At 40.0% G+C, this 1,153,433-nt stretch overlaps 2 protein-coding genes across 2 annotated transcripts; one reads left to right on the top strand and one right to left on the bottom strand.

Moving 5' to 3' along the window:
- The first annotated feature begins 59,592 nt into the window (after positions 1 to 59,592).
- On the top strand, positions 59,593 to 637,695 carry LOC136863204 (ras-related protein Rap-1b). The gene is made up of 6 exons (XM_067139568.2): positions 59,593 to 59,621; positions 373,285 to 373,345; positions 590,216 to 590,376; positions 597,083 to 597,512; positions 614,281 to 614,584; positions 637,637 to 637,695. Exons 3-5 carry the CDS (start codon positions 590,240 to 590,242, stop codon positions 614,575 to 614,577), a joined length of 864 nt encoding a protein of 287 aa, XP_066995669.1. The 5' UTR covers positions 59,593 to 59,621; positions 373,285 to 373,345; positions 590,216 to 590,239; the 3' UTR covers positions 614,578 to 614,584; positions 637,637 to 637,695.
- Positions 637,696 to 915,826: 278,131 nt separating this feature from the next.
- LOC136863747 (MAM domain-containing glycosylphosphatidylinositol anchor protein 1) lies at positions 915,827 to 1,057,507 on the bottom strand. Its single transcript, XM_068226064.1, has 8 exons — positions 1,057,315 to 1,057,507; positions 1,052,628 to 1,053,059; positions 1,027,505 to 1,027,840; positions 990,254 to 990,376; positions 976,708 to 976,842; positions 958,258 to 958,551; positions 932,610 to 932,785; positions 915,827 to 916,233 (listed from the first exon to the last, which is right to left on the bottom strand). The coding sequence occupies exons 1-8, from the start codon at positions 1,057,505 to 1,057,507 to the stop codon at positions 915,985 to 915,987; spliced, it is 1,938 nt and encodes a 645-aa protein (XP_068082165.1). The 3' UTR covers positions 915,827 to 915,984.
- Positions 1,057,508 to 1,153,433: the final 95,926 nt, after the last annotated feature.

Raw genomic sequence — 1,153,433 nt, forward strand, 5'->3', positions numbered from 1 at the left:
GATGGCGGACAAGTCTTTTCCCTGCCTTCACGAACGTATACACTCTAGACTGGAGCGAAGAAGAAAACAAAATGGCCCAAAAGAGCCAGCTTATGTAGCAGAGGGGATAGTTCCAGAACTCTCTAAGCCGATGGCCTGTTCACACCCCGCTATATTGATTGGCTACAAAATACACATGTACCAACATTTCTGATTGGCTAAAAATTTCAGGAAGAAGGAAATAATAGAAGTGCTAGTAACATTAGCACACAATAAAACAATCTACAAACACGTCAGTTTTACAAACATAGGAAATACAAAATCCTATTAACATTTATTGTCCGTCATCCCAACAGATGTGGCATATAAGTCGACAGTAGAGACATCTGAAGATTAAAGTTTCGAATTTCTTTGAATACACAGTCAGGTTTACATCACAGATGGCCATCTAAAAGGCGCTCAGTTCAAATGCACGGAGAAGGTGTACCTCCGGTACTATTATTATTATTATTATTATTATTATTATTATTATTATTATTATTATTATTATTATTATTATTACCGTGTTTTTTCGGAACAGAGAGGTGAAAGAAGGTGCGGGCATGAATGATTGGATAGAAAGAAAGATTAAATAACAATTTAAAACTTTATAATTCTGAATACATTTCCTTCCTAGGTTTCTTCTTTTCAGTTTTTAAACTTTGCTAAGCAATAACAATAATTCAAGTACAGAGGTTTAGCTCGTGAGCTCGAAAAACAATGTCAGAAACTCCTAGAGCAATTAAACATCATGATTTAACAACATGAGCTTGATGCTCCCCAGTTACAAATTTAACAAGAGCACCACTGCTCCCTTCAATACATACAAAAGAAAACTGAGCTCCAAAATTACTACATTTATAAGGAGCGTCTATGCTCTACCCAGCTACCTCTTTAGGAGACTACTCTCTAAATTTTACAAGTTCAGGCCTCTTAAAGGCACAATCTACATTTTTCAAAAACCAAACAATATTCACGGTCTTATCTGCTCAACAGTTACATTTAAAAGGAAATGAATAATGGAAGTAAACTTTAACAGGGGTAACAAATACCCATTATACGTGACCTTAAATAAAAAGGAAAAGGTTAAAGTTACTGGCCGAAAACCAAAATGTTAGGAGGCGAACACTTACACTCCTCTGAAATACACTTGATGAATACCTAAAACCCTATTTGGTCTGATGGCCCTAAGTAACAGAGGCTAAGCCTATACTGCGGGGGTGACTAGATGGAGAGAAAGTTTAAATTACAGGGAAAAGATACATTTAGAATTTACGGAAACATAGTTATCTCAAGACCAAGTTGAAGGGGAATATAAGAGGGTGCCCACTCTTTATTCCCTAAATTAAGATCTTAAACTAGATGTAGAATTTATATGGACGAAATACATTTTTAAAAAATGAAACTTTCCCCTCAAGTTAACCTTCTGAGACTATGACATGCTTTAAGTAACGTCTGCCATTATCTTGAGCTGGTGGACCTTCCGGAGTTGGACGAAGCAAGCCCTCCCCTGCCTCCTCTACTAACACACTCTACTGCTGGACTGGAGCGATCGAAAGACAATATGGCCCGTAAGGTCCCAGCTTTTAAAGCGGAGAGGATGGTTCCAGATATTACTTTTCCTTTTGCAAGTTGCTTTACGTCGCACCGACACAGATAGGGCTTATGGAGACGATGGGCCAGGAAAGGGCTAGGAGTGGGAAGGAAGCGGCCGTGGCCTTAAAGGTAGAGCCCCAGCATTTGCCTGCTGTGAGAATGAGAAACCACGAAAAACCATCTTCAGGGCTGCCGACAGTGGTGATTCTGGATACTGGACGCACTTAAGCGACTAAAGCTATCGAGCTCGGTCCAGATATCTCTGGGCCGAAGCCCTGACACACCCTGAATTTCCATTGGACAATAAATATCAAAATCCCTGATTGGTTACTTAAATATAAGTTACATACTAAATTTCCTAATGGCTACAATTTTATTCTGGCGGGAGGAGATAGAAGCGCTGTTAACCTTAGAACACCAAAAACAATCTACAAACAACACAGTTTAGGAAACCACTTTTTACAAAATTTCTCTTGAAAATGAATGGTCCATCCTCTCTCCAGAGAGAGCACCTAAGTTGATAGTAGAGACATCTATCGATGAATGTTCAAACTTCTTCAGAAATGAGTATAATGATGAGTGTTATAGATGGCCTTCTAAAGGGCTCTTGATTTAAATGCACGTAGCGGGTGTATATCCGGTAAATCGTTGTAATCATTATTATTATTATTATTATTATTATTATTATTATTATTATTATTATTATTATTATTATTATTATTATTATTTAACAGAGTCACCGACGAGGAGCATGTAGCGAATACTAGATTCCATAATTGCCATCAACGGTTAGCTTTATGTTCTCACCATGTTCTCCACCCACACCTGTCGGTGAGATTCTCTTCAATACAACAACAACAGCAACAACAATAATAATACCGACCGAGTTGGCCATGCGGTTAGGGGTGCGCAGGTGTGAGCTTGCATTCGGGAGGTTAATGGGTTCGAACCCTGCTGCCAGCAGCCCTGAAGATATTTTTCCGTGATTGCCCATTTTCACAGCAGGCAAATCTTGGGCTTGTACGTTGATTAAATCGGCCACGATCGTTTCCTTCCAACTCCTAGCTCTTTCCTATCCCATCATTGCCATAAGACCTATCTGTGTCGGTGGTACTTAAAGTCAGTTGCAATAATAATAATAATAATAATAATAATAATAATAATAATAATAATAATAATAATAATGGCATATAGCCTTTTTTCTATAGGCTTTACGTCGCACCGACACAGATAGGTCTTATGGCGACGATGGAACAGAAAAGGGCTAAGAACGGAAAGGAAGCGGCCGTGGCCTTAATTAAGGTACAGCCCCAGCATTTGCCTGGTGTGAAAATGGAAAACCACGGAAAACCATCTTCAGGGCTGCCGATAGTGGGGTTCGAACCCACTGTCTCCCGAATACTGGATACTGGCCGCACTTAAGCGACTGCAGCTATCGAGCTCGGTGCGTATAGCCTTCAGAGAGGCCTCATGCAAATGTTTCGAACTGACGCTCATAGGTGACCTGCGTTTCCCTAAGGGGTGGACCCTACCTATGATAAATTCTAACGACCAGGACGGCACACACATCCAGTCCGCGAGTCAGAGGAATTAATCAACAAAGGTCAAAATCTCTGAACCGGCTTGGAATCGAATCCGAGACCCCTTGGACCAAAGGCCAGGACGCCAACGTTTTAACCACGGAGCCGGACTCCACATCAGTGAAAGTTCACTTCTCGTTTGTAGCATAATTTCCCCCCACGATGTATTCGTCCCCTGGGCGCTTACATGCAGTAGGAGAAAGTGGATGAGAAAATTCGAGGAAAGACCCTCTTTTTTTGAACAAGAGTAAGGATCAGGGTGAAATGATGACGGTGTGGTGTGCCAGACCATTCAAAAAACCAGTCTAACAGGTTGTCGTACAGTTCCGAGTAAATTAATAATTTCCTTAACAGCTGCATTGTTAGGAACTGTCACTTCGAGTAGAGCATGTAGAAAGAGAGCTGATTTTATTTTGCCCTATAATGTTGGAATGTTTTAAACTTAGAACCCACGTCCGTACGTAGGCGTTATTCGATCCATATTTGATCGAATCCTGGCAGCTTTGGTTGTGTTTTACATTAGAACTTGCTTGTGTCGGTGCTAAAAATCCCAGCCAAGACCCATATTGAACCTTAGTGTGCCGTATTTTAGGAACGTACTGTATTTTTACATGACATACTTAATCCGTTCCTAGAGTATGATGTATTTAAAGTTCAGTTTCATTTACACACACTCATAGGAAAATGAACTCAACGAAAATTGTTCTGATGGACTGTATATCAAAATGTGACTGGAGGCGTGACCAGTCTTAAGGGAAATAAGGGATAGGAAGAGCATTGTCACATTCGCGGTTTTGGCAAAGGAGCAACGATATACCTTTATTAGTGTGCTCAGAGAGAGCCTCCGTGGCTCGGGCGCGCCGGTCACTCCATGTGAGATTTGTGCTGGACAAAGCGGAGGCGGGATAGGTTTTTCTCCGGGTACTCCGGTTTTCCTTGTCGTCTTTCATTCCAGCAACACTATCCACTATCATTTCATTCCATCAGTCACTCATTAATCATTGCCCCAGAGGAGTGCGACAGGCTTCGGCAGCCGACACAATTCCTATCCTCGCCGCTAGATGGGGCTTCATTCTTTCCTTCCATCCCTGACCTGGTCACTGACTGGAAAACAGGTTGTAGGTTTTCATTTTTCAGTGTGCTCAGACTGCCTTTCAACCCGTATCTATTCTGGGCAGTTGAAAAAGCAAGGTGCATTTAGTAGTGAACTGGAAGGAATGTGTACTCAAGAACGTCATAGGCCCTAACTCCGAATTCACCTGAAATTCAAATGAGGAAACTGCATGAATAGAAGTGAATATGTTAATTCGGAGTTATTGGCACTCTGAATTACTTAACATTACATAGATTAATAGATGTATTATGAACATATGAGACACTTCTGGCTTCAAAATATTCACAAATCAATGACGAAAACCACCGATGTGAAGTATGTTTAGACCGTACTTTCAATAATATCCAAGGCCTGGTATGGCCTTCAGTTTCAATTTCCAACTGCTACGGTTCGTGATTGAAGCATCCACCTGCCACTCGTAAGACCTGATTTAAGGAGAGGGATTTCGTGGCTCTCCAACAGACTTTGATCGCTTTGCCCCTAGGCATGTACTGTACAACTCTTTAGATGAGATGTTGAGAGAGCAGTCTGCGTGGTACGGTCTACATACCTGCAGGCTTGCATTGAATCTCGCTATACGCTATAAGCAGCACTGAAGATTGCTTTCCATAACTTCCAATTTTTAAACCAGGCAAATTTTGGGTCAGTGCCTCATTGAAGAATATGGTCACTTCCCTCTAAGTCAAAGTCCTTTATATAAAAGTTGAACCAGTAGCAATCAAAAAGGATGTGGTGTTGGCGATCACAAGACCCCCGCAGAGTCTGGTACAGCGTTCACATATTCTTGTTGGACTCTTCACTTCCATGTCCCCTATCCAGTCTTCCGTAATGAACACCGAAACCCCTAAATGAGGATCTTCCATATTCACGCCTTCCATGTCTTACTTGTTTAAGTAGTTAAAATTTGTTCTTATGGCAATGTAGAATATCTAGAAAGTAGTTCAGTTTTCAGTGAAAAGGATTAGATTAAGTTTAGAATTGATTTAAGTTAGGCTAGGTAATATAATGTAATAATTATTTGTAAGTTCTCTGTGTACTACAAAGAATGCTGCTGTAATTGGGATGAAAATCCTGTAGCAAACAATAAATTAAATTAAATTAAATTAAATTAAATTAAATTAAATTAATTAAATTAATTTAAATTACATTAAATTAATTTAAACCTCATGTCGAACTCAGTAACACCAATGACGTAAGAATTTAATTTAAGTCTCTCTCTGGGCTACCCTAGGAGTGGTTTACTTACACCGGAGTTTCCCACTTCAGCGTGGATGTAGGTTATGGGCTCTTCCTTTCCAGTTCCACTCCAGTTAACCACAAGTACACGTGTCATAATAGACCCAGCTTATCCGACATACCTCACTCGAAGTACACGAGTATCCTTACATGAACGTATCAGCTGGCATGGGCTGGTATTACTGTAAGTGTGTTTAAAGGTTTACGGGCACTTCAAAGACCCTCTTCCTAGGTGAAGAACGGAATTCTGTCGTCTCTTAAGAACACTCTTAAATGCCACTAACCTCACCCGGAGTAGAACCTGGTAAATTGGAAACGGAAGACCAATAAGTAATCGGCTGCACCAAAGAAGCTGGTATTTATTATTATTATTATTATTATTATTATTATTATTATTATTATTATTATTATTATTATTATTATTATTGATGATGATGATGTTATTTGTTTTACGTCCCACTAACTACTTTTTAAGGTCTTCGGAGACTATTATTATTATTATTATTATTATGATTATTATTATTATTATTATTATTATTATTATTATTGTTACGGGTTTTCCGTGGCTCACAGAGGATTAGAAAGCGCCTGGGTTGTACGGCTGGAGAGGGAATTACATAGAGCAACTTTTAATACAACAAATTTGGAATTTTTTTCTTTTTTTTCTTTGATGGATAGAAAATCTGAATGAATAACAAACAATATTAATGAGCTCGTCAGCTCTAACAATATAGGTGATTTAGAAGTCCGAACATCAGGTACAAAAACTTGAGAGGAATATAAATTTTGTAATTTACATAGGAAAGAGCATTATTGCTCTTGACAGGTACAATATTTTACAAGAGCAAGATTTGCTTCTAGAAGGTACACTACTCAGAAGTCGGAGCTCCAAAAATGCGATAATCTAGGCGCGCAGAGGCAATCAGTTTCTTTTGACGCAATAAAATTTCCACCTCACATTAAAGTGTTCATGCACAGTAGCTCGATAGGGGCTTATCTATTGCTCAACCGTATATTATTCACTGTACCAAAAGGGGACAGACACAAATAAATATTTACACTCTGAAATAAATAAACAGGGGCATAATTGCCCATACTACGTGGCCTTAGAGATAAAAACAAATGACAAGGACGCGAAACACTAGCACTCCTTATAACAATCCTTAAAACCTTAATTGGGCTTACGACCCGAAGATACAGAGGCTAATCCTATACTACACGGGGGTGACTAAAGGAGAAACATTAATACCAAGACAAGATTTACAAGGTTTCAAGGCTGAAAGCTTTAGTCACCCATTGTAAGTTTGAATGTGAAACGACAGACGGTCAGCACTCTTTGTTCCCTTTCATTACTTATTTCCCATTATGGAGTAGAAAAGAAGTCCACAGATTTTGCCGAAATACCTACATTTCAACCACAAGTATACAAAGTTACATTAAAAGAAAAATGGCTGAAACCTTCCCTTCAAACTACCCACAGGTGCAATGACATGTCTAGGTAAATTCTGCCATTACCTTGTGTCGCTGGATCTTCCTCAGGCAGGCCTCGCCCCTGCCTCCTGGGCTCCCGTCAAGTCGCACTCCCAACCACTGGAGCAATTCAGACAAGACGGCCCACAAATGCCTTGCTTTTATAGTTTCATAAGGGAAAGCTTCTAGAACACTTTGCTGATTGACTGGATTCTTGTACACGCCACCCGCGTTTAATTCGATAGAAAACATATTTACAAGCCTCTGATAGAAAGATTACAATAGAGGAGGAACCAGCAAAAGTGTTAACAACTTCTGTAAATTAAAAAAAACAGTCCTTAAAAAAAGGTATACCAATAACAAAAATGAAATTTCCTAATCTCTAAGTTGGTTTTGAGTCCGAGAGAGTGCATTAATAAATCGATGGTAGAGTCATCTAACAGATGACGATGAAATTCCTTGGGAGTATGCAAGTTCAAGTCAATTGGCATAGATGGCCGTAGAATAGCCGGGAAGGAGTACCCCTGGTACAATTATTATTATTATTATTAAGTTCCTTATGTTCCTTCGTACAATATTCGACTCGGTAGAAAGTGTCCTCTGTCTTAATACTAGGGCCCGGATCCTTATGTAATTACATATTCTATTCATTTACTTGTAGGCTCCTGAATATAAAAAAAAAGAACATTTCAGCGAATTGTGGATCTGGATGTGATTATATCTGTATCATTTTCTTACATATCGAGGTAATTATAAAAAACAATTAAAAATTGTGTTGGCTTCTTTAATTTTCAGACTCTATTTCAGCTAGTTGGCTTTAATATTCCTTTAAAATATTTCTATCCCCTTGTCATGACCAGAAATCATAATAAAAATAATATACGAACATTTTTTGTGAATTCCGTGCATTAATACTGTTACATATTTCACTGATACACATTCATGTACATTTTTCGCAAGTTGACATTACTTAAATATTGTGGCCTTACTGATTACATATCAGAAACCCTACGTGCTGTATTTAGTGGAAAGCTAACGGAAATTATTGGAAATGTTATTCCCCTGAATATTGAAAACCAAAAGCCAAGTAGCGTATACTTTACAAGGCCACTGCAACTGCGAAATTAGTTAAAAAATACGGGAGAGAGCATTAGAGTAGCCTTTGATTTGATAATGTGGAAGCAGAATTTTAGTCTTCAATAAAGTGTACAACAGAGAACACTGCTAATCACACTCTAGAAAAGTGAGGGTTACAACGTTTTTGTCGGCCAAGATTCTTATCGAGACAACCCTTGCAAGACGCTCAAGATGACGCGGTCTTTGCAGTATCATCATCGTAGGTGATATATTCACACATTCTGCTGGAGTGGTGGTAATATAATCCAACGTTTAGCCACCTTTGCAGTTCAACGCGTCTACTAATCTCCATGATACGCCTGGGAATCTTCGCCGTTCAAAGATACAAGTTTTGTATCCCTGCGTACATAAGGTTTGTGTAGAGTAGGTTCCTCAGTTTCTTTTACTCTTGTCTATACTATTCAATTGGCTGTAATAAATGCGGGGTAATGGCGGTATTTCAAAAAATGTATATCTCTAGGCGGCTATTCTGATTCTGTCTGTCTGTCTGTCTGTCTGTCTGTCTGTCTGTCTGTCTGTCTGTCTGTCTGTCTGTCTGTCTGTCTGTCTGTCTGTCTGTCTGTCTGTCTGTCTGTCTGTCTGTCTGCTAAGTTACCAAACTAGAGACTGATTGTATGCTTAAATGGTGCCACTGAAGCTTCTACGTTGTACGAAAACCGCAAAAACCCGGTGGTGGCACTATAATGAGGATGAGGAGTGAGATACTTTGAACTGATCTCCACACTGAACTAGCAAAATCTATTGCACCACGAACTACGAGTAACAAATTTCACAGCATTCAGACGCACCAGTCATTCTCCGATTGTGATTACTCAGCACCACTCAATCCTCAGCAGCCTTCATATTCCCACTGTCATAAATGAGATAAAATCTTCAACTGAGCAACATTTGAGGAACATAAAAATGCAGTTGAAAAAACGAAATAGAAAGGAAAGGAAAACACACAAATGCTGCGTTCTCGCTTCAGATTTTACAATATTACGTTCTTCAGACCGTTACTGCACATGTAAATTTGGAACAGTTAACCAATAATGTTCCCGGCTGTAAAACTAAAAACAACAACATAGACCTATGCTTAGGAAAATATTGAAAAATCGAGGCTACATCTTTATAGTGCATTATGAATGATCAGGCAAATAAAAACATAATGTTATTGGTTCTACGTCCCTCTAACTAATTTTTGCGGTTTTCGGAGACGCCGATGTGCCAGAATTTAGTTCCGCAGGAGTTCTATTACGTGCCAGTAAATGTACCGACACGACGCTGACGTATTTGAGCACCTTCAAGTACCAACGGTCGTAGCCGTGTTGAAACACCAAATGAGATCTCCGAAGTTAAGCAACATTGGGCGTGGTCAAGATTCGGATGGGTTGCCACGCGCTGTTTGTGGTGGGTAAGGGAATGGAGGAGCGGAAAGGAACTGGCCACCTTACCGCACGTAAACTCCGGCTCAGGCACACCTCTGCGGAGGTTCGGACCTGCCCTCGGGCAGAATACACCCTTACCTTACCTTAAATACCAATGGACTGAGCCAGAATCGAACTTGTCAAGTTGGGGTCACTGCCTCAAAACATCTGAGCCACTCAGCCTGGCTTAAGAAAATATTTCTTGTTGCTTAATAAAGACTGGTTAGGAACCGGGAATGCTCGATCCTGAAGAATTTCACTTCCTTCTCTGCATTATTTTGTTGTTTCCCTGTGGCTTTAGAACAGGCTTGTGTGTACTATATACTATCAATCAATCAATACTGATTTGCATTTAGGGCAGTCGCCCAGGTGGCAGATTCCCTAACTGTTGCTTTCCTAGCCTTTTCCGAAATGATTTCAAAGAAATTGGAAATTTATTGAACATCTCCCTTGGTAAGTTATTCCAATCCCTAACTCCCCTTCCTATAAATGAATATTTGCCCCAGTTTGTCCTCTTGAATTACAACTTTATCTTCATATTGTGATCTTTCCTACTTTTATAGACGCCATTCAAACCTATTCGTCTACTAATGTCATTCCACGCCATCTCTCCGCTGACAGCTCGGAACATACCACTTAGTCGAGCAGCTCTTCTTCTTTCTCTCAATTCTTCCCAACCCAAACATTGCAACATTTTTGTAACGCTACTCTTTTGTCGGAAATCACCCAGAACAAATCGAGCTGCTTTTCTTTGGATTTTTTCCAGTTCTTGAATCAGATAATCCTGGTGAGGGTCCCATACACTGGAACCATACTCTAGTTGGGGTCTTACCAGAGACTTATATGCACTCTCCTTTACATCCTTACTACAACCCCTAAACACCCTCATAACCATGTGCAGAGATCGGTACCCTTTATTTACAATCCCATTTATGTGATTACCCCAATGAAGATCTTTCCTTATATTAACACCTAGATACTTACAATGATCCCCAAAAGGAACTTTCACCCCATCAACGCAGTAATTAAAACTGAGAGGACTTTTCCTATTTGTAAAACTCACAACCTGACTTTTAGCCCCGTTTATCAACATACCATTGCCTGCTGCCCATCTCACAATATTTTCGAGGTCACGTTGCAGTTGCTCACAATCTTGTAACTCATTTATCACTCTATAGAGAATAACATCATCCGCAAAAAGCCTTACCTCCGATTCCACTCCTTTACTCATATCATTTATATATATAAGAAAACATAAAGGTCCGATAACACTGCCCTGAGGAACTCCCCTCTCAACTATTACAGGGTCAGACAAAGCTTCACCTACTCTAACTCTCTGAGATCTATTTTCTAGATATATAGCAACCCATTCAGTCACTCTTTTGTCTAGTCCAAATGCACTCATTTTTGCCAGTAGTCTCCCATGATCCACCTATCAAATGCTTTAGACATGTCAATCGCGATACAGTCCATTTGACCTCCAGAATCCAAGATATCTGCTATATCTTACTGGAATCCTACAAGTTGAGCTTCAGTGGAATAACCTTTCCTAAAACCGAATTGCCTTCTATCGAACCAGTTATTAATTTCACAAACATGTCTAATATAATCAGAAAGAATGCCTTCCCAAAGCTTACATACAATGCACGTCAAACTTACTGGCCTGTAATTTTCAGCTTTATGTCTATCACCCTTTCCTTTATACACAGGGGCTACTATAGCAACTCTCCATTCATCTGGTATAGCTCCTTCGGCCAAACAATAATCAAATAAGTACTTCAGGTATGGTACTATATCCCAATCCATTGTCTTTAGTATATCCCCAGAAATCTGATCAATTCCAGCCGCTTTTCTAGTTTTCAACTTTTGTATCTTATTGTAAATGTCATTGTTATCATACGTAAATTTTATTACTTCTTTGGCCTTAGTCTCTTCCTCTATCTCGACATTCTCCTTGTAACCAACAATCTTTACATACTGCTGACTGAATACTTCTGCCTTTTGAAGATCCTCACATACACACTCCCCTTGTTCATTAATTATTCCTGGAATGTCCTTCTTGGATCCTGTTTCTGCCTTAAAATACCTATACATACCCTTCCATTTTTCACTAAAATTTGTATGACTGCCAATTATGCTTGCCATCATGTTATCCTTCGCTGCCTTCTTTGCTAGATTCAATTTTCTAGTAAGTTCCTTCAATTTCTCCTAACTTCCACAGCCATTTCTAACTCTATTTCTTTCCAGTCTGCACCTCCTTCTTAGTCTCTTTATTTCTCTGTTATAATAAGGTGGGTCTTTACCATTCCTTACCACCCTTAAAGGCACAAACCTGTTTTCGCATTCCTCAACAATTTCTTTAAACCCATCCCAGAGTCTGTTTACATTTTGATTTACCGTTTTCCACCGATCATAGTTACTTTTTAGAAACTGCCTCATACCTGCTTTATCAGCCATATGGCACTGCCTAACAGTCCTACTTTTAAGACCTTCCTTTCTATCACATTTATTTTTAACTACCACAAAAACAGCTTCATGATCACTAATACCATCTATTACTTCAGTTTCCCTATAGAGCTCATCTGGTTTTATCAGCACCACATCCAGGATATTTTTCCCTCTGGTTGGTTCCATCACTTTCTGAATCAGCTGTCCTTCCCATATTAACTTATTTGCCATTTGTTGGTCATGCTTCCTGTCGTTCGCATTTCCTTCCCAATTGACATCTGGCAAATTCAGATCTCCCGCTACAATCACATTTCTTTCCATGTCGTTTCCCACATAGCTGACTATCCTATCAAATAATTCCGAATCCGCATCAGTGCTACCCTTTTCCGATCTGTACATTCCAAATATATCAAGTTGCCTATTCTCTTTAGAAATGAGCCTTACACCTAGAATTTCATGTGTCTCATCTTTAACTTTTTCGTAGCTTACAAATTCTTCTTTCACCAGAATGAAAACTCCCCCCTCCCACCTTTCCTATCCTATCTGTACGATACACACTCCAGTGCCGTGAGAAAATTTCTGCATCCATTATATCATTTCTCAGCCATGATTCAACTCCTATTACAATATCTGGTGAATATATATCTATTAAATTACTTAATTCTATTCCTTTCTTTACAATACTTCTACAGTTCAACACTAACAATTTTATGTCATCCCTACTTGATTTCCAGTTCCCTGTTCCCTTATCACCGCTCCCTAGGCCATCCCGTTTCCCTGAATGTACCTCCCTATTACCCTTCCAAACAAATTTCCTAACTTATACGTACCACTGCGGTTTAAATGAAGGCCATCTGAGCCTTGAGTTGAAAACATGAATGTTTTCCTATTAAATCCACCTACGTTTCGACAATCTCTCCGGGCAAACATATATACACTGATTAATAATGGGGAGACTTCTGGCTCTATTATCGTTTCTGCAAAAATTTAGAATATCGTAATGTAAATTGTATAGTATAGATTTACCCGACCTCACAAGGTCAATCATTGCGTGCCTTATGTCGTCCTATACAAACTATGCCCGAGTTGGATGGAAAGAAAATCTAACCTGAAATTTGAACGGAAGTCCATGACGTTTTTAAGGGAAATGGAAAAGAGAAGAAGGAAATTTATCAGACGGAACATATTCGTAAATGACGTTCTTGAAGGGAAAGTTTTGGGGAAGAAATGTCTTGATAGATTGTGTCAATTATGTGAAACTGAGAAGGACCAAAAATGACTGAGGAGAGTAGTTGTATTGACATGGAGTTGTAGGATATGAATGAACGAAGTTCAGTTTCTTACATTTAAGTGTAAGCTATTAGAATAATGCTTAGAGATTTGGAGATAGGCGTGTTCTGCTGGCAGACATTTACATTAAACATTATCTGATCATCTGCTTACTTGTTTTGTGAGAAAAAAACATCTCAGTATGTGTATTCAGTTCTCATTAAAGTATGAAAATAATCTACATGAAAATCATTGTGGGGAAAGAAATAATATGGCTAGAGTTGAAAATGTTGCTTTGCGAAATGTGATGATTATAATGGTGTGCTTTGTATTCTCTTACATCCGAATAGGTGCTGTGTAAGGTTTTCGTAGACGCCAAGGACCTGCAAATAGTACCAAACTGAGTCAGGATCGATTGCAGTAACTTGAGCTCAGAAGGCAAGCACAAGATACACTATCACTATTTTCGTTCTCTTACTTAAATTTATGCACTATTTTACCACTCAAAATTTAGTTAGTTTTCCACGCATGTTTGCTTTAGAATCTATTGTCAGTTAAAATTTTACATTTTATATTCGAACGGAGTATCTCTGATGAAAACTGACCTTTGGTTGGAGGACATTTTTGAAACAATTAAAATTCTTCGAAATTTTAGCAGAACGTATACTTACCCCTAAATGTATCGTAATAACTACATGAATGAGTTTGTGCTAATTAACTCGCTTGTAAGGAGCGCCTATAATCTCGCGGTTACTCAAAGTTTGCCACTCCTTACCGTCTGATTTCTATCCCAACTCTTTGTACGGATTTTGTTCTTCTCCCTGAAACTATTCCCATTTGGAAGTAAATTCTTGAACAATCTGACAATAGGGTGGGACACTATAAATTCTAGCAAATCTAAACGGATGATTCAATGATTGTACACTCAGAAAGGGAACTGATTATTCTACTGTATATAAAGCGGTATCAGAATTACGTGACAGCTTTCGACTGACATTGAGAATAATGAGCACCGAGAAGGCTGTAGAGAGACCTATTATACGATAGTGAAAGTACTAAAGGGACAAGACAGGTAATAGATATAAATCACTTAATATTATCAGGGGAATACAGCTAGGATATTAAAAGAGGACTAACAAGAAGACCGTGACTTCACATTAAATTAAATAAAATAAGAAGTAAAACGGGTCGAATTTTAACTTCGTTAATTTTGGAGTAGATCATTTTACGCATGCACCGGGAAATTACTAGCTAATTGACAACCTGTAATATTTCATAAATAACTCCTTAGTTATACACTTTCTGTTTAAAACCTCTTAGCTTCTCGTATTCTCAGCTAGCATTTTCTCCAGTTATTCTGGGATGGTAAGTTGATCCATCTCCTTGGCGGCATACTACCCTTCGGTTCCCATCCCATCCGGACCAATGACTTTAACTGCGAATGATTTATTTCTTTGCCTTGGAGCCTGGGTTTTTATGTTCGTCTTAATACACTTCTCTTCTTCTACAAGCAAAACAACACACTGCCAACCACTATGGAGCCATGCAGTCGTAAATACAACTCTTCACATAGAGATGGCGTCAGAAAGACCTTCCGGTCTTAAGTTCTATTAACCCATTGCCTTACGAGTAAAACATCAGAAATTGTCTGGTATGAGAGGACACAAAACCTGATATGTATGTCAGGTAATACAGCTGAGAGAATTGTTACGCTGACCATGTAATATTCTCATTTTCGCAAGCTATTTGGCCGCCGGGTTCATTAAGGGCTGTGTGAGCCACAGGTTAAACACAGCTTTTGTTGCTGAATTCATGAGAGAAAGGTCGTGAATCGTCTGCAGGAGCAGCATAAAAGTTATGTATAGATTACGCTGCTCCTTTTATGCAATTTTGATTAATATTCCACTCAATTCCCATTCACCAGTTTTTACACTACTCCTTTTGAAGCCCCGGTTCTCTTATCTCTTCATGCACAAAGCACATTCCAGAATATCACAAGCTTTCATGTTTCCTAGTGATCTAATTTTAACATTCAATTTATCACGTCAATTTATGTTCCCTTCCACACTCAATTACGGCACATTAATTGTTGTAATCAGACAAGATGCGAAGAACAAAGCAAGTTGCTTCCTCCACACTTCAATAAGGTGTTAATATCGCACGCCACCTGTTGCAGGGCCGGAAGCAGTTACAGTGATTCTAACTGCAGTAGTACATACGGTACATGCTATAAATGTGTCGAGTAGGCCCTACTGTTTCTTAATTTTTATTCGTACAATTAATATGTTACTGGAACTGTCTAGCTGAGATGTTAGAGACGTCTCAGTTCACCTTGAAGGGAGAGGGCTCAATTCCCCGCCAGGAAGTCGAAATTATTTTGTTTACTTCTCACTAACTAAATTGTTATGGTTTTCGAGGACGCCTAGGTGCCGGAATTTTGTCTCGTGGTAGTAATGTTACGTGCCAGTAAATCTACCTGCACGAGGCTGAGATATTTCCTCTCTCTCACTATGTTGAAACGAAATGCGTTTTGGGCCTTAATTTATCCCTGCTACATCATCAAACGAGGAAAACAAAAAAGGCAAAACATCTCCGCACAGACCTTGGAGGTCCTTGGAAAAAAAGAAGGGTGAAGGCTTCCACTATACGTAACTTCAGGATTAACAAAGAATCCTTACCAATATGCACATCAGACATCGAGATGAACCATGGTGGACGAGAAGTACAATTCACTCACACGTTCCTGCAAAATTTTAACTGCATATGACGAATGGTTTCACAGCATCAAGGGGAAGAACAACTTAACCAGACCTAAGAGTATAACACAACTATTTTTGAAAACTTTTCTTGCGTATTGAATGCGCTTATTCTCTCTCTCCAGTTGTTCCACTCATGACTGAGTATCGTGACCCAAGGACTTTGCTGTTTCATTATTAAGCTGATACCATTCTGTACGTACTTGCGTTTTCCGAATAGTAATTCTCCATGGTAAATTCATGATCTCCCTTACTTGATCAACCCACCTTTTTGCGACCCATCCTCGTGTCCTTGTGCCAGAAACTTTTCCTTGGACAATTAATTTTTCCAGGTTGTCGTCCTCTCTCCTCATAATCTGACCAAGGAATTGCAGGATTCTCTGGTACACAACTTGACATAAACTTTCTTGTATTCCACTTTCCCGGATGACAGAATCATATGTTCGCCTGGCTGTCCACGGTATTCACAACATCCTTCTCCAAAACCACATTTCAAAGGCGTTGATTCGGTTCTTGTCTTTAGCTTTTGTGGTCCAAGTTTCGCATCCATACAGGAAGATCGAGAACACAAGCGAATGGACTAATCTTTTTTCGTATTCATATATATTGCTCTATCTTGCCAGATCTTCTTTAATTTTGCCATAGCTGTACGTCCTAGAATGATGCGACGTTTGATTTCTTTCTCGTAGCTACTTTTATCCTCGATTATTGAACCAAGATAAGGAAACTGACAGACTCTTTGGAGATTGTTAAAGTGGTGTGGCAGCTGAATTTCTGCACCTTTGTTGACAATCATTAGTTTTGTCTTGTTCCAATTAATTTCCATGCCAAGTTTGTGACTTTCCTGTTGTAGAATAGCAAAACTTAATATTTTTTAGAATAACAACACACAATATATTATAATATAACGCTGTAATTATTGTGCCGCTTTCACAAAAGAACAATTTTTCAACAAGAAAAATCCTAATTGAATTATTAGGTATGAAGAGACAAGTCAACAAGGTACTCTCTCAAGTAATATTACTAATTAATAATTAATATTTTTTGCTTTACGTCCCACTAAATTGTGATAATACATTTATCTTACCCTCGCACCGTATTCAGAAGTGAGATATATTATTATTATTATTATTACTATTATTATTATTATTATTATTATTATTATTATTATTATTATTATCAGTATTTCAGTTGTAATTTTTGTTATTAATACTTTATTGTTTAATTATTAATTTGTTTTGTACAAACGATGTGGAAACAGTGTTACTTTCAACTTGGAAAGTTCGTACGAGTCATGTGGAAAACCCCAGAGTCCGATGAGGTGGCCTTGTTATTGTCTTGTGACACGGATGAGGTTCACGGCGTGGCCTTGAGAAGATCTTCTACTCGTGATTGGATGGCCAGGATCAATCTCGACGGTATCATGTGAGAGAAAGGGGAAGCTGAGGTCTATATAGGCATGTAATCAAACGGCGAGGAGTATACTATACTGATACTGGACTTGACTTCAAAGAGCATAGGAGAGGAGATGTAAATTTTGTGGAACATGGTCTTATAATGTTTGTGAAGTGTGATAATAACCTACAACTGTGGAGTGCTTAGGCACTTGGTATTTTATCGCTTGTGGCAGCTTGGTATTATATGTAAGTGAGAGCAATGGTGTGCTGTATTTCAGACTCTCCTTAATTTATGTTCTCGAACAGCAAACGTGTGTTGCTCAACTGAATGTATCTTTAAACCAAGTGTTAGAGTCAGTGAACACAGTATTATAAAGGCCAATTATGAGAGCATGAAAGTTGGGTTGAAGCAGAGACAGTAAAGGGTATTCATCCACATAGTAGATATATGCTTTGTAATGAACTTTCAACGGAAGAATTACAAATGGTAGCTTGGTCTTCGCTTTTGGTACCCCACTATTTTTGTTGTTGTTGTTGTTGTTGTTGTTGTTGGTGTTGTAAATATGGAGTCTTCCAGCGGTAGTTTATGAGTGTATTTATGTACACGTTTGTGTTTTGAAGTGCTAATGCACGGATGTTATTTAGAATGTAGTTAGTTATTTTTTCGAATCAGTGGAGTTATTGATGAACCTAGGTGCAGTTTCTACCTCTTTAGTTGTTTTCAGGAGGTTAGGTAAGGCCCGATGCAGATGTACCAGGACGCAGCATTATGTACACGCCCTGGGAAGGAAAGGATTATCATGCTCTATCAACATTCGAGCGACCCATTCTGGTGAACTCTGACGCCCATGCTACGGACATTTCGATTAATTATTTTTATTATTATTTTATTTTATTGATGTAAGTAATGTCTTCAGTTCTTTATTCATATATTTTGAATTAGATTGCAATTTACGCCCAAGCGTGAGGCGATTAAGTACTATATTTTATTCATATTTGATTATTTTTATTATATTGCAATGGAATGCATTTATGATTATTAACATAAGATTACAAATGGAGCCCAACGTAGGGCAATGATTATGGTGAATTATTATTATTATTATTATTATTATTATTATTATTATTATTATTATTATTTACGTGTATTACAAACTAATTTTACGTTTTTCAGAGACGTTGAGATGTCGGAATTTAGTCCCGTAGGAGTTCTTTTACGTGCTAATAAATCTACCTACACAAGGCTGACATATTTGAGTACCCTCAAATACCACCGCACTGAGCCAGGTTCGAACCTGCCAAGTAGGGGTCAGAAGGGCAGCGCCTCAGTCGTCTGCGCCACTCAGCCCGGTAGTAATACTACTTTCAAGAAGTGTAGACACTGCATTTAGCAAAATGATTGTTCGTTGAATATAGGAAATTATCAAAATAAGACTTTTGTTCACACCATGAACAGCGAATGGAAGAAGTACTCGTGCAGTAAAAGCAAATTGACAGGACGTAGATTTTAACTGCGTGTGGTTAATTCCTGTACGGAAAATTCATATCGATCGATCATACTATCGATTCAATTCAGATTTCATTTCCACTCGGTTGACAGTATTACCGGAACCGTTGTAGCTCCCTCCTTACTAAAAGTTTCGCGGATAGTACCATCTTGTGTAGTCCCAACGGTGAAGTTTGGAGGAGGTTATGTTAAGGGGTTAGATTGCTTTATATAAAATTGAGCTCGGATGACATCACAAATAATACAGCCCAGTTTACATTAGGAGGCGTTCTGACACAGTCGTTTAGCTCCTCGTGTCCAAACTATGAATACGGTGAATTACTATCCTCTCATAATTGTACACACAAATCTGAGCGTGGAAGGATATAAAGACTCTGCGTGCCGTATACGGCTGAACACGAGTTCAGTGATGGATATTGTTTGAATCAATGTGATATTACTCCCTGCTACAAAGTAAAATATGTGCGGTGATGATTTGGGGAATATAACATTTCATAAATGAACAGCCCATACCTGAATTGAGTCTTATGGAACGCCTTCAGGATGAATTGAAACTCCAACATCGATCCAGGCCCAATGATCTTCGTCGCAAGTTACTTCGTTTGAAGTTCCTCAGTTAATTTTCTGCAGAGACGTTCTACACCTTCTACATGGTGTTCTTCGTAGCGTTAGATGTGTAGTAAAACAAAAGAGGAGGAAATTGGTGCCAACGCCTATTAACCAATTGACGTACTATTATTTCGCTTGAAGAAACACCTATGAATGTAATTATTTATTTACAGCTTGGGTTATGTATCTTGAAATGTTTAAATGTTTTTAAGCCAACAATATTTCAGTTACATCTTACATTCGTGCCATTAACTGAATAGGTTTCCAGGTAGATAGAAGGTGTGTTAGAATTAGTAAAGTTGTTTCACTTTCAAACTTTTATCTAAAACAGAACTGTAATCGCTAGAGACGAGAATTATAGGCGCTAAAAACAGTTAAAATAAGAAGGCATATAGCAGGGATGGCGAACCTATGACACGCGTGCCACTAGGTGACACACGAACACTACTTCAGTGGCACGCCAGACAACATACGAACATGTTTTAATGTTTTACCATGTAATAAATCGGCCGAAAATCTAGCAAAGTAGCATATTTTAACATTACACTTTAATAGAGAAGTATGTCCTAAACATGAGTTTCAAAGGCCAGATGGAGAAACTCAAGCTAAAAGAAAGAAACATTTTAATAAAGATCATCAGACCGAAATTTCAATTTAATAAGATAACATACATCAAGAATGAAACACTCTACAAGAAAATTGAAAAACCTTTCAGATAGTATGCGAACAAGAAAGATAGATTTTTACGGTCATCTTCTCAGAATAAACTCTAATAGATTAACCAAACAAATTTTTGAATTCTTCCGTAGGCCTACCGCAAAATAAAATCCAACTGGTTTAAAGAAGCTGAAAAAGGTGTAGTAGAATTAAACATTACAGAAAATGCATTATTGGATCGAACAGCTAAAGTAAAACTGAAGACGAAAATACAAGGTTCCAAGATAAATCTACATTAAAAGCCAAACCTATTATCTCGGAAGACAAGAAAAATCGAAGAGCAAACGGAATAAAGAAATACTGGGCACTAAGAAAAAAACCGTGTCGTCTCAAAACTCACGAGTCTCAAAACTCACGAGTCCCAAAACTCACGAATTCCAGGAAGAGGATTAGTAAGAACAGGTTTCTCTACCCGGGCCAGTCTCAAAACTCACGAGCAGGGCCAGTTCTTCTTTGAATGGATAAATGTCCACCCTATTACTGATGGGATAATGGAATACTTTTAATAATCGAATAAATTCCATCCGATTATTTAAATAATCGAATCAATTTCAAATATCATTCAGTTATATCGCACAGAATAATTGGATGCGTCATGAGTATCTCTTTTCGGTTTAAGTATGTCAGATAGACAATCTATTGAAATAAGCGAATAGATGAACTCTTACGAAAAATAGAAATACGCTTTTTTTTTTAAATTAATCTCGAAGTGTTGAAACTGAATGAATGAATTAACTTTCTTGATCTTTAATATCTCTAAATAAAATTCCTTATTCAAGTAAATGCTGCCTTCTGGCTGTATAATAGAACTAAGCCCCAGTACTAGCAACTGACAGTTTCTTTTAACTACTTTAATTTTATGTCGTCCGGCTGCATGCATAAATTGTTAGCATGCTGGCATTTGGTTCAAGGGGTCCAGGGGTCCCGGGTTCGATTTACGGTCGGATCGGATATTTTAACTTTCATTAGTTAATTCCTTTGGCTCGTGGACTGGGTGTTCGTGCCGTCTTCAGCATTAGACTTCATCTTAAGTACGGCCTCATCCTTACACACGTGCAGGTCACCTATACGGTGTCAACTCTAAACACCTGCACCAGACCTCCTCGGAGGCCAGACGTCATTATTATAAATGTATGTGAAAGGTAAAAAAAATGCATTCCATTAGCTTTAAGACAACAGTAAAATATAATAATAATAATAATAATAATAATAATAATAATAATAATAATAATAATAATAATAATAATACACCCCGGTCTCTTTAATTCACCTGTGGGTTGGGGTGGCAGAATAACATCCACAGTATCTCCTGCCTATCGTAAGGGAAGAGCACTGATCTCTATATAGAGATCAGTGGGGAAGAGTGAGTCACCGCGCACCTCATCCCTCCTGCGGTCATCGCAAGCACCTGCTGTCCAGAGTCGTGAATTTTGAGACTCATTAGAATGTTTACTTTAAGCTACCAGTTTGCAGTCGTGAGTTTTGATACTATTTGTAACTAATTTTAGCCCGTGAGTTTTGAGACGTAACCGAAAAAAACAACACACAAGGAAATGATTGTTTCAACGTCAACGTACCCCAAAGAGGGTGAAACGAAAGAAAAAGAAACAAGAATGTCAAATTAATTATATGGCCATATATAGAAACATATTAGGTTAAAGTAAATATATACCTTATTCTTACCAGTTTTTAAAATGTAATTTTCAGTGATGTTTAGAGAAGAAATCATGAATCATTCATTCTAATAGACTTATGTTATGCAATCTAATACACAATTGAAGTCAAATGAGTGGTTTCATGATGATTTTAAAGGAAAATAACCGATGGCACACTAGACAGTAATAGGGAATAAACCAGACCTTAACTGACACGCTAGTCGTTAAAGGTTTGCCATCCCTGGCATATAGGCTCTTCAATTAGCCAAAATAGTCATTTAAATAGGCACTAACGTGTAAAATAGGCAACAAAATAGGCATGAAAAATTACTTAAAATTTAATAATGCACTCAGTTACTATAAAAGGAATTTACAAACAATGTTTCAATGTTTTCCGGTAACAATCCTGTTCTCGTCTCATGCATAATGTTTTTGTACTGAGAGAAAGATCTCTCAACATCACATGAAGTGATTGGACAAAACTTCAGTGAAGTCACTTCATCTGGCTTTATGTCCGACTCGTTGGCTGACTGGTCAGCGTACTGGCCTTCGGTTAAGAGGGTCCCGGGTTCGATTCTCGGCCGGCTCGGGGATTTTAACCTTCATTGGTTAATTCCAATGGCTCGGGGGCTGGGTATCTGTGCTGTCCCCAACATCCCTGCAACTCACACACCACACATAACACTATCCTCCACCACAATAACACGCAGTTACCTACACATGGCAGATGCCTCCCACCCTCATCGGAGGGTCTGCCTTACAAGGGCTGTACCCGGCTAGAAATAGTCACACGAAATTATATCTGATTTTATTTCGCTGACAGCGGCTGCCTTCCCAGAGGTTCGGTCAAAACTTTCCCTTACTTCTTCCACAATCCTAAATGACTCCACCAGGGGCATGCCACTCTTCTCCAACTCGGTGATTGCTCCCGGCAGCTTGTTGAAATTTGAAGATGCTCCTGTTTATACTGGGTCACATTAGCTCCCAACATTGCAGTGCATAGGTCTGAAGAAATGGTTATTGGTCGCTGCCTATTGTGGACTGGTAGAAAGGCTGCGTTGATACAGATTTCTGTTCTCGTATTAGACATATCGCAGTATTTCTAAGTTGATCTATGTGGTATTTTTCTCACATTTGATCTGAAAAATAATAAAATTGACATAAATCACAATGTTCCTATATCTTAAATATCTACAGTTCGGCTGATTGGAAATAATGCTTAGTATATATCATGGATTTGTTTCATAAAAAAAAGTCTATTAGAGATGATGTTTCTAGAAGTACAAAATTTTAAAGTAGTAACAAGGGAATTAGTAATTTACATGGAAACATGTCCTCAAGGATTTTCGGTTATAATTTGGCAGTATCGTGTCAAGTTCACCGGGTGAAGAATATAATAAAAAAGACGTGAAACGATACCGGAGTAGCGTAGAGGAGAGATCCGGCCTTAATGCTTGCCAAGGACCCACCAATCTGGGCCTAGCAGTACTTACTGTATATGTACCGGGCGGTACACCTCCACGCCGCGAATTCAAATATTGCGCCAGTTGAAACCTCTCTACAGGAGAAACTCTGAACTTTAAAATCTGTATTAAATCAAAAGTTTCTCGGAAGATGTCTCTACTGTAAATTTTGAAGTGTTCTGAACTATGTCTATTTCGGTTTGTATTTGTTTGCTCTGTAGCAAGAAGTGTGGACATTCTCTTCTAGATGGCACTACTTAAGAACTATAATTATGCACCCTAGTGCGAAGTGAAGGAACTGTTTTTTGAAGAAATTTGGTATTCATAAGTTTGTTCTTTGTTAAATTTCTTTCATTCATTTTTTGGGTTGGCAGTATAACCCTTCTCTTTCCGCCAGTTTTGAATTTAACCAATCAGTAATTTCTGTAATTAATTTTCCTCCAATCATAGCTTTCTTCCTCAGGTTTCCATGTGTAATTCCTAGTCTACCAATAAAGTTGAAGGAGTGTGCCTATTCATTCTTGAAAGGTCTCGAATTTTCCACGAGGGTATAAAAACTGCTGATTTTCTTGTCTCTGGGCCACTTCAGTAACATCTTTCGCAGTGTGTGAATATATATAGCAGGGGGCGGGAAGCGCCTCTTTCTCCAAGCAGCAGTTCATCTACAAGGTAATGGCCTGTCAACATCTTCATTTCTTGCTAGCTCAGCAGTTTAACTCTCGGGGAGGGTTCGAAACCTTTAGTATGTAAACTACCCTTTTAAAATGTAAATTCTTTTCTGTCTATCTATAAATTACAAATCTGTAAAGCGGGGTTAGAGAGTGCTTCACCCTCTCGAACTCCCCTTCATTTTGAATTTGAGGTGACTATGTTTTCGTAACCGTTTTTCTCTTCCTTCTTAAAGTCTTAAACCTTTTTGCCAACTAGTCACCTCCCTAGTATGGGATTAGCCCCTGTATAACTAACCGAGTGCCACCTAGGTTTTAAGAAGTTTCATGTAGGAGTGCAAGCTACGCCTCCAGTCAATTTGGTTTTTTGGGCCATTTAATTAACCCAGAGTTGGTTTTCTTCATGTGAAGGCCCTGTAGGTTGGGTACAAGATACCCCTGTTTCACTGTATGTGTGCCTTAAGGGCAGTTAGGAATAAAGTTTGTTGTAGCCTTTGATGGGCTTGTAAAATTGAGAGCGAGTCTGCTCTTTTCCTCTTCACATTGTAATTAGGAGCAAGTGCTCCTCGTACTTAGGGGTTTTCTGCCCTTTAGCTATTGTGCTGGTGAGCTGAGAGCTCAGAAATTAATCTTGGGGCTCGAAGCCCAAAATCTTGTAACTATTGTAATTTCTTAACTTGTTTTCCTGCTACTTGGTACCTGTTACTCTGTTGTTGTTATTTGTTGATTTTGGAAAAGAAAATATAACCTTTGTTAAAGTTTTAAATTAACTTTAATTCCGTAGTTGAGACCTATTCCAGCCCGCACCTTCTTTCACCTCTAACTACCACGGATAACTCCGTAACAGTATATATAGAAGAAAGAAAGCGAAACTTAGACACTATAGCACAGTGGTAAATCCAATGGGTCTCTACGCTTCAGAGTGCCGGACAATGAATAAAAAGTGTGAGCTTCAAGATCTCGAAAAACAAGGAGAGGAGAATGTTAAGGAAAATATGAGGACCACAGAAAAATGCTGATGGAGAGTTGAGGAATAGAAAGAATGATAATCTCTACAAATACACCGAAAAAATCACCATGCGAAAGCGAAGGCTAAATTTCTATGGACATCGAAAGAATAGATGAGAAACGGCTAACTAAGAAAATATTCAAGTACATCACTGGACTGAAAGCTTCGACGAAGTGGGTAGAAGAGGTAAAAAGAGATGCAGTGGAAAGTGGACTTCTAATGGATATGATTCACAACAGAAAAGAATATAGAAGCCGAGTGTACAATATTAAAACATTCCAGGAGAAACCACCAAAATGTAGACCCAAATTGTTCATATCTGAGAAAGAAAGGAAAATTAGAAGTGAAAGGATGAAGAGGTTCTGGGAGAAGAACAAGAAGAAGCATAAGAAGAAGAGAAAGCCTTAGGTTCAATGCGGTCCATAGGTGGCCAAATTCGGAAACAAGAAGAAGAAGAAGAAGAAGAAGAAGAAGAATGAAAACGGAGGCACAGTAAATCTCAGAATTGTGAACATTTTATTTGTTTCTATTCGCCAGCTTTGGTCAGCCATGTCAGCTGTCATGAAGATTATTTTATGTTGCCTGCAATAGATCCTGCATCATGTGTGCCCACAAGGCCGCCAACCTCGTTGAAAATTAAAAACCACGTAATTTGAAACTGTCGTGACATGCGCCCATAACCTTATTTTTGTCACAATTTAGCAAGACTAGAGGCTTGTTAACCTGGGCGTTTACGCCCCTCAGACTCCCTTTGCTTCTCCCTCCCCCACCCCCAAGCACAACGGTTACTAAACGGACCTCACCAATTCAGACCAACGGTCTTTTCGCTGGCCTGGTCTTGTAAATATAGTATTGGCAACCTTGTAAAACACGCTGTGGCATCGTCTTAGCCGGGCTACATTGGATCTGCAACCTGTGTTTCGCGGAGGCTTAGCGGAAGTGTATTAGAATTCACGATTTTTTTTGCAAGTTGCTTTACGTCGCATCGACACAGATAGGTCTTATGGCGACGATGGGACAGGAAAGGGCTAAGAGTGGTTAGGAAGCGGCCGTGCCCTTAATTGAGGTACAGCCGCAGCATTTGTCTGGTGTGAAATTGGGAAACCACGGAAAACCATCTTCAGGGCTGCCGACAGTGGGGTTCGAACAGACTATCTCCCGAATATGGATACGGACGGCACTTAAGGGACTGCAGCTATCGAGCTCGGTTCACGATTTTTTTAAAGCAGTTTTAAAAATTGCATATCAGTTGTAAATCTCTATTTTCACAGGAAATGAATCACAGTTCAAAGTACCGATTTAATTTTCATCCATTCTGTGACAAGAGACCACCGGCGTTCTAACTCCTCGTTCCGTAATTTAATGATTATTTACATTTTAGCAATATAAAAGAATAATTGGAAGTTCACGACTAATACAGCATTCCAACAAAACAACTTGCCACAATACATAAAGTAATAGGCCTATATATGCTACAATGAAATGCGATCATAGTTCTCAATCACAAAAAATGATAAAAGGAACAAACGAACTAACCTTACTGCAAGATTGACAGTCTACCTTTCCATCTGTAGTGAAATTGGGATCCCCTGTGATCCACTGCTTCAGCCAGTAGGACTTCGACGATTTTTGTTTGAGCATTGCAGCAAACACACTTCTCTTCCTTCTTCCAATTCACAATAAATCACAACACGTTCTGAACATAAGGCGTACCGTACAACAGTTCGCAACGAAAGGGGGGTACAGGGCATATGGGTTGTGCAACATAGTACGAGGTGAGTGGTTGGAGGGGTTGAAGGCTCCGAGGTCAAATTGTTCCTTGTTTCTCCTGGTGGAAATTTCCCTAGAACTATTCCTGGTGACTTCTGAGAATTCCCATTTTTGTTCGTGGGCTAAGCAGATATTGAAAAAAGAGAATATAATTCTGTCGAGCACACTAGCTACAATATAATGCACTGGTGAAAAATCGGCTTTTTTAAATACAGTCAAAATGCATCAAATAGGCAATGATACTCCAAATAGGCACAAACCCCTGAAATAGGCATTTATAAGCACAATAAAACCAACGAAATATAGCTAAAAAGACCCTAAAAAGAATTTATATCTCAAAAGCCTACGTTTCTGAACACAGGAATAAAATTGGCAACTTGGCAAATTCCCGTCTCTAGTAATCACCACGGTTTCTCAGCGTATTACCACATCCGTTTGAGCCCTCGCCCGTTTGAACCTGTCACTACATGGAAATGAACGAGCTAATAATAGCAGTTTTGCCCGTCTTTGTAGAGTAAATGGTTAATTTTCACTATAGGGGAGTGTATCACAAGGACAGTATTATTACAACTTCGAGGATACTTTCTGACATTATGTTGTACATTACTTTGTGTCATTTGGGAGTTAGGGTCCCAAATGCTATGTTTACGCCTTGATTACTGAGGTTCGAATCTCAGTGAAATTAAAAGCGTAGTTTTGTTTAAATCTTGAAATGTACTGAAATTCTCTACAGGTGAATTGTGCATGCAGGGAATACTGCTGGCATTCGTATCTGGACTTTCACGTCGGGCAACCTTCATGTGGAAATGCTGGGCAGGTCTGAAGTGCAATACGTGATAAATAAGAAATATTAAATAAATATTTCTCGAAAAGTAATGATGACTTTTGCGGTAAAGCCCCTTTAGGCAGAATCATCAGTTATCACATCTTTATTGAAACCAGTGTGCCAAAGCTTCGTTCTGACTTGCACATAACTAAATTGATATATCTCTAAATGTTATTCAATAACTATGATATTTTAAGAATAAGTGGCTTTCGGAACGAAGGATTAATTAGGTACTAATATCAGTTGTTCTTTGCGAGGAAGGATCAGAGTTTAAAGGCACCAAATGAGTTGGACACGCGGTACATGTCGAGTAGCTGTGAGTTCAGCTGTGGGTTCAGAAAACTTCGTCAGCAGTCCTGAAGATGGTTTATCGCGGTTTCCCACTTTCATACCAGGCAAATACCTAGGCTGTATTTTAACAAAGACCCCGGTCAGTACCTTCCCAGTCCTAGCACTTCCGCATTCTTGCGTCACGAAAAACGTTCAATGTGTTCGTACGACATTACACCATCGGCAAATATGTTCAATAACGAAAATATTGCCTACTGAGAACAAAACCTGTTTGTTTATAGAAACAATGCAATGCACTAAAATACTAAATCTTATATGTGAGGACAAGCTCAAGGCACAATCAATCAATCAATCAATCAATCAATCAATCAATCAATCAATACGGATCTGTTTTTAGGGCAGTCGCCCAGGTGGCAGATTCCCTATCTGTAATTTCCTAGCCTTTTCTTCAATTATTTCAAAGAAATTTCATTTTCATTGAACATCTTCCTTCCTATAAAAGAATATTTGCCCAATTCGTCCTCTAGAATTCCAACTTTATCTTCATATTGTGATCTTTCCTACTTTGTAAAGACACGACTCAAATTTATTCGTCTAAAAATTTCATTCCGCGCCATCTCTCCGCTGACAGCTTGGAACATACCACTTAGTCGAGCAGCTCGTCTTCTTTCTTCAAAGTCTTCCCAGTCCAAACTTTGCAGCATTATTGTAACGCTACTCCTTTGTCGGAAATCTCACAGAACAAACCGAGCTGCTTTTATTTGGATTTTTTCCAGTTCATGAATCAAGTAATCCTGGTGAGGGTCCCATACACAGGAACCATACTGTAGTTGGGGTCCTACTACAATCCCTAGACAACCTCAGAATCATGCGCAGAGATCTGTACACTTTATTTACAATCCCATTTATTAGATTATCCCAATGATGATCTTTCCATATATCAACACGTAGATACTGACAATGATCCCAAAAGGAACTTTCATCACATCAACGCAGTAATTAAAACAGAGAGGATTTTTCCTACATATGAAACTCACAACCTGACTTTTAACCCCGTTTATCATCATACCATTACCTAGTGTCCATCTCACTACATTATCGAGGTCATTTTGCAGTCGCTCACAATCTTGTAACTTATTCATTACTCTCTACAGAATAACATCATCCGCAAAAAGCCTTATCTCTGATTTCACTTTCTTACACATATCATTTATATATAGGCCTGTAAGAAAACATTAAGGTCCAATAATAATTCCTTGAGGAATTCCTCACCGAGCTCGATAGCTGCAGTCGCTTAAGTGCGGCCGGTGTCCAGTATTCGGGAGATAGTAAGTTCGAACCCCACAGTCGGCAGCTCTGAAAATGGTTTTCCGTGGTTTCCCATTTTCACACCAGGTAAATGCTGGGGCTGTACCTTAATTAAGGCCACGGCCGCTTCCTTCCCACTCCTAGGCCTTTCCTGTCCCATCGTCACCATAAGACCTATTCGTGTCGGTGCGGCGTAAAGCAACTAGCAAAAAAGATAGACAGATAGATAGAGGAATTCCTCTCTTAATTATTAAAGGGTAAGATAAAGCCTCGCCTACACTAATTCTCTGAGATCTATTTTCTACAAATATAGCAACCCATTCGATCACTCTTTTGTCTAGTCCAAATACACTCATTTTTGCCAGTAGTGTCTCATGATCCACCCTATCAAATGCTTTAGACAGGTCAATCGCGATACAGTCCATTTGACCTCCTGAATCCAATATATCAGCTATATCTTGCTGGAAACCTACAAGTTGAGTTTCAGTGGAATGACCTTTCCTAAACACGAACTGCGTTCTATCGAACCAGTTATTAATTTCGCTAACATGTCTAATATAATCAGAAAGAATGCCTTCCCAAAGCTTACATGCAACGCAATTTAAACTTACTGGCCTGTAATTTTCAGCTTTTTGTTCATCCCCCTTTCCTTTTTATACGGAGGCTACTATAGCAACTCTCCATTCATTTGGTATAGCTCCTTCATATAAACAATAATCAGATAAGTACGTCAGATATAGTACTATATCCCAACCCACTGTCTTTAGTATATCCCCAGAAATATTATCAATTCCAGCCGATTTTCTAGTTTTCACATTTGTAGCTTATTGTAAATGCCATTGTTATCATATGTAAATTGTAATACTTCTTCAGCATTAGTCACCTCCTCTATCTGGACATTATCATTGTAACCAACAATCTTTACATACTGCTGACTGAGTACTTCTGCCTTTTGGAGATCCTCACATACATACTACCCTTGTTCATTAATGATTCCAAGAATGTTCTTCTTGGAACCCGTACCTATACATACCCTTCGTTTTTCACTAAAATTTGTATGACTGCCAATTATTCTTGCCATCATGTTATCCTTTTCTTGGTAGTGGCTTTACGTCGTACCGACAGAGATAGGTCTTATGGCGACGATAGGATAGGAAAGGCTCGGGAGTTGGAAGGAAGCGGCCGTGACCTTAATTAAGGTACAGCCCCAACATTTGTCTGGTGAGAAAATGGAAAACCACGGAAAACCATTTTAGGGCCGCCGACAGTGGGATTCGAACCCACTATGTTCCGGATGCAAGCTCACAGCTGCGCACCCCTAAACGCACGGCCAACTCGCCCGGTCATGTTATCCATTTTTTTTTGCTATTTGCGTTACGTCGCACTGACATAGATAGGTCTTTTAGCGACGATGGGATGGGAAAGGCCTAGGAAGTGGAAGGAAGCGGCGTGGCCTTAATTAAGGTTCAGCCCCGGCATTTACCTGGTGTGAAAATGGGAAACCACGGAAAACCATCTTCAGGGCTGCCGACAGTGGGGCTCGAACCCACTATCTCCCGATTACTGGATACTGGTCGCACTTAAGCGACTGCAGCTATCGAGCTCGGTCGTGTTATCTTTAGCTGACTTCTTAGCTATATTAAATTTCCTTACTTGTCCTTACTTCCACAGACATTTCTTTCCAATCTGCACCATCCTCAACCACATTCCTCAACAATTGCATTAAACCCATCCCAGAGTCTGTTTACATATTTATTTACCGTTTTCTACCGATCATACTTACTTTTCTAAAACTCTCTCATGCCTGCTTTATCAGCCATATGGTACTGCCCAATAGTCCTACTTTTGCGACATTCCATTCTGTCACGTTTATTTTTAACTACGACAGAAGCAGCTTGATGATCACTAATACCATCTATTACTTCGGATTCTCTATAGAGATCATCTGGTTTTAGCAGCACCATGTCCAGAATATTTTCCCCTCTAGTTGGTTCCATCACTTTCAGAATCAGCTGTCCTTCCCATATTAGCTAATTTGCCGTTTGTTGGCCATAGCTTACAAAGTTCTTCTTTCTCCAGAAGGAATACTCTCCCTCCCACCATTCCTATCCTATCTCTACGATAAATACTCTAGTTCCATGAGAAAATTTCTGCATCTATTATATCATTTCTCAGCCATGATTCAACTCCTATTACAATATCTGGTAAGCATATATTTACTAAAAAGCTTAACTCTATTCCTTTATTTACAATACTTCCACAGTTCAACCCTAACATTTTATGTCATCTCTACTTGACTTCCAGATCCCTGTAATCTTATCGCCGCTCACTAGACCACCCTGTTTCCCTGAATGTACCTCCCTATTACCCTTTCAAACAATTTTCCTAACTTACGCGTAATACTGCGATTTAAGTGAAGGCCACCCGAGCGCAGATCCCCACCTCCTACCCACCCATTAGCATCTAGAAATCTCACTCCCAGTTTCCCACATACCCACTCCATAGTCTCATTTATATCCCCAATCACTCTCCAGTCAGTATCCCTCCTATACAGCATTCCACTGATAACAATCTCCGCTTCTTTAATCTTCACCCGTGCTGCATTTACCAGATCCCATATATCCCCAAATATTTTGTAACTTAAACCAGCTTGTCTTACGTTGTTTGTACAATTGTGAAACACTGCCATCTTTTCCTTCCCCCACATGTCTAACAATGGAATCCCCGATGAGCAGATCCTCAGCCCTACCCAACACATTTGATCCCCTCCCGTCCTGGCCGTCAGCCCTATCTTTCCTGACAGCTGCAGAAGCCAACTTCCTCCTCCCTTGTCTCTCTCCCATGACCCTGTTCCACCTGTCTTTTCCTATCCTCTACTCTACATTCCCATTTCCTACCTTTTCCCTTCCTCCTATTTCTACACATCTCAGCAATAGTCCCCTGTTCCTCGGCCTCTCTCCGTTGTTCTACCTGCAGTGACTCGTACCGAATTATCACAGACACCTGTGCTGAAATCTGATCCTGAGTAATGCCCTTAGCGTGCAATCTCCTTCCCCTTAGAACATTTGACCACCTGTCTTCTACAAATCCCCCTTTCCTCGCCATCCCTCTTTTAAATCTACTTTATCCTGTACATTGTTTCAGGGAGGCCTACCTTCTTTCCTGCCTTCGGAGAGAATCATAATTATCTCCCTCAAACTCTCCAACTCCACCCCCATTCTCCTCAATGCCTCACCACGCCCACTGTTCCTACACTTGCACTCCTTAGACATTTTTTACGGAAAAATTAAAAGAAAAGTTACGAGTAAAAGTTAATAATCAAATTGCTATATCCCAATAATATTGCAGTATTATTGGGATATAGCAATTTGTTTATTAACTCGATGAATAAACGAAGGTAAAAAGTACAAAGTATGCCGGGAACTGAGATTACAAATTATCGGAATAAAGTAATTGTCTATACAACTACCATGTACATGTACTCTTTGATATTGTTGGAATGCAGCAACAAACGTCAACAATCCAAAGACTGTTGAGTACCGTAATTATCCAGTGAAACACCGTGTATTCTCTTTGTGATAGTACATATATCACACCCCAGAATTATATGTAGAAGTTAGAGATATTATTGTCAGTATTCGATTTATTATTATTATTATTATTATTATTATTATTATTATTATTATTATTATTATTATTATTATTATTATTATTATCAGTATTTCATTTGTATGTTTTGTCATTTATATTGGTAAGCTGGAAGATATCCACATATGTAGGTATGAGTAATTTGTTTTGCACGAGTGGGAAAACATTGCTTTAATAACTCTGGTAATTTGAATGAGTCATATGGCTACCCCAGTGTCTGTTGTGATGTACTTGTGTCGGGTAATTCCATGCGTCATATATATATCCCAGCCTGATGAGATGAGCTTGTTGTACCAGGGAAATTCGATTATTCATGTAAAACTCCAGAGTTTGTTATTGTCTTGGGAGGAAGAAGTAGTTCAGGGCTTGGTCTTGATTTGAGATCACTCATGATTGGCTGGCAAGCACCAATCCAGACGTATCATCTGAGAGGAGGGGGATGTTGATGTCTATAAAGGTTGATGATACGGCGGCAACCAGGGACATTGCAACAGGAGATTGTAAGGGTGATTGTAAAGGTGAAGGTAAAGGAACGAGAAGGAAGATAACTACAACTACAACTACAACTACAACTGAGGCACTGTACGGGAACGAAGTGGTGCTGATACACGGTACTGGAGTGACACGGCTGCAATGGACTGGACTTCAAACGTTCGTGGAGCGTAGTCTTATTATGTTTGTGGAAAGTGACTGATTGTGGAGAGTGCTTGCGCATTAAGTAGTGTAGCACTTGTGGCGGCCTAGCATTATATGTTGGTGAAAGCTATCTCAGACTTTCCATAAATTTATGTTGAGGATCGACAGACGTGTGTAAATATCTTTACAAGTGTTAAAATATGTGAACACAGTAGTACAAGGTACAGTATCTGTGTGATGTGATAACTGCCGATTACGAGAATCGGTAAGTCGAATTGATAAAGAGACAGTGAAGGGTATTTATCTTCATACATGTACATTGTTCATCGGACCATCTACAAATGGTAGCTTAGTTCTCGCTTTCGTTTTCCCACTGTTTTCATTATTGTTGTTGTTGTAAATATGGAGTCTTCCAGCAATATTTTATGTGTGTATTATATGTATAATGTTGTATGTTGATGAGGTGCTCATGCACGGAATTTGTTCAGAATATAGTTAGCTATTTTAGAATCAGTGTTATTGATAAACCTAGGTGCAGTTCCTACCTAATTAGTCGTTTTCAGGAGGTTAGGTAAGGCCTGCAGCAGATGTACCAGTACGCAGCATTATGTACACGCCCTGGGATATAAAGTTTATCATGCTCTTATCTAAATTCGAGGGATCCATTCTGGTGAACTCTGGCGCCCATACTACGGACATTTCGGTTAATTATGCTTATTAATTTCATTAAGTTTTTGAGTAATTTTATTCATATATTTTTATTCATGATTTTATTTATTATTATCATCAAAAAAGTTACAATTGGCGCCCAACGTGGGGCTGAATGATTGGTACATCTGTTAGGCTTATAAGCGTAGGTGCACTTGTCAGGTGTGGATGGAATTCTGAAAACTATGTCAGTGAAGTGTTTTATATGTTTCATGTGTATTTTGGAGTATGAAGAAGAAATGTTGTAGCGAGTCGAGTATTATAAAATTGAGAAGTAGAGAGGTTGTTAAAGTTGCTGGTACTAAGAATCAGGATAAGAGAATTCAAAAGAATTCCACCACATTGAGTTTATCTAATTTAAGTGAGAGTAGCGAAATGGCTGATAGTAGGAAGGATCTATTGGCAACGATAGGTGAGGAACAGAGTAACCCGTCTCAAACTCAGAATGTAGGGGATCAAGGGGCGACTTTAACTTTTAGTATGATTAAATCGCTATTTAATGAACTGTCCAGTAAAATCGATAATAATAATGTTGAACTGTCTAGTAAAATCGATAATCAGAGTGTTAAATTAAATTTAGTGAGTGTTGAGCTGTCCAGTAAAATCGATAATAATAATGTTGAACTGTCCAGTAAAATCGACAATAATAATGTTGAATTGTCCAATAAGATTGATAGTCAGAGTAAAGAGTTGAAGAGTGAATTGAGTTTTTTAAGCAATGAAATATACAGTATTAATAGTGAATTAAATTCAGTTAGTACGGAACTGTCTAGTAAGATTGAGAATCAGAGTAAGGAATTAAATTCAGTGAGTGTTGATTTGTCTAGTAAAATTGATAGTTTAAGCAGTGCTGTGAATGGTAGAATAGATGAATTGAACCAGAAGTTTGACCATCAAAGCAGAGAAATTCAGGAAGTCAATAATAAGGTTGAATCTCAACGCTTCGAATTGACTGAGAAAATCGAATGCCGATTTAATGTTGTTAGGAAGGAATTTGTTGAAAACAGCAAGGAATGTGATAAGAGAATAAAAATAGTGGAAGATAAAGTCGAAGAAATAGATAAAATTAAAACCAGCCAGAATGTTTTAGCGAAGCGAATAGATGAAAAGACTGAAAAATTGGAGAAAGACCTCAAGTCAGTAGAAGGAAATGCCAGAACGGTAGTTGAAGAAGGAATTAAAGCATGTCATGTAAAGTTAAGGCAGGAGATCAGTCAAATCCAAGTAGGTAGCAGCATATGTAATAGGTACGTATCTTGTACGAAGGACTCTGAATTACCCAAGTTTAATGGTCGGCAGTTTAATCCGATGGAATTCTTGAAAACGGTGGAGAAACGGTTTTCCAAGAATCTTGACGATGGTTTGATCGAATGGAGTATGGTTGATGAGATGTTGGATATTGCATTTGTTGGAGAAGCGAGATCCTGGTTTCAAGTTTATAGACAGGGTATTTCGAGTTTGGAGGAATTTAGGGAGAAATTTAGTTATAAATTTTGGAGTGAAGCTATTCAGGGAAGGGAAAGAGATCGCGTGCTATTTGGCAAATATAGACCTCAGGAAGGTGTGTCTATGACGGAATATTTCTTGGCGCATGTTCTGATCAGCCAGAATATTGAAGGTCTAGCATCGGAGAGAGATACAGTCCGCCAGATGTTGAGGCATTTTTCTGAGAAGGTCGGATTAGCTGCATGTATGCAGAATATTGTTACGATTAAGGAATTAGAGCAGCTGTTAGAGAGGTTTGATGCTTTGGAAGGGCAGGGGTGGACTAGGCAAAGTGAAGGTAGAAATTACGGGGATAATGGGAGACAAGGTAATCAGGTAGCGGGAGATAGGAATAATCAGAATTTCAGTCATTCTAGGCAAGGGAATCAGGGTGGTAATTCCGGAAGGGGAAACAGACAGTCTAATCAGGGAGTTAATCACCAGGAATATTATGGCAGAGGACCTAATCAAGGGGAATCAGAAAGTGGGGGGCGTACGGATCAAAGACCTCCAGATCAAGTGCCGAGACATGACAATAGTGAACAGGTCATGTCAAGTGATTTAAACCGGAATCGGACTTCTTAGTTGGGTCAGATAGGCAGTCCGATACCGAAATTCCTATTCACGCGATGAAACAGGTAAGTTACGAGGTAGACGTGAAAGAGGAATTATTGTATGACCATGTGTTTTGTGTTCAGGGAGATTTTGAGAATAGGGGGCGTGATGAAAGTAAGAAGGATGTGTCGGATGTCTTACTTTATGCTAGTGGTGATGGTAATAGCGGTGTTGCGATCGATAATCTTGTGGAAGTTTCGGAAATTGAAAGTGAGGTTTTTTGTGAAGTTGATGAAGGTTGTTTTGTTAGTGAAGAGTGTTCACGGAGTATACATCATGAGGATGTTTTTGTTGATTTAAGTGTACGTGAGGAGAGTAAAGTTAGGTACATTATGTGTGAAAATGGTGACTTTGAGATTAATGAAACTTCTGGTAAGAGAGTCGAAAGTAACAGTGTTGTTGGCATGAAAGTGGTGCAAGTAGTAGCTGATATGGAAGGTGGTGAAGATGACTTGATTGTTAGGTCATTAAGTAGTAATGACAGCAATTTCAAAGTATATTATGGTAATAATTTTAGTAATAGAGTGAGCGTAAGTGAGAATGGAAGTGTGCGTGAGATGAAAGAAAGTCTATCCAAGCGAGTGTGTAATGTTTTATTTAAGTCTGAGAGTTGTGTGAACGATTTGAATGACGTGCTGTATGATATCGATGTGGAATGTGTGAAAAAGTATGTGATCTGTTTACTTGCATTAATTATGAGTTTGTGGAAGAGTAAATATTGTGAGATTCCCGCGCATTTCAGAAATAGGGATTTCTTTGTTATGAATGTTCTGAATGAAAGTTTGTATAATTCTTGTGTGACTGGATGGTACGAATCTTTGTGTGTGAGATAGAGTGTATTCTAGAAGTAGTTAGTTTTATTACGGTACGCATTCCTCGCTTATCGATGCCAATGTTAAGTTTATGTATAGTTTTTTTTCATTTATATCAGGGTCCGTATACTGTGGACAGTAGAATAGGCAAGTGTGCTTATAGACTCCTAACCGCTGAAAATAAGGTTCTTGGGACATTTAATATCTATAGCCTTCGCAGATATAAGAGATAGGATCTGCACCTTGGATGAATATATTATCAATTTTAATGTATGTGTACAGTAGCAAGAAGGGATTGTGTTCAATGCTATATGAAACAATCAGAGTTGTGTGTATATAGCCATATTATTATTATTATTATTATTATTATTATTATTATTATTATTATTATTATTATTATTGTTTGGACAAATTGTATTTCGTGTGTGCGAATACAATGCAGTAGACGCAATGTATATATCATTATTACAGTAAATTATGTGTACAGTTATGCCATTATAAGGTTATGTATGAAGTTCTCTTTTATGGTGAATCATAATATATGATATCATCGATTCACCAAGGGGGCGTTATGTCATAGTACATATATCACACCCCAGAATTATATGTAGAAGTTAGAGATATTATTGTCAGTATTCGATTTATTATTATTATTATTATTATTATTATTATTATTATTATTATTATTATTATTATTATTATTATTATTATTATCAGTATTTCATTTGTATGTTTTGTCATTTATATTGGTAAGCTGGAAGATATCCACATATGTAGGTATGAGTAATTTGTTTTGCACGAGTGGGAAAACATTGCTTTAATAACTCTGGTAATTTGAATGAGTCATATGGCTACCCCAGTGTCTGTTGTGATGTACTTGTGTCGGGTAATTCCATGCGTCATATATATATCCCAGCCTGATGAGATGAGCTTGTTGTACCAGGGAAATTCGATTATTCATGTAAAACTCCAGAGTTTGTTATTGTCTTGGGAGGAAGAAGTAGTTCAGGGCTTGGTCTTGATTTGAGATCACTCATGATTGGCTGGCAAGCACCAATCCAGACGTATCATCTGAGAGGAGGGGGATGTTGATGTCTATAAAGGTTGATGATACGGCGGCAACCAGGGACATTGCAACAGGAGATTGTAAGGGTGATTGTAAAGGTGAAGGTAAAGGAACGAGAAGGAAGATAACTACAACTACAACTACAACTACAACTGAGGCACTGTACGGGAACGAAGTGGTGCTGATACACGGTACTGGAGTGACACGGCTGCAATGGACTGGACTTCAAACGTTCGTGGAGCGTAGTCTTATTATGTTTGTGGAAAGTGACTGATTGTGGAGAGTGCTTGCGCATTAAGTAGTGTAGCACTTGTGGCGGCCTAGCATTATATGTTGGTGAAAGCTATCTCAGACTTTCCATAAATTTATGTTGAGGATCGACAGACGTGTGTAAATATCTTTACAAGTGTTAAAATATGTGAACACAGTAGTACAAGGTACAGTATCTGTGTGATGTGATAACTGCCGATTACGAGAATCGGTAAGTCGAATTGATAAAGAGACAGTGAAGGGTATTTATCTTCATACATGTACATTGTTCATCGGACCATCTACAAATGGTAGCTTAGTTCTCGCTTTCGTTTTCCCACTGTTTTCATTATTGTTGTTGTTGTAAATATGGAGTCTTCCAGCAATATTTTATGTGTGTATTATATGTATAATGTTGTATGTTGATGAGGTGCTCATGCACGGAATTTGTTCAGAATATAGTTAGCTATTTTAGAATCAGTGTTATTGATAAACCTAGGTGCAGTTCCTACCTAATTAGTCGTTTTCAGGAGGTTAGGTAAGGCCTGCAGCAGATGTACCAGTACGCAGCATTATGTACACGCCCTGGGATATAAAGTTTATCATGCTCTTATCTAAATTCGAGGGATCCATTCTGGTGAACTCTGGCGCCCATACTACGGACATTTCGGTTAATTATGCTTATTAATTTTATTAAGTTTTTGAGTAATTTTATTCATATATTTTTATTCATGATTTTATTTATTATTATCATCAAAAAAGTTACATCTTTAACTTCTTTTTAAATAGAAGTTTACAGGCGTATCGTGTTATTTAATTTAATAAAGTATTACCTTCGTGATAGTTTGAACGGATATCTATACGGAATACCGGTACGGGAAAAGTTATGGAAGTTACATCTCCTTATGATAAACTGCCTTTGTAAGTATTATACCGAGGAACCTACAGATATTTAAAAGATATTTATTTTTAAAATTAATTTAAACTTAATATTATTACCTAAAGTATTTCGTAAACCTAAATTCGAAGCAAGGTACACCTACCTAGCCTGCTTAACCTAGAAACTGTAATCTACTGAACACCAACTGAACTGCTTGTTATTAATTTCAAATAAATATCACTACTCCCAATTTCTACCAAAAAGCACTAAATGCCAATGTATAAATTGCACTAAATGGATCACACACGCAAAAAGTCAAGCAATTTAAATAGGTTTTAACTAATTTATCACTACAGCAATGTAAGAGCACTCTCAACAGCCGACCAGTCACAAGCGCATCCAACAATGGAATTTTCGATCGACTGCCAACGTCATCGGTTGGAATTTAACAGTTTATGTGTGAAAGATACGCTACAAATTTACTCCGATGATAAAGAAGCGCTCGATAGAGAACATTGCGGCACTACAGAGCTCCGTACATGGCTACAGTTGTGTTCACATTCTTCCGTTATCATCTTAGAAATTGTTGGAATTTTCCTGTGATTCACAACATCAACACATAGAAAGTGATGGGATGGTATCATTCTCAAGATTGCAGACATTTATCATCCTCCACCAATTCCTGTTCTAGTTTTCACAGAACACAACCAGGATTAAGGAAAGATATGCATGCGCGTGATAAGCATAAATGTCTATGGGAAAGAATGTCCTAACTTGTTAAATCGAAACAACAGAAACACAAGAATATATGCTTGTCTTGTAGCGAATTTCAAGATTTCATAATAAATTTTCTGCTAGTAGAAACGGGGGCAAAATGTCGTATCATGGAAATATTTAGGGAAATGAAGTGAAACACGTCCTCAGTTTGACATGGTGTCCACTGCAAAATGGATTATCCATTTTTATTTATAGGTTGAAATATTCGAAATTAAAGCGAGCGATTTGGCTACGCTGCAACTATTAGATTACACCCAGGAGTTCGTGAGGTTAAATCTCTACCGGAGGTGTCGACAACGCTGATGGTAGCTTTCGATGGTTTACCAATTTCACACCAGGCAAATATCCATACTTTCTCTTTCCATGTGTCATGGCGCAACTGACCTTACCAGCCTTGCTGTACCAAGAGACCGCTGTTTATTCATTAGAGCACGACGGTAAAGAGGGGCTTCCCAAAGGGAGGAGCCTTCTAAGCTCTTACGATCGCAACTACACGAGTTCTTCTCCATAACCTATGGATCTTCAGCCAGGATGTTTTTGTTTATCAATGAAAGTAACCATTTGAATATAGTTGGTACAAATATGTTCCATTCTGAGATCATCCAAGACAGTTGCCTTGTTTGATTTCACACGGTCGATTTCTTTCAGAAGTTCTTCCATTTTAAAAAGGCCCTTAATGAAACCAGGCTTCTTCTATGCTTGTCTAGCTTTCACTGTATCTTTGGAGGAGGGTACGTCTCGTACAAGTTATATTAATTATCCAACAGAAATTTAAGCCGATCAGAAAAACCTGGAATACATTCTGTTCTGCAACCCCTTGGTATGGTGGTTTTTTCTTCACTATAGAAATAAAGGTGTCATAATAATCTGGTTTTTGTTCTACATTATCCATGATTGCATCGAGTTCAGAGCTGAACTTAGGCCAGTTTGCTATCTTGAAGTTGAAGCTGCTTGGGAAGGTACGCATGTGATTTAACAATATTTTTTTTACTAGTTGGTTTACATCGCACCGATAAAGATAGGTCTTATGGCGACGATGAGATGGGAAAGGCCTAGGAGTTGGAAGGAAGCGGCTGTGGCCTTAATTAAGGTATAGTTCCAGCATTTGCCTGGTGTGAAAAAGGGAAACCACGGAAAAACTTATCCAGAGCTGCCGACAGTGAGATTCGAACCCACTATCTCACGGATGCGAGCTCACAGGCGAGCGCTCCTGACCGCGCGGCCAACTCGCCCGGTGATTTAACAATTGGCTCAATTCTGCACGTTAAGGGTAGATGATGTGAACGGAGAATAGCCTTGCCAAGGGTTTTGGTATATTTCTTGGCTAGTTTGTTATTAAAAATACCAAGGTCAGGGTTGTATCCTCTTCTCCGTAGGACTCTGTTAAATGATGGTTGTAGTTTCGTGTCATGAACTAAACTGAGTCCGCTTTCGTCTGCACACCCCATGCCATTCCATGACAGTCGAACTTGATGTCATGGCACTTGAAACTCGAAGGCTCCTTAAACACTGAATTCTCTTCGGGTTTTCACAAACAGAGAAACAGTACTGTGTGGCTTCGACGGTAAGAATTTCGATGTTGTGTCTCTCCGACAAAGCAGCAGATGTAATGTATAATGTACTCTTAAAGAATATGGCACCACCATATTTATCATTTGGCCGTTCTCGAATAATTGTTATGCCTTTGATTCTAGGTTTTTATTCCCGGTGGCTCTTTATGGGTTTCCTGTGCAGCAACGTTATCACAGTTATATTGACTACTGATGTGCTAGTAGATCTTCTTTCAGGACGGATAGTCCCGCGATGTATGTGGACGTAACTACAAGTACTAGCCCTGGTGAATGCCCACTGGTTTTAGTTGATCAAGCGGTGAAAGGATCAAGCGTCAGATAATTTTGAGTCATTTTCTGACGTTGCCTTGGGTGCACCTGATTGCTCTTCTTATCTTGATTGTTTAGCACCGCTATCATCGGCGAGGCTCCTTTCGTATAGGCTACTCTTAAATATAATAATAATAATAATAATAATAATAATAATAATAATAATAATAATAATAATAATAATTGCATAGACTCAGCTGGTGTGTGCAGGCATTTTGATCTGACACTATTCAGGCTGCCTGCGTGTCACTTAAGATGTTGTTACCGAGAGAGTTGGCTACGCGATTCGCTTCGTGTAGCTGTTTGCTTGCGTTCGGTGGATAGTAGGTTCGTACCCCACTGTCAGCAGCGCTGAAAGTGATTTTCTATAATTTTTCCATTTCCACACAAATCAAATGCTGTACGAATAGAATGCTCTTCTCTCCCGGCTACAGACGACCACTAACCGGGGGAGAGAATGTTAAATGCATGGATGTTCCTCATTTCTTGTCTTAGAGCGTCATTCTTATATACTCCCATCAGCCACACAATTAACCCTCTTATTTCCCTTTTTGCTAACATTTCAGTCCTTACTGTCATATTTACACTTATTTTTACAAAATTCAGCCTGTGTTCTCTTGCTATTATATTATGACCTTATTTTTCTTCTTTCAATGTCATTCACTCTTTGAGTCACCCTTTTACACGATCCAGTATCATTCCTTGATAAATTTCATTCCCAATAGCATCCTATTCCTGTGTCATCTAGTAGTTTCTTCCCTCCATCCACCAAGTAACCCCCATTTTGATGTTTCATTTGGTGCTGGTATGCTATCCCCAGAATTTTACCCCCTGTCCCCGTCTTTAGCCTCAACCAATACTTAATTATTCGTTTAACAATATCCGTCCGTATACTCATCCCTTCACATATCTTTCTTACTCCACTATTTGCAGTACAGCTTGACAGCCCCCTTATTATGTTGGCAAATTTACTTATAACTCTATCTAATGTTACAATTCCATCATCTACTAACCATATTTCTGCTCCATACAATAACTTCGTATTAACTACTGAAATAATGCGTTTTTTTGGACTTCATATATCAATGTTTGGTCTCTCTGCCCAATTCATTAGTCTCTTTGCCAATATCCCTGTATAAATCTTACTTATGGAATCTAGTAACGTTATCCCTCTATAGTTACTGTACTTGGATTTGATTTCTCACCCCGTTTCTTATATATGCTGCAGCTGTACCATGATTAAGGTAAGGGTCACTTCCTTCCAAGTCTTATCCGATCGTCGCCATAAGGCCTGCCTGAGTCGGTGCACGTAAAGCAAATAGCAAAGAAAATATCGAAGATCGTATTTCTGTTATACTCCACCAGGTGGTAATGAAATGGATCTTGATTGATTTTATTGAACAAATGCCATATGTGTTACCAGAGTTTTATTTTCCTTTTATTTTAACCAAACTTCATGGTGCAACATTCCCGAAGGGCCATGGCTTACCACGCGTCCACTGATCGTCCCGAAGACCTGAAGATTTACGAGGTGTCGTATGGTCGATATAAGAAACCTCTCGGCCGTTATTGAATTTCTACACCGGAGTAGCTGTCTTACTGTCAAATAGCTCCTTAACTGTAATCACGTACGCTGAGTTGACCTCGAACCAGCCCCCATATACAGGTAAATATACATGACGTGGCGGGTATCGAACCTGGACCCTGCGGGTAAGAAGAAGGCACACTACCCCAATACGGCGGGGCCAGTCGTTCATCAGTCTCTTGATGTAGCGAAGCCAACTCCGTACAGGCAATGAAGACACTTGGAGTATTGAAAGGTAAAGGATTTCACTTTTCTTAACCTCGGTACTATGTGGGATAGACAGGTAAGCACTAAACCCGGAAATTAACGGGGCACTCATTTTTTATGTCTTCTAATTGAAACACAGGGCCATGTGCCGCTCCAGAAGTGGAAATCTCGTTTCTTATTTTTTTTGACTTGAACTCACGTCCTTCCGGTTGAGCCGAACACGCCTCAGCTAAGCATATCTTCTCTTGCCTGAGGCTTGGAATTAATATATTTTGTAACAAAAAATAAGTTATTGTACTCTTAATTATTCATAAAAGCTAAACCTCTGGGCTAGACAACTCGGACGTCAATTAATTCTGGATTTCTTGCTTGTCTCGTCGAAGAGTATCTTCGGTCTTTCTTTTCAATAGAATACAGTAAAAACTCTGATTTTTAATCCAGCCGGAATTTCAGTCTCCATCCGTATGTTATTCTGGTGCACTTGCTACTACCATCACAATAGCACATTTCTAAGAAGTATTTTTCGTACGAGTTCACGGCATTATGCAAAGCCGCGGCTAAACCTCAGTACACAAAAGTGGCTCCATTGAAAGGAACATCTCCGTAACGCCATCAGCGGATAGAGAGACAATCGTTACAAAGGGATAAGGAAAATTCCAAGAAGTCATAAAGGAATAAGGTGCACAGTAAAGGCTAGGTCACTTAACAGTCCGCACACGACACCTGGCCCGTGAACTAATACAACGCAGCCCCTGTCTCAATGTGATTCTTATTGAAACAACATAGCCTTTCGTTTTATTTCTGGCATGTTATCATGTGTACAATAAGTAGTAGACAGCTTCATTAGTGTTCTTCTCGTTACACTGTTTCATTTAAACCACACATTTGGCAACCCAGTACTTCCATTTGAGAGGAAGAGGTTAACGTGGGCAGCACTGCAGATGATTTTTCGTGGTTTTCCATTTTAACACCAGATAAATACTGGGGCTGTTCCTTAATTAATTCCACGACCACTCCGATAATATCGAAGATTAGATTTCACTGTTTGATAGAGGGCCGAGTGGCTCAGACAGTTAGAGCGCTGGTTTTCTGAGCCCAAGTTGACAGGTTCGATCCTCGCTGAGTCCAATGATATATGAGGGGGCTCAAATATGTCAACCTCATGTAGCCAGATATACTGGCACTTAAATAATTTCTGCGGGACAAATTTCTGGAAACTCGCCGCCCTAGAAAATCATACAAATATACTATATGGGACATAAAACCAATTACTTTACGTTAATAATTTATTAGACCCCACCCCCTGTTTCTCTCGCCCTGAGCAGTGTCTCCAGGATCAACTGAGAAGAAAATTATGTTCAAATCCTGTAGTAGCCTAAGTCATTCTAGAAATGATTTGTAATTCTCACATTAAATTCAATTTTAAGGCTGGCAAGTTCTTAACATACCCAAAGTTAGCTCTATTTCCCAATCATCGTGTAATTTTCGAATATTTGCCCCACTGCTGACACTACAGACACTCAGGTTATCAGATAGACTTGATTACATCTCCAGCTCTAAAATGCCAAACACACGAGTGGTCATGCTCAGGGCTGGTTTTCTGAGCAGGAATCCACTGAACTGCTCAATTGCGTCCCTCAAGCTCCAGACTGAACCCCATCGAACATCTGCGTACAAGGTCGAAACGCAAGACTCATCTTCCCCCGCGTTTGCGTGATGATTTGTGGGGCGTTATGTTGGATGCATGGGAGGAGATCGCCCTCGACAACGAATATTTGATGAAGCTCCTTGAGACAATGCCAAGTCGGCAACGACAAGTTTTTCCAATTTATGGATATTGAACCAGGTATTAAATCATGTCTAAAACAGTCCTTTCCAGGACTTAAATTATTTTAAAAAATTCCAGATTTCGCAATGAATAGAACTAACACGTATTTAGTTAACGCAACACTCGAAGAGTTTATAAGGAAAGTAATGCTTCTTCATAGCTAACTGGCACTCCCATGAGTACGCTCAAGATTGTAAGGCTGTTCCCCGCCGTGCATGGCACGTTGCATTTTTGCACCTATATAACAGTCCTTCGAGGTGTTAGTGATGCATGCTACGTATTCATTGTAAGCATTCGGAGTGGAAATCCAAATACTGTATGGCGCAGTTACATAATACAGTACCGGAGTCCCATGAAAGAAAAATGCGTCGAACCCCAAATCTCCTGGTTGACTACGAAGGACCTTTCTCTTACACTAACACTGAGACGGCGTGAGGTATTACACATCGAGCATCGCTTGCCATGCGTGTCTCTCACTTCACGTATTTATTTAACTACTATGGCACGTTCTCGTCCATTTCATCGTATTCTTTTATGATATTCTCATACGCGGACAGTTGCCTTGTGTACTGAGAGCAGTGTTTCATCAGGAACGTATCTTTAACAAATAACTATTTGCGTCACTTTTTGTTGTAAATGTACCACCTCATCCGAGAGCGGCGATGCCCGATACAGAACTTGGAAATATTCCATGCGCCATATTTCTTTTAACTAAACGCCTGGATACAATTTGTTTCGATTTGCTTTACGTCACACCAACACACACAGGTCTTATGGCGACGATAGGAGTAGGAAGGAAAAGGCCATTGCCTTACTGAAGGTATAACCCCAGCATTTGCCTGGTGTGAAAATGTAAAACCACGGAAAGCCATCTTCAAGGCTGCCGAGAGTGGGGTTCGAACCCACTATCTCCCGAATGCAAGCTCACAATTGCGGCACCCGAACCACACAGCCAACTCGCTCGGTGATACAAATTTATATCAAGTATCTAACTGTATGACACGGATGTTGTAATTTCTCCTCTGAACTACTGGAATGCAAATGCTATCAATTGTTTTTAGAATGTAGGTAGATTTACTGGCACGGAAAAGAATTCCTGCGGGACCAAATTCCGACACCTTGGCGTCTCCAAAAATCTGTAAAACTAGGTAGTGGAACGAACATTATTTATTATTTGATTTCGAAATGTGTAATAATCGTACGCCTGGATTTTATTTGTAATTATATGGAACGGGGCTTCAACATTCTCTCCCGAGACTTATATATGGGATTAAATTTGGTTGTTTTCCAAGAATTAGGAGAGTTTTGAAGAAAATACAGTAATCATGATTGTTATCGAAAGTTGCTCTGGATAAAAATCGATCTAAACTACCGTTTGATCTCCTGCATTTCTTATGATGTGTGACTTTACAAGGGCATCAATGAAAGCAGGTGATTATCACTCATCCCAGCGAATAACATGGTCAGTAGAAAAAGTTCTCAGGAGAAACATTTCTATGTGTTTGTTTCTAAACAATACGAAATCACCGATTCACCAAATGTTGTCAAACAATTCTGTGTTATATGAGACAGCTTCTTAAATAATGATTTGGTTGGATTTTGTTGAAAAAATGGAAGTAACTGCTTTGGAACATGAATGAAAGTGACTTATTTTATAGTGACCAGGTATCATTTTTTTTTATGTGGACAAGTAACAACCAAAGCGTGTAAGTTATATTTGTGAATTGTTAGCCACTCACATTTAATGATTCTCTTTATCAGAAACAGCTGTGTAAATTCACTGCAAATAATTCATTTACAAGATAATAATGTCCACGTCCACAATAACCACAGAAAATGCATTACACTAACGCAAACCGACTTACCTGGTTGAAGCCACTTTTATTAACAATATTCAGAATATTACCAAGATAACTCATTTTATCTGGGTCTTACCGGGAACTGTGTTGTGTATTTGAATAATCTGGAAGTAACATTTGGCTATTTATTCAATATTATGACGAAATTAATTCTTGTTAGTGTCAAAGGATAGAAAGCATTGGCCTTAGTAGGTTACTGCAAAACAAATTAAAGGCGAAAAACTGACTTATCAGTTTTTTCCACAGGATTAGTGACATATCGTTACTACATAAAATATGATCACAACAGGAAGGAAAGTGGTTCCTATACAGATTCATAGAATCTTTAGGTGGTTGTCGATGGTGTTAACATTAACAACTCAAATCTGGAAGTATACCTTTCCTCTGATGATCTTTACAAGTATGATGTCACGTCAGCTTGAGTTGTCTGTCACACAAACAATTTTCAACCAACACGTTATTTAGTTGCGAAGGTATTTTTACAATTTGCTTTACGCCGCACCGACACAGATAGGTTTTATGGCGACGATGGGATAGACAAGGGATAGGAGTGGGAAGGAAGTGGCCATGGCCTTAGTATATAAATATTCCCAGCATTTGACTGGTGTACGAGTGTAAATGATAAACAACGGTAAACCACCTTCATGGTTGCCTAGATTGTGGTTCGAATCCACTACCCCTCGAATGCAAGGTAACAGCTAGGTGAACCACACCGCACATCCACTTGCTCGGTACGAAGGTTGGTACAACGTTCTTTAAGTTAGTATTAACTTCCATTCATCTTTTACACATTTCTTTGTAAGGGATTTTCTAGCTAGGGTGGTAACGGTGTAGTTTCTATGCCCCGTCAAGAAGCTGAACTGAGAAACAAGACTTTTACTTCAAGGGAAGCACATGCACTGAGGTACAACCAGCCTACATCAGAAATTAGGACTTGGTTAATTATTTTAGGCAAGCGACCATTTACAAGGAACACTCGTGAAGTGCTTAGCGGATATTTATCTCATCTTTGTAAATAGGCATAAATGATCCACTTCATGGCAGTAACGCAAGTTTTAGCTGTCCATTCTGACTCGTTCATTTTCACTTGATCCACAAGATCTGTTCGAAATTTAACATAAACACATACCGTTAACAAACAATCCACCTGGTGAAACTTCCCTTGTTCAATATTCGGACATACGTCTTATACGTCAATGGAAGAAGTTCGCCAAACATTTGTGTGAACGAGTTTTACTCGACAATATTGATATTGACTTCCAATGCTGTGCAGCTGCCATTAACCTCCATGCGCTTATCCATCATCGGTTCAGTGTCCCCATATTCAGTAACACTATTAAGCATTCCTGCAAGAAATATATATTTCCAGTTGACTGTGATGTCTTCAATGCGCCTGACAATATTATCTGGGACACTGAAGATTCAAGTTATTCAACCACCAACCGCACACATCCATCATTCATCTAAGGTGCTTATTGACGGTTTTATTTGTGCTAAACAGATTTTCAAATCAAGGCCCATAAGCATGTTTAAGTGGGTACAGTATATGTAGAGACAGCTAAAATTCCTAAAATAATCATTATGTACAGCTGGGTTTCCTGTCTTATTCGTTATTACACAAACTCTATCTAGGCTCATAAACATGTATGATTACCACCATGGTCAGTTAAAATTGGTACAGTAAGTAATGGTACCAGCTAAAATTTACACCATATTTGATTTTGAACCATTATCACTCGGGCACTTTGCCAATGTGTTCCTTTTTAGCGCCGAGGTTACAAACAGTGGAAGATTTTTTGTTTTCTTACGTCTCACCGACACAGATATGCCTTATAGCGAAGATGGGATAGGAGTGGGAGAGAAGCAGCCGTGGTCTTAATTAAGGTACAGCCCCAGCAGTTGCCTGGTGTGAAAGTGGGAAACCACAGAAAATCATCTTCAGGGCTGCCGGTTCGAACCCACTATCCCCCGAAATGCAAGCTCACAGCTGTTCGATTGGGAACAGTGATAGACATTAACTCCATAGCCTGTATAGATTTGAATTTTCATTTCCTAAAAAGTGATTAATTTAAAAGTGAATGCCCTAAGTGATTTTCATGAATAACGGCATGTTTCTTCTTATGGATGTTATTCCAGTTTCACCCAATTTGGGTTGATGGTTCTGGAATAGATGCCTCCTCTCTTCTTTCGAACTGCGCCAATTAAAACTATCTTCGAAATTGATGAGGAATAAAACTGAATATCCTATTCTGAAGTAAAGTAGGAAAGCATGTAGAATCCTACCGATATCAATTTACGACGAACGGCATAGGGCAGTTCAAGTTATCTTGGAATATGTTATAACTGTAGGTTCAAAATTAATTAGCCTTTTGATATTTGTTGTTCATTATGAGATAAGAATGCCTTTGTTGGCAGGTCGTAGTGTTTACAGTGCACTACGTCTTCTCGTATGGGCTAGAGCAATATTGTTACTTTCATTGATCTGTCTCAGCTTTATCCTTGGCTTTGACAAGATGAAAGTGACTGAGGTATGAGTGATGCTAGTAATACCATTCCTTATGCAGCCAGTCCCTGCTATGAATGGTGTGAACATGTTGCTCATAGGGTCAGTTGGTGCATGCATTTCAGTGGGCTTGGCAGACTGATATGTAATAGTAACTTGTGGCTCGGTGAGGAAAGCAACGGGAAACTACCTCACTCCTCATTTCCCTAGTACGCCTCTTCAGTGATGCCTAGGCCATTTATGACAGCTGATGGCAGAGCTGTTGCGGATCCAACCAGCCTTCGGGCTGAGGTTTAAACATACATACATACATGAGATAAGATATATTTTAGGACATTTAGTTTAGAATTAATCATCTCCTTCCTTTGTTGAAATATAGATAACAACCGTAAGTTATTTGTAGCCTGGAATATAGCGAAATGTATTCGTCAAGAGATAGGACATCCTGACTGATAACATACCTAAAAACTGATTAATTATTACTGAAGAAGTATGATATAAATTTCATGTTTGCTCGTAAGTATGCGGGACTTGACAACATGTTTCTGGTTTACAGATCTCATTAGGCAACCAAGGGCTTTAACATCACAGGTAGAATAAGACTCAGTTGCTTCTAATTATTGCTTTTTATACACTGGGAATATGCCTTTGCTGGCGGGACCTAGTGTTTACAGTGCACTATGTCTTCTGGTATGGGCTAGAGCAATCTTGTTACTTTCATTGCTCTGTCTCAGGTTTATTCTTGGCTTTGACAAAATGAAAGTGACTGAGGTATGAGCGATGCTAGTAATGCCATTCCTTCTGCAGCCAGTCCCTGCTATGAATGGTGTGAAAATATTGCTCATAGGGTCGGTTGGTGCTTGCATTTCAGTGGGCTTGGCAGACTGATATGTAATAGCAACTTCTGGCTCGGTGAGGAAAGCAACGGGAAACTACCTCACTCCTCATTTCCCTAGTACGCCTCTTCAGTGATGCCTAGGCCATCTATGACAGCTGATGGCGGAACTGTTGAGGATCCAACCAGCCTTCGGGATGAGGACTAAACAACAACAACAACAACACTGGGAATAACATGCAGAGCAAGTGTATCTTTGCTCCCTTAACGGCAGGCGATCTTCCAGAACGTAACTATTTACAAACTCTAGATTTATCTGCATTTATTTTCTGCTCTGGTGTAAAGTTATGCTCTTCAGTGAAACGCCTTATTTCCGTAACAACTTCATCAGCTTTCTCTTTTATATCAGTGGCATCACCAACAAATCTGCTGCCAACTGTATGCGTAATCTTGCGAGAAACAATCTCGTATTCCTTCTTGAACCGCTTCAGCCATAACTTGGAAGCATTAAAAATTAAGGTGCTTTTTTGGATTAACTTTTGCTTTAAGAAACATCGCCCAAATTCGTAGCATTCGGTCGTGTATAATTCCTTGTTGTTTTCGCATTCTGATCACGTACCTCGTTATTTATTATTTATTTTAGCACATTCTTGTTTCTGCCATGTCGTTTCAGTGCCTCTTCGAAATTTTGCATAACTGTCTTGTCTTTTCTTTGTCCTTTTTGTGCCATTACGGTAGTAAATTTGAGTCTAGGGAACATGTCTAGGGCTACTCCAGGAGTGCACCAGTGTGGGGGATCATTTCCTCTTGGCTGCTTTGTCCAGATTTTGTAAGCATCAGCCAAGGAACTTCAGGAAATTGTATTCTATTGTTCTTTGATGATGATAGAGAATACGAGGAACCACTGCTCTCGTCACTGCCCCCATAACGCTGGACCACTTTCTGAAGTCGTCCCATTTTCTAGCTGTAACGTTTTATCATTCCCAAAATCACTTTCAGTATAATCTTCAATGATGAATTCTTCATCTACCATAAGAGTTCGATATTCTTGAACAAGGACGTCTTCATTAAGTATCTTTTTTCTAATCTGTTCAAAAACTATGCGATCTACCCTAATTGGCTTTTCCTCCAAAATACTGAAGAAATCCACTAACAGCTTAAAGACAACAGCTGGTTTCATTTTGTAACAGCCTATGAATACAACAGGTCACATTCGCCTCCAATACGTATTTAGCTAACCAGTCCCGCGACTACTTCTACCTTTACGCTCCATACTCCCCTCCCCCTCCTTCCACTTCGAGTAGTCCATAGCACGTCAGATAGTACCAAATGTCGTTTCTAATAGTCTGAAACATAAACAAACTGGTCTCGTTCAAAAGTCAGCGACAACAGCTGGGGAACCCTTCCTTAGTCTTCCTGATGATTTGGTATTCTCCAGGTAATTTCCTGCAATTTCGAAAGTAAATTGTAAAGAGGGAGTCTGTAGATTGAGGAAAACTTCTTCCAGCATTTTACAGGCCCGAATTGAAGCTCTACATAAATTAATCTCAACAGCTGCCACAGAGAGAATCAGATATACTGATACTCTTACCGAAGTTTCAAAGTACAATCTGTCTTATATCTATCCATCTATCTAACTAAGCTATCATTCCACCCCTGAAGGGGAAGGCGGGCCACCTAGTAGGGAACACCTACTCTCTGGCCATGATCTGTCTTACAAATGAAAATCACAATAATTGAGAGGCGTCGTGTATTCAGTGGATGTGAATGACATTGTAATTTTTCTACTAGCGGTTATTTCTATTGTATTATTTTTTTCTCCGCGTAATTGAGCGCGTTAATTCACACTCGACGATTAGGTTCGGTAGGTAAACAGTTCTGAGTTTCAAATATTTGTACTTGCAGCCCCTACATTGATTCGTAGTACCTTCAATAGAGAACATTGCTTGGCCAGTACCTTAGTAAATGTATGTATTATCTAAAGAATATCCGAGCAAGTGGCTGCGCGGTTCAGGTCACATAGCTATCAGCTTGTATTCAGGAAACGGTGGGTTCGAATCCCACAGTTGTCAGCCCTGAAGGTGGTTTTACGTGCTTTCTCATTTTCACGCCAGAGAAATGAAGGGGGATGTACCTTACTTAAGCCCACCGTTCACTTCCTTCCCACTCCTAAACTTTTCCTGTCCCATCGGCGCCATCTGTGTCGATGCGACGTAAAGTAAATTGCAAAATATGATAAGGAATACTGATCTTTTTTTTTGCCATTTGCTTTACGTCGCACCGACACAGACATGTCTTATGGTGACGATGGGATGGGAATGGCCTAGGAATGGGAAGGAAGCGGCCGTGGCCTTAATTAAGGTACAGCCCCAGCATTTGCCTGGTGTGAAAATGGGAAACCACGGAAAACCATCTTCAGGGCTGCCGATAGTGGGGTTCAAACCCACTATCTCCCGATTACTGGATACCGGCCGCACTTAAATACTGATCTAAAGGCAAATAGTTATTCAAACTACTTTAGTACCACGCAAGGAGACCTTTCACCGATCAAACATACAGACTATTTTCAAGGCGGAGGGCAACAGCTTCATTCACCAGGGCATTTATGACACTATTTTGCTTCCCTGAATAAGTAAACGTTGCAAGGGAACTGGAATTTGTTTTCATTTTTTTCCACAACCGCAAAGTCTTTTCTGGTTTCCGGTAATATTAGCCTATCAGCCCTTTATTTGGGATTTAATTTTAACACATTTTCTGTTTCACTGTTTTCTGCAAGAAAGTTTCGGCTTGATAATTTAACTCCGTAATACAGAGCATACATTTCACCGATGTGACAGTTATCAAGAGTTACGAAGTCTCCGTACTATAGTGGCGACCACGTTACTACCATGGAATGGATATGATAATATATTCAACTTGTAAATGCGCCCAGTAGTAAGGTCTCACTTAACAAGTGTTATTATGTCGACGTATTTTTACAATTCAATATTTTAGATGGTGTTTTGATCTTAAATAATTCTTAGGATACATAACGAAATCGTTACGTGGAAAGGAACACGGCAAACGCAGCTATCTATGAAATATTCGATCGTAAGAGTCTTAATTATGCTGCAGTATAGGAATGCTTATTACAGCATTTCATTTCAACATCTGTGGTGTTAGCTCAATAGCTTGCTTCGGAATCAATACCTCAATTTTAAGGCTTGCTTGAGGGGTCTGGAACAAGTTGCGCACAGTCAAAGGAACACCACTGAAAAGAGGAGTGGGTATGAAATCTACTCTCAGCCATCCTATGATGTACAATCCGTGACTTTTTACGTAAATCGTAGAAGAACCTTGGAGTTGTATCTGACATATAGACCTTGAGCGCCTCCTCCTCAGTCCTGGCCCCAATTATATACACACCCGAATATCCATTAGTGTCACGAACATCCTGCCGTCGCCGGAAACCTTCGATATCTTAGTGCGACGTTAAACAAGTAGCAAAATAAATAAATAAATAAATAAATAAATAAATAAATAAATAAACATTTTTTTGTTTTCTTTGTATGCTTGAAAGAAGGTATTATTAAAAATTATTATTGCCTGATCTCATTTTCCTATACCTTTCATGCAATGTCCTATATACAGGGTTATTCACCTAACATGTTACACGGAAATAACTTCTAAACCGTTAAAGATATCGGCATTCTGTTTTCATATTCGTAAATAGTACCAAGGGTCTTGTAAAATAACGTGCTACTTAGTCTCATATCGGGCGAGTTGGCCGTGCGCGTAGAGGCGCGTGGCTGTGAGCTTGCATCCGGGAGATAGTAGGTTCGAATCCCACTATCGGCAGCCCTGAAGATGGTTTTCCGTGGTTTCCCATTTTCACACCAGGCAAATGCTGGGGCTGTACCTTAATTAAGGCCACGGCCGCTTCCTTCCAACTCCTAGGTCTTTCCTATCCCATCGTCGCCATAAGACCTATCTGTGTCGGTGCGACGTAAAGCCGCTAGCAAAAACAAAAAACAAACTTAGTCTCATGAGGTGTTTAATAACCAAGATACTCGATATTTTTAAATGGAACGGCACAAATTCATGCAGCTGGTATTGAAAGTCAACTGCGTGCAAGTTCAAATATGTAATTATTTTCAAAATCGGACAATTACTTTTTGAGATATAAATAAGAACAGTATGCCCGGTTTTGCATGCCGCATCAGACGCCGTGAAGTCGGGCAAGGACATATTGACCCTCAAGCAGGTTCCTGGCAGTGAGTTCAGCCACAGAACGGATACCAGGCATGTAATCACCTCGTACACATGTGATGAGTTTGCAAAGTGTGTATGACAGGCGATCTCATGACAGGACAGGGAGGGTTTAAAAGGAATATTTGTTTGCTAATGGCTTTACTTCGCACCGACACAGATAGGTCTTATGGCGACGATGGGAGAGGAAAGGCCCAGGAGTTGGAATGAAGCGGCCGTGGCCTTAATTAAGGTACAGCCCCAGCATTTGCTTGGTGTGAAAGTGGGAAACCACGGAAAACCATCTTCAGGGCTGCCGACAGTGGGGTTCAAACCCACTATCTCCCGGATGCAAGCTCAGAGATGCGCGCTCCTAACAAAACGGCTTAAAAGGAATAAAATAAGTACTTTGGCTTGAAAGGAATATGAACGAAAGCTATAATAGTCACTGGTTTTAGTGTACAGTACATACTACTGTATGCGTTGAAAAATAAACATAACACAAAACACCGGAAGAGCTCCTTCTAGAAAAGCAAATTAATAATGTCGGAGGTACGTGATTAAGACACCCGAAGGGGTACAGAGAATAGTGGTTATTACATTTCATTTCCGGGGCTTGGACATCGTGGTCGTGTAGCCCCATGTGATTGGGTGTGTATGTGTGTGTGTGTGTGTCCTGTATGTATGTATGTCTGTTAGAATGTGCCCGATAACCTGTGTCATTGTGGTGTCTGTAGTAGTGTACTGTATTTGTAATTCAGGTGGGGAATTGGGACGGAGGCGGCCGTTGTCGTAGGTAAGGAACCATCCTGACATTTGCCTGGAGTAGCGGTGGGAAATCACGGAAACACTTCCAGGATAGCTGAGATGGGTGCCGAACCCATCTCTTCTCCGTTTTGCCTCACGAGGCTCAGTGTACCCCGTTCCAGCCCTCCAACCAGAATTAAATTGCTTATCAGAGCCGGGAATTGAACCCGGACCGCCGTGGCGACAGCTACGAATGCTAGCCGCTACACGTGATTAAGAAACTCGACAAGCTGCGGAGAAGAGTGGCTGTTTGGTGTTATTTCATTTCCGGGGCTTTGACAGCGTGATCATGTAGCTCCGTTTGCTTGGGTGTGTGTGTAGTACAAAGCGCACCTCGTTTTGTGCTGGGTTATTTCAGGCGAAGGAGCAGTGTTACCAGTGCTGGATTATTTGGGTTGGGATAGGTTAGATATTAGGAGACAAACAGCTCTACTTATCATGTGGGATGTTCAGAGCTAATCATCGTGGTGTGATGGCAGCAACACTATCATTCATTTATTTTACACGCATTAATCTCCGCGGAGCTCAAGCACGACTGTAGTAGCGTGCATTCTGGAGAGTACAGGTTCGAGTTCTGCCGCGCCCAACCTAAAATTGATTTTCATAGTGCCTCATGTTCAACACCAGGCAAATGCCGGATAGGTACCATTGGGATAGGCCACGGCCGACGTCCTTTCCAAATCCTTCCCATTCTCATCCGTGGGAAACGACTCTAAACTGAGCACAACCTATTACACATGGATGTCAAAACAACACAAAACAACTTATCTCCCTTCCCCGTTGTGTGTTTGCCAGTCATGCAATAACGTTGCACAGCCAGGGTATGTTACGGTACATCACAATGTGTTTACAGTACGCTACATGCCCGGTATCCGTTCTGTGGCTGGAATCAATGCCAGGAAGCAGCTTGCGTGCCAATACGTCCTTGGCCGCCTGCACGCCGTCTAATGCTGCACGCAAAAGCCCAAATGCGGTTTTTATTGATATCTCAAAAGCTAACTGTCAGATTTTGAAAATACTTTCATATTTGAACTTGTACGCAGTTGGACTTTTAGGACAGCTGTATGAATTTGTGCCATTCCGTTTAAAAATATGGAGTTAGTATCAACATCTCTGTTATTAATCACCCCATGAGACTAAGTAGCACGTTATTTTACATGACCCTGAGTACCATTTACAAATATGAAAACAGAATGCCGATATCTTCAATGGTTTCGAAGTTATTTCCGTGTAACATGTTAGGTGAATAACCCTGTATATATTATTACTAGGGGTCGGAATTTGAAGAAAAATCTTTTTTCCTCGATTGTCCGAAGACGAGGCCCAACATAGTATATGTTCATTCTAGGTCACTGTAGGCGAGAAAGTTGTGGGTTTTCTTTGTCCTTATTTGCCTTTTTTAAGGTCTTAACAGGTTTTTTTGCAACTTCAACTTCTTTCGACTGCATTTTTACTGCCCATTATAAGTTAGAATCATCATTATTTCAGCTATCACCTCTTAAACATCTTAGACCATATCTCCAAAGAGGGAAAATAAAATGAAATTAGAAAATTAAACTAGTGCTTGAAAAAACCAGAGGTATAATTTATATGCAAGAAAAGTGAAATATTGAAAGGAGACAATTTTGATGTGAATATTTTTGAGGAAGAAGATCTCTTTGCTTCAAGTATGAACTAGTGGTGGGGACGGAGCGGTGCGGAGCGGAGCAGTTGTTGTGACGTCATCACCCGGTAGTACCGAGTGAACTACCGAGTGAACGGAATGTGGCGGCACGTTTAAATACGTTATTGGTATGGCAACGTAAATTCAATGCCCTTTTCTCACAACATAACTGTTGTGCTGAATACAGCAATGTTGTTTTCTGCTGGAGAAGGCAACATGCTCATTTCATCATTGTGATGCCTCTTAATATAATCCTACAAATTTGATACGCGTGGGGATACAATTGGGAAGGGTGGCTAGTGCCACGCCCAGGCGCCCTCAGCAGCTATGCTGAACAGGGGCCTTGTGGAGGGATGGTAAGATTGGAAGGGATAGGCAAGGAAGAGGGAAGGAAACGGCCGTACCATCCCAGCATTTGGTTGGAGGAGAAGTGGGAAACCACGGAAAAACACGTCCAGGATGGCTGAGGTGGGAATTGAACTCACCTCTTCTCAGTTGACCTCCCGAGGCGGAGGGGACCCGGTTCCAGCCCTCGTACCACTTTTCAAATTTCGTGGCAGATCCAGGAATCGAATCCGGGCCTCTGGGGTGTGGCAGCTAATCACATTAACCACTGCACCCCAGAGGCGCTAGTAATCCAGCGGTTACGGAGCTTGAACGGTAATCACTCGATCGTCGCCATCTGGTGCTCACGACCGCAACGCACCGGCACACATTCGACGCGAAAATTCTCCGGCGATTTTCTCGAAAACGCCTAAGTAGTACGCCTTACTATTTGAACATTATGCTGACCTAATGGACTACTAAAAGTGCGCAAAGTTTGAAGATAATCCCGGATCCAAACGTCGTGCGCTCCGCTTGTTAAACATGTGTCGTGCGCTGCACTGTGCTCTGGTCCTCCGCGAGTACTTGAAGTTGTAAGCGGAGGGGATCGGTGGTGCGCTCTACCGCTACAACCGGATTACTCATAGGTACTACTCGCTCCGCTCCCAGCTATAGTATGAACCTAAACATTTGTTTATGTGGAGAGAAGTTTCGCAACATTCTGTTAGAAAGCCGATGGTCCTTTACATCTATGAACCTGGAGATGACTATTGTGATATACTACAAAGACACTGAAGTAAGGTTTCCGAATTACAATTTCCGTGGCCCTAGTGCGGTTATCCAAATATGATTCCTGTTACACTAATTTCAATTTCTTTCTCCAGGAAGTTCATTGCAAGTTCACTGAATTCATTCTAGGTGAAAAAAAAATCATTTTAATTCTGCAGGTACTTTTTAACAAACATGGAAATACTTTTTTAAATTACGTTAATCTAAAAATAAAGAAGTACTTCACTCATATACTTTAGGACTGAATCTTGTATATCACCAAAATTTGACATTTTTAAACATATATTCCTTCATGTCCACCTCTGTGGTGTAGTGGTTAGTGTGATTAGCTGCCACCCCCAGAGGCCCGGGTTCGATTCCCGGCTCTGCCACGAAATTTGAAAAGTGGAAAGAGGGCTGGAATGCGGTCCACTCAGCCTCGGGAGGTCAACTGAGTAGAGGGGGGTTCGATTCCCTCTTCAGCCATCCTGGAAGTGGTTTTCCGTGGTTTCCTACTTCTCCTTCAGGTAAATCCCGGGATGGTACCTAACTTACGGCCACGGCCGCTTCCTTCTCTCTTCCTTGTCTATCCCTCCCAAACTTCCTATCCCCCACAAGGCCCCTGTTCAGCATAGCAGGTGCTGCCGCCTGGGCGAGGTAATGGTCATCCTCCCAGTTGTATCCCCCGACCCAGAGTCTGAAGCTCCAGGACACTGCCCTTGAGGCGGTAGAGGTGGGATCCCTCGCTGAGTCCGAGGGGAAAACCGACCCTGGAGGGTAAACAGATTAGGAACGAACGAATATTCCTTCATTAAATACTTAATTAAAACTATGAATTAATTTGGATCGCATTTTCATGTTCTTTTGCCAGTTTTAGGTATTTTTTGGATATGTTTAGGTCTTCTTATAGGTCTTTTTAGGGAGTTCATAGGTCTTCAATTTCCGAATTCTAATTATAACTTATTTTCTTCTGTTAACAGATCTCACGAGCTGCTGCAGAGATTCATTGGTAAGTAAGAAAGTTAAATATCTTTAGTATTGTAATTTAATGCGTTTTACCGTCCAGGGTTGATTTTCCGTCTGACTCAGCGAGGGATCCCACCTCTACCGCCTCAAGGGCAGTGTACTGGAGCGTGAGACATTCAGTCGGGGAACATCTACAGTCTAGGTCCCCATCAATTCAAACGATAAACAATTTCAGTGCTGCAAATGAATGGCGCGGCGATTGGCGTAGCAAAGTACTGTATGTGTGGAAGACTTTATTTAATGCACACCATCCCCCTCCTGGTTCTGATCTTCTACGGAAAACTTGGATTGATACCAAAAGTGCTCGAACCGACCGATGGGCTTTCGAGCTTCTCTTAGTTGCGTATGTAGTGGGGTGGAGCAGACAACCCATCACATTGTCACTGAGTGTGAACGAAGGGCATATGCGCGGCTTCCCTCGCGTGGATTTCGTAATTTATTAAAAGTAATCATTCCTCGGTACTGTACCAGGACATTGTCTGAAAATCCCTAAAGTATAAAACTCAAAAATTGATTCACATTTACCTCAGAAACTCTTTGTAAACCACGTTTGTGGTATTGCCTTTGGGGCTAAGATGACCATGTGACATAAAACTGTACATGTGATAAATCATCTTCTATCAAGTCAGAAAACAAAACAACAAACGTGTCTTTATTTTTAAAGGAAATCCCAAATATATATTTCCACATCTGTACCATGTTCAGATGTTGAGATGTAAGTATCCCCATAAATATAATTCAACCCCTTTATCATTCCTTTTCCCCACCGCCACCTTCCACCCCAACCAAAGTGGGTTTTCAAAAAAAAACATGTTTTTATTTTTAAAAGGGACTCCAAATATCAATTTCCATGTCTGTAACATCTTCAGTTTTTTGAGATATAAATGACCTTATGAAAAACAATTCAGGTCTCTTTTCACTTCTTTTTACCCCAGTTAAGTGCCTTTTCCGAAAACAAAAAAATACCACATGTGCCTGTACTTTTAAAACACTTTCCAAATACCAAGTATCACGTCCCTAACATGTTAAGTTTTTGATATAAACTGTAGATATAATCATTTTAAAATTTCAGATCCTTTTTCAATTCTGTTCACCCCCTTAAGTGGATTTTCTGAAAAAACACGTGTTGCATTTTTAAAAAGAAGAATCTAATTGCAAATTTTTTGTCTGTAACATCTTCAGTTTTTGAGATATAAGTATCCTAATAAAACGTTCAACACCATTTTTCAGCCCCCACCCACGTTAAGTTGATTCCATCCCCACCCCCCAAATGTGTGTTTATTTATTTTTACAGTAGATTCCAATACCAATGTTTACGTCTTCAACATCTTAATTTTTTAGATATAAGTATCCTTATACACATAATTATAAAAAAACAATTCTCTTACATATATGTATCCTCATAAAAGTAATTCAACTCCTTTTTCACCTCCTCACCCTCACTTTGATTTTCCCCGACAAATGCGTGTTCCTTTATTTTAAAAGGAGATTCCAAATACCAATTTTCATGTCTGTAACATATTTATTTTTAAGATATAAGTATCCTCATACAAATAATTCAACACATTTTTCAATTCCTTCACCCGCCTTAAGCGGATTTTAAAAAACAAAGGAATGACTATTTCTTAACTTTTAAAGGAGGTTCCAAATACCAATTTTCACGTCTGAGATATCCTTAGTTTTTGAGATATAAGTATCCTCATACAAAGAATTCAAGTAAGTTTTCGATTCTTACAACCTCACCTTAAGTGGATTTTCCGAAATTAAAGAATACGTTTTTCATTTTTTTAAAAGGAGGTCCCAAATACCAGCTTTTACGTCTGTAACATCTTCAGTTTATGAGATATCACTATCCTAATAAGAAGAATTCCACAGCTTTTCACTTTTTTTACCCCCTACCCTTAAGTGTTTTATCCGATAACAAAAAATACATGTTTCTTTATTTTCAAAACAGATTAAAGATACCAATTTTCACATCTGTAACATGTTGAGTTTTTGAGATGTTCTGTAGATATGCTCATTTTAAAATTCACCCCCTTTTTGAGTTCACTTGAGTGGATTTTCCGAAAACAAATGATCTGTATTCCTTTACTTTTACATGAGATATCAAATACCAATTTTTCACGTCTCTAACACGTTATGTTTCTGAGATATACTGTGGGTATAGTATTTTTAAAATTTCACTCCGTTTGTCACTCCTGTTTATCCCCCATTAATTGGATTTTCCGAAAACCAAAAATATGCGTATCTTTATTTTTAAAGGAGATTCCAAATACCAATGTTCATGTCTGAAACATGTTCAGTTTTTGAGATATAAGTGTCTTCATAAAAGGTATTCAACCCCTTTTTCACCCCCATCCCCCCCTAATAGGATTTCTCGTTAACAAAATTTCGTGTTTTCCTACTTTTAAAGGAGTTTCCAAATACCAATTTTTATGTAAGTAAACTTTCAAGTATTGAGATATAGATATTATCATTTAAGCAATTCATCCCTCTTATGTAAATATGTCATACTTCATAATATTATGATTATATTTAATGTACTTATGTAAAGTGAGTGTAATACCATAAGCTAATAATAATAACAATGATAATAACTATGAGTATTAAAGAGAAAATTCACAAATACCTTACGGGATATGCAAGCCCCTGGAGGAATGGAAGGTAAAGGTTTCCTTTATTCATAACCTTGGCACCCAGAAGGGAATTGTTAAGAATGGACCAGATCGATTGCAATTTTATGTTGACTTCGTAATTTTTTTACTTTCCTCAGCAAATTAAATGAAATACTGACACACACATTTGTTTACAAACTCTGCGAAGTAAATTAATTACAGATAAACGCATTTATTTACAAGCTGAGCAATTTTTTACAAAATATAATTCAGTTCACTAAGTCAACAAATATTGTAAGTGTATAGAACCAAAGTTGAGGTAACTCCCTTGTGTTGTAAGTTGATTAGTATAGTTTCATGTTCCCAACAACCTTCAGTGTCACTCGGACACACTCACTGTATGGGATATCATTAGTAACACTAATGCACTTTCACTGAAAACCTGGTGCTTATTTTCAGAACTTATTTAGACGCCTATCGAAAGCCAGGATTAAACGTTTACTCTGTATCAAGGACCAGCGTTCCCACCTGATGTAAGAGAGAAATCCATTGACTGTTGTCTGTTTGGGCTGGTTCCTCTGATGAGAGATATGATGAGAGATATAGTACACACTCGCTGTTGTCATCCCACTATGGTGTTGTTTATGGTGCTGGGGGTAAAGGAAAATTCCAACGTCAGGAACCGTTCTTGTAATTTTGGTTGCGGTGAGAATTGTAACAGACGACATATCCTTGAAAAAGTCCATCTCCCATACAACTGCGGCACTTGTGCAGGATGTGATGCGGTGATAGAGGGCATCCGTTTGTGGACAGTATTCGCAGATGTTGGTGTCGGCTCGCCCGTGTCGAGATAGTTTGTCCCGAGTAGGTTACATTTCATTAACTAAGGAATATATTGTCTCCTTCCACTGCAAGGGTAGCCACCCTTCACGTTACGCCAAACCATATCCATTGCCGTAAAGCGTACTTAACCTGTATAGCAGGTGACCTTGTGTGTCGGGTCATTATGTATGCGAATAATTCTTTCGTTGTTGTTTCTTTCTTGCGAGCCTGGTGAATGTATTGTGAAAGTCCTTCTATGAAGACGATAATTCGTCTGAAAGGTGCCGTTGTTTGACCGGCATGTGGGAAACTGTCATTATCACTCAGCATCAAATTCTAGACTGATTTTGCACAGTTATTGTTGGGTGATGTCTTGCATAGAATTAAGTTGCGTGCTAATAAGGCAGTGCATTTGGATTCGATGCAGACAAGACCTAGTCCACCTTGCCAGATTTCTGGGTATTGTTGCGTTCTTGCTATTCTGAAAGGTTGTCTTTTTCACAAATAGTACCCCATCCTCAACGTTATTTTCTTCAAAATAATTGTGGGTGCTGGAAGAATTTGAACGAGGTACCACAATTCACTGAGTATGAAAGTGTTAAAAAGCCATACCTTTAGTATTACATTCAGGTTTCGAAGATGGTATGCACTGATTGCTGTCCGCACTGTGTGTAGCTGACTGCTCCAATTCTCCGTGATCATGGCTTGGAAGTTGTTGCCAAATGTACTGCGTAGTATTTTGATCCTATCGACAGTGGCTGTCCATGTTATTACTCGAGGCCAGGCCACAAGTGGCAGCAGTGCCGATTTTCTTATATTTAATTGGGCACTAGCGTGTAGTTCATAAGTACGGATGATGTTCTAGTGTGCCGATCTGGGAAGCGTTACTTAGTATAGCAGAGAATTCATCTGTGTACACTTGTGCACTTATCTTTGACTACTCTAGCTGTATTCCAAGAAATTGATCCACTAGCTGTTTTATAAAGGGTTCGATGCTTAGTGCAAATACAGTGGTTGACAGCGGGCACCCTTGTTAATTTGTATCGGTTTGGTTAGGTAACCATTTACTTGTGTTCTAAAAGTAGCACCTTGATACAGACTTTGCAGTGTTGCTGTTAGTCTGGGGGAAAAGGCGAATTTATGGAGTACTGACCACAAGTATTCATGTGAAACTGTATGAGACGCCTCGGTGAAGTCTAAGTTGAGAAGCACGGCTTGTGTTGTAGGTTCTATACTCATGTGTAAGATGGCATTCCGTAGATTGTTAAGCCCAGCGTCAATGTTAGATTTCTCCATGACGCTATGTTGCTCAGGACCCAAAATGTTTTGCAGTACTGCTTTGATGCGCTTGGCTAGTACTTTTATAAGAAGCTTATACTCTGTACTAATCAAGGTGAGTGGTCTGTAGTCGGATAGGGATTTAGGGAATTCAATTTTTCGTACCATGACGACAATTCCCTGTGCTTCTTCTTCTTCTTCTTCTTAATCTGTTTACCCCCCAGGGTCGGTTTTTCCCTCCGACTCAGTGAAGGATTCCACCTCTACCGCCTCAAGGGCAGTGTCCTGGAGCTTCAGACTCTTGGTCAGGGGTTCCAACTGGGAAGGATGACCAGTACCTCTCCCAGGCGGCCTCACCTGCTATGCTGAACAGGCGCCTTGTCGGGGGATGGTAAGATTGGAAGGGATAAACAAGGAAGAGGGAAGGAAGCGCCCGTGGCATTAAGTTAGGTACCATCCCGGCATTTGCCTGGAGGAGAAGTGGTAAACCACGGAAAACCACTTCCAGGATGGCTGAGATGGGAATCGAACCCACCTCTACTCAGTTGACCTCCCGAAGCTGAGTGTACACCGTTCCAGCCATCGTACCACGTTTCAAATTTCGTGGCAGAGCCGGGAATCGAAACCAGGCCTCTGGGGCTGGCAGCTAATCACACTAACCACTACACCACGGAGGCGGACAGATCACAATACGGTTGATAAAATTCAAATTATACCCCATATGCACCAGGGGATTTATTTCTACTGGCAGCGAATACTTTCTTCAATTCTTCGTCTGCGATATCAACTTCTAAACGCTCGGCGTATTGGAGACTGAAATGTAGCTGGGTAGCGTTGAGAAGATGTGAACGATTGTCTGTTGGCTACTCGTTGTTCTTGACAAAGGCAGTTGTATGGTGGGTAGTGACTTCTCGAAAGATTTGTGTTGCTCCACTGATAATCCCACTTCCTGTTTGTAACTGAACAATGAATCTAATTTTATGGCGGTTTTCGTCTTTGGCAATATGGTAGAGAGATGTGCATTCCCTCGGTGATCGAAGGGTGATGTGTTCGTATTTTAATGTCTTCTAGTGTCTGTTGATGTTTTCAGCAAATGATATGTTTGATTTCTGTCAGTCGCTGATGGACAACTTGGCCTTGTTGTTGTAGGCGACTGTAATTCTTGGTAGAAATGCGCTGTGTATCGTTTTACTTCTAACTTGGTGTATGATCAGTTGCGGAAAAACTGACGTATACAGTGTTTTGTTGCTTGGATTCACCACTGCAGGAGTGTTGGATAGTAGGTTTTCCGCCTAGTTATTTGGGCCCATTTTTAGGGAAATTCTTTCATTTCTTCCGGCGAAAGAAGTCTGTTGTTCAGTTTCTAGTAACCTCCTCCCGTTAATGGGACAGACGCGCTAGGTGTGAGGTGTGAGGAGGACGGTGTGATGGTCAATAAAAGGAACAGAAAGAGCACTGATGGTCCGCCTCTGTGGTGTAGTGGTTAGTGTGATTAGCTGCCACCCCCGGAGGCCCGGGTTCGATTCCCGGCTCTGCCACGTAATTTGAAAAGTGGTACGAAGGCTGGAACGGAGTTCACTCAGCCTCGGGAGGTCAACTGAGTAGAGGTGGGTTCGATTCCCACCTCAGCCCTCCTCGAAGTGGTTTTCCATGGTTTCCCACTTCTCCTACAGGCAAATGCCGGGATGGTACCTAACGTAAGGCCACGGCCGTTTCCTTCCCTCTTCCTTGTCTACCCCTTCCAATCTTCGCATCCCCCGCCAAGGCCCCTGTTCAGCATAGCAGGTGAGGCCGCCTGGGTGAGGTACTGGTCATCCTCCCCAGTTATATCCCCCGACCCAGAGTCTGAGGCTCCAGGACACTGCCGTTGAGGCGGTAGAGGTGGGATCCCTCGCTGAGTTTGAGGGAAAAACCAACCCTGGAGTGTAAGCAGATTAAGAAAGAAAGAAAGAAAGAACACTGATATTATGAGTACTTGAGTATACTCGTACATTTTTGGAAAGGTATACGCTATCCATTCTGGACGCAGATATGGATCTATGGAATGTAATTTCAGCGTAGTTTTTGTGTTTGTATTCCCATGCATCTACTATATACAACCGTTTGAATATTTCGGACAGTGCTGGAGACAAATTGGATGTACAGTGGCTCAAAAAAGTATTGGTCTGTAGAGATATGCTACATGTGAGGACGGGGAATCGAAGGGAATGATGACCAAAATTGGCATATACTAGAATCCTTTAGTACTTATCATCTTGTGTAACATGTACATTGTAAGAAGAACATAATTCTTCCATATCCATATAACTAAAACACCATAACTTAAACAACCACTCTCACTTTGCCACCAAAAAAGTATTGGTCTGAATTAACATAACTCAGTTTCTTGATCCTTCGTGAACGTTTCAGTATTTTATAGGCCCTCCTTTCCTCTTTATAATCTCAGCTAACCTATTTGGCATCGATCGTACCAAGGTTTCCGTAGTTTCCTTTGGTATGTTATTCCATTCGGTGAGTAAGGCTTATTTCAGGTCAGTTTTGTTTGATATTGCATGTTTTCTGGGGTTTTGCTGCAAAGAGTGCCACAAATTCTAGACGGGGTTGATGTCGGGAGATTGTGGTGGAGTTTCCATCCAACGCGGTGTATTATGTAACAGCCATAGCTTCGTGTTCAGGGCTGTGTGTTTGGGGTGGTTATCTTGCTTAAACGTACACTTTGCTAAGAGTCCCAATTTTTGTTCACTTGATGGAAGATGTGTCTTCAGAATGTTAGTGGATGTTTTGTGATCCATAGTCCCTTCAATAAAGGTTAATACACCTGCACCATTCGCACTCATTCAACCCCACGCCATCAGGGAACCCCCTCCATGTCTCACAGTGGGTGTCAGGTTCTTCTCTTCAAGTTTAGAATGCGACTTCCTCTACACAGTCACCCGTCTGTCTGATCTGAAGAGGGTAAATTTACTCTCATCGGTGAAAACGACTGTTTTCCACTCCTCATAGCTGTCATTTCTGTGCTCTTTAGCGTACGTAAGTCGCTTCTTCCTGTTAGCCGTACTGATGTACGGCTTTCTTTGGGCTGTTCTGTCCTCATATCCTCTTTTGCGTAGCACATTTCGGATGGTTTCAGATGACACTTGCACTCCTACATCCTGTTGTAACGCAGGTGCTATCTTCGGCGCTCTTAGCTAAGGATTTTGGGCCACTGTACACACAATTTGCCGTTTTGTCTTGTACCGATAACTTTGAGAGGCGGCCACTTCTTGGTCTATTTTCTATTGTCTTTGTTCTTTTGTACTTGTACAAAATATTTCTAACAGTTGTAACAGCTCTTCCAATAATTTCACTTATGACTTTGACAATTTTACTTTTTGGAACAGTCACACTACAATCCTCCTTTCTTCCAAGGTTGTTTCTTTCATTTTCCTTCCCATTGCTAGCTGAACACAGAAACAGGGCTGAATATTACCTTCCAACGTGTTAGCACAGACACAATGAGCCCGAGTTGCGGCAGATAGCACTGTCACGATGATATTGTTTATTAGACCAATACTTTTTTGGCATGTAATGACGCACGCCGGTGTATTACTGGTCCGTTTGCAAACAGCGTGAATCTCCTTGGCTCCATATTCAACCTACTGATGCACTTGACTGTCCTACATATACACATACGTGTAATTCCATTATATGGACCATTATTTGTCCTATACTGTTCCGTTCGTACCACGGCTATGGGCAGACCAATACTTTCTTGAGCCACTGTATGTCCTCGTTTATCTTTCAGTTGTAGCGCACAATTGAAATCACCACCTTATACTACATCGGCTACACGAGTAAAATGGATAGTTAGTTCCTCATAAAAAAATTTGTTCTCTCCGTTCGATTTTGTGAACTTGAAGGACTGTAGCTATTGATGATGATGATGATGATGATGATGATTGTTGTTTAAAGGGGCCTAACGTCTAGGTCATCGGTCCCACTGTAGACATTGATGTATACTGTATTATCGCATAAGGCTGAAATAACTCGATCACTGGGGTTCGCTATGAACTCAGCCATTGTTAAACCTGGTCGGTAAACGATTGCCGTTCCCCTTGGGACATGCTCTATATTGACAAAATACTCACATGGATGGAGGATATCGAAATTCGTTAAACAAGCCTTTTGTAAGAAAAGTATGTCTATGTCATTCCCGGTTAGGGAGGGCAAGTAGTAAGGTGTACTACTAGGGCGTTCTCGAGAAAATCGCAGAGAAGTTTTCGCGTCGAATAAGTACTGGTGCGTTGCGAGCCCGAACGCGAAACAGCGGTGGTCGAGTGGTTAGGGTTCAAGCTCTGTAATCGCTGGGTCGCTGGGTCGAGCCCCGTTTGTCGTTTTGTTTTCAACACTGGTTATATTCTTTCATATATGTTACAATTCAACGGTCATATAATGAAAAAAGGTACATTTGCATGAACTGTTATTGGATTTCCAGTGTTATTTGGCTCTTTACTAATGTTTATCATTGCAAAAAATATATTGCTTTAATATTTCTTAATCTGTTTACCCTCCAGGGTCAGATCAGTTTTACCCTCGGACTCAGCGAGGGATCTCACCTCTACCGCCTCAAGGGCAGTATCCTGGAGCACGGAACTTTGGGTTGGGGATACAATTGGGAATGATGACTAGTACCTCGCCCACGCGGCCCCACCAGCTATGCTGAACGTGGGCCTTGTGGAGGGATGGTAAGATTGGAAGGGATGGGCAAGGAAGAGGGAAGGAAGCGGCCGTCCATCACGGCATTTGGCTGGAGAAAAAGCGGGAAACCACGGAAAACCACTTCCAGGATGGCTGAGGTGGGAATTGAACTCACCTCTTCTCAGTTGACCTTCCGAGACGAGTGGACCCCGTTTTAGCCCTCGTACCTCTTTTCAAATTTCGTGGCAGAGCCGGGAATTGAATTCGGGCCTCCGGGGGTTGCAGCTAATCAGACTAACCAGTACACCACAGAGGCGCTAATGATCAGTGTCGAAAGAGAAAAAAGCGATGAGCGGGACTCGATCCACTAATCCAGCGATTACGGAGCTTGAACGGTAATCACTCGACCGTCGCCATCTCGTGTTCACAAACGCAACGCACCGGTACACATTCGACGCGAAAATTCTCTCGCGATTTTCTAGAAACCGCCTAAGTTGTACGCCATACTATTTGAATATTATCCTGTCCTATTGGACTACTAAAAGTGCACAGAGTTTGAAGATAATCCGTGATCCAAACGTCGTGGTCTCCGCTTGTTAAAAATGTGTCGTGCGCTACAGTGTGCTCTGGTCCTCGGCGAGTACTTGCAGTTGTAAGTGGAGGGGATCGGTGGTGCGCTCTACCGCTACAACCGGATTACTCATCGGTATTGTAGTACACTCGAGTGGCCTTGGCCTTCGTCGCTACTAGGGGACTGTTGTTGCTGAACACTGGCGTGCTTGTGGCTGGCTGTTCGCCTGTCCCTGTGCAAATATTTTCTAAACGTGCCATTGGCCTGTAGCGACGCGGAGATGGTCACCAGAATTACAAACAGCACAGGTTTTTTCTAGACCGTCATATACAACTTGGCCCTTAAACCCTTCTATGACTATAAAGGATGGAATTTGATTTTGAAGGTCTATTTGTGTTTGCCTAATCCCGTTTGCAACTGATAAATTATAATAATGTTGTCCGCCTCTATGGTGTAGTGGTTAGTGTGATTAGCTGCCACCCCCGGAGGTCCGGGTTCGATTCCCGGCTCTGCCACAAAATTTGAAAAGTGGTACGCGGGCTGGAACGGGGTCCACTCAGCCTCAGGAGGTCAACTGAGAAGAGGTGAGTTCAATTACCACCTCAGCCATCCTGGAAGTGGTTTTCCGTGGTTTTCCGCTTCTCCTCCAGCCAAATGCCGTGATAGAAATGCCGTGATGGACGGCCGCTTCTTTCCCTCTTCCTTGCCTACCCTTTTCAATCTTCCCATCCACCACCAAGGCCCCTGTCCAGCATAGCCGGCGAGGTACTGGACATTCTCCCCAGTTGTATCCCCCGGCCCAATGTCTCACGCTCCAGGACACTGCCCTTGAGGTGGTAGAGGTGGAATCCCTCGCTGAGTCCGAGGGAAATACCAACCCTGGAGGGTAAGCAGATTAATAAAGAAAGAAAGAAAGAAAGAAAGGAATTATAATAATATTACCAGTATTCATTTGTAACCGATTTAACGGTACCATATTTTGCGAAGTATGCCCGAACTCTTTCATTTGGTACTTTCAGGGGAACGTTGATTAGCCTTACTCTTGTTGCTTCAATGCCAGCAGCGGTAATTTCGACTGGGACGCGTTCGCCAATAAAGAGTGTGACACTGCTTTGTCCAGAAAAGTTAGTCAATAGCCTATCTAAAATATTGCGTGAAATTACCTTTATTTAGAAAGAAATCGTTGAGACGTCTAGCTGCAGGGCTTCTAATTGATCCACGGTTATCTTCAATATGTCTGCTACCCATGTGTGTATTTCAGCGGTTGAAGGTCGTGTTGTATTTCGTTGGAAGGAGCACTTCAAGGTGTTTTCCCTGGTATGTTGCATGTCTCTTGTGTGTAGATTATTACTTAAACATAAACACAACACCTTAAAAGCGAACGACACACTTAACTGGCTTTACCGTTAGTTAATTACACTAAACACGTTCTGTAGAGAGGTGAGCTGTGCTGGACAACCTTCTCCGGCCAGTGCTTGGACGGAACTGATTAAAAATGGCAAGGTGGTCAGTTAGACATAAGAAAAATGCTGTATGCCTGCCGTTGTCACATATACTGTAGTGATGGGACATTCGATTCATTTTACTGAATCGATTCATTTGATTCCGTTCACGTTACTGAATCGATACAGTGATCCGATTCACATTCACATTAGTCACCGCTCCTACTGCATCTGTGTAGTACGTGCTGGTAAGACAGCAGCAAAAGCATTCAGTGCTCGCTGCTGCCATCTGGTCTTCATACTATGAACTCCTTTCTTAGAAAAAAAATGGTAGTCACTCTAATACATCGAAGGTTTCCGGCGACGCAGGGTGGGAAAGGTTAGGATTAGGAAGGTAGCAGCCATGGCCTGGGACTGAGTTTTAGGCATATATTATCAAATATTTCGATTTTTCGATTTTCACGTAATGCTCTACCCCTGACCATTGCGGATAAATTAGCGATATAATTTTCCACGTTCCGCTATTTTTAAAGACACAGCGGGACATTTAAATGCCTGCTGCACAGCCATTTAAACGCTCCTTCCTCTTCGATTCTCACCGAACATTATCCTGCACACGCATTTATGCGTTTTTCATCGCATAATTTTGAAGGGTGGTGTATGGCACCAACACAGTACTGAAGGAGGTGTGTGTAAACCACATTGCTAAGAGAATGGGAAAAGGTTTGAGACAGATGCTACAAACTTGGAAAGTGAAGAGTGTGCAGTTAGGTGGCCGGTCATGTGGTCTTACTAATGCTACAATTACCAAGCTTGCCAGCTATTATAGGAATTATATTGTTCAAATCACACTTAATGTTGCAAACATGAAAAATGCTATCTCTGCCACACTCTACTATTACATATCCACCAACAGTAAGCCACAACATAAGAAATTCCCCCAAGGCTTAGATGATTGGTGCTTCTATAACAAAAGCATAGAAGAAGGTATGGTACCTCAGAGTCATGATAAAATGTCGGTCGAACTTTCTGAGCCATTAGTGTGTAAGATTATGCCTGTATATCAGAGGCTGTTCTCTGATAAAGAACTATTCCGATGTGTCCGTGGTGCAACGCAGAATCAGAACGAAAGTGTACATTCTAGCATCTGGAGAAAGTGTCCAAAGGAAATTTTGTATCAAGAAAGAGACTTGAAATTGGTGTAAGTTATGCAGTGCTGTGGCAGAGTTCAATAAGGGGTGCAGTGCAACAATAGACTTGAAGTCGGATATCAAAAGAACTTCAGTCTCTCATGTGACAGAAAAATCAGTCCTTAGGCTGATGCTCGCAGAAAGTATGAAATACAGCGATCGTCCTCTGAGAAGAAAAAATCAACTCGACGGAAGGCGAAGGTCACAAAAATTAAGAAAGAGGCTGAAAAACGGAAGACGGAGAGTGTGACTTATGCTGCAGGACAGTTCTAATGAGTAAGTCAACTGACAATATTAAAAAATATGCATGACTTTAGAAAAATGCTATTTTCTCAGTTTCACTTTCTCATATGTATAATATGTCATACGGATTATTAAATTCACATGAATGTTCCTTAGTACATTATACATAAATGTGTGCATTACTTTTATGATTGATATCCTGGTTTGCCTGTAAAAAATTTCAAAACTTAAAATTTCAACCATTTTACAAAAAATAAACTTCAACAGGCGAAAAAGTCCTATCTCCATAGTAAATAATAGTGTCTCAAAAATGATGCACAGTTTCATTTATATAAGAACTAGCAAGATACCCGTGCTTCGCTACGGTATTATACTGAAATTTATAATTGAATGCTTATTGTTTTAGATATATAATCCGCCGAAATTCGCGGTCTGACTCGTTTTCTGCGAGAACCCACCAAAATTCCCGATCTGACTCGTTTTCTATTAGATTACGGCATGTTTCCTCCCATTTTTCAATCTTCTTTTCCAGCAATCGATTTCGTACTTCCCGGGCTAGGCTCAGATATTCCTCCCGGTCAGTTGGGTCCGTAAATCTTTGGCATATTTTCCTATAATCATTTTTAATGTGGATAAAATCCTTCAGGAGATCCGGCGTGGTGTCATATTGGGTGCCTAGAAGGCACTGAACCCGCGGCCGGACTGCATTCTTAGTCATTACCCGCCCAGGAGCCGTTTCCAGCGCGGTCCGCACATTTGACGACGGTCCGGAACATTATTATTATTATTATTATTATTATTATGTGTTGCTGGAATGGATGATGACAGGAAAACCGGAGTATCCGGAGAAAAACCAGCCCCGCCTCCGTTTTGTCCAGCACGAATGTCACATGGAGTGAACGGGATTTGAACCACGGAACCCAGCTGTGAGAGGCCGGCGCGCTGCCGAGGATCCTTATAAGTACATTAACAACAGTAAAATCAATTGGTCTCACCTCCTTCTACACCCCACCGCCGTTAAGTTTATTTACCGGCACCCCCCCCCCAAAAAAAAAATAATTAAAAGAAGGCTTGTTTCTTATGTTTAAAGAAGATTTCAAACACCAATGTTCACGTCTATTACCTTCAGTTTTGAGATATAAGTATCCCCATAAAAATAATTTACTTTTTTCACTTCATTTCACATTACTCCCCCCCCCCACCCTAAGTGAATTTTCCCGCAAAAAATTCTTGTTTCTTTAATAGTAAAGGATCTTCTAAATACCAATTATCACGACTCTAACTTCTTCAGTTTTTGATTTTTGTGTCCTCATGAAAGGAATTCAACTCCTTTACACTCCCGCCCTCCAAGATGGTTTCCCCCCAAAACGCGTTTTTCTTTGTTTTTAAAGGAGATCCAAATACGAATTTTCACGTCTGTAACAACTTTAGTTTTTATTAGATGTATGTATTCTCATTCAATTAATTCAATTAATTTATCAATAATCTTTCACCCCCCCCCCCCTTCATTGGATTTTCCGAGAATACGTGTTTCTTTATTTTTAAAGCAGAATGCAAATATCAAATTTCACGTCTGTAACATCTTCATTTTTGAGATATCAGTAGCCTAATTAAAAGAATTCAACACCATTTTCAGTCACTTTTACCCCCCCCCCTCCACCCAAGTGGTATTTCCGAAAGCTAAAAATACACGTTTCTTTGTGTTTAATAGAGATAAAAAACCATTGTTCACTTCTGTAACATGTTAAATTTTTTCAGATAAACTGTAAAAATTCTCATTTTAAAATTTCACCCCTTTTGAGTTCCCCTTAAGTGGAGTTTCCAAACACAAATCACCTATGTTTCTTTAGATTTACAGGAGATTACAAACACCCACTTTTTACGTCTGTAACATTTTACGTTTCCAAGATATTCTGTAGATATAGTCTTTCAAAAATTCACCAAATTTGTCACTCCTGTTTAACCGCCATTAATTTGATTTTCCAAAACTAAAAAATACGTGTTTCTTTATTTTTAAAGGAGATCCCATATACAAATTTTCAGTTCTGTAATATCTTTCGTTTCTGAGATATATGTATCCTCATTAAAGGCATTCAACCCATTTTTCACCCTTTTACACCCCTCCTATTGGGATTTACAGGAAACAAAAAATACGTTTTCCTTTATTTTTAGAGGGCATTCTAACTACCAATTTTTACATCTGTAAATTTTAAAGTTTTAAGATGTATACACACTCATTTTAAAAAATTTAACCTCCCCCCTTTTTACCCCCCCTCCAATATTTGGATTTTCCAAAAACGAAAAAATACGTGTGTTTATTTATTTTTAAAGGAGATTCTAAATACCAATTTTCACATATATAACCTTTAAACATTTTGAGATAGATACACTCATTTTAAAATATTACTCCCTTTTCACCCCCCCTAAATTGGATTTTCCAGAAACAAAAAAAAACGTGTTTCTTTATTTTTAACGGAGATCCCAAACACCAATTTTCAGGTCTGTAATATCTTCAGTTTCTGATATATAAGTAGCATCATTAAAGGCATTCAACCACTTTTTAGCCCCTTTTCACTCCTCCTATTGCGATTTTCTGAAAACAAAAATATACGTGTTCCTTTATTTTTAATGAAGGTTCTAAATACCAATTTTTACATCTGTAAACTTTAAAGGTTTGGAGATATAGATTCACTCATTTAAAAAATTCACCCCCTTTTCACCCTCCCCTTAATTGGATTTTCCAAAAACAAAAAAATACGTGTTTCTTTATTTTTAAAAGAGGTCAAAAGTACCAATTTTCAGGTCTGTAATATCTTCAGTTTCTGAGATATAGGTACCGGTATCCTGATTAAAGGCATTCAACCCATTTTTCCCAATTTTCACCCTTTTTCACCCCTCCTATTGGGATTTTCTGAAAACAAAAAAATACGTGTTTTCTTATTTTTAAAGAAGTTTCTAAATACCAATTTTTACATCTGTAAACTTTTAAAGTTTTGAGTTATAGAGCAACTCATTTTAAAATTTCACCCCCGTTTTCACCCCCTTAGCGAAGGAATATCCAAAAATCCTCTCTTAGCGAGCACCTACGTGTTAATATGAATATATCCCCAAAATTTCATCTCTTTATGTCCAGTAGTTTTAGCTCGGCGATGATGAATCAGTCAGTCAGTCAGGACAAGCTACTTTATATATATACTAGCAAGATACCCGTGCTTCGCTACGGTATTATACTGAAATTTATAATTGAATGCTTATTGTTTTAGATATATAATCTGCCGAAATTCGCGATCTGACTCGTTTTTTGCGAGAATCCACCAAAATTCCCGATCTGACTCGTATTCTATTAGATTACGGCACGTTTCCTCCCATTTTTCAATCTTCCTTTCCAGCAATCGATTCCGTACGTCCCGGTCTGTAAATCTTTGCCATCTCTTCCTATAATCATTTTTAATATGGATAAAATCCTTCAGAAGATACGGCGTGGTGTCATACTGGGTGCCTTGGCGGCACTGAACCCGCGGCTGGATTGCATTCTTAGTCATTGCCCAACCAGGAGCCGTTTCTAGCGCGGATCGCACATTTGACGACGGTCCGGACCATTATTATTATTATTATTATTATTATTATTATTATGTGTTGCTGGAATGAATGACGACAGGGTAAACCGGAGTATCCGGAGAAAAACCTGTCCCGCCTCCGTTTTGTCCAGCACGAATGTCACATGGAGTGACCGGGGTTTGAACCACGGAACCCAGCTGTGAGAGGCCGGCACGCTGCCGCCTGAGCAACGGAGAATCCTTCATTAAGGACAGTAAAATCAATTGGTCTCACCTCCTTTTACACCCCACTGCCGATAAATTTATTTACCCCCCCCCCCCCCGAAAATATTTAAAAGAAGGCGTATTTCTTTAAGTTTAAAGGAGATTCCAAACACCAATGTTCACGTCTATTACCTCCAGTTTTGAGATATATGTATCCCCATAAAAATAATTCACTTTTTTCACTTCATTTCACACTGCTCCCTAAGTGAACTTTCCCGCAAAAAATACTTGTTTGTTTAATAGTAAAGGATCTTCTGACTACCAATTATCGCGACTCTAACGTCTTCAGTTTTTGATTTTTGTGTCCACATGAAAGGAATTCAACTCCCTTGCACTCCCGCCCCCAAAAATGGTTTCTCCTACAAAACGCGTTTTTCTTTGTTTTTAAAGGAGATCCAAATACGAATTTTCACGTCTGTAACAACTTTAGTTTTTATTAGATGTATGTATTCTCATACAATTAATTTTTCAATTCTTTCACCCCACCCACTTCATTGGATTTTCCGAGAGTACGTGTTTCTTTACTTTTAAAGCAGATTGCAAATATCAAATTTCACGTCTATAACATCTTCATTTTTGAGATATCAGTAGCCTAATTAAAAGAATTCAACACCATTTTCAGTCACTTTTACCCCCCCCCTCCACCCAAGTGGTATTTCCGAAAACTAAAAATACACGTTTCTTTATGTTTAATAGAGATAAAAAACCATTTTTCACTTCTGTAACATGTTAAGTTTTTTTAGATTTACCATAAAAGTTCTCATTTAAAAATTTCACCCCTTTTGAGTTCCCCTTAAGTTGAGTTTCCAAAAACAAAACACCTATGTTTCTTTACATTTACAGGAGATTCCAAACACCCACTTTTTACGTCTGTAACATTTTACGTTTCCAAGATATTCTGTAGATATAGTCTTTCAAAAAATTCACCCCAATTTGTCACTCCTATTTAACCGCCATTAATTGGATTTTCCAAAAACTAAAAAATACGTGTTTCTTTATTTTTAAAGGAGATCCCTTATACAAATTTTCAGTTCTGTAATATCTTCCGTTTCTGAGATATATGTATCCTCATTATAGGCATTCAACCCATTTTTCACCCTTTTACACCCCTCCTATTGGGATTTACAGGAAACAAAAAATACGCGTTTCTTTATTTTTAGAGGAGATTCTAACTACCAATTGTTACATCTGTAAATTTTAACGTTTTAAGATGTAGACACACTCATTTCATAAAATTCACCCCCCTTTTCACCCCACAATATTTGGATTTTCCAAAAACGAAAAAATACGTGTTGCTTTACTTTTAAAGTAGATCCCAAATACCAATTTTCAGGTCTGTAATATCTCCAGGTTCTGAAATATAAGTAGCCTCATTAAAGGCATTCAACCCATTATTCACCCTTTTACAGCCTTCCTATTGGGATTTTCCGAAAACAAAAAAATACGTGTTTCTTTATTTTTAAAGGAGATTCTAAATACCAATTTTCACATCTGTAAACTTTTAAAATTTTCATATGTAGATACACTCATTTTAAAAATTCACACCCCTTTTCACCCCCGCCCCCATTATTTGGATTTTCCAAAAACGAAAAATACCTGTTTCTTTATTATTTTAAGTAGATCCCAAATACCAATTTTCAGGTCTGTAATATCTTCAGGTTCTGAAATATAATTATCCTCATTAAAGGCATTTAATATATTTTCACCCTTTTCCACCCTTCCTATTGGGATTTTCCGAAAACAAAAATATACGTGTTTCTTTATTTTAATGGAGATTCTAAATACTAATTTTTACATCTATAAACTTTAAAAGTTTTGTGATATATATAGATACACTCATTTTAGAAATTCACCCCCTTCTCACCCCCCATTAATTGGATTTTCCAAAAACAAAAAATACGTGGTTCTTTAGTTTTAAAGGAGATACAAAACACCAATTTTCAGGTCTGTAATATCTTCAGTTTCTGAGATATAAGCATCCTCATTAAATGCATTCAACCCCCTTTTCACCCCTTTCCTCCTTTCCTATTAGGATTTTCCGAAAACAAAAAATAGGTGTTTCTTTATTTTTAATGAAGATTCTAAATACCAATTTTTACATCTGTAAACTTTCAACATTTTGAGATATAGATACACTGATTTTAAAAATTCACCCCCTTTTCACCCTCTCATTAACTGGATTTACCAAAAACAAAAAAATACGTGTTTCTTTATTTTTAAAAGAGATCAAAAGTACCAATTTTCAGGTCTGTAAAACCTTTAGTTTCGGAGATATAAGTACCGGTATCCTGATTAAAGGCATTCAACCCCTTTTTCACCCTTTTTCGCCCCTCCTATTGGGATTTTCTGAAAACAAAAAAATATGTGTTTCCTTATTTTTAATGAAGAGTCTAAATACCAATTTTTACATTTGTAAACTTTAAAAGTTTTGAGATATAGATACACTATTTTTAAAATTTCACCCCCCTTTTCACCCCCTTAGCGACGGAATATCCAAAAATCCTCTCTTAGCGAGCACCTACATCTTAATATGAATGTATCTCCAAAATTTCATTTCATTATGTCCAGTAGTTTTGGCTCGGCGATGATGAATCAGTCAGTCAGTCAGTCAGTCAGTCAGGACAAGCTATCTATATATATAAAATAACTTGTCCTGACTGACTGACTGACTGACTGACTGATTCATCATCGCAGAGCCAAAACTACTGGACGTAAAGAAATGAAATTTTGGGGATATATTCATATTAAGATGAAGGTGCTCGCTAAGAGAGGATTTTTGGATATTCCTTCGCTAAGGGGGTGAAAAGAGGGGTGAAATTTTAAAATGAGTGTGTCTATATCTCGAACGTTTAAAAGATTACAGATGTAAAAATTGGTATTTAGAATCTTTTTTAAAAATAAGGAAACACGTATTTTTTGTTTTCAGAAAATCCCAATAGGAGGGGTGAAAAGGGGTGAAAATTGGGAAAATGGGTTGAATGCACTTAATCAGGATACCAGTACTTATATCTCAGAAACTGAAGATGTTACAGACCTGAAAATTGGAACTTTTGATCTCTTTTAAAAATAAAGAAACACGTATTTTTTTGTTTTTGGAAAATCCAATTAATGGGAGGGTGAAAAGGGGGTGAATTTTTAAAATGAGTGAGTCTATATCTCCAAACTTTTAAAGTTTGCAGATGTAAATTTGGTATTTAGAATCTTCATTAAACATAAAGAAACACGTATTTTTTTGTTTTCGGAAAATCGCAATGGGAGGGGTGAAAAGGGGTGAAAAAGGGGTTGAATGCCACTGATGAGGCTACTTATATTTCAGAAACTGAAGATATTACAGACCTGAAAATTGGTATTTGGGATCTCCTTTAAAAATAAAGAAACACGTATTTTTTTGTTTTTGGAAAATCCAATTAATGGGGGGGGGGTGTGTGAAAAGGGGGTGATTTTTTAAAACGAGTGAGTCTATATCTCCAAACTTTTAAAGTTTGCAGATGTAAAAATTGGTATTTAGAATCTTCATTAAACATAAAGAAACACGTATTTTTTTGTTTTCGGAAAATCGCAATAGGAGGGGTGAAAAGGGGTGAAAAAGGGGTTGAATGCCTCTGATGAGGCTACTTATATTTCAGAAACTGAAGATATTACAGACCTGAAAATTGGTATTTGGGATCTACTTTAAATGTAAAGAAACACGTATTTTTTCGTTTTTGGAAAATCCAAATATTGAGGGGTGAAAAGGGGGTGAATTTTTTTAAAATGAATGTGTCTACATCTTAAAACTTTAAAATTTACAGATGTAAAAATTGGTAGTTAGAATCTCCTCTAAAAATAAAGGAACACGTATTTTTTGTTTCCTGTAAATCCCAATAGGAGGGGGTGTAAAAGGGTGAAAAATGGGTTGAATGCCTTTAAGGAGGACACACATATCTCAGAAACGGAAGATATTACAGAACTGAAAGTGTGTATATGGGATCTCCTTTAAAAATAAAGAAACACGTATTTTTTCAGTTTTTGGAAAATCCTATTAATGGCGGTTAAACAGAAGTGACAAATTGGGGTGAATTTTTTGAAAGATTATCTTGGAAACATAAAATGTTACAGACGTAAAAAGTGGGTGTTTGGAATCTCCTGTAAATGTAAAGAAACATAGGTGATTTGTTTTTGGAAACTCCACTTAAGGGGAACCCAAAAGGTGTGAAATTTTAAAATGAGAATTTTTACAGTATATCTAAAAATACTTAATATGTTACAGAAGTGAAAAATGGTATTTTTATCTCTATTAAAAATAAAGAAACGTGTACTTTTAACTTTCGGAAATACCACTTGGGTGGAGGGGGGTGAAAGTGACTGAAAATGGTGTTGAATTCTTTTAATTAGGCTACTGATATCTTAAAAATGAAGATGTTACAGACGTGAAATTTGATATTTGCAATCTGCTTTAAAAGTAAAGGAACACGTATTCTCGGAAAATCCAATGAAGCGGGGGGGGAGGGGGTGAAAGAATTGAAAAATTAATTGACTTGAAATGTATGAGAATATATACAACTAATAAAAACTAAAGTTGTTACAGACGTGATCGTATTTGGATCTCCTTTAAAAACAAAGAAAAACGCGTTTTGGGGGGAAACCATCTTGGGGGGCGGGAGTGTAAAGGAGTTGAATTCCTTTCATGAGGACACATAAATCAAAAAGTGAAGAAGCTAGAGTCGCGATAATTGGTATTTAGAAGATCCTTCACTATTAAAGAAACAAGTATTTTTTGCGGGAAAATTCACTTAGGGGGGGGGGAGTAGTTTGAAATGAAGTGACAAAAGTAAATTATATTTATGGGGATACTTATATCTCAAAACTGAAGGTAATAGACGTGAACATTGGTGTTTAGAATCTCCCTTAAACATAAAAAACACGCCTTCTTTTAAATTTTTTTTTGGGGGGGGGCTGTAAAAACTAACCACGGTGGGTTGTAAAAGGAGGTGAGACCAATTGATTTTACTGTTCTTAATGTACTTATAAGGATCCTCCGTTGCTCAGGCGGCAGCGCGCCGGCCTCTCACAGCTGGGTTCCGTGGTTCAAATCCCGGTCACTCCATGTGACATTCGTGCTGGACAGAACGGATGCGGGACAGGTTTTTCTCCGGATACTCCGGTTTTCCCTGTCATCATTCATCCCAGCAACACATAATAGTAATAATAATAATAATAATAAGAAGAAGAATAACATTAATAATAATAATAATAATAATAATAGTAATAATAATAATAATGTTCCGGACCGTCGTCAAATGTGCGGACCGCGCTGGAAACGCCTCCTGGACGGGTAATGACTAAGAATGCAGTCCGGCCGCGGGTTCAGTGCCGCCAAGGCACCCAATATGACACCACGCCGGATCTCCTGAAGGATTTTATCCATATTAAAAATGATTAAAGGAAAAGATGGCAAAGATTTACGGTCCCAACTGACCAGGAGGAATACCTGAGCCTAGCCCGGGAAGTACGAAATCGATTGCTGGAAAGGAAGATTGAAAATGGAAGGAAACGTGCGGTAAAATAATTGAAAACGAGTCAGATCGGGAATTTTGGTGGATTCTCGCTGAAAACGTGTCAGATCGCGAATTTCGGAGGATTATATATCTAAAACAATAAGCATTCAATTATAAATTTCAGTATAATACCGTAGCGAAGCACGGGTACCTTGCTAGTTTTATATATATAGATAAGGTACTAGATCATTACTTAAAAAATGTGCTATTGGACGGCTTTGATACGCTTAACATTTAGAATATTTGAATAATTTGCATATAAATATTGGAAAATAATTAATATCTATGAAACTAGTAAAGCTGCTGCACTGATCAAATTTAGTACAGATATTCATAATAGTTCATACGTTGAGCCAACCAAATATTAGGGTGATATCATAATTTTTACAGGAATTAGAAATTTCAGTCCCAGTGTCCTTAAGGTACAGTCCCAGCATTTCCTGGTGTGAAAATTGGAAACTACGGAAAACCATCTTTACGGCTGCCGACGGTGGGATTCGAACCCACCATCCCCCGAATGCAAGTGCATAGCTACGCGATACTAACCGCACGACAACTCGCTCAGTCATTTTTGAAAATATGTATTTTTCTGTCAGCTGAGGATTTTTTTAAATCGTCATATTTAGTACAGGCTACCCGAGATGTACAGTAGCCTGCTGGTTTTCTGATTCAACATACTGTTGCTTAAGTTATTGCGTCTGTCCACATATGATTGAAGTCTTGTGAAACGATGTGACATGAACTGAGATAATACTGAGCCGTTCTTCCCAATATAAAACAGGTACTTCTGAGTGGTCATGAGCATGACCCATAGTCATAGGGCAGGCTAGAGTCGAGTTTAATTGTCAAATGTTAACTAAGTTATAATACTAAGATTCATTAAACTAATTAGTATAACCTAATAGCCTACCTACTTACTAGCTACTTCAGAATTATGTTTTGACTACCTTTTTAACACTGCAAATAAATCCATCTATTATTTAAACCTCCCTGTAAGAAGAGGACAGTGAATGCAAATGGATATTATTTTCAAACGAGCTGAGCTTGAGAGTCCATTGTAGCGTACGGTTCTTACAGTGTACCTTGGCTCACTGTATGTCTCGCTGCAGCGGAAGCTCGGCTCTCCGCCAGTGTCCAGTGAGCCGATAAGGAGCCGTGTGTATCTTGTGCCTCACTGAGCCGTGCTCATTCACGATTCTTTCGGTGTGCCATGGCTCACTGTATGTCTCGCTGCAGCGGAAGCTCGGCTCTCAGCCAGTGCCCAGTGAGCGGATAAGGAGCAGTGTGTATCTTGTGTCTCACTGAGCCGCGCTCGTTCACGATTCTTTCGATGTGCCATGATTCACTGCCTCGCTGCAGTGTAAGCTCGGCTCTCCGTCAACGTCCAGTAAGTGCGCCACTCAGCACTGTCCGCTAAGAGTAAGCTGAATCGTGTGCCGTGAGCTCGCCGTTCCTGTGAATCGATTCACTCGGACACTTGAATGAATCGATACACTGCTTGGAATCATGCATTCAGTAGCCAACACTAGTTACACAGGCTGTCAACAGCATGACATAATGAGGGATTCTGGACAGGAATCCGGTAGTGTCCTTGTTTGTGCCAGTAGTTTTTTTTTTGTTGCTTTGCGTCTCACCGACACAGATATGTCCTATGGCAGCTATGGAATAGAAAAGGGCTACAGTTGGAAGGAATCGGCCGTGGCATTAATTAAGGTACAGCCCCAGAATTTGTCTTTTGTGAGAATGGGAAACCACGGAAAGCCATCTTCAGGGTTGCTGACATTGAGGTTAGAACCCACTATCTCTCTAATCCAAGCTCACGCTGAGCGTTCCTAACCACACGATTAAAAAGGTTATATTAATAGCTTGCACGTGTATATATAAATTAAAATATTGCATACTACATAATATTTTATCTATATATATAAAGTAGCTTGTCCTGACTGACTGACTGACTGACTGACTGATTCATCATCGCCGAGCCAAAACTACTGGACATAAAGAAATGAAATTTTGGGGATATATTTATATTAAGATGTAGGTGCTCGTTAAGAGAGGATTTTTGGATATTCCGTCGCTAAGGGGGTGAAAAGGGGGGTGAAATTTTAAAATGAGTGTGTTTATATCTCAAAACTTTAAAAGTTTACAGATGTGAAAATTGGTATTTAGAATCTGCTTTAAAAATAAGGAAACTCGTATTTTTTTGTTTTCAGACAATCCCAATAGGAGGGGTGAAAAAGGGTGAAAAAGGGGTTGAATGCCTAATCCGGATACCGGAGCTTATCTCAGAAACTGAAGATATTACAGACCTGAAAATTGGTACTTTTGATCTCTTTTAAAAATAAAGCAATACAAATTTTTTTTGATTTTGGAAAATCCAATTAATGGGAGGGTGAAAAGGGGGTGAATTTTAAAATTGAGTGAATCTATATCTCCAAACTTTTAAAGTTTGCAGATGTAAAAGCTGGTATTTAGAATCTTCATTAAAAATAAAGAAACATGTATTTTTTTGTTTTCGGAAAATCGCAATAGGAGGAGTGAAAAGGGGTGAAAAAGGGGTTGAATGCCTTTAATGAGGCTACTTATATCTCAGAACCTGAAGATATTACAGACCAGAAAATTGGTGTTTGGGATCTCTTTTAAAAATAAAGAAACACGTATTTTTTTGTTTTTGGAAAATCCAATTACTGGGGGGGGGGGGTTAAGAGTGGGTGACTTTTTAAAATGAGTGTATCTATATCTCAAAACTTTTAAAGTGTATGGATATAAACATTGGTATTTAGAATCTCCTTTAAAAATAAAGAAACACGTATTCTTTTGTTTTCGGAAAATCCCAATAGGAAGGGTGGAAAAGGGTGAATAATGGGTTGAATGCCTTTAATGAGGCTACTTATATTTCAGAACCTGAAGATATTACAGACCTGAAAATTGGTATTTGGGATCTACTTTAAAAGTAAAGAAACACACGTATTTTTTCGTTTTTGAAAAATTCAAATATTGGGGGGTGAAAAGGGGGGTGTGAATTTTTTAAAATGAGTGTGTCTACATCTTAAAACTTTAAAATTTACAGATGTAAAAATTGGTGCCGCCTCTGTGGTGTAGTGGTTAGCGTGATTAGGTGCCACCCCCGGAGGTCCGGGTTCGATTCCCGGCTCTGCCACGAAATTTGAAAAGTGGTACGAGGGCTGGAACGGGGTCCACTCAGCCTCGGGAGGTCAACTGAGTAGAGGTGGGTTCGATTCCCACCTCAGCCATCCTCGAAGTGGTTTTCCGTGGTTTCCCACTTCACCTCCAGGCGAATGCCGGGATGGTACCTAACTTAAGGCCACGGCCGCTTCCTTCCCTCATCCTTGTCCATCCCTTCCAATCTTCCCATCCCCCTACAAGGCCCCTGTTCACCATAGCAGGTGAGGCCGCCTGGGCGAGGTACTGGTCATACTCCCCAGTTGTATCCCCCGACCAAGAGTCTGAAGCTCCAGGACACTGCCCTTGAGGCGGTAGAGGTAGGATCCCTCGCTGAGTCCGAGGGAAAAGCCGAACCTGGAGGGTAAACAGATGATGATGATGATGATGAAAAATTGGTAGTTAGAATCTCCTCTATAAATGAAGGAACACGTATTTTTTGTTTCCTGTAAATTCCAATAGGAGGGGTGTAAAAGGGTGAAAAATGGGTTGAATGCCTTTAATGAGGATACTTATATTTCAGAACCTGAAGATATTACAGAACTGAAAATTTGTATATGGGACCTCCTTTAAAAATAAAGAAACACGTATTTTTTAGTTTTTGGAAAATCCAATTAATGGCGGTTAAACAGGAGTGACAAATTGGGGTGAATTTTTTGAAAGGCTATATCTACAGAATATCTTGGAAATGTAAAATGTTACAGATGTAAAAAGTGGGTGTTTGGAATCTCCTGTAAATGTAAAGAAACATAGGTGATTTGTTTTTTGAAACTCCACTTAAGGGGAACTCAAAAAGGGGTGAAATTTTAAAATGAGAATTTTTACAGTATATCTAAAAAAACTTAACATATTACAGAAGTGAAAAATGGTACTTTTTATCTCTATTAAACATAACGAATCGTGTATTTTTAGTTTTCGGAAATGCCTTTTGGGTGGTAGGGGGTGGGTAAAAGTGACTGACCGGGCGTGTTGGCCGTGCGTGTAGAGGCGCGCGGCTGTGAGCTTGCATCCGGGAGATAGTAGGTTCGAATCCCACTGTCGGCAGCCCTGAAAATGGTTTTCCGTGGTTTCCCATTTTCACACCAGGCAAATGCTGGGGCTGTACCTTAATTCAGGCCACGGCCGCTTCCTTCCAACTCCTAGGCCTTTCCTATCCCATCGTCGCCATAAGACCTATCTGTGTCGGTGCGACGTAAAGCCCCTAGCAAAAAAAAAGTGACTGAAAATGGTGATGAATTCTTTTAATTAAGCTACTGATATCTCAAAAATGAAGATGTTACAGACGTGAAATTTGATATTTGCAATCTGCTTTAAAAGTAAAGAAAGACCTATTCTCGGAAAATCCAATGAAGGAGGGGGGGGTGAAAGAATTAAAAATTTAATTGACTTAATTGTATGAGAATGCATACATCTAATAAAAACTAAAGTTGTTACAGACGTGAAAATTCGTATTTAGATCTCCTTTAAAAACGAAGAAAAACGCGTTTTGGTGGGGAAACCATCTTGGAGTGTGGGAGTGTAAAGGAGTTGAATTCCTTTCATGGGGACACATAAAGCAAAAACTGAAGGTTAGAGTCGTGATAATTGGTATTTAGAAGATCTATTACTATTAAAGAAACAAGTATTTTTTGCGGGAAATTTCGCTTGGTGGGGGGGGGGGGGGGAGAGTAGTGTGAAATGAAGTGAAAAAAGTAAATTATTTTTATGGGGATACTTATATCTCAAAACTGAAGACAATAGACGTGAACATTGGTGTTTGGAATCTCCTTTAAACATAAAGAAACAAGCCTTCTTTTAATTTTTTTGGGGGGGAGGCAGGGGTAGCGGTAAATAAACTTAACGGCGGTGGGGTGTAGAAGGAGGTGAGACCAATTGATTTTACTGTTCTTAATGTACTTATAAGTATCCTCCGTTGCTCAGGCGGCAGCGCGCCGGCCTCTCACAGCTGGGTTCCGTGGTTCAAATCCCGGTCACTCCATGTGATATTCGTGCTGGGAAAAACGGAGGCGGGACAGGTTTTTCTCCGGATACTCCGGTTTTCGCTGTCATCAGCCATTCCAAAACACATAATAATAGTAATAATAATAATAATAATAATAATAATAATAATGTTCCGGACCGTCGTCAAATGTGCGGACCGCGCTGGAAACGGCTCCTGGATGGGTAATGACTAAGAATGCAGTCCGGCCGCGGGTTCAGTGCCGCCAAAGCACCCAATATGACACCACGCCGGATCTCCTGAAGGATTTTATACATATTAAAATGATTATAGGAAAAGATGGCAAAGATTTACGGACCCAACTGACCGGGAGGAATAGCCCGGGAAGTACGAAATCGATTGCTGGAAAGGAAGATTAAAAAATGGGAGGAAACGTGCCGGAATCTAATAGAAAACGAGTCAGATCGGGAATTTTGGTGGATTCTCGCAGAAAACGAGTCAGATCGCGAATTTCGGCGGATTATATATCTAAAACAATAAGCATTCAATTATAAATTTCAGTATAATACCGTAGCGAAGCACGGGTATCTTGCTAGTCTTCCATATAAACGATACAGAAGTATTAACACGCTAATATTTTCATATATACATATACTGCACGCGTTCATAAAAAAGGTTTTTAGAGCGTGAAATTCTTCTGGTGATGCCAAAATCTCGTTTTAGGTATAAGGAATTTTATGCAAATTTAAAATAAAACTAACGATATATTTCTACAGTGCATAAGCACACACATAAGCTAAATGTTCCAGGCCACCCAGCAATTTTCCAGCAATTAAATGTAACATTCCCGTTGATTTTGCAGCAAAAAGGTTATACCCATTAGATTTAGGATCTGTTTATTGTTCATTTGTCCAACCAAGGAAGCCTGTCCCATCCAAGCCGAAGAGATCCCTTATGGTGCAGAAGAGTAATAAATAAGCTCACCTTCGTTCCTATCAATTAGCCTGGTACTCAGTTTTTCGTGCTGGTTGAGTGAACCCAGGAGAGGAAAGAGAAAATTCAAAGTCAAGTTCCTTACTGGCTATACAGCCCTGGAAGAGAGAAAGGTAAAAGTCTATTTTATTCATAACTTTATTGATAGCCTCTCCAGAGGTACAAGTCTTGTTTATATATTTTTCGACATTCTGACAGGGAAATCTTCGCATTTCCTTCCAGGCGATCCAAATGCACTTTTACTGTCGTTTGTATGCCCCGCTGCATGTAGTAACTTTATATGAAAATCCTCGGGCCAATTACATAGATGTTAGGTTCATTTGAATAACAAGCAAGCATCAAAATATTTATTTTTTCATTGTTTTCCGTTAGACGTTGTACTGTGGAACGTCTCCGTAACATTGCCGTAAGTGTTGTTGAAGAAATTCTTGGTCCGTTTACGCCGGTACAATAGGCTACGTAACATGACATCTCATGAAATCTGTTGAAATTAGAACTCTACCCAATTTTGTCGGGTTGAGTAGCTCAGATGGTAAAGTGATCACCTTCTGAACCCAAGCTAGCGGGTTCAGTTCTTGTGCAGTCCGGTGGTGATTAAAAATGCCAACCACGAGTTAGTAGATTTACCGGCATGTTAATGAACTCATGGGGGACAAAATTCTAGTACTTAGGCATCTCTGTGAATCGCGCATATAATTAGTGGGACGTAAAACCAAGAACATATTATTATTATTATTATTATTATTATTATTATTATTATTATTATTATTATTATTATTATTATTATTATTATTATTATTATTATTATTATTATTATACCCAATTTATACAGTATTCAGTGCTTCTCTCCTGGTATTGAGGTGACGTTCAGCGTTCGTTCACATACTGGTGAATTTCGGTGCTCTGTTAGCTTAGTATAACGTATGCACTCACTGAGATGGTTCTCTAAATAGCAGGAATAAAAGTGCTTTGACCGGGAGAGTTGGCCGCACGGTTAGGGGCGCGCAGCTGTCCGAACCCCACTGTCGGCAGCCCTGAAGATGGTTTTCCGTGGTTTCCATTTTTCACACCAAGCAAATGCTGGGCTGCTCCTTAATTAAGGCCACGGCCGCTTCCTTCCCACTCCTAAGCCTTTCCTATCCCATCGTCGCACAGTGGGTAATTTCTAGCATCCAGCCGGCCAAAAACGATATTTTCAACCCTTGTCTTTGGTGCGCATTTTCTGTGAGTCGTGTTTATAAGACTCTTGGGTGCAGTAATTAAGTATTGAAAAGTCGCGCTGTCTGATTATCTAATCTCACCGAAGGCCTAAATTGGCCCTCCTCCGTTAGGGCATCATATTCTGGCGAGGCGAGCGCGCAGTTATTATTATGTGAGGGCTCAGTAAAGACGTCAGAACTAAATATTTCTTTAACTTGCCATGTGATTATACTAGATAAAGGTATGTATTTTATATAGCATGTAGCATTTTCTGAAAACTGCTATATTGTTGTCTGGAATATGCACTTAAAATTCAGGTACACGGTGTCCAAGCGCTATCTAATTATACAAATTTGAGATGACTTTCAAAATGGATTGCCTTTGATTTCCGCAATGAAAGTCTTTTGGATGAGTTATCTATACTTTAATGAATAGAAAACTGTGACTTTCTGCTGCGACCAGGCGCGACCATGAGAGTAATTAATTTTTTCAGAAACCATGTACTCTGTAACCCGAAGGTCGTTTTTCGAGCTGTTGACGAACAGCAGGGAATATAAGTGAAACGATGATATTGCGAATGTTGTAATTGAACATTTAGGCTTTGAGGATTGTCCCAAGGATATAGTGAAGTCAATAAGGAAATCTGTCGGTACTTTGTGTGCTGAAATTCGATCACGCTGGACAAAATATAGTAGGAAAAGGGGCAAATTGCTGAAGTACAATAAAAGATGGTTCGAGCAGAGAATGAGCCTTGCAGAAGGACGTGCATCACAACAATGTCAGGATGACCCTGCCAGTACTATAGCTCATTCCATGTTAAGAAAACAGTATTGCTCTTATGACAACAGGGTTGCCATATCGAACGGCTCGGCTCAACGCCATCACGGGAAAACGGCGGCACATAAATTTGTGAAATTCAGTATGTGAGTTCAAGACAAAAGGCAGAAGAAACTAAGCTACAAATTACTTTTATGAACTAAAGGGGACGTGGGATTTACGGGGGCCACTTTTGGTTTGTACAGAATCAGAGGTAAACTACGGCACATAAGAAACCTCAGAACTGAAATATAAGACAAATTGCGAGAGAAAATAGACAAATAACTTATGGGCTCAAGGGACGGGGGATGTATATAATTGCATTTAATACATTTGTCCAGAAAATAAAAGCTAGAAAACAGACGCAATAAATAAATACTGCAGATGACTACAAAAGACCACAGTATTAATGTTAAAGAAAAAATCACACACCTAGGCTTATCGCATAGCTCTCGTTAAACACAATACATTTAAGCACTAATTTGAAGCCTAAAATACACACGCAATAAATAAATACTGTAGATGACTTCACTACAGAAGTTCAGGGAGGAAACGCTTCTTTTGGTTGACATCCGAAGCAAAGGCTGGCAATACCAAAGATGGAAACCGCTAGAAGATTCTTCAGAGAGGCTTCCACTTCTACAGATATTACTGGAGTAGACATAAATTTAATAAACCATATACATTCCATCGTAGAAACTCTTTTGTGTGGGTATGCCATTGATAAAGTGACATTTGGCATGTACGCAAAGGAAACTATACAATTGTACTTACAAAAATACAAATCGTACTACATGCCTGTAACTTTGCACAAACTCTTGGGTCATGGAGAGGAGGTCATTAGGTACTGTATTATACCTATTGGACAACTCTCCGAGGAAAGTCCATGAGACCAGGAATAAAGATAATAGAAAACCTTCCTGAAAGACACAAATACTGACCTTTTCCACAGGTTGCAGTGACGATAGCGATTCTGATGTAACTGCATCTAATGAATAAATTGTTTGGCAAGTACATGTATTCCTGTATCTGTTTTTAAACATACTAAACAGCATGTCCCACTATTAACATCTATTTAACTTCTTAAAGCTATAACGTAAAATGATTAAAATTACAAATATTACTCATTCTATTCCTGGCGTAGTAATTTGTTCTTGGTACTTGATTGACCACACACTTAATTACCTCCAATAATAGCAGTTAAATACTAAGTTTTATGTAAATCGGTCCATTAGTTTCCGAGATACGATTTTTGGCCGGCTAGATTCCTGAAATTACGCACTGTGCGTCGCCATAAGACCTATCTGTGTCGGTGCGACGTAAAGCAAACTGTAAAAATAAAGTGCTTTGTAGTTATGATGTACATTAAGCTCCTTTCCTTGTTGGCATAAATGCATAGAATATTAACAGTTTTCTTGATGAATAACGTGTGACTTGGTATAATAAAATAGTAAGTTTATCATTCTCATGGATATCATTTATGTAGCGCATTCTCCACATAATTTATTTGAGGTATGCTGATAACTTGTGGTCAGTCCATCGCAAACTATATTTACTAGCATAGTTTTCATTCCTGTTTGTTTCTGTTTTGAGTACAACAGAATGCAATTATCTCTCCCATATTAGCATATTTCAATTTCAAATCAGAACTATAGACACTTTGGTGCGAATTACAGTACTCCCTGCTGTGCCTCCATGTAACATGCAACCCGTGTTATACGTTCCACTGATAAGATGCTTGGGAATTCTATTTTGGTAGTGTCAGCACGGAGGAGGACATTTACAATGCACAAATCGAGATAAATTTTGAAGTCCGGTTGATTAAGTGGGGTAGGAGTTGATCTAAGTGAGTTTTTTGTGTCATATACAGCACGAAATTTAAAACTGGCGTATCCTATCCTCAATATATAAATCAATAGCTGCAGCTCATTTTTAATTTCCTACTTCATGGTAACGAAGCTGTCATAACTTTACTCGTTGATTTCGTTCATTAGGGTAAAAAGCCTGAAGATTTATTATCTGTAACTCCTTTGATTGGTATTCGTGGACCGTAACTTACGTATTTGCATTTCAAAAGACAATGATGCATTACACTTTTGTTATTCACCTCCGATTAAATTACCTGCGATTTCTCCTCCAGAACTCATATGGGAATGACAAACATTCACATCATGGTGAGTGATCGGGATTCGCTCTAATTCTGTTTTTCGACGAATAATGCCGTTTTCTCAAGTTTTCACTTGACAATAAGCTTGAATTGATACAGTAGCAATGGGAATAAAAATTGACTAATAATTATAAAATCCAATACATCTAATCATTGTAGGTACCGGTAATCAAAATGTATAATGAATGGCGATGATGTTAAATTGTACAGAACTGTCACCACTCATGAGGATGTTTTTAAAATTACAGACTGATATCAATAATATGTATACGTAGAGTAGGAACAACAAAATGCATTTCAATCAGTGTCTCACAGTAACCTTCTCGAGGAATAAATCGGCAGTATTATTTGAATATAAAATGGATAACACTCTTGTAGGAAGGTCTAATTTAGTAAAAGAATTGGGAATTTTAGTGGACACTACACTGTCCTTCAAACGGCACTTTGCCAGTATTCGGGAGATAGTGGGTTCGACCCCCACTGTCGGCAGCCCTGAAGATGGTTTTCCGTGGTTTCCCATTTTCACACCAAGCAAATGCTGGGGCTGTACCTTAATTAAGGCCACGGCCGCTTCCTTCCTATTCCTAGGCCTTTCCTATCCCATCGCCGCCATAAGACTTATCTGTGTCGATGCGACGTAAAGCACAAAAAAAAGGCACTTTGAAGAAATTACAAATGAAGCCTACAGAACCTCATGTTTTGTGGTTCGGAATTCGAGGGAACTAAAAAATATTGGTACATTAATAACTCTCTATAATACATTTGAACATGGTGTTGTTTTAACACCTCATTATCAGTCCCATATAAATAATATCGAAAAAGCTCAGAAAAATTTCTTCGCATTCTGTATTACAAAACGCGTCATACTTCAGCACTGAAAGAAAACGTTTCATACAATAACTTGCTAAATAAGTTTAAACTTTCATCATGATGTAATAGAAGGGATGTTCTGCAACAAATATTTTTCTACAAGCTCAGAAATAATGTGAGTGATGGCAGTTAGCTACTTACTAGAGTGAACTTTAATGTGAAAAGTCCGAATTTACGGACAAGACAGACGTTTTATTGTGAACACTCTAAAACAGTGAGCCACAAAATTTCGTCAGTAGTTAGAATGTGTAATCTTTTTAACAATATTGCTGTATGTAATCAGAGAATTTAAAATGACTCTTCGAGACTTCATGCATCATGTGGAAACTGTAGTTTCACATAGGTAACATCTTCTGATAAAAGATCAAAGATTGTATCACTTAGTAATAAGTGTGAATATAAAACGGGTATGAGAGGCTTTTATTGAAACATTATGTTAGAAAAGTTGTATTCCTGTATAGTACCATTAATAATTTTACTAAGTATGACGGTGCAAACAACAAACGTACCGCGTACTGAATGTATTGTATTGTCATGTATTTTTCCCTTTCTCTTATTTTTTCACATTTTGAATATTATTTTCTTGTTATTTCTTCACAAATCCTGTTATTTATAATGTGCATCACATTTTAATAAAATCCACCTGCAATGGAGAATTTATCTGTTAGTGGGATATGTTTAAATAAATAAATAAATAAATAAATATTTTCTAATTTTAAAGAACACTTAGAAATCACTTGAATAAACCATTTCTTTGCGTACGTTACGTGAATGTATAATTTCATATACAGTTTTCCTTAAGTCCTTGGATATCTAGATCGTTTACATGAGCAGGTGTAATAAAATATTTTACGTTTATGCTTTGACATTAAATGATATCTCCAAGGACGAACATCTGTGAAATAAGTATACATTTCCTTTCAGTATTAAAGCAATAATTAATCAGAGGTCGTACAACGCACTTACTTTATTCGTTTCGTCTCCTGCAGTTTTTTTTAGCTACGTATGAAGGAGAAGAGCAGACAGACTTGTGTTCCTATCATCTCTAGCTCCAGAGCTTGAACTCAACAAAGACCGATATTCTGGCTTCCTTTCACACAAAGCTACTCGATTATGTCCATATACCAGAAGCTCGCAGCAGACAATTAGCTTGTAATTGTAGGAACTTCGACCAAAGTTGCTGCTGACTCCAAGGGAGAGGACTAGATGGAGCCACAATCTGAAGGCAGTTCGTTCTAAAGCTCATCCTTGTTCTTGTACGATTACATGTGACAATATTCCTCATGTCACAGAATAATTTAAATAATGTGTCTGTTAGTTGTATAAGAGAGAGATTACGTTTGGTAGACAGTACATCGAAATGTATAGAAAATACAATTGCTTTCAAATTGTTTCTAATAATAGATCTTTTAAGAAAAATAGTGTGGAGAAATATTCAGTCGAATGGTCGAAAGCAACATAAACCGGGTATATGATCCCTATAGAGTAGGTTATTCTGATAAATAATTTGGAAACAAAATTCGACATCTCGCCAACCAGATCGCTTCGCGGACGAATTCAAGTAGTGAGGTGGTGTTGCTAAATCTACACGTGGATTAAGGCAGGCTTCACGCCGACTGGACACTGAGGACCCGCACCCACACATATTTACCGCTCTGTAACTCATAGATATATATACGATATGATGTAATATTGGAGGGTTTTACATATTTCACTATTCTCCTTCGGATAGTGTATAAATCGTTTTCAAGTTTTCTTGACATTGATTGATGGTCCTTTATAAGCAGGATAGAGAGGTTATTTCTAATATTTCAGCTCTAAGGTTTCCCTTTCACAAATGAACTAAGTACTCATTTTCTTGTAGACTGAATGAAGCCCGGATCCATGCACTACCCCAGAAATGGAAGCTGTTTTGTAGATTTCGCGAACAGCGGCAGGTGAATCGAACCACTAGCCTTTCGGGTAAACCTAGCTCATATTTATTACTCCCATGGCTAAGAAACATGTATAAAAGTTTATGAACAGAAATCCTAAACATGGTATGTATATTTGATGGTAAGATATAATTTAATTGCTGTTAAAAGTAGTATTTTCCTTTCTGAACCGAGATTCATACATTCTCGTTTCCTACATCGCCTCATTTATATGTTGCAAGTTATTGGTATATTTCTGCAAAACTGTACATTATTGGCCGTTGTTGGGTCTGTCGGCTTTACTTGTATAGAAATGACCGCCTACCGGAACACGCAAGGTAACTAAGTAGGGCACAAAGAGTTTAAAGCCGACCACATTCTCCGAATAATTTAGTACGTGAATTCACCATGCTCAGAATTGACGCCGACACTTCAGAACCACCTTCAACAAAATTACAAGTAGCTGTTACTCTTCCGCGGGCAATGACTTCCTTTGAGGACGTAACCACTGGAAATTGAAATCTGAAATAATGCCATTTGCTTAATATCTCTCCAACTGCTGTAGGCTTTAGGAGATTCTGGAATATCGGAATGTTTTCTCTGAGAAGGAGTTCTTTAACGCATCAGTGAGTTTGTCGCATTCACGTACTCTTGAATAACAACTACTGTAGCTACGCCGTGATTTGATTCCGTATGTCTGAGGACCTCACATGCTACAGAATCAGTCGGACTGAAAACAGATATCAGTGGTATGTAGAGTGGCCACCAGTGCCTTTCAATTTATTTTTATTCAACCAATTGTTTATAGACAACGATTCCGTCTATATTCTCAAACGCAAATCTTAAAATATATCGTTGTACGAAACCTTAATAGAAATTGGGACCGATATTTTACAGTTGTCCGTCAACTAAGTCAAAATAAATATTAACCGTCTACTGCATGGATTATTTGTCGTTTGAGTTTGGTGACAGAAAATTTTAAGCTTTAAAGTTCAAGTAGAGTTTAGTGTCTTAGATTTACCAACAATTCTTAACTGGGCCTAATCACTCGTACGTGATGTATTTTGCCATAATGGAATTATATACGATTTTTCGCGATTTTACGTTAAGCTTGCAATATTCAAAGACCGATTATTACTGGCATACGTGTAGGGATGCCTTATCACAAACGTAAGAAAAGAGGACCACCAACCTGGAAAAAATAGGACACAGTCTACTGATTTAAACACTGCACCTTAATCTCTTCACTTCCATCGCTTCACTTCCATCACAGACCTCTGGCCTATCGCCTTTGTCATTAATGTTTTTTCCTTTTCTGTCCCATTCGTACTTTTCTGAAGATGAAATTTTCTGTAAATGTATTTTTGTCTCTTACAAATAGTGGTGGAGCTGGATGCAACTGAAATGTTTGAATTTATACTGCAAACACACTACACCTTTCACAGTTTCAATTGTGAACCTGTTCCTGTCCATGGTCCACTGTGAATTAAGCAATGAAAATATTCGATCTGTGTTTGCATTATAACTTGTAATACAAAAGAATAATTCGTATTTACTGCAAAATAATAGTTAGTAAAACTTACAGAACTCAATTTATGCACAGAAAACCTCCAAACAACGGGAGCAAACAATTGTTGTAAACAAAAATTCTGTCTGTTTAAATGTGGCGATGCAGTTGATAACTAAACACAACGTGTAGTAGAAATCACTTTTAAAACACCCCATAAAGAGGACATTTTTCAAGTTTTTCGAAAATCTGGCCAGACGCTTTTCGTGCTGTTAAAAAGAGGACATGTCCGGGAAAAAGAGGACACATGGCATCCCTACATATGTGTGACTGTACGGTTGAAGGTGTGCCGTAAAACTACCTCTGTCCACAATCTGTATGCGCTTACATACGTGAAAAGTGATGTGTTGGATCATGGCAACACTATGAAGTAACGGGTTAAGAGGCTGGTGGACCACTGTGTATAAAATTGAAAGTTTGCCTTTTATTTATGAATTCACTCAATGTTTGGTGTTTTTTGTACGTCTCAGACTACTTGAAGTGCAATGCGCGAAACATTAGTTTTATCTGTCTGTCATTCTGTTTGTCAGTATGTACACATATAACGATGAAACTACTGGAGCTATTTCAACCAATTGTTTTATGTAGAATATGCCAACTCAAGGATATTTTATAAGGCTCGTTTCATTTTAAAATCCCTGAATGTATTGAGGTTTTTCAGGAAAAATTACGAATATCTACGTTTATATTGGGTTTAGGAACAAATGATTTAAGTAGAATTCTAATCAACTTTTATCCAGTGCGAGATTTTGAAAGGAAGAATTTCTTGGAATATTGGAATTATTCTAGTACCCACAAGACATGTACGTTAACTTCCAAGGCGTATAAGTACCATGTCCATTACAGTGACTTAGATGGTCTTAAGGTAAACAATGCTAAAACTTAAACTTTCAAACATTGGTCGATTTTTAATTATTGGCCTTCGGATCCTGCGAGAAATTTCCCTCCTCTCCCCTCCCTGCCAGTATACAAATACACATTACAACAGAATCAAAAGAGCAAGAAGCAATATTGAGGAAAAAAATCTGCTATATTCTACACGTGGTTACTAGTGAATGCTATTGCTATAACATATTTATTTTATAGTATTGATCACATGGAGTGACAATATTTATGATTTCGTGTTGTAAAGTAAACTCGTGTCCTCATCCCGAGGTGGTGCAGCTCTTTTCAGGCATACCCTCATTGGAGGTGAGCTGCGTGTACCATTTGAACCACATACCAGCCCTCCTGCCATTCTTAAATTTCTGGCAGTACCGGGAATCGAACCCGGGCCCCCGAGGACGGCAGCTAATAACACTAAGCGTTACGCTACCGAGGCGGACATTTGGTGTTGTGATTCCATTATAATGTAGTTAAAATTTGCACATCTACACGCTTTTAAGAAATTAGAAGTGCTAGGTGAACTCAAACATCTCAAAGTACAATTTCATGACAAAAGTACAAGACAGAACCACTGGTTTATTTTATTGCACTATACGTTTGCAATTACATGAACTAAAATAACGTGTAACAATATTCGTTACAATCCTAGAATTAGCAGAAAATATAGTATTGATTTTTCTTCATATGTCCACATAGACCTCAGTTTGATTATCGGGCACGTATCTGCTTAATTTCTGAAAATCTCTCAATTTTACTGCTTTTACGGGAACTTTAACAATTGGGTGTGCAGTGAACATTATGCAATCCTGTCTGATAGAAGAGTAGGTCCTTTCTGGAGGCCTAGGAAAAATCGGTGTAATACAAGGGCGTTAATATGAGACATGGCTTTTACCGAGCAAGTTGGCCGTGCGAGCTTGCATTCGGGAGAGAGTGGGTTAGAACCCCACTGTCGGCAGCCCTGAATATGGTTTTCCATGGTTTCCCATTTTCACACCAGGCAAATGCTAGGGCTGAACCTTAATTAAGGTCACTGCCACTTCCTTCCTACTCCAAAACCCTTTCCTGTCCCGTCGTCGCCATGAGATCTATATGTGTCGGTGCGACGTAAAGCCACTTTTAAGGAGAAGAAAAGACATGACCTTGTCTTATCCGTATCTCGGTCAAAACTAAGTGCTAGGGGCTTTACGTCGCACCGACACAGATAGGTCTTATGGCGACGATGGGATAGGAAAGGCCTAGGAGTTGGAAGGAAGCGGCCGTGGCCTTAATTAAGGTACAGCCCCAGCATTTGCCTGGTGTGAAAATGGGAAACGACGGAAAACCATCTTCAGGGCTGCCGATAGTGGGATTCGAACCTACTATCTCCCGGATGCAAGCTCACAGCCGCGCGCCTCTACGCGCACGGCCAACTCGCCCCGTCGGTCAACACTAAAATGATCTTTCAGCATAGCTCTCTCCCACCATCCTTAGTTCGGCACAAGCTGATTTTTGTAGTACATTTTCCATTAAGCATTGAAGTACAAGTCTCAGAAATCTTTCCTTTCTTAATCAGACGTTTTCATGGCTTGCTACTTTTCATAGCACCAAACAAGTTGGCTACGCGGTTTGATCACGTAGCTGCGAGCTTGCCTTCTGGAGTTCGTTGGATTGAAACCCATTCTCAAAAGCCCTGAAGATGGATTTCCCGCTGCTTCCTCTTTTCAGACCAGGTAAATGCTAGAGATGTACGTTTATTATGGCTACGACCGTTTCTTTCCCAGTCCTAGACCTTCCCTATTCCATGGCGCCAAAAGACCTCACAGAGTTGATGCTATGTTAAAATACTGCACTTGTTATAACATGTTCAATTACTTCTTCAGTAGGGCTACTGAATATTCTGTCATGTTTTCCCAATTTTCTCCGAATAACGCCCAAATCCCTGTCACACGATGGAAAGCTGTGTTCTTTGAGGTGGCAAAAATTCTGAGAAACTGTTTTCCCTTTGTGATTTATGTGTTCTAACCTTCCTTTTTGTACTTAATCTTGCTTATAACGTATTTACTATGATTGAATGTTTATTATTATTCCACCTTATCGATAAAATATGTATATATATTACTGGTATTTTCTTAAAACGGCACCAGTCAGTTACAGTTTTAGCGTTCTCTCCCCTTTCACGGCCTGTTCAGTGGATGGAATGATACCCTGAAAATACAAAAAGAGAGTTCTACTAACACAGTTTCACTCTATGGGGCCCTTACTAGGATTACTTGGTTCGACAACTGGAAAAGATCCAACAGAGAGCAGCACGGTGTGTTCTGGATTGTTTCCGACAAAAGAGTAGAGTTGCAAAAATTTGCCTACAATGGACTAGGAGGACTTGGGAGTAGGAGACGAGCTTCTCGAGTAAGCGGTATGTTTGGATCTGTCAGTGGATAGTTCGCTGAATGACAGTAGACCAATATATTTGAATTGAGTTTTTGAAAATAGGAGACATAAAATGAAGATAGAGTTGCAATTCAAGAGGACATATTGGTGCAAATTCTCTTTTATAGAAAGGGAGATATTACAATAATTTACCAAGGGAGTTGTTCAAAACATTTCCAATTTATTTAAGCAATGTATAGGAAATTTGCCACCTGGACGACAGCCCTAAATGCAGATCTGTGTTGGTTGGTTGGTTGGTTGGTTGGTTGGTTGGTTGGTTGGTTGGTTGGTTGGTTGGTTGGTTGGTTGGTTGGTTGGTTGGTCGGTCGGTCGGTCGGTCGGTCGGTCGGTCGGTCGGTTTCCTAAATACTCATAACATAAAAATGCATGATCCCAAACAATTAGTAATTCAGTTAAGAATGTGTATGTTGCATCCATCGAATTGACCGGTAAAGGCTGCAATATCAAGAGGCACTGGAATATTTTCTAATACTAAAATGACACTGTGGATTGTTATCTCAAGACCAAATTCGGGTACTACTGAAACGTACTGTATATCAGTGACTACGTAAACGACCGGCCCATCAACGAAGGGTACGTTCTGTTAATCGCGTGATACATATTAATCTTTCACTATATTCATTTCAGTGAGCGTTTATCATCACAGCCACTAAACTTCTATATTTACTGTGACATACATGCAACCCATATGACTGCCGTCCTATCATACAGAAGTGTAAAATCGTGTGTTCACTTTTATTGGCGAACAATTTAAAGTGGATAATTTGTCCGATTTGTTTATATTGCTATTTAAATTAAATTACTTTTATTAAAAGTAACTAAAAATTAATTAAACACCGTTCACCCAATTGTAGTCCCTTATTTTTCGAGGGAGGTGTCGCACCTAATGCACTCGCCCATTGCAATATGCATTCTTTTCTTTTTAAGTTGTTTACCTCAAAATAAGTAAGTGTAAAATGTCAGTTTAGGTAGGCGTGCTTCGGATGTTCTATACAGAAGCAGTGACGGGTCGAAGTAGAAAGAAACAATATAAACAAGAGCGACCTCCTTGACGAGGAATAAAGGTCACCTTGTCTGTGGTCTGTCATGGAATATGATAGGAGTGACGTCTTTGTAGAACTTGATACACAAGGCACGTGATGGATGTCCGTTCCAAGAAACCAGTGATTGGATCGGTCAGTTTGATAAGCGAATAAAATTAAGGGCCTGCCTCTTTTCTTGGAATGTGTACACCAGTGACACACTAACATTTTCGTGAGTTAGAATAACATACAGGCGAAAGTTTTGCAGGGATACTCTTGAATAATAATAATAATAATAATAATAATAATAATAATAATAATAATAATAATAATAATAATAATAATAATAATAATAATAATAATAATAGCCGCCTCTGTGGTGTAGTGGTTAGCGTGATTAGCTGCCACCCCCGGAGGTCCGGGTTCGATTCCCGGCTCTGCCACGAAATTTGAAAAGTGGTACGAGGGCTGGAACGGGATCCACTCAGCCTCGGGAGGTCAACTGAGTAGAGGTGGGTTCGATTCCCACCTCAGCCATCCTCGAAGTGGTTTTCCGTGGTTTCCCACTTCACCTCCAGGTGAATGCCGGGATGGTCCCCAACTTAAGGCCACGGCCGCTTCCTTCCCTCATCCTTGCCTATCCCTTCCAATCTTCCCATCCCCCTACAAGGCCCCTGTTCACCATAGCAGGTGAGGCCGCCTGGGCGAGGTACTGGTCATACTCCCCAGTTGTATCCCACGACCAAGAGTCTGAAGCTCCAGGACACTGCCCTTGAGTCGGTAGAGGTGGGATCCCTCGCTGAGTCCGAGGGAAAAACCGAACCTGGAGGGTAAACAGATGATGATGATGATGATGATGATGATAATAATAATAATAATAATAATAATAATAATAATAATTAATAATGACCTCATTTCTACAAGTTGTTTTTACGTCGTACCGCCACAGATAGGTCTTATGGCGACGATGGTTTACGAAAGGCCTAGGAGTTGGAAGGAAGCAGCCGTGGCCTTAATTAAGGTACAGACCCAGCAATTTTCTGGTGTGAAAATGGGAAACCATGGAAAACCATCTTCAGGTCTACCGACAGCGGGGTTCGAACCAACTACTTTTCGAATAATATATACTGGCCGCACATAAGCGACTTCAGATATCGAGCTCGATAATAATAATAATAATAATGACAACAAGAAGAGGAATGTGGCCCTAGCTGCCAGCTTGCTGAACTTCTGAAGTAGTACCATTCAGGACGATTTGATGATGATTAGGATGATGAAGACGAGGAGGAGGTAGAGGAGGAGAAGGAGGAGAAGGATCATTAATTATTACGAATAATTTGAGTACGGGAATGTTGATCACCGAACATTTTGGACCATTGAATACACGCTGGTCTACTGGATTGGTCTATGTTCCGTTCTATACATTGTCGAATATTATTTTTAGAATGGGACAATTCTGTACAAACTTCCTATTTTGGGATACGTTGACCATGCTAGTCCTGAAGGTTATGACTATTTGACAAGTAGATATACGTTGACTAATTATAATTTGGTAAGCCGGGCTGAGTGGCTCAGACGGTTGAGGGGCTGGTCTTCTGATACCAACTCAAATACGTCAACCTCGTGTCGGTAGATTTACTGATAAATAAAAAAACTCCGGCGGGACAAAATTCCGGCACCTAGGAGTCTCCGAAAACCGTCAAAAGTAGTTGTTGGGACTTAAAAGTAATAACGATATTAATTTTGGTAAACGTCGTATACAACTTCGGCCATTCTTGGGCAAATACTTCTGGCGTACAGTCGCTCAAAAACAGTAATCCAGCACAATCAGAAACGCACTGAGAATGCACTAAGCAGAATTTTTAGTAGGTATATTTACAGATAATTCCAATCTTATTATGAATTTCTGGACTTTTGTTTTTATGTTTATGGTGTCATTCGTGTAGATCTGAAGAGTAAATTGACAATGAGTCTCATGAATAATTCATTACATCGTCGCTGCCGGGACAAAAACCCCTATGTGAAATATTTTAGCTTAGAACTTTGGCCGGTAAGGTTCTGCAATCTAAGGTGCAATATTGTGTGAATATGGTCAATATATTCTCGCTCTTCATAATGTATGTGCTGCGGGTCAGTATATCTCAAAAATGTTATAATAATAATAATAATAATAATAATAATAATAATAATAATAATAATAATAATAATAATTGCATTACGTCCCACTAACTACTTTTACGGTTTTAGGAGACGCCGAGGTGCCGGAATTTAGTCCCGCAGGAGTTCTTTTACGTGCCAGTAAATCTACCGACACGAGGCTGACGTATTTGAGCACCTTCAAATACCACCGGACTGAGCCAGGATCGAACCTGCCAAGTTGGGCTCAGAAGCCCAACACCTCAACCGTCTGAACTACTCAGCCCGGTAAAAAATATTATCACATAGGAGGTTTTGTCCCGGCAACGACGACATACTCATTGTAATACTGCACTGGCTTCATAAAATTTGCATATCGTACTGTAAATTCTTTGATTATATTCCATTGTAACACATGATTGAAATTACATCGATCCAAGTACGATGAGATAACGTCATAGTATAGCTTACATCAATCAACAGTGAAGGACGTATTTTGAATTATCGTGAAAAATTACCGTCTATAGTACTGTTTCAAGAACAACAATTCACGTCAGGTCGTTTGTGTACCTTGCAGATTTTACTTACGATTGTGTAAAATATGGCAAAATTCAATTGTAGTTGCCTGCATTTTTGGCTATTTACCCACAATAGGCTATATACTGAACGGCAGATTTAATTTAGTCCTAAACTGGAAGAAAGGGAGAACATCTCGCTAACGCTGAAAAATTTTAGAATTTAATCTTTTGTTTTATTATTAAAGGCTGAACGTTTCAACAGTTTTATTTTAAACGGTTCCCTTCCAAAATATTTTAAATTTTTAAAATTGTTAAAGGCTGAACCTTTCAACAATTTTGTTTGAATGGTTTCGTCCCAAAATCATTTCAAATGCAAAGTGATTTTAACAAATCTTTTCAGTCAAGCAGAGTATTTTGTGGATATGTCATTGCGAATAATTTTTACTTGTAGATGGATTCATAAACACATGATATTGATTCTATCTGTCAGTACAAATTTGAAGATAAGCCTATACAATGCTTCCGATGTTTTATCTTTTACATTATGTAATTCCTAGCCTGATTGTAATTACTGCTAGGACGTGTGAGCATAAATACGGAAGCGTTCTTAATTGTGTATACTGTATTTGAATTTGGTATATTTAAGAGAATATAATATTGAATAGAATTATCAATTTTCACAACATAGTTCCTTATAGCACTCGGTTAGAATGTGGTTTTAGAGCTGGAATCATTCTAATGTGAAGCAATATGCGTTTGCCCGACCTTTCATCAGCTTGACGGCTCTGAACGATTGAGATCAGCAGACTCTGCGTAGGTTTTGGGTATAGTATATGTCAAAGTTGTACGTTCAGTTTCACATTCTTAATTATCATGCAACCACAGTATGTAGATAGATCTCTTCATCTACAGTATTTAGGGGGTAAATAATTCAATTACGATGCAGAAGTTATGTGCAAAATTGATCTCTGTGCTTCTCAGTACTGTAGTTTCAAATGCATTTCGTGTTTAAAGTACCAGAATCAGTAGGGCCGGGCTTTTTATGGGATATCAAAATGAAAAATATGTAGTAAATATCAGTGAAATATGTAATTAAAATGCAATTATTATAAATTAACTCATTCAGGACAAATATTTTATGTTCCCTATGGGAATCAACATCTATATCATCATGGAGCACCCTAAAGTTTTGTTCACTCTTGGCACATTACCATTTCCCCGTCCGTTGTAAAACATACCTCAGTACTCGACAACGATATTAGTTTTGACGCATGCCTAGATATAAATGGAGCCATTTTTAACCCGAGAAGTGCCAAGGATCTCTAAAAATAGCTCACTGCGCCTTCCGGTTGTGTCAGAATCGCCTTTTTAGATCCTCAGTAAATCTGTGTTTTCTCGACTGTTATGTCATCTTTTGGTGAAACATTTGTACTACATCAACTTGAATGTGTTTAGTTAACACTTATCACCACTATTGTCACTTTTGGTAGTATTTGTTAGAGTTTCATGTCTCTACAAATTTCGCATATAGTAGTTGCCATGTGACTGTAGTAAACAAACATGGCAGCGTTGAAATAAAAAATCATTGCTGACTGAATCGGATATTTTAGAAGCTTTTGATGTTGGTAGTGACTTTAGTGAAAGTGATAGTGAAGATGATTCTGAGGACATTGAAAATCTAAGTGAGGTTGTAGGAAGTTTAGATAATTTGTCAGATGACGATACACCGTTGCAGACAACCGAGGTAGTGCGCTGTATGTGCGACAACAGGAAAGCGAGGGCGATCCAGACATTGGTATCTAAATGTAATGTGCGAGTCCATGAAGCATGCTGGGATCAATTGGAGCAATTATTCGGAACTAGGAGACACAAAAGGCGGAATGCCCAGGAAGTGGAAGCGGGATCAGAATAAGCTGCAAGGAAAAAGAGAATATTTTATTTTCCCCCTATTGTGATAAAAAGCTCTAATTACAAACTTTGAGGATTATTTCAGCATTGTATGGGGAAAAGTTTGTATATTTCTGTTTTTCTGTTATGATGAAATTTTTTGTGCAATTTCACTTTGTGTTTCAGAGATAACAAAAATTGAAACCAACAAGAAGTTTGCTTTTTATAAAAGAACTTTAATTCCAATATTTTCAGTTTTTATATGACTTATTATCGTGTAACAATTCTTTTTGAACAATATGGTGCATATATTGATGGTTTTTGATAAAATTTACAAATTTTATAAAATATTTTCTAAACTACTACAGTATTAGCCATAACGCATGGCACTACAGAATATAGCGTTGGCGCTTATAAGGTTAAGAAGTCCACTTCCTATAAGTACAGACTAAACAGAACACCACTCGTCAGCAGTCGCAACTTAAAACCATTTGCTCCAGAGCGCTAGAGTTTTGTGAATGATTCGCCTGCCGTGCGCTCGTCACACACGCGGTCACTGGAAGTGTACTGACAGAAATATTGTAGGATCTTGTGAAACCACGCTGCATTTCCATAACTCAGAAAGCTCTCAGTACCTTGTTGACACTCTTTTCTGTGTGCATTTCACAAACAGGCCTAGTTTTTGCACATCATCTTCCTGTTACAGATTATTCGTGTTCCCACCATGTCGTCTGCTTACCGCGGAGTACGTTAGAAACCCAAAGTTCGAGAAGTTCCTCTTAAGCCAACTTTAGCAAATGAAATATTTTCCATATGAAACAAAAATCGCCAATAATTTTATTAGAGTCTGAAAAATAAAACGAACTGCAACTTCTTTTTATTACATTTTGAGTAATTACCTACATACTGTATATACAAAAATGTTACATTCTTCATATAATATGTAATGTTACTAAGAATGCGGAAACATATGTAAAATAAAACCCAAGTAGAATCATAGCAGAACCACAATTCGCCGACATTTTTGATTTTCAGTTGTCTACAAGCAAATGAGTGGAATATGCAGTTACATAAGAATCCGATCGTAGTAAACAGTATGCATCTTTCGCAATGTAGACCTCTGAGTATGTCTGAATATTTGTTTGTTAATTACTTACCTCCTTTTGGCGGTGTTGCTATTTCACGCTGTGAAGCCACAGTGGACTCCTTCCATCTCGATCTGTTATGACTATCGGTGTCGTTCATAAATAAGGTCTCCTTCACACTGAAATAATCTTTACCACAGTATAGGCCTAAAGAGTCACTCTTAAAACCAGTACCACCGACATCAGGACAATATAACTTTTCAGTGCAGGTCCATGGATCTGATATCCACCCATGTCTTTAGACCATAAAATGAATCGGCAGCAGTAAGAGTGCACGCCAGTTAAATTTTGAGACATTTCTGGAGTGTGAATCACACGTTCATTAAATACTATGTTAATTAAGAGTACTGATGTTGTAGCTCAATTCAAAGATATTTTAAGCGTGATTATTATCTTTCATAATGCTCATACTGAAGTTCTAGTTAGATTCCATTCTACTTGTAATGCATCCAATGCCTCGAAAGTCCGTTTCTGGAACTTTTCTTCTATCCGTTTCAAACTTGTGTGCTCTTCTTTCATTTGATTTTTATCGGCAACAAATGGAATCTTTTTACTTCCCTCATTGTTCCTTCCGCAATAAATCTCCGAAGCTGAGTGCACAGCTTGGGAATGTCTCTCTTTAAGTAGTTGAAGAAAATTGTATTTCTGATTCGCCAGTCCTGACGGAAACGAATATCAATACCAAAGAAGTTTCCAGACATTTAATAATATTGTGCACGTACATTTAGAGAAGCTACTATACGTAGCATTGGAATATCGCCACAAAAAGTATTTGTAGAGTTAAGCATTGGAATATCGCCACGAAAAGATTTGTAGAGGTAAGCTTGGTATTGAATACAGATAGTTCGAATATTATGAGCTATATATTTAGTAGATTTGTGCCCGTCGTCCAGAACTGGATTTTAGCGTATATGTGAGGGAGCCAATCGTTCATGAACGAGTATATCAAATTGAATAATGGAAGTAATTAGAACCGGATACCAAGACTATCTATCGATATTGTTTCAGAATAGCTGAAGTCAATGAACTTTGACGATAAATTCTTAGAATATACTTAGAAGATAAATTCAGAATACTTTCTTTCATGTCTATGAAATCCTAGAAGGACCAAAGATGTTATTGCTTAATCCAAACCATACTGTACCCTTTTGATGGCATGTGTGGCGGTGATCGTACAGTAGATTTGCCTCGGCTGCGGAATAGAAATAATACTCACCGCGCGCGTAGGAACTTACCTCAGGGCTGGTACGTCCATATTTTAGGAGCGATGGGGGATCCAAACAACTACAATGGATGAAGATAATCTGCAATAACGTAACCCAGACTGATGTAAAACCAATGATAACATTTATTGACAACAAGAAGTGAAATCGAACAAAATTAAATTTAACTGTGATTGGAAAAATTTAAATGAATTTACTCCCGCTCAAAGGAGCGCAAACACTACAGAATAATAACGATTCTGAAATAAAAAGGAACTTGAAATCTAAGCCCAAAATCAAAAGAAAACCATCACCTAACTGTACTTAAGACTGACTCTAAATCAACATAAATTGAATAATTAATTATACTCAAAGAAATGATAATAAGATTAAATCAAACTGTTACAAGAGTCCTAGTATTACTAATTCTTAAGACCAAACATCATCAATGAAATTAGATCAATATATTGATAAAACAATGTATTCGAAGTAGTTAGGTAATCTACCATTGCAGATTGTTACCCGCGCACATGAGCACACACTCTTACCTCTAAACATAATTTCTTTTATTGTTATTTTACACCCACATTGTTATCATCTGGCTTGTTGTTGCCTTTCATGGCGGTCTTTAAATTTATTACAAGTGACATATCAAAACAATTTATCAGCCATGAAAATAAAGAGTTACTCATTGTGACAGCCATTGGACACTTTAAGATTTACAAGTGCATTTTGTTCTGCTATTGATCAATTGACTCGCCTTTCTAAATTACACCGCTGATTATTCTTAGCAATCCTTCTAATATACAACCTATTACGTTATGTACTGTTGCGGAAGGTTTCCGCAATCTTAATCAACAACTTTGCGGCATTCATTTTGGCATTAATTTAATTTATCAAGGTCGGTTCAATGACATGACATAATTTCCCAGTTACATTTATTTTTGTGATATATTTCACTAGGATAAAGAGAAATGCTGCAATGTAATACCGAAGACCACCGGGTGGTTCTTCCTTACTATAGCTAAATTAAAAGATAAAACCACCCTTGATATTGTATACAAATACACAACATTGTCAAATATAGTGTTCATAAAAATAGAATAATAAAAGCACACAATCCTGAAATAAAATATCTACACTGAATTTACAACATAATTTGACATTCACGCACCTTCCTACATTGATCCGAACAAAAAATTCAGCACCATAACTTTATTATCACTGTGTGAGATACAACAACGTCGGTTGTTGACTGGTCCCTTTAGTGACTGTCTTCTTTATCTCACTAAATACATCAGTGACTCATGTCTTCATCATATTTTCGTGAGTGTATTAATCTCGGTGGCGTAATTAAATATTTGCTTTTATGGTCAATGTTAAATAGCACAAGTTACCACGTCAAATACAACACAAATTAAATCAAAGTTTATAATATTGTCACTCGCCTGGTTACAATTTACTTTTACATAACTTATTTATACACACTGAGCTACTGCTGTCGGCAATTAATCCATAAATTATTATCCTCCTATAATTTTACTAAATTCGTCTTAGAATTTAATCATTTAATCAACATCATAGTATTCCTATCTCATTGCCATCTTGCTTATTCATCTTATATCTTCATTGGTCCGTTTGTTTCCACGATAATGTCTACGAGCTCCTTCGTCTCTGAAATAATGACTTCATTTGTCATTCCTTATTATTTTCGTGATCCCTGTTAATTACTGGCGCATTCAACACCTCTTATTATTTTCATTATATATATCCACGTTGATTTGTGCTCCGATTCATCAAGCTAATTATTTTAAATATAGACAGGTCGTCTTCTATTACCTTAAAAGCGATTATCGCTTATTTTCTTCACGACACGGCCCTTCCGTCTCCTATTCTCTTATTTCCCCTATAAATTACTGTAGGGAAATAGTTTTATAATCGTGATTGCATTTCCCACCTCTCACTTGGATCTCCTTATCGTATACATCTCATTTATTTCCTCTCCTGCAAGTTAGCAATGGAGTCCATATTTACTAACACGGCATTAGTATTTCTATAACCACACTATGATTGCATACACAGTAGGTTTTTGCTTCTACATCTCACCCTCGCGGATAATTACAAATCTTTCCCTGTAAATTCTGACATAGGATTATTCTTCTCACTTCATTGTATTCAAATACACTGTTTAATACTTTTACTACTCGACAATAACACGCCACCTCAACTAAATTTATTATACGTTCAAGATAAATTTATTATTATTATTATTATAGCAACTCTCCTTCAAACGAAATGACTGTTATATTTACTCCGATAGACGTCAGATATCTCAGGTTGTTAGAACAAATATCTGATATGACACTGATACACTCAAACTTATTTCATCCATCATGCTACATTCAAACATTCAAATACCGTTCGATAAAACCTGACTGCTCCAATCTCCCATTTGTACTATAATCACTATTATTATTATTATTAGGTACGCGAATTAAATTACAACTTCTCATAACTAATCACATAATCCTCCTCTTGGGGATTTTATATTATTCTAACCTACATGGAAAACGCTTTGCTCACCGTGACATTAATTACAAAAAATTAGCAAGGGGTATAGGGTGTCTCTCTGTACTTGTTTCCCATCTTCTGTCCTCGTCTTTCTTCTGGCCCTTTTATTCCGATTTCCGCTCTTCCGTTGTAAGCTTTCAGTTGAAGTTGTCACCAGTCGGCTCATTAATTTATGTTAGAGGCATTTATGGGTTAAGCGCTTAACCGAATCGTGAATATAAGCAAGTACGGGGTATATACTTGAGCAATGGGAGGTCTCTTTGTTGCCGTCCATTGAAATGCCTGTACTGAATTCACTATATATAGTATTCGCATATCCAAATCTATTAAATTGATTAATTTTTCCATGAGCCTATTCGCCTTATGGGTGCAATATGGCCTAAACTACTAATATTATAAAGGCAGAAAGTTGGTGAGCTTGTTTGCATGTCAAGGCTAATTTTGGGAACCACAACATCGAAAAGCTCATTTCTTCCAGATTATTATAGGCAAACTCAGAAATACGGAGAAGAGAACCTTATGAAATGTGGTGTTGCAGGAGAATGCCGAAGGTGAGATGGGCAGATCGGTTCTGTAATGAACAGATAATCGAATTGGTGGAAGGAGAACGATCTGATGAAATTTGACTAGAAAATTAGATAGAATGATAGGACACATCTTAAGACACCCAGAACTTGTTCAGTTGGTTTGTGAGGGACATGGAGGCGAGAAGAACGGTAAGAGTAGACCCAGGCTTGAATATGACAAACAGAAAAGTGTAGATGTATGATGTGGTAGTTACGAAGGATAGGTTAGCACAGGATAGTTTGGCATGGAGAGGTGCATCAAACCAGTCTATGGATTGATGACCGAAACAACAATATCAGGGAGCAGGTAATTTCAATCGAAGTACAGCAAATACGAGTAAATATACTGCCTGAAAATACGTAGACATCAATTTTCCACAAACGAGTTTGTATCGTCAAAACCATGTTAAACTAATGAATGTGCAAAAATGCATGTTTAATTTTCGACATTTTCCAGTTCTATTGTGGGGTATGCATCTCGTGGCAAATTGTCTAATCTGCAACTGTTCGTGAAGGGTTAGCATGAACCCTTGCACACTGAAGAATATGAGTTTTCTCTTAAAGTGGACATGGTCTATAAGGGTAGCTCCTCGGGCATGATGCTGTATTTATTCCATTCTCCATGACTCTGACCAAATTGAAAACATACTAATTGTATAAGGTGAAGGGGGGAAATGGGCCGGTATCGTACAGGCATATTGGAAAGTGTAATTAATTTCTTGAAGTGTTTCATATTTTTGCTACTAATGATTCAGAAGGTGAAAAAGAGCCTACCGTAAACTTCTAGACCCCTGAGTACTCTATTTATTAGCTTCATGACAAACTCTAGGGGTTATGCAACAATGGACAGATAATTTACTGGATATGAAGTTATAAAAGAACTACAGGATAATTTAAGGACCGGACAGGCATTTCTTTAAGAGATAATGTTTCATGAGAATTACAGGATACTCATTATGTGGCCACTTGCCTTCATCCTTGCTTTAGGGAACTTTCAATTCTGAGTGAGGAGGGGAGAATTCATTAAACTGTTCAGAATATGATAAAAACAGCATTCCAGTGACCCAAGAAAGAAAAAAAAAGACTGGTTTCCTTCTCCTTCACCCAAAGTGGGAAATCCAGATGGCCAAGCGTATAGAAAAGAAAAAAGAAAATAAGAATGTTGACGCTGCTCTCGCACCGTATAAGCCACTTATGTTAGTGCGCACGCCGAGCAGTAGTTGGCGTAGCGGTAAGAGCTTGGACTAGTAATGCGGTAGCGGTGGGTTCCCACTTCGGGTACTTTCATTTCTAGCCAAGCCCTGCATGTTCTATAAATTTGAGCGAAATCGGTGGTGATGAGTAGAGAATGCCCCCTTGTTAGTGTTAGGACGTAATATACGTTGGCAGTAGTTTGATGTGGTGTGATTGCATGTTTCATCATCATCATCATCTGTTTACCCTCCAGGTTCGGCTTTTCCCTCGGACTCAGCGAGGGATCCCACCTCTACCGCCTCAAGGGCAGTGTCCTGGAATTTCAGACTCTTGGTTGGGGGATACAACTGGCGGAATGACCAGTACCTCGCCCAGGCGGCCTCACCTGCTATGCTGAACAGGGGCCTTGTGGAGGGATGGGAAGATTGGAAGGGATAGACAAGGAAGAGGGAAGGAAGCGGCCGTGGCCTTATGTTAGGTACCATCCCGGCATTCACCTGGAGGAGAAGTGGGAAACCACGGAAAACCACTTCGAGGATGGCTGAGGTGGGAATCGAACCCACCTCTACTCAGTTGACCTCCCGAGGCTGAGTGGACCCCGTTCCAGCCCTCGTACCACTTTTCAAATTTTCGTGGCAGAGCCAGGAATCGAACCCGGACCTCCGGGGGTGGCAGCTAATCACGCTAACCACTACACCACAGAGGCGGACTGCATGTTTCTTACATAGTAAAATAACAAACACACCTTCAAATCTGGCTGAATTATACCATTCTATCTTGTGGGTATCATCTCGCAAATCTGAATTATATTGCAGTACGTCATATAGCTATTGATGCCCCTGTGATTGTTTGACTTAAAATATCAGCAGATTTCTTCCGAGAAGGGAGTAAAGGTAGAAGAGTAACATCGCCACTGGTTCCTCTCCAAGGTGGCTGTTGTCCGTATCGCGACAAATTCTTGTGTCATTTTCGAAATGAAATATGACCTCGCTGTATTTCAAATTCCACGAAGAACTGTGTGTCTCATGGCTCTAACTTATCAAGAGTACGGTATCAGAAATCGCAAAGTTGCATTGCTTTGTTGTTGTTACTTTGTTATAGCGTAAAGTAAAGTGATCACCCTCACAGTGTTAAGTGAAGGTTCTGTTCTTCCTACTGAATTAACGTCACACTAACAGATACAGGGTTTCGTGTATGCTGTCATAGGAAAGCGCTAAAATTTTGCTAGTTGCTTTACGTCGCACCGACACAGATAGGTCTTATGGCGACGATGGGATAGGAATGGGCTAGGAGTGGGAAACCACGGAAAACCAAGGCTACCGACAGTGGGGTTCGAACCCACTATCTCCCGAATAGTGGATACTGGCAGCACTTAATCGACTGCAGCTATCGAGCTCAGTAGGGCTAGAAGTAGGAGGGAAGCCACTGGCCTGATGTGAAATTGAGAATTAATGGAAAACCACTTTCAGAGAGTGGAGTTCGTACTCACTGTCTCCCGAATTCATGGTCACCGTACCGTGCAGCCAGTCTGAAAATTTATGCTTGTAAGCTAACCGTATCAGTAAGTTTGTAAAGTAGTCCTTTGGACCAGCAATGCAAACACATTTCGGCACTAAACATAATTCACATGACCGCACCAACTCGAAATTGATATCGGATGGAAACACCACATACAGGATGGTCACTCAAAGGGGTGATCTTACACGTTAGACTTTTGTTGTTGATGATGATGATGATGATGATAATGATGTTGATGATGATTGTTGTTTTAAGTAGCCAAAAATGGAGGTCATCGGCCCAATACTAGGTACGCCCTGGCGTTATAGATTCCCACTCTTGCAATATATAACCCTTTAATCTTCATTATTGTTCCTTTGGTGTGACAATTTTAAACTCATTTCTTCCATAGTAAGTTCATTTCTCCAAAACCTCACACATGATCATTCACTAAAAAATTACTAAATTTTAAGGGCCTCACTTCGGAGTGAATAACGGGGTAATTTTGAAAGCAGGTCATCTATGTTTTAAATTTCCTCTGGCAATTCAGAAATATTTTTCATTTCGTCCACCAGTCGTCCAGGTCATGAACGCTTCGCGTGACAATACAATGCCAGTGAAGCAATAAATGAAACCCTTTAGCGTGTGTGTCCATAGTGCAGGCCATTGCTTCATGAACGTTCCACAATACGAAGTTCCCATCGCAGTTTAAACGATGATTCTCCAATTACTTTTATGAATTTATCGATTTGAAGCCTACGAAGTTCAGTGTGTTTTCCCATGTTACACTATAGTCCTGTGAGGCTACGCCTTTCACAGATCCATCCCGGATATTAATTATTCTGACTTGTGAAATTGATTTTATGCTGGGACTTCCAAAGGTCTCTTAAGGAGGCAAATAGCTTAACACCTTCAATAAGTCATATTTCGGAATGTTTATTTTTGTTGCAGCAGCTATATAAGTTCATTTTTCTGAAAGAATCGTTCAAAAATCTGCACTAGTTTTACACACATAGACTGTTATGCCTCTGAGCATTTAGTCTGCACACCTCTGTGAATTTGCTAAATATCGCCACTATTCTCTATTTGCAATTAGCTATGTCTCCTCGTTTAGTTCTATACCTCTTATATTTAAATCATTAGTAACCGAGGCTAATCATCGTCATCATGGTCTCCCTCTACCTCTCTTACCCTCCATGGCCGAGTCCGTTATTGCCCTACGTAAAGGTTCCCCATTGGCCTCGCATGACCCAACCACCAAGCCGGTTAATGCACACAGACTCATCAGTCGAGTTCATTACTAAATTAAGTCTTTATCTCCTCAATCCGACTATCCTCCTGCGATTGTTTACCAGCGATCATTCTCGCTACTTTCATGTCTGTTTCTTTTAAGCTATGAATAATGTATCGTGAGTCCACCCAACTTGCACTCACGCAAATCAAATTTGGTCTGAAAACAGAGCGGTGTAAGAATAGTTTCGTCTGGGAGCTGACATATTTCTTACAGAATACTATTGATCGCAACTCCGAGCTCACTGAATTAGCTTTCTTGCACCTTAATTCGAACTTACTTACTGTACTACTATCCTGGGAGACTAGACATCCTAAATACTTGAAACGAACTGCCTGTTCCAGGTTTTCAACCCAACATTCTCTTAGGTTTCCTACCTACCGATATCACTATAGTTTTGGAAAGGCTAATTTTCATATCATACTAATTCCAACTATTTTCAAGTTCCAAGGTATTAGACGGCAGGCGTTCAGCACAATATGATTATTGAGATCAGGTCGTCGGCATAGTCAATACTGCTTGTACCGGCTGGTACACCTTTACGCCGCACATTTGAATTTCCGCCTTGAAGTACTCCCCTACAGGAAAAACTCTGAACTTTAACAACTGCATCAACTCATAAGTTTTCTCAGAAGATGTCACTACCGTAAATTTTGTGATTACGAAGTTGTCAGTACTGTGTGGAGTTCAACTTGTTTTGTTTTCTATTGATCAAGAAGTGTGGACATTCTCTGATAGATGTCTACAAAAAACTATGGCCATGCACCCTGGTGCGAAGTGGAAGAACTTTATTTGAAGAAATTTTGTATTCATAAGTTTGTTCTTTACTAAATTTCGTTCTTTCATTTGTGAGTTGGCAATATAAATCTTTTCTTTCCGCCAGTTTTGAAGTTAGCCAATCAATTATTTTTGTAATTAATTTTTGACCAATCGTGTCTTTCTTCTTCAATTTTGATGTGTAACTTTTAGCCAGCCAATAAACGACTGTGGGTGTGTCTTAATTATTCATAAAAGGTCTCGAATCTTCCCCGAGACTATAAAAACTGCTGATTTTCCTGTCTCTCGGCCACTCGAACTACATCTAGCATTGTGTATGGAAGTGTAGCAGGAGGCGGGAAGCGCCTCTTGCATCCGGCAGCAGCTCTTCAACAAGGTAATGGCCACTTAACCATCTTTATTTCTTGCTAGCTCAGCAGTTTAACCCGCGAGGAAGGTCCGAAACCTTTCTTATGTAACCTATCTTCAAACATGTATATTGCCGTCACTTTTGTAAAACTTCATATATCTTTAACTGTAAATCGGGGATAGAGAGTGCTTTACCCTCTCGAGCTCCCCTTCATTTTGCCTTGAGGTGACTACGATTTGGTAACCTTTTCTTCCTTAATGTATTAAATTTTCTTATTCGAGTCACCTCCATAGTTTGGGAATAGCCCTTGGTTCATCGGCCTAGTGCCTCTTAGGTTTTAAAAGATTTCATGTAGGAGTGCAAGTACTCGCCTCCATTCTACTTGGTGTTGCGGGCCATTAACTTAACCTATTATTTATCTACTAAGGCCCATTACGTTGGGTACAAGGTACCCCTGTTTCTTTGTAAGTGTGCCTTGAGGGCAGTTAATAGTAAAGTCCATTGTGGCCTTTGATAGGCTTGAAATATTGAGAGCGGGTCAGCTCTTTCTTGTATTTGGATATGTGCCTCTAGGAGGCCTGACACTGTTAGGTGGGAGCAAGTGCTCCACGTAATGAGGGGATTTCTGCCCTTTGGTAATATGTGGTTGTAAGCTGAGTGCTCAGAAATTGTAAGAATTAGGGCTTGTGGCCCAGATTGTTAAAATATCTCTAAATCTAGGCTTTCCTGGTATTGTACCTGATTTGACTTGTTACTTGTTAAAATCTGAACTTTTATGTGAAAATTGTTTTGCTATTTTTGAAAATATAACCTTTAATGCAATTTTAATCAATATCTCAGCCTTGTAGTTAGACCCATTCCAGCCCGCACCTTCTTTCACCTTTGCTTTTCACGGGTAACACCGTAACACTACTTACTACATTTCCACATACCTGAATCACTCCCTGACACTTTATACCTTTCAGTAGATGATCCGTGTAGACTATGAACAAAAGAGGTGAAAGATTACAGCGCTTTATTGCCCCTGTAAATAACTTGACCAAGAACTCATTCTACCATAAATGCTCACTGCAGCCCAATGGTCAACATATCGTCGGTCCGCCTAGGAAAGCCGCAATGTGATAATTTAATATTTCAGTTTAGAACTCTGACTAGAAACGTTTTGTCACCTAAGGTTAAGTATTCCATGAAATATACATACATACATACATACACGCATACATACATACATACATACATACATACATACATACATACATACATACATACATACGTACATACATTATCATTATAGACTGTTATGCCTTTCAGCGTTCAGTCTGCAAGCCTCTGGGAATTTATTAAACGTCGCCAAAATCCTCGATTTGCAACTAGTGTTGTGGCCTCACTTAGTTCTATACCTCTTATCTTTAAATCGTTAGAAACCGAGTCTAACCATCGTCGTCTTGGTCTCCCTCTACTTCTCTTACCCTCCCTATCAGACTCCATTATTCTCCTAAGTAACCTATCCTCCTCCATTCGCCTCACATGACCCACCACCGAAGCCGGTTTATGCGTACAGTTTCATCCATCGAGTTCATTTCTAAATTAGCCTTTATCTCCTCATTCCAAGTACCCTCCTGCCATTGTTCCCACCTGTTTGTACCAGCAATCATTCTTGCTACTTTCATGTCTGTTACTTCTAACTTATGAATAAGATATCCTGAGTCCACCCAGCTTTCGCTCCCGTAAAGCAAAGTTGGTCTGAAAACAGACCGACGTAAATATAGTTTCGTCGGGGAGCTGACTTCCTTCTTACAGAATACTGCTGATCGCAACTGCGAGCTCACTGCATTAGCTTTACTACACCCTGATTCCATCTCACTTACTATATTACCATCCTGGGAGTACATACAGCCTAAATACTTGAAATTATCAACCTGTTCTAGCTTTGTATCACCAATCTAACATTCAATTCTGTTGAATTTCTTACCTGCTGACATCAATTTAATGTTCGAGAGGCTAATTTTCGTACCTTACTCATTGCACCTATTTTCAAGTTCCAAGATATTAGACTGCAGGCTTTCGGCACAGTCTGCCATTAAGACCAAGTCGTCAGCATAGTCAAAATTGCTTACTCCATTTCCACCTAAGTGAATTCCTCCCTGCCATTTTATACCTTTCAGCAGATGATCCATGTAAACTACGAACAGCAAAGGTGAAAGATTACAGCCTTGTCTAACCCCTGTAAGTACCCTGAACCACGAACTCATTCTACCATCAATTCTCACTGAAGCCCAATTGTCAACATAAATGCCTTTGATTGATTTTTCACTTACCTGGCGCATACTGTAAATCTGATCCTGACAGCCTCTCTGTGGCCTGAAACCACACTGGTTTTCATCCAACTTCCTCTCAACGACTGATCGCACCCTCCCTTCCAAGTTGCCAGTGAATACTTTGCCTGGTATACTAATCAATGAGATACCTCGATAGTTGTTGCCATCCTTCCTGTTCCCTTGCTTGTAGATAGGTGCAATTACTGCTTTTGTCCAATCTGAAGTTACCTTACAAACACTCCACGCTAATTTTACTACTCTACGAAGCCATTTCATCCCTGCCTTCCCACTAAACTTCACCATTTCAGGTCTAATTTCATCTATTCCTGCTACCTTATGACAATGGAGTTTTTTTTATCATCCTTTCCACTTCCTCAAGCATAATTTCACCAACATCATTTTCCTCCTCCCCATGAGCTTAGCTGTTTGCAATACCACCAGGATGATTTCCTTTTACATTGAGAAGATGTTCAAAATATTCCCTCCTCCTCTCCAGTTTCTCCCTGGGATCTATTATGAGTTCACCTGAATTACTCAAAACACTGTTCATTTCATTTTCCCTCCCTTCCTAAGATTCTTTATTACTGTCCAGAAAGGTTTCCCTGCTGCTTGACCTAGCCTTTCCAGGTTATTACCCAAATCTTCCCATGACTTCTTTTTGGATTCAACAACTATTTGTTTCGCTCTGTTTCTTTCATCTACGTACAAATCCCTGTCTGCCTCGGCCCTTGTTTGGAGCCATTTCTGATAAGCCTTTTTTTTACGTTTACAGGCTGCTCTCACTTCATCATTCCACCAAGAAGTTCGCCTTTTCCCATCTTTACACACAGTTGTTCCTAGGCATTCCCTTGCTGTTTCTACTACAGCATCCCTGTATGCCATGCACTTTCTATACCCTGAACCTGCTTACTGTCTACTGTTTGAAACCTCTCACTAATCATATCCATGTAATTCGTCTTTATTTGTGGCGAAGTTAGGGCTCAAGGCCCTCTCTTACACTTAACCACAATATTTAAAATAATTAGCATACATATAATATTTAAACACAACAAATCTTTTTAAAATAATATAGTACTAATAGAAAATTTGGAGATTGTAATAAAAAAATATTATAGGATGTACAACACGACAATCTACGTGTACATGATAATAAATATAAAACTAACACTAGTGATAATAAGAGATGGAAATACAGTTTAAAAAACCTATAACTAGCAAATATATTTCTAATTTTGATGAAAATATGCTCAATCACGCACTCATTCACACTACACACATCGAAAAATCAGCTAGAAGTATTCAGAAAGTGATTTCGGCAATCCATCTTAAATCTCCTACGAGAACGCAATTCCCTAATGGTAGCAGGTAGGGTATTCCACAGCCTCACGGCAGTGACTACAAAGGAGCGGTTGTAGGTCCTGGAGTGACTGAGAGATATTGTTGAACAGGAGCCAGATCGTGTATCGTGGTTATGATAGGAGGAGAGGTAAATACATTTTGAAGAGAGATGATTCGGTACACCTGTGTTTAGAACTCCATGCAGAAGGGACAGCATATGGAGATTGCGACGCCCATGAACACGAAGCAATGACAACTCCCTGTAATAAGGTGAAATGTGAGAACCATATCGCAGCTTAAATATGAAGCGAATACAGGTGTTTAAACTCCGTTCAAGCATCTTGTTACTGTCTTGAGATATATCCGTAAGTACAGTGTCGCGGTAGTCTAGAATTGATAAGATTAGGGATTTTACCAGTTATATTTTAAGATTTTTTGGAAATATAGTAGAGTAGCGTTTGAGAGGAAAAAGGGATTTATGCACTTTACGGCATGTATTTGTCACTTGTTCAGTCCAATTTTGTGTCTCAGTCATTATAACGCCTAAGTTTCTTACTGACGTACAATAGGGCACGACAATATTATTTAAAATAATTGGGGGTACATGTCTACTTTTTAACAAGTTGAGGTTTATTTTCGTATAGTCATTCAGTCGTCGTAAGTCAAAATTTATTTTGTCAATGGCTACATCTATGTCTTGTGGATATGAGTGATAATAAATCTGAAGATCATCTGCATAGATATGGTACTTGCTATATTTCAATGCGTCCCCTATGTCGTTCACACTGACAACAAATAGAAGTGGGCCCAAAACCGACCCCTGCGGGACAGCCTATTGACTTCTTGTGCCATCCTGAGTAAATTGTTCCCACTGATACTCGTTGCCGACTGTCAGTAAGGTAGGAGCTAAAAAATTTAAGAGATGTCATATTAAAGTTGAGACTACGGAGTTTCAGCAGTAGTAACCCAGGGCTAACTGTGTCAAAGGCGCTGCTTAGGACTAGTAGTGTTGCTACAGTCACGTATCGTTGGTCTATCGCTTGTCTCATGTCGTCCGTAACTCGCAGTAATGCTGTCGCGGTACTATGTCCTTTTTTAAAGCCGGATTGAAAAGGGTCAAGGTGGGAATTTTGGATCAGGTATACAGTGATTTGTGCATGAATCAGACGTTCGAGTGCTTTTGGAGGGGTGGCAGGATGGACAAAGGGCGGTAATCTGATGGAGAATCCAATTTATTGTTTTTCGGGATAGGCCTTATTAGTGCGTCTTTCCAAACGTTAGGGAATACTCCATTGGTCAGGCAGTAGTTGAATATGTGAGTCAGTATTGGTAGTACAGCCCCGATTATGTTTTTAATTAATTTTATCGAGATACCGTCATTACCTGTCGTATCAGAAGTGATAGAGTACAGCACACGTTTAACTTCATTTGCGCAAACGGTATGGAAAGAGAACTGGTCGCGCTCGGAACGGCATGCTAAGTTTGTGGGATTAGCCGGTAATGGAACTGGTCCGACTTTAGGCTGAGAAAAGTAATAATTTAAGGTATCTAGAGATATGGTGGGAATGTGCTCTTCTACGGCTTTGCCTATGCCCAAAGATCGTAACTTCTTCCAGGTTTGGTTTAAATTATTATTTCCCGCTAACTGTTGAAAGTAGTGGCATTTACTGTTTCTAATAGGGATGTATCACGCAAAACTTGTCCGCTAGGCAGCGTAATGGTAATACCCGGTATGCGCTTTCCGCTGCTCGATTGTTTTACATGAGACTTTATGGAGTATTCCTACATTTGTGATCATCGGAACGAAACTTTAGCTTTAAATGCATGAAAATGGAGTTACCATATTCTTCTAATGTTCTTAACAAGACGGGAAATGGTATAGGTGCAATGGCGATTGCGGATTTGGAAGCAGAATTGAAGAAAAGGGGCGGAAAAATATCCGAAAAAAGCAAGAGTTGTTTGAAAGATAAGGACTAAATGCAGTAACTCCTTCTTTTAGCGTTTTTGTTAAAATTTCATTCTTTAAGTACAAATAGCATTTTGAAAAAAAATCCTAATACGGTATTTTTCTTTGCGGGTTAGAGGTGTCCATAAGGCTAAAATTATTGAAATAGGTCATATTAACTCCTCAAAATGTCACTGCCTTATTATAAAATTATTTCTTAATTAGTACTAATTAGCTTACGTACCAGTTTCAGTAATGACAATCTTCAACTGTAAAATGTTTCGAGCAGACCTTGATATTAGGAGTCACATTGTTATTTCGTAGGTCCTGCCTACGAATCGCATGCAACCACTATTTACGGAAAGGGTCCTGCTTAGGGAATTGATGGTATGAATACGGTCGACCTTGATTTTGAGACATTGGGACACAGCAACAATCAGGCATCACCATTTTCTTGTTGTCTTTGTTGTCGTAACGATATATTAAATCTTCAACTTCATCATTTAACTAGGCAACTTCCATTAAAAACACATACAAACAAATGACGAACGATAAGCGCATACCGGGTACTACTCGTGAGACACTATCGGTAGTGTTTCAGCACATCCCTATTAGCTGTTTAACTTTGTTTCTAAGTATCCTGTATTGCTCAAAGTCATCTTTGTCACGTGTTCGTCTGAATTGCCTGTACCAACGGTCACGACTGGCCATAACAGATCTTATCTCGGTCGTCAGCCAGGGAGAAGGGGGGCGGGTAAATCTTACCTGCCTCTCCGGAGCATGTTTGTCATACAAGTTCAGCACTAATGAGTTGAATCTGTTGACCTTTGAGTCATTGTCATGAAAATTACGTATGTCATCCCACGGTAAGTTATATGCGTCGTTACGAAGGTCATCTAATTCAATATGGTTTATGTCTCTTAAAATAACGTCGCGTGCTTTATACTTCGGTCCTCGGATAGAGTAACATAAGTACAATAAGTCGTGAGTTGAAATCCCAGGAGCTGGGATCTGTCCGTGCTTAATGATTTTCTGGGGTTGATTTGAAATTATTAGGTCAATTAAAGTATGAGTCGAGTGGTCAGGGTAGTAGGCGTGGTTCGTAGCGTTAAGTGGTAGGATTTCCATGTTCAGGGCATGGAATATGTGACACAACTTATCCGATTCACTGGTTTGTTTTAACAAGTCAGTATTAAAATCCCCCATGACTACGACATCTTCGTAGACCGAGATAAGATCAGTTAAAGCTGCTTCGAATTCCTCCATTTGTGTAATATTAGGTGGCTTATATACAATTCCTATTAATATTTTCTTATTACAGTCGAGTTCAACAAACATATACTCAGGTCGCAGGGGAAGGCTAGGGTCTGAGGTGCAGATAATCTTGCATTTTAAATCGTTCCTGTAGTAAAAAAACTACTCCACCACCTCGTCTGTCAGTACGGTCATGTCGTAAGAGCGAGTATCCGTCAAGATTTACAGCACATGACGGCAAATCTCCACGTAACCAGTTTTCTGATATGCCAATACAATGCACCTTATTATTTTCGAAATTTGCCTGTAGTTCTTCTAGGTGAGCTGCAATGGAAAGTGAATTTAGGTGACAACACGAGAGAGGTCTCGGGTGATTCATCAGCTGTCGCCTCAGAATGGATCCCGTTGCTTCAGGGTAGGGGAGGGGTGAGGGTTGAGTTAAGAGGGGAGGCGAGGAATGCGGGTCGTTGACACAAGGGATAGATTCGTCTACCAACATAACAGGAAAACTAATAGTAGGTACATGAAATAAGATGAGCTTACCTGAGAACAGCACTGAATACATCCACTGACTATTACATACACACACTCACTCACACACAAACGTTAACTACTGAAAACACACATAATAAAATTGAACAGTCCACTCGTTCATCCTACACAGCTAAGGCATTTAGTTGCGCAATCGTGCATATTTGAAACTTTGTATTATCTTTCAAAACACATATTCTCCCGTCCTGAGTCCAACAGTTTCTTGGTCCCCAAAGGTCCCTGGCACGATTTAATGTACTTTTCCTCACACTTGTGAGGGACTCTGTGAGAAGAAGTCCACTCCCTTTCAGTGCACGCTTGGCTCGCCACACACGATCTCGATCGTGATAGCGCAGGAATTTAATTATAATCGGGCGATTTCCTTGCGCAACCACTTGTGCAGATGTCCGGCTTCGGCGCCCCAGCTGGTGACATCTGTTTAATTTTCTCGTCCTGCAGGTTTTCTACCCTTATTCGTTTGCAGACAGATTTCACTTTCTCCACCCTAGGCCTAGAGATACTTAGTTCACTACAGATCAGATAGTGGTCTGTATTATCGAAAAATCCGCGAAAAACTCGTACATTCCTAGCAGATTTCCTGAATTCGAAGTCGATTAAGATATAGTCTATTATGGATATGGTACCCATAGCCTCCCATGTGTAGCGGTTATCCTTGAAGAATGTATTCGTAACTGCTAAACCCATACTAGCACACAAGTCCAGCAAACGCTTCCCATTCCCATTAGCTTCCATATCTTTCCCACATTTACCAATCACCCTTTCGTATCCTTCAGTTCTGTTCCCAACTCTCGCATTGAAATCACCCATTAACTCTGTTCTATCCTTGCTGTTAACCCTGACCACAATGTCACTTAATGCTTCACAAAATATGTCAACTTCATCCTCATCTGCACCCTTACATGGTGAATACACGGACACAATTCTTGCCCTAATTCCTCCAACTGACAAAGCTACCACATCATTCGCTCATTTACGTGCCTAACCGAAACCATGTTGCGTGCAATGGTATTCCTGATAAAGAGCCCTATCCCAGACTCTGCCCTTCCCTTTTTAACACCCGTCAAGTACACTTTATAATCTCCTATCTCTTCCTCATTATCTCCCCTTACCCCAATATCACTTACTCCTAGCACATCCAGATGCATCCTCTTTGCTGACTCAGCCAGTTCTACCTCCTTTCTTCCATAAGCCCCATTAATGTAGATAGCTCCCCATCGAATTCTTTTTTGTTCGCCAAGTTGTTTCCAAGGAGTCCCTCGCCTGTCAAATGGGAGTGGGACTCCATTGCTCCCATAGGTCCGAGGCTTGCTTAAAATGTTCTGAGCTCGGTAAATTCATGAAACAGGATGCTACCCTACTTGCACATAGTCCAAGTGAGGATCTCTTCTCTAACGGGTTATGGACCACCGGTGAATTGTATAGTCCTAGCCGCCTGAGCACAAGGAGGGCCACGACTCAGAATATGTCCGAGATGCCCACTCCCATTCCATAGCAACTGGTATCCCGACTCTCAGGACCACTTACTAGGCCACTCAGCCGTTGCCCATGGTTCACGAACTAGGATGTGACTACAGTAACCCACAAACATGAACCATTGCATGAAATATATCAACTATATTTCTATGATAAATGTGCTTTAGGTCAGTATTTCTCCCATCAACATTGTCACATACGGTGTTTCGAGACGCAACGACAATATATGCTTTTGATTGCTTATAATAATCTACCCTTAATCTCATAGGCTCTCAGTACGGCTAACATCTCTTCCCTCAGTATTCGGTCATACGCCTCTCTAGATCTACCGGTACTAAGCATAAACATAACTCTCGCTTTCTCTCGTAGTATTTTTCAGTTAGTTGGCGCTTACTGAAAATCTGATCCTGACAGCCCCTCTATGGTCTGAAATCATACTTGTTTTCATACAACTTGCTCTTAACCACTGATCGCACTCTCCCTTCCAAAATTCTAGTAAACACCTTGCCTTGTGCACTTGCCAATCAATAGCTGTTGCAATCTTTGCTGTTCCCTTACTTATGGACAGGTGCAATTACTGCTTTCATCCAATCAGAAGGTACCCTACTATCGACCCATGTTAATCTTACTACTCTTTGAAGCCATTTCATCCCTACTTTCCCATTATATTTCATCATTGCAGGTCTAATTTCATCTATTCTTGCTGATTTATGACAATGAGGTTTATTTACCATCCTTTCCACTTCCTCGAGCGTAATTTCAGCAACAGTATCTCCTCCTCCCCATGAGTTCGGTTGTTTGCGACATCACCGGAAAGGATTTCTTTTACGTTCATAAAGTTTTTAGAATATTCCTTCCACCTATACTTTGATTCCATGGGATCTATTATGGGTTCATCTGCTTTACTCAAAACACTATTCATTCCTTTTTACCTCCCTTTCTAATATTCTTTATAACTGTCCAGAAATGTTTCCCTGCGGCTGGACCTAGCCTTTCTAGGTTATTACAGAAATATTCCCAAAACTTCTTCTTGGATTCAACAGTTCTTAGTTCGCTCTGTTTCTTTCATCTACGTACAATTCTCTGTTTGCGTTAGTCCTTTTTTGAGCATTCCTTTTACATTTACAAGCTGCCTTCATCATTCCACCAAAATGTCAGCGTTTTCCCCATTTTTACAGACAGTTATTCCTAGGCATCCCCTTGCCGTTTCTAATGCAGCTTACTACAGGTATGCCACTAATTCTCTTTCTATATCCTATGCCTGCTTGCTGTTATTGTTTGGAACTTTTCACTGATCATATCCACGTACTTTTCGTTCTAATTTCCTCATCCTGGAGATTTTCTAGCCTTTTCGTCTGCAGAAAGATTTCACTTTCTCTACTCTAGGCCTAGAGGCAATTAGATCACTACAGATCATATAGTAGTTTGTGTCATCATACATCCCCGGTATATCCGCATATTCCTACCAGATTTCCGGTATTCAAAATCAAGTTATGCTATAGTCTGTTATGGATGTGGTGCCTCTACCTGCACATGTGTAGTGGTGAGTAGTCTTACGCTTAAAGAACGTTTCCGTAACTACTAATCTCATACTAGCACAGAAGTCCAGTAAACGCTTCCGATTCCTATTAGACTCCATGCCTTCCCCACATTTACCCATCACATTTTCGTATCTTTCAGTTCTAGCACTGAAATTCTTTTTGTTGACGCTGATTACGATGTCACTTAATGCTTCATCAAATTTGTCAACTTCATCGTCATCTGAACCAGAACATGGTAAATACGCGGAGACAATTCTCGTCCTTATTCCTCCAACAGCTAAATATACCCACATCATTCGCACATGTACGTGCCTGAAAGTAACTATGATGCGTAAATTAGTATTCCCGATGAACAATTCTAACCCACACTCTGTCCTTCCCTTTTAACACTTATTAAGAATACCTTACATTCTCCTATCTCTTCCTCGGTATCTTCCCTTTTCCGAATATCATTAACTCCTAAGGTATCCCAACGCATTCTCTTTGCTGACTCAGAAAGAAAGAAAGTAGATCTGGCTTTCTTTCTTTCTTTCTTTCTTTCTTGCATAAGCCCCATTAATATTGATAGTTCCCCATGGAATTCCATTTCGTTCACAAAATTTTTGCCAAGGAGTCCCTCTCCTGTCAAATGAAAATGGGGCTCCGTTACCCCCACAGGTCCGAGGCTAGCTTAACATGTTAGTGAGTTCGGTACTTTCAGTGAAGCAGGATGTTACCGTACTTACACATAGCCTAACTGATAATCGATCCTCCAACGGGTTAGGGACCATCTGTAGATTATATAGTCCTAGCAACTTGAGCACAAGGAGGGCCACGACTTTCAATATGTCCGAGATGCCCAGTTTAATTCGATAGCAACTGATATCCCGACACTTAGGACCACTTACTTGGCCACTCAGACCTTGCCCATGGTTCAAGAACTAGGACGTGACTACAGTAACTTACACCAGGATTTTAAAGTTATGGTTTAAATTCCAACATATTACACATTGCTACGGAACCCGTCAGTGGAAGATGGCGACCTCGTTTCTCGGAAACTGAATTTCGTAAACCTTTCTCCTTATTAATGCATAACTACTTAAAATATGTTCGTGGATCTTGTGCATATAAATAAACCTATGATCAAGGGAAATAACCAGAATTACAGTATATCTCCTTCATACTTCGTTCCTTTTAATATTACATTTAAATTATCCTGAAAAATCATTCAAAAATAAAACTCTGTTGATCAGGTAATTTTATTCTTCCAGATAACTACTTGCATTGATTGCCCCGTATTTAACTCTAATATCCAAAGCGGAGCAAGCAGAATTTTATTATGCCGAAATATAGTCCAGTTACTACGGAAAAATCCCAATTTGGACATTGGATCATACGCCATTTTGAATATTTAAATTGTACATTTAAGTAAGGCGTGTTAGAGGAATAAAAAAGGCTTTCTATTTATCAGAAAATATTGTTTAAGTGAATTTAATAATACGATTTCTTTATGGGCGAGGAAGTAATATTGAAATTTGCTAGATTTCAGTGTTCAGATCTGTACTTAAGTAAACTATTAGGAAAGTAGTTTAGCTACTAAATTCCACTGCACCTATTGCAATCGTAGACAAATATAATCACAGTTTCATAAACTATATCAGACCCCACAATAGTACAAGTTATCAAACGGTTAATAATCTAATGAATACATGAGGGTGATTGGTAACGATCAAAGGTATTATATGTAAATACAATTCACCAGCATCAACTAAACACCCAGTTCAGTAGGTTTCCGTGTGAATAAAATGCTTCCTAGCAAAGTTGAGGAAATATTGAACGAGAATAATTTCATAGTTGGCTGTTTGCTAATGCCACTCACTAAAACATAGGAAATACATTGACATTTTCTACTCTAATTGAACACGCACAGCTGGAATTAATAATTTTACAGCCAAACAACGATCGTTTGACTCCGACCAGGCTACTTTGGTTAGCATTAGAAATTATGCCAATATTATGGCACTTGACATATCTTCAGTTGAAATTAATTTGTGCATGTGACTTTATTAATCACATATTTCATCACGTCCTTCAACATGTTGATCAAAATAGCAACAGGCTGGAGGTATGCTACTGCATATTAGATGCCTGTCTTTTATGACTTACGTTTCATATCAAACCCTTACTCTCCCTTTCGGTACTAGTAATGAATTAAAGGGGACGTACTAGATACTTTAATTTAACCAAAACATTGTAGAAACTTCTCAAAGTGAGATTTTGGTCCTACAGCGGTTCTTCAACAGATAACGGATATGAAATAGAGAGCAATATGTCTTTTATCCTACATTAACACCCACACTTTATTTGTTACTCTCACCATGCGGTACCCGCAATAATTCTCGTCGGCTTCAAATATGTTACCTCCAAGGCATGTCGAAGATAACCTGAATCAGCCCTGGTGCGTTCTATATGTTCAATGATTCAGTGAACACCCTAGAAATAGATCTCTTAGTAAAATGATTCATCAAAGGCTGGTTCCTTTAATTAGCGCTGTATATTTGCGCTCGTAACGATAATTTTGACATCAATTCTTGCTTACTCTAGGGAATCAGTGAAGAGGTTCAGTTTCTGGGCTGAGAGGGCGGAGCTATGGGATGTAGGGAGGATGCTCAAGGTACGGAGCTATCAGAAGCAAGGAGAACACAGCCCAGGTATCACTGGCGAGTGAACCAGTGATAGACACGAGTCCAATGTGGTAGGTTTCGATGGGATTTTAATTTCACGGTTTATTGGTTTTGATGTAATTGACCACAATGAACCAGAATATTTTGGTAACTACGATTTGCATAGCATCAATACTTGTAAGTAGCATAAGTTTATTTAATTAATGCAAACTTTTAATTAGAAAAATGTTTTTTATGAAAAGTAAACAGCAAAATACGTCAAGACAAAAAAAGAAAAGAAAAAACACTAGTCTGCCTAACACGTTCTTCAATCTTTTATTGCTATGCCAGCAATATCTTGAACATCAGACAAGAGTGGATCGTCTTAAGGTAATTGTTTTGGTAAATTCTTCGAGTTGCAATCGAGTGACTTAAAACGAAAAACTTGTTCCTAATAAGCAGTGCCACTATTTTTCATCTATGCAAACAGCAAGTAACAGTATATTTGAACACGTTATTTTTCAAAGCAGTGAATCCCCAGATGTCTTATCCATGTCCCGTTACTGTTTTGAATCCAGTGTGTTACAATTCCCACTTCCATTTGACAGGAGATAGACTCCTTGAAAACAATTTGGTAAACTAAATGGAATTCGATGGTGAGCTATCAATATTAATGGGGCTTATGCAAGAAAGAAAGAAAGAAAGAAGGAAAGGAAGGAAGGAAGGAAGGAAGGAAGGAAGGAAGGAAGGAAGGAAGGAAGGACGGACGTAGAACTGGCTGAGGCGGCAGTGAGGATGCGTTTGGATGTATTAGGAGTTAATGATATTCGGGTAAGAGGCGATAACGAGGAAGAGATAGGAGATTATAATGTATTCTTAACAAGTGTAGATAAAACCTCGCTGTACCAAATAACCAAGGAATCTCCGAAATTATATGCTCCTTCCTGTCGGACATGCTTGTACGCGGGGACTTGAGAATTATCAGTCGATCACGTCTTTTGCTAAGAAGTTCTTCCAGAAATCAGTATAATATCTTCTAATATCTACATCCGTAGTCAGTGCTCACGAGAATCAGCGGACGCCTAAACGCATGTCCTTGTCCCAAACCCTAGTAGATGTAGCCAATGAATGGGTTTCATAAATTGAAATTCGTTACCTTGATCTCTAGGACTAAGTACTTCTTCAATGTTCTTCCAGATATGTCGCTAAATGTGATTGAGTTCAGGCCCATATCGCGCCGGCGTACTGTGACTTGAGAGGCATTCTCAGCAGCAGTGTAGTAATGAGAAATGAAGGCTTTTATATTATGGAATGGTTCTATTGTACGCGTCCTGCTGCGGTGACAGTCTATTCATTGACATGAATACATCTCTAAACTCATGTAGGGGGTAGGTTTAGAACAGGAACAGACAGAATATAAGGAACGAAAGAGCAGCGCCTCCTGCTAATAATGTGAATTGCTTCAGCTCTTCATATATTGACATATTGTACCGGTGACGGCGGTACCAAACTAAGTCCCCGTCATAGAAATTTTTAAAACTTACGTGTTACGCTCCGGGCCGCCTGCGAAAGACTGACTGGACGGCGAGCAACAGCTGTGTGCGTGTGACGTAGAGAGTGGGTGACGTCACAGCATGCCTCGCCGAGATACAGGGCCTAGACTGATATGGAATGTTCTTCGAGTTTCTATGAGTAATAACTTTCCCCACAATAATAATTAAACAAATTTAACAACATCACCATGTAACTCGATCCCTTATCTATGTCTCTGCCGAGTTTCGCGTAAATCTGACATGAGGCGATAAAGTTATGGAACGAGAGGAGAAGGCCCGGATCAGATATAAATACGTACTGCTTCGCTCAGCAGACCAGTGTGTTGCCAGAGTGTGTTGCCAGTGTGTGGCCTGAGTGTGTATGTGCACGCTAGGCAGTGGAGTTCACACAGTCGGTTCGCGAGCACCGTGATCGAGCGTGAAGCAGCTATTAATCTTCGAGTCCGTGGACTTTAACCTAATCGCGTCGAATATGGACTTGTACGGATTTCTTTATACTGTGAGTGACAACTTTTTACTCCGACGGGACGTGATATGAATTGTGCTTCGTCTGAACATTATCAAGTGACTGTTATTCTACACGAGTGTAGACTTGCGAATGTTTTCGAGTGCTCGTAATTTGAAGTTTCATGTTATGGACAGGACTTAGAACAGTTTGCTCCTTACAGAGTACTAAATACTTCGAGTTTATGAGACTGTGTTTGAATCCAAATTTACTTTACAATTTCATGAACTGTGTAAATATTTTAGGTCATGAATTGTGAACTGTGCATGTGTGAACTGTGCATTTCAATTCTACTAAACAGCACGTTTCAATTCTACGAACATTCAGTTTACGAACAGTCGAACCGAGGACTGTCAATACTCGATTTATTTCGTCTTTTGATTTCATGTTGTTATCAATACGTGAATGAGTTCTAATTCACGAGTGGAACATCTTTATTTTCGAATCCGATTAAATTATGTTGAACAGTGCTTCAAAGAACTAAGTTGTGCGGCATTACTTTACATTGTACCAAGTGCCACAAACTTTAAGTGACTCTGTTAAAATTCGACGATAAGTTTCGAGTGGACTTTTATTTTTATGAGTATTAAACTTACATGCTCATTCGAGTCTAGTGGCCTTCTTTCATTTAACACGGGACAAAATTTAGTGACATTTCACCGTGTGATAAACTTTCAAGGATACATTTTGTGTTTGAACCTTGTTAAAACATTAATAAACTTTCCTCTCATCTGTGCAGAAGCAGTCTTTGCATTAACTCGCCCCAAGGCTTAACGATGTTCATTCACGTTCATCATTCACGAGGACTACCTCAACGCCCTTCATCAGCATCGTATGGATCTTCAAGACGTCGAATGGATTTTCTAGAACTTCCATCGGGGGATGAATGGTGGTTCACTGGTATGGGAAAAGGAGCTGCCGGAATCCAAGGACATCGCCAGCCCTAGGACGAGGAACGTTTTCTACTGTATCTGCTGTACAGAGGAGACATGACTTTGAATTTATTAATAAACTCAGAGGAAAAAATTTTAAGATTTATTTCTAAACAAACCCTCTCCCTCTGTATGCACTTCAACGAATGGTACACGCCCTGCGTCTCATGTCTACCGAAGTACCACATTTACTGTTACAGAGGAGAGGGGGAGAAATTGGCGCCCCAGTCGTGTCGGGGCCGATTTGGAGTGCAGTAGAATTAGAAATTAGCGCTTCAGCAATATCAGAACTTAATTATGAGTGCAGTAGAAATTAAATTGACACTTAACCATTCTAGGCTCAATTTTGAAGTACTAGTAATAAATTAAGAAGTGCGGTGATAGACAAAATCGCACTAAAATCGTGTGGCTTAGCAATTCAATTCTGATACATTTCCAGTGCTTTGTGTGGAATAGCTATTAACATTCCAGTGAACTTTCTAACAAGATTTAACTTCTCTAATATAAGAAGTGTTATCAATGGTATGGGATAATTTTTGTGTGTTAAATGTCTTGGAGATTTTCTTTTTGAGAATGTTTGAATGACTTTGAACATGAACTTTTAACCATTGGACAATAATGGTGATACCTGAATTCTTTTCAAGTGATTTATGATTTTCTTGTTACTTGGTTTAAATACATTACCGTCAAAATGGAAAATATTTTAGCTGCTATTGAAGCTCTTAAGATTAGCTTAAATGAACGGATCGCCGAATCGCAGGCTCAATTAGGTACTGTGTTATTGAGATTAACACTCGTATTGATGAGGCCAATGCTGCAACTGCAGCCAACTTAGAAAGTCGTATCACACAAGTAACTAAAATAATTAATACCAAGTTTACCGAAGTTAATGCTAATTTGGAACATAAGCTTACTAAAGCTGGTTCGGAGATTGAAAAACGATTCTCAGAAACTAATGCGAAGATTAATTCTAAGTTTACGGAAATAAACGAACGCCTCACCCGTGACTTAGAAACAGTAAAACAGGACCTTAAACTACAAATAGTTGAAGACTTAAAAGCTTCTTTTCCCACCTCACATCAATTGATTAAGGAAGTTGAAAGCTTAAAGGCAGAATTTAAAGAATCTCATGGTCAGTTATCACAGGCACAAGCAAAAATAGCCTCTATTCAGGATAACTTCCATGAATCTTTTAAGACTAACTTTCAGAAAATAAGTAATGAGGTTAATTTACTTAAAACAAAGCAGGAGGAAACAGATTAGCATGTAAAAACCCAATTAGATAGCGCACATACTCAAATCATTCGCATAGGCCGCGACGTAAATGAAGTGAAGCAGGACCTCGAAAAGGAAGCCCAGAGCGTGGAAAACTCCATCCGTGGACAAGTTAAGACTATCAAGGTCGAATTGCAAGGAAAAATAGAGACGATTGATAATAGAATCTCTCAGGTGGAGAAGGAGGTGTCTACACACCAGTGTCAAGGGTCTAGCGGAGATACTTCTAGCATTTCCACAGTTTTAAAATTATCAGACGATAAACCTGCAAACTTTTCCGGAAAGGAAGAGTACACAGCGAAAGAATTCCTTCTCAACATTGAAGAGTACTTTCAAGAGAATAAAGTACGATCCGATCATCAATTGAGGATATCTTCTAGATTATTGGAAGGGAAAGCACTAAATTGGTACACAGCATTTAAATTTAACATTAAAACCTATGATGAGTTCAAGGAAGCCTTGTTGAAGAGGTTTTGGAATTCAGAAATACAACATTTGATTAAGCTACAATTGTACTTCAGTAGATACAACACAGCTATTAATTCTTCACGATATTCTGATTTTCTCATTTCTCAATTAAAGAAGATGCAATTCTTTGATCCTCCTTTGCCAGAACAGGAGTTAATACAGGTAGTAACTTTACAATTTCCGGCGCATGTACAAGAAATTCTTGTGGCAGCCAATGTTCAAGACCTAGAACAACTTGATGATTTATTAAGGAAACTTGACACTGCCCATACACAAAATCCACCCAGGGTTACTAAGACGAAAGAGGTTGCAACCAACCATGTCGAAGTTAACAACCCGCCGAGATCGAATCCCGAACCCCGTGAGGAAGTAGAACCACGGAGAGATTCATTATCTTATTTCCGGCGATTTAGGAGACGTCCATACGGGCAAAGTACACCTTACAGACGTAATCAAACATGGAAGAAACCTATCGAGTCGCTTACTCGAGATGGAGATTCGCCGAGATCGAAAGAAGATGGAGAGAAACTCGCGAATATATCCAGAATCGAAACCGGGATGAAGGATTACCTGGCGCTACCTCTTTAGAATACCAAGAGCATGCCAGAAGACAGAACACAACGCCTGCGACAAACCCCGAATCGACAGGCGCAATTAAAAAAAACTTCGACAACACAACAATAAGATTGCCTGAAAACCGGAGTAGAGGGGTAATAATTTGTGTCACTAATATTAATTACTGGTACTTGGATGACTCAGATCTCTTGTATGAAGATCCCACTCCTACAACACCGAGGGTCCAACGAAGTCTTCCAGTTATTAATATTACTTTGGATACCCTTTACGTAACTCCCTTAATCGATTCTGGAGCTCAGGCTTCATTAATTTCTGAGAGGTTAATTGAAATGTTGAAGGGGGGAGAAGACATGTTATTGATACCAGTCGCACAGATCAAAATTAAAGGGATAGTACCGGACAGGCATATCAAATGTAAATTTCAAGCTTTTGTTACATTTGACATTGAAGGTGTCCAGTTCAAGCATATATTCCTAGTCATTTCGCCGATGAAATTCAACGTCATCCTAGGGTCAGATTTCCTAGCCAAGTATGGGGGAATCATTGATTATCCTCCAACGTCATACGATTTTTAACATCGACTCTGTAGAGTTGCAGCTGGTAGACTGTAATAATTTGAAGTGCCAAGGTCTGGGTACCCCATTCATAGAAACCGGAGTTAAGATGAGCGATGCTCTGCCTGCCGATGAAATAGACTGCGAAGAGGGTGAACCCGGTCAAGAGGGACCCGTCGAGGGCCAGGAAGTGCCCATTATTGAGGATGTGTGCGACGAAGGTCGTGATCACTTCATATTTCTCACCAGTGTGGCTGAAAGCCCAGAGTTCGATTCCCGCGTGGCAGAAGCAACTCGACAAATATTTGAGAAATTCCCTGAGGTTTTTGATGACAAACCCGGTGTTATTAGAGATTTTGAATACCAATTGAATGTTAAGGACACCTCTCCTTATAAAAAACGGCCCTATCCAGTTCCTGAGAAGTACCGAGAGGAAGCCAGGACTGTGATAAAGGAGATGGAAAATAATGGTATCATTTCTAAATGTGTCACTCCGTATCTAAACCCCCTGGCCATTGTTAAAAAACCGAACAGCAGTCTGCGTTTGTGTCTAGACGCGCGCATGCTCAATGACAGACTTGTATTGGAACATGATCACCCACCTTCACTCAGGGATGTCATCCGGAAATTTAGAGGCATGAAGCTCTTCTCTACTATGGACATGACGTCATCTTATTTTCACATCTTATTGGCAGAGGATAGCAGGAAATTTACAGGCTTCATTTTCGAAAACATTACATATGCATTCAACCGGCTCCCTTTCGGGATCAAGAATTCGGGGGCAGTTCTCATCAGGGCTCTTGAGAATCAATTATCCGATGAGATTAAAAAAATCGCAACGATTTATGTTGATGATATCCTGATAGCTTCGGAGTCCTTAGAGCAACACATTGAAGACGTCAATAAGGTACTCGATGAACTCAAAACCAAAAATTTTAAGATAAATGCCTGTAAAGGCCAGTTTTTTAAGACAGAGGTACTGTTTTGGGTCACCTCATTAGTGGAGACGGGATCAGGCCTAATCCGGCCAAGATTCAGAGCATTTTGGATTTCCCGAAACCCACAAAAATTAAACATGTGAGACAATTCCTGGGACTGTGTCAGTTCTTTGCACAGCATTGCCCAGATTACACCAAGACAGTGGCACCCTTGCAGCTGCTGCTCAAAAAAATAACAGGTGGAAATGGTCAAAGGAATGCGAGGAGGCTTTTTCCGAAACAAAGAAGATGCTTCAGGGAAGCGTACAGTTAGCATATCCTAACTTTGAATGGCCCTTTTGCCTTGAGTGCGACGCCAGCTCCGTAGGCATCGGCGCAGCGCTGTACCAAATCGATCCTGAGAAGCCCGATGTCCGCATCTTCATTTCATTCATGAGCAGGAAGTTGAGACCACATGAGAGATCCTATACTATCACGGAACTTGAGGCTCTTGCTATTGTGTATTCCTTGTTGTACTGGAGGAAGATTATATATGGGTATCCCGTGACCATCTACACGGATCACAAAGCCCTCACATTTATCATGTCTTCTGATCTAACTAGCGAGAGAGTAATCCGGTGGGCACTCTTTATTCAGCAGTTCAACATAACTGTTATCCACAGACCAGGAAGGAAGAACGTCCTAGCTGACGCTTTAAGCCGCAATCCGGTCGATGTCGTCACTAGTCATCACATAGAAGTCATGAGCAACGAAGATGAGGAATTTCTTAGGAAATTACAGTACTTACCTCAAGCACAGGGAAGAGATAGGAAGTCCCGAGAATTGATTAGATTTTTTAAGGGTTTGATTCCTGCAAATGACGATGACTATTTTCGCATCTCACAGTTGGCTCAATCTTTTTGCTTTCATGATGGATTGCTGTATAAGTATCTTGATCATGCCAAAACCAAACGCCGAATTTATGCTCCTCCGCGCTTAAGGTCCAACATTATCTGGCACTGTCATTCAATATCCGGACATGTCGGCACGGATAAAGTAATGATGATCATAAAGGAAAAGTTCACTTGGGAGTACATGAGACGTGATATTAGAAACATTCTCCGAACTTGTGATGTCTGCCAACGGACTAAGCCTAATAATAGATTATTGAAAGAGTTTCCAAAGCCACTTCTTCCCGAAAAACATGGTGAAATATTGGCTTTAGACCTATATGGGCCACTCCCCAAGACGAACCGCGGCAACAGGCACATTGTGGTGGCAGTAGATGTCTTCTCTAAGTATACGATGCTACTGCCCATACAGAAGGCTAATACCGGAAAGATCCTCCGAAGGATCAAGAAAAGCATTATTCCAGAAATGGGAAAACCGGAGTTCCTACTCACCGATCATGGACCCCAATTTACACCTATGGAGTTCCAAACAGTACTTGAAGAACTCGGTATAAGACACATTATGAATTCTATTCGACACCCAGAGGCTAATCCCGCTGAGAGAATCATGCGCGAGATTGCAAGGTTTTGCCGTTTGTATTGCAGAACTCAACACTGGAAATGGATCGAAGTCTTACCCGTGATGCAGCAATGTGTTAATTCAACCATTCATGAGTCTACGCAGGACATCCCCATGACTGTACATAGAGATGTCATGCCTGACAGGCCATGGGACCAAGTAATACCATCACCTCAAGATCCAGCAATCACTCATCAGACTCGCGTGGACGCAACAAGGGAGAAACTCAGACACGCTGCCAGGATTAGGGAGAACCGATACCGAAACCGCACGTTTCGACAACCACTTAGGGTCAATGATTATGTTTTGATAAGAAAACCAGCTGTTTCGCACCCTGAACTCCTCATTTATGCAAAGTTTTGCCCACTTTATGTAGGACCATATAGAATTGCAGAGGTTCTCGAAAACGGGGCATATAAAATTAATAAGCTGGATGGAAGCATCGAGGGCATTTACAATGCAGCCAACCTAAAGAAATATTTCAGAAGAGAACATCATTAAAAGAAAATCCTATCGAATTTTCTTTTCCCCAGGAGGAGGGGGAGATGTACCGGTAACGGCGGTACCAAACTAAGTCCCCGTCATAGAAATTTTAAAAACTTGCGTGTTACGCTCCGGGCCGCCTACGAAAGACTGACTGGACGGCGAGCAACAGCTGTGTGCGTGTGACGTAGAGAGTGGGTGACGTCACAGCATGCCTCGCCGAGATACAGAGCCTAGACTGATGTGGAATGTTCTTCGAGTTTCTATGAGTAATAACTTTCCCCACAATAATAATTAAACAAATTTAACAACATCACCATGTAACTCGATCCCTTATCTATGTCTCTGCCGAGTTTCGCGTAAATCTGACATGAGGCGATAAAGTTATGGAACGAGAGGAGAAGGCCCGGATCAGATATAAATACGTACTGCTTCGCTCAGCAGACCAGTGTGTTGCCAGAGTGTGTTGCCAGTGTGTGGCCTGAGTGTGTATGTGCACGCTAGGCAGTGGAGTTCACACAGTCGGTTCGCGAGCACCGTGATCGAGCGTGAAGCAGCTATTAATCTTCGAGTCCGTGGACTTTAACCTAATCGCGTCGAATATGGACTTGTACGGATTTCTTTATACTGTGAGTGACAACGTTTTACTCCGATGGGACGTGATATGAATTGTGCTTCGTCTGAACATTATCAAGTGACTGTTATTCTACACGAGTGTCTAAGACTTGCGAATGTTTTCGAGTGCTCGTAATTTGAAGTTTCATGTTATGGACAGTACTTAGAACAGTTTGCTCCTTACAGAGTACTAAATACTTCGAGTTTATGAGACTGTGTTTGAATCCAAATTTACTTTACCATTTCATGAACTGTGTAAATATTTTATGTCATGAACTGTGAACTGTGCATGTGTGAACTGTGCATTTCAATTCTACTAAACAGCACGTTTCAATTCTACGAACATTCAGTTTACGAACAGTCGAACCGAGGACTGTCAATACTCGATTTATTTCGTCTTTTGATTTCATGTTGTTATCAATACGTGAATGAGTTCTAATTCACGAGTGGAACATCTTTATTTTCGAATCCGATTAAATTATGTTGAACAGTGCTTCAAAGGACTAAGTTGTGCGGCATTACTTTACATTGTACCAAGTGCCAAAAACTTTAAGTGACTCCGTTCAAATTCGACGATAAGTTTCGAGTGGACTTTTATTTTTATGAGTATTAAACTTGCATGCTCATTCGAGTCTAGTGGCCTTCTTTCATTTAACACGGGACAAAATTTAGTGACATTTCACCGTGTGATAAACTCTCAAGGATACATTTTGTGTTTGAACCTTGTTAAAACATTAATAAACTTTCCTCTCATCTGTGCAGAAGCAGTCTTTGCATTAACTCGCCCCAAGGCTTAACGATGTTCATTCACGTTCATCATTCACGAGGACTACCTCAACGCCCTTCATCAGCATCGTATGGATCTTCAAGACGTCGAATGGATTTTCTAGAACTTCCATCGGGGGATGAATGGTGGTTCACTGGTATGGGAAAAGGAGCTGCCGGAATCCAAGGACATCGCCAGCCCTAGGACGAGGAACGTTTTCTACTGTATCTGCTGTACAGAGGTGACATGACTTTGAATTTATTAATAAACTCAGAGGAAAAAATTTTAAGATTTATTTCTAAACAAACCCTCTCCTTCTGTATGCACTTCAACGAATGGTACACGCCCTGCGTCTCATGTCTACCGAAGTACCACATTTACTGTTACAATGTATATATAGCTACATGCACGAAGGTACACTATTTTACCCTCATTCGCTTTAAGTCAAACTATAGGCCTATTTCTTGCACGTTAGATTAACTGTACTTTAGACAGTTGCAACTCTCTTTGTTAATTCTCAGAATGCCCGAAATATCGTTACTGAGTTTCTAAATTCAAACACACAAACTATATACTGTAAATCCTAAGAAATGGCTTATATTCCGTACATACCATGATCTTATGATAGAGTGAAAGGTAAACAATTCGACTCGGATTATCCCTAACATTGGCATTAAATTTGGTGGAGTGGTCAGCCCTGTACTCGATGAACTTTATTCCAAAAGAATATTTACCTGGTACTCACTTCTGTTGTAAGCTGAATGAAACCCTGCGTCAAGTGCCCTACCAGAAGTATATTATTAGGTAAGTTACCAAATTTTAATATTAATGTAAAGTAAACTAAACGAAATTTGTAGCCCATGAAGTGCATGATAACTATCAATATCACTACCACCCAGCTGGATGGCCTGTGTTATTAGGTCTGCGTGGATGCTTTTTCGACGGTATACTTTGATGTGTTTGCCCGTATATGTTCATCCTCACATCAGGTAGCTCCTCAGCTGAACGTACGCAACATCGTTCGAACTCTTAGATAAGATTAGACCTTTTAGACCAGCTAGGAATGGAACCTTTATTCTTCGGATACGTTGGCAGAGACGCTATCTGAACGTCACATTCCTAAGTATATTACAATTTCCATCACTTCTACAAATGCAAGTCTAACTCATTTTACTATAAATGTGCATACAAAGCAGATTTCGGGAGATAGTGTGAGTTTTACGGTAATAGTTCGTACTAATCGGTGAGGTTCCCATAGTCATTACAGTTTGAACATGAAGAGGGCCAAAAGCTTTACTTTGCCTGAGTTGACCACTCCTATATCCTTGTAACTTATACATAACCAGCGCAATTTCTCAAAGCCAAGCCTCAGACCACATAAATCACTTGAATTACATAAGGCATTTTTAAATAATTTCAGTTAACATGTATGATTATTGCAGTCCATAACGAGGAAATTTCTTCCAAGTTTCCTAATGATTAAGGGCACCGTTATTGCAAATATACTGCCGGAAAAACTAGTACACCTGGAAAGACGACATCGGTTTTGATCCGATGACGGTAGATGCCACCTGGGGGATAGTAGTTGTACGATAATGTTTTCAACGTCGTCCTCCCCCAGATAGTGTAGTGACATAGCTGCCAGAGCGCCATCTGCGTGTACCCTTTAACTCAGTGTGATGTAAACGGGTGAAGCAAACAGACGCCATGCCACGGAGACGCACTCGTGCTTCCTACAGCCAACTGAGCAAATTGTGGCCTTCCGAGTGGCGGGATGGTCCTTTCGGGGAATTGTCACACAAGTTGGACGTGCTGCGTCAGTTGTGCAACGATGCTGGTTGTAATGATCACGTGACCATTCTCACACCGGTAGACGTCCGCCAAGATCGTCGTATTGTAAGGGCAGCAGTGGCAGGTCGTGCAGATACCACAGCACAGATAAGAGAGTTTGTGAGCCCAGACGTGTCAACACCAACTGTTGCCGACCGGTCACTAGCAGTGAGACTACGGGCACGCGCACCTCTAGCCCGTCTTCCAGTTACGTCACAGCATCGGCGTGCACGGCTCTACTGGTGCCGTCAGAGGATCACTTGGAAGATGGAATGGCTTGGCCGTGGTCTTCAGCGATGAAGGCAGATTCTGCCTGCACGCAAGTGATGGTCGTTTGCGCATACGACGTAGACCTGGCGAGCGCTGTCTCGTAGAGTGCATTCTTTGCAAGACGCACGCGCCTCACCCCAGGCCTGACGGTCTGGGGTGCGATAAGCTACAACCCTCGTTCACCTTGAGTGTTTGTGGAGGGAACGCTGACCAGCACTTGGTACGTGCAGAATGATGTAAAAAGGTGATGTGTTGTTCCAACTGGATAATGCTCGCCCAAGCACTGTGCGTGAAACTCGACATGCTCTGCAAGACGTGCAGCAACAGCCCTGGCCAGCACGACCTCCGGACTTGTCTCTCATCGAGCACGTGTGGGATATGATGGGACGACAACTGACGCGTCCGACTTGATAACCCACAACTCTTGCAGAACTACATGAATAGGTCGAACAGGCGTGGAGTAATGTATCCCAAGACAGTACTCGCCATCTGTATGATCGAATGGATGCCAGAATCAGCGCCTGCAATGCCGCCCCTCGAGGATACAGCACGTACTAAAATGGGTGTTTCAGCATGGATAGACACCTCGTACCTCAGTACTTTTTGAGCTGTTGATCTGTAAATGTAATAATTTAATGTACTCCATATGCACTGTTTCTTGAGTGAATTGGAAAATTCTAAGACGGTGTACTATTTTTTCCGGCGGTGTATATGTACTTGCATATTACCATGTCAAAAGTACGACTAGCAACGACACACACACACTGGTATCGTGTAGGCCCTGCTGTACCTTCGCTAAGTGCAGCAACTCATCGTGGCATCGGATTATACACGAGGAGAAATTCCGACCCATGCCGCTCGCATAGCTACATATGGCTTCCTGCTACTTGTAGGTTCAGGGTCTTGGGTGTGAATTGACCTCATTACCACGTCCCATAAATACTTGATAGGGTTAATATCAGGTGAACGAGGTGCCTACAGCAGTCGTTGAAACTCTCCAGAATGTTCCTCGAACCAATTCTAGACAACGTGGGCCCGATGGCACGGTGTATTATCCTACTGGAATATATAATTTTGTTGGGGTACTTGAAGTCTATGAAGGCCTGCAAATGGTCACCGAACAGATCAGCGTTGCAGTCATTGGTAAACGACCTATTCATACGGGTCAGCGGTTCCAGCCCATGCTACATGGACACACCCAACACCATTATGGAGCTACCATCAGCCTGTATCGTGCCATGTTGACAACTGGGGTTCATGCCTTCATGGGGCCTGTGCCACATCCGAACCCTAATGCAAGCTCGAAACAACTGGAATCGGACCATGGTATCTGTCACTAGTCCTCCAGGGTCCAATTAGCAACTTTACGATCCCAGGTGCGACGCTGTGCCCGGTGTCGTGGTGTTAACAATGGCACTCTGGTAGTTCTTTTGTTCCCACATCCCACTAGCGTTAAAATACACTGCACTGACCTGTTGCATACGCATCAGGCACCTCCTGCACTGGCTGTGATTTGAGCCAATGTGGCTTGTCTGTTACTGTGGAGAATTCTAGCCAGACACCGCTAAATGCAATCATTAAGCATCTGTGGTCGGCCACCGGGCTGCTCACAGTGGATAGTAATGCTTTTCATGAGATATTCCTGATACTCACGACATACCGTCGATCGAGAAATTTTAAATCTTCGCACAACTTTGCAAATGGAATATTCCAACTATCTGCCCCCCCCCCCCCGCCCAATATCACGGCCCGTTCAGTAGACTATAACCCACGTCACCTTCCCACGACCAGCACAGACGGTCTTTACACTTTCTCTCGAGTTGTCAGATCACACCTGATGCAAGTCTGGGTACTTCCAAGACGTCACGGTGCGGTAGCGTCACCGACTATTGCCTTTCACTACTACTATCTCATGACTTTTGACATGTCAATATATATCGCACATAAGGCTTCCACGGATAACTTGTCTGTCATGTTATAAATTCGTAGGTTTTGGTTGTGAATGGCCCTCACCACCACGTTCCATAAATGCTCGACAGGATTAATATAATGCGAACGAAATGGTTACAGTAGTCGTATTACTATGTACTGTATGTAAGATAATTGGTGGAGGTAGGCTATCTGGAAGGATAATCGATTCGGCCGTAGAACATAAGAGGAGCTATAGAAACACAAGACACGCATTTATTTTCATCACAGGCTGTTGCAAACTGAACACTGAAAAGAACAGAAGTCGGTAAGGAAAAGAAAGGAAATGTAATGAAAATTTATTTCGTGTGCTTGGTTCCTGGAGGTGATGTAGCCCTTATCGGTCCTTTTTATCTTCGTTTGTTGAATGCTAAATCTTCTGTAAGTATTGGAATCATTTTCAAGGACACTCTTGTACTATATTATTATCATCATTATTATTATGTCCGGCATAAGATTCCTCATCAGGGTCACTCTGTATTTAAGATACAGAGAGGGACTTTTTAATCACAAAAGAGTCTAGTTGGATCCATAAATATCACCATCGTGGTTATAGAGAAACTACAACAAATAGCGGCGCTAAATCGAGGCGTACTAGGCAAGATGTAGAGTGAGGATTTTTAGTCAGAAAGAAAATAGGAGAAAAATATAAAATTTATTCAATTAAAGTTATCAATATCCATAACCTTAGATGGTGATAATGGGAATGATTATTATACTTTGTATCTTAATTTGAACATCATAAACAATAAAAACACCATAATATGGTGGAGTTTCTCTCACAACAGGGGAGAAAATAAACAGAAGCTGACAAAAAATAAATGAAAGTCGACTGAGTTGGTTGGCTCTTTTGAATATTCACAGAGACATAACTGTAAAACCAATATATTCCTTCAGTTAATAACTAATAAGTTAGGAAAGTTGGACTGAGCATACCATTCGCTGTTCTGTTCTTGTTCTGTATTTTAACGCACGATTTTTGTAGTGTATCGGTACTGCAATCTGAATATAAAATAATTCAACTGTATAGGTGTCCTCATTATAACACTTATGTAAGCGCGCACCACACACGCACAAGCACGTTCATTATGCTCTATCATTGTATATAACTATACTCCCCCCACCTGTCCCCGCATCAGTCGATCCTTGCTACGCTACTGTCTCACAAGCAGCATTTTCCTGACTCGGATTACAACTCAGTTATACAATTATGATCTTGGCCTTGGGTGCAGTACATACTGTCATTCCTTGATGGATGCAGTAGTTTTTCGTCTTTCTCTTGGTATAAGCCAGAGACAAATGAAGCTTCCATCGAAGACTCAGTCTCATTCTGGCTGTAACGGTATGGAAGCTGCTGAGGTATGGGCTGGAGCACGGCTTGTGCGTCTGCATGTTACGAACCAAGTCATAGGGCCGGTCATGCTGCAATAGCACTTTCTGGCCCTAAGAAAATCAATAGCAACTACCTCACTCCTCATCTTGGCCAGTACGCCTTAATTTAGCGCCGCCATTTTTGGTGTGGTTTCTCTATAACTGCGATGGTGCTTTTTTGGGATTCAATTAGCACTCGGACTGGAGATCTAACAGACAGACAGATCTTGACTCCATTTAAACTGTTCAAGTTCTAAGTAAATAAGACTACTAAATTGTTGTCTGAATAAAGTTAAATGAAGATAATTGAACATAAAATTGATATAAATTAATATATCTTGAACATGTGTTTTATTTGAAATGATATTGAATGTTACTTTTATAAGGACTCTCTTGAAAATAAAACATTTCTGTAGAAGAAAACCTTACTTTCTTCGACGGCAACCGAATCCATGTTCAAACTTCTATCTGTCTATAGTACTGCTGACTGAATCCTAACCGTGAAACACCAGTACTATGTGCAGATTAAATTATAATCAATTACGTACTCCATCAATGAAAAATAATTTCGCCTCCGTAAATGTATAAACACAGTGGACGATAGTAACACACCAAAAATCCAACACGCTGAGTAAAGCCTACTAATTTAACTGAAATACACCAGTAATCCAACGTAGTTCCTGAAATTACCCTCACAAATAATCATATTTACAAGCCAATGTGGATGATGCTGAAGTTAAATAAACTTGACCTAATTCACAAATACTACTTGGATTTATTATCAACAGGATTACTCTGACCTCACATCATTTTTTTGGAAATGGCGGGATGGGGGGGGGGGTGATATTTGAAGCTATTTCTTTTCAGTTTCGACTCCATTTATTTATAACTTTTAGATCCTTCAGTCTGTCGAAACTAATTTATGAATAAGTTTGGAAACTACTTCAAAAGAAAATAAATGATAGCACAGCTACACCTGAATAATAATAAAATAATTGAGGCCGGATCATGACATACAGAAAATTAAATGACAAATTAGCCAGCTGGACTCACGCCAACTACAGAGTATTACACCATCTTGCATTCTATTCTGGGCTAGAAAGGAGTGAGGAAACACTTTTGGAGGATTATATTAAGATAAGTATCAAATTACAAGTATTTAAGGACTTCAGCACAATTTTTACCATAAATGTTTATATATCATCATCATCATCATCATCTGTTTACCCTCCAGGTTCGGCTTTTCCCTCGGACTCAGCGAGGGATCCCACCTCTACCGCCTCAAGGGCAGTGTCCTGGAGCTTCAGACTCTTGGTCGGGGATACAACTGGGGAGAATGACCAGTACCTCGCCCAGGCGGCCTCAACTGCTATGCTGAACAGGGGCCTTGTGGAGGGATGGGAAGATTGGAAGGGATAGGCAAGGAAGAGGGAAGGAAGCGGCCGTGGCCTTAAGTTAGGTACCATCCCGACATTCGCCTGGAGGAGAAGTGGGAAACCACGGAAAACCACTTCCAGGATGGCTGAGGTGGGAATCGAACCCACCTCTACTCAGTTGACCTCCCGAGGCTGAGTGGACCCCTTTCCAGCCCTCGTACCACTTTTCAAATTTTGTGGCAGAGCCGGGAATCGAACCCGGACCTCCGGGGGTGGCAGCTAATCACGCTAACCACTACACCACAGAGGCGGACAATGTTTATATATTCTAAATATTTTCGAACGTGATTTGATTGACTCCGAGGATGTTCTCTGAAGAACGAAACAAGCCGTCCTATCTTAAATTTTTTCCTTACGTCAGGTACAATTCACTTCTATGTTTTCAATTTCAGAGTCTTTAAATTTATTTATTAATAAGTTAGTTTTAACAGACTGAAGAACCTAACAGTTAAAAAACAATCGCAGGGTCTCTTGCAGTAGGCGTTAAATCAAGGACGCAAAATAACCACCAAATAAACTTTTTCACAAATGGAATAAAAATGATTACCTCAATTCAACTCACATTTCTCCAATACAACTCATATACCCAATGTAAGGCTTATAAATCCATCAATAAATTCAATTTGCGAACGAAAGCTTAGTTGTACCGTATTCATAACTAACCACAAAAAATGCACATCTGGGGATGAAGCATTGTGAGATTTATTTAATACTAACAGGGTGTGGGATAATAAGCTTACTTTTGACAACATGCCATATAAGTTCTGGGAAAAGGAGATTGGCATTCGGTTTCCCCATTAATTTTGAGGTTAAGGTATTTTACTGTAGAAATGAAACGCTAAATTAATTTGATAGAACAAAATATATTCTTGGAACAATATATATTGTAGTGAGAACTGCTGCGATTAAAACAGATGAGAATATGAACTAATGACATTGCAACTGAAAGAAACTAGGCATGAATTTGAATTCTTCTTGACCGGACATATAACAATTTATACGGAATATATCCCTCACTGTTTCACTTGACTGTACCTTCAACACTTTGAGTGTAATTACGACGTATTCCTTAGATCTGGTGTTTACTGTAGATGTGTCACGCCTAACTTGGTGATGCATCCTTGTGACTGCTTCTTCTCCATATTATATGACTTATTGGTAAGTCTGCACTGTATGACCTCATTGCAGGTCTATCCTTCTGTGACTTCGTTGTAAGCCTTCCCGTCTGTATCTTCAACTAAGTAACCGACCAACTTTGGCCTCACTCTCTCAATGACCAAAGACTAATGGTTCACTGAGCCTTCTCCATCTCGTTCACACTCGTTGACTGTCGTTGACTGACCGACTTAGGCCTCTGCTTCCAATTGAATAATGACTGACTGACCGACTGCGGTCTCCATCTCATTCACACTCCGACCAACTGTCGCCTCTCCTTCCAATTGAATAATGACTGACTGTACAATATGCAGCCACCTTGTATAGGCACAGCGTGGCACACCTACGTAATCTCCAGAAATAACTATGATCTAATCCCACCCGCCCCAAACTGTTGCATGTAATGGTGAAATCCCCTGGGGCTCCCTGAGTATCTGAGCTCAGTGCTAATTACGCAGGATGACGTAGCCATGACGTGGCGATGACTTGACAGAAATCCCAGCAGTATTGCACAATGTAACGATGTCACATCCAACATCTGATATATAACTATTCTCACTGTACATGTCTTTAATGTTCATCTACACGCACATATATATGCATACAGTTAACTACAATCATGCAAGCGACAAGCATTGCAGAATCGAATTGAATAAGAATGATAATATAATAATAGTAATCTCACAGATAAAATAATAATAATACGGACATAATAATAATAATAATAATAATAATAATAATAATAATAATAATAATAATAATAATAATAATAATAATAATAATAATAATAATAATAATAATAATAATAATAATAATACAGATATCACTTTGTAACGGAATTTGAACCGTTACAGCATGTCACACACGGAAAAATTCACGAGTTGCAAGCAGGATACCATATAATATTCACTGAGAAGCCGACTGGAAGACTCAAACAATGCCGAATGAAATGGCGTATGGCATTTTAGTGCCAGGAGTGTCCAAGGACAAGTTCGGCTTGACGCCCGTTGGTGACCTGCGCGTCGTGGTGGTGGTGATGATGATGATGATGATGATGATGAAATGATGATGAAGACAACGCATACACCCACCCGCCGTGGCAGTGGCTTTTATCAATTATGGTTATAACCCCCGACCCCCCTGGGAATCGAAAACGGCACCACTGTGACCAAACCAAAGGCCAGCATACCAGCCATGGAGCTGGACATTGCCAAACAACCATAGGAAAATTAAATTACAATGAATCAACACAGGTGTAATCGCAAGAGTGAATTTTCTTTGAATGAACACTACAATCTCGGTGCTAACTTCACATTACACAATTATACACTCCGACTCCAAGTACAATATACCTTAACGTTGTTCTGTTCCATACAACAAGGATGCTTACGGGCAATAACATGCTAATTTTTTTTTTTGCTAGGGGCTTTACGTCGCACCGACACAGATAGGTCTTATGACGACGATGGGATAGGAAAGGCCTAGGAGTTTGAAGGAAGCGGCCGTGGCCTTAAATAAGGTACAGCCCCAGCATTTGCCTGGTGTGAAAATGGGAAACCACGGAAAACCATTTTCAGGGCTGCCGATAGTGGGATTCGAACCTACTATCTCCCGGATGCAAGCTCACAGCCGCGCGCCTCTACGCGCACGGCCAACTCGCCCGGTCATGCTCATTTAGAGGACCTTGTGATATTCCCCACAGCTCCTATTCTCTCATCAGTACTCGCTGCCAGTAAAGCAATATTAACTACGAAGTACTATATAAATAAATTTGTCATCTTTTTCATACACTCGGTATTACTAACATGCCATCATCAGCTCTATGTCTATCATTCCACACTAAACATCCATAATACGTTATGCTATTCGATTGGCCTATTCTGTAAATTAAATAAATTGGTTGTCGAATTCTTCCGCCTCTGTGGTGTAGTGGTTAGTGTGATTAGCTGCCACCCCCAGAGGCTCGGGTTCGATTCCCGGCTCTTCGACGAAATTTGAAAAGTGGTACGAGGGCTGGAACTGGGTCCACTCAGCCTCTGGAGGTCAAATGAGTACAGGTGGGTTCGATTCCCACATCAGGCATCCTGGAAGTGGTTTCCCGTGGTTTTCCACTTCTCCTCCTGACAAATGCCGGGATGGTATCTAACTTAAGGCCACGGCCTCCTCCTTCCCTCTTCCTTGGCTATCCCGTCCAATCTTACCATCCCCCACAAGGCCCCTGTTCAGCATTGCACGTGAGGCCGCCCGGGCGAGGTACTGGTCATTCTCCCCAGTTGTATCCCCGACCCAATGTCTCACGCTCCAGGACACTGCCCTTGAGGCGGTAGAGGTGAGATCCCCGCTGAGTCCGAGGGGAAAACCAACCTTGGAGGGTAAACAGATTAAGAAGGAGAAGAAGCTGTGGAATTCACTGATGAATGTGTTTTCTAACACTTGATTTTCTCGAACATTAATCAAACATTGTCCGCCTCTGTGGTGTAGTGGTTAGCGTGATTAGCTGCCACCCCCGGAGGCCCGGGTTCGATTCCCGGCTCTGCCACGAAATTTGAAAAGTGGTACGAGGGCTGGAACGGGGTCCACTCAGCCTCGGGAGGTCAACTGAGTAGAGGTGGGTTCGATTCCCACCTCAGCCATCCTGGAAGTGGTTTTCCGTGGTTTCCCACTTCTCCTCCAGGCGAATGCCGGGATGGTACCTAACTTAAGGCCACGGCCGCTTCCTTCCCTCTTCCTTGCCTATCCCTTCCAATCTTCCCATCCCTCCACAAGGCCCCTGTTCAGCATAGCAGGTGAGGCCGCCTGGGCGAGGTACTGGTCATACTCCCCAGTTGTATCCCCCGACCAAGAGTCTGAAGCTCCGGGACACTGCCCTTGAGGCGGTAGAGGTGGGATCCCTCGCTGTGTCCGAGGGAAAAGCCGAACCTGGAGGGTAAACAGATGATGATGATGATGATTAATCAAACATTAACACGTTAACAGTAGTAATTATGTACCATCCACTTTGAAACCTCCAACACTCGGTTGACCTTGTTGACTACAATTCTGAAGACTACTTGTTGATTATCACGTCACATAGAATCACTTCACAGCCTTAGTTGAATAAACGCTACAAATAAAGATAGTTTACGATCAGCTGTGTGAATACACAAGTCAAGTTCAACATCATACGTGAGAAATAAACTTATGGCCAAAATTCACCTCGAACTTCGGAGCAATAAATTAAATGAAACATGTCCTCAGATGGCCATGTAACTGAAAATAGAACAGTGACTTGACACAGTTAACCTTCACACTACAGAGGCAAGTGGCCGCGTGGTTTGAGTCACGTAGCTGTTAGCTTGCATTCGGCAGCTAGTGGGTTCGAGTCCCACTGACGGCAGACCTGGGGATGGTTTTCCGTTATTTTCCATTTTCCCACCATTCGAATGCTGGGGCTGCACCTTAATTAAGGCTACGGTTGCTTCCATAACATTCCTAGCCCTTTCCCATCTATCGTCGATACTTATCTGTGTCGGTGCGACGTAATGTAAACTGTAAAATAATAAGCTTCACACTAACCTGAACACAAGAACAAAATATGCATTGCTAAATCTCTGCACTGCGGTACATTTAAAAAACTCGCGCGCAATTCGTGACGTTACATTTACATTAAAGGACTGTGAAGAACTGCTCATTTTGACCATCAAGAAGTCGGACCAGACTGCTTCTCTATTTAACGTTCGAAGTTGCAGAGTATAATAGCACAGCAACACACACTGCAAAACTGATGAGCTCCATATGGGTTTCCAATACCATTTTCCAAAGTAGAACCGCGTTCCCTGGTCCTCTTCTATCTCCAGCAGAAGATTTCTAACTACTGTCATAAAGCAAAGTCATCTCTGTACAGGCCATGAAGGCCTTTGGAGGGGTGGAAGGTAAAGGCTTGCACCATTCGTAACCTCAGCACGTGATGGGGCAGAGTGGTTAGCACTACGCCCGGCCGCCTTTGCGCCCCAGGAATTAACCTGGTACTCATTTCGGTGTAGGCTGAGTGAACCTCAGGGCCATATGCACCTCTGGAAGTGGAAATCTCGTTTCTTAATTTTTACGTCTTCCTGACGGGGATTCGAACCGAGCACGCCTTTACCGCCTCGGCCAGGCAACCCTTTCTAACTACTGTAGCAAATTAATTTCTCGGTGGCCACATGAAAATATATTTCATTGAGCTGAGAAACTTTAATGCAAAAATAAAGGATAAATGCACTTAGGAGATTGATGATGATGATGATGCTTGTTGTTTAAAGGGGCCTAACATCGAGGTCATCGGCCCCTAATGCTACGAAATGAAACGACAAAGTAAAAGTTCAAAATCATCCACTGACCAAAATAAAAAATGTCATGAAGACTGAATGAATGCATGCATGAATGAATGAACATGAATTTAAAACAATCAGTGGATCCGTCTCAAAAAACTATCATAGTTAATAGTAGTACAGACCAAGGGACCACTTCCAAAGCACAATCCTGAATCGAGGATGCTTGGTGTCTAAATGGGTCCAAAATACAGATCAAAGGCCCCTCAGAATGATACTCATCGCTTGTAATTTAGAACCATGGTATCCGTCCTGTTGCGGTACTAATCAAAAGTAGCAAAGACTTGCGGTACTCCACACATTATTGTACTACTCAGAGGTTATGAAATTCGACATATAATACAGACCTATGTTTTTCTCACTTTGCGGCGCCATTTACAGGCAACGCAAACCTATGGTGTTCATCACATAAGAGTACTAACCACAGGGACCTCTCCCTATCCCGTGGTGTTCCTCATATAGTGGGTACTAATCACAGGCAAGGCAGAACCATGGTAGCTATCATCCCATGGTCCTGCTCATATGGTGGTACTAATCACAGGTACTGCAAAAGCCGACCGCGCGGTGCTCCTGTGTGCTACTAATCATAAACCTATTTCGGACCTAATATAGTGGTACTACGCACAAGTAAAAGCGACCCTTGGTGTTCTCCGCGTGGTGGTACTAATCACATGTAGTTTCATGGTTCGAATGCAATCATCCCTTGGTCGCCCCTTTTAGTCGCCTCTCACGACAGGCAGGGGATACCGTGGGTGTATTATTCATCTGCCTCCCCCACCCACAGGGGGTGTGTGTTTGGTCCGCGAGAGGTATTTTATTTCCCTCAAGTCCGCCGGCAAGCCGGTTAGGACCCCCCTATCCGCCACCTGGGACGCGCCACGTGGGAGTATCACCTCTCCCCCTGCTACGCATGCGTAGCAGGTTCGTGTACTTAGGAGATTAATTACACGATATCAGAAAAATGTCACTTGTGTATACTCCCATTAAATACTGGCGACGTTCACTAAGAATCACAACACTCGGATAACTGTGAATTTCATTAATCACTGGCGGATGTTTTGAAGCACAGTTTCCTAAATATCTCACTGAACATTCTTAAACCACTTGTGTCCCCTAGAGTTTGGTTATTGGAGTGACTTGAAATAATACAAAGTTAAGATGGATTCTGATAAAATGTGGATGTTTTAAATACTGGCATGCCGTGAGAATTCTCAGTAGAATCTTTTCAGCTTTATTACTAACTCCTATAATGTCGACGAACACATGACAGTATATTGCGTCTACCAAACCGAAGACAGACTCGTAAACTATTCCAGACGACATGTCGTAGAATAACCACAAGTCTGACAATAACCGACCGCAACAAACTAACGAGAACAATTGACTAACAGTTGGCTTTGTAACGGTTCAAATCCCGTTACAAGATGATATCTGTATTTTTATTATTGTATGATTTTATCTGTATTTTATTATTATTATTATTATTATTATTATTATTATTATGTCAGTATTATTATTATTATTATTATGTTATCTGTGATATTGTTACTATTATTGTAATTATCAGTCTTATTTAATTCGATTTTGCAATGCCTGTTGCTTGCAAGATTGTACTTAAGTGTATGCATATATAAGTATATGTGGATTAACATTAAATACCTGTACAGTGAGAGTTTCGATGTATCAGATGTGGAAGTGACGTTGTTATATTGCTATACCACTGGCGATTCTGCCAAGTCATCGGCACGTTATGGCTACGTCATTGTATTTATTTAGCAATGCGCTCAGAGAGCCGGCGGCGGTTTCACAACTGTATGTAATATTTGCCGCGTTGTGGGAGTATGTCATTGTTATTTCTGGAGATTGCGTAGGTGTGTCAACCAATGGTTATAAATACGAGGACCAGCGCCTTATAGCATCAGTCTACTGGAAGGAGAGGCCTCAGTCGGTCATAAGTCATTACTTAAACGGAAGCAGTACAGTGAACAAGTCTACTAGATGAAGAGGCCTCAGTCGGTCAGTCAACGAGTGTGAACGAGAGATGGAGAAGACTCAGTGAGCCATTAATTATTGGTCATTGAGAGAGTGAGGCCAAAGTTGGTCCGTCACTTAGTGGAAGACACGGACGCAAGGGCTTACCATGGAGTCAGAGAGGGCAACCCTGGACCTGCCAAGAGGTAATACCATATTGACTTACAAAGAAGTCAGATGATATGGAGAAGAAGCAGTCACAAGGATGTATCACCAAGTTAGGCGTGACACATCTACAGTAAACACCAGATCAAAGGAATACGTCGTAATTACACTAAAAGTGTTGAAGGTACAGTCAAGTGAATCAGTGAGGGAAATATTTCGTATAAATTGTTAAATGTCCGGTCAAGAAGAATTCAAATTCATGCCTAGTTTCTGTCAGTTGCAATGTCATAATTTCATATTCTCATCTGAGTTTTCTCAGAACTTCAAAGGAACTTAGAACCACTACTGAAAAAGCCAGGTTGCAATTATGGAGGGCTACATCCTACCTTCCTCCTGGCTGGATAAGATTTTCTGAAACTCTACCTCCTGGCTACAATGAAGAATGGATGACCTGGAAGTCCCTGAATAGACTGAGATCTGGAGTTGGCAGATCCAAAGTTAATTTGGCAAGATGGGGCTATATAGATCAAGAAAAAATCCAATGTGACTGCGGAGAAGACCAGACAGTCCAACATATGCTCCAGTGTCGTCTATGTCCAGCCTCCTGCACAGAAGATGAACTATATCAAGCATCAAAAAATGCTTTGGAAGTGGCCAAGTTTTGGGCAAATGTAATATAGTAATTATAACTGTGTACAACATGTATGTTTCTGATACGAGAATAATAATAATAATAATATTCTCATCTGTTTTATCGCAACAAGACTCACTATTTTTTTGATATATTATTTAAAGAATATATATTGTTCTAACAAACGAATTCATAGTTTCATTTCATTGACAGTAAAATATCTTAACCTCAAAATTAATGGGGAAACCGAACGACAATCTCCTTTTCCCAGAACTTATATGGTATGTTGTCAAAAGTAAGCTTATTACCCCACACCCTAGAGATAGTCGAGAGTCTCATTCTATTATTGCTGCACTGAGTGGCAGCTGGCGCCCTTCAAATAACGTATGTGTAAGTAAGTAGGTAACAAGTAAGTGTGAGTACAAGGTCCGACGAGTGTGTATTTTATTTAATGAATATTAATTTTCATAATTTCCATTTTAAATGCAGATATTCCGATTTTTCAATATAAATTCAGATTAATATGTTTGTAAAATTAGTCAGCAATTTAGGAAAGTAACAATGACATACTCCCACAACGCGGCAAATATTACATACAGTTGTGAAACCGCCGCCGGCTCTCTGAGCGCATTGCTAAATAAATACAATGACGTAGCCATAACGTGGCGATGACTTGGCAGAATCGCCAGTGGTATAGCAATATAACAACGTCACTTCCACATCTGATACATCGAAACTTTCACTGTACAGGTATTTAATGTTAATCTACATATACTTATATATGCATACACTTCAGTACAATCTTGCAAGCAACAGGCATTGCAAAATCGAATTAAATAAGACTGATAATTACAATAATAGTAACAATATCACAGATAACATAATAATAATAATACTGACATAATAATAATAATAATAATCATAATAATAATAATAATAATAATAATAATAATAATAAAATACAGATAAAATCATACAATAATAAAAATACAGATATCATCTTGTAACGGGATTTGAACCGTTACAATTCGCCTCCCTCATAAATAAATCGAAGAACAAAGAATCGATTGATTTATGAACAAAATTATATATATAACACTGACACAGATAAACACTTTAAACGAGTATACAACAATAATTTTCTTTTTCAACATCCATACATTTTATAAAATATCAAAGGTATGAGAATTTTTCTGGCACATTGTCATCGCAGATAACTGTCCAGTGTCCCATTCTCATACAATACACAAGAGCATAGCCCTTAATTTAACACACACAGATAATTTTCAATCAATATACAACATTCTTCTCCTTTTTTAACATATCAAAATATTTTGTGAAAATTCACTTATATGAGAACTTTTCTCGCATATTGTTATCGCAGATAACTGTCCAATGTCCTGTTCTCCGCTTTTGCCACACAGAACATGACAATGTAGCACTTATTCTTCCAATGCACCAATACGACACTTCGTTCACACGCAAATCGCAGTTGTTAGTTTTATTTTGCCAGTTTCTCACAAAATTAATCATTTTCATTTTTTTATCTCAACAAATCTCACGTGAAGTACTTCCTTACATAAATAATACTATAAATAGCGACAATATCCCCTTCCTGAATTTATAAGAATATGCACACTCCCCGATACGGTTCACAATAGTGAAATACCCCTGATACAAAAATTAACTTCGACATATTTCCCGCCTCTGCAGATGATGAAAATGGAATTCTGAGTAGCACTCTGTCACTCAAACGAATCAATTTTGCCCTTATTAACTTACATATCTCAATAACTCACATCCTCCTTGGCAGCAATAATTAAAGAATCAATACTATGGCTACAAGATGGTTCAATTATTCCGTAATCCAGCATAATGTTTATTTGTTCCTAGACTTCACTAGCATTTTTAAGTTGAATGGGGTACTTACCTCCCACAAATGATGAATGGTCATGTACTACAAATTTATGTTCATTTACGTGTTCTTCCTCACTTACCACTAAATACATCTCGATGCTTACCTAACATCGAACACAATTACTCCTGTAATTCACTCAAATTACCTCCCGTCACTGCCTCATACCGATGATCCCTCCGATCCTGGTCGTTATAGACACCTGACACACTTCAACACATTTCCTCTCACTAGGAACACCTTCACTTACCTCTCATATATCTTTAAAGAACACACGTCACCAACACACTTACCTCAGACCATCATAATTAACACGTACTTCTTTGCTAGTTTTTCTCATAGAACAAACACACACTACCTAAATTAAAGTCTACTCTACTTCCATGATTTGCAACCAAGTCAGCTCCTAAAATCACTGAATACACAATCTTTGGTGCAACAAGGCATGCTGAAACGTATCTACAATTATGATTGGTACCGCTATCATTTTATTTACTCACTGTGATTTACCCAACGGCTGTTGTAATATCTAATAGTACCTTCACTTACCTTCTTCATATCACATTTTCCATCATCGGAGTTATCACCTCACTACATACATCATATTCTCAGTATTATAAGTACTTACATCACTTACCAGAACACTTCTTACGTCTAACTTACTGCTACCATTAATTACTGCATGATCTACGACTACGGCACTACTTAAATATCTCACTTAACATTACTTAGGTCACAATCACACTATACTTCAATCTACTTTCACTACATAACTACTTATACTAAATACCAGTCCATCTTCTACCTTTGGACAGTTCACTTAATTTACCGGATTCCCTGTGAATCTGAAATACTCTGACTCGATAACGACACCTGGATAACATTCATATTAAGACTATCATATTTTCTCTGATAACTCAAATCCATACGCCTCCCATCTTCCGATTCTCTCTGATTACTCTTCTGACCTTCTCTCTCATAACTCAAATCCATACGCCTCCCATCTCCCGATTCTCTCTGATTACTCTTCCGACCACTATCACCATCAACACAACTATTAATCCTCTGCGGATCTTGATTACTACCTCTTCTCTGAGACACGGCTAACATTTCCCCCCCTCTCACTACTATACTACTTTCCCCAGACATCATGCGCTCTCTCTCTCTCGCGCGCCCTTGCACACATTCCTTCCAAAGCCTATCAATGAACTCTTTAATCTCTCCTAAATTAGACATATTATCCCAGTACACTCGAAACCATATTCTACTTTCACCGATAAAAACATTCGACAAGATTTCCAGTACGTATTCCCATTCAGTATTATTATTCCTCAACTTACTTGCAAATCGTTTCTCAACTACTTTTACAAATTCTATCGGATTAAACTGTTTTCCAGAAAACTTGGTTAAATCACAATCCCTACTGAACAAACCACTCGCTATTACCACTTCTCTCGCCGTCTCACCTGTACCTTTCTGCCGTATCACTCCCTGGCAGTTCACAACTTCTTCTTCTTCTTCCGCTGCTCTCTCAGCATTCTCTTCCACTATTCTCACTTCTTCCTTCAATTCTTCCTCTCTTTCTCTTACCTGCTGTGATAAAGTTTCTTGTTTATTCTTTAGTTCTCTGACCTGCCCAAGCTCTTTTTCAAACGTTTCTACCTTACTGACACATTCCTTCATATCTTGCCCCACTGCATTATGGATCTTTTCTAGTCTTTTGTCTATGATTTCGTGAATTTCTTCCTGATTACTAGAAATCTTATTACTTAACTCTTTGATATTCTCTGTACAAGTTCCTTTGACATGCTCAATTTGAGTATGAAGATCGCTCCGACTCGACTCCATTTCTTCTCTAAGGTCAACACACTCTTTATTTACCTTATCTTCTAACTTAGATATTTGACTAGTTACCTCTACTATCTTAGTATCTATTTTAGAATTAAGTGATTCACTTAGCCCTTCTATTTTCTCATTGATCACATTAAAATTTTCTTTATTACTGCCAATTAATTCTTCCATCTGTTTCTTATTATTTACATTACTAATACCAATCATTTCTTCCATTTTATTACTTATCTCTTTCTTACTATTTTCGTTACTACTAATTATTTGTTCCATTTACTACTCTCTGAGCGCATTGCTAAATAAATACAATGACGTAGCAATAACGTGGCGATGACTTGGCAGAATCGCCAGTGGTATAGCAATATAACAACGTCACTTCCACATCTGATACATCGAAACTCTCACTGTACAGGTATTTAATGTTAATCTACATATACTTATATATGCATACACTTAAGTACAATCTTGCAAGCAACAGGCATTGCAAAATCGAATTAAATAAGACTGATAATTACAATAATAGTAACAATATCACAGATAACATAATAATAATAATACTGACATAATAATAATAATAATAATAATAATAATAATAATAATAATAATAATAATAATAAAATACAGATAAAATCATACAATAATAAAAATACAGATATCATCTTGTAACGGGATTTGAACCGTTACAGCTTAGGGACCTCGCTTTAGTCCGTTCGTCGTAAGTTAATCGTTGGCTAATGCCCTTGCACTACTTTGCCTGCCGTGTTAACACAATTTGTTTTCCATCACCCAATTCTGACATAACCAGTCAACATAAGCCACGTGCCGGGCCGAGTGGCTCAGATGGTTGAGGCGCTGGCGTTCTCACCCCAACTTCGCAGGTTTGATCCTGGCTCAGTGTGGTGGTATTTGAAAGTGCTCAATTACGTCAGCCTTGCATCTGTATATTTATTGGCACGTAAAAGAACTACTGCGGAATTAAATTCCTGCACCTCGGCATCTCCGAAAACCATAAAAGTAGTTAGTGAGGTGTAAATCCAAAAACATAATTTATTATTATTATTACTATTATTATTATTATTATTATTATTAGCAATGCATTTTAGGACGTAATTCCTCTAATTTATTCCATAAAAATGTTAATTAGTTAATGGAACATAAAGGTGAATCTTTTCATACGAGATTTGCTAATCTAAGTTTTCGTCTACATACAAGGTAGATCAAAACCTACCTAAACATCGTAATTGTTCGGTACACATCGGTAGTTAATTTTGTTTGGAGCTCCAGTGAGCGAAAGGAGCAAGGTAGGTCTCGCGCTGGGTAATATGTCTGTAGTTAGGCAGAGATAACCCACATGTCCGGGCTCTTTAAACATCAAACAAAACACACTCAGGGCTGGTTTACACGGGTAGAGTAGCGAGGCGAGTAGAGTAGATAGTAGAGTAGCCACGTTACTCCACTCTACCACAGACTGGTAGAGTTGACACTTGTATCGTTCATACGGGAGTAGAGTCATACAGTAGAGTAGAGTAGTAGCACCATGTCAAGACGCAAGCACATCGTAACGAAGAGTTTAAAGACATTTGCAAACATATTAATGCAAGAGGTTAGTGAAGCATTAGAAGAAGCAAATGAGGGAAGAAGGGAATGGGTAAGAGGCTGGCTTAGGAGAGATACACTCGGGGCATCAACATTAATTCCGAGAGAACTTGCGACAGAGTATAAAGAAGAATACAGAAAGTGTATGAGATCGAAGCCTGATAACTTTCAGACACTGTTAGATGCTATAACACCGCAAATTCAAAGACACAACACAGTGATGAGAAATGAAATAACACCGAGATTTAAGCTTGAGGTGACTCTGAAGTTCTTGGCCAATGATAATAGCCATCAGTACACTGTAAATCACGCTGGCGTAGGCCTAATTTGTAGTAGCTCCTTTGCCATAAATACCCCAATTACTGATCTATTTATATAATTCGTTTGTTCGTTGCTTGTACGGCCCAGGTGTAGAGATTAAGTTTCAAGACCTGGCATTGTACTGTAAACAATAAATATGAAAATTATTCTATTTGTTGTGGACATTACTGTTATTGCTTAAAATTAACGGCATTGTCAAGTGATATGAGGTAGAAGATCCCTATGTATGTTATTAATATGATTAAAGTACACAGTCCTGCATCATTGTCTAACTTAAACACGTCTAGACACATGATGAACACGCTGTGTAACACTGAAACTTGAGAAACCTTCATCTAAAGGGACAATCCACCTGACACTTGTTTATATTTGTTGTTGCATCTTCGAAACTATTATAGGTTTAGGTATTTTTAAAATCCTTCTTTCATCGAAATGAGGGAGGTCTGTTCTCCATTATAGGACAATACACCTGCATTTGTCTGACCTCCAAAGGTGCACCTCCCCTTAATATCACTGAGCTATAATGTTACGTTGTGGCTTTTAATATTCTTCTTTCTTTATTAATCTGCTCACCCTCCAGGGTTGATTTTTCCCTCGGACTCAGTGAGGGACCCACCTCTACCGCCTCAAGGGCAGTGTCCTGGAGCATGAGACATTGGATCGGGGGATACAACTGGTGAGGATGACCAGTACCTCGCCCAGGCGGTGTCACATGCTATGCTGAACAGGGACCCTGGTGGGGGATGTGAAGATTGGAAGGGATAGACAAGGAAGAAGGAAGGAAGAGGCCGTGGCCTTAAGTTAGTTACCATCTCGGCATTTGCCTGGAGGAAAAGCGGGAAACAACGGAAAACCACTTCCAGGATGGCTGAGGTGGGAATCGAACCCACCTCTACTGAGTTGACCTCCCGAGGCTGAGTGGACCCCGTTCCAGCCCTCGTACTACTTTTCAAATTTCGTGGCGGAGTCGGGAATCGAACCCGGGCCTCCGGGGGTGGCAGCTAATCACACTAACCACACCACAGAGGCGGACGGCTTTCAGTATTACGTTGCAAATTATACCTTACTATATCACTTACAGTCCAGCCGCTGGCTGTCCGGCCCTGACAGATTGTGATGAAAAGAAAAAATAAGAGTAGAGAATAGTATTGCCAACCTGCGGCGATTTAAAACTATACATATAACCTTGAAAATACTATTAAAATTTACAATGTGCCGTATGATTTTAATATTAAATCATTGAAACCTACACCCCTCGTCGATTTGATATTATTGTTTTAATTAAAGTTATGTTACCACAAAGAATACTAAGAGTTCTTCTAGTGGTAGAATAATCGTCACGGTTTGCAATGCCTGACGTCACTGGCGCGCCAGATTTAAGATTTAACAGCAAGCACCAATCACCGTTCATGTCGCCATGACTCTCTTGTACTGCTAGTGCGGTGATGCAACTTCTTTAAAGAGAAACACGTGGCCTCAGTTGCCTGCATGAAGTGCATGCGTTCACTGTGTGTGTAAACTGTTTGTTTTTGTTATTGTGACATGGCCAGTGGATCATCGGAAACGACTAAGAAAAAAATCAGTTGTTATAAAAGCCAAAGCCGTGAATTTATATACCGGCTTCGTGAATATTTTGAGAAAGAGCGTGATAACGGTTGGCCTCTTCTTCCTGTTACAAAAGTGGTGGATCGAGTTTGTGACGCTTTAAAAGTAGGTAGGACAACCGTGAAAAGTGTTACGAAAGAAAAGTGTCCAGTGGATCTTAACCCTAGAATGGTAGACATAATCACCCACCTATTATTAGTAGACATTACGTAAAAATGACGTGTCAAAGGAATTTTTGGTAAATGAGCAAGTAAATCCACGTGCAAGTTATCTATATTTACAAAAACAAATAATTTCACTTTGTTGTCCACTGAAATTCATTTCGTCCAGTCATTATGAGTTTATCACTCTGAACTAGAGGATTAGAAACACTTCCACTGGGAGCTCCACGCTGAGTAGATGTTCTGGAGGTCTCCTTTTGCCGTTTCTTGCTGCTATTTCCAATATTCTGTAATATTTTCTTCCTTTTACCTCCACTTGAGACGGGATCCTTCTTTCCGGAGTTGCTATGTTCTTCCACCTCTACGTCACGTATTACTTCACTCAGTTCTTCATATATGATATCATCTTCAATTGGCACATAGTCTTCATCAATGTCAGAATTATATTCCTCAGAATCAGAGCACACTTCCACATTGTCTTCTTCACCTTCCGACTCATCTGACAGCTCTCCTAAAACGCTGCTATCGCCTCGTCATTATCCAGATACTTCGCCATTCTGCAATTAGAAATAATTATTATTAATTAAACACTTATTGTACATAAATGTGTGTGTGTACTTTTATATTATATGTGTTTATTATATATATCATATACGTTGTGTAGGTGAAGAGAAGATCCATTATTGGTAGACATACGTCAAACAGACGTGCAAAAAATTTACGTGCATTGGTAGAGTACGTCATACTTACGTGTAGAGTTTCAATGGACGAGAGCTATAGACAAACTGGGGGGGAGCACGGGTGCCATTCGTAGCCACTTCTGTTTCACAACTGATTAGCGGATGCACTTCCGGCCGGACAAGCGATAACGTTGAGTGGGGGAAAGGAGCGATGCGCCTGTTCATAATAGACACGTCATTTTTACGTAGTCTACCATTCTAGGGTTAATACACCTTCTGAAGTGCTGCGTACTCCTGAAAAACGAAGACCAAGACATTGTCCCAAGACATCACTAGATGCATTTCAAAAGTATGCGATAAGGCAACATATTTATAGTTATTACAAGAGGAGGGAATATCCCACGCGTGATAAATTACTTGACTCTTTGAAAGAATCTCGCTTATTCAGTGGAGGAAAGACCAGTTTATGTAAAATACTGAGAAAACTTGGCTTTCGTTGGAAGAAATTTTCAGGGAGAAAAGCTGCGATGGAGAGAAGTGAAGTTGTAGCATGGCGAGGCAGATTTTTGAGGGAAATTCTGAAGATTAGTCCTGATAGAGTGGTGTGGTTAGATGAAACGTGGGTAAATGCCGGACATTCTAAAACGGTGGCCTGGACAGATGAAACTGTAGCAGGGACTTTCAAAGCACCTATTGGGAAGGGAAGTAGGCTTATTTTGCTTCATGCAGGTGGCATTAATGGATTTGTTCCGGGAGCTATGCTTCTTTTCAGATCAAAGAGCACTCTTGATTATCACGAAGAAATGAATGGGATAACTTTCACAACGTGGTTTAAAAATTCTTTGCTACCAAACATAAGTCCCAATTCCGTAATTGTTATGGACAATGCCCCCTATCACTCTGTGCAACTAAACAAAGCACCGACAATGAAAGACAGAAAAGATATCATTCTTCAGTGGTTGGTGGGAAATAATGTACCGGGGATATCTGCAGAAATGACAAAGGCGGAGCTGCTACAAAGTGTAAAACTCCATAAGCCTAGATTTTGCACCTACGAAGTGGACTCCATCGCTACGGCTCAGGGTCATAGGGTAATTAGGCTTCCTCCTTACCACTGCCACTTTAATCCAATCGAGTTAATTTGGGCACAAGTTAAAGGATATGTTGCCGAAAATAACAAATCTTTCCGTCTGACTGATGTTGAACGCTTAGTGCACGAGGCAGTCAAACTTGTTACAGCGGATAAGTGGAAAAGTGTTGTGAGTCACACCTGGGAAGATTTACACAAGGCAAAAGAAGCTGATGGAATTGTTGAATGTCGAGTGGAAGAACTTATTATTTCCCTGGATGAGGATGATAGCAGTGACTCCAGTAATATTAGTGACAAGGAAGAAGACACCGATATTTTCGGAGAGTGTGGCGTATTCCCTTTGGATTAGTCCCTGTGAGTACCTAATTTGTTTCATTTCATTACAATATTTTATTACATCGACACTACTATTCTATGAGCACGTTGAAGTTTTATTGTAACAGTGACGTTTTTATTGCCACGTTGATACTATTTTCAGGTTTTTAAATTCTGACTTATTAAAATTACGGTGATACTATTCACACAGTTCGGTTTTCATGTTGTTATTTTATATTACGTCTATAGCCTACTGTTTTTGAGTTACAGTTATTATATTCTCTGAGTGTGCTTAATTTTGACTGCAGTGTTTTGTTATTATCTTTACGCTGTTCTTGGAATGTGCATAACTTCGACTGGAATGTTTTGTTATATTTACGCTGTTTTGGAGTGCAGTTAATTTTAATTGGAACGTTTTATTATTATGATTACACTAGTGTTGGTTTTCAATATATTAGAGGTAATTTTCGCACATTTCCGTACGCATTTCCGTCGCATTAACACAGAATCTGATCTACGTATACGTGAAATATTTTAGGTGTGTGTGTTTGTTTATATCGTATGGTTCAAAATCGGCAACACTGTCTGAGAAACGTCAGGGCCGGACAGCCAGCGGCTCGACTGTAAGAGAGGGAGTTTAGATGTCGGCGGCACCACCTCCAGACTTCTTGGATTTACGAATTTTCGTCAGTTCTTGGTTGTAGGTACATCGTATTTAAAAAAATTCTGTTTAAGTTCCATAAAACCAAAACCCTCTTTACCCATTTTCGTAATCAAGTCTTCTTCCGCCGCCCGTCTCATATTTTAGTTTCTGTAAATAATGCTGTTTATGTTCCATAAACATTCTTTTTTCACTGTCAGTTCTACAAATTTGCATGTTTCTTCTTCCGTACACTTCATTTTGCCACCAAATAAACGCACAAAAATGCTCAGTTTACTCAGCGGAATACCGTCAGTACACACATGGAAGTAGGTGAATGACGCGCCAACTGAAAAATCGAGCGTCCTCGGCCTTCTCCGCCAGCTCTCGGAGCTCGGTTCCGGTGGAGGGGGAAGGATAGTGGTAGAGTTACATTACCACAGCGGAAACCCACTCTACTCTACTGCGTACTAGCTACTCTACTCTACTTGCTGCTATCCCAGTCGTTTACACGGTGCTAGTAGCTCTACTATCCACTCTACTCGCCTCGCTACTCTACCCGTGTAAACCAGCCCTCACTGTCGCTCGTTCATTCATGGATACGGGCGCTGTATGTATGTGTGTATGTATGTATGTATGTATGTATGCAATTATCACTTTGTCTAGAGAATTTTAGGATGGTACATGCTATAATGATGTCAGTTTCTAAGATAGATTGCAGCTGATCCAGTACGGTTATCCTTTCTTTTACCTTGATACATCGACAGACGATTCGAAGTAATGAGTATGGAGTTTATCTACACAGTGATACATAATATATAATCGTATACTAGTCGGATGTTCAGTTCCTAAGAGAGAAATCCGAGGATCTTCTGGAAAAGCCAAATTTGGATAAGAGTTATAAAAAATTTCAAAGTTCAGTGACGTGTGGCGTTACGAGGTAATGCTCGATAATTATAACATTTCGCTCCGCGTTGTTCCAAGCAATTTCTGTAAATATATACTGAATATTGTTCAAATTATACACAGTCGAATTACATTATTATGACCTCCTATACTATCCAGATAAGCCGCCGTTAACGGCACGGATACCACCTAGGCGTACTTGCAGCGAATCGGTCAGGTGCTGGTAGATCTCTACTGGTATCTTTAGCCATGGTGTTCGCAGTGCATCACACAGCCGTTAAAGGATGCGTGACGGAGGAGACATACAGTGAACACGTCCATCGAGGTGGTCCCACAGATGTGGAATTGGATTAAAATCGAGGCATTTTGGGGACCAGGGAATAATTTTAAAATATTGATCGTTCTCTTCAAGCCACGTCTCGCCGTGTGGCGAAACGCATCACCGTGCTGGAAGACCCCATCCTCCCGAGGAATGACAATCATCATGTACGGGTGGACGTGATCGTCGTGGATAGATTCATAGCCATATCGATCAAAAGTACATTCGACCCGGCTGATGGGACCTAGAGACTGACACAAGAACATTCTCCAGACCATAACACTGACACCATCGCCTTGTGTTCGTCCAGCAATGGTTGCAGAGTGTTGGTTCTCCGACGTTTTTAGCCAAAGGCATTGATGCCGGCCGTTCTATGCAACTGCAAACGTCGGAGAAGGCTACCCATCGCCAGTCAGCAGTGGTCAAGTCGCCATGCCCTCGAGCAAATATCAGTCGTTTTCGTCGATGCACCAGTGTTAGCATGGGTGCAGTCACCTTCCACCTACTCCTAAGCCCCATTCGCAGAAGGTTTCGCTGAACTGTTGAACTAGAAACGTGTCCGGATATACCTGGTTCATTGGGACGGTGAGCTGTTCCACTGCAGCCTGTCGATTGGATTTGACGCACTGCCGTATTTGATATTCACCTCGGTCATCAATGAAACGTTCAGCCCGTTCGTCCACTCACGATACACATTTACCACAGACGCATGTGAACAGTGCATAAACGTCGTTGTTTCCGAAATGATGCCCCTGTGGCCGGGTAGCTGATAATCATCCCTTTTGCAACTCTGTTAGATCACTTTCCTTTGCCGGGCTGAGAGACTTAGATGGTTGAGGCGTTAGCCTTCTGACTGGAACTTGATAGGTTAAATCCTGGCTCAGTCCGGTGGTATTTGAAGGTGCTCAAATACGTCATCCTCGTGTCAGTAGATTTACTGGCACGCAAAAGAACTCCTGCGGGACGAAGTTCTGGCACCTCGGCTTTTGCGAAAACCGTCAAAGTAGTTAGCGTGACGTAAAACCAATAACATTAAATCACTTCCCTTACTTTTACAACAGGAAGTGCAATGTGTACAGCCAGCCTGTCGGTTGCATTGTACTGTATATCCTCTTCACCAGCCCACGACATGGGGCATACGTCATTGGGTACGCGCTGCAGATGGCTCTTCTAGCAGGCGATTATAATAATGTGATTCATCTGTGTATATATTCTAAGTGATTTCGTTGATTTTTTATTCTTGTGTATTACCGTCTAGCATTTCGAGAAATGAGATTGTATGGTGGTAAACTACTTCTAATTTGCATTCCTTTGTAGTTCTAACAAAGTATAAGATATTCCATGAAGTTTGCGTGATTTTATCAAGCAAACATAATCCTAACAAGATCTTGACCTCGTTAAATAAAATGCGGATTACCTACTCGCAAATTAATGCATTTCCAAAGAAATGAAGTGCAACAAAAAAAATCAGTTTTGTTTAGCGGCACATCTGAAGAAATACATTACAAAGTTGTTTTCTCAAACTGGCCAGCGGTGATAATTTATGATTTCTTCTTCCTCTTCTGACGCTTTTCCTGCACTGAGTTCGGGTCGCAACAGAGATCTGTGTCTCACATGTGTACTCGACCCTTTTTATGGCCGAATGTCCTTCCTGACCCCATCCTTATGTCGAAGTTTGTATTTAGTATTGCGTGTGCCTGTGGTATTTGATAGTTTGGAGTGTTGTGCGTATATGAAGACAAGTGTATTGGGACACACGCAAACACCCAGTCCCCGAGCCAGAGAAATTAAACGTACCCTGGTCCCGCTGTACTTAAGGCCCCGACGCCGACTGGTCAGACAAGGAGCTGGGCAGTGGTAACAAATCACATACAGCAATAATATATCAGCAAAATCACTTGGAATATGTACACAGTCGAATCACATTATTATAACCACCTGCCGGAAGACCACCTGCTGCACGTACCCCATAGCGTATGGCTCGTGCCGTGGGCTAGTGAACACCAGACTCGACTAATATCGTATCTCCGAGGTGGTATCATGCAGTAATAAGTCGCTACAAAGTTTGCTCTCAGCAATCAGCGATACATGATGTACGATGAACTACAAGCAAGCAACCAAGCAAGCGAGCTTGCAGTTTAACAAGATAGTTGACTTCGCGACGACAGCTATGCGACTTATTCGTGGAATACGAAAAACAGGGAAGTGATTATTTTAAAAAATCCCATATGCATTAGTCAGGGTGAGAACTTCGACCGGTTTGATGAGAAGCCATTGACAATGTCACGAGGCTATCACTCCCTGCCCATGAACAATACTAATTGGCTGTAATTGCTCCACCCAGTCGCACTCTTTCACCAAAGCTCCACAAATCTTGGAGGTACTTGTCGTTGCGAAATAATAAGCTTCAGTGCCGTCGGGGCAAGATCGATAGGGATGAAGTCTGGAAATCAGGAAATCAGGATGGCCAGTTGAAAAAGAGGTATCCTTAGTTTTCAGGTATCCAACCATCGGTAGAACTTTTCTATGGAGGGGTGCTGACATCAGTACATATGAACTGTGTACCGAGCACAGACTCTTATATATTGTGGCATTGGAGGATGACATTTCAGCACGCATGGCCCGTTACAGGCCAAGATTAGCCATACCGGGAAGTGTATTTTAGTCTGTTCCAAACAAAGGCAACTCTTCTCCCCTAGTCTTTCTTTTCCTTGGCTGAAGCTCGATACTAATGTGCGTGAATCATGCTAATGGGATAGTTTTACGGATAAAAGTTAATAGAATCTCGCTGGCCACGGGGGTCAAAGTTTCACGTGAGGCAAGCGTCAGTACACAGTAACATGGAAGTACTCATCCCTGTGGCTATTTTCGGATCACTAGCAAGGACGTCTATACTGCGGTGGTTATATCGTCTGACTTACATTAAGCTAGGTTTTCGCTAGCAAGTAACTTGAGCAACTTATTGCTGCAAATTTTTGCAAGGCACTTGCTGCTGGGTTTACACTTCATGCAAAAAAACAAAGCACTTTATTGCACAAGGTTTTTACAAGTAACTTGCAGCAATAACTTGCAGAAACTACATATGCTTCCAGTGCCAGTCAACCAAAAACGCGACATACAGGCAGATCGGATGTGCTGCAACACTCTTAATTCTTATGAATAAGGGGAAAAGAGGAGAGTTAGGAAGGTTTGTGTTAGGAACTGGATACTCAGAAAACCACGGTATGGAGCTTACAATAATATGCAGCAAGAAATGAGATTAAAGAATGTGGATAGCTTTCAAAATTTTTATTTAATGACTACAAAGGATCTCGACTGTTTATTGAAATTAATTAGAACGAAGTGGACCTGACAAAGTTTCTGCATCATTTTCTCCAGGATATCAAACTCACAACAAACAGTCCCGCACACTTCATACCCGCGGCAAACGACGAAAAGATAAAACCTGGTCCGAAAAAAACTGCTGGAGAATATTATTTTGCTTTATAATTCAACTATTTAAACTTTCTACTCTTCGGCAACTTTACATTAGTAGCATGTGGGCACATTTTGTCATACTTTATTACTACCTCTGGCCTAAAATATTCCAACACCCGGTACCCGGAATTTTCCTCGAACGAAAGTGCAGCTGTTGCTTCGGTCAAGCGACGTATGAGAAAACCCGTCGAAATGCCGCTACGTTATGCGATAGTTTAAATATTGGCGTAGCTGAGGACCTGTCTTCACAAAACGCACATAATCTCCTAAATAAGCCAGGTGTAAAATTTCATAAAATTACAAAACAAAATCCAATGCAGGGTACACGGAAATCTCAACAAACAGCTACGGTAATACATATTCTGTAATGGAAACAAAGAATCCACAACAACAGGGAAGTGATTATTTTAAAAATACCTATGCATTAGTCAGGGTGAGAACCTCGAGCGATTTGATGAGAAACCATTGACAGTGTCACAAGACTATCACTCTCTGCTCATGATATGAACAGTACTAATTGACTGTAATTGCCCTATCCAGTCGCACTCTTTCTCCAAAGCTCCACAAATCTTCTACTGTAGTTTCTATGTGGAGGTACTTGACGTTTCGGAATAATAAGCTTCAGTGCCTTCGGGGCAAGATCGATAGGGATGAAGTCTGGAAATCAGGAAATCAGGGCGAACCGCTCAAATAGGAGATATCCTTAGTTTCCTGGTACCCAACCAGCAGTGGAACCTTTCTATGGAGGGTTGCTGGCATCAGTACATATGAACTGTGTACCCATCACAAATTCTTATATATTGTGCCATTGGAGGATGACATTTCAGTACGCTTGGCCCGTTACAGGCCAAGATTAACCATACCGGGAAGTGTACGCTAGCCTTTTCCAAACAAAGGCAGCTCTTCTCAATGATGTCAAGTAGAGTTTATATGTAGTCCGTCACCATATGTAAACGTGCTGGGAATCGCTGAGATGACTGAACATGGACACGTCCCTAGTCTCTCTTTTCCTTGGCTGAAGCTGAATACTACGTGAACCATGATAATGGGACAGTTTTACGGATAGAAGTTAATAGAATCTCGCTGGCCACGGGGGTCAAAGTTCCACGTGAGGCAAGCGTCAGTACACAGTAACATGGAAGTACTTATCCCTGTGGCTATTTTAGATCGCTAGAAAGGGCGTCTATATTGCGGTGGTTATATCGCCTGACTGACGTTAAGCTAGGTTTTCGCTAGCAAGTAACTTGAGCAACTTATTGCTGCAAATTGTTGCAGGACACTTGCTGCTGGGTTTACACTTCATGCAAGAAAACTAAGCACGTTACTTGCACAAGGTTTTTACAAGTAACCTGCAGCGATAAGTTGCAGAAACTACATATGCTTCCTGTGCCAGTCAGCCAAAAACGCGACATACAGGCAGATCGGATGTGCTGCAACACTCTTAATTCTTATGAATAAGGGGAAAAGGGGAGAGTTAGGAAGGTTTGTGTTAGGAACTGGATACTCAGAAAACCACGGTATGGAGCCTACAATAATCTGCTGCAAGAACTGAGATTAAAGAATGTGGATAGCTTTCAAAACTTTTTTTAATGATTACAAAGGATCTCGATTGTGTATTGAAATTAATTAGAACGAAGTGGAAATGTACTACCTGACAATATTTCTGCTTCATTTTCTCCAAGATATCAAACTCACAACAAACATTCCCGCACACTTCATACCTGCGACAAACGACGAATAGATACAATCTGTTCCGAAAAACAATGCTGAGAATATTAATTTACTTTATAATTCAACTATTTAAACTTTCTACTATTCGGCAGCTTTACATTCGTAGCATGTGGGCACATTTTGCCTAAAATATCCCAACTCCCGGTACTCGGAATTTTCCTCGTACGAAAGTGCATCTGTTGCTTCGGTCAAGCGACTTATGAGAAGACCCGTCAAAATGCCGCTACGTTACGCGATAGTTTGCTTGTTGTTTTAAGGGGCCTAACATCGAAGGTCATCGGCCACGCGATATTTTAAACATTAGCGTAGTTGAGGACCTGCGCTCACAAAACTCACTTAATCTCCTAAATAAGTCAGGTGTAAAATTTCATAAAATCACAACACAAAACCCAATGCAGAGTACACGGAAATCTCAACAAGCAGCTACGGCAATATATATTCTGTAATGTAAACAAAGAATCCGCAACCTCCGCTCTCAGATGCAAATAATAATAATAATAATAATAATAATAATAATAATAATAATAATAATAATAATCAACGCCGCGCATTCAAAACTAGTGCCTAAATGAACTCCTCTCTTGGTAAAACAGTGAAACTGAAACTACACCAACTTGGAACTTTAATCAGAAGATGTCACCACTAAAATTTTTGTTATTGTGAAGTTTTCTAAACTGATTGAATTTCTCCTAGTTTTGTTTGCTCTACATCAAGAAGTTTGTACATTCTTCCATAGATGACACTGCCAAAAAACTACTATCTTGCAGCCTGGTGCGAAGTGAAAGAACTTTTAATTAAAGAAGTTTTGTATTTCTAGGTTTTTGTAACATTGATGTTCATTTATTTTTGGGTTGGCAATATTTACCTTTTCTTTCCGCCAGTTTTGATCTAGCCAATCCCAAATTTCTGTAATTAATTTTCAAACTATCACAGGCTTCTTGTTCGATTCTGAGTGTAACTTCGAATTTAACCAATTAAAATGAGAGGGTGTGGTCGGTTTAGTGTTGAATGATCTCGAATCTTCCCTGAGGGTTTATAAACTGCGGATTTTCACGTTTCTTGGCCAATTGATCGACGTTTAACAGAGTGTGTGTGTTAAGCAGGAGGCGGGCGGCACCTTTCATCGGCAGCTAGAAAATCTTCAAGGTAATGGCCACATAACTTTATTCTTTCTTGCTACCTGCGCAGTTTAATCCGAGAGAAAGTTTCGAATCTTTAACTATGCAACCTACTTTTCGAAAATATAAATCATCTTCGGGCTAATGTAAAAATTTCATAAAATCTTTAACTGTAAATCGGGGATAGAGAAGGATGTACCCTCTCGAGCTCCCCTTCATCTTGTTTTGAGGTGACTTCGTTTTGTACCGGTTTTCTGCCTGTAATGTGTTAAAGTAATTTCTATACGAGTCACCTCAGTAGTTTGGGATTAGCCCCTGTTTCATCAGCCTAGAGCCCCTTAGGATTTTTTGTGTTCATATCTAGGAGTGCAAGTATACTCCTCCATTCATTTTGTGTTCGGACCATTAATTTAACCTGTTATCCTTATTCCACGAAGGCCAAGTAGGTTGGGTATTTAATACCCCTGTAAAAATAAGTTCCATTTGTAAATGGTGGTTTGAGAGACCGTATATTGATGTAATGTTGCCTTGAGTAGGCAGTACGGAACTGAGAGCCTGTTAGCTCTTTTTCAAATTTTGTGATTGTAAAGAGTGCCTCTAGAAGGCTAGAAATTATATTTCGGGAGCAAGTGCTCCATGAATTAGGCGATTTCTGCCCTTGAATAAATTTGTGCTCTTTGTAAATTTTAGCTGGGAGCTCAGAAATTGTGAAGCGAGGGGCTTGAAGCCCAAGAATTGTAAATATCAGTAACATTTGGATCTTTCTCGCCTTGTTTCTAGTTTGTCATTGTACCTGATGTATTATTGTATTCACTAAGTGAAAGATTGTTAAGTTTGAAGTTCTAAAAGAAAAATATAACCTTTTACAATTTTAATTCAGTTCTTGATACTGCTCCTTCTTTAACCTCTTTCTGCTCCACGGGTAACCCCGTAACAATAATAATAATAATTTAATGAATAAATGAATACCTGCCAACTCCCCCGATTTGAACAGGATACTCCCTATTTTTGTCCTTACTCCCTGTGTCCTGATCGCAGAGACTTATTTCCCTATTTTGAGAACAGATTTAATATTCCTGTATTTTTTTGAAAATCACAGGTTTTTCCTCGTTCATTAAGTAGCAGGAGAGAATAGATGTTCATTGGGTACTGGCATCACAGATGCTATCAGCTGGTGGTGTTCTTAAATATGACAGAACATTTAACGTAATGCTTTTTATTTTATCATTTCCACATAGCAATGCCGACTATAGGAGTGTATTTTTAGCATATTTACGAGGACGAAACTCAATTCAGATCCAAGATTCTCGAAAGAGAATTCTGAAAAACATTAAACCTTAAAACCCGTTCAACAAGGGCAGTGCTTTGAGCATAAATCTAGTTCAGATATTTATGAAGAGCTCCAAGTCAGTTACAATGAAAAGTCATGTTTTCTGAAGATCGGATAATTGCAGTATTTCGGTATTTATTCATAAATAAATAAATAAATAAATAAACTAATTCATTAATTTAATAAGGTAAATTACATAATTGAGTACCATAATGTGTTAAATATACTTCAAATTTAGGTCATCAATTATGTGTCGTAACATGTCGGGATATGCCGCAAAAGAAACCTGATGTTTCGACTTTTGAAAGTTGGCACGTCTGTAAATGGCTTCGGATGGGGATTTTTCAGCTATTGAAAAGAGGAAAAGGAAGATTCAGTGTGTATAATAGCCCGACCAATGGCTTGATGCCAATGAAACAATAAAAGTAAAATACACGTTTACTGTTAATGAAATGAGCAGGGAAGAGTTTGTTGATATTCAAACTGATATTAGTTCAAACATTGTAAACAAGAAAAAATATGTTGATGGTGCTCCTCTTCCTTTGCGCAAGGTTACATCCGTTACTGTGAAACATGATAATCCTGGTATTGTAAAGTTCAGTTTAGGTTATTCTGACATTAAAGCGCATCAAAGAGTGAACAGAGAAAAATAAATAAAATAATAATAATAATAATAATAATAATAATAATAATAATAATAATAATAATAATAATAGTAATTTTTTTGCTAGTTGCTTTACGTCGCGCCGACACAGATAGGTCTTATAATAGTAATTTATTGGGCATGTCGCTTGCAGCCAGTCACAAGCTAACAATGTGAAGGATACGTCGTGAGCTTCCGCAAGTTACTTGCACGGATAGAATCCGATTTTATTTTGTGCAAGTGGAAGGCGAAGTTTGATAAGTAGGTGATCACATTCCACACATTTATTTCTCTGTATATTGTAATTTAGTTTAGAAAACGTAATTAAATGCTTGCAAGCACCACACCTATAATGAATGCTCCAGGAAGGATACTGGTGAATTAATACCAAAAATTGAGAACTTCCCAGAAATTTGGAACGTTCACAGCAATGAATTTACAGAAAAAATTAAGACGCTCCATGCTTTCAGTACCATTGTGGAGATTTAAAAATTCCACCGAAGGAAATACTGAGAAAACACCATAAACGTGAAAACAACTTTTTCCTAGGAAGTAAAGAAACTTGCAAAAATAAAAAAAGTGTCTCCTCACGGATGCCAGCCGAGTCTCGGTGGCCGTATTTTTCTCCTACGCAATTCGTAGAGAGTAGCATAGCAACGATTCTGGACTAGGTATGTACCTTTTGAAAAGGTAAGCCTATTTGTTTGTATTTTATTTTTTCGCACCTGAGAGTGAGGTTGTGGATTCTTTGTTTCCATTACAGAATATATCGTCGCTGTATGGGCAAAAGGTCATGTCTCACAGTGCTTTTCCTATCCGTCATTTCCCTTAAGACTGATCACGCCTCCCAGCCACATATGGATATGCAGTCCATCAGAACAATTTTCGTTCTGTTCATTTTCGTATGTTAGCGTGTAAAGGAAAATGGACGTTAAGTACACTATTGTGTATGTACGTATACTGTAGGAGTGCGTAAATAAGTCATGCAAACATACATTCCTAGAGTTCCGTATGGTAAGGTGCTTTTTACTTTACACGCAAGCATAGGAAAATGAAGACAACGAATATTGTTCTGATGAAGTGAATATCTATATGTGGCTGGGAGGCGTGACAAGTCTTAAGAAAATGGATAGGAAGAACATTGGTAGATATGACCTTTTGCCCGAAGAGCGACGATATATTATCGTAGCTGCTTGCGAAAAGTAAGTGTACTGTGCATCGTATTTTTGATTGTGATTTTATGAAATTTTACGCCTGTCTTATTTAGGAGATGAGGTGAGTTTTGTGAGGGCAGGTCCCCAACTACGCTAATGTTTAAACTATCACGTAACGTAGTGGCAAATCGACGGGACTTCTCATAGTCTGTTTGACCAATGCAACAGCTGCATTTTCGGACGAGAAAAATTCCGGGTACCGTGCGTTGGAACATTTTAGGCCAGAGTATAGTTATACCATACGACATAAAAAGTGCCCACATGCACCAAATGCAAAGCTACCGAAATGTAAAAAGTTTAAATAGTTGAATTAGGAAGTGAAATAATATTTTCTAGCCTATTTTCTTGCAGATTCTTTAACCTAACAGACTTGTATCTTTGTCGTTTACCGCGAGTTTGAAGTGAGCGGGCCCGTTTATTGCGACTTTGATCTCTACGAAATAATCATGCAGAAACATTGTCAGGTATCATATTTCCGCTTCGTTCTAATTAACGTCAATAAACACTTCAGAACGTTCGTAAACATTCTACAAAAATTTGGAAAATATTCGCATTCTCTACTCTCAATTCTTTCAGCAGATTATTGTAGGCTCCATGCTGTGGTCTTCTAACTACCCAGTCCCTAACCCGAACCTTCTTCCCACTCCTCCTTTTCCTTTATTCATAAGAATTAAGAGAGCTGCAGCTCATGATCTGCCTGTATGGCGCCATTTTGGTTGACTGGTACTACAAGCACATGTAAACGGTATCTGCAAGTTATTGCCGCAAGTTACTGGTGAGAAACTTGTGCAAGTAACTTGTTTAGTATTCTTGCATGAAGTGTAAACACAGCAGCAAGTGACTTGCAACAACTTGCGCAAGTTACTTGCTAGTGTAAACTTAGCCCAGACATGACGTTCTGTAGGATGTGAAGGTCATGGCTGAGTGTCGTAATGAGTTCGGCTAGCCTCGAGTTGCTCTCTACAAATATTTTAAAAGTACGTAATTACTCTCTGTCTCTGACTGTGCTCACGACTAAACTGTGCGAAGTAGGACGGCGAATTTCGACTTGATTTGTACATATTCGTGAAGGTGTTCTTAAACTGAAACAGGTAGTGGAGGTCTAATTTTTCGCTGATCCTTTTTAAGGGGGCAAATGGGAGCTCCAAGTTGGTAGTGCGCACCCTGAAATGTACCGTACATGCCGGCACACAACAGCGCTCACAACCAGCGGCTGTCTTGCCTCGCCTTCCGTCTTCACTCGGTAGGTTCTCCACTATCCCCCACCACATACGGTGGCCGACAGTTATGTATATGGGACTACGAGTCCTATTCTATACGGTCAAGTTCTCCACGAAGGATGGCTATTCCAATACAGGCGATCGCATTAAATTCCATGGCTTGTTATGGCCGCGTGGAACATTATTGCAGCTCTTATTAATGCCTACGGAGTTAATATTCAGGAAGCTACAAATATTTATAATAAATAGCAAATCATGTATATACAAATAAAAACAACGTTTGATGCATTTTCGGATGGAAAATGCGAACTTATTCAGGAGGAAGAAGCCATGTTCTTTAATTCGGAAGACGAAGATGGTGTTGAGTAGGAGACAACATCACCGTAAAAAACGCAAAAAAACGGAGATGAGTTTAACGGAGATAGCATGTCCTGTGATGGCCGAGCAGAACCCTGTAAGTCAGTGGAAGATTATGATTCCGAATCATTGTTGGACATGTATCTAAAAAAAAGGAACGAGGACCTATGTACGCTGCACGGATGTATAACAAGACTCGGAGACAAATTGATAGAATCGTCAATCACATTGAACACAACGGAGAAATTAGGAAATATGCAATCCTTTGAGCTTATGTGAAAGAATAGTTCACCAAGGCAAGGATGCGTTATTTATATGTCACAGAATAGGACATTCAGCGTTGGATTTGTTGCATTGCCCCAAATACTCTCTACAGAACGACTCCTACTTGACAAACCGTAAAAGGCGTTTGAAAAATCGGTTCCGAAAATAACAATACTAAAGAGTAAAACGTTTTAAACAGACAAGGAAGTTCGGCATGATATGGCTAGAAAGTTTGTAACATTCATTAATGAATTGCAAGAAGAGAAAGAGACTCCGGATGCCAATATCTGGAATTCGGACCAGTCCTGATTCGAATACAAAATGTCAACACAGATAAGTTATGATTTTCGTGGTGTGAAAGAAGTTCTTGCTACGCTTGTTTGCCGAAATAGTTTTAAGCACTCCCACACAGTGTAATATCACATTTCCAACGCCAGAGAAATGGGACATTTTTCTTGATCCTTTTCCAAGAAATTAATGGAATGTTTTGACCTAGGGTACAAGAAAGTATCAAAGCCTATATGGATGCCTTTAAATATGTCGTCATTCATTGTGAACCTTCCGGGAACATGGCGAGAGGGCATGTACGTCTCTGGTTCCGAAACGTTTTCCATCCGGAATTACAGGAAGACGGAAGAAGTCTTCTTCTCGTAGATTCATTCAGTCGCCAGGGCAAAAATGCACAACTTGAATCTCTGACGAACAAACATGTACAAATTGAATACATGCTGAAAGAAACTACGTATCTTTGCCATCCGTGTGATCTTGGACTCTTCCGATAACTAAAATGTTTAGTCCATCGAATGGAAAACATTTTCCGAGTAAGGAATTTACACGGCCAGTCAAAATTAAAACCAAAAAATATTATAATTAGTCAAATTAGTCTTAACCAATTACAAGCTGATTGTTTTGTACCGATGCTGAAATATGCTTGGAAAATAGGCGGTTATTCCCTTACTGACATACCACAATTTCATACTGCTCGCAAACTAATTCTCAGGATTTGACTGATAAAATGTGAGCTGGAAATGGTTGTACCACTTTTTCGTTTATAAGGTGCGCACATTGTTTTCTTGTGTTTTGTTATTCACATTTTGTGTTGGATTTTCACTATCATGCTATGAACAATGAATCAATGCCAGACTGTGTTAGAATAAAGTCATTTTTGAACACTTGGAATTTCATGATGATGCAGTTGATATTTGAGTATATATTATCTATATGGTAAGTAGTGATTTCTAAGCCATATTTATTGTTTATTTATTTCATAATTAATTCATCTTTGTAAATAAAATATCCCAACTAAGATCAGCCTTACCCGCCATCCCGTGTACAGGATTGTAGGCAGCCGTATGTGGTGGGTGATAGTGGAAACCTACCGAGTGGAGAGGGAAGGCGAGGCACGACAGCCGCTGGCTGTGAGCTCTGACGTGTGTCGGCATGTATTGCAGAATTCAGGGCGCGCACCGCCAAATTGTAGCTCCCAAATGCACCCTTAAAAAGGGACAGCGAAAAATTAGACCTCAACTACCAGTTTCAGTTTAAAATGACCTTCACGAATATGTAAATATCAAGTCGAAATTCGCCATCCGACTTCGTACCATTCCCTCGTTAGTATAACTTTGCCCATACGGTAGCTAGTTTGTGTATTGATTTAGGGGAAAGGTTTCAACCTGAAACTTTTCTCGTTTGCTCTAGTTGGGGTCCGTTAACCTGCATTTAGATCGCATACCCCTACTACGCTCATACCTCTGGTGAGACAGTTACCTTGCTACCACTACGTATAATACTGCTATCTGTTAATTATTTTTTCCCTTCCATAAGGGATTCGGTTAACGTGTGGTACGGGTTGGCTCGCCACGGAAAGCCATATATATGAATGCCGATGGTGGGATTCGAACAAACCATCTCCAGAATGTAAGCTGACAGCTACGTGACCGAAGCACATAGTCAACTCAATCGATCACTGATAGTTGGCGGTATCCTGTGCTCTCTTGGTTATTTTTGTATGGCCTGCACTCCAGCTTGAGTTTGATACCTCTGGGATAGAATACAAGCTATTCAGGTGAATTAGTCATCTAGCCCGTAGTTACAGTTATGTATGGAGACTTGCATGAGTGGGAAGGGATATTGATTGGACACACTCCTAATGCTTATGTAAATCTCACAGCAGAACCACAGAGCAGGCTAGATAACGATTCTCCTTCTTCTCCTGACACTCTTCTCATTCCCTGGTCGAATCGAGAGTGCGATCGCAGTTGCACATGCAGACTTTTACTGTCAGATGTCCTTCCTGATGCCAAACCATGAGGAAGAATACATTCACTATTAAGTGCCTGTGTGGTGGTTTATAGTGAGATGTGTTGTGTTTAAGAGAAACGGTGAATATTCAAGTAAACACAATTCCCCAGTCCGTGATATACAGGAGTTACGTAGATTCGGCTAAAATTCCCAGCGTGGCTGGGAATAGAAGTGACTGCCCTCTTAACTAAAGGCCACTACGTTGATCTTTCAGCAAAGCAGCCAGGCTAGTAGAGGACAAATTGTAACCTATTAATATATATAAGTGCAGGCTCTACTTGAACGAAGTAAGACTTAGGGTAGCAGTGGGTATCGATGGTGATGTGATGGCCATCATCGTTTTAAGTGACAAAACAACATGGATAACGGTGGAAAAACGTATTTGAGTGGTGGGATAGGAGATAAATTTCCAGTATTGCTACTTTAATTTCAGCTTACTTTCCTAGTACTCCGTTCTATTCAAAAAAATAGATGTCTTCCCGATTTCTGTGGTGCTCTCTAAAACAACACAATGATTTCCTGCTTGCAACGCTCACGCCCATCGGACATAAAAACAAATTTATTTTCTACATTGAATATTAACAAATAAGGCTGAGTTGCAGAGATTTGTGTTCGAGTACTCATCGTTTCCAAATAATTGTCATCTTCAACAAGAGCATACTTACTGCTTTTGGGATGGACTTTATCTGTGTCACTTTGCTACTGTATGTGGAACTAAATGGTGATTATGGGAGCAAATGTGGCGTGGAACAAGGAATACAATACCAAAACAATACGTACCTAAGAATTCAGTGAGATGCTCAGGAATTCCTTTGAACAGCGTTATAGACTAAAATGTGAGGTTTGCATTTATGGACTGTTTTACAATATGTGGACGCAAGAATTAAAACCTCAGTGTCCCACAGAATATATAGACACTATTATAAGCAGATGCTTTTGCTGGCGGGATGTAGTGTTTACAGTGCACTATGTCTTCTGATATGGGCTGGAATAAATTTGTTACTTTCATTGACCTGTCTCAGTCTCATCCGTGGCGTTGACAATATGAAAGTGACTGAGGTGTGAGTGATGCTAGTAATACCATTCCTTATGCAGCCAGTCCCTGTTATGAATGGTGTGAAAATATCGCTTATAGGGTTGGTTGGTACATGCATTTTAGTGGGCTTGGCAGACTGATATGCAATAGCAACTTCTGGGTCAGTGAAGAAAGCAACGGGGAACTACCTCACTCCTCAATACCCTAGTATGCCTCTTCAGTGACACCTAGGATATCTATGACAGCTGTTGGTGGAGCTGTAGAGGATCAAACCAGCCTTCGGGCTGAATACCCAACATACACATTATAAGCAGGTGTTCTGATAACTTCCAATGGAAATTAAATAATATTAATGTAGTTTTAAATAAATGCAACCATTCAAAATTTAGAATAAAAGCACTCGCCGGCAGACAGAGAGACAGTGTGCCATAGACAGTGACAACCAGTAAATTCGTAAAACTGTTATTCTCAATTCATATTTACCAAAACATTTTAGAAAACCTCCTTGAAGTTTTAGGAGAAACCCCCAGATAAGTCAAGTTTTTGTCGTAATCGAGGTAGCGGTGTCAAAGAATTCAGGATGAAGAGAGGCTTCTTGCAGACGTGTTGAAATGGGACCAAAATCAGTTCCGTCGAGAGTCACTGGCGGTTAATGTTTTGGCGTACTGGGATAAAAACCTGGAGAGTCAATGCTAAAGGGGAAATAACCAGTTCAGTCACCTGGTTAACGCAAGATGGCAGTTCTATCGCTGTAACAAAATAACTGTATTATCGTAGCTGTTATCGTTCTTCACGTCGTTGATAGTGTGTTATTGTTGGGTGGTCATAAGAATTAGCCTTGTCTTAGTGTTTACAACAGTAATTTTGTCACGTCTCGTGTGTAGCATTGCAAGTGTTGTGCGAGGACAGCGAATTCAAAAGAAGATTTACGAAAAACGAAGAGCCGAAGACAAGGAAAAGACATGGTCAGATATCTGGTGTGGGTAAGAAAATGAAGTTATTTAGTTATGAAATGGGGACTCCTTGCAACTACACGCGATTCGAATGCTTTGACGTGACAACTGAAATACAAATATGTGAGATGCTACGCAGTTTCAATTACCATAGATGGCATAATGAACAGAACCTATACCTGGCAGGTTTGATTACGGTACTGATTGTTAAACAAAGAAGACCTCTACAGGACGAACAGAGTACGCGTAGGAGATGGGGCTAAAATAAAAGAGGCATACCGTTTCACCGAATTATTTTGTGCTGTTCATGGCTTTACAAAAACCAAACTTGAAACATTTCAGAAGAAATTGGCGCAAGCCGGCAGTGCACCAGTTGATAAAAGGGGTAAACATAGTTTGTTACATAGGAAGCTTCGCGTCTCAACAAAACCATTGTTATGCAATCACATAAAAGGTTTTCAGAGGTCGTCAAAGCCCTTATAGCGTTTAAGACTCGAAGAAAACGTATTACCACGAGAACTTAATGTGAAAGAAATGTTCCAGCTTTTTAAAGAAACGCATCCCACCATGACTGTACCTTGTGACAAATATAGGAACATTTTCAACATTAAGTTCAATGTTTCATTCAGTTGTCCGCCTACTGATACAGGTGCTACGTGTGATGAATTTGTGGCCAAATTGAAACCCTTGTCGCAAGAGAAAGAGAATAAATTAAAAACCTCTCAATTACGAATGTCTTGCATAAAAAGGAGACCGACACTTTCTATCATCGCAAGGATGTAGATAGAAAACGAGCAATGAATGATAAAAGGGAAGAAGATACAGATGCGTGGATTTAGCAAAAATGTTCCAATTCCCAAGATTGCCACCAGCGACTTATATTATAATCGTCAACCTTCCATGTTCTCAGTCAACGTTCATGTTCTATCCACTGGCCAGTCAGTGTTCTATGCCAAGGAAAGGCACAAACAAGTGGAATCATTGCTTTTTCACTTCATCATGAATTATCTCGACGAAGTTGAAGAACGGGAATTTTTTGTGACTCAGTAGGAGGACATAAAATGTATTACATTAATTTCTCCTTCGTCCATTCAGTCCATAACAACATTCATGGTTTAAAGGAAAACAAAATCGTATTTTCAGTACGCGGCCACCTGGAATGTGATAAAAATGCAGGCTTGTGGAATTTGAAAAGTACCACTGAAATACCAGAAGGTTTTTGCGAAGTAATTGGAACTTCCAGAATCAACTTGTCTCGAAGTGTCCATTCAAAACGCAGCGCTTGACACAAATAATGGCTTCATCCACCCACAGCCGTATGATAAACCATAGTGCGACGTACCATGTACCCATGCTGAGCAGCATAATATGGAAACAAAGAGGTACCGTACTACGACAGTAATTTTCTTGCATGTTGCTTTACATCTCACCGACACATATGTCATATGGCGATAATAATGAAGTACTACAACAACGAGGATAAGAGAATTTGAACTTTCTACACTTGCCTACACTCGGAATTGTTTCCTGTTATCTTACACATTTGATTGTTATAAATCCAATTAATCTCATTACTTCATTCTTTATTTTTTCGCAGGTAATTTACAAATTGCGAAGGACATTATGAGTCTGATGAAATTCTGCAGCGAGAAAGCAGGACAATTATTTTTAAGACCGCACAATGAATAGAATAGCGTAAGTTTCTAAGGAAATAGTAACTTAAGAATCTACTTGTTAAGAAACCAAAAGCACACCTTAATGATGTTTATAATGATAATAATAATTATAATAATAATAATAAGAATTATAGTTGTTATTAATAATAAATATTTATGATCAATATTATGATTATTATTATTATTATTATTATTATTATTATTATTATTATTATTATTATTATTATTATTATTATTATTATTATTATTATAACTGTAACCTTTCTATGTGGATGTGTGATGGACAACTACGGAGTATTATTGCATGGACGCAGTATGGTAGGTTTCGAATGAAAATGGCAGATCACAATGTTTTTTTGTTTTTTTTTTGTTTTTTTTTTACCCCGGAGCGCACCTGAGTAGAATGAGAGGAACATGGAATAATATAATTTCGCTAGAGCTGACGTGTATATCATGGTGAAATAAATTGACAATCTTATTTTCGGACCCATCTGGGGCAGATTTCGGAAAGGACGCTGTTGAAGTACGGACATTGAGGCATCATCTTTAAACATTAAATTCGAGTCATGATCAGTTCTAATATTGGCTTTAGGTCGCACCGACACATATAGGTCTTATGGCGATGATGGGAGAGTAAAGGGCTAGGACTGGGAAGGAAGCGGCCGTGGCCTTAATTAAAGTACAGCCCCAGAATTTGCCTGGTGCGAAAATGGGAAACCACGGAAAACCATCTACAGGGCTGCCGACAGTGGGATTCGATCCCACTATCTCCCGAATACTGGATACTGGCCGCACTTAAGCGACTGCAGCTATCAAGCTTGGTCATGATTAGTTAACAAGTAGTATTTTGGACTATAAATTTCATAAAAATGAACTGATATTCGATCCGGCAGTTCCAACTTCCATAACTTTTATTCAACTAGTTCATTAGCAAAGTTGAAATAAAATTGTAGTAATAACTTATTGGAGACACTATAAAGCAAATCAATATTAGGAAGAAAATTATAAAATGATACAAGTACGGTACGAATTGTTTGGCTGTAATAATTATCACCTAAGAATGTACATAGCTTCGAACCCAGGTCATTGTATTGTTGCGTGGGCGGCAACATAAAAAATAGAAGCACAGCGCTGCGTCTACACAGACAAGGAAGAGTCTTGCAACACAAAGGTTATTGGGAATAATATAGTGTATTCTGAAGATTCTCCGAAACATACTGCTGTTTAGTGACACGTAAAGAGACAGAAATCGTTAAAAGTTTTGGAGTGATAAATTTATTACAAAAATGTGCAGAAACATTATTTGGGGAATGTAAGTGTGTTTAGCTCAAGTTGTGAATTCGCGTTGTGATACTATCTTGTATGCACACACACAGAGAATAATTGACGAAATTTTGCTTAATCTGTGTGAATACTGTGCAATCCCCATCTATTTAAATTTTCAGGTACCCCGCAACTGCAAGATGTGTACATGTAAAATGATGAAGGGAAAAGTGGTCATGATGTTGTGCTAGTTAAGTAATCTGAGGCGAGCGCTAATGGATCAAAGTCCGCTGGAGTAAGTAATCTAATTATGATCGACAAATAGTGATGCAGGTCCCAGCGGGGCGGAACTACAGAAGGGAAGAGGCAGATCTGATTAACTCTTTCATTAAATATGTCATGGTTATTTCTCCGTTCATTTAATATTTCCTTATCGTGACTTGGTTTTCAAGCAGTTTTTAATTTCTTTTATATTTTGTCATGCATTTTAGGTAATTAATACTAATTACAGAATACGTCTTTTATTGAAGATAACATAGTAGCTTGAATGGGTTAATATGATCTCGCAACATTTAACTATGGTCCTCATATCAAGACTATTGAAAATAAAAACCCACATCCTGTTTTCAATCATTCGATCGGGTCAGGGATGGAATGAATGAGTGAAGGCCCCATCTAGCGGCAAGGATAGGAATTGTGCCGGCTGCCGTAGCCTGTCGCAATTCTCTGGGGCAACGATTAACGACTGATAGGTGAAATGGAAAAATATTGAGGAGTGTTGATGGAAAGAATGATGAAAACCGGAAAGAAAACCGGAATACCCGTTAAAAGCCTGTTCTATCTCCGCTTTGGCCAGCACGAATCTCACGTGTAGTGACCGGAATTTTAACCACGGAAGCCAGCGGTGAGAGGCCGGCGCAGCTGCCGCCTGAGCCAAGGAGGCCCTTCTGTAAAAGCTGTTATTAGGCTATATTCTTTCTAGAGTTCATTTCATAAATCAAGGGCATTTCATTAATCGAAATATAAACGTTCATTTATGTGGAATTATGAAATAAGTTGGAAGATTGTGAAAAATTTGTAATAGATTAATTGAGAGAGGGTCAAGCATATGATTAATAAATATTTGCATGTGTCTACTATAATTAGTGTAAATCTGAATAGCTAGATAGTGATGAAGCCGGCCCCGCGGTGTAGGGGTAGCGTGTCTGCCTCTCGCCTGGAGGCCCCGGGTTCGACCTAAGGACTGGTTCGAGGTCCACTCAGCCTACGTGATTAGAATTGAGGAGCTATCTGACGGTGAGATGGTGGCCCCGGTCTTGAAGGACCAGATTAACGGTCGAGAGGATGCGTTGTGCTGACCACACGGCCCCTCGTAATCTGCAGCAGCGGTCGCTGGGCAGGCCAAAGCCCTTTCAAAGGCGTCAAGTGCCGTGGGGTTTGTTTGGTTAGATAGAGATCATCATAATAAGCATGAGACCATATTCAATTTAGAGTCCTCATAATGAAATAGTGATCCAGGACGTAGGAATTTTACTAAACAAGATATGATGGATTATGAGAGTAATGCCAGGCACAAACTTCGAACCAACTAATCAAGTGTGGTAACGCTAGGCTGAGCTATGATCATGGTGCAGAGTGGGTACATAATTATGAGAATTAAGGACATTTTTTTGCTACCGGTAGTGGTTTTACGTCGCACCGGCACAGATAGGTCTTATGGCGACGATGGGATAGGAAAGGTCTAGGAGATGGAAGGAAGCGGCCGCGGCCTTAATTAAGGTACAGCCCCAGCATTTACCTGGTGTGAAAATGGGAAAACTTGGAAAACCGTCCTCAGGGCTGCCGACACTGGGATTCGAATCCACTATCTCCCGGATGCAAGTCACAGCCGCGCGCCTCTAACAGCACGGCCAACTCGCCCGGTTAACGATATTCGAAATGTACAGGGAGTGATAGAAGTTTGTAATAGAGTCTTTGTAAAGGATGTAGTATTAGACGAGAATAGGTTTCTAGTGTATGCAATGCTACGATAGAAAAGAATGCCTATGTTTTTGGTGCCTACTTATGTCTTCGAGAGATTATCACAAGTGGGTGTAATGGTACTTAATAAGTACTACTTATGGAGGAGCTATTGATAGGTGAAGTGTCTTAATGCTGTCATAAATGTAGAATCTCCTGAGAGTACATTTTGTTTTAATAACGGATCACGATTATCTAGGAAAAACATCATCGGCAAGCTTGTGCCTTCACGAATAACGTGCATGTATGTATTCTTGCAGGCAAACGAAGGTTAAGGTCGTCTACAGGCAATAATTTAACTTAATTTAACACGCCGACATGATAATACTCGGGTCATCTAACTCGCAGTAAAATAATGGATACCATTATTATTAGTTGAGCTAGTGACTCTCTTCAAAAAAACCATCATGATGAATGGCAGTACCCTGTGTATTGATAGTAAGACTTGTAGAGGAAGAACGTGTTGCACATTTCAAATCGTGAACATGGATTATTTACTTACTGACATACTAAACCCATAATTCTACGATGAGAAAATTATTTTTTATTTTTCTCAATATTTATTTCAAATAACAAGCTACTTTTATTTTTGAGAGCAGCCATGTAGCGTTTCAAGAGCCTCTCTGTCGCGTGGGAACGAACTCACCCGTGGCGAGCTCGTGAAATACCGTGACACCTCGGTGGACTTCGAGTACTCAACAATTTTTCAAATTTACGGAATTCTTCGTAACGAGAGATTTTGGCAGCACAGTAAATACAGAAATAAATCACTTAATTATTCTTAAACCCTACGTGAAGACAGAACCCCCAGGGTAAATATAAATGCAGTTAAGCCTAGAGACAAATCCGCGTCAGATCCGAGGACTAGTTACACGTGCCAAGGTCAATGGATGAAGAAAACCCGCGAAACTCTCGGGCAGAAATAATTTATTTCGTCTGTTACGACTGTGGGAAAATTATGAAAATAACGCCCAAATAAATTGCAAACATGTCCGAAGTCATGGAACGAGTTTCAGAAAAATCGGTCTATTGGACGCGAAATTAGTAGATTGCATAATCAAGCTTCATGGTGTTAGTGGCGTCACCCCATAAGAGTATAAAAGAAACCCCCCGCTGTATATTTCTTAGTGTCCGTCTGGGTACTGGAGCAGCGAAGCTCTCGATGTTCGTCAGAAGAAAGTGCGAAAAGTTGGTCTCCAATATAACTCAGTACATGTTCGTGGCTATGGTTAAAATATATTATTTAATGATAGAAACGTTTTTGAGCTGCCGCTAATGAAACTTTGAAGGTCTAGAAGTAATTGAATTTCTCTCGGTGTTCAGCGTGTGTTTGTTGTAGAAGAGCCTGAAGTTAGCCACTGGGCCTGGTGTCTTATCTGTTTGTAACACCTGTCCTAATCAGAGTAGGCTCCTGGGAAAATTGTGTCAATCGCCATTTGAAGGGCGAGCTCATCACAAGGTGACCGTGTCGAAAGTGTGTTATACAATACTGTGTAATCTAAGCTGTATATATTTATAAGAAGATGATGATAAATTATGCCATGGAGGGCTAAATAAACGAGGTGGCTGGTTAGATGCAGCCAGAATCCAGAACGATGTCTACGATCGCAGGTCTGTGAATATTTTATATCTATGTTGTAGTTAGAATGTTGTTTGTCCCAACCAAATTTATCATTGCGTGTGTCGGGTTGATATTTTGTAATGATCAGGAAAAATATATTATATTTTTGGTCAGCGTGTGAAAATTTTTAGTTTTGTTAAAAATTCACGTCAAGAAACTGTAAAATGCGACGTTGGAATCTTGTGTTATTGTTCTTCGAGATATTGTCCGAAGTGAGTAAAATTAGGAAGGTGATCATGATAAAGTAGTCGTGGCAAATGTCTTAATTTCAAATATCGTTTGAATTCAGAATTTTTTGTCGAAATTAATAATAATAGTAATAATAATATTATTAATAATAATAATAATAATAATAATTATGTCTACCGCGGGATAAAATTCTCTTATGTTAAAAGTGCATTTAACAAGTATGTTTTACCAGGAATGCAGGCATTTAGAAAATTTCCAGTGAAATCCGATAAAGTTATGTTTTATTCATGTGAAGTACAATTTTGTGACATCGTGTATGTCGATGGTATGGAAAATCACGGAGTGTTCTTGTGTTCTCGAGGTCCGAAAGTTGTAGTAACGGTAAAATAAAGAGGTGTATTTTATAATGGCTATTGTTTTTCACAAGAGGATTGAAATTTGAAAAGGGTCTTGAAATATAAGAAAAATGGATTGAGAGCGAAGAACTTATATACGTGGAGATGAGAGTGGTAGAAATATTGAAATTGAAAGGGAGCCTGGATTTTAAGTAATACCGCCGGGATAAGGCGAGGAGAATTGAGTTTTGAGACAAGCTATGTTTGCCGAGGAAGGATTTGTGAGACAGGCTGTATAATAAATATGAGATTTTATGCGGCAGGCTGTAGTATATTCCGCTAACAATCCGAAAGCTGGGATCTGGAGAAGTTCGGTCCGAGATCATTATTGTGCGAAGCGCAGTGAATGTTAATTAAGATCCCAAGTGAAAAACGATTCTGGTGGGTAAATCTTGGTAGAAAACATTTCAAGTGACTAGTTACGTAAAGTCAGTAATGGATATTAGAATAATATTACCTCAAGGATAAAAGAGCATTTTGTGTACACGGTTGGTGTTGTTTGGTTGTAAGGATGAGTTTCCATTCAGTAGAGTTCATGAATTACAGGGTGGTAATTTATCAGTAAATAGGAGCATTTATGGAATGAGATATTCAACGTTTTAAAGCGATATGTTTGACTGTGTAAATTTATTGAATTTCGTTTCACTGGATAGTCATGGATATGTATATTTGGGAAATGACGTTAGGCAATCTGAAGGCTTTACCCTAAAATTTTAGTATGGATTTCTGCACTGGTGATGATTATTATTTTTGACGACATCCACTAAATGTAGACGTGTGCTGGAAGATATTATTCTTTCCAAAACTTCATTGCGCAGGCTGAGATCGTGTTTGAGTTGGGGGATTGTTCGTCACGTGATACTTATTTTCAAGTTCACGTTGTTTTTGTAACAAGATAGAAACTTATGACATTTTCGAATTGCATTCGTTTTGTGGCAAAAGTTTTTTCGTTGTGTGTTATTCGTTTCGACCATACTTGCAGTTAAAATATCAGAGTTTGTTTTGAAAATTGCGGGTTCGCCTGATATGCTAGGGGAAGCATATACGACCTAGTTTCCGCCCGACAATAAATTTAGGACGTCACAGGTTATCCTAGGAGTATACTGATGATGAGACGTCCTAGTTCACGCTCGACGATAGAATTAGGAAGGTATTCTGTACATAGAGATTAGTGTTAGGGTGTACAGACTTTAAGTAAGCCCGACGATAGGTCTGGGATGTCAGTTGCACATACTCAAGTCTCAGATTAGATGTTTTTGCGAAGTGACCTGGGTGATGGTAGCATCTACAGTAAAATACGAAATATGAAGAGGGTTAGATCGGTAATAATGAGGCCAATCTTGCGCGCAGCTCCCAACAGCTGGAAGGTGCTCCCTAAGATATGGGACCATTATCGGCAAATGAGGGTTGCCCAACATTGGGTACTGACCTAACGGTGATTGAATATTTTACTGTAATTCTCCATGCGTGTTGAGTTCAAATAACTTCGATATTTTATTTTATTTTACGGACTTAATTGTTTTGTCGTTCTGACGTCCGTTTCGCTTTGATAGTGTGCATATTGACACTCAATGTATTAGTGTGAGACTTGTGTTACGAATACGGATTCGATTCGTCAGGCAGTAATATATTTTATTTTCAATCTTTGTCGTTCTTTCATTTTTATACGTAGTTGAGTTCGATTAATTGATAGCTTTGTAGGTAGTGTGTTTGGGACAAACAATAAGTAGATGGATCTGTGATGGTAGTCATTGTTGAGTAGGAAAGAATTCTTTTCTTCTGTAATTTGTGTATATTTTTCTCTGTGGACTTGTAAGTTTATTAAGCTTAACGTAACCATCCATAACCTGAAAGTCGGTTTCATAATAATTTTCAAGTGATTTGCCACTTTTTAATTAACTTCAGTGTTTGGCATTTCTTCCAAATGCGTGATGAATAAGTGTTTCCTGCATTTCGCAGTTTTGTTCCTTCAGAACGACGTAACGTAAGATCCTCGCGGATCATGTTGTTGTTGGTTTCTTCTGAACAGCTGTTTGGGTGATGCACATTTAGCATCGGGATTATTTTATCACTTAAGGGTGTCATGAATTGACAAGTACATGGTGGAATTTTGTTTCAATTGCGAATGCTGCTGTTAACTCGTAGTGAACACCATGCTTTCCTATAATATTTCGCAACCTACCCTAGCAACTGATAGTCAATTTGGTTCGATTAAGGGTCCATTCAGCGGGTGTTCCGTATCCGAAAGGGTATTCGACTGGTGGATAACCTTAATTCAGAGGAAATCTGGCGTTCTACTTGTTGAAAGTCAGATTTTCCACGGATCGTGTGGATTAATTCTCAGTTATTGTTTGGAGTAATAGGTGCCCGATTTTTCAGGTTCTTCTTCTTTCAGTTTTTCGGTTTCGCTGTCCAGTAATTTGTTACTTTCCCCGAAGCAACTCTTCGGTACTGTAAGAAAACAAATCAACGCTATGCAATGTGACTGCGTTTGAAACATTCAATAATAAATAACTTATAATTTTTTTTTCTCCAAGTATTTATATAAAATCATTATTTTTTTTTGTGCCAGTTTCGAATTTAATAAAAGTTAGTAAGCACATATTTGCTCCTCATTTCAAGTAGTTAGGCTCTCTTCTGAACCCCATCGTTTGGTTAAGATCGTGACCGAATTTCTTCCCGCAACGACCCAAGATTTTAAGAGTTCAATATTGCTCTACTGTAGCAGCTGTGGCTGACCAACGATGGAATGGTAAGTCCAAGGGTTCAATACTGTCATTTTATTTCAGGTGGATAAACCCGGCATTTTATTCATGATTCCGTGATTTTTACGCTCAGATGTTGTAGTTATTTTTCAGCTTCAACCACGGAACTAGAGTCGACTGGTAATGAGCCTTTCGATATTGTTGTTGTATGTTATTATTGTTTCAGGTGGTCATACTTATCGATATTGATTTTATTAAGTGTTTTATCCACTTAGCTACTTACTTTGCATTTTAATATAGTTTGTAAATCTCGTTTTCCTTTAAACGGAGGGATAATTGAAATGCGAAGGGATATAATTGCGACCACTTACAGCAAATTTCGTGCAATCAAGTCAATATAATAATAAGACCAAAAATGGACGATACAAGGCAAAACAAATCAGATTTCAATCGAACACCATAGTCATTTTCATGTGTATTCAAATAAATTTTAACTTCATTTGGACTTCTTCTTCAATATTCATGTATTGTGACATCATAGGGAATATTTCATCTGTAATTGAGAACCCTGTGTATTAATTTATGCGTCCTAAACGACGTAATGTGGTGTCAATTGTCTACTTTATCAATGCTAGATGCCATTGTTAACGTGGTATGCGAAGCGTGATTGTCGATTGCTGAAAATCAATCGTTAACAATATCCTATCGCTAACGGATTCCTTTGGATTCAAAATACGATTTAATTTATATTATCCATCCATGCTGTAATACTGGTAATTACATTGCATCACAGTCAGCAAATGTGAAAACATTTCCAAGCATTTCGTACATCCGTTTTACTCGTTTAGTTAGAGTGTCATTACTCATCCTTATGTACGTTTTATTCAATCGACGATGGTATACACGCATTCTACCCGGTATCCCTGCGCTGCGATCACTCCACGACGTGACTAGTGAGCATCTCGACCCTACGACTTGAGCAACCGGCGGAGCAAAAGAAACTCGAATGGGCAGACTAATAACAATACTTATACTGTCATAAAAATTACGGTAACATAGTTGACATTGCTCTATGCAGTTCTGAGTTTACTTGACGGAACTTTGTCTTGTCTGTTTCAGATGACTTAGGTCCTACCTGATTTTTTCCAAATAATTGATTCTCTCAACAGTTTTCGGCTTTCTCCCATGTTATTGATATACTGGGCATCAGATCAAGCTTAATTCAGTTCACTAAATTTCGAACTTCAGTTACTGAAAGCATATGAGTCTGTAACTTTTGATTTGTTTACCTAGTAACGTTTTGATATTTACATTTCCTTTTTTTTTTTTTTTTTTTTTTTTGAGTTTTTAAGGAAGGTGACTTCCCTGACATTTCCTCTGACCCCTACATGCGATCTCATCTCAAATTCAGAAGAATTGTATATAGGTGAGGCTTGTGATTCACGCTTTCTAGCCTAGTATTTATTTATTTATTTATTTATTTATTTATTTATTTATTTATTTATTTATTTATTTATTTATTTATTTATTTATTTATTTCCTGGTTGTAAAAAATACTGACGAATGGCATTAGATGCCTATTAAGCTCAGTTTTACAGCCGGATACCCTTTCTTACGCCAACACCTTGTGGAGGTACGTTACGTGAAGTTTGCGTATTTCTGTGATTGTTATTAGTGTGGAATGTGCCAGACGGGGCTCAAATTTTTGTATCTCGCTCCTGTGGACAAGTGTTGTAATGTCGGCCACTGGATCCCAAATTCACAAGTTCAAACCAAGCTGAGGTAATCGTATTTTGGAGGAAAGGGAAAGGTCCGTTCGGCAGCCCATGTCGTACGATGTCGACATGTAAAGGGTCTCTGGTGACACGTCTGGTGTTTACCTGACAAAATTGATTGAAACTAAGTAATACATGGATTCCCTGTAATCGGGTACAATTAATGGAATGTCGAAATTTACACGTAGACAGCCTAAGTGATATCATAAAATTGCCTAAATATGGTAGCCACGACCATACGATTATTATTATTATTATTATTATTATTATTATTATTATTATTATTATTATTATTATTATTATTATTATTATTATTATATTTCGTATATATAATTTAACAAATGCAAGTTACTTTTTGAAACAGTTAGTAACAGCTGGAGTGTGTGATAGTAAAAAGAAAATAAATTACATTTAATGTGAAAGAAGAAGAAATTAGTACCAGGAAAAAAAATTCCATTGACGCATAAATTTCGCTTCCAATTAAACCTGTAGAGGGTAGAAAATGTAGGCTACCGTATAAGGAAAAGAATGAATGAATCGAGGATTGGACTAGAGGCAGTATGTTATTAATGATGAGGAGTAGTAAGAGGAGTAAGTTCAGAGGCTTGGGGAATATTGGTTGAAATCCGTGGTGATATGTGCATGTGAAGTCTGATAACCTGTATGCCTGTGGTTTCTGCACAGGAGTGTGCATTTTTAATCATTTGAGGCTAATAATTTTAATAATAATGTTATTTGCTTTACGTCCCTCTAACTACTCTTTTACGGTTTTCGGAGACGCCGAGGTGCCGGAAGTTAGTCCGTCAGGAGTACTTTTACGTGCCAGTAAATCTACCGACACGAGGCTGACGTATTTGAGCACCTTCAAATACCACCAGACTGAGCCAGGATCGAACTGCCAAGTTGGCGTCAGAAGGCCAACGCCTCAACCGTCTGAGCCACTCAGCCTGGCTCTAATAGTTTTAGTGAAGTGACTAAGTCTTGCAGTATATGTTACATGCGATCTTGGTATTAAAGTGGATATGAAGTGGTTAGCCAAAGAAAACTATTTATAGGGTGGTTGATGGTAGGATTCTGGTCCCCTCATCTTCTGGATTGTGTTCCCGATAATTTACCCCATTACAAATGTCTATATTTATCTTAATTTCGTGACAGATTTGGGATTTGAAATCTGATTGACTGGTAAATTGGAAAAATTAGCAAAACTTTCATTATGGAGTATGTTCGAAGAATGAAGAAAGTATTTTATTGAGGATGTCTTCAAATATAAAATAATACCACGACTAGGTGAAAAGTTGTTTGATCTTCTCTATTATACACAGTTGATTTTTTATCTTTTTAACGACACCCTAACATTTTGAAGTTCATGAAAAGAAAGAAGACAACCAGGAAAGGGAATGTAATGGTCAATGCCTCATTTAAGGTACAGAATTCACCTAATGTGAACACACGAAACCATGGTAAAATCTTCCGGTTGCAGATGGCTTGACACTAATTAAACAGTACCCAGCATGATTTTTGCGGCAGAGCGTTTGATACGTGATTTTAACTAAATAAGGTCTCCTGATTTCAGAAATGTCATTGGTTCTATTGTATCACATCTAGTCTTCGTGTTATTTGCCATTTACTGTCTGAAAATGTGTCATTGCGGCACAGTTCTGCTTTGTGATAACAGCGAATCGGTTGTTTGTGGATTCCTACAAGATGAGCTTAAAGGCTGTACTACTTCATAACGGAAACATTCTAGCTTCGAGTCCTCTGGCACATTCAGTTTCACTAAAAGAAAATTACAATATATCACAATGCAAACTGTTTTAGATTAAATGAAGTTTCATGAGCACCGGTGGGATGTGTGTAGTGACTTGAAGGTGTGTGATATTTTATTAGGATAACAAGCAGGCTACACTAAATTCCCTTGTTATTTATGTATATGAATGGGACAGCATAGCTAGGAACAAACACTGGTTTACACCTTCCTGGCCCAAGAGACAAGTTTTGACACCTGGTGTGAAAAATGTTACAAATGCTTCATTAGTTAACCCACAAAAACTTTTTTGCCACTGTTGTAACCAAGGTTGAGATTTACAAAACACAACTTTATTATTCGCTTCAAATGCAAAATACACTATTTACACAAATAAAACTGAAATTTAACTTGAAGCAAAATGAATTAGGAATCTTGAGAAAGAGTCTATCTTTTGTACACTATATACAAGTTTGCGGTATTCACATCCACTACTATCTCGAAAAGATAGTCCTTTTGATATGAAAAGTCGATAGTCGAAAACTATCAGAAGTACTGACATAAATGTTTTGGAAAGTCCTTCCTTGCTGAGTTCATAAAAGCAAGTTTAATGTTGGAAGAATTCTTACTTGGCGAAACCAAGGGAGCTTGCATTAATTAGGGAAATATAACGGTATGTAATAATATGACTGGATATGGGCAGCGGAATAAGAGGAGCGGTGACCAGAGGTGAGACCTCGTACTGCCAGAAATTCAGTCCACCTGGTCGAAGCACATTTTCAAGAGGAGTAGCCTCCGTGCTCGACGTAGGGTGTATTCTGGAGCTGGACACCGGGGCAAGTGGGCATCAGGACAGGCTGGGAGTTCCTCTTTATAGTACACACACGATGGTTCAGGCACGCGCACTGAGGGCTGCGCGTCGAGGCTAGAAGAATGACACTTGGCGCGCGTGTAGCTGGCTGGCGGAGCGAGAAGGGAGCGCCGGACATACAACACCCTCCCCTCCTAAATACGCCGGTACGGCGTGAAACGGCGGCGGCGCTGGCGGCGGCTGCGATGCTGGGCCGGAGCTGCTGATGTCTCTGTTGGATTGTCCGGAGCTGGGACCGGGCGGAGTGGCGCTGTCTCGTCCTGAAAGGAACCCATTGTTATTAAATGGTCTAAAGCTCGTTCAGCAATAGATTTATCTGGCTGAGCAATAGAATCAATAGCTGGACATGGGCGGTAGCGCAGACGTATCTGGTCTTGATGGCGGCAGATACGTTTCTCCGTAGTCTGTATTTCGTAGAGACGATGACCCAAAGATCTGCAGATGACTCCAGGTATCCAGAGTGGGTTTGACCTGAATGTCCGGGTGTAGACCTTGTCGTTGACTGAGAACTTCGTTGGTGAGGTCTGAGACTGGGCCGGAAGAGGCTGCAACAGAGAAAGTAAAGTTCTATGAGGTCGTCCATGGAGCTTCTGTGCAGGAGTGATATTATCAGCGCCGGGCAGAGTTCTGTAGTTGCTTAAGAGTTGGAGCAATGCTTGGTCTTTAGTTAAGCCTGAAGAGATAGCTTTTTTCATACTTCTCTTAAATGTTTGTACAAAGCGTTCAGCTTCACCATTAGATTGAGGGTGAAAAGGCGGTGCTAGGATATGACGAATGCCATTATATGTACAAAATTTCTTAAAAGCAGTAGTTGTAAATTGAGGTCCGTTGTCCGAAATGAGTACTTGAGGTAAGCCTTCTGTAGTAAATATTTTCTGTAGAGCACGAATGGTAGCTTCGGTCGTAGTAGTCGAATGCATATCCACTACATATGGAAAGTGCGATAGTGAATCGATGACTATTAACCACATGGAATTGAGGAAAGGACCTGCGAAATCGATGTGAACTCGTTCCCATGGAGTAGTAGCAGGAGGCCATGAAGCTAGATCAGAAGACGGGGCGTTCTGATTCAGTTGACATTGTTCACAATGACGGATGAGCTTTTCGATGGCGGCATCAATACCGGGCCAGTAGCAGTGTTGACGTGCTAGTTGCTTCGTTCGGGATATACCCCAATGGCTTTGGTGTAATAATTCTAGAACTTGTTTCTGTAGGCTAAGTGGGATAACCACTCGGAAGATGGTGCCTGCTTCTAGGAGTACTACTCCAGCACGAGTCGTGAGACGATGCTGTATACGATGATAAGGTGCAAGGTGGGCGGGAAGATTGCTCTGAAGAGGCCAACCGTTGCGGATGTAAGTACGCACAGTAGCAAGTGTACTGTCCTTATCCGTAGCTTTAGCTATGCAGGTAGCATCAATAGGAAAACTGGAGACAGTATCTTCAAGTTCTATGTCCAACTGAAGACATTCAGATTCTTGAGAATCGAAGGCAGTATCAGGGCCAACTGGTAAGCGTGAGAGGGCATCAGCATTACAATGCTGGGATGTGGCTCGATAGACAATCTGATAGGAATAATCAGAAAGGAACATGGACCATCTTTGAAGCTTTCTGAGGGAATTCTCAGGGATCTTATTACCAGGATGGAATAAGTGTACGAGAGGCTTATGATCAGTAATGATTAGGAAATGGTTGCCATAGAGATATTCATTGAAACGGCGAATACCAAAGATGATGGCTAAAGCTTCTTTCTCTATCTGGGAGTATCGACGTTGATGGTCATTAAGTGTTTTCGAAGCGAAAGCGATGGGGCGTTCCCGTCCATGACGATCCTTCTGGGAGAGAACGGCACCGACACCGTAGTCTGAAGCGTCAGTAGCTAGCGTGATGAGCTTGTCGGGCTGAAAATGAGTGAGTTGTATAGCTTGAATTAAGGCGTTGTTGATGGTTTTCCATGCCTGTTGGCAGTGCGGAGTCCATTGAAATTTAACACCTTTTTTACGTAGAGCGCTTAATGGAGCTGCCACTGTAGCGAAGCGGGGAATGAACTTATTATAGTAGTTCGCTTTGCCTATGAAGGACTGGAGCTGCTTGAGGTTCTGAGGTGCTGGCATGTTGACGATAGCTGAGACATTCTGTGCACTAGGGCGAATTCCAGTCTTATCAAGTATATGTCCTAGGTAGTGAACTTGAGGCTGAAAGAATGTACATTTAGCGAGATTCGCTCGTAGGCCATTGTCTTTCAATTTCTGGAGAAGGAGGCGTAGATTGTTTAGATGTTCCTGATGATCTTTTCCAGTAACAATAATATCATCCAGGTAGTTAGCACAACCGGGAATGGAGGCAGTGAGTTGAGCTAAATAGCGCTGAAAAATAGCCGCTGAGGATGAAACGCCGAATGGGAGCCGCTGGAGCTGGAGCAGTCCGAGAGGAGTGTTGAGTGTTAGAAATTTCTTAGAGTCTTCGTCTAAAAGTAGCTGGAGATATGCTTCTTTAAGATCAACTCGAGAGAAGAATTGTCCACCAGCGAGACGACGGAATAAGTCTTCTGGACGTGGAATAGGAAAGATATCTGTGTCGAGTTGTGCGTTGACTGTAGATCGAAAATCGCCACAAAGTCGAACATTACCATCCGGTTTCTTGATTACCACTAGTGGAGTAGCCCATTGACTAGAAGTAACTGGTACCACAATTCCAGTTTGTATCCATCTTTCTAATTCTTTCGTGACCGGGTCTTGAAGTGCTAGGGGTACTGGACGTGCTTTGAGGAAGCGAGGCTTAGCTCCGGATTTCAGCTGTATGTGAGCTGTATAGTCTTTTGCTGTTCCGAGCTGAGAGTCGAAGACTTCAGGAAACTGCTTTAGGAGATCGGTAACGTCAGAAGTAGGATGCAATGTAGATACAACGTTAATGTTGTCATGTATCTGGAAACCAAATAAGTTAAATAGATCCATGCCCATAATGTTGGATGCAGTGTAGTTGTTAACTACGAGAAGAGGAATGGCCTTCTGAATTCCTTTATAACTAGCCTGAAGCTGGATTTGACCTTTAATGTCAATTTTCTTTCTGTTAAACGTCACAAGCTGGATGTCAGCTGGAGAGCATGAAGGGGAACCTAAGTCATGGTAGGTAGCTAGATTAATAATAGAGAGAGGTGAGCCAGTGTCTAATTGAAAATCGACAGATCGAGTAGAGAATGAGAGAGGAACGATGATCTTGTGAGAATTCCTTGTGGGAAGAATAAGATTGATCTGGTCAACTTCCATGTCTTGGCGGGGCTGTATATGCTTCGGGCGTGCTGCAGGAGTCTTAGCAGGGCGGAGCGAACTCCGACCTACAGTCTTAATGTGTCCAAGTTTATTACATCGTTCACAAGTGGCTTTGAAAAAACGACAGTCACGACGTTCATGATGCTTGAAACAGCCTCGGCAGGAAGGCAGGAGTTTCGAGGTGCTTTTAGAATTGGGCTTCCTTGTAGCATTACGAGAGGGAACCTGGCGAGAATGCTTGGTAGAGAGCGCCTTATCTGGACGGTTCACTGTAGCAGAGGACTTGCGGGCCTGAGTCGAGACTTGAGCAACTTCGTGTGGAGAAGCTATGGTTGCGGCAGTCTTGGTAGTAAGCTCATAAACCGTAGCAATACGCTGGACGTCTTCTAAAGAAGGGTTACTCTGCTTGACAGCGTCAAAACGTATCTTGTCCTCAGGAGTATGTAAAATTACCATGTCCCGAATGAGAGAATCAGTGTAGGGTGAACCACAACCGTCCTTGGAGCATATGAACTGGCAGGGTTTAGCTAGACCACGCAATTCAGTTATCCATTCAGTATGTGTCTGATGGGGTTGCTTTCTGCTCTGAAAAAATTTATAGCGAGCAGCCACTATGTGAGGAGCTTTGGCATAATGTTCAGTGAGACGGGCCAGGAGCTGTGCGAATGGTACCTCAGAAAGGTTTTCTTCTGGACCTAATTTACGTAGTAATTCACACGTAGCATTGCCAACTGAACTAAGAAATAGTGCTCGGCGGCGTTGATCATCTGTGACAGAATGGCAGATGAAATGCTGTTGTAAGCGTGCTAAATAAACGGACCATTCTTCCTTAGCCGGATCAAAAGCAGAGAACGGAGGAATAGCTGATGGCTGTGTAGAGACAGAAATAGCTTGAATAGCCTGAATTAATGCTGCCTGTTGTTGTTGCATAAACTGTTGTTGTTGCTGCTGTAAGGCTTGGAATACCGTAGCGAGTTGCTCAGCTGTAGCCATTGCGAGATGCGTGCAATAAAGAGCTAGGAGAGCTGTGTGTCAGAACTGGTTGTAGGCGCGACCTTGACCGATATGTGCTGGGAGTGAGAGAGAGAGCAAGCAAACACGCTGGAGCGTGCCACACAGGTGGAGCGCACGACAGAGAGCTGTGGAATGTCTGTTGAGTGGGCGACACACTGAGCACTGATTGACTTCGTCGCCAATGTCTAAGTGTATGAGGGCACTGAGTTTGCTGTACCTCGTTGTGAAGGAGTGGATGAGTAGCAAGTTATTATCCTGTCGCCACAGAGTTGGTTGACTGGGGCCGATGAAGTGGAGTGTTTGTTGCGTACTTCTTTTTTTTACCTCGTCGCCATAGAGTTGTGTTGTAACCAAGGTTGAGATTTACAAAACACAACTTTATTATTCGCTTCAAATGCAAAATACACTATTTACACAAATAAAACTGAATTTTTTTTTGTTAGGGGCTTTACGTCGCACCGACACAGATAGGTCTTATGGCGACGATGGGTTAGGAAAGGCCTAGGAGTTGGAAGGAAGCGGCCGTGGCCTTAATTAAGGTACAGCCCCAGCATTTGCCTGGTGTGAAAATGGGAAACCACGGAAAACCATCTTCAGGGCTGCCGATAGTGGGATTCGAACCTACTATCTCCCGGATGCAAGCTCACAGCCGCGCGCCTCTACGCGCACGGCCAACTCGCCCGGTAAACTGAAATTTAACTTGAAGCAAAATGAATTAGGGATCTTGAGAGTTGTGTTGTAACCAAGGTTGAGATTTACAAAACACAACTTTATTATTCGCTTCAAATGCAAAATACACTATTTACACAAATAAAACTGAATTTTTTTTTGTTAGGGGCTTTACGTCGCACCGACACAGATAGGTCTTATGGCGACGATGGGTTAGGAAAGGCCTAGGAGTTGGAAGGAAGCGGCCGTGGCCTTAATTAAGGTACAGCCCCAGCATTTGCCTGGTGTGAAAATGGGAAACCACGGAAAACCATCTTCAGGGCTGCCGATAGTGGGATTCGAACCTACTATCTCCCGGATGCAAGCTCACAGCCGCGCGCCTCTACGCGCACGGCCAACTCGCCCGGTAAACTGAAATTTAACTTGAAGCAAAATGAATTAGGGATCTTGAGAAAGAGTCTATCTTTTGTACACTATATACAAGTTTGCGGTATTTACATCCACTACTATCTCGAAAAGATAGTCCTTTTGATATGAAAAGTCGATAGTCGAAAACTATCAGAAGTACTGACATAAATGTTTTGGAAAGTCCTTCCTTGCTGAGTTCATAAAAGCAAGTTTAATGTTGGAAGAATTCTTACTTGGCGAAACCAAGGGAGCTTGCATTAATTAGGGAAATATAACGGTATGTAATAATATGACTGGATATGGGCAGCGGAATAAGAGGAGCGGTGACCAGAGGTGAGACCTCGTACTGCCAGAAATTCAGTCCACCTGGTCGAAGCACATTTTCAAGAGGAGTAGCCTCCGTGCTCGACGTAGGGTGTATTCTGGAGCTGGACACCGGGGCAAGTGGGCATCAGGACAGGCTGGGAGTTCCTCTTTATAGTACACACACGATGGTTCAGGCACGCGCACTGAGGGCTGCGCGTCGAGGCTAGAAGAATGACACTTGGCGCGCGTGTAGCTGGCTGGCGGAGCGAGAAGGGAGCGCCGGACATACAACAGCCACTGCTTCACATCAAACTGTGAATCATGAAGCAGTTCGTTAAGGCCTTTGAAAAAAGTAGCCCCTGTTTCAAGACATTGCAAGCAAATTTCCACATTTATCTAATGCAAAAGGCAAGGAAGGCAGTTTTAATGGACCACAAATTAGAAAGCTTCTGAAAGACAGAAACTTTGAACCGACGATGAATGTCGTGGAATTTGATGCATGGAATTCAATAAGGGACGTCATAATGAAGTTCCTAGGAAATGTAAAGGATGAACAATACGAAACAGTAGTGAAAACGATGTTGGGTGATATATGAAAGAGTTGCGTAGAATGAGTCTGAAACTGCACTTCCTTCATTCTCATCTCGATCACTTTCCGGAAAATCTTGGGGCTGTTAATGAAGAGATGGGAGAGAGGTTCCATCAGGACATCAAGGAGGCAGAAGGAAGATACCAGGGGAGATGGGATGAACCAATGATGGCCGACTACTGTTGGTGTCTGAAAAGAGAAGACAAACTTGATGCAGTCAGACGCTGGGGAGCCAAGCGTTCATTCCAAGCGGACATCTAGGACTGTTAAGGTTTACTTTGTTCACGTTTATGAACTCATAAAGATACTGAATAAAAGTTACATTGTTTGCTTGTAAATCACGTTTAATTGTCAAAATAAAATGCTTTCATTGCCTCAGACTTGTTTGTTTATGTGTTTTTGTGTAAATCAGTATTATATTACAATAAATGCTAAATATTTGATTGTAATTTTATACTCAATAATATATTATTCATTGTATATAATAATTCAAGACAGCATTCAACTATTTCAAAATATATATAATAATACAAGGAAATATAAATATTTCCAAAATTATCAACATTTGTCAGTACTTCTTAAATGCAATATTCAGGTCTACCTCTTATTTTGATTGCGAGAGAAGGTGACGTGATACGTAAGAACGGACAACGGATTCGTGTTCAGCGACCGAAAATTAGTTAAGATCACCTATCACACCTCTTGCCGCAAGAAGAAAGTTTGAAAATGCTGGGTTGTGTTATCACATCCCAAACGCAAACTTACAACGAAATAGTCCTTGCTGTACGCATATCAGAAAGAAATTCTACCTGCTAAATATCTATACATTATGAATTGCAGATGGTATGGGGAATTTAACTTACAAAGACTGAAGAGCACTATGAAAGGAAGTCTTGATGATAACGAGGGAAATTACATATCTCCAGGAGGTTTTCCCGGAGCACCGTTAATAAGCTCATTGAGAGTGAATTCATCTTCACAGCAGTAGTCTCTCCAAGAAGGGTAAACATAAATAATGTCAATTAGAGTGGAAGGAGGGAGCGTCGTATAAATATTGCGTCATAAGAGCTACCAGTGTGTCCTTGTAACCTTCAGATATCCAATAACAGGGTAGGTTGTTTAGAACGAGATAGTCGTAGACTAGAGTAGAAACGTCATAGGAATAAAGGTGTATAAAAATATGTTATCTCCATTCAGGCAATTAAGGCCCTTGGCGGGGTGAAGGTAAAGGCTTCCACTATCCGTAACCTCGGCACTTCATGGGGTAGTGGTCAGCTCTACGCCAGGCCGCCTTTCCCTCAGGAATTAACCTGGTATTCATTTTTGGTGTAGGCTCGTTTCTGAAATTTTTCAACTTCCTGACAGGGAATTGAACCCACACATAATCAACTCGTATACAGCATGTGCGATCACCTCAAAAATTCTATACAACTGCTGTAAGATTTAAATTTATATTGCCTTTTTAAATCATTTCGGTACCTAACCAGCATACCTCAATCTTGCACCAAAGTATTTAAAATGTTTTACCGAGCTCGATAGCTGCAGTCGCTTAAGTGCGGCCAGTATCCAGTATTCGAGAGATAGTGGGTTCGAGCCCCACTCTCGGCAGCCCAGAAAATGGTTTTCCATTTTCTCACCAGGCACATGCTGGGGCTGTACCTTAACTAAGGCCACGGCCGCTTCCTTCCCATTCCTAGGCCTTTCCTGTCCCATCATCGCCATAGGACATATCTGTGTCGGTGCGACGTAAAACAAATAGCAAAAAAAAAAAAATGTTGAAATATTTGAGAATTTCTCATTATATAAAACATTAACGCGGAAGATGATCAAGTGAGTGTATAATAAAGACTAGTGCTCTTCGAATACAAATATACAAGTAATCACCATAGTAAGTGGAATGTTAAATATTTAAGCGGTGTCTTCGTCTTCTGTAATGGAGTCAGTACAGTCTCCTCTTCTCACTTGAGGTATACTTCAGTGCTCCACAGAACCACGCTTCGACACAAGACGCCGGTCGATCTGGGAAGCCAGCCTCATCCATTACGGACAACAACAAGCGGGAGGTCCTGATCTCTCCCCCCTTCGGTCCCCTCAAACCGGCCTTGAAACGTTGACGCTTCTTGTCGGACGAGGAAGTGAAGCAGGCGGTTATGGACTTCTCACGCAGCAGGACCCGGTGTTTTACCACATGGGGATCTCTAACCTGGTGCGTCGGTGGAATGAGTACTTCAATGCTCACGGAGAATTTGCCCGATTGCCATCTTGATTCAGCACTGTACGGCCGTCGAACGGAAACTTTTTATCACCCCTTATATTAGTGAGATGAGTATAAATGTTTCAGTTTTCTACAAGTTTTATCACTCCCTATATTTTGATATTTTATAATCCTCGTCAACTGATGCTCTTGCACCTATTTATTGCCGCAGGTTGCTATAACATGTAGCTTTCAAACTGATTTGAAAGTATGGAAGGCGTGATCATGTGGAACTTGTTACGTAATGGCAACCGTAGCCTGACCACTGCCAGTGAATGTGAAAGTCGTTACTTACAGGTCTGGTAGAGCTGCAGTAGGATGTTTAGTCTACAGTTTTTGAGTAAGTAATGGTGAACTACGACACTGTAATGCCTAGTAGGCCTATAACTTATTATAAAGATGAAGAGGCGATACTGAAGTTTCTCTTTAACCATAAATACAGTGGTGGTGTTATTTGAGTATCCAGCCAATTTCCAAATTGATAGGACCACTCTTGCTACCTGGCAGTAGAGCAATGCGAAGTAAGCAAAGCAAAGCAAAGTCATCTCCGTACAGGCCATGAAGGCCCTTAGAGGGGTGGAAGGCAAACGCTTCCACTATCCGTAACCTCGTCACTTGACGGAGTAGAGTGGTTAGCTCTGCGCCCGGCCGCCTTTGCTCCCAGGAATTAACCTGCTACTCATTTTTAGTGTAGGCTGAGTTAACCTCAGGACCATATGCACCTACGGAAGTGGAAATCTCGTTTCATTAATTTTTCGACTTCCTGACGGGGAATCGAACCCATGTCAGCGCGAAGTAAGACATTAGGGCCCGGTTTCTTCAACGAATGTTAAGTGATAACTCAGCTGTTAAGGAGACTTATCACATAATTTAACAAAATGGTCGTCTCATCAAGAATTGTTAACTCTAACAAATGTTAATAGTCGTGTTAAATTAACCTGACAGCATCCCTGTGTTAAACCTCTTAACAATTGCTAAAATTTCAAAATGGAGGCATATATAAGACGTATGTTTGAAGCTTTACTGCTGTATGAAGACTATTTATAAGCTGAAGAAGGCAAAGGACGACCCATACTAAAAAATAACTACTTTCTACAGTTGTCAGAAGATATATTTCTAATTACCAAAGCCATTATGAACAAGATCATCATCATCATCATCATCTGTTTACCCTCCAGGGTCGGCTTTTCCCTCGGACACAGCGAGGGTTCCACCTCTACCGCCTCAAGGGCAGTGTCCTAGAGCTTCAGACTCTTGGTCGGGGATACAACTGGGGAGGATGACCAGTACCTCGCCCAGTAATGAACAAGATACTAGACGATATTGAAAATACGTTATAGTTTCCAACAGTGAGGACAGATATCATGAGGCAGGATCCGCTTCGGACCACATGGAGGTGATAGAACAATAAAATGCGAACATATTTTACTCAAACTTGTCAGGTCTGCAACCTAATAATTTCCGAAAAATGTATGAATCCCCCGATTCTAATACAATGTCTCTGACAAGTGGAGCAGTGGACGAGTGGTCATCGCACTTGTCTCCTAAACGCGACGACGCGAGTTCGAGTCCAGCCATAGACATACATTTTTATTACAAATGAAATCATAGTTTCAGGGAATGTGAAGGTAAAATGTGAATAAAATGAATAATCAAATTGCAGTGGAACTTTATTTTCTACCAAAATTTAATAGAAAGAGATCCATATATATATATATATATATATATATAGAAAGAGATCCAGCAGTAACTGTGAGAACATTTAGGCCTATATTAATTTCATCATCATCATCATCATCATCTGTTTACCCTCCAGGTTCGGTTTTTCCCTCGGACTTAGCGAGGGATCCCACCTCTACCGCCTCAAGGGCAGTGTCCTGGAGCTTCAGACTCTTGGTCGGGGGATACAACTGGTGAGTATGACCAGTACCTCGCCCAGGTGGCCTCACCTGCTATGCTGAACAGGGGCCTTGCTGGGGGATAGGAAGATTGGAAGGGAGAGGGAAGGAAGCGGCCGTGGCCTTAAGTTAGGAGGAGAAGTGGGAAACCACGGAAAACCACTTCCGGGATGGCTGAGGTGGGAATCGAACCCACCTCTAATCAGTTGACCTCCGGGGGCTAAGTGGACCCCATTCCAGCCCCCGTACCTCCCTTCAAATTTCGTGGCAGAGCCGGGAATCCATTCCGGGCCTCCAGGGGTGGCAGCTAATCACACTAACCACTACACCACAGAGGCGGACATATTAATTTATTTTGTGCAAAAATCGTAGCTGCGACGAGACTCGAATTCACGTCTACGAGGTTCGCAGATAAATACGGTGACCACGTGGCCACCACTCCGCTCCGCTGTGATGTAACTCCCAAGTATATATGCCTTGCATTGGAATCGGGGATTCATCAATTTTTCAGAAGTTATTAGGTTGCGGACCTGACATGTTTAAGTAAAATTTGTTCTACCACCTCCTCTTTGTCCGAAGCGGATTCTGTATAATGACATCTGACCTCATTTTTTTCGAAAACGGAAGCGTTTCGACTTAAAGCCTTATACACGAGTTACAATTGAATGTCTCTCCACAGGTACATTGAAGCTCGGTGAAATCGGTTGACCGCAGGGTCTGGGCTATACTTGCTTGAGACACTTTTCACGTAATTGTAGGCGACTATGTTCACGAGTGCAAGAAAAAGTGTGTAGAATCCTGCAAAGGATTCCTGCTGCCACTGCAGCATTAACAAGGCTTTACATTATTTTCCCCGCAATAAAATAATGCTTGAAAACCATTCAAAACACATAAATTATCACATTTTCCCGGTGTTAAGAATATAAGAATAGGCTATATCGAATGTTGTGATGTAACAGTCCGTACTTTCATTTTTTAAGCACAGTCGCATAATTTTAAATTAAAAGTAAATGAAATACAATGAAATAAATACTCGCATTCATCATAACGCTTTTGTTGCCTCTTACTTGACATGTTTACGTCTTACCGGTCTCCGCTAACCATAACCTACAATAATGTCAACCATGTGTCTGTGTGACAAAATACCTCTTCAACACACCACTAGGAGCGCTTTATGTAAAAAAAACAAAAGTCGCTCACTGCCAAACGCGTTCAGAAATCTCACTGAAATGTGTTAATTAGTCTTTAACAATTGTTTCGTAACAAATGTCGGAAATGTGTTCGTGAAACAGGGCACTTTTAAAGAAAGTGCTAAATTAATAACAATTGTTAGTTAACATTTGTTAAGTGAACTATAACATACATTTGGAGAGACCGGGCCTAGAATTATTTTTAGTTTTTATTGCTATTGGTTTAATGTCACACTGATGTAGTGAAATTTTTCGGCAACGCAAGGATAGGAAAGAACTAGGATTGGGAAGGAAGTGGCCGTAGCCTTAATAACCGTACAGAATGGTGTGAAAATGGGAAATAACGGAAAACTGTCTTCAGGGCTGCCGACAGTGGGATTCGAACCTACCGTCTCCCGAATGCAAACTCAAAGCTATGCCAACTTAAACGCATGCGCAACTCGCTCGGTGCTAGAATAATTATAAAGACTTGTGAGTCAACAGCGTGAATATCGACTGTTAACCTCGCAGTGATATTGGGTTATGCTGCGTGTTAGAAATTTTCAATTATGCTCCCATACTCATTCCTAGATTATGTCTATAGAGGACACTGTTTTAAATGAAACGCCAGAGGGAACATATATTAATTGTTTGCCGATTTTTGTTTGTTAACAGTTTTGACTCACTAAGGCCTTCATGAACACACCTGCCAATACAGTGCTTAGAGGTTCCATTTGCGTATTCAGGAACCATGCTTATGGGCCTTAACACATTTCATATATATCATTCAGATTTTCTTTAAAAATATGACTTCCAAACACCAATATGTCATTTTACTCATTTGGCTCCTTGCCTGAATGGTCAACGTGGCGGCTATCGATTCAGCGAGTCCCGGGTTCAATTCCTAGATGGCTCTCTCGCTCGGAGAATGTGTGTTTGTGTTCGACTAAATACACACATCTTCATATGGTAGTGTATACACAAACCACCACACTTCGAGCCCCTATAGAAACACTCAATAGTGAATGTATCTCTCTTCACAGGGAATGGTACCCGACCGCAAAACAGGGTTATGTCTATACGTGCTACACTGTTTGCACTAACGATCCCACTAAGTTATCGGAAAAGTGGTGGTGGAAGGAGACTATGAAATTGTACTTAGTAACTGGCTAACTGCATGCCTGTACGTACACTTTGTAAGCACAGCAATCTGCTAAGGCTGCAGGACAATCTTCAAACACATGCATCTATGAATTATATATAGAGCGTCCCCAAACATGTAGAAAGTTATTCGGTATGTGGATAGTACACCCCATGACAACACAAAAACTCCCCTAAAGTATGTCCTACGATCGGTCGTTTAAGAGTTACAATCTTCCCAGCTTTGCACGGGAGGTATTGGTAATAGCGTTACCCGGCACATACCATGTAGAGTAGCTGTCACCATGTTGGTGTACCAGCAGGGATACTGCATGCTGATACAAGAAGTCCTCAAAATGTCCTGAAATAACGCCTGAACACACCACTTCATTGATGATCTAAACATGTTCCAACACTCCAGGCATAGCATGCATTTGATGGCAACATTACTCCACATGCTGGTGATGTACCGCAATGTCCGTAACGGCATACCTTACTCCAAACTAAATCCTAAATACGAACTGTCCTCCCCATTCCAGCTAATGACTGAAAGAGACGTAGCTGGTGAGCGATCGACCTTACGGCATATGTTCACGGGAACTTCGTGAGTTGTTTTTTTGGTGAACTATCCATCTCCAATTACTTCCCACATGTTTTAGTACGCACTGTATGTACAAAGAACTAATTAATGTGTGATGAATGATTAATGATAATTAAAAAACAACATGTTTAGAGATTTAAATTGGTGATGTATCTCAGAAGCTATGGTGAAGCATTAGTAATTATAACGATAAATTACAAAGGAAATATCCCTAGGAATATTCCTAATTCTTAACATTTCAGGATACAATCCTCCATTATTTACTAAGACATAACCGGTAGCCTAAAATGGTCAGCAATGTGTGGGTGTACTACGTCTTAGGGAAACGCAGTGTATGTTACGTGAGTCTTTAGAAGGGGTATTAGTGTTAGAACGGTGCATTCAACACGCTGTATTTTCGTATAAGCCCCGGTGTTTGTTCTATTTTTGTATAAATGTCAGGCTCTTTTATTGGATACTTCGCCCCATATCCAAAACGGGAGACGCTAAGCAACCTGTAGAATAAACATTTTCATGCTCTAAATGAGCAAAGAGCACATTTTTGTTAAAGCCTTATATTTTCATGCTTGCATATAATGGAAGAGGAAGTACACACGCCTCAATTTCAGGGGTGCTGATCCACAAGGGTTCAATATGTCCACATTAATGTGGACTCAATGAGTCCTGGCTGTTAGGAAAAGAAAAAATGGAGCATGAATCAAAATCAGTGGCGGCTGTTTTCCCGGATACAGTAGTCCAAATAATAATAATAATAATCATAATAATAATAATAATAATAATAATAATAATAATAATAATAATAATAATAATAATAATAATAATAATAATAATGCCGGGCTGAGTGGCTCAGACGGTTAAGGCGCTGGCCTTCTAACCCCAACTTGGCAGGTTCGATCCTGGCTCAGTCCGGTGGTATTTGAAGGTGCTCAAATACGACAGCCCCGTGTCGATAGATTTACTGGTACGTAAAAGAACTCCTGCGGGACAAAATTCCGGCACCTCGGCGTCTCCGAAGACCTTGAAAAGTAGTTAGTGGGACGAAAAACAAATAACATTAAAACAAATAATTATTAATAATAATAATAATAATAATAATAATAATAATAATAATGTACTTAAGGCGTCTGGTCAGGTGATCAAGCACTACCTAGTGGTGAGGTTCAGGGTCAACTTGACTGACAGGGCCTGTCACACAGCTCCGGGGCGATGACAAATGAATGATGGGGAGGAATTTTTAATAATAACATTGCTTCAAGTTGCACCGATACAGATTGGTCTTACGGCGACTATGGGATGGGAGTGGGAAGGAAGCGACTGCGGCCTTAATTGAGGTACAGCTCCAGCATTTGTCTGGTGTGAAATTGGGGAACTACGGTAAATGTTGAACAACTATTGGATTGAAATTGGTAGGGGTAACAGGAGGTCCTGGAGAAAATCTGTCCCGTCTCCACTTTCTTCAGCATAAACTGAACATGGAGTCATCTACAGTATATTTGAACCAGAGGTACGTAGTTGGAGGCAGACGGCTGCCCATCTTAACTACTACAGAACCGATGAATAATCAAACTTTAAAAGTTTCATTTGTACTTTCATGTTGTTATTGATGTGTTTGTTCCTTTACTTCTGATACTTACACACATTGTGACTGTCAACCTCGAGCTTTCATATGAGAAAGGTATTCGACGATACGTGTTATTGCGTTACCTATAGTTCTATCTGGAAATATTCACTCGGAGTTAGGCATCGAATGAAGTACTCTGGAATTGGAATACATCACTACTCCATCAGTTACACAAAATTACAGTAGTGTTGCAGCACCAGGATTAAACGACATTTGAATCATCGAAAGCGTTCATGGCCTGAGATCGAATTACTTGACTTTGTTTCCTCGATCTTTATTAATTATAAGATACTCGGTTATAAGATTCATATTTATGATTGTATTTTGAGCTAGACATGTGTACGACAAAGGGATAACAGCGAGTTACAGTGGCGACATCTCTAAGTACCGTACTTCCCGAGATACTTTGGGGGGATTAATTCGACTGGATGATCTATCACCACGCAGGAATATCGCTCGCTGATAACCTTTATTTTACAAGGCTGCAGCACAAATAGTACTTTTTAAATACTCTTAATAGCGGTAGGCAAAGTAGTTCCCAATTTGTCACCCAAGGTCGAGGGTACAATGGGAGACGTAGAGGAAGCAATACAGAAACTGTTGTCCAAGCCATAGAAATATGACCTCTATCTAAAGTAGTTTGGTAGCGCAGAAAAATATGGAAATGGACATGGCGTATAGCTTTTAGTGCCGGAAGTGTCCGAGGACATGTTCGGCTCGCCAGGTGCAGGTCTTTTGATTTGACTCCCGTAGGCGACCTGCGCGCCGTGATGAGGATGAAATGATGATGAAGACGACACACATATCCAGCCCCCGTGCCAGCGAAATTAACCAATATTGGTTAAAATTCCCAACCCTGCCGGGAAATGAACCCGGAACCCTGTGAACAAAGGCCAGCACGCTAACCATTTGGCCATGGATCCGGACGCAGAAAAATATTAAATATGAGAACAGGCTTCCGATGACAAAAGACCTGCAAATGTGTAAATTTAGTTAATATTTAGGAAAAAACAGATTGGTTAAAACAGAGACCAGTAGTAGTGTATATGGGATGAAGGAATTGAAATTATTACGATCCTCAGAACTTTCGTATGAAATGATGATGATGATGATGATGATTATTATTATTATTATTATTATTATTATTATTATTATTATTATTATTATTATTATTATTATTATTATTATTATTATTTACATATCCAAGTCCTTTCTATCCCCTACGTCTAGTATGGAATAGAACAAGTTTTTTACATTCATTGATCTATCCCATCCTCATTCTCGATATTGATAATTTGATAGTGGCTTTGGTGCGTTCCTTGTAGCTCCATTCTGTACAGCCAGTTCTCAGTGTAATTAGGTGAAATCATGGCTCGTAGAGACAACTGGTGTGTACATTTCATAGAGATTGGCAGACTTATGTGGAACAGGACTTTCTGGCTTGGTGAAGAAAGCAGTGGAAATCTACCACACTCCCCATATCCATATCCCTTCAGTAGTACTCTACGTAGGCTATTTACAACTGATGGTGGATTTGTTGGGGGATTCAAGAAGCCTTCGCGTTGAGGTCTCAACATACACATTATTATTATTATTATTATTATTATTATTATTATTATTATTATTATTATTATTATTATTATTATTATACGTACGGTATACTAATTCTTCAATATCTTACTCAACACTTGTCCTGATTTGATTCTACTATGAGATTCTTTCTTTCTTTCTTTCTTTCTTTCTTTCTTAATCCGTTTACTCTCCCGGATTGGTTTTTTCCTCGGACTCAGTGAGGGATCTCACCTCTACCACCTCAAGGGCAGAGTCCTGGAGTGTGAGAATTTGGGTCGGGGGATACAAATGAAGAGGAGTACCAGTACCTCACCCAGATGGCTTCTCCTGCTATGCTGAACAGGGGCGTTGTAGGAGGATGGGATAATTGCAAGGGACAGACAGGGAAGAGGGAAGGAAGCGTCCGTGGCCTTAAGTTAGGTACCGTCTCGGCATTTGCCTGGAGGAAAAGTGGAAAACCACGTTAAACCACTTTGAGAATGGCTGAGATATATATTGAACACCCTCCCGAGGCTGAGCAGAACCCTTTTCAGCCTTCGTACTACTTTTCAAATTTCGTGGCAGAGCCGGGAATCGAAGTTGGGCCTCCGGGGGGTGGAAGCTTATCACACTAACCACTACACCATAGAGGCGGACATACTATGAGGTTATAGGCCTATTTAGTGTAATACTTATCAGTCGTTCTCATCTTTTTCTTTTGTTATTTGCTTTACGTCGTACCGACACAGATAGGTCTTAGGGCGACGATGAGGCAGGAAGGGGCTAGGAGTGGGAAGGAAGCGGCCGTGGCCTTAATTAAGGTACATCCCCAGCATTTGCCTAGTGTGCAAATAGGAAACCACGGAAAACCATCTTCAGGGCTGCCGAGAGTGGGGTTCGAACCCACGATCTCCCGAATACTGGAGACTGGCCGCACTTAAGCGACTGCAGCTATCGAGCTCATCTTTTATGTCCTCGGAATCCTTATACTGTTTTCTATGATACACAACAGATAACTGTGCTGCTTCGTGAGATCTCTTTTAGGTTCATCATGTACAAAATAATAAATATAGAAAGTGGATAGAGAAAGGGTTTGAGCATTATCCACATTTTTACATAATTTGACTAATCGTAAGTAGAACTCCACTGGAAGGAAACTGGTAAGTGTGGTGGAATTAAGTTAAGAACACACACACACACACACACACACACACACACACACACAGAGAGAGAGAGAGAGAGAGAGAGAGAGAGAGAGAGAGAGAGAGAGAGAGAACGAGTTGAGGTATTTCAATAGTAAAATATTTCATTTATCCACAACATTGGCATCCCAGTTTGAGCATACGCGCTGACTGGTAACTCATAGCATGTCACGACGTGTGAATTGTGGGTGATTCGCTCCCTGCACATCAGACTTTCTTTATGAGGTGTATAAATTATCTAAAAGTGCTTTTCGACAATGGCACGAGGAATTAGTTTGCGGAGGAACTGTTATAAAATGAGGATTGCTGTGAACAGATTTCCGTCCTAGATAACAACACTCTGATTGACTCTGAATAAATGAATGAATGAATTAATTAATTAGCCTTTTCACTCCCAAGTTTCTTCCAGCCTTATGCATGACCCATACCCGATTTTTCTGGACGTTTCGACAGTGGTTGTAATAGGCCAAAATACTTTGTATTTACACAGCTACTGAAAAGTCATGGAACGATAATATTAGCAATAGTTTTCTCCTAACACTTTTCCCAAAACTTGAAAGAACTTAGCATGGTAAATGTCGACAGCTTGTTTCACTGAAACTTATCTCCACCATATTCATAAAAAATCAGACTCATCATCATTGCCTAAAATTTCTAAAATATGATATTTCGTTATGTTTTCTTTACACTCCCGTGCACCCATCTCTGAAGACAGCTGTGAAAGAAAAACACAAGGCACATAATTATTGAAAGAAAAAGACGGTAAGGCGGTTTATGAATCGTCCGTCGTCTGAACAAAGCATGTCAACAGCGTAGGACTGAACTCGGAAGTGAACAAGAGCGCATTGCTTTAAATCCGAATTAACTGGTGTTTGGGACAGCGCGAGAAATGTTAACATCCGAGTTAACTCGGGCATGGGATGGAAAAGGTTAATGAAAGAGTGAATGAATGAATCAATGAATGAATATTGTGTCCGGTAGAGAACTCACCAAACCGAGCTCGATAGCTGCAGTCGGCCAGTATCCAGTATTCGAGAGATAGTAGGTTCGAGCCCCACTGTCGGCAGCCCTGAAGATGGTTTTCCGTAGTTTCCCATTTTTACACCAGGCAAATGCTGGGGCTGTACCTTAATTAAGGACACGGACGCTTCCTTCCCACTCCTAGTCCTTTCCTGGCCATCGTCGCCGTAAGACCTATCTGTGTCGGTGCGACGTAAAGCAACTTGCAAAAAAAATACTCACCAAAGAGCATGGTGTACCAAAATCAACAGTTTCCGTGTATTAGTTCAGTGAAAATGCCAGAACAAATTATTTCATATGAATCAACAAAGCTGGAGAAATAATACTGGTTTATGCCTTTTCAGAAACCTTCACTTTCCGTACAGGAAAATGACCCTAGGTAAGTGTCCTAGGAGAACAATAAGCGATGTATATTGTGGCAGGATTACTATGAACTCACGAGAGTTTATGCTAAACCAACGTTGAGACCACAAAATGATTTCTTTTTTAACCTGTGTGAAGTCCCATACACACAGGATGTTTTATATCCGCTGACAAAATGTCCACTTTTTCTGATTCTCCAGTACTTATATCCTCTTTTTCAGAGACCACAGTACTTATTTCCACCTTCTTTTGTCTACTGGTATAATGTCTACAAGCATTTGGGTCCTTATTAATGTATGGGTCCAGTTGATCAATGTCTATCTTCGCCGTAAAACCTATCTGTATCGGCGCGACGTAAAGAAAATTGTAATAATAAGAAGTAGATAAAAATATCAATATCCAGTTATATAATGCCTATATATTCATGGACTTAATTCCTAACAGACTTTGTTATAATTGGACATTTTATACGCGGACCTCTCACCCTGGGATCTACGTACCACGTTCCTGAACTGTCGTTGAATTAATGCCTCGTGCAAGTACTGATGAGGAAATGCCGATTATATTATTGTAAAGTAAATTTTATTAATGTTATAGATTATTTATAACTTTCAGAATTGAATAAATTATCGCAATGTTCGGTTTAATTGGCATCTTCTTTAGGATGAAGCATCAGCCAGTAACAAAAACCCCTCAGACGTCTCCCAATTTCACCTGTTTCCCTACAGGCAACATAATTTCGAATGTCTCAAGTTTAAAATAGGATGTCAAAAAAAGAAATTGGTACTTACAGCATAAAATGAACAGATTCAATCAAAATTATGTTACATATAATAGATATAGAAAACGCACGAACATCGTATAGAAATGGACATTTTGGAAGTGGGCATAATTACAGTGGTCATATGTGTACTATGGGCTGTATTTTCATGAAAATATCAATGAAATGACGTATGGCTTTTAGTACCGGGGGTGTCCGAGGACAAGTTAGGCTCACCAGATGCAGGTCTTTTGATTTGACACCCGTAGGCGACCCGCACGTCTGATGAGGATGAAAAGATGATGTAGATAACACATACACCCAGCCACCGAGTCAATGGAATTAATATCGTTAAACTCCCGACCCTGCTGGGAATTGAAACAGGAAGCCGTGTGACCAAAGGACAGAACGCTAACAATTTAGGTCATGGATCGGGACTAGTTTCATGGACATAATCCCAAACGGACTTTGTGAAAATTGGACCTTTTATCGTCGGATCTATCACCCTGGAATCTACACACCACGTTCCTGAACGCTCATGAACGCCTCTGAAAATAATGCCTCCTGCAAATATTGATGAGGAAAGCTTTAGCCCAGACCAGACATTCAAGAGGAAAATGAGATTCGTCAAGGTTCCCTCACACTCAGAGCCCGCAAACGAGCATTCTATTCATTTGAAAATTCGTGCCGAAACGGGCCAACGATTATAATAAAGATTTTACTGCAGCCAATGGCCATTAAAATATGTTTACATGACTAATTACATCAAACAGAATTTGGTTAGTCCCATCTGTCTTTTAGTACACGTCAGAACATGATATAAGTCGCAAGTCTTCTCGCACAGAACACATATACATTCCTTTCTCGGGGTGTGAGAAGTTTTGTTAGCACACACACCATGATGAAAACCGTGTGTTGCTAATCTAGTCACTATGTGCCTGAGTTCATAGTTAGCCTTCATCCAATCCGTACTGGTCATAGCCTCTGTGGTGTAAAATGTTTGCCATATATCTCCCTTCTTGGTTTGCAGCTCTGTTTGTAAGTGGTTGAATGCATCTGTAGACGGTAATATTCGTTTGTGGCGTAGTTTTTCTGTATAGAAGGGTTCTCTTGTCAGCTCGTAACATAGTCTTGAAGGAGTGAATTTGGACAAACATAATACCTTTTTCATGTAGATTGCTTTTGCACTTTCAATGTCTCGATTATTTCCTTTAGTGAGATGTTCTCATATCAATTCTAGTCCATACGTCATTATCGGAGATATTTTTGCATGGAACAATTTCATAGCGACTTCAAGCGAAAGTTTGCGTAAGATCAAGATGTCATTCATTGCTATTGCGGCCGCAGCCACTCTATCTTTAATGTGTCTGGTATAAGTAGTTCCTGACATCTGTAATGTAATGCCCAAATATTTAAAGTTGTTTACTATTGGCATAGTTTCTCCTCCATTTTCATACTGAATTTTCTCTTTTAATGCTGTTCTGCCTCCCTTGCGGAAGATCATCTGTACCGTCCTTTGTCGATTAATTCTGAATTTATTGTCCTCTGCCCAAATGTTCAGCTTGTTGAAAGCAGCCTGTAGTTTTTCGTGTTTTCTTGATACGAGTACCATGTCATCTACATACATGTATATATGTACCTCGTCGCCTTCGACCTTTATAGTGGGTATTAGGTCTGAGACCGCTATATTGAAGAGTATGGGGCTCATTGGATCACCCTGTAGTACTCCGTTCAACTGCGTTATAGGATTCCAGATAGATACGTTATCGTTTACAGAGATGTAATTATAAGCAAGAATGGTCATAATGATGTTCGTTAAAGGATTCATATATCCTATTATGTTTCCCAGTTTCTTCAGTAGCTTTTCCCTGTCCTCTAGGTCGAACGCTTTAATGTAGTCTACGAAGATCGCGTAAAGTTTCCCTTTTGGATGTCTGAGGGTATCCGTTATGTCGTCAATCAGTTTCTTTATCGCATTCATTGTAGATCTCCCTCGTCGAAAGCCGCATTGTTCCTCCGGTAAGGCGTGGTCTACCTATTCTAACAGTCTCGTTGTTAGTAATCTTATAAAGAGTTTAAAGATATTGCTTTCTAAGGCAATTCAACGGTACGAATCTAGACAACTCGTGTTTCCCTTTCCTTTATATCAGATCTTCATCATTGAGTGTCACCAGGTGTCGGGGATTTCGTTCATTTCCACACACTTATTGAAGAGCGATGTCCACGTTGTTAGAAATATATTTTGTGTAGTTTGTATATGTTCGTTGAAAATGCCATCACTTCCTGCAGCTTTCTTAGCCTTCAAGTCCCTTACGGAATTTTTTACTTCCTCTTCGGTGAAGTCCTGAAAGAGTTCATGTTCTCCATGTGCGATATTATCTACTGTAGTTACAGGTAAGTTGTCCGTGTTCAGCACTTTCCTAAAATGTTCTTCCCAGTCTTCTATGGCAATATCATGAGGGAAGTGCGGCTTTCTTGGTTTTAGAGCTATACACGGATTTACTTTTGCCTCTTCGACGAGTTTCTCTCCTTCTTCATCTATATGTTTTTCTTTCTTTTTTCTTTTAATAAAGCCTTATGTATACTTCTCTTCATCGCGTAGATATGTAATTCGCTTTCTTTGTGTGAGCGCCTTGCTTTGTGGAGAGCTATAAGAGTATCTTTCCGAAGATTATAAGAATATGGTAATTTCTACAACGGTGCAGAAATTGAAAATATGTCCAGCAGTATATTTTAAAGCATTGCCCGACTCCTTGGATGAATGTTCAGCGTCAAGGCCTTCAGTTCTGAGGGACATGGGTTCGATTCCCGGCCGGGTCAGCGATTTTAATAGCGTGTAGTTAATTCTTCAGGCTTGGGGACTGGATGTTTGTGTTTGGCATAATACTCTCCTATTTCCCACTTTATCACCAGACAAACGCTGGATCTGAACCTAAATTAAGGCCACGGTCGCTACCTTCCCAGTCCTAGCCCTTTCCGATCGCTCTGTCGCTGAAAACCTTCGATGTGTTAGTGCGACATTACTCAAATAAAAACCGAATAAACACTGCATACACCACACAGCATTGCATACGACCACAGAAACATGTAATAATAAATACATGCCGCCAACGAGATTTGGCGTCTGGAGCATCCGGCCGTAGAACATAGCCAAATCCATACTGCAACACAGATGGCACCCACGATCACTCCAGTGTGTGGGAAAAGCGGTAAAAGAAAAAGAACAAGGAGCCTTATGCACTACAGGGAAAATTGGGAGACAAGAAGTTGAATTAGAAGCCTCAAGGAGGCTAAAAATTAGACCGTACCTCTATCTGTATACTTTACGTCTATTGCGGGAACCCACCTGTCCTAAACGGTCTAATACATGCGATTTGGACAATGGTACCTTCTGCATAAAACTGGATCTTCATATCGGCCCTGCCGGTCTCAATGTTTATTACTAATCATAAAACTTATGTGCTTCAACCTGCCGTCAGTTGACCTGCTTTGTCCCCTGCCACTTTTATCTCTCCACAAGGATGAAAAGTACATTTGACTGAGCATCATTTTGCATCAGCAGTTAAGGCAAAAGCAACATCGTAGGAGACATAACTCTCTACTCTAACTGTGATTATTGCAGAGGAATTTTATTTATTAACTCACAGACGGCAACAAAACTCAGAAATGGAAATATGCTGCATGTTTACAAGTTATCCGATTGTTCGGATGTGCTGTTGAAGAGAATTGGTGGTGCATTTTAGGAAAATAATTTCTGATCACATTATGTTTTATACAGACTAGTACGCTTCCTAGTGATCATGTTTCGTCTAAATGAAGGTTTCAACAAAATCTGGAGAAAAGAGAATATTTTAAATTTGGTACTGCAGAGGCACACTACCAGCACATGATGAATGTCTGCGTCTTGATACTTCGTGAACACGTAGATGGCCATCACTACAGGGACGTGGTTTGTTTCCGTTTTTCATAGTTTGCCAATAGCGTGTGAAAAAGCGTATGCATAACAGTTGTCAAATCTATCCATTATTACTACACGCCGATGGATTCTTATATAACAGAAAATGCAATACGCGTATCCCTCACGTTCTCAAGAAATTCTAGATTGCATAGTGGAAGGAAACTTTAATTCCGCTTAATAATGTGTGTTTTGAAGTGATTGTTAGTTTGGGATTATTTGACGGACCATGACCACCTGGAATTTCTTGAAAATTCAACACCAAAACAATTAGAGAACATGACAGCATAATAGAAGGTGAGGCCTGTATCTTGTGCGTCATCCATTTCCCTCATGGGTGGAGGCCAATCGTTGCGATGCAGAAAGAAAGGAGATGTTGCTAAACAACCGAACGTTGCAACAGAAATTCCTTGCTTAGCATTACTCTACGTAAGTGCAAGGCATTTCTCACACATCTACGAAGAGCTCATCTGTTGATGTGGATCGCATGGCAAGCAAACAGGTGCAGATTTCCCGAAATTGTATAATGTCAAGATTCTTCATGACTAATGCCGGAGCATTCCCATACTATAAACTCCCATAGTCGATGATGGTGCGTATTATGGAACGATACAGAATCAAAGTAGAACAGTACCACACCAGATACGGATAAAAAAACGGAGAATATCAATCACTCGTCTAATTTTTGGACGAATGTATTCAATATGACAACTAAAAGTTAGCTGATTATCAGTGTACAGACCCAAAAGGAGTAATGATGATTTCACTGGTAATGTGAATGGCCCTAAATGGTTATTAGCTAGCTGGGGCAGAGTCCACTTCCAAGTAAATATCAACGTTGTTGATTTCGATGGAGACAATACAAGTCAGTTACTATGCAACCAACCATTTTGCCAGATCACGAGCCGCATGATATAAGCGAAGCGATGTTACATCGAAGTTGGCGGACATAGATACACATGTCCTCTGCGAACTGTAAAACGTGAATAAAGGGGCTAAACCGATGCTCAAAATCAGCAATATAGTATGCAGAATAGCACCCTATGGAAGATCTTTACTCACAAGGCGAGGACCATGTAAACGACTACGTCCATGTCGTTCATGTAACAATGTGTCCGACTCGTTGGCTGAACGGTCAGCGTACTGGCGTTCTGTTCAGGGGGTCCCGGGTTCGATTCCCGGCCGGGTCGGGGATTTTAATCTTAATGGTTAATTCCAATGGCACGGGGGCTGGGTGTATGTGCTGTCTTCATCATCATTTCATCCTCATCACGACGCGCAGGTCACCTACGGGTGTCAAATAGAAAGACCTGCACCTGGCGAGCCGAACCCGTTCTGGGATATCCCGGCACAAAAAGCCATACGACATTTCATGTAACAATGTCTGAAGACCATATATGAAATATGAAGCTATATGTAATGCTTTGAGCTTACAGAATAGAATGGGCATATTGACGTCTTCATAAGAGATGATGTCCAGTGAGGGAGCCGTAATGTGTCCATTGATCGCCAAAGCATGTTTTATTGCAGAAGTGAATACTCTGAGGAAGCCCAACGTTCCTCTTGCATCGCGGAATGCATACTGTGATTGAGGAAGCAATGGATGGTGTTTCAACCACAATTCGAACCATCTTTTCACCATCCTGACAAAACTTTTCAATGCAAATGAGGAAAGAGTAATCGCTCTGTAAGAAAGGTCACTAGGATCCCTTCCAGGTTTCAGAATGAGGATGAAAATTTCAGTGATCCAGTTCAAATCTAGATCATCTCGGGTCCATATATTGTTAAAAATGTCCAACAAAAGTGCATACGCTAATCAAAGGATATCGGATAACAAATTACCTAGATGTAATCCTTGCCAGGGGCTGTGTTGGTATTATGTTTTAACGTCATTTGAATTCCCGGGTTTGTAAATGGCCGAAGCAGGAAATGATTGCGATTGCAGCTGGAGAAAAAGTCACAGAAAGAACACTTGGCAGCAATATAAGTATGAAAAGCTTCCGCACAACAGGATGGAAGTAGAGAACGTGGATATCTACCCCCCTACCCACTTTCAAGGGCGGTACATTAGTCCAGACTGCAGTAGGCGGAGTTTTTCTGTGAATTTCTTCGCAGTATCTTCAGCAACGGGATCGCTTCAAAGTTTTAAAGAACGACTTACTTGTGCGTTGATATGTTAAAAAATAGAATAATTTTCCCAGGAAAGGAAACGTGGATATTGCATAAAAGCAAGTTTTCTGATTGAAACCATTCAAGAACATTCTGTGTGACACCACGGCGTAGTATTACGTTTTGAAAATCCGAAGGACTGTTACATGGTAATACTAAGCTACGTTGCAGCATTAGTAGTGCGTCTTATGCATTCGCATTTGTTAGTGGGGAGAGTTGCTTTACAGAGATCATAGTCTATTTTCGTGTTGAAGGCTATTCAATTTGCATCTTTGATAGGAAGATGATCCGATCCCAGGAAGTATCATCGCGCCTCCCAAGAGAGGTTCACAGCAGTTGCAGGAAAACAGATAGTTACGTACACTGTCCAGGAGGATATATAATGATAGGACTACCGTCGTTGTGCATCATATCCTGGAGGTCTGTGAAAGCATGCCCCAAGCTACGTTATGAACAGTTGTAATCGAGCTAGCGAAGCGAGAGGTTGTATTGTGCAGTGAGTGCTGAGTGAGAAGTATGAATATTGCTTTAGAGCAATATCGCGCGGCCATAGGTCGATGGCACGGGCGAGTGAAGTGTGTGTGTACGCCAAGTGATAAGGTGCATTTACGAAAATCTGGGCTTGAGGGAACTATGATGGTAGCAGCAGTGGTGGCAATTCTTCTGATAATAGGAGGCATAGAAATGAACCCTGGACCAACGGGTTCATTGAGCTGGGAGGACATAGATAAGATTAGAGAAATAGTCAGAGAGGCTTGCCAGTTTGAGCAAACAAGGGAGTTAATTCGCGAGCTGAGAAATGACATGACAGAAATGAAAGACTGTATAAAAGAAGAGAGAAGAATTATGACAGAAAAGGTGGTGGAAAACTCTAGGGAAATAGAATTATTGAAGTCGAATATGAAGGAGATTGAAGGAGAAAATGATAAATTAAAGTGGCAACTGAAAATGACTATCCAGGACGCAAAGAGGAAAAATATTTTCATATACGGCATTCCAGAGAAGGAAAAGGAGGATTCGAATGATCTAACGAATAAAGTGTTGGATATTATAAATAACCATATCAAGATAAATTGTAAAGAAGAAGATATTGATGAAATATATAGGCTGGGGAGAGTCAAAGGGAAAAGACCTATTAAGGTTAAGTTGATTTCTGCTTTGAAGGCGAACAAAATTATCCTCAATGGGAAGAACTTGAAAGGAGAAAGGATTTGGGTAAGAAGAGATATGGATAAAGAGACAATCATAGAACAGAGAGTCTTGCGATTTCACCTAGTAAAATCTAGGAACTATGGACTAAAAGCATACATAAGAGGCAAACGTCTTATAGTAGGTGACAGTAACTGGTCGCGGATCTGGTCAATTGCACAGCTACGAGAAATGGATAGACAGTTGAGTTCATCACACCAGGAAGTGCAACGGCCTGTAGAGGAAGGAATGTGTCAGTCAGCTGCCTGCACAGTGGCTGATAACGTACAATCTGATGACAACAGCGATCTGCATACTCTACAGAGGAACAGAAGACGGCAGAGGGACGAACACCTAGTGGAGGAGGATGGACAAACAGCTGACTGTCGAGTCGACACGAATCCAGGAAGTAGCGGCACACCTGATGACAGAACCAAGACTCTGGCTGGGAAAGATCTTCCAGCGGAGTTAAATAACAGTGGGAGGAACGACGAGGTGAGCCGGATGTCAACAGCGGCGCCGCGTGGAGGAGCTGAGGATACTTCCAGGCGTAGGTCAGTGAGTCTAAAAGACTTTTTTCAGAAGAAGGGGATGGGTTCAGGTAGTAGATTAAAACTCACAGAAGAACTATCTGAGAAGGACGTTATTTGCTCTCCGGAAGGAAGTATAATGGAAGTGGAAAGATCTAGAATAACTAGAAGTAAGTCAGGGAGTTTAGAACATAGAAGTAAAAAATAACTAGAGTTAAAGGTATCATGTGTTAACATTGAAGGAGTATGGAGCAAAATAGGTAACGAAGACTTTAAAGAGCTACTGGAAGAAATGGACATCCTTGGGCTTGTAGAAACTTGGGATGATTACAAGAAAGACTTAAAGATAGAAGGGTGTATCGTATGGAGTCAATATGGATCAAGGAGGTCCAATAGAGGAAGGATATCGGGCGGAATTTCAGTGGTTATCAAAAACAACTTAAAAGATAGAATACAGCGGTTAGAATCTGAGTTTAAGGAATTAATCTGGATAAGAATATTAGATAGGGTTAATTGGAGGAATGAAATATGTATAGCTTTTATATATAATCCACCTTTGAGCTCTCCATTTGCGCAGAATGATTTTTTTGAGAATTTAGCGACAGAAATTAGACGAATGAGAAGTACGTATGATCAGGCAAGCATTATTATTATGGGCGATCTTAACGCGAGGATAGGGGACAAGAAACCAGTTTATAGTCAACTTGAGGACGGGGTATTACTAGTTAATAGAAATAGTCAGGATAAAGAATGTAACAGAAATGGAGAAAAACTACTAGAGTTATGCGCGGTAGAGGAGCTTTATATATTGAATGGGTGGTGGTTTGGAGATGAGAGTGGAAAACTAACCTATATAGTAGAAAATGGGGGTAGTACAATTGACCTAGTTGTATGCTGTAGGGATAGTTTGCAAACTATCAAAGAGATAAGCATTAAGGATTGGGCAGAGGCAAATCATATGCCAGTAACTATAAAATTAATTATTCAAGAGATAGGAGCGCAAGAGATCGTTTACGATAGCGTACAGGAGAGGAAAATAGCTAGGTATCGTTGGAGAGAAGAATTAGGAAATGAATTCAGAGAGTACTTCAATGGAGAAAATTTTGAGATTTGGAAAATAGGTATTGTAAAATTGATAGAAGAGAATAGAGTGGAGGAAGCCCTAACCAGGATAGAAAATTTAATAGGAATGGCAGGAAAAGGTATGAGGCAAAATCCAAGTAAAACGCAGATAAGAGGTGGATGGTATAATACAGAATGTGTAAAGAAAAAGTCACAAGTTATGAAGGCACTTAGGATATACAGGGTGGATGGTGGTCAAGTAGCTAGAAACGAATTTTGTAAAAAAAGGAAAGAATACAGAGAATTGTTAAGAAAGACGAAGTTGGAATGGCAACAAAAGTTGGCTGCAGATATAAATAAAAAGTGCAAGGACAATGACAGTAGGAAAGTATGGGATAAAATAAATCAAATAACCAAACAGAAGTCGGGCTCTGGGGGGACCAATATAAGTTATAGTACATGGGTCCAGTATTTCGAGAAATTATTGAATAAAGAAGACACATGGAGAGCTAGCATGAGGGGATTACTGTTTCGAGGGGTTTGCGTGTCACTCTGCCTGAATTAGATGAGGCTATTTCGACTCATGAAATAAGGAATCTGTTACAACGAGCCAAAAAAGGAAAATCAGGAGCAATTTCAGGTATCACATATGAATTTTGGAAAGAGGTGGGAGAACGAAGCGGCATGTTGGAAATTTTGACAAAGATATTCAATAAAATATTCGAGAAAGGGATATTTCCAAAAGCTTGGAAAGAGGGGATTATATGCCCTATATACAAAAATAAAGGGGATAGATTAAATCCAGGGAACTATAGGGGAATTACCTTATTAGATACATTGGGGAAAGTATATACGGGTATACTAGCAAATAGACTAAGGAACTGGGCAGAGAGACATTCAATCCTCTCGAAATTTCAAAGTGGCTTCAGAAGAGGGAGAACAACACCAGATAATGTTTTTATTGTGAGAACTCTTATTGACAAATATGTAAAGAAAAAACGTGGAAAGCTCTATATTACATCAATAGATTTAGAAAAAGCATTCGATACTGTGAACAGGGGGGCAGTCGTTACTAGATTGAGACAAGTAGGAGTGTCATGTAAAATGATAAGGGCTATAGAAAAGATATATGCTGAAGTAAAGTGTACTGTGAGAGTCAAAGAAGGAGTAGTAGTAGGAGATATTATTTCTAAAATGGGTTTGAAACAGGGATGTAAATTGTCACCGATTTTATTTTTATTGTTCATTAACGATATACTAGAATTTGAAGTTGAGGAAAGATTAGCACTGCCGTGTTTAGAAAATCAGGATATTCCTGGTCTTGTCTTTGCTGACGACATACTCCTGTTCACACTAACGCCAGTTGCAATGCAAAAAAGTATTGATGGTATCGAGAAGTACTGTAAAGAGTGGAATATGAAAATTAACGCACAGAAAACTAGAGTAATGGTGTGCAAAAAAGGGAACAAATTAGCAAAAAAGGAAAAATGGTATCTTGAAGGAGTAAATCTGGAAGTAGTTAATAAGTTAGAATATTTAGGAATTATCATATCAGGAAATGGAAATTGGTCTGAACACGTCAAGAGAGCAAAACTGATTGGTACAGCAGCCCTAGCTAGTATAAGAATATTAGATAACAGGATGCCTAATATTGATTTTAGGGTACAAAGAAATGTATACAACGCTGTGATTAAATCTAAAATGATATACGGTTCAGAAGTATGGGGCACAGAAAAGGAAATAGTAATGCTCGATTCAGTCACTAGTAGATTTATTAAAATAATTACAGGCTTACCAATAAGTACAGCGAATAGTGGAGCAAGATTAATGTGTACTGACATTAATATAAAAGTGGATATAATTAAGAGATTAATAAAATATTGGTTTAGGTTAAAAAGGGGAGGAGGGGGAGAAATTCTAGATATAGCTTACCGACACCAAATGAGGTATCAGGATGGGTACTGGGCGGGCAACTTAAAGAAAATACTAGAAGGAATTGGGATGGGGAACTATTGGGACAACGGTTTAGAAGAAAGAAAAGTCTGTGGGAGAGTGGCACAGAGGGTAGCAGATATAGAAATACAAAGGCTAAGAGCTGAGGGTAATAATAGGAGAACTCTGGAGGAATTCATGAATATATACCCAGGTATGAAAATAATACATGATAAATTAACCAAAAGAGAATACAGGGGAATGATATGGTGGTTGATGGGAGTTTATAAAAATAAGGCATTTACAGAAGTCGCAAATACATGTTTATTGTGTGAAAAGGAGTTAGGAAATGCACATTTCTTGAGACAGTGTGAAAGTACAAGAGCATTACGGGTTAAATACTTGGAAGCGGAAGAGATAAATAAAATGGAAAGAGAATCTGAGTACTATACTCTTGTCAAATTAATAAACAGGGAATGGAGAAGGCCAGGGAAACTATCAAAATTATTCACAATTATAAAAAGCTTGTGGGAGAAAAAAATGAAATTAGTGCATGAGGGAAGGGGCACATGCTGCTGAAAAAAAAAATGATGAAACAGCGTAATCAGCACGAGTACACATGGTTAAAAGGATATTATGGGACACTTAAGCTACACATACAGGAATGCATGCTAGTATTTCAGGATGAACCAAGTCTCGGCTCTCCTACTTCGGACGACCGAAGTTGGAAGAGGGAGACTCCAAATCGACCAGTTACCCGTACAATGAATAAGAAGTTTAAAATTGATTATAGTCAGTAGAAGAAAACATACGGAGAGTAGTTATCTCTGAAGTATCATCTCTGTATGGGTTAATAATAACGAAGTTTTGTAATCATGTATGTACATAAAACAACTTTGATTCACAGATATGGAACATTATAGAGTTTAACTCACTAATAACTAAGGGCGACAATAATTATAAGTTTAGTATTATTTTCGTTTTTCATATCTGTTCAGTTTTGTTCCCTTGTTCCTTAGGTATTGTTGTTTGTCTGCCTGTTTTATTTTCTTTGGTTTTGTTAGTTAGTTTGTTTTGGCTACCTTCTAATGAGATTGTTGGTTGTTTGTCTGCCCGTTTTATTTTATTTTGGTTTTATTTTAGTTTGGTTTTGTTAGTTTATTTGTTTTTGGCTGATGACGTACAGTGGAGTTGGAAGAGGCGGGGATAGGCCTGACCTATCTCAAGCTAAAGTGTTGATTCGGTACGTCTGCACATGTAAAGTAGAGTAAAGTAGTGAATAGTGTTAGGTTAGAGGAAGTAAGTTGTCAATGAGACAGTGAAAGATGAGCCGAGTTATGGTATCCGTCTCGGCAGTGAAATATAGGTGTGATAGCCTACATGTAGAGCTAGGCAATCCGCTCACATGTGGGTTCTTACAGGAAGGAGTGGTGAGGAAATAACATTGGCAGCTTAAAGGGTCTATGAGGTATCGGTTTCCGAGCCTCATGAGACATGTCTGGTCGTGACATCCCAGGGAAGGGTGGTAGCAGTTCCTCACCAGGGGTGATGTCACGGCCAGACAGATTTAGGATAGATTTAGTATATATTCATGTAGTAAAGTAGTTAGTTTAGTTAGGTGGTGTGTTGCATGTGGAGCTGGCGATCCGCCCATGTGCAAGATGCTACAAAATAGATTTAGAAGTAGTTAAGTAGTATATTCATGTAGTAAAGTAGTTAGTTTAGTTAGGTGGTGTGCTGCATGTGGAGCTGGCGATCCGCCCATGTGCAGGATGCTACAAGGTAGATTTAGAAGTAGTTAAGTAGTAAGTAGTTAGTGTCTAGCTATAAATAGTCTGTGAGTGTTTATTTTATTGGAACATTGTAACTGGGCGAAAGCCTGTTATGTTCAGTTCAATAAATTCATTCATTCATTCATACGTTATGAAAGTATTATTGAAATAAACTTCCCCATACTGCTGGCTGAATCATAATACGTGCTGGACAAGAGATATGTGTGTTTGAGTCATCAGTCAATCGACTGGTTTGATGCAGCTCTCCATGCCACCTTATCCTGTGCTAACCTTTTCATTTCTACGTAACTATTGCATCCTACATCTGCTCTAATCTGCTTGTCATATTCATACCTTGGTCTACCCCTACCGTTCTTACCACCTACACTTCCTTCAAAAACCAACTGAACAAATCCTGGGTGTCTTAAGATGTGTCATATCATTCTATCTCTTCTTCTCGTCAAATTTAGCCAAATCGATCTCCTCTCACCAATTCGATTCAGTATCTCTTCATTCGTGATTCGATCTATCCATCTCACCTTCAACATTCTTCTGTAACACCACATTTCAAAAACTTCTATTCTCTTTCTTTCTGAGCTAGTTATCGTCCATGTTTCACTTCCATACAATGCCACGCTCCACACGAAAGTCTTCAAAAACATCTTTCTGATTCCGATATCAATGGTTGAAGTGAGCAAATTTATTTTCTTAAGAAAGCTCTTCCTTGCGTGTGCTAGTCTGCATTTTATGTCCTCCTTACTTCTGGCATCGTTAGTTATTTTACTACCCAAGTAACAGTATTCATCTACTTCCTTTAAGACATCGTTTCCTAATCTAATGTTTCCTACATTACCTGCCTTCGTTCGGCTGCACTCCATTACTTTGTTTTGGACTTATTTATTTTCATCTGGTACTCCTTACCCAAGACTTCATCCATACCATTCAGCAACTTCTAGAGATCTTCTGCAGTCTCAGATAAAATAACAATATCATCGGCAAATCTCAATGTTTTGATTTCCTCTCCTCGGACTGTGATTCCCTTTCCAAATTTCTCTTTGATTTCCTTAACTTCCTGTTCTATGTAAACATTGAAAAATACAGGGGGCAAACTGCAGCCTTGCCTCACTCCTTTCTGGATTGCTGCTTCTTTTTCAAAGCCTTCGATTCTTATCACTGCAGACTGACTTTTATACAGATTGTAGATAATTCTTCGTTCTCGGTATCTGATCCCTATCATCTTCAGAATCATAAATCGCTTGGTCCAATCAACATTATCGAATACCTTTTCTAAATCTACGAATGCCATATACGTGGGCTTGTCCTTCTTGATTCGATCCTCTAAGATCAGACGTAAAGTCAGGATTGCTTCACATGTTCCGACATTTCTTCTGAAGCCAAATTGATCTTCTCCCAACTCAGCTTCAACTTGTTTTTACATTCTTCTGTAAATAATACGTGTTAAAATTTTGCAGGCATGAGATACTAAACTAAACACCTGTCAGCACCCGCTTTCTTGGGAATAGGTATAACAATATTCTGCCATGCTGGTTTCTCCTAAGGCAGTCAGTAATTCAGAGGGAATCAATTACAGGTGCCTTGTTCCTATTTAGGTCAATCACAGCTCTGTCAAATTCTGACCTCAAAATTGGGTCTCCCATTTCATCAGCATCAACAGCCTCTTCATGTTCCAGAACAAAATTATCTACATCTTTACCTTGATACAACTGTTGGATATGCTCCTGCCATCTTTCTGCTTTGTCTTCTTTCCCTAGAAGTGGCTTTCCATCTGAGCTCTTAATATTCATACACCTAGATTTCCTTTCTCCGAGGGCCGATGACCTTCGATGTTAGGCCCCTTTAAACAACAAGCATCATTATCAACCTTTCTACAAAGGTTTCCTTGATTTTCCTGTTTGCAGAATCTACCTTTCCCAGGACCATACAGCCTTCCACATCCTTGCACTTCTCCTTCAGCCATTCTTCCTTAGGTACCTTGCACTTTCTATCCACTTGATTCTTTAATCGCCTGTATTCTTTTCTGCCCTCTTCATTTCTAGCAAGAAAGAAAGAAGGAAAGAAAGAAAAACACGAACAACAACAAGACCAAAACACCAGTACTATCACAGGAGCCAGGCACGCTCAATGGAATCATTTCTACAAAAAAGACGCGAGGATCAACACTAGAAACTGAACCTTTCTTAATGAGAGCGGTTGCTTTACTCATTAAGTTCGTACACAGGGAAGGTGTTTTGTGAATGGGGATACTCGAGCGACTAAATTCACCACAATTCGTAGTTGGGGTGCTATTATACATTACAAGAAACTGCACAGTGATGCTCATATATTATGCTTCGTTTGATAAAAGTCCTCGACGTAGCTTCCATGCCCGATACAAATAATTGTGTATTTAGTAATACGGAGCACTTGATAATTTTGCCATGTTAGAGAAGTATTTTGAATGCTGGGGCTCTACCTTAATTAAGGCCACAGCCGATTCCTTCCCACTCCTAGGCCTTAACTATCCCATCGTCGCCATAAGATTTATCTGTGTCGGTGCGACGTACAGCATATTATAAGTAAGAACTATTTTGAGTGCAATATTCTGGCAATCTAATGCCTTTCAGAATCATTAGCTGTGTAAAGAACGTAAATCACATATTATTATAAACATTATTATGATGTGCGTTTGATTTCCTAGTAAGTAGATTCGTAATTTACTATGTCCTTAGAAATTTACGCTTTTCTATTCATTGTGCGGTCTTGAAAAGAATTGTTCTGCTTTCTCGCTGCAGAGTTTCATTAGGCTCATAATGTCTTTTGAAATTTGTAAATGACCTCGAAAAAATAAAGAACGAATTAATAAGATTAATTGGATTGATAAAAGTCAACTGTGTAAAATAATAGGAAACAATTCCCACTGTAGGCAAGTGTAGAAAGTTCAGATTCTCTTACCCTCGTTGCTGTAGTGCCTCAGTATCATCGCCATGTGACGTATGTGTCGGTGCGATGAACATAATCATGCAAGAGAACAATTGTAGTGCCTCCTTGTTTCCATATTATGCTGCTCAGCATGGGTATATGGTACGTCGCACTATGGTTTATCATACGGCTGTGGGTGGATGAAGCCATTATTTCTTTCAAGCGCTGTGTTTTGAATGGACACTTCGAGACAAGTTGATTCTGGAAGTTCCAATTACTTCACTAAAGTCTTCTGGCATTTCAGTGGTAGTTTTCAAATTTTACAAGCCTACATTTTTATCACATTCCAAGTGGCCGCGTACTGAAAATACAATTTTGTTTTCCTTTAAACCATGAATGTTGTTATGGACTGAATGGACGAAGGAGAAATTAATGTAATACATTTTATGTCCTCCTACTGAGTCACAAAAAATTCCCGTTCTTCAACTTCGTCGAGATAATTCATGACGAAGTGAAAAAGCAATGATTCCACTTGTTTGTGCCTTTCCTTGGCATAGAACACTGACTGGCCAGTGGATAGAACATGAATGTTGACTGAGAACATGGAAGGTTGACGATTATAATATACGTCGCTGGTGGCAATCTTGGGAATTGGAATATTTTTGCTAAATCCACGCATCTGTTTCTTCCCTTTTATCATTCATTGCTCGTTTTCTATCCACATCCTTGCGATGATAGAAAGTGTCGGTCTCCTTTTTATGCAAGACATTCGTAATTGAGAGGTTTTTAATTTATTCTCTTTCTCTTGCGACAAGGGTTTAAATTTGGCCACAAATTCTTCACAGGTAGCACCTGTATCAGTAGGCGGACAACCGAATGAAACATTGAACTTAATGTTGAAAATGTTCCTATATTTGTCACAAGATACAGTCATGGTGGGATGCGTTTCTTTAAAAAGCTGGAACATTTCCTTCACATTAAGTTCTCGTGGTAATACGTTTCCTTCGAGTCTTAAACGCTATAAGGGCTTTGACGACCTATGAAAGCCTTTTATATGATTGCATAATAATGGTTTTGTTGAGACGCCAAGCTTCCTATGTTACAAACTATGTTTACCCTTTTTATCAACTGGTGCACTTCCTGTTTGCTTTAAATACTTCTGAAACTATTCAAGTTTGTTTGTGGTAATGCCATGAACAGCACAAAATAATTTGGTTAAAACCGTATGTCCCTTTTACTTTCAGCCCCATCATCTATGCGAACCGTGTATGTAAATGTTGTATCACGGAATTTAGCTACTTCTTCGTCCTGTAGAGGTCTTCTTTGTTTAATAGGCCAAGTATAGGTTTTGATCATTATGCCGTCTATGGTCATCGAAAATGCGCAGTATCTCACATCTTTGTATTTCAGTTGTCACGTCAAAGCATTCGAATCGCGTGCAGTTGCAAAGAGTCCCCATTTCATGACTAAATAACTTCATTTTCTTACTCACACCAGATATCTGGCCATATCTTCTCCTTTTCTTCGGCTCTTCTTTTTACGTAAATCTTCTTTTGAATTTGCTGTCCTCGCACAACACTTCCAATGCTACACACGAGACGTGACAAAATTACTGTTGTAAATATTAAGACAAGGCTAATTCTTATGACCACCCAACAATAACACACTATCAACGACGTGAAGAACGATAACAGCTACGGAAATACAGCGATTTTGTTACAGCGATAGAACTGCCATCTTTTGTTAACCAGGTGACTGAACTGGTTATTTCCCCTTTAGCATTGACTCTCCAGGCTTTTATCCTTGTACGACCGAGCTCGATAGCTGCAGTCGCTTAAGCGCGGCCATTATCCAGTATTCGGTCGATAGTGGGTTCGAACCCCACTGTCGGCAGCCCTGAAGATGGTTTTCCGTGGTTTCCCATTTTCACACCAGGCAAATGCTGGAGCTGTACATTAATTAAGGCCACGGCCGCTTTCTTCCCATTCCTAGCCCTTTCCTGTCCCATCGTCGCCATAAGACCTACCTGTGTCGGTGCGACATAAAGCACATAGCAAAAAAAATATCCCAGTACGCCAAAACATTAACCGCCAGTGACTCTTGACGAAACTGATTTTTCTCCCATTTCAACACGTCTGCGAGAAGCCTCTCTTCATCCTGAATTCCTCGACAAAACTATATCAATTACGACAAAAATTTGACTTATCTGGGAGTTTCTTCTAAAACTTCAAGGAGGTTTTCAAAAATGTTTTGGTAAATATGAATTGAAAAGAATAGTTTTACGAAATTACTGCTTGTTACTGATTTGAGTCTGTCTGTCTACCGGCGAGTGCTTTTATTCTAAATTTTGAATGGTTGCATTTATTTAAAACAACATTAATATTATTGAATTTCCATTGTAAGTTATCAGAACACCTGTTTATAATAGTGTCTATATATTCTATGGGACTTCGAAGTCTTAAGTCTTGCGTCCATATATTGTAAAAGAGTCAACCAATACAAACCTCACATATTAGTATAAAACGCTGATCAAAATAATTCCTGAGAATTTCATTGAATTCAGAGGTACGTATTGTATTGGTAAGCTTAGAAACTTTCCTTGTTCCACGCCACATTTGCTCCAATAATCACCATTTAGTTCCATATAGCAAAGTGACAAAGATGATGTGCATCCCAAAAGCAGTAAGTTTGCGCTTGTTGAAGATGACTGTTATTTGTAAACGACGAGTTCTCGAAGACAAATCTCTGTAACTCCGCCTTATGTGTTAATATTCATTGTAGGAGATACATTTGTTTTGATGTCCGATGGGCGTGAGCGTTGCAAGCAGGAAACCGTTTTGTTGTTTTAGGGAGTACCGCGGAAATCAGGAGGACATCTATTTTTAAAATGAATAGAACGATGCACTAGGAACATAAGCTGAAATAAAAGTAGCAATACTGGTAATTTATCTCCTATCCCACCACTCATATACGTTTTTCCATCGTTATCCATGTTGTTTTGTCACTTAAAATGATGATGGCCATCACATCACCATCGATACCCACTGCTACCCTAAGTCTTATTTCGTTCATGTGGAATCAGCACTTATATATTATAATAGGTTACAATTGGTCCGCTACTAGCCTGGCTGCTTTCCTGAAAGGTCAAAGTAGTGGCCTTTAGTTTAGGGGGCATTCACTTCCATTCTCAGCCACGCTGGAGTTTTTAGCCTCATTACTTGAATATTACTTGAATATTCACCTTTTCTCTTAAACACAACACATCTCACTATAAACCACCACACAAGCACTTAATAGCGAATGTATTCTTCCTCATGGTTTGGCATCAGGAAGGACATATGACAGTAAAAGTCTACATGTGCTACTTCGATCGCACTCACGATCCCACCACGGAATGAGAAGAGTGTCAGGAGAAGAATAAGAATCGTTATCTAGCCTGCTCTGTGGCTCTGCTGTGAGTTTTGCATAAGCATTAGGAGTGTGTCCAATCAGAATCCCTTCGCACTCCCTACATAACCGTAACTATGGGCTAGATGACTATTCACCTGAATAGCTTGTATTCTATCCCAGAGGTATCAAACTCAAGCTAGAGTGCAGGCCATACAAAAATAATCAAGAGAGCACAGGATACCACCAAATATCAGTGATCGATTGAGTTTGCTATGCGGTTCGGTCACGTAGCTGTCAGCTTTCATTCTGGAGATGGTTTGTTCGAGTCCCATAATCGGCAGCCAAAAAATGGTTTTTCCGTGATGAACCAACCCGTAGCACACGTTAACCGAATCCCTTATGGATAGGAAAAGATAGTTAACAGGTAGTAGTATTATACGTAGTGGTAGCAAGGTAACTGTCTCGCCAGAGGTATGCGCGAAGTAGGGGTATGCGATCAAAACGTAGGTTAATCGACCCCAACCAGAGCAAACGGGAAAAGTTTGAGGTTGAACCCTTTCCCCCAAATCAAGACGCAAACTAGTTACCGGCAACAATTTCTCGACTACCCAAAAGAAAGGGAAAGAATAAAGAAAGAAAAGAAGATTTACTGAAGTAAAATTCGAAGGAAAATATAAATGAGTTAAGAGTAGGAATTTCAAAAAGGAACCAAGGTAAATGTAATATACTCACAATCATACATTCATTTCCTTCGTAGAAAAGCATCAAAATGTCGTACAATAATTTACTGTCGTGCAATATTATACACCTGCAGGCACCACGCATTAATTCAGTATTTCACCTCGTATGCAACGACAAATATTTCAGAGGTTAAATAATTTAGTTCTATTGAAATTTTGATTCGTACCCAAGAATTTAAAGTTAATAAACTTAGTAAGGGCCTGGCCAGAAAAAAACATAGACACAACCCTCATATCTTATACTAGCAAGATACACGTGCTTCGCTACGGTATTATACTGAAATTTATAATTGAATGCTTAACGTTTTATATGTAATCCGCCGAAATTCGCGATCTGACTCGTTTTCTGAGAGATTACGGCAAAATTCCACCCATCTTTCAGTCTTTCTTTCCAGCAATCGATTTCTCACTTCCCGGGCTAGGTCCAGGTATTCCACCCGGTCACTTGGGTCCCTAAATTTTCGCCATCTTTTCCTTTAAGCATTTTTAATATGGATCACATCCTTGAGGAGATCCGGCGTGGTGTCTTCTTGGGTGCCTTGGCGGTACTGAACCCGCGGCCGGACTGCATTCGTAGTCATTACCCGGCCAGGACCCGTTTCCAGCGCGGTTCGCACATTTTGACGACGGTTCAGAACATTATTATTATTATTATTATTATTATTATTATTATTATTATTATTATTATTATTATTATTATTATTATTATTATAGTCCGACTCGTTGGCTGAACGATCAGCGTACTGGCCCTCGGTTCAGGGGATCCCGGGTTCGATTCCCGGTAGCGTCGGGGATTTTAACCTTAATTGGTTAGTGCCAATGGCACGGGGCTGGGTGTATGTATTGTCTTCATCATCATTTCATCCTCATCACGACGCGCAGGTCGCCTACGAGCGTCACATAGAAAGACGTGCACCTGGCGAGCCGAACCTGTCCTGGGATATCCCGGCACTAAAAGCCACACGACATTTCATTTTATTATTATTATTATTATTATTATTATTATTATTATTATTATTATTATTATTATTATTATTATTATTATTATTATTATTATTATTATTATTATTATTATTCTGGACCTCACCGCAAGATGCAAGACCGCTACTTGGCGGTAAATTAGATCTGCTGCCATTGTCATTGCTTACAATGCGACCAGCACCACTGTCGCTTATAGGCAAGTGCGCGGGATTTCTGGCGATACGAATGATATAATTCCGTGCATTATTGACTTTAATACAGAGGTGAACAATTGCACGGTCAATTTCTTTCCTATCGTTTATTTTAAATGTGTTAAAATTTTTATTTATTTTTTGCCAGAAGAATCTACTGTAATCAAACTTTAAGTTCTCCAAAGGAAAAATGGATCTTGAAAACGAACCCACGAAAGATTAAAAATGATCGGTTTATCATCAGAATAATTACATTATGACAGAAAATTATTGGCCTCAACTCCTTTTTCACCCCACCGCCGTTGAGTTACCTCCCCCTCCCCCAAAAAAGAAGCCGTGTTTCTTTCTGTTTAAAGGAGATACCAAATACCAATGTTCACGCCTGTTACCTTCAGTTTTGGAATATAAGTATCCCCTTAAACAGAATTCACCTTTCTTCACTTCCTTTCAAACTCTCCCCCCTTAAGTGAAATTTCCGGCAAAAAATACTTGTTTCTTTAATAGTAAAGGATCCTCTAATCAGCAATTATCACGACTCTAACATCTTCAGTTTTTGAGATATGTGTCCTCATAAAAGGAATTCAAGTCTTTCTCACCCCCGCCACCCAAGTTGATTTCCCCCCAAAACCCCGTTTTTCTTTGTCTTTAAGGAGGTCCAAATACCAATTTCCAGGTTGTAACAACTTTAGTTCTTATTAGATGCAAGTATCCTCATACACTTAATTCAATGCCAGGTAGGAACCGGCCGGGACACCCGGGTGTGTGTACAGAAGAGGGATTTGTAATTAGACTGTTAATTAGTGTGTGGCCATTCATAACTGGTTAGAATTGCTTGTGTTTAATTATGTGTGTGTGCATTTATTAGGCCATCCTGAAATAAATTAGAGTAATCACACAGATGGAGTTTTTTTATTCGTAACAATGTATTCGTAGGTCCTCGTTCCTTTATTTTTTAATATTATATGTCCAACAAAGGTTCGGAATCATAATCTTCCACTGACTAACAGGGTCTTCCTCGGCCATCACAAGACATGTTATCTTCGCTAAACTCATCTCCGTGTTTACGTTTTTTTTTTTCTGTGATATTGTCCCCTACTCAACGGTCTGACTCATTGGCTGAATGGTCAGCGTTCAGGCCTTCAGAAGGTCCCGCGTTTGATTCCCAGCCAGGTCGAGGATTTTAATCGCGTCCGATGAATTCTTCTGGCTCGGGGACTGGGTGTTTGTGAATGTCCCAAGACTTCCCTCTTCATATTCAGACAACACACTACACTACCAACCACCACAGAAACACGCAATAATGATTACATCCCTCCATATATAGGGTTGGCGTAAGGAAGGGTATCCGGCCGTAAAACCGGGCCAACTCCTTATATGCGACACAGTTCGCACCTGCGACCCCACAGGTGTGGAAAAACCGGTAGAAAAAGAAGAAAGAAGAAGAAGAAGGAGGAATTGTCTCGTACTCAACGCCGCCTTCGTCTTCTGAATCAACGGGAACGGCTTCCTCCTCCTAAATAAGTTCGCATTTTTTCTCCAGAACTGCATCAAACGTTGTCTTCATTTGTATGTACCTGATTTCCTCTTTATAACAAAGCTCCGTAGCTTGCTGAATATTATCTTTTTTTTTTTTTGCTAGGGGCTTTACGTCGCACCGACACAGATAGGTCTTATGGCGACGATGGGATGGGAAAGGGCTAGGAGTTGGAAGGAAGCGGCCGTGGCCTTAATTAAGGTACAGCCCCAGCATTTGCCTGGTGTGAAAATGGGAAACCACGGAAAACCATCTTCAGGGCTGCCGATAGTGGGATTCGAACCTACTATCTCCCGGATGCAAGCTCACAGCCGCGCGCCTCTACGCGCACGGCCAACTCGCCCGGTCTGAATATTATCACCGTAGGCATTATTAATAGCTGCAATATTGTTGCAAGCGGTCATAACAAACCAAAGAATTCAGTGCGATCGCCTGTGTTGGAATAGCATCAGTCATGAAGAACTTGACCGTATAGAATAGGACTCGTAGTCCCATATACACAACTGTTGGCAGCCGTATGTGTTGGGGGATAGTGGAGAACCTACCGAGTGAAGACGGAAGGCGAGGCAAGACAGCCGCTGGTTGTGAGCGCTGACGTGTGCCGGCATGTACTGTACAATTCAGGGCGCGCACCGCCCACTTGAAGCTCCGAAATCCCCCCTTAAGAAGGACCAGTGAAAAATTAGACCTCCACTACGTGTTTCAGTTCAAAAATACCTTCACGAATATGTAAAAATCAAGTCAAAATTCGCCGTCCGACTTCGTACCGTTCCCTCGTATTATTTTCACCGACTTTCTTAACATCATAAGGGTCTCCTTAATGATAACCATGAAATAAAAAAGACCAATGTTGTACACTCACACAGAGAGTAAAGCAAAATGCACAAAGTGACTTTCAGAAGCGCATAAAGAGAAAAACGTTTCAGACCTTAAGTCATTAGAGCGATCCACCAATTCAAAGCATATTTAAATAGGTTGAGAAACCTATTATGACAGAGGAATGCATTTAGGTAAATTGTTGCCTCCATTTTCTTGTGGGTGGGGGAATTGGGGCAAAAATTAAAACAAGGAATAAGTATGTTTAAAAAAGGAAAAGAAAAGTGTCTCCGCCACGAGATGGGACACTGATGCCATCTACAGACACAAAGAAGGGGTATAATATAAAATAGATATAAGCGAAGACTTATGGAAAAGAATTCAAACCAAACTGAGAGTAATTATGAATCAAGGGATGGATAATCATACATAAAGACACAGGTGTGTTTCAGTGATTTCCCATTTTCACACGCGCAAATACTGGGGCTGTTCCTTCCCAATCCTAATACATCGTCTTCAAAAGACTTACTAAGTCGGTGCGACGTAAAAACCTTTGCAAAACAAATTCATTGTTGGATTACGGGCCTATTTCTTTTATAGAAATTGATACTATACAAATGCAGCTAATGCATTAAAGGAAAAATTGCAAAAACATATACGGCACTTGAGAATGCAGTTTGAAAAGTCGTAGGTTAAAAGCATTAACTTTTGTTATTTGCTTTACGTCACACCGACACAGATAGGTCTTATGGCGACGATGGGATTGGAAAGGGCTACGTGTTGATAGGAAGTTGCTGTGGCCTTAATTAAGGTTTAGCCCCAGCATTTGCCTTCTTTGAAAATGGGAAACCACGGAAAATCTTTTAGGGCTGCTGTCAGTAGGGTTCGAACCCACTATCTCCCAAATGCAAGCTCACACCGCGCGTCCCTAACCACACGGCCTACTTGCTGGATGAAGGATGTTCAAAATTTGGTTAAAACAACTCCCATGTTAATTTTTAAAAGTTCATTTCGAAACTGACTTCTTATTTTGGCTTTGTTCAGCTTTAACAGGCAGGAAAAAACCAGTGCCACCTCCGTACAGGCCATGGAGGCCCTTGGAGGAGTGGCAGGTAAAGGCTTCCCATATTGTTAACCTCGGCACGTGATGGGGTAGAGTGGTTAGCTCTATATCCGGCCGCCTTTGCCCCCCGGAATTAACCCGGTACTCATTTTCGGTGTAGGCTAAGTGAACCTCAGAGCCATATGCACCTCCGGAAGTGGAAATCTCGTTTCTTAAATTTTACGACTTCCTGTCGGGGATTCAAACCCACGTCTTTCCGGGCGAACCGAGCACGACTACTATCGCCTCGGCCAGACAGCGCCTAACCAGGAGGAAAAATGGTTCCCAAATACCTACGATATAATTACGTGCTACCAAACATCGAACTTATCGTTGAGTGCTAGCTTCGTCTTCGTAGGAGCGACCATACTACCTCCGACTGTAGAATGGATTCCGTTATTTGATCAGAGTAATCGTTCTTCGGCATTGTACTAAAAGACTATCTGAAAATACCTAAAGTATAACATCATCATCATCATCATCATCTGTTTACCCTCCAGGTTCGGTTTTTCCCTCGGACTTAGCGAGGGATCCCACCTCTACCGCCTCAAGGGCAGTGTCCTGGAGCTTCAGACTCTTGGTCGGGGGATACAACTGGGGAGTATGACCAGTACTTCGCCCAGGCGGCCTCACCTGCTATGCGGAACAGGGGCCTGGTGGAGGGATGGGAAGATTGGAAGGGATAGGCAAGGAAGAGGGAAGGAAGCGGCCGTGGCCTTAAGTTAGGTACCATCCCGGCATTCGCCTGGAGGAGAAGTGGGAAACCACGGAAAACCACTTCCAGGATGGCTGAGGTGGGAATCGAACCCACCTCTACTCAGTTGACCTCCCGAGGCTGAGTGGACCCCGTTCCAGCCCTCGTACCACTTTTCAAATTTCGTGGCAGAGCCGGGAATCGAACCCGGGCCTCCGGGGGTGGCAGCTAATCACGCTAACCACTACACCACAGAGGCGGACTAAAGTATAACAACTCACACAAAAATTGAGTTTCATTTACCTCAGAAATTCTTTGTAAACCATGTTTCTGGTATTACCTTTTCGGGCTAAGACGACCATGCGACATAGAACTGTACATGCGAGAAATAGTCTCCTCTCAAGTCAAAAAATAAATACATGTTTCCATATTTTTAAAGGAGATTCCAAATACCTATTCCCTCATCTGTAACATATTCAGTTTTTGAGATATAGGCCTACATAAGTATTTCCATAAAAAGAATTCATCCCCTTGATCAGTCCTTCCACTACCCCCATTCTAAGTGTATTTTCCGAAAAGAAAAATATATGTTTCTTTATTTTTAGAGGAGATTCTAAATATCAATTTTCCAGTCTGTAAGATTTTCAGTCTTTAAGATATGAGTATCCTCATAAAAATAATTCAACTATTTTTCACTACTTCTCACCCCCCTGTTAACTGCCCTCTCCGAAAACAAAAAGGACTTTCCAAATACCAAGTTTCTTGTCCCTAGCATGTTAAGTTTTTGACATATATTGTAAAATGAAATGGCGTATCGGTTTTAGTGCCGGGAGATCCCAGGACGGGTTCGGCTCGCTAGGTGCAGGTCTTTTGATTTGGTGCCCGTAGGCGACCTGCGCGTCGTGATGAGGCTGAAATGATGATGAAGACAACACATACACCCAGCCCCCGTGCCATGGAATTTAACCAATAATGGATAAAATTCCCGACCCTGTCGGGAATCGAACCCGGGTCCCCTGTGACCTAAGGCCAGCACGCTAAACATTTATCCATGGAGTCGGACTACATATAATGTAGATATACCGGTACTCATTTTAAAAATTCACCCGCTTTTCCAATTCTTTTCAGCCTCTGAATTGGTGTTTGATTATTTTTAAAGGATATTCAAATACCAGTTTTCATGCCTGTACGTCTGTAACACCGTCAGTTTTTGAGATAAATGTATACTCAAAAGAACTATTCAGGTTCTTCTTCCTCAATTCATTCCACCCGTCTCCCGCCTTAACTGGACTTTCCGAAAACAAAAAATACGTCTTTCTGTAATTTGAAAGGAAATTCAAAATACCAACTTTCACGTCTGTAACAGCTTCAGTTTTTAAGATAAAGTATCCTCATAAACGTATTTCAACTCTTTATTTACTTATTTTCAACCCCACTCCCCTTACGTAGATTTTCCGATTTAAAAAATATGCTTGTTTCTTTATTTTTAAAGGAGATTCCAAATACCAATTTTCACGTCTGTAACATCTTCAGTTTTTTATATATAATTATACTCATGAAAGTATATCAACTTTTTCACCCCCCCTTCCTACCCGTTAAGTTGATTCCCCTCCCCAGACTGCCTGTATCTTTATTTTAAAATGAGATTCCAAATACCAATGTTCACGTCTTTAACATTTTTAGTTGAAATGAAATGGCGTATGGCTTTTAGTGCCGCGAGATCCTAGAACGGATTCGGCTCACCAGGTGCAGGTCTTTTGATTTGACTCCCGTAGGCGATCTGCGCGCCCTGATGAGGATGAAATGATGATGAAGACAACACATTCACAAAGCCCCCGTACCAGGGAAATTAACCAAGATGGTTAAAATTCCCGACCCTGCCTGGAATCGAACCCGGGGCCCCTGTGACCAAAGGCCAGCACGCTAACCATTTAGCCATGGAGCCGGACAACATTTTAAATTTTTTGAGATATAAGTATCCTCACACAAAAATGTCAACTAATTTTTCAATTCATTCACCCCTGAAGTAGATTTTTCATAGGCAAAAGAGCACGCGTTTCTTTACTTTGAAAGAATATACCAAATATAAATGTTCATGCCTCTAACATCTTCAGGTTTCGAGATATGAGTATCCTCATAAAAAGAATTCAACTCCTTTTTTACCCCAGCCCGTTAAGTTGATTCATCCCCCACCCCCCTTCCCCTCCAAAATGCGTGTTACTTCATATTTAAAGTGATTCCAAGTAAAAATTTGAACGTGTTCAACCTTAAGTTTTTGAGACGTAAGTTTCCCTATAAAAAGAATTAAATTTTTCACTTCCTTTCACCCCCCCCCTTAAGTGCATTTACCGAGAACCAAAAAAATGGTTTCTTTGTTTATAAAGGAGCTTCCAAATGCCAATTATCACGACTGTAACATCTTCAGTTTTGAGATATATGTATCTTCATAAAAAAGAATTAAACTCCTTTTTCACCGCCCCCACCCCAAGTTGATTTCACCCCCTCCCCCCGGCGCAAAATGCGTGTTTCTTTCTTTTTAAAGGAGATTCCAAATACTAATTTTCACGTGTGTAACATCTTTCGTTTTTGAGATATAAGTATCCTCATACAAAGTATTCAAATAATTTTTCAATTAATTCATCCCCCCCTTAAGTAGATTTTCCAAAGACAAAAGATTACGTGTTCCTTTAATTCGAAAAAATTCCAAATGCAAATTTTCATGTCTGTAACATCTTCAGCTTTTGAGATATAAGTATCCTCATGAAAAGTATTCAACTCCTTTATCACTCCACCCCCCGCCCGTTAAGTTAGTTTCCCCCACCCAAAAAATGCGTGTTTCTTTAGTTAAGAAGATTCCAAATACCTATTTCTAGGTCTTTAACCTTCAGTTTTGAGATATAAGATTCTCCAGAAAAAATATTCTACCTTTTACTTCCTTTCACACTCCCCACTCTAGTGAATTTTCCAAAAACAAACAGTACCTTACTCGTTTCCTTAAAAGAGCTTCCAAATGCCAATTATCACTTCTGTAACATCTTCAGTTTTTGAGATATATGTATCCTCGTAAAAGGAATTCATCTCCGTTTTCATCCCCCTCTACCAAGTTTATCCAACCCCCCCCCCAATGCGTGTTTGCGCATTTCCTTATCTTTAAAGCAGATTCCAAAGACCGGTTTCCACATTTTTAACATTTTTAATGTTTTTGGTATGTATACCTTCTCATACACATAAATCAACTAATTATTCAATCCTTTCACCCCCCCCACCTTCCTTTGTTAAAAGTCTTTACCGAAAACCAAAGAATACGTGTTTCCTTATTTTTAAAGGAGATTCCAAATACCAATTTTCACGTCTGCAACATGTTAAGTTTGTGAGATATACTGTAGATACGCTAATTTTAAAAATTAACCCCCTTTTTCAGTTCCCCTTAAGTGGATTTTCCGAAAAAAAATATTTACGTTTCTTTACTTTTACAGGAAATTCCAAATAACAGTTTTCAAATCTGTAATATGTTACCTGTCTTAGATAATTTGTAGATATTGTATTTTGAAAAATTCACCCCCCTTGTCACTCCTGATCACCCCCTATTCATCGGATTATCCCAAAACACAAAAATATGTGTTGCTTTATTTTCAAAGGAGATTACAAATTTCAATTTTTACGTCTGTAACATCTTCAGTTTTTGAGATATGTCTCCTCGTAAAAGGTGTTCAACCAATTTTCCCTCATTGTTCACCCCTCTTAATGGGATTTTCCGCAAACAAAAAATACGTGTGTCTTTATTTTCAAAGAAGATTCCAAATACGAATTTTTACATCTGTAAACCTTTCAGTTTTTGAGATATAGATATCCACATTTTAAAAATTCACCCCCTTTTCACCCCCTTAGCGACGTAATATCCAAAAATCCTCCCACAGCGAGCACCTACATATTAATATGAATGTATCCCCAAAATTTCATTTCTTTTTGTCCATTAGATTAGGCTCGGCGAGGATGAATCCGTCAGTCAGTCAGTCAGTTAGTCAGTCAGTCAGGACAAGTTCTTTTATATATATATAGACTAGCAAGATACCCGTGCTTCAGTACGGTATTACAATGAAATTTATAACTGAATGTTTAACGTTTTATATCTCGTAATCCGCCTAAATTCGCGATCTGACTCGTTTTCTGTGAGAAACCGCCAAAATTCGTGATCTGACTCGTTTTCTGAGAGATTACGGCAAAGTTCCCCCATTTTCAATCTTTTTTCCAGCAATCGATTTCGCACGTCCCGGGATAGGTCCAGGTATTGTGCCATATCATATATGCCCTAAATAGTAATTATGTAATATGGTATAATATTGTGCATTTAATACAAGAAGGAGTCATGGTGCAATATAGAAGTTGCGTAATGCAGTATCCCGGCAGCGCGTGGCTTTAGAAATAACTTCTTATCTTTCATAGCAACAGCGAGCATCTTGGGGATGCCGTATGATTTAATCGGGGAATTTACGAGAGTGTTTGAGAGCGGCCGATTCAAAATGGACCAATCATAGCCCTGGAAGCGATATTGCGCAATGAAGGGATCTACAGAACAAATGATGCCAATCCTATCAACTTTGAGATTTACAGTGCTGCACTACTCTTGATTTTACTAGGCAATATGTTATAAAGCCATACTTCCACGTTTTTTGATATGAAATAGAAGCAAGTTAGACGTTAAAGACTACCAGTAGACAGTTACAGTTCTTAATTCTGGATTAATGATGTTATAAATATATTTCTATTGAATCAGCGCTTTTTTTGAGCCATGGCGTCATCGCATCAGTGGAATCCCCGACGATATGACTAATACCGAAAGTTTGGTGAACGTAGCAGCTACTGGAGATGGGAGGCTCACTCTATCTTGAAGTTGATAACCGTGCGGGTCGGTGTTCCTAATATTCAGCCAGCGTTGTATGAAAGTAACTTTTACAGTGACGATATTTAATCAAACAAGTATACATAATTTGTGAAAATGAAGCGTTATTTCATGAGAATACATTACCTAAATGCTAGTGATTATAATGTAATTACGAAAGTGTATTGTACAGTAACAAAGCAATTACCTTTGCTATTTACATATAAGATCACGTATCATGATGCAATATGCCATAGTGCGGATGTGGCACGGGATTGAATATAACTAAGACGATAGTTACTGTCGATATTTCCGAACCCGCATATGTAATTTGCATTTGGATTGGGCAAATACCGTGATCGGTACGCGTCCGGTAACGCGAAGAACGTGTGCGAATCGTCGTTATCGTTTCGTTTCAATTTAATGGTGTGTGCGAAGCACCACATTTCAAAGATGATGGAAGAAGAAAGGACCTGCAGTGTATTTGATAACGCCACGCAGTTTGTTGCAAATATGGCGTAATTTTCCAGACACGGCGGCCTGGAACCACGAGGAAGCTGAGACAAACAGATAAGTTCATTTTAAAAACCTTCTGGGCGTGTTTAGATAGAAGAAATTAGGCTAATTCGATCCTAGAGTAATTTAGCTATAAATGCCAGTCCTTTTGTGGCTGAGCTATGTATTCTTTTTATAGTTTAATGTCATGTTTCAGGGAAGATGCATGTTTGAACCCTGATTTTTATATATTATTTTATTTCCTTTTTATTAGGTGGGAAAGAGGGAAATGTTAGGTGTAGATGAGGATATGTTTGTCAAGAGGTAACTGTGTATTCCATTTTTTTAACAAGATCTAGACTCTTTTATTAAGAAGGCTGCACAGCCTAAAGCGTGTTTTGGGATAAATTTCAGTAGGGCACATTTTATTTAAAGGCATGTAGCATGTTTACAGGAGTGGATGGCAGCTGTAACCAGCGTGTACGTGCATAGTTGAACTAGTCTCTTTTAGATCGGCAAAGAAGACTAGCTAATTGGTATTGTGTTATAAATTTACGAGAAAAAGGCAAGATTAGCCGGATACTGAGATTACAATGTGTGTTTATACAGGACGCGGGTGCCTGGTATATAAAAGAGGGGAAATATATTGGTGTTAGCTGCATGATAAGCGAAAGAGGCTTGATTTGCCTTGAATGTTCAGTGTTAATATAAGAGTCGAACTCATGGACTCCGAAGTGTTACGCCAGATGTGCCGTATGTCGTATCATAGCCGTGCTAAATTGGAATATGTATTTAAGGCCATATGAATGTGTATTGAAGCCTTAAGTTGAGTTCGAGGCCTTGTGTTAGTTTAATAAACAGAGAAGTGAGTGGCAGCGTTAATTTATATTCCCAGATATATTAAAATCTCTCAGGCAGGAATTACCAATCCAATTAGATAGTTTCTTTTTCTTGCGAGGCAAGATGCTTCATAGCTGGCTCATTAGAAATGTTACTTGAGTTATAATTTGGCGTGTCAAGTGAAGACCAACATATGGACAGCTGAGCCAGGAGTTCCGTGTTCTTTTTATATGAAGAGTTTAGCATCTTATTGCTTGTATTTCAGATAACGGATACACAGATTTTTTTGTTTATTTTATTTGCATGAATTTTACAGGTTTCTTTGAAGTGTTTTGTTTATATTGAATTGTGATATATGTTTATTGCTGATCGTGTCATTGTCATCGTTGATAGAGACTTGTTCTTAAATAGGAGTTCGAAGCACATTTTATTGGGAAGTCGGCTTTCATGTCATCCAATTTGTAACAGAGTGGTCTGTTAGTAAATTCAGTGTAGCTATAAGTTAGGACCCTGAAACATTGATTTGTTGATAAGTGCTGTATATATAATTTTAATTATGGATCGGATTTAGCATACTTTTATTCTGTCGAGGCATGTCCTAAATCCGTAAATGGAACGATATCCGTCAGGATTCGATAAGATGAACTTAACTGCGTTGAATCGAGGCGAAGTGTGTATTCCTTCCCCAGGTCGTTGTTTTTATTTTGTAAATATTTTTATTTTAAAAACGGGACATTGCCCGTCTTTTTGTAATAATCTTTACGTTAATTATGTGCACGGCACATATTGATTATCTGGCATTTATTTGAGCCATATTATTTTTGTTTTTATATTAATTTGTTTATTTTCGATTTTTAATAATGTTTTTCTTTGATATTAAACCCATCTTACCCCATATTTTGATTTTCATTTCGGAATTATGTTATTGTTTCCCGTTCACATACCCATGCTATAATTTTTATCCTGAGACTTTTAATTTATTTTTGCCCGGATCATATTTTTACGAACCGAACACGCAGCTCTCCGATTGGCGCCGGTAAACTGTATTTTAGACGGGAACGGTACAGTATTCCAACCGATCAGTTGCCATCTCTTCCTACAAGCATTTTTAATATGGATCAAATCCTTGAGATCTTGCGTGGTGTCGTCTTTGGTGCCTTGGCGGTACTGAACCCGCAACCGGACTGCAATCATAGACAGGACCCGTTTCCAGCGCGGTCCGACATTTTGACGACGGTCCAGAACATTATTATTATTATTATTATTATTATTATTATTATTATTATTATTATTATTATTATTGATGTTCTGGACCCCACAGCAAGATGCAAGACTGCTACTTGTCAGTAAATTACATCAGCTCCTATTGTAATTGCTGATAATGTGACCAGCACCATTGTCGTGCCTAGGCAAGTGCACGGGATTTCTGACGACACAATTGACATACTTCAGTGCATTATTGAACTTATTATAGAGCTGATCAATAGCACGGTCAATATCATTCCTATCGTTTATTTCAAATGTGCTTAAATTTTCATTTATATGCCAGGAGAATCTGCTGTAATCTAACTTTATATTCTCGAAATGAAAAGATGGCTCTTGAAAACGAACCCAGGAAAGATTAAAAATGATCAGTTTATGATCGAAATAAGTACATTATGAACAGTAAAATCAATTGGTCTCAACTCCTTTTTCCCCTCACCGCCGTTAAGTTGATTTATCCCCCTCCCAAAAAAAAGGCAGGTTTCTTTACGTTCAAAGGAGATTCCAATTACCAATATTCACGTCTGTTACCTTGAGTTTTGGGATATAAGTATCACCATAAAAAGAATTGACCTTTTCACTTCCTTTCACACTCCCTCACCCCTTAAGTGAATTTCCGGCCAAAAAATTTGTTTCTTTAATGGTAAAGGATCTTCTGAAAACCAATTAACACGACTCTAACATCGTCCGTTTGTGAAATATATCTCCTCATTAAAGGAATTCAACTCCTTTCACCCCCCGCCCCCCCCCCCCACCAAGATGATTTCCCCGCAGAACGCGTTTTTCTTTCTTTTTAAAGGAGATCCAAATTCTAATTTTCACTTCTGTAACAACTTCAGTTTTATTAGATGTGAGTATCCTCACACAATTAATTCAATACATTTTTCAATTCTTTCACCTCAACCCCCCCCCCCCCTTCATTGGATTTTCCGATAATACGCGTTTCTTTACTTTAAAATTAGATTCCAAGTACCAATTTTCACGTCTGAAAAATCTTTCGTTTTTTGAGATAATAGTACCTTCATAATAATAATTCACTAATTATTCAATTTCCCCCTCCCCACCCTTTAGGTGCATTTCCGAAAACTAAAAAATACATATTTATTTATATTTAAAGGAGGTTCCAAATACTAAATTTCACGTCTGTAACATCTTCAGTTTTTGCGATATCTGTATCCTAATTAAAAGAATTCAACCCTATTTTCAGCCACTTTTAACCCTCCACCCAAGTGGTTTTTAAGAAAACAAAAAATACATGTTGATTTATTTTAATAGTGATAAAAAATATCATTTTTTACTTCGGTGACATGTTAAGTTTTTGGAATATACTGTAGAAATGCGTATTTTAAAATATCACCACCTTTTCAGTTCTCCTTAAATGGAGTTTCCAAAAAGCAAGTCACCTATGTTTCTTTACTTTTATAGGAGATTACAAATACCATTTTACGTCTTTAACATTCTACGTTTCTCAGATATTCTGTTAAAGATATTTTACGTTTCTGGAATATACTGTAGGTATAGTATTTCTAAAAAATCACCCCAATTTTTCACTCCTGTTTATCCCCACTAAATGGATTTTCTAAAAGCAAAAAATATGTGCATCTTTATTTTTAAAGGAGATCCTAAATACGAATTTTCTGGTCTGTAATATCTTCAGTTTCTGATTTATAAGTATTCTCATTACAGGCATTGAATCACTTTTTCGCCCTTTTCCACCCTTCCTCTTGGGATTTACCGAAAACAAAATATACGTGTTTATTTACTTTTAAAGGAGATTCTATATACCAATTTTACGTCTGTAAACATTAAAAGATTTGAGATATAGATACACTCATTTAAAAATTCATCCCCCTTTACCCCCTTCCATTAATTGAATTTTTTTTAAAATGACGTGTTTCTTCGTTTTTAAAGGAGATCCCAAATACCAACTTTCAGGTCTGTAGTATCTTGAGTTTCTGAGATATACGTATCCTTGTTAAAAGCATTCAACCCCTGTTTCACCCCTTGTCAAGCCTCTTATTGGGATTCTCCGAAAAGAAAAAATACGTGTTTCTTTGTTTTAGAAGGAGATTCTAGATACCGACTTTTACGTCTATAAACTTTTGTAGTTTTGAGATATAAATGCACTCGTTTCAAAAATTCACCCCCCTTTTCACCCTCCCATTAATTGGAATTTCCAAAAAAAAAAAATACGTGTTTCTTTATTTTTAAGGAGATCCCAAGTACCAATTTTCAGGATTGTAATATCTTCAGTTTGTGAAATATAAGTATCGTCATTTAAGACATTCAACCTCGTTTTCACCCTTTTACACCCCTGCTATTGGAATTTTTGAAAACAAAAAATGCATGTTTCTTTATTTCTAAGGGAGATTCTAAATACCAATTTTTACATCTGTAAACTTTTAAAGTTTTGAGGTATAGATACACACATTTCAAAATTCACCCCGCTTTCCACCCCCCTTAGGGACGGAATATCCAAAAATCCTCTCTTAGTGAGCACCTACATTGTACTATAAAAGTATCCTCAAATGTTCATTCCTTTATGTCCAGTAGTTTTGGCTCGGCGATGATGAATCAGTCAGTCAGTCAGGACATGTTCTTTTATATATATAGCTATGAACGTAGTGTTGTTTTGTATCATTCTAATTCATTACTAATACCTGCCTAAGATGAGGTATTCTAATGTGTGATTTATTTTTATTTATTAATTGATTTTTATGTTTGGATTCTACAACCCTTTAGGGATAAATATAGTAAACTAGCAAGATACCCGTGCTTCGCTACGGTATTATACTGAAATTTATATTTGAATGCTTATTGTTTAATATATAATCCGCCGAAATTCGCGATCTGCCTCCTTTTCTGAGGGAATACGCCAAAATTCGTGATCTGACTCGTTTTCTAATAGATTACGGCAAGTTTCCTCCCATTTTTCAATCTTTCTTTCTAGCAATCAATTTCGCACTTCCCGGGCTAGGTCCAGGTATTCCACCCGGTCGGTTGGGCCCCTAAATTTTTGTCATCTTTTCCTATACGCATTTTTAATATGGATCGAATCCTTCAGGAGATACAGCGTGGTGTCGTCTGGGGTGCCTTGGCGATACTGAACCAGCGGCAGGACTGCATTCATAGTCATTACCCGTCCAGGACCAGTTTCCAAGCGCGGTGCGCACATTTGACGACAGTCAAGAACATTATTATTATTATTATTATTATTATTATTATTATTATTATTATTATTATTATTATTATAGATGTTCTGGACCCCACAGCAAGATGCAAGACCGCTACTTGGCGGTGAATTACATCTGCTGCCATTGTCATTGTAGAGAATGTGACCAGCACCATTGCCGAGCATAGGCAAGTGTGCGGGATTTCTGGCGATATGAATGACACACTTCCGTGCATTATTGAACTTATTATGGAGGTGAAAAATTGGACGGTCAATCTCATAAGTATAGTTTATTTCAAATGTGTTTAAATTTTTATATATATGCCAGGAGAATCTACTGCAATCTAAGAACGTTCTCCGAAGGAAAAGATGGCTCTTGAATACGAACCCAGGAAAGATTAAAAATGATCGTTTTATGATCAGAATAAGTACATCGAAGATCTACAGCCTGTTTCCATTCATTCGACAGGGTCAGGAATGGAATGAAAAAAGCCCCATCTAGCGGCGACAGTAGGAATTGTGCCGGCTGCCGAAGCACTCCTCTGGGGCAATGATTAATGAATGACAAATGAAATGAAATTACATTGGACAGTGTCGCTGGAATGAATGATGACACGGAAAACCGGAGTATCCGCAGAAATACCTGTCCCGCCTCCGTTTTGTCCAGCACAAATATCACATGGAGAGACCGGGATTTGAACCACGGAACCCAGCTGTGAGACGCCGGCGCGCTGTCGCCTGAGCAACTGAGACTCCTTATAAATACATTACGAACAGTAAAATCAATTGGTCTCACCTCCTTTTACACCCCACCGCCGTTAATTTTAATTACCCCCTTCCCCAAAAAGAAATAAAAGATGGCGTGTTTCTTTATTTTTAAAGGAGATTCCAAATACCAATGTTCACGTCTATTACCTTCAGTTTTGAGATTAAAATAATTCACTTTTCTTCTTTTTCACACTCCTCCCCCCCACCAAGTGAATTTTCCGGCAAAAAGTACTTGTTTCTTTAATAGTAAAGGATCTTCTAAATACCAATTATCACGACTGTAACTTCTTCATTTTTGATTTATGTGCCCTCATGAAAGGAATCCAACTCCTTTTCACTCCCGCCTCCCCCCCAGATGATTGCCCCCAAAACGGGGTTTTCTTTGTTTTTAAAGGAGATCAAAATACCAATTTTCACGTCTGTAGGCCCTAACAACTCTAGTTTTTATTGGATGTAAATATTCTCATTCAATTAAGTCAATTAATTATTCAAGTCTTTCACCTCCCCTCCCCCCTCTTATTCATTAGATTTTCCGAGAATACGTGTTTCTTTGCTTTTAAAGCAGATTCCAAATATCAGATTTCACGTCTGTAACATCTTCATTTTTTAGATAATCGTAGCCTAATTAAAAGAATTCAAAACCATTTTCGGTAACATGGTAAGATTTTGAGATATACTGTAGAAATTCTCTTTTAAAATTTCACCCCTTTTTAGTTCCCTTCAAGTGGAGTTTCCAAAAACAAATCACCTGTGTTTCTTTACATTTGCAGGAGATTCCAAATACCACTTTTTACGTCTTTAACATTCTACGTTTCTCAGATATTCTGTTAAAGACAATGGGGTGGTATAGAGTGCCTTATTTAAAATTTATCTTTGACTATGTCATAAATAGTAGTTTAATACCTAAGGAATGGAAGGAATCTATAATAATACCAATTTATAAAGGAGAGGGTGATAAAAGGAAACCAGAGAACTACAGACCAATCAGCCTGACCAGTATAGTTTCTAAAATACTGGAGAGTTTAATATCAAAGTACATCAGCGGGATATGTTATGATAAAAATTGGTTCACGAGGAGCCAGTATGGATTTAGAAAGAAATTTTCTTGTGAGGCACAACTGGTGGGATTTCAGCAGGACATATCAGATCAATTGGATTCAGGAGGACAGTTAGATTGCATAGCCATAGATCTTTCCAAAGCCTTTGATAGAGTGGAACATGGAATATTACTAAAGAAATTGGAGGGAATAGGATTGGACGTAAGGGTTACACGTTGGATAAAACCATTTCTAAATTCAAGGGTTCAGAAAGTCAAAGTAGGAAATAATGTATCACAGGAAGAGAAAGTTTGGAAGGGAATTGCACAGGGTAGTATAATCGGTCCGTTATTTTCTTAATATACGTAAATGATTTAGGGAACAATATAACATCAAGAATAAGATTGTATGCAGATGACATAATTGTTTATAGCTAAATAAATAATATTGTGAATTGTTCAGAATTACAAAGGGACCTTGAGAGTATCCAGCAACGGGTTGAAGAGAATAATATGAAGATTAATGGAGGCAAATCAACTGTTACAACATTTACAAACCGGAGTTTTAAAACTGAATTTGAGTATATTTTGGATGTGGTAGTTATCCCGAAAGATGGCAAGTGCAAATACCTAGGTGTGAGATTTGAAAGTAATTTGCACTGGAAGGGTCATGTGGATGACATTGTTAAGAAAACATACAGATCGTTGCATGTCATAATGAGGCTACTTAAAGGATGCAACAAAGAATTAAAAGAGAAAAGTTACTTAAGTATGGTTCGTCCATTATTGGAATATGCAAACAGTGTTTGGGATCCTCACCAAGAATACCTAATAAAAGAAATAGATAGTGTGCAGAGGAATGCAGAAAGGTTTGTAACATTGGATTTCAGGAGAAGGAGTAGTGTATCAGAAATGTTAAAGGAACTTGGGTGGGAAACTTTAAGTAAGAGAAGGGAGAAAACTAGACTTATAGGATTATATAGAGCCTATACAGGAGAAGAAGCATGGGGAGATATCCGTGAAAGGCTTCAGTTGGAAAATAATTATATCGGCAGGACTGACCACAAATATAAAATTAGGAGGAATTTTAGCAGAAGCGATTGGGTCAAATATTAATTTATTGGGAAGGGTGTGAAGGAGTGGAACAGTTTACCAGGGGTAGTGTTTGATCCTTTTCCAAAATTTGTACAGATATTCAAGAAGAGAATAAACAGCAGCAGAGAAAATAAATGAAATGTTAGAGGGCATTCGACCAGTACAGGTTAATGTAAATAAAATGTGTGTGAATAAATTAATTCCATCCCCTGGTCTAAGGAGTTTGGACAGCCAAAGTAGGGGACTGCCTGCAGGTTTGAAGTACAATGGGGAATTCGAGGGCCCTGGGACCGCTACGGTAGCTGTGAAGGCCCTTCAGGAACTCTGAAAAGTGGTGGTAAAAGGGTCTCTGGTTAAGACGCAGCAGGTCGTTATGCTACTTAGGTTACAGAATGGGTAAATAAATAAATAAATAAATAAATAAATAAATAAATAAATAAATAAATAAATAAATGCAATGAACATTTTAATCTTATACCAGTTGTATATTGACTATATTTGTAAGTAGTACAGGGAGATATTATAAGTAGAATTTTGTAAACAATATAAATTTATTAAGGATGAGCTGTGTGTTTAATAGAAAAAATTGTTAGCATAAATTGTATAATATTGTATTTTGGGAAACATTTTCTTCTCTTGTTAATTTAATATCTAGTATTTTAGTGTACCATTTGCCACCAAGGTAGACACCTCATTTGCAAATAAAGACATTTCGATTTTGATTTGATATAGTCTTTCAAAATATTCACCCCAAGTTGTCACTCTTGTTTAACCGCCATTAATTGGATTTTCCAAAAACAAAAAAACACGTATTTCTTTATTTTCAAGGGAGATCCCATATACAAATTTTCAGTTATGTAATGTCTTCACTTTCAGAGATATATGTATCCTCATTAAAGACATTCAATCCATTATTCACGCTTTTACACCCCTCCTATTGGGATGTACAGAAAAAATACGTGTTTCTTTATTTTTAAAGTAGATCCCAAATACCAGTTTTCAGGTCTGTAATATCTTTAGGTTTTGAAATATAAGTAGCCTCATTAAAGTCATTCCACACATTTTCACCCTTTTCCACCCTTCCTAATGGGATTTTCCGAAAACAATAATATACGTGTTTCTTTATTCTTAAACAAGATTTTAATACCAATGTTTACATCTTTAAAATTTTAACAGTCTTGAGATATAGATACACTCATTTTAAAAATTCACCCCTTTTCACTCCCCATTAATTGGATTTTCCAAAAACAAAAAAAAATTATGTTTCTTTATTTTTAAAGGAGGTCCCAAACACCAATTTTCAGGTCTGTAATATCTTCAGTTTCTGAGATATAAGTATCCTCATTAAATTCATTCAGCCCTTTTTCACCCATTTTCACCCCTCCTATTGGGATTTTCCGAAAACAAAAAATACGTGTTCCTTTATTTTTAATGAAGATTCTAAATACGAATTTTTATATCTGTAAACTTTCAAAGTTTTGAGATATAGATACACTCATTTTAAAATTTCACCCCTTTTTCACCCCCTTACCGATCGAATATCCAAAAATTTTCTCTTAGCGAGCACCTACATCTTAATATGAATGTATCCCCAAAATTTCATTTCTTTATGTCCAGTAGTTTTGGCTCGGCGATGATGAATCAGTCAGTCAGTCAGTCAGTCAGTCAGTCAGTCAGTCAGTCAGTCAGTCAGTCAGTCAGTCAGTCAGTCAGTCAGTCAGTCAGTCAGTCAGTCAGTCAGTCAGTCAGTCAGTCAGTCAGGACAAGTTATTTTATATAAATAGATTATTGCCAAACTTAATGGGAACTTCATATTTCTGCTTGGGACGTTTGGAATAATACCGCGGGCCTTACGTTTGACACCCCTGTTCTACTCATAGGTAATAAATTTCATATTCATCCGTGTTGAAGAGCAATATAATGTAAAACAAAGTCTAAAGGTTTCCACCTATTCAATACTATGTGTTGTTACCTTAAGAAACGTAACATTTAAAGGTAACAACTTATAGAATTGCATACGTCCGCCTCTATGGTGTAGTGGTTAGTGTGATTAGCTGCCTCCCCCGGAGGTCCGGGTTCGATTCCAGGCTCTGCCACGAATTATGAAAAGTGGTACGAGGGCTGGAAGGGGGCCACTCAGCCTCGGGAGGTTAACTGAGTAGAGCTGGGTTCGATTCCCACCTCAGCCATACTGGAAGTGGTTTTCCGTGGTTTTCCACTTCTCCTCCAGGCAAATGTCGGGATGGTACCTAACTTAAGGCCACGGCCGCTTCCTTCCCTCTTCTTTGCCTGTCCCATTCAATCTTCCCATCCCTCCACAAGGCTCCTGTTCAGCATAGCAGGTGCGGCCGCCTGGGCGAGGTATTGGTCAACCTCCCCAGTTGTATCCCCCGACCCAAAGTCTGAAGCTCCAGGACACTGCCCTTGAGGCGGTAGAGGCGGGATCCCTCGCTGAGTCCGAGGGGAAAACCGACCCTGGAGGGTAAACAGATTACGAACGAACTTTTTAAGGTTACAACAAATAGAACTGAAAAGGTGGAAATCTTTAGCTTATGTTTTACATTATACCCCTGTTCTAACCTATTACAGCATAAAAATTCCGACACTGTCGTTACTTTATTACCTGAAGGAAAACGATTTAGCACATATATTGTCACCCTCTACCTCTTGTTGAATAATTTGTACTCAGTTCAGTCATCTCGTAAAAGACTGTATTGATAAATGGAGAACATCACTTACTTAATATATCAAGAGACCTGGTAATGTTCCTTGTCCCTCTGGAATATTAAGAGCATCACGTTCCATGATTACGGCCCTTTCGCTTCACTGTTCTATGTTTAACTACAAATTACCCTCTGATTACACAACGGTGCAATTAAAATCCATAACACCTACATGAAACAGTAATGAGCGGCATTATTCATGAAAGGGGCTACAGGTACAGTAAGTTTCCAGAATCTGATGAAGCGAGTTCTAAACATTCAATACAGAAATGTCTTTAAAATATGTTTAAAACCAAAACCACATAGTGGACAATATGATAGAGTAAATGGAGAACATGTAATTATAAACTGTATTTGCTGCATTTGGGGCTGCCTGGTCGAGGCGGTAAAGGCGTGCTCGCTTCGCCCGGAAGGACGTGGGTTCGAATCCCCGTCAGGAAGTCGTAACATTTAAGAAACGAGATTTCCACTTCTGGAGGTGCATATGGCCCTGAGGTTCGCTCAGCCTACACCAATAATGAGTACCAGGTTAATTCCTTGGGGGCAAAGGCGGTCGGGCGTAGAGCAAACCACTCTACCCCATCACGTGCCGAGGATATCAATGGTGGAAGTCTTTGCATTCCACTCCTCCAAGGGGCCTCATGGCCTGTACGGAGGTGACTTTGCTTATACTTTTTTTTCACGCATTTATGTCAGTAGACTTACCTGTAATAGTTCAAAGCTTCCGTCATATAGTTACCTAACAACTTTATCAGTCGGCTAGTAATTAATGGGAGATATGAATAATATGAAAATGATTAACAGAAGTGGAATAAGAGATAAGGCATTTTGCAGATGATGTTATTCTGTACAGAGTAATAAATAAGTTACAACATTGTGATCAACTGCAAAATGACCTCGATAATGTTGTGAGATGGACAGTATGATGATAAACGGTGTTAAAAGTCAGGTTGTGAGTTTCACAAATAGAAAAAAGTCCTCTCAGTTCTAATTACTGCTTTGATGGGGTGAACGGTCCGTTTGGGGATCATTGTAAGCACCTAGGTCTTAATATAAGGAAAGATCTTCATTGAGGTAATCACATAAATGTGATTGTAAATAAAGGGTACAGATCTCTGCACATAGTAATGAGGGTATTTAGGGGTTGTAGTGAGGATGTAAAGAATAGGGCATGTAAGTCTCTGGTAAAACCCCAACTAGAGTATGGTTCCAGTGTATAGGACCCTCACCAGGAATTCTTGATTAAAAAACTTGAAAAAATCCAAAGAAAAGCAGCTCGATTTGTTCTGGGTGTTTTCCGACAAAAGAGTAGCGTTGCGAAAATGTTGCAAAGTTTGGGCTGGGAAGACTTGGGAGAAAGGAGACGAGCTGCTCGACTAAGTGGTACGTTCCGAGCTGTCAGTTGACAGATGGGGTGGAATGACATCAGCAGACGAATAAGTTTTAGTTGTGTCTTTAAAAGTAGGAAAAATGACAATATGATGGTAAAGTTGGAACTCAAGAGGACAAATTGGGGCAAATATTCGTTTATAGGAAGGGGAGTTAGGGATTGGAATAACTTACCAAGTGAGATGTTCAATAAATTTCCAATTACTTTGGAATCATTTAAGAAAAGGCTAGGAAAACAACAGATAGGGAATCAGGCACCTGGGAAACTGCCCTAAATGCATATCAGTAGTGACTGAGTGATTATATGATAAATATGAAAAGCTTAATGAGTCCCCATCCATCGAGTTATCGGTAGACAACATTGCAACACATTTGAGCCTAATTATCTATTCTATTAATGAATAGTATTGTCATCACTTACGAGCAATTAAATTTTATTTCCTGTATTGTGGTAACTCGTACATTAAAACTGCTCCGTTTTTAAATGTTCATAAATTAAATAATTACGGTTTGAAATCTTTCTTAAATTTAATTATGATGGCATTAATTGTTGTTTTGAGAAGCCTAACTTAGATGTCATCCGAACCATTCTTAAAATAAAGGAACGTTTGTAGTCTTAGGTGGAGTACGAACCTCTACTACGTGACATAGCAATTCACTTGCCGGAATTCGTACCTTGGACATCTGTCTCGGGCCATATCGCTCAGTTAGGAGTATTAAGACAAAAAGGTGATCGTCAGGGTAATTCTACTGCTTTGTTGTTCCATAAGTTTGTTTCAAGACATTATGGTGAACGTATTCGGTACCGACGACAACTACCTGCAGCATGGTTTCTCTAGAATTTCTCCACTCTTACGGAGAGAAAATATTATACTCTGGTAGCACATTACTTAGGTCTTCAGGTAACTAATGTAATCCTTAACGGAGCTTCAGTCGTGAATCATTCTGCTTTTACGACCCTCGGGCCTGTAAAGACGAATGTTAAGCAACTCAGTGACATGCTGATACAGTACTGGGACGAAACGTTTTTAGCATGACGTCTTTTGCAACCACATTCCGTGGTACTCACAGCCGAGTTCTTTCATCCTCCTATACCAGACAATTCCTTAAATTTAATTGTGATAAAACATTGTCTTCCAACCATGAGACAAGGATTTAAGTTTTGGAGCCTCCGGATTATAGGCAAGGATGATAACCCTACACGATGTGGCCGGCATCTCAACATTTAACAAATATTGAGGCCTATGACTTAGATATTAGGCCCCTTTAAACGATAATCATTATCGACACCATCTACAAATCGTTGCGCCTATGCCAAAACCACGAATGTGGCAATGCGTGTGTAAAGGAAAATGAGCCTTACTGTACCGTACTGTAGGAAGGTATGTTTGCGTGACATATTTACCTATTCCTAGAGTGTAATATACCTCTTTTTATACGTTGCTTTACGTCGCACCGACATAGATACGTCTTGTGGCGACGATGGGGTAGGAAAGGGCGGGGAGTGGGAAGGAAGTGGTCGTGGCCTTAACTAAGGTACATTTGTCTGGTGTGAAAAGGGAAACCACAGAATACCATTTTCAGGGCTGCCGACAGTGGGGCTCGAACCCACTATCTCCCGAAGACTGGATACTGGCCGCACTTAAGCGACTGCAGCTGTCGAGCTCTGTATAATGCACTTAAGGTTCATTTTCCTTTACTCATGTGCATAGGAAAATAAACTCAATGAAAATTGTTCTCATGGACTGCATATCAATATGTGGCTGGGAGGCGTGACCAATCGTAAGAGAAATAACGGATTGGAAGAGCAATGTCACATTCGTGGTTTTGGCGTAAGAGAGACGAAATCTATTTGCTCTCTTTCTCACTTTATCTTTCTTACGCCCCCTGTGCTTAAGGTTAGGGGACCCTGGCATAGTCGATTACTCTCTTATAATCCTTGTGATATCTGAAGCCATCTCTTTTCAGTTTCGACTCGGTTATCTTCTAACTGTTACGTTCTTCAGTATTTTTCAGACTGAAGAACGTAACCGTTATAAATTATAATCTTTGACCACGAAAAATCCGTATTGCAGATTGCATGGTACCGGTACTTAAAAAAACCGCTTTTCTTCCATAGTCCAATTTTGTCACTCTGATTCTTAAAACCAACAGAAGCGAAGGGGCGTTACATACGAAGGATTGCACCCACACACACGCATTAGATGTAGGCTAATTGATGACAATGTTTCAAACCACTAAAATAAATTAACAAGAACGAGAGAAAGAACAGCATGATGAATGCTGGTTCTCATAAATCACAGCCTACCTCGTAGCTCGCTAGCGGCAATTACATTTCTGTGTGACTGTTTATTTGTTAATAGCAAACTACTAAAAAAAGCGACCTAGTCGTTACCACTGACGAAGTTCTAGGGGACCCAGGTTCGACTTTGGCTGGGTTACGGAATGTTAACATCGGATGGTTAATTCCAATGATTAGGGGGCTGGGAGTTTGTGCTGTTTGTAGACTTCTCTACAACTTCCACACAATACAAAATTTCTGCTTTTAGACATTCATGCAGAACCTTAAACAGCAGACGCCACTCACCCTTCTGCATTAGATAGGACACACCAAGCTATGAGATCCTCATAATTATTAATTAATTAATTAATTAATTAATTGCCAGTGGAGCATAGATGAGGCAAGTGTAATTCAGAATTGACGTTCTATGAAGTCCCATTTCCCTCTAAACTTACAACGCAATAAAATAAAATTAGCAACACAGACAATCTTAAATCAGGTTAATTGGATGAGAGAATTCATAGCAACTCTCCATGAGCAGTGTAAGTTGAAGCTTACCGGTACCCTTCTTTGCTATTGCAGATGCCTCAATGCGGTTCGTTAGTCTGAGAGGCGCTCATTAACCTATGTACTGGAGAGATGCTAAGGGAGCCTCATCCCTCGCCTTCTTCACCTCGTACATCAACTGCACGTCATATATTATTAAGTTCTAGAGCTGGGACATTTCCTCTTCGAGGTGTTGCGTTAATTTTGGAGAAATATTGCTAATGTGTTTTTATTCCCATCAGTTTTCTTTCGAATCCTATAGTAAATGCTTTTCTCTATTTGATGGTTGAAATTATCTCCTTCAAGGACAGTTCAGATACGCTCCGCCCACATTCTTATGACATAGAATTAGCGACCATTCGTACTTCACTCCATGTTTTCCACTGTATGTTAATTTTCAACTACGATAGATCATACCAGCGGTGTTCTCAGCACAAAACAGGTCTCAACATTTGCGATGTTCTTCCGTTTGCAAAGAATGTAAGGATTTACAAAATGGATATGATAAGCTTCTGCGATTACTTATGAATTCAAGGGTATAAATAATTTTAGCTTTTACACTTACGTAGAGCATGTATAAATAGTTAGAGTTGTCCTCTTTGTAGTTGGTGCTTCACTTCAGGAGTTCGTGTTGTCGTATTCAGCAGCCCAATGTATCTTCCATGTAATGGATTCCAATAAAATACGACGGTTGGGCACGTGTCATGGCAGCTATTGTCTTCGCATGAATGTGGGATCTACCAGACAAATGGAAAATATATATATGGGAGTGGACCGAGCTTGATAGCTCCAGGTTCTTCAGTGCGGTCAGTATCCAGTATTCGGGAGGTAGTGGGTCGGACCCCATTGTCAGCAGCCCCGAAGATGGTTTTCCATGGTTTCCATTTTCGCACCAGGCAATTAATTAAGGCCATGGCTGATTCCCTCCCACTCTTAGCCCATTACTATCCCATTGTCACCATAAGACCTATCTGCGTCAGTGCGACGTAAAGAAACTGGTAAAAAAAGGACGGAATTGGGGAGCGTAAGGTGCTAATATATCGTCGCTGCCGGGACAAAACCTCCTATGCGAAAAAATTTAGCTTAGAACTTTGGCCGATAATGATCTGTCATATAAGGTGCAATATTGTTTGAATAAGGTCAAGGCATTCTCGCTCTTCATAATGTATGTGCGGCGGGTCAGTATATCTTCAGAAATATTATCACAAAGGAGGTTTTGTCCCGGCAACGACGATATGAATAATGCCGAGTAGGTTTACCAGGTGTAGGATATAAAGCGAGGAAACTGTCAGCCAGGAAATACTTGTGTTGTATCACGTTTATTCTAAGATATTACAGTAACCTTTACGGTAACCCTCAGATGGGTGGTGGTGGTGATGATTATTGTTTTAAGAGGAAGTACAACTAGGCAAACATCCTCTATATAACACTAATCAGAGAGAAAAAAAGGGAAGGGATCCGACACTTCCAAAAATGAAGGTATCGGCTAAAGAAAGACAAGGGCCACGAAGGACGTGAAATTGAAATACTCCCTAGGGTTGGGGTCATAAAAAGCAAGGGTTGACCAAGTGAGGTCGGATAGGATGGATGAAACTGAGGAGACTGGCACAAGCAAGTGGAAGCAATGCCAGGACTCAGCTAAGTGCGTCGTGGTCGCCAAACCACGCTCCAAAGTTCAGAGCCCCTGGTGCAGGGGATACCGTGGGTGTTATTCTACCGCCCGCACCGGCAGAGTAGTCCCCTGTAATGTTGCCCACGATGCAGAAGACATCACCATGTGTGAATTTTACTATCGCATTTTTGACGGTGTTGGCAATGTCCCATACCATCTCCCACGCAATAGATTTTTCAATTTGGGGTTGAGGTCAACATCGCATGGAAAAAATGAAATGGCTTTTCGTGCCGGGAGTGTCCGAGGACATGTTCAGCTCTCCAGATACAGGTCTTTTGATTTGACTCCCATAGGCGACCTGCGCGTCGTGATGAGGATGAAATGGTGATGAAGACGACACATACACCCAGCCCCCGTGTCAGCGAAATTAACCAATCATGGTTAAAATTCCCGAGCCCGCCGGGAATCGAACCCGCGTCTCCTGTGACCAAAGGTCAGCACGCTAACCATTTAGCCATGGAGCCGGATATCGGATGGAGACAAATCGAGTGAGTATTGCGTGTGTTACAGTACCCCTCCCTGCCAGCCTCTGCTGCATGCGTTCTGGCGTTGTCATGAAGAATGCCTTTTTCGGCTTGTAACTCAAGTAGTGTTCATCTTCTGTCCACGCCTCTGCACTGGGAAACATCACAAACATGCACGTGACTTATCAGTCCGAAATTTAACAGGACTTTAGACCGATCATTGCACGTCATTTCTTGTTTCACGTCCGTGCTGAACTGCTACTGCCCATCTCTCAACGGTTTGGTACAGCTTACACAAGCTCTCTATGCCATATTTGGCATTGCGACCCCGGCGAATGATCAGTTTGATGTCATCATCATCATCATCATCATCATCATCATCATCTGTTTACCCTCCAGGTTCGGTTTTTCCCTCGGACATAGCGAGGGATCCCACCTCTACCGCCTCAAGGGCAGTGTCCTGGAGCTTCAGACTCTTGGTCGGTCGATACAACTGGGGAGTATGACCAGTACCTCGCCCAGGCGGCCTCACCTGCTATGCTGAACAGGGGCCTTGTGGAGGGATGGGAAAATTGGAAGGGATAGGCAAGGAAGAGGGAAGGAAGCGGCCGTGGCTTTAAGGTAGGTACCATCCTGGCATTCGCCTGGAGGAGAAGTGGGAAACCACGGAAAACCACTTCCAGGATGGCTGAGGTGGGAATAGAACCCACCTCTACTCAGTTGACCTCCCGAGGCTGAGTGGACCAGCCCTCGTACCACTTTTCAAATTTCGTGGCAGAGCCGAGATTCGAACCCGGGCCTCCGGGGGTGGCAGCTAATCACGCTAACCACTACACCACAGAGGCGGACTCAGTTTGATGTACGCACGCTGTTCTTGCCTCGTTACGCCAATTCTGCACGGACTCACTACTTCAGTCCCATCGCCCTGTGTGTAGTACCTTTCCAGCGCATCGCCACGTCATGCTGTGTCCATGTACTATGCATGTTATACTTTCTAGGACATTGTACGGTAGCACCGTGCAAATCTGGGGGAAAGAATATTTGCCACGACTTAAACCCCATCCCTCGTATATGTTTATTGCGTTTAATGTGGTGTATGTGTATTTATTTGTATTACTTGCAGCTAGGTCGTACATAACTATTTTGAATAGTGAGTTGATTTTAATGTGTCTAAAACTAAAGTGAGAAAGATCACTAATGCAAGAGGATAAATGTGATGTACCGAGAAATAGGGATAGGTGTGTTTCCAGAACCAAGTTCCGGAAGTAATGTTGCAACAGGTGTATCAGTTACCAAAAGTCTTGTGCTTGTACATTTACTCTCCTGTTGTTGCGGAGTGTAAGTAATATGAGAATGAATCAATTACCGCAGAATAAGTTGACCTTTTAACATTCATCGTTTACGCTGCGAAAATGCCAATTCTATCTCAAACTCAAAAAAAAAAAAAAAGTTTAAATATGGAAGGATTGATGGAATTATATTTATTTAAAGTAGCGTCAATGATGTTTTTCACCGTATGTTTCGGTGATAACAACGGCAAGTAATAGGGATAGAACATTCCGCTTATCTTCCTAACCAACGGCGATGTGAAAGAATCTGCCGTCCATCGATCCTTTAGACTGTTTCCATGGATTGCCAATACAACTCAATGCAAAGGTTTCATGGAGCCTTTCTTACTAAGAATGTTTCATGTCCCAGTGTCACCATTAGCAATCACTAATATCCAGTTAAGAAAACTACCACAAAATACTTTCATTTACATACATACGTAACGAGAGTGACAGTAAGTACACAAACCAAACGACAACGATGTTTTGAGCTGGTAAAATGGAAAAGAATCTCATGATATTCACCATTTGAATTTAGAGTCACCCTACACTCATTGCCATGTTTTACCTGTGATAAAGGATGACAAGATAATTGCATCATAGCACAGAATGAAAGTAATTCACACTGCTGACGCCTAAATGTAAGGTGACTTCAGTGTTGTTCCCCAAAATTCGTTTTACCACTACAGTATAATATTTCCCTTTGTATATAAGTACCGATTAGTGTTTATACATACATTGAGATCCTTGTCTGAATGGCCGGCGCAGTGGTTTTCGGTTTAGTGTGTCGCGGATTGGATTCGTGTTTGTTTAATTCAAAGAGCTCAAGGATTGATTGTTTGCGTTAATATCCACCGCTTAATTTACACACAGCACACCACATTGTTAACCAGCATGGAAACACATAATAGTAGGATACATGTCTCGTATAGGGTTGGCATAAGAAGGGCATGCGGCAGTAAATTTCGGCCAAGTCCACATGTGTGACATTGCACACGCGATCCACAGGTGTGTGTAAATGGCAACAGGGGAAGGAGAAGAAGAAGAAGAAGAAGAAGAAGAAGAAGAAGAAGAAGAAGAAGAAGAAGAAATAATTTACATGCAGTAAATGTGCCGATTCATTGATCAAGGTTGCAAGTGACAATTTATAATCAATGTAATAAAAATAAATCCTTTCAAACTTTCAAGTTTTACACGACGTTTAAACAAATTCTTGGTGGAGGTCACAAGACACATTTCTCAGTCACATCCTTTTAAGTACGTTTATATACAGAAAGTAGCACAGACACTATAACAACAAAGGTCTTTCAGACTGCATCCTGTTATGTGGTTTAAACTTCAGCAGAGAAAGTGATGAGAGTTATTAGTGGACTAACACCGCGCGTAATTTTAAAAAGCACATTTTATGCATAGGATGAATTACGTAATGCAGTCACTTACCTTGTTCTCTGTAGATTTACGCATGGTATTTGGTACATTGAATGTTGCTTCTGCTAATATTACCCCAGTAATGAATTCGTGATAAATTATTATCGGGTTTTCTATGGCAACGTCTGGCATTCTACTGTTGAATTTTCTGATATTATTTCATTTCCGGTAATACCTATCGAACTATATTCGACATCAATCCATCACACTATCCTAAAGATGATTTAGAAACCGTAGTTAAAATTAATTGTGGGTAAATGGAACATGAAAAGTAAATGGAAGGACATGACTTTCAAGGTGAGGTAAAAAAGTATAAGGTTTGGAAATAATCAATAATTTTAATTACCACAATGTCTGCTACGGCACTGACGGATCTACAGTACTAATTTCTCTCTGAGGTACAACTATTGCAACCAGTCAAGTACGATAGGTTATAAGGTAGGGCTCCTGAGTTGGAAGCTTATTGAGTATTTCTGAAATAAATAGTATTCCTATATTTACAAAATAATTCACGTTTTTATATAATTATTCCAAATGCAATAATATAGGTATCAGTTTCTAAATTCAGTCAATAATTGCATTACCCTGGTAAATACAGAATACTCATAGTGAAGCTTCTCACGATATTTTGTAAAATATGAGTGAATTATTTAATCTAGATAATTATTCATGAAATTTACGTACAAATCATATCACAGTAAATACCAATAACCTACTGTCATTTCAGTACCATTTATTCTTCATCATTAGATCTAATTATTATTACCTTAATATGATCCGCAGAGAACGGACACCTGGTTCACGGCGTGGTGGTTTTTCAGAACATTTTTAACCGTTGTGTAAATGGAGAGTGTTACACCATGAAGCACTTGTCGTACATATGCCAAATTTTGTACAGATCATCATGAAATAATTCGTATTAAATGAAAGTCCATCTCTTTCGGAAATGATAAATTGAAGATAACGACCAGTGGTTTTAAGAGGTATCAGCATCTCGGGAATGGTTACACTCTCATATCCATGACGGCACTGAATATTTTTTTTTCTATTTGCTTTACGTCGCACCGACACAGATAGGTCTTATGGCGACGATGGGATAGGAAAGGCCTAGGAATGGGAAGGGAGCGGCCGTGGCCTTAATTAAGGTACATCCCCAGCATTTGCCTGGTGTGAAAATTGGAAACCACGTAAAATCATCTTCAGGGCGGCATTGAATCAAAAGTCTTCACGTGTTATCTTGAGGAAATTATCTCCATGCCTCAAGCACATGCTATGTCAGTTATCGAATATTTGTGGCTGGAGGCTGCTATGACAAGAAACGCCTTCCGATGACATCCAAGACATAGGCCTATCATGTAAACAGGTAAGATAGTCTAGGATGCGTGTATCTCTTAAGGCTTCTCTGGACTTTTATTATTGCATATGGCCTCCGGAGAGGCCTAGTGCAGGTCTGTCAGGATGGGAGCCTACCCAAGATGAATTGTAAAGATGAAGATGGCACAAACACCCAGCTCCCGATAGATATGAATTACCTAACGAAAACTAAAATCCTCGATCCAGCTGGGAATTGAATCCGGGACCCCTTTGACCAAAGGTCAGCATGCTAACAATTTAGCCATGGCGCCGGATATCCGGATAAGAAAAAAATCATTAATCAAACTTTGATCATTAACTTCAAATTTACTTTGCCGTAATTAGCTTTCACCGAAACCTTTGCCATCGCCAAGCTGTTCTGTTGATTGCTATTCCGAAGATTTTACTTCATCTAGTAATTACTATAATGATACGGAATTAAAATCTTACACAGTATGTCTGAAAACATAGGAAATAAGAATATTCCAAGAGTTTTTCAGAAAGAATGTATTCAGTTTCCTCAAATGGAAATTAATACGAAATGACTGACAATCAGGATTAAATCTCACCTAGTCCTAAGTGGTCAAGTTTTAGTCCGAGTCTGAAGAATGCAACATATTTTTAAATTTCGATTTACTTCTTCTTACCCTTCTTAATCTGTTTACCCAACAGGGTTGGTTTTCCCCTCGGACTCAGCGAGGGATCCCACCTCCACCGCCTCAAGGGCAGTGTCCTGGTGCGTGAGAGATTGAGTCAGGGATACATTTGGGAGAATGACGAGTACCTCGCCCAGGCGGCCTCACATGTTATGCTGAACAGGGGTCTTGTGGAGGAATGGGAAGGTTGGAAGGGATAGGCAAGGAAGAGGGAAGGAAGCGGCCGCGGTTTTAAGTTAGGTACCATCCCGGCATTTGCCTGGAAGAGAAGTGGGAAACCACGGAAAACCACTTCCAGGATGGCTGAGCTGGGAATCGAACCCACCTCTACTCAGTTGACCTCCCGAGGCTGAGTGGACCCCGTTCCAGCCCTAGTACCACTTTTCAAAATTCGTGGCAGAGCCGGGAATCGAACTCGGGCCTCCGGGGGTGGCAGCTAATCACACAAACCACTACACCACAGAGACGGACATAGAATAATACAATTATCCAAATTAAGTTCGCTTCTAACCTGTGCAGTTTCATTATCGTTATTTATTATTTCTGCATATTTTACCCTATTCACTGTGGCCGAATGTAGCATATGTGAACTGGGAAGTGCAGATCATCTTCAATTCCTTCTTGACTTGAAATACACCGAAACTACATTTTTTACTATTAGCTTTACGTCACACCGCCACAAATAGGTCTTATGGCGACGATGGGGTAGGAAAGGGCTTTGAGTGGGAAGTGACCGTGGCGTTAATTAAGGTACAGTACTAGCATTTGCCTGGTGTGAAAATTGAAAAAAAAACGGAAAACGGTCATCAGGGCTGCCGATAGTGGGGTTCGAACCCACTATCTCCCGAATGCAAGTTGACAGCTGCGCGCCCCTACCCGCACGGCGGGCTTCTCAAATAAAAATTTCACTCCTACGGAACTGAACAATCGAGGAGTGTTGTAAGATATCGTCCAGTGGTACAATGTCCCAGGTGATATTCATTTTGTTCAGATGCATCTCAGTTTATGAAATGACTTGCGTCTTCCACGGCTTCATTGTTGAGAAAGCATGGTTTTGAAATTAATTGCAGGTATTTGGTTTCGAATACCACAACTTCGTCTCTGTCAATCCATCCTCACATGGAGTTAACCTCCCCTCTGTCGATACTGAGAGTTGGGTAATCAATTTAAAGAGGATCGCGACAAACCACAAACTCGATGCAGAGTCTCGGGGTTAATCAAAGATGTAGCTTTTCTCTCCACCTCGTCGATTGCTTCCCGCCAGGCTCATTCTAATTAGTTCCCTTATCTCACCCCCGCAGGATTAGTGGAATCCTTAAATCCTCTGCTTATCTCCCTTTTATCTTGTATAACTAGCAATAGTAAATGTACGGAGTGAGATAATGAATTTATAGCTCAGCATTGGATGGGTTTCGTAATGAAGTTAGCACTAGCGATGTCAGATCAAGCCTGATATCAGGGATTGAAGTCCCGTTAAGTTTTGATGTAAATAACACGTAGGTGGAACATGTTCACCATTCTCGTACCATATACCTCGATAATGTTGCGAGATGTACAGCAGGCAATGGTAAGTAATAAACGAGGCTAAATATGAGGTTGTGAGTTTCACAAATAGGAAAAAGTCCTCTAAATTTGAATTACTGCCCTGATGAGGTGAAAGTTCCTTTTGGTGATCGTGTAAGTACCTAGGTGTTAATATAAGGAAAGATCTTCATTGGGGTAATCACATACATGGGATTGTAAATAAAGAGTACAGAACTCTGCACATGGATATGGGTGTGCTCAGGGGTTTTAGTAAGGATGTAAAGGAGAGGGCATATAAGCCTCTCGTAAGTCCCCAACTAGAGTATGGCACCAGTGTATGGGACCCTCAACCTCACCAGGATTACTTGATTCAAGAACTGGAAAAAATCCAGAGAAAAGCAGCTCTATTTGTTCTATGTGATTTCCGACAAAGGAGTGGCGTTAGATAAATGTTGCAAAGTTTGGGCTGGGAGGACTTAGGAGAAAGAAGGTGAGCTGCTCGACTAAGTGGTTTGTTCCGAGCTGTCAGCGGAGAGATGTTGTGGAATGACATTAGTAGACGAATAAGTCTGAGTGGTGTCCTTACAAGTAGGAAAGATCACAATATGGAGATAAAGTTGGAATTTAAGGGGACAAACTGGGGCAAATATTATTTTATATGAAGGGGAGTTAGGGATTGGAATAACTTCGCAAGGGAGATGTCCAATGAAATTCCAATTTCTTTGAAATCATTTGAGAAAAGGCTCTGCCACCTGGGCAACTGCCCTAAATGCAGATCAGTAGTGACCGATTGACTATTCAGCACAACATTGTACAACATTGACTACAATATAGGATTATTATCATTATCGCTGCACGCAATCGCACGCATATACATAATAGTACGGCAAAATCATCGATACCTTTTAACTGATAGAATAAATTAATTAGTATTAAAAATTCGTATAGGCCCTGAAACAAATCCGAAATCCAACTGAAATGAAATGATGTATGGCTTTTAGTGCCGGGATTGTCCGAGGACAAGTTCGGCTCGCCAGATGCAGGCGCTTGTAGGCGACCTGCGCTCGTGATGAAGATGAAATGGCGATAAATACGACACATACACCCAGCCCCCGTGCAAACGGAATTAACCAATTATGGTTAAAATTCCCGACCCTGCCGGCGATCGAACCCAGGACCAAAGACCAGCACGCTAACCATTTAGCCAAGGAGCCTGACGACAATCCAACTAATCTAATGCAACGACCAAACAATGAAACACAGAAGAACGAAGATTTGTAATGTACCTACAGTGGTACATTTACTCTTACAAAATTACAGCCATCCTTGAAGAATTGGTGCTAAATTTACAAAAAGTTACAAATTTGTCATTTCTATATTTCTTTATCCTGAGATTGGCCGTACTTACGCCTGTCTGGGCTGACATCACTGCATTGAGGACCACACGAAACAAATGCTTTGATGGCGAAGTGTTGCCAAGCGCCAAAATATACTTATCCTCGCTGTTGTGTATCTTCGTGCAGATGTTCTTCACTCGAGCTAATTATGAGATGTCTTGATGAGTCGAGATCACTTTGCACATCAGATGACATTCAAACTTTCTTTTTAAGTTCCGAAGGTAGCAGATAACATTAAAGATAGCCGGATGACATGTAGAAGCACAGAGTAATTGTCTACCCACGCGTGTGCTTTTTAAAAGAATAAGGCTGCGAGAGAAGGCGCACTGATCTTCAGTTTCGTAAACACAACGTGATATATCCCTCTGGTTTGCAACGTTCTTATGAACGGTGAATTAAAGACGCGGAAGGGAGGCTTATAAAAGAAATGAAATAACAGTATTGGTTACAAAGGACGCAACTAAAATTTAATAGTCTTGAGAACACAGTACAATTTAATTGAGAAATGAAAATAACACAGCAAATAATGTTTAATGTTTAATGTTTAATTGTTATTATACTAGCAGGAGTTTTGCATTTAGAGAAGTTCATTTCATTATTAGCTCAACGTCACACCGATACAGAGAGGTCTTATTTTTTTGCTAGTGGCTTTACGTCGCACCGACACCGACAGGTCTTATGGTGACGATGGGATAGGAAAGTGCTGGGAATGGGAAGGAAGCAGCCATGGCCTTAATTAAAGTACAGCCCCAGCATTTGCCTGGTATGAAAATGGCAAACCATGTTCAGGGATGCCGACAGTGGGATTTGAACCCACTATCTCCCGGATGCAAGCTCACAGCTGTGCGCCCCTAACCGCACGGCCAACTCGCCCTGTACAGTTAGGTCTTACGGCGAGGGTGGGAAAGGGAAGGGCTATGATTGGGAAGAAAGAGGTCGTGGCCTTAATTAAATTACCTCCCTAGTATTTGTCTTGTGTGAAAATGGAAAACAACAGAAAACCATGTTCGGGGCTGGCACCAGTGGGATTTGAACCCACTATCTCCCGGATGCAAACTCACACAGCTGCGCGCCCCTAACCGCACGGTCAACTCGCCCTGTACAGATAGGTCTTACGGCGAGGGTGGGATAGAGAAGGGCTAGGATTTGGAAGGAAGGGTTCGTGGCCTTAATTAAATTACCTACCTAGTATTTGTCTTGTGTAAAAATGAAAAACAACGGAAAGCTATCTTCAAGGCTGTCAACAGTGGGGTTCGAACCCACTATCTACCGGATGCAAGCCGACACCTAGAGGTAATGATAAATTTATTCGGACACTTAAATTTTATGAATTTTAGTCAATATTATGAAATACGTTTTTGTAGGAATAAGAAATTAAACCTTAGAGCACATTATTGAAATGAAAATTCGCAGCCTGTTTCCACTCATTCGACCGGGTCAGGTATGGAATGAATGAAGTTCCCATCTAGCGGCGAGGATAGGAATTGTGCCACTCCTCTGGGGCAATGATTAATAACTCACAGATGAAATGATATTGGAGAGTGTTTAGGGAACGAATAATGAAAACCGGAGGGAAAACCGGAGTATCCGGAGAAAAACCTGTCTCACCTACACTTTGTCCAGCGCAAATATCCCATGGAGTGACTGGGATTTGAACCACGGAAGCCAGCGGTGAGAGGTCGGCGGGCCCTGAACCACTGAGGCTCGAGTAGAACACATTACTATTGAAGGGATACATCTATATTACACACAAAACTCGTTGAAAATGAAAACCTGCAACCTGTTTTCCAGTCATTGACCGGGTCAGGGATGGAATGAATGAAGCCCCCATCTTGCGTCGAGGATAGGATTTGTGCCGGCTGCCGAGGCCTGTCGCACTCCTCTGGGGCAATGAGTAATGACTGACAGATGAAATGCAATGAAATGATAATGGAGAGTGTTGCTGGAATGAAAGATGACAGGGAGAACCGGAGTACCCGGAGAAAAACCTGTCCCGCCTCCGCTTTGTCTAGCACAAATCTCACAAGGAGTGACCGGGATTTGAACCATGGAACTCAGCGGTGAGATGCCGACGCGCTGCCGCCTGAGCCACGGAGGCTTTACAAAACCCCTTGTTATTTTAATTATAGATGAAATTATGAGAAATGACAGTATCTTAACCCAAACACAATTATTCGGATACAGTTTCACATCCCGCTTTGTTGATCCCTGGAAGGTGCAGAGTTCCAGCAACATGTCAGTGAGCCTTCTATTGAATGTACTCTTATTGAAACAGCAGTATGCGGCCGAAGGGAAAGGAGACGAGATTTAATAAAAGACAGTTAGTATTATGGCATCACGGGAAAGGTAAAATCATTGAAAAATATTTCCGAAATGCCGCAAATGAAGAGAAATACAGTGGCCGATATTACCCATAGATATAAGAATGAAGACAGGTTAGAGATGAACAACACACTGGCCGTCCCAAAGTCCCCACATACAGAGAAGAATGAATGATTGTACGACAAATGAAAAGGAATCCTTGGATAAGTTGGCTATAGAAGTTGTCAGCCATCACTAAGAGAATCTGTGCCCGAACAATTAGGACGAAACTGAAAAAAAAAAAAAAAGTGCAAAAACGGCTACAGCGGTAGGGTCGCACGAAAGAGAGAAACAGGCGTAACCGTTTGGCTTTCACAAAGAAGTATGATAATAATCAAGAATTTTGTTTGGGTAATTCTGTTTGCAGGTGAGAACAAATTCAGCGTGCATCGTCATGTGGTAGTCAGTCAATCTGGAGAAACCCTAAACAAGAGCTTGCAACCAAGAATTTGATCGGGAAGATGGTGGGGCTGTATGTCATCTTCGGGTGTGGGTGAGCTGGTGTTTATTGGTAAGGTAAGGGTTATACTGCCCGAAGGCAGGTCCGAACCTCTGCAGAGGTGTTCCTGAGCCGGAGTTTACGTGCGGTAGGGTGGCCAGTTCCTTTCCGCTCCTCCATTCCCTTACCCGCCACCAACAGCGCGTGGCAACCCATCCAACTCCTGACCACGCCCAATGTTGCTTAACTTCGGAGATCTCACGGGATCCGGTGTTTCAACACGGCTACGGCCGTTGGCGGTGTTCATTGAAGGCACCTTTAAAAAGGAATGTTACCTTAACATTTTCCATGGCATTTACAAAAAAGTACCGAATGACTTGGAATTGATGAGAAGTTCATATTCCATCAAGACAACGACTCCAAGCATAACTCCCATGTTGTTCAGATGTATCTGCCGTTTAATTCTCCTAAAATGCTCCATACTCCCCAACAAAGTCCACATACGGGCCCTATTGAACACCTGTGGGCTGAACTTCAAGACAAGGTTCAATCTGAACCTCCAAAATCAAAAGAAGAACTGAGAATGGGGAAAACTTCCTGAGAAAAACAAAACATACAGTGCACGACATGTCACGACGCTCCAAGGAGCTTAAAAAGCGGGAAGGTGGTCCAATCAGTTATTAATTTGGAAGCATTAAAGTGAAATTTATTTTCATTGATACTTGTGTCAGAATTATTTTGTTGTCAGGAAATTATTGACATTTATTTTCAGATTTCGATTCTTACAGAAAATGTTAAGTGATTTCTTTTTATCATGACTGTTAGCCCAATACAAACACAATGTATTCATGAAATATATTAAAAGCTTATTTTTTCGTACAGAATTTATGGCAAAGATAGTATTAAATAGCAAGTGTCCGAATCATTTTCTTATTACCTGTAAGTGACTCAGAGCGCGCAGGCACTCGCTCAGTGTACAGAAGTTGGAAACAACGAGTTCTTTTCTTTCAAGACCATACTCTACTACATAATGTCAATCCCTGTAAGTTGCAAGAAATGGAAGGAAGAAGAAGACCATACTTCACTACCTAACAGCATTCGTCCAACGTATTAACATTTTATATTTATGGACTTTCTTATCACAATAGAAAGCTTTGGTTGAATTTTACTGTTTCTTCATATCTCGGTTCACATGTATTGCATTCTTAAAGCGGAGATATCAAAGCTTTAGTCACATTCCTTTGTAACAAACACCAATATTTTATTTCATTTACAAACACAAAGCTCTCTCTCCCCCGTCCTTATTTCACCTGCCATAGAAGCGTTACAGAACAAAGGGATATGTCACATTGTGTTTACGAGACATGATTGTAGTCTACACTACCAGTTGTTTGACTGGGATCACAGCTTGCGTGTTAACTCGTCCTTTTCTGATACGGCAAGACAGCGCCCGCTCTGAAGCTCTACAATCGAAAGTTGAAGTATTATTGATATTTTAAAAGTAATTGTTCAAAATATGAATATGTTTGAATATGCAGGTATATGGATATATGTAATATATTGAACTTTTATTCTAAAGATAGTAATTTAAAATAGCAAAATTGGTTCCAATATGCTGCATTATTTATAATCACACGGGAGAAAGCAATACAATAATCTACGAATTCCTTAATATCATTTAAGAATGGGAAAACAGAAGATCGATGCCTTTAATAGATTAGAAGTTATTTCGGTGTAACATCTTAGGTGAATAAAAATGTATGTATATTTATATATACAGTATACTGTAAACTCATCATGATTGTTTGTTAAAACTCAAGCTGTCTGATAGTTTAAAAATTCACCCACTGCCAACAATGCCCCCTTAATAAACAAAAATGCTAACTATATATACCGTACTTTTAAAATTGCTTTACGTCACACCGATACAGATAGGATTTATAGCGATGAAGGATAGGATAGGGCAAGGTGTGGAAAGGAAGTGGCCATGGCCTTAATTAAGTTATAGTCCCAGCACTTCCTCGGTGTGAAAGTGCGAAACCACAGAAAACCAGCTTCAAGGCTGCTGACAGTGGCGGTCAAACCCACTGTTTCCCGAATGCATCTCACAGCTGCGCGCCCATAACCGCACGGCGAACTCATTCTGTGGTAATTACACTAGTGTCCAAAAGTTGAGCATTACATTTTTGTTCGATAGCCTTTATTAGTGTGTTATTTTACTGGTATGTTTACGTTTAATTATCCGCACTATATGGTCTGTAAATATGTCACTATCCCTTCATTTTTAATATGTGTACGCGAGGATAGGTTAAGAGAGAATATCTCAACCTTCTCGGCATAACCACCGGAGTCACTACAGATACTCTATCTCCTTTCTGTGGTACGTTTCTAAATGTACTTGGTCACGCACAGTACGCAAGTCAACATTAAGAAATACATATTTTGGCAAAGAAACAATGGTATACAGAAGTTGTGCAGGAATTAGTAAAGTAAGATAGTGGCGTTACGTATTCCATATGTTTGTAAATTATTTAAGAAGCAAAACATTCGAAACGAAGCCTTCATTATGAAGTTTGCAGAAACCAGCTGGCAATGCTTCAACAGGAGCTTCAATGAGACTACCTCAAAACCTATCTTTTAACTTCAGGCTCAGTGCTGCATAAAGTAAAGAAGAAACAGTGAGAAGCAGATTCGAACTGAAAGGCCTCATGTCTAGATGAAGAGGCTAATGTTCTGTGTAAAACTGTATTGTATCGCATTCTGACCTACCTATTATCCTGTTCCAATCCCCCTGACATTCTGAGCTGCGTTCATGTCTTCTGAACTGCCATTCTCCCACCTTTTATCGTCCGACTCCATGGCTTGTGTTCACGTTATGTGTATGACTCTAGATTTTTCTATCATTACTCTGAACAACTGCTCCATGATTTTAGCGAAATGAATCTTTCAATTTTTTTCATGGATCGATGCCCCGTTACTATGTTGGAAGAGAGGTTTTACAAAGTATTTTATTTTCAAAACTATAAAATCTTACATTTTCTATCAGTTGAAACAATTTTAAAAAAGGGGCATTTCAACCATTCCCCTTGGAGATCTTCTCAGTCGCATAATTCATGTCTGAGTATCGTGATCTCATGCTTATTTTTACTATTTGACGAGGAAGGACACGTGAACCCACATCGTTATTTTCCCAAGAGAATATCATGGTTTTAATTTGGAGATAAATATGTTTAATATTTGCAATTTAAAGGTGCTCCATATTGGAATTAATGTTATGTTTATAATAAATAAACATAATAAGTATTTGTTTAGTGTCACTTCAATTCTTCGATTTTGAAAAGGCATCGAAGTGCTGGAAATTTTTCCCGTAGGAGATGTTTAACATTCCGAAAATGAACATGGTTCTGCCACATTTGAAAACCTTCAACTGACACCGAACTCAGCCTGCTGTGAACCTTTTGTCTTAGGAAGAGACGAATAACGACTAACCAACAGTGCCTATATAGTCGGCAGTACATACTTTCGTTCATATTTATGTAGTATAGAGCGTCCTCACAAAGGGGACCACTGTTTGGATCCTGGTCAAAGCATTTGGAATTTTTTAAATTAAAATGGTTTCCACGCAATGCTGGAGGTCCTCTCGCTGTGGTTACGATATCAACAGTCTCGTAAAACTACAATCTTGCTAGTTATATAACATCCAAGTCCATCATTTTAAATTTCCGCACACAGTGTGTTACTCTTGTTTCCAACGCCTGCTCAACACTGAATGATTCCTTTGTTGTTATGTTAATATTACGTCGTGCAGGTCGGGTCACTTTCCACATTACTGCTCAGCTCTCTAATTTCTTCATGGAACAGATAGAAGAACTATACCTTGTGTGCCTCCACCATACGGTGATACAGAGAAGAACTAATCATTTTTAATATCAGAACGTTAAATTGAAGACATTATGAGCAACATCTGGGTTTTTCTTCCGTGATTGATTCGGTTTCTTAATAATTATCTGCAAAAATAATGAAATTTACCTACTTCTTTTCTTCATTATAAGACTACATTGCAATACGCGGTTTAAATTATATTTTCACGGAAATATCTTAAGGCTTTGGCCTAAATAACTCACTCACTATCGTTCTAGCTGCACGGGATTCTCCAATCTTTTGTAGTTAGGCGCCTTGATGGGCAGTGTCCTGAAGTGTGAGACATTTGGTCTGGATACAACTAGTGAGGATGACCAGTATCTCTCCCAGGTGGCCTGACCTGCTATGCTGATCAGGGGCTTTGTGTAGGATGGGAACATTGGAAGAGATAGACAAGGAAGAGGGAAGGAAGTGGCCGTGGCTTTAAGTTAGGTACCATCCCGTCATTTGCCTGGAGAAATGGGAAACCACGGAATACCACTTCGAGAATGGATGAGGTGGGAATCGAACCCGGCTCTACTCAGTTTACCTACCTGAGACTGAGTGGATCCCGTTCCAGTCCCATACCATTTTTCTAATTTCGTTACTCACATCATGGTACCACATAAATTAACATTTAATTTTCGAGGACTAAACTCTTCTTGACCTGTGAAATGAACTCCAGAAAGAATATAGCCCACTAATAGTTTTCACATGAAGAGTCAAATTAAATGTTACAAGCATTATATATCTTTGAAAATCCTATGAATAATTACTCAAAATTCTTGGCAAAATATAAATTAAAAGTAACTTGAAGATATGCCACGGCAAGAAAATATTAAATAAACGGAGAGATAATCATAACGTATTAACGAAAGAATTAATCAGGTCTACCAATTCTCTTCTGTAAAACCGCCCCGCTGCAAGCTGGATCAAAATTTCTCGATCATAATTAGATGATTTAGTCCGCCGGGCTTTGATCCCTTTGCCCTCGCCACAGATTGCGTAACTAGCAAAACATCATGATCACTTTTCCCTTCCTCATTTTTCATGTACACATCTTGCAGTTGCGGGGTACATGAAAGCTTTAATAGATGGAGTTAGCACCGTATTCACACAGCTTAAACAATATTTGGTCAATTATTCGGTATGTGCACATATCTGACTGTAACATAACGTGAATTCATAACATGAGACAAAAACACTTAATTTCCCAATAACGTTTTTACAATTTTTCATAATAAATCAATCACTTCGAATCTTTTAAAGATTTCTCTCGCTTTACAAGTCATAAAACTGCAGTACATTTAAATCAATTTTCAGAATACAGTGTATTATTTCCAGTAACTCTTGTGGTGCAAAACTCTTGCCTGCCTGCAGGTAATGGAGTGTGTTTAGACGCTACGCTATGCTCCTAATTTGTAATTTCTAATCTTGCAACTCACGCGACCTTGGTTCGGGGCTATGTCCACTCTTTGCTGATAGTTATTACAATCAAACATTTCATAGCGTGATTATCGAATTTTCTGTTTCTTCTTCTTAATGGTGACTTGCTTCTTAGTGTCTCAAAAAGGTTATAATTTAATTTCGACTTCACTAATGAACTATTTGAATGTACGTCATTTAAGTCCGAATACCGGATCAAATTATCAGTTTTTAAAGAAATTCATACGTCCAAAATACTGTATGTGAACTGAATATGACTTGAATTTAACGAATAAATAATATACTTCAATTTACGCACTTCATCTGCATCCTTTTCGAAATATGCCCCAAATCGGCCAGAATATAATATTGCCAATTAATCGCACCATGACATAGAGGTCAGCTGTAGCAAACTGTGATTATTCCATGTTCCTCTCATTCTACTGAGGTGTGCTCCGGTGTAAAAAAATCTGTGGTATGTATTTCTGACACATTTGAAAATAACGACACTGTGACATCGCACTGAATCTATAGCAGTTGATGGAATTTGAAACAAATCATTACTCAGAGTGCAATGTTACAGGGAGTCACCCTGTTCATGGCTAGATTTCTCACGAGATTGTCCATCTTTGTATGTTCGACTTGAGCCAACTTTCATTAACCGCTATGGAAACAAGCGCTACAGGCTTTCCCAGAAACAATGACACAAAAGATGCCTTTGAGTTCGAGACAATGGCCAGTCATTATCTATGGAAGTAGGCAAAGCGTTGGAAACTCTTTGTACAGCAGAGCAGAAACGTTCCAAAACAGCGAGAGTAATAGGGACCTGTGGGAATTGTAAATCAATGTTCATGCAAAATAGAACGTCCTTAATCTTACTTTCGCAGCATAAAATTTCGAGGTAAGAAGGCACACTCGGTCCTGCACATGATAATTCCTGAATCTCAGGTAAACTTGTTTTGCTAATTGTTTTACGACACACTGACAAGGACCGGTCGCAGCTGACAATGGAATAGGAAAGAGCGGACAGGGAAGAAAGCGTGCGTGGTCTTGGTTAAAGTACAGCCCCACCATTTGCCTGGTGTGCAAATGGTAAACCACGCATACTAATATTCAGGACTGCTGACAGTGCGGTTTGAACCCACCATCTCACGAATGCAAGCTCACAGCTACGTGACCCAAAACCACGTAACCAACTCGCTCCATAAAAACAATTCTTTAAGTCAAACAGCTGCAATTCTCTTCATAAATTTCACCTACATATACATCGATATTATGTCGCAAGTAAACAAGGAATAGTTTCATATACTTGGCCTGTCTAGCGGAGGCTGTAAAGTCGTGGTCGGATCAGCCAGGGGAACGTCGATTTGATCCCGCTAACAGGTAGCAAAAAACCTTAGAATACGTAATTTCCTCTTCTGGTGAGGCACATTGCCCTAGAATTCACTCTGTCTAAAGTAGAAATGAGTACCAGTTAACAACTTTGCAGGACCTGAAGTCCGAATTAAATTATTTCGTTTAAAGACTCCAGTTAACAATTCCCCCCCTCCCCCGGGTAGCATTTTATTCCATCTATGTAGGTACTGTAATTACCCACTGATTGTTGGGTGAATTCAGGAAATGATCAAAATAAAACCTTTGTTTACACCATACAGTCTCAACAGGAGTGAAAACGGACAGACGCAGACGGCGAGGTCAGCATATTCTGTGGGAATCGAGACACAGTTGATTATTAGAGAGCGGCAGCAGCGGCCACCTGTAAGTAGAGTGCGGTGTCGGAATGCGATGAAATTCTAAAATATAATACACAGTGCAATTAAATTAGGGGAACATGTTTTGAAACCTCTGGTATGTGAACGTTAATTTGGTAAATAGGGTTCCAATGAGACGTTAGTACTTAGGCGCTGACAAATCGAAGTTATACTCCATCTGTAGGCGTAGCCATGCATTAAACTGTCAGGTGACCCATCAAAACAAAGTGAAAGGCGGTGCGTCCGTGTGCCGTCAGGTACACAGACTACTGCGGTCATGTGAGCACGTTGTACGTAAACCAGCACGTCCCACGAGACAACTTAACGAGGTTCAAGTCGCAAGGGCCGTCACTTTGATCCAGTTAGGATGGACTTTTCGTCGTGTTGCTGTGGATCTCAATGTATCTCCGTTGGTTATTCACCGCTTCTGGAATTGCTACAATGAGACAGGCCAGTTTACAAGGAGGGTTGGACAAGGTTGTCGACGCATGTCATCCCCAGAGAACGACCGATATCTGACCATCTGTGCGTTGCGGCGTCGTTCAGCAACTGTCAGAGAACTGCAACGATACCTAAGGGTGGAGTCACGGTGTCTGACCAGACAGTAAGAAAGAGGTTATGAGAAGTGTCTTTACGACCCAGATGTCCTGTTTGAGCGCCCCGTTTAACGCAGCAACATCGCGCAGCTCGCCTTCTGTTTGCCCGTACCCACGTCAACTGGCATCTTCGCCAATGGAGATCTGTGTTGTTCACAGATGAGTCCAGATTTCCACTGACACAGCACGATGGACGTCAACATGTATGGAGACGCCGTGGTGAGCGGCACATGCCAGATGTTGTCCAGGAAAGCGACCGATTCGGAGAAGATTCTGTGATGCTGTGGGGTGGCATCAGTATTGATAGCCGTGCGGATCTTGTCGTCATCCGTGGTAATCTTACCGCTGCGGGGTACGTCGAACAGATACTGCTACAGCATGTGTTGGTTGCTGCATACGGTGTTGGCCCTGAATTCGTACTCATGCATGACAATGTCAGGGCTCATGTAGCGCACATCACCAAAACTGTCTTGCAAGAACTGGACATTCAAGAGCTGGAACGGCCAGCAGTGAGTCCCGACCTTAATCCCTTCGAGCATGTGTGGGATTGGCTTAACAGAAGTGTACCTGTTCCACCACAGACTCTCCAAGATCTCGAACAGGCTCTCATTGAAGAATGCGACCTGATACCGCAACGTGACCTCCGTCGACTTACACGGAGCATACCACGTAGGTGCTAAGTTGTGATAAATGCTCGTGGAGGAGATACAGCATACTGAAGCACTCCAACCGTGATAAAAATCCACCCTGGAGGACTGTTGTCACTTTGTTTTCGCCCCTATTTGGACAGTTCCGTTTGTGTTCTGAAAATGAACGCGAATCCATCGATGTTCTTTTGTATACTTCAATGGTAAAGAATAAAGGTTCAGTTGGTGATATACCTGGGTGTGAGGTATTGATTTATGGAACATGGCATACGTTCAAAAACATGTTCCCCTAACTTTTTGAACTGTGTACTTCACTGTATTGATTTTCTCCCGTAAATGTTAACAAAATATAGGTAGCTATAGTAACTGTAAGAACCGAGCTCGATAGCTGCAGTCGCTTAAGTGCGGCCAGTATCCAGTATTCGGGAGACAGTAGGTTCGAACCCCACTGTCGGCAGCCCTGAAAATGGTTTTCAGTGGTTTCCCATTTTCACACCAGGCAAATGCTGGAGCTGTACCTTAATTAAGGCCACGGCCGCTTCCTTCCCACTCCTAGCCCGTCCCTGTTCCATCGTCGTCATAAGACCTATCTGTGACGGTGCGACGTAAAGCAACTAGCAAAAAAGTAGCTGTAAGAATAAGAGTTAGATAATTCTAAAGCTTAATAAGAGGTAAGGATGTTGAATTGTTAATAATATCAACCTACATTAATTTATTTATTAAAACCGGAATATGTTTTAAATATAACCGGTATAATATCAGTTATGAAATTAAATAATTTGGTTGATATTGAGAATTGAGAATCAATCAATTGTTTGCGTATGCCTCTAACATACCATACGTTTAATTCAAATCTGTCCGGCTCCATAGCTAAATTGTTAGCGTGCTGGCCTTTTGTCACAGGGGTCCCGGGTTCGATTCCCTGCAGGGTCGGGAATTTTAAACATTTCATCCTCATCACGACGCCCAGGTCACCTAAGGGTGCGCCAGGCCTATCCGGAGGACATACGCCATTATTATTGTTATAATTCAAATGTTCCCACATTGCTTCTTATTTTGTTTTTATTGATTCTTTTTGAGAAAAAAGAGTCAATTCAGTTTTCGAGGGGGAAGTTCAAAACCACTACCACTACCGATGTTCCACTCCTAAATTGACTTCTTCTTCCTCTTTAAGAACCAAGGGACAAATGTATGGAGCATTAAGTTTATTCAAGGTGGTAAGTTTTGTAGTGAATGCACTGTAGGCCTATATTAAATGTTAACATTGGTGTAAGTTTAATTTGCTCAAGTATGAACTACAGTTGTCAGCACAGCGCCCGCTCCAGAATGTCAAGCTGCAGAATAGTCTGCTATGACATCATTGGACACTGAGTTGAGGCTGCCTGATTTACACCAGGAACAACGAATGAAAGATGTAGGTACGGATACAGTCATCCTGCTCACAGAAATGTATTCCGTCCACAGTAAACATAAAATACACAGGATCATCAAACCAGTCAGGTTTCATTATGAGACCTAAACTGATGTTAAAAAGAGCCGGGCAATTTCGTTATTCGAAGTTTGATACGTAAAGTGTATTTAAAGTTTTAGCCATACAAAGCAAAATCTTACACAATAGTGAAATTATTTGCATATGGACGGAAAAAAGCACTTCCAGAGTTTTAAAATGTTTCCATCGACGCATCACGAGATCACAACACCGTAACTAGCCAAGCACCTATTGGCAAATATTTGTACAACAAATATATCAGAGCAGTTGCCGATGAATCGCTGTGTTGTAAAGGGATAGATGGGAAAAGGTTCTTCGTTAGCTTCATATTTCCAAAGGCCTTTCGAGACCTTTTACGGAAATGACTCTGAATTTCAGGTAAACATACAGATAATATCCCACAATAATAGAGGAATCACAAATTAATAAATTTTACTGATGACCAAGGTTTTCATTGTTTTCATTAAAACATCAGATTTCACTGTCCGTGCCGAAATAATACTACTATTTTCTTTTGGTGTCACATAATTCAACTAATTATTTACCTATTACTTTCTTGTGCCGGCCCCGCGGTGTAGGGGTAGCGTGCCTGCCTCTTACCCGGAGGCCCCGGGTTCGATTCCCGGCCAGGTCAGGGATTTTTACCTGGACCTGAGGGCTGGTTCGAGGTCCACTCAGCCTACGTGATTAGAATTGAGGAGCTATCTGACGGTGAGATAGCGGCCCCGGTCTGGAAAGCCAAGAATAACGGCCGAGAGGATTCGTCGTGCTGACCACACGACACCTCGTAATCTGCAGGCCTTCGGGCTGAGCAGCGGTCGCTTGGTAGGCCAAGGCCCTTCAAGGGCTGTAGTGCTATGGGGTTTGGTTTGGTTTGGTTTTTACTTTCTTGTGAATTCATGTTTCCCAATATTTCGAGTTGCCCAATTGTTGTAAAGCAAAACACGTTAACAGAAATAATAGGCTATTGATCATGTGAGAATAATTAAATTTTTTATTCCTGGCAGTTTTCCCAATTTTTTGAAGTCGACACCTCATTTGGATTTGGCTCAGCTTTAAGGCCGGATATCCTTCCTGAAGCCAACATTATGCGGAGGGATATGGGCTAATGGTTATTTCGTGTTTCTGTGGTGATGCGTTTGTGTTGATGAATAGAAATGTATTAAAGCGATCACGAACCACAGTCCACGAAAAAGAGGAATTATCCTGACTCGGTTAAAATTCTCATCCTGGCCGGAAATGAAACACGAGGTATCTGAGCCGAAGGCTACTGCGCTGACCATTCCGACAAGGAGAGACAATAATTCAACTACTTAAGGGAAAATCTAACGTGTCCACTTTCTGATTCACTGGTACATGTGGTACACATGATCTTATCAATTTTAATAGTTTGCTTTACGTCGTACCGACACAGATAGGTCTTATGGCGACGATGGGATAGGATAGGAAGGACCTAGGAATGGCAAAGAGGGGGCCGTGGCCTTAATTAAAGCACAGCCCCAGCATTTGTTTGGTGCGAAAATGGGAAACAAGCCATATTTAGGGCTGCCGACATGGGGCTTGAACCCACTATCCCACGGATGCAAACTCACAGCTGTGTGTCAATAACCGCACGGCCAACTCTCCCGGTAAAGTGCAAATCAAGAAGAGCATTGACAGATCACGACTTAAATATGTAGTTTTAGTTTGAATATTTACCAGTCATTACAAACCAATATTGTTAAACTTGTTAGAGAAAAGAGAAAGATACAATTAAGAAAAGTGTGGTTGTAATCATGTTGGTCGGCCCCGCGGTGTAGGGATAGCGTGATTGCCTCTTACCCGTAGGCTCCGGGTTCGTTTCCCGGCCAGGTCAGGAAATTTTACCTGCATCTGAGGGCTGGTTTGAGGTCCACTCAGGCTACGTGATTACAATTGAGGAGCTAACTGACGGTGAGATGCCGGTCCTGGTCTAGAAAGCCAAGAATAACGGCTGAGAGGATCCGTAGTGCTGACCACACGACACCTCGTAATCTGCAGGCCTTCGGGCTGAGCAGCGGTCGCTAGGTAGACCATGGTCCTTCGGGGCTGTTGCGCCATGGGATTTGATTTTTTCTTTGGTAATCATGTTGTTTCATCCAAGCTATCGATGAATTGGCATAACAATTATTTACACTTATTTTACTTTATTTATATGTTGTCAATTGAAATTAAATTGAATAATTACATGAAATAAATCAGTTCAATGTTCTGTCGAAGGGTTTTGTTTCAAGTCAATATTCTCATAAAACTGTACATAGAAAAACCGAAAATATTTATAATTTTGTGAACACATTTTTAAAAATTAATTTAGGATATCAATAGAATATCCAGAAAAAGGACTGTATCATTAACTTCAAGGCATCGTGTTAGTTCATTCCTTAAATAACCATTTCCCGCACGCCTAATACCTTCTTTACCGCACTTTCACCTGCTGTCTAAATTTCGCTAACTCCCGGAACCAGTCTACTGTGAGGGTGTCAAACAGGGTGACGTCACAGCAATGCTTCCTGTTCTCCTCAGCTCAAGAATTTAGCGTCCTGCTTGGTACTGAACTGTTCCAATTAGGTTCTTTACAAGTTTTCATGGAACTGAATTTATTCTCGTTAAGAAAGTTCTCTAGGAACAGGGATATGTGGTAATTTGAAGTGTGAAGTTCGGTGAATGCGATAGGAAATTTTGGGCATACCAGACAAGCTAGCACCAATATCTGTAGGGTCTGCAACGAGACGTGTGGTCCTGCGAAATACACTCATTCAATTGACTTTGCATAGATTACTGCTTTCATTTGGTCGTTTTGGGATTTGTAAATGCCGTAATTCAATGTCTGGTTATAACTCGTAATATACAACGCCTTTCCATATCCACTCGACCTACATCATCTTCCTCGAATGCCGACCGAATTTTTGAAGTGAGTGACGGAGTACTGTTGTTAAAGCGTGCATGTCCCAAGCATTGTAGCGATTTTCAAATATTAGTATATCTCCAAATTCCGTCCAACATTCATGTGAAAAATATTGAATACGGTATCGCTCCACTGTCTCGTGCCGTATTATTTTCACCCTTTGGTCATCACTGGCTCTAGGTCTGCCAGAACGTTCCGTTTATTCCACCTCTGCTCCGATCAATCACTTACAAACAGTTCTCGCTTCTAAGGAAACATCTCCTTAAATAGTTCTTATCTACTTGTTGTTCATTCAAAATGTTTTCCTTCCCGAAGAAAAGAGAATCAATTGACAAAAATACAATGTATTTATTCTGTTTCCATTTTTATTTTAACCCGCTTGAACTATGTAATTCCACACAGAATACGTTGTAAATAATGAGTTGCACCTTGGTATCCCAGAATCTGTTATCTATGTATTATACTTCGGATGCGTCTGGCTCCATGGCTAAATGGTTAGCGTGCTGGCCTTTGGTCACAGGAATCCCGGGTTCGATTCCCGGCAGAGTCGGGAATTTTAACCATCATTGGTTCATTTCCCTGGCACGGGCGCTGGGTGTATGTGTCGTATTTATCATCATATCATCCTCATCACGACGCGCAGGTCACCTATGGGATTCAAATCAAAAGATCTGAACCTGGCGAGCCGAACCCGTCCTGGGATCTCCCGGCACCAAAAGCCATACGCCATTTCATTTCACTTCAGATGCGCGTTCAACTCGTTCATATGAAGGCTACACATGCAGGGTGGTCAGAAATAACGTGGACCGAATATATGTTGTTCATACTGATAACTAATTTGGAAGCAAATAATTCGATATCTCGCGTCGTTGTCATGTTATCAGCTGCTCAAGTTAGCAAATCAGATCGCTTCGCGGCCGAATTTAAATGGGCCTTGCGATGCGGTGTTGTACCTGGTTTAAGACCAATCGAAGGCAAAAATATTCGCCAGGTGAGCGATTTGAACACGGACATCCCAGGTGAAAGGATCGCGCCACTGCGAGCACGCTACGATGCCACCGGCTGAAATTCACCATCTGTTTGTATTTGCTCTCTGTCGGCGTTGCCACAGAGAGTTCGAAACTCTTTCACATGTCCTGGTAGCCTGTCCACATGGTGATTTACTACGCACTTCACGCCATAATATAGCCATATTAATGATAACTAACGCTTTCAGAGGACAAGGTTATAATGTCTATGAAGAAGTACACGGTCTCTCCGACAGAGGAAGCGACCGACGCATTGACATTATTGGTTTTAAGCCATCGTGTTCGGAAGGCTTCATCATTGTTCCAACAATTAGATTTGAGACCAACGAAAACCAGCCAGATGAAGTCGACGCGGAGAAAAGAAGAATTTATGAAGGAACGGCGGACTTCTATGAACAAAAGTATAAGCTCCCATCCATCTTTGTAAACGGCTTGATGTTAGGGCTCGAGGAACCATACGTAAGTTTTTTGTCAACTTCTGCAATACCTTTGGGTTGAATAGGGATTTCATTTATAACATCCCCATTACTGCTCTGAAGAAGTCCACCATGCTCTTCAAGAACCACACTTGCGGATCTTAAATGTTAGACGTGCGTCACTCATTTGCCTACACGTAACCTCATACTATCTCATGTATCTACCTTATCTGTATCCATTATTGTTGTTCAGGTACTCCTTGTCCTTGGACAACCTGCAGCTGTTGCAGGAAGATTGTATAATAATAATAATAATAATAATAATAATAATAATAATAATAATAATAATAATAATAATAATAATAATAATAATAATAACCGCCTGCATTTCAAAATTCCTGATCACTCAGGGTCATGTAGGTATACTTTTTACGTCATTTTCCCCTACTTCGTCATTGCAAACATTTTACTTTTAAAATCAAATGTAATATTCTTTTCAGCAAGAAATTTCCTGTAATTTGATATCATATAAGTTATAACATTTTTATGAGTTTTTCTTAATTTTTGATGTTTTACAAGATGGCAGCCATAAACGCATTTTGCGCGACAGTACGGATGTGTATTTTTAGTATGTTGATTAGGAACGTGTTACTTACCATTTACAAGAAGTATCATTTTTTGTTGCATTTAGTTCCGCCTCTAACACTATATTTACTGCACTGTTTTTTGTCGGCGTAAGTGGATAAAGAATTTTAGGAACACCGTTACAAACGTGAGCTGTGTCGAACTAATTCTATAAGTCATCAAAATGGCACTTGAATACAAGGAAATAGCGAAAAATGTATAAAACTAAATGAAAATATTTATATTTTACGTACAAGTCCGTAGTTTATGTTCAATGTCTGCAATATTTGTCGTATTAACATACAAAAATAGTTCCAGTTTGTGTCTCAGAATCTAGATAACGAAATTCAACGTGATAGGTGCGCTATATTGAGCAAAATGTAAGTTTCTCAAAATGCATACAAGTTAAATGGATTTCCAGTATTATGCAAAAATGTACAGTGCTAAAATAGGTTTTCTTTGGTTCACACATTCGCAATTCCGTAGTACATGTTTTTGCATATAGTTCCTAAGAATAATAAGCAACATATTGTTTATGATCTTCTATGTTATTCGTTGAAGAAGAGGGAGGTAGTTTATAAGAATGTCATCCATAAAACCAGATTATCTATAATACGCGTGTTCCAATTTTCGCAGCTTGAAGCGAGCTCTGCTCTAACATGCCCCCTTTACATTGACCATCGGGCGGGTGGCTCAGTTACGACCAACTTTCATGAGTGCGAATCCCGCCCGCTGCTGTCTCACCGGGTACTGGCAAGCGTGATTATCAGCTGCTTTTGACAGTCTCTGGTATATTGCTCTATCATTTACTCGACGTTTTGTCGATATGAAAGTAGAGATAATGGATCCCGGAAACTGTGCCAACCCACGGCCAGCGAGTTGATATTTCTTGTGTGTTCGGACTCCAATTCATAGAAGTAGTCTAATGTTTATTTTGCCCTCTGTATTCTATGTTTGTTTTTAAATCTACTATATTATATACATTTCGCCAGGGGTTAGCAGTGTCCAGTATGGCGATTTATTTCATTCTTTTTTGTCTCGATGTTTTTGTCTTCTCCTTGCTAGGTTGGCTGGGAGTTCGGTCGTTACCAAGTTGGAGGTTTTAATCTGCCTTGTTGTCTTCGCGGGATATTACAGTTTATTTAATAGATGTTAACTGTGAAGTATAGGACAACTCATATTGGACGCCGGGATAATTTTGTTTACTTCGTGATTTTAAGGTTATGTCATATTTTATCTCATATTCTGCCTCCCATCCATCAATATTTCGATGGAGTCCATTTTATGTTTTGTTTAAATTTTCATTCTATGTCTTGTCGTGGGCCCATGTGTTATGAGCTTGCTATTTTGATGTTAGCCTGTTTAATTTCTTAATGTTGTGTTAAGCATGGTTTCAAATACCTTCCCAGTCGTGTGGGTACAGACGGGCTATTTTTGTATGTGAGAACTTGTGAGTGTTTTGTGGTTATGAGTCGTTGTTTTGGTGCGTTTTACACTATACCCTCTAAGTCGGAGATGATTGTGCTATATTGGTGTTTGCGGCCCGTTATTGTGATTATATCTGTTGCCTGCCTCGAGTGAGAACTTGCTCCACATTTTTCGTGGTAGACTTGATCGAAGTAATGTTTATGAATTTAAGGGTCAAACGGCATCTTTCTCCGATGTTGAGTGTTGATTGCGCTCATGTCCTTGTTGGAAGGGCACATAGTATCTACGTGATGTGTTTTTGGGCTGCTGTAATCTCAAATCCCTGAAATGAATGAGAGTTTCGTTCTGTACCTTCCTTTTATTTGATTGCCGACTCATTTTGTGAATGGGATTGTGTAACTGGTATGCCGTATGAATGTCCGCACTCCCAAGGAGGTTTTGTTTACGGTTAATTCATTTGCTTTGAGATTCTTATTACCATCATATTTAATCTGCGTGTGAGTTTGCCCTCCGGTTCCATATTTTTGATTCATTTCATATTTATTTCGCGAGACCACATTGGAAATTTCGCGTGTATTTTGTATTGGTGCGACCCTCATCACGTTGGTCCAGCTGCTGCGTCACTTTAACCTTTATCTCGTAAAGCAGACGCTATCTCCAATAATGTGGCGGTGGGAGTTGTTAAGCTTGGGATGATGTGTTACTTTTTCCCTGGGGAGAAAATTCGCCTAGTTTGTGGAGTTAGTCAAATGTATCACTCCCCGTTATGTTTTGCAATGTGGAATCGCTCTGAATACTGCTGTTGTCTGGTTTGTTTTGAGTGGGCGTATTGTGCGGAGACGCAATTGTAAATGATGTGTCGTGTCGGCGGTCTGTGACCTGCTCTTGTAATTAACGATGAAGGTTATATTACGCCTTTTGTTTGTATTTTTCCATGGCTATTACCTTTTTTTAAATTTTGATGTGTTTAATGGCACGATTATAATTCTTGTTTGTATTTTTAAATAATTCCTCAATGTTTTAATGATCCCTTTGTCATTGAGTAGTTTGGTCTTACCCTAGGTAGACTCTACCTTCTTTTAAGAAATAGCGGGTTCAGTTCCGGCTGGTACTCAGGCTGACCTTGGTCGAAATCTCTGGCCCAAAATTTACCACCCCGGTTACTTTCTGTATGCACTCATGTCTCTGCTGTTATCTATTTTCCTGATTGCTTCTTTGGGGAGGATTGGGAGTGGGGTCGTTAACCGCTGGTACCTGTGGTTTCCACTGGCTGTTCCTTGTTGTTATTAGTTAAAGGGGTCAGGGATTCAGTGCACAACAAATGTCATTTATTTCACCAAATTTTTATATATTTATCCGTCTTAAGTGAACTCAAGACCGTATTAATGGTTTTTAGCTTTCGTGTCTGTATATCTGCTTGTTTGTTCCTCCATCACTGAATAGACTGGAGTTTATAGGAAGACCAGAATAGATTTTTTCAATTTTCTCTTACACTATTGATTATATCTCACCCAAACTTCATAATTAGAGTCTACTCATCCAAGCGCAAGTTTCAATATGCATATCATTTAAAAATAACTGAATAGACTGGGGGTTTATACGAAGACACACATGTTCTTTTTTTTCAATTTTCTCCTACACTGTTGATTATATCTCGACCAAACTTCACATTTAGAATCTACTAATCCTGGAAGAGGTTTCGATACATATCACTTAAAAATCACTGAATAGACTGGGGGTTTACAGGAATACCAGAAGATTTTCTTTCAATTTTCTCTTACCCTATTGATTGTATTTAAATCTGAAGAATATATGTGAAACGCCCCTTCATGTTAAATATTTTTTCTTATGTACATAATTTCGCATACTCTCCAAATAATGGAGAAAATACACTTTTCTACGGGTTTCATGGTCTGCAGATAGTGACGGACACCCTCAGAGACCTACAGTTATTTGAGTGATCCATAACAGGAGAAAATCAGAGGATACATAATATTTCTCTTGGCTTGAAAATTAACCCCCACATAATGTAACAGAACACCAATGAAGCATGAGGTAGAACTTTTCCTTTTGGTGGGTGTTGTCTGTCTGTCTGTCTGTCTCTCTGTCTGTCTGTCTGTCTGTCTGTCTGTCTGTCTGTCTGTCTGTCTGTCTGTCTGGTTATTATTAATTAAGGTAGAGCCCCAGCATTTACATGGTGTGAAAATGTGAAGTCACGGAAAGCATCTTCAGAGCTGCCGACAGTGGGGTTCGAACCCATATCTCCTGAAATCTTATTGTCTAAGAACTACCATTCTAATGAAAGCAAAGCTATACACACGAGTAGGCTATAATATTATTAGTCACATGTACCATGTGTACGTGCTTTGCGGGCCATGCAAAGGGATATGCAGAGAAACCGCAACAAAGCAGAGCCTCAGCAACATACATACATCGCAGAGAAACTTCTTAGCTCTGCGGAGCCTAAGGGATTGTCCAGGAACATTCAGTATGTTCTCTGGTGCGCATGAAAGGCGTCCTTTCAGAATGGTGGCGATGCTAGCGGCAGTTTTTAGAATGTTGTTAATGCCAGCAAACGAACGGACATTCTCTTTGTCTGCTCTACAATGCGAGCGCCAGCGGGAGAAATCGTAAAAAATCACTGTGTATGGTTCTTAAAACTGTCGCTTTTGTCCAATACTATTTTCTTCTCTGTTCCATTACGACCCTCTTCTCCTGTTTACTTGCCCTTCTCATTTTAATGGATTAAGCACGGATGACCTCAACTTCTTCAGTACTTGAAGTTTCCTGTTCTCCAGAGAGTCTCAATTAAGATATAAAATTGCACCGAATGACTAAAGAGTTTGGTTAGTCATTTAATAATACCAATTTCCATTCATAAAAATAGACTTCTTATTAAATTAACACTTGTTCTGGTTTATTTTCACTAATTATTCGAGAATATTAATTTTTAATAATTTGAAATTTTACTTTCGCAGTCGGTAACAAGACCCAAGATCAAAATTACTGTGTGCGACTTTATGCTCATTAGGAAATCTCACTGAGCCACAAAATCAATAAGATATCTTTTGGTAGTGGTTTCACGACGCACCGACACAGATAGGTCTTATGGTGACGATGGGATAGGAAAGGCCTAGGAATTGGAAAGAAGCGGCCGTGACCTTAATAAACGTACAGCCCCAGCATTGGCCTGGTGTGAAAATGGGAAACCACGGAAAACCATCATCAGAGCTGCCGACAATAGGATTCGAACCCACTACCTCTCGGATGCAAGCTCACAGCCGCTTGCCCGTAACCGCACGGCCTACTCGCCCGGTAATAAGAATTTTGTAGCCGTTATCTTCATCTCTTATACTAATGGTTTGAACATTTACTTATTTATTTACTACCGGGCGAGTTGGCCGTGCGGTTAGGGGCGCGCAGCTTTCAGCGTGCATCCGGGAGGTAGTGGGTTCGAACCCAACTGTCGGCAGCCCTGAAGATGGTTTTCCGTGGTTTCCGGTTTTCACACCTGGCAAATTCTGGGGCTGTACCTTTATTAAGGCCACAGCTGCTTACATCCCACTCCTAGCCCTTTCCACCCATCGTCCCCATAAGAACTATCTATGTCGGTGCGATGTAAAGCCAATTTAAAAAATATTTAGCCAATTTTTAATTAATTAATTAATTAAATTAATTAATTAATTTATTTATTTATTTATTTATTTATTTATTTATTTATTTATTTATTTATTTATTTATTTATTTATTTATTTATTTATTTATTTATTTTGGGCCTCCTTGGCAGCGCGCCGGCCTCTCACCGCTGGGTTCCGTGGTTCAAATCCTGGTCACTCCATGTGAGATTTGTGCTGGACAAAGCGGAGACGGGAGAGGATTTCCTTCGGGTACTCCGATTTTCCCTGTCATACTTCATTCCAGCAACACTCTCCATCAATATTTCATTTCATCTATCAGTCATTAATCATTGCCCCAGAGAAGTGCGACAGGCTACGGCAGCGGGCACAATTCCTATTCTCGCCGCTAGATGGTGGCTTCATTCATTCCATTCCTGACCCGGTCGAATGGTTGTAAACAGGCTCTGGATTTTCATTTATTTATTTATTTATTTATTTATTTATTTATTTATTTATTTATTTATTTATTTATTTATTTATTTATTTATTTATTTATTTATTTATTTATTTATTTATTTATTTATTTATTTATTACATCCATAACAGAAATATCATTATCCTCGTATACTAAAAAACTGTTTTTGTGATGAAAATCAATAGGATTTTGTTTCCTACCATTACTCTTTGCTCCACGTTACTGGCTCGGGAACAGGACGAAGTCACAAGTGGCTAAATCGGGTGAATAAGGCGGGTGGTCTGTCACGGTGATTGAGCTTTGGGCCAAAAACTCACGCACAACGAGCGACGTGTGAGCGGGCGCATTGTCGTGATGAAGGATCCACCTGCCCCTTGTGCCAAATCCGGTCGAACTCGGGCCACACGAGCTCTGAGACTTAATGTTGATGCGCTGTTCCTCAATCAGATAGAGCTCCATACCGACGGCAGGTGAAAACGGGTAACTTTCAACAAGCAGCCGCACACTGCTACTGACACGCAGAGCTCTCCGACTCGAACTGAGCGTTGAGAAGATTGGCGACAACAGCAGTGCCACCTGGCGGCACCTCCACGATACGTCATACGTCACCCCGACGGATTTATACGTATTTTACGGAAAAACCTCGTATATTGGAACATATTTTGAACGGGAGTGAAGTTCAACTTTGACAAACATGCGTTGTACGAAGCTTTAATTGAACGAGCAGAATAACGGAATTGTTTGCATTCAAGTTTATTAATGAGAATGAAGAATCTTTGCCATATAAAAAATATAGCGGAAAACTAGTGAGAACGTTATTATTTTTTCGGAGCGGTTTAACATCTGACTAACACATCGAAGGTGTTCTGCGACGACAAAATGGGAAAGGACCAGAGTTGGCATGGCAGTGGCAGTGGCTTTAATTAAGGTACAGATGTGAAAATAGGAAACCATAAAATGTATTTCAGGACTGCAGGTGGTGTGACTCCAACCGACCTTCTCCTAAATTCAAGCTCCCAGCTACGCAACCCGATCCACGTAGCCAACTGTCTTGGTGGCGAGTACTTAAGAGAGACGTCATCTCTCGACTTTTGCAGATGGTCGCTGAGGAAGAACATCGTCTGAACCGTGATCAGAAAAAATAATCATAACAAACAAGATAAGTTCCCTTGAAGGCAAATATTCGTGATTAATTAGTTGAGTAAAGTAATGTAGGTTGGTATTTCTTTCTTGCCATATCATTACCATAGATTGCTGTTACTCTTTTGGAGGGGGGGGGGGGGGAGAATGGCATATTATGCAGTACATGAACTTTCTCTGAAAGTTTGTACTGAGAGTACGGTCCGGCTCCATGGGTAAATGGTTAGCGCGCTGGCCTTTGTTTAACGGGGCCCCGGGTTGGATTTCCGGCCGGGTCGGAGATTTTAACCTTAATTGGTTATTTCTACTGACTCGGGGACTGTGTGTGTGTGTGTGTGTGTGTGTGTCGTCCTTAAATAGAAAATAAAAGGAAAGAAAGAGAAAAATAATAAACACTTCAGTAATTAAAAGAAGAAAGTAGAAAATTATTTTTAAAAAGTACGCCAGTATACCAGCTGAATCAGCCACCCCTATTTTTTCGGATTTATGTAACCCGCAATTCATAGCCTAAAAGTGAAAACGTCTCCCCTTATCTTACGACAATAAGTTATTTTGCAATACATCTCTTGAAATACATAATTCGTTGCTGACGACCCAGCAGTTGGGAAATATGAATGAATAAACGCATAAAATTATGCTACACGTATAAAGGGAACGCTCCGTATTGACCAGAAACTGGACTGAAACTGAAATATTATGGTCTAAGGACAACTGCAAAAGACTTATTCCGTGGTGACTGAAAGCCTAACGGTGTGCTGGTGTTCGGAGGTTCAGTCCCGGTGCTTGCAGAATATGTATACCCTTTTTAGTTCCCAGTGTGCCACAGTAACGAATACCAATCAGTATTATTATAACATTTGACATTTGCTGGCCTTCTCCACATTGTTTGCTTCTGGGTAGCCATAAAAGGTCTGCTAATAGTGGAGCCAGCTGTTACACCCGGAAGTACGACTGGATTCTAGATGAACATCCGATTCCTTGACTCACAGAAAGCTGATTAATGAATTATGATTAATGACCTAAGTGGCCTGAATGGCCTCTTCCTTAGTTAATGTAAATTTCAACCCTTTGCAGGCTGTACTCAATTGCATTATGAACAGATTCTTTGTTATCAACAGACTTCATTAGAGCATCCCGGGAATGTTCCCTTCCAACGGACATCATTTCACGCAGGCGTCTTTCGACCCTTCGCAACACATTCATAATTGGTTGTCTTCGACCAGGAGATCGCTCTTTGAATAAGGGTCGTGCATCCCCTGCATAACCTCTTGCTTCTCCGCGGAGTAATATCATGTCCACGTGCTTACAACCTTAATACGTTGTTGTTATCTGTTCAGGAACTATGACTCGAATGTTCAGACAGTTTTTTTTTTCTTGCAGCAAAGACGCAGTAGATTCAATCAAGACCCACTTAAACTCGGTTATTGTAACCATTCCCAAATGAGTTGAGTAGGTATCCATTACATAGTTGGATGGGTCCAACATAATGCTGACAATGTTGTACTCAATGCCTCTGCCCGTAGTCGGTATTTACGTGGTGGTATTTATTATGGCTACATTTTATTATTACTTCGTTATAAAGATATCTGCGACTTCAGAAATGTTACATTATCATAAAGGATACAAATCCAAGTACAAAATGAAAATAAAGGACGTAATAAACACGTATTACAACTCGCACTTCCCTGAGAGAGCAGGTACTTACTCGTACATTTCATAATTCCACACATCTACTTGAACTGTGCAGCTTTGCGCATTATAATTGTGTATTCATTAGGAGACAGAAGTTCTCGCTTCGAATAGTTGCTTACGTCTTAAAGATGTACAGACCTGCTTTAAACCTTCATTGACCGGTGTAACAGTAGTAGCCTACTTACATGGCAAAATCTACCACGTCGACTACATACCATTAACGTACCAGAGTCTATACCATAATTTGAAAAAACACTTTTCTGTCCTGTTTGATGTTGGGAGACTGTGTGATATGGTTTTGATTAGGCATGTCCGTGATTGGTCGTAACCAATAACGTCGTCTGTGATAAGACACAACCATTCTGTGTCAAACAAAAATAGCCACTTTGTACGCAGTTTTCCAGCTATGGCTGTTGAGGCGGACATAGTTTGTACAGTAGAGTAGTATTTTGTAAAAACGATGTTAGATATGTGGAATCCACTCTACGGAAAATTGTACGGTGTTTTTAAGATGGACCTTACTCACTAAACCTTTTGTGATTCTTCATTGAACTGAGAATCAGACTATATGTACATAAACTGCAGCAAAATGTCGAATACGCTAACAACTAAGAGACAGTCAATTCTTAGCAGGTTGCAAATGTTCAAGAAAAATTACTTGATGTGAATCACCCGATATAATGTTTTCAAACAAAATAAGAACGATAAATAAATCCAAAATTATTCATTTTTATTTGGCTACTGTGTCACACAGAATTTCATCTAAAGCTCTAGGAATATAAACACGCATATGGGAGACTATTTCCACTTCCGGAGGTGCATATGGCCCTGAGGTTCGCTCAGCCTCCACCAAAAATGAGTACCTGGTTAATTCCTGGGGGCAAAGGCGGCCGGGCGTAGAGCTAACCACTCTACCCCATCACGTGCCGAGGTTAACAATGGTGGAAGCCTTTACCTTCCACTCCTCCAAGGGCCTTCATGGCCTGTACGGAGGTGACTTTGCTTTGCCTATGGGAGGCTGCATCATTCTTTTCTACGGAGATTTTGCTGAAATATAATCATTGTGGCGAGAGAAACTGGATATGACGAGGTGAATACTTATTTAAAAACTATCGTACATTATTGGATGGAAGAAATGAAATTCATATTTCAAATTCCGTACTGACTGTAGTATCTAAATTAAAGTATCAGGTTTACACCTATGCAAAGCTACACATTATAATCTTATAGATTATTTAATATTTAAAAGTGTATATGTTTCGGCTCAATTTAGCCATCATCATCTCTGGAAAGATCTTTATGTAATAGGCCATAAACATTTCGAGGGTCCTGTCCCGAGCTTCTACTACTATGAAGAATATGTTTATACATCATTTCAATCCCGTATTAACTACTATACATACAAGACAACGCCCACACCAAGATCCTATTTTTAAAACAAATGATTTCGGTAGATTTAAAAAAGATTTTAATGTAATTTCATCATATTTCATCTATACTGTCCAGAACGCATGTTTTACGTTAGTTTATCCCTCTAGAGACCTACCAGATATATGTTTTTAAATATATCAATTCATATTGTTATAAGATACTTTATTCAATATTAATACGCATTTTATGCGTTTTCAGTGCTGCTCAGTTGAGCTGAAACATGTACACTTTTAAATATAATGTTGATTAAATAGTCTATAGGATTCCAGTGTGTAGTAGTGAATGGATGGTAATCTTATATTTCAGTTTAGTTATTGGATAGAGATAAATTTGACGCATAAATCAGTGGAAATGGAACTTTTGCACCGTGAAGTACTCCTCGTACCTATGAAATTTTTTTGTAGAGATGATCACCAAATAACATTGAGAGTGCATCCCTTTCGGAAATGATCTATCCAAAATAATGCCCAATTTTGTTAAGAGATGTGACCACATCGAGCAGGGATGCACTATCTTATTCGTAATTACAATGAATCAAAAGGCTTTCGAACGTCAACTTGAGAAACTTCTATTCATGCCTGAAGCAAATGCTGCATCAGTTATCGAAGATTTATGGATTGAAATTGGTATGACAACGAACACCTTCCCGTGGCATACAAATTGTGCTGTATGGAAAAAAATCAGGGTAAGAGACGGAACTGTTTAGGATCCGAATTCTTGTGCTGTAGCGTGCCATTTGGTACGGTGGCCATAAAGAAGCTAACAATCTTCCGAAAAACTGGCGTGCAATCGATATTCCCTGAACGGCAACCGAATCGGTCCTGGTGTCATGTGCAAACCATAATCTCAGGGGTTGGAGGAGTATGTCTGTAAAAAATCAGAGATGTATTTTCCTATCACCTTTTCTTGTACGGACATGCTGTCGTCGATTTTATGATAGCCCTAGACGGAAACGAGACTCGTCACTAAATAGCACTCGATGCCACTCATCAGCCCAGTTTTCTCTGGCTCTACACCATGCAAGTCCCTTTTGTTTATGATGTGGCATCGAAGGTGCGCACCATATGGGAAGTCGTGATCTCGGGCGAGTTTCAAGCAACTTGTTTTCTCCTGCTGTGGACATGCCAATTAAGCGACACTTCTCAAAATCGAAGAGGGGACACTAATTTGGTTGTGTACTGAAACCGTTCAATACCACGTTATTAGACATGTTGGGAAGCACAGTAAGATATATGTGTCGTTTTCCGCATTGATTAATGAAATAGTAGTTTGCAAATAATACTTTATTCCCTGTCCGGGACACGAACGACGCTGCGCGAGTTCGGTGGGTGGAGCCCTATTTACGCGTAAGGAGAGAGAGAAGCACTGAATACAGTGAAATCTTGGTATTACCCTCTCTATCGTGCAAAAGAGCTGATGATATGACGCTAGGTTTAAGACGCTGTCTGTGTCAGAAGGCGTGGCTAATTTACAGGGTTTCAACCTAAGAACTGTACATTACCATCACTTCCCTACCTATTTTCTGGATACCAACACACAGATTTTGCGAGCTCACCAATAATAATAATAATAATAATAATAATAATAATAATAATAATAATAATAATAATAATAATAGCGGGCGAGTTGGCCGTGCGCGTAGAGGCGCGCGGCTGTGAGCTTGCATCCGGGAGATAGTAGGTTCGAATCCCACTATAGGCAGCCCTGAAAATGGTTTTCCGTGGTTTCCCATTTTCACACCAGGCAAATGCTGGGGCTGTACCTTAATTAAGGCCACGGCCGTCTCCTTCCAACTCCTAGGCCTTTCCTATCCCATCGTCGCCGTAAGACCTATCTGTGTCGGTGCGACGTAAAGCCCCTAGCAAAAAAAAATAATAATAATAATAATAATAATAATAATAATAATAATAATAATAATAATAATAATAATAATAATAATAATAATAATAATAATTCGTTACAAGCCCCGGAAAAATAGATATGAAGGATAAAAAATCAGCATAATTTCCAGTATTTAATTATTTAAAAATATGATTTACTTCTCGACGCATTATTAATGGCTGCACTTAAGACAGCATCGAAGTGATAAATGCCAGATGGCCCTTGGGGGTATTCATAACTCAGAGCTGGGAGGCCCCATCATCCCCACCAAGCGCGCTTAAAATCCAAAGGATGCTTTCGTAATTAATATGAAGCACACGATCCGATTTGAATGAAAATATTTGTAGATACAGTGTGTAAAGAGCTACAAATTGAACATCCATTTGACACTGGAAGATGACTACTAACGGAGTGAATATGTAAAAGTGGGAAGGACGTTCACTTTCCATAGAGAACTCCACTAGTTGACTACAAAGGCGTTCCACCTTGCACATTTCAGCTTATTCTATGTTATGGTTTGGATGGTTCATGTTACAGTGCAGATTAAGTGTTTCTTTAATCCCAAAATATATACAGTCATTGTGTAATAGGGTGTGTGTGATATCGACATCAATTACGTGTGATCAGTACTCCTCTTGTCATGAAGTGAATGCAAGATAGTATTGTGATATTCTATACAGGCTAAATAAATGAGTTTCATTTAGAGACCGGGTCATGCTATATGTAATCGTCAGTGTGTAGTGAGAAAGTGATTACGGAAAGCTAAATATAATTTGCTATAGTTAGCTCGTGTGCATATACCAGAGGCTGTAAACGCTATCAAATAAATGTTGTCACATTAGCCAAGGATGAGTAAGCTGAATAGTGACACTTAGTTTGGGGATAGACAAAATATAATTTATCGCTATCTGTAATCAACGGGGCGCAAGTGGCGATCTTGAGGGACGTTATTCGCTACTTGTTGCAGTCCATTTCGAGCGTCTGAGTGGTCATTGCCATTATCGCATTTATCTTGAATTCAGATAAACATTACTTCCAATAACTCGATTTACATTTGTGTTCACATGTATGTGAGTGCCCCTTGAACCCAGTACCTACAACTACCAGATCGCGCCTACGTGACAGCGGTATTCCTTAGTGGAAGGACAGCGTGGGATTTTCAACGGCTTGGAGGTAGCAGTTTCACGTACATCATGGAGCCAGCACGGAGCCAGATGAACCCATGATCTTCTACTAGCGAGATGGCGGTCATGGATAACTAAATCGATATGGGTATCGCCAGATGACAGCAGGTTACACACCGAAACAATAAGTACATTTCAATCAAATCTTAGCATGAACATCCGTCAAAGGTCACATTAATATGATAATATAACTTTCTAGATAAAATCAAGATCATGCATTTTGATTTCATGTCTAGTGTGTAAATAGCGAGATATGCGTGTCTCAACGGGTTATAGACTCTTTATTAACCTTAGTTTTCTTATCTTCTGGGTGATTATTGGTTAATTTCAAAAGTTATCTCCGGGAATGTGCATGAATTAGTGTTTAATGCCCTATACTGTATATTGTTATGTGCGTTTAGCGAAGCACTCGTAGATGGGGTGGATTTAAGTCATTCGGCTGTCTTCAATAATATTTCCATTTAAATCAGCTGGTAGGATCTTCCTAAGTTCCGAATATTAATTTTTCAGGTGCTTACAAATTAAATTCTGCATGGTTATAGACATCCTCCTTTATTATAAGGATGCCGTTAAGTGAAGAAAGACAATGGTGATTCGAGGTGCGAAGAAATGACCTACAAGATAAGCGAGTGTGTAAAGTATTATACTTTAATTCCCTGTCGGTAAGGGTCATCTTAATATATTTTAGGAGGTATTTGAATAGTGTGGATATTAAGCACATGTGTTTGAAATTGAAGGAGATAGAGAGAATATGTGAAGATATGCAAGACATGAGAAATAATAATATAAGCCAGAAGTGTAATTTGCACAGGCATTGGAAGAAAGTGAATGATATGTGAATAATGTCCTTGAAGGATAACATGCCCGGAAAACATGCGATAGATGAATTAGTAATTAATCGTTTATTCCGTATGGAAATGTGTTCATCCGCACAACTGTTTGGCCAGAGCGTGCTCCCTTGGCGAGTGAAACATGGCCTCAAAGTGGAAGGATGAAAAGCATGCGGGACTCCAGACCCTTCAGTGATTTTTGTTTCTTTAAGGGACACTGGGACTGAGTTTTAGGCATATTTTATCAAATATTTAGATTTTTTGATTTTCACTTAATGCTCTACCCCTGGCCATTGCGGATAAATTAGCGGTATAATTTTCCACGTTCCGCCATTTTAAAAGGCACAGCGAGACATTTAAATACCTGCTGCGCAGCCATTTACACGCCCCTTCCTCTTCGATTCTCACAGAACATTATCCTGCACAAGCATTTATGCGTTTTTTATCACATAATTTTGAAATATGGTGTAATGCACCAACACAGTACTGAAGGAGGATTGTGTAAACCAAATTTCTAAGAGAATGGGAACAGGATTGAGACAGATGCTACAAACATGGAAAGTGAAGGGTGTTCAGTTAGGTGGCCGTTCAGGTGGTCTTACTAATGCTACAATTACCACGCTTACCAGCTATTATAGGAAAGATATTGTAAGAAACACACTTATTGTTGCAAACATGAAAAATGCTATCTCTGCCACACTCTACTATTACATATCCACTGACAGTAAGCCCCAACATAAGAAATTCCCCCAAGGCTAAGATGATTGGTGCTTCCATACCAAAAGCATAGCAGAAGGTAAGGTACCTCAGAGTCATGATAAAATGTCGGTCAAGCTTTCTGAGCCATTAGTGTGTAAGATTATGCCTGTGTATCAGAGGCTGGCATCTGATGAAGTACCCTACTATCCCGATGTGTCCGTGGTGTAACACAGAATCAGAACGAAAGTCTACATTCTAGCATCTGGAGAAAGTGTCCAAAGGAAACTTTTCTATCAAGAAAGAGACTTGAAATTGTTGTATGCATTGCTGTGACAGAGGTCAATATGGGGTGCAGTGCAACATTAGACTTGAAGTCGATATCAAAAGAACTTCAGTCCCTCATGTGACAGAAAAATCAGTCCTTAGGCTGATGCTCGCAGAAAGTATGAAATACAGCGCTCGTCCTCTCAGAAGAAGAAAGCAACTCGACGGAAGGCGAAGGTCACGAACATGAAGAAAGAGGCTGAAAAACTGAATACGGAGGGTGTGACTTATGCTGCAGGACAGTTCTAATGAGTAAGTCAAGTGACAACATTAAAAAATATGCATGGTTTTAGAAAAAGGCTATTTTCACATTTTCCGATGTAGAAAATGTTATACGAATTACAGATATGATGATATTACCTTGAAATTTCACATGAATGTTTCTTAGTTCATTATCCATAAACGTGTTCATTACTTTTATAACTGAAATTCTGGTTTGCCTGTAAATAAATTTCAAGCCTTAAAATTTCAAAAATTTTACAAAAAATAAACTTCAACAGGGAAAAAGTCCTATCTCCATAGTAAATAATACAATCTCAAAAATGATGCACAGTTTCGTTTATATAAGAATAAGGTACTAGATCATTATTTAAAAATGTGCTATCTAGCTTTGATGTGCTTAACATTTAGAATATTTGAAAAATGTGCATATAAATATTGGAAAATAATTAATATCTATGAAACTAGTAAAGCTACACTGTTCAAATTTAGTACATATATTCATACTAGTACGTAACTTGAGCCAACCTAATATTAAGGTGATATCTTAATTTTTACAGGAATTAGAAATTTCAGTCCCAGTGTCCCTTTGGCTCTGTTCCAAGCTTGTGGTCCTCTTGACTTAAGGAGATATTTTTTTTTCGTCCTTTCAAAAACGCAGTACTTAACATATTCGCTTGCGTAGTATATTGTCATTACCATCGGAAGGCTCTGTGTTTAGCCGGTAGTTGATAGACTAGTGTCCAAAAGTTAAGCATAAATTACGAGTAAGCAGGGAAACAGGAAATAGACCGCAAATCGCACGACATATGCACCTACCAACCTTACGTGTACGCTCTGTATAGAAAAGGAGTGATCCCTGCTTTGACTAGCGGCGTAACCGCAAGGTAAACACAGCCAGTGCCTGCGCCCCATATTCCCTCAGTCGTGTTGTTAGCCCTGTTATAGTGTGCGGAGTGTAGTCTCTTGCTGAACGTGACAACATAATGGCACAACGAGGCCATTTGGACCCCGTTTTGCAGGGTAGAATACTCGGCCCCCCGGGAGCAGGCCAGACACACTCACCGAAGTCCTTGAATGTGCCACAAAGTGTCATTTCCATGATTTAGAGACGATTTCGCGACACAGGAGATGTTAGTCGTAGGACAGTACCAGGTCGACCAAGGGTAACCACCCCACAGCAGGACCGGTAGCTGGCCTTAACCGCCCGACCAAATCGGAGTGCACCTGCAAGACAAATGTCGGCGGAGTTTGCATCCGTCTCAGGGGTTGCCGTTTCCCGGCAAACTTGTACTGGAGGCTCAGAACAGCAGGGCTCTTTCCCCCACGTCCAGCGGTGTGCCTCCCGCTCACTCCAGCACAGAGATGGGCCCGTTTACTCTGGAGCCGTCAACATCGAAACTGCACCATGAATGAATGGAAGAATGTGCTCTTCACAGATGAATCCCGTTCCAGTTTGCAGAACGATTTCCGTTGCACATTAATCTGGAGAGAACCGGCTAGCCGGTACAACCACGGGAACATCGTGGAACGGGACCCGTACAATGGTGGTGGTGTCATTGTTTGAGGCGGCATCATGTTGAATGGCTGTACCGAACTATACATCTTCATGTGTGGTCCGAGGAACACTGTTAACCCTCGGAATACAGGGATGAGGTATTGTGACCCCATGTTCAACTCTTCAGAGGGGCAGTTGGTGCAGACTTCCTCTTAATGGACGAAAATGGCCTACCACATCGCGCTGCTCTGGTGGGTGAATTTCTTGCTGGGGAAGACATTCATCGGAGGAACTGGTCAGCGAGGTCTGCGGATCTCAATCCTATAGAACATGCCTGGAATGCATTGGGGAGGCGAATTGCATCCCGTAAGCCTCCACCAAGGACCTTCCAAAACCTTCGCATTGCTCTTTCGGAAGAACGGGATCGACTGCCACAAGAGCTCTTGGACCATCAGATAGAGACCATGCCGCGTCGCTGCGAAGCATATGTGGCCGTTAGGGGTAACCATACACCCTATTAACAGCATATTTTGTTGTGGAAGACATTTTCAAGTTATGTTAGTAGTTGTCAAAGGTGAACCCTAGCTATCAGAACCTTTCTGACACTGTTTTCTTGGACAAGTTGTGCGACATATGGTGTGTGAGTCAGCTTCCGTTTGTTCAGCAATCCGTCTGGCATTCCTGTCAGGCATTATGGCTACGTTTAATGATTATGCTTTACTTTTGGACACTGGTGTATATTCCCCTCAATTAGGGTATTACAATAAGGTTGTACTTAGGGAATTTCAGGTACCACCTCGAGTCAGGAAGGAGTGGTTCGATACCCGACTGGTATCGAAGTCCTTGGATCAATGCCAGAATACCTTTGTGGGGTCACAGATTCTGGAGAGCATTGGAGTGAATTTTATAGTCTTGTTTACAGGGATAATTCTCCATCGTATTATTTATTTTATTTTCTGTGTCTTATGTAATTGTGTGGTGATTCATTTTGAGGTTACAGGCTCACCAGCGTTGTAATGTCCACATTGTAAATATTAGTAATAAGTTTGTCACCCCGTAGAGACACGTGTATTCGGTAGTGTGGTAATGTTTAATGTGATACTATAAGAACCATTAGTAATAGGCGACGGCGGGATTTTCATGACTAGGTAATTTGTTGAGTTATGTGGAACGTACCTATTAAATACTCTAAAAATCGCGAACATAAGAACCACAAGAGATGCCTATGTCTTTGTGTAATTTATGTTGTTCTTTCACAATGATAATTGGATGGTATATCTGCCATAGAGCAAACACGGTCATTGACCCGTGTAATAAAGTAGATATACAAATGATAACATGATCAATGCGAAAGAGAAAAGTCCGTAATATTTGGCAGTGAATTTGTAATATATGCAGTGTTGAGTGGTTTCGGCTTGGGAATGTCAGAATGCAATTCAAGAGTGAATAACGAACTCACAAAAACATTAGATGGCATTACCCATGCAGCAAGTTATGTGCAGCATATCTTAAAAATTGATGTGGGCAATTATATGGCATCTCATGTGTGCATACATTTTTCACCAATGGTCTCTCAGTGAATAAAATTGTGTTTTGAATTAGGTAAAAATCAATTCTTATTATTTCTTAGATTAATGTATTCCTCTCGCTGTAGTGTCCTGTTTTCAAGGTATTTATGTTAAATACCCACTTTTGTTTTCACCTAACAGTACTATGACCCATTGCTCTCGGGCGTAGCCGTTGCTCTGAATTAAAGTAGGGAGGATTGAACTTCGATGCCGGGTCTGATTCTCCGAAGTTCCTCATCCATATGATTTCCTCTGCCGATGCCCGGGACAGGTACAGTACGTTGTTAGGCATTCTGCAACCTACAGCCTACCCTAAACACCAGAGTTATTACAATCACCATCATAAGCGGCGGAAGCACCAGTTATTCATTTCATATTTAGCTTGCGTGCACGTCTGTAGTGTTACTGTAAATATGATTACGGCACAGTAAAATGATCACCAGATCACATACTTAGTGTAGGTATCAAACAAAGGAAATTTCGTTACATTACGATAAGATCTTCATGCTGCAACACTTTCCATTTCCGATAATGTATAATACTACTTTACAGTCAGTTCACATTAGTCTTTTTCTGTATGTCAGAAATTAGTAACGAACAATTAAGGATGAATGAAAGAATAACTAATCTCAATAATGATTTTTGTATATTAATGAGAAACCTTATGGAAATGATCAGAAATTGCTTATCCTGAAATACGTGACCCTTCAAATATGCCTTCATTTTTACAAGAATGTATAATTTTACTGTCGATAGATGTACAAGTTCAAAACGTTAACAACTTCGTGCTCTCCAAGCTATTACTCAAAATGCAAAGCACTGGGTAGGTGAAGCTATCATAATGTCTAAATATTGATCCATCTGGCATATTCCTATATATATATATATATATATATGATACACACCCTTACTGTATTATAAGAAATCTAATTCCACCTCCAAAATACGCTTAGCGTTATCAGCTGCCGTTCTCGGAGGCCCGAGCTTGATTTCCAGTACTGACAGAAACTTAAGATTTGAGGGTGTCTGAATGGAGCTGTACCACATCGAGGAATATGAGGACAGGAGTTTACTGTACATTATGAAATTGTACCGAACTTATGCAGTGTAACACAAATGCAAACATACAATATATTTTAGAAACGCATCTGTGAGATTGCATCCGGGAGATAGTGGGTTCGAATCCCACTGTCGGCAGCACTGAAGATGGTTTTCCGTGGTTTCCCATTTTCACACCAGGCAAATGCTGGGGCTGCACCTTAATTAAAGCCACGGCCGTTCCCTTCCAACTCCTAGACCTTTCGTATCCTATCGTCGCCATAAGACCTATCTGTGACGGTGCGAACTAAAGAAAATTTAAAAAAGGAACGTTTCCATCACTGTAGAAACATATTTAATACCGAAAATCTCAATGATCCCATCATATTTCTCATTTAATTTCAAAGGGGTCCGATTTCGGAATACAGTCTTCTCTGACATGATAATATATAAAATATACGAGCGTATACATACGCACTAAGTAGATAATGTTCTCATGGGCAAGTATACGTGGCCTTTTCACGTATCATGCCAAAACGAAATCATTTTCACATTAGGCTAAATTGTTGATGAAAGACAGCTAATATCAACTACAAGGAAATTTTCTTGTACCTGGGTTTAAAATACTTATCATTATCACTGTTAATTCAAAATAGTTCACGTACAAGATTTGGACAGACCATTATAATCTATATATTGTACCAGTAAAATATAACCCGAACTAGCTTTTTATTTGAAAAGAGCATGGGTTAAATTTCTCAAGGCGTTTCCTAGGCAAAATATCTAGGGCTTGGTTCAGGAGGATAGGTTCTAACTACAATAAGTGAAGATATACTTTGAATATTGGCTTTATTCAAAATACTGACAAGTTGAAATTTATATCACCTTGGTGCTGTGAACCGCCATCTCCCGAATCGTCTTCCTGAATTGCTCTCCACAAAACTCGTACTCCAGGGTCCTCTCGTCACTATGGAACTGGACTCGTACTCCCAAGTCCGCTCAGCAGCATGGAATCGAACCCGTACCTCGTACCTGAAGGTCTCCAGTTTCTCGGAGGCCTACGACAACCTTGATGCGGGGTAATCACCCGTGGTTTAATTTTATACGAGTGTCCACAGTCGTACAGTCCCCCGACACGTTCACAGTAACTTGTCACAACATTTGAAAAACACTGCCTTTTATTGGTGTAGGCGGACAACACGTAGTGTAAAATAAAACAAAAAAATTCACTTGATACTTGCAGGTAAAAATTAATGAATGTCACTTCAAAAGTTGAATATGCGGCTAGCATTAATTTAAGAAACGAAATGATGGAACACATTCCATGGTTCTTTACCACGGAAAATAATGAAACTAAACACCATTCACTTAAAGTCTGTGGTTACTTGCCACAACGTAAAATAAGATGTCGCATTTGTTACAAAAATAGCTCTTTAATTGTTTATCCGTATGACACTGCTAATAGCGATGAAATAAATAATAACTTGTCAGTCACTCTTAGCACAGTTAGTCTCGTTAAATAATAAAGTCACCGAGGAATATTTAGAACTAATTATGTACAAGTATTTACAGAAATCTGTTCGAATCCAGTTAAGACTAACGCTATAATGTATTATCATTTTACGTCACTCACTTTAAACAGTGCGGATGGCACAGTTTATCATTATTTAAGGAACACTTAAGTCTTGAATAGCAAGAAATAGGTAAACACTTGTGTTATCACGATGAAATATTTCAAACCATTTTAAATATCACAGTTACTGAAATAATGTTCTAATACTTGCATGGCAATAGAATAAGTTAAACACTTCACTTGATTTTTGACCGAAGAAATATCAAGTTCCGCAGTTCGATAATTATACTGAGTTCGGTTCTCGCCGTGAGAACTTACACATCGCGATTGATAATCACCACATCGTCGCTCGACTCTACTTTTTTTTTGCTACTTGCTTTACGTCGCACCGACACAGATAGGTCTTATGGCGACGATGACTCTACTTTTGACGTACAGAATAGCATAGGGTCTGACCATGCAAAGCCGTTGCTGAAGAGTGCCTATCTATTGCTGTCTAGCTCAGCCTTTTATAAGGTCAAGGCCTACACGTCATTATGATAACGTGATTATTTCAAAGTGGATTTACTCGAAAATCTCTCGATGGATTTTCTTGAGATTTGATAATGGAGACGTTCTTGTAATTGGCTACAGAATGGCTTATCTCCTAAGACGACACGGCCGTTATTAAAGAAAGTTTTATAAATCTCTGAATCGAAAGTTCTCTACTGCCTGACTCATTGTTCCAGGTGTATCCAGTCCTTGCCACGAGGAATGTTCACGAGTTGGGCGGGTTAGTCTACCTCACTCCTGCATACACGTTACTCAAAGCTGTTCACTCTTAAAGCTATCGCGTCCTGGTAGATATAAGCACATCGAGCTTGGAGTTCTCGGATCGCGTGATAATGATACGATATTGCTCTTGATAAATGCGGCATGTACCGTGCGTTCCTGGTACAATATATAAAATAACATGTCCTGACTGACTGACTGACTGACTGAGAGACTCATCATCGCCGAGCAAAATCTAATGAACATAAAGAAATGAAATTTTAGGGATACATTTATATTACAGTGTACTGTATATGCTCACTAAGAAAGTGTTCTTGGGGGTGAAAAAGGGGATGAATATTTTAAAATGAGTATATATCTATTTCAAAAAGGTTAAGAGTTTAAAGACATGAAAATTTGTATTTGGAATCTTTTTTAAAAATAAAAAACACAGACTTTTTTCGGAAAATCCACCTGACAGGAGAAAAAATAAGTTAAAAAACGGCTGATACCTTTTTGTGAGGATACTAATATCTCTGAAACGTAACATGATACGGACGTAATATTTGGAATCCCATTTAAAATACAGAAACACGTATATTTTGTTTTCGGAGGGGAGTATGGGGGCGGTGAGAAAGATTGAAAAAGGGTTGAATCCTTTAATGGGGATGCTTATATATTAAAAAAACTGGATATGTTACAGACGTGAAAATTCGTATTCGGAATTTCCTTTAAATATGAAGACACATGTATTTTTGTTTTCGAAAAATCCACGTAATGGGAGAAGGGGTGAAGTGAAGAGAAGTGAAAAAGGAGTTGAAATTTTTTATAAGGATACTTATATCTCAAAAACTGAAGATGCTACAAACATGGAAATTGGTATCTGGAATATCCTTTAAATATAAAGAAACACGTAGCATTTATTGGGAAGATCTAATTAAGGTAGGGGGTTAAAAGGAGTGAAAGTTTAAAATGAGTATATCTCAAAAACTTAACATGTTACGGACGTAAGAATTTATATTTGGAATCCCATTTAACATAAAGAAACACGTATTTTTTGTTTTCGGAAAATCACTCACGGAGGGGAAGGGTGGCGAAGGGAAAGACTGAAAAAAGGGTTGAATCCTTTAGTGAGGATGCTTATATATAAAAAACTGGATATGTTACAGACGTGAAAATTGGTATTTGGAAACTGCTTCAAAAATAAATAAGCATGTATATTTATTAGTTTTCGACACGAGAGAGGGCTGTATCTGACACGGGGTAAATTAATTTTTCGGCGAGTTTTTATACTTTACGGATTTTAAGATGGTGTCTTACTTGGGAACGATTGCTTTCATCAAATTACGACATCCACAGGAGTGAAGCCGCGGATAAAAGTCAGTGCACTATAAAATAACTCCGATTACAGGAAATGTAATCACCTTCTAACTGCACAAGTTTCTTCCTTAGGAATTACAATAAGGAAATGTACGAAATTTCACCCTTTACTAATAAGTGATTGTAAAACAAATTCTGCAAGATGAGAAGAGAAACAAATGCATCACAGGTCATAAGAGATTAAATACACGGGGTTATGGGTCATCACAGATGAAATGTTGCAGTAAAAAGATAATTGAACCAGTTTATGCATCAGCATCACATCACAGAACAGTTTTAGTAACGATAAGCTTCCACTTCACATGAATAATGACGATAGTTGTCTCCTGCAGATTACAGTAGTAAAAGTGATCTAATGAAGGCATAACTGAACTAGACATCAGGCTAATGGTTACGACTCAATATAGCAATATAATGAACACGTATAAAGCTCACAATAACTGAGACAGCTTTGGGAGGGAATGCGTAATTTGATCAAGGATAATTCATTATTACAATCATTGCCATACTCGTTCCAGGACCGATTCTGTCAGAAATAGAATATCCAAAGTGTTCTCCAGTTACGCTGTCCTTTTTTCGACCGCTTTCTCTTCCAAGGATACCGGACTGAGGCTGTTTAAATAAGACAATCAATGTGATAGGCTTCCAATGCGTTTATCAATCAATCAATGAATACTGATCTGCATTTACGGCAGTCGCCCAGGTGACAGATTCCCTATCTGTTGCTTTCCTAGCCTTTTCCTAAATGATTTCAAAGAAAATGGAAATTTATTGAACGTCTCCCTTGGTAAGTTATTCCCATCCCTAATTCCCCTTCCTATAAATTAATATTTGCCCCAGTTTCTCCTCTTGAATACCAACTTTATCTTCATATTGTGATCTTTCCTACTTCTATAAACACCACTCAAACTTATTCGTCTACTAATGTCTTTCCACGCCATCTCTCCGCTGACAGCTCGGAACATTCCACTTAGTCGAGCAGCTCTCCTTCTTTCTCTCAATTCTTCCCAACCCAAACTTTGCAACATTTTTGTAACGCTACTCTTTTCTCGAAAATCACCCAGAACAAATCGAGCTGCTTTTCTTTGGATTTTTTCCAGTTCTTGAATCAGCTAATCCTGGTGAGGGTCCCATACACTGGAACCATACTCTAGTTGGGGTCTTACCAGAGACTTATATGCCCTCTCCTTTACATCCTTACTACAACCCCTAAACACCCTCATAACCATGTGCAGAGATCTGTACCCTTTATTTACAATCCCATTTATGTGATTACCCCAATGAAGATCTTTCCGTATATTAACACCAAGATACCTACAATGATCCCCAAAAGGAACATTCACCCCATCAACGCAGTAATTAAAACTGAGAGGACTTTTCCTATTTGTGAAACTCACAACCTGACTTTTAACCCCGTTTATCAACATACCATTGCCACCAGTCCATCTCACAACATTTTCGAGGTCACTTTGCAGTTGCTCACAATATTGTAACTTATTTATCACTCTATAGAGAATAACATCATCCGCAAAAAGCCATACCTCCGATTCCACTCCTTTACATATATCATTTATATATATAAGGAAATATAAAGGCCCGATAATACTGCCTTGAGGAATTCCCCTCTTAATTTTTACAGGGTCAGATAAAGCTTCACCTACTCTAATTCTCTGAGATCTATTTTCTAGGCATATAGCAACCCATTCAGTCACTCTTTTGTCTAGTCCAATTGTACTAATTTTTGCCAGTAGTCTCCCATGTTCCACCATATCAAATGCTTTAGACAGGTCAATCGCGATACAGTCCATTTGACCTCCAGAATCCAAGATATCTGCTATATCTTGCTGGAATCCTACAAGTTGAGCTTCAGTGGAATAACCATTCCTAAAACCGAACTGCCTTCTATCGAACCAGTTATTCATTTCACAAACATGTCTAAATATAATCAGATAGAATGCTTTCCCAAAGCTTACATACAATGCATGTCAAACTTACTGGCCTGTAATTTTCACCTTTATGTCTAGCACCCTTTCCTTTATACACATGGGCTACAATAGCAACTCTCCATTCATCTGGTATAGCTCCTCCGACCAAACAATAATCAAATAAGTACTTCAGATATGGTACTATATCCCAACCCATTGTCTTTAGTATATCCCCAGAAATCTGATCAATTCCAGCCGCTTTTCTAGTTTTCAACTTTTGTATCTTATTGTAAATGTCATTGTTATCATATGTATATTTTATTACTTCTTTGGCCTTAGTCTCCTCCTCTATCTCGACATTATCCTTGTCACCAACAATCTTTACATACTGCTGACTGAATACTTCTGCCTTTTGAAGATCCTCACATACACACTCCCCCTGTTCATTAATTATTCCAGGAATGTCCTCCTTGGAACCTGTTTCTGCCTTAAAATACCTATACATACCCTTCCATTTTTCACTAAAATTTGTATGACTGCCAATTATGCTTGCCATCATGTTATCTTTACCTGTCTTCTTTGCTAGATTCAATTTTCTAGTAAGATCCTTCAATTTCTCCTTACTTCCACAGCCATTTCTAACTCTATTCCTTTCCAGTCTGCACCTCCTTCTTAGTCTCTTTATTTCTCTATGATAATAAGGTGGGTCTTTACGATTCCTTACCACCCTTAAAGGTACAAACCTGCTTTCGCATTCCTCAACAATTTCTTTAAACCCATCCCAGAGTCTGTTTACATTTTTACTTACCGTTTTCCACCGATCATAGTTACTTTTTAGAAACAGCCTCATGCCTGCTTTATCAGCCATATGGTACTGCCTAATAGTCCTACTTTTAAGACCTTCCTTTCTATCGCAATTATTTTTAACTACGACAAAAACAGCTTCATGATCACTAATACCATCTATTACTTCAGTTTCCCTATGGAGCTCATCTGGTTTTATCAGCACCACATCCAGGATATGTTTCCCTCTGATTGGTTCCATCACTTTCTGAATCAGCTGTCCTTCCCATATTAACTTATTTGCCATTTGTTGGTCATGCTTCCTGTCATTCGCATTTCCTTCCCAATTGACATCTGGCAAATTCAAATCTCCCGCTACAATCACATTTCTTTCCATGTCGTTTCCCTCATAGCTGACTATCCTACCAAATAATTCCGAATCCGCGTCAGTGCTACATTTTCCCGATCTGTACACTCCAAATATATCAAGTTGCCTATTGTCTTCAGAAATGAGCCTTACATGAGAATTTCATGTGTCTCATCTTTAATTTTTTCGTAGCTTCCAAATTCTTCTTTCACCAGAATGAACACTCCCCCTCCCACCATTCCTATCCTATCTCTACGATACACACTCCAGTGCGGTGAGAAAATTTCTGCATCCATTATATCATTTCTCAGCCATGATTCAACTCCTATTACAATATCTGGTAAATATTATATCTATTAAATTACTTAAATCTATTCCTTTTTTATAATACTTCTACAGTTCAACACTAAAATTTTTATGTCATCCCTATTTGATTTCTTGTTCCCTCTTCCCTTATCACCCCTCCCTAGGCCACCCCGTTTCCCTGAATGTACCTTCCTATCATCCATCCAAACAAATTTCCTAACTTATACGTACCACTGCGGTTTAAGTGAAGGCCATCTGAGCGCAGATCCCTATCTACTACCCACCCATTAGGATCTAGAAATTTCACTCCCAGTTTCCTACATACCCACTCCATAGTCTCATTTAAATCCCAAATCAGCCACCAGTCAGTATCCCTCCTATACTGTATTCCAATGATAACAATCTCCGCTTCCTTAAATTACACCCGTGCTGCATTTAGCAGATCACACACATCCCCAACTATGTTGGTACTTACACCAGCTTGCCTTACGTTGTTGGTACCCACGTGAAACACTACCACCTTCTCCTTCCCCTCCTCCCTCTCTTCTACTTTCCTCAACATCTGCCTCAACCTAATTCCTGGATAACATTCTACCCTGGTTCCCTTTCCTCCACACACTTTCCCCACGTGTCTAAGGATGGAATCCCCCATGACCAGAGCCTCAACCCTACCCACCTCATTTGATCCCCTCCCGTCCTGGTCAGCCCTATCTTTCCTGATAGCTGCAGAAGCTACTTCCTCCTCCCTTTTCTCCTTCCCATGATCCTGTTCCACCTGTCTTTTCCTATCCTCTACTCTACATTTCCCGTTCCTACCTTTTCCCTTCCTCCTACTTCCACACATCTCACCAACAGTTCCCTGTCCCTCATCTTCCCTCTGTTGTTCTACCTGGAGTGACTCGTACCGATTTCGCACAGACACCTGTCCTGAATTCTGATTCTGCGTAGAGCCCTTAGCCTGCAATCTCCTTCCCCTTAGAACATTAGACCACCTGTCTTCTACAACTGCCCCCTTTCCTTCCCCTCCTTCTTGTACACCTACTGTAACCTGTACATTGTTTGAGGGAGTCCTATCTTCCTTCCTCTCTTCTGTGAGAATCCTAATTATCTCCCTCAAACTTTCCAACTCCTCCCTCATACCCCTCAATGCCTCGCCCCACCCACAGTTCGTACACTCGCGCTCCTTAGCCATTCTTTACGGAAAAAATGAAATTAAAAATAAAATAACTTATTTGCAAATGAACGAAGGGATATATTGTCTTGGAGAGTATTCAAAGATCACACAATAAGGTAATTAATATACGACTACACTACAATACTACTTAGTCGTGCTCTATTTTTATCCTACAACCCCTAACAGGATAAAAACTGCTGTTAATTACTGAATATCGAAAGTAATACACAAGAACTACACAATTCCAAACTGCAATTAAGACTATCCTAATTACAACAACAATATTTTAGTACTCCGAAGGGACACACTTCTGACAGGCTGCTGACTATTAAGACTGTCAGCTGCTAGAAGAGAGTTAGTTTTCTCCCAGTCCACGGGAAGTTCTACAGGTCGCCCGCTTGTATCAGTTAGAAAGACCTGCACCAGGCGTCTGTGAATGGCACACGCATCGCATCGCATCGCATCGCATCGCATCGCATCGCATCGGTCCATGAGAAACTCATGAGGTACCCATATATTCGTTTTATAGATATAGTTAGGTTATGTTTAAACGTTAATTTATAAATTGGCACATCTCATTGAAATCTAGAATTTTAGTTTACGAAAGACTAATTTTGAAGAAAGACGAAGATATACATCTTTCCAGATTTTAAAATATTGCTACATTTACAGGTTCAGTTAATGTACTGAAGTATTATTAAACTTCTGTAAAAAATCACTAGCTTGGGTCTTATGGTTCCTGAGGTAAAGTGTGATATGTTTTTAAAAGTACTAGTTTTCAGAAAAGCAAATTGAATTTGGATATGACTATAATTGACAATGAAGCCAACTAGATACTGTAGAATGATTTTGCTACTTCCGAAATCCATAGCTTTCTAAATGCAATCATTCCAAAAATATTATTTGTTTTGAAACACAGCGTACCTAAATTTAAAAACTTAACACGAATCTAGATACATCTTTAAAAATTGAAATGGACATTTTCAAATGTGGTAGCAACATTATGAACATTGATGAAAAGGTAAGGGCGATACGTCAAAAACAGAATGTTTACTCTCCCCGTGGACATTTACATGAGATGTGAGTTATAAGTAGTAGCCCTTGTGTTTTTCACTTTCGGGCTACTAACTCCTGGTGGCACCACATTTAGTTGTATGCATGATTCAATATTCCTTTTCTCCAGTGCTTCATGTCTGACTACCGGGCGAGTTGGCCGTGTGGTTAGAGTCGCGCAGCTGTGACCTTACGTCCGGGAGATAGTGGGTTCGAACCCCACTGTCGGCAGCCCTGAAAATGGTTTTCCAAGGTTTTCGTTTTTCCTGGGGCTGTACCTTAATTAAGGCCATGGCCGTTTCCTTGCCACTCTTAGCCCTTAGGAAAATCCCATCGTCGTAAAACGACCTACCTGTGTCGGTGCGACGTAAAGCCAGTGGTTAAGAAAACATGTCTGGCTGTGGAAATAATAACATCGCTTAATGTCGCTGCCTACGACCAACACTTTGAGCAACAAGCAATTTTTGTATCTGTTCCTCAGCCTTCCTCAACCTGAACTCTCACCGGGCGAGTTGGCCGTGCGCGTAGAGGCGCGCGGCTGTGAGCTTGCATCCGGGAGATAGTGGGTTCGAATCCCACTATCGGCAGCCCTGAAAATGGTTTTCCGTGGTTTCCCATTTTCACACCAGGCAAATGCTGGGGCTGTACCTTAATTAAGGCCACGGCCGCTTCCTTCCAACTCCTAGGCCTTTCCTATCCCATCGTCGCCATAAGACCTATCTGTGTCGGCGCGACGTAAAGCCCCTAGCAAAAAAAAAAAAAAAAAAAAAAAGCTGAACTCTCCGTCCCACAAGCACACAGCTTATAAGTGGGCGGGTGGGCGCTCAGTATGTATGATTCAACACCAGTGACGTTGTGGTTACGTCAGAGTCCGTGAAAGTCAGTGCCAGGAAAATGTCTGCCAGACAGTCTCGTTCACTGCAGTAATAACCGATTTCGATAAGGATGTAGAAACTAATGAAACAAAGAGGCCATCGCCAAATCTGACTTGCAGAGAGAACAATATTCTTTGTGCAAGTAGAAGACCGTGGAAAATTGCATACATGTGAGCAGTCTGTTATATCGAAAAGGTATAATGTAAAACGCCACGAAAAAATGAATCATGCGTATTTCCTCAGACTGCTGCAGGAGATGATCGCATTAAAATTGTTGAAGGTAAGTTTAAATACTTCTTTCAGAAACACAGTGAACAAGAAAAGTTACATAACATTACTACACAATGCAAAATCAAGCTGCTGAATTAAGTTATTGCGTTTTACTGAATGAATAAAATAATTTAAATTTTTATTGGAAATTCCATCATTCCCATCCAAGAAATTTTAAATAGTAGCTTACACACTTGAACTCCGTATCTTTGTACATTGAAACACAAAACTTGCAACGTGTCACTTTCCTTTGAATGTGTAGCTAATGTATAATAAAATCATGTATGTTAATAACGAGGACAGAAAAATCAAACAGAGTATTTAAAAACATTTCTTGCGATTATAATGTATTTTTATACTGTACTCCAAACAACATTTCGTTGAAAATAGTACGAGGAAAGCTTCTTAGTCAGAATCAAACGTCACTGCACCTCTTCCTGGCCTAATGTGTTAAATTTCGCTTGACTGTGACGTACTGTAACCGTTCATTACCATGCTAATAGTCATGTGATGAGGTCCAACATGTAATATATGCCGTTCTCAGCGTCAATCTAAGACATATTTGGTCGTAATGAGCATTTTTTGCCCAGTCCGGTATACGAGCGGCGTTGCGCTAGCTCGGAGTGTTGCCAAGAGGGAAGGAAGTAGCCAGTCAAGTGCAGAGAACAATTAGGTCAGAAGGCGGAGTCTGTTTTTACAGTGTTGTAACCCAAGAACTGGAGATTCTCAGCGATTTCCCTGTATATTCGTGAGTACCAACTAACTCACGCGCGTAAATAATAGTAATAACATTTTTGATACAAGCTTGTGAAATTTACGAGTAATGACTCATTGGAATCGGCGTAATTTATACTATTTAATGATGTCAGAAGATGTACTACTTAAGGAACGTATCGGTAATGACGCACCTTAGACAGATATGCCAAATGGAAACCAAATGTTGAACGCCCGTAGCCTGACAGAAGTGAGGGAGTCCCCCTCAGATAATGGCTGGCGCACAAAATTGTAAGAGAAAGCTTGTAAGATTACTAGAGATTCAGCGATGCGATCTACAAGAAATCAGACCGGTAAAAAGTAGAATTCAAAACTACAAAATGACTTTTCACATTACTATGAAAGGTCATTGCAAACGGAGCCATGTTCACTTTTGGGCGGGGTCTTCCCTCTCTCCAGCCGGCAAGCCGTATTCGCTATAAAAGAAACACCAAACTATCAGCGTACAACTAAGTAGTATTGTAGTGTAGTAGGATATTAATTACCTTATTGTCGTGTGATCTTTGAGTACTATCCTAGACAACATTTCCTTCCGTTCATTTTTTCACATAAAAAGTTATTTTATTTTTCTTTAATCTTCATTTTTTCCGTAAAGAATGGCTAAGGAGTGTAAGTGTAGGAACTCTGGGTGTGGCGAGGCACTGATTGGTATTTATTTATTTATTTATTTATTTATTTATTTATTTATTTATTTATTTATTTATTTATTTATTTATTTATTTATTTATTTATTTATTTATTTATTTATTTATTTATTTATTTATTTATTTATTTATGTCTTTCTGTACATGGCGGGGCTCAGGCTATGAAGCCTGCTATTATGCCAAACCATATAATTGTACACCTGTGTAAACAGAACATTATAACTACTTAAAATTAAAAATAAGTTTAATATAATTTAAAATTAACATGAAATGTAATTTAACTGAAAATGTAAAGTATCATAATTTGTTTTTAACATTTTAAAATGAATTTATAGTATTTACTATTATTAAAACTATACCTCGAAAATTGTCAATGTTACTAATCTTACATTTACATTTTATTCATTTGACTTAATCTAACATTTGAGGGTACTTCTTGGAGTAAATTATTCAGATTGTAGATAAAAGTTCCAGCACATTCTTTTGAATACCTTTAAGTTGCTTATGCCTCTAATTTCAGTCGGGAGGGAATTCCAGGAACGTATGGTCCTCGGTACAAATGAGTTGTTATACATCCTACTGTGGTGAATGGGGATGGACAACAGGGATCGTGTTGATTACCTTGCGGGTGTTCTGCCTGAGGGAGAGAGGTAGCTGAAATCTATTCTCAGGTAGTCTGGTTTACCTGTTCGCAGTATTTTGTGCAGAAGAGAAACAGCATGGTGCTTGCGTCTATCGCATAATATTAACCAGGACAGCTGATGGAGGAATGGGCTGATGTGGGGATGGAGCGGAACATTTAGAATGAATCGAATGCAGGCATTATGCTCCCGTTGACGTTTGGAACCAAGTGAATAACTTATGTTATTATAGACTACGTCACCATAATCAAATATTGGTAGAATTAGTCCTTGAACGAGCAGTTTCCTGGTTTTGACAGGAAGAAAGTCCCTCAGTTTGTGCAGTGAGTGTAATGAGCCGAATACACGTTGACAAATGAGGGAGGAGTTTGAAAGTTTGAGGGAGATAATTAGGATCCTCACAGAAGACAGGAAGGATGTATAATAGGGATGGGAAGGAAAGGGGGGAATTGTAGAAGACAGGTGGTTTAATGTTCTAAGGGGAAGGAGATTGCAGGCAAAGGGCTCAGAATCGGAATTCAGGACGGGTGTCTGTGAGAAATCGGTACGAGTCCCTCCAGGTGGAACAACAGAGGGAAGATGAGGGACAGGGAACTGTTGCTGAGATGTGTGGAAGTAGGAGGAAGGGAAAAAGTGGGAAAGGGAAATGCAGAGTAGAGGATAGGAAGGCAGGTAGAACAGGGTCATGGGAGGGAGGAAAGGGAGGAGGAGGTAGCTTCGTCAGCTGTCAGGAAAGATAGGGCTGACCAGGAAGGGAGGGGATCAAATGAGGTTGGTAGTGTTGAGGCTCTGATCATGGGGGATTCCATCGTTTATACATATGGTGAAAGTGTGTGGAGGAAAGGGAACCGGTGTAGAGTGTTATCCAGGAATTAGTTGAGGCATATGCTGACGAAAGTGGAAGAGAAGTAGGCGGGGAAGGAGAAGGTAGCAGTGTTTCACGTTGGTACCAACAACGTAAGGCAAGCTGGTATAAGTACCAACATAGTTGGGGGTGTGTGGTATCTGGTAAATTCAGTACGGGTGAAGTTTAATGAGCGGAGATTGTTATCAGTCAAATAATGTGTAGGAGGGATACTGACTTGTGGGTGATTGGTGATTTAAATGAAACTATGGAGTGGGTATGCGGGAAACTGGGAGTGAAATTTCTAGATCTTCATAGATGGGTAGGAGATAGGGATCTGCGCTCAGATGGCCTTCACTTAAACCGCAGTAGTACGTATAAGTTAGGAAATTTGTTTGAAAGGTTAATGGGAAGGTATATTCAGGGGAACGGGGTGGTCTAGGGAGCGGTGGTAAGGGTACAGAGATCTGAAAGTCAAGTAACGATGACATCAAAATGTTAGTGTTGAACTGTAGAAGTATTGTAAAGAAAGGAGTAGAATTAAGCTAATAGATATATACTTACCAGGTATTGAAATAGGAGTTGAATCATGGCTGAGAAATGATATAATGGATGCAGAAATTTTCTCACGGAAGTGGAGTGTGTATCGTAGAGATACGATATGAATGGTGGGCGGGGGGTATTCATTCTGGTGAAAGAAGAATTTGTAAGATACGAAAAAGTTAAAGATGACAAACAAGAAATTCTGGGTAAACATAATAGGCAACTTGATATATTTGTAGTGTACAGACCGGGAAAGGGTAGAGCTGACACGGATTCAGATTTATTTGATAAGATAATCAGCTAAGTGGGAAACGACATGGAATGGAATGTGATTGTAGCGGGAGATATGAATTTACAAAATGTCAATTGGGGAGGAAATGCGAACGACAGGAAGCATGACCAACAAATGGCAAATAAGCTAATATGGGAAGGACAGCTGATTCAGTATGTGATGGAACAAACTAGAGGGAAATTTGTCCTGGACTTGGTGCTGGTAAAACCAGATGAGCTCTATAAAGAAACCGAAGTACTAGATGGTATTAGTGATTATGAAGCTGTTTTTGTCGTACTTAAAAATAAATGTTACAGAAAGGAAGGTTTAATGTAGGACTATTAGGCAGTACCATATGGCTGATAAAGCAGGCATGAGGCAGTTTTTAAAAAGTAACTATGATCGGTGGAAAACGGTAAATAAAACCATTAATAGACGTTGGAATGGGCTTAAAGCAATTTCTGAAGTATGTGAAAACAGCTTTGTGCCCTTAAGGATGGTAAGAAATGGTAAAGACCCACATTATTATAATAGAGAAATAAGATTCTAGGAAGGAGGTGCAGATTGGAAAGAAATAGGTTTAGAAATGGCTGTGGATCATACATATATACATTATCAATATAGACTGTTATGCCTTTCGGCGTTCAGTCTGCAAGCCTCTGTGAATTTACTAAACGTCGCCACACTCCTCGATTTGCAACTAGTGTTGTGGCCTCATTTAGTTCTATACTTCTTATCTTTAAATCGTTAGAAACTAAGTCTGACCATCGTCGTCTTGTTCACCCTCTACTTCTCTTATCCTCCATTGCAGAGTCCATTATTCTCATAGGTATCCTATTCTCCTCCATTCGCCTCACATGACCCCAACACCGAAGCCGGTCTATGCGTACAGCTTCTTCCATCGAGTTCATTCCTAAATTAGCCTTTATCTCCTCATTCCGAGTACCCTCCTGCCATTGTTCCCACCTATTTGTACCAGCAAACATTCTTGCTACATTCATGTCTGTTACTTCTAAATTATGAATAAGATATCTTGAGTCCACCCAGCTTTCGCTCCCGTAAAGCAAAGTTGATCTGAAAACAGAGCGATGTAAATATAGTTTCGTATGGGAGCTGACATCCTTCTTACAGAATACTGCTGATCGCAACTGCGAGCTTACTGCATTAGCTTTACGACACCTTGATTCAATCTCACTTACTATATTACCATCCTGGGAGAACATACAACCTAAATACTTGAAATTATCGACCTGTTCTAGCTTTGTATCACCAATCTGATATTCAGTTCTGTTGAATTTTTTACCTACTGACATCAATTTAGTCTTTGAGAGGTTAATTTTCATACCATACCCATTGCACCTATTTTCAAGTTGCTTGATATTAGACTGCAGGCTTTCGGCACAGTCTGCCATTAATACCAAGTCGTCAGCATAGGCCAAACTGCTTACCACATTTTCACCTAACTGAATCGCTCCCTGCCATTTTATACCTTTCAGCAGATGATCCATGTAAACTACGAACAGCAAAGGCGAAAGACTACAGCCTTGTCTAACCCCTGTAAGTACCCTGAACCAAGAACTCATTCTACCATCAATTCTCACTGAAGCCCAATTGTCAACATAAATGCCTTTGATTGATTTTAATAATCTACCCTTAATTCCATAGTCCCCCAATATAGTGAACATATTTTCCCTCGGTACCCTGTCATATGCTTTCTCTAGATCTACGAAACATAAACACATTCCTCTCCTAGCTATTTTCAATTACCTGGCGCATACTGAAAATCTGATCCTGACAGCCTCTCTGTGGTCTAAAACCACACCGGTTTTCATCCAACTTCCTCTCAATGACTGATCGCACCCTCCCTTCCATGATACCAGTGAATACTTTGCCTGGTATGCTAATCAATGAGATACCTCGATAGTTGTTGCAATCCTTCCTGTTCCCTTGCTTATAGATAGGTGCAATTACTGGTTTTGTCCAATCTGAAGGTACCTTACCAACACTGCATGCTAATTTTACTACTCTATGAAGCCATTTCATCCCTGCCTTCCCACTATACTTCACCATTTCAGGTCTAATTTCACCTATTCCTGCTGCCTTATCACAATGAAGTGTATTTACCATCCTTTCCACTTCCTCAAGCATAATTTCACCAGGATCATTTTCCTCCTCCCCATGAGCTTGGCTGTTCGCAACACCACCAGGATGATTTCCTTTTACTTTGAGAAGATGTTCAAAATATTCCCTCCACCTCTCCAGTGATTCCCTGGGATCTATTATGAGTTCGCCTGAATTACTCACAACACTGTTCAATTCCTTTTTTCCTCCCTTCCTATGATTCTTTATTACTGTCCAGAAGGGTTTCACTGCTGCTTGACCTACCCTTTCCAGGTTATTACCCAAATCTTCCCATGACATCTTTTTGGATTCAACAACTATTTGTTTCGCTCTGTTTCTTTCATCTACGTAGAAATCCGTGTCTGCCTCGGCCCTTGTTTGGAGCCGTTTCTGATAAGCCTTCTTTTTACGTTTACAAGCTGCTCTCACTTCATCATTCCACCAAGATGTTCGCCTTTTCCCATCTTTACACACAGTTGTTCCTCGGCATTCCCTTGTTGTTTCTACTACATCATCCCTGTATGCCACCCATTCACTTTCTATACCCTGAACCTGCTTACTGTCTACTGTTCGAAACTTCTCACTAATCATACCCATGTACTTCTGTCTAATTTCCTCGTCCTGGAGGTTTTCTACCCTTATTCGTTTGCAGACAGATTTCACTTTCTCTACCCTAGGCCTAGAGATACTTAGTTCACTACAGATCAGATAGTGGTCTGTATCATCGAAAAATCCGCGAAAAACTCGTACATTCCTAACAGATTTCCTGAATTCAAAGTCTGTTAAGATATAGTCTATTATGGATCTGGTACCCCTAGTCTCCCATGTGTAGCGGTGAATAGCCTTATGCTTGGAGAACGTATTCGTAACTGCTAAACCCATACTAGCACAGAAGTCCAGCAAACGCTTCCCATTCCCATTAGCTTCCATATCTTCCCTACATTTACCAATCACCCTTTCGTATCCTTCAGTTCTATTCCCAACTCTCGCATTGAAATCGCCCATTAGCACTATTCTATGCTTGCTGTTGACCCTGACCACGATGTCACTCAATGCTTCATAAAACTTGTCAACTTCATCCTCATCTGCACCCTCACATGGTGAATACACGGACACAATTCTTGTCTTAATTCCTCCCACTGACAAATCTACCCACATCATTCGCTCATTTACGTGCCCAACACAAACTATGTTGCGTGCAATGGTATTCCTGATAAAGAGCCCTACCCCAGACTCTGCCCTTCCCTTTCTAACACCCGTCAAGTACACCTTATAATCTCCTATCTCTTCCTCATTATCTCCCCTTACCCGATTATCACTTACTCCTAGCACATCCAGATGCATCCTCTTTGTTGACTCAGCCAGTTCTACCTTCTTTCTTCCATAAGCCCCATTAATATTGATAGCTCCCCATCGAATTCCATTTCGTTCGTCAAATTGTTTCCAAGGAGTCCCTCGCCACTCAGATGGGAGTGGGACTCCATTACTCCCATAGGTCCTAGGCTTGCTTAAAATGTTCTGATTTCGGTAAATTCATGAATCAGGATGCTACCCTACTTGCACATAATCCAAGTGAGGATCTCTCCTCTAACGGGTTATGGACCACCGGTGAATTGTATAGCCCTAGCCGCCTGAGAACAAGGAGGGCCACGACTCAGAATATGTCCGAGATGCCCACTCCCATTCCATAGCAATTGGTATCCCGACTCTCAGGACCACTTACCAGGCCACTCAGCCGTTGCCCATGGTTTACGAACAAGGACGTGACTACAGTAACCCACAAACATGAACCATGGCTGTGGAAGTAAGGAGAAATTGAAGGAACTTACTAGGAAATTGAATCTAGCAAAGAAGGCACCTAAGGATAACATGATGGCAAGCATAATTGGCAGTCGTACATATTTTTGTGAAAAATCGAACAGTATGTATAGGTACTTTAAGGCAGAAACAGGTTCCAAGAAGCACATTCCAGGAATAGTTAATGAACAAGGGGATTTTGTATGTGAGGGTCTTCAAAAGGCAGAAGTACTCAGCAGTATGTAAAGATTGTAGGTTAAAAAGCTAACGTCCAGATAGAGGAAGAGACTAATGCTAGAGAATATTGAAATTTACACATGATAACAATGACATTTACAATAAGCTACACAAGTTGAAATTTAGAAAAGCGGCTGGAATTGATACGATTTGTGGGGATATACTAAAGACAATGGGTTGGGATATAGTACCATATCTGAAGTACTTATTTGATTATTGTTTGGTTGAAAGAGCCATACCAGATGAATGGAGAGTTGCCATAGTACCCCTGTGTGTAAAGGAAAGGGTGACAGACACAAAGCTGAGAATTACAGGCATAGTAAGTTTGAAATGCATTGCATGTAAGATTTGGGAAGGCATTCTTTCCGATTATATTAGACATGTTTGCGAAATTAATAACTGGTTCGATAGAAGGCAGTTCGGATTTAGGAAAGGTTATTACACTGAAGCTCAACTTGTAGTATTCCAGCAAGATATAGCAGATATCCTGGATTCAGGAGGTCAAATGGACTGTATCACGATTTACCTGTCTTAAGCATTTGATAGGACGGATGATGGGAGACTACTGGCAAAAATGAGTGCCATTGGACTGTACAAAAGAGTGACTGAATGGGTTGCTATATTTCTAGAAAATATGTCTCAGAAAATTTGAGTAGGCAAAGCTTTATCTGACCCTGTAATAATTTCTTTTTTTGCTAGGGGCTTTACGTCGCACCGACACAGATAGGTCTTATGGCGACGATGGGATAGGAAAGGCCTAGGAGTTGGAAGGAAGCGGCCGTGGCCTTAATTAAGGTACAGCCCCAGCATTTGCCTGGTGTGAAAATGGGAAACCATGGAAAACCATCTTCAGGGCTGCCGATAGTGGGATTCGAACCTACTATCTCCCGGATGCAAGCTCACAGCCACGCGCCTCTACGCGCACGGCCAGCTCGCCCGGTCCTGTAATAATTAAGAGAGGAATTTCTCAAGGCAGTATTATTGGACCTTTATATTTTCTTATACATATAAATGATATGAGTACATTTTTGCTAGTTGCTTTACTTCGCACCGACACAGATAGGACTTATGGCGACGATGAGACAGAGAAGGGATGGAAACGAAGCGGCCGTGGCCTTAATTAAGTTACAGCCCCAGCATTTGCGTGGTATGAAAATGGGAAACCACGGAAAACCATCTACAGTGTTGCCGACAGTGGGGTTCGAACCCACTATCTCCCAGATGCGAATTCACAGATGCGCGCTCCTAACCACACGATATGAGTAAAGAATCGGAATCAGAGGTAAGGCTTTTTGCGGATGGTGTTATTCTGTATACAGTAATAAATAAGTTACAAGTTTGTGAGCAACTGCAACATGACCTCGATAATGTTGTGAGATGTACAGCAGGCAATCGTATGATGATAAACGGGGTGAAAAGTCAGGTTGAGAGTTTCGCGAATAGGGAAAGTCCTCACGGATTTAATTACGTACTCCTTTTCGGGTAGGACTACAAATGGCATAGATATTTGAGATTCGGGAGATAGTGGGTTCGAACACAACTCTAGACAGCCCTGAAGATGTTTTTCCGTTGTTTCCCATTTTCAAACCAGGCAAATGCTAGGACTGTACGTTAATTAAGGCCACTACCGCTTCCGTCCCACACCTAGCCCTTTCCTATTCCATCGTCGCCATTAGACCTATCTGTGTCGACGCGTCTTAAAGCAACCTGTAAAAGATACTTGAGAATTTCATTTTAGGCCTGTCGTGACCTACCTGTCCTGAGAGAAGTTCTTGTAGGTTGGTCACCAGGCAGTTGTATGTTGAAGTATTACCTGTCCTGCCGAGCGGAAAGTAGGGAGGTAATTGTAGGTGCGACTCTGTCCCGCAACTCACGAAATGAAAGAATTGATAATCTCCACTGTCTTTTATTTCCTAAGACGACTAAGTCTACTATATACAAGTATTTACAAGTTGGATATGTCGTTCTGAAAAAAGAGATAGCTTGCTCCACGCGCCTACTCCACGACAATGCGTATATCTGAATTTTGTCCTGCGGCACTTATAACTTCCTGACACGAACAACTGCTCGAAAGAGCCTCGTTCTGAAAGTACGAATTACTGGTTGGGAGAGATCCCCGTCCGATCTTGGCCTAGGGTTATATCTGCTCTCCTGAAGCAAAGGTCGATCCCTTCCCACCATCCTAGGGGTTGGGTCATTTGGGCGTTACTTAGCTATCCACCTTGTCGGTGGCGCCCTCAATTAATATTCTCAAATAATTATCCCAATACGTGCTGCCCTCTGGGCACTACTGTCTCTGTCTCACTTCGTACTTTTCTTTCCTCGTCTCTCTAAAGTGCAACTGTATTGGGGCTTGTTCCCTGCCTTGTCCCTTTGTCGGACGTCGGCAAGCCGCTTAGCTCGCATACCAACTCTGTTTGTCCACATCAAACAAACAAGTAAATATCCTTTCTTGTCAACAGACTTTCGTGAGCGCATTTCACAAGCTGCTCTCCACTACATGTAACTTCTTGAAAAGTTCCTTCTTCCTTCTAAATATTAATTCTGACTATAATTACTATACAGTTACTCTGATACTAAAAGGTGTCTCATATCGATGAATATTATTCAAATACTACTTTATTCCCTGGAAACCTTGAGTTCGAGTTTCGGCTGTGAATCCCGGCTGCGGTCCATCTGGCAGTCCGCCGGTTCGAGTCCCTGCGGAGGTCGGTACACGACAGGCCTTCTGAACTACCATTTCACTCAGCGTAAATAAAATTATTTATGGTAGCCTAAAGTGTAGAGCCACGTTTCTCGAAGCATACCATGTGCTATTTCGTCTGCTACTAGACGATGACGTCAGACCGATGAGATCGCGTCCTTGTGTCGCGTGACATTTCTATATTTTAAGTCAGGTGTTTCAGTTCTTATTTGTACATTCTGACCACATTTTTAAATTTTGTATGACATTTTGAATCAGAGTAGCAATATTTTAAATGATGACCCAGGATCATGCATGTTTCCTATTATACTTACGAAGAACCAAAAGTATTCTGAAAAGCGAATACATCGTAAAGGTGCTTTCATCTGACATTTATCTTCATGCAGTTGTGCAGAGACCGAATTATGATGACATTTATATTCAAGGAATTCTGCAGAGACCGAATTATGTGGAAGTAGGATGGCACTAGATCCGCTGTATGTATGGCATCTTCATCAATCTTCGTTAAGAACACCAAAAAACGTGAGGCCTACTGTTGTCCTGGTCTAATACAACACTATTCTTGGCCTCCATTTTTGGCTTCTTCTGATATATGATTTCGTGTATATCACTAACTGGCTGCAGTGTACATCCCAATCGATTGCGCAATCATATGATGAGACAGCCAGAAAAGTGTTGTTCAGTCTTAAGCCATGGTGACTTCTGACGTGCACTAAGCAAGGAAGTGAGAATATCGTTTTACATAACTTTAAATGACGTGTCCTCAAGTCTCAAAAAAAAGGAAAACCTACACAATTTTGCGAATTCCAAAATATTACGCAACGATTGACAATGGTTCTATTTCACTGAGCTATTTGTCGGTATGGCGGTGTAGCACAATAATTTAAGCCTAGGGGCATCTGTCGGAATTCTGTGATTTCAAATACACCTGCATTAGCACCGGCCTGTAAGACATATTCAAAATTGTTCATATATAGTATATAGAAGATGGTATTATGCTACTATATTCAGTCTTTATTCTTAAATCGTTTAATTTAAATCGTTAATATTTCTCAAAATCTTTCCACGTTAATAAATTTACAGCAATATTTTAGTTAATGCTGCAGTTACACAACATAACTTAATGTATCCCTCTGGGAACTCTTCACATTTCCAATAAATTGAATGGAAAACGAAATTTATTATTAAATGAAATATACGTGATTGCAACCTCTTCACGTAATAATATTATTAATCATACCTCTTCTCAAAATTTACCCGCATAGGGCTAATTTAGTAAAGAGTATTGTTCTGATGATCTGTGTGTAAATCACCATTCTTCCTTATAGCCAGGTTCTTGCACTATCCAGAACTTAATAATTATACCTTGACATTAAAAACTGTGCTTTTTCATTTCTTTATTGGTAACTGGGGATGAAACCATACAGCCAAATGCATTATTTTACATTATGTTCCTGAATTCCTATTTCCACGAAATTTCTTTTCTAGAACATTCTGCAAAGTTTAACATCAACACAGTAAATTAGCTTCTGCCTGTAAAAGAAAGATCACACCAAAGTTTACAAATAATGTGCAGACAAGTAACAAAAAACACAGCGGAACAGTTTATAATGCATTAAATCAGATTTCTAAATGAGTTTCTCTGAGAGACTGGAATACTGCCAAGGTGATATTTCCATCCCATGAAACCTAAAGCGTATATATCGATGTCGGGAACTGCTGCTGGAGTTTTCCTAGTGATTTTATGAAATTCTCTTGTAGTTTTCGATATTTAATAGGGGAAAGAACAGATGGTTAATGTGTCCAATACCATCCCCGTCACATACACAGAAAGAGAGCAATTGATATCAGATCCGAGAGGACTCGACATCTACCAACGAATTATATATTGACTATATTACTGGTACTTCTCAAATTATTATATGTGCTCTAAAATGCTCACCGAATGTTGTCGTATTAAGTCGTCTTTACTTGCTTAAAATGCTATCTGGACGCGTAGAGAGAGAGAGTATCTCTTACTCCTCCCCTGACTGCGATGTGGCCAGCCTTCAATCCCTCTCGCACATGCCGATCGGAGATGCGTTTCTATTGGTATTCAGCATTCTCATGAAATACTTAAATTTGATATGATTATGCTAATGATGCAAGCACGGTCAGCGTTCTTTAATTTTAACAAATAATAATAATAATAATAATAATAATAATAATAATAATAATAATAATAATAATAATAATAATAATAATAATAATAATAATAATAATAATAATAATAATAATAATAATAATAATCTTAGCTCGTTAAGCATCTTCAGTAACCATTATTAAGTAATAAGCACATTCTCTTTGGGTGGAACATTCTATATCGGGTAAATAAAAAGTAGTGATATCAATAATAATAATAATAATAATAATAATAATAATAATAATAATAATAATAATAATAATAATAATAATAATAATAATAACAATAACAGTAAAAGTAAACTCGTGTCCTCGTCGTGAGGTGGTCCAGCTGTTTTCAGGCACACCCCACTGGAGGTGAACTGCGTGTACCATATTCACCATTTACCAGCCTTCCTGCCATTCTTAAATTCCTGGCATTACCAGGAATCGAACCTACCTACCGAGGATGGTAGGTAATAGTGCTAACCGTTACGCTACTGCGGATGAAATAATAATAATAATAATAATAATAATAATAATAATAATAATAATAATAATAATAATAATAATAATAATAATAATATGCTAATGACAATATTAGGCCGCTATTAGCCGAGGGCGTAATGGCGCAACTAGTTGCTCTGGCGAGTCGCGAACCATTGGATCAGGGACCTGTTAGCCGTGGGTGACTAGTGGCGCAACTAGTCGCCCGATGTACCTGTCATACGGAACATCATTCGAGCTTGTGTTCTCCAGCCACATATTTCATTAGCTTGTTGGTGTCATGCTGTGGTAGAGTGAATATTTTACTAATTCATTTGCATTACCATATTGTGATAGTTCTTTTTATGAACATGGAAACATCAAATAAAATAGAACAACAAATGACGGAGATGACAAAACTACTTGAAAGAGGAATGATGACTGAGCAAGTGGCTGTGCGGTTTGGGTCACTTATCTGTCCGCTTGCATTCGGGAGATAGTGGGTTCGAACACCACTGTCGGCAGCCCTGAAGATGGTTTTCCTTGGTTTTACATTTTCACATCAGGCTGTATCTTATTTAAGGCTACGGTTCCTTCCTTCCAACTCCTGGCCCTTTCCTATCCCATCGTGACCATAAGACATATCTATGTCGGTGTGACGAAAAGCAGATTGTAAAAAAAATGTCGAAGAAATACTGCAGAATTAATTTTTGAGGATGAAAGAAAACCGACCACATGATATTGCAGCACTGATACTTACGTAAAGTAGAAATACTGAATTCTTGGAAGGGCAGTTCAAATAATTTCATTCAAGAATTTGAAAAAAAACCCCTGAGTGTGAAGAGTTAATAATGTTATTTACTTTACGTTCCACTAACTACTTTTACGGTTTTCGGAGAGCGAGAAGAGTGTTCTAGTAGATCAGGGCCTCTCAGGGTGCATGCGCCTGGTGCATGCACTGTTCACGGTGCAAAAGAGGACTTCGCTTGGCTGACCAGAGTGCAGACCCCCACTCCTCGATTTGGAGCAATAGCGCTGTCTCTTTCTTTACCCACGCCAGTCTCGCTCGCTCCCCCTGTCTCCCTCTTCCTCACTTGCTCCGTAGCACTCAAAATCCGAGCCGAGTTGAGCCGAGCTTAGCCGAGTAGCCCAGAGACGAAGCGTTGGTGCGAGCCGAGCCGAGCGGGACCGATGCACAGTGCACGGAGCTCTTGCGTCTCGATTTGCACGCGTGAGATTTTGGGCATTTGAGAGGCTCTGTAGTGCATGATTTTTATACTGCTTTGACTAATCAGTGTAGAAATGTGTAATATTTATAAAATTTCTGTATCATTTAAATGTGTACCATTGTTTCCTTGTCTTGTTATATTAGTGAATTTGAGCTGAAGTATAGCTCAGATGGATTAGGTAAATTGAAGAGAAAATAACTGTTTGTAGACCTGAAGATTTATGTAGAAAAATCTTAAATATTGCTGACACAATTTTTTTCGGTATTTTATAACAGAGAATACTTAACAGCAATTAAAGTTGGACATTAAACATAAGTTGATTGTTTTTACCAACCTTTCTTACTACTAGCTACTATTATTATCAGTTAGTTTAATTACTTCCAAAGCAAAGTAAATATGTTTATAGAAATTGTACTGGAGGTACGCCGCAGCTCCGCACTTTCAAAATAAGCGCCTTAATGAACTCCTCTATCGATCAAAAGGTGAAACTGATACTACATAAAGTTGAAACTTTAATCAGAAGATGTCACTACTGAAATATTATGTAATTGTGTTATTGTGAAGTTTCCTAAACTCATTGAATTTCGATGGCCTAGACTGAATACCTCGTACCTCACAACGCTTTTCCTATCCATTATTTACTTTAAGACTGGTCACGCCTTCCAGCCACACTTGGGCATGCAGTCCATCAGAACAATGTACGTTGGGTTTATTTTCCTATGCTGACGAGTAAAGGAAAATGGACCTTATGAAAATTATAATCTAGGAATTAGTAAATACGTCACACAAAGATACTTTCCTATAGTACGGTACGGTAAGGTTCATGTTCCTTCACACATCGGCATAGGAAAAAAAGAACACAACGAACATTGTTCTGCTGGACTGCATATCCATGTGTGGCTGGGAGGCGTAACCAGTCGTAAGGAAAATAATGGATAGCAAGAACTTTGTGAGATACGAGGTATTCAATCGTGGCCACCGATTTCTCCTTGTTTTGTTTCGCTATACATCAAGAAGTTTGGACATTTTTCCACAGATGACACTACTAAAAACTCTGATCATGCACTCAGGTGCAAGGTGGAAGAACTTATAACTTAAAGAAGTTTCGTATTTCTAGGTTTTCATAACCGAATCTATGTTCATTTATTTTTGGGTTGGCAATAATTCTTTGTCTTTCCGCCAGTTTTGAATCTGGCCAATCATGAACTTTTGTAATTAATTTTCAACCTATCTCGCATTTCTTGTTCACTTTGAATTAGCCAATAAAAATTGAGAGGGTGTGTCCGGATTTGTCCTGAATTATCTCGAACCTTCCCTGAGGGTATATAAGTTGCAGCTTTTCGAGTTTCCTTGCCTATTGATCGTCGTCTTTCTGAGTGTGTGTGTTAAGGCAGGAGGCGAGGCGCCTCCTCCCTCGGCCGGCAGAACATCTACCAGGTAATGGCCACATAAATTCAACCTTTCTTGCTGTTTCCACATACTTATCCGAGGGGAAGGTCCGAATTTCTAACTATGTAACCATTTTAATGTAAAATTCTTCCTTTTCATGTAAAATTTCATAAAGTCTTTAACTGTAAATCGGTGATAGAGAGTGAGTTACCCTCTTAGTTTGAGGTGACTACGATTTCACAACCTTTCTTTGCTCTAATGTATTTAATTTATTTCCATGCGAGCCACCTCAGTAGTTTCGGACTAGCCCCAGTTTCATCGGCCGAGAGCCTTGTAGGTTTTTAATATTTCATTATCTGGGAGCGCAGTGTACGCCTCCATTCAGTTTGCGTTTGGGCCATTTATTTAACCTGTTTTTTTCCGCAAGGGCCCGGTAGGTTGTGTACTAGATTCCCCTGTGTAAAACGATTTCCAATTGTAATTCGTGCTTTGTGAGGTCAGAGAGTTTAATATTTTGATGTAATGTTGCCTTGAGTGTGCTGTAAGAAATTGAGAGCATGTAAGCTCTTTTCAAAGTTTTGTTATAGTGTGAGGTGTATGTGGAAAGCTAAAAATTGTAAATTTTGGAGGAAGTGCTCTTCAGTTGGGGAATTTCTGCCCTTGACTAAATTATTCCTCATTTTGAATTATAAACTTTGTAAATCTGATCTTGTAACTCGGACTTTGTATATCGAGGCCTTGAAGCCCAAAATTGTTTAATTCCCTATTCGTGGGGTGTTCCAACCTTATTTATCATTGTACCTGACATATTATTGTTATCCAAGTGAAAATTTATTAAGTGAAAAGTTGTTAAGTTCATGGAGTTGCTGTTTTTGAAGAAATACAACCTTCAGTTCAAGTTTTAAATATATTTTGATATTGTGTTCAGACCCATTCACCCCAGCACCTTCTTTAACCTCTTTTTCGTCCACGGGTATCCCCGTAACAAATAATTTTGTATTAAGTGACATTCGTGGTTTTCTAATTAGAATTATTTTAAATGTATTTCATAAGGAAGAATTAGTTAACGCGCAACAACTATGAAACCGTCAATAACTAATATTTGTATGTATGTCCACCCATTTTCCCGTTTATGTACGGGTCGGGTATTATGTGAGATGAATCGTCGCATCTCGTTTTAAGACCGGACGCCCTTCCTGACGTAAACCTCACCAGAGGAGTTAATGAGTCAGTTACTAACGATTAACTAAAATAATTTGTCATGGATTCAAATTAAAAGATTTTTCAAAATGACGGATAATTATAAAAGATTAATATGAGAAACACAGTAACAACTATGGCATTACTTACCCCAGCATGCGGGCTAATTTTTCTTCTGCTGGGAAACAATTGTTTACTCCTGTGTTGTTCCCCGTTATATATTACACTTAAGAAAATGGAAATTGCAACACCATGAAGGCATTGGTCGTTTCTGTTGATTTTCAACATATGGAACGATGCCATGTAGGTATGTAAACGATCAAAGTTTCAGACCCATTGAATTGTTGCTACAGGTCTCCCCACGTGATTGGTCGCCGAGGAATCAACTCCAGCATACGGACTCTGATGTAGCGTAGTTGACTTGCAGTATGTGCAGTGAAGTGTTCCCCGTCAAACATGCCTCGACGGAAGAGAAGAGCACGCTATCAACAACTTTCGCCGTTTGAGAGGGCTCGGATAATTGGGCTGTGTGACGCTGGATTATCGCTAAGGACTGTCGCTGCACGTGTTGGCCAACAGGCATCTACGGTACAACGTGTATGGCAGCAGTGGTCAAATGAAGGTACCCACACTCGTAGACCTGGCATAGGCCCAGCGCGACAGACAACTGTGAGAGAGGATCGCCACATCATTCGGATGGCCCGGATTGAACCCAATGCAACAGCAGCGCAAATTCGAGCAGCTGTGGCACCCCACGTTACACAACAAACAGTTGGTAATCGCCTGCGTGCAGCTGGCATACGAGCCCGTGTCTCTGCAGAAGGTGTTCCATTGACTCCACAACAGCGACGTGTAAGGCTGCCCTGGTGTCGAGAAAGATCGACGTGGGTCGACCAATGGCATATCGTCGTCATTAGTGATGAATCGCGCTTCTGTCTTGCCCGCAGTGATCGCCGGAATCGTGTGCGCCGACGTACCGGGAGAGGGGCCGCCCAGATCTTATTGTCGAGGGGCACACAGGGCCAACACCAAGCATTATGGTCTGGGGAGCTATTGGCTTTAATGTGAAATCGCAATTAGTGCTTGTCGAGGGCACTATGACTGCTCGACAGTGCGTTGATGGCGTACTCAATCCAGTGATTGTCCCTATGATGACGAACATTGCTAATGGGATGTTTCAGCAGGACAATGCCCGGGTTCACACTGCACGCATCTCCAGAGAAGCTCTCCACGACATCACAACCTTAGAATGGCCCTCCAGATCCCCTGACCTCAGTCCTATTGAGCATGTGTGGGACATGATGGGTCGACAACTGGCCAACCGTCCTCAGCCACCCACAACTCTGGAATAACTGACCTGTGCAGTGCAGCAAGCATGTGCCACAACTCCTCAGGGAGCGATCCAGGGCCTTATTAATTCCATGCCTCGACGAATTCATCAATGTATTGCAGCTCGTTGTAGGCACATCCTGTATTGATTGTTGTCCAAACTTGCGGTCAGAGGGACCTGAAAGTGTAATCATCGAATCACAACCAAACACTCGTCCTGCATGTTCAACTGCAGCAATGCAGCACCACTCAATCTGGGTGTTGATATTTCCATTTCCTTCAGTGTATTTTATATAGCCAAGTAATTAGTGAAATGTCGATTTTGACATGCGACGACACTTGAAAAATTCACCGTAGCCCGTGCTTAGATCGTTAATCAATGTATAATATAATCATCTAGTCAGTCGATAAACAGTCAAATGGGTGTATTTGCATTTTCCTAACCCTTCGGCTTTTCATGTTTAATAGAAGAGCAAGCAGAAGAAGTTCATCATAGGACACCATTCCCTCTCTAGTGAATTGAGCAATAATTCACAAGTTGCACCAACGATCGCCCGGTACTTAAATCCTCTGGCAACTTGCCACGCCACTTGTTGCCTTTGGATAATAGCGCTCTTAGACGACTGTCTTCAATTCGGGAAAGGAATTGTCTCTCTGTGTGTTTTTGTTCCTTGTCTGAACATTATCTTTAAAATTTGTTGTGATATTTATTTTACACGCAGAGATAAGTTACTGTGTTAACGTTTACTTTCCAGATTGTTCTAGAAAGGCAATTTCATATAAATAGAAATTTAGAAACATAAATGCAAAATAAATCCAGTTGGCTGTGTGGTTTTAATCGCCATTTGCCAATAAATACATGAAAAACTGCAGTTTCTAACGTCAGGACATAATTAAGATGTGGATAGTGCAAGTTCCTGCCTATAAGGAAGGACGGTGATTTTCACTCTGAAAATCAGTTTCTGTTCGTAAACAATACTCTTTACTAAATTAGTCTTTGCAGGGTAACTTCTAGGAGTGACTGTATGAGGTTAACTAATGGCACTATGAAGTTTCGTCAAAATCGAACAAGTCTGGCTACTATTAATATTACGTAAAGAGGTTACAATCAGGATTTCTCATGAAAATATATTTTTATAACAAGTTTCATTACCCATTTATTTAATTGGATTGTCTTAAGCATCACAATGCAACATGGCCGATACTTGCTGTATGGAATATACTTTATAGATCGAGGATTTATTTTATGTACGGTACGAGACAGCAATATTGCGAAATGATTAATACTGTTGTTCCCACTTTCTTGTCCCCTTCTCCATCACTCATCACCCAGCACCACTTTCGAGTGTGGTTCAGATTAATATAAGACTCATCCATATATAATTGCAGTCCTTTCCTCACGAATTCATTTCATTTTTAGTGGGATTTCCAACCGCGCAGGTTCAATGATACTTCGTTCCATTATTGTAGCTTTCAAATTTTAAACCAATCGATTTTAAAATCATGTGCATTGAAGTCGTACTTCCACTGTAGTCCTCGCATTTGTGCAACCAGCTATTTTGCTGTGGGAAATTCATCCCGGTCGCACATCGCAACCATTTTACGTCGCAGAACGCATCTATCCATTCCAGTTACTTAATTATACGACGAGGATACTTACCTGGAGACCTTAAAACGTCATTTCCGTAAATCAGAAACAAGGATTTTTCTTGATTAACAATCCTCTTGACAGTTCTCACCCTTACTTCACACGCACGTGCTACGCGCTTCTGCGTTTTGGCAACATCATTCACTGGCCGGCCAGCTTCCTTCTCGAGCAGGAAGTAGCTATGCACCCTCTAAATTATCTCCCGAGGTAGTCTATGCAATACTGCACACCTTTTACCTTCTTCTTCTTCTTCTTTTTCTTCTATCTCACAGTTGATCAACAACAGCAGCAGCAACAACAATAACACTCCAAGCAGCGGAACCTTCATTAAGACTGGCAAAATGTGGAAATATCACTAAAATCTTTAATCAGCGCCTTACACAGTGGTCACCAGGATAACACTGCATGCTACTGGATGAATGTCACGTGATTTTCCAAGGCGCACATTAGGCCAAGTACCTTCCGAAGTGGTGTCTGCTTCAATTTATTTTTAATAACAGAAATTTGTTCATCAGTGAAAGAGCGCTTATACATTGTTTCTCCCCGGTCACGTCAGAGTCTGTTATAACACTGTTCCCTCGTTCCCTGGAACATGAGTAACCTCCTTTTCAAATTGATGTTACTGTCCCATTCTTCAGAAGTGTTGCTTTCTCTGTAATTAACATTCTCCTTTAAACGTATTTTCTTGTACCAGTATTGATAGTAGATAAACCTGGGAAAATGACATTCCAAATATCCGCACCAACAAACAAGTACACGTCAGTTTGTAATACCCCCTGCCAATATATCTAGTATGCCGAACTTTCAAATTAATTTAGAATAATTCTCACCAACCGTTAAATCACAGAAAGAATATGACTTCAATAGACCGACGCTGGAATCGGAAAAAGAGATCACCGATAGTTTGCCTGTGAGTCAACAGACTACAAGTAAACTGGATAGGTCTCCTACACACACACTCATTGCGGCGCAACCAATTCCAACACCTCTCCAAACTCAAACTCAACAACGCTCAAGGACAACAAAACATCCTCACTAAAGAAAAGATTACAATATTCGGAATAGAAATGAAAGTGAACCAGGAGATAACAACAAATACCCGAGAATAGGTCAATACTAGAGTTCCCGTAAATGAAGATCCTACCCATTAGCGCAAAATGATCAAATGATCAGAGGAACAGGATAAAGGCACTATTGATATATTTTTCCTCAGAACTTTCAGACTCCCACAATTCCTAGACTGAGCAAACTCGTAAGCGCTACTCACAGAAAGTTAGTTCGAAAAATCTACGAATACACATAATGCAGAGAGTCGCATGCTACCCGAATATAACCAGTAAAATATAGGAACACAGCAAATACAACAGATATAATATAATTAGAGTAAATCAGTCTACGGAGAATATGCGAAGAAATAAAAGAACACCTCAACTTTCTAAATTAGATTAATACTATATGACAAGAACGGCACAGTATTCAGTGATATGTCATGTACGTCATGTTTATCTTTTTCTTATTCTGTGCCTGTGTCAATACACCACCAGAGACAAGCTGTTACAACAGTGGAACCCGTCACGTGTCAATGACACAGATGCACACACCCTGAGTATGATCCTACGCACAATAGCCTCGGCTAATACAGCGTGATTCACCCGCCCCTTCCAATGTAGTTTTATGCAACCAACAATATTCATTCCGTCCTGAAAACATCTGCTCTGCCGATATGCTCAGACAACACAACCGGATATCTTGGTATTTACATCCCTATCATGATAGGACGCCGTAATGTTATACTCGTATTAAACACTGGAAGACATGCGTGTGCCTTCTAGATCATATGAACTTGACACGCCGGCGAAACACTAAATTGATATTGTGACAGCAGTAAACCTAATACTTGCTATAAGGTACCCAATTTTCCGTATGGAGCCGTAGTGTAGCTGGTAAAGGCGTGGCGCATCGGGCTTTTATGTTAGGTGGGATGTTCGAGTTCGGGGCGAAGATCATAAGTTTTTGAAATATCTGTTTAATAAGTACCGCACGCAATGTACGTAAGTTCAATACCCGCTTACATGAAAATTATATGTGAATGAATGTATTTGTGGTCATAAGAAAGGATCGATTAGTTTGCAGGCCGACCACATACAGACCGGAAATAATAGGAACACAACTGCCCTGACAATGTTATATCGCAGCAAATGCTCTTTGTGATGACCGTTTTGGTTTATGCACATTCGGGCCCGGTGTCCAATAGATCGTCTTACCCTGTCGATATGCTGAGACAACACAACTGGATATCTTGGTATTTACCGCCTCACCACGATAGGACGCTGTAACGTTGTAACTGTTCAACCCCTCATCAAAACACTTGGGGAGATGAAAGTTATTATCTTGGGACACATGAATATCAAATAAACTATTTGTGGCTTGCCCGCAAATTGCCACGCAAATAGGAACAATTAACTTTCCATGGTTCCCCATTTCTCTATGTGATGTTTGGGCTCCAAGGTTTAAACCAAAATTTATATTTACTAGCATAGAGACTTATACTTAAATCACAGGGGTAGGATTTTAAATAATTAACCATTAAGTATCGCTTAAGAAAGAAAATTTATGCAATGTAAAATACAAATGAATTTATTATACAAAAAAATGAGATGAATCGGAAAAGTTCCTTGAAGCGTGGAGGAATTTAGAATTTACTTTACTGAATTTACTAATTGCTTGCTTTATCTAATTGAAGCTCACCAATTGCAGCTTCAGTTGAAGTCATCTGGTTTCCGTGGTTACTCGTTCTCTTCTTCTCGATGTACAATTTGCCCCATGGGCATCCTTCCTTCCTTCCTTCCCTGATGTAGTATGGGCTATCAGGACTAGCACTCCCTACTTGCCTAGTCTTTAAATTAGACATTGGCCCTATACTTGTAGAAACTGATCAGCGTTGATCGTATGAGGAGAAAATTCAGAGATATGAATTTTTCCATATTAGTAGAAATCTCAATCCAACTGAGCTATACTATTCATACGGTACAGACTTGTACCAAATTCCGTAGACTTGAACTAAACATAGTTCTTCGTCCAGAATATTTACTGAAAATAACACAAGCCGTAAGCTTGTTTCGTCTCACGCAGATCCGATAACATTACCGCACCTAAGTACTGTATCGAAGCGATAACACATTGTACAAAAATAACTATGTCGCGGAGCGACCACACACCGTTTCAAAAATCAAATAACGTCGTTCAAAGTAGATGTTCACAGTAGAAGTAGTAGTGATGGAGTATCCCTAAGTATCTCGCTCCGCACTTGATAATATCACCGGGCTCCCCCATTCTAGGTAACAGCTGAATCTGAGATCTCAATATAACGAAACATCTGATTCGTAGATCGCATTATCATCTCCACTTCTCTTCTTTCTTGTCGAGTCCAGTATGCGTGGCGATGATGTACTCTGCTGGTATGCAAGCCTCGCGCGCGGGTCCCTGTTTACTGCCTTCTCAAAACCCATGAGTCACGCAAAATCTCAGCTTTAAGAATAACTTTCCGTGTACACAAATATGAGATGAAATGAAAACAACTATGTCTCTACATATTGACCGTATTTACAACATAATGAATGCCTATCCTACATAATATAATCATTTAAATAATAAAACGATGTTATCATATATACAATATGATTCTAAAATGCCTTGAGCCGTAATAAATATGTTATTACGAATAACTGCCGATGGCGGATAAACTTTATATCATATGATATCGCGTAAAATGATATTATATTAAATTAGTAGGGCTGGAGAAGCCTGGAAGGTTACAACGTTATACTCGCATTAAACACTGGAATACATGCGTGTGCCTTTAGTTCATATGTTTAGTTTAGTTTATGTTTAGTAGGCGGCAGGCGTCCGTGATGAGTTGCCGGAGTTGGTCAGGGTTTACCGGCGCTTGAGTGTAAACGACGTTCTCCGAATGTTCCCACAAGAAGTCTCATTTAAATAAAATGCACATCAAAACCTGCTCCTAATGAGTAAACTTGAAAAAACGGCGTTAAATCCCGTGATCTGGCGAGCTAAGAAAGAAGGCCTCCTCGTCCTATCCACTTCCCTGGCAGCTCTTCATTCGGATGGTTACGAAAGGGAAAAGTTGAATGTGGTGGAGCTCCATCCTGTTAAAACCACATCGTCAAACGATAGTGCAAGGGCACATCCTCCAGCAGCAGTGGGAGTTCCTGACGCAGGAAGTGCAGGTAGCGTGGGCCCGTCCAATGACTCTCAAATAAATAATGTCCAATCAGGCGATCCCCCAAGATTCCACACCAAACATACACTCCTCGTCGTACTTGACGGGCCGCCTGTTGCACCCAGCTGGAATTGTTCGGACTCCAATAGTGCATGCTGTGGCGATTGACGTTCCCATTATTGTGGAAGCGCGATTCGTCGGAGAACAAGATATGCGATACGAATGCTGCATCATTGTCCAGCCTGCCTAATAGCCACCGACAGAACTCCATTCGAGCTTCAAAATCCCGCCCATGGAGCTCTTGGTGTAGCTGAAGACGGTATGGGTGAAATTTAAGTTCATGCAGTATTCGCCAGACGGACGGCTGGCTGGTGTTCACCTGTCGTGCAATCGCCCTTGTACTGATGTGTGGATTATTACGAGCTGCCTCCAGAACGGCCTCTTCTGTTTCACCCGATGTAACGGGCCTTACATGGACTAGTGGCTGCTTGGAAATCACGCCTGTTGTTCTTAGGCGTCTTTCAACACGACGGAATGCTGTAGCAGCCGCGTGTCGCCTGTCGGGATACCATTCCTGGTACAGACGTGGTACCTCGCAGGCGTTTTGTCTTGCTTCACCATAAATGAGGAACATGTCGACGTATTCCTCTGTAGAAAACATGCCGAATGACAGCATAGATTACAGTACATTCAGGTCCTAACCAGCGGAGTATGCGCAGGGTACAATATGAATAACAGCGTCATTCTACTGTTTGAATGTGGCAATCGTGGGCCTGTGTTTACGTATTCATACCTCATACCGATGCAAAAATATTTGAACGGTGGAGGATTAGAACCGCTGCTGGCACTTTCTGTCGGTTTCTAGACGAAAACTAGCCACATCCGCTACGCTACACTGGTGTAAACATGCTGATAGTACGACGAGAGCAGAGTACATACGCCATCCGGCTCGGTGTTTAAGACATTAATTACTGCATTGTTACCTAGTTTTATGCATTGCTACATGCTTGCGAACGGATGATACAACATTTCGCTAGGGTTCGTGTGCAAAATGTGCTCACTGAATATTAGTACCTTGCCGTATGCCTGCAGGGTTATAGCACCTCTATAACGATGTGCACGTTGGTGGAGCTGCAGCAAATGATATTGGAAGGGGCTTCTGAATCACACTGTATAAACAGTATTTTAAATACAACAAAGTGGACCTTACTCAAACGGTATATTAATGAGCATGATATCTTATTTCTCCAAGAGATGTGCACAACCAACGTATCTGTAGTACAACCTTGTGAATATGTAGTTAATTAAGGAGATGACGCTCGAGGTATAACCATCGTATATCGTCCCGGACTTAACCTTTATGGCATTTATGCTCATCATAGCGGTAGAGTTCCCTCTGCCGTATACAAACTATATGCTGATTATTGTGTATACAGGGTCTCAGATATAAACTCAGATCGACCGCACGGAGTTCGTACTCTGCGCTACGGCAGCTGCCTCACCCGAACTTCAATCAATCAATCAATCAATCAATCAATCAATCAATCAATCAATCAATCAATCAATCAATCAATCAATCAATCAATCAATCAATCAATCAATCAATCAATCAATCAATCAATCAATCAATCAATCAATCAATCAATCAATCAATCAATCAATCAATAAATAAATAAATAAATAAATAAATAAATAACCCGTGTGGGGATTTACCGGTTACCTCCATCGGGCGCGTCCCATTGGAATTGGGGAAACTCGCTGGCTCTGCCGCCAGCAGAGTCAGAGGGTAGTAGGGAAATAAAATACCACCGTGAAAAAAAAAACTGGTCCCTTGCCAGGGTTACGGCGAAGACTGGTAAATGACCAGAAGCCAGAAAACATCTTGAGGCAACCTCTAGGGCTAACAACCCTAGTTGTAAAAGGATGGGTACCCGTCCAAAGCAAAGTCAAGTCAAAAAGTATGATGGCACAACATTTCAAGAAACATACCCCAGGGGGTAAATCTTCGGATAAATCCCTCGTCGTGAACACCACGGCGCACGAGTCTCGTTCGGATTCTGGGGGAGACCCGACATCATACAAGAGACCAGTCGGAGCGTCTCGGTGTACCCCGAAGTGTCAAAAACTCAGGCCAAAATCTAAAACCTTTCTAGCAACTTTCAACATAAATTCACTTACACAAACTGGCAAGCTGAAAACTCTCACCAAAGCTCTTCACGAAAATCAGATATCCATAATGGCCCTACAGGAAACAAGGTACCCAGATGAAGAGATTTTTGAATCCGAAGGCTACCGATTTTTCAAGAGCAAAGCGCAAAGAGGAATCCTCAATGGAGCTGTGATGTTCGGAACCGCGTTTGCTGTTAGAACCAAGATCCTTAAATCGATTGCAAATTTCGAACCTGTGAATGACAGATTGTCTATACTCACAATTAAATGCGCGAACAAAACCTACGCCCTAGTTAACGCACATGCTCCTACAAACGATAAGAACAAGTCTGATCCAGACGAAGTTGATAATTTCTGGGACCTACTGGATGAAAAATTAAACAAAATCCCCAAACACCATGTCAAGCTTCTTTTGGGTGACTTCAATGCCCAACTAGGTCGTGAACAGAAGTACAAGAAAGTTATAGGAAATTACCCTGCTCACAAAAGAACCAATCCCAACGGCAAAAGACTGGTGTCCATTTGCGAAAATCACAACCTGCAGGTCATGTCGACCCACTTTCGCCATCTACCCAGAAAGCAAATGAGTTGGCGTTCTCCCGTCCGAGCTCTCGGAGAGTTCCAAATTGATCATGTTGCAATCTCCAGGAGAAACAGCCCTGAGATTATGAATGTTAAGGTAAAGAAAGGCATCAATGTGGCCTCAGATCATTATATGTCTCTTATCAAATTCAAACCAATTCCCGCAAACACAAGGAAGACAACCAAACAGATCACACGCTTCGTCAATGATAAATTTCGGCAAAGGGTCGAGGAGTTCCAGGAGAAGGCTAGACCAAATGACTGTGACTTTAACAACGCCAAGAGTCTCCTTGTTGAGGCCGCCAAAGACGTTGCAGAAATCAAGAGAAGCAAAACACATGCCTGGTGGAATGGTACCTGCGAATCAGTCCTCCAAGAAAGACTCAATGCGTGGAAACAGTACTACTCTACGAAATCAAAAAATGATTGGGAAACCTACAAAACCCAACGTGCCCAAGCAGCTAGGGTGTTCAGAACTGAGAAACGTAAATACGAAAAATCCCTCATTGAAAAGATAGAACAAAACTTTAGGAAGAATGAAAGCAGAGAGTACTACAGAGCCTTCAAACGCAAACTAGCTGGCTATAAACCACCATCTCTATGCTTTGAGCGAAAGGACGGCACACTGGCGACGTCAAATGAAGAAAATTGCAGCATTCTGGCAGATTACCTCAAGAATTTACTTAATTGCTCTAAACCGCAAAGCGCCATTGAGACCAAGGAGCCCTTACTCAGGTACCCAGATTCCAGACCACCCGACAGAGATGAAATCAAGCGCCACATTGCCCGTCTCAAAAATAACAAAGCGCCGGGGGAAGACTCAGTAGTAGCAGAACTATGGAAATATGCCCCAGAGGAATCACTTCATATCTTGAAAAAGCAAAGAGAAGAAATTTGGAACAAGGAGACCCTACCCGAAGATTGGAAAATAGCTTTGATCCATCCATTACACAAAAAAGGCAGCATGAAGAACATCAACAACTACAGAGGGATATCTTTGCTACCCGTGACTTACAAAATTCTATCACTTGCCATCCTGGAGCGTTTGGAAGCACAAGTCCAACATCAAATAGGTTCAGAAAAGGTCGCTCAACATCTGAACAGATCCAAAATCTCAAAACGATCATCAGATATTGTACACTAAGGTCCAAGCAGTATGTGTCTGTCTTTGTGGACTTTAAGAAAGCGTACGACTCCATTGACCGGGAAGTCCTGCTAAACATCATAAATGAATTTGGAGTTGATTTGAAACTGCTGGCATTAATTAGAGTCACCCTGACCGATACAAAATCCAAGGTGAAGTTCCACGGATGTCTCTCACATTCCTTTGACATCAAAACAGGAGTCCGACAAGGTGATGGGCTATCTCCGATACTCTTCAACTGTGTTCTTGAAAAGATCATCAGAACCTGGCGGGTGAGATTACAGGAAACCAACTACAGTCCATTGAGAATAGGAACCAAATCTAAGGGGATCGCAACAGAGTGCTTAGCATTTGCCGATGATATTGCTGTTCTCTCAAACGACATAGAAGCCGCTAGAGTTCAAGTTGAAATTTTAAAGGAAATTGCCGAACAAACTGGTTTGCAGATATCGTTTGAGAAAACAGAAGTAATGACTAACATCAAAGAGTCTCCACCAAAACTCCATACAAAATACGGGGACATCACCCGAGTAGACAAATTCAAATACCTGGGTGAGATCATCATGAAAAATGGACTGGACAAAGAAGCACTTCAGGAGCGAGTACGCAAACTGGAAATAGCCCACCAAACATCCCGCACAATCTACAACAAAAAATGCCTTTCCCCAAACACCAAGATACGTCACTATGAAACAGTTCTGAAGCCAGTAGTTCTATATGCATCCGAAACCCTGTCTCTAAATGCCGAGAAAGGACTCCTTGAAGAACTGGAGAAAAGAGAACGCAAAATTGTGAGAGGAATCTTGGGATCAAAGTACAGAAATGGAATCCATCAAAAGAGATCCAACAAGGAAGTCTACAGAAAAATAGAGAAAATTACCGACACAATCAAAAAAGACGGGCACGATTTTACGGTCATCTGAAAAGAATGGACGGAAGAAAGTTAACTTAAGAAATCTTTCACTATTTTGATTCAAACCCCAAAACCACTATTCCCTGGTTTAGAAATACTAAATAAGTCCTGCAAATGCTCCATATCTCAGCTGAAGACGCCCTTAACGGAGATCTCTTCCGCAAGAAAATATTGACGAACGGGCTAAACCGGGACGAGCAACCGAAGAGAAGACACGGTGCCCCTTGGACAAAGGAGCGTAAGCAGGCCCACTCACAAAGAATGAGGGAAATTTGGGCTCTAAAGAAGGCCAAGTTCAATGTCAAATGCAACAAGACTTAACGTGGTCCTTGATGGCCCCAGCGAATTATATATAAATAAATAAATAAATAAATAAATAAATCAGTCCGTCACTACTGATCTGCATATAGGGCAGTCGCTCAGGTGGCAGATTCCCTATTTGCTGTTTTCCTACACTTTTCTTAATTGATTGGAAATAAATTGGAAATTTATTGAACATCTCCTTTGGTAAGTTATTCCAGTCCCTACCTCCCCTTCCTATAAACGAATATTTGCCCCAAATGTCGCGTGTGGCTGCCCTGCCTTAAGCGTGTATAAAATCTCATATGAAATCTTACCTTATAAAAGATGCTGGACCGAGCTCGATAGCTGCAGTCGCTTAAGTGCGGCCAGTATCCAGTAATCGGGAGATAGTGGGTTCGAACCTCACTGTCGGCAGCCCTGAAGATGGTCTTCCGTGGTTTCCCATTTTCATACCAGTCAAATGCCTGGACTGTACCTTAATTAAGGCCACGGACGCTTCCTTCCAATTCCTAGGCCTTTCCTCTCCCATCGTCGCCATAAGACATATCTGTGTCGGTGCGAAGTAAAGCAAATAGCAAAAAAAAAAAAAAAAAAAAAAGATGCTGGAATTGTCGTCCTTCCTGTGTTATACAGGCACTGTATTGGGTAACCACATTCTGCCTGACGCGAGTCAGTTCTGCCACTCTAATGTTTCTTACTTCATTCGTAGTGTTTTCTTTCTGTTCCTCCGATGTGTGAGTATTTGTTCGGTACACTACGGTGTTCCACACCATGTTAACAGCTGTGATTCAGACTGGCGACTGATGCTTGCCAGGTCGAACACGTGCAGGCTGTTTCAAGGCCAAGATTTTGCACGCGCCTCCCATACTTCAGCTTACGGATCGGAGAGTAAAAAAGCCCCTTCGACGGTGTTAGTTTATATGAGAGAACCTATAGTCCACAAAACAGACTTGACAGGGAAAGATGTTTTCTGGAAGACATTAATTTTCACGTGAAAGGAGCTCCGAATTTGATATTGGCCGGCGGCTTCACCCTAAAGACCAAATTGGACAAATTATTAACAAATCAATTTCATGAGCCAATCTTGTACAACTCCACCTCAGGGATGCCTGAGAATGTACGCATGGAAATTACGTGAATTTACATATTTCCGACTCAATACCGCAACTAGTCTTGACAGGATTTACATCTCCCGTGAGTTGCCTCCTCCATTGCATAAAATTTCGTTAATCCCAGTCCCTTGTTAGTTATCACCACACAGTATTAATTTAGCTAACAACTAATACAACTCCTCCAATTCTAGGAAGAGGATACTTGAAGATAAATAATCAACTACTGAAGACCGAGAATGTGGCCGCGTAGTTGGAGTCACGTAACTGTCAGCTTGCATTCGGTAGATAGTGGGTTCGAACCCTACTGACCGCATCCCTGAAGATGGTTTTCCGTGGTATCCCATTTTCACACCAGTCTCAAATTGTCTTTCCATTCTCTTGTAAATAATATGTGTTAATTTTTTTAGGCGTGAGATACTAAACTAATGGTGCGGTAGTTTTCACACTTGTTAGCACCGGCCTTCTTGGGAATAGGTATAACAATATTCTGCCGAAAATCGGATGGTACTTCTCCTGTATCATACATCTTACACACTAAATGGAATAACCTCGCCATGCTGGATTCTCCCAAGGCAGTCAGTAATTCCGAGGGGTGCCTTGCTCCTACTTAGGACACTCAAAGCTCTGTAGAATTATGGCCTTAAAATTGGGTCTCCCATGTTATCAGCATCAACAGCCTCGTCTTGTTCCAGAACACTATCATCTACTTCTTTACCTTGATACAACTGTTAGATATGTTCCTGCCATCTTTCTGCGTAGTCTTCTTTCCCTAGAAGTGGTTTTACATCTGAGCTCTTGATAGTCATACACCTAGATTTCCTTTCTTCAAAGGTTTCCTTGATTTTCCTGTGTGCAGCATCTGCCATTCCTAGGACCATACAACCTTCAACATCCTTTTACTTCTCTTTCAGCTATTCTTCCTTAGCTGTCCTGCACTTTCTGTTTACTTCATTCTTTAATCGATTGTATTCTGTTCAGCCCTCCACATTTTTTTTGGTTTCTTGTACTTGCATCGTTCTTCAATCAGGTGTAGTATCTTCTGAGTAATCCATTGAATCTTAGTTGATCTTTCCTTTCTTACTAACTTTTCTTCAGCAGCCTCACTGCTATCATTCTTCTCGACTATCCATTCTTCCTCTTCTATGTTTCCTTCAGCTTTTCATTTAGTCCTTGTGCAACATGTTCCTTGAAACAATCCCCCACACTCTTTTCTTTCAACTAGTCTAGATCCCATTCCCTTTCATTCCTTCCTTTATTCAATTTCTCAAATTTCAGATTGCATTTCGTGACTAACAAGTTGTGGTCAGAGTTCACGTCTTCTCCTGGGAAAGTCTTGCAATCCAACATCTGGTTTGTGAATCTCTACTTAATCATAATAAAGTATATTCGATAACTTCCTTTCTCCAGGTCTCGTCCACGTTTACAGACGTCAGTGTGGTGTTTGAACAAAGTATTAGCAAATATTTAATTATGATCGGTGCAGAATTCGACCAGCCGATTTCCTCTTTCATTACTTTGTCCCAATACGAATTCTCCTACTGCATTAGTTTCTCCTGCTTGGCCTACCACTCCATTCCAGTCTCCCATCGCAATGTCCGGCTCCGTGGCTAAACGGTTACCGTGCTGACCTTTGTCACAGGAGTCCCGGGTTCGATTCCCGACAGGATCGGGAATTTTAACCATAAGTGGTTCATTACCCTGGCAAGGAGACTGGTTGCATGTGTCGTCTTCATCATCATTTTATCCTCATCACGATGCGCAGGTCACATACGGGAGTCAAATTAAAGGCCTACACCTGGCGAGCCGAAGTCCTCGGATACATCCCGGCACTAAAAGCCATACGCCATTTCATTTCATCGCAATTAGATTCTCGTCACCTTATTGTATTAAATATTATCTCTCTTCATATATTCTTTCGTTTTATTCAACATCCGCTGAACTGCACTGTTGTCTATCTTGACAACAATAATCCTTTCAGTATGCTGGTCTTTGTTGCTTACTTGCTGCCCTATTTTCTTATTCATTATTAAACCAACTCCTGCATTTCCCCTGTTTATGTTGATAATTCTGTAGTCGCCTGACCAAACGTTCTGCTCATCCTGCCACCGTACTTCAAGTATACCAACTACATCTAACATTAGTCTATTCCCCTTTTCAGATTCTCTAACCTACCACAACGATTCAACGTCTAACATTCCACGCTCCGACTCCCAGAATGTCATTATCTATCTTCCTGACAATTACCCACTCTCGTATAGTTCCCTCCTGGATATCCGAATGGGGGACAATTTTACCTCCGGAATATTTTATCCGGTAGGAAGCCATCTTCAGTACATAATTTATTCATACAAAGACAGCTGCATGTCATCGGGAGTTAGTTACGGCTGTAGCTTCCCGTTGCGGTACCAACACAGCTAAGCCACGTGAAGTATTATTACAAGACCATATCAGTCAATCATCTAGACAGCCGCCCTTGGACTTGCGAAGGGCTGCTACCCCACATTAGGTGAACCATTCGTTAGTCTGGTCTCTCGACAGGTATCCAACCAATATGGGTGCACCTACGGCTCGGCTACCTCCTCTTTCATTGGGACACGCGAGCCTCACCACTGCGGTAAGGTCACATAGTTATATATACACTGACTGAGCAAATATCATGGGATAGCGGAGCACTGATGCACAGGTGTGTTGTCTGCGCACCACACACCCCCTCTGCCAGCGGCAGTTGTATAGGAGACCTTGTGAGCAGTGGCTGTGCATGTGACAGGTGTAACATGGAACGTCATCGTGAACTGACACCGTTCGAACGGGGTATGGTGTTCGGTGCTCGACGGATGCGAAGTGAGATTTCGGAAGTGGTGCGGGAATTCGGCTTCACACTATCAACCGTGTCTAGGGTGTATCGTGAATGGTTGAATGCGGGTGTCACCGTCCACAACAGAAGAACGACCGGCCGTCCAGCCACCCTCGATGACCGTGACCGGCGACATCTGAGACAGATTGTCAATAGTGACAGACGGGCAACCGTGCAAAAAATCACGGCTCAATTCAACACAGGCCGTGCTAGACACGTCTCACAGTGGACAATCCGTAGGAACATGGGTTCTATGGGGTATGGAAGCCGGCGCCGAACCCAACGTCATCGGGCACAACGACGCGCATTTGTCGCCAGTCGCCAGGGGTGGACACTGGAACAATGGCGTAACGTGATATGGTCGGACGAATCACGATTTCAACTGCACCATGCCGATGGGAGGCACCGTGTATGGCGCAGACCACATGAAGCGATGGATCCCGCCTGCCTCGAAGGTGCGGTCCAGGGCGCTGGTGTCTCTGTTATGGTCTGGGGTGCATTTTCCTGGTGTGGAATTGGCCCCCCTAGTTGTTCTGGAAGAGACTCTGAATGGTACGCGGTATGTTGAGCTGCTCGGAGACCATCTCCACCCATTTTTGGCCTTCCAGCGCCCAGACGGTTCTGCGGTGTTTCAAGATGATAACGCGCTGCCACATCGCTCCCACGTCTCCCGGGAATGGTTCCAGGAACCTGCAGCGGAGGTCGAACGACTGCCATGGCCACCCAGGAGCCCCGATATGAACCCTGTCGAGCATATCTGGGATGTCCTAGAACGCAGGCTCCGTACCATGGATCCTGCACCAACGAACAGACCAGCATTGGTGGCCGCTCTGCAAACGATTTGGTGGCAGCTGCGTCCAGAGAACTACCAGGGACTTGTCGACTCACTTCCACGGCGTCTCACTGCAGTTCGCAGGGCCAGAGGAGGCCCCACACGCTATTAGGCGACTATCCTATGACATTTGCTAAGTCTGTGCATATTAATGCCGGCCTAATTCGTGTCTAAGTCATAAAAGGCTAACATCAAAGAGCTTTTTTAAAAAGAAAATGATATTTGTTTGTGGCTTCGACCTATGAAGATCTTTTGCCACTACTTTCACAATTTGAGAGGAACCTGCGTGTAAGTGAAATTGCGGAAGTGTAGAGTGTTGGATGTGAGGAAAGGAACGTTAAGGACGACACAGACACCCTGTCCCCAGGCCAGGGATATTAATCAATTCCAATTAAAACCCCCTGACCCGGCCGGGAATCGAACCCGGGGCCGCCGGTGACAGGCGGACGCGTTGCCCCCTACACTACCAGGTCGGACATCAAAGTTGTTAGTCAAATCCAATATACATTCAGAAATTATGAAAACTACGTGTGTGCGTGTGTGTTTTGTGTGCAGTGTTACTACGGTTTATAGTTCCCTACAGATTGTTATTGGCCCCATTTATATAATTATAATAATACTCAGTGATGAGCGTCAGGAATACAAAGACTGTAAAAATCTGAAGTGAGATTATGTAGTGCGGTTTTTTATATGTAATAAATAAAGAATCCGAAAAAAGACGGCTAGGTGTTGGCGGGGTCAATGCCACCTCAGTACCTGGGAATCATTTGAAATTTCATACTCATCCAGACAGGCTCCATACAAATTTAGTATACATTTGTGTGAATCATTCATTTTTAAATTTCCTATCACCTGAACATGCGCATTAGTGTGTTATTCTGAGGCTTAAAAAAATAATTCATTAACTTCAGGCAATGAGAAGTTGCAAGTACTGCTTTTGGTTTGTATGTTAAATATTCGTTTTGTTCAAAAATTGAAATCATTTTCTATATATTAACTATTATTTGTAAATAAATCCGATTTTAAGAGGATTCCCTGTATGTGTATATCATGGCATCCAAACGAATACTGAGGCCATCAAGCCTCTTGCTCATATTGCCAATTGAGGAGGTAATGTTTACCAATCTTTAACTAGCGCCGAACCATATTGCATCGAACGATAAGGAATTAAATCTATTTACGTGCATGGATATTTAACAGGCCATATCTGGAGGGTTGGGTTGCAGAAACAATAATATCTACATACAATTTATAGTACCTAAATAAATAAAAAGAAAAGATAGAAAAATGTTCAATCAGTAAAATAATGTAACACAAATTAGCAATAACATTCAATGATCAGATACAAGTGCTATCGATGGCTTCATCGTATATTCCTTGATTCGAAAGTAAGAAGCAAAGAAAGAAAGAAAGAAAGAAAGAAAGAAAGAAAGAAAACAGCATCTGTTTATCACCTCCTATATAATCCTTTAGGTGCAGTTGACCCCTGAAACCTAACAGGACTCCGACGTGCTTCGTGTAGACTACGATGAGCACGTCCTGGTGGAGTATAGCAGCAGAATAGACTGTACACGGACATACACTAGGAACTGCAACTGGTGTGGTAACTTCAGCTTCATTCGGATGGGATGGACATTCTATGTGAGTCGTGAAAAATCTAATCGTTTCTCCTTCAGAAGTTCCTTAGGTGAGCTGTCTTTACAGAGAAGTAGGTCAATACATCTAGTGAGTTCAGCAAAATCATAGAGGCTTAAACGCCCAGAATCAATATCATCATACGGACATCATTCAGCATCAAGATATCTTTACAACGACTGCAGAACGACAACAAGGATGGAAGTATCTGATTACTGATCAATGATCACATTGTAATCAACAGGCTACGTGGTATGAGGCGTGCAGCTGTTAGCTTGCATTCGAGAGATACATTCAAATTGGGTTTACGTCGCACCGACACAGATAGGTCTTATGGCAACGATGGGAGGACAGGAAAGGGATTGGAGCGGGAGGGAAGCGGCCGTGGCTGTAACTAAGGTACAGCGCCAGCATTTGCCTGGTGTGAAAATGGGAAACCACGGAAAACCATCTTCAGGGCTGCCGACAGTGGGTTTCGAACCCACTATCTCACGAATACCGAGCAAGTTGGCGGTGCGGTTAGCGGCGGGCAGCTGTAAGCTTGCATTCTCGGGAGATAGTGAGTTCGAACCCCCACTATCAGCAGGCCTGATAATGATTTTTCGTGGATTCCTATTTTCACATCAGGCAGATGCTGGGTCTGTACCATAACAAAGGCCACAATTACTATCTTCCCAGTCCTAGCCTTCACATATCGCATTGTCTCTATAAGATCTGCCTGAGTTGGTGTGACGTAAAACAAGTATAAGTTCAGAAACAAGGCAATAGCAAGACGTCTTATTCGAGTGCCCTTCTTTACGCTACAGCACAAGACAGTTCACCTACGGTGGCCATCTGCGACTGTGGAGGATTGTATTACGCACGTGGTACTAGGGTCACGACTTCACGTGGACCGAAGAAGGGAACAGAGCAAACTTGTAGTTTTACATGTTTGTTCATACTTCTATGGAATCAGGGCCACAGTGACGTCACGTTCCATTTCGAGAATTCCACATGCATTGAGCGGGATTCGAGTCTCGGCTGGAGAGAATCCAGTGATAATGCCAGTGCAAACTTCTGCGAATTATGTTGCCTAGGTTTCAGGGTGTCATTCATGTTCATGGAGTAGTAATAAGATATTATATCCTTTAAGACCTTTTTGCAACCCAAATGGACTAGCGAAGGAAGAATATTTCTCACTTTGTTCCTTGTAGTGAAGATTCCATGTTTTGTAAAAAAAAATAATAAAAGGAGAACAAAGATTCAGTCTGTAAACCCTCAATGGGCTAAACAGTTATTGTTATATAGCAAATCGTGCCTCGATCTCAAATATTTTCTCTGAAATAATGCAGATGTTCACAAATGTGTTTCGTTAATTCATTTGCTTGCTATTTGTTTTACGTCGCACCGACAGAGATACGTCTTATGGCGACGATGGGACGGGAGAGGGCTGGAAGTGGAAAGGAAGCGGCCGTGGCCTTTGTTAAGGTACATCCCCAGCATTTGCCTGGTGTGAAAATGGGAAACCACGGAAAACCATCTTCAGGGCTGCCGACAGTGGGGTTCGAACCCACTATCTCCCGAATACTGGATATTGGCCGCACTTAATCGACTGCAGCTATCGAGCTCGGTTGTTAATTCTTTTAAGCAGTATATTTACAGTCATTCAGAACTACCACATTCATATCACACCTCCTTCCTCAGTGACGAATAAACGTGTAGTTACTTCTTTGACATGTATGTCGCCATTGTTAAAGCACTAAACTCTGCTCTTATTCGCGTTCATTCCATTAACTTCGTTCTACGTATTCTAAGAAATCTGTAACTGCGATATAACTTCTGAATAAACTCACTTTTCCCCCCTTGCCATAAACTCTACACTATGCACGGCTGTCTTTGCCCTAGGATTGAACCTAATACCCATTTTTATTATAGACTGAGTGAACCCTCGGGGCAAGTGTGCCTCCAGAAACGTAACCCTCGTTTCTAATGTTCTGCGTACTTTCGTCGGGGGCTGAACCCACGTCATTTTGGTTGAACCGAGTACACATTTATTCCTCGACTAGGCAAGTCCCCAGCGTCACTTTTACATCTGATAACACTGTTAAGTGTGGCCAGTATCCAGTATTCAGGAGATAGTGGGTTCGAATCCTACTGTCGGCAGCCCTGAAGATGGTTTTCCGTGGTTTCCCCTTTTCACACCAAGCAAATGCTGGGGCTGTACCTTAATCAAGGCCACGGACGCTTCCTTCCCACTCCTAGCCCTTTGCTGTCCCATCGTCGTCATAAGATCTATCTGTGTCGGTGCAACGTAAAACTACTTGAAAATTGTGAAATTGATAACACTGTTCTGCATCTGAAACGAATAACCCCGATGTTCTTGTTTTAAATATTGTATTATAATAATTTTGGTACCCTGAAAGTAAATATGTCATCAATTTCTCGCCATCAAGTCACATTTTTTGGAAATAAGGTCATCTTTCTTAGGCTTTTATGCAACTTTTCATTGCACATCAAATTTTGTAATATGTATTTTTCTTAGAAATTGGTTACAGACTGTCAGTAATACGAACGAAACTAGTCACTGATGAAGACCACTTCTTCTGTGTGCTGAAACAAAACATCATTTTACTGCAGATTCCTGGAGATAAAATCAAAATATTAATTAGTGGAAAACGTTACATGATATAAATAAACGGATTGCATTTTGAAATGGTATGGTAAAGTCCTATATAGGAGGCTATATTCCCTGTTAGTCATAAAAACACATGCAAATACCGCCTTACTGCGATATTCCAGAAAAAATATTAAATATTTAATATTACTGGAAAACGTGACCTGATGGAAATATATGGATTGCATTTTTGAACTCCACGTAAAAACACATATAGGAAATCATTGTCAGAAATGAAATTCCATGTACAGCAGTGTAATTTGATATTGTCAAATCCGGAGACGAGACTAAAATTGACGACTTAATTTTTACCATTTTCTTTACACCTCACTGACACAGAGAGATTCTATGGTAATGATGGGATGGGAAAGGGCTAGACGTGGGAAGGAAACGGCCGTAGCCTTAATTAAGGTACAGCTGCAGCATTTGCCTGATGAGAAAACAGGAAACCATGGGAAAATCTCTTCAGGGCAGCTGACAGTGGGGTTCGACCCCACTATCTACCGAATACAAACTCACAACTATGCGGCCCTAACCGCACGGCCAACTTGCTCGGTAAAATTGACGAATTACTAGGGTCTGTAAGGGCTATATACACTCATCACAAATGGATATTGGTATGATTCTGGGACATACTACAGTATTTCGAAATTTTAACATACATTTGGGATGAAATATTCTCGGTCTCTCCCAATTCAGCCTGCATTATATTGAAAGACTGGAAAATTACACAATTAATTTAAGGCTTAAAATGTATGATACATAAAACAAAGGTAACTAGTCTCTTTAAACACGTTAGTGCATCTCACTGCAACTTACTGCCCGAAGTACTGAATACTAAATTACAATGTTCGTTACCGAGCGAGATGGTTGTGCGGGTAGGTGCGCGCAGCTGCTATCTTACATTCGGGAGATAGTGGGTTCAATCACACAGTGGACAGCTCTGAATATGGTTCCCGTGGTTTCCCATTTTCTCACGAAGTAAATGCTGGGACTGTACCTTAATTAAGGAAACAGCCGCTTCCTTCCCACTCCTAGCCATTTCCTATCCCGTCGTTGCCCTAAGACCTACCTATATTGGTTCGACGTATAGCAAAATTGTCAAAAACAACAAAAACAATGTTCGTTTGAATATCACATTTACTTACAGATTAAAAATGAATCAAAAGTTACGAATACGAGGTAGATACCAAAGCAGTGAAGTATAGGCCTACAGTGAGTTAATCAATTTTCATATGATATTGGTAATTTGTTCTGTAGATATCTCTTGCGATAGCGAGGCGATTTCTGAAGCAGCAGACGAAGGTTCTGTGTGTTCTACAGTCGGCAACCACTGATTATAAAATGGGTGTAAACATACAGCCGCACGATGTCTGGGCATGTCCATAAGGTAGCTGGTGAATCTATTATTTCGGTGGTGGACAGATGATATAGCAGTGAAATGTTCAGAAAGATATGACGGAGTTTTAATTGCTGCAGTCGGTAGTACTTGTTCTGTCGTACGTAATATTTGACTTTCTTTAAGCTTTAACGAGCTTACTTGTCTATAATACGGAGTTGCGTTACTATCGCGTCGTACGTTCAGTATAAAACGTACGCATTCATTTTGTGCCCTTTGGAGACATATGTTCAACATACTGCAAAATAATTCGTAGCCTTATTGTAGAGTAGTGTGAATAAACTCTATTCAACTCAAATGCAATTCCAAAAGATTAGTTTATTTTCAAATTATTTTGCCTAGGAAATTGTATTTGAAAATATTGTTCGACCCGAGGACTCGACGTATACATCCTCAGCAAATATAATTCAATACTAAAGTTATACAGGGAGTACATATTGCCCGGCTGCGAACGAGCAGTGGTAGGGACGGTCCTAGAGGAAACTATATTCTAGAGCGGAAATTGCTCCCTTGTACCAATTAGGTTAGTGGTGTGACTGGTTACTCTGCTCAGGCAACTGTTTCATTATGTGTGTAATAAACAGCTAACAACATGCTTTGTATAGCATTTGAGATACCAATAATACACTGCCTGACAAAAAATTGAAGCGCCCAGGAAGGGAGGAGGAAACGAAGTGAAATTCACGTGTTGAGAGGGTATGTGGTGTTAATTGAGTGATTACAAAAACGAGTTAAGTGTCCACCTGTCAGTATGACCTTGCGACCCCTTCAGCCTGGATGCTCTGACTCGGTTGGGAAGGGTGTCAAAATGCCGTTGTATCCTCTCCTGAAGCAAGATGGCCCACAATTATTTTTAATGGCTCTTGGTATCATGGATACTGGCAGAGGGACGAAATTGTCATCCCACGCGTGTTCTATCGGGAACAGATCTGGGGATCTTGCTAGCCACGGGTGTACTTCATCTTCACACAGACAGTTCTTATAGACTCGTGTCATGTGTGGACGAGCATTGCCCTGTTGAAAACCGATCCTGTCGCGCAAGAGGTAACACATGAAGACGCAAGGTGTCCGTGACATACCTTAGTGCCTTTAGAGTTCCCTCAATCACTACCAGCTGTGACCTGAAGTCATACAAGATGGGCCCAAGGCAATGACACCAGAAATAACACAGCTTTGCCTCTCCAAAACATTGGAATACTGGGACCTCTCACCAGGTCACCGCCATACTCGCAGATGATGGTCACCCGGCTTAGTGCAAAAACGCGATTCATCGCTGAACACAGTGCTACGCCATTCATCAGCTGTTCATGCTTTTCGGTCATGGTACCACTCTAGACGCAGGCGTTTGTGTTGTGGTGCAAACGGCAGCGTACTCATAGGATGGTAATTCCCTAATCCTGCTGCTGCTGGTCTCCGATCAATGGTGCGGGATGACAAAAAATGTTGCAGGGAGTCCATTACTTGTTCTCGGATGGCAGGCGCAGATGTTACGATGTGTTCGGTCACAACACGGTGATCCTTCCTTGTGATATCCATACGTAGTCGGCCGGAACCTTGACGAATATGCCTGCACTCACGTTCACATGGAATCCCATATCGGGTCAATGTCTCATCCCAATGCCCCTCAATTCTGAATATTGCACGATTCGATAAGCAGGCCAAATGGATAACCACAATGAGGCCCTTTTCAAATTCTTTCAGATGCTGATAACGCTATCCCACACGAATACGGGGCAACTTCGTATCCTTCGCAGTGATCACTCAACATCTGACGCTGTTCACGCCCCTCGTACATCCTACCAGTCCTGGTAACGACACTAAACACGAATACAGCTAATACACTCTGGTGCCCATTCTACCTGACACACAGAATTGCAACTCTAATCATTCACATACACTTCGATGGTGTGTACTTGTACGAAGTTAATTGTCATCAGATCATTTCTACTGGGTGCTTCAATATTTTGTCAGGCAGTGTAGTTCCGCAGAAACTGCCAGATTTTGTGCGTCTAAAAGTGAAGATGGAAAAGGCGGAACATTGTCAATCTAATATCGTATTTTCAGGAATATTTTTAAAAACTGGGGGATCGTGCGAAATTTTGGAGTATCTGGCAATATTGGAATCAAGACTGTCTCTTACGCGTTCTCCCCCGTGAGGTGCGTACAAGGCTCTCGCTTTACGTTCTCGAAGTTCTACTTACATGTATTATATTATTGATGAAGGAAACGTAATAGATTGACACATCAGCAGTCCAGATTTGCCATTATAAAGCCAGGCCCTAAAGCCCTCTCCTGGAGGAGTGTAAAGTAAAGACTTCCACTGTTCACAACCTGGCACTAAGTGAATTAGACTATTTATACCTGTGTCCGATCTCCTTTACCTCCAGGAATTAACCTGGTACCCATTTCTGGTGTAGGCTGAGTGAAGATTAGAGCCAGGTGTCCATCCAGAAGTGAAAGTCTCTTTCCTAAATTTCTCCAATTATTGTGAGGGAATCGAACCCCGCTAGCTCCGCAGTATAGAGGTAGTGCGCCTGTCTCATACCCGGAGGTCCTTCATTTGATTTCCGGTCAGGTCATAGATTTCTACCTGGAAGTGAGAGATGGTCTGAGGTCCACTAGCCTTTTGAGAACAACTGAGGAGCTATCTGACGGTGGGACAGTGGCTTCGGGTCTAGGAAGCCAAGAATAATGAGCGAGAGAATTCGTCGTACTGACCACGAATCACCTCATAACCTACAGGTTTTTGGATTATCTTTATAGGACACGGGCCATCAGGGCTCTAGCACCATCGTGGGAGAAATCAAACCGTAGACTCCTTTTATCATCTCAAATAATAATAATAATAATAATAATAATAATAATAATAATAATAATAATAATAATAATAATAATAATAATAATAATAATAATACGAGGGTTGGGGCAAAAGTCATGGCAACGGTTTTTTTTCTTGAAGATACCAGTCCGGTTGGAAAATGTGACATATACAGGCGAAAGGACAAGGTGTTAACTACATGTGTGGACAAGGAATATCACTGAAATATCGTAACACACTCATGTATTACGGTAGTATGCAGGGCAATATGCCCTTCCCGGTTCAAAAGAATGACAGCACAGTACACATAAAGTTGACATGACAAACCTGGGCCTAAAGACCCTCAAAGTAGTCCCCTGCTACTGACACCACACGCTGCCTACGATGTGGGAGGCGCTGAATACCATCTGCCTCAGCATTTGACGCACCATGTGTGAATCAGGTCACCTGTTGGCGCACAGCATTAGCAATATCCTCTCGTGTTGCAAACCGCCTACCACGTAGTGGTTCCTTAACCTTTCGAATGAGATCAAAGTCACGGGGCGAAATGTCGGGAGAGTACGGTGGGTGCTCCAATTCTTCCCATCCCCAACGTCGCAGTAGCTGCCCTACACACTCTGCTTTATGAGGTTTTGCATTGTCCTGCAAGATTATTGCACTGTTCACAAGATCCGGACGTTTCTCCCGAACGACACGTCGTACCTGTCGCACCAGGAAGTCCCTGTAGTACTGTGCGGTCACTCTTCTGCAATGTAGAACACAGTGGCAAACAGTTACACCTCTGACGTCATACGCGACGATCACCATCAATTTGACTGGGGAAGGATTCTGACGGACCTTCTGCCTCCTTGGTGATCCAGCATGTCGCCACTCCGCGGACTGACGTTTCAGTTCTGGTTCGTATACCCTGGCCCAAAATTCATCGATGGCGTTTATTCGTGACAAGAATTGATCGCCGTCCTGTTGCCAGCGTGCAAGGTGGTCGGAGAATATTGCACAGCGCACCCACCATTGAACTTCCGTCAGTGCATGCGGTACCTACCGCGATGCAATTTTGCGCAGTTGCAGCTCATTACGCAATATCCTGTGGACGGTGCGTTTCTCGATGCCACTTGCCTTCTCGAACTCCAGTAGCGTTCATCGTATGTCTTCATCCAGGAGCTGCTCGATGACGGCACGTGCCACGTCGGTCCGCACATTGACAGGTCGTCCCGAACGTTGCTCATCACTGCTGCTGTACTGTATGGTAGGGCATTATTCCCAAGGGCTTCCACTAATTCACTGTGACATTCCATCGCATTTCTCCTTCGGAGAACGGCTATTTTGATGTAAGCGCGCTGCTCAACACGGGTTACGTCCATCTCGCACGACACACACCAACTGACTGATTTCACAGCCCTCGCTGCGCTACTACCAGCTATCACAGACCTATCTGTTGTTCTGCATACACACTATGCCTGCAGAACTTCCCCACGACACATATACGTTTGTGATCCGTTCACATATCTACAAGAAAAAAATAGTTGCCATGACTTTTGCCCCAAACCTCGTAATAATAATAATAATAATAATAATAATAATAATAATAATAATAATAATAATAATAATAATAATAATAATAATAATAATAATAATAATAATAATAATTGAATTCCGGTTCTCAATGTCTCAGTTCCGAACGCAGCTACATTAGAGATTTAAAATATGGAATATGCATTGGAACGGGGTGCATTCATTTCCATGAGGATAGTTGAGTAGAGCTGGGTTGCAACCTCAAATTTCAGTCATTCTATCCATTATATCCCAGTTCAATTCCAGCCGAATGTCGAGAGGACATTTAACTTAAGGCCACAGACATTTTCTTGGGAATGCTAGCTTGTCCCCTCTTGATTTCCATTCAAGATTGACTTCTGTTCGACATGGCCATTATTATTATTATTATTATTATTATTATTATTATTATTATTACTGTTACGGAGTTTTCCGTGGTAGTTAGAGGTGAAAGAAGGTACAGAGTAGCAAAACCACTAATCGAGAATGTACAATTACAGGATTTGGGGCTCCGAGAGCCAGACACACAATTCTTGAGCAATTAGCCCAACTTTACGATATACAGAATTCAACAAAGGGGCAGAAGACCCCAATCAAGCCCAGGAGCACTTGCTCCCAATTACATCATAAAGCCTCCTCGAGGCGCGCAGAAACAAACTTCAAAAGAGCGATCTGCTCTCAAAGGTTAAGCCTATCAAAGGCCACACCAAACTCCACCTTCAAGTTGTCCTCTAAGGACATAAACACAGGGGTAAAGATACCCAACCTACTGAGGCCTATTGAGTGAGAAAATTTAATTACATGGCCTCTAAAATACCAATTTGAGAGGAGGCGAACTTGCGCTCCTAATACACTTTGTTTAAAACCTACTTGGCACTAGGCCGTTAATGCAAGGGCTAATCCCATACTAAAGAGGTGACTTTAGAAGGAAACAATTTACATTACGTTAAGGAAGAAACGGTTGTGAAAATAAGTTCACCTCAATGCAATATGAGAGGGAGCTCGAGAGGGTTAAGCACTCTCTATCCCAATATGAAGCTTAAAAGATAGAATAAATACAAAGATTCTTTACATTTTAGGGAAGGTTACATGGTGGAAAAGCTTCGGACCCGCCCCGAGAGTTAAACTGCTGAGCTACCAAGAAAAGAAGTTATTAATCGGCCATTACCTTGTTGTTGAACTGCTGCCCGAAGGAAGAGGCGCTTCCCGCCCCCCTGCTATGTACTTTACACACTGAAAGATGTTACTGAAGTGGCGCAGAGACCCTAAAATCAGCAGTTTATATACTCTCGCAGAAAGTTCGAGGCGTTTCAGGAAGGAAAACACCCGCCCACAAACATTTTATTGGTGGATAAAGAAAACCCCTACACAAGATGAAGAAGAAATACATTATTGGTGGAAAATTAATTAAAGAAATTCGGGATTGGCTAAATTCAAAACAAGGGGAAAGAAAGGGTTAATATTGCCAACTTAAACAATGACTGAAAGAAATTTAGCAAAGAACAAACTTTTGAAATTAAATTTTTTCCAAAAAAAACAACAGTTCTTTCACTTCGCACTAGGGTGCACCGTTGTAGTTCTTCAGTAGTGTCCTCTAGAAGAGAATGTTCACACTTCTTACTACAAGCAAAACAAAAATACGTCGAAAACAACACAGTTCAGAAACTTCAAAATTTAAAAGTAATGACATCTTCAGGGTAACTTGAAAATTAACACATAAGACAAAGTTCAGACTTATTCCAGTAGGGGAGTTTCAACTGGCGCAAGGTTTGAATTAGCGGCGTGGAGGTGTACCGCCCGGTACAATTACTATTATTATTATTATTATTAGTATTAGTATTATTAGTATGTTACAGTTACCGTATTTCCCGCAGGAGTGCTAGCACGATGTCATCTCTCTGCGTGTATAGGATCCAGAGAACCTATTGCTTAACACTAAGGCCGTGAATTAAGTTGAAATAAGCTGGTGTTTCATATTGTAATAGTACTTAGTGGTTTGGTATAAAATACTGCAGTGCTACTTCTCTTCAAAGTGGTATGTACGATAATTTATCATAATTCCAGAAATACTGAAAGATACCGGGGCGTATAATAGTGTACAAATATGTAAATTTAAAATGTTACAATATTCATGTGTATCTAAAATTGCATGCCCGCTTAAGGTTGTGATTAATTCACCCCACTATCACTTTAATTGAGTTAAGACCCATCAAAATGAACAGGCCACGTTGCAGAATATTTTGTATTCTCTTAATACAATGGACGGCCTACTTATGAAATGAAAGCTGGCAATTTTCTCATTAGAGTAAAATTCTCACCTTAGGTACCGGCATATTATTTACACAATGGTTTATTGCTGTGTGCCGTATTGAAAAAGCCAGAGCGGAAGACATAAAGGCATTTCGTTTCATGAATTCCCATGTGATGCAGACCTAAGAGAGAAAAACCTGAAAAACGTGTCACGGGACAGTTTTGTTCTAAATTTTGAATCGAGAACATCCTTTGTGTACAGTCTATATTTTGCTGAAACACATTACCGTCCAGGTCTAAAAATAAGGACATTGAAAGACAATGTTGTTCATTCCGTATTTAAAGATTATCCCGAGCATAAGATGCAAAATTCAAAATCAACACTAGCAAGGTGACTAAATGCCTAAAGAAATATGAACTAGGCCAAAACACTGGAAATAAGACGAAGAGAAAAGAAAATTTCGATCCTGAAGCAGCTGTTTACGATGACGATGCTTATGCTGATTAACTGGCAGATAGAGTCAGTAAGTCTATTGGAGTGTATACAACCAATTACAGTTTTGAAGCTAACAGAGAAAAATCAGTTTGAGGCTGAAATTGTGGCATGCCGATCAGAAAATAAAGAAGCTGGAAGCTGATTAGGAAATAGATAAAGCGAAGACGGATGAGTTTAGCATAGGTGTAATTCAGGGTTGTCAAGGGATGGCAGTTGCCCCCACTCCGAAATATTGAAGGAAACCAAATTTTCTTAATATTACTAACATTTAAATACATATGTTTTTCGTTACACTCTTTAATTAACCCAGTGAAACAAAATGATCTTTACAAAATTGTACGAGCTGCATGTATAATATTGATATAAACAATTTTTGTTGCTGTTCAGTTTTACCTTCTCCCCTCAATTGTAATTAAAATGTCGTTATTGAGTTCCAAAAATGTGCTGACAGGTGTGCGCCAAACATTACAGACTGCGGGCTGTGGCTCTACAGGACTGTCTCGATGATCAGATAGATGATCGCATTACCTACCCCACGCATAAATTCTGAGCGGTGGAAACACTGTTTGGTTATGTTATAGTGTAGTGTTTGTCTCGTGCATCTCCTGTGGTTATACAGTATTTAATGGCTGTTCTGATATGCTGCATTCTTCAATGTTTATATTAATAAATAGTGAAGAAAATCTCTACTGTATTTATATCCTTAGGTGTAATTCATGTGAGTTTGCTTAATGTTTTCTACAATATCTTAAGTCAAAATGTCATCCCTATGTACAAACAATTTTCAGATTTGTCTAACACTATTCATTTTACTTGTAAATAATTAGGTGTATAATATGTGTTAGTAAGGTAACTTTGAAGCTATTCTGTCAATTTTATAAGAAATTTCATGGAATGACTCTGCTAGCGGCAGAAAAGCCAATGCTCTGTTAAAAATCACGGAGGATTTCTATTTTTGTTTGATTTCCATTTACTCAGAAGATTTCTAACGCAGTTGACTCCTTACGAATGATCCTGCAGTCCAGTAGTGTGACCTACGAATTTGTAAAATAAGTAAACAACAGGACACTTGATTTTTTATCTGAAGGATAATTTACTCACGTCAGTGTTGCTCAGTCATTCTACGGAAGTAGCAGAAAAATTTGGATTTAGAGCAGCAGAATTGGCGATGAAAGGCAATATTCCGGTGGGAATAAAGCTTCATTCGGGAGAGTGCAACAGTACTACAAAGGAACTATACTTAAGCAAGAGAGAAAGAGACCAAGCTTCAAGAAAATACACTCATGTTCATTAAAACCACAAAACCTTGACAGACTAGAGATAGGAAATTCATATTCACAGGACATGTGCATCACTATGTTCTGAAAAAAAAATATTAGGATTTGAATCATGCCGGCCGTCAGGCCCAAGGACAACATCGATATCTCGGCGCACCACCACCGACTGGTAAAATGTGCCTGCGGCTCTCGTTGTCGTTATAAACCGAAGGTAATCGATCAGTGTGACTTGAGCAGGTGTGCAGGATGCCTCGCAGACGTATGCGAGAACCGTATAGTCCAATAAGTGAGTTTGAAAGAGGGGGGGCCCATTACTGGCATCAGAGAACGTGATGCTTCCATCCGGGAAATTGCTGCTCGTGTGGGACGAAGTGTGTTGACAGTGCAACGGGTGTGTCCAGAATGGCTCACAGAAGTCCGTAGAACACGACGAGATAGATTTGGTCACACCACTCAGACCATCCCCCGAGAAGATCTACACATCATCCGAATGGCATTGCAGGACAGATCTGCGCCCTCTTCAGCTCTGGTGCAACAGTGGAACAGTGTAACACATCATACACTATCAGGAATGACAGTCCGTCGCCGTTTAATACGATCTCGGTTACCGGCGCGTTGTCCACTTCTCCGCCTGTATGTATGTTTAGTCTTCAGCCGTAAGGCTGGTTGGATCCTCAACAGCTCTGCCATCAGCTGTCATAGATGGCCTAGGCATCACTGAAGAGGCGTACTAGGGAAATGAGGAGTGAGGTAGTTTCCCGTTGCTTTACTCACCGAGCCAGAAGTTGCTATTACATATCAGTCTGCCAAGCCCACTGAAATGCATGCACCAACCGACCCTATGAGCAACGTTTTCACACCATTCATAGCAGAGATTGGTTGCACACGGAATGGCATTACTAGCATCGCTCATGCCATAGTCACTTTCAAAATTGCCAAAGCCAAGGATAAGACATACAGATCAATGAAAGTAACAAAATTGCTCTAGCCCATACCAGAATACATAGTGCCTACCTTTGACTAATGTGCATAAACATGCTAGACTGCAGTGGTGTACGGAACGATGTCACTGGGGACAGGAATGGCAGAAGACAGTGTTTGCGGACTAATCCAGGTTCTGTTTGTTTGAAAATGATGGCCGCATTTTGGTTCGCCGCAGACCGCGGGAGAGGCATCACAGTGATTGCTTTCGCACAAAACATACAGCACTAAATCAAGGACTTATGGTGTGGAGTGCTATTGTGTACAACCACAAATCACAGTTGGTGCGTGTCCAGGGCACTGTGACCAGTTTGACTTACGCGAATGACATCCTGCGACCCGTAACCATACCTTTCATGCACGACACCCGAGACGCCATATTTCTGCAGGACAAAGCGTGACCACATGTTGCTGCACGAACACGTATCTTTTGCTGTCATATGATGTCAAACTGTTGTCCTGGCCCTCCCTATCACCGGACTTGTCACCAATCGAAAATGACACATTGTAGAATATTTAGTATTATTTTGATACATTGTACGGCCTACTTATGAAACGAAAGCTGGCAATCATCTCATTAATATATAATGTTTCACTTGTAGGTACCGGCATATTATTTACACAATGGTTTATTACTGTGTGCCGTATTGCAAAAGCCAGAGCGGGAGATGTAAAGGCATTTCGTTTCACGAATTCCCATGTGATGCAGACCTAAGACAAAAATGCCTGAAAAAGGTGTCACGGGACAGTTTTGTTCCAAATTTTGAATCCCGAACATCCTTTGTGTGTAGTCTGCAGTTTGCCGAAGCACATTACCGTCCAGGACTAAAACTGAAAGACAATGTTATTCCTTCCGTATTTAAAGATTATCCCGAGCATAAGATGCCAAATTTAAAATCAACACTAGCAAGGTGACCAATAGCCTAAGGAAACATGAACTAGGCCAAAACACTGGAAATAAGACGAAGAGAAAATAAAATTTCGATCATGAATCAGTTGTTTACGATAACGATGCTTAGGCCTATGCCGTTTAACTGGCAGATAGTGGCAGGAAGTTTATTGGAGCGCAGACAACTAGGGTTGGGCACTATGTCCCTGTTTCAGCACAAGGTGCCAGTGCACAGTTACGTTCCGCTGTTCCAGAACACCGAGTGTCAATTGTTCCGAAACATTCTCAAGCGAGCCGGAGACACTGACTCGCTGTCCCATCATAAGCGCCGCTATGCACTGCCCTTCGCCTACTAGCTGAACTGTGCAGCGGGCGCACGGGACGCGGGACTGCAACTCCGCAGTGTAGAGAGAACTTCGAGAGGCAACATTACATGCACCGCGCCAGTGGGAACTGGGAGTGTGCCTGTACGGAACGTGCTGTGTGGTGTGTGCCTGTGTGTAGTTATGGCCATGGTCCAGCATAAAGCTGCAGGGAACGTGAACGAACAGTCGGAACACTGACATTCACGCCCAATAATCACGTTAAAGGCTGCTATTAGGTTAAGATTTTTTCGGTCAATATAAAATACTCATAACACGGTTACAATGGCAGTGCAGGTGTTTAAAAGTAACCAATTCAAGAATATTTTCACCAGTTGAATGTATTGGCCTGTATTGTGAGTAATTAGTGAGTAATTAATATCTCGAAAACTTCCCTCAACACTTTCTCGGGGATTGACGTTAAACATTAATTTGGACTTTAAGGAAACTTTTGAGCCCAAGAAAAATATGGGTCGTCGCTTTGGAATTAAAAATATAACTGGATGAATACATTGTTGTACTTTCCTGCTGTTAGGCCGGGCGCACATTGAGAAGCAGTTGGCCGCAGAGCAAAACACCGCGAAGCTTACGAAATTGCGAAGTGAACGTGAGCGCACATTGCCACGCAGGGTCTCGTCGGTTTGCAGAAATAATATGTTTTCTTTAGACTCTGTGATACTGGGGCATCCAGTATAAAGAGGCTCTTTTTTCTTTTTCTTCAAGCATTCGCGATTTTTCTCATTTTGTTAGTCATCTTCACAATTTCCCTTGTGCTGATGGCAACGCGGTTATTCAGCTTAAGACAATCGCAATAAAAACAACCACCTTCGCCAGTTTACAAGACTGAACAATATTTCTATGTTACCGATGTTCGGCGTTCATATGGACTAAGCAAAGAAATTAATTCATGATTATTTTTTATATTTTTTTACGTCGCACCGACACAGATAGGTCTTATGGCTACGATAGAATAGGAAAGGGCTAGGAATGGGAAGGAAGCGACCGAGGCCTTAATTAAGGTACAGCCCCCCAGTATTAGCCTGGTGTGAAAATGGGAAACCACGGAAAACTATCTTCACGGTTGCCGACAGTGGGGTTCGAACCCCCTATCTCCCGAATGCAAGCTCATAGCAAGGCGATCCTAACCGCACGACCAACTTGCATGGTAAATTCATTAATAGGATCACAGTGGGGGAGAGGGAAAAATATGTATTTACAAATGTACTGCTAGATTTTCATCTAGTTGTCACAAGACACAAGATACTAAAATCAATCAACATTGACAATCTGTTGTGAACGCGTTTGCATTTATATTTGACAAGACATGATAAATTATTTTCCGTATTTATCTCTTCACATAAATGTGATGATGGATGACGGCGACGGAGTCGGCGATGATGCTCTCCATAATCAGCATTAGATCTTTGTCTTAAATTCTGTATGTTGCGAGAACTTGGTTCATGGATTGTTTCATAGATATATGACGATTACATTCTTTTGTTTGCTGTTTGTTTAACGTCGCACTAACATATCGAAGGTTTTCGGCGACGGAAGAAGGGTGGAAGATCGGGAAGGTAGCGGGCGTGGCCTTAATTAAGGTACAGCCCCAGCATTTGCCTAGTGTGAAAATAGGAAACCACAGAAAACCATCTTCAGGGCTGCCAACAGTGGGGTTCGAACCCACGATCTCCCGAATGCAAGCTCACAGATGCGCGACCCTAACCGCACGGCCACTTGCTCGGTGGATTACATTTTATGCCTTTCTCTAAACTACCTTGTTACGCAGCGTGAATAAAATGATTTATAGCCTGGACTGTAGTGCCTTATTCCCCGAATTTACATACCGATTTTAATTAAATTCTGTTCAGCCATTTTCTCACGAACATACATACATACATACATACATACATACATACATACATACATACATATATACGTACATACTGCATTGCAGCCCACATGATTCACATAGTACCTACAAAACATGGTGAGACTGAATGGCTGTGGTAATTTTCTCCTCCATTTCTTAACTGCGTGACACGCGCGCAGGAAACTGTGTGGTAGGCGGAAGTACGTGCAGAACCGGCCTTCTCTGCTCTGTCCTGCCCTGTCTGTCAACTTGCGATGGTGCAATGATTTGTGTGGATTACAAAAATCTGCTCTGCGCTGCACTGCTTTAGCTGCTTCGCCTGCGTCCCAATGTGCGCCCCGCCTTATGCTCTCTGCACTTCGAATTCCTTCCCTCTCAACTTCCATTTACTTTCTTCAATATCTCGAAAATTTCCCTCAACACTTTCTCGGGGATTGATGTTAAAAAATAATTTGGACTTTAAGGAAATAAGCCCAAGAAAAATACGGGTCATCGCTTTGGAATTAAAGATATAACTGGATGAAAAAATGTTGACACTCCAACACAGGGCGGCACACAGCCGGTATCGACAGGCAGACACAGCCAAGGCCAACTAATCTATCTAGTGCGGCCCTGGCACAGCACGTTCGGTTCAGGCACATTCCAGCTGAAGCGGAGCATGTCCTGTTGCCTCTCGAAGTTCTCTCCTGGACGCAGTTACAGTCCTGTGTCCTGTGTCCCGTGTCTCGGCACTCTGTACCGAAGCACTCCGCCTCAAGTTCCTAATGTTGCGGAACAAGTGAATGTTCCGGTCTGCCCAACCCTACAGACAACCAATTACGGCTCTGAAACCAAAAGAGAAAAACTGTTTGAGTCTGAAATTTTGGTGTACCGATCAGAAAATAAAGAAGCTGGAAGCAATCAATGTCATACTTATTTAAAAACAATAAAGGACACAAATGAGCTCAAACCTCAAGACTCGAAGACTTCATTCATACTGAACCAAATTCTATATTACAACAAGCTGTCATTCCGTTGGTCAGAAAACTACATAAAATAGTACGTTATCTGACAGTTTATTTCTCTGAGGGGTTATGCTTACGCACCAAATCATTTATCTAAGTTTCCTTCTCGGAGAACATTGAGTCGTTAAGTAGGAGACACATCATGCCAAACAGGAGTGACGGATCTCTTCAAAGAAATAATTATCGTAGAAAATGAAAGAATGAATGCGGCCGAAAAAGTGCGCTCCCTCATTATTGATGAAATGGCAATAAAGCAGCAATTGTTATATGACAAGTAGATGGACATTTTTTGGTCACAAGGATACATAAAACATGCCGAAGCTAGTCGAAATGTAGACTGTTCTACCGGTATGTCCATTTCAATAGACAGCCAATAGGTTATTATGCTTCCTTACACGTGGTATATCAACCTCTTACAAACTTCCCATTCCCTTTGTCTTTTTCAAGAGGCTGTCTAGTGTTAAAGTGTAGAATATGACACTTTCAGTCATCAAAGAGGTTGAAACTATTCGTTTCGTAATTTTAAGATTGGTTACAGAAAATCACAAGACAAATATGAATATGATGAGACGACTATGCAATGGAAAAGTATTTCACCTCACTAATCAAGACCTACCTCTGTTCCTAGCCTTCGACCTGTGTCACATTTCTAAAAATGTCAGGACATCACTTTTAGAGAATACCACACACGATGGGAAAGAACAAATTAGTACCTGCCAGCACACCGCCCGATATCCTGATAGTGCTGAGAGGTGGGTAGTGGAAAAATGATACACTAGTTCAATATTCGCGCTCTCAGCCGGAGTAGAAAGGCGTGGGGTGCATAGAAGAAGACGATGAATTAACCAATGACGGTTAAAATCACTGCCTTGGTTTGGAATTGAATCTCGGACTCCTTGGACCAAAGATTGGCATGTTGACCACTTAACAACGGAGCTGGACATGTTTTTCATTAGCATATGTTGATTGAGAAATGAATTAACACTATATATGGCTCAAGGCATGGACATAATCAGATAAAATCAGTTCATATAAAATTCATGCGAGATATAAAGTGAAGTCTATCGGCAAAAAGTACAATATGAACAAGCTTCTGGACATGGAAATTAATGTACAGAAGCTAATTAAAATAAAATTTAAAAAATTGAAGAATAGGCGGTATAATGGGATGGGAAAGTGTAGTATATATGGAAGCGATATGAAGTATGACTGAATGTCTTCGAAGAACAGAGTGTGAAGATGAGGAATATCATTTATCCGTTTGGAATGAAGTAGTTCTTAAATAATACTCTGCGTACTATAAACGACATTTCATCTGAACAGTAGCAACTATTGGAATGTTATAAACAATTATATATATATACCGGAATATGCTTATTTCGATAGACTAATAGAGGTTAACACAACTTGCGTATTCAAATAAGAAATACATTTTTAAGGATTCTTCTACTTAGCCTGAATGTCTTCAAATAATATGAAAGTATTGCAGAATATTTTATCAAAACCTAATCAAACAACATATCGTCGCTGGCGGCACAAAACCTCCTATGTGAAATATTTTAGCTTAGAACTTTGGCCGGTAAGGTCTTGTCAACTAAGGTGCTATATTGTGTGAATATGGTCAAGGCATTCTCGCTCTTCATAGTGTATGTGCTGCGGATCAGTATATCTCCAAAAATATTATCACATAGGAGGTTTTGACCCGGCAACGACGATATATAAGCATAGGCACTGGTATTCAGTATGACAGGACAATGATATTTTGTTGCAGGAAGCCATTTTTTCTCTCATTGTTTATCTAATATAAAAATGTGGTTTGTATAATTCTAGGGGATCGAGGCAACTTCAACCTTCCATTTCATGTACAGGTATACGTGAACTACGAGTGTTAAAATCTCTTCTTTTCTCTGCTTAAATATTAAGATTGAACCATTGTCACATGCTGTCGCATAAATAAACAAATAAACATAACTGAATTTAATTTCTACTTTGTGTGTTTAATCATTGACAGACACGAATCATGTGACAAAAACAAAAGAAGACATAATAAGGACATGCATATGCATTGCTTATTTTAAGTACCGGTAACTTTTCTTCTAATTTCAGGAGCCGAGTGATTCTTCAAGAACACCCGGTAACTTCAGCTTAAATTACTTCACATCCTTAAGTAAGTTATTCATTTTAATCCCCTCATAGTGGATTTTTTTATTGTTTCAATGTGTAATAGATCCGACATGATTGGATAACATTTTACATCTTCCTCTAAACTATCACTCTACCTTGCAGTGCATGGGTCCGATGGGTAATTATCCCGGAGTAGAGCAAACTTTCCGATCTCACTTGTTTTAGATCTGTATTTACTTGCAAAATCTTCGCTATATAATGACACATGATATATGGAACAATTGTTTTTAATAACGGCATGGAGTGGAGATAAAATTCGTTTCTTAACTAGGACGTAAAGGAACGAGATTTTTCCTTAAGGAATCCAAGTTACAGCGGGAAATGTTTGTAGTCAGCTCTTTCGGAAATTATTCACATTCTTGAGCTAACATGTTGCGCACGAGCTCTTTCGGAGCAGATATAAATGTTGATACACATATTGAAATTATAAATGATATTCAACTAAGGAAGATCACATTTTTATAGGTTATGTCAGATAAGTTTTTCTGGAATTAGAACTTAGTAGCTGAATTTGTTAGTCATTTTCCGCAAAAGAAATTGAAAGGAGACCATTCACAACTCCTATGAATGAATCCTCTTCATACGATGGTTATCTTAGCCGTGATCCTTCCTTCAACTGTAACTCCAGGCAAATGCTGAAACGGAAAGACATGTTTTCCAAAATTAAGTCAGATCAATTGCATTTACCCTCTTTGCCTCAGACTCCACTATGAATGCGACTTATCATACAGTTCCTTCAAACTCAGCTGATAGCCACAGATATTCCAAACCCCTATCATTGATCAAATCAACCAACCTAGTTCGAGGGATAAGATTATCTACATTTCTGTCTATTCCTTCCGCTTTGCGACAGTTCATGTGAAATTTTATTTCTATTACTGTAGGGTTTTCCTCAGAAAGTATTACTCTTCCTGAAAGAAATTCCTCTATGTTCACAACGAAGGAACATATCACTATAATGCAAGATTCACAGGTCATTTCTGTGATCACACTATTATTTTCTAATTGTGAACGTTGCTCGTCTCCAATCTTGTACCTTTTATAACTATACATCCATTTAATTTAGCCTTATTTGTGGACTTGTATTCATGAAACCGTCACCTTTTGATCGATATATGGGGTGTGGTTACAGGGTTCGCCTATATGTGTGCGTTGAGTCCTCAGGCTAGTTGAATTACCAACAAGCCTACCATAAGCTGTTGCTGAAGTAGTGTACTATTGAAATTAGGAGTGAGATGGTTGTCTGCCCTTCTCCTTCTGACACTGAATTATCACTCTGTCGAGCCTCCTCAAATATGTATACACCAGCTGCCCTAACAAGTAACACTTGCACATATATCACCTCAGGGAATGACTTCATAAGGGATGGCGTTACCAACTTCGCTCATACCTTAGTCACTTTCATCTTGTCAAAGCCAAGGATGAGACATCGACAGGTCGACGAATGTAACAAACTTATTCTAGCCCATACCGAAATACGTAGTGCCTTGTAAATTCTGTATCTGGGCTGATGGATACGAAAGTAGATGAAAATCAACACAGAGCATATGAAGATTATAGCCGGGCTGAGTGGCTCAGACGGTTGAGGCGCTGGTCTTCTGACACCAAATTGGCAGGCTCGATCCTGGCTCAGTCCGGTGGTATTTGAAGGTGCTCAAATAGGTAAGCCTCATGCCGATAGATTTAATGGTACGTAAAGGAAAACCTGCGGGACAAAATTCCGGCACCTCGGCGTCTCCGACAATCGTCAAATGATTAATTAGTGGGATATTAAAATATTATTATTATTATTATTATTATTAATATTATTATTATTATTATTATTAGAACGGAATCAATGCGCAAAATAATCATGGAAGTTTCCTTCAAAACGTAAGGCAAAATTAAAGTCCATTCAAAAATCTGTATGTATTGTAGGCGGTAAATAAACCATGGGTCCATTCACTTGAAAGAAAATACGAAGAAAGTCATTTTTAATTTTATGTAAATGTGAACAACATTGATCACAGTTGCGGAACCTCCTGTTTTGCGTAGAAACCGAACCATAGGCACTCGAACCGCGACCGCCTCGAGGAGAGCACAGAGACGATGTCACTCAATTATCACACCCTACAATAATCAAAAATAAATTACGTTTTGTATATAGCTGTTACCTTTCTCTCGCCACAGAATGAGGGATGATGATAAAAATAATAATAATAATAATAAAAATAATAATAACAATAATAATAATAACATGACTTCAGCTAACGTGTGGATTTTAATTTGACGCCATTTAAGATACCTGCGCGTCAATTTCGGCGTTTTGTCTTCCTCTGTTCTATGAATCTTTGTAACATTACGTAATCAACGTGTCTATATACAAATAACAATATTAAAATCGAGATTGGATTCACGAGTGAAGTTCCCATGAACACTGCAGTAGAGCGAAAAACGATTGATAATAATAGAGAGATGAAAAGCTCACTTTGCTGGGATCGACGCCTAATTACGTTGTGAAAGCGTGCCTGACACGGTCATATGATTGCTGACTGATCTAAAATTTACATGCATACAAGGTTGTGTAACATGCCTTTTTTCCATACAATCAACGCTCTTCGGTACAGACGGGTCAGCGCTAACTTCGCTTTTGAAATTGAATGCGCGTTTCTATAGGCCTACAACTAAATATGAATTACAGCGCAAAATTGAAGGAAACAATAAAATTCATTACGCATATTATGTCACTACCCGTTGATACTTGTTCATTTTTCCGGATTCCTGCTGCCTCCTCAGAATTTAGGAGAATATTAATAACCGTATGGCCTCAGCTACCGTGTGCATTCATTTTAATTTGACGTGATTTACGCTATCTGCGTGGCAATTTCGACGTGTTCTATTCTGTTCTATGAATCGGATGAAGACGATATTCACTCATTTCAGTTCACATGCGTCCCTCTTCCTAACTATTAGATTACTTTTCCGTAACCAACTTAGTTGCGCAGTTTGTTACGCGCTCGAGTTTCTGAGACTGCATATCAGCGAGGTAATTTGACAAATAAGTGTTTAAATTGAGAGATTCATACCAGAATATTTAATGTAACGTTAAAGAACTACTTTTTAGTCTGAAATTCAATACGATTCTTACAACCAGCAGCAGCTGATTTTGTTATATTCATTAGTTCCGTTTTTATTGCAACGCTCTTGCTTCAGACTTCGATGATTTTGGTTTATCAATTACATTTCGTATATTTCGTAGTAATGATTCAGTCCCTTTGACAGCATGAATTAAATTGGTGTTCATTTTTCTTCTACATTTTGTGTACCTCAGGTCTGTCACTCTTGAAGAAAATCATATTTCGTTATACTTTGACTTTCTTACGACGAAAGGGGTGAGGCAGGAACAATTAAAAACAGGAGCCTGTCTCAAGCGATTGTCGCAAATGGCTTATAGGTTGTGATCACGAAGCAAAATACGACACGCGACCCATCCAGGAACCATATGAAAGGTGGATTCTAGTAGGTATATTTCAATTCGTTCACTCTAGGATGGTAGTTCACACGGGTTTCTGGTAAGGGTTGTTCCCATCCTAATAACAACAGAAATTAATTAATAATACCGACATCGCAGATCTTACACGATAAGCTTGACATTAGTGATAAAATATTTGTCAGATCTAAGGACATGGAACTGTTTATCACGATGTTCTGAGTCACTAAAATGAAAAGAGAACAGGAGCAGAGCACCAGCAACAGCAACCTATGCGTTATTATGTAACAATATTGATGTTCCTTGTGCTGTTTTCATTGTTGCTTGAACTAAAATAGGAAACACTATAGAATGAAATAAAAGTTATCCACATCAAATACAAATAAGCAGATGGTGGCCACTACCTCAACACAGGAAGTCATTGTAGATTGTTATAAAAATGGAGAATACCTGCCATGTTACGAAAAATGAACTGCACTACAAACTCGTAAATGATCTAATATTGTTCATTTTGTTAATTAATCTATTGCAGCTAATATAATTGACTATTCGCGTAAATAAAGTGCCATCAGAACACCTCAATGATTAGCAATTTATCAAACGTGGAATTAACTGCCAATCAAATGCATTAAAACTACCAAATTAATTTCCTAATTCTGACAGAACGTACTGGGTCGGTGTTACATTCAATTACTACGCAGCGAGAATAAGTGACCAAACATTTTAAATACCTCGGAAAGGATGAAACACATGCTTTTCTGAACTATGTATATACTCTTCGTAAAGGTACCAACCAGGGTGTGATTCGATAGGTGTACTGTACGTCTTACTTGTGAGTTAGTGCGATGTTAAACCACTAAAATATTCGCCTTTATGATGTCATATTCTTGAATGGATATTGATTCTTAATACGTTTATCTTAATAAAAACAAGTTACTGACGTCATAACGAATATTGCGGAAAAAAAATTTCGTCTCCAAGTCATTTTCATACGTGGCATACTTAGCTGTCGGCAGGAAACTACAGATGTAAAAAGCATTACGAAAGTCGTAATCGAAGTCAATTAAATACGTTAAAGACATTAAATTTCCTCAGTATTCCGGAATCGAAGTCAATTAAATACGTTAAAGACATTAAATTTCCTCAGTATTCCGGGAAAGTTACGGAATAAAAGTCTGGGAATCATTATGCAAACTAGATTTCAAGCTTCGGTTCTTCAGTCAGTGCATCTTTCCATCAGTACCATCGGTCGGGCTTTAGTCCATCTGGCTGCAAATGTTATTGCTTCAAGTTGAAGGAATATGTCTCTTTTATTTGTTTCAGTACTACCACCAATTTCCTCTCCAATATTACTTCCATTTTTCATTATGCTAATGCACGCACTAGTGATTATCACATTACATTAAACTCAAAAAATGAATGAAAACAGGGAAGGGATCTAATGTGGTGGGTGTGGTTAAGGCTCTCGTCATGGGGGACTCCATAGTTAGCACGTGGGGGCGTGCGAAAATTGTGTGGAGGAATTGGAACCTGGGTAGTGTGTTAATATCCAGGAATTACTTTACGTCAGATGTTGAGGAAGGAGAAGGGTAAGAAAATGGTGATTTTTTTACGTAGATACCAACAGTGTAAGGAAAGCAGAAAGAGCTACAGCTACCAACATAGTTGGGGATATGTGGGATCTGGTTATGCAGCGCGGGAAAAGATTAAGGGAGTGTAGATTATCAGTTGGAAGCTGTGTAGGAGGGATTATGAATTGAGGATGATCGTGGATTTAAATGTGACTAGAGAGTGGTTATGTGTGAAACCGGGAGTGAGTCTTGTAGATAATAATGGATAGGTGGGAGATATCAACCTACACTCAGAAGGCTTTCTCTGAAACGTAGTAGTACAAATAGGTTAGGAGGTTCCTTTAGAAGGGTCATGGGGAGGAATATTCAGAGAAACGGAGTGTGGCAAAGCGAGTAGTACAAAGAGATGAAGGTAGAGTAAGGATGACATAAAGTGTTATTGTCAAAAACTGTAAAAGTATTGTAAGGAAAGGATTAGATTTATTTAATATAATACATACCAGATATTGTAATTGGAGTTGAATGATGGCTAAGAAGTGATATCATGGATGCGAACTACTTTTTTCCGAAAATGGAGTGTTTATCGTAGTGACAGGATAGATGTGATAGGAGGGGAAGTGAAAAAGGTATTCGTAAGCTATGTTAAAGCTGGGGATGAGAAACATGAAATTCTAAGTGTAAGGCTAATCTCTAAAGACAATAGATAACTTGATGCTTTTGAGGTGTACACACCTGGAAGGGGGTGACAGTGACGCAGAATTATGATACGATAATCAGTTATGTGGGGAAACGACACGAATAGGAACGTGATATTGCAGCTGATCTCAATTTACCAAATGTTAATTGGGAAGGTAATGTGAATGACAGAAAAATGAGCAACTAAGTTATTCTGGGAAGGAAGGCTGTATCAGAAAGTGGTGGAACCAACTGGAGGGAATAATATTCTAGACATGGTGGTGATAAAGACATCGCAGGGTTCTATGAGCCCTATAGAAAGACTGAAGTGATAGATGGCATAAGTGATCACGAAGCTGTTTTATCGTAGTTAAAAATAAGTGATAGGAAGGTAGCTTGTAAAAGTAGAAATATTATTAATTTCCATATGGTATATAAGACATGGATGAGGGACATTTTAAAAGTAAATTATGATCGGTGGAAAATTGTGAATAAAATTCTAAAATGCATTTGGGATGGGTTTAAGGCATTTGTGGAGGAGTGCGAAAACAGGTATGTACTTTTAAAGGTGGTAAAGAATGGTAAAGACCTACTATGTTATAACAGAGGAGTAAATACTGTAAATTAAGGTTGAAAAGAAATGATAATGAGTTAGGTAAGGTTGTGGAAGTAAGGAGATAATGAAGGGACTTTCCAGGAAACTGAATTTAATAAATAAGTCAGCCAGGAATAACAAAATGGCCAGCACAATTAGCGGTCATATGAATTTTACTGAAAAATAGAAGGGCGGTTATGTATAGGTACTGTACCTGTATCAGGCCTTGACAGAGTACTAAGTATAAAATCCTCCGTCACAAATATATCATCGGATGGAAATCTTATGGATGAAGAACTTCGGAAAACAAACCCGTAGTATTATGAGTTCACCTGAATTACTCAAAACACTGTTCATTTCCTTTTCCCTCCCTTCGTAAGTTTCCTTATTACTGTCCGGAAAGTTTTCCCTGCTGCTTGACCTAGCTCTTCCAGGTTATTATCAAAATCTTCCCACGACTTCTTCTTGGATTCAACAACTATTTGTTTCACTCTGTTTTTCATCTACGTACAATTCGCTCAGTTACTCGACTAATTCCAACTATTAGTACACAGAAGACTGCAGAAGTAGTTAATAGTCTATAAAAAAGTTCCTGAAAGGTCTTGGACCTGATAAACTTCCGATATATCTTTGGAAAATCGTTAAACATTTCCGCAATAGATTGGCTAACGACCTTCTTTAATGCCATCGTGGATGCTGCACACATACCCACAGACTGGGCAACAAGTATAAAAATCCCAGTTTTTAAGAGCAAGGATGATCCAGCTGTGTGCTGTAATTATCGTTGAATCCGCCTCCTGTCACATATAATGAACAGTTTTAGAAAGGATTCTCGATAAATCGTTGCGTGACTTTGTACAAGGATCTGGAATTACTGATACGATCATTGTAGCTCGACAAATCATTGAGAAGGATTGTGGAAAATGAAAGCCCATTCGCATTGCATTTCTTGATCTTGAGAAAGCCTTCGACCGCATAGCACACCATCTAATTTGGTATACATTTTGAGATGATATATCTCCACAACAAATCATTAATTGGGTTCGAATGCTCTATGTTAATACCAGTAATAGAATACCATGCGCGTCTGATATATGAGAGAGCTTTCCGATCAAAGTTATTGTCCATCAAGGTTCAGACTTATCACTTCTGCTCCTTATTTGTGTAATGGACATGCTCACTCGAGGCCTAGAGCGCGAAGATCCGTGGAACTTACTCTATGCTGATGATGGCATTCTTGTCAGCAACTCCAAACATGATCTGCAACACCATGTTCAAGTCTGGAATGACGCCCACAGCAGATTCATTTTTCAGCTTAATTTCAATACGACAGACTACCTAACAAACCAGACTGACGGGGGTATTGAAGCCAATGTCAATACCTATCGAAGACCAATACCTTCCGTTGCTTAGCATCTCATTTATGTAGTAACGCCAACAATAAAGCTGAAGAAAGTTATTTTTTGCAATTTGCTTTATGTCGCACCGACACAGACAGATCTCATGAGGAGGGTGCGATAGGATAACGCTAGGAGTGTGTAAAATGCGACCGTCGCCTTATGTAAGGTTGAATCATTTGCCTGGTGTGAAAGTGGGAAAACAAGGAAAAACATCTTCAGGGCTGCCGAAAGTAGGGTTCGAACCCACTACCTCTCAGTGTAAGCTGACAGCCACGTGACCCAAACAGCGCAGCCACTCGTTTGGTACGCTGAAGTGTGAGCAAGGATAAATACTGAAAGGATGCGATGGAGGGAGGTACCGGGAATGCTCTCTGACAAGAGAATGTCAATACTCTTGAAGTCGAAAATAATCCGTACAGTGTTTCGCCCATTCGCTATATATGAAGCTGAGTGCTGGCCAGTTAGGAGACGAATAGAGAGCATCAATTTCAGGTTATGAGATGCGTATATTGCGTTAGTCGATGGGAACCTCTCGCCTTGACCACATTACAACCGACGCTATTGGGACGAAGATTGGCATTACCCCAATAAATGATAAAATGCATGAGAGACATTTCCAGTGGTATGGATCCGTAGTGTGCGAAGCACGTAACATCGCCGCAAATACTGCCTACCACCGTAACGACAGCGGAACTCAATGAATTTGAAGACCAAAAGCAACGATGGTAGGATGCCATAAACGCCAATAAGTGCTTTCCACCTACCTTATAATGATGGTTTCGATCATAGGAAATGGCGTTCCTTGATCTGTCGTAAGCAATGATCACAATTTGGTGGTCATGAAACAGTGACTGAAGTTGAAGAAATTGAAGAAAGGAGCCAAAGAAAGATATGGGAAGTAAAGATAAAGGAAATAATAATAATAATAATAATAATAATAATAATAATAATAATAATAATAATAATAATAATAATAATAATAATTGTACCGGGCGGTACACCTCCGCTCCGCTAATTCAAACCTTGCGCCAGTTGAAACTCCTCTACTGGAGGAAGCCTGAACTCTAACAACCATGTTAATTCTAAAGTTTATCAGAAGATGTCATTACTATAAATTTTGAAGTGTTCTGAACTGTGTCAGTTTCGATTCATTTTTGTTTTCTCTGTAGCAAGAAGTGTGAAAATTCTCTTCTAGATGACACTACTTAAGAACTACTATTGTGCACCCTAGTGCGAAGTGAAGGAACCTTTTTTTTGAAGAAATTTTGTATTTATAAGTTTGTTCTTTGTTAAATTTATTTCAGTCATTGTTTGGGTTGGCAGTATAACCCTTCTCTTTCCGCCAGTTTTGAATTTGGCCAAGAAGGAATTTCTGTAATTAATTTTCCACCAATAAGGTGTTTCTTCTTCGTTTGGTGTATTAGTTTTTGCCATTATCCAATAAAAAGCTTGTGGGCGGGTGTTATCATTCATGAAAGGTCTCGAATGTTCCACGAGGGTATATAAATTGCTGATTTTCGGGTCTCCGGGCCACTTCAGTAACATCTATAATTGTGTAAATTATGTAGCAGGGGGCGGGAAGCGCCTCTTTCTTCGGGCAGTGGTTCATCAATAAGGTAATGGCCTTTTAATAACTTCTTTTCTTGCTAGCTCAGCAGTTTAACTCTCGGGGCAGGTTCGATACCTTTTACCATGTAACTTTCCTCTAAAATGTAAAAGACACTTGGTATAGATTCTATCTCTTTAAACTACATATTGGGATAGAGAGTGCTTAACCCTCTCGAGCTCCCACTCCTATTGCTTTGAGGTGAACTTATTTTCACAACCGTTTCTTCCCTTCCTAATGTAATATAAATCATTTTCTTGTATAAGTCACCTCTTTAGTATGGGATTAGCCCTCGCATAAGTGGCCTAGTGCCAAATAGGTTTTAAAGAAATGTATTAGGAGTGCAGTTTCGCCTCCTCTCAAGTTGGTATTTTGGAGGCCATGTAATTAACCTGCTTCTTTACTGAATAGGCCTCAGTAGGTTGGGTATTTTTACCCCTGTTTTCATGTGCTTGGATGTCAGCTTGAAAGTCGAGTTTGGTGTGGCCTTTGATAGGCTTGAACTTTAAGAGCGGGTTGCTCTTTCTTAAAATTTTGGTTTCTGTGTGCCTCGAGGAGGCTTTACTGAGTAATAGGGAGCAAGTGCTCCTGGGCATGATTGGGGTTTTCTGTCCCTTTGTCAAACCTGGTATTTGGCTAAAGTTGGCTAATTGCTCAAGAATTGTGTGTCTGGGTCTCGGAGCCCAAATTCCATAACAACTGTAATTGTACATTCTCGATTTGTTGCTAGGCTACTAAGTACCTGTTATATTTGTTATTTCTTGATCTTGAAAAGAAAATATAACCTTGTTAAATTTTAAATTAACTTTAATTTCGTATATTGAGACCTATTCATCCCAGCACCTTCTTTCACCTCTGCTGATCCACCAAACCACGGTAATAATAATAATAATAATAATAATAATAATAATAATAATAATAATAATAATAATAATAATAATAATAATAATAATACCGAGCTCGATAGCTGAACTCGCTTAAATGCGGCAAGTATCCATTATTCAGGAGATAGTGGGTTCGATTCCACCTGCTGGCAGCCCTGAAGAGGGTTTTCCGTGGTTTCCCACTTTCACACCAGGCAAATACTGGAGATGAACCTTAATTAAGGCCACGACCGCTTCCTTCCCACTCCTAGCCCTTTCCTGACCCATCGTCGCCATAAGATCTAACTGTGTCGGTGAGACGTAAAACAAATTAAAATAATAATAATAATAATAATAATAATAATAATAATAATAATAATAATAATAATAATAGCAATTTCGTGTAGCTATTTCTAGCCTTGTGCAGTCCTTGTAAGGGAGACCTCCCGACGATGGTGGGCGGCATCTGCCATACGTAGGTAAATGCGTGTTATTGTGGTGGAGGATAGTGTTGTGCATGGTGTGTGAGTTGCATAGATGTTGGGGACCGTACGAATACCCAGTCCCCGAGGTAAGGGAATTAACCATTTAAGGTTAAAATCTCCGAATCGGCCGAGAATAGAACCCGGGACCCTCTGAACAGATGGACATGACGCTGACAATTCAGCGAAGAAGTCGGACATAAAGGAAGTGAGAGTAATTTTGAAGAAGACTCAATTACTTGTCCAAACCTGAACGTTGCCGAACTAGTCATTTTCCCCAGCTAATCCAGGGGCCACTGCTCAGGCATCCTGAGCAGGATTTTACATGTGATTAGTTGGCCAGTTTCTTTCCCGTCCTAATCTACCTAACACAACGTAGGTTATCCATCCAAGTGGTGACCTCATCCAGTGTTGCTTAACTTCGGAGATTTCTCATTACTACGTTTATTCCGCACGTATCATCAGGAATTTATCCCTCCACCTTTGCAACGTTTGTTTTTACACTATCAATACATACTATTTGTTCTCCATGTAAATGATTCATTGCGCCCAGGCAGTGTGAAACTATCAAACATTCAAGCTTCCTACTCTCGGCGAGCAAGTAAACATGGAGTTCCCATGCTTAAGTTAAAAAATACGAACTGTGTTATCGAACCGGCTGCGGTTGCTAGATTAAACGATTCGTTTTGGAATTGGAACCCTGAGTTGAAAGTGACGTTGGGGCGGGGGGGGGGGAGAAGAAATGAGGCTAGGGGGAAATCCATGCCGGACGCTATAAGTCATCCTTCTTTAGAAAGTTTCGTTTGTTCTTGTTTCCCTCCTTTCTCTTTAATATCAGTCCCTTATCCCCGCTTTCTCAAGAACTGGATTAATAAACGCAAAGAAAACATGCTGAAATTTAATCTCCTTTATTGATGCACAGAACTCTGGGATTAAATAAGAGACTTTTTATGAAGAAGGATCCTGGGAAGGATACAACATGGGACAGAATAGACGGGCTGTAACAAAGGAGTTAGCTTTTAAATAGATGAGCTAAGCAACTAAAGGCCCATACATGTTATTTACTCTCTTAACAGAATATTCAAATGTAGTTTATGAAATTACATAAAACTAATTTTCTGCATTCATGTCCTTCACCCCTCAACGAACTAGAGGTTTGAGAAATTTGTTCGCTTACTTTTTTTGCCGTTTTGGAATATTCGTTCTTGAAATGTGTTGCTGAAACACGAAGGTTAATATACCTCAACTGTGGGCGTGTGCGTGTGAAAGAGAGAGTTCAATCCTGCAATTTGAGTTAGGTACGGTTTTAGCATTCTTAACACTCTTGCTAGGATTTTGATGGTCTATAAATTACCAAGATATTCCCCATAAATACCCCATATTTTGATTCAGTATCCCATTACCTAAACATCCTTCAGAAATGCCCTAAAATACAAAGATGCCAAAATATATATTTTATATTCTAAATTTGCGTAGTAGTGAAAGAGGTTTTGAACTCTTCTCAATATTGTCGTACTCATAATCGAATTAAATTATCAACATAGAAGACACTATACTACTTTATTTAATTTTGTTCCAAATTAATCTAAATGATTGCACAGAAATTACTTTAACTGATGTAGTTCCCAGCAATCTGTCATGGTTGCATGTTGCTTTTCGTTTTCACTGACTGAGTTTCAGTATGCAATAAACACTGTTTATGAGTTTTCAAACAAAAATCTCTGACTTATGTCGGCTAACAGAACCTGATACCTAAAAAATGTCCTTGCTACCTGAACTTAAAATATAGGGACATACTCATAATAAGCAGTATAGCTGGTCACAAAATTACCGTCATTTCCGGCTTCGATTGAAAATTGTTCTGCAAATAGAATTTAGGATATGGCACACATCGTTATGAATCAACATTGAAGGTATGATTGTTCTTGTCGGTTACATAGGGGTGTGCATTGTTGTAATACTATTATTAGTAGTAGTAGTTTTGGTCATCGGTCCATAAACCGGTTTGATGCAGCATTCCATGCCACCCTATACTGTGCTAACACTTCTATTTCTACATAACTACTACTTCCTACATCTACTCTAATCTGTGTCTCATATTCATGCCTTGGTCTACCCCTACTGTTCTTACCGCCTACAGTTCCATCAAAAACTAACTGAACAAGACCTAAGTGCCTTAAGGTGTGCTCTATCATTCTATTTTTTCTTTTGCTCACATTCCGCCTAATCATTCTCCTCTCACGAATTCCATTCGGTATCACTACATTCGTGATTCGACCTATCCATCGCACTTTCAGAATTCTTCTGTAAAACCGCATTTCAAATTATTGTCCATGTTTTACTTCCATACAGTGCCACGTTCCAGACGAAAGTCTTCTAATTCCTATATCATATATTCGAAGTGAGCAAATTCCTTTTCTTATGAAAGGCCATCCTTGTCCTAAACTGTGTTTTATGTCCTCCTTACTTCTACCATCGTTAGTTATTTTACTACCTAAATAACAATATTAATATACTTCCTGTAAGACTTCATATACCAATCAAAAAATTCCTGACTTCGTTCGACTCAACACCATTACTTTTGTTTTACATTTGTTTATTTTAATCTTGTGGTCCTCCAAGACTGTGTCCACACCATACCGCAATTTCTCCAAATCGTCTACCTACTCAGATAACACAACAACTTCATCGGTAAATCCCGAGTTTTGATTTCCTCTCCTTGGATAGTGATTCCCTCTCCAAATTCCTCTTTCAGTTTTTAACCACCTGTTTTATACAAACAATGAAAAGGAGAGAGAACGAACTGCAGCCTTGCTTGTTGATTCTTTTTCATAGTCCCCGGTTCTTATCACTGCAGACTGATTTTTTTATAGATTGTAGGTAATCAATCTTTCTCAGTACCTGATCCCGATCACATTCAAAATCTCAAATAGCTTGGTCCAAACAACATTATCGAGGTCCTTTCTAGATCTACAAATGCCATGTAGGTGGGCTTGTCCTCCTTAGTTCGATCCTCAAAGATCAGACGTAAAGACACGATTGCAGGATTGCTTCACGTGTTCCTACAATCTTTATGAAGTCAAACTTATTCCCCAACTCATTTTCAGCTTGTCTTCCATCCTTCTGTATATAATACGCGTTAAACGTTTTGTAAGCGTGAGATACTAAACTAATGGTGCGGTAGTTTTCAGGCTTGCCAGGATCTGCTACGGAAATATAGTGGAACAGAAAGATGTAAGAATGTTCCGGGGTGAATGGGCGGACATGGAAATGATCAGAGCATAAGTTAAAGCGCTAAATTTTGAAATTTTATTCCTTTCCATCTTTTTTTATCTTAAAATTTGATTGATAGAAAATTTGGAACAAACTACAACAAATGAGCTCGTCACTTCTGATAAATGCAGCACACTATAAGTACAAACTAGTCAAAATTATCGACACGATAATCTACAAGAGATGAGCAATATAGCTCTAAACAGGTACACTTTTACAAGAACATGTTTGCTCCACTCATTTACATTCTAGAAGTCTGAGTTACAAAAGGTTACTGTAGTCCAGCCTCTAAGAGGCACAAGCTTCTTACAAAATTATGCCTTACAAACTTCAAAAACTGTGTTTATAGTCACTAATGCTCAACAGTCTGTTATACATTCGACTATAAAAAGTAACGAAATATACAGGGGCAATGAGTGCACATTCTAAATGGCCTTAATGTAAAAATAAAAGGTTTAACACGAACGGTCATGGACAAAAGGCTAGGAGGTGAAACACTTGCACTCCTTTTAGGATAAATTCATAAAATCCTAAATGGGCTTATGGCCCGAAGTTGCAGACGCTAAGCCTGTACTACGGAGGGGTGACTAAACGAGAAATATTAAATGCCGAGAGAGTGTTCAGAATTTAGAGGTTTAGAAAATTTTAGTCACCCCATACCAAGTTGAATGGGAATCAACAGAGAGTGACCACTCTTTGTTCCCTTAGTTTACATATTTCCCAGCAGTGTTTTGAACAGAGTTCTCCGACTTGACGAAAATCTGCATTTAAAACCATAAATTAGGACTTTACATAAAATTAAAGTAGTTTGAAACCTTCCACTCAAGCTATCTGCCTGGAACTATCACATGTTAAGAAATGTCTGCGATTACCTTGAGTAGTTAGGCCTTGCGAACGCCGCCCTGCATCATCGCCTCCGAGTAAGTCGCCGCACTGAGAAGACCGGAGCGATTACGATGGCAATACGGCCCTAAAGCGCCCAGCTTTTATAGCATTTCCGAGGGGTAGTTTCCAGAACTATTTTCAGATAGGCAGGATGCTTGTACACACGCCCCAATTTTAATAGGCTAGAGGGAATATTCCAAAAATTCCTGATTGGTTAATAAGGAATATGGAAGCAGTAGGAGTGTCGACAACTTTGATACATGAAAAGATCAATCTACAAAAACTCAAGGTTTGCCATCCGTAAAAATTAACTTTCCCTTAAGAATTAATTATCCTTAATCGCGCCAGAGGTGGCACATAAGCCGATGGTAGAGACATCTAATGGTTGAAAAACCAAGTACCTTGTATTACACTAGTTCCTCTTTCATGACACAAATGACCTTATAGAAGGCGCGCGGTTTAACGGGACGGAGAAGGTGTACCCCCGTACAGGTATAACTATACTCTGCCTATATTTGAAGGGCACACGGGGAAAAAAGGGGAATGTCAAATTTTGTACAAACTGAGATAATTCAGTTTGAATGTTTCAACCTTTAAGACTGTCTACAATAATACATGTACATAAAGTACAATATTATGTAAGGTAAGCGTAATGTTTTGGTATTGTACATAGGTAATAATGAAAATGTAGAATTAAGTTTTATAATTGATAAAATGGAACATACATACATACACACATTATCATTATAGACTGTTATGCCTTTCAGCGTTCAGTCTGCAAGCCTCTGTGAATTTACTAAACGTCGCCACAATCCTCGATTTGCAACTAGTGTTGTGGCCTCATTTAGTTCTATACCTCTTATCTTTAAATCGTTAGAAACCGAGTCTAGCTATTGTCGTCTTGGTCTCCCTCTACTTCTCTTACCCTCCATAGCAGAGTCCATTATTCTCCTAGGTAACCTATCCTCCTCCATTCGCCTCACATGACCCCACCACCGAAGCCCGTTTATGCGTACAGCTTCATCCATCGAGTTCATTCCTAAATTAGCCTTTATCTCCTCATTCTGAGTACCCTCCTGCCATTGTTCCCACCTGTTTATACCAGCAATCATTCTTGCTACTTTCATGCCTGTTACTTCTAACTTATGAATAAGATATCCTGAGTCCACCCAGCTTTCGCTCCCGTAAAGCAAAGTTGGTCTGAAAACAGACCGATGTAAAGATAGTTTCGTCTGGGAGCTGACTTCCTTCTTACAGAATACTGTTGATCGCAGCTGCGAGCTCACTGCATTAGCTTTACGACACCTTGATTCAATCTCACTTACTATATTACCATCCTGGGAGAACACACAACCTAAATACTTGAAATTGTCGACCTGTTCTAGCTTTGTATCACCAATCTGACATTCAATTCTGTTGAATTTCTTACCTACTGACATCAATTTAGTCTTCGAGAGGCTAATTTTCATACCATACTCATTGCGCCTATTTTCAAGTTCCACGACATTAGACTGTAGGCTTTCGGCACAATCTGCCATTAAGACCAAGTCGTCAGCATAGGCCAGACTGCTTACTACATTTCCACCTAACTGAATCCCTCCCTGCCATTTTATAACTTTCAGCAGATGATCCATGTAAACTACAAACGGCAAAGGTGAAAGATTACAGCCTTGTCTAACCCCTGTAAGTACCCTGAACCAAGAACTCATTCTACCATCAATTCTCACCGAAGTCCAATTGTCAACATAACTGCCTTTGATTGCTTTTAATAATCTGCCTTTAATTCCATAGTCCCCCAGTATGGCGAACATCTTTTCCCTCGGTACCCTGTCATATGCTTTTTCTAGATCTACGAAACATAAACACAACTGCCTATTCCTCTCGTAGCATTTCTCAATTACCTGGCGCATACTAAAAATCTGATCCTGACAGCCTCTCTGTGGTCTGAAACCACACTGGTTTTCATCCAACTTACTCTCAACGACTGATCGCACCCTCCCTTCCAGGATGCCAGTGAATACTTTGCCTGGTATACTAATCAGTGAGATACCTCGATAGTTGTTGCAATCCTTCCTGTTCCCTTGCATATAGATAGGTGCGATTACTGCTTTTGCCCAATCTGAAGGTACCTTACCATCACTCCATGCTAATTTTACTACTCTATGAAGCCATTTCATCCCTGCCTTCCCACTATACTTCACCATTTCAGGTCTAATTTCATCTATTCCTGCTACCTTATGACAATGGAGTTTATTTACCATCCTTTCCACTTCCTCAAGCATAATTTCACCAACATCATTTTCCTCCTCCCCATGAGCCTGGCTGTTTCCAACACCACCAGGATGATTTCCTTTTACATTGAGAAGATGTTCAAAATATTCCCTCCAACTCTCCAGTGATTCCCTGGGATCTATTATGAGTTGACCTGAATTACTCAAAACACTCTTCATTTCCTTTTTCCCTCCCTTCCTAAGATTCTTTATTACTGTCCAGAAAGGTTTCCCTGCTGCTTGAACTAGCCTTTCCAGGTTGTTACCAAAATCTTCCCACGACTTCTTTTTGGATTCAACAATTATTTGTTTCGCTCTGTTTCTTTCATCTACGTACAAATCCGTGTCTGCCTCGGCCCTTGTTCGGAGCCATTTCTGATAAGCCTTCTTTTTACGTTTACAAGCTGCTCTCACTTCATCATTCCACCAAGATGTTCGCCTTTTCCCATCTTTACACACAGTTGTTCCTAGGCATTCCCTTGCTGTTTCTACTACAGCATCCCTGTATGTCACCCATTCACTTTCTATATCCTGAACCTGCTTACTGTCTACTGTTCGAAACTTCTCACTAATCATATCCATGTACTTCTGTCTAACTTCCTCGTCCTGGAGATTTTCTACCCTTATTCGTTTGCAGACAGATTTCACTTTCTCTACCTTAGGCCTACAGATACTTAGTTCACTACAGATCAGATACTGGTCTGTATCATCGAAAAATCCCCGGAAAACTCGTACATTCCTAACAGATTTCCTGAATTTTAAGTCTGTTAAGATATAGTCTATTATGGATCTGGTACCCCTAGCCTCCCATGTGTAGCGGTGAATAGCCTTATGCTTGAAAAATGTATTCGTAACAGCTAAACCCATACTAGCACAAAAGTCCAGCAAACGCTTCCCATTCCCATTAGCTTCCATATCTTCCCCACATTTACCAATCACCCTTTCGTATCCTTCAGTTCTATTTCCAACTCTCGCATTGAAATCGCCCATTAGCACTATTCTATCCTTGCTGTTGACCCTGACCATGATGTCACTCAATGCTTCATAAAACTTGTCAACTTCATCCTCATCTGCACCCTCACATGGCGAATACACGGACACAATTCTAGTCCGAATTCCTCCAACTGACAAATCTACCCACATTATTCGCTCATTTACGTGCCTAACAGAAATTATGTTGCGTGCAATGGTATTCCTGTTAAAGATCCCTACCCCAGACTCTGCCCTTCCCTTTCTAACACCCGTCAAGTACACTTTATAATCTCCTATCTCTTCCTCGTTATCTCCCCTTACCCGAATATCACTTACTCCTAGCACATCCAGATGCATCCTCTTTGCTGACTCAGCCAGTTCTACTTTCTTTCTTCCATAAGCCCCATTAATATTGATAGCTCCCCATCGAATTCCATTTCATTCGCCAAGTTGTTTCCAAGGAGTCCCTCGCCTGTCGAATGGGAGTGGGACTCCATTACTCCCATAGGTCCGAGGCTTGCTTAAAATGTTCTGAGCTCGGTCGATTCATGAAGCAGGATGCTACCCTACTTGCACATAGTCCAAGTGAGTAAATACACATTTGTCATGAAAATAAAGGGGAATGTCAGTCTTATGAACACATTATCACGGAAATAAAGAGAATGTCACTTTTAACAAAAACCTAACAAATAGCATTATTACCCTCTCAATTAATAGTGAGGAAGTGTATCAAAGAAGGATCTTCCTTCTGGTCCACAAAATGATCTAAGGATGTGCAGATCAGAAAATGTTGCTGCAGAGACGGAATGTAAACCTGAAATAGAAATAAATTACACATTTAAAATCTTAATATTCCCAGCATGTTTACGAATGTAGAGCAACTTCATGTACACTAACGCTTGTACTTACATTCATAAGATGACTCTGGAAGAACAAACTCCCTAACTGGTGTTTCTGGGGAAGTGTGGAGTTGATCTTGGAGCATTTACAACAGGTCTTTCCCAATGACCATTGTAACTGTCTCTGCATTCCATGAATTGTGGATGGTCAATGGAGATGACAAGTTCCCTTATAGGTCTAGTTTTAAAAGGGCAAACTTTTCTGTACAAGGGAGTCAAAAACGTGGTCCATTGCTGAATCATAGGTTGATCAACTCCGATTATATGGAAAGGGAAGGGCTTGTTTCTGGCACTCTAAAATGATCCACCCAGTCTTCTGGCGTTTCAGTTACAAACTTCTGATTAATGTTTCTATCGCACCCTAAGTACAAGTGCCCTCGAATTGGAAATAATATTTTCACAGAAGCGAGGCGTTTGGCATGATGTGCTACAAAGTAGAGAAATCTGAAAACAGTCCAGTTCTTGTTCTATCCACATGCAGAATCACAGAACATTATAGAGGGTTTTATTTCGTCACCAAGTTCACAAAATATAAAATGATCTAACACAGAACACACTTCATCTGATGCCTTATGGGCAAATGTCTCTGGGTATGTATAGGTTACAGAGTCTCCACTAGATAAAACATGTATATCGAAGGAGAACAGTGAGAGCTGTCTACGGCAATACGTGTTATTAATGGCTATATTAGGCATGCGTAAATCTTTTGGAAATCCATCGCTATTGCTTCCCTATCAAATTCTTTCTTGGAAGTGACGTTTGCAAGTCGTTTACATGTATAAAACTGTTCAGCTTCTTTAAGATGCAATTTGTTTTGAATGCCTAAGTGATATAATTGAGCTTCAATTTCCTTACGCTCTGCACAATCTTTGTTAAGTGATTCTATTTTTGACATTCTAATTTTAACCTTAGCTGCATAACTGTCACATCTACCGCACGTATCCGTGCAAGGATATCCAAAACTTATATTAAATTTGTTATAGAATATTTTCCGGTAGGTTTCATATGACACAGGACTATTGGGATTCTTCTCCATAACTCAAATCGGCGTCGTGTAAAACAGTGCTGACGCATACCAAGCTGACATTCCCTTTTTGTTTCTTGTTCTGTGGTGACATTCCCCTTTCATCAATTGTACATGTATTCTGAAACTTGTTATATTTCTGTGACTGTTCCCTTTACTTGCTTGGACATTGTCTTAAACTATTCTCACCGAGCTCGATAGCTGCAGTCGCTTAAGTGCGGCCAGTATCCAGTATTCGGGAGATAGTAGGTTCGAACCCCACTGTCGGCAGCCCTGAAAGTGGTTTTCCGTAGTTTCCCATTTTCACACCAGGCAAATGCTGGGGCTGTACCTTAATTAAGGCCACGGCCGCTTCCCTCCCACTCCTAGCCCTTTCCTGTCCCATCGTCGCCATAAAACCTATCTGTGTCAGTGCGACGTAAAACAACTAGCAAAACAAAACTATTCTCCTGACCATAAAGTATATATGGGTAGTGTTAATTCATTTTTCGTTTTACATTGACATTCCCCATTTTTCCCGTGTACCCTTCATTTGGATGGCACTTCTCCAGTATCATACATCTTACACACTAAATGAAATAACCTCGCGTTGCCGATTTCTCCTAAGTCTGGTAGCAAATCTGAGGTTATGACATCAATTCCAGGTGCTTCTTTCCTATTTAGTTCTCCTAAAGCTCTGTCGAATTCTGACCCCAAAATTGGGCGTCCTATCTCTTCAGCAACAACAGCCTTGCCTTGTTCCAGAACCCGTTGATCATCTACTTCTTCCCCTTGATAAAAATGTTGAATACAGAAGGCCGTTCGGGATCACTGGTGACAAGTTTGATGGCTGTTGGCGGCGCTTTTATCAACTTGAGCACGTCACAACGAGGAGTGATGATTCACGCCAGTACTGAGATCGTGTGTGTAGAGATTCGTGACGTTAGCTGCAAAGATGCCGTAGCGGATTGACCCTTACTGTGGTGGCTGTGTAACAGCCATTTTCGAAGCTAAATGTAGCTATTCTGCAATCCAAGGAATGTGCAAGTAGCGTGATTTCTTACATCAAGGAACGGGATCAGTGCTGTATTTAATTTAAAAAAGGCAAATGCGGACTGGGCTTAAATACAGAGGGGAAACAACAGGCGAATCAACGACCAGCCACCAGCCGTACACTACATATGGTGAGGAAAGTGAAGGCTCTTGTCTCAGGTGGTAACACTGTCCCCATAGTTGGAGATATCTCTTTCAACAGTTAACACCATAATCAACAAGGACCTGCAATTGGAAAAGTGCATAAGGGCCGAGTTCACAAGCTGTTGCATCCTCACATTTCGGAACGTCGCACCAACGCAAGAAAGCTGTATGAGGGCTACCTGGCAGAGGACAGATGGAAAAATGTGGTGAAATTAGACGAAGAATACCTGTACCTTAGTGACTGTAACAAATCCCGCTCGGTTTACTGCATCCCTAATGACCAAAACAAATGTTGATCAAATATTGTATAAAGAATGCTAGGAAAGTTTTCCAAGGGGTTTCATGATTATCGCTAATACTGCTACAATGGCAAGTTAACCATTCGCCGTGTCGCTAATAATGTGAAGGTGAACTCCACATACTATCGGAAAGAGGCTTTAACACCCATTTACAGCACACATATCCCATCACTGTATGGGAGGGAGAAAAATCAGGTATGGGTACATCAAGACAAAGCATCCAGCCACACCTCTCGTTCGACTTGTCTTTTCTTAGAGAGAATGCATTTGGACTACTAAAAAGTGCCATAGGATATATATATCCACACACTATCAATGGCTTCTGGAAAGTCCGTCAGGAAGAATGGGAAAAGATAGTCATGCTAGTTCTGCGTAAAAGTCCACTGCAATAGATATTACGTTGTTGGACTATAGCTAGAAATGCTGGTTTCCTAATTGAGCATAATCTTTGGTGGAGACATCGCATTTCAGTAGCTAATTACCCTCCAAACATCACGTCTAGAGATCTCGAGCGACCTCCTGTATGTTCCTGCCATATTTCTGCCTTGTCATCGTTCACTAGGAGTGGTTTTTCATCTGAGCTCTTAAAAATCGTGTACCTAGTTTTCCTTTCTCCAAAGGTTCCCTCGATTGTTCTGTACAGTACGCAGCATCTATTCCTTCAAGCAAACAACATTCAACATTATTGCGTTTCTCTCTCTCAGCCATTCTTCTTTAGCTGTCATGCACTTTCTATCTACATCATTCTTTAACCACCTGCATTCTTTTCTGCCCTCTTTACATTTTTCAACCTTGTACTTTTGCCATTCGTTGATCAGGTGTAGTATCTCCTGACATTATAATGGGAATATTAAATGTTTAAAAGAAAATATAAAAATATGTTTTAATGTCAAGAATGAACAAAGCCAATATGAAATATCGAAGAGAATGTAAAATAGTACACAGTCATGACTAGTGGGGATTTCTGGACAAAATTCAACTAAAATATCTATACAGTGAAAAATAATATCGGAAATGCTCTTAAGAAACAAAGGTGCATATGTATGTCCTAAGGAAAATGTCTTACATTACTTCGTTTATCATAAAACGTGTGAATACTAAAGCAGCTGTTTCTCTATTACCAGAAAAAAGTTCACGAAAACCCTATTTAACACATTCTCTTTTCAGTTAGGTTACCTGAGCCTCAGTATATTTTCCATTCCGGGCCTTCATTCTAAATTTGAATTCCTGGCCGGGCTTGGAACCAAATGCTATCAAATACTAGTTTATGTTTCTGAACTTTTTGGTTCAAGGCCACATGCTATTCCTGACTTCATATGTTTCCCAGGTTAAAATTTGTAACATTCACTGAGATTCGAATTGGAATTGCGAATAAATTGAGACATTTAGAAACGAGACTCTCCCTTTGTTGAGATTCATAGCCCTGACTGCGATATAAATGAATACCTGGCTAATTATTGGGGGAAATGTAGCTAGCTCTAGATCTAATTACTACATCTCACTTATTACGGAGGTTAAGAAGGGTAGTCGCAGTGATCCTTCACGCACCCAAAGGCGTCTGTTGCTTGTAACAGAGGTGACCTTGCTCTGGCTGTAGAATAGTTTACCAAATAATTGTTTTTAAAATAAATGGTCATGTTATTACATAAACAGATTATGTTCGTGGGTGTAATTGTCAACTACTGCGTACATTCTTGCCTCTTTAACTTGGCCATGCTTTGATTAGAGTTATGTCGGCTCATCGTCTCAATATCCTCCAGCAGAAGGGTTGCAGGGGCAAGTATCGCTGTATCGAACTCTGTTACATAATAGGAGATGGTGGAGAGAAGCACAACGAAGGATAACATGTAACACATAACAATTATTCTACAAGAGAGACCAAAAACGTGGGTATGCGAGATGGAGCCTGTGTAGAGGCAATTACTTGCCGCTCCAAACTCTTATCCCCACTATTCACCTTGCTCATAGCTGTCCACTGTCCTTTCACTCACACATTCGTCACTATTCTGTTCTTGGCTTTTGTTTCTATTTCTTTACGCAATAACTGTGTATTATTTTACAAAAGGACGTCGTCTTCTTGGAAGTATACTTGTGGACAGAACAGGACTACGTCGCCTTACACCACTACCCTCCAGCGGCAGCACAGTGTCTATTAGCGGCTTATAGGATTTACTGTGTTTACTGTAGCCAAAGTTTCCAAATCGTCTACTGCACTCGACACGGAGAAAGTGGTAAAGACTGAAGAGAGCGTGGAAGAAAGTGGATTGGCAACCTCTCCACACCAAACAAGGATCAATTATAACTCTTTAACTCATCAGGGTTCAGGGTGTGATTGACTGCTGGCTTCCAGCTCGCTTCCATGAACTGAGGCCGTCATGTTTTGTCCCGTTAACCAATTATTATAGTACAACCTCATAGTTTTGAAAACCTACGAAGTCTCCCCTCGCATAGCACCAAATAGTCTTAGAAGAAATTCTCACACGCTTCGCACTACAAGTTACCCAAGAGAGATCAAATACCACTGCACTGTGGTCACTAATCCCCTGCATTACGACACGAAATATAACTATGTCGTCCGTCTGACTAGGAAAACATCTATACGTGCTCGTTTACGCGTGTTCTTTGTAACGACTTGGGAAAGCCACTATTCCACATTAATAAGTTAACTGCTTCCTGCGATAGACGCCCCCCCACCACCACGCAGTGGACCCAGTTCGGTGTACTGACGGTATATTTAGATCTCCTGGGATTATAGTTCTTTTCCCACAGCTGAAACTTGCACATGTCAGTTCACAAAAACGAGTGATCGTGTTTAAACCTGATTTCGGCCGGTGATAAGCTCCAATAATGAATTTTTTTTGCTAGTTGCTTTACGTCGCACCAACACAGATAGGTCTTACGGGGACGATGGGACAGGAAAGGCCTAGGAATGGGAAGGAAGCGTCCGTGGCCTTAATTAAGGTATAGCCCCAGCATTTTCCCGGTGTGAAAATGGGAAACCACGAAAAACCATCTTCAAGGCTGCCTACAGTGAGGTTTGAACCCACTATCTCCTGGATGCAAGCTCGCAGCTGCGCGCTCCTATATATTTTGTTTATTGGGTGCATTATTTACCTCCACCCAAGTTATTTCGCGGTAATCGAGAACCCATTTTAACGTACTGCTTAGCTCTGATCTATTACAAATGAGAATTCCCCCTCCTTTGTACCCTATGTCCCGTCTAAACGTTAGAAATGTTGACCTAATTATTTGTGAATTATATAGATATCAGATAACCACCTTTCCTTTCCCACAATTACAGTATATCAGGGTCACTCGCATCAACTAAGTTTTCGAATTTTGCGATTTTATTACCAATACTTCCACAGTTTACCTGCACCAATCTAAAAAAGACTTACCTGATACGGTATCGCTGTCCATCACAGTATCCTGTTGGTGGACCCGTTGTCGCTTTAACTGCAGCGAATATGCTCCCGTCGTGGATCGTCATCCGACAGCCCGTTTTGCACCATCATCCGGTTGGGTGGATAAGAACTCGGTAAACCTCGAAAAGAGTTCACCTAGTCCCACCACTCCTCGCTGGTTCGGGTGAAGTCCATCTCTGCTGAAGTCCCTGTTGTCCATCCATCTGTTGCCATCTACAAGGAGTGATCCGGAACTTTCGGTCACCCACTAAAGTTCTTACTACTCCCTCATTCCCGCCGCATTCGTCCTCTATTTCCCTCTTCAACTGTTCCGCTCGAATTCCCGGTGGGCACGTCATATTCACTGACCTATTTTCCTGTCCTATGTACTGTACGATAGAATCGCCTATCACCACACAATTCAGAGGTTTTGTATTCCCCACAAATGAATGAGTCCCTATATTTCTCATATAAACTTCCTGTAACTTCCTTTGTACCTCCGCAATTATGATATTTGCTTTATTTAATTCCCGCTGAAGTTCTTCAATTTTTGCTTTAGGTTATAAAGGTAAATGCGCAGGATGACCCAAAATCCGGAATATTGGAAGTAGAGAGGTAATGATTGACACACATGATAGCCATGATATGGAGTTTTAATGACACCGAAATAAAGTTCACAAAATGACCAACAATTGGCGCTTCATACTATACACAAGCAATAATTAGCATAACAATCGAGGTTTAGCAAGGACGATGTTCTTTATAACACATGCTCAAACGTCGGCGGTCATTCATCGACAGTACCAGTCGTCGAGGGACAATGTTGTGAACAGCACTGTAGACCATACCAGTAGGTATGGTGAGAAATTGCCGTCGGATGTTGTCTTTTAGCATCCCTAACGAGGTTGGACGATCGCGTTAGTCTTGCGACTTCAGGTAACCCCACAACCAATAATCACACGGATTGAGGTCTGGGAACCGGGGAGGCCAAGAATAACACGTCGCGATTGAAGGTGTATCTGACGCCCTCTCTCAAGGCAGCTCCTTTTATACCGTACACGGGTCTCAGGTCGCATCACTGACTCGTTGCTGTCCAGTGCAATTTCTTGGCCAGTTTGTGCATTCGTTGTTGGTGTCAATAAAACCCTATGTCATTTCAAGCATGTGCGGCCATTTGCACCTGATGTTTTGCTGTCCAGCGCCATCTGTTGGTCTATTTGTGTCCTTTATTTTGGTGTCAATAAAACCCCATGTCATGCCAATCATGTGTATCAGCTTTTACTTTTCTACCTCCAATATTCGCCAAATGTTAACGGACTTTTGGATCAACCTATACTTCTGGGGGCGGGTAAGTGGGTTCCTGGACATCGCAATGAACACATCTCTCCTCTGAATGGAATTCTATATCAGATTTGCACAATTTAAGTTTCCATATAATGTTACAAAACTTCGAGTGCGCGGTGTATATTTTGACTTATCCTTCATAATAAATCCAAAAATAAGGAAAAACCACTTTGAATGAGCATCTTATGCATACGCTGTTCCTTCTTATAATGTAGGTTCAACTTTGATAACATACATCAACAATAAATTAGAAAGAAATTTTTTATAAAGAACATTTCGCACATTACTACGCTACCAAGGACAGTAAACTGTCAGAAAATGTGCACGAAAGTGTCTTAAAGAATTTTCATTACCGGTAGTAATTTGTGAGCTGCTAGTGATATAGTACAAATTCGTTGCACCGTACTCCCACGGACTTTTCTTAACCGAATTATTATATTCCCTTGTAAGAGTAAATAACATCCCAGCCCATTACTTCGAATTAAACATCCAATATATTTTGTAGCATTGAGAAGGCATTCATTTTTCGCTGAAAAATGATTCGCTGTTTTTTTTCCATGTAATATAGTCTAGTGACTGGACATGAGTGAACATTTTGAAGCGTATAGTGTAACCAACTGCCATAATTCTTCATTAACCTTTTCCATACCATCCTCGATTTACCTCGGATGTCAATATGTCTCCCATTGTCCCAAGCACGAGTTGACTTGAATTACAAACAATCCGCTCTTCTTTAAATTCGAGTTCAATCTGACGCTGTAATTGTGATGTTCATCACAAGGTGGTAGTGCTGTTTTCAGACTACAGCCGATTCATAAACCACCTTACTATATTTTGACAATGTGTTTTTCATTGACTGCTCTCTTCTACCTTCCAAAATAGGTGCTCAGAATTGTAAAAAAAAAGCATGAAGGATGATCGCTTTTCAGAATTTTAAGAGAATGATGATGAGTCCAACTTTTATGAGTACAGTATAGTGAAATTAGTTGCAGTGTAGACATATATCACACCATTGTTAAGTTCTGGTAAGAAAGCCAAGAGAAAAATTACTAATATTATCCTGTCCCTGAATGTTCAGTAGCTGTGTAAACAAAAGCTGTCCCTTAGCTTACTTCCCCCATTATCGAAACATCCAGAAAAATCTGGCACGGGACTTGCATAAGGCTGAAATCAACTTAGAAGTGAAAAGGTTAATAGCCTTCAAGGAAAGGGAATAGTAGTACTGCAATTATAATCTAAGATTTTTTCCCCACATTGTACGTTTTGAATTCGTTTCTCACATTTATTTTATATTACCGTTATATCATTATACGTAGAATTAGCTTTCATCTTCAACAGTCATCGTAATTCTGATGAATTTACATAGCTCGCGTATGATTTTTTTACATGTATCAACCTTTCTCCTTTTCGTATAGGTACATGTTGTTTGGTACGTTAAAGTAGGGAACTGTAAAAATTCACCGCTCCCAACGTTTTTGTGATTTTACCGCTGTGAATTTGCTTGAATAACAAACCTTTCACATTGATGTGAGAAAAATTATTATTAAGATTCTGATGTAAATTAGCTTGTAAGTAGAAGGTATTAAGTATGAGCAAAGTACATCGAAATCTATTCGATTAGAAGATCTAAAGCCAGATGCATCGCATACATGGGCATTTACCACGAAATGAATCATTAATATTAAACACCTAGGCCTACAACACATCATTCGTTATTTTCCCCCGAGTAATGTATCGTAAAAAAAGGAATTCCCTTTCACATTACAAAAGATAATACATGGTTTTTCCATCCTATATTTTTCTGTGTGAATTGTTTTCATTTATTTACTGTCTACTTTTGATAAGTTTATAACATTGTTAGTTGGTAGCAGTTTTTGTAGAATAATTGACATGAACATACAGTGAAATAATATCTGCTTCATGCAGTTGTTATATGATTAGCGACAGTGAGTTGTTCAATATCTTTCATCTGCATTGAAGAACGTTGCGAAAGGCTGTGTATACTGTTAGTAAATATTTGTAAAAGTTGTAAATAAGGCAGCTTAGCGTGATTGGTATTAAGTGGGCAGCTGAGGAGGATCTTTTCCTCCTGGGAATGAAGGTCCCCAAATTAACAGACCCATTCCTTCACGGACAGATAATTGTATTTGCCAGTTATACCCACCTACCAACTGAGGCAGACTGGGTTCATTCTACAGCACACGCTCCTTATCGAAAAATAAAAGTTAGCATTCGGTAATTCCTATGATTATTAATACCATGTGATCAGTTCCACATATAACTGTTGGCTAGTGTATCAAGTGAAGAAGTTGGGAGAAGTTAAACTATAAAAATATACTGAGTTATTAAAGGTAATCTCCAATGTTATGAATCAATGACGAAGTTTTCATGTTTAATTTTGTGCTGTAACTACAATGTTTGCCGAATTTTAATATTAACGTCTTCCAATATCCACCTCGAGTGAGATACAATTTGCTGTGCCATCTGTTATGGGGTATGGACTAGATCATATTGATAATCTATGAACGGTTCGAATAATGACATTCCTTCTACATCCCGTTCCTGTTAGGAATAGTGTGAAAGTGTAGCTCATAGGATGGCTTGGTGTTAGCATTCAAGTAGGTTTGGCATATTGATCTGGTATATAACGCACCTTCTGATTCGGAAAAGAAAGAAATGACTACTACATCATTTCCCAAATCTCTATGAACACTTTTTCAGTGACGTCCAAGGATAGCACAACCTTTATGGGTCCAACCAGCCTTAGGACTTCGAACTCAACTAACATACATACATATATACACGGTTATTCTAAATGATTGTCGGGGTTTCGTGATTTTTTTTTAAAACGTGGAAAACGTATCATTTTTATTGTTGCATTAACGGTCACACAAACTCTCAAAGTTTTGTTTTGCATCAACTGTAGTACATAAGTTACCACCAGATGGCAGTAATAGCAGTGTTTAACAAAATGACGGTTAGCGATAAGGAGAAAGCTTTTTGTACTAGTGAATTTCATCAACACTGATCCGTTACCAGAGTCCAGCGCCATTTTCAGACAAAATATGATAAGGAGCCTCTTTCCGACAACTCTATTTGGAGATGGTATGCACAATTTGAGGATACAGGTTGTTTGTGCAAAGGGAAAAGCAGTAGGCGTCCCGCTGTGTCAGAAGCGGATGTGAATCGAATTAGGGGCGTTTATCTCCGTAGTCCTAAGAAATCAACGAGGAGATGTAGCAGGGAACTGCAAGTTCCTCAAACCACAGTATGGCGTGTGTTACGAATGCGCCTAAAGATAAAACCATATCGCCTACAATTGCGTCAAGAACTCCCACAACGATGGATGGGACGGAAGGTGATCTGATGCTCTTACCCTTTCCACCACGTTCACCAGATCTTACACCATGCGATTTCTTCCCGTGGCGATATGTTAAAGATCAGGTATTTGTTCCTCCTCTACCGGTGGATATTCAGGAAGTGAAGCAGCACATCCAAGCCGCCTTCGAAAGCATCACCCCTGCTATGTTGACTCGTGTGTGGGAAGAGATGGACTATCAAGTAGTGTGTAGAGTGACACAAGGCGCACATATCGAGCATTTGTAATGTATGTCAAAATAACTTTACAGTTACAGTACACAATAAAACAAGATTTATATTCCTGCGTCAATTGCACTGTGAGTTATGAATTTTTGTAACCCCGACAATCATTTCGAATAACCCTGTACATACATACTTACATACATACATACAATATTAACATTAGAATGTAAAAGAAGAATTCGAAAACCCATATTTTAATAATAATACTAATAATAATTAGAAATGGGTCGATACAAATTTTTGTCGATACTGTATATCAATATACTGTCTGGTATTTTATCGATACTCGACACTCCGATACTTTCATTGATTCTTGGAATAAAATAGCAAATTACAAATTTCTAAACACAACATCATTTCTTTACTGTATTAATTCAGGAGATAATTAATTGCAACGTATAATTTTGCCAAAGATTTCAATTCACAGCATGTTGAAATAGAGTTACAAGCTCATCTCTTCGGTTGCAGATTCAGAACCCTCCTGTTGATTGGCAAGTAGCAGCAGTTCGTCTGTAGCAGCAGTGAGAGCACTCGAACTGCGAAAAGCTCGTCCTTTTAAGCAGGGATCCAATAGCGTTGCGGTGGAGCCTATTCCTTATTTTCAATTTCATTGTACTACATATTAATTCCATCCAGTAATGGCTCTCTTACTGTCTCAGTTCTTTGTTCATTCTGTGATGGCTTCTTAAGATGAGATATGACAATGTTAACAATGGGGATTGTCTCGGTCACTGGCATTGCAGAATAACTTACAGCGATTGTTTCTTGATCAGAAAAGTTTAACGTATCGATCAATAAATGAGTATTTTCCCATTGCGATACTGTAAGATTTGCTGGAAGGGTAAGATCGGCAGATGAGAATACAATGCATATCTTTGTTTCTTAAAATATTTTTAGCATATGAAGAATTGAATTCGATCGTGAAAGTTCATCTTGAATCAGGAAGTGTTCTGGTACAGGAGGATGTTTCTCTGAATTTGAGAATATTTGAAGATTTTGTGGAATGTTTGGAACTTCTCACTGATTTTCCACATAATGTAATGAGATTCTCAATATTCCTTGAACTGAAATATTCCTCTTTCAGAACAAGTTTAAGTGCATGAAGTACACACGGAAAATATCGATTTTTTTCCAAATTCACAGCACGTACTACATTACGACCGTTGCAATGAATCACAGCCACTATTTCATCCTTTAAATCCCAAGTTTCTAATGTTTTCTTCAAGAAATTTGCAATGTATTCACTTATGTGTCTCAATTTTTCAAGTCGCATCACTTCAAATCATATATGTTGAATGTTTTTGGCCTGGTCTACGAAGTGAACGGTGATAGGATAGACGTCGGTTGCTGTTGATGGCCACAAATCCGTCGCATGAGTTATGCTATCTGCATTTCAGAGCTCATCTTTTACCCTTGTTTCTACTTCTTGTTACAGTTCTGGGAGTGTCATTTGATACGTGCTATCGAGTGAGCATAGCATATTTAGGTTCAAGGTGCTGAATAAATGGCTTATATCGTTTATCTTCTAAAATACTGAATGGCTCTTTGTCTTTCCATATCATGTAATCTATTTTCCTGTTATAAATAATTTCATGTGGCTATTTCTAGCCGGATGCAGCCTTTGTAAGGCAGACCCTCCACTGAGGGTGGACGGCTTCTGCCATGTGTAGATGTCTGTCTGTTAGGTCATCAGCCCAGAGGCTGGTTGGATCCTCAAATAGCACCACCAAAGGCTATGCAGTTATAGGGAAACTGCAAAAACCAATGGCAGAGCCAAAATGAGGCATACTAGGCAAGAAGAGGAGTGAGGTAGTTTGCCATTGCTTTCCTCACTGGACCAGAAGGTGCCACTGCAGCACGACTGATCCTATGAGCAACACCTTTCATAACACTTAGACACTAGTTGTGCCGCAAATGTCATTACTCAGCACCACCCATACCCCAGCAGCTTCCATATTGTCACATCCATGAATGAGACAGGGACTTCGGTGGAAGCTACACTTTGTTCTGGCCTGTGCCAAGAGACGGATACAAAAATACTGCATCCATCAAGAAATGGCAACAGGTGGGCCATGTGTAGATAACTGCGTGTTATTGTGGTGGAGGGTAGTGTTATGTGTGGTGTGTGAGTTGCAGGGATGTTGGGGACATCACAAACACCTACTCCCCGAACCAAGGGAATTAATCATTTAAGGTTAAAATCTTCGTCCAGGCCGGGAATCGAACCAGAGAACCTCTGAACCGAAGGCCAGCATGCTAACCATTTAGCCATAGTGCCGGACATTTTCCTGTCAATTACCCTTAATCGATTATGTCCCGGTTTACGGTTGGATTTTCTGTCCAGAAAAGACGTGAGAATAGTCTGGCTAGTATTTCTTTTTTTTGCTAGGGGCTTTACGTCGCACCGACACAGATAGGTCTTATGGCGACGATAGGATAGGAAAGGCCTAGGAGTTGGAAGGAAGCGGCCGTGGCCTTAATTAAGGTACATCCCCAGCATTTGCCTGGTGTGAAAATGGGAAACCACGGAAAACCATCTTCAGGGCTGCCGATAGTGGGATTCGAACCTACTATCTCCCGGATGCAAGCTCACAGCCGCGCGCCTCTACGCGCACGGCCAACTCGCCCGGTGGCTAGTATTTCAGTACAGTGATGATATTGATGACGATTATAACGAGTACAATGACTTAGAAATGGAATTAATTGGTACTGGCTCTTCCACTGCCATCTCTTCACTTGTTGCACTTCCATCGTTACTTTTTTTCTGTTGGTATGCTCATGTTCATTAAAAAACTACTTTATGAACGGAAGTTGCTAACTTTGTGAGATTTTCCTTCTCGCGAGAAACTCTTCTCACAAATGCACAAATGCGGCAAATTCCACAGTTATCTTGACCGGATCCAATAGAAAATAGTTCCACACCTCACTCATATATTCCAATCGTGGTGGACTAAGAAACGCTTCGGCTTCTATTTGAAACGTGGTTTTTCCATAGACATCCAAATTAAAGTAAATAATGCTACAATGTAGTGTAATATCACGTTCGTCACGTTAGACATCCAAATTGAATTTTTTTTTTGCTAGGGGCTTTACGTAGCACCGACACAGATAGGTCTTATGGCAGGTATAAATAAATAATGCTACAATGTAGTGTAATATCACTTTCCTCCTCAAGCTACAATTCGTCACGTTTTATTGCCCTGGTACATGACATTTAAAGAAATTTGTACTTCATACATACAGGCACCGGAAAAACGCAGAGTCGGAGGAAGGTCCCTTTCGTTACGGGACCAATAGAGCTATAAACGATTCCCATTTCTTTCTACACTCCGATCTGTTGCGAGACTTATGAGTTGAGACATATGTTCCTTGCTACCACTTTAAAATCTGCTACACCTAGCAAGTTGACAATGTTGATTAGAAACTTTTTATTGTACTAACATAGTATCAAAACCACCGACTTCATCTGCAGTAGCATCGTGGGTATCGAGGTATCGGAAGAGTCGAGAAGCATCCCTAATAATAATAAAAATAATAATCAAGAAGTTGAGTTTTAATTTTTGGAGTTTAACAATTATTTCATTTCTGACTAGAAGATAGGTTTAGGTTGTCAGTTTCTCATTCCGTGTACCCAATTTCACGAAAACTTGACTTAACTGAGAACGCATGCGTGCAATTATATACTTATCATGTTGAAACACAGGGTATGAAACAAAACACGAACATGGTGTGGTAAGCCCTACCAATGCTCAATCAATACATTACCAACTATTATTGTTCTGAATTCTCTTTCAAACAAAGGCTTTGATTAAACACGAACCAGGCAAAGCAGTGCGTGTCGCGTCGGTCCAATCTATTTCACAGTTACGAAGAGAAAAAATACTTACGTTTCTAGCACGCAACAGGTTTCTCAGTTTATTGGTTATGACCCAAGCAATTAGATTCGAGCTGGCAACCTGGGATCGTTTGTAATGACAGGGCCCAACCAATGAGGATGTGGAAATGTGTGGTGATGTAAATAATGATGATACGGGTCATTCTTGTTACGGTACCCTAAAGAGGTAACTATATTTCTTTAAGTGCCTGAATTCATTTAATCTCGTCAAGAAGGATTAAACCCTAAATACGGAATACGAAGTGGGCAGTTGTGCGGTGTATTTTTTTAGATGCTTTTGTTGTAACGTCCGCGAAGAAACATTACTCCGTATGTCACAATGCTCTTCCTATCCACTATTTTTCTTACTACTTGTCACGCCTCCCAGTCACATATAGATACGCAGTCTATCAGGACAATGTTCGTTGTGTTCATTTACCTATGTTGCCACGTAAAGGGCAATGAATCTTAAATAGAGTATACTGTAGGATTGCGTATATACGTCACGCAGACATACATTCCTACAATGTGGGTACGGTAAGGTTCATTTTCCTTTACATGCACGCACAGGAAAATGAAGACAACGGAAATTGTTCTGAATGACTGCATATCCATACATGGCTGGGAGGCGTGATCAGTCTTAAGGAAAATAATGCATAGGAAGAGCATTGTGACATACGAAGTTTTATTTCTTCAACGATAATATACTGAAGGCCGGATTGATTTTCTCAGACAATAGAGTGCTCGCCTTCTGAGCCCAACTTGGAGGATTCGATTCCTGCTTAGTCCAATGGAATTTGAAGTTGTTGAAACACGTCAAACTCGTGCTGATAGATTTGTCAGCATTTATAGAACACCTGCAGGACGACATCTAGTCTGCTCGGCGTTTCCGAAAACCGTAAAAGTAGTTAAAGGGACGTAATACCATTATCATTATTATTATTATTATTATTATTATTATCTATACTGAAAGTAACAGTAGAGAATCCTAATAAACAACAGCTGATGGAAATTGAATTCGATTGTGAAGTACGGTAAGACGAACTCTATGACATCAGAAATTCCAACAGCCCACTTCCCTCCATCGAATGAGAGGATGAAGATCTTGCGCGCATGGCTCTTACGCTCAAGAACTGCAGACAGTCTCTGCACTCGAAGTTCAACGTAGTCTGCATCAGCGCATTTCTTTTGTTCAAGCCAGCCACTGCTTCTACTAATTTTGACTGAAATGGCTGCAGTCTGCGGCTGCACTAGTGGGCAGAGTGTCGCGCGAGGAGGTGTGAATGGCAAGGCACCGGTTCATTTAACAAATCTCCCCTGTCTTAAGTACTATGATGGTCGTATTCCGGTATGCCAGTGTCATGCGTCTGAGTTGGTGAGTCTTTCATAATGCACCATCGTTCCAGTTCATCATCTTGTGATATAGCATGGTGTGCTAAACAAATCCAATCCCGCTCGTTCCTAGTAAGAATTCCCGGTATGCTGACCACAAATCGTTACATTTATGAGTTGTTGAAGCGTGTTGCTCTCTTTTGTCTTCAGGAACAGCGTGGGACCTCATACCACTAGAACATTGCACGATTTCATGGGCCACGCGACATTAGAAAATTCGTGGATGACTTCTTCCTTGAACTGAAAACTCACTGGACCTATCACCCATTTATTTACTCTGGATCTAGTCTCTTGTCGCTTTCGGTTAGCACGAAGTGCATACTGAATATTTGTAATTGATTTTTCCTTCGTAATACATTTTAAAATATACCATTCAAAATTCAGTCAAAATAAGGTAATTTACAATTACCATCGATAATGTAATTATCATTTCCTCAGTTCTAATCATCGAAATCAATTTCTTATTCTTCAGCGTTTCTCGATAATTTCAAAAGTCGTTCTTCAATTATGAAGAAGCGTGTTTAAAACTTCAGGGGCCCTAGGTTAGTGTTTTACCTGCAGTCGCCAATTTAAATGTTAACCTTATTCGTTTCTACAAATAATTAATTAAGATACGGTTCTCGATATTTTGGATGCCTCCCGATACCCAAGACATATCGTTATCGAAGTACATTATCTACAAGTTGCTATATCTGTGTTACAATATTAATATTGTAATAATCGTGGTCGCCACGACATTTACGTAGGCCTAATTTGATTGCCCACCCGAATTAATTGTATATATATGTATCATGTATCATATGTAATTTTACTCATTATTAACGTCCATCATCATCATTTATGTAATTGTACATAAGAACGAGATATAATTTTTAATTGTAATATATTAGAATATTCCGCGGTAATGTCAAAACAGGTCTTGCGCTAACAGGCTACTTGGTGTTTCGCAGTAGTCCACGAAGGTTAATTTTGGATGGTTCTTGGAAACGTACGCAACAGCAAGAGGAAGCTACCTAATTTCGTTGTTGCGACGCTAAATTACCCCATATCACGTGCTCCTATCAGGGGGGGCTATTTCTCTCAAGGACAGACACTTCATCTATATATCGAGAGGGTAGTGACGTACAACGGCTCTCATTGGAACGAGATGTCATGTGACACCAAGGGAGGAAGTGGGAATCTGAAGAGGATCTATATAGATCTACACGGCGTGGTGAAGATCATTCCTCTTCATTCTGTATTCTGCATTCTGCATCCGACTCTGCTATTTGGGTGCATCGCTTACGATGTGCTTATACTCAACATTTCTTATCGGCTCTGTGAGACTTACTCAGATTATTTAGAAAGACAAATTCAAATAATATAGAAGGACTGGATGTTTTCCGTTCTCTCTGTTCAATTAAAACCGATGTGGAATTTCACATTGTAAGGCTGGTACTATGGTTTTGGTACTCAGCAAAATAGGGAGTGATAGATTCAGGGTGGAATCCATTCCATGAAGCAGATGACAAGGATGATGCTGTCGGAAGAGGGACGACAACGATCAACCACGGAAGCAGACTACGAGAAGATCAACTCCGGTGAGCATGAGTTAGCCCTGTTATCGCAAGTCCACGAGTGTAGTATTGAATTGTAATCTCAGTCAGTAATTTTTAATTTTGATTAAAAAAACTCGTTTTTACGTAATTTCGTATTTTTTAGAATAAAACTTTTTGCTTTTTACATCGTTAGATAATTAGACTTTTTAGTAGGTTCCCTTTGTTTTTCCATATGGTATTTAATGGTCAGTATCCTCATACCTCACGACCGGGATAGTCTCATTAAATTATGTTTATTACTTTTTATACCTAAATTCGATTTCAAATTCAATTTAATTTCGAAGCCTGGTGCCCAGCTTGCAATTGGTTTTAATTATCTATATCGGGTGTTTGATCCGTTACATTATTGGCAATTTGTCACAAGTAGCGCATTTTAATGTTGTCACAAGGAACACATGTCTCATCCATAAGCTTCCAAGAAATTGGGTGTATTTTAATCCAGACCGCCGCTCCCATAATAAAATCAGCCTTCCTTCATCATTTATCTACAGATTATCTGAAAAAATTTGCAGGTAGCACGGAAGTGGTTGCCTTTCTAAGCCAAACCGGTGACTCTATAATATGATTGGCCTCCCTTCCTAATACTGCTGCAGATGGTCTGGCACCAATATGTCATAAGTACAAATGTCTTTAAAAGTCGATACCAGGACAATACAAGACATTTTCAAACGCGATTTTTTCTAGCACTAATTTCTAACAGTATTTTGTTTCAGTGGTAGTGGATATGGAAATTCTACATCACACCGAAAAATAACTTCTGTTCCGAGTGTAACTGCACCTTAATTTAAGCCACGATCGCTTCCTTCTCACTCCTAGTCTCCTATTTCCTGCACCATTGTAGCCATAAGACCTATTTGTGTCGGTGCGACTTTAAACAAATTGTAAAAAGAATCAACTGGAACCCGTTACTGATAACTGTACCTTTTGCCGCTTTTGTAAAAGAGATTTTCGCGAAGTGGAAAATCTCACAACTCTTGCAACCTAAAGAAACCTGTCACCAACGGCTAAATGATTAGCGTGCTGGCCTTTGGTCACAGGGGTCCCGGGTTTGATTCCCGGCAGGGTCGGGAATTTTAACCATCATTGGTTAATTTCGCTGGCACGGGGGCTGGGTGTATGTGTCGTCTTCATCATCATTTCATCCTCATCACAACGCGCAGGTTGCCTACAGGTGTCAAATCAAAAGACCTGCACCTGGCGAGCTGAACATGTCTTCGGACACTCCCGGCACTAAAAGCCATACGTCATTTCATTTCACCGCGAATCATAAAACTGTCCTTACTGAACATCCCAACAACACGAAATCGCAGCAATGAAAGTTTGTAGCAAGTAAAGAAGTTGCAATGGAAGAGGTTGAACCCGTTCAATCGATTTTGAAGATATTGCCCCCGGTATAATCATAATTAATGTCATACTGTCTAATACGAATCAACGTACACATATCTTTTCCGTTTGGTTAATTCAGATTTAAACCAGGAGATAGTCGATCAAACCTAATATTACCAAGAAAATGTTGTCAAATATTATGGATTAAAGGAGGTGAAGCAGCACGTCGAACCTAGATATACTATGCCTGCTCGTAAGTGCATATAGAGAACCAATTATCCTTAATCCTTGAAGACTACGCACTACGGAGACAACGCGTCCATCGACAGTACAACTGTTGAACCCCCTGTTTTACCATAGCAGGCAAGCGATCGAAAATCTGGTTGGTCACTTTCATTTACTGCCTGTGGCGTGAGAGAATTGTGATTCTACAATTTCCTTGGCCAATTTCATCTCTCTGTGGTGTGAATCCGCCTACATGTTTCGTCATACGTCGATTTTATTTGTGAACTTTTCTATGAAAAACATGTACAATTGAACATTTGTAAGACGACTGATTAGCATATTGTTAACCTAAATTGCAAGTTTGTCGGAAGTTTTGTTGAATACATATACGAGTAATTATCGGGGCTGATAGAACTTCATTATGTCAGTCGAAGTGGAGGAAAATATAATCCAAGTGACGCTTTGGCAATTAGAACCTTTTAAATTGTCGTGAAAATTATGTTATCGTGAAAAACGTAATGGCTGGAAAATTTACTATATTGTGAACCTGAAGTTTAGTTATCAACCCAGCATACTGTGAAAATGTTAACTCTTGTGAAATAATTGAATCAGTTTACGCGCCAACCACGATTACTATAAAAAGGACCCTGCAGAGATAACTCATTACTCATTCTTTGCGCAGTTACGAAGTAGAGACTGCGTCGCTCTGGTTCGGTGTGTGTTTGAAATACTTTGTCGATTTTACTAACCTGGCTTGTGGAACTCTAAAATATTTCAGTAGGAAGACTCTAGGGACTTAGCCTAAATTTCCGGTTAAGTTCCCAATACGTGTAAAATTTTCACCAAGTGATGATTGACACCAATTATTTTAAACTGGGGACTTCAAGAATCTGTTGAAATTTCATGTTGAAATTTCCAACGTATAATCATTCATCATTCACATGGAAGTTTATATTTATAAACTTCCCCGGTAAAATGTCATGACTTTCTTTGAGTTCTTAGAGAGAGCGAGAGAGAGAGAGAGAGCTTTTAAAAACAAATCCCCTGTCACGGCTAGGATTGACACCAGAATCTGGAAAATATTACAAGTAATATATATATATGTTATTCATCCCTTCATATAGGGTTGGCATCAGGAAGGGCATCCGGCCGTAAAACAGGTGTGGGAAAAGCCGTAGAGAAAGAAGAAGTTTATTATTTTTATTTTTGTTATTATTATTATTTTACCATACATTGGTGGAGTCGCACGAGTGACCTGTATGGCATATGTGGATTTACAATAGTTTTAGGGCCGGATACTCTTCCTGACGCCAAACCTATGTGGAGGGATGCATTCATCATTACGTGTTTTGGAGTTGGTTGGTAAAGTGGTGTGTGTGTGTCGATACAAACACAAAAGCCACTTCCTGAGCCAGAGGAATATTCACGTATATACGTCACGCGGCAAAAACAACGACCCCGAAAGAAGGTATTTATCACCGAACTTCATTTCCGGTTAGTCATACGGAGTGGGGCTTCCTAATTGGTCACTATTTACAACTGTATGTTGAACAACACTACTGTGTTCTGCTATAGATGGGGATACTTTATTTTGTAAATTCTGGGTTTTTCCACATGGCAACTTTAACTGGCTTCAGTTTTCCTTCCCTAGGACTCTGAGCTAATAAATCAACTTGACTTCCGAAAAGACAGTTGCTTTAGAACACACTTAAGAAATTTATTGGTGCTAGTATATTCATTACTTTCATCCTAGAAAAGAAGACATTATTTTAATTAAAGACATTTGATTTATAATCTACTTTCTACATAAGTTGAATGTGCGCACTGAATTGAGTTTTCATTAAGACAAGTCAACACAAAGGGCTCTTAATGAGTCCCGGGACTATAGTTTAGTATAAAATATTTAATAATAATAATAATAATAATAATAATAATAATAATAACAATAATGATAATAATATTTGTCAGGCAGTTGCTTGTTGTACTCTTGTTGTTTTTCTTGTTGTTGTAAGTCATAGTGTAAAATTTTTAAATACTTAAGGTTCGTGTGAGATTGCACAGGACAGTGTTCTAATGTTAAGCTAGCAGTAAGCTCAACCTACAGTACGAACTACAGTCATTAAGTTCTGAGACTTAACGCCTGCAGGATAGGCAGCCACAGGAATCTGTATGTTGTACACGATTCCGCATTACGCGGCTTACACCTATACAGAACCATATGCACCCTCAAAATAGTTGCCGTTGGCCGTTAACCACTTAAACAGAACCATTATGCCATTATGCACGTTCGCCAACGTTGATATAGCTGCTGGAAGCACCACTGTTTCGTCTCCAGTTATTATCCGGTAGAGAAACGTCGGATCATCGTTAGCACTACTGATGAGGTCACCACAGATCGTCATGTGATTATCACGTTGATATTGCGACAGGATTTGTGGCACACTGTGATGGGTAACACGAGACATTTTGTCATCCGTCAGAAATTTGTGGCAAGTACCATGGTTGACCCCTATTGCTGCTGCAAGATCGTCTACCGATTAGGAGCCGTTAGCACGTACCAACGTTGCAACTTCTTGGATCTTGCGTTCCGTTCGAACTGTTTGCGGCCGACCAACACGCACATCATCTTCCATGCTGTCCCGTCCTTGCACAAAACGTCGTTGCCTCCTAAACACAACCCTGCGACTCAATGCGTCCTCACCGTAAACCTGCTGCATCATTTCAAAGGTTTCGGCAGCGATTTTGCCTAATTTCTGGCAGAACTTGATGTTTGCCGGTTGCTCAAACTGTGACATGTCAAGGTCCGACTGACGCATTCAAATCACCGTCACAACAACGACCGTACGTCTGCCTCCAGTGCATGCACTCAAACTGTCTCTTGCAGGGACGAGAGTCTAACTGATATGCTACCATACCACGGCACCACCTATGCGCTGTAGTGCACCGCAGCACCATCATGTGGTCAGTCTCATAACTTAATGACTGTACTACGTATATTATTGTAACTGTATTGTTAAGCTCTGGAAATACTTAAGTTATATGTGAATTTGGATATGATGATATTTTGGATTTAGAAAACTAGTAGTATTTCTCGTATTATTTTATTTCCAAGAAATTGCTTGTTGTACTCTTGTTTTTGTTGTTGTTGTTGTTGTTGTTGTTAGTCATAGTATAAAATGTTGAAATACTTGAGGTTCGTGTGAATTTGTATATGACGGTGTTATAATGTTCAGCTAGTAGTAATCTGAACCTATAATATAGCATGTGTTAAGCACTGGAAATACTTAAGTTGTGTGTAAACTTGTTTACGATGATGCTGTGTTTAGGATGTTAAACTAGTAGTATTTCATTTTATATTCTCTTTCCATGGAATTGCTTGTTGTACTGTGGATGTACTTGTTATTGTTTTTTGCTTTTGTTGTTCTTATATTAACTTTACTTCATTATCACACTACTGTACGTGACCATTGCCACCAGAATATTTCCCAATTGCGGTGTGTTTGTTAAAAATATGTAAAAATGATAAAGCAATAATCTTTTTCAAGTCAAACTCAAAACTAACCCATTAACCAGCCAAAAATGTAGTTAAACCAGCCATAAGCAGCAAACATTTTGACAACCATGTATCAATAAGCAGACTATTAAATCGGATTAACAAATAAACAAATATCCTGGCGTGATTTATGTGAGTACTTTTATTTTTTGTGTTGTTTTGTGTTGTCTGCTTGTTTGATGGAAATAGCTTACGTGACAATGTATTTACTGCGGACATCCTGGCACGCACGCACCTCCCGTGTGCAGGCTGCACTGCCGGGTTGCGGGGCTGGTTCCGCTTTATGTTGCTCACCCGGTATTAAGTTGGCCTATTGTCCTGGAATTCATGATACTTCAAATTTAATATTTTTTTCTTAATATATCAGCAGATATTAGAAATCATCCTTCAGCAGTGTTGAAGGAAAGTGAAGACGGTTAGGTATGTTGTTCAAGTCGTTCTTTTAGACGGTTAGGAATGTTGTTCAAGTCGTTCTTTTAGACGGTTAGGAATGTTGTTCAAGTCGTTCTTTTAGACGGTTAGGAATGTCGTTCAAGTCGTTGTTTTTAATCAAACTCGTAATTTGAATTACGAGATAAGTTTGTCGTCATAGCTGAGTGGAAAACTTCGAATTCGTGTTCGGGGTTAATTAATTAATTAACATTTTAAGCAAGCCTCGGACCTATAGGAGTAATGGAGTCCCACTCCCATTTTACAGGCGAGGGACTACTTGGAAACAACTTGGCGAACGAAATGGAATTCGATGGGGAGCTATAAATATTAATGGGGCTTATGGAAGGAAGAAGGTAGAACTGGCTGAGTCAGCAAAGAGGATGCAACTGGATGTGCTAGGAGTAAGTGATATTCGGGTAAGGGGAGATAACTAGGAAGAGATAGGAAATTATAAAGTGTACTTTACGGGTGTTAGAAAGGGAAGGGCAGAGTCTGGGGTAGGGCTCTTTAACAGGAATACCATTGCACGCAACATAGTTTCTGTTAGGCACGTAAAAGAGCGAATGATGTGGGTAGATTTGTCAGTTGGAGGAATTAGGACTAGACTTGTCTCCGTGTATTCACCATGTGAGGGTGCAGATGAGGATGAAGTTGACAAGTTTTATGAAGCATTGAGTGACATCGTGGTCAGGGTCAACAGCAAGGATAGAATAGTGCTAATGGGATATATTAATGCGAGAGTTGGAAATAGAACTGAAGGATACGAAAGGGTGATTGGTAAATGTGGGGAAGATATGGAAGCTAATGGGAATGGGAAGCGTTTGCTGGACTTCTGTGCTAGTATGGGTTTAGCAGTTACGAATACATTATTCAAGCATAAGGCTATTCACCGCTACACATGGGAGGCTTGGTGTACCAGATCAATAATAGACTAAATCTTAACCGACTTCGAAATCAGGAAATCTGTTAGGAATGTACGAGTTTTCCGGGGAATTTTCGATGATACAGACCACTATCTGATCTGTAGTGAACTAAGTATCTCTAGGCCTAGGATAGAGAAAGTGAAATCTGTCTGCAAACGAATAAGGTTGGAAAATCTCCAGGACAAGGAAATTAGTCAGAAGTACATGGATATGATTAGTGAGAAGTTTCGAACAGTAGACAGTACGTAGGTTCAGGATATAGAAAGTGAATGGATGGCATACCGGCATGCTGTAGTAGAAACAGCCTAGGAAAAACTGTGTGTAAATATGGAAAAAGGCGCGACATCTTGGTGGAATGATGAAGTGAGAGCAGCCTGTAAACGTAAAAAGAAGGCTTATCAGAAATGGTTCCAAACAAGGGCCGAGGCAGACAGGGATTTGTACGTAGATGAAAGAAACAGAGCGAAACAAATAGTTGTTGAATCCAAACGGAAGTCATGGGAAAATTTTGGTAATAATCTGGAAAGGCTAGGCCAAGTAGCAGGCAAGCCTTTCTGGACAGTAATAAACAATCTTAGGAAGGGAGGGAAAAAGGAAATGAGCAGTGTTTTGAGTAATTCAGGTGAACTCATAACAGATCCCAGGGAATTACTGGAGAGGTGGAGGCCATATTTTGAAGATCTTCTCAATGTAAAAGGAAATCATCCTGGTGGAGTTGCAAACAGCCAAGCTCATGGGGAGGAGAAAAATGATGTTGGTGAAATTATGCCTGACGAAGTGGAAAGGATGGTAAATAAACTCCATTTTCATAAGGCAGCAGGAATAGATGAAATTAGATCTGAAATGGTGAAGTATAGTGGGAAGGCAGGGAAGAAATGGCTTCATAGAGTAGTAAAATTAGCGTGGAGTATTGGTAAGGTACCTTCTGATTGGACAAAAGCAGTAAATGAACCTATCTATAAGCAAGGGAACAGGAAGGATTGCAACAACTATCGATGTATCTCATTGATTAGTATACCAGGCAAAGTATTCACTGGCATCTTGGAAGGGAGAGTGCGATCAGTCGTTGATACGAAGTTGGATGAAAACCAGTGTGGTTTCAGACCACAGAGAGCTTGTCAGGATCAGATTTTCAGTATGCGCCAGGTAATTGGAAAATGCTACGAGAGGAATAGGCAGTTGTGTTTACGTTTTGTAGATCTAGAGAAAGCATATGACAGGTTACCGAGGGAAAAGATATTCACTATACTGGGGGACTATGGAATTAGAGGTAGATTATTAAAATCAATCAAGGGCATTTATGTGTTGACAATTGGGCTTCAGTGAGAATTGGTGGTAGAATGAGTTCTTGGTTCAGGGTACTTAGAGGGGTTAGACAAGGTTGTAATCTTTCACCTACCGGGCGAGTTGGCCGTGCGCGTACAGGCGCGCGGCTCTGAGCTTGCATCCGGGAGATAGTAGGTTCGAATCCCACTATCGGCAGCCCTGAAAATGGTTTTCCGTGGTTTCCCATTTTCACACCAGGCAAATGCTGGGGCTGTACCTTAATTAGGGCCACGGCCGCCTCCTTCCAACTCCTAGGCCTTTCCTATCCCATCGTCGCCATAAGACCTATCTATGTCGGTGCGACGTAAAGCCCTTAGCAAAAAAAAAATCTTTCACCTTTGCTGTTCGTAGTTTACATGGATCATTTGCTGAAAGGTATAAAATCGCAGGGAGGGATTCAGTTAAGTGGAAATGTAGTAAGCAGTTTGGCCTATGCTGACGACTTGGTCTTAATGGCAGACTGTGCCGAAAGGCTGCAGTCTAATATCTTGGAACTTGAAAATAGGTGCAATGAGCATGGTATGAAAATTGGCCTCTCGAACACTAAATTGATGTCAGTAGGTAAGAAATTCAACAGAATTGAATGTCAGATTGGTTACACAAAGCTAGAACAGGTCGATAATTTCAAGTATTTAGGTTGTGTGTTCTCCCAGGATGGTAATATAGTAAGTGAGATGGAATCAAGGTGTAGTAAAGCTAATGCAGTGAGCTCGCAGTTGCGATCAGCAGTATTGTGTAAGAAGGAAGTTGGCTCCCAGACGAAACTATCTTTATATCGCTCTGTTTTCAGACCAACTTTGCTTTACGGGAACGAAATCTGGGTGGACTCAGGATATCTTATTCATAAGTTAGAAGTAACAGACATGAAAGTAGCAAGAATGATTCCTGGTGCAAACAGGTGGGAACAATGGCAGGAGGGTACTCGGAATGAGGAGATAAAGGCATATTTAGGAATGAACTCGATGGATGAAGCTGTACTCATAAACCGGCTTCGGTGGTGGGGTCATGTGAGGCGAATGGAGGAGGATAGGTTACCTAGGAGAATAATGGACTGTTATGGAGTGTAAGAGAAGTAGAGGTAGACCAAGACGACGGTAGTTATACTCGGTTTCTAACGCTTTAAGGATAAGAGGTATAGAACTAAATGAGGCCACAACACTAGTTGCAAATCGAGGATTGTGGCGACGTTTAGTAAATTCTCAGAGGCTTGCAGACTGAACGCTGAAAGGCATAACAGTCTATAATGATAATGTATGTATGTAGTACGTACTTAACACAAGCACTGGCTGGAAAATTAGTCTTTAGTTACTTGAAGAAAATCCAATGATACTGGCTGGCAAACTAGACTGTGTTCGCCGTGCAGTGTGTGTGATACTTGCCCAGTCAATACGTCATTCAAATTTCAGCTAGGAATATATTTCTCAATTATTGAGGCAATAAAGCGTTTATCTGTTAAAGTTGGCTGTGATTATTTATCTGAGGTGCGAAGGACCCTCTTGTAAGGAATGGGTCAAGGTTCTTTGTACAGAATAAGAAAATGAGATGATAAATAACTATGTATATATGTGACAGTTTCGTTGGTACTTTAAAGCAAGTTGTAAGAAGATAACTTTAAGTTTCTTAAATATTTGACTTACTTCTTCATGCCAGTGACATCGTTTAGTAGGGAACAAAACAAGTGGGCAAGGAGAAGCCTGGTGCAGGTCTTTCGAGTGACGCCTGATAGGCGACCTAAGTGACTGTGAGAATGGGACCCTACACAATTATAATGAATTATAATGCTGTAAACGGCATACAAACTCCACCCCGAACCATTGGAATTAACCAATGAAGGTTAAAATCTCCCACTCAGCCGGGAATCGATCCCGGGACGTCTTGGATCTACGGTTCACAAACTAACCATTTAGCCATGGAGCAGGCCACATAACAGTTTATATCGTGTTATTAGCCTAAGAGCCACCAATTTTGCATAGAATCTGAACTAGGGGGACAAGAATTCTCATTTCAAAACTGCTTCATGCAGAGTCCGATCTTCTAAGCCCATTACCTTTGATAGAATCCAGTGATGACACACCTGCCCTATCAATCAGTAGATATTCCTCCACAAGTCACAAGAATTGGTTAAATGTACAGGTAATATTCGACATCCTTTCTAACTTCTTCTGGTCGTAACAGATGGAAAGATGGAAACCGATGACCCGGAGTTCACGTATTCAAGTTCCTTTGAATTCCAATGACCTTATTGGAATCAAATATGCTATTTTGAAATCACAAGGCCAGCTTTTCTTCTGAAGTGATATTATTATTATTATTATTATTATTATTATTATTATTTTACCTATGTGAATTATTAAACTTCCAAGCCTATATTTGGCAAGTCCTTGTGCATGGACCAGGCACCTCCTTACATCTTAATTCACCCATATCATAGAAGTCTGCTCTGCTTCGATATTGCTTACATTAACCACTGAGTCTAATCATTGCCTCCTAAATCTCTCTCTTTCTCTCTCTCTCTCTCTCTCTCTCTCTCTCTCTCTACTTCCCTTAGCCTCCACGTCCAAGTCCATTAGTCTCCCAAATAATCTGCCCTACTCCATTCGTCTTCCAGCTTCTCATCTCCTAAACCAATTTATATGCACACTTTCATCCAAAATGGTATTTTCTACTAAGCATTTCCCTCTTCATTACGAACAGCCTTCTGATATTGTTCTTACGCGACCTTACTATTAGTCATCCTAATCTGTAGACCAAACCTCGGACTGACAACTGAGTAACAAGGATAAATTAAGAGTTTATATCCAACCGTATTTAGAAACATTTTTGTTCATTTCCGGCTGACCCCGGATATTTAGCCCTTATACATTAATCTTCTATGACATTACATAGGCTATTTTATCTAAGTAAGATGTATTCCCCCCCACCCAAAAAATGATATTAGGAATCCGTATTTAATTATAAAATGGCTTAACTCTAAGCTGTGTTATTTCTAAATGTGCCTTAAGTGGGTGGCATATCATTGTGGGTCAAAAATTACTATTTTCAATCCATCATTCTCTATAAAATATTTTATTCTCCTCTATGTGCTTTATAATACTTACCTCACTACTTACCTCTGTAGTGTCCGACTCGTTGGCTGAATGGTCAGCGTACTGGCCTTCGGTTCAGAGGGTCCCGGGTTCGATTCCCGGCCGGGTCGGGGATTTTAAACTTCACTGGTTAACTCCAATGGCCCGGAGGTTGGGTGTTTGTGCTGTCCCCAGGATCCCTGCAACTCACACACCACACATAACACTATCCTCCACCACAATTACACGCAGTTACCTACACATGGCAGATGCCGCCCAACCTCATCGGAGGGTCTGCCTTACAACGGCTGCACTCGGCTAGAATTAGCCACACGAAAATAAAACCTCTGTAGTAGATATGTCATTTTAATTTTTCAATAATAATGAGTCATAAAATACACCAGTTGTTCTTTTATCATTAAAATTATACCATGATGAACCCAAATATGAAAATAGCCAAAGCCCATGTTGGAGATATGACCCTGGGGTCCGTGCCCAGTGGGTCGTTTACGATCCATGCTATAATTTTTAAACAACAACAACAACAACAACAGCAACAACAACAACAACAACAAACATTTTAAAACAATTTTCGGGGTGTTTTTGGACATAAATAAACTGATTCCAGTAGTCCAAACCATAAAATTCGAAAAAATTCTTGGGTATATGTGGGTTAATTTTATCAAAACGATAGTCCCTAAAGCTTCAAAATATAGGTTTAAAAATATCGGTGCTACGCCCCACTCTGTCGTAATGTTCGTTGCTCATTTTCTGTCATTTCCAGTTTTACACGTGATTGTCATTATAACTGAAAAACTATATTTATAACTAGCAAGATACCTGTGCTTCGCTACGGTTTTATACTGAAATTTATAATGAATGCTTATTGTTTTAGATATATAATCCGCCGAAATTCGCGATCTGACTCGTTTTCTGCGAGAATCCAGGAAAATTCCCGATCTGACTGGTTTTCTATTATTTTACGGCACGTTTCCTCCCATTTTTCAATCTTCCTTTCCAGCAATCGATTTCGTACTTCCCGGGCTAGGCTCAGGTATTCCTCCCGGTCAGTTGGGTCCGTAAATCTTTGCCATCTTTTCCTATAATCATTTTTAATATGGATAAAATCCTTCAGGAAATCCGGCGTGGTGTCATATTGGGTGCCTTGGCGGCACTGAACCCGCGGCCGGACTGCATTCTTAGTCATTACCCGTGCAGGAGCCGTTTCCAGCGCGGTCCGCACATTTGACGACGGTCCGGAACATTATTATTATTATTATTATTACTATTATGTGTTGCTGGAATGGCTGATGGCAGGGAAAACCGGAGTATCCGGAGAAAAACCTGTCCCGCCTCCGTTTTGTCCAGCACGAATGTCACATGGAGTGACCGGGATTTGATCCACGGTACCCAGCTGTGAGAGGCCGGCGCGCTGCCACCTGAGCAACGGAGGATACTTATAAGTACATTAAGAACAGTAAAATCAAGTGGTCTCACCTCCTTCTACACCCCATCGCCGTTAAGTTTATTTACCGCCACCCCCGCCCTCCCCCCCAAAAAAAATTAAAGGAAGGCTTGTTTCTTTATGTTTAAAGGAGATTCCAAACACCAATGTTCACGCCTATTGCCTTCAGTTTTGAGATATAAGTATCCCCATAAAAATAATTTACTTTTTTCACTTCATTTCACACTACTCTTCCCCCCCCCCTAAGTGAATTTTCCCGAAAAAAAAATACTTGTTTCTGTAATAGTAAAAGATCTTCTAAATACCAATTATCACGACTCTAACTTCTTCAGTTTTTGATTTATATGTCCCCATGAAAGGAATTCAACTCCTTTACACTCCCACCCTCCAAGATGGTTTCCCCACCAAAACGCGTTTTTCTTTGTTTTTAAAATAGATCTAAATACGAATTTTCACGTCTGTAACAACTTTAGTTTTTATTAGATGTATGCATTCTCATACAATTAAGTCAATTCAATTTTTAATTCTTTCACCCCCCCCCCCCCCACTTCATTGCATTTTCCGAGAATACGTCTTTCTTTACTTTTAAAGCAGATTGCAAATATCAAATTTCACGTCTGTAACATCTTCATTTTTGAGATATCAGTAGCCTAATTAAAAGAATTCAACACCATTTTCAGTCAATTTTACCCACCCCCCACCACCCAAGTGGTATTTCCGAAAACTAAAAATACACGATTCGTTATGTTTAATAGAGATAAAAATACCATTTTTCACTTCTGTAACATGTTAAGTTTTTTAGATATACTATAAAAATTCTCATTTTAAAATTTCACCCCTTTTGAGTTCCCCTTAAGTGGAGTTTCAAAAAACAATTCACCTATGTTTCTTTACATTTACAGGAGATTCCAAACACCCACTTTTTACGTCTGTAACATTTTACGTTTCCAAGATATTCTGTAGATATAGCCTTTCGAAAAATTCACCCCAATTTGTCACTCCTGTTTAACCGCCATTAATTGTATTTTCCAAAAACTAAAAAATACGTGTTTCTTTATTTTTAAAGGAGGTCCCATATACAAATTTTCAGTTCTGTAATATCTTCAGGTTGTGAAATATAAGTATCCTCATTAAAGGCATTCAACCCATTTTTCACCCTTTTACACCCCTCCTATTGGGATTTACAGAAAACAAAAAAATACGTGTTCCTTTATTCTTAAAGGAGATTCAGAATACCTATTTTTACATCTGTAAACTTTTAAAGTTTTAAGATGTAGACACACTCATTTTAAAAAATGCACACCCCCCTTTTCACCCCCCAATATTTGAATTTTCCAAAAACGAAAAAATACGTGTGTTTCTTTACTTTTAAAGTAGATCCCAAATACCAATTTTCAGGTCTGTAATATCTTCAGGTTCTGAAATATAAGTAGCCTCATGAAAGGCATTCAACCCATTATTCACCCTTTTACACCCTTCCTATTGGGATTTTCCGAAAACAAAAGAATACATGTTTCTTTTTTTTAAAGGAGATTCTAAATACCAATTTTTATATCCATACACTTTAAAAGTTTTGAGATATAGATACACTCATTTTAAAAAATCACCCCCTTTTCACCCCCCCCATTAATTGGATTTTCCAAAAACAAAAAGTACGTGTTTCTTTATTTTTAAAAGAGATCCCAAACACCAATTTTTAGGTCTGTAATATCTTCAGGTTCTGAGATATAAGTAGCCTCATGAAAGGCATTCAACCCATTTTACACCCCTTTTCACGATTCCTATTGCGATTTTCCGAAAACAAAAAAATGCGTGTTTCTTTATTTTTAATGAAGATTCTGAATACCGATTTTTACATCTGCAAACTTTAAAAGTTTGGAGATATAGATTCACTCATTTTTAAAATTCACCCCCTTTTCACCCTCCCATTAATTGGATTTTCCAAAAACAAAAAAATACGTGTTTCTTTATTTTTAAAAGAGATCAAAAGTACAAATTTTCAGGTCTGCAATATCTTCAGTTTCTGAGATATAAGCACCGATATCCTGATTAGGCATTCAACCCCATTTTCACCCTTTATCACCCCTCCTATTGGGATTGTCTGAAAACAAAAAAATACGTGTTTCCTTATTTTTAAAGAAGATTCTAAATACCAATTTTCATATCTCTAAACTTTTAAAGTTTTGAGATATAAACACACTCATTTTAAAATTCCATCCCCCTTTTCACCCCCTTAGCGACGGAATATCCAAAAATCCTCTCTTAGCGAGCACCTACATCTTAATATGAATATATCCCCAAAATTTCATTTCTTTATGTCCAGTAGTTTTGGCTCGGCGATGATGAATCAGTCAGTCAGTCAGTCAGTCAGTCAGGACAAGTTATTTTATATATATACTAGCAAGATACCCGTGCTTCGCTACGGTATTATACTGAAATTTATAATTGAATGCTTATTGTTTTAGATATATAATCCGCCAAAATTCGCGATCTGACTCGTTTTCTGCGAGAATCCACCAAAATTCCCGATCTGACTCGTTTTCTATTAGATTCCGGCACGTTTCCTCCCATTTTTCAATCTTCCTTTCCAGCAATCGATTTCGTACTTCCCGGGCTAGTCTCAGGTATCCCTCCCGGTCAGTTGGGTCCGTAAATCTTTGCCATACCGTATTTTCCTATAATCACTTTAAATCTGGATAAAATCCTTCAGGAGATCCGGCGTGGTGTCATATTGGGTGCTTTGGCGGCACTGAACCCGCGGCCGGACTGCATTCTTAGTCATTACCCGTCCAGGAGCCGTTTCCAGCACGGTCCGCACATTTGACGACGGTCCGGAATATTATTATTATTATTATTATTATTATTATTATTATTACTATTATGTGTTGCTGGAATGGCTGATGACAGGGAAAACCGGAGTATCCGGAGAAAAACCTGTCCCGCCACCGTTTTGTCCAGCACGAATGTCACATGGAGTGACTGGGATTTGAACCACGGAACCCAGCTGTGAGACGCCGGCGCGCTGCGGCCTGAGCAACGGAGGATCCTTATAAGTACATTAATAACAGTAAAATCAATTGGTCTCACCTCCTTCGACACCCCACTGCCGTTAAGTTTATTTACCGCCACCCCCTCCCCCAAATTAAAAGAATGCTTGTTTCTTTATGTTTAAGGGAGATTCCAAACACCAATGTTCACGTCTATTACCTTCAGTTTTGAGATATAAGTATCCCAATAAAAGTAATTTACATTCTGCACTTCATATCACAATACTCCCCCCCCCCCAAGTGAATTTTCCCGCAAAAAATACTTGTTTCTTTAATAGTAAAGGATCTTCTTAAATACCAATGATCACGACTCTAACTTCTTCAGTTTTTGATTTATGTGTCCTCATGAAAGGAATTCAACTCCTTTACACTCCCGCCCTCCAAGATGGTTTCCCCACCAAAACGTGCTTTTCTTTGTTTTTAAAGGAGATCCAAATACGAATTTTTACGTCTGTAACAACTTTAGTTTTTATTAGATGTATGTATTCTCATACAATTAAGCCAATTAATTTTTCAATTCTTCCCCCCCCCCTCCTTCATTGGACTTTCCGAGAATACGTGTTTCTTTACTTTTAAAGCAGATTGCAAATATCAAATTTCACGTCTGTAACGTCTTCATTTTTGTGATATCAGTAGCCTAATTAAAAGAATTCAACACCATTTTCAGTCACATTTACCACCCCCCTCCACCCAAGTGGTATTTCCGAAAACTAAAAACACACGTTTCTTTATGTTTAATAGAGATAAAAAGTACCTTAACTTCTGTAACATGTTAAGTTTTTTTTAGATATACTGTAAAAATTCTCATTTTAAAATTTCACCCCTTTTGAGTTCCCCTTAAGTGGAGTTTACAAAAACAAATCACCTATGTTTATTTACATTTACAGGAGATTCCAAACACCCACTTTTTACGTCTGTAACATTTTACGTTTCCAAGATATTCTGTAGATATAGTCTTTCAAAAAATTCACCCCAATTTGTCACTCCTGTTTAACCGCCATTAATTGGATTTCCCAAAAACTAAGAATTACGTGTTTCTTTATTTTAAAAGGAGATCCCATATACAAATTTTCAGTTCTGTAATATCTTTCGTTTCTGAGATATATGTATCCCCATAAAAGGCATTCAACCCATTTTTCACCCCTTTTACACCCCTCCTATTAGGATTTACAGGAAACAAAAAAAATACGTGTTCCTTTATTTTTAGAGGAGATTCTAACTACCAATTTTTACATCTGTAAATTTTAAAGTTTTAAGATGTAGACGCACTCATTTTAAAAAATTCACCCCCCTTTTCACCCCCCAATATTTGGATTTTCCAAAAACGAAAAAAATACGTGTTTCTTTACTTTTAAAGTAGATCCCAAATACCAATTTTCAGGTCTGTAATATCTTCAGGTTCTGAAATATAAGTAGCCTCATTAAAGGCATTCAACCCATTTTTCACCCTTTTACACCCTTCCTATTGGGATTTTCAGAAAACAAAAGAATACATGTTTCTTTATTTTTAAAGGAGATTCTAAATACCAATTTTTACATCTATAAACTTTAAAAGTTTTGAGATATAGATACACTCATTTTAAAAAATCACCCCCTTTTCATCCCCCCATTAATTGGATTTTCCGCAAACAAAAAAATACGTGTTTCTTTATTTTTAAAGGTGATCCCAAACACCAATTTTCAGGTCTGTAATATCTTCAGGTTCTGAAATATAAGTAGCCTCATTAAAGGCATTCAACCCATTTTTCACTCCTTTTCACTCCTCCTATTGCAATTTTCCAAAAACAGAAAAATACGTGTTTCTTTATTCTTAAGGGAGATTCTAAATACCAATTTTTACATCTATAACCTTTAAAAGTTTTGAGATACAGATACACTCATTTTAAAATATTACCCCCCTTTTCACCCCCCCCCCTTAATTGGGTTTTCCAGAAACAAAAAAATAAGTGCTCCTTTATTTTTAAAGGAGATCCCAAACACCAATTTTCAGGTCTGTAATATCTTCGGTTTCTGAGATATAAGTATCCTCATTAAAAGCATTCAACCCATTTTCCACCCCTTTTCACTCCTCCTATTGCGATTTTCCGAAAACAAAAAAATACGTGTTTCTTTATTTTTAATGAAGATTCTAAATACCAATTTTTACATCAGCAAACTTTAAAAGTTTCGAGATATAGATTCACTCATTTTAAAAATTCACCCCCTTTTCACCCTCCCATTAATTGATTTTCCAAAAACAAAAAAAAAATACGTGTTTCTTTATTTTTAAAAGAGATCAAAAGTACCAATTTTTAGGTCTGTAATATCTTCAGTTTCTGATATATAAGTACCGGTATCCTGATTAAAGGCATTCAACCCATTTTCCCACATTTTCACCCTTTTTCACCCCTCCTATTGGGATTTTCTGAAAACAAAAAAATACGTGTATCCTTATTTTTAAAGAAGATTCTAAATACACAATTTTCACATCTATAAACGTTTAAAGTTTTGAGATATAGATACACTCATTTTTAAAATTCACCCCCCCTTTTCACCCCCTTACCGAAGGAATATCCAAAAATCCTCTCTTAGCGAGCACCTACATCATAATGTGAATATATCCCCAAAATTTCATTTCTTTATGTTCAGTAGTTTTGGCTCGGCGATGATGAATCAGTCAGTCAGTCAGTCAGGACAAGCTATTTTATATATATAGATAGATAGATAGATATTTGGGTAAAATTTTGCCTGATAGTGCATCTTATTTATATAAACAACATGCTCTATCCTTGTTCCTTTGAAGCAAGGGAATTCAATTTTTCTTAAATTACTAGTCCAAATATTAGAAAAGATGGTGCCTGGCTGAGTGACTCAGACGGTTAAGGCGCTGGCCTTCTAACCCCAACTTGGCAGGTTCGATCCTGGCTCAGTCCGGTGGTATTTGAAGCTGCTCAAATACGACAGCCCCGTGTCGGTAGATTTACTGGCACGTAAAAGAACTCCTGCGGGACTAAATTCCGGCACCTCGGCGTCTCCGAAGACCGTAAAAGTAGTTAGTGGGACGTAAAGCAAATAGCATTATTATTATTAAATTAGAAAAAATGGTACTAAAGGTAACTGCTAAGAAAATAAATTCTGAGGGAATATCTTCGAAATTCTAAGAGTACTGTATATTGTTGGTAGAAGTCTTAAAACCTTTTCATCAAAAGTGTAGTGTAAATATTCAATGAATAGTGCAAACCCTTATAGGTGCCAAAAAAAAGTATGCAAAGTTGACAAATATTTTACTAAAAATCCCCTGGAGCTACCGAATCTGAAGGGTCTTTAGCCTATCATGGGATCGCTGCTCATCCTGAAGGCCTGCAGATTATGTCCTTTGGCATGGTCAGCGTGATGAATCCTTTCAGCCGTTATTCTTTGCTTTCTAGACCGGGCACGATATCTCACCGTCAGATAGATCCTCAGTTCTAGTCAAGTAGGCTGAATGGACCTTGAATCAGCCCTCAGGTCCAGGTAACAATCCCTGACCTGGCCGGGAATCCAACCCGAGTTCTCGTATTAAGAGGCAAGTGTAATACCCCTGCACCACGGGGCTGGAAAGTAATTACTAACCTTTTTAAATATTAAAGTTATTTCATAAATGATAATAAATGTATATCAAGCGCGAAAATAAATGCCGAGAATGTGTAGTTCGTGAGCTGCTAAAACTTGAATGTTACTAATTTTGAGCTAGTAAAAATGTTTACTTCCCTTTTCTTCTTTTGAAGACCGTTCGCCTTACAATGGAACTGTATAGTTTGGACCAGACTGACTTCGATGAAAAGTGAGTGAATGATCAAATTTATCATATCCTAAATTTAATGGCAATTATCATTTTGCCATGAAATAAATGGTAGTGTTATAATTATTTCCAAGAAATAGCTGGGTAGCTCAGAGCAGTTAGCTGATGATAGCGTAGAATGACTTCGCGAGTGCATTGTATTTACGGGAACTGTATATCCAGGTCTCAGTTCCTGACCTTGGTGTTATTCAATGGAAAATGCACCTTCACTCGAGACGGTATCGCGAACCCACACAAAATGCATGGGTGGCTGGACGAAAATCCACATATGCAAGTGCTTCAAAGTAATCAGCACAGGTTCAGTGTTAACGTATGGGCTAGAATAATTGGTAACCATGTCATTGGGCCGTACCTACTGCCAATAAGAATAATTGAACTGGCTTCTATGGAATGTTTTGCCCACACCATTGGATGGGTTGATACTGCGGGTTCATCATATACTGTTGTTTGAAAAAGAACAGAACTCCAGTGCACTTTGATGGAAGTGTGCAGGACCACCTGCAGGTCACATATCCATAACGAGGTATTTGTGGAGGGGAGCCCGTTTCATGACCATCGCGGTCACTAGATTTATGTAAGCTACCCCTCTACTCCTTTATGGGAATACTAAAAGGGTACGGTGTACGATATTCCAGAATCATCAGAGAAGGACTTCGTCGCACAAATCCACACAGTGAGCGAAATACTGAGCATACAACCACACGTATTTGATCATGTGCGCCAATCCGTACACTTCCGATGTAGGCTCTGTGATCAAATTCGTTGTCGTCAATTCAAAACGATGTTGCAGCTTAATACACGATGTGATGTTCTTGTTGGATTGGCAGATGTTCCTTGACAAAATTGAAACATGACCCTGCCACCATATCTGAAGAGTTGTCAATCTCTGACGCCTCAAAGTGGTCAGAAAATGCTTTTTTGGTCTTAGATTTCGTCTTGAAAACTGATCAGTTTGCCGTCCCACACAACATACACTGACTGACAGAGCAAATGCAACACCAAGAAGGAGTGGTCAGAACTTTATGCCAATTGCAGGGTAGACTGACGTCACTGAGGTACCGGTATGCTCATGATGTGAAATGCGCCGCTGTGCTGCGCACGTAGCGAACGATAAATGGGACACGGCGTTGGCGAATGGCCCACTTCGTACCGTGATTTCTCAGCCGACAGTCATTGTAGAACGTGTTGTCGTGTGCCACAGGACACGTGTATAGCTAAGAATGCCAGGCCGCCGTCAACGGAGGCATTTCCAGCAGACAGACGACTTTACGAGGGGTATGGTGATCGGGCTGAGAAGGGCAGGTTGGTCGCTTCGTCAAATCGCAGCCGATACCCATAGGGATGTGTCCATGGTGCAGCGCCTGTGGCGAAGATGGTTGGCGCAGGGACATGTGGCACGTGCGAGGGGTCCAGGCGCAGCCCGAGTGACGTCAGCACGCGAGGATCGGCGCATCCGCCGCCAAGCGGTGGCAGCCCCGCACGCCACGTCAACCACCATTCTTCAGCATGTGCAAGACACCCTGGCTGTTCCAATATCGACCAGAACAATTTCCCGTCGATTGGTTGAAGGAGGCCTGCACTCCCGGCGTCCGCTCAGAAGACTACCATTGACTCCACAGCATAGACGTGCACGCCTGGCATGGTGCCGGGCTAGAGCGACTTGGATGAGGGAATGGCGGAACGTCGTGTTCTCCGATGAGTCACGCTTCTGTTCTGTCAGTGATAGTCACCGCAGACGAGTGTGGCGTCGGCGTGGAGAAAGGTCAAATCCGGCAGTAACTGTGGAGCGCCCTACCGCTAGACAACGCGGCATCATGGTTTGGGGCGCTATTGCGTATGATTCCACGTCACCTCTAGTGCGTATTCAAGGCACGTTAAATGCCCACCGCTACGTGCAGCATGTGCTGCGGCCGGTGGCACTCCCGTACCTTCAGGGGCTGCCCAATGCTCTGTTTCAGCAGGATAATGCCCGCCCACACACTGCTCGCATCTCCCAACAGGCTCTACGAGGTGTACAGATGCTTTCTTGGCCAGCGTACTCTCCGGATCTCTCACCAATCGAACACGTGTGGGATCTCATTGGACGCCGTTTGCAAACTCTGCCCCAGCCTCGTACGGACGACCAACTGTGGCAAATGGTTGACAGAGAATGGAGAACCATCCCTCAGGACACCATCCGCACTCTTATTGACTCTGTACCTCGACGTGTTTCTGCGTGCATCGCCGCTCGCGGTGGTCCTACATCCTTCTGAGTCGATGCCGTGCGCATTGTGTAACGTGCATATCGGTTTGAAATAAACATCAATTATTCATCCGTGCCGTCTCTGTTTTTCCCCAACTTTCATCCCTTTCGAACCACTCCTCCTTGGTGTTGCATTGTCACTGTCAGTCAGTGTACTTAGCGGTGTCGGTGTTATTTTGAATCATCCCATGTAATGAAAAACTGCAAGTAATTGGGAAATGGCTAATAATAATTGTATTCGAGGTACACCCGCCCCGTTCATTTAAAATAAGCGCCTTTTAGGAGGCCATCTATAACATAAACCCCGAAACAGCTAGTAGAAAAGTTTGAACGTTGTTCGACACAGATCTCTACTGTCAACCTAGGGGTTCCCTCTGATGAGAGGATGGGCAATTAAAATTCACGATAAATTTAGTATTCATTAGTTGGTAAAACTGAATTGTTTGTAAATTGTTCTTGGTGCTCTAAAGTTATCAACACTTCCATCTCTTCCCGCCAGGTTAATATTTCAGCCAATAAGAAATGTTTTATATTTATTAAATTAACCAATAGGAAATGTGGGTCTGTCAGGGCGTAGGCCCAGAGAAATCTGAAACCTTCCTCTTCGCTATAAAAGCCGGCATCTGGTGGGACATGTTGTCTTTGTGGTAGCTCCAGTCAAGAGGTTTAGAGTGTGTTCCTAGTGGAGGCAAGGGGTGCTGCCTCTTCCGTCTCCGGAAGGCCCGCCAGCTCTAGTCTAACTAAGGGAATAAACAGTGGTAACCTCTTGTATTCCCTTCAACTTGGTATTGAGATAACTGTTTTCGTAAAACTTAAACTGATCTAGTAATTTTGTAACTTAGAATTTTCTCTTCATGTAGTCACCTCCGTATCATAGGCTTAGCCTCTGTAACGTCGGGCCGTAAGCCCGCGTACTGTACGATTTTAATGATGTTCTGGTCAATTGCAAAGGAATGGAATAGTTCGTCTCCTAACATTTAGATTTTCGGCCAGTAACTTTAACCTTTTACTTTTAACTTAGGCCACGTAGAATGGGTATTTATTGCTCCTATTAAAATTTAAAGTTCACTATTATCATGTAATTTCGACGGTTGAGCAGATAAGACACTGTCTACTGTTGGTTTTGTTAAATGTAGAATGTGCCTTTAAGAGGCCTAAACCTGTAAATTTTGGAAGAATAGTCTCCTAGACGGGCTGAGTGGCTCAGACGGTTTAGGCGCTGGCCTTCTAACCCCAACTTGGCAGGTTCGATCCTGGCTCAGACCGGTGGTATTTGAAGGTGCTCAAATACGACAGCCCCGTGTCGGTAGATTTACTGGCACGTAAAAAGAACTCCTGCGGGACTAAATTCCGGCACCTCGGCGTCTCCGAAGACCTTAAAAAGTAGTTAGTGGGACGTAAAGCAAATAACATTATTATTATTAATAGTCTCCTAGAGAGTAATTGTATGGAGCAAAGACGCTCTTTTCCTACAATTATAAATTCTGGAACTCGCTCCCCTTGAGAGTTGGTTGAAGGGAGCGGTAGTGTTCTTGTTACATTTGTAACTAGGGAGCTTCAAGCTCATATTATTAAAATGTTGTTAACGGGTTATTCTAGACGTTTCTAAAATTATTACTCAAGCTTACGAGCTAAACTCGTGTAGGCCTACCTGATTATTTGTTACTATCTACCCATGTTTAAAATTCGAAAAGAAACAAAAGATATAAAGAAATATAATCACAGATTTTAAGTTTTAAATTTATCTTCCTTTTATATATCCATCCATTTATGCCCTACCTTGTCCCTCCTCTGCCTTCCACATTATCCACGGAACAATAATATTAATAATAATATTAATAATAATAATAACAAAAATAATACGCCTGGATGTGAAGAAACATACATAAATTTTAAATCCTCGATCCGGCTGGGAATCGAATCCGGGACCCTCTGAACTAAAGGCCTCTACGCCTGCAATTGGACTCGTTAATAATAATAATAATAATAATAATAATAATAATAATAATAATAATAATAATAATAATAATAATAATAATAATAATAATAATAATAATAATAATAATAATAATAATTGTGCTAGTAGAAGAAGAAAGATCGTACCAGTCAATTTACTACCATTTGTCCCTCACACCTAAAAACTGTTAACTGTCAACTGTCCGGCTCCATGGCTAAATGGTTAGCGTGCTGTTCTTTGGTCAGACGGGTCCCGGGTTCGATTCCCGGCAGGGTCGGGAATTTTAACCATAATTGGTTAGTTCTCCTGGCACGGGGACTTGGATGTATGTGTCGTCTCCATCATCATTTCATCCTCATCACGACGCGCAGATCGCCTACCTGCGTCAAATCAAAAGACCTGCACCTGGCGAGCCGAAGTCCTCGGACACATCCCGGCACTAAATGTCATACGCCATTTCAACTGTCAACTATTTGCGTTGAGATTCAATCTCAAAACCATGAAATTAGGAGACGAATATCTCAGTAGCTGAGTTTCGCAGCCGGACACTCCAGCGGATTAGAGACAGAAGAATAGTTACGATAATCTGCGGGATACCAGGGGGTATATTTTAAACCTCATTCGTTAAACATTTCGTTCGTTCCTTGATAAGCTCTTTTCCATTTGTAGGACGCAAATATCTCGAACGATAAAAGAATTTGCTTGTTTGCTTGAGGGGTGTATGATCAGCGACAAAGGAGAGCGAGATTGAAAATTCTTGTGATGTAAAACCGCGCATACCGGTGGAAGAAATCGTCTGAGCTTCTCCTTGTCTTGTCTTTTGTCTTAGAAAACAGAAAGGGAAGTGACGTCACCCCGGAGCCCAGCTGCGTCAGCTCTGGCGACACATCCGGTAACGTGAAATTGGTACATTAGTGTGAAGCATCATGAACAACTTCAGAAGCAATTCCTTGAGAGATCAATCGTAATACAATTTTTCAGAATGACTGCATCTCAAATAGGGAAAGAGACTACTCCATGGCTCAGACGATTGGATATCAATCGGTTCACACCTGCACCCTGGGTTCAACCCTCCAGTAGTTTACTGTACTTGACCTTTCTCATGAACAAAGTAGCATAGGTATCCACTGGTACCTCCACTGTTCATTCAAGTTTCTTTTGTATAAATAAATAAATAAATAAATAAATAAATAAATAAATAAATAAATAAATAAATAAATAAATAAATAAATAAATAAATAAATAAATGGCAGGTTTCATATTAGTACATTATGCAACAAGCCTATAATGGTTTTATAAACATACTCGAGTTGCATACGACTGTTTATGCTCAACGATGATTATAACACTATTTTTTTTATTCATAAATTTCTCTCGAGATTTTGCTTGACAGTTGAGTTTACTGAACAGAGCGCAGAGCGCATGTGCTGGGTTATTGATTTTCAGTGAGTGGATCAGAGACATTGAGAATGTCATATGTTTTCAAAGCTTTGATAGAAGGTTATTGTAGTTAGTGAAGTGAATTTGCGGGAATGTGCCGAGTGGTTGTGGAATATTGGAAGTAGAAGGTGCATTGATGTTAATATGTGTCCGGCATATTTGATTTTGGAAACAAGTGCGAAGCTCCATGGCTTTTACTACGGCCAACTTTCTCGAGGACGTCTGACGGTTGTGGCTCAACGGACTTGCCTCCTGAGTGGTAAGCATGCCCCTATTGCACCGTACATCAACATGCTGAGCTAAACCAAAAGGGAGGATGAAGAATGTATTTAACGTCTGCTATAATCATGACTGTCAATGGACTTAACCGATGCCAGATTCTCGAGATTTTGAACCACAAAAAACATACGAAACGGATCCGGAGCATTTAATCAGCCTAAAATGACATCAATCTCATCTGAGTTCGAACTCGTTATCTTGGGAATAGAAAGTAAATGTCTAACTGACTGTGTCACTGAGTTCTCTGTAAATCAGTCATAACAATCACCTGATTGCAAGGAAAATATTTAACCCTTTCATCATTCAGCACCGAGCGAGCTTCCCGTGCGGTTAGGGGCGCGCAGCTGTGAGCTTGCATTCGGGAGATAGTGAATTCAAACTCCACTGCCTGCAGCCCTGAAGATGGTTTTCAGTGGTTTCTCATTTTCACACCAGTCAAATGCGGAGCTGTACCTTCATTAAGGCCGCGGCCACTTCCTTCCCACTCCTAGCCTTTTCCTATCCCATCGTCGCCATTAAACCTAGGCCTATCTGTTTCGGTGCAACGTAAATCCAATAGTAAAAGAAAACAAAAAAGAATAAAGAGAATACCATCATTAAACAATTTCCTAATGTATAAAAGCTAAGGATAACATGATGGCAAACATAAGTGGCAGCAATATGAATTTTAGGGATCAATGGAAGCATAAGTATAGATACTTTAAGGCAGGAACAGGAACCAGGAAGGACATTCCAGTGATCATTAACGAACAAGGGGAGTCTAGGCTAAATGTGAAGACTTACAGAAGGCAAAAGTATTCACTCAACAGTACGTAAAGATAGTTGGATATAAGAATAATGTCCAGATAGACGAGGCGAGTAATACTAGCGAATTACTGAAATTTTCGTATGATAATAAAGAGATTTACAAAAGGATACAAATTTGAAAGCTAGAAAGGCAGCTGGGAATTGATAAGATTTCTGGGGATATATTAAAGGCTATGGTTCATGGTGTGGGTTACTGTAGTCACGTCCTAGTTCATGAACCATGGGCAACGGCCGAGTGGCCTAGTAAGTCGTCCTGAGGGTCGGGATACCAGTTGCAATGGAATGGGAGTGGGCATCTCGGACATATTCTGAGTCATGGCCCTCCTTGTGCGCAGGCGGCTAGGACTATACAATACACCGGTGGTCCATAACCCGTTAGAGGAGAGATCCTCACTTGGACAATGTACAAGTAGGGTAGCATCCTGCTTCATGAATTTACCGAGCTCAGAACATTTTAAGCAAGCCTCGGACCTATGGGAGTAACGGAGTCCCACTCCCATTTGACAGGCGAGCGACTCCTTGGAAACAACTTGGAGAACAAAATGGAATTCGATGGGGAGCTATCAATATTAATGGGGCTTATGGAAGAAAGAAAGAAAGAAAGAAAGAAAGAAAGAAAGAAAGAAAGAAAGAAAGAAAGAAAGAAAGAAAGAAGAACTGGCTGAGTCAGCAAAGAGGATGCATCTGGATGTGCTAGGAGTAAGTGATATTCGGGTAAGGGGAGATAACGAGGAGGAGATAGGAGATTATATCTATTTGACGGGTGTTAGAAAGGGAAGGTCAGAGTCTGAGGCAGGGCTATTTATCGGGAATACCATTGCAAGCAACGTAGTTTCTGTTAGGCACGTAAATGAGCGAATGATGTGGGTAGATTTGTCAGTTGGAGGAATTAGGACTAGAATTGTCTCCGTGTATTCACCATGTGAAGGTGCAGATGAGGATGAAGTTGACATGTTTTATGAACCATTGAGTGACATCGTGGTCAGGGTCAGCAGCAAGGATAGAATACTGCTAATGAGCGATTTCAATGCGAGAGTTGGGAATAAAACTGAAGGATACGAAAGGGTGATTGGTAAATTTGCGGAAAATATGGAAGCTAATGGGAATGGGAAGCGTTTGCTGGACTTCTATGCTAGTATGGGTTTAGCAGTTACGAATACATTCTTCAAGCATAAGCCTATTCACCGCTACACATGGGAGGCTAGGTGTAAACAGATCCATAATAGACTATATCTTAACCGACTTCGAATTCTGGAAATCTGTTAGGAATGTACGAGTTTTCCGGGGATTTTTCGATGATACAGACCACTATCTGATCTGTAGTGAACTAAGTATCTCTAGGCCTAGGGTAGAGAAAGTGAAATCTGTCTGCAAACGAATAAGGGTGGAAAATCTCCAGGACGAGGAAATTAGACAGAAGTACATGGATATAATTAGTGAGAAGTTTCGAACAGTAGACAAAAGCAGGTTCAGGATATGGAAAGTGAATGGGTGGCATACAGGGATGATGTAGTAGAAACAGCAAGGCAATGCCTAAGAACAATTGTGTAAAGATGGGAAAAGGCGAACATCTTGGTGGAATGATGAAGTGAGTGCAGCTTATAAACGTAAAAAGAAGGCTTGTCAGAAATGGCTCCAAACAAGGGCCGAGGCAGACAGGGATTTGCACGTAGATGAAAGAAAGAGAGGAAACAAATAGTTGTTGAATCCAAAAAGAAGTCATGGGAAGATTTTGGTAATAATCTGGAAAGGCTAGGTCAAGCAGCAGGCAAACCTTTCTGGACAGTAATAAAGAATCTTAGGAACGGAGGGAAAAAGGAAATGAACAGTGTTTTGAGTAATTCAGGTGAACTCATAATAGATCTCAGGGAATCACTGGAGAGTTGGAGGGAATATTTTGAACATCTTCTCAATGTAAAAGGAAGTCATCCTGGTGGTGTTGCGAACAGCCAAGCTCATGGGGAGGAGGAAAAATGATGTTGGTGAAATTTCGCTTGAGGAAGAGGAAAGGATGGTAAATAAACTCCATTGTCATAAAGCAACAGGAATAGATGAAATTATACCTGAAATGGTGAAGTATAGTGGGAAGGCAGGGATGAAATGGCTTCATAGAGTAGTAAAATTAGCATGCAGTGTTGGTAAGGTACCTTCAGATTGGACAAAAGCAGTAATTGCACCTATCTATAAGCAAGGGAACAGGAAGGATTGCAACAACTATCGAGGTATCTCATTGGTTAGTATACCAAGCAAAGTTTTCACTGGCATCTTGGAAGGAAGGGTGCGATCAGTCGTTGAGAGGAAGTAGGGTGAAAACCAGTGTGGTTTCAGACCACAGAGAGGCTGTCAGGATCAGATTTTCAGTATGCGCCAGGTAGTTGAAAAATGCTACGAGTGGAATAGCCAGTTGTGTTTATGTTTCGTAGATCCAGAGAAAGCATATGACAGGGTACCGAGGGAAAAGATGATCGCTACACTGGAGGACTACGGAATTAAAGGTAGATTATTAAAATCAATCAAAGGCATTTATGTCGACAATTGGGCTTCGGTGAGAATTGATGGTAGAATGAGTTCTTGGTTCAGGGTATTTACAGGGGTTAGACAAGGCTGTTATCTTTCACCTTTGCTGTTCGTAGTTTACATGGATCATCTGCTGAAAGGTATAAAATCGCAGGGAGGGATTCAGTTAAGTGCAAATGTAGTAAGCAGTCTGGCCTATGCTGACGACTTGGTCTCGATAGCAGATTGTGCCGAAAACCTGAAGTCTGATATATTGGAACTTGAAAATAGGTGCAATGAGTATGGTATGAAAAATAGCCTCTCGAAGACTAAACTGATGTCAGTAGGTAAGAAATTCAACAGAATTGAATGTCAGATTGGTGATACAAAGCTAGAACAGGTAGATAATTTCAAATATTTAGGTTGTGTGTTCTCCGAGGATGGTAATATAGTAAGTGAGATTGAATCAAGGTGTCGTATAGCTAATGCAGTGAGCTCGCAGTTATATATATTGTACCTGTCCCGGGCATCGACAGAGTACCAAGTTTAAAAACCTCACAGATATATCATGGAAGAAGTTCTTATGGAAGTCAGCTCCCAGACGAAACTATCTTTACATCGGTCTGTTTTCAGACCAACTTTGCTTTACGGGAGCGAAAGCTGGGTGGACTCAGGATATCTTATTCATAAGTTTGAAGTAACAGACATGAAAGTAGCAAGAATGATTGCAAGTACAAACGGGTGGGAACAATGGCAGGGGGTACTCTGAATGAGTATATTAAGGGTAATTTAGGAATTAACTCGATGGATGAAGCTGTACGCATAAACCTTCTTCGGTGGTGGGGTCTTGTGAGGGAAATGGAGAATAATGTAGTCTGTTATGGAGGGTAAGAAATGTAGAGGTAGACCAAGACGACGATGGTTAGACTCAGTTCTTAACGATATAAAGATAAGAGGTATAGAACTAAATGAGGCCACAACACTAGTTGCAAATCGAGGATTGTGGTGAATTTTAGTAAATTCACAGATGCTTGCAGACTGAACGCTGAAAGGCATAAGAGTCTATAATGATAATGTATGTATGTATGTATGTATGTATGTATGTATGTATGTATGTATGTATGTATGTATGTATGTATGTATTGAGCCACACCCTCCCTAACTAAAGGACACACATAGTGAATCACGACCATCGTAGGGAAACAAATTTGCCGTGGATCCCCGATCAGGAAGGGCGAAAGACATAGCCCTGAGTTGAAAACGTTATTCTCCTCAAACAATTAAAGCCAACAACTAACACTACTACGAGTAAAAATCCGTATAAATGATAGATGAGAATTTATTGTAATGTAAGGTAAATCAAAGGGATTAATTAGATGAAATAACCAGTAATAATAACAACGTAATGCATACATATTCGGCGTGAGCCCAAAAGATAATCGTACCAAGGTCTCGTGACCTCATCTTTTCTTACATGCATAGGGCACAGTTACTCTTGAGATGATAGCATTTATTCCACCACTGACTTCGCTACTAAAAACTGCGAGCTGAATATCATTAACTCAATCTTTATTCAATCTTTCCTTCGGCGAGGAATAGAAACGCAATTTCAAGCGTGGGAGTCATTTTCAGTATCCACCTTTTTTTAACAATACCCCTCTCATATCGATTCCCACACACCAAGGAGCAGATAAAATAATAAAGTCATTAAATCAGAAAACTGCCGGACCAAGGAAATAATCCACGAGGGGCAAAGACAATGTTCCATGGAGCAATGAACGCAAAGCAAAGCAATAACAGAAAACATGGACCTGCACACGGCCATGAAAGAAATAAACCAACATGGCGAGCTCCGGGTCGTAAACAACTAGGATGCACACCATACAAAATAAAGACTTCGCACCCAGGAGAAAAGGAGGCGCGATAGGGAACAAATAGGCATAAATTCAACAGACCGATACGTCATCTTGGCACTCAGCTCATTCAACTACACATTCATTCAATCACGCGATCCTTTTGCCCCCAAAGGCAAATAATTCCGGCAGATTGGTGCGAGTAAATAAAATCAAGGCAACTCGTAGAGTGCAGTTCAACATTTCATCAGTAATGTCTCACGTCAATAGTAGATATATAGACCATCTAGGCAAATGACAGTAGGACGTTTGTGACCCCACGGTCACGCGTAGATCCATCACCTACATACTGCGTACGGCTAGAATAGTCCTTCTGTCCGACACACAGACCATACCTCCAAATAATGGCAAAATGTTTCATCGAGAAATTCATTTAAAACAATCAGAGACCAGATTTTGACGCACCACAATCACCTACACAACTCATACACATGCCATTCTCGCCTCGAGTACCGAGATGGACTTCGGTCGGCCATAATAAAAAGAAAGATAATACATCAAATAAATTTAAAACGTTACATTATCGTCAATATCATTCATCGAAGCATGCAAATGATGCAGCAGTTTTGCATAGTTTTAAACTTATAAAACCACCATAAGAAAAGCAAAAACGCCGCTCCTGTGTGTGTGTGACACATCTCTTCATTCCCCAGCATAAAAAGCCCCACATTTACTTCAAGGAGAAGATATTAAAAAGGTCTCGCCGAGAAAAGATCCTTCACGTTCGCGACAGAGGGAGCTGCCCTCTGTCGACAGAAGGTTGAAATACAATAACTATCGGAACAGCCAGATACCTACTCTAGGAGACATCGGTATAGTATGTATGTATGTATGAATGTATGTATGTATGTACATGAAAGGCTATGGATTGGGATATAGTGTCATATCTGGTTACTGATTGCATGGAGGAGCGATACCGAACGAACGTAGAATTGCAACTGTTGCCCCAGTATACAAGGGAAAGGGTGACAAACATACAGCGGATAATTATAGGCTAGTCAGCTTGGCATGTGTGTTTTGTATGCTCAGGGAAAGCAATGCTTTCTGATTGTATAAGACACGTTTGCGATATTACTAACTGGTTTGATAGAAATCAGTTCGGGTTTACGAAAAGTTATTCCAGTGAAGCTCAACTAGTAGGATTCCAGCAATATATAGCCGATGTTCTAGATTCAGGACGTTAAATGGACTGTATCGCTATTGACCTATCCAAGGCTTTTGGTAGGGTAGATTATGGGTGATTGCCAACGGCCGTAGCCGTGTTGAAACACCGGATCCCGTGAGATCTCCGAAGTTAAGCAACATTGGGCGTGGTCAGGAGTTGGATGGGTTGCCACGCGCTGTTGGTTGGGGGTAAGGCAATGGAGGAACGGAAAGGAACTGGCCACCCTACCGCACGTAAACTCCGGCTCAGGAACACCTCTGCGGGGGTTCGGACCTGCCTTCGGGCAGAATAAACCTTACCTTACCTATCATGGGTGATAACTGACGAAAATGAGGGCTATTGGACTAGACAAAAGAGTGATTGAATGGGTAGATACATTTCTAGAAAATAGAACTCAGAAATTAGAGTAGGTGAAGTATTATATGATCCAGTAATGATTAAAAGGCGGGTTCATACAAGGCAGTATTATTGGACCTTTATGTTTTCTTATATATTTATATATATTGTACCTGTCCCGGGCATCGACAGAGTACCAAGTTTAAATACCTCACAAATATGTCATGGATGAAGTTCTTATGGATGAAAGAACCTCGGAGAATCACACCCGGGCAATCGAGGACCCATCCTCCCTACTTTCATTAACTGTACACAATAAACACTATTATAGGCATAATCCTAATAATTAACCGTACAAACCATAGTGATTGATATATGAATCGTACGATCTACATAATAGACGACAAAACAGCCCTACAACCAAAAGTACTCCATCCACCACGTCAACATCCACGCGTACCAACCACCGTTTATTTTACGTGGGCCCTCCCCATCATATTACCACAGGCTTCAGGAGTACCTCTGGCTCACCCCCCAAGAAATTACCGACCTACGGTCGCACAAGTATACTTGCGCCTTGCAATACGTTCCCATGGCCAGTAGGCAGTAATGATCGGTCTTTGAATGTTAAAAGCTTCGCGAAAATTGTTAAATATCGTTTATATATTCCATTTTAACAAACCACATCACATACGAGTGTTGAGGTATCAGCCTCACTTAAGAATTGTTGGTAATTCTAAGACATTGAACGCAATTTGAAACTTGAATCTTTAAATTTTCATCACCAAACGGAAACGAAAAATAATTCATGCAGTAAAGGGATAACTCTTCGACAACTAAACTAAATATCTACATTTCCACCCTTCAAGAACACCCATCTAGAAACCTACACCTATGGAAACTTCAGAGTGCATTTTGGCGCACTCAGTTACATTATAATTAATCCTCGAGTACCAATTTTCATGCCAAGAATAATTTTTGAGAGTACTCAGCCTAGATCATGTTGAGACCTACTTCTTCACCCAAGGCGTCTGCCCAACGAGCTAGAAAAACATAGAGAGACGGAAGCGCTGCATGAGTGAACCTAATAGAACTAACGTCCGCCATGTTTCCTGTGGTAGCACAAGCAAGGGAGCGTGGCTTTGAATGACGAAAAGTGTAGAAAATACGCATTTTATAATCACTGGGTTAGAATTAAAGATCGTTAGCCGAAAGCTTAAAGCATTAAAAATCATAGGGGGCGAATACCGCCACTTCATCATGTTGCGGCACGAGGCAAACATCACAATCACCTGATTGTAAGGTAGTTCGAAATCGTCGCACAATAACACACGAATAGGCCTCGAAATCGGAACAAGAGCGTTACCCTGCTTGGCTGTTGTGGTTAAGCGTAAATTACAATAAAAACCGTGGACATTAATATTTATGACAGAAATCCTTAAAATAATAGGGACTTACAGTAGGTTACAAACTCATTCTGATCATACTTTCAATAATATTGCATCCCCATGTGTACTGTACCGCTATAATTGTTTAATGTAATTATTTGTTCTAATATATGGGACATATCTTTTTTTTCCAATATTAAATCATACTGGGATTACTAGCTGAAAGGTAACATTCAAAGTTGTCCATTATGAAGTGTAGTTTAGTTTTCAATATCAATGCAAGTGACATCTGCAATAAAGGCTGCATACATATCACAAACAGCAGTAAAGTACTGTATTGACCATGTTTGGTGTACGTTTGACCGACATAGGTGGCTTTTCGTTGTTACGTTTCCTTGGCAGTGGGCGGTCCATTTTCTTTGTAAATGTGGAGAAAATTAAATAGGATTGGAACGGCATTTGATAGCAATCGCCGTTGGTCATTTATTTCATACATACACTTACCTTCGAAATGTACAGAGTATAAGCGACTGTATTAAGTGGGATACCATTTATCTCTTTTCCTCATCACAATATTTGTTCCGTTAATTTCGAGTTCTTTAACGGAAATCTGATACTTAATCTGACAAATAATTACCGTGGCTATCAGTACTTTCGCTGTGTAAGCATTAAAATGGGTTTAATTACAAAGAGAAATTACGAAAAAGTGATATTGGCTATCAGTCAGTAATACTTACTTGAAATAGATATATCCTTGGTTTTATTACTCCGATTAGTACAACCGTACGCTGAGTATTACTGCTGGCATTTTTGGAAGCGGGAATCTAATTTTTCACATCTTAAAACTTCCGAAGACTTACGAAATTAAATTCCCATGCACAATCTCCCTGTCACCTCAACATATGTTCTCCCGCCAACTCGCTTTGTTTTGACAACCGTTAACATGGCTGCTCTTTACCAACTTGCTTCTGAAGGGAGCACTGATATCAGGTACACAGCCTATCTATGTTATTCTAGCTCGTTGCGTCTGTCCCACTGCTTAGTAATCCATTTCGAGAGCTAGGCTGGCTGCTGGTCTTGGATTCACGGGGCTCTGTGTGTCTTCCATAGCCTACAATGTAAGATGACGTCTGCTTGAATCGCCTCCGAAAATGTCCCATGATGTCAGGATGAATGGTACGTCTGCTGGCACTGTAACGCGTTTATTCTGGGGTTCGTACCCCGCGTCGACAATGGTCCTGGTTTGACCTTTGACATTCAGAGGCATAAAGCACAGAAAATGAGACACTGTGTTATTCACGTTTTGTTTTCTGACCTCTGGTATTTAGCTATCACTGAATTCGTAGCTACCCACTCATGTGACTCGAGATGGATTTCTCCGATAGCAAATAAGTGCATATAATGCCCTTTTTAATAACTGTGACGACACCACAGTTCCATAACACGGCACCGTCTAATAATTATGTTCATGGCGAGCTCTTGTTTATAACTTGCTATAGACCTTCCTAACTATTGTCATTTAATCCCTCAAGACGGGCTATTCACATCCTCACACTTCCCATTGAATTTAATTATCATTTTCACTGCTGCTCAACTTCGGCAAAATCATAGCACTGACTGTCTCACAAGTATTTGTTATTGGGCAGGACGAGGTAGCCCAGCCTTTCGGCAACACGGACATTTACTCCGAATAATTACGCGTGAAGTACCGTCATACGCTTACTCGCTCTAAAGACAGTGAATCATAAATACTCTCGCACAACGCACCTTGATTTTTATCATACATCACTTCCTTGAAATATAATAAGTACAGTATAAAACTGAGCGTAACTTGTAAACTGAGAATCAGTCTCCCAAAGAGAATGTCACTACCGCACCAAGAAACGAAGTAAGAATTGATAATTTGTTTTGGCTGCGGTTTCCTTTATAGTCTAAGGGGGGTTTTCGCTCTATAGGGAGTAACTGCGCCTTCATTTAAAAACCCAGTCCGCTAATAGCCGGTTAGAATTAAATGAACATTCATTTGATAGCTCTCCTTATGCTATCTCTACTGATCGGTTTTCATCCAGAACTGATCGTGCGTTTCAAAGTAATTACGAATGCATCTTTTGAATTTAGGTGCGCGGTGTGGGGGTGATGGGAAATCCCCATCTCTGAGGTGGGAAACCTCCTAGGGCCATCTGGTTTCACGCAATGTCCTGCTGCTCTAAGTGGCGTCATTAAAACTAAATCGTACGCTTCAGTAGCGCAACGGTTAGCACTATCAACTACCGTCCTCGGAGGCCTGGGTTCGATTCCCGGTACTGCCAGAAATTGAAGAACGGTAAGAGGGCTTGTATGTGGTCAAAATGGAGCTCACCTCCGCTGGGAGTGTGCCTGAAAATAGCTGTGCCACTTCAGGATGAGGACACGAGTTTACATTTTTATTAAAACTGCGTCGAGAACTAAACTACATTTCTACATAATTGGATACTGCAAATTATGCGAAATTTATTGACCCTTTTTATATAGTTTTCCTGTGCGTAATATGAATGATAATATGTGGGTTGGCTTCCACAGAATAACCATGGAAGTAATATTAATATACAGTTGAAACCCTGTAAATTAGCCACGCATTCTGACACAAGCAGATTCCTCAGCCTTGCTTTACCTTGTACACTCTCTTGCACGAATGAGATGGTACTACCAATGTCACGCTGTATACAAGATTAACTCTCTACTTAACAGTAACTAGAATTCCAGCTTCCGAACTCGCCCTGCGTCGTTCGTATCCCGGACAGGACACTAAATTGCATTTACAACCAAATACTTCACAATTTGGTACGAAAAATGGCACGTATAACATTTTAGGCTTTTCGACACGTCTATTAACATGGTATTGAACGGTTTCAATATATATATGTGACACGAGTAAAGAACTGGAATCAGAGATAAGTGTATTTGCGGGTAATAATAATAATAATACTAATAATTTCGTGTGGCTATTTCTAGCTGGGTGCAGCCCTTGTAAGGAAGACCCTCCGATGAGGGTGAGCGACATCTACCATATGTAGGTAACTGCGAGTTATTGTGGTGGAGGATAGTGTTATGTGTGGTGTGTGAGTTGCAGCGATGTTGGGACAGCACAAACACCCAGCCCCCGAGTCAGTGGAATTATTCCATGTAGGTCAAAATCCCCCACCCGGCCGGGAGTCGAACCCGAGACCTTCTGGACCGAAGGCCAACATGCTAACCATTTAGCGATGGAGCCGAACTATTTACGGGTGATGATATACTTTTAAGAGTAGTTAGTGAGTTGCAGGATTGTGAGCTACTGCAGGGGGATCTAGACAATGGGAAGGGATGAAAAGTCAAGTTTCTAGTTTCACCAAGAGAAAATGCCTTCCCAGTTTTAACTACTGCGTTTATGGGGTAATAGGATCTCATGGAAAGCACTTCAAGTACCTAGGTATTAATATAAGGAATGATCTTCCTTGGGGTAATCGTATAAACGAGGTTGTTAAGAAAGGTTCCAGAACTCTTCACATGGTTTTCAGGGTATTTAGGGGTTGCAGTAAGGATATAAAAGAGAAGGCGTGTAAGTCTCAGATAATACTTCAATTAGAGTACGCTTCCAGTATATGGGACCCACACCAGGACTACTTGATACGAGAACTGGAAAAGATCCAAGGGAAAGCAGCACGATTTTTTCTGGGTGATTTACCGACGAAGGAGTAGTGTTACGAAAATGTCTGAAACTTTGGGCTGGGAAGACTTGGGAGTAAGGAGACGAGATGCTCGACTGTGTGGTAGGTTTCGAACCGTCAGTAGAGAGATGGCGTGGAATGACATTAACAGACGAATAAGCTTGAGCAGAGCTTTCGTAAGTAGGAAGTACCATAATATGCAGGTAAATCTGGAATTCAAGAGAACAAATAGGAACAAATACTCATTTCTAGGACGAGAAATAAAGGATTGAAAATAACATTGGGAAATGTTCGATAAATGTCCAGGTTTTTTGAAAAATTTTAAGAAACAACTGATAGGAAATCTGCCTCCTCGGCAACAGCCCTAAATGCAAATCATCGATGATTGATGATTGATTCCCTACCGTCCTAATCCTGCTAACATTCAGCAACTGACTGAAGTTGCTTTTGTAGGGTGGGTTAGTCTGCCCTGTTTAATTCTTTGATGCTGAGTACGCCCCGTCGTGTCCGAGCATGCATCTTGGCCTGAAGAGGCTGTACACCGTATTGATCTGCCTCACAATTAACGATAATTTTATGTTCAAAATCCAACATTACCAACTTTGTGTTTTTCTTGCGCTGTGTTTCTGTTGCATTTGCATTAGCTCACTGCATGTTGTTTTTCTTTGTATATACCCTTCCTAATGTATAATGTGTAGTCGCTTAAAGGAAGAACGAGCGCTTGATATTGCACGTTCATGGGATTTAATATTTTATCGTAGTTAATTTTCATTAATATCAAAACATAATTCACGTCCACCCCCCTCCCCTAATGTAGATACAACCCTGTGGATAACCACAACAAACACTATATCTCTAAGTTAAATTGTTTCTGAGAAAAGAGTTCCTGAGAGGAACTTAAACGATACATTGCGTTCAATTGTTTTTGAATGACTGTACGTATATACACATGGCAGAATAAAAAGTGCACTACGGAGCTCGATAGCTGCAGTCGCTTAAGTGCGGACAGTATCCAGTATTCGGGAGATAGTAGGTTCGAGCCCCACTGTCGGCAGCCCTAAAAATGGTTTTCCGTGGTTTCCCATTTTCACACCAGGCAAATTAACATTAATTAAGGCCACGGCCGCTTCCTTCCCACTCCTAGTCCTTCCCTGTCCCATCGTCGCCGTAAGACCTATCTGTGTCGGTGCGACGTAAAGCAACTAACAGAAAAAGAAAAAAAGCACTAAGCCGGAATGTGCAACAAAATGACCATTGCAGTTTATCAACTAACGATGGCAGAAATAAGAAAGGCATAAAGTTCAGACGTGCACAAGGAAGGAAGGAACTTTAATCGTTCAAAAACTCAATATTTAGGACATAAAGAAATTACAATATTTTGTCCGTTTTGTATTTTTGTATTTTTGTGCATTGTAGTTGCCTCCAAAATCCTTGTGCCCGGGAAAGGTAAAGAGCAACATAATGAGTTTGAACAGTATCCAGATACTTAAGAAGTCAAATTTTCTTCTCTTTCTCTCTGGAGTGAAAACTTGAGATTAAGAATGACGGACGCCTAATGCCTGATCTTGATATAACGAGGCAGACTAAAGGTAAAAGTAAAGAAATCGTGCGTAAGTTTAGAATGGATATATGGAATGGATCTGTGGGAGCGAAATTACTAACAGGTCCTTTTCTTTTTCTTCTTTATGTTTCTTGAGTGATGAAGGCGAAGGGAGTTAGACCAAAGCCGGAGAGGTTGATTCAGGACATTTATTCCAAAAAATACGGAAACACGAAAGTTCTAAATTTCATATACTTGCCCAGTTAGAATTCGATCTTCTGTGAAGACACGGTATCCGGCAGCGACTTGACAGTGCATACAGGCGACACAACGACCAAGTACGGAAAAATCGTTATGTGCTGTCAAAACATCGACTGTGTAAAGTTCTATGGTGCGTTCGAGCTGGCATTGCGCCGGCATAACGAAACAAGTGAATCGTCGAATCCTGGCATATATCGAGGCCTCGTTAATTTTCGTTCAGAAATTGACGTTAAATTAAGGGACCATTTGCCCAAAGATACTGTTTTCAAAGGCAGAATGATTTGCTTCGTGCATGTTTGAAATCTGTCGTGAGAAAATAAGGAAGGAAATCACCACAGCGTACTTCATTTCAGTAATCTTCAACGAAACCACCGATATTAATCAATCAATACTGATCTGCATTTAGGGCAGTAGCCCAGTCGGCAGATTCCCTGTCTGTTGTTTTCCCAGACATTTCTCAAATGATTTCAATGAGATTGGAAATTTTTGGAACATCTCCCTTGGTAAGTTATTCCAATCCCTAACTCCCCTTCCTACAAATGAATATTTACCCAAATTTGTCCTCTTGAATTCCAAATTTACCTTCATATTGTGATCTTTCCTACTTTTAATGATGCCACTCAAACTTATTCGTCTACTAATGACATTCAACGCCATCTCTCCGCTGACAGCTCGGAACATACCACTTAGTCGAGCAGCTCGTCTTCTTTCTCCCAGTTCTTCGTAGCCTAAACTTTGTAACGATTTTGTAACGCTACTCTTTTGTCGGTAATCACCCAGATCAATTCGAGCTGTTTTTTTCTGAATATTTTCCAGTTCTTGAATGAAGTAATCCTGGTAAGGGTCCCATACACTATAACCATACTCTAGTTGGGGTCCTACCAGAGACTTGTATGCCCTCTCCTTTACATCCCTACTACAACCCCTAAATACCCTCATAACCATGTGCAGAGATCTGTACCCTTTATTGACAATCATATTTATGTGATTACCAAAATTAAGGTCTTTCCTCTTATTAACACCTGTGAACTTACAATGATCCCCAAGAGGAACTTTCAACCCATCAACGCAGTAATTAAAACTGAGAGGACTTTTCCTATTTTTTGAAAGTCACAACCTGTCTTTTAACCCCGTTTATCATCATAACTTTGACTGCTGCCCATCTCACAACATTATCGAGGTCATGTTGCAGTTGCTCACAATCTTGTAACTTATTTATTACTCTATACAGAATAACACCACCCGCAAAAATCCTTACCTTGATTCCACTTCTTTACTCTATCATTTATCTATATATATAAAATAGCTTGTCCTGACTGACTCTCTGACTGATTCATCATCGCCGAGCCAAAACTACTGGACATAATGAAATGAAATTTTGGGGATACATTCATATTAAGATGTAGGTGCTGGCTAAGAGAGGATAATTGGATATTCCGTTGCTATGGGGGTGAAAAGGGCGGGTGACATTTTTTTTTTTTGCTAGGGGCTTTACGTCGCACCGACACAGATAGGTCTTATGGCGACGATGGGATAGGAAAGGCCTAGGAGTTGGAAGGAAGCGGCCGTGGCCTTAATTAAGGTACAGCCCCAGCATTTGCCTGGTGTGAAAATGGGAAACCACGGAAAACCATCTTCAGGGCTGCCGATAGTGGGATTCGAACCTACTATCTCCCGGATGCAAGTTCACAGCCGCGCGCCTCTACACGCACGGCCAACTGGGTGACATTTTAAAATGAGTGTATCTATATCTCAACACTTTAAAAGTTTACAAATGTAAAAATTGGTATTTAGAGTCTTCTTTGAAAATAAGGAAACGCGTATTTTTTAGTTTTCAGAAAATACCAATAGGACGGGTGAAAAAGGGTGAAAAAGGGGTTGAATGCCTTTAATCAGGATACCGGTACTTATATCTCAGAAACTGTAGATATTACAGACCTGAAAATTGGTACTTTTGATCTCTTTTAAAAATAAAGAAACACGTATTTTTTTTGGTTTTGGAAAATCCAATTAATAGGAGGGGGAAAAGGGGGGTGAATTTTTAAAATGAGTGTATCTATATTTCAAAACTTTAAAAGTTTGCACATGTAAAATTGATATTTAGAATCTCCTTTAAAAATAAAGGAACACGTATTTTTTGTTTTCTGTAAATCCGAATAGGAGGGGTGTAAAAGGGTGAATAATGGGTTGAATACCTTTAACGAGGATACATATATCTCAGAAACTGATGAAATTACAGAACTGAAAATTTGTACATGGGATCTCCTTTAAAAATAAAGAAACATGTGTATTTGGAAAATTCAATTACTGGCGGTTAAACAGGAGTGACAAATTGGGGTGAAATTTTTGAAAGACTATATCTACAGAATACCTGAGAAACGTAAAATGTTACAGACGTAAAAAGGTGGTATTTGGAATCTCCTGTAAATGTAAAGAAAATTAGGTGATTTGTTTATGGAAACTCCACTTAAGGGGAACTAAAAATGGGGTGAAATTTTAAATTAGAATTTCTACAGTATATCTCAAAAACTGAACATGTTACAGAAGTGAAAAATGATACTATTTATCTCTATTAAAATTCAAGAAACGTGTATTTTTAGTTTTCCTAAATACCACTTGGGTGGAGCAGGGGGTAAAAGTGTCTGAAAATGGTGTTGAATTATTTTAATTAAGCTACTGATATCTCAAAAATGAAGATGTTACAGACATGAAATTTGATATTTGGATTCTGCTTTAAAAGTAAAGATACACGTATTCTCGAAAAATTCAATGAAGTGGGGGGGGGGGGAGAGGTGAAAGAATTCAAAAATTAATTGATTTAGTTGTACGAGAATATTACGTCTAATAAAAACTAAAGTTGTTACGGACGTGAAAATTGGTATTTGGATCTCATGTAAAAACAAAGAAAAACGCGTCTTTAAGGGGGGGGGGGGGGAATCATCTTGTGGGGCGGGAATGAAAAGGAGTTGAATTCCTTTCATGAGGACAGACAAATCAAAAACTGAAGAAGTTAGAGTCGTGATAATTGGTATGTAGAATATCCTTTACTATTAAAGAAACAAGGTTTATTGCCGGAAAATTCACTTAGGAGGGGTGGGGGAGGAGAGTGAAAGGAAGTGAAAAAAGTGAATTACTTTTATGGGGATACTTATATCTCAAAACTGAAGGTAACAGACGTGAACATTGGTGTTTGGAATCTGCTTTAGACATAAGGAAACATGGCTTCATTTTTTTGGTGAGGGGGGGGGGGTAAATAAACTTAACGGTGGTGGGGTGTAAAAGGAGGGGAGAATAGTTGATTTTACTGTTCATAGTGTAATTGTAAGGAGCCTCCATTGATCAGGTGGCAGCGCGCCGGCCTCTCACAGCTGGGTTATGTGGTTCAAATCCCGGTCACTCCATGTGACATTCGTGCTGAAAAAAACGGAGGCGGGATAGGGTTTTCTCCGGATACTCCGGTTTTCCCTGTCATCATTCATTCCAGCAACACTGTCCAATATCATTTCATCTCATTTGTCATTCATTATCCATTGCCCCAGAGGAGTGCGACAGGCTTCGGCAGCCGGCACAATTCCTATTGTCGCCGCCAGATGGGGGCTTTATTCATTCCATTCCTGACCCTGTCGAATGACTGGAAACAGGCTGTAGATTTTCGATGTACTTATTCTGATCATAAACCGATCATTTTCTTATCATTCCTGGGTTCGTCTTCAAGAGCCATCTTTTTCTTCGGAGAACGTTCTTAGATTACAGTAGATTCTCCTGGCATATAACTAAAACTTTAAACACCTTTGAACTAAACGACAGGAATGAGATTGACCGTCCAATTGTTCACCTCTATAATAAGGTCAATAATGCACGGAAGTATGTCATTCGTATCGCCAGAAATCCCGCACAATTGCCTATGCGCGACAATGGTGCTGGTCACATTGTAAACAACGACAATGGCAGCAGATGTAATTTACCGCCAAGTAGCGGTCTTGCATGTTGCAACGGGGTCCAGAACATCTATAATAATAATAATAATAATAATAATAATAATAATAATAATAATAATAATAATAATAATAATAATAATAATAACCTAAATCAAACTGATATCACCCACCCTAATAATAATAATAATAATAATAATAATAATAATAATAATAATAATAATAATAATAATAATGTTCTGGACCGTCGTCAAATGTGCAGACCGCGCTGGAAACGGGTCCTGGACGGGTAATGACTAAGAATGCAGTCCAGCCGCGGGTTCAGTACCGCCAAGGCACCCAAGACGACCCCACGCCGGATCTCCTCAAGGATTTGATCCATATTAAAAATTCTTATAGGAAAAGGTGGCAAAGATTTAGGGATCCAACTGACCGGGTGGAATACCTGGACCTAGCCCGGGTAGTACGAAATCGATTGCTGGAAAGGAGGATTGAAAAATGGGAGGAAACTAGACGTAATCTATTAGAAAACGAGTCACATCGCGAATTTTGGCGGATTCTTTCATAAAACCAGTCAAATCGCGAATTTCGGTGGATTATATATAAAACAATAAGCATTCAATTATAAATTTCAGTATAATACCGTAGCGAAGCACGGGTATCTTGCTAGTATATATATATATATAAGAAAACAGAAAGGTCCAACAATACTACTTTTAGGAATTCCCCTCTTAATTATTACAAGGTCAGGCCTACTCTAATTCTCTGAGATCTATTTTCTAGAAATATAGCAACCCATTCAGTCACTCTTTTGTCTAGTCCAATTGCACTCATTTTGCCAGTAGTCTCGCATGGACCAACCTATCAAATGCTTTAGACAGGTCAATCGCAATACAGTCCATTTGACCTCCTTAATCCAAGATATGTGATATATCTTGGCGGAATCCTACAAGTTGAGCATCAGTGGAATAACCTTTCCTAAAACCGAACTGCCTTCTATCGAACCAGTTATTAATTTCGCAAACATGTCTAATATAATCAGAAAGAATGCCTTCCCAAATCTTACGTGCAACACATGTCAAACTTACTGGCCTGTAATTTTTAAGCTTTATGTCTACCACCCTTTCCTATATGCACAGGGGATACTATAGCAACTCTCCATTCATCTGGTATAGCTCCTTCATGCAAACAATTATCAAGTAAGAACTTCAGATATGGTACTATATACCAACCCATCGTCTTTACTATATCCCCAGAAATCTTATCAATTCCAGCCGCTTTAATAGTTTTCAAATTTTGTATCTCATTGTAATTATCACTGTTATCATATGTAAATTTTAATACTTCTTTAGCATTAGTCACCTCCTGTATCTGGACATTATCCTTGTAACCAACGATATTTTCATGCTGCTGACTGAATACTTCTGCCTTTTGGAGATCCTCACAAACACACTCCTCTTGTTCATTAATTATTCCTGGAATGTCCTTCTTGGAACTGAACCCATATTTCTACGATGAGAAAATTACTTTTTATTCCCAATATGTATTTCAGCTACAAACTGCTTTTTGAGAGTAGCCATGTTTTTATTTCAAGAGCCTCTCTGTCTCGTGGGAACGAACTCTCCGTGACAAGCAAGCAGGGAGCTCCTGAAATACCGGGACACTTCAGTGGACTTCGAATATTGAACAATTTATGAAATTCAAGAAAATCTTCATAACGAGAGATTTTGGCGACATGGTAAATCCAGGAATAAAGAATCTAAATTATTCTTAAACTGTATGTGAAGATAAAACCCCCAGGGTAAATATAAATGCAGTTAATCCTACAGAAGAATTTGCGTCCTGCCCGCGAATCAGCTATACGTGCCAAGGCCGATGGATGACGAAAAATTCCGCGAAACTCCAGGGCAGAAATAATTCATTTCGCCCTTTACGAGTATGGGAAAAATATGAATCGTAAGTTTGTCCGAAGTTATGGAGCAAATTTCAAGAAAATTGGTCCATTGGATGTGGAATTATCAGATTGTGTAATAAATCCTCGTGGAACGGGTAGCGTCCTCTCAGAGGGTATAAAAGAAATCCCCCTCCGTCTATTTTAGACACTCTATCTGGTTGTTGGAATGGCAAAGCTCACGTCCCTCGTTAGCAGGAAAGTGCGAAGATTTGTTCTCCAAGTAACATGTTAATATTCGTATCTATGGTTCAAATATAATATTATTGTAGAAGATGATAGAAATTTTCTGAGCTGCCGCTGATGGAAACTTTGAAGGTTTAGAGATTTGGGTAAATAAGTAGTTGAGTTTTTCTCTGTATTCAGTGTGTGCGTCTAATATTTTTTTGTCAAAGAGAAGTCTGAAGGTTGGCCGCAAGGTCTGGTTTCTTATCTGTTTGGAACACCTGGCCATTAGTAGGGTGAACGAAAGCAGAATCTTGGTAAAGCAGGGGCCGTTGCCATTTGAGAACAGTGCTCGTCGCCTGTTAAACGTATTGAAAGTGCGTTGTTTGCGATGTCAATCGACCCCGAGTGTAAATTGTTGTATAATTTAAGTTAGATATATAAATATAAGAAGATGACGACAAATATAACCATAGAAGGTTAGGCACAAAGCCTGCTGGCTAGATGCAGCCAGAATCCAGGATGATGTCTACGATTACAGGTCTGTAAATATAATTTGTATCAATGTTGTAGTTAGAATATTGTTTGTCCCAACCAATTTTCATTGCGTGTGTCGGGTTGATATTTAATAATGATCAGGCAAAGGTATTCCATTTTTGGTCGTCGTGTGAAACTCCTCAGTGCTGTAAAATTCACGTCGAGAAACTAAAAAACGCGAAGTTTAAATAATGTGTTAATATTCTTTGAGATATTGTCCAAATTGAGTAAAATTAGGAAGGTGATAACGATCATGTAGTCGTGATGAATGTCTTAATTTCGAATATCGTATGAGTTCAGAAAATTTGAGTCGAAATAATAATAATAATAATAATAATAATAATAATAATAATAATAATAATAATAATAATAATAATAACAATAATGTTTACCGCGTGATAAAACTTTTCTATGTTAAAAGTGTATTTAACAGTCATGTTCAATAAGGTTTGCGTATGTCTCGAAATCTAGTGAAATCTGATAAAGTTATGTTTTATTCATGGGAAGTTAAATTTTGTGTCGGTTATATGGGAAATCTCGGTATGTCGTTGTATTCCTGAGGTCCGAAAGTTGTAGTAAAAATAAAAATGAAAAAGTATTTTTATAAAAGTTGTTTGTCACGAGAGGATTGAGGTTTGAAAAGTCTTGGAACATAAGAAAAGGGATTGATGGCGAGATAAGAGTTGTATAGGTGAGGAAGCCTGTATTTCATGCAATACCGCCATGGGAGGCGATTATAATGAATTTTTGAGACAGGCTATATTTGCTGATTGCGAAGAATTTTTGAGACAGGCTGTATATTAAATGTGATATTTATGTGGCAGGCTGTAATATATTCCGCTAACAATCCGAAAACTGAGACCAGGAGAAGGTTGGTTCGAGATGAGTATTGTGTGATGCACAGTAAGATTTCAAGTTAAGGTCCCAAGTGAAAAACAATTTCTGGTGAAGATTGTAGCCCGTAGTAGTTAAAATCCAAGTGACTAGTTTACGTAAAATCAGTATAATGAATATTAGTAATATGACCTCAAGGATAGAAGAGCATTCTGAATACACGGTTGGTGTTATTTGACTGTAATGACATGTTTTCCAATCAGTAAATTTCATAAATTACGAGACGATAATTTATCATTAAATCGGAAACATTGTGGGATGAGATATTGTACGTTATTAAAGCGATATGTTCTGCTGTGTAGATTCATTGGATTACACTTCACTGGATAGTCATGGATATGGATATTTGGAATAATGAGATGGTAGGCGATTTGAGGGCTTCACCCTAAAATTACAGCGTGGATTTTTGCGGTGGTGATGATTACTGTTTTGGTGATATTCACGTAATGTTAGACATGTGTTGGAAGTCATTATTATTTTTCCAAACTTCATTGCGAATGCCGAGATCGTGTTTGAGTTGTGGACTGCTTGCCACGCGTTATTTATTTTCAATTTCACGTTTTAGTAACAAGATAGGGACTTAGTTGCATTTCCCGACTTGCGTTCATTCTGTGACAAGATTCGTTTCATTCTGTGCTATTAGTTTCGACCAGGTTTACAGCTGAAATATCTAAGAGTGTGTTTGAAGTTACGATTTCACCTGATATGCTACAGGAAGCGTATGCGACCCAATTTCCGCTCGACAATAGATTTAGGACGTCACACGTTATCCTAGGAGTATACTGATGATGATACGTCCAAGTTCACGCTCAACGATAGGTTTAGGAAAGTTTGTGTGTACATATAGGTTAGTGTTAGGGTGTGCAGACATTAGGTAGGCCCGACGATAGGTCTGGGATATCATCTGTATTATTCAAGTCTTAGATTAGATGTTTTTGCGAAGTGACTTGAGCGATAGTAGTGTCTGCAGTAGTGTATACAAAGCGAAAAGTGTTAGCTAAGTAATATTGATGCCATGTTTGCGCGCAGCCCTTTACCAACTGGAAGGAGTTAACCTAAGATTATGGAACCACTAACGCGAGGGTTGTCCAATATTGGGTACTGAGCTAACGGTGATTGAAATATTATTGCAGTGCGCCACGCATATTTGAGTTCAATGAACTTCAGTATTTCATTTTACGGACTTAATTATTTTGTCGGTCTGGCGTCCGAGTGCTTTGCTAGTGTGCGTGTTGACACTTAGTAATAGGTGAGACCCGAGTTACGAATGCGGGTTCGATTCGTCAGCCGGTAATATATTTTATTTTCAATTTTTTTCGTTCTTTCATTTTTATACGTAGTTGAGTGTGGTCAGTTGATAACTTTGTAGGTAGTGTGTTGGGACAAACAATAAGTAGATGGATCTGTGATGGTAGTCATTGTTATAAAGGAAAGAGTTCTGTGTTTTATTTTATTTTACCATGTGGACTTGTAATATTATTAAGCGTAACGTAACCATTTATAACCTGAAAATTGGTTTTATAATAATATTTTTCAAGTGATTTACCACTTTTTATTTAAGTTCAGTGTTTGGCATTTCTTCTAAATGCGTGATGAATAAGTGTTTCCTGCATTTCGCAGTTTTGTTCCTTCAGAACGACGTAACGTAAGATCCTCTCGGATTGTGTTGTTGTTGGTTCCTTCCGAACAGCTGTTTGGGTGATGCACGTTTCAACATCGGGATTATTTTATAACTTAAGGGTGTCATGAAATGACAATACATGGTGTATTTTCGATTGTGAATGCTGCTGTTAACTTGTAGTGAACACCATGCATTCCAATAATATCTCGCAACCTGTCCGAAGCAACTAATAGTCAATTTGGTTCGATTAAGGTTCCATTCAGCGGGTGTTTCCGTATCCGACAGGGTATTTGACTGGTGGATAACCTTAATTAAGAGTAAATCTGGAACTCTATTTGTTGAAGGTCAGATTTTCCACGGATCGTGTGGACTAATTCTCAGTTATCGTTTGGATTAATAGGTGACCGATTTTCAAGTTTTCTTTTCACTTTTTCAGTTTCGCTGCCCACTAATCTGTGAGATTTCTACTTTTCTCCGAAGAAAATTCTTCGATATTGTAATCAATAAAATTAACGCCATGCAATGTGAGTGCGTTTGAAACATTTAATATTCTTTTTGATCAAGGATTTATGTTTTTTAAAAAATTGTGCAGTTAATTGATTCAATAAAAGTTAGTAAGCACATATTTGCTCCTCATTTCAAGTAGTTAGGCTCTCTTCTGAACCACATCGTTTGGTTAAGATCGTAACCGAATAATTCCCGCAACGACCCCTAGATTTAAGAGTTCAATATTGCTCTACTGCAGCAGCTGTGGCCGACCAACGATGGAATGGTAAGTCAAGGGTTCAAAACTTGTTTCTGCCTTAAAGTACCTACACATACACTTCCATTTTTCACTAACATGTGTATGACTGCCAATTATGCTTGCCATCATGTTATATTTAGCTGCCTTCCTTGCTGGATTCAATTTCCTATTATGATCCTTCAATTTCTCTTTACTTCCACAGCCATTTTTAAATTTTAAGACAATAACAGAGTGTTTAAAATCTTCTTTGAGTGAAGTTTTAGATAACCCAGATAAGTTAATTTCACAATGTTATGAGTGGGAAAATGCAAGGAGTGCTCGCCATTCAGGAGTGCAAGCTCTCATCAGGGAAGAGTTTAAGCATGCACATTATGTTCACTGTTACTCTCATTCTCTGAACTTAGTCATGGCACAAGCGACAAGCCCGAATACGGATGTCCGCGTATTTTTTTCAGATTTAAGTGACATGCCCACCTTCTTCCATAACTCCCCACAGCGATCAGATGTATTGAACGAAGTTTATGACAGAAGAGTACCTCATGCTTCAAACACAAGGTAGAATTTTAAATCAAGGACCGTTGAAGTAGTTTACGAGAACAGAGCTGCCCTCATCAAATGCCTGGATCAACTGGAAACTACCTCTCGACAGCCTGAGACCATATCGCAAGCAAGAGGTTTGCGTTTAAAATTGGAGCACCCGTTATTTCAGTTCTGGTTGGCAGTTTTCCATTAGATAATGCCTCGTGTGTACATTTCATACAGTCAGCTGCAAAAATGAAATTCAGATCCGTTGGAAGTCAAAGGTTTCGAGGTTGCTATGAAAATGGTTCGGGAAAATAAAATTGATCACATCGCTGATGAACATAACATACTCCCCCCGCCAGTGAAGGTTTCACGAGAACCACTGCTTACCTCGAAACGACTTGCAAAAAGAGAGATTTGTGACACAATTCTTCTTCATGCTAAGGACCGGTTTCAATTCACGAATCACCTTCTTGCAGCAAACCTGTTTCAAGCTGAGAATTGTGGCAGCTTCGAGAAGTTGTTTCTCCAATCACTTTTCCACAGATCGTGTGAAGCCTACACATTTCTCGACAAACCGGAACTGAGAACCGAACTTGAAATATTATACATGAGAAATGATTTTCGGTCTGTTTCTCGGGGCTACGATTTTCTGGCAGTTTCTTTCAGAGAATATGTTGCAGAGTATCTATGGCGAAAGCCTAAAACTTTTAAATATAGTTATTACTATTCCCTTTACGACATCGGAAGCAGAAAGGTGCTTCTCAACTCTGAATTGAATAAAGATTTTCTTGCGCAGCACAATGACCGAGGATAGACTTAATGCTCTTGCTATTTTGTCAATTGAAAAGGACTCTCTTCGAAACTCTGTGGACTTCAGTTATAGATAAGTTTGCGTCCCTCAAGAAACGCAGGGTGGATTTTTTTTGTATAAGCTGTCTGCATAGGGTATGTTGATTGTGAAACATTTCGTATTTTGCAAGAGGTAATTTTCGGCTTCTCTCGTATCCGATCATATTTCCAAAACTTATTTTAGTAGGTTGCGGCCCACGACGGGAGATGTGGGGTGGGGGGCAAATGTTTTTCTTCTGTTGAACCCCCAGTGACGGAAGTCACTCGTCGCCGCTGGCATGGTATAGATACATCTTGTGTGCAACCACAAGACCTGGAGGCGGTTGGAGGTAACGTATTAATTTCACTAATGTATCCACTCCCCGTGTGTTGATACTCTCATCTCTAACAACTAACATAGCTAACACAGCTTCCCTACGGCTAACTCATCCCCACGCATGTAACCAAAGTGAATATACCTTAGCGCTGATCTCACTTTTATTGAGTGCTGTAGATGATAGATTGCCGGCCCCGCGGTGTAGGTGTAGCGTGCCTACCTCTTACCCGGAGGGCCCGGGTTGGATTCCTGGCTAGGTCAGAGATTTTTTACCTGGTTCTGACGGCCTACGTGATTACAATTGAGGAGCCATTTGACGGTGAGATGTCGGTTCCGGTCCAGAAATCCAAGAATAATGACCGAGAGGATTCGTCGTGCTGGCAAGAAGTGCCATTGTGGAGTACTGGACAGACACTCAATTGAATTGGTGAAAGGAGAATGATTCGGTAAAATTTGACCAGATGAAAACATAGGACGTATCTTAAGACACTTAGAACTTGTTCAGTTAGTTTTTTAGGGACGTTTAGGTGGTAGGGGTAGACAAACAGACGAGAGTAAATATAGGGACCAAAAGGAGTGACCGAGAGTGTTAACGTGCTACCGCTATGGAACCAAAATATACATTCGGGAGACGATTGGGTTCGAACTCAACTGTTGCCTGTCCTCAGAATGGTTATCAGTGGTTTCCCATTATCACTTCCAGGCAAATGCCGGGACAGTTTTCGTTACAAATTGCCATACGTCGCACCGACACAGATAGGTTTTATGGTGACGATGGGACAGGAAGGGGCTAGGAGTGGGAATGAAGCGGCCGTGGCCTTAAGTAAGGTACAGCCCCAGCATTTGCCTGATCTGAAAATGGGAAACCACGGAAAACCATTTTCAGAGCTGCCGACAGTGGGTTTCGAGCCTACTATCTCCCGAATGCAAGTTCACAGCTGCGCGCATCTAACCACACGGTCAACTCGCTCGATCAATTTTCGTTCATAAGCCACAGCTCACTCCTCCACCTCCTTGCCCAATTTCATTCACCATCACTCATTTCAATTCATTAGCTCCTCAGCTGATGTTGGAGTCAGAAATGGTATCCGGCTGTAAATACATGCCATTATAATTTCATCTCGCCTCATCCTCGACCTCGTACCAGGAGACGGGACGGAAGGGTAGACATACATACGTTAGAGTAGATGTAGGTTGTAGTAGTTACGTAGTATTGAAAAGGTTAGCATGGGACAGAGTGGAATGAAGAGCTACATCAAACCAGTGTATAGACTGAAGACACGATCAGCAGTAAAAACAACAACAACAACAACAACATGCAATACAGATTGAAGATAGCCAGGGATATATAGAATGTTGCAAAATTATGTATACAAATTGTACAGGAGATAGAAAACACGAGGACAAACTGATTTCATATAGGAATCTTGGCCTATGTCCGCTGAAGTCGCCTCTTGCTGGTGCGAGATATTTTCTGAGTTACTGGAGGAGTTGTATAAATTTATTTCATTTATTCTGCTAGTTGCTTAACGTCGCACGATACGGATAGGTCTTATGGCGACGATGGGACAGGAAACGGCTAGGAGAGGGAAGGAAGCGGCACGACACGGATAGGTCTTATGGCGACGATGGGACAGGAAACGGCTAGGAGAGGGAAGGAAGCGGCCGTAGCCTTAATTAAGGTACAGCCCCAGCATTTGCCTGGTGTGAAAATGGGAAACCACGGAAAACCATTTTCAGGGCTGCCGACAGTGAGGTTCGAACCTACTATCTTCCGAATACTGGATACTGGCCGCACTTAAGCGACTGCAGCTATCGAGCTCGGTATATTTCATTTATTACAGAAGGTGCTCGAAGGTTCGACTGTCGCCATTAACGCATGCATTAATGCACCGAATAATTAATAGTTGTCCCAGTTGGTTTAGTTCTTCTTGTCCGGCTCCTTGGCTGAATGGTCAGCGCAGTGCTCTTCGGTTCGGAGGGCCCTGGGTTCGATTTCCGGCCGGGTCGGAGATTTTAACCGTTAATGGGTGATTACATTGGCTCGGGGACTGGGTGTTTGTGCTGTCCCCAACAGCCCTGCAACTCACACACCACACGTAACACTATCCTCCATCACAATAACACGCAGTTATCTACACACGGCAGATGCCGCCCACCCTCATAGGAGGGTCTGCCTTACAAGGGCTGCACCCAGTTACAAGTAGCCACACGGAATTATTATTATTATTATTATTATTATTATTATTACTAGCGAATGCACCAGTGCTTCGCTACGGTATTCTACATTGTATTCGAATATCGAAGCAAATAGTGCACATGCAGTAAATAAGATTGTTTTAAAATTGCATGTCTCTTAGCGTTATCCGAGAAAGAGCATGGGGAGGTTCCCGTACGTTGTTTCCAATGTAAAGTGTTTGTTATGGATTTGTGATATAACGGCAGACTCACTTGCCTACTGCCATTCACAATCGAGTTGGGAAGTTTACATTATAATTGCAGGCTCCATTGCCTACTACGCGGACAGAATCGATTTGGGAGTTTTCGTTAAAATGGCAGCCCCCTTTCCTACTTTCAGGCAGATTACAGTTGAGGAGTTTTTATTATAACGGCAGGCAATTACCCTATTATCACTCGAAATTGAGTTGTGCAGTTATCATTACAATGCCAGGCCCATTTTCCTACTTCCAGCCAGCTTACTGCCAGTCACACCAAGTTGGTAAGTTTCCATCAAAATAGCAGGCCACTATGCCTAATGCCAGTCACATTTTAGATGAGGACATTTCTTTATAATGGCGGGCACCCTTGCCTACTGCCAAACACAATCGGGTAGGGGAGTTTTAAACAAAACTGCATGCTCACTTGCTTTCTGCAAGTCAAATCGAGAAGTGAACTATTCATTACAATTGTAGGCCTTCCTTACTAATGACAGTTACACGGGAGTTGGAGAAGGAACCCTTTCATACTGCCAGTCAAAGTCGGTGTGGGGAGTATTGATTACAATAGCAGACCCACCCTTTCTCGATCGCTACAAATCGACATCAGTATATATATATAGATCGACATACGAAAGTATATGCGTGTTTAGAATATTGAAGACCTTCATTTACAGATTAACTGCTACTAAACGTACGTCATATCGACAAAGGATTATACCATGAGACACGCTGGATTTAGTGGCCTAAATGGCTGGTCCTATGATATGTCATCTAATCTTGGGTCAGATTGAGTTAGAAACGTGGAACAGGGTAACGTTTTTGTAAGATTATCACACATTACATTACTTTTCGGATAATTATGTGACAGCTGCATACATAGCATTTGGCTCACATATGGCTACTGGATGGGCCAATTTTCGTGAAGAGTTTGATGATTCTGTATTTCATATAAGTAATCGAAAGTATGAATTATGCATGTGAGAAGTCCAAATTGACTTAACATCGATTAATAGAGAAAAATCAAACGTAAAAGGGATACAGATACGGCAAAAAGTCATAAGACGAAGGTTGTAGATCATTCCAAATTGAACGGAGATTGTGCAATCTGTTATGTGATAGGAATTTCCGAAGGTCTGCACCATCATTAAAATTGCCTGCATATTTCGATATTCTTCGGGGATAAAAAGTGAAAAATTTAATTATCTTGGATGTTTTCCGTTCGTTACAGGCTAAAACATATAATTTTGTCATATTTCAATTATCTTCTTTTTCTTCTGGCAGATTATGCCGCAATCTGGATTTTGGGCGAGGCGGGTAAAAAATTAGGACTTTCAGGAAACTAAACCAAAAATTATGCAGATGGTCATTATTACCCCTTAAACGGAAAGCTGTACGAAAATTTCGCCAAAATAGTCAGTGTAAATGCACACAGTCGTTACGATTTGATTTGTATAGATAAGGAATCTGCTCCATGTAAAACACCTTTTTGGGCTATGTCCGCTGGACTTAACCTGTAAAACTAACCATTCATGATATCTCCCTTATTAATCCTCCTGACGAAAAAATGCACATGAAAAAAAGGTTTAGAGGTGGAATTCCATCACGTTTGGTCGATTTCCAGTCAGGTTGGTCTTGTTCTGTATATATTGTAGAAGAGTAAAATCACCATTTCGGTTCCCTATAAACCGCCAGTCCATTCCGGAACATGAAATGTTATTGACCTTTAAAACCTACCTTTGGACAGGTGGATGCTAAATATAAATTTTGGTTCGAATGTCTTCAGTAGTTTTCAAGTTGTAAGGAATACGCTTTACACGCACCCACTCGTGAGTTAAGTCCGATGGGAATTGTACAGAAAAACGGTCCGTTAATGATATCTCCCTTATTAATCCTCGTATCGAAATGATGCACATGAGAAAAAAAGTTTAGAAATTAATTTCTACCAAGGCAGGTAGATTTAAATTAACGTTGGTTGTGTATATTTTGTGGAAGTGCAAAATCACTGTTTCGGTTTCGTATAAGCACCCAGTCAGTTCAGGGATTTAGAAACAATATTTTCCCTAAAACCTATCAAGGACAGGTGTATTCTAAATATGAGTCTTGGTGGAAATACATCCAGTAGTTTGTAGCACTCGCGTACATACGGCGTAATTAAGGAAGAAAATAATACAGTTAAGAAAGTTGAAAGTAATAGAAAATGGATTATAACTGAGGACAGCCGGATAACGACAAATATGTAAATGCCAAGTTAACGTATTGGAAAATCAAATGTCCCTCAATAAATTATGCTAGTGTGTGTTATGGATATAATAAAGCGGTAACAGAGGAGAAATTTAGGTCCAGTGATTCCTAGGTAAACAAATAATAAGAAGATAACTAATGGTGTTATTACATAATCTATTCGAGGGCGGTTATAACATCCAACGATATTCCGCCAATATCCCGCAGATAGGCCGATTGACGCCTCTCTTGCCTTCTACCAAAGGAACAACCACGAATTTAAAAGCATGATGAGGAAAATGGCAATACGTTACTTCCCTCCTGGCATGCAGTCTGAGACGTTGCCATGGTAACCTGTAGGTTCGTTGTCGGTCTGTCGGTCACTCAATGCAGAGCATGATACCAGCGGAAAATTGTAAAAATCTCCGTCATGTGAAGAGTAAGGTAAATTATGAACATAACGAAAGTTGTTTATAATGAAGGGACGTTTCACGTACGGTAAACGAAGTTTACAGAAAATCAATAGTATAAGAGAACATGGAGGAAAACCATTCTGGTTTTCCTATAAACCCCCGTCTGTTCAAAGATTTTAAAATGATATGCATATTGAAACCTTCCCCGGGATGAGTATACTCTAAATATGAATTTTGGTTGAGATCTATCCAGCCGTTTCGACGTGATGGTGGGAAAACCATTCTGGTTTTCCTATAAATCCCCCGTCTATTCAAAGATTTTAAAGTGATATGCATATCGAAACCTTCCCCGGGATGAGTATACTCTAAATATGAAGTTTGGTTGAGATCTATCCAGCCGTTTCGACGTGATGGTGGAACAGACAAACAGACAGACAAACAGACAAACAAACAGACACGAAACGTAAAAACCACCGATTCGGTCTTGAGTTGACCTAAAACGGATAAATATCCGAAAAATTGGCAAAACAATAGAAATTACAGACAGCGGACCCCCTACAATTTTATTTATATAGATTATTATTATTGTTATTATTATTATTTCTTCTTGCTCCATACACTAGATGCATGCCAGTTCACCTTTCGTGAAACGCTCCAAGTCCACAGCCCAGAGAATGGCGTATACTGCGGACGAGGACAAGTACATTCCGATATTTCATCCACACTTCACCACTCTAGTCAATAGCATCCAACGTAAACCGACTCAAAAACAGCTTTTGAATCACCTTCTATTTTCAAGAACTGACATCATTGGGTCTACGTTCCCATTTAAAATAATATTTTCTCTGTGTTCCTTACCGAGTTCCATAGCTACGGTCGCTTAAGAGCGGCCAGTACCTAGTATTGAGGAGATAGTTGGTTCTAACACCACCGTCGGCAGTCCTGAAGATGGTTCTCCGAAGTTTCCCATTTTCACACCAGAAAAATGCTGGGGCTGTACCATAATTAAGGCCACGGCCGCTTCCTTCCCACTCCTAAACCCTTCCTGTCCCATCGTCGCCATAAGACCTATCTGTGTCTGTGTGACGTATAGCAACTTTAAAAAAACAGGATGTCCCATAGCTCCTGTATCAATTTATATTGATAGGCTCTTTCTCTATAATCACTCCCTAAAATATTAGTATGGCCAAACATAGTTCATAGTATAATATTTGAAGTGCTCGCTTTGTAGGCCAAGGCGCGCCAGGGTTGTATCAACATTGGATTTATTTTTGTTAATAATTTTAACGGAGTACCCTACTGATACAATCATATTTTGCAATTTTGCGTAATCCACTTTTTAAACATTGAACAGATATGTTTTCCACCTAGAGACTTTGTTGCGGAATACCCCAGCACTGCAACATACATCTTTCTGGGTATTTTCTTTTTTATTCTAAATGTCCTTGGTTACGTATGTGATTTATTTCATCAAGACTATAATAGTTTTCTCAGACAGGGAGCTCCTTTCTTCACTTTTTCATGTAATTAGACCACAAACAGTTTTAAATTTGACGACTTGGAAGTTGGGAGTGACAAAGATGGGGCCACATAACCCACCTTTACTTCTCAACTAATTTTAGTTACTGAATGCCGTGATTCATCTTTTAGTGTTTCTTTTAATTTCTCTATTGCTTTGTTAGTTATTGGTGATATTTTCGCCCATATGGAGTTTACATTGGACTTTATAACAAAATTAACGTAGTATTGTCACGTCTGTTCAATATAAACAGTAACTAGCAATTAATGTACTTAACGGACTCCGTTTGCTCGTCACGTATGCTATTAATTTAGAACGGAAAATAGTGCTGACACAATCAAGTGTTATTCAGGATATCACACACTGTTTAACCTACTTTGTACCGCCAGACTGGGGCAACTACTGACCTACAAGACATGTGTATTCTTGTCACCATACAATATTAATTTTTAAGTACACGTAAGCTGTGGTACATATTTGAACACACCGTAAGCCTTTGAAGATATTACCCTACTGACAGGAGAATAAACTGCTATGTACGTCTGTGGGTTGGACTTCTTTCCGTCTGAACAGTAGTAGGGGGAAAAGGATGATTACATGGCAGAGTGTTCTATGCGAGCAGAATTAGCTAGGAGCTCCTCGAATAATTAGGAAGGTTTAACGTCCCATTAACAGTTAATCGTTTTCAAATACGAGGGTATCGGGCTTCAGTTCCGAAGGCAATATTTTACGTACCGTTAAATCCACCGACACCATGCTCTCGTATTTAATCACCTTTAAATGCTATCGATCTAAACTGGGAACGAACCCACGATTACGGGATACAAGGCCATCATCGTCCTCCTCACGTAAGTTAATAGGTAACTCACAGCGAAATTTCCAAAGCATAAATTAAATGTAAAGATAATGAGAATTATTCTGAACGAAGTATGACAATGTTCAAAATCCGTGCGTGAAGGAAAATGAATAACTTACAATACAATGTGTTCCACGCTGAGTACGTTAAATATCAACAGTGACCTCTGTAGTATTTTCAGATTGTTACATCAAGAGATGTAGCTATTTATTGCTTGATCGTATCTGTTACTCTAACCATGAACCCTGTCTAAAAATGTCACAATAATCATATATTGATATTCTCTTACTAATAAGTAACCTTTCCCAACCCGGGCTTTCTTGACACAATTCGCTGAATTGTTGTTTAATATATGGATAGGAACCGTCACATTACCTACAAAATATTAAAAAGAAATACACTCGAACTAATGCCTTAACTTCTACACAGCACGCCATTGTCAATCAATTTCAAAGCAGGAGGGTGCGAGTAAATGTACTATGAAATCAGTAAGCTGATATTCCTGTGAATGATATTCAATGGTAAATTCTCCTCAAATTAAAATTTGCCATCTTAGACACTGATCCCTTGTCCATTCAAGCACGAGTGAAATATATGAAATATGTATTGAATTAATTTATCATAAATTCACAGTATATGACAAATCTAGAAGGTGTTTAAAGAGTATACAATACCTGGGGATGATACTAAAGTGCAATGGCAGAGCTTCAACAGATCAAAAGAGTAGAAATGAAGGAACTGCACAGGCTAACATAGAACTTTAGACGGAAAGGTACTAAACACAGAATGCAAAGTTCATAAAAGCATATTTAATTCCATGGATGAAGAAAATCAATTATCTGAATCATACACTTGGCCATTGGTGAATGGAACTGTAGTCATATGTTAATAATAACGTCACTGGCAAATTGCACTGCAAATAGTGGAGTGATGTGCGAAGAGATGATTATACATGCAAACATTGCTAAGCGGATAGGTTTGATCAAGACTAACATGGGGAAAGGAGGTGAAATTCTAAGGGTAGTGTATGGTGCCCTACAGGCTTCAATACCCAGCAAGCGAATGCTGAGAATGTATCGGAAGTACTGCAGTATCGTAGATATACCTACCTGCACGGGTAGCTAATATAGTGGCACATCTTACCATTAGTTCCTGTCCTCTTCTTCCCCAGACTGCACAGCGGAGAGATCCGTGGTCTGTTCGGTGACTAACTACATGAAGTTAAATAGGACAGGATACTTCCTTGTGATCGTTTACAGCAAGTTATAAACAAGAGCTAGCCATGAGCATAATTATTAGACGGTACCGTATTACGTAACTTTGGTATCGTCACAGTTATTAGAAAGGGCATTATATGGACTTATTTGCTATCCTAGAAATCCATTTCGAGTGGATAGCTACGAATTCAGTGATAGTTAAATACCAGAGGTCCGAAAACCGTACGTGAATAACACAGTGTCTCATTTTCTGTGCTTTATGCCTCTGAATGCCCTAACGTCAAACCAGTACCATTCTTGGTCACTCCTATGCGGATCTAGCATTGACTGTAAGGAGACACAGAATTAACGTCTATTTTCGTCTATAATTATCTCCCCTTACTATAACATAGCATTGTTGCTCCTGTATCTCCTCCCACGGAAAGTTATTTGGCAACTTCTGTTGCTCAACCGCACACGCTCGCCTATCATGGAAAGTTATTAGGCAAAAGTTTAGTGTTTACCGGCACACGCTCTCCTATCATGGAAAGTTATTAGGTAAAGTTTTAGTGCTAGATCTATCCTCCTGCAGCTATGCTTATGGGCGCTGGTGTTATTCATTAACACAGTCCCAGCTTCGTTTAGTTCCATAGTGAGTCGGTGAGTCCGAGAGAAAAACCAACCCTGGAGGGTAAACAGATTACAATAAGATGTTTAATACATAGCACTGACTGCACCATTCTGAATGCTGCAGGGTGAACAGAAAATATACAATATTCCGTACACATTTTAGTAATTTATTTTTAAAAAACTTATCTGTAACTGTAGCAAGGATTCTTATTACGAAAATTGGCTTTCATAAAATATCTCATCTCATATGCCGAGTGAGACAGAATTTTAAATGGCACCTTGCACTTATTTTTACAGTTTTCACTTGGGGGATTTGGCTGCATGATGCGGTCGATGTGCCTGTAAGCTTGCATTCGGAATATAGTAGCTTCGCGTTCCTTCATTGTCAGATTATCTTAATCTGGTGTTATGTTCAATTCAATCCAGCTTGAGAAATTAAAGCAGAGTCCAATAATGTAAATATACAGAGTGGTACAGCTGCCCCCATTAACTCAGTTTTATGCAACCCGGATATCATTGTTTAACCTAAAATCATTGACCTTGGCTACTCACAGCGATTTCTGGTCTTACTACGCTTTCTATAATTCGTTAATTCGTGTCAACATAATTAGCATTAACGATAAAATATCGAATGGATGCAACAAATCATGAAAATTCTCTATCACAGAAACTTCATGTTCAGAGAATGTGGTGGCTCAATGTCTAAATACAGTGTCGATATAACATTCACGAACGAGAGCTCATGATAGCCGAGAGTGCTTGCAGATAGAGGAGGAAAGCGGCGCTTGTTAATCGGAGGTTCGAGTGTGGTTTTGGACATTTTTTATTTCGTTCTTAAATGTTCGTGTGAGTCGCGTTGTTGACGACAAATCGAAAACGTGATCAATTCACATGTTGCAGGTACTCTATTATATTCATTTCTAAGTAGCTCTTTTTTTCTTTCTTTTTTCTCAGTCTGCTTACCCTCCAGGGTTGGCTTTTTCCTCGGATTCGGCGAGGGATCCCACCTCTACCGCCTCAAGGGCAGTGTCCTGGAGCGTGAGACATTGGGTCGGGGGATACAACTGGGGAGGATGACCAGTGCCTCGCCCAGGCGGCCTCACCTGCTTTGCTGAACAGGGGCCTTGGTGGGGGATAGGAAGATTGGAAGGGATAGACAAGGTAGAGGGAAGGAAGCGGCCGTGGCCTTAAGTTAGGTACCATCCCGGCATTTACCTGGAGGATAAGTGGGAAATCACGGAAAACCACTTCCAGGATGGCTGAGGTGGGAATCGAACCCACCTCTACACAGTTGACCTCCCGAGGCTGAATGGACCCCGTTTCAGCCCTCATACCACTTTTCAAATATCATGGCAGAGACGGAAATCGAACCCGGGCCTCAGGGGGTGGCAGCTAATCACACCAACCACTACACCACACAGGCGGACTCTACGTAGCTCTTATAAGAGCTATTTGCAGTAAAATAAGCTATTACCGACAGAGGTGCAATGGACTTGTGCATTCGATTAATGAAGGAAATGTTCAAAATGACCACCTCCTTCTTTAATGCATATCTGTGTACGGTAGAGGTGAGTCATTTTTGTCTGCTGCAACGCTGTGATGGAACCTGCCTGCACTTAGCTGTAAAGATTACTATGTGCTGTTTCATGTGCCCTACGTATGAAGTCCAGTTGCTCTTCAAGTCGAACGTGCGCAGTTGCTTGGTTGAATGGGTGTGTCATAATGCTAAAAATAAGTACAGTGCGCTTCATTCGTTGTATCCGTTCGCAATATAAAAATCGCATGCTAGACTTTTGAGACGTAAGAAAGTTAAACCTTAACTACGATTGCCGCAAGAGTATAAAAATAAATAAAAACACTCGTAACTTAGTTAAATTTGAACTCTGAATCCGTCGGAAAAATCACATGCTGGCTGCGATTAGTACCATGTAGCCACTTCAGGCGATGAAGAATAGCTCTCCTATCTCTATATTAATGGTATAATCTACACTATCACTTCGAAACTGATCTTGTATGTTACACGTTCTGTATCCGAATGTACAGACAGGTTTACCTTGCTGCAAACACCACAGTATGCTAAACAATCATGTCTCTCTTAAGCTCGGATAGTTTCAACCATTCCCTACGTGTAAAGTAGGAACCTATTACTCGGTTAAATGAGTCCTGCATTATGTTTTAGGTGGTATTCACAATGAATTTGTTCGAAGCCGGTGCTTACGTGGCGATAATTATGTCTCTCTACTACAACGTCCTTAGAAAAATATCTGGTCCGCCTCTGTGGTTTAGTGGTTAGTGTGATTAGCTGCGACCCTCGGAGGCCCGAGTTCGATTTCCGGCTCTGCCACGAAATTTGGAAAATGTCACGAGGGCTGGAAGGAGTCCACTCAGCCTCGGGAGGTCAACTGAGTAGAGGTGGGTTCAATTCCCACCTCAGCCATCCTGGAAATGGTTTTCCGTGGTTTCCCACTTATCCTCCAGCAAATGCCGGGATGGTACCTTACTTAAGGCCACGGCCGCTTCCTTCCCTCTTCCTTGTCTTTCCTTTCCAATCTTCCCATCCCCCCGCAAGGCCCCTGTTCAGCATAGCAGATGGGGCCGCCTGGGCGAGGTACTGGTCATCCTCGCCAGTTTCACCCTCCCACATAGAGTCTGAATCTCCAGGACACTGCCCTTGAGGTGGTAGAGGTGGGATTCCTCGCTGAATCATAGGGAATAACCAACGCTGGAGGGTAAACCGATAAAGAAGGAGAAGAAGAAGAATATCTGAGACTTCAGAAAAGAAAATCGTAAAAGAATGCCTAGAAGAGTACGCAATGAAAACCGAAAAAGGGATAACTCAGTATCATTTCGAACCCTCACCGCTCCCTGTGCCTAATTCCGCACAGCTACTTCCTGCTGTAGCGTCTTGCTCTTATAACTCTGTATTCACGAGGAGAGCGGAAGTTCTCGCTTCGTAAAGTTACTGATGTCTTACAGCCTTGTAGTCCAGTTTTATGACTTTATTGAATGCTGTAACGGTAGTAATTACATGGCGTAAGCTATCACATCAGTTGGACAGCATTTCCGTGCCATGGATTATAAAACACTGTGAAAAACGCGTTTCTATCGATTTCAATGTGATGAGACTATAAAAAATGGCGGTGAATTGACTTGTCTGTAATTTGTCCTAACCTATCACGTTTTCTATGATATCGTGCCCACAATTTTCTGTCAAAAGAAAATGACCCCTTGAACCAATTTACCGACAGCTAAATGTACAGTACAGTAACGTTTCGTAAAATTGACTAGAGTATTGGACTCCGCCCTACATAAAATGGTACATTGTTTGTGAGATGGGCGTCACTTACTGCCTCTTTTACCGTTCTTGCATTGTGAGGGGAAGTTTATATCGGACTAACTGCACATAAATTGCCGTATGACGTTGCGCAAGATAGGACTAAGAGATATTTAAATTCTAGCTGGTTGCATTTGTTAGGTAAAAAATAAGGGCAGCTGTACCCGGTATGTTGCCATTTCTAAAAATCTGTCCCTTTCACACCCTGCATATACTCGTATTTTATGCATACAAGTAATAAGACCAGCCAGACCGGGATGGGATGGCCATTTGTTCGGATGAGTGATACAGGGATCCCAAAAATAAGATAAATGGAAATCCTGGCGGAAGAGGACGAGTCGACCCACAACAAGAAGTCTTGATTATTATGCAGGGGCTTAAGCGAGATTTTACCACGTGTCTTACCAACGCCGTGACTGTCTTCTATGAGGAATCCTACGTTGTACAATCGTGCTGCCTCCTGTGCATTACCTTTGGCATATCGATACATGAAGTGGATTTCAGCTAACAATAATAATAAAATATGGTATTTATTTTACGTCCTACTAACTACAGCTTTATGCTTTTCGGAGACACCGAGGGACCGGATTTTTTTTGCTATTGGCTTTACGTCGCACCGACACAGATATGTCTTATGGCGACTATGGGACAGGAATGAGCTGGGAGTGGGAAGGAAGCGGACGTGGAATTAATTAAGGTACAGTCCCAGCATTTTCCTGGTGTGAAAATGGGAAACCACGGAAAACCATCCTCAGGGCTGCCGACAGTGGGGTTCGAACCCACGATCTCCCGAATACTGGATATTGGCCACACTTAAGCGACTGCAGCTATCGAGCTCGGTAAGACCGGAATTTTGTCCCTCGGGAGTTCATTGACGTGCCAGTAAATATATCGATACGAGACTAACGTATTTAAGCACCTCTATATACCGCCTGAATGAGCCAAGCTCGAACCTGCAAACTTAGGCTAAGTAGGCCAGCACTGTACCACCTGAGCTACTCAGTCTGGCAATGTCAGCTATTTCTTCATAAGAAAACGTACGAGGTGCCATAGAAACTGCTACAAATACAAGACGCTCTTGACGTCCAATGTGGAACCTGGCCGCTAGAACGTGAAATATGAACAACATTCTAACTCTAGCAAATGTGATTAGGTCATATCCTGGAAACGGCTGGTTTTCAGGCGTATAGTTATTAGGACTTCTTCTTCTTCTTCTTTATCTGTTTGCCCTCCAGGGTCGGTTATTTCCTCGGACTCAGCGAGGGATCAAACCTCTACCGCCTCAAAGGCAGTGTCCTGGGTCGGGGATACAACTGGGGAGGATGACCAGTACCTCGCCCAGGCTGCCTCACCTGCTATGCTGAATAGGGGCCTTGTGGTGGGATGGGATGATTGGAAGGAATAGACAAGTCAGAGTGAAGGAAGCGGCCATCCCGGCATTCACTTGGAGGAGAAGTGGGAAACCACGGAAAACTACTTCAGGATGGATGAGGTGGGAATCGAACCCACCTATACTCAGTTGACCTCCTGAGGCTGAGTTGACCCAGTTCCAGCCCTCGAACCACATTTCTAATTCCGTGGCAGAGCCGGGAATCTCACCCGGGCCTCCGGGGGTGGCAGCTAATCACACTAACCACTACACCACAGAGGCAGACGTTATTAGGACTGTCTTTTAATTACCTTGTACTCACCCCTGCAGTTTGTACCTATAATTTTGAAACATGCTGTACAACGAAGATCTAACCTTAACACTCCATTGAAGACCGAATGAGGACAAAACTTGGAGTGTAGCAAGAGACAGATCTCTACCCTTCGTACTTCGTTAAATGGACCTAGGCTTGATATAGCTGCGAACCTGCATTACTCATGCGTTTTGTCTAAAGTGTTGTCAGAATCGTACTTCTCGGTCTATGAATATCAGGAAAGTCAGTTCACGTACTGGTACACTGACAGCTTCATCAGCGCGACTTGTTTATGGAATCTAACTCAATTTATGGGAGATCATGCTTCCTCGTGTGCAAACCACGTGACGAGCAATCCCTATCCCTCACTTTAATTGGAGTCATAGGATTTATCGGACCTCTCTATTAGGAGAGGAATTGATTTTGCATGTGTACAGGGAATGAACAGCTATTGCTTCTCTCTTTCTTCAGCCAGAGAGATTGTTGCAAACTCTTTTCTCGAAGCCATAACAGAAGTAGCAGACTCTACAGAACGCTAACCTGAATATTCTGCCTCTAAATTAATTTATCTCCAGCGAACAAGGAGCTGCGCTGCACAAGCAGAGCTGAATGTCACTATCTCCCAGGATGATGAATATTGTAAATGAAGCTCTTTATTAGCCAATCAAACTTGTTACGTACAACATCTTAGACTTAAGAGAATATCTCTCGTAATAAGATAAACACTGAGTGGCTGTTAACCCAATATCTAGTGCTTTCAATAATCAGGTAACCAGAATACTTGAGGCATATTACGAGGAATAGTTCAACCGGATTACAACTATAAGTTATTTTCGTTACTTCACCTTAACTTCCCGAGCAATTTGGTCGTGTACTTGTAAGCTTGCATTCGGGAGATGGTGAGTCCGAACCCCGTCGTCGGCAGCCCAGTATATGGTTTCCATAGTTTCACATTCTTGCACCAAGCAAATGCTGGGGCTGAACCTTAATTAATGTTTCGGTTGCTGCATTCCCAGTCCCAGCCCTTTCCAATCCTTCCGTCGCCGAAAAACCTTGGATGTGTTAGGATGGCATTAAAACTACTAGCAGTCCTTGCAAGGTAGACCCTCCAACGAAGGTGGGCGGTATTTGCCGTGTATGAGAACTGAGTGTTTTTGTAGTGAAGGATAGTGCTGTGTGTAAGTTTCAGGAATATTGAGGATAATAAAAACATCCAGCCCCTGAGCCAAGGGAAATGATCATTTAAGGACAAAATCTCTGACCCAGCCGGGAATCGAACCTGCAGTCCTCTGAAACAAGGGCGACTACGCTGACAATTCAGCCAAGTAGCCGGACACGTAAGCTTATCAAACCCAGCGTTCTATCGCCTGAGCCACTCAGCCCTTTATTATTATTATTATTATTATTATTATTATTATTATTATTATTATTATTATTATTATTATTATTATTATTATTATTAATATTATTATTATTAATCAGCTTATCCCCCAGGGTTGGCTTTTCCTTCGGACTCAGCGAGGGATCCCACCTCCCCACCTCTACCGCCTCAAGGGCAGTGTCCTGGAGCGTGAGACATTGGGTTGGGGGATACAACAGGGGATGATGACCAGTGCCTCGCCCAGGCGGCCTCACCTGCTATGCTGAACAGAGGCCTTGGTGGGGGATGGGAAGATTGGAAGGGATAAACAAGGAAGAGGGAAGGAAGCGGCCGTGACCTTTAGTTAGGTACCATCCCGGCAATGGCCTGGAGAAGTGGGAAACCACAGAAAACCTCTTCCAGAGTTGCTAAGGTGGGAATCGAACCCACCTCTACTCAGTTGACCCCCCGAGGCTGAGTGGACCCCGTTCCAGCCCTCATACCACTTTTCCGTAGTTTCCCATTTTCGCTGCGAACAGGAATGTGTGATGTGCTATGCAATCATATGTTTTGTTCCCTGACGCTGCCCTTTGTTTCGTGTGCGCACATCATTGCTAGCTGACCTTGTAAACCTGTCCGGTGCCGCAGTTGTATTTCAGATATGGTAACTAATTTAAAATCCTGGGTACCTAACACAAATATAGCCACAAATATCTTCACAATTGTAAATATCTCGTATTTATCCTCGTCCTTTCGCAATATTCATTGACAAATACAGAGATAGTATTCAATACACTAATGTCCATAAAAAACTAGAGCACCTTGAAAGACTAGAGATAGGAAGTTCATATTAACAAGACACGTGGGCCTATATCAGTATGTTCTGAAGAAACGGTTAACATTTGAACCATGTCGGCCCACAAGTTCAAAGTCCACATCGATATTTCGGCGCACCGCCACCGACTGTTAAAATGTGCCTGCGGCTCTCGTTGTCGTTATAAACCGAAGGTAATGGATCAGTGTGACATGAACAGACGTGAAGGATGCCTCATAGAAGTATCCGAGAACCGTACCGTCAAATGAGTGAGTTTATAAGAGGCTGGGCGCATTATTGGCATGAGAGGACTTGATGCATCAATGCGGGAAATTCCTACTCGTGTGAGGCGAAGTGTGTCAGCAGTGCAACGGGTGTGTACAAAATGTTTCAGAAAAGGCCGTAGAACATGACGAGATGAGTTTGGTCGCACCATCCAGACCACCCCCCAGGAAGACCGACGCCTCATCCGAATGGCATTGCAGGTCAGATCTGCGTCCTTCTCGGCTCTGGCGCAACAGTTTAACAGTGTAACGCATCGTACACTGTCAGGAGTGACAGTCCGTTGCCGTTTATTACAGTTTGGGTTACCGGCGCGTCGTCCACTTCTCCGCCTACCTTTGACTAACGTGCATAAACATGCTAGACTGCGATGGTGTATGGAACTACGTTACTGGGGACAGGAATGGCAGCAGATAGTGTTTTCGGACGAATCAAGATTCTGTTTGCTTGAAAATGATGGCTGTATTTTGGTTCGCCGCAGACAGGGGGAGAGGCATCACATTGATTGGATTTGCACAAGGCATACCGCACCAAATCAAGGACTTATGGTGTGGGATGCCATTGGGTACAACCACAGATCACAGTTGGTACATGTCCAGGGCACTGTGGCCAGTTTGACCTACGTGAATGACATCCTGCGATCCGTAGCCATACCCTTTCTGCACGATTCCCCACATGCCATTTTTCAGCAGGACAATGCTCGACCACATGTTGCTACACGAATACGTGCCTTCTTGTGGTCATAGGATGTCAGATTGTTGTTCTGGCCCACCCGATCATTGGACTGGTCGCCAATCGAAATTGTGTGGGATATGGTGAAACGACGAGTGCGGCGCTGTGACCTAGTGTCGACCAACAAAGATGAACTATGGAACCAGGTTAATGTAACATGATCGGCTATACCCCAAGATGTCATTTGCGTCTTATATGCGTCGATGCCACCACGCATGGAACAAGTGCCCATGGAGGACCCAGAGCCTACTAGCCAACAGGACACATGCTGAACCTAGGTGACTGAAATGCTAATCGTTTCTGCAGAACATACTAATGAACATGTCCTGTGAATATGAACTTCCTATCTCTGGTATTTAAAGGGGTTCTGTTTTTTATTTCAGCTGTTCTTAATACTGTAATTAGTCATAAACGGTATTATGGCTCTTTCGTTTCCAAGGGCACAGCGTGTCTTTATATACGATTCGTACATCTTAACTCCGTCATCTCGTGATGTCGAAGACGGTTTCAAGAAAGATTGCCGTGTGTAGACGTTCCAAGACGTATAATAGTCCATAATCTTAATTAAGGTACAGCTCGTGCATTTGCCTGGTGTAAAAATATAAATACGGTATCAGAAATGTAAAATAATGAGCACATCGCTCCACACCAAATTGAGAAATAATACATGTTCCCAACGAGAAACAAGATTAGAAGAACGAACTCGTTCAAGCGTCCTAGAATATTCAAGAGTGTGAGTGTGGCTTAGTGAGTGAGTGCTGAACTTTTGATAGTCTGGCATGTGTCAAGCAAGCGCTTAAGTAAACTTTCGAAATTACGTGGCTCTTCTTCAACCCGGTGCCCTCTCCACAGCCCAATAGCGTCGCAGATCTGTCGACACGTGGTGGCGCATTCTTAAAATTCATGCGCTCTTACTGAGCGTTATCAAGCCGAATAAACTGTTAACCTGGCCTCGTCATTTTGAAGAAACTGTCCAATGTTGCAACCTTTTCTATGCATAGCTACCTTGCTCAAAATCTGCCAGTTTGTTGAAGTTAAATTATACCACAAGTTAGAATCCTACGTTCAAATTCGACAAACCTCATTATTTACAGCTACAATTATATATCCTTATTAAATCTATTACATAAAGAGGAAATATTCTGTTATTGCATCGTACTCGTGCATCATAAATGGTATGTGATGAAGTGGGTGATAAAGAATCAACAGTGCACATAGATGAATGGATTGAGTGTCTGTGTCTATTAGGTCATCAGCCCAGAGGCTGGTTGGATCCTCAAATAGCACCACCAAAGGCTATGCAGTTATAGGGAAACTGCAAAAACCAATGGCAGAGCCCAAATGAGGCGTACTAGGCAAGATGAGGAGTGAGGTAGTTTGCCATTGCTTTGGATTGAGTATAAAAATAATTTTTAATTAATATCAATAATTAGTGACGAGGAGTGATTGCAAGTGAGTTGAACAGTTACACTGTCCAGTAGATAGAAATAAAGCCCCAAAAAACATAAATACAGGACAAGTGCATGATAAAAGAAGACGGTGTTTAGCTATAGTCAAGTAACACAGAATCAATTTACTGTTCATATTAAGTTTTCAGGCAACATATTTTTAGGTGGGGGTTCGTATATTTCGCTGCTTTTCTGTTTCTATACGAAGAGAATAAGCGGTTTTTCAGGCCTAAAAGCGTTGGAGGATTTTGGGGCAAAGTTGACAAAATACTATCAACGCTGTGTTTAAATTTGAATAAAATCGGAAATACTCTGCGAAGCTCGGTTGTAGTTTCAGTCTATTATGAGTTTTGTTCAGCTTTTCCTGAAGCATTTGATTTGATTTCATTTTTTACATTGTAGAATAAATTCCTTTAATGTAAAAGGAGAGTAAGAAATTCCATGATTGAAGAGAAATGAGAAGTGATGAACAATAATTTGTTCTGCTTATATACAGTCTTGTATGACATTTAAAATAATATTAATATTAATGATGATAAAGGACTCAGATCACATGGTGTTACACATCCACTCTATAAATTATAATATCTGGTACAAATAGGGCTTCTTCACATATCGTAAACGATATATGCAGAAAATACACTTAATAGGTGTTGTTTCAATAAACATATACAGAAAGTGGAAAACGTAGTGCAATGTGCAATTCCAGGCTATCTTGCACATCAATAGCATTGCGTGAAAGAAAAGAAAGATATGTACCGTAATTCAATCCATGCCGCCTCTGTGGTGTAGTGGTTAGCATGATTAGCTGCAACCCCCGGAGGTCTGGGTTCGATTCCCGGCTCTGCCACGAAATTTGAAAAGTGGTACGAGGGCTGGAACGGGGTCCACTCAGCCTCGGGAGGTCAACTGAGTAGAGGCGGGTTCAATTCCCACCTCAGCCATCCTCGAAGTGGTTTTCCGTGGTTTCCCACTTCACCTCCAGGCAAATGCCGGGATGGTACCTATCTTAAGGCCACGGCCGCTTCCTTCCCTCATCCTTGCCTATCCCTTCCAATCTTCCCATCCCCCTACTAGGCCCCTGTTCACTATAGCAGGTGAGGCCGCCTGGGCGAGGTACTGGTCATACTCCCCAGTTGTATCCCCCGACCAAGAGTCTGAAGCTCCAGGACACTGCCCTTGAGGCGGTAGAGGTGGGATCCCTCGCTCAGTCCGAGGGAAAAGCCGATCCTGGAGGGTAAACAGATGATGATGATGATGATGATGAATTTAATCCATTAGGTTAATCTCTACAAACTGAATATTCATTTTAATGCCACTACAATGAAAACCAATACTTCGTTATTTTCACTACTAATCCCTGTTGCATAGTCGAGATAACCCACAAAACTTGATCCATTCCATTCAATTATTGTTTTCCTTATTGCCATTTAATAAAACATAAAATGAACCAGACTGTTTCCAGTTTTCAAAAATTTAATTTCATTAAGAGCTTCTGCTGTAAAACCAGGTAGCCTTTCCACAATCCTACACTAGCGCCATACCGAGCTCGATAGCTGCAGTCGCTTAAGTGCGACCAGTATCCAGTATTCGGGAGATAGTGGGTTCGAACCCCTCTGTCGGCAGCCCTTAAAATGGTTTTCCGTGGTTTCCCATTTTCACACCAGGCAAATGCTGGGGCTGTACCTTAATTAAGGCCACGGCCGCTTCCTTCCCACTCCCAGCCCTTCCCTGTCCCATCGTCGCCATAAGACCTATCTGTGTCGGCGCGACGTAATGCAACTAGCAGAAAAAACATTAGCGCCTTAATGTACTGTACAAGGAAGAGACAAACACAAACCAAGAGATCCTCTTAAAAACGCATATACTCTACGTGAATAGTAATAAAAGTCAGTCCGGCCGCGCGGTGTAGGGGGCAACGCGTCTGCCTATCACCCGGCGGTCCCGAGTTCGATTCCCGGCAGGGTCAGGGTTTTTTAATTGTAATGATTAATATCCCTGGCGTGGGGACTGGGTGTTTGTGACGACCTTTATCTTCCTTACATCACACACAAGATTCCACACTACCGCCATTCCAATTACACGCAAGTTCATGCAATATGGTGCCAGTAGGGGCAAAAGTTCCTAATGGGTCGACGCCCCGACAAATAGCATTAATTTAAAAAGCGTAATGTGAAAGCAAATTATTGCATTGTTTCATCGTATTGGCCCATGAGGGTACTAGTCTTCCTTGTCTGAGATTATAACGGCTTGGTTTTTCTGAACGATGTTGTCATACAAATCTTGCCTTCTGCACCTTGGGATAGAAAATAACACATCGTATTATCACTATTTAACCTGCTGCCATTTCCTGATGGATACAGTACTTTTGCATCCATCTCTTTGGCACACGCCAGAGCAAAGTGTAGCTTCCACAGAAGTCCCTGTTTCATCCAAGGCTGTGACAGTATGGAAGCTGCTGGGGTATGGGTGGTGCTAAGTAATGACATTCAGAGCACAACCAGTGCGTCTGAGTGTCATCAAACTTGTTACACATAGGGTCAACTGTGCTGCAATAGCACTGTCTGTCCCAGTGAGGAAAGCAATGACAAACTACCTCACTCCTCATCTTGCCCAGTACGCCTCATTTTGATGCTGCCATCGGTTTTTGTGGTTTTCCTATAACTGCATGGCTTTGGTGGTGCGATTCGAGGATCCAACGAACCTTTGGGCTGATAACCTAACAGAGCAGACATTATCACTATTTAATTTTTTTTGCAGAAAAAAGTGGTGGCAGAAATTACCTTAATCTACAGCTTTACTGTGTAGGAAAAAGTATCTGTTGAGGCCTTAAATGCCATTCAAATTCGATAGGAATGTCAAGAGCAAAATACTATTACTAAAATTAACCTACATTCAGCAAATGCTGAGTAAAATTAAATACTGAAGGGCCTGCATCATGCTTCTGCGTACATTTCCTGAGGTAAAATCATCATCATTAACATGTTTGGAGCGTATGAGCTCATGCTTTGTACGCGAAACTTTTTGTCTTCTCATGCTGTATCCGCCGTTTCAGCATTACTTTCCTATGCTGAGGGAACTTGTGGATAGCAATACCAAAAATATACTCATTCACTCCAACAAAACAAAACAAAGGAAACCGCGAGGTCGGCCAATCCGCAAGACAATATACACACGAAAATTAATTTCTAGGAAACATATCTGTGAAATTATACGCCACTGCCCTCTATGGACCTCTCTGTGCAGCCATAGAGACTGGCATTTTAAATCAGAGAAGTATATGAACCGAGTGAGTTGGCCGTGAGGTTTAGCGTCGCGTTGCTGTGAGCTTGCTTTCGGGAGATGGTGCATTCGAATCCCACCGTCGACAGCCCTGAAGATGGATTTCCGTGGTTTCCAACGTTCACACCAGGCAAATGCTAGGGCTGTACCTTGAGTAAGGCTACCTTACCATCTTTGCGTCGCCGAAAACCTTCGATGTTTTAATGCGACGTTAAATTCAATTTATCGAAAAGCTCCAGTAGTGGCAGAGCTAAATAATCCAGCTTTGGCGAACAGGGAGTTTGCTCAATCTCGCAAGCGACTGCTGCGCCAGTGTTACCTCTAGTGTACATTTTACCAATTCTATGATCACAAGCGAGTCAGACTTACAAAGTTTGGTCGTTTGCATAACTGGGATGTGTAGGGGCAAATGATGCGTGTATGGGAATTCGGATCACAGATTTTGTGTGATCCTGCAGAGGTACAAATTGTCATGAACCCCTAAAAAGGGTAGCATTTCTCAAGGCGCGGCCTCGCACTGTGAGACCAGACTTGTGAGACTAATGTATAGATTGATTTATAAATATAGGGGGATTATTATATTCATACTCTTATTTTGTTGCGAGAATGTCGTGATTTCGTAAATGAACATAATTAATTATTTAGTGATTCGGTGGGATTCTGTCTAGGTACGCTTTATTTTCCTTCTGCTGCGTGTGTAAATGTTTGAAACTTAGTTTATTTCTCAATGCACCGGCTCTGCTGGCAATGGATTGTGCCTCATTCGGGAGATGAAATATTTCAACTTCAGGTTGATGACAAGTTTGAGAAAGGAGAAGGCATTTCCTCTAAAAATGAGGATGGAGGTAAGTTCCTCTCTTGTTCAATTTTCTATCTGTTTCAGCTAGTGTGATCACCTAGCTACTTTGAGCACAAGACGCCACTGAAAGAGGCTCGTCTATTTGGAATATGTAGGGAGATTTGATTCACTTAGGGTTAAATATTTGGGCAGTGAATATAAAGCAAAAAACAAAGCGAGAAAGAATGTCATACATTTGTTAAATTATTAAATAAAGAGTGGATAGCGTCCGCCTCTGTGGTGCAGTGTTTAGTGTGCTTAGCTGCCACCCCCGGAGGCCCGGGTTCAATTCCTAGTTCTGCCACGAAATTTGAAAAGTTGTACGAGGGCTGGAACGGGGTCCACTCAGCCTCGGGAGGTCAGCTGAATAGAGTTGGGTTCGATTCCCACCTTAGCCATCCTGGAAGGGGATTTCGGTGGTTTCCTACTTCTCCTCCAGGCAAATGCCGGGATGATACCGAACTTAAGGCCACGGCCGCTTCCTTCCCTCTTCCTTGTCTACCCCTTCCTATCTTCCCATCCCCCCTCAAGGCCCCTGTTCAGCAAAGCAGGTGAGGCCGCCTGGGAGAGATACTGGTCATCCTCCCCAGTTGTACTCCCCGACCCAGAGTCTGAAGCTCCAGGACACTGTCCTTGAGGCGGTAGAGGTGAGATCACTCGCTGAGTCCGAGGGAAAAACCGACCCTGGTGAGTAAACAGATAAAGAAGAAGAAGAAGAGTTGACTGCATCGCGAATAACAGCAAGTTTTTAAAATTTTAAAACTATGTGGTAAAAAAGGAAAACTTAACCGATGAACATGCTTGTCCTGGAATATATAACTTTGTATAACGTTTAGGACAAAAAGGAAATGATTGTATTAATTAAGTTTAGTAGGAGAGGCAATGGACACTTTTATGTTTAACTATAATTTACTGTAAAACACATAAAATATTTGTAACATGGGAAATCAAATGTATGTAAAAACAAATTTGGATTTCAACAAAGGAATAGTCTCTCCCCAGTTTCAGATGATCAGTTACTAGGGAATGAGGGCTATTCTGTTCTATTCTAATAGGGAAAGTCGGTGTCACAACTGTTTAATTATTTGAAAGTATGTTGCAGTTTCAAAGGAAGGGTACTCAACACTTCTTGTAGAATAACAGTTCTCAGTCCGTACAGAATGTATTTTTTTACAACTTGTTTTACTTCGTACCGACACAGATAGGTCTTATGGCGACGATGGGATAGGAAAGGGCTAGGCGTGAAAAAGGTAACCACGGAAAGTCATCTTCAGCACTGCCGACAGTCGGGTTTGAACCCACTATCTCCCGAATGCAAGCTCACAGATGCGCGCCCTAACCACACGGCTAACTCGCTCGGTATAGAATGTTTCAGAAAACACGTCAAAATATGTGTATTAATACGTTTACACGATTAAGCTGAAAATTATTATTTTTAGCAACACGAGAAAGAATATGTAAACATTTACATTGTCGTATTTCCATACGTACTCACCGTAAGTGGTATTTCAGGCTCTACAAACAGAACCTTACTTGGCAAGAACAGGCTATCCGCCAAACTGAGCACTTCCATGAAGCTACTGATCGCGTAAAGGTCACATGAGGTCTCTACAAATATTCAAACTGTTATTTGGAAAAGAAGTGAGGCTTCGAAGACCTCGTGCGAGCAATAAACACTGGATACCATGAGATATCTGAAGTTATGTAACGTAGGATGTGGTCAGTACTTGAATGGATACACCACATTCTAGAGGCTGAAGGAGTGAGAAACCATTGACCACCCTATTGCAAGTACACTACCGGGCTGAGTGCCTCATACGGTTGAAGCGCTGGCCTTCTGACCCCAACTTATTAGGTTCCATCCTGGTGGTATTTGGAGGTGCTCAAATACGTCAGCCTCGTGTCAGTAGACTCACTGGAGTGGAATGGAACTCCTGCGGGACAAAATTCCGGTACATTGGCGTCTCCGAAAACCGCCAAAATGTAGTTAGTGGGACGTAACAAACAATAACATTATTGTTGCAAGTAAACTTTGAATCAGGGTAACCGATCTGTGATCCCCTGGTTTAATGATCAGGTTTCAATAAAACACTGTGATTCACTTTTCTGTTAATCAGCTACAGTACTAAACCCGCCGATATGAAGCAGACTGTGGATGGACATTAACTGTGATATCCTTTTTTTTTTGCTAGTGGCTTTACGTCGCACCGACACAGTTAGGTCTTATGGCGACGATGTGATATCCTACTGGTATTGAGTCATGACGCCATTATTTTCTGCAATAGATCTGTATTCCTCGTGAAGGCACCCAGTTATTGAGGACAATTGCTCGCCTGAAGCAAGGTTGGGTGGATTTGTTCTTATCAAGACCCTCGGGTAACCAGCGCGATGCTGCTCCAAGTACTGAAGCAGCAGACCAAGTTGTGCTTCAGCACTATATTCAATCATCTCATAATTTGATTATCTTCACTAAAAGAAATCTTCAATAGGCAGCAAGCAAAAGGCATATCGTCGTTGCGTCTGGAAAGAGCGCATTGTGACGCAGTTGTTAGAGAGCTACTGACCCGCAGCAAATGAACAAGTCTTTGATTAAAATCTCCGAAAACCGTAAAGTATAACGTTTAATAATGATAATAATAATAATAATAATAATAATAATAATAATAATAATTGTACCGGGTGGTACACCTCTACGTCGCACATTTAAATCTTGCGCCAATTAGAACTCCTCTACTGAGAAACACTGAACTTGGAACTAGACCAACTTATATTTTTCCTCTGAAGATGTCACTGTGTGAATGTTGACTTGTTTTTGTTTACTATTTATCAAGAAGTTTGGACATTCTCTCATAGATGTATCTACTAAAAATCTATGATCATGCACCCTGGTGCGAAGTGAAGGAACTTTATTTGAAGAAATTTTGTACTCATAAGTTTTTGTCCTTACTAAATTTCGTTCTTTCATTTGTGGGTTGGTAATATTAATCTTTCCTTCCGCCAGTTTTGAACTTAGCCAATCTAGAATTTTTGTAATTAATTTTTGACCAATCGTGTCTTTCTTCTTCAATTTTGATGTGTAACTGTAAGCTACCCAATAAACGCCTGTGGGTGTGTCTTAATTATTCATGAAAGGTCTCGAACCTTCCCCGAGGATATACAACTGCTGATTTTCCTGTCTCTTGGCCACTTCATCAACATCTTACTTAGTGTATGGACGTGTAGCAGGAGGCGGGAAGCGCCTCTTCCATCTGGCAGCGGTTCTTCAGTAAGGTAATGGCCGCTTAACATCTTTATTTCTTGCTAGCTCAGCAGTTTAACCCGCGGGAAAGGTCCGAAACTTTTACAATTGAACCTACCTTTCTAAAAATGTAAATTTGTGCCGACTTATGTAAAAACTTCATATATCTTTAACTGTAAATCGGAGATAGTGAGTGCCTCTAGGAGGCTTGATATTGTAATTAGGAGCAAGTGCTCCTTGAATGAAGGGGTTTTCTGCCCTTGAAGGACTTGTGCTTGGTATATTTGAGCTATGAGCTCAAGGGAATTTTAAAGTGAGGGACGTAAGGCCCAGAATTGTTCTGTATCTTGGATTTTTCTGGTCTTGTACCTGATTGTCGGTTATTTGTTGACTTGTTCTTATTTGTTAAAATTTGAAATTCTATGTGAAAATTGTTAAGTTTTGCTATTTTCGAAAATATAACCTTCAATGAAATTTTAATACATATCTCGGCTTTGTAGTTAGACCCATTCACCCCGGCACCTTCTTTCACCTCTGCTGTTCCACAGAAACCTCGGAACGATAGTAATAATAATAATAATAATAATAATAATAATAATAATAATAATAATAATAGTAATAATAGTCTAATAATTCAGGTTGAAAGTCGTGCTAACGCTGATAGGTTTTCGGTGATCTTGGGAAAGGAGTAAGCTAGGACCGGGAAGGTAGTGGTCATGGCCTTAACTGAGATACAACCTCGGCATTTGCCTGACTTTAAAAATAGGAAACCATGGAAATCCATCTTCAGGACTGCCGACGGCGAAGTTCGAGCATACCATCACTACAATGAAAGTTTACACGTACTTGACCCATACCGCTTAACGCACTCGCTCTGTAATTGTGATGATAATAATACGAATCTATATATATGAAATAGGAGTTTTGTCTGTACATTGCTCAGAATTTGAAAAAAATGGTATTTCTGTATCGGTCATGTCCACAGTAACAAGAAAATGTAATTTTTTCTTTTCCGTAATGTCTGTCTGTCTGTCTGTCTGTCTGTCTGTCTGTCTGTCTGTCTGTCTGTCTGTCTGTATACGCATCACTAGAAAGGCCTAAAATATAATGTTCAAATATTTATGTTATTAGTGGTCATATCTTAATAAAACTGGTTTAAAAAGTCGGGGAATAAGTCTATATAATCTAGGCTATAAATAATTTTATTCACGCTGAGTGAAATGGTAGTTTAGGGGAAAGCCTAAAAATTAATTCTTACATATTTACATTAATAGTGGTCCTATCTTATTGAAAATTGGTATGCAATGTCGGATAATGAGCCACTACAATCTAGGATATAAATCATTTTATTCACGCTGAGTAAAATAATAGTTTAGTGGAAAGCCTAAAATTTAATTCTCAAATATTCATATTATTAGTGGTCGTATGGATAAATACTACATAACCAAAGTTATATAGAATTAAATTTCCGACCATTTATGTCTTATACATTTTTACCATACCGGCTATGATAACATATTCATGAATTTGTATTTTTGTTGCTAAGTCCAAATGAACGCCGAGCCACGAGAAAATGGGTTAACAGAATTTAATGAAATTCGGTATATAGAATAGTACTACATAACAAAAGTTATAAAGAATACAATTTCCGGTCATTTATGTTTTATTCAGTTTTAACGTACCGATTATGATAAGAGTGGTAATTTAGAGTCGGAAGGAAACTAAATGTGAAGGCCTACAATATCGAAAACGCATAACATTGATCAACAATAACATTACATTGACCATCGTTTGTTGTGACGTTCTTTGTCTCTTATACTGCCTCTCAACTCCGACAGATGGGATTACTGCTGCTTACCGAGTATAATAGCCTGACTGAATTTTTGCGGGAAATAGCCGGGGAGTTAGAACACTTTCTTCTTTAACATGTCATTCCTCTGGTTCATACATTTCCTTATACAGCTGGTACGTAACACAATGGTTCTTCATAGTATTCCAGCTATTCTATTCCTACTCTGATGCGCTGTTTTGAATGAGCAGTGGGCATACTTAAGGCAGAGGAGTGTAATAGCAGTAGTAGTATTGCATGGTCTAGAACAGGGCTTCTCAAACGCCCAAAATCTCACGTGTGCAAACAGCGGTGCAGAGTTCCTGTGCACAGTGTATCGGTCCCGCTCGGCTCGGACCAACGCTTCGTCTCTGGGCTACTCGGCTAAGCTCGGCTCAACTCAGCTCGGATTTGGAGCGCTACGGAGCAACTGAGGAAGAGGGAGACAGGAGGGCGAGCGAGACAGGTGTGCGGAAAGAGAGATACAGCGCTATTGCTCCAAATCGAGGAGTGGGGGTCTGCACTCTGGTCAACCAAGCGAAGTCGTCTTTTGCACCGTGCACAGTGCATGCACCAGGCGCATGCACCCTGAGAGACCCTGGTCTAGAATAACAATTTAGGCTTATTCCAAATTATAGCACCACAATTCACTAAACTCAAAATTCAACCCTGAAAAGAGCCCTTTCTTATGAAAAGCTTCTTTCTCTTCACTTTTATTAAATTCTACATTCATTTTATTCCAAATTAGCAGTGAAGAGGGGGTTTCTCCTCTGGGTAAGAGGAAAAATTTGCCTCCACATCAGATAGATTTTTCCGCTACCAGTGTATTGAATTTATATTTTCCGACTCATCGGGTACTCCTAGGAAACAGATTAGTAAAACGGCATAGTTTTTACCCTGGGGAGTCGCCACTATCGACCCCTCCCCGCCGAATAGGGACGAAGAGTGTTCACGGCTCACGGCAGTCTGCGGCTTGGTCATTCCAGCTCTGGAACTGTGGACTGTTAGATCGGCAGCTTAGTCCTGTTCGTTAAAAGTGAGAAAATGTGTGGTTTTTTCATTTGATTGAGTATTTCATATGAAAGCATTGCTTCTGTTCGCGCCATTCCTACTGACGTGAGTGGAATATATGTTCATTTAAGTTGGGAAAACCACTAAGACAGTCTTGCTGAGGATGTAAAAAGGCAGGTGGAGAGTGTGTCTACCATTATAATGAAAGCTCCCCAACCTGATTGTGACTGAAGGTATGCAGCCGGGTCTAGCATTACAGTGAAAATTCCCTAAGTCAGTCTTCATATGATAAAAGATGTTTGGTGACTTCCCCGTCACGTTTCTAGGGTAACGATAAGAGCTGTGCGATTGCATACAATCTTACTCACAACGTGTACACTACCTAACCTAGAATTCTGTATACAAGGTAGAATTCCGTAGCGAAGCACGGGTACATCAGCTAGTAAGTAATAAAATGAGGAAGAATAACGTGTTTAACGTCCTTTCAACTTTACAGAGATTTTAAGGGACACCAACATTTCGTATAATTTCTTGAAAATATCAGAACAATCTATCACATCGATGTCTCATACGAATACCAAATGATTGCATCGGGAATTGGACCAGCAATCTTAATAAACCTAAACGAACGTGCAACTAACTACGCTACACATCCGGTGACTACTCTTCTGCATATCGTCGTGGTGGCGTGCCAGATGCGACCGTGCCGCATGCGACCCGTGCCACTAGCGACCGCATAATCTGTAACCGTGCCGGATGCGACCGGCGTTGACAAGCAAATTGTCATTTGATAAGTTGTGTCATCACCCAAGATAAGGTAAGCTAAACGAAGTGCAATGCCATTTCAATAAGTCCTATAAGCAGCTACTGCCCCTACTTTACATAACACTTCTGGGAGAGACTCGGTTTACAACACGAAACATGGTAATGCGTTTACGTCTTTTCCCACGGGGCGAGTTGGCCATGCGGATAGAGGCGCGCGAACCTGAGCTTGCATCCGGGAGATAGTGGGTTCGAATCCCATTGTCGGCAGCCCTGGAGATGGTTTTACATGGTTTCCCATTTTTACACCAGGAAAATGCTGGGGCTGTACTTTAATTAAGACCAAGGCCGCTTCCTTCCCATTCCTAGCCCTTTCCTATCCCATCATCACCTTAAGACCTGTCTGTGTCGGTGCGACGTAATGCCACTAGCAATAAAAAAAGATCCTAATTCTTTGAAATTATTTACGACTTAGGCCTACTTACTTATCGTGTCCTATTAGCACCAGGAGTGTCCGAGGACGTGTTCGACTTGCTTGGTGGAGGTCTTTCAACCTGACTCCCTTGGGCGACCTGCGCGTCTGGATGTGGGATTATGATAATGAAGTAGGGACGATGAAACCCGGTTTCGCCACGTAGCCTACTCCTCTAGAATAATACCAAGGGGTCTGCTCAATGCTTTACGTCGCCATCCGACGGCCGAATCACTATCAACAGCGTCATATCCCCTCACTCCATTTGAACACTGAGAAAAGGTTTGGATTTGAATCCCGGCTTTTGGCATGCAATGTAGTGATAAGAAACTGTCTACCACCAACTTCCCCACCCTGCCGGCCTACATTATTATGGTGATTTTTTTTTCATCCAGGCTAAGTGGCTCAGACGTCTCAGACGGTTGAGATGCTAGTCTTCCGATTCCAACTTGGCAGGTTCGATCCTGGCTCAGTCCGGTGGTATTTGAACGTGCTCAAATACGTCAGCTTTGTGTCGGTGGATTTACTGGCACGTAACATAAGTCCTGCGGGACTAAATTCCGGCACCTCGGCGCCTCCTTACACCATAAAAGTAGTTACTGGGACGTAAAGCCAGCAACATTATTATATTTTTCTATCTACCAATGGCACTCGAACCTGCTAACAACGGTGTCAGACCTTTATTTTAGAAAAGGCCAAGTTAGCTACTTATAAGCAATCTGCCACTTGGTGACAGCCCTTAATGCAGATCAATTGTAAGTGACTGATGGGTCGCATGCGGCACGATAATGGCCGGGTCGCATCTGGCACGTAACCATCGTCGTTGCCGGGACAAAACCTCCTATGTGATGATATTTTTGGAGATATACTGACCCGCAGCAGATACATTATGAAGAGCCTTGACAATATTCACACAATATTGCACCTTAGATGACAGAACGTTACCGGCCAAAGTTCTAAGCTAAAATATTTTACGTAGGAGGTGTTGTCCCGGCAACGACGATATGGACGTAAGTTAATCTATTCTCTAGTCACATATCTACAACATGGTCGACTGTAAAGTAAAATTCGTAACAACTTCCTTATTGTGCTCAAGGTAGTTGTTTCGAGTCCTGTCCTGCCTCAACCGACACCACGTAAGGCTGTTTCACTGTCTCATTAGATTTAGGGGCTCATCAATTAAATTCATTTCAAGTTGAAATCCAGGTTCTTTTGCGTCACTTCATGCCGGCTGTTGTTGAAGAACGTTAGACATTAATTATTACCCTCAGATAGCTCCCCAATTGTTCTCATGTAGGCTGAGTTGACCTCGAGCCCCTCACATCTGGCTAAAAATCCCAGACATTGCCATGAATCGAGCCCGTGGGCCTCCTGGTAACAGACAAACTCGCTACTTCTAGACTACGGTGCTGGCAACTGAGACAACCAGCTATTACATTTCCTTTGATTAATTGCTCCTTCCGTATTTCCCTCTTTTTCCTCAATTAAATTGTTACAAGAGCAACGAGGAAGTGGGAAACGGATATCTCGTTATGTTTCATTTCATTTCATTTCATTTCATCTCTAGGTCACCGATATCAGTATTAAACTCCACACTACCGTCTCATTAATGTTCCTCAATTGTATTCGAGAGCTGTTGACGGGAGTAACTCGAAGTTTGAACTTGATATTTAAAGGAGCGAGGTTGAGTGCTAAAGATTGTAACTTTAATCCTAGTGTTGAGATTCTGTTACGTCACGGACTTCCCTGTAGATTGACTTAATAGCATATAACAGGATATAGGATAAAGCAAGTAAAGAGTCATATTTTAACAAGCTTTAATATAATAACAATAATACATGTAACACTGGATTACGTTGCTGGAAAAATTATATGATGCTATATTAAGGACAATTTAAGAAAGGTTGTTCCTCCATCATTTAATGGCGTTTTTGTAAATAACGAAGTGTTTAAATATACTAATAGCCTACTTCCACAAGTACGCTGTTGAAACTATTATAGAATGATCGAACGTAAGGAGCACTCTGGTGTATTTAATTCCATCCTGGAAGAAAGTACAGAATTCAAAACACAGAGCGTCTAGTGTTTCATCAGGTGATTTTAATGATTAGAGATAATACATTTTGCGACCCGCTGTCTACACCAAGTATGAGATATTAAAGGGTTTGTTTGACAGAATCGTCTTAACTCGTGTGCGGCAAAGCTATGGAAGAGAACATGGTTGAACAGCTACAATAGAAATGTGTGAAAAATGTGAACGGAAATGTGCTAAGGAAGGAGGCAGGAAGTCAAAGACTGCTATGTGTTGGACAAGTGGATGATCATACACGTAAGGAATGGCAAAAACAAATCTTACTCATTCTACATTTCTTTTATTGACAGTAGTGACACACAATACCTCTCATGAAAACTACTTTCTTACGAAAGAGTGGAGGGACTCTCAAGCTGAGATTAGCACCTACAAACTGTCAACGAGTAATCTCAGTTACTGTAAAATAGATCATATTCTTTAAACAAAGCGTGGGAGTACATACACAAACTTCCAGCACTTTCTGAAGTAAATTATAACATTCAAAAGCATGAAACTGATTACATATTACTACCGAACATATTCCTGAAATGGAAGAACTCCTATGCCATTTGTATGGGTGAAATAGGATGTCCTTCGTATAATCCACATTATTCTAAAGTATATTTCCTAAAAGCCCAATGAATTTGGGGTCGTTGGATATAGATACACAATCTACCTGATACGATTGATGATGGGGGTGAAATGACCAACACAAATATACATGAAATTCTCAAAATTATATTTATAAATTTCGTTTTGTAATGTTCTCAAGACGAAATATACATCAAAGTAGTATGTAATAAAAGTAATATTTATTTTATATCCGCTATCTTAACTTCCTTTGTATTGCAGTCGTTCCTGTTGTTTGCCTCCTCAAGATGAATACAATTACAGTAATTTCCGCCGCTTCAGATCAAACGTACGTATTTTCATCATCTCGAACATTTTTATATCACACCGTCAGACAGGGCTTATGGCGACAATGGGATAGGAAAGTTCTAGGAATGGAAAGGAAGCGACCGTGACCTTAATTAAGATACAGTGCCAGCATCGAACATCTCTCGTAACTGCGACATCACCGACAGCAGTAGCAAACAATAAATTCCTTGATTGTATTGCCATGTACTAGAAAGTAGTGGTCCCCAACATCAAGTCGATGGGACCTACAGTAATAACGGTGTCCAGAATCTTTTTAGGAATGGGAATAGTCTACCTTCCGAACATTAATCTAGTCCAGAACATGACACTTCTAACAGCTAATGGATGAGGATCATGAACATCCGAAGATCTTTCAAACTCACCTATATCTGAAGTCAGGTTTCAAAACAATCGTGGCCTTAACACTGTTCTCCATTCTTGAACGGTCCAGTGTTCATCAATAAGAGTCCAATTCCTTCGATGATCTCGGTTTTCGTACCGTAATGCAGACCATCCTAATAGGCCTCCTGAAGTGGAAACGAACTGTATGCAGTCTTTTGCGTACATCTTGATCAAGTTATGAATCCTTGTAGCTCGGAAGAAGTCAGATCTAGGAGATGTTGGTTGTTTACATGCCGCAATTTCAATATGCCTATCCTTGTACGGTAACAGAGGATGACCGCTTCGAGGCCTGCCATTCACATTGCCCACATCCCTGTATTTGTTCCACGTCTTAGACCAGCACCCCGACTGACCATTAGCCGCTCTGCAACAATTTGCTGCATATGGCCTGCCAGAAGTAAAGCACATTCGAACTCTGGTTTTTGTCTGCGTGCTATGTTGGTAATAATAATAATAATAATAATAATAATAATAATAATAATAATAATAATAATAATAATAATAATAACATTGTTTTTACGTGACACTAACTACTTTTGAGGATTTGCGGAAAGGACAAAGTTCCACAGGAGTTACCGCAGGAGTTCCTTTACGTGCCAATAAATCTGCCGACACGATGCTGGCGTATTTGAGCCCCTTCAAATACCACCGGCCTGAGCCATGATCGGCCATACCAAGTTGGGGTCAGAAGGCCAGCACCTGAACCGTATGAGCCATTCGGCCCAGGGGTATGATCTTACGTGATAGAATTGCAGTGAGTGATAAGTCTGTTGATTACCTGTGTGCAATGACAGAAGAGATAATGTAAAGGGATCAGGATATAAACACAAAGAATGCCAATGGTAAGCATAGTCTGCTGTGTGAGGCCCGATAGTACTACGAATCGTGTGTCTCGGTAAATGTTTCAGATTCTACGTTATAACATTATTATTGAGGTAAATGTGATCAAAAGTATCCGGACACCTGGCTGAACATGACTCAAAAGTTCGTGGCGCCCTCCATCGGTAAAGCTGGAATTCAGTATGGTGTTGGCCCACCTTTAACCTTGATGACAGCTTCCACTCTCGCAGGCATACGTTCTATCAGGTGGTGGAAGGTTGCTTGGGGAATGGAAGCCCATTTTTCACGGAGCGCTGCACTGAGGAGAGGTAGCGATGTCGGTCGGTGAGGCCTGGCAAAAACATCCCAAAGGTGTTCTATAGGATTCAGGTTGGGACTCTGTGCAGGCCAGTCCATTACAGGGATGTTATTGTCGTGTAACCACTCCACCACAGGCCGTGCATTATGAACAGGTGCTTGATCGTGTTGAAAGATGCAATCGCCATCCCCGAAGTGCTCTTCAACAGTGGGAAGCAAGAAGGTGCTTCAAACATCAATGTAGGCCTGTGCTGTGATAGTGCCACGCAAAACAACAAGGGGTGCAAGCCCCTCCATGAAAAGCACGACCACACCATAACACCACCGCCTCCGAATTTTACTATTCGCACTACACATGCTGGCAGATGACGATTACCGGGCATTCGCCATACCCACACCCCGCCATCGGATCGCCACATTGTGTACCGTGATTCGTCACTCCACACAATGTTTCTCCACTGTTCAATCGTCCAATGTTTACGCTCCTTACACCAAGCGAGGCGTCGTTTGGCATTGACCTGCATGATGTGTGGCTTATGGGCAGTCGCTCGACCATGAAATCCAAGTTTTCTCACCTCCCACCGAACTGTCATAGTACTTGGAGTGGATCCTGATGCAGTTTGGAATTCTTGTGTGATGTTCTGGATAGATGCCTGCCCATTACACTTGACAAGTCTCTTCAACTGTTGGCGGTCTCTGTCAGTCAACAGACGAGGTCAGCCTGTACGCTTTCGTGCTGTACGTGTCCTTTCACGTTTCCACTTCACTATCACATCAGAAACAGTGGACCTAGGGATGTTTAGGAGTGTGGAAATCTCGCGTACAGACTTCTGACACAAGTGACACCCAATCACCTGACCACGTTCGAAGTCCGTGAGTTCCGCGGAGCGCCCCATTCTGCTCTCTCACGATGTCCAATGACTACTAAGGTCGCTGCTATGGAGTACCTGGCAGTAGGTGGCAGCACAATGCACCTAAGATGAAAAATATATGTCTTTGTGGGTATCCGGTTACTTTTGATCACATAGTGTATCCTTGTACGACTGTACTCCATAAGATGTCTTAGCGCACTCCCCAATAGGGAACATGCATGATCCGGGGTTTTAAACAAAAATGCCATAATCTGATTCAAAATTCCATGCAGAATTCAAAAATTGTGGCCATAATATAGAAATAATAACTCCAAATATGATTTAAAAAATCCTAATCAAGGTACGGAAATACCACGTGAAGCAAGTACGCGATCTCATTGGTCTGACGTCATCGTCCACGTTGACGAATTAACACATAGTGTATTTTGAGAAACAGGATACAGTTCACGTACCTCTCCTTTATGTTAGTGTCTGGAAAAGTTAATTTCAATTTCTGTACGTTGTGTAATAATCTGAGTGTTATTTTTTGGACTTAAAATAAATCCTGAGCAGATAGTGAGGTAGAAAATTTATAAATGGAGAATAATTCCGATGTGTATTAATATATCTCATACCACCCGAAAAAATTATTTATCGATTTGCCAAGTACCGTAAAATTAGGAAGAAATAGATATTTTGCGAGCCGGACGAATGCCAGTGGTATATTGGAAAAGTCTACAGTTTTTTTCTGTGAATGTAAGTTGAATTTTTTGAACTTTTAATCACTGTTCCATATCTGCTATTCTAATGGTAGAACTTTAAATTTGAATTTATGGTCTTTTAATTAAATGCTTCAGTTGCATCTTGGAATATGAAAGTAGTCAAGAGTGCATAAGTTAATGCTGATTTATAAAGTATTCTCCAAATCTAACACTTAACTAAATTGATCGCTCTAATTATACCAATTAATCTTTGCATGCGAGATTTATTTATTTATTTATTTATTTATTTATTTATTTATTTATTTATTTATTTATTTATTTATTTATTTATTTATTTATTTATTTATTGTAAACAACGTTTTGCTATTTGCTTTACATCCCACAGACACAGATAGGTCTCATGGCGACGGTGGGACAGGAGAGGCCTAGGAATGGGAAGGAAGCGGCCGTGGCCTTCATTAAGGCACAGCCCCAGCATTTGCCTGGTGTGAAAATAGGAAACCACGAAAAACCATCTTCAGGGCTGTCGACAGTGGGATTCGAACCCACTATCTCCCGGGTGCGAGTTCACAGCTGCGCACCCCTAACTTATTGTAAACAAATTTAGGTTACAACTAAATAGACTGCTGTATAATATAACAGAAAGTAAGCGTGTACATCATGAAAAAACGTTAATTTAGAGAAAACAGATGTATATTTCTACAAAACCTATGCTTGTCGGTTGGGGTAGTCTCAGTCTTTTAAGTTAACCATGCTAATTTATAATAACTATAATATTATTAATGAAATAACGTAATTGTAAACTGCAGTGAAAATACATTACTACCAACAATAGTGATGTTGGTGTTTAATTCATTGCCTAAACGTAGCCAAAGTTTTCTTTTTCTTTTTTTTTTTTTTTGCTAGGGGCTTTACGTCGCACCGACACAGATAGGTCTTATGGCGACGAGCCAAAGTTTTAGGTTATACATGTCAAGTCAATTAGCCGAAGAGTAAAAAATCTCAGCACCTAAAGACGTTCCTATATTGAGTGACTAAAATTTCATCAAGACACCGTTCTTCCTCAGCCTGTGAAAAACTGGAGAAATTATTATTATTATTATTATTATTATTATTATTATTATTATTATTATTATTATTATTATTATTATTATTATTATTATTATTATTATATAATTATATTATTACCGTGGTTCGGTGGATTAGCAGAGGTGAAAGAAGGTGCCGGGGTGAATGGGTCTAACTACAAGGCCGAGATATGAATTAAAATTGCATTAATGGTTATATTTTCGAAAATAGCAAAACTTAACAATATTCACATAGAATTTCAAAGTTTAACAACTAACAATAATTCAACAAACAACCGACAATCAGGTACAAGACCAGGAAAAGCCAAGATTTAGAGGCAATTTAACAATCTGGGCTTCAAGCCCCAAGTTTTACAATTCCTGAGCTCTCAGCTCACAAACACATATTTAACACAGGGCAGAAATCCCCTAATAATATGGAGCACTTGCTCCCACCAAGTAATGTCAAGCCTTCTAGGGGCACATTTCCAATACTTAAAAGAGCTGACCCGCTCTCAGTTTTCCAAGCCTATGAAAGGCAATACCAGACTCAACCCTAAATTGCCATCAAGGCACAACTTACACAACATGAAACGAGGGTATCTTGTACCCAGCCTACTGGGCCTTAGTAGAAAAATAATAGGTTAAGTTAATGGCCCAAAATGCAAAATGAATGGAGGCGTGAATTTGCACTCCTACAGGAAACATCTAAAACCTAAGAGGCACTAGGCCGATGAAACAGGTACTATTCCCAAACTATGGGGGTGACTCGTATACTGAATAAATTTAACACATTAAGGAAGAGTAGAAAATCGGTTACAAAAAGGTAGTCACCTCATATCAAAATGAAGGGGAGCTTGAGAGGGTAAAGCACTCTCTATCCCCGATTTACAGTTAGATATATATAAGGTTTTTACATAAAAAAGAAGAAATTTACATTTTTAAGAGATAGGTTATATGGTAAAAGTTTCGGACCTTCCCCGCGGGTTATACTGCTGAGCTAGCCAGAAATAAAGATGTTAGGTGGCCATTACCTTACTGAAAACTGCTGTCTGAAGAAAGAGGCGCTTCCCGCCTCCTGCTACACGTTCATACACTAAGTTAGATGTTGATGATGTGGCCGAGAGTCAAGAAAATCAGCAGTTTTTATACCCTCAGGGAAGATTCGAAACCTTTCATGAATAATTAAGCCACACCCACAGGCGTTTATTGGTTACAGTACACAGTTACACACAAAATCGAAGAAGAAGAAAAACACGATTGGTCAAAAATTAATTACAGAAATAATTGATTGGCTAACTTCAAAACTGGCGGAAAGAAAAGATTAATATTTCCAACTCACAAATGAAAGAACGTCCGCCTCTGTGGTGTAGTGGTTAGTGTGATTAGCTGCCACCGCCGGAGGCCCGGGTTCGATTCCCGGCTCTGCCACGAAATTTGAAAAGTGGTACGAGGGCTGGAACGGGGTCCACTCAGCCTCGGGAGGTCAACTGAGTAGAGGTGGGTTCGATTCCCACCTCAGCCATCCTGGAAGTGTTTTTCCGTGGTTTCCCACTTCTCCTCCAGGCGAATGCCGGGATGGTACCTAACTAAAGGCCACGGCCGCTTCCTTCCCTCTTCCTTGCCTATCCCTTCCAATCTTCCCATCCCTCCACAAGGCCCCTGTTCAGCATAGCAGATGAGGCCGCCTGGGCGAGGTACTGGGCATACTCCCAGTTGTATCCCCCGACCAAGAGTCTGAAGCTCCAGGACACTGCCCTTGAGGCGGTAGAGGTGGGATCCCTCGCTAAGTCCGAGGGAAAAACCGAACCTGGAGGGTAAACAGATGATGATGATGATGAAATGAAAGAACGAAATTTATTAATAAGAAAACTTATGAGTACAAAATATCTTCAAGAATGTTCCCTCACATTTGCACTTTTTAGTAGAGACATCTATGAGACAATGTCCAAACTTCTTGATAAATAGTAAACAAAAACACGTCTAAATTAACACAGTGACATCTTCAGAGCAAAAGTTTAAGTAGGTCCTGTTTTAAGTTCACAGTTTCTCCTGTAGAGGAGTACTTTAAGGCGGAAATTCAAATGTGCGGCGTAGAGGTGTACCAGCCGGTACAATAATAATAATAATAATAATAATAATAATAATAATAATAATAATAATAATAATAATAATAATAATAATAACAATAATAATGTTGTTTGCTTTACGTCCCACTAACTAATTTTACAGTTTTCGGAGACGATGAAGTGCCGGAATTTAGTCCCGCTGGGGTTCTTTTACGTGCCAGTAAATCTACCGACACGAGGCCGACGTAATAGAGCACCTTCAAATACCGTCGGACTGAGCCAGAATCGAGCCTGCCAAGTTGGAATCAGAAGGCCAGCGCCTCAACCGTCTGAGCCACTCAGCCAGGCTAATGAATCTATATATTTCAGGAATGATAGGTTATAGAACTATAGTACTATAATGCTAGCCATATGTTTATGTTAGCGCTGAAGTCCATGTTACTTTAGTAATCCTGGAAGACGGAAAATGTATGTGTTTTTTTACGTCGCACGGACACAGATACGTCTTATGGCGACGATGGGATAGGCCCAGGAATGGGACGGAAGCGGCCGTGGCGTGGCCTTAATTAAGGTACAGCCCCAGCATTTGCCTGGTGTGAAAATGGGAAATCATTAAAAACAATCTTCAGGGCTGCCGACAGTGGGGTTCGAACCCAGTATCTACCGGATGCAAGTTCACAGCTGCGCGCCCCTAACCTCACGGCCAACTCGCACGGTATTGCATTTTCTAATATGGGAACCAATCTAGACGTAAATTGCAAAGGTATTTAAGTGATCTCTATTCATGTTCCTTGTTATTCTCATACCATGAGTTATAGTATATTGCTCGTATTTGAAAGATGCCACTGACTAATTTGCTTTTGATCCGGAATTTTCTGCAGCCGCAAAAGAGCCGCTTAAACTTGCTCAGTACTTTCTGTTAATACTTTAAAAATGGCAAATGTAGTTGATCTACCGACTTTAACGTGTACATATCAGAAAGTTAAAAATCTCACTGTTTAATCGTACAGAAAATATTAGAGCCCTAATTTATCTACCAGTTTTTTCGATAGATATTATGCTATCAAGTTAAGCTGGCTTTCAATGGGCCTTAAATTTTATGATATAATGCTATTAAGTTAAGCTGGCTTTCAGTTGGCCTTAGATTTTATGATTTGAAATTTAGCATCTAGTGCAAAAAATTCACGGTAATCGAACTAAGATTGCGTTTTTGTATACGTTCTCCTAAGGCTGTTCAGCGTAGAGAGTAGAGGACGACGAATGCGCGTTTATTGTTTTGGCACCGGGCGAGTTGGCCGTGCGGTTAGGAGCGCGCAGCTGTGAGCTCGCGTCCGGGACATAGTGGGTTCGAACCCCACTGTCGGCAGCCCTGAAGATGGTTTTCCGTGGTTTCCCACTTTCACACGAGGCAAATGCTGGGGCTGTACCTCAATTAAGGCCACGGCCGCTTCCTTCCCATTCCTAGGCCTTTCCTGTCCCATAGTCGCCATAAGAACTATCTGTGTCGGTGCGACGTAAAGCAAATAGCAATAATAAATAATATTGTTTTGGCCTGCCGGTCTACGTGGCTTCGTCAGTTGTTAAAGTGCATCTGCTGTAATCGTGGGTGATCTAGGTGTGCTAGTAATTGTGTGATCATATTCAACTTTTCTTGAATGGGTGACAGATCCAGTGAATGCGTGGGTCTTCCGGGGGTTGTTGGATGTCCTGTGCTTCATGCGGTTGCGCATTGTCTTCATGGCGAATTGTCCCATGCGGGCTCAAAAATAATTAACAACAACATGCTCCAACCACTCACAGATATCACTGTGGCTGAATAACGAAACGGAAATGCATTCTAGGCGCAACTAGGACTGGAATCCAAAGAGACCGCAAACACGCTAGATGTCGAACCGGTATGACGATCCATAACGTAGGACTCACTCAGTTCGTTGCCGCAGTACCGCTAAACCCAGAAGTGACCATTGTCGTCAGGTGACGTCATATCAGTAGCCTTTCCATTTCCACTTTCTATGCCCGGCGTTCAATGTGCCATTTTAGCCGCAGGCGGGTGTCGTATGTAGAGAAAGGTATTTGGAGTAATGGGTGTCTTATAAACATACTCCACCGAGCTCGATAGCTGCAGTCGCTTAAGTGCGGCCAACTCGCCCGGTGGCTGGAAATCTATGATGCATTTAGACACACTCACATGCCACCGACTTCAAAGGATCGAACCCGCTATCTAGGGACGAGCAACGTCGGAGTAAGATAGATTTGCTAACTTGACTTGCTGTAACTTCCATGTAAAGTCTTGCGGTGTAAACAGTGAGGGCAATTATAAAAACGTTAACATCATTATAGAACTATGATACATAGAGCAAATGGCTACGTGGTTTGGGTTAAGGAGCTAACAGTTTGCATTCGGAAGATTGTGGGTTCAAACTACCACTGTCAGCAGCCCTGGGGATGGTTTGCCGTGGTTTCCCATTTTCACATCAGGAAAATGCTGGGCCTGTACATTTATTAAAACCACGGGCGTTTTCTTCCCACTCTTAACCCTTCACTATCCTACCGGCGGCATACGACCTATCTGTGTCGGTGGGACGTTTAGGAAGTTGCAAAAAGAACCATGATCTCAATGGGATGACGATCTCTGCTCCGTTTAATCGTGAAATTCCCTGTCCTAATCTGCGTATTAATGGTGAATGTTTTGGAAAGTTACGGTAACACCCTCTTCCTCATCTAATGCTCTAGTACTGAGGAACAATCAAAGGCTTTAATATCATTTTCAATATTCTTTCATCAATGAATGAGAAAATGTGAGTAATCAAACAATATACTTACCAGATGGAGAGAGTGATAAATTTTGACCATTCCTTGTTAACATCTACCGACGCTCGGTGGAGCCTGCCTAGCCGAGGCGTGCTCATTTCGTCCAAAACAACGTGATGTCTATTCTTCGTCAGGAAGTTGAATAATTTAGAAAAAAGTCTTTCACTTAATGAAAGGCGCATGGCTAAGAGGGTCACTCAGCCTGCATAAGAAAAGAGAACCGAGTTAATATTTGGAGGCAGTGCTGCGCCGAAATAGCGCTAACTATTTTATCACACGTAGTGTCAAAGTTACCTATTCTGGAAAATTTACCATCCGCTCCTCCAGGATCTTCATGGGGATGGTAGAACAGAAAGGAGAAGCATGGTACAGAAATACGTGTAACGGAAATTAGTGTTCCGATGTGGCTAAAAGAATGTAGCTTCTTCAAAACTACGTATTTTGGGTTATTATTTCATATTCTCATGAGCCTAAGTGCCTCAGGCTTTAGCAAGCCGGCCTCTCACCGCTGGGTTCCTTGGTTCAAAGACCGGTTACTCCACGTCAGATTTGTGCTGGACAAATCAGAGGCGGGACCGACTTTTCTCCAGGTACTCTCTCCAGTATACTGTAATTTTATTTCATCTGTCACACTAATCATTGTCCCAGAGTATTGCGATAAGCTTCGGCAGCCGGCACAATTCATATCCTCGCCGCTAGATGAGGCTTCATTCATTCCATCCCTGACTCGGTCGACTGATCGTAAACAGGCTTTGGATTTTCGTTATATATTGTCAAGAAATCACACACTTTTCTTCATAACCATGAATTCGAAGAAAATATTTTAAAACCGCCAGCTGTTAGTGAATTATTACCGAGTACTAACTCCGAGCATGAATTCTTAATGTGTATGTAGTCAAAGTAAAACAGTCTGATACCGATCTACGGTAACGTTCGGTTAATTAATTTAGTAAATTTCTCCTTCATATTCTATTCCCCCATCATTCAAATACCGATAGAGTACCGTTTGTCATGTACTGAGATAATTTTACAAAATGCAATCCCCATTCCTGATATCATTACAGTAACTATAACGTATGGTACTATTAGATCCCACTCACTCGTTCAGCAACAAGAGCAAACGAGGTAGCTGCGTACTGAAAACTATAATCAATGCAGGAGAATTGAGACCGTGCGTGAACTGACGGTGTACAGTAAGCTAAAAATCACGTTTAACAAAATAACTATAAAATTGTTAGACAAATGAATATTGTACCCGGATGATATAGCCCATAATTTAATCGTGATTTGATATCAGGAAAATAGGTACACATATTGAAATGGGAAAAATCATTTAACAATATCCAGGCCGAAGGAGAGTGGAAATTTACGAGCCTGTTGCGCGACAGATTGGAGCTGTGAGGATTATTCTGTCACAATGGCCAGAGTTACTCTTCCCATTAGCTTACCGACTACAAGATTTGCATTTCCCCAATGTGCCTTGTACAGGAAGAGAAAGGGCAGCCGGAAACAATGGCAGAGGTTACAACATTAGCGCTGCGAAAATGTATTTCTGTCAGGCAGAAGTTTCCACTACGTCACGAATTCTGGAAAACTGGAGATTGGAAAGACCGGCGCCTAAGGGCGAATATTATTTCCGAAAGTAATCATTAATCAAATGTTGCAATTATACGAATTAAATTGAGGAACTTTTTATATGTCATGCGTAAAAGAATCAGTTGTAAATTTAATAAATTGACGAATGAAATTCCTGGAACTGGGAGATCTCGTACGCTATTGGCCGGAAGGTGACCACGCTATGAGAGACGCTACTTAATCCACGAATTATTGAAGAGCGATATCTGCTAATCTCTCTGAAATCTACGATCGTTAGGGGATCATATTAAACCAGGTGTATGTTCCAGACGAGGGGATTAATTTGGTATCAATTATAACATCCTATTCGGACTGCCAGTGCCGATTTGAAGAAATCACCCCCCTCTCTCCAAGGCGAGACGTCACTTAATCCAGCAGTAAGGCACTCCATCCACAAATACGAGTGAAGGGAACAAACCACACTCTCAATTGTATTCTGATCTCGGGCGAAGTGCCGTGTCATTCTGAGTGAAGTAATTGCGTCCCGATCATCCGTATTCGAGAGAACTTTAGATCCAGCCAAGTCTTGTTACGATCTGAGCTGACTATTCGTACACTATGAATTCGAGCAGATGTATAGTAGTCAGACAGTGATAACCTGTCTTCTGTGAAATTAAGAGTGACAGCAGGAATAGTAAGCTGTGTGACGGACAGTCAGTAGGAGTTATAGTGAAGAATGTTAGCAGTTTGGAATTGGACCTGTACCGTAGGAAGGTGAGATAAGCCATACGGACCGCCGGTACCATGAACACATCAAGAGTGCGGCTTGATAATATTTCGGACGCGCCATATCGCTACTCGGGAAACGCGCCTGACGATTTATTCGACACTACGTCGTAAGTGTCCCAGTCTTTTGTGCGGGAAAGGAAGAAGAATAATTAGTGTAAATAAAATTTGGGTCTTAGGTACCTCAGAGTGCTCATGTGTTAAAATAAAATTTCAATGTGTAAGTGTTAATTATCCAACCAGTGTTATAATGGCGGAACGCCGTAATATAAAATGTAAGTGAGAAATGAAACCAGCCACCATGTAAGAGTAGGCGGATGAGGGCCGAATGGGCCCCTCGTCCGTAATATACCGACTAAGGATATCCACCAAATAGATGAGTACTGATCTGTAAATTACGTGGGAATGTTACCGTGATTGGTTACTTCGTGTAACAAATAGATCGCTTCCCGAGTCCATTATAAATTTAGGATAGACGGACGGAGTTAAAATTTTATACCGTAAATGATGGGTCAGATTCAGTAATATATTTCCTTTGTTGTACATAGTTTACAGTAGGTATGGGGTAGTATTTTAAGTAATGCGTGTATTATAATGTTAATCGAGTCGAGCTTTTCTCGATATTGATGTTGTGTTTAGTGTTTGAACTGACCCATTGTTTGCTTTTTTATTGTCAGTCACTTGATGACAAGTTGTGTGAAATTTTCTATGGGAAGTCCAGCCATGTGCAATGCCAGTGTTTTCCGTTGTCTTGATTGTTGTTTTTAAATTTACGTTTATGAATTTTTAGGGAAGGTCACGAAATAATAATAATAATTCATGATGTTGAGATTTGCGGTGATTATAAAGAAGATTAAATTGCCGGGATGTAAATTTAATATTCAAATGTCAACAGTGCTAAACCTTAAAACTTAAATGCATATTATGCTAAAATAAACGGGAATCGTTAATGACGGATTAACTCTTCTAATCGGATTTAAAACATGATGTTAATTACAATTTGTGAAATAATGGTTATGAATGCTAGTTCCGGTGATAATAAACCTTAAATACTAGTTAAAAGTGTTGTCTAAATTACGGTTCTAATGTATTATAAATAAACGTCAGGTATTTAATGTGCAAGTATTGGCAGGACCACGTAGGCCTAATAATTACGTATTCATGACTGGCAAATTTTGGTGAATAGGAAAGTCACGTCCTTGCGGTATTCTGGAGACTGACCTCAGAAATAGATCAAATGTGGAGAGACTCGTTGCAGAAATCAGGCAGTAGGGAGATAAAGATATCGCACTACGTCATTGATGGGATATAAGTCAGTCGAAAACTCTGTGATTAATCATTGAATAAATTTACGTTGAAAGATGAGAAAAGATATAATTCCGTATGGAAACACTTATTGTATAATTAAGCTGTGTTGAAAGATAATGTGATGCGAGGAAATTTATGAAAATAATGATAGACACAGAGAATATTACAGTAGTGTACGAATACGGGCAATGTAAGCAGAGGAATATTGAATTACGTAGAGAGCAAGATTCGCACCCGTCGTAGTGCTAACGAGATAGAGGGACTGCATACGTAGTTATCTGAAACACTACGGACCCAAAGATTAAAGAGGTTGAGATTCCACATTAATGATCCTATGGTGTGATGATTGATAATGACAAGTAATGGTAACTATAATGATCATATTAACACTAATAATAATTAATATTACTGATCTAAAACTTGACCGTATTAATGAAGGGACGATGATGAATATATTAAGGCGAAATATAACTAACGATTTAACACCGGTAATAATAATAACAATAATAATTAATAATAATAATAATAATAATAATAATAATAATAATGTTATGGTGGTAACAAATAATAGTAATTGAAATAAGAATAATAATCGTAATAATAATCATAAAATAACCTTTAAATATTGCATCCAGTAATAATATTAATCATAATATTGCAGTTTCGGCGATCGTAGATAATAATAATAAGAATAATAATAATAATAATAATAATAATAATAATAATAATAATAATAATAATAATAATAATAATAAAAATTTAACGACGACATCCCTAAGCTCAAGACTTGGAGCCAAGATAATAATCACATGTCAATTCGTAACAAGACGACTCGTCGTGTGTCAAGTTTCTGTAAGACCCGGTTTGTTTATATTTGCTTGAGGGATGTGAGCAGGGAGTAGTCTGGTATTTCCCGTTAGCCCCCCTGTTATGTAAGCGAGGCATTGTCCTTCCCAGACCAGGCGGTCGCGCCTGACGATAATAAACATAGTGAGTCAATATTCGTAATGACGAGTTCAGTTTGGCATGGCAACAGCTGGATCAATTATACAGTCCGTGCGTAAAAATATTTCCTACCTAATCATAGTAGCACTACCCAGCCCGAGACGCCGACATTGGGAAATGTATATATCTGTCGGAGGTACTTCATCTAACCGGAGCGAGAAGCCGACAATAAAGTTTATTTATTCTCGGGCTCTCGAGTCCTAAAAAGGGTCGTCCTTGTGAACTACCCAATCATACGAACGCTGGTTCGATCCCAGCGGGATCAGATGGTGGAGCCAGCTCCATAAATTCACCCAAGAAGGTGGAATATAACCCCGAATTTGTATTTTTCTTACAGGATTGGTATTGTGAATGTATCCTCACCACTTGCGGTGAAGAAGGAGTCATGTAATTTAGTGTGTTATCAAATCAATGTGTTCGTAAATTGTATTTAAATTCAGGGCGCCGAATGGTGCAATAAACTGCTCTTTATGGCATTTATTTTCAAAGGAAACCATTCTCATACTTCCTTTTATTGTAGTTAGCTGTGATGCCCGTGAAAATGTTTAAGTGTCACTTCCTAGTCCTATCATGGAGTTCTTGAAATTTATGTTTATAATTGAGCCTTCCCCCACCTTATTGTTGCAAGCCCCATTCATCCCTGTATTTACTTGTGCTTCTAGATTTATGGTTAGATTTTTATTATATGATTTAAAAGAACGAACCGACACCCCTGAGATTAATGCTAGTCCGGGACTCAGTGGCTGAGCGGGTGCAATATATACATACAATTTCTATTATAATTACAAGAATGTATGATTAATATAATGTTCATAATTATTTACTTCAGTTTGTAGTATCATTTATCTTCTTCTTCTTCTTCTTCTTCTTCTTCTTCTTCTTCTTCTTAATCTGTTTACTCTCCCGCGTTGGTTTTTCCCTCGGACTCAGCGAGGGATCCTCTACAGCCGCAAGGGCAGTGTTCTGGAGCTTCAGACTCTGGGTCGGGGGATAAAACTGGGAGGATGGCCAGTATCTCGCCCAGGCGGCCTCACCTGCTATGCTGAACAGGGGCCTTGCGGGGGGATGGGGAGATTGGAAAGGATAGACAAGGAAGAGGGAAGGAAGCGGCCGTGGCTTTAAATTAGGCTCCATTGCGGCATTTGCTTGGAGGAGAAATGGGAAACCGCGGAAAACCACTTCCAGGATGGCTGAGGTGGGAATCGAACTCACCTCTACTCAGTTGACCTCCCGAGGCTGAGTGAACCGGGTTCCAGCCCTCGTACCACTTTTCAAATTTGGGAATCGAACCCGGGCCTCCGTAGGTAGCAGCTAATCACACTAACCACTACACCACAGGGGCGGACATTATTTATCTACTATGTAATTTAAATGGCCCATTGTCAAATTCTTGTATACGATCAAAAGGCCAAATATTTTCATACAAAATACTGTAATAAATTATGCAAGAAAACTAATACTCGGTAACCGGAGATACACATTTTCTTGACACATATTTTCACTTTTTTAATTATCACAGGTTATGTATGTGGTATTCTCTACAGGACGATTGAAAATGTTGTGCAGAAACTGAAGTAGATCACAAAGGGTTCGAAGGCAAACAACGTTCAAATAGGAACGTAGAGTAGGTCGGAACCCTGCGTCAGGGAAAGCTTAGGAATGTCAGGAACAACATAAACAATATTAACGTTTTGAAACTACATGACATTTTTAACAATTCAGAACTGACAATCAATCGTTTATGTGAACACAGGTAGACATTGGTCACTGAATGTTGATTATAAAACCTGTTCGGACTGCACCCCTCCACGTTCGATGCGGTCATCACATCGGAGTAGTAAACTCAGGCGCACTCTGCTAAATATGCCAAACATGCTATTAGTATCCTGGTGAGAAGTGTTTGTGAGTCGGGTGGTGGTGTCACCTACTCAAGGACTTTGATATGCCTTAGAAACTATAAATCCAGACACATTCCCAATGCTTGCCCTTACGCAGGGTTTCATCCTGCACTGTAGGTTCCTATTCGAAAGTTGTTGTACTTCGATCGCTCTATAAGCTACTTCAGTTTCTACACAACCTTTCGAATCACCCCAATATACCGTATATGTATAGAGAAGCCAGACCCGTTGTATAGATGAAGTATCACTGCCTCTTATCTGGCGTTTTTGGACTCAATTCCTGGCTGAACCAAGGATTTTAATACTGCTTTGAAGACTGGAGATGTTTTCACTCAGCCTCGAGAGGCCAAATGAGGAACTGTCGTTACGAGAGTGAAATAATCTAACTGAGGAAGTCGTCACTCTGACCATGTGACACTCCAAACTTTTCGGATAGCAGGCTAAAAACCACAATGGGATATATCCATAGGCTTAGATCCTTTCTTGAATTTTTCAAGAAAGTGCTAGGAGATTTTGAATCCAGAACTTATGAAGTACAGTAAACTCCAGCTGAGCTTGAGTTCATTTTTCACAGATACGACAGGCGGATAACAATGGACGTGGTACTCTATTGCCAAGTGGCGTAGAGCTTTTCGCTTTCATAACAGCTAAACTACAATGGTTAGCTTTTCTTGGACGGTTAGTCAATTAGTTAGTTAGGCTGAACGAATAATCTACAGTACAAACTGGGTAACCTGCGCACGGATATTCGAAAGTTTTGTGTAATGTTGGAAAACAACCAAGAAAATCTGCACGATATTCATCGTGGGTTGGGATCAATACTATTAGGTTCGGCATCTTTCTTCTCTAACGTTACGTGTCATAAACTGTACGACTACGACAGTCGATATTCACGGAAGAGAGCTTTGTGTTTCAGAGTATCGATCTATCTGAACTATCTACAGCAATATTAGTTTCGGTCGGGACATCTCGTAAAGGTATTTTTTAAAGTACCGGTGATCGGTTGGAATTCGGCCACAGAAGTAATCTGTTATCTAAAGGTGAGGGACGATACGAGTCCTGAGCCTAACAGATGCATGCTATATTTAGCTTGCATTAAATGTATCGACCGCCAGCCCGCTAAACCCAGGGAACAGCGAGTCGCACTACGCGGCACAGCCTCTACACACTGAAAGTCCACGGTTCAGATGAGCTCATTTTCCTCCGGGTTACATGGGAGTCGTTATGGAAACAGCTTCCCTTAAATCAGCTTCTGTGGATTTAACCACTACATTCTAAAGTTTATCATAAGAGTTACAGTACTTTTAAACGAGGTATTATTCAGAATAAATTATAACTGAAGGCACGTGCGCCGGAAAGTTCTAAACCTCCAAATGAGAATTTCTTATATTCATGCTGTAACTTTTCCGTCCGACTCCTTGGCTGAATGGTCAGCAAACCAGACTTCGGTTCACAGGATCCTATCTTCGATTCCCGCCAGGAATAGGGATTTAAACTTTGTCTAATTAATTCCTCTACCTCGGGGACTGGATGTTCGTGTTCGTCTTAAGACAAATCTTCATGTGCATACAACACATCACATTAAAACCCCACAGAAACACACAACAGTGAATAACTCCCTTCACGTAGAGTTGGCGTCAGGAAAGGCAGCCGGCCGTAAAATTCAACTAAATTCATAAAAGGTTCCGACCCCCAGCAAAGTTGAAAAAGTCCAGGAGCAAAGAGAAGAGGAAGTGCTGTTGGTTTGCTTTGGTTGAGATAGATATTACTTGAAGATGCCTCAGTGTCAAGATAATTAATTGCTGAAAAATATCTGGGTATACGTCGCACCGACCCAGGCAGGTCTTATGGCCACGATGGGGAAGAAAGGGCTAGGAGTGAGAAGGAAGCCGCTGTGGCCTTAATTAAGGTACAGCCCCAGCATTTGCCTGTTGTGAAAATGGGAAACTACGGAAAACCATCTTCAGTGCTGCCGACCGGGTGTTCGAACACATTATTTCCCGAATGCAAGCTCACAGCTGCGCGACCCTAAAGGCACGGCCACTTGCTCGGTCATATACACTGTAGAAATATACAGATACTTTACACTGAATATGAGATTTCGACAACACGAGCAAAATTTCACACTTCGCAAATTTCTTTTACTAACACGTACAATATGTATGACTATATTATCAAAATATTAGGCTTTAACACTTCTATATTGTTTATAACGGAAACTAAAATATTACGTAGTATAACATTTTACTACCACAAATAAAGAAACTGCCGAATTCATTTCAGAATCACTCATATTTTCAGCTGTGGATAGCCCATGCAACAACGGCAAGCCTACAGAGGTGTTCTGATGTCCTAGATGATCATCTTATCTAGTTGCAGTGCAATCGATGTCTTCGATACATCACGTACCATTTGCAACTGCAGTAAAAATTACTATACCGAATTAATATACGTAAATATTACACTAAGAATGTAACGGTTACGATGATACGGCGATCCTCGCTTGTGGTGGTCTCAGTCGATCTGAATCTTGACGACGAGTATGCCTGCCTTCACGTTTCCATGCAGTCCAACATCGGGCCACTGTCACATCCGAATGCCCCACAAATCTCGATGTTGCACGATTCAACCAGCCAGCCAAATGGAGACCCACAATGAGGCTACATTCAAACTCTGTCAGGTGCTGATAACGCTGTCTCGGCATCTCCGTGTCCTTCACAGTGATCACTCAACATTTGACGCTGTTCACGCCCCTTATACATAGTGTATTTAAATTATACCGGCAAAAAATCATGGATGCTCTTTGTTTTATGTAAAGAACGATGGCGCAATCGGAATGGCGGAATAATATTTAGTTTTGGAGAAAATGAGCTTGCTTTGTTATTTTCGGATGCGCGATTCGAACTGACGAACTCACCGTATTTACTGTAGCAGAGCTTAATCCGCTGCCCGCCACTGTGCTTCATTGAAAGGAAGGGATGACAAGGGAGTGCGAGGTGGATGTTAGTGAGATAATGCTCCGCGCGAATGCACAAGTTTTCTCCTTCAACTCGTGCAAGGCAATATGGAGAGTTGGTTTATTAAGCAGCCGTAATACATACACACTACAACAGCACAAAGTAACTACGACATGTTTGTGAGTCAAAGAATGCACCGATTGTTGCTCCTCTGGTATGTTGGTCTCAATATTTTTTTTTTACCGTACGAGTTGAACGTGCGGTTAGGGTGGACGCTATTTTGTGCTTTCATTCGGGAGAGAGTGGGTTCAAACCCTACTGTCCGCAGCCCTGAAGATGGTTTTCCGTGGTTTCCTATTTTCATACGAGGCAAATGCTGGGGCTGTACCATAATTAAGGCCACGCCCGCTTCCTTCACACTCCTAGGTATTTCCCATCGTCACTATAAGACCTATCTGTGTCGGTGTTATGTAAATCAAATTGTAAATGAAATATTTTTTTATTTAACATGGCGCGAGTCTGGTCCCGCGGTGTAGGGGGCAACACGTCCGCCTGTCACCCGGCGGCCCCGGGTTCGATTCCCGGCTGGGTCAGGAGGTTTTAATTGTAGGCTAAATGATTAATATCCCTAGCCTGAGGACTGGGTGTTTGTGTCGTCCTTAACGTGCCTTTCCTCACATTCAACACTCTACACTTCCTCAATTCCAAACACAAGTTCATATCACATGGTGCAAGTAGGGGCAAAAGATCTCTATGGGTCGACGCCCCGAACAAATAGCATAAAAAAATAAAAATTAAAAAACATGGCACGAAGATGCAAAGCTGTCGGCCCCACAAGCGTGCGTTCCTTTACTCACACTATATACAGAATCAAATGCTGAACGAAAGAAACAAGACCCTCAATGGTTTGATTGCGATAAATATTAAATATGTATACCGCGATCTCTCCCGCCCCTTCTACTTCGACGCACCGTTCACAACGGCGTAGTAGTGACATTTGGCCTCTCTACAGGATGTCTTGTGTGGCACGAACTACCTGAAGAGCTGCCTGGATCTTTGTACAAGTTCATCTTCTCTTTCTACCAAGTTCGAATATACTAAGGTCTTCACGAAACCCCATAAGAAATTCATGGGATTTAAGTCGGCCGACTGCGAAGGCCCCTTAACTGGCCCACCACGGCCTACCAGTACCCCCTTGATTAAGATCATTCAAGCGCTGCGTGCCACGGTGAATAAAATGCGCTAGAGTGCCATCATGCCACAGCCACATTCGTTGCCAAATAACCGGATGAACTTTTAATAATCCAGGCAATGGTTCTACCAATAAACGGTAGTATTCCTCACCATTCAAGCGAGGAGGAAGGACATGCGGCCCAAGTAAAGTCATCAACATTGTCGGCCGAAGCACTAAAACGATTATAAAATGTTTTTGGCACGTAAAAGAATTCCTGCAGGACTAAATTCCGGCACCTCGGCGTCTCCGAAAACCGTGAAAGAGTAGTTAGTGGGACGTAAAACAAATAACATTATTATTATTATTATTATTATTATTATTATTATTATTATTATTATTATAATTAAAATGTTTTTGTTCTTGCTGCCAGTTGTTAAACGTCGCACTAACACATCGAAGGTTTTCGGTGACGCAAGGATTGGAAGGTAGCAAGCATTTGCCTGGTGTGAAAATGAGAAACCACAGAAAATCATCTTCTGCTGAATTGTGCTACTACTGTCACACGGGTATTTCGTCCGCCCTAAAATGTCGATTTCTGGAGCTTGCCACGTATTCTCTAGTAAATATATCTTTATCCGTGAAAAGAAGTGTGGAATATTCCCGCAGCTGGTTAAGCTGTCCCAGCCCTTTCTTACCGCATCGTCGCCGAAACCACACCTGAGTTGGTAAAAACGCTAAAAGAAAAGGAAACCATACGTGCTTGGTGTCGGGAAGGACATCTGGCCGTAAAACTGGGACAAATCCATTTGCATGACACGGATCACAACCACATCCACTCCAAGATATCGGAAAAGTGGCAGAGAAAGAAGAAGAAACATTAATAAACAATAAGAAAGAATAAGGTTAGGCGTTGTGTGTAATCCAGCGGTGTGAGTTCTTGCACCGACTGATATCGATAAGGTTGTAACATTCCTGTTGGTCCTTCCATACCCTCCACATCTTCATAGACAAGCGCGAACATTCCTCGTGGGAGACCGCGTGCTGGTTGATAGATCATGATTGTTAATTCTTCTAAAGCAGCCTCTTAAAACTCTGGCTTTCCTATCGACTATCTTAAGCACGCAGTCGCCTGCCAATGGACATCGAAGTTGAATGATGAGGTTGGCGTTGCTTAGCGTGCCGGCCGCCATAAATCCGTGCGGCTTCTCTCCCGCTGTCGATTGCTGCCCCATAGGCTTGGTGCATATCAGCAATTTCATCCTTGTTGTACAGAAACGGAGCCATTCTTACCAACTTCTGCCGCAAACTTCGTAGCCAGTGTGTGCAGAAAAGTGGCTGAAAAGCGACTGCATTCGTACTGAACATTACCTCTGTCTCCATTCCTCATACACCCTATTTCCCCTCTCTTATCTACTCTGAAGCATAGCAGCGGGCAGCAGCTTGCTCTCTGGTACGAAATATACAGCGAGTTCGTCAATTTGAATAGCGCGCCCAGAAGTAACTAAGCAACCTCATTTTCTTGAAACGAAAACTTTTCTCTGCCAATTCTTCAGATAATACGAGGAACATCCCTGATTTCTTTTGTCGGTATAATTATGATAAATGATCAATTGTGTGATGTAACACCCTTCGTATTGCCGTATGAATATGTGTCACCTTCCAAGGGACGTTACATTAAGCCACTCAGTATTGAATGAGCTAGCTGCGCGGTACCGGCCGCGTAGCTGTTATCTTGAATTCGGAAGATGATAGGTTCAAACCTCACCATCCCCATCATTCCCGTGGTTTGCTATTTTCACTCCGAGCAAAGGATGGAGTTGTAATTTAATTAAGGCAATAGTCGCCGCTTTCCCAGTCCCAGCCCTTTCTTACCGCATCGTCGCCGAAACCACACCTGAGTTGGTAAAAACGCTAAAAGAAAAGGAAACCATACGTGCTTGGCGTCGGGAAGGACATCTGGCCGTAAAACTGGGACAAATCCATTTGCATGACACGGATCACAACCACATCCACTCCAAGATATGGGAAAAGTGGCAGAGAAAGAAGAAGAAACATTAATAAACAATAAGAAAGAAAGCCCTGGTATGAGGGATAGAAGTTAACATTATACTGAAGGTTTGAAAATAATGGTGGTAGTGAAAGTGAGTATTAATTTAAGAAGAAATACAACTAGTACAACTGAACAACCTTCCCTTTATAGGTAGTAGTTCGATCCTTAGAAGAATGAACAAAAGGAAGTGAACGGCCGTGAAAATGAAAGACTCCCTAGGCTTCGCAATCGTAATACCGTCGGGATTTTAAGAAACATGGACTGACCAAGGGAAGTCGGATAGGAAAAACGCATATCTTATTTACCTTTACCTGTTACCTACTGCAATACTGAACACGTTAAATCATACAATTGTCCATGATGCATTTCTGGGCACACTGGAGCGAATACCTAGCCGTTAGAAGAAAGTGAAGGAATTCTTTACGTCAACAGGTAGTTCATGTTTCATATGTACTGCATCGCGAAACTAACAGGACAGCCCCCGGCTGGCAAATGAAGCATGTTTGAATTTTCTCGAAAAGTACTTGTTAGGTTTTCAAAATAATCACGGCGCCGAATTCATAATATTTGTAAGTTTAAGTCTAGGTATGGACAACAGTGTAGTTATATTTAAAAAGAAACGAAGATAGTACCGTTATCTCAGTAGATATTGACAACCTGGAAAAGTACTTCAAGTCCGATTATGGGGCCCTTGGTAACATTTCTGAAAGTGAAAACAGAATGTCGATATTCTCAACGGATCACAAGTTATTTGAGGTGGATATTTCAGCTGAATAACCCTGTGTGTATCATGTACGGTAACTTATTTTGGCTTGTCGTCATTTCGCAGAGATTTTGATATATGTTTGGGCAAATACAGACGCCCTCCTTGTTAAATACAGGGCGTCAAAGCGCTGTTGATATTATACCAACAGTACTACAGACGCCCTTACTCAGCCTAACTAAACACTACACCGTACGCAGCGGACAGATACTGGGTTTTATCAGACCCAGTCTTCCTCTGGAGTTCGAAACGACGTGTTTGATAGCTGTCGTAAACCTTTCATATTATGAATGTGTCGTAAAAGCGACCCTTTCGTCAGTGCAAGGATCCTCACATTATTCACACTACTTTGATATTCCCTTGTTCCTTACGTTTAATAGTCACAATAACCGACGATTTCCCCGTATCTCCTTGTGTTGATTGTCAAGCATGGGAACCGCATATTCAAAAGTAACTAACCACATTGAACTCTACGCTTAAATTTTGAGGATTCTGGTCTTTCGGGAAAATTAAGTATAAACATATAAATCAGCACAAGACAAATTGGGAAGCCCGCCTAGAAGTCATAAAAACCTTAATGAAATTGATTCACTTTAAGAATCTCGGATTCATCAATTTATGAAATTATCAGCTCTGGAACACGTAATATTATAAGCCACTAACGAACAGCAACTAAAATAAGTTGTCATATTTCAAATTAAGGTCAATGTACACTGGGGTAGAACAGCAGGCTTCATAGACTGAGTCACACCATGTAAAATAAGGCATCAAATAAATAAATAAATAAATAAATAAATAAATAAATAAATAAATAAATAAATAAATAAATAAATAAATACATCTGCACTGTAGCTCTGGCACCTCTAACAGTAGATGAAGGCGAATCCAGCATAATGTAAATGGTCTGGATAGAGCATTTCAGTCGAAAAGTTGACTTGGTCTAGTCCTCCACTGGAACCGTATTCTTCCGATTAGGCAGTCTCCCAAAATATAGCCGACCTGGTGATCCGATGTAAACCTCGTCTACTGCAGGTGAAGTACATCCGATACATATTGCCGCTCCGTCAGTTCCTCCTCTGTCGGTAAGTGAACCGGTTGTTTTACAAAATGGAAAGTGAGTTACACTTTCTGGAAAATCTATACCTCGTAAAGTGAAGAATGTTACAAAAATATAAGGGAATACCGGGTTAGTCCCATATTAAGTATATTAATTCGTCTAGGCAAATTTCGCCACAAACATGGAGAATTAATGAGAAAATGGAAAACTTTAAACTGTGTATGGCATTTTTTGAAAATATAATCAAGAAAAATTCAAGATTTGCTTATCAAGAGAACAAAGTTTGTTAAGAAATCGACAGATTACATCCGACTAATCCCATTTCAATGGAGATCCGTCCGTCATTCAGCCGTGTTCCATAGCATTAGGCCGAGTATGTTGTGTGCAATGGACGCGTCCGAACGTCTTCACTTGTCGTGGGATCAGTCAGCCATATAGGGCCACAGTCAGACGACCGTTTCCAGGACGATATGCCCGTTTATACGATGTCCATTTAACCTACCGTCCACAAGTATTTATGTCCACAATTTTGGGTGTATAAAATTTTTGGCACAAACATATTATGTCTTCCTTTATTTAAGTCCACTATTTATACAAGGTGAATCGCCTCAAACTTGAATCTCAAATATTTCAGAAATGGAAGATGCTATTGATTTCCTCTTTTCACAGAAGTGAACGGTAACCAAGGGCTCATAGCCCATACACATACTTTGAAAATTATCCAATAATTATCCAATAATTACTTAAAGGGTATTTATTTTAGAAAATTACATTTTTCAACTGGAGCAATAACTATTGGCATTAACAAAATGAAACTAGAGTAAATTACAATATCAATGGTGTTCTTTCTTGCAGGATTCTAGTACAAGAAAATTGTAAATACCGGCAGTTGTCTGCTCCATATGTCAGCGCTAACTTAAAGAAAAATTGAAAAACGAATTCTTTGGATTCTGAAGAAGAAAGACATTTGGCCTTCAAAAGTTATGTTCAAAATGACGACCAGCAGCTTCAGTACAAGGTTACAGTCTTCCCTGTAATGACTGGTGCACTCATTCATGCATTGCATCAGAAATTTCAGCGAAGGCAGCAGTAGTTCGTCGTTTTATATCATCTGTTGCAGTCGGTGTGTCCTTGTAAAAAGTGTCTTTTAGCTTTCCCCGGAGAAAAACCTAAAAGGTCAAATCTGGTGAACGGGCCGCAAAAGTACAGTTCCCTCTCGTCCAATCCAACGACTTGGAAACAATTATTGATGAAGACAAGCTGCAGTACGTAGTGCACTATGCGATCCATAGTGCTCATACCACACGTTCCTCTTAATCTGCAGTGAAACGTCTTCTAACATCTGTGTGAGTTGGCCTATTAGGGGCTGGGATACTTTTTGGAATCTAGTGTTCCTGCTATGATAAAAGGGTCCATGAGCTGATGGTTCACTATTCCACACCATACATTTAAACTCCATGGACAATGACCTACAACCTTACGTGGCCAATGGGGATTGCTTATGGATGAATTGTTCATATTTCGGACGTTTACTTGGCCATGATTTGTAATTGATGCTTCATCACTAAACAAGATACATGATAAATTTGTCTTAATGCCCATGTGCAAAAGTTAATACGATTCCATGTAGCTTACGTTGGAGAGAGAGACATGATACTGATGGAACATATGACAGGGGAGAACGCGTAGTATACTTGCCCGACTCATAACATCTTACTCATGAGATTGCACGGGAACCAACTTGCGGATAGCAACAGCACCTAGAATATTAATTTCACCCACCTCTCCAGTCACTCTCTTGTTTCTGTTACGTGTTCTAGATATTACGATTCCAGTTTCACGTAATTGATGGAAGAGTTTCTCTAATAATAGTCGAGATGAGTGATGTCTATTGGGATATCGTTCCACGTACAGAGTACAAGAATGAACTGCATTCTTCCTACATTCTCCGTACACAATTAACATGTCGGCTATTTCAGCATTGGAGAATACAATCTTCCACCACGTCCTACGTCTTAAAATACCACAGAGTAACTGACAAGGAAGTCGCAGTTCAATCCGTGTAATGTAAAGGAAACAGACATAAAAACATCATAGTTTCGTAACTAAGCAGTTGAATGGAACAGACAACTCTCGGTATTTACAATTTTCAAACCACGATAGCTGATAAACTACTCTACTAGAATCTTAGGAAAACATCATTAACATTCTAATTTGTTACTCTCAATAGGTATTGTTCCATTTGAAAAGATGTAATTTATTAAAGTACTACACATTCTAGTAATTATTAAAATCTCTGTGTGGGCTACAATGATGGGCCTTTGGTTACACTTCATATCTATGAAAACGGAACATAAATAGCATAATCCATTTCATAAATACACTGAGTAGCCAAAAGTCACGAGAAGGGGTGTCCCATTAGAAGACGTGCTGTGTAGGACCCCTTAGCGTTGTGGTTAGTTGCGGCGTAGCTGGGCAGACTATCATAGACACCAGTGTCGTGAAGATGGCAACACGTAACGAGTAACCGACTTTGAGCATGGGATGACCATCGGCGCATAGGTCATAGCATTGCGGAGATTACACGCGAATTCGGGTTTCCGAGGTCAACAATATCGAGGGTGGATCTTCAATATCGCAGAGAATTTTACCAACCGCGTAAACCGCCGCACGGGAAGACCATAGGTTTTTAACGGACAGACTCACGTCACCGCCGCAGAAACATACTGGGCGTTCGACGGCTTACTGTGAGTCAGATTACCGCCCAGTTGAATGTTGGGAGTCAGGAACCCATTTCTTCCAGGACTGTAAGGAGGCAATTGCACCGCATAGGCTTCATCAGCCGACGACCAACTCGCGTCCCTTTGCTGACACCTCTACACAGAGTTCAACGACGTGCATGGGCCCGCGAACATTGACAATGGACCATGGAACAGTGGTGGCGTGTGGTATAGTCCGATGAATCCCGGTTCCAGTTGTATCAAGCTGATGGACGTGTGAGAGTGTGGCATAGGCCCTATGCCCCTTGCAGCTATGGATCTTGCGTGTCAACAAGGTTATTTCCAGCCGGGTGGTGTCTCAATTCTGGTATGGGCGGCGTTCTCATGGTCGCAATTAGGCACCATTGTCCAGCTGCAGGGAGCGCTAACATATAGCACATTATGTGGACATTCTTTCAGACCATCGGCATCCCTTTCTGTCCCTAGAATACCCTGATGTAGATGCCATGTTTCAACAGGATAATTCGCCATGTCACCGCTCTATGGTGGCACGCAGACGGTTGGAGGAGCACTACATTGAAGTTACGACCATGGATTGGCCTTCCAGATCCCCCTATCATAATCCAATAAAGAATTTACGGGATTCTGTCTATGCCGGCGTACGCTACTACAAAAGACCAATTGTTTCGTAGAAGTGCAAGATGCGTGCGTCCAGATCCCTCCAGAACGATTCCAGCACCTTGTGCAGTCGATGCCTCGCCGTAATGGTGCTGTTTTGAGGGCTCGCGGAGGAGCAACTCGTTATTAACATAACATTCAGTGTCTTCCCATGACTTTTGGCCACTCAGTGTATTCTGGGTGCACGTTTTAAGTGATTCACCCTTTATAATCGTTCTTATAAGGGACCTTAAGGTACTGTTAATTTTAGGGCCATGCGTGGAGCTGAGGGTTGAACTGATGATCGCTTTTTGATATCCAAAGGTGCGATTTCTATTCTAGCCACCATATAGAGCAGAGCACAACATTACGCGAAGACTGGCCATTGAGAAACTAATTTACAGCAAGGATACCAGAAAGAAGCTCGATGTTGAGTTTGAGTCTTCACAACTCTGTACTGAAAGAAAATCAACTCATGAATAATGGTAATCTTTTGCTGGAACACTTCGTAAAGTCACTCATCTATTGGGAAAGCACAGAAGAAGAACCAGGAAAGGTTTCATTATTTTGATACTGAAGTACGGATAATCATTGACGACGTGGGACAAATTCTAAAAAGTAAAGGACAGATGTTCAACTGCGCAAAACTATCCAACAGAAACCGAAACCGAAGACATACGAACTTTTGACCTTAGGAACCAATGGTTGGCAGCAAGGGGATTTGAACATCAATATCTGTCTGGCATACACCAAATGGGAAGCATTTATCAAAGCTTGAGAACAGTTTTCGGACCAAGGCGGAAGTTCACTGCCTTGATATTCCCATGAGAAAGAGCACAGAGTCTCATTGAGCCTTATGATTTTCTCACACGATGGGCTGAGCTTTACCCCGAGGAATTGAATCAAAGTACTGGTCTTATATAGATTCAGGTCCGTCTCTCACAATTAAACCAGAGTTAGACGAGCGCACAACCTTGGAAGTATTTAATCATGCTGCAGTTTGTTTGAAAAGTGACTAAACGCCTGGCTCGGATAGACTTTCTGCACAAATATTATATTAATTATTTATGGGTACTTCGAATGAACCCGTAAAATGAGCACAGATACGAAGAACATGTACCTTACAACAGGAGGTGCACACACAGACTAGGAACTGGTATTGTACAGTCAAGAAATGTTCTTGAAATATACCCGTATGTTTTAACGAATGTCTGCAGCGATAAATAAATTACCCTTAACGTATTATTCCTTTAAATAACAGAAAAAATAAATAACTACATTTTGTAGAATTTCGCGTTCCCCAAAACTTGGTGCCTTGGACCTGGGTCCCAACAGGTTCCACTTATAAATCCGGCACAGAAAGTGTCAATGCATTCTTGGGAAATGTAATACTGCCTCGATGGGTTTCTTTACTTTCATGTTTGGGGTATCGATCAATCAAGACATCAAAGCATTAGGGATACACACGCAAATACAAACATCACAACATCGAAGGCCATTATTCAAGTAAACACACAGCAATGGTGTCCCACGTCACCGATTGAGGTTATTTCAAGAGCTAATGGGGAATAGTGTGAAGAAAGATGGCACTCAGACGCTGAGAGCAGACGTGGCACGTGCAGTAAATCACTATGGTAGTCATTGCTAATGACGTCTGTGACACTTTACCTCACTCAAGATTAAGATGGAGCAGTCCGTGGTCCCATGAGAATTTATTCGGTAAATTGTATTACAAATACGATGTCTGTAGCAGTCAAATCGACAATTATGTTTATTGGGACATTAATGACAGAATGAAATTATGGGTAAATGGAATAATGGTATCGCCTAGATATTTTGCATCGATATCAGTAAAATAGATGATGGGATAGTCATAATGGATTTACTTAGTGGAGTAAATATAATATTGGAACAACGTACATAGTGCGAAGCCGGCAATAATGAGAACCGCGAATGGTTGATTTCGAACCCCATTACTGTATTATCTACGAAGAATAACGCCGAGTTAGAACGATGCTCGTTGGGAACAATATCTACTCTTTGTATCGCGTATCTCATCGTATAAAGTGTTACCGCAAGGATCTAACAAGACGAGCCGTGAACTATTGTACATTGGTCGGATCGGTTATTGACTTCATTTTCAACTGGAAGAAAGGCTCTCCTTCAGCTTAACTGAATGCATATTCGGAACAGTGTGAGTGCCAGAAGAACAAAGAAAGTGATCGAAGGCAATTAAGATGTATCGTCAAGCCGTCAACATAATGTGAACAACGAGGAAAAGGACGTCAATATGAAGGGATGCGATGCGACACCGGATCCAGGAGGAGGTCTAGTTTCCCATTGAGTCTTTATTTCATTTTATTTTCTAAACAGCAAGATACCCGCGCTTAGCTATGGCTTTAAAATGAAAGTTCTTATTCAAAGTTTTACATTTTGGAGAGTCCACTGTCAGCTGAGCCTGTAAAATACGCCCTCAGTTAGCACGTTAAAGGGTTTTGGGGCAATGATAGTTTATTTTATAATTTACCACTAACTTGAACCCCTTACGGAAGAATTTGAATGTTTTAAACCATATCTGATTTAACATCTGGGACGTAAAAGCGACCAATCTGTGAAATTTTTATTTTGTACGTCGAACAGTGCTGGAGGAATGAATATATTTTTAAGGGGTGAATGTTTTGAAATATTTACACTCAACTCTTGACTTACCGTAATCGGATCAACCGCTTTGCGGCTTAACCGCGATATCAAAAACACTAAATATGCACGAGTGTTAGGAGTTACAGTAATGCAGAATACTTACAAAGGGTCGGGACAGTCTTGCCGAGTCGTAATAGTAGCAGGGGTTAGGTAGTCTGAATACGTTTTTGCCTTATAAGTTTCAACGATAAGTGCTGCTCACTTCCCATTTATTAATTGTGCTATATGATACTTTCACTGCAACGCAGTGTATTGGGTAAGTTAATAAAAAATACAGTAGTATCATTTAATATCATTTTAAATGTACTTTCAGTACGCCTGTTCTATTTTTAACTCTTTGCGTGTTAACCGCGATTTTACATATCCGGGAAGCCTTAACCCTACATTATCCCGGTTAATGGAGAGTTGAGTGTATTAACATCGACGATAAAGAAGACCACCCTTCATAAAAAAAAGTCATGTTCGTGCCTGAAACGGTTTCTGATGTTGTGTTTTTGAGAGTCAACTACCATTTTATCGGAGAAATGTTTTCAAATACACGATATTTTACACCTACGACATAAAAGAAGACCCTTCTCGTAAAATTACAACTTTGTACGCCAAATGGTTTCGGAGAGATGAATAATTTAGTTTACGGAGCTAACCTCACTTGACACTTTAGCGGTAGAACGTTTAAAATATTTCCTATTACACACCTAGGATTTAAAATATATACCGCTATTTGGAATTCTGTCTTTGTACGTTAAACCTTTTCGGGGGAAGGAATTAATATATAGTTGTTTTCGAATCTTAACCCCCACTTAACTCTCTGAGGGGTTAAATTTGCTTCAAACCTTCTGTTATTTAACACCTAGGATATTATTTGACATTTTAACTTCGTAATTCAAATGGCTCCATATAAACGTATATTTTTGTCACCATTCCCCATCCACCAGTCAAAACCCATTAGGGGTGTATTGTTTTAAGTCCACTTCTTATTTGTATCCTCATAAAAGAATTCAAGTACTTTTACACTCCCTTAAGTTGATTCCTTCCTCCCACCCCACCCAAAACAAAAAATGCGTTTTTGTTAATTTTTAAAGGAGATTCCAAATACCAATTTTCACGTTCGTAACATCCTTCGTTTTTGTGATTCACGTATCCTCATACAAAGAATTAAACTCGTTTTGCAGTTCATTTACCGACCCTTAATAAGATATTCCGAAAACAAAAGAATGCGTGTTTCTTTATTTTTAAAGAATATAACAAATACAACTTTTCATGTCTTTAACATATTCTGTTTTTGAGATATAAGTATCCTCATAAAGATAATTTAACCCCTTCTCAATCTTTAAATGGAATTAACGAAGACAAAAATATACGCGTTTCTTTATTTTTAAAGGAGGTTCAAAATACTAAGCCAACGGCAGTAGCCGTGTTGAAACACCGGATCCCGTGAGATCTCCTAAGTTAAGCAACATTGGGCGTGGTCAGGAGTTGGATGGGTTGCCACGCGCTGTTGGTGTGGGTAAGGGAATGGAGGAGCGGAAAGGAACTGGCCACCCTACCGCACGTAAACTCCGGCTCAGGAACACCTCTGCGGAGGTTCGGACCTGCCTTCGGGCAGAACAACCCTTACCTACCAAATACTAATGTTCACGTCTGTAATATCCTGTAACGAAAATATTTCAACCCCTGTTTCAGTCCTTTTTACACACCTTTCCAAGTGATTTTTCCGAAAACAAAAAACTATGTGTTACTTTGTATTTAAAAGAAATTTAAACTACCCATGTTTATGTCTTTACATGTTCCCTTTTTGAGATATACACATTTTAAAAATTCACCCCCTTTGCCAGTACTGTTCAACCTCCCCCCCCCCCGGCCAATTAAGTAAGTTTGGCAAAAAAATACGTGTTTATTTATTCTTAAAGGATATTCCAAATAAAACTTTTCATGCCTGTAATATCTTCCGTTTTTGAAGTATAAGTATCCTCAAAAAGGTATTCAACCCTTTCTCACATTTCTCACCCCCCCCCCCCCACCGCTTAGAGGATTTTTCCGAAACCAAAAAAAAATCATTTTTCCTCTTTTCGCGTCTGTAACGTCTTCAGTATTTGATATATATAAGTATCCCCATAAAAGGAATTCAACTAAGTTCACTACTCTTCAACCAACCAACCCACCCCCTTAAGTGGATTTCCGAAAACAAAAATATGTGTTTATTTAAGTATTCTCTTAAAAAGATTTCAATTCCTTCTATACTTACGTTCACACAAACCTTCAAGTCGACTTTGCTAAAACGAAAAAATGCGTGTTTCTTTATTTTTAAAGGATATTCCAAATACTAATTTACGCGTCCCTAACAACTTTAGCTTTTATGTGGGAAACTGGGAGTGACATTTCTAGATCCTAATGGGTGGGTATGAGATAGGGATCTGCGCTCAGATGGCCTTCACTTAAACCGCAGTGGTACATCTAAGTTAGGAAATTTGTTTAGAAGGGTTATAGGGAGGTACATTCAGGGAAACAGGGTGCGCTAGGCAGCGGTGTTAAGGGAACAGGGAACTGGAAATCAAGTAAGGATGACATAAAACTGTCAGTGCTCAACTGTAGAAGTATTGTAAAGAAAGGAATAGAATTAAGTAATTTGATGGATATATACATACCGGTACCAGATATTGTAATAGGAGTTGAATCATGGCTGAGAAATGATATAATGGATGCAGAAACATTCTCACGGAACTGGAGGGTGTATCGTAGAGACAGGATAGGAAAGGTATGAGGGGGAGAATTCAATCTCGTGAAAAGAATTTGTAAGCTACGAAAAAGTTAAAGATGACAAGCACGAAATTCCAGGAGGTAAGAATCATTTCTAAAGATAATAGGCAACTAGATGTCTTTGGAGTGTACAGACCAGGAAAGAGTAATGTAGATGCTGATTCAGAATTATTTGATAAGATAATCAGCAATGTGGGAAACGATAAGGAAAGGAACGTTATCGTAGCGGGTGATCTCAATTTACCAAATGTTAATTGGGAAGGTAATGCGATCGACAGGAAGCATGACCAACAAATGGCAAATAAGTTAATATGGGAAGGGCACCTGATTCAGAAAGTGATGGAACCAACTAGAGGGAAAAATATTCTGGATCTGGTGCTGATAAAACCAGATGAGCTCCATAGAGAAACCGAAGTAATAGATGGTATTAGTGATCATGAAGCTGTTTTTGTCGTAGTTAAAAATAAATGTGATAGAAAGCAAGGTCTTAAATGTAGGACTATTAGGCAGTACCATATGGCTGATAAAGCAAGCGTGAGGCAGTGGAAAATGGTAAATAAAAATGTAAACAGATTCTGGAATCGGTTTAAAGCAATTGTTGGGGAATGTGAAAACAGGTTTGTACCTTTAAAGCTGATAAGGAATGGTAAAGGCCCACCTTATTATAACAGAGAAATAAAGAGGCTAAGAAGGGAGTCCAGATTGGAAAGAAATAGATTTAGAAATGTCTGTGGAAGTAAGGAGAAATTGAAGGAAGTAACTAGGACATTTAATCTAGTAAAGAAGGCGGCTAAGAATAACATGATGGCATGCATAATTTGCGGTCATACAATTTTAGTGAAAAATGGAAGGGTATGCATAGGTATTTTAAAGCAGAAACAGGTTCCAAGAAGGGCATTCCAGGAATAATTAATGAACAAGGGGAGTGTGTATGTGAGGATCTTCAAAAGGGAGAAGTATTCAGTCAGCAGTATGTAAAGATTGTTGGTTACCAGGGTAATGTCCAGATAGAGGAGGAGACTAATGCTAAAGATGTATTAAAATGTAAGTATGATAACAAGGACATTTACACTAAGATACAAAAATTGAAAACTAGAAAACCGGCTTGAATTGGTAAGATTTCAGGGGATATATTAAAGACAATGGGTTGGGATATAGTACCATATATGAAGTACCTATTTGATTTTTGTTTTGTTGAAGGAGCTATACCAAATGGATGGAGAGTTGCTATAGTAGCCCCTGTGTATGTAGGAAAGGGTGATGGACATAAAGCTGAAAATTACAGGCCAGTCAGGTTGACATGCATTGTATGTAAGGTTTGGGAAAGCATTCTTTCTGATTATACAAGACATGTTTGCAAAATTAATAAATGGTTTGACAGAAGGACCAACTTGTAGGATTTCAGCAAGATATAGCAGATATCCTGGATTCAGGAGTTCAATTGGACTGTATTGCGATTGACTTATCTAAGGCATTTGATAGGGTAGATCATGGGAGACTACAGGCAAAAATGAGTGCAATTGGACTTGACAGAAGAGAGACTGAATGGGTGGCTCTGTTTCTAGAAAATAGAACTCAGAGGATTAGAGTAGGTGAAGCTTTATCTGTCCCTGTAAAAATTAAGAGGGGAATTCCTCAAGGCAGTATTATTCGACCTTTATGTTTTCTTATTTATATCAATGATATGTGTAAAGAAGTGGAATCAGAGATAAGGCTGTTTGCAGATGATGTTTTTCTGTACAGAGTAATAAATAGGTTACAAGATTGTGAGCAACTGCAAAATGAACCCGATAATGTTGTGAGATGGACAGTAGGCAATGATGATGATAAACGGGGATAAAAGTCAGGTTGTGAGTTTCACAAATAGGAAAAGCCCTCTCAGTTTTAATTACTGCGTTGATGGGTTGAAAGTTCCCTTTGAGGATCATTGTAAATACCTAGGAATAAATATAAGGAAAGATCTTCATTGGGGTAATCACATGAATGGGATTGTAAATAAAGGGTGCAGATCTCTGCACATGGTTTTGAGAGTATTTAGGGTTTGTAGTAAGGATGTAAAGGAGAGGGCATTTGTCTCTGGTGAGACCTCAACTTGAGTATGGTTCCAGTGTATGGGACCCTTACCAGGATTACTTGATGCTGGAACTGGAAAAAATCCAAAGAAAAGCAGCTCGATTTGTTTTTGGGCGATTACCGACAAAAGAGTAGCGTTACAAAAATGTTGCAAAGTTTGGGCTGGGAAGACTTGGGAGAAAGGAGACGAGCTGCTCGACTAAGTGGTATGTTCCGAGCTGTCAGTGGAGAGATGGCGTGGGAGGACATCAGTAGACGAATAAGTTTGGATGGTGTCTTTAAAAGTAGGAAAGATCACAATATGAAGATAAAGTTGGAATTCAAGAGGACAAATTGGGGCAAATATTCGTTTATAGGAAGGGGAGTTAGGGATTGGAATAACGTACCAAGGGAGATGTTCAATTAATTTCCAGTTTCTTTGCAATCATTGAAGAAAAGGCTCGGAAAACAACATGTAGGGAATCTGCCACCTGGGCGACTGCCCTAAATGCAGATCAGTAGTGATTGACTGATATAGATATGAGTATCCTCACACAAATAATTCAAGTAATTTTTCAATTCTTTCACCTCGCTTAATTGAATTTTTCGAAAATAAAGAAGAAGACGTATTTCTTTATTCTTAAAGGAGATTCCAAATACCAATTTTTCACATCTGTAACATCTTCAGTTTTCGAGAAATAAGTATATTCATGAAAGTTATTCAACCCCTTTCACCCGTTTTCACCCTTCTTAATGGGATTTTCCGAAATCAAAACATACGTGTTTCCTTGTTTTTAAAGGCGATTCCAAATACCAATTTATACGTCCGTAAACTTTTAAGTTTTCGAGATACAGGTATACTTATTTAAACAATTCACCGCCGGGCTGAGTGGCTCAGACGGTTAAGGCGCTGGCTTTCTGAACCCAACTTGGCAGGTTCGATCCTGGCTCAGTCCGGTGGTATTTGAAGGTGTTCAAATACGACAGCCTCGTGTCGGTAGATTTACTGGCACGTAAAAGAACTCCTGCAGGACTAAATTCCGGCACCTCGGCGTCTCCGAAGACCGTAAAAGTAGTTAGCGGGACGTAAAGCAAATAACATTATTATTATTATTATTATTGTTATTATTATTATTATTATTATTAAACTATTCACCCGCCTTTTCGCCTCTTTAGCGACGAGATATCCAAATATCCTCCTTTAGTGAGCATGTACACTCTAATATACATCCCCAAAGTTTAATTTCTTTATGTCCAGTAGTTTTGGCTCGGTGATGATGAATCATTCAGTCAGCCAGTCAGTCAGTCAGTCAGTCAGGACATGATATTATATATATATATATATGCCCATTTTAAAAATTTACCCAATTTAACACTTCCCCTTATGTGGAATTTCATGAAACAAACTATGCGTGTTCATTTACTTTTACTGGAGATTTCAAATGCCAAATTCCACGTCTGTAACATGTTACGTTCTTGAGATATACACATTTTAAGAATTCACCCCCTTTGCTACTCCTGTTAACCACCCCTTAAGTAGAATTTTCTAAAAACAAAGAATACGTGTATCATTTTTTACAGGAGATCCAAATACCAATTTTCACCTCTGTAATATGTTACGTTTTCGAAATATTCTCTTTTTAAGAATTCACCCCTTTGCCACTCCTGTTCACCACCCCTTAAGTAGATTTTCCAAAGAAAATATTACGACTTTCTTCATGTTTAAAGGAGATTCCAAATACCAATTTTAATGACTGTAACATCTTCAGTTTTTTTAGATATAAGTATTCACATAAAAGGTATTCAACCCCCTTTTCGCCTTATTTCAGTCCCATGAACAGTTTTTTTCCGAAATAAAAAATACCTGTTTCTTTATTTTGTTGGAGATTCAAAATACCAATTTTCATGAGTTTAAACTGTTCAGTTATCGAGATATAGATACACTCATTTTAAAAATTCACCCCCCTGTTCACCCCCTTAGCGACGAAATATCCAAAAATCCTCCCTTAGTGAGCACCTACATTGTAATATAAATATATCCCCTAAATTTAATTTCTTTATGTCTAGTAGTTTTGGCTCGGCGATGATGAATCTGTCCGTCAGTCAGTCAGTCAGTCAGTCTGTCAGTCAGTCAGGACAAGTTATTTTATACATACTAATTACTCGTAGTTTTTCTTTTCAGGATGCAGTGCTGCAGTTTGTGTGTATTTGCATTTTCTTCTTTTGTTTAAGTGAGTGCAGAACATGTTGACATGTTCAAGGAATATGAATTAGATATAGCTTCATCTAAAATGAATATAGTTCTTAGGGGACGCCAGCCTTCAACGCTAAGCCAAGTTTAGCACTGTATACACAGTTCTTGAGAGCTACATCTTGGTTAATTTCATTTCGGGATAACTTATTAAGCTGACGAGATCTATTTTATAGCTATATTATTTTGATTCATTTACTCGTGGAATTTTATTGGGAGTTAGAGCGGTAATTGAAGGTTATTTTAATGGCAACTTAAGGCACGGCGTTATCACTTGTGGTGATTTGGATTAATTCTGTGAAGGGCAAGAATATTTGTATCTTTGAGGTCTATATATACGTAAAGTCATGAGTGTGAAATACGGTTTGATAATGGTGAATCTTCGTATCATATGCGATGATATGCGATAATGACGAGTTTGAGAATAGAGTCTTCGTACATGGAATATGTTTTAGAAGCCGTTTTGTTAATAAGGAATTGGAACGGTGAGAATATATAGTAAATATTCAATATGAACCGTATGGAATAAAGTAAAATAGGAAACTACGTATGATGTTTTGCTCCAGTCTGTTACATGCGTCACAGGTACTTATATGGTGTTGCTGCCTGATCCATAGATCCCGAGATCATCGTAATTATTATATGAGTAGAATAATGCATGGTAGTTTAGTCAATTACAGCTGACAATGAAGAAGTGATCCCGAGGTGACCTGAGATTTTATATGTGGCTATGGAGGTGAAAGTGTTTTAATTTGGGAAGACAGTTTTATCCATTCTAGGAGGTTATCGATCCAAGCAACTTGGTTGATTGTATTCAGTAAGCATATCTTTGATATGCGGATTTATTTGTTTCATGTTTGTATGATTCCTTATTTATGCCGTCCATTTCGAGATAATTTATATTTATTGGCGGTTACGGGATCCATTTTTTTTTTGTGCTTGTTGGACCCGTAACAATGGCAACTAGGTGATGGGAAATCCTTTTCACATTTCTATTAATTTTTTGTGTTACTGCCACATGTATAGATTTTAACATAGTTTTCACTCCTGAAAGGAAAGCTAGACTACTCAATTCCGAGACTTATAGTGAGACTGTGCGGAAGAAGGTTAACGGATCACATCCACCAAATAAATCGCAGACTATTCTCATTTGATTTTGTAAACAAACTTGTATTAGTGATGTTATTGTCAATCTGAATGAAACATTTAATTGGATAAAGTACAAGAAGGTGAACTAACTGAATACCAATTAATTAATTATAAAATTTCATACTACGAGATTTGATATCTATTAGTTGTTGCGTAATTCAAACTGTCTATTGTTATTTGAGATTGAAAGTAGGAAGAACGTCATTATAGCCGAGATAGCCTCATGATAATTATATGTACGACGATTGTATCTCCTCCACAATGCTGAATAATATAAATAAACCAGCCGCCTAGATTTACGTCTTTAATGCGTTATAGTATATGGTTAGAATACTTTCCGATGTTTCCTTTATATTAGCATAGTCTTATTCCATTGTACGATACGCTTGTCTGCTTCATGTTTTAATTGAGGTGATTTTAAATCGTCCTGGAACCTACCAATCTGTAGATGAAGACATCTGAGTAACTGGTGCCACTAAGGGAATACTCTTCATCTGTATGAAATTTATCATGCTCTCAAACCATATATGAATCATATTCAGGCCATATTAAGCTGACGTACCCATAATGTGGATACATTGTCCATGTTAAGGTGGATATCAGGTATCCCAGATATATGCAACTGTTATAAAATTATTGTAACGTACCGATTAAACCAATGTTAATGATAATTGTCGCCGTATGTACGAAGAATATTTTATAGGTTTGGCATAACTATTAATCCCTCTTTATGTAACGTCGATCGAGGCACTCCCCACCATCACATATAGTGGTACCCAATTTTGGGGTACCTGGCATCGCTTTTATCCATCATCCATCGGGGCGTTACAAGTCACTTCTCACAATTCGCTTCAATTCCCAATACACCAATATTCATTTTTTAAGCGGAAAAACATGACAGTGTTTTATTTTCTTGATTACAAATTATGAACAAAACGTTGGTAGAACATGTCTTCAAAATAACAATGAACTATTGCCAAGGATGAAACGAACAGTTCGCTGTTTCTTACAGTTTCGTGTAGAGAATATCTCCTAATTTGCATTTCAACATGCTATTGTTGAAGTTGGCCCGCCAAGATAACTTCCCGGGGGAATTATGAAATGCAGAATAGGCCTTACAGGTTGCAGTGGCAATTGAAAGTACGATACCGGTACATACTGTATCTCTTGTGATACCTAAAGGGTTATTAGCAACAGCGAACATGTCTTGCATCCTAGCAAGAAAGGATTGCGATATCCAAAAGAATTCAAGCTATAGCTCTAAAGTAGTCTATTGGTGCTTATAAGTGTATGAGAAATAAACGATTTCCCACAACAAGTTGTTGAACACTCGTATTAAAAGTATAATAGTTCCCTCCCGGACCAAATTATTTTTATTATTAACATTGTTTTTATTATGCATGGTCTTTCCCGATTTAGTTGGGGTTGATTTTCTATGTATTTTAAGACCAGTTAATTCATATCTATTTTCGTTTTACGTCTACCTTTAAATACATTGCTACACACCAGCGTTGCCAACCGTACGATCTGGATCGTACATGTACAATATTCGTTCTTGTGAACTATCGTACGATCCAAATCGCGGATCGTACGCCTATTGTACTATCCTAAGACGTATTGTAAATTTTGTCTTGTTTTCTCTTAAAATGCGTAGATTTGTGTTCCTTCTTTTATTCGTGCAAATAATGTTCTATCATAGATGACAAGTTGTAGGAGAGGGAGAGGCTTTAGAATAATGAGATTCCCAAAGGGAATTTACCAAGAATGGGTGGGCGTTTTCCTTTCTGAGTTACCTCACGGCCTCACGCCTGTACTGTAATAGTGGATCATGCCTTCAGCAGATTGACGACGACTGTAGGAATGTATCCTTTGTCAACGTCAATGGTGATATTAAAGCCTGCTCTGATGTAGATTAATTTTGGGCTAAGTTACAGGAGGTGAAAAACACGTTTGATGAATGTGTGTTTCCCGCACTTCCAGAGTTTGCACTCTATTTTGTCATTCACTCCCTCGAAAGCTGATTGTGAAAGAATATTCAGCAAAATTATTCTCATTAAATTCAAAAACAGCATAGGCTAATTACTTCTACGGTGAATGGATGCTTTCTGGACAGTCAGTCTTTTCGAGTCAGTGGTACGTGGAGAACATGCTCAGAAGGATGACTAAAGCAGAGTTGTATAATCAACCAGCAAGCTCAAGTACCGGTACTTCCGAATCTTCTGCTATGAATGTGCCTAGACGTACCATAGAAGAAGATGATCATGATGACGATTTCCAGATAAGATGTAAGTCACTTCACTCATTTTATATCTCATGTTGACTACTTCTTTACAAATTACCCAATTCTTGAGTAATCTAAATAAAAGTTATTTTCATATCCCTGTATCTCACTGTATTTCACATATTAGCACTATGACTTATATTTATTTTCCAACCTAACCTGTTTAAATGTGGAGCTGCGGCAGTGGGACACCTACGGTAGCTATGGTGTTATAGGTAATCCGCGGAACGTACAGTTTTACGTGCGGCACGAACCAGAGGAACACGACTTTTCAGAAATGTCATATTAACCAAGTCAGCTTCCTCAGAAGCATGCTGCTGCGTCAGTGAGGTATTGCGTCCGTAAAAAGAATTTAAAAAGCGAATATGTTAATGGTTATTTTAAGTCGGACGATCCTCTCTTGAAAATTACGATCTCTTTGGGTTTATTGTACGGTCCTGATCATCTTAGAGGTTGGCAACGCTGCTACACACAGTCTCCCATTCATTAGACAAATTACCTCCTACCTGTCTCGAAAAATTTCTTGAACACCATCTCGGAGATTGATGTTAAAATCAATTTGGACTGTCAAGAAATTTTAAGCTCATAAAAACCATACGTCAATATGGAAATAGCGTTTTCCACTGGACGAAAAATTACGTGCGTTTGTATACTTATGATTCTTTTGCTTCTGAGCCCCAATTTCGTACTGCAGTTCGACACCTTAGGAGAGTTTTCGAAATTTTAAAAGGTTGTATCCTTGTGGCATCACGTTCTTTGGTATCAAGTTTTAAGTTTCTAGATTGCCTGAAAGTGTCTTAACATACTGACGTCCGCCTCACGTTGCTCGGTTTCAAAAGGCGGCCAACGTTGGGTCCGGATGACTACTGATTAAATGTGCCACCCTGAGGTTAACAATGAAGACCGTTGTGTAGGTTATTGAATGCATCACTAAAAATAAAGTCATAGAAGGTACTCCTTAATCCATGACCTCACGTTTATTCCTTCCAAAGTCGCTGTCATATTCTCCGTTCTGCTACATGTCAAGACAAAATAACAAGCTACGGCCAGGTAGCAATCTCCATGTCTCCACGGAGAAAAGAATTTACCCTCCCACCTCCCCTCACAATCCACAAAGAAGTGGTTTAGGAAATCACTATAGCAAGCAACTAACCTGGACTCTGTCCATCAGTCCGACTGTTGGCGCTAAACAAATCCCTTCACGGATAAGTAGAAAAATGGTGTCTAAGTTAATTAAACACCAACAAAAGGGCCTCTGAATGTCTAATTGATCTCTTTTGTTCTATGTATGTATTGAACCCGTTGCATTAGAAGCTGAGACTATAGCATCACCATTGAACTTTGTGGTATATTATATATTTCCGCCTATGTTAGTAGGCAGTCGATATTTTCTAGTAAGCTACGTGTTTTAGTTCCAATTGAGGATAACAGATCGAGCTATGAGGGAGTGACATCTCCTTGCATGAGCGAACATCTTTGGAATGAAATCTCTGTGTCCGAGTCGACAAGGTACATCGGGATTTTGTCATTCTTCGGGAACTATGGTTTAAAAGAAAATGGAGTCACCCTCTGTGGGTGGGGGATGCAGATGAAGAATATAAGCACGGTATCAATCAATCAATCAATCAATCAATCAATCAATCAATCAATCAATCAATCAATCAATCAATCAATCAATCAATCAATCAATCAATCAATCAATCAATCAATCAATCAATCAATCAATCAATCAATCAATCAATCAATCAATCAATCAATCAATCAATCAATCAATCAATCAATCAATCAATCAATCAATCAATCAATCAATCAATCAATCAATCAATCAATCAATCAATCAATCAATCAATCAATCAATCAATACTGATCTGCATTTAGGGCGGTCGCCCTGGTGGCAGATTCCCAATCTGTTATTTTCATAGCGCTTTCTTAGATGATTTCGAAGAAATTGAACATTTCCCTTAGTAAGTTATTCTAATCCCTAACTCCTCTTCCTATAAATGTATATTTGTCCCAATTTGTCCTCTTGAATTCCAACTTTATCTTCATATTGTGATCTTTCCTACTTTTAAAGACGCCACTCAAACTTATTCGTCTACGAATGTCATTCCACGCCATCTCTCCGCTGGCAGCTCGGAAAATACCACTTAGTCGAGCAGCTCGTCCTCCTTCTCCCAGTTCTTCGTAACCCAAACTTTGCAACATTTTTGTAACGCTACTCTTTTGCCGGAAATCACCCAGAAAAATCGAGCTGCTTTTCTTTGGATTTTGTCCAGTTCTTGAATCAGGTAATCCTGGTGGGGGTCCCATACACTCGAACCATGCTCTAGTTGGGGTCTTACCAGAGATTTATATGTCCTCTCTTTTACATCCTTACTATAACCCTTAAACACCCTCATAACCATGTGCAGAGATCTGTACCATTTATTTACAATCCCATTTATGTGATTACCCCAATGAAGACCTTTCCTTATACTAACACCCACATACTTACAAGGATCCCCAAAAGGAACTTCCACCCCATCAACGTAGTAATTAAAACTGAGAGGATTTTTTCCTATTTGTGAAACTCACAACCTGACTTTTAACCCCGTTTATCAACATACCATTGCCTGCTGTCCATCTCACAACATTTTCGAGGTCACGTTGCAGTTGCTCACAATCTTGTAACTTATTTATCACTCTATACAGAATAATATCATCCGCAAAAAGCCTTACCTCTGATACCACTTGTTTACTCGTATCATTTATATACGATGTAAGAAAACATAAAGGTCCAATAATACTGCCTTGAGGAATTCCCCTCTTAATTATTACAGGGTCACATAAAGCTTTGCCTACTCTAATTCTCAGAGATTTATTTTCTAGAAACATAGCAACCCATTCAGTCACTCTTTTGTCAAGTCCAATTGCACTCATTTTTGCCAGTAGTCTCCCATGATCCACCCTATTAAATGTTTTAGACAGGTCAATCGCGATACAGTTCATTTGACCTCGTGAATCCAAGATATCTGCTATATCTTGCTGGAATCCTACAAGTCCAGCTTCAATGGAATAACCGTTCTTAAAACCGAACTGCCTTCTATCGAACCAGTTATTCATTTCCCAAACGTGTCTAATATAATCAGAAAGAATGTCTTCCCAAAGCTTACATGCAACACATGTCAAACTTACTGGCCTGTAATTTTCAGCTTTATGTCCATCACGCTTTCCTTTATACACAGGGGCTACTATAGCAACTCTCCATCCATTTGGTATAGCTCCTTCAAAAAAAAAATAAGTACTTTAGGTATGGTACTATATTCCAACCCATTGTCTTTAATATATCCCTTGAAATCTTACTAATTCAAGCCGCTTTTCTAGTTTTCAATTTTTGTATCTTAGTGTAAATGTCATTGATATCATACTTAAATTTTAATACAACTTTAGCATTAGTCTCCTCCTCTATCTGGACATTACCCTTGTAACCAACAATCTTTACATACTGCTGACTGAATAATTCTGCCTTTTGAAGATCCTCACATACACACTCCCCTTATTCATTAATTATTCCTGGAATGCCCTTCTTGGAACCTGTTTCTGCTTTAAAGTACCTAGCCGCCTTCTTTACTAGATTCAAAGTCCTAGTTACTTCCTTCAATTTCTCCTTACTTCCACAGCCATTTCTAAATCTATTTCTTTCCAATCTGGACTCCCTTCTTAGCCTCTTTATTTCTCTGTTATAATAAGGTGGGCCTTTACCATTCCTTACCAGCTTTAAAGGTACAATACTGTTTTCACATTCCTCAACAATTGCTTTAAACCGATTACAGAATCTGTTTACGTTTTTATTTACCATTTTCCTCCGATCATAGTTACATTTAAGGAACTGCCTCACGCTTGCTTTATCAGCCATATGGTACTGCCTAATAGTCCTACTTTTAAGACCTTGCTTACTATCACATTTATTTTTAACTACGACAAAAACAGCTTCATGATCACTAATACCATCTGTTACTTCAGTTTCTCAATAGAGCTCATCTGGTTTTATCAGCACCACATCCAGAATATTTTTCCCTCTAGTTGGTTCCATCAATTTCTGAATCAGCTGTCCTTCCCATATTAACTTATTTGCCATTTGTTGGTCATGCTTCCTGTCGTTCGCATTTCCTTCCCATTTGACATCTGGTAAATTCAGATCTCCCGCTACAATCACATTCCTTTCCATGTCGTTTCCCACATAGCTGATTATCTTATCAAATAAATCTGAATCCGTGTCAGTGCTGCCCTTTCCCGGTCTGTACACTCCAAAGATATCAAGTTGCCTATTATCTTTAGAAATGAGCCCTACACCTAGAATTTCATGTTTGTCATCTTTAACTTTTTCGTAGCTTACAAATTCTTCTTTCGCCAGAATGAATACTCCCCCTCCTACCATTCCTATCCTATCTTTACGATACACACTCCAGTTCCGTGAGAAAATTTCTGCATCCATTATATCATTTCTCAGCCATGATTCAACTCCTATTACAATATCTGTTAAATATTATATCTATTGAATTACTTAATTCTATTCCTTTTTTGTAATACTTCTACAGTTCAACACTAAAATGTTTGTCATCCCTACTTGATTTCTAGTTCCCTGTTCCCTTATCACCCCTCCCTAGGCCACCCTGTTTCCCTGAGTGTACCTCCCTATAACCCCTCCAAACAAATTTCCTAACTTATACGTGCCACAGCTCTTTAAGTGAAGGCCATCTGAGCGCAGATCCCTATCTCCTACCCACCCATTAGGATCTAGAAATTTCACTCCCAGTTTCCTACATACCCACTCCATAGTCTCATTTAAATCCCCAATCACCCTCCAGTCAGTATCCCTCCTATACAGTACTCCAATGATAACAATCTCCGCTTCCTTAAACTACACCCGTGCTGCATTTACCAGTTCCCAAACATCCCCAACTATGTTCGTACTTATACCAGCTTGCCTTACGTTGTTAGTACTAACGTGAAACACTACCACCTTCTCCTTCCCCGCCTCCCCTCTTCTACTTTCCTCAACATCTGCCTCGACCTAATTCCTGGATAACACTCTACCCTGGTTCCCTTTCCTCCACACACTTTCCCCACATGTCTAACAATCGAATCCCCCATGACCAGAACCTTAACCCTACCCACCTCATTTGATCCCCTCCCCACCTGGTCAGCCCTGTCTTTCATGATAGCTGCAGAATCTGCTTCCTCGTCCCTTTTATCCTTTCCATGACCCATTCCACCTGTCTTTTCCTATCCTCTACTCTACATGACTATGGTGTCCAAGTTAAGTGGAATGTCAGAAGCCTCAGTTATCAGTTGGTACTGAAGCGATGATATCGTCGAACCGAACATTTATTCAGGCAGAGATTTTTGAAACCTATATTTGTCCGTAGTGTGATTTCTGAGGTTAATTTGAAAATTGTTAGTCCCCTGCCTCTTTTTAGAGGCGAATAAAAAGGGCGACCAAGGGATGATGGAATTAGAATCATTAGGCTACTTGTGAATAATGCCATTACGTGAGTAACACCATGGATCGATATTACTTGCGATTAGCACCAGCGTAAATGATAGTAATAACAAAGTGGATAACTAATTCTGTATCGTTAAAATGTGTTTGTGAAGCCTATATTTGTCCGTAGTGTGATTTCAGAGGTTAATTTCAAAATTATTAGTCATCACCAACATTAATCATAATAATAATAATAATAATAATAATAATAATAATAATAATAATAATAATAATAATAATAATAATAATAATTGTAATAAAGGTGAACGTAGTTTGCACTGTTTTAATATGTTCGAATAAATGTAGTTCATGTTGTATAAGATGTTTGTTCAAAAATTAGTATTGAGCACTAGTAGAAGGAATAATAAATTTTGTGATAAAGGCCATCCTATTTAAACTGTGGAGAGTTAAAAATGAGGGGAGTATTGGGTTAAGGATATTTCTGAGGAAATAAATTATCTGGTGTAAATTCTGGGATGACTATGGTGTCCAAGTTAAGTGGAATGTCAGAAGCCTCAGTTATCAGTTGGGACTGAAGCGATGAGATTGTCGAACCGAACATTTATTCAGGCAGAGATTTTATTGATGGTATGTGAGGTTGAAATTTTGTGCAGGGATAACTGTGAGTTATGATATATAGCTGTGATCTTCAGATGTACTCAAGAAGAGCCCATGCGTCACCTGTAGATTTTGTGAAGAGCTGCCTCAAGAATTATTTGTGAAGAAGTGCTAGTTGAATGATTTGGTTCAGATTTGAACATCACCGTAGATCCATGCGAAGTTGGAGCCGTCCCACTATTTCGAATGTTGAATATCAAATGTAGATTTACTTAGGCCTCAAGGTTAGAAGTGTTGAATATCAGGAAGGAAGATTTAATTTTGAACGTTACACTAAAATGTCTTCATTTATTATAACATCATGTCAAGTTATTATTTTAGTTGAGAATATCGTGGGCAGTCGAAAGTGAGTCATTCTTATTGATTGTAGAACAGTTTTCTTTATCACTGCGATAAGAGTTGGAAGTATTCCTTTTTGTTGATAGAACATTATCAGGTTTAACACTACGCTAGGGCTTAGAAGTCATTCCTTACCACGACCATATGACATGCATGGTATTAGAAGCATCGTCAGTGACCACCACCATAGGTCTGGGATGCTTATTCACGTGTTTGTATCTTTGTCAATAACCACCACAAAAGGTCTTGGAAGTTCAGTTTTGGTATTGGAAACTGTGCTGATTATCACCACGATATGTTTTGGAAGTGAATCCTTAGCTTTAGCAACTGTTAATTCATTTCTCTTTAATGTTATCTACGGAACGGAGATATCATATCCAGGTGTTACGTTGTTGGTGATTGAAGCTATGTCGAGGAGTGATGTTAGTGAGGTTACATTATGGTAATGATAGGTGATCTGAACCGAGTCAGCTGGACATGCTCTCTAGAATCGTGTCGCATATCCTTGCTAGATGTAGATAGTTCTCCTGCATGACGCCTCAGCTTATAGTGACCGGCTCTTACCACTAATCTACGTCATGCAATTAATTATTTGTTTTAATGTATTTGTATTTCACATGTGATAGTCGTTTCGAACATTGTGCATTGTAGGTTTATTGTTGAATAGGTTCAGGTTGTATTTGATATGTTTAATTAAGTTCTTAATTTACGAGCTGTACTCGATATCATATTCCACCAGTGATTTACCTTCACTTAGGAATGCGTGCTTTATTTACCTTAAGGACGTTAAGATAGCAAGTTAAATGATTGTACAACCCTTCTTTTAAGATATGGAGATGTTAACAATTCAGTTTATTGTTGACACAAATGCACTACTGACTCGTCGTTACAACAAAATTTATCCTCAATAATTATGCACTTAATGAAGCAACTTTCATGTAATTGTTTTCTTTTACCAGCGTTAACCTGAAAAATTGATTTCTTATGATTATCAAATTAACCATGTTCTGTTAATGTCAATATTTTCTTACTTGTTTGCTTGTTCAGTTTGAACACGTTCATGAGATTATTTAGGCCTTCTTTATTAATTTATTTCATTAAGTAATTTTAAAGTGATTAAACCATAGTCGTTATATGTCCGTTATTCATACTGAAGTTGGAGCGTATTGTTTGATTGAGGGGCACATATGATTTCATCAAAATAATGATAACTCATTAATTTTATAATGTGTTCAAGTAGATTGGAGGTTATTGCGTCTCAGATTAAGGGTCCGTTCGACGTGTGTGTGGTATCGTGCGGGATATTGGTTCAGTGGACAACTTTACACAGAGAAAAGTTTTGAGATAGTTCGCGAAAGAATAAGATTTCCTAGGTAAACGATCTGACCTACGGTTTCGCTTGATATACGTCTTTCAGGATTTTCAGGTTATACTTCCTGTAACGTTATTTACAAGACAGAAAAGCCTCGAAGGCCAAATATCTACAGAACCATTGTATTCATTCTTCATTTTCGATTATATTTAATTTGCTATTTGTTCTACTCATGCATCCACTTAAATTCTTTTCGTTTTGGTTAAATACTTTTTTTTAAATTGTCAGTGGCTTTTACAATAAATATGAGTTGTTAAAGACTCGTTATTTTATTTAAATAGTTTCGATTTCCTTCGTGCCCTGTTGATCATTCGATCAAGTGACTACAACGAACGTACCACGACTGAGATAAACAATAACTAGCGAGTACTTATTCGTCTAAACCAAAACATCGACGAATTAAGGGGTCAGTATGTATGTACTGTTTATCTGCCGATAGTTCCGTTTCCTTAACGGAGTAGGGGAAGAAGTGGGATGAATTTAAATGGTATAGTTTACGGCCGGATGCTCTTCCTGACGCCAACCTCACTTGATAAGTTGATGACATGAATGATGGTGAATGAAATTGTGTAAGTAGGTGAAAGGAATGGGCTGTGGTGTATGAATAGGTACTGTCCCGGCATTTGCCTGGAAGTGAAAATGGGAAACCACAGACAACCATTATCAAGACAGCTGACGGTGGGGTTTGAACCCACGCATCTCCAGAATGCAGAGCGTGACTCCACAGCCGTAGCGCGTTAGCACGCTGACCACTCTGTTCGATTATTTCATTTCTTTCATAGATCACAACTTCACAGTCATGGACAGGTTTAAGCAATGTAAACAATTTCGTACATAATAAAACGTACAGTATATACATCTGTACAAGTGATGTGTTAGAATCTGAGGATGTTCTTATAGTACGAAACGTGTAATTCCACTTATAATTGTTAATTTTTACAAGTACTGTATAGTGACTTAAGTGTTATATTCGTGTTCGACAGATTGAAAAGCTTGTAAAGTATATATATATAATATCGTCGTTGCCGGGACAAAACCTCCTATGTGATAATATTTTTGGAGATATACTGACCCGCAGCACATGCATTATGAAGAGCGAGAATGCCTTGACCATATTCACACAATATTGCACCTTAGATGACAGGACCTTACCGGCCAAAGTTCTAAGCTGAAATATTTCACATAGGAGCTTTTGTGCCGGCAGCGACGATATACTGTTCGACTGAATCACAAACCAGGTGGCCAAAAGATGCGCTACGTATGAAATATGAGGTGTTGACATACAGGATGCAGAGTACCTTCTCCTTCTTCTGACATCCGAGTATTTTCTCTACTGCCCCCTTAAATACACAACGATAAGTTTGTTGGGTTTAAAACCTTTAATATCGTCAGAAGCAATATTGGTAATTTACCTCTAAACTACGATGTGAATATATCATGCACAGAGCAGATTCTGAACCTCAAAACTATCTTTACCTACAAAACCCTCAGCACCTCACCCTATGTAGCAATTTTCGTTGACTTCCAGAAGGCTTACGACTCGGTAGACAGACAGTCCCTCTTTGAGACGTTGTCTGAAATGGGACTGGATAAGAAGACTTGTGCAGGCTACTCTAACGAACACCGTGTCTAAAGTCAAATTCAGAGGTGTGTTATCAAAAAGCTTCGAGATCAAAACAGGTGTTAGACAAGGAGATGGTTTGTCCCCTATCCTGTTTAACTGTCTGCTGGAGAAGGTCATTCGGAAATGGATGAACACACTAGCTGACAACTCTGGATTAAAAATCGTCTACAAAGAAAACAAGTTAACAGTTACTTGCTTAGTCTTCGCAGATGAACTCACACTCTTAGCTTCAAGTATGGAAGAAGCTACGTGCCAGCTATCCTCCCTAGAACGCATAGCAACTAAAGTTGGGCTAAAGATCGCTGTCAATAAAACAGAATTTCTGACCAACATCAGAGAAGCACCCTACTTCATATCTTTGGAGGACAAAATAATACACAAGGCCAACTCATTCAAATATCTTGGAGAATGGATAACCCCAAATGTTAATGAGGACCTTGCAATGAAGAGTAGATGCACTAAATTACAAAAACTTATCATCTTTGTAAGAACATATACAAGTCTAAATCCCTCTCCTTGAATCTTAAACTTAGACACTACAACACCGTAGTAAGACCATCTGTACTGTACGCCTCAGAATGCCTAAACATGATCCGGAAAGGACAACTCAGAAAACTGGAACTGAAAGAGCGAAAGATCCTCAGAAGGATTATGGGTCCCATTAAAGAAGGAGATGGCTACAGAATCAGGCACAACAAGGAACTGTACAGTAAAATTGAGAGCATTACAACAGCTATGAGGAAGAGAAGACTAATGTTCTATGGTTACGTAGTCTGGATGGACAGCCAGAGACTCACTTCCAGAATCTTCAACACTGTATCTAGAGGGAAAGCAACAAATGCCAAATGGACGAATTTAGTGCGAAAAGACCTACAATACCTAAACATTGATCACATTGACATTTACAACCGAGATAAATTCAGAAAGTTAGTCAAGACATCTGACTCTCTCCAGTCACTAGCAACTAAATCACTGCGTCCAGGAGTAGGAGTGATATGGACTCAAGAAAGGAAAGACATCCATAGCGCTAGAATGAAGGAATACTGGGCTAAGAGGAAGAAAAGAGCTCACCAGAGTTAAGAACCACGTGGTCCATCGTAGGCCTAAACGAAGAAGAAGAGGGAGGTTCCGAAGAGTCTTCGGTTAAACCTTGGAATGTGAAATTTCTTCCGCTATATGTAGAAAAAATGCATTCTCGAACTAGTTACATAAATATTGAACAAGCCACGAAATTGGTGAGTAAATTTTACAACAATCGCTAAAAGACGATTTTTGTTACAGATTTAAGTATATTACCGGCAAGACTGAAATATTTTTCATAAAACTAATAGAAAGAGTATACGACTATCAAAATTGAAAAACTAAACCTGTTAGAAAATTTAACATTTTTTCAAGAAACAAAGTTTACAATTATATTTCTACATTTCTCTGAAGGCTACCTGCGCGGTCCGGATGCGGACCGCTGGCCACTGATTTAATCATTCCGTATTGTTCGATTTACTCGTGAAATCTTGGAAATCCCTCGCTCTTCAAATATCGCGGAATATCATGAAGACCAGATCGCCTGTATAAGATATTCCTTAAAAATTTCCATCGAACGTAATTTATGAACCAAATTGGCGTGATAGGAATTAATTCGCCTGCGTGCGTACTGTACTCTAGCATCAAAACTGATCGATCAACTGGTTATCCTACATGGTGCGATTTTAAAAAGACCGCACTCAATCTGTTGAACAACGGCAGATCAAGAAACCTCTGTAATTGCTAGTGTCACACTTAAAGTTTTGTTTTGTCAGGCAGAAAATAAAACAATCCATTTGGTGAATGCATTTGAAATAGCATCTTTAGTGGAAACGAATAAAGAGGAAAAAACCTTCTAATACTAATTTCAGGCGTAGCTCTTTGTGGCGATGTCATATTTTATGCACGCGGACAAAATGAAACGGTATTACTAACGAAACGGAGAATAATTTAACTCCTGTTTTGTGACCATTATTGCAGTGTCGGTTTTTAAAGGAAAGTGATTTACATTCCAAGAATTGAAAATAAATGAAAGTGTGGAAACTGTACATGTCTGTTATTAACTGGTTATCAATTCCATAATTTACTGTGACAATACAGGTAATTCCCATATGGCAGCTTAGTAATCAGATGTGTTTATACATCGATTCTACTGCCGTCGAGCTCTATAGCCATCCATACAAGCAGACTTATAGAGGAGGTTTCGCAGATCAATGTTGGGGTGCTCGAATCTAGGATGTGACGAATTTCGGCTGTCATTTTGAATGTGGCAATTATTATACAACTTTTTCTCTTCCCACCCCAAAAGATAATGGAGTAATCCATCGTTTTTTGGTCTATGTTATGTAGTTTTATTGGAGGCCCTAAAGAACTATTTAACAAAGTAATTAAAACTAAAAGTTAATGAAGAATATCGGAGGTATGCAATAATTTATTAAGCAAGCTTGTATGTTTGCATGATTGCTAACTTCATAATCATAGAACGGGACCTATAGTTTTACGTGGATTCCGAATCACAGGAACGTTAATTTGTTTTAAACCACACATGCACACGCCGAGTTTTCTTGCTTGCTTGATTGCTTGCTTGATTGCTTGTTTGTCAACTGCCTGAACGGTTCTTCTTGCTATCTTCGCACCGGCAAAACGTCGAGGGTAAAGTTCGATATCGTAATGAATGCTGCAAGTATTTAGCCTACAAAAGAGGATTTCCGGGAAGATTACTTGTTGATGAACCAAGAACATTCTGTCTTTATTACAGTTCAATAGCCATACAATAGAATTAATAACAACATAATGGGAAAATCCACTAACTGTTTACTGTTAAACTTTGGATTTTCCTGGTAAAATGATTTGAAAATAAAAGTTTATCTTTATTTTCATTAGAAGTACTGAAATCTTAAAACCCTTCTACTGGACAATCCACTATTTTGAGTTGAAGTACTATTGAACTTAACCGTCGGTATCTCTTTCGCTGAAAACTTGTGGTCTATCAGATCTTCTCAACGTGGTGATCACATGATCGGATTTGGTCCCGACAGTTTACTTTTCATATGATGCGTCCAGGAGTCCGACATACATACGTTTCAGGTGCATAATAATCCGGATTTATCCAAATATATTTCTATACTTTAAATGCATGTTATTAAGCAGTTTTTACTATTGCAAGTTAATTTCCACAATTATTATTATTGTTACGGTTTTTCCTTGATTTACAGAGGAATAGGAAGTGCCTGGGTTGAATGGATGGACAAGGAATTAGATAAAGCAGCATTTAACATAACAAATTTGGAAATTTTACTTCTTTCCCTTCTTAAAATTGAGAGATAGAAAATCTGATAGAATAACAAAAGAATTACAGGTTAATAAAGAGTTCGTCATCTCTGGCAATATCTTGGACTTAGAATTCCTGAAATCAGGTACGAAACTTGAGATAATTGCGTATCGTTAAATTACATAGAGAAGAGCATAATTGCTCCTGACAGGTAGGTACAATATTTTGAAAGAGCAAGGTTTGCTCCGAACAGGTACACTTCACAGGAGTCTGAGCTCCAAAATACAAGAGTATAGCCTCGAAGAGGCAGTCAGTTTCTTACGCCGCCCTTAAAATTACACTAGGCAACCCATCGGGTGACCGCACTTCCGAGCTTTCATACACGGTTGCCCCATGGTGGGCTTATACCTGGCTCAACAATAAAAGTAGTCACTGCTCCCAAAAGGAACTAAAACGAAGAAACAGTTACCTTATGAATAGTACAGAACAAACACGGGCATAATTACCCATACTACACGGCCTTAATAATAAAAAAAGGATGCACTTAACAGGCCATAAACAATAGGCATGGAGGCAAAACACCGACACTCCTTATAGAAATTTCTGGAACCCTAAGTGGGCTTAATGGCCCAGCCGAGATAAGAGTTACCAAATTTAGAAGTTGAAACCTTTAGTCACCCAATTGCAAGGTTGAATGGGAGACGGCAGAGGGTCACTACTCTTCGTTCCCTTACATTACATATCTTCCAGAAGGAAATAGAACTATAGTACTCAGACTTCGCAGAAAATCCTACATTTAAACCACCCGTTTACAAAATTACATTGAAAGAAAACGGCTGAATCCTTCCCGTCGAACTATCCGCGGGCGCTATCACATGTTCAGGTAAATTCTGTAATTACCTTGTAACGCTGGATGTTCTTCAATCAGGTCACGCCCCTGCCTCCCTAGACTTTCCATCAAGTCGCACACCCAAGCACTGGAGCAGTTCAGACAAGATGGACCTAAGGTGCCCTGCTTTTATAGTTCCGCAAGGAAAACTACCAGATTAAATTGAACTACACTTTGTGGACAGGCTGAATTCCCTTACACACCCCCGGGTATGATTGGCTAGAGAACATATTTACAAGCATATGATGGGTATTTCACAATAGAAGAGGAACCAGCTGAGTTGTTGACAACTTCAGTACATTAAAAATAGCAATCCTTAAGAAAAGGTTTACCAACATCCAAATTAAATATTTCCTAGTTAATTAATTTGTTTTTAGTCATCAGAGTGCGCTAATAAATCGATGGTAGAGCCATCTTTCTGTCGAAGAAGAAATACTTCGGGAGTTTAAATATTCAAGTCCGTTGGCATAGATTGCTGTAGAGAATGCGCGTAGTTTAAATAGCAGGGGAAGGTTTACACCTGGTAAAATAATAATAATATTTGTTATTATTATTATTATTATTTTTATTACCATCTATAACATGTGCGTAATTTACTTCTGCTGTTATATTTTAATATAAGGACGTACTTTCTTGAACAGTGCGTTAGATTTCTCATTGTTGACCCGCGGAGCTATTGAATTACCGCTACCGAAAGAAAAAACGTATTTCCGAAACTGCCCTTCGCGGAAAATACTTTGACGCTATCAGCGATGAAGCTTACGGGAAAACCGTTACAGAGAATTCGAAGGAAACGTTATAGTATTGTCAGTGTAAGTTGAAAATCCAGTATATTCAGTCTCAGTGTTAATTGCTTCTAACGACAGTATGTTAGTGTAATTGTGGACTGCAAAAGAAACTTTAAAACCGTCTGAATGAAAATGTTCGGTAAAATAGAAGAAATTTCATTTTTAAAGAAAAGTGTTAAATGTGATTCTGATTTTTTTTTTTTTTTTGCCTTTGCTGGCAGGACCCAGTGTTTACAATGCACTATGTCTTCTGGTATAGTTTCAAGCATTTCTTTTACTTTCATTTATCTGTCTCTGTCTTATCCTTGGCACTGACAAAATGAAAATGACTGAGGTATGAGCGATGCTATTATTATTATTATTATTATTATTATTATTATTATTATTATTATTATTATTATTATTATTATTATTATTATTATTATTATTATTATTATTATTATTTAGCGTATGGAAACACATTGGTATATACAACAATATATAAGTGACATACTAAAATAACTAGGAAGTTACTATTAGACATAAAACAGAGTATGCAATGACAATATATGCACGTATATAGTGAGAGTTAATTTGTCTATTCAGTTAACAGCATCTGGAGTCAGCGTTAGAAAGTCCTTCAGATCTCCCGAGTATGATGTAATACTACACTGCTGCACAATGTGTCGGGAGGTCTGGGGAGTCGCTTCACAAACACAAGATATATCAGAAATTTTGTTCCATTTGTAGAGGAAGTCATTGCATACTCCATGGTTTGTACGAATCCTGTTGGCAGTTTTCCATGTAAGTTCAGGCAGATCAAAACCAGCTGATTTAATTTGGGAATTTAAAACAGTTATAATGTCTGGTGGTGCATTTTGGATCCATTATCTTTCCAGTGATCATTTATATTGAAGCCCGTATTGAAATTTAACCTGCCAGATACTGCACTTGGAATGTAGTCATGAATTGGAAGGTCAGGGTGATCCAATATTTCCTTATATTCACGTAACAAAGCAAACCTGTTTTCTCAGTGCAGGTGGATGAATGTGACTTAATATCGGAAGCCAAATATTGTTGTAGTTTTTTAGACAACCTGTGATTGTACGCATTGTAGTATTGAGCTGGATGTCGACTTTGCTGGTATGGGTGCTGTTTAGCCAAACTGGAGCACGATATTCTGCTGTACGATAGACTAGTCGCAGTGCAGAGCAACGAAGTGTTGCAGCTGTTGATCCCCATGTAGTAACACACAGCTTTGGAAGGATGTTGTTCCTGGAAGGAACTTTGGCTGTTGTATTACTCAGGTGTTGTCGATAAGTCGATCTGTCAAGTGTGACACCCAAATACTTTAGAGTAGGATTATATTTAACTAGATTTTCATTAAGATAGATTTTCAATTGTCGGTTTGCATGTTTGTTATGAAGGTGAAAACATGAAGATTCTGATTTACTTGGGCTTGGTGTGAGTCGCCACTTGTAGTAATACTGCCATAGGCCTGAAAGATCGTATCTCAATATCCTTTCAGTTCCCTCTATGCATTTTCTACTGATGCCAATGGCTAGATCAGAGGTTTCCAAATGGCGGCCCGCGGACAGAATGTGCCCATCGAAACCATTTTTGCGCCCCGTGAGAGCACTGTAAGAAATAAAGTGAAGAAAAGTCACAAAAAATATTTCATAGCTTGTTCAAAAACGTATTAATTTTATACACCTCATAGACCCAAGTCAGAACTAATTATTCTTTAATACTAGTTCCTCTTTTCATGTATTCACTTGTTCTCAATAGATTATTTTTGATTTATAAACATTTTAAATCCAAATTTAAAGTAATAACGTTATTATTTATGCGTCCCACTAACTACTTTTGATGGTTTCCGGAAACGCCGAAATTTTGTCCTGCAGGAGTTCATTTACATTCCAATAAATCTACCTACACGAGGCCGACGTATTTGAGTACCTTCAGATACCACAGTACAGAGCCAGAATTCCAGCGCCTCAACCGTCTCGGCCACTCAGCCCGGCTCCGAACGTCACTCTTTTATGCAATTATAAAATAATGCTTTAAGCAATTAAAATTATCAAACTCTCATTTCAATTGAACTGTGCATATTATTTCATAATGGTGCTTCTGTCTAATTGCAGAATTTTACGAAAATTGGCCTATTCAAGTGCGGCCTGCGAACATGACTAAGGTTTCCAAAATGGCCCTCGAGCCCCTACAAATTGGTAACCCCTGGGCTAGATCATCTGCATAAGCAAATTTCCTGCTTACAATACGAGGGATTTCTGCAATATATAGACTGAAAAGGATTAGTGTGAGTACTGAGCCCTGTGGAAGACCGTTTTTCAACATTCTTTGCTTACTGATTTCCTTGCCCAGGATAACTTGGAAATATCCATCACATAGCAGGTTATTTATTAATTGGGCTAGAGTTCTGCAGGGGATCACTCTTAAGAATTTTAAAAGGAGACCCTCTCTCCATAATGTGTCATAGGCTGCTGTAAAATCAATAAATACTACAGACGTCTCCATACCATCTTGAAAGCCTGTCTCGATATAAGTTGTAAGACAGAGGACTTGATCTGTACAGCTCCTACCTGTTCGGAAACCAGCTTGTTCATGTGGGATATGACCTATTATTTTGTTGTTGATTCGATTTATAATCATTCTTTCCAGTAGTTTATAGCAAGCACTGAGGAGAGATATAGAGCGATAGTTTTCTGCCTTATTTGTTTCCTTTCCTGGTTTAGGAATTGCTATTAGTTTGGTTTCCTTTAGCTCTTTAGGAATGCGACCAGTCTTCGGAATATCACTAAAGAACCTTGCTAACCATAGTTTGGCATATGGACCAGTATTCAGTAGGAATTCATTATTTATACCATCAAACACACAGGCTTTCCTAGCTTTTATGCTTTTAAGTGCTGAACTAACCTCTCCTTGCGTAGATGGTTGTGAATATTCTGTGTGAGTTTGGCAATTAGCTTTCACTTTTCTAAGTTCCTGTTTTACCATTCTTGTATGTAGTTTTATCTCCAGGAGATCTTGATAAAAAGACGATTTGATCAGCAACGTGGTTAGACGATACCAGTGTTTCCCTCCTCTGAAGATGTGGGCCAGCTCCAAGCTTCTTCAATAAGTTCCAAGCTTTTCTACTGGAATGTTTGAAGTCAAGATTTGTTGTAGCTTGCATCCATTTCTCTCGACGAGTTACATCAAGTGTTCTGAGCAGTTCCTCTCCAATTTCATTGTCACCACTTCTGAGAAATTATTTATAAAGATCCTGAATTTCTTTATTCCAACTACATATATACTTCTTTCGATAACCACTTGGGATGTTTTCAGCTGTTGATATTACAGCGCCTACAAACCGCTAGTAATGCCATTCCTTATGCAGTCAGTCCCCGTTAGGTATGGTGTGAAAATGTTGCTCATAGGGTCGGTTGGGGCATGCATTTCAGGTGGCTTGGGAGACTGATATGTAGTAGCAATTTCTGGCTCGGTGAGGAAGGCAATGGGAAACTACCTCACTCCCCATTTCCCTAGTACGCCTCTTCAGTGATTCCTAGGCCATCTATGACAGCTGATGGCGGAGCTGTTGAGGATCCAACCAGCCTTAAGGCTGAGGACTGAACATACACATACACTGATTTTTTGTATATTTTAAACGTGATATTGATTATTCTAATTACAGGAGAGGCGATATTATTCATCACGTATATGCCAGAGAACATTCAGCCAATCGGAGGCCTGTAGGTAAAGTAGTACACTGGACAACGTAATGAAGCTGCGCGGGGTTAGGGATGAAATTACGGCAGTTGAACTAACGTCAATGTATTATTTTCCTCTCTACATATGCTAGTGAAAAGGGAACAACAAATTGTTTTCCAGATTTAATTATATATTTTATTAAAAGTGAGGGAAAAAAAATATTGTCTTCTAGATTTCTAATATAATTCTAATTTAATATGGCATTGAGAGTTTAATTTTGAAAATTCTCGCTCATTTTTTTTCAGTCTGCAATCCTTCATAGGCCTATAAAGTTAAAGGAGTTATTTCAGTTTCTACCGTTAGAATTGTCCCCAAATTTGAGACAGGTCAAAATTAAGTGGTTATCATTACTACCAGTAGGCGATAGGTTAATAACGAACTGAGAATCACTAAGAAATTACATTATATCACAAGAAGAATCACTGACAAAACCACTTTACTAGAAAATATAGCTTTATCGTGACCGAAATTTTCGATTAAATGATAAATCTGAAAGAGTAAATTGAATATAGGATACAAGATGCCTTTTTGGTTCAAATGAAATTTCTAGATTTGAAAAATTAGATCAAATTAAAAGTGAAATATAAAGAGTGATATTCATGTTTCATGATCGACCATTAGCTCATTTAATAAAATGGTATCATTTTACTGATGATCATTTTCACAAGAATAACATTTTTGTGCCTTAATATATAATTTATCTTCGAATAATTATGCGTGCTTGTTCATAATTGTAACGTGACAGTTGATGAAGATTACGAAGAACTTTATATTATTAGAAAATGTTTACCATCTGTAAGAGAAAAACACTTTGAATCTGTCTCCAAAATTATTTGTACGTATTTAACCGGCTTAAGAACGATGAAGGTTGCATGGCAAAACTTCAAAAACTAATATCAAGTATAGTTTCAAACTCTCATACTTGACGATTTTCTCTTCAGCGAGACAAACTTGGATTGAAGTAAGGAACAATCTAGAAGTTTCTTCAACTACTGTAAGTGTATGCTACAAGTGCTGAATAATTTTGAAAGGTGTGTTGAAATATGTGATGAATTCCTTGAATATAAACCTTTGCAAAAAATTGCTTGTAACAGAACCGGTAACAAGTACAGCCATCATAGTGTGGAACGGGACTGTAATGACCGGGAGTAGTATAATGGGACAGTTCGGGCGCCTCCTCCTCCTCCCGCGGCGCGGGAAATTTGAATTCTGGCGGGAAATTTGAATTTTGGCGGGAGATTTGAATTTTGGCGGGAGATTTGAATTTGTAAACAAAGCCACGTGCTTTTTGACAGCTGTCATCGACAACAACGCATCGCTAACCTCACTGCTGCCATCTTGACGGGCCTAAACCTCAGTAGTGCCAACTTAACCTAACTAGCGTGAGGTAAACAAAGCCACGTGTTTTTTGACAGCCACGTGCTTTTTGACAGACAACAACGCATCGCTAACCTCAGTACTGCCATCTTGACGGGCCTAAACCTCAGTAGTGCCAACTTAACCTCACTAGCGCGAGGTAAACAAAGCCACGTGCTTTTTGACAGCCACGTGCTTTTTTGACAGCTGTCACTTAACCTAACTAGTGCAAGGTAAACAAAGCCACGTGTTTTTCGACAGCCACGTGCATTTTGACAGACAACAACGCATCGCTAACCTCAGTACTGCCATCTTGATGGGCCTAAACCTTAGTGGTACCAACTTAACCTAACTAGCGCGTGGTAAACAAAGCCACGTGCTTTTTTGACAGCTGTCATCCGCCATCTTTAAACACTGTGCTGCCCTCTTAAATTCGTCACCTGTCATCGGCAGTGCTGCCATCTTGGCGGGCCTAAACCTTAGTGCTACCAACTTAACCTAACTAGCGCGTGGTAAACAAAGCCATGTGCTTTTTGACAGCCACGTGCTTTTTTGACAGCTGTCATCCGCCATCTTTAAACCACAGAGCACTGTGCTGCCCTCTTTAGATGTAAAATTCGTCACCTATCATCGGCAGTGCTGCCATCTTGGCGGGCCTAAACCTTAGTGCTACCAACTTAACCTCACTAGCGTGAGATAAACAAATCCACGTGCTTTTTTGACAGCTGTCATCCGCCATCTTTAATCTATAGAGCACAGTGCTGCCCTCTTTAGCTACTTACCTTTGAAATGTGGTGGCGGATAATTTGAAAAATGCTTTTTGACAGCAGCCATCTTTGAGCACCGTGCTGCCCTCTTTAGCTAGATACCTTTGAAATGTGGTGGCAGGCAATTCCACATGACAGCAGCCATCTTTAATCAAGAGAGCACCGTGCTGCCCTCTATGTGGTGGCGGCAAATTCTACATGCTCTTGTTTGGAAACAAACTCACACGCTTTTTTGACAGCCGTCATCCGCCATCTTTAATCAACAGAGCACAGTGCTGCACTCTTTAGCTAGATACCTTTGAAATGTGGTGGCGGCAATTTGAAAAATTCTATATGCTCTTGTTGGGAAACAAAGCCACGTGCTTTTTTGACAGCTGTCATCCGCCATCTTTAATCAATAGAGCACTGTGCTGCTATCATGCGGACAATTTCATCAGCTGTCATCTGCCAACTTTAATCCACAGAACACCGTGCTACCCTCTTTATGACATGTAGTAGCGGGCAATTTGAAAAGTTCTGTTAGCTGTCATCCTCCATCTTTAATCAAGAGCGCACAGTGCTGCCATCTTTAGCTAGATACCTTTGAAATGTGGTGGCGGCAAATTGAAAAATTCCACGTGCTCCTGTTTAGTAAACAAACTCACGCGCTTTTTTGTCAGCTGTCATCCGCCATCTTACATCGCAAACCTCAGTGCTACACTCTTTAGGTACATACCTTTGAAATATGGTGGCGGATAATTTAAAAAGAAAAATTCTACAGCAGCCATCTCTCGACGCTAATTGCACAAGATGGTGGCTATACATGACTCCTTAAAGGTGCTTGTGCAAGATGGCCGCTATACATAGGTTCTTACGAGACGCCCTTGGGATGCTTGCGCAAGATGGCGGTTATACATGGCTCCTTATGAGATGCCCTAGGGATGCTTGCGCAAGATGGCGGATGCTCTTATGAGGCGACTTAAGGGTCCTTGCACAAGATGGCTAGAGACGCCCCCTAAGGATGCTTGCGCAAGATGGCGGACACAAGATGGCGGCTATACACGTCTCTTTATGAGACGCCTTAAGGGTGCTTGCACAAGATGGCTGCTGCTCTTATGAAGAAAGCTAGCTTAGAGGCTAACGCGTCGTGCTAGTTCGATTCATTAAATTTGGGGCTTAAATGCAAAATGTTAAATATCTCGAAAGCGGTGCATCGTAGAGCAAAACGGACAAAAAAATTTCTGCCCAGTACCTCGGTTCGCAGTACGAGGAACAAGAAAAACATAGTCTAATGATGAGATCAACGGTTCGGTTCCTACTTAAGCCCTTTGGCATTCGCTCTGTTTTAGCTTGTATTGAAGCAAGTATTCGTAACATGATCGGGTTTAGCTATGGTAGAGAGTATAACGTGCCGTGCAGGTTCGATTCATTAAATTTGGGGCTTAAATGCAAAATGTTAAATATCTCGAAAACGGTGCATCGTAGAGCAAAACTTGATACCTAGGTTTGCAGTATCAGGAACAAGAAAAAAACATAGTCTAATGATGAGATCGACGGTTCGATCCCTACTTAGGCCCTTTGGCATTGGCAGCTATCTAATTCTACAAGATGGGGGCTATACATAGCTTCTTATGAGGCAGCTTAAGAGCGCTTGCACAAGATGGCTGCTGCTCTTATGAGACGCCCTAGGGGTGCTTGCGCAAGGTAGCAGCGACAAGACGGTGACTATACACAGCTCCTTATGATACGGTCTAGAGGTGCTCACACAAGATGGTGGCTGCTCTGATGAAGAAAGCTAGCTTTGCATCGTGCAAGTATATTTACAGCACTAAACCTCATACCTTTGAAATGTATTTTGAAAAATTCTACGTGCTTTTTCTTAACAGCTGCTATCTTTAAACAATAGCGGCTATACATAAGCTGTTAAGGCCTCCTCTTATGTCAAGGCATAAACCTGCATCGGGATAGCTAGAGTAAGCACGTGCTGCAGTGATGACGTCATTATGCATGTTTAGACTTGCAAATCACTAAAGAAACATAACAAGACTAGAATCGAACACTGCACTCTATGCTGTTAACTTTATCATGTGATCGGAACATTGATTGAAGTGTTTAGAACACTAAATAAGTGATCAAGACTAAAACAGAACACTTTACTCGATACAACATGTCAGGGGATACCTTTGTTCTAAGAAGATTAGATTACCGCGCATTCCTTGTAGGGCTAATAGGCTAAAGGGCTAATGGGCAAAAGGGCAAAAGGGCTAATGGGCTAAAGGGCTAATGGGCTAAAGGGCTAATGGGCTAAAGGGCTAAAGGGCTAGGGTGCCTCTCCTCTCTTTATCCGGGCTTGAGACCGGCTCTACAACTAGAGGCGGAGTTAACACCCTAAGGAAGGGAGAATGTTGGGAAATAATCTATACGAATATAGCTACACGGTCGACTATATACTACAGATGGATGACTTAGGTGAGGGTAAGCGCTTACTTAATAATACCAACACGACGTAATTCATGCTCTATTTCAAAAATATCTTCTTTGTACTGTGTGTAACCAGCATCATGATAGGCTCTTAGCAGTTGTAAACGTTTTACCAGTACGTTGGGGTCTTTACAGTAGCTTATATCTACATAGGGTAACAGAGGCTCGTTGTGAACTTTGAGTCTATATGCAGACAGTTGATGTGTAGGGACTTGTTTTGATATAATACGTGCTTCAGCAGTAGCGTTTCTAGGTACAAACTTAACTTGTTTCGATAGCGACGAAGCGTTGAAATTTCCTTCTTCTTTACCTTGCATCTCTTCTTGAGATGTTTGCACTGCGACAGAACGTGTAGTAGGCTTAGGAAATGAAGTAAAATCATCAAGCTGTAATGGCAATGAAACATTCAGATTTTCTTCTTCTACTTTCCCTTTACTACTGTTTTGATGAACATCATTATCCTTATTATCATAATCATGATCTTGCCTCTCTTTATCTTGAAGTTTGTGCTTAGTAACAGAACTCGCAGCAGGTCTAGACAACAAGGGAGAATTAAAAATCTCTCGCAGAGGTGTACTTTTTAAACATAAATCAGTGTTCGCTGGAATATGGTTGAGCTCTTTGTATTTTGTTCCCGATGAAGCTGCATTACACGCGGCTTCATGACGTTGAGCGTTGTATGCGTTCTTGAACTCTCTTCTACAATGTTTGCATTGAAAAATTGTCCTGCATGATATCTCATGACGTCTCCTGTGATAGCTTCGGGAAAATGCTTTTCCACACTCTTCGCAAATATACCTAGAAATAGGTTTTTCCATGACGGACTTTTACCTTCTGCTAACAGATTCTTCTTTAAATCTACTCGACATTTGTTACTCTCTACTTCGATGATGCGAACAGCTTAGCGATTAACAGTAAACTAGCACAAAAGCGTATAACCAAGGTAGCAACAGTAAGGTTTAAGCCCATCAAGATGGCAATAGTGAGGTTAGCGACGTTCTGCTGTTGGATTTTAAATTCCGCGCCATAACATGCATAAGGTGGCAGCCTTGAGGTTTACTGCCGTAAAGATGGCAGCAGTGAGGTTAGCGACGCTCTATTGTCCTTCAAAAGTGAGGTAAGGGTTCGTCAAGAAGACAGCTGTCAAAAAAGCACGTGGCTATGTTTACCAAACAAGAGCACGTGGTCGTGACGTCACGGTCACGTAGTATGCTGCTTCAGCATGCAAAGTTCAATGTCTACACCTACGTAGTAAACACTCTGCTATGTTCACAAAATTTTTACTCATAACTATTCGTGCACATAGGTTATGTTAAGATAGCAGCACACGTACAAGCGATGGTCACGTGCTCTAGTAGAAGATGCATGCATTATCAAAAGGTGATATGTACACGCTTTTAAACCTTGCTATTCTTACCGCTGCCAAGTTCGCAAGATTTTCAAAGATCGCTATTCTTTGTGCTTTAAGTTCGTTCGCATAGGTCATGCTAAAGTAGCAGAGCAAACACATGCGAACGTTGTACATTCTAGCGGGATGTGTTTAGTACGATAGTTGATGCATGCAAAATCGATAGGTGTTGTGTACACACTTTGAAACTTAACTATTCTTCGTGCTTTAAATCCGTGCACATAGGATATGCTAAGATAGCGGCACACTCTTGCGCGAGAGGTTTTGTACTCTAGTTGATGCATGTATAATCGATACGCAATGCGTACACGCTTTTAAAACATTGCTATTCTTACTGCTGCTGCTGCTATGTTCACAAGATTTTTATACATCAGTATTCTTTATGCTTTAAGTTCATGCGTATAAGTTATACTAAGTTAGCAGCATACTTATAAGGTTGTTACACGCTCTAGTGGAAAAAGTTTAGTAAGAAAGACGATGCATGCAAAATCGATAGGTGATGTGTACACGCTTTGAACTAGGGTATTCTTTGTGCTTTAACTTCGTGCACATAGGTTATGTTAAGATTGCAGCACACACAAGCGATGATCGCACGCTGTTGTGGAAGAAGTTTAGTACAAGAGTTAATGCGTGCAAAATTGACAGGTGTTGTGTACACGCTATTCTTTGTGCTTTAAGTTCACGCACATAGGTAGCAGCACACAATTGCGAACGTTGTACACTCTAGCGGTAGAAGTTTAGTACGATAGTCGATGCATGCAAAATCGATAGGTGATGTGTACACGCTTTTGAGTATAGCTATTCTTTGTGCTTTAACTTTATACACATACGTTAGCAATACACATATGCGATCGTTGTACACTCTGGCGGTAAAAAATAGTCGATGCATGCAAAATCAATAGGTGATGTGTACACGCTGTTAAACATCGTTATTTTTTGTGCTTTAAATTCGTGCTTATAGGCTATGCTAAGATAGGAGTACAATCTAGCGTAACAAGTTCAGGGTGATATGTACACGCTTTGAAACATGGTTATTCTTTGTACTTTAAGTTCATTCACATGGGTTATGCTAAGATAGCAGCACAATCTAGAGGAAGAAGTTTAGTACGAGAGTCGATGCTTGCAAAATCGATAAGTAATATGTACACGCTTTGAAACATTGCTATTCTTTGTACTTTAAGTTCATGGGTATAGGTTATGCTAAGATAGCAGCACAATCTAGCGCAAGAAGTTTAGTACGATATTTGATGCATGCAAAATCGATAGGTGACGTGTACACGCTTTAAAACATGGTTATTCTTCGTACTTTAAGTTCAAGTGTATAAGTTATGCTAAGATACCAGCACAATCTACCTGAAGAAGTACAGTACGAGATTCGATACATGCAAAATCGATAGTTGATGCGTACACGCTTTGAAACATGACTATTCATTGTACTTTAAGTTCATGGGTATAGGTTATGCTAAGATAGCAGCATAATCTAACGGAAGAAGTTTAGTATGATAGTCGATTCATGTAAAATCAATAGGTAATGTGTGCACGCTTTGAAACATGGCTATTCTTTGTACTTTAATTTCATGCGTATAGGTTATGCTAAGATAGCGGGAGAAGTATGGTGTGATATTTGATGCATGCAAAATCGATAGATAATGTGTACACGCTTTGAAACATGGCTATTCTCTGTACCTTAAGTTCATGTGTATAAATTATGCTAAGATAGCAGCACAATCTAGCGGAAGAAGTTTAGTATGATAGTCGATGCATGCAAAATCGATAGGTGATGTGTACACGCATTGAAACATAGCTATTCTTTGTACTTTAAGGTCATGCGTATAGGTTATGCTAAGATAGCAGCACAATCTAGCGGAAGAAGTTTAGTACGAGAAACGATGCATGCAAAATCGATAGGTAATGTGTACACGCTTTCAAACAGGGCTATTCTTTATACTTTAAGTTCATACGTATAGGTTATGCTCAGATAGCAGCACGATCTAGCGGAAGAAGATTATTGCGATATTTGATGCTTGTAAAATCGATAGGTGATGTCTACACGCTTTAAACACGGCTATTCATACTGCTGCTCTGTTCCTAAGATTTTTAAACATAGCTAATCCTAATGCTGCTCTTAACGACGTAGAGCTAAGGATTGATTACGTGACCGTGACGTCACGACAACGTGCTCTTGTTTGGTAAACATAGCCACGTGCTTTTTTGACAGCTGTCTTCTTGACGAACCCTTACCTCACTTTTGAAGGACAATAGAGCGTCGCTAACCTCACTGCTGCCATCTTTACGGCAGTAAACCTCAAGGCTGCCACCTTATGCATGTTATGGCGCGGAATTTAAAATCCAACAGCAGAACGTCGCTAACCTCACTCTTGCCATCTTGATGGGCTTAAACCTTACTGTTGCTACCTTGGTTATACGCTTTTGTGCTAGTTTACTGTTAATCGCTAAGCTGTTCGCATCATCGAAGTAGAGAGTAACAAATGTCGAGTAGATTTAAAGAAGAATCTGTTAGCAGAAGGTAAAAGTCCGTCATGGAAAAACCTATTTCTAGGTATATTTGCGAAGAGTGTGGAAAAGCATTTTCCCGAAGCTATCACAGGAGACGTCATGAGATATCATGCAGGACAATTTTTCAATGCAAACATTGTAGAAGAGAGTTCAAGAACGCATACAACGCTCAACGTCATGAAGCCGCGTGTAATGCAGCTTCATCGGGAACAAAATACAAAGAGCTCAACCATATTCCAGCGAACACTGATTTATGTTTAAAAAGTACACCTCTGCGAGAGATTTTTAATTCTCCCTTGTTGTCTAGACCTGCTGCGAGTTCTGTTACTAAGCACAAACTTCAAGATAAAGAGAGGCAAGATCATGATTATGATAATAAGGATAATGATGTTCATCAAAACAGTAGTAAAGGGAAAGTAGAAGAAGAAAATCTGAATGTTTCATTGCCATTACAGCTTGATGATTTTACTTCATTTCCTAAGCCTACTACACGTTCTGTCGCAGTGCAAACATCTCAAGAAGAGATGCAAGGTAAAGAAGAAGGAAATTTCAACGCTTCGTCGCTATCGAAACAAGTTAAGTTTGTACCTAGAAACGCTACTGCTGAAGCACGTATTATATCAAAACAAGTCCCTACACATCAACTGTCTGCATATAGACTCAAAGTTCACAACGAGCCTCTGTTACCCTATGTAGATATAAGCTACTGTAAAGACCCCAACGTACTGGTAAAACGTTTACAACTGCTAAGAGCCTATCATGATGCTGGTTACACACAGTACAAAGAAGATATTTTTGAAATAGAGCATGAATTACGTCGTGTTGGTATTATTAAGTAAGCGCTTACCCTCACCTAAGTCATCCATCTGTAGTATATAGTCGATCGAGTAGCTATATTCGTATAGATTATTTCCCAACATTCTCCCTTCCTTAGGGTGTTAACTCCGCCTCTAGTTGTAGAGCCGGTCTCAAGCCCGGATAAAGAGAGGAGAGGCACCCTAGCCCTTTAGCCCTTTAGCCCATTAGCCCTTTAGCCCATTAGCCCTTTAGCCCATTAGCCCTTTTGCCCTTTTGCCCATTAGCCCTTTAGCCTATTAGCCCTACAAGGAATGCGCGGTAATCTAATCTTCTTAGAACAAAGGTATCCCCTGACATGTTGTATCGAGTACAGTGTTCTGTTTTAGTCTTGATCACTTATTTAGTGTTCTAAACACTTCAATCAATGTTCCGATCACATGATAAAGTTAACAGCATAGAGTGCAGTGTTCGATTCTAGTCTTGTTATGTTTCTTTAGTGATTTGCAAGTCTAAACATGCATAATGACGTCATCACTGCAGCACGTGCTTACTCTAGCTATCCCGATGCAGGTTTATGCCTTGACATAAGAGGAGGCCTTAACAGCTTATGTATAGCCGCTATTGTTTAAAGATAGCAGCTGTTAAGAAAAAGCACGTAGAATTTTTCAAAATACATTTCAAAGGTATGAGGTTTAGTGCTGTAAAGATACTTGCACGATGCAAAGCTAGCTTTCTTCATCAGAGCAGCCACCATCTTGTGTGAGCACCTCTAGACCGTATCATAAGGAGCTGTGTATAGTCACCGTCTTGTCGCTGCTACCTTGCGCAAGCACCCCTAGGACGTCTCATAAGAGCAGCAGCCATCTTGTGTAAGCGCTCTTAAGCTGCCTCATAAGAAGCTATGTATAGCCCCCATCTTGTAGAATTAGATAGCTGCCAATGCCAAAGGGCCTAAGTAGGGATCGAACCGTCGATCTCATCATTAGACTATGTTTTTTTCTTGTTCCTGATACTGCAAACCTAGGTATCAAGTTTTGCTCTACGATGCACCGTTTTCGAGATATTTAACATTTTGCATTTAAGCCCCAAATTTAATGAATCGAACCTGCACGGCACGTTATACTCTCTACCATAGCTAAACCCGATCATGTTACGAATACTTGCTTCAATACAAGCTAAAACAGAGCGAATGCCAAAGGGCTTAAGTAGGAACCGAACCGTTGATCTCATCATTAGACTATGTTTTTCTTGTTCCTCGTACTGCGAACCGAGGTACTGGGCAGAAATTGTTTTGTCCGTTTTGCTCTACGATGCACCGCTTTCGAGATATTTAACATTTTGCATTTAAGCCCCAAATTTAATGAATCGAACTAGCACGACGCGTTAGCCTCTAAGCTAGCTTTCTTCATAAGAGCAGCAGCCATCTTGTGCAAGCACCCTTAAGGCGTCTCATAAGGAGACGTGTATAGCCGCCATCTTGTGTCCGCCATCTTGCGCAAGCATCCTTAGGGGGCGTCTCTAGCCATCTTGTGCAAGGACCCTTAAGTCGCCTCATAAGAGCAACCGCCATCTTGCGCAAGCATCCCTAGGGCATCTCATAAGGAGCCATGTATAACCGCCATCTTGCGCAAGCATCCCAAGGGCGTCTCATAAGAACCTATGTATAGCGGCCATCTTGCACAAGCACCTTTAAGGAGTCATGTATAGCCACCATCTTGTGCAATTAGCGTCGAGAGATGGCTGCTGTAGAATTTTTCTTTTTAAATTATCCGCCACCATATTTCAAAGGTATGTACCTAAAGAGTGTAGCACTGAGGTTTGCGATGTAAGATGGCGGATGACAGCTGACAAAAAAGCGCGTGAGTTTGTTTACTAAACAGGAGCACGTGGAATTTTTCAATTTGCCGCCACCACATTTCAAAGGTATCTAGCTAAAGATGGCAGCACGGTGCGCTCTTGATTAAAGACGGAGGATGACAGCTAACAGAACTTTTCAAATTGCCCGCTACTACATGTCATAAAGAGGGTAGCACGGTGTTCTGTGGATTAAAGTTGGCAGATGACAGCTGATGAAATTGTCCGCATGATAGCAGCACAGTGCTCCATTGATTAAAGATGGCGGATGACAGCTGTCAAAAAAGCACGTGGCTTTGTTTCCCAACAAGAGCATATAGAATTTTTCAAATTGCCGCCACCACATTTCAAAGGTATCTAGCTAAAGAGTGCGGCACTGTGCTCTGTTGATTAAAGATGGCGGATGACGGCTGTCAAAAAGCGTGTGAGTTTGTTTCCAAGCAAGAGCATGTAGAATTTGCCGCCACCACATAGAGGGCAGCACGGTGCTCTCTTGATTAAAGATGGCTGCTGTCATGTGGAATTGCCTGCCACCACATTTCAAAGGTATCTAGCTAAAGAGGGCAGCACGGTGCTCAAAGATGGCTGCTGTCAAAAAGCATTTTTCAAATTATCCGCCACCACATTTCAAAGGTAAGTAGCTAAAGAGGGCAGCACTGTGCTCTATAGATTAAAGATGGCGGATGACAGCTGTCAAAAAAGCACGTGGATTTGTTTATCTCACGCTAGTGAGGTTAAGTTGGTAGCACTAAGGTTTAGGCCCGCCAAGATGGCAGCACTGCCGATGATAGGTGACGAATTTTACATCTAAAGAGGGCAGCACAGTGCTCTGTGGTTTAAAGATGGCGGATGACAGCTGTCAAAAAAGCACGTGGCTGTCAAAAAGCACATGGCTTTGTTTACCACGCGCTAGTTAGGTTAAGTTGGTAGCACTAAGGTTTAGGCCCGCCAAGATGGCAGCACTGCCGATGACAGGTGACGAATTTAAGAGGGCAGCACAGTGTTTAAAGATGGCGGATGACAGCTGTCAAAAAAGCACGTGGCTTTGTTTACCACGCGCTAGTTAGGTTAAGTTGGTACCACTAAGGTTTAGGCCCATCAAGATGGCAGTACTGAGGTTAGCGATGCGTTGTTGTCTGTCAAAATGCACGTGGCTGTCGAAAAACACGTGGCTTTGTTTACCTCGCACTAGTTAGGTTAAGTGACAGCTGTCAAAAAAGCACGTGGCTGTCAAAAAGCACGTGGCTTTGTTTACCTCGCGCTAGTGAGGTTAAGTTGGCACTACTGAGGTTTAGGCCCGTCAAGATGGCAGTACTGAGGTTAGCGATGCGTTGTTGTCTGTCAAAAAGCACGTGGCTGTCAAAAAACACGTGGCTTTGTTTACCTCACGCTAGTTAGGTTAAGTTGGCACTAGTGAGGTTTAGGCCCGTCAAGATGGCAGCAGTGAGGTTAGCGATGCGTTGTTGTCGATGACAGCTGTCAAAAAGCACGTGGCTTTGTTTACAAATTCAAATCTCCCGCCAAAATTCAAATCTCCCGCCAAAATTCAAATTTCCCGCCAGAATTCAAATTTCCCGCGCCGCGGGAGGAGGAGGAGGCGCCCGAACTGTCCCATTATACTACTACCGGGCAGCTTCGGGGTCTTCCCCTTCACGTGTAATACGCCTAAGGGTTCAAAGGAGAAAATTTCATATTTAAGTAGTTCCCTATTAATTTATATATTATTGTCTATCATGCATATTGAATCCTTCACATATAACCTAATGGCATATGGCCTCCGGCGAGTCTTCGTGCAGGTCATTCGATTAAACGTCGTAAAGGCGACTTGCGCGTATATGGAGAATGGGCCATACTCAAAATGAATTCTAATGTTTACGATTGCACAAACACCCAGCCCCAGGTTATAGGAATTAATCAATTAGGGTTAAAATCCCTGACCGGGCCGGAAATCGAACCCGGGACCCCTTGGGCCAAACGCCAGCATGCCATCTATTGAGTTATGGAGCCGGACATCTTCCACGTGAAGAGTGCTGAAACTAAAATTGCCGTCAAAAGTGGTGTAAAGACGGAACAATGGCAACGCTGTAATACGTATCTTGAATATGATAGTGATATTTTTAGTTTTAGGATTTTTTGTTTATTGTGCTATGTGTGTCACCGATTCAGTGAAAAAAGTATGTTATTTCTCAACATACAGTACACTGTGTCCTCTTTATCTTTTCTTGATATCTGGTCATACTAATTTCAACATCACCCTGTCTTTCGATAATTGTCTGTACTCGCCTGTAGGTAGGAAAGGAGTATCTGTCATTTAACCACTGTTGCGTGCGTTGATGGGTGGATTGCCATCTGGGCATCGATGATTTTCTCAAGATACACTTGCCCTTTCATAGCACATTGTTGTTACGTCAACATAGCGGAGTAATGTGGAGATTAATATAGGCCTAACATTTATTGAAAATTCAGCCTCAGCAGGTTTCATACTCTAGCGAGGATGCATTTCAGACAATATTCAGTATTTCCGCAAAGATTTGATGGATACTCTTGATATCTTGCACAAATCTATCTCATTCTTGTATGTTATACGTAGAACAAAGTAATTAATTTGTAACATATAATTTTCGATTTTGGGCTTTTCAAAATTTTGCTTGCCATATTTTGAGGAATAATTTATTTAAAAACTTAACAATATCGTGATTATTAAACCTTCTTTGGACCCGAAGACTTTATTTTACAGAATGAATTCAATTCTCTTCCGTAATTTAAATATCTAATTCATAATTTTAGGTAGTCCTGGAAAATTTTATTGTTTTTCTAGCCATTAATTCCCTTACCCCCACCCCTGGATTTTATCAAACGTTTCTTGTAATGATTTCAATAATTTAATTGGCTTTACATCCCTTTTACGGTTTGCGGAGGTTTCGAAGTGTTGGAATATTTTCCCTCAGGAGTTTTTAGCGTGCCAGTAAGTCTACCGAGACAATGCTGGCAGTAATATAGCAAAGTATGTTCTAAAACAATGGGAGCTACGTAAGCATTTTCCCACTAGGTCACTGACTCCTGGCAAGGTCAATGACCCATGACGTCATGGCCATGTGCTATTCTTTACAAACAAGACCACGTGGTCCTGACAGCTGCCAAGATGGCAGCTGTCATTTTGACAGACACTAACCTCACTCTTTTGAGCACGTGGCCGGGGCTAACCTCACTGCTGCCATCTTGACGGGTCCTAACCTTACTTTTTTGTGAACAAGTGAACGTGGCTAACCTCACTGCTGTCATCTTGACAAGTCTTAACCTTACTTTTTTGGCTACGTGGTCGATTAATTTGAATAAGTGAACGTGGCTAACCTCAGAGCCGTCATCTTGACAGGTACTAACCACGTGCACTTAATTGGCGAGGAATTTGAATAAGTTGACGACACGAAGCTCACTGCTGTCATCTTGACGGGACTTAGCCACGTGCTTTTTGACAAGCGGGATTTTCAAAAGAGAACGATCCTAATCTCACAACTGTTATCTTGACAGAACTTCGCTACGTCGACTGGGGGCCTAACTACACAGAACCTAGTTTTACGGCTAGATGCCCTTCGCAACGCCATCTTGCCAGATCCCCCTTCTCGACACCATCTTGGAGGGGGAGAAACCTCACAGGGTCATAGTTTTAAGGCTAGATGCCCTTCCCGACACTATCTTGGAGGGGCATAAGGTCCCTAGTTTTAAGGCTAGCTGCCCTTTCCGACACCCACTTTCCGGTTACACCTTCTCGACACTATTCTGGAGGGTCTTAAGGACCCTAGTTTCAAGGCTAACTGCCCTTCTCGACATGCCCCTTCCCTGACACCATCTTGGAGGGGAGGTCCCTAGTGTTAAGGCTAGCTGCAGTTCTCGACATACCCCTTCCCGACACCATCTTGGAGGGGCCTAAGGACCGTAGTTTTAAGACTAGCTGCCCTTCTCGACATCTACCCTTCTCGGCACCATCTTAGAGGGGCCTACAGAACCTAGCTTTAAGGCTAGCTGCCCTTATCGACATGTCCCTTCCCGACACCTTCCTAGAGCGGCCTAAGGACCCTTTTTAAGGCTAGCTGCCCTTCTCGACATGGCCTTTCCCGACATCATCTTAGAGCGGGCCTAATCTCAGAGAGCCGTGGTTTTAATGCTTGCTGCTCTTCTCGACATGCCCACTTCCCGACACCATCTTGGAGGGGCCTAAGGACCGTAGTTTTAAGACTAGCTGCCCTTCTCGACATCTACCCTTCTCGGCACCATCTTAGAGGGGCCTACGGAACCTAGCTTTAAGGCTAGCTGCTCTTCTCGACATGCCCACTTCCCGACACCATCTTAGAGGGGCCTAACCTCAGAGGACACTGGTTTTAATGCTGGCTGCCCTTCTCGATATGCCCCCTTCCCGACACCAACTTAGTGGTTCCTAACCAGGATGAAATGCTTCATTTGGCTTTCGGTGCACTCAATGACGTACGTCATTGGAATACAGAACAAAAACGTGATTCGTCAGACCACATTATGTTCCGCCAGTCAGCTACTGTTCACATTCGATGATTTTTAACCCATTGAATACGCGCAGCTTTATGCGCCTGTCTGAGAAATGGCCTCTTGCGAGGTGACCGACTCCAAAATGTTCAATGCATGCAGTTCCCGTCGCCATGTTCTCTCACTAACAGGTTGGGATGGACCTTCATTCACTGACTGCAGCAATTCCTGTCGGGTTTGGAAGCGATTGATATGCACAAACCCCGAAAGCGTCTCCGGTCCCTCTCAGTCAGAATATTTTTCCGACCACAATATTCTGCGTCGTGTTTCGTGGTCACTTGTAGTACACCACTGTTTGTAGACACGTTGAACAGTCCGCTGCGAAACACCAACATATCCAGTAACTTCACGCACCATATGGCCGTGGGCATGGCCAAACACGATTGCCCTTTTTGCCACTCGGTCACATCCTTACATCTATCCATGTTGATGTACAATGTCCGCTTGAAAAATCGATGTCTCACTGATCGCTATTGCCTTATGGTCACTTAGAGGCAGTGCGCGTGCGGTTGAGCACGGGAATCGTTCACTGCGCCATCTATATAGGCTTAAGGAACCATCTGTGCGTGCGCACTAAGGTGACTAATTTTTTGTCCGGTGAACATATATTATAACCTGCCCCGAGAGCAAGTACACAGGCTGTTAGAGAAATATTGTCTTACTCGCAAGAGCCTCCGTGGCTCAGGTGGCAGCGCGCCGGCCGCTTACTGCTGGGTTCCGTGGTTCAAATTCCGGTCACTCCATGTGAGATTTGTGCTGGACAAAGCAGAGGCGGGACATGTTTTTCTCCGAGTACTGCGGTTTTCCCTGTAGTATTTCATTCCAACAATACTCCACGATATCCTTTCATTGTATCTGTCATTCATTAATCATTGCCACAGAGGAGTGCGACAGGCTTCGGCATCCGGTACAATTCCTACCCTCGCCGCTAGATGGGGTCTTCATTCATTCCATTCCTGACCCGGTCGAATGACTTGAAACCGGCTGTGGATTTTCGTTTCATTTTACTTTCAGGGAGTGCGAGCAGAAAACCGTTAGGTTAATAAAACTCAGGATGGGTGTTGTCAAATCCAGACCTTCAATATCGACTCTTTGAATGGCGAAGTTAATCACAACTCTCTCTGAGCTAAGGTCATTAAAGTGATTGGGTTACGAATAGGCAAATTCATGTAAATTTATAAATTATTTGGTTGTTTGTTCCAACAGTTTTAGCTCAATATTAAACATTGTTCGTCGAAGTCTAGCCGTTTTAATGTTCCCAATATTCGGATCGGAAACAACCAGACATGAAAACATAAAGAATTTGTATAAGTTTTATAGTTATCATCTAAGTTGAGGATCTCATATTTCTCTCTCTCTCTCTCTCTCTCTCTCTCTCTCTCTCTCTCTCTCATAATCTGGCATGTGGAAATTCAAGATATTTCACGAGAATTGAACCTTTTTACATAGTCTAAAAATCGTTCAGCAATCATTTCAAGGGAGAAGAATATAAAACACATGAACAATAAAATATCAACCCAATTCTATGTTTTTTTAATAACATTCCTAGAGTAGACCATTAGTTACGGACAAATATTCAAAATTCTATTAAACTAGAGCAAATCAGAGGTGAGGCTATACTGGTGTATAATGGAGCACTAATAACCCAGTCAAATGTTGTCAAATTCTCCACATAAAATTTGTTAAATCCAATCTTCTGCTAAAAACTTATATTTCTATGAGCTGCGAAAACACGTACTTCGCTGAGCGGCTAGTTTCGATACCCGACACTGTGGGCGCCAAGAACATTCTGCAGCTTCACAGACTTCGTGGAATTCCATTCGCCCTCCTCACCGCTCAGATCAGGTGGTACTGAGTCATGCCTCCGAAGTCCTTTCTGATAAACTCGTAGATGTGGTGTTGGTTGTACTGCATGGTGGATTCCGATATGTTTGTATCTTTGAGCGCGAAAAAATGAATGCGTGTTGTTATAATGGTGGCATATGTTGCTCGAAATCAATGAACTTGTAGAAGTGACATACATTTAAATATCATATTGTAGCTTCTTATAACGTAAGCCTTCTAAAAGACAACAGTTTTCCATCTAATAGCCGACTTGGTGGTGGCGCTTCCACATCCCAAACGAATGAAGAGAAAAAGCACAGAAAAATTACGTGAAGTGATACCTGAAGTAGCTGAGAGGAGAGCTCATTCCTTTACGTTTGCACCAGGAAGTATCCTTACTTATATTACTTACTTTATAGAGAAGAATTAAAACTGAGACTGGGTAACTGTGCGAAACGCGACCATTCTATGTGTTGATATTGGTCGGCTGTGACGAAGTTCTCCATTGTTTGCCGTTATTATCTGGCCAAGAAGCTGTAATATTCCGCGAAAATCAGAAAACCGCGCAGTCTGAAACTGTCATTGGGTGTGCTGGTATGCGACTGATCTATCCTGTCATTGCTACTATCAGGACTCCAGGGGATACAGTCAGTCCTGTACGCCCCCTCGTGGCAACGAATGTGAGGGTTTGCATCCCCAGTCCTCATTTCACCTCACCTGATCAAAGTAGACCAAAGGCCTTGTCACACGGTGGACCTAACCAGAACAGCCCAATAGTCTTTGTAGGAAGGTCCAGGCCAATTTCTGTCAGTTATCTGTCCGGGCAAGAAATTAATTCAAGTTTCGTCCGCTCTCGAACATAGAATGTGTTACTTCGTTGTGTCGCCGCTTAATTCGCCGACGTTGGCAAGCCTTGTTTATTGCACTGTGGCGTCATCCGAGCCATAGCTTGTTGTATCTCCAACCTATCTTTAGCACATGGGATATGGAAGCTTTACGCTACTTGGTAAATGTACGAGCCACCTGCCGAGAAAGTTAACGTATTTTGACTTGCGAGGTTAAGTCCCGATATATGAACTCTCTACGTATTCAAAGACCGTGAAACTGAAGATTTTGCAAATAAGGAAGGTCGACGTTCGAAAAATACTCTAAAAGTGATTAAGTTAAAATCTCTTCCCTACTCACGCATTAGTTAGTAGCTTTACTATTGGAACAATCCAGTGCCACAGACAGCCGGAAAGGGGTTTTGGTCTCTCCAGGTGACTGCTGTCAAGCCAGTTGGCCCGATGATATTCGAGTATCACGTGGCGAGCGTGATAGCATCCTCAACCGTATTTCTTAGATTCCTTGATCAGGTGAAGCGTACTTACATCCTAAAACATTGAAGAAATGTCTAGTATTCGTAAATTGAAGTTTTAAAAACACAAAAAATAATAAAGGCATTTATGAACAGTAATCTTGAGTATATTTGCTTTAATGCTGTATAGTTTTACCCTAAGGCTACATCTAACGTAACCCTATCTATGTTGTTCTCTGTCGAAATGCGTTATTGTTCTATTTTGCCTCATTGCAGGGATATTGTGAAAATCTGGTACATTTTCGCGATGAAATCTTCAATATATTGCCAAACAATTTACTCCAGTCTACGTATACTTTACTCATACATCGTACTCCAACTTCCTGTGGAGGTTTGTGTTATTAATCTGCGTGATATATGACATTTCATTCAATGTCCATATTGTTTTAAAAAGCTATATTCAGGTAAATACATTAGTATTATCGTTAATGTAATTATGTGGAGCTCATATACTGCCTTTGTGAACTCGTTGTTTGTATGTCCTCTGCTTTAGGCTATTTACAGTTAACATTGCCGATTAGTTACTGTAGCTTATCTAACACAGAGTAGTTATTTATAGTGTCATGAAAGCCCTCTTCAGTACGTTTTGTTGGCTAATACCGCTTCAATCCTATAGATAAGAATCGTTTTGTGCTCCTGCTGAATTACCCATTGCTAAATGTTAGTGAAACTCATTAAATATATTTTCAATGATTATGTACAAAAATCTTAGCTTATAAGCTAGTAGGTAAACCTGATTCTGCCGTCAGTTTTATCGAAAGGTGCTGAGAGTATGTTTTCAACAATGCAGTGAATCTGCAGCAATTAGTTGCACAACATCAACGCTCATCCAGGCAAACCAAGCATGTCTTCTCCACTTCAGTTTGACAGCCCCACTAAATCAATATGCAGTGCAGGTAAAGCCAATTATCATGTACGTACTGATGTGGCCTTCATTACAAGATATGTAGAACTATTGAACCGCACCCCACCTCACGTAATTCCCCGGTAACCGAAACAAAATTGGCGGAATACAATACATGAGCACAAAGCTGTGAACAGTGACTGGGAAAGGCCGAAAGACTAAGACCCTGAGCTGGAAAATCGGGCACTTAAAATAGTACCAATAAGAGTCCAAATGCTACTCGAATGAAATGCAAAATGTCCCAAGAACAAGGTTTATTCAATCAAAGAAAACCAAATTAAAAAGGAATTAATTAAATTGAAACAAGAAAAGGAATTGTGGCAAATACATTCGTAAATCAATCGTCGATCTTTGGGTAGTTCCCACGACCATTCTCCAGCGAACATTCTAACATATTTTAAAACTGTATATCTAACTTACTCAATGCAATTGCGCTGAGGGTTAGAACATTATTAAAATCATCAAGGACAATTTCTTTGTAATTACAGAACAGATCAACGAAGGTCACATTTCCCTGCGGATATTTCATTCCTCAAGAACATACAATTTCATCCACCCGCATACAACTTATTTTTTCAACAATCTCATCCCCGTCGTTATCTGCCCACACACCAAGGAGCAAGCAAAAGTAATATTTGTTCCGAGAGCTCCAGGAAGTTAGAAAGGGGTAAGTGAGCTCGTTCAGCAAAGACAAAACAAAATAAATGACTGAGGTCAAAACAGTGCGAACAACGTAGGGAGCGAAGAAATTAAACATGTTGACAATAAAAATGAGTAATGTAGAAATAGGCCAACACGGGCACGAAACTACAAGCCTCAAACCGGCATCAAAACGCAGATAAAATGGAAATGAATAAATGAAGCGGGCAATCGATATGACACATGTCCTCCAACACACCTGCACACTCATCCACACCGGCAACATTTCGGTACTGATATGTAAATATTAGACAGGGTACACAGATCCAACAGTAACATAATTTCGTAATTATCGTGACCCCAAAGTCACCCAAGGGTTACGCAGATGGGCACAGGAACGTGCGTATGGTGCATGCACGAAGAATACGGTAACAAGACCGTGCAATACAACGCACCAAAGAATCCCCATCACGACCACGATTCGTACAAGGCAGGAGAATTCTCGCGATGACACGAACGGCAATCACAATCTGATGGTTAAGGCAAGCGAGAAGGCTGACACTAATATACAGTGTACGCTGGACAATCTCATAATCAAAAGGCATATCAGCCAAGTACTAAAACTGACAAGCACACAGTCCGTTCGTATAACGGAGTAAACATTGCATGTCGAAAATAAGAAAGAAGCCAATATTAAATATAAAGCAACTTACTAATACCTGGAGCTGTCAAGGACTCAAACAGGAAAACGAAAGGTATTTACGGATGCACTTAAAACGTTTAAAAATGTCCTTATAAGTAAAAAACGCGGCTCCAATATGCAGGCAAGCCATTCTTCAGTCCCCAAAATAACAACAAAAAGCAGTCAAGGAGATTAAAGATTCCCAGGTGGCAGGAACATCGATATGTCCGCCATCTCTCGTACACACATGGTACTATTAAACTCATATCAAGTGAAGTGGCAAGACACCATTACATTAATACTTTGTTCGGAATAAACCGAACTGACATGTCGACACGATAATAGCCCATGCAAGGTGGCTCACCATTCGGCGTCATAACATACCGAAAATATTGATTATTTTAATGTAGCTATAGAATACTCTCAACTACATATAACTTTACATTTCAAGCCCTAAAAATACTGAAGACAACTAGCAAGATATTATTATAATAATTAAACTATTATTTACTTACATTCATCAAGGAAACATCGCGCACGAAGTAGAATATCAGGCAGACATTCAAATGATTAGCGTATTGATGCGATTAATTGAGTATTTTTGCCACCAGAAGTCATGAATGTGCTGCCACTCATGGATTTGGGTCTAGCCGCAGACCAAAATTGTATATTAAAGGTTGGCACATCGCCGAAAGGTCTATGTAACGGGAGTGGAATGGGAACGAGAAGGATCAAAACGTCACGTTGTGATCAAGCTCTCTCTCACTAGCTTCTCTTCACTTCCCAAAGATACGACTTCCTCTTCGTTTCAAGTACTCTGGCAGTATACCCGTGGGTACTGAATACTGATAAGCTGCATATGGTGTGTCCTGACTGTATTGCATACACTATATAAAATGTTTGCCACTGACAACTGTGCTGATTCTCTCGGCAGCGCTTGGCTGATATCCGCTATGCTCGCTCCTTACTGCCATCACATCGCACCAAGTCGGATTTGCTGTATTTACGGAGAAACTTACTTTATGATTGTTTCTAAAAATTAATACTTCTGTTCTTGAGCAATGATATGGTACTCACAGGTATGTTGCTCGAAATGTTTGCATTTTAGAAACTGCGTCCAATAAAAAACTACCTTTGCAAGCACAATGAAGCATTGGAAGTCATTCCACGCCACACAATCTAAACAATTGAGCCGGTTATAACCCTGTATTAGGCTTACGTAAAAAAAAACCTTTGTGGGTAGGAATGTGTGTGGATTCACAGTTATTTGGATTTTTGCAAGATGGACTCAAGATGATCTCGTCCGACCACTAGGAGAGGGGATAGTTGGATACTCCAACAAGCACGAGCAGACTGTTGCAGTGTCCGCCATCCAGGCACATATTGCACCGTACTTTGTGTGCCCGAACATTTCTAGCCGATTGGCTGAACGAAATTTAGTTCCACGGCACTCATTACGTGATCTGCCATTGACACCTACCCACCGTCGTCTATGTTCACAGTAGGGTCATGAACGACAAACCTGGACTGCTATGGACTGGAATGCGGTTGTATTTAGTGACACATCCAGGTTCTCTTTGAGGACTGATGACGGCCGTATTCGTGTCTGGAGGCCTCGTGGTATAGCAGACCGCCGCCACTGCTACGTGATGGTCTGTGGTCCATCGCATATTACAGTCGGTTACCCCTAGCAGTGACACGAGCAATATTGACTGACATAACGATAACTGCAGTATATCTTGCAGCCGCATGTGTTTTCTTTCATGGTAGGACTCATAAGAAAAGTTTTCCAGCACTATGTTCGGCAGCATACATCAAGACTATCACAGATTTGCTTCCACAACATTAACTCGCTTCCGTGGCCTCTCTTGATGGCCAGATTTTTCGCTTATCGAAAACCACCTACGGCGCCAACTTCGGCAGCTTAGGAGTTTACAGGATCTAGAGCACCAATTGCAGCGAATATGGACTGATATAACACAATACCTCCATGGTCATCTGCCCGCTTGCAGCACAAATTGTATCCAAACCAGAGGAGGGTCCACAGGAAACATGATTCTACCTTGAAGTGTTCAGTTTAAATCCATAAAATTTATTTCGCTCTTTCATTGTAATCACTTACGCACATCAACGTTAAAATCACTCATGTTAAGTTTCGAGGGTTTTCGACAACTAATTCTTGGTGCATGATTTTGTTTTAACAATGAGTTTATTCAGGATGAATCACCTAAAACTTTCAACACAAATATTCCTGAAATGGGGGTGCTATTGGTATTCTGTTTCCACAGAAATGAAGTGTAACAAGGACTCATAGCCAGATTTAAATGTTTACTTTTTTAAAATTTGCTTTACGTCGCACAGATAGAGATAAGTCTTGCGGCGGCGATTGGAGAGAAAAGGACTAGAAACGGTAAGGAAGTTACCGTAGCCTTAATCAAGGTGCAGTCCCAGTATTTGCCTGGTGTGAAAATGGGAAACCATGGAAAACTATCTGCAGGGCTGTGGACGATGGGGCTCGAAACAAATATCTCTCGATTACAAGTTTACCTTTACGTGGCTCAAACCACTCAGCCACTCACTCAATGATTGTTATAATTGTTAGAATATATATTATTTATTAGGTTACATATCTTCAAATGAAACAATTTTTACTGAAATTAACAAAATAGAACTAGAGTAAATTACATTGCCAATAGTGATCTTATCAGGATTCACGTAAAAGTAGTTTACGAGCTAGCGCTGTTTGAAAATTGTAAATACCAACAGCTGTAAAGTCCATTCAATTACCTAGTTAAGAGAGTAGTGGAAAATTTACGGCTCTGGAGGAATCCTTTTCCTCCTGGATCCTTCAGCTTCAGCTATAAACTCACACAAGGACCTAACCTCACTCTAGAGGCTAACCTCACACTAGGGCTTAACCTCACACTTTGGCTGGGCTTAACCTCACAGGGACCTAAATTCACACTTTGGCGGGGCTTAACTTCACACTTTGGCTGGGCTTAACCTCACACCTTGGCTAAGAGCTTTACCACACATTTTGACAAAGAGTAAGAGCTCAACCTCACACCTTCGCTAAGAAGCTTACATGGCTTAACCTGGCGCTGACCACGCGTTAACCTAACCTAACCTAACCTAACCTAACCCTACCCAACCCAACCGAACTTAACATTAGCTAAGAGTGAGGAGTTAACCTAAGCTGCTGCCCTTCTCGACAGGGATTAATCTCATTAAGGCTGGGGCGGGGGCAGAGGCGGTGACTGAAGCTGAGGCTAACGCTGACCTGACTGGCTGCTCGAAAAGTACTGAAATTTAGTGCGGAGTTAACCTCACCGGCTCATTACTTTACGCCAGCCTGCCCTTCCCTAACCAGGTTGCCCTTCTATACAGTGTTTTAAATATTTGAAGTAAAAATGAAGCTTCCATTAAAAAAGGTCGGGGGTGAAAACAGCCCTTAAATTAAAAATGTAATAATTCCTAAGTCGATGGTCCTAGAAAATTGATTTTTAACTTAAAATTCATAAGAAGTTATAATCCAGCTCTTAATATGTATCAACTTACCCCCGACTGTTTCTTTACGAAGTTCATGGGGTAAAAATTGCTTTCGACGTTAAAAAAGTCTTGGACGATATTTTAAATTACTTTAAGACTAAGAATTAAGTTCCGTTTGGAGATCACTGTAAATACCTAGGTATTAATATAAGGAAAGATCTTCATTGGGGTAATCACATAAATATGATTGTAAATAAAGGGTACAGATCTCTGCACATGGTTATGAGGGTATTTAGGGGTTGTAGTAAGGATGTAAAGGAGAGAGCATATTTGTCTCTGGTGAGACCCCTACTAGAGTATGGTTCCAGTGTATGGGACCTTTGCCAGGATTACTTGATTCAGGAACTGGAAAAAAATCAAAGAAAAGCAGCTCGATTTTTCTGGGCGATTTCCGACAAAAGAGTAGCGTCCTAGAGGTCGTAGATATGTCGATTACGGGAGACTCAAGGCCAACTGTATTGCACCCACATACAAGCCTGTATCTGCCCCACCCCATGCCTTTCTTAACTCTGTTAGTGCTGGCACCAGTGCACCACTACCCGCGGTGTAGGGGTAGCGTGCCTGCCAGGAGGCCCCGGATTCGGTTCCCAGCCAGGTCAGAAAATTTACCTGGATCTGAGGGCTGGTTCGACGTACACTCAGCCCACGCGCTTATAATTGAGGTGCTATCTGACGGAGATGTGGCGGCTCCGGTCTAGACAGCCAAGAAAACGTCGGAGAGGATTACTCGTGCTGGCCGCACGACACCTCGTAACCTGCACACCTTCGGGCTGAAGAGCGGTCACTTGGTAGGCGATGGCCCTTCGACGCTGTTTCGCCACGGGGTTTGGTTTGGAAAAGTATACGGGGAAGGAAGCGACATCCCTGCAAGGCTCTTTAGCTTCCAGCTTGTTCTTCCGTCCGGTCTCGTGCACTTAGAACAGTTGGAAAACACACGCCTTAATAAATTCTCTTCATAAAACTTTTTGTAAAAATACCAGCTGCATCTATTTATAACAATAATCACAAACAACTCCTGTTCATGTGGCTCAGTTGGTCGAGTCACTGTTCTTCTGAGTCCGAATTCGCAGGTTCAATTCCCGGCTTGGGTCGGTGGCCCTTAAAACGGTGTTGAAATGGCAACAGCTCCATGTCGTTGCTTTCTGGCACGTTAATAAAAGTTATACATATAAATATTAGCGTCATAAAACTGGAACTTTATACTGCTGTATTCTGCATCCCAGGCTTGCGAGGGAAACTAATAGGACAAGGTAAACCCTACCTAGCACATGTCGTGACGTGTATTTTTCTTTACCAACTAAAAAATATCTATACCCATACCCTTTACATTCTATATATATGTTGTGTGTGTTTGTATTTCTTTGCCGCATTGTAACTCCTTTATACCTTTTGTTTGTTATTTGCTTTATGTCGCACCGACACGGATAGGTCTTATGGCGACGATGAGGGAGGAAGGGGCTAGGAGTGGGAAGGAAGCGGCCGTGGCCTTAATTAAGGTACAGCCCCAGCATTTGCCTGGTGTGAAAATGGGAAACCACGGAAAACCATCTTCAGGACTGCTGACAGTGAGGTTCGAACCCACGATCTCCCGAATACTGGATACTGGCAGCACTTAAGCGACTGCAGCTATCGAGCTCGGTCTTCTTTATAGCTTGTCACATGACCATTATTATAATATAATTACCGTATGTATACTAAACCAGAATATTGCATCTTTACTCAAACTATGTATTCTTGCATTCATATCACTTGTACTCGGAATATATGAAATGCTGCACTTATGTTGGGATTGAAATAACAGAGGTTGGTAGAGGGGAAGGGGTTGTCGTCCAAGGAGTCCAAAAACTCCAGGAGTTTTAACGAATGTACTTTTGTTAAGCATTTTATATATAATGTATTGTACCAGGAAAATAAGGCATGAGTGTTTGTCAAAGGGGTGTATGGTTCTTCTGGAGTGGTACAGAGAGAGGTATGCGAAATGATAGTATACTTTTTTAAACAACATTTTTTCCCTTCATTTAGCACGATCGGTTGATTCCCTATCAATTCTCTTGATAATGGATTTACAAAAGAAAATGACTAGCTTTCGTTGAAATGACTGAAAGTAAAGAATGTTTATCACGCAAATAGGCTTGTCAAAAATAACCAACTTTTCTCCAAGTCCTTACAGTTTCTCTTAAACGAAAATAAATTATGCATTATGGTAACGAATTCTTCTGATAAAGTCTTTCTTGAAAATGAGTTCACTTTCCTGAACGGAAAATGATTAAATGAAATATTCTATCACTTGTAATGTGAATTCTATTTAAGCGTTTTGTAGCACTTGAGACGCAAACATTTGCTTTCAGTTTATCTCAATATTTAACACTGAAATTTGAAAAAATGTTAAATAGTAAAAAAAGCTTGTCTTATAAAAATTTAATCCTGCCCTTTAAACAATTGCGTTAGACCTGAACGATTTCCAGTTAAAAATTTTAGTGTTCGTTGAGCTACACATTCCAAAATCACTGATTCTACCGTTCCATAAATGGAAAGTTAGTCTGATGGAACCACAAACCACTTATATCACCTGTGTTACTGGAACACTGGACTGGACTGGAGAACATGTAGTTCAGCGAACCACACGTTGAGTCCCCTGTAGGCGAATGTCGTGATGTCCACCATGGTACCACGTTTGATTCCCTCGTTGAACCAAGGTCCGATTTCCCACGTCGAATCAAGTCTTTTCTTCCCTCGTTGACAGGTGTAGATGATTGCGATAGGCACTCGTCATGATTTTTCGTATTCAAATATAGTTGTAGAATAAGAAAAAGTTCAACTGACTCTCTTTAACTTTGGAAGTGTCCTATTTATCATAGCACATTATTTAGTAAAGTGCACACTAGTGGGTTATTTCAATCACTGGCAGCATATTTCAGGACTTTGTACTGGAAAAAACAGTCCGTTACACGCCTAATTCTATCATCCGCAATTAATGTTACTTGGATTTCATAGTTTATTGAAAGCACCATTAAATTACTCGTAATATTACTCAGATATCACAGTCTATCTGTAGCACAGTTCAATAATCCGTAAGTCATGTCACTCGGAGATTACAGTCTATTAAAATCATAGTTTATTAGAAATAATTATGAGTGTCGTTACTTGGGAACGAAATTTTCTTCCACTGATAAAATTAAAATTTAAAAGTAGTGTCACTAGAAACAGAGTTTGTTAACAAAATTGTATTTCACAAATGCTGTTGCAGAAATCAAATCTGATCGTAAAGCTCATTTCACGTAATTTTACAAGTGTTTGCACACAGTTATAAAGTCTACTCATGAAGACGAAGTGTAAGTTTCGTAATATTTATAAGAATTAACACACGACAATAAAGTCCATTCGTGAATACAACAGTTTAATAAGTTCAGAGTTTGAACGTGAAAGAAAAGAATGCAACTCAATGTCTCACACTCGTTACGAATGTATCACAATTCAACACAGTCTTTAAATGTACACGTTAAAGTACTCTTGCGTAACAGTCTATTTCAGAGGGCTAAGTAGTTTGTAATTCTCTAAAAAAATATTCTCAATTCACGCGTGATTGTTCGTAGTCTTAAGTAGTCTCTATTGGAATACTGGCACTTGTTCAATTACTAATGTCTTAAACTGTGGTTATATAACTACAACCATCACAAGTCACTGTGATATTCACTCGAAAAATTTCTAAGTGTCATAGCACTCACTGAATTTTAAAGTCCATTTGAAGATTCTTCGCGTAAAGTACTGAGTTCGAACGTCGTGTATAAATCCACTCTCACCACCCTGCATAAGCTATGGCTGTGAGTGCTGAACTTGAACTGGTGACCCTGTCTTTTTTTTTTTTTTTTACGGGGGCTCCCGTAGCCCGCTCCCCCGCCGTGACCATGGACTCAATCTACATGGCCTCCGACATGCTATTAGTTTCTAAGAAAAAAGAGATGGCAGGGAAGAGTGGGAAGTGATACAAGGGATATCTGCCGGTTTCCGAGTTAGACTCGCTACCACGGTAAGAGTTTGTATTGGTTGGATAGTGTTATGGTGTGGTATTGAAGGGTCAGGGGAAAACCACATAGGCAGAAAGAGAAATAGCCTACATGTAAAACCTGACATCTTTTGATAGCACATGCAAGGATGTGGGCTGGAAAAGGTCCAGTGGTATTGTTAGTTGAGAAGAGGTATCATGCACCAGCTAGCCATGAACCATAGTCTCGCCGTTTTATCTGCCAGGGGATCAGACCGCCTGGACACTGCTGTGACCAGCGCGGGCCTTGCCGGCTGCGGAGCCATGCGTCGAGTACCACTAGGGACTGCCGCACAGCACCACCTCCTTGGGGTCCCTCGTACCCAGTCTCCGATTCCGGAGAATGAGGACAAGCCCGCCGAGGCGGGGGCCTCCTGGAAGGGGTGGGTCATGACGCCGGGCTTCCTTCCTCTCTGTCCGCGCCATGGCCCGGTAGACTGCGCAACTGCGATAGGAGGCCGGGTGGACCCCGCGCAGTTGGCGCACACCGGCGCCTCCTTACTGTTGCGCAGGCCGTGTAGTGGTGATCACCCCCACAAGGGCTGCACTTCACTTGGAACCCACACCTCTCCTGCCGGTGGCCCCGCCTCAGACAACGGAAGCACTGCAAGAGCTGCTGAAGGGGACGTAGACCTGGGTTGCGGCTGGGCGGCCCTCTCCTGGTGGGCCGGCGTCTTCTTCCTCCTGGTCCTGGGGCGGCGTCTTCTTCTTCCCGGGGGTTTCTTTCCGGCAGAGGAAGAGGCCTCGTCCTGGTGGCCCTCCTCCCGGCCTGGTGACCTCGAGGTAGCGGGTGGAGCTGCTGCGTCGCCGTCTTCTTCCTCCTAGCTGGCGGTGGTGGCGTCGGTCGGTGTTAACACTTGACTGCGTTCCATGTCCTTTGGGACGCGCATCGAGGTCTGCATCTCGACAGACATGCTGTCTGGCTGGGCCTGGACTGCAGCCTCAGAACGCCAGGGGGCGTCCTTCTCCACTACTGTGCTGCCATCCACCGTCACGGGCGCTTTCCTGCTTTGCGCCCGGCTTACAGGCCCTTCCTGGTAGGCCTGCGTCTGCGTCCACTTCGCCCTGGCAGGTGGCCGACGATCCTGGTTGGCTGCCTTGTTGGTCTGTGTGTACTTCGTAAAGTACAGCGGTCCAACTGGGGTCGCGCCGTCGCGGCGCTCGGGAGAGCCGCCGTCGTCCTCGGTCCTCGGCTCCGTCTGAGTGGCTACCTCCTGGTAGCCAGAGGCGTCCAGGTGCTCCCTGAGTACTGGTAGCCGGGCGACCTGGTACTGCTGGGACATCAGCTCCTCGTAGGTTCGGAAGCGGGTTGCGTCCTTGGGGGCGGATGATGACCGCCCAGCCAGGGATCACCTCGGCGATGATCTCGATGCTCGACTCTCCCAAGTAGTCTGCGACCGCACCAAGGAGATCGAGTATGCGGATCGTCCCCCTGTTAGCACGCATCCCCTACCGGTTGAATACCATCAGCGACGGGCGTCTGACGTCGGGGGCGACCTCCGAGCTGAGCTCCGCTAGTAGCATCGCTACTGCTCCCTTTTACTCGTAGCAGGCCGGTCTCGCTGGGGTGGTTAGTTTCTCCATCCTGGTCCTCCTGAAATAAAATCCTGAAAGAGAAAAGCGAGCACTGAGAAGTGCTCAGCTTAGACGAATGCTCCTTCGGAAAAGTACTATTAAGTACAGTTGCCTGGCTTGCACTTAGGAAGTACAGATCGCCTGGCGAGGAGAGGGACAGCGGAGCGAGAGACACGTACGTGTTCTCACTAGCAAAGTCAAGCTCGTCGTCGGGTGACCCTGCCGAAACGGCTCTCTTTTATATCATCTAGCCGGGCGGTTTCTTGTGCCTCGTGGAAAATTGTATTTCTATTTCATTGAATATTTTCTAATTTCATGGGTCGATTTTCATCAAATTTACAGGGGTTTACGTCTAAACTATGGGCTACAAGGTGATATGGGTTATAAATTGAAATTTCAAAGGTTTTAGACTTTGGAAAATGTTATGGCAGGTTCTAGATCGCCACGACTTGTCCACGTGCTATTACGTCATTGGCAATGTGGAACAGGTGATGTGGACTGCACGCTGAATACCTGGCCGTGCCGTGCCGTTGAGAACTCATGTAAACTCTGGCAGTACCGTTACAATTATCGGACTTTATAAAATTATGTTACAGGTGACCAATTGTTCCTGGTAAAATTTATTACTTTTAGCTTCCGGAATCCTCACGAATCGACCACTCTTACTTGGATCCAAGGCCACTCATTTCCTTTTTAGGTATTCTATACCACCTAAATTCTGGCAGTTTGGAAACCTATCAAAATAAAGTTCTAGATGAAGAACTACCTTAATCCCCCCTCCCCCTCCAAACTGAAATCCTGGCTACGCTATTGCGATCAACTAAGGATCACCTGAATTTTAGCCCGAGGATTACTTGCTTCCGACTTGGGGACCTGCACTGAAGATGGAAAAACAATTTCTAGATAAGTAAAAATTAATACGGTACAGACAATAATAATAATGTTCATTAATTATCACCTACACTTCACCCAGTCTACTGAGGATTACATGCTTCTGACTCGAAAATCACCTGCATATTCTGAGGATCGCTTGGGTGACCTAACACCTTGGCTAAGAACGGGACTTATGCTTAGACTAAGGCTGCGGGATTAACCTCATCGCTCGGCTACGTGTGCGACAGGAGCTTTGATGACTTTACACTCCGGCTAAGAGTAGGGCCACCGGGAGAGTTGGCCGTGTCGTTAGGGGCGCACAGCTGTGAGCTTGCATCCGGGAGATGGTGGGTTCGTGACCTACTGTCGGCAGCCTTGAAGATGGTGTTCCGTGTTTTCCCATTTTCACACCACGCAAATGCTGGGGCTGTGCCTTAAGGCCACGGCTGCTTCCTTCCAATTCCTAGGCCTTTCCCCTGGTCGTCAAAAGATCTACCTGTGTCGTTGCGACACAAAGCATACTCTAAAGAAAAAAGAGTAGGGCTTTACACCTTGGCTGAGAGTAGGAGCTGCTATGAGTAGGGGGCTTAAACCCGGCTAAGAGTGAGACTTTACACCGTGGCTGAGAGCAGGGCCTTAACCTGACTAGCCACTCTTCCTTACACTAGGCTGCCTTTCTCTACAAAAGTCTGGGTAATCGTAGGAGCTGAGCTAGAGTGTAGGCTTAAGTTTACGCTGATATAACATGGACAAGTCTGGGTAACTTGAGAACTGAGCTAGATTTTAGGCTTAACCACACGCTGGCACAAATCTGGGTAACCTTAGAGCTGAGCTAGAGTGTAAAGTTTACATCACGCTAACTGACTCCTCTTGGCACAAGTCTGGGTAATCTTATGGTTGAAGAGCTGAGTGTAGGCTTAGTCTAACTGGCTGCTTTTACAACTCGCATGTGTATAGGATTAAACCTTTACTAAGTCGTACGGTCAAAGGGACCGCACTATTTTTCACACCCCTAATTCTAAGAACACTGTGGGCCTTGGAGATCTGCTCATCTCAGTAGCTTTCTTATTCTCAGTCTACTGCCGGTCACCACGGTAGTCAGTGTTGGAGCTGCTGTGTTGTCTCTCGTATTGTTAGAGTGACGTCCGAGGTACTGCACGACTGTGAGTGTGTAAGTCAGTGACAGGCTGAGCTTTTTTTCGTTCATTTTGTTTATTTGTTTTCGTATCTGTTGATGACAGAGAAGGCGACGTGGAAACGGGAAAAATCTTAATTACAGTAACACAAAAGGTGGTGTTGATACCGGAGATTATGAGATCTCCAAATACATTTCAAGCCACTGTACACAGCGCTGGCCCATGGTTGTGACCTTCATACGAGGGTTATCAGCACATATATTGTTCATCAGTCCTTCAATGAAAGAACTGTACTTAGCAGAAAAACTCTCGCGAAACAACTGATTAAACCTACACCGCGAGAAAATAATAATAAACAAACGCATTCCACGAGAACTGCGATTTTCTGTCTGTCGAGGTGTGGGAGCCCAAGTACATGTCCCTGAAGACCTCGGCCAGGAGGACAAACTGCCGAGAGATGCAAGGAAGATATATCAAATGTGTCCATCAAAAGGCAGAAAAGTAACAAGCAACATTGTGTTGCAATAATTACAAAGTTCCAGTTTGTTTGGAATGTTCAAATAAGATGTGTCCGCATTACGTTTAAGGTGACGTTGAATGTGGCCAATTTGAGTACTGCAGATTTTTTCTGCGTAATTGATTACAGAAAACACTTAACATAAGTGAATCCTGTATAATATTAAATTACGATGTTCAAGTTTTCAGGAAGGAAATGCCTTCAGTTGTTATTATTTGTGTCCATAAGTACATATTTTGGTGAGAATTTTGAATGTAACATGAACAAATTGTTTTGGCAACGGTAAAACTAAGTTTTGTAGACCTTGTGCATTTTATGGTTTATTAAGGAATAAAAACATAGTACAAAACGCAAAAAGTTGTGTTGGAAGGTTATTTTACATATAGTACCCATTTTCCAAATGCAGTCTAGAGGACTGCACAACTGTAGCTTTTTGCGAACTATTGAGGACTGCGGTTGAGGATTAATGTACAAGTTGCTCTTACTTTGTTTGAGGCGCTGGCTCCAAACTCAGTCTTAGCTCACTACGAGTAAGACAAGCTCGTGTTTTGGGCACGTAAAAGAAATAAATGCTGGAATAGCATACTAAGAGTAGCGGAATATAATTTGCTAATCTACTTTAGGCGGAGATGACACTGAAAATTTTAAGATAGTCAGGCAGATTAGAGATTGCGTGGATATGTTCGCTGCCTTTCTAGACTATGTGGTGCAAGGTTCGAAAGTTGTACACGATGTAACTATTTAAGCTAAGGATGTGAACAAAGCGTAGGACTAGAAGTGACTTACAGTGACGACTGGGAAAGAAGGATAAATATGTAGAAATGTTTAAATGTAATGAAATATGTATTTGTTTAATTACTACAGTCTTACTTCGAAAGTTTAGCATGCTCGTGATGCCTTAACGAAATCATTATTGTTCAAATGACCATATCTACTAAGGATCACTTGCTTTTAACCCGAGGATGACTTGCTTCTAACCTGAGGATTACCTACTTTTGACCTTTAGAGTTGCAGAGTAGAATTTGCTAAGCTACTTTAGGTGGAGATTACACTCAAAATTTTGGTGTGTCAGATCACGTGGACATTTTCGCTGGCCCTGTAGACTATCTCGTGCAAGGTTTGAACGGTGTAACTAATCACTTCTACTTGAACCAAGGAAGTGAACAAAGCGTAGTACTAGAGGTGTCTTACAGTGATGACTAGGGAAAAGGGCGTGATAAGTAGAATGTTTTTAAAATTTAATTAAAATATTTATTTGTTTATAATCGTTAAGGACCCTTTCGTTGACATCATCGACCTGCTGAAGATTGCTACCCCGGACTTGTTAAAGATCGCGTGCTTTTATCTCGATATTTTGAGGATCATTATATCGTTACTAGGCCCTTACATGCTGAGGATCAACTAGACGTGGAGATGATACACAAACTTTACTGAGGCAGATCAGAGATCATGTTTAGACTTGCAAAGCTGAGAAGGAGGCTAAGGCTGAGGCTAAGGTTGAGAAGGAGGAGTAAAAAGAGGCTGAAGAGGAGGAGGCCAAGGCTAAGGCTATAGAAGTAGAAGAAGAAGAAGAAGGGCAGATCACGTAGGCATGTTCAGAATAACAAAGCTGATGAGGAGAAAGGTAGGACTGAGGCTACGGCGCGGCGCTGAGGCTAAGGCTGAGGAAGGACAAAGTGGATAAGGCTGAAGCTAAGGATTAGGCTGAGGACGATAAGGCTCAAGCTAAGGTTTAGGCTGAGAAGGAGGAGGCTCGAGGTAAGACTGAGAAGAAGGAGGCTCAAGCGAAGGCTAAGGCTGAGGAGGAGGCTCAACATAAGTCTAAGAAGGAGACTAAGGCTGAGGAAGAGGCTCAAGATAAGTCTAAGGAGGAGAAGGCTAAGGCGGAGGAGGCGGAGGCTTAGGCTGAGTAGGTCTTCACTAGATCCTTAACTGCTCCTCACTAGATCCTCACTAAATCCTCACATAATCCTCATAAGATCCTCACTAGATCTACGGAAAATTGAGGTGCACATTGAGTTGCAAGATGAGGTGTAATTGAGGCTGAGTTGCAAATTGAGGTGCAAGGCTGAGTTGCAAATTGAGGTGCAATGCTGAGGTACAAATTGAGATGCAAGACGAGGTGCAAATTGAGGTGCAGGCTGAGGTGCAAGTTGAGTTGCAAATTGAGGTGCTATGCTGAGGTGCAAATTGAGGTAAAAGTTGAGGCGTAGGCTGAGGTGCATGGCGAGGTGCAAGGCTGAGGGGCAAGTTGAGGTGCAGGCTGAGTTGCAAGTTAAGGTTCAAATCCTCATCTTCCTCCGCAGCCTCCTCCTCCTCAGTCTAAGCTTGAGCCACCTCTTCTCCTCCTCCTCATCCTCCTTAGCCACAGCCTTAGACTCAGCCTTAGCGTCAGCCTTAGCCTCATATTCCTTAGTCTGAACATGATCTCTGATCTACCTCACTGAAGTTTTGTATGTTACACTACACACAAGCAGAGGCAAGTAATCTGCAGAACAAGTACTTTTCATGTCTGAAGCAGGTAATCCTCAAGTTACAAGCAAGACGGAGGAGTCTCATGCTAACACTGAGGAGGAGGAGGTGGAGGAGGAGGAAGCTGAATAGGAGGGGGAATTGAACCTTAACTTGCACCTCAGCCTGCACCTGAACTTGCACCTCAGCCTTGCACCCCGATTTGCACCTCATCTTGCACATCATCTTGCACCTCAATTTGCACCTCAATTCGCACATCATCTTGCACCTCAACTTGCACCTCATTCTGCACCTCAATGCGCACTCACCTTGCACTCATCTTGCACCTCAATGTGCACCTCAATTTGCAGTAGATCTATTGAGGATCTAATGATGATCATGTGAGAATATAGTGAGTATCTAGTGAGGAGCAAGTGAAAAACTAGTGAGGAGCAGGTGAGGATCTAGTAAGATCTACTCAGCCTAAGCCTAAGCCTCAGCCTCCTCGTCCTCTTCCTCCTCAGCCTTGCCCCTCCTCCTTAAGCATGAGCCTCCCCCCCTCAGACTTAGACTTAGCCTGAGCCTTAGCTTGGGGCTTCATCCATCCATCCATCCATCCATCCATCCATCCATCCATCCATCCATCCATCCGTACTCGTCATTCCTAATGTTAACTTTCATCTCCTCATTTCGTGCACTCTCCTGCCATTGTTCCTACCTGTTAATACCTGCAGTTATTCTCACTACTTTCATTTCCATTCTTTCCATCCTTTGAATAAGACATCCTGAGTCCACCGAGCTTGCAGCGTAGTCGGTCAGTAAAGTGGCCCATATAAAGATAATTTCGTCCGGGAGCTCACTTAATTCTTACTAAATAACATTGATCGCAATTGTGAGCTGACTGTGTTAGCTTTAATGGACCTTGATTCAATTTTGCTTGAGAGAATGCACATCCTAAAAGATCCACCTGCTCTAGTTTCGTATTTCTTGCCAGGCTTTCAAACCCCTTAGCTTTCTTCTCTTCTGACATCAAGCCAGTGTTGGAAAAGCTAATTTTCATATCATTGTCACTGCACCTCCTTTTGAGCCCCAAGGTATTGCGGAACATGGCAGGATTCAGCATAGTCTGCCATCAAGACCAAGTCATTGGCATAGACTAAACTGCCTACTATATTTCCACCCAACTGAATTCCTTCCTAACATTTTATACACTTCAGTAAGTCATCCTTGTGTAATATTTATGAACAACCAGAGTTAAAGACTGCAAACTTTTTTAAACCCTTTAACTGCTAAGAACTCATTCTAGCATGAATTTTCACTGCTGACCGATTGTCTACATAAAAGTATTTGATTGCCTGTAACATCCTACCCATAATCCCATAACCTCCTAGTACTGCTACCATATTTTCCGTGATACTTAGTCATTTGCTCTACCTAGGTGTACAAAACATAAATATATGGTGATATTCCTCGAGTGGAATTTTTCAGTTACTTGATACATACTGAAAATCCGGCAGACAATTTTCTGTTCCTAAGAAACTCTACCAAATACAGTAGAGACAATACGCAACACTCAGCGAGATATCGAGGGACAGCTATTAGAGCTCTCTCTAGCGGATTGACCTGAGAACTACTGATTCTGTCATAAGAGCACGTGTATTTGTGTGTGAAGTTTTTGGTGTTATTTATGCGTTTTCAGTGAGTTGACATAATTAAATAGTAGCGTGTGTCATTTCCTGATATCTCCTCTCAACATGAGGGGAAAGGTATGTGCTGTGTTTGGCTGCAGTAACTATGAAGTAGAGAGGAATGCGTGGTCTTTCTTCCGTTTCCCACGTGACAAGAAAATGTAAGTAATATTGTGTTTGCATAGGCCTATATATTCTTCCAGTGACAAAGGAATTTTTTTAGTACTTCATAATCTTCTGACCTGCTCGACCCATATTTTAACTGGCTTAAAATATAATACGCATATTTTATTCTATAGTGCAGCAGTTAAACTTCAATACCGATGTGTTGTTGTAGGTGTGATCTGTGGGTTTGATTTAATTCAGGAAAATACATATGCATATGAGTGTGGCTGGTTGTGTTCAAGTTACCCCATTTGGAATGCCGTAATGCGTTGTCAAGCACTGAAGAAAATATGGGTGATTTAAGAAATGTACATATTTTGTTGAAACAATATGATGACGCAAATTTGCTTTACCCTAATGTAATGGCATTATGGCAAGTATTGCTTATATGGAAAATTTGAATGTTTTAGAGGCTAAATTTATATATTTTCTTTCTGTTATTTGGCTTCAAGTTAAAAGGAAAATTGTCCAGCTCTTAAATGTAAATTCATTGAACCATGTGTGTAAGGAATGTGCCGATAATTTTGTTGACAAGTGTTTTAATATGATGATACAATGCTTTTACATGAGAAAAAGGAAAAATCTAGCAGTGAACGTTCAGGCAGGAATTCTAAAGCTAAAAAGTAATGCATAAATGAAAGATCAAGCCCTTTCACAGCAGTCCATTTCACATCTTTTTTATATGTCTACATTCAGTCTTTAAATAATAACCTGTTAAATAACTCTTCATTCATTTATCCAGAATTGCTTTAGCAACTTTGAAGTTAATATCTTAGTAACACTTTCTTTCTAGACGTAATTTATTTATCCATTTCCGTATATACATTTTCATTGATATTTGAATTTAGCGCGAATTTTCAGGTCAAGCCTCTAGGAGCGCCATTTGCGACTTGTCTCCCGTTTTTAACAAGGCTAAATCCGGAAGTGTCACGTATTGTCTCTACTGCATTTGCATTTACTTATCCGATTCTGACACACAAATAAGTAGTTGTCACCCACTGACTGGAATGGATCATGAGAGCAAGAGATTAGTGGTAGATTAATAATTGATGGCATGTTTTACTCAAAACCAGTTATATTGTGTTATGTTGCAGGTTGTCATCTTTCCTATCACAAGGATGTCCCGGAAGTTAGATCCCTCCATGTCCCCAAGCCGCGGTGTTAAGGGGAGACACCAGTTCCGGCGACGCTTCAGCCTGCAACCGTCTTTCTTCAAGGAAAGCGAGGAAGAAGAGCATAACCGCCCGCATAACAGGTAACTCAAAATCTGAATGTGTTACTTTTTAAAGGAAACGCCCTACATTGAATATGCCATCGACACTTAATTATTTCAGTTTAACCTTATTTTGAATGTGGACTCACAGAAAAATGATGTTATGTAACATAGGCCTACCTTAAGGTCAACGCCGATACACTTAAAAACTACATAGAACGTTGACGTACATTAATTGCTAAGTATGACCTACACGTTTACTTGAAACTGAATGTAATTGTTTGGGTCTATTGGTGACATAACACATGCATTTCGTAATGTAGACAAGTAAACTCTGCATAGTATTGTTTCCTTAGTACATCGTTAGGAATATGGTGATGAAGATGATGATGATGATGATGATGATGATGATGATGATGATGATGATGATGATGATGATGATGATGATGGTGACGTGATGTAGAGCAGGATAGGAGGGCGGTGACTTTTGTTGTTGATGCAGAACATATCCATAATACAATTGGCTAAATTCGACACAGGTGAACACTGGCAGTGGTGTTTATTGTTTAAAGGGAAAATACAATTAGGCATCCGTCCTCTCACACGAAAACACTGAATTCAAATGTGTAAAAGAAGAAGGCTTAGTGCCTTGATTTCATTCCTATTCTTCTTTTGTGTAGAGGGAGATGTTTTTCGCAAACTAATTTGACATTCGTTGTTTCCTCATGAGTTATCAGTTAAGCCTTCTCATTAAAGGAAGTGGTTGTATATTCAATTTTTGGAATTTTCTGCGAATTATAATGTCGACGTTCTCTTTATTTAACCAATGACTTCGTTCTTTCTAAAAGAAAAAACATATTGAAATTGTCACTTGTGTCTAATATCTGGAGAGTTGTGAATGTTCCGTTATCGCCAAACTGTAACATATAGGCTACCTTGCCATTGGAAGATAATTGATACATAACACAGCCTGTGTATTTTCATCAGTAAGTGATACTCAGTGTCACCTAACAGTCATTTATTTTCTGGAAAAGGCAAAGTCATCTCCAAGCAGGCGATGAAGGTCCTTGGAGGAATGGAAGATAAGGGCTTGCACTATTCGCAGACTCATCGCTAAGTGTGAATTTAAAAGATGCGCCAGGTTATAATGTAAGGAAACTACTCAACCAAATGCTAACAGAAAATGTCTCACTCACTGAAGACAGGTTGATTACAAGCATCCTAGAAATAATAAAAAAACTGAATAAGCTAAAGATAACAGAGAGAATTAAGAATCAATTACAATTACAGAAAACCATCTAAAAGACAACAATTCACTACAAGAAACGCAGGAAATAATTAACCTTCTTAGAACAACATCAGGTCAAAATACTTTTACATTCAACAACATCTATTGGCAAAAGGAAGGCTTAAATAAGGACCCACCATTATCAGGTATAGTAGCGGAACATATTCCTAAATAACTTTGTAAAAAATTTCCTACCCAACCAGCATTTGAAAGGAATCTTATACTGGAACAGATTATTGATGACACTGAATTCTTTGCACAAGTCAATTACATTCACAATGGAAACAGAAACTAACAAAAAATCAACACTTTAGACATCAAAATCAGTAGGAAAAGTAACCTTATCATACAAAATATACAGAAACTCCACTCAAACTTCACACACACTGCTCAAAGAATCCAACCACCCATATACACATAAATTAGCAGGACTGAATACAATGACAGAAAAAGAAATCCCCATGCCAATGAACACAACAGATTCCAATGATGAAATACAAATGATAAAACAAATCACGAAAGAAAACAAACATCCTCCTGACATAGCAGGTAAATTATTACTAAACAAAGGAAAAGCATCAGGAAAACCATACACGAAAGAGAAAAGCACATATAAAAATTCCACCCTCCTCGCGATACTTAACTAATTTGCTCAACAACATTTCACACTTTTTGCATTAGCGCTTATTGAATCCCACACGAAGTAAATCCGACGGTAAACGTCTGGAAGGTGGGTGAGGATATTCTTACCTGTAGTAAATTCTCTGAATGTACGCAGCGTTCTCGCCACTCAAGACGTTTTAGTACATAATTATTCATCACTAAAACTCATGTCTTACAAGATACTCTTTAATTCAATTCCATACCTTCATTTCATCATGATCACTAGCTTGCATTAACTGATTAGTACATAAAAATAAATTATAAGATGTACGAGGCAGCAATTCCCCATCCCTCTCCACTGAACTGAGGTAATGACTAGAGCATTCCCCTCCTACCAACTGCTTCCCATTCCCTCACAATTGAACAGACTTATTACCTACAGAATTTCTCCTTTCCCCATTAAATAGTGATGATGATCGGAGCAAGGAAACTGGTTTCAGTCCAACCATAGTCACTGGAGGTAACGAAAGACGTGTAACAGCTTAGATAAGTACAGAAAACTTTCTCGAAGTTATTAAGGTGACAGTGAAGGACTACTACAATCATAATTTGTCTTCGTTGATCATAGCATTACCAATTCACAATCACTGGTAACTTTACGCAACGTACACAATATTCAACACGTACACTCATGACTTAAAGTGCTTTGATAAAATCTGAGGATGTTCTAGTAGAGAGAAGCATGTTTAATATTGTGTTTATGTTATGGGTTTTTTCGACATACTTGCTAAAGTGTTATATGTGCTATAATTCCTGTTTTCGACAGACTGAAAATCATTTAAGTTACACCAACTACTGTGCATCGCACATACGAGTAGGAAGTTGGACTTGTACAGTGAAATATATTATTTTATTGGCTTTGGACTTGTTGTTCGATCAACTCTGCCCTGCGTATTCATGTGAAGTAAGAAATTCGTCCATATAACCCTGTATTAGGAGAAGAAAAGTGTTTTTTCTTACAAGTTGCTTTACGTCGCACTGACACAGATAGGACACAAGGTGGCGATGGGATAGGGTACGGCTAGGAGTGGGAAGAAAGTGGCCGTGGTCTTAATTGAGTTATAGCCCCAGCATCTACCCGGTGTAAAAATGGGAAACCAAGGAAAACCATCTTCAGGGCTGCCCACTGTCTCTCGAATGCAAGCTTAAAGCTGCGCGACTCTGATAGCGAAATGTCCCTATGGTTGACATGACTAGTAGTACGACTTACGTCCGTCTTCAAAACAATTATCTGCATGCTCTCTAGACAATACAATGGACTGTGCATTTGTTGCACACGCTGATGTGGTAATGTTAACAGTTTCAAGAGACCATTGATAAACAAATCCAGACAATTTAACTTTAAAACACGATACACTTAGGTCCGTATTCATGAACGTCAGTTACTTTTTCTGTTATCCTAGATTTCGAAAACTCGGATAATATCATTATCTCGGATAAAGCTCACTTCCGTATTCACCACAGAATATATTATCTCGGTTTACCAAAACTAAGATTTCATTTCAGTATGAATTTGAAGCTTCAATTTTTCATGTTGACAAACGACTATGTGCTGCCACCATTATCGAAAAAAACAAGTATTTAAGTAGGTTAGGTGTTTGCAAAGAGTTTATCATAAATTATGTCCGGTATTGATCATTAACGAATAAATAAACATGATATGATGTTCCAGGAGAAGGAATTGTTATTTAATTTCGTGAGAGAAATCTTTAACGTCATAGTGAATACGAAAAAAAGATTACGAACAACTCAGTGTATGCTTCACCCAAAAGATAAGGCAATATTCCTTAGTATTACGGTACATTAAAAAATCATACCCAATCTTGTACCATATAAGATATAACTATAATCGGGCATTCATCTCAATCATCAATCACCACCGATCTGCGTTTAGGGCAGTCGCTCAGGTGTCAGACTCCCTATTAGATGTCCATCCAGACTTTCCTTAAATAATTTCAAAGAAGTTAGAAATCTATCGAACATATCCCTTGGTAAATTATTCCAATCCCTAACTCCCCTTCCTATAAATGAATATTTACTCCAAATCGTCCTCTTGAATTCCAACTTTATCTTTATATTGTGATCTTTCCTACTTTTAAAACCACTAATCAAGCTTATTTGTCGACTAATGTCATTCCACGCCAAGCAGCTCGTCTCCTTACTCCCAAGTCTTCTCAGCCCAAAGTTTGTGACATTTTCGTAACACTGCTCTTACCTATTCGTTGGGTATTTCAGGTTATGTTCGATTATGGATAATACTGACGGTGTCGAAGCTTTAAATAACCTAAAACGTGCTTGAAAATCAGTGTCATCGTACTCCTCAAAGTATGCAACACGTTCTTCTATCCATCTAGATTGTTTTATTGAGTAATCTCGGTCATAATACTCATGGCGTGATTTTATCTTCCTCTTAAACATTACGGTAATCTATGAGCTGTCATCTTAATTTTTTTATTTTACCGGCCAACCTTTTTGAGGTAAAATTTTAAACCGAGATAATACCCATTATCAGAATTCATTTTATTGGTGAATACAAATATACCTGTTATCTCGGTATTCTTAGCTTTGAACCAGGACAAAAGCTTTCATTCGGGATGGTAAATACGGCCCGTAAAATATAATAGTTCAATTTGTATCATGGGACATGGAGTCTGATAGGTCTACGACCACTCTACCTGAACCTATGAAAACACAATATAATCATTTCATCAGTCCATGGGAACAGTTAACATGTCCTGTGAAACTGAGACGCTTGTCACGACTTATTGGTATGTGGTTATTTATGAGAAGCAGTTAATGAAATTTACTTGAAATTAATCATACCTCTCGGAAAAAGCATACATGAGCAGCACAGTCTGTGGCAGCCTTTCCTTAAAAATTAAGGAGTGTAAATTCTGTTTGATTTTCGTGTTTTGATAAGAGTTATTTTATTGTTGGGATCCTTGGTTTACGAATTTTCACGTGATAAACTTCAAAATGAATTACAATATTTTGTCATCATCTTCGACATCATCACCGTCATTATCAGCAGCATTTACTGGGTGTATGCATAAGTCTTTTCCGGTTTCACTAAGAGATGGCGCTAGCGAACAGTACGCAGCTTATGAATTTGAAACATACGTCAGTTTGTTCGTCTGACATTAACCTACCAACACACAAAAGTTGAGTCCTCCAAACATTAGCGTCTGTGTTGTATCGTTCAGTGACCATGTCGATAAATGTGCCTAAAAAAGAACATTTGAGGCACGCATTGCTTTTCTTATTTAATCAAAAGCAAAGGCTGTGGAAAGTCATCGTTTTCTGGTAGAAACATGTGGTAAACGCGCTCCATCGATTAGAACATGTGAGACATCGTTTCGGCATTTTAAACGTGGTGATTTCAATGTGAGCTGGCCGCGTGGTGTAGGGGTAGCGTGCCCGCCTCTTACCCGGAGGCTCCGGGTTCGATTCCCGGCCAGGTCAGGGATTTATACCTGCACCTGAGAGCTGGTTCGAGATCCATTCAGCCTACGTGATTAGAATTGAGGAGCTATCTGACAGTGAGATAGCAGCCCTGGTCTAGAAAGCCAAGACTAACGGCCGAGAGGACTCGTTGTGCTGACCACACGACACCTCGTAATCTGCAGGCCTTCGAGGTGAGCAGCGGTCGTTTGGTAAGCCAAGGCCCTTAAAGGGCTGTAGTGCCATGGGTTTGGTTTTTGTTTGGTTTGGTTTGGTTTGGTTTGGTTCGGTTTGGTTTGGTTTGGTTTGGTTTGGTTTGGTTTGGTTTGGTTTGGTTTGGTTTGGTTTGGTTTGGTTTGGTTTGGTTTGGTTTGGTTTGGTTTAATTTCAATGTGAAAGACAGTGCGTGCTCTGGTAGACCACAAAAGTGCGAACACGAGCAATTGCGGGCGTTACTGGATGATGACCCAATTCAAACTCAACAGCAATTGGCGCTAGCATTAAGTGTGTCACAAGAAACAATCAGCAGACGTTTACGAACAATTTGAAAGATCAGTAAACTCGGTAAATGAATCCCACATGATTTGAATGAACGGCAAATGGAAAATCGCAAAGTCTCTTGTAAAATGCTACTTCAACGCCACGAATGACAATCATTTCTCTACCGAATTGTAACGGGTGGCAGAAAACGAATTTATTTTGGAAACATGAAGCGGAGAAAATTGTGGTTGACACCTGGCGAAGCCGGTCCTTCAGCACCAAGGCCAAATCCCTTCGGCAAGAAGACCATGCTTTGTGTGTGGTGGGTTCAGGGCGTATTGAGTATTATGAACTCTTGAAGCCCGGCAAAACCGTTAATACACAACGCTATCGCCAACAAATGATCGAAAGACCGGAATGGGCCAGAAGACATGGCAAAGTGATTTTGTACATGACAAAACCAGTGAAAGACACCTTGAAATCGCTTTGATGGGGCATCAATTTGCACCCACCGTACTGCCCCGACTTGGCGCCATCTGACTATCACTTCTTCGCATCAATGGGGCACGCACTCCCAGAGCAGCACTTCAGCAATTTCGAGGAAGTTGGAAAATGGCTCGAAGAAAGGTTTGCTGCAAAAGACAAACTGTTTTCTCTGGCATGGTATTCATAACTTACCTAAAAGCTGGGCATAGTATGTAGAAGCCGATTACCAATATTTAGTATAAATAAAAAATGGTTTTTCCTTGAATATTACATGTTTTCTTTACCACAAAACTGGCAAAAACTTATGCATACACCTGTTATATGTATGTAAAATTGTACATTTAGCGCGACTGAAGGGCATAAAACTGAAGTTAATTTTCTTTCCCACAGCAGGTCCGAGCGGCGACTGGATGAAGAAATATGTGAAAATCCTCTTGCACCAAATGTACGCCATAGGATCGTAGTGATGGGGGCTGCTAAAGTCGGCAAATCATCTATTATATCACAGTTCCTGTACAGCACATTTTCACCCAAGTACAAGCGGACCGTGGAGGAAATGCACCATGGTGACTTTAGTGTATCCGGTATTAATCTAACTCTGGATATCTTGGACACTTCTGGCGCTTATGAGTTCCCTGCAATGCGCGCACTCTCCATATCTTCTGGTGATGCGTTCATATTAGTATATGATATAACAGATTCGGATACATTTACTGAAATTCGAACCTTGAGGGATCAAATCCTTGAGAGTAGAGAAGTTAGCCCAGCGCCCATTGTTGTGGTGGCCAATAAGATTGATCTTGCTGATGAAAGTAATCAGGTTAGTATTTCACACTACCTCATTCATTCTTGATTTAGTGATCATTGTAGCTCATTTTACATCCATAGACGTGTGATGACAACAAATACAGATCCTTGTCTATTAGGACTTGATGAATATATTTTTCTGAACGCAGTTCATTGTCCAGTCCCTTTAAGAAACTAGTTGTAATTAAATTATTTGTATCCTATGCCACTGTGTTAGATAACAATACCATTTTCAAGAAAGTTCGAAAGGCAATTTACAAGAGTGGCGTTGGATGAATATCCAACATCTAGCAAAAGGAAGAGTAAAAAAATTCCCGGGATCGGAAAATGGTACTGAAAAGAAGCAAATTTCACTGATGAACGAAAGAAATTGGAAATAAGGAATATGATCGCGTAGATGTGAAGGAGGAAAAATATTCTAACTATATACATTATTCTTTTTCAGTACTTTGATAAATAACGCTTCGATTAATTCTTTTTTTAAGTTACATTTAGTGGGCCGTTCCCTGTCCATCAAGCTCATTTAAATTAACAATACGTAATTATCATGTAACCTTTCTTTGTCCAGCTGGAGCGTTTACGGTAATAATAATAAAAAATAGTGCTAGAGAGGAGTTCAATTTAGTGCCGCATCCATTCATATGATATTAGCGAATAGATCAGTGTCTCCGACCCATACAAGATATTGTTGATCAGGTAACCATAGTTGTAGCTTTATTGAGATAAGTTTACACTCATAAGCAATTGAATTAGTTGCCGTAGTGGGATAGCGGTGCTATGCTCGGCCCAGTGAATGTAATATGAGAGTATGGCATATAACACAGAGGACATCAGACCTCATACGGACTGTATGAGTAACAGTTGACTCCAGGATGCGTAAGGCACGAACCTCAGTGCTTTCGATCACTGGCAGATTGTCGGCGGCGCCAAACGAGTAGGGGGCATTCCATCTCTGAAGTCGTGCAGGCACTGTGCTTTCCAAGGGCCACCGTATCAAGACTTTACCGTGAGTACGGAGATTCAGGCAAAAGCACGGCTGCCAGGGCCAAATCTCTGCGAGTACGACGCGTTGTTGACAGAGGTCGCCGTCAGCTAGCTTGGATCGTAAGAGCTGACAGACGGACAGTGCAACAGAGCATCCGTCAATTCAGTGCTGGACAACAACAAAACTGTGCGAGCAGCCATACCATCTTGAACCATCTCTTCGCCTTTGGGTAGAAGCAAGCTTCCCACGAGAGTACATCCACTCAGTACCCGTCACAAGGCACAACGACTGACATGGGCAAAGTAACACCGCCATTGGACGTTCCAAACACGGGAAAAAGTCATCTGGACGGACGAGTCGAGGTACCAGTTAGTACGCGCCGATGGTCGGGTATGAGTGCGTCGACAACCACATGAAGTAATGGATCCCTCTTGCCGGCAGGGTATAGTTCATACCGGTGGCGGCGGTTGTATGCTCGTGTGGGGATTGTTCACGTGGGATAAAATGAAATCCATATCTGACAACGTCCCTGATCGGCGAACGTTACAGGAACCTGCTGGTAGATCATGTTCACCACTTTTGTTCGCCTGCAATCAACTTGTACCTACAGCATTTCAATACTCAAGCCCACCGCTCCCGGACTGAGGCTGACTGGTTCGATGAGCGCTCCATGGATGTGGTCAGATTTCATTGAAAACATCTAAGATGCTGTCAAGATCGTTGTGCGTAGTCTCGACACTGCTCCGACCATCTTCTATGGATTATAGGAGGCTGTGCAGCTATCGTGGATCAGTGTGGCTCCCTAACGCTTCCGATGTCTTGTGGAGTCCATGTTACTCCACATCGTCACCGTCATCAAGGCGAAAGTGTGTGATACACGCTACTAGCCATATATCTCTCATTCAATTGCTCACGAATGTAGGCCTACTCGTTTCTTTCCGCTCCTCCTTCCGCCAATAGCTTCCATCGATACATTGACAAGATAGGTGATAAATGCCTGACACCATTACTATCTGCTCATCAGAGTGATTGTATTCAAATACCGGTGAATGGAAGAGTAATTTTCGGATTGAAAATTCATGTCTCTAACGTTCGATTTTCATAAAAACTGTAGATCTCATCGTTTATGTCCACGAATCTACAGTCTTATACAGCTCCAAGCTTCGATCCTTTCTCCCCTATCGTCTGCACTCAGTGCTGCTCAACTCTGTATATTTCATGATACATTTCGCGATGAACACCTTGGTTCATAGCAAGACTAGGAAGCCACTATACCAGACCTTGGTTCTTAGATGGCCTTTCTAGCTGCAGTTATTCGTTGGGCATTTCACCACACTAACTTTAGGGCGATACTCCAAGACACCTTATTTCAAGTCCATGGGCACAATTCCTTACCCTTAATCAAATTAATACCAAATCATTCCATAGTAAGAACTTTTCTCGAAAGCAAACTGCAGGGAACTGAACGCGACCGCTTCTTTCATTTACTTGTTGGAGGTGATACGATGGGAAGGATGTAGAGTGGAGAGGGGAGTTGTGTGGTGGGACGATGTAGAGAGCTGTACTGTGTACTGTTTTGGGGAATATGTTGGAAGTGTTGGGAATGCTGTCGAGTGGAGGGGAGTTGGGTGGTGAGGTATACAGCATTGTGTGATGTGAAGAAGGAGGTGAGACCTTTTTATGGATTGTTGGTAGGGAGGTGGGAACGATGTAGAGTGCAGGGGATTAGGGAGTGAGGCGATCTAGTTCAGAAAGCCTCACTGTGTAGTGCGTACCTCACCGTTAGAAAATTAACATGAGTGTACGTATCGTTTTCTATGCTGTCGTGCTATTTCGTAAAAAATTGTATTAATTACGTCCTCCGCAATGAGAACTGTTAAGTGGGACACCGAGATGTTCACATGACCGTGAAGAAAGTGACACACGCTCCCATTTCATATGACAGATTTATTATAATTCTTCAATTGGATGTAAACATGTGTTCCACTACATAGAGGCATATTTTGATTTGTAATTGTATCTTTTTAAAAGTATATACGCCAATGAACTCTTAAACTTCGTGCGTTTAATATGTTATTCTATCAAAGCAATGATATCCCCTTATGCCACTCTTCTAATGCCAAACACAATTTTTACAAAATTGCCAAAATATACAAATACGATATACAGTAATCGAAACACGATTTCTCACCATTTCATCCCTGACTTCCCACTATAGTTCACTATTTCAGGTCTAATTTCATCTTTTCCTGCTGTATATGACAACCCACCTCTTCAACCGTAATTTCATAAAATTCTGCTCCCGTTACAAGTCAGAGAACATTGTTACTATATCAGGACCACCCACGGGATTCAAGCTACTTATTCTTGACCGTGTAGGTTGTTCTCAGCGCCATAGAACTCGATAAATTGTGGACTAAAAAGGACCGTATGGCCCACGGAGAACATCTGGATGACTTAACTCTATTCGGAATGATCGGAAGGGTGGCGTGTGACTAATGTGGCTCAGGACTTTAGTATCACCCATAACATCGCATCCAGGTCATGGAAACCGTTCAGAATGACATGTACAGTTGTGTAAAATGCCGGTGGAGATTATGCATTTCATACCATTGCACAACTAATGCGAAGGGGCACTGGTGTAGAAATCTTCAGGACGAAATGTAAAATATCGCTGGTAACTCTTACAGCCAAACTGAGGGACGTAAGGGGCACAAGCAGAGGAAAAACTAACAGTACGTAAACTTGATCTTGAGATGTTACATGTTTGAATGTAGTACAAATGTACTACTTGAATGAGAACAGTCAGAGGGAGAACGTTGTTGTTAAGAGTTGTTCTTCCTTTCATTGTGGACTAAAAACAACCATGTGGTCCAAGGAGAACATCTGCATGACTTAAATCGATTCGGAAAGATCGGAAGGGTGGAGTGTGACTAGTGTGGCTCAGGACTTTGGTATCGCCATTAAAATCGCATCCAGGTCATAGAAACCGTTTAGAATAACATGTGCCATTGTGTAAAAGACCGGCGGAGGTTATCCATTGCATATCATTGCACAACTAGTGCGAAGGGGCACAAGACTAAGATCTTCGCGTTTAACTGTAACCAGAAGGCTACAGAGAGGAACAGTGCGAAGTGTCCCATTAACAGCGTCGGAGATGTCGTTATGTAGCCTACAGTCGTTCAGAGAACACAAGGACTAGACAGCAGAGCAATATGGAAAGTTCTCTTTTCCAATAAGAGCCGATTTATCCCCAGCAGTAGTATTGCATTGTATTGTATTTATTTATTTATTTATTTATTTATTTATTTATTTATTTATTTATTTATTTATTTATTTATTTATTTATTTATTTATTTATTTCAATGAGTCTATACAGAGTTTTTGCTCCATTGTTAGACCTTGTGTTATATGTAATGAACAAATCAACACCAGGTTAAAATTATGAATACTAACACAAACTATTTCAACAATGAAAAGAGACCCTCAGAGTAAAATAAATGGAACTGCTTAACTACCCAAACTTTTTTTTGTATGTAAAAATATGAGAAGTTGTTAAGTAACCTTTAAACACTAGGTTACGTGAACACAAGGCAAAAAAAAACATACGGCAATCGACAACCACGGCAACTTGACAAATAATCTAAAGTAATAGAAATTGTTAAGAGACCTGTAAACATTAGGTTACGTAACAGAAAGAAAATAAAAGGCAAAAATAAGTCAACCACATTAATAGCTGCTAGGTATAACCTGGTCTTGACCCACTTCTTACCGTTCATCTGAATGAGTCAGCTTGTCTGGTATTACGATGTACCACTACTAGCTGACTTCACCAAATAATTACAATCCGCTGAGTGTACACTGTCCTTCTTCCTGTTCTCCTTGTACTGTCCTCCTTTCTATTAAAATTCCGGACCATCTATGCAATTATATAGTCACGTCTTGCTCCTTCAAAACATGTTCTTATACACATTATTATATCCCTAACCAACTAAGCTATAAGACCATTTCTTTCACTTTCCTTTGAACCTAATTTTTTAACTGCACTTTAAGACTGGGTAAATTTTCCCCCGTTGTTCCACTCTTTTGTAACCCACGCAAAGATGTTTTGTTCATCACTTTGCCTGTACATCTCTTGCTGCTTAGCACTTAGAAACTTTTCCCTTAACTTCTCTGTTTCCTTGCAATACCCTACTAAATATAGGTCATCCGTCTTATTCCCACACAAAATACATTGTGAGCTTTCTTTACTCCTGATCCATCCCTTGTTTTTGTATAACCCCGTGAGTCACCATATTAAACCCCCATTCATCCTTCTATCCCCATATATTATATTTATCTTGGAGACTTGAACACCTTATAAAATAAATTAAGTGAATCTCTATTCCTACATTCTTCTATCAGTCTTTGCATTTGTATACCCTTCATTCTTGCTATCAGAGCTCTTTGGCTACTCCTATCTTTTCCCATCCATATCTCGAACCAAATATAGCCCCATGTCTTCATTCTCGACATGGGTTTTAATTTTTGACAACCAACTCTCGGTATGAATACCTTTCAATTGTTGTTTGTAAGCTTCTTGCAGCACTAAGCCAACACCCACCCTGTTTCTTTTTTTTTTGCTATTTGCTTTACGTCGCGCAGACGCAGATAGGTCTTATGGCGACGATGGGATAAGAAAAGCCTAAGAATGGGAAGGAAGCGGCCGTGGCCTTAATTAAGGTACAGCCCCAGCATTCGCCTGTTGTAAAATTGGGAAACCACGGAAAAGCATCTTCAGGGCTGCCGACAGTGGGGTTCCAACCCACTATCTCACAGCTGCGCGCTCCTAACCGCACGGCCAACTCACCCGGTTCCCTCGTTTCAGTCGCATCCAATAGTTCAATACTCTTTTAAAGCATTACACTTCTAAATACTCTCCGCATAATGAAAATGCCCCCACATTCGTTGTACACTGTGGTAATCTCATAATCGTCTCACTAAATTTGTATATAATTTGATTTAAGATATCCGTTTTGTCTTCTAGTCCCCATAATTCTGCCCCATATAATACTCTGCTGAGTACTATTCTCTTATCACAAATCTCAGTGTCTTATAATTTATCCCCGGAAATGTATCCCCAAAATTTTAACCACAAAGAGTGCTGCAACCCGTCTCCATTTATTTTTTATATGATATTCCCATCCTCCCCTTCTATTTATCAGCACTCCTGGATATTCTAACTTATCCACTACTTCTATGCTCTCTCTCTGTATCATCCATTTCCCTTTACTTTTCCTCCTCCTATTCTTACGTATAATTAACACCTCCGATTTATTACTATTAATTTTTAGTGCCCATTTCCTTGCGTATTCCGACAGCTCATTCAAACTTCTCTGTAATCCATCTCCTGTTAAAGCCATTAGAATTACATCGTCGGCGAATATCAGTCCTGGGATCTCTAGTTTATATACTACCGGCCCTGCCCAATTTTCTCCTCCGAGCCCTTCCAGAATGTCATACATGAATAATAAAAATAATATCGACGATAATTTGCATCCTTGCTTCAACCCAATCTTGCAAACTATCGGCCTACTAATCGGATTCTCTTCTAGTTTTATACAACAATATACATTTTAGTATATCGCCTCAATCGCCCAATCATCTTCCTTGAGACTCCCATCCCACCTAATTTTTCTATTAACGCTTTTCTGCTTACCGTGTCAAAAGCTTTTTCAAAATCTATGGCCGCTAGGTATACACTGCCTCTTTCCCTCCTTAGGTATTTTCTATTATCATCTCTACCGTCATAATGTTATCTGTTGTCCTCCTCCCCTTTCTAAATCCACTCTGAAATGTTGAAAATATCGAATTCTTTTCGGCCCAAACCCTTAATCTATTTGCCAAAATTCCTGTGTAGATCTTGCTCAGCGAGTCTAGTAGCGTCATCCCTCGGTAATTGCTCGGTAGGGTTTTGTTGCCTTTCTTTTTGTATATTGGGCAAATAATTCCAGTTTCGCACTCTTTTGGTATATTACCACCATTGAAGATCCTGTTAAACAATTTTACTAATCCCTCCCCCATATGCCTGTATTTGCTTATTTATTTCCAAAATAAATTGCTTATACCATTTCACCCTGACGCCGATCTACCTCTAGGTTTCCTTATCAACTCCTGTACTTCCTCTATTGAAATTTCTTTATCGAGTTCATATATACTAACTTCCATATTTCTCCATACGACCTTCACTCCATCCCCAAACTGCCATTTGTCCTATTCTCCTAATAATTTGCTGAAGTATATTACCCACTAGTCTTAATCAATACTCGCTTTTTCATGCCTTTTCCTCCTTTATTAATTGTATTTATTCTTTCCTGACTCTCTCCGTTTGATTCATCCTGCATTCTCTATTTATTAACTCCGTTTGTTCCTTTGTCCATAACTTCTTCCTCTCGACAATGTTAAGTTTGTACTCTTTCCTTCATCTACAGGAAGCTTCTCTTTTCTTCATTCCTTCCGTTCATTCTATAATATTTTATGTCTTCATCACTGATCACCTTAATACCTCACATTCCTTATTATACCATCCTCCTCATCTCTCATCTTTCTTCTCTTACTTGGGTCTATCCCTGCAACCCTCTTTATTGGGTATTCAATTAGGTCCAAGACTCGATCAATATTATTTCCTTTCAATGCTACCTTCCATCCACATCTAATCAACTGTAGCTCTTTTTCCATAAATTCCCGTTTTGTATTCTCTGACCACTTATATTTAATATAGCTCCAACTTTTCTCTAAAATCCTCTTTTTATCTCCATCACTTTACCCCTCTACACTTTTTTCTATCCTCACCCATACCGATGCATGGTGCGATTCCACCAGTCTCCTATCTCTAACCTTTTAATTTTCCCTAACACGTCTTCCGAACACATTACTAAGTCTATAACACTTCCCCTGTGCTGTAATATATGTCTGTTTACCTTCTTGGTCACCCTCCCCAAAACCATTTAAAATATAGGATATTCCTGCCTCACAGAATTCCAAGAGCTTACCACCGTAACTGTTTCTTTCTTTGTCTTTACTTCTTCCTCCTCCCCTTATTTTCATCTCAACTTCTTTACTAAACATTGGGCATTGCTCACCTATTCTGGCGTTCCAATCTCCAAGTAATAATATTCCATCTTCAAACTTCCCACAAATAATACTGGTTTCTAGTAATAACTCCTCAAAAACTTATCATTAGCATATGGAGATCCCTTGGGGTGACAGTAAGCATGAGCCAATATACCTTTTTTCCTCTCCCCTTTTCCCTCCCCATGTTATACTTTAACCAAATCACTTCATCCATATCTTTCTCAATATCCTCTACTAATTCACTGATCTCTTCTTTGATTAACACCATTATTCCTCCGGGCGATCGCCCCTTATTACACTGTTTTTTTTACTTATACTTAACGGTAACTCCCTCCAAAGTTATCTCTTTTACTATTTCCATTCACGTCTCGAAGAGTGCAACAATGTCAAATCTTTCCAGCACATTTATCACCTCTTTATTGCCTATTGTACTTAACGAACCTTCAATATTTACAAAGCCATCTTCCAATCTAGTTATAACATGCCCTCTCTTCCTTCTCCATTTCCTTCATTATTTTTACTTCTTGTTACAATCACTCTCCTTCTAACTCCATTCCTTCATACTTTGATATTTTAGGACGCCCTATCTTATCTTTTTCCTCTGTACCACTAATTTTATTTTTCTTACCCCAAAGCTCTTTTAGACTCCTACTTCTCGCTTTCATTACAGTAGCTTTCCCTTTCTTTTCATCCCTCGAGCCACCACCTCCATTATTAGGCTCATGTCCACTGAACTCTGTATTTGAATATTCTTGAGCGTCACTCTCCACCACCTCCTCCTGAATCCTCTTATATAATCCCACACTGCTCTGTCCACTTGTTCCTTCGTTGGATTCAGTTCTTACCTCGTCACCTCGCTCCTTTTGATCTGCAACCTGCTTTCCATCTTGCCTTGAACCCTGGTCCTCTTCCTGCTTGAGCTTCTCTTCCATGACTTTCAGTTCTGCCACCGTCCAGATTGGCCTCCATTTTCCGTTGGATACGACCAACTAATGACCCCTTATATACGCCATCAGACACCGAAATCGGGCTCTCCCCAGATGTCCCTTCAAAATTCTCAAGTTCTCACTCCCTTCTCTTCTATGTCCCTCTTAACCCAGATTTTTCCCCTTCTAAGTTACTCGCATTTCTTATTAGTGTATCCGCCATTAGGGTAGATTACAACTTGACTTTAATTGGGCTGTGTGCCCTTTCAACGTCATCTACGTCCACTTCGCTAAAATTAACTTTCATTTTGTTTTAGATAACATCCACCACTTTGTATATAATATCTACTTTCTTCTCTCTCCCTTCTTGCTGCAACCCGTATATGCATAAACATTTATTCATCCTTTCTTGACTGTTGACTTTAATCTCCTTCTTCAATTTAAGCACCTCCTCCTCCAGACTTTTAACTTTCTTTCTTAACGCCTGAATTTCTTTCTCGTTACTTCCTACCTTTGTCTCTACCTCTACCGTTTTTAATTCATTCTCTCAAATTTCCGAATTACTTGTTTTGGACTCGCATCATTTCCATTAACTGTTCAAAAGGGCAGATTTATTTTACTACTTCTTTCACCACCTCCCTAATCTTCTCCACGTCATCCCTACTGATATTTCGACTCGCATTCGGGCCGGGGTTGTATTCCACACCCACACACACACCGATAACCAGTAGCAAAGTTATCACTGCAGCATCCTATAGCAACTCGCCCATCTTCCCCCGCATACCCTTGTATGTCGTCCGCATCGTAGTGTTCTTCAGCCTCCTCTGCCAGCTCCCGATCGCTGCCCGGTACTGCTAGACTCCCACCATAACTCTCCGCACTCGCCACTCCACACGTCCGCACCTACCGCTTGCTTAGACTAGACTGTGCAGTGATTTTGTACGTCGGGTAATCTGGCGAGAGGTTGAAACACGGAAATTCCCCAGCAAATATTACTGAAACGGTGGTGTAGATGTTTCCGTCCGGGGAAACATTATGTCGGCTGGGTATACATCACTTAAGATATTGGAACTGCTATTGTAATTGGCGATCCTACCGTAAAGAAATCATTCTTCCCCGATTGCGTCTAACGCCTGTTGAACACCATCAAAATTTCGCAAGAAAAGGTGTCAAATCTTATCAAAGATTGTTAAACATTGCTGAAGGTTTGACAAGATTTGAAAGGATTTGGCAAAGTTGGTTAGAATTTTGTTTGAACACGGAAGAAAGGCAAACAGCAATTGTGGTTCTTGGACTAGTAGTTGAATTCATTCTTAAAAGGAAGAGAAATCGCAATGAGCCATAATTTACCGTACGGTAATAAACATAAAAGCTGTCCACTTCCTTGAGGTATTTTTCATACAAGCTGTTCGTAGGCTACCGTTTTATTCCTCTTATTATGGTACTCTAAGGAGTTCACTGAATTTACGCATGGATTAACCTCATATTTAGCAATTAATACACACACAACATCTCTCAATGAAGAAGAAGCCATTTTGTTGTTTTTATTCCCATACCGGCAACCTTAGCATGCCTAGCGGTATAGTGTGCACCGTTAATATTCGAAATCCATTGGTCAATTTTGTCAGATACCTGGCAATTCTTTGGTCAATTAGAACATGTTCTAATTCACTTTTAAATTTTTTGAAGACTTCCCAAGATTTATCAAGTATTGCAAGTGATTTGATAAGTAAACTCGTGAAGTATTGAAAAGAACTGTGAAATATTATGAAGTCTTGAATTTGACAAGAATGTTATCGTGTGGTGCAGCTGCCCCGAGAGTTTGTTCACGCGCCATAAAGCTAAGCTACACCGTGCTGTAGCTGTTGACGAGCTGTTGAAAAGTGAAGGTATTCGACGACAATAGATTGACCTGCCCGACCTGCCGATTAAAATTCCACGGAGCATCCGTAACGTATCGTGGGAAGAATTCGTGAACATCCACCGGAAAATGCGCAATAGCTGAAGATGGCGATGAAGGAAGTATCAAAGCAAGCACATAGTTTTCGTTGTCATTGATATCGTGGTCATAGCCACGGGACCGTCAATGCGGACAACTGGGACGAGACGTTTCATTTCAAATAAGCATTGGCCGGAATTCCTAAAGCGGCTTCCTTGGTGAGAAGCAAGTGACTACGCCACTCGGCTCTCACCCCTCTAAAACAACGAAAGAGTAATAGGCTTTATTTTCACAAACGTACCTGAACAACATCGTCGAAAGTTTGCAGTCCTTGCTTGGTCGTTAGAGATGATCACATCCCATGTTGACGACTATAGCTTCCCGTCTTTTTACTTCTGGCAGAGGGGAATCTGTATTATTTCGATCAATATGCAATCATTTCTGATTGAAATATGATTGTTAATTTCTATATTCGTTAGCTTTTAAATTTGTAGTTGTTTATCACTTCCGCAATGTATGATGTACAGCTCATATGGTTTTCCCACAGATATACGCTTTCTGTAAGGCACTACGGGAGAACATATCTTCTATCCTTGAGTTGTGCTCACTAGTATATTTGAAGCACTATTAATGGCGAATGTAACAAGCAAAGGCATCCATCTGCAAGCAACGCGAGGAATAAATGAATATATGCTTAATTTATACTTATTGTGCTTGAAAGACTTGAAACGAATAAAGGTGTGTTTTAAAGATTGCTACTCAAAAATATATATTTTTTTCTCTATACAGAGTATGAAGTACATTTTCTCTGTCTGTTGGAAATCGCTAATCTCAGGAAGTATTTAACGGATTTCATTCAAGTTTTCCCCAATAGAGAGTGTATGTCGATGAAATTTTATGTGTAGCTTATATAACTAATTAATACATATATGTTGTAATATTTGCTTAAAACTTACCCTAACTGTTTTTTTTTCACACTTCCACTAGCGCTGCCTACATTGACCGCAAGAATGGCCGCGCTAAGCATTAATGTAGATTGTGATAAAGTAGTCGGTTTCTTTTCCCTTCTGATTGGTTATGATGGAAGAGAAGACCTTTTGGAGAATGAAAATCACGCTTGACGACAAATAAGTTATGTAGTTTTGTTTCTTGCAGTGAATGGTCGAGCTGAGCAATAACTTACATTCATCATGCCTCGACGACGTGCTAATATAGGATACAACACGACAAATGCTAAGAGACTACGTGTACTACGCGATAGTTATGATGAAAGAGGAGGCCATTTAGAGATTGAAAGGGCAAACCAGTCTTTGCGGAAAGATAGGGAAACTTCCCTGGAACGAAATAGTATATTACTGTATATGAAGATCGTGAAGGACATAGGTCCCAAAGAGACAGAGAAACATCTGTTGATAGAGAATATCGTATGCTCAAAGAGTTTACCAGCCATGCACAACAATATCATAATGTGGTTAAAACACGTACTGCTAATAATTTAAGGTTAGAATGTTCAATGAATTACTATTCTACCATACATCACAAAATTTATCCCATAGTTCAGATAGGTGCTATGACAATTGTTTTTTCAATATTCTCCAGCGTTGAAATCGAAAAATGACCGTAAAAGAATGTGATGTCTAAATGTTAAAGTTAAATTAAATGAAATTATTACACCTCCACAACCACTGAATTCTCTCATTGAAAGTGAACATACTAAACACAATTATTTCAACCGCAATAAACGTCATTATAACCATGCTTTTGAAATGGCATAATCTAAAATTTGGCAGGTTCTTGAACGTGTTTTATGCCAACATTTAAAGTGCAAGGACCGATTTATCATCTGGCTGGTAGTCTACTACCATGTTGAACTGACGAACACAAATTTTAGCAATTGCACTTCATTTCAGATCCTGAAACACAAGTGACAGCTCGATGTAACATAAATTCTCGGTAATCCTTGGATGGTGCTTTGGTGAGATCTTTGCAAGATATGTTGTACTCGCATAACCAATACGTTCAATCGTTCAAAACATCCAATGAAAGTGTGCCTCCAGATGTGCCGGATTACAATGTAGTCATTCACGCCAGTGGTGTGCCTGTAGATGAACAGCGAGGACACTACAGTGTTCCAACTACGAGTGAAGTAGACTTTGTAATTGCTGGGCGAGAATTTGACGGGAGAGATATTGTTCTACGAATCCGCGAATATGATCTTCAAAGAATATCAAAAATCCTTGGTCTTATGACAGCTTACAATACCCGCTAATGCTATGTCGTGATGAAGATGGGTATTCCATTGATATCCCTCAAACTGATCCAAATACCGGAGCTCCGAGGGTTACTACTGATATCGCATCATGGAAAGACAAAAGAATTTTAACGTGTTACACAGATACGGCATGTTACTTAACCAATATTTAGTTGAGCAGTACGCGAAAATAGAATCGAAATAATCAACAAGATGCTTTGCACTCAAATTAATACTGAAATTGGTCAATTGGTAATATTGCTATCATCCTTTACTGGTCGATCGCGATATCTTCACGAGAAGACACAGGACGCAATGACCTGTGATAAAAATTATGGAAAACCGGATCTTTTTATTACGTTCACGTGCAATCAAGGGAATAAATTAAAACTAACCTTCATCACAACGGAACAACCCAAGAGAGGTATACCATAGTGAATACGGCATTCCACATAAAACGCATAAATATTAGCTCTCATTAATAAAGCTCATATATTTGGTGAACCATGCTTCTTTATGTGCAAGGTCGAATGGCAGAAGCGTAGCTTACCGCACATTCATTTACTACCATGGCTAAAATATAAAATCAGACCAGACCTCATCGACAGCGTGATATCAGCAGAGTTGCCAAGAAGTGGAGGCAATTCAGTTTTATTCGACAGAGTATTAAGACACAAGATACATAGACCAAACATACGTTAAAATGTTTTTGTCTATGACTCCAAATCTCCATGTATGACTGACGGAAGGTGCTCAAAGCAGTTTCCCAAATAATTTCAGGTTAACACATCGACGGAGGATGATTGTTATCCAAAATATCTGAGGTTATCACCTCAGGTCAACGGATAATCCGCTGCCATCCGACATTATGACATTGAAAATCCACAGTCACTCAAAATATCTGACGCCCATGTCAATGTGGAACTATGTAGCTCTGTAAAATCGATCAAATTTGTCACAACATATATCAACAAAGGCAGTGATCTATGTACATTTAGCCTACAATCTGGAAAATAAGTGGATCAATTTTCAGATGAGAAGCAGTTTGGCGTATTTTTCCTTTTGACATACATGAGCGGGTACCTACTATTTCTCACTTGTCAACTCATTTAGAAAATGGACGGAGAGTTACCTTCACAGCAAATAACTCCAACGACATTGCGAGCAATCCACGTGACACCACATGACTACCTTTTTCAGATTATGTGCCGATGACGAATTTGCAAATACCCTGACATACGACGAGGTCCCTGGGTTTTATACTTGGAATCGGTCTACTAATATATTCCAACGGAGAAATCATGGAACTATAGTCGAAGGCCATCCAGGAGTAAAACAAACAGACGTTTTGGTGAGGGTATACGTAGTTCAAACGAATAATAGCGAATGCTTTTACCTACGGATGTTGCTTCATATAGTCAAAGGGCCTGCGTCTTTTGCAAGCCTAAGAACTGTAGAAGAAGTAACTCGCGATACCTTTCAAGAGCGTGCAAAACAATGGGTCTGTTAGAAGATGATTTTCAATGGAAAAACACGTTATCTGAAGCTGATGTTTCTAATACAGCCCAATTACTCAGATATTTATTTGCTATTTTGACATTTTGCCAAAATACGGACCCCCTTTGCCAAAATCATCGTGAGAATATGGCTGAAGACGTATTGTACCGCAGAAGAATGGAACGTTCTTCAGATGAGATATAACGATGATGACGATATTTTCAACGAAATATAGCTGGATTTAAATAAAGTGGTAGAATATACTTGTGTAAAAACCATCAAAAACTCTGGATTACCTCTGTCAAACAACAAAAGCCGGTATTCCAAAAGAGGCTACTTACGAGAGAAGTCCTACGATAACTCCCGGCTGTTACAAGCAGTCCAAAATGAGATTAATTTAAACTTCGATCATATAACAGCTTATCATGCATTAATGACCCCATTTAACAATAAAAAGCAAAATCTTCTTTCTTGATGCCCCTGGAGGTACAGGCAAAACATTTGTAATTAATTTGTTGCTCAGAAAAAATCGTTCTCGCTGTGGCTTCGTCCAGCATAGCAGCTACGCTCTTGGAAGGTGGTCGCACTGCACATGCTACTTTCAAGATTCCACTTAAGATTTGTCCTGACGATGCATCCAACGTTTGTAACATACCACAACAAAGCAACACGGCTAAATTAATACGGGATTGTAAGTTGATTGCTTGGGATGAAGCTTCATTGCCACATAAAAACGTTGTTGATTCATCAGATAGAACACTGCAAGACTTACAAAATAACAACAAATGAATGGGTGGTTGCACTGTGTTATTTTCTGGAAATGTTCGCCAAATACTGCCAGTTGTAGCAAGATGGATGAAAGCTGATGAATACAACGCATCACTAAAGAGGTCTTACCTTTGGTCACTCGTAATCAAACTGGAACTAAAAGCCAATATGAGGGTTTTCTCATGTGGACAACATAGTAGGGCTTTTACTGATGTTTTACTGAAATTACCAACCAGAAAGGGAAAATTGATTTCAGTGACCTATGTGTTTTGTCCTCAAATATACAGGACTTAATCGAAATGGTTTACCCTGATCTTTCAAAATGTTCTATAAAGACGCAGATTTGGTTTCAGGAGAGAGTTGTACTGTCTCCAACTAACGACTAAGTCAATAAAGTAAATGACTTGATCATTTCTAGACCGTCTAAAATTTACCATAAGTTGATACTGTGCTGGATGTAGAAGAGGCGGTGCATTATTGAATTGAATTTTTAAATTCTTTGACTCCTCCACACACACAACGATTTTAAATGTAGGTTCCTCTATAATATTACTCCGCAACCTAACACACCAAAATTATGCAATGGCATAGGATTGCTAATAAAATCGTTAAAAGAAATTCTACTTGAGTGCACGATCCTCCCTGGGTTTAGAGCCGATGGAACTGTTTTGAGCCCTCGAATACCAATGATACCCACCAACCTACCGTTTCAGTTTAGAAGGCTACAGTTTCCAGTAAAGGTATGTTTTAGTATGACCATTAATAAAGCACTGGGCCAAACTCTAAACGTTTACAGATCTAGACCTGAGCGTTCACTGTTTTACTCATGGTCTACGTGGCTCTGCCTCGTGTTACTTACAAATCAAATTTGTTTGTATTGGCTCCAAATGGCGAGTCACGTAACGTGATATATACGGAGGTATTCTAAATGTAAGGCTACCCGTGCGATGCCAAGATTGGTCACCTAGTTTACTTATAAAATAAATCTTTAGTTTCAAAATAAGAGGGAGAATTCGTATACTGACAAAGTATTTCTCAAGATATTAAAAAGTATGAAGGAAAATTAGACTAGCACTTTATGTAGGGGAATGTGCAAACCGATGATACTCAGTGGCATAATATAATAGCCGACTTAATTTTCCTGGGTGTTCGAGCAATTAAATTATCTTTTATATTTTAGTAGCCATGCAGTAGAGGTATAAATAAATTCAGGAAACCTAATGCCTAGCATTACTGTTGGACTGTTCTCTCTGCAGGAGAAGGACATGAAAGCTAAAGTGTTAAATTGTTCGTGTGTTACAGATTGATACAGAAACATTTGAATCAGTGGTGTCTTTGGACTGGGAAAATGGATTTGTGCAGGCATCAGCAAAGGATAACATAAATGTATCCAAAATTTTCAAGGAACTTCTATCGCAGGCTAAAGTCAAATACAATCTGAGTCCAGCTCTGCGCAAGCGGCGGCGTCAGTCCCTTTCTCGTCATTCTATCTCAGAGGGTGCAGGATCTGTTGTCCCCAGTCCAGCGCAGCTTCAACACCTCGAGATGATTCGAGAACGTCATACTGGCAGCAAGAGGAACTCATGCGTCATTTCTTAAACTGCAGGTTTGTAATATTCTGCGTTTTCCCTAATCCCATCAGTGAGTATTACTTGAATAGGCATGATAGTACTTTGGATACATGCTATGAAACTAACTCACCGGTTGGTAAATTCTTGTTACTTTGCATCACAGTTTTTCTCTTAACAACAAAAAACTCTAATTTATAGTATTGTGTACCGCGAGATCCTTATCATATAAAAAACTTACGGTACTGTGGTATTTATCATCGTGATTTCTTAAAATTCTTACGAATACGCCTAGATTCGAATAATATTTCCGATATCCAAAAGGTAGGAAGGACGGTAAAATACAAATAAATATAGTTGTATTACCTCGTTGAATACACTTAGCAAGATGTATACTGAGATTTAGGCACAGATAATTGTAAAATGGGTGGAAGATTACTCTATACTGGTACTCTCAGAGTTGCAGTCAGGATCCAGGAAAGAAATGAGAATGACAGACAATATACTTATAATTAAGAAAATAATAGATATATTCATAAAGAGGGAAGGTGGTAGATTATATATTACGGATATAGACCTACAAGAAGCTATTGACTCGGTAAGCAGTGCGAAGCTGGGATGTCAAATAAGGCGATTAAGACCATAGAAGAATTGTATACAGAAGTGATATGCAGTATTAAAGTAAAGAAAAATTTAACGGTAGGGGAGATATATTCAAATATTGCACTTAAGCAGGAATGTAAATCATCACCAGTATTGTTCATACATTTTAATAACTATGTCCTGGATAGTAACGGAGAGGAGGATAGGAAAAGTCCATGTTTGAACAATAAAGAAATTCCTGGCCCGGTTTTCGCAGACGACATACTTCTACTCCCTCTAACATGGGTCGGTATAAAAAGCCTTCTCATGCTAATTTGTGACTATTGAAGAAAATGGAATCTGAAAATTTATGATAAGGAAACAAACGTAATGTTATGTAAAAATAGGATATAAATTACAGAAGGAACTTGGTGCTTAGAAGGTGTAGAACTACGAGTGGTAAATAAAATACTTAGGAATTATAATAACAAGGAAGGGGATGTGGAATTAATAAATAAGACGTGCTAAAATGGAAGGGATGGCCGCTCTATCATGTTTGGAGAGGAAGATGCCAAATACAGAATAGAAGCTACTTAAAAATACTTTAAAGTCGCTTGCGATAACAAGGCATTTTTGGATCAGAAATATGGGGTATTAAAGTATATAGTGCCCTTATTTTCCGGATTATCTCAGCCGGCAAATACAAGAAATCACCCCGTATACCGTTCGTATGTGATGGCCAAAATTATCGAGGACATTTTTAAGAAATAGGAATGTGAGGAGTTCGGCATGTGGCAAATGACATAGAAAATCCAACAACGATTAACATTTATTAAAATTAACAAAACATCACATCACAACTCTTTCTTCAGGAATTCCTTTAAATTCCTTTAATAATATTCACGTGGCGAAATATAAAATCAGCTATGCATCAGGAATCAACACTCATGGCCCATACAAACTAACATCCAATACACGTTCACTATAAATGTATTTACGTGGTTTCTAACTTTTATGATATTTACTGTTGATTGTTAAACATTTACAGTTCAAATTAATCTGTCGATGTCCTTAAGTATCAAATGCCTCACGAATTGTGCGTCTTAAACTCATAGTTCGTGATTGAATCACTTTATATCACTAGCCTTCTATTTCGACGCAGTATGACACCTTGGGAATTAATTTGAAGAACAATATCTCGCACAATTCCTACTATTAAAATACACCTTCATCTGGGAATAATGGATATCTCAAATATATATTAATGTTGAGCGTACTTCAGAATGATTATTATAACTATGGATTGCATCCACATGGCAACACGTGCCAATTTGAAAATCATTCTACCCAACCAATAATTCTTTATATACCGGTAGCTCAAATTTATAAAACGGACAAAACCATACCGTTTATTCCGTCGGTTGAACTGAGCAATGATTTGTTTCTTTTACAACTTTCCCCATCAGTAAATTCTTTTTATATGCTCAATGACGTTTATAGACTCTATTTTCCGATGTAACATTTCGATTATTAAGCTCTATTATTAGCTCATTATTTTTAATCCCTAATTGTCATGAAACCGAAATGATAACCAAGTCATGTTGATTATTTAATGTTCATTATGAAACATTTGCAGTCCCAATTAATCTGTCATTTCATGGACCCTCACAGAGTAGAATATTATTAATAATGATTTTATTGCTTTTACGTACCACTAACTACTCTTTGACAGTTTTCGGAGAAGAATATTATTCCATTTGTGGAATGGATATAAACATTATTAGATTTAAGTATATTATTTACAGTAGTAGTAATCGAATAATTTTAAGAAGGATAATTCAGTGCATGTATCGACTATACGGATTGCAGTAAATGAATGGTCTCTCTCCTCAGTTTCAGGGGATCCGGAACTAGGGAATGGGTGAATTCTATTCTAATTTAGTCTAGTCTGTTGTAGTATCATGAGTCGTAATCCATATCAACCAAACTATTGCACTGAGAGTGCACTGAGGGTTTAAGAGGCGGGTTTCCTTCCTAATGTCCCTGTAATAAATGGAGCAAAAGCCTAGTAACTTTCTAAGAATTTATCCGACGTAAACTGAGTTGACCTCAAAAAAACTGAGTTCCACAACTCACATCGAACAAATGTATGGTGCTGAGAAATGTAAACACTACCAGGACCCTACTGCTTTTCGTAGATATTTCCTTAGAGCGCTATTGAGTAAATTAGCTCATAAGGAAGCAAGAGATACGAAAGTTAACTTAGTAGATGCCTACCACTTATTATTATTATTATTATTATTATTATTATTATTATTATTATTATTATTATTATTATTATTATTTACAATTTAAAATATCATTCAAACTATTTAATGAGATTTCCAATGAATTTTGGCACATGATTTAGACCAACTTAGGGTATATATTCGTTACACATAACATGAATGCGTAATATACAAGGAAGGAGGTACGACCGTAAATACTGTCGCTGCAATGCTACGGCCACGGTTGTACCCAAGATTGCTGAGTTTCCTTATCGCTTATTCACATTACTTTGAGGAAATCAGTCCTTCGCGGTGCAGTGTTCTGAGTGTTAAACAGTTTCAGTATAAATCAGCGACCCACCTCCTGCAAAATGACGTCTGTTACTGTCATTTCAATGAAGGAACATGCATCGACACACATTTATCATCAACTTTCTTAGGTGATAGGAGAACATTTCTCGAAAAGTGCAACAAGAAGGTGAGAGATAAAGAGACCTTTACAGATGAACAAAACACTGTGTACAATTAACAGTGAAGTGACAGATCATCCATATTCAACATTAATCTGCTCCATCCACTGGAAGAAAAAGTTTGCAAAACACGGTATTCAATCGGAACCCACGCTGGAGATCTGATATTTTCATGGAGAAATGAAATCTGTTGTAACTTGCTGGTGTGTTAACCTTTCGCACACGATGAATTGAGCAATACGATGAACTCTCCATCCACATCATTACAGATGACGAGACTTGGGTATCTTACATGACATCTGACGTCCGACTCATTGGCTGAATGGTCAGCGTACTGGCCTTCAGTTCAAAGGGTCCCGTGTTCGATTCCCGGCGGGGTCGGGGAATTTAACCTTCATTGGTTAATTCCAATGGCTCGGGGGATGGGTGTTTGCCCTATCCCAAACATCCCTGCAACTCACACACCACACATAACACTATCCTCCACCACAATAACACACAGTTCCCTACATATGGCAGATGCCGCACACCCTCATCGGAGGGTCTGCCTTACAAGGGCTGCACTCGGCTGGAAATAGCCATACAAAATTAATTATTATGACTTCTGAGGCGTTGACTTAGTCCGTGGAGTGGAAACGCACATGACTGCCAACAAAGATGGCATTCAAATATAATATATTGTCCCCTTTTCCGGGGTCGCTTAGCCGGCTACACGAGAGTTCCAAGGGTGGAGCGTTAGTAGATGCCAAAATTTTGCTTTATTAGGACATTTTAATAAAATTATAATTCGCAGGGTCATTGGTGGCAGGATAGGCGATGACAATCACAAGAAATTTGCACAAAAATTAAAATGGTCATTTAATGAACAGAAAGAAAATTTGACATCATTCTCATGAATTGAAATTTTAAATTCGTCACCCTTAATTAGAATAAAAATATTTATAAGTACTTTCAACTCCTTGAACTTTCCTGGGATTTATACATAAATAAAAATTTCACTATTATCTGTGTACTCTTCTTCCAGGCATCGAAGACGAATTATGACTGTAAATCATCCAAAATGTTCAACATTAGAGAAAATTCTTACCAACTCTCAATTAACAATTTTACATTTCAATTGACACTTTATTTCCTGAGAAATTGAGCATCCTACTTACTCAGTAGTGCATTAAACCATGTAGAGTTCAACACACCTGCCTCCTCATTATTATGTTTACATCCTTTAAGAAATTAGATTATTTTTATTTCTATGTCCTAATACTGATCTGTACTAGTGTATAATTTATACACAAAGATTCGAATTAAATCTATAATGATTAAATTTTTTAGGCTTTATTTTATTTTTTATAAAGTTCGGTAGCCTACGTTAACCTTTCTATATTTTACTCCCAATTTTAGAAAGTATTTAAGATAGTTTACTGCAAGTTTATCACTTACGTTCCTTTTATGCCATAATTTAACATCTCTACTTTTCAACTAATTATAGGCAATGTTTACTCCTATCGTCAATTTATGTTGCATTTTAACCTACACTCATTATTTAATATTAGTTAAATCATTTATTTTTAATACGAGACTTATCTCTCACTCATATCAATAAGTCAACTGGGACTGTTAGTATTATACTCCTATGGCTCAATTATTTTACAATACACTTATCTCTTTATTTCCTATCATATTTTCCAGTAATTCGACCCTTCCTCTATTATTTACTAATCTTCATTTTTACCTAATTCTATTGTTATCAGATTCTAGTTATATTCTTATCAGATTCTTATCAAATTCTTTGGTTTATTCCCTCCTTTCCACAACCTGGCTCAATTGTATTCAATCTAGTTTATCATCAAACAAAATTGCATTTAATCTATTAAACCATTTGCTGGAAATATTAGAGCATAATCCATCACCAATCATAGTTCTGGGTTCAACGGAATCAGAATCTCTCGCTACGTGAATACGCACAAAGTTCCGAAAATCCAAATGTGCATAAACACTAAATTATGTTCATAAGATTTCAAAACAGATCACAACCACCCCATCATAACAAATAAGGGTTTCATTATGGAATTAATTTATTGTTATCTAGGTTTATTATTATTATTATTATTAGATTATGGTCCCTTATATCACGTAGACGACCCTACAATGACGACACACGCAACTCCTAGTATGGGATGAAAACAAGGAATGAGACGAAAAAATCACGTATCAGACTTAAATTATTCCGCCATCACCACGTACAATACGCTCAATCGTGCAAAACCAATACTAAATCACAACATACAGCTCTTCTTTAATTGTTGTTGAGATCATTTTAATTAATATATTATTATCATACATGACTAACGTGTACCTTACTGGTCACCTCGTGATTATAATTCAATCCAAAATTAGGCAACTCATGCATACCATTTCAGTCGAACTGGGCATCATCGGTATTTCAACAATCACCTTACAACATTCAACAACTTGTGTTTAAATATCCTGTCCTACCTTACTTGACCTTTGTTATTCCCTATCTCATGAGAAAGTATTCCGAAGAAACAAATATCACGTGGCTGCCAAGGAATGAAATTAATGTTACGATCGGATTCAAATGGTTAGGGTACGCCTCAACTTCAGTCAATATTCTAATTTAAGTCATTGCTTTACTGTCGACTTCCGAAAATATTATAATTTTTTATTTCATTATTATTATTATTATTATTATTATTATTATTATTATTATTATTATTATTATTATTATTATTATTATTACTGCCCGGATCCATGGCTAACTGGACAGCCTGCTGGCCTTTGGTCACCGGGGTCCCGGGTTCTATTCCCGGCAGGGTCGGGAATTTTAACCATCATTGCTTAATTTCGCTGGCACGGGGGCTGGGTGAATGTGGCGTCTTCATCATCATTTCATCCCCATCACAACGCGCAGGTCGCCTACAGGAGTCAAATCAAAGGTGTCGTCTCACTTGCGATCAGTCTCATTTGCGATCAGTCCCATTTACGATCACTCAGGTAGAATACAAAACTAGTTTATTTTTGACGGGTGAAGTATTGTCCCATTTGCGATCACTCTTATCAGTGACATACAGTCAGGTTGCTGTGAGGGAATTCCCTACTGAAGGACTGGTACAGGAAGACAGCCCTCAAATAACTGGCGTATGCTGAAACTCATTACATTACTTATATTTACCATTGGAGACTGATGCGTTAATACCGGGACTGACAGAGAATAAAAAGGACTCAAACTAACTTTTTATTTAGAGTTACCAGATGGTTGTGGGTGTAAAGGCGGTTAAATGAGTTTTAAGTAGGTCAAAAGGTGGGCGTATTAAAACCGTTGAATTTTACACTTTCCAATTTCAAAGAAAGGATTTTGCTGTAACACTTTGCTTCTTCGACAGTGCTACCCTTTTGTTCTAAGCAATTGTATCTCATTTCAAACTTAGCAGTTAACTTGCACTTTCTTACACACTAGGGGACACTATTAAATTACTGCTTAAATACTGCTCAAACTGTTCAAATATTCATACTGACATGTTGAGTTAAACAGCTGCTCAAAATATAATTTGACTACTTTCGTCGATCTGTATGTATGTCTACCCCTCAGTCTCGTTTCTTGATACCGGGTCGGGGATGAATGAGATTAATTTATACGGCATTTTTCTACGGCCGGATGCCCTTGCTGACACCAACCTCAGTTGAGGAGCTAATGAAGATGAAATGTGTTGTGGTGAATGACATTGGGTAAGGGGGTGGGAGGATTCAGCTCTGGCCTATGGATATGAACTGTCCCGGCACTTGCCTGGAAATGTTAAACCACACAAAACCATTCTGAGAACAGCCGACGGTGGGGTTCGAACCCACGCATTTCCCGAATACAGAGCTTGGCTCCATAGCCGTAGCACGTTAAAACGCGTAGCCACTTAGCCTACTTTCACCTATATAAGTAAAATGATAATTGTCGTCTGTACGCTCGGATTAGATGTACAAGATTCCAGAACTCAATATTAAGAAAATGCTTTGATTAAAATAAGTTGAAGAAATTATAATTATCTAATGATAGCACGAAAAGTTGAGATTGCATTCGGGAAATAGCAGGTTCGAAACACATCCCATTGTCACCATAAGAACTATCTGTGTCGGTGCGACGTAAAGCTAGCGGTAAAAAGAAAAACACCCATGTCACCATACATCCCTGACTTTTCCGTAAATTTATGTAAGAGTAGCCATAATATACTGTGAAGCACAAGGCTTGCCTCTCTTCGTCTCAATGACCTGCATGTCGTAAGTAAGCACGCGGATAACAACGAAAGCTACATCAACGATGGATATGTACAGCTGGAATAATTACAGTATGTTAAAAACTACAGGCTAATATTACCTCAAAAAACATTCAAGAGAGAGGAGTCGGGTTGGGAAAATCCTTATCACACGGTTGCGTGGAGTACGCCCTAATTAGCAGTCCCCCTGCTGCATGGACGTTGGAAAACCCTGATAGGCTGCTGATAATTTCACTGTGATCGCAAATGGGACACGAACTGGTCTTTCTTCACATTCTTTCTTTCCACTGTAATGGGAGTGATCACATATGGGACAAATTTTGCTGTGATCGCAAATGGGACTGATCGCAAATGGGACACAACCAAATCAAAAGATCTGCACCTGGCGAGCCGAACATGTCCTCGGACACTCCCGGCACTAAAAGCCATACGCTATTTCATTTTTATTATTATTATTATTATTATTATTATTATTATTATTATTATTATTCCAGTGATAATCTTTGAAGATCGTAATTCACACACACATTCGAATAATGAATAGTAACATCCATGCTCTAATCAACCAACACCAAGATGAAAGGAAAGATAAAATTTATCTAGTCGTAAAGAAATTAGGGCCTCCGTGGCTCAGACGGCAGCTCGTCGGCCTCTCACCGCTGGATACCGTGGTTCAAATCGCGGTCACTCCATGTGAGATTTGTGCTGGACAAAGCGGAGAAGGGACAGGTTTTTCTCCGGGTACTCCGGTTTTCCGTGTCATCTTTCATTCCAGCAAGACTCCCCATTCTCATTTCATAGCATCTATCAGTCATTAATAAAATCACTTTGGGAGTGGCGACCCCATCGTATTAATAGCCTATATATGATTCATTTATTTCATTCCTGACCCGGTCAATGACTGGAAAACAGGTTGTGGTTTTCTTTTTCATTTTTAATAAAGAAATTAATTAATCTAGAATAGAATCTGATGAAAATCTACAGAAAAGAAAAAATAGTATTTAATTGGTACTCATGTTTCTCAATTCAGACAGATTCAGCTGGGATGTGTAGACGTGAAGACAGGTGTCATCTTTCGATTAAGTGGGATAGTACAAGTTCATTGTGCTGGCTTACACAATTATAGCTTAGACGTACATGATGTCCACGAAGTCAGGGAATGTGAAGTTGTGGCGATAATTCCACGAAATTCTTACGAAGATCCTCCCTCGCCGATCCATGACTGATGATCTTGCTCTCGTAGTTAGGCTGGAACTAAGACTCAAATTAGAAATTTGATCCACTTGCATTTACACCACTAACTTGTGAACTGTTATACTTAGCTTGTCTATTTCTTGACGCAACATTTGACGCTCCATTCATTCTCCGGCTCCTTGGAATAGTATCCAATACGTATAACTACTAGCTAATATCAGTTGAATTTAATATCTCGATTCAATGTCCTACAATTGCATAACTCTCGCCATAAGCAGCTTGCAGTTGTCTCTAGCTAACTTACGCATTGTGGTAATCTTCTATGTTGACCCACTTCGTACTCGACAGGTTCACGAATTTTCTCGTCAAATAATAATTTCTTCTCGACGACTTGAAATTTTCCCAAGTGTACTTCAGAACGAAGTAATCCATATGAAATCGTAGAATGAAATCATATCTTGGAGTAAGAACTCATAATACATTTAAAGACAAAGTCCATAAGATTATGCAGACGTACTCGAAGTTTCCAGATGTAGTAGAAAAGACGACGTTATGCCCAAAAAATGTTTCAAAATGTTCTTTCTTACTCATCTTCTTAACATTACATCTCTCGTTACGTCTGGTTAAGTGACGTAATCTTCCGATTAGATTTACTATTGGTCGAGATTGCAGTTTAACTGGGATTTGTCCCCATTTTCGAGAACACGGATCTTTCTAGAATTCTGACACCCCCTTCTCCAGTCTTCTCGCATGAAGTTAGCATACCGCTGTGTCGTAGTCCCTGTGTCATTCACCACTCGACCCAGTTCCGGCCTGATTGCTTCGACGGGACGGCCTGGCTATCAGCTGTTAGCTCGTGCGTGCGTATTGCATGTATAAAATTCAAATTAAACCAACACTTACAACAGTGGTGACAACTCCAACGTGACAAATAAAAAACTGAAGAGTGATCAGGTTACTTAACTTCCAAACATAAACATTCTCGATAAGTTAGTCACAGTACACAACATTGGGTAACACTAGAACTTCGCCAGTAGAGATATCTCTTTGAAGTATAGTGAACTTCATGGATCAGTCTCTGCATGATAGCAACATCGTGGCTTGAAATAGCGGCAGTTCAAACTCTAGTAGAGGCCTAACTAATGGCACAAGAACAAAAGCAACAATAATGAGAATAATAATAAGCTTACCGTCGGCTCATTGATTTGTTGTCCATTCACTACCACTCAATAGTTACAAGTTATGTTGGCAATTAAGAGAACTTTAGATGTAACCAACAATAACAACGTAGTAATAAAAGTATATATGCGAGGTATTTCATAACATGTTAGATTTCATTTCCCTTGGACCCGAAGTTGATAGCTTGACAATCCAAACATGTGATGCCCTAATGCACGTTAACATACGATTGTAGTACCTATTTTCCAAGATAGAGATGGCCAAGACTTGCACCCTTCGCACGCTGAGGCGTCCCAGGAGCACGTCGTCTGGCCGACGTTCCTGATATTTCCCACCATTGCTTTATTCTATGAAAATATGCGGGAGACAGGTATATGCAGATAGTTGCGGAAGATGAGGATAAGCGGACGCTGCGTTTGGGTGAAATCGGCATTCACAGCGTACAATGTATGTATGTCATAATGTGTTGACGGACATAATATTATGTACTTTACAATAGCAACACTTTTGCATATCGGCACATGCATCCACTCTCCTCGGCAAAACAAAGAACGCTGTGACCTGGGATGGGATGCGTATCAGTTTATTTACATGTAGCCTGTACAATGTGTTCTATTGAAAGTCAGTCTATTCAGTCAACCGGACGGAGTTGAGCACGTTTCTGTGACTTGGTCAGTTTCATAACAGAAAGAAAGGAACGCTTGCATTTTAGATTGAACCGAATATTGAAAAAACTTGAGCAGTATGCCTGTGCAGTCGATGATTCTGCTGTTGAGGGGTTATTTTATTATAATCGTGTACATTTCGGGATTGCAGAAATGTATCGTACCAACTATCGATAAATCTATCAACTCAAGCTGGAAATAATGAGGGATATTCTCAGCCAAATACGACAAAGGTCTGATAAATAAATCGAAGTCATTCTTGAGCCCTCGAAGTCTCGAAAATTCGTTGAAAACAGTCCGAATGTAGTGGTGTCGCGCAGCTTAACTACTAACATTATTTTCCTCCTCAAACATTGAAATGCAAAGTACGAGCTCGAGGAGCGCTGTTCTAACATATGACGTTATCTTCCATAGCTCTTATTTTCAGGCCATTACGACGCGCAGGTCGCCTACGGGAGTCAAATCAAATAACCTGCATCTGGCCAGCCGAACTTGCCCATGGACACTCCCGGTACTAAAAGCCATACCCCATATAATTTCGTGCCATTTATTGAATCTCTTGCCATCTTTTATCTAGGGCCTATTATATTTTGAATTTCTGGCTAATTATTTCAACGATGGATATTATCTATATATATAAAGTAGCTTGTCCTGACTGACTGACTGACTGACTGACTGACTGACTGACTGACTGATTCATCACCGCCGAGCCAAAACTACTGGACATAAAGAAATGACATTTTGGGGATATATTCATACTAAGATGTAGGTGCTCGCTAAGAGAGGATTTTTGGATATTGCGTCGCTAAGGGGGTGAAAAGGGGGGTGAAATTTTAAAATGAGTGTGTTTATATCTCAAAACTTTAAAAGTTTAGAGATGTGAAAATTGGTATTTAGAATCTTCTTTAAAAATAAGGAAACACGTATTTTTTTGTTTTCAGACAATCCCAATAGGAGGGGTGAAAAAGGGTGAAAAAGGGGTTGAATGCCTAATCAGGATACCGGTGCTTATATCTCAGAAACTGAAGATATTACAGACCTGAAAATTGGTACTTTTGATCTCTTTTAAAAATAAAGAAACACGTACTTTTTTGTTTTTGGAAAATCCAATTATTGGGAGGGTGAAAAGAGGGTGAATTTTAAAAATGAGTGAATCTAAATCTCCAAACTTTTAAAGTTTGCAGATGTAAAAATTGGTATTTAGAATCTTCATTAAAAATAAAGAAACACGCATTTTTTTCGTTTTCGGAAAATCGCAATAGGAAACGTGAAACGGGTGAAAAAGCGGTTGAATGCCTTTAAAGAGAATACTTATATCTCAGAACCTGAAGATATTACAGACCTGAAAATTGGTGTTTGGGATCTCTTTTAAAAATAAAGAAACACGTATTTTTTTGTTTTGGGAAAATCCAATTAATTGGGGGGTGAAAAGGGGGTGATTTTTTTAAATGAGTGTATCTATATCTCAAAACTTTTAAAGTGTATTGATATAAAAATTGGTATTTAGAATCTCCTTTAAAAATAAAGAAACACGTATTCTTTTGTTTTCGGAAAATCGCAATAGGAAGGGTGTAAAAGGGTGAATAATGGGTTGAATGCCTTTAATGAGGCTACTTATATTTCAGAACCTGAAGATATTACAGACCTGAAAATTGGTATTTGGGATCTACTTTAAAAGTAAAGAAACACGTATTTTTTCGTTTCTTCGAAAATTCAAATATTGGGGGGTGAAAAGGGGGGGTAAATTTTTTAAAATGAGTGTCTACATCTTAAAACTTTAAAATTTACAGATGTAAAAATTGGTAGTTAGAATCTCCTCTAAAAATAAAGGAACACGTACTTTTTTGTTTCCTGTAAATCCCAATAGGAGGGGTGTAAAAGGGTGAAAAATGGGTTGAATGCCTTTAATGAGGATACTTATATTTCAGAACCTGAAGATATTACAGAACTGATAATTTGTATATGGGACCTCCTTTAAAAATAAACACGTATTTTTTAGTTTTTGGAATATCCAATTAATGGCGGTTAAACAGGAGTGACAAATTGGGGTCAATTTTTTGAAAGGCTATATCTACAGAATATCTTGGAAACGTAAAATGTTAAAGACGTAAAAAGTGGGTGTTTGGAATCTTCTGTAAATGTGAAGAAACATAGGTGATTTTTTTTTCGAAACTCCTCTTAAGGGGAACTCAAAAAGGGTGAAATTTTAAAATGAGAATTTTTACAGTATATCTAAAAAACTTAACATGTTACTGAAGTGAAAAATGGTATTTTTTATCTCTATTATACATAACGGATCGTGTATTTTTAGTTTTCGGAAATACCACTTGGGTGGTGGGGGGTGGGTAAAAGTGACTGAAAATGGTGTTGAATTCTTTTAATTAGGCTACTGATATCTCAAGAATGAAGATGTTACAGACGTGAAATTTGATATTTGCAATCTGCTTTAAAAGTAAAGAAAGACGTATTCTCGGAAAATCCAATGAAGTGTGGGGGGGGGGTGAAAGAATTGAAAATTTAATTGACTTATTTGTATGAGAATGCATAAATCTAATAAAAACTAAAGTTGTTACAGACGTGAAAATTCGTATTTAGATCTCCTTTAAAAACAAAGATAAACGCGTTTCGGTGGGGAAACCATCTTGGAGGGTGGGAGTGTAAAGGAGTTGAATTCCTTTCATGGGGACACATAAATCAAAAACTGAAGAAGTTAGAGTCGTGATAATTGGTATTTAGAAGATCTTTTACTATTAAAGAAACAAGTATTTTTTGCGGGAAAATTCACTTGGGGGGGGGGGGGAGAGTAGTGTGAAATGAAGTGAAAAAAATAAATTACTTTTATGGGGATACTTATATCTCAAAACTGAAGGCAATAGACGTGAACATTGGTGTTTGGAATCTCCTTTAAACATAAAGAAACAAGCCTTCTTTTAATTTTTTGGGGGGGCGGGGGTGGCGGTAAATAAACTTAACGGCGGTGGGGTGTAGAAGGAGGTGAGACCAATTGATTTTACTGTTCTTAATGTACTTATAAGTATCCTCCGTTGCTCAGGCGGCAGCGCGCCGGCTTCTCACAGCTGGGTTCCGTGGTTCAAATCCCGGTCACTCCATGTGATATTCGTGCTGAAAAAAACGGAGGCGGGACAGGTTTTTCTCCGGATACTCCGGTTTTCCCTGTCATCTGCCATTCCAGCAACACATAATAGTAATAATAATAATAATAATAATAATAATAATAATAATAATAATGTTCCGGACCGTCGTCAAATGTGCGATCCGCGCTGGAAACGGCTCCTGGACGGGTAATTACTAAGAATGCAGTCCTGCCGAGGGTTCAGTGCCGCCAAGGCACCCAATATGACACTACGCCGGACCTCCTGAAGGATTTTATCCATATTAAAAATTATTATAGGAAAAGATGGCAAAGATTTACGGACCCAACTGACCGGGAGGAATACCTGACCCTAGCCCGGGAAGTACGAAATCGATTGCTGGAAAGGAAGATTGAAAAATGGGAGGAAACTTGCCGTAAAATAATAGAAAACCAGTCAGATCGGGAATTTCGGTGGATTCTCGCAGAAAACGAGTCAGATCGCGAATTTTGGCGGATTATATATCTAAAACAATAAGCATTCAATTATAAATTTCAGTATAATACCGTTGCGAAGCACGGGTATCTTGCTAGTCTATATATATAAAATAACTTGTCCTGACTGACTGACTGACTGACTGACTGACTGATTCATCATCGCCGAGCCAAAACCACTGGACATAAAGAGATGAAATTTTGGGGATATATTCATATTAAGACGCAGGTGCTCGCTAAGAGAGGATTTTTGGATATTCCTTCGCTAAGGGGGTGAAAACGGGGGTGAAATTTTAAAATGAGTTGCTCTATATCTCAAAACTTTAAAAGTTTACAGATGTAAAAATTGGTATTTAGAATCTTCTTTAAAAATAAGGAAACAAGTATTTTTTGTTTTTGGAAAATCCAATTAATGGGAGGGTGAAAAGGGGGTGAATTTTTAAAATGAGTGAATCTATATCTCCAAACTTTTAAAGTTTGCAGATGTAAAAATTGGTATTTAGAACCTTCATTAAAAATAAAGGAACACGTATTTTTTTGTTTTCGGAAAATCGCAATAGGAGGAGTGAAAAGGGGCTAAAAAGTGGTTGAATGCCTTCAATGAGGCTACTTATATATCAGAAACTGAAGATATTACAGACCTGAAAATTGGTGTTTGAGATCTCCGTTAAAAATAAAGAAACACGTATTTTTTTGTTTCTGGAAAATCCAATTTAGGGGGGGGGGGTGAAAAGGGAGTAATATTTTAAAATGAGTGTATCTATCTCAAAATTTTTAAAGTTTATATATGTGAAAATTGGTATTTAGAATCTCCTTTAAAAATAAATAAACACACGTATTTTTTCGTTTTTGGAAAATCCAAATATTGGGGGGTAAAAAGGGGGGAGTGTAAATGTTTTAAAATGAGTGTGTATTTATCTTAAAACTTTAAAATTTACAGATGTAAAAATTAGTAGTTAGAATCTCCTCTAAAAATAAAGGAAAACGTATCTTTTGTTTCCTGTAAATCCCAATAGGAGGGGTTTAAAAGGGTGAAAAATGGGTTGAATGCCTTTAATGAGGATCGTTATATCTCAGAAACGAAAGATATTACAGAACTGAAAATTTGTATATGGGATCTCCTTTAAAAATAAAAAAACACATATTTTTTAGTTTTGGAAAATCCAATTAATGGCGGTTAAACGGGAGTGACAAATTTTTGAAAGACTATATCTACAGAATATCTTGGAAACGTAAAATGTTACAGACGTAAAAAGTGGGTGTTTGTAATCTCCTGTAAATCTAAAGAAATATAGGTGATTTGTGTTTGGAAACTCCACTTAAGGGGAACTCAAAAAAGGGGTGAAATTTTAAAATGAGAATTTTTACAGTTTATCTCAAAAAACTTAACATGTTACAGAAGTGAAAAATGGTATTTTTTATCTCTATTAAACATAAAGAAACGTGTATTTTTAGCTTTCGGAAATACCACTTGGGTGGAGGGGGGGTAAAAGTGACTGAAAATGGTGTTGAATTATTTTAATTAGGCTATTGATATCTCAAAAATGAAGATGTTACAGACGTGAAATTTGATATTTGCAATCTGCTTTAAAAATAAAGAAACACGTATTCTCGGAAAATCCAATGAAAGGGGGGGGTGAAAGAATTGAAAAATTAATTGAATTAATTGAATGAGAATACATACATCTAATAAAAATTAAAGTTGTTACAGACGTGAAAATTCGTATTTGGATCTCCTTTAAAAACAAAGAAAAACGCGTTTTTGGGGGAAACCATCTTGGAGGGCGGGAGTGTAAAGGAGTTGAATTCCTTTCATGAGGACACATAAATCAAAAACTGAAGAAGTTAGAGAGTCGTGATAATTGGTATTTAGAAGATCCTTTACTATTAAAGAAACAAGTATTTTTTGCGGGAAAATTCACTTAGGGGGGGGGGGGGGAGTAGTGTGAAATGAAGTGAAAAAAGTAAATAATTTTTATGGGGATACTTATATCTCAAAACTGAAGGTAATAGACGTGAACATTGGTGTTTGAAATCTTCTTTAAACATAAGAAACAAGCCTTCTTTTAATTATTTTTTTGGGGGGGGGTGCCGTTAAATAAACTTAACGGCGGTGGGGTGTAGAAGGAGGTGAGACCAATTGATTTTACTGTTCTTAATGTACTTATAAGGATCCTCGGCAGCGCGCCGGCCTCTCACAGCTGGTTTCCGTGGTTCAAATCCCGTTCACTCCATGTGATATTCGTGCTGGACAAAACGGAGGCGGGACAGGTTTTTCTCCGGATACTCCGGTTTTCCTGTCATCATCCATTCCAGCAACACATAATAATAATAATAATAATAATAATAATAATAATAATAATAATAATAATAATGAAGAAATAATGAAGAATGAAGAAATATTGGGAAGAAAAGAAGAAGAAACATTGTGCAAAATAAGTTCAAACGCGCTCCACAGCTGGGCACAACGAATCAAAAAAAAATAATAATAATAATATTAATGTTCCGGACCGTCTTCAAATTTGCGGACCGCGCTGGAAACGGCTCCTGGACGGGTAATGACTAAGAATGCAGTCCGGCCGCGGGTTCAGTGCCTTCTAGGCACCCAATATGACACCACGCCGGATCTCCTGAAGGATTTTATCCATATTAAAAATAATTATAGGAAAATATGGCAAAGATTTACGGACCCAACTGACCGGGAGGAATACCTGAGCCTAGCCCGGGAAGTACGAAATCGATTGCTGGAAAAGAAGATTGAAAAATGGGAGGAAACATGCCGTAATCTAATAGAAAACGAGTCAGATCGGGAATTTTGGTGGGTTCTCGCAGAAAACGAGTCAGACCGCGAATTTCGGCGGATTATATATCTAAAACAATAAGCATTCAATTATAAATTTCAGTATAATACCGTAGCGAAGCACGGGTATCTTGCTAGTTATTTTATAATTTATTTCTATCTAACGATTGTTTTACTTTGTTTACTTTGAAAACCCAGCCAGAATATTTTTACAATATTTCACATATTGGGGGACTTTAAATCCCAAGTTGACACATTACATCTGATACATTAGCACTGAAAATCATGGCTTCTAAACACACCTTACAAAGCATAGAAGCGTCGCGGGTGCCAGTTTGACACAGTCGTTAGTCCTACAGACGGTGCCCCTGAAATGGAGTGACTGCACTCAGCTCTTCCATGGACCAGTCTTACACAAAATCTCCTATGTTGCTAGTGTCACTACGAACTGATTGCACTAAACTAGCCAGTGCAGCTCTACTCCATTTAGCAGTGGGACTATGTAAAAGTCATCGAGCTGAGTGTCTTTACTTCAGAGTAACAAAATCAGAAAACTTACATACTGACTTGTCTACCTACTTCTCTCAGTTTTGTTCTCCAGACACATGTGCTTGAAACAAGTCAAAATACAAAACAAGGCCTTTGGGAATTGTTTTCGGGTCATATACTTTATCGATGCTTCAGTTTGTCCCTATAGTTCGCCTTTTAATTCATGTGTGACTGTACTCCCAGTGTGTTCCAACCCTAAAACAATGTGTAAAATTGTAACTTTAAGTAGCTAATAAACTAACCTTAGCACTTCTACGAGAGAGAAAAGCGTGTGATGTCTCATTATAATTGAGAACAACTAGTTTTGAGAAGATAGGTCTTAAAAGAAAATATCAACGTCATCGTGTAGAAACCTACTTCATTTCTGTCCTCTACCTGTGAATGCTAATAGAAGTCGGCATATACAATTTTACAGTCGATATGCACTGGATGTTGCTAAAGAAAATTAAAACTGTTTTGAACAGAAACTTAGACAAACTTTGGGACTAGAAGAACAGGATACGGACTTGCAAAGCGTGAAGTCCACGTGAGGATAGAAAATTCAAAAGTGATCAAAGTGTTTCGAATGTAATAATTAATGTCAGCTTCTTTTATTCTGTCTGGCCGTAATTTTCAAAATTCCTCGCAGTTCATTACTAGTTTCTCAGTTTCTGTCATGTGGAATCCATTTATCATTCTTTCCCTCACTATCACAGGTGGACTACAATGTACCCAACGCGCTCGATGGAGTAAGTGTTTTTACTGTGTGAACTTCTGAACATTTTTATACACGTCAGTGTTTAAAACACATTATGAACAACTGTTTCTTCAACTGCAATATTCTGCTTTTTTAAGACATTGGCATCAAGGTAATAGTCAAATTACTTCATGAACAGTCAGAAGGAGACAACTTGGACAGTGAAAATCAGATTAAAAATGACCATGTGACTGAATCTGAGCTGTCATTATGATATCTACCAGGCAAGGTACACCAGAAATCGGTTTGTGACTGGGAAATATGGATAATAGAGGATTATTACTATATGACCATAAAGTCAGTGCCTTCCAATCTCGGAGCATTCCTCGACATATTTCGTAAACCTCCAATAGATGAAGAAAACTCTGATGGACCAACGAAAATGGAACGTGGTGGATGTTGCTTATGTGGTCGAGCAAAATACATTTGTAATACCATTCAGTTTACTTCCTACAAGTACTTTGCTTGCAAGAAACATATTAAAGTTACGTACACGTTCGATTCTGGAAACAGCGAAAGAGAAGGTGAATACCCATCCTAAATTTAGTTTATGGACTTGATAGAAGGAAGAGAGAAAATTAAAACTTGCGCTGTGCGTATCTATATTAGCAACTATCAAGATACCCGTGCTTCGCTACGGTATTATACTGAAATTTATAATTGAATGCTTATTGTTTTAGATATATAATCCGCCGAAATTCGCGGTCTGACTCGTTTTCTGCGAGAACCCACCAAAATTCCCGATCTGACTCGTTTTCTATTAGATTACGGCATGTTTCCTCCCATTTTTCAATCTTCTTTTCCAGCAATCGATTTCGTACTTCCCGGGCTAGGCTCAGGTATTCCTCCCGGTCAGTTGGGTCCGTAAATCTTTGCCATATTTTCCTATAATTATTTTTAATATGGATAAAATCCTTCAGGAGATCCGGCGTGGTGTCATATTGGGTGCCTAGAAGGCACTGAACCCGCGGCCGGACTGCATTCTTAGTCATTACCCGTCCAGGAGCCGTTTCCAGCGCGGTCCGCAAATTTGAAGACGGTCCGGAACATTAATATTATTATTATTATTTTTTTTGATTCGTTGTGCCCAGCTGTGGAGCGCGTTTGAACTTATTTTGCACAATGTTTCTTCTTCTTTTCTTCCCAATATTTCTTCATTCTTCATTATTTCTTCATTATTATTATTATTATTATTATTATTATTATTATTATTATGTGTTGCTGGAATGGATGATGACAGGAAAACCGGAGTATCCGGAGAAAAACCTGTCCCGCCTCCGTTTTGTCCAGCACGAATATCACATGGAGTGAACGGGATTTGAACCACGGAACCCAGCTGTGAGAGGCCGGCGCGCTGCCGAGGATCCTTATAAGTACATTAAGAACAGTAAAATCAATTGGTCTCACCTCCTTCTACACCCCACCGCCGTTAAGTTTATTTAACGGCACCCCCCCCCAAAAAAAATAATTAAAAGAAGGCTTGTTTCTTATGTTTAAAGAAGATTTCAAACACCAATGTTCACGTCTATTACCTTCAGTTTTGAGATATAAGTATCCCCATAAAAATTATTTACTTTTTTCACTTCATTTCACACTACTCCCCCCCCCCCCCTAAGTGAATTTTCCCGCAAAAAGTACTTGTTTCTTTAATAGTAAAGGATCTTCTAAATACCTATTATCACGACTCTCTAACTTCTTCAGTTTTTGATTTATGTGTCCTCATGAAAGGAATTCAACTCCTTTACACTCCCGCCCTCCAAGATGGTTTCCCCCAAAAACGCGTTTTTCTTTGTTTTTAAAGGAGATCCAAATACGAATTTTCACATCTGTAACAACTTTAGTTTTTATTAGATGTATGTATTCTCATTCAATTAATTCAATTAATTTTTCAATTCTTTCACCCCCCCCCCCCCCTTTCATTGGATTTTCCGAGAATACGTGTTTCTTTATTTTTAAAGCAGATTGCAAATATCAAATTTCACGTCTGTAACATCTTCATTTTTGAGATATCAATAGCCTAATTAAAATAATTCAACACCATTTTCAGTCACTTTTACCCCCCCTCCACCCAAGTGGTATTTCCGAAAGCTAAAAATACACGTTTCTTTATGTTTAATAGAGATAAAAAATACCATTTTTCACTTCTGTAACATGTTAAGTTTTTTGAGATAAACTGTAAAAATTCTCATTTTAAAATTTCACCCCTTTTTTGAGTTCCCCTTAAGTGGAGTTTCCAAACACAAATCACCTATATTTCTTTAGATTTACAGGAGATTACAAACACCCACTTTTTACGTCTGTAACATTTTACGTTTCCAAGATATTCTGTAGATATAGTCTTTCAAAAATTTGTCACTCCCGTTTAACCGCCATTAATTGGATTTTCCAAAACTAAAAAATATGTGTTTTTTTATTTTTAAAGGAGATCCATTATACAAATTTTCAGTTCTGTAATATCTTTCGTTTCTGAGATATATGTATCCTCATTGAAGTCATTCAGCCCATTTTTCACCCTTTTACACCCCTCCTATTGGGATTTACAGGAAACAAAAAATACGTTTTCCTTTATTTTTAGAGGAGATTCTAACTACTAATTTTTACATCTGTAAATTTTAAAGTTTTAAGATGTATACACACTCATTTTAAAAAATTTACACTCCCCCCTTTTTACCCCCCAATATTTGGATTTTCCAAAAACGAAAAAATACGTGTGTTTATTTATTTTTAAAGGAGATTCTAAATACCAATTTTCACATATATAAACTTTAAAAATGTTGAGATAGATACACTCATTTTAAAATATTACTCCCTTTTCACCCCCCCCCCCTAAATTGGATTTTCCAGAAACAAAAAATACGTGTTTCTTTATTTTTAACGGAGATCTCAAACACCAATTTTCAGGTCTGTAATATCTTCAGTTTCTGATATATAAGTAGCCTCATTGAAGGCATTCAACCACTTTTTAGCCCCTTTTCACTCCTCCTATTGCGATTTTCCGAAAACAAAAAAATACGTGTTCCTTTATTTTTAATGAAGGTTCTAAATACCAATTTTTACATCTGCAAACTTTAAAAGTTTGGAGATATAGATTCACTCATTTTAAAAATTCACCCCCTTTTCACCCTCCCATTAATTGGATTTTCCAAAAACAAAAAAATACTTGTTTCCTTATTTTTAAAGAAGATTCTAAATACCAATTTTTACATCTGTAAACTTTTAAAGTTTTGAGATATAGAGCAACTCATTTTAAAATTTCACCCCCGTTTTCACCCCCTTAGCGAAGGAATATCCAAAAATCCTCTCTTAACGAGCACCTGCGTCTTAATATGAATATATCCCCAAAATTTCATCTCTTTATGTCCAGTGGTTTTGGCTCGGCGATGATGAATCAGTCAGTCAGTCAGTCAGTCAGGACAAGTTATTTTATATATATAGATTGCTTGTGTGGAACAGATCATCTTCATCGAAAATATTTCAAGCATGCAAATATATTTTATTGTTGCATTTTCCCTTGTTTCAGGGTATGATGTTGTATAATTTGAAATTGTTAGCGATTTGGATAAATAAAATGTGGTAAAAATGAGTTATTTCCCGTTATTATGTTTTGTTAAGGTGTAGGGTATAAAGTACACCACAATTTTGACGTGCGCCTGCTGGAGGGTTAACTCTGATACTGCCCCGGCATTTTACTGATGTGAAAATGGGTTACTACGGAGAACCATCTTCAGGGCTGCTGACAGTGGGGTTCGAACCCACTATCTCCTGAATGCGAGCTGATAGGTACGCGATCTAACCCGCACAGCTACTTGCTATTCTATCCTATCTTGCTACCATTAAGACAGCGGTATTCCTAAGAAAAATAATTTGTAAACGATGATGTTGATGATTTTTGAAGTTTCATTGTTACAAACCTGCAAGTCACAATCGGCGTAAGCACACATTTAGAACTTTGGCAGTTGTAAAATTGACTGAGAAGACGTTGGAAATCCACCGGACGGCAGAGTAACCTGAAATTTGTTGGGTGATCCATGGCTGATTACTAATTAATTCTGTTGGTAAATACAAATTAATGTCACCAGAGATCTCTTTCGAATAAATTTTGTATACGCCAAATGGACTTCCTTCCGTTCTTCAAAAAATGCAACTCTCTCTGCTGCGATTGTGGGATCCGTTTGCCAACACACTGTCTCTGAACGACAGAAGGATCAGTAAAGTAACTTTGACCTATTTCAAGATAAGAAATGAATATTCCCCTGTTCAATCACTTCCTAACAGTTAGCCTATGCCTCAAAAGCACGTGTAAAAATGGCCTCATACAACCAGCCCGAGCGCTGCTTACCGCCTGTATCGACTACTCACTTCAAGGTGTAGAAATGTTACTGCATTCATCAGTTTCCTCTCTTCTCTTAATTAACTTCCCGTATGTATCGACAAGTAAAATTTTACATGCGGGCTTCTATTAATAAATACCGCAAATGAAAATGAAAGGTGATAGCATATCATTGTGTCAAAGTTGATGTTAGTTTTGGAGTGATAATTTCTTGTATATTGCACACATGGTCAACTAAACTCAAATTTCTCCAGATCTTTGCCCGAAATAAGAGCTAAACTCGATTCCTGTATGTTCAGGAATAAAAGTAGAGATGTAGTATCCAGTTTACGTTCATGAATGTCTGTTGAAGAACGTGTAACATCTGAGTATTAAATTTGTTGTATACAATGAATGTCAAAGGAGAGAAAGAAGAAGAGTCGTGTTTAAATCTGACAATCTTTTTGTTTCAGATCATGGTCCCCATCTGCCTGTGAAGTGGACGGAGTGGTATCATTGGCATCCTTAAGGGGAACTTTAAACTTTCACAAATTAAAATTACTGATGAATTTTGAATATATATTAGAAACGTTTAGTTCAAAATATTTCCCCATAATTTATTTTATGAGGATATTGATAATACATTCAGTTTGAGAAACTATCTGGTGGGGACAAAAGTCAGTTCGTATCACCATTTAGAACGCCTGAAAGGTATGCATAGCCACTTAACGGAGTGGATGGACAAGTTGCCGGCTTAACTCCCAGTCATTTGAGTGCAAGGGTATCTGTGTTATCGCTGCTGTAGAACGGTCTGTGGCCTTCCCAGGCTGAATATTCCTCCTGTATGGATTAGAATGAGAACGGACTTTACAGTATGTCCCCTACCAGATACGTTAACTCATAAATATGTCACAATTTAAAAGTTGCATTGACGATTTCTGACACGGTTTCCTCACAGATATTTACGGTATTTATTTTAAAATTCTACATTATAATTGAACTTGCAGTCATTAATGCTATGAATATTAACGTCCTCACTGTTCATTAATGACGCTTTAAATTATCAAAGAAAAGAATTGAGGAGATAATCAGGATCACTATTCTTCTGTGACTTGAGGTATCGAATGGTGCATTTTAAGCTCCCAGAGCAATCATCCTATTTGACGATGATTGATGAAAAGTGGAATATATACAGTATATCCTAAAACACCGTCATGTACAGAAAGGAACGGCCAGATCAATAAATGTTTTAAATAATAAAACATTCACTTAAACAGAACAGTTCCTCTTCCAGAACAGGCTGCCATAATAATTTTATAAACAAACAGCTTTATAATTTCCGTAACCAATGTACCATAACCTTGGTTAAAGTATAACTTATATCAACATATTTTAAAAAGATATCAGTTTCATTTCACACAGCAGTTATTATGGAAGCATTTGATAAGCACGGTTCATTTTAGGTCGTCATTTTAAGTACTTATAAGAACATGCGTAGAATATATACGTTATACCCTTGTTATTATGAGACTCTCAGGCCTTTGAAAGGAATGAAATATTACAAGTACATTGGAGCTAATTACGAGCTGTGGCGATCGTCACAATGAAATTTCTTCTGCGGCAGTTCGGTGCTTCAATGTATACGTCTCAAAATAGTGATGACCTACCTATGTAACCGAACTTTCTCATTCGTAGGTTTGCATTACAACAATCAAATTTGTTCTCGTTGTCAGACTTTCTTTAAAAACTTACTTGGCATTCTCAGTCAATAAACCACGGATATTAATTACTTATGGACACTGATCTGCAATTCACTGCAAATCGAAACCTTATCACGAACTACAGAAGTGGTGAATGACTGAATCTTTGAAGGAATTTGATTCATCAGTACTGAGTGTTCATCTCTCTCCCGCTGCTACACATTCTCGTCTGAAAGAATAAGACAGAAATATGCATCCCTAAGTTATCCGCAATTAATAGATTAACAACACTAAATATGAATGCAAACTTTTCAACAAATTACATTCCATCATTACTAATAAATTAAACTGGAATTCAGAATGCCTAGCTTCCACTACAGAGATTCTTGAAACGCCGAAAGCCTTCTTGATACAGTTACAGTGACATGTGCGTGATGTATTAGCAATTCTTGGGTGCCCATTATACATATATTACAACATACATGTCACAAAATGAACATACAGGACGAACCCCCCTTACGTAATAGCACCGACGATAGTACCTGGCAAGTGACATACATGTTCCAAACGTTTCACGAGCCTCCGCGGGGCTTATGTCAACCAGAGAAATTATGCACACAGTTATCGCTATGGGAACTAACCTTATCTGTATTTGATTCCGTCTCTTAGTCATTTACCGGTTTTGACAAACTTTGACAGTTATTCCTTTCTGTTTTTAAAATATTGAAGTATCAATCGAGTGTACGCTATTTTTTTTATATCTTAGTGGAGCACTACCACAACGAGAACAGAAATTGTATACTTTAATATTATAGTGTATTAATTTAGGAGATCCGATTCGAGCACAGGCATTGGGTGTGAAATAAGATAAGATGTCCTTTATATGGATTATGACAGTCCATGTTTGAAATTCGCGTTTGAATTGTGATAGATAAATCTTTCGAGTCCATATTGGTAATGAATAGATTCTTACCGTTAGAAAGAAGGTAAATATTTTCACAAGTGTTGTCTTTTAGCTCTTTTACCCCTATTAATTATTTCACGGTCGTAATGGTAGACATCCGCCTTTAATACCAGCCTTCTCAGTCTAAATTACTTAGTAATTTGGTTCAGACATATAATCCAACATTCTTATAATTGTTAAGTGATTTTCTATTACTATGTTAACCTCAAACGTTTGCGTGTAACTTGAGTCTTATTTATCAAGAAAGTCATATGTGTATCTACTTATTTGTAGTGTATCCTTCCTCTGGCACAAAGAAAGGAATTTATTCAGTCTCAAAGTAAATAAATATTATATTCTTACAACACACCAATTGCATTTGAATTTTTGTAATTGATCATATCCTCCCCGCGTAAAATAATGATACGCTGATTCACACTAAGCACGAAAACACTACAAATTGTTTCTTTTTTCTGTGATTTTCACTATCCAAGAGTGGTTTTCACGTATATACTCGTCCAGAGTTTCAGCAGGTGCTCATTTGAAGCTAACACTTTCAGTGTTCGGAAAAGTTAGAGGAAAATACTGATTCATCTAAAGCATGTTACTTACCCGCAATTTGGAAACAGAGATCTAAGGGTAGCGAGATGTTGGGCGGATTAAAAAGCAAAATTACTGGCAAGAAACCACCAAAAACTTAGGAAGGCCATCATTCCAACAATTACACTGAAAATGAAACAAGAAATGTCAGAGCCATTTTGATCATGACCATGCGGGATTCAAAAACTCCTAATGCTCGAACAAAATAGTACAGCTTCATTTACCATAACACTAACTCAGTGACCCAATTTAGTTTCCTTTATAACTTATTCATTATGATTATTATCCTCTGGTACTGAATAATAAATATATTTATTATAAATATATTATTCGTAACTACCAAAATTAATGAAACAATCATCAGCGTTAACACTAGACTGTCAGAGGAAGTCCCCGTGAATGGCGTCGGGTCATTTAATTTAAACTTCCCTGTCTATAAATTTGCTACATAAAGAACTCTTTAAACTGAAAGATGACTAAAGATATGACCAAGATATTGAAATGATCCACAGGCCTTCAAGGATGCCTGTAGGAATGCTAGGACCTCGGATAACTAATATGGTGCCAGGAAATGTCACACCCACTGTAACTCTCAACACTCTAGATCACTCATGAAATTTGAAATATAACATTTTAAACCCTCAAAGTGCAGAATTGTACTGTATTGTAACTTACTGATCTATTTTTCAAACACTCTGCGTACAAATAATATTTTTCTCCAGTTAATTAACTTGATACAGTATGACTCATGGGTATATTTAATATTTCCTTAGCTATGAGGGTTTGGAATACTTATGATGTTGTCAGAATTAAGAGCATAGCACAATTCGCAGTGAGAAAATAGATAATTATGTCGTGCGTCCTTCAGAAAGGCCTGGTGAAGGTCTTTCAAGTTGGTGCCCAATAGGTGACCTACGAACCTGTAAAGCTCGGGCCCTACTTAATGTGAATTCTAAGGTAAAGATGGCATAAACAACCAGCCCGCGAGCAGGAGGAATTAACCAATGATATTCGAATCCTGAACCGGTCGGGAATTGAACCTAGGATCCCTAGGATGAAAAGGCAGAATCCATGGAGACAGGCAGAAAACAGATTAGCTATTTATATAGAATTTCACCAGAAGTGTTCCGGAATTTTTCCACTTTCTAGGGCGAGACACCATCTATACTTCGTAAACAACATTATTTTATAAATTCAGTACCTTGGCTTTTCAATTGAATATTCAACATAAAACTTCACTGTTCTTAAATATGAATAAATATATTTTTTAAACACTAACATTTTAACATGTTGGATCTTCTAGGAAATTATGCACAGTGAAGTTCTCATCTCATTTGACTCGAGAATAATACCCTCATTCACCCCAACCCCCATCCACTCAACTAACCTTATTGCATTCCCGAAATCCCTACAATCAATCAATACTGATCTGCATTTAGGGCAGTCGCCCAGGTGGCAGATTGCCTATCTGTTGTTTTCCCAGCCTTTTCCTAAATGATTTCAAAGAAATTGGAAATTTATTGAACACCTCCCTTGGAAAGTTATTCCAATCTCTAACTGCCCTTCCTATGAATGAATATTTGCCCCAGTTTGTCCTCTTGAATTACAACTTTATCTTCATTCAGTGATCTTTCCTACTTTTATAAACGCCACTCAAACTTATTCGTCTACTAATGTCATCCCACGCCATATCTCCGCTGACAGCTCGGAACATACCACTTAGTCGAGCAGCTCTTCTTCTTTCCCCCAATTCTTCCCAGCCCAAACTTTGCAACAATTTTGTAACGCTACTCTTTTGTCGGAAATCACCCAGAACAAATCGAGCTGCTTTTCTTTGGATTTTTTCCACTTCTTTAATCAGGTAATCCTGGTGTGGGACCCATACACTGGAACCATACTCTAGTTGGGGTTTTACCACAGACTTATATGCCCTCTCCTTTACATCCTTACTACAATCCCTAAACACCCTCATAACCATGTGCAGAGATCTGCACCCTTTATTTACAATCCCATTTATGTGATTACTCCAATGAAGATTTTTCCTTGTATTAACACCTAGATACTTACAATGATCCCCAAAAGGGACTTTCACTCCATCAACGCAGTAATTAAAACTGAGAGGACTTTTCCTATTTGTGAAACTCACAACCTGACTTTTAACACCGTTTATCAAGGTACAATTGCCTGCTGTCCCTCTCACAACATTATCGAGGTCACGTTGCAGTTGCTCACAATCTTCTAACTTATTTATTATTTTATAGAGAATAACATCATCCGCAAAAAGCCTTACTTCTGATTCCACTCCTTTACTCATATCATTTATATATATAAGAAAACATAAAGAAGAAGAAGAAGAAGAAGGTTTCAAGGAAAATACACGAAACTTCTACAGAACATTCAGAGAAAAATTATCCAATTACCAGGCACCTGGTCCCTGTTTCAAACGTACAGATGGGACTTTGGAAACAAGTAATAAGGGAAATCGTGAACTCGTAGTAAACCATTTCATGGACCTTTTAAACTGTGAATCTCCGAAAGAACAATTCACCTATGAAAAACCAACACCTAATCCAGATTCAGAACCCCCACATTACAAGAAATCAAACAAATATTTAGAGATTTAAAAGAAAACAAAGCACCAGGAAAAGATGGAATAATCGCTGAAATGTTGAAAATTGGTGGGAACAAACTGGCCCAGAGTGTTAAAAAATCTTACAGGACATCTGGTTTTCTGAAGAAATTCCGGAGGATTGGAAATGTGCATTGATTCACCCACTTCACAAGAAAGGAGACAAATCAGATATTAATAACTACAGAGGAATTTCTCTCCTCTCACTCGTATATAAAATCTTCTCTAAAGCTCTACTTAATAGATTAGAGAAACAAACAGACCACCTGATCGGAAATTATCAGGATGGATTGAGAAAAGGGAGATCCTGCGCAGAACAAATCCTAAACCTAAAAACCATACTACAGATTCGCAAAACCAAACAAACAGTAATCACCTTTGTTGACTTCAAACAGGCGTATGATTCCATAGATCGGCAGACCCTGTTCAACATACTAGAAGAATGTCAAGTCGACAAGAAAACGAGGGAATTGATTAAACAAACTCTGACCAACACAACATCAAAAGTTCAGTTCTTGGGAGAAATTTCTGAACCGTTCGAAATCAGAACTGGTGTCCGACAAGGAGATGGACTATCCCCACTACTACTCAATTTAGTTTGGAAAAAGTGATTCGTGAATGGAGAAAAGAAACTAAAGTTATAAACATTGGCAGACTTCTTAAAGACAAAATTCACCTTGATTGCTTAGATTTCGCAGATGAGCTTGCGATCCTTTCGAACAACAGACAAGAAGCAATCCACTCCATAGAAAAATTGCATGAAATAGCCGCAAAAACCGGACTTAAAATTTCATTTGAAAAGACGCTGTTTATGGAAGGACCTAAATCAAGATTCGACAATCAGCCATTAATGACCAAATGTGGAATAATTTCCGAAGTAGACAAATTCAAGTATCTAGGTGAAATTATTCATCCAGCAGGGTTAAAACAGGAAGCTAACAAAGAAAGAACTGCTAAACTGCAAAGGGCTTACAAAATCACATGGAACAGATACAACAAAAGATGTATATCAAAAAATGCAAAATTACGACACTACAATACAGTCATCAAACCAGAGGCGCTTTATGCATCTGAAACACTGATCATTGGCGGCAGGTCACAAATGAAAAGCATTGAGAAACAAGAGAGGAAAATTCTCAGAAAAATCCTAGGACCAAAGTTCGAAAATGGAATTTGGAAGAAAAAGAAACCACACGAAATTTTTCAATTCACAGAAAAAATCATAAATACCATCAGAAAGAGACGACTAAAATTCTACGGACACCCACACAGAATGGATAACAACAGGCTGACAAAGAAAATTTTAAATCTAGCTCTAACCCTGAAAATCCGCAACAATTGATTAGCAGAAATTCATGAAGATCTACAAGAAATGGGTATTGAGGACAAAACCATTCAAGATAGAATGAAATTTAAAAGCTTAGTAAACAAACATAAATTTGCAGAGAAATCAACAAGAAAAGATACAGGATGGAGAGAAACACGCAGAAAGAACACAGTGAAAAAATGAAGAGATATTGGGAAGAAAAGAAGAAGAAACATTGTGCAAAATAAGTTCAAATGCGCTCCACAGTTGGGCACAACGAATCAAAAATAAGGTCCGATAATACTGCCTTGATGAATTCCCCCTCAAAATTATTACAGGGTCAGATAAAGCTTCACCTACTCTAATTCTCTGAGATCTATTTTCTAGAAATACAGCAACCCATTCAGTCACTCTTTTGTCTAGTCAAATTGCACTCATTTTTGCCAGTAGTCTCCCATGATCCACCCTATCAAATGCTTTATCAGGTAAATCGCGATACAGTCTATTTGACCTCCTGAATCCAAGATACCTGCTATATCTTGCTGGAATACTACCAGTTGAGCATCAGTGGAATAATCTTTCCTATAACCGAACTGCCTTCTATCGAACCAGTTATTAATTTCACGAACATGTCTAATGCCTTCCCAAAGCTTACATACAATGCATGTCAAACTTACTGGCCTCTAATTTTCAGCTTTATGTCTATCAACTTTTCCTGTATACACAGGGGCTACTATAGCAACTCTCCATTCATCTGGCACAGCTCCTCCGACCAAAGAATAATCAAATAAGTACTTCAGATATGGTACTATATCCCAACCCATTGCCGTTAGTATATCCCCAGAAATATTATCAATTCCAGCCGCTTTTCTAGTTTTCAACTTTTGTATCTTACTGTAAATGTCATTGTTATCATATGTAAATTTTAATACTTCTTTAGCCTTAGTCTCCTCCTCTATCTGGAAAATATCCTTGTAACCAACAATTTTTACATACTGCTGACTGAATACTTCTGCCTTTTGAAGATCCTCACATACATACTCCCCTTGTTCATTAATTATTCCTTAAATATCCTTCTTGGAAACTGTTTCTGATTTGAAATACCTAGATGCTTAGATGCCTTCTTGTTAGATTCAATTTTCTAGTAAGTTCCTTCAATTTCTCCTTACTTCCACAGCCATTTCTATCTCTATTTCTTTCCAGTCTGCACCTCCTTCTTAGTCTCTTTATTTCTCTATTATAACAAGGTGGGTCTTTACCATTACTTACGTCCCTTACCATCCCAGAGTCTGTTTACATTTTTATTTATTTACCGTCTTCCGCCGATCATAGTTACTTTTTAGAAACTGCCTCATGCCTGCTTTATCAGCCATACGGTACTGCCTAATAGTCCTACTTTTAAGACCTTCCTTTCTATCACATTTATTTTTGACTACGACAAAAACAGCTTCATGATCACTAATACCATCTATTACTTCAGTTTCTCTATAGAGCTCATCTGGTTTTATCAGCACCACATCCAGGATATTTTTTCCTCTGGTTGGTTCCATCACTTTCTGAATCAGCTGTCCTTCCCAATATTAACTTATTTTCCATTTGTTGTTCATGCCTCCTATCGTTCGCATTTCCTTCCCAATTTACACCTGTTAAATTCAGATCTCCCGCTACAATCAGTTTTCTTTCCATGTCGTTTCCTACATAGCTGATTATCTTATCAAATAATTCTGAATCCGTGTCAGTGCTACCCCTTCCCGGTCTCTACACTTCAAATATATCAAATTGCCTATTATCTTTAGAAATTAGCCTTACACCTAGAATTTCATGTGTTTCATCTTTAACTTTTTCGTAGCTTACAAATTCTTCTTTCACCAGAATGAATACTCCCCCTCCCACCATTCCTATCCTATCTCTACGATATACACTCCAGTTCCGTTAGAAAATGTCTGCATCCATTATATCATTTCTCAGCCATGATTCACCTCCTATTACAATATCTGGTAAGTATATATCTATTAAATTACTTAATTCAATTCCTTTCTTTACAATACTTCTACAGTTCACCACGAACAATTTTATGTCATCCCTACTTGATTTCCAGTTCCTTGTACCCTTAACACCGCTCCCTAGGCCACCCCGTGTCCCTGAATGTACCTCCCTACTACCCTTCCAAACTGCGGTTTATGTGAAGGGCTTTTGAGCGCAGAGCAAGCCGATTAGAAAATGGCTATCTATCGCTACATTTCAGGTTCAAATTTCAGTAACGGGCAGTGACGCGTGTACTGCAGCAAATAGAGGCGGTACAAGATTTCTACGGTCTTCTTGTAAAAATGTATTCTGTATTGCCATTAATAGTCAGACAATCTCATTCATTGAAATTATTTCCAAACTAAGCACAGACACCAAGACGAGTGTCCCTACAGTGGATGATTCATCCTAAACAAGTACATCAATATCCATGCATTCAGTTTAAGCAGACTAAATCTGTACACTATTGAAATGCATACCGTGGTCCTCAGAGGCGGTCCGTGAGATGCAACACGAGGGACACAAATGCAGTAGACCACAGGTACATAAATAGGATGAGTAGGTTAAGCTGGGGGTCCGGCCGCCTCCGCCGGTCCCTGGGAGGAGGCTTCCTCTGCTAGGTGATGTCCCAGCGTGGGCGGAGGCAAGATGGTGGATACGTATTGTACTGATGGGTCTAGGGGTACGGTGTAAGGCTTTATAGGTTTAATTTACTCATAGGGCGTAACGTTGGAAGGCGACCTTACAGACTCCGAGCTGAACTTGAATTTATGAACAAGATGGCAGCTACACATTGTACTAATGAGACTAGGCAAATGGTGTAAGGTCTGATACTCATAGGGGCATAACGCTGTTAAGCGAATTCAAGGGCTCGGAGCTGAGATAGTAGTTTTGGACAATATGGCGGCTGATCAATGTTCATATGGGACTAGGGAGGTTGTGTAAGGGCTAATACGTATTCATTGTGCATAGGGGCGTAGAGCTGGTGGCCTACATCAGCGACTTGGAGCAGACCTTGGAATGCAGTTGTCAAGACACAAAAGGATAGCGCATTGCCGCCTGAACAACTCAGCCTGTGTTTCAAATTCGGAAGAGGGTTGGGTGTTAGAGTTAGATTTCATCCCCAAATGTACAGGTCTCCTATATAGTATCAAGTTAAAAATCCTCAGCCTTCTACTACAGTTGTAGCACAAAATGTTTTCGGTTTTGAATTCAAAGTTTTAATCTCTAAGTGATAAAATTATTACTGTAGGCAAGTAGAAGACTGGAAGGTTAAAATCTATAAGCTCTAGACCCTAGAAAGCAGAGCGTTATCCATCAGCACAAACGCTAGCGCAGTTGACTCTACGGTCGCTCATTTTCGAGACCCTGAGATCGCCCTCCAACGGTTGGTCCATATAAGCAATGCAAACGTATTACGTCATATACCACCTCCCTACTCCCATACAAACAATGTATTGTCACCATCTCATTCCGAATTCTACGGTCTGCTCCAAGTCGCTGAGGTAGCCCACCAACTCTACGCCCATATGCGCAATTCATACGTATTAGCCCTTGTACAACCTCCTTAGTCCCATATGAACAATGAATAGCCGACATCTTGTTCAGAATTAACAGTTCAGCTCCGAGCCCATGAAGTCGTTTAAACAGCGTTATGCCCCTATTATTAAAGCATATGTATTAGACCTTACACCATTTGCCTAGTCCCATTAGTTTTTTTTTTTGCTAGTTGCTTTACGTCGCACCGACACAGATAGGTCTTACGGCGACGATAGGACAGGAAATGGCTAGGAGTGGGAAGGAAGCGGCCGTGGCCTTAATTAAGGTACAGCCCCAGCATTTGCCTAGTGTGAAAATGGGAAACCACGGAAAACCATTTTCAGGGCTGCCGATAGTGGGGTTCGAACCTACTATCTCCCGAATACTGGATACTGGCCGCAATTAAGCGACTGCAGCTATCGAGCTCGGTCAGTCCCATTAGTACAATGTGTAGCCGTCATCTTGTTCAGAAATCCAAGTTCAGCTTGTTGTCTGTAAGGTCGCCTTCCAACGTTACGCCCTATGAGTAAATTATGCGTATTAAGCCTTACACCGTCCCTCTAGGCCCATTAGTACAATACGTATCCACCATCTTATTTCGAGTTCAACTCCGAGTCCCTGAAGCTGTCTTCCAACTTCACGCCCCTGTGAGTAATGCATACGTAATAAGCCTTACACAATCACCCTAGTCCCATTAGCACAATGTGTACCACTATCTTGTTCAGAATTGTAACTTCCGTTCCCAGTCCCTGAGGTTGCTCCCTAAAATTATGCGTAAGCTTGCACATTTATTCATGTAAAGTCAATGCATGGTCAGCGTAACGTTAAGCCTGCATTCCTAGCCATGTGAGGATAACACGTGGTCAGCGTGACGTTGAACCTGCACGTTTAGAAAAGTTAACACGTGGTGAGCATCACGTTGAGCCTGCACTCTTATGCCATTAGCCAGGGTATCGAACTTGAAGTCCGTTTGGTTAATCTTGCACTCTTATGCCGTTATCCCAGGTGTAGAACTTGTAGTCTGTTACGTTAAGCTTGTAGTGTTGGGCATCGAACTTGAGTCTTTAATGTTGACGCCCTTGTAAGGTTAAGCCTGGGTTCGAATCTGGGCCTGTGAGGTTAAGCCTGCACACGTAGCTAGCGTAACACCATGTAATGTTATGAGTGCTCTCATAGCCAGTAGTCCGATTTTCAAATCGCCCGCGCAGTGACTTTTCCAGTGGAGGAGTCCTCCTCCCAAGGGCCAAAGGAATCGGAGGCGGCAGGAGCCGCCTAATTAACCTACTATGATGGAGTCTATTTTTTATATATATCTCAATTGATATAATGTTTGATTGGACACTATTTAATCAGCATTTTCTTAACATAAAGTGATCTGGATTATGGCGCTCCTGCATAATTTGGTCTTTTTTAAATGTCAACTAGGTAATGAATTATATAGTGTAACAACTTCAAATACCGCTCAAATTAATCAAATACCTATTTGACCCGAAAATGAAATACTAAAATGACGGACTGCTTATTGGATTTTTATTTATGCTATACTGTAACTCAGTAATCACGTTCTAAACACAACAGTGAGTTTAATCAATCTGCGTACGTTACTATCCGGTTATTCTTTAATAAAGTTTCGTCATCAGTACATCAAAGGTATTACAGCCATTTCTGTTTTCATGATTTGCTAAATCAGATATACGAGTCGCACAATGATAAATCTACAGTCAAGGTGTATCAAGAGCCAAACTTGACAGACTTTGGTCACGATATCCTTGAATTATCTGAAATACATATAGATGTCGTAGATAATAAAATAGGAACAGCGTTATTCTTATTTTCCCTTCAAAATTTATTCGGTCAGATATTGAACATCAAACATTCTCAACAACTGTGTATGAATTCCTGCATTTAAATGGCCATGGCTCTGTTTTACTGATTGTATGAACACGTTTTAGTATTAAATTGAACTTAAAATGTACTGTGTTGTTGCTCTTATTTTTACAGACTTAATGAATGTTTATTTAATTTTGAATTTGATAATTTTATCCTTCATTCAAATACAATTATAAAATAATAGTAGTGTTTTAGGTTAAGGCATAGCTAAGTTCGAATTTAATTAAATGTGGGGTAACAAATTCTAACCTAAATCTGTTCATCAATATTTAAATGTAAATATACCTTCGTAAACTAAGGTTTATATCGTCCCCAGAGTGCTGTAAATTACAGTGATATTAGGTCCTACCTGCACTAAAATTCATATTCTGTTATGAAATATTAATGGTTATTTCAGAGCAGTATCAAGATGAGAAGTAAATGATACAGTGAACTGGTTGGAAATAAAACTTTAGTACTGAAGTTTGTATGTTTGTGGCAAGATATATAGCAATCCGGCTGTGTTATGTAGCTAGTTGCGCTTGCTACGCCGAAATTTGCAATATAATGCTAAATGCATATTATTATTAGTAGTAGTAGTAGTAGTAGTAGTACCCTGTTTTGGTTAACCATATGAAGTGCGAGAGGCATATACTTGCTAATAATTTGTCCATAGCAGTACACTTAATGAACGAACGTGGACTACGGGCCAAATGTGAAAATGCAACTTTCTGAACAAGGTTATGAAGTGATTTGTCAGTACTACAGAACGTCCGCAATGATCTAGGGGGATGATTATATAAACCGATAACGTCAAAATATTTTCAAAACCTTAGAAACAGGCACATTCTAATCGCTCTCAGCGTAACAAATAATTCTAAATGTGCTAGTAGCCTACTTGGGATAGAGAATTGGCGAGATTGTTTCTCTTGAAAAATATTTTTTGAAGACATGGTCACTTAAAAATCATTCGTCAATATATACCATGATGAAGCTTTGCTCCCACGAGGACCGAAACATGCTAGAGTTACTAGATATCAATACAACAGCCAATCTCATTTCTCTTGGAAGTATTTCATGTTTACGTGGATGACTTTGCATTTTACGTTAGTATCTTTCTTGATTCCTATTATATGTTGTGACTATTGAACAAAAATTTGGATTCCTGTTTTCGAATTTTGAATCGATGTTTGAAGGAATATGTTCTCAAACATTAAAATCAATTTATACCTACTTGTAACATTGCTTTTGCAATAATGTACATGTTTGCTTATATTTAAGAGCATGAGTCACCGATATGTATCGTGAGATTAAGTCTTTCGATCTCGGGCTACGGCAAGTATCTTGAGTGGGAACAGTACATAGATTCTTTCTACAATCACTTATTATCCCGTTCCGAATTAATTACATGTTAAGAAAACAGCACAGACAAGAAAATATGTCCGGCAACCACACACACACACACACACTCATACGTATAACCCAAAATATATGAAGGTAATGGACATCATATTCCTAGCCGCAAAGTTAAGTAATAAACGCAGAAGTTACCCGGTTCAATGGCTAAATTGTTAGCACGTAGGTCTTTGGCTCCAGTGGTTCGGTTTCGATTCCCAGCCGGGTCGGGGATTTTAGCTTTAATTCGTTAATTCCTCTAGCTCGGAGAATGGGTACTTTTGCCATCTTCAGCGTAATAATTCGTCTTAGCTAAGGCCCCATCCTTGTAGAGGCGCATATGTCCCATAGGGCGTCAGCTCAAATGATCTACATCAGGCCTCTACGGACGCCATTATTAATCACCTTGCAAGTAATAATAGAACTTCAAGCACTCTGACGTTATATAAACCGTCCTCTTCCGGAATAATACTATATTACACGAGGGAGCTTCACACAACTTTCTGATAAAACATTTTCAACATTTTGTACATTCATCTGATCGAGAGCGTTTCTATTCTTCACCTCAGTGATGAAATTCAGGATACTTTCATCCATATTCACAATACGTTAACGCTCTTTGCAGCTTGATCTCCAAAATGGAGAAAAATGGGAGCAATTTCCAATAGCAGGATAAATTGAAACCTTCAGCTAGCGGGAGAAACTTAATTTGTAAACCTTAACCTAACCTAAATTAACCTAATTGTGCTTTTTGTGGAAACTAACCCTTTGCAAGTAAGAGTATGTTTGAAATCCATAAAAGTTCTGATACTGACCTAATCTTTAATCCCAGTTGTTCCCTCAAAGACATTCCATGTAAGTGCTACTACTGTATGTTACAGCATATGCATGTATTTTGCTTCGTATGCTTCATGTAATTTCATGCTAATGTACTGTGTGTAAGGAAATGACTGGCCTATTTACAGTTGAACATATTCATATCTTACTAAATTTATGGGTTTATGGTTGATAAATTTATTTCATTCCTCATAGACTTGATTTGACACCTAATTCAGCCAGTAGCTTTCTATTGTATCTTTCTTGTTAACATGTTATATATGGAGAGAAAAACTTACAGTTGTTACACCAATGTATTGGTCATCTGGTGTGTATGTAAACTGTTCTAAGGAAATACTTCAATCGAATAGAAATACTTATAAAAATCTACGAATTGAAAGTGATATATTTATATTTTAAGAATATCCGAACAATTGTATTAAATATTAATATAGTATGAAATAATGAATGCATTGACCTCATTGTTATTTATGAAGGCTGATAGACATACATAGATAAACGAATAGAATATAGCCAAATGTAATGTGATATGTTTCCTCTATATTTTCATATTTTTGTCATTTGGGAAATGCAATGCGTCTTGAATTTAACAAATAATGTGAAGAGTTTCATGTATTTTTACAGGAAGTCAATTATGAAAACTCCAATTTGTATCCGTCAGACTGAATTCGGATAGCAATCATATTTAAAATCAAAGGAATATTAAGTGTCTTGCGAGTTTGTATATATTTTCGCATTATTAGTTGAATTGAGTAGGTATTACATTGAAAGATATCCAAATTTAAAACTTACTTTATTCTCGTCAAAATTATAAAAAGCTAACACTGAATTGAATACCCTGCCTTTCACTGTCTCGTTGATCTCCTCCTATTTAATTTTAAACCCACTGAATACGAATACGATCATTTAGTAAAAGAGGCCTAGAATAATTATGTTATCAAGGAATAAGTTACAAAATGTGACTCCATCAATGTACTGTATAATTGTTAGGTAATAATATCTAATGTATTTCTTCTATAAGAGAATATTTATAAATGTTGTGTTAATACTTGACTGAGTGAAGCACATCCTTCACTTATCATCCAATGTCAGCTTCATCTGTAGTGTTCAGGGGTGTTGGATGGACTATGTGGCATTGCAGACAACACAGTTAGGAAATCCTTCATTCCATCGATTTACATATTGATAATAAACCACTTGATGTTCTGAATTAAACCGCAGTCGCACGTAAAAGAGAAGTTTCTTGTTGTTATGACAAATAACAAAGCTCATTCAGAAATGTACACAGAGGAGTGTGTGCGATAGCATGGTAATTCTGTTATATCAGAGTGTGAAGGTGTATTGTACGTGTTTTATGGTAGCTTCATAAAATTTGTGCCATTTTGGAACAGATGACAATGAATTCTCCTCTGACTTTGTATGTAATAGGTACGATTGCACAAGTCGTCGGATGGTAGACTTTTGTCGTAATATTTGAATTCTTCATAATAATACAATACCCCATAAACCATTTTCATTACTTATTACCAAAACTTCGACAATACAACACTCTTTCGCAAAGCCATTAAATTCTAAGTATTCCAAGTTTCATAAAACTAACTTTTACCTGAAATGAATACATTGAAAAGTTGTCTTCACACTTTCCTGTTGAAATGATTTTAATCATAGCCCAATAACATTTTTAGCAGTGTCAGGCATTTTGATGAAGAATGTTAATGGAATAACGAACTAAACGTTCGCAAATGCCTCCTTGAACATCAGTATCTACAGATACCCGCGCATAACCTTCAGTTTATATCCAGACAACGCTCCAGAAATATGATAGCTATGAAGGCAAATCTATAAGTACCACACATTGCTGAAGTAATGTACAGCACTCGCCTGGCTCCATAGGTCAATGTAACTACAATATCGCGCGACCTCACTGCACTGAAACTTCACATTGCAAGCAGTGGCTTATAGGCCTACCGGCTGCTTGCAGTAGATTCCATCATTCCTTACAGACTTAATTCTGCATTCTCTATCTTTATTTCATCCTCTTAGCCAATTTCCTCATGTGATGGCTTCGATCTGAACATAGAATTGCAGTATAACAAGAACAAATTCCAACATGATGTTCAGAAAAAATGAACCGTTTCTCGCTAAAAGCCACTCGGTATTATGATATCTGCATCATTCGTCAACAATACAACGTTATCCTTCAACCTCATTACTGCCTTTGTGTGGTAGACTAAGTTGTCTTAGAACACCCATAGGCACCCTAATATTTAATTCAGATACAGAGTCAAGTTCATCGTGCTAATTATTGCGAAAACACGCCTGAAACATTACAGAACACTCGGTAATTGTCTCTCTCCGTTGCTTATCAATTGAAATGGCCTGTGCATTATACGTAATAAGACATGTGATCTACTGAACACTCAGCTCAAGTAAGAAATTTATCGCAATCTCCGTACTAAAATGCTTCATTGTTGTTTCAAAGAAGTAATGTTGCTCTACCGTTTAATTAATTAAAAGAACGTAGAATTTGAACATATAAATTCATCCAAGCTTCTTTAATTTTACGTTGAATTACATGATATAACCGTGAACGTTATAGTCACAAGAGTCTTGAACTGGAGTTGAAAGAGAGATTGTTAGGTCAATGGCGTAGCATATAAGCCGAAAATATCCATCTAGTAACAACTTCAAGGTACTTTCGGCTTTATAACGGTAAATATTAGACTCGGAAACTGGTGAAAGTATTAAAATATCAAGGCAGTGTATTTCTTTCTACGTTCCCTTAAATTTAGGTCAGTGTGAAATTGAGTTATTTACTAGTTATTATGTGGTGTTATCCGTGAAGATATGACGAACTTATTTTACTCTTCTCACGAGAGATATTCACATTTCTACGATTTTCTACAGAGGTTTAGTTACGTGGATTTAGAACGGCTCCTGGACGATGGAAAATGTAAACTGAAACATCGCTTTGTGTAACAAAAATCTGAAAGATTCTCCATTACCGTACCAGAGGAGATTACAGAGTGGATCAAAAGCCTGCCTCATACGGCTCGCCATTCGCGTCTGGAAAATTTCAGTCTTCTCCATGAAAGATATATATGTCAATAACCTCGAACTGGATTGATGTTGGCCAATTAGGAGATACCATAAATGAAGGTCTCCATATAAACACACTGTCTACCGAGGGATACAGAAGTTTCACAGTTATCACAGGTCTATGATAAATTCCTCACAGTCCAGTTACTTACATTCGCTAAACGTCATGTAACTACAGATTTGCTTATGAAAAAGTATTTCAGACCCAACAGAGGAAGGTCTAGTAACCCACTCACTAAGTGAGGGGATGCACAATATTTCAAGGTGCTTATACAATAATGTTACCCCTATATCACTTCCATCAGCCTCGAGCTCTTATAAACTAATTTCATTCACACCATCTATACTAGGGAGTAAAAATCCAATATTACAACACAATCATTAAGAGGACATGGACATCAGCACTACAATATATAACCTTATTCATAAGGCTGACTTTATGAGACATGCTCGGGTATTGAATCCTTTCTTGTAAGTGTGATTAAAATGACTTTAAATCACTGTAACAAACTAATTTATTTGATTCTTCCCTACGTTGAATAAACTTAATGATTGAATGAAGTGCACAGTGAATTTTAGTTATCTATCAACGAACTGAAACTGAAACAATATATTTTTAAAGAGCCATAAGTAATTCTCAATTCTAATTGATATGAGTCTTATCCCACTAGCTGCACATAAATTGGGTTAAAATATCAATAGAAGAAAAATTACGGTATCATTTACCAGTAAAAGGATTTATTTCTTTAACTAACGGAAGAGACATAACCATAACGAAGGCAAAACCTTTACATACATTACCATACCGTACATTAGAAGATTCCGGTATCTCCGTCAATAAAGAACCTATGCTATACACTTATAGTTACTTTATATATTCTCAGACTTGAAATAATTATAATCTACGACATAACTCCATTATTTTTGCAGACACCATCCTAAACTCCAACTCCTGTAATGTATCTCTTCCATATTTTACCAATGATATTGCTTCTTTTTACTATTCTCCCTGGTTTACTGCATTCTCGGTTTGATAATATTTGATTACTTAAATTATTTTTTTATAGTGAAGTCCACATTGAGTCCTACTAACATATCGTCGCTTCACCGGTAAAACGTTCTATTCCACAAAGCTCTTCTTATCGATTATTCTCCTTGAGACTGGTCACGCTTTCCAGCCACGTATGGATATGCAGTCCATCAGAACAAATTTTGTTGTGTTCATTTTCCTATGCCCGTGTGTAAAGGAAAATTAACCTTGCTGTACCGTACTATAGGAATGTACGTTAGCATTACGTATTCACGCACTCCTAGTGTATAATGCATGTAAGGTTCACTTTCGCATGAGAAAACGAACACAAAGGACATTGTTCTGATGGACTGCGTATCCATATGTGGCTGGGAGGCGTGACTAGTCTTAAGGAGAATAATCGGTAGGAAGAGCTTTGTGGAATACAACGTTTTACCGGTGAAGCGACGATATATTTTATCAATAATTCTTTCACTGAACTTTATAGTCTGTTCGTATTCTTTTAGGAGGGGGTGTCGGTTTTTAATACATACAATGTATTGGTTCTCCGTATTTTCTTTCGCTTCAGTTTCATTCTTTTAAACTCTCCATTAATTGAATACCGAACTACTTCTAATTTCATGTTAGTGGACACTAGCTGTCGTACCGTTCGTTGACTGGTAGTTTTTGGGTAATGACAGCAGTGGCGCTATCTAGTGAAGATGAGTGACAGCTGAAGAGACAAAGCACATCAAAACTAATATTAATAGACAGTCAGTGTAATGTTATTGTTGAAAAATTTTAGGTGCTCAGGATATTCCAAGACGTCTCATGTTAATGAACTAGAGGCCTGGGCGGAAGCTAATTTTTCCGAAGATATTTGTAAATTTGTGAAAAATATAAAAATCGCAATTATCTCCGTTATTACCTGTCGTGCTGTAAAGCTGAATGAAACATGAAAGGTCGGAAATTATATTTTGCCTAATATTTATTACATGCAGTTTTCCTACGCAGCTACAGAAATATTAACGGAAAAATTCGACATTTGCTATTGTGGTCCCACTGATATTGCTACGCCACTGCATACAAATCAACTATTATATAGCCTAGAGCACTCTCCGGATAACTCTGAACACAAATATCGAGTTTCAAGAAATTCTGTCCAGCCATTTTCCCGTAATATTGAGGCCAACAAAAATCGAAATGAACCGATAATCGAATTTTGTATACGTAATCTGAAGTAAAAAAGAAATATAAGAAAAAATTGAAGTGTACAGAGATTTTTTATTTTATTTCCTTATATTAACTTCTCATACTTCTTTTGGATAAATGTATGCAATTTTATTTATGTTACCTTGTCATTGCAGTATGTCCCAATTATTTGTCTTTCTATATCCTTCTCTCGTTGGACCACGTATATCACAAACTTCATTCTTCCGTTTGCAAATCCTTTTCCTAACAATACTCCTTTCCTCCACTATCCAGAATTCTTTGAACCTCATCTAGTCCTAGTAATCCTTTTGTATAGCTAACGTAGTGTTATTCCTATATGTTTCACTCTTTTCACATTTCTTTGTAAAAGATAAATATGTGAAAATAAATTAATTTTACTGCATAATCGATTGAACTACTCCTCAACATTTAATACTGTTGCAAACATTTAAAGTAAATTTAATTACACGTAAATGTCAAAGTTCTACTGTTCAACAAATCTGAAAAATCAAGCTCCAGTATTTGAGTCTACCGTCTATTTCCTTTGCAGAGACGTCCAGGTCCTCTAAAATGAATTACACTTCATATATATGGTGTATAGCTTATGTATGTTTGTTCTTTCTCGTAGTTATAAATTATATTCTTTCCGCATTTGTTGAATGTAGACGTGTACTGCTAGGTGTTGTTATGTATTTGTGCAAAAGTTATGTGTTTGATTTCTGGTTGGAACAAGAACACTGAAGAACATAGATGTGATAAACAACTAATTATCGAGATGTAAAATGGTGTTTTTTTACATTCATCCCTTGTTCATTATCCACCCTCCCTTCCCATCCTAAAATTGTCTATGATGGAACAAGAAGGTGTCACTTCCAACGCAGAGCACATACGTCCACTTTATGGTTGCACTGGGAGGAGGAACTCTTGAAGATCAAAAGCTAAACTCATGATGCGGACACCTGTCTAAATTTTTCAGACTTACTCGAAGAAAATGGTGGCACCAATTTCGTGTAATGACCCAACAATCCCTAATTTAGACACGCAATAAATCAAATTACACCGAGTTTGTTGGCTACGTGGTGTTTTTTGTGCGCCTGTGTGCTTGCCTTCGGGAGGTGGTAGGTTTGAACCCCACTCTGGTAAGAGTGTTCAGTGGTTTCCCGATTTCACATCAGATAAGTTAAACTTTCCATTATTTTCCCAACCTTAGATTCAGACAGATTCTTTGTTAGCTGGATGTTGTAGGCGTTTCATAACTCACATCTCTGCAATATTATGTTAAGGTTAAACTTCTGCTCTTCACACCCTCCGAAGATACAATGTGAAGAAAATTCCTTGTACCTCAGTTAACATGCTTTTCCACCACTCAATGGTAACATTTCCATTCCTCTACCCATCTTGGAGAAGGATAGATTTCTTGTACACTATGTTCCTAGTTCTATTCATGAGCTATAGAGCATCCAGAGTTAAGAAAAGACTACAGGCCTTATGGGCCTGCTGCCTTCCACTGTTGCCATACTCGCTCACTCAGCGCGGCTCGGACACTGCTTGCGAAATACAGTCATGACATAAAATTATACAACGCTTGGTACAGCTGTTGCAAGACTAATAATAATATAAATGCCAGATTATCTCCAGTCATTAATGAAATTTCGTTTTGCCATAACGTTTCTAAGGATAATAGCCCACTGACTGTATCATTCGAAATAGAGGAAGAGTTTGAACATGCAGGGATGCGAACTAAATAATAATAATAATAATAATAATAATAATAATAATAATAATAATAATAATAATAATAATAATAATATGCATATCCAGAAACCGAAATGATTGTCTTGTTTCTTATATCTGAGAAAGTTTCATGATCGTTGTTGCTTTAAGGGAGCGCAGTGCTGAGTCTATTAGCCCCCAGAAACATTTCATTATTAAGGCATATACTGTGTGGTTACAACGCAGGAAGCTGACGGCGAGATATCTCTGTCTCGGTGATGTATCCTTCAGCTCATTTCAGATAAATTTACTCGTAAGTGACAACAGATGCAAGGGCTTCATGTTTATCACAAAATACGATAACTTAAATATTCTTCCGCAACATAAAATACGGAATGCTGAATGACCTATTCGTATGATTTCTTAAAATCAGGTAGTTCGGAGTTGCTGTTTTTCGGAACTGAGGATTGTGTTCAGAGTTGGCGGTTCATCTCTAAAATAGAATTCATGAACAGTGCGCCGTATTCCACTTCTGACAAAATCATGGTTTTTAGTGAGTCTGGAATTACTGCGAATTAACTGTTTCCTTTCCCGCTTCTTGCTGGGACTCTGGAGTGCCCTTCGCTGGCTTCCTTCCTTATTTTGAAGACAGAAGTCTTCGAAATTCCTAAAAACTTTGCGGCTTTATCTACTACCCAGTTTACACTTCGTCCTGGATGCTTTGTTTTCAAATATGAAAATGAATTAAGCACCATTTGCCGTTCCTTTCTCCTGACAACTTCACTACTTATCCTTTTCACATGTTCAGCTATAATTTAAATGTATTACTCGCTGACTGATTATATAAAAAATACTAAACAGACTATACACGATACACACAACCAAAAGCAATGCAATACACGAAAAATGAAACACAATAAATTATACTGTATTTATAACAAAACACTATGCGCCCCAGGAAGACGATCACTTCACTCTGCCGAATATCTCCCAATTATTGTAATGAGTGACACACACAAAAAGGGAAACATGCCGCACTGACCTCATCAATGATGATTCGCAGTGGTTAAGCTGAGTTATTACACGTGTTGTCTACTGTACACACTTCCGCACTACACGCTGAAATGTGGCGCGCAATGCGACAAGCATGGCCGGCTGTTCCGTGTACTGAACCGCATATACGATATTTAAAAGGATAAACTCGAAGATATCAAAATGATTTTACGTCTTATTTAGTATTGTATGGCACAACCAATCCTTGTTTCATAAGAAAAAGTATATATTTTGATAGGAATTCATTATAATGTTTATATACATGTAGAACTAAAGTGGATAACACCAACAGAAGTAAAAGCCCATAAGGCCTGTAGTCTTTTCTTAACGCTGGATGCTCTATAGTAAAACGTACAAGTAGCAAAACACACTACCACGATCCCCATAAGTTGTGGTAAATCGTTGCGGGTGATGAGATGAGTAACCACTCTTGAAGGAGGCATATTGAATCATTGATACGAATAAGAGCAGTTGGCCGCTGTTAGCGGTGAAAGACAGTTGTGCTCTCCGCGCTCTCCTGCTCGTCACGCGTGTTACGAGAAGTATATATGTAAAGTAAACAGTGAAAATTGTCTGAGTTCCCGGTGTGTGAATTCGTATTAAATTATTTTTCAGTAATACAGTGAAAATGTAATAACTATTACGGCAACAAAATCTGCAATGAGAAATGCTCTGAAATGCGGCGTGAGATGTACATAATTGGATCTAGTCACTTCTGAAACTTACATAAGACCAGGTCGACATGATCCAGCTGGACAATTTGGAAACAAGCCTATATTAAGGCAAATTAAACCATGTTTTGCGAATGATTGACATGTAACTATCAAAGGATTCAGAATGTGACGTTTAATGATGGTCGTACAGCGAAAGTGAAGCCAGCTGACAGGATACAAGAAAGTGTCCGAATATTAAATGTTCTCTCGGAAGCGCCTATAGAACACATTTCTTCAGCGTTACGTGATGTACCCGCTCAAAGCCTGAGTCCCAACCAGCATTTATCTCAAGGGGTGTTACGGTCCGAATCTATAGCAACTAATAAACAATAAAAAATATGAAGATATAAGATCTCCAAATAAATGCATGGGCGCCATCCAATTAGCCATCTAATCATTAACTTTAAGGCTCATCATAAAAACACACAAAATGTATTACATCAGATCAAAGCAAAAAATATGAAGGCTCCGTCCTAGGAATGGAGAAGGATATTGAAACGGCCACCAAGGTTTTACTATGCTACAAGAACAAGAACCTGGAAGTGTTTCCTTGCAAATGCTAAAGGAGCATTTTATTTAAGTTGAAAAATTTTACACACAACAAAATTCGTTGACCATTAATTTGCAGGTTATTTGGCAAATCATTCCAGAAAATTTACATCATATTTTACACTTTTGACCACCCATCCATTTGGGTGGTGGAACCATTGATTTCTGAAGGCCAAGTGGGCACGATCACATGAATCATGTCATCGTCTCCACTTTTATTGAGATGAGACCAACCCGGGATACTACAAACTCTCCCCGGGTTCCTAACCAAGATATGCTAATCGTTAAATGAAGGAAACGACAAAGAGACTCTAACCTAATGGTCCAGATGTAGGGATTTGCCATCACTTTACAAATAACAAACTTAACTTATTATTCACAACAACTTGACATTATTACGTTATTTCGTCAGCTGACTTCCCTAGTATCATTCAACATCATCATCCGAAATAATAATAAAAAAATTTAATTTCATTATTATTATTATTATTATTATTATTATTATTATTATTATTATTATTATTAGAGATCTAGATTATCGTAACCCGTAATCATCATTGCTTTAATGTTTCAATTTCATTTTACACCATTCTTATTAGTCTCAAAATCAATTTAATAAATTCTTCTTATTTTTCTTCTTCAAATTTAAAATTCTATATTTCTATTTCACTTCCCACGACTATTATTATTATTCTTATAAATAATATAATATATTCTTCTTCTTATTTTTCTTCAAATTATTATTAGTTTGAAAATTCTATATTTCAAATTTAATTGTTACGTAGCAGTTAACTATTATGATGTTTAACGCATAACCCCTTTTACAACTCCGATCTAGTTTGGCACTTAATCAATATAGACATGATTTACTTGGAATATTATTATTATTATTTCGAAAATTTATATTTTAATTTCAATCCTTAGAACTTAGTCACATATGTTAACTCCCAAATATGAACCACCAAGATCCGATTTCATATCGGTTGGAACATAATAACGGTATTTGAACCCGCAAACTTATTTTCGTACTGTCGTTAATTTATGGGGACACCATATCCTCCCAAGACAAATCTCAAGTCCCATGGCACCTCGCAGTTGGGCAAATACATCCAATCTCTGCAAGTGCTAAATTATTCCTTCCATTTCATTTTGAAGTCCATTTATTCCACTGGAACTCTTCAATCATTTAATTAATTCATTAATCTTCAGTGCGTGGACTCCTGCCACACATGACACCGAATCGGCATATTATATCGACGTAGGCATTGATATCTATCTATTTCATCATCAAAAACAGTACGGCTCAATTCTCACCTCATGCCGGATTTTCGTCCCGAACGACTTCCGATCTCATAAATGGGCTCAAACCACTCTGGGCTTTCAACATATCATGGTCATCCTATACACCTGCCTCTATCACTTCTAAACAAATATTTGTGATTATTATGGCGTCCAACAACGTTAAATCAACAATTAAGGTTAAAATCTAATTTACTGCCTGAATTAAAGTCTTCCACGCCATATGTTATCTCGACAATGAAATTACTTTAACTTGCGGCCATTCCATCAACTTAGGCCCGTGCTATTATTCACAAAGCATTACTATAAACACGCATTTACACATTACACATGTTCATTTATCACTCCGATACTTCTACTGATTATTATATTTCTGTCCACTGGCGAAACTTCGCGGCACAAATAATCATCGATATTTACAAACAATTCAATGACTTCATTCCGTCCCACAACAATTAAAATCACTTGGCAACCCTCTACCTCTGGATAATCTTACAACATGCCTTAATATCTATAAAGTTTCTGATAACTGAAAACCACATTTGAGCACTTCTAAAATGAATATTAATCTTATCTTTACGTGAAACGTGCTCCATATAATTTCAAACAATTCAAGCACTTGAATAAACAAATCAACCCTACTCTACTGTATTAAATAATCAGAATTATGATGAGTGCTTGATCTAATTATGTTCATATTAATTTGTTCTTTTGTATATCTATCTCTGAATTTATACGAGCCGGAAACGGTTCATTTCATAATCATGTTACCATAATGAAAGAATATGATTTTCTCCCGCTAACGATAGCAATCTACAAATATATATCAAGGGGTACTCATCTCAGCCTGTAGTTTGGTAAACCGGACGAGGAGCCTAGCCCCATCAGGCTTTTACCACTGCATCCTACTGGTATTCATGCCAGCTTGAGGAGGTAATCCTTGACACTTTTTATTCTAACACATTTTAAATCTTATAAAAACAAAACAAATAACCTTTGCACTTGTAATAATTTGCTCTCTAACTTTGACATATAAATTTAACACTTTTGGCTTTTTATCTAGCCCACTTAATGTAAATATACATAATTCGTTCCTTCTCCGGACACTAGGAACATGTAATACCTTGGTATTACTTTCAGCGGCCCGGCGCGCACCCGATTTTTCCCGTCTCACGTTCGCGTAGCTGACCAGGTATCAGTTATTAATTGACTGTTTACTTGGTGAAATTCCGTCGAACACCCACGACCGTTCTCACGTAACGTACTTCCTATTCTTGCTATGGAACCTCACACTCCTATCCGTAGGTTTTGATTTAATGAGTTCTGTATATATTCGAACTCCTGCTGGTATACTGTTCAAGACTGTAATATGGACTAATTCACGTCATGGTTCACCGTGCTATGTAACATTATAACACCCCAAACAATATTCCACGAGTGACTACATACACGTACTGTCGTAGTAACAGCACGAACAATTTATCACTAGTAAGATACTTCCGTCTCCACGACCATGTATTTGTATTCGACTCCCCTCTCCTCCGAGTTCACGAGAGGTCATCTTAGTGCACATAGTTCCAATTTCCTCATACCACTATTTGCGGCCTAGCCAGTGGCTTAAACTTGGGATCCACTGATGTAATTATGTTATATTAGCCTCTATGCCAAGTCTCAAATAATATCGTTCGCTGGTAATTGATATAATCGTGAATTTAGCTCCTGTATCCCAGGCTGGAATTTTGCGCCCTTTTGTAGCGTCTCTTTCCTGCAGCCAATCTACGGATAGCGTCCATGAATTCTCAGAATTACGCCAGTTAATCTTCCTCAATTAATAACTTTTAATAACTTTTATTATATGGTTAGGCTTCTAAATTTCACCTTTTCTCGAATTTATAAATCACTTCCTTTATAAATTTAATCCGTGCAGTTTACGTTGATAGTGCTTCTTACAATACGAAGTTGTCGTACCTGCTTCTGGTCTGCGAATTTTACGATTGGTCCAAGCTCACGCGGTATTGAGAAGTTACATATTTTTTCTGTAAGTACCAACTTTGCGTTCAGCCCTCGCTAGTACCTTGGAGACCCCAGACGTCATATCTAGGAATTCTCCACACGGCCACATCCAGTGTGTCGCACTATAATTTCGCCCGCGGCACTGAAACCTTTCCACTGACTCGGAAATAACTCTTGCCTCTCTCTTCCCCCTCGTCACAATTTCTGAGAATTCTAATTCTGTTGGCCATTGTATTTCTTAATCTTAGTGGAGACAACAGTCTGTGGCAGGTTGCACAATACCATCTAGGTCTGGCCTGTACTTACAATATATAAAGTAAGATGTTCTTGCTTCAGAAAATGAAATATATATTCCTCAATAAGTAATTACAATTGAATGACGCCTATCACACCCCCAACAGGGAGCTGTAAATACGTGAAAGTGGTACAACACAGGGAAGAGTAATGGTTTGAGCAATAGCCATTCAATGTACGCAATGGTATACGTGCTCTAAGAATGGAATTGAAGAACTCAATACCTTCATTCATTCAAATCGAAGGATACCGAGCATAGGTTATGTATGACGGCCAGACTAGAACATGCCTTCCTTGTAATTCGCCCAGTCACCTAAAGCCGGACTGTCCGTTACGCCAGACTCGCTTGATATGGAGGAGTAATGTAGACACTACTACAAGCACACCTGCGAACCCCACCGTCAGTGAGCAAGTTCCCGCTAGACCAGTCTCAGCCTCGCTAACGAGCTGCACAACACAAGTAAACAGGCATCGTGGGCAGATATACAAAAGAGAAAAATACTGCATACACCCCGGTTATTGACAGGAATGAATTTCCTTCGGTCATAGAGAGTCATAATAAACGTATAAAGACTGAGTTGGGACCCCGCATTGCCAGATCCCTACCTCATGAAGCTGTGAACTAATCAGTGAAACCAAAGATATTCTAACCGTACCCTCGACCACTGGCAAGCTCTACGCTTTCCCAGGTGTTTGTATATTCCTTGCTAGATTCACCGAGGATTCCCTTAATCTTTAATCCTTAATCTTAACCAGATGCTGACCAATATATTACCTCCCTCTAAGACGGATAATGAATGTCAAAGCAGCGCACGTACGCCTGGTACGCAACTAATGGATATCGAAAAGGCAGAAGAAGGTATGGTAAACGAAGATGGTAATGAAACAGAAAAACAGAGTGCCTTCACCTAGAATGAAAAAAGAAATAAAGCACACAGTACATCATCCACGGCTGCAAAAAGCTGCAAGGACAGTCAACTACCACACACCTCATTGAATCATAGGGACTCACGTATACGCACAAGAAAGAACTGCGCCGAGTGGAAAGGGAATAATGCTAAATCATCTGTACCTAACTGACACTGGATCAAGCACTAACTCTCGTACCTGTAAATAACTGCCTACGGAAAAGTGAATGCAGCATCTTGGTTTTCGGCTCTGCTAGTCTGTATCTTTATGGCGAGTCTTCTCACAACTTTCACCACGCTTAATATTAATGGAGCTAGGAATGTTACAACTCAAGCCCTGCTTAGTCGATTCTTGGAAGAATATGATATTGATACCTTATTCATCTAGGAAGTGAAAGAAACAAACTTCCACTTCTTATATAATTATAAAATGAACGCAGGTGGTAACCTCCGAGGAACTGGAATAGTATACAGGGGAGTAATACAGCATACAGTTGCCATCATGAACACTGCGGGAAGGTTTCTGTCAGCCACCTATAATAACATAAGATAGATATATGTAGATAGCCATTCCAGGTCACAATACAAATAGAAATGAAATATTTACAAATGAAATAGTGTCCGATTTTGTGACTCCTTGTTCAATAGTTCTAGCAGGTGTTTTCAACTGCACTCTCCACCCCCGAGACCAAACAGGTACTTTCAACATTTATCCAGGCCTTCAGACACACACCCAGTCCATGTAGCTCAAGGATGTTTGACAGCTGTTGCACGGTTCATAAGTGGAATATACCTACTGCCGAGGGGAGTCTAAATCCAGGATAGATAGGATGTACGTATCCACGTCACAAGTACAGAACCTCGACAGCTGTAAGACAACAAGTAGTGAAAGATGCTTCGTTGAGAAAGGAATATGAAAGATGAATAGGTCTTTTTCAATAATACTGAGAATGTTAAACGTTTCACAGAATGTTTTCACAAATGCAGACTAGCGCAAAATAGTTACAGTAGCGCTAAGGACTATTGGACGCGCAAACTTAAAACAATAAGATCACTAGTATGAGCACAACCAGGGTACAAGTAGGAAAATAGAATGTTATGGCAGATTTGTGTATGATCCACATCGCAAGGAACAGCAAGAACAAAATTTCTCTTCTGAATTGAACTCTTTAAGGATAATTGTTTTAGGGATTAAGGAAGGCAACTTAGAACAACTCCATCAGCACGTGAAAGACGCTTCCTTCTTAGAAACAGAGAAAGTCTTACTCCATCATATTGACAAGATCAGAAGATCAGCAAGTAAGCAATTTATAAATCGATGGGGTAATGTGCAATAACAAGCCTAAACAAAGTAACAACTACTTGCAAAAAAGTGAGATAAATTTCCGTGAATTGTTTGTAGAAGGAAGCATTTCAGAGTTGGATACTGACAGGCACCTCCATCATCTCAAGATATATCTAGAGGAAGATGGCATCACACTTCTAACTTCTAACTAGGATGTTGGTAAGGAGCAAGGTGGTGCTGAAGGAAGTGTGGAGTGGAAGGAGGAAGAGATATAAGCAGCACAAAGGGGCTGCTCGAAATCATGTTGTGTGCGGTGGTTGTAGCAACGCTGTTATTGGTGGGAGGAGTATAGAAGAACCCAGGCCCCAATTCGGGAGCATTTGGGTGGGAGGAATTCGAAGTAACAAAGAGTGGTAAAGGAAGCAAGTAAAGGAGAATAGACTAAAGAAATGCTGCAGGAACACCGATCCACACAAATAAGAGAGATAAAGAACCTAAAAAATTTTATAAAATAAGAAATTGGTGGTGTAAACGACAAGATAGCGGACTTAGAAAAGGAATTGGGAGGTTTTAGAAGGAAGGTGGTTGCATTGGAAGAGGAATTGGCAGAAATGAAGAAAGGAACAAGTCTGGCGATGCAGGAGTCAACAAGGAACAATGCTTGTGTGTATGGAGTACCAGAGGATAAAAAAAGAATCGGAATTGGAGTTGGTGCTGAAAGTGGTATATATAATTGCAAATACAGTAAGATGAAAATGAACTTCTCTGAAGTAGACATCGATGATTTCTACAGAGTAGGAAGGAAAAATGGGAAAAGGCCGGTGAAAATGAGATTGATTTCAACCCTGATGGCGGACATATTATTAAGAAATGCAGTGAAAGTGAAAGGCTCAAACATATATATGAAGGCAGACATAGACAAGGGTAAGGAAGCAGATTGAAATTTTAAAGCGGCATATGTGGAAGGCGAGAGCACAGGGCTTGCGAGCGAAGATGTTAGGGAAGCGTTGGTTACAGCAAACAGGAAATGGTCGCGAACATGAACCTCGGAGAAACTACTAAAGCTGGAAATGGGCGAAGAAGAAGGGAGTTACAGTGACCGAGCACAAGATGTTATCAGCGGAGATAAAGGAGACAGAAGAGACGGCAGTGTCAGCACTCAGCTGTTGGTGAATGCAGACACTTTGGTGAGTCAAAGCAGCACAGGTGCAAATGAAACGAGAAGAGAGACGCTAGCGGATCAGAAGGAAGAACAGGAGGTAAAGGAGAAGTAAGAGATGTGATTAGACAGGGAAGTTATCCAACCTCCTCGATGAAGGGGAATACATATAAGAATGTGGAGAGAAGACAGGAGTTTGTAACCCGTCATGGGGGTTATATACATATATTATATATATGATAGTGCCAAGGGAAGATCTCAACGTATCGATGACACCAAACAGTTTCTAATCAGTAGGTTGTAATATTCACGCCGTGAAGAAAATGCCGAATAGAGAGCAGAGGCCGTGGTAATCAAAATCTCCAAAAAGCATTCCAGAGTAACAACACATAGCGCAGTGGAAACAGTGCTTAATAGCATTAAAAATTAAAGGAGAGTGTGAGGAGGAATAAGGGACATGACGGATGAAAATAGTTGAGAAACCATGATAAAATGTGGAAACAGATATATTGAAATAATTAAATCGAAATTCTAGAAATTTACTTGAAAAGAGGAATATACAAATATGGAATTTTCCCAACCACATATACAAAATGCAAATCTATTATACAAAAATAAGATATCCACGAGAAAGAAAGCAAATAAGAGAGAATAAAGCAGGAATGAAAAGGGACAAACAAGGAAAGGATAAATATGACTATAAGAAGAGAAACCCAGAATAACAACAAAAATTAAAAAAGATGTTCACAGTTATAAAATCATAGTATACCAGCAGGAAATCTTTGAAATAAAGTTCGAAAGTAATATGCAAGTCATAACACTTCAGTTACCACGCGAATTGACACTAAGTAACGTTGTCATGTAGGCAGAAATCACTATATAGTTCAAATGAAGCAGTTTCAAGACATTCAGAAGCACAAATGGCGAAGCACTGATTAAATACGAGTGTGTGTAGAAGTCGCGGAGTTGCAAATATACCACACGCACAGTTAGAAACAAAGTTGACAGTAGGTTCGACAATAGAGATTTTAAATATTGAAAAGACGACTGAAATCTCGGCCTGGATATGCCATGCTCCCTGTGAGAAATTCAAAGGAAAGTATCTCCCGATGCAAGTAGAAGTATTTACAGAAAAGTAATTAAGCGTTTGTCATACCTCATCATGAAACAGGTGGTACTGCCCGAAAATGGAGACTCCTGGGCACATGTCCCTAAGGACGGAGACGACGTTAGATGTTCCTCCCTCCACACAGGCCAAAGTCCATCTCAAAATGTCCAGAGAGAGGCCAGGTATTTATACAGTGAAGTAGAGGGGAAATAATGAGAAAAAATATGTCTGGAAGATTGCAGAGGTTACTGGAGCATGCGCGACAAACCAGGCGATGTCGTATGACGTCAGCTAGCGAGAAGGAAGTCAGTTTATTGTAGATCGTAGAGATGGATAGAGCAGAGTTCATGCAAAGTATGATGTGTCCAAATTCACTGAAGTATGTAAGTCCAGTTGCAGAAAAAGTATGGTATATATCAAGATGAGGGTAAGTCCATATTAATAATAGAAAAAAAAGTTATGTATATGGCGATTTTCATAGCAATAGGTGCCGGTGACGTGAGGAGTCCGTTACAAGTTGAATAAGGGAAGATCGATAAGTCTGAAAGATTTATGTGTGGTAGGAAGGGTTCCGGCTCGGAGAAGGGGAAGGAGGGAGGGGGCAAGAAAGACAAGGAAGATAAGAGGGCTGAGGAAGGCGCACAAGGAAGAATTACGAGAAGCAAGGCAAGCAGTGCAGAAATACAAAAGCCGAGAGGAGGAGGAGAAAATAAATAACTATATATGTCGATAGGCATGCTGAACACTGAGGGGTTAATGGGGAAGTTGGGGAGCAGAGAAATTGTGGAATTAGTAAAAAAGTGTTAGATAATTGCCCTAGTGGAATCTTGGTTAGGGCAAGGTGTAGAAATTGAATGGGATGGATATAGAGTAGTAAATGTGATAAGAAAAAATTGGGAAGATGGGAGGAACCCATGGTGAATACTAGTTTTAATAAGAAACGAGGTAGCTGGGGAAGGTGAAATACTCACAGTGAGGTAGACGGGGTAGTATGATTTAGAATAAAAATTGCAAGAGGGGATCATGAGGAAATTTGTCTGGCCTTCCTGTACAATCATCTAAAAGACTCAGTATATCCGAATAAATATTTTTTGAGGAATTGGTTGAGGAAATAAACACGATTAAAGGGTTGTATGAAGAAGACGGAATTATTTTAATGATTGATTGGAATGCTATAGTTAGCAATAGGGTACAGGATTATGGGAGAGATGATACGGAGTTAGGGGGTTCCGAAGAAGGAGTAAAGTTAAAGGTTTAAATAGTTACGAGGAAAGGTTGCTGAAGTTATGTTCACTACAAGATTTATATATTTTAAACGGTTGGATGAAGGGAGTTTGTAATGGGGAATTGACATACATAACAACGAATGGAGGGAGCGTAATGGATATAGGAATAAGTTCGGAGATAGCTTTAAGGAGAGTGATAAGTTTTCAAGTGCAAGAGTGGGGGTGACAGAACACATGCCAATAAAGATAAGATAAAATTGAGAAGTGAGATAGAGGAAGACAAGGGAGATGTGAAAAAACGGGGGTATAAGGCTGAGGGGAGAAGTATGTTTGGAATGATACAACGAGAGCGAAACTGAGGTTGGAGCTTAGGGAGAGGGGAGAAATATTAAGAGTGGGAACTGAAAGGGAATTGGAAGGAAATGACAAAGATGGGACATTAGAGTTAATAGAACTCCCAGTGCGAAGTGTGGCGATGTAAGTTTAAAGAAGGGAAAGTTGAAAAAAGAATAGAGAGACTGGATGGTTTGATGAGGACTGTAGTAGGAAAAAAAGAGGCGGTAATGAGAGCCCTAACGGTGTATAAGAAGGTAGGGGAACAAGGGAAGAGAGAGAAATATTCTAAATTAAGAAGAGAAGGGGGTATTAAATGAAATCAATAGTGGAAGGAGGCTGAAGCAGAAAGAATGAATGGATACCGTAATGATAATAGAATAGAGAAGATCTGGGAGTCTATAAATAATATAAAAGAGAGCGTAACCAATGGAGGAGAGGATAAGCATAAGGGAGGAAGATTGGTTGGAATATTGTAAGAGGCTTTTAGGAGGGGAAGATAACTGGTATAGAAATATTGAGAAAACATATAGGAAGAGTATTAGAAGTAGGATATCAGACATTAGATGCGGAGATAACAGGACAGGATTAAATAGGGTATTAAGTAATGCAAGACCCAAGACAGCGGGAGGTGTAATTGGTATTACTAACCGTGTGTGGAGGGAGCCAACGAAACGATGTTGAGCTGGATGGTAAAATTCATTAACAGATTGTTTGAAACTGCTAAATGTCCGAGTGAATTGAGACAGGGGGGTATTATGCCCAATTTATAAGAATAGAGGGGTTAGAAGCGCCTTGTCAAAGGCGTACACAGGGATCTTGTCCAATAGGATGAAGAATTGGGCGCAGCCGTATGGAAGGATATCGGAGGTTCAGAACGGATTTAGGAAAGGAAGAAATAGGTCGATAATGGACACATTGATTACGAAATATGTGAGGATTGCAGGGCTCGAATTATACGTTGCGGCGGTTGAATTTGACAAAGCCTTTGATACTTTGAGCAGGAAGGCGCTATTCACGATATTAAGGGAGATAGGGTTCTCGAAAAATGAGAGGGGTAAATGAAATAATGCATGGGAAGGTGTTTTTGATGATCAAATTACAGGGAGGAGGGTTGAGTAATTGTATTGAATCGAAGATAGGTGTGAAACAAGGATGTAAGCTATCCCCGATATTATTTATATTATATATAATATATTAGAGAGTCATGGAGGAGAGAGATGGCAATGTACATGGATAGGGAAGAGGGAAGTCCCGGTTTGCTGTTCGCAGGCGATTTATTTATTCTATCATTGACTGCAAGGGGTTGGCAAAGAGGGTTAGATGAGGTAGTGTATCATACCAGAAGGTGGTCTCTTAGGGTGAACGCGAGAAAGACACAGATATTGGTACGTAGGAAAAGGAGAGATAGGAAGGAAAAAGTCTGGAAGGTCTGGAAGGTAAATAATGAGGAAATTATACCAGTAGAAAAATTGAATATTTAGGAGTAATAATAATAAGGGGTCATGGAAAGAATGTTGCAGGAGGGCCAAATTAATGGGAAGAGAAGCGCTTGCAGCAGTAAGGGTATTAGGAAATAAATTCCCAGATATAAAGTACAAAATCCAGAAACAGGTGTATCAATCACTGGTTAAGAGTAAAAAGTTATTTGGGGTGGAAGCATGGGGATTAGAAGAGGATAGTGTAGAATGAAACCAAGCAGTGGCGAAATTCAGTAAGATCATTATGGGACTACCAAACTGCACGGCAAATGCGGGGGCTAGATTAATTTGCAAAGAATCTATGGAGGTTGAAATGGTAAAGAGGGTGGTAAAGTATTAGATGAGATTAAAGGATGGGAAGGGAGGGGAATTATTACAGGAAGCTTATAGATTGCAGAAAAGTGTGGAGAATGAAGGATATTGGGTGAATAAGTGTAAGAAAATGTTGCAGAAACTATGCTTGGGGGAGTATGGGAGTGTTGTATGGTTTGAGAGGAACGAGTGGATATGGAAAAAAGTAAAGGTGAGAACATTAGATATAGAGAGGCAGAGATTAATAATGGAATGTAGGAATAGAGATTCTCTATCAGTGTTAAACAAATTGACTGAAGTAACAAACCCAAAAACGATTTTGAGGGGAGAAGAACAAAGACAGGCTTGTATTGATGTGTGTTGGGTGTACCGAGAAATAGGGGGTGGGTAGGAAGGAAAAATAAGGATAGATGTGTATTGTGTGGGAAGGGGTGGTCAGATTTACATATATTAAACTAATTCAAAGCCTTGAATGAGGTGAAAAGAAGAAGAAGGAAGTTGGGAAGTTAGATCAAGATTACAAGATGACATCATGGTTGTGTAGAGTGGGAGAGAGAAACAATTATTTCAAAAAATTTTAACGTGGTTCGAGCAAGGATTATAAAGCAATTGAGGGACTAAAAGAAGGAGATAATGGAGTTGAAAGCTGAGAGATAGAGTTAAAATTGATTTAGTTATGAAAGATTATAGAACTGAGGTGGAATGTAAGAACGAAATTTTGAAATAAGTAGTAATAGGTAAAAGCAACAGTGTAAAAATGAAGAGAGAGACAGTGTCGGAATAGCTATGAAAAAGGAAGAGTAAGCAGAGTGTGAGACTGAATGATGAATGGTTTGTATGTGTGTAGGGGAAGACTATGTAGAATATAGTAACGAGAGTTAAAGAGAATGGGATGTGACGGATGGGCTGTCTGTATGTGTGTAGTGTAAGTCTAGTGGAATATTGTGATGAGAAGATAAGTAGTGGATTGTAGTTACAAGGGTGATGTATTATACATTGTTAAGGTACATGTATTAAGAGGAAAGTTATAAAAATTTATAGAACTGATGTGAAATGCAAGAACAAAAGTTTGTAATAAGTAGTAATATGGTAAAGGCAATAGTTTGAAAACGAAGAGAGAGACAGTGTGGGAAGAACTGCGAAAAGAAAGAGTGGACAGTGTAAGGATTTGAATGATGAACTATTTTGTATGTGTGTTATGGAAGTTTATGAAGAATATAGTGATGAGTTGGGCAACGCAGTTAATGACCAAAAAATAACAAAACTATTCAAAATAAAAATGCATTTATGACCTAAAAATGGTTAAAAAAATGACACAAAATTTGAAAAAAATTACTAATAAATTGTTCGTAAATCATGTATTAATCCTTTAAGAAACAATTATCTGATTTGAGAGGGAATTTTAATGGATGACAATGCATTAAGTTTAGATTATTTTTGTTACTAACAAAGAAAATACCACTTTGCTACCCATGGTGAAAAAATGAAATATTTTAGAAGTGGCATATTCTTCAAATACTCTCGTAGCAAATAGGTGTCATTTAATTAGCAAAGAATATTTAAGAAAACGAACTTCAGTGGCTGTTTACAATAAATTCAAATTGAAATGCACAATGAAAACTTTGAGTAGGTTCTCACATGAAAACGATTGCCTATTGTGTGCAAGTAACAATTTGTACATGGAGAAGCTTCTCTCTACCGCAACTGAAACAATTGGTGCATACTGAAAACAAGCAATATCTCCCGCATTCAATTCACAGTCGGTAGGAAGAAAATTTTCACCCGACAATGCTTTGCTAATAAAACACGAAGTCTTATACCCACTGTTCTTTTGCAACACCTTATTCAACACCCACTTTACCACACACACGATTTAGATCATTCACATCTTTATACACAATTTGCAGCTGCTCCACTAGTGGCACTTGGGATTTTTCTAGAGCACTTATTGCATTAGGAAGGGATCCGAAATTTGTTCCTGTGTAGGAAAGTTTGCCTGCAATTTGTTTGTCAGCCAAGAGTTCCTGCGCTGTTTTTATTGATCCAGCCTCAGTTTTGTCGAAGGAATCGACCACTTTCTTTACAACCTGAAAGTTCTCGCAGTAACACCAACAAGCCTCAATCCACGTTCCCCATCTAGTCAAAACAGGTGAAAATTGCAAGGGAATTTCAGGAGCTTCTGTTTTGAATGCTAGAACTCTAGATTGGGCTTTTAAAACCACTTTCTTACACACCCAATTAACTTGTCAACTTCAGGAAAATGATGTCGTACGTCCTCCGCTATCCGATATAATGCGTGGGCTAGGCATGTGACATGCACCATTTTCGAGAAGAGCGCACGTAACGAATTTGCAGCCTTCACCATGTGGGGTGCTGCATCTGTTATTAAAAATCAGCACATTGTCATTTCGAATGCCATCAGGCCACAATAGCCTCAAAGACTGGTGAAACAATTTGCTAATTGTTGACCAGTTAGCTTTGTCCAGTTGCTCACAATGTAGTAGACATGGATCTCCAGCATTCCTTGTTTCCAGGACGCCTACAATAAGGTTGGCTATATATCGTCCCATACTGTCTGTTGTTTCATCTATGCATACCCATAAGTTTCCGTCTCCTACCCTCATCCTTATTTCTTGTAACGTTTTGTCATAGCACCTTCCAACGTAGGTTCTTCCTAACGTTCTGGGATCTGGTATAGATTTTACAGTCTCCTCTTCTAAGAATGTATGCAGCTTTGGATGGTTCAATTTGTTCGGTGGAATGTCGGCGCATAAAAATGCCGTACACAGGTTTCCACAAAACGGAGAAAGTGTTGAAGATTCGTCCAGTAGTGTCTGGTGTAAGCCACGGTTTCTTTTATCTTCAAGCCGCTGCACACCACGTTTATGTTTTTCTCGCGACACATGTTGTTCAACTGTAAACTTCTTTTCTGCTGTAACTCGCACATCACACACTTTGCAAAATAATATTTTGCAATCAGTGGAAGAAATATTTTCTCCATATTGTGTAACAAATAGTTTAAATTTAATAATTGCGCTTCCTTAAACTTTGGGCGTCAAACAGTACTTGTCAACAAAGAACTCACTCGACTTTCAGCGCGCGGGTGACTGACTTCCTTCTTATCTAGCTGAAGATAAGGAACAATGCCCAGCTTGGGTGAGTCCATTATGCGTCTTACATATAGGGGAAGCAGGTACAGCTTATAGTATGTTTCCTTGGAAGTGTAATCGAGTTGAAAATTCTCTTTCCTTCAAAACTAGTGGCAGCAGGTTATGTTGCAAGTCTACTTTCTTTCTTGAGCGAGTTATTTGTCTAAGTTATACATAATGGACAAGTATTGTAAACATAAACAATATTAATTAAATACACAAATATAACGAACAATTATAAATGCCAAAATGACCTAAAATTGCTCCAAAAATGACCTATCTCTTGTAAACGGCAACAATGCAAAAAATGCCCTAACAAATTGCTCTTATTTAATCAGTCAATTCATGAAACACATGTGTATGTACTCGAGCTATCTTTCGCCCATCATCCAAAAAAGATGCAAAATCATCAAATGCCTTGCCCTAGTGATGAGAGTAGCAGATAATGTGATTTTAAGGATGGAATCTGTGTAGGAAAAAATCACGAGACTGGCTGTGTAGTTAGTTTTGTTAGATGTAGAGTCGGCTTCTTGCTCAAGGGACTGGCTATCCATCCAGGGCGAGATGCTTCTTGCGAGAAGGTGGAGTGTATGACTTAAGTGGTTAGCGGGAGGGATAGGCCTGACCTATCCCAAGGAGTGATGACTAAATACGTCTGCTCGGGTAGTGATAATAATTTAGAGGAAACACGCTGTCAACGTGACAGTGAAATGAGCTGAGTATGGTTTCCGTCTTGGCTGCAAAAGGGTGTTGTGACGGGCCACGTGTAGAGCTGGTTTCCGCTCACACGCGGCCTGTTACATAAGGACTGGAGAGTAATAGCATGGACAGCTTTAGGGGTACATGAGGATGTGTATTTACGGCCTCACGATGCAGGACTGGTTGTGGCATTATTGGGAACAGATGCAAATGCACATTACACTGCTTGGGGCAGTACCAATTGCAATGCAAGGGGTGAGTCTTTACTTTAGTTTATTATCAGATCAGATTTGATAATACTAAACCTAGGAAATAAACCGACATTGATGAATAAGAATCGTCGAGAGGTAATAGATATCACATCGAGCACCATGCATATAGCAAACTTCGTTAAGGATTGGAAGGTACTGGAGGAGCCATCCTTGGCAGACCACCAGCTTATATAATCTGCGATAGATGCGAAGCAATGTGATATTGAATTATACAGTGATCCTAAAAGAACGAACGGGGATGGATACAGAGAAGTTATATGGCAGGCTGTACAAAAGATCCAAACGAATGTAAGGGGACGGAGGAAATTGGATGAGGCAGTGGAACAGTTAGAAGAGGCCATTTTAGCCTCATACCACGACAACTGTCCCCTCAGAGAAAAAACCCGCCAAAAATATCAGGTGCTGGAATAACAATCTAGCCAAAATGAAGAAATAGGTTAGAACATTGTATAAACATCATCAAGAGATGGCATTTGGGACGTATATCATATGAAACTCACCGAGTATAACCAGAGATATGGAGGGCAAAAATAAACTCTTGGAGACTGTTTTGCGAGTAAGTGGAAACAAACACTGAAGCAGCAGACTCCAGAAGGTTCTCAAAAAGGTACATATAAATCAAGTGGGAACACTGGAAAAACCCGATGGAACGTACATTCAGGCGGGAAAGGAGACGCTGGAGATGTTGCTAGCTTGTAATTTTCCTGAGGCTGAGGACGTAGAAGGGTAAGATATGGTTGAAACAGAGGCCAGACCACGAAAAGCGGATTGGAACTGTGCCAACCGATTAATTAAGCCTAACTGTGTGAGGTGGGCAATTAACACGTTTCTGCCCTAAAAGGCTCCGGGGTCAGATGCGATACTCCCGATACTCCGGCGGGAAGGACGGAAGATAATCATCAAGGCTCTTACAGACCTTTTAGAGCAGGTCTAGCTCTGGGATACGTACCAAAATCATGGTCGAAGGCTAAAGTGGTATTCGTACCCAAGCCTGGAAGGGCAAACTATGGCCAAGCCAAAGCCTATAGACCATTATGCTTAAACTACTTCATGCTAAAAGCAATGGAGAAGATACTGGATAAATACATTCGGAAAACGGTGCAACTGAACTCAGCCTTACATGAAAATCAATTTGCACACAGACCTGGCAAATCCACTGAGACAGCACTCCATCATTTGGTTTGCAAACTAGAGGAAAGCCTAGAATAAAAAGAAATGGTTCTGGCGGCATTTCTAAACATAGAAGGGGCGTTCAGTAATACAACCTACAACTCAATTATTAAAGTTGTTGATGAGAGTAGGGTGAGCAAGACTGTTGTAAAATGGATTAAATCCATGTTAGACGGGAGGAAAATAAAGGCAACTCTGTTTGAAGAAACGCTAACGGTTAGAGCTACCCGAGGTTGTGCGCAGGACGAGTCCTTTCTCCTCTTCTGTGGAATATTGAAGTGAACAAAATCATAGCCATGCTCAATGAACAGGGACTTTATACACAAGGATATGCAGATGATGTAATTATTGTGGTAAAAGGTAAGGTGATGAGTGTCATCCAGGACCTCATGCAATGGTCATTTAACCTTGTGGAGGACTGGTGTCGGGAAGAACAACTCACAGTCAGCCCGAGCAAGATAATACTGGTCCCTGTCACAAGAAAGAAGAAATTAGAGGGGACGAGAACACTGAAGCTCTTTGAGCAAGAAATCTATACGGAAGAACAAGTGTTACACTTAGGTGTAATATTATACAAAAAGTTAACCTGGAATCCTCACATAGAAAGAAAAATAACCCAGATAACAAAAAAGGAAGACTGGGGCATTAACAGATGGAAAACTGGTTGGGAAGATATTGTGTGGTGGCCAGATGGCCCAACGATTGAGATGGGAACAGGAGGAGGGATCAACGGGGAAAGACCTGAGAGACCTACTGCATGCATGCAAGAGGGCAGTCATGACAACATGGGGTCTAAAGCTGGCAATGGTAATGTGGATATACACAATGATCACTAGACCACTGATGACCTATGCATCCATCATTTGGTGGAAGAAAGTAAGTCAAGGAAAAGTCAGTAGCAAACTAAATAGTCTTCAGATAATAGAATGTATAGCCATAACTGGGGCAATGAAACCTACGCCGACAGAAGCCTTGAATACCCTACTAGATCTCTCTCCATTAAGTAACTCTATATAGGAACAGGCTAGAATGAGCTCATATAGATTGCAGCAAAATGGATGCTGGTAGGCTACAAGGCCCAATCTTGGGCACTGTAAATTTAACAGGGGAAAGTTTTACACATATCAGCTGATCATATGATTCCAAAGTGTATATCTTTGAGGAACCATCTGAGACCCAGACAACAAAAAAGGAAGACTGGGGCATTAACAGATGGAAAACTGGTTGGGAAGATATTGTGTGGTGGCCAGATGGCCCAACGATTGAGATGGGAACAGGAGGAGGGATCAACGGGGAAAGACCTGAGAGATCAATCCAAATTAGTCCAGGCAGACACACTAGAGTTTTCCAAGCTGAAGTGATAGCCATCATTACATGCCTTTTGGAAAACCTGAAAATGAAGTACAAAGATAAGAAAATTTTCATATTTACAGATAGCCAAGCAGCCATTAAGGCACTTGAAGCTGTCCGGATTACATCCAACATTGTTTGGTATTGTTATACACTTCTCCTGAAGCTCTCAGAGTACAATGTTGATAAAATAATATGGGTATCTGGCCATGCAGGCATAAAAGGTAATGAGAAAGCTGATAAACTGACAAGAAAAAGAGTCATAAACAACTTTTGTGGGCCCAGAACCTGTATGTGGAACGAGTTGGCCGTGCGGTGAGCTTGTATCCGGGAGATAGTGGGTTCGAATCCCACTGTGGGCAGCCATGAAGATGGTTTTCCGTGGTTTCCCATTTTCACACCAGTCAAATGCTGGGGCTGTACCTTAATTAAGGCCATGGCGGCTTACTTCCGAATCCTAGGCCTTTCCTATCCCATCGTCGCCATAAAACCTATGTGTGTCGGCGCGACGTAAAGCCAATAGCAAAAGAAAAGTATAGCTTGTTGTAGTGGTAGTGTCTTATATGTGGATCTGTCTATCCGCTCATGTGTGAGATGCTGCTTAGTAGATTACTAGATAATGGCTAGCACTGACCTCAGCAAAGCATTCGATACGATAGCACACACATATCTTTGGAAATTCTTGAAAAAAAATTCAGTTTCCAAACAGTGTCATAGCAACAATACTACTAATATACCACAAGGCATCCTCACAAGTCATGATAAATGGAATCCTCTCATCAGATTTTTCAATAAAAAATGAGTTTGACAAAGATGCCCATTATCCATGGCACTATGTGTCTTATCAATAGAAACACTGATTCAAAGTTTGAACAATTCTTTAACCTGACTATTTACAACGAATACATCAGAATACGCGCATACGTGGATGACGTCACCCAACTGCTGACCAGTAACGAGGGTGCTAAGAAAGTGCAAGAGACACTAAAGGTGATCTGCAAGGTGTCAGGGGGGAAGGTAAAATTTAACCAATTTATATTATTGCTATTAGCTTCATATGAAAACCGACAGATCTCTGAAAACTCCAGGACTCTAATTGTAAACCATTGCAGGACACTGGGCATTACCTTTAGTAAGGATATTTCAGAGAGGACGGATTCTAATTGGACATCTGCCCTTACATTCTACGGTTTCAGGTAAAGGAAGAGCAGACAAGGTTGTTAAAAGTCTTCCAAAAATTTTGGTATGTTAATACCCTTGCGCTAACGATGCTTTTGTACCTTGCACAAACATCTTCTAGCTTCACGTGGCATTTCCCAGGGTGTTGAAATGGCAATGGAAAAGCTACAGTTACAGAATAAGGAGAGACTAACTTCGTCTGACAGATCAAGACGGTGGTTTGTGCCTAGCTGCAGTCGAAAAGAAATACACAGCACTCTTTCTGTCTCTCACCATTACAGCACTGTACTTAACAAGATATTTATTTGACAGTGCAGTGCCAAAATTGTGTGTAACAGCAAACCTCAAACAAAATTATCCATTTCGATGCTGCTTCAAAAAAACCTCTCAATTCTACAACAACTTCCAGAAACAGAAATTATTATTACTATTCAATCATCAATCACTACTGATCTGCATTTAGTGCAATCGCCCATGGCAGGTTCCCTATCTGTTACTTTCCTAGCCTGTTTCTTAAATGATGTCAAAGAAATTGGAAGTTTATTGAACATCTCCCTTGGAAAATGATTCCAATCCCTAACTCACCGTCCTATAAGTGAATATTTCCCCAATTTGTCCTCTTGAATTCCAACTTTATCTTCATATTGTGATCTTTCCTACTTTTAAAGACACCACTCAAACTCATTCGTCTACTAATGTCATTCCACGCCATCTCTCTACTGACAGCTCGGAACATACCACTTAGTCGAGCTGCTCGTCTTCTTTCTTCCCAATCTTCCCAGCCCAAAGTTCGTAACATTTTTGTAACGCTGTTTTACTTTGGAATTTTTCCTGTTCTTGAATCAAGTAATCCTGTTGAGGGTCCCATACATTGATACCATACTCTATTTGTGGTCTTACCAAAGACTTGTATGCCCTCTCCTTTACATCCTCAATACAACCCATAAACACCCTCATAACCACGTGCAGAGATATGTACCCTTTATTTACAATCCCATTTATACGATTATCCCAGTGAAGATATTTTCTTGTATTAACACCTAGGTACTTACAGTGATCCCCAAAAGGAACTTTCACCCAATCAACGCAGTAATTAATACTGAGAGGACTTTTTTTATTTGTGAATCTCACAACCTGACTTTTAACACCGTTTATCATCATACCATTGCCTTCTGTCCATCTCACATTATCGAGGTCAGTTTGAAGTTTCTCACAATCTTGATATGTATTATTCTATACAGGATAACATTGCCTTGAGGAATTACAGATGGAATGTTGGATAAAGCGAAGAATATATACAACTTCAGATTAAAGCAGTATAAATTTATTCCGATAGTGCAACAGAAATACCCATATCGCAGCTGCTAGTAGTTCTGGAAATATATATGGACCAAATGGATCCCAACTGAAAAGGAGGGTATTTCTCTACACATATACAAACGAAGTCATCTCGGCAGGTGAGAAAATGAAAATTCACGGGCAAGTATCTCATGACAAATGTCTGGTATGTCATCAGACGGACAATCTCGCGTATCGAGTTACGCCATGTGGAAATGCGGCATTGGCTTCGAAATGGACACAAAACCCTATCCAGCGGATATCAGGGGCACCAACTACCATTGACCGAGTGAGTAAGATACTGGATCTGGAATTAAACCACGAACAGGAAGAGATCGTGAACGCTTGCCAATGGATAATAGCTGGGGCCATTAACTGCAACATCAAGGCGTACATTCAACCTACAAATGCAACGTTAACTGGGAGGATTCGGCGTGCCGACCACACGACACCTCGTAATCTGCAGGCATTCTGGCTAAGCAGCGGTCGCTTGGTAGACCACGGCCCTTCTGGGTGTTGAGCCATGGGATTTGGTTTGGTTTGATTTGGTTTAGTTTGGTGTGGTTTGGTGTGGTTTGGTGTGGTTTGGTTTGGTTTGGTTTGGTTTGGTCTGGTGTGGTTTGGTTTGGTTTGGTTTGGTTTGGTTCGGTTTGGTTTAGTTTGGTTTGGTTTGGTTTGGTTTGGTTTGGTTTGGTTTGGTTTGGTTTGGTTTGGTTTGGTTTGGTTTGGTTTGGTTTGGTTTGGTTTGGTTTGGTTTGGTTTGGTTTGGTTTGGTTTGGTCTGGTTTCCCCAAAATGACGTGGAATAACACAATAAATGTTTCGTGAACAACTAAGAGTGGTATTTAGAACTATATACCTCCTGACGCTATAAAAGAGGTATTTGACCTACACTGGTTAATGAATATTATTTAAAAGTGAATAATATTTAATGACGTCACGAATACCTTAATATGTTTTCTCAATGCACTGACTTTGAATTTCCTTTGAGATCATGGAGCGACAGCATCAACAGGATGTTAGCGTAAGATGAAGTACTGACATGTTTTCTCTCAACTTTTAAGAGACACGCTGTAAATATGATTGTAGATTTCACTTCACATTGCTTCTATTACACCGAATAATGTGCATATGAGGTCCGTTACACGTTGTACACATCTCAAAGAAGGGTCCGTAGCAATGTAATGAAATTCATGCACCATGACAACATTGCAGAGGCGAAACTGAGTGGTCTGGAACGAGGCAACGGTGACCATTCCAAGAGTGATTTCTCACGTGGAATTAGCGATTAGCATCATGGTACTTTCTTATAACGGGGAAGTCTAGCCGAGGTGCTAAAGAGTCGCCTGAAGTTTGATTTTCCATCAGAAACTCAAGAAATTTAGAAACGGTAATTCCATTTTGGGAGAGGTATAAAAACTTGAGATTCACCCATCTTACAACAAAAATTATAATACTAGGTTAAATATCGGAGTCAAAGGCGCTCGGACATAGAGCTAATCACCCCATCCTAATAAACACCGACGTAACGAAGTGGAATCCCTTATCTCCTCCCAACCAGTGGGCTCTACGGCCCGTAAGGGCGATGGCTGTCCTTTGCCCTTTCCTTTTTTTCTGTAATTGGAGTCTGAAGAAAGCTTAAGCAATATTCGTACCACATAATTTCAGCTCTCCGTCAGCGCTGACACACACAGAATAACAGACAGCATTCTCAAGCGGTAAATACATAGTTCTGATGATCTTTTTGTTTCCGATGTCTTATATGCACTAAAAATAAAGAGTAAGCGGTCTAGCCATTAAACGCCATAATGGGTCAGTTAATATCCTGAAACAATTAACTTTTTGTCAGTTGTTATTTTTTGTTCAGACCTTCCGAACATGAAACCTGTATACTTACTATTAGTGTGAAGACTATCTGGTAACATGCGTTATTGTGATGTTTGCACTGATGTATTTGCACATCATAGGGATCTGCCGTTAAATAAAGCACCATCCGAGAATTTTATTTAAGATGAAGGGTGAAAGAAAAGAAGGATAACAATGCGATGCGATCAAAATCAACTAGCTTCCTGATTCTTTGTCCTTAAATACTGCAATACACGAGTCCATTAGCAGTGAATGTTTAGCGCAACCACACACTTCTTTTTTTTGGGGGGGGGAGTGATGGCCTAGTGCAAGGCCTCTCAAACGCCCAAAATCTCACACGTGCAATCAGCGGCGCAGAGTTCCTGTGCACAGTACATCGGTCCCGCTCGGCTCGGCTCGGACCAACACTTCGTCTCTGGGCTACTCGGCTAAGCTCGGCTCAACTCGGCTCAACTCAGCTCGGATTTGTAGCGCTAAGGAGCAAGTAAGGAAAAGGGAGACAGGGGGAGCGAGCGAGACAGGCGTACGGAAAGAGAGAGACAGCGCTATTGCTCCAAATCGAGGAGTGGGGGTCTGCACTCTGGTCAACCAAGCGAAGTCGTTTTTTGCACCGTGCACATTGCATGTACCAGGCGCATGCACCCTGAGAGGTCTTCGCCTAGTGACACAGCACAGCCACTGCTTTCTTATCAAGGCCGACATGGTTTGAAAATATGTGGGATTAAAAGAATGAAACGTCACACCTCCGTGGCTCGGATTTTAGGCAATAATGAAGGTCTCGTGACTGCGATCACAATCTTCAATCATCAATCATTACTGATCTGCATTTAGGTCGGACGCCAAGGTGGCAAGTTCCCAATCTGCTGTTTTCCTAACCTTTTCTTGAATGACTTCAAAGAAATTGGATATTTATTGAACATCTTCCTTGGTAAGATATTCCAATCACTAACTCCCCTTCTTATAAACGAATATTTGCCCCAATTTGTCCTCTCGAATTCCAAATTTATCTTCGCATCGTGATCTTTCCTACTTTTAACGAAACCACTCAAACGTATTCATCTAGAAATCTCATTCCACGCCATCTCTCCACTGATAGCATGGAACATCCCACTTAGTCGAGCAGTTCGCCTTCTTTCTCTACTCTTTTGTCGGAAATCACGCAGAACAAATCGAGCTGCTTTTCTCTGAATTTTTTCCACTTCTTGAATCAAGTAATCCTGGTGAGGGTCCCAAACATTGGAACCATACTCAATTTGGGGGCTTACCACAGACATGTATGCCCTCTCCTTTACATCCTCACTATAACCTCTAAACACATTCATAACCATTTGCAGAGATATTTACCCTTTATTTACAACCCCATTTATGTGATTATCACAAAGAAGATCTTTCCTTATATTAACACCTGTGAACTTACAGTGACCCCCATAAGAAACATTCACCCTATCAAGGCAGTAATTAAAACTGAGAGAACTTTTCCTATTTGTGAAACTCACAACCTGACCTTTAACTCCGTTTGTCATCATACCTTTGCCTGCTGTCCATCTCACAACATTATCATGGTCATTTTACAGTTGCTCACAATCTTGTAACTTATTTATTACTCTATACAGAATGACATCATCCGCAAAACGCCTTATCTCTGATTCCACTTCTTTACTCACATCATTTATATAATAAGAAAACATAAAGGTCCAATAATACTGACTTGAGGAATTCCCCTCTCAGTTATTACAGAGTCAGATAAAGCTTCGCCCACTCTAATTCTCTGAATTTTATTTTCTACAAATACAGCAACCCATTCAGTCACTCTTTTGTTCAGTCCAATAAAATTGCACTCATGTTTACCAGTAGTCTCGCATGATTTACCCTGTCAAATGCCTTAGACAAGTCAATCACGATACAGTACTTTTGACCTCCTGAATCCAAGATATCTGACATATCTTGTTGGAAACCTACAAGTTGAGCTTCAGTGGAATAAAATTTCCTAAACCGGAACTGCCTCGTGTCGAACCAGTTATTAATTTTGCAAACATGTCTAATATAACTTGAAAGAACGCTTTTCCGATGCTTACGTGCAATGCATGTCAAACAGACTGGCCTGTAATTTTCAGCTGTTTGTCTATCACCCTTTGCTTGTACACCGGGGCGACTATAGCAACTCTCCATTAATCTGGTATAGCTTCTTCATGCAAACAATAATCAGATAAGTACTTCAGATATGGTACTATATCCCAACCCATTGTCTTTAGTATATCCCCAGAAATCTGATCAATTCCAGCCGCTTTTCTAGTTTTCAAATGTTTAACTTATTGTAAATGTCATTGTTATTATAGGTAAGTTTTAATACTTCTTTAGTGTTAGTCACCTCCTCTATCTGGACATTATCCTTCTAACCAACAATTACTGGAATGTCCTTTTTGGAACCTGATTCTGCCTTAAAGTACCTTTACAGTACATACCCTTCAATTTTTCAATAAAATTTGTATTACCGCCAATTTTGATTGTCATCATGTTATCCTTAGCTGTCTTCTTTGCTCAATTCAATTTCCTAGAAAGTTCCTTCAATTTCTCCTTACTTCCACAGCCATTTCTATCTCTATTTCTTTCCAATCTGCACCTCCATCTTAGTGTCTTGCTTCCTGTGTTATAATCAAGTGGGTCTTTGCCATTCCTTACCACCTTTAAAAGTACAAACCTGTTTATAGATTCCTCAACAATTACTTTAAACCCATTCCAGAGTCTGTTTACATTTTTATTTATCGTTTTCCACCGATCAAAGTTACTCTTTTTAAACTCCCTCATGCCTGCTTTATCAGCCATATGGTACTGCCTAATAGTCCGACTATACGATATCAACAGTGGGGTAAAAACCTTCTTTGTTGCACTTATCTGGGTCTCGTTTTTGTGTGTTTGGAGTCAACGAAGACGGCGAATCATTAAAACGAGGTTGTAATTTTGCGCGACTGTTGATATCGCGATCATAACCGTAAGTCCTCCCATTTTTACGTAGAATCCGAACCACACAGGGGTGACTTTTCACTTCCAGAGTTTAAAATGCAATGGCAGGGACCGGCATACGAATGAGGAGTATCGCTGCAAACCATATCATGTCCAACCATGAACAAAATTTGGTTTGATGCCGTTTCGTGTAGTTTTTATGTGCGCTTGCATTTTGCGAAATCAAATCTTCTCAAATCACGTATTTCCTTGTTCGAATAGGTTTATAAAAGTGACTGTCATTTCAAGGATTACTGCGCTTTGGCCACCAAAATTATCGGAGCAAACCGTGTTGTGTCCACGGATATACTGTATTTTATTACGTTGGATACAATGGAAGTTCGTAGCATCCTTATGTTGTATATTATGCAAATTAGGTGCCATTCACTTACAACACTGGACATATTGATCTCAGTTGCGAATTTATGGAGAAAGATCTCCGTGTAGGGGAGCACTAACAGAATCAAAGTGCTATTTTATACATTTTTTCTGTAATTTTCCCAGCAATATTACTAGTAAAAACACGAGTTTCCTTCAGTTAGGATTAATTTCCATAATTTAATATCTTCAATGTAGCTGTAAAAAATAGTATTACCATACTGTGCGGATCAAATTGTACTATTATGTTCTAAGTCATTTTCCAATTTTTGTAAAATCTAATGCTGAAATTATTTCATATTCTGAGGTGTCTAGGAGCAGCTTAACTTAGGGCACTGCACTTTTACTGCTTCGTCATTACTTGCCTGGTTTTGCTGTAATCAGTTTGAGGTTTCTCCTGTAAAAAATCGTTCAGTGGACATAATACGCTTTTCAACGATATCCTGATACATACATACCTACCTACCTTCCTACATACATACATACATACATACATACATACATACATACATACATACATACCCACCTCCGCAGTGTAACGGTTAGCGCTATTATCTGCGGTCCTCGAGGGCCCGGGTTCCGTTCCCGGTATTCCCAGTAACATAAAATTGGGAGAAGGATTCGTATGTGGTTAAAAATATACTTGCAGCTCACCTCCATTCAGGGTGTGCCCGATAAGAGCTACGCAACTTCGCAATGAGGATATAATTTTTTTATATATACAAGGAATTATACCTTTTTCCTTCTAAAAGTAACTTGTCGATTCTTCGCCTGAATATTTGACTAATTATGTCATTGGAAATGATTCCACACTGAATCAGAATCTTATATGATAGCTGGACTGCCCACAGTAACATGAAATCAATTTGTACACTTCCTGCACGAAAGCTATTTATTTACTAGCATTTGCACTCGTTCTTCGCATGGGAATTTTCAGTGAATTACATGTTTCCTTCAGGAATTTATGCGAAGTAACATAGCTCTATTCACAGTTTAATGCGACATGATATTTTCGTATGAAAGAGCGTGGCAGTAACGTGAAATATGATGAAGACGGACAAAGTGTGCGATTTCCGAATTTATTGCACGGTACAGTTCCTGGTCCGAAGTTGTGCGAAATTTTTCGCAATCATCTGCGTTATTATCCGTCGTACGATTAATACTTAAATGGCATAAAGTAACGGAAATAACATATACTTAAACGTTTGTTATATACAGTCGTTTGATAGACCTAATGCTAACGAAAATATTTAAGATTATTCTTCCTATAAATTCCAACTCCATGTGATTACCATGACATCATATGCACCCAATAACAAAATCCTGAGTGAGTAGATCCTAAACATATAGTTTAGTCTAAATTAGCCCAGCAGTTTCTCACTTTTAGAAACATGCAAACAACTACCAGACAGACAGACACGAAAAGGGAAGTTCTACGTCATGTTTCCTGGGTGTTCAATTACATTAGGTGGAGTTAATTTTCAAGCCCAGCGAAATATTACGCATCCTCTGATTTTCTCTTCTTACAGAACGTTCAAATAACTGTAGATCTACGTGGGTGTCCGTCTCTGACTGAAGAGCATGAAGCCCGTAGAAAATAGTAATCTTCTCCGCCATATGAAGAGTAAGCGAAATTATGCGGCGTTTCACTTATGGTCTACAGATCTTACATATAATCAATATTGCAAGAGAAAATTGAAGAAAATTTATCTACTGATCTACTGGTCTATTTAGTAATTTTTCTTAATGATACGCATATCCAAACCTGCTCCCGGACTATTAGACATTGAATATGAAGTTTCGTCGAGATACAATCAATAGTGTAAGAGAAAATTGAAAAAAAAAAAACTCTTCTGGTCTTCATACAAAGTCCCAGTGAGTTCAGTGAATTGTAAGTGATATGCATATTGGAACCTGCTCCTGGACACGTAGACTCTAAATATGAAGTTTGGTAGAGATAGAATCAATAGCGAAAGAGAAAATTAAAATAAAACTCTCCTGGTCTTCCTATAAACCCCCAGTCCATTAAGTGAATTTTAAGTGATAACGCACATTGAAACCTGCTCCTGGATGAGTAGACTCTAAATATGAACTTTGGTCAGGATCTATTCAGCCGTTTACCCGTGGTGTTGGAACAAACAAACAGGCAGACACGAAAACTAAAAACTACCGATACGATCTCGAGTTAACCTAAAACGGATAAATATATAAATATTTGGGGAAATAAATGACATTACAGACAGCGGACGCCCTACAACTTTATCTAGAATATTATACTTTTTACCTTTTCTCCTGTGAAAGAAAATGTGGCTATTTATCGTAGCCAGACTGTACGGAAACGTATTATAAAACAAGGTCTGGAACTATAACTGTCTTCAGTACCAAAACACCATTAACATACCTGTGTAGGCCTATATGCAGTGAACTCAATAGAAATGCATTGAGGGAGGCACTACACTAGCGTTATTTCCATTCCTGCAGCCGGACCAGGGAATTACTGTCCCATACGCCATTTCATTTTACCACAATGCAGACGACTGCGTTTGGAGTGGTGCCGTGACAGGGAAACATGTACAGGTGATGAATTACGTCGCATTGTGTTCAGCGATGAATGGCGGTTCAGTACTACGCCGGATGACCATCGTCTGCGAGTACGGCGGCAACCTAAGGAGAGGTCCCATTCCTCCAATGTTTTGGAGAGGCACAGCGGTGTTACTCCTGGCGCCATGGTGTGAGGAACCATCGAGTATTACCCCAGGTCACAGCTGCTAGTGATTGAGAGACTCTGACGCTACAACGGTACGTCACGGACATTCAGCGTCCTCACGTGTTGCCTTCCATGTGACAGTATTGTGCCATTTTGAAACTGCACAATGCTCGTCCACACACGGCACGTTTCTCTATGAACTGTCTGCGTGGTTTTGAGGTACCCCTCTCACTACATAAAAATACTAAGGTAGAGCGTATAGCACGACCAGGGATTGAACCAAGAAAACAAGAATAATAGGTACCAGATAACTTACGGTGCAATCCCAATAGTAAGGTCGTCGCAATGTGTAGAAGCAACCGGGGCCAAGAGGCCAGGCGAATCAATAAAAAAATAATTAGCTAAAGGCTGGAATAATAACCACTGAATAAAATTTGAAGAAAAGAAAACTTTAATTAATATTAACTTCTAAAGAAAAATAACCGACCTCTCAAACTACAATTGTTTTAAAATTTAAAAATTGCAACTGGATCAATTAAAAAGGCAAAATTAACTGAAAATTAAACCATCAAGGTCGATGCATTAATTTAAAGAATCAAATCACAATTAAAATCTATAATTTCACAGTTACAGACTTGAAGGTGAAAACTTCTCCAATGACAATCTCGGTCATACCCTACCAACCCATATTACTTCAGTAATCTTCCAGAAATAACCCAAATGAAGGTACATGATCCCCAAGAAGGATAACTAAGAGAACTTTACATCAGAGACGAAGCTTAAATCACTTGAATATCACAAAACAGCAACCGGATCACTACAAGGTGATCAAATCAAGACCATTACATCACACGTTTTTAGCCGTCAATAATCAACTCAGATCCTCGCCTGTCACAGGCAACAGGACAACGCCCACGCACGTGTGCATTCTATTACATCGTACAGAAACAAAACAGAGTCACCGTAATTCAAAATGGCTACGCCAGTACCGAGTAGCTCAAAAGAAAAGTTTTCATCTTAACAATATTCCAATATTACCTAACACCCTCGAATAGGTTTGAAAAATTTAGTAATCAAATAATTATTATTATTATTAAAAGGGAAATAAGAAAAATGAATTAGGTTACACCGATACTACATACATATTTACCAATGAGGAGCTCCCCAAATATAAAAATCTTGTTTCATGCGCATGAAACCTTAAGTGACAGAACCAAAAGTTAAAATTAATATCATAGTTACCATTGAACCTTGAAACCCCAAACCTAGATTGAATTTTACAAGCTCATAACAAGACCAGTAGGAAAAGTCCTTCACTTTAAATACTCAAAACAAATGTCCGAAACATCAAATATTCCATTTCTCAGATTTCATAGCCATAAATTTTCTCCATGTCTTCAAACGTCATTATTAGTAGTTTCTTCGGCGATATCAACCCAATTCAGAAGTACATATGAATCTACTTACGAGGTCGGCTAGTTAGAAGAGAATAATCTTTTCAAATGACAAACCAAACAACGAGCCTAAGGCTCAGGTGGAAATCCTTTAACCCGGATCAAAATTCACCAACATCTTCTTTCTTGAATAAATAACTTGTCGTTAAACCACAACCAAGAGCTTAGCTTCAGAGCGTCTCTTCAATTCAGTCCCAAGAATTAAAAACAAAAACGCTCAGACATCATTGTCGAGCTCCGTGCCTCGGCAGGTCAACTTCACGTTTCGCAGACAGATCGCAGCACACACTAGCCACCTCGTGTTTCTATAACCAAGTCCACCGCAAGATGGCTCCCCATGCGCAAATCCGAGAAGGGACCATGGTGTCTCGAACTCTCAATTCGTGGACACGCACACCATAATATTAAACTATATAAATGGAATCCAATATATGTAGTTCTAAGGTAATGGAGTAATACAACTCCATTACAGCCTCCCCCTCGAAAAGATGTACAAGGGGTGGGGCATGACGAGCAGGTCCGATGAAAATTACAATTATATATAAGAAAATTTGGTTTCCACCAACAACCAACACTGACAGGTCACGAAGCGAGTAGAGGCACATGAACACACATGCCAAACCAAGTGCTACAGCTCGCCCACAGTTCGTTAAAATTTCTTTAAGTTCTTTTTTTTTCACATTACAATCTTCCTTGAAATGTTCACTTAATTCCGAAGCGATTGACCTAACACGAGTAGTACACGAGTACTCAGTTCGTTGTAACACAATTAAACCTCAGGAACACACTACGCTGAGAAGACTGGTCTTACAATAATTTTAAGAGTAGCATAAAAAATTCTCTGGAACTTGTTTTGGGGTTTTCTCTTACGTAGGAAAAAGGCATGACTTTCTGAATGGTAAGGTATTACCACATTAAGTAATAAGATTAAATACAAGGAGAAGAAAAGAAAAGATAAAATAAGATAACTAGGAAACACAAACATCTTCAAGACATAAGTCAGTGCACCGAATTCTACATAATCCTTAAGTGACGTTTCCACACTAATCTCCTTATCATCAGTTTCCTTTACCATAGAGGCACGTACTCCAGATCAAGGAATATTACATAAATAACTAGACAACACACAATCAATAATCATGCCAACAGCAAGAATTAGGAGGAAATAACATTACAATACAGTTAAATTTAACACACATATACATCTCCGTGAAATCAAGAGCCAGCAAACAAGTAGAATTACATAGTCCCCACCAAAATTTCTTTTAAAATCATTTCTAGTTCAGAAATCAACAATTACTCAACACTAACTCAGGATCAACTTCCATACCCCAATACACATAATCTCATTCCAAAGAGAAGCTGAATGACTAGAACAAGAATCAATAGAAGAACACGGAACAAACATGCTTAGTATAGAAAAATAAACTAGAGTAGAAGATTTCAATGTTCAGAGCCATGGTAAAAGGTTAATTACAGTTGGAGACATATGCACAATTCAGATGTAGGGTACGCGTAAGGTGGGTCATCAACAACCGAACTAGCAGCGATTACCAGACAATTAACATACAATATAAACACCTACACCGGGACAGAAAATGACCAGGAGAAAGAGGGGAGACAACACTATTCTGAAATCACATACTCCTTCTACAAGCCCCCATATGCAGGTAGAGGATCGATGACTGCAGTACCGAGTGCATGAGCAGAATAATCCCATACTTATTCTTCATGACAGAACGATAACTTACTATACCAATGACATCATTCAGATGTAACTCCCATAATAAAAGGCCTTAGACAGGCAGGTTACTTAAAATGAACGTTTAAATCCACAAGCATAAGCGAGATGACCACAGGTGAACAAGACATGGCAGAGAATATAAGAAGTTGAATCAAGAGCAAGACCACAATTATCAAAATTAACATATTAGTTAAGAATATTTTAAAAAATGAGTTGTAGATACATAAAATGAGTTTTCACCAAATCCACCTTTGACACCAAGAGAAAAATAAAAAGGCAATGTACAACCTCCTCAAGGTGTCCATACTACAACAACCCACATAATAAGTAACTCAAATAACAACAATACATCACCACTCAAATGACCACCAGTGCCGATGTGTCAGCCACGAAGGTAAAGGACATACAAATCCTCGACAGCATCTCACAAATCACAGAGTGCCCACCCAATATCATCACAACAACCGCAATAACCATCATGACTTCAGAGGAACACAGTCACCTCTCAACGAAACCATAATGCCACCCAAACATAATTCCCAAAATCAAACCCATAATACCAAAACTTCACCAATACACAAGGATCAGAAACCATACCCTAAGGTCAAAAGGAGGTACACTCCTTAGGTCATGAATCCTTTAACTATCTCAACATCACTCCACACTAACGGACGGAAGAAGTAAAACTCTAAGTACATTACATGAACCTACAACTCAAATTAAACAACATTTTCAATAAAACAATTCGCAATTTTCCCCAAAACACCTTAGAAATTGATGATAACGGCGATGAATAGGCAGGGTACCAGAGCACCTTACAACGTGAAGTCCACACGAATATTCAATACTTCCACAGGATGAAATCACTTAACACAACTTCCCTTATACTTCCCCTTTTCAATAAGATTCGAACTCCACCAGATATGCAAGGCATCAAGATATAGTTACACCAATACTTAACTTTTCCAATATTGATACGGACCGGACAAGTCCTACGCTTATATCACAGTTTTAACTAAAACAATTACCTGATTAAATACCATCGACTTCCCACAAGATTTTGAACTCAACCCAAAACACACAATATATCAAGTCGCTTTCACTTGGGATAAATGAACTCTCCGAATCCTTTTCGCCACAGGATCACTGACAAGCATAGATACAGGGCTCAAAAACTGCAATATCGTACAAGGTCCCTGAAATCTAGGAGCTAATTTTGAAGTAAATTTATTTATAGCCTTGCTGACAGGATAACATTTTACGAAGACTTGGTCTCCAACACTTAGCTTGGTGGGCTTTCGGCCTTTGTCATAGTTCTTTCGTACCTTTTCATACGACACAGCCAACCTCGTTTTGGCCTCATCCCACACCTTTCGCACATCACGAGGAGTAGAGACTTCAGGAAGCAGTTCCTCAATTCGAAGGAGATTTGATAGCGGAGAAAATGGAACAAAACTAAACATTAACTCCATAGGAGTTTTGCCATGAGACTCATGGGTTGCAGTATTAAATGCATACGACAACCAATGAAGACAGGTGTCCCACTTGGTATGATTCGAGTGGTGGTAAGCTATGAGAGCAGACTTCAAATTTCTATTCATCCTCTCGGAATATGAGGGATTGGGATAATATGGAGTAGTGGTCACATGGGAGATGCATAAATCAAACAAGTACTTCCTGAATACATGGCTAGTAAACCCAGCAGCATTGTCAGATACAAGAAACTTAGGAGTTCCAAAGGAGGCAAAAATAGAATTTAAACAGGAAATAGTGGTCTGCGAATTGGTCGATCTAGTCGGGAAGATCCAGCAAAATCTGGTAAAACCATCAATGCACACCAATGCATGAGTATTTCCTCGACTGGAACGTGGAAAGGGTCCAACATGATCGATAAACAATCGCTCCATAGCTCTGGAAGCTTGAGTCGATGACAACAACCCCACACGTTTGTTTAGGTTAGGTTTACTAATGGCGCAACTTTTACAAGACTTAACCATGGATGTGATATCCTGATCCATGTTTTTCCAAATAAAAAACTCCCTTATTTTTGACCTAGTTTTGAAGTTTCCCAAATGTCCACCAACCGGACTATCATGGTAATACTGAAATATTACAGGAATTAAAATCTTGGGGACAACAATCTTTATCTTTTTATCATAACGGGATTGACAACAGAGTACCCCTTTTGCCAAGGAATAGGGTTTGATAATTTTACCAGAATTAATCTTTTCCAGAATTTCCTTTAACTGGGGATCATCGTTTTGATGCAGAGCAATATCTTGATACAACATTGGAAGATTAGTCAAGATAGAATTCACTTTTACCGAAACAACTTGAGATACACTCTTCGCTTCCAAGTTTTCAAAACCATCCTCCTCATCAAACATGCGACTAAGCCCATCAGCGATTACATTTTCCGTTCCACGAATGTGCCGAACATTAAATTTAAAAGCAGAAATTCTCAGCGCCCACCTAGTTAGCCTTCCAGTTCTTTTGGGTCTTTTCAGAACCCAGGAAAGAGCTTCATTATCTGTCTCTAAATCAAAATTAACGTGCTCCACATAAACACGGAAAATCTCCAACGAAAATAGTACCGCTAAACACTCTAATTCATAGACAGAATATTTCCTTTCCAGAGGGGAGAGAGCTCTAGATGCGTAAGCGATAGGACGTCTACCCATTTCCGACTCTTGCAATAAGACTCCTGCAATAGCCTTGCCTGAGGCATCAGTCTGGATGATGAACCTTTTATTAAAATCCGGAATAGCAAGTATAGGAGCATTACTGAGCGCTCTCTTCAAGGTTTCAAAGGCTCTTTGTTGAGGGTCTTCCCACACAAATTTGACATTCTTTCTACGTAAGGAATTCAAAGGTGCAGCAATTTCAGCATAATTCGGAACGAATTTTCTAAAGAAATTAGTCATACCAATGAATCTGGCAATCCCTTTCACATCTTTAGGTGGTTTAAAATCGTGAATAGCTTGAGTACGGGCATGATCAATTGAAATTCCCTGTGACGATACTACATGTCCCAAGAAGGAGATCTGAGATTTGGCAAAATTGGTCTTCGAAAGCTTGACAGTTAAACCTGCTTTCTTCAATCTTTCAACTACCTCCTGTACATGCTTGAGATGATCTTCAAAATTTGCAGAATATACAACAAGATCATCAAGATAATGAATAACGTACTTAAATTTCACATCCCCAAACACAGAATCCAGTAATCGAGTTAACACAGCCGCTCCCGTCGATAGCCCAAAAGGTATAACCGTGTATTCATACAGATTCCAGTCAGTGGCAAAAGCAGTGAGAGGAATAGATTCCTCATCAAAAGGTATTTGGTTGTATGCCTGATTCAAATCAAAGGTCGAAAAATAATTAGCACCATGGAACCAAGAGAAGCAAGTATGCAAATCCGGTAGGGGCACAGACTGCATTACGATCTTACGGTTTAACTCTCTATAATCCGTCACTGGCCTGAAACCTCCAGATGACTTGGGCACCAGAAACATCGGAGACGAGTATGGAGAGATAGAAGGTCGAATAACACCATCCTGAAGCATCTTATCGATGATTTTCTTTAACTCAACCATCTTAGGTGGTGATAACCTATAGGGCGGAGATCTAACAGGAATCTTGTCCGTAATATCAATGTGGTATTTAAGCACATTAGTTAATCCTAATTTATCAGTGAAAACTTCAGGATACATAGCACAAAGATCACGAATTTTACTAGCTTGGTCGGGAGGCAGATGATCAAGTTCTAACTTATTACCACTGCTGTCCTCAATATCCTCATCAAGAGCACAAGCAGGATACCTTTGAAATACAATATCCTCATAAAAATTGAAAATTCTACCGGGACAAAACTTGAAACTAAAATTTCTATCTTGAAGGTTCAAAATCATTCCAACCTTGCCCATAAAATCAGCACCTAAAATTATTTGGTGAGATAAATCAGAGGCAACCAAACAATCAGCTTTCCAAGTGAAATCACCAATTCGGATCTTAACCGAAACCGAACCCAGAATCCTTAATCCGCCTCCATTAGCAGCCACACATTGAAGTTTAGAAGCTTTAATAGTGGGTAATTTACAACAATTCTTCATCTTCAAATACCAAGCTTCACTGATAAGTGACACCACACTACCCGAATCAATCAACCCCAATGCAGGTTCATTATTAACTTCAAGACAAATGGTAGAAGATTTCGGAACAATATCACTAGAGATACCTAAGATTTGAGGAAAGGGAATCCTATTCTTTCCATGATCTTCAACCAATAAGTTCTTATTCACTGCACTGGGTACACTAATAGGTCATTGTGAATTACCGTTCCTCATTTTAGGGCACTGTCTTTTCATATGAGACTTAGATCCGCAAACATAACAACTAGCGTTTTGATTTGAACTCACGTTACCACTTTTCCTCACTGAAGGACAATTATTTCTTAGATGATCTCTGGATCCACAAGCGTAACATTTTTTTGATGATAAGGGAGTGACATGACGGTTAGAAATATCATTAGGTCTATAAGAAACACAGGGAGGAGGATACCTAGTGTGCCGAGACTCATCTCCATGTTTTACGTCTTCAGCAAAGGTACATGCTTCCTCAAGTTCTGCAAAATTACTCGGGCACTTAGTCAAGGATAAAAAGGACCGATATTGAGGAGTAATGCCTTTGATTATACGAGCTACCATCTCTTCTTCCTGTACCATGATTTTAAAAACCTCGCAATAAAATTTCAAATCCAAGACATAGGCCAATAGATTTTCATGCAAGTACTGCGTCCTATAACAATGTTTTGGAACTAGACTTTGTAACGCAAGGGACGGAATAAACTTTGCCAAGATTAACTCGTGAAATTCATTTACACTTAAATTGCTGCTAATAGCCTTAGAAATTTCTTTTTTAAGGACACCATTGACAGTTAGGAAATAACACTCTAAAAATCCCCAGAGCATCCATGCGATACACATTAGCCGACTCAGATAATTCTACCAGAAACCGCAGGAATCTGACGGTTTCGTCAATGGAATCTACAGAAAAGACCTTTACATCCTTAAAGAGATCTTTAATAGAGTTTGGGGCCGAACATGACCTAACCAACAAATTCTCTAGCACAGGACTTAGCCCACAGCAATGAGATGAGCACGGATTAGTTACGTTTTGGGGAGAAATATTCTCATTAGCTTGACCAAAGCAATTACCTTCATTATTCTCAATTTCATCATTCAACGACAATTGACCAACCTTTTTGGTACTAATCATTAAATCAAGTTCCACAGAAATGTTGATGACAGAAGTCAACAAGGAAGTACACTGGGAAATCAACTCTCCTTCAGGCCCAAGGGAAATTAAATCCTGAACCCTGTTGATAAGGTGATTAGTTCGAGCCTTTAGCCTTCTCAACTGATAGTCAGATGGATTGCATTCTTTAAGCTGATTTAAAAAGACTAACAATTCACTAACTGAAACTGAAAGGTAATTCACTGACTCACCCACTTGGATGTTCATGTCACCTGGTTTTACAGCAGAATCCAGGGAAGCCTGAAGCAAGGCAACGTCACCCTCCATGGAACCGGTTGATACCAAGCCGCGGACTTGCAGTTCGTACTGCAGCTCCCCTTTTCGTAACATTCGCGGCAACAACACAGCACGTGCAGGCATAATGATATGAAACAGAAAACACAGAAGTTACCACCCAACGTAAGTCTGCCTTTCCCTTCACAACCTTGAATTTTTGTCTCAATCTCCTTATTATTCCAGCCAATAGACCATTGTGACTTGGCTAAATTAGCCAATAATTCACAAGAAATATGAAAAAAAGGTGATACACCAGGTATCAATTAGTAGTTCAATAAATTACACGTGCTCAGATACTAAGCACAAATAACGAGGATAACAGAACGTAGTTGCTATGGCAACCACGCAATCTGCTACCAAATACACTCTCACGACATAAAAATACTAAGGTAGAGCGTATAGCACGACCAGGGATTGAACCAAGAAAACAAGAATAATAGGTACCAGATAACTTACGGTGCAATCCCAATAGTAAGGTCGTCGCAATGTGTAGAAGCAACCGGGGCCAAGAGGCCAGGCGAATCAATAAAAAAATAATTAGCTAAAGGCTGGAATAATAACCACTGAATAAAATTTGAAGAAAAGAAAACTTTAATTAATATTAACTTCTAAAGAAAAATAACCGACCTCTCAAACTACAATTGTTTTAAAATTTAAAAATTGCAACTGGATCAATTAAAAAGGCAAAATTAACTGAAAATTAAACCATCAAGGTCGATGCATTAATTTAAAGAATCAAATCACAATTAAAATCTATAATTTCACAGTTACAGACTTGAAGGTGAAAACTTCTCCAATGACAATCTCGGTCATACCCTACCAACCCATATTACTTCAGTAATCTTCCAGAAATAACCCAAATGAAGGTACATGATCCCCAAGAAGGATAACTAAGAGAACTTTACATCAGAGACGAAGCTTAAATCACTTGAATATCACAAAACAGCAACCGGATCACTACAAGGTGATCAAATCAAGACCATTACATCACACGTTTTTAGCCGTCAATAATCAACTCAGATCCTCGCCTGTCACAGGCAACAGGACAACGCCCACGCACGTGTGCATTCTATTACACCGTACAGAAACAAAACAGAGTCACCGTAATTCAAAATGGCTACGCCAGTACCGAGTAGCTCAAAAGAAAAGTTTTCATCTTAACAATATTCCAATATTACCTAACACCCTCGAATAGGTTTGAAAAATTTAGTAATCAAATAATTATTATTATTATTAAAAGGGAAATAAGAAAAATGAATTAGGTTACACCGATACTACATACATATTTACCAATGAGGAGCTCCCCAAATATAAAAATCTTGTTTCATGCGCATGAAACCTTAAGTGACAGAACCAAAAGTTAAAATTAATATCATAGTTACCATTGAACCTTGAAACCCCAAACCTAGATTGAATTTTACAAGCTCATAACAAGACCAGTAGGAAAAGTCCTTCACTTTAAATACTCAAAACAAATGTCCGAAACATCAAATATTCCATTTCTCAGATTTCATAGCCATAAATTTTCTCCATGTCTTCAAACGTCATTATTAGTAGTTTCTTCGGCGATATCAACCCAATTCAGAAGTACATATGAATCTACTTACGAGGTCGGCTAGTTAGAAGAGAATAATCTTTTCAAATGACAAACCAAACAACGAGCCTAAGGCTCAGGTGGAAATCCTTTAACCCGGATCAAAATTCACCAACATCTTCTTTCTTGAATAAATAACTTGTCGTTAAACCACAACCAAGAGCTTAGCTTCAGAGCGTCTCTTCAATTCAGTCCCAAGAATTAAAAACAAAAACGCTCAGACATCATTGTCGAGCTCCGTGCCTCGGCAGGTCAACTTCACGTTTCGCAGACAGATCGCAGCACACACTAGCCACCTCGTGTTTCTATAACCAAGTCCACCGCAAGATGGCTCCCCATGCGCAAATCCGAGAAGGGACCATGGTGTCTCGAACTCTCAATTCGTGGACACGCACACCATAATATTAAACTATATAAATGGAATCCAATATATGTAGTTCTAAGGTAATGGAGTAATACAACTCCATTACACCCCTGTGGCCAGCAATACAAATTCAAGCGGCCAAATCGAGGCCTACAATGACGCCCCTTTCCAACTCTGTCAGATGCTGATAACGCTGTCTCACACGAGTACGTGGAACATTCCTGTCCTTCACAGCGATTACTCAATTTCTGACGCTCTTCACTTCCCTTATATACCCGACCAGGCCTCAGAACAACACTAAACACGAAAAAACTATTTTAATTGTGAAATCACAAAGTCACTTACATGCCAAAACAGCACAACCACAAAACCTAAAATACATCATCAGTCACACGAAACAGTCAACGATGTTCAGAAGGCAATCTCTGCTGGCAGTCTTAAATTTTGAATATGACTTACAGTTCCTGACATTAGCTGGAAGTGTATTCCAAAGTAGCGAAGTAGTCGCAACGAAGGATTTATTGTAAGTTACTTAGAAGGGCGGTTGACGGGAATAGCGAGAGAATAGCCAGATCTAGTATTAAGATTATGGAATGATGACAGGAAATTAAATTTTGAAGAAATATATAAGGGGAGACTTTCATCCATAGTTCTATATACTGACGCTAGTGTATTAAACATTCGCCGCCTTTTAGGTTTCAGCTAGGAAAGAGCTTTGTAACTCAAACTGAATCGAAGACTAACGTTTCAATAATCGTTGCAGTTTTATGCACTAGTGTCCAAAAGTTAAGCATAAGTTGCGAGTAAGCAGGGCAACAGGAAACAGACCGCGAAAAGCACGACATATGCACCTACCAACCTTACGTGTTCGCTCTGTATAGGAAAAGAGTGTTCCCCGCTTTGACTAGCGGCGTAACCGCAAGGTAAACACAGCCAGTGCCTGCGTCCCATATTCCCTCAGTCGTGTTTGCCCTATTATAGTGTGCGGAGTGTAGCCTCGTGGTGAACGTGACAACATAATGGCACAACGACGCCATTTGGACCCCGTTTTGCAGGGTAGAATACTCGGCCGCCTGGAAGCAGGCCAGACACTTACCGAAGTCGCCGTATTCTTGAGAGTACCACAAGTATTCTTGACATATGGTTTGTGATTCAGCTTCCGTTTCGAGACGATTTCGAGACACAGGAGATGTTAGTCGTAGGCCAGTGCCAGGTCGACCAAGGGTAACCACCCCACAACAGGACCGATATCTGGCCTTAACAGCCCGACGAAATCGGAGTGCACCTGCAAGACAATTGTCGGCGGAGCTTGCAGCCGTTTCAGGGGTTGCCGTTTCCCGGCAAATTGTGTACCAGAGGCTCATAACAGCAGGGCTGTTTGCCCTACGTCCAGCGGTGTGCGTCCCGCTCGCTCCAGCACAGAGATGGGTCCGTTTACTGTGGAGTCTTCAACATCGAAACTGGACCATGAATGAATGGAGGCATGTGCTCTTCACAGATGAATCCCGCTTCAGTTTGCAGAATGATTCCCGTCGCGACATTAATCTGGAGGGAACCAGGTAGCCGATAAAACCACAGGAATATCGTGGAACGGGACCAGTATGGTGGTGGCGTCATGGTTTGAGGCAGCATCATGTTGAATGGCCGTACGGACCTGCACATCTTAATGGGTGGTCCAAGGAACACTGTTATCACTCGGAGATACAGAGATAAGGTACTGAGACCACATGTTCGACTCTTCAGAGGTGCGGTGTGATCAGACTTCCTCTTAATGGAAGATAATGCCCGACCGCACCGCGCTGTGGGGGATGCATTTCTGGCTGGGGAAGACATTCATCGCATGGACTGACCAGCGAGGTCTGCGGATCTGAATCCTATAGAACATGCCTGGGATGTATTGGGGAGGCAAATTGCATCCCGTCAGCCTCCACCAAGGACCCTCTAAGACCTTCGCATTGCCCTTTAGGAGTAATGGAATCGACTGCCACAAGAGCTTTGATAGAGAGCATGCCACGTGGCTGCGAAGCATGCGTGGGCGTTAGGGGTAACCGTACACCCTATCAACAGCATATTTTATTGTAGAAGACATCGCCAAGTTTTGTTAGTTGTTGTCAAAGGTGTGCCTTGGCTATCAGAACCTTCCTGACACTGTTTTTTTTTTTTTTGGACAAGTTGTGTGACATATGGTGTGTGTTTCAGCTTCCGTTTGTTCAGCAATCCGTCTGACATTCCTATCAGGCGGTATGGCCTCGTTTAGTGACTATGCTTAACTTTTGGACACTAGTGTAGTTTATTCGCTAGCCGCGTCAACGAGGACCACGTCTCACTAGTCAAGTACTGGTCGTATCAGAGTCTCGATAAGTTTTATCATCACGTCTTGTGTCAAAATGTCATTATGCAGTTTGAGTGACGTACTTCTTTCTGCAAAAATTACTTACATGGGCAGACCAGTCAAGAGTTTCGGTCAGAGTCTCATCAAGGTTCTTCAGTATTCCTAAATGGAATAAGGTTGCTTTTAAAGTCACTGGTGGGATAGGGTGGTTTTTATACAGGGCATCCTATAATTCCTCCGAATGGATTATAATAACTTGAATCTTTTGGGCTGCCGAACACGCCGAGTTTAGTCTTTGTTTACATCTCGCATTGCGTTCGATATACCTTTGATACCAACGTGCCAGTAAATTTGGAGGTCATCCGAAAAAAGATGATAACTATTATATTTTATTACTTGGGAGTCCTCCCCTGCGAACCATGTGACCTTGCCGCGGTTGGGAGGCTTGCGTGTCCCAATGAAGCAGACAGCCGAGCCGCAGGTGCAACCATGTCGGATGGGTATCTGTTGAGAGACCAGACTAAGGAGTGGTTCATCGAAAGGGGGGTAGCAGCCTTTCGGAAGTTGCAAGGGCAGCAGTCTGGATGATTGACTGATATGGCCTTGTATTAATACTCAACATGGCTTAGCTGTGTTGATACTGCTACACGGCTGAAAGCAACGGGGAAACTACAGTCGTAACTAACTCCCGAGAACATGCAGCTCTCTCTGTATGAATGATGTACTGATGATGGCTTCCTCTCGGTAAAATATTCCGGAGGTAAACTAGTCCCCCATTCGGATCTCCGGGTGGGGACTACACGAGAGGGGGCGATCATCAGGAAGATGGATACTGACATTCTGCGAGTCGGAGCGTGGATTGTTAGAAGTTCGAATCGTTGTGGTAGATTAGAAAATCTGAAAAGGGAGATGGATAGACTAAAGTTAGATGTAGTTGGTATAAGTGAAGTACGTTGGCAGGAAGAACAGGATTTCTGGTCAGGCGACTACCGAATTATCAACACAAAATCAAACAGAGGAAATGCAAGAGTTGGTTTAAACTGAATAAGAAAATAGGGCAGCGGGTAAGCTACTATGACCAGCATAGTGAAAGAATTATTGTCGTCAAGATAGATACCAAACCAATGCCCACCACAATAGTGCAAGTCTATATGCCTACTAGCTCAGCGGATGATGAGGAAATCGAAAGAACACATGAAGAGATAGAAGATTTAATACAATATGTAAAAGGTGACGAGAATCTAATTGTGATGGGAAATAGGAGTGCAGTGGTAGGCCAAGTATGAGAAGGTAATACAGTAGGAGAATTTGGATTGGGACAAAGGAACGAAAGAGGAAGTCGGCTGGTTGAATTCTGCACTGATTATAATTTAGTCCTTGCCAATACTTGGTTCAAACACCACAACGGCGGCTTTATACGTGGACGAGACCTGGAGACACTGGAAGGTATAAAATAGACTTCATTATGATTAGGCAAAGATTCAGAAACCAGGTGTTGGATTGCAAAACTTTCCCAGGAGCAGACTTGAACTCTGAACACAACTTGTTGGTCATGAAATGCCATCTGAAGCTGGAGAAATTGAAGAAAGGAAAAATGCAAAAAGATGGGATCTAGATAAGTTGAGAGAAAAGAGTGTGAGGGATTGTTTCAAGGAACAATTTACAAAAGGACTAAATGAAAAGGCTGAAGGAAACACTATAGAGGAAGAGTGGATAGTCATGAAAAATGAAGTCAATAGGGCTGGTGAAGAAATGTTAGGAAGGAAGGAAAGATCAACTAAGTGGATAACTCAGGAGATACTAGACCTGATTGATGAATGAAGAAAATACAAAATGCTAGAAATGAAGACGGCAGAAAAGAATACAGGCGATTAAAGAATGAAGTGGATAGAATGTGCAAGGTAGCTAAGGAAGACTGGCTGAAGGAGAAGTGCAAGGATGTCGAAGGTTGTAAGGTCCTAGGAAAGGTAGATGCTGCATACAGGAAAATCAAGGAAACCTTTGGAGAAAGGAAATCTAGGTGTATGAATATTAAGAGCTCAGATGGAAGGCCACTTTTAGGGAAAGAAGACAAAGCAGAAAGATGGCAGGAACATATCCAACAGTTGTATCAAGGTGAAGATGTAGATAATTCGGTTCTGGAACAAGAAGAGGCTGTTGATGCTGATGAAATGGGAGAACAAATTTTGAGGTCAGAGTTTGACAGAGCTGTGAGCGACCTAAATAGGAACAAGGCACCTGGAATTGATGATATTCCCTCTGAATTACTGACTGCCTTAGAAGAAACCAGCATGGCAAGGTTATTCCATTTAGTGTGTAAGATGTATGAGACAGGAGACGTCCCATCCGATTTTCGTCAGAATGTTGTTGTACCTATTCCCAAGAAAGACGGTGCTGACAGGTGTGAAAACTATCGCACCATTAGTTTAGTATCTCATGTCTGCAAAATTTTAACACGTATTGTTTACAGAAGAATGGAAAAACAAGTTGAAGCTGAGTTGGGAGAAGATCAATTTGGCTTCAGAAGAAATGTAGGAACACGTGAAGCAATCCTGACTTTACGTCTGATCTTAGAGGATCGAATCAAGAAGGACGTACATGGCATTCGTAGATCTAGAAAAGGCATTCGATAATGTTGATAGGACCAAACTATTTAAGATTCTCGAGGTGATTGGGATCAGATACCGAGAACGAAGAATTATCTACAATCTGTATAAAAATCAGTCTGCAGTGATAAGAATCGAGGGCTTTGAAAAGGAAGCAGCAATCCAGAAAGGAGTGCGGCAAGGCGGCAGTTTGTCTCCCCTCCTTTTCAATGTTTACATAGAACAGGCAGTAAAGGAAATCAAAGAGCAATTTGGAAAGGGAATCACAATCCAAGGAGAGGAAATCAAAACCTTGAGATTTGCCGATGATTTTGTTATTTTATCTGAGACTGCAGAAGATCTCGAGAAGCTGCTGAATGGTATGGGCGAAGTCTTGGGTAAGGAGTACAAGATGAAAATAAATAAGTCCAAAACAAAAGTAATGGAGTGCAGTCGAACGAAGGCAGGTGATACAGGAAATATTACATTAGGAAATGAAGTCTTAAGGGATGTAGATGAATATTGTTACTTGGGTAGTAAAATAACTAACGATGGCAGATGTAAGGAGGATATACAACGCAGATTACCACAAGCAACGAAGAGCTTTCTTAAGAAAAGAAATTTGCTCACTTCAAACATTGATATAGGATTTTTTTTCTATGGGCTTTACGTCGCACCAACACAGATAGGTCTTATGGCGACGATGGGATAGGAAAGGCCTAGGAGTTGGAAGGAAGCGGCCGTGGCCTTAATTAAGGTACAGCCCCAGCATTTGCCTGGTGTGAAAATGGGAAACCATGGAAAACCATTTTCAGGGCTGCCGATAGTGGGATTCGAACCTACTATCTTCCGGATGCAAGCTTCACAGCCGCGCGCCTCTACGCGCACGGCAAACTCGCCCGGTGATATAGGAATTAGAAAGATGTTTATGAAGACTCCCGTGCGGAGCGTGGCATTGTATGGAAGTGAAACATGGACGATAACTAGCTCAGAAAGAAAGAGAATAGAAACTTTTGAAATGTGGTGTTACAGAAGAATGCTGAAGGTGAGATGCATTGCTCGAATCACAAATGAAGAGATACTGAATCGAATTGGCGAGAAGATATCGATTTGGCTAAAGTTGACGAGAAGAGATAGAATTTTAGGACACATCTTAAGACACCCAGGACTTATTCAGTTGATTATTGAAGGAAGTGTAGGTGGTAAGAACGGTAGGGGTAGACCAGGGTATGAATATGACAAGCAGATTAGAGCAGATGTAGGATGCGGTAGTTACGTAGAAATGAAAAGGTTAGCACAGGATAGGGTGGCATGGCGGGCTGCGTCCAACACGTCTAAGGACTGGTAACTCAAACAACTATTTGGGAGTTGTCATTAATGTAGAGGACAAACAAAAGGGTAGGCTACCAAGGTGGGAGGACACCTGCTTTTCTGAGTTGCCACTGTGAAGCAGTACCGTACGTTGTCCTATAACACGTTTCATACGATCTGAAAGATACGCGGTGAGAAATTTGAAAGGCTCATTACCGAAAACGAATTCACGTTTTTCAACAATGTTTGTATAATTATCGTGTATAAAGCACTGCTGAAGTCAAGGAGTGTTATTATTGCCATCTGTCTTTCGTCCATTGCTTGTCTCTGTCACGTTGAGTAAGGCAGTTGCTGTGCAATGGCCCATCTTGAAGTAGGATTTTAGCGGATCGAGAAGAGAATAAGGGGGCAGGTTTTCCAGTATTTTAGCAAGTACCAACGGTTCTAACCCTTTGGAAAGAGCATTGACAAAGGAATGAGACGGAAATCATATAGGGGTTTCCAACCTGGGTTCTTACTGTCGGAAGTGAAATTACAGTTGCGCGCTTCCAAATTGTGGGCAATGTGTTGTTCTTGAGACAGTAATTAAAATATTAGTGTGAATGGATAAAACAGCGCCAATTAATATTATGTATGGAAGTTATAGGAATATCATTGACACCACTCGCATTGGATTTAATAGAATACAAGACTATCATAACTTCATTAGTGCTGACGGTACGAAAGGTAAATCAAGAGCAATTTTATGGGAGAAGTGATAGGTCTATACGATTACCGTCTCATTCCTTTGTCCCTGCTCTTTCCAAAGCGTTTGAACCGTTGGTGCTTGCTCAAATACTGGACAACCTGCGCCCTCATTCTATTCTTGATCCGCTAAAATCCGACTTCAAGAAGGGCCATAGCACAGCAACTGCCTTACTCAACGTGACTGATACAAGTGATGCGTTCCGTTCTCTTAAGCGGATTACACTGAACGAATCATCGTGTGGAATGTCAAATACCTGAAGCTGCTCGCGTGTTTTGCCTATGCCCATGGCTCGCAAATGCCTCCAGGTACTAAGCGTATTTCAAATATTTGCTGATTTGCAAACATATATAAATTTAAGGTTGCGAATGGTTTGTTTCATTTTAATCCTAATTATTCCATAATTTTCATGGGGTCGTGGGTACGATTGTAGTGTCGGAGAAGAGTATCACGTTGACACATCATATTTTTAAATTAAGATATTAGCTACTATTTCTGCCCATGGGATACTCTTATCTATCTTTTGGGTGCATGTTCGTTGTATACGCTATGTATTAACGAACTAAATTTATTTATTTTTGTATCAATGTCTTTCAGATTTAAAACGTCATTCCACGGAAGATTGTAGGCGTCGCACCTAAATTCATTCATATTCATATTCCTGCACCCAATATACCCAAGTTTATATTTTGGAATACGAAGTGAGTAAGTGAGAAATTATATGATTGTGGGCTGAGAAGGCCGGTACTGAAATTTGTCCATGAGTTACTACTTTTTGACGATTACTAGTCACTTAGAGATTTATTAAGATGTGGGAAATGTTGTGGTTGGTAGGGTCAGAGGGAAGGATAGTTAAGTCGCATGAGGGAAAAAAGTCTTCTAATTTCTTAGTGTCGTATTTCTTCGTAAGTTGATTAGTGTTAAAGTCCCCTAATAATGATATGCCGGGCTGAGTGGCTCCGACTTTAGGTGGTCGGTAAACCACTCAAATAAATATTATCTGCCCACTAGCAACGAACATGTACTCCGTTCTCGGCAACTCACCGGTCGATGAGGTATAAATGGCACGGCTCTTCAGGTCATCTCTACAGTAAAGAACGATACCTCTTCCCTTCTTATTGGTGTGGTCTTGACGATGGAGACTATAAACATCAAGGTGAACCATGCTGTTTTGAATACTGAAGGCGATAATCTCGTCTACCAATTTGCTTAACATGCTTTTCAAGGCTGAAAAAATATCACTTGCGATATCCTGGATCATGATCCATCAACTCAGTACTATCTCTCTATCTCCAAAAGTTTCCAATCCTTAAACTGAAGGATAACACACTCTCTCTGGATAGGTCGCAGTGCTCCTCAAAATATTTCACTTTAGACATTCGTTCACAAGGGTCTGATGTGATGATCTGATGTTCCAATCCCTATGCATAGCTGGATAGTGAACCTATTGCTGCCATCTACGGTATCATAAAAGGCAGAGAAAAACTATGGTAGGAATTAACTCGGTGGATGAAGCATACATACATGCTGTTTCGTGCTCATGAAACTGCCAGCACTCCGAAAGCCACCGTCGGTATTTTCTGAAAGGGATGAGTGAGCCAGGCTGAGATGCTCCCGGTCGGCCTGGAGACACGTGGCGGCCTCATCTTATATTGTGCTTTTCATCTAATATCACCGGGAATTTTCTGGGAAAGGAAACTAGAAAGTTCGCATTCTGGTCGCATTCTGAAGATTCTAGAACTTAATCACCAGGTATATAAATGCAAGCTCGCCACGAACAGGTTGTTGTAGTTGTCTGGTTGTAGATATTGGGTCTGTATTGTGTTATTGTCTAGTCGGGTGGTGTGTTAAGTGGTTCAGTGTGTGGAGTAATCATGTGACTTTATTATGCAAATTATCGATCATGTCTGGAGACAAACTAAGTGTACTTTAGTCATGCGTTGTGATAGCCAACAGACCTGTGTTCGAACCTGCCTTCATGGAGCTGCTGAATAGAGAGATCGGTGTGTGCGAAGCCAAATGAATCAAGATTACGGAAGTATAATCCGTTCCCGGTACATACCAGCCAACCGGAGATCTGCTGTAAAGACAGATTTTCGTAAGTAGCCAGTAATGAGTGCAGTGGTGTTATTCATTGCCAAGTATAATTCTGTGTATGAATGTTTGCGTGTGTTGATTTTGTTATCCTGGATTCAATTAGTCCAATAAAACAGATCATAACAAAGGTGATTTCAGAAGTCGGAATGGATCCCATGAGTGACACATACTTGTAAACGGTGTGAATAAGCGGACAGGACATTGCAGGTTTCGATCGCCGTCGGGAGCATTCCAGATCATCTGTGTACTGTATATGAATATATAGAAATATAAATCTTTAGGTTCTCGCTTGTGGTAATTCACTACATGCAAATTTAGACCAAAAAGCACACGAATATGAACTGTCAGATAAGTGAGCTCTTGGAGATGGTGATGATGATGACGATGATGATGATGATGATGATGATGATGATGATGATGATGATGATGATGATGAAAATGGAAGAAAGCCAGAGAAGACCGAAGAAAGCAAAAAGCTGATAATGAAGGAGATGGAAGAGGGTTAGAAGATAATGGGGAAGAAGTGTTAAGAGGGCCAGAAGAAGTTGAAAGGGGATGATTCAAGAAGATTGAAGAAAGCCAGGAGAAGATTGATGAAAGTCAGAAAAATATGGAACAAAACAAGAATGAGATAGAACGAATCGAGGAAATGACGGAGAAGAAGATGGAAGGAAGTCGAATGGAAGAAACCAAGAATAAGATAGAAAGCCAGAAGATGACGAAAGAGAAGATGGAAGAAGGCCAGAAGAAGCTGGAGGTGAAGATGGATTATATCAGAAGAAGGTAGAAGAGAGAGATCGAGAAGAGTCTCTACGAGATCAGGCATATTCTACAGATCGATGCTCTGTCCCGAAGACCTTGTCGAGAAGCCTGCAATTTCTGCTTCAAGAGGGAGGGCGAACATGAGGTTCCCTTCTGAAGGACCACCGTAGAGCTCGAGGGATACGAACCATGACGCCTGGATGGAAGCACATAGGGAATGGGATCGTCATCTTTCCGTATCCCTCATGGCATACCTGTCTGCTGTGCACAAGGCCACGAGATGCATACCAGCAAGGACGATGTTTGGGAGAGATCATCGCCTTCCTGTAGATTTAGCGTTTGGCCGATCTCAGAACAATCGTGCCCCGACCAACCAGTATTACCTGGATCTGTGAGGAAACTGTCAGGAATATTCCACTGTTTGGAAGAGATTGAGGATAGAAAGCAGCATAGGTCGTGCGTTGTGTCAGTCAACAGACCTGTGTTCGAACCTGTCTGCATGGAGTTGCTAAATTAAGAGACTGATGCGTTCGAATCCAAGTGAAAGGTGAGACCTGTCCATCAATATTATGGAGGGATCGCCCGTTCCAGGTGAATACTAGCCAGCTAGAGACCTGCCGAGATGACAATAGACTTTTGTAAATAGCCTCTAATTAGTGAATCGTTGTCATTCAATGTCAAGTGTGTGTGTATATGTGTGTGCGCGTGCATGTGTATTGATTGGTCATCCTAGATTGAAGTAGTTTAATAAAACAGACAGTGTTTTATTCGTAACCATATATACGAGCGCATGTACACACAGGTACCTTCACTTTAGGTTATTATGCCTGTCAGCGTTGAGTCTACAGCTCTCTGCGCGTAAATTCCCCTTCTTCGCAATCCTCTATCCCATCAAACCCTGTAACCCTGTAGGGTTGTTTAGTTCAATACTTCTTATATTGATACCATTAAAAAATCTCAGTCTAAGCAATGTCGTCTGAGTCTCACGCTGATTTTCTTGCCATCCATTCCCGAGTAAATTATTCTCCTCCATTCACCTCACATTACTCCACAAACGAAGCCGAGTCATACGCAATATCCATCATCTACATTCCTATCTCAGCCTTTATATCCTCATTACGGTACCCTCCTGCCTTTGAAGGTTTCTAACTATTCTTAAATCGTTTAATTCTACCTTATGAATAGAGCTTGGAATTTTATGTGCTACACTTTAATAATATTTTGCTATTAAAATATTGAAATTGACTTGTCTTACTAGGGAAACATGAAATAAACCCTCTTAACTGTGTTTTGGTTTCACATTTTTGCACCTTTTTGAACCTTAAGCCAACGGCCGTAGTCGTGTTGAAACACCGGATCCCGTGAGATCTCCGAAGTTAAGCAACATTGGGCATGGTCAGGAGTTGGATGGGTTGCCACGCGCTGTTGGTGGGGGGATAAGGGAATGGAGGAGCGGAAGGGAACTGGCCACCCTACCGCACGTAAATTCCGGCTCAGGAACACTTCTGCGGAGGTTCGGTCCTGCCTTCGGGCAGAATAACCCTTACCTTGAACCTTAACTCTAAGTCAGCACCTTTTAGTACTCTCCCCCACCTCATGTTTTTGCTCTTCTGCCGCATTTTATTCCCATAAACATTAAACAAAGGAAACCCAACGCCTGCAGATGACTCTACTTTTCCCTGTTGACTTTATTTAATAAGTGGACAAATCTCCTACATTCTGTATGTTTTTCTTAGAGTTTACGGTCTTCAGGGTGGTGTCACATTTATTTATCTTCAGTGCAGACATGTTAGGCGGAAGCTTTCGGATTAGTTAGCATTTCTATGAACTCCCATGAGGAGAAACTTTCACAAATCAATTTGCACTTCATAGCGAAAGCTTTTGAACAGGAAGAAAAGGAGGAAGGAGAAGTAAAATTGACAAATTAGCAATTCCGCCAATCAGTACCGCTGACTGCTGGGGTGTTGTACGAATTAAAAGTATAGTCATTTTTCAGTCCAGAGTACACTTTGGCTAGTACGTGGTTTCTTTGTCATTGTCCTTTGTTGCTAATATTCAGCACACCGGAGCAGAAAATAATAACTGGAAAAATGCATGATGATGCTAAATAATTTAACAAGTTGCTTTACGGCGCACCGACACAGATAGGTCTTATGGCGACGATGGGATAGGGAAGGGCTGGGAGAGGGTAGGAAGTGGCCGTGGCCTTCATTAAGGTACAGACCCAGCATTTGCCTGGTGTGAAAATGGAAAACCACGGAAAACCATCTTCAGGGCTGCCGACAGTGGGGTTCGAACCCACTATCTCCCGAATACTGCATACTGGGCGCACTTAAGCGACTACAGCTATCGAACTCGGTGTTAAATAGTTTAGTGCTTCCTTGTCTATCCCTTCCAATCATCCCATCGCCCCGTAAGGCCACTGTTCAGCATAACAGGTGAGGCCGCCTGGGTGAGGTACTGGTCATCCTCCGCAGTTGTATCCCCCGCCCCAGAGCCTGAAGCTACACAGCTAGCTGATGTACCCGTGCTTCGCTACGGAATTCTACCTTGTATACAGAATTCTAGGTTCTGAGCAAAATTGTATTAAATTGCATAGCTCTTACCGTTACCCTAGAAACGCGACGGGGAATTCACCAAACGTCTTTTCTCATATGAAAACTGGGTTAGGGCATTTTCATTGTAAATGTAGGCCCACTTGCCTACCACCAGTCACAATCAGGCTGGGGATTTTTCATTATAATGTCAGACACTCACACTCCATCTGCCTTTTTATATCCTCAGAAAGACTGTCTTAGTGGTTTTACCCATTTGAAATGAACATAGGTCACTACAATGTCAGTAGGAACGGCGCGATTAAAAGCAATGCTTTCATATGAAACAGTCGATCAAATGAAAAATCACATATTTTCTCACTTTTAAAGAACGCTGCCGATCCGACAGTCGAAAGTTTCAGAGCTGGAATGAACAAGCCGCAGACAGCCGTGATCCGTGAACACTCTTCGTCTTTTTTTCGGCGGGGGAATCGAATAATGCAGAGTCCCAGGGCAAAAACTATGTCTTTTTACTAATCTGTTTCCTATGAGTACCCGGTGAGTCGGAAAATCTCAATTCAGTACAATGGCGACGGAAAAATCTATCTGACTTGGAGGCAAATTTTCCTCCAAGCCAGAGCAGAAACCCTCTCTTCACTGCTAATTTGGAATAAAATGAATATAGAATTTAATAAAAGTGAAGAGGAAGAAGCTTTTCTTAAGAAATGGCTCTTTTCCGGGTTGAATTTTGAGTTATTTAGTGAATTGTGGTGCTATAATTTGGAATAGATCTAAATTGTAATTCTAGACCACATACTACCACTACCACCACTACTACTGCTACTAAGTGAGACTGCCTTAAGTGGGCACACTGCTCATTCAAAACAGCGCGTCAGAGTAGGGATCGAACAGCTGGAATACTATGATGAACCAGTATGTTACGTACCAGCAGTATCAAAAAATGTAAGAACCGGAGGAATGACATGCTAAAGAAGAAAGTTTTCTAACTCCCCAGCCATTTCCTGCCAATATTCAGTCAGGCTGTTATACTTGGTATACAGCAATAATCCCATCTATCGGAGTTGAGTGGAAATATAAGAGACAAAGAACATCACAACAAACAATGGTCAATGTAATGTTATTGTCGATAAATTTTATGAGATTTCGATACTGTAGGCCTTCATATTTAGTTTCCTTCCGACTCTGAAATCCCACTCTTATCATAGTCAGTACTGTAAAACAGAATAAAACCCAAATGATCGGAAATTTTATTCTCTATAATTTTTGTTATGTAGTAATTTTGGATAGGACCAATAACATAGGTATTTAAAAATTAAATTACCGAGCGAGTTGGCCATGCGCGTAGAGGCGCGCGGCTGTGAGCTTGCATCCGGGAGATAGTAGGTTCGAATCCCACTATCGGCAGCCCTGAAGATGGTTTTCCGTGGTTTCCCATTTTCACACCAAGCAAATGCTGGGGCTGTACCTTAATTAAGGCCACGGCCGCTTCCTTCCAACTCTTAGGCCTTTCCTATCCCATCGTCGCCATAAGACCTATCTGTGTCGGTGCGACGTAAAGCCCCTAGCAAAAAAAAAATTTTAGGCGCCTTCCCCTAAACTACAATTTCATCCAGAATGAATAACATTGTTTATAGCCTAGACTGTAGTTTCTTATTCCCCTACTCTATAGGCCTATACCGATTTTCATTAAATTCTGTTAACCCATTCTCTCGTGGCTCGGCGTTGATATGGACTTAGCAACAAAAATACAACTTCATGAATATCTGTGTTATCATAGCCGGTACGGTAAAAAGGTATAAGACATAAATGATCGGAAATTTAATTCTATATAACTTTAGTTATGTATTATTTATCGATAGGACCACTAATAACATAAATATTTGAGAATTAAATTTTAGGCCTTCCCCTAAACTACCATTTCGCTCAGAGTTAATAAAGTTATTTGTAGCCTAGATTGTAGTGGTTCATACCCCGACTTTACATACCGATTTTCCTTAAATTATCTTCAGCCGTTTTCTCGTGATGCGTGTACATACATACATACATACATACATACATACATACATACATACGTACATACAGACAGACAGACAGACAGACAGACAGACAGACAGACAGACAGACAGACAGACAGACAGACAGACAGACAGACAGACAGACAGACAGACAGACAGACAGACAGACAGACAGACAGACAGAAATTACAGAAAAGTAAAATGTGTATTTCCTGGTTACAGTGGACATGACTTATACATAAATGCCATTCTTTTCAAATTTTGAGCAATGTACAGACAAGACTCTTATTTTATATAATAATAATAATAATAATAATAATAATAATAATAATAATAATAATAATAATAATAATAATAATAATAATAATAATAGCTTTACATCCCACTAACTATATTTTAGGTCCCTAAAGTTTGCCCCGCATGAGTTCTTTTACGTGCCAGCCAATCTACTGACACGAGGGTGACGTATTCGAGGACCTTTTCATTCCACCCGACAGAGCCAAGATCGAACCTGCCAAATCGGGCTCAGAATGCCAACGCTCTATCACCTGAGCTACTCAGTCCGACATATCTTCCATTAAAAAAATCTGAAAAAACTCCTATCCTGCCGGGATACAATATTTATATTGAAGTTACGGGACTCCCTCTTCCAGCTTCCTCAATTCTCATTAGATGGGGCACTGGATTGAAGACTGCAGTGTTTATCTTAAATCATTTTAAGGCTACATGCGATTCCTTAGATGCTTTACTGAATGATTACTCAGCTGTGAAAAGGACGAAGAACTAGCTCGTAAACAGGAATTGCAAGATGAACTTGTTACTGTGCATGGTCACTCTTTCCTGACGACTGCCGTTACAAAATTGGAGCAGCAGTTTCCTCAGAAAGAAGCGCGATGAGCTGTTCTGATGGATGGGAAGGAAGCGGTGGAGGGTACTGAAAAGTGGAAGCTGTAGCAGAGCTGAGCAATAAACCCCGAAGTAGAGGATTTTGCAACAAATAAGGATTTACATTACTGACTACAAACAAACAAAATATACACCAGTTACGCGTGCTGACGTGTAACGTCCCTTTTTGACATACAAGATCTTAGTAGTCTTCTTCTTTACCCGTTTACCCTACAGGGTCGGTTTTTCCCTCGGACTCAGCGAGGGATCCCACCTCTACCGCCTCAAGGGCAGTGTCCTGGAGCTTCAGACTCTGGGTCGGGGGATACAACTGGGGAGGGTGACCAGTACCTCGCCCAGGAGGCCTCACCTGCTATGTTGAACAGGGGCCTTGTGGAGGGATGGGAAGACTGGAAGGGATAGACAAGGATAGCCCAGCATTTGCCTGGTGTGAAAATGGGAAACTCCGGAAAACCATCTTCAGGGTTGGTGACAGTGGGGCTCGAACCCACTATATCCCGGATGCAAGCTCACAGCTGCGCGGCCCTAACCGCACGACCACCTCGCCCGGTCATTCTGTTTTCGCTTTCAGTAATGTTACCAAGGGATTCATAATTAAACTTGCAATATTTTTCCAGGATGTCAGTGTCTGCTGAGATTACGATACTAACATTGTTTACGTCATATGAAATTATACAGTTCTTCTATATCTAGACTTAAACTTACGGATGTTGCGAATCCAGTACCGTGATTATTTCGAAAATCGGACAAGTACTTCTTGAGAAAATGGAGTGTGTTCGTACGTGCTTTATTTGCCAGCCGGGGACTGAGCTGTTCAGTTTGCACTACGTATGAAACATGAGCTAGTGTTGACATTCAGAGTTCCTTCACCTTCTTGTGAGAGCTACAGTAGGTATTCTGTGCCCGTAAATACACTGTGAAAATAAAATGTATGATTTAACATATTTAATACCGTCGTAGGTAACAGGTAAATGAAAAGCGGATACGTGATGGGTTTCCTTTCGTATCCGACTTCCCTTGCTCAACCTTTGTTCTTTTCCGAATCTGTCCGTATTAGTTTTGTGAGGCCTAGTATGTCTTTCATTTTCACGCCCTTCGTAACCGTTCTCTTTCCTTTTCTTCATCCCTCGAAGGATCGAAGTTCTTCCTCTTTCCTATACTAGTGTTAATAGAGAGTTGTTGCCCAACTGTACAGCAATTTAAACAATAACCACTATTACTTTCAAACAGTCAGTGTAATGTTAACTACCATCCCTCATACCGGACCTTCCTTTTTGTTTGTTTATTCAAATATCTTCTTCTCGCGTTGCCACTTTTCCCGCATCTTGAAGGGAACGTGGTTTGGATCTGTGTCACGCATGTAAATTTGGCCCAATTTTACGGCTGGATCTCCCTTTAACGTCAAGCCTGTATGGTTATTTTACTAATTTTCTAATGTTTTAATGTCGCACAGTCTCAGATGGGTTATCAGCAACAATGGGATAGGAAAGGGATAGGACTGAGAAGACAGCTGCCATGGTCTTAATTACGATACAGCTCGTTCGGTCCAGTGTCGTTTAATGTAACTTTTGGATAACAAATTCCCTTTAGAGACTATTGCATATCCAGTTTTTCCTTTACCTGTTAACGTATGCCAATAGGAAAGGTATTAAATCATACAATTTATCATAGAGTATTTATGGGCACAGCAAAATGAATGCCTTAGCTGTCATAAGAATGTGAAGAAACTCTGTACATCAACAGCTACAGTAGCTCATTCGTAGCGCGAATGGAAAAGGACAGCTTCCGGCTGGTAAATGAAGCACGTTTGAATACTTTGTAGAGTACACCCGTCCGTTTTTCAAAGTAATCACGGCGCTAAATTTGAAATGTCCTTAAGTTTAAGGCTATGCGTAGAAAGCAATGTAGTTTTATTCTAATGAACGAAGTTAGTACCGTTAATTAAAAGTAGATACTGACACCAGAGAAGGTACTGCAAGTCTGATTATGAACCTCTTGGTACCATTACTGAAAGTAAAAACATGATTTTCGACATATTTAACAGTTCATAAGTTATTTGAGGTGGACATCGTAGATGAATAACCCTATGTATGTGGCTTCTGAAATTATCTCCATCATATTTAAACACCATAGAAAACGTTAAGACTAGATTCCTTAAAAGGATTCTAGGAATCTCCAAGATATCGCGCTCAAGACTGGAATAAGAGCTAGCCAAAGAAACATTTTTAATAGAAGATTTGAGAATCAGACTGCCACTCCCATCCACACAGCAGGAACAGGAATTGCTCCTAACCAGACGAAGGAAAAGGGGATTGACCCAGACTTCTACTCAACAGACGCCATGATGGATCGAAGTTGGACTGGACCAAGCAACGACCTAAGAAGCGCCTTGAACAGACTAGCGGTACATAGATTTCACCACCAACTATGTGCGCGCCGAGGTTTTCACGACCCGTCTCCACAATGTATATGTGTTGTGCAATAAGCAATGTGAACTGTACCATTTCAACAAATGTACAATGAGAACAAAATCATTACTGGAATATTGTAAATCATAACGTTTTGTATACCATAATGGCCATTCGGCTGCGATATATTCTTATTAGTATTATGTTCCAAATAGGGGCCGGCGGCCTAGGTGTTAGGCCCATTTAAACCACAAGCATCATCACCATTATGTTCCAAATACAAGTAAAGTAGTCCCGTCCAGAACTTCGACCTTCCCTCCTGTGATATTTAAGAAGAGTAGTAGGCCCATAACGTTAAATGTAAACTTTGACACAAAGTCAACAAGCCAATAAAATCCGAGCTTAACTCGAACTACAACTGCAGATCCCCATGTCAAATTCAGACATGTATGTTTTCCAGCCCATGGACAAATCGTGGTTCAACATTCAAAGTAATACACGTACTGTGCGTATATAGAACCCTATGCCATAATTTACAGCTATTAAAGAATCCTATCCCATAGAACTGAAATGAAAATGATCATTAAAGAAATTTAAAAAGGTAATCTGATTGCATGCGTTTTTGTGATTAAAGCGCAGCCGGGCTGGGTAGCTCAGGCGGTAGATCGCTGACCTTCTGAGCTCAAGTTGGCGGGTTCGATCCCGTCTCAGTCCGGTGGTATTTGAAGGTGCTCAAATACGTCATCTTTGAGTCGGTAGATTTACTGGCACGTTAAGAAACTCCTGCGGGGCGAAATTCCGGTACGTGGGCGTTTCCGTTAAGCGTAAAAGTAGTTAAAGAGATGTAAAGACAAATAATAATATTATTATTAGTAATTACCTATTAATATACTGACAAAAGCGCTAAGATCTTCTACCGTCTGAGCCATTCAGCCCCGGGTATTATTATTATTATTATTATTATTATTATTATTATTATTATTATTATTATTATTATTATTATCAGTCGTTGTCGCAGGGCTTAGGCAGGGCTTAGGTTGAAATCACAACGGTCACCACTAATATTGTTCACTGTAGACACACCAGTAGCGCACGGACCCTTGCACTGTAAACACATCAGCTTGATTGTTGTGACAGCTAGTGAACAGCACAATTGAGCGCAACTTTGCCCAATGTGTGGCGACACCAATCACAATGTTCATTTCAGTATGAGCCAGTTCTCCCTCGTCACTTGCGCTACGTCCTCACGAAGGAGTAAAGTGTATGAGGAGACTGGCTCAGCGCTCAAATGTGCCAGTTCTGATAGTGTACTGTAGTTCGTACAATATGGGTCGTTCCCTTGAATTACGACGTGTTTTAAGCGCGAAGGTGTTGATATGACACTACGCAGTTGCAATTGTGAAGTTCGCGAAACACACCGTACCGTGAAATGGAAGTGTAGACTACTATTCAGTCATGAAAGATAAGACTTCACCGATGATTGCCTTAATTACTACTCATTATCATGAGGTAAGTCTTATTTAAATAAGATTAAAAAATGTTCCCTAACGGAGTGAAACTAAACATAGGAAATGATTTTGTAGACCTTATTCAATCTTAAGTTTCAAATAAGATAGCTGAAGGTACACTCTTACTATTCAATAAAGTGGGTAAAACTCCTGGATGGTGGGTGCTAGTTGGAAGTGCTTCTCATCTGTATATATAAAATATCTTGTCCTGACTGACTGACTGACTGACTGATTCATCATCGCCGAGCCAAAACTACTGGACATAAAGAAATGAAATTTTGGGGATATATTCATGTTAAGATGTAGGTGCTCGCTAAGAGAGGATTTTTGGATATTCCTCGTTAAGGGGGTGAAAAGGGGGATGAAATTTTAAACTGAGTGTATCTATATCTCAAAACTTTAAAAGTTTACAGATGTAAAAATTGGTATTTAGAATCTTCTTTAAAAATAAGGAATCACGTATTTTTGTGTTTCCGGGAAATCCCAATAGGAGGGGTGAAAAGGGTGAAAAAGGGGTTGAATGCCTTTAATCAGGATACCGGTACATATATCTCAGAAACTGAAGATATTACGGACCTTAAAATTGGTACTTTTGATCTCTTTTAAAAATAAAGAAACACGTACTTTTTGTTTTCGGAAAGTCCAATTAATGGGAGGATGAAAAGGGGGTGAATTTTTAAAATGAGTGCATCTATATCTCAAAAACTTTGAAACTTTACTTATGTAAAAATTAGTATTTAGAATCTTCATTAAAAATAAAGAAACGCGTATTTTTTGTTTTCGGAAAATCCCAATAGGAAGGGTGAAAAGGGGTGAAAAAGGGGTTGAATGCCTTTAATGAGGATACTTATATCTGAGAATCTGAAGATATTACAGACCTGAAAATTGGTATTTGGGATCTACTTTAAAAATAAAGAAACAGGAATTTTTTCGTTTTCGGAAAATCCAAATAATGGGGGGTGAAAAGAGGGGTGAATTTTTAAAATGAGTGTGTCTACATCTTAAAAACTTAAAAGTTTACAGATGTAAAAATTGGTATTTAAAATCTCCTTTAAAAATAAAGGAACACGACTTTTTTTGTTTTCTGTAAATCCCGAAAGGATGAATAATGGGTTGAATGCCTTTAATGAGGATACATATATCTCAGAAACTGAAGATATTACAGAACTGAAAGTTTGTATATGGGATCTCCTTTAAAAATAATGAAACACGCATTTTTTTTGTTTTCGGAAAATCCAATTAATGGCGGTTAAACAGGAGTGACGAATTGGGGTGAATTTTTGGAAAGACTATATCTACAGAATATCTGAGAAACGTACAATGTTACAGACGTAAAAAGTGGGTACCGGTATTTGGAATCTCCTGTAAATGTAAAGAAACATAGGTGATTTGTTTTTGGAAACTCCACTTACGAGGAACTAAAAAGGGGTGAAATTTTAAAATGAGAATTTCTACAGTATATCTCAAAAAACTTACCAAGTTACAGATGTGAAAAATGGTATTTTTTCTCTCTATTAAAAATAAAGAAACGTGTATTTTTAGTTTTCGGAAATACTACTTGGGTGGAAGGGGGGGTAAAAAGTGACTGAAAATGGTGTTGATTTAATTAATTAGGCTACTGATATCTCAAAAATGAAGATGTTACAGACGTGAAATTTGATATTTGGAATCTGCTTTAAAAGTAAAGAAACACGTATTCTCGGAAAATCCAATGAAGAGGCGGGGGGATGGAAGAATTGAAAAATTAATTGACTTAATTGTATGAGAACACATACATCTAATAAAAACTTGAAGTTCTTACAGACGTGAAAATAGGTATTCGGATCTCCTTTAAAACAAAGAAAAACGCGTTTTTGGGGGGAGCGTGAAATCATCTTGGGGGTGGGAGTGCAAAGGATTTGAATTCCTTTCATGAGGACACACAAATCAAAAACTGAAGAAGTTAGAGTCGTGATAATTGGTATTTAGAAGATCCTTTACTATTAAAGAAACATGTATTTTTTGCCGGAAAATTCACTTGGGGGGGGGGGGGAGTGTGATAGGAAGTGAAAAAAAGTAAAATAATTTTATGGGGATACTTATATCTCAAAACTGAAGGTAATAGACGTGAACATTGGTGTTTGGAATCTCTAAACGTAAAGAAACACGCCTTTTTTAATTTTTTTTGGGGGGGGGCGTTAATAAACTTAACGGCGGTGGGGTGTAAATGGAGGTGAGACCAATTGATTTTACTGTTCATAATGTACTTATAAGGAGCCTCCGTTGCTCAGGCGGCAGCGCGCCGGCCTTTCACAGCTGGGTTCCGTGGTTCAAATCCCGGTCATTCCACGTGACATTCGTGCTGGACAAAACGGAGGCTGGAGAGGTTTTTCTCCGGATACTCCGGTTTTCCCTGTCATCATTCATTCCAGCAACACTGTCCAATATTTCATTGCATTTGTCATTCATCGATCATTGCCCCAGAGGAGTGCTTCGGCAGCCGATTTAATTCCTATTGTCGCCGATAGATGGGGCTTTATTCATTCCATTCCTGACCCTGTCGAATTACTGAAAACAGGCTGTAGATTTTCGATGTACTTATTCTGATCATAAACCGATCATTTTTAATCTTTCCAGGGTTCGGTTTTTTTTTTTTTTTTTTTTTGTTGGTTGCTTTACGTCGCACCGACACAGATAGGTCTTATGGTGACGATGGGACAGGAAAGGGTTAGGAGTGGGAAGGAAGCGGCCGTGGCCTTAATTAAGGTACAGCCCCATCATTTGCCTGGTGTGAAAATGGGAAACCACGGAAAATCATTTTCAGGGCTGCCGACAGTGGGGTTCGAACCTACTATCTCCCGAATACTGGATACTGGCCGCACTTAAGCGACTGCAGCTATCGAGCTCGGTGGGTTCGTTTTCGACAGCCATCATTTCCTTCGGAGAACGTTTTTAGATTACAGTAGATTCTCCTGGCATATAAATAAAAATTTAAACACATTTGAAATAAACGATAGGAATGAGATTGACCGTCCAATTATTCACCTCTATAATAAGGTCAATAATGCATGGAAGTACGTCAATCGCATCGCCAGTAATCCCACACACTTGCCTCCGCGTGACAATGGTGCTGGTCACATTGTCAACAATGACAATGGCAGCAGATGTAATTTACTGCCAAGTAGCGGTCTTGCATCTTGCTGTGGGGTCCAGAACATCTATAATAATAATAATAATAATAATAATAATAATAATAATAATAATAATAATAATAATAATAATAATAATGTTCTGGACCGTCGTCAAATGTGCGGACCACGCTGGAAACGGGTCCTGGGCAGGTAATGACTAAGAATTCAGTCCGGCCGCGGGTTCAGTACCGCCAAGGCATCCAAGACGACACCACGCCTGATCTCCTGAAGGATTTGATCCATATTTAAAATGCTTATAGGAAAAGATGGCAAAGATTTAGGGACCGAACTGACCGGGTGAAATACCTGGACCTAGCCCGGGAAGTACGAAATCCATTGCTGGAAAGAAAGATTGAAAAATGGGAGGAAACTTGCCGTAATCTATTAGAAAACGAGTCGGATCGCGAATATTGGCGGATTCTCGCAGAAAACGAGTCAGATCGCAAATTTCGGCGTATTATATATCTAAAACAATAAGCATTCAATTACAAATTTCAGTATAATACCGAAGCGAAGCACGGGTATCTTGCTAGTCAAGGATAAATATTAGGAATCGTACCTGAATAGAGTTCTATTTAACCTTCAGTCGTTCGCACCCTTTAAAACTACCAGTACGCAAGTGCTCGCAAGGTACCTATCTGCAATCCGTAAATTGTGTTTATTTTGATGGGTTCCCCTCAAACCCCATAAATAACGGTTGATTGGATTCAAATGAACGTTTTTGTACGCGGAAAATTTAATCGTTGATTCACAGAACAGTTTAAAATTAACTAATTCTTCCTGGCTTTCTAGTGAGAAAAATGTTATCATATTTTAAATCACAGTAAAATCTCAGAGCAGTTTATTTTTTTTTTTTTTTGCCTTACGTCGCAGCGACACAAATAGATCTTATGACGACGATGAGATAGGAAAGGCTCAGGAGTGGGAAGGAAGCGGCCTTGGCCTCAATTAAGATACAGCCCCACCATTTGCCTGGTGTGAAAATGGGAAACCACGGAAAACCATCATCAGGGCTGCCGACAGTGGGGTTCGAACCCATTATCTCCCGGACGCAAGCTCAGGGCAGTTTAAATTAACTCGTCCAGATGTATATCTTAGTGTAGCTTGATAAAAAAAAATGGCATTTTGGTAGAAGAATTCAAATCTAGAAAGGACAGAAACTTTAGAAGAAAAATTAAAAACTCGATATATGAATAATTTACTAACGATCAGAATTATGAGCAGGTAGAGAATACTATCGCTTCCCAGTACTCTTAACTTCCCCCAGTGAAGACGTAAGCGCTTTATTAAAAATGGCGGCAATGGGCGGCGATTTGCCACTCATGCAAGCGAATGAAGGTTAAGTTGAGGTATTGTCTTCACTGAAAATATACTGTTATGACTGTTAGGTGATGCATGTCATTAAGACTACGATGGTCAATTCGTGTGAAATGTCAGATTATTTGCCTGTTCGCATTAAGAATAATGAGTCTGACATGTGTGTGTGTGTGTGTGTGTGTGTGTGTACATTAATTCATCGCCTTTGGCCTGTTATAGATAGTTTTTCAAGAGAAAAATATTCTCTCTCTCTCTCTCTCTCTCTCTCTCTGTCCAAATGATAATGCTTATCTCCTTTCTTACTCCCCATTCCTTGTTATATAAATTTGTCTAGCTCTTCTCCACACTGATTCTCGTTATCCATTCTTCCAACTTCTCATGTATTGCGTCATGTACTGTTCTTGAACTCGTTTCTCACCCTTTCCACAAACTAAAATGTCATCAAGAAACAGTACTCTGTTCATTCTTGTAGAGTCATGACTTCCATGTTATACCCTTCATATCATTCATCAGCCAGGATCGGATTTTGATAGCATGTCACCTTTTAAATGTGAAGATAGTTGGTTTGAATCTCACTAACGGCAAACCTGAAGATGGTTTTCCATGGTTTCCCGTTTTCACACCAGGCAAATGCTGGGGCTGTACCTTAATTAAGGCCACAGCCACTTCCTTACACTCCTAGGCCTCTCCTATCCCATCGTTGCCATAAGACCTATCCGTGTCGGTGCGACGTAAAACAAATTGTAAAGAAAAAATCTTTGAATGGTATACCACAGACATTGCTAACTTGTATACCAGGCGAAATGGCCGTGCGGTTAGGGGCGCGCAGCTGTGAGCTCGCATCTGGGAGATAGTGGGTTCGAATCCCACTGTCGGCAGTCCTGAAGATGGTTTTCCGTGGTTTCCCATTTTCACACCAGGCAAATTCTGGGGCTGTACCTTACTTAAGGCCACGGCCGATTCCGTCCAATTCCTAGGCCTTTGCTGTCCCATCGTCGCCATAAGACCTATCTGTGTCGGTGCGACGTAAAGCAAAGAGCTAACTTGTATAGAAGTCTCTGTAAAGATACTGAGAGAGCGTCTCTGTACCCTTAACGCCTTCTTGGAAAACCTACATTCCTGAAGTGACGAGATGTTTGAGCTTATCCGGGAGATTAAGAAATGGAAAGACAAAGGGGAATGAATCAGATGCAGTGTACGTATTTGTAAACCAGTATTTCAGTGTATAGTTGTTAAAATACGTAAGTGGAGATATACCTACACGAGCGAGAGAGAGCTAGTGCGTGTTTGATTGTGTGGAGAATGCCAAAAGTAAAACAATCTAAAGTTTTTCATTTGAAACACATGTTTTCCGAGGTTGGAAAGGATTTTTTAACAGATGCCCAAATATTTATCTTTTAAAGTATTCGGGGTGAAAATATAAGCTGATAAAAACATACTGTTCAGCAGCATATCGATGCTGTTGAGAAGGCTTACGAACTGTTGCTCGTTAACAACGTATCTACAAGCTCATGCACATCATCGGCTTTTTATAAGGAACTGTGTGAAGTTACCGCCCGGTCTAGAAAGCCAAGAATAACGACCGAGAGGATTCGTCGTGCTGACCACACGGCACCCCATAATCTGCAGATTCGGGCTGAGCAGCGTCGCTTAGTAAGCCATGGCCCATCGGGGCTGTTGCACCATGGGGTTTGGTTTGGTGATGTTTTCGTTTCTGCAAAAATTCCTTTTTGGCAATTGAGCAATCTGAGGCTAAAGTGTTTCTGGGATAGGTTCAAGGCCCGTTCTATCTCGGACGAGTCCACGCTATCAGAAAAACTACTCACTAGTCATACAGTCCTGAAAATAAGGGAGAGAGTCTGCAGAAAGAAGATTTGTTTCAATTTACGAGACTGCTAACGTCGTTGGTTGGTACATTGCTTACGTGATCGTGGGAACTTATGAAATACAGTACGGTAGAAATTCCTACTCGCAGTTCTGGAATCTGTAAAACACTCCACAATATGCGGACGTTTCGACAAATCAATGTTTCTACTGTAGTTGAAGGGTGTAAGACACGATGTCCTGCTCCCTCCAACAGATGCTGCACCGCTCGTGGGCTACACTAGTCGTATAACTAAAAAAAAAAAAAAGTTCTAAGATAAATGAGTTTGAAGTCTCTGAAGGACCGAAGATAATAATTAAATTCTTCTGAAACACTGGCACAACTTACAATGTGTCACTATTGATGAACAGCATACGCTGCCTGACTGCCGAGCTCCAGGTGCAAACTGAGAAGCATCGGTATTGCAGCCTACAGCATGTTAACAACAAGGCAGAGAATTCAATAGCGGCACTTCTGCCATTTGTTGGTGGAATATTGAACTAAACGATATGCCGCTATCTCTGTTGAAAGGAAGACTAATCTGCAATTCATGAGGGTGCATTAACTCCAAATTCGTATGTTTTGAGTTGTACGACTGTTGCAGCCCACGAGTGATATTGTCAAGGCTGCCAGGGCAACCAAGGCATTTTACTCCAAAGTGGTCCACGTAACTTGCCTCATATATGCGTTTCACAGAGTTGTGGAAGAGGTCAGGACACCTTTTCGAAAACTTGATATAAACATGTGTCACATACTAAGTATGTGTTAACCAATTGGCGCCGACCTCCATATCGTATACACCTCCCTCCATGCGCGGTGTAGACCTCCGTATACCTAAATTCATTCATTCAAGCTTGTAAAGTTTTAAAGTAGTAGAGATGGAAACAGTGGCGGCTGTTCTTTAAGGGCAAAGGTCCCCGCCACCACCACCCACCCTCTTATAAGAACTTCCTTGTTTTCAGTTAGCAATTACAATTAGGAAATAATCGAAATTAAGGTATTTACGTCATCATGGCATAAATACAAGCCATTACATGTATGATCATATGCTTCTATCCTGCTAGTCTCAGTGCTAAATGCAGCAGCCGGTCATAAGCCCTCTGTGCAATGTATAAGGATACCTTTCCGCTACTTTGCCACTGGGCATATGGACGAGGGAGAACACTGAAAAAATTTTAGGAGCCTCGGTCACAAGCTGGATGTGTCCGGAGCTCACTGCGGGCATTGTGGGGGACGGTGGATTGGGGGTTTCTAACGGTAATATCTTTTCACCCTGTAGTGCTATTCGAAGGCTGCAAACTTACTGTTTTAGTCAGCGTGTTTGTTACTGATTGCGAAAGCAAGTGCGAGTGTGGTGTGCAATCTTTGTAAATACAACAATTTATTCGTTATATTTAGTAGTTTCTTCCCAAGGATGAAAACACTCCCAATGGTGTTGTTCTCTTTAATTCAGTGTTTATTTATTTATTTATTTATTTATTTATTTATTTAATTATTAGATACAGCCTATGGAGGGCCATTTTACACTAATAATAATAATAATAATAATAATAATAATAATAATAAGTTTAAATATTGTGTTCAATTGACTACTTACTATAGGCTACACTGTACTCTATTCTATGCATTGCAACTCACTCTTCTGTGTATTCATAACACTGTTAAGTTAAACGATCCAGAGAGTAATAATAATAATAATAATAATAATAATAATAATAATAATAATAATAATAATAATAATAATATTAATCTGAGTACGTACTTCAGACGATTGAGCGCTGGCCTTCTGAGCTCAAGTTGGCAGGTTCGGACCCGGCTCAATCCCGGTAATATTTGAAAGTGTTCACATACATCAGTCTCGTGTCTGTAAATTTAATGGTACGTAAAAGAACTCCCGAAGGAACAAAATTTTTGCACTTAGGCGTATCCGAAAACCGTAAATGTTCAGTGGACCCTCGTGAGGTACGAAGTTAGTTCAGTTCAGTTCAGTTCAGTTCAGTTCAGTTCTCCTCTCATCTATGTGACCCCCCTCAATTCATTCCTCACGAACCGCCACTGGATGAACATGGTATATCTTTGAAGCGGAAGATCTCTGCCTTCCTTTTATGTATGAATCAGCCCAAATCGGTGTTTCTTCTTTTCTTTATACAGAGTTTGAAATAGTTTGATCTCTTTCTGTTCAAATTTCTGTTGCATTCTAACTGCATTTCCTCACCATCTTTCCACTGATATGCTTAATGACATAATTTGGTGAGGGTTCTATAGGGATATAAAGCCTGTAACATTACTAGAATTCATTTAATTCTTTCAAGGCCTTGAAACCCCTTAATACTCGTAATTACTTGCATCGCTGTCACCTAAAGATACCGAACTACACTGGCACCAAAAAGTATTGGCACACCTACCATTACCTATACGGTACATTCCACACAAATAAAGGTGATACCAAGACACTGTTATATTTATTTAAACTAGCTGATGTACCCGTGCTTCGCTACGGGATTCTCAGAAAGACTGACTTGGTGGTTTTCCTAACTGAATTCAACATAGCTCATTACAAAAACGTCAGTAGGAATGTAGCGATTGGAAGCAATGTTATCATATAAAATATTCGATCAAATGAAAAACCGCACATTTTCTCACTTTCAACGAACAGTACTACGGTGCCGATCTAAGAGTCCTAAGTTCCAGAGCTGGAATAACCAGGTCGCAGACTGCCGTGAACACTCCTCTGTCATTATTCCGTTAAATATGCACACTACTCATTCCAGTCAGTGCCTCAGAGTAGGGATTGAATAGCTCGAATACTATGACGAACCAGTGTGTTACGTACCAGATATATCATAAAATGTATGAACCAGAGGAATGGCATGCTAGAGAAGAAAGTTATCTTACTCCCCAGCTACTTCCCGCCAATATACAGGCAGGCTGTTACAGCCGGTACGACCAGGCGAGTTGCCTGTGTGGTTAGGGGCGCGCAGCTATGAGCTTGCATCCGGGAGATAGTGGATTCGAACCCCACTGCCGGCAACCCTGAAGATGGTATGCCGTGGTTTCTCATTTTCACAGCAGTCACACCAGGCTGTACCTTAAAGCCAAGGCCGCTTCCTTCACACCACTATTCACTTCCTATCCCATCCTCGCCATAAGACCTACCTGTGTCGGTGCGACGGCAAGCAAATTAAAAAAAAACCTCGGTACGCTGCAGTAATCCTATCTATCGGGGATGAGAGGAAACAGAAGACAAAAAGCACATCACAACAAACAATGGTCAATGTAATGTTATTGTTGATAAAGTTTATGTGCTTTCTATATTGCAGGCCTTCACATTAGTTTTCTTTCGACTCTGTGATATTAGGGTGCCTTACAAAATTATTTATATCGTAGAATGTAGTTCCTTATTCTCAGAATTTACATACCGATTTTCACTAAATTCTGTTGACCCATTTTCTCGTGACTCGGAGCTGATATGGACTTCGTAACAAAAATCCAAATTCATTAATATCTCTGACTATATGCGGTACGGTAACAATGTATAAGACATAAGTGATCGGAAATTTAATAAATTCTTGCATAACTACTACTAACTTACGACATAACTAAAGTTATGTTAGTTACCTAGTATTTATCGATACGACCACTAATAACATAAATAACTTATTTGAGAATTACTTTTCAGGCCTTCCCCTAAACTACTATTTCACTGAACGTGCATAAAGTAATTTGTAGCCTAGATTGCAGTGGTTCATCACCCGACATTACATACCGATATTCATTAAATTCTCTTCAGCAGTTTTCTATTGATGCGTGTACAGACAGACAGACAGACAGACAGACAGACAGACAGACAGACAGACAGACAGACAGACAGACAGACAGACAGACAGACAGACAGACAGACAGACAGACAGAAATTACGGAAAAGTAAAAAATGCATTTTCTTGTTACTGTGGACATGACCGATACAGAAATACCATTCTTTTCAAATTTTGAGCAATGTACAGACAAAACTCTTATTTTTGATATATATAGATTACTTTTCAGTCCTTCCCCTGAACTACCATTTCACTCAGTGTAATAACATTATTGATAGCCTAGATTAAAGGGACCTATTCCCCGACTTTGCATACCAATTTTCATGAAGATACGACCACTAATAAAATAAATATTTGACAATTAAATTTTAGGCCTTCCCCTAAACTACCATTTTTCTCAGCGTGTATAGCCTATATTGTAGCGAATAATTTGCCACCTTTGTCTAGTGATTTTCATTAATACACGACCACTAATAACATAAATATTTGAGGATAAAATTGCAGGCCTTCCCCTAAACTACCATTTCACTCAGCGTGATTAAAATATATATATATATATATATATATTTTTTTTGCTATTTGCTTTACGTCGCACCGACACAGATATGTCTTATGGCGACGATGGGACAGGAAAGGCCCAGGAATTGGAAGGAAGCGGCCGTGGCCTTAATTAAGGTACAGCCCCGCATTTGCCTGGTGTGAAAATGGGAAACCACGGAAAACCATCTTCAGGGCTGCCGACAGTGGGGCTCGAACTAAAATAATTTATAGCCTAGATTGTAGCGGTTCATCACCCAACTTTACATTCCGATTTTCATTACATTCTCTTCAGCCGTTTTCTCGTGATGCGTGTACATACAGACAGACAGACAGACAGACAGACAGACAGACAGACAGAAATTACGGAAAAGTAAAAAATACATTTTCTTGTTACTGTGGACATGACCGATACAGAAATACCATTCTTTTCAAATTTTGAGCAATGTACAGACAAAACTCCTATTTTATATATATTGATTACATTTCAGGCCTTCCCCTAAACTAACATTTCACTCAGTGTGAATAACGTTATTGATAGCCTAGATTATAGCGACCTATTCCCCGACTTTGCATACCAATTTTCGTGAAGATACGACCAATAATAACATAAATATTTGAGAATTAAATTTTAGGCCTTCCCCTAAACTACCATTTCACTCAGCGTGATTAAAATAATTTACAGCCTAGATTGTAGCGGTTCATCACCCGACTTTACATTCCGATTATCATTAAATTCTCTTCAGTCGTTTTCTCGTGATGCGTGTACATACATACATACATACATACATACAGACAGACAGACAGACAGACAGACAGACAGACAGAAATTACGGAAAAGTAAAAATTGCATTTTCTTGTTACTGTGGACATGACAGATACAGAAATACCATTCTTTTCAAATTCTGAGCAATGTACAGACAAAACTCTTATTTTATATATATAGATGTACAGCAGTAAACATAAGGTTCTTCGAGTATAATGGGATTCTCACAACAAAAATAATAGTTTACAAAATAAAATAATTTGCTCTACACACCAGAAAAGTATGAGCACACCTACACACAAATGAAATTGAAGTGTCTGTAATTCACGTAACTCAAATCTGGCAGCCTGTGTGCATACCGTTGACACTTATGAGACCTTGTGGGCGTCTTGGCATTGAGATCATCGACCATTCCTCCAGCAACACCGTCTGAAATTCGCGCTTCCCTGTAGAACGACATTTTCAAACTTTTGTCTACAAGCGAGCCCAAAGATGCTCTATTGGGTTAAGATCAGGGTTCTGTGTGGAGTGAAAACTCTTCTTGGTGCATTATATAGTAACCACTCCCGCGTTCGCAGAGCCATATGTTTCGGGTCGTTGCCTTGTTGAAAGTAAAAGGTGCCATCAAGACTCAGTTTTTGGGTACTGCTACATAAGTGGCCTCGCAACACATCGGTATATTTATGATGATCCACACACCTTCAATAATTCCCAAGTCACCAACACCAGAAGCTCCCATGCATCCCCAAACCATTATATTTCCCCTCCCAAGGTTTACTGTAGGTAGAACATGTGATTGGAGCTCTGTATTTGGTTTGCACCACACTTTTACATTTCCGTGAGATCCAAACAAGTTACACTTGGATCCGACAGAAAATATCACAGAATTCCAAAATTCAATCGATTTATTGACATAATCTTTGGCGAACTGAATGTGTTTTCTTCGGTTAACTTGCAAAATAAATGGATTCTTTCTGGGAGATCTCCCATGAATATCAGCTGCGATCAAAACATTCGTAATAGTTCGAGCACTGACCTGTTTGTTGGAAGTTGACTGGATGTCCGATACAATCGACCCTGCATTTTTAAAGGACTCTTTTAGTTCAAGATGCTCCCTACATGTAAGAACTTTTGGACGTCCAGATATGCGTTCATCGTCTGTTGTACCACTCTTGAAAATGATTGATGATTGCCCGCACTTTTGTATAAGTAACAGAAAGTTCTTTACCAATTTCACGGTAACTTTTACCCTACGAATGCAAGAAAACCACCGTGTTGCGAACGACACGGAATGCTCCTTCCCCTTCGGATTCACCATGACAAGTGAATGACTCATACACTGGGAAAGGAAAGGGCTATGAGTGGGAAAGAAGCGGCTGTGGCCTTAATTAAGGTACAGCCCCAGCATTTGCCTGGTGTGAAAATGAGAAACCACGGAAAACCATCCTTAGGTCTGCCGACAGTGGGGTTCGAACCCACTATCTCCCGGATGCAAACTCACAGCTATGCGCCCCTAACCGCACGGCCAACTCGCCCGGTGGATATGAAAAGAAAGCCCAGTCCTACCGAGTGCGGTGACGGATCTTCAGTAGATATTGATGGTTTTGTTTGTTACCATGTAATTATATCCAACAATCGAAATCATAACTTCTGTACTCTTAACATAAACCGGCTGCATTAATGAAACTGTTCGTAAAATTGATAATATCGTTCTTCGGTTGTGAGGAAGTAGAATCTTCATTTAATTTGTCTTCTTTAAAAAGGAACCACTTTGGTACTACGCCCCGTGAAGGTGACTACTTTTCAGGTCGTAGATATTTCGATTGCGGGAGACTCATGGCCAACTCTATTGCACCCACAAACAAGGTTGTATCTTCCCCATCCCATGCTTTTCTTAACTTTGTCAGTGCCGGGAATCGAATGCAGGATGCATTAAGTCAAATTCAAAAATGAGGAGATCTAAAAGAAAACAGCCGGCCCCGCGGTGTAGGGGTAGCGTGCCTGCGTCTTACCGGAGGCTCCGGGTTCGATTTCCAGGCAGGACAGGGATTTTTACCTGGATCTGAGGGCTAGTTCGAGGTACATGTTTCTGTTATTGTTGAGAGCGAGTACATGAGAGTCCCGGGAAGAAAAGTATGCCCCTCTACTCATCTGTTTCCGAGACATGCCGACGAGTCGGAAAATCTCCATCATGTGCACTGGTGGGAGAAAAGCGATCTGTCGTGAAGAAAAAAGATTTTCCTCACATCAGGAAAGAACCCCCACCCCTCTTCAAAACTGTGGCGGGTGGGTTGTTATGGGAGGTGATTATTATTATCATTATTATCATTTATGAAAGAAAAAAAAGGATCGTGGAAGCGACATTATACAAGTGCTGGGCAATCCAGAGGTAAACCGTGGATGGAACAAAGGGGGAAGGTAGCAGTGCAACAACGCTCAAGAAAATAAAGGGACACTAGGAGATAAACAAGAAATGCCAACTTCAGATGAACATATTAGATGTATTGAAACGGAAGACACAATAGGTAAAGAATAAGAATACTACAGCACCAAAAATATCAAAGAGTAGAACACTGTTCGCAAGAAAGCATAAAGTAAATATCACAAAACTTGGCAATAGGAACAATTTAGATTTCATCAGAATAAGATTTACAATTACATTCTTTAAACAAAACAGATGTTTCCCAACCAACTGTACAACGACAAATAAAAGAGGTTAGGGAAGATAGGGGATACAATAAATAGGAAAACAGATTGAAGATGAGAATTTTTAAATTACAATATACCGGTATACTACAAGAATTGACCTGACTAGAAAGTAGTGCGCTATATTAACTTCCAGAAAACACTGTGTGTAACACGGAGGCATATAGTCCAACAGGAGAAACGTAAACAAGTTCAAAGCTTGACTATTACACAGTTGTAGAATGAAAACTAATTTGAAGTACCAGAAATTTTCGAGAGTATTGACACACCGAAAGTTCATAGTCACATAACTTAAAACAGCATTCCAAACCAAGGAATTAGACATCCAACTACTCACTTATGGATAGAGCCCTGCGCGGATATACAAAGTAATATCCGCATCCGCTCCGCATCCGCATCCGCGAATGGTCATCCGCACACGCAAAATGGTTATCCGCGGATAATTTAAATATTTAACTACAGTATAATACACCTAAGATATTGAAACGGATAGATCTGCTAACAATAATACAATAGGCCTGACACCTGGCACCAGAACCCCTACATTTGCAGGTTTATGGGGATTTTTCCTCGCGACAACTACCGACGTTTTGACCTTTGTTCCTTCCATTAATAGCGGGCAGGAACCAGTTAGGCTTAGGTCATATTTACGGCTTTATTTACGGCTTCCATTAATTGCGGGCAGGAACCAGTTAGGCTTAGGTCATATTTACGGCTTTATGGTCTCAAGGCTCTTTATACAGGGTGAAGCGAAATTCGCGCACTTGGGCATCGCAGCGCGACTCCTCACATCATCATCATCATCATCATCATCATCTGTTTACCCTCCAGGTTCGGTTTTTCCCTCGGGTTTAGCGAGGGATCCCACCTCTACCACCTCAAGGGCAGTGTCCTGGAGCTTCAGACTCTTGGTCGGGGGATACAACTGGGGAGTATGACCAATACTTCGCCCAGGCGGCCTCACCTGCTATGCTGAACAGGGGCCTTGTGGAGGGATGGGAAGATTGGAAGGGATAGGCAAGGAAGAGGGAAATAAGCGGCCGTGGCCTTAAGTGAGGTACCATCCCGGCATTCGCCTGGAGGAGAAGTGGGAAACCACGGAAAACCACTTCCAGGATGGCTGAGGTGGGAATCGAACCCACCTCTACTCAGTTGACCTCCCAAGGCTGAGTGGACCCCGTTCCAGCCCTCGTACCACTTTTCAAATTTCGTAGCAGAGCCGGGAATCGAACCCGGACGTCCGGGGGGTGGCAGCTAATCACGCTAACCACTACACCACAGAGGCGGACCCGACTCCTCTTCAACGTCCTTTTCCTGCCGGATATACTCGCAGGACGAACTTTTGTGTGAGACTTTTTCAGACCGCAGAGAGGCTGTCAGGATCAGATTTTCAGTATGCGCCGGGTAATTGAAAAATGCTACGAGAGGAATAGGCAGTTGTGTTTATGTTTCGTAGATCTAGAGAAAGCATATGACAGGGTACCGAGGGAAAAGATGTTCGCCATACTGGGGGACTAGGGAATTAAAGGTAGATTATTAAAATCAATCAAAGGCATTTATGTTGACAATTGGGCTTCAGTGAGATTTGATGGTAGAATGAGTTCTTGGTTCAGGGTACTTACAGGAGATAGACAAGGCTGTAATCTTTCACCTTTGCTGTTTGTAGTTTACATGGATCATCTGCTGAAAGGTATAAAATGGCAGGGAGGGATTAAGTTAGGTAGAAATTTAGTAAGCAGTTTGGCCTATGCTGACGACTTGGTCTTAATGGCAGACTGTGCCGAAAGCCTGCAGTCTAATATCTTGGAACTTGAAAATAGGTGCAATGAGTACGGTATGAAAATTAGCCTCTCGAAGACTAAATTGATGTCAGTAGGTAAGAAATTCAACAGAATCGAATGTCAGATTGGTGATACAAAGCTAGAACAGGTCGATAATTTCAAGTATTTAGGTTGTGTGTTCTCCCAGGATGGTAATACACTAAGAGAGATTGAATCAAGGTGTAGTAAAGCAAATGCAGTGAGCTCGCAGTTGCGATCAGCAGTATTCTGTAAGAAGGAAGTCAGCTCCCAGACGAAACTATCTTTATATCGGTCTGTTTTCAGACCAACTTTGCTATACGGGAGTGAAAGCTGGGTGGACTCCGGATATCTTATTCATATGTTAGAAGTAACAGACATGAAAGTAGCGAGAATGATTGCTGGTACACACAGGTGGGAACAATGGCAGGAGGGTACTCGGAATGAGGAGATAAAGACTAATTTAGGAATGAACTCGATGGATGAAGCTGTACGCATAAACCGGCTTCGGTGGTGGGGTCATGTGAGGCGAATGGAGGAGGATAGGTTACCTAGGAGAATAATGGACTCTGTTATGGAGGGTAAGAGAAGTTTTTTTTTTTTTTTTTTTTTTTGCTACGGGCTTTACGTCGCACCGACACAGATAGGTCTTGTGGCGACGATGGGATAGGAAAGGTCTAGGAGTTGGAAGGAAGCGGCCGTGGCCTTAATTAAGGTACAGCCCCAGCATTTGCCTGGCGTGAAAATGGGAAACCACGGAAAACCATCTTCAGGGCTGCCGATAGTGGGATTCGAACCTACTATCTCCCGGATGCAAGCTCACAGCCGCGCGCCTCTACACGCACGGCCAACTCGCCCGGTACCGGTAAGAGAAGTAGAGGGAGGCCAAGACGACGATGGTTAGACTCGGTTTCTAACGATTTAAAGATAAGAGGTATAGAACTAAATGAGGCCACAACACTAGTTGCAAATCGAGGATTGTGGCGACGTTTAGTAAATTCTCAGAGGCTTGCAGACTGAACGCTGAAAGGCATAACAGTCTATAATGATAATTTTTTTTTTTTTTTTTTTTTTTTTGCTGGCATGTGAGGAGTCGCGCTGCGACGCCCGAGTGCGCGAATTTCGCTTCAACCTGTATATCACTATTCTCACATACCAATGTCAAGGGTCGCCTAATCACAAGCAAAAACAAGAGTATACCTGAGTGAAAATCAATAAATGTCATTATTTAGAAATTATCAGTAAAATTATCCGCACTGCCATACAATTTGTATCCGCCAAGACACTAACTTTGCGGATATCCTAGGATTATTCGCGGATATCCGCAGCCGTGCGGGGCTCTACTTATGGATACATAAACGAGTACAACCACTCGAGAACACAGTGATGCAAAGTTCAGAATACCTCATGGTCGAAGAATAAGTCCCATAGAGGTGAGAAAATGTACATCGACGCAACACAAAGATGTTTTTGCCCTCTCTCCAACAGCCGAAGAATGCCTCGCCGTAGCATGCCATCCGCATGCTCAATGGAGAACTTCTTAGCCCGTCGACCGATACCGGTCTTGAGCGCTATGTGTATAATAATCTAATCCAATGGCTGTAATTTTGCTGGTGAGTGCGTTAGGGTGAGAATCAAGTCAATCTTTGGCCAGAGTGTGGTCGGGCGCATGAGCGCTGTGTGAGCTGAATGGTATATAGTAATGGCGCTAGGCGCTCTGTGAAGGAAAGTAAAATGCGCTAAGTGTGCGGAGAGATTTACATTATGAGTACTCGCGGCCTCTTGTGCTTTAGGCCGTGGGTCTCATAGGAGCCTAGTGTATTAATGAGGGGGTTACCACTCAGTGGGGCCCTCCTGTAAATTGTCTTGGCTAGTTTGATCATTCTCACCCTAACAATGTCTATTTGACACAGTTCGTGGAGGTGGGTGATACGTGTGTACTGAACGCAACCCGTCATAAGTCGCAGGGCCCGGTTCTGAACGGACTACAGCCTACGCAGGTGGCAATCAGCGGCAACGCCCCATGTAGGACAGGCATACTCAAGTGGTAGCCTAACCATCATCGTGTACAGGAGAAGCCTGTTTTCTTGTGTGAAGCTGTTTTCAGCATAAATCATTGGTAATAATTTTTGATGCCCTTGCGTGGGCGGAGCCAGAAATAGTGTTTACATGCTGACGGTAGGTCATTCCGCGGTCCAGGGTGACCCCCAGGTACTTGGCACTGTCGGACCATCTGATTACTTCACCAAAGAAGCTCAGACCGCCCGGCGGTCTGCCGCGTCTCTTCGTGAAGAGCGTAGCCTGGCATTTACCTACATTAATTTTAATGCGCCACTTCTCGAGCCAGGGCTCGATAGTGGTCAGTGCGGTCTGGAGGTGTTGTTCTACTCTGGGGGCCTGCCACGAGACCGCGGACTGAGCTGTGTCGTCAGCATATAAGTAGGCTATAGTTTGACATTCGCAGGTTTTGGCATGTCGGAGGTATATATTTTGAACAGCATCAGGGAAATTACCCCGTCCTGTGGTACTCCAGCTGTAATGGGGCGTGCTGTCGATAGCTCCTTATTTACGGAGATTTGGAAGCTGTGGTCGCTGAGGTAGCTCGCGATTAGGGCTGTAAGATGCCCACGGAAGCCAAAGGTTCTTAGCTTCTATGCTAGTCCGTCATGCCAGACCTTATCGAATGCCCTAGCGACGTCGATAAAACAGACTCCTGTGTACTTGTTGTAGTTAAAATTTTTCTTAATGTCCTCAGTCAGTGATGATGATGACAGCGTGTTTCATTCCCCGCCCGAAGGCGGGGCGGGCCCCTTAAACGGTGACGCCGTCTTTCGGGCCAGAGTTGTGTGGAGAAAGGTGGTGTGATGGGAAGAATATGGTGGAAGGACGAAGTGAATAAGTTGTGAGGTGGCAACGATGGGAGGAATGATAAGGGATTTGTGAGAGAGGATGCGTAGAAAATGAGTGGGTTTATACAAGAGTGCCTGGGTGTAGTTGATTAGAGAGGAGTATGGCGGCGATCTGGTTTAACGAAGTGGTGAAGAGTCTGAGAAGAGCAGCTTGCAAGAAGGAACAAATGGAGAGAGAAGGTGGGCGAGCAGAATATCGATATTGGGGTGGAGGGGTTGGCTGGGTTCGACGTCGTGTGGGTCTATGAGATATTCGAGGAGGGGAGCGGGAGGGTTCAACTTTATGGTGATGACTGATGATGTAGACTCTGTTGAGAAGAAGATGGCGGACGTCTGCTTCCGTAGGTAGTTGTAGCCGGGCCAAGAATGTAGGTCCAGTGGGATTCTTAATTCTAAAAGCTCTGTGTGCCGGAATGCATGCAGCGTGGAGTTCTCGTAGTATGGTTGATACAGAGATGGAAGGGGTGACACCTCGGATGACGCAGCTATATATTTCAGAAGAAGACGGAGGTAGCGCTGGTAGTTGTGCGGCGGCGACCTGAATTTGTGGGGTAGCTGATGCATCTTGGAGTAGTGGACATTGCACTTGAGTCGGGCGGTCCGGTGACGTAAGTAAAAAGGAGGACATGATCGGAAAAGGATGAGCAGACGTAGTCGTGGTGAGAGAAGCAGGAAGAGGGATGCGACTGGAGGTTGTGGTTGTGGTGAGGGTGGTGGTGGTGGTGGTGGTGGTGGTGGTCATCATTGTGAGAGGAAGGAAAGGAGCCTAGATGGGGAGGCCAACTGCCAATGCGGAATCAGCCTATTTGCTCTTTGAGGTCGGCGGGAGCTGTAATTAAAGATGAAGAGCCACCCAGCCGAGGAAAAATAGGAGGAGTTTAGGAGATAGGAGACGCCCAATAATAGCGATGTCGATGTCGACTTATGCGATGTGTAAAGATTTTCCCAGGCTCAGTCAGTGAAAGAGTGCAGTTTATATAGGACCAGTTGGAGAGGGGAACTACTGGAGAAATCATGACAGAGGGCACTAGAAACGCCGAGAGCGATCTTGAGGAATGTAGAATCGATGGCTCGATGACGTCATGCAGGTTTCAGTCGGGTAATCAGCTGACAGTCGTTCCCTTGTTGTGGCAGTGTGCGGATGTCAAACATCGGAAAATGACTAATGCGGCGAAGGTGAGTCGACAACGTTAGACCTACACCACTCTGTTAAAATGTTAATAATCTGATCGGAGTAAATTTTGGGCGAAGAAGAATTAGAGGAGGCGGAGAGATTCCCTTCTTAACAAACGGGCCTTTTCAGGGGGATTAATTTATAATTTTTAGAATTTAGGTACTTAAACTGTATCAAATTTGGCTGAAAAATGGGGAGGTGACCAGTTAAAACCGATCGTAAGTTAGCCAAGGGCCGCGATGTTTGAGACTGGTATTCGGCTTCTTGGTCCTTACGACCTGTTTTTAGAGTAGGATGGCTGGGTCGGTAGAATGATTTAAGAGGTTTCTAGACTTGACCATCTTGAGTATTTTATTTATCTGAGATCTAATAAGCGGAATACGAAGTTTGGTTCACATCCTCTTATTAGATCTCAGAATAGGTGCTTTTAACATTTGACGGAAGGTTTTGTTTCGAAAACGTTGTAGTTTTAACATATGGGTTTTCGAAATATAGCACCAGGCCTCAGAGCTGTAAAGCAGGATGGGCCTTACACGTGCTAAATATAGGTTTCACTTTATGCACTTAGAGATGTACCTATTATATAGCAGAGGTCTCAGGGCTGCCAACCGTGCCTCGGCTCGCTGTAAAGCCTGTTCTATATTATGTTTTTGAAATTTGCGATAGCAAGGTAATAGGGTGATAATTTTGCGGGAAAAGTCTCTCCTTCCCTGGTTTTGGAATGACGACTATTTTCCCCATCTTCCAAGCTCCAGGGAAGCATCCCGTTTTCAGACCGGCCGAAAAAATAGATACCAAAAATATAACTGCTTTATAAAGCAGTGATCTAATTTCTTTATTTGACTCAGCCCACATGCTTATAATTGAGGAGCTATCTCATGGTGAGATGGCGGCCCCGGTATAGAAAGCCAAAGATTATTTTTCTTTGCTAGTTGTTTTACGTCGCACGGACAAAGGTAGGTTTATGGCGACGACGGGATAGGAAAGGCCTAGGATTTGGAAGGAAGCGGCCGTGGCCTTAATTAATGTACAGCCCCAGCATTTGCCTGTTGTGAAAATGGGAACCCACGGAAAACCATCTTCAGGGCTGCTGACAGTGGGATTCGAACCCACGATCTCCCGGACGCAAGCTCATAGCCGCGTGTCCCTGACCGCACGGCCAACTCGCCCGGTGAAAGCCAAGATTAACAGCGGAGAGGATTCGTCGTGCTGACCACACGACAGCTCGTGATCTGCAGGCCTTCGGGCTGAACAGCGGTCGCTTAGTAGGCAATGGACCTTCGGGGCTTTTACGCCATGGTGTTTGGTTTGGAAAAGTAAACAGAGAAGGAAGTGACATCCCCGCAAGGCTCTTTATCTGCCAACTAGTTCTTCCGTCCGGTCTCGTGCATTTAGGACAGTTGGAAAACGTACGTCTTAATAAATGCTCCTCATAAAACCTTTGTAAAAATACTAACTGCGTCTATTTATAACAATAATCACAAACGCCTCCTTTTCATGTGGCTTAGTTGGTTGAGTCGCTGTCCTCCTGAGTCCGAGTTCGCAGGTTCAAATCCCGGCTTGGGAAATGTTGAAATGGCAACAGCTCCATGCCGTTGGTTTCTGGCATATTAATAAAAATTATACATTCGAATATTAGCGTCACAAAACCGTAACTTTATACTACTATATTCTGTATCACAGGCTTGCGAGGGAAACTAATAGGACCTAGCATATGTTGTGGCGTGTATTTTTCTCTACCAACTAACAAAATATCTATACCCATACCCCTTACATTCTATTTATGTGTGTGTGTGTGTGTGTGTGTATTTCTTCGCCGCATTACTTGTATAAAATGTCACTTCATTATAGCTTATCACATGACCATTATTATTGTACCGGGAGGTACACCCCAACACCGCGCATTTAAATTCAGCGCCTAAACGAACTCCTCTAGTGGCAAAACAGTGAAACTGAAATTACACCAACTTAGAACTTTACTCTGAAGATGTCACCACAGAAATATGATGTAATTTTGTTATTGTACTGTTTCCTAACCTGAGTGAATTTCCACTTGTTTTGTTTGACATTCATCAAGAAGTTTGGACATTTTTCCCACAGATGACACTACAAAAACTATGATCATGCACCCTGGTGCGAAGTGAAAGAACTTTTGATTTAAAGAAGTTTTGTATTCATAAGTTATTTTTTTCTAATTGATGTTCATTTATTTTTGGGTTGGCAATATTTTCTTTTCCTTCCCGCCAGTTTTGAACCTGGCCAATCCTCAATTTCTGTAATTAATTTTCTACCAATCACAGTCTTCTTCTTTGAGTTTGAGTGTAACTTTTAAATTGACCAATTAAATGGAGAGGGTGTGGCTGGTTTACTCATGATTGATCTCGAACCTTCCCTGAGGGTTTATAAACTGCGGCTTTTCACGTCTCTTGGCCACTTGATCGTCATCTTATTAAGTGTGTGTGTGTCAAAGCAGGAGGCGGGCGGCCTCTTTCATCGGTCAGCAGTACATCTACAAGGTAATGGCCACATAACATCCTTCTTTCTTGGTATCTCCGCAGTTTAACCCGAGGGAAAGGTCCGAATCTTTAACTATGTAACCAACTTTTCTAAAATGTAAATCTTCTTTCGGCTAATGTAAAAACTTCATAAAATCTTTAACTGTAAATCGAGGATAGATAGTGATGTACCCTCTCGAGCTCCCCTTCATCTTGGTTTGAGGTGACTACGTTGCATAACTCTTTTTCATCCTGTAAAACCAAACCAAACCCCATGGCACTACAGCCCTTCAAGGGTCTTGACCTACCAAGAGACCGCTGCTCAGCCCGAAGGCCTACAGATTACGAGGTGTCGTGTGGTCAGCACGACGAATCCTCTCGGCCGTTATTCTTGGCTTTCTAGACCGGGGCCGCTACCTCACCGTTATATAGCTCCTCAATTCTAATCACGTAGGCTGAGTGGACCTCGAACCAGCCCTCAGGTCCAGATAAAAATCCCTGATCTGGCCGGGAATCGAACCCGGGGCCTCCGGGTAAGAGGCAGGCACGCTACCCCTACACCACGGGGCTGGCTCTCATCCTGTAACGTGGTAATATAATTTCTATACGAGTCACCTCAGTAGTTTGGGAATAGCCCCTGTTTCATCGGCCTAGTGCCCTTTAGGTTTTAAGTGTTCACATGTAGAAGTGCAAGTTTTCGCCTCCATTCATTTTGTGTTCGGGCCATTTATTTAACCGTTGTTCTTTTTCAATGAAGGCCCAGTAGGTTAGGCATTAAATCCCCCTGTATAATCATTTTCCAATTGTAAGTTGTGCTTTGAGAGGCCAGAAATTGTAAGCTGATGTTGCCTTGAGTAGGCTTGGAAAACTGAGAGCCTGTTTGCTCTTTTTCAAAGTTTTTGTAAGATCAATGAATGCCTCTTGAAGGCTAGATGTTGGAATTTCGGGAGCAAGTGCTCTTTGAATTAGGGGATTTTTACCCCTCACTAAATAATACCTCTTCCTTTTGTAAAATTGTAAAACTAGGGGCTTGGAGCCCAGAATTTGTAAAATCACTTATCTTGGACTTTCCTACTCTTGTTTCAAGATTGCTTTTGTACCTGATATGTTGTTAAGTTTGTTTTCGGAAAAGAAATATAACCTTTTAATGTTTTAATTCAATTTTGATTTTGTAGATAGACCCATTCACCCCGGCACCTTCTTTAACCTCTTTCTACTCCACGGGTAACCCCGTAACAATTATTATAAAATCACCGTATTTATTCTAAACCAGAATATTGCAACTTTACTCAAAGTATATATTCTTGCATTCATTTGACTTGTACTCGGTATATATGAAATGCTGCAGTTATGTTGGAGTGGGAATAACAGTGGTAGGCGCGGGGGGGGGGGGGGGTGTTGTCGTCCAAGGAGTCCAGATACCCCAGGAGTTTTAACGAATGTACTTTTATTAAGCATTTTATATATAATGTATCATATTAATAGCTTCCGGAATTCGCACGAATCCACCACTCTAACTTGGATGCAAGGACATTCATTTCCTTTTTAAGTATTCTACGCTGCCTATACTCTGGAAGTTTGGACACCTATCAAAATAAAATTCTTGATGAAGAACTACCTTAATTCCCCCCCCCCCCACAAACTGAAATCCTGGCTACGCTACTGAGGTGTTGTTACTTCGTAGTGAGCAATGGAACTCATTAAGAGGATCAAGCAGTTCACTACATGTGAAATACAGTCCACTGTCCGGTTCTTGACAGCAAGGTATGTACCATCGACAGAAATTCATTGCCAGATCTGTGAAATATACAGCTCCAATGCTACGTGTTGGAAAAGTCCATGGGTGGGTAAGGTTATTCAAGGAAGGTTAGGACAATGTTCATGATGACCCACGCTTTGGACGGCCATCTCCGATCAGCGACAATATTATGTGTGAGATTGACAACATTCTTTATGCAAACACATGGTTCACGAATTCTCTCTATCACCTCACTTTCTACAAATTTCAAAATCAGTTGTCTAAAAAACGGTGCCAGAAATGTTGGATTACAGAAAGTTGTAAAATCGGTGGGTTCCGAAGGTGCTGAGTGAGGAACACAAAATGAAAAAAAGTGCCAGAGCTTTTAACATTTGTGACCCAGTACCATGTGGAAGGTAATGTGTTATTGTACCACATCGTCCATGGGGGTCAGTAGCGGCGATTAGGGTTTAGAAGTGGGGGGGGGAGGCAAATAAATATACAGACAACAGAAAGTAACAGGGTTGAGGAATATAGCGGGCGGGGGCTTATACACATCAAAACTGAACAAAAAAGCTACAAAATGGTAAGCTTTTGGTGCTCTTTGAGCGAATTTCGACAGAAAGGTAAAGGTTGACAGTTTTAGTTCTTTGAGATTTTGATTCAGTACGTACTTTCACCAAAGAAACAATATTACACACGCATTACAGTTAAATAGAAGAACGGCGTGATTATAAAATTAAAAAATCATTTAGTATTTGACTACACTCTAAGAAACTAACAGAGAATATTAAAGAGAATGCCAGACAGACGAATGCATGCGGCAAACAGGCGAATCATACCTCAGTGTCCACGACCTTGGCAAAAAATATACCCCTGTTTCCCTTCCTCATAGCATTTGCGAAGTCTCCACTACCTGCTTTGGGACTGTACAAATCTGTTAGCCGCGACGAACGACATTTTGTGCGTATTTTCGATAATAATTTTGCTAATAATTAAAACTTTGCACAAATTGTTTTTAATAAATCCTATAATTCCTAGTTTCAGCCGGATAAAACGGAATACAAATGTAATGTTTTCTCTACAAAGTGGGGGGACGACTGCCCCACCTCGCCCCCCTTATTCGCCACTACTGATGGGTGTCACCCTGTAACCGTACAACAGGGTTACAGATTCCATTCAGTATTTATTATTATTATTATTATTATTATTATTATTATTATTATTATTAACCCGATTCATTAGATTTTATATTCTGTTTCTCATCATTTAGACTGTAATAATTAGGTATCGCGTATATTATTGGATTTAATCATAGGTTAAGTGAAATTTGTTTGTAAGTATGCTGTATTGTAGTAAGTGAGATTTGTTGGTTTCATATTGTCATGCTGTGGCTTGTAACTTTGGCTAGATGAGCTGGCATAGTATTTTGCAATCGAGGCTATGTTTAACTGGGAATGTTGTGTACAAGGAGATTTCCCGGTGACGCATTCGGTATAGTCATTCTTGGTCCGCTTGGGTACGCTTAGACAGCGCGTGACTGATGACATCAGTGCGTGGACACGTGATTGCGACCAAGTGTCAGTATTCGCCAGCTACTGTATGTGGAAGTGGAAGGGATGAACAGGAGTAGGGAGAGGAGTCGTCATCGCGAGGTGATATAAGGTGATGCTTCGATGGGGAGAGGTATTCAGATCATCTCTACTCAGTTGATAGTACTCAGTTCATAAGCAGTTCATATTGTGCAGATCATATGTAACAGTCAGATGTATCAAATGGAAGAAGTGGTCTTAGTGTGATGGTCAGAGCTAAGAGTTGTGTTTGAAGAGGTAATCATCGAGGAAGTCTACAAGTGGTGGTTGTATCCGAGCAGAGACGGGTACTATGCTGATAAAGAAACATCATCTTCTTGTGAGGATGGACTTCACAAGATGTTTCAATAATATTTTCCAATTATTTAAAATATATTGAGTGGACGTAATTACATTGGAGCTCCCTACACGCGTACATGGTATGTAGGCCAACTCCTTGTTATATAAGAAGATTACAACAGACGGCTCCCGACTTCAGCTCACAGGTTTTCCCAAGAATTTCAAGTTCAACAGCGGTGTATGCAGACAACAGGTAATTAAAGCATCAGACATGTTATGCATTCATAACATGAAGAAGAGTGTAATCAGCGGCGATATCACATCTCATTTCAAGTTCATGCCAATAGCTTTTTTTTGTTTAGATTAAATTTTCCTTTTCTTAGTACCGCAAATCTCACAATATATTTCTTTAGTTAAATTAAAAGACGTCAATGATTGTTCATTGTGACGTAAATTATAGTCATAAACTCAGTTTTACTTTAATTATAATAAGTGATTCCAGTTCCATGTACAATCCTCAATTGTGGAAATGCAACAGTAATTTTATATTGTCCTGATCCATATCCCTGTATATTGCCAGATATGTGAGTTTATCACCTCACGCCTTGAGATAATTGATATAAGAGGTATGCTCTACCGAATTTTGTTGTTTTTCTTAAAAAAGCAACTGGCGCTCAAACAAATGTTATTTATATTATGTGGAATATATGAAGGTATAAGAGTAGTGGTCAGAGTAGCCACAAAGTGGCGCCCAACGTGGGGCTCGAAAGGTTCAGAAAAAGTGTTTCTGAATGGCAATATACATGGATCAGTTCTTTTAATGAGTACGCACATGTTAAATTCACCGAGTAATGTTAGGAAGGTCATTTTGTTGAAGTTTGTATTTAAGGGGTAATGTCAGAGGAATTGCAAGGGGAAATAGCTTTGAGATCGCGAAAAATTAGTAGGAAACCGAAGATGGACAAGGATAGCAATATGCAGTCAGGTGATGAGGCTGAGGTTATTGTGTCCAAGGAAATCCAAGGTGGTAACATAAATAGGAAGTTGGTGACTAAGGTGGGACCTGCTGAAAATCAGAAAATAGTAGAAACTGAGGAAAACGCTGTCACGCAAGATCAAAGTAAAGGGGTGATTGACCTTGGTTTATTTAATTTGCTGATGTCCAAAATGACTGAGCAGAATAATATCATTAGTGAGAAAATTGAATCTCAGAATAATATTATGAGTGAGAAAATTGAATCTCAGAATAATATTATTAGTGAGAAAATTGAATCTCAGAATAATATTATGAGTGAGAAAATTGAAACGGTTATTAGTGAGAAAATTGAATCTCAGAATAATATTATGAGTGAGAAAATTGAAGCGGTCATTAGTGAGAAAATTGAAGCTCAGGGTATTAGTATTAATAAGAAGATCGATGATGTTAGTAATAAGATAGATCATAAGGTGTTAGAAATAAGTAAGCAAATTAATAATTTAGAAAGTAAGGTAAATAGGGAGTGTAGTGACATCAGAGCTGAGATGGAATTGGGTCGGAGCAATCTCCATACTGAAATCGAGCAAGTTAGTGAGACGTGCATCAAACAAGGGCATAAGATTGATGAATTAGGTGCCAAGATCGAGTCTAATAAAGGAGAAATCAATGAGTTAGTAGAAGAAAGGTTTGAAAAGATAACCAATACAGTGGGGCAAGAAACTAGGAAATGTATTAGTAGGGTAGAACATGTGGAAAGAAAACTTGGAGAAGTAGGTGATCTAGAGAGTGAACAAAAATCATTATCACAGAAGGTGAGAGAATCGGAAGAAAAATTACAGGAGAAGTTAAGAAAAATTGAAGAAAAGGCTGAAGAAACATTGGAAGAAAAATTTCTGAGTTGCCAGAGAGTACTCCAGAAAGAAGTGCGTGATAGTAGAAATGTACGTGAAATAATTGTAAATAATGGTTTAATCACTAGAGATCATGACTTACCTAAGTTTTCTGGGAAAGAATTTAACCCGATGGAATTTATGAGAGTAGTAGAGAAGAAATTTGCTGTTCAATTAAGAGACAATATTATTAGCTGGGAAACTGTATTGGAGATCTTATCTAATGCTTTCGTAGGAGAGACTAAGTCTTGGTTTCAAGTATATAAAAGCTCGATGTCTAGTCTAACTGAATTTAAGGAGAAATTCATGGCTAAATTTTGGAGTGAAGGTGTTCAGAGTAGAGAGAGAGAGAGAGTAATGTTTGGCAGGTATAATTCTAACGAGGGTGTTAGAATGACTGAATACTTTTTGGCTCATGTTTTGGTGTGGAGAAATTTAGAATGTATTGGACCTGAGGCTGATATAGTTAGACTTATGGCTAAGCACTATCCCGATAGAATAAGAGAAGCTGTTTGTATGCAAAGAGTGGAGACTATTAAGGAAATGGAGATTTTGTTGGAAAGTTTTGATGCTTTAAGTAGTAGCTTGAATAATAGTAGGACACCTAATAGGAATGTAGAAGGAAGGGGTAACCAATCTAATGATCAGGACAGGACTATGAATAATCGTAACTACAGAAGAGAATATCAGGAGAGACCTAATAATAATTTCCACAGGGAGAGAAATTATCAAAATAGTTCGGAAAATTTCAGGGCTGGGAGGCGTGATTATGGTAATCAACCAGAAGCTGGGAGGCGGGAGAATACAGGCCATAATAATAATAATAATGACGCTAGAGGAAATAGGCAACAGGGGAGGCCGACTGAGGTGTGTAACCAACAAGTCGTAACCGAACCAAGTACTTTAAACGCGCAACGGACTGTATAAACAGGTCACTGAGACAGTCCGTAAATGGTGAGTTCACATATAAGGCAGATAAGTATGTTTATGTCGATCAGCCTATAGTTGTAAGTGAACATGATTGTGACCTAAGTAGCAATAATTCAAATGTTTTAAGTGACGACTTAATCGTAGACAATAAATTTTATAAGTGTAATTTAAATTTAGATATAAGGCAAGATTTGTTAAGTGATCTTATATTATGTAATGAGGATAATTTAAGTAGTGTTACTGTTACACCGACGATTGAACTGCTGATATGGGGCAGAAAAGTTAAGATTTTGTTGGACTCTGGTAGTGAGAAGTCATGTGTAAATTCCAAGCTGTATGAGGAAGTTTTAAGAGAGAAGTATGAGGTAGCGGAAATTCCAGTGAGGAATACGTTCATCGTAACAGCTGTTGGAAACAAGTCTCAAAGAGTGAATAAACAAATAGCTGTCCCCATTAGCATAAGTGGAGAATGTATTTTCCAACCATGCTTAGTTGTGCCTAATTTAGTTTATGCCGTTATTTTAGGTACCGACTGGTTAACGTGTCACAAGGCTAAATTAAATTTTGATCTGTGTAATGTCAATCTTATTTGGGGAAAGAGTAGCAGGGAAGTCAGTTTACCATATGATGTTTTGTCAGAAATTAGTGCGAATAAAGTGTGTTCTAGTACGGAAGGATCTTGTGAAATTCCTAATATTAGGAAAAATATTGATGTCTGCCATGTGTCCATACAGAGAGATTCTAGAGATGAATTGTATGAGACAGTGGAGAAATGTAATTTAGCGGAAAGTCAGAAGGACGAATTGTGGGAATTATTGATATCACATAGTGATGTTTTTAGCGATCGGCCTGGTAGAACACATCTTTACGAACACAAATTTAATGTTATTGATAACTCAACTTTTGTAGGACCGAAATATCCCATTCCGTTAAAATACGCTAGCGCTGTTGAAGAGCAGATTGACATTATGCTAGATTATAATATAATTGAACCATCATGTAGTCCTAATTTAAATCCACTTGTTATTATACCTAAGAAGGATAACACGGTAAGACTGTGCATTGATGGCAGATTAATGAATATGAGGATAGAAGCCGATCAGCAAAGGGCGGAGACGGTAGAGGAACTTATTCAACGTTTCGAAGGTAGAAAATGGTTTTCTACTTTTGATTTGTCGTCATCTTTCTGGCAGATTCCACTTAGAGAAAGTGACCGTCCACTTACGGCCTTTGCATACAAGAATTGCTTGTATCAGTTCGCCAGGGTGCCCTTCGGGACCCGTACTTCTTCTGCAGCATTAGTTAGAGCCATGAATAAAGTATTAGGAAGAGATACGGATAGTTTTGTGACCATGTACATCGATGACATTGTTATAGCATCCCACACGTTTGAGGAACACATGAAACACTTACAGATTGTTCTACATAAAATCAGGGAAGGGGGATTTACATTAAAACTGAGTAAATCGACATTGTGTTCACAACAGATCACATTTTTGGGACACACTGTATCTGAACAGGGGGTTAAACCGGAACAGACGAGATTAGACAAGATAAACAACACTCCTACTCCACGTAATGTTAAGCAATTGAAATCTTTTCTGGGAATGTGTAATTACTTTCGACGTTTTGTGGGTAAATATTCTGCGCTGTTAGAGCCGTTTCGTGAGCTATTGAAAGGAGGTGCGAAGTGGAAGTGGAGGAAAGAACATGATGAGGCTTTCCAGAAGTTGAAGGATGGATTTAATGAAGCAGTTATGTTGAGATATCCTATGTCAGATCGTGAATTTATTCTCATGACTGATGGTTCAGAGAAGGGAGTTGCTGGATGTTTATGTCAGAGAGATGATAACGGCAATTTAGGCATAGTTTCCTTGGCAAGTCGTGGGCTCAGTATGGCAGAAAAGAGATATACGATCACTGAGATTGAATTTCTTGCAATCATGTATTCATTAAGTAAGTTTAGAATGTATGTTTTAGGTAATAAATTCGAGATATGGACTGACCATCAGGCCTTGGTATTCTTAAATACTTATAAACTAACTAGTAATCGTATGACTCGTTGGATTTTAGCCATAAGTGAATATGATTTTAAGATACGTCATATTAAAGGGAAAGATAATGTTATGGCTGACTTTCTCAGCAGGTATCTCCCTAAGGAGGAAAATACTGTCTCTTTAGAGGTGAAAGAAGGTATTTTGATTTGTGTTGGCTCGATGACTGATAATACGGCAGAAAGAGATAGACTTCGTTATCTGTTGTCCGAGCAGGAAAGAGAAGAAGAGTTGGCGGGACTGTTGACCTCGCTTAGAGATAAGGAACCAGGTACTGTTCTAGTGAACGGTAAATTTACGTATAAGTTATGTAATGGTTTTCTCACTCGGAAATGTTATTCTGGGAAGTTCAATGTATGTGTACCTAAAGCCCTGCAAGAGGATATGATTTGGTTTTATCATAAGGAGCTGGGTCATTTTGGAGCAAATAAGGTCTTATATGCTATTCAGGGTAACTTTGTGTGGAGGAATATGGGAAGGCACGTGAGGAAAATACTCGCTACGTGTGATCTCTGCCAACGCTCTAAGCACCCGACTAGACTTCTAGAGGGGCCCAGGCAAGCTGTTATTGTTGACAGACCCGGGAAGCTTATTAGTGTTGATCTGTTTGGACCGTTAGTTAAATCCAGATATGGTTACCAATTTGTTTTTGTCTTGATTGATGCCTTCAGCAAATATGTCAAGATGTACCCATTGAGGAAAGCTACAGGGAGGGGTTGTCTCAAACAGGTCGTGGACAGATATATTCCTGAGTTCGGATGTCCCCTCAGAATACTATCTGATCATGGCAGCCAGTTTATTTCGAAGATCTGGAATACCAAACTAAATGAACTGGGGATCAAAACTATATTTTCATCGGTACGTTGCCCGCAGAGCAATATGGTTGAAAGAACGATGCGTGAAATAGGACGTATATTTAGGGCATATGTGCATGACAAACACAACTCGTGGTTTTCACAGTTGAGTAATGTCGAACGTTGGTGTAATATCACGTTGCACGAGTCCACTGGATTTACGCCCTATGAAATTCATCACGGCAGGAAGCCTACTGATGAAATTGCGAGTATGTTAGGCTTGGACTTGGGAGAGGAGAAAACTAAGGATTTTTATATCCAGCTGGCTAGGGAGAATTTAAAGAAAGCAGGAGATAAACGTATTCGCCAACAGAAAAAGACTACATTGGATGAATTTGAGCTTGGTGACAAGGTTTTACTCAGAGTGCCATTCCCGTCATCAGCAGAAGCTGGTCAATTTTCTAAGTTTTTCTTGTTATATCAGGGATACTTCACCGTAGTGAAACGGATTGGGAAATGTGCTTATTCATTAGAAGACAGGGAAGGAAAAATCGTAGGCACATACAATATAAGAAATCTTAAGAAATATATCATGTGAGTTTGTTGATTAATTTTCATTATTATGTTAATTCACCATATTTTATGAAGCTGGCATTGCGAACAGGACTTCAGTGAAATTAGCGTGTGTTGTGATAATAAGTGAGGCACGGCAGTGCAATAAACTCCAGTGCTTGGAGACAGTGTATATCAGGATATGTCTTCGAGAATTACTTTTGAACACTCAATGAACGTTTGAAACGACAGAAGTGAGAAGAAATGTAATCTGTATGTAAATAATACTGTATAATCAAAGTGAAAATGATAATTGATAAATGTTTTATATGTGTAACAACGAACATCCAGATGGATGATACTATGTACCAAATTTGTAAAGGGCATTTTATACATGTATCTATGGTGTACTCGATTTCAGGTGATTATGTATATATTTCATGAATCAATCGATTCATTTAATCGATTATTTCATGAGGGAGGCGTTCTGTAACCGTACAACAGGGTTACAGATTCCATTCAGTATTTATTATTATTATTATTATTATTATTATTATTATTATTATTATTATTATTATTATTAACCCGATTCATTAGATTTTATATTCTGTTTCTCATCATTTAGACTGTAATAATTAGGTATCGCGTATATTATTGGATTTAATCATAGGTTAAGTGAAATTTGTTTGTAAGTATGCTGTATTGTAGTAAGTGAGATTTGTTGGTTTCATATTGTCATGCTGTGGCTTGTAACTTTGGCTAGATGAGCTGGCATAGTATTTTGCAATCGAGGCTATGTTTAACTGGGAATGTTGTGTACAAGGAGATTTCCCGGTGACGCATTCGGTATAGTCATTCTTGGTCCGCTTGGGTACGCTTAGACAGCGCGTGACTGATGACATCAGTGCGTGGACACGTGATTGCGACCAAGTGTCAGTATTCGCCAGCTACTGTATGTGGAAGTGGAAGGGATGAACAGGAGTAGGGAGAGGAGTCGTCATCGCGAGGTGATATAAGGTGATGCTTCGATGGGGAGAGGTATTCAGATCATCTCTACTCAGTTGATAGTACTCAGTTCATAAGCAGTTCATATTGTGCAGATCATATGTAACAGTCAGATGTATCAAATGGAAGAAGTGGTCTTAGTGTGATGGTCAGAGCTAAGAGTTGTGTTTGAAGAGGTAATCATCGAGGAAGTCTACAAGTGGTGGTTGTATCCGAGCAGAGACGGGTACTATGCTGATAAAGAAACATCATCTTCTTGTGAGGATGGACTTCACAAGATGTTTCAATAATATTTTCCAATTATTTAAAATATATTGAGTGGACGTAATTACATTGGAGCTCCCTACACGCGTACATGGTATGTAGGCCAACTCCTTGTTATATAAGAAGATTACAACAGACGGCTCCCGACTTCAGCTCACAGGTTTTCCCAAGAATTTCAAGTTCAACAGCGGTGTATGCAGACAACAGGTAATTAAAGCATCAGACATGTTATGCATTCATAACATGAAGAAGAGTGTAATCAGCGGCGATATCACATCTCATTTCAAGTTCATGCCAATAGCTTTTTTTTGTTTAGATTAAATTTTCCTTTTCTTAGTACCGCAAATCTCACAATATATTTCTTTAGTTAAATTAAAAGACGTCAATGATTGTTCATTGTGACGTAAATTATAGTCATAAACTCAGTTTTACTTTAATTATAATAAGTGATTCCAGTTCCATGTACAATCCTCAATTGTGGAAATGCAACAGTAATTTAATATTGTCCTGATCCATATCCCTGTATATTGCCAGATATGTGAGTTTATCACCTCACGCCTTGAGATAATTGATATAAGAGGTATGCTCTACCGAATTTTGTTGTTTTTCTTAAAAAAGCAACTGGCGCTCAAACAAATGTTATTTATATTATGTGGAATATATGAAGGTATAAGAGTAGTGGTCAGAGTAGCCACAACCCGTGGCAACTGAATCCTAGCAGAAATCAATGGAGTGGCAACACATATCATCTCTGACAAATATTCAAGCAGACCTTCTCAACTCATGTTTTTTTAAATCTTTACAGGACCAAGTTTTATTCGCCCTTATGCATGCCCAATCCGAGGTTTTCTGGATGTTTCAGCAATGGCTGAAATTGGTTGTTGAAAAAATATTACAAATATTTACGAAGTTACTCAACAATCATGGAAGGAAAACATTAACAATTGTTAACTCTTGCCTATTTTACCAGAACTGAGCAACTGTGTGATCAGTTTCTTTTAATAAAAGCCCAACTTGTCATAATTCCCAAAATAGATAAAATGTCATTCTCCATCATGCTTTCATTATGCCTGGGTAGAGACATGTAGGAAGACAGCTGTCAACGTTGAGCATGAGGTATAGATAGATAGTGGGTTTGAACCTCACTGTCGGAAGCCTTGAAGATGGTTTTCCCAATTTATTATTTTGTTTTTTTTTTTTTTTTTTTTTTTTTTGCCATTTGCTTTACGTCGCACCCACACAGACATGTCTTATGGCGACGATGGGATAGGATAGGTCTAGGAAGTGGAAGGAAGCGGCCGTGGCCTTAATTAAGGTACAGCCCCGGCATTTGCCTGTTGTGGAAATGGGAAACCACGGAAAACCATCTTCAGGGCTGCCGACAGCGGGGCTCGAACCCACTATCTCCCGATTACTGGATACTGGCCGCACTTAAGCGACTGCAGCTATCGAGCTCGGTATTTCCCATTTTCACACCAAGCAAATGCTGGGGCTGTACCTTAATTAAGGCCACGGCCGCTTCCTTCCAATTCTTAGGCCTTTCCTATCCCATCGTCGCAATAAGACCTATCTGTGTCGGTGCGACGTACAGCAAATAGAAAATAAAAGGTATAGAATTACAGAAAGCATATTGTACAGTGATGAATCGAATCGTCTGGCGTATTCACAGGGACTGCTCAGCTCCATGGCTAATTGGTTAGCATGCTGACTCATGGGCAAGGGGCCCAGGATTCGAATGCCAGCCGGGTCGAGGATTTTTATGTTCATTACTTAATTCCTGTGCCTCGAGGACTGGGTACTTGTGCCATCTTAATTTTAGGATTTCGTTCGAGAACGTTTTCATTCTCCACCCTGAAGGGGTGGGGCGGGCAACCTGAAGGGTTACGCCCTCCCTCTGGCCGGGAGCTTGGGCGGGGTTGGGAAGATTTGTGAAAAGTGGGAGATGGGAAAAGGCGATGTGACGAATGAAAAAGGAAAGGCCTCTTGGCTAAGGGGGTTTAGTGTTATGGAGAGTATTTATTGTAATAACAATACAGATATGTAAGACATATTACAAAGAGATTACATGATTATTAAGACATAGATATACTAGCGTGGCGAAGGTTTATTCTAATGTGCTAAGTGTAAGGTGAGAGGCGAGGGTGGGAAACACAGACGAGATGTTAAATAAAGATGTGGGGAGTAGGCGAAGTAAATCAGATGTAGTCGAAGTTGGGGAAGGATAAGCACGTAGGTGCTGATGAGGTAGGGGAAAAGGAGGGGCTGGCCGGGGACGGTGACGCGGTGTGTTAGATCGGGGCAGGGTTTGGGGAGGTGATCGAGACGGTTCGATCCGGTGGAAGCGGCCGTAGAGATGCGTACCGTGGGCGATGAGTCGTTGAACGGCGGGTATCTTGCTAGTATAAAATAATATTACAGTCTTATGATGGATGTGATCTGAATAATATATCACCTCAATGTCTTGAGTCGGGAGATGTAGGCGCACTAGAAATGTATGTCCATGTTTGTTGTAAATCCTAGATGCTCTTCTCACTGGTAGTCCCGCCAGGCGAAGTTCATGGGCAATTGCTGCTACAGGTATAGTGGGATCCACGCCGCAAACGACCCAGCTATACATGGTAGAACGGTCAGGCGTTGATGGAGACAGTGGTGTACGTGTTGCAGCTGCATGTTGGTCGGTGGTAGTCATCTGCCGATGACTGAAGAAAATCATCTGCGGGTGGCGGAATGAAGGCGGATTGTTGGCTGGGGTGTTCAGAGGTGGGAGGGTTGGAGATACGGGATAACAGAATGGGGGAACGATGGGACATAGCAGTGGTGGGAAGATGAAAGGAGGTGTGAGCAAAAGTGGTGAGAGTAGTAGGGATTGTGGTGGTGACAAGGGTGGTGTGGAACGAAGGCGATGGCAGTAGTTGTGACGTGCCGCGAAGTGACGGTGTTGTGATGGGCGGCTCAAAGGCGTCTGCAAAGTAGTGAGGATAAGGCGTCGCTGTATAATAGTAGCCGGCGAAGGTCACCCCGTTGGAAAAAAGTGTCTGGACGGCAGCTGTTGTGGAGAGTTGAAGCAGGACCCGCCGTGTTGGAAGAAGATTATCCTGGATCCGAGATGCATTCTCAGCTGGTTAACCTTGCATGTGAAGGTGGTTGAGTACATCTTGATCAGTGAGGGCGAGATCAACGCCGTGTAGGATGCAGTTGGGCATTGTAAGGGAGGCCGACTTCCCACTGGGTGTCAGGCCGATTTGTTTTTCTTGGAGCTCGGTGAGGTGTTAAAATAAAGGTGCTGAGTCACCCGGCCGAGCAAAAAAAGAGAGATGTTTCTTGGAGTTAGCGAGCAGTTTGCTTTGGAGATCTCTTGTTAGGATTTCATCATAGGTAAGGCCCCATCCTCACACGTACGCAGAACGCTCATGGGTATAGGCCTATACTCAAAATACCTGTACCAGGACTCGTCGGAGGCTCATACACCATTATTATTATTATATATATATTCGTTTACGGCCATTAGAGACCACGTTAGATAACAATTACATGTTTCTGGAAGCCTTCCTCACAGCCCAGAACTTCAGCATCCTCTCTCTGGCAGCCTGTCTTCTTTCGTCCGTCCACCCACGGTTAAGTTTTGGTTCGTCATGGAATCCCTGAAATCTGTCGATCACTGACCTAAACTTTGTTCGGTTTGAGATGTCTTCCGAATTTAGTCCTACCTGTCTGAGATCCTTTCTCACCTCCCTGAACCATTTGTCCGACACTTTAGGTCTGCTGTCTAGTATTGTGAAAATCCTTTTCGTTAGTCTCTTCTCATCCATTCTAAATAAATGCCCATAGAATTTAAGTCTCCGTTTTCTCATGCACTCAGTTAGCCTTTCATTGTCTCGGTAAAGTTCTTCCCTTCCTCGCAGCCTATACTGTCCATCCACAATCTTTGGACCCATTATTTTGCGAAGGATCTTTCTTTCAAATTTCTCAGCTTCTCTCAGTCCCGCTTTTCCTGTCATTTGGAGGCACTCACTAGCATACAGACATTCCGTTTTAATCACTGTATTGTAGTGCCTTAGTTTAGCTCGTCTGGAGATGGTTTTCTTCTTGTATATAGGATATGTCCTACGAAAAGCCGCAGCCATTTTCTCCCGTCTGGTGTTGTTTGCTTCTCTTTCATTTGTTTTCAATTGCACTATTTCACCCAAATACTTAAAGCTATCAACTCTTTCTATTTTACCGTGTTCTGTCTTCAGGTACCGAGGGGCTGTTTTGATGTTTGTTATATATTTAGTTTTTTCGAAAGAAATCTGTAGTCCTGCTTTTTCTGCTTGTAGTTTTAGTACATTCAGCTGTTCTATTGCTGTGTCAGTATTCCTAGATAGCAGCGCAACGTCATCAGCAAAGGCAAGGCAATTAATCATGACACCACTTTTTGACCCTCCAATGTATACTTGGTTAAGTAATCCTTTTCTGTCCAGTTCTTTTTCCCACTCCCGGATAATCTTCTCCAACACACAGTTGAAAAGAATTGGTGACAATCCATCACCCTGCCTGACTCCTGTTTTAATTTCGAACTGTTTGGAGTTCTCTCCCATGAACTTAACTTTCGAATGTGTCCCAGTTAAAGTCTGCTTAATAATTGCTGTTGTTTTGGCGTCAATTCCAAATTCCACTAATATATTGAATAGCACTTCCCTGTCGACTGAATCATACGCCTTTTTAAAGTCTACAAAAACGACTACCAGATCCTTTGAGAGATGATTCTCTAGTACACGTTTCAGACTCCAGATTTGATCAACGCACGATCTTCCCTTCCTAAATCCCGCTTGATACTCGCCTAGTTGATGATCCACTTGTTCCACAAGTCTCCTCTGAAGTGCTTTAGAGAGTGTCTTATAAGTTACAGATGTGATGGAAATGCCGCGGTAGTTGTTAGGATCTGCTCTATCACCTTTTTTGTGTAGAGGATGAATGATAGCATTTTTCCAATCTTCAGGGATTACCTCCATTTCCCATATTTTTTCCATTTCTCGCCTTAAAATTGTTATTGCGATTTCTCCACCACTTTTCAGCATCTCTGCTGTGACAGAGTCTTCCCCTGCAGCTTTGTTGTTCTTTAAGTCTGTAATTATTTCACGGAGTTCTTTTTCGTCAGGGGGTATTGAGTTTTCATTCCGTTGCTTTGGATCCTCTTTTGGCCATTTATTTTTAGGTTTTTCACAGTTCAACAATTTCTCAAAATATGTAGCTAATATCTCACAATTTTCATTCTTATTCACTGCCAATTTTCCATCTTCCCTTCGAAATCCCATGGTAGATGGTTGATATCCATGTATGTGCTCTTTAAAGGTCCTATAAAAGATTCTAGTATTGTTCTTCTTAAATTCTGTGTCAATACTTCGAATTTCTTCAGATATTTGATTCCTTTTGGCTTGCCGGAGGATCTTTGCTGTCTGTTTGCGTACCTCCTTGTATGTCTCAAATTTATCTTCTGTTTTATCTGCGTACCATGCTTTATAGGCTGCAGCTCTCCTATCAATTGCTACATCACAGTCTGTAGTCCACCATCGGTGTCTGCGAGTTCGTCGCAATGGTGCAACATCCTTAGCTATATTAGCCATATTCTCTCGAATATCCTCACAAGTCTCCATTTTCTTCTCCCGCATACGTCTTTGAAAGTCGTTTCTGTTTTCTTGAAGTTTTTCATGGTTTACTTTTATTGACGCATTCGGAGAGAGTCTCTTCTTGTTTAGCGGTAACGGCTTGAATTTTATGCGGGTCAAGAAGTGATCAGAGTCAAGATTGGCTCCTTTCCGTACTACCACATTCATAATTTCTTTAGTGTTTCTCCTTGAAATTGCAACATGGTCCAGTTGATATTCACCTAGGTCTTTCCGTGGAGCGCACCACGTTTTCTTTTTCCTTGGCAGTCTTTTGAAGTACGTGGACATTAATTTAAGATCGAATGTCTCACATAAGTCAATAAGTCTCTTCCCATTCGTATTTGTTCTGGTGTGAGCTGGATAACCACCCACTATTTTTCGGAACTGACGTTCTTTCCCAACCTGCGCGTTGAAGTCACCCATCAGAATTTTGACATGATTGCTTGGCGTCTTTAGCAATTCATTCTCCAATTGATCCCAGAATATTTTCACCTTATCAGGATTGTTTCTGTTGTCTTCATTTATGGGGGCGTGTGCATTGAATAGTGTGTATCTCTTGTTTGCACATTTCAGTGTTAGAGTGGAGAGTCTATCAGAAGGAGAAGAGAAGTCCGTTACGGAGTCAATAACCCTTTTGTTTACACAAAATGCTGTGCCAAGTTGCTGCAGATTTCTTCCAATTTTTCGTCCAGGTTTACCCTTAAAGATTCTATAATTTTCTGAATCAAACGTATTAATATCAGTAAAACGCGTCTCTTGCACTGCTAGTATTAGAATATTCTGATTTTCCATTTCATCCAAAGTCCGTTTTAATTTCCCCGTCCTAAGTAGAGTCTGTATGTTGATAGTTCCAAAATAGTGATGTTTCTTTGTCCTTAGATTTTGTTTTAGGTTAGTCGTGTTTGTCGTTAGTACGTCATCAGTCTGGCTACCAGATGGCTCCGACTCCATCTTGCATGTTGGTACAAGCTCCCCAGAATCCGAAGGCTTGTTTGCGCCGCCTGGTGCGACGGTGGATTTCCATTGCTGGGTACCACCTGGGGTAGTTTTCCTTGAAAGTGTTTCCATCATGCATAATGTTACCTCATGGTAATGCTTGGTGGGACAGATTACTCTGTCCGTGGTTAGAACTACGGTTGTTAGCCGTAGAGCCAGTTCTTCCGCCCTCTCAGCCGTTGGGAAATATCCTCATCCGCCATCGAGACCGTTGACTGCAGACCTTTTTGCCTCAGTTGATCCGCGGGTGTTTATTTGGCTAAGCCTTATTCACACCTGTCCTGCATATCTACAGGAACATTCCCTATCAGCCATATGGGACGCGCCGTGTCGGGGTTGAGGCCCCCCGCCCCAGTGTCTTCCGTGAAGTTATGCCAAACACTTAATTATTATTATTATTATTATTATTATTATTATTATTATTATTATTATTATTATTATTATTATTCACAGGCCACTGTCAGATGATACTACCTCGTGCTGAACAATGGAACTCCAGCATAAGACTAAATTCTTGACGCAAGAATATATCTGGTAAAGAAAATGACTGAAGATAATCACACAACAAATATAAAAAGAATTAATCCTCATTCCACCTCATGGCTGAAAGTCAGTAGCACAAAATAGATGGACAAAACACATAATGCAGAAAATACATTTGAATTACGAGTTAACTCAAGGTTGGGACGGTGGAAAATTTGTTGAGTTCAGAATTAAGTCGAGTGTGGGATAGAAAATAAGAAACGACTACTAGGTAAACAACTTATAAGGAATCTGTGACCAGGGCAACAGCCCTAAATGCAGTTGATTGATTGATTGATTGATTGATTGATTGATTGATTGATTGATTGATTGATTGATTGATTGATTGATTGATTGATTGATTGATTGATTGATTGATTGATTGATTGATTGATTGATTGATTGATTGATTGATTGATTGATTGATTGATTGATTGATTGATTGATTGATTGATTGATTGATTGATTGATTGATTGATTGATTGATTGATTGATTGATTGATTGATTGATTGATTGATTGATTGATTGATTGATTGATTGATTGATTGATTGATTGATTGATTGATTGATTGATTGATTGATTGATTGATTGATTGATTGATTGATTGATTGATTGATTGATTGATTGATTGATTGATTGATTGATTGATTGATTGATTGATTGATTGATTGATTGATTGATTGATTGATTGATTGATTGATTGATTGATTGATTGATTGATTGATTGACCGATCAGACATAATATTCTGCTAGTGGACTTCATACGACCAGAGACAACATTCCTCGCAGCTTGCATACTGTGCAACCCTGATAAAAAACTTTGCAGCGCAATCCAGAATAAACACTATAGCCTTCTGTGTGTGGGAGTGTTGTAGCTTCATGATAATGCAAGACTTCAGCTTAAGGACGGCCAGTGTCCAGTATTTGTGAGATAGTGGGTTTTGAACCCCACTGTCAGCAGCCCTGAAGATGGTTTTCTGTGGTTTACCATTTTCACACCAAGCAAATGCTGGATCTATACATTAATTAAGGTCATGTTAATTTCCTTCCCACTCCTAGCCCTTCTCTATCCCATCGTTGCCAAAAGACCTATCTGTGTCGGTACCGTACATCATAAAGCGAAATTGTAAAAATCATACCAACTTCTCCGCATGGGAGTGAAAAGCTGGAATTAATATACAAGAAGGTAGCGAGAATTATTGCTTGTACTAACAGGTGGGAACAATGGCAGGAGAGTACTCAGAACGAGAAGACACAAGCTTTGTTAGGAAAGAGAACTCAGTAGATGAAGCTGTGCATATAAAGTAGCTGTGCTGCTGGGATCATTTAAGATGAATTAGGAAGAATAGGTTATGTACGATAACAGTGGTGTCGAACTTGGAGGGTGAGGGAAGCAGATAGACGCCAAGATGACAATGATTGCACTCAGTTTTTAATGCTTTAAAGATTGAGATATAGAACTAAATGAGGCCATGAAGCAAAATGCAAATAGAGGATTGTGGAAGCAGATAGTTAATTCACAGATGTTTCAAGACTGAATGCTGATTTTAAAACTGACCTAATTAGTTAAAGACAGAATAATGTAGATATATTTATTTTCATTTTGTGCTTTGTGGACAGGAAGGATTATTCACATATTACTGAAATATATCTATTATACCACTTTCATTACCAGTACAAGTTTTCCACTAGAGGCTATCACGGTAATGGAATAGGAATGCTTGATATTGTATGAAGAGAAAAGAACACCCTAGTTTTCTATCCTGCTTTTAAACAATTTATTATTCTTAACCACAGTACATAGTTTACACAAAAATATTTTAAAAATACAATTCTTAATTTACCTGCATATTTTATTATACCGGTAATTATCCTGAATTTTCAAGTCAAATACGGTACCTGAGTTACACTTAAGAGAAACTTGTCTTTATTTATTTATTATTATGCCTCTCTAGGTGGTGAAGTTAGGGCTCTTTGCCCACTCTTACACTTTATTAACCTCTTAAGACATCAATGTGATGTGATGTGAGTACATGAGGCGTACAGAAGCAAACTGCAGTAAATCGACTTTTTCTGGAAATGAGTTGCTGCCATCATTCCATTCCCTATGCTGTTGTCTGTTGATTAGGCCCTCCAACTCAAGCAAAACTGCTTCTGTCTGTTCTAGAACATATCTGGAAAACAGCCTACAGATGAATAAGGTGTGAGTATCCTTTTCTGATTGCAAAGCAAAAGTGAGTGATTCCATTTGCATCACAAAGAAGTAGAGATTAGTGTACCCTTACCAAATGCCATTACCTAAGGTGGTTTGCAGGTGAAAAACCATAGTATATTTGTAAATAATTTGCATAAAGACGGTACCTACAATTCTTTAATTTAGATGAAATGTTGCTTATGTAAATAATGAAGAACAATGGGATTAAATTACTGCTCTGTGGGGTACCTGTCTTCCTGGTTAGCCAGTGAGAGGGTTTATCAAGGGTTATAACCTGTTGCTTATGATTTTTGAGGTACTGTACAATGAAAAGAAATGAATAGTTTGCCATTCAAAGTGGTAAGATTTCACCTTGGTTAATAGAGCTTGGGTGTTTATAGTGTAAAATGCAAACTTTATCTTGGTTACTTGTTACATTGTGGACAATGAACATGTGTGTTGCATAGTTATCTATGTAAATGGAATTCATAGGCTCTAGATCGAGGATGGTCATATCACAGGAAGAAAACATGTCAATAAATTGTTTAGTCTTGTATGTTTTATTAAGTAGGTTAGTGTTAAGTTTTCCAATGGCAATAATAGGCTTGTAACTAGGCAGTAAGTCAAGTATATGGAATTCAAATTCAGTCATATATGTTATTTTGGGCAGCTTGCATCCAACAACTAACAGAAGTTTATGTTGGTTAACAATGAATTCAACAAACATGAACTTTGGTACGGTTATTGATGACAAAACTATAACATATACATCATGCACCGCACTCCAATGCACTGTGAGTTAATGAACATGTTTTACAAATAATATTTCAATAAGGAAGAAGGAAGTAAATATATAAGGAAATCACATTAGCATAACTTTTTGAATGTTGTCTTTGTATTACCTGTACCTATAGTAAAAATACTATGAAGTGAAAATATTCCTCCAGCTTATATTCCTTATGAGCTTCAGAACAACACATGAGAATTTATTTTACCCGTTTGTCTGTGCATTGCTCTGAAACAATTATTTAACCATGGATCTCCTGTTGAATTACAGTGAGTTCATTAATACATTGTGCGTGTGCGCATGTGTGTGTGTGTGTGTGTGTGTGTGTGTGTGTGTGTGTGTGTGAATATTCAAGCCTTATAATGCTCTCTTGTACTGAGAAATTATTTTCTACATATTCAAAAGGGACGTCCCCATGACAGAACATTAAAATTAAGATATGAAGTACTGGAGGAATTTGTTTTACTCTTAAGCTGTAGTAAAATTATACATTTATGTCATAGTGCCCTTTACCTCCAAGGCACATATTTCTCCCATACTTTCCAGAAAATGAAATAGCATTAATATATCAATTTTGTAACAATGTATATTCCAATAGTGTTTGTTATAGATGGAAAAGGGGTGGTCAAAATATATTTAAAATGCAGGTATAGGGCTGAAACCATGAATCTCCTAAACCTTCTTTAAGCAATTTCTTATTGTTAGTTACAAATGTAAAGGACATAATTTACCAATGACTTTAAGGTAACATACTTAATTTACTTACTGCACTTGCATCTGTGTAAAGCTGATGCAATGACAGCATTCTAAGGTGTTAACCTTGCTTTCATACTTTCATACTAAATCAGGGGTGGGTGGGTGATTAGCATAGTGGCTTAGCTGCTGGTTTTCCAGCCAGATGGCAGAGGTTTCATTCCTTATCAATTATCATCTTGGGTTGGAATTTATATCTCAAAATATTATCAAGTGAAAATCTTATTGCAACTGTTATCATTTATTTTCCATAAAGACATGTGAATAATGTTTCTACACTTTTGTTTTAACATATTTCTACAAATTTTCTCTTGTTTCTTTAATTTTTATTAAATTTTGAAATTTGATTTTATTTTTATTGTTTTATTTAAACAATGATCTCTTGGTCAAATATTTATAAACCTAAGCAATAAATACATCAAGACTGTCTGCATAAGTCATATAAATATTTGAACAGTATGGTGATCTGTATTTGCTAAAAACATTAAATTCTCTCGTATACAATCATTTGTTTCTAATTCTTGACAAAGACTTTTTAAACTTGTCTTCAAAGCCGCAATTTTCAGTAATGGCATTGTATTGTAGTCCGGGTGGGCAGACCTTGATTGACATGATGTTCTCAGCACATTCAATGAACAGTTCAGGCCGATGTCCTGGCAATGCAAATCGTCCATTTGGTGAAGGACACTGTAGAGAGAGAGTAAGATTATTAGTCCAGTTGGCATAAAAGGCACATGAATTCAGAATCAATGGGAAAATTATTTAATCTCCCACTGAATGAATAATACAGTATCTGTTGAAATTATTATTAAAGGTTGTAACAGGAGCTTTTCTCCATGTTAAGGAGGTTCATAGGAAGTTGTCATAAAAAACAAAGCCGTATTTAAAACAGTGCTGATAATTCACAATAGTATTGTACTTATTTCCAAGTCTATGGTTGGAAATGATCAAGAAAAATGTCATTTTCACACCATTTAAATGCTGGGCCTGAAACTTAATTAGGGCACAGTCACTTTCTTCCTGGTCCTCATCCCTGTCTTTTTTTTTTATCCCATCATCACCTGTTGTCCTGTCTTGAGTTTGTGCAACATAAATCTACTAGCAAAAAGTTTTAGGAACAATTCTATAAAAGTCAAAGGAATTCTTTTGGAATTTAATAGGCTTTTTCAGGTATTTTCTTCACTTACTAATACAATTAGGTATTAAAAGAGTAATATCATATATTTGCAATTAATTCTCACCTTCAAATAATCCCCACATGAAAAATTCAAGAAGAGAAATTTTGGAAGGAAGAAAAGGAGTATATTTTGTATACCCAGCTTTGCTATATATATATATTGAAGACCATACATACTACAGTACAATAAGTTACAAAATTATGAAGCAACTCATCGCATTGTAATCTTCATCAATTAAGAAGAAAGGTTCGCTGAATGGGCATTAGATTATAAAGTAGGTTTTATAATAGTCACTCAATAATTTTGTTCTCACTCAGCACACAGTTATACGATATCTATCACACTTATTACTGCACAGATTACACAAACAACTTTCAGTAGAATCGGATAGTTTTTGTTCACACAATTCTTATGGTGAAAGCCATGAATGGCAAGTCGTGTTATAATATGTCTTTGCTCTTGGTTTTCTCCGGTTCAGTTCCTATTGAGAATGGCGTCTGTGGTGTAGAAATCTAAATCAGTTTCTCTCCTCTTGGCTATTCTTTCTTCTATATGCTCGGTGTAGCTTCTTGTGGAACGCAGTGATAGTTGTAACCTTAGATCTTCTACATAGAACGATTCCTTAGCTAGTTCATAAACCAGCCTTGTCAGCACAAATTTCTCCACTCTCAATACATGCTTTCAAAATTGACTCTTTATACTCTCAATTTTTGCTAGGTCCTTAATCGACAATTGTTCCCAAACTACCTGTAAGCCGTAAGTTGCTATTGAGGATATGGTTGTATTGAAAAGGGTCTCCTCTGTGGCCAGAAACTGGTCCGTTATATTCTTGATGTTATAAATTGCTCTTATCGCTGCTACTGTTCTACGTTACCAATGACTAGTGTCTTTATGTGAGGAACACCACGGTTCTGTGGTTAGTAGGGTCTACAATCATGTTTATTCCACCAAAGCGGGAGAGCGGGCATTCCGCTGCGTGAACTATTTACCCACTGATGAGCCCAACTTAGCACACTGGGGCGAAACACTGGCAACCAGGGATGAGTTAGCTGGAAAATTGATAATGACCAATAACGGATCATTTATATTGGTATTATTAATGTCCATGTGCCGTAACTTTGTGCTGGAATGTGTCGGTTCCCCTGCGTTCAGAATAGATCTGCGCTACCTATGAGTATGTTATATCCCAGTAGAATGCGCGCATGTCGACCACAGCATTTATATAGTAACTGTGTAGAGGTTGCTTTATGTCAGTGTATCACGAGACACTTTTCAATACAATGTTTGTGTAAGCAAGGTGTTCGTGTTTAATTATAAATGTCATTCGTGTATGGTCATAACAATTGGCGACGAGGAAAACTTTCAAAACCTCAGAGGAAAATGATAACATTGTGTCTGAATACAAATATGTTCTGCGATTAGTGACTGAACGGGAATACGACTGTCGTGTTACGTATATAACCTCAACTACGTAAATGTCATATTCCCAACCTTCAATTATTTTTGTGGGAGACATAACTCAAACATATCTCCATGGATGCAGACCAGTTTAAGCATTTTTGGCAGCAATGCATGCTAATCAACAGGCACTCTTAGATCAACTGAGAACTCAAGCACCAGTTCAATCTACTCAACCTATTATTAATTCCAATACATTTCTAATTCCACCCTTCGAATGTTACAACCCACAAGCAGAGAACTTTCGAAATTACCGGCAACGTTTCGAAAACTATCTACAATTGAAAAATGTGTTCAACAGGAAATACGCCGCTCAGATGCTACTTAATTCGATTGGATCTACGAGTTATAGCACATTATCTGCATTAGTGGCACCAGAATCACCTAGTGATTTCGATTATGACAATTTAATTGAAACCCCAGAAAAACATCTTTGTCCTAAGAAGAATGTTCTGGTAGCCCAACATAGGTTTTTATCCACTTACCAGCTTGAAAATCAACCTATTGCTGACTATGTTGCTACATTAAGGCGTGCTACAATTGACTGAGACTTCAATTCTACATGTGAATGTAAGGTAAGCATTGCATATGTATTTCTAAGAGGACAGTTTATTACGGGAATTTATGACAGTTCAATTCGTGAACAATTACTCCAGGCAAATGTTCAAGAATTTAACGAAATTGTAACAAAAGCTATCGCTCTTGAAACATGTAGGTTAGACAGCAAGGAACTATCACCATCAGCTGTATACAAGGGTACTTATAATGATTCTGTTCAAAAAATCAATCACAAATCAAGACAGGACGTATCTCACGATGATCAAAGCCAAGCAACACCTGTAAGCAAGGCCAGATCAAAAATTGACTACAAGGAATTGGGAATCACAAAATATGTGTTTACGTTGTGGTAGAGACAATCATCTAGCGAAGAACTGTAGGACTGATTTTAACAATCTGAAATGCAGTTCATGTGGGAAATTCGGCCACACTAAGAAAGTGTGTATACGTACTTTGTTAGCAACTAGAAGGAATTCCAAAATCGGCTCTCATTTTCTTCAGGAAGAAGATATTACTCAAACATTCGGTGTTAGCCATATAATAGACATCTTTCAATGTCACGAATATCCACATGCGAGGAATTTTTATGCTACAGTTCTTATAGAAGGAATACCCCAGAGATTTGAAGTAGATTCTGGAGCCGGTTTTATCTTGCTATCACGTTCTAGTTTTAAAGCGCTTGACTTACGTGTACAACTCCAGAAAGCAGATGTTGCATTTCGTTCTTATACTAAGAGTGTGTTTTTACCTGATGGCAAGGTTAATGTTACTGTTTCTTATCAGAATAGAACTTCATCTGAAGAGTTATATGTAGTACCGGACGACTTCGAACCGCTTCTGGGGTGTGTCTGGATCCGTCACCTTGGTATTAATCTTCAAGAAATTGACCGTGAAGTGGAATCAAATACTAGTCATATCGATATACAGTCAGTCGGTAGAATTACTGAGATAATCAAGAGATTTCCAGAAATATTCGAAGAAAAGATAGGGTGTGTGCCAAATTTGAAAGTGTCTCTTCAGCTCCGAAAGGATGCCCAGCCAGTCTTTCATAAAGAACGTGATGTTCCATATGCCTTACGGGAGAAAGTAGAAGAAGAATTAGACGATTTAGAAGCAGGTGGGATAATCTCAAAAATCAATTACAGTGATTGGGGTTCGCCACTAGTAGTGATTCCAAAGTCCGATGGCGGAGTTCGACTTTGCGTTGATTACAAGATAGGCGTCAATGACAAATTAGTAGCAGCAAACTACCAAATTCGGAAAGTGGATGACATCCTAAATAGCTTGAAGAACTCGAGGTACTTTTTCCGCCTGGACATATATAAAGGATATCTTCATCTCCAGGTTGATGATGAGAGCAGCAAGATCCAAACCATATCAACACATCTAGGTACATATCGCATGCATCGTCTTTCCTTTGGTATAAAAACAGCTCCTTCCGAATTTAATAGAATCATAGATCAAGTTTTATCTGGACTATCAAAAACTCATTCATATTTTGATGACATTATTATTCATGGTTTTACGAAAACAGAATGTCAACAAAACCTATTTGCCTGCCTTCAAAGGCTCAAAAAATTCGACTTACATCTAAGCCAAAGGAAGTGTGCTTTCTTTGAAACCAGCATCGAATATCTGCGCCATGTTATTGAATATAAAAATATCATGAAGTCACCAGCCAAATTTAAAGCAATACTTGAAATGCCTCGTCCGGTCAATACAGACGATGTTCGAAGATTTCTTGGAATGATAACATATTATTCAAGATTCATTCCAAATACTTCAACTATGACCTACCCCTTGAGACAGCTTCTCCGCAAGAATAAGAAGTTTCATTGGACTAGTTCTTGTGAATCAGCATTTGCCAGACTAAAGGACGAAATCGCAAGTGATCGAGTGCTGATACCTTATAATGCAGATCTACCACTGGTTCTAGCTTGTGACGCCAGTCCAACAGGTATTGCTGGAGTCCTGTCACACATTCTTGATGATGTTGAAAAGCCTATCGCATTTGCTTCAAGGTCCTTGTCTTCAGCTGAACGTAACTACAGCCAGCTGGATCGTGAGGCTCTAGCAATTATGTTTGCTGTCAACTATTTTAATAATGTATCTGTTTGGACGAAAGTTTAAGTTGACAACAGACAATAGCCCACTTACCAGAATCTTCCATCAGAATTCAAGATTACCAGCTATGACTTCTGCTAGATTATTAAGATATGCTTCATTTCTTTCGGGATTTGACTATAAAGTTGTATATAAGAAAGGTTCAGAACATACCAACGTTGACTGCTTGTCAAGAGCAGCGATCATTCAATCACACATTTCAAAGGATATAGTGTTCAATGACGAAGTTCATGAACTCTGTTATTCAACCATCGCTGAAATAGCAACCACGGAATTAAATCCTGACAGTGTTCGAATTTCAACAGAAAACGATGAATTGTTATCAAAAATCAAAGCAGAGCTCATGTCATCTGAATCCATAGACAATGAATTCACGCTAGATGATGGAATCTTATTCAAGGGTCAAAGAGTCGTCATTCCTTCAAAACTCCAGCCATTAGTCCTGAAGGAATTACATAGCACACACATAGGGATTACAAAAATGAAACAGATAGCAAGGCGTTATTGCTACTGGAAGAATATTGATAAGGATATTGAGAAAATGGTAAAATCTTGTCAGGCCTGCGCTGACATTCGATCCTCTCCAGCGAAAGCACCGATTCACCATTGAGACGTCCCTACAGACAACTGGAGCCGCGTCCACATGGATTATGCAGGTCCATTTCAAGGTATATACTTCCTTCTAATTGTTGTTGCAAAATCCAGGTGGGCAGAAATCAAAGTAATTCGAGAAGCTCCGACATCTGTGAAGACAATTGAGCTATTAAGAGAAATATATATTCATTTCATGGATTCCCAATAGCGATAGTCTCTGATAACGCTACAATATTTGTAAGTGATCTATTAAAATCGTTCTGTAGGGAACACGGTATATTCCAAAAATTCACAGCTCCTGGACATCCCGCAACTAATGGAATGGCTGAACGAAACATCCAGACGCTAAAACGTCGACTAAAAGCTATGTCGAATGAGCCCTTGTCTATATCCAGAAAAGTGCAAGAGATCCTTCTGAAATATCGTGCCACCCCTCTAGAGTGTGGAAAATCACCAGCTGAACTGTACCTGAACAGACCATTACGGATCAAACTAGACGTTATTCGCCCAATCAAACAGGAAGGAAATCAAGAGGAGACTCATGGACATCGCAGTCTAAGCATGGGAGACAGAATCCAAGTGAAATTCTATGAAGAGAATAAAATGTCATGGAAGTATGGAGCAGTCATTGGAATGTTCGGTCATTTACATTACCAGATTCAGCTAGACGATGGTTATAGCCTCAAAAGACATATTGACCAAATACTTAGAACGGAGGTTCCGAAGAAAACAGGTACAATCACTGATCAGCAATTAGGCCCAAGTCAACAAGAACAACATCCTGAATATAAACAACCTTTCATCTTCACTGACTGGATGAATGAGCCAATCCCTGGACTCGAGGCAGAAGAAGACATGCAAAATCGAATTCTTGAAGCAGAAGAAAACGGACCCCCAATGATCACCAAATTCTCTTCCTCAAAATTAAGCGCGAGAGACTGTTATATCCCAGTAGAATGCGCGCATGTCGACCACAGCATTTATATAGAAACTGTGTTATTCTTTGTAGAGGTTGCTTTATGTCAGTGTATCACGAGACACTTTTCAATACAGTGTTTGTGTAAGCAAAGTGTTCGTGTTTAATTATAAATGTCATTCGTGTATGGTCATACCACTTTATGAGAAACACCATGAGTGTACTGTACGTTGCCTGTGATTAGTACCACTATGTAAAAATCCATGGGCTTAGCTGGTGCCCGTGATAAGTACCACTATTTGTGAAAACCATGGGTGTGCATTACCTGAGAGTAGTTCCATTATGTGACGAATACAATGGGATTGTATTACCTGTGGTTGGTACCATAATGCATCATTCACCATGGGTCTACATCGCCTATGATTAGTAGCACTATGTGAGCAACACCATGAGTATACATTGCCTATGATTAGTTCCGATCCGTGACGGACACCACGGGAATACCGGTGCCTGTGATAATGTCCAATAACGGACTAACTATATTGGTATTAGCCCCACTATATGCAGAGCACCATGGGTCTGCATTGCTTGTGAGTATTACCCTTATGTGCAAAACACCATTGGTTTGTGTTACTTGTGAGTGATGCCATTGTGTGTAACATACGATAGGTTTACACTTCATGTGATTAGTACCACTATAGGAGGAACACCATGGTTCTACCTCCGAGTGATTAGTACCATTGTGAGGGGTCGGCAACCTGGATTTTGGAAGCCTTTAGATAATAATGCATCATCCCAGTAATTCAAGCTTTGTGAATTGGACCCACTTATTATTTTTGTTTCACTATCATTTTTTCATCATTCGTTTTAGATTCTAGTCAGTGGATAAATTTTGAAGTTTTAATTTTCATTTCGTTCACCTCTTACCATTAGGGGATAATGACCTAGCTGTTAGGCCTCTTTAAACAAAAAAAGCATCATCATCTTCATAATTGCTTCCTTAAAATTTCACCATGCCTCACTTATCAGCCATATGGTATTGCCTAATAGTCCTACTTTTACATCACTCCTTCTTTATTTTTAAATATGACAAAGATAGTTTCATGATCACTTATGCCATCTATCACTTCAGTTTCTTTATAGAGGTCATCTGGTCATATCAGCAACATGTCAAGAATATTTTTCCCTCTAGTTGGTTCCGTCACTTTCTGATTAACTGTCCTTCCCACAATATCTCATTCACCATTTTTTGGTCATCTTTCTGCCATATGCCTTCCCTTCCCAGTTAACATTTGGTAAGTTCAGATCACCCGCTACAGTAACATTCCTTTCTGTGCTATTCTCCACATTGCTGATTACCTTATCAAATAATTCTGCATCAACGTCAGTGTCATCTTGCCTCATCTTTACACTTCAAAAATATCAACTTGTCTATTACGGTATATCTAGAGATGAGACTTACACCTAGAATTTTATGTTTCTCATCCTTAGCAAATTTGTAGCTTACACATTATTCTTTCACCAGTATGAATACTCCCCCTCCTATCATTCAAAACCTGTTCTTATGATAAACACTTCAGTTCTTTGAGAAAATTTCTACATCCATAATATTACTTATTCCTTTTCCTTTCTCTTTACAGTACTTGCACAATTTTATGACCTTCTGCTTTCTATACTGTTATCACCGCTCCCTAGTCCAACCTGTTTGCCTGAATGTACCTCCCTGTAACTCTTTTAACACACTCACTCCCATATTCGACCATGGCTGGATTAGGTTTCATGTATATAAAATACTGTATCCGACCTTAGTCGGATTTGAATTTGCGCCGACTTTTTAAGTTAGAAAGTGCGCTAGATGACACAGTATATCAGTTTGCCTCTGCATTCGCGAGACGGGACAGGGCTGGACGTTATGGCTGGCCCCAACCGTCGGCTGTCCTGAGAATGGTCTTACGTGGTTTTCCATTCTCCTGCACTAAGGCAAATGCTAGGCCATTGCTGCCAATCCCTTCACCTTCTCCGAGTATCTCCTGCACCATAACAAATCTCTCGGTCTGAGAGATGGCATCACCATCTAAGAGGCTCGCCTCCCCCTTCTGGGGAGAAATGAAAACATTTTAGTAGTAGTAGCTGTTGGAATTTAAATAGTGCTGAAACAAATAGTCGTGACAAGTAAAAAACATCGTACTAGATTATCTTGTGAAGGTAAGTACAAGTTTTAAGATTTTTAGGAGTTATAAGGCTTGGTAATTTGAAGCCATGTGTTACATTGTACCTAGTGAGTCAGGGCGACATCTAAAATTCACTAGGCTGCCATGATTAAATACCCATGATGAGAGCTGGGAGTGAATGTGTTAAACAAACCTCTGTCTGTATGTACTATTGCAGTTCAAGTGAAGGCCATCTGAATGTAGAACCCTATGTCCAACCCACCCGTTAAGGATCTACAAATCTCACACCCAATTTCCCACATACCCATTCCATAGCCTAACTTAATTCCCCAATCACCTTCCAGTTTTGCATCCCTCCTCTACAGTATCTTACTGATAACAATCTCTGCTTTCCTAAACTTGTTCTGTGCCACTGTAGCCAGGTCCCACATATCTCCAGCTATGTTAGCACCTATTACTGCTTACCTTATGTTGTTGGTAACAATGTGGAAAATTATCACCTTCTCCTTACCCTTCCTCCCTCCCTTCTATTTTCTTCAACATCTGCCTTAACTTAATTCCTGGATAACACTCTACCTTGGTTCCTTTTCCTCCACACACTTTTCCCACATGCCTAACAATTGAATCACCCATGACCAGAGCCTCAACCCCACCCTCATTAGATCCCCTCCTCTCCTGGTCTCCTTTAACTTCCATGGCTCCCGAAGAACCTACTTTTTCCCACTCACTACCTTGTTCCACCTACCTCTCCCTCTTCCAACCCTGTACTCTATGTTCCCCTTTCCCACCATTCCTTTTAGTCTGCCTCGCACCTCCTCTGCAGTGACTCACACTGATTCCTCACCAATAATTCTCCTGAGCCCACTCTTTGAGGAAAAAACTAGCCTCATTTTCCTTGACCTTAAAACAATAGCTCACCTGTCTTCCACTACTTCTCCACTTCCTTCCCCTCTCTGCTTCCTACCTATCGTATCCTGCACATTGATTGCGGGAGACCTAAAATCATTCCTGTCCTCCATTCAAAGTCTAATTATCTCCCTCAAACTCTCTGTCTTTTGCCTCATGTTCCTTACATCCTACTCATACCCACAGTCCACCTTTCTCCCTCAGCCATTCCTTTACGTCATCAAAGAAATGTGCAATAATGTAGAAATATCAACAGAAATAAAATAGTGTATTCTATGAATAGAAGTACATATATCAGATAAAGGCTGTAATGTATACTATCTAAAGATTTCACAATAATAATGAAAGGAAGAAACCAACTGAAGAAATAACTACACTATCACTTTTTTACTTAGACATATCCTAATTATAAAATACTAGGTATAAGAGGCTTACTATACAATTGTGTAACTACTGTGCACAAAATATGGTAGGTATTCATTGACTCATTCCGTAGGCTTCTGATGGACGTGAAGTTCCTGTGCCGATCTCACAATCCTCTTCCATTCTTTTCGATCTTGAGCCTGCTCTTCCCAGTTATCAATTTGGAGGATCCGGCATACCTTGTTGATCTCCATCTTCCAGGTGGTTCAGGGTCTTCCTGAAGGTCATTTCCCATTAAGAGATCCCTTGTATAAATCTGCTGGTACTCCTTTATCCTGAATCCTCAGTACATGTCCATCCCAGCGCAGTCTGTTGGATTCTATCACACCCATTATAGTGTGTTGTTGAGAGAGGGTGTAAATCTCATAATTAGATCTTTTCAGTCAGCTTTGAGAGATAGGATCGAACCATGGGCCAAATATTTTTCTATAAACTCTATTCTCAAAGACTTGCAATTGCTGCTGCCCTTTCTTGGTTATACTCCATGTCTGGGAACCATACAGAAGTACTGGCTGATTGATTGTATTTTAGATAATCATTTTTGCATTGCTTGTTAAAAGCTTTGAGCCTAATATAGGGCTCATAGAGTAAAATGCCCTATTTGCATTCTTAAATCTAGCTTGGTGTTCTTGTTGCCTTCAGTTTTGCTCATCGATTAATACACCAAGGAATTTAAAACTCTTTTAAATATATATTTTCCGATCTTCAAAGGCAATCTGCCAACCTCCTCCTGATTTGGTCTCTGTACAACCATATATTTTTCTTTTCATTTACCCGTAAGCCAATTTTTGCTGCCATTTCCTCTAGTTCCACAAATAACTGCCTAATTTCTAATTCATTGTAGCCAATAAGAACAATATCAACCACATATGCAAGGACTTTGTTGCCTCCCCAGTATGATGCCAGTAGGTCCAAGAGCTAATTTCCTGATAATCTTCTCCAGTGCAATGTTGAATAGAAGATAGTGCATCCCCTTGTCTCAGACCAGTTTTATACTTGAAGGAACTTGATTTTCTGCCCTTGAGCAAATCACAGCTAACATTACCATCCATACACAGTTTGCACATGTTAATTAATTTTATGGGAAAGCCAAACTCCATCATGATGTTCCACAGCCCTTCTCAATGGATTGAATTGTATGCCTTGAAGAAATCTATAAAGAAATAATGAACCGACTCCTTGTGTATCAATCAATCACTACTGATCTGCATTTAGGGCAGTTGCCCAGGTGGCGGATTCCCTATCTGTTGTTTTCCTAGCCTTTTCTTAAATGATCGCAAAGAAATTGGAAATTATTGAACATCTCCCTTGGTAAGTTATTCCAATTCCTAACTCCCCTTCCTATAAACGAATATTTGCCCCAATTTGTCCCATTGAATTTCAACTTTATCTTCATGTTGTGATCCTTCCTACTTTTAAAGACACCACTCAAACTTATTCATCTACTGATGTCCTCCCACGCCCTCTCTCCAATGACTGCTCGGAACATACCACTGAACTGTTTTTTACATACCACTTAACCGAACAGCTCATCTCCTTTCTCCCAAGTCTTCCCAGACCAAACTTTGCAAAATTTTTGTAACGCTACTCTTTTGTCGGAAATCATCCAGAACAAATCAAGCTGCTTTTCTTTGGATTTTTGCCAGTTCTTGAATCAAGTAATCCTGGTGAGAATCCCATACACTGGAACCATACTCTAGTTGGGGTCTTACCAGAGACTTATAAGCCCTCTCCTTTGCATCCTTACTACAACCCCTAAATACCCTCATAATCATGTTCAGAGATCTTTACCCTTTATTAACAATCATATTTATGCTATTACCAAAATGAAGGTCTTTCCTTATATTAACACCTGTGAACTTACAATGATCCCCAAAAGGAACTTTCACCCCATCAATGCAGTAATTAAAACTGAGAGGACTTTCATATCTGTGAAACTGACAACCTGGCTTTTAACACCGTTTATCATGATATAATTGCCCACCCTCCATCTTACAAGACTATCGAGATCATCCTGCAGCTGCACACAATCTTGTAACTTATTTATTACTCTGTACAGAACAACATCATCTGCAAACAGCCTTATCTCTGATTCCACTTCCTTACACATATCATTGATATATATAAGAAAACATAAAGGTCCAACAATACTGCCTTGAGGAATTCCCCTCTTAATTATTACAGGGTCAGATAAAGCTTCACCTACTCTAATTCTCTGAGTTCTATTTTCTAGAAATATAGCCACCCATTCAGTCACTCTTTTTTCTGGTCCAATAGCACTAATTTTTGCCAGTAGTCTTCCATGATCTACCCTATCAAATGCCTTAGATAGGTCAATCGCAATGCAGTCCATTTGGCCTCCTGAATCCAGGATATCTGCTATATCTTGCTGAAATCCTACAAGCTGTACTTCAGCAGAATAACCTTTAGAAAACCCAAACTGCCTTCTATCAAACCAGTTATTAATTTCGCATACACGTCTAATATAATCAGAAAGAATGCTTACCCAAACTTACATGCAATGCATGTTAATCTGACTGGCCTGTAATTTTCAGCTTTATGTCTATCACCCTTTCCTTTATACATAGGGGATACTATAGCAACTCTCCATTCATTTGGTATAGCTTCTTCAAACAAACAATAATTAAATAAGTATTTCAGATATGGTACTATATCCCAACCCATTGCCCTTAGTATATCACCAGAAATCTTATCAATTCCAGCTGCTTTTCTAGTTTTCAACTTTTGTATCTTACTGTAAACGTCATTGTTATCATAGGTAAATTTTAACACCTACTTCATTAGTGTAATTCACCTCCCCTATCTGGACATTGTCCTTGTAACCAACAATCTTTACATACTGCTGACTGAATACTTCTGCCTTTTGAAGATCCTTGCATACACACTCCCCTTGTTCATGAATGATTCCTGGAATGTCCTTCTTTGAACCTGTTTCTGCTTTAAACTACATATACATACCCTTCTATTTTTCACTAAAATCTGTATGACCACAAATTATGCTTGCCATAATGTTATTCTTAGCTGACTTCTTAGCTGGATTCAATTTCCTAGTAAGTTCCTTCAGTTTCTCCTTACATCCATAACCATTTCTAACTCTATTTTGTTCCAACCTGCACCTCCTTCTTAGTCTATTTACTTCTCTGTTATAATATAGTGGATCTTTACCATTCCTTATCACCTTTAAAGGTACAAATCTATTTTCACATTCCACAAAAATTGCTTTAAACCCATCCCAGAGCCTGTTTACATTTTTATTTACCATTTTCCAGCGATCATAGTTACTTTTTGAAAACTCCCTCATGCCTGTTTTATCAGTCATATGGTACCACCTAATAGTCCTAATTTTAATACCTTCCTTTCTTTCACATTTATTTTTAACTACGACAAAAACAGCTTCGTGATCACTAATACCATCTATTACTTCGGTTTCTCTATAGAGCTCATCAGGTTTTATCAGCACCACATCCAAAATATTCTTCCATCTAGTTGGCTCCATCACTTTCTGAATAAGCTGCCCTTCCCATATTAACTTATTTGCCATTTGTTCTTCATGCTTCCTGTCATTCGCATTACCTTCCCAATTGACATTTGGTAAATGGAGATCACCTGCTACTATCCTTTCCATATCATTTCCAACATAGCTGATTATTTTATCAAATAATTCTGAATCAGCATCAGCATTACTCTTTCCTGGTCTGTACACTCCAAAGACATCAAACTGCCTATTATCTTTAGAGATGAGCCTTCCACCCATAATTTCATGTTTTTCATCCTTAACTTTTTCGTAGCTTACAAATTCTTCTTTCACTAGAATGAATACTCCACCTACTACCATTCCTATCCTATATCTACAATACACACTCCAGTTCCATGAGAATATTTCTGCATCCATTATATCATTTCTCAGCCATGTTTCAACTCCTATTACAATATCTGGTAAGTATATATCTGTTAAATTACATAATTTGATTCCTTTGTTTACAATGCTTCTACAGTTGAGCACTAACAATTTTATGTCATCCCTACTTGATTTCCAGTTCCCTGTTCACTTAACACCGCTCCCTATGCCGCCCCGTTTCCCTGAATGTACCTCCCTAAAACCCTTCTAAACAAGTATCCTAACTTATATGTACCACTGCAGTTTAAGTGAAGGCAATCTGAGCGCAGATCCCTGTCTCCTTCCCACCCATTAGGATCTACAAATCTCACTCCCAGTTTCCCACATACCCACTCCATAGTCTCATTTAAAACCCCAATCACCTTCCAGTTAGTATCCCTCTTACACAGTATTCCACTGATGACAATCTCTGCTTCGTTAACCTTCGTCCATGCTGCATTTACCAGATCCTACACATCCCCAACTATGTTAGTACTTATACCTGCTTGCCTTACATTGTTAGAACCAACGTGAAACACTACCACCTTCTCCTTTCCCTCTTCCTTCTCTTCTACTTTCCTCAACATCTGCCTGAACATAATTCCTGGATAACACACTACCCTGGTTCCCTCTCCTCCACACACTTTCCCCACATGTCTAATGTTGTAATCCCTCATGACCAGAGCCTCAACCCTACCCACCTCACTTGATCCCCTCCCCTACTGGTCAGCCCTATCTTCTCTCACTGCTGCAGAAGCTACTTTCTCCTCCCTTTTCTCCCTCCCCTGACCCTGTTCCACCTGTCTTTTCCTTTTCACTACACTACATTTTCCTTTCCTATCTTTTCCCTTCCTCTTATTTCCACACATCTCAACAACAGTTCCCTGTTCCTCATCTTCCCTCGGTTGTTCTACCTGCAGTGACTCGTACCAATTTCTCACAGACACCTGTCCTGAATTCTGGTCCTGAACAGAGCCTTTAGCCTGCAGTCTCCTTCCCCTTAAAACATTAGACCTCCTGTCTTCTACAATTCCCCCATTTCCTTCCCATCCCTCCTTTACACCTACTGTATCATGTACATTATTTGAGGGAGGCCAACTTTCCTTCCTGTCCTCTGAGGGAATCCTAATTATCTCCCTCAAACTCTCCAACTCCTCCCTCATACTCCTTAATGCCTGGCCACACCCACAGTTGCTACACTTGCACTTCTTAGCCATTATTTACGGAATAATGGGAAGAAAAGTAAAAATAAAATCTCTTATTCTGTGCAAAATAAAAATGAAAGGAAAGAAATATTGCCTAGGATAATTCACAAAGATCACACAACAACAAGCTACTACTACACTACAATACTACTTAGTTGCACGAATTTTTTTCTACAACACCTTAACAGAATGAAAATTGTCGTTAATTACTGAAAACCGAAAGTAATACACAAGAATTAGGTCTACACAATTCTAAACTGCAGTTAAGTCTACCCTAATTACTGCAACAGAATACTAGTAAGAGAGTTAATACAGATACCACAGATACTATAGATATTACAGTTACTATACTACACAAGTATTTCACAGTAATAGAATAAACACACTAATTTATAATAAGATACCTACTATAATACACTACAATGATTTTAAACTGCGTTCAGACGTATCCTAATTATAATACAACAGGTTATTACTAAGCACAACTGAAATGGAAATTACAATTAAAATTTGAGATTCGCAAGACTAGTCAAAATAATAGAATAAGCACTCTAATTTCTAATATCACTACAATACACTACAACAGTTTTTAAACTGCGTTCAGACGCATCCTAATTACGACAGGTTATTATGAAGCACAAATAGAAATGAAAATTGCTATTAGGCCTGAAGTTTAAAATTCGCAAGAACTACCGTACTCAAAGATTACCAACAAAGTTAAACGCGTAGACAGAAGATTATTTCTTTAGTAGGGCTAATATTTTATCCTGCTATGCTCTAATAGAAATGAAACCTTACGTTTGATTAAATGCTTAAGTATCGAAAGGATTGCCGTACACGAAGAAAAACACGAATATAACAGGCAAGATACTATCTAATATATTATACCTTATCTTCACTACAATTCTCAACTGAAATGTGGTTAGGCCTATGTGACTGTTACAGCTGGTGGATTACTATTATTTTCCCTACTCCACGAGAAGGAAAATAAAAGTGTCCTTAATTAGGCCCATTAAAAAGTACGAGGTTATCTACAATAATTTCTCAAATATTTCTGTCAAAACTACTCCTACTAATCCAGGGACTTGAATTGCAATTACTGGGATAGGTATATGAACTTTATTATTATTAGCTAACCGCTCATAAATACTGAAAGATCGAGGGAGCGAAATATAAATTACGGACACTTGAACTACTTACTCAGAACTACAAATGATTGGAATACAAAATCAGCTGATTTTTATTTATATTTACTTGAGTACACTACACCCTTTGTTCACAACTGTAGCCAACAATGCAATATTTGAATATGAAAAGCGACAATAATCAATAGCAATACAACGACTGTTTACTATTACCGTGTAATCTCTTTAACTACCGGTACTTTTTAAATGGAAGTTTACAGGCGTATCGTGTTTTTTAATGTAGTAAATTATTACCTTCGCGATAGTTTGAACGGATATCTATACGAAATACCGGAGAAGTTTCGGCGGAAGTTACGGTACCTACTATACCAATGAACCTACAGATATTTACAAATATTTTTAAAGTTAATATTATTACGGTACCTAAAGTATTTCCTGAACCTAAATTCCAAGCAAGGTACATCTAGCTAGCCTACTTAACCTAGAAAACGTAATTTACTGAAGACCAACTGAATTACTTGTTATAAAATTTAAATAAATATCACTACTCCCAATTTCTACCAACAAACACTAAACACCACTATATAAATAGCACTAAATGAATCACAAGTACAAAAAATTAAGCTATTTCAATAGGTTTTAACTACTTTATCACTACAATAATGCAAGAGCTCTCTTAGCAGCCAACCGTTCCAAAGCGCATCCAACAATTGTATTCCCACACCTTACCATTAATAGTCGAAATTGCAAATATGTTTTCTGTAATGGATCTGTTACTACGAAAACCGTCCTGATAGTCCCCAATAACATTTTCAGCAAATGGTTTTAAATGCTGTAAAAGAATAAAAGACAGAATTTTGTAGGCCGTGTTTACAAAAGAGATACCATGATAATTTTGAAGTTCTTCCTTATCTCCTCCTTAATGAACTGGGACAATAAGTGATTCCTGCCATTCTTTTGGAATAACTTAGTATGATCTTGTATATGTATTTATGTAATATTTCCCCACCGCATTTAATAAGCTCAGCAGGAATGTTGTCACTACCTGAAGCTTTATTGCTTTTTAAACGTATAATACTTGGTAATACCTCTTGATATGATGTCTCTGGTATTTGTTCTTCTGATGGGGAACTAGATGGTTTACCAATACAGGTTTCTGGATCATCACAATTCAGCAAGGAATCAAAGTATTGCTTACAGTAATTTAATAATTTGTCCTGATCAGCAATTAAATTCTCAGACTTATTTCTCATAATACTCGATCTTGGTTGAAATCCCTTTTAATTGTGTTGACGTTCCATATGTCCTGCGGATGTTTCTATTTCTGTAGTCATCTTGGATTGATTCTATTTGTTGTCTCAGGTAAGCTTTTTTCTTTCTACCAATTAATTTACTACATTCTTTCCATTTTTCTCTGTATAGTTCCTCAACATCTACATTCTTATTAGACTACAGCCACTTATTACGCCATATTGCCACTTCATTACCTGCATCTTGAGATGCTTAATCAAACCATTTGTTTTTCTTACTAACACCTTTTGGTATCACTTTCATTGCTACTATTGTTATTATTTGTTTTACGTTATTCCACATTCGTTCACAATTTCGTCAATTGTTTCATCAATGTCTTCTATAGGATCTTCTCGCCGAATATCAAATCTGTTTGCAATTTCCAAATTATACCTACTTTAATCTTTCATCCTCCTGCTTCAGTTTCTCAGTGTCAACTTTGTATCTTTCCTCAGTCTGTGACTTACAAGAGATTTTCAATTTAATTTTTACAGAAGCAATTATCATATTGTGATCAGATCCTATCTCGGCTCCTCTGTAAGCTCTGATATCAGTTACGGAGCTTCTATGCCTGCTATCAATTAGTACATGATCTATCTGATTGGCAGTCTTACTGTCACACGAATACCATGTTTCCTTATGTATTTGTTTATGTGGGAAGGTGGTATTCCACACATTCAGGTTTGTGGATGTAGCGAAATTGATTAGTCTGATTGTAATATACTGTAACGTTCCAGACGTTACAGTGTAATTATGTTAATTTTATTATGTGTAATTAATTCAGGAATTTAACGTCATGATATTTATTTGGTATGTAATTGTATTATAATTCATGTTTAATCATTTGCTCACTATCATTTCATTACTTTGTAACTACGACTTGTAAACGAGGGCTGAATATCCTAATATTCACTTAGATTCTTGCGACAGTTGGTTAAAATTAACTTGCAGTAGATTTCAGTTATCTTGCCACATCACCGAGGAGGAAGGAAGGACAAATTTAGACATCAAGTTCTGAGAAAAGCGAGCACGTGTTCACGCGTCCTAACGTAAGCTACCGTATTTCGACCAGAATTATTCGAACTGATCAACGCCTATATTTTCAAAGGAGCGTCATGTTGCCATGGATACTGATTGAAAGGACGAATAGAAGAACAGTTGATATCTTGTGTGGGACCCATCTACTCTAAAATCTAGAGTGGGGAGAGAAGTGTCATCTGATTGGACCACGTGTAGCGGCCTGTAATTAGCGCGAGAGAAGGTTATAAGAGGGCGTGTTGGAGCTCCTGGAGGGTCTCTCTACAACGTCTTATTCGCTTCTGCGAGTCTCTCTACATTATTCTACGATCTTCTACGAGGCTTCTACTTGATTTTCTACTTGATTCTGCGTCTCGATACTTAGAAATTCTGAATGAGGGGTGTATAGCCACTCTCATGAGGAAGTACGTACAGCACGGCTACAAGACCGGTTTGAACCAGTCTAAGTCAATAGATAGTTTTAATCTAGATAGAAATGAAACTTCAGAGAACATTATCAGTAAAGTTGGAAGGATTCTTAATTGAGTATCCTCTCCATATAACCCAAGGTGGTTCTTCTAACTGTGACATAGGGCTTATCTCCAATCTATGGGATAAAGCATAATAGGGAGTGTTAGTTTTGAAGTCATCTTCCAATTAGTGGTGGATGCAATTGGCAAGGCAGGAATGGTACTGAGCTGCAGATGAAGAGATATTAAAGACGACCGGTGATGTTCCAGCTGCAAGGATGGAAGCTTTCCAAGGACCAGCAGAACAAGACGACATGGTGAGCAAGCGAGTTAAAGATATTGCAAGTTTTCGCGAAGTAGAGTCATTCAATTTTTTGTTAAATTCATTTTCGATGTTAAATTCAGTTCTCGTTAAACCGTCGTCATTTATATTAAATATAATAAATAGTATTTTTCTAGTTTACTTTAATCAATTTGCCTTAATTAGCCTTTTGATTTCTAATTCTCCTGCTTAATGATTAGTGTACTATCACCTCACCCCTGTGATAAGAGTCTGTCCAAGCTTGATTATAAATTTTATCTGTAAGTCCTCAACTTAAAGATTGGCGCCCTTTACTTGCTTGGTTGCATTTCTCATTTGATGATTGTTCTCCGAGAGGGGAAGTCACATAAATGCCGCTCCAACGTGTGGCGAGAAAATCATTAAGTACGGAGCAGTTAATGACAGTAACGATATCAGAATTCGTATTATGGGCAAAATTTGGATATCCACGTTTCATTAAGAGTGTTTGATTGTGGGAAGGGTCATGGCTGATCAGACGAAAGAGGAGAGGATGTTGCGTAGTGGACGGGCGATAAAAGGCAATAATGTATTGAGTTCAGAGGAAGAGTTGTGTAGTCTTGTAGAGGAAATTGAAGATAGAAGTGTAAGTAGTATGGAGAGTGAAGGCAAGCAGAAAGAAGTCAGTATGGAGTCAGATGATAGTAGGATGGGGGGCGAAGCGGAAGTAAACACTAACAATGAAAGTAATAATAATGATCAGTTAATGGGAATGATGCAGTTAATGTTAAGTAAGATAGAGGACAGTAAAACTGAAATAAAAAATGAATTGGAACAAACTAAATCTGAACTTAAAGAACAGTTAGAGCAAACTAAAGCTGAATTAAGTAGGGAGATGAGGGAAAATAAGGAGGAAGCGAATCGGAGAATGGACGAACACAGTAGGCAGTTACGCGATCTGGTGGTAAAAAATGAACATTTTAATAAGCGATTAGAGGACCAAGAAAGTGAATATGTACGGCAAGGGAAAAAGGTAGAAGAAAAGTTTGCGGAACAGAGAAGTGAATTCCTGGAATTAATGGGGAAGGAAAACAACTCTACTAGGGAGGAAGTAATGAGGCAGGTCACTAGTATTGATAAGAGAGTTGAGACTCAAAGAGGGGAAATACGGATATTTAAAGACCACGTCCAACAAGAGATTGACACGGTAAAGCTTAGAATAGAAGATGAGACCCGGGCAAGTGAAGAAAGGTTTGCGATAGCTGAAGAGAATAAGATTGAAATTAGGACATTGAAAGAGAAGCAGGTTAATTTGGAGAGAGAAATTGATAGGAGAGACAAAGATGTAGAATGCCGGATAGAGAAAGCAGAAAATAAGTTAAAACAGGTGGCAAAGGATAAACAGGTTTTCACGGGAAGGCAATGTCTAGGAAATAGCTACATTAGGGAAATTGAACTACCTAAATTTAATGGGAAACAAACGAACCCGCTAGATTTCCTTAAGATGATAGAGAAACGGTTTGAAAAGCGTCTAGAGGAAGGGTCTATGGACTGGGAAGACGTAATGGAAAATATTGACCATGCTTTTGTAGGAGAAACTCGGTCTTGGTTCATGGTATATAGGCAGACGATGACGAACCTGAAAGAATTCAGAAATAAATTTAGAGAGAAATTCTGGAATGAAGCGATACAAGCTAGGGAGAGAGAAAGGGTGGTATTTGGGAGGTACAAACAGCATGAGGGAGTTACTATGACCGAGTACTTCCTGGCACATGTCATGATTTGTCAGAACTTAGATGGTATAACCGAAGGGTCTGATGTAGTAAGACTACTTTTAAGACATTTTCCGGACAGGGTGAGAGAAGCGGCCTGCATGCAAAAAGTTGGTACTATTCAGGAGATGGAGAATCTACTAGGCAGTTTTGATGCTTTAGGTAACCTTAGGAATAGAACGGAGAATATTCAGAACTTTAGTCATCACAACGGAATGAGACATAACGGTAGTACACAGAATCACGAAGCTCGCAATCAGTTCAGACCTCAGCAGAACAGCAGGAGAGGAGCATCTGAATATAGGACAGGAAATTCCCAACGGAGGCCAGAGCAATGTACTAATGAGTCCAACGTCAATACACAAAGGGAACCTTTAAACTAACGAGAGGCTGTAATGTTAGGTCAGAATTCCAGCCTAGTAAGAAGGTAGCGAAGTGTCTTGCCATGAAAGTGTTACCATATGACCTCGATGTTAGAGACGATTTGTTGTATGAACCCGAGCAGAATAATGGAGATTCAAGTAATAAAGTAGTCAATCCCGTTGTTAAATTGAAAGTCTGGGGGGCGTGGGTTAAAGTTTTGATTGATTCTGGTAGCCAAATATCATGTATTAGTTCTCAGTGGTATGAGTCATTAGTGAAACAGGGTATTCAGTTGGAGGAAATGCCTGTTAAGTCTACTTTCATCATTACGGCTGTTGGAAAGAGGTATAAGCAAATTTGTAAACAAGTAGCTGTCCCGATCTGTATTAATAATTTTATTAGCGTTCAGATATGTTTGGTAATTCCGCATTTAATATTTGATCTTATCTTGGGATCTGACTGGTTAACGTTAAAATTGGCTCAGTTAAATTACAATGATCTAGTGCTAAATTTGAGGTGGAATAATGAGGATATTAAGGTCAAGTTTGAGGAGGAAATTCAGAGGAAAACGGAAGTTAGTACAGTGTGGAGAATGAAAGAGGTTTCTAAAGTAAATGAAGAGGCTAGTGAGGGCCTGAAGTTGTGTCAGTTGTGGATTCATGAGGATAAAATATGTGGCTTGAAAGAAGCCGTAAGTAGAAATGAGTTGAATGAAGTCCAGAAGGACAAGTTATTTGAAGTGTTATGTGAACACGTGGAGATTTTCTCCGAGAAACCTGGTGTTACCCATCTGTATGAACATTCTTTTTCTGTGCTGGATAAGACTCCATTCAGCGGACCGCGGTATCCAATACCACACAAATATGCAAAAGCCGTAGAGGATCAAATTCAAGCTATGTTAGCAGACGATGTGATTGAATTATCAAACAGTCAATATGTTAATCCCTTAATTGTAGTGCCTAAGTGTGATAAATCAATACGTCTGGGTATTGAAGGCGAGAGCGTAGTGAGAGTATTAGGTTTGCCTGAGGAACCCCCTCGTAATGCTGAATTTTACGTCCGACTGGCACGGGAGAACCTGATTAAATCTGGAGATAAACGTAAAAGGCAACAGAAACGTAAGGTACTGGATAACTTTGAGGTAGGTGATATGGTTTTGGTGAGAGTTCCCATGTTGTCAAATAGTGAGGATAAGGTGACAAAGAAATTTTTTCTTTTATATCAAGGCCCTTATAAAGTACATAGAAAACTTGGACCCTGTGCTTACAAGTTAGCGGATGGCGAGAGCGTAATGAATGGTTCATATAACATTAGTAGTTTAAGGAGATACCTGTCGTGTGAGGTGGCTGAACCGGATTGTGAGATATAGGTCAGTAACTCGGGGAAGTTGCTACTTGTTATGTCAGACTACGAGCGGTATGTGTTTACGTCTCAATTGTGGTGGTATTTCCTAGTTGTGTTTGTAAACAAGGGAGATGTTTTGTGTGACGGTAGAGTTACGCACGTTCATTAACGATAGATCATCTGTTTTACGTATGTGAGGCCATGAAATTTTATATATTTGTTTCTGAGATGTTACATAAGGCTAATTAAAGCTGACGACGGCAAATAATTAATTTTCCCGTATGTGCATTTCTAACTTGCAATAATTTTACCGTGAGCTTAAATCACGTGTGTATTCAAGTGAAGTGTATTGCATTCTGCTTCAAGATAAGGTTGAAACATTCGAAAGAGTGATAAAAGTGTAAATTGTTTGTATCATATGTTTTCCATTTTTTTAATGTAAAAGATTGGAAGAGAACGTGTTACTGCTATCTAGCACAGAATGTCGGAAAGATGGGGAGTCAAAGGACAGATAGACACTCGGCAGAGTTTGTAATCTGAATTGTATATATTATGTTATATTCTCTAGAATAATCTTGTTTTTTTCTTACAAAAGTGAAAAGTTGCTCATGATGGGCAGAACTTAGCATCTAAACCTCAAGATGAACTGAAATAACAGACAGTCGCAATGGGAAGCAGTCTAAGAGAGATATGGAAAGAGTGAGATATAATTAAGTGTATGAAAATAATGTCGCTCGTAATGGGCAGGTAATAGAGGTATTTCAAGTCAATGTGGGAGTATGTGTGTGAGTTCTCAACTCATGTGATATTTGTTAAGAACTCATGGGGGCGTATGTAACGTTCCAGACGTTACAGTGTAATTATGTTAATTTTATTATGTGTAATTAATTCAGGAATTTAACGTCATGATATTTATTTGGTATGTAATTGTATTATAATTCATGTTTAATCATTTGCTCACTATCATTTCATTACTTTGTAACTACGACTTGTAAACGAGGGCTGAATATCCTAATATTCACTTAGATTCTTGCGACAGTTGGTTAAAATTAACTTGCAGTAGATTTCAGTTATCTTGCCACATCACCGAGGAGGAAGGAAGGACAAATTTAGACATCAAGTTCTGAGAAAAGCGAGCACGTGTTCACGCGTCCTAACGTAAGCTACCGTATTTCGACCAGAATTATTCGAACTGATCAACGCCTATATTTTCAAAGGAGCGTCATGTTGCCATGGATACTGATTGAAAGGACGAATAGAAGAACAGTTGATATCTTGTGTGGGACCCATCTACTCTAAAATCTAGAGTGGGGAGAGAAGTGTCATCTGATTGGACCACGTGTAGCGGCCTGTAATTAGCGCGAGAGAAGGTTATAAGAGGGCGTGTTGGAGCTCCTGGAGGGTCTCTCTACAACGTCTTATTCGCTTCTGCGAGTCTCTCTACATTATTCTACGATCTTCTACGAGGCTTCTACTTGATTTTCTACTTGATTCTGCGTCTCGATACTTAGAAATTCTGAATGAGGGGTGTATAGCCACTCTCATGAGGAAGTACGTACAGCACGGCTACAAGACCGGTTTGAACCAGTCTAAGTCAATAGATAGTTTTAATCTAGATAGAAATGAAACTTCAGAGAACATTATCAGTAAAGTTGGAAGGATTCTTAATTGAGTATCCTCTCCATATAACCCAAGGTGGTTCTTCTAACTGTGACATAGGGCTTATCTCCAATCTATGGGATAAAGCATAATAGGGAGTGTTAGTTTTGAAGTCATCTTCCAATTAGTGGTGGATGCAATTGGCAAGGCAGGAATGGTACTGAGCTGCAGATGAAGAGATATTAAAGACGACCGGTGATGTTCCAGCTGCAAGGATGGAAGCTTTCCAAGGACCAGCAGAACAAGACGACATGGTGAGCAAGCGAGTTAAAGATATTGCAAGTTTTCGCGAAGTAGAGTCATTCAATTTTTTGTTAAATTCATTTTCGATGTTAAATTCAGTTCTCGTTAAACCGTCGTCATTTATATTAAATATAATAAATAGTATTTTTCTAGTTTACTTTAATCAATTTGCCTTAATTAGCCTTTTGATTTCTAATTCTCCTGCTTAATGATTAGTGTACTATCACCTCACCCCTGTGATAAGAGTCTGTCCAAGCTTGATTATAAATTTTATCTGTAAGTCCTCAACTTAAAGATTGGCGCCCTTTACTTGCTTGGTTGCATTTCTCATTTGATGATTGTTCTCCGAGAGGGGAAGTCACAATACTAGGAATAAGAGGTTAGCTATAGCAACATATAACTACACTAAAATTGTATAGTTGTAGAATTATTATTATTATTATTATTATTATTATTATTATTATTATTATTATTATTATTATTATTATTATTAATTGCAAACTGTAAAGGAAACAAGATACTGTCTAATAGAATAGTTATCCTACAGTTCTAAACTGTAGCTAAGCCTATCCTAATCACAAAAATAGAATTCTAGTAAGAGCCAAATCTCAAGGATTACAGTATGTAACAAAGTTAAATACATAGACGGATTATTATAATAATCATTATTACTATCTTATCCTACTATGCTCTAGTAGAAATGTAAACTGCCGTTAGTCAAATGCTAAAGTACTGAAAGGGTTTTCTCTTCTACATACACATTTACAGAAGAGAGATTTTTACCCTAGTAGACAAATATTATGCAATGATACAGTTTAACTGAAACAATAGGACTGGGGTTAAAGCTAAATAATTGGTACTATCTGTGTCGGTGCGACGTAAAGCCCCTAGCAAAAAAAAAGAAGAAAAAAAATAATTGGTACGTGATACTAATTCTAAACTGCATGTAGACTAATCCTAGTTACAAACTGGTTAACTGAAACAACTAAAATGTAGTGAAAAATAAAACCTTATTAGAAAGTGTTTTTTTTTTTTAATTCCTAAAAGCTAACAGAAATTAAAACTTCTCTTAAATACTGAAGGGGCTGCCTTGCCGAGGCGGTAAGGGCGTACTCGGTTCGCCTGGAAGGACGTGGGTTTGAATCTCCATCAGGATGTCATAAAATTTAAGAAATGAGATTTACACTTTCGGAGGTGCACATGGTCCTGAGGTTCATTCAGCCTACCCCAAAAATGAGTAGGTACCAGGTTAATTCCTGGGGGTAAAGGCAGCTGGGTGTAGAGCTAACTATTCTATCTTCCACCCCTCCGAGGGCCTTCATGGCCTGTACGGAGATGACTTTGCTTTTTTGCTTTAGCAATACTGAAAAATAGAGGGTGCAAAATTTAAATTGTGCCGAATACTTCAACTACCTACTCAGAACTACAAATTAGTAGTCGGAATAGACAAATCAACTGATTGTTATTTTCCTTTCCTTGACTACACTACACCCTTTGTTCAGGACCGTAGCCAACAATGCAGTATTTGATTACGAAGAGAGAGAATAATCATTGACAATACAATGACTGTTAAGTATTTCGCCAGTGAAATAATGTATACTATTGAAATTCTTTCTTTAAACAAAATGTATAAAGATATCATGTTATTTAAAGAAATTATTACCTTCGTGAAAGGTGGAACAATTGAACTGCAATTTGAAATACTGCACCTATTGTCTGTATGAATGTAATCACTGCGGAAAAGTTATGACTAGTTATAATATGCTGTCTTTGTAGGTATTCCATCATCAAACCCACCAATATTTAAATAATAATAAAAAACATATTGATATTATTTCTTCTTGCTCCCAACCTTAAAAGGAAATGGAGTAAAACCTAATCTACAACACATAATCTAGTGAATGCCTACTACAGAGCTACTCAGTGTAAAAACTGAAATATTTAAATAAATATCTGAATAAATATAAATGGTTTGCCACGGTTTCCCATTTTCACACGAGACAAATGTTGGTGCTTTATGTTAATTAAGGCCTCAGTTCGAGCCCTGTCCTATCACATCATCACCATAAGACCTGTCTGTGTTGGTGTGACTAAAATAAATAGCAAAGCTTCCTGGGAAAAGTTACTTTTAGCAGAGGATGAATTCTTAATAAGCCCACCATGCTTCATATTCTTTGTGCTGAGTACTTTTAAAAGGAAATTTAATTCCCTTATAGAAGTTATGATATAGATTATTGAACTACCAAATAGTTACAAGAAGGTTATATGGTGCCTGTTCTGTATTAGGAGCCAGTGCTATGGTGAATTGTTGAATGGTTATTTTCCATTTCTTTCACATCATTTATACTTTTTTATGTGATTGTGATTTTAGTGGTCTAATCCAAAATGATTTGAATTTTTCATTGGGATTTAGCATTTTTAATATATCGTGAGTAGGAATAAGACCTGATAACCAACAAATGTAAATGCTAATATTTTCAAACCTCTTAACACTAAAAGCAAGGTACCAAAATGGCCCCAGTCATATTTTATGGTTATAGCCTATGTTAATGGTTAGAAATGAATTTGAAATTGTATGTTTCATTTAATTTAGTATTTTACTTCACTAGCTCAATGTTGTTGTTTGAGTCATCAGTCCATAGACTGGTTTGATGCAGCCCTCCACGCCACCCTATCCTTTGCTAACCTTTTCATTTCTACGTAACTATTGCATCCTACATCTGCTCTAATCTGCTTGTCATATTCATACCTTGGTCTACCCCTACCGTTCTTACTACCTACACTTCCTTCAAAAACCAACTGAACAAGACCCGGGTGTCTTAAGATGTGTCCTATCATTCTATCTCTTCTTCTCGTCAAATTTACCCAAATCGATCTCCTCTCACCAATTCGATTCAGTATCTCTTCATTCGTGATTCGATCTATCCATCTCACCTTCAGCATTCTCCTGTAACACTACATTTCAAAAGCTTCTATTCTCTTTCTTTCTGAGCTAGTTACCGTCTATGTTTCACTTCCATACAATGCCACGCTCCACACGAAAGTCTTCAAAAACATCTTTCTAATTCCAATATCAATATTTGAAGTGAGCAAATTTCTTTTCTTAAGAAAGCTCTTCCTTGCTTGTGCTAATCTGCATTTTATGTGCTCCTTACCTCTGCCATCGTTAGTTATTTTACTACCCAAGTAACAATATTCATTTACTTCCTTTAAGACTTCATTTCCTAATCTAATATTTCCTGCATCACCTGCCTTCATTCGACTGCACTCCATTACTTTTGTTTTGGACTTATTTATTTTCATGTTGTACTCCTTACCCAAGACTTCATTCATACCATTCAGCAGCTTCTTGAGATCTTCTGCAATCTCAGATAAAATAACAATATCACCGGCAAATCTCAAGGTTTTGATTTCCTCTCCTTGGACCGTGATTCCCTTTCCAAATTTCTCTTTGATTTCCTTTACCGCATGTTCTATGTAAACATTGAAAAGGAGAGGGTACAAACTGCAGCCTTGCCTCACTCCTTTCTGGATTGCTGCTTCTTTTTCAAAGCCCTCGATTCTTATCACTGCAGACTGATTTTTATACAGATTGTAGATAATTCTTCGTTCTCGGTATCTGATCCCTATCATCTTCAGAATCATAAATAGCTTGGTCCAATCAACATTATCGAATGCCTTTTCTAGATCTACGAACGCCATGTACGTGGGCTTGTCCTTCTTGATTCGATCCTCTAAGATCAGACGTAAAGTCAAGATTGCTTCACGTGTTCCTACATTTCTTCTGAAGCCAAATTGATCTTCTCCCAACTCAGCTTCAACTTGTTTTTCCATTCTTCTGTAAATAATACGTGTTAAAATTTTGCAGGCATGTGATACTAAACTAATGGTGCGGTAGTTTTCACACCTGTCAGCACCGGCTTTCTTGGGAATAGGTATAACAACATTCTTCCGAAAATCGTATGGGACTTCTCCTGTCTCATACATCTTACGCACTAACTGAAATAACCTTGCCATGCTGGTTTCTCCTAAGGCAGTCAGTAATTCAGAGGGAATGTCATCAATTCCAGGTGCCTTGTTCCTATTGAGGTCACTCGCAGCTCTGTCAAACTCTGACCTCAAAAATGGATCTCCCATTTCATCAGCATCAACACCCTCTTCATGTTCCAGAACCAAATTATCTACATCTTTACCTTCATACAACTGTTGGATATACTCCTGCCATCTTTCTGCTTTGTCTTCTTTCCCTAGAAGTGGCTTTCCATCTGAGCTCTTAATATTCATACACCTAGATTTCCTTTCTCCAAAGGTTTCCTTGATTTTCCTGTATGCAGCATCTACCTTTCCTAGGACCTTACAACCTTCAACATCCTTGCACTTATCCTTCAGCCAGTCTTCCTTAGCTACCTTGCACATTCTATCCACTTCATTCTTTAATCGCCTGTATTCCTTTCTGCCCTCTTCATTTCTAGCATTTTGTATTTTCTTCATTCATCAATAGGTCTAGTATCTCCTGAGTTATCCACTTAGTTGATCTTTCCTTCCTTCCTAACATTTCTTCAGCACCCCTACTGACTTCATTTTTCATGACTTTCCACTCTTCCTCTATAGTGTTTCCTTCGGCCTTTTAATTTAGTCCTTGTGCAACATGTTCCTTGAAACAATCCCTCACACTCTTTTCTTTCAACTTGTCTAGATCCCATGTTTTTGCATTCTTTCCTTTCTTCAATTTCTTCAACTTCAGATGGCATTTCATGACCAACAAGTTGTGGTCAGAGTCCACGTCTGCTCCTGGGAAAGTTTTGCAATCCAACACCTGGTTTCTGAATCTCTGCCTAATCATAATGAAGTCTATTTGATACCTTCCAGTGTCTCCAGGTCTCGTCCACGTATACAGCCGTCGTTTGTGGTGTTTGAACAAAGTATTGGCAAGGACTAAATTATGATCAGTGCAGAATTCAACCAGCCGACTTCCTCTTTCGTTCCTTTGTCCCAATCCAAATTCTCCTACTGTACTACCTTCTCTTCGTTGGCCTACCACTGCATTCCAGTCTCCCATCACAATTAGATTCTCGTCACCTTTTACATATTGTATTAAATCTTCTATCTCTTCATATATTCTTTCGATTTCTTCATCATCCGCTGAACTAGTAGGCATATAGACCTGTACTATTGTGGTGGGCATTGGTTTGGTGTCTATCTTGACAACAATAATTCTTTCACTATGCTGGTCGTAGTAGCTTACCCGCTGCCTTATTCTCTTATTCATTATTAAACCAACTCCTGCATTTCCCCTGTTTGATATTGTGTTGATAATTCGGTAGTCGTCTGACCAAAAATCTTGTTCTTCCTGCCAACGTATTTCACTTATACCAACTACATCTAACTTTAGCCTATCCATCTCCCTTTTCAGATTCTCTAACCTACCACAACGATTAAAACTTCTAACATTCCACGCTCCGACTCGCAGAATGTCAGTATCCATCTTCCTAATGATCGCCCCCTCTCGTGTAGTCCCCACCCGGAGATCCGAATGGGGGACTAGTTTACCTCCGGAATATTTTACCCGGGAGGAAGCCATCATCAGTACTTCATTCATACAGAAAGAGCTGCATGTCCTCGGGAGTTAGTTAGGCTGTAGTTTCCCGTTGCTTTCAGCCGTGTAGCAGTATCAACACAGCTAATCCATGTTGAGTATTATTACAAGGCCGTATCAGTCAATCATCTAGACTGCCGCCCTTGCAACTACCGAAAGGCTGCTACCCCACTTTCGATGAACCATTCGTTAGTCTGGTCTCTCAACAGATACCCATCCGATATGGTTGCACCTGCGGCTTGGCTATCTGCATCATTGGGACACGCAAGCCTCCCCACCGTGGCAAGGTCACTTGGTTCGCAGAGGAGGACTAGCTCAATATACAAATAATTTTATGTAATTAAATTTTTAAGTTACACTCAAGAAATTTCTGTTGCAATTTATGTTAGCACAACCTGAACTTCTTGTTTCTTTATGGTTCCCCCTGCATTAGTGTTGGCTACAGAGTGTATGATTCAAAGCAGTGTATTGATTCATTTAAGTGTCTGAGTGAATCGATTGACAGGAATGGCAAGCATATGGCACACGATTCAGCTGACTCACAGCAGACAGTGCTGAGTGGTGCACTCACAGATCATTGAGACACAAAACACACACATGCGGTTCATTATCGGTACACTGGACATTGGCCAAGAGCTGAACTTCCTCTGCAGTGAGACATACAGAGCCATGCCAAACTGAAAGGAATCAAACGCAATTGTGGATCAGTGAGAGACAGTAGACACACACACGGTTCATTGTCAGTACACTGGACATTGGCGAGCAGCCAAACTTCCACTGCAGTGACACATACGGAGCCATAGCACACTGAAATAATTGTACGCTATGATGGACTTCCGCTCTCAGCTCATTTGAAAATAATACCCACTTGCATTCACTGCCCTCTTCTTACAGGGAGGTTTAAATAATAGATGGATTTATTTGCAGTATTATAAAAGTAGTCAAAACATAATTCCAAAGGACCCGGCTACTAAAGAGATAGGCTCTTAGGTTATTCAGTATTATAACTTACTTGGCATTCAACAATTAATTAATTAATTAATTAAACTCAACTCTCTAGCCTACGCTATGACTATTAGTCATACTCATGACCACTTACAATTGTCTGTTTTATTTTGGGAAGACTGCTCAGCATTTTCTCACTTCATGTGATGCATCATTGTAAATGACTTCAAAAATCAAATCACAAGATCATCGGTGTACGTGGGCAGTGAGTAAGTGAGCCGACTGATGCAATAGCTTAAATGTAAAAAGGTGCTGAGTCAGAAAACCATAGGGGTAGCCTATACATAATGTGCTGATTTAAAATATCCTCTCGTGATAGAAAAAGACATATTTTCAAAGATGATCGAGCGAGTTGGCCATATGGTTAGGGTTGTGTATTTATGAGCTTGCATTCAGAGAATGGTGGGTTTGAATCCTACCACCGGCAGCCATTAAGATGGTTTTCCATGGTTTCCCTGAATCTGAATGGTAGATGATGCATAGGAAACAGTTCATAGAATGAAGAGCAGATGGATGCAGTAAGCACTGAATGTTGTTGCTGCTGTCTTATCAGTACATGCTGCACAGATGCAATAGAAATGGTGACCCTAATGTGCCATGAATCAGAACACTGTATCAAATCAGTAACCTGAATGGAATCAAGTGAATCAAACCAGTAAAATTAATCAAATATCAATTCACTACTCTGCATGGGGAACGTATTTTGCACTTCTACTTCTCATAAAAGCTCTCTGTGTAGCATCTTCATGGTCTTCATGGTCCTCGAGGTCGGACTCCTTTGTACTTCCGGATGCCACGTAAGGTGCTCGTAGTTCTTCACTTGTATAAAATAATTTCCGTTTGCTTGTTCTTTTCCTAGCTACTTCCTTACACAATACCCAAGAATTTATGGCAGCCAAAACTATAACATTGTAGAAAACATGCTTTAGCCAGTGTTTTGTGCTTGATTTTGTAGTGTTCATTGCTGGCATTTGGTCTACAATGCCAGTACCAAATTTTGTTTCATAATAGAACTTCTCAGTTTCTGGCATATTCTTCTCATTGTTGAAGACAAAAGAATGCATTGTACCCATGCAGTGTACTCAACAGGAAAACATAATTCTTTGTTTTCCTCTCATACACAATTATTGTCATGTCATCATCATTTTTGAAAGAAATTACTAGATTAAAGAGGTTGTTTACCATTCTTAGCAATAGGAGACATTTCCCTTTGATAACAGTTCAGTGTACCTACAATGCCATTTAACATCAAAATGGAACATGAAACTAACCTACTTTGACATTCTAAACATGATTTGCAAGGCTCAGACATGTGAAGGTAACTGACTGTGATAATGTTTCTACCATTGCTTAGATGGATCCATAAGTCGAAGAACAAAATTTTCACTAGCGCCTTGTTCAGGTGGTCAAAGAGAAACAGCCCTGGTTTAAGAAAAACCATTCGTTTACAATAAGGTAATGTTCTGCTTTGTAACAAGCAGAACTGCTTTTTATGAATGAATTCCACACTACTGAGGCCATTGCAAATTTATCAGTCTTGAGATGATACAATCTTCTGTGTATTTGATAATTTCTAGAAATCATCCTCTATCATGGTTTGGGTAAAAATCCAAGGACCTCATGCTGTGGAACATAGGCTTTTTTGAACTGGAGCTTCTCACATAATATTCTGATTTGTTTTACAACCTGTGAACATGCAAAATATGATTTTTGCATATACAGATGTAAGAGATAAGACTGGAATAATACTAATTGTACATCAGTAGGTAGCAATACAAAGCTGCCGTAGCACCCAAAGGAACAATTTTTCACGCTTTTCTGTGTTTGCTATTTAGTCCTACAAATAATTGTTTTGATCCATTCATTTTCAGTTATTTTTGAGTACCTGATTTTTGACCTCTTCCCCCTCTATGTTTAGAAACATTATTCTCCGGTTGCTGGAATGATGTATTTTGTTCTTCATTGCCGTATGTGGCTTGGAATGGCTTCCCTTTTAATCTTTTGAATCACTTTCTTCAATCAATGGCTGTGGTATGACTTTATTTTCACCACTTTTTCTTACTGCTATCAAAAAATTCACCTGATAATTCACATTGAAATTTTCTGACCTTTATCCATTCTTTTTCCTTGAGGAAACATTTATTACAATGGTAACATGTTTACTCAAGACTTTCAATTACTAAACGGACATTTACACAACCAAGTTCCTGGTACTAAAAAAATTCACCTTCAGCCAGTAAAATTTATTATAGCTACCATTGTTGCAAAGTGTTTGAACTTAAATTAACAACATTTAACTAATAAATAAATCCTCATACCTTATTGTAATAATATACTTTCAAAACATGCACAACATTAATGAAAAATGAAATAAATTTAGCAGGGGCCAAATTGCCCCCAGGTCTTCCTGTGTAGTTGTTGTTATACTTCAAGATCTATTGTAGGTAATTTATTGTAAAAAGCAGTCCTTACTGTATCAATAAATTGATGAAAAGTCATGAAATCTTATGGTCATCAGAGTCACAGTATAGTCAAGACAAAAGCGAAATATTTGGAAAGGGACCTTCTAGTGTTGAACTGTAGAGAACACATGCATTGTGACAAAGTCACATCACGTACATTCTTGGTAGCTACACACAACAATTTCTCCTCATTTATATCCTTGTAATTTCACTAGACCATTATCATCATCATCACCATCATTATAACTTGCACCCTATCTTTTTTAATGTTGGAAAATGGGTGCAGGTGATAATGATGGTGATGATGATAACAATGATGGTCTAGTGATATTACAAGGATATAAACAAGGAGAAATTGCTGCCTGTAGGTACCAAGAATGTATGTGATGTGACTTTGTCACAATAATTAAATTATTCATTTGCTTGTACATGTTGAAGAGAAATTTCCACAACCTCTATTCTTTATTACAATTTATGTACTTCCTACCTGATGTCTACGTTCAACAACGTTAGGCAGTTCACACTCATTGGTGAAGATGTTGAAGCAGTATCCTTCATTACAGAAACCAACTTCAGGAACATTATTGACACACTTGATGAATAATGAACAGTCTCCTTCAACAGGAAAGGTGCCATCAGGGTGTGGGCACTGCAATAAGCAAAACAAAATTTTTGTATTTCTAGGGTCATGTGAATGAAGGTGTCCTTAAACTGAAAAAATAAGTGATTTGTTTAATTTAATTTCTCAGCGTGTGGGTTATGAGTAGCGAGTGATTTTTATGTGCTCAAAATATGAAAAATATTTATTTTTATGTGCTAAAAATCCTAAAAATATTTGATAAAAAGTTAAAAATGATCTGCTTTAAATATCACATAACCACCCACGTTCATGTTCAAATATGGTGCTATCAAATGTGCTCCTTAAGGCAAATGGATGTCTGGGTGTGGAAAAGTACAGTATGGTATCATAATTTTTGACATACCAGAGTAGATAATATGGTATTTACCAGAAAAAGGGTGATGTTTTGTATAAATATTACAAAAACAACCTACCATCTTTGAAAAATTTGTACCATTTCGTACTCACCAATCACATACTGGAATATTAGTTGCTAGAAGTAGTCTCAGTATTACAGTGAACAACAAAAGTCATCTCCAAATTAACCATCACAAATGCATGATGATTATCTCTAAAGAATGCATTATACTTCAAAACTGTTTGCTCCACATCACAGGACGTCAGGTGTGCATTGTTTAAGAGATGAATGTTACCAACACTAACGTTATCAATTTCGCCAACATGAGCACCCTCCAGCACTTTAACAACTTCACACATTTGCAAAACCCTCTGTCTTACTAATTTCCAATGTTTCTCATTTTTCTAATTTTGATATTCAAACTTTAAGTGTCCCTGTACCTACGAGGCTGATTGTGAGAGTGAACCTAGTTTATTTTCAACAGCGCATACATTCTTTACTGTTTTGGTCAACAGATTAGTGAATTTTTCAGGTATGGTGATGGATGGGTTTACACAAGAAACACAGATTGGCAGATATAAATGCCAAATCATTTTTCAAAGAGGTCCCTTGCAGTAACTCTTAAAGAATTTCAATTGAACCTGACATTTTTATCAAGTGCATTTTCAACAGATGAAAACTTTTGAAAATTATCTGCGTAGTCTACAGCACTAAGCCAAGTAACCCACTTGACGGCAATAAGCAGAGGAGGAAGCGCAAGATCTGTGTTTTTTCCTTAAACAGATCAATTCTTCATGTTACGTTTTACAAATACATTTTTGCCATTAGACATTCATTTATCCACATTAGGATACTTTTTGTTTTGTCAGAGGTTTAACATCACACTAACACATTAAAGGTTTTTGGCGACGGAAGGATGGGGTAGGGCTAGGATTGGGAAGGCAGCAGCTTTGGCCTTAATTAAAATACAGCCTCAGCATGTGTCTGGTGTGAAGAAAGTAAACCACGAAAAACCATCTTTAGGGCTGCCGATGATGGGATTTGAACCTACCATTTCCCTAATACAAGCCCATAGTTACGTGACCCTAACTGCATGGCCAAATCACTCAGTCTTCAGTATACTGAGCCCTTACAGTTTCATATAACCTATGTAGAATATGAACAATGCAATTTTCCTATATCATTTTTGGAAAACTTACAGAAAGGACTTTGGCTGATTATCTCATATAAGCTGCACTACCAATAAATAGAAACAACATATTCTCATATTTTGCACCTTTTGGCCAAAGTAAGTGCATGGCTCCATTAAACAACCTAGTTACAGTGACTGGTTTGCAGCAGGCATTTCTTTTCATGCTAATAAACAAGCAGGTTTGTCATTCAACACACCAACTAAAACATTTCTTACTTTTCTGTCACTTGAGTAATTGGTTTCAACAATGCTACTCACAGTTTTTCGCTATTATATACTGACCAAATACATTGTAAAGCTTCTTCGTAACATTTGGGGAGGTAGTTTTTCCTTGATGTGGATTTGTCTGGAGGCTCAAAATGAATGTACTTTTAGGACAATTCTCAATCTCGGATTATTTATTTGGCTAAGAGGAATGTCAGTGCAAAGAAATGCTCTACATACTGGGGGTATTTAGATGGGTCTACAGTTGAAGAAGCTAGTTCCTCTATTAGTAGTTTTCATGAACGCATACTTGAAGCAGAAGCAATGTGCTTAATTCTGGACAAATGCTGGGTTACTTGAGAATGTTGATATGCATTTACTGTTTTACCACACGGTTGACAAAATAATACTTTTCCATTGGAAGTGAAAATATATTAAATTCATCTACATATTTTTGAGACACGATCTTGTACTTGACTTCACTTTTGGCATTGTTTTGCAGGTTAAGACACACATATTTACGTTGAATCACTGTTTCAATAAAAAAAGAAAAGGAATTAATATGTCTATCTTAGAAATTCAGATAAAATTACACAATCACAGGAATGATATACTAACTCAGTTATGATATAATCTGGGTGGATTATTTAAAAACTGGAAATGTCCTCCCATTTTAGTGAATCTGCTTATTTTGGGTCAAGGAGGGAAACAACTTGTGTAACAAATCAAATCACTGTCTAAAGGTAATGACGTAGTCAGTGTTCAGCAAGTCTTTGAAATTCCGGAGAGAAGTCCATAAATAGCCACAACATTCAGAAATGTGATGTTAGATACACTGTTAAAAACAACACCATAATTGTAAAATGTGAAAAACAGCACAATTTTATAATACAGAAGAATTTTAAATTTTATTGAGTAATAAATATTGTTGATTTATGTGCTTATTATGAATTTCCTTAAAATATTTATTTACATAAGTAGTTTGGGAAAATATTTTTTAATGTGAAATAAAATTAGGTTTTGATGCTTGGGGATGCACAATAAGAATAATAAATTTTGTAAATAATGTTAAAATATACTCAAGAAAAATATGTAATTACATAAAAATTCATTCCTTAGTTGATGAGGGTATTAACACTGTTATAATCTACAGCCTGCTACTGTTCCCTATAAGTAGGGTGACCGGATGTTATCTTTTATCCAGACATGTCCTCCTTTTTAGACTATTGTCCAGGGTCCAGGTGGATTATTTAAAAACAAGTATTCTTCATTATGCAATGGCATCATTGACAGTGTATCGATATATAGAAATACAGTACAGTACAGCACAATACAGAACATGCAATTATTCCATGCATGTCATATATTGTGATAACAGATGCAATGTTTCTCTCTCAGCAGTACCCCGTCAGAATATTACTATGTTAACGTGTGACAGCTGACAACATGAAAAGTGATAGGAAATAACCGGGAATCGAAGGAAGCCTGTTTTAAATGGATGGCAGTGAAAAATGATAATGATTATTGTGATGTTGAAGAATTTATTCTGTTTTTGCAAGCTAAGTCTAAATCCTTTCAAATTGATGAGAAATGTTTTAATCAGTTCTGCATTTTCAAACAATTCCTGAATGGGAGTAGTAATGATCCTGAATTTAACAATTTACCTTGTACTTAGAAATGGGCAAAGTATTTCAATTCATGTAAATGAGTTGATTGTAGTTCAGAGTTATTAAAACTTGCAGAATTCTTCTTTTCTATACCAGGACACAATACAAATGTAGAAAGACTATTTTCATTGATCTCAGCACAATGGACTGATAATAATGCCCTCTTTCTCTGGGCTTCTGTGGGCTCTCTCTGGGTTGCTCAGCCAGCAAACATGAGAAATCTCATTGTGGACTGTTCATCTGTGTGGAGGTTTATCTCTTGTAAGAAGCATTTTTAATTGAAAAAGAGGTTTGAATAGACATGTGCCAAATTACACTGTCATAAGAAAAAAGATTGACATTTATTAAATTAAATTCAAGAAAATAATATCACGAATTCATGTCTTGATGATTGATTGTGTCTTCATAAAATGTCCATAAAAAATTTACATCTCAATTTTAAAGATTTTAATTAATTTAGACCGAAATTCTTGATTTACATACTCATTGCTGAATAATAATGTCAGACAAAGGGATTATTGGAACCCAAATGAAATAACAAAAATTAACTCGGTGTCTTGGATTATTAAATCATCAAATCAAATCAAAATCTCCTTATTTGCAAATGAGGTGTCTACCTCGGTGGCAAATGGCACACTAAGATACATTATTGTCAAGCACTAAATTTTAGATTAACAAGAGAAGAAAATTTTCCTAGAATACAATGTTATACAATTTACACAAACAATATTTTCCTGTTAAACACACAGCTCATCCTTAATAAATTTATATTGTTTACAAAATTCTACTTGTAATATCTCCTGTACTTACAAATATAGTCAACTCATATACAGTACATGAATTACTTCAAATAATAACATACAACTGGTATAAGATTAAAATTTACATTGCATTTATTAACTTATTTATTTTTTACCCATTTTGGAACCTAAGTAGCATAACGACCTGCTGTGTCTTAACCAGAGCCCCTTTTGCCACCACTTTTCAGAGTTCCTGAACGGCCTTCACAGCTACCGTAGTGGTCCCAGGGCCCTCAAAGTCCCCACTGTACTTCACCCCTACAGGCAGTCCCCTACTATGGCAGTCCAAACTCCTTAGACCAGGGGATGGAATTAATTTATTCACACACACATATTTTATTTACAATAACCTGCACTGGTCCAATGCCCTCTAACACTTAATTTATTTTCTCTGTTGCTGTTTATTCTCTTCTTGAAAATCTGTACAGATTTTGGAAAAGGATCAAATAATACCCCTGGTAAACTGTTCCACTCCTTCACGCCCTTCCCAATGAATGAAAATTTTCCCCAAACACTTCTGCTAAAATACCTTCTAATTTTATACTTGTGGTCAGTCCTGCTGATATAATTATTTTCCAAATGAAGCCTCTCACAGATATCTCCCATGCTTCTTCTCCTGTATAGGCTCTATATAATCCTATAAGTCTAGTTTTCTCCCTTCTCTCACTTAAAGTTTCCCACCAAAGTTCCTTTAATATTACCGATACACTACTCTTTCTCCTGAAGTCCACTGTTACAAATCTTGCTGCTTTCCTCTGCACACTATCTATTTCTTTTTTTAAGTATTCTGGGTGAGGATCCCAAACACAGTTTGCATATTCCAATAATGGATAAACCATACTTAAGTAACTTTTCTCTTTTAACTCTTTGTTGCATCCTTTAAGTAGCCTCATTATGACATGTAATGATCTGTATGCTTTCCTAACAATGTCATCTACATGACCCTTCCAGTGCAAATTACTTTCAAATCTCACACCTAAGTATTTGCACTTGCCATCTTTTGGGATAACTACCTAATCCAAAGTATATTCAAAATCAGTTTTAAAACTCCTGTTTGTAAATGTGTAACAGTTGATTTGCCTCCATTAACCTTCATATTATTTTCTTCAACCCATTGTTGGATACTCTCAAGGTCCCTTTGTAGTTCTGAACAATCCTCAATGTTATTTATCTCCTTATAAACAATTATGTCATCTGCATACAATCTGATTTTTTATGTTATATTGTTCCCCAAATCATTTGCATATATTGAGAAAAGTAATGGACCGATTATACTACCCTGTGCAATTCCCTTCCAAACTTGCTCTTCCTGTGATATATTATTTCCTACTCTGACTTTCTGAACCGTTGAATTTAGAAATGTTCTTATCCAACGTATAACCCTTACGTCCAATCCTATCCCCTCCAGTTTCTTTAATAATATTCCATGTTCCACTCTATCAAAGGCTTTGGAAAGATCTATGGCTATGCAATCTAACTGACCTCCTGAATCCAACTGATCTGATATGTTCTGCTGAAATCACACCAATTGTGCCTCACAAGAGAATTTCTTTCTAAATCCATACTGGTTCCTTATGAACCACATATCCCTCTGATGTACTTTGATATTAAACTCTCCAGTATTTTACATACTATACTGGTCAGGCTGGTTGGTCTGTAGTTCTCTGGTTTCCTTTTATCACCCTTTCCTTAATAAATTGGTACTAATATAGATTCCTTCCATTCCTTTGTTATTACACTATTATTTATGACATAGTCAAAGAGAAATTTTAAATAAGGCACTATGTACCACCCCATTGTCTTTAATACCTCCCCAGTAATTTGGTCTCTTCCTGGTGATTTTCCCTGCTGAAGCAGCTGGATTTCTCTGAAAATATCTTCATGTGTGAATGAGAAGCTTCTTGTTTCCCTATGTGTCTCTCCCTCTCTATCTTCTGTTACTGTTTCCAACTCCTGACAATCTTCTACAGAATCTCTGAATTCCCTACTAAACAGGTTTGCTTTCTCAGTATCTGTTAAATAGTGTTCACCCCCTTCTCCCTCCATTGTAGGAATTTGGATTCCTTTTTGATTCCTAATATGTAAATACACCTTTTTCCATTTCTCTTTGTGGTCATTACCCTCTTGAAGTATGCCATTCATATAATTCTCTTTTGCTTCCTTTTTCACTCCATTCAGTTCCCTCATTAGCTGTTTTCTAGTTTCTCTACTCTCCCTACCATCTTTGATTTTCCTGTTTATTATTCTACATTTTCTTTTTAATTTTCTATTTCCCTTGTATAATAAACAGGGTCTGAGGTCATTTTACCCTTCTTAACAGGTACAAATCTCTTCTCTCCTTTCCAAATGATTCCTTTAAATTTAGCCCAAAGTGTATCCACATTACTCCCTTCACTTATCCAACTGAATTGTGATTTAAGGTAAGTCCCAAATTCATCAACTTTAGTTTTTATGTACATGTCTTGTGTGACCCTCTTATTAAGCCTTTTCGGTACTAGTCCTACATCCATTATTACAGCCTTATGGTCACCTATTCCTTCAATTACCTCAGTTTTATCAACAATTTCCATGGTTTAACCAAGAATACATCTAGTAAGTTATTGAGACTAGTCAGTTCTTGTACTACTTGTGTATATCCTCCCTCCCAAATTAACTTATGACGGTAATCTCTCCAAACCTAGTATTCATCTGACGCTCGACTGGTATCCAAATCCTATCTCTAAATATTAAGGTTAAATTAAATTTTAAATTGCTATTGTTCTGGCTTCAACAAAAGTTAATGATGTTTAAATTAGCATAATATTCTGTTAATCTTTCAACATTCAACATAATTCCTCTAAGTAACTTCATACACAAAATTAATCTGGAATGTGGCCATACCTAAATTTTCAGATTTCAATCATGGAATCATTCAAAATTCACAGTTTAAATAAATTCCAATTATTTTGTTACTCTAATCACCAACAAAATAACTAATATTTACAGTATTTACAATATCTACACCTTCTCTTGATTTTTAGTTTTATATAATTAATTTTAGAGAACAGTTAATTAATTATAGTCCTTCTAGTCTACAGCTATACTGTAAAATTCTCTCATCTGATTAATTTATTTAATCACTTTATCATATTTGATTTTTAATTGATCTGAATTACGTTTATTTTAGTGATAATAAATGTATCCTTAATTTCTCAATTAATTAATTATTTACAACATCCTATCTGAGTTTAATCTCTTTAATTATGGATTATTATTACTATAATTTCCATTTCTTTGCTCTATTGTAGTTTTTCTTCAAGTTGCTTTACATCACACCAACACAGATAGGTCTTATGGAGATGATGGGTTAGGAAAGGGCTAGGAGTGGGAAACTGGAAACCACAGAAAATATCTTCAGGGCTGCCGACAGTGGGGTTCGAACACACTATCTCCCAAATACTGGATACTGGTTGCACATTAGCGACTGCAGCTATCGAGCTCGGTGTTGTAGTTTCACATTGTTTATGGAGTTAATAAAATTTCACATGATTTTCTACAATTTCCTTCTATGTTATATGAATTTGTTGGTTTTATTTCTTACTAGAATATATTACGATGCTCAATTAAATTTTTAACTTTCCTTCATTGAAAATCTACTCTTATAATAATATGTTAAATTTCATTAAATGCATAAAAATAATATTCTTTCCACCACTTCAGAAATTCTAATATTCAACAGCGATCTGATCCTTCCACCATGACAGAACACTTGAAGTTCAGAAATTCCAATGATAAATAATACTTTCCACCACTTCAGAAAATATAATATTCAACAACGATCCGATCCTTCCACTGTGACAGAACACATGAAGTTGAGAAATTCCAATGATAAATTTGCTAAAATGGTAAAATATGGCATTAAACACATACATCATCATTCAACACAGCACACACAATGCACATATAAGGAACGTGTTTATCACGATGTGATTTACATGATTCCTAGTTTTATTAATTTTTAGTGTTGGTTGTTAAATATTTGCAATCTCAAATAGATTAACTGAATGCCTCTTGAACTTACATTTTCCAGGCTTAATTAGCTTGTGATTGAATACTGGGGAAATCACTTTGTAGTGCTACGTCACACGATCATAGACTTGCAGCTCCCTGATCAGTTTATATGACCGGTGTTTGAGAATAAATTCTTTCAAAGACATCTCTCGTTCCCCTTAACCTTAATTAAGGCCTTATTCTTCGTCACCACAAGACCTACCTGTGTCGGTGCAATGTAAAGCAAATTGTAAACAAATTTTTAAATAGTAAGTAGCCTTCAGTTCACTTGGACTGGGAGTAACTCCTAGCTTCACCATGAATTAAAAAATTATTGAGTGGCTCGGAGATGCACTCAGAATCAAATAATCAAAATTAGAATATTGGAATAAAATCCCATTTTAAGCTATTCTAAAGATGCTTCTTTAAGGGTTCCTATTAAACTGCAGGTGAACGTTGAGAGGATAATTAATGCATAACTCTACTACTACTGTACTTCCTCTTCAATCCTAGCCTCACCTCAGTTCCATGGTTACATACGTTGTTAGGTAGTCTTAGAATTCAAACAATACAAAATGTTATCACCAACAAACGACAGTGGCAGTTTAGAAATTCTGTACAAAATATCACTAAGCGACCTCGTCTGCTTCACGTGGGGATGTTGATCATAGAAGGGATTTTCAGCTGGAAGTGATGGGTGGTCAGGGTCCACTCGGCCTATGTGAGAACAATTGATGAGCTGTCTGATGGCAAGATAGCAGCCTCAGGCTAGAAAACCAAGAATAACAACCAAGAGGACTAATCATTCTGACTTTGCATCACTTTGTAATCTGCTGGCCATCAAACTGAGCAGCAGTTGCTTGGTAGGCCAAGGCTCATTAGGGTTGTAATGTCATGGGATTTGTTTATTATTTTTGTAGAATGAAATATGCACCTCAACCCTCTATTCACAACTAGCACTGTGACCTCTTCCACTTCTACACCTCGTATCTCGAAATCATTAAAACCTGAGTCTAACCATTATCGTCTAAATCTCCCTGTTCTTCTTTTGCCCTTCGTGGCCAAGCCCAGTTTGCCTCTATGTGACCAATATTACTCCATTCACCTCACAGTATCCTACCATTGAAGGCGGTTCTTGCACACAATTTTATCCACCTATTCATTCATACGTTTATCATCATCATCATCATCATCATCATCATCATCATCATCATCATATGCAGTTTCCAGCCATTGGCCAGATCTATATTTTATATTTATATTCTTCAGGAAATTCAGTTATGGTTGTGATTATATGCTCATACAAGAAACCTGTTGTTCTCTCTCCTAGAGCCATGCAATGAGCGAATCTTTGCTCATTCTGTCTCCACTTCTATTACCCAGATTATTTGGTCAGAGAATGAACTTGCTGCTAGAACAAACAGTGAGTGATCAAACTACAATTTGTTGTGTAAGTCACTTGAAATTCTGAGTTTCTGAGCTGCTTGATCTGTCCAGACTCATCTTTTATCATTTTCATTGGACAGCATGGACAGTTTGATAGACTCATTTGTTCAGTGAAGATAAGTATCTTTTTGGGTTTGGTCCTTCCAGATGCCCATTGAGAAGAATGCTCCAGCATTGGGCTCTGAACAAGTCTAAAATAAGAGGGAGCCATTTCTTGTAAATGAGTTTGAGTGAGTCTACACATCATTTTTCACAGCTCTAGTTCTCTCTTTTGATCCCTAGATATTGCTGGAATTTTTGACACTTGAAAAGAAGAGGAAAAGTAAAACTTCAGAAGGCTGTGTTTAAACATTTTCTTAGTATTATATATATGACCAAAGACCAGCCCATGGTACAAGAGATGCTCACTTGTGTCTTCCTCAAAGGTCTTGAATTTGATTTCCTGCTCATGTAAGGATTTTAATCCTGTTCTGAGGGCTTGAAAGAGCTTCACTAAGCCTAATGAGATCAACTGAGAGAGGTTGTCCAATATGAAAGGAAGAAGATATGGTTATAAGAACCATGCAATATGGCTAAAGATGTATCATAATGTAGATCAATTTTGAGTGTGTATCAATGTGTATCTATATATATTAATGTATATTCATTAATTTATATCAATTTGCTATGGATACAATCAATACTTCCTTGGGCACTATGATGAAGACTATATCTTCAGGCCATCTGACTTTGGCAGCAGTCACCTCAACACACCAAGTTCCGTACGGGGCTCTAAGTGCCACAGGTTTGTTCGTTGGTTTGTTTACATGGTTGGAGTAGTTACTGGTACATTACACGGAACTGAAGAATTCTTACAAGTTTGTCATGGCTATCAATAACTAGTGATGGGAAGAGTACAAGAAAAACGTAATTGGGCTGAATTACAGTTATCTGAAAAATATTTTACTCAGTTACATTTACAAATTCCTTTTTCAACAAGTAATCATAAAATTACAATTACCGTACTTTGCTGAATGCCAGTCTTAAGAAAATCGTTGACCATTTTTTTACGTGACATTTTTTGCAGTTTTTTACAAAGGTTATGTGCATTTTCTTTGTAAGTGTAATGATTACCCAGGAAATTATGCTTTTTTGTGTCAAAGCACACATTCTAGAGCAACTGCTGATGGAGTGCCATTTGGCTGAGTTCTTGCCCAGACAGATTGAATACTAACTAAGTGTAGAAAGAGGCCTTCAGAAACTAATTCACAGAGTAGTTAACTAAACTCATTTCATTAGTAGTGATTTAAAAATGATAGCTACATGTTGTGATTGGATAGAAACAGAAGTCAGTGACATTGCCAACTATTGACCCACCAATGATGGGTAGGTTCTGCTATTTTATTTATATTTTAATTATGTGTTAGTATTCCATGGTTTGTAATGTTTATTTATTTTTTTTTTTTTTGCTAGGGGCTTTACGTCGCACCGACACAGATAGGTCTTATGGCGACGATGGGATAGGAAAGGCCTAGGAGTTGGAAGGAAGCGGCAGTGGCCTTAATTAAGATACAGCCCCAGCATTTGCCTGGTGTTAAAATGGGAAACCACGGAAAACCATCTTCAGGGCTGCCGATAGTGGGATGTAATGTTTATACAATGAAGTCACATATAATAGAGTATAGGAGGTTTTTTGATAGGTAATTCGTAACTGCTCTTTCGTTATCTCCAGGTTTGAAATTGCCTGCGCAATACTGCCAATATAAAATAATACTATTTATATCTATATTTGTTCCCTATATTATTGGAGTATCAATATTTTCTGTGATTTGACTATCGATACCAAAATGGTATCGCAATCCTCGTCTTGATAGTTGATACCCTTCGCCTTGCAAGCGCTGGGGCTCCAATGTAGATTAACTCACAGTGTAATGTTTACATCAGTTACTAGAATGAAACAATTACAATTTTATTTCAAGAGGTAAATTATGAGTAAAAATTTAATTTGGTAAAAAGTAACTATTACAAGTAAAAATTACTAAAAAATTATTTGTTAAAAGTAGTTCAATTACTTTCACTCAGTTACTTCCCAACTCTCAATAACCAACTGTGGAAGTCCATGTGTAATGAATTAATGATCAGAATCATAATTAACTTACATTATGGACACATGACGTTCTTTCTGGGATGTCACACATCTTGATCTTGTTATTAAAATATAGTCCTGAAGAGCAGCGCTGGTATATAACTTTTCCATCCATGCATTTTATGTACTCCTCACAATAGCCTGGTATAGGATACAATCCATACTTCCTTGGACACTATGATAAAGAAATTATAAGTACAAATATCAGTAAATATAATTTATTCTGTCAATACAAAGTTTATGTTCACAATATATGTTCATCTACTCACTGTAAATTTGCATCTAGCTATCCTTGGACGGACACATGAATGAAACAGCTGGCTGTAATGAAGATTTCCTGGACAGGACATCACTTTGGAATATCCATTAGTACAGTCTATGTACTGGTTGCACTTCCCGGGAATTCCAGTAGTTCCATTGTATTCAGGACACTGTAAGTATATGACAACGTACAACTTCTCTAACGTGGTATTTAATATAGCATAACATTATCCCTATTAGTAACTGGAGGACATTTAAGATGCAACCACTAGCATGTTATAGGGAGGTAGGATGATAATTGACATTGTAATCCTAGTCATTTCTTCCATTGCTATGTTCAAGGTATAAGTGTAACAGACTACAATAAATAGTTTTAATAAATTAATTCAATATAATGAGTGTGGCTACTAATCTTAATGTACACGAAGTGAGATATCTCAAAAAGACAAGTACCAGTATATGAACCATATTATTCAGCATTGCTTAGGTGGAGTAAAAATAATGTCTGTCTTTAGAGTCTTTCATTACTTCTAAATTGTACATTTCTTTGGGTATCAAAGGAGGATTGAACAGTACACTAGCAGTTCTTTAATATGAATCAGCTTGATACTCTATTGTTATACTGGTGCTCACCATATTATAAAATCTAATAACATCAGTACCTATATGTCTCTTGTTGTGGTAATTAATATCGGATTAAATATTCATAGAAAATGTGTCATTAAAATAAGTGAATATTTTTCAGAGCTCAAAACAACATTGCAAACTCCTTTGAGTAAAAAAAGACATTGTTCCTTCATGCTGGTTAAGTGTAAGGCAGGGACAAGTTTCCTTAACTTTGCCTGGTAAAATTGATCTATCTATCCATCTATCTATCTACTATGTATATCCAGGTTTGGAATTCAAAGCCAGAGCTTTCATATAAATACCAAATACCCTAGAGCAGGTAGATTTCCTCACTACCAAGTTCAGAGGTCCATGCATTTACTATTTTGAATGGAATAGTTGCAAGTAAAAGGAAGAATTAACGGTTAGTGATAAGTTGGAATTATTGAGGGAGTCAAAAATGAAGAAATAAAATCAAGCTTCTTGAGATAAAGTGGGATACCACAAGAAACAATACATGAAAGACTAATAGGCAGATGGGAATAATTATGCTTGTAAAGTGTGTCAAGAGAGAAGAAAAATATACTACTGGATTTACATTCCACTATATAAAATTTTATTGGTTTTGGAGACACTGAGATGCCACAGTTTTGTCCTCGAGGATTTCTTTCATGTTCCAGTAAATCTTTGACATGAAGGTGACATATGTGAACACCTTCAAATACCACCAGACTGAGCCAGGATTGAACCTGCCATGTTGGGCTGAGAAGGCCAGCGCTCTACAGTATCATCTGTGCTACTCAGCCAAGCTACTGCAAAGAAAGAATTAGTAAGAACAACGTGGTAGATACATGTTTATGTAAATAGTTCTTTAGAGAAGAGAAATGAATCAGTGTTGATCTGTTGTATAATTTTGAATATACAAGCAGTTATCTTTAATATGTTGCTTGATGGCAGTGAAAAATTGAAGATTTCTGATGGAAGACTATGGAGATGGAAGGTAAGACACAGGACATATCAGTGTTCTCCCTAGGAGCTTTTTAATGGGCACACCACCCTGCCACTTTTACAGGCTGCCCGGCTAACATAACCTGTGTATCTGGTAGTTACATAACATTAATGCATATTTGAGTCATTGTGTGCACCAAATTCAAATTTATATATAATAAAATTGTATATTTAAATGAAAAATTTCATTATTTTCAGGATAATTACATCACTTACATCAGAGTCTAAATGTTTAGCTTGACTATCATGTAGCGTGCACGAGCGGTACCTGGATTAGTGTGGAATCGCATTCAAGCATTCGATTCCGCATGATGTCGCAAGCCTGCATGGCACTCTACAGCAACTGAGTGGTAAGCTGTAGTGTTACATGATTATGAACAAGCAGTAGAACACTAGAAGTTCAAAATACTCTATTATGACTTGTTCATGATGATAACACTAAAATATTTCAGTTTTACAGGCAATATTTACCTCCTTGATGGGAGATTTATTATTGTTAATGCCCTGAGGGAAAAAAATTGAAATTTTATCATATTAATTTTTTACGTATTATTCCCCACCAGGCTACTCATTCATGCCACCTGGCTGACAAAACTTTCTGGGAAGAACACTGCATATCAAATAAATCTCTAAGCTCATATGGTTGAGGCAGTGGCCTTCTGACCCCAACTTGGCAGGTTCAATCCTGGCTCAGTCCGGTGGTATTTGAAGACGCTCATATAAGTTATGTCAGCCTCGTGTCAGTAGATTTACTAGCACATAAGGGAACTCTTGCAGGACTAAATTCTGGCACCTTAATGGGTCCAAAAGCCATAATAAAAGTAGTTAATGGGGCATAAAGCAAATAAAATTATCTTCTCCATGTATCACGTGAATGTACATTTCTACGAGATGTCAGATCATCGAGAATTTCTTTAACATTAAGGTTGCAATGAAATATGTATAGTCATGGGAGAGCCATAATAGCAAGATCTTGAAATATAGGCCTGCATGACTCCTTATTGGCCTTGCATTTTATACATCTTTTTTGCCACATAAGCACATCTTGTACACCTGTCAAATTTCTCCAAAATATGGTACCATATGATAAATGTGAATGAAAGAAGGCATAGTATGCACACAACATCTGACTACTACTAACTGACTCTTTCAGGTGCATATTAATGATAATGTAAGTAATTTACTCTCCAGGTCAATACACTATGCAGGTGATATCACTATCATAAGAAGTGGTAAGACTTAACAAATGTAAAGATAAAAGGTTGCAGATGCTACAGAAATCATCCAATTGGTTGCGGGCTGATAAACTATTTTTAAATAGTAAGAAGACAGCCACAACAGATTCTACAGCTTTAATGTTTTATTTACCAGTTCTGAAACCAAACTGCACAGTGTTTAATAAATTCTCTCTACCCAAAATTGATGACTCGATGCTAAAGTTGGACTTCAAATCCCATAAGCACAGATAATCTCGTTAAAGACTGTCATAAATCATACTAAGGGGAAAACACATTAGACTGTCATGATGGCTATATTTACACAAGTGTTAACTACCTGTTTTCCCATAAGATACTCAAAATAAAATGAAACATGCAAAATGGAGAGTGGTCTCACTTCTAGCTAATTAAATACACAAGCTGTAATTTGGCTTTAACCTTTCCACTCCAGTTGACTGCTGCAGCAGTCAGGAAGGAACTGTGCCGTGTACCTGATGGACTGCTGTAGCAGTTGTGGTGGAGCCATGCTTCATAGCCAGTTGACTGCTGTAGAATTCACATGTCTTTAGACTGTTTTACGTTTTGCTATGATAGACTGCTAGGGAACTTGGCCCTTGGAGGTTTCTTGTGGCTTTCTTGGGAGTCTATAGTTATGGCTATGGTCACCAGATGACAGAAGTAACCAGTTTGAAAGGTGAAAGCAATGTGTCCGCTATGCTACTTACTTCATGCCTAGTTGCTCCCATGTGCTGTCGTACTTCTCATCTTAGCTTTCAATCATTTTGAAAGTGTGAAAGGCCTGATGACGAGGGGATGAGACACTGCCAAGGAAGCTCATGCCCTCATATTGGGTAGTGACTTTGAAGAAGATGATGCTGATAGTGATTTATCAACTGATTCTAGTGACAGAACAACTTCAATCACACCTTCTACTTCAGGCACATTTTCTACTCCAGCTACCACTTTATCGTCGAACAGGTTGACCTACTTTGATGATTAAACTGAAGAAGAAGATAGTTAGGGTGAAAATATGGAGCCTGAGCTACAGAGCAAGAAACAAAATTGTAAAAGGAAGAAACTGAATCCGGAGAAACATAAGTTTGATGCAGCTTGTTCCAGACTGAAAAGTTTTGTGAGCAATGCTAGCATGTTAAGTTTCATTCAGCTATTTTTTAACATGAGTATCGTAACTCTTCTGTGTGAGGAGACTAATAGATACTTTATGTTGAAGGTGGCTGCAGGTGGAGTTCTAGAGAGGGTCCAGAAAGGATGGAGGCATATTAGTGTGAGTGACATTTACATTTTTATTGCCATGGTGTTTATTATGGGGAGAGTAAGGAAAAAAACTGAACATGTTGGAATATTGGACTGGAGAACCCAATTCTTTAAACACCTATTTTTTCTAGGTTACTACCTCGAGACCAGTTTCAAAATATTTTTGAGACTTTTCCAGTAACGAAAAGCCTCATATCAATGATTGTTTGTACAATGTATGGTCTGTAATTAAACATTTTAGAGAGCAATATAGGGAATATTTCTGTCCCTATGAAAACTTGTACATCGATGAAAGTCTTCTTTTATTCAAGAGCAGACTAAAATCAAGCAATATATTCCCAACAAAAGAAGCTGCTTTGGATTCAAGATATTTGTTATATGTGAAATTGTGATCAATTATATTATTTGATTTCATTATTTATTGCAGCTCAGCTATGGACGTAAAGAAATATGACATGGCATCTTAGGGGACACTGTGTTTACATTGATGGAGCCATATTTAAGGAAAGAACACACCCTTTATTACGACAGTTGGTACACAAGCCCCACCTTGCTTTATCAACTGTATGACAGGGAAACCAATGCTTGTGGCACAATGAGTCACAGTAGGAAAGGTAAGCTTACAATGGTGGGAAAGCTGAAGACATATGAGCTCACTTTTAGCTCTGCATCTGCGCTAAAATGGTGCAACAAAAAGAAATTTGGATGCTCTCAACATTTCATCATGCAGAAATGGTGGAAACATCAAAGGTAGATTGTAAAACTGCCAAGAAACACTAGAAACATTTGTCATTCGGAGATTACAACAAATCAATGGGACCTGCGGATGGAAGTGATATGGTAATGAAGATGGTGGAAAGCATAAGAAAATCTTCTATGTGGCACCACAAGCTGTTTATTCCTATAAAAGACAAGACACTTTTCAATTCCTATTGCCTCTACAACAGATTTGTGAAAGAAATGAGTTATGCCATGTTACAAACGGGAATTATACAGGAAATTCTTGAAAAACACAGTGTTGAAAGACAGTCTGATGGAGGAAGGAAATCTGATCTTCCCTCAACACTGACAGCTGGACCTCATCTTCCTGACAAATGGAGCATGTACAGAACTTGTATTGTCTGCAAAGTGCAGAATAAGAGGAAGCAAATGAAAACGTGTTGTAAGGAATGAAATGTAATATTGTGCACCTTTCCCTGCTTCAAACCTTGTGACATGCAGAAGAACTTCCAAAAAATATTCTTCAATTATGATATGCAAATGAATGTGGGTAAACAATTCGTAATTTTAATTTAATATTTATGTAAATTATAATCTGTAATGAATAAAACTGAAATAAAGGTAACTTAAGATAAAATTTATAATAGAAAACAAAATAGATTCTTAACCCTGCCAGAAATTCAAAAAAATTGTTAAATGGTGTATGCAAATTAATGTAGGTAAAACGAATTGTAAATTTAATGTTTATGTAAAAATATAATTAATTAATAAAATTCAAATAAAGATAAAATGTATAATAAGAAACAAAACAAGCTTTGAACTCTGCCAGTACCATTGATCTAAAAGGAGGATGGGAAGCTTTGCCTGAATAAAATGTGCAAAAATTATAATCATAAGCATTTGACTGTGTACAGTATGTACTTAAAATAAAACACTTTTAATCTCTGCCTGTCCTCTCTTAATGTTGCAAGCAGACTGCAGATGAGAGAATGGAGCAAGACAAGTACCCTGTACAGAGGGCTCTGTGAGCCACCTCCTGCTCTTGTCCAGATGATCATGCCTCCATATCCACTATGCCAGAGTGAAAGGGTTAATACTAAAACTATACACGACAATTTACAAGTTGGTGAGACCCCTTTTCTCTACATACTTAGCTTTATTCTATTTTGATTTATGACCGGTCACCTTCCGCGGCCCACTCGTTACTTAGAAAGTCATGTTGACTCCAGGTGACATTGTTGGAACCAAGAACTCCATCTCAATGCTGATGACCATCTAACGGGCCTTCTTTCTTCACTCATTGTTACCACTTACTTTCTGCATATGAAGGAAAAGTCAATTATGGGTGGACAATACGAGTCTGGGAGAATAAGGATGTCCATGAGGATTAGCAAAAAGGAATAATCATCCTAATTTTTAAGATAGGTGATAAGAAAGTATTGACCAACTACAGGGGAATTGCTCTGATATCCGACATTACTACGATAATGGAGAGGATACTGGAAAGTAGGATAATGTTGAGGGTTGAAAATCAGATATTGAAAAATCAATTTGGTTTCAGTAGTGAAAGGTCAACAATAGAGCCCATTTTCATTATGAGACAACTAATGGAAAAGCAATGGAATTATGGGAATGATATGGTGATGGCATTCATTGACAATGAAAAGGCATAATATGACAGTGTCCCTAGGACTAAAGTATGGGACAGTCTGGTGCAAAAAGGAGTTGAACAGGGATTAATAAAAATGATCATGGCAATGTACAAGGAATGTTGTAGTTGCATGCAAACACAAATTGGCAGGACAAGTTGGTTCAAAATCTCTAGTGGGCTGAGAGCGGGAAGTGTTCTATCACCAATCCTGTTTACAATAGTTATGGATGACAACATATGGGGGAAGAGAAATGAGCATCATGTTATTTTCAGATGACGTTGTGATCTGGGGAAAAGAAGACATGAAGGTTCAAGAACATTTAGATGTGGTAAAGGGGAAGATTGAAGAATGTGGATTCAAAATAAGTGTAGAAAAGAGCAAAACTCTTGTTATTACTAGAGGGGAGAAAGAAGGGAAAGGTCAGATTAGACTTGCAGACAAGCCCCTGGAAGTAGTGGAGACGTTCAAATACCTGGGGAGTGAATTAATGGAGAATGCTTGACTGGATGCTGAGATTAGTAAGAGAATTCAAGCTGGAAGCTTTTCCTATCATAGTGTAAGAAACATGTTATGGGACAAAGATGTACCAATGGAAGCAATGGAAACTAAGTACAAGATGTATTATGTACCCATAATAACTTATGGAGCAGAAACTTGGACAATGATAAAGAAGGATGAGAGTCGAATACAGGCAGCCGAAATGAAGTTCTTGAGGAGTATGATACAGAAGAGTAGAAGAGACAAAATAAGGAATGAGAAAATCCGAGAAGAAATTGGAGTAGAAAAATTGATTGATAGAATAGAGAAGAGCCGACTGAGGTGATTTGGGCACATAAAGCAAATGAGTGATGAAAGAATGCCGAAAAAAGGTGATGGAAATGCAAATGCAAGAAATGAGAGGCTGTGGACGACCACGATTGAGATGGAAGGACACAATCCAACACAGTATTATAGAAAGAAACCTGGACTGGGACACAGTGTTGGAGGAGGAGTGGTGGAAAGACCAAAGAAAGTCGAAGCCCCTGGAACCATATTTGCCCCTACCCAGCTTCAGCTGGATAAAGGGAAATGATGATGATGATGATGATGATGATGATGATGATGATGATGATGATGATGATGATGATGATGAATATGGCCAATACAGCACGACACTCCCACACTAGGTAAAGTACTGATACAGGTCCTTGAACTTAGAACCAGAGAAGGTCATAGTTTAATATACAAGCTTAGTTGTCAGAACCAGCAAAGGCCACAGTTTAATATACAAGCTTAGTTACCAGCTTACGAGCTTCTGTATACAATGGTTCATATTCTCACAGCTGATGACACATGGCACTGATTGTTTTAACAGGTATTTGAACATCTCCACTACTTCCAGGGGCTTGTCTGCAAATCTAATCTGAGCTTTCCCTTCTTTCTCCCCTCTAGTAATAACAAGAGTTTTACTCTTTTCTGCACTTATTTTGAATCCACATTCTTCAATCTTCCCCTTCACCACATCTAAATGTTTCAAGTGTATTTTATAATCATTAATTAATATTGTGTATGGAGCTATCTCACAACCCCATGGTTTAAGTTTCCACATATTAAATAGAAACTGATTTTAGCCTGTACTGCGACTTTTCATGTTAATGTTCACACAATAAAAGACAAAGTATTGTCTCAAAATAGCGATTGCGACTCTCGATGAGCGACATGCATCCAAACCACTCAAGATCATGAAAATATGCATTTTCAAGTTCTTTAGTGTCAGTCATTCACCCCCACTGATGATCTGGGAACCACCAACAAAGACTGAGTCTGACCAGTTTGAATGAGCCAATGGTCCTAAGAAAGTTCTTATAAAGCAGAACACAATCAATTAGCACATATTTCATAACTAACTTTGCTACCTTTTATTCTTCATTATGTATGCCAGGAAGCTGTTTATTGTTTAATTTACAATGGTTATCAATCCTAGAATGAAGACTGTTTTGTTTCTGGACCTGACAAACTTGGAGATCCACTGAATGAAAGTTCAGATTTCAAACATTTTCTATCTCCCTCTCAGAATCGTGGTTTCCCCATTACCCAATTAGGGTGTGGCGCTCTCAGCTCCCTTTGCACTCATGCTTGAAAGCATTCCTGTCTGCACACTAGGCTATCATTTCACACCCTGGGGAATGCACTCTGAATTCATTAGGCAGTGTATCCTGGTCCTGGGATCAAATACGGACAGGTTCAAGATATCATCTTATATGTTCCAGAAGACCAGAAAAAAATGAGGCACTTTTGTTCTTGGATGATTGCCTTGAAATCAAAATATGATAAAATTACAGTAATTACTGTTCCTGCCAAAGGACAAAACTGCATTGATTCAATCACTAGACCAAGGTATAGGTTTAGCCTTCAAAGTCTGTTATCAAAGTGGGCTATGCAATAGTCAGTTCAAAATTACAAGAGAACCAATTCATGAAAACAATGACCTTAAATGAAGTTACTTATAATGTTAGTTTAGCACAGAGGGAAGTATAATAATTTTGCATGGCTATTTCTAGCCAAGTGCAACCCTTGTAACGCAGACCCTCCGATGAGGGTGTAAGTAACTGCCATGTGTAAGTAACTGGGTGTTATTGTGGTGGAGTAAGTGACCCGTAACTGGTAAGTGCTCTATAGAATCAATATTACCAGTTTTGGTTTTGCAAATCAAATCCCTGTGGTTTGAAAATATTTCAATTGACCAGGATCAAACTGAATAAAAATTTGCTGCTTCCACAAAACATAAACAGACTGGTAAATGTGAAATATTAACAAAAAAACATGAGGAGAATGTTGAATGTAATGACAATAATATGGAAATTTACAGTAATATTGACTCCAGTAAATCAATGGCTTCATATCTGAACAAAATCATAGAAAATAGTAATTGATTTAACTTAGCCAGAATGGTAATTAGATAGCTAGTATCTTCATTTGCCACTTCCCTCACTGATTACCCTTTGCCATTTCTAATGCTCCAGAACACTTAAATTCTTTGACTCACCAGCCCTGCTGAATGCTCCATATTGCTCACCGTACATCATTAGAAGTGTGTTAACAGGAATATTTAAGGGTCTTCTGTAAACACCCTCCATTCCTATGACTCAGCAAGCTATCAGCACATATTGACAGTCTTTCCTCTGTATATTCCACAGGCAGACTTAGTGTATAAACATCATCTTCCAGTTATAGATTACTCATGTTCGGTTCACACTGTGTCGTCTTCTTATTGCAAAGTAGTATTAAAAGGTTTGAAAAAATGCAAAAATTGGAGATATATTAGAAATTAGTGGAGATAGTCAACTTTCTAGTAGTGTTTCAGAATTGTATTCTGATGAATATAGTAGTGATAATGATTCTGAGAATCATGAAAATCTTGAACAAATTTTGATCATTTAGAAATGAAATGCAAAAGAATTTACATTTATATCTTTATTTGTTAATACATTTTACTTCTATGTTATTTTCTTTAAAGGGTGGCATTTATCCTGCTATGTCTATTGGTATTTAAATGCCCCTGTCAGAAAGCACTGTAATTTCTGCCGGGCAGCTGACTTTAAATAGGGAACGGCAAACAGTTAAGTACTACGTACTAGAAATTTACTTAGAGATTCCAACAGAATCAGGTGACCAACAACTTCAGAAGAAGACTCATTTAAGACTCTAATAACTATGGTATAAATTACAGTTATTTTATTTCATTCCTAGTAAATTTAAACATACTGCAATAATGCAACATTTATTTCACTATGCAACAGACAGCTTACAATGGTGTATTACAGTCCCATCCGAATGATTCAGAACAATGGAATTTTTTTCATTATTTTCCCAATGGTTAGCAACAGTGTGCTGTGCATGACTTATTCTTAGTTCACACACTCTCTAAATTTTATTTGCATAGTTATTCATTGTTGTTTAATTTGCATGGCGATTGTTGTGGTTAAAAGCAGTATTTATTTTGAAGTGAGTCACCTGGGAGGCTTTTTGAGGTGGTAACAATACCTATTTCTTCAGAAAGTGTAGTGTGATTATACCATTATCTCAAAATGCTTCAATGACACAAAGAGAGTGAGCTACTAAATTTGGTGCCAGTATAGGCACTATAAATAGAATTATTCAGCAGTACAAATAAAACTGGATCAATTTCACTGATGAAAATGGGGAACTGTGGCAGGAAAAAGAAAAGGACACCAACTGATGACCGTTTTCTCCTCAGGAGAAGTAAATTAAACCCCAGGATAACTGCTGTGGATTGGCACATGAATTTGGGGAAAGGGAAGTGAATGTAATGTTTGCTGTAGACTTCTGTTACCTGGAATGAAAGCCTGCAAATCTGTAAAGAAACACCTTCTAAGAGGAGAAATGTGCATGAAACATCTTTTGTGGGCACGTAGTCATCAGGACTGGACAATGAAACACTGGAAGACAGTGCTTTTCTCTGATGAGAGTTATTTTTCAAGGGCAGGAGCAGAGGGTTCAATGTGTGTGCCAAGTGAATAATTAGGCAGCAACTTCACATTATTTTCATCAGACCATAAAACACCCTGTGCGGAGGACGTTTTTGGAGAATTTCACACATGAAGGATTGGGACCCTTAGTACTAATAGAAGGGATGATGAAATCTGACCAGGACATCCAAATACTGCAAAGAAGAGTTGTTCCTGAGCTGCAGAAGAAGTTTCCAGATGGTAATGCCACAAACCTACTATGCTGGCATAGCAGGGGGAGAGGTGATACTCCCACGTGGTGAATCCCAGGTGGTGGATTGGGGGGTCCTAACCAGCTTGCCCGCGGACATGAGGGGAAAAAAATAACCTCTCGCGTACCAAACACACAACCCCCTGTGGGTGGGGGACACAGCCAAAGAATACACCCACAGTATGCCCTGTCAGTTGTAAGAGGTGACTGAAAGGGGTGACCAAGGGATGATTGTATTAGAACCATGAAACTACTCGTGATTAGTACCACCGCGCGGGGAACACCATGGGTCAGTTTTACTTGCGCGTAGTACCACTATGTTAGGTACCAAATAGTTTTGTGATTAGTAGCAACAGAGTGCATTGCCGGCTTCTACAGTACCTGTGATTAGTACCACATTAGGAGCGACACCATGGGTGAGAGACACCATGGTTCTGGCTTGCCTATGATTAGTACCCACTATATGAGGAACACCACGGGATAGTGCGGGTCCCTGTGGTTAGTACATGTATGTGATGAACACCATAGGTTTGTGTTGCCTGTGAATGGTGCCACAATGTGTGAAACACCATAGGTCTCTATTCCATGTGTGATTTTCATTACCTGTGATTAGTACCAAACTGTGTAAAATGCGGCGAGTCTACGCTAATTTTGATTAGTACCCCAACATGACAAATACCATGGTTCTACTTTCCTAGCGATAAGTACCATCATGAGGGCCTGATGACTTGGATTTTGGACCCCAATAGACTAAAAGCATCATTGACTCAGTATTATTCTATAGACGCAGTCCCTTGATCAGTAATACTATTGTTTCACGTCAATTCCTCTGAATGTGAGGCATTGCGGGTCAGATCCACTGACTGTTTTAAATTCATATCCGTCTATTCATTCTACATCCTCATGTTTTGAATTCAGATCAGTGGAGGTTTTTGGACTTTTAATTTGTCATTTCATTTTGTCTCATTTTGTACCATTAGGGACCGACGACCTAGATGTTAGGCCCCTTTAAACAACAATCAGATGGTGATGGAATTTTTCAGCAAGATCTGGCTCCTTGGCATACTTTAAAGAAAGTGAAAACATTTTCAGTGGGAACAATATTAATGTTTTAGAGTGGCCAGGGAACTCTCTTGATATAAACCCCATAGAAAACTTGTGGGCTATTTGCAAAAAGAAACTCACAAAACTTGACTGTTCTACCAAAGTACACATGATAGAGTCTCTAATTAAAGTGCGGTTTTACACGTTGAGTGTCAGACCGAAATTCTTGGGATTGCCGTCTAGTGCCATGAGCTAATAACATTCAGTTACTCCCTGGTGTCAAAACGTTCACAGGCTTAACCAAGCAAGTGATTGTTGAAATGAGGATATATTTATGATATATTAGGTTAACTTTTTATGTATATTAGGTAAAATATTGTGACCCCATATGGGGTCGTATTGGTCATTACGAATTGTAAACGTACACGCAGCCCCTTATGGGGTCGCACTTAAACAGTTGTTCATTTCCCGATCCTCAGCCATACTTACCTTTTTCTTTGCAGGGACGCGATGCTTTGTATGTTGTTGATTATGAGAGACGTGTTAGCTTGTTCATACTATGAGCTTGCTATTGGTGAAGAGTTTTTCAGATTTGTAGGATGGCCGAGAAAGCAAATTTCAACTAAATGACAAACATGATCTCAAATTTTATTCATGAACACAAGATTTTATACAAATGGAAATTAAATAATACATTATACATAATATTTTAAAGATATACGTAATGTAACATAATAACAGAGAAAGTGTATTGTTTAGTATTTGGTGCAATAACTGGAGATAATTGCGCTACTTCTTCGTCATCCGCATCAGAAGTTATCTAAGGAAAAAGAGAAGCAGTCAAATATTGTCCAGAAACATTATATGTGAATGTAGTTACTGCTTCATTACGGACTAGGAACGTCACGATCATCAGTCCCTTGTACTTATGTGTGAACCTGTGTAATTGTGTTGTCTGTAGTATTGTGAATATAAACATGCTGAAAGTAGTTACCAGTTCTTCTTGTGGTACAGTTCAAAGCAGTTGACACACAAGTAGGGCTTGTCAGGGCAAGATTTGCAGATGGTGGACACTTTTGTTGCTTTCTTGCATGCTTCTCTGCTGCTCATAGTCTGTCTGCACTCCTTGTAGCATCGCTTGCAGTGTCCACGAACTCTTCTGTAAGAGAATTTCAGGTCATATAAATCTAATTTATTATGGTAAAATATTGATTAGGTTCAGTGTTACTTATGTGAAATATAACATACCTGCAACATTTTAGTTCTGTGAGTTGATCTCGCTGTTTGAGGTAATGATTGGCCCTCTTAGGTGTCCAATTGACTGGGTCTTCTGTGAGAGAGAGCATCATCATAACCACTTGCTGGTGAAAGTCACAAAGCTGGATCTTCTTTGTGTGCATCTGGTTATATGTGAGAAAAGCATTGACAATACACGTACCGTGCACCAGATCATCTGCGACTTTGTGGTATCACCGTATTGTCTTGCGTAGAGCAGAGTGATAAGATGACAAAGTGTTAGATACATCTATGCCACCTTTCATATGATTATAATCTATGGTCACAGTAGGCTTCATTATAACTTCACCATTTCCACTTGTTTTTTCTGTAGCTTCGATGGCATTGCTGTGTTTAGTTGAGATCATCAGCACATCTCTTTTGTCCATCCACTTCATTACTGTGACACCTTTATCACTTCTCGTGGCCTTAGACTCGTTTTTCTTCAGTTTTGCTGCAATCACTTCTCTTGGGAAGCCCTTTCTATTATTTTGCAATGTCCCGACAAGATGTGTCTTGCGGTCAAGAAGGTCATTCGCTAGCTCTAGCGAAGTGTAGTAATTGTCGGTGCATAAAAATCGCCCCTAGTCTAAGTACGGCTCTATCAGGTAGAGTACAACTTCTGACACCATAGAAAGATTTTTATCAGCAGGGACTGTTCCTTTTCCGGCATAAATAATAATTCTATACGTGTAACCAGAATCATTACATAACTTGAACATCTTAATACCATATTTGTGGGCCTTTCCTGGGAGGTACTGCTTGAATGATAATCTTCCTCACCAGGGAACCATAGATTCATCTATGACCATATTGCATCCATGGGTCTTCACTTCCTGAAATCAAATAACTAACAAATTCGCTAGCGGCTGCCTACCTGTTGCTCATTGTTGGCAGTGTCAGAATCTCAACAGTAACTAGAACCTGTCTCTGCTCATAACACAACAAGCAACTTTCGTGTAGAACATTGTCTTATTGCTCCAATAACAGGCAAAGAATGGCAGTTGCAGAAGACCCATCCACAAGTGCAAACCGAGGAATTTCCTCATTTCGTCAGGTGTTGTATCGACCCATTCATTAAGGTGGCTTGATCTGCTTAAATGCTTAGACATCAAAACTTGCTGAGTATTTTGGTTAGTTTCTTGTACCATTAAATTAATTACATCATCTGTTATGAATAAACAATATATACAGTATCATAAGGTGAGGCTTCAGAATTATTCACTAACCCTGTGTGAAGTGCCTCTGACCCTTGAAAAAGAAAGACACGCCGAGCACCAATGCAAGGCCCCCAGTTGCTGCTGTTATTATCATTATTCTCAGCTGTTTCCTGCACTGAAAGCCCATCCTCCTTTTCACTTTGATAATCACTTACAGCAATCCCACTACTTTCAGCAGTGTCATCGTCTGTACTGAGATCAAAGTCACTGTAACTATATTCCTTGTCTACATCGTCATTGTCCAAATTATTCAACAAGTCATTCAGGCTATCTTCATTAAGTCTCTTACTGCTTGATTTACTCATAGTGGTAATGAATAAAAGTAGCAAATTAACTCACACAACACTAAACTCACAGCACTGCACAACAACGTAAACAATCCGTGCACGAGATAGACACTGACTTTGTCACCCTACAATGCACGCCTGACGTACCCATATGGGATCGCACCAAAACAGAAATTGAAGAATGAAAGGTGGACTATGCACATACTTAAATAAATGGCTGACAGATAACAGGAAGAGGTTTTATACAGCTATGAAACACAGGTATACTGCGCAGCCAAATTGGTACGCACAGTTCTTGATTTCTAACGAATGTACGACCCAATATGGGGACGTGAAGCTCAACAATTTTACTACTCTAACATAGCCAAATGGGGTCGCATGGCACTTAACGTGTTAATTAATTTATTTATTTGTCTTCCTTCAAGTGGCGAAGTTAGGGTGCATGGGCCTCCCTTACACTTAACCACACTTACAGCACTTTTGTGCAGATATATTACATTATAATTTAGTAGATTTGCATTGTGTTAATGCACACACTATCACTCTCACTCACATTTGTAAAGTAATTAAAATATTATAGGCGATTCTACATTAACCAATATGAAATAATATTGCTCAAAAGCACACACAATAAATGCACATATTATACAACTATCAACTAGTTCTACATTTATCAGAAAAACACACTCAGCTGTGCAGTGCACACATCAGTCAGTAGCTTTCAACAAATACTCTCAGCAAGATCTTCTGAATATAGTTTTGAGTCACTGTCCCTGACACTGACTGGTATGGAATTCCAAAGTCTGGAACTGGACGCAGTAGAAGAATTGTTATACACAGGTGAATGGTGAAGAGGAATTGCAAGGGTAGATCTAGTGCTAGTATTACAGTTATGAAATTAAAAGAGAAAGTAAAATTTAGAGGAAATGTATTGAGGCCAGTTGCTATGTAGGAATTCATGTACTAATACAAGTATGTGGTATTTATGTCTTTTGTCAGGTTTTAGCCAGTGAAATTCTTGATAGTAAGGAGTTTTATCCACATCATAGTTCAAGTTAAAAATGTATCTGAGGCAACAGTTGAAAGCTCGCCGCTGTTTCATAGTTACGGTAGTTCCTTAGTTGCATCAACAAGGATCACATCACAGTAGTCAAGGATAGGAATAATTAAAGTCTCCACTAGTCTTTGTCACGTCACGTGGTAAGACATCTTTGTTTCTTTTCAATGGATGAAGCAAAGCAAAAACTTTCCGACATGTATTTTTGGTATGTTCCATCCAATTTAGAGTTTGTCATAGTCATGCTAAGGTTTCTCACTGTTGTACTGTAAGGAATGATTTTATCATTTACTAGCAGAGGTGAAGTATGAGCAGTAAATACCTGAATGTCACAGGCTGTCCTTTGAGGTAGATCACATATCTCTTCCTCAGGGTTAAATACCATGCCACTGGTGCAGTGGAAGAACTCAGGTTGGCCATTAGTGCAAACAAAGAAGATGTTGCATAGTCCATTCATATAGAACATTCCATTTTGTTTAGGGCACTGTGAGGAAAATAAAAGCACCATGACAGTGAAGAAACATTTTGCCAATACAATAATGTAACATTTGGGAATGCTTAGAAAAAAATAATTTTTTTTACAGAAATAATGTGAAAGAAAATGGCCATGAAGGCCCTAACCTCAGCACTAAGTAGGATAGAGTGGTTAGCTCTATGACCTGGCTGTCTTTACCTGTGAGAATTAACATGGTATTAATTTTTTGTGCAGCTGTGTGAACCTCATGGCCATGTGCCTCTCCAGAAGTGGAGATAAATATTGAATAAGGCAAAATAAGGTTTTTTAACTTGATATTATATGGGAGTCCTTACTGAAATTTTTTGGACTACCTGATGGGGAATCAAACCCATGTCCTCCCAGGTGAACTGAGCATGCCTCTACAACCAACCAACCAACCGATCGATCGATCAATCAATCAATCAATCAATCAATCAATCAATCAATCAATCAATCAATCAATCAATCAATCAATCAATCCTGACCTGTATTTAGGGCTCTCACCCAAGTGGCAGATTCCTTATCAACTGTTCACCTAGTCTTTTCGTAAATTATTTCAAACAAGTTGGAAATTTATCGAACATCTCCTTTGGTAAATTATTTTAATCCCTAATTTACCGTCTTTTAAACTAATATTTGCCCCAGTTTGTCCTCTTGCATTCCAGCTTTATATTCATAGGCCTGTTATGATCTTTCCTACTTTAAAAAACTCTATTCAAGGTTATTCGTCTTCTGATGTCATTCCATGCCATCTCTTAGCTGACAGCTTGGAACATACCACTCAATGATATAGATGTTGATTCCCATAGGGAATCTGAAATATTTGTCCTGGTGGCTCCAAGTAGCCTACGCAGTGGCCTCCACGGTATGCACTAGCCAGCATCTTGGTAGGTGTGCTAGGTACCAACTGATGAGCCCAACCTACACACAAGGGTGAAACACTGGCAACCAGGAATGAGTTAGCTGGAAAATTTATAATGTCCAATAATGGACCATTTATATTGGTATTACATACCACTTAGTCGAGCAACTCCTCTTCTTACTCATAAGTCTTCCCAGCCCAACATTTACAACATTTTTGTAACACTACTCTTTTGTGAGAGATCACCAAGAATACATAGTGTTGCATTCTTTAGGATCTCTTTCATTTTTCGAATCAAGTATCCTGGCGAGGATCCCATACACTGGAATTATTCTCTAATTGGGATATTACCAGTGACTTACACGCCCTCTCAGTTATATCCATATTACAACCCCTAAATACTTTCATGACCATATGAAGAGATCTGAAACCTTTATTTACAACCTTGTTAATGTTATTACCATGAATACGCTTTAATAAATATCTTCCCTTATACAGTATTAGCAGCTAGGTACCACCTCAGCTAGCCAAACTCTTGCTTTGTTTTATGCCATGAAAAAGTTTATTTCAGTAAGTCAGTAAAGTAACACAAATTACACATATACCGAGCACCAACTTTTCCTCCTGGAGTCTAATTTATGATGATTAAATAATTATTTTTTTAAGGGCTACAATGCTATTTACTGTATATGCTGTAAGATTTTAAGCCTTTCTTCCTTCCTTCCTTCCTTCCTTCTTTTATTGATGCAAGTGATTTCATTTACTGTATAAGGCAATGTATTCATAGTTTCAAATTTTCATTCCACTAATAACTAATGAATAAGCCAAAACAATATTTTCTTATTTGACATTATAAAGGAGTGCTTGTCCTGCACCTCCAGAATGCATCTTCATCTTAGTATGAATGACACTGTATACAGCACTATATGCAAGTATTCTAACAATAGACTTCATTGATCCAACCTCTTTAGTTAGTAAAGAACTGTTTTGGATTTTGCCATCCATCACCTCACTGAATGGTCAGTACTGTGGCCTTCAGCTCAGAGGATCTCTGCTTTGATTCCTGGCCATGTTAGGGAAATGTTTGCAGTTAATTCCTCTGGTTCAGGGACATGGTGTGTGTTTGTCTTCATATGCACCACATCCATTTACACAACAGATCACATTGCCAACCACCACATAATGAATACATCCCTTCCACATGGGGCTGGCTTCACGAAGGGTATGTGGTCATGAAATCTGGTCAAGTCCATATGTGTGTTACAGATTGCACCCATCACCCTACCAAGGTCTGGGAACAGTGATGGAGGATGACATGTTTTGGATATAAGAATATAAAAATTAACCAGAGTGATTACAAATTATTTCTATGTATAGAATTTTAGCACATATATTTTAATACAGGGTTTTCCATATAAAAGCTGACATGACTCAGCCAGACTGACCAGCCCGGCTGGCTCAGTTCCTGTCCATCAGTTCACATGCTGTAGTCAGTCGGTCGCTTTCATTTGCAAAGGTGGGAAGACAGTTACCTTTAGAGCAACATGTTTTTGTACGTAAATGTTATCATAAATACGAATGGGCTTGCTGTGTTAATGCAATGTTTTTTCAGGAGGTTCCCCAGGCAACTGCCTCTTTCCAGAACTTCAACTTACAATCTTGTGATAAGTTTGTTACTGATGGATCAGTGCTAAATCAGAAACACTTGCAAAGATGTGCAGTGTTAACAGAAGGAAAATTAGACAAAATTGGTGCAAAATTTCAATGTTTGCCAGGAAAATCACTATCAGTCACTATCAAATCACTATCAAAGTTGATGTTTCGTTGACTTCAGCACACATAGCAACAAAATTAATAAAACTCGAACCTTATAAATGCACACGTGTTCATAATTTTAAACCAGCTGATCCTGCAGCACGTGTGCATTATTGCAAGTTGTTTCTCCCATCAGTAACAGTTCAATCTACCGTCTACTGTCACCTTGTGTTTTTTGGTGAAGGCAGCAAAGGAAATTTGTGGATTATCATGAACTCGACAAAGAAAGAACCAGACAGCCTGCTGGAATGAGTTCATGAAAACTGAGGTTAGAAAGAAGAAGGCACTATGGAAGAAATACCTGGGGACGGGGAGATCTGAGGACAACATTAAGGCTCAGAGGATTATCACCAAGTGAGCAGTGGAGAAAGTCAAGAAAAGTTCCTGGGAGGAGTTTGGAAAATTCATCAAGAAGTCATACTATAAAAACCAATTTTTTTTTTGTTAAAGTCTTAGAGAATTTCTGGAAGGAAAAGGAATGCCCTCTAAAATTTATTTGAGTCTGAAGAAGAGAACCTAATGACTGTTGAGGAACAGGTTATGGAGAGTTCTTCAGGAAATTATTGACTTGTGAACAAGTTATAGAAGGAGAGGATGGCCCATATGAAGAAGTGCAACTGAATGATGCAAAGTATATTTCTCATCATGAACTGAGAACAGCGAAAAGATGAAGCTGGGAAAAGTTGCAGGCCATGATGGAATTGCACTGGATATGGTGAAGTTCATCACAGTAGTTGGGGAAGATCTCCTGTTTCATGTAATTCAACTAGCATGGAAGCACTAGAAAATACCTGCAAACTAGGGCATCTCACTCATCGTTCCAATCTTCATGAAGGGTGATAACTGAGAGTGCCTTAACCACCAAGGAATTTCCCTACTGAGTATACCAAGGAAAATCTATTCACCAATAGTCGAGATGAGACTTAGAAGATAAGTTGATGGAAAGTTGGAAGAGGAAAAGTATGATTTTTTGACAGGGAAGAAGTGTCCACGATCTGATTTTCACACTCATACAGATAAATGAGAAGCATATTGGTCGGGAATCTGAGGTGCATGTGTGCTACATAGATCTGGAAAAAGCCTTCGATAAACTTCCATGGCATGAGATACACTGGAGGAAAAGCATGTCAGTCAAAACTCAATTCAAGCCATCCAAAGTTCCTACAAAAAACTGTAGAAACTATGTGAGAACTAGAAACAAGGAGTATATGGAGTTCCTCAAATCATCAGGTGTTCAGCAAGGAAACATTTTGTCTCCCTACTTGCTCATCATTTTTATGGAGACATTATCATTGATTGTAAAATGTGCATCCATCCCTTTACATTTGTTGCAACAATCGCTAAGTCACAGGAAAACCTCCAGCACCATCTTAATATTTGGAACAAGGAAATGCTGAAGATATTGATGATCATTAACACAGTTAAGAAAAAGTCAATGGTGATATCAAGGAAGCCTGTCCAACATACCGTTAACCTGAAAGGCAAACATATAGGAAAAAGTACAGGACTTCAATTACCGGTACCTGGGAGCTACAATCAAGGAGGATGGATGTATGGATGCAGAAATGCATGCCAGGATTGCTGCAAATGGTTGCCTTTACCATGCCATCAACTGAAGTTTCATAGGTAAGAAGGAAATCAGTCAGAAGACAAAGTTGTCGGTTCACAACTCAGTATACGTAGGTCAAGTCATAAGTCATGGCAACTATTTTTTTCCTCGCGCACAGGAGACAACACGGAAAATCTAAGATGTGATGAAGAAGCATTTTTCTTTGTTCCTATTTTGATAAAATTGCCATACAGCATTGTTCGGTGGCATGCTTCAATTTAAAATTTATTGTGTTCCTTCTACCTTAACCTTCTCCACCACCATCAATAATATGTGAGGTTATGCTGTGTCAGTGAGCCATTCCAATGAATGTAAAATCATCCAGTAATTTATTGGACAGCTTTGACTACGTACTGAGAAACAGACATATCATTTTACTTCACACTTAGAGATACTCAACTAAATTTCGGCTTTCAGTACTGCATTATTTTTTAACTTCATCTGAGCCTAAGCTAACAATGATGAAACTTAAGTCATACACAGAAAGATAGGAACATGAATAAGAACACATAACAGGATAAATACAATAACAGGTAAATGTGGGAAGATGGAGCAAGAGAAAGAGAGGCAAGGACAATCCTACACCTTCAGACATATTAGCTCTCTCCTCATCAAAGTCATTTCTTCTGAGCCCCCAGTCAGTTCATTCCTGTTTCCCAGCTACCATCAAAGGGTGGTTATTAACACTCTTGACAAAGAGATCATCACTATCATTATCATTATCACCTGCAGTTTCCAGCTGTTGTCCTGCTCTGATTGGAACATAAGCCTCTCCATCTCCTCTTGTCTTCCCACCACTTCTCCCTCATCACTCTTGCTCAGTTCTCTCCTCTTCTCTGTAAACACTCTTCCACTCCATTTCTACACCAGTCTCTTGGTCTTCCTCTTGGTCGTTTTCCTCCTATCTCCATTTTGTGCATCCTCCTCAGCATCCTTTCCTCTGTCATTCTCTTCATGTGTCCATACCATCTAAGTCTAGATGCCTGTATCCTGTTCTGTAGTGGCTCTTCTTTTACTATATCTCTAACCTTCTCATTTCTTGTCTTATCCATTCTTGTCACTTCCTGTCACTTGCTTCTCAGAAATTTCATTTTACTTGCCTGTATCCCAGTCATGGCTCTCTGCCTCATTACCTCAGTTTCTTCTGCACACGTCAGAATAGGTATATAGTACTTCCTGTGTATCACTCTTTTGCTTCTCTGAGGGACATCCTTGCTCCAAACCATGCTTCTGACACTTTTCAGGAATGTTCCTGCTTGTCTTCCGCACTTGATTATTTCCTTATCATTTCTTCCACTTTTGTCTATGACACATCCCAGGTACTTGAAACTCTCTACCTTCCTAAGCTGTTCCCCTCCAAGCATTATCCCTCTCTTAGGTCTCTCCTTCTTTCTAGTTGTGATCACTATCCTGCTCTTCTTGGCATTAAATTTCATTCCATATTCTTCCACCACATCCTCCCATGCATCTAATTGTTCCTGGATATCATCTACCATTTCTCCCCAGAAAAACAAATCATCTGCAAACATCATCACTTCATTTTTCCTTCCCCAATTTTCCTTGCCACATTTGTCATTAGCCCATCCATTACTACAATGAAGAGCATTTCCTTATCTTAATCCCCTTTTTGCTCAAACCTGTCTGTTCTCTCTCCTCTTACTTTCACACTACTGACACTCCCATAGTACAGCTCCCTCACTCCTTCTATAGTCTACTACTCGACAACTCTTTTCTGTAAGGCCTCCCTTATCTTGTTTCTGCACACACGATCATATGCTTTCTCGAAGTCCAAGAAGGCATCAATAAATCTTTACCCCACACATAATGATGCTCTTGTAGTTGTCTTACTGCTTCCTGATCTGAAGCCATGCTGCTCTTCTCTTCACTTTTCTTCCACCCTCTTTCTTATTCTATTCTCCAGAATCTTCTCAAACACCTTTGTGTAGTGACATATCAATGTGACACCCCTATAGTTCTTAAAATCCTTCCTATTCCCCTTCTTCAGGATGGGTATGATTATCCTCTTTTTCCACTCTTCAGGGATCTTCCTCTCCTTCCATACTACTTTCAACACACGATAAAGCCACTGTTTCCTTACCTCTCCTGCTGCCTTCACCATCTCAATACTCACTTCATCTAAACCTGGGTATTTACCTCCTTTCATCTTTTCCAGTGCTGCCTCCTCTTCTCCCCATGTTAAGTCTTTTTTCTTTTTCCATGTTTCTTCCTTCCTACCTGCTTCTACTTTCTTCCTTGGTGCATCCTTCTTGGTTTAGTAAATCTTCAAAGTACTCCTTTCACATTAATTTGAGTTTCTCTTTTTCCTGCACTTCATATCCATTTTTATCTATCACTATAACATCTTCCTTCATGCCTTTCCTCCTACTCTTGACCATTCCATACAGTACTTTCTTATTTCCTCTGCTACCTTCTTCCATCAAGTTTGTCCACTTTTCCATCCATTTCTTCCTCTAATCTGTTACAACCTTTTTAGCTTCTTCCTTTTTGGTCTTATATTCTTGTTTTGTCTCCATTGTCCTCTGTTGAAACCACACTCAAAAAGCTTTATCCTTCTCCCCGACTCCCACTATGACTCTGTCATTCCACCATGAGGTCTCCTTGCATCTTTTCTTGGTACTAGTTTTCCCACAAACTTAGGACCTATTTGCAGTTTTTAATAATGGCCTATTGAACCTTTCCCATTCCTCCTCTCCGAGTTTTTTAAATTGGTTGCTGAGTTCAATCTTATTTGTTCCCGGGATTCTTCCTTGGTTTTCTTCTCCTACAGTTTCCATATTTTGATACATCTTTCTTGCTTCTCTATCATCTTCCTTTCCCTCCTTTACCAGGCGAGTTGGCCATGCGCGCAAAGGCGCGCGACTGTGAGCTTGCATCCGGGAGATAGTAGGTTCGAATCCCGCTATCGGCAGCCCTGAAGATGGTTTTCCGTGGTTTCTCATTTTCACACCAGGCAAATGCTGGGGCTGTACCTTAATTAAGGCCACGGCCACTTCCTTCCAACTCCTAGGCCTTTCCTATCCCATCGTTGCCATAAGACCTATCTGTGTCGGTGTGACGTAAAACCCCTAGGAAAAACTTTCCCTCCTTTTTCTTAGAGTCATTGCCAGTAGTCTGTGGTCACAGTCTAGGGCCTCTGATGGTATTACCCTTATATCTGTAACATTCCTCTTCATTTCCAAATCACAATGGATTTCCTAGACCAGTCACTGCTGAACCAGGTTATCTCTCTTCTTGAACCATAAGTTCCTGACCATCAAACCCCTTCTTTTGCACAAATCCAGTAGCCTTTACCCTTCCTTATTTCTACTTCCCCATCCTTCTGCTCCAGGCATGTTCTCATATCCCTTCCTTTGCATGCCTACATGGGCATTCAAGTCCCCCCTTACTATGTATTTTTAGCCATTCAACTGTCTCTCCAAATCTCCATCGAAGTCATCTTTATCCTGTTGCATGCATCCTGCTTGTGGAGCATATACTTGCACCATTTCCCAGATTTTTCCTATGACTGTTATTTTGACTCTCATCAGCCTGTCACTTATCTCTTTTACTTCCTCTTTCAGTCCATTTCTTACTACCACTCCTACTCCATTTCACTTTCCTTCATCATTTCCTATCCAGTACAAACAAAAACAATTTTGTTCCTCTCTCTTACCTTCCCCCCTTCCAATAAAATCACCGCCAGCTCTAATACATCCAGTTTTCTTCTTTCCATCACATCTACAGGTACAACCTTTCCTAGTTTTTCAGTCAATGTTTGTACACTGCTGTTTGGAGAAAGTGAAATACCAAGACTTACAGCTGTGATCTTGATTCAATTTATTCCACTGCTTAGGGACATGAGAAGACACAAATTATTACAATTACAGACTTGAACATGCACAGTGACTGTGGAACTTCAGTACGGTGTAACGCCAATATGCAATGCAATCAGAGCCGCTAGACATCGTGGCATGGAATCAAAGAGCATCTGAATATGCTGCTAGGGAATACTCTGCCACACAGTTTGTAGGCATGAATACAAATCATCAACAGTGGCTGCCGGAGGACCTGAACAATCAAGTTGCCGACCGACCATATCCCAGACATGTTCGATGGGCGACATGTCAAGGGAAGGAGTAGGTCATGGAAGCAGTGGTACCTACCGTTCTTCGAAGAAGGCTTGCACGTTCCTCGCCACATGCAGCCAGGAATTTTCCTGCTGGAATATGGCGTATGGAACGGCCTGCAGGAGGGGAAGTGCCTTGGGCTGTAAAACGTCCTTGTTGTAGTGGTAGCTGTTCAGATTGCCCTTAAGACATTGGAGGGGAGATCGCATATTATAGGCAATAGCACCCTAAACCATTACACCTGTCGTCTGTCCGCTATGTCGCTCAAGAATACAGTCTGCCCAATTGCATTCACTACTGCAGCGTCTAACACATATGCGGCCATCACTGTAGGACAAGTTGAAGCAGAACTCGTCTGAAAACACTACATTTTCCCACTTGGCATGCTACCTTCGGTGCCCATTGTAGTCTGCAGCGTTGGTGGCTTTTGGTCAATGGAAGCCAACGCAATGGCATGCGTGCCACCTGTCCAGCACTCAAAAGAGGGCATCGAACCATCATTGCAGACATATCCACACCTGTTGCAGTGCTCCAATGTCGAGCCAACACTGTGGGCAATGCTGTTCTGTCTGTTACGGCCAAGCGGACAAGATGGCGGTCATGTCGTGTGTGGTCACATTGTGTCGTCCAGTAGCCTGTCAGTGCTGTGTGCGGCTCTCTTCTCTCTACTTGTTCCACATACGCCTCACTATTGAAGCATTGTGTCCTGTATGAGCTGCAATGTTGTGGAATGGGACATCCACCTCCTGGAGCTCAATCATTCTGCCCCGTTCGAACGCACTTACATATTCCACTCTGTTATGTCGGTGAGGCATAGTGGCACATGGGTACACATTTCCACTTCGTATGATGGTTCTGCATGGACTGAGCATTGCATAACACTGACATGGCCGGTCTCACACAGGAGGGTACTGCTGGGCCTATGTGCACACCATCTCTCTGCAGTTAAAATCGCTTATTATGGTTCCGCTGTTCTACACATCCTCTGATTTTGGTGTGTTTCAGACCATTGCTTCTGAGTGTTCCAGTTTCTCCAAACAGCAGTGTATATTCAGTGTTCCAATTTGCAGTCCTGTTCCTTGCCACGGTCGTTGTCTGTTACATCCATCCGGCTTATTGTTTCTTATTTCCTTGAAAGTGAGTTGATAGCCATCACCAACTTGCCAGGCCTGTCGTGACTTCACCAGAGCCATCTTCTTCAGGATTCTGTAGGGCCTTCACAGCTACTGTAGCAGTCTTTTGCACATGCAGTCCCCACTGGATTTCACCCCCACAGACTATTCCCTACTTGGTGATGGTGCCCTTCTCCCATGGTGTTGATAAGAGGTTGAACTTGTGGGAGACTGAGAGAACTTAAATTTTGTAAAGAATATGGGGGTTAAGTTCATATTAAATTTTGTCACTATTTATGCATTGACCACTTTCAAATGTCTCTTATTCATGTTCATAGAAATAATTAAGTGACAAATGATGGATTTCCTTTGGGATATTATGCAGCATTGACATTGTAAATATGTTTATGTTTCACTTACACTTTAGTAACCTTTGTCAAAATGCTATGACACAAGCAGGATGTGTGCCCCTATGTTTATAGCTGTGAGAAAGCTACGTGGAGATATTAGTATCACTGCTAAAAATAGAGCAGCCATCTTACTCATCTCACTTTGTCTTGATGAGGACTACTGAAAAGTATTTAAAATGTATGGTGTATATTTACAGGATCAGTGCTGCCTAGTTACCAAAAGTGGTTGTCACTTGTTATTTGACACCTGCCATGAAAGCCTACTCCGGTATATGAAAAATAATTAATTATGCTACTTTACTGACATATATTTTGACAAGAAGATATGTTATCATAACATAAAGATTTGGTTTTCAAAAAGTGAACTTATCATGTATTCTTCTGGACTTTACTTACCACAAATGTACCAGTGTTGAAAAGGTCAAGAATGTGGTGTTCCTTCAGTGCAGCTTTTGGAATGGGTTCAACAAACGGGGCCAAAGTGCTGGTTTCTCTTAAAGGGCCCACCAGACTATGGGCTGCTTTATTTGACCTTGGGTAAGGTAGCATTCTCGTTTCATAATCTTGAAATGATGGTAACCTCTCAGGGACGTATCGTACCCCTGAAAATAGAATAGATATTACAATGGATTGCATATCATCCTTGAAACATTTATAGTCTATGCTCTCAAGAAGTAATTTTAAATCTATCAATACTTTCCAAAGATCAGTATCCACCAACATTATTACTGCCTTTATTTGTGATGTCATACACTGCTGTTTGTAGAAAGTGAAACACTCAGAAGCAATGGTCTGAAACTCGCCAAAATCAGAGGACATGTAGAACAGTGGAACCATAATAAGTATTTTAAATTCCAGAGAGATGGCGTGCACGTAGGCTCAGCAGTGCCCTTCTGTGTGTGACCGGCCAGGGCAGTGTTACGCAATGCTCAGTCAGTGCGGAGCCGTCATACGAAGTGGAAACGTGTACCTAAGTGCCACTATGCCTCGCAGACATCACAGGAGGGAATATCAGCATGTGAGTGCGTTCGAATGGGGCAGAATGATAGGGCTCCGCGAAATGGGTCTGTCGTTCTGTGACATTGCAGCTCATACGGGGCACGCTGCTCCAACAGTGAAGCGTATATGGAACAAGTGGAGAGAAGGGGGCCGTACACAGCGCTGACAGGGTACTGGACGACACAATGTGACCACAGCACGAGATGACCGCCATCTTGTCCGCTTACCTGTAACAGACAGAAGAGCTTCGTCCACAGTTTTGGCTCAACGATGGAGCACTGCAATGGGTGTGGGGTTGTCTGCATCGACGGTTCGACGTCGTCTTCTGAGGGCCGGGCTGGTGGCACGCATGCCATTGCGCCAGCTTCCATTGACCAGCAACCACCCACGCCGTAGACTGCAATGGGCACGTGAACACCGACACTGGCATGCTGAGTGGCAGAATATAGTGTTATCGGATGAGTCCCGCTTCAACTTGTCCTACAGTGATGGCCGCATACGCGTTAGACGCCGCCATGGTGAACGCCATCGGGCAGACTGTACCTTTGAGCGGCATAACGGACAAACGCCAAGTGTGATGATTTGGGGCGCAATTACCTATAACATACGATCTCCCCTCCTACGTGTTGAAGGCATTCTGAACACCTACCGCTACAATAGGGAGGTTTTACAGCCCGAGGCACTGCCCCCCCTGCAGGCTGTTCCAGACGCCATATTCCAGCAGGAAAATGCCCGGCCGCATATGGCGAAGAATGTGCAAGCATTCTTCAAAGAACGACGGATACCACTGCTTCCCTGGCCTGCCCGTTCGCCGGATATGTCACCCATTGAACATGTCTGGGATATGGTCGGTCGGCACCTTGTTCGTTCAGGTCCTCCTGCAGCCACTGTTGCTGATTTATGGATGCGCCTACAAACCGCGTGGCAGAGTATCCCCCAGCAGCATATTCAGGAGCACTTTGATTCCATGCCAAGACGTCTAGCGGCTCTGATTGCAGCGCGTGGTGGCGCTGCGCCGTACTGAATTTGCACGGTCACCATGCATGTACAGTTCTGTAATTGTAATAATTTGTGTCTTGTCATGTCCCTAATATGTGGAACAAATTGCATTGTGATCACAGCTCTCGGTCTTGGTGTTTCACTTTCTACAAACAGCAGTGTATATTAAAATGACCTTCTAAACTTATTCATTACTAGCAAGATACCCGTGCTTCGCTACGGTATTATACTGAAATTTATAATTGAATGCTTATTGTTTTAGATATATAATCCGCCGAAATTCGCGATCTGACTCGTTTTCTGCGAGAATCCTCCAAAATTCCCGATCTGACTGGTTTTCTATTATTTTACAGCACGTTTCCTCACATTTTTCAATATTCCTTTCCAGCAATCGATTTCGTACTTCCCGGGCTAGGCTCAGGTATTCCTCCTGGTCAGTTGGGTCCGTAAATCTTTGCCATCTTTTCCTTTAATCATTTTTAATACGGATAAAATCCTTCAGGAGATCCGGCGTGGTGTCATATTGGGTGATTTGGCGGCACTGAACCCGCGGCCGGACTGCATTCTTAGTCATTACCCGTCCAGGAGCCGTTACCAGCGCGGTCCGCACATTTGACGACGGTCCGGAACATTATTATTATTATTATTATTATTATTATTATTATTATTATTATTATGTGTTGCTGGAATGGCTGATGACAGGGAAAACCGGAGTATCCGGAGAAATACCTGTCCCGCCTCCGTTTTGTCCAGCACAAATGTCACATGGAGTGAACGGGATTTGAACCACGGAACCCAGCTGTGAGAGGCCAGCGCGGTGCCGCCTGAGCAACGGATGATCCTTATAAGTACATTAATAACAGTAAAATCAATTGGTCTCACCTCCTTCTACACCCCACCGCCGTTAAGTTTATTTACCGCCACCCCCCCCCCCCCAAATTAAAAGAAGGCTTGTTTCTTTATGTTTAAGGGAGATTCCAAACACCAATGTTCACGTCTATTACCTTCAGTTTTGAGATATAAGTATCCCCATAAAAGTAATTTAATTTTTCACTTCATTTCACACTACTCCCCCCCCCCCCCAAGTGAACTTTCCCGAAAAAAAATATATGTTTCTTTAATAGTAAAGGATCTTCTAAATACCAATTATCACGACTCTAACTTCTTCAGTTTTTGATTTATGTGTCCTCATGAAAGGAATTCAACTCCTTTACACTCCCGCACTCCAAGATGGTTTCCCGCCCAAAACGCGTTTTTCTTTGTTTTTAAAGGAGATCCAAATCACATCGGTAATAACTTTAGTTTTTATTAGATGTATGTATTCTTATACAATTAATCCAATTAATTTTTCAATTCTTTCAACCCCCCCCCCCCCCCGCTTCAGTGGATTTTAAGAGAATACGTGTATTTTTACTTTTAAAGCAGATTGAAAATATCAAATTTCACGTCTGTAAAATCTTCAGTTTTTGATATATCAGTAGCCTAATTAAAAGAATTCAACACCATTTTCAGTCACTTCCCCCCCCCCCCCCCCACCACCACCGCCCAGGTGATATTTCCGAAAACTAAAAATACACGTTTCTTTATGTTTAATAGAGATAAAAAATACCATTTTTCACTTCTGTAACATGTTAAGTTTTTTAGATATACTGTAAAAATTCTCATTTTAAAATTTCACCCCTTTTGAGTTCCCCTTAAGTGGAGTATCCAAAAACAAATCATCTATGTTTCTTTACATTTACAGGAGATTCCAAACACCCACTTTTTACGTCTGTGACATTTTACGTTTCCTTGATATTCTGTAGATATAATCTTTCAAAAAATTCACCCCAATTTGTCACTCCTGTTTAACCGCCATTAATTGGATTTTCCAAAAACTAAAAAATACGTGTTTCTTTATTTTTAAAGGAGATCCCATATAGAAATTTTCTGTAATATCTTTCGTTTCTGACATATATGTATCCTCATTAAAAGCATTCAACCCAATTTTCACCCTTTTACACCCCTCCTATTGGGATTTACAGGAAACAAAAAAAATATGTATTCCTTTATTTTTAGAGGAGATTCTAACTACCAAATTTTACACCTGTAAATTTTAAAGTTTTAAGATGTAGACACGCTCATTTTAAAAAATTCACCCCCCCCCCCTTTTCACCCCCAATATTTGGATTTTCCAAAAACGAAAAAATATGTGTTTCTTTACTTTTAAAGTAGATCCCAAATAGCAATTTTCAAGTCTGTAATATCTTCAGGTTCTGAAATATAAGTAGACTCATGAAAAACATTCGACCCTTTCTTCAACCTTCTCCTCCATTCCTATTAGGATACCCGAAAACAAAATATACGTGTTTCTTTATTTTTAAAGGAGATTCTAAATGCCAATTTTCACATCTATAACCTTTAAAAGTTTTGAGATATAGATACACTCATTTTAAAATATTACCCCCTTTTCACCCCCTCCCTTAATTGGATTTTCCAGAAACAAAAAAAAATATGTGTTTCTGTATTTTTAAAGGAGATCCCAAACAGCGATTTTCAGGTCTGTAATATCTTCAGTTTCTGAGATATAAGTAGCCTCATTAAAGGCATTCAACCCTTTTTCCACCCCTTTTCGCTCCTCCTATTGCGACTTTCCGAAAACAAAAAAATACGTGTTTCTTTATTTTTAATGAAGATTCTAAATACCAGTTTTTACATCTGCAAACTTTAAAAGTTTGGAGATATAGATTCACTCATTTTAAAAAATTCACCCCCTTTTCACCCTCCCATTAATTGGATTTTTCAAAAACAAAAAAATACGTGTTTCTTTATTTTTAAAAGAGATCAAAAGTACCAATTTTCAGATCTGTAATATCTTCAGTTTCTGAGATATAAGTACCGGTATCCTGATTGAAGTCATTCAACCAATTTTTCTCCATTTTCACCCTTTTCCACCCCTCCTATTGGGGTTTTCAGAAAACAAAAAAATACGTGAATCCTTATTTTAAAAGAAGATTCTAAATACCAATTTTTACATCTGTAAACTTTTAAAGTTTTGAGATATAGATACACTCATTTTAAAATTTCACCCCCCTTTTCACCCCCTTAGCGACGGAATATACAAAAATCCTCTCTTATATATAATTATTATTATTATTATTATTATTATTATTATTATTATTATTATTATTATTGCTTGTTGTTTTAAGGGGCCTAACATCGAAGGTCATCGGCCCAATTATTATTATTATTATTATTATTATTATTATTATTATTATTATTATTATTATTATTATTATTAGTTTAAAATCCCACTAACTGCCCGTACAGTTTATGGTTTTTGGAGACCCCACATGCCAGTAATTATACAGAAACGACACTAATGTATTTTAGCACCTTCGAATACGAGGGCTGTAAATAAAGTAGTGGAAAATTAGTCCAGAAATTTGCAGGAGATTGGGCATGCGCAAATAGGATATGAGAGCGGTCAGGTGGTGATGTAGTCAACGTGTAGTGTGCAACTGGTCAGCATCCAGTTGGGAGTGATGTTGCTGTGTGACATTGAAGTGAAAAGTGACGATTTCACCACTCTAGATCACGTTTTCAAAAGGTGATCAGCATTTGTGGATTAAAACCGAGGTTGCTCGTGGAAAAAAATGCATCAGTATGTTATCGAGGATTACGTGAAGCCCGTGGCAACAACGCAATACGGTACAGAACGCTTGCACTTTGTGTCAAGCTGTTTTTGTGCGGGTTGGAATGAGACTACGGATTTGCAATGCACAGGTCGGCCGTCCATTCCTCAAGATCAGATTGAGATCGTGAGTGGGCTCGTTTCCATAGACCATTGATGGACTATGTGGGAATTATCCGTAGAGGTTGGTCTCGGTTATCAAACGGTGAGGCACATACTGATGAAACGTCTTAACGTGAGGGAACTGTGTCCCGTTGGGTTCCACATCATCTGTTCGACGTACAGAAATGGCATCGTTATGCACTGGCTGGCATCCACCTGGACAGATATTGCAATGAAGGAGACCGATTTCTGCAACGTATTGTCACCATTGATGGGACGTGAGCACGAGCCTACTAGCCTGAATTAAAGCGTCATTCAAATGAATGGAGTCACCCAGGTTCGCCAAGTCCACAGAAATTTTGACAGGAACCCAGCTGGGTGAAGCTTATGCTGATAGTGGCAAAGGACTACGAGGGTGTTGGTCTTACACATGCTGTGCCTTAGGGAAAAACCTTCAACACTTACTACTATTGTCGACTTCTGGAGCAACATCAGCGTCCTGCTATGCGCCACAAATATCCACATTTATTGCGGAACGATCGTCCTATCGGGTTGCATGACAACAAATGTTGTTATGTTGCAAACCATGTCAAGCAACCGTGGCATTGGGAGGTCTTGGAACAGCATCCGCACTCACCAGACATGAGTCCTTCTGACTTCAACCTGTTTCCAAAGTTGAAGGAACACCTCCAAAGCCACAGATTTCTTGAGATGGCATCTGTACTCAACACAGTAGGGCGCTCCATTGCTGTCATCAAAAGAGAACGCCCTGCCAACGGTCCCCTGGGGCTTCCCGACATTTGGCAAAAGGCTTTGGCGGTGAAACACTGAAGGAATGTCGTGTAATTGTAATTGTTGGTTCTTTAAACATTGCGTTCTATCAATATTGCCACTACTTTATTTATAGCCCTCATACCAACAGACTGAGCCAAGATCAAATCTGCTAAGTCAAGCTCAGAAGGCCAGCGCTCTACCATCTGAGCTACTGAGCCCAGCACAACATAATTTAAAAGCACAGATTAAGTTATTTATTTCTATTCTTCTTGCTAGGTGTTCAACGATACAATAATGCAGGCATAATTATATTCAGCGGGGCTACTGTCAATTTTTTTATAATGGACAATCGAGTTTAGGCGGTAATTAGAAATGAGCCAAAGGCCTATTGCAAAACGAGTTATACCAATATTTTCCTTGTTTAATTCTACAATAGAGCGTATAAGAAATTGTTTTTGAAGTTCATTAATTATATTTTATTTATGGTTGTAGTAAATACTGTCCGGGATTTCGGCTTCTTCTCTAGGAACCGCTCACTTAAAAATATATACAACAACCCCAAAAAGAGTTCTTATCATTTTTCTAAAGCAACATTTTCTCAGCCCAGGATAAACGTACAGAGGAAAGCTGGGCTTGCTTTGAACACTCACTCATGGTTATCAGATAGTACAACCATTGTAACCGTACAATGTGATACTCAATTTATGCAGAGTAATATTGATGGGAAGTTATGTGTGCACTGGAATATGTGATTAACAGCAAACGGGGTAGTGAAATTGGGTACAGAGTTGCCGCGTAAACTTGACCCGGCCAGTTGTGAAATAGAATGCCCTGACTTTCCTTTGTCCACATGTTATTTTCAGTCTGCCTGCATTCTGTATGTTAGCCATATCACTTCAAGATGCCTCCGAGACTACTGTTGTCAGAGGAAGAACTTGCAATGTTTTTGAGTCATAAGTAGAGGCACCTGCCTTTCGCAAAGCGCGAAATTGCGAAATGTTTGCGAAATTTTACGAATTTGGCTCAAAAATGCGAAACTATTTTTGCTTAAGCAAAATCGCGAAATAATTTACGAAATTATTCGGAATTGCATCATTTGAAGTTAACGACAGAGATTCGAGGCGAGTTGTGGCAATAAAATTCGATAATCGATGCCACAATCGACTTTATACCTGTTCGATGTATATCAAAAGCTATGATATAGTATATCGATTATCTCTAAATTAGCTTCCTGGGAAGCGAAGGATGTATCGATTCATAACTACGTGGCGGAGTGATGGTGTCCTCTTGCCTGTTGAAAATCGCTGCTGATCGATGCTATTAATTTCCTATTTTTTGCTCAGTTTATAAAATGTTTGTGACAGCTTTTGATGGAGAAGTAGAATTTGCATCGGAAGGATTTTACATGTTTGCCAAAACTAGAACGATACTGATATGCATATACTGTATTGTGCGAATTGAGTGGCAGAGAAAGGACTTGTGCCTGAAACACATTAATAACAGAGTTTCACATAAGAACAACAAGGAAAAGACGCTAACGACGACAGGCATCAGAAGGCAGGCTAGTCTGACAGACACTAGTTCAGCGGCAAAACGAGCAAAATACGATAAAGACGAATTCATTTTATCTACAACTCAAGTTTTTATGGAGGCAAATATTCCACTGGAAAAAGTTGATCATCCGAAGATGAGAGAGTGGATGGGGATATATATACCAGGTTTGTGCAATACTATACAGTTTTTCTGAGGAAGAAATTTGAGGTTGTGTTTTTCTAATAACTTTGTGCGTTTATGCTAGTTTTCTCCTTTAAGGACATTTAGGCCTACGTAATGCATGCTGGATCCTCATTTACTTAAAATTATAAATCATTTAATTTTCAAATGATGTTAAAAAGCCCTCTAATATTAGGTCTATTGATTTTTAAGGTGACTTGCCCACAGCTAGAAGACTGCTGGAAGGTTCTGTACCTCGGATCATCAAAAAGGAGGAGAAAAGATCAAAATAAGCTGTGAAAGATGAGAGAGTTTCAATTCTGTGGGATGAAACGACTGATAACAAAAAGGGCAATGTATGTTTATGGTTCTGGTAAAAGTGCTTGCTTGTGGCGACAGAACAGTTCAGCATGTTTACAGGCAATTATGAATGTAATTCACAAACTTGAAATTCAGTACTAGAATGTAGTTTCTGTAACCTCAGATTCAGCACGTTACATACGCAAGTGTATAAGCGCAGTTAGGATTTTAGTTTCCGAAGGATTAGTACACACGCAGTGCTGGGCTTATAACCTCAATTTGGTGAGCAGTGTACGGGCAGTGGAACTTAGTGCTTTGAACCAATGTGCTGTAGAGGCAAAACACATCTTCCTTAATAGCCCTACACGGAAGAGAAAGCATGTATACATTCAATTCTTGAAACAGCTAAACTCTTCCCTATTCCTGTGATCACCGGGTGGAACTCATGGTTTAAAAGTGTTGAGTACCTTGGAGAATATCTTCGTGATCAGTCAGTAATGTTGATAGTGAGAGGGCATTCTCGACGTATTGTAATGTAATGTCTGACAGGACTCCCAGTAATATGGGACACATGTTATCTCTCTTTTTCAGACTGATGTGTAAATTATATACTTAGGCTAGGCCTACGGTACTTGTTAAACTGACAGTTGATACATTTTTTTTTCAAATTTCCATGCCTTAATATAATTTGTAATAGTGTATGTGTTCTAAGCAGAAGCATAACTAATGTATATATACTTATGCAGAAATACAACGTTGTTATACTGCAAATGTGTTATCAACTAAGTTCTTGGTTTACCTGTTATTGCTGAAAAGTGCAAATAAATTTTAGCGAAATTATTGAAGAAATAAAATAAAAATAGCTAAAAATATACCGAAATAACTGTTAAAAATGACGAAATTAGTCAAATTTTTTCAACATAAACAGGTGCCTCTAGACTCTTAAGTTATGAATTTCATTATGGTCCGTAATGACAATTGATCACTACCCTTTGCTAGTTGATAATGTTTTTGAGTGCTATTGGTTTCCTTCGAAGTGAGGGGGTAAAAATAGGTTCTCTGTGTACCGGTATCAGAAAGTGGCAGGTTGTCTTCGATTATTGCTGTCATCAGTGAAGAGAAAGTAGAAGCCAGTTCAAAAACGTAGGATAGAAATATATTATCCAGGTCAAGAAAGAAGCGGAGTTTGAGGCCAGGGTGTTCGAAAATCCAACTTGATTATTTTACTTTGGCTACAATATGAGGAAATATACACGATTTTTTCATGAATCAGGCATTTAACGCAATTAAAATCTTCTGCCTGAATCTGTTGGAATATATGGGAGATTTTACTGATTATGTCAATTTGTACGCTTTTGAAACTCGTGAAACAATGAAAAAAACATCCTAAGAAAATGGAAGACTACCACTGGGAGAAATATGGACTGTCTGAAAATGTTCCTCATTTTGAGCTAGTCATCAATCATCAATCATTCAATCAATTCTGATCTGCATTTAGGACAGTTGCCCAGGTGGCAGATTCCCATCTTGTTTTCCTATCCTTTTCTTATATGATTTCAAAGGAATTGTATATTTATTGAACATCTCCCTCAGTAAGTTATTCCAGTCCCTGAATCCCCTTCATATAAATGAATATTTGTCTCCATTTGTCCTCTTGAATTCCACCTTTATCTTCATATTGTGATCTTTCCTACTTTTAAAGACACAACTCAAACTTATTTGTATACTAATAACATTCCACTCCATCTCTCCGTTGACAGCTCGGAACATACCACTTATGATACAAAATTATTATAATTTTATTATAGACCACCTATTCAATACAACATAAGCTAATGTGGAAAAAAAATGAAATGTCGTATGGCTTTTAGTGCCGGGATATCCCAGGACGGGTTCGGCTCGCCAGGTGCAGGTCTTTCTATTTGACTCCCGTAGGCGACCTGTGCGTCGTGATGAGGATGAAATGATGATGAAGACAACACATACACCCAGCCCCCGTGCCATTGGAATTAACCAATTAAGGTTAAAATCCCCGACCCGGCCGGGAATCGAACCCGGGACCCTCTGAACCGAACGCCAGTACGCTGACCGTTCAACCAACGAGTCGGACAGCTAATGTGGAATTACATCCTTATTAAATTGTTAACATGGTACATGTTTTACTTCTTTTAGTGACCATCTTCAGCAAATTAACATTTACTCAAGGTTTAATAAGATCATGATCATATTCTATTGAACTAAAAATATGTTTTACAAGCTTGAGTGACAAATCTTGAAATATTTTACTGATCATGTGACAATAAAAAGTTATGTCTTAAGGATAAACACAATTGTCTAAAATCTTGGCATTAACATTGTCTTTTAAAAACTTTTTGACGAAACTCATCTATTAACCATCTATTTGAAACCTTTGTATGAGATCTGGCTAATTGTATTGATTCAATATTCTTGAACTGTATAATTGTCCTTGAACATTCATTATATACTGTATTTAAAGATTTTATGAAGCTAATAATAGCCTGTATTATAAACCATTGTAGTCACTTCCCAATATTACTGGAGCAACACTAGTACAATATGTATTGGCTAAAAATCCAAATGTATGTCATTACATCAGTCTTGTTATTCTGAAATGAACTTGTTAGTAAAATGAAAACGTTCAATGTGAAGTAGAATTTGATTGAACACCGCAGATTTTTAATTGAGCTTGTTGTTATATCTGTGAATAAAATATATGTATAAGACTCCATCTATAAGTCTGCATAAACTTCGTAGTGAGAGAATACTTCTGCCTTCTGAAGATCCTCACATACACACTCCCCTTGTTCATTAATGATGCCTGGAATGCCCTTCTTGGAACTTGTTTCTGTCTTTAAGTACGTGTACATACCCATAACATTTTTCACTAAATTTTTTTTGCTATTGGTTTTACGTCGCACCGACACAGATAGGTCCTATGGCGACGATGGGACAGGAATGGGCTAGGACTGGGAAGGAAGCGGCCGTGGTCTTAATTAAAGTACAGCCCCAGCATTTGCCTGGTGTGAAAATGGGAAACCACGCAAAACCATCTTCAGGGCTGCCGACAGTGGGGTTCGAACCCACTATCTCCCGAATACTGGATACTGGCCGCACTTAAGCGACTGCTCACTAAAATTTGAATGACTGCCAATTATGCTTGCCATCATGTTATCCTTAGCCGACTTCTTTGCTAGATTCTGTTTCCAATTAAGTTCCTTCAATTTCTCCTTACTTCCACGGCCATTTCTAACTCTATATCATTCCAATCTGCACCTCCTTCTTCGTCTCTTTATTTCTCTATTATAATAAGGTGGATCTTTACCCCTCCTAACCACCTTGAAAGGTACAAACCTGTTTTTACATTCCTCGGCAATTGCTTTAAACCCATCCCATAATATGTTTACATTTTTATTGACCGTTTTCAACGGATCATATTTACTTTTTCAAAATTCTCCCATGCTTGCTTTATCAGCCATATGGTAGTGCCTGATAGTTATAATTTAAGACCTTCCTTTCTATCATATTCATTTTTAACTATGACAAAAACAGCTTCATGATCACTAATGGCATCTATTGTTTAGTTTAGTAATGTTTTATTTTACCTGGCAAGATTAAGGCCTTCAGGCCTTCTCTTCCATCTAACCAGGAACTGAAATATACATATGTTGCATTGTATTACTTAAAATAACTAGATCTAATACAAATTAAATTAATAATAATACAAGAATGGTGAGATTACATTAAGATGAAATGAATTAAGATTCAATTAATAAATTAAGATTAAATTAAGTTTAAATAAATCAGGTATAAAAAGGGATAAATTCTTAAAACTAATATCCTACATGTAAAAAAAAATGGCAGTACATAAAATTTGATTTTAAAGACAAATGGGATAAAAATTTTAGACTCTCTACCAGGACACCCATAACAATAGAATGGTTGTAAGTAGCAGCATCAAGTTTGCAGATGATCCTTACTGGTGCATACAATGTCTCCAAAGTGTTTCCTTGGAAGTGTGAATAGCGCTTAACCCCCTGATATTTTCGGGAAGGAGGTTCCACTCACGGCAGGCAATTACTGTGAATGATTTATCATAGATGGTAGTTCTATGGGTAGGTAAAGCAAGGATGGAATTATTAGTGGATCTGGTGTTAAGTCTATGATAAGAGGATAAGTATTTGAAATATGAAGTAAGGTAAAATGGTTGTGAGGAATGAAGGATTTTATGGAGATGGCATAGGGAATGCACAGTGCTACGGATCTCTAGTCGGGGCCAAGATAGATGGTTATATGAAGGAATTACGTGGTCATAGTACCGTAGGTTACAGACGTATCTCACACAAGCATTTCGACCACGTTGTAATCTGTTCAATAACTTGCCTCGAGCGTCTCCATAAATCGCGTCACAATAGTCGAAATGAGGGAAAACCAGACTTTCTACCAACATTTTTTTGAGTTTTTCAGGAAATAAGTATTTATACCCGCGCAGCATGTGCAATGCAGAGAATATTTTCTGGGTGATGTTCGTGATATGCGTTTTCCCTGACATGTCATCATCGAAAGTAATGCCTAGGACTTTTACTGATGACATGAATGGTATGTTAGTATTACACAACCTTATAGATGGAATCTCTGGTCAATTGACATTCGTGAGTAGTTTTGGGTATCCACGGATGATGGCTTGCGTTTTTGCTGGGTTTAACCTAAGCCCACATCTCAAAGACCAAGAAGAAAATGATGTTAGATCCTGATTGATTTTGTCTATGGCCGAAAGTATTAGATTTGGAGATGTATGAAGGTACATTTGTACATCATCAGCATAAGTATGGTATTTGCAATGCGTTAGGTTTTGGGAGACATCATTAATGTAAATAGAAAAAAGAAGGGGTCCTAACACTGACCCTTGGGGCACACCACACTGCACAGACCGCCAAGTTGATTTGTTTATTCTATCTGTAACACACTGCCGACGGCCATGCAGGTAGGAATGCAACCAAAGGAGGGCGCTGTCCGAGAAATGGAGGGAATACAATTTCGAGAGCAAAATGTCAATGTCAACAGAGTCAAAAGCTTTGCTCAAATCTAGGAGTATTAAAACTGTCACTTCCTTGTTGTCCATAGCTTCTCGGATGTCTTCTGTGACCTTCAGTAGTGCCGTTGTAGTACTGTGTGCTTGACGAAAACCAGATTGTAGTGGGTCAAATAAGTTGTAAGTCGTCATGTAGTCTGCTATTTGTCTACGAGCGATGAACTCTAGCGCTTTGGATAAAGCAGAAAGTATGCAGATGGCTCTGTAGTCAGATGGTTCAGAAGGGGAAGCTACTTTTTTTAGAGGACGTATAATGCCCGCTTTCCATATTTCGGGAAATGTGCTGTCTACAAGGGAAGAGTTAAATATGTTAATTAGTGCAGGTAATATCACATCCAGAATAATTTTTATCATCTCTATTCCTATACTGTCATTTCCTTTTGCCGTTGATGTTATCCGATTTATAGCAAACCTGACTTCTGAGTGGGTTGCTGGACGGAAGTAGAAATTTTCTCTATCTGTTCGCGTCTTTGCATAATTCCCGTCTAGAACTTCATGTTTCAGCGCTGCATTTAATGTACAGTTAGATGAAAAGTGAGCGTTCATTTTTTCCAAGGGTATATTTATTTCGTCGTCGTCTCGTCCTTTGGTAATTCCAAAGCTCTTTATGGATTTCCGCAACACAGCTGTTGAAACATTTGGTTGAATTAAACTGTGAGCGTGTCGTAGTTTCGCATTTCTAATCTGTTGGGTCGTAGCGTTTCTCAGTCTCTTACAGTTCAGGAGATTGTCAGGAGTGCAATGTTTCTTAACTCGTCTATAAGCAGCATCGCGTTCAGCCATTAGTGCTCTAACCTCATCTGAGAGCCAGGGAGCTGGCTTCCGCGTAACTCGAGCCTTCTTTTCAGGGGCGTGTCTATCATACAGTTCAGTCATATGTTGATTGTAGAGAGTCACTTTGTCATTTATGTCTTTAAGTTTAAATATGTCATGCCATGGCACTGCAACTGCGTCTTGTAAAAGTTTAATCTTATCAATTCTTCGTAGATCTCTATATGAAATTATTTTCGACTTGAACTTGGGACTTTTAATAGAATAGGCCATAAATATAGCATCATGTCGCGATATACCTGGGACACTAATTTGACCGTGATGAAGAACTAATTCAGGTTGGTTAGTGGCAATGAGATCAATTAAGGTGTGTGATGTGTAACGTTGAGAGGGAGAAACGTTAAATTGCAAGCTTTAAATGAAGTTAAAAGTTGGGTTGTCTGAGGAGAGTTAGGTTCAAGATGGTTTATATTGAAGTCGCCCATTATAATTATATTTGAGTAATCAGTGACTAAATCTTGTATTTGAGTCTCTAGATCGCATAAAAAACCCGCTTTCGGTGGCTTATATACTACACCCAGAAGACATTTAACTTTACTCACAGTTATTTCCAGGAACATGAACTCAGGTTTTCGCTCGTACGGACCTGGAGACCTACAGATTATTTTAGGGCGTAAACTGGTCATAACGTACGCAGCGGTACCCCCGGAGGGCTTATTTAATCTGTCGGATCTTATAAATGTATAACCCTCCAGCTGCAGTCTTTCTATTGCGTGATGTGGTTTTAACTGAGATTCAGAGATTAATATTGCGTGGAAACTGGGAGGCATAAATAGGGCTTTTATTTCGTCCATTCGCGCCTCCGCAAGGAGGCGTTGAGCGTTTATATGGCAAATCTTTAAAGCATTACTGTACGGAGAAAGCTGGTGGTTAATGATGTCCCTTGTCGACTGGGAATGGCAAGAAAGCTCAGATGACAATAGATGTTTGTTGCCTGCGCAGCTGGTTCCAGCGACATTGGGGGAGGGTGGAGTAAGTGAAAGGTTTTGAGGAATGTTTGCAAGGAAGAGGGGAGCCTGTTCGTTTGTCTCAGGATCGTTATCAGGGGGACTATGAATTACGTTGTTCTCCGTTATGTTGGATATGATTATGACAATAATGGGAATGAAATGGAAATAACAATTTACAGCGATCAATACGATAATGGCAATGTGTCAATAATGTAAGTGGAAATAAACACGACAAAAATAAGGCACTGAACCCAGTCTACTGCTACTAACACCAATCTACCACTACGGCAAGCAAAAGTAAACTATATTACTAATTACGTTCTAGTAGAGAGTTAAAGTGAATTATGATATACTACAAGGTTAACTCTAAAATTAAACTACAATAGAAAGTAACAAAATGTTGTGATCATTTCTCCCGCATATCACTCTAGTTCATTTAACTGTTCCATTGTGCACACTTTATACTTATTTGATCCTATTTTTATATTGATTACTCCATCAATGCTCCATACCTGGCGTACACCGAACCTCGAAATTGCCTGCGAGTCTTGTTGCAGTCAGATCCTCTCTTATTGTGACCGCCGTTCCCTTAAGGCCTCTTTTCTTGTGGAAGATTTCACTCCGCTTACGGTAGGAAACGAAATTCTCTATCAGAGGTCGTGGCTTCACACCCAGTCGTCTTCCAATGCGATAGCTCCTGTCAATGTCCCGAAGGTCAAGCTCGACACCTAGATCTCTTGCGATGCTTATTGCGATGACATCGGGATCTTCTCCTTCCTTTTCCGGAATGCCGAAAATACGGATACTTTGCCGCCGATGGTATTGCTCCAGTTTATCTTGCTTGTTTTTAAAGTCACTTTTGATTTTCACAAGTTCCCTGTCCTTAGCCTGAAGCGGTTTCTCTGTAGAGCTCATCTGGTTTTACCAGCACCACGTCCAGAACATTCTTCCCTCTAATTGGTTCCATCACTTTCTGAATCAGCTGTCCTTCCGATATTAACTCATTTGTCATTTGCTGGTCATGTTTCCTGTTGTTCGCATTACCTTCCCAGTTGACATCTGGTAAATTGAGATCTCCTGCTACAATCACATTCCTTTCTATGTCGTATATGTCGTTTCCCACATAGCTGATTATCTTATCAAATAATTATGAATCAACATCAATGCTACCATTCCAGGAACGTACTCAACTCATGAGTCAAATGCTACCCAATTGCAACAGTCAAGTTTTAGGGAGGAAGGGGGTCTGAGATTGCCCTTGGTAAACTGTCAGTGTGTAGTAAATAAAAAAATTAAAATTCGGTACATTGATGGAATCTTATGAGACTAATGTGGTGATAGGAGTGGAATCATGGTTGAGAGAAGGGGTGGGTAACAGAGAAGTATTTCCATAAAGGTATACAGTCTATCGTAGAAACCGAGGAGATAAAAAGGGAGGGGGTGTGTTTATTCTGGTGAAGGAAATTTGTTGTTCACATTAATGATTTATCGATGAAAGGGATGAAACATTAGGGGTAAAATTAGTTTGTGATAATATAAAGGAGGTGGAAATTATAGGAACATATAGGCCTGGAAGAGAGGAAAGAGACATGGAAATATTTGAGGAAATAACAGATTATACTCATAAAAACAATAATAATGATATGGTAATAATTTGGGGGAGATCTAAACTTGCCTGAAGTTGAACGGAATGGAGCTGCAAGTGAAGGCCATGAACAGAAACTGGCAAATAAGTTAATTTGGAAGGGAGTATTTACACAAGTAGTACAAGAACCGACTCGTCTCAATAGCTTGCTAGATGTATTCTTGGTTAAACCATGGGAAATTGTTGATAAAACTGGGGTAATTGAAGGAATAGGTGACCATAAGGCTATAATAATGGATGTAGGACTCGTACCAAAAATGCTTAATAAGAGGGTCACACAAGACAAGAAATTATACAGAAAAAGTAAAGTTGATGAATTTGGGACTTACCTTAAATCACAATTCAGTTGTTGGATAAGTGAAGGGAGTAATGTGGATACACTTTGGACTAAATTTAAAGGAATCATTTGGGAAGGAGAGAAGAGATTTGTACCCGTTAAGAAGGGTAAAATGACCTCAGACCCTGTTTATTATACAAGGGAAATAAGAAAATTAAAAAGAAAATGTAGAATAGTAAACAGGAAAATCAAAGAGGGTAGGGAGAATAGAGGAACTAGAAAACAGCTAATGAGGGAACTGAATAGAGTGAAAAAGGATGCAAAAGAGAATTATATGAATGGCATACTTCAAGAGGGTAATGACCACAAAGAGAAATGGAAAAGGTGTATTCACATATCAGGAATCAAAAACTAATCCAAATTCCTACAATGGAGGGAGAAGGGGGTGAACACTATTTAACAGATACTGAGAAAGCAAATCTATTTAGTAGGGAATTCAGAGATTCAGTAGAAGATTGTCAGGAGTTGGAAACAGTAACAGAAGATAGAGAGGGAGAGACACATAGGGAAACAAGAAGCTTCTCATTCACAGATGAAGATATTTTCAGAGAAATCCAACTGCTTCAGCAAGGAAAAGCAGCAGGAAGTGATCAAATTACTGGGGAGGTATTAAAGACAATGGGGTGATACATAGTGCCTTATTTAAAATTTATCTTTGACTATGTCATAAATAGTAGAGTAATGCCAAAGAATGGAAGGAATCTATAATAATACCAATTTATAAAGGAAAGGATGATAAAAGGAAACCAGAGAACTACAGACCAATCAGCCTGAGCAGTATAGTTTGTAAAATACTGGGGAGTTTAATAGCAAAGTACATCAGAGGGATATGTGATGATAAAAATTGGTTCATGAGGAGCCAGTATGGATTTAGAAAAATTTTCTTCTGTGGCGCAACTGGTGGGATTTCAGCAGGACATATCAGATCAGTTGGATTCAGGAGGTCAGTTAGATTGCATAGCCATAGATCTTTAAAAAGCCTTTGATAGAGTGGAACATGGAATATTATTAAAGAAATTGGAGGGAATAGGATTGGATGTAAGGGTTATATGTTGGATAAGAACATTTCTAAATTCAAGGGTTCAGAAAGTCGAAGTAGGATATAAGATATCACAGGACGAGAAAATTTGGAACGGAATTGCACAGGGTAGTATAATCGGTCCGTTACTTTTCTTAATATACGCAAGTGATTTAGGGAACAATATAACATCAAAAATAAGACTGTATGCAGATGACATAATTGTTTATAGGGAAATAAATAACATTGAGGATTGTTCAGAATTACAAAGGGGCCTTGAGAGTATCCAGAAATGGGTCAATGAAAATAATGTAGAGGTTAATGGAGGCAAATCAACTGTTACAACATTTACAAACAGGAGCTTCAAAACTGAATTCGAATATACTTTGAATGAGGTAGTTATCCCAAAAGATGGCAAGTGCAAATACTTAGGTGTGAGATTTGAAAGTAATTTGCACTGGAAGAGTCATGTTGATGAGATTGTTGGGAATGCATACAGTTCGTTACATATCATAATGAAGCTTCTTAAGGAATGCAACAAAGAATTTAAAGGAAAAAGTTACTTAAATATGGTTTGTCCGTTATTGGAATATGCAAACAGTGTTTGGGATCCTCACCAAGAATACCTAATAAAAGAAATAGATAGTGTGCAGAGGAAAGCAGCAAGATTGGTAACAAGGGACTTCAGGAGAAACATTAGTGTATCAGAAATGTTAAAGGAACTTGGGTGGGAAACTTTAAGTAAGAGAAGGGAGAAAACTAGACTTACAGGATTATATGGAGCCTATACAGGAGAAGAAGCATGGGGAGAAATCCGTGAGAGACTTCAGTTGGGAAATAATTATATCGGCAGAACTGACCACAAGTATAAAATTAGAAGGAATTTTAGCAGAAGTGATTGGGGTAAATTTTCATTCATTGGGAAGGGCGTGAATGAGTGGAACAGTTTACCAGGGGTACTGTTTGATCCTTTTCCAAAATCTGTACAGATATTCAAGAAGAGAATAAACAGCAACAGGAAAAATAAATGAAATGTTAGTGGGCATTCAATCAGTGCAGGCTATTGTAAATAAAAAATGTGTGTGAAAAAATTAATTCCATCCCCTGGTCCATTTAGTTTGGACAGCCAAAGTAGGGAACTACCTGTAGGGGTGAAGTACAGTGGGGACTTCGAGGGCCCTGGGACCTGTATGGTAGCTGTGAAGGCCCTTCAGGAACTCTGAAAAGTGGTGGCAAAAGGGGCTCTGGTTAAGACGCAGCAGGTCGTTATGCTACTTAGGTTCCAAAATGGGTAAAAAAAAGTAAATAAGTGCAATGTAAATTTTAATCTTATACCAGTTGCATAGTATTATTTGAATTATTCCACATACTGTATATGAGTTGACTATGATTGTAAGTATAGGAGATATAAGTAGAATTTTGTAAACAATATAAATTTATTAAGGATGATCTGTTTATTTAATAGACAAAATTGTTAGCGTAAACTGTATATTATTGTATTCTAGAAACATTTTCTTCTTCTCTTGTTAATTTAAAATTTAGTGCTTGACAATAATGCATTTTATATGTGGGCCGGCGCAAGGTTGCACTTGACAGTTGTAAGTCATATTGGCACCACTACAAAAATGAAATGAAAAACGTCACCCGTCAATCAGAATCACCAGTCTACTACTTTTTATGTGAGATACAGTTACAGTTATGACGTTTAAGCGAGCCACAAAATAAATACGAACTATTTTCACTTTTTCAGTTGATTGTTTTTGGCAATGTATGTAGTACGGTGGCGCTTTCTATAACTGGCTTGACTACCATATTGAAGTGTTGCCGTTTTGTCTGTCCCCGCTAGCACGTGGTCAGGTGTGATTCGAGCGTTTATGAAAGTTTTGTTTTCTTTGTGAGATAATCGTGAAATTTTATTTTAACGAATGCAGTGCGATGTGACGTAAACGACAACATTGTCATGAACCGCGAAGTGATAACCCTTTGCGCCGCGGAGTGACTCTTAATAGTCCGGCGTTAGAATTAGTGCGGAGAACTCGCGAGTTTTACGAAAGGGAGAGGAAATTCGTACGCTTGCGCTTGTATAGCCGTCTCTCTGTTCCTGTAGATCAAGTTGTGGAACGCATAGGTCAAACATTAGGGCTTTCAAAGCGTACTGCTATTCAGACAGGTGTTCGCTTCCAAGAACAGAAGGAAAAAGGGACTGTGGAACATAGCAGTAGCGGAAACGGGCCTGATAGTAGGGACTTGTTTCACAGTACTCTGAGAAAGAAACGAATTAAGCAAACTCCTGAAGCAGGAATTAATTCTTTCCATGCTGATGAAATACGAAGACACATGTACAATTATTACAGCTCAACGTCTCTTCTGTCATTGTTACGGACAATGCACCTTACCACTCTGTAATAATGAACAAGACACCTACTTCGAGCGCCCGTAAAGAGCTGTTAGTAGAATGGCCGCGGTAAAGAAATATCCCAGCGTATATTTGTATGACTAAATTAGCCGACAAGGCAGCGAAGGAACAAGGGCACGAGGTTATTAGTTCGCCGCCGTACCATTGTCACTTCAACCTCATTGAGTTGGTACGGTATGGGGTGTAGTGAGACATTACGTTCGCACTAATAACAAGTCCTTCACAATTACCGAAGTGGAAGGACTGCTCCGGGAGGGTATTGCTCGAATGGATGCGGCCTTGTGGAGGAAGAAAGTTAGCCATGTCGCAACGTTCATTAACTCGGCAATGGCAATACATGACATCATCAGTGACTGTCAGGAGTTGATGATCTGCCTAGACGAGAACGAAGGCGACGGTAGTGATGGCAGTGATATGGAGGGTATCGAGCCTCTACCTGTGTGAATCAGGTATGAAAATAAGATTTCTGAATTTTCCTAAATTGTATGTACCGTATTTTACTTGAAACCTTTTGTGTTAGCACCGGTGTACATTATTCTAACATTTATTGGTGTATTTGAAATGATATTATTGTCGGCCGATTTCTTCCGTATTTTCTAACATCGCGATAATAAGAACCCCGTAGTATATTTATCTCGTATTATTTTGTGCGATGAAGTATTTTATTGTAAATTTAATCGGTGTGTTAAAAGTTCGATTTTGTCGGACGATTTCATTTGTATTTGTGTTGTGTATCATTGCGATGACATTAAAAGCATTTCTCCCGTGTTTTTTAAAACTCACGTGTCGTGCAATCAGCTGTTGTTGCGGCGGCAACATCGCTTCCTGCGCCTTTGCAGTGTGACCAACATTGTGCGCAGCTGTCATGTGCAACCTTACGCCGGCCCACCTATAGTGTACCATTTGCCACCGAGGTAGACACCTCATTTGCAAATAAAGAGATTTTGATTTGATTTGATTTTAATTTCCCGGTCTGTACACTCCAAAGACATCAAGTTGCCCATTATCTTTAATAATGAGTCTTACACATAGAATTTCATGTTTGTCACCTTTAACTTTTTCATAGCCTACAAATTCTTCTTTCACCAGAATGTGTACTTTCCCTCCTACCATTCCTATCGTAAAATGAACATGAACATCAACATGATTGACAGCAGTTCTCATCCATGGGAATATAGCAATGTTTCAGAAGAAGGATATTGACAGAATTAAATGTTATAAAGATATGGTACATAAATAGTATTGAAAATAACAATTGTAAAAAACTGACCTCATGAGAAAAGGTGATGGAAAGTGGAATAAAATCAAAGGTTGAAAGTAAACAAAAACCTGTGTTCATTGCACGCTGTTTTTACTACTGAATGTGGGAACGCTGTACCCGACTTCATGACCCCGACTGCTGTTAATTGCATGGTCCAGCACGCACACAACTTTCCATCAATATTACTCTTCATAAATTTAGTATCACTCTTTACAGTGATTGTAGTTTCTGATAACCATGACTTAGTGCTTAAAAATAAGCCCCCAAGTTTCTTGTTCTATTTTTATCCTGGGCTGAGAAATTTTGCTGTAGAAAAATAAGAACTTTCTTTGGGATGGTTGAAAAAAATTGTCAGTTGTGTATTACACTACGAATACATGTGTCAATCTCTCTATATAAAATAACTTGTCGTGACTGACTGACTGACGGATTCATCATCACTGAGCCAAAACTACTGGACATAAAGAAATGAAATTTTGGGGATACATTCATATTAACATGTAGGTGCTCGCTAAGGGAGGATTTTTGGATATTCCCTCGCTAAGGGAGTGAATTTTTAAAATGAGGATGTCTATATCTCAAAAACTTAAAAGTTTACAGACGTAAACATTGGTATTTGGAATCACCTTTGAAACAAATAAACACGTTTTTTTTGTTTTTGGAAAATCCCATTAAGGGGGAGGGTGAAAAAGGGGGGAAAGGTGTTGAACAAATTTTATGAGGGGATTTATATCTCAAAAACTGAAGACGTTACAGTCATGGAAATTGAAATTTGAAATCTCCTTTGAAAATAAAGAAACACGTATTTTTGTGTTTTTGAATAATCCGATGAATAGGGGGTGAACAGGAGTGACAAACGGGGTGCATTTTAAAGACTATATCTGCAAATTATCTCAGACACGTAACATATTGCAGATTTGAAAACTGGTATTTGGAATTTCCTGTAAACGCAAAGAAACAAATATTTTATGCGTAAAATCCACATAAGGAGAAATAAGAAAGGGGGTGATTTTTAAAATTAGCGTATCTACAGCATATGTCAAAAACTTAACATGTTACAGACGTGAAAATTGGTATTTGGAATCTCCTTTAAAAATAAGGAGACACATATTCTTTTGTTTTTGGAAAAGACCTTAACGGGGGTGAGGGGACGAAAAAATTATAAAATTTGTTGAATTATTTGTATGAGAATATTTATATACTAGCAAGATACCCGTGCTTCGCTACGGAATTATACTGAAATTTATAATTCAATGCTTAACGTTTTATATATAATTCGCCCAAATTCGTGATCTGACTCATTTTCTGAGAGATTACGGCAAAGTTCCACCCATTTTTCAATCTTTCATTCCAGCAATCAATTTCGTACTTCCCGGGCTAGGTCCAGGTATTCCACCCGGTCAGTTGGGTCCCTAAAACTTTGCCATCTTTTCCTAAAAGCGTTTTTAATATGCATCAAATCCTTGAGAAGATCCGGCGTGGTGTCGTCCTGGGTGCCTTGACGGTACTGAACACGTGGCCGGACTGCATTTGTAGTCATTACCCGACCAGGACCCGTTTCCAGCGCGGTCCACACATTTTAACGACGGTCCTGAACTTTATTATTATTATTATTATTATTATTATTATTATTATTATTATTATTATTATTATTATTATTATTATTAAGACCGCTACTTGGCGCTAATGTACATTTGCTGCCATTGTCCTTGCTGGCAATGTGACCAGCACCATTGTCGCGCGTAGGCAGCTGAGCGGATTTCTAGCGATACGAATGATATACTTCCGAGCATTATTGACCTTATTATAGAGGTGAACAATTGCACGGTCAGAAGCATTCCTATCGTTTATTTCAAATGTGTTTAAATGTTTATTTATATGCCAGGAGAATCGACTGTAATCTAACTTTGAGTTCTCCAAAGGAAAACATGGCTCTTCAAAACTAACCCAGGAAAGATTAAAAATGATCGGTGTATGATCAGAATAATTACATTATGAACAGTAAAATTATAGGTCTCAACTCCCTTTTCACCCCACCGCCGTTAAGTTGATTTACCCCACCCCCCATAAAATGAAGGCGTGTTTCTTTATATTTGCAGGAGATTCCAAATACCAATATTCTCGTCTGTTACCTTCAGTTTTGAGATGTATGCCCATAAAAATAATTCACTTTTGTCACTCCCTTTCACACTCCCCCCCACCATTTAAGTAAATTTTCCGGCAACAAATATGTTTCTTTAATAGTAAAGGATCATCCTAATACCAATTATTACAACTCTAACATGTTCAGTTTTTGAGATATGTGTCCTCATAAAAGGAATTCAACTGCTTTTCATCCCCGCCCCCAAGATGATATCCCCCAAGAAATGCGTTTGTCTTTGTTTTTAAAGGAGATCCAAATACCAATTTTCACCACTGTAACAACTTTAGTTTTTATTAGATATAGATATCCTCATACAATTTATTCAATTCATTTTTTAATTCTTTCACCCCCCTTCATTGGATTTTCCAAGAATACGTGTTTATTTACTTTTAAAACAGATTCCAATTACCAGTTTTCACGTCAAAAATCGTTCGTTTTGAGATAATAGTATCTTTAAACAAATAATTCAACTAATTTTTCAATTCCCCTACCCTTTAAATGGATTTCCGTCAAACAAAAAATACATATTTATTTATTTTTAAAGGAGATTCCAAATACCAAATCTAACCGAGCTCGTTAGCTGCAATCGCTTAAAGTGGGGCCAGTATCCAGTAATCGGGAGATAGCGAGTTCTAGCCCCACTGTCGGCAGCCCTGAAGATGGTTTTCCGTGGTTTCCCCTTTTCACACCAGGCAAATGCAGGGCTGTACTTTAATCAAGGCCTCGGACGCTTCGTTCCACTTCCTAGGCCTTTCCTCCCCCATCGTCGCCATAAGACATATCTGTGTCGGTGCGACGTAAAGCAAATAGCAAAAAATTACAACCCAATTTCACGTCTGTAACATCGCCAGTTTTTGAGATATCAGTATCCTAATTGAAATAATTCAATCTCATTTCCAGTCACTCCCCCCCTCCCGACTGGTTCTACCGAAAACAACAAATACATGTTTCTTTATTTTTAATAAAGATAAAATATACCATTTTTCCCTTCTGTAACCTTCAGTTTTTTGAGATATACTGTAGAAATGCTCATTTTAAAATTACACCCACTTTTTAGTTCCCCTTAAGTGGAGTTTCCAAAAACAAATCACCTCTGTTTCCTTACTTTTACAAGAGATTCCAAATACCAATTTTTACGTCTGTAAAATTTTACGTTTCTGAGATACACTGTAGATATAGTCTTTCTAAAAATTCACCCCAATTTTTCACTCCTGTTTAACCCCCATTAATTGGATTTTCCAAAAAACTAAAAATACACGTTTCTTTAAATTTAAAGGAGATCCCATATACAAATTTTCAGTACTGTAATGTCTTCAGTTTCTGAAATATAAGTGTATCCTCATTAAAGGCATTCAACCCATTTTTCACCCTTTTTCACCCTTCCTATTGGGATTTTCCGAAAACAAAAAGTACATGTTTCTTTATTTTTAAAGGAGATTCTAAATACCAATTTTTACATCGGTAAACTTTTAAAGTTTTGAGATATAGATACGCCCATTTTAAAAATCACCCCCCTTTTCACCCCGTTAGCGACGGAATATCCAAAAATCCTCGCTTAGCGAGCACCTACATTGTAATATAAATGTGTCCTCAAAAGTTCATTTCTTTATGTCCCTTAGTTTTGGCTCGGGGCTGATGAATCAGTCAGTCAGTCAGTCAGTCAGTCAGTCAGGATATATATATTTCTTTTTTTTTTTCCAAAAAAAACAAAAAATACATGTTTCTTTGTATTTAAAGGAGATCCCATATAGAAATTTTCAGTACTGTAATGTCTTCAGTTTCTGAAATATATATATATACAAGAAAATTAAAGATGCTACAAATGTGCAAACTGGTATTTGGAATCTCCTTTAAAAATAAAGGAACACGCATTTGGCGTGGGTGGGGGAGAACTTGGTAGTAGGGGATGAAAACGGAGATGAATTCCTTTTAAGAGAGTACGTATATCTCAATAACTAAAGATGTTACAGTAAATTTAATTGGTATTTGAAAGCTCTTATAAAGAAACGGGTACTGTTTGTCTTCGGAAAATTCACTTGAGTGGGGAGTGTGAAAGGAAGTAAAAAAATAAGAATTATTTTTCTGGAGAAACTTATATCTCAAAACTGAAGGTTAAAGGCGTGGAAATTGGTATTTGGAATATCCTTTAAAAATAATGAAACATACATTTTTGGGTGGGGAAACCAACTTAGTGGCCGCGGACGGGGTGGAGTGAAAAAGTAGTTGAAGTATTTTCATGAGGATACTTATATCCCAAAATCTGTAGATGTTACAGACATTAAAATTTGAATTTGGAATTTTATCTCAAAGTAAAGAAACACGTAATCTTTTGTCTTTGGAAAATCCACTTAAGGGGGGGGGGTGTGAATTAATTGCGAAATTAGTTGAACACTGTGTATGAGGGTACTTATATCTCAAAAACTAAAGATGCTACAGACGTGAAAATTAGTATTTGGAATCTCCCTTAAAAACAAAGAAACGCGCATTTTTTTGGGGGGGGGGAATAAACTTGGGGGCAAGGGCGGTGAGAAAGGAGTTTAATTCCTTTTTATGAGGATACATGTATCTCAAAACTGAAGATGTTACAGTCGTGATAATTGGCATTTGGAAGCTCCTTTATAAATGAAAAGACAAGTCTTTTTTGGTTTTCGGGAAATTCACTTAAGGGGGAGGGTGAAAGGAAGTGAAAAAATTTAATTCTTTTTATGGAGAAACTTATATTTCAAGAACTTAAGCTTACACACCTGAAAATTTGTTTTTGGAATCACCTTAAAAATAAAGAAACTCGCAGACTTTGGTGGGGGGAATCAACTTAACTGGCTGGGGTGAAAAAGGAGTTGAATTATTTTTATGAGGATACTTATATCTCAAAAACTGAAGATGTTAGGGGCATGAACATTTGTATTTGGAATCTTCTCTCAAAGCAAAGAAACACGTGTTCTTTACTCTTCGGAAAATCCATTGAATGGAGGGGGGGGGGAATGAATTGAAAAATTAGTTGAATTCTTTGTGTGAGGATACTTATATCTCAAAATCTAAAGATGTAAAAGGCATAAAAATTGGCATTTGGAATCTCCTTTATAAATAAAGAAACATGGACTTTTCGGGACGGGGTAATCAACTTAACGGGTAGGAAGGGCGGGGGGGAGGAGTTGAATTACTTTTATGAGTATACTTATATGTCAAAAACTGAAGATGTTACAGACGTGAAAATTAGTATTTGGAATCTCCTTTGCAAAAGAAGAAACACGCATTTTTTTTTTTTGAAAATCGAAGTTGAAGATAAGTAAATACTGAGTTGAAATATGTTCATGAGAACACTTTTTCTTAAAAACTGAAGCTGTTACAGACGTGAAAGTTGGTATTTTGAATTTCCTTTCAAAATATAGAAACACGTATTTTTTGTTTTCGGAAAGTGCACTTAAGGCGGGAGAGGGGTGTAAAAAAGTGAATAAGAAGAAGTTGAATTATTCTTATGATTATAATTTGAATTTATCCCGAAAGCTGAAGGTGTTACAGACGTACCTGCATGAAAATGGTATTTGGAATCTCCTTTACAAATAGAGAAACACGATTCTTTTGTTTTCGGAAAATCCAGATAGGGGGGAATAATTGAGACATTAGTTGAATTACTTTTTACGAGGATACTTGCATCTCAAAGACTGAAGATGTTATAAACGTGAAAATTGGTATTTATAATCTCCTTTAACAATTAAAGAAAGATGTATTTTTTTTCGTAAAAACTACTTAGGTGGATTGAGGGTGGGGGTAGGACTGATAAAGGGGTTGACTTATTCTTATGGGGATACTTATATCTCAAAACGGAAGATGTTACTGACGTGGAAATAGGTATTTGGAATCTCCTTTAAAAATGAACATTGTTTTTCGACTTGAGAGAAGACTATTTCACACACCTACGGTTCTAAGTCGCATCTTAGCTCCAAAAGGCAATAGAACATACGTGGTATACAAAGACTTTCTGGGTTTAAATGGAACTCAACTCTTCGGTGAGTTTTTATACTTTAGGGATTTTCAGATAATGTCTTAGTACAGTACCGAGGAACGATTACTTTAATCAGATGACGAAATCCACGCGAGCGAAGCCACGGGTAACTGCTAGTATTAAATATAAGCTTAGTGAGTGGATGCATATTGAGCCGTATAGCAGCAAATTAAAAATTATTTAGATAGAATATTGAGGTAGATTATTTTATATTTTGAGTGGTGATTTATAATTCATGTAGGGCCTAGTAATTTTAAATGAGAAGCTAGTAAATTAGGAGCCGAGATTTAGAAGGCAATAGGGTGGAAACCTTAGCCCGTCAGTCGTCATAAAACATTTCTTCGCCAGAGAACAACTTTGATAACGAATTCAGATAGCAAAAACTTAAATTTTGTCAATTGTAACAAAGGGAATATGTTATAGTGATTGATTTGAATTGTTTAATTTTCTTGCAAGCTAATTAATTACTTACATAATAATTGAATGATTGATTTAATTCTCAAACATGATTTTTTTTTGCTAGGGGCTTTACGTCGCACCGACACAGATAGGTCTTATGGCGACGATGGGATAGGAAAGGCCTAGGAATTGGAAGGAAGCGACCGTGGCCTTAATTAAGGTACAGCCCCAGCATTTGCCTGGTGTGAAAATGGGAAACCACGGAAAACCATCTTCAGGGCTGCCGATAGTGGGATTCGAACCTACTATCTCCCGGATGCAAGCTCACAGCCGCGCGCCTCTACGCGCACGGCCAACTCGCCCGGTCAAACATGATTATATGTGAGGAAGTTTAAGTTCATGTCAGAAACAGTGAATTCAGTCTATTATTATATTTTATTAACAAGCCAGCGCTGTCTTAAATGTAAAATATTATGAGTTACTATTGATTTTAATCGTCGATTATGAACGTTCTTGATAATACGAGTTCTCAATTCTTTAATTTATGGTTAATCTAATAAATGTTTTCTCTTATAATTTTCTTATCAAGTGAGTGATAATTTGTAGCAGTTGAGTGTAGATAGACTTAGTTTCTAAGATGTTTCTCATATGATTTGCGTCGGAGTTAAGCAGTCAGTGATAGATTTATTCTTGAATGCGATGGGATGGAGCCGTTCATCGATAATTGTCGCGTACCTTTTTCTGTGAATTCACATTAATCCTAGCCAAGAAGAATTTTTTTTTAAATTCTTATGAGAAGAAATACCCTGAGATTACATCTGGCTGTCGGGAAATTTTAGCTGTGTCGTACCTGGACGCGGGAAGGGCGCAGGGATCATTGTAAGAATCTAGGTGTTAATATAAGGAAAGATCTTCATTGGGGTAATCACATAAATGGGATTGTAAATAAAGGGCAAATACCTCTGCACAAGGTTATGAGGGTATTTAGGGGTTTAGTAAGGATGTAAAGGAGAGGGCATATAATTTTCTGGTAAGACCCCAACTAGAGTGTGTTCCCAGTATATGGGACCCTGACCAGGATTACATGATTCAAGAACTGAAAAAATCCAAAGAAAAGCAGCTCGATTTATTCTGGGTGATTTCCAACAAAAGAGTAGCGTTACAAAAATGTTGCAAAGTTTGGGCTGGGAAGACTTGGGAGAAAGAAGACGAGCTGCTCGACTAAGTGGTATGTTCTGAGCTGTCAGTGGAGAGATGGCGTGGAATGACTTTAGTAGATGGATAAGTTTGAGTGTTGTCTTTAAAAGTAGGAAAGATCACAATATGAAGATAAAGTACGAATTCAAGGGGACAAATTTGGGCAAATGTTAATTTATGGGAAGGGGAGTTAGGGATTGGAATAACTTACTAAGGGAAATGTTCAATAAATTTCCAATTTCTTTGAAATCATTTAAGAAAAGGTTAAGAAACAACAGATAGGGAATCTGCCACCTTGGCGATTGCCCTAAATGCAGTTCACTATTGACTGATATTGATTGAAAGATTTTTTCTATATTAACGATCATATGTTCCAAGGAATGCATTTACTGCCTAGTTCTTTTCGCCCCAAGAAGCGTGTTTTACTGTATTATATAACCAATTTACATGTAGTAACGATGTCACTGAACTGGAATGATACAACAAAAACATCGTACGTGATGCAGTTACTATGTTCGTCATTTGAGATATGTAAACAACTAACTGTATATGTCAAGTTACGATGTTATTGTTTGGACATTTTAATCCAATAATTACCATCAACTTCTAATTATGACTTTTTAAGTTACTTATTTTACTCCTTAAATGAGCTAAAAGGAATAACTGACTGAACTTAACACTCTTGAGATTGTTACCTGTGAAAAACACATCGCTAAAGACCATGGAGTTATACATGTCTTTCAAAATAAATTACCAATTTAAGGTTAGGGGATTTGGAGGGATACGTGTATTTTTAAAAATCATTACTAGTATTCATCATTTTTACCTTTTCAATTTTTTATAGTTCTGAAAATACAAATATGAAAGCATAACCAGTTGAACCTTAAGACTACTTTTATAAGTCTTTGTTAGTCAATAATTGTGCCTGATTCGATTGGTTCCGCTACAGCTGTTTCCAGATTTCTGTAGAAATTTTCATACGTATGTGGAATAAGATCGAGACGTGTGGTCTGTCTGCCATAAAGGCAGCAGATCTTTCTTCTTTTCCGGAGTTCCTGGCCAGAGTGCCTTATAAGCATTACCAAGTTCCAAAGTGTGAATTGATTCCCGGCTTCCTCGTCATTTCTGGCTAAACTTCCACATTTCTCCTGTAATCGGAAGCTTCAGCTGTTGCTGGTGAAAACTACCTTTCTGGCATATGAACATGACTGGTCCCACTGAACAAATAAATTATACTAACTTTGTAACTGAGTTGAACAAACAGCCATGTCCATCACTAAATCAACCGTCAATTTACCCCTTAAATATGTTTTGGAATGGGTAAAAACTGCGCACAATTTAGTCTGCGTTTGACATTGCACTGGTAATATTCCCGCCTGTACTGTTTCTCGACTTCAGTGACAGGAAATGTCTCTCCCAAGCTGCTAAAATTAGTACTATAATCAAATGATGATCTCTCAGGTCACAAAGCTGTGGGAATGGAAATTTGGTACATCTTGGTGCGTCAATGCGGACTGCTCAAAATCAGTGCTATCCTCATCATGCAGTATCGAGTGAATGAGTTGAATACTTCCTGTAAGACGATCGTTAACTTCTCTTTTACAGAACTTGTTATAGACAACACTCAAATTTAAGAACATCATATCTTAAGTCATGATGTTCTTAATTCGAACAAATTAAATATCAGTACTAATAATGTTCTTAAATACCGAGTTAACGAAAAGTACATTGCAAATGAGGGTGGAATAATTTTCAAGTCTATAGAACTCATTCTTTAATACATAAGTGAATAATCTCAAAATCACAAAAATGTGAGATACGATGTTCTTAGCTGGTAGGTTCGAAATAATAATTGTCATCTATGATAAATACTATTTTCTCAACTAGAAGTGCTAGGCAACATAATTTTAATTTGTGACAAAAAAATGCTGCACATGACTCCCCTTGTCCGAACGAGAGGTGGAACTGCTCCAAGATTGTGAGCAAAGTAAACTGCATCCTAGAGTCAACTGGTCTGAACTATTCCTATATCTTTTCGTTGTAGGCCTATGTTGCTCAGAAAGAAATTAATGTGGGCCTGACAAAGTAAAATGTAGTGCTCGTTAGAAGTGAAGATACAAGCATATTTTCTCTCTTAAATTCGAATTATATGGTACTCACAGTTGAATGGCTGGCCTGAATATATATCATGTTCAAATCTCCAATCGGTGCCATAATATTGCGCTGCTCCGGTCACGATCAGGAAGGAGAATACAGTTGATAGCTGCATCTTGCTGAGACAACTTGAAGACATTATGTCTTAGCCTAGCTGCTGCTCACTTTATATACCCTTTTCTGGATCACACCTGTTGGCAGGGGAAATGCTTGTCCAAAGTTTGACAAGCTCAACAAAACAATGGACAGAAAGCATAATGCATGACATAATGAAAGGGTGCAAACACTGGTAACATGAAAAGTTACTATTCAGTTTGATCACATCCACAAAATGCTGAGATATAAATGAGGTTGAAACTGAGTAATTCAATTATTAATGGTTATAACAAAGGAAAACAAACAGATGTATTGTCTCACCAGCAGGCAGGAAGACTGGTAATCATTTTGCTGTTTAACTAAGTTGTCATTATTATTATTATTATGGTAGTAATAATAATAATAATAATAATAATAATAATAATAATAATAATAATAGTAATAATAATAAAGGCAGCTATCGTCACCTCTAATGTCACCCTAACAACCAGAAAAATTCCCATAATACCAATAAAGTTTTAAATAAACCACAAATCAACAGTCAGAATCCCAAATCAATAGCTAAGTAAGAGGCCACTATATTTATTTTCAAATTATATAAGCAGAATTGCTACCAGAAAGTAGCGCAGTGCAATAGTCCATCATCAAATCAATAATAAGAAACTGTAGAGAAGGGCTTGATTACAATCATCAAAACAGAAGCTAGAATCACAGTCCAAATAATAAAACAGACTGTAGTTAAAGAAAACACTAAATTTGAACCATGATATAAGTTACATTATTAGATCTACATAGTCTATCACAACACCATAAATTTCTGGATATGATTTTCATTTTTAAACTGTTTCACAACTGGGGAACCGGGCGAGTTGGCCGTGCGGTTAGGGGCGCGCGGCTGTGAGCTTGCATCCGGGAGACAGTGGGTTCGAATCCCACTGTCGGCAGCCCTGAAGATGGTTTTCTGTGGTTTCCCATTTTCACACCAGGCAAATGCTGGGGCTGTACTTTAATTAAGGCCACGGCCGCTTCCTTCCAACTCCTAGGCCTTTCCTATCCCATCGTCGCTATAAGACCTATGTGTGTCGGTGCGACGTAAAACCACTAGAAAAATACTGGTGAATTGCTCCCAGCTACTCGAAAATATAAACTTCCATCTTCCAGACAGGCATGTGAGGTTTAATCGTACACTATCTATAAATCTGCATGACGAAGTTAAAAGAATGTCAAGATACATAAATGAAATGGATACTCATGTATTTCATTGCTCATTGTCTTATTTGAGAAATCACTTACACAATCTCCACTATTTTCCTGTACTTCGTTATACTCTATAATCTTTAAGATTTTTGTAAGGGCTGCCTAGCTTAGATGATCAAAATATGCTCACTTCACCCAGAAGGTGGGTTAAATTCACCGTCAATACGTTTAAACATTTAAGAAATGACTTTTCCACTTCTAGAATGACACATAGCCCTGAGGTTCACTCAGGCAGCACCAAAAAATGTGTACCAGATTAATTCCTCGGGACAAAGGTGGCCAGACACATAGGGCTAACCACTCTATCCCACTTCGTGCCAAGGTTACTTTACAAGACTTTACTTTCCACTCCTCCAAGGGTCTCCATGGCCTGTATGGAGATGGCTTTGCTTTTTGCTGGTATGGCTTTTGTAAGTTTATATTCTTATGCTCCATTGATTCTTTCCTTTCTTCTTACCCTCCTTTTTTGTATCTAAAAATTATACCATTAATAAAGTACCGGTATTGTTGTTATTGGAAACTATGATTAGTTCAGTGTTTAGCTGCTCACTTTCCATCCAGAAGACTGAGGTTTGAATTCTGGTTGATCCTAGCTTGAGATTTTCATCTAAAAAATCACATGGTGTCAGGAAGTCAATACGGTCATAAACACCCAGCCAAAATTAAAGTGAGCCTGGCTGGCTCCAGCAACTTCATAAATAGCTGGGATGAGCTGAAGAAAATTTTAAAAGTATTATTATTATTATTATTATTATTATTATTATTATTATTATTATTATTATTATTATTATTATTATAAGAAGAAGAAGGTCAAAACACCTGTCTGCATGGTCCTTCCACTGTGGAAATAGAAAAATTATGGGTAGCAGACACAAAGTCTAGTGCCAGGATCATGCCATGAGCCAAGCATAAATTTGCATCCATGCTCTCCATGTTTCATGCAGTGATGAAAAGCGAAACCATGCACTGGCCATATGAATATAAAATAATCTACCAGTTTTAGTGTGGTGTATGACCTAATGGGTACATGTGTGTTCCTTATTCTCTATTTTTGATCTTAATTATACCTTAATTTAAGCTTGTGTTGCCTTTAGAATGTGTTAGGAGGTAATTGTGTTGTAAAGTACCTCGTTCAGCAAAGTTATGTGTATGCACAACATGATTTTCTGTACCGTATGTGATCCCATTCTAATCTTCTTATGGTTTGAATTTCATAAACTATTTCTTATTAAATACTCAGGAAATGAGAGGAACCTTCATATGAAATGTGTCAAATAGTTCCAATTGAATGAATGGTTATGATTTTCACCTGCAACCCCATTTTTTTATCCTATTGGGGGTTGAGTTTCTAAATTCTGTTCTTTGTGAACCCAACAAAGAGATGAGCAACCAGCATCATACAATGAAAAGTTGAAGGAATACGGTATACATAATTGTTTTCGATTCTGTGCATCCATTTAAACTCTTCATTGGTGGCGTAATGCTTTAAAACCATTTCTTATTTGATATCTACTACATAAGTGAGCAACCATCAAGTTGAATTTCAACTTCATACATCGAACAGTTGTTGGAGTAAGATCATTTTGGTTTTTGGATCTTAAAATCATTCAGCCCCTTAATAGTGGAAGGGGTTGAATATACAAAACCCTTTCTTACACTTACACTTCGGGGTTTTGAAGATACAATGAATAGTCAGTGAGCGAATCAGTGAAAGGAATTCTTCAGAAAAGAGTATTTATGTGGCATCCAAGCAAACAACAAATTCTCAATAAAAATTAAGGTAAATATTAAACTATCAGTTTGAAACACAGAAATGTAGTACTGGCTGTTGTATTGTTTGGTAACTAGGGAGATGATGATAATCATAATCATTGCTCGGCTGAGTACTTCAGTTGGTAAAGCACTGGCTTTCTGAGTCCAAGGTTGCAGGTTCAAGCCTTGCTCAGATGCTCAGATACGCCAGCCACGCGTCAGTAGCTTTACTGGCACTCGAAGGGACTCCTGCGGAACAAAATTTCTAGCTTCTCAAAATCACCAGAAAATGTAAAAGTGTTTAGTGGTATAGAACACCAATAACATTACATTATTAGTGATTCATGTGTACGAAATGGAATGGGTAACTTTGGAACTCTTGATAATGAGAGCATTTAAATGGCATCTAAGCAAGCTTCAAAATCTCAATAGAAATTAAGGTAAATATTAAACTTCCAGTTTAAGACACAGAAATGCAGTAGTAATGCTGAATAGAGTGCTAGCTTTCTGAGTCCAGGTTGGTGGGTTTATTGCCAGCTCAGTCTAGTGCTGTTTGAATGTGCTCAATTAAGTTAGCCTCATGTTGATAGACTTACTGCCATTTAAAGTAACTCGTTAAGGACAAAATTATACACCTCAGATTCATATATTAAATAGCTTGGCAAGTATGTGAACATTCATCTGCAGGTTGTTTGATGTTTGTCATATACAGTACATACTTGCTCCATTTGCATAGTCATCTGTTATTAGTTTAGTTAAAGATACCTTTCACATTCCATACAGTTATGTTCATACTTCCTTGCAGATGTGATAAAGATGATATCAAATAACACTAAGGGAGACCAGGCGCTAGTTTAGTCATCTCTGATAACAACCAGGCAGGTGTGTGTTTGATAAGGCTAAGTATCTTACAGTTAGTCATGTACTAGTTGCACCTGTATAATCACCTGACCTTAGTGTTGTTAAAAATTCCTTCTGCATTCCATACTGCTGTGTTCCTACTTCCATGCAGGTGTGATAGAGATTTTAAGAAGAAAAACAGGAAATATTTTTGTGTGATGATATCTGGGCAGGTGCATGTACAATCATCCAATGTCTGATAAACGTAAGTTTCTGGATGCTTGTCATCAGCAGAAAAATAAATTCTAGTATTATCAGTAGAAAGTCCAGTTGTTAAGTTCTTCTGTCATATGGACTAAAAATATGTCATGAGCATTTATCTATCTATCTATCTATCTATATATATAAAATAACTTGTCCTGACTGACTGACTGACTGACTGACTGACTGACTGACTGACTGACTGACTGACTGACTGACTGACTGACTGATTCATCATCGCCCAGCCAAAACTACTGGACATAAGGAAATGAAATTTTTAGAATACATCCATATTAACATGTAAGTGCTGGCTAAGGGAGGATATTTGGATATTCCATCGCTAAGGGGGTTAAAGGGGGGTGAATTTTTAAAATGAGGATATCTATATCTCAAAAACAAAGTTTACAGACGTAAAAATTTATATTTGGAATCTCCTTTAAAAACAAACAGACACTTATTTTTCTTGTTTTCGGAAAATCCCATTAAGGGGGGGAAGGGGGAAAATGGGTTGAACACCTTTTAAGAGGAGACTCGTATCTCAAAAAACTGAAGATGTTACAGGTATGAAAATTGAAACTTGGAATCTCCTTTGAAAATAAAGAGACACGTATTTTTGTGTTTTGGGATAATCCGATGAATAGGAGGCGAATAGGAGTGACAAGCGGGGCGAATTTTTAAAAAGACTATATCTATAAATTATCTCAGACACGTAACATATTACAGATTTGAAAACTGGCATTTGTAATTTCCTGTAAAAATAAAGAAACAAAAATATTTTTTCGGAAAATTCACTTGAGGGGAACTGAAAAAGGGGATGAATTTTTAAAATTAGCGAATCTTCAGTATACCTCGAAAAATTAACATATTGCAGACGTGAAAAGTTGGTATTTGAAATCTCCTTTAAAAATAAGGAAATAAGCATTCTTTGGTTTTCGGGAAAAACCATTAACCGGGGGGGGGGGGAGGAGAAAGGACTGAAAAACTAGTCGAATTATTTGTATGAGGATACTTATATCTCAAAAACTAAAGATGTTAGAGACATGAAAATTACTATTTGGAATCTCCTTTAAAAATAAAGAAACACGCATTTTGGGGTGGGGGACATCACCTTGTGGGCGGGGGCGGTGAAAAAGGAGTTTAATTCCTTTGTATGAGGATACATATGTCTCAAAACTGAAGATTTACAGTCGTAATAATTGGAATTTGGAAGCCCCTTTATAAAGAAACAAGTTTTTTTCGGAAAATTCACTTTTGTGGGTGGGTAAAAGGAAGTGAAAAAATGTAATTCCCTTTATGGAGAAACTTACGTCTCAAAAATTTAAGGTTACACACGTGAAAATTTGTTTTTGTAATCATCTTAAAGATAAAGAAACACGCATTTTTTGAAGCGGGTGAAAAAGGAATTCTCAACAACCATTTTAAATTGTTCCGATTCATTATTATTATTATACCCCTGATTATTACTCCTAAAAGCATCTTCTTGATGAGCTGCCTACTGTCCACAGCTATCACCTTCCCTTCTAAGATGATGATGGTACACCGCCATTCTTCGGCTTATCCTGACACACCAGACCAGTCATACGCATTGATGTTACGAGATCAATGGCACACTTGCTGCAGGGATATGGCAACTGCACTCAAAGGATTATCAGTTGTTAGTGAATTTCACGAAGTTACGAGTAATTAAGGTCTTCGAAATGAATTACGGGGCAATGAAGCCTAATAATAAGCATAATAATAATAATAATAATAATAATAATAATAATAATAATAATAATAATAATAATAATAATAAGAATAATATGTGACTTCATAAAAGTCATGACGATAAGGATGTAATTAATTGAATTATGTTAAAATAATAATTAAATCGAAGCTTTGATAAAGAAATAATTTGTGAAGTAAAACTGATCAGTTGTTTTTGTGTTAAGTTATAATGTGTACTGATGCTGCTCAGAGCATCCAAACGATGTAGCAGTTGACCTACACTGTTGTCCATCAAGTTGGTCCTGTGTCAGGTATACGAGCATGTGTATATTCTTTTGACTACTGCTGCCATACACATTGTACCATAGCTTCATACGGACTGACCCAAATACCTAGAGTCCACAAAGATAACCTGCTTGGTAGTTGATGTAACAACACCAATGTCATGTCATCTTCCCTCTCACTCTTGCCTGATTCTGCTGTTTCCGCCCAGCATGCTGATGGCCGACAGTTTTACATGGCTGCCAAAGTACCAAATTTACTCACGTGTATCTCACATCGTATATATCATGCACGTTAATACCGTATTTTATGTGGAATTGTGGGGGAATAATAAATAACCTCTGCTTATATCTCACATATGATTTTCTTTGTTTGTCAGTATAAATATGCATGCTTGCTCTCAGCTCAAGGTTGAACTATCTTTCAAAATTCTCCCCTTAGTCCAAAAGCTCCTCCCCCTTGTTTGGTGAAAGGCAGGTAGGAAGGGTAATCCCTGAGCTAATGAGCTAGATAGAATGTGACACTGTTGGAACAGTCACAATTTCAGTATTCCGGTATATGGTATGTATTTTTTATTCTTTTAAATTTAGAATGACACTCAACATTTCACCAACTGAATTATGTCAGGGAAAAATGAGGAAAATGAATGATTCAATGCAACATGATCTAGTTTTACTCTTAATCATGATGATGACTGACGGGGAAAGTATTTTTATTTGAATGCTTCAAATTGCATGAAAATTGGTAGGAAAACTCAAATATGGTTATTGGAAACAACTGTAGAGATCTTTTCCAAGTAAAATTGTCCATCAGAAGTTCATTGAAGAGCGTCGTCTTCATTTTGGTACTGACTGAAAATGTAGTAGGTTGTGGACACACACTTCTCATCCAAGTGAACACTTGGGTATACACTAGGTAGGTAAACTGCAGTTATTTAAAGTTAATAATTTATTAAATGCATAATTTTACATGGAAAAGAACCCACAGCCGTTTTCAGGCACTATACCATATTTTAGCTATCCTACCAATTTTCATGGAGTTTGAAGTGTTCGAATATGAATACTTTGTTCATGAGAATAATATAGAGGTATATAGAGCCAAACATTGCGACTAATGAGACGAAGAGTTTGTTTCAAATTCCTACAAAATGCAAGGAGGCTGCCTGGAATACCTATCTTTAAAAATTGTGTTATAATGAAACCTAATCACTTTGCTTTTAAATTTGACTGGAACCTACTCAAAATTTACAGAAAAAGGCATCATAAAATTGTTTAATTCAGGTGACATTTGTTTAATATTTTTGAACGATTGTGGAATTGTTTGTGTCATTGTTTAATGGCTTCACAGTAACCATCAATGTTACAATGTTTCTAAAAATGGGAATTCCTCAAAATCTTTCTCTTCTTTGAACAATTAAAGTTCCATCTTAAAAGCATGAACTCTGTCCCTCAAAGCAACAAACATATTTTTTCATTGCAAAGAAACATTTAAATCTACTAATAATTGTAATGGGTGTGCCTAACTATTCTAGAAAATTAATTTTGCTACATGAACAATTCTGCTCAGATATGTCCTCAATTGAAGACCTGAGTGCAAGAACTAGCTAATAACCAAAAGTTAAGTTCTGAGAAAAACGAGAAAAACATTTAAAACTATATAAATCCTATAATTTATTAAAGGTTTCAGTTTAATGTGAAAGTATATATGAATATACACTACTGTACCATCACGTTACATTTGAGGCAGTAACTATTATGGAAATACAGCGGACAAATATGGCGCGGAGCAGCTTCAGGTGGCGTAAATGCGAACGGAATATAATCTTAGAGTAAGTCGATCTTGATCAGTAGGCGGAGATCGATATTGACCGGCAAAAGAGAAAAGAGTTTCCAAGATTGAAGAACTATGGACCATGAAATAATTGAATTGATTCGATTCTTAAATACCTTGAGAAGAAAAAACTGCGTGAAGGAAGAACTGCACGTCTTACTACGAGATAGCGAAAGAAAATCAACGAATTATAAATTCTAAAGTAATTTATATATAATAAATTTAAGGAATATATCTCCAATATCTGCAGGATACTTTAGGAATCAAAGAAAAACGCCTAGATATTGAAGTAAAGTGTGACTGCTGCCGAGTCAGATATCGACGTAAAAAAGGCCGGAATAGCATAATAAGTGGCCAATCTATACTAAGAAACGCAGAAATAACTATCTCAAGTTATAATAAGTTCCTGTTTAGGCGACATAGTTGACGAAAAGCAGACCAAAATTGAAGAAATATATAATTTTAGAAACATATTTCTGTCAGTTATAAAATATATAAACTCAAATACACGTATTGGAAAACCTGCAATTCATCAGAGAAATATGTATTCTACAAAATATTTGCTGTCTTTTCGTTGCACGATCCCTGGTGACGTAATGAAGCTCGCCTAAACGAATGGAGAAAGATTGCGCAAGATGAACTCAGCTCAAGCCAAGATACCCAGCCGAATCCAGCCGTGACGTGATCCTGGGGCATGATTGACTACTCCGAGATGTGCTAGTCGAGGAAGGAGCCAGCAACGGGAAAGTCGACACGAGATAAGTAATATGGTTTCGAAATTTGCATTATAACATTTTAATTAATTGCTAGGATATATTTATTTGAGTGCAAAAGTGCCTACAGATATATATAAAGTGCCAATAAGTGAATACTATTGTGTAGATTTAAATAAATAACCGCTGACATGTGCTATTTTAAGTAATACAAATGCAGTGCTCCTGAGATATTTTTAGGTTGTTATAAACAAGATCAAAATGAGCATATCGACGTTTTAAATGCCAATCTACTTGAGGAGACCAATTACTATCGAAAACATTTGGCACGACTTTCGCGACTACAACTGATTGATTATTTTAATGGTGGCACTCAATAGTAAGAATACTTGAGTTAATCTTGCACATATGAAAATATATAATTATAATAAGCTTGATATCAGTATGGATAGGTACATTTATAGTTGCATTGATATTTTTTAAAACCATAATTAAGAAACATATTGCTTATCTCATGTCGTGAAGAAGTTATAATGAAAATCCAAACCAAAATTTTCAAATGAGAATCCAATGGATGTCCCAAAGCTAGCTCAAATAATACTAACAGGAAGATATACCACTCTCTCCATGATAAATAAAAAATTATCCCTCTCTTACCCCATGAAACATATTAAAAATAATGAATATGGCTATATGACCGGATGATATTCAGTTTAATGAATATAATATGATGAATTCAATTATGTTTACCATGAAGATTACGAGTTCAAGAATTATATTATAATATGAATCCAATTTCTTTTTCACTATTGCTGATAATTTAATTCCTATTTTAATAATAAAATATTATCATGCTAATAAATTAGATCTAGGCTTATTTATGTGATTCTTTTCTCAAAGTAACTTATAATACGTAGTAATAGGATAGTATTAGAGCTATTTTAGGTTAGATATGCTGAGTAATGAACATCATATCGGGTTTTTACCTACTTACGGGGGAATTGAATGATTGATTAGAATCATGACTACTCTTCAACGGAACCTACGACTGTTTTGTATAATTTGAGAATTTAATGAGATATTCTACCCTGAGAACCGAATGTATACCTCCGACCATCGTACTTATTCATGCGAGAGAGCCACGTTTACATGATGGTTATCTTAGTTTTGGGTCATTTTGCAGCCGAGGTATGATATTATGATCGCCCAACGAGAGTTATATGAGTAGATAGGTGCCGATGACAGGAGAGTAGATGGTTGGAATGGTGTAATACTGTTTCAATTTTTAACCCTTTACTCCATTTAGAAATAATCAAAAAACGAGAAAATGTGTGATGGAATTATCCATTTCTTGCACTCAAATATTTTAAGGAATGTAAAAACGGGAATAGAAATTGGAAAATTAATGCCATTCCATTTTTTAATGTTTTAATTATGAAATATTGAGTTTTGAAAGGCCAGTGCATTACATACATAATAAGTATTAAGTAAAATATGGTCGAAAACAGTTTTTAGAACTCGTGGTATGATGCCTCACTTTCAGAGCCATATTCTTCATCCTCGCGTTCACATCTGAGATCGGAATACCATTTAATGTGTACAGGAGGAATATACTTCTGTGCCAATTTCATCACACCTCTGTACTTCTTGTTATTCAAAGGCAGTGGAGTTTGGTACAACTTGGCGGGATGTGATTTTTGAGTACGTTTCGTCTTGAACAGACAAAATTTTGAATGAACAAAAGTGTTTTGACCAGCAGAAACAGACAGCTCTCTCCCTTCATAAACAAATTTATAGTACCTACTTATTCTGAATGATTCAGTACCATTCTTTATTATTTTCTTAAAATGTGACACCAAGTGATGTTTAAAATCAAATACCATGTCCTGGTGTACTTTCACCACAGCAACTTTTTGGGAAGCAGATGAAACAATATCGTACCATTCCTGAGGGACAAACACATACTCTTTCTTGCGTTTTAGCTTCTCAATCTGTGCGAAGGTACGATCACAGGGCATGAACGAATGTCCACGTTCTGGAAAATGGCGATATATTTTGACAAATCTGCCCGAAGCCGCTAGTGTACTTAAGTACTGAACCATCAAAATATTCTTGTTTTGCCCTGCACAGTTGTCAGTAAAAATGTGCAGAGTTTTAATTTCGTGCGGAATGTAGTTCTCTACATAATGGTTATACGCCTATCTCTTCATCCTCATCTTCAACCTCAGTTTCATTGTTTCTTGCAGCAAGCTTCTTCTTCCTTCTACACTTCATGCTGAGATCAGGGCGCCTTCTACAACAAAAATATATTGCACTGTTGTGTATTCAATGCTCCTACAAAATATATGTCTAAAACTAATATTTATTTAAAGCTTACCTTTGAATATTATGTGAGGTTATTAAGCCCATTAGATATGCATCCTGTGATATTGGCCTGCCTCCAGAAATAAAAAATGGTGTCTCCTCAAATAAAATGTAAAACCTATGAATAACCAATATAAATTAAATTTCAGTATGTAGAAGTAATTAATTATACTGTCAAGTTATATAAACAAAGGGATTATTCATTATTTAAGATTATTAAAACAATAGGTTTTATTTTTCTGCCTCTGTGGTATAATTGCTAAGCTGCTGAACTGCTAACCATGAGGTCCCTGGTTCAATTCCCGGATCTGCCAGGAATTTAAGACTGCCTGGAGAATTTGGAATGGGGTTGTACCTACCTTGTGTTGCCAAGCAGTGAGTACAGGGAGCAGAGAAAAGGAGGGAACTGGTCACCCTATCTCAAGGAAACTCCTGGCTTATCATCTCTAATTTAGACTCCAACCATTCTTTGGACTGAGCACTCAACAAACATACCTTTAATCTTCCCTAATAGTTAATCTGACCTCCTATCTGTTTTATAAGTTGCTTTGCACGATTTGGTATAGATTCGACAAGTTCTAAGCACGTATTTTTAAGTTCATCTTCGTGAAACCATACTGTAATTAAAAACTCCGTGATGTGTATTTTGTGGAGCAATCAACTTATGTGAGTCCCCTTTTGTAAATAGCCCGCGAATTTTCAATTAGTTTAATGTCAGGGGAGTTCCCTGGACTCTGTAAAACATGAATATTGTTATCATTGAAGATTTTTCACTTTCTTTGAAGTGTGGCAAATAGCCAAGTCTTGCTGAAATATCCCGTCACCATCTGGAAACGTCTTCTGCAGCTCACCAACAACTCGTCTTTCCAGTATTTGGATACAGTGGTCAGAGATCATCATCACGTCATCTGGTACTATGGGTCCCGGTCTTTCATGCGCGAAACACCCCCAGAACACACGATGTTTTACGGATTGTTGCAAATATGCCGAAGTTGTCCGTTCATTTTTCGCTCAACGCACATATTGAATCCTCTGCCCCTGCACTTCAAAGTGACTCTCATCACAGAAAAGAACTTTCTTCGAGCGTTCCATTGTCCAATCCTGAAAACTACATGCCCCCGAGATAGGTTCCTGCACATTTCTCCTGTTAGAGTGTGTTTCTTTATAGGTGTGCGGACTTTCCTTCCAGCTGGCGGAAGTCTGATGATGATGATGATGATGATGATGATGATGATGATGATGATGATGATGATGTTTGTTGATTAAAGGGGCCTAATAGCTAGGTTATCGGCCCCTAATGATACAAAGTGCAACGAAAAGAAACGATAATGAAGAATGACCATGACTCCAAATCAATCTGTGGATCCGATTCACAATACCTTATATTCTGGGATGGTGCTTGTTGTCCAAAGGGGTTCAAAATCCAGGTCACCAGCCTCTCATAATAGTACTAATCATTCGTAAAGCAGAGCCATGATATTTCTCCTATAGTAGTACTAATCACAGGTAACGAAGAATCATATTGGTCCTCGTATGGTGGTACTAATCGCAGGTAATGTATACCCAGGATATTTAAAGTTAAGAACTTCATTTTGGTCCGTATTGAATTTAGATTTACACTATAAATTGAGGATAGTTATGTCCACCTTTTCAATACAAAAACAATGTGAGGTCATTAACACATCACATATTTATTACCTTTCAAACATTGGGACCGGTTTCGGCATTATTTGTATGCCATCATCAGCCATAGGAAACTTAGTGACAAGGCCTAAGTACAATATTAACATAACTTACAACATAATTATATGTATATATAAAAATGAACATATTCTTACAATGACTATTAAAAAATGTTTGGTGTACACCATAAAACCTTATATTAAAATTGGTAGCATATTTTATGCGATATATTATGACTTTATACAATTATTTGACTAAAGTTAAAGCTTATTGTCAGTTTTTCTAAATATTACCAAATGTTAAAAGAGCATCCAGATAACAATTTTCAATCTTTAAAAACTTTTATAACTCCTAGGCGTTAAAGATAATAGTACATTTGTTTGGTCAATAGTGCTAAATTGACATGCATTAAAATGAAATCGCCTACTGTCAGATGGGAAACAGTGACCTATTTGTACTAGGTATGGAGATAAGTTACATTATAAGTCTGTAGTAATTCTATAACTTGCGTTAATATAGTTTGGTTATTTAATAACAAGTCGAATAAAATGATAAATTCGGCTGATATTTTAAACTTTAAAATATTAATTGTCCATTGTAGAGGTCCCTTTTTTCAGAGAAGATATATAGTGAGTAAAGCAGTTCCTCTTAGAATTGATTGCAGGTTCACTCTATTTTAGGTGGATTTTGGGTTGAATAAATTTCTTATTTCGCAATGTAATGTCGTTAAGCAATGATCGTAATGTAATACTTCCGTCATTTATGCTAATGTTGATAAAATGTAGATCGACTTGGTCGAAGTGGACTGGTGAATCAAATTTTTTACTCACTATATATCTTCTCTGAAAAAGGGACCTCTACAATGGACAATTAATATTTTAAAGTTTAAAATATCAGCCGAATTTATCATTTTATTCGACTTGTTATTAAATAACCAAACTATATTAACGCAAGTTATAGAATTACTACAGACTTATAATGTAACTTATCTCCATACCTAGTACAAATAGGTCACTGTTTCCCATCTGACAGTAGGCGATTTCATTTTAATGCATGTCAATTTAGCACTATTGACCAAACAAATGTACTATTATCTTTAACGCCTAGGAGTTATAAAAGTTTTTAAAGATTGAAAATTGTTATCTGGATGCTCTTTTAACATTTGGTAATATTTAGAAAAACTGACAATAAGCTTTAACTTTAGTCAAATAATTGTATAAAGTCATAATATATCGCATAAAATATGCTACCAATTTTAATATAAGGTTTTATGGTGTACACCAAACATTTTTTAATAGTCATTGTAAGAATATGTTCATTTTTATATATACATATAATTATGTTGTAAGTTATGTTAATATTGTACTTAGGCCTTGTCACTAAGTTTCCTATGGCTGATGATGGCATACAAATAATGCCGAAACCGGTCCCAATGTTTGAAAGGTAATAAATATGTGATGTGTTAATGACCTCACATTGTTTTTGTATTGAAAAGGTGGACATAACTATCCTCAATTTATAGTGTATACCCAGGATATGTCACATATAACTGTACTACTCTCAGGCAACTTAGAGCCATGGTGTTCCTCACATAAGGGTACTACTCACAAGCAAAGCAGACCCATGAGCTTCCTCACATACAGGTACTAATCACCGGCGCCGACTAGATCCGTGGTGGTCCTCATTTAACAGTACTAATCTCAGGTCAAGTATACTCATGGTGTTGCTCGCATAGTGGTACTCATCTCAGGCTACGTATACTCATGGTGTTGTTTTAATAATAATAATGTTATTTGTTTTACGTCCCACTAACTACTTTTTAAGGTCTTCGGAGACGCCGAGGTGCCGGAATTTAGTCCCGCAGGAGTTCTTTTACGTGCCAGTAAATATACCGACACGGGGCTGTCGTATTTGAGCACCTTCAAATACCACCGGACTGAGCCAGGATCGAACCTGCCAAGTTGGGGTTAGAAGGCCAGCGCCTTAACCGTCTGAGCCACTCAGCCCGGTCATGGTGTTGTTCATGTAGTGGTTATAATCATATGCAATGTAGACCCACTGTGCGTCACTCATTATGGCACCACCCGCAGGCAACATAGACCCATGGTGTTCTTCATATAATAGTACTGCTCCCATAGTAATCCTCCCCCGATGATACCAATCACAGGCCAAGCTGAAGGCAGTAGCGATATGTGTTCCTCAGGTAGTAGTGATTATTGCCCTAAGAGGGAGCACAACCAGGCACATATAGTAATACTAATCGCAAGTAAAGTCGACCCATGGTATTTATCGCATAATGGTACTAATTGCAGATTATTTCATGGTTCTAGAAGTCATCCGTTTTATTCGCCTCTTACAACGGGCAGGGGATACTGTGGGTGTATTTTTCATCTGCGTCCCCCACCTACAGGGGGGTGCCAGAAGTCTGCGACGAACATTAGAAACATGCAGATTCACTTCCCTTTTCCCCCAACTCGCGATCCGAGTCCACAACATTGAGCCGGGCTTTTGACTTGCTTCTTCTGAGGAGAAAATGCTCATCAGAAGCATCGTTTTCTTTTTGTGCCATAGTTTTTCTTTTCCTTCATTGAAATTGAACCAGTTTGTTTGTGCCCCTGAGTAATTTTATTTATAGTGCGTATACCGACAACAGATTTAGTAGCTAACTCTATATCGTGGAAGTATTCTGCGGTAATGCTACAATCACACTACACTTGCTTGGAGTCATATCTACAGAAGACATAAGAATTACTTATCACACAAGGAAACCCTATAATTTCTCAAAAGTGACACACAGAGAACTAAACACACTTTTAACCTAAAACAGTCCAGCTACTTTGCTTAATGATATGCGTAGTCGCCTTCGGTTCAGATGGGCCCGCGTTCAATTCCCGGCGGGGTCGGAGATTTTAACCTTAACTGGTTATTTCCCCATGCACTGGAACTGGGTGTTTTTACTGTCCCCAACATTTCTGCAACTCACACACTACACAACACACAGCCAGAGAAGTTCGCCAAAGGCTATTGATGGATGTTCTCCATTTCACAAAGAAAGAATTAAGACATCAGCGCAGATGTTCCAACACTAACAGGAACTGAAAACTATTCTGTCATTACTTTTGTGACTCCCTTCCCCACAATAAGTAGTTTTATGTTGAGCTTTGTGCAAGTTTAGTGAAATTAATGCATTATAGCTTATTGTTAGTATGAAAACCGTGGGGTTAAAATGTGACTAGATGATAGGAAGACGGCTTCTTTGTGTGTTGCTTTGTCATCAACGTTATAATCTGAACTCGTTGGGGCTGAATCTTTATATGACTTGACTAGCTTCGCTACGGTATTATACTGAAATTTAGAATTGAATTCTTATTGTTTTAGATATATAATCCGCCGAAATTCGCGATCTGACTCGTTTTCTAATAGATTACGGCAAGTTTCCTCCCATTTTTCAATCTTTCTCTCCAGCAATCGATTTCGTACTTCCCGGGATAGGTCCAGGTATTCCACCCGGTCAGTTGGGTCCCGAAATCTTTGCTATCTTTTCCTATAAGCATTTTTAATATGGATCAAATCCTTCAGGAGATCCGGCGTGGTGTCTTCTTGGGTGCCTTGGTGGTACTGAACCCGCGGCCGGACTGCATTCTTAGTCATTACCATTACCGGTCCGCACATTTGACGACGGTCCAGAACATTACTACTATTACTATTACTATTACTATTACTATTACTATTACTATTACTATTACTATTACTATTACTATTACTATTACTATTACTATTACTATTACTATTACTATTACTATTACTATTACTATTACTATTATTATTATTAGATGTTCTGGACCCCACAGCAAGATGCAAGACCGCTACTTGGCGGTAAATTACATCTGCTGCCATTTTCATTGTTGACAATGTGACCAGAAGCATTGTCGCGCGTAGGCAAGTGTGCGGAATTTCTGGCGATACGAATGACATACTTCCGTGCATTATTGACCTTATTATATATAGAGGTGAACAATTTGACGGTCAAACTCATTCCTATCGTTTATTTCAAATGTGTTTAAATTTTTCTTTATATGCTAAGAACGTTCTCCGAGGGAAAAGATGGCTGTTGAAAATGAACCCAGGAAAGATTAAAAATGATCGGTTTATGATCAGAATAAGTACATCGAAAATCTACAGCCCGTTTCCAGTCATTCGACAGGGTCACGAATGGAATGAATAAAGCCCCATCTAGCGGCGACAATAGGAATTGTGCCGGCTGCCGAAGCACTCCTCTGGGGTAATGATCGATGAATGACAAATGAAATGAAATATTGGACAGTGTTGCTGGAATGAATGATGACAGAGAAAACCGGATTACCCGGAGAAAAACCTGTCCCGCCTCCGCTTTGTCCAGCACAAATATCACATGAAGTGACCGGGATTTAAACCACAAAACCCAGCGGTGAGAGGCCAGCGCGCTGTTGCCTGAGCCACGGAGGCTCCTTATAAGTACATTAGGAACAGTAAAATCAATTGGTCTCACCTCCGTTTTCACACCACCGCGGTTAAGTTGATTTACACCCCCACCCCCAAAAAAAGAAGGCGTGTTTATTTATGTTTAAAGCAGATTCCAAATACCAATGTTCACGTGTGCGTCCTTCAGTTTTGAGATATATGTATTCTCATAAAAATAATTCACTTTTTCCACTTACGTTCACACTCCCCCCCTTAAGTGAATTTTCCGGCAAAAATACTTGTTTCTTTAATAGTAAAGGATCTTCTAAATACCAATTATAACGAATCAAACTTCTTCAGTGTTTGATTTATGTGTCCTCATGAAAGGAATTCAACTCCTTTTCACACCGTACCCCAAGATGGTTTCCCACCCAAAACGCGTTTTTCTTTGTTTTTAAAGGAGATCCAAATACCAATTTTCACGTCTGTAACAACTTTAGTTTTTATTGGATGTATGTATTCTCATACAATTAAGTCAATTAATGTTCCATTTTTTCACTCCCCCCCCCCCACTCATTGGATTATCCGAGAATACGCGTTTCTTTACTTTTAAAGCAGATTCCAAATATCAAATTTCACATCTGTAACATCTTCATTTTTGAGATATCAGTAGTCTAATTAAAAGAATTCAAAACCATTTTCAGTCACTTTAACCCCCCACCCCTCCACCCAAGTGGTATTTCCGAAAACAAAAATACACGTTCCTTTAATTTTAATAGAGATAAAAAATACCATTTTTCATTTCTGTAATATGTTCAGTTTTTTGAGATATACTGTAGAAATTCTCATTTTAAAATTTCACCCCTTTTTAGTTCCCCTTAAGTGGAGTTTCCAAAAACAAATCCCTTATTTTTCTTTACATTTACAGGAGATCCCTAATACCCACTTTTTACGTGTGTAACATTTTACGTTTCTCAAATATTCTGTAGATATAGTCTTTCAAAAAATTCACCCCAATTTGTCACTCCTGTTTAACCGCCATTAATTGGATTTTCCAAAAACAAAAAAATACGTGTTTCTTTACTTTTAAAGGAGATCCCATATACAAATTTTCAGTTCTGTAATATCTTCAGTTTCTGAGATATATTTGTATCCTCATTAAAGGCATGACCCATTATACACTCTTTTACACCCCTCCCATTGGGATTTACAGAAAACAAAAAAATACTTGTTCCTTTATTTCTAAAGAAGATTCTAAATACCAATTTTTACATCTGTAAACTTTTAAAGTTTTAAGATGTAGACACACTCAATTTAAAATTTCACCCCCTTTTTCACCCCACCCCCCATTATTTGGATTTTCCAAAAACGAAAAAATACTTTTTTTATTTTTAAAGTAGATCCCAATTACCAATTTTTAGGTCTGTAATATCTTCAGGTTCTGAAATATAAGTAGCCTCATTAAAGGCATTCAACCACTTTTTTCACCCTTTTCCACCCTTCCTATTGGATTTTCCGAAAACAAAAAGAACGTGTTTCTTTATTTTTAAAGGAGATTCTAAATACCAATTTCTATATCTATTAACTTTAAAAGTTTTGAGATATAGTTACACTGATTTTAAAAATTCGCCCCCCTTTTCACCCCTCCCCCATTAATTGGATTTTCCGAAAACAAGAAATACGTGTTTCTTTATTTTTAAAGGAGATCCCAAACACCAATTTTCAGGTTTGTAATATCTTCAGGTTCTGAAATATAAGTAGCCTCATTAAAGGCATTCAACCCCTTTTTCACCTTTTTTCATCCCTCCTATTGGGATTTTCTGAAAACAAAAAAATACGTGTTTCCTTATTTTTAAAGAAGATTCTAAATACCAATTTTTACATCTGTAAACTTTTAAAGTTTTGAGGTATAGATACACACATTTTAAAATTTCACCCCCCCTTCACCCCCTTAGTGACGGAATATCCCAAAATCCTCTCTTAGCGAGCACCTACATCTTAATATGAATATATCCCCAAAATTTAATTTCTTTATCTCCAGTAGTTTTGGCTCGGCGATGATGAATCAGTCAGTCAGTCAGTCAGTCAGGACAAGTTATTTTATATATATAGATATATAGGACCATTAAAGAAGCTGCCTGGCCGAGGTGGTAAAAGCGTGCTAGACTTGCCCGGAATGACATGGCTTCGATTTCCCGTAAGACAATCGAAAAATTTCAGAAACGAGATTTCAACTTTCGGAGGCGCATATGGCTCTGAGGTCTACTCAGCTTACACCAAACATGAGTACCAGACTAATTCCTTGGGGCAAAGGCGGCCGGGTTAAGAGTTAACCAATTAACCCCATCAAGTACTGAGGTTATGCACAGTGGAATCGTTTACCTTCCACTTCCCGAAGAGTCTTCGTGGCCTGTAAGGAGATGACTTTACTTTTATTTTTTTTAGTACTGTTAAAATTTTCATCGTATTAATTGTTTAAAAACTCTGTTGTGAAAATAAATAATGTCATTAATGCGTAATTGACGATAGCTTTAACGTGCTGCATTATATTGGCCATTGACAATGTAGACAGATGTTTACAGGATAATAAAATGAAGATCAACACTGAGAAAACGGTGAAAATGGCGTTTCGGAAAGGAGGTAGAGAAGCAGCTAGTGACAAGATTTACCTAGGACCAACTTCTCTCAAGTCTGTAAATACATTCGTAAATCTAGGATTGATATTACAAACAACAGCTAGAATCTATAGAGCCCACAAAAAGTCTCGAGCAACGGCGGCAACCGAAACCATATATGACATTAAAACAATCACGGAGCTTTCACTGGGAACCGCTATGAGATAGCTCCCATCGCCACACACGGGCTGGAAATCATCTGGGAGAAGCTGACCGTGGCACACTTGAGGACACTCCAAGCAGTCAAGTCGCGCTTTCTGAAAGCTACCCTTGGGATATCGAAATACGCAAAATCTCGACTAGCATTATAAACTTGCCAAGGAGACCTACGTCGAGGACCACCGGATGAAGAGATGCCTGGGAGAAACTAATGCAGGACAGAGTGAAGAAAAGTGACAAAATCTGAATCGACATTTATACAACTAGCACAATTACCTGTTTTTCAGACTAGGAATTTCTGGCTGCCTTAGTACAGAAAATGTTTCAGCAAGACATATGAATGCTACCAAAGCATCCAGTGACTTATTACTGTTTGCATGAAGGAGTAGTACGAAATGAATGGAGAGATGCAATAGCAGTCCCAGTGTACAAGGAAAAGGGTGTTAAACACAAAGTGGATAATTACAGGCCAGTCAACTTGTCTGTGTTTTTGTAAGCTCTGTGAAAGCATTCCTTCTGATTATATTAGACACGCTTGCGAAATTACTAACTGGTTTGATAGAAGGCAGTTCGGATTTAGGAAATATTTATCCAGTGAGGCTCAACTTGTAGGATTCCAACAAGATATGGGAGCTATTTTAGGTTCAGAAAGTCAAATAGACTGTATCGCTATTGGCCTATCCAGGGCTTCTTATATAGTAAATCAGGGGGGATTACTGACGAAAATTAGGGCTGATGGACTAGACAAGAGTGGTTGAACGGGTTACTACATTTCTAGAAAACAGAACTTAGAGAATTAGAAGAAGTGAAGTGTTGTCTGATTCTGTAAAGATAAAAGGTGGGGGGGGGGGTCTAGGTCAGTATTCTGGGACCTTTATGTTTTGTTATATATAAATGATATGAGTAAAGGGCTGGAATCACAGACAGGTCCATTTGCGGATGATGATGTACTGCATAGAGTAGTAGATGAGTTGCAGGACTGTGAGCGGCTGCAGGGGGACCTAGACGATGATGTGAGATGGACAGCGGACAATGGTACGGTGGTAATCGGGATGAAGTGTCCTCTTGTAAGTTTCTCCAAGAGGGAAAAATCATCTCAGTTTTAGTTACTGTGAAGAAAAAACTGTGTTTAATTTTAAGAATATCCCCAGCAGTGATGGATAATGTAAGAAACGTTAATTTAACGTTAATATAAGGAATTATTTTCATTAGTGTAATCATATTAACGAGCTTGATAAGAAAGGTTATAGATCACTTCACATGGTTAGGAGGGTATTTACGGGTGTAGTAAGGATGTAAACGAGGGGGCATAAAAGTCACTAGTAAAACCCCGATTACAGTATGATTCCCGTGTGTGGTACCCACACCAGGATTACTTGATACGAGAACTGGAGAAGATACAAAGGAAAGCAGCACGATTTGTTCAGGGTGATTTCCGACAAAGGAATAGTGTTACAAAAATGTTGCAAACTTTGAGCTGAGAAGACTTGGGAGTAAGGAGACAGGATGCTCGAATAAGTAGGATGTTCTGAGGTGTCAGTGGATAGAGGCATGCAATGACATTAGTAAGCGAAAAAGCTGGTTTGGAGCTTTTAAACGTAGGGAAGATCATAATATGAAGATAAAGTTGGAATTCAAGAGAACAAATAGGGGCAAATATTCATTTATATGACGAAGAGTAAGGGGCTGAAATATTGTATCAAGGGAAATGTTCGATAAATTTTCAAGGTCTTTAAAAATGTTTAAGAAAAAAAACCAGATAAAATGTGATAGGGAATCTGCCGCCTGGGCGACAGTCCTATATGCAGATGATTTATTTATTTATTTATTTATTTATTTATTTATTTATTTATTTATTTATTTATTTATTTATTTATTTATTTATCTATTTAAGACTTTGCACATTTTTCTAATTACTTCCCCGTATTTTGATGATTAAGGGATGAATTTTTAGAATTTCTTAGCTGTCACTTATGACCCAAGTTGGGTGTAATTGAGTACAAGAAATTGAATTACTTGAAATGTATCGTTTTATTCATTACTCCCTAAAGAATATACATTTTACGCATAATAAAACTCTAATCGTTACATTCTAGTAATCGATATCCAATGCTTGAAGGACGAAACGGGAAATAATATAAGTGATGACAAAGATAACTTTTTCATTTCTCCTACAGCAGAACCAGCAGCCTCGCCAGTGCTGAATGAGGTACTTCCTAACTTCTCTAGCACTTCCAATGGCATCAAACGTTTCTTACATTATCCATCACTGCTGGGGATATTCTTAAAATTAAACACAGTTTCTTCTTCAAGTGCCCCTGCAGAACTTCATTCTAGCTGATGTAAGTATGCACTTTCGCCCATGATGTTGAGGTTTAGCGATGAGAATTTTAAGAACCAGTTTTTTTAAAAAGTGAATGAACAGATATATTGAATACTAAAATTCGCTACTTAAAATAAAAATTATGGGAAAAAATAATTTTGTAATTTCCAAGGTATCGTCTTTACTCTCACTTAGCGATCATTTCAGTGGGCTTGGCAGACTGATATGTAATAGCAACGGCTGGCTCGGTGAGGAAAGCAACGGGAAACTACCTCACTCCTCATTTCCATAGTACGCCTCTTCAGTGACGCCTAGGCTATTTATGACAGCTGTTGGCAGAGCTTCAGAGGATCAAACCTGCCTTCGGGCTGAATACCCAACATACATACACAGTGATGGTAGCCGCTTATGGTATCTTTGCTAACAAAAGACACACAATTAATTATTTTTTTCTAAACTTTTCTCTCATTCCAACCCATGTAAATAACATATCAGTGATTTCATTAAGACTGGCGTCCTATGAAGTAATTTTAATTGTAATTTTACCTATTACTTGTTGGAAAAGTAATTTGTAATTGAGTAGAATATTTCTGAGCTAACTGTAATTCAGCCTTATTACTTTTCCCTTTTACTTTACCTATCACTGCTTATGACCCCTGTGTCAAATTTCATTATGATTGAATTGGTAGTTCCTGAGATATGTGACGGGTGTGTGAATGTGTGGCAATTCTCATTTATATAGATAAGAGGGCCACGGACAGAATCATGTTTCACTCATGACTATCTAGCAACACCATGAGCTGTAACGCACTGTTCACAAACTGTAAGGAGTACAGAGAAAAAAATACAGTTCCTCAGTATCAATAAATTATTCAAGATTTTCGATAATAGTACATATTATTTATCGTATTAAATGCTCTGCTGAATTTGAAGAATGTGAGTATTGTCAGTAGATTCTTTGACTATTGCTCGTCAGATGTCCTCAGTCAAATCAAGTAAAGAAGCTGCTGTACTATGCCGCTTCTTGAAGCTAGAGTGCAGTAGGCCCAGAAGAAAGAGATCATGAAACTGTCCCAATATATGAGCCTGTATCGATTGTTCTAGAGCTTTGGAATTAGCAGGATGAATGGATATAAGACAACAAATGGATGGAAGTTTTGAACCTGACTTCTTAAGAAGTGGAATTACGTTAATATGCTTTCAAATTGCTGGCAGTGTGTCATTACGGAGGAGTTCGCCTCCGTAGCGTAACATTTAGCACTATCAACTTTCGTCCTCGGATGCCCGGGTTCGAATCCCGGTACCGACAGAAATTTAAGAACGGCAAGAGGGCCGCCCAACCTCGTTGGAGGGTCTGCCTTACAAGGGCTGCTCTAGGCTAGGAATAGCAACACTAAATATATATATGAGGAAATATGAGTGATAATGGGGAGAATACCACCTGTAATACCATGTATGATAGCTATTTGAATGTCGTCGGCATCACTCACCTTGAATGTAATAGATTTTCAGATGTTCTTAGTATTATTAGTACTAATAGTACGAAAGGCAAGTCTGGTGGGACAATTGACAGGCCATTCTCTCCACGTGGTCTGTTAAATGGATTAACTTGATCCCTTCTCTTTAGTGAGATATGCATACAGCTTGTAGGTAGAATGTCAGCTACCTTATCAAAAGTTGATCCTGTGTTTTATCCATGTCCAAGGCATAGAGCTTACTGTAGGCACTACCTGTATTTAGACAACTTACTGGTTTACGGATATATTTTAATTTAAGGTTATTTCATATTTCTCCAGTTTTTATTTCTAATTATTCTATACATTTGAAAGTCCATTGGATCACGAGTGGATTTGTAGTAAGTGTTCAGCATCAGATCAAGATATCATACATTTGACTTCGTAGGTCAGCCATGGATTAGGTCTATGTGAGATTTTTGTCTGTTTTGTGGGTGCATGCTTATTTTACTGGCTTATGACACCCTTCGATGGAAGATGGTAGGCATCCTATCTTAACTGATTAGAATCGGCTTATTTTCATATTCATACATGTTATACACACATTTACAAAACAAAAAGATAGAAATTGCGTGCCATGAAGGAGCCATCGCAGGGGCGCGTAAGTTAGCAAATGCACAGGGCATATTAGTATAAAGAAAACATCAAAATATTGTACCGCACCTAGCATTTAGCGCAGGATAACAAACGGTTGCAAAATGTAGTGAGTACGGTATTATAACACCCGCAGTACTGAGACAGCCGGCGATACGATTAGACACGAAGACATAAAGATGTCGAATATTCCCATGAGGAAGATCCTGCCACAGCTGGTGCTACTGAACCTCCAGATCTGCCGTAAATGCCGCTAGCCGAAATTGTTGTCCAATCTGGCCCCAAACGTCAGCGCGGAATAACAAACGCTTGCAGGATGAAGTTAGTACGGTATTGGAACACCCGCAGTACTGAGACAGGCGGTGATACGATCAGACGTGAGGCATACGGATGTTGAATATTCTCCTGAGGAAGATCTTGCCACAATTTATGCAACTGACCCTCCAAATATGCAGGACTTCCGCTGGCCGAAGTTGTTGTCCAATTCGGTCCCAAAATTTCTTGATGTGTGAGAGATCTGGAGGCCTTACTGACCAAAGATGGACTTTGGCATCACAAAGGCAAGCCAGAGTTACCCGTGTTGTGTGAGGCCAGGCATTATCCTGAAAATGGGTTTGTCGAGCTGAACCTGGAATGAAGGCGTACAGAGTCGCAGAATTTCCTAGACATATAGCCGCGGTGTCAGGGTTCCTTCGGTCACCACTAGTGGGGAGCAGGTATAGTAGGAAAGTGCACCCCACACCGTGACATCACTCATTGGATTGGTGTGCTACTGTACAATGAAATGTGGGTCACTGTGCTAGCTTGAACGTCTCCAGCCTCGAATATTTCGGTCGTCTCTATACACACAGGACCATGATTCGTCGCTGAACACCATTCGTCACTAGTTCATAAGCTGCCATTCTGCATGTTCGTGACAAAAGTTTATACGTGATCAGCGATGCTCAGGTCGTAATGGTAGACGTAAGAGGCGCCTCCTAGATATGATACTGGTGGACACAGGTGTATCCCTAGCTGCTTTGGCATGTCTTTGGATGGTGCATAGCGAACTCCGTGGAGTGCTTACAGCCTTGCACACGAAGAAGCAATCCTCTCTGGGGCTGGTCCACAGAGAACGACCCGAGCCTTCCCGACATGTGTATGTACCCTCACGTTCCCACAGCATCCAACATCAATGCACAATATAGTCAGAAAAGTTCAAATGGTGAGCAAATCGCCGAAACCTGAAAACTACCTTCCTTAGTCCGATGATGTGGCCTATCTAAAACTTGTCTAGCTGGTCAAAGGCTTGTCGATTGTACCGTCGGGGCATGCTGCGTGTTCATTAAACTTAACTCTGTAGCACACACGGCTCATAAGGCCTTATTCAGTGTATTGCATCGATGAATGAATATTAGCGGCAGGGCACACAAGCAATTAGTATTTAACGCAAGTGGGGCACATGTCAGCTTACGACAGTGCTGTGTGGCAACCTTCGTTGTACTCAACCTATTTGTTCATAGTGCGCAATTATTTTGCAAATGAGTGTATATCCAGGTTTACATTTTCGAATATGAAGTAAATAAGAACAATAACTATAAAGTACGGCCCAAGAGTTAGGACACATTCGTCACACGTAGAAGAAGGAAATTTATTATATGGTCATGGGTTCGGAAACGCTTTATTTCTATGTTAGAACTAATTTTCTACAACTCTACAATGTACAGTAAAATTAATCAAGGGGAGGACACAAGAACAGAACGTACCAGTATTCCACATGAAACCCTTTTTTACATGAAATGTTCTAAATGCCCTTCGTTAGCATTGAAACCTGCAAACTGCCTCCCTTAGTCCGATGATGTGGCCTATCTAATACTTGTCTAGCTGGTCAAAGGCTTGTCGATTGTACCGTCGGAGCATGCTGCGTGTTCATTAAACTTAACTCTGTAGCACACACGGCTCATAAGGTCTTATTCAGTGTATTGCATCGATGAATTAATATTAGCGGCAGGGCACACAAGCAATCAGTATTAAACGCAAATGAGGCACATGTCAGCTTACGACAGTACTGTGTGGCAATTTTTGGAAATTTTGAGGTTCAGAAAAAATGATTAAAATTGATGTAGTTGATACAAATAAGCAACAATTTTGAAATTACCTGAAATTTTAAATTTTTTAATAAAGGCCATATTTAAGATCAATTTTAGATTAGTTGATAATTTTTAATAAGAAATGTTGGTCAGTTACAATAGTTTTATATACATATATATAATATTAATTACATATAGAAAAGGTACATTAATTAATAATAAATGATTCATATACAAACCCCCGATAATGTTAATAACAAATATATTTGAGAGAGAAAAGGAGGATCTTATATAAATTTCTAGCATTGTAGGGGGTATATATCTACATATTAAATATAGATTTATATACACTGACTGACAGAGCAAATGCAACACCAAGAAGGAGTGGTTCGAAAGGGATGAAAGTTGGGGAAAAAACAGAGACGGCACGGACGAATAATTGATGTTTATTTCAAACCGATATGCAGGTTACACAATGCGCACGGCATCGACTCAGTAGGATGTAGGACCACCGCGAGCGGCGATGCACGCAGAAACACGTCGAGGTACAGAGTCAATAAGAGTGCGGATGGTGTCCTGAGGGATGGTTCTCCATTCTCTGTCAACCATTTGCCACAGTTGGTCGTCCGTACGAGGCTGGGGCAGAGTTTGCAAACGGCGTCCAATGAGAACCCACACGTGTACGATTGGTGAGAGATCCGGAGAGTACGCTGGCCACAGAAGCATCTGTACACCTCGTAGAGCCTGTTGGGAGATGCGAGCAGTGTGTGGGCGGGCATTATCCTGCTGAAACAGAGCATTGGGCAGCCCCTGAAGGTACGGGAGTGCCACCGGCCGCAGCACATGCTGCACGTAGCGGTGGGCATTTAACGTGCCTTGAATACGCACTAGAGGTGACGTGGAATCATACGCAATAGCGCCCCAAACCATGATGCCGCGTTGTCTAGCGGTAGGGCGCTCCACAGTTACTGCCGGATTTGACCTTTCTCCACGCCGACGCCACACTCGTCTGCGGTGACTATCACTGACAGAACAGAAGCGTGACTCATCGGAGAACACGACGTTCCGCCATTAACTCATCCAAGTCGCTCTAGCCCGGCACCATGCCAGGCGTGCACGTCTATGCTGTGGAGTCAATGGTAGTCTTCTGAGCGGACGCCGGGAGTGCAGGCCTCCTTCAACCAATCGACGGGAAATTGTTCTGGTCGATATTGGAACAGCCAGGGTGTCTTGCACATGCTGAAGAATGGCGGTTGACGTGGCGTGCGGGGCTGCCACCGCTTGGTGGCGGATGCGCCGATCCTCGCGTGCTGACGTCACTCGGGCTGCGCCTGGACCCCTCGCACGTGCCACATGTCCCTGCGCCAACCATCTTCGCCACAGGCGCTGCACCGTGGACACATCCCTATGGGTATCGGCTGCGATTTGACGAAGCGACCAACCTGCCCTTCTCAGCCCGATCACCATACCCCTCGTAAAGTCGTCTGTCTGCTGGAAATGCCTCCGTTGACGGCGGCCTGGCATTCATAGCTATACACATGTCCTGTGGCACACGACAACACGTTCTACAATGACTGTCGGCTGAGAAATCACGGTACGAAGTGGGCCATTCGCCAACGCCGTGTCCCATTTATCGTTCGCTACGTGCGCAGCACAGCGGCGCATTTCACATCATGAGCATACCTCAGTGACGTCAGTCTACCCTGCAATTGGCATAAAGTTCTGACCACTCCTTCTTGGTGTTGCATATGCTCTCTCAGTCAGTGTATTAATAAATGTTTATATAACATAAACCCACCGTCGCGTTGAGTCCCGGACGCCCTGATGCATCACTGGAGTGTTGACTCTAGGTTACTTCCTGTCAAGTTGTAATGAATTGATAGAGGTGGACCAATTCCTGGCCTCCGTCCTCTCCGGATATAAACCCACTTAGACTTTTATTTGTGGGGATATTGGAAAGCTCTTGAACATCTAACTTCAGTATAAGATGCAGAGAGTCTTTCTGTCCGTGTTATGGAAGGCTGTGAAACCATACTCCAAGGATACATGAGTACCTCCGGATTCATTGTGATGAATCCATTCCAACGTAAGGCATCCCGTTTTCCGTGACTAATGAATTATGTTGGGTTGCAGGAAATGAAAGACAACAATAAAGCGTTTCCGGACCCATGTCAATGTAACAGATTTTTCTCCTTCTGCGTGTGAGGAATATATACTGAAATTTGGGCCGTACCTTATTGTTACAACCTTTATGGTTATGATATCGGGTTTATCCACTTGATAAGAAAGAGGTTTGACACGATAGAAATACTGAGGGAATAACTAGTATTCGGAGAATGTGTCCTGGGAAAGAAAACTGCTGGGAAAACTAGCTGTGGGAATAATTTGTCATCTGGAGAAATATAGATAATGTCCCAGGAGGAATGAACAATATTCAGGGATATGACAGGAATGATTATTTGAAGCAGAAACTTCCTGCGAATATATGTCCTATTCCGAATGTTTCCCAGATAGAACACATTTAATGTACATTTGTTTCTGGACTAGTGGCGCGCAAATATGTGTCTTGCCAACTCAACATTTTTGACGTTTTATTCTAGCCCAACCTACCCCTTTGTTTTCAACCTCTTTGCTCGGGATGTCTTTCTGCCGTTAAACTAGCCCTTTGAACGCACAGTTGTCCATGGTTTGTTGTGAGTGAATTAGTGCGAGGAATTGAGAGTGTATCAGAGAGAAGTGTACCGCGAGGATACACCCGACCCGTTCATTCAAATGAAGCGCCTTGAAAGACGCTATCTTCCATATAAACTTACAACAACTTGTGCAAGAAGTTTGTACTTTTCTCTACAGATGTCTCTACCAAAGAAGACTGATGTTTTGCCCTCTAGTGTAAAGAGGAATTACAGTATTAACATCCTAAAGTATTTTTTTTATTTTAAGGTTTACTACACTGAGTTGATTGTTATTTGTTCTTTGTTGTGTTAGAGTTGTCAAAACAGTAGTATAATAAGACAGTTCGGCGGCCACCTCCTCCTCCGGGCTCCCAGGGGCCCCTCCGCCTCTTCCTCCCAGAGGCCTCCTCCTCCCGCGGGAAATTTGAATTTTGGCGGGAAATTTGAATTTTGGCGCGAGATTTGAATTTGTAAACAAAGCCACGTGCTTTTTGACAGCTGTCATCGACAACAACGCATCGCTAACCTCACTGCTGCCATCTTGACAGGCCTAAACCTCCGTGGTACCAACTTAACCTCACAAGCGCGAGATTTGAAAAGGTAAACAAAGCCACGTGTTTTTTGACAGCCACGTGCTTTTTGACAGACAACAACGCATCGCTAACCTCACTGCTGCCATCTTGACGGGCCTAAACCTCAGTGGTACCATCTTAACCTAACTAGCGCGAGATTTGAATTTGTAAACAAATCCACGTGCTTTTTGACAGACAACAACGCATTGCTAGCCTCAGTACTGCCATCTTGACGGGCCTAAACCTCAGTGGTACCAACTTAACCTAACTAGCGCGAGATTTGAATCGGTAAACAAATCCACGTGCTTTTTTGACAGCTGTCATCCGCCATCTTTAAACCACAGAGCACCGTGCTGCCCTCTTTATCGCAGTAGCTGCAAATTCGTCACCTGTCATCGGCAGTGCTGCCATCTTGGCGGGCCTAAACCTTAGTGCTACCAACTTAACCTCACTAGCGCGAGATAAACAAATCCACGTGATTTTCTGACAGCTGCCATCCGCCATCTTTAATCCATAGAGCACAGTGCTGCCCTCTTTAGCTACTTACCTTTGAAATGTGGTGGCGGGTAATTTTTACGTCACAGCTGTCATCCGCCATCTTGCATCGCAAAACTCAGTGCTGCACTCTTTAGCTAGATACCTTTGAAATGTAGTGGCGGCAAATTCTACATGTTCTTGTTTGGAAACAAAGCCACGTGCTTTTTTGACAGCTGTCATCCGCCACCTTTAATCAACAGAGCACCGTGCTGCTATCATGCGGGCAATTTCATCAGCTGTCATCCGCCATCTTTAAACCACAGAACACCGTGCTGCCCTCTTGCGTTAGCTGACATCCGCTATCTTTAAACTACAGAGCACCGTGCCGCACTCTTGCGAGCAATTTCGTCAGCTGTCATCCGCCATCATTAAACTACAGAGCACCGTACCGCACTCTTGCGGGCAATTCCATCAGCTGTCATCCGCCATCTTTAATCAAGAGAGCGCAGTGCCGCACTCTATGTGGTGGTGACAAATTCCATATTCGCCATCTTTAATCTACAGAGCGCCGCGCTGCACTCTGTGGTGGCGGACAATTTGAAAAGCTGCCAAGAGAGCGTCGTGTTGGCATCTTTATTCTTTGACATGTGGTGGCGGCAAATTCCACATCCGCAATCTGAGAGCACCGTGTTGCGCTCTTGATCGTAGTAGCGGACAATTTAAAAAGAACATGTCAAGGAATACCTTTGTTCTAAAAGAAAACAAGACTACAGTTCTGAACGGCTTGTGTAAGATAGCGATTGTTATAACCTCCTTTTCCCTGCTCTGTTAAGGTATAGCTTTATCGAACACTTGAAGATTATATTACAAAATAAGTGATCATGAATATAATCGAACACTCTACTCGATACAACATATGATCAGAACATTGAATGATGTGTTTGGGGTGCACCTTCGTTCTAAGAGAATCGAACCCGAGACTGCCGGGTGAGAGGCAAGCACACTAAACCAAACCGTAGGAGCCGGCAATTCTCTTTCTATATAATAATTTCGTGTGGCTATTTCTAGCCAAGTGCAGTCTAAAAATAAATCCTAGTCTTGTTGCATCAGGAAGGGTAACTGGCTAAATCCTGGTCTTTCAGCGTCAGGAGGGGGCACTCGGCTGTAAAACATGTTTTAATCCAAAGAGAATCGAACCCGAGACTGCCGGGTCTATTCGATCGTCCAGTCTACTGAGTGTGTGCTAATAGTGGAGGCAGGGCGTTTCGCCCTTCATCGAACAGACCAGCGCAGTAAGGTAATGGCAGCCATTTAATAACTAGGTTATAACCTATGAAAGCTAGCTCGAGGGGAAGGTTTCCTATCTTTAATAATGTAAATTTAAATTTCCAAACTTCTAAAATGTAAATTTCTACTGTCAATTTTAAACAAGCCTAAAACCACTTATCTTAAATTCGGGAATAGAGAATATGACACCCTCTCGAGTTCCCTATCAACTTGACTTCGTGACTATGATTTTGTAACCGTTTTCCTGTCTGTAACTTAATGTTTGCCCTTTTAGTCACCACAGTAGTATAGGATTAGCATTTGTAACGTCGGGCAGTGAGCCCAACTAGGGTTTTAAATTTCGAATTGTAAGTTTCAAGGAGTGCAAATGTCCGCCTCCACATCATTTTGATTTTTGGGGCCAGTAACTTTAACCTGTGTTTTTTCTCTTCCCACAAAAGCCCGGTAGAATGAGTATTCGATTCTCGTGTGAAATTCTTTATGTTACGTGGTTAGACTGTTGAGAGTTGAAAGTTTAAATTCTGTTTGGATTATTAAATGTAGAGACCTAGAAAATGTAAATTTCAGTGAGCAAAGATGTTCTGGTTGTTGAAGGTGGCCTTGATAAGGCAGTAATGGTATAAGGTTTGGAACTCAGTCTCCTAGAAAATTAATAGAGCGTAGATGCCCTTTCTGTTCTTGTAGAGGTGTCAATATTCTCTGTAAATGAAATTGGGAGACCTGTCTCCTTGACTCTTGAGTGTATGGAGCAATGGTGCTCAAGTAACATTTGTAAAATTGGGAGCTTCATACTCAGATGATTAATTGAAAAATTGTGTTGATTTTCTGATTTCTCCTACTTTGTAATTAAACTACTGTACCTGAAATCTTGTTCCGTCGCGGAGCGAAGTGGTTTGTTAACAGTTGGCATTTGAAAAAAAAACCAGTCCAAAATAAATATAACTCTAATTTTAAAACTTTTAATTAATCTTTTGATTGTAGTAGATAGACCCATTCCTTCACCTCTGCCCGCCACGTAATCTCCGTGATAAGAAGTATCTGTTAACTGTGTTTGTACACGTGTTGGTTAAAATGCCACACATCTACACTAATGAAGAATATGCAGATATGGTGTATGTTTACGGCTTATGCGATGGTAGTGCTCCTGCTGCTGTTGAGCTCTTTCCAACACGTCGAATTCCTCATCTTAGAGTTTTCAGCACATTGCGTGAAACAGGTACTCTTCCAAGTTCCCATTTTTCTTTTGAATGTGTAATTCAACAACCTGTGCAGGAACAGCATCATAGTTGAAATGGTGCAGCGGACCAGCACACGGCACGTATCAAAGTCCCACGAACACGTTTATGGCGAACATTACATGCGGAATGCTTGTAGCCATTCCAAAATGTCAAAGATGTTGGGTGGGTATGACACATACTTGTGCACCACTAGCCCCAAAACAAATATACATTAAATGTGTTCTATTTCGGAAGCCATTCGGAACAGGCCTTATGTCCATATGAAGTTTTTTGCTTCACATTATCATTCCTGTCATAGCCCTGAATATTGACCATTCCTCCTGGGACATTCCTCCTGGAAAAATAGGTTTTTGGTAAATATATGTGGGAATAATGTCCAGAAAAGGTTTTACAGTCAGAGCAAGGGGCTCCATATCACGTATCTTGACTGTTCCAAGTGACTGTAAGTGCCGAATAACTGTCATATAATACTGGATCACTTTCACTGCCGCAGCCCGTTCAGTATGGCAAGGGTTAGACGCCATTACGGCCATGTTATATCGCACAATTGGTATTTTTGAAGCCATCACTATGGTTCATTGTCCTAGTAGCCTCTAAATGCTGTGGTAATGTTCCTCGCTGCACTTAATGTGTTGCGGCCAACTTAAAACCCGTAAAGGTAATGCAACATGTTTACTTCCATGTTGCCTGTAGTAGAGTCCCTCAAATCCGAAATAATTTGGACGGGGGTCTGTTCGGATTGACAAATTTTCGGAATATCAGAATGTTCTTCCAAAATCTAGCATTGTTCCGTAACTATGACAATCGAGATGTAATAACCAAACAGAAGTACCTGACTATGTAAAGGGAAATAACTAGTGACAGATATTTGTGAAGCGTTGTGTTTTATTAATCTCTGTGTATCCAAACACTATAAGTCTCGTCTAACTTTGCTACATTATTTTAAGTTCGATTTCTCCTTCAAAATACTATTACAATTAATTACTTTATATTAATTTGATACATGTACAGTATGTATATACAACTGTTGTCCCGTTTTTCTCCGGGGCAGGGTATGAAGTGGGATGAATGTTCTTAGCTATTTTTTACGACTGGATGCCCTTCTTGATGTCAACCTCATCAGAGGAGTTCATGAGGTGGAAAGAGTGACGTGGTATATGACAGCAGGAAGGATGAGGGTGAAATCCGGTGCAGGCATATGGCCTAGTCATGTCGAATAGCATCAAGAGTTCTGATCAAATCTTCACGTCTTCATCCGGCGAGTGAATCACCATCAACAGCATCATATGCCCTCACTCCATATGAATACTGCGGAGATGTTTGGAATTGATATCAGGCTCTTGGCTCGCAATCGTGTGATTACATATTGTGTACTACCAACTCTCCTACGCTGCCCGCCAACATTCCGATGGTGAACATTTTTTCGACCAACGGGACTCGAACTGGCCAGCTAACCACGGTGTCAGACCACATAGACTGGACGCCTTGACGATCTTGGCCACCAAGCGGGCTTATTGATTTCATATATTAACAATGCTTTTATTTCAGAAATATGTGTTTTATTTAATTACAAATTTCTTCTTCTTCTTCTTCTTCTTCTTCTTCTTCTTCTTCTTCTCTTAATCTGTTTACCCTCCAGGGCTGGTTTTTCCCTCGGACTCAGCGAGGGATCCCACCTCTACCGCCTCAAAGGCAGTGTCCTGGAGTGTGAGACTCTGGGTCAGGTTTACAACTGGGGAGGGGACCAGTACCTCGCCCAGGCGGCCTCACCTGCTATGCTGAACAGGGGCCTTGAGGGGAATGAGAAGATTGGAAGGGATAGACAAGGAAGAGGGAAGGAAGCGGCCGTGGCCTTAAGTTAGGTACCATCCCGGCATTTTCCTGGAGGAGAAGTTGGAAACCACGGAAAACCACTTCGAGGATGGCTGAGGAGGGAATCGAATCCCCCTCTACTCAGTTGACCTCACGAGGCTGAGTACTACTTTTCAAATTTCGTGGCAGAGCCGGGAATCGAACCCGGGCCTCTGGGGGTGGCAGCTAATCACACTAACCACTACACCACAGAGGCGGACACTCATTACAAGTTTGGTACTTTAAAATGTTCTCAGATTAAACAAATTTCCTGATTATAAGGATGCTCCTGTATCTGATCACGCGTTAAAATAGAATTCAAAAGATTCCACGTCCATGCATTTATTCTCATATATCTCACACCTTGTTCCTAATAGGCCTAATTCTAGTTTTATTTTTTTTGCTAGGGGTTTTACGTCGCACCGACACAGATAGGTCTTATGGCGACGATGGGATAGGAAAGGCTTGGGAGTTGGAAGGAAGCGGCCGTGGCCTTAATTAAGGTACAGCCCCAGCATTTGCCTGGTGTGAAAATGGGAAACCACGGAAAACCATTTTCAGGGCTGCCGATAGTGGGATTCGAACCTACTATCTCCCGGATGCAAGCTCACAGCCGAGCGCCTCTACGCGCACGGCCAACTCGCCCGGTAATTCTAGTTTTAAAATCTGGGTGAAAGATGTATGCGAGAAATGGGATATCGAACTTCATTAAAACTAACATACGTTTTAATAGTAATATATCATTATACTTTCATGTATTACATTCTATTAGGTTCCGTAACATCTAATTTAATATGTCCGACTCGTTGGCTGAATGGTCAGCGTACTGGCCTTCGGCTCAGAGGGTCCCGGGTTCGATTCCCGGCTGGGTCGAGGATTTTAACCTTCATTGGTTAATGAAGGCGTTTGTACTCTCCCCAACATCCCTGTAACTCACACACCACACTTAACACTATGCTCCACCAAAATAACACGCAGTTACCTACACCTGACAGATGCCACCCGCCCTCATCAGAGGGTCTGGCTGAAAATGTGTGAAATACGGGAAACTACCTCACTCCTCATTTCCCTAGAACGCCTCTACAGTGATGCCGAGACAATCTACGACAACTGTTGGTAGAACTGTAGAGGATCAAACCAGCCTTCGGGCTGAATACCCAACATACATACATAAAATATGGCATATATACTCCCCTGCCTTTCCTGTTTTCTGTTTCACTGCTCAGAAGAAGAAAAATATTCAACCTACTATCTATAATCGTCACATAGCAGGTAATTTTTGAAAGTGTTCACAATGAAGAAAGAGTATAATTTGGTACGACCATGAAGAGATATGTTAAGTAACCTGACCACAGGTTTCATTTACTGAGTAAGTTTGTCACATGATCATTGAAGGGTATATGGAAAACATTTAGCCACTGCAAACCAGTGACTAGTCTTCATTAATTTCAGATATGAGTTATCGTTGAATTACTCATTGCTGCACATTTCCTGTTCATGATAACAGACAGCTGAAAGTATGGCGTGTTTATCTTAAATACCATCATATGTATCAATTATCGTACAGGGAAGTCATATGATAACGATAAGTGGAAACCTGGCAGCTGGTAAAGAAACCTGGCAGCTGGTAAAGAACAAATGACTAGGCTTCAGGAATTTGAGACACGTATCAACGGTGAATCGTTAATCGTACATTTCCTGTTTCTGATAATGACACATTTTCAAGACGGTGTCTGTTTGATATGCCTGCTAATATTATTTTGGGTGGCGTGCCAGATGCGACCGCGCCGCATGCGACCCGTGCCACTAGCGACTGCATAATCTATAACCGTGCCAGGATGCGGCCGGCGTTGACAAGCGAATTGTCATTTGATAAGCTTTGTCATCACCCAAGATAATGTAAACTAAATCAGAACCAGAAAAAGTTAGAGAAGAGGCCAAAAATTGAGAACACTGCTAACGGGGTAGGGAATGAAATTGTCTGTTCTGTTCAACTACTAAACCGTAAACTGTGCACAACACTAATGCACACTGAATTAGTCATCGAGAAATACAACCTATTTACGGAGAACAATTCGAACGATTACATGAAAGGCTCACAAGTTAAACAAGGTGATAGGATAGGATAGATGAAAGTGAGGAGCCTGGTACAAGTAAGTGGGAGCAGTGCCAGGACTCAACTCAGTGCCCCGTGGTCGCTAACCCACGCTCCCAAGTTGAGAGCCTCTTACGACAGGCAGGGAATACCCTGGATGTTATACTGCCCCCACCCACACAGGGATGTGGAGTTAAATAGCTTTCTTCCTTAACATGTCATTCCTCTGGTTCATCGATTGTCTGATACTACTGGTACGTAACGCACTGGTTTATCATAGTATTCCTCGCATTTAATTCCTACTCTGTGGCGCTGATTGGAATGAGCAGTGTGCACAGATAAAAGAATAATGTCCGAGGAGTGTTCACGGCCATCTGCGGCCTGGCCATTCCAGGTCGGGAACTTTGAACTGTTAGATCGGCAGCATAGCACTGTTCGTTAAAAAATGAGAAAATGTGCGGTTTTCTATTTGATTGAGTATTTCATATGATAATATTGCTTCTAATCACGACATTCCTACTGACTTCATTGTAATGACCTATAATGATTTCAGTTTGGAAAACCACAAAAGCAGCCTTTCTGAGGATGTAAACAGGCAGATGGAGAGTGAGTGTCATTATCATCAAAACTGTCCAATTCGACTGACTGGCAGTAGGAAGTGGGCCTGCCATCATAATGAAAACTCTCCAAGTTCATTGTGACTGATAGTAGGCAAGAGGACCTGCCATTATAATTCCCTAACCCAGTCTTCACATGAGAAAAGACGTATGGTGACTTTCCCGTCGCTTTTCTGGGTAACTTTAAGAACTATTCGATCTATATATATAAAATAACTTGTCCTGACTGGCTAACTGACTGACTGATTCATCATCGCCGTGCCAAAACTACTGGACATAAAAAAATGAAATTTTGGGGATACATTCATATTAATATGTAGGTGCTCGCTAAGGGAAGGTTTTTGGATATTCCGTCGCTAAGGGAGTGAATTTTTTAAATTAGGATATCTGTATCCCTAAAACTTAAATATTTACAGACATAAACGTTGGAATTTGGAATCTCAATTCAAAATAAAGAAAAACGTAGTTCTTTGTTTTCGAAAAATCCCATTAAGGGGGGTGAAAAAATGGTGAAAACGGGTTGAACACCTTTCATGAGGAGACTTACATCTCAAAAACTGAAGATGTTACAGACATGAAAATTGAAATTTGGAATCTCCTTTGAAAATAAAGAAACACGTATTTTTGTGCTTTCTATGATACGATGTATAGGAGGTGAACAGGAGTGACAAACGGGGTGAATTTTTAAAATGACTATATCAGCAAATTTTCCAAGACGCGTAACATATTACAGATTTGAAAATTGGTATTTGGAATTTCCTGTAAATGTAAAGAAACGTAAATACCTTTTTGGGAAATCAACTCAAGGGGAACTGAAAAAGGGGATGAATTTTTAAAATTAACGTATCTACAGTATATCTCAAAAACTTAACATGTTCCAGACGCGAATATTGGTACTTGCAATCTCCTATAAAAATAAGGAAAGGCGTTTGGTTTTCGGAAAAACCCTTAACGACGGGGGGGGGGGGAGGGGTGTGAAAGAATTGAAAAATGAGCTGAATTATTTGTATGAATTCCTTTTACGAGGATCATACTGTATATCTGGAAAATGAAGATGTTCTGTCGTGATAATTGGTATTTGGAAGCTCTTTTAAAGAAACGGGTACTGTTTGTTTTTGAAAATTCATTTGGTTGGGGAGTGTGAAAGGAAGTAAAAAAATTGATTTCTTTTTCTGGAGAAACTTATATCTCAAAACTGAAGGTTACAGACGTGGAAATTGGTATTCGGAATCTCCTTTAAAAATAAAGAAACACGCATTTTGGGGGGAAATCAACTTGGGGCCGGGGGCTGTGAAAAAGGAGTTTAATTCCTTTTTTATGAGGATACATATATCTCAAAACTGAAGATGTTACAGTCGTGATAATTAATATTTGGAAGCTCCTTTAGAAATAAAAAAAATGTTTCTTTGTTTCTGGAAAATTCACTAAGGGGGAGTGGGAAAGGAATTGAAAAAATTAATTCTTAGTATGGAGAAATGTATATCTCAAAAAATATGAAAATTTGTATTTGGAATCACCTTAAAAATAAAGAAACACGCATTTTTGGAGAGGGGGAGGATCAACTTAACGGACTGGGATGAAAAAGGAGTTGAATTATTTTTATGAGGATACTTATATCTCAAAAACGGAAGGCATGAACATTTGTATTTGGAATCTTCTTTCAAAGTAAAGAAACACGTGTTCTTTTGAATTCGGAATTTCTTTGTGTGAGGATACTTATATCTCAAAAACTAAAGATGTTAAAGACGTGAAAATTTGAGTTTGGAATCTCCTTTAAAAATAAAGAAACACGCATTTGTTTCTTTTTAGAAAATCGGCGTAAGGGGTGTGGGTTTGAAAATAAGTAGATAAGGAGTTGAAATATGTTTATGAGGATACTTTATATTAAAAACTGAAACTGTTACAGATGTGAAAGTTGGCATTTTGAATTTCCTTTCAAAATAAACACGTATGAGGGTGGGGGAAGGACTGATCCAGGGATTGAATTCTTTTTTGGGGGATACTTATGCATATCTCAAAAACTGAAAATAATACAGACGTGGGAATTGGTATTCGGAATATCCTTTAAAAATACAGGAACATGTATTTATTTCTTCGACTTGAGAGAAGACTGTTTCTCACATGTACAGTTCTATGTCGCTTGGTCGTCTTAGCCCCAAAAGGTAATACCACAAACATGGTTTACAAGGAATTTATGGGGTAAATGAAACTCAATTTTTGGGTGAGTTTTTCTACTTTAGGAATTTTCAGATAATGTCTTAGTACAATGCCGAAGAACGATTACTTTGATGAAATTACGAAATCCACGCCAGCGATACCGCTGGTAATTGCTAGTTTAATATAATCTTACTCACAGCGTATAGAGTACTTAATCTAGAATTCTGAATACAATGTAGCATTCCGTAGCGAAACACGGGCACATCAGCCAATCATATCTAAATTTGTTTTAGAATCTAATTACGCTGTACCGGGGACTACGAAATTAAGCTTGAAACTCTTTCAGAAAACAATCGATAATGTTTGGTAACAAACACACGAGTAGCGTTAAGAAAATGTTGCAAGTCTGGGGCTGGGGAGACTTAGAAGTAAGAAGACGAGCTGCTCGACTAAGCGGGATGTTCCGAGCTCTCAGTGGAGAGAGGGCGTAGAATGGCATTAGTAGACGAATAAATTTGAGTAGTGTTTTTAAAAGTAGGAAAGATTACAATCTATATCTATAAAATAAGAGTTGAGTTTTGTCTGTACATTGCTCAGAATTTTAAAAAAATATGGTATTTCTGTATCAGTCGTCTCCACAGCGACAAGAAAATGCATTTTTTAATTTTCCGTAATTTCTGTCTGTCTGTTTGTATGTATGTATGTACACGCATCACGAGAAAACGGTTGAAGAGAATTTAATGAAAATCGGTATGAAAAGTAGGAGAATAAGTCACTACAATCTAGGCTATAAATAATTTTACTAACGCTGAGTGAAATGGTAGTTTAGGGGAAGGCCTAAAAGTTAATCCTGAAATATTTATGTTATTAATGGTCCTATCTTGATGAAACTCCATATAAAAAGTTGAGATATAAGTTGCTATAATCTAGGTGACAAACTGTTATTCACGCTGAGTGAAATGGTAGTTTAGGGGAAGGCCTAACATTTCATTCTCAAATATTTATATTATTAGTGGTTGTATCTTAATGAAAATCGGTAGGCAAAGCTGGAGAATACGTCGCTACAATCTAGGCTACACATAATTGTATTCACGCTGAGAAAAATGGTAGTTTAGGGGAAGGCCTGTAATTTAATTCTCAAATATTTATGTTATTAGTGGTTCTATCTTAATAAAAATCGGTACGCAAAGTCGGGGAAGAAGGCGCTATGATCTAGGCCATAAATAATGTTATTATTTCTGAGTGAAATGGTAGTTTAGGGGAAGGCCAAAAATGTAATTCTCAAATATTTATGATTTTAGTGGTCGTACCGATAAATACTACATAACTAAAGTTATATGGTATTAAATTTCCTATCATTTATGTCTTGTACATTGTTACCGTATAGGCTATGTATTTGGATTTTCGTTACGAAGTCTATATCAGCGCCGGGTCACAAGAAGATTGGTAAACAGAATTTAATGAAAATAGGTATGTAAAGTCGGGGAATAATGAACTCAAATCTACGTTATAAATATTGTTTAAGACGCCCTAATATCACAGATTCGAAAGAAAACTAAATTCGAAGACCCACAAGATAGAAAGCTCATAAAATTGATCAACAATAACATTATATTTGTTGTATAGAAGGAACTTAGTATACAAGGCACAACATAAAAGTTTGTTGCTTCAACATATTTATACAATATGTATATAAAATAGAACGAAACTTTTCTTGAAGCTTGTTGAGTTGCACACGTTTGATGTTAATATAAGGTAGTAGGCTGAGGGCCTGAATAATATTTTCAAATTGAGATTCCTATATACATTCAATCTTGTCTTGATGAGTCAGTCTGTTCAAATGAGAGAATGTTGTTGATAGTCGAAAACTATCGGTCATGTATAATAACAATTGGAACTTGTAGAGAGAGTTCGTATTAGCAAAATGCTAACAGGAGGCGTATAACTTTCAAGGAACTTGCGTCTAATGTTCATATATAGCAGAATGCTATGATTGGAGTCGGAGCACTGTAGAGGACTTGAGTGAGTAGCAGTATGCTTGGATGGGTGCTCGACGTGGCTACGGGATGCAGGATGAATGAGGCAATGTCCAGAGGTGAAACCACACGGCCAGGAATCAGTCCACCTGTTCAGAACACATTTTTAAGTGGGTACCTCCGTGTCTGACTTGCGGTGTAGTCTGGTCGTTGGACACTGTAGGAGTCCTGGAGAGGCGAGAAACGTTGCTCCTTTTATAGCGTTGGCTGACGTCACCGACGATCACGTCAGCGCACAGCAGGCTGCCTCTTGGTCTCTGGAAACACCCATGTGTCGGGCGGACTGCGGAGATTGTAGGCGTGGAGGACACACACAACAATATTGACCGTTGTTTGTTGTGATGTGCTTTGTGTCTCCTGTTGCCACTCATCTCGGATTGATAGGATTACTGCTGCGCACCGTTTTTTTAAAGTTTGCTTTACGTCGCACCGACACAGATAGGTCTTATGGTGACGATGGGATAGGAAAGGCTAGGATTATGAAGAAAGCGGCCTTGGCCTTAATTAAGGTACAGCCCCAGCATTTGCCTGGTGTGAAAAAGGGAAACAACGGAATGCCACCTTCTGCGCTGCCGACAGTGGGGTTCGAATCCACTATCTCCCGGATGCAAGCTCACAGCTGAGCGCTCCTAAGCACACGGCCAACTCGCCCGGTCGTACCGAGTGTAACAGCCTGCCTGAATATCGGCGAGAAGTAGCTGGGGAGTTGGATAACTTTCTTCTTTAGCATGCCATTCCTGTGGTTCATAAATTTTCTGATACCACTGGTACGTAACACAATGGTTCATCATAGCATTCGAACTATTGAATCCCTACACTGAGGCACTGAATGAAATGAGCAGTGTGCATATGTAACGGAATAATGGCAGAGGAGTGTTCATGGCTCTCTGCGGCCTGGTCATTCCAGCTCTGGAACTTTGGACTGTTAGATCGGCACTGTAGTACTGTTCGTTAAAAGTGAGAAAATGTGTGGTCTTTCATTTGATCGAGTGTTTTATATGATATAACATTGCTTTTAATTGCTATATTCCTACTGACTTTTTGTAATGACTTATGTTGACTTCAGTTAGGAAAACCAAAAAGTCAGTCTTTCTGAGAATCCCGTAGCGAAGCACGGGTACATCAGCTAGTATGAAGATAAAGTTAGAATTCAAGACGACAAATTGGGGCAAATATTCGTTTATAGGCCGAGGAGTTAGGGATTAGAATAATTTACCAAGGGAGATGTTCGATAAATTTCCCAATTCTCTGAAATTATTTATGACTTACGCCTACTTACTTATCGTATCCTATTAGTGCCTGGAGTGTCCGAGGACGTGTTCGGCTCGCCTGGTGCAGGTCTTTCTACCTGATACCCATGGGCAGCCTGCGCTCCTGGATGTTAGATTACGATAATGAGGTAGGGAGAGGGTGAAACCCGGTGTCGGCACGTAGCCTACTCCTCTCGAATAATCGCCGTCAACAGCATCATATTCCCTCACTCCATTTGAACAATGCGAAGAGGTTTGGATTTGAATCCAGGCTTTTGGCATGCAATATAGTGACTACAAATTGTATACCACCAACTTTCCTACACTACCGGCTTACATTCTGAAGGTGAAATATATTTTCATCCAGGCAACTGGTTCAGACGGTTGAGGTGCTGGTCTTCCGACTCCAACTTGGGAGGCTCGATCCTGGCTCAGTCCGGTTGATGTTTGAAGGTGCTCAAATACGTCAGCTTCGTGTCGGTGGACTCACTGGCATGTAAAATAACTCCTGCGGGACTAAATTTCGGCACCTCGGAGTCTCCTTAAACTAGAAACATAGTTACTGGGACTTAAAGATAGAGACATTATCATAATTATTTTTTCGTCCAACGACACTCGAACCGGCTAAACACGGCGTCAGACCTTGATTTTACAAAAGACTAAGTTAGTAACTGTTAAGCAATCTGCCACTTGGTGACAGCCCTAAATGCAGATCAATTGTAAGTGATTGATGGGTCGCATGCGGCACGATGCTTAACCACTCGGTCGCTAGTGGCACGATAATGGCCGGGTCGCATCCGGCACGGTCGCTTCTGGCACGTAACCGACAGAACAGCGGAGTGGAATCTCATTCCCTCCGCACTTCCAGCGTTTTACTACACTCACTTCTGACTGGCTTCACTGCGCAGCTTTCAAGGATACTGGCATAAATCCTGGAGAGGACAGTATCAGGCATTATGTTAATATTTAAAAAGGGCAGCCAGATGTCCAAAGCCTTTAACGTTTTGTCGGGACAACCTCCTTAGCAACTCTCCTTAGAATTATTTATCGGCTTTCGAACTTGCGAATGCCACTGATATTCCCCTTATCTTTCTCTGTATCGGTAAAAGGAATAGAACATAAAGGTTTATAAATGATATTCTAAATATATTTTATCACGAGCTTTTTTTTTTTTTCGCTAGTTGCTTTACGTCGCACCGACACAGATATGTCTTATAGCGACGATGGGACAGGAAGGGACTAGGAGTGGGAAGGAAGCGGCCGTGGCCCTAATTAAGGTACAGCCCCAGCATTTGCCTGGTGTGGAAATGGAAAACCACGGAAAACCATTTTCAGGACTGCCGACAGTGGGGCTCGAACCTACTATCTCCCGAATACTGGATACTGGCCGCACTTAAGCGACTGCAGCTATCGAGCTCGGTCGAGCTATTTTTGTATGAAACAAACCATTTTGTTTTAGGCCCGCCCTCTATAGCCTTCCTCCAGTTGAATTATTTTGATGAACTTATAGCAAAGATCCTACTCGTCCTTATCCTAAAATTAAGTAACAAATGTCATGAAAATTCATTAATCCATTTCACTGTGGTACTGTAACAGACAAACCGACAAAAATTAAACTGAACGCAATATAAGCCATTATATATATATAGGCCTACGTATCTATTTAGTCCGCCTCTGTGGTGTAATGGTTAGTGCGATTAGCTGCCAACCCCGGAGGCCCGGGTTCGATTCCCGGCTCCGCCACGAAATTTGAAAAGTGGTGCTAGGGCTGGAACGGGATCCACTCAGCCCCGCAAGGTCAACTCAGTAGAGGGGGTTCGATTCCAAGCTCAGCCATCCTCGAAGTGGTTTTCCGTGGTTTCCCACTTCTCCTCCAGGCAAATGCCGGGATGGTAACTTAAGGTTGCGGCCGCTTCCTTCCCTCTTCTGGTCTATCCTTTCCAATCTTCCTATTCCCCCCCGCAAGGCCCCTCTTCAGCATAGCAGGTGAGGCCACCTGGGCGAGGTATTGGACGTCCTCCCCAGTTGTATCCCCCGACCCAAAGTATCACGCTCCAGGACACTGCCCTTGAGGCGATAGAGGTGGGATCCCTCGCTGAGTGTGAGGGAAAAACCAACCCTGGAGGTAAACATTTTAAGAAAGAAAAATCAAATTGTATTTCTCTTCTCCACGTAACACTATATAACCTACATCTAGTGAGGCATAGTTACTGCATTATGCCTTCTGATATGGCCTTAGAATACGTTTGCTACGTTCATCGACTTGTCTCAGCGTGGACGTGGCTTTGGCGATATGAAGCTGACAGGTACGAGTGATTATTGTACCACCATACCTTGTACTGCTATGGAGTGGGCGTATGGCTTGTGAGGTTAGTTGGAGCATGTTTCAGTGGCCTGCTTCTTCTTTGGACTAGTGGTAGAGTGACGGCCTCCGGACACCATATTTGTGGATTCAAATCCGACAAAGGTAGTCGGATTTCTGTAAGTTGTAAGAAGACCCATTTCGATGCCCCCTGTTGTACAATATCAGCGATTCATGTCGACACATTTGGTGTTTACCCGACAAAATTAATGAATGTTCAGCAATAGGACGCGCAATAGAGTTGTGATTTCTGTAACTTTCTAAATAAAACGGAATGTTGAAATGGACACGCAGGCAGTCTAAATAATGCCAAGTAGAAACGTTGTCTGCACATGGTAAATGGGACGGTACGATTATTATATTAACTTCATTTACCTTGGAAAACTGATATATTACACTATCTTCTGGTTTAGTGAGGAAACAACACAACTACGTCACTTGTCATTTCCCTAGCACGCCTCTTCAGTGACACTTGAGGATTTCTATGAGAGCTGATGGTGGAGCTGTTCGGGAAACAACCAGCTTTTGAGATAAGGTTTCAATGTAGGCCGCGTGAATAAAGAATCCATTTCGAAAATTTTGGCTCGTATTTTTATTACATCCGCTACATTTCCTTAACGTTAATTAATGAATATTCAGCAAACAGGGGTAAACAGTAAAAAAAAAAAAAAAGCAAAGTCATCTCCGCACAGGCCACGAAGGCCCTGGGAGTGGTGGAAGGTAAACGCTTCCACTATTCATAACCTCGGCACTTGATGGATTAGAGTGGTTAGCTCTACGCCCGGCCGCCTTTGCCCCCAGAAATTAACCTGGTACTAATTTCTAGTGCAGGCTGAGTGAACCTCTGGGCCATATGCACCCACGTCCTTCCGGGCGAACCGAGCACGCCTTTACCGCCTCGGCCAGGCAGTCCCTGGGTAAGGATAAGAAAAATAGTTAATGAAGGTAACAAAATATTAGTGCTTTATTTTCCTCTTTACATCTGGACGTATACCACTCACATATAAAATGATCTGCATTTCTTTCCTCAACATAAAAATAGTTATCTTTCAGTATACAATTTTACTTCAATCTTGAGTCTAATTAATTTCATAGTATTTTAAAATTCACCATTTTGCTCCCATTTTAGTGAGTGTGGGGCTGGTGCCAAAATAGAAAACCGAGTACGATGGCCAAACACAAGATGGAAACTGGTGACAAACGCCAGCCTCCACCAGTTACAGCAAATCCGTTCAAGTTGGTGACGTTGACAATCACACTTCCTTCTGCTAGGCCTTTCGGTGATCTCACCACGAACACGTATTCTCCAGTGTCCCAAGGACGGACTGTGCGTAGTGTCAGAACTGCCTGGTGACAGTGTGGAGAACTTCCATCCTAGAACAGGAAATAATAATAATAATAATAATAATAATAATAATAATAATAATAATAATAATAATAATAATAATAATAATAATAAATGGACTGAGTAACATGGATGCTTAAAGCGCTCGCCTTCTGCACTAAAGGCTTCCGTATCGAATCACAGTGTAGTCGGTTGGCATTTGAGATTATTTAAATGTGAGAGACTTGTGACATTAAATTTACTAGTACGTTACAAGACCCATTTCCGGGGGGAAAATCGGCATTGCGTCGTTTCTTAGAACTTACAGCAATTACAGGGATGTTCAACACATATAAAAGCGGCATGCATAACAATAACATACGAACTGATTCCGTGATTCAAAGTGGAAAAATTTAGAAAGGATATTTCCTCTTGGCCCTACAGTTCGCTCACTTTACACGAAAAATAACTACTAGGTTAATTCATGGGTTGCAGGGATGAGTAGCTCAGACGGTAGACTGATGGCCTTTTGAAGTCAAGTTGGCGGGTTCGATTGCGGTCGCGTCCAGAGGCATTTGAATGTGCTCAAATACATCAGTCTCGTGTTGGTAAATTTACTGGCAACGAAAGAGAACTTCTGCGAGATAAAATTCCGGCGCCTCAACGTCTCCGAAAATCGCAAACGTAGTGAGTGGGACGAAAATAAATGGTATTCCTCTCCTTCTTCTTTCGCGTCTGGGAAAGTAATGATCAGATGTTTCCCTTCCAGAATTCTGCTGCACTAATCGCTGTTGCAGAGGCTACATCCAAAGTGCAGCTGAAACTCGCCATATGGCACTGAAACAAATGTTCTGGAGTCTGGCTTTCCTCACAGCCGCATTTTGCACACGAAGCCTATTTTTCGAAGACGCCGAAGTGAGAGAATTTCATCCCACAGGAGTTATTTTACGTGCTCGTAAATCTATTGACACGAGTCTGACGAACCTGCCAAGTTGGGGTAAGAAGGCCAGCGCCTCAACCGTCTGAGCCACTCAGCCCGGCAATATTGAGACAGGTACAGTATCAAGCATTATATGTCGAGAAATCAAAAACGACCATTATATTTTACAGAAAAGGAATCCACTTTATGTGTCACATCCAGTCCCGGTACCGATAGTTGGAAAAATATGCTAAACGAGTACCGGAAGTACCGAGCGAGTTGACTAAGCGGTTTCGATCGCGTAGCTGTGAGCTTGGGTAAATTATCACCATTATTATCTATTTCTTATTTTTATGATACAATTGTATTGCTTACTAGCTGTAAGACGACGTGTCATCACTTTATAGTCTGTTTTATTTGCTTCTGCACATGTAAATATTGTATTTTCTGGTTGTATCGAAGAGACGGCCTAATTGCCTTCATCTTGTCACACAAAATAAATCCATTTTATTGTATGTCGGATTCGAACTCCACCGTTGGCACAATGAAGACAGTTTCCCATTTTCACACCAGGCAAATGTTGGCACTGTACCTTAATTAAGACCACGACCGCTACCTTACCACCCCTAGTCCTTCTCCATCCTTACGTTGCCAAAAAACTTCGTGAAACCACTAGTAAAATGTACCATGATATTTCCATACAGGTTAGAAAGTAGTGTAAGTAGTGGCTCAGGCGGCAGCGCGCCGGACTCTCACCGCTGGATACTGTTGTTCAAATCCCGGTCACTCCATATGAGATTTGTTCTGGACAAAGCGGAGGCGGGACAGGTTTTTCTCCGGGTACTCCGGTTTTCCCTGTCATCTTTCATTTCAGTAACACACTCCATTAACATTTCATTTCATCTATCAGTCAATTATGATTTCCCCAGAGAAGTGCGATAGGCTTCGGCAGCCGGCATATTTCCTATCCGGTCGAATGACTGGAAACAGGCTGTGGATTTTCATTTAGAAAGTAGTGGTACTTAGGGATATTCTGTTGATAGTTTTTCGCATTAATTGATTCAAATGTTGTTTCAACCGTGCCTGGTATTCTTGTGATTAAATGTGTTGTATCCATAATGGAGGTTTGCTTTACGTCACACCGACAAAGACAGGTCTTATGGCGACGATGGGTTAGGAAAGGCCTAGAAGTTGGAAGGAAGCGGCCGTGGCCTTTATTAAGGTACAGCCCCAGCATTTGCCTGGTGTGAAAATGAGAAACCACGGAAAACCATCTTCAGGGCTGCCGACAGTGGGCTTCGAACCCACTATCTCCCGGATGCAAGCTCACAGCCCCACAGGCAATACAAGAAATATCAGTAAAGGACGTACAAACAAATAGAAAATTATCTGAAATAAAAGGACATTAGAGTACGAGAGATACTAAGAGCGGGTTATACACAAACATTGCACACTACATAGAAATACTGCATGTAGCGAAGTCCAATAGGTGGGATTATGAACGGTGTACACTTGCCACAAGGATATCACAAAACTGGACCAAATTATCATGAACACCGCCGTAAGGCGTACAGATGATACCATTGTAGTTCGTTAGGAAACTAGAATGAAAGATTTAGCCTCAGGAAAGTGACGCTCTATCACAGGTAAGTGCCGTAAAAGAAATGAACTTAATTGTTGTGCTCAGGAACTCAACGTCGCTATGAGGGACAATAAGGAGATAATAAACCTAAATAAATGGACACAATTTGACCAATAACATATCTAACCTACTGGAAAAAATTTACCTCTAAATTTATTAACGATAAAAGGCTGCGATTAAAATAGGCGCTGTGTCAGCACTGGCTCGTGTTGAGGTGATTTCTCTCCTAAATCCAAAATACTATATCTACTCAGATCCTACACCTGAGGCTCGGAAAATGCTGGCTGTAGGAAACCACAAATTCTTACACGCTAACGGCGGAAGAGGAGTACACTAATGTACCGGGGTCCGAGGAGGGGAAACACATATTGTAGCGGGGAGGTATTCTATGTTATTGGCTTTACGTCCCACTAATTACTTTTACGGTTTTCGGAGACGCCGAGGTGCCGAAATTTAGTCCCGCAGGAGTTCTTTAATGTGCCAGTATGTCTACCGACACGAGGCTAATGTATTTGAGCACCTTCAAATACCACCGGACTGAGCCAGGATCGAACCTGCCAAGTTGGGGTCAGAAGGCCAGCGCCTCAACCGTCTGAGCCATTCAGCTCGGCGAGAGCTATTCCAATATCCCAGATACAAGCTGTGGGTACAAGGAGAATATGTGTTGTCATTAGCAGGAAGAAGCCTCTTCCGGCACCTGGATTGCATTCTGGATATTAAGAATTAGAATAAAAGATAAGCATATCCTTCGAATGACCTTATACTTTGCCTTGCTTTTAGTACACACCACATTCATGGAATCCAACGAAATTTAACGTATATTCGCCTAGCAAATCTGGTCGTGTGGCTTTTGTCACTTAGCTGTGAGCTTGCAATCGGGAGATGGCGGGTTCTTACCCCAATGTCAGCAGCCCTGAAGATAGTTTTCTGTGTTTTACCGGTATCACACCAGGCAAATGTTTTGGCCATATTTTAATTAATGCACTGTCGCTTCTTTACCAATCCTAGCCCTTTTCTGTCCCTCGTCGCCATAAGACATCTTTGCGTCGGTGCAATCTAAATCAAAAGAGAAAAAGAAACATATTTTCATTCGTGATACTAATGATATCTTTTTTCACGATTACACACACACCACTATACTTAAAGAACTAAAACTCGTGACAGAATATATTTCTTATCATTCCTGAAACTCCTCTGACATGCAACCAAGATTACCGGCGCGCCGTGAACAACTATGAGATACACTTCAAGAAGTGAACGGCGACTGAGGGACACCGTGTATACGCTGCTCCGATGTCATCAGAGCAGGCACGAATTATCGCCTGTGCTAGAGCTCAGTTATCGTCCTTTAAGTCCTCTGTAATGTTTGGTGGATTTGGATAGGTATATCACCGAGCTAGTTGGCCGTGCGTTTAGGGGCACGCAGCCTTGATCTTGCATTCGGGAGATAATCTCTTGCTATAACGCTAATTATCATTGTACAATAATTTAATGGCGTATGGCTTTTAGTGCCGGAAGTGTCCAAGGACAAGTTCAGCCCACCAGATGCAGGTCTTTTTACTTGACGGCCGTAGGCAGCCTGCACGTCGTGATGAGGATGAAAATGATTATGAAGACGACAGTTACACCCAGCCCCCGTGCCAGGGTAATTAACCAATTAAGGTTAAAATCCCCGACACTGCCTGGAATCGGACCCCGGACCCCTGTGGCCAAAGGCCAGCACGCCACGAAATTTAGCCATGGAGCCGGACATTGTACAAACATGTATCATCTCCATAACCGTAGGAACAATGTCATCCTCCTTTTGACTTTCCCTGTGTCGGACTGGGGCTGTACTTTAATTAAGGCCACGGCCACTTCCTTCCTACTCCTAGCCCGTCGTCGCTATAATATCTGTCTGTCGGTGAGACGTAAAGGCCAATTGTAAAATTTAATAAAAGTGTATGTCACATTAAATGCAGCGTGTAGGCGGACCTAATGGGCACCTCGCTCTCAAAGCGGTCAAGTGAGGCCAGAAGAGAAAAGTGACCGACCGGCTGGAAATAATTCAGAAGGTCTGCGGTATTGCCTTTCATCCCGTCTTCCTTTCAGATAGTATTCACAAATAAGAAGAATACATGTGTCCGCCTCTGTGGTGTAGTGGTTAGCGTGATTAGCTGCCACCCCCGGAGGTCCGGGTTCGATTCCCGGCTCTGCCACGAAATTTGAAAAGTGGTACGAGGGCTGGAACGGGGTCCACTCAGCCTCGGGAGGACAACTGAGTAGAGGTGGGTTCGATTCCCACCTCAGCCATCCTGGAAGTGGTTTTCCGTGGTTTCCCACTTCTCCTCCAGGCAAATGCCGGGATGGTACCTAACTTAAGGCCACGGCCGCTTCCTTCCCTATTCCTTGCCTGTCCCATCCAAACTTCCCATCCCTCCACAAGGCCCCTGTTCAGCATAGCAGGTGAGGCCGCCTGGGCGAGGTACTGGTCATTCTCCCCAGTTGTATCCCCGACGCAGAGGTAGAGGTGGGATCCCTCTCTGAGTCCGAGGGAAAAACCGAACCTGGAGGGTAACCAGATTAAGAAGAAGAAGAAGAATACATGTACAAGGTAGGCTAATTCTGACTGGTACGCAGCTCTGTGTATAAGTGAAGACGAACAGATGGCGCCAGTATAGTTCCTTAAGAAACTAGAATCAGGAAGCATTTATCCACAGAAAAGTAATGCTTTTTCGCTTGTAAGTGTCGTTAAGGAAATGAAGGTAATTGTTGTTGTGCTCAAAACGAAACACCAGTTATAAGAGGCAATACAGGGATAATAATCATAAATAAATGTATAAATCATAACAACGTACAGAGTATTTATCTTTCCGCTATACTTGGCTGAGGCAAATAGGTAAAATACTAATTATAATGACAAATTATTGACTATCTTGTGATAACTGAGGTTCTGAAGTAAAGATGGGGAAGTTGGTTTTTTTTTTCTGGAACAGTTCCAGTTGTTCATGTTCAGAAATATTCTATGTACTGAGCAAGTTGGCCGTGCGGTTAGGGTCGCGCAGCTGTGATCTTACATTCGGGAGATAGTGGATTCGAATCCCACCGTCGGCAGCCCTGAAAATAGTTTTCCGTGGTTTCCTTTTCTCACACTAGACAAATGCTGGGGCCACAGCCTACCTTTCCCATTCTTCCATCGCCGAAAACCTTCGATGTTCGGTATCTGACGCCGTTGCCAATTTATCGGCTACTGAGGTTAGCCAATTAGACCGCTTCGCGGGAGGATTCAAACGGGGTTTGCGCTCCGGTGATGCTAAATCTGTTCGTGGCTTAAGACCGGCTTCAGAGTACCAATTGAAGGAAAATGTTCGTCAGGGGAGGGATATGAACACGGACCTCCGAGCTGACAGGATCACGTCATAGCAAGTGTGCTACAGTGACACTGCCTGAAACCCACGGTGTGTTTGATGCTGATTTCTCAACAGTAGCGGAGATAAAGGGGGGCGAGGGGGGCACTTTCCCCCCTCCCCACTTTGTGGAGAAGACGTAGGATTTTTATTGCATTTTATCGGCTGGAATTAGGAATTATAGGAATTATTTTAAAAAAAGCAATTTGTACAAGCCTTGTTGTCTTACCAGCTAATTCTTTATAAAGAATTATAAAGAAAATTATTTGCAGAAATTCCCACGAAATGTCGTTCGTTCCGGCTAACCGATTTGCATTGCGCCACGGTAAGTAGTGGAGACTTCGCATGTGCTGTGAGAAAAGGTATCATGAGTAAATTTTTGGCCAAGGTCATGAACACTGAGGTATGATTCATCCGCTTGCCGCGCGCGTTCTTCAGTCTGGCAGTCCCTTTAGTGTCTATTAGTTTCTTAGTGTGAGTCAATTACCAAATGATTTTTAATTGTATAATTACGTCGTATTTTTATTTAATTGTAAAACATGTGTAATATCGTTCTTTTGGTGAAAGTTTTATTGTATAGTATTGAATCAAAATCTCGGAACTATTATTACCGCACTTAAGTTGGCAAACTGTCAATCATTACCTCCCTGTCGAAATTCGCTCAGAGAGCTTCAAAACTTACATTGTAGGCCCTATGGGCTTTTAGTTTTGATGTACACCGCGTCCGCTATATGTAACAAACCCGGGTACTGGTTGTTGTCTCTTTATGTTTTTGCCCCCGCACTTTTAATTCTCAATATCCACTACTGTTTCTCAGCATGGCTCTCAAGGCAATATTAAGCCGCGTGAAGATCTGGCAACACCGCTTCGCAAAGCCCATTTAAATTAGCCCGCGAAGCGCTCTGGTTGGCTAACTTCAGCAGCTGATAAAATGGGAACGGTGCGAGAAATCGAATTATCCTTTTTTTCAAATTATTTATCAGTATGACCAGCCCGCTACCTCTCATATACCCCGTTCACGTTTTTTCCGACCACCCTTTATTAACTATAACTATACGCTTTCTTCTTTAGAAAAAGATGTCTGAAACAGAATTATTCGTTGTTCAATATTATACGTCACCATACTGGCATCTAACATAAATAACGTTCAACAACAAGTGTAGTAATGCAACACTATTAACGTTATACATTATTAATACGCTATTAACTAAATAAGTATAAAATAACAGTGAATTCCTTTTCCTGGTCCCTTGGTGCTGCACCGCTGTTCATTGCAGCCAAATGACTAGTTCCAAGGAACATCGGAAATTGCGTAGAGAACTAGCACTCGTGTTGTCTCTGAGTCGGAACAATCCACCAACCGGCGGAACGTGTAAGGATCTGCAACACGTAGAGCCCTAGATCAATCCAGCTGAATTGTAGGCGATTCGGAACACTGCTATTTTGTAACAGGACATTGCGGCATACTGTTCATTTAAAGAACAATTCCGAGTACGGAACAGTTCCAAAATAACTGTTGTGTTATTTTCTGCCCACCTGTATTTTGAAGAAAGAGTTCGACTTTGGTTTTGAATCAAGCAAAGTGTGAGGCTGTGCTTAAGACGGCAAGACTCCTTGTAATACACAGAGAGGCAGTGAGATGCTACCGGCACTTAGCGGGTTCTGCCACGCATGTGGTCTGGCGTGACGGAGAGTGCTGTCAGGCAGCGCAGCAAACATGGTCAGCGGGAAGCGTACGGAATAAAATAATGTTAATTTACAAGTGGAGTTGTTGCTGAGCGTACGTTATTACAGTTAATTAGTGTTGCATTCCTATACTTATCGTCGAACGTTATTTATGTTAGCTGTCAGTATGGTGACATATAATATTGGAAAAAGGATAATTTTGGTTCATACTTTTTCTAAAGAACAAAGAGTATGACAGAACCGCTCGCAAATTTCTATGTAATTCCCATGGCAGTGCAATGCCTTTGGTACAATACATAACCAAGTTATTCAGGAAATGGCAAGAAATACGATCTGTTTTAAGCATAAAGAGAAAACAACAAAGAAGCTTGCAGACATTCAATAAATAATGGAAATCAGCCCAATGAAATTTTCACGCCGATTGACGCAGGAGTATGGTATGGTATTTCACACAGATCTCCGTTATGGGGACTGGAAATGCTACACATTTATCCTTACAATGTGTCAGTGGTTTTTCGGTTAACACCATGGAACCTAGCTACAAGCGTAAATTTCTGTTGGTTGATGCTGCAGTCTTTCAAGTATGGTATTGTCGATACTTGTATTTTAATTACGACGGACAAAGCTTAGTTCCATCTGAGGGGGTATGTGAAATCTCAGAATTCAAGGTACTGAGACACCGACAATCCTCATATAGTGCATGAAATTCCTTATCATCATAAAGTCGCTGTTTGATGTGGCATTACTATACACGAAATAATTGGTCCTATTTAGAGGTCTGTAAATGACCCAGTTCGTTCGCTCACGGTCGACCTTATCTCGACTTTGAGCGGGTTGGTTTGCAGCATGTAGTCTGAGGTAAGGCGGCTGATATGTTTACGGCCAGCATTAACGAAGTTACGACGAACAGACTTAAAGGGAGCGAGGAAAGGAGAGTGGCTGACTATAAACTGTTGGACATCATGCAAATATTTTAACGAAACATGCATTGATGTAATGTTATTACAAAATGACTATAACCACTGTGAGATTAACTTGTCACGTTAGTAGAGAGAGAACATTAACTTGTACTGTATTTCACATCTTCACAAACATTCACCATTATTGTGTCATCTTAGTACAGAATGAATAAAAGAGAGCGTCATTTTCTCTGTTTTACTATTTCATACAGAATTAATTCACAGTCACGGATAAGGCCTTCCTTGAAAACATTGTTACATTTAAGATTAACATCTTTTTTATTTGTAATTATTTTGAATCAATAGCAGCTCCATCAATTCAATAAATCGAATGTTTTCCCTTTTCATGCCCCTTTTTAACAGAGACTGTCCATGTTTTGGCCCACTTTCATCTTCGAATCTGTAGTTTCTTAAACCATACACATCAATACAGGACCAATTCATTTTCTTGACTGTAATGTGTTTCAACTTTGAAATATACTCTAGATTTCTAGCAGTCGAACCTGCCCACTGATATTTAAATTTCATTATATTTTTCTGTATAAAATATAGTTGGAGTCTTCCTTAGAACGTTTTCTATACGGCCTAAAACTCTACCGACAAGAAGATAATGGCATCTTGAAGGAAAAAATGACACACACTCGTTTATCATTGTATCACGAGTGTACAGGAAGTATAGTACTGTGTGCAAGTTTATATTTTTGTTCCTTAAGCAATGCATCAACACAGAAAAGCCGCAGCATTGTCTTTCCTTGGAAAGACCATATTTAAACATACCTTTATGGAAGGCCTTGTCCATGAGTATGAATTAATTATTTACAACATAATAAAAGCTGTTACCCGTGACAAGTTTTATTAAATGATTTAGTACTCTACCTTAAATGAGTAAGTTGTGCTGATGAAATATTGGTACTTTGTTTTCCAGCCTGTTCATCAGTCCATGTGTGGAGAACTGGATCCATCTCTTTGAGATCTGTTGCACACAAACTTAGAAGTTCATCTGATGTCTATAGTATGCTTCTGGAACGTTTTACTTTGTTGCAAATCGAAGCAAAGTTTGCTGACAAAATGTTCTGTAATCTTCTTAGTATAATTGTAGAACGCATTTACTAGCACCTCGTCAATCATTGGCTTTGTTTTCCCAGGAGAGAGCGCACCACTCATTCTGAATTTAATGTTTAGCAGTGAGCTATGGCTACAGAGGTCACTTGAAGGTGACATATCCAGTATTAAAGTCAGTCATGGACACTCGCCTAAACAGAAAAAAATTGACATTTTATATTCATTGCTCTCCTCTGTGCAGGTATTTATGTCATTTTCAAATAGTTGTTTGGTGCTACAGCCACTATTTAAATAAATCCGGCATGAATTCTTGCGATTGTAGTCGTGCATGTAAGATCCTCAAAGCTGATCAATAATGGCAATTTTGATAATGCGGAGGTGATTATTGTTTTTAGGATAAGTACAACTATTCCCTTTTAAAATTAATTAATATTAACAGGACTTCATGGCTAAAGGATCAGCATTTTGGCATTCGGTTCTTGGAATTCGGGTTCGATTCCCGACCAGGTCGAGGGATGTTAGTTTTAATAACAATTTCACTTAATTTTGCAATATTTATAATTTTGTTTTCATTACTTTTCCTAACATTTTTGTTAATTTGTTCTGATGAACTAACGAACAGAACGTATTTTTTTACTTAATAGGAAGTTATCAAAAGACAATCGAAACTTCTTTGTGTGTTCTCTAATGCAAATATATATTTTGGAAACTTGTTCGACATAATTACATTTCAAACAATTACTGTGAAGCAGGAAAATCAAGAAAACCTTTCAAAACAGGAAAACTAGGTGTATAAATACCAAGAGCTCAGATGGAAAACCATTTCTAGGGAAAGAAGACCAGGCAGAAAGATGCCAGGAACATATCCAACGGTTGAATCAAGGTAAATAAGTAGATGATATGGCTCTGGAACAAGACGAGGCTCTTGATGCTGATGAAATGGGAGACCCAGTTTTGAGGTTAGAATTCGACAGAGCTTTGAGAGACCTAAATAGGAACAAGGTGCCTGGAATTGAGGACATACCCTCAGAATTACTGACTGCCTTAGGAGAAACCAGCATGGCGAGGTTATTCCGTTTAGTGTGTAAGATATGATTCAGGAGAACTATCATCCGATTTTGGGCAAAATGTTGTTATTCCTAGTCCCAAGAAAGCCGGTGTTGACAAGTGTGAAAACTACCGCACCGTTAGTTTAGTAATCTCATTCTTTGAAAATTTAAACCCGCATTATTTTCAGAAGAATGGAAAGACAGGCTGAAACTGACTTGGAAAAAGATCAGTTTGGCTTCAGAAGATATGTACAAACACGTGAAGCAATCCTAATTTTACGTCTGATGTTAGAGGACAATTAAGAAGAGCAAGCCCACGTACTGTACATGGCGTTCGTAGATCTAGAAAAGGCTTTCGATAATTTTGACTGGACCAAGCTATTTGAGATTCTGCAGTTGATCGGGATCAGATACCAAGAAAGAAGAATTATCTACAATCTGCATAAAAATCAGTGGGCAGTGACAAGAAACGTAGGCTTCAAAAAAGAAGCAACAATCCACACAAAAAAATTGAGTGAGGCAAGGCTGCAGTTTGTCCCCCATGCTTTTCAGTATTTACATAGAACAGGCGGTAAAGGAAATCAAAGAGAAATTTAGAAAGGAAATCACAATCCAAGGAGAAGAAAACAAAAGGTACCGCACCCTTAGTTTAGTATCTCATTCTTTGAAAATTTAAACCCGCGTTATTTTCAGAAGAATGGAAAGATGATATTGTTACTTTATCTGAGTCCGGAGAAGATCTGGAGAAATTGCTGAATGGTATGGCCACAGTCTTGAAGAAGGACTACAAGATGAAAATAAATAACTCCAAAAAAGTAATGGAGTGCAGTCGAACGAAGTTAGGTGATGCAGGAAATATTAGATTAGGAACTGAAGACTTAAAGGAAGTAGATGAACCTTCTTACTTGGGTAGTGGATTAACTAACGATGGCAAAAGTAAGGAGGACTTTTATGTGCAGAAGAAGAAAAATAAATTTGCTCACTTCGAACAGTGATATAGGAATTAGAAAGTTATTTCGGAAGACTTTCGCCTGGAATGTGGAATTGTATGGAAGTGAAACATGGACGATAACTAGCTCAGAAAGAAAGAGAATAGAAGCTTTTGTAATGTGGTGTTTTAGAAGAATGCCGAAGGTGAGATGGATAGATCGAATTACGAATCAAGAGATACTGAATCGAACTGGTGAGAGGAGATCGCTTTGGCTAAATGTGACGAGAAGAGGGGATAGAATAATAGGATACATCTTAAGACACCCAGGACTTGTTCAGTTAGTTTCTGAGGGATGTGTAGGCTGTTAGAACGGTAGCGGTAGACCAAGGTATGCATATGACAAACAGATTAGAGTAGACTACTACTAAAACATTTTAATTCCTCCCCTGAAGGCGGGGGGGGGGGGCGGGCCTATTAGACGGTAACGCCGTCTCTTAGACAGGGAAATTCGTTACGGTGAATTAGATGCACGGAGAAGGTGAGGGGGTTGGTGGCCGTGTCCTATACTAGGAACTGTCCCGGCATTCGCCTTAGTGCAGGAGAATGGAAAACCATTCTCTGGGCCCTGTTTCATAAAACATCTTTCACTAATATTATTAGTAAGAAACCAATAATATTAACTAATAATATTAGTATTATATTTCATAAAATTATTAGTTAATAATATTCGTTATTAGTTTATGAATCAAAATCATTAGTAGATGTTCCTAATAATATTAGTAAATTGTTTCATAGACAACATGACTAATAAAAGTTACTCATATTATTAGGATTATTTCCATGAGTGTATTTTGACTCATAATTCATATTATTAGTGAAACCAAAGTGAGCGGTATTTTAATATTTTGGCATAAAATCATGAAGGTCACTGAAATGGTCGACTCTGATTCAAATAGCGATAAGGAACGAATGTAGGTATTCACCGTTCAATAAATGTTACGTCAAAAACAGCCTGTACTGACATGTAACAAACATATCAATACCGGTACAATGGGAGATTTAGGTTAGATTACATAACTTTTGAGTATTTGCTTGATAGGGTTGGTAGGTAATAGAACGTTCCACTGCAAGGAATGAAGCATAACCTTAAAATAGCAGCTTCGCATTGCACTCCAGCGGTTGGTAGTGATACACAGTATCATTGTGTTCCTCTAGTGCAGTTCTGCTCGGACATTCCAAGTATCTTTTAAAATCTTGGCTTACATCACCAGTAAACCAAGATGATGCTGGTGATAATTATTGTATTAAGAGGAAGTAGGATACAACTAGGCAACCATCATCTATAATAACACTAATCAGATAGAAAAATGGAAAGGATCCGACATTTTGAAAATGAAGGTATCGGTTAAAGAAAGTGAAGGGCCACGAAGGGCGTGATAATGAAAGACTCTCTCGGCCTCGCAACCTAATACTGTCAGGGTCGGAAAAGAACAAGAGTTGAACAAGGGAAGTCAGAAGGGTAGATGAAAATGAGCCTGGCAGAAGTAAGTTGAAGCAATGGCAGGACTCATCTCAGTGCCCTATGTTCGCCAGCACACGCTCCCAAGTTGAGAACCCTTGGACCCCTTTTAGTCGCCTCTTACGACAGGCAGGGGACACTGTGGCTGTTATTCTACCCCCCCCCCACCAACAGGGGTAGTAAACAAAGATTTTGCTAGTCCATCTCAACAGAGATTTTTAAGAGCACGTGAAATAAAAAGTAAAAGGAACAAGGAGAGTTATAGTGTGAAAAAGGCTGTGAATAGTTGACACTTTATCTCAATCACTTTCCGCAAATAAATTTTCTTCTCCCACATTATTTTCACTTCGTTTATCCATTTTCATATGTATTGAAGTCACAACAACGAAAATCTCAAGTGAGCCTTTGAACATGTGGATTAATAGTCGATTGTAGTCAAGCATTAGCCTACTGCTAGGAACAAAACCAAATCAAGAACATATGCAGCAGACCGATTCTAACCTCCATTTGTATCAGCTGACTAATGAACTAATATTATTAGTGAAGGTATGTTGTTAGTCGTGTGTAAATCTTTATGAAACAATTTGGTTAACTAATAATTATTTTTATGAGTTCTAATATTATTAGCTAATATTATTAGTTAGTTTTATGAAACAGGGCCCAGGACAGCCGACAGTTGGAGCCAGCCATGAGGTCCAGCCCTGTCTCGTCTCCCGAATGCAGAGACGTAGAGCCACGGTAGAGCTGTGGCCACCCCTCCTCTGCGCGGTTGGCTGATCGAAGTGCACAGCTGTTGGACCACGGACCAGCCGTGCTCAATTATGGGCCGAGATTCACTCTGCATCCACCGACTTATAGTAGGCGTAGAATGTAGTAGTTATGTAGAAATGAAGAGGTTAGCACAGGGTAGGGTGGCATGGAAGCTGCATCAAACCAGTCTATGGACTGGTGACTCAAAAACACAGCAACAACTGTGCAACCACAGACAAGAGGACGAAACGTTTCCGACTAACGTACGAAATGGAACGTGATATCTGATGTTCCAAAGGCAGACGTCTGGCAATCCTAATCACCAGGGAACGGATTTATATGTACTAATAATTATTGAAATATGTACATATATATTTAGTTATTTTTATTGAAATATGGAATAATATATGGACTTAAAATTACACTTATAACATTAATTTCTATTTAATTTCAAAGTTCGAAGAAGCTAAACAAAGTAGATCTACATGTAACATAATGTTGCATTTCTCATTTTAATATATTTGAAGAACACACAATCCTTTATTCTCAATTACCAAAACAATGGATTACAAAATCTTATTTTAAGTGCTGGAAAGTGAAACGTCTCCTATTATCTCTAAGGACAGACTTATATTGAGTGAAACTGCGTTCAACATTGGAAGAGGTAATGGGGGCATAATTCACTTTCACAATATCTGCTGGGGTTAAATCCAATGTTAATTTTCCACTTCAATCTCCACACAGCATTGCAGAAACCCTTGTCATTTCTTCATATCCAGGGTTCTTTGAAAGTACAGTGAACATCTTCATGTTTGCTACATCTGCAACTTTACCTGTACCACGATTTAGTTGTTCCACAGTTTTATTCACAATTTCACAACTTTCAGGAAGTGAGAGATGCGAGTTTTGGAGCCTTTTCGGTGTTTTTGTGATGCATGAAAAATTATGCTGAATGTTACATAAGTCATTTCTCACACTTGTATCGCAGACAACTTTCGCGGCTTCAAGTGAGGCTGCATCTTCAGAGTCCATGGCATGCAGAACGTTCTTAATACAGTCTATATATTCAACATAATATTCAACCGCTTGCAACCACATACCCCACCTAGTTAGAATCGGCTTAGGCGGCAATGGAATCTCTGGGTACATTTCTTTCAAAAGATGAACTCTTCTGTGGGCTTTGAGAAAAACATTTTTCACTGAGTAAATCAATAAATCTACTTTGGGGTAACTGCCTCTTATCACTTCTGCCACACGATGAAAGGCATGTGCTATACATGTTAAATGAGTCATCTTAGTATATACAACACATAATGCTTCTCCGGCTTTTATCATATAAGGTGCGGCATCGCTAATAAAATGTAACACTTTATTATACTTAACGCCCTGTGGCCAGGGGATACCCATAGCCTCATTGAACAGTTCTGCTATAGTTTTGTTATCGCACTTTTCTAGAACATCACAGTGTAAGAGAATTCGTTTACAATAATCTTCGCTTAACAAACCAATGATTACGTTGCCAATTAGCCTGCCTTCTTTGTCTGTTGTCTCATCAATGGAAACCCAAATTGGACCGTCTTTAATCTCTTACCTTATCTTCCGAACAGTTTCATCGTATATGGCTGAACAGTACGTTTTTCTGAACGTTGACTCATCCGGGATGGATCGCTTAGTACATTTCTCGAGGAATTCCTTGAAGCACTGATTATTCAGTTTGAAGAGAGGTATGTCAGCAGAGATGAGAGCACGGCAGAGATCGGTGTTGAACTCGGACGTTACACTGGAAGTTGCTGGTTGTGTCGGAAACAACTGTCTCTGCTTGGAATCTCGTTGTTTGTTAGCCTGGTGTTAACTGGTTGAAACGTGTTGTTGCACAAGGAACCTTTGAGTATATGTCACTGCACAATGACACAAATTACAAAATAATAGGGGCACAGATAGGTCTTATGGTGACGATGGGATAGGAAAGGCCTAGGAGTTGGAAGGAAGCGGCCGTGGCCTTAATTAAGGTACAGCCCCAGCATTTTCTTGGTGTGAAAATGGGAAATCACGAAAAACCATCTTCAGGGTGGCCGACAGTGGGATTCGAACCCACTATCTCGCGGATGCAAACTCACAGCCGCGCGCCAGTGACCGCACGGCCAACTCGCCCGGACTACTACTACTACTACTACTACTACTACTACTACTACTACTACTACTCTGATTAACATCCCTTCAATTACTATAGTTCTTAGAAAGTCACCAGAGTGTCGGAACGTCGACCTGCAGGATGTTATTTAGCATGCCGGGCTTTGTAGCATATAAACACCTTCAAATGCAATCACCTCGGCCGGGATTGAACCAATTGTCTTTGGAACAGAATGGCAACTAACAACTGACTTGGTCACTGGGGGTAGCAAAGAAATATTATATTGGTCATTTTTCTAATATGCATTTTACATAAAAGGTGAAGAGGAAGAAGAGCAAACATTCTATATGTGCAAGAGGAACGAAAATGAAATTAATATAAACTGTACCCACCTTGATATTGTGAGCAATTAACGTGGAAACTGTGTCTCCAGGCCTCAGCAGTAAGCGATCTGTGAGCCAGAATGCTCTGTTAGCCGGAGGGTTGGCACAGAACTCCACCATGAGAGACAGCTCTTGGCCAGGGTACGCCCTAAGCGTCCTATTTGATGGGTACACTGCTGGGGCACCTGGAACAACACAGACTTGATGATGATGATGATGATGATGATGATGATGATGATAATGTAGCTGTCAGCTTGCATTCGGGCGATGATTGGTTCGAACCCTACTGTCGGCAGCCCTGAAAATGGCTTTCCGTAGTTTTTCATTTTTTCACCAGGAAAATGCTGAAGGTCCACCTTAATTAAGGCCAGGGTCACTTCCTTCCCACTCTTAGCCCTTTCCTGTCTCACTGTAGCCATATGCCTTATCTCTGTCGTGCGACGTAAAGCAGATTGTAAAAATAAAATAAAAATGCGATGCGTTTAAAACCCTCATTCAGTCACTATCCGTTTTAAGAGATACACAAGAATTGAATATTGTCTTTGAAAGCAGTTCGTAACCTGCCAGCAAATATATTAACACTGATGTCCTATATTTAAGCTTTCATATGTACCAATCGAATGCATCGCATTCGATCCCACAACCTAGAGCAATGATGATGAACATCTCACAATCACGCTGCGTAGCAGATACTCAGAAATGACTGCCCATGCCTGTAAAAGTTGGTATCTATTTGCGTAGACCCTTAATTTTAAAATTGTGATGTGTGCTCGTAATCGTTGAATTACATTTCGATAACAACAGCATGCTGTTAGATAATGGAACGGAGGTGAGTAAGACTTAGAGACCTATGTTATCTACGAACGTTTCCATTCCTCATCCTGACGGGGTGGCGCAGGACACCTAGAGGGCAACACACACTCTCTCTGGGCAGGAAAAGAGAAAATACGTGAGATGGAAAAAATATGTCTACTGATAAAGAGTGGGGAATTGTTGGCCTCTTGGCTAATAGGAAGTGAATGTTGATCATTGTTAGCTGAGTGGTGGGATGAAGTAAGTATTCTGCCCGAAGGCAGGTCCAGCCTCCGCAGAGGTGTGCCTGAGCCGGATATTTCATACGGTAGGGTGGCCAGTTCCTTTCCGCTCCTCAATTCCCTTACCCCTCTACCAACAGCGCGTGGCAATCCATCCAAATATTGACCACGCCCAATGTTCCTTAACTTCGGAGATCTCACGGGATCCGGTGTTTCAACACGGCTACGGCCGTTGGCAATGGTGGGATGAAGGTGAGTTTAATAACGCTCGGATTTAACGGAGCCTCAGATTTCCGAGACTCCGGTTACTTCAGATTCCTATTCTACAATTGATCACAGTTTCCGGGTCGGATTCACAACAGTTGGCGCAGTAGTGCAAGATGTTTGCCAAGCTATTTGTGACAGAATGCAAGGAATATAAATGCCAGAACCATCTACCAAAACATCGATATAATCAGCTCAAGGATATTATAGAATGTGATAATTCCCAAACTCTATTGGTAGTAGCCCTATCGATTGAAAGCAACTTACTATAAAATGTCCTAAGAACAGTGGATCAAATTAGTTTTGTTACCTAAATAAATTCTCTATTGTGCTTTTATCCATTGCTGGTCTAGGTTACAAGTTCCTATGTGTGGTTATCGGAGGGCACGGAAAAAGGAGTGGTTTTATTTTCCAGAATTCTGTAATGTGACAATTTTTAGAAGCGGGTGCTCTTGGTGTGCCGAAGGACAAAAATCTTCCTGGACAGAACGTGCCTGCACCTTATTTCATAATCGGCGATATGCGTTTCCCCTGAAAGGGTACTTAATGGGACCATTTCCATACAGGCAAGCACAAGGAGACAAGCGCAAAGAAAATTACAGCTATCTATTGTGTAGAGCAAGAAGGATCGTAAAAAATGCCTTCGGCATACTAGCACAGAAGTGGAGAATTTATTACAGACGCATGGAAGTTAAGTGGAAACAATTAACCTTATCATTAGAAGAACGTGCATTCTGCACAACTACCTGACAGAAAATTACGAAGATTTAGATCCACCGGAATCAGAACTCGGAGCCTGTGAAAATGTTGACAATGATGCACGACGAGCACCAGCTGTAGCTTTCGCTGCTCGTGAAAATTTTTTGAAGATCTTTGGGATGCATAACAATAATTTTTGACAATTGGCTTTACGTCGCACAGACACAGATATGTCTTATGGCGACGATGAAATAGGAAATGAAGGAAGTGACCGTGGCCTTAATTAAGGTACAGCCCCAGCATTTTCCTCGTGTGAAAATGGGAAATCACGGAAAACCATCTTCAGGACTGCCGACAGTGGGGTTTGAACCCACTATCTCCCGGATGCATGCTCACAGCTCGCGCCCCTAACCGCACGACCAACTCGTCCGGTAACAACAACAACAGTTTTAGTATACATCTTACATGTGTCTGGATGTCTAGGAACGGAGAAATGTGTGCAAAACAAGTCACAAACAGACAGTGATAATTAATGAATTGATGCCAGTATATGGAGTTCTTTTCTTATTCATCCCACAACATATCTTTATTCCTTACATTCTTAGAGTCTTCAATTACTCATGTCGTAAAGCATTGGATGTTTCTTAATGCACTCCATCAACAGTTCAGTCGCAATTCTGTTTGTTCACTATGAATGCGGGACGTGGGAAAACTCTGCCTGCAACGAACTGAAAATGGTTCGCTGCAATCCCGCCAGGTAGACTCATTGGAATTGTTGAAGTCACCGCGGTTAGGGATGTTACTACACTAGTGTCCAAAAGTTAAGCATAATCACTAAACGAGGCCATACCGCTTGATCGGAATGACAGACGGATTGCTGAACAAACGGAAGCTGACTCGCACACCATATGTCACACAACTTGTCCAAGAAACAGTGTCAGAAAGGTACACCTTTGAAAACAAGTAACAAAATTTGGCAGTGTCTTCCACAAAAAAATATGCTGTTAATAGGGTGTATGGTTACCCCAAACAGCCACACATGCTTCGCAGCGACGTGGCATGCTGTCGATCAGGTGGTCCAAGAGCTATTGTGGCAGTCGGTCCCATTCCTCAGAAAGGGCAATGCGAAGGACTTGGAGGATCTTTGGTGGAGGCTCACGGGATGCAGTTTGACTCCTCAATGCATCCCAGGCATGTTCTATAGGATTCAGATCTGCAGACCTCGCTGGCCAGTTCATGCGATAAATGTCTTCCCCAGCCAGAAATTCATCCACCAGAGCACCGCGGTGGGGTCGGGCATTATCGCCCATTAAGAGGAAGTCTGGACCAACCGCACTTATGAAGAGTCGAACATGTGGTCTCAGAACTTCATCCCTGTATCTCCGAGCCTTAACAGTGTTCCTCGGACCACCCATGAAGATGTGCAGGTTCGTACGGCCATTAAACATGATGCCGCTCCACATCATTACGCCACCACCACCATACTGGTCCCGTTCCACGATGTTCCTGTGGTTGTATCGGCTACCCGGTTCTCTCCAGATTAATGTGCGACGGGAATCGTTTTTCAAACTGAAGCGGGATTCGTCTGTGAAGAACACATGGCTCCATTCATTCATGGTCCAGTTTCGATGTTGACGGCTCCACAGAGAAACGGGCCCGTCTCTGCGCTGGAGTGAGCGGGACGCGCACCGCTGGACGTCGGGCAAACAGCCCTGTTGTTCTGCTGCCCTGCTGTTCTGAGCCTCCGGTACGCAATTTGCCGGGAAACGGCATCCCCTGAGACGGCTGCAAGGTACGCCGACAATTATCTTGCAGATGCACTCCGATTTCGTCGGGCTGTTAATGTCAGATATCGGTATTGCTGTGGGGTGGTTACCAATGGTCGACCTGGTACTGGCTTACGACTAACATCCCCTGTGTCTCGAAATCGTCTCCGAAGCCTGGAGCCGGGCTGAGTGGCTCAGGTGGTTGAGGCGCTGGCCTTCTGACCCCAACTTGGCAGATTCAGTCCTGGCTCAGTCTGGTGGTATTTGAAGGTGCTCAAATACGTCAGCCTCGTGTCGGTAGATCTACTGGGACCTAAACGAAATCCTGCGGGACAAAATTCTGGCACCTCGGCGTCTCCGAAAACCGTAAAAGAGTAGTTACTGGGGCGTAAAGCAAATAACATTATTATTATTATTATTATTATTATTATTATTATTATTATTATTATTATACATACATACATACATACATTCATACATACATTATCATTATAGACTGTTATGCCTTTTAGCGTTCAGTCTGCAAGCCTCTGTGAATTTACTAAACGTCGCCACAATCCTCGATTTGCAACTAGTGTTCTATACATTTAGTTCTATACCTCTTATCTTTAAATCGTTAGAAACTGAGTCTAAACATCGTCGTCTTGGTCTACCTCTACTTCTTTTACCCTCCATAGCAGAGTCCATTATTCTCCTAGGTAACCTATCCTCCTCCATTCGCCTCGCATGACACCACCACCGAAGCCGGCTTATGCGTACAGCTTCATCCATCGAGTTCATTCCTAAATTAGCCTTTATCTCCTCATTCCGAGTACCCTCCTGCCATTGTTCCCACCTGTTTGTCCCAGAAATCATTCTTGCTACTTTCATGTCTGTTACTTTTAACTTATGAATAAGGTATCCTGAGTCCACCCAGCTTTCGCTCCCGTAAAGCAAAGTAGGTCTGAAAACAGACCGATGTAAAGATAGTTCCGTCTGGGAGCTCATTCCTTCTTACAGAATACTATTATTATTATTATTATTATTATTATTATTATTATTATTATTATTATTATTATTATTATTATTATTATTATTTTTATTTTTATTGTACCGGGCGGTACACCTCCACGCCGCTAGTTGAAATATTGCGCCAGTTGAAACTTCTCTGCAGGAGAAAGTCTGAACTTTAAAAAACTGTATTAACTCAACAGTTTCTCCGAAGATGGCTCTGTGTGAATTTTAATGTGATTTTGTTTGTAATTGTTCCAGAAGTGTGGACGTTCTCTACCAGATGTCTCTACTAAAAACTATGATTACGCACTCTGGTGCGAAGGAATGAACTTTCTTGAAGAAATTTTGTATTCTTAAGTTTTGTCTTTACTACATTTTGTTCTTTTATTTTTTGGGTTGGCAATATTAATCCTTCTGTCCGCCAGTTTTGAACTCAGCCAATCCCGAATTTCTTTAATGAATTTTTGACCAATAGTGTATGTCTTCTTCGATATGGATATGTAGCTCTAAGCTATCCAATAAAGTTGAGGGGGTGTGTCTATTCATTTTTGAATGGTCTCGAATTTTCCACGAGGGTATAAAAACTGCTGATTTTATTGTCTCGGGGCCACTTCAGTAACATCTAATTTAGTGTGTGGATATTTAGCAGGGGGCGGGAAGCGCCTCTTTCTTCAAGCAGCAGCTCTTCAACAAGGTAATGGCCTGTTAACATCTTTATTTCCCGCTAGCTCAGCAGTTTAACTCTCGGGGAGGGTTCGAAACTTTTTATTTGTAACCTTGTAACTGTTCTACCCCTCATCAAGACACTTGGGGAGATGAAAGTTATTATCTTAGGACACATGGATATCTAATAAACTATTTGTGGCTTGCCAGCAAATTGCCACGCAAATAGAAACAATTAATATTCCATGGTTTCCCATTTCTCTATGTAATGTTTTGGCGCCAGGGTTATAGTTTTAAACAAAACTGTAAACCAAAATTTATATTTACTAGCATAGAGATTTATACTTAAATCACAGGGGTAGGATTTTAAATAATTAACCATTAAGTATCGCTTAAGAAAGAAAATTAACGCAATATAAAATACAAATGAATTTATTATACAAAAAATGAGATGAATCGGAAAAGTTCCTTAAAGCGTGGAAGAATTTATAATTTACTCTACTGAATTTACCATTGCTTGCTTTATCTAATTGAAGCTCACCAATTGCAGCTTCCGTTGAAGTCATCTGGTTTCCGTGGTTACTCGTTCTCTTCTTCTCGATGTAGAATTTGCTCCATGGACATCCTTCCTTCCTTCTCTGATATGGTACGGGCTATCTGGACTAGCACTCCCTACTTGCCTAGTCTTTAAATTAGACATTGGCCCTATACTTGTAAAAACTGATCAGCGTTGATCGTATGAGGAGAAAATTCAGAGATATGAATTTTTCCATATTAGTAGAAATCTCAATCCTACTGAGCTATACTATTTATACGGTACAGACTTGTACCAAATTCCATAGACTTGAACTAAACATAGTTCTTCGTCCAGAATATTTACTGAAAATAACACAAGCCGTAAGCTTGTTTCGTCTCACGCAGATCCGATAACATTACCGCACCTAAGTACCGTATCGAAGCGACAACACATTGTACAAAAATAACTATGTCGCAGAGCGACCACACACTGTTTCAAAAATCAAATAACGTCGTTCAAAGTAGATGTTCACAGTAGAAGAAGTAGTGATGGAGTATCCGTAAGTATCTCGCTCCGCACTTGATAATATCACCGGGCTCCCCCACTCTTGGTAACAGCTTAATCTCAGATCTCTATATAACGAAACATCTGATTCGTAGATCGCATTATCATCTCCCCTTCTCTTCTTCCTTGTCGAGTTCAGTAGGCGTGGCGATGATGTACTCTGCTGGTATGCAAGCCTCGCGCGCGGGTCGCTGTTTACTGCCTTCGTTAACCCATGAGTCACGCAAAATTCCCAGCTTCAAGAATAACCTTCCGTATACACAAACATGAGATGAAATGAAAACAACTATGTCTCAACATATTGATCGTATTTACAACACAATGAATTCCTATCCTACATAATATAATAATAAATAATAAATGATGTTATAATATATACAATATGATTCCAAAAAACCTTATTTACAAATGATTGACGTAGAATAAATATGTTATTACGAAAAATTGCCGATGGCGGATAAACTTGATATCAACTGATATCGCGTAAAATGATATTATATTAAATTAGTAGGGCTGGAGAAGCCTGGACGGTTACAACCTACCACTTTAAAATGTAAATTCCTATTCTATGTAAAAAATACAAATATCTTTTACTGTAAAGCGGGGATAGAGAGTGCTTTACCCTCTCGAACTCCCCTTCATTTTGAAATTGAGGTGACCACGTTTATATAACCGTTCCTTCTCTTCCTTACTGTATTAAAGTTTTCTCATACGGGTCACCTCCCTAGCTTGGGACTAGCCCCTGTGTATCGGCCTAGAGCCACTTAGGTTTTAAAGGTGTATTTTGGAGTGCAAGTTTACGCCTCCAGTTCCTTCTCTACCTTGGGCCAGTAACTCATCCTGATGTATTGTTTTCTTCATCCGAAGGCCCTGTAGGTTGGGTATTAGATACCCCTGTTTCACTGTATGTGTGCCTTGAGGGCAGTTAGGAGTAAGGGTTGTTGTGGCCTTTGATAAGGCTTGTAAAATTGAGAGCAGGTCCGCTCTTTCTGGTATTTTGGAAAGTGCCTCTAGGAGGCTTAACATTATAATTAGGAGCAAGTGCTCCTTGGCATGATGGGGTTTTCTGCCCCTTTGTTCAATTTCGTACCTTGGTAAAGTTGGGCTTATAGCTCAAGGATTGTCATTGTGGGGCTCGAAGCCCAGATTGTGTGATTATCCCCTAACACTTTTAATTTATTTGTACCTGATTTTGGCTTGTTGTTGACTTGTTAAGTTTTCAAATTCTACGTCTCCACTGTTCAGTTTTGAAAATATAACCTTTGTTGAAATTTTAATTCATTTTTCGAACTTATAGTTAGACCCATTCCAGCCCGCATCTTCTTTCACCTCTGCTGATCCACCAAAACTCCGTAACAATTATTAATATTATGATTATTATTACTATTATTATTATTATTATTATTATTATTATTATTATTATTATTATTATTATTATTATTATTATTATTACAAAGCCTGGAAATGACACTTTGAAGGCACATTCAAGTATACGGTGACTTCGGTCTATGCCTGGCCTGCTTCCAGGCGGCCGAGTGTTCTACCCTGCAAAACGGGGTCCAAATGGCGTCGTTGTGCCATTATGTTGCCACGTTCACCACGAGGCTACACTCCAAACACTATAACAGGGCAAACACGACTGAGGGAATATGGGGCGCAGGCACTGGCTGTGTTTACCTTGCGTTTACGCCGCTAGTCAAAGCAGGGAACACTCCTTTGCTATACAGAACGAGCACGAAAGCTTGGTAGGTGCATATGTGTGCGATTTGTGGTCTATTTCCTGTTGCCCTGCTTACTCGTAACTTAGCTTAACTTTTGGACACTAGTGTAGTTTTGATCATAGCCCCCTCATATTGTTCGTTTAGCATACCCACCATTGAAGAAGGATGCGAATATTAAGACATCATGGTCGAAACAAATTTAAAACCATAATATCTCGTTATATTAATCAAAATATATTGAGCGTTATGAAGCCAAAAGTCCGCCTCTGTGGTGTAGTTGTTAGCGTGATTAGCTGCCACCCCCGGAGGGCCGGGTTCGATTCCCGGCTCTGCCACGAAATTTGAAAAGTGGTACGAGGGCTGGAACAGGGTCCACTCAGCCTCGGGAGGTCAACTGAGTAGAGGTGGGTTCGAATCCCACCCCAGCCATCCTGGAAGTGGTTTTCCGTGGTTTCCCACTTCTCCTCCAGGCGAATGCCGGGATGGTACCTAACTTAAGGCCACGGCCGCTTCCTTCCCTCTTCCTTGCCTATCCCTTCCAATCTTCCCATCCCTCCACAAGGCCCCTGTTCAGCATAGCAGGTGAGGCCGCCTGGGCGAGGTACTGGTCATACTCCCCAGTTGTATCCCCCGACCAAGAGTCTGAAGCTCCAGGACACTGCCCTTGAGGCGGTAGAGGTGGGATCCCTCTCTAAGTCCGAGGGAAAAACCGAACCTGGAGGGTAAACAGATGATGATGATGATGATGATGATGATGATGCCAAAAGTTTGTTATAGTGAATAGGGATATTGAAGTGAAGTGAAATACTGTATTATGAATATTTATTTTTCACGGTCCGCCTGTGTGGTGTAGTGGTTAGTGCGATTAGCTGCAACCCCCCGGAGGCCCAGGTCGATTCCAGGCTCTGCCACGAAATTTGAAAAGTAGTACAAGGACTGGAACGGGATCCTCACAGCCTCGGGAGGTCAACTGAGAAGAGGGGTGTTTGATTCCCGCCTCAGCCATCCTCGAAATTGTTTGCCGTGGTTTCACACGTCTTCTACAGGCAAATGCCGGGATGGTACCTAACTTAAAGCCACAACCGATTCCTTCCCTCTTCCTTGCCTATCCTTTCCAAATTTTCCATCCCCCACAACGCCCCTGTCCAGCATCGCAGGTGAGGCCGCCTGGGCGAGATACTGGTCCTCCTCCTCAGTTTTATCCAGGACCAAATGCCGCACGCTCCAGGACACTGCCCTTGAGGCAGGAGGTGGGATGCCCTTGCTGAGTCTGTGGGAAAATCAACCCTGGAAGTTAAACGGATTTAATAAATAAATAAATAAATAAATAAATAAATAAATAAATAAATAAATAAATAAATAAATAAATAAATAAATAAATAAATGCATTTTCAAGACCGTATTGCACTCTATAATAAATAGACTTTCAATGTATTAGGTCGTGTTCCGTAGATATAGAAAATACCGGAGAGATGTTAAGCACAGAGAAAAGTGGCCAACCGGACACCAGTGACATCCCATCACACAACCTTCCTATTTTGAATCGGATGCTCTTACTAATTGAGGTAGGTGGTCCCATCACACAACCTTCCTATTTTGAATCGGATGCTCTTACTAATTGAGGTAGGTGGCCTAGGTCATGTTTTTGTTGGTTGGTTGGTTGGTTGGTTGGTTGGTTGGTTGGTTCTGAACGTGGCGTAATATGCTGAAAGTCTCTTTCGAGTACATTGCGATCATGAAAATTCAATATTCATTGAATCGGCCCACAGCGGGCGTGTTGTTCGCTATTTACAGTTCTGACGGCAGTAGTGTCGGGCCTGTAGCTTAGTTTCCAGCAGAACAGTTTCTGGTACTGAATTTTACCGGCGATGTACCCATTCACAATCCTAGTTTAATTTCTATTTGCACCACCCTTATAATTAGTTCACTCAGCCTGCACCAAAAATGAGTACCAGGTTAATTCCTGGAGGCAAAGACGGCCGGGCGTAGAGCTACTCCATCAAGTGCCGAGGTTACGGATAGTGGAAGCCTTTACCTTCCACCCCTCCAAGGGCCTTCATGGCCTGAATGTAGATGACTTTGCTTACTTTTTTACCCTTATAATTAAACCTAAGTTTGGAATATATATCATCATAGCCTTCAGGAAGGTGCGGAACCACCCCAGAATTTGCCTGGAATTGGAATTAGGAGTCAATGGGAGACCATTCCTTTGACGATGGATTTCGAAAAATTTCCCTTCCCTCCTTTGTTTTCAGTTATCTACACACTGGCCTGCGCTTTGTAGTTGGAATCTAACTTGGTCAGTGTCGATCATACTGTTCAACTTCACCTTACCATATGGCTTTGGGAGCAGTTGCCAGAGACTGAAAGCAGGTATAGATGGACATGGACTAGGGCGTGGTTTAGGTTGTCAGAGAGTTGAAGGGTGTGGGTGAGAGGATATTAACATCCTGGAGTTTTATCTGATCGCGTGCTGTGCTGCTATCTTCTGGATGGATCACTCGCAATTATCGCTTCCACCTTTTGCACGCTACAGCGGGAGAAGTTTCCAAGAGAGAATGTAGAGCATTCTACGGAAAGTAGTATTTTCCATTACCACTGTGGTGCCCTGGGGACCCAGAAGGAACACACATAAACTTGTCTTCGTATAGGTGTTGTAATTAATAATTAACATTAAGTCACACGGCAACTATCAAGTTTCAATAGTCCTATTTAAACGATTGGAATTGATTGCTCTGACCTGTGCCGTGTGCGGGTACAAAAATATTTCATCTATCAAGAGATAGCAGTAGCACCTTTCTAACAATAGAAAGAAGTGTTATATAGATTTTCGGACACATTATTTGATTCCAGAAGATTTTTTTTCGAGAAAAGGAGTTAGCATTAACTTTGGCTGACAATTGTACCGCAAGTCAAGATGGGAAAAATATTACATACGAGTACAATCATTTCTCTGGTCTCAACGTCTCTAAATGAGTCAGGAGTCTTTCTAAGGGGACCGCAATCATTGTTGATGTACTTATTTTCTTCGTGTTATTCAATATCGAACGGCCGTAGCCGTGTTGAAACACCGGAGCCCACGAGATCTCCGAAGTTAAGCAACATTGGGCGTGGTCAAGAGTTGGATGGGTTGCCACGCGCTGTTGGTGGGGGGTAAGGGAATGGAGGAGCGGAAAGGAACTGGCCACCGTACCGCACGTAAACTCCGGCTCAGGAAAAACCTTTGCGGAGGTTCGGACCTGCCTTCGGGCAGAATAACCCTTACCTAATCAATATCGTATACTTATTGTGTGTGGTGACAACTTGTGGTTTCGTTGTAAATATGCCGGGTCTACACTTGTATGTACATTTATAAATAAGAAACGTAATGAATAGGAAACCATGCAAGCTATTTCATGAATTTGAAATGATGAAACAATTCAAAAGATGACTCTCGGTATGAATTAAGCCTCCCTGTTTTCCATGTGGCTATGTGCGCCCATGTGCTCAGAACTGTCCTGTTTAATTCGTAAGTCGCATAAATTAACACAGAAAAACAGAAGATGAAAGACAAACTTACCAATAGGGTTTCTTTTAAAAACAAGGAAACTTATGGTCTAGGGAACATTTTATACGTCCATGGGGGCTCACCCTTTTTCTCTAGACCTTCCATATTTCTGAACAGAATTGTGGTAAATATATAACACTTATTCCAATGAGGTCCTGTAGCTGAAACGAGGCGATTAGTGGGATAAAAGCCAGAAGAGTAAATAACATTTTAAAAGTGACTAGGTTTTCCTTTCTTTTAATTTGTTTTACGTCGCACGACACAGACAGGTCTTATGGCGACGATGGCATAGGGAAGACCTAGGAGTGGGAAGGAAGCGGCCGTGGCCTTAATTAAGGTACAGCCCGAGCATTTGCCTGGTGTGGAAATGGGAAACCACGAAAAACCATCTTTAGGATTGCCGGCAGTGGGGTTCGAACCCACTATCTCCCAATGCAAGCTCACAGCTGTGCGCCCCTAACCGCCTGTTAAGAGTGACTAGTAATTGACGAGCCTAACGTAAGTGTATGAAGAAAATGGAATTTCTTGGAAAATTTGTGCTCTAGTCCACCATAGTACTGCAGCAAAGGACAAAGCGGTAAACACGTTCTCTTTGCCGTAAGACACACAAACCTTTAGCTAATTAGTTCTAAACCACTTATTTACGAGTAGTGAATTGAATTTTATTTTTAAAAAGAAGGAAAAATAAGTTGTAATATTGAATTCAGTATATTAGTGATATACCGGTCCGCCTCTGTGGTGTAGTGGTTAGCGTGATTAGTTGCCACCCCCGGAGACCCGGGTTCGATTCCCGGCTCTGCCACGAAATTTCAAATGTTGTACGAGGGCTGGAACGGGGTCCACTCAGTCTCGGGAAGTCAACTGAGTAGAGGTGGGTGCGATTCCTACCTCAGCCATCCTCGAAGCGGTTTTCCGTGGTTTCCCACATCTCCTCCAGGCAAATGGTACCTAACTCAAGGCCACGGCCGCTTCCTTCCCTCTTCCTTGCATGTCCCTTCCAATCATCCCATCCCTCCATAAGGCACCTGTTTCGCATAGCAGATAAGACCGCCTGGGCGAGGTACTGGTCATTCTCTCCAGTTTTATCCCCCAACCTAGAGTCTGAAGCTCCGGAACACTGCTCTTGAGGCGGTAGAGGTGTGATCCTTCGCTCAGTCCGAGGGAAAAACCGACTCTGGAAGGTAAACAGAATAATAAGAAGAATAATAAGAAAAGGAGAAGGAAGAGAAGAGGAAGTGGTGATATACCGTGTAGTACAACTGCCCATATTCGCTCAGTTGTATGCAACCCGCAGATTACAACGTAACCTAAAAAAATTTTTTGCTATTTTGCTTAACGTCGCACCGACACGACACAGATATGTCTTATGGCGACGATGGGATAGGAAAGCTCTAGGAAGTGGAAGAAAACGGCGGTGGCCTTCATTAAGGTACAGTCCCGGCATTTGCCTAGTGTGAAAATGGGAAACCACGGAAAACCATCTTCAGGGCTGCCGACAGTGGGGCTCGAACCCACTATCTCCCTAAAAATATTGACTTTGGCTACTCACAACAATGTCTGGTCATACTACGCTTTGTATAATTCGTTTATTCGTGTTAATCAAATCAGCATTAATGATAAAATACCGAATGATGGGAAGGAATCCTGAAAATTCTGTATCACAGGGACGTCCTGTACAGAGAATATGATGGTTGAATGACTAGAAATATTGACTCAACAGCAGTAATTGAAATCGCGTAGCCGAGCGTGGTAAACTCTAAAGGAGTAAACCGGTACTGGACAGTCGGTGGTTCGAGTCCGAAGTAGGGCGAATATTTTTATTCCGTAGTTAATATTCGTGGGAGACTCATTGTTTAATCATCATCATCATCTGTTTACCCTCCAGGTTCGGTTTTTCCCTCGGACTTAGCGAGGGATCCCACCTCTACTGCCTCAAGGGCAGTGTCCTGGAGCTTCAGACTCTTGGTCGGGGGATACAACTGGGGAGTATGACAAGTACCTCGCCCAGGCGGCCTCACCTGCTATGCGGAACAGGGGCCTTGTGGAGGAATGAGAAGATTGGAAGGGATAGGCAAGGAAGAGGGAAGGAAGCGGCCGTGGCCTTAAGTTAGGTACCATCCCGGCATTCGCCTGGAGGAGAAGTGGGAAACCACGGAAAACCACTTCCAGGATGGCTGAGGTGGGAATCGAACCCACCTCTACTCAGTTGACCTCCCGAGGCTCAGTGGACCCCGTTCCAGCCCTCGTACCACTTTTCAAATTTCGTGGCAGAGCCGGGAATCGAACCCGGGCCTCTGGGGGTGGCAGCTAATCACGCTAACCACTACACCACAGAGGCGGACCTCATTGTTTAAAACAAGTCTAAATCATGTTCCGTTATCATATTGCAGGTACGCTGTTGTCCGCCTCTGTGGTGTAGTGGTTAGCGTGATTAGCTGCCACCCCCGGAGGTCCGGGTTCGATTCCCGGCTCTGCCACGAAATTTGAAAAGTGGTACGAGGGCTGGAACTCAGCCTCGGGAGGTCAACTGAGTAGAGGTGGGTTCGATTCCCACCTCAGCCATCCTGGAAGTGGTTTACCGTGGTTTCCCACTTCTCCTCCAGACAAATGCCGGGATGGTTCGGTTCCTCACTTAAGGCCACGGCCGCTTCCTTCCCTCTTCCTTGCCTGTCCCATCCAATCTCTCCATCCCTCTACAAGGCCCCTGTTCAGCATAGTAGGTGAGGCCGCCTGGGCGAGGTACTGGTCATTCTCCCCAGTTGTATCCCCCGACCCAAAGTCTGAAGCTCCAGGACACTGCCCTTGAGGCGGTAGAGGTGAGATCCCTCGCTGAGTCCGAGGGAAAAGCCAACCCTGGAGGGTAAACAGATTAAGAGAAGAGAGAGAGGTACGCTGTTATGTTTATTTCTATGTAGCTCTCAAAAGAGCCATTTGCAGTAAGATAAGCTATTACCGACAAAGGTGCAATGGGCTTATGTATGGCCATTCGGTCAGTGAAGCAAATGGTCAATGGTGCAATCCATCGTCTTATATAAGTGGTTCCGTACTGCCAACGACCAGTGTGGAGAAACTCCATCCTGCTGGAACCACATCCTTAACCATGCCATAAGGGGCACATTCACCAATAACAGCGAGAGGTGTTCACGAAGAAACTGTAGAGCGCGTCATTCCGTGAGGTTTCCATCGAAAAAACAGGGTCCAATTATCTTGTCACCTATTATCCCGCACCACACTTTGACGCCTTATTGCACATGAGATCCCCTTATGAAATTTGTGATTAACAGTTCCGTTGATGTGAAATCTAGAATCGACACTAATGAGAATGTCCGTTAAGAAATCCGCGTCAGCTTCAACTCTTTGCAATATCCATTACGAAATTTCTGTCTTTTTAAAAAAGTCATCTCCGTGAAGTTTCTGGTGTAGTTGATGATAGGGGTGGAATTTTTCTTTCTTTCTTTCTTAATCCGTTTACTTTCCAGGGTTGGTTTTCCCTCGAACTCAACGAAGGATCCCACCTCTTCTTCCTTTCTTAATCTGCTTACCCTCCAGGGTCGGTTTTTCCCTCAGACTCAGCGAGGGATCCCACCTCTACCGCCTCAAAGGCAGTGTCCTGGGCGCGAGACTTTGGGTCGGTGGATACAACTGGGGAGGAATACCAGTACCTCTCCCGGGCGGCCTCACCTGGTATGCTGAACAGGGGCCTTGTGGGGGGATGGGAAGACTGGAAGTTACATACAAGGCAGAGGGAAGGAAGCGACCGTGGTCTTAAATTAGGTACCATCCCGGCATTTGCCTGAGGAGAACTGGGAAACCACGGAAAACCACTTCGAGGACGGCTGAGGTGGGAATCGAACCCCTCTCTACTAAGTTGACCTCACGAGACTGAGTGGACCCTGTTCCAGCCCTTGTAACACTTTTCAAATTTCGTAGCAGAGCCGGGAATCGAACACAGACTTCCGGGGATGGAAGCTAATCGTACCAACCACTACACCACAGTTGCGGACGTGGAATTTATGGTCGTGCAATATGCGCAGTACAGATACATGACTGATGTTCAGTTCGTTTCCAGTGGCCCGTATACTTGTATGCGGGTTGTACGCAATTGCATTTTGAACAGTTTCTTCGTTATTTTCAGACATCACTGGAGTATTCCGAACTTTCGGGGGGGGGGGGGGGGTGAGGGGGAAAATATATGAAATGACCACGTTGCCCGCAACCGTCTTTCAAGACGTCGAAATGTATCTGCAGTTGGTAGCCTTCGTTCAGGAAATCGTTCTTGATACAAGCGTCTAGCTTCCCGTGAATTTTGCCTTGCTTCCCCGTAGAGCGGTACGATATTCGCATAATCATCCCGTAAATACATACTGTACTATTTGCTTTTGCGCTAGCCATACAGTAGGTGTTCGCAATTTGCTGCAAAGGTTACAACGTGCTCCGCTATGTGCCCTACGAGTCGAACGTGCGCTATTGCTTGGTTGAATGGGTGTGACATAATGTTGACAATAAGTGCAGTGTCCTTCATTAGTTGTAGGAAAAGAAAACCCATGGCGCAAGAGCCCCGAATATTCTTGGCCTACCAAACGACCGATGCTCAGACCGAAGGCCCGCAGATTATGAGGTGTCGTGTGGTCAGCACGTCAATTCTTCTTGGCCATTATTCTTGGCTTCCTGGACCGGAAATTCGCTGTAGTCGTTTGCCACATGAAAGTCGCATGTTATTATTCCTTTTCTTTGTATGCTTTCTTTGTAAAGGTGAAAAATGTATTTTGAGACTTAAGTAAGTCAACCTTAATTGCTTAGAAGAATATCTAAGAGTTCGGAAAAGACAAGTCTTCGTAGACCGGGCGAGTTGGCCGTGCGGTTAGGGGCGCGCGTCTGTGAGCTTGCATCCGATAGATAGTAGGTTCGAATCCCACTGTCGACAGCCCTGAGGATGCTTTTCCATGGTTTCCCATTTTCACACCAGGAAAATGCTGGGGCTGTACCTTAATTAAGGCCACGGCCGCTTCCTTCCAACTCCTAGGCCTTTCTTATCCCATCGTCGCCATATGACCTATCTGTGTAGGTGCGACGTAAAGCCACTAGCAAAGTCTTCGTAGAGGATGCCAAGGCGAGCACGAAATGAAAATTAAAAAAGACATGACTGAAGAAGGATTTGAATATTCTCTACTCCAAGTAGCCTATCCAAATACACTTACCATTCCTATTCCACGCAGCTACTTCCAGCGCGAAAGCTGGCTCGTTATAACTCTGTATTCATGAGGAGATCGAAAGTTCTCGCCTCGAGAAGTTACTGACGTGTTACAGCCTTATGGCCCGGTTTTTTACCTTTATTGAACGTTCTAACGGTAGTAATGATATGGCACAAGCCATCACATCTGCTGTGCAGTATTTGCGTGCCATAGATTATAAAATACTGTAAAAAATACGTTTCTATCAATTTCGATGTGATGAGACTATACAAAATGACGACGAATTGATATGTCCGTGCTTGGTCCAAACCCATCACTTCTTCCATGATACAGCGACCACCCTTTTCTATGAAAAGAAAATGACCTCTTGGACCTATTAGGTGCGCAATTCTCTACAGACAGGTATATGAGTGGCTATAGCTTGTACGGTACAGTAACATTTCGTAAAAATGATTAGAATGTTGTACTCCGTTCTACATAAAATGGTACGATATTTATGAGGTGGTGCTATTTCAAGATCCAGCCAGCCTTCAGGCTGATGATATAATATACATCATTATTGTAGCGTAAATCTTAAGCGCTGAAAGATATTTACAACACTGGAGAAGTAATCGCAATAATCAGACTGAGAGAAAAATAGCTCACATACCTGTTAATAGGAAGCATATATCACAGTACGTGAGAAAACCTTAAGAATGTTATTTCAGCATTATCAAATGCTTTCAATAGCTACTGTAATAGAATACTACAGAAAGGCTTGACATTATTATTTGGATTCTTATTTATCTTTAGTTTATATAGTTCTACTATACCCGTGTTTGTTCTTTGAGTGCTTTTGTATAGGATCACAACTGATATGTGAATCGGTGGACTGAGTAGCTCAGACGGTAGAGCGCTGGCCTTCTGAGCCCAACTTGGCTCAATTCGGTGGTATTTGAAGATGCTCAAATACGTCAGCCTCGTGTTGGTAGATTTACAGGCACGTAAAAGAACTCCTGCAGGACAAAATTCCGGAACCTCGGCGTCTCCAAAATCCGAGAAAGTAGTTAGTGGGACATAAAACATTTTTTTGCTAGTTGTTTTACGTCGCACCGACACAGATAGGTCTTACGGCGACGATGGGACAGGAAAGGGCTAGGAGTAGGAAGGAAGCGGCCGTGGCCTTAATTAAGGTACAGCCCCAGCATTTGCCTGGTGTGAAAATGGGAAACCACGGAAAACCATCTTCAGGGCTGCCGACAGTGGGGCTCGAACCCACTATCTCCCGATTACTGGATACTGGCCGCACTTAAGCGACTGCAGCTGTCGAGCTCGGTGCCCCCAAGTTCAGTGTGTGAGTGAGAGCGTCACAAAATGGAAGTCAACAAGCAGGAGCAACGATCGTATCCCGGTATTCAAACAGCAGTTCTCTGCGGCAGAAAAGCACGCCAATGCCATGCAGAGCTCATATGACTATGGACTAATCCCCAAAGTCAAGAAGCCATTACGTGAACAACGCTTTGCTAACAAAGAGGGCATCGTAACAGCATTTCAGAGAGAGGTGTCACACGTTAGCGATACACATGCAGCGAATGGTATTCAGCGCCTGCCCCACCACTGGCAACGCACATTGGAAACCTTGGGTGATTATTTCGAAGGTCTGTAACCAGTGGAGACCTGTCCTTTGTACGTAGTCTTGTGTATTTGCTGTATATACCATAATAAAACAATGTTTATCAATGGCCTGTGTTCTATCACTTTCCTACGAGAATCTCCTGAAGTCAGAATTTGTCTTCATGAACTATGCATAAGTACATGCCCTATATTTCCAAATGCATATCTTAGATTTTCCGTGTTGTCTCCTGTTCGGGAGAAAAAATAGTTGCCATGACTTATGATGCGACCCTCGTATTATTATTATTATTATTATTATTATTATTATTATTATTATTATTATTATTATTATTATTATTACTTGTGAATCTATCACAAAGTCAAGACTGATTTTAGACTCTGAAACGCTTTGCAGTCAACCTCCCACATTGACGTGGAATGAGTTAGGGAATTTTGTGTTGAAAGTATTAATTCAGTCTTAGTGGAATCTCCAAACTGCACTGACCTGTGTACCGGATTACCACGTTATTCCCGAAGTTGCTACGTAACTCCGTTTGAACCATGAGTTCATGAAGTTTCGTGTCTCGAGTAGGCCTATTCCGCATGCTCGCTACACAGGTAGAACGGAAAATAGCAGAAATGTCTCCTTGTTTCACATCCTCTACCTCGGACATGACCATGAGCTTCAATGTTTATTTACACGGAAAGGAAGAGGCAAATTGAAATTGGAGATGCTGTATGACCTTATGCTTTTGTAAATGGAAAGGCTCTATAGCAGGGCCTCTCAGGGTGCATGCACTGTGCACGGTGCAAAAGACGACTTCACTTGGTTGACCAGAGTGCAGATCCCCACTCCTCGATTTGGAGCAATAGCGCTATCTCTCTCTTTCCGCCACACCTGTCTTGCTCGCTCCCCCTGTCTCCTTCTTCCTCACTTGCTCCGTAGCGCTCCAAATCCGAGCTGAGTTGAGCCGAGTTGAGCCGAGCTTAGCCGAGTAGCCCAGTGCGCCCTATAGGAACACGGAGGAAGACTTGAGGAGCTTATGAAGAATGTGTTGTAATGGTTCCGGCATGTCAAGGATGGTTTGCTTGATTTCAGTCTACGAATTTTTCTCTGAAATACATTCGTAGATTTATGGTATTGATGAGGAATGAACTAGGGATTTCGTTGTGGAACTATCGATTTACTTACATAAACGTTTTCAGTTTCATTGCCAGAAGTTATCTCTTGTGCTACAAAGTATTCTTCTTAAGCCGTCGTCTCCAAACGGAGGTAGACGATCCACACGGCCAGCTCCGATCTTGACGTTGCAAGCTACGCCATGTGGGATTTATTGGAATATCTCTCAGGATCTTTAATGCAGCGGTTTCCCGTTGCCTTCTGCATCCTAATGCCGTTGACCAAACTGGTTCCTTCGCCTTTGGGAACAATTGGTATGTCAGATAATTTCGTCTATAGCAACAGGCCAAATATTATGGACTCTTCACTAAGACACGCCATTCACACATGCCTTATTCCTTTACAGATTAAGCTACCTACAGATCCCCGCAGAAGTTCTTCTTTTTACGTCGACCGACACAGAAATGTCTTATGACGACGATGGGATAGGAAAGGGCCAGGACTGGGAAGGAAGTGACCGTGGCCTCAACATTATCCTGGTATGAAAATGAGAAACCACGGAAAACCATCTTCAAGGCTGCCGACAGTGGGGTTCGAATCCACTAACTGCCGAATGCAAGCTGGCAGTTACTTGACGCAAACCGCGCAGCCACTTGCTCGGTCTTCAGAAGTTTATAATAACAGATTCTCTCTTTCGTAGAGGAATAAAGTACCTTGATCGTTTCATCCAACATACACCTGCGACGTTTTTTCAGGAGGAATTTTCAAGATAATCGTTACTTTTGAAGTCATTTTAAGTCACATCCATATAGATTGACAGGATAACACAAAGATATCGGCCTCAAGAGAATATAAAACGGTTCCTTACAGTAAGAGGCTAAAAACGAAGCCATGGTACGAATGGAAGCTGTTGCCCTTCTCATGCGGCGAGCATGCCGGGGAACGTTTGTCTACTCAGTTGCCAAGCGATCGATTTTAAGTTCCAAACTTCTAAGGTGATAGGCCGAAGTATTTTCTGGTATATTTTACCTACTCCTTATACTGGCTGGCGGAATATTTTCTCAGAGTTCACTAAATTTGCTCACAAACCGGCTACTACTGTTATTTTCACAAGGTGGGTGAGATCTGTAATTGGCGTAGATAATTTGTAGGAAAGTTGCTTACGTAATCATCACTAAGAGGTCTTGTACTTACCTATCGAACTAAATCTCCTAATGTGTGTGGACGGGATTGAACCCACGAATCTGGACTCAGAAAGCCGGCGCTTCTAGGGTCTCAGCCACTCATCGCAACTAATTCTGTGTACAAGTTGGGCCATGTGATAACTGACATTATTTCTTAAACTAATATTCGTTTTTTGTTAATGAACCTCACAGAATAACCTACATGCCATCACATCTGTTAAACTTACCCAGCGAGTGGGCTACGCAGTTCACATCACGTAAGTGTGAGCTTGCATTCGGGACATGGTAGGTTAGAATCCCACAGTCAGCAGCCCTGAAGATGGTTTTCTGTCGTTTCCCATGTTCACACCAGTCTAATACCGGGGGTGTACCTTTGAGGCCAAGGTCGCTAACTTCCTAGTCCCATCCTTGCCGCTGAAAACTTTCTGTGTTAGTGTGATGCTAAACCCCGGGCAGAGGAAAGAAAAAATAACAAGACAAATCTGTTAAAATTTCTTCTTTTCTTAATCTCCTTACCCTCCAGGGTTGGGTTTTCCCTCGGACTCAGCGAGGGATCACACCTCTACCGCCTCAAGGGCAGTGTCCTGTAGCTTCAGACTCTGGGTCGGGGATACAACTGGGGAGGATAACCAGTACCTCGCCCAGGCGGCCTCACCTGCTATGCTGAAGAGAGGCCTTGGTGGAGGTTGGGATGATTGGAAGGGATAGACAAGGAAGAGGAAAGGAAATGGCCGTGGCCTTAAGTTAGGTACCATCCCGGCATTTGCCTGGAAGAGAAGTAGGAAACCACGGAAAACCACTTCCCGGATGGCTGAGGTGCGAATCGAACCAACCTCTACTCAGTTGACCTCCCGAGCTGAGTGGACCAAGGCATTCCACCGTTTCAGGAGATGAGTGGTTGACGGAAGTTATTCAGCCCTTGAATGCTCATATTGTGCAGTCAGCAGCAATGTGGTAAACTGATTGCTAGTCAACTTCTCAGGCGCAGTCTGGATAAGTAGCTCAGCTCATTTGTGCATTATCTCCGTTGTGATTTTACCTAGATTGTAATTCTCTTCAGAACTTTGCTCACAACAGACAGTCAGGATTGTGGGCTTCGAACACACACACAATCTGCGATAATTTGGAGCCCCTTTGGTCCCATGTGCGGTGTTAATTCACCAGTTTTCCTCTCCCATCCCCCTCCGCCAATACTAAGCCCATTTCCTCCCTTAATCCAGCTCCTAGCCTATAGATGTCGCTTTACCAAAGTCCCCTCCTTACCACTCATTTACATATACACCGCATTGCTGCAATATCATAGCTATTTCAACCACATCGCGTGGGATAGCATATGTATCCAAGTATTCATAAAATGATCATTATGTTATGTTCAGGCGATTTCTGGAAATGTTATGGACCTATAACAATGATGTTTTACGAGAGATGTTGTTGGAAATATATGGTGAAATCATCTGAATAATTATTGTGCTTATAGGAAAAATAGGCAGGAACAGATTCTTCTTGAAACTGACCAGTTACGCGCACGCTTCTTCTACTCAGGTTGCGGGGTCGAATCAGTTTAGTACTTGTGAGTACAACCATACTTTTAGTTAAGAACATATGGAGTATAGATAATCATAGAGAATTCTGAAGATTTACGTTTGTACTCTAAGGGGTGTTTTCCATATAATTCATCTTGGATAGAACCAGATAAAAATGAATCATCTATAAGCTATCGATCATGTCCACTGTTCCCAATGTAAAGAAGCCTATCGTTCGTGGCAACAATTACTAACCTCATGTTGCATTACTAAGGTACTCTAGATATCTACGTTCAGGATGTTTTTTATTATACAAATTGTTTTACGTCGCACCGACACTGGTACGAAGGCCTTATGACGAAGATGGGATAGAACAGGACTAGGAGTAGGAAGGAAGCGCCCGAGACCTGGTGTGAAAATAAGAAACCACGGGAAACAAACTATATTGCTGCTGACACAGGGGCTCGAACCCACTGTGTCCCGAATCCAAGCCAAAATGTTACTAAAACATTGTATAGGTCATAGAAATGTCAAAACACTGTTTTCGTAAATTATAACAATCCCTTTGGAATTTGCTTCGATACATTTATTTTGATAAATAAGGACGTCCTGCACTGCTTCGACAGTGTTTGTCTGCCTGAAAGCACCTTCTATAACTACGGTAATTGTCCTCTGCGCTTGCGATAATATCAGACGAAGGTTATTTTAATTTATATTCTGTAAATTTCGTGTAGATTCCTATGCGATTTTCTGTGATAATATGAGTAAGTTATGTTTAATTTGCATTTATTAATAGATCTATTAATTATTTTTCGTTGTTATATCATTTCTTGCACCATTTGTTTTCATACAGGTTTGTATAATTTTTATATCATTTCATTTAATTTCGTGGTTGGTTTAGTAAAAATGAGAAGTAGAGAGCAAAATCATGCAACTTTTATAGAAATCTAAAAGTATCGGATACATATTACGTTATTCTTTGTGTTAGCTGGAGGTATAGTGCGATGTTGGAATGACATCTCACTGCATCGCACGGGATAGCGTATCCGTCTCTGAACTCTGCGTATGTGAGGATGAAAATTCTACAGCCCCTTTTCAGTCATTTCGACCGGGTCAGGAATGGATTAAATGAAGCCCCCCTCTAGCGGCGAGGATAGGAATTGTGCCGGCTGCCGAAGCCTGTCGCACTCCCCTGGGGCAATGATTAATGAATGACAGATGAAATGAAATCATATTGGAGAGTGTTGCTGGAATGAAATATGATAGGGAAAACCGGAGTACCCGGAGAAAAAGCTGTCCTGCCTCCACTTTGTCCAGCACAAATGTCACGTGGAGTGACCGGGATTTGAACCACGGAATCCAGCTGTGAGATGCCGGCGCTCTGCCGCCTGAGCTACGGAGGCTCCGTATATCCTTCTCAAAATAAGCTTCAGAATTACCCGTGGCCGCATCAACATTAATTTAATTTCACCATCCTTATTGATATGTCATGAATACATGATAGCACTCGTTTGTTTCATGCTATGTATATTATAATAATGATCACTAGGACGTTTTCTCCCTTGAAACGTAAATATATTCCACGTTTCCACGATGATAATGGCCACATCCAGCGTAAAACAGACGAATTTACAGACATAGGGACATAAGTTAAGGGTGAGGAGAATATTGAAAGAATAATCAATTACGTGTACAGAAAGAAAGTTATCGAATGATCGTAATAATTTACTCAGGAATTAATTTTTATCATACTAAGCATGCAGTAGGCTAATTCTTGAATACTGTTAAGAAATTTAAATTACTAATTTAACTTGATCTAACTCCACAATGTGTTATTTTAAATATTGTTTTAATTTGTGCCCACAGCGGGTTGAATATTTATTTAATTTGTTAATTCTTCTTCTACATCTTCCTCTTTTTAATCTGTTTACCCTCCAGGGTTGGTTTTTCCCTCGGACTCAGCGAGGGATCCCACCTCTACCGCCTCAAGGGAAGTGTCGTGGAGCTTCGGACTCCGGGTCGGGGGGTACAACTGGGGAGGATGACTAGTGCCTCGCCCAGGCGGCCTCACCTGGTATGCTGAATAGGGGTCTTGCGGGGGGATGGGAAGATGGGAAGGGATAGACAAGGAACAGGAAATGAAGCGGCCGTGGCCTTAAGTTAGGAGGAGAAGTGGGAAACGACGGAAAACCACTTCGAGGATGGCAGAGGTGGGAATCTAACCCACCACTACTCAGTTGACCTCCCGAAGCTGAGTGGACCCCGTTCCAGCCCTTGTACCACTTTTCAAATTTCGTGGCAGAGCCGGGAATCGAACCCGGACCTCCGGGGGTGGCAGCTAATCACGCTAACCACTACACCACAGAGGTGGACTTATGAGTTCATATATTCCTCAAAATAACGAAAACGCTTTGTTCTCAAGGAATTGCGGGCGACTGACATAGTAACGCCTATATTCGTTGAGAAAAATTTCTATTGAATTTCATGTGGTCTTAACTAGTTAGAATTCCATATTCCACTTTCCATCAAGGCACGTGTAATTTTGCATTCGAAAAAATTTCATCTGATCCCAGTAATTATAGATTGTCTTTCTCTTTTGCACTAGTCAGTTGTAATAAGAGTGATGTAAGAGCATCGCCGAAAACCGTAAAAATGTAGTTGGCGCAACTTGAACCAATAGCATTATTATTTTCAGTAAACAGATAACACGTAATCTATCTGTGTTGTTTGAGAATTTTAAAACTTTTCTGGTGGAATGTCCCTCCGATAGGTGACCCCTCCGGAAAGGAACCCTAGCACCATCATTAATACCATCATCTAGCCATCAATACATCAGTTTACTCTTCATGAGTATTCTTTTTTATTTATAAAGCAGAAAATTTCAAAATTGGTATCGAGGAATCACAATGAGACGATGCTAAGAGGGAAGAAATGAGTCGTTTCACAGAGGATTAACTAGACGTGCCAATCTTTCCTCATTTGTTTCATTTTTTCGGTGGAGTGAGTTAGCCGTGCGGTTAGGGTCGCGCAGCTGTGATATTGCATTCGGGAGATAGTGGGTCAGAATCCCACCGTCGGCATCCCTGAAGATGGTTTCCCGTGGTTTCCCATTTTCACGCAAGGAAAATGCTGAGGCTGTACCTTAATTAATGTCACGGTCGCTACTCTCCAATCTTAGCCGTTTCCCATCCTTCCGACACCGAAAATCGACGATATGATACAGCGTCGTTAAACGAGTAGCAAAAAATAAAAATATCTCGGTGGAGGATTTACTTACCTGTTACCGACAAGTCGATGTTAACCAGAGATTTCCATTCTTCAAGTCTGGGGGAACCTCCAGTAATACAGCGGTAACTTCCTGCTTCTTGGTAGAGCACTTTCTCAAGACTTAGTTCAGGACCAATTCCCACTGGCTCCAGAGCACCTCCTGTACCAACCCTGCTCCAGCAGGACACTCCAGTGGCAGGACACTGAAGATGAACAGCACCTCCCAACGCCACCTCAATCTGACGTTCGGTGCTGGTTACTTCGCTTGAGCCAGGATCCTCTGTTACTTCTTGAATTACGTCATCTGTAACCAGAAGTTACGACATAACTTATTTTAGAGTACCTAGGGAAATAGTTCCAAAATCCATGTCTATTCACCTTTATATAGCAGAGGTTACGGAAATGACTTACGATAATAGTGTTGTGAATGAAGCTTTATCAATTCAAAAAACAGAAGAGAGACGACTTATAATTTAAACAAATCTACAGCTAACATTGGGCATATACGAGTTTGATACATCCATCCTTTCCCTCGCCCTAGGATTTGAAGTAGAATCTATTGACTGTATTATAAATGAGCATCTATAATTTGCTATTTGTTTTACGTCGCACCGACACAGAGGTGGCGTGCCAGGTGCGACCGTGCCGCATGCGATCCGTGCCACTAGCGACCGCATAATCTGTAACCGTGCCGGATGCGACCGGCGTTGACAACCAAATTGTCATTTGATAAGCTTTGTCATCACCCAAGATAAAGTAAGCTAAATCAGAACCAGAAAAAGTTAGAAAAATGGCCAAAAGTTGAGAACACTGCTTACAGGGTAGGGAATGAACTTGTCTTTGTTCTGTTCAACTACTACACCGCAAACTGTGCACAACATTAATGTACACTGAATTAGTCATCGGGAAACATAGCCTATGAAGCCCTTTACCGAGAACACAAATAATCATGAATGAGTACATTTCTTACGAAAGTTTAAATAAAACATACATTACTTCTTCTAAACCCAATTCAAGAACTCGTTTCAAATATGTCAGTGTAATGTACAATTTGGAATGCCATAAACCGAGGTATTCCTTCATCAAAGAAAACATATATGGGTCATAAATAGGCATAACGCAACAGATATTTCAAGGACAAATTCCTAAAAATTTGGGGGAAATGTACAACCAGGTAATCTTCTACTGAATACTAGAATAACACAAGTTCGGTTACATTTTAACAAGGGTTATTTCTTTTACAGGTAACTGATCTGTAAGTACAACTTTTGGGGATCATCAGAACCAGACCCTGGATTTTCGGGAAAGAGATATGACAGAGCAGCATCTTCAGTTGCTTTTCAAGAATTTTCCTGTGAAGTACCAGTACGTAGTGCAATGTCATTGCAACAACTCCTATAAGCAGCTTCTGCCCCTACTTTATGTAACACTTCTGGGGGAAACTCGTTGTCTTACAACACGAAATATGTGCCGAGCATGTATTACCGCCAATGGTGTTTTCGAACACTGCTGTAACAATGAAAACCATTTCCCACGGCCAGTCTGGCCAAGTGTGGTATTCTCTGAAAGGTACATAAACGCTTTGTCGTTGTTGTAATGTTTTTTTATTAAAAAATGAATACGCTTAGAGTTTTACGTGACATTTACTTTTGTGATCATAAGCCACAGGACCTCAATTTTTACTTAGAATCCGACCCATAGGACGTGGCATTTCATTTCGTAAATCCCACACGCATTAGCCGGGAATCAAACCCGGACTGCCTTGGTGAGAACCGAGCAGTATACCACTGGGCTCTTTCCTATTACTCCCCACTTTATCCGGATTTTACTGCGGGTCAGGGTTTGTAGCAGATTTGGAAGAATTTTACGGCTGGATGTTTTTCTTGACGCCAACCATTAGAGGAGAAATGCAACACTACGAAAAATGAAAATATCACCGAAAAAAAGAAAAGGGCCACGAAGGGAGTGAAAATGAAAGACTCCCTGGGTCTAGAAAGTCGTAATACCGTCGGGGCCGAAAAAGAACAAGAGTTGACCAAAGGAGATGGGATGGGATAGATGAAAGTGAGGAGCCTGGTACAAGTAAGTGGGAACAGTGCCAGGACTCAACTCGGTACCCCGTGGTCGCCAACCCACGCTCCCAAGTTGAGAGCCTCTTACGACAGGCAGGGAATACCCTGACTACTGCCCCCACCCACAGAGGGATGTGCGGTTAGATAACTTTGTTTTTTAGCATGGCCTTCCTCTGGTTCATCGATTGTCTGATACTACTGGTACGTAACGCACAGGTTTATCATAGTATTCCACGCATTTGATTCCTACTCTGAGGCGCTGATTGGAATAAGTAGTGTGCACACTTACAGGAATAATGGCAGAGGAGTGTTCACGGCCGTCTGCGGCCTGGTCATTCCAGGTCGGGAACTTTGGATTGTTAGATCGGCAGCATAGCACGGTTCGTTAAAAATGAAAAATGTGCGTGGTTTCCTATTTGATTATTTCATATGATAATATTGCTTGTAATCGTGACATTCCTACTGACTTCGTTGTAATGAGCTATGATGATTTCAGTTTGGAAAACCACAAAGACAGCCTTTGTGAGGATGTAAAAAGGCAGATGGAGAGTGAGTGTCAGTATCATCGAACTGTCCAACTCGACTGACTGGCAGTAGGAAATGGGTCTGCCATCATAATGAAAACTCCCCAAGTTCATTGTGACTGATAGTAGGCAAGAGGACCTGCCATTATAATTCCCTAACCTAGTCTTCACATGAGAAAAGACGTATGGTGACTTTCCCGTCGCTTTTCTGGGTAACTTCAAGAACTATGCAATTTAATATAATCTTACTCACCGTGTAGAGTACTTAATCTAGAATTCTGAATACAATGTAGGATTCCGTAGCGAAGCACAGCCACATCAGCTAGTCATATCTAAATTTGTTTCATAATCTAATTACGCTGTACTGGGGACTCCGAAATTAAGGTTGAAATTCCTTCAGAAAACAATCGATAAAGTTTGGTAACAAAACACACGAGTAGCTTTACGAAAATGTTCCAAATCTTTGACTGGGAAGATTTAGAAGTAAGAAGGGGAGCTGCTCGACTAAGCGGGATGTTCCGAGCTGTCAGTGGAGAGATGACGTAGAATGGCATTAGTAGACGAATAAATTTGAGTGTTGTTTTTAAAAGTAGGAAAGATTACAATATGAAGATATGAAGACGGCAAACTGGGGCAAATATTCGTTTATGGGAGAGGAGTTAGGGATTGAAATAATTTACCAAGGGAGATGTTCAATAAATGTCCTAATTATCTGAAATGATTTATAGTTACGCCTACTTACTTATCGTGTCCTATTAATTGCGGGAGTGTCCGAGGACGTGTTCGGCTCGCATGGTGCAGATCTTTCTACCTGGCGTCCATGGGCGGCCTGCACTTCTGGATGTGAGATTATGATAATAAGGTAGGGAGAGGGTGAAACCCGGTTTCGGCACGTAGCCTACTCTCGAATAACACCAAGGGGTCTGTTCAAAGCTATACGTAGCCATCCGACGGACGCATCACCATCAACAGCATCATATTCCCTCACTTCATTTGAACAATGCGAAGAGCGTTGAATTGAATCCAGGCTTTTGGAACGCAATCTAGTGATTACAAACTTTCCTACCCTGCCGGCCTAAATTCTGATTGTGAACATTTTTTTCATTCAGGCAAGTGGTTCAGACGGTTGAGGTGCTGGTCTTCCGACTCCAACTTGGCAGGTTCAATCCTGGCTCAGTCCGGTTGATGTTTGAAGGTACTCAAGTACGTCAGCTTCGTGACGGTGGGTTCACTGGCACGTAAAATAACTCCTGCGGGACTAAATTCCGGTACATCTACGCCTCCTTAAACCAGAAACATAGTTACTGGGACGTAAAGCTAGCAACATTATTATAATTATTTTTTCGTCCAACTGCACACGACCGAGCTCGATAGCTGCAGTCGCTTAAGTGCGGCCAGTATCCAGTATTCGGGAGATAGTAGGTTCGAACCCCACTGTCGGCAGCCCTGAAAATGATTTTCCGTGGTTTCCCATTTTCACACCAGGCAAATGCTGGGGCTGCACCTTAATTAAGGCCACGGCCGCTTCCTTCCCACTCCTAGCCCTTCCCTGTCCCACCGTCGCCATAAGACCTATCTGAGTCGGTGCGACGTAAAGCAACTACAGTAGTAACTAGCAACTACACTCGAACCGGCGTCAGACCTTTATTTTAGAAAATACTAAGTTAGTAACTGATATGCAATCTGCCACTCGGTGACAGCGCTAAATGCAGATCAGTTGTGATTGATGGGTCGCATGCGGAACGATGCTAATCCACTCGGTCGCTATTGGCACGATAACGGCCGGGTCGCATCCGGCACGGTCGCGTCTGGCACGTAACCGACACAGATAGGTCTTATGGCGACGATGGGATAGAAAAGGCCTATGAATGGGAATGAAGCGGCCCTGGCCTTTATTGAGGTACAGCCCCAGCATTTGCCTGGTGTGAAAATGGAAAACCACGGAAAACCATCTTCAGGGCTGCCGACAGTGGTGCTCGAACGAACTATCTCCCGATTGCTGGATACTGGCCGCAATTAAGCGACTGCAGCTATCGAGTTCGGTCGTACTCATTATTAAAGAACAAAAATACTTAATATTATTCTCATTGTTATCAAACTCTAAATGGGGTACATTATATTCTAAAACCTCTAAAACCGAGCAAGTTGGCCGTACGGTTAGGGGCACGCATCTCTGAGTCTGCATTCGGGAGATAGTGGGTTCGAACCCTAATCTCGGCAGCCCTGAAGATGGTTTTCCGTGGTTTCCCATTTCACACCAGGCAAATGCCGAGGCTGTACCTTAATTAAGGCCACGGCCGCTTCCTTCCACTTCCTAGACCTTTCCTGTCCCATCGTCGCCATAAGACATATCTGTGTCGGTGCGACGTTAAGCAAAGTAGCAAAAAAAAGTAATGTGTACGGATTAGACTCGATTAGTTAAGCTGAATTACTTAAGGAAAGACAACAAATTCAGTTGTGATTTCTTTAACCTTATGGGACATGCATGCTTCCCGAATTTATCCTGGGCCTATTTTCTTCATGGAAATGCTGTGCGCTACTTCAGTTGGATTCCTGAACCAATTACGACGAACCCTAAAACTGTACACGTAATCGGTTAAATTGAAAGTTGCTTGATGAGTAATTGTGTGCCTAGCCGTTAAGATGAAACTAATAAAAATATCTGCATACATTTTACCCACTCAGCGACGGGGAACATTTGAGTGCCGCTTTACCCAGCGGACGGAGGTGACTCAGATGTCGGCACTAAGAGCATGCAGCGATCTCTCTAAAAAATTCACGGTTACAATAGTTGAGTTCAGATTAGTTTTAAATGTTTGCAGCAGACTCAAAAGAACATATTTTACATATTTTAACCCGTGTTGAGCAGCGCGCTTAGATCAAAATACCAATTCTCCGAGGGAGAAATGCGATGAAATAACACAGTGAATTAGTGGAAGCTCTTGAGAATAATGCCCTACCATACCGTACGGTGGCGTGCCAGATGCGACCGTGCCGCATGCGACCCGTGCCACTAGCTACCGCACAAATTGTAACCGTGCCGGATGCGACCGGCGTTGACAAGCAAATTGTCATTTGATAAGTTGTGTCAACACCCAAGATAAGGTAAGGTAAACGAAGTGCAATGCCATCAATAAGTCCTAATAAGCAGCTACTGCCCCTAATTTACATAACACTTCTAAGGGAAACTCGTTTTACAACACGAAACATGGTGATGCGTTTACGTCTTTTACCACCGGGCGATTTGGCCATGCGGTTAGAGGCGCGCGGCCCTGAGCTTGCATCCGGGAGATAGTGTGTTCGAATCCCACTGTCGGCAGCCCTGAAGATGGCTTTCCGTGTTTTCCCATTCTCACACCAGGTAAATGCTGGGGCTGTACTTTAATTAAGACCAGGGCCGCTTCCTTCCCATTCCTAGCCCTTTCCTATCCCATCGTCGCCTTAAGACCTGTCTGTGTCGGTGCGACGTAATGCCACTAGCAATTAAAAAGATCCTAATTCTCTGAAATTATTTACGACTTAGGCCTATGTACTTATCGTGTCCTATCAGTACCAGGAGTGTCCGAGGACGTGTTCGGCTTGCCTGGTGCAGGTCTTTCTACCTGACTCCCTTGGGCGGCCTACGCGTCTGGATGTGGGATTATGATAATGAAGTAGGGAGAGATGAAACCCGGTTTCGGCACTTAGCCTACTCCTCTCGACTAATACCAAGGGGTCTGCTCAATGCTTTACGTCGCCATCCGACGGCCGAATCACCATCAACAGCATCATACCCCCTCACTCCATTTGAACACTGCGAAAAGGTTTGGATTTGAATCCCGGCTTTTGGCATGAAATCTAGTGATTAGAAACTGTCTACCACCAAATTTCCTACCCTGCCGGCCAACATTCTGATGATGAATTCTTTTTTCACCCAGGCTAAGTGGCTCAGACGGCTCAGACAGTTGAGATGCTGGTCTTCCGACTCCAACTTGGCAGGTTCGAACCTGGCTCAGTCCGGTGGTGTTTGAACGTGCTCAAATACAACAGCTTTGTGTCGGTGGATTTACTGGCACGTAAAATAAGACCTGCGGGACTGAATTCCGGCACCTCGGCGTCTCCTGTAACCATAAAAGTAGTTACTAGGAAGTAAAGCCAGCAACATTATTATATTTTTCTTTCAACTAACGGTACTCGAACCTGCTAACAACGGTGTCAGACCTTTATTTTAGAAAAGAACAAGTTGGCTACTTATAAGTAATCTGCCACTTGGTGACAGCCCTTAATGCAGATCAATTGTAAGTGATTGATGGGTCGCATGCGGCACGATGCTTTTCCGCTCGGTCGCTATTGGCACGATAATGGCCGGGTCGCATCCGGCACGGTCGCATCTGGCACGTAACCTACCGTACAGTATCACGGTGGGTAGGAAAGTTTCAGCAAGGACGTGTGTCAACCAGTGATGAGCAACGTTCGGGGCGACCTGTCAGTGTGCGGACCGACGTGGCACGTGCCGTCATCGAGCAGCTCCTGGATGAAGACAGGCGATGGCCGCTACTGGAATTAGAAAAGGGCAAGTGGCATCGAGAAACGCACCGTCCCCAGGATATTGCGTAATGAGCTGCAACTGCGCAAAATCACATCGCGGTGGGTACCGCATGCACTGACGGAAGTTCAAAGGTGGGTGCGCTATGCAATATGCCCCGACCACCTTGCACGCTGGCAACAGGACAGCGATCAATTCTTGTCACGAATAATTGCCATCGATGAATTTTGGGCTAGGGCATACGATTCAAAACGGAAACGTCAGTCCGCGGAGTGGCGACATGCTGGATCACCAAGGAGTCAGAACCCTTCCCCAGTCAGATTGATGGTGATCGTCGCGTATGATGTCAGGTGTGTCATTGTTTGCCACTTTGTTCCACATGGCAGAACAGTGACCGCACAGTACTACAGGGACTTCCTAGTACGACAGGTACGACGTGGCGTTCGGGAGAAACGTCAGGATCCTGTGGACAGTGCAATAATCCTGCACGACAATGCAAAACTACATAAAGCAGAGTGTGTATAGAGCGTTCCCACCTTAAATTGCAGTACAGCGTAGATGGAGCGCGCTGTTGCGAAATCGACTCAAGATCACGCTCAAGTGTGACTCAAACAGGGCGTCACAGTTCCACATTTTTCGTTTGTAATTTTGTAATTTTAAGTTCATTCAATCATAAATTAATAATTGTAGGATGGTAAAATAAATAAAACATACCTTAATCACTGGCGTTGCTCTCAGACATTGGACGTACACCTTCTATCATTTCTGCAAGGCCTGATGTTCCCGCTTTGGATGAACCGGGTTCGGGGGATGAACTTGAGGATGATCATGACGATGAAGAAAGTCGTATTAAAAACTTTTCATCGTCGACATTGTCCTGTAATTCGTCTGCTTTCCACAAATCTCTTTCATTTTTCTTTACTTCGTTCACGTAAATTGCCCAATTGTGTTATGTTTTTATGGCATGAAAATGTTAGTTCAGCATTTGGAACAAAACCATGTTCATTACCCGCTTGGACTAAGGCAAATCATGGTACTCGGCTTTTCGGTGGCCTAAGTCCCGAACTCTCCCCTTCAATGGCGGCCTGTCGTGCACTTCTCACTGTCGTATCCTTCCATTCTTTTGTCACTGTCTGCCCAATATTTACCCACGATTCATCTGTGTAAATTATAGCTTTTTTGAGCCCTCAAACGTTTTATCTCCCTGAGATATCCTTGCATCCAATTAATAATTTCATCGGTTTCAGTGAAAGCTGCTTTATTATCCCGTCTTAAATAACGGAAGCCTATATCATGTAAGAAGCGATACAACGTAGTTTTGGAAAATCGTGGCAAAGAATCTTCTACATTTACCCCACTCAAAATCACGTTCAATATCGGTGGTATGGTAGCAAATAAATGAGAGTGAACCACCCGACGCACTCCACATCGCACAATTTCATCATATTTAATTTTCCTTGGATTTTTCTGCCGTCCTTCTCTTTTTTCCTTTTTTTGCGGGAGTTCGCAAAGGACCATGTGTGTGTTCCTTCCTTATAGCATAGATTGTTCTTTCGGAAAAACCTGTAGCTTTAGCTGTTTCACTGACTGCGCTGCTCATATTCATAGTCTTTAAAAAATAATCCAAGCCACTCATTATAATATTGCGTTCTTTTCCCCTGAGTTTACCTACGGAACGTTTCATTTTAATTTGACGATCCATTGTACATCCTTCTGCACTTTTTCTTCGAACTAAGAACCCCCCACACGAGCACGAACTGACAACTACACAGACTACACAAACACAACAAACACAATCCACTTGTCCTCAAGAACTATACATTTATCACTGATCTTGTTCGGCTCCATGGCTAAATGGTTAGCGTGCTGGCCTTTGGTCCAGAGGGCCCCGGCTTCGATTCCCGGCCGGGTCGGGGATTTTAACCTTCATTGGTTAATTCCAATGGCTCGGCGTCTGGGTGCGTGTGCCGTCTTCAGCATTAGAATTCATCACAGGTAGGGCCCCATTCTTATAGACGCGCAGGTCGCCTATGCGACCTCAACTCGAAAGACCTGAACTCGGCCTCTGCGGAGGCCACACGCCATTAAATATTATATATAAATATATCACTGATCTTTAATCAATCTTATAATACTGCACACGGCTGTCAGTGTATTTAAAAGCTCAGCCAGCCGAGTCACTCGTGAAACGTAAACAAAAGAGATGTTCTCCCTCTCATAAATTAAGAGATAACGAGATAAGGACTTGACGTATGATTTAAAAATAACATCCATATCCGAAGACCGTTTGCTTTACTTCGCTTTAACCACGCCATGATCCTTCTGCACTTTTTCTTCGAAATTAGATCCCCATGCACGAACACGAACTCACGAGCCACACAAACGAAATACACTTGTCCTCAAGAATTGTACATATGTCACTGATATGTATTTAATCACTATTATACTACTACTACCGGGCGAGTTGGCCGTGCGTGTAGAGGCGCGCGGCTGTGAGCTTGCATCCGGGAGATAGTAGGTTTGAATCCCACTATCGGCAGCCCTGAAAATGGTTTTCCGTGGTTTCCCATTTTCACACCAGGCACACCTTAATTAAGGCCACGGCCGCTTCCTTCCAACTCCTAGGCCTTTCTTATCCCATCGTCGCCATAAGACCTATCTGTGTCGGTGCGACGTAAAGCCCATAGCAAAAAAAAATACAAACTACTGATGAAATTAGCGCTGCACTGCATGCGACTGTCTGAAAATGTTAAAAGCGCATGTTTGGGAGATCACTACCGGTACTTCAATAGGAAAGACGCTGGCCAGCGACTGACTTTTTCTTGCCTGCACATAACATTCCCTGAACATAACTGAAAATAAACGCATATACTGCATTTTGTTATCATTTTAATTTAAAACTAAACTTATCTACATCGAGTTGAAATGCTTCTTTGCCAGTAGTGAAAAAATTAGGAAAATAATGAATATAAAATAGGAGTTATGACATGATAAGTTCTATGCAATGAAGATTTTGCATTTGGCGAAACTTTCCATTATATTACCATTTTCACGCTAAATTATTTGTTTACATTCTTTTTGTTAACAGCATCAAATGCGCCTTGAAATTCTGTACATAACACGATATTCACCCATTTTAACCGATAACATTCTGATTTACGGATATTTGGCAAACCCGCTGCATTAGAGTAGGACAGCGCTACCCGCATAATATAGGAGAAGGAAAGAGACGGAATTATCCCATTACTGCTGTACTGCAATTTAAGGTTGGAACGCTCTATAGGGCAGCTACTGCGACGTTCGGGATGGGTAGACTTGGAGCACCCACCGTACTCTCCCGACATTTCACCCTGTGACTTTGATCTCATTCGAAAGATTAAGGAACTACTACGTGGTAGGCGGTTTGCAACACGAGATGACATTGCTAATGCTGTGCGCCAACAGGTCACCCGATACACACATGGTGCGGCAAATGCTGAGGCAGATGGTATTCAGCGACTTCCACATCGTAGGCAGCGGGTGGTGTCAGTAGCAGGGGACTACTTTGAGGGTCTTTAGGTCCAGGTTTGTCATGCCAAATTTATGTGCACTGTGTTGTCATTCTTTTGCACCGGGAAGGCCATATTGCCCTGTATACTACCGTAATAATTTAGTGTGTTACGATATTTCAGTGCTATTCCTTGTCCACACATGTAGTTAACACCTTGTCCTTTCGTCCGTATATGTCAAATTTTCCAATCGGACTGGTATCTTCAAGAAAAGAAATAGTTGCCATGACTTTTTCCCCAAACTTCGCATACGTTGTTGTAATGTAGTAATGGAGAAGAGACTTCCGCAATTTGTACGGAATGAGAATGACGTTCTTGTATTTGCCTGGATTGATTCACAATGAAACGAAAACTAGGGTAAGTGTTGCCTTGGGAACTTTGAGCAGAAAACCGGAAACAATCGTTCAAAGATTCATTTAACACAAATCCCAGGTTAATGGGACGATTAGTTCATGAGAAGGAGAGCGTACACTTTTTTTTTTGGAGGGGGGGGGGTCGTTGTCCACTACTTCGCCGCCTAAACCGTCCCCTCCCATTCCTTATGTTATGCATTCACTCTCGCTTTGCTCAGTTAAGTCTGGTGTAGTGCTGTTATCGTCTGATTTATTAAAATGTAATTACTTCTCTTTCATTGAAATGAAATGAAATGGCGTATGGCTTTTAGTGCCGGGAGTGTCCGAAGACAGGTGCAGGTCTTTCTATTCGACACCCGTAGGTGACCTGCGCGTCGTGATGAGGATGAAATGATGATGAAGACAGCACACACACCCAGCCCCCGTGTCATTGGAATTAACCAATTAAGGTTAAAATCCCCGACCCGGCCGGGAATCTTTCATTCAAACTGCGCAACTCAATATCGTACTTCAAAGCCAGCGAGTGAAGTAATTACGAGTCGCAGGAGGTTTCAAGGCGTTGAAAGAATTATAGGAATTTTCACCAGATGATGTCATCATTCATATCAGTGAATAGTTGGCGATTTATACTATCAATATACATGAGAAAACATCCTGTAATGAAATATACATCCGCTAGAATGCAGCAGAAAATTAAGCCTACATGCTCTCAAGCGGAAAGAGGTCAAACTATTTCAAACACTTTAGAAAGGAAAAATGAAACATTGATTTGGGCTGAATCATACATGCAACGAAGATATACTATTTCCATCTCGACAAATTTCAAATTTTACAAGTTAGAACAAAATGACGTTAGGCCTGTAGGGGTCGGTGTCAAAGTGTTAAATTCTAATATGGAGAAAGACAATTATTTCTGAAGAAAGGGAAGAAAGAAACGTGGCACGGTGAGGACAGGGTATTTTCAGAACGTAGGCAATCTTTGAACTTCTAGGAAAACTGGTCAGTTTTCTTCTGTAATTTTTTTCCTTCGTGTAAGCAAGAGCACATCGGAGATTGCAAAGGATCCGGTGCTTCAGCGTGGTTATAGCTATACGTAGAAGTTCTACGTTCTCCCCCACATTATTAATCATTATCTCCCACCGACCTCAGTAGCGCAGCAAGTTACTCGTCATTTTGTTTCCAAGATAGCGGAATCGATCCTGGCTGATGTCCGTGACATTTGAGGTTGTCCAAATGCAACAACTGCGTCAACTGCGTGTGCTACTTTCCAACACGTCACAGATCTCCTTCAAATAAAATTCTGACACTCTCTTGTCCTATTATTATTATTATTATTATTATTATTATTATTATTATTATTATTATTATTCATACAAGATTTTAGGCAGGATAGGAAAAGGCTAGGACTGAGAAGAAGGCAACCATGGCCTTAAATAATGTGCAGTAACAGCATTTGTCTGGTGTGCAAATAAGAAACCGTGGAAAATTATATTCAGAGCTGGCGATAGTGTGATTTGAACCCGAAATCTCCTGAATGCAACCTAACAGCTACACGCGCGAACTGCACAGCCAACTAGCTCGGTATTATTTAGCCTATGTAGTATCATCTTCTCTCATTAATATTTCCATAATAGGCTAACGATGATGATATGTAGTAATGTAATCTTGCAAATCTTACATATTGCTCTAAAAGCAGTTTTGCAGACGGATAATAATCTCAAATTCTATGAACTGTTGAAATAGAAACCGTCGAGGCTATGCTTTAAAAAGCTCTTAAGTTCTTAAAGAACCTAATGAGGGCAGATTGCAGAGATACACTGTTAAACAGGGATTCAAACATCTGAACATTTGACACCGGTGGCTGAAGTCCAGTGACTTACTTTGTGGCCATGATCGGCGATAAGGTCGACCTCGGTTGAATGTCTGAAGACATGAAACTCCTGTGTATGCCGCGTCTTTCACGTCATTATGTGAAAGAATCGTGACATACACCTGTGGTGTTCAGGCGCCTAAATTATCTCGGCATTTTTCTTTGTCTACATAAAGTTCCAGTTTCGCAACGGACCAGCGAGTTGACTATGCGGTTTGAAGCGTGGATCTGTTAGCTTGCATTCGGGAGATTGTGTTTTCGAACCCCACTGTCTGCAGAGCTGAAGATAGTTTTCCGTGATTTCCCATTTTCCTTTCTGCATCCGGGAGATAGTAGGTTCGAATCCCACTATCGGCAGCCCTGAAGATGGTTTTCCGTGGTTTCCCATTTTCACGCCAGGTAAATGCTGGGGCTGTACCTTAATTAAGGCCACGGCCGCTTCCTTCCAACTCCTAGGCCTTTCCTATCCCATCGTCGCCATAAGACCTATCTGTGTCGGTGCGACGTAAAGCCCGTAGCATTTTCCTTTCCCGCCTTCGCCAAAATGAGTTAAAAATAAAATGGCAACGAGGAACCCTGACTGCAGTAGTGCGACCTGTTAGCCACAATAGAACTTCTGAATTGGCACGTAGGTCACCTCAGATGGCATCAAGTCAAAAGTGTCCACCTTCGTACGAAATTCGTAGCGTAATGGTTAGCACTATTAGCTGCCGTCCTCGGGGGACCCGGGTTCGATTTCGGGTTCAGCCAGAAATTTAAGAATGGCAGGAGGGCTGTTCTTTTTTTAGAATTTGCTTTATGTCGCACCGATACAGGTAGGTCTTATGACGACGATAGGAGAGGAAAGGCCTACGAATGGGAAAGAAGCGGCCTAGGCCTTAATTAAGGTACATCCAGCACCTGCCTGGCGTGTAAATGGGAAAGTACTGAAAACCATCTTCAGGGCTGCTGACAGTGGGGTTCGAACCCACCACCTCCCGGATGCAAGCTTACAGCGGCGCATCCCTAACCGCACAGCCACCTCACCAGGTAGGAGCGCTGGTATGTGGTTGAAATGGTACATGCAGGTCACCTGAAAAGAGCTGTAACGCGTCGGTATGAGGACACGAGTTTACTTGTACTTCAACACCCAAGTTCATACGGCAGTAATAATAATCAATATCTTCAGCTAATATAGCCCGTATCCTTGGCTGAATTATAGGCTTGGTGGCCGGTCCGGGGACTTTCACCCTGTCTGGCTAATTTCTCTAGCTCGGAGACACCACTCTGCATACACAGTAGAATAGATCCATCTACATAGGCTTGCCACCTGCAAGGATTGAAAACCTGGACCAAGTCCATACGTGCGACATGGCATCCGCCACTCCATCATGTTGTGGGAACAGTAACTGAAAAAGAAGAAGAAGAAGAACCGCCTCTCAAGCCGATATTGTTCTCTATATCGTAGCGTTTAATTAGATGATTTAATTTAGCTTCAGGACAAACCTTTCAGAAATGGTATTCTATTTAGCATTAGATCGTAATGTATATTCTCTTCCAAGTGATAATGATGTATGTGATGCTCCCACTACCTGCTACAGTCAGTTATATTTAAATTCTAGTTTGTTGTCTGCTATGTACATGAAAGCCTCCGACTAAGAGAATGATCAGCAACCCTCCACGGGGTTGATAATAATAAAAATTGTTTAATGTCACTTCAATAAATTACTATAGATTTTGAAGACTTCGAGTTGTTGGAATTTTATCTTGGAGGTGTTCATTGGAGTGCTGGAACCAACGGAATGGAGTTGTCGCCCTCAAAATGCCTTCAAATGTTACGGACTTCAGCTGCAATCAAATCCGCTGTCATGGGAAGAGAAAACCAGCGACTAACTGACCGCACTGCATAGGTCAGCAACTCGAAATATGCAGTTATCAGATAGAGAATAAAATCGACCATGAAAAACGAGAAGCTTAAGCCTTCCGAAGTGTGTTTCAGTTGGAGGAAAAAATGAATAAGAATTCCTGATTGATCGGGCGGGATACATGACAGAAGATAATTTCGAACAAATAAATGAAAATAATTCTAGACTTACTAAGACCCGTCGTTGTCACACACCTTTAGTGAATTGTGAGCCTAGAGTTAACAGTTACTAATCATTTATTTATTTATTTATTTATTTATTTATTTATTTATTTATTTATTTATTTATTTATTCCGAATCCTTGGCTGAATTGTCAGCATTGAGACCTTCGGTTCAGACTGTCCCGGGTTTTATTTCCGACTAGTTTGGGGAATTTAATCTCTTCTGGTCAATTCCTTCAACTCGGGGACTGGGTGTGTGTGTGTGTGTGTGTGTGTGTGTGTGTTTGTTCGTTCCAATACACTCTTCATATTCACACTACGCACCACACTACCAACCACCATAGAGACACTCACTACTGAATACATCCTTCCATATAGGATTGACGTCAGGAAATTCATCCGGCCGTAAACAGGCTCAAATCCACGTGTGAGACACTACTCAAACCCACGACCACACCATGATGTGGGGAAAAGCGGTACACGAGGATTATTTGTTTATTTATTTATTTATTTACATAGGCCTATTACGTTATGTACGTCACCCTGTCTTAATCTGTTTACCCTCCAGGGTAGGTTTTTCCCTCAGACTCAGCGAAGGATCCCACCTCTACCGCCTCAAGGGCAGTGTTCTGGAGCTTCAGACACTGAGTCAGGGGATACAACTGGGGAGGATGACCAGTACCTCGCCCAGGCGGCCTCACCTGACATGCTGAACAGGGGCCCTGCGGGGGGATGGGAAGATTGGAAGGGATAGACAAGGAAGAGGGAAGGAAGCGGCCGTGTCCTTAAGTTAGGTACCATCCCGGCATTTGCCTGGAGGAGAAGTGGGAAACCATGGAAAACCACTTCCAGGATGGCTCAGGTGGGAATCGAACCCACCTCTACTCAGTTTACCTCCCGAGGCTGAGTGGACCCCGTTCCAGCCCTCGTACCACGTTTCAACTTTCGTGACAGAGCCGGGAATCGAGCCCGGACCTCCAGGGGTGGCAGCCAATAACACTAACCACTACACCACAGAGGCGGAGAATGTACGTCACTCGGAAGTTAAACACATCATACTGACTAATAAATGTATAAAAAATTCGCTATGCCTAAAATTCTGTTTATATACTAATAATTACAGGAACATTTTCCATTGCTTTGAATTCTGGATCAAAATTTACGCAGGGCATTACAAATAATGCATGAAATCAAGAACTATTTTTAGTTTGTTTAGTTTGTTTGGCCGAAATAAATAAATTCGTTTCTGTTCGACCGTGATACATCTACGAAGATAGAAATGTTTGGTATCACCTGTACACTGAGTATTTCATGATATTTAATTCGAAAGTGGGCCTGAGCTGCACATGTAGGAGCACCACAGTACTTGTTTCTCACCAGTAGATAAATGAACGAATGTCCGTTCAAGAGTGTTAGTCTCTTAGTTTACATTAATAATGCCAGCCTCAGCACCATTAATTCCTGGAAAATGGTCATCATGCAGTGGCAGAGCCCTGTTCCTATCTTAATATATTATCCACTTGCTCGACAAGCCACTGTTGGTGCAACTTGTCCTTTGTTTTTTGAATGGCGATTCTATGTAGATCCAACAGATAATCTGGTCAACGAGGACGTCAAAATTCACTTGATTTGATCAACCCCAAGCATATTCAAGAGGGACGATGATTGTTGAACAAGGTGCCTACCCGACTCTGGTGAGATTGGCGTAATGAATATGAAGCGTGAGTCATCGCACATAAAGTTAAATTGTTCTCCGAAATACCTGGGATAATGTACCGAAAGGGTTCGAGGAGTCTTTGGTTGCCCAAAATGACGAAGAAAGGCATACGATGACTCCATGTATTGTCCTTCCAAAATATCACTAAGCCTCCACCTTGTTTCACTGAAGCTGATAAGAAGTGGAGAAAACCATAGCCGAGTAGATTTCTTTAAACATTTTCTACTTAATTATGGACTGTTACTTGTACTAACCACTGCCACTGCCGATTGTACAGAGCACAGCTAGATTTTCTGCTGATTTCCTGGCACAATTTTCGGCGGAATTTTCTATCATCAGTCAAGAATTAAGGTATATTAAATTCATGCTTTTTCAGTTCAACATTGGCTATTCTATACGTAGTATATATTTTGTTGTAGTGGGTATTTAACATTGACGGAAGAAATTTCACAGGTAACAGGCAGATAGTAAGGTGATTTGAATTTTACTCTATTGGCTACAAAGCGATTTTCACGTCATATACTAGAGTTCAGGAAAACTCTTAAAAATAACTGTAAAATAAGGCCTATATTCGTTACGATCATCAGTATAATATAGTGTTTATATCCTATATTTTTAATAAGAAGAAAACATTTTTAGTCGCTGTTGTGATCCGTGGGTTGGATTAGCAGCATTATATAAAATCGGTCCAGGTTCCCACCTCGGCTTCAAATGTAAGACGGGTGACTGGGACTTGAGAACATGAGCGAGAAAAGCAGCGTGCCCAAGTTTCACTGTTGGCCATATTAAGTATTATTTTCCATGATTTTCAAAATAAATTATAAGTGAATTTTTCAATAATTCCGTATGTAAAGGACATGACTACTTTCTTCCCAAAGCTAACTCAAATAAATGAATCATGAATGCTTACCCGTACATCAGCACTAATACTGTCCGACTCGTTGGCTGAATGCTCAGCGTACTGGCCTTCGGTTCAGAGGGTCCCAGGTTCGATTCCCGGCCGAGTCGTGGATTTTAACTTTCATTGATTAATTCCAATGACCCCGGGGCTGGGTGTTTGTGCTGTCCTCAACATCCCTGCAACTCACACACCACACATAGCACTATCCTCCTCCACAATAACATGTAGTTACCTACACATGGCAGGTGCCACCCACCCTCATCGGAGGGTCTGCCTTACAAGGGCTGTACTCGGCTAGAAATATCCACATGAAATTATTAGCACAAATACACGGGACAGCTAACAAACTTCACGCAAATATGTAGGCTTACATTCTAAGGTCCATCACTAGTGAGTCTGAAAATCAGTTGTGAACCAAAAGTTGTGTGCTGATTCGACTGCCAAATTTTCAATAATAATAATAATAATAATAATAATATACAACCATCAGTACCGTACTGCTTTAATGCAATGACTTTGATATTTTCCCTGCCGGCCAATTTTTGTGTGGTTGAGTGTACACAGGCCTCTTGACCGCGATCTGTCAAGTACTGACATGAAGCAACAGCAATAAAAGTAACAAAATATACTCTCAAGGGGAGAGAAGGAAAGCGTACGAATATTTAATCCCCTGACCCCTCTATACTGAACTGTTTGTCGACTGAAGCCAGCCGGATCATTACAGGAGTCATATTACCTACGAATTGACTGCTAGTGTGTTAAACTTGATGAATTTCACTGTCTGCTGATCCTACTCAGAGCAACATCCAGTCTCCTCACTTAATAATATTACAACGTACGGTAGAGTATAAAATTGAAAGTGAAATTGTATGTGATCGAACTTACATCGGACATTGAGGAAGTATCCAATGGAACTGAATTCTCCACTCGTGCACTTATACCACCCACTGTGTTCTCGGTGTATGGCTGTGAAGTTGAGAAATCCATCGGCAGATTGTGGTACAGGTGGTGGACCATCATCTAGAAAGCAAATAACGACATTTAGTTTGTTACTAAATTGAATCTCTCTCCATGTAACATATCTCATAGGATGATGATGATGGTGATGATTGTTTAAAGGGACCTAACATCCAGGTCATCGGCCCTCTCATAGGATGAAATTCTCATGAATTACATTACAAGTTAGTAAAAGCCTATTGCTGACATCCCTCAGAACGTAAGTATGGTTCCGATGAATACATTGTCCCATTACACCAAGAATAGAAAAAGGGGTAGTTGCTAGAGGAGAACTAAAATGATACAGGCCGATGTACATAGCTCACGAGAAGATCCCTGCTAGTACAGCGGAGTGCGGGGAACTGGAATGTGTTGGGTTGCATATAGGTAGAGGACATGCCATTGGCTCGTGGCGAGCAATATCTCATACAGACCTCGACAAAAATATGGTTTGAGCGCACTGTGTCTGTAAGCTCGTCCTGGAAAAATACTGCAACCTGTGTAATGTACATAGTTCTGTTTCACCATACCGTGTGAAATCGACATTGTGTGTTGTGCCAGTAAGGAAATGCACGTGCTTAGTAGTAAATTAAAATACCGTTTAACCACTGGACTTTGTGTGAAAGCTTTTATTTATTTTCGTCTTAGACGTAGCATACTTTATTTTTGTAATTCAGTTTCATATTTTTTAAGAACCTACTACTACTACTATTATTATTATTGTTACGGAGTTATCCGTGGTAGTTAGAGGTGAAAGAAGGTGCTGGGATGAATAGGACTCAATCTACGAAATTAAAGTTAATTTAAAATTTAAAAAGGTTATATTTTCTTTTCAAGATCAAGAAATAACAAATATAACAGGTACTTAGTAGCCTAGCAACAAATCGAGAATGTACAATTACAGTAGTTACAGGATTTGGGCTCCGAGAGCCAGACACACAATTCTTGAGCTATAAGCCCAACTTTACCCGTATACAAGATTCAACCAAGGGGCAGAAGACCCCAGTCATGCTCAAGAGCACTTGCTCCAAATTACATAGTAAAAGCCTCCTCGAGGCACACAGAAACAAATTTTTTTTGGAAGAGCAACCCGCTCTCAAAGTTCCAGCCTATCAAAGGCCACACCAAATTCCACCTTCAGGCTGTCCTCTAAGGACATAAACACAGGGGTCAAAATACCCAACCTACAGAGGCCGATTTAGTAAATAAACAGGAAAATTACAAGGCCCCAAAATACAAACTTGAGTGGAGGCGTAACTGGCACTCCGAATATACTTTATTAAAACCTATTCGGCTCTAGGCCGCTTATGCAAGGGCTAATCCCATACTACAGAGGTGACTTATATAAAAAAAAAATTATATTACATTAGGAAGGGAAGAAACGGTTCTGAAAATAAGTTCACCTCAAAGCAATAGGAGTGGGAGCTCGAGACGGTTAAGCACTCTCTATCCCAATATGTAGTTTAAAGAAATAGAATCAATACCAAGTGTCTTTTACATTTTAGAGGAAAGTTACATGGTAAAAGGTATCGAACCTGCCCCGAGAGTTAAACTGCTGAGCTAGCAAGAAAATAAGTTATTAAAAGGCCATTACCTTGTTGAAGAACTGCTGCCCGACGAAAGAGGCGCTTCCCGCCCCCTGCTACATAATTTACACTATGATAGATGTTACTGAAGTGGCCCAGAGACCCAAAAATCAGCAGTATTATATACCCTCGTGGAACATTCGAGACATTTCAAGAATAAGAACACCCGCCCACAAGCTTTTTATTGGACGGCCAAAAGATTACATGTCAAAACTGAAGAAGAAAACCAGGATTGGTGGAAAATTAATTACAGAAATTTATGATTGGCCAATTTCAAAACTGGCGGAAAGAAAGGGTTAACGTTGCCAACTTAAACAATGGCAGAAAGAAATTTAATAAAGAACAAACTTATAAATACTAAATTTCTTCAAAAAAATGGTTCCTACACTTCGCACTAGAGTGCACAATTGTAGTTCATAAGAGGTGCCATCTAGAAGAGAATGTTCGCACTTCTTGCTACAGAGAAAACAAAAATGCATCGAAAACGACACAGTTCAGAACGCTTCAAAATTTACTAGTAGGGACATCTTTTGAGAAACTTGAGAATTAACCCGGTAGATAAAGTTCAGGCTTCCTCCAGTAGAGGAGTTTCAACTGGCGCAAAGTTCGAATTAGCGGCGTGGAGATGTACCAGACGGTACAATTATTATTATTATTATTATTATTATTATTATTATTATTATTATTATTATTATTATTATTATTATTATTATTATTATTATTATTATTATTATTATTATTATTATTATTATTATTATTATTATTATTATTATTATTATTATTCACATAATAATACTGGGACATGATTATCGCAGCAGCTTAGCTGGTGGTTTCCGACCCGGAAGTCTGAGGTTCGAATGTTAGTTGTTCCTGGGTTGATTTTTTACCTACCGGGCAAGTTGGTCGTGCGGTTAAGGGCGCGCGGCTGTGAGCTTGCATTCGGGAGATAGTGGGTTCGTACCCCACTGTCGGCAGCCCTGAAAATGGTTTTCCGTGGTTCCCTCATTTTCACCCCAGGCAAATGCTGGGGCTGTAGCTTAATTAAGGCCAAGGCCGCTTCCTTCCCTCTCCTAGGCCTTTCCGATCCCTTCGTTGCCATAAGACATATCTGTGTCGGTGCGACATAAAATAAATAGAAAAAAAGGTGTTTTACCTCAAAATCACGCGATGTCAGGATATCAGGCCTTAAAAACTCCTACAAACCAAAAATGATCCTGGATGGTTCCAGCGACCCCAGAAATAACTGGGAAGAGCTTAATAAATTATTATTGTTATTATTATTATTATTATTATTATGATTATTATTATTATTATTATTATTATTATTATTATTATTATTGCAATAAATTCATTGATGTAGCATAGACTATAATTGAGAGGCCTTGTACTTTCGAAGGGATTATAGAAGGCTAATAGTCACAATAGCCCGTAACGGAGAGGACTGTGTAAAATTAACAAATAACATTTAAAAAATTTATTTTGTATCAAGGGGATTTTAGAAGATTGTTGCGGATTTATATGAGTAAAATATGATAAACCTGGGCGCAATCGTTGTTGCATCTTATATAGGCCTATGTTTGGATTCCATTCGCGGAAATTTACCGAACTAATGTTTTCGGGCCGAAAGTAGAAATCTCTTTCCTGCCTCTGCTCCTCCGTCAAAGACCTCCACTCCATTGTCTGGCCAGGGATCAAGTCGTCAGCTCCATACAGTAGAGTAAGTTTATAATAAGATGACATGTTGTATAATTTGTGTAAATCGTAAAGTATCAATCACTTTTTAACGCAACCTGCATTGCATCCGTGTACAAATACCGTGGGCGCTAGCCATTTGTAACTCAATGTTCCGATAAACAAACTACGCTTCCCACGTCTGGATTGCTTTCGGTCTCTGATAAACAGGATATAGAGAATGTTTAATATCCTCTGGTAATCAGATTCATTATTATTCCTGCAATAGTTTATACGTTTCTAATTAATGTTATTCGTTTTTACGTCACCCTAACTACTTTGACGATTTTCGGAGACGCCGAGGTGCGGGAAAATAGTCCCACAGGAGTTCTTTTACGTGCCAGTAAATCTACCGACACAAGGCTGACGTATCTGAGCACCTTCAAATACCAGCGGACTGAGCCAGGATCGAACCTGCCAAGTTGGGGTCAGAAGGCCAGCGCCTCAACCGTCTGAGCCGCTCAGCCCGGCGGCGTTTCTAATTAGTTGAAACTAAGATTGACGGAACCTGTAATAACGTACTATCGCGGTATTTTACTGTAGTAAGAGTGAAACATTTACGTGTAAAACGTACACCAGTTCGTCACCGTCGCCGCTGTGGAGGTGATGTAAACCTTTTTTCTTAAATGTTCAATTGTGTCCTAGAATTCATTAGATGGTAACCCAGACCGATATTTTCTGGATTAATTAAACTAACTTTAGGATAACGGCGAACCGTGACCATGACTTAATATCCACCTACTTAAACTTGATTTACTAATGATATCTTAACTTGTTTGGTTGTGAAGATCGGTAGGTCATAGAACACGAAAACTGTTGATTCAGTTACGGTTGGGACCTGGCTTGAGACTTCATACGAAATTTTTGACTCATTTTACTGTGGGCTTCTGATAACCGATCCAGAAATTTGGGGCTGGTTTCTTGGTTAGTCGACTTGTTCAGGTGAGACAATCAGATTTTATGTTGCTTACATACTCGCAAACATAGTTTTAATGTTTTTTGCTTTACGTCCCACTAACTACTCTTACGGTTTTCGGAGACGCCGAGGTGCCGGAATTTTGTCCCGCAGGAGTTCTTTTACGTGCCAGTAATTCTACCGACACGAGGCTGGCATATTTGAGCACCTTCAAATACCGCTGGACTGAACCAGGATCGAACCTGTCAAGTTGGGGTCAGTAGGCCAGCGCCTCAACCGTCTGAGCTACTCATCCCGGCGCAAACATAGTCTAAGTTGCAGAATTTGAATGGAAAGTTCGAATGCTTCGAATCTTCTATTCATATAATTTTAACAGCTATTTGTCTATCTATCGATCACTGGGTAACGGCTGGTTGCTTTAGTTCTGGTACAACCTTATTTCTAGTCTAACATCAGTATAGACTTGAACCCCACTGTCACCGCTGAGAATACAAAACAGATGTGAAAACGTATTACGTACAGTATTGATCTGCACTCAATAGAAATATTCACCATATTTATGCAAAATTAGAACTTAATAATGGAAAAACTGAAGAGGAACATCAATATAAAGAGTGTCCTTGAAAAAGGTTCCATTGTTTACAGAGAAGACAGAACACAACAAGCGAAGGAGGAAAGGTCTTGTAAACATTGATCGCAATCCAAATATCTTCGGAGTTATGGTCCGCTACCACTACTATCAATGATCACGATGGTTCAATAATTTACGGAGGGCCGTATGCAATGCATTCCTAGATATACATTGGTCATAAATCTACTAGCGTGTCGTGATATGGTCTTATTATGTAGGAGGGGCATATCTTGCACTCCGAGCACTTTGTCACGAAACAAATGCGAAACCACTGTACGTAGACAATTGATGCAGTACATCGTGTGTGTGCATTTGTATTGTATCAAGCAAAAACGAAACACAGCATTCCACTGCATGTTACAGGCCGTATTGCTCTCGCAGTCAGAGAGGGTAGTTTCACCAGGTGTACTCAAATGGCGTATGTTTTGTTGTATAACAGCAGTAATATACGGTAGAAGGCTCCATTGCAATCGATCGCGGTCAAATCGACCACATGTTGTGAAGAGTGGATCGAAGACATGATGATCATTGATAGTAGTGGTAGCGCACCATAACTCCGAAGATATTGGCTTTGCGACCAATGTTTATAGGACATTTTTTCTTCGTTTGTTGAGTGCTGCCTCCCCTGTAAATACTGGAACCTTCTTCAAGGACACTCTGTATAAGGGCATTTAAATAATAAAATAATTAAGCGGAAAGCCTCCATCCTCATCTACCTACGTTCGTGGTACTTTATTATTATTATTATTATTATTATTATTATTATTATTATTATTATTACTATTATTATTATTATTATTATTATTATTATTGTACCATGAGTAAGGCCTTTCCTTTAGTTTAAATTGCCACCTGATCTGACTGAACTAACTTATATCTTAGAAGTTTTACCACTTGGGACCAATGTCCCTAGCATCAATTGCCTAGTGCTATCTTATGTTGGAAGGCTTAGTAACTTAATCCACATTCAGTTGTTTATTATATATGTAGGAGTTATCATCACTGTCATTAAATTAATTCGCCTATCAAGCGGCTTGATATCAAAATTTAATCTGCCAATCAAAATGATAATACATAACTTGTTCTGGAACTATCTGCCAGCCCCCTATAAAAGCTGTGAGTTTTCTGAACCAAGTGTCTTGCTGCAGTATATATTTGAGTGTTCTACGTGACTGAGGATTGAGGAGATCTCCTCTGGAGATGCTGGTGTGGGGGCTGGGGTAAGAAGGCGGAATAACTAAAGTATGACACAATTTTAACTATGTGAACTTCCTGAGTGTGAAGATAGAGAAGATTCCAGCGTTCCCCCTTAAAATGTAACGGTTAGGTCGTCCAGTGCTTTTAAATATTCTAATGTAGGGCTTTCTTTTTTTACTTTAATTTAATGTAAGTTTCTCTAGGCAGTCTATCGACTTCAAAATATCTCCCCTAATGGAGATTTTGTAAAATGTAAGGATGCATGAGTGTATACCATCGTTTCCCTTCTTATGTTTTCATTTTTGAGTGACCAAGTTTTCTAATTTTCTAATTCGTCTACCTCTTTCCGGCATTTTAAATTTAATTTCCTTAGTCAGTATCCTTAGACGCTGCGTCATCGGGCCATATGTCCCGTTAGGTGCTTATTGGACTTTATCTTGGAGTGCTTATGTGATTCAGCCTCCATTTCTCATGTCCGGTTCTGAGACTTTCCAGTGTACATTTGGATATATATTCTTAGTGTTTCATGGCCGTGTAGTGTGGGCTTCGGCCTCTCTTTACTTCTGGATCTTTCGATCCTTTTTCGAGTGTGGCTCACCCATAAGATAAGGGTAGAGAAGGTATTTTTAATTTTGAAAGGTATACGATGACTCCTTGTACTGTCCTTCCAAAATATTACTGAACCACCACCTTGTTTTACTGCAGCTTGTAAGAAGTGGAGAACGACCATTGCCGAGTAAATTTATTTAAACACTATCTACGTAATTGTGGACTGTTATTTGTACTAACCACTGCCACTGCCGATTGTTCAGAGCACCGCAAGATTTTCTGCTGATCTCCGGGCACTATCTTTGGCGGAAATTTCTATCATCAGTCAATGTAGTCTACTGACCCAAATAAGGGCGTTTGTAAACGTAACTGTAAAATTGAGCTCCAATGTTCGAGACCCGTGGTATGTGACTTTGTTCTAGAAGCTACGGCCTCTTTCTCTGAATTGTGTATTCCGAGATATGATCAGGCTAGCCTATCCTTACAAAGTGAACATTTATAAGACCAAGGGGTCGGAAGTCTTTGACTGATTAGAAATGGGAGTTCTCCTCCCCAAAAGTGTACATTTTCTAAGCTGACGAGCTCCCCTATTGTAAATTATCTGAGCTGACGGTCTCCCCTATTGTCAATGTTCGAAGCTTACGAGCTCCCCTATATAAATTTTCTGAGCTTCTAAGCTCCTTCTGTTTCTTCTGACCTGTTAAACATTCGTTATTCCTGTAGAATCATAAGAAAACAAAGACAACAAAATTTTCAGTAGATAGGGTTCACAAATTTTAAACTTTGGTTCATGCTTTGTGCAGCCATTCAACCCACATGCTTCTATCTATCTCCGGACCACGGAAATCCCCGTAAAAATTATTATTATTATTATTATTGTTATTCAAAGATTCCCTCACTTTTGTGAGACCGCAGTTTTCGTCGCCTTCTTCTGATATTCAAGCATGTTACCCTGACGTTTCAAGGTTAAACTATAATCGGTTAGAGTGACAACAAACTACAATCGAACCTCGATATCTCGAAACACCTCGGGAGCTGAATTTTATTTGGAGTTAACGAAGTTTCGAGATATAGAGAATTTTCGCCTTTTCGGATTGCACGTGAGCCATGTTTGAATGGCTGTTTCATAAAGTCACTTTTCTATTATTGCTAAAGGCCTCTTGCGGCTTATCATTGATTGACTTAACTATTTCCAAGGTTGTACTAGAGAGGGCAGAACCCTCAGTTGTGAACATGGAGGGCCATTCTTTCCGGCGAGACTGTAATTTTATCTCTTTGACTCGAATGTTTGTTGTGGTTATGAGAGAGGAATATAATATGGACTCCACACTGATCGGAGTGGCTTTTCTGAGCTATAGAAGGGTATTTACTAGATTTAAACTCACCCTATACTACCATCCTTCTTTTTATTTTGACGGATAATGTCGCAGGTATGGTGATCCTTGTTTTAATACGTTTTTCTACGGTTCTGTAGTGATATTCTCCGCATTTAATTACAGCTGATTGATATGCACCTTTCTGCTCTGCGGCGTGAATGGGCCGCGTGCTTGTTGCTGGCATTGTGATTGTGTGATGTCGGTAACTGGGTCTCTGATCAATTCTATTTATGCGCACTGCGATCTAATGTATTTCGCCATCAAATGAATGTATGCTGTGCGTGTCGATGCGGAGGTCCATTCGTGTCGTACGGAGTGCGTAAGCTGATGGGTTTATGCGTGACCACTGGGTCCCTATTATTCTACTGCTAATTGTCTGCGCCGGCAGTTTCTTCTCCCGGATGCTTGGGGATCTTATCTTTCTATAGCTATTGCTGTTGAGAGGATGATGGAGTTTGAAGGACGCGTATGTAAACAATGCAATTAATCTCGTGGAAAGAAAGACCAAACTTATCTGTGTGGATTGTATTCTAATTAGCTAAATATGTAGTGAGATTACAATTGAGACAGCGAGCACGTCGTAAATTTAATATTAAGTTTGGTGTTTTGAGAAATGCTGTGCTCACGCATTTACGTTAGTACATCGACTGAACAAAATGAACTCATGTTCGTATCTTTTTAATACTTTAAATTGCTGGTTTCATTTTCTTCTTCTTTGAAATTTATTATATCAATAAACCCTCATTTAAATTTTATTTGAATTTTATTGCTAGTGGGAGCCTCCGTGGCTCAGACGGCAGCGCATCGGCCTCTCACCGCTGGATACCGTGGTTCAAATCCCAGCGACTCCATGTGAGATTTGTGCTGGACAAAGCGGAGGCGGGACAGGTTTTTCTCCGGGTACTCCGGTTTTCCCAGTCATCTTTCATTCCAGCAACACTCTCCATTATCATTTCATAGCATTTATCACTCATTAATAATTCACCTTGGGAGTGGCGACTCCATTGTAATAACAGCCTATATATGTTTCATTCATTCCATCCCTGACCCGGTCAATGACTGTAAAACAGGTTGTAGGTTTTCATTTTTTATTGCTAGTAGTATTAGTCTCATCCCACGTTGTACATTGTTGATAAGGGTCATTTCCATTTCAAGGCTGTGTCTTAGGCCTTTCCTAGTCGCGGTCCACGCCTCGAATCTTCCGATGTGTGTATTATATTATGTCATATATTATAGATAAGGGAGGGGTGCGGTACAAATGGTAGCAGTAGCGAGGTCGACTAGGATATATGCTCTGAAAAAGGATCGGACGAGTTAGAACTGGAGATGGTGATTTATGTTTGATCTATTAAGTGAAGTCTTAATTTTCCCTAGATTTAGCCTTGTGAAGCCAGTATATTCTGACCTTAATCTTGAGTGTTATTTATAATTTATGGGTACTGTTGTGACCATTTGCATGTGTGTGTCGTGTTGGTTACCGTTGAAACAATGCCTAGAATATGGAAAGTCAGAAATCATTAGACATGAGTAACGATAGCGAAGTTTTTACCGGGGAAATATCCAACCTTGAGAGAGATAAGAGGGAAGGTATTGCTGAAGTTAATGGGTCGCTCGTGTCTGGTAGCGATTGTGATAGATGCCTTGACCGTAGGAATGCTATTGCATGTAGAAATTGTTCCCTCGACGAGAACCGTATGGAGCCCATTTCCTCCAATTCTACACCTTCTAGTGATCGTGATGCTAGTGTTAACCCTGTTTTTGATGTCGTCCGGAAATGGAAGCTAATTTTTTCTGGAGAAGGGAACAGCTCCAGTGTCATTGAATTTCTTGAGCGGGTTTAAGGTATCGCCGAGTGTAGCTCGCTACCCCTTGACCTATTCGTTCCTGTCATCCCGGGGATGCTGGAAGGGCCAGCGTTAAAATGTTTCAATCTGATCAAAGCTAACATTCAGTCATGGGACGATTTTTTGCTCGTATCAAACAGCGCTTTGGGTTGTCCGACATAGACTACTGTTTAAAACAAGACATTTTCAGAAGGACCCATGGAGTAGGGGAAGGAATTGATGATTACGCCACCGGCATTTTAACCCTGTTCAACCGTTTGTGTGTCAAGGTGCCTGAATCTGAAATTTTCGACCAGTTTTATCGAAACCTTGCCCCTGATTATAAATTATACATAAAACGATCTCAGGTTGAATGTGTTGAAGATATTATTAATTTAGGTCGTGAGTTCGAGTCGACAGTCAGTCAGAATAAATTGTACCGTCCGCCTCCTACTCCATCCGATTGTTCATTTCCCGACGTTGCATGTCGTACGCCCGTCAGATCGGTCTCTTTTGACGCAACCCCTTCGCCGTCTCGCCCCTGTGGTAGTCCCGATCGCAGGTCCAGCGTTGTATCTCCGCCTCGGCGCTGTGTAAACGCCATTCTACATTCTAACTCACCTATAGTAAACGATACTGCAGCCGGGAAGTGCTGGAATTGTGGGAAACCAGGGCATGTTTCAAAGAATTGTTGGTCTAAGTCTCCTCTGAAATACTCGAAGTGTGGTCTAGCTGGTGTCACTCAGCACGTGTGTCCTCGGTGCAACTCTCGGCAGGGAAACTGAATCCGCGCCTGCGTGATGGCCCGTCGTTGGCGCCTGATATTGGTGTAAATAAAATGATCTGGGGCCTTCCCTCGTCTACACCCTTGGCCAAGATTTATGTTGGATCGCGCATACTGTATGCCTTATTAGACACTGGTTCCTGCGTTTCCTTCGTGAACCAATCTCTTGTGTCTTCTATGAATTTAAAATATCTCCAAGCCTGTGAGAGTTTGGGAAAGTTCATGTCCGCTGATGGCCGTCAGGTATGTCCGGTGGGTCGAGTCATATGTCACATTAAAACTCATGATCTTTCGTAGGATTGGACATTTAATGTTGTTCCCGATCAGTCTGTCCCGGTTATTTTAGGAATCGATTATATGCTTGCTTCTGGTCTATCTACTGATTTTATCACTCGTACCTTTGCCTTTCGTTTCAAATCAGGCGTGAGTTACCCTTTTGAAGCCCCTTTCCAACAAGCCACTGTATGCGCCCTTTCGAAATCCCAACTTCCCAACGCCTCATGTGAATTGACTGACAACCAAAACTTAATGTTAAACGGTCTGTTGAAAGAGTTTTCTGATGTTTTGACTGCTGATTTAGGTTGTGCTAAAATTTCTCTTATTCCATTGAACTGAAAGATGATACCCCTGTTAGATCCCCGCCATTCGGTTGCTCACCCCCAAAACTGTCCGCTATGGGAGAATGTGTTAACGACCTGTTGGAAAAGAAGGTAATTAGTCCCTCCAAGTCTCCTTTTAGCAGGCCCGCCTTCCTTGTCCCCAAAAGGATGGTAGATTTAGGGTTATTGTAGACTATCGTAGGGTCGATAAGAATATTGTGTTCGACAGCTTCCCCTTACCACCATTGAAGGTGCTTTTCAACATTCTCATGGCGATAAATTCTTCACCGTTTTTTACAAATTATCGCTGATCAAAAAGGTGTATAAGCAGATGTATAATCCATGAGAGTAGTACTGCAGTTGGAGCAAATATTTTATTAATATAATTAGAGATATCGGCTAATTAGTTCATCCTCACTTCAGAAACCATTCACACTTAGCAAGAAATGAAAAATGAAGCATGGACATCTACAGCGACGAACATCGATCTTTGACTAGGTCCAAATTTCCGTAGAAATCGTGCCTAGATTTCATTGGAAAATACAATATTTCTTCTCATTTATGTCTTCATGTCTGAAATGGCAGATTCGCAAAGCACTGAAACAGGGCAATGGCCTGCGTAGTCTGTTGACATTAGCCCCATTGAGCATGTAAGAGCGACGACTCGGCAGAAGAAAGAAAATATATTCACAGCCAACTCTTACTGAATAAAAACTAACATTTGACATCAACGAGAATGAAACGAGGAAAAGAAAATATTTGTGTGAATTACTGACTAGATGATGAGGCGAATTCGGAAAAAAATTTAAGATCACGGTAGCGATTTGTTTAATATTTCAAACAGTTAAAACGCCGTATTTACAGCAAAGAAAGTCCGACTCGTTGGCTGAATGGTCAGCGTACTGGCCTTCGGTTCAGAGGGTCCCGCGTTCGATTCCCGGCCGTGTCAGGGACTTTAACCTTCATTGGCTATTTCCAATGGCCCGGGGACCGGGTATTTGTGCTGTCCCCAACATCCCTGCAACTCACACATCACACAAAACACTATCCTACACCACAATAACACGCAGTTACCTACACATGGCAGATGCCACCCACCCTCATCGGAGGGTCTGCTTTACAAGGGCTGTACTCGGCTAAAAATAGCCACACGAAATTAATTAAAACAGGAAAAGAATAATCGAGTTGGTCTTCTTATCAAAATTTCTCTTTAGAAGCATGCTATATAGCTTTCATAAAAGAAAGTCAACGTAAATACCAAAGCCAAGTAAGAACTATATTATTTGTAGATTAACAACGGAGGGTTTAGCAATGATCACCGTTAAGTTTTTCATCTGATTTCTGTCGTAAATTGTTCTGATAATTCAACATACTTCAAAATACCAATAAATACTTTCGACGGGCTGAGTGGCTCAGACGGTTGAGGCGCTCGCCCTCTGACCCCAACTTGTTTGAAGGTGCTCAAATACGTCATCCTCGTGTCGGTAGATTTAATGGCAAGTAAAAGAACTCCTGCGGTACTAAATTCCGGCACTTCAGCGTCTCCCGTAAAGGTAGTTAATGGACGTAAAGACAAATAACATTAACAAATACTTTAAAATTCTCGCTCACAGAAATTAACCAGACACCGTTAGATCACCGTCCAGACATGGAATCGAACCTGGAATCTCTGAACCGAAGGCCACTACGCTGACTATTCAGACAAGGAGCTGGACTTTTGATATAAGGTAACTGTTACTAAAAATTCTAAGGGTGCTTGTTTTCTGTTATCACTTGAGCGTCAGGAGCGTTTGTAGTACCATGCATAACCTGAATCATTAGGGCAGGGGATTGTAATTTGTTATATGTTATCTCAGGAGACATATGACTTAAGAATTGAATGACTGCACTCCAACAAACAACCGTCATGAAATATACTATAAGACATGAAGAAACATGAGGATAGACAATGAGTTATGTCGTAGTCCTGGATCAAACCAATTAAATTTGGCTTCTTACTTACGTTATGAGACAAGTCTGTACATTTGGCTACGGTGTGCAAGTCATTTAACTTTGCTGAATGTAGTTGTGTTCTCCTTACGTCAGAGTAGTAACTAAAATCTACATAAAGTGCTAAACTGTTTTGTGATTCCATTGTCTATCGTATAAAGTGAGGGTGTATTTCACTTTTTGATTTGAAGTGAATATTAATTTTTTGAATAGAACCCATTGTAGTGTTGGATCTATAGAGAAATGTACCTTACCTTTAACCCAGACGGGTTTAGACGGTGGGTTTGAGTCGACATCACACTTGAGTGAGACTGGAATACCTTCCACCAGCGGGAAGCCGAAACCAGGTTCTCTGCCAATAGCGAAAGAAGGAGTATCTGCAAGTAGAGAAACAGTTTTCTTACGAGATGAAAAAACATATGATGGAGAGTGTTCTACATATTTTCAACTACTGGAAATAACGTAAACTCGAATAACCCCATGGCGCTACAGCCCTTGAACGGCCTTGGCCTACCAAGCGACCGCTGCTCAGCCGGAAGGCCTACAGATTACGAGGTGTCGTGGCGACGAATCCTCTCCGCCATTAGTCTTGGCTTTCTAGACCGGGGCCGCTATCTCACCGTCAGATAGCTCCTCAATTCTAATCACGTAGGCAGAGTGGACCTCGAACCACCCCTCAGGTCCAGATAAAAATCCCTGACCTGGCCGGGAATACGTAATCTCAATATATTATATAAATATTGTGACCAATGATCCCATAGTTACTGCCCTTAAAAACACAATTGATGTTGTTTTAAGAAACGCAATGTGGGGGTCGTAGACCAAAATAATCATTAAGGTGAAGACCGTACACAGCTCAAGAAAATGTGCAGAATATTTCGACAAGTGTGGAAAGAATTGAATGACTGTACTCCAACAAACAACCGTCATGAAATATACTATAAGACTGGAACATGAAGTAAAGTGATATTTCTGCAATAATGCGGCACACACTTGCAACAATATACGGTGCAAAATTAATATTTATATTCTCTATTTCCTCTTGAACTACAAGTTATTAAATAAGCTGCTCTAACATGTTTGTTTTTCAGATGTTCTCATCTTCCATCTTCTGTTAAAATAAATTAATTTTCTATAACATAATTATGAAGCAGTGTAAAAACTGCAAATACATATGCACGATTTCTTTTATTATCTACATAAAACGTTTGAGATAGTGTTACCCACCCAGTAAATTTCATATTTATTCTCTAGACGTGCTGAGGTGTTGCCGATTTGACAGTGAGGATAGTGGCTGATTGGAAACAAGAGTAAATATATTGATCTCTTAAATGTGTTAGTTAATGTTGCAGCTATTGCCATCTGACTTAAAATATTTCTTGAGTTGTCTTTTGGTGACCATCTTCTGATTTTCTATAGCATGAGAACTCACAGGAAATTATAATTGAACTAGAATACTCCAAATGTAACCTCGTTATTGGCACAGTTAAACGAGTTTTGATAGTTATAAATAATTTTATGATATAAATTTCTTATTTTATAATGAAATTCAGTGATAAAATATACTTAAATATACTGACCTGATAGTGCTGCTATTAGTCTTCAAAGTGCAGATGCAGGATTTCAACCAAATGGTTAAAGCATCATTGAAGAGAATAATATGCACATCTCTTTAACGCCACATTTTTTTACACTCAGCTTCACTTTTACACTCAAGCACTCCAACCACCTGAAGTTGGGGGCGGTAGAATACACCCACGGTATCCCCCGCCTGTCGTGCAAGGCTACTAAAAGTGGAAACAGGATTTTCTCAACATGAGGGCGTGGGTTGGCGACCACGGTTCCCTTAACTGGGTCTATCATTGCTTCCACTTACTTGTAACAGGCTTCTTATTGTCATCTTTCATATCCGACCTCCCTTGCTTAATTCTTGTTCTCTTCCGACCCCATCGGTATTAGGTTTGCAAGACCTAGGGAGTCTTTAACTTCTACGCCCATCGTAGCACTTGCCTCTCTTTTGCCGATAACTTCATTATTCGAAGTGTCGAAGCTCTTCCTTTTCCCTCTGATTAGTGTTAACAGAGGATGGTTCCTCAGTTGGACTCCCTCATAAAATAACAATCACTTCCACCATCACTTCAAGCAGTCCAAAACCAAAAGCCACTCTAATTACATTTTAAAAAGACGATATGGGTATGCCAATGTCATAACCTGCCTTTTGCCGAGTATATCGTAACATAGGCTTGCACTTTTGTGCGGAAAATTGATGGTACACTACCTGAGAGGAAAAACATGCAACAACCACTGGGGCAAGGTCATTTTATACACAAGCGATGTGGCTGTTAGCTCATCATTACAGGAGTATATGATTACAAATTCAGACCAAATGAAACACGTCACAGTAACGGGTGCCTAAACAGTCGCATCAATACACAATGTACCTGGCGGCAACGCAGGCGTGTATTCGCACATGCAAACGATCATAAAGGTGCCGAATGGCATCCTGCGATACATTGTCACAAGCATCTTGCACCTTTTGATGCAATTCGGCAATGGTTCTTGCAGGCTCTGAAGAACGCGTAAGTTCTCGCTTTATCAAGTCCCATAGGCAACGTGTTCAATTGGCGAGAGATCCGGCGATCTTGCTGGCAAGGGCAGTTGTTGGTCACCACGTAGAGCACGTTGCGTCGCAGCAGCTGTATGCAGACGTGCATTGTCCTGTTGACAAAGCACATCACCGTCCTCTCGAAGAAATGGCAATAACACGGGTACAAAAACCTGTGCAATGTAGCGGGCACTGGTTACGTTAGCCTGCAGGAACACAAACTGTGACCGCGAGTTGTAACCGATGCCACACCCCCACTACACCATGAAGCGTGGGGTGGAACCAGGGTGTCGTGGGAGGCCGCTCACCAGGTCTACGCCGTACAGTTGTATACAGACAGAAACTACTCTCGTCACTAAAGACAACAGAGCGCTATTCCCCTCTCCAGTCGACTCTATCACGACACCAGAGTAGCCGGGCTTGACGGTGTGTGGGTGTCAGTGGTAGCCTGGCCAAAGGCACGCGTGGTCGTCATCCAGCTGCAAGAAGACGGTTCCCATTCAACTGCTGGTGACACAGCAGGTGGAACATGTGACCGAATTTCGTTCCTGGATGATGTTCGGTCAGCCACCGCTGCTCGCATAATGCGTCTATCTTGATGTGCGTCTGTACTACGCGGATGTCCGGAGCCTGGTCTACGTACGTGAGAATGCTCCACGGACCCTAAAGCAGCGACACACCACCGATACTGTGCCCAACATGTGCAGCAATCTGTCGATATGTCCAACCAGCTTCCCACAGCCCCACAATGCGACGCCGTTCAAATGGCTGCTGTTGTTCGATAGAAGCACAAACTCGTCGGTGGGGCATGGCTGTACCCTAGAATGAAAGATGCAAACACTGTTCACCTCTAACCTCAGCACGGTTACAAAACAGAGTGAGCACGGATAGGTCTTCTGAGAGCAATCTGATCGCCGAATCACCAACACAACAACCCCTCACTTTGCACATATTAAACCCTAGTGCCAATGAACACAGGCCCTTGAGTATGTTGCATGTTTTTATTTCCGGTAGTGTATGTCACGGAGTAAATTCTAATGATAAAATGCAGATCATGTAACTTTTCCTGTGGTTTTTCACATTCGAGTCTTACCAAATCAGCGACCTTTCCCATATAAAGCTTATATTGCCGAAAGGAGTGCACATTAAGATGTTGGCAATATTTTGTTCTTTTTGGTGGCAATATCTTAAGTACAACATTCTTGTTTGGAAAACTTTCATCTAACTGTACTGACCAGACATCACACAACAATAGACACTTTTCATTTACATGTTCACAAAAGACTGAAGTTAGAAAACGCTTTATGTGCTCACATTTGGTAGCCTATACATGAGTGTTTCGTGCACATTTGGCTTCAAGTTCCTTTGAAACATTTATGCCTAAAGTGCCTTGTGCTTATCGATAGCTTCTTACGTACTCTGCCACGCATTGATTAAGCTATATCAATCGTATAGCTGTGTGTAGGACCATATATTACTCGCACACATTTTAGTGATAGATTTGTGTGCGGGGTTGAGGAGTATGGAGGGAGCTCTCCCGATTCTGGTAATACTGCCAACTGAATGGAAATGAAATCTGAATTGAATCGATAATATGATCGATCGATATTCATTTTCTAATCCTTTATTATCTTAAGCCAACAACTGTGTCACACACACACACACACACACACATCATATAACATTATGTAACATTTCTCGATGCGAATCTTATTCCTAGCATGAATTCTATAGTTTGGCTTTGCTGTGTATACAACAACAGTACTAGTACGTAAATTGGACGCCAGGTGTCGCACAGCGATGCAAAAGCGATTCATAGTTTGTGTTTCAAAGGTTGCCAATACGAATCTCGAAGATTGCCGAGGTCGACCTATTAAGCACTAGGGTGTCCTTCTATCACTAAAAAGTGTGCGAGTAATACAGACTGCAACATACAAGCTGTACTTTCCTCTCCTCTGTGAGATATTGTTGATAATGAAGGCATTTCGTATTGAAATTGATTTTGGTCCCTTTTCCAAACATGGGCTTTGTCCACACTCCCCTCTATTATAAATCTGTTCAGTTCCTCTACACGCTTCCTCCACAAACTCTTGTGCCGTTCGACGTATACTCTTATTTTCTTCTGTGTCCTTAAATGTGACGAATATTGTAATATGCCTGAATCGAGGCTTTGAAACTGTCCAAGCTAACCACTAACCTTTCTAAACGCATGGATTGGATGCCAGCAGTGGATTTTAAATCCATACATCCTTGATCAATCAAATTGAGACATGCTCCTTTAAAGTTTGATCTTTTGACAGCAGCCTGTTTCCTTTGAAGTGAGCTCTCCTCGTCGTTTCATATTCACGTAACTTAAAACTAACCTGCACTTTGCTTTACTAATGCACTTACGGTGCCTCATTCATTTGCTATGGGATTTGAAGCAACCATCGTGATAGTCATCATAAGTGCTCTCCAGTATGCTGTCATAAATATCTTCTAATACACCAGGCCTCGACTTTTTGGGTGAGGATGATTCGGACTCACTTTGACTTGTTGGTTCTATTATCTCTGAAGATGAATGCTGGAACAGTTACCTTCAGGTGCAGGCTCTTCCTCTCCTTCAAAATCAACGTAACGTCGTGCATTCTATACCTTCTTCAGTATTTCTGCACTGTTATGCTACATAAAATATTCGCGAACTCCATACCCTCGACCAGTGTTGCCAACTTATATTATCAAGATCCGCTAAATACTTCTAAAAATCCGCTGAAATTCCGCCAAGAAATCCAATATCAAATAATGAGCAACAAAAATGAGCAATAATAATAATAATAATAATAATAATAATAATAATAATAATAATAATAATAATAATAATAATAATAAACGTAAATGTCTGCACTCACCTGATCTGTGAGTTTCACTGGGATTAAGCCCCTGCCGGCGAGCTAAAACTTGTAGGCGCTTTAGTGCCGAGTGCAAGCTAGGTGAATCCCCTACCTCAAGGGCCACGCACAAAACAGGCCAGTTCATTAGACGGTATTCCTTCATAGCATAAATATAAATGCTACTCTCTCACGGTTTCATTATCTGCCATCATTCGTCAACTAACAGGTAAGTACCCTTTCCCCACGCATTAGAAATTTGATACCATGATCTGATCTCATAACAACAGATCCAAATAACATGTTTTCCTCTTGTGACTGCTAGCTCCTGACAAGAAATACGGAATAGCTCGGAGACGGACTGGAGTACAAATTAAAAAAGAACGTAAATGGATAAAACGCTAAATTCCGCTATAATAAATCTAACATTCCGACAAAAATTCCGCTGTCCGCTAAATGATATATTTCTCCGCCGACAGTCTTCTAATTCCGCCAAATTTAGCGGAAAATCCGCTAATTTGGCAACACTGCCCTCGACTCCGATTGCATTTTCATCTTCAACACGTCGCAACTTTGTTTTTAGGATTTTTCCATCATTCACGAAATTAATTCTCCTCATCATAATGAAACACGCAGCCGAACACTCCCAAGAGAAGCGCTATCATTGCAGCTACACTTGTCGGTACAGATACAATATGCGATCTTCTCTCCAGGATCTCAAATCTGGGTAAACCTCAAGTGAACTCCACAACTCGTCGCAGAAGACACTCCTGTTATTTTTGATCGGCCGGGTGGCTACACATCTTTACTTTCCACTCGCGCCGAGCCAACAAAGCATATAGGCCGACTCCTCGTTGGATGTCAGCCTCCCTACCACCAACCACCATGACGACCACCACCACGACCATCACCACTACCTTTGCGACCGCTGCTCACACCTTTTCCTCGCTTTCCATCACAACTGTTACGTCGTCCCATTCATCGCCGCTTCTATCCACCTCTCTCCCCGCGCTACCTCCTGTTGATGCACCTCGACTATTACGTATTCCTCCCGGCTACTTCACCCGCCCTTCTACGCTGTCTACATCTGCCTTGCCGACCACGACATCACCGCCACCACTGTCCGTCGTAACAGCAGCAGCCGCTCATCAACTTCCAACACCGTCAGACACATCAGCCACAAACGAAGTCTTCAGTTGCGTCGTCCGCGGCGTAAGCCCACTCATCCCGGCAACCGACATTCAAGAACAACTTCGCCTTCAAGCCATACCCGTCAAGAGGGCATTCCGTATCTACAACTCCACCGGTCCGACGAATTTAATCCGACTTCAGCTTTCCAGCGCAGCAGCCGTTGCCCACCTGATCTCCAGCGGAGCACTTCTCTACGGCCGTCGTCATCCCGTCGAACCCTCTCGCTCACCTCCCCGCCCTAGATATCACCACTCCACCTCTCGTCGCCATACCCGGCCTGATCATCCTCCCTTCCAACGCTCTATCTATGTCCGTCCCACTCCTTCTTCTGCTAATATCTCCCTCCCACCACCACCGACCCTTGAACATCTCCGACACCTCACAACTGTCCTCTATCACATCGCTTCAACACTTCACCACCTTACACTCCCACGAAACTTCCTTCTCGACACTCTTGTATAAATCTCCAAATTTTCACACCGTTTTTCCCTCTTCTTCATTTGACACCTCTCACTGTTCTCTCCACATCTCCCGGCCCGAGAGATCGCGACACGATCTAGGGGGCCCGCCCCGTCCTTCGGGCGGGGAATGAAAGCTCTGCAGCAGCAGCACAATATGCAACGGTCTAATAGCGCTAGAAGGTATGAATAGTCACATACCACTGCTTTTGTGATGAATTATCCACATTCTAAGCATGTTTGCGTGCGGTTCACAACGTTCGATGTCAAGGGTTTACCTTGTAGGTGCCACTAGCCCTGGGATGGGAAATGAAATGTGTCTGCCGACGGATAATGGTAGCAATGCTTTAGCACGAGGATATTAAACAGACATACATGGATATGGCTGGTGAAACGTTCCTAAGAATAGCCAGTCAGCAGGTTCAGGGAATGCAGGTTGTTAGAAGTACATGGATATGGCAGGTGTCGTTGGCGAACTTGTCATTACCCCCAGCTAAGCCAGGTCTCACGGATCATGTATTCTGACCAGCAATTTACTTGCAGTAGTGTAGATTGATCTTTCTACTCCTCCGGTAGCCAACATCACTTGAACTACCCTTCTAATCAGTGACCATGCGCAATGTAGCTTAACTTCGGAAACCTCCAGGGATTCGGTGTTTCAGCGTGGCTGCGCCTTTAGGTTAGCGAAGCGTCACTATACTTACTCAATAAGCAGCCCAATAAAGTTCAAGATATTCTAAGATAAAGTTGTGGAGTTTGTTAAGAAAGAATGATCTGTAATCTTGAAGCAAAGCGGAGCACTATTTACCTCCTTTCTTTCGAAATTTCTATAATTTCTTTATTCTATTTCTTCAGAATGATGGTGGTAATGGCCGTTTCCTTTTAGGCTTTACTACTGAAAGAAACCCACTGAATTGCAATTCCTTTATCTTCTTGCTTTGTAAAGATATTTCTACTATTTGATTACACTTTTCTTACGAGAAAGTCATTCCTGGCGTAGAAGATGCAGAGACAAAAATTATCAAGTATATAACACTCTCCGAGAACCATTTGTATACATTTGTTCTTTACTGCAACTGTGAAATCACATATTTTATTCCTTATGTATCTTTCTTTGTCACATTTCGGGTTCGAACCTACTATCTCCCGAATACTGGATACTGGCCGCACTTAAGCGACTGCAGCTATCGAGCTCGATACCAGAGGAATTCAACTAGTAGTAATGTTCAATGTTATGTCCCACTAACTATTTTTACGGTTTTCGGAGACTAGAGGAACTTAGGAACTAAGAGTGTAGACGGGGGAATGTTGGAAGTGAAAGTTGATTTAGGTCTCTGGGTAATGATTCGACCTGCTCCATAGAATTCCTTCACCTTTCAGATTTTTTTCTTTCATTCAGTAGTTTTCATTTAGAGCACGAGTAGTGAATTGGATGTTATGAAAGGTGCTACTCATAGAAACGGTCGTGCTGCAATTATACTTTCTGTCACAGTGAGGAAAGCAAAGGCAAACTACCTCATTTATCATCATGTCTTGTATGCCTCATTATGGTGCCGCCATCGGTTCATTGCTCTTTCGCTATAACTGAATAACCGCTAGTTGTTTTACGTCGCACCGACACAGATAGGTCTTACGGCGAAACTGAATAACCGTTGGTGGTGCTTTTTGAGTATCCGTCCAGCCTCCAGGCAATAGAGTACATCCTCGCACCCAGCGTGCAAGACAAATAGATTGTAAACTGTAAAATTCTCACAAATGAATTTTGTGGTACATCATTACAACGTCCACCGTCCGACTCGTTGGCTGAATGGTCAGCGTACTGGCCTTCGGTTCAGAGGGTCCCGGGTTCGATTCTCAGCCGGGTCGGGGATTTTAACCTTCATTGGTTAATTCCAATGGCCCGAGGGCTGGGTGTTTGTGCTGTCCCCAACATCCGTGCAACTCACACACCACACACAACACTATCCTCCACCACAATAACACGCAGTTTCCTACACATGGCAGATGCCGCCCACCCTCATCGGGGGCTCTGCCTTACAAGGGCTGCACTTGGCTAGAAATAGCCACACGAAATTATATTTTTATACAACGTCCACCTCCGAAGTGCAGCGGTTAGTGCTATTAGCTGCCATCCTCAGAGGCTCATGTTCGATTCCCGTTACTATCAGGAATTTAAGTTTGGCAGGAGGGCTGGTATGTGGTTAAAAACGTACGGTCCATGCAGCTCACTTCCATTGCGGTGGGGGAGCGCGCTGAAAATAGTTGCACCAACGACACAAATGTACATATTTCAAATAATATTGAGATAAAGAAATATTCTATTGTGAGACTTGGTAATGTATACCGTAAAATTATCTCAAAATGGGAGCTATATGAATCAAAAAAAGAATTAATGTTCGTCTTAGTGATAAATAAACAAATAATAATAATAATAATAATAATAATAATAATAATAATAATAATAATAATAATAATAATAATAATAATACCGAGTGGATTGGCCACTGAGTGATAACGTACTGCGGTCATAGACCCAAGCTCTGCATTCGGAAGACGAGTGGGTTCGAACACTACCGGCAGTTCTTCTGAGAAAGATTTTCTGTGGTTTCCCATTTTCAATTGCAGGCAAATTCTGGGACAGTTCCTATCCATAGGACACAGCCGATTCCTTCCATCTCCTTACCGAATTTCATTCCCTATCATTCATTTCATCATTACCTCTCCAACTGAATTGTGTGTCACGGAGGGAATCCGGCCGTAAAAACATGCCATACAAATTCAACCCTCTTCATCGCTGACCCCATATCATTAAACGAGACTAACGGTAGATAATAATAATAATAATAATAATAATAATAATAATAATAATAATAATAATAATAATAATAATAATACCGAGCTCGATAGCTGCAGTCGCTCAAGTGAGACCAGTATCCAGTAATCGGGAGATAGTGGGTTCGAGTCCCACTGTCGGCAGCCCTGAAGATGGTTTTTCGTGGTTTCCCAATGTCACACCAGGCAAATGCCGGGGCTGTACCTTAATTAAGGCCACGGCCGCTTCCGTCCAATTCCTAGGCCTTTCCTATCCGATCGTCGCCATAAGACATATCTGTGCCGGTGCGACGTAAACCAAATAGCAAATAATAATAATAATAATAATAATAATAATAATAATAATAATAATAATAATAATAATAACAATAATCTCTGACCTCAGCTACAGTGTGTGGATATATTTATTGGACGCAATTTAGGCAGACTGCGAGTCAGTTTTTACAGTCAATTTTAATCAACCAGAGGCGATAAAGGAGTATCCTTTGGACTTTCTGTGGCCAGATTTGAACCCGTCATCTTGGGACTGGAGGTTTGGCACTCCACCACAAACAATGAAATGGCGTATGGTTTTTGGTGTCGGGAGTGTCCGCGGACAAGTTCGGCTCGCCACGCGCAGGTCTTTCGATTTGACTGCCGTAGGCGACTTGCGCGTCGTAATGAGGATGAAATGATGATGAAGACGACATATACAGGTTTATTCACCTAACATGTTACACGGAAATAGCTTCTAAACCGTTAAAGATATCGGCATTCTGTTTTCATATTCGTAAATGGTAATCGGGGTCTTGTAAAATAACGTGCAACTTAGTCTCATAGGGTGATTAATAACCGAGATATTGATACTAACTCCATTTTTTCATGGAACGTCACAAATTTATACAGCTGGACTAAAAGTTCAACTGCGTACAAGTTCAAATATGTAAGTATTTTCAAAATCGAACAAGTACTTTTTGAGATATAAATAAGAACAGCATGCGCGGTTTCACATGCCGCATTAGACGGCGTGCAGTCGGGCAAGGACATACTGACGCGCAAGCAGTTTCCTGGGAGTGAGTTCAGCCTCAGAACGGATACTAGGCATGTATTGTAAACATAATTTGATGTACGGAGGCTAGGAAAACAACAGATGGGGAATCTGCCACCTGGGCGACTGCCCTAAATGCATATCAGTATTGATTGATTGATTGATTGATTGATTGATTGATTGATTGATTGATTGATTGATTGATTGATTGATTGATTGATTGATTGATTGATTGATTGATTGATACCGTAACATACCCTGGGTGTGCAAAGTTATTGTATGACTGGCAAACACACAACGGGGAAGGGAGATTAAAATTATTTTTTTCGTTTTGTTTCGTTTCGTTTTGACATCCATGGGTAATAGGCTGCGCTCTGTTTAGCGTCTTTCCCTACGGATGGGAATGGGAAGGATTTGGAAAGGACGTCGGTCGTGGCCTATCCCAAAGGTACCTATCCGGTATTTTCCTGGTGCTGAACATGGGACTCCATGCAAATCACTTTCATGTTGGGCGAGGCAGGACTCGAACCTGCGCTCTCCCGAATGCAGAACAGTCTGACGAGTTTTTTAATCACGTGTAGCGGCTAGCATTCGTAGCTGTCGCAGCGGTGGTCCGGGTTAAATTCCCGGCTCTGATAAGCCATTTAATTCCGGCTGGAGGGCTGGAACGGGGTACACTCAGCTCCGTGAGGCAAAACAGCGAAGAGGTGGGTTCGGTACCCATCTCACCTATCCTGGAAGTGTTTCTGTGGTTTCCCACCGCTACTCCAGGCAAGTGTCGGGATGGTTCCTTACTTACTACAACGGCCGTCTCCGTCCCAATTCCTCACCTGAATTACAAATACAGTTCACTACTACAGACACCACAATAACACAGGTTATCAGACACATTCTAACAAACACACACACACACACACACCCAAGTACATGGGGCTACACGACCACGGTGCCCAAGCCCCGGAAATGAAATAACAACAACTATTCTCTGTAACCCTTCAAGTGTCTTAATCTCGTACGTCTGGAGACGAACCCGAACAATAAGATGCATTACTAGAAGTGCGACCGTATAAGCATTACTGTTCTGGAGTATACTTAGTGTTTGAATATGTGGATTTTGTCATGCAATCGCAGTGTGAATGACACGTCCTGCAAACAAATGGAAATAGTAACATAAGGTACTGTAGCTGCTATTAGAGGGCGTAGGAGGGGAAGGTCTTGTCCGCCCTGTTCTCCTGGAAAACGTACCCCTTAACATACGACAGGATATGTGGTTCCAACACGACGGTTTTCTGCCCACTATTCGCTTGTAGCCCTGCAAGTCTTAAAAGAGATATTCCCCGGTCGATTGATCGGACGTGGAGGCCCCCATTAGGTGGCCAGCACGGTCACCTGATTTGACACCGCTGGACTTTTTGCTCAGGGATACGTGCACGGACATAGTCTACGCGTAAGCTCCAGCAACACCACAGGATCTCAAGCGACATATCATCGCAACATGTGCTGCAATATCGAGGGAAACTCTTCGGTCTGTGACATCATCCGTCGCGACACGACAGCAAATGTGCATTGCCGTTGATGGTCAATATTTCGAGCACATAATTAAATAGACACAATGTGTGTGCGGATCACTGAGACGCAGTCCGGCTCCATGACTAAATGGTTATCGTGCTGGCCTTTGGTCACAGGGGTGTCGGGAATTTTAAGCATAATTGGTTAATTTCGCTGGCACGGGGTCTGGGTGTATGTGTCATCTTCATCATCATTTCATCCTCATCACCACGCGCAGGTCACCTAGGGCGTCAAATGAAATGAAAAGACCTGCACCTGGCGAGCCGAACTTGTCCTCGGACACTCCCGGCACCAAAAGCCGTAAGCCATTTCATTTTTTACTGAGATGCACGTATTCAAACATCACCCACCTCGTATCTTTATTGTTGTGATAATTCAGCCTCCAGCCAATAAAGTACTAAACTCGTTGCCAACACGGTCTCTACATACAAAATGCCAAAATGCCCGCCTCATAACAATTACATTGACGAGACTTTGTTATGTTCCCATTCCTACGCCCTTAGGATCATTTCCAATGAAGTCTACCCCGGACATTATTCATTTGCTTTTCTGGAAGGAGCTCTTCCGGTGTTTTGTGTTACGCTTATTTCTCAACTGATACAGTAGTATGTACTGTACACTAAAACCAGTGACAATTACAGCTTTCGTTATGTTCCTTTATTCCTTTATTCCTCTATTTCTTTTAAACACATCAACCCTCCGTGTCCTGTCATGACTTCGCTTGTCATACACGCTTTACAAACCCATCACATGTGTACGAGGTGCTTACATGCCTGGTATCCATTCTGTGGCTGAACGCACTCCCAGGAAACTGCTTGCGCGTCAATATGTGCTTGCCCGATTTCACGCCGTCTGATGCGGCATGCAAAACCGCGCATGCTGTTCTTATTTATATCTCAAAAAGTACTTGTCCGATTTTGAAAATACTTACATATTTGAACTTGCACGCAGGTGATCTTTTAGTCCAGCTGTATGAATTTATGCCATTCCATTTAAAAATATGAAGTTAGTATCAATATCTCGGTTATTATTCACCCCACGACACTAAGTGGCACGTTGTTTTACAAGTACATGGGTACCATTTACGAATATGAAAACAGAATGCCGATACCTTTAATCGTTTAGAAGTTATTTACGTGTAACATGTTAGGTGAATAACCCTGTATACCCAGCCCCCGTGAAAACGGAATTAACCAAAGATGGTTAAAATTCCCGACCCTGCCGGGAATCGAACCCGGGACCCCTGTGACCAAAGGCCAGCACGCTAATCATTTAGTCATGTAGCCGGACACTATTCCACAGAATGAGCATGAAGAAATACTTCTCTTGTTTAATACGAGCAAGGAGTCCTTAAATAAATGTTACCTGCGTTTACTGAAAATCCTCTACTAAACGTATTTAAATTAAACAGACATGAATTAAAACAATTTCCATTCCTTGATCTCTACTATTTAACTTTTAAGAAATACGTCTATGTCAAATGGAAAAAATATTGCGTATTCCAACCGTCGATCTTTTTAAAATTGAACTAAAATAAGCAAGCATAAAGTGATTTCTAGCAGGAAAAGTTCGACGTATGTGCCTATTAATAGGCATAGAAATGCAAGCTTAACTAAGACATATTTCAACCGAGTAATGAAATCGAAACAAACGTTACTTTTATTAGGAGAGCGTGTTCCGAAACCGAGACACTATTAGTTAAAGGCCTGAATCTTTGAAGTACAGAAACATGCACAGAAGTATTAAATTCGTCAGATTTCTCCTCCAAGTGAAGGAACTCAAATCAGAGCCACAGGTTAGATTTCCGTAAAATTGTTAAAATAAAAGAAACCACTGTTATACTCGTAGATACGAAACCTGAAAAGAATATGCTAGAAAGAAGTGAATGGACGAAATACTCATGGGAACAACTCCATTTCCTCCGAAGGGAATCTGGTTCTTTCATCCCAATATCACCGAGCTCGATAGCTGCAGTCGCTCAAGTGCGGCCAGTATCCAGTATTCGGGAGATAGTGGGTTCGAACCACACTGTCGGAAGCCCTGAAGATGGTTTTTCGTTGTTTCCCATTTTCACACTGTGTCGCACATATGGATTTGACCCTGTTTTACGGCCGAATGCCCTTTCCGATGCCAACTCTATATGGGGAGATGTTATCGCTATTGCATGTTTCTATGGTGGTTGCTAGTGTATTGTGTTGTATGAATATAAATCACAATAATAATAATAATAATAATAATAATAATAATAATAATAATAATAATAATAATAATAATTGTACCGGAGGGTACACCTTAATTAAGGCCACGGCCGCTTCCTTCCCAGTCCTAGCCCTTTCCTGTCCCATCGTCGCCGTAAGATCTATCTGTGTCGGTGCGACGTAAAGCCAATAGCATATATGGCCATCCCAGTATCCGTGAACATCTAACAGTGCAGCTTACTATGAAATTGCCCAACAGTTGGCAAATGGTTGTAATTCGATTTACCGAGGAAGTGGCTGCGGGGCTTGGGGTCACGCAGCTATCAGCTTGCATTCGGGAGGTAGTGGTGTCGAACCCCACTGTCGGCAGCCCTAAAGGTGTGTTTCCGTAGTTTCCCATTTTCACACCAGGAAAATATCTTAGCTGTACCTTAATTAAGGGCACGTCCCTTCCTTCCCACTTCTAGCCCTTTCCTATCGCTTCGTCACCATAAGACATGTGTGTGTCAGTGCGACATAAAGCAAACTGTAAGGAAAAATGACAATAATTCGATCACTAGATATATGAATGTTGCCAATTATATTTACATGAATGCGTTTAAGGAAGATGTTAATCTCATTCTTTTTTTTTTTTTGCTAGTTGTTTTACGTCGCACCGACACAGATAGGTCTTACGGCGACGATGGGACAGGAAAGGGCTAGGAGTGGGAAGGAAGCGGCCGTGTCCTTAATTAGGGTACAGCCCCAGCATTTGCCTGGTGTGAAAATGGGAAACCACGGAAAACCATTTTCAGGGCTGCCGACAGTGGGGTTCGAACCTACTATCTCCCGAATACTGGATACTGGCCGCACTTAAGCGACTGCAGCTATCGAGCTCGGTGAATCTCATTCTTATTCTTCTGCTTCTACCGCTATTCCCACATCTGGTGGGTCATCTGTGCGAACTGTGTCGCACATGTGGATTTGACCCTGTTTTACGGCTGGATGCCCTTTCTGATGCCAACTCTATATGGGGGATGTTATCGCTATTGCATGTTTCTATGGTGGTTGCTAGTGTATTGTGTTGTATGAATATGAAGAGGACAGTTTTGGGACAAACATAAACACCCAATCCCCGAGCCAGAAGAAGGAATCGGATGCGATTAAAATCCCCAAGTCAGCCGAGAGACGAACCCGGTACCCTCTGAACCGAAGGCTTCAACGTTGAACATTCAGCCAATGAGGCGGACTGTTTGAAAGAGATATGATAATAATAATAATAATAATAATAATAATAATAATAATAATAATAATAATAATAATAATAATTGTACCGGAACGTACACCTCAAAACCACACATTTAAAAGAAGCGCCTCAAGGAACTCTATCTATCAAACTAAACTTGAAACCACTAATGCATGAAGTGAGGACATAGACCAGAAGATGTCACCACTGAATAATTGAGTAATGTGTTATTTTGAAGTTGTCTAAACTGACTGGATTTATTTGTTTTGTTTTGGTTTTCGTTAAGAAGTTTGAACTTTTCTCCATAGATGTCATTACAAAAACTGAGGTAATACACTCTGGTGCAAGTTAGAATAATTAGTGATTTAAAGAAGTTTTGTGTTCATAGGTATTCACAACTAAACTAACTTTAATTTATTTCAATATTTCAAGGTTTGAAACACTTCCTTCTCACTCAGGCAGCTTTTGAATCTGGCCAATCAGAATTTTTCTGTTATTATTTTCCAGCCAATAAATGGCTTCTTGTAGATTTTTGTTCGGCCAATAAAAATGAGAGGGCGTGTCCGGATTTAGTCCAGAACCCTCTCGAACCATCCCCTCGTGTATATAAGCTGCGGCTCTTCAAGCTACCTTGTCTTATAGATCGCCGAATTTCTGAGAGTGTGTGTGTTAAGACAGGAGGCGGGGTGCCTCATTTTTCGGCAAGCAGTACACCAGCCCAGGTAATGGCCACCAATTTTCTATCTTTGTAGCTATCTGCGCCAACTTACCCGAGGGGATGGTTCTAAGCTTTAACTGTGTAACCGTTTGATTTTTTAAAATGTAATCTCCTTCCTTTTCATGTAAAATTTCATAAAGTCTTAGACTGTAAATCGGGGATAGAGAATGCGTTACCCTCTCGAGCTCCCCCTCAATTTACCTTGAGGTGACTACGATATTGTAACTGTTTCTTTTCCTGTAATGCATTAAATTAACCTTTCATTCTAGTCACCTCAGTAGCTTGGGATTAGGCTCTGTATCATCGGGCCGTGAGCCCAAATAGCGTTTTATTCTTGGTTTTCTAGGTGCGCAAGTGTACGCCTCCATACATTTTGTGTTCGGGCCAGTAATTCAACCTGTTCTTCTTTTCCATGAAGGCCCATGTAAATTGTAGGTTGGGTCTAGAGAGGCCAGAAATTGTAATATTTTTGTGTAATGTTTCCTTGAGTAGGCTGTAAGAAATCGGGAGCGCAGTTTCCTTGGTTAAATTTAGAGAGCATGTGAGCTCTTTTCTGGTATTTATGTAATATTGAGGTGTGCCTCTGGAAGGCTGCAAATCGTAACGGTTGGAGCAAAGTGCTCTGGTAAACGCTACATTGGCGAGTTTGTAAATTTTGTAAATTGGAAGCTTGAAGCTCAAAACTTATAAATTCCCTATTTGGGGGTTTTCTATTTTTATGTCAAAATCGTCATTGTACCTGATACACTATTGCTAAGTTTGCTTTTCTGAAAAGAAATATAACCTTTACTTCAAAGTTTTAAAATCATCTTTGATATTGTAGATAGACCCATTCAAGCCCACACCTTCATTCACCTCTCTCTGAACCACGGAAACCCCCGGTAACAATAATAATCCATTTACAGCTCTTTCCAAAGATTCGAGACACAATATAATTACATTTTGGAACAAGAATACCTGTTTTTATGATACACGAGGAATATCAAATACACAGAAGAATATAAAACATTTAAAGGCACTTAAGGTCTCAAGACCCCGGTGAAACTCTAATAGGGCTCTCGGTTCCAATCTGCAGCTAGCCACTGTTAGGACTATGTGAATTTCAGACTTTTATTTTCATTATGATCGAGTCGCTGAAAAATATTTTATATTTGAGGAACGCACAGGCTATACTACTTGACTAGGTGCTGTGTATTACTCTGTATCTGTCTAACCACTGCGCTCTTGGTCACGACGTTCTGTTCATTAGTCTTCCCTCTGCCACAGACAATGGGAGAGTTCCCAGACGTCTGTGATTTATTAAATGCCGCGATCTGCTCCCTATATTTTAAATCCCGCTAGGTGCTATTAAGTGCTTCTCATTTCGTGAAACATGAACACGGAGCTGTATACCTCCACCTGTGTCTTCACTTAAGTTGTATTCACGTGACAGTGTCTTGCAACTCAGACATTCATATTCGGATAATGAGCGTCACGAATTTCGTTTTTGAAATTTGCTTTACGTCGCACCGACACAGATAGGGGTTTTGTGGCGACAATGGGATAGGAAAGGGCTAGGAGTGGGAAGGAAGCGACCATGGCCTTAATTAAGGCACAGCCCCACCATTTGCCTGGTGTTAAAATGGGAAACCACGATAAAACATCTTCAGCGCTGCCGATAGTGGGGTTCGAACCCACTATCTCCCGAATGCAAACTGACATCTGTGTTACCCAAACCACTCTACCACTTGCTCGGTGTCACGAAATTTTCTTCGTCGATCGGTGGCAATTACTCTTCAAGAATAAGCAGTACGTTTAATGAACATGTACGACTACATGCTTCACAGATAATCTTAATCCCACTGACGTCATTTGCATGTGGATATTTTCTTCCTCTGCACTCCAGGCTCGTCACATTATCTTATATCGCTTGGATATATTCAATGGTGCTCTTGTCAAAATTGAATGCGTGGAAGGCGTTTAGGATTGATTCTAAACATACTTTGTAGAATGCTTTCGTAAGGTCCGCTCAGACAAGCCCCATGGGGCTCCCAATCCCATGGTATTCCCTTATTATTATTATTATTATTATTATTATTATTATTATTATTATTATTATTATTATTATTCCCAAAATGATGTTATTAGCTTAAGGGCACACACAACTCGTGTTAATCAATGTAGAATAAATTGAAAATTAGTGTCCAATATTTTTCTAGATTTAGATTAATTTTATTTTGCATAAGTTATATTAAGATACCGATCGGAGTGGCAGCGTGTGTTAACGCGTTACTGTTCTGGAGCCGAACTCTACATTCGGGAGACGAGTGGTTCCGAAACCCACCGTCAGCTTTACTGGGAGTGTTTCTTTTCTTTTGTGATTTCCCATTTTCAAATCCAGGCAAATGTCGGGATATTTTATCTTCATAGGCCACAGCCGATTCCTTCCAATCCTTATAGAATTGCATTCACCATCATTAATTTCAGCTTTATTAGCTCCTCCAGTGAGGTTGGCGACAGGAAGAGCATCCGGCCGTAAAACATGAGAAGCTCAGTCAGTCGAGTGTGGCCTTCTGAGCTGAAGTTGGCGGGTTCGATCCCGGCTCAGTTCGGTGGTAATTGAATGTATGGTACCTCGGCGTCTCCGAAAACCGTAAAAGTAGTTAGTGGGACGTAAAACCAATGTAATTATTATTAATATTTTAGTGTGTGTAAGACTTCCAAATTATATGGTCTGCTCGGTGTAACCTGCAGCCCGATATTGTAAGCAAAGCCAGAGTATCCCCCCGATTGTCTAGAAATTCTTGCTACGGGAAGTTAATTTAAATCCAAAGTAGGCCTCCTAAACCATTATGAAGTATAACCTACATTGTGTGAAAATCATGATATTCATTCGACCATGTACTATTCGCACGCTTGCAAAATGAAAACAAACAAACTTCGTAAAAAAGTGACAATTCCGTCGAGATCAAACCTACAATATTACGTTCGTAGAAATAAACCGCAATGATCCAAGTGACTGAACATCTATTACCAATAAAAATCAGAAAAAGTAACACAGGAATAGACAGAAATGACTCAAATAAACAGTACACTCAATGTACGTTGTACTTAAGTATTCTCATTAGTTGTATTCCGACAGCGGGTCAATTCGCTCCACATACGTGTCAGAGTCCTCGCCTACACGTGACGACGATAAAGCGTTCGTACTAATTATGAACTGGTCATCCACAGAGTCCGTAATCCCGCCTAGCTCCCAGAGTTCACCACACGGTCGAAACACTCCTGCCACTTCTCAGCTATTATATGAACAAGTCCTACAAAGACATGTAAGTCCCTGAACCTAAAAGTTAGTGCTGTGCTGGTTAACACTACTTCCTGACACTCGGGTGAATTCAGCCGTAACGAATCGATGTCTTTCACAATTACCCTATAATTAATTAAACATGACCGTACGCTCAGTTAGACTTCGTGCAATATTTGCCATACGGAAAAATCTCTCTCACAAAATTTACTAATTAACGTTAAAATATAAGTATAATATTCTAAAATTAATTTAATTAAGTTAAAATACTTCTTATATTTCATAAGAACAACACTGCAGAGCCGGGAGCCAATCAGAATACGGTCTTTCCAAGTGTAATCATTTACATCGGGCAGCAGATTACACCGAAAAAATAATAGGATGAAATAATAAACAATATGATTTCAGTCAACATGAAATAAAACAATACATTATTTTTGATACAAAATACTTTATATAATACTAGCAAGATACCCGTGCTCCGCTACGGTATTATACTGAAATTTATAATTGAATACTTATTGTTTTAGATATATAATCCTCCGAAATTCGCGATCTGGCTCGTTTTCTGCGAGAATCCACCAAAATTCCCGATCTGACTCGTTTTCTATTATTTTACGGCACGTTTCCTCCCATTTTTCAATCTTCCTTTTCAGCAATCGATTTCGTACTTCCCGGGTTAGGCTCAGGTATTCCTCCCGGTCAGTTGGGTCCGTAAATCTGTGCCATCTTTTCCTATAATCATTTTTAATATGGATAAAATCCTTTAGGAGATCCGGCGTGGTGTCATGTTCGGTGCCTTGGCGGCACTGAACCCGCGGCCGGGCTGCATTCTTAGTCATTACCCGTCCAGGAGCCGTTTCCAGCGCGGTCCGCACATTTGACGACGGTCCGGAACATTATTATTATTATTATTATTATTATTATGTGTTGCTGGAATGGCTGAAGACAGGGAAAACCGGAGAATCCGGAGAAAAACCTGTCCCGCCTCCGTTTTGTACAGCACGAATGACACATGAAGTGACCGGGATTTGAACCACGGAACCCAGCTGTGAGAGGCCGGCGCGCTGCCGCCTGAGCAACGGAGGTTCCTTATAAGTACATTAATAACAGTAAAATCAATTGGTCTCACCTCCTTCTACACCCTTCCGCCGTTAAGTTTATTTACCGCCACCTCCCCCCCCCCCAAGAAAAATTAAAAAAAAGGCTTGTTTCTTTATGTTTAAGGGAGATTCCAAACACCAATGTTCACGTCTATAACCTTCAGCTTTGAGATATAAATATCCCCATAAAAATAATTTACTTTTTTCGCTTCATTTCACACTACTTCCCCCCTCCCCAAGTGAATTTTCCCGGGAAAAAAATACTTGTTTCTTTAATAGTAAAGGATCTTCTAAATACCAATTATCACGACTCAAAATTCTTCAGCTTTTGATTTATGTGTCCTCACAAAATGAATTCAACTCCTTTACACTCCCGCCCTCCAAGATGGTTTCCATCGTCGCCATAAGACCTATCTGAGTCGGTGCGACGTAAAGCAACTAGAAAAAAAAAGAAGATGGTTTCCCCCTCCCAAAACGCGTTTTTCTTTGTTTTTAAAGGAGATCCAAATACGAATTATCACGTCTGTAACAACTTTAGTTTTTATTATATGTATGTATTCTCATACAATTAAGTCAATTAATTTTTCAATTCCTTCACCCCCCCCCCTTCATTGGATTTTCCGACAATACGTGTTTCTTTACTTTTAAAGCAGATTTCAAATATCAAATTTCACGTCTGTAACATCTTCATTTTTGAGATATCAGTAGCCTAATTAAAAGAATTCAACACCATTTTCAGTCACTTTTACCCCCCCACCGCTACACCCAAGTGGTATTTCCGAAAACTAAAAATACGCGTTTCTTTATGTTTAATAGAGATTAAAAAATACCATTTTTCACTTCTGTAACATGTTAAGTTTTTTTTTCAGATATACCGTAAAAATTCTCATTTTAAAATTTCACCCCTTTTGAGTTCCCATTAAGTGGAGTTTCCCAAAACAAATCACCTATGTTTCTTTACATTTACAGGAGATTCCAAACACCCACTTTTTACGTCTGTAACATTTTACGTTTCCAAGATATTCTGTATATATAGTCTTTCAAAAAATTCACCCCATTTTGTCACTCCTGTTTAACCGCCATTAATTGGATTTTCCAAAAACTAAAAAATACGTGTTTCTTTATTTTAAAGGAGATCCCATGTACAAATTTTCAGTTCTGTAATATCTTTCGTTTCTGAGATATATGTATCCTCATTAAAGGCATTCAACCCATTTTTCACCCTTTTAAACCCGTCCTATTGGGATTTAAGGAAACAAAAAGTACGTGTTCCTTTATTTTTAGAGGAGATTCTAAGTACCAATTTTACATCTGTAAATTTTAAAGTTTTAAGATGTAGACACACTCATTTTAAAAAATTCACCACCCCCTTTTCACCCCCCAATATTTGGATTTTCCAAAAACGAAAAATATTCGTGTTTCTTTACTTTTAAAGTAGATCCCAAATACCAATCTTCAGGTCTGCAATATCTTCAGGTTCTGAAATATAAGTATCCTCATTAAAGGCATTCAACCCATTACTCACCCTTTTACACCCTTCCTATTGGGATTTTCCGAAAACAAAAGAATACGTGTTTCTTTATTTTTAAAGGAGATTCTAAATACCAATTTTTACGTCTATAAACTATAAAGTTTTGAGATATAGATACACTCATTTTAAAAAATCACCCCCTTTTCACCCCCCATTAATTGGATTTTCCAAAAACAAAAAATACGCATTTCTTTATTTTTAAATGAGGCCCCAAACACCAATTTTCAGGTCTGTAATATCTTCAGGTTTTGAAATATAAGTAGACTCATGAAAGGCATTCGACCCGTTTTTCAACCTTTTCCACCCTTACTATTAGGATTTTCCGAAAACAAAATATACGTGTTTCTTTATTTTTAAAGGAGATTCTAAATACCAATTTTCACATCTATAACCTTTAAAAGTTTTGAGATATGGATACATTCATTTTAAAATATTTCCCCCATTTCACCCCCTCTTAATTGGATTATCCAGAAACAAAAAAATACGTGTTTCTTTACTTTTAAAGGAGATCCAAAACACAAATTTTCAGGTCTGTAATATCTTCAGTTTCTAAGGTATAAGTAGCCTCATTAAAGGCATTCAACCGCTTTTTCACCCCTTTTCACTCCTCCTATTGCGATTTTCCGAAAACAAAAAAGTACGTGCTTCTTTATTTTTAATGAAGATTCTAAATACCAATTTTTACATCTGCAAACTTTAAAAGTTTGGAGATATAGATTCACTCATTTTAAAAATTCACCCCCTTTTCACCCTCCGATTAATTGGATTTTCCAAAAACAAAAAATCCGTGTTTCTTTATTTTTAAAGGACATTCTAAATACCAATGTTACATCTATAAACTTTAAAAGTTTTGAGGTATAGATACACTCATTAAAAAAAAATCATCCCCCTTTTACCCCCCACCATTAATTGGATTTTCTAAAAACAAAAACAAAAAGCGTTTCTCTATTTTTAAAGGAGATCCCAAACACCAATTTTCAGGTCTGTAATATCTTCAGTTTCTAAGATATAAGTATTCTCTTTAAAGGCATTCTACCCCTTTTTCACCCCTTTTCTCCCCTCTTATTGGGATTTTTCGAAAACAAAAAGTACGTGTTCGTTTATTATTAATGAAGATTCTAAATACCAATTTTTAAATCTCTAAACTTTAAAACTTTTGAGATATAGATGCACTCATTTCAAAAATTCACCCCCCTTTTCACCCTCGCATTAATTGGATTTTCCAAAAACAAAAAATACGTGTTTCTTTATTTTTGAAAGAGATCAAAAGTACCAGTTTTGAGGTCTGTAATATCTTCAGTTTCTGAGATATAAGTACCGGTATCCTGATTAAAGGCATTCAACCCGTTTTTCACCCTTTTTCACCCCTCCTATTGGGATTTTCTGAAAACAAAAAAATACGTGTTTCCTTATTTTTAAAGAAGATTCTAAATACCAATTTTCACATCTGTAAACTTTTAAAGTTTTGATATATAGACACACTCATTTTAAAATTTCACCCCCCTTTTCACCCCCTTAGCGACGGAATATCCAAAAATCCTCTCTTAGCGAGCACCTACATTTTAATATGAATATATCCCCAAAATTTCATTTCTTTATGTCGAGTAGTTTTGGCTCGGCGATGATGAATCAGTCAGTCAGTCAGTCAGTCAGTCAGTCAGTCAGTCAGTCAGGATTAGCTACTTTATATATATAGACTAGCAAGATACCCGTGCTTCGCTACGGTATTATACTGAAATTTATAATTGAATGCTTATTGTTTTAGATATATAATCCACCGAAATTCGTGATCTGACTCGTTTTCGGCGAGAATCCACCAAAATTCCCGATCTGACTCGTTTTCTATTAGATTACGGCATGTTTCCTCCCATTTTCAATCTTCCTTTCCAGCAATCGATTTCGTACTACCCGGGCTAGGCTCAGGTATTCCTCCCGGTCAGTTGGGTCCCTAAATCTTTGCCATATTTTCCTATAATCATTTTTAATATGGATAAAATCCTTCAGGAGAACCGGCGTGGTGTCATATTGGGTGCCTTGGCGGCACTAAACCCACGGCCGGACTGCATTCTTAGTCATTACCAGTCCAGGAGCCGTTTCCAGCGCAGTCCGCACAACTGACGACAGTCCGGAACATTATTATTATTATGATTATTATGCGTTGCTGTAATGGCTGATGACAGGGAAAACCGGAGTATCCGGAGAAAAACCTGTCCCGCCTCCGTTTTGTCCAGCACGAATGACACAAGTAGTGACCGGAATTTGAACCACGGAACCCAGCTGTGAGAGGCCGGCGCGCTGCCGCCTGAGCAACGGAGGATCCTTATAAGTACATTAAGAACAGTAAAATCAATTGGTCTCACCTCCTTCTACACCCCACTACCGTTAAATTTATTTACCGCCACCCCCCCCCCCCCACAAAAAAAAATTAAAAGAAGGCTTGTTTCTTTATGTTTAAAGGAGATTCCAAACACCAATGTTCACGTCTATTACCTTCAGTTTTGAGATATAAGTATCCCCATAAGAATAATTGATTTTTTTCACTTCATTTCACACTACTCCCCCCCCCCCCCACTAAGTGAATATTCCCGCAAAAATTACTTGTTTCTTTAATAGTAAAGGATCTTCTAAATGCTAATTATCACGACTCTAACTTCTTCAGTTTTTGATTTATGTGTCCTCATAAAAGGAATTCAACTCCTTTACACTCCCACCCTCCAAGATGGTTTCCTCCCAAAAACGCGTTTTTCTTTGTTTTTAAAGGAGATCCAAATACGAATTTTCACCTCTGTAACAGCTTTAGTTTTTATTAGATGTATGTATTCTCATACAATTAAGTCAACTAAATTTTCAATTATTTCACCCCCTCCCCCCCTTCATTGGATTTTCCGAGAATACGTGTTCCTTTATTTTTAAAGCAGATTGCAAATATCAAATTTCACGTCTGTAACATCTTCATTTTTGAGATATCAGTAGCCTAATTAAAAGAATTCAACACCATTTTCAGTCACATTTAACCCCCTCCACAAAAGTGGGATTTCCGAAAACTTAAAATACACGTTTCTTTATGTTTAATAGAGATAAAAAATACCATTTTTAACTTCTCTAACATGCTAAGTTTTTTTAGATATACTGTAAAAATTCTCATTTTAAAATTTCTCCCCTTTTGAGTTCCCCTTAAGTGGAGTTTCCAAAAACAAATCACCTATGTTTCTTTACATTTACAGGAGATTCCAAACACCCACTTTTTACGTCTGTAACATTTTACGTTTCCAAGATATTCTGTAGATATAGTCTTTAATAAAATTTATTTGTCACTCCTGTTTAACCGCCATTAATTGGATTTTCCAAAAACTAAAAAATGCGTGTTTCTTTATTTATAAAGGAGATCCCATATACAAATTTTCAGTTCTGTAATATCTTTCGTTTCTGAGATATATGTATCCTCATTAAAGGCATTGGACAACTTTTTCAAACTTTTCCACCCTTCCTATTAGGATTTTCCAAAAACAAAATATACATGTTTCTTTATTTTTAAAGGAGATTCTAAATACCAATTTTCACATCTATAACCCTTAAAAGTTTTGAGATATAGATACACTCATTTTAAAATATTACCCCCTTTTACCCCCCTCTTAATTGGATTTTCCAGAAACAAAATAATACGTGTTTCTTTATTTTTAAAGGAGATCCCAAACACCAATTTTCAGGTCTGTAATATCTTCAGTTTCTGAGATATAAGTAGCCTCATTTAAGGCATTTAATCCTTTTTTCATCCCTTTTCACTCCTATTGCGATTTTCCGAAAACGAAAAAATACGTGTTTCTTTATTTTTAATGAAGATTCTAAATGCCAATTTTTACATCTGCAAACTTCAAAAGTTTGGAGATATAGATTCACTCATTTTAAAAATTCATCCCCTTTTCACCCTCCCATTAATTGGATTTTCCAAAAACAAAAGAATACGTGCTTCTTTATTTTTAAAAGAGATCAAAAGTACCAATTTTCAGGTCTGTAATATCTTCAGTTTCTGAGATGTACGTACCGGTATCCTGATTAAAGGCATTCAACCCATTTTTCCCCATTTTCACCCTTTTCACCCCTCCTATTGGGATTTTCTGAAAACAAAAAAATACGTGTTTCCTTATTTTAAAAGAAGATTCTAAATACCAATTTTTACGTCTGTAAACATTTAATGTTTTGAGATATAGAGACACTCATTTTAAAATTTAACCCCGCTTTTCACCCCCTTAGCGAAGGAATATCCAAAAATCCTCTCTTAGCGAGCACCTACATCTTAATATGAACGTATCTCCAAAATTTCATTTCTTTATGTCCAGTAGTTTTGGCTCGGCGATGATGAATCAGTCAGTCAGTCAGTCAGTCAGTCAGGACAAGTTCTTTTATATATATAGATAGCGTTTGCATAGCAGTGAATAAGTCATGCGAATATTGCTCTGAAGGCGGCCGGTAGATGCAGAGTGGGTCTCGGCCCATAAAGTGGCCATGGCTGGACCGTGGTCCAAAAGGTCTGTATTCTGACGACCAACCGAGCAGAGGAGTGGTGGCCATGGCTCTACCGTGGCTCTGCGCCACTACATTCTGGAACCGGGACAGGGCTGGACCTCACGACTGGCCTCAACCGTCAGCTGTCCTAAGAATGGTTTCCTGTGCTTTTCCATTCTCTTGCACTAAGGCGAATGCCGGGACAGTTCCTAGTCTAGACCACGGCCGCCACCCCCCACCTCACCTTCTCCGAGCATCTCCTTCACGGTAACAAATCTTCCGGCCTGAGAGACCGCGTCACCGTCAAGGAGGCCCGCGTCCCCCTTCCGGGGAGGAATGAAAATATTTTTGTAGTAGTCTGGAGGCATATGTGCTCCCCATATACCAACACTTCGATCCCTATTGACTTGCAAAAGCAGTGGAACCATGTTAGTTACGAAATAACTTGTCCAACCTCCCGCTCTATAGCAGGCAGGTGGCCCTGTATTTGTTTACGTCGATCTATCATAAATGACAATGTCGACTGTGTACTCAATATGGGCAACTTATATCTCTATTCTTACGGAAAATAAAGTAGCGACCGAGCTCGAGAGCTGCAGTCGCTTAAGATCGGCCAGTATCCAGTAATCGGGAGATAGTGGGTTCGAGCCGCACTGTCGGCAGCCCTGAAGATGGTTTTCCGTGGTTTCCCATTTTCACACCAGGCAAATGCCAGGGCTGTACCTTAATTAAGGCCACGGCCGCTTCCTTCCAATTCCTAGGCCTTTCCTATCCCATCGCCGCCGTAAGACGTATCTGTGTCGGTGCGACGTAAAGCAAATAGCAAAGAAAGAACAAAAAATGAAGTGGCGAGAGAGAAATATAGAATCATACAGAATCCATAGGAATTAAATATGGTAGAGTACGTAAATGGGACTGTCTAACGGAGGCCTTGAAAGCGTGTTTGTTTCACATAGAAGGCGTGAAATCAGTTCCCTGTTAAGAAGTCAAGAAATGTAGACTCGAGACTTCCACTTCTGGACAAGCACGACCTTGGAGCCAAAGACGACTGAGCATAGATTGGATTACACTGACTGACAGAGCAAATGCAACACCAAGAAGGAGTGGTCAGAACTTTATGCCAATTGCAGGGTAGACTGACGTCACTGAGGTATTCTCATGATGTGAAATGCGCCGCTGTGCTGCGCACGTAGCGAACGATAAATGGGACACGGCGTTGGCGAATGGCCCACTTCGTACCGTGATTTCTCAGCCGACAGTCATTGTAGAACGTGTTGTCGTGTGCCACAGGACACGTGTATAGCTAAGAGTGCCAGGCCGCCGTCAACGGAGGCATTTCCAACAGACAGACGACTTTACGAGAGGTATGGTGATCGGGCTGAGAAGGGCATGTTGGTCGCTTCGTCAAATCGCAGCCGATACCCATAGGGATGTGTCCACGGTGCAGCGCCTGTGGCGAAGATGGTTGGCGCAGGGACATGTGGCACGTGCGAGGGGTATAGGCGCAGCCCGAGTGACGTCAGCACGCGAGGATCGGCGCATCCGCCACCAAGCGGTGGCAGCCCCGCACGCCACGTCAACCGCCATTCTTCAGCATGTGCAAGACACCCTGGCTGTTCCAATATCGACCAGAACAATTTCCCGTCGATTGGTTGAAGGAGGCCTGCACTCCCGGCGCCCGCTCAGAAGACTACCATTGACTCCACAGCATAGACGTGCACGCCTGGCATGGTGCCGGGCTAGAGCGACTTGGATGAGGGAATGGCGGAACGTCGTGTTCTCCGATGAGTCACGCTTCTGTTCTGTCAGTGATAGTCACCGCAGACGAGTGTGGCGTCGGCGTGGAGAAAGGTCAAATCCGGCAGTAACTGTGGAGCGCCCTACCGCTAGACAACGCGGCATCATGGTTTGGGGCGCTATTGCGTATGATTCCACGTCACCTCTAGTGCGTATTCAAGGCACGTTAAATGCCCACCGCTACGTGCAGCATGTGCTGCGGCCGGTGGCACTCCCGTACCTTCAGGGGCTGCCCAATGCTCTGTTTCAGCAGGATAATGCCCGCCCACACACTGCTCGCATCTCCCAACAGGCTCTACGAGGTGTACAGATGCTTCCGTGGCCAGCGTACTCTCCGGATCTCTCACCAATCGAACACGTGTGGGATCTCATTGGACGCCGTTTGCAAACTCTGCCCCAGCCTCGTACGGACGACCAACTGTGGCAAATGGTTGACAGAGAATGGAGAACCATCCCTCAGGACACCATCCGCACTCTTATTGACTCTGTACCTCGACGTGTTTCTGCGTGCATCGCCGCTCGCGGTGGTCCTACATCCTACTGAGTCGATGCCGCGCGCATTGTGTAACCTGCATATCGGTTTGAAATAAACATCAATTATTCGTCCGTGCCGTCTCTGTTTTTTCCCCAACTTTCATCCCTTTCGAACCACTCCTTCTTGGTGTTGCATTTGCTCTGTCAGTCAGTGTATATCCGATTTAGTTCTGAGGTTTGGAATATTAGATGCCCTTACACTCTGCCGGCGCTGTAGTGTAGTGCAGTGTGCCTGCCTCTTAAGGTGCGTCCACATTTGCACCAGATCACTGTATCTGTATCACGAATTTATACTCGATCATGATACAGCCGTCTCTTTACAAGGCTGCCCGATCTGTGTTACGTATCTGTATCACCTATGACTATCTGTCAGCTTTCCACCCTTCGGTCTTGTATCGTCAGTTGAGTGTTTGCTCCAATATAGTGACACTCCAGCTACCGTGCTGCCAGCTCATTTAATAGCCACGAAGAGATACTTTTTTGCACCATTCGATAGGGTTTCCAACAAAGACTTTAATATTACGTCATTCGCGATGTCCTCCCATGCGTCATTCTTTTTCAACCTATTACAATGTTGCGGAACCTTTGGGTCCCACAAAATGGTCTTTTATCAATAATAACTTATCAATTGTTGAACTTTTTCCCTGGACCACTCCGAATACATATTTCTTCAAATCGAAACTGAACGAAGCCTGAAGGATGGTGAATAGGGTAGGGGTGAAGGTTACAGTGACGAGGACTCGGACCATGCGCAGCACACGAGGCGATGATACGACGTGCCGATCGGGGAAACGCTCCGTCCACACTGTCCGTATCTCCATCACGTATCTTCCCTTTGATGTGACGACAAAAGAGCGACTCTCGGTGGGAACATCGCCGAGCCGATCATTGTATCCTATTTCATACACTATCTTGATACAGAACTCTGTTTTCACAAGGCAGATCATGATGCAGATACGGTGATCTGATACAAGGCTGGACGCACCTGTAGTTAGAGGCCTCGAGTTCTACTCCCGGTCAGCCAGGGATATCAATTCTGGGCTAGGGGCTGGAACAGGGTTCACTTAGCCTCGTGAAAACCAACTGAGGAGCTGTCAGGTACACGAGGCAGTGGACCAGATAAAGAAAGTCAATCAGTGACGGTCACAACATAACACAACATAACACAATATACGCACTCCAGTATCTGAATAGTCGTCTTGGCAGACCAAGACCTTAGTAGGCTGTTGAGTTAAGTGGGTCTTACATCCCACTCCTCAAGTTTCATTCGGGGACTGTACCATGATGGCTTTCTTCTTCTTTAGAGTATCTGAATATTTCTTCTTAACTTAAATGGTTAAACTTTGTGCTCCCTAGAATAACATCACTGGGGCTCAATATGAAATATGTGTTGTTGCACTTAGCGGATATAATACAATAGGTTTTCTCCGGAATGTGCATAGCTCGTAGTAGTGGCGTAGAGATGGAGGGTGAGGGCGGTCGAGTTGGCGGTGTGGTTAGGGGCGCGCAGTTGTGAACTTGCATCCGGGAGATAGTGGATTCGAACTCCACTGTCTCCAGCCCTGAAGATGGTTTTCCGTGGTTTCCCATTTTCACACCAGGCAAATGCTGGGGCTGTACTTAATTAAGGCCACGACCGCTTCCTTCCCACTCCTAGGCCTTTCCTATCCCATCGTTGCCATAAGACCTATCTGTGTCGGCGCGACGTAAAGCAGATTATAAAGAAAAACTTAAATGTAAGAATACCTATATTTAATCTGCTATTTATAGTGTCATTACTAGTGAAAATATACAGTGAGGCACCACGAATACTTTCCTCAGGCAAATTCACATTATTTAAATGTACCATGATAAGTTAACTCCTTGCCAGGTTGAGTAGCTCAGACGGTAGAAGGCTGAACTTCTGAGCGCTTCTTGGCGAGTTCGATCCTTGTTTATTCCGGTGGTATTTGAAAGTACTCAAATACGCGAACCTCGTCTCAGTAGATTTATTTGCAAACAAGATAACTCCTGGGGAACAAAATTCCGGAACATCGGAGTCTCTGGTGTTCGTAAAAATAGTTAGCGGGGCGTAAAACAAATAACGTTAATGTTAACTTTCTTAGATGTGAGGTGGGGTGTTGTATGGGGGTTTAAGGCACGTGAGCACATGACTATCCGCTATTAATACATACTAAATAATGGTAGCGGATATATTTTAAGCTAACCTCGGTGTATGTCTTGTAATATAAAACTAAATTCCTTGACACATGTAGACATGCCCTGCAAAGACGACTGCTTTATAACCAGATAGCTTGCAAATTTTGGAGTGATACGTGATCAGCATGTCGATTTCCTCAGCCAAAGTCCTTAATTTTCTTATTGGATTCCCTTACATTAAAACGCTCCTGTGTTTTCCTTACAAGTCTGAATAGACCCTCCTCGGGGCTTCAGTCCAGAATTATAATTCTTAAAGTATCCGGGTTCCTGGCCCCAGAGGACCCGGGTTTGATTCCCAGCCAGGTCAGTGATTTTTACCTACATCTGAGGGCTGATTCGAGGTCCACTCAGCCTACGTGATTACAAGTGAGGAGCTATCTGACGGTTAGATCACAGTCTCGGTCTAGAAATCCAAGAATAACGGCCGAGAGGATCCGTCCTGCTGACCACACGACAGCTCGTAACCTGCAGGCCTTCGGGCTGAGCAGCGGTCACTTGGTAGGCCATGGGCCTTCGGAGGCTGTTGCACCATGAGGTTTGGTTTTGGTTGGAGTATCCGGGAGTTGAACCTGGGGCTACCAAATGCCCTTAGGCCACAAGGCTTGCGTGCTTGTAATAATATGACGACAATATACAGTATATTTCTATCTTGTTCCATACAAGAAATGTTTAATTGACTGTAATTACAATTATGGATAAAATAATTAAATATCCAGTTAGTCACTCTATGTCAGAATTCTGAAGTATCACATTAATGTTTTCAGCAACACCCACCAACTTATGACGGAACTGCAAGAAATAAATAAGCTGATCAACTTTGTACTCAAACCATATAACGAAGTATATTATTCTCCTTGCTGAGGCAAGTATTGCTTCAATACCACATCAAGCCAATCTTACAGCCAAGTGCAGATCACTCGCTTCTGTTGAAAGTAAAGCCGTATAACAAATACCGTAATTCTTTTGTACATGTTTTTTTACGTCGCACCGACACAGATAGGTTTTATGGCGACAATGGCATAGGATAGGGCTAGGAGAGGGAAGAAAGAGGCCGTGGCACAGCCCCAGCATTTGCCTGATGTGAAAATGGGAAACCACAGAAAACCATCTTCAGGGCTGCCAACAGTGGGGTTCGAATCCAGTATCTCCCGAATGCAAGCTCACAGCCGCGCGGTCAACTCGCCCTGTAATACCGTACTTCCTAAAGGATAATTATTCATTATAGTGGATTGTACTCAATCTACATGTTGGAAATGTTTGTTTCGTACGTAGTGATCGGACACTAGTGGAGGAATTGTTTCATGAGTTGGGGAAGGAGGAACGTAACGAAACGTTAAAAGAAATCAAGACACTCCAGACAAAAACAGTTATTTTGTTCGTATGATTGATAATACCACGCCCATGAAAGGTGAAAGGTGTCAAGGAGATGATTAAGACAGATATGAAACCTCCATGCAATGTTGGTGTACAGTATAGATCAATAATAGATGTGAACAGCCCAAGAGGAAGACATTCACAAAGAGCCGAATTTATGTCCACGTAGGTCATGAACTCACAGGATTGATAACATCATCTTTGATGATCTGAACAGTTACGGCTTATACACTTGTAGTACTAAAACGGGAGTTGGCGCAGGTTTCTATCACAGTTGCAAGTAAGTTGTAGTCTCAGTACGTGTCATCGTCAGTTACGTTGCACTCTATATACCGGTTTAATCACTCAGTTAAAAATGGGTTGCTAGTGGCTCTTGATAACAGTTTATGAGGATGCTAACGATCACAGACCGAGCAAGTGGTCACGTGGTTTGTGTCACTAAGCTATCAGCTTACATTCGGGAGAAAGCGGGTTCCAACCCCATTGTCGGCCGTCCTGAAGAGGGTCTTCCATGGTTTCCCATTTGCACACCAAGGAAATGCTGGGGCTGTACCTTAATTAAGGCCACGGTCGCTTCCTTCCCTTTCCTATCCCGTCGTCGCCGTAAGATCCATCTGTGTCGGACACTAGTGGAAACAAAGGAAACGACCACAGAGTATAAAAACGTCAGAAACAGAGTTCCTCATCACGGTAAGTGCACTGTATTAACGTTTACTGAAGTCACTCTTCGGAATTACACTGCTTTTCAACGTCAAATATCAGTTCCAGCGGTGTCTCAAAACCTCTCTGATCTGCCTTCGAAATCTTCAAATCTAGTTAATAGTCCAGATGTTCCTAAAGAAATCTGCGAAGAGAGAAACACTGTGTTATACACATCAGCAATCAAATTCAATCCCTGGTTGATTGTGTGATTGTCTTTTCTCTGGACTTGACAGATATCTCGATGACTGATTTCCGTCACTTCATCAGATTCTGAATTGACATTTGCATGGTCACCATTTTGTTTCAACTGCTCTTCTTCTGCGTCTTCACATTCTTCAATGTAGTGTATTGCATTTTCGAGGTTTATCCATTTGTTTTATGCAAATAATGTTGCTAATACATTAAGATGGTATTCTAAAAGTAAAGCTAAGCTACGGTGTGGTCATTTACGTGTTATCGTTTTCAATATAAATCTCAAGCATTAAAATTGAATTTCTTTGGTAACTCTATTGTGTATTTCAAAGTTTAACTAACAGTGTCATCAGTCACATTGGTTATGCATTCCGCTGCATTTCTCCTCTGTTTGTTCAGTTCAGCAGATCGTATCTTGTGTTTGTAACAACTAACGATTACGCTCACGATATTAGCGAGATTCAAAGGGCGCAGTGATTTAATGGATTCGTTTCGCTGCGCAATCGTTCACAGACTGTAATTCAAACCATTAACGTTACGTCTAGTTTTCGCAATTGGTTGCTCCCGTTAGGATTGATATGGTTGTAAAGACCCTGTGGAACGTCTAGGTTTATTTTATTCAGTGCTGGTAACCCTAGATGTCACTCTGACAATTTCGTCACACAACTATGAATGAGGTCTACATGGACGATAGCAGACATAGCAGACATACACATTCAATCATATCGCGTCGAGATGTTGCTATGTCTAAATGGATTGTAGTTATGACATGACATGACATGACATGACATGATATGATATGATATGATATGATATGATATGATATGATATGATATGATATGATATGATATGATATGATATGATATGATATGATATGATATGATATGATATGATATGATATGATATGATATGATATGATATGATATGATATGATATGATATGATATGATATGATATGATATGATATGATATGATATGATATGATATGATATGATATGATATGATATGATATGATATGATATGATATGATATGATATGATATTAGGCGTAGTCCCTTGCGAATGAAACATCAAATAATCCCAACTTACAACGAAATTGACTATGTTACATGTTTTGTGTTGTTCCCGTTCACATAAATCATAACTTATCGCAATCACGATCATAACTTGTGCTAAGTCCCTTGGTAACATTTCATGGACGAGTGAATCTCACCAAATGTGGAAAGAATTCCTACAGAAATCACTGATAGTATACCCTTTCTTAAATATGTATTTCTCTCTTCCCCCGCCTCTCTCTCTCTCTCTCTCTCTTCTAATCTGATGAATTGTTTCGGGATTAAATCACGAGACTTTGGTCCTCAGTCAATCGAAAAGTTCTATTGATTTTTCGACGCCTTTCGGACGCGTTTTTCTTTATTCTTAACTATTGAACAATGCTGTTGTGCTCTTCCAAGGTAATATCAAAGGTGCTTCTGAGGATGGGAGGGGTCTTAGCTGGGGAGGTAAAGGTGTGCCCGATTCACCCGAAAGGACGTAGGTTCAATTCCCGTCTAGAAGATAAAAACCTTAGAATCAAGCTTTCCACTTCCTGAGAGTTACATACATAAAAACATTTGAATCAAGACTTCCACTTCCTGAGAGTTACATAGCCTAAACCAAAAATGTGTACCTGGGGACAAATGTGGCTGGGTATAGAACTAACCACTCTATCCCAATTAATGCCAAGATTACGGATAGTGGAATCCTTTAAATTTTCCTCGACTAAGGGTCTTGATGGCCTTTACACAGGTGGCTTTGCTCTTCTGGGTATGGATTTTACGGGTATTCAGTATTAAGTACAAATCCAGAATTTTAATCTAAAGATTTCACGTTATGAAGGTTTATCATGTCAATTTTGGCCATAGTAATATCATGTCTACGTCGAGTAACGTGTTGCCTATTCACTTCAGAGCCGGCCTGAATAACTCAGACAGTAGAACGCTGCCCTTCTGAGCTCAAGTTGACTTGTTTGATCCCGCCTCAGTCCGGTGGTATTTGAAGGTGCTCAAATACAACAGCCTCGTGTTGGTACACCTACTGGCACGTTAAAGAACTCTTACGGGACAAAATTCCAGCATCTCTGTGACTCTAAACGCCATAAAAATAGTTAGTTGGATGTAAAACCAATAATACTAACATTATTCTACCTCAGATATAGTCAGCTACTTCTATTTCAACATGTACTCAGACCAGATTACGGAATTCCAAAATTTATGTGTTTCTAAAGTGAACCGGCATTGGCTCCATCATGTTCATCATCTAGGGTGCCCTATTTATTTCTGTTTTGCTAAGTTTCTGATTATAAATTGTAACAGTTAACTATGGGTGAGTGTGACAATAGAGTGACGAAGCGAGTGACTAAGCGGTTTGAGATACGTAGCTATTAGCTTGCATTCCGGAGACAGTGAGTTCCAATCCCGCTGTCGGCAGCCCTGAAGATAGTTTTCCGTGGTTTCCTATTTTCACACCAGGAAAATGCTGGGGCTGTACCTTAATCCAGTCTACAGTCACTTTCTTCCCACTCCTAGCCCTTTCCTGTCCCATCGTCACCTAAGGACCTAGCTGTGTCAGTACGACGTAAAGCAAATTGTGTCCTTTAATAGAATGTAAAGAATTTTGGCTGTTATTTTCCATATATGTCCAAACTTTGAATAAAACTTCAATTATGTCACATCTCCTCCTTCAAATGGTAAATCAAAATTTTACAACGTACTACCTTGGGCCAAGTGCATTGAGAATCTCAGTCAACTAGCTGCTAACTTTCCACAACTCCATGATACATCTACCCAGATGGCTACGTGGTATATTATAAGGTTGCATTCGAGAGATGATACGTTACGAACTCTCCCGTCAAAAGTCTTGAAGATGAATTTTCTACTGAACAGTGGATAACTGAATGACATTGTACCATGACATGACAATCTGATGGAAAGTTTTGGGTGTGGCAAATACCTGGAGGACGATTTCTACCAGATTGATAACGCCAAGACATGGCATTACAGGTTGGAGTGTTTTCGTCGAAAGACCTGGTCTTCTGAATTCCATAGAAGATCCTTGGAATAGAGTAATACTTTCCTCCACAGCCCAACGAATGATATCACGAACTGCTGTGGCTCCAGTTCTATAGTTCTCATTTGTCTATGGACATTCAGATACGTGGTAGAATATTTTCTGGCAGAGTAAGAGTTGTGAAAAGTGCAGTTAATGTATCCTATTGGAAAGAGTCATAGAAACAGTTCGAGTACAGTTTCGGGCATGTATCTCGATATTCTTGATGAACGAATGTACATAAAATCAAAACAATTAGAAATACGGCATTGAAAGATGCTGAAGCATAGCGAAGCAAATTAGTCTCCCATAGTGAAGAGAGCGATAGAAAGTCCTTGAAACATAATTAAATAACGCCTTAGTGAAGTGAACTGTGTAGGATCAGCTGAGTACACCAGTGTATTTATGCCGTTAGAATATCTTCGAACCTACTATTATTCTTAAAATTTCAACTCCACTGCCAACTACAGTATTTAAGGCATGCATTCATTCGTAATTTAAATTCAACTTACACTGAACATCAAGGAGAAGAGTAACGTTGATCGGTTCTGTCAGAGTCACGTGGTAGACAAGGCACATGACAGAAGCGTTTTGATCCGCGCGCTCCACTGCGTCAAGTCTAATATCGCTGCGAATATACTGGGGCACATCTTCGACTAGAGTGACATTCAGTTCCGGCTGGGGTAGCCGGTTATCCAGCGTGAGTCTCCAGTTCAGTTCTGGAGTTGGTAGGCCGCCCTCGACAACACAGGTAACGGTAAGAGGAGCTCCTTCTCTGACGGGCAGTAACACTTTATTCTTATCCAGTCTTCTACCGTCCACCTCCAGGTATACTGCTCGTGGGGGATCTGGAATAGCAACAGAAATGGTATAACACCAGACAAAATTGTCAAACAACACCTCTTAGAGCTGATATATTTGTTCCTTGATTTTCTATAGGCATTTGTAAGAATGTTACTAGTCAGTCGAATCATTCCATATAACGTGGTATTGAATTTATAGCGTATCCAACGTCGCGTCGTAGGGAATTATGGTTATTATTATTATTATTATTATTACTATTATTATTATTCCTCAAGTTATTTTCCCAGTTACCTGAGGCCGGCAATTCTTATGAATTTATCCCAATTTTATGATCGGATACGCCTCCTGGCACCAACCCCTTGTGGAGAGATATATTCGTTATTGAGTGTTTCTGTAGTGATTTGCAGTGAGAAGTTTAGTACGTAAATGAAGATTTGTATTATGACGAACACAAGCACCCAGCCCCCGAGCTAAAGAAATTAACTGGACCAAGTTAAAATACCAGACCCAGCCAAGCATCGAATCTGGGGCCCACAGAACTAAGAGCTACTACGCTGATTATTCAGCCACGAGGCCGGACATTATTATTATTATTATTATTATTATTATTATTATTATTATTATTATTATTATTATTATTATTATTATTATTATTATTATTATTGTTATTATTATTATTATTATTATTATTATTATTATTATTATTATTATTATTATTATTATTATTATTATTATTGGCCTTTTTTACGGCCGGATACCTTTCCTGATGCCAGCCATATGTGGAGCGATGTACAGTATTTACTACTGCGTGTTTCTGTAGTGGTTTGTAGTGTAATATGTTGTATATAAATGGATATGAAAATTACGTCGGTCACGAACACACAGTTCCATCCTAGATGAGTTAACCAAACGCGGTTTAAATCCGCGGCCCGGCCGAGAATCGAACCCGGGTCCCTCAGAACCAAGGCCACTGCTATGAACATTCAACCAAGGAGTCAGACTATTGTATCAATATTATCATATTACAGGATGATAAATCAAAAAGTGGGTAAATAATTGACCCTAGCGTGAGATTATTGACTGATGCAACGCATAATAATACATAAATATAGAAGTCGACAAAGAGAGAAAACAATCAAAATCCGTGGATGCGGTATTATCTTAATAAATATCACCTTAAGACACTTGAAGCTTTGCGGCTTATAGTCGGAGTAAGAGGCACGATTACGCTTTTCTTTGTCGATTTTTGCAACAGACTCAATATCAAAAAATATGTAATCCACATCATTGCCCTCAGAGTACTGAAGGGATCGGTCAGGATATTGAAACATCATTACATTTATCCTCATGCTAATGCACAAAATTTGCCGCAAATCACAAATATATTTATACATATTGAACCCATGACCTATGTGTCCCAAGAAATTTGAGTCTTAAAGTTACCACATGAGGCCGCATGTCAATCGTAATGAGAAGATCGAATATATATTTATATCACAGAGGCGACACGAGGCAGGAAGATGGCTGCTTTCTTTCCCACGCTATGAGATGTGACGTCATCCGTACGTGTTGAAGGTGGATGGACACAGAAGAAAGTTTTGGTTAAGTATATTAAATAAAGGAATTAGCAATGAACGTAGTATAATGAGTGTCATGTAATTATCTGTAAGACAATTGGTCTTTAGTAAGACTGATTAGAGATTGCTAAGCCATTTCCATGAATATTTCATGAAGGACGCGCGTGTCTATTTTACCCACGCTGAGTAGTCAGAATATAGTCCTATTTAATGAGGTCAATTAATCAGTTAATTTGGTATGTGATGATTTTAAATGATCATGATCAATGTCACCAGCAGGTTAGCAAACATTTGGTTACATCAAAACCTGTTTTAAATACATTTCCACAAAGTCGCGAAAAGTATGGAAATTTTCTTGGCGACAAGAAAAAATGCCTGAGAGGGGGGACAGAATCTAAATAAGAGGGGACGCCATCTTGAAATCACCCTGCATTGTATCATTGAAGCTCGCGAGAGAGGGTTATACTGTAGAATCAATCGATCGTCGAGAAATAGACTAAGTCCAGCAAATATAGATTTTGGCCGAGGTGGCCGGGGTCTTGTCTCCAAGTGGAGGTAGTTGTTCATCACAGAATTAATCTGATGTAAAGACGGTCAAGGTACCGAAGTAGTATTGGTGAAATTATAATATATTGTGTTGTAAAGAAAAGTACTTCGTGTGCGGGCAACAAATCAGATCATTCGAGTGCGATCAGCGAAAACACCGAATGAAGGGCATTTCTTTTTTATGCTTTACTTTTCAGGAAAGAAACATGAATAAAACCAAATGTGAGGTCAGAAGTATTAAAATGACTAAATAAATACCAGAGGGTTGCTGGTGAGCCAAAATGGAAGCTGACGTGCAGTTAAGGTAATTGTAAAGCCATCTCACTGCCTTTTATATCTTGTTTTATGATATCAAACTTATATGTATTTGTAATGGGTATTCATGACGCAGTTTAGTCACCTATTTGTTTCGTGAATGTCAGAAATATGACGAAAGGTCATCTGTTTTCTTTTTCGGCTTGGATAAATTTTATAAATTATTACGAGTGCCGTGTAATGTGTTGTAAATAGTCAGTAATGAGGGTTACGAAGTGATATCATGTCCAAAGTAGATCGTCACTTCGGTGAAGTTATTGCCTATATTTTGTGGTGTCAAATTAAGATATTTTTACCTGACGTAAAATTTTTCTGTTTGAATTATGATGGAGATGGTACAAGATATCCGTGGTTACCCATTTTCAATCGGGTGTAAGCGCGCTGTCGTGTTGAGTAATGAAGATCGGTGAATATCTGTCACGAAGGGTAATGCTATTTTATGTCCGTTTAAACTGTGTCTGATTGTCAACAAGTAACAGTATAGTTTGTCAGTCATTTTTGTGAAAATCCAGTTTTAAAAAATACGAGATCATGTTATGCGAAGTTGCTCATTATTAAAGTATTTGTGCGTAATTATGCGTCGTGGATTCGAAGGATTATTATTCCATTCTTTTGTCAGTGAGATTTGTCGAGTTTGAGACAAGAGGTTAGATTTGTCGTATGAATTGAGGTAGGATTTGTGAATCAGGTGATTGGAAGCCTGTAATGATGCAGGGATTTCTGCGTGACCCCGAGAAAGATATTTGTATAATGTTTGAGATGGAAAAGTGTGATAGAATCAATGTAAGTGTTAATTTGCGACGTGTATAATTATTGAATGACATCTTAAAAGTAAATCTATGTGCATATCTGTTTGGGTCAAGAATTTCGTATTTATAATTTTATTTGCAAAGTCGAAGATTTCATTCTTGTGAGACCAGTTAAACGTGAATATAGGACAGGTGTTTTATTTCAAAGCACTGACAAGGAGAGTCGCTTGTTTCCGATGCCGCCAGCTGCTCGAGTTCGCCGCTCGGAGATAGTGGTATTTGTGCTGCATGTTACGTGTTGAAAATGAGATTGTATTCTTTAGAACGGAGATCGTAAAATGTGCGAGAACTAGTTGAAATTCTCATCCGGGAGTAACGTGTAGGTTATTAGATAATAGTAATTTGTTTAACCGAGATCTGAATGTATATTTGAAACCAAGAAGTTAGACTATAGTGACCGAAGTTAGCCAATTTCAGGGTGTCCAAAACAGAGTGATGGTAGGAGTGAATGATTTATTTTTGAGGGGTGCACGAAGCTTTATGAAAATGTCATGATGGGATATGACATAGTAATTGGCTTACATTTTACGGCGAGTTACTTATGCAGATTTTTGTTTTGTACTTAATTATTAGGGTTATCAACTATTAATAATTGCCAGTGTTAGAGTAAACTTACAGTGTGATGTCATGAAACAAGATATAATACTGGAAATAAATGATGTAAATTTTCTTCCAGCTGCACGATAACAGACGACGATGAACATCCTTCAGGAATTATGAAAGAATTAAAATTAATTACGTCAGAATTTGAGTAGGGACTTGTTAAAAAAACCATTCGTCCGCGAGCATAGAATTTGTTGTTAATTAAGATTCATAAAATAATTTAAATTTATTAAATTATTAAACTCAGTGGAAACCGTATTTGCGAAATAACTTAGAACCAAGTGAATAACTTGAAGTTGCATTCTGGAAATCTTAGTTTATTTTTCTGGGAAAGTTCAAATATTAACGTAACGCTTAAGGGGACATGTCCGAAGGTAATGGACTTTCCTGCCACAAAGTATTGTGAGCGTTGTTGTTATTGTTGTGGTATTATTTGACATTGATTGATTGAGCATTAAATGTGCTGGTATTATTAAAGTGGAAACTTTGGTCATCACCCGATGTAACTTAATTGTGATTAGCCTTCAGCTTAGAAAATTGGACAGTCATGAGGTCATCAACCTCAGTGACTTAGATTAAGGCCATATGCCACTATAGCATAATTTTCCTTGTGGTCATCATCCACAATGTCTTTAAAGTAAATTAGAAGTGTAGATGTCGGTCCATGACATAGTCGCAGGTCACATCGATTCATTTAAGGGTCCATGCCATACAACCACTGTGTGGCACACACCGATTGGACTGCCTTAATTATACCCAGGTCCAGAGTTCGTGTTACGAGGGCTGGACCATCACGAATCATTATGATGGTACATGCAGTCTCACATGGAAGCCGAATTTGAGGATTTCCAGACTTGCTTTTCTTCATTCATAATTTGTGACAATGGTTTCTAGTAAGGATGCCCATCAGGCAGTTAAGTCAAAGGTTAAAACCAGTATTCTGCTCCTCTGCATTGCAATTATTGTGGTGTTGATTGGACAATATGAATAATAATAATTTCGTGTGGCTATTTCTAGCCGAGTGCAGCCCTTGTAAGGCAGACCCTCCGATGAGGGTGGGCGGCATCTGGCATGTATAGGTAACTGCGTGTTACTGTGGTGGAGGATAGTGCTATGCGTGGTGTGTGAGTTGCAGGGATGTTGGGGAGAGCACAAACACCCAGCCCCCGGGTCATTAGAATTAACGAATGGAGGTTAAAATCCCCGACCCGGCCGGGAATCGAACCCGGGACCCTCTGAACCGAAGGCCAGTGCACTGACCATTCGGCCAACGAGTCGGACGACAATATGAGTTCAAACTATATATTGATTTCTAAAATTTTCCTCGTTATTTCTTTAATAAACAAAAAATATTTCTTGAATAGACCTTTCATTCGAGTAGCTAGATTCTATAATATGAAACCCCACCTTACGTTAGCAAGCGGCGAAGAGCCCGTAACGACCCAAGATACAGATCTCATGCTAATTGCTGATACGTAAGGAAGGTAGGTATCCTTTATCGACCACCAAAACCAAACCAAACCCAAACCACATGGCATTACAGCCCTTGAAGGGCCTTGGCCTACCCAGCGACCGCTGCTCAGCACGAAGGCCTGCAGATTACGTGGTGTCGTGTAGTCAGCGCGACGAAGACTCTCGGCCGTTATTCTTCGCTTTCTAGACCGGGGCCGCCATCTCACCGTCAGATAGCCCCTCAATTCTAATCACGTAGGCTGAGTGGACCTCGAACCGGCCCTCAGGTCCAGGTAAAAATCCCTGACCTGGCCGGGAATCGAACCCGGGGCCTCCGGGTAAGAGGCAGGCACGCTACCCCTATACCACGGGGCTGGCTATGGACCACCAAGGGTTCAATAAATATTAAATGCAACTGGCTTTACATCGCAACGACACGGACAAGTCCTACGGCGACGATGGGACAGGAAAAGACTAGGAGTGGGAAGGAATCGGCCGTGGCCTTAATTAAGGTACAGCCCCAGTATTTGCCTGGTCTGAAATTATTAAACCATGGAAAACCATACTCAGGACTGACGACAGTGGGGTTCGAATCCACTATCTCCTGAATACAAGCTTACAACTGTGCGCCTATAACCGCACGGCCAACTCGCTCGGTCATATATATTCAACTAGTACGTGATTCTATCTTTGACAGCCGAGAGATGGCGTGGAATGACATTAGTAGACGAATAAGTTTGAATGGCGTTTATAAAAGTAGGAAAGATCACAATATGAAGATAAAGTTGGAATTCAAGAGGACAAACTGGGGCAAATATTCATTTATAGGAAGGGGAGTTAGGGATTGGAATAACTTACCAAGGGAGACGTTCAATAAATTTCCAAATTTCTTTGAAATCATTTAGGAAAAGGCTAGGAAAGCTACAGATAGGGAATCTGCCACCTGGGCGACTGCCCTAAATGCAGATCAGTATTGATTGATTGACTGATTGAAATTACTCTGTGAAAAGCAATTCAAAATTTGAAACGAACATGTTGATGTATACAGTTGTACAGTTGTACACTGTAGAGGATGATGTTCATCTCGCTACTTGCATCAAAGTGATAATCTCACCTCAATGAATGAGATACATTTTGTTGAGAAAGAAACAAGCATGCAGAATTCCACCCTGCTCGAATCATATCTCTACCATGGAAATGCTTACGAACTGATATCCACGATCAAAATTTGTTAGAGGTCACTTCACAAATTCAGTGGCAATACTTCTATCTCGTGGTTCTAGATAGAGGTAATATTCCTTTGTATTCGTCAAAATGGTGAAAATTCATTCGCATTACTGATGACGTATTGTTCACTAAACAGTTCAACTAAGGTGGTCATTATTGTTTAGTTTTTGTAACGTATACCTGGTGCGAATTTCAGCCTTCTAACCATTTTAGTTTTCTTAGTATCACTTAGGAGGGAGACACAGCTGAGAGCACGCCTGACTTAATGCCTCCTTCTAGATAGCTCAGCATAGATATACCGGGTGAGTGAGCCGCGCCTGACGTTTTATGCTGTTAGGCATCCCACTGAACGTCACTGGTGTCGTTACGGTTTATTCTCCTTTGTCGTATACTAAGCAACAATCGCCTTAATCACTCACTGCACTATTACCTTTGCAAAAACGTGTACCACCGGGCGAGTTGGCCGTGCGGTTAGGAGCGCGCAGCTGTGAGCTTGTATCTGGGAGATAGTAGGTTTGAATCCCATTGTCGGCAGCCCTGAAGATGATTTTCCGTTGTTTCCCATTTTCACACCAGGCAAATGCTGGGGCTGTACCTTAATTAAGGCCACGGCCGCTTCATTCCCATTCCTAGGCCTTTTCTATCCCATCGTCGCCAAAAGACCTATATGTGTCGGTGCGACGTAAAGCAAAATAGCAAAAACATGTACCGTATGCGACAGGCATTTACACAATGCATCAAACTGCCATACGGTTATGTAAAAAGTACGTGGCAATTATGAGCTTTCAACAGGGTATGAAATGAACGCTAAAAGCGATGGCATACTGATAGAAAACGTGTGTGCATTTGTGAAGCGGAAGTACTAGATTATCTAGTATGCTTTCGGGAAACCAACTTGCTGGAGTTGCCGTGGTGTCATAGGGTAAGTGTGGTGCTGTTAATACAGCTGCCATTGGTAGGTGGGTTCGAATCCCCCTTGAGCCTGTAAATTTGATACGCAGTTTGTACTTCGAGAATCAACCACAGAGCCAATGTATCCGAATGCCCTCACGTCGTGTGTTATTTAATTAATTAATTGTCCGCCTCTGTGGGGTAGTGGTTAGTGTTATAGCTGCCACCCCCCAAGGCTCGGGTTCGATTCCCGGCTCTGCCACGAAATTTGAAAAGTGGTACGAAGGATGGAACGGGGTCCATTCAGCCTCGGGAGGTCAAATGAGTAGAGGTGTGTTCGATTCCCGCCTCAGCCATTCTGGAAGTGGTTTTCCGTGGTTTCCCATTTCTCCTCCAGTCAAATGCCGGGATGGTACCTAACTTAAGGCTACGGACGCTTCCTTCCCTCTTCCTTGTCTATCCCTTCCAATCTTCCCATCCCCCCACAAGGCCCCTGTTCAGCATAGCAGGTGAGGCCGCCTGGGCGAGGTACTGGTCATTCTCCCCTTGATTTGGTAGAGGTGGGATCCCTCACTGATTCCAAGGGAAAAGCCAACCCTGGAGGATAAACAGATTAAGAAGAAGAATTGATTTATTTATTTACTTAGTTAATCATTTTGGCACTGTTCTAGGTCATTAGGGCTGCTTATGTGGATGTTTTATAAGCAGGGCAGGACGAGGAGGAAATGGTTGGGGGTTTGAATCCACTTGACTGAGCAACAGACTGTTAGCGCAGTAAGTATTCGGATCGATAACCTTCTGCAGTGATGCATGTTTCAGCACGCCGTTAAATTGCCAATCGGGCTCTTTGTAGCATTGTAGGTGTTACGGATTCACAGGCTTCCGTAATAAGGTTTTGAAGGCTTTCAGGATTTTACGGCTGCTGAACGTACACTATATCCTTCAAATAGCCCCGTAGGAAGAAGTCCAGTGACGTCTAATTGGGCGATCTACCTGGCCAGGTGACAGGTCCTCCCCATCCTATCCACTGACCGGGATGTGTAACATTCAGGTAGTTGCGAACATCTGCTGACATGTGAGGGGGAGCTCCGTCGTGTTGATACCACATGGTTACACGATCACCCAGGGGCATATCCCCTATCAGAAATGGTAGTTGGTCTTGAAGAAACTGTAGGTACCGGGCTCCTGTCAAATTATCCTCAAAGAAATTTGGTCAAATTAGGTGATCACCCAGTATATCACACACACCCCATCGTGCCTGAAACGCTGCCTGCCTTACCCAGTGGAGATTTTCAACACTCCAGTAGTGCATATTATGACGATTCACGGAGCCATTATTATGAAATCGTGCCTCGTACGAAAATAAAATGTGAGATACAATCGCTGGATTATTTGCCACATGCGTCAATATCCACGCACAGGAATTAACACGAGTTTCAAAATCTCGTCCGTGGAGTTCATGATGTAGTTGTAGGTGATACGGACGAAAAAACAGGAATTCAATATCCCCACAACAGACGAATGGCTGATGTTGGTTTGTTGTGCTACTGCCCGGGTACTCGTGTAAGGATTCTCCCAAAAATTGTCCAAAACCATCTCAGCAGATTCATCGGACGTAACTGGTGCCTCTCTAACAGGACCTGTTCGGGAAAGTAACGAAGTTATACGCAAACGTCGCTCCACCCTCCTAAACGTATTTGCGTTTGGTTGTTACCTGTATGGAAATCTTCCCTGGTACAGGCGCTGTGCTTCCTGTATGTTCTGTATTGCTTCACCGTGGACGAGGAGCATGTCAACCTACTTATCTGCCGAATACATAGAGAAGAAATGACCAGGACCGTTAGGCTCCTTTCACGCTACACGGTTTCGACCGTACGGCAAAAAAACCGCACGGCTCTTTGCCGTGGAGATGTTGCTTTCACATTACAACGATCTTTTTGCCGTACGGTTTTTTGCCGCGGGAAGCTCAGTGCATGTCTTGATGCTAGTCATACAAGAGGGTCATTTTAATAATAGGATAATTTCTTAATATTAGTAGTTGGTGGCTGAACATTAAACTGCAAAATTGTATCATAAGTATATATTTGTGAATCTGTATTATGTAATAATATACACTATATATAATGTACTGAAAATACACTTAAATTACCAAACAAATTTTTTTCTTTGTCTTAAATTAGATAAAAATCTGGTTTCATTTCTAAGTAAATTCACGCCAGGCATTTCTTGTCGCATTCCGATCTTTATAAATGCAGTAGCGGCGACTAGGGGGACGAGGGGGTGCGGTCGCCCCCGCCCCAATTTGTGGAGAAAACATTATATTATTATTCCCTTTTAGGTGGCTGAAACTAGGACTTATTTTAATCATTTAAAAAAGCAACTGGTACAAGCCCTGTTGTCTTATCAGATAAATCTTTCTTTTATTTTATTTTATTATCAATAAAATTATTAGCGGGAATACACACAAAGTGTAGTTTATCGCGGCTGACCTGTTTGTATAGCGTCATACCAAGTAGTGGAGACTTTTCATGTCCTGTGAAGGAGGAATCCTATACCTTCACTTAGTTTGTTAATTTGTTCTGTACCGGGCGAGTAAGCCGTGCGGTTAGAGGCGCGCAGCTGTGAGCTTGCATCCGGGAGATAGTGGGTTCGAGCCCCACTGTCGGCAGCCCTGAAGATGGTTTTCCGTGGTTTCCCACTTTCACAGGAGGCAAATATTGGGGCTGCACCTTAATTAAGGCCACGGCAGCTTACTTCCTACTCCTAGACCCTTCCCATCCCATCGTCGTCATAAGACCTATCTGTGTCGGTGCGACGTAAAACAAATAGCAAATAGCAGAGTTCGAAATGTGCTATGGTCTAAGAATTTACAGTCTTGGTATTAGGGTTTGAATAGTATAGAATCAGCCTTATGTATATTCTGAGGACGGAGAAAAGAGGAAAATGTCACTCCTCCGATCATCCTAGAACTGATTTTTCCATGGTTCGCTTGTGCCGATATAAATCCCTTTCCATCCTAATACCGAGCGAGTTGACCGTGTGGTTAGGGTCCCACAGGTGTGAGCTTGCTTTCGGGTGATAGTGGGTTCGAACTCCACTGTCGGCAGCCCTGAAGATGGTTTCCCGTGTTTCCCATTTTCACACCAGTCAAATGGTGGGGCTGTACCTTAATTAATACCACGGCCGCTTCCTTGATACTCCTAGCCCTTTCCTATCCCATCGTCGCCGTAAGACCTATCTATGTCGGTGCAAAGAAAATTGTAGAAAAATTTCATCCTAACCTCAACGTATTAAAAAATTTGGCTAGAGATGTCAATTTGTACCCTGTGGATAGAGATTTATAGTTTACCTTACTAGTTTTAGCCCTAATGTGGACTGTAAGATTATTATGGAAGTACTCAATGAAAACCTACAACCTGTTTTCCAGTCAGTACCGGGTCAGGGATGGAACGAATGAAGCCCCAATCTAGCGGCGAGGATAGGAATTGTGCCGGCTGCCGAAGCCTCTCGCACTCCTCTGGGGCAATGATTAATGACTGACAGGTAAAATGAAATTATATTCGAGAGTGTTGCTGGAAGGAAAGATGACAGGGAAAACTGGAGTACCCGAAGAAAAATCTGTCCCACCTCCGCTTTGCCCAGCACAAATCTCACATGGAGTGACCGGGATTTCAACCACGGTATCCAGCGGTGAGAGGCCGCCTGAGCCACGGAAGCTTATGATTATGGAAGTACTGTGATTCGATATTATAAGTACGCTGGTATGAAGGCGAACTACTGTTACACAACTTCACAGTAAAAAAGCAAGAAGATTTAAAATGGTATTTGATGAATTTATGATGGAGGTAACAAGGAAGACAGAGCGAATTGGCCGTGCGGTTAGCGGTGCGTGCCTGTGAGCTTGCATTCGGAAGATAGTGGTTCGAACCCCTCTGTCAGCAGCTCTGAACATGGTTTTCGGTGGTTTCCCATTTTTACACCAGGCAAATTAATTAAGGCCATGGCCACTTCGTTAACACTCCTAGCCCTTTCCTGTCCCATCGTCGCCATAAGACAGTGTGACGCAAAGCCAGTTGTAAAAAATCAATGAAGTGAGAGTGGTAATATGTTTATTTAAGAACAGTCAATTGCCTTTAATAATTCAGTCGAAAATTATCGTTCCTTTATCCGTCCGTGAGTGAAAGAACATGGATATTACATTTAGCTTTCGTACCTTCCCCTACGTACATGTCATATTATTTTTGGTACACCGTAAGTTGTGATGGGGGTGGAGATATGCTGTACGAGGGGGTGCGAATATTCCCTCACTGCAAGCGGCTGAGCCTCTGTGAGTAGCGAAGGCTAGTCTGTAAATTATCAAGTATTAATTAGATTCTAGTATCAGTGACATTTATTTTGTATGAAGAGTTTGGTATTTTATTTCAACTTTCAAGTAGAGCAGTGAAGGTCGCGAAATTACACTGATATCACACAACTAGGTAGGGGAACTGGATTAAAGCTTTCAAAATTGATCGAGTCGGTAACGTAGTACGGGTCATGTAGCTGTAAGTTTGTTTTATGGAGATGGCGAGTTCGAACACCACCGTCACGTTGGCAGTGTAACGGTTCAAATCCCGTTACAAGATGATATCTGTATTTTTATTATTGTATGATTTTATCTGTATTTTATTATTATTATTATTATTATTATTATTATTATTATTATTATTATTATTATTATTATTATTATTATTATTATTATTTCAGTATTATTATTATTTTATCTGTGATATTGTTACTATTATTGTAATTATCCGTTTTATTCAATTCGATTTTGCAATTGCCTGTTGCTTGCAAGATTGTACTTAGATGTATACATATATACGTATGTGTAGGATAACACTCAATACCTGTACAGTGAGAATTGTTGTATATATCAGAGATTGGATGTGACGTTGGGACATTGTGCAAGATTAGTGGCGATTCTGCCAAGTCATCCCCACTTTATGGCTACGGCATTGTATTTATTTAGATATGCGCTCAGCGAGTCAGCCGCCCCAGGGCTATTTCACCACTGGATGTAATATCCGTCGCGTAGGTGGGAGTATGTCATTGTTATTTCTGGAGATTACGTAGCTGTGTCAACCAACGTCTATAAAAGGTGGGTGCATATTGTAGCGTGAGTCATTAGTTATACGGATGCAGTACAGTGAAGAAGTCTACTAGATCAAGAGGCCTTAGTTGGTCAGTGAACGAGTGTGAACGAGAGATGGAGCAGACTCAGTGAGCCATTAATTATTGGTCATTGAGAGAGTGAGACCAAAAGGTTGGTCGCTCACTCAGTTGAAGACACGGACGCAAGGGCTTACCATGAAGTCAGAGAGGGCAACCCTGGACCTGCCAAGAGGTAATACCATATTGACTTACAAAGAAGTCAGATGATATGGAGAAGAAGCAGTCACAAGGATGTATCACCAAGTTAGGCGTGACACATCTACAGTAAACACCAGATCAATGGATTACGTCGTAATTACACTTAAAGTGTTGAAGGTACAGTCAAGTGAATCAGTGAGGGAAATATTTCGTATAAATTGTTAAATGTCCGGTCAAGAAGAATTCAAATTCATGCCTAGTTTCTTTCAGTTGCAATGTCATAATTTCATATTCTCATCTGTTTTATCGCAACAAGACTCACTATTTTTGATATATTATTTAAAGAATATATATTGTTCTATCAAACGAATTCATAGTTTTATTTCAATGAAAGTAAAATATCTTAACCTCAAAATTAATGGGGAAACCGAACGCCAATCTCCTTTTCCCAGAACTTATATGGTATGTTGTCAAAAGTAAGCTTATTACCCCACACCCTAGAGATAGTCAAGAGTCTCATTCTATTATTGCTGTACTGAGTGACAGCTGGCGCCCTTCAAATAACGTATGTGTAAGTAAGCAGGTAACAAGTAAGTGTGAGTACAAGGTTCGACGAGTGTGTATTTTATTTAATGAATGTTAATTTTCATAATTTCCATTTTAAATGCAGATATTCAGATTTTCAAGTTTAATCCAGATTGATATATGTTTGTAAATTTAGTCGACGAGTTAGGAAAGATACAAAGTGTCGACGCAACGTGGGACTCGAAGAAATTCAGAATTTGTTCTGAATGACAGCATATCATAGGTTCATTCTGGGAGGAGTATGCACAATTTAAGCCAACGGAATCATTATCGGTAAATGTCAGGAGTGTGATTTTGGAATATATATTTGTATTTTGGGGATATGTCAAGGGATTTGACGAGGGAAATTAATTTGAGATCGCGTACTATCACTAGTGAACCAAAGATGGACAAGGAAGACAATAACAAGTCATGTGACGACGAGGTCATTGCTTCTGCGGACATCCAAGGTGAAATTCAGAATAGGGAACAGGTGAATACGATGGAAGCTTCTGAGTTAATTCATGAAAGTGCAGAAATTGAGAAGCATACTGAAACTCAAAAGGAAATCGCGGGGGGAATGAACCAAGATTTTTTTAATTTGCTGATGGCCAGTATGACCGAGCTCAGTGAAAAAAGTCATAAACGGATGGAGGAAACGATTGATATTTATTGTGAAGATAGGAGTAAACAGATGAAAGAATTAATTAGTAGTAATAACGAAAATTTTACTAAACATATTAACTCTGTGAGTAGTAAGATGGAAGAATTAATTGGCAGTAATAAAGAAAATTGTAATACGATCATTAGTAATATAGATACTAAGATATTGGAGATAAATAATCAAACATCTAAATTAGAATCTAAGTTAGAAAATAAGCTAAATGAAGAGTGTGTTGAAATTGAAGGTGAAATGGAGTCGAGTCGGAGCGATCTTCATACTCAAATTGAGCATGTCAAAGGAACTTGTACAGAGAATATCAAAGAATTAAGTGATAAAAGTTCGAGTAATCGGGAAGAAATTCATGAGGTAGTCGAGAAAAGATTGGACAAGATTTGCAATGTAATTGGGGAAGATACGGGGGAACAGATTAGTAGAAATGAACAAATTGAAAGCAAACTTGTGAAGGTAACTGAACTACGGAACGAACAGGAAACGCTATCACAGCAGGTGAGTGAGAGAGAGGAAGAATTGCAGGAAGACGTGAGAATAGTGGAAGAGAATGCTGAAAGAGCAGCGGAAGAAGAAGAAGAAGAAGTTGTGAACTGCCAGGGAGTGATACGGCAGAAAGGTAGAGGTAAGACAGCTTTAGAGGTGATAGTAGCGAGTGGTTTGTTCAGTAGGGATCGTGATTTAACCAAGTTTTCTGGAAAACAGTTCAGTACTACAGAATTTGTAAAAGTAGTTGAGAAAAGATTTGCAAGTAAGTCGAGGAATAATATTAATGAATGGGAATATGTGTTGGAGATTTTGTCTAATGTTTTTATCGGTGAAAGTAAAATATGTTTTCGAGTGTACTGGGATAATATGTCTAATTTGGGAGAATTTACAGAAAATTTCATTGACAGGCTTTGGAAGGAATGTGTGGAAGGGCGCGCGCGTGAGAGAGAACTCATGATGTCTGGGGAAAGTAGTATAGTAGAGACAAGGGGGAAAATGTTAGCCGTGTATCAGAGGAGAGGGGGTGATCATGATCCGCAGAGGATTAATAGTTGTGTTGATGGTGATAGTGGTCAGAAGAGTAACGAGAGAGAATCAGAAGATGGGAGGCGTATGGATTTGAGTTGTGAGAGAGAGGATCAGAAGAGTAATCCGAGAGAATCGGAAGATGGGAGGCGTATGTATTTGAGTTATGAGAGAGAAGGTCAGAAGAGTAATCGGAGAGAATCGGAAGATGGGAGGCGTATGCATTTGAGTTATGAGAGAGAAGGTAAGAGGAGTAATCAGAGAGAATCGGAAGATGGGAGGCGTATGTATTTAAGTTATGAGAGAGAGGATCAGAGGAGTAATCAGAGAGAATCGGAAGATGGGAGGCGTACGGGTTTGAGTTATCAGAGAGACTATGATAGTCTTAATATGAATGTTATCCAGGAGTCGTTATCGAGTCAGAGTATTTCAGATTCACAGGGAATCGGGTAAGTTACCGGTAAGTGGACAGGTTGAAGGTAGAAAATGAACAGGTATTTAGTATAAGTAGTTATGTAATGAAAGTAGATTTAAGAGTATAGTGTGATTGTGACCTAAGTAATGTTAAGTGAGATATTTAAGTAATGACGTTGTCGTAGATAATGAAGTAATTAATAGTAGTAGTAAGGTAGACGTAAGAAGTGTTCTGTTAAGTGATGTAAGTACTTATAATACCGAGTATATGACGTAAGTAGTGAGATAGTAACTCCGATGATGGAAATTGTGATATGAAGAAGGTAAGTGAAGGTACTATTAGATATTATAACAGCCGTTGGGGAAGTCACAGTGAGTAAATAAGATAGCGGTACCAGTAAATTGAAGATAATTGTAAGTTTCAGCCACGCCTTGTGGTACCAAAACATGTGTATTCAGTTATTTTAGGAGCTGACTTGGTTGCAAATCATGGAAGTAGAATAGACTTTAATTTAGGTAGTGTGTGTTTGTTCTGTGAGGAAACTGGCAAAGAAGTACGTGTTAATTATGATGGTCTGAGGTAAGTGTGTTGATAACGTGTGTTCTTTGAAATATATGAGAGGTAAGTGAAGTTGTTCCAAGTGAGAGGAAATGTGTTGAAGTGTGTCAGGTGTCTATAACGACCAGTATCCGAGGGATAGTCGGTATGAGGCAGTGACGTGAGGTAATTTGGGTGAATTACAGGAGGAGTAATTGTGTTCGATGTTAGGTAAGCATCGAGATGTATTTAGTGGTAAGTGAGGAAGAACACGTATATGGACATAAATTTGTAGTAAACGACCATAGATCGTTTGTGGGAGGTAAGTACCCCATTCAACTTAAAAATGCTAGTGAAGTCTAAGAACAAATAAACATTATGCTGGATTACGGAAAAATTGAACCATCTTGTAGCCATAGAATTAATCCTTTAATTATTGTTGCCAAGTAGGATGTGATCTATTGAGAGATGTAAGTTAATAAGGGCAAAATTGATTCAGTTTGAGTGACAGAGTGCTACTCAGAGCTCCATTTTCATCATCTGCAGAGGCGGGAAATATGTTGAAGTTATTTTTTTGTGTCAGGCGTATTTCACTATTGTGAACCGTATCGGGAAGTGTGCATATTCTTTAAATTCAGGAAGGGGACATTGTCGGTATTTATAGTATTATACGTATATGTAAAGAAGTATTTCACGTGAGATTTGTTAAGATGAAAATAAGATGATTAATTTTTGTAAGAAACTGGCAAAATAAAACTAACATCTGCGATTTGCGTGTGAACCAAGTGTCGTATTGGTGTATTGGAAGAATAAGTGCTATATTGTCATGTTCTGTGTGACAAAAAAACGGAGAACAGGACATTGGACAGTTACTGCGATAACAATATGCAAGAAAAGTTCTCATATAAGTGAATTTTCACAAAATATTTTGATATGTTAAAAAAAAGGAGAAGAATGTTGTATATTGATTGAAAATTATTTGTGTGTGTTAAATTAAGGGCTATGCTCTTGTATATTGTATGAGAATGGGACAGTGGACAGTTATGTGCGATGACAATGTGCGAGAAAAATTCTCATACCTTTGATATTTTATAAAATGTATGGATGTTGAAAAAGAAAGTTATTGTTGTATACTCATTTAAAGTGTTTATCTGTGTCAGTGTTATATATATAATTTTGTTCATAAATCAATCGATTCTTTGTTCTTCGATTTATTTATGAGGGAGGCGAATTGTAACGGTTCAAATCCCGTTACAAGATGATATCTGTATTTTTATTATTGTATGATTTTATCTGTATTTTATTATTATTATTATTATTATTATTATTATTATTATTATTATTATTATTATTATTATTATTTCAGTATTATTATTATTTTATCTGTGATATTGTTACTATTATTGTAATTATCCGTTTTATTCAATTCGATTTTGCAATTGCCTGTTGCTTGCAAGATTGTACTTAGATGTATACATATATACGTATGTGTAGGATAACACTCAATACCTGTACAGTGAGAATTGTTGTATATATCAGAGATTGGATGTGACGTTGGGACATTGTGCAAGATTAGTGGCGATTCTGCCAAGTCATCCCCACTTTATGGCTACGGCATTGTATTTATTTAGATATGCGCTCAGCGAGTCAGCCGCCCCAGGGCTATTTCACCACTGGATGTAATATCTGTCGCGTAGGTGGGAGTATGTCATTGTTATTTCTGGAGATTACGTAGCTGTGTCAACCAACGTCTATAAAAGGTGGGTGCATATTGTAGCGTGAGTCATTAGTTATACGGATGCAGTACAGTGAAGAAGTCTACTAGATCAAGAGGCCTTAGTTGGTCAGTGAACGAGTGTGAACGAGAGATGGAGCAGACTCAGTGAGCCATTAATTATTGGTCATGGAGAGAGTGAGACCAAAAGGTTGGTCGCTCACTCAGTTGAAGACACGGACGCAAGGGCTTACCATGAAGTCAGAGAGGGCAACCCTGGACCTGCCAAGAGGTAATACCATATTGACTTACAAAGAAGTCAGATGATATGGAGAAGAAGCAGTCACAAGGATGTATCACCAAGTTAGGCGTGACACATCTACAGTAAACACCAGATCAATGGATTACGTCGTAATTACACTTAAAGTGTTGAAGGTACAGTCAAGTGAATCAGTGAGGGAAATATTTCGTATAAATTGTTAAATGTCCGGTCAAGAAGAATTCAAATTCATGCCTAGTTTCTTTCAGTTGCAATGTCATAATTTCATATTCTCATCTGTTTTATCGCAACAAGACTCACTATTTTTTGATATATTATTTAAAGAATATATATTGTTCTATCAAACGAATTCATAGTTTTATTTCAATGAAAGTAAAATATCTTAACCTCAAAATTAATGGGGAAACCGAACGCCAATCTCCTTTTCCCAGAACTTATATGGTATGTTGTCAAAAGTAAGCTTATTACCCCACACCCTAGAGATAGTCAAGAGTCTCATTCTATTATTGCTGTACTGAGTGACAGCTGGCGCCCTTCAAATAACGTATGTGTAAGTAAGCAGGTAACAAGTAAGTGTGAGTACAAGGTTCGACGAGTGTGTATTTTATTTAATGAATGTTAATTTTCATAATTTCCATTTTAAATGCAGATATTCAGATTTTCAAGTTTAATCCAGATTGATATATGTTTGTAAATTTAGTCGACGAGTTAGGAAAGATACAGCAGTCCTGAAGATGGTGTCCCGTAGTTACCCATTTTCACATTAGTAAATACCTTAATTAAAGTCATGACCGCTACCATCACAGATCTTACCTGCTCCCATCTCACCATCGCCGAAGACCTATTGTGTTAGAATGGCGCTAACACGCCAGCCAAGAAACTAAAATTAAAAACTTAGAAGTACCTTGTTGTGAACGTCCAATGGTGTTTCTGCTTTAATAATTTGGCTCCTCACGTAACAGAATCTATAAAACATCGTCCTTTTGTACAATACCACGAGAATGATGATAGTGAACATAATGACGATTTTACTTTAATCGTCGCTTCTCCAATGTTTGAAATAGTAAATGAACCTGAAGTACAGTAGTATCTCATTTTTCATTGAGTCTGGTCATAAGCTTATTACGGATCAATATACCGCGTCCTCTGAAACGCTAACTGCAAATGACCCTACAAGTAACACTTTCATATAGACCGCACAAGAAATGGTGTTCTAACAGCTCAGCCATTTTCATTTTATCAAAACTAGTGATCAGACTGACACAAATCGATGAAAGTAACTAATTTTAACACATATCAGAAGACGTGATGTACTGTAAATACAGTATTATTATTATTATTATTATTATTATTATTATTATTATTATTATTATTATTAAGAAATGCATTGCAATTGATAAATATCCCGGTGGCAATGGTGACTTACAGTAGTGTGATAATAAGGTAAAGTTAAAGCACAATAACCCAACAACAACAACAGAGCAACAAGCAATTCCGTGGAAAGGAAATATTACTAGAAATACTAAGTACTAGTTTAAAATTCTAAATCCAGCATCATCATATACAAATTCACATACAACTTAATTACATCCAGTGGTTAACATTACGGCTTACAATACTATAGGTTGAGCTTACTACTAGCTTAGCATTAGAAGTGATAATAAAGTAAGTTAAAACGTAAGTACCCAACAACACCATTACAACAATTAGAGTACAACAAGCAATTCCATGGAAAGAAAATTCGACAAGAAATATTATGTCTCGTGAGAGATGGATATGAGCATATTTTTAACAGGAATCATAATCAATATAGAAATTTATAGCGGAGTGTAAAATGTACATACTTTATTTTGACTGATATGAAAAAGATTTTGCTTTGAAGGGTTATTGGAATTAGAATGTCAAATTACTTACCTGCACCACTTGATCTAAATTGGTCACGACGAGTTTATATTTATTCATGGTTGGAAAATGAGAAGAGCCATCTTATATTGGTAGAGTGAATGTTTCAGGTGGTAGGAAAGGAATGCATGATGGAATGAAAGAAGGAAAAGGCAACCGACAAAGAATCACCGTACAAAACTTGTGTGATAAAAGGAAGAGTGGGAGAATGGAGACCGGAAGTCAGGTCTTGAAAGATGTATTAATTAATAAATCGAGGATGGGTGAGACTCTGTGGGAAAGAAGGAATGAAATGATCAATCGTCTGGAAACGAAAATGGGCAAATAATTCTCTTTTTCTGCTTCAGTTACGTGCAAGAGACATCGTAGTATGGTATTCGGTTCCATGTATGTGCGTGTGAGTAGTACCTCTCGGATAACCCGGTGGTGTCTCTGGTAAGTAGGGCCCGGATTCATATGCACTAAAAACTTCGAATATATGCATGCTCATAAGCACAAAAAATGTTGTAAATATGCACGAAAATATGCACTAAAAATAAAATAAAATACAATTACCAGACGCATTGTTTAATTTTAACTCAGTATTAAATTGATAAACATGTTTAATTCTTTGCAAAACAATGCATGTCTAAATTCCAACAGTTTTTCAATGTTTTCAGCAGTCAATAACTTTCTGTTCCAGAATTAATTTATACGCTGAAAATGATCGTTTTAAGTCGACGGACATAAATGGGTAATACTTGAACACTAGCACTGACTGCTCGGAACATTCTTCTGGCAAAAATTTAGGCATTTTTAGGATTTAATGAGGTGAAATACTGCAGCAGACGAAGAGCAAGTTAACAGAAGAACGCACTTGTTTAGGCAAATCTCGGAAGGCTACTGTAAGGAGAAGGAAAGAGTAATGTCAGAAAGAAGGAAATAGCAATTGTGAAAAGCGTCATTATCCGTCTACCTGCTTTTATTGCGACACTGAAAGCTTTTTCCTTGATCAGGGAAGGGTTCTCTTGTTGCGAAAGGATGTACAACAAACAAAGTTCATTAAATTTTTCATTTTGTTCAGGAATCTCAGATATTCGAGCACACATAAGAGAAAAATATGTCCGTATATGCACTAACGCTCAAAATATGCAGTAACGTTCAAAATATGCGTTTGCATATGCGCATATGCATTTTTTTTAAATCCGGGCCCTACGATAAGCTATATACAGGATGAACCCGAACTCCACTGACGAACGTTTGGAGGTTGTTCACGGATACATTCTGAGTATATTGGTATAAGAGACACGTGGCCTCCGGTGGCTCGTTATAGAGTAATAATGTAAGTACGATTTATTCCGTTTGTTACTTCAATCAAACTTATTTCTGTGAAAATACATTCACAACAGTAAAAATGCCTGCAATATGCAATAACCAAAACGTGCAACACAAAATACAGAGTAATGCAATAACTCTCAGACGAAACACGTACACTTTTATCACAGTGTGTTCAATCTGGTCTGCCAGTGCACTGTACAGTAAAAGATGTTTTAAAAGTAACAACTCCATTTCGTTGGCTTCCGGCACATTAAAGAACACCCGAGGGACAAAATTACGACACCCTGGCATCTCTCAGGAACTAGCATTTAGGATAAGCGAAAACCAAATACATTATTATTATTATTATTATTATTATTATTATTATTATTATTATTATTATTATTATTATTATTATTATTACTATTATTATTATTATTATTATTGCAATACAGATACATTGTTAATTGAAGCAAAAATCCAAACGAAATGGAACGACTCTCAAACGGGCCACCGGAGACCACGGGCCTGTTATACCAATACACTCAGGATGTATCCGTGAACAACCTCCAAATGTTTGTCATAGAGTTCGGGTTCACTCAGTATATTGTTTGTTTAGCAGACATAATTTGCAGTGTGACTTTTATTCCTTTGTCGGTCAACATGTGATAAACATTCGAAATTTATTTTGGCTGACAATTAGATTAATCAAAGAAGAATCATTCGTTCGAAATAAATAAATCTCAAATTTCATATCGGTGATTGTTTAAAATGTATTTACATGTAAAGAGGTACTTAACGTTATTAAAATCGATCACTTGCCCAGATTAATTTGGAAATTCATCACGCATTAACTGACTGAAAATCCCAAAATATTATATTAACTCAATAATTTTCGAATCATGAAGCATATTCTGTTATCAAGGAGATACAATTAAGTCCCATCCCATGAAATGACGGCGTGGAATGTAAATAAAATACTTATTAAATCCATTCGCCAAATATCGTTAGTAATGTCTCCTCCACGATTACATGGAACACAATAGTGCGAATGAACAAATCCACATTCAGAGTAATTGCTATAAATCACTCTCCTATCTTCGTAGCTAACACCACAGTCATGCTGCATAATTACAATGGAAAGAAGTTCCATCCCGAAATGTATAGATACAATTATAGTGCAGATATCCGCGATTGTGAGTTTGAGTTTTTTCTCGGATCACGCCAATTTCCCAGACGTGAGATTGTCACCTCAAAAATGTATTTACATGGTGTTTTATTTGAAATCCAATAACGTATTAAAGTCCTCCAACAGTTCAGGTTATTACACAGTTTGTACATGAGGAAATACATAGATATGTTGATGTGTACGATCCTAAACGATTTATATGCAACAAAAACATTTATCCTGAAGGCTTGGAAATGAATTTTTCTAATTCGCGTCCCTGGCCGGATTTTTACAGCCTGAACTAAGGTAGAAAAATTGCTATGAGAAAAGCGGTAACACAGTACTGGAAATGCACCATTCGTATGAAACTGAAATAACAAACCACGGAAACCGTTTCGATTAAGATCATCGTTTCAGCTGTAATTTCATCTCTCATGAACTCAAGTCTTCTCAGGGATTGCACTTCAAGGTGCTGAGCTTACTGGCAGAACCATTTAAATCTCATCTTCAGTGCTCAGCTGCTAATGCTAAATCCATATTAACGTGGTAAATAAACTCACACTCAATTTCTAACTAATAATAATTTCGTGTGGCTGTTATTAGCCTGGTGCAGTCCTTGTAAGGCAGACCCTCCGGGAGGATGGGCGGCATCTACCGTCTGTGGTAAACTGTTTGTTACAGTAGTGGAGGATAATTTCTAACTAATGAAGGACCAGAATTGATTATATCCAAAACAGGGGACTTTTATAAGTTACCCATTGAAAATACAAACTAATTGTACATAATTAGATCCCCTATTCAAAATTAACCTTGTAACTTTTCAAGCCATTCAAATACAATCTGCCTTAAGTTAATTTTATTTCAACTTGTACAACGTCATGTGGTTCTGGGGATAAGATTTGTCCAGTATTAATTTATATTTTGTGGGATTTACTGCATAGATTCTTGCATATGTCTTCACTTTTTCACAAACGACTCTGTGATTTTTTCAGAAATGATTTATAACTGCTTCTTTGTTTCATTCCGGGCGAAGATTATTTATAAGAACTGGAACTAGTTGGCATGTTATGTGCAGGAGTGGTGAGTTATATGATATTTACAGCATATTTCACATCAGTGTATATATCCAATGTTCCATCCTTATCCCTACCACTGTCGCGGTCGACTTACGTTGGAGCCATGTTGTACGCGTCAACTCGTAACCCACCATTCCTGTCACAGCACGAGGGCTACAAACTATTTGGCTAAAATCACACTTAATAGTTCACATGTTTTAGTTGTTAGTATACGAAAAATCCTCTAATCTTTACCACAGTTCTCATGCAACAATCGCTATTTTAACCAACACAGACTACCTGCAAGGGATGCACACAGAGATATCATATCCTACGGGTACATGGTGTGTGTATTTTTATGGCTAAGAGCGTTGTGAGATCGCATCTTACATTTCAAATCATACTCTAGGAATTGCAGAAAAAACTGAGCAAAGCTGTTCTTCAGAACTACTGCTTTGTTCACATGCTCGTTCACTGCTGAAAGTTTCTTTGGGAGATGCAATGGCTTCTTTTGAGACTCATTGTTTGTTCTTAATTTACGGGATTTAAATTGTCCTTCAGGTACAAGCCTATTTTCATCTCATTAATGAATAGAATTTGAGCAAATTCATCTTGTATTCAGTTCTGATGTTCCCTATTAAATCTGGCACGTTCTATTCTCAGATTTTGAGAAAGTATAATAGTTTCGATTTGTTTTCAAGCATATATTTCCACGTAGTGGACTTAATTTACACAGTTCTTTAATACTTTTCTCATGTACGTCGTAGCATCGGGATTTTGTTTAGAAAGGTATTGTTTTACAAGGCAGTATATCACTGAATAATGATCACGACATATTAATTGTACTCTTTTTAATAATATAGCTCCGATTCTATAGTATTTTCTTTGGAACGTCTACACCTTTCTTATTATAATCTGTTGTCTACAATGCCGTCATACATTTATCATTAGTATAATTTAAGGTGTATATGATGAGATAAAGGTAAATCAGTATCTCTATCGTATTTACCCATGTAATTCTTGAAATCAGATCACACTTTTAGGACTCCACTGACTTTCAGCACCATGTTTCACATTCAAGATTTTTCCAACTATGTTCAAACTGAAGCAATGGTTCGGATCTCCCTCCATATCGTATCATCCTCGACCAACAACTACGTCGTAGACCACATGCTGTTGTCTTCCCTCACTTTCCAGTGTTAGCAAGTAACTCCTTTCACTCAGGATATACCACCACAGCAGTGTTAATTTGATAACATTCGTCCCTCAACCATAATTAGTAGAATATGCGAAAGAGATTATTTTAAACATAATTTTCTCTAAACTAAACCAAAGAAAGTGATGAATTTAAAATGGAATGTGTAAAAGTATCGTCGTCTATGCAGTGTTGCATCATTCCCAGTAGAATACATAATTAGTTATATTAGGTTTACTAACTCACCAGTTACTAGTAGTTTAAACCCTCGTTCGGCTTTTATCACTCGTCCGATCCCTGGATCATGTACTCCACACCACCACAAGCCATCATCTTCAATTCTCACATTAGTGATATGCAGCTCTCCACTCATAGGATTAAGTGTGTAATGATGTGAAACCGAATGTGCCGTAGTTCCATCCACTGCAATCGCATTATCATGCCACCATCTTGAATTATACATAGACTCTGACTTTTTGGATAGCTCACACTGTAGACGTGCTTCTTGGTGCAGACGAACGGTCATGTCTTTGGGCAATGAAGATGGTGGTAGTGCAGTGTGTGGTGGAGCCTCTTTCAGGGTGTCATAATAGGACGAGAAGTCAAAGTCGGTACTCGAAGAGATACTGCCCTGTTGTTGGTGGCGAAGTAAGTGCAGTTTGTGAGCCCTGCTCCGACCTGGAACAACAGACCCCACTTTGTAATATATTTTCAGAATTAAATTATAAGTTATAAACTAACAGAAAACTCTGATTCATAATATTTTGTCAGTCGAATAAAAGAATAAGGAACAATACGGGAGAGTTTGAATAATAATAATTTTACATACATACATACATTTTCCTATGAATTATGCGTTCTTTATGAACGAATATGTGAACGAACTTAGAAACATCTCTATTCGCTGAGGCCCTCACCTTAGGATTATAATCTACGAATCTATGAATAAAACATGAAGCTCCCTGTTTTTCTTACTCTCTACGACCTGGGGTGTCAGTCTTTTTTGGTAACTTATCCATATACATTTATGTCATACAGACTCATCGCTTATACTAAGTCACAGACCCTACATAGGGACTACTCAATACCCGGTCTTTTAATGTTTATTTAAGATTTGGCACCATCATATTTCCTTCCTCTCCTTCCACTGAATCCATCTATTTGTTGCAACAAACATTCTTTCTGCCATGTTTGTACCTCCCAGATTTCTTGTACGATATCCTAAATCCTTCTGTCATTCATACATATTAGTAGAGTTACTTCACATCTCGGCAATGCAGACGACTTTCTTCTAGAAATATATAACGTCATCAATGAGGAACCACTGAATCCCCTATATTCCAATAAACCAAATATATTCGCTTGGAACGTGAAATAGTACAAATGGTATAACTCTATAAACAACATTTTCGCTATAATATACCCCATTTCTGACCAGACTTAAAATATATTTAAAATATTCCAAATAATCTGACATTGAAGTGCATTGGAAATCTCAATTTACCGTTGGCTTGCTTCATTTCCTCCATTACAAGTCTCGTAACGTAGCGCTGTGGGGTTATTACAGACTTCAAGCAGTCTCCTTACTGAAGGGTAATACTTTTTCCTGTGAGTACTTGGTGTCGTTGATAGTCCTTTCCGGATGTTTAAAAACCTCCCTAACAGCCTGTGTTGATGTGTTTCCTATACTGGTTTACAATTGGGATAACGATTAGAAAGAAAACAATTGAATTACTTAAGTAAAACTCTATACCAGCTTTGAATTGAATTTCGAGACTATATAAAACTCTCAGAAAAATTATCCATGACGGGATCTGAATACACCTGACTGTTAAGCATTCGTATTGTGACCAGTACCTTAACGTACATAACTGCCTTGGTCAGTGACACTTACAAATATAAATGGTCCCCATGATGTCCTATATTCTATCCTTCACCTGTCTTGTTCTGTTCCTACGGCGAGATCTACAGTGGTTCTCTCTTTTATAATGCACAACGAGTACAGAATTCTGTTTTTCCTTCGTAATTTAAGATAAATTGATGTGGGATGTTTAAAACTTAATAAAGTTAAGAAACTACGACATTCTTTGCACATAAAGTATACCCAGAGGCAGGGTATACTGTATCTCTTGTTACCAATAATGATGTATGTTTTGTAGACAGTGATGCTTAGAACCTGCAATAACCGTAGTGTAGTCGTTAATTTATTAACTATGAGATTTGTGTTATAACGAAGTATAACACTTGGCGTGCCTTATGTTTAGAAATTTAAAAGTAATCTCAGTGAATCTGTATATAAATTACCGAAGTTCAACGCCGGTATATCTGTAATTAAATCTTACTTACGTCCTAACAAACTAATCTCATAGCATAACGGAGAGATTAGAAAATAACTCAATCTCTAATTTTTCACGAAGAATGTCATTGAAAGCTCATCAAATTGTGAAAATTTACCATATTAAGGGAACATGAAGCAAAAATATCCGACATACTGATTATATAGGTATAGGTTTAATAAATGCAGTAATATTCAATCATTGTATCAAGAGTACTGTCACTGCAATGTAGTAGTTTGCCATGAGGGTGTTTGACTTGGATGTTCATCGTTCTTCAGTCTTGTTGTAGTAAGAGGTATGCTTATTTGAACAGACATAATTCCACATTTGAACGAAAATTAGTTTGGCTGGAAGAATTCCTTAAAAAATGATGTGGACTGTTTCTAATGAATCGTAAAATGTTTTCTGTCGTTTCAATTTCGTAACAGAGTGAGTGCGGTTTAGTTAGTGGAGGACAAGTATATTGACTATTTCATTACGTACACTTATTTTATCCTTGTAAAAGTTACCATGTGTCCACTTAACAAGCATATAAATATTTTCATATGTGCCAGACCATTCACTGCCCAATTGCTTGATTAGAGTGCAATATGTGTGAATATTTGCAATAACTATTGCAATATATTCATCCATAAATTAATTCGCATTATTTTGTAGCTTCAAAATCCATATACCTCGATTATACTGATGTGTTTCATGTGATTCATAGATCTGAGCTTAGAACGACTGAGTCCAGTGTGGTGTTGTTTGACCAGTGGTTATTGCATATGCGGTCCAGAACTTCATTCTCTTGTTTCTAGTGCATCACAGTAATAAATTTATTGTTCTATTGCAGATTTTGTTCTGTGTAGATCACGGAGGAAATAGGGACATCGTGACAAGCCCAACAAGACCGTAGGATGTTATTTTATTTCATAAACAAATCACATTCCCAGTTGTAAGTTTTCTTAAGAAGCCCAGAAAGAGATATGTCGAGAAATAGCATTCGGTGAGACGTAAGGGGTTGCAAAGACAATATGCCCACGTTATATTCTCTGAAAAAATAAATGCTTCTACGGAAGCATTATTTGAATGATGGGCTAAAATGATTAATAATATAAACAACAATGTTATTGGTTATTCGTCCCACTAACTACTTTTACTCTTTCCGGAGAAGCCGAAGTGCCGGAAGTTCGTCCCACAGGAGTTATTTTACGTGCCGGTAAATCTACCGAAGCGGGGCTGACGTATTTGAACACCGTAAATACCACCGGATTGAGCCACGATAAAATCATTAGAATGGGCTTGTCTTTAGAGTCTTGCAAAGTTAGCAAAACGTTCCAGCCATTTTAACAAGATATCTTCACTGCTCCACTCTTTAGATGAAATTTCGTGTTTAGAACATGGAGGCCCGTCATTATGGAGCAAAGGGGAATGTCTCTGCCTGGCAAATATAAATAACTGGGGCATATATCTAGGCGCATACCACAGCTGGCAATTACCATTTTCCCTTTCTCTCACGACGACACCGATCAAATTTGATTCTTCTCTTTAGCAGCGAGAAATTGTTCCGGCACCTAAACAGGTGATATCGCCTTTTCGTTGACATTTAAATATGAGTGGGTTCAAGGTAAAATTAGGAATTAATTCCTGCTAACATAAAAGAAGCGAAACATTGTATTGTACAAGTAACATGTTGAGTGAGAGTGTGAGTTTGCATGTATGAATCTGCAAGCAAGCTTCCGTGAGTGAGTGTGCGTGCGTGCGTGCGTGTGTTTGTGTGCGCGTGTGAGTATGAGATCATGTATTTATGCGTTGTACCATCATTCCTTCTATTATTGAAATCTGAACTATTAATTTGGTAAACATTTTAAAATAATAAATGACGTAATTTAATGAAACAAATCTCCTATGCGTCACTTTGCAGGACTCGAAATCTCCTATGTGAAACTTCTAACAAAGTTATGTTAATTTCTTAGTGAATATCAACATTCTGCAGATATTTAAATATCAAATAGTAACTAGTGGGTAATTATGAGCAAGAATTGCTCATAACCTTGGTCTTTAATTACATCTCTTAAAAATGAAAGAGTTATTTTGTCTCTCCTGTAAAATTGTGTGTTTTACACATTGGAGGTTCCTTTCCGGCGACGATATATTGCTTCACAAATTTGGAAGACCTTGTGTTCGGTCAGGTAAGAAGTAGAATATTTTCTAGAGTAGGAGTTGTAGCTTTGGCGTACAATGTAGAATGTCATGGTCAGAATGTACAGAGTGGTCTGTGTTCTCCAGTAGTACCCATTGCTGCACATAGGAGGTTCCTTCCCAGCAGCAACGATATTAACTTGATGTTGGTTGAAATTCTCAATGCGATTAACACTTGTAGCTTGGGCTATCAGCATCTCACGGTAGATTATCCCTCCAGATAATTTTCTAGCCAGTCAGGTCCACGGAATCGTTTCTCTTTGTCAAAAGTATACTTTTTGTGTATTTTTTCAGCACTCTGTAAATCAACCCGCGAAACTCTCTACCAGTTAACCCGTAGAACATTTTTCTCATTGTTATCAAACGACTTGATAGATCTCTCTCTTCTTGCGCCAAGAAAAGATGTGTCCTACCTAGTTTCGCAGACTTCAGTTCATTGTTTGCAGCTGCTAATTTGTATCCTTTTCCCCGAGTGCTGTACGGAATCGCTAATTGTTTTAACGTTTGATAGACGGAGGCTCCATTTCGTATGGATTCCACAGCTGCATACAGAGTTTCCACAGTCCACTCGCCTATTGTCTTTTGCTTCTGTCCAGGTTTTGCCATCCTATGAAATGTTACCAAAACATCTGAGCCAATGTATCGAGCAATGCAGAAAGTCAGCCTTTGCCCTATTGCGAAATGAAATGAAATGGCGTATGGCTTTTAATGCCGGGAGTGTCCGAGGATATGTTCGGCTCGCCAGTTGCAGGGAATCGAACCCGGGATCCCTGTGACCAAAGGTCAGCAGGCTAACCATTTAGCCATTGAGCCAGACCCCTATTGCGAAACATTTTGCAAACTTCATTATATTATTCAATAGGGTAATGAGTACCGGCTCGAACAACCCTCAAACGTGGTTCCGATTGCTCCTTTTTGCAATATAATTTTTTTACATGCAAAAGGTCGTATGAACATAATATGTACTTAGTTGTAATTATTCCATGACGAGATAAAGGTATAAAACTTAGTCGTAATACGAGAATAAATCTGTTGAGTTACATTCCCAATATTTACTTGCTTAGCGCAACGTTTTCAAGAACTACAAAGGAGTGATCGAAAACAAAACACCACCATTCTCTGGTGAACGAAGCGATACTGACGAAACTCTCTGCGGTGGTTGCAGGGGAGCGCTGTTGTCAAGGTGCAGACGGAAGGTGAACTTCCTTGCTGCGCGATAAAGGTTTCATTTTAAAAAGCTCTTATTAATCTTTGGCTCAGATTACCCCGTTCTACCGTACTTCCATAACCTACAGCACAGACTAGTACAGCATTTTCCTGTCTTAAAACTTACAACCATTTTATACGATTTTATTGATGATAGTGATGATGGTGATGCTTGTTGTTTAAAGGGGCCTAATATCTAAGGTCATCGGCCCTTACGATTTTATTTACCGTTGCCTTGACAAGTTTCAATTTCGTAAACACGTCCGTATATGACACTTGTATATACACTACTGACTATTCAAGTTGCAGCACCAAGAATGACATGAGGAATCACAATTAAATTTTTGGATAGAATACCAATCACACACAAGAGACAGGATTACTCTGCTTTCTCGGTACGACATAGAGCACATGAAGAAATCAGTACTGCGTACCCCACTACAGACGGCAATAGCCGCTGCTGCTCAATACGACATTGAAAGGAAGAGACTTTGGATGCCCATCTGGGGTATCTCTGCCCATGCTGGTTCGATGCGTGTCCAAAGTCCATCCGTTGTGGACGTGGATGTCCTGTGGCAGTCCAGTCGTCGTACGACTATTGATCTACTCGCTTTCGATAGGCGTGATATCTGGTGAACGTTCAAGTTTAGGAGACAATGCGACATGATGGTCATCCAGGAATCGTTGACGATGAGTGCCACATGCAGTCGCGCAATGTTCTGTTGGTACAGGGACTCATGTTGACTCTGAATATAAGAGAAAGCAACAGGCTTCAACACTTCCACGATGTAACAGTTGCTGGTCAGTGTACCAGCGATAGGGACTAAGCGTCAGCGGGACTGGAATCCTACGGTTCCCCATACCAGAACTCCAGGTGCTGAGCCGGTAAAACGGTGTGTAATGCAGGACTCGACCAGATGTGTGCAACGGTGCCACCAGGTATGGATACCACCATCATGATGCTGCTAGCACAAACAGGATTGGTCGGAGAAGAAGATGAAGTCCAATTCGCCCTTTCAGGCCCGACGTTTCACGCACCATTGTAGCCTCAGGCGTCTGCAGTGAGAAAAGAATGGCAGCCGCAGTAATGTGCGCCTGGATAAGATGCCCCGCTGCTGCAGACGGCGGCGAACTGTACGTACGGACAACGAGTTATGTGCTGCATCCCTGAAATCCTGAACAAGGGAATTTAATTTAGCTCTACCGTCCAGATACCTCCAGACCTCCAGGTGCCGGGCTGGTATGACGGTGTGCAATGCGGGACTCGGTGCCACAGATGTCATTCATCGCACTCGTTGGTGTGACGTGGCTATTAGCTTCCTGCATGTCACTCAGCCCGTCCCATTTTCGACCCACTGAGTGCATGTCTGCTCAACTGTGGTTGCATTCCTTCCAACACGAGGACCAATTTCGTGGTAGGCTAATCCACAATCCCAATACACCACGATTCTTCCACGGACAAAGGCGAAACCCTGTTTGTATGGTTATTTTGCTCTTTGACGTGGCATACTAACTCCGTCTCTACACACAAACGACGGGGAAATGCAATTACAATACCGTTCATGGGCTCTCCGATGTCCACGTGTCTACCAGTTATCAGAGTCGCCATTCCCGCACGCACTGCGCCACACGGTTAAAAAACTAATCACGTCATTGCCCTACGCTTTTCCTGGCATTTTCGCAGTGTTGGATCGATCAGGTGAATACTTCTGGGTGTTGCATTTTTAATGGCTAACAGTATATTTCCCAATGCGATTGTTTCAGTTATTGCTATTTGAGGAATCTGAAGATACCATTTTACTGGACGAAAAATTCTGTGCTTATTAACGTATTTCAGTTTCGTCCTTCAACTATTTTAATACAGTAAAAAATTGTCGATCAGCAGAAAAGATTGATTCACATTCTCGTGCTTGGAATAGGATAGGTAATTCATTTCTTAACTCTAGGATTGGAAATTGAAATTAGATTGCATTCTATTATTTACGGCAAACACGCTTGGGCTTTTGTTACCGATGACCAGCGATGTCCGCAATAGTCCATTGAAACTCTAGTTTCATCATTCCCATGGTACTCACCACAGATACTTACCTAGAGATAATATTCATCACAGCAGGTGATTTGTATTAAACCAAGAAAGAAATATTGAACAAAATTTTAGAGATTTATTTTTAGTAGTAGAATTTAAGAGTTTGGTGCACTAGTGGCAATGTTGTTGTCACAATGGTTGTTGCTAGTAACTGAGTAAGTCAACCAGGATTTGAAATAAAGTACCATTTCGTGATTTTTTGTGAGTTCATGTAAAACCCAGATAAAAATTATAAGTTCTAATCCAAAAAGTAATGTCAGTGTATCATGCATTATCTCCCATCAACATTCAACTCGCAGAGTAACCTTGTAAGAATAGTAGCAGATAGCAATTCACCAATCACCAGAATGTGTAACACACTCTGTTATATAGGCGCAAAGGAGTGAGAACGAGGTTTAGTTCAGATACGACTCATTTCTTCGATAAGGTATCACCTCAAATCGATCATTTGCACGCTAAGAAATCCCTGTCTTCATTTACAATTAGTCTACCTTTATTACCGGGTGAGTTGGCCGAGCGGTTATGGGCGCGCGGCTGTGAGCTTGCATCCGGGAGATAGTGGGTTTGAATACCACTGTCGGCAGCCCTGAAGATGGTTTTCCGTGGTTTCCCATTTTCACACCAGGCAAATGCTGGGGCTGTGCTTTAATTAAGGCCACGGCCGCTTCCTTGCCACTCCTAGGCCTTTCCTATCCCATCGTCGCAATAAGACCTACCTGTGTCGGTGCGACTTAAGACCACTAGCAAAAAAATGTCTACCTTTATTCGTTCTTGATTTACGTTTATTATTCATATTTTGTCTAGTAAATCGCACTGATAGTCATGATTTAATATACCATTGTCCAATTCTCCTACTCAACTAGAAGTACGTTTTAGTTAACAGCCGTACGATATAGTGATAATATTTGAAACAAATTTTAACTTAAGGCAATTTCGATAGATCAAAACTAGTTGGGAGCTGCGTGGAAGCCACGGCCGCAGGTCTCTTGGACGTATAATATGTCACAAGGTGTTATAAGTAAGTGAACGTGAGGATTTTTGGTTTAGGAAGTTTTTTTACCATGGTACATGTTTTATTCGTCCTTTTACTTCGATAGTGCAACTAACGATGGCAGACATAAGGAGGGCATAAAATGCGGACTAGCACAAGCAAGGAAGGCCTTTCTTCAGAAGGAAATGTGTTCACTTTGAACATTGATATAGGAATTAGAAAGATGTGCTTGAAGACTTTCGTCTAGAGCGTAGCATTGTATGGAAGTGAGACATAGACGACAATGAGCTCAGAAAGAAAGGGAATAAAAGCTTTTGAAGTGTGGTGTGTATCGAGTCAGTTGGCAGTGCGATTAGGGACGTGCAGCTGTGAGCTTGAATTCGGGAGTTAGGGGGTTCGAATATCACTGTCGGCAGCGCTGAAGATGGTTCCGTGGTTTCACATTTTCACACAAGAAAAATGTTGGGGATGTACCTTAATTAAGGCCACGGCCGCCTCCTCCCCACTCCTAGCCCTATCCTGCCCCATCGTCGCCATAATACCTATCTGTGTCGGTGCAAAATTAAGCCAATTTTAAGAAAAGAAAAGAAACATGGTGTTACAGAAGATTTCTGAAGGTGAGATGCGTAGATCGAATTACAAATTAAGAGATACTGAAACGAATTGCTGAGTGGAGATCGATTCGGCTAAATTTGACGAGAAGAAGAGATAGAATGATAGGACATATCTGAAGACACCCAGGATTTGTTCAGTTAATTTTTGAGGGAATTGTAGGCGATAAGAGCGGTAGGGGTGGACCAAGGTATGAATATGATAAGCATATTCGAACAGATGTAGGATGTAGTAGTTACGGAGAAACAAATAAATAAATATTGTTGCCATTGATGCTTTCACGGCCCGAACTTATAGACATGATACTGTATGGGCTTTTGGGCATATGCCGTGTCAACAAAATAAGGTGAAATTCTTTTCGTTTCGCAGAGGACTGTGCTCTGCGTCATCAGAAGAAAATCTCGACTGTCCAGGAGAAAGGCTTCTTAAACAATGATTTTTTGAAATTTAGACGTTATAACAGAAGTGAAAATGGTACGCTCATTCGCCACCAGATGGCTCCCCGGACGTGGCACAGCGCTAGCGTTCGAAGCGGAAGCTGAGAATCTAAGAGGGTCACATAACATGTGTACGTAACATATGACATTGACAGGTGTATGACATTGACACAAGCCTGGAATGAAACATCTGACGATGAGGAACGTACGAATATGGAAAGCACCGAGACGAAATACCAATAGCGAAGGGACAGGGAAGGGAACTACCTTCGTAAATCCTTAATGGATAGCAACCAGGTATTACTTAATTGATAACCAGTGCCTCTCTCGATATTGTTAGGATTTCCACAGCTTCTCGTATATTCCTGGACCCGTAGTGTCCAGTGTGGGTAAGAGCTCGAGCATCTTGGAACATGACATCATGACTCGGCGATAGAGCGTGCTCAGCTATTGCCGATTTGTCTGGCTGGTTGAGACGAAAATTACGTTCATGTTCCTTGATACGGGTACCAATGGACCGGCATGTTTGGCCGATGTATACCTTACCGCAAGTACAGGGAATTTCATATACCCCAGGATGTAAAAGTGGGGATAATTTGTCCTTGGTTTTACTCAGAGTGTGAGCAATTTTAGTGGCGGTGCTAAACACGGTTTTTATATTGTGTTTGCGGAGGACCTTGGCAATTCGATCTGTGGTGTTGTGAATGTAAGGAAAGTAGGCAGTTCCCTTCACTTCTTCCTTCTGTAGCTTAGCTTGGTCGTTTCTTTGGGATGCAGGGCTATCTGAATCTGCAAATCGCTGTAACCATTACCCTTGAACATGACTTCGAGCGTATCCATTTCCAACTGAAGGATGGCTCACAAATTCGTCTCGCCCTCTTGGCGAGTGTCGTGAGAATGCCTTGTTTTTGTGCTGGATGTTGGTGAGAATCTGCATGAAGATGCGATTTGTGTGGGCAGGCTTACAATAGACGGTATGCCCTAAGGAGCCGTCCGGTTTCTTTCTTACTAGAACATCCAAGAAAGGAAGGCACCCGTCCGACTCCATTTCCATACTGAATTTAATTGAAGGATGTTGCTGATTTAGGTGGTCCCTCGAGATTTTCGTTTACACCTGCTGTTAAGCAACACTCTCTCGCAGGAATTGTGGTTGACTTTCGATCGCACTACTGCTATACAGGCTGAGCGAAAATTCAACCAGGTGTCATTCAGACAGATGATATGGTGAAGGTATGTTGATGATGCATTTGTGGTCTGGACATAAGGTGCTGAAAATCTTCATCTATTTCGGGTCACGCAGCCGTGAGCTTGCATTCTGGAGATGGTGGAATCGAACCCCGCCGTCGGAATCTCTGAAGATAGTCTTCTCTTGTTTGCTACTCCTTAATTAAGGCGACGACTTCTTCCCTCCCAGTCCTCGTCGTAAAAGTCGGTGCGATGTTACAACACTTATCAAAAGGAGGATTATAACGGGCTATCTTTTTACCCAGGTGACTCAGGTACAAAATGCACTGAAATATTTGTTGGAATGTTCACCTGAACCAGGGTGGCTCCAGTGACCTGAGAAATGTCTGAAGTAAGATGGCGAAAATAATACCTTTCTAGACGTTTCGAAACGGGTTCCACCACAAAATCTTTTTCCTTTAGAAACAAAGTTATCCGGTGAATCAACTATGTATGATACGAACATTACGACCTCTGAGTATTTATACGGTTTCCGAGCAGAGTGGAAGAGCGATACAGTAAGTTAACAAGAATAACAATCTGTTGAAAGACAAGGTAATCGAGGAAGAATACGGAAGGTTGTTTTCGATTTTGTTCGAACGACTTCATTGAAGGAATGCAACGCTACACACCACTGACGAGCGAGATCTGAACTAGCACTCATTGCCGTTTATCTGATTAGTGAGATACTGTGTATCATTTTGAAATTAATGAACAGGGCGAGTATATACGTGAGAACTTACAGAAGGAAAAAGTAAGTCAGCAGTAAGGTAGTTGTGGATGCTAACAATGTGTAGGTAGAGAAGGCCACTAACACTGGCGAATTACTGAAATTTACCTACGATAATAAAGGCATTTACAAAAAAGATGCAAAATCTGAGAGCTAGAAAAGCAGCTGGGATTGATAAGATTTATGTGTATACACTTAAGAAAATTGGTTGGGATATAGAACTGTATCTGAAATACTTTAGTCTGTTTTACATCGCACCGACATAGATAGGTCTTATGGCGACGATGGGATAGGGAAGGCCTAGGAGTGGGAAGGAAGCGGCCGTGGCCTTAAGTAAGGTACAGTCAGGTGTGAAAATGGGAAACCACGGAAAAACCATTTTCAGGGCTGCCAACAGTGGGGTTCGAACCCACTATCTACAGCTGCGCGTCCCTTACCGCACGACCAACTCGCCCGGTCTGAATACTTATTTGATCACTATTTGCATGAAAGAGTGATACCAAATGAATGGAAAGTTGCAATAGTAGCCCCAGTGTATAAGGGAAAGGGTGATGAACATAAAGTGGACAATTACTGCCCAGTTAGCTTGCCATTTGTTGCTTGTAAGCTCTAGGAAAGCATTTATTCTGCTTATATTAGGCACTTTTCTGAAATTACTAACTGGTTCGATAGACGGGAGTTTGATTTGAGGAAAGGTTGCTCCAGTGAGGATCAACTTACGGTATTCCAGCAAGATCTAGTAGACATCTTAGATTCAGGATGTCAAATGGACTGTATCGGTATTGACCTTTCCAAGGCTTTTGATAGGATACATCATGGGAGACTGCTGACGAATACGAGGGCTATTGTATTAGACAAAAGAGTGGCTAAATGGGTGGCGAAATTTCTAGGAAATATAACTCAGACAATTAGGTAGGTGAAGCGTTATCTGATCCTGTAATGATTAAGAAACGGGTCTCAGAACAATATTAGTGGACCTTTATGATTTCTTATACACAGTTCAAAAAACATTAGGGAACATGTCCTTGAATGTATTCCATGCTCCACAAAACAATACCTCATATATATTAACAACTAAACCTTTATCCTTTACCATTGAGTATACAAAAGAACATCGATGGATTCGCGTTCAATTTAAAAAATGTCCAAATAGGAGCGAAAACAAAATGATAACAGTCCTCCAGGGTGGAGAGCCTTAGTATGGTGTATGTCCTGCACGAGAATTTATCACAGCTTGTCACCTACGTAGCATGCTCCGTATAAGTCGACGGAGGTCACGTTGCGGTATCAGGTCCCATTCTTCAATGAGAGCTTGTTCCAGGTCTTGGAGAGTCTGTGGTGGAACAGGACGCCCAGAACACTTCTGTCAAGCCTATCCCACACATGCTCAATGGAATTAAGGTCGAGACTCACTGCTGGCGATTCTATATCTTGAATGTCCAGTTCTCGCAAGACAGCTCTGATGATGCGCGCTACATGAGCCCTGGCACTGTCGTGCATGAGTACGAATTCAGCTTCAACACCGTATACAGCAACCAACACATGCTGTAGCAGTATCTGCTCGATGTATCCCACAGCGGTAAGATTACCACGGACGACGACAAAATCCGTAAGGCCATCAATACTGATGCCACTCCACAACATCTTAGAACCTTGTCCGAATCGGTGGCCTTACTGGACAACATTTGGCATGTACTGCTCACCACGGCGTCTCCATACACGTTGACGTCCATCACGCTGTGTCAGGGGAAATCTGGACTCGTCTGTAAACAACACAGGTCTCCATTGGCGAAGTTGCCAGTTGACGTGAGTACGGCCAAACAGAAGGCGAGCTGCGCGATGTAGCTGCGTTAAACGTGGCACTCGAACAGGGCGTCTGGGTCGTAAGGACACTTCTCTTAACCTGTTCTGTACTGTCTGGTCAGACACCGTGATTCAAGTGACCCTCCTAAGGTCGTGTTGCAGTTCTGTGGTATTTGCTGAACTACGCCACAACGCACAGATGGTCAGATATAGGTCATCCTGTGCGGTTGACATGCGTCCACGACCTTTTCCAACCCTCCTTGTGAACTGGTCTGTCTCATTGTAGCAATTCCACAAGCGTTGAATAACTGACGGAGAGACATTGAGATCCGGAGCAACACGACGAAAAGTCAATCCTTCCTGGATCAAAGTGAGCGACTTGATCCTCGTTAAGATGTATCATGGGATGTGCTGGTTTACGTACAACGTGCTCAAATGACCGCAGTAATCTGTGTACCTCACACCGTCACACGGACGCACCGCTATTCACTTTGTTTTTGAGGGGTCACCTGAGATTGTAATGCATGACTACGCCTACAGATGGAGTATAACGTCGATTTGACATACCCTGAGTAGCTAAGGTCTCAAGGTATGCTGTACGACCATTGAAATGGCTTATGGCTTTTAGTGCCGGGAATATCCGAGGACATGTTCGGCTCGCCAGGTGCAGGTCTTTTGATTTGTCACCAGTAGGCGACCTGCGCGTCGTGATGAGGATGAAATGATGATGAAGACGACACATACATCCAGCCCCCGTGCCAGCGAAATTAACCAAATATGGTTAAAATTCCCGACCCTGCCGTCAATCGAACCCGGTACCTTTGTGACCAAAGACCAGCACGCTAACCACTTAGGCATGGATCCGGACTGTACGACCATTGGAACCCCATCTACCAAATTAACTTTCACATACCAGACGATACAAAATATGTTCCCCTAATTTTTTTGTTCCTGTCCCTAAATGTTTAATGCCGAGTTTCGAAAAATTCTGTTGAACAGTTTTCCCATTATGTTGCAACAATCAAACAGACAGATAAAAATTGAAATCGCCCTACTTTCGTCTTTTGTATACCTAATCCGCAGGTGGCCTACGAGCGTCAAATAAAAAGACCTGCGCATGGCGAGCCGAACATGTCCTCGGACACTCCCGGCACTAAAAGCCATACGCCATTTTTCCATTTCAGGGACAACGTGGTAGTGCACAAGGCTACAGAGGGTTATTCATCTAAGTAATCCACCTCAAATATCTTCTGATCCGTTTAAGTTGTAGACACTGTGTTTCGAAATTTTTAAATTGCATTAAGGGGCTCATAAAACCCTGCTCAATTCGTCTCCATCTCGTACCTAATTACCGAGAAACCAGTAGTAACTTTGTTTTTTAAATGGGACTATGCTAATTTCACACAATAGAACAAGTAAGATTCGAGCTGTGATTTCACTGGTGTGCTTATTTTGCAAAGCTGACGAGTATTTTTGGAGATATTAAGGAGTTTCATGTGTACAAGCATTACATGGAAAGCGATGCGCCACTTGCTGTGGTGTCGAGTGCACGATTCTCCTGCGTGACTCACTCCTTGCTGATAAACGCACCGAACCTTTTCCTTACATAGCACATTGTGATTGTGTTGTACAATGTAAAAGTGTTTGATGGTTACCCAGACTCGTAAGAATTAAAAATAGATGAGACGTTCACAATAAACTAAATGTGCGAATTTTGTTTCATGTTTAAATTGTATGTGTAAACTAGGGATATCCTTACTGTACACACATTGGTTATTTGCTAACTGTCTTATAACCTCTGTTTTTCATTGTAACTGTAAAATCGATTGCAAGGAGCCTTGATGGAGAGATTTAAAATATAAATGTTATAAAAAACATGAAGTAACTGTAAAATCGGTTGCAAGGAGCCTTGATGGAGAGATTTAAAATATAAATGTTAAGAAAAACATGAAATATTTCATACCTGAGCTTTTATGGTCTTATTTTGAACAGAATCAAGTGATATTCGTTTAAAAACGAGTTAAGGACACCAAATGAAAGCTTAAAGCACGCTCTGTTTAATGCCAGGAAGAACCCTGCGGTATTTTTATTTCAAAAGATTGAAGTGAGATGCAGATAGAAGATGATCACGACAATGCAAGTTAACCTTAAGATAAGTGACGGGATATAACTTACTTTCCTCTTGGATCGGTAATTATTTTTGTACCGGGCGGTACACCTCCACGCCGCTAATTCAAACATTGCGCCAGTTGAAACTCCTCTACTGGAGAAAGCCTGAACTTTAACAACCACATTAATTCTAAGGTTTCTCAGAAGATGTCTTTACTGTAAATTTTGAAATGTTCTGAACTATGTCGGTTTCGATTTGTTTTTTTTTTCTCTGTAGTAAGAAGTGTGAACATTCTCTTCTAGATGGCACTACTTAAGAACTACAATTGTGCACCCTAGTGCGAAGTTAAGAAACTTTTTTTTTTTTTGAAGAAATTTGCTATTCATTAGTTTGTTCTTTCAGTCATTGTTTGGGTTGGCAGTATAACCCTTCTCTTTCCGCCAGTTTTGAATTTGACCAATGAGGAATTTCTGTAATTAATTTTCTACCAATAAGGTGTTTCTTTTTCGTCTGGTGTACTAGTTTTTGCTGTTATCCAATAAAAGTTTGTAGGCGGGTTGTAATCATTCATGAAACGTCTCGAATTTTCCACGAGGGTATATAAACTGCTGATTTTCTGGTCTCCTGGCCACTTCAGTAACATCTCTCCTAGTGTGATTATGTAGCAGGGGGCGGGAAGCGCCCCCTTCTTCGGGCAGCAGTTCATCCACAAGGTAATGGCCGTTTAATAACTTTATTTCTTGCTAGCTCAGCAGTTTAACCCTCGGGGCAGGTTCGAAACTTTTCTCATGTAACCTATCCTTAAAATGTAATAGACATTTGGTAAAATTTTGGCTTTTTAACTATAAATTGGGATAGAGAGTGCCTAACCCTCTCGAGCTCCCACTCATATTGTTCTGAGGTGACTACGTTTTCATTTCCTTTTTTCTCTCCCTTCGTAATGTAAATAAGTTTTCTTATCGTGTCACCTCCGTAGTATGGGATTAGCCCTTGCATAAGCGGCCTAGTGCCAAATAGGTTTTAAAAATGTATTAGGATTGCAAGTTACGCCTCCAATCAACTCAGAATTTTGGGCCATGTAATTGACCTGTTTCTTTACTGAATAGGCCTCAGTAGATTGGGTATTATTACCCCTGTTCTTGTGTGTCTGGAGGGCAGATTGAAGGTGGAGTTTGGTGTGGCCTTTGAATAGGCTTGATCTTTGAGAGCGGGTTTGCTCTTTCTTAAAAGTGGATTTTCTGTGTGCCTCGAGGAGGCTTTACTGGGTAATTGGGAGCAAGTGCTCCTTGGCATGATTGGGGTTTTCTGCCCCTTTGTTGTACCTTGTATATAGGTAAAGTTGGGCTTATAGCTTAAGGATTGTGAGTCTGGGGCTCGAAGCCCAAATCCAGTAACAAACTGTAATTGTACTTTCTTAATTTGTTGATCTGCTACTTGGTACCTGTTATATTCTGTTATTTATTTATCTTGAAAAGAAAATATAACCTTTGTTAAAGTTTTAAATTAACTTTAATTTCATAAGTTGAGACCTATTCCACCCAGCACCTTATTTCACCTCTGCTGTTCCACAGATACCTCGGAACAATTTTAATTATTCTTTGCATTGATAGAATTAGGCCAACAATGTAAATACGTAACTCCTACAATAATGTTAAATTTGTATAATTGGATGCATATCATCTAATGAGAAGTGTTGTACAATTTATGTAACCTTCTTCGAAATAAGTTATAAGTGTGAAATACTGAATTCCTTTATTATTAATATATTAATAATAAAATTATCAAAATGAAATATTTTATTAGGTATGTCCTGATGTGTGTAAAAGGTAAGTAAATCCTTCTTCTACAACTAGAGTCATGCGATCCGTTCATACTATAAATACGTTATAGGAAGTTATCAATGTTTTCTTACTTTTTCTCGAAATCACATTATTGCCACTTGCTTTTCTATAACATAAGACCATCCGTTTTTCTTAGCATACTTCATACAGCTTTGAATGAGAACACGTGGGGTTATCATCTACAGTTCTAAGTAACTTACGGACAACTTACTAACTTGGTAATTATAGAGGAAAAAAGAACGAGCTACTTGCAAATCTAATTGTCGAAACTGGAACTTGTGGCTTTTAAACCACCCTTGATCTTTGCAGGCCAGGCTTCTAGCGGACAGAGTTTTACTAATTGCTGATACGCCTCTTCTATTTGCAAAGTTACGAAAGTACATCCGAGAGATCATTTATACCATGAGTTAAATTTATCTGAATCCCTTTTTCGTTTTCAAAAATGAGCTTGAGATAGCTTCCTATAGGATAATTAACATCACAGGAGGACAGTTAATTGGTCGCAATATTTGAGGAGGGGACTAAGCAACTCAAGTGTTCCTATACACCGTAAAACTCCAGAGGAACTGCTAAAGTATATCTAGTTAATATGTGGAAACGCTACCTCTTGGAAGCAGAGAATTAAATTCCTTTTGAAGTTACATCCACTGAAATAACAAATATGAGATTTCGATATTTCTAGCGTTTTGTGAAAATAAGTACAGAAGCTTTTCTTTAGGACTAGAGATCACTTCAATATTAACAGAATAGATGAGATGAAGAAAGTTAAAATTCTTTATTACTCGTAGGTAGTAATGATTACTACTGTAGTTATTTCGTTTGATTTAACCTTGTATGAACAATGGATTTTTAAGGTTTGAAAATTTTACACTAGATGGTCTCCTTCGATCGGCTCTGAATTCACTGAATAGGAATGATCCTGAAACTGTTCTCGTTCATAAAAATTTACTGCCACATCAAAAGGTAACTACGTGAATTTCCTTAAACTTACTAAGAGACTCACAAAATCTATTAACTTTCTTCAAAAGGAGTTGTTGAGATATCTGCGGTTTTGTTCATTACCTTGTGCAGATTATATCTACAATACAATACATTCACTTGTAATCCGAAGACCAGAGCTGTTTTCACGAATTCGCTACTCAGATATTTTCAGGTCGTTTCAATGAACTTTTATTATAGATCTTTCCTCTGTTGTGGATTCCAACATTGATCTGGATCTCTTGCTGGGGAATTCAAGAGGTCTAGCCAGCTGAGCTGGCAGAATATAATCCACCTCAGGTTTTTCAAGTTGAGAATCTGATCCGTACCAATTCATGTGAAGTTCCAGATTATCATTCAGGCTGAAAACGTCAGTACACAAAGGCCCGGTTTCATCAACACATGTTAGTACTTAATAAGGTGTTAAATCATTTTAACATTCGATTAAAGAAAATTTGCGTTTCGTCAACAACTGTTAACATTAACAAATGTTAAACTGCGTATTAAAGTTAACATCAGCCATTTCGAATGTTAAATGGCTAACATTAGCATTTAGCAACCTGTTCCAAAATTTCTTCTGTGAATCCCGCTTTCGATGCAGAATTGCTCTATTTAGATCTTTTACAAAACAATCCTGATCGAAGAAGAGTTCAGCGACGTAATGACTTTTGAAAATTTGACGGATGAGGAATTTCTTCATAGATAAAGGTTATCGAATATAGTCGTTGCTAAGGTTGTTGACGAAATTCGAGTGAGGTTAGAATATCCTACGAAGAGAAACTTAACCTCTTTCTCCAATGTTGCAGGTACTGATAATATTACGATTTATTGCTACTGGTTATTTTCACATAATGGTCGGAGACAATGCTGGAATTTCTAAAGCCACTGTTAGTAGAGTTGTTTGACGAGTGTCCGCAGCAATAGCATCCATGAGGAGGAGGCATATAACATTACATTCCCTTCAGTAGAAGAGCGTCAGCAAATTATCCGCAACTTCTATGAAATAAGCCGTTTTCCTAGTGTTTGTTTTAGGCGCAATTGATTACACACATGAAAGAATCCAATCACCTGGAGGCAATTGGGCCGAAATATATCGTAATCGGAAGGGATATTTCTCTGTTAATGTTCAGGTGATTAATGAGCCTAACCTCCAAATCAGGGATATACTTGCTAGGTGGTCTGGTTCTGCACACGACAATACAATATTTAATAACTCCCATATCGCAGCACAGTTTGAAGTTGGACAATTAACGAAGTGATTTTGTTAGGTGACAGCGGATACCCGCTAAAAAAGTATCAGTTAACCCCATTGAAACCATCGCGGACTTTCTCCCACGCCTCGCCCTTTTGTTTTATCGTCAAGCCATCCGTGCGCTTTGCACTCAATAACTTATATACATTTACTAACTAACTCAATTAACAACTCTTTTTCGAAGGAGGAAAAATTAGAAGTACGATTCCGTTTCACTTCTCGCGCCATATTTTACAGCTGTACGCAAACAAAAGTGCATCGGAGCGCGCTGTAAAACAGAATGTTCGTACCACTGCCTCCTTGATTCGCACCAGTTCGCAATATTGGGAGAGTTAACAGTCGATTAGTTAACATTTCACAAGAAAAGTTTGATGAAACGCAAGAAACCTAGCAAGATGTTAAAATTTTAACTCCGTATTAACTAACTACTTGTTAGTATATATTTAACATGTGTTGATGAAACCGGGCCTAAGTTTTCTGTTACCAACAGCATCTTCTCCATAATTTATAACTTTCATTTCCGTGTTGACGTTTAACTTGTATAATAGGAATCAAATGAGCGATGTTCCACCATTCAACACTTTATATAATACATGAAATTTATTAAGTGAAAACCGGTTTTAGATTCCCTTGGAATCATCATCAGTTCACAGTAAATAAATAAATCAAAAAGATCTTAACAACAATCAATATGAAATCTGCCTTTAAACACACCTAAAATGGTTGACATGGGTTATATAACATAAAAACACATTAAAATTTAAAGAACGTACTAGGATCCTGGTCACAGATAACAGTAGTGCGACCTATGCTAGTTGTCATAGGAACAAACGGACAGGTAAACAATAGCCGCAGGCTGTCTTCGAGGGTGCTTCAGCTCTCCTTCTATCTGATTGCAGATGTCCAGAAATCTGTAGTTCTCATCACCTGAAGAATTACGTGCAAGTTCCTCAACAAAATTTCAGTGGGATGTTAGAAATTAGCCTATCAGATGCGCACCTCCTACTTCTATAGCAGCAGATTAACGAAAGCGAGGAATAAGGGAACAGCCACCTTTTACGGCACTGCGCCAAACAACAAAGGCCATACCGTCATTCAACTTTTATTTCAACAACAACATCATTAACAGCGACATTTTCAACAACAAAGCAGATGTTATAAAACAACGAAGGATGTTCCCCCAACTCCTCAGCAAATCGTTTCAACTGCAAATTGTCTTAACACCGGCACTTTACAAGATCGTCAATTTTGATACATGTTTTTATCCTTCATCGACGATTCGACTACGAATATTTGAACATTTTTAACATATGTTTTTATATCCACAGTAACAAATAAGTACTTCGCAGTATTCCTCAACTCAAGTTTTTATATATTATCTTAAAACTCTGTGCAACATTGTACAAACGCACTACAGTTATCTGTATCCTAGATCCTAGGACATTATTTAAATTTGAATGTGTTTTATGTCATATAACCCATGTTAACCATTTTAAGTGTGTTTAGAGGCAGATTTTATGTTGATTGTTGTTAAGATCATTTTGATTTATCTATTTACTCTGAACTGTTTATGAAATGTTATGTATTACATAAAGTGTTGAATGGTGGAACATCCCTCCATTGATTCCTATTATACAAGAATCATCTCCTTTGTTTCATCCTCTTAAGAAACTTGTATCCAGAAGTGATATGCAGCATTTTAATAAAAAATGGAACTATTACAGCCATCCAGGCACTGTATTGATCGACGAATTGCTTCCTTGACAATTCATCGGATCATCCACGTAATAGTAGGCAGCAGAAAACATACCATCGAAAATATGCGCTTGATACCGGCTGCAGTCTAATAGCCTTTACCCAAAAATGTAGGATTCTTCAAGAGAAGTTTGCAATATCCTGTAAATGTTGTGAAAATGTATGTGTGATAATTATTAATTGGCAATGTTAAGCTAGTAGTAAGTCGTTGTTCCACTCGGTTATTGTAAATCGTAATGTTATGGAAATATTTAATATCTGTACTAATTTGTATGTGAGTGTGTTGTAATAATTGCTATTTACTTTACGTCGCACCGACACAGATATGTCTTATGGCGACGATGGGATTGTTTTAAGGTTTTTTGTTCTTATTCTTTCGCTGTCAGGACATTTATTCTTTTTTCTAATATGTATTATATTATTTACTCTAATATGTTGTTTTCATGTGAAGTTTTTTATATTTCCAGTGTTAAGAAGTTCATGTTTAATTTTATTTCCTTGGTATAGTACTGTAAGCATATATTTCATCGGGATATCTCCCAAATGCAGTGAACTGTTAATTTCTTTTTTTTGCTAGATGCTTGTACGTCGCACCGACACAGATAGGTCTTATGGCGACGATGGGACAGGAAAGGGCTAGGAGTGGGAAGGAAGCAGCCGTGGCCTTAATTAAGGTACAGCCCCAGCATTCGCCTGGTGTGAAAATGGGAAACCACGGAAAAACATCTTCAGGGCTGCCGATAGTGGGGTTCGAACCTACTATCTCCCGAATACTGGCACTGTTAATAATAATAATAATAATAATAATAATAATAATAATAATAATAATAATAATAATAATAATAATAATAATAATACCGAGCGAGTTGGCCATGCGGTTAGGGTCGCGCAGCCGTGAGCTTACATTCGGTAGACAGCGCGTTCGAATCCGACCATCGGCAGCCCTGAAGATGGTTTTCTGCAGTTTCCCATTTCCGCACCAAGCAAATGCTTGGGCTGTACCTTAATTAAAGCCGCGGCTACTGTCTTCCCAATCCTAGCCCTTTCCTATCCTTCCACCACCGAAAACCTTCGATGTGTTAGAGCGACGTTAAGCAAGTATAATAATAATAATAATAATAATAATAATAATAATAATAATAATAATAATAATAATGATGATCATGATTATGTCGACTTAGGATAAACAAACAAGTAGATTACAGTTGAAAAATTTTCCCTGAAACAGAAGGATTAATTATTACTATCCATCATCAAGAGGTGCTAGAAGAAATAACATGAAGTCTGTGGTGAAAGATCCTAACGTAACCAATGAACGTTGTCTTGTACGGAATGTGAAATTCAGGAAACAGTGGAGATATGTAACATGTAGTGGACGTTCAGTTCTACTGTAGTATACACGGACTGCAAGGAATGAAACGATTACATGATTAAGATTATGCATCATCCAGTTGCCATCAAATATGGTTTTGTCACAACACCAGTGAAACCGCATTACTCGTAGGCCTACAGTACAAGGCGGTGTACAACAGATACAAACTATACTCGGACAAGAGCATCTTATCTTTAACGACAGAAATGTGGCAAATAACAGATCAGCGCTGCAAAACTTGTTTGGATAGTTAGTAGTATAATTGGATGGTTCGGCGGCCACCGCCACCATCGGGTTCTCAGGGGCCTCCTCCACCGCCACCGCCACCGCACTGGGGGGCCTCCCAGGGGCCCGCTCCACCTCCCGCGGGAAATTTGAATTGGTAAACAAAGCCACGTGCTTTTTGACAGCTATCATCGACAACAAGGCATCGCTAACCTTACTGCTGCCATCTTGACGGGCCTAAACCTTAGTGGTACCAACTTAACCTAACTAGCGCGAGATTTGAATCGGTAAACAAATCCACGTGCTTTTTGACAGCCACGTGCTTTATGACAGACAACAACGTATCGCAAACCTCTGTGCTGACATCTTGACGGGCCTAAACCTTAGTGCTGCCAACTTAACCTTACTAGCGCGAGATTTGAATTGGTAAACAAAGCCACGTGCTTTTTTGACAGCTGTCATCCGCCACCTTTAATCAAGAGAGCACCGTGCTGCCCTCTTGCAGGTAATTTCGTCAGCTGTCATCCGCCATCCTTAATCTACAGAGCACCGTGCTGCCCTCTTTATGGCACGTAGTAGCGGGCAATTTGAAAAGTTTCCTTAGCTGGCATCCGCCATCCTTAATCAAGAGAGCACAGTGCTGCACTCTTTGGTTGAAATGTGGTGGTGGCAAATTCCACGTGCTCTTGTTTGGAAACAAACCCACGTGCTTTTTTGACAGCTGTCATCCGCCATCTTTAATCAACAGAGCACAGTGCTGCAATCTGTAGCTAGATACCTTTGAAATGTGGTGGCGGTAAATTCCGCATGCTCTTGTTTGGAAACAAAGCCATGTGCTTTTTTGACAGCTGTCATCCGCCATCTTTAATCAGCAGAGTACCGTGCTGCTATCTTGCGGGCAATTACGTCAGCTGTCATCCGCCATCTTTAATCTACAGAGCACCGTGCTGCCCTCTTGCGAGCAATTTCGTTAGCTGTCATCCGCCATCTTTAATCAACAAAGCACTGTGCTGCACTCTTTAGCTAGATACCTTTTAGCGGGCAATTTCGTCAGCTGTCATCCGCCATCTTTAATCAAGAGAGTGCAGTGCTGCACTCTTTAGTTGAAATGTGGTGGCAGGCAATTCCACGTGACAGAAGCCATCTTTACTCAAGAGAGCACCGTGCTGCCATCTTTAGTAGAAATGTGGTGGCGGCAATTTGAAAAATTCCACGTGCTCTCGTTTAGAAACAAACTCACGTGCTTTTTGACAGCTGTCATCCGCCATCTTGCATCACAAACCTCAGTGTTGCACTCTTTAGCTACATACCTTTGAAATGTGGTGGCAGCAATTTGAAAAATTCCACGTGCTCTTGTTTGGAAACAAACCCACGTGCTTTTTTGACAGATGTCATCCGCCATCTTTAATCAACAGAACATCGTGCTGCCCTCTTTATGGCACGTAGTAGCGGGCAATTTGGAAAGTTCCGTTAGCTGTCATCCGCCATCTTTAATCAAGAGAGCACCGTGCTGCCCTCTTTAGCTACATACCTTCGAAATGTGGTGGCGGCAAATTGAAAAATCCACGTGCTCTTGTTTAGAACCAAACTCAACGTGCTTTTTTGACAGTTGTCATCCGCCATCTTGCATCACAAACCTCAGTGCTGCACTCGTTAGCTACATACCTTTGAAATATGGTGGCGGATAATTTAAAAAAATTCTACAGCAGCCATCTCTCGACGCTAATTGCACAAGACGGTGGCTATACATGACTGCTTAAGGGTGCTTGTACAAGATGGCCGCTGCTCTTATGAAGAAAGCTACCTTAGAGGCTAACGTGCCGTGCTAGTTCGATTCATTAAATTTGGGGCTTAAATGCAAAATGTTAAATATCCCGAAAACGGTACATCGTAGAGCGAAACGGACGAAATTTTTCCGCCCAACATCTAGGTTCGCAGTTTGAGGAACATGATAGCATAAGAAAAACATAGTCTAATGATGAGATCAACGGTTCTGTTCCTACTTAGGCCCTTTGGCATTTCCTCTGTTTTAGCTTGTACTTAAGCAAGATTTTTTGTAACATGATCAGGTCTAGCTATGGTAGAGAGTATAACGTGCCGTGCCAGTTCGATTCATTAAATTTGGGGCTTAAATGCAAAATGTTAAATATCTCGAAAACGGTGCATCGTAGAGCAAAACGGACAGAAGTTTCTGCCCAATACCTAGGTTCGCAGTATTAGAAACATGGTAGCATAAGAAAAAAATAGTTTAAATGATGAGATCAACGGTTCGGTTCCTGCTTAGACCCTTTGACATTGACAGCTATCTAACTCTACTAGATGGCGGCTATACAGAGCTTCTTATGAGACAGCTTAAGGGTGCTTGCACAAGATGGCTTGAGACGCCCTAAGGATGCTTGTGCAAGATGACGGACACAAAATGGCGGCTGTACACAGCTCCTTATGAGACAGCATAGGGGTGCTCGCACAAGATAGCGGCTACTCTTATGAAGAATGCTAGCTTAGAGGCTACGGCACAAGATGGCGGTTGCTGTCATGCATACGGTGGAGAGCAATTTGAAATTCCACGTGCCCCTGTTTGTAAAATTCCACGTGCTATTTTTACAGCCCTCATCTTTAATCAACAGAGCATCGTGCAGATATTTTTACAGCACAAAACCTCATACCTTTGAAATGTGGTGGTGGGTAATTTGAAAAATTCTACGTGCTTTTTCTTGACAGCAGCTATCTTTAAACAAATGCGGCTATACATAAGCTGTTAAGGCCTCCTCTTATATCAAGGCATAGCTCTATCGAACAAGTTTAAACCTGCATCACGAAGGCAAGAGTGTGCAGCGATAACATTATTATGCATGTTTAGACTTGCAAATCCCAAAAGAAGTGATTCAAACATAACAAGACTAGAATTGAACACTGCACTCGATGTCGTTAACTTCATCATGTGATCGGAACATTGATTGAAGTGTTCAGAACACTAAATAAGTGATCAAGACTAAAATAGAACACTGTACTCGATACAACATGTGTTTAGAACATGTCAGGGGATACCTTTGTTCTAAGAAGATTAGATTACCTCACATTCCTTGTAGGGCTAAAGAGCTAATGGGCTAAAGGGCTAAAGGGCTAATGGACTAAAGGGCTAATGGGTTAGGGTGCCTCTCCTCTCTTTATCCGGGCTTGAGACCGGCTCTACAACTAGAGGCGGAGTTAACACCCTAAGGAAGGGAGAATGTTGGAAAATAAGCTATACGAATATAGCTACTCGATCGACTATATACTACAGAAGGATGACTTAGGTGACGGTAAGCGCTGGGATTGTAGGAAGGCGTTTAAGCTGTTGTACTGTCAAGAGAGAGCTATTACTTAATAATACCTACACGACGTAATTCATGCCCTATTTCAAAAATATCTGCTTTGTACTGTATGTAACCAGCATCATGATAGGCTCTTAGCAGTTCTAAACGTTTTACGAGTACGTTGGGGTCTTTACATTATCTTATACCTACATAGCGTAACAGAGGCTTGTTGTGAACTTTGAGTCTATATGCAGACAGTTGATGTGTAGGGACTTGTTTTGATGTAATACGTGCTTCGGCAGTAGCGTTTCTAGGTACAAACTCAACTTGTTTCGATAGCAATGAAGCGTTGAAATTGTTTTCTTCTTTATCTTGCATCGCTTCCTGAAATGTTTGCACTGCGACAGAACGTGTAGTAGGCTTAGGAAATGAAGTAAAATCATCAAGCTGTAATGGCAATGAAACATTAAGATTTTCTTCTTCTTCTACTTAGCCTATCATTTTCTTGAGATATGGTTGTGCTTGACAATGATCATTTATCCGTGCAATTAATCTAAGGAAATAACGATAATGAAAATTATAATAATGATAATGACATTTACGTCCCTTTGAAATCGGTCAAATAAAGGCCACAGACACAGCAAAATCTTAACTGTCTCATCCTGTAAGTAGTTGTTCTTACACCCTGAAACTTGCACACAGTTTAGTTTATCAAAGGATTTACAGAGATGAGAATTGAGAAACCTCTTGTGGAGAATTATTTAATTGACAGTACCTGTTCGCTACACAGCTAAAGAGTTTGAACCTCCATGGACGTTAAAATACTCTTTGCTATCTGCTTAATATGGACCCCATGAAAGTAATAGTATAGTAGTCATGGTGATGTTTTGATGATGTTGTAGCAGAGGATGATTATTTTGTAAGAATAAATCAGCAACCTATGACATTTCAGTGTCCTTATGAATTAAAACATTACACCTCTCTTTATCTCGTTATGAACTACACATCAAATGAATGGTGATGAACCTACTTGTATGGTCTTCAGGAATGAAAACTACTCCCCTGATGTTTGGTATCGAGTTATTAGAACTGTTCGGTGACCTTTCCGTCGTAAGTTTTAATTAATAATATACCATAACACAATGTAAAAAGAATTATTAAACTGATTGGATATGCACGGAAAGCAGACAAGAATGATGACCACGTACGTCTCAGTACTTGAAAGAAACCATAATATTTTGTCGTAGGACCTAGAGATCTCAAATGCCAGTACTCATTTGATAACCCCTATTAAGTTTACCCTGAATATTTTACATAAATCAGAGTACTTACTGTAGGCACTACTACACTGACGCAGAAACTTCAAAATGCCTTCATTTCGTTCGTGATATTCTTCTGAAATTAAACATCGGCCCCGATCACAGTTCATCTAGAGTGAAATTTATTTTGTGTAAGAATGATAAATTTACTTCATATTAATAAGAACCCTTAAAAATAAAAATAGTGCAGTTTCGTTTCAAATTATATCGCACCGTAAATTTATGTCAGGCTATAAAACTTTTCAGTCTATTAACCTAAATTTACACTTCAGAATGGATTGAATTTTTAAAATACATTAATTCATAAGAGTCAACGTACTCGCCCCGGGTTTGATTCCCAGCCGGACCGGGGATTTCAAACGCGTGTAATTATTTCCGTAGCTCGCAGACTGGATGTTTGGCCACGGTCGGTTGGCATTTATAAGAGCCTCCAGATTTTTTGGTATACGATAGAAACTGCTTTCAGTGCAAACGCCAGTCATTCTGGCGTTCTTTTGGATTGATATGAGCCGAAGGAACGTTTAACATATATTTACTTTTACTATTATTATTATTATTATTATTATTATTATTATTATTATTATTATTATTATTATTATTATTATTACACTGAAGAAAATGGAAATTGCAACACCCAGAAGAAGTGGTGCTACATTGCTTCAATTGAACATGAAGGACGAGTGTTCGGTTGTGATTGGATGATTACACTTTTAGGTCCCTCTGACCGCAAGTTTGGACAACAATCAATACAGGATGTGCCCACCACGAGCTGCAATTCAATGTTGAATTCGTCGAGGCATGGAGTCAATAAGGCCCTGGATCGCTTCCTGAGGAATTGTGGCCCATGCTTGCTGCACTGCACGGGTCAGTTGTTCCAGAGTTGTGGGTAGCTGAGGACGGTTGGCCAGTTGTCGACCCATCATGTCCCACGCATGCTCAATAGGACTGAGGTCCGGGGATCTGGCGGGCTATTCTAAGGTTGTGATGTCGTGGAGAGCTTCTCTGGAGATGCGTGCAGTGTGAACCCGGGCATTGTCCTGCTGAAACATCCCATTAGCAATGTTCGCCATCACAGGGACAACCACTGGATTGAGTACCCTATCAGCTTACTGTCGAGCAGTCATAGTGCCCTCAACAAGCACTAATTGTGATTTCACATTAAAGCCAATAGCTCCCCAGACCATAACGCTTGGTGTTTGCCCTATGTGCCTCTTGACAATAAGATCTGGGCGGCCCCTCTCCCCGGTACGTCGGCGCACACGATTCCGGCGATCACTGCGGACAAGACAGAAGCGCGATTCATCACTAAATACGACCCTATGCCATTCGTTGACCCACGTCGATCTTTCTCGACACCAGGCCAGCCTTACACGTCGCTGTTGTGGGGTCAATGGAACACCTGGAGGGACACGGGCTCGTAAGTCAGCTGCACACTGGAGATTACCAAATGTTTGTTGTGTAACGTGGGGTGCCACAGCTGCTCGAACTTGCGCTGCTGTTGCATGGGGTTCCATCCGGGCCATCCGAATGATGCGGCGATCCTCTCTCACAGTTGTCTGTCGTGCTGGGTTTGTGCCAGGTCTACGAGTGTGGGTACCTTCATTTGACCACTGCTGCCATACACGTTGTACCGTAGATGCCTGTCGGCCAACACGTGCAGCGACAGTCCTTAGCTTTAACCCAGCCTCACACAGCCCAATTATCCGAGCCCTCTCAAACGGCGACAGATGTTGATAGCGTGCTCTTCTCTGTCGTCGAGGCATGTTTGACGGGGAACACTTCACTGCACAGACTGCAAGTCAACTACGCTACACCAGAGTCCGTATACTGGAGTTGATTCCTCCGCGACCAATCACGTGGGGAGACCTGCAGCAACAATCCAATGGGTCTGAAACTTTGATCGTTTACATACCTACATGGCATCGTTCCACATCTTGAAAATCAACACAAACGACCAATGCCTTCATGGTGTTGCAATTTCCATTTTCATAAGTGTATTATTATTATTATTATTATTATTATTATTATTATTATTATTATTATTATTATTATTATTATTATATCACCCTTGAACACATTCAAGTAAATATCATTGGCAACTGCCTTTTTTTTATCTAAATACCGAATTGAAACCATTTACAAACTGGGGTAAAATATCATAATAAGCTGCACTGTTAGACGTTTACGGATACTGGGATGGAAGAAACAGATTCCCTACACAGGAATGTTTTATTTTACCTTTATTTTTTGCAATTTGTTTCACGTCGTACCGACACACGTAGATGTTACGGCGACGATGGGATAGGAAAGGGTTAGGGATGGGAAATAATTGACGATCTTCAGGGTTGCCGACAGAGGGATTCAAATCCACTATCTCCAGAAAATAAGCTGACCGCTACGTGACCGAAACCGCGCAGCCACTAGCTTGCTGAAAATAAAATGTCACACGAGTATTTTCTTCATTCACTTCATTATAGTCTAACCTTTGCAGATTTCAAATACTGTGTACCAGTGCAGTATGCAGTGGTTTCTTTCATTTGAGCATCTTTAAGGAAAACTAATCTTCGACATTCCCGTTAGAGTCATCCACTTGGAGGATAAATCTATCCACTTTGATACTACTTCATAGACTGGGAGCTTAAACTAACAGTCTCTCTGTTTCGGAATGCATTCTCCTAGCAATGTGACGAGTCGAATACTTCGTCAACTCGAGTAACTCGTATTCGGAAACTCTACTAAATCGAGTTTGGACTCAATCGAAGAGTCGACCAGCGGCAGCGGGAGAGCAAGATCATTACTATGTCTTGCGAAAGAGATGGGTGAGGGAACTCGAATGTTTTATTGTATTCATAGTGTTTATTCGAACCCATGTTGTGACTGTGAAAATAAAGATTGCTCATTGCAGGTTTGAAAAGGGAAGCAATGTTATTCACAATATTCTAATAGTACCGTGATAATATATTTGGTACCAAAAATCATATACAGGCTAGATCAACACTGACTGGGAGTTGAAAACATATTTAATAAATAAGAAAACAACACTTTGGAATTATTCTCAAATTAAAACAAATAATGATCTGAATCCTTTGTAAAAAGAATTAATTATACAATATATACTAACTTACATTTCTAAACGAGAAAGTTAAATGACTATCACTCTTAAACACTCGGGGTTATTTGGATCATTTCGTATATCTGACCCCATGTTTGAGTGAGCAAGATTTTTCTTTACTCGAGTTTTAGCAAAAAATGTCACTCGAATTAAAGGAGTTGAAAATAATATTCTACTAGTCATATCATTACAATCTCGATTTCATTACTCGGTTGAAATATGTCTTAATATTAAAAGTGCAAGCCGGCCCTGCGTTGTAGGGGTAGCGTGCCTCCCTCTTACGCGGAGGTCCCGGGTTCGATTCCTGGCTAGGTGAGGGACTTTTACCTGCACTTGACGGCTGATTCGAGGTCCACTCAACCTACGTGATTACAGTTGAGGAGCTATCTGACGGTGAGATGGTGGTCCCGGTGTAGAAAGCCAAGAATAACGGCCGAGAGGATTCGCCGTGCTGACCACATGACACCTCATAATCTGCAGGCCTTCGCGCTGAGCAGCGGTTGCTTGGAACGCCATGGTCCTCCGGAGATGTTGCGCCACGGGGTTTGGTTTGTTTTTTAATAAACGTGCAGGGGTATTAACTGGCATAAACGCCGCCCTTTTCCTGATAGAAATCATTGTATGCTTATTTTTTAATAAGATATGAAGTAGACGTACTTCTTAAATCTTAGAGATCAAACAATTAAAATCGTGTTAACTGACGACTCTTTTTTTTTTTTTTTTTACTTAAATATGTTCGGTAGAGAAGTTTCAGTAAACGGTAGTTAAATTTATTTAAGGATACCTTGTTAGTGTTAAACGAGAAAAACATTTTTATGCTCCTTCTCAGGAAGAGTGTCAACATCTGGGTCCTAAGATCACGGGTTCAGATCAGGGAGAGGCAAACGGACTTTGAAGGCCGCAAGAAATTCTAGTTGATTCTTCATGTCGTAAGATGTCGACATGTAAAAATTATCTGGTGATACATTCGACGTTTACCCAACAAAAGTAATTAAAACTAATCAGTATGTTGCCCAATACATTTCAGGTTTCTCTCGCGTCTGGCTGATTAAAGTAGAACGTCGAGTCTGACAAGCAGGCAGGATAAATGGCATTATATCAATACAGGGTGTTCCCAGATAAGTACAAAAACATTTTTCTGATTTTATTAGTAGGTGCTTGAATACATATGACGTTAAAATAATGACCTGTTTCAAAAATAAAAAATGAAGCTGAAAATTTTATGTTTGTAGCTCAGGTAGTATTTAACGAACTACTTAGTGCTTTGCGGAAATACTTTATAATATTTTACAGTAATAAGATGTTCTCTTCTTGTACATAGAACGTTTTCGTACAACTTAGGCATTCATACTACCTGAACCTGCAGTCCGGTGATGTAGTTTGAATTGTTTCTTGTACAGTACGCATTCATACTGCCTGAAGTTTGGCACAGCGGGTGGCATAAGGCGATGGGCATACGTAGCTACTACCTACCACACAAACGTTTGCACTCTACTTCAAGCTTCTACCTCGGACAAACTATTCACTAGATTCAAAAATTGTATATTTTACGAACTGCGAACTTTTATGCCTACCTTCTGTAAGATTATTTATACTGTATATCTGCAAACTGTAGCTGAGCATGTAGAAGTTGATCATTATTTATTTATTTATTTATTTATTTATTTATTTATTTATTTATTTATTTATTTATTTGTTTATTTAGGCGTCATTTTCTGATTCATTCAGATCCCATTTTGAGGTCATTTTAAAGGCACTTGGCCAATTTTCATAATAGAATATCACTTTAGCTCAACATTTATTGTGTCCCCATCAAGGCGTGACACAACTATTCTCAGCCAATGGAGACGAGATGCGCGTACCGTACCTTCTTACCCACATACTTGCCCTCTTGCCAGTCTTAAATTGTTGATAGTACTGGGAAACGAACGCAAGCCTCCGAGGACAGCAGCGATAACACTAATCACTGCACTGCGTAGGTGGAATTTTTAATAATGTGACACAGCCTTTCTTTAGTGGGAATATTTCAACTAACATTCAACTTGTATTGCACGCTGGGTGCGCAAGTAGACTCTATTACCTGGAGGCTGGTTGGATCTTCAGAAAGCTCCACCAAAGGTTGTGCAGTTATAGCGAAAGAGCAAGATGCGTACAAGACATGATGAGTGGTGAGCCAGCTTGCCATTGCATTCCTCACTGGGCCAGAAAGTGTTATTGCAGCACGACCGTCTCTAATAGTAGCACTTTTCGTAACATCCAATGCACTACTCGCGCTCTTAATGGACTCTGCTAAAAGTTATTAAATTTCTGAAAGGTGAAGGAATTCTGTGGAGGTAGTCGAATCATTACCCGGAGACCTAAATCAACTTTCGCATCGAACGTTGTCCCTTCAACACTCCTAATCCCTCAATTTTTCTGGTCTCCAAAATACTACAAAAGTAGTCAGTGGAACATAAAATTAAAAACAATACTACTAGCTAAATTCCTCTGGTAGTTTTCCGGTGGAAGTTCGACCACAGAGGTGACTCCTCATAAGTTTTTTAGTATCGTTGTAAACGTATTTTGAGTGTACACATATTGCGAAAAATACGCACAGAAAGCCGATGGGAGGTAACAACAAATGAGCTTACAGATAAGGGATCAATGTAGAGGATGCTGTTTATACGTTGAAGGAGACTTTTCTGACTTCGTACCGCAGGCTTTGTAGCGTAATTAGGCAGCTGATTGATTGTGTTCCAACACTGTGCTGGAAAGCTTCAGTCTACCTGACGATCCAAGATGTTTCTTTTCTTTTATGTGAATTTCTTAAAGCTTATTTTGGTAGGAGAGATTTATCTCACAAGAGGGTGGAATGTATTTCTCTTTCAATAACGACGCATATCAAGAGAATTTTCAAGCACAATTACGACGCAATTTTCCATTTTTTAACCAAGGATTGTGTAATAATACCCATAATTGGAGTCATTCTCAAATATTCTTAAGGATTTAATGTCTTTTAGAATTATTGGCTGCTTTGCCGGGATGATTGGCTGAGATTGTTAGAGTGCTGTTCTTCTGAAAACAAGTTTGCGAGTCAGCCAGTATTTGAATGTACTAAAACACCTCAGCCTCGTGACGCTAGATTTACCGGTACTTGACAGCACTGCTGAGGGATAAAATTTAGGCACTTCGGTATCTCAGGAAACCGTAAAAGCAGTTAATGGGACGATAAATTATTATTATTATTATTATTATTATTATTATTATTATTATTATTATTATTATTATTATTATTATTATTATTGGCTGACGACCTAGGTGATATAACATGCAACACTTTCTGGTGTTTGCAGTTACACAAAATAAATTTGCAGGACGCTTTACACATATGATCAAAACAAGCGCTGTACTGTATTACATTGATGTAGATTACTATGAAGTTAATTTGATTACTATCAAATTTGTATCTACTTATGAAGTCTGCCTGACAAAACACCCTATTCCCGTCATAACTTTCAAAGAGTGGAGAACGATGAGGCCAATATTTTAACGGATATCTAATATATACCTACCATAACGCTGTGACACACTGGAAGGATAGAATTTTCTCGCAATTCTCATCTTTAAACCATGGAAGGTGTTGGTTTAGTAATAAAATAGGCAACAAAAATCGTTACTCTTTATGATCGAGATGATAGAAGATCATAATGGTGCTGGGAAGATGCCATTTCGTTCCCGATGCAATAACATTTTAGATGACGTGTTAAAATGTTAGTGAGGAAAGGAGATAAGGAGTGAGGAATAAAAATGGCTATTTTGCAGTTACGGTGAAGAATAGATCCAGACAAATGGTTCTTGGAGAGTGCTGTATTCCAGATATTTTTGTATCTTATATGCCAGGAATGAAGTTCTCGAAGAAATGTTTAATCAAGTAGTAGAAATGTCTTCCGTTAAAAAGTTATTTTGCAAGGCAAGAAGTAATTAGCTATAAGAGAAAGAAAATTAATTTAATGCCATGGGTTTGTTTGAGTAGTAAGATCTAAAAGGAAACGCCAATTACCACCATCAGCCTGAAATAAGGCAGAAAAGGAGCCATAAAAACACAAAAACCAGAAGGTAATTACAGTTCTGCATTGCTTAACGATCACAGGTCATTCTTTCTTGCGAAACTCTATAATTGTACTAAAGAATATCTTTAAGATTATTGGGCTGCTGAGTAAACATGGTGACGCTCCGGTATCGAATCGGCGTTCCCATTCCGAAAGACCGGATCCCAAGAGTTCTCCGAAGTTTAGCAAATGTGGATGTAGTCGCCAATTAGTTAACTGAAGTGATGTTGACTACAGGAGGAGCAGAAAGGAACTAGCCGCACTGCCGCAAGTAAACTACTGTTCACATGACCCCTGGCTTAGCTGGTGGCAATGGCTAGGTCGCCAACGACACTTACCGTATCCATATACAGTACTTCTAATTGCCTTCATTTCCTGAGCCTACTCTGGGACGTCTCACCAGCCATATCCACGTATATCTGTCTAATATCCTCGTACTGAGGATTTTCTATCCTTATCCATCGGCAGACCGATTTCACTTCTCTATCCTAAGCCTAGTGATACTTCGTTCACTACAGACCATATATTGGTTTGTATCATCCAAAAATCACAATGAATAAACTTTTAATGTCCACCTATTCAATACAATAATAATGTTGTTTGTAGATGTAATTACAACATTCTAATTATATACAATTATATACAATTCTAGTTATATACAATAAGGTTTTACTATGTGTCATTGTTTTAATGTATATTTCATAGGGTTTTATATCACGCACAATCAACATCTATCATGAGTTTTATATAATTTGCCGATTTTCCGATTTATTTGTATAGCTGAAGATGACGTAAAAATGCGTCGAAACTAGTAACAGTCAGTGGAACATAAAATTAAAAACATTACTACTAGCTGAATTCCTCTGGTAGCTTTCCGGTGAAAGTTCGACCACAGAGGTGAAGTAACTTGACTGCTTTGATGAGGTATTCCTGAACGATAACCATCTACACAATGTGTGGACGTTATATCGTCGTTGCGCCTAGAAAAAACGCTAGTTTAACTTAGAACATTGTCCAGAAAATGGCATTTCGAGTCACAAGGACGGTAGGTACCTTTTCAGTTGCCGGAAGAATGATGGATTATGCTTTGGAGAAGTTTGAAATCTCTTACGTCTTATCGTGAGACAGTCTATCCGTGGCACTAAAGGCGTGTTCGGTTGATCATGAAGGATGTGGGTTCGATTCCCAATCAGGAAGCCGAAACTTTAGGGACGAAATTTTTTTTCTTCTGGGGAGGCACAAGGGCTTGAGTTTTACTTAGTCTACACTAAAAATAAGTACCAGTTTAATTCTTGTGGAGGAACGTCGGCCAGATATTTAGCAAACTGGGGTCGATGAAATGAAATGTCGTATGGCTTTTAGTGCAGGGATATCCCAGGACGGGTTCGGCTCGCCAGGTGCAGATCTTTCTACTTGACTCCTGTAGGCGACCTGCGCGTCGTGATGAGGATGAAATGATGATGAATACAACACATACACCCAGCCCACGTGCCATTGGAATTAATCAATACAGGTTAAAATCCCCGACCTGGCCGGGAATCGAACCCGGAACCTTCTGAACCGAAGGCCAGTACGCTGACCGTTTAGCCAACGAGTCGGATTGGGGTCGTTGACGTTAGATGTTAGGCCCCTTTAAACAACAAATATCATCAACATAATCATTTAGCAAACTACCCTATCGCACTGAATATCGCGGTTACGAATAATGGAAGCCTTTACTTATCACTACTCCAAGGGCCTTCATGACGTACGGAGATGCCTTTCCTATAGCTTTACTGTTATATACCTTCCAGTTTGTTACCTTCTTCTTTCCAGGATACTAAGGAGCAACACTTTGGTATACAGGAAACCATCACTTACGGCATTTGTAAAGCCCCCTCATCATCCCGTAGTGATTTAACAGTCCTTCCAATTCTTATTTCAAGTATGGTAACATTTACAGTAGACTAAATGCAGCAAACATTTATTAAATTGCCATTCGTTAAATGCAATGTGTATTCTCCATGACCTGGGAAAAAGTGATTCAGTAAATAAGTTAAGAACTTACGTTTATGATTTATAAAGTCTCCATAGGATTCCGTTGTAACCAGTAGAGAACTATTGTACAAATGTACCGCTGGACTATGCACGGACATCGAGGATTATACAAGGCAGGCACTGTGAACGAGAAGGCTCGGAATATAATATCATGCTTCACTTTATCTTGTAAAACACACATTGTTCGGTACTGAAAATAACTATGGTAATCGTATGAATAAAAACTGACTCCATGTTCTACGCTCATCTCCTTCGTGGGCTAACCTAATCCGATTTTAATGAAACAGAGTTATGACGTAGCTCGCTGGCCTGAAGGGATGAAACAAAGGGGGATTGATAGCACTGGATGTGTAGGATGAGTACAACCGGTACATAGACTGCTCTTGTGTGCGACCTGCAGTAATGAATATGGAAAAATTATGCACTTTCATTAAGTGAGGTTCTGCTGTTGCATACATAGTTGTGTGAGTCCAGGTCCATAGCTGAATTGTCAGCGACTTGTTGTTCGGTGTCGATTATCGGCTAGGTCATGGGATTTTTCACCGATCGATTAATTCCCCTGGCACGGGGAATACGTGTTTATGCTGCCCCAGCATTCCTACTACCCAAACACCTCACATTGCACAATCCTCCACCATATTTAACTCGCAAGTTTCCATACACGGTGGAAGACACCCACCCTCGTTGGAGGGTCTGCCTTACTACGGCTGCACGGTTCTTACAATAGCCATACGTAGCTGTTATAACTTAGCTGTGTAGGGAAGGTATTACACAGTGATATCACAGTATGTTGGTGTGTCACCAATTTTACGCAAATGTTATCATGATTTAAAATATTGTTTACAGTTATCAGCTAAAAAACTAAATTGAATCTAGCACGTTTGCGAGAGATATGAAGAAAACATACTTTATTTCGGTGAGAGTGTCTTGTGATCACCTCTGTCTTAATTCTCGTACGTGATCTGACACGAATTTGTCGACTCACTCTACGTCGCATTTAGATCATTCGTGGCTTGGCTAGGGGAACTGATATCGTTCATAACGTAACTACATATAAACAATAGGGCCAAGATGAACAGAACTAAACCATGTACGCTTTGGTGCAGAAAATCCGACCCATACTCGTAGATCGCAAAAGTGGTTTTCCATCCGTTAGGTTCCCTCGTTTACCTAACTAAAACCTGACTCCACCCACCCCTTACTGCTTCTCTTTATGACTGGGCTGAAGTAAATACGGAAAAACAAATACGAATCAGTGGCCAATATTATATTCCGTGTAAAAGGAAGAATGTGTTAGAACTGTGTACGTATGTCCATTACTCAGCCAGAAGGCTGGTTAGATCCTCAACAGCTCCATCATTAGCTGTCATATATGAACTAGGCTCACTGAAGAGGCGTACTAGGGAAATGTGTGATGTAGTTTCACGTTACTTTACACACTTAGCCAGAAGTTGCTATTACATATAACATTAAATTTAATCTTGCACGTTTGCAAGAGATATGAAGGAAACATACTTTATTTCGGTAAGCGTGTCTTGTGATCAAGCCCACGGTAATGAGTGGCTGCATAAGGAATGGCATTACTACGTAGCATCGCTCATACCTCAGTCACTTCCATGTTGTCAAAGGCAATGATAAGACTTAAACAGATCAATGAAAGTAACAAAATTGCTCTAATCCATACCAGAAGGCATAGTGCACTGTAAACACTTGGTCTCACCAAGCCAAACTTAATCAAATTTACTATGATTGGAGTAGATAAGGAGAAGTTGGACTAACGCAATATATCATAATTACAGGCTCCACCTTGCAGAGGAAGGGTTGAGTGTTACCCTCCCCTCATCTTTTGGGAGAGGTAAATAACTCACCAGTCATGTTACTAGAAGAATGCAAGAGGAGAGAGGAGGTTGACACTGGAGAATGCAGGGCTGTTAGCCATTTCATCACCAACATAATCACCGTTCCTGTATGGGTCACTTTTTCTCGCAAATGTATAATGGATATTGCTGATACAATCATAAAAAGGAAATAATTCATTTCGGCACAGTCATAGTTAATGAAGACATTTTAAAGAAAAAACTGTATGATTGTAATCTGAAAACAAATGTCATTAATACCATTTAAATATATTGTATTCTCATAGCCGTTAACATCAGGAAAATAATCTACTGTATAACTGGAAATAATGGAATCCGGCTTATTAAGTAACTCCCTTACTTCTGAGAAGGAAAATACTATCGCTACCATTTGTCCTGAATTACAGCTACCAAGACAACTATTACTTTATACAAAATTTCTACCTAGAGTGAGAATATATCTTGTACTCTTTCCTTTGTGTGTAATACAAAGGGTACATCCAATTTAATTTCTCTTCCTGCTTGTAGCGAGTTCTTCAGAATGTATTCCGCAGTATCTCTATCGGGCCCGCTGTACGGGCTTTCATTGTGATGCACGAAACGGTTACACACAACACCGTAAAGTTGAAGAAGTTGCCGAATGTTGCAGGGGCTCCTGACTGGCAAGGAACTCAATTTGCAGAAACGCCTCATGATGGCCCCGTGCATTGCTCAATGTACAAACAGCCTTAGCGTGTAAGTGCACAGCACTGAAATCGATCCGTTATGTGAACGATGAATTTGTGAATATGCTGCAGTGGCAGCTACTCCCCATGAGACTGGGAGGGCTGCAAGTTTGGGTAACAGAGAATCGTGCAGAAGCTAAATACTAGGTAACCGAGTAAGCTCTTGCCGTTTTCGATTATGAGTGTTAGAAATAAGAAGCTAAACAGTACGCGCATGTACCTTGAGTGTGATCGGGGTGAAAGGAGGACAGTGACCTTGCCCAATACAGACGCACTGCGCCGTCGCAGGCGTCATAACCCCAGCAGTGACAAAAGGAAATGCAACTGTCAAAGGAGTTTGTGCAAGGTTGTCTGCTTTATGAATGTAAAGTGGACTTGTCAGCAGCCGCATCGCCACAGAATACATCAAGACTTTGGGGATAACGCTCTGAATGATCACACCGCCAGGCATTAGTCCAACAAGCTCCGGTCGGGTATCTGATACTTCAGAATGCACCCCGAAGAGGGCGGCTACAGGCTCTGGATGACGAAGCCCTGAAGGAAGTCAAAGAGGAGGACAGCAGACAAACGTATAGAGAGCTCGCCTTACGCTTCCAGGTATCTGGTGAAACAGTCCGATGTCATCTGTACCGTATAGGGAAGACGATCAAACTAAGCCAACAAGCAACAGTGAGTGACAGCCTGTGCAATAGGCACTGCAGCAGGAGCAAGGGTGTACAGCTCCTATGCACGGCCATGGTTAGGGATAACATTCAGTGACTTCACTGGGAGACACTGTGTTATCCACCGTACTTTCTGGACCTTTTGACCACAGATTACCACTTTTTCCATTCCCTGGGCAACAACAACTACCTTCGAAGAAAATTTTCGCATATTACGCAAAAGTGTGGCAGGCACTCACGGACATCTGTGCGTCCAAGACCCCGCCTTTTTCCAAGGCATTGCCCAGCTGGAGACAAAAGGTGTTGGTTGCTAATGGTGGATACTATGAAAACTAATGCTATGCGCCATATGTGTATAGCTTGTTATTTCTGGCAATCGAAAACACCAAGAACATACTTGGTTACACGGTACATTGACTTGTTACCTAAGAGTGCAGTATATATTGGAAAGATAAGGCCTGAGTATGTTCGCCTTGCTGTAGAACTGTATACGCTTTCCATGTAGCTCCCTGCTCCACTTAGACCGCTTATATGCTGCTTATATATGGAGAGTGCCACAGCAAATTACTGATAGACGGTATCTAAATCGCAGTATGTCCAGGGATGCCGGGAAGAGACTACTATGGTATGCTTCATCGTAGACACGGCAATAGAATCCGGAGGAAGTGTTCGTGATGTGCCACGTTGAGGGATATCAAGCACTCGCGTCGAGACTTGTGTTGTGGTGGAATCAAATGGGTGATGCAGTCAACTTGTGAACGTTTTGTGGAATTAGGCTTCCCACCATCAAATACGCGAGAACACATATGGAAGCAACTACGCCTTTCATATTCTCGCTCATCCTCAGATTGAGTGATCGAGACATGGAGCAACGTGTGAATCTATTCCAAATGGTAATCGCACGTTACCCGCGTACAGACGATCAAAAAAACAAATGTTCTCGTAATGTTTCGGTCTTGGCAAAAGACAATCCGCACTTTTATGAATACATCCAGAGTAATCCAACGTATATTATGGTTTGGGCAGAGCTTACAGTCGACCATGTCCGCCTCCGTAGCGTAACGGTTAGTGTAATTAGCTGCCGTCCTCGGGGGCCCGGGTTCGATTCCCGGTACTGCCAGAAATTTAAGAATGGCCGGAGGGCTGGTATGTGGTAGAAAAGGTACATGCAGCTCACCTCCAATGGGGGTGTGCTTGATAAGAGATGCACCACCTCGGGATGAGGACACGAGTTTACTTTACCGTCGACCATCTGCTTGGTTCATATTTTAATGGCCCTATCAATCAGCACACTCACCTGCAAATTATAAACGAGTGACAGCTTCCGGAATAATGGTCAGTGGCATAGCTGACATTGTTATATTTCAGCAGGATGGTACGCTACTCCCATTTTCCTTTGAGTGTCCGCAGGTGGCTGAACGAACTGCTTAAGAACCTCCGGATCGGTCGTGGATCAAAAGACTTTCCTGCCCCATTGCCACGGCCCCACAAAGCCTGGACCTCACCACATCGTACCACCTGTGGTCTTCTTATAGAAGAAGTGCGCAACGGCGATGCGTGAATAACGATCAGCTGAATGGTGGAATTTATGTAGTATTTCAAACGATCACCCTTGTTATGCCGCAACGGGTGTGCAAAAGAACTTGGCGACTCATAAACCTTTACATCGAACATGAAGGGATCCACACGGACGTTTTAGATCAATAAAAAGTTTGTCCGAACTAACTGTATATAATGTAAAGGGACTTTCCGCTCAACCTATATCTGAAGCACGCCGTACATTCAATATTGTTTAATACAACCTATTCTACTACTGCTATGTAAAACCAAACTATAAATTTTCGCGGTGATATTTCCCTCACAGCCCTTATACGTATATAATTTCTGCCACCATGTCTAAGTGTTCCGATGTCAGTTCCCCGACCTGTTGGCCCACATTCGATTCCAGGATTTGTTTCAAATCTCATGCAAAATGTTACGAAATTTACAAATTCCTACGATTTTGCACGAAATTTGAAACAGTGCCTCTTGAGAATTACGGAGTATAAATGCTCTCATCTGCGGCTTCCCCATTTCAATTTATGAGGAATACTATACTAAGTACTGTATTCTACATGGGGCATCATAAGTCTATTAGTACTCACCGGGTTGACTGTCTCCGACGTTACAGCGCTGGCTTTCGGAGACGAAGTTGGTAGGTTCGATTCCGGTGCGCTCTAATGATATTTGAAGGTGTTCAGATACGCCAGCCTCATGTCGGTAGATTTATCGGCACATAAAGGAATTCCCGTGGAATAAAATTTAAGGCAACACGGCCTCCCCCAAAAATCTATTAGTGGTTACTGGGCGTAAAACCAATTAATATTAATGTTAATGTAGGTCAGGAATAAAATTTGGTAATAGCAAACTTCATAGTTATGATTGTTTTGATTAAAGTCTACTGATTTCGAACGTAGTTAAACATTTAACATTTTATATTCGGTTAACACATGTTTTACACTGACTGACAGAGCAAATGCAACACCAAGAAGGAGTGGTCAGAACTTTATGCCAATTGCAGGGTAGACTGACGTCACTGAGGTATGCACATGATGTGAAATGCGCCGCTGTGCTGCGCACGTAGCGAACGATAAATGGGACATGGCGTTGGCGAATGGCCCACTTCGTACCGTGATTTCTCAGCCGACAGTCATTGTAGAACGTGTTGTCGTGTGCCACAGGACACGTGTATAGCTAAGAATGCCAGGCCGCCGTCAACGGAGGCGTTTCCAGCAGACAGACGACTTTACGAGGGGTATGGTGATCGGGCTGAGAAGGGCAGGTTGGTCGCTTCGTCAAATCGCAGCCGATACCCATAGGGATGTGTCCACGGTGCAGCGCCTGTGGCGAAGATGGTTGGCGCAGGGACATGTGGCACGTGCGAGGGGTCCAGGCGCAGTCCGAGTGACGTCAGCACGCGAGGATCGGCGCATCCGCCGCCAAGCGGTGGCAGCACCGCACGCCACGTCAACCGCCATTCTTCAGCATGTGCAAGACACCCTGGCTGTTCCAATATCGACCAGAACAATTTCCCGTCGATTGGTTGAAGGAGGCTCCGATGAGTCACGCTTCTGTTCTGTCAGTGATAGTCACCACAGACGAGTGTGGTGTCGGCGTGGAGAAAGGTCAAATCCGGCAGTAACTGTGGAGCGCCCTACCGCAAGACAACGCGGCATCATTGTTTGGGGCGCTATTGCGTATGATTCCACGTCACCTCTAGTGCGTATTCAAGGCACGTTAAATGCCCACCGCTACGTGCAGCATGTGCTGCGGCCGGTGGCACTCCCGTACCTTCAGGGGCTGCCCAATGCTCTGTTTCAGCAGGATAATGCCCGCCCACACACTGCTCGCATCTCCCAACAGGCTCTACGAGGTGTACAGATGCTTCCGTGGCCAGCGTACTCTCCGGATCTCTCACCAATCGAACACGTGTGGGATCTCATTGGACGCCGTTTGCAAACTCTGCCCCAGCCTCGTACGGACGACCAACTGTGGCAAATGGTTTACAGAGAATGGAGAACCATCCCTCAGGACACCATCCGCACTCTTATTGACTCTGTACCTCGACGTGTTTCTGCGTGCATCGCCGCTCGCGGTGGTCCTACATCCTACTGAGTCGATGCCGTGCGCATTGTGTAACCCGCATATCAGTTATAAAATAAACATCAATTATTCGTCCGTGCCGTCTCTGTTTTTTCTCCAACTTTCATCCCTTTCGAACCACTCCTTCTTGGTGTTGCATTTGCTCTGTCAGTCAGTGTATTTTCGATACTGCTACGAATAAGGTAAACTCAACCTCAGATGACACAAATAAGAAGAAAAGTGGGTTAAAATTCCACTCTAGACCATAACAGAAATCGTTTCCTATAGATTCCCAGTTATACTTGTCTTGAATATCGGATTGCAACAGGTGCCTAAAATACTTCCCAGTTTTAGCGCCAATTAATAACGAATGCTCTCAACATTACAGGCTACACAGCCACATAAGTCATCAGACGAAACTGCCGACCAAGGTGTAGATAGCATACCTCTCTTTGAGCATTCCGAAAATGGATCGAAGAATAGCAGAAAGAATGCAGAATCTGAGATTGTATTAGAAAGGAGTAACTTCCGTAGATACAATCTCAAAGCGTAACTAAGTTGTTACGCTAGTTCGCTCGTTTAACTTTTGAAGTACGTGGAACTTTAATTTGTTCAATGTCGTTAGCAATCTGAAGTATGTATTGAGAGCAGGAATCATCATTATGGACGTAAGCTTGAATTGGGGAATGGTTTAGGTAAGAAGTGGAATGCGATTTCAAAATGAACGTGGAGGAATATTTAAATCCTTCAGGTAATATTCAGCTGTGTTACAATTACAACTGAAGGTTCTTTGACGTGAGGTATTGTGCCGTTTCGACGTGGAACATGCGCCACAGCGCGAGTAAAAAACAACGAAGAGAGGTCCGGAAACATGGCGTCGGAACAGTCTAGGCGAGAACTCGAATACAAACGTTGAATACGCGAAGAAGTGATCGTGAAGAGAGAGACTTTGCTTTCATCTTTGAGCGGAAAGACGTGTAAATATTTGTAAATAAGGTTAGAATTAAGTTAAATGTAAAATGTAGAGTGTATAAAATAAGACCAAACCAAAGATCGTACATATAGGGTAATGTTATATAATGTTAAACATCGATAGTTGTTAATAAGGACGGTGGCGACATCTAGGTATCAATAGATGTAAGTAGGTGGGTACTTAAGATAAACTTCCACATCTAGTGTGTAATTCTGTATTCCATGTCTTGTTTTAAAACGAAAAGGAAGATATTAGAAGCCTGTTCATTATTCATTGTTGTTGGTGTCGATGTAATGGTAATGTGAAATTGATACACGGAAGTTTAAGAAATTGTTGCTAGATGAGCATATTATCAGTGTACATGAACCGAATGTGAAAAGAAGTTATTAGGTGGTATGAACGCCGCAAATGAATGCAAACAGTGCAAAATAACGACGTAATACAATCGTACAAGGCAAAGCCATTACAAGGAAAGCAACGCAATACGTAAAATAAATTGTCTGTATCTTGCAAACATCTACATATAAGTGGAAGATTATGCATTGTTGGTTCAATAGTGATTGTGCGTGTATTGAATAATCTAATGTTAGCCTTTTCAAGTGTGATCTGCATGAAAGTAAAATAATAGTGTCAGAGGGATATCCAAGAAATACAATCACAATGGAGAACATGGAGAGCTAGATGAATAAAAGCACGTCCAGCTGAGATGATGGAGTGGTTACGAGGAAGGATAACTTAGGCCTAGTGCTTCCCAATACCCGGGCCATCCAAGTCAGTAATGTTACACTCTCTTTAATAATAATAATAATAATAATAATAATAATAATAATAATAATAATAATAATAATAATAATAATAATAATAATAATAATAATAATAATGCCTTTTGCATTTTATTTTATGCAGCATTTATTTGCAGTCTATTTTAGTTACTAGTATCTTCAATGTAGATAGTAGTGTATATACAGTACATGTCCTGAAGTAGTTCGTCAAGACGTAATAGTAATTACACTATGAGCGACGTGATATTATGTTATTTGGCCTGTAGTAATTCATATACGCGTTTGGCGACACGATATTCGAAATTCTATGATAACTTATGTGAGCGAACGACTTGTTATGTCGGTAGGCGACTTCCGCATCGTTTATATTATGTTTTGGTATTGTGATTACTGAAAGGCACGAGCTTATGCATGCGTATGTAACAGGCATTAGCATTGGATCAGCATATTTATTGTGAAGTTAACGTAGGTAACGCAGGTAAATGGTTACGTGATGTAATATAAACACAGAGACACCGAACGTTGTCAATTTCAGGATACGTTGTTCTTCGGATGATAATTGCAGCATGTTTACTATAATTACGAGTATGGTTATGAAGCAACGGCATATCGGGGTATCAATGAAGATGCTATGCAGGTAAGTGATACAAATGTAGTGAAGTTATAAGAAATGATACTAGAATGCCAAGTATATTAAGTGCCTGCGATGGTGATAGTTATTGTGTTGATAAATAATATAGTGTGGGAGTGATATCGTAATATGCTATTGATGCGTGGGCGAGCTCACGTGAGGTTCCGTGATTGAAATAGTGAAAAGTGCTGCGCCATGAGAATTATACTATAAGTTGAGATGTGATAGTGAAAATTCGTCCTAAATTCGTTACGTAGAACGTGCTATTTAACTGTGTTATGTTACTGTGAAGTTGGATAAAGTATATGGAGGAGTGATGTTCATGTACAAGCTAATGCTGATATTGTAATACCCATGTATAAGTGAATGTTAAGGTTGTAATATTCATACATGAGTGAATGCTAAGACTGTTATGTTCATATGTAAGTGTAGGCTAAGATGGTGATGCTGTTGATTATTAATTGCGATGCGATGTCGCCATGGTTGTTCAATCGATTATCACGACACATCGGATGCCATATTCGGAATTTACGTTCGGTTATTAGGATTTTCAGTTGGTACGATGGCGATACGCTTGCGGCGTGTAGAAAGCTTGCCACGCACATAACTACGAGGACACATGCCATGGTATCGGTTAGGTTAGGTGTTTTACTTCATGGACATAGTAGTTAAGTTTAAGTAGTAGAGATATCATGTGATGTTTTATTGACATTTGAATGTACATATTTCTTGTTCTTACATGTGTTGTTTCTTATTATTCATTTTTATGCAGTAGCATTAGGTTAATACGATCATCGAAGGTATGTGCGAGGGTGGGCGTGTAGCTATTGTTGCGTCAAGACGAGCCTCATCAGGACGGCATAAGTTAGTTAGGATGGTGATGATTATTGATTTTTAGTTAGGATAGGTATCACATAAAAAAGGCATTATTATTATTAGCTGGGATTAAACTTCACCTATTTTAAACCTGGTATTAATCAAAACAAGCAAAAAAAAAAGGGTACCCAAAACAATAATAGTAGAAGAAAAGAATATGATCATGCAGGTGATACATTCAAACAGAACAGGTTAAAAACAAGATCTCGGAAAAAATTATTAATTTCAAGGTTCAGGTGTATTAATGAATAAATGTACACTGGTGTTCGTAATTATGAATAGCTCTTGGAAAATGATAATTGATTAATTCAAATTCACTGCATTACGTTGAAATAGGTCTAAATTAATTGAATTACGTCAACCGTTTTTGTGTCATTATCAATGATTCCAAATATCTAAAATTAGGATCACGCTTTGGTTTCGTCTTAGTTAGGTAGGATCACTTAAATTAATAAATAGAATTCAATCCAGAATATCTCCAATCTTTCATTATACAATAGATGTAAACAACCTTACCTATAAATTTAATGGAAACTTCAAGGTCATATTGAAGTATGAGTAATTCTAACCCAAAACAAAGTCATGGTCGTTGCATGCATAATACCAATCATAAGAGTAGATAATGCAAACTGAATAGCAACGGATTGAAAACCTCAAGACAGAAATTCAGAAACTTGGCCGCCCGATAGGATTCCAAATCCGATTTCCACCACAGATATGACACGTATTAATCTGAACACATTAGCTAGCTGAGGCACACACACAAAGACCTACGACTCTCTGAAATAGCCCCACAACAAGAAGAACCTGTTAAGACCCTGAGTGTAGAGTGCTCCCAGTGCTAATCCACGGGGCCAGCCGCCCGTAAGGGTGCAGTATAATCACATTATTTCAGTGGCGTAAGGGGAGGAATAAGAGAGAGAGACGCTCCGTATGATATCTGAAATTACTCGAGATTTCCAATAATCGAGATGTAGAGCAATAGAAGGACATAGTGTAACTTAAGTGAAGAATTATCAAACTTCCCTGTAATACACCGTTGTTGTTGTTGTTTTTGTTTCGTTTTAAAAGCTAGGGGCATCTCAATTTGGGGCTGGAGTAAATAAGCGAGGCGCGAAATAGAAATTAGTATCTCATCCCTTGTCAGATCTTACTATTGACAGATATCTAGGGAAGCTATACTCGTGGTAATCACCTTCTGAGATTAGATTTTAATTTACAGCTTCGAAATTTACTATTTCCCCAGTAGAGCACTCTTGTACATGGATAGCGACTTGAAGGTTTTGGAATAGAAAACACAGGGGAACAAAATATACTTTTTTATGCGTTACATGAGATTTTCAACTGTTTCTATATATTTTGGCATCGTCAATTCCAAATATGAAGTCAGTGTTCCTGTGCATGCTCTAATTCTCATGCAATATGAGTTTTAATTACTGTTGCTGAATGTTCAAAGTTTCATACAATATGATTTTCATTATTGGACAACAGAAATGTTTCAGAAAATACTCCTGCTGCCTGTGCATGTGGGATAGCCGTACTTGGGGGAAACACTGGACACAGAAGGAGTTGCCAAACGTGGAACTCTCCAAGTAAGGGTGCCAAATATTGTAAATGAATGAACCTATTGTCACTGAAGACAGAATAATCACTAACACCCCCCCCCCCCCGCTTCATATCAAACTTGGCTTGATGAAGCAAGTAGTAAAGGCTGGGAATACCGAAAATGAATGTTTTCAAAACATTGCTGCTGTTTTCCCTGGTCTGTCATTCGTGAACATAAAAAGCAAGTATGTTTGATGGCCTTCACATTCGATCCCTTATACGTGGCGAGAAATTTGTCAGGAAGAGGGATCAAAAGGAGAGAGCAGTACGGACGTCTCTTGTTGTAGCAGATATTAAGAACTTTATTGGTAACAATGAGGCAGAAACTGTGTACTTCTGGTTGAAAGGATGCTAAAGGTATTTTGCGATCTTGGATGCAACATGAGTATTAAGATGCACTTCCTGAATAGTTATCTTGATAAATTTCTCGAAAATATTGGGGATGTTAGCAATGAGCAGGGTGAATGCTTCCATCAAGACCTGAAGACAATAAAAGACCGTTATCAAGGGCGATTTGTGAGGCATGTTATGATGACAGACTATTGTTGGAACTCAAACGAGACTATTCTGATAAAGTCGACGAACGCAAGAGCTTCAAGCGCAAATTATTGCCTAATTGAATTCTGCATGCCCTTTATGTCACATTGCTGCATTAATTAATTAATCTGTATGTACATAGCAATGCTTGAGATTAAATAATATGTTTCTATTTAAAAGTGTTTTATGTCATATTTATGTTCAAAATAAGTTATTTGCATTTCAAAACTGAATGCATAATTGTACGCCATTGCATGCTTGTGTGTTTAAATGACATCACCACGAAGGTAACACTGATTTACAAGTGGTAGATATCTGACATGGTGTATACTGTTTCTGGTGAAGGATTTCATGCTGATGTCAAATCTGAAAACTGTTTTGCTCTATCACGTCAGGTTTTGAAGAAGTTGGGAAAGGTTTATTTTTCATGGAACAGCGTTCTTCGATAATTGGGAACATGCATCATTTTCAAAAATATTTTTTTTGAAAAGTACACCAATGAAATAGTACGTAAACGTATTACATTGTGGTATGTTGCCTTGTTTTCTACCATTAAAAAAATATTTAATAGTGCCTTTCCGCAAGGCGAGTGAAACGGCCTCTGACGTAAGCGGCGCGCTGTGACGTCACGATCCCGTATCGCATGGAGCTCTACCAGCCGTTGTGCATCAGCCGTTGCTAAAGCCGATTGTTTATTATTCATGATCGCGAATAACTTCAGAATGACAGAAGAAAGGTTCAAAACAGCACAATCAGACAATCTATCATGTGTAGATGTCATCATTCTTGAAAAATAGTGACTTTTGTGGCCGCAGAATTTCGCGGATAAAAAGCAAGTTTGTAAGTGGCATCTTTTATATACGTGCAATGTACTGTAACCCATAGTATTAGGATAACAACTGAACCTGGATAGATATCACATCACTTTCAACATTTCCTTCTAGACTGATTCCCCTATTAAAGAATAACATTACATTTTCGGGCTTTCAGCATTAGTAAAGTAAGAAATCGGATTTCAGCACTAACATAAACATATAGGTAGCATTATAGTACTAGTCCGCTTCTGTGGTGTAGTGGTTAATGTGTGCCATTCCCGGAGGCCCGGTTTCGATTCCCGGCTCTGCCATGAAAGTTGAAAACAAATAGTACGAGGGCTGGAACGGGGTCTACTCAGCCTCGGGAGGTCAACTGAGTAGAAGGGTTTCGAATCCCACCTCAGCCATCCTCGAAGTGGTTTTTCGTATTTTCCTACTTCTCCTCCAGGCACCTAAGGCCACGGCCGTTTCCTTCCCTCTTCCTTGTCTATCCCTTCCGATCCTCCCATCCTCCAACAAGGCCCCTGTTGAGCATAACAGGTGAGGCCTCCTGGGCGAGGTAATGGCCCTCCTCACCAGCTGCATCACCATACTCAAAGTCTCACGTTCCAGGACACTGCCCTTGAAGTGGTAGAGGTGAAATCCCTCGCTGAGTCCGAGAGAAAACCAACCCTTGAAGGATAAACTGATTAAGAAAGAAAGAAAGAAAGATCATAGTACTATAGGGCTATAATCTATCATTCCCCAAAAAATATATATTTATGGTTGGGACAACTGGCCTACCCACTTCCGGGGCCCATGAAAGAGAATTAAATATCTTTGTGGAGAGAAAAAGTTAAACATGATAAAGGTAAATATGACTTCATCTAGTTTTCACAAGTCGGGCTGAGTGGTTCAGACTGTTGAGGTGCTGGCCTTCTGACCCCAACTCGGCAGGTTCGATCCTGGTTCAGTCCGGTGGTAGTTGAAGGTGCTCAAATACGTCAGCCTCGTGTCGGTAGATTTAATGGCACGTAAAATAACTCCTGCAGGACTAAATTCCTGCACATCGGCGTCTCCGAAAATCGTAGAAGTAGCTAGCGGGGCGTGAAGCCAATAACATTAATTACATTTGGCTTTTAACAAGCTGAGCATATCAGGAAAGAAAAGTGTCCTGGTGACATTTTAGTCGTTCAATACAGGAATGTCTTTGGGTGCTGTGACTTTAATTTTTTTTTCTGTTTGCTTTACGTCACACCGTCACATAATGGCGACGATGGGACAGGAAAGGCCTAGGAATGGGAACAAAGCGGCCGTGGCCTTAGGTACAGCCTCAACATTTGCCTGGTGTGAAAATGGGAAACCACGGAAAACCATCTTCAGGGCTGCCGGCAGTGGGGTTCAAAACCCACTATCTCCCGGATGCGAGCTCACAGCTGCGCGCTCCTAACCGCACGGCCAACTCGCGCGGTATTTTTACCCTTCGGTTTATTGACTTGGCTTGTATAACCTAAAACTTAGGCTAAGTTGGATTATATTTTAAACACCTACATCACTATTTTCACCTGTGTGCAATTATGTTATTTATTTCATTAATATTATGATAATTATTATAATTGAGCATTGTTAACTTATAAGACTCCAACAGACAAGCATTGGTTTTGTGTAGAGTTATACATTTGTTAAATTCACGTCGTTTCCTTTCATGATGTACACGCCTATTCTTTGCTACATTACAGGGTATTTAGATATAGCCTGAATTTCTTTACCAATTAAGCTCTTCAATAAAGACATACATAACTGTCCCATGCCAAGATATATTGGTAGAATTAGAGCTGTCAAAATGGTTCATAACCCCTTTGATTTATTATCTTGACATGGATCACCCAAAACATAGGTTAGGTTTGGAGAATACTTTAATAATCAGCATTATTTAATGCACCGTTTATTACTTTCATATTCCAAGATGTAATTGAAGCATTTAAATAAAGCATCATACATTAAAATTTAAAGTTTTACCACTACAACAGCTGACATGGAAAAGTGATTTGAAAATTCAAACAAATTCATCTTACGTTACAATTTTCAAAAAAATAAACTGTAGACTTTTCCGATATATCACCAGCATTTCTCCAGCTCGCCAAAATCCATTTCTCCCTAGTTTTAGCGTCTTTGGAACGTTTATAAACAATTTGTTTGGGATGGTATGCGATGTGCTATTGCACATCGGAACTCTACACCATTTATAAGTTTTCTGCCTCACTGTCTGCACAGGATTCATTTTAAGTCTAAAATATACCACTCAGATTATTATCCAATGTATAGACCTCGAATTTAACCATACTAGACACCAACGTAAAGTAGAAATACGCGAAGTGTATCCTGCTTCTCACAGCACACTGCGTGTTATTTCGTCTGCTAATTCAGTCAACCTGTACGATGACGTCAGGCCAATGAGATCGCGTACTTGCGTGACGTGACATTTTCGTAGATTTTTATCATGTTTGGAGTTATTATTTGTACATTCTGATCACATTTTTGAATTCTGCATGCAATTTTGTATCAGATTAGCATATTTTTAATTAAAACCCCGGATCATGCATGTTCCCTATTGTTCTTATGTTTTTAATTATTTTTCATACAAATCTTGATATTTTCATTTGCTTCTTTTTTATTGTCAATGACCAAAACTCTTTTCCTGTGTGTGTGCGGCTATGTAACAAACAAATCCAGTATGTGCCATAAGGTGCATTTGCACTAATCTTAGCTAAAGCCATGTTCCTCAGTACTCCATAGAAGAACATAGTGTAACTTAAGTGTAGAAATATCCAAATTCTCTGTAATATAGCGTTGTTGTTGTTTCGTTGTAAAAGCTAGGGGCAGATATCTAGGGAAGCTATACTCGTGGTAATCACTTTCTGAGATTAGATTTTAATATACAGCCTCAAAATTTACCATTTCCCTAGTAGAGCACTCTTCTACCTGAATAGCGAAGTGCTCTAGTGAAACTTCCGTCTGCGAGTTGTTTTCCTTGATACAATGTTAAACATGTGTAAGTGACTGATGTCATATATCTCAATGCCGTGCGGTTAGGGGTGCGTAGCTGTGAGTTTGCATCCGGGAGATTGTGGGTTCGGGCCCCACTGTGGGCAGCGCTGAAGATGGCTTTCCGTGGTTTCACACTTTAATTAAGGAAACGCCCGTTTCCTTCCCACTCCTAGACCTTTCCTCTCCCATCGTCGCCATAAGACTTATCTGTGTAGGTGCGACGTAAAACAAATTGTTGTAAATCCCTGACAGCACGGTTTCTTTAATTGTCTATTACTGTGGACATCCTACGGCCACATTTGTACCTACCCATTTCTAAAGAACGGATTTTTATTTGGCTCTGAAAATGTCCGTCTGTATTGGATGCTACGTAGCGTGATTTTAGAGAAATCGTGATTCATTCGAAAAGAGGGCTGTTGATAAAATGGCTGGATTACTTCCCACTTTGTGTTATACCTTTTAAAAAGTATTCCCCATGATTCGATGTCAGATTGTTAAGATTCGGAAGTAGTCGCAGATGGTGCGAATGAAATATGTTGTTTGGTAACATTCGCTTAAAAGATGACCGACAGTTGTTGTCTGTTGCGCAAGTGCTTGTGAACCACTTTGACAGACATTCCGAACAGCGTCGGAAACAATCTTTCCATTACGATCACACGTTCTAGGAAATTTCTTTCCAAGTGCCCCCTTTGAACTCAAATATCGATCAAGGCTCCTGAACGTACTGGCTGTCGGTTTCCTTCCCTCAGGACATCGCTTGTGATACAGATGTTGCGACTGTAATGTCTTCTCTCACGTATCTCCAAAGTTAACATCGACCTATTCTTCACTCGTCACAAGCTAGTTTAGTAAAGGTTGTTACCCCCTACTATACGAATGAATGAATGAATCAATCAACTTCGTTTTATGACCATCTTAATACCTGTGGTGTTCAGGCAGCATACATGCCAGACGTAACTCTGTGTTATCGTCTCAAAAAGGACACTCTGTCGTACATAAGTATAATGAAGACGTGAATATCTGAAAAAAATATTTGCATAGAGGAGGATTCGAACTATGGAACCATTTTCAGATCGCAAAGACTCTACCAATTCAGCCACAACCAAGGGGCACTCCTGAATCGGTTGATATAAGATGATCTGCGTCATGCGTGTGTTTGAGGAAAATGACAATTATTCAATATTATAGTTATGAATATCGATGTCTTCAGCCTTTTGCATTTTCTCAGTCTGCTCAATAAGTCAGCTAGTACTGCTCCGGCGGTAAAACCTGTAATGGTACTTCGAGAGTGCAGAATGTTCGTGATCTGCAAAGAATATTTTCTAGGGCGTGATAGCAGAGTGACATTGTTACTGGTGACCGCATGTCGATTCGCACGGAAGGCATGTGGGATTTTTTAATGAAGCGTATCGTTCCTGTGCAACGGATTTTCGAAAAACTGGATGCGTCGTGGCTATGGTCACGATATCCATAGTCACACATAGTACTTTTGGGATGCTTGGTGGGCACAGTAAGGAATACAAGAGGTTTTTAAGTTGATTTATTTGAGAACGATCCGCAAGTTCGTTAGAAAATATCTACATAGAGCGAGGGAAAGAGAAACAGGTTAGTCCAACGGCCCCTTAAAATGCATGCAATGCGCAACCAGCAATCGACCTTACATCGCTAGTTTTTAAGGTCAATATTCCCCTCTACCTACACAACGTAAAATGTTCCGGGCTTGTACAGAAAAACGACAACTACACGCACATTTTGCGCCAAGATGAAAGTACCATTCCACCAGCATGCTGTTTATTGTGTGTCATTATAACACTTGTACCGCTCAACACGATCAATTTCATAGATTGTGTGAAGTGACCTGTTGTGTTAGAATAAATGAATGCTTTAAAACACGAATCACAGATATGACACGGAGATGGTTAAAATTAGTGTGTAAGGTTATTTGATTATAGCAGTTTCCATAAACTATCTAATATAATATACAATATTAATCAATAAGATTTTGTGCGTACAGTGATTCCACAATATGTACAACAGATTCGTGAACTCAGATTTTCCTGAGCCTAATAAGAAAATAAACGTAATAAACCAGTAAATTTACTCCAACCTGATTTTCCCATTGCAACGTGTCCCTTTATCAAGGATATGTCGAGGTTTCGTAGATGATATTGACAAATTAATCAATAGCACTGTTAAATAAAGAATCGGTTTCCCGATATATAATACTGATTCCACGCTTTACAGCTCCAGGAAGGCCAGCGATTAGGAGTTACTAGAGCATCAAGGGAGGCTTTCCTGCAAGACGCAAAATCTGCAATCGGATGAAGTCCATTGTTGATCCATTTATCGTACAATATAAGAATTTCTAGGGTGAAATCAAGGATTTTTGAAACGTCTGGATTTCAGTACTGGTGAGATATCAGACGCGCGGAAACTTAGAGGCAAGTTAAGAGATAAGAAAATGGAAATCATGAGAAAACTTCCTCTCCGTGGTAGGTTGGAATTGTCAAAATATTAAACACACAATTTCTGCCAAAAATAAGTTCTTCCCTCATCTCAATGGAATAATGCAATAATAACGAATTATAACGTTATAGCAGCCCACAGTATCCCTGGTAGAAGCCAAGAAACCCGTTCCCGTCATTACAACGGGAATGAAACATATCCCCATGTTCTTGTTTTCTGACGCAAAGAGTAACTTTTGGGGAAACAATAGACACTACGAGGTCCGGATTTGCATTGCTAGACCACTCAAAAATTTGAATGAGTTAGAGTATTTGAAGAAATTCCATGTATTTCGCCTGAAGGCTGCCATAAGCGTGCTGACATCATAGCAATCGGTATACAGAAGAACGTCAGCTTTGTTATCGAGTCAGATGTCAAGTTTGAAGGAGGAAATGCAAAAGCAGAAGAGGTTGGTGCTGAAAAGAAGAGGCATTACTAACCGCGCTTTAAACATCTGGAGGAGAAACGGAGCATCCCCTTCTGAAATTAGGAGGTGATTGGACTGCTGTTCAACGCTCGAGGTTTAGTATCTAAATTCTGCAGCTATATTTTTTGGATTTTCTCAATTAATCAATTGTTTGCGAACGGCAATAGCACCGAAATTATTAGCTTCGTGACTTAAAAGTTGGAAGAATAATTAAAACCCATCGATAGACTAATAAAAATGAAGGTTTACTTTAGATAGAAAATTGAACTCTCCTGACGTCACAGTTTTAACATCGCCGGGGGGTGAAAAAGCATAAGAACTGATAGTGGACATTCATCTGAAATGTAGGAACCTGATACTAGTATCAGGAAGCAATCTGGACTCAAAAGTGTCACCTTAATAGACACACATACACACATATTTCTAACTGTGGGTCTTTGGTGTGTGCGGTAAAATATCGTATTGCCTCAAGTGAATGTGTGAACGCACAATTACTTATGCACATGGATTCTAAACTCGATCTTGGGAAAGTGCAGCACCCCTACCTACCGCTCACCGCAGTCAACAAAGGATACATTGGGGTTAATCGATAAGGAAACAAACATGGACGTTTTGTGTCCATATCGTATATATATCTGTAACGTGACGCTTACAATCGTGAAGCTCGGTACGTGCATATAGATATGAGCAGAGAATTAAGCCCAGCTTTCCGTGTGGCACGTTTCTCAAATGCAACTATTGATTATTTACCAGACCCTGGAATTTCCTGCGCTCTTCAGCTCCCTAGAACAGTTCGCAGGAAAATGTCAATTTACAATACTCAAGTTTCTAAAACGAAGATGAAGGAATTTCAATACTGTCCATGACGTTTCATGGAACAGTGGAGACTTCCAAGTTTTCAAACTAGTCAACATATTTGGTAACATGGTCAAAACTCTCCTGTTCTCCACAATATGTTACAACATAAGTGGAAAAGATCCTAGGGATAATTACGTTGTGGGAGTAGTACTTCAATTTATACTTTGTAAGAGAAAGTGAACCAAGTCTTCCATAAACCCAACACGTTATGCTCGTCAGTTGATGGGCTGCCGTACCACAAAATTATCCAAGTGCAATATATATTCTTTCCTTTATGTGTGTTCGATGGTGGCATAGTACGTTGCCTCAACAAATGTACTGTACTAAACAGATACGTTCTCAAAAAATAGCTTTTGACCTAATAAAACTGGTTATCTGCCACATAGAAATTATATATTTCCAAAGAAATAAGTAATTCTTTCTTCACATACCACCGTAGTCCATAGGTTAATAAAACGACAAAAACTTTCCTCCCACTAGATGCACTTCACTAGCAGTTATCCAAGTCGTTCCAAGCCACTTACTTGACATAAAGCCAGCAATATTCTTTCGGATCAAATTAACAGAAAATATCAATATTATCGTGGACATGTTTCACTATAATTAAATACAATTTTTCGTTACCTAATTAACGTTTTCTTCAAACCATTTTATAATAATAATTTCGTGTGGCTATTTCTAACCGAGTGCATCCCTTGTAAGCCAGACCCTCCTTTGAGCGTGGGTGGCATCTGCCATGTGTAGTTAACTGCGTGTTACTGTGGTGGAGGATAGTGTTATGTGTGGTGTGTGAATTACAGGGATGTTGGGGACAGCACAAACACGCAGCCCCCGGGCCATTGGAATTAACCAATGAAGGTTGGCCGGGAATCGAACTCGGGATCCTCTGAACCGAAGGCAAGTACGCTGACCATTCATCCAACGAGTCGGACCATTTTTATGATTCAGCAACACCCTTATTTAATGAGACTACACCGCTAGAAACACGAAACAAATTATGGTGGAATAGCCCAAACCAAACGACTTATCTTACACTTCGAGTGTAATTGTTTGAGATTATAAAATGCATCCAGCTGCATGAATGCAATCAACTACTACTGTGTTCAAAACATTGTACATATAGAGTCAACTTAGTACAGGGAATCCTGATCAACAAGCTAACTGAATTGTACATACAAATGTAACATACCAATTCAGGTTGATATTAAAAGGAAAATTTTACGCATAAAAGTATTCATAAAGTATAAAAATCAACAGTTCCACATTTTCCTGTTAGATATATGACAGAAATATGTCCGCACCACATGTTATTACCTTTTAATATTTATAATCTGACAGCAATATTTAACATCCCAGATAATTTGTTGTTACCGAACTCGATAGCTGCAGTCACTTAAGTGTGGCTAGTATCCAGTACTCGGGAGATAGTGGGTTCGAACCTCACTGTCGGCAGCCCTGAAGATGGTTTTCCGTGTTTTCCCATCTTCAGACCAGGCAAATGATGGGGCTGTACTTCAGTTAATTAAGGCCACGGCCACTTTCTTCCCCACTCCTTGCCTTTTCCTGTGTCGTCTTCGCCATAAGATCTATCTGTGTTGGTGCGACGTGAAGCAACTTGTTAAAAAAAATTGTTTTCCTACCCCACGATCTTAAATTCCAAACCGTCATTTAAAGAACAGTTGATATTAATACTTAGGTTTCCTTTCCACAATCACAAAGCTTGCCTTCCACCTTCAAATAGTTATTCTCAGGGTCATACGTTTGGCGAAATTGAAAAGGCACTTCGCTGAGTGACAGAACTAAATCCTTCTCCGGTAAAGCAGCACATTTACTCAGAAAAGTTTATAGTTAAGCAATTATCAGGTGAGCTCGACTGAGTTTACTTCCACATGATTTTTTTTCTACAATTTGTTTTACGTCGCACCGACACAATAGGTCTTATGGCGACGATGGGATAGAAAAGGGCTAGGAGTGGGATGGAAGCTACTATTTTTTTGCTAGTTGCTTTACGTCGCACTGACACAGATAGGTCTTATGGCGACGATGGGCCAGGGAAGGGCTAGGAGTGGGAAGGAAGCGGCCGTGGCCTTAATTAAGGTACAGCCCCAGCATTTGCCTGGTGTGAAAATGGGAAACCACGGAAAATCATCTTCAGAGCTGCCGGCAGTGGGTTTCGAACGCTCTATCACCCGAATGCCAGCTGATAATTACAAGACTCAAACCGCTCGACTACTTACTCGGTTATGAAATAATTAATGAACTTGATGACCATATTATTTAAAATCTAGATTCAAATTTTGATCACAACTCTAAGGATGATCGTTCCCAAATGGTTGAAAACACTTCAAGAAGGTAATTTATTTACCGTTAGAAAAGTAACGAAGTCAGTATAATTTACTAGTCCCCATACATGACCAGTGAATTTTGATCTCTTTGGAACATGGACGATTGGTCTAACAATGACCTCATCGTCACTTTTGGAACGTGTGTGTGTGTGTGTGTGTGTGTGTGTGTGTGTGTGTGTGTGTGTGTGTGTGTGTGTGTGTGTGTGTGTATGTATGCATGTATGTATGTAGACCTAGGTATTTATGTATGTAGAAAGCCTAGGCGTCACGGAAGAAGCGTGCTATTAAAATGAAGAGTAATGTAGTTTCCCGTTCTTTTCATCACCGAGTTAGAATGTGCAATTTACATATCAGTCCGGCCAAGCCCATTGAAATGTACACTTCTACTGACCCTACAGGTGAAACTTCCACACTACTCATCGCTGGGAGTGGATGCGTAAGGAATGGCGTTTCTAACATTGCTCATACCTCGGTCACTTTCATATTGTCAAATCCAAAGATGAGACTGAGACAGATTTATGAACACGACAGACTTTATCTAGCCCATACAAGAAATTATAGTGCATTATAAACACTGGATCTCACCAGAGATGAATCTGGTCTATTTTAGAATTTAGACGTTCGAGAAGAAATATTTCGTACTAAGCTCGAAATTGCGAGTGAATTTACCCAAATTTTGTGGCATGATATGTTTTCCACTTCTACCGACTAATTTATGAAGTTGTCACTACTCATTTCAGCAATAACTACCAGATGATTTATATTATATGTGTCTGTCTGTTAGGTCATCAGCCCAGAGGCTGGCTGGATCCTCAAATAGCATCACCAAAGGTTATGCAGTTATAAGGAAACCGCAAAAACCAATGGCAGCACCAAAATGAGGTGTACTAGGCAAGACGAGGAGTGAGGTAGTTTGCCATTGCTTTTCTCACTGGGTCAGAAAGTGCTATTGCAGCACGTTTGACCCTATGAGCAACACCTTTCATAACACTCAGATGCACTAGTCGTGCTCTGAATGTCATTACTCAGCACCACCCATACCCCAGCAACTTCCATACTGTCACAGCCATGGATGAGACTGGGACTTCGGTGAAAGCTACACTTTGCTCTGGCCTGTGCCAAGAGATGTATACAAAAGTACTGTATCCATCATGAAATGGCAGCAGGCAAATTATATGTGTATTAAAGTTTATACGATTATGAGACGATTATATGTGTGTATGTAATACCTGTTGTTGTCTTTGAGAACCATTATATTAAACTGTAGGTCAGAGTGGTGGTGGACCATTGCAATATTACTCTATTACCACTTTATTATAAATTACTTTTGTTCTGTATTCATGAGTAGCGTGTATGTGGATTAGATCAGTGCTATTGTATTAGTTCTTATTCAGCGGAAACTTTCTCTGTGGAAGAGTTGAAAATTAGTTGCTTTTATTTCACGTAAGTGAGCTTCCGGTATCTTGACCAAGTGCTCTGGGTACGTAGTGCACTTGTGCGTTAGGGTCAAATTGATAACCTGTGTTGCAGTGATGTCTGTACTGACAGCCGTTTATAATTGTAATTTATTTTGTTTGGGATTAAGAAGGAAGTTGACTCTTCATCTTGACTTGTGCTTGGAATGCAAATGGAACCATAAAATCAAGTTATAGGATGGACAAGACGCAAATTTCAACCCACTTCTCTTCAAAATTGCAGTATCGGTGAGTGAACCCACCTCGAGTACCTCAAACCAGTCTTAAATTCATGAAGGGACTATGAGTGGAATCCAGACCAATCAGGAGTGAAGCTAGTAATTCTAATCTCCAGATAATAACGGTGAACTGAGTACGAGTGAAAAAATGTCTATTCAGTAACAGCGATAATAGTAACTGTGAAGTGAGCGCCGTACAGGCTATGAACTCTCTTGGAGTAGTTGGAAGATAAAGTCTTTCACTGTCCGTAACTTTGGCACTGAGTGGGATAGAATTACTAGCCATTTGCTTGGCCGACTTTACCCCCAGGAATGAACATGGTACTCACTATTGGTGTAGATTAAGTGAACCTCAGGGCCTAGTACCTTTCCGGATATGGAAAGCTCGTTTCTAATTTTTTTCGAATTCCTGAAGGGAAATCGAACCAACGGCCTTCTGAACGAACCCAAAACACCTTTATCTCCGTGGCTAAACAGCCTCTACTCGGCTACAATCACAGAAAGGGAACACCTGAGGATAATCCTCAGTCAGAAATGTTGCTGCGAACGTCTGTGTATACCCAGTAATTATTTGGATTAATGTTGCGAAACTGTGAGCTTGCATTCGGGAGATGGTGGTTTCGAATCATACCATCGGCAGCCTTGAAGATGATTTACCATTTTTCCCCACTTTCGCACCAGGCAAATGCTGGGTCAGTACTTTACTTAAAGCCACAATCCTACCCCTTTCCCGTATTTGTATTGCCAAAACCTTCGATGTGTTAGTGGGACGTTAAACCATTAACAAAAAAATCTAAATAAGGACATAGGATTAAAAGATGAGCAGGTGGCAGTTGCACGTGTCAAAGGAATCTTTCTACAAAGTAACTTCAAAGTACCGGTAACTTTAGTGTGTTACGATAAAAAATTCTATTTGCATTCTTATTTAAACATTGTCACCAGAACGTTACTACAATGTAGCTCTATTTAACGAGAATAACTGTTTCAAACAAACAAACATTTTTCTATGTTGCTGACATTCGGAAGAAATACCAAAATCCTCCATAGAAACAACGTGTAACACACAGAGGTATGTAATTTACCTGATAATTGCAAATTAAAATGCAGTGAATGTCCGAAATTTTACGTTATATAAACCGACAAAATTTCAAATCGAGGTAAACACAGAATATATCAGTGCACTCATATATACCAGAGATACTGCATTTACCAACCAGAAAAACAAAGGGCACAAGCACGGATATTCTCCTTATCAGTTCTTAAGGTCACACCCTTATAACAATAGTACTGAATGAAATGTACCCACGAATATACTACATTACAAAACACCGACTTTCTCAATATCCAGGCACAATTCAAATCCAAATCACTATGTGGCGTCGTCGTAAGAAACCACCTTCCTAACGCAATGTTGCGATCGGGCACAACATATTGAGTATTCCTGTTCCTGGAGTCAGTTGTTGAGGACTACCATCCACAAAGCGGTAGAAATTCTCCTACGAGGTAATTCGTTTATCATCAAAGACAATAATGATGTCAGGTAATTATTTACAGCCCAATAATATTGTACTGAATTTGATATAATATACGCAGTTTCATGAGATATTAAATATTCATGAGCCCTTGGTGGTTCCTGGCGCAGAAGAAGGTTAACAGTACGGATAATGCCTTATGAATGAGGTCTGTATTTTATTTGCAAGAAAATAGAATATTTTTCACCCGTGTATTAAAGCGAACCTGGGCAAACAGCGTTCCTCGGGCGCGACTTTTCCAGCCGCGCTCCTGCCTTGCGCACCAAGCAGAAGAGAAAAGTTATCAGTTTGACCGCGCGACAGCAGCACAGTCGCTTTGCCAACCTGTCTGTTTCCAAAGAGGTTTCCAGACTTCGAATTGCTCAAGACTGACTTCGATTCGTTTATCGGAACTTCTCGAGTTTAGCTGAGAACGTTCTCCGTCACTCAGAGCTTAAACTGAAAGATCTGTAATGCAAAATCCGGCTCAGTGATTTACAGTATTTCTGCAATCCCTAAATGTGCACCATTTTTATAAATTACTTCCTCAAAGACCCATATCCTCAACTCTACACGCAAGCTGCTCAAGTTCTATCTGTGTTCCGTTCCATCTTTGTACAGTATTCGAGTGGTTTTATTTTCTATTGTGAAATTGACCAAGTTCTGGTAACGTGCGGATTTACGGACTTTAACCTGCGCAATGCCGCTGCTGTGTGGTTGACTGCATCGTGAATCGTGTTCTAAACAGAAATTTGCACTGAATGTTCAATCCACAGGTAAATAAACAAACACACGTTCCGTCTGAGATCACAGTGTTCTTGTGTAGCTGTGACCTTGCATTCGGATGGTATAGTAGTTGGTTGAAGCCCAACCATCGATGGCTCTAAAGGTGGTTTTCCTTGGTTTCATATGCGAAATATTATTATAAAATACATAACACTTCATAATTTCATCATATTATGTTTTATTACGAAGGCTGTGAGAACGTAGATTTTGCTGCATTAGTCCGATAATACCACGGACACACTCTGCACTGAATATCGCAGTGATGGGGGATAGCCAGAGCGCTGGCCAGTCGTGGTTGCTCTCCACGGGCACGACAACGCGTGAGGGGCGCAAGTCTTGGCTACCATTGTGATGTCACATATAACAGCCGTCATGTTTATGTACGTACACATTGTGTTAGAGAGCCTGGTTGAAGTGCTCGGTTAATAGCTGCAGAATGCGTTGGCTGCGGGGTATGAATCGCACAGATGTGACCTTGCGTTCGGATGATAGTTGGTTGAATCCCAGCCATCGACAACTCTAATGATGGTTTTTCTTCGTTTCCTATGACACAAATGATGAAGCTGTACTTAATAAAGGACACGGCCACTATCTTCCGAGTCCTGGCCTCCGCCTTCCTCACCATCACCGGAAAACCGAAGACGTTAGCGCGGAGTTAAAAGGTAACGTATTGATTAAACTAGTTTGCATAAAATTCTCTAATTTCATTCACATTCGTGAGTAACAAGACATATTTTTACAAGTTGTTTTAAGTCCCACCGACACAGATAGGTTTTATGAAGACGATAGGGCAGAACAGGGCCAGGAGTGGGAAGGAAATGGCCGTGGCTTTAATTAAGCATTTGCCTGGTGTGAAAATGATAAACCACGAAAAACCAGCTTCAGGGCTGCCGACAGTGGAGTTCGAACCGACTATCTCCTGAATACTGGATACTGGCCGCACTCAAGCGACTGCAGCTATTGAGCTCGGTAATAACACTTTTTATAACACTCCGTAGAGTATAGACAATAAAGTATAGTAAACTCGTGTCCTCATCCCGAGGTGGTGCAGTTCTTTTGAGGCACACCCCCAATGGAGGAGAGCTGAATCTACAATTTCAACCATATACCAGCTCTCCTGCCTTTCTTAAATTTCTGGCGGTACCGGGAATCGAACTCGGGCCTCCGGGACCGGCAGCTAACAACACTAACCTTTACGCTACGGAGGTGGACAGTACAGGCAATGACACTGTAATCACTTTATGAGTGTACTGATCTATTAACAATAGAGCGGCTGTTTCATAGTGTGTACATTGACATTAATTTTTTATTTATACACGTATGTATGTTGTTATGTTACTACTTATTATCTGTTTTTTTTTTCTCTTTAAGAACAGCAGTTTATCAAGTGAGCGATAAAACAAAAAGCTTAAACATCATATGGGCCGATGATCTCGATGTTAGGCCCCTTTAAACAACAAGCATCATCATCATAAACATCATATAACTAGAACATGAAAAAAAAACGATAAAGATATTTTCATAATTACTGCTATGTACATCGGAATTCTGGAACGTCACACATTAAATTATAAATGATATAGACTCCGCAATATTAAAAATTGGTGTCTCAGTTAAACACTTGAGCAAATAACCCTTTTAATGATAATTATGATGTGACATAACAGGGGATCAATTTGTAAACTCATGAAAAGATGTGAATGAAAATGAGCCGTACACTCGAGAAAGCCCAAAAAATGCAATGAAGTATATGACACGATGACAGAAGAGTCCAGGTCCTTGGCTGAATTGTCAGTGTAGTGGCCTTCAGTGCAGAGGGTCACGGGTTCGATTGACATAACAGGGGATCAATTTGTAAACTCATGAAAAGATGTGAATGAAAATGAGCCGTACACTCGAGAAAGCTCAAAAAATGCAATGAAGTATATGACACGATGACAGAAGAGTCCAGGTCCTTGGCTGAATTGTCAGTGTAGTGGCCTTCAGTGCAGAGTGTCACGGGTTCGATTTCCGGCTGGAGAGGGAGAGTTTGACAACGCTTAGTTAATTCCTCTGGCTCTGGGCTGGGTGTTGTGTTCATTTTAATACACATCTTAATTTACACACACAACACATCACAGAAACACAGAACACATCGATCCACATTGGGTTGACGTCAGGGAAGGAATCCGGCAATAAATCTGGACTTAATCCACATATAATTCATAATTGGGATAAGACTAGGAAGAGAAGAGACAAATAACAGGAAAAGAGAGGGAAATCAAAATGGATGAGAGGGTGCAGTTTCAGTAACAAAGGTGCCAAGATTAGTATTATCTTTTCAAGATAACTGGGTTCCACAAACGTATTATGACAACTGAAAAGCTACTTTCATGAAATATCAGAAAGAACTTGTTATGATATCGTTCTATGAACCACAACATACTAATATGTGAAAAGAATTAAACCAACGCTGCTCAAGAAATGACAGCCATTCGTTCAATTTATTGACGAGAATATAAAGGACATTATCTTCTGACAATTCTGAATAAAATAACATTGAAGGTATATGACAGTGACTTCTCACAAAGGTGGGTGCGGATGGAATCCCATGTAGTACATGTGTGAATTCTGGAATGAAAAATCACATCCATGATCTTCTAACTCCGTGTAAAACTGAATATTCTGCGACTTTGATCACGAAATCGTCAACCATGTAAAACCTGCAAGCTTGATTATATTTTTAATACTAGAATACGACTTACCGAGCGGAGTGGCCGCGCGTTTAAACACGCTGCGGCCCTGAAGCCAAAGCTCTGCACTCGGGAAACGCGTAGGTTCGAACACCTCCCTTAACTCACCTGAGAATGGTTGTCTGTGCTTTTTCATTTTCACTTCCAGGCAAATGCCGGGACATTTCCTATTCCATAGGCTACATCCGATTCCTTCCACATAATTACTCAATTTCACTCATCATCATTCATTTCATCTCCATTAGCTCCTCAACTAATGTTGGCGTCAGGAAAGGCATCCAGCCGTAAAATAATGCCATGTAAATTCATCTCACTACATCCCTGACCCCATATAGTACTACATTAGACAACACACAGTTTGTAGAATACTAGAACTGAAACATCAACACACAGCTTGTCACCACGAAGTCTCTCCGTGCACTAACCCCACAACATTTAATATTTGTCGTGAGAGTATTGGAGTTGTTCCAGGAACCGAGGCTTGTGTGGGGGATTAACAGGAATTGTGTATCGTGTTCTGGATTAGCTGCTAATCGAGTGCCACTTAAATCGCTCACTACATGTTTTTTTGTAGTATTCTCTATCTTGCACACTATAACTAACAATTATTTTCCCGAAGCAGAAACTTTTCTTATCATCTTCTCTCTTGTTTCGTGACGATACGCATGTAATTGTATTAAAATATTTATTCTGATTCATAACAAAAACTTGTTGCATCTTTAACCATCAGCCGTGTTAACGTATTGTGAGGTCCGTTAAACCGACCTATCATATATATGCGAATAAGCCCCTTAGGACTACGCAAAGCACTTAGAAGCGTGCATTTGCCTTTTCTTTGTGTCCATATTTCTTTCATTCTTGTATTTTGGGCTTCCTTTCCGAATGCAGACCAGGTTGTTCCAGTCTTCTTCTTTGGTCTTTGGTTTTGGACATCTGGTGGTGTAATTCCTGCCTGTTTCAAGTCGGTTTTGATTTCGCCAATCCATTTCATTGTGTCTGTTTTGGCCTTACTCCTTTTTTCATAGAATTCGACTATTTGTTTCGTAAGTCTGCCTGGAAGCATTATTTTAATATGCCCATCGAATCTTAGCCTGTGTTTTCTAATGTCACTATGAATATCTATATATTGTATGATTTCCTGTCCGCCCGTAAGTTTTCGGCCCAGAATTTTTCTTATGATTTTGCCTTATTTTTCTTCTGCTTCCTCTTCTTCTTCTTATTATTATTATTATCCTATTTAAATCCTATGCCCTAATATTTACCAAATTTTCCTGCAGCGAGTGTAGAGCACGTACCTAGAAGAACTATCTCAGTGCCGGAATTTCAAACTCGGACCACTGAACGACGTAGCGTACCAACTCTATCATAAAACGTGATATATGTAACAAGGACAGCAACATGGATGAGTGATTTAATAAAGAAGAACGCTAAGAAATAATTCCTTGAGGCTATTATTAGACTGGTTCAACCCTCGTAAGACCGAGCTCGATAGCTTCAGTCGCTTAATTGCGGCCAGTATCCAGTATTCGGGAGATAGTAGGTTTGGACCGCACTGTCGGCAGCCCTGAAAATGGTTTTCCGTGGTTTCCCATTTTCACACCAGGCAAATGCTGGGGCTGTACCTTAATTAAGGCCACGGCCGCTTCCTTCCCACTCCCAGCCCTTCCCTGTCCCATCGTCGCCGTAAGACCTATCTGCATCGGTGCGACGTAAAGTAACTAGCAAAAAAAAACCTCGTAAGGGTAGGTGACGTTTGCCGTGTATAATAAACTGCGTGTTAGTGTGCTGGAGGGTAATGATGTGCGCAACTTGCAGAAATTATGGGGCACAGTACGAACACCCAGTTCCTAAGCGAAGTGAATTAAACGTTTTCTGTTAAAAACCTATGACGTGACCAGGAATCAAACCCGGGACCTGTGATTCAAAGACCAAGACGCTGACAACTCAGGTAAGGAGCCTAACAAGAAAAACATTCTGGATGGTCCGTCATTAAGTTCCCTACCAGGTTCAATCGTTCAAAGAAACCAAAGTTTGATAATGCAGTAAATCTTGAGGTCACAATGTTGCAATTGTCATCACATTGCTGTTGCTTTTGTTGTTGTTGTTGTTGTTGTTGTTGTTGTTGTCGTCAGCTAAGCCTAGCTCAAGCAATAGATGTGTGTCTCATTTACCTAGGAGGGCATAGGTTCGACACGAAGTCGATGTATTTAGAAAAGTCTTCCACTTCTTGGAGAGCTACTTGGCTCCAAGACTGATTCAGTCTACAGCGGATATGAGTACCATTTTATTTCATGGGGTCAACGGTGAATTGGCATTAGCACTCCATCCTACTTAAAGAACAGATTACGAAGAATGAAAGTGTTTATTTTCTATACTTCCATGTATTATTATTATTATTATTATTATTATTATTATTATTATTATTACAATGAAAGCATACGATATAAAATAAATTGGTCCCACATACAAAAGTAAAGGTAAGATAGCAATAAAAGTGAATATCACTACAACATACTTGTACTGTGGTTCATGAAGGATAATGTAACGGTGCTTCCACTCCCAAGAAAAAGTTCTGAATAATGACAATATTGAATTATCTATTTCTACATCCATACACACCTTGAGAGAAAGAGGAAACCAAAGTTGAATAGCTCAAATCCAGGTTATGGTTCGTACTGCCTCTCCTTTATTCCTGTTCAAATACTCCTACACTCACTCCAAGAAACTGTTGGAATAGTACCTTGTATAATTTCTTAATAAACAATCTTCAATATAACGTGCATTATGATTTACGAGCACACACACCAAACTAAAGATCTCATGAATGTATTTTATGACCAATATCGCCCTCCTAGGAAATTCCTTGCGCTGCATCATTTTACTTCTTGCTACCACAAGGATTTATACTAAGACTGTTCAGTCCTTATCATGATAATTTTAGGTAATGATGATAAGATGGTCGTATAATTATTCAGATGACCAAACAAGATATGTAACTGCACACTGCAAGCCACTCCGCTAGCTGCAGATGGTGGTAGCGACATAAGCCGTGACAGTCGCGAGGAGTGTCACGTGCTCTGTGATGGATGTGATCTGAATAATATATGACCTCAACCGGTAGCTGTCAATGTTATTAGAGTGCCTGTGATTGACATTATAGACCCTGAGGCACATAGGATAGAAGATACTCTAAGAAAGAAAGAAAGAAAGAAAGAAAGAAAGAAAGAAAGAAAGAAAGAAAGGAGATACTGCTGACTTCTTTCCTATATATAAATATACCCATATCCCTTCAGTTACCGGAGAGTCTTTTCAAAATGTATCGTTTCCGTATGTTTTTTGATTCACGTTAAGGGCATTGTTATGGAGAATAGTATGTACCTTACTGAAAACTTAATTTTTAAAACGCGTATTTAATAATTTGTTTATTATAATCTGTCAAGGTTTAGAAATTTGACAGCTAACAGTTGCTAGTTGCTTTACGTCGCACCGACAAAGAGAGATCTTATGGCGACGATGGGATAGGAAAAGTCTCGGAGAGGGAAGGAAGCGGCCGTGGCCTTAATTAAGGTGGTGTGAAAATGGGAAACCATGGAAAACCATTTTCAGGGCTGCCGACAATGGGGTTCGAACCCACTATCTCCCGGATGCAAGTTCGCAGCTGCGCGTCCCTAACCACGCGGCCAACTCGCCCGGTACTACCAATTGAGGTGATATATTATTCAGATCACATCCATCATAAGACTGTAATATTATTTTATACTAGCAAGATACCCGTGCTTCTCTACGTCTTTAAAATGAAAGTTCGAGCCCCACTGTCGGCAGCCCGGAAGATGGTTTTCCGTTGTTTCCCATTTTCACACCAGGCAAATGCCGGGGCTGTACCTTAATTAAGGCCACGGCCGATTCCTTCCACTTCCTAGCCCTTTCCTATCCCATCGTCGCCATAAGACCTATCTGGGTCATTAAAATGAAAGTTATTATTCAAAGACTTACATTTTGGAGAGTCCACTGTCAGCTGAGCCTGTAAAATACGTCCTCAGTTCGTACGTCAAACGGTTTTGGGGAATGATTATAAATTTTATAATCTAACAATGACTTGAACCCCGTACGGAATAACTTGAATGTTTTAAACCATATTTGATTTAACATCTAGGACGTAAAAGCGACCAGCCTGTGAAATTTTTATTTTAAGCGTCGAACAGTAATGGAGGATGAATCTTTTTTTTTTTTTTTTTTTTTGCCAGTTGCTTTACGTCGCACCGACACGGATAGGTCTTATGGCGACTATGGGACAGGGAAGAGCTAGGAGTTGGAAGGAAGCGGCCGTGGCCTTAATTAAGGTACAGCCCAAGCATTTGCTTGGTGTGAAAATGGGAAACCACGGAAAACCATCTTCAGGGCTGCCAACAGTGGGGTCCGAACCTACTATCTCCCGAATACTGGATACTGGCCGCACTTAAGCGACTGCAGCTATCGAGCTCGGTGAATAATTTTTTAAGAGGTGAATGTTTTCAAATATTTATTAACATCTATGATATAGAAGACCATCCTTCATAAATAAAGTCATGTTCGTGCCAGAAACAGTTTCAGAATAATGGATATTGTGTTTTTGAGAGTCAACTACCATCTATATTCCTTAGAGGAGAAATATTTTGAATTATACGGTATTTTACACCTAGGGCATGAAAGATGACCCTTCTCGTAAAATTACAAAATTGTGCGCGAAACAGTTTTGGAGGGTTGAATAATTTCCTTTACGGAGCTCACCTCATTTAACAACTTAGCGGTAAAACGTATAAAAATATTTCCTATTTCACACCTAGTATTTAAAATATATACCGGTAGTTGGAATTTTGTCTTCGTACGTTAAAGAGTTTCGGAGGAAAGAATGAATATATTTGTTTTCGGGGGGTTAAATTGGTTTCAAACCTTCTGTTATTTAACACCTAGGATATCATTTGACATTTTAACAAACGGTTTCGTATAAACGTATATTTTTGTCACCATTCCTCATCCCCTAGTCAAAGACCCTTAGGGGTGTATTGTTTTAAGTCCACTTCTTATTTGTATCCCCCGTTGTTGATCCCCCCTAACAAAAATAAGCGTTTCTTTATTTATAAAGGAGATTCCAAATACCAATTTTCACGTCCTTCGAAATACCAATTTTCACTTCTAATATCTTCAGATTTTGAGATACCATTATAATAATAAAAATAATTCAATCCCTCTTTCAGTCCTTGTTATCCGCCCCAAGTTATTTTTCCGAAAACAAAAAAAGAACCGTATGTGTTACTTTATATTTAAAGGATATTAAAAATACCAATATTCACGTCTGTATCAATTTCGTTTCTGAGATATACTCATTTTTAAAATTCACCCCTTATGTCAGTCCTGTTAACCCCCCTCCCCCCAATTAAGTACGTTTTCCAAAAACAGAAAATGTGTGTTTCTTTATTTTTAAAGGACATTCCAAATAAAACTTTTCATTACTATAACATCTTCAGTTTTTGAGATATAAGTATCATCAAAAAGGTATTCAACAACTTTCTCAACTATTTTCTCCCCCTTTAAGAGGATTTTTCCGAAAACAGAAAAAATAATGTGCGCCTTTGTGGTATAGTGGTTAGTGTGATTAGCTGCCACCCCCGGAGGCCCGGGTTCGATTCCCGGCTCTGCCATGAAATTTGAAAAATGGTGCGAGGGCTGGAACGGGGTTCACTCAGCCTCGGGAGGTCAAATGAGTAGAGGTGGGTTCGATTTCCACCTCAGCCATCCTGGAAGTGGTTTCCCGTGGTTTCCCACTTCTCCTCTACGCAAGTGCCGGGATGGTACCTAACTTAAGGCCACGGCCGCTTCCTTCCCTCTTCCTTGTCTATCCCTTCCAATCCCCACATAGGACCTGCTTTTCAGCATAGCAGGTGAGGCCACCTGGGCGAGGTACTGGTCATTCTCTCGAGTTTTATCCCCCGACGCAATGTCTCACGCTCCTGGACACTGCTCTTGAGGCGGTAGAGGTGGGATCCCTCCTTGAGTCCTATGGAAAAACCAACTCTGGAGGGTAAACCGATTAAGAAAGAAAGAAAGAAAGAAAAATAAATGTTTCCCCATTTTTAAGGAGATTTCAAATACCAATTTTCACGTCTGTAACATCTTCAGTATTTGATGTATCTCCATAAAAAGAATTCAGCTAAGTTCACTTCTCTTCACCCACCCTACACCCTTAAGTGGATTTTTCGAAAACAAAATATACGTGTTTATTTTTTAAGGGAGATTCCAATTTCATATCTGTATCATCCTCAGATTTTGAGATATAAGTATCCATATAAAAAGAATTAAACCCCTTTTTCAGTCCTTTTTACACCCCCGCTCCACCACCACTGAAGTGTTTTCTTCCGAAAACAAACATGTACGTGTTAATTTATGTTTAAAAGAGATGAAAAATACCAATTTTCCAGTCTGTAACGTGTTAAGTTTTTGGTATATATACTATATATATGTGTGTTCATTTTAAAAATTTACGCCCTTTAACACTTCCCCTAAAATGAATTTTCAGAAAAAATTATGTGTGTTCCTTTACTTTTACAGGAGATTCAAATACCAATTTTCACGTCTATAACATGTTACGTTTTTGAGATATACTCATTTTAATAATTCAGCCCCCTTTGTCACTCCTGTTCACCACCCGTTAAGTAGATTTTCCAAAAACAAAAATACGTGTTTCTTTATTTTTAAAGGAGATTCCAAATACATTTTTTCATATCTTAAACTGTTCAGTTTTCGAGATATAGATACACTCATTTCGATTTGAAAAAGCAGTTATAGAGAATACACGGTATTTTTTGAGTGGATAATTACTCAACAGTCTTTGGATTGTGGAAGATTGTTGACGAATGTTTGCTGCATTCCAACGAGATCAAAGAGTAGAGGATAGTTGAGTAAACAAATACAAGAATCAGCTGATTACTGCATTCCGATAATTTGTAGTTCCAAGTCACCGGCATACTTCGTACTTTGCACCTTCGATTATTCATAGAGTAAAAGTTAATCTAATTCCTATATCCCAATAATTGCAACTGCATACGGCGTAGATTTGACAAAAGGTTTTTTAAGAGAAATTATTGTAGGCAGCCTCTTATTTTTCAGCATTCAAGGACACATTTATTCTCCATCTATCGTAGTAGGAAAAGTGATAGTAATCCACCAGCTGTGAAAAATAACATAACCATATTTCAGTCAAGAACTGTAATGTAGATACGGTACATTCGATAGTACCTTGCCTGATCTATTCTTGTGTATCTTTGTATACGGTAAGGCTTGTTTCACACCTACACGGCTACCGGGAAACCGGTGCCGGGTACACGGTTGTCAGGGCGAGAAGTGTACGAGACGTTTCACACTTGCCCGGTAAAAGTCGTTGCCGTATAAACGGCACCCGGCTGCCGTGCTAATGTAGTAGGAAGCCGGCAGCCCCCACTGTACGGGCCGGCTGCCGGGCGAACAAAACCAGATTGGGAGGGTAAGGGGGGGGGGGGGGGGGGGGCTGTGAGTCAGTGGAAGTTTACATATCCAGCCAGCACGGCAGCTGTATTCAGTCTTTTCGAGTGTTGTGTTTCCTTGATTTTACACTCTATAGTGTATTACGTATTTGTTCTTATGGCAGAAATTGACACAGAAAGTTTGCACACTCATCCTAAAATCGTTGAAAAATTTCGTAAGTCTTTAAAAAGTATAAAGAATGCCCCAACCTCTTCTCTTCTCATATTGACTGGATGCACCTTTAGCAGTCTATTTTTTCTCCTTTTCTTCAAACGCCTATGCAAGACCATAAACGCTAGTAATTTATTGCGATCCATTCCAACCCGCGATGTGTAGACAACTGCTGCCGTGTTCTTGCCGGGTATATGTGAAAAGGATCCCCTTTCCTGCCGGAGCCGGCTACCGGGTACCCGGCTGCCGGGTAGGTGTGAAACAGGCCTAACCCTCTCGCTGCTTTAGCATTTAAACAAAGGGCAGTTTTCAATTTTATCAGAGCATAGTACTGATAGTACTAATAATAACCTGTCTACGTATTTACGTTTGTTGGTAATCTTTGAGTAGTTCTTGCGAATTTCAAACTTTAATTGTAATTTCCATTTCCGCATGTGCTTAGTAATAACGTATTGTAATTAGGATAAGTCTAGATGCAGTTTAAAATTATTGTAGTGTATTGTAGTATCTTATTAGAAATTAGTGTGCTTACTCGATTACTGTGCAATATTTGTGTAGCATAGTAGATTTATCCGTAGATAATATCTTGCTAGAATTCTGTTGTTGTAATTAGGATAGGCTTAATTGCAGTTTATAATTGTGCATTTCTTGTGTATTCGTTGCGGTGTTCAGTAATTAACGGCAGTTTTCATCCTGTTAAGGTGTTGTAGGATAAAAATGTATTACGAATAAGTAGTACAGTAGTGTAGTAGTAGCGCATATTAATTACCTTATTGTCGTGCGATCTTTATGTACTATCATAGATTATATTCCTTTCTTTTCATTTTGATTTTGAACAGAATAAGTTATTTTATTTTTCCTTTTCTTTTCATTATTCCGTAGACAATGGCTAAGGAGTGCAAGTGTAGGAACTGAGGGTCTGGCCAAGCATAAAGGAGTATGAGGGGGGAATTGGAGATATTAAGGGAGATAATTGGGATTCTCTCAAAGGACAGGAAGGAAAGTAGGCCTCCCTCAAATAATGTACAGGATACAGTAGGTGTAAAAGAGAGATGGGAAGGAAAGAGGGGAATTGCAGAAGACAGATGGTCTAATGTTTTAAGGAGAAGGAGATTGCAGGCTAATGGCTTTATTCAGGATCAGATTTCAGGACAAGTGTCTGTGAGAAATCGGTGCGAGTCACTACAGGTAGAACAACAGAGGGAAAATGAGGAACGAGGAACTGTTGCTGAGAAGTGTGGAAGTAGGAGGAAAGGAAAACGTAGGAAAGGGAAATGTAGAGCAGAGGATAGGAAAAGACAGCTGGAACAGGGCCATGGAAGGGAGAAAAGGGAGTAGAAAGTAGCTTCTGCAGCCGTGAGGAAGGAAAGGGCTGACCAGGAGGGGGGGGATTAAATGAGGTGTGTATGGTTGAGTCATCCCTACATGACTTCCAGATTCCTTTACCCTTATCTCCGCTCCTTAGAACACCCCGTTTCCCTGAATGTACCTCTGCATAACACTTCTAAACAAGTTTCCTAACTTATGTGTTGAACTGTAGAAATATTGTAAAGAAAAGTATAGAATTAAATAATTTAATAGATATATATTTACCAGATATTATAATAGGAGTTGAATCATGGCTGAGAAATGATATAACGAATGCAGAAATATTGTCACGGAACTGGAATGTGTATCGTAGAGATAGGATAGGAATGATAGGAGGGGAGTATTCATTCCGGTGAAAGAAGAATTTAAAAACTACGAAAACGTTAAAGATGGCCAACATGAAATTCTATGTGTAAGGCTCATTTCTAAAGATAATACGCAACGTGATGTTTTGGAGTGTACAATCCGAGAAACGATAGTGCTAACGCTGATTCAGAATTTTGTTTGCAAGCTCCTTTACGTCGCACCGACACAGATAGGTCTTATGGCGACGATGGGATAACAGGGCTAGGAGTGGGAAGGAAGCATCCGTGGCCTTAACTAAGGTAAAGCCCCAGCATTTGCCTGGTGTGAAAATGGAAATCCACGGAAAACCACCTTCAGCGCTGCCGACAGTGGGGTTCGAACCCACTATCTCCCGAATACTGGATACTGGCCGCACTTAAGTGACTGCAGCTATCGAGCTTGGTCAGAATTATTTGATAAGATAATCAGCTATATTGGAAACGATATGGAAAGTAATGTGATTGTAGCGGGTGATCTCAATTTACCAAATGTCAATTGGGAAGGTAATGCGAACGACAGGAAGCATGACCAATAAATAGCAAATATGTTAATATGGGAAGGACAACTGACTCAGGAAATGACGAAACGAACTAGAAGGAAGAATATCCTGGACGTGGTGCTGGTAAAACCAAATGAGCTCTATAGACAAATCAAAGTAATAGATGGTATTAGTGACCCCGGAGCTGTTTTTGTCATAGTTACAAATAAACGTGATAGAAAGGAAGGTCCTGAAAGTAGGACTATTAGGCAGTACCATATGGCTGATAAAACAGGCATGAGGGAATTTTTGAAAAGTAACTATTATCGGTGGGAAACGGTAAATTTTTAAACATACTCTGGGATGGTTTCAAAGCAATTGTTGAGGAATGTGAAAAGAGGTTTGTATCTTTAATGGTGGTAAAGAATGGTATAGACGCACTATATTTTAACCGAGAAGTAAATCCATTTTAGAGAGAAGAATGAAAGGAGAACTCGTAATGGCTGAAGTACTCATTAAACAAGTCCCATAATCTAAATTTTCGGACGTGTTAACTTCAATACACATGAAATACATCTTTAAAATATCCATTCCATCCACATTGTTATGATAATTTACTTACCAAGTCGCAATCTGTTGAAGTTAATCTTAAAATGTCCCTACCGTCCATAGCATGGATGGCGAACCTATGACACGCGTGCCACTAGGTGACACGCGACACGACTTCTGTGGCACGCCACACAACATACTAATTTTTATGTTTTTGACATGTAATAAATAGGTCTAAAATTTAGCAACATAGCATATTTTAACATTAACTTTTAATACAGATGTATGTCCCAATTAATTCTATGGTCATATTTTTTACAAATTTGATTAGGTTAAAGCAAAAATATACCTCATTCTTAAAACAACCCTACTTTTTAAAATGTAATTTTCAGTGATGTTCACAAAATAAAACACTGAAACACTTAGTTGAATAGATCTATATGTAACACAATCTAATATCTAAATGAAGTCAAATGAGGGATTTCGTTACGATTTTAAAGGAAATTAACCGATGGCTCACTAGACAATGAAAAGTAATACACAGGACGTTATTTGACACGCTAGTCGGTAAAAGTTTGCCATCCCTGTTTGTTTAATATTAGAGTAATGTATATGTCAGTAGCCTGTAGGTAGCACCACTTCCCTTTGGTGTGATGCTCTTCTCTCTGGCGCTACAAGATGCCCTCTGTATGTTCCCTGGCAGTGATGTTTTTTGCGGTTACCTCTGGACATAATAGACGAAGATGTTATGTTTACTTGAGTGTTAGTGGCAGCTTAATCCTGCACCAATGTATTAACTACCTATACAGCATATATTGATTGTTCACATGACAACATAATATAGTTAGTCAAGTTTACCGTTGTTTATATTATCCCTTCTTGCATCCTGTGAGAGAACCAGCCTCATAGTAATACAGTCCACTTCACAATACTAAAATAATTATTTTCAAGTTTATTCATGGCCATCACGAGCCGGATGCATAGAAGGCGTGCTTTAAAATTAATGGATTGCGCAGACACTGGATCCAACACCATTGCGAGTTCATTAGCATAATCAACAATTGGTAAGCTCAGTTCATATACTTCCTTTCATTTGTCAAATCCTTGCACACAATGGATCCCGATATTAGAAAGTCATTAATAAAGAAGCGTGGGATCGCGAAATCGAAGGTAACCAATATAAAGAAATATACCGATTCTCTAACTGGTCATATTGATAAATTCAGTTTTAAGGTTAGACTTGATGCTTTACAACAAGCGTGGCAGGACTATACTTGTAACAAGTTGATGACTACTGATAATTAATATCATGAATAAAAATATATAAATAAAATTACTCAAAAACTTAATAAAATTAATAAGCATAATTAACCGAAATGTCCGTAGTATGGGCGCCAGAGTTCACCAGAATGGATCCCTCGAATTTAGATAAGAGCATGATAAACTTTATATCCCAGGGCGTGTACATAATGCTGCGTACTGGTACATCTGCTGCAGGCCTTACCTAACCTCCTGAAAACGACTAATTAGGTAGGAACTGCACCTAGGTTCATCAATAACACTGATTCTAAAATAGCTAACTATATTCTGAACAAATTCCGTGCATGAGCACCTCATCAACATACAACATTATACATATAATACACACATAAAATATTGCTGGAAGACTCCATATTTACAACAACAACAATAATGAAAACCGTGGGAAAACGAAAGCGAGAACTAAGCTACCATTTGTAGATGGTCCGATGAACAATGTACATGTATGAAGATAAACACCCTTCACTGTCTCTATATTAATTCGACTTACCGATTCTCATAATCGGCAGTTATCAAATCACACAGATACTGTACCTTGTACTACTGTGTTCACATATTTTAACACTTGTAAAGATATATACACACGTCTGTCAATCCTCAACATAAATTATGGAAAGTCTGAGATAGCTTTCACCAACATATAATGCTAGGCCGCCACAAGTGCTGCAATACTTAATGCGCAAGCACTCTCCACAATCAGCCACTTTCCACAAACATAACAAGACTACGCTCCACGAACGTTTGAAGTCCAGTCCATTGCAGCCGTGTCACTCCAGTACCGTGTATCAGCACCACTTCCTTCCCGTACAGTGTGCCAGTTGTAGTTGTAGTTATCTTCCTTCTCGTTCCTTTACAATCACCTCTACAATCACCCTTACAATCTTTCTCATAATGTCTTAGTTGCCGCCGTATGATCAACCTTTATAGACATCAACATCCCCCTCCTCTCAGATGATACGTCTGGATTGGTGCTTGTCAGCCAATCATGAGTGAACCTCTTGTCAAGACCAAGCCCTGAACTACTTCTTCCTCCCAAGACAATAACAAACTCTGGGGAATATTCCATGAATCACCAAACTTTCCTAATACAACAACAAGCTCATCTCATCAGGCTGGGATATATACATGACTCATGAATTTTCCGACACAAGTACATCACAACACACACTGGGGCAGCCATATGACTCATTCAAATTGTACCGGGCGGTACACCTCCACTCCGCTAATTTAAAATGTGCGCCTGTTGAAACTCCTCTGCTGGAGGAAGTCTGAACTTTATTGACAGTATTAATTTTCTACCGTCTCAGAAGATGTCACCACGTGGAAAATTTTGAGTTTTTGAACTGTGTCATTTTTGATGTGTTTTTGTTTCGCTTGAAGTAAGAAGTGTGAACTTTCTCTTCTAGAGGACACTACTGAAGATCTACAATAGTGCAACCTAGTGCGGAGTCAAAGAACTATTTTTTTGGAGAAAATTTAATTTCAAGAGTTTGTTCTTTGTTAAATTTCTTTCTATCATTGTTTAAGTTGGCAATATTTACCCCTTTCTTCCCCTTGTGTTGAACCTAACCAATCCCGAATTTCTTAAATTAATTTCTATCCAATCAGATGTATCTTCCCCCAACTTGAATCTGTTGCGGGGTCCTATCCAATAAAGAGTTTGTGGGAGGGTGTTTTCTTTCCCCTAACGCCTAGAAACTTCCGCGAGAGTATTTAAACTGCTGATTTTTGGGTCTCTCGGCCACTTCTGTTCCATCTTTCAGTGTGTTAAGTACATAGCAGGGGGCGGGAAGCGCCTCTTTCTTCTCCAGCCGTTCAACACAAGGTAATGGCCGATTAATAACTTCTTTCTTTGCTAGCTCAGCAGTTTAACTTTCGGGGCGGGTTCTAAGCGTTCAACCATGTAACCTTTTCCTAATATGTAACTTCTCTTTTCATCTATTCTCTTGTAAAACGACATATTGGGATAGAGAGTGCTAACCCTCTCGAGCTCCCACTCACATTGTCTTGAGGTGAACTTATTTTCTCAACCCATTCTTCGTTAATGTAAAACAAATTGTTCTTTCTTAAGTCACCTCTTTAGCATGGGATTAGCCCTTGTATTAACGGCCTAGTGCCAAGTAGGTCTTAATCAAAGTGTATTAGGAGTGCAAGTTCGCCTCCTCTCATATTGTTATTTTAGAGTTCATTTAATTAACCTGCTTTTCTTTTAATAGACCTCAGTAGATTGGGTATTTTACCCCTGTGTTTATGTCCGTTGAGGACAACTTGAAGGTGGAGTTTGGTGTGGCCTGGGAGAGGCTTAAATTTTGAGAGCGAGTGGCTCTTTTGAAAATTCTGGGTTGTATGCCTCATGGAGGTTTTTCAGTGTAATTTGGAGCAAGGGCTCCTAGGTATGAATGGGGTTTTCTCCCCCTCTGTTAAAACTTGTGTTTGGGGTAAAACTGAGCTGATTGCCCAAGCATTGTGAAGTCAGGGCGCGAAGCCCAAATTCTGTAAATATTGTAACTAACCCCTTTGAATTGCTACTTTGTACCTGCCATGCTTGTTATTTCTTTGTTTTCGAAAAGAAAATATAACCTTGTTAACTTTTAAATTAATTTTACATTGCACTATAATTTCGTAGCTTGAAACCCATTCACACCCGCACCTTCTTTCACCTCTACCTACCACGGAAAAGTCCGTAACAAGTGGTAGCAGAGCGTGGTTGAATGGGTCTCAATTTAGCCCCTTTTGACGGCTAAATATTGTTTGTTCCGAACTCTAACTATTTTCCCAGTTGCTGGAATTTTTTGAGTTTTTCAAAATTGGTCTGTCATCATGCCCGGCCCTCGCGATGTTCTCCTTCTTAACTATTTGCGTAAGGAGGAGTTGATCTATGAATTAACTATCAGAAATGTGCAATCTGGAGGCACGGTTGCAATAGACACTAACAAACTTAGAGAGTCCCTTGATTTGCCCATTTCTATCCCCAATTTGGGAGAGAAAGAAATTGACGACTCTCTTTCCACGATCACGGAGAATATTACTGGGCTAGCTTCTGTAGTTAGTTTTTTTGATGAAAATGATCCGTCTCCTAATCAAATTAAGCGTGTGCAAGGCAGGCTATATCATTTTTCGAATAGGGTTAACGATCTGTTGTCTCTAAAACTGAATGATGTTCAGAGGAAGGAAGCTAGTACGCTCCTGGAAAATATTTCCGAATTATCTAGTAAGGTCACTCAATTGTTAACTGGGGAAGTTCCTCCCAAATCTGATCAACCCACCATAGTAAATGCAGGTAGTGAGGAAGCGCCTCCCAAGGGAGAAGTTAATAGAATAACCGTTGCTGCTCAAACTATCCCTGCCCCATTGGACAACGAGTCTGAACGCCGTGCATCGCTGAGTAACATCCGTTCTGAATTAACTTCCTTGCCATTGAAACCTTTACCTACTATGTCACCCGGGTTTAGTAGCTTGCCTCATCCATTGGCAATGTTCTCAGAGGTATATTTAAGTTTTCCGTTAATACCACCAGTGACGTAATTTCATTTTTAAGATTTCTAGTGGAATTTCAGGATCATGCCCTTGTTTTTTCTCTTTCTCCATGTCAAATCTTGCAAATTATCTATCCGTATGCTATTGGTATTCTCTCTGATAAAATCGTAAGAGCCATTGCCGAGCAATCATCGATTGAGGATTTCCATGCCCATTTGCTAGCTAACTTCATCCCTGCTAGGGCCAGGTCCTCCCTTATTCAGAAGTACTATTATCGTGTACAGCGCTTGGATGAAAACTTGGCTGATTTCATACAGGACATTAAGTTTTATACTAGGGTGTTTGCCCTTCATTTTCCTGAAGATCAGATTGTACAGGCTATTGTAGAGGGAATTTCACCTCCCTATAGGTCATATTTGTGTTTCGCGGCGTGCCCGCAAACTTTCTCGGAACTTGAAGCATTGGCCGTCTCAGCGGAAGGAGTTAGATACGCCGATTCTTTGCGTGTCGCGAAAGAACCCCCGCCTTCCATTAGTAATACTCGGCCTCCACCTCGCCGATCAGTCACCCCCCGTAAATGTTATGCTTGCGGGTCGCCTGACCATCTGCGCAATAAGTGTCCTCTGATCAAAACTAGTAGGGCAAATAATGGAGCTGGTTCATCACAAGGCTGTTTTAAATGTGGGGCTTTCTCACATATCGCAAAGAATTGTCCCAATTCGAATAGCACCCCCTCCTGCTCAACTTCTGGTGTAACTTCCAACAACAATCAAAAGTGACTAGTGGCTGCGGCTGAGTCAACTAATTCTGCTTCCCAAGGCTCAGCCCCTGGCAAAAAGGTCGAGAATTCAGGGAACGATAAGTCTTCGAATACATCTTTTGAATGCCCCAAAGAGTGCCTTAGGATTGCGGCGGATACCCCCGCACCTGTTCCTTTTCTTAAGATTGAGTTAAATAACGAGCCTATAACAGCTCTCTTAGATTCAGGCAGTGTTTGTTCGATTATTTCGGCTGAATGGTATTCTAAATTGAAAGCTGTTTGTAAACTACCTGACTACGTCTCATCTCCTATTCAATATGTTTCGGCTAATTCATCTCCATTAGAAATTCTAGGTTCCGTACTGGTCAAAATTCGTATTTTTAAGTTTACTTGGAAAATTAAATTGTTTGTGGCTAAGCACCTGTCTTGCCCCATTATATTGGGAGCTGACTTTATTTCTCACACTGGTCTTGTGCTCGATCTCCAGTCTAGGTCGTGCACATTCAAATTTGCTTCTAGTTGTAAAATACCACTATTAAAGTGTAATTCTGTGTCATGTTCTTCTATTTCGCCTACCCAGGATGAGATGTTGTTAGACCTTAGACATCTACCTGAGGAGCAGGCTGATAGTATTCGCAAACTGTGTCAGTCGTTTCCCGAGGTGTTCTCTGATACTCTTGGTGTTACTGACCTTATTGAATACAAAATTGAGGTCACGGATTCGATTCCTGTCCGTTTTCCACCTTATAGGCTATCTCCACCTAAAATGAAGGCTCTGAAAGAAATTATCGATCAGATGTTGAAGGATGGTATTATTAGGCCCTCTAAGTCGGCGTATTCATCGCCTATTTTTCTAGTCCCGAAACCCCAAGGAGGCTTCAGGCCTGTCATTGATTACAGGGCTCTCAATCGGAAGGTGGTGTTGCAATCTGTGCCCCTTCCTGACCTTCAATCTTGCTTTTCATGGTTTCGTAAGGCCAAGTTCTTCACTATCTTGGACTTGAATCAGGCCTATAATCAAATTCCCCTTGCCGAAGAGTCTAAACACCTTACAGCGTTTGCCACGGACTGGAATTTATACGAATACAACCGCGTGCCTTTCGTGCTCCCCACGGGGGCAGCTGTGCTCACTAGGCTACTAGATAGGGTCTTCTCCGACATCAAATTCGAGTACTTATATCACTATTTAGATGATGTCGTCGTATTTTCAGAGACTTTTGAAGAACATCTAGATCATTTGCGAGAAGTTCTCGATCGCCTTCGTAAGGCTGGGTTAACTGTTAAGTTGTCCAAGGTTGCCTTTGCTAAGCCCTCTATGTCATTCCTAGGGCATATTGTGTCACCCGATGGTGTAGCAGTCGATCATTCTAGAACACAGGCCATCCGTGATTTTAAACCTCCCAAGGACATTAAAGGTATCGCCAGGTTCATTGGTATGGTGAATTTCTTCAGGAAGTTCATTCCTAACTTTGCTAATAGAGCGGCGCCCTTAAACCTTCTTCGTAGGAAAGGCATCAAATTCGAGTGGGGACCTTCTCAACAAGCCGCTTTTGAAGATCTTAAATTAGCGCTTTGTAATGCCCCTGTACTTGCTATGCCTGATTTCTCGAAGAAATTCATCGTCCAAACCGACGCGTCGTCGTCAGGAGTAGCTGCAGTCCTTCTTCAAGAGACTGAACTAGGGAGGCGACCCATCGCCTATGCATCTAGGACTCTATCGGCTCAAGAAGCCAAGTATTCCATCTATGAGCTCGAAGGGTTGGCAGTCTTATTTGCCTTAGAAAAGTTCCGTCTCTATCTGGAACATGTCAAATTCGACCTGGAGACAGATAATCAAGCATTAAGCTGGGTCTTAGGTAGGCCGCGTCGTACTGGTCGTATAGCCCGCTGGGCTATTCGTATTTCCGCCTTCCAGTTTGATGTTAGACATATCAGAGGTACCGCAAATGTTGTTGCTGATGAACTCAGCCGTATGTTTCATAACGACGTCGAGACCCACGAACCGGTCGACAGTTCATCACCTCCCGAGTCCATACTATCTGGTGTTAATGCCATCTTAACAGATGCTCCCATGCTTTTTAGGGATATTGAGAAATACCAACGTGAAGATCCGACGCTGGCTCCGATAATGGAAACCCTTTCTTCTGGGGAACATGTTGTCCCTTATGTTCTGAGGAATGGTGTTCTATGTTGCCCATCGAGGCATGATAGGATGATGAAAGTTGTCGTTCCAGCTGTTCTTGTACCTATGATCTTCAAGTATTATCATGAGACCCCATTAGGAGGGCATCTTGGAATCTTTAAAACTCGTGAGAAGATTCGTGAAATGTTCATCTGGAAAGGTATGGACGGTGAAATCCGGGAACTTGTAAAAGCTTGTAAATCTTGTTTGCTCAGTAAACCCACCATGTCCACCAAGGTAGGCCTTTTGTCTTCGCATCAAGCGTCGCGCCCCATGGAACGTCTGTATATCGATTATGTAGGACCCTTCCCCCAGTCAAAGGGTAATGCTAACAAGTTCATCTTTGTGTGCGTAGATGGTTTTACCAGATTTTCTTGGTTATTTCCGACTAAGCTGGCTACCGCTCAGTCTACCATTACCTGCTTAAATTCTATTTTTGCTTCTTTTGGTCCGTGTCAATATATTGTATCTGATAATGCTAAGGCTTTTACATCTAATTTATTTCGTAAATTCTGTTTTGACTTATCAATCTCTCATGTAACTACTTCTGCTTATTACCCTCAACCATCTCTGGCTGAAAGGGTTAACCGTAATCTCAGGTCAGCACTTATTGCCTATCATCATGAAGATCATTCCAGGTGGGACACCTCCCTGCATTGGATAGCTTTTGCGTTGAATTCGGCGGTTCATGATTCTCACAAGTTTACTCCAGCTTCTTTGATGTTCAAGTTTGTTCCCAACTCGCCGCTCTCTAACCTCTGGTCTCTGAATGACATTCTACCCGAGACAATAGATCCGGATAACATTAAAGATCTTTGGAAGAAGGCTAAAGCCAATCTTAAAGTGTCTCATGAAAAGGTTAGGGAAAGGTATGATCGTGGACGGAGACCCACCCCTTTGAAGGTAGGTGACCAGGTTATGGTCAAAAATTTTGTTCCCGCGGGCAAGCTTGCCCCCAGATTTCATGGGCCTTGTATAATTCTCGATTTCCTCACACCGGTTACATTGTTAGTAAGCAATCCAGCCACCGAGAGGATATTTAGGGTTCACCTGTCCCAGGTGAAACCGGTGTAAATTTGGTGTCAACTTGCTTCATATAATTTGATAGGAATATGAAGGTTATATTTTTTTTGAGTTCCACTCTTAAGGCATTCTGCTCCTTCTATTGTATTTTATATGTAAGCATTTCTTGTAAACCTCCCCGATTGTTAAACTGCCATCCTGTCCTTACCTCGGCCATTACCACGCTCCCGTCTCCTGCTTCTATACACACTGTGGCTTGATTTGAGTAAATGCCATGGATATCTGCACGTCGCTGACCCCTCAACCTCTCCACAAGCCTGTACCCTCAAAAAAGATGATGGTCCAACACAATTCTGCCGCCAAGCTTTAATGTTTCAGTGCCCCCGCAGCCGCGCGGCGCCGTGCAGCAACTGGAGCTGAGGACGGGCCCCCTCGGCCCCAGCGAGGAAGACGTGTGCACGGCGAGCCGGAGCTCTCCTCCCGGCCAAGGCTGATGTGCGGCGCACGACCTGCTACTTGCCCGCAGCCTGTATATGTTCACCGCGGGCGCGGCGTACTTCAACACCTCTGCTCCCCTCATAGTGCGGGCGAGCGGTATCTCAGGGTACTTGAGGGGTCCGAGCGACCTCCTTTGGACGCAAGCAGCAACGGCCGGTCTGGCCATCCCACTTCATCTCCATCTACTACATGAATAGATACTATAAGTAATGATTACACTTGGGAATTCAACTGCAATATTTGGTGAACTTTGAAAATTTTTTTTTTCTCTTCACTTTCAAGTATAAAAAGTTATCTTCAGAAATTCAACTTCTACAAATATAAAGACTTTACTTCATCTGCAACAACAAATTTTGAAACCAAATCAACCCAAATTAAGAAAATCTTATAAATTTTTTTGGCAATCAATCTTCATACCCACAGCATAACTTGGACCTTGTTTCAAACTGATTTCATGTGTCATCCCTGGAGGAACTTTTGGGGGGGGAGGTCTGTACCGGGCGGTACACCTCCACTCCGCTAATTTAAAATGTGCGCCTGTTGAAACTCCTCTGCTGGAGGAAGTCTGAACTTTATTGACAGTATTAATTTTCTACCGTCTCAGAAGATGTCACCACGTGGAAAATTTTGAGTTTTTGAACTGTGTCATTTTTGATGTGTTTTTGTTTCGCTTGAAGTAAGAAGTGTGAACTTTCTCTTCTAGAGGACACTACTGAAGATCTACAATAGTGCAACCTAGTGCGGAGTCAAAGAACTATTTTTTTGGAGAAAATTTAATTTCAAGAGTTTGTTCTTTGTTAAATTTCTTTCTATCATTGTTTAAGTTGGCAATATTTACCCCTTTCTTCCCCTTGTGTTGAACCTAACCAATCCCGAATTTCTTAAATTAATTTCTATCCAATCAGATGTATCTTCCCCCAACTTGAATCTGTTGCGGGGTCCTATCCAATAAAGAGTTTGTGGGAGGGTGTTTTCTTTCCCCTAACGCCTAGAAACTTCCGCGAGAGTATTTAAACTGCTGATTTTTGGGTCTCTCGGCCACTTCTGTTCCATCTTTCAGTGTGTTAAGTACATAGCAGGGGGCGGGAAGCGCCTCTTTCTTCTCCAGCCGTTCAACACAAGGTAATGGCCGATTAATAACTTCTTTCTTTGCTAGCTCAGCAGTTTAACTTTCGGGGCGGGTTCTAAGCGTTCAACCATGTAACCTTTTCCTAAAATGTAACTTCTCTTTTCATCTATTCTCTTGTAAAACGACATATTGGGATAGAGAGTGCTAACCCTCTCGAGCTCCCACTCACATTGTCTTGAGGTGAACTTATTTTCTCAACCCATTCTTCGTTAATGTAAAACAAATTGTTCTTTCTTAAGTCACCTCTTTAGCATGGGATTAGCCCTTGTATTAACGGCCTAGTGCCAAGTAGGTCTTAATCAAAGTGTATTAGGAGTGCAAGTTCGCCTCCTCTCATATTGTTATTTTAGAGTTCATTTAATTAACCTGCTTTTCTTTTAATAGACCTCAGTAGATTGGGTATTTTACCCCTGTGTTTATGTCCGTTGAGGACAACTTGAAGGTGGAGTTTGGTGTGGCCTGGGAGAGGCTTAAATTTTGAGAGCGAGTGGCTCTTTTGAAAATTCTGGGTTGTATGCCTCATGGAGGTTTTTCAGTGTAATTTGGAGCAAGGGCTCCTAGGTATGAATGGGGTTTTCTCCCCCTCTGTTAAAACTTGTGTTTGGGGTAAAACTGAGCTGATTGCCCAAGCATTGTGAAGTCAGGGCGCGAAGCCCAAATTCTGTAAATATTGTAACTAACCCCTTTGAATTGCTACTTTGTACCTGCCATGCTTGTTATTTCTTTGTTTTCGAAAAGAAAATATAACCTTGTTAACTTTTAAATTAATTTTACATTGCACTATAATTTCGTAGCTTGAAACCCATTCACACCCGCACCTTCTTTCACCTCTACCTACCACGGAAAAGTCCGTAACACAAATTACCAGAGTTATTAAAGCAATGGTTTCCCACTCATGCAAAACAAATTACTCATACCTACATATGTGGATATCTTCCAGCTTACCAATATAAATGGCAAAATATACAAATGAAATACTGATAATAATAATGATAATAATAATAAAAATCGAATACTGACAATAATATCTCTAACTTCTACATATAATTCTGGGGTGTGATATATGTACTATCACATAACGCCCCCTTGGTGAATCGATGATATCATATATTATGATTCACCATAAAACAGAACTTCATACATAACCTTATAATGGCATAACTGAACACATAATTTACTGTAATAATGATATATACATTGCGTCTACTGCATTGTATTCGCACACACGAAATACAATTTGTCCAAACAATAATAATAATAATCATAGTATGGCTATATACACACAACTCCGATTGTTTCATATACCATTGAATACAATCCCTTCTTACTACTGTACACATACATTAAAATTGATAATATATACATCCAAGGTGCAGATCCTATCTCTTATATCTGCGAAGGCTATAGATATTAAATGTCTCAAGGACCTTTTTGTCAGAAGTTAGGAGCCTATAAGCACACTTGCCTATTCTACTGTCCACAGTATACGGACCCTGATATAAATGAAAAAACTATACATAAACTTAACATTGGCATCGATAAGCGAGGAATTGCGTACCGTAATAAAATCCGAACTAAATCTAGAATACAATCTATCTCACACACAACATTCATACCATCCAGTCACACAAGAAACATACAAACTTTCATTCGGAACATTCATAAAAAGAAAATCCCTCTTTCTGAAATGCGCGGGAATCTCACTACGTTTACTCTTCCACAAAACCATAATTAATGCAAGCAAATAGATCACATACTTTTTCATACATTCCACATCGATATCACTCAGCACGTCATTCAAATCATTCACACAACTCTCAGACTTAAATAAAACATTACGCATTCGCTTGTCAAACATACTCACTTCATTCTCACTCACGCTCACTCCATTACTGGAATTCTTACCATAATTCACTATAATGTTGCTATCATTACCACTTAATGACCCAACAATTAAACCATCTTCACCACATTCCATATCAGCTCCCACTCGCACCACTTTCATGCCAACAACTCTGCTACTTTCGACTCTCTTATCAGAAGTTTCATTAATCTCAAAGTCACCATTTTCACACATAATGGACCTAACTTTACTCTCCTCACGTGCACTTAAATCAACAAAAACATCCTCATGATGTATACTCCGTAAACACTCTTCACTCGCAAAACAACCTTCATCAACTTCACAAAAAACTTCACTTTCAATTTCAGAAACTTCCACAAGATTATCGATCGCAACACCGCTATTACCATCACCACTAACACAAAGTAAGACATCCGACACATCTTTCTTACTTTCATCACGCCCCCTATACACAAAATCTCCCTGATCACAAAACACATGGTCATACAATAATTCCTCTTTCACGTCTACCTCGTAACTTACCTGTTTCATCGCGTGAATAGGAATTTCGGTATCGGACTGCCTATCTGACCCAACTAAGAAGTCCGATTCCGGTTTAAATTACTTGACGTGGACTGTTCACTATTATCATGTCTCGGCACTTGATCTGGCGGTCTTTGATCCGTACGCCCCCTACTTTCTGATTCTCCTTGATTAGGTCTTCTGCCATAATATTCCTGGTGATTACCTCCTTGATTAGAGTGTCTGTTTCCCCTTCCGGAATTACCACCCTGATTCCCGTGCCTAGAATGACTGAAATTCTGATTATTCCTATCTCCCCCTAGCTGATTACCTTGTCTCCCATTATCCCCGTAATTTCTACGTTCACTTTGCCTAGTCCTCCCCTGCCCTTCCAAAGCATCAAACCTCTCTAACAGCTGCTCTAATTCTTTAATCGTAACAATGTTCTGCATACATGCAGCTAATCCGACCTTCTCAGGAAAATGCCTCAACATCTGGCGGACTGTATCTCCGATGCTAGACCTTCAATATTCTGGCTGATCAGAACATGCGCCAAGAAATACTCCGTCATAGATACACCTTCCTGAGGTTTATACTTGCCAAATAGCACGCGATCTCTTTCCCTTCCCTGAATAGCATCACTCCAAAATTTAGAACTAAATTTCTCCCTAAATTCCTCCAAACTCGAAATACCTTGTCTATAAACTTGAAACCAAGATCTCGCTTCTCCAAAAAATGCAACATCCAAAGCTCATCAACCATACTCCACTCAATCAAACCATCGTCAAGATTCTTGGAAAACCGTTTCTCCACCGTTTTCAAGAATTCCATCGGATTAAACTGCCGACCATTAAACTTGGGTAATTCAGAGTCCTTCGTACAAGATACGTACCTATTACATATGCTGCTACCTACTTGGATTTGACTGATCTCCTGCCTTAACTTTACATGACATGCTTTAATTCCTTCTTCAACTACCATTCTGGCATTTCCTTCTACTGACTTGAGGTCTTTCTCCAATTTCTCAGTCTTTTCATCTATTCGCTTCGCTAAAACACTCTGGCTGGTTTTAATTCTATCTATTTTTTCGACTTTATCTTCCACTATTTTTATTCTCTTATCACATTCCTTGCTGTTTTCAATAAATTCCTTCCTAACAACATTAAATCGGCATTCGATTTTCTCAGTCAATTCCAAGCGTTGAGATTCAACCTTATTATTGACTTCCTGAATTTCCCTGCTTTGATGGTCAAACTTCTGGTTCAATTCATCTATTCTGCCATTCACAGCACTGCTTAAACTATCAATATTACTAGACAAATCAACACTCACTGAATTTAATTCCTTACTCTGATTCTCAATCTTACTAGACAGTTCCGTACTAACTGAATTTAATTCACTATTAATACTGTATATTTCATTGCTTAAAAAACTCAATTCACTCTTCAACTCTTTACTCTGACTATCAATCTTATTGGACAATTCAACATTATTATTGTCTATTTTACTGGACAGCTCAACACTCACTGAATTTAATTCAACACTCTGATTATCGATTTTACTGGACAGCTCAACACTCACTGAATTTAATTCAACACTCTGATTATCGATTTTACTAGACAGTTCGACCTTCAACTCTTCATTCTTACTATCAATCTTACTGGACATTTCATTAAATAGTGATTTAATCATACTAAAAGTTAAAACCTCCCCTTGAACCGTTTCCTTAACAACCCCCACATTCTGAGTTTGAGACGGGTTACTAGATTCCTCACCGATCGTTGCAAATTGGTATTTCCTACTATCAGCCATTTCGCTATTCTCACTTAAATTAGATAAACTCAATGTGGTGGAATTCTTTTGACTTCTCTTTTCCTGATTCTTAGTACCAGCAACTTTAACAACCTCTCTACTTCTCAATTTTATAATACTCGACTTGCTACAACATTTCTTCATACTCCAACATACATATCACGTACATATAAAACACTTCACTGACATAGTTTGCAGAATTCCAACCACACCTGACAAGTGCACCTACGCTTATAAGCCTAACAGATGTACCAATCATTCAGCCACACGTTGGGCGCCAATTGTAACAATTTGATGACTACTGAGAAATAAAATCATGAATAAAAATATATAAATAAAATTACTCAAAAACTTAATAAAATTAATAAGCATAATTAACCGAAATGTCCGTAGTATGGGCGCCAGAGTTCACCAGAATGGATCCCTCGAATTTAGATAAGAGCATGATAAACTTTATATCCCAGGGCGTGTACATAATACTGCGTACTGGTACATCTGCTGCAGGCCTTACCTAACCTCCTGAAAACGACTAATTAGGTAGGAACTGCACCTAGGTTCATCAATAACACTGATTCTAAAATAGCTAACTATATTCTGAACAAATTCCGTGCATGAGCACCTCATCAACATACAACATTATACATATAATACACACATAAAATATTGCTGGAAGACTCCATATTTACAACAACAACAATAATGAAAACCGTGGGAAAACGAAAGCGAGAACTAAGCTACCATTTGTAGATGGTCCGATGAACAATGTACATGTATGAAGATAAACACCCTTCACTGTCTCTATATTAATTCGACTTACCGATTCTCATAATCGGCAGTTATCACATCACACAGATACTGTACCTCGTACTACTGTGTTCACATATTTTAACACTTGTAAAGATATATACACACGTCTGTCGATCCTCAACATAAATTATGGAAAGTCTGAGATAGCTTTCACCAACATATAATGCTAGGCCGCCACAAGTGCTACAATACTTAATGCGCAAGCACTCTCCACAATAAGCCACTTTCCACAAACATAACAAGACTACGCTCCACGAACGTTTGAAGTCCAGTCCATTGCAGCCGTGTCACTCCAGTACCGTGTATCAGCACCACTTCCTTCCCGTACAGTGTGCCAGTTGTAGTTGTAGTTATCTTCCTTCTCGTTCCTTTACAATCACCTCTACAATCACCCTTACAATCTTTCTCATAATGTCTTAGTTGCCGCCGTATGATCAACCTTTATAGACATCAACATCCCCCTCCTCTCAGATGATACGTCTGGATTGGTGCTTGTCAGCCAATCATGAGTGAACCTCTTGTCAAGACCAAGCCCTGAACTACTTCTTCCTCCCAAGACAATAACAAACTCTGGGGAATATTCCATGAATCACCAAACTTTCCTAATACAACAACAAGCTCATCTCATCAGGCTGGATATATACATGACTCATGAATTTCCCGACACAAGTACATCACAACACACACTGGGGCAGCCATATGACTCATTCAAATTACCAGAGTTATTAAAGCAATGTTTTCCCACTCATGCAAAACAAATTACTCATACCTACATATGTGGATATCTTCCAGGTTACCAATATAAATGGCAAAATATACAAATGAAATACTGATAATAATACTGATAATAATAATAAAAATCGAAAACTGACAATAATATCTCTAACTTCTACATATAATTCTGGGGTGTGATATATGTACTATCACATACTGTCGTGCAAGATCAACTAGAAGTAGAAGATGACGACTCCCAACAACATGAAAGGGATAGGGAACAATTCTCAGAGGTGTACTATGATCTGCAGGCTCATATGACGAGATTAATCGAAGATCAAGAGGGCAGTAATTTTCCACCAAGTTTACATTCTGTGGGCTCACACAGGGCTAATGTAAAACTGCCTCCTATAAAGGTGCCTGTGTTTAATAACAATATTATTGACTTCAGACATTTTTATGACACATTCAATTCCTTGGTAATCAATAATGACACTATAGATAAGATTCAGAAATATCATTACTTATTGTCAGGAGTATCAGGTGAAGCACATAAGTTAATTGAGAACTTGCCGGTCACTGCTGACAATTTCGATATTGCCTGGAATCCGATCTGTGAGAGATATGACAATCCACGCTTAGTAGCCAGTACACATATAAAGGCATTGTTATCTCCACCAGCAACAAATAAGGATTGCCCATATTCCCAACGCATTTTATTAAGCCATTGTAAGGGTCATTTAAATGCTATTGAAGCACTAAAATTGTCAACTCTACTACATGAGCTAATCATTTCTCAGCTGTATTTAGATAAGGTTGATGCCAATACTAGGAGGGACTGGGAACTCATGTTATCAGCAAAACAATCTCCAACACTCGACGAATTTCTACAATTCTTAGAGAAAAAGTGTCATGCCTTAGAATTAATTAAATCTAACATGCCTTGCATTATCCAACAAGAGAAAACAAAACCTAAATTAAACAGAGATACTAAACACAGCTACGTTTCAACTAACAATGCATGTGTAGCCTGTAAGCTCTCTCATCCTATCTATAAATGTGGAAGATTTAGGGACATTAGTATTCAAGAAAGGTTAGACATTGTTAAGGAACATCAACTGTGTTTTAATTGCTTGGCTAGTGGGCACAATGCTATTAATTGTCCATCAGGTAATGTGTGCCGTCAGTGTTGCAAGGCACATCATACACTTATCCATCAGCACTATACACAGTCTGCCATGCCAGTAAGTGCCGAGAATAGTACGGAGGCGGATTCGTCACAAGACTCACACGAAGGATTCGGTTCATATTGTTCCTTTAAACCTAAGGCTTCTGCTCATGTATTGCTTGCTACAGCCATTGTCATGGTCCGTAATCAGTTGGGACAACTTCAAAAATGCAGAGCTCTTCTAGACTCTGCATCACAAACTAATTTCATCACAGAATCCTTAGTTCAGAAGCTCCGGTTGAAGTGAAGTCTCGCATATCTTTTCCAATCCAAGGAATTAATGAGGTCATGTCCGAGTCGAAACACTCAGTATCTCGGCACTTACAGTCTACTGCAAGCAATTACAAGGTAACAGTCACTTGCGCTGTACTAACACGTATTACGGGAGACATGCCATCTGTGAAGATTTGCTATGATGATTGGAATCTCCCAGATGACATCCAACTCGCGGATCCTAACTTCCATCAGCCAGGAGGAATAGATTTACTTCTAGGTGCTGAAATCTTTTTCGAAATTTTGTGTCGTGGGAAGATGACCAAACCAGGGAACTACCCAGTGTTGCAGGAAACAGAGCTTGGATGGATTCTGTCCGGAACAATAAATGCATCGAGCACACCGTCCTCAACTGTACAGCCGCAACACTCATTCTTCATCCGTGGAGAAACCTCATTGGATGACCAGCTTCAACGGTTCTGGGAACTAAAAGACCTCCCAAACAAAACTCGAACTATTGAAGAGATGAGATGTGAAGAACACTTCACTCACAACACAACGAGAGATTCTACAGGTCGCTACATTGTCCGCCTTCCTCGTCGCTCAGAAGTGGGTCCGGTGGGAGACTCATACTCACACGCAAAACAGAGGTTGCTACAGTTAGAACGTCGTTTGCATAGACAACCAGATGTTCGGCATACCTACAATGAATTCTTGTCTGAATATGAGCAACTAGGTCACATGACAGAAGTTCCAGAAAATGACAATTCCGAAAGGGAAGTGTTCTACTTGTCGCACAACCCCGTCTTCAAGCATACAAGTAGCACCACGAAAACCCGAGTAGTGTTCGATGGTTCTGCGCGATCTAGCAACGGACTGTCACTGAACGACACATTAATGGTGGGCCCCAACATACAACAGGATCTTTACTCCATTATGTTGCGTTTCCGGATGCAGCCTGTAGCATTTTCTGCTGACATTTGCAAAATGTACAGACAGGTTTACGTGCACCAGCTGGACTCTCCACTCCAGCTCATCCTCTGGAGGTCACGCCCAGATCAGAAGATCAAGATCTATGAATTGACAACGGTAACGTACGGTACTAGTTGTGCACCATTTCTTGCAACACGTGTTCTACAACAACTAGCCGATGATGAAATGAAACAATTTCCATTAGCATCTCAAATCCTGAAGAGGGACTTCTATGTCGATGATTTAATCACCGCGACCGGAACGGTTGAAGAAGCTGTACAACTACAAGAAGATTTAATCGCCTTGCTCGAAAGGGGCGTGTTTGAGCTTCGAAAGTTTTCAGCCAACCGTAGCGAGCTTCTGGAAAGAATTCCACCTACCAGTAAGGAGACTCAAGATTTGATTTCACTCGATACACATGACAGTGTCAACACCCTCGGCCTACTTTGGAACCCGTCAACAGACCATTTCCTGATAAGAAGCATTTTAAGAACGATGGATAACAAGATCCCTTCAAGGCACCCTATTACTAAACGTGAGGTCGCATCCATAGTTGCTTCTACATTTGATCCGTTGAGACTTATAAGCCCAGTTGTTATTACATATAAGGTGTTCTTGCAAGACTTATGGAGCTCTGGTTTGGGCTGGGATGATCCTTTCTCAGACGAATTGCAGGATAAGTGGCTCAGCCTAGTCAACCTTCTACAACACATGAACTACATTAGAAGTGAGCGTCTTGTGGTTCCTCACCTCGCTTCCAACACACAACTTCATGGTTTTTGTGACGCTAGTCAAAGAGCATATGGAGCTTGCCTCTACATTCGTGCCATGGATGTTCACGGCACAATCACAAGCAAACTGTTATGCGCCAAATCAAGAGTGGCTCCAGTGAAACGGATCACTCTGCCCAGACTGGAACTCTGTGGAGCAGCATTACTCGCAAGATTAATTGAAAGGGTAGTTCCTGTTGTTGGACTCACCATCCATAGCATTCATTTATACACTGATTCTATGATTGTTCTCGCCTGAATAATGGGCACACCCACCCGCTGGAAGACCTTTGTAGCTAACAGAGTGTCTCAGATTCAGCAGCAGACCAACATGGAATCCTGGAGACATGTATCGACGCACGATAATCCAGCAGATCTAATCTCTAGGGGCGCAGATCCTGCAGCACTTCAGTCAACGCCATTGTGGTGGAAGGGCCCGAAGTGGCTCGAGGGACAGAATGAATTCTGGTTAAATTCAACTCCTAGAGACTTTCCTCAAGACCTGCCTGAAGTACGACCAGTCACCTCACTGCTAACTATTACAGGAGCCTCCGAGGATGTAACCGAAAGATATTCCTCTTACAGTAAACTAGTCCGAATAGTTGCTTATTGCAAACGCTTCGTCCTAAACTGTCGCAACCCTCAGCACAAACACATCACACCACTCTCTTCAACGGAGCTTGAAGAGGAAGGTCTGGCCTGTATTAGACTGATTCAGCAGGTCAGCTACCCACATGAGGTCGCAGCCTTAAGCAAGGGGCAGCCTATTTCCCACAAGAGCAAGATTTTATGTCTAAGCCCTTTTCTGGAGGAAATACAAATTCTGCGAGTTGGAAGAAGACTTGTCAACTCAGACCTAGACTACGATAGGAAGCATCAAATAATCCTCCCTCCGAATCACCATTTTACTCGTCTACTCATTCAATATGAGCACCACAGACTTCTCCACGCTGAGATTCAGCTGCTGCTCACATCCTTACGATCTAGGTACTGGATTCCTAGAGCAAGACAAACCATTCGATCAGTCATCCACAAGTGTATGCAATTCCAATATCTTAAGGCGTGCTATCACGAAGCTGGTGCCCCTGCCTCCTCCTTAACCCTCTGAGCATATTGTCACATAGTTATGTTTTCAACAAGTTCAACGGGGCGGAGGATGTATAATATTAGAGTAATGTATATGTCAGTAGCCTGTAGGTAGCACCACTTCCCTTTGGTGTGATGCTCTTCTCTTTGGCGCTACAACATGCCCTCTGTATGTTCCCTGGCAGCGATGTTTTTTGTGGTTACCTCTGGACATAATGGACGAAGATGTTATGTTTACTTGAGTGTTAGTGGCAGCTTAATCCTGCACCAATGTATTAACTACCTATACAGCATATATTGATTGTTCACATGACAACATAACATAGTTAGTCAAGTTTACCGTTGTTTATATTATCCCTTCTTGCATCCTGTGAGAGAACCAGCCTCATAGCAATACAGTCCACTTCACAATACTAAAATAATTATTTTCAAGTTTATTCACTGTTCTTTAACCTACATATTTTCTCCGGGACGAGCACAAAACTGGTTGTTACTTCGAACCAAAAGTTCATGACTATCTACTTATTTAAAAAATGTAACTATAACGAAGCCACTGTGCAGAGAAATGTTTGTCCACATAATTATGGTATTCAAAAAGAAGTTTTAAAAGATTGCATTGACGTACAGTAACATTAAATTACTTATTTTATTTCATATTGTAGGCCTACATTATTTTTTAAAGTACTGTACTTATTAGTTCTCTCGTTTCATAAGAACGGTAATTAGAAGTATTTATTCATATTCAGGGCTTAAGATATCACCTGTCTGCGCCACTGGTAATCTCAAAAAGAGTATTGTCTGTAAAACAAAACTTTCAAATATATTATAACCACGTTATTTTCTGTGAGTTATGTTGGATAACACAAGGGAAAATAAGAAGACGGACGTAAAACCCCATTGGCGTCCGGAGTTAGGACATATATTGTTAAATACCGATTATATCCATAATAAGAGCGTGAACGGACTCTCTGGGAGATGGTTTGTCGTAATATGTGCTACTATTATACTGGAACAGTAGAAGTTGTTATTATGAGCATAACATCCATATTATCAGCGTCAGTTGCAAGGGAGAAGTGGACTCGGTTATTTGTAGTGTTAATATAATAAGGACAGGAAATAAAGCATGAAAGTTTCGAAGAATCTGTAGCAATACTCATATTATTAAACGTAACTTTTAAGTGACAATACTCTTGCCAAAAAGCCGACGTTTTATAACTCCGTACAACACATCGATCAACAAATATTTTGTTCAGTAGTCCTTATTTCAGGCAATACAATTCAAACATAAATAAGGCTAAGAGATAATTTTCTATAAGCATCACTCTTCTTTTAAAAAGATTGTACCAACATACAATAAAATTAGATTATGTTGTTTTTATTTTCCATTCTAGGCCTACGTCTTATTCATTCGTTTCATAAGCATAGTAATTAGAAATATTTATTCATATTGAGAGCTTAGGATATAGCCTCTCTGCGTCATTGGCAATCACAAAGAGAGTATTGTGTGCATAGTCTATAGCATAATCTATTCATTTTTGCTTCATGCAGAAAATATTCGCAAATGTGTCCTGCCACTTTTCATATAACACATTAGCGCTTGCAATGACATGTTAAATGCCACTTAAACGTTTCACTGGATACCAGAAATTGATGAATGTAAGACAGTGTCGCAGTTTGCTCAGAATAAAAATGTATATGAGCAGGTGTAATACATTAATTTTAGTTAAGGACATTCTGAACAGTGTTGATTTTTAGTGTTGAAATGACAAGATGGTACACTTGTTATGAAGATGGTAGATTTCACATTCTTATGACGATTTGTGTTTCTCTATAATACATTCCCCTGCTCTTTTTCCAATATATACTGCATGCAATGAATAAATCATACAACTAGGCAGATATTTTATTTTGTAAAAAGTGGGCTTATCTAGTTTCAGCCATAGATAAAGTATTTGATTAACGAGCTCGATAGCTGCAGTCGCTTAAGTGTGGCCAGTATCCAGTATTCGGGAGATAGTGGGTTCGAACCCCACTGTCGGCAGCCTTGAAAATGGTTTTCCGTGGTTTCCCATTTTCACACCAGGCAAATGCTAGGGCTGTACCTTGATTAAGGCCACGGCCCCTTCCCTCCAACTCTTAGCCCTTCTCTATTCCATTGTCGCATAAGACCTATCTGTGTCAGTGCGACGTAAAGCCAATTGTAAAAAAAAAAAGTATTTGATTGTGCTTTTACATATCACAAATCCAATTATAAGACTTCTAGCGTTGCAATAAAATGTCCATAATACATGCACGGCTTCCATGGAAATAATTTAGTTGAACAAAGAAGAAATAATATGATTATCTATATGTTGTACATCACATAGCAGTCGACAAACCAACAAAATTACAGCACACGGTGAGGACGCTACAACAATTTAGTTTGAATGAAGCTCTTACTATTGTCTCTATATCATGCATTATTTTGAGATAATATCAGTACATATGAACAGGGTGGCAGACCTAAGATGGTAATTAAAATTACACTTCCCAGGTTTCAATATTTTCAATAATTTATATTTTTCACGTACGTACTCTAAATGAAGCGATATTAAAATCTAGAATGAGGATGTCGTTTAAGCACTTTTTGGTACCCTAGATATGTATGTATAAGTGCAATCAATAAACCTTCAATATTTTAATTCGACTAACGTTCACATTATTATGGAGAATAGAATGTGAACTGAACACATTGCCTACCTCAGCGGCGCAGTCCAGTTAGTCGCTGTTGTCCTGTTCTTATGACACCGGGTTTAATCCCATTGATGTTGGTAGCATTTGAAGGAGTTTAAATATGACAACTTCGAGTTGTTGGCTTCCATTCCGTCAAAATTCCGACAACTCAGTGTCTTTTAAATTCTATAGCAATTGAAAATACGTTGAAAAAGTATTATTATTATTATTATTATTATTATTATTATTATTATTATTATTATTATTATTATTATTAGCAGTCCGTGAGTGGTAGTGGCCTTCATTAAGGTACATCCCCAGCATTTGCCTGGTGTGGGAATGGGAAACCACGGAAAACGAAATTCAGGCTGCCAATAGTGGGGTTCGATCCCACTATCTCCCGAAAGCAAGCTCACAGCTGAGCGCTTCTAACCGAATGACCAATTTGCTCAAACCAAAACCAAACCAAACCCCATGGCACTGCAGCCCTTGAAGGGCCTTGGCCTACCAAGCGATCGCTGCTCAGCCCGAAGGCCTGCAGATTACGAGGTGTCGTGTGGTCAGCACGACGAATCCTCTCGGCCGTTATTCTTGGCTTTCTAGACCGGGGCCGCTACCTCACCGTCAGATAGCTCCTCAATTCTAATCACGTAGGCTGAGTGGACCTCGAACCAGCCCTCAGGTCCAGGTAAAAATCCCTGACCTGGCCGGGAATCGAACCCGGGGCCTCCGGGTAAGAGGCAGGCACGCTACCCCCTACACCACGGGGCCGGCCATGACCAATTTGCTCGGTAGCCTTAAACTAAATCGCAATCTATACACGGCCATTTCCATGATCAGCTGCACCAACTAACAAGAGGAAGGCCAGACATTTGAGTCACCAATTTTTTGAAAGCTCGCACTTTTCTAGAATACGACAAGAAATGTGAAATGTGCAAAAACGAGAAAGTGCACTACTCAATAGTTTGCGATAAAACAAACTGAGAAGTTTGGCACATCCCATAAGTGGCTTTGCATCACAGCATTAAAGTCACGACCTCAACCTAGAAAAGGTGTCTACACTACCGTGTCTACTGTAGTATCCCGCGTTGATCTGTTTGACTTCAGGGACTTCCTCTTTTTTTGATTGGTTTTGCATTCCAAAATTTGTCCTCTAAGTTCATCACTTTTAAATACTGCGCACCCGCTAAAGAATTTTACGGGCTCAAAATAGTTCCGCTTAACTTGAACAAACCATAAATTGGAGATCATGTAGTATTAAGCAGTAGGAGAATTTCAAAATTAATATAAACAACGTCCGCCTCTGTGGTGTAGTGGTTAGCGTGATTAGCTGCCACCCCCGGAGGCCCGGGTTCGATTCCCGGCTCTGTCACGAAATTTGAAAAGTGGTACGAGGGCTGGAACGGGGTCCACACAGCCTCGGGAGGTCAACTGAGTAGAGGTGGGTTCGATTCCCACCTCAGCCATCCTGGAAGTGGTTTTCCGTGGTTTCCCACTTCTCCTCCAGGCGAATGCCGGGATGGTACCTAACTTAAGGCCACGGCCGCTTCCTTCCCTCCTCCTTGCCTATCCCTTC

Source organism: Anabrus simplex, chromosome 2 (genome assembly GCF_040414725.1).
Source record: "Anabrus simplex isolate iqAnaSimp1 chromosome 2, ASM4041472v1, whole genome shotgun sequence".
NCBI lineage: Eukaryota > Metazoa > Arthropoda > Insecta > Orthoptera > Tettigoniidae > Anabrus > Anabrus simplex.

Coding starts and splice junctions, on each gene's coding strand:
- LOC136863204 (XM_067139568.2), top strand. CDS start 590,240: ATGTCCCGGAAGTTAGATCCCTCCATGTCCCCAAGCCGCGGTGTTAAG. Junction 590,377..597,082: donor CATAACCGCCCGCATAACAG/GTAACTCAAAAT, acceptor TCTTTCCCACAG/CAGGTCCGAGCGGCGACTGG. Junction 597,513..614,280: donor TTGCTGATGAAAGTAATCAG/GTTAGTATTTCA, acceptor CGTGTGTTACAG/ATTGATACAGAAACATTTGA.
- LOC136863747 (XM_068226064.1), bottom strand. CDS start 1,057,507: ATGGCAAAACCTGGACAGAAGCAAAAGACAATAGGCGAGTGGACTGTG. Junction 976,843..990,253: donor TAAACCCGTCTGGGTTAAAG/GTAAGGTACATT, acceptor TTTGCTTTCTAG/ATGATGGTCCACCACCTGTA. Junction 958,552..976,707: donor ATACTTCCTCAATGTCCGAT/GTAAGTTCGATC, acceptor TTCTGGTTACAG/ATGACGTAATTCAAGAAGTA.